Raw genomic sequence first — 1,087,363 nt, 5'->3', positions numbered from 1 at the left:
ACAGTAGGGCATTCGGCTGTATGAAGACACTAAACAAGGTCCGAGAGCGCTTCTTCTGGAGTTCGGCGAGAAACGATGTTGAGAAGTGGTGCCGATCTTGTGATGCTTGCGCAGCCAGGAAAGGACCGAAGGGACGTAGCCGAAGAAGGCTGCAGCGATACAATGTAGGAGCGCCTTTCGAGCGAATTGCCCTCGACGTACTTGGACCTTTTCCTCGGACCACGGATGGCAACAAATACATCCTCGTTGTCATGGATTACTTTACGAAGTGGCCCGAAGCTACCCAGTTCCAGATCAAGAGGCTGTCACGACACCTGAATTCTGTTACAGAATTGGGATGTCCAGACTTGGGACCTCCCTCCAGATTCATTCCGACCAAGACAGGAACTTCACTTCGGCTGTGTTCAAGGGACTCTGCGACTTGTTGGAAATCAAGAAAACGCAGACGATCAAATCCACAGTCTGATGGCATGGTGGAGAGGTTTAACCGTACAATCCTGAACAACCTCTCGCTCATAGTTTCCAAAAACCAAGAAGACTGGGATCGCAAGCTGCCCCTGTTCCTGTTTGCTTACCGTAGTGCCGTCCACGAAAGCACCGGCTATTCTCCATCACAGGTGCTCTTCGGTCGCGATCTCCGTCTGCCAAGTGACCTGCTCTTTGGCCGCCCTCCGGATGTACATTCCTCTCTTGAGGAGTACGTGCAAGACGTCCAGGCCTGGTTGGAAACAGTACACACGTTTGCTAGAGAGCGGATCAACATCTCGACGGACAGGATGAAGAAGAAATACGACGCAAGAGCCACCGAACATCAATTCCAGGAAAACAACAAGGTTTGACTATGGAATCCAAGTCGTCGTAAGGGCGTTTCTCCCAAACTGCAGTCGCATTGGGAGGGTCCCTATACAATCCTCAACAGATTGAACGACGTTGTGATACGGATCCGTAAATCCCCCAATTCAAACCCCAAGGTCGTTCATTGTGCCCTATACTATGGCCATACTATGGCCCCATACTATTAGCCCCATACTATGGCCCCATACTATGGCCATAGCCATAGTAAAGCCATCTGTGTAAAGTTTGTATGTAGTGTAAATGTTTGTTTCTTTATTTATGCTATTTGTTTGTTTTATTGCCTTTTGTTTGTATCGAATTATGCTTCTGACCGAGGATTGTACTGTCCTGGACGTGCGGTCCTTGGGAGGGGGCAGTGTTACAAAAAGTACAGGCGCGGTAAGATGGCTTCCCCGCAAAACAGTTTTAGGGTTGCCATAAAGTGGCACGACAAAATTGGCGATATACCATGGACGGATGGAGAACCTTCTGGAACGAATTCTTACCGGTTTAGCCCAGAATGTTCTCGAACACAAGGCGAAAGCTATATTAACCCTGCTGGTCCGCAGTCAGTTAGTGTGTATACCTCATCTAGCGAGCTGATAGTCAGTCATTGAGCGAGTGTCTCGAAGTCTAGCGCCGAGTTGGTCGTCTAGTGCATCGAGAGAGTTTTTTAATGCATCGCGAATTAGTGCATCGTCGAGTTTTGTCTTAGAGTGTGCTGAGTCGAGAGCTATACTCTTGTGTATCGTCGAGTGCATCTCGTGGAGAGTCTCGAGAGTACGTGGAGTTCCGAGAACGACCAAGCAGAGTTGGGAGCTGTACCAACTCTGTGCAGTAAAGCGAATGCTTTGCAGTGAAGCTGTCTCCACCTTTATTACCTGATCGTGTGAAGGCTGTGTCGCTGAACGGGTCAGCGTGTTTATAGCAGTTCGACGACTGTAAAAGTGATTTTGGAGCTATCTGATTAATATTGGTAAATAAAGTACTTCATCAAGTGTCGTCGCTATTCACTCCAAATCCACACGAACCCCGTACGAACGTGAAGGAAGAAAATAACGTAACAATATTCTTAAAACAAATTAAGAATATACTTTTTCTCAAAAGTTATTTTTTTATAATTATATGCCATATGCCTTATATACAGATCAAGCATGGCCAAATTGAGACTCGGAATTCATAATTCACTCACGGTGTAATGGAGTAATTTTGCTTTTGAAACATAATTGTCATTTGAAACAGAATTTGTGCGATCAGATGTCTTTTTAATAATTACTAATTTAATTTTTTGAAATCACATTGTGTGTATAATAATTTCAAACTATGCTTTATTTGCTAATCTCTGATAAGTAAAACCAAAAGGCAAATAGTGCCATATCTGTAACTACCATGTTGATATTACTCTTGAAATGTGTAGTGGTTATCAACGTAGCAGAAAAGATAAATGTTTTGTACCCTGGGTAGCACCTGCATTCATAATATACCTCAAATTTTACTGAATGCCCTATAAATATCTGTACTGGGATTTGCATTAAGGAAAAAAAACATATCTAATCCAAATTTCCAACGAATTAGTTGTTATGTGATGCAGTAGCGAGGTTTGATCGCTATATTGGCCCTGAAGTGGGCTGATAATAGTTTGGCCCTGAAGTAGGCTGATAATAGGTTGGCCCTGAAGTGGGCTGATAATAGTCTGAAACTAATAGTTTGACAACTTACAATCTCATTCCCCTCTTTTTTTCCATGCTTTTTACCATTACTAGAGGAGATTGTATAGATAGAGTCAAGAAAAATCCATAGTTCTATATTTTCAAATAACTGCTTTATTTTTACATTATTGTAAACAGCAGCACGTCGCTTGCTGTTCTCCGAACAATATTCGAGTAGTGTAGTGGGAGGGGGGAAAAGAAAGTCACGTCCGTTAGCAGCGGCGAATGGGGGGGTGAGGTCAGTGTCGTTACAAGATGTAGCAGCGGGTGACAGACCGCAGAGTCAATTTAGCGTAAATGAGTCAATTAAGGTTGTAATTTTTATGTGGGCAGGATGTCACATGGGTACCGATGTTTTTCACCGTGATGCGGGGAGTGTTTGAGAGTACTAATAAGGCTATTACTGTGGGTTTGTACTGAATGAAAGAAGTTGACCACTAATTGTTTAATAATATACTCTTGAATAGGTTCTATTTGAAGGTCTCGGTGAATGTAGGTGTTTGGAATATACCAAGGATCATTGATAATTTCTCGTAAAATTTTATTTTGCAGAATTTTTAATTGTTTAATTTTAATATTGGTTTCAGCTGCATGTCCCCAGATCGGAGCTGCATAAAGGAGGGCTGGAAGAAGTATGGAGAGATATAAAATTAATTTTTTTAGTAGAGTTGTTGCTTCTTCTACCAAGTTCAAAAGTTGCTTCTTCTACCAAGAAGAGGTCGCATAATAGCTGAGGTGATTTTAAATTTTTGTGCTAAGGAACGGAAGTAGCTTCTGAAGGTAAGTTTTTTATCTAGGGTGACTCCAAGGTATTTGGTTTCGTTAATCCAGTCTATTTCTTCGTCAAATATTTCAGGGGATGGAGAATAGTATTTCATGTTTCCCTAACGGAAAATTATTGCCTTGGTTTTATCAGTATTAATTTTAATCCTCCAAAGGGTGAGCCATTTTCCCAGTTTTATGAGATAGTTTTGGAGTTGGTTTCTCCCGGCGATTGCATTGCAGGCTTTAGTAAGTATGGCGGTGTCATTGGCAAAGAGTGCAAGCTGAACAGAAAGGTTTTTAGGGATTTCTTTTGCGTATAAATATTAAACAGATACGACGAAAGTGCCGACGCTTGTGGGACACCAGCTTCGATTACTCTGGTTGTTGAATAAGCAGTACCAATTTTGATTCTGAATGTTCTGTTGCTGAGAAAAGAAGCTATTAAGCGAATAAAATGGTCTGTAAAATTGAGAGTGATTAATTTTTAAATAAGGCCGTGATGCCATACCCTGTCAAAAGCTTTCACGATATCGATGAATATGGCACCGGTGGGAAGCTTGCAGTTGTAGCCTTCAGTGATAATGTTGATAACTCTAAGAAGTTGGTGGCAAGTGCTATGATGATTGCGAAAACCGAATTGTTCTTCAGGGAGAAAATTCATATGGAAGGGTGATTTCTTTGGATGTGGAAAAGTAGAATTTTTTCAGTAACTTTAGAAAGATAGCTTAGTAAACTGATAGGGTGATAGTTCTGTGGGAAGGTGGGATTTTGTTTCAGTTTAGCAAAGACAATTATTATAGCATGCTTCCATGGGCTAGGAAAATGATCGAATTTGATAATGTTGTTGATTATCTTAGTTAGACAGGTAATAGCGTTGATCGGAAGATGTTTCAGTGCTTTGGTCGAGATGCCATCGTGTCCTGGGGCTTTCTTCGTCTGTAAGGAGCTGATGGTGTTGGCTGTGATTCTTGGGGTGGTCAGGAATCTGTCAGGAATGTCACCTTACAAATCCGTTGTGTGAGATGCTCTGGGCCACACTGGGCTTCTGAATGTATCAGACCCATGGATATTCTTGCTACTTGCTGTAACTGCGGAGGAGATCACCCGGCCAATTTTAGATCTTGTCCTTGTTTCTCAGGCAGTCAACGGACTCGTGGTAACAAATCCACGCCTAGGAATAGGGCCGCTGCCTCGGCTGCTCCATCTCAGGGCACTACAACCACCACGGCAAACGCCGAACCACCAAGACGTCCTGCACATGCTCGCTCCAGTGATGTTAACCCGCTGAGTTATGCAGCGGCAATGGGAATGCTACCATAGAGCCAGGATGTGATTCCAGACATCCAATACTGCCAGTTACTGCAAAAACTAAAGCTGTAACCCCAGTAGTCACTTCAGCAGAGAGTGCCTACTCGGACGATATTTTCGCCTCCACTCTAAAATGCTTGATTGACATCACCTGCAACCCAGCGGTAGACAAGCATATTCTGCTTCTTGCTTTCAAAAAGGCTATGCCAAAGCTTAGGCAGGCTGACGCTTTATGAGAGCATTCTATATATATGAAAGTTATATTGAACTTTCAGGCTGATTCGGCTAAACTTTCGGCCTGTGTCTCCTGTTATATTTGCAGAACCTACAATTTACAGCCTAAAATTCAACTCCCAATGTGATATAAGACCTGTCACAAAAAGCTCATTCTCCATTTGCAATTGGAATGCAAATGGTATCTATAATAAGATCCATTAAGTGAGAGATTTCATTGCAGAGCAAGATCTTGATGTACTGTTGGTCCAAGAGACCCATTTTATCCCAGGGCGAATTCCCAGAATTAGGAACTATGACATATACTCGACTGACAGGGTTTCATATGGCAGACATGCAAGTGGTGGCCCCTGTATCTATGTGAAACATTTGATTAAACATCACATGATACCCCCTCAAATCTGGAACATGTGGAAGCGACTATTATCAAAATTTGTATACAAAATTCTCCCCCCTTACAATTGTTTCGGCATACCTTCCCCCAAAAGGAGCTGCTCGTGGGAGGAATGTTTTTCCTGTCAGTGATTTTGATAAACTTCTCACAGTCTCAAATCACCTAATTATTGCTGGTGATCTAAATTCACGCCATACCGCTTGGTTCTGTCCTGATAAGAACAGGTTTGGAATTAGTCTAAATTCATGGCTTCAGAGCTCTCACGTACAGATCATAGCTCCTACTACCCCGACTTACTACCCTGTAAGAGGGTGCCCCGCAGTTCTTGATTTGGCTGCTTTTTATAATGTTTACTTTCGGCATGAAATTAAAGTGATTCAAGAGTTAGATTCTGATCACTACCCTGTTTTGATTACCCTAGATATTCAAAATCGATACTCAAAATTAGAGGAGCAAGTCTCAACAAATTGGGACGATTTTCGGTTTATTTTGGAACGTACAGCTACCCCCCATCAAAATTTCCAGCGATGCGGACTTTGACAGGTGTATCAAAAATATGGAGTCTTTACTGAAAGAAGCGAGAGCCGCGGCTTCGAAATCTATCGCACAACCGGGCGCTAGGCTCCCGCCGGATACTAAATCCAAAATTAAGCGGCGCAACTACCTGCGAAAACTTTGGCAGAAAACACGTGATCCCAGTATCCGTGCTCAATTTCGCAGACTACAGAACGTGATTAGGTCGGAAACCCGCTTGCAAAAACAAGCGGAGTGGAAAGACTACATTTAGTTCCTAAGGATGTGTTCAGAGGGCGGCGTATAGAGCATAGAGGCGTAGTCATAAGGGCATAAAATACGGGAATTCCGTTCACACTTACGAGAACGGTGTGTAAGCCGTGGCCAATGAGAGAAGCTACATTTGCGCATGAGAGGATGTGTCTACAACTTTCCCGCGCTGTTCTCCTGCTCGATTGATTTCTCGCGTTCGCTCTGCTTGTTTTGTGGCAGCGAAATCTTCTGTAGAACGCCGCTTCGTTTTAGCTTCGCTCCAATTGGTCGACGCTTATCCCAAAGTCTGCTTAAAGTTGAAAACTTTGAACCCTATGCCACGATCCCTAAACCAGATTTTGTGACGTTGCACAGACTGGTTGCCTTCGCAACGGAGCTCGGCCTTAACCACTTATGCCCTATACGCCCCGTCTGAACGAAGCTTTACGGCTAACGACGGGTCGGTTTGGCGGGCTGCCGCCCGACTACGCAAACAATATAAACACATTCCGCCCCTTAAAACTGCCAATGCTAACCAGATGGCTTTTACAGACACTGAGAAAGCTGAAGTTATTGCTGACAGCCTTGCTACGCAATTAAGTCCAAATAACGACGTCTACTATAACCGTCCGGTTACACAGGGGCGCATACATTCTCGTGTTGAACATTTCTTAACACAACCCATCACGCCTAATCTCAGGCCGACTGATCAAACTGAAGTGCTGGAGTTCATCGATAAAATGAAGCTGAAGAAGGCCCCTGGCATAGATCAAATTTCGAATCGCTTGATTAAAAACTTCCCCATTATGTATATTGTATGGATAACGGTCTTGATTAACCTTATGCTTAAAAGGTGTTACTTTCCTGACTGTTGGAAAATTGCCGTAGTCATTCCTATTCCGAAACCGGGTCAAAATTTAAATCCCCCCGTCAACTACAGGCCTATTAGCTTCTTATCATCTCTCTCAAAAATATATGAATTTGTTTTACTTAAACGCCTGAATGAATTCTGCCGTGATCGAAATTTAATAATCCCGGAACAATTTGGCTTCCGGCCTGAACACTCCACGGTACACCAGTTACTCCGTGTAGTGGAATTCATTCACGAGGGCTTTCGTAAACGAAAGAAAACTGGAATTGTCTACCTTGACATTGTCAAGGCCTTTGACAGGACTTGGCATGACGGGCTTATTTACAAGCTAATGCGGCTTGGTTTTTCGGCACAACTCATTAAAACTATCAACTCGTACCTGACGGGTAGATCCTTTCGGGTGCGAGTTCGCCATGAATACTTAACTCCCTGCCTGATCTGGGCTGGGGTCCCACAAGGAAGTTTGCTCGGACCTCAAATGTTCAACATCTACGTAAATGACATACCTAAGTCACCCAATGTCGATCTAGCTTTATATGCGGACGACACAGCCATCATGAACCAACATTCCAACACCTCCACGGTAATTTCTGCACTGCAGAATTATTTTTCAAGCCTAGAACTCTGGCTCGGACTGTGGAAGATTAAAATTAATGTCTCTAAATGTGCTGCCACTTTATTTATCCGAAGTACTTTCCCAAATTTACCTAACTTGCAGTTCTTCGGAGAACCAATTCCCTAGGTTCCTACCTATAAGTATCTAGAAATGATACTTGATTCAAAATTAATTTGGCAACCTCACATTCAAAAAACAATTTCCAATGCGAAGATTGTCAAAACCCAATTATTGCCTTTTTTTCGCTAGAAATAGCGACCTGTCCACGAAAAACAGGATTTTGCTCTATAAATCAATGATAAGGCCAATTCTGACATATGCTAGCCCGGTTGCGTATTTCCAAACCCTACCCCACTTTTCGAATTTTTGACGTCACGGAAATATCGACTAGTTTCACCTAGCAAGACGGCGTACCCCACTTTTTACTACTACGGCGCGCTTTCGAAAGAATTGTGGTGCTGAATAGTGTGTTTATGTGCTAATTGTGAGATTTTTCGCAATTTAAATTATTATGAGTGGGAATTTACTCAAAATCTTTAGTGAATAGTTATTGTTTATCGCCGTAATGTATTTGAGGAAAGAGGAGAATAATTCACTGCTGATGTGTACATTAACAGTATGAAAAATTTGGAAGGTGATACTCGGCAATAAATGTGCTCCATTTCATCGCAAAATTCAGCGACGCCAGTAAAACAAACGAAAGTGTTCGAAAAACTTATCCATATCTGAAGCCACTATACGAAAATTGTATGTGTGCCAATACAGCAATTTAAATTAAAAAAAAAAAAAAATTGCAGAAAACTTCAGATCAAGGAATAAGAATTGCAGTGACTCTATGTGCTTAAAAACTACGAAGCATACTGCAGACTTTCGTGCCAAAATCAAGGTTGACAAATAAATTAATACATTTTATTGTTTCTTTTAGTGTATATATTTCAAAATTATTAAAATAACTTGAACAGTTGTTTAATTGCTTAAAACAGCAATGAAGTTCATTTATAAAGATATACAAGGAACTTCATTATTCATTGCTTTGGTGAACAACTGAAATTTTCTAAATTACCTAACTTTATACATTAAATATCTTCGTAATGCTCTGTTTTATAAAAGCTTAACTACTTCTAAAAGCTAACTACTAACTAAAAGCTTAGCTACTTACTATTCATTTGTTATACATTAAAATATTTTCTGATTTATTTACTAAATGCGTAATCAATCATCAGGATTATTAAATGTATTAAGAATTTCATACCTGCTTGTGCAGTGTGAATGCATGTTTGTGTAATGAACTTTGATTTTCATGAACGAAAAAGAAATACAATCTCCGAATAAGTACTTTTTCGTTTTCCAGTTCCTGTGTTTAGCTGTAAAAGTAAATTCACTTCAAGTATGTGTCTGTGTAATTTTGACGATGTAAATGCTGAAATGTATGTATAGTAAAAACTCAACAAAAAAATATACAGAAAGTTCTTGAAATTTTGGATAGCTGAGCATATAAAAAGTGAAATATTGTAATAAGTGAATGGAAGAATAAACTGCTAGTCTAAAATCATAAAAACAGTTCATCTTATTTGTATCAACTTGATTATCAAAAGCCAGTATTTAATATTATGCACGATTTTGAAAAAAATGTATGCTGCTGATCTTTGGAATATGATAACGGGTGATTTTTACAACGGTTGTTATGTGGATTAAGACTGCAAGTTGAGACTTTAAATATGAACAATAGTAATCTGAAAATTTGAAGTAGTAATTTTATATCCAACAATCTCTGCCAAATAACTTCCATGTTTTAAGTAATTAAAAAATATATTTTTAACCACTTATTATTAATTTTATAAAGTACATTCTATAATTTAAATTTTATTTACTTTCATCTATTTTTAATGTTTGCCATTATAAATTTCATACTATGTACTTTTTTTAAGATTTCATAGTTATTTTATGTAAGAAAGGGATTTATGTGCAACAGATATTCAGTGAAAATCATTTAACACAAAACTGAGGGGACTGAAATATTTTTTCGTGTTATTGAATATTGAAAAGAAAATATATATATATATATATATATATATATATTCAACAAAATTAAGCTTATTAGAGTACATTTTATTTACATAGATATGTATATATGCATGTATTTAATAAAAACCAATGAAACAAAAACATCCACAAGAACTTAATGGAATTCAATACAAAATTTTCAAGTTTTTGAAAAACAAAACATTTTTTGAGTTTTGGGAAAATAATCTGATATTTTTCTTTGCATTGTCTTTTTAGCATTTTCGCCTAGCACGGGTTTCTCCCCTATATCGGGCTCAAGAGGGAAATTTTGTAAAGCCTCTTTTCACGTCATTTCCCTCTTGGCGTCAAAAAAATCCTTTCGAGGATTTGGCGGTTTTCGCCGATTCAAGATGGCGGAAAAAATTGCGCCAAGTGCCGGTTATCTGAGTCTTCCCAACTACTGTAACGAATTCTTCCGATAGTACAGTAAGACAGTTCATTAATACAGAAACTTTCTCAAACATTTCATTAAGTGTCAGCTCAGTTTCAATATCCTACTTCTCCATTTCTTTCGGCGCCGAAGAATCTGATACTTTTGAGAATCGTGTGTAATGAAAATAATCATCATTCATGCTTGGAGTCGCTGAATTCTATGCAGTGCAACATATGAGCCAAACTCACTAATTTTTACTGACACTGCCATATACTCATCACTGAATTCCAAAGCTAACTGATGAGATGTTTGTGTGGCGTTTGTAGGCGTGGAAGGCGAAAGTACCGTAGATAAACAAAACTGGCTCGTGTCACAGGCTATTCCGAGGGTATTTCAAAACCAAATTAGCCTCTTTTCTATGAAACATGTGAAACCACCTCCCTTTCATTTCACATCCCGTTTAAATCTCGCCAGCGATACCAGTGTTTTCTGTATTTTGTTCATTTCCAGAAAAGATATCTTTTCGTGTTAAGCGATTTTTGTTTCGTGTTAAGAGAAACAAAATGCATGAAAATACATAGTAGTTTGTCGGGACCGTTGCATTATTTCGTGTTCACCGATATTTCGCGTTAAACGTATTCCATTGTATACAGATGTGTTTGGACTATGTATATACAAATAATGTTTTAAAAGGAAAATTTATAATCCTTCCAAAAATTTTTGTGCATTATGCTGCTAAAAATTGATCAGTAAATATATAAAAAAAGAAATTTAGAACCAATTTTTCAGAAAGAATAAAAATTGAAATTAAAATTAACTTGATAAAATCCTGTTTAGACTAGTAAAATCTTTTTAAATTGGAAGATATTTTTAACTTTTGATTTTACTTCCCCCCATTTTCCTTTGCTACTGCTGTTTGATAAAAGGTTCTAGTAAAGTTTTGTGTTAAAATTATTTTGAACTTCCAAAGATTTTCCACTGCAGGATTTTAATTTTTTCTACATTTTTAAGGGCATGTTTTCTTTCTTTCTTTCTTTCTTTTTTTTTTTTTTTGGTGAACTATTAAGATAAAAAAAATATATTGAAATGGTTCATCAGCTGATTCTGAATACAGAGAAGCAAGGATTTTGTTTTAGAAAGGGAAATGTAATTAAATTCGACATACCTCCTCTTGATGATATTATGTTAAAGTTGGTTGGATTCCTCACCTTTCTTGTTCTTTTATACTACTTTTTCGGTTTTTCTTGTGATGGTTTATTTTAACATGTTGACTGCCATGGGGGTCACCGGTGACCTGCACTTGACTTGGCTACAGCGCCGTGGGTGCCACTGGCAACGCGACCAATAGTAAAATACATAACTAGAATAAATATTGATACTGATAAATTTTTAAATAGTACCATTGTTACTATAATGGTTTGAAGAATAATAAATCGTAAAAATTTAAATTATAAATCACAAAAATGGTCTACAGATGTTTGGAGGTCCCTGGTGACCTCCAGCATGAAGCACAATTATATAACATTATTTTCTGTAGATAATATTTCGACATAATATATATCGCATAATAAAAATTTCAAGTTGCCGTCATGGGCAAATCACGTAAAATGCGCGCGGCAGTCAACATGTTAATTTTTACATTTTAAAGTATTCTTGTTCTACATTTATAAGATTTTATGAAGATCATTTGAACTTCAATTTTTAAGACTTTGTGAAAAGTTGGTTCCAAATTTCTTTATATACTATATATAAGAACTCCTACACTCCTAGAAAAAACTAATTTATAAATTTATTTATCCCACATTTTCATTTTGAAACATTTTAGTACATGCTTTTCCTCAATGTTTTAAAAGTTGATTTTTTGTTGAACTGAAATATGTAATATGGAAAAATTCTATCAAAAAACATAACTCAGAATCAAAACAGGAGATAAATAGAGATAATAATAATGTGGGGTATTTGGTTCTCTTCCCCTAATAGTCATTTGAAACATTTTAGCGTGTTTTTCCATTCAGCTGAAACAGTAAAAATATAGAAAAATTCCCTAGAAACATAATTCGGCTGAGAAACAAAACAGGCAAAAAATTGGGTTGGCGTCAGGAAACTGATTGGTCTAAAACAGAGCTTCTTAAACGTTTTTTCAGTCGTGAGCCTTTTTTATCATAAATGTTTTTTCACGACCCCAAAATATTTATGAAAATTTTGTGGGACCCCATAAGCATTGCGAAAATCTGACACACGTGCGAGTGAAACTGTCAATTTTTTCACTTGTATTGTAAGACAGTATTGCAGTTTTAGGTCATATCTTTAATTTCTCATTTTAAGACATAGAACAATGTGAAAATTTTAATTAATTAACAGACGAAATGACAGCGTCACGTGCAAAGCAAGTAAAGTGAACGTTTATATTATAAACAGAATGCGTTGAAACATTTTTGTTTTTCTCTTTGTCTGTATGGTCTTATCTTTATCTATTTTCAGATACATTGTGTAAAAATATTGGATAATTGTAAAATTATTCTATTAAGTTTAAGAAATACCAAAACTACTGAAATTTTTTGAGACCCCCTGCTGTAGATGGGGGTTGCGATCTACAGTTTAAGAAAGTCTGGTCTAAAATTAACGTTACAATATTTGATTTTGTTGGAACATTGGATAACTGAGGCCACACCCAGTGCAGTTATGGCAGGTGTGCAAATTTTGGAATTTACAGAAATATCAAGTAGCAAAAGTTTTGGAATTTAGGAGTGGAAAAGTTTTTAGAATTTAGGACCCACAGAGATTGCATAGCACAACAAAATGTATCTGCTGAAGCTAGGACTCCAGTGCATGGTTATATTCTTATAAAGAGTGTATGCCTGAATGCAAAGATGCATTTTGAGTCATCATCGCTAGGTCGCCAGCCTACACAGCATTGTGTGATACATCCTTCATGTAAATAAGAAATAAAATTGACAGCACTTTAGTTAAATAACCTAACTCATTCCTTGTAAGTATTATGCAAGAGTATTGTAATTGTTGAATAAGAATACAACACTTGCTTTCTGTTCATCTGAAATGGGATAGATATTCTAGCAGTTATTCCAGCAGAAGTTTGCAAGAACAAATCATTCTTTATTTAGTTAGATAATCAAAATACACAAGCTATGAACATAACATATTAAACCGTAATTCACTTTTCACATTAGACAGCCAATGTTAATCAATTTTCACATAAGTCGTACTTTCCCGTAAATTTGAAAATACTCTATTGTATGCTGTTCTGTTCAAGAAATCATTTTTTTTTTTTTTTTTCAAAATGCAATTGATAATTTGTTTTTTTTACAAAATTTTAACCTGGGAGTTATGAACAAATTTGTGGGGGGTCACCAAATTCAAAGAAATTTATTTGACAATAAAAGATATACGGAATTTGAAGAGAATTTTGGATGTTTTTTAACATTTGCCAGGAATTTTAAATTAAACATTTCCATATTTTAATTCTGATTTTATTGCTTTTCACTTGATTTATGTGTTATGTTTGATGATTTCCAAACAGTTCGAATCAAATTTCAAAGCAACTGCATACGCGCAAAGATTTAGTTTTTTCGTCTATCTTAGTAATGTCTTGCATGCAATTTGTAATTGTAATACACTTCATTTATAAACTATGTTTCTTATTTCTAATCAAATTTTTTGTCAAGTAAGCGCATAATATTTCCTAAGCATTGGAAAATTCAGTAGTGTCTTAAAGGATAATAAAAACAATTTTGTTTTCTTTGCAATTTTGTTCATGATGGTTAAATGGCCCAAAATCTCTTGTAAGAGAAATGGGATGGATGCACCAACATCAAATAAACTTAGAGAAAAACTATTAATGAAAATGCAAACAAAAATGTAACCATTGGCTCTCTTTCTACTTCTAAAAAAAAAAAAAAATTGAGTAAATATCAAGAAGAGTTTATTTTATACTGTTTTACATGTTGCATTATCAATGGAAAAAGAATCCATTGTGTGTTAAATGCAGTGAAAACTTGCCACATGGAAAGCATGAAACCTGCGAAATTAAAAATACATTTAGAAACGGTACTTTTCCCGTTTTGCCGCCGCAAACAGTAAAGTCGCCAACAACGGTACTACTGATGCCAAACGGAATATCTTCGCTGCCAACGTTTTACGCCTCATTTTCGAAACAAGTCGCAGCCATTTCTTATTTATTGTTTCTTTCAATACTGGCATACAACTACATAGAATTTTTACAAGATAATTAAAATTTATGCCCCAAGACCATTCGCGGTAATTAAGACAATTAGACTGCAATCACACCACTCACCCAAAGGCAAAAATATAGAAAAGGCAAAATCAAGGGTTAAATTCATCAATTCTAATGAGAATGCAGTAGCGAAGTAAAGCACTGCAGTTTTACATAATTTCTGAGTAAGCTATTTGTACGAATTGAAATAATTCTTGCATTTAAACTTGTATTCCAAATTAAGATTTAATTAAAAATTAATGTAGATAATTACTGAGAGAATTAGATTTTTGTAGCGTAGTTTACGTGAGATTAGATCACGTGGTGTTACGTGATACGAACCGGGAAATCAGGATGTTGAACCATGAAAACATAGTAAATTCTTAATGTCTTTTTACAAATTTATTATCTTTATTTATTGGCTTTTTACAAAATTTTAAAAGATATTAAAATGTTTGTGCCTTCAAAATAAAAAATTCTTAGAACTAACAGTTGTTAAAATTTTTTATGTGTATATTGTATGTTGTCTTCAACAAAGTCTGCTTGGCGAGATTTGCGCCACTGAAACTGAAAAGTACCTCAGAAACTAAACATAAAGATTAAATAAATAAATCTGAAGAATTTTTTTAAGGAATGAGCTGAGAGCATGAAAAATTAAAATGTGTTTTTGAAAAAATATACAACAGTTCCTGAGAAGGATTTACAATCTTCGCATAACCTTTCACATTGGATTTTGCCTTATCAGTTTAAAATATATTTTATTATAAAGATTAAATCAAAGCAAATTACTTTGTTAGAGATGTGAATGTTCTGACTGAATTTTCTTTTTATCACTTATTATTTAATTTCAGTATTTAAGTTTCGTATTTAATTGCAAAAAATTTAACACCTCATACAATTGGAGAATCGCTCATTCTTCCTTCAGCAATTAAAATGACATCATTTATGCATGCAGAAAAATATAGTAACGATTTAAAAACAATAGCATTAAAAAAGATACCGTTTCTCACCAAATTTTTGTCATATCAGACACAATAGAATACAAAATCCAGTCTTTACTATAAAACTTGAAACTACCGGCATTACTAAAATGTTTCAATTTATCGTTTATGTGAGATATGTTTTTGAAAACGATGCAGTAGAATATATTTTATGTTGTAATATTTGGGAAGGAAAAGCAACTGGAGAGAAAATATTTGAAATTATTAACAGACATTTTGAAACAATGTTACCTAGACACACTGTGTCGCAGTTTGTACTAATGTAAGCTTTTAAAACTAAGACAATACTTTGGCAAGGAGAATTGAACAAAAAAAAAAAAAAAAACAGAAACATGCTTTTTTCACAATTTACTAAAGAAAATAATACAGATTTCTTGTTTAAAACCACATATGATAAAATTGATAGAAAGTTTTTGAAAAATTTCCAAATAAGGAATTAGGTTGGATCTGTGACCCATTTTGCCTTTGGTGTTTTCAATTCCAATGTATCTCTAAATGAAAAAGAACAATTAAATGATATTTTAAGTGACGGAATACTGTGTGTTAAATCTCTAACTTGCCAAAAATTTTAGTTGATTGGAAACTAATATGCCGATTTAAAAGGAATGAAAGTAAATTATTACGTTTCTTACATAAAATTGTACAGTAAACCTTTAGCTTCTATTTAAAACTTCTAAAATGCTTATGTTACATTTTTCTGTTATATAAGCATTGAAAGTGGATTTTTCACTGAAATAGAAATAATTTTGCTATTGAATTAACATGGAGAACCTTTTTATTGAAATATTTTTTTCTCTGTGACATTAGTTGCATCTACTACAAAATAAAGATTAAAGAACTGTTTTTAAAACATTTTGAATTCGTTGTCATATTGATCTATGAAGCACTAGATTAGTGAGTTTTTATTACATTATTGACAAATATAGTTTTTAAACAATCAAAAAATTTAAAGCGGAGATAATTATTTGTCAAATATGAATGTGTTTTCAAAGAGGAAATAAATAATAATAAGAAAATTCAGTCATCCCCCATCTCTAACAAAGTAATTTGCTTTGATTTAATCTTTATAATACAATATACTTTAAAATGATAAGGCAAAATCCAAGGTGAAAGGTTATGCGAAGATTACGATAGTACCTAGAGTATTCAGCATTTCGTATAATCCTATAACCAGATAATAATAATATTAAAATAAATTTTATCTGAATGAAGTTTTCTTATTACAGAAACAGTAAAATTATGCAATTACATTAACGAATACACTTTCAGACAATATACTTAATATCGTTTACAAGCGCAAGCCAAAGTTCTGTTTATGTTACATCTCGCCCTTCAGCGCCTGCTCAAGAATTACCATCCAGGCGAAACTAGTCGATTTGTCCATGACGTCAAAAACTTGAAAAGTGGGGTAGGGTTTGGAAATACGCAGCCCGGTTTGGGGCGCAACAGCAATTACTAACAGGAAACGTATCCAAATTTTTCGGAACATTATACTACGGCAAATTTATAAAGCTCCTTGGTTTGTTACGAACGAGGACATTCATAATGCAGCCAAAATTCTCCCCATAAATCGCTTTATACAGCGACTAACGTTTTCCAAAAGATTTCTTCGATCGGAAACCTTGTACTTCACAGCCTCCCTGTTTATCATCCGGGAATTGCATCGTCAAAAAAAAGAGACCCAGAGCTATTCTGGAGAACGCATGTAATACACTTCCTTTTCCCAAGAGGCGTTGCTATGGAGACGAGGAGCCTCGAAGAAGGTTTCAATACACTCTTTCGCTTCCCCCCCCTCCGCCTGAGTGAATTCGCTGATCTTTCAGCTTCCCTCAGGGTCACTATCTCTTTGACCCGTAATCGGGAAATTTTACTTTTTTCAACCGTAAGCGGTTGTTATCAGGCTCTAAGCCAGTGTTTCTTAACCTGTGGTTCATGGATCTCTTGGGGGTCCATGGTTAATATTTTGGGGATTCGCCGACTGCTCCTAATTTTTAAAATGTTTGCATCAATATTTAAAAAAAAAAAAACTTTTTTGTCATGGGCAACCGCTGTAAGCCGTCTGTCTGCCATTTTCCAATAAAAGAGACCTCCACAATACGAGGAAAAGAACATTCGCAAACCATATAAAATTTGAAATTTTTAGAAACACAAAGTAGCCTTTGAATTTTACTTCCCTTGGAAATAAAGTGACGTTACAATCAGTTCCGCAAAGTTCTTGCAAATTTTTAAAACAAAATATTTGTTTTACTTTTTCATAAGTTGTAATTAAAGTATTATTTTTTTTCAAGTGTTTTTTTTTTTTTGTGTCTTAATGTTTGTTCTTAATGCTTCATTTGATTATTTGATTTCTTTTTGTAGCCCAAATTGTCCAAAAAAAGGAAGTATGATGAAAATTATGTAAAATATGGATTCTGCTGCATGAAGGAATAGGACGGTGTTGAAAAGCCACAATGCTTTCTGTGTGGAAAAGTTTTGGCAAACGCCAGTATGAAACCGGCAAAATTGATAGAGCATCTCAAATCTCTTCATCCTGAAAATGCATCTAAAGATCTAGAATTTTTTACAAAGAAGAAAGCCCATTTTGGAAATCTGGAACATTAACCAAACTTGGATTTGGTATTTCACAAAAACCTTTGGTTGAGACATCTTTCAGAGTTGCATAACTTATTGCCAAAAGTAAGAAACCGCATGCTATTGGAAAGACATTAATTAAGCCATGTGCGCTGGAAATGGTTGAATTAGTTTGTGGACTGGAACAGAGAAAAAAAAATTGAGGCTATTCCATTGTCCAAGGATGTGATACATTCAAGAATAGCTGAAATTTCTTTCAATATCTTGAAACAGATCATCGATAAATTGAAAGCATCGTCATTTCCCTTTAGTATGAAACTGGATGAAAGTACAGACATCTCGAATTGTGGTCAACTTCTTGTTTTTGTTCGTTACGTGTCTGCTGATACTATCAAAGAAGAATTCTTATTTTGTGAACCTCTTTTGCAAACTACAAAGTCAGTTGATGTTTTAGCTATTTTAAATGTTTTCTTTTCAAATACGACTTCGACTGGAAACAAAAACTTCATTAACTTTGTAGGGATGGAGAGCCTGCGATGCTTGGCAATAAATCTGGTTTTGTACATTTGGTAAAAAAATAGGCTCCTAATGTTATTGTTACACATTGTTTTTTACATAGACATGCACTGGCTACAAAAACTCTTCCAGCCAGCTTAAAAGAAGTATTGTCAATAGTTATTAAAACTGTGAATTTTATTACAAGTAGAGCTCTTAATCATCGTCTTTTTAAAACACCGTGTCAAGAAATGAATGCAGAACAGGAGGTACGTACTTCTGTACCACACGGAAGTGCACTGGCTGTCACGAGGGCAGGTTTTGAAACGAATTTTCATGTTGAAGACAGAAGTATCACTTATTTTAGAAGAAAACGATAACTCACTCTTTGAATATTTCAAGAAAAAAGATTTGATATGTAAATTGGCTTACCTGGTAGACATTTTTAACCACATGAACGATATATGTCTTTCAATTCAAGGGCCTGATACAACAATTATGGATGCCACTGAGAAACTACAGGCATTTTTATTGAAAATGTCACTTTGGAAAATTAGAATTCAAAATGGGATATATGCAAACTTTCAAATGTTGGACGAAGCGCTTTTTGAAAATGGATCTCGGAAAGATAGTTTGTTATTGAATAACATGAAAAATGAAATCTGTGAACACCTGGAAGTACTTCAAGTTTCATTTGAAAAATATTTCAATTCGGATGGAATAAATATAAAAGATGAGTTGTGGATTCGTAATCCTTTTCTTTGTGATATTGACTGTATCGATGACATGAACCTTGCGAAAGATGAGCTTGATTTGAAAACAAAGTCCTTGTTAAAAATGGATTTCGATTCAAAAACTATTGGAGAGTTTTTGTCTTCTTTAAGAGAAGCCTACCCATTGCTTGTAAAACGAGCTATGGCAGCCATTATTCCGTTTGCTACAATGTATCTTTGCGAAGCGGAATTTTCCACACTTGTCACAATGAAAACAAAACATCGAAATAGACTGAATGTCGAACATGATATGCTCGTTGCTTTGTCGGAAACCATCCCTCAATTTAATTTGTTAATCAAGGAAAAGCAGCAACAGGCTTCACATTAAAAATTTTAATTTCTTCAAATTTTTTATACTATTGAAATAAAAATATTAAAATAATTAAATAATAAAACAGAATATATTTTGTAATAAATGATGTTTAAGCAATTTTTTTCACAGAGGGGTCCGTGGCATATTTAAAATTTTTAAAGTGGTTCATTGTGCCAAAAAGGTTAAGAAACACTGCTCTAAGCACATCTTTGTTCCCTTCTTAAAAGGGCTCTAGCGCAAGGATTGCTTAATTTAAATTTAATCTCTTTAAGAGAACTTAATGCTTTTTTCATTACTTATCATAACACTTAAAGTTAATGCAATCTTATTATATTTATAAAAGTTTCTCTTCAGAGGCATTGCTGGCCGTGTCTCTTTAATTCAAACTCGCCTAACGAGTTCCCGCTTTTCCCCTCCCCCAGACCCGAAGCACTTGCGGCATGAAGTTTTTCGCGAGTGTTTCCGCTTTCGTGTTGTTAACACCACATGACCATTGATCAAGGAAACATAGATGCTTTTCAAAATTCATGATGTAACCCCTCCAAATTGATTCTGGCCCTTATTCGACACCAAAATTACTAAATTAAGTCCTTCAGTGTTTTTACCTTTTTTCACTGTGGAAGGCAGTTACTCTTTTTGTTAAATTAACATTTTGGCACTCAATTTACCTCTTTGCGGAACCCTCTTCTTGGCGATAAAGATAATTCTTTGACGATGTGGGGGATAAAGTCTACATGCCTAAGAGCCTCGTAATAGAACCCTTCCTTGGTCCTTGGCAAGGTCTTTCTACTGACCTTTGGTCCTTGGTCGGTGTGATTAGCCGCTTAAGCTATTCGCACCAACATTAACCACACATGCGCATTGAGTTGTCAGATCCGTCATGTGAAACCACGGAGTATAATACTCCGTGTTTGAAACCAATAGGAAAGAACGTACGCGAACTGCCTAAGTGTTGTAGTGAATCTTTTTTTTAAAGGCGGGTTACTACCTTGGCGTAGTTTATCATTTTTTAAGCGTTGGTGACTTCTAAAAATTTAAAAATGAAAATGAGTTCCTTTTCTTATAAAAAGAAGAAACACATTTCCTTTTATTAAAGTACAGGGTTATCCAAATTAAACTTCCCCAACTCAGAAGCCTGTGCAGAGCGTTGTATGGGTCATAATGTGATGAAATTTTAAAAACAGACACTTCAGATCATGCGCTCGAGATTTATTACACAAAAAAATTAGTGCAAGAAGTTGCCGATAGGTGGCGCTGTAACACTAGTAATGTGCATATTGCAGCAACGTGATTTGCAGAAATAAAGCTTCTGCGCAACTTATCCAAAAGACGAGCCCTACAAAAGTGGAAGACAGGCCTTGCACAGGCAGTTGTGTCCAGCTCGCTGAAGACAAAGCTCTGTTAGTGAAACTTTTCTACTAGAATGACGAGAACTCCTATGCTGCGATAAGAGCATTCCCTCAGCTGAAGATCTTACGCCGAGGACCAATAGCACCACGCGCTCTACGAGACATGATGAAGGAGATCAAAAGAACGAGACAGCTGGGAATTTTACCAGGTAAAGGACGACAGGTTGTGGAATCCGCACGCGTAGAAGACGTTGCTTTGGCGGTCGTGGACCCCACTAGCCAATTGCCACATGGTGTTGTCAGTGTGCCAACTGTTTCTCGTGCTGTTGATATGCCCTACACGACCGTCTGGCGTGTGATGCGTCGAATCCTCGGTTATTTTCCTTATAAAATCCATAGTCGTCATCAGCTGTCCGACGGGGATCCTGTAGTTCGGGAAACATTTGCGTTGCAGTTCCTTGCCAGAATGGAAGTCAATGCTGCTTGGCCGTGGAACATCCTTTGGACGGATGAGGCCCATTTTCAGCTAAATGGTCAAGTGAATACGCACAACTGCCGCATTTGGGCAAGTGAAAACCCGCGCGCAATCCATCAAGTGCCCTTGAACACTCTAAAAGTTACTGTATGGTGCGGTTTCACTGCAACATTCGTTATTGGGCCTTAGTTTTTTGAAGAGGTGACTCCAACAGGGTTCAAAACCTGCTCTGTCACAGGAAAACGGTAACAGGAAATGTTGACAACGTTTGTGATCCCTGAACTGCAACAACGTGGCCGCCTCCAGGACACGATATTTATGCAGGATGGTGCACCTCCCCATATTTTTCGTGGCGTTCAACAGGTGTTAAGGGGAAATTTTAACTATGCACGTGTGATCAGCCGCTGTTTAGCTACAGCTTGGCCTCCCCGCTCGCCTGATCTCACGCCATGCGACTTTTGGTTATGGGGATTCTTAAAGGATCGGGATCGACCGAGAACACCCAGCAACCTTGGCACATCTGAAAGTCGCAATTATTCGACATGTTCGTGGAATTAATGTGGACTTACTGCGTTCCGCTGTGGAACACACTGCTTTGCGAATGGAAAGAGTTGTGGAGAACCACGGCACACATATAGAACATCTGTAGAATGTCTTGTTGATCTGCAGCGCCACCTATCGGCAACTTCTTGTACTAATTGCTTTTTGTTTAATAAATCTCGAGCGCATGATCTGAAGTGTCTGTTTTTAAAATTTCATCACATTATGACCCATACAACACTCTGCACAGGCCTCTGAGTTGGGGAAGTTTAATTTGGATAACCCTGTATATATAAAAAAGGGTAGATTTTTATGTTCGTAATGTTTATCCTTTTTCTTGAACAGTTGGAATAGTCTAAATGACTGATTTGGGGGGGACAAAATCTTGTTTACATTTTTCGTACTTCTTAGAATACATTTAGCTTCAAAGATGCGTTTTGCGCAATTAAGACTTTAATTCATTCCTCTTTGAAAATTTTCGTCCGAGAAAAGATAATAAAAATTAGACAGAGGATTTCTGTGTAGAAAATTTAGACATGAAATAAGTTAAAAGCGATTAAATCAACAATTAATCATATTATAGTGGTTATGAAATTTAAACAAACATGTAAATACGTAAAAAAGTAAATTTAAAAATGAAAATGAGTTCCTTTTCTTATAAAAAGAAGAAACACATTTCCTTTTATTAAAGTATACATCAGAAAGGGTAGATTTTTATGTTCGTAATGTTTATCCTTTTTCTTGAACGGTTGGAATAGTCTAAATGACTGATTTGGGTTAAAATAATTAAAAAATGTACAAACATATAAAAGATTTAATTTCCGAACTAATCTACAATATCATTTAAATTCAGATAGCATAAGTAAATCAAGTGCAAAACCAAATCATGAAAATAAATTCACTAATTTAGCAAATTAAAATTAATCTAATTTTTTTTAAATGCATAAGTGAATGATTATTGAGCAGGCAGGAGACAGACTTATCAAAGGGAAGTTGCCTCCAAACCTAACTCTTCAATCATTCAATTCGTGTTTCGTCATTCATGCAGGCAAGGGTAAAGTCAAAACCAAAAGTAAATACATAGTGAAGAATGTTCAAAAAGAAATACCAATAAAGTGGTACCTTAAGAAATTAGCAATAAAAAATTAAAGGTCTAAAAGGAAAATTACCAATAATGAAGTATTTTGAGAAACAAGCAATGTAAAGTCTAGTATTAAATTAAACTTTTTAAAAAAATTAAATTTTTCAGAAAAATTTAGAAACCAATGCATTTTAGAAACCCTTGTCTACAGAAACCTCCCCGACACGAATATGCATATAAATCAAAAAGAAACTAAAAAGGAACAAGACAATTTATAAAAACTATAAGAGACTAAAAGGAACTTTTTTAAAAAATTTAATTTAATACTAGACTTTATATTGCTTGTTTGTCAAAATACTTCATTATTGGTAATTTTCCTTTGAGACCTTTAATTTTTAATTGCTTATTTTTTAAGGTACCACTTTATTGGTATTTCTTTTTGAACATTCTTCATTGATTTTAATTTTCCAAACGTTAAACCATGGGAAGATATAGTCTATCGCATTTTGGAGGTTTTGGATGGCTCTTTGCGGATTGATAGATTTGCTGAGAATTGCACTATCGTCTGCATAGCAGGCGATAATGGCATCTTTGTGGCTGGGAAGATCATTTATGTAGATGTTAAAAAGAAAAGATGAAAAATTCGAGCCCTGAGGGACACCTGCTTTCATTACGCTGATATTAGATAGCTCGTTCTTAATACGAACTTGGAAAATTCTGTTTTCCAAAAAACTTGAAATTAGGAGGATTAATCCAGGTGGAAATTTGTTTCCGATAAGTTTCATAATCATATTATAACTATGTCTATGTCTATGTCATAACACAATTAAGAGTCAATCGGCCTAGTGCGGCCTTTACCAATATATTATAAGTAGGGTGTCTTTAATGATGAGTTGAATCCAGTAACATGGAACGTACTTTTTGCACCTAGTGCAGAGTCTCTAGAAGAGAAGTAAACGTGGCCCCACGATGTGAGGATCTGCAACTTGAGAATTTCTGCCGCTCGGCTATGCTTGTCTTGAGAGAAGCGGCGAATTAATCTTTATCTGCAAAGTTCAGAATCATATCAATGGCTTGAAAAGCTAGGCAAAGTTTCTGCATATTTGATTTAGCTGATTTAATTCTCTGAACTATTGTGGTTATTGATTTCATGAGAAAAAGGGTTTTCTGATCTTTGAAAATGTTAATGATTTCTGCTAAATTTTCCTGCGGGTTTTTCTGCTTAACTTTGTCACTGTAAAGGTTTTTAGGCATTTCTTGATTAGTTTGGCCTGAAGCTTGAATAAATTCGGGGAAGTCATCTTTAGTGGGAATTTCTTGTGGTTTTTCTATTTTCTCTAAATGATTGAATCTTTTTCTGTATACCTTACAACCACGATAAGAAGAAACCTGATTTTTGTGACAGTAAATGCAAGTTGGTTTTTCATCTGGTTTTAATTTACAGGTATTGGATCTGTGATTTTGTCCGCACTTACAGCACCTGACCTTTTTAAAGCAGTTATTTTGGGAGTGCCCGAACTCCTGGCAATTGAAACATTGAATTGGGCGTTTTTCTGGGCTGATATTTTTATTTGTGATTTTGAATCCGAACATATTGCTTAATTGATGAATTTTCTCTCCTGCAGAATTTCTTTCTAGTTCAAGGAAAAATATAGGTAAATGGATAATTTGGTCTCCTGCTTTCTTCGTGAATTTCTTTACTTTAATTATAGGGAAGCTTCTGCGTTCTAAGTCTTCATGAATTGCTTCCTCTGTGTAGGATCTTGGGATATTCTTAAGTATAACTTTAATTGAAGAGGCTGAGGAAATTTGGTACGTATGAAAACTAATCTGTGCTTTCTTGAATTTATCAACTGTAGCTTTATAATCGGCTTCGTTGGTTGTGTAAAAGAAAATCTGTCTGGCTTTGATTGTAACTTCAAATTCGTTTTTACATATCTCTCTGAGCATTTTGTCAATTTCAGGCTAATCAACATCGTTTTCTGGAATGACTAATGGGGAAATTTTCATTTTATTTTCTGCTTTATTCTGTGTTGTAGTCATCTGCGTTTCATCTGTAACTTCAATATCTTCGTTATTTTCGTTAAAAGTTTCAAATCTGTTATTTTGTGGAATAGCTGCTGGTGGGATAGACTCGGAAATTTTCGCGGTTTTCTTTGGAGTTTGCCAATCCTTCTGATTTATTGTTTTATCATCTGTTTTAGAATTTGCGAGCTTCGGGGTGTTCTGAATGCTTGATAAAATGAGCTGATTTTGTTGAATTTCTTCTTGTAACTTTGAACGCATTTCAATCGCTGGTGAGGAGGTTAATGTCTTCATAGATTCAATACAGTTTAATTTATCGGCGATTTCGTTTTCTAATTTGAGTGAGAGATCTTTTGGGTTAGTCGGAAGCTGAGTATTAAAATATTCTTGCGAGATAGCTTCTGTTGAATTAATCTTTATTTTATTAAATTAATCTTTTAAATTAGGAAAAACTTTTCTGTGTTTGTTAATTACTGCTTCAAAATTTGAAGGGGAGGGTTTGAATTTCTTAGTATTATCGGCTATTTTCTTAGGACTTCCTGCGGTTTTCTTTGCTTTTCCCTGGGATTTACTTTTCTTAGTAGAAATTAGTATACTTTGAAGCGCCGGGTCATCTGAAGCAATTACAGGCATCTCTTTGGATGTAGTCGATTTTCTTGAATAATTCGAATAAGTAGAATCATTATCGCTATCATAATAGCTGAAAGTAGCATGCCAAGGAATTTTGCCTCTATCTGGTGGTTCGCTATTACTGGTCATATCTAGGAGAACAAGCAAAAATAATATTTACCAAAAAATCAAGAAGAACAGTCGTCGTCGCAAGAGAGAAACTCACATCTCATCCTTCATATTATAAATCAGAATGCACAAAAAGTCGTAATATTATTAATCTCCAGAGTATTATACCTCAGAATGCACAAAATTTATAACATTTTTGACTATAATGACACTCTTAATGCACAAAATTTCTCATATTATAACTCAGGATGCACAAAATTTATATCATTTAAAGAATTATGTAATCGTTGTAACATGTTCTATTCAAATACTATAATAAAGCTAGAACTATGTATAAAAAATTAAGCAAACAAAACTAAAAAGAAACAGTTTTTCACAGACGGTTGAGTATTTCTCATTCAATGAATTCAGTTTTCACTTCGCGACAAGGCAAAAATACATTAAAACTCAAAATATTTGTATTAAAACTTACGAAGTTAATCTTAAACGCTTATTTCCTCAAAAAAATTCCAGAAAGGATTAAACATGATTTAAATAATAAATGAATGCGTTATCTTTGTTGTTGCGAAGCTAAGTTTCTCTAGATTGGCAACAAATCCACTAGTCTCCTGTTTCAAATGTAAACATCAATGGCCGCCATAAAAAAAAAGGCTTAGCGGCACTTAAACAATTTTAAAATTGTTGATAATTCTAAAAATATTGCATACAGATTTACTAAAGGCATAAAACCCTTAACCGGAAGATAAAAACAACATAATTCAATCATTTTTAAAGCAAAAAATGTACAATTTACAAACATATAAGAGTAAAAAAACTGAGATCACTGAGCCGGGTAACAGAGTGGATATATTTATAAATATATTTATATACGTTTGGCACGGCCGATTGAAACCAAAATACGAGGTACACATCTACATGTTATAGTAGTCTTATATACAAAATTTCAACGTTCTGAGGCTCCTCGTTTTTGAGTTATGCGAGATACGTACGTACGTACAGTCGGTCACAAAAGTATTCGAACACCGGTACCCTATCAGAAAATGACAAGATGGCGTTTTTTTTTCTCTTTCTCTCTGTGTGTCGTGTTATTCCATCCTAGGTTTTCTTCTCCCCCCCCCATCTTGGAAAAAACTGGAAAAAATTGGTCACGATCTCTTTTTGAATGGGGAGATGCCATATTGAGAAAACGCTGACGACCCTATATTGGAGAATGAACATGACCGCTCTACACACCCTTTCACTCTCTCTCTCTCTCTCTCTCTCTGAATTGGGAAACCATTTTGGGAAAATGCAGACGACCCTATCTTGGAGAATGGAAATGAACGCCTCTCCCTCTCTCTTTGAAATGGAAAGCCATTTTGGGACCCTCTATTCTTGGGGAGGGAGAAAACTGAAGTCTGCACTTCGCTGTCTCTGAATGCGGAAAGCCATTTTGGGAAAAGCGGACCCTCTTCTTCTGATCTTGGAGAACTGGAAATGAACGCTCTACACGATCTCTCTTTGAATTCAGAAGGTATTTTGGGACCTTCTAATGTTGGAAAACTGAAATGGACGCTCTACGCTTTTTCTCTCTCTCTCTCTCTCTTTGAGATGAGTAGCCATTTTGGAGGATTCTCCACCACCATCCTAACCTTGGAAAACTGAAATGAACGCTCTACACCTTCTCTCTCTCTCTCTCTCTTTCTCTGAAATGGGTAGTCATTTGAAAACTCCCTAACTTTGGAAAAAAACAGAAATGAACGCTCTACACCATCTCTCTTTGAAAATGGGGGTGTCATTTTGAGACCTCCCTCCCCTAAACTTGAAAAAAAACTGAAATGAACGCTCTACACTTTCTCTCTTTGGACATGGGTAGCCCTTTGGGGACCCTCTCCTCTTGGTAGAAAAAAAGAACTGAAGTGAAGCCTCTACACAATCTCTCTTGGAATGGGATCCATATTTCGGGAAACGTGGATCACCTCATGCTGGAAAACTGAAGTGAACCACCAAGATTGGACTCTATATAATATTTTTTTTAATTGACATCATGACCCTCCTCCAATTTGTTATTAAAAAAGTTTTTTTGTTTTGGTTCTTATCCCATTTCCGATGTGATTTCAGAAATGCAATTCCATAACAGTTCAATTTCATTCGAGGTTAAATGATCTAAACAGTCTTTGACCCACCCATCCGTATGATTATTTTCTTCTCCTTCCTGTTGCATCAAATTTTGTAAGTCCATATAATCATTCCATACGGGAAGGGCTGGATCCTCACAAGGCTGTCTTGAAACACTTGGAGTCTCTTTGGGATGAGTGGAGGGATCTAGGATGTCTGGACCCGGCTGCGATTCTACCTCCATGATTTCTGGACCCGTTGGAACTTGTTTACCCGGCTGAAATTCTACCTCTACGATTTCTGGACCCGTTGGAACTTGTGAAGCCCGCTGTGATTCTGTCTCCATGATTTCTGGACCCGTTGGAACTTGTGGACCGGGCTGTGATTCTGCCTCTACGATGTCGGGACTTTTTGAAGCTTGTGGACCCGTCTGACATTCTACCTCTACGATGTCGGGACAGGTTAGAGAAGAAGAAGAAGAAGAGGATACTGGAAGAGGTTCTGTCTGTGAGGAGTCCAAAAGAGGTTGCCTGTTTGAACAAGTCGGGGAAGAAGAAGAAGAAGCTTCTGGGTTCTGAAGCGGATCTTGCACGCCAGGTAGGTTCCGGTAAGTCGACCGTTTTTTAAGAGGTAATTTTTTTTCTTCCTCCTCATCTTCAATTGTGATGACTTCAATTTCATTCCGTTGCCGGGTCGATTTTGTTTCGAGCCATGACGGTTTGGTCCAGCTCCTCTTATCATCTAAGGAAGGGATGGGTAAAGGTGGCGGTGGGTTCTCTTCTTTTTCTTGAAACATCATCGGCGATTGGAAAGAAATCTCCTCTTTCAATTGTTTCCAAAGCGAGTACGAGCACCGATCGACGAGAAAGAGACTCTTCTGGGTTGTGACGATGAGATATTGCGTTTTCGGGGGAACGACATAGTTTTGAAAAGGTCTTAGAATATATTTCTTATATTTCATCCTGTCGCTGACTTTAAAACTTCTTTCCTTCGGATTGGGGGACGAGGATTCGTAATAGGCGAGAGGAGCGGCTGTGGTCTGAACAATATGAACTTCGTCCTCAGCCGTCGTTCTCACTCCAAACGTAAAATATCGTTTCGTGAGAAAACTATTCTTCCACCGAAAACTCGTGCGCGGATCCGTATATCGCCGGTCTGTTTGAATGGGCCGTCTCAAAGCTCGATCCATCTGATTCCAAGAGAAGGGAGATTCCTCTTTCGTTTGTTGCGATTCGAATAAATTTCTGTATATATTCTGAACGAGCAGGTTGGAGGATTCGACATCTTGGTTGAAAGAAACGATCGCTTGATGAGGTGGTAAATGCGGAATAAATGTCGCACAATGACACGCCAAAAAAATTTTCAAGTTGGAGATTTGCTTTAGCGTCTTCAAATCCTCCCCGTTCGAAATCCGTTGAATTGGAAAAACGTCTAATAGCGACATGGCTCCCAATGGAAAAGAAATGATCTCGCCCAGTACTCTCGCCTTTTTATATATATAGACACACACAGACACACATAGAGGCTCTATGACGGCCGTTTTATTTGTTTTTTTTGTTTCTCTCTCTGTCTCTCTTCTTTCCAAGAAATCTTATCTCCATGACCTCTTTTTCTTTTCTTAAAAGATGAATGTGTGTGGGAATGAGGAAGTGAAAGTAATAATTTAATAAACAAAAAATTATCCAACCATGACCATCTTTTTTTTTTTTTCAAAGTCAGCCTTTCCAATCCAAGGACGTCCAGAGATAGAGGAAGCAGGGCGAAAGGAGGAGGGAAGGGAAGGTCACACTCTCTTTCTCTTTATAAATAAAAGGGGAGAGCTCCAAAGTCGTATTTTTGTCCAAGTGAATCATGAGGAGGCATCCTCAGCTCACTACGTGTATTCCTTTCAAATATAAATATGTTGATCTTTCTTTTCAAGGAGTCGTTTACTTGAAAGCCTCCGATTTTTCAAAATGTGCGGGTTATCATACCGTGGGGAGTTGTCAAAAGATGCGGGACGAATTTTTGTCCGACGAAAACGTGTTGATGGCTCGTGACATTCCACCTTTGGATGCACAAATTTTGTTAATGAAACGAGCCAAATATTTTTACACGTCGCACTTTCTAACCGTCTCGCAAATGAATAGGATTATGGATCGTCTTGAGAAGACAAAAGGGATTCTCGTTCATTTTAGTGAATGGTTGCACAAATGTTTGCACGAACCTCTCTCGATCGAGAAGACTGGGAAGAATACCTATTATATTCTTCTCGAGGACTCTCCTCCTTCGTCTCATCTTAAGGAGGCCACGACTTTTGAAAAAATCCTCGAGCAAGAAAAAATAGAATGGTGGAACAACTACCCCATCCCTCTCCCCGAGCATCAAGAGGAGCCTGTTCAGAAGAAAAAGAAAAAAACCTTTCCAAAAGCCTATCCTCATCCTCCTCGATAATGATGGGGATGAGGAGAAGCCTGTTCAGATTCCTCTCCGTTTGTCAAAACCCGTCGAGGATGAAAAACCTCTCCCTTTCTCAAGACCCCTTGAGGAAGAGAGACCCCTCGAGAAGGAGAGATCTCTCCCATTGTCAAACCTCCTCGAAGATGAAAAACCTCTCCCTTTCTCAAGACCCCTCGAGAAGGAGGGACCTCTTCCTTTATCAAACCTCTTCGAAGATGAAAAACCTCTCCATTTATCAAGACCCCTCGAAAATGAGGGACCTCTCGATTTGTCAAAACCCCTCGAGGATAAGGGAACCAAAACGTCTCTCTCTTTCGAAGAGGAGGGACCTCTCAATTTGTCAAGACCCCTCGAGAATAAGGGAACCGAAAATCCTCTCCCTTTCTCAAGACTTCTCGAGGAGGAGGAGGAGAGACCGCTCCATGTCTCAAGACAGGACCCCCCTCTATCTCTTGAGGATCCGAGGGAAACGATTCCTATTGAAAAACCATCTATCGACGATCCCCAAAAAAGGTCTTCGGAGGAGATTAGACTTCCATGTAAAAAACGAATCTGCCACAATCATCATCATCATAATAATAATAATATACCCCCTTCTCAACAACAGAAACCTACAACATTTGCAGATAAATGCATTCAAACCAATCCCTTTATAGTAACCCTTTTGATTGGAGAACCCGTGCATTAGCCTCGAAAAAAAAATGAGATCCTAGACTGTTTCTATGACCAGAATGTTAAGCCAATAGATAGGTCTAGCTCAGAATTTTTCTTTTTAAAAGAAAATAAATAAATAATCCAAAGACTATTCGTAAATATAAATGGTAGTCTCGAATCGGCTGGAAAAAAATTTTCAGAGCTGAGAAAAATTCTACAACTCAAAAAAAAAAAAAAAAAAACTCTTTGTTAATTTTTATCATGTCTTAGACATGATAAAAATTAACGACCCCCTTCCCTTTTCGTCTGGGAATGTTGTCTCACTCTTTTGAAAAACAAATCGTGATTCATTCATGGAATGATTGCCATTAGCGAAAGGATGAGTCATGGTCTATTTTTAGAAAGGGTGAGACATCCTTCCCAGACAAAAAGGGAGGGTCATTAATTTTTATCATGTCTAAGACATGATAAAAATTAACCAGAAGTTTTTTTTTTTTTTCCATTAGAGAATTTTATTTCAGCTCTGAGAAATTTTTTTTCTCCCAGCCGATTCGAGACTTTACCATTTTTTTTAAGAATGATTTCTCGCTGATCTATTATTTCAAAATTCAAAGTTTCGCTTCAGAACCATCTGTGCTGTTGAAGAAGTAACGTGATATATGTATTTTTTTAATGAGTTCTGTCAAGATTGAATTGTGCAGGATCGACCTTGCGAATTTCTTCTCTGTGTCTTTAAATAATAATGATACCGAACCGCTTTTTGTAGAGCGCAATGGAAAAAACCTTTTGTATGGTTAGGACAATTCATGTGTTCGATCCCATTGTATTTGAGAATCTCTTGCGTCGATCCCGAAATGCAATAAATGGATCTTTGCAACCATTTCTCTAAAAACCGCCGTTTCATTTCTCCTCGCACCCAAATCATGGAAAAGGGTTCCGTCAACATCGTTAACACCCATGGAAAATAACTGTACGAAATTTCTCCTTCGTACCACGACAAGCCGTGATAATAATCACTCGCCCACACAGCGGTTCGTTTTTCTTTCTCGGTGAGCATTTGCCATGGAAACGGGGGTTTAAAAACAAATACCCCTCGAGAAGTACCGTCCAATGTGACGTAAGCCAATTCTTTCACAATAAAGGCTCCTTGAGAATCGTAGAAACCTTCAAAGTCGAGCACGAGTTCCATGTTTTTTATTTCTTTTCCTTTCCAAGGTGACCTTTATTATTATTATGATGGATGTGTATTGAGATACGCACGATATTATTCAAAAACAAATATATATACGAATGTGACCTTTCCCAGAATTCATACGACCTGTCTCGTGCAACCTTCTCTCTCTATATATAAAAGAGGAGACATGATAAAAATTAACTCTACCCCCCTTTTGTCTGGGAATGTTGTCTCACACTTTCTAAAAATAGACCATCACTCCTCCTTTCCTAAAGAATAGAATTCCAAGAATGGGATCTGGTCTATTTTTAGAAACGGTGAGACCCTATTCCCAGACAAAAGGCGGGTAGAGTTAATTTTTATCATGTCTAAAGTTCAGGGTCCATCCATCTTCTTATGTGAAACGGTGACCCTGACGAGATCTAGATAAACAAGTCCTGTGAGTTGTTTTGTAATCTTGACGCGATCCAAGAAAGACTTTATTTTTATTTTTTTTGAAATAGGCGGGGGGGAAGAGAGAGAAAATGTTCTCACGACCCTCAGATATCTTTTCATAAATATATTTTTTATCAAAGTGTTTCTTTCATCCCGATCCTTTTAAGAGGTTGGAATGACCCTGACATTTAGATGGGGTCGCGATCCCGACAGATGTCGCGCGAGTATAAAAGTGTGTGTCCTCCGCGAGATTTCTTCAGAGAACAGAAGAAGACGTGAACTGAGCTGGTAAGTCCCTTTGGTCCTATGAATATGGTTATCTATAAAATCGATTTGATTCTTAGTTTTTTTTTAATAATCATAATAATCATAACTTCATTTAAAAAGAACTCTCTTCTTAACCCTTTGAAAAGAAAAATGTCTCTTTCAAGACGACGACTCTAAAACGTTTTATTGTTTTTTTTTCCTTTCTAGATCTTCCCTGTTATACATATATACCTTTTCGATTCTTTTTTTGCTCCTGTTTGTGGGAGACATCACCGTATTCATCGCCATGGCGTGTTCAGAAAACTTTATCGTGCTCGATCTAGAGGGTTTCCAGTCCTACAACCACAAGAAGGGTGAATTTACCTACGTTTTAAAAGGATTGGGCTATGCGACAAAAGATTTTTTGACCGTGGGATCGTTGACGTTTGCTCCTCCTCACCCCTTCCACCAACTGAGTGACAAAAACCAAAAGACGAATGCCTGGCTGACGAGAAACCGGCACGGACTTCGTTGGAACGAGGGTCATATTCCCTACAACCCTTTAGGACGCATTCTCCAATCGCTCATTCACAGCTTCTCCACGATTTATGTGGTGGGATGCCAGAAAGCTAAATTCTTTGCTAAAGCCTTGGATTATCAAAAACCCGTGACGGAAATTTATGTGCCAGATGGAATCATTTGGAAGTATCGGGAAAATGTGCCCGACATCATCAAAGGAGGAAATATTTCCATTGTGCCGAAAACAAAGTGCGCAACTATCGATGGCATATTACGGAAGGAGATTTTCATATCAATCACGTCTATCCAGACGGAACGGAGAAAGAGGAGAGGATCCAGGAGGAAGCAGACAATCCTCTGCAAGCTTTTGATAAGGCCTACGATCAGTTAGAGAAGGATCCGTCCCCAAAAGCGTACGATAACCTCATCCAGAAATGGGATAATCTGTCCTGTTTCCAAGTGATGGAACATCCGGACGAGCATACGCCTTTCCACTTGATGGGCTCTTCTACTTCTTCTTTGTCGTCAACTTCCTCCAATAACTCGAGGAAGACGGAGGGTTGGGGAGACATACCTGAAAATATTCCCCATTACGATCGAGCAGCCTGTTGGGACGAACCTTCCAAAAAATCTCATGAGACCCCCAAAATATCTTCAGAGGATCCAAAGACAAAATCCACTGAGTGTTGGGACGATGAACGGACGACTCATGCTCCAAAATCCACTAAGACTATGTCCACTGAATGTTGGGACAATGAACGGACGACTCATGCTCCAAAATCTACTGAGACTATGTCCACTGAATGTTGGGACAATGAACTGACGACCCATGCTCCAAAATCTACTGAGACTATGTCCACTGAGTGTTGGGACGATGAAACCGAAAAGACGACAGAGAATTGGGATGACCGTTCTCAAAAGTATTTGAATTGATATATACATAAACTCAGGAGAAAAAAAAAGAAAAGATTTTTAGAAATAAGTAGGGAAAGATTCTCCGCTTTCCCTATATTTATGGAAATAGATTAAGAAGAGAGAGAGAGAGACGAATCAGGAGACCAAAAAAATGGGTCTTGGAAGGAATGAGTGCAAATGCATTCGATTCCTTCCGAGACCCATTTTTTTGGGTCCCTCTCTCATCCAATCTTGGAAAAGAACTTTGTCCTATTTTTCTAGGCCCATTCAAAAAGAAATGAATCTATCCATAAATTTTCTTAAAAGAAAAAAAAAAAAAAGATCCTTTACCTCTTGACGGTCCAAAGTCGAGAATCTTGGAAAAAGGCATCCACTCTCCATCCAGTCAAGCTTCTCTGTAGAAAATCTAGTAGATGCATCTGCATTCTTGAACACCCGGCAGTTATTATTGGACGCGAAACGTCGAATGCTGAAATAGTTAACAGTGAGCCCATTCTTAAAGAAACGGGGATGTTTTATTCATCCAGTCGAGTGCGGAAAAAATTCTGAGAGCCGGAGAAAAATTTCTCTGGCTAAAAAAAAAAAAAAAAAAAAAAAAAAACCCCTTTTAGTCTGAAAATTGATGTCTTCAATTTTGATGTCAATAAAACTTTACTGTTTTTTAAGAATGTTATTTAATGGATCGATTTCAACCTATCGAGTTTCGCTTGAGTTCCGGCCGTGCTGTGGGCCCACCTGGATACAAGTTTTCCCCCTTTGGAATAGAATAAAACTTTACTGTTTTTTAAGAATGTTATTTAATGGATCGATTTCAACCTACCGAGTTTCGCTTGAGTTTTAGATGTGAATAAAACTTTACTGTTTTTTAAGAATGTTATTTAATGGATCGATTTCAACCTATCGAGTTTCGCTTGAGTTCCGGCCGTGCTGTGGGGCCACCTGGATACAAGTTTTCCCCTTTTGGAATAGAATTTCCGTCAAGGTAGGCTACTTTTCCTCTTTTTGCATTTTTCATGTCATTTCATTTGTATTACAATATACTGAATACGGGCGTTCGAACTGATTTCTAGGCTATTTCTATACAAATGGAGCTCGATCCAAAAAAGAAATAATGTCTTTTTTTTATTTTGTGGACTGCAAATTTGTATGGGAATATACTGAAAACGGTTGTTTGAGTCGGTTTTCAGTATATTTCAATACAAATGGAGCTCGATCCAAGAAAGAAATGATGTCTTTTTTTTTATTTTGTGGACTGCCAATTTGTATTGGAATATACTGAAAACGGGTGTTTGAGTCGGTTTTCAGTTTATTTCAATACAAATAGAGCTCGATCCAAGAAAGAAATGATGTCTTTTTTTTTTTTTTATTTTGTGGACTGCCAATTTGTATTGGAATATACTGAAAACGGGTGTTTGAGTCGGTTTTCAGTATATTTCAATACAAATAGAGCTCGATCCAAGAAAGAAATGATGTTTTTTTTTTATTTTGTGGACTGCCAATTTGTATTGGAATATACTGAAAACGGGTGTTTGAGTCGGTTTTCAGTATATTTCAATACAAATAGAGCTCGATCCAAGAAACAAATGATGTCTTTTTTAATTTTGTGGATTGCCAATTTTGTATTGGAATATACTGAAAACGGGTGTTCACGTCGGTTTTCAGTATATTCCAATACAAGTGGAGCTCGATCCAAGAAAAAAATGATGTCTTTTTTATTTTGTGGACAACCAATTTTGTATTGGAATATACTGAAAACGGGCGTTCACGTCGGTTTTCAGTATATTCCAATACAAGTGGAGCTCGATCCAAGAAAAAAATGATGTCTTTTTTTTATGTTGTGGACAGCCAATTTTGTATTGGAATATACTGAAAACGGGCGTTCACGTCGGTTTTCAGTATATTCCAATACAAGTGGAGCTCCATCCAAGAAAAAAATGATATCTTTTTTTTATGTTGTGGACAGCCAATTTTGTATTGGAATATACTGAAAACGGGCGTTCGAGTCGGTTTTCAGTATATTCTAATACAAATGGAGCTCTATCCAAGAAAGAAATTATGTCTTTTTTTATGTTGTGGACAATCAATTTTGTATTGGAATATACTGAAAACGGGCGTTCGAGTCCTTTTTCCGACTATTTCTATAAACATTCCACTATATTAAAATGACGTCACGGTTGAGTCCAAACAGAGTCGTCCCCGGACAGAGTCGTCTCCGGACAAAGTCGTCCCCGGACAATTTTATACCGAATTTGTATAGAAATATACTTAAAATGGGCTTGGAGGGGGGCACTTTCTAGTATATTCCTATATACATTCGGTTGCATTCAGAAACAAAAAGAATGTCTTTTTGAATGGACAGGATGACTATGGAAACCGGATCTCTCTCTCTCTCTCTCCCAAGATTGGATGAGAGAGTGCCTCCTATTTGTATTGTAATATACTGAAAACGGGCTTTCGAGTCAATTTCTAGACTATTTCTATACAAATGGAGCTCTATTTACGAAAAAAATTATTTCTTTTTTATTTTGTGGACAGCCCTATTTGTATTGCAATATACTGAAAACAGGCGTTCGAGTCGGTTTCTAAACTCTTCCTATACAAATTCCACCATCTATATAGAAATGATGTCATCGTTGAGTCCAAACAAAGTCGTCCCCGGACCATCTTGATGACCAGACATATTGCCTTTTCAACAGCCCACATTATTCTGAACAAAAACGTGGAATACTTTTATAGAAAAGAGAAGAATTGAAAGTGAAAGTCAAAAAGCAAAATGGGATCGGCTAGGAAAAATTTCTGAGAGCCGAGAAAAAAATTCTGAGTCAGAAAAAAAAAAGAAAAAATATATAATATATATATTATGTAATATATATATTATATAATATATATTATAAATACTTTTTGTTAATTTTTATCATGTCTTCTAGACATGATAAAAATTAACTAATCCCTTTTGTCTAGGAATGTTGTCTCACCGTTTCTAAAAATAGACCATGACTCATCCTTTCTAAAGAATAGAATTCCAGGAAAAGAATGGGTTCTGGTCTATTTTTAGAAACGGTGAGACAACATTCCCAGACAAAAGGGGGTACATTGAGTCTGTGCTGTAGACCTTGAACAACCTATCGGTCACCGGTAATATATCTGGAAGGACCCCAAAAAGCTATCCACTGTCGTTGGAATTGTGTTCACTGGAGGCTATTTCTTTTTTTGCAATCTCGCTTTTAGTTTTCTCTGAGATTCTTTAGAAATGGGTGAAGATGGGTAGCGTGAAGCGGGGTACACCTGGATCAGGATTCTCGATTAGGGTAGAGAGGGAGGCGTGTTGCCTTTTCAACAGCCCACAGTGTTCTGAACAGAAACGTGGAATGCTTTTATAGAAAAGAGAAGAGTTGAAAGTGAAAGTCGAAAAACGAAATGAGATCGGCTGGCAAAATATTTTCAGAGCTCAGAAAAAAATTCTGAGATGTAAAGAAAAAAAAACTTTTTGTTAATTTTTATCATGTCTTCTAGACATGATAAAAATTAACTCATCCCCCTTTTGTCTGGGTATGTTGTCTCACCGTTTCTAAAAATAGACCAGAACCCAGTCTTTTCTTGGAATTCTATTCTTTAAAAGGATGAGTCATGGTCTATTTTTAGAAAGTGGGAAACAACATTCCCAGACAAAAGGGGTGAGTTAATTTTTATCATGTCTTAAGACATGATAAAAATTAACAAAAAAGTGGTTTTTTTTTTTTTTTTTTTTTTTTTTTTTTTTTTTTTTTTTTTACATCTCAGAATTTTTTTCTGAGCTCTGAGAAATTTTTCCTAGCCGATCCCATTTCGTTTTTCGACTTTCACTTTCAACTCTTCACTTTTCTATAAAAGCATGCCACGTTTCTGTTCAGAACAGTGTCTCTCTCTACCCAAATCTGGAACCCTAGTCACGAGAGAATATGAGACTAGAAAAAGAGTTTAGCTTATTGATCTAAAAAATGTCCCATGCTAGAACTCAGAATTATAATCAGAGCGGGGCTTTCCAGTATCCATTTCCAAGATTTTAGATTTGCCATGGGTGACATGTTCCCAAATTCATAAATTCTTCAATTATAGTCCCCTTCTTTGACAAATGGCTAAGAAATTCTTAAAGAATATCATGATAAAGATTTAGCTATCTATATATAACATTATGTTTTCTTTTCAAAAAAAATCCAGTCTTGATCGAAATGGACTTTACGCACAATTTATTGTGTCCCCACCTTTCCAAGATTGGCTTGAAGAAGTGATCAAAAAAAAATGGGTCTGGAAGGAAAAGAGTGCATTTCGAGAAAAGAAAAGAGGACCCTCTTTTTCTCGCAATGCACCCGTTTCCTTCCAGACCCATTTCTTTTGCCTCCTCAGAACTCTCTTTCTTTTCTCCTCCCTCTCTCTCTGAAGAGGGATTGAAAGAAAGAGGCTAGATGGAAAAGTTTCTTTTTTTTTCTTTCGAGAAGATAAAAAAAAATTTGGAGGAGGAGCAAATTTTTTTTTGGGTGGTGGTGGTTGTTTTTTTTAGAAGGTGATAATTTTAGTGACACTTAAAGAGACCACCAGAGGATCCGTTTGAGTCTCGACGACCTTTTCTTGACGGGGGTCTGTCTGGCAATAAGCGCTGGCATATTGTTTAGGGTAAGTAGAAGAATCCGTCATGCCTGGATGCGGCGGTATGTAGCGCACTCCCAGATTAAAGAGGGTGATGAAGGGAAATCTCTCCCCCGGATAGAGCAGTCGGTAAACGGGTTGATTGGGTACAACTCGAACCAGCGGCTGAGTTAAAATGCTATACACCCAGGCCAGAAGCTGATTATTTTTAGGATTCTTTTCGGCCAGATGTAACATTTCTTCGCTGGAGAGGACATATCCCTCTTGAGAACTCCCGAGATTCTCAAGATCTTTTATTTTCCTGAAGACGTGGTGTTCGTCGAAAAACACGGAGAGAATGTCCCAGGTTCTTTTACTGGAAGTATGAATCAGAGGCAAAATGTCCGTAGCGTTCCAAAACAATCTTCCGTCATCCACATAACAGCGAATGCTCACAAACTCATTATATAAGACGCGGATCATCATCTTGAGTAGAAATACGGCTACGCACAGCAGTCTCTCTCTCTGGGAAATAGAGTCTGTCTTCCACTCGCCTCTCTATATATACGAGAAGACCACGTGATGGGCGACGTGACGGTTGACTTCTAGAAAAAAAAATCAACTTTGTCTACCTCTCTCTCTCTATGACCTTCTATTTTTTTTTCCTAAAGGACACCCCGTCACCTTCTCAAAGGTCATGGGATTGAGAGGAACGAAAGAAAAAAAAACAACCATCCTTTGTATACTACCTATGACCTTCTCCTAGGGACCCCTGTCATTTTCTTCTCGAGAGCTACGTGATGAAAGCTTTTTTTTATTCTAAAGTTTATCAACATTGTAGACACATGACCCCGTCACCTTCTCAAAGGTTATGTCGTATGGAATGGGACCCTTTTGGTTTTTTCTTTTGAGGAAATAAAAAATAAAACAACTTTATAATCATCTCTCTATGACCTTCACAAACACTCATGTTTTATCATTTTTTTTATTTTAGAATTCATCAACCTTGTTCCTCCTCCCCTCTCCCTCTCTCTCTGAGGAGTCTATATAAACGGATCGCCAGCGAGCTCTTGTTCATATCAGACGAGTGTTTCGCCTTGAGAACGGAAAAAAATACAAAAGCCATGCTGCTCAAACTGGAATATAACGATGACTATTACGTGCACGCGTATGTGGATCTAGGATTCCTGTACTGGAATGCCAAAGATATCTTGACTCTCTTGCCTACGAACGTCTCGCATACGACGAGTGTTCTCCAAGTCTTTTTTCCTAATCGACACCATTTTCTTCGACTAGGCGATTTGGACAACTACTCCAAAGAATGGGGTCATCCGAACCAGATTGTCCTCACTTCGAATGAAGCGGCCTTCGTCGCTTCGAAATCCCTGCATAACAAGTCGCTCTTCCCTTGGATGTGTAAAATATTCATGAGACCTCTGACGAAAATTGAGGAGGACGGGGAAACGTATATCACCCTCCGAGAGACTGTGCAAGACGAACAAGAAAGGAAAAAGAGTCCTCTCTTTTTCATCACTCAATTCGGGATCCATCATCTCCCCAAAATCATCCAGAGACATCAAGCCTTCGTTGAAAAGTATCAGAAAGAGGATGATGATGATGATGATGATGCGCTATGGTCTCCAGTCGCTTAAAGAAGAGGAAACGTTCTCCGCTTTCCCAATTCCATAGACTGGAGAGTTGAATCAGGAGACCAAAAAAATGGGTCTTGGAAGGAATGAGTGCATTTCAAAATGCATTCGATTCCTTCCAAGACCCATTTTTTTGGGCCACTCTCTCCTCCAATCTTCGGAGAGAGAGAGAGAAAAAAAAGAAATTATCATCTCCTGTCCACCCAAAAAGAAATTATGTATTTTTGTTTTTCTGGATGCGGCCGAATTTGTAGAGGAATCGTCCAGAAACCGGCCCTCAAGCCCATTTTCAGACTATTTCTATACATATTCGGTCATCAAGATGGTCCGGGGACGACTTTGTTTGGACTCAACGATGACATCATTTCTATATAGATGGTGGAATTTGTATAGGAAGAGTTTAGAAACCGACTCGAACGCCTGTTTTCAGTATATTGCAATACAAATAGGGCTGTCCACAAAATAAAAAAGAAATAATTTTTTTCGTAAATAGAGCTCCATTTGTATAGAAATAGTCTAGAAATTGACTCGAAAGCCCGTTTTCAGTATATTACAATACAAATAGGAGGCACTCTCTCATCCAATCTTGGGAGAGAGAGAGAGAGAGATCCGGTTTCCATAGTCATCCTGTCCATTCAAAAAGACATTCTTTTTGTTTCTGAATGCAACCGAATGTATATAGGAATATACTAGAAAGTGCCCCCCTCCAAGCCCATTTTAAGTATATTTCTATACAAATTCGGTATAAAATTGTCCGGGGACGACTTTGTCCGGAGACGACTCTGTCCGGGGACGACTCTGTTTGGACTCAACCATGACGTCATTTTAATATAGTGGAATGTGTATAGAAATAGTCGGAAAAAGGACTCGAACGCCCGTTTTCAGTATATTCCAATACACAATTGATTGTCCACAACATAAAAAAAGACATAATTTTTTTCTTGGATAGAGCTCCATTTGTATTAGAATATACTGAAAACCGACTCGAACGCCCGTTTTCAGTATATTCCAATACAAAATTGGCTGTCCACAACATAAAAAAAAGATATCATTTCTTTCTTGGATGGAGCTCCACTTGTATTGGAATATACTGAAAACCGACGTGAACGCCCGTTTTCAGTATATTCCAATACAAAATTGGCTGTCCACAACATAAAAAAAGACATCATTTTTTCTTGGATCGAGCTCCACTTGTATTGGAATATACTGAAAACCGACGTGAACGCCCGTTTTCAGTATATTCCAATACAAAATTGGTTGTCCACAAAATTAAAAAAGACATCATTTCTTTCTTGGATCGAGCTCCATTTGTATTGAAATATACTGAAAACCGACGTGAATGCCCGTTTTCAGTATACTCCAATACAAAATTGGTTGTCCACAACATAAAAAAAAGACATCATTTTTTTCTTGGATGGAGCTCCATTTGTATTGGAATATACTGAAAACCAACGTGAACGCCCGTTTTCAGTATATTCCAATACAAAATTGGCTGTCCACAAAATAAAAAAAAGACATCATTTTTTTTTTGGATCGAGCTCCACTTGTATTGGAATATACTGAAAACCGACGTGAACGCCCGTTTTCAGTATATTCCAATACAAAATTGGCTGTCCACAAAATAAAAAAAAGACATCATTTTTTTCTTGGATCGAGCTCCACTTGTATTGGAATATACTGAAAACCGACGTGAACACCCGTTTTCAGTATATTCCAATACAAAATTGGCAATCCACAAAATTAAAAAAGACATCATTTGTTTCTTGGATCGAGCTCTATTTGTATTGAAATATACTGAAAACCGACTCAAACACCCGTTTTCAGTATATTCCAATACAAATTGGCAGTCCACAAAATAAAAAAAACATCATTTCTTTCTTGGATCGAGCTCTATTTGTATTGAAATATACTGAAAACCGACTCAAACACCCGTTTTCAGTATATTCCAATACAAATTGGCAGTCCACAAAATAAAAAAAAAAAAAAAGACATCATTTCTTTCTTGGATCGAGCTCTATTTGTATTGAAATAAACTGAAAACCGACTCAAACACCCGTTTTCAGTATATTCCAATACAAATTGGCAGTCCACAAAATAAAAGAAAAGACATCATTTCTTTCTTGGATCGAGCTCCATTTGTATTGAAATATACTGAAAACCGACTCAAACACCCGTTTTCAGTATATTCCAATACAAATTGGCAGTCCACAAAATAAAAAAAAAAAAGACATCATTTCTTTCTTGGATCGAGCTCCATTTGTATTGAAATATACTGAAAACCGACTCAAACAACCGTTTTCAGTATATTCCAATACAAATTGGCAGTCCACAAAATAAAAAAAGACATTATTTCTTTCTTGGATCGAGCTCCATTTGTATAGAAATGGCCTAGAAATCAGTTCGAACGCCCGTATTCAGTATATTGTAATACAAATGAACTGACATGAAAAATGCAAAAAGAGGAAAAGTAGCCTACCTTGACGGAAATTCTATTCCAAAAGGGGAAAACTTGTATCCAGGTGGGCCCACAGCACGGCCGGAACTCAAGCGAAACTCGATAGGTTGAAATCGATCCATTAAATAACATTCTTAAAAAACAGTAAAGTTTTATTCACATCTAAAACTCAAGCGAAACTCGGTAGGCTGAAATCGATCCATTAAATAACATTCTTAAAAAACAGTAAAGTTTTATTCTATTCCAAAGGGGGAAAACTTGTATCCAGGTGGGCCCACAGCACGGCCGGAACTCAAGCGAAACTCGATAGGTTGAAATCGATCCATTAAATAACATTCTTAAAAAACAGTAAAGTTTTATTGACATCAAAATTGAAGACATCAATTTTCAGACTAAAAGGGTTTTTTTTTTTTTTTTTTTTTTTTTTTTTTTTTTTTTAGCCAGAGAAATTTTTCTCCGGCTCTCAGAATTTTTTCCGCACTCGACTGGATGAATAAAACATCCCCGTTTCTTTAAGAATGGGCTCACTGTTAACTATTTCAGCATTCGACGTTTCGCGTCCAATAATAACTGCCGGGTGTTCAAGAATGCAGATGCATCTACTAGATTTTCTACAGAGAAGCTTGACTGGATGGAGAGTGGATGCCTTTTTCCAAGATTCTCGACTTTGGACCGTCAAGAGGTAAAGGATCTTTTTTTTTTTTTTCTTTTAAGAAAATTTATGGATAGATTCATTTCTTTTTGAATGGGCCTAGAAAAATAGGACAAAGTTCTTTTCCAAGATTGGATGAGAGAGGGACCCAAAAAAATGGGTCTCGGAAGGAATCGAATGCATTTGCACTCATTCCTTCCAAGACCCATTTTTTTGGTCTCCTGATTCGTCTCTCTCTCTCTCTTCTTAATCTATTTCCATAAATATAGGGAAAGCGGAGAATCTTTCCCTACTTATTTCTAAAAATCTTTTCTTTTTTTTTCTCCTGAGTTTATGTATATATCAATTCAAATACTTTTGAGAACGGTCATCCCAATTCTCTGTCGTCTTTTCGGTTTCATCGTCCCAACACTCAGTGGACATAGTCTCAGTAGATTTTGGAGCATGGGTCGTCAGTTCATTGTCCCAACATTCAGTGGACATAGTCTCAGTAGATTTTGGAGCATGAGTCGTCCGTTCATTGTCCCAACATTCAGTGGACATAGTCTTAGTGGATTTTGGAGCATGAGTCGTCCGTTCATCGTCCCAACACTCAGTGGATTTTGTCTTTGGATCCTCTGAAGATATTTTGGGGGTCTCATGAGATTTTTTGGAAGGTTCGTCCCAACAGGCTGCTCGATCGTAATGGGGAATATTTTCAGGTATGTCTCCCCAACCCTCCGTCTTCCTCGAGTTATTGGAGGAAGTTGACGACAAAGAAGAAGTAGAAGAGCCCATCAAGTGGAAAGGCGTATGCTCATCCGGATGTTCCATCACTTGGAAACAGGACAGATTATCCCATTTCTGGATGAGGTTATCGTACGCTTTTGGGGACGGATCCTTCTCTAACTGATCGTAGGCCTTATCAAAAGCTTGCAGAGGATTGTCTGCTTCCTCCTGGATCCTCTCCTCTTTCTCCGTTCCGTCTGGATAGACGTGATTGATATGAAAATCTCCTTCCGTAATATGCCATCGATAGTTGCGCACTTTGTTTTCGGCACAATGGAAATATTTCCTCCTTTGATGATGTCGGGCACATTTTTCCCGATACTTCCAAATGATTCCATCTGGCACATAAATTTCCGTCACGGGTTTTTGATAATCCAAGGCTTTAGCAAAGAATTTAGCTTTCTGGCATCCCACCACATAAATCGTGGAGAAGCTGTGAGTGAGCGATTGGAGAATGCGTCCTAAATGGTTGTAGAGAATATGACCCTCGTTCCAACGAAGTCCGTGCCGGTTTCTCGTCAGCCAGGCATTCGTCTTTTGGTTTTTGTCACTCAGTTGGTGGAAGGGGTGAGGAGGAGCAAACGTCAACGATCCCACGGTCAAAAAATCTTTTGTCGCATAGCCCAATTCTTTTAAAACGTAGGTAAATTCACCCTTCTTGTGGTTGTAGGACTGGAAACCCTCTAGATCGAGCACGATAAAGTTTTCTGAACACGCCATGGCGATGAATACGGTGATGTCTCCCACAAACAGGAGCAAAAAAAGAATCGAAAAGGTATATATGTATAACAGGGAAGATCTAGAAAGGAGAAAAAAACAATAAAACGTTTTAGAGTCGTCGTCTTGAAAGAGACATTTTTCTTTTCAAAGGGTTAAGAAGAGAGTTCTTTTTAAATGAAGTTATGATTATTATGATTATTAAAAAAAAACTAAGAATCAAATCGATTTTATAGATAACCATATTCATAGGACCAAAGGGACTTACCAGCTCAGTTCACGTCTTCTTCTGTTCTCTGAAGAAATCTCGCGGAGGACACACACTTTTATACTCGCGCGACATCTGTCGGGATCGCGACCCCATCTAAATGTCAGGGTCATTCCAACCTCTTAAAAGGATCGGGATGAAAGAAACACTTTGATAAAAAATATATTTATGAAAAGATATCTGAGGGTCGTGAGAACATTTTCTCTCTCTCCCCCCCCGCCTATTTAAAAAAAAATAAAAATAAAGTCTTTCTTGGATCGCGTCAAGATTACAAAACAACTCACAGGACTTGTTTATCTCGATCTCGTCAGGGTCACCGTTTCACATAAGAAGATGGATGGACCCTGAACTTTAGACATGATAAAAATTAACTCTACCCGCCTTTTGTCTGGGAATAGGGTCTCACCGTTTCTAAAAATAGACCAGATCCCATTCTTGGAATTCTATTCTTTAGGAAAGGAGGAGTGATGGTCTATTTTTAGAAAGTGTGAGACAACATTCCCAGACAAAAGGGGGGTAGAGTTAATTTTTATCATGTCTCCTCTTTTATATATAGAGAGAGAAGGTTGCACGAGACAGGTCGTATGAATTCTGGGAAAGGTCACATTCGTATATATATTTGTTTTTGAATAATATCGTGCGTATCTCAATACACATCCATCATAATAATAATAAAGGTCACCTTGGAAAGGAAAAGAAATAAAAAACATGGAACTCGTGCTCGACTTTGAAGGTTTCTACGATTCTCAAGGAGCCTTTATTGTGAAAGAATTGGCTTACGTCACATTGGACGGTACTTCTCGAGGGGTATTTGTTTTTAAACCCCCGTTTCCATGGCAAATGCTCACCGAGAAAGAAAAACGAACCGCTGTGTGGGCGAGTGATTATTATCACGGCTTGTCGTGGTACGAAGGAGAAATTTCGTACAGTTATTTTCCATGGGTGTTAACGATGTTGACGGAACCCTTTTCCATGATTTGGGTGCGAGGAGAAATGAAACGGCGGTTTTTAGAGAAATGGTTGCAAAGATCCATTTATTGCATTTCGGGATCGACGCAAGAGATTCTCAAATACAATGGGATCGAACACATGAATTGTCCTAACCATACAAAAGGTTTTTTCCATTGCGCTCTACAAAAAGCGGTTCGGTATCATTATTATTTAAAGACACAGAGAAGAAATTCGCAAGGTCGATCCTGCACAATTCAATCTTGAAAGAACTCATTAAAAAATACATATATCACGTTACTTCTTCAACAGCACAGATGGTTCTGAAGCGAAACTTTGAATTTTGAAATAATAGATCAGCGAGAAATCATTCTTAAAAAAAATGGTAAAGTCTCGAATCGGCTGGGAGAAAAAAAATTTCTCAGAGCTGAAATAAAATTCTCTAATGAAAAAAAAAAAACTTCTGGTTAATTTTTATCATGTCTTAGACATGATAAAAATTAATGACCCTCCCTTTTTGTCTGGGAAGGATGTCTCACCCTTTCTAAAAATAGACCATGACTCATCCTTTCGCTAATGGCAATCATTCCATGAATGAATCACGATTTGTTTTTCAAAAGAGTGAGACAACATTCCCAGACGAAAAGGGAAGGGGGTCGTTAATTTTTATCATGTCTAAGACATGATAAAAATTAACAAAGAGTTTTTTTTTTTTTTTTTGAGTTGTAGAATTTTTCTTAGCTCTGAAAATTTTTTTCCAACCGATTCGAGACTTTACCATTTATATTTACGAATAGTCTTTGGATTATTTATTTATTTTCTTTTAAAAAGAAAAATTCTGAGCTAGACCTATCTATTGGCTTAACATTCTGGTCATAGAAACAGTCTAGGATCTCATTTTTTTTTCGAGGCTAATGCACGGGTTCTCCAATCAAAAGGGTTACTATAAAGGGATTGGTTTGAATGCATTTATCTGCAAATGTTGTAGGTTTCTGTTGTTGAGAAGGGGGTATATTATTATTATTATGATGATGATGATTGTGGCAGATTCGTTTTTTACATGGAAGTCTAATCTCCTCCGAAGACCTTTTTTGGGGATCGTCGATAGATGGTTTTTCAATAGGAATCGTTTCCCTCGGATCCTCAAGAGATAGAGGGGGGTCCTGTCTTGAGACATGGAGCGGTCTCTCCTCCTCCTCCTCGAGAAGTCTTGAGAAAGGGAGAGGATTTTCGGTTCCCTTATTCTCGAGGGGTCTTGACAAATTGAGAGGTCCCTCCTCTTCGAAAGAGAGAGACGTTTTGGTTCCCTTATCCTCGAGGGGTTTTGACAAATCGAGAGGTCCCTCATTTTCGAGGGGTCTTGATAAATGGAGAGGTTTTTCATCTTCGAAGAGGTTTGATAAAGGAAGAGGTCCCTCCTTCTCGAGGGGTCTTGAGAAAGGGAGAGGTTTTTCATCTTCGAGGAGGTTTGACAATGGGAGAGATCTCTCCTTCTCGAGGGGTCTCTCTTCCTCAAGGGGTCTTGAGAAAGGGAGAGGTTTTTCATCCTCGACGGGTTTTGACAAACGGAGAGGAATCTGAACAGGCTTCTCCTCATCCCCATCATTATCGAGGAGGATGAGGATAGGCTTTTGGAAAGGTTTTTTTCTTTTTCTTCTGAACAGGCTCCTCTTGATGCTCGGGGAGAGGGATGGGGTAGTTGTTCCACCATTCTATTTTTTCTTGCTCGAGGATTTTTTCAAAAGTCGTGGCCTCCTTAAGATGAGACGAAGGAGGAGAGTCCTCGAGAAGAATATAATAGGTATTCTTCCCAGTCTTCTCGATCGAGAGAGGTTCGTGCAAACATTTGTGCAACCATTCACTAAAATGAACGAGAATCCCTTTTGTCTTCTCAAGACGATCCATAATCTTATTCATTTGCGAGACGGTTAGAAAGTGGGACGTGTAAAAATATTTGGCTCGTTTCATTAACAAAATTTGTGCATCCAAAGGTGGAATGTCACGAGCCATCAACACGTTTTCGTCGGACAAAAATTCGTCCCGCATCTTTTGACAACTCCCCACGGTATGATAACCCGCACATTTTGAAAAATCGGAGGCTTTCAAGTAAACGACTCCTTGGATGATATAAAAAAAAGATCAACATATTTATATTTGAAAGGAATACACGTAGTGAGCTGGGGATGCCTCCTCATGATCCACTTGGACAAAAATACGACTTTGGGGCTCTCCCCTTTTATTTATAGAGAGAAAGAGAGTGTGACCTTCCCTTCCCTCCTCCTTTAACCCTGCTTCCTCTATCTCTGGACGTCCTTGGATTGGAAAGGGTGACTTTGAAAAAAAAAGAAGGTCATGGTTGGATAATTTTTTGTTTATTAAATTATTACTTTCACTTCCTCATTCCCACACACATTCATCTTTTAAGAAAAGAAAAAGAGGTCATGGAGATAAGATTTCTTGGAAAGAAGAGAGAGAGAGAGAGAAACAAAAAAAAACAAATAAAACGGCCGTCATAGAGCCTCTATGTGTGTCTGTGTGTGTCTATATATATAAAAAGGCGAGAGTACTGGGCGAGATCATTTCTTTTCCATTGGGAGCCATGTCGCTATTAGACGTTTTTCCAATTCAACGGATTTCGAACAGGGAGGATTTGAAGACGCTAAAGCAAATCTCCAACTTGAAAATTTTTTTGGCGTGTCATTGTGCGACATTTATTCCGCATTTACCACCTCATCAAGCGATCGTTTCTTTCAACCAAGATGTCGAATCCTCCAACCTGCTCGTTCAGAATATATACAGAAATTTATTCGAATCGCAACAAACGAAAGAGGAATCTCCCTTCTCTTGGAATCGGATGGATCGAGCTTTGAGACGGCCCATTCAAACAGACCGGCGATATACGGATCCGCGCACGAGTTTTCGGTGGAAGAATATTTTTCTCACGAAACGATATTTTACGTTTGGAGTGAGAACGACGGCTGAGGACGAAGTTCATATTGTTCAGACCACAGCCGCTCCTCTCGCCTATTACGAATCATCGTCCCCCAATCTGAAGGAAAGAAGTTTTAAAGTCAGCGACAGGATGAAATATAAGAAATATATTCTAAGACCTTTTCAAAACTATGTCGTTCCCCCGAAAACGCAATATCTCATCGTCACAACCCAGAAGAGTCTCTTTCTCGTCGATCGGTGCTCGTACTCGCTTTGGAAACAATTGAAAGAGGAGATTTCTTTCCAATCGCCGATGATGTTTCAAGAAAAAGAAGAAGAAAACCCTCCGCCACCTTTACCCATCCCTTCCTTAGATGATAAGAGGAGCTGGACCAAACCGTCATGGCCCGAAACAAAATCGACCCGGCAACGGAATGAAATTGAAGTCATCACAATTGAAGATGAGGAGGAAGAAAAAAAATTACCTCTTAAAAAACGGTCGACTTACCGGAACCTACCTGGCGTGCAAGATCCGCTTCAGAACCCAGAAGCTTCTTCTTCTTCTTCCCCGACTTGTTCAAACAGGCAACCTCTTTTGGACTCCTCACAGACAGAACCTCTTCCAGTATCCTCTTCTTCTTCTTCTTCTCTAACCTGTCCCGACATCGTAGAGGTAGAATGTCAGACGGGTCCACAAGCTTCAAAAAGTCCCGACATCGTAGAGGCAGAATCACAGCCCGGTCCACAAGTTCCAACGGGTCCAGAAATCGTAAAGGTAGAATTTCAGCCGGGTAAACAAGTTCAACGGGTCCAGAAATCATGGAGGTAGAATCGCAGCCGGGTCCAGACATCCTAGATCCCTCCACTCATCCCAAAGAGACTCCAAGTGTTTCAAGACAGCCTTGTGAGGATCCAGCCCTTCCCGTATGGAATGATTATATGGACTTACAAAATTTGATGCAACAGGAAGGAGAAGAAAATAATCATACGGATGGGTGGGTCAAAGACTGTTTAGATCATTTAACCTCGAATGAAATTGAACTGTTATGGAATTGCATTTCTGAAATCACATCGGAAATGGGATAAAAACTAAAACAAAAAAACTTTTTTAATAACAAATTGGAGGAGGGTCATGATGTCAATTAAAAAAAATATTATATAGAGTCCAATCTTGGTGGTTCACTTCAGTTTTCCAGCATGAGGTGATCCACGTTTCCCGAAATATGGATCCCATTCCAAGAGAGATTGTGTAGAGCCTTCACTTCAGTTCTTTTTTTTTCTACCAAGAGGAGAGGGTCCCCAAAGGGCTACCCATGTCCAAAGAGAGAAAGTGTAGAGCGTTCATTTCAGTTTTTTTTTCAAGTTTAGGGGAGGGAGGTCTCAAAATGACACCCCCATTTTCAAAGAGAGATGGTGTAGAGCGTTCATTTCTGTTTTTTTCCAAAGTTAGGGAGTTTTCAAATGACTACCCATTTCAGAGAAAGAGAGAGAGAGAGAAGGTGTAGAGCGTTCATTTCAGTTTTCCAAGGTTAGGATGGTGGTGGAGAATCCTCCAAAATGGCTACTCATCTCAAAGAGAGAGAGAGAGAGAAAAAGCGTAGAGCGTCCATTTCAGTTTTCCAACATTAGAAGGTCCCAAAATACCTTCTGAATTCAAAGAGAGATCGTGTAGAGCGTTCATTTCCAGTTCTCCAAGATCAGAAGAAGAGGGTCCGCTTTTCCCAAAATGGCTTTCCGCATTCAGAGACAGCGAAGTGCAGACTTCAGTTTTCTCCCTCCCCAAGAATAGAGGGTCCCAAAATGGCTTTCCATTTCAAAGAGAGAGGGAGAGGCGTTCATTTCCATTCTCCAAGATAGGGTCGTCTGCATTTTGCCAAAATGGTTTCCCAATTCAGAGAGAGAGAGAGAGAGTGAAAGGGTGTGTAGAGCGGTCATGTTCATTCTCCAATATAGGGTCGTCAGCGTTTTCTCAAAATGGCATCTCCTCATTCAAAAAGAGATCGTGACCAATTTTTTCCAGTTTTTTTCCGAGACGGGGGGGGGAGAAGAAAACCTAGGATGGAATAACACGACACACAGAGAGAAAGAGAAAAAAAAACGCCATCTTGTCATTTTCTGTTAGGGTACCGGTGTTCGAATACTTTTGTGACCGACTGTACATACTTTCGTACAGACGCCACGAAAAATTCTCTTCAGAATTCATTTTAAGGCAGTTTTTTTGTAGGAAAAGTGTATTTCATTCTGTCCTTATGTACAGATATCACGCAAAAACATCGAAAGGATTGCATTCGAAAGGATATATTCGTTGAAATATGCTGCCTGAAGCTTTTCGCGATTACAATACTTCCTTTTTTCTTCGTACAAGGAAGTAAAAACGATAAATGTTGCCAAACCGTAAAAATGTAACCTTTAAAGAAATTACATTTATACAATCGTTGAGTTGCTCGCGACAATAACCACACGACTCAAGAGTTGAATGAGGTTTTTACTGTCACAAGGACCGGACTTTACGACAGGTTGTGGATTTGAAAAACAATAGGAATGATACGAAATGATTTTTTTAATATATTACGATAATATTGGGAATAAATAAGAAAAATCTATTTTCAAAAAATTACATCAACTAAATTAAAGAAGTACATCAGTTAAATACTTTAATGTTATACATTTGCATTTAGATTTCGCTCTATTTCTTGATAATTTTCTGCACTAAATAAATTATAGATATCAGCTTTATTACTTTAAAACAAAAATTTAACAGTAGCGAGGCATTGCATTATAAATTAATATGATTTCACTGGAATACACATGAATGGAACACTGTAAAAACAAGTACGTTTCTTATAAATTTAATATGCTTTTACAGAAAATACATGCATGGAACATTGTAGAAACAAGTTCGTTTCTTTGTAGTAAAGCAATGTTCTGATCTCACAACATGGCCGTTGTTTGTTTGCTAGGCTTCATTTTTGGATAGTAGTGGATCTGTGAAATGTCAATGCCCCGTTTCTAACCTGTTTGTTGCTAACCAAACAAAAAAGGAAGAATAGAGGGATTTGATAATAAGAAATGAGTAACACAAATTGGCAACGCCGCTTAAACGCCATTTTCTGCATAATGTGCTATTTCTGTTGATCGTAACAAATGCCGGAAAAGTCATAATTAGTAACGAATTTATATTCAATCTGAGGGGGAGGTCAATTTCCCCATTATGGCAGGTGAGTATTTCAAATTTCTATGCTGTACTACTTATGATTAAAAATTTATAATCATTTATTTGATGAATGTTTCACAAGTGTAATACTAAAAGAAATATCTGAGGGTTACTTTAGATATCATTGTGTGGTTATTTTTGTGTGAAGTTAAAATTATTAGTTGATTGACAGTTTCTGATTATATTGTAGGTAATGGCGACATTCAGTGGTGTTTTTCTCAGGTCAAAGGCACTCTTGATGATGAGATAACGGAAGGTAAGATCTAATCATTTTAGATTTCATATTCGAAGTGAAGATTCTAATCTAGATTATAGTGTGCTGTCTATCCCAAAAATAAAAATAAAATAAATTATGCGTACAGTTTTCCTTTGTAGCCAGATCTTTAAACGTTTATACAATTGTGTTCACTGTTTCAGTTGTCGTTTATTGAAAACAAATGTCAGATTTAATTGCATTTGTCATCTACAGCACAGTAAAAAAAAATAATGCTGTGTGTACTTTACTGTTTATTTTATTACTGAAAAATGATAATAGATATAGTTAAATTAGTTGTTAAATGCTCTGTTTAACATGTTTAGTTTGACATAATAGTTTATTTACTGCTAATAAATAGCAAATTGCAGTTAAATATTTTCCTGTAATGAGAAATAAATGTGTATTGGAGATGTATTACATTTTTCTTGGTGACTAAAACTGTTAGGTAAATTTCTAGAATCATGGCTTTGATGTTTTTTTTTTTGGTACTGCAAAATAATAACTTCTCTGTGATCTTTGTATTAGTGAAATTGACTTCCGGGGTAAACAACTAGACTGTGAAATTGTAAGTTAATTAAGCATGCCATTTGAATCTCTTTTTTTTTGGGGGGGGGTATATAAAATTAGTAACATTGAAAGGTGGTTTCTGAGTTAGAACATTTCCTGGCAGCTTCAAGTTTTAAGTATAAAATTTGCTGAATTTATCATTTTCTATACTTTAGTAAACCGAAAAATTATCATAATTTTGTAAGTTAAATTATGAGGAATGTTTTTCATTATTTAATATATTGAAAGTATGCTTACCAAAATATGTAAACATGTTAAAAGGTTGTAATTAAGGTTTTTATATGTTAATATTTCACTTTCATTATGTTGTGATGAATTTGCAAACTATTTATGTGCAATAAAAATTTTGAAATTTTGCTTCAAGGAGTAAAAGTTAATGCATAAATGAACAAAAAATTATAAGAATATGCGTAAAAAATATTTACTCAGAAGATTGAATGGGTGTATTAAAATTTGAAATATTTATTTTTATTAGAAACTTTACTGAATAGAGTATTGTCAAATAATTAATGAAAAATTTAAATTCAAAATTTTGTAGTTAAGTAAAATGTAAAATTAACATATCGTATTAATAAATCAGAATTACAAAGATTCTATATTATTAACAGTAGAAACAGTATTCAGATAAAATCAAATCTTGCCTTGCTTCCATTTTCTGTGTGTGTGATCTACGAGGTTATTCAGATATAAGATACCTGCCTTTTTTTTTAAAATATTATTTTATTGCACAAACAATTATTTACTGTATTATGCATAGCGCATATAGTATTATGCATGGGATACAGGTGCTATAATCAGCATCCATTCTCAATTACTTTGTTCTTGCTGCCGAATGGTGGCACAAGTTATTGTTTATAACTTGGTTAGCTTGGTATGTAATTCCAAACCATAAAGACGTTTGTATGGTCATTAAATTGATAGGCTAATACTGGCATATATTCATCTTTAAATTACAGGCTTTAATTTTCATTTTGATAGCAAAATAATATGACTTTTTAAAGATTTATTTAGAACTTTCAAGTAATTTGATAGAATTTCATTGTTGTATTTATAGAAGTCTGAAATTTTAGAATGAGTATTTCATATCTGTTTTTGTAGCGGATATAATATCTTGCGTTGAATTCAACCATGATGGTAATCTCTTGGCTACTGGTGACAAAGGTGGCAGAGTTGTTATATTTCAGCGAGATCCCTTGGTATGTGAAAATTTTTGGTGATACATACTTTTATTTTAGATATTAAAAAAAGTACAATGTGTGCTAATTTGTTACTGCATTCAAAATAACTTTTTTTTTAAAATGGCCAGGTGCTTTATTTCATAACCTTTAGCCTTACGTCACAACAAGGGCTGGAAGAGGTGGCCATTTCATTTTTGGAAAGACCTAATAGGTGGCCACCATTGTTTTCTATGAAGGGATGGACGGATACAACAACCATGCATTCTCTGTGATTCGAACCCGGGCCCATTGCTATATCTGTCAGGGTCACTAACCACTATACCGTCTGGGCAGCACATCAAAATTATCTTCTTTTTATGTATATTAACAAAGAAACTTGATGATAATAAAACTGCACATGGAAATGAGGAATGTCCATGAAAATTATTTGTAATATTTTTAGAAAGATGTGTGAATTTGTTCATTTAAAATGCATAATGATTTAAAAAAATTGTAAAAATGCTGTTGACATGCAAATAAGTATATATAAATCTTATAATTATTTGCTGGGGTAAATTTTTTTTGCTTTTTGCCAATATTTCAAAATGTTAGTTTCCAAGCTTGCAGATGATTGATTCTTGAAAGAAAAATATAGAATAATAACTGAATAAAAACTCATGCTTGTTGAATTTTTAAAATTGTAATTATTATGGCTTCTATTCAAAGAAAAAATTAAGTTGTTTTTTAAGCCTTTGGCAGTGAAGAAAGTAATAAAAATTGGAAATCACATTGTAGAGTCATTAGGTTGATTGGAAGCAGAAAAGATGAAAAATATGAGCCTTCGCTGGGAATCGAACCACGGACCTCTGGAATACCGGCCCAGCGTGCTACCGTTACACCACGAAGGACGCTAGGAAAGTGGGAGAAATACCTTATATACTCCTCTTTTTAAAAGGCGACTAGGGTTTTAGAAGACCGAGTCGCCAAATCCTGGGTACGGAGAATCATCATCCACAACCCTTTTAGTTTGGGTGCCATTGTAGAGACATTAGGATTATTTAGAGGCAGACAAGATAAAAAATATGCAACCGCCTTCACCGAGAATCGAACCACGGACCTCTGGAATACCGGCCCAGCGTGCTACCGTTACACCACGAAGGACACTAGGAAAATGGGAGAAATACCTTATAACATTGTGGCTTGTGAATTTCAAGTTTACAAGAGATGCATTCGGCGGTGGAAATCGGAACAAGAGAAAATGCCAAATAGTAAAAGATCTCATCGAATTGGCATGAGTGACAGCAAGCAGAGAGAAAATGGATTATTAATGTTAACAGAATTCTCCTTCAAAAGAGATAAAAACTTTGTTGGTGTACCTAATTAATGTTTCATGTTTATGAAACAAAAGAAATTATCAATCAGGACCAAAATAGTAGTTGAACAAAAGCTTCCCATGGACTGTCTTGAAAAAAGATCTATTTAAAGCACAAATCTAAGAAAATTAAAGAATAAAATATGAACATACGACAAATAATTAATGTGGATGATGTGCCCATTATTTTTTATTATCCTCTGTAAAGAACTGTTCATTCAACAGGTGAAAAAACTATCTGTGTTGATTACTGGGAATGAAAAGGCTTCTGTCATATGTTCTTGGGTTGTGGCACCAGTAGAGGGATGTTAACTCGATGATAATTTTCAAACAAAAAACAGTTCCGAAAAGTAACTTCTGTAAAGGGGTGAATATTTGCGAAAAAGAGTGAAAGTTGCTCTGGCTGAGAGAAATTTATCAAAAAAGAAAGGTGCTTTTTTCCAACCTTGGGAACTCATCATTTCCCATTTGTTGGATAATGTAAAATCCAAAGTAAAAAAAAAAAAAAAAAAAAAAAAATTAAAACCAATGGCTCAGTGAAACTAGACAGACAGAATTTTTGCAACTGTTGGATCTCATCATCAATAAAATTTTCAAGCACAAACTATGAAAGCAGTGGGAGGAATGGCTATAAAGTGGACTTCATTCCTTCACAGTGGGATTGATTCTGGATGGGTGAGAAAAACCATGTATGAGGAGGTTGCCTAGTGGATCGATAAAGCACGGCAATTAGTTAGAGCTGATGTGATTGTATCAGCTTTTATTAAATTGGAAATCATTGAAAAAGGAAATGAAATTGATGATAGCGACGTTGGAACTGATTTTAGAATAGGGTGATGAAAGTGATCTTGATGGTCATTTGTTAAGTTTATGAGTCAAATTTTGGTTTTGTATAAATAAGTGTAGTTTAGTTTAATTATAAAATTTTGTTCGATTTTCTAATTTACATGTTCGTTTTTCATAATATGGTAATTTATGGTGATTCAATTTTCATAATATGGTTTCAAACAACCTGTAAAAATGACATCTAATAGAAATTAACAGAGTTTGTTTTTGGAAAATTCAAGGTAATGTTTGTTTATTTTTTATTTATTTATACAGTCATAAGTTTTTAATCCGGACGTCCATAATCCAGACCTCAAAGCTACAAACTTTCTGCGCATGGGTCAAGGCATGATGCGTTAACGCATGCTCATAATACCGCGCATAATACATTTACGCATGCACGTTTAATGTATAACGGACGGTATAAGCTAAACTAAAATTATCTAATTATCTACTTCAGTTAATGTTGCAGATTGCGTTGTTCCTTAATCTTCTAATTGGATCTGGCTTATTATTTTTTGCAGACTGTTTGAGCAATTTTATAAAAATAAGCTTGAACTTTCGATTATGTCAAAAAGAATTTCCGATTCTGGAGCTACCAAAGGATCTACAAAGTGAAAGCATGTTTCGATGTCCATCAAGCAAAAAATGGAATTGCTGCAAAAAATGGATAAAGGCCTTTGATTCTCTAATCATTCCGAAATATGTTTATCAATTTCATGCTGCTCTGCGGGGGGGGGGGGGGGGCGACAACGCGGCGCACAATGAACTGGAAGTTGATCTGTCAGCACTATCCTTATTTTCAGGACAGATGTTTTTGTTTTATTTGGCTTATAATTCCTTACTAAATGTAGTATTTTCTTGCCTTTGATATGATTTAAATCAAATTCCTCGTCATTATAAATATCACGAATACACATCAAATAGTTTTCTGGTTGCAATTTTCTGATTTCGACTATGCGTAATGTATGCTTTACGCATGCGCGAGTGGAAAGAAATGTTTAATAAAGTAAACAAATAAATATAAAGCTTTTTTTTTTTTGTAAATTTTGATACTCTTTAGATCATAATTGCTCTTTATTTCATAAATTATGGTTTTATATTTTTAATTTTATAATTTCTGCATGCCATCTTACCAGATTAAACTGATGTATAATCCGGAATCGGCGAAGTCCCGACAAGTCCGGATTAAAGACTTTTGGCTGTATATTATATTTTATGTTGTAAACATTATACATTTTAAATAATAATTACATCAACATGGAAAGAAATACTGAATAAAGGAACGAGTTCTGTGTTTTAGAATGCTGTGTTGTGGCATATATGACAGCGGTATGACGTGTGCAGTGAATTTTAATTTTTTTAGTCAAATATCATGGGTGCACCATATATGCCAGGGTGGTTCAGGTAGATACCTGAAATTATGATAATGCAAAATTTTCAGATGTTAGACAGGTTTTGCTAGCAATTCCAAAAGATGTCTATAATGTTGTAAAGTGTGTTGCAGTGATTTATTAGTAAATGCCATATTAGAGTTTTGTTTTACATTATTTATGACTACAATATTTGTGTGCCATTTGGGGCTTAGTATGAAGAAACAACTTGCCATCAGCTTGCATTAAAGTTTTGTCTTGATGAGAGGCATCTCTTTTTAAAAAAATGTGATATCTAGTATATCTATTGCTTTAAAATAGGCACTTCAAAATCCCAGTGACCATACCCTCATTTACAGTTTTAAGGTGTATTGTCATCATCACACTGAGGCAATTAAAAGATTTTAAGAAATTATAGAATTTGCCCTTTTTTCTGCAGCAGTAACTGCTGTGGCTAGGAGTTGTGGTTTTCGAGAGAGAAAATGGCCTTGAATTCCCTAATCTAAAGTAACAGACTAATATTACAGCAGTAATTTTATAATTTTAACATAGTCTCATTAAATTTAGATCCATTGTGACCTCTTAAGAGTTCTTGAAGCTTCGATGTTTTCTCTGTAATACTTTTGAAAGAAATTCAGTGGTATATTTCTTGAATAATATTTGCTTTGTGTATCTATATGAGAGGCAGCATACTTTTATATATCTTTGTATGCAATCTTTAAGTATCTTTTAATTTTTGAGAGTGAGAGTGAGTGAGATTTTTTTGGCGCAAAACCAAAAATGATTATTATGCGCCAAACACGAGCTTTTAATTTTGAAATTTACATATAAATTGAATGTTTTTTCCCTTTTTAATATAAAATTATATAGGTTTTTGTATATTAATGAATAATTATTAATTTTTTATCATCATCTGAGCTTACTATTCATGTTGTTTTCCCCCCAGTCTAAGTTATCTGTTCCAAAGCGAGGTGAATACAATGTGTATAGTACTTTTCAAAGCCATGAGCCTGAATTTGACTATCTAAAAAGTTTGGAAATTGAGGAAAAAATCAACAAAATTAGATGGTTAAAGAGAAAAAATCCTGCTCACTTTCTTCTTTCCACTAATGGTAAGGCAAGAAACTAATTTTTATTTTTAAGGGAGGGGGAAATTATGATTATCTAAAAATATGTATTTTGTATTTAAGAACAGATTGATTAGTAATTATATTTATGCTATTTTTTGCTAAAGAATTTGAAGGAAATGTTTGCTATTTAATTTTGTCATTTCATTCTTGACAATAATAATGAAAAAGGTAGAAGTATGCAAAGAAATTATTTATTAATATATTTTGTACAGTGTATCAAACCCATTGTCCCAATATTCCATAAGTTCAACCAATATTCCATAAGTTGGATAAAATTAATTATAAGTACTAAAATATCATGGTTACTTAGTAGAAATAACACAGCGATATGATAAATCCTCAAATCTGAGCATGTTAACTTTACATTCATTAAAATGAAAAATTAGTTTTCTGGTTGATGTTGACAAATGAAAGTTCTCTGTTTACATGTTAAAAATTAAGTTGAATTTGAATGCTGTAAAGTAGAAGCAGTGATTACTGATATTAAATTAATCTTATGATTTTGTATAATAAGATGCAATTGTAATGACCAGTGTTTGAAATATCAATCAGAAATCTTTAAAATTATATTTAGTATTGAGGATTTAACTTACAAAAATATTTAAGCAGCCATAATTTTATTGCAGTAAATAATTCTATTGATAACATTTGTAATTTTGTAATCTTAACATTCTTGAAATTCTGAATTAACAAATTTAAAATGCATAGCTGCCAAACTTTTCTGGTTTTACTAGGAGATTCCCAGTTTTTTAACACTTCTCTAGACAGATTTTTGAATCTCTCGATTCCCAGTTTTTTAACACTTCTCTAGGCAGATCTTTGAATCTCTCGATTTACAGTTTTTTAGCTTTTACCAAGTAAAGGTACTGCAGAATGTTTCTCCAGAATAAATAAATTTATTGACATAATGAAACTTTAATTCCTCCACTGCTAGTGAATTTCAGAATAATTTTTTCTATTTATTTTATATGAATTCTGTTTTATAAATCGTTTTCTTATTTTTCTTGTTAAAATTTAGTTTGATCTGAATTGTCATAATTCACTAGAGACAGCTTGCCGTTATCAAACCAATATCTACTATGTGCAAAAAGTATAACTTTGAGGTACTGGATAAAAAGGCTCTCTAAGATTTTATAAGAAGCATATTTTTGAAAACTAATTTAAATTAAAGTTATGTATGTTAAAAGTTATTTTATTTGATTTTTAGGTATTCAAATGTAATAATTTATTTGTTATTACCAAATTAGACTAATTTATCCGCATAGCAAACTATATATTGTCAATTATTGGCAATATAGCAGGTATTAGTAAAAAAATATCTAATTTACATTAGTATTTTATTATTGTTGAATGAAAAGAAAAACAGGTATTAATCAGACTTATAATTTAAGTAATCATAAAATGAATGGTAAGTCACAGTCAATAAACGGTTTAACTTCCTTTAACTAACTGAACTTAAATCAAGTTATTTCCAATGGGCTGTCATACATTGTTGAAGGTTGAGGATACTCTCGAGGAAGATGCCTTTGTTGAGGAAGAATTATATAATCATGGTGGACGGCAAAGTTTGAGGAACATTTCACTATTATACCTATAATAGAAGTCCTTTGATATCATTCACAGTGGGATCCCTTTTTTTTAACCAGGTCTGATAGAGTGAAAATTGGGGGTAATATGCTTTTAATCTTTTGAAAAAATCTTAATTAATCCACAGTGATACTACATGTTTGTTTGGTTCAAGTCTGGTGTATTCTCATAATATAATCTTGTGGTGCATAAATAGGGGGTTTGATATAATGTTCTATAGTGGAGTGCACACTATCTACCTCCATCATTATGTGTCCCTTTTCTAGTATAATTTGTTCCACATTGAAAAAAATAAGCAAAATCACTCAATGCACTCGCCAGAATCTTATTTCTATTTTGATAGTTACATCCATCAGTAATTATGATAATGTGTTTGTAAGAACTGCATGTAGTTTTAAGGTAATCAATGATACAGCTTGTAAATTTGTTGGATATAATCCATCCATCTGTTTTGTGCCAAAAATAAATAGTAACATCCCCAGGATGAGAGTTATAAATTGTAGAATTATGACACCTCAGTTTCTGTTTATAATACAGTGCTCCTGCAAGTAAGTTTGGTGCTAAAAGAACACTTTGTATGTCAACAGATATCACCATATGATCGGGTTTATCCTTCAGTTTTTTTGGAGCTTTGTTCTTAGTGCTACATGCTTCATCTTTTTCTGGACATGTGTCTCATACTCATCTTGTGAAACATTTTTTAACTGAAAACTGGAGCACACATCACATTGATCCTTTCTCGGTTTGTGAATTGAAATGTTCTCTTTGCTTTGAAAAGGTATTTCTCAAAATGGGTTTTTTATTCTATTCAGTGCGCCACGTTTTGTAAACTGCATGCATGTGCAAGTGTGGTCGAAAAGTTGACTCGACATAAATGCGCTTTGATGATGCTTCACAGTAGTGACTAGGCACTTTTGGAAGTAAATTCAACTATTCGGCACAGTTTCTTGTGCATTTCTATTTGTGATGATTACCACAATGACATACAATTATAGTAGGGGTTTCATAATCATCTGTCATACCTGCTATCGTTGGACTGTCCAAGACAGCACAAGAATGAATCGCATCCTAGATCAAGTGTGCTTTAAAAAAAAACAATCTTCACACTTTTATTCTGGTATTTTGTGATTCAGACTTTGGTGCATATATATCAAAACCAGTTTTTTCTTGGAAGTGATAAGATTATCATGTTTGCATTGCTTACGTAAATTTCTCTTAGATACTAATCCTTGTGCAAAAGCTTTTTCACCCCATGACTTTATAATTCCAAAACTTAAAATGCAACACAGCTCTTTCTTCTGAGATAGACCCACACATGAAACTGTTTTGAGAATTTTGTGTAATTGCAGTGTGATTACAATGAATTTTCACATACATGGCTTCTTTAGGTATGCTTTGTTCCATCTTGCCATCTGTTTTCTTATAGCCCATGTATTGTTTATCCAGTAAACGGTGACGTTTGGTTCTAAATTGATGAAAAAGAGGGGCTTGAGACCTGTTTGGGATGGTAACTGATCGTTTGATGAATTGTCATCATCATAACTACTGTGAATAATGTAGTCCTTTGAAGCTGTAGAAAATGGTGAGCTATTGTCTCTTTCAGGGAATGAACTAACTGAAGCATTCTCAACACATATACAGAAGATGTGGATGATTGACTGCTCTCAATGTAATTCGAAAGATCTTGGTTCATAGGAACTGATTCTCTTGGTAGTTCTTGGTGTAATACATCCTGATTATTCTCTTCTAAATACTTATTGTCACTGGCTATTAAAACTAAATCAACTACAGTCAAAAGTCTCAAAGCTGCAAACTTTCTGCACATGCGTAAAAGTATAATGCATTTACGTATGCGCATAAAACCTTTACACATGTGCATAATACGTTTACGCATGCGCGTGTTATGTATAATGGACGGTATTATACGGTCCGTTATACATAACACGGTTTTGTATTTTTAATTTTATAATTTCAGCATGCCATCTTACCAGATTTAAACTGATGATCTATAATCCGGAAAAACCGATAATCCGGAATGGTCGAAGTCCCGACGAGTCCGGATTAAAGACTTTTGACTGTATTTTCTTTCCTCTGTTCATTTTAGGGTACAAAATAAACTTATGCACTATACTTTATATTTTGACAAAACATACTTTACAAGCTATATTACAATGGTGGGAAAGAGTTTCTGAGCAAGAAGTGCAACACAAACATTTCGAAATTATTTCATTTTTTCTAGTGAAGAGCTCTTAAACAACTTTTCACTTTTGGGGATGTGAATTCTTTTATTAAATTGCTCTAAATTTGGTGACTTAGCGACATTTGGGCGATTTTAAGATCAGTTTCTATAGAAAATTCTTAATTCCGAGATCTGTGAATTTTTCGACATTTTTTTTAGAACATTGTAACGTTAATAAATTTCATTAAAATAATGGTAATATATTGTAATTACATTTAAGAAATAACATTAGAATAAAGCATTTTTATTTTTTGCTGTTGTATTATAAAATTCTATTTTGGCCACTTATTATACAATATTTTGAATCTGAAAAATAAGCAAGGTATAAATGCTATAAAGCACAATTTATGAAACAGTTCTTAGAGAAAGCAAAATAGCTATGTAATTAATTAAAAATGTCTTTTTAATTTTTCGTGGTAAGAGTTTTCTCATGTAATTATCTCTTAATATTCAGAATTCTCAGAATATGCGTCAGTTTTCTCTATAAAATTAATTTTGCACTTTTTTCGTCCGATATGTATGTCATAATAAAAGCAAAGTAAAAAAGACGGAGCAGTGTAGATGCGTAGTTATCCTATATTGATTGCGTAAGCTAATGTGTTGACTTCGTAAATAAAACTTGGCAGTCGAGGCAGTTTTAATTCCATTTTTATTTCCAATTGATATTTGTGGCCACAATCACTTGGCACTCTAGTCGTGCCTTTCCACAGAAGATTTACATTTTTAATATTGTAGGGATAGAAAGCAAGCCAGCGAAATTACATTTTAGCACGGTAGAGAGCAAAAGCTGAAGTGCGTAGTTATGAACAATGGAAGCACGCGAAGAGGAAAGTTTTTGTTTGTTATTTGGTGATTGGTCAAGAGGCATCTGCATTAGTGGTTACGTAAGATCGCATGATTAATTTGAATGACGCAATGCAGAGAAGTTATTACGATTTTAGAATAAAGAGGAAGAATTAATGTTTTATAGTTTAATCTATAATTTTGATTCATATATTTTTATCTTACATGTATATATTTTTTTCTAAAATATTTCTGGCTTTTTGCTGTTACCAAATTGGTAGGGGTAATTTTTCTTTAGGATTTTAGACATTGCAGCTTGGAAAGTTAAGCAAGATTTATAGACTCACGATTCTGGAAGATTCCAGAAAAATGTGGCAAAATGAAAAATTGAAAAATATCTCCATGGTATTAATCCGTAATTCCTTACCTTTTGGAGAACGTCTGGAAGAACAATGAAAACTTAATAGTTGAATGTTTTACTTCTGATACTAGAATTTTTTTCTTAACATTTTTATCTTCCCTTTACTCTTCTTTTCACTAGACACAAGCATAAAATATCAAAAATGCTTCTTATCGTATGGACGGGCATTATAGAAAAGAATTTTTTTTAATGGAAAACTGACAATTTAACCGATTCATCTAATATGTCTTAATGCATCATACACAGAGCATTTTCTCACCTGATACAAACTCTGTGGATCCTAAATTCTGCTGCCTGGTGCCTTTCTAAATTCTGCTTCCAATGCCTGTCCTAAATTCGAAAATTTTGTCACACCAGCTCTGTAACCGGACCTTACCATCTACATTTCATATTTCTTTTGAATGTTCATATCATTAAAATAAAATTAGCAGCTTTCTCTATACATTCTAAATGCATTTAGTGTTTTTTGAATAACAAAAATCTTTAATTAAGTCCAAAAATTCTAAAATGGGAAGGAAACGTGGAAAAAAGAAACAATGCATTAAGAGAAAGGGAAATTATTCTTCAAAGATATGTACAGATATTATTATGTAAATTATCGAATTGTTTACAATTTCAGCCTTTACTATAATTTTCCATTTCTATTTTCTCACTAGAATTCAAATCATTTAGAGTTTTTAAACAGAGGTTTTTGGAGTGTAAGACAAGAGTGTATTTCTGACATTTACTTGCTCCCTGTATTTGTTCCAGCCAGCTCTGCTAATTCTTAATTATTTGTCTTTACATTACTGCTGTTGACATTTGAATTTGTTATGATGATAAAGTTACTGAGCTTAAAATGAAATTAAATTGTATAGTCTTTGATCACTAGCCCATATTTTTAGTTTGAATTTGATTCTTCTTGTTTAATTACATCATCTCGAGCTGTAGTTGATTTATATAGCATTATAACATGCCTTTATGTTCTGAGTTCTTTTTAAATAAGAAGCTTATTTAAATCTTTGTAGCTACTTTCAGACATAGCAATAATTTGCTTCACATCTGTCTGGAGTGTTTTGGACTATTTAACTTTCACCAGATCAAGTAAAACCTAAATCTAGGTACATTTTGGAGAGGTTGACAGGTTAGGAGCTAAAACACGTAGAAACTAGTGAGAACATTGTCTTGTGTATTAAGACAGAGTTCATACGGTCCTTAAGAGACCTTAAAAGCCCTTCATTTTTTTGGAATCAATTTTTGGTCCTTAAAAGTCCTTAATTTTGGCCAAAATCAGTAGAAGGTCCTTAAATTTAATCATCTGAAATTTCTGTCTGTTTTTATGGCTGTCATTTTGAATGTCAATTAGCATTTTAGAGGAATATTTTTGGCGATTCACTGATGTATATGGTTATCTTTTGAATGGGATCATGGTTATTAATTTGTTTCTATTTCTAATATAAATGATGGGATACTCGAGTTTCTAAGCAAGAAGTGAGCATAAGCATTTCGAAATTCATTGTTTGTAATAAAGAGCTCTTAAACAATTTTCGCTTTTGGGGATGTGAATTCTTTTATTAAACGGTTCTAAATTTTGGCGACTTGTCAACATTTTGGCGAATTTAAGATCAGTTTCTTTCTATAGAAAATTTTTAATTCCGAAATCTGAGAATTTTTCGACAATTTTTTTATAACATCATAACTTTGATAGATTTTATGTGTAATATATTGGAATTATATTTAAAAAATAACATTAAAATAAAACATTTTTATTTTTCGCTGTCATATTATAAAGTTTCATTTTGGCAACTTATTATACAATATTTTGTATCTGAAAAATAAACAAGATATAATGCTATTAAGCATAATTTGCAAAACATCTCTTAGCAAAAACAAAATTAACTATGTAATTAATTAAAATATCTTGTTTTTAATTTTTTCATAGTAAGCATATTTCCCATGTAATTGTCTCAGAATATTCAAAATTCTCAGATTATGCATCAATTTTCTCTATAAAATTAATTTTGCACTTTTTCCCTCCTTTTTTTTTCCAAAATATTTCTGGCTTTTTGCTGTTACAGAATTGGTTGGGATAATTTTTCTGTAGTATTTTTGACATTGCAGCCTGGAAAATTTAGAAAGATTAGAAGGCAAGATTTATAGACCCATGATTCTAGAAGATTAGATAAATATGTGACAAAATGAAAAATGTCTCCATGGTATCAATGCGTAATGGATGTATTTTACAGAAAGTTTCCGATGAATTTCTTACTTTTTAGAGAACGTCTGGAAGAACAATGAAGACATAACATTTGAATGTTTTACTCCTGATACTAGAATCTTTTTCTTAAAATGTTTATCTTCCCTTTATTTTCTCTACTTTTCACTAGACACAAGCATGGAAAATATCAAAAATGCTTCTAATCTTATCACTTGGGCTGGCATTATAGAAAGGGTTTTTTTTTATTAATAAAGAAATTGTAAACTTACAATTTAAAAGATCCATCTAATATGTCTTAATGCATAATACACAGAGCTGGCACTAAGCATTTTCCCATCTAATGCAATCTTTGTGGATCCTAAATTCGACTGCATAGTGCCTTTCTAAATTCTGCTTCCAATGCCTGTCTAAATTCTAAAAGTTTTGCCATTTTGATTTTTTTGTTTGGTGTGTCACTAAATTCTAAAAATTCTGCCACACGAGCTCTGTAACTGGCCTTTACAATATATATTTCATATTTCTTCTGAAATCCATATTACTAAAGAAATTAAATTAGTCACTTTTTCTATACATTCTAAATGCATTTAGTGTTTTTTAGAAAAACAAAATCAGAAATCCTTAATTAAATCCAAAAATTCTAAAATGAAAAGGAAACATGCTGAAGAAAGAAACTGAATACATAAAGAAAATTATTCTTCAAAGATATGTGCAGTTATTATTATGTAAATTACAAAATTGTATATGATTTCAGCCTTTAGTATAATTTTCCATTTCTGTTTCCTCATATGATAGAATTACTGAGCCAGATTAAATTAAAATTAAGTTGTATAATCTTTGACCACTAGTCCACATTTTTAGTTTGAATTTGACTGTTCTTGTTTAATTACATCACCGTGAGATGTAATTGAAGCATCAGAACATGCCTTTATGTTTGTTTAAAGTTCTTTTTAAATAAGAGGCTTATTTAAACCTTTGTCTGATATTGTAGTTACTTTCAGACATAGTGATAATTTGCTTCACGTCTATTGGGGGTTTTGGACTATTTAACTTTCACCAAATCAAATAAACCCTCATAGCTACATTGTGGAGAGGTTGACAAGTTAGGAGATAAAGCATGCAGAAACTAGCGAGAGCATTGGTTTGCATATTGAGACAAATCTCTAATTGTTAGAAAAGATGCTTAAAGAGAAGGAAATCGATATAAAGTAGCCAAAATGTCTGGGAAGGCTTCAAATTAAAATGATGGATAAATATTTTGTTGGGTGGTGTTGTTACAAAACATAAATGTTTTGTAGCTTTCAATGCGTAATTATTCTAATATCCTTTAAGAATCAGTATCGTAAATTACATGCATTTTAAACTGTGAATTTTTACAGTCAAAAGTCATTAATTCGGACACCCATAATCCGGACCTCAAAGCTAAAATCTTTCTGCGCATGCGCTTAGGCGTTTTACACGTGCGCACAAGACATTTACGACTGCGCATATGCGTCTGCACAAGCGCAGAATATGTTTTCGCGTGCGCGTTTAATGCATAACGAACGGTATAAGCTAAAATTATCTAATTATCTATTTCAATTAATGTTGATGATTGCACTGTTCCTTAATCTTCGAATTGGATCCGGCTTATTATTTTTTGCAGACTGTAAGAGCAATTTTATAAAAGTAAGCTTGAATTTTCGATTATGTCAAATAGAATTTCCGATGCTGGAGCTCCCAAAGGATCTAGAAAACAAAAGTATGTTTCGATGTCCATCAAACAAAAAACGAATTGCTAAAAATGGATAAAGGTATATCCTTTTTTTATCTAACCGTTCCGAAATCTGTTTATCAATTTCACGCTGCTCTGCGGGGGGGGGGACGTCGCGGCACGCAATGAACTGGAAGTTGATCTGTCAGCACTATCGTTATCTTCAGGGCAGATGTTTTTATTTTATTCAGCTTATAATTCCTTACTAAATGTAGTATTTAATCTCGATGTACTCCGTCTTTGATATGATTTAAATCAAATTCCTTGTCATTATAAATATCACGAATACAAATCAAATAGTTTTCTGGTTGCAATTTTCTAATTTCGGCTATGCGTAAGGTATACTTTACGCATGCGCGCGTTGAAAAAAATGTTTAATAAAGTAAACAAATATTAAGCTTCTTTTTTTGTAAATTTTGATACCCTTTAGATCATAATTGCTCATTATTTTATAAATTACGGTTTCATATTTTTAATTTTATAATTTCTGCATGCCATCTTACCAGATTTAAACTGATGATCTATAATCCGGAATCGCCGAAGTCCCGACGAGTCCGGATTAACCCTTTGCGACACGCATATTTAAAATATATTTTAATCTTTAAAAAAATGCCTTAGAATAAGTCAGATGGACTTACTTAAGTGCCTTTAAAGCTTGAAAAAAATTCTGCACTTTTATTTTTTATGGGATAAGGTGGGATACCGTTTGTCCCACCATGCAACTAGCACATGTCTTATAGCATATTGGTGTATAGCAGGAAAAAAAAATCATATGTGGAATGAATAAACAAAATAAAGCGTGCATTCTAAAATATTCATAATAAACACACTAAAATGCATTTTCTACTTATTGATATATGCATGACTTGTAAAATTTTGCATATTCACATTTTGCATATATATATATATTTAGTATTTTTAAATTTTAGGAACAAAGGAAAATATTTTCTTGAATATTATTTTAAGATTAAAGTTTGATACTCGTACATATGATACTAAATAAAATATTAAAATTGGCACTTGATTCAAAAACATCTATATATGATTAAAATTGAAAAAAAGTCATTTTTCATGAAAATTTGAAAAACATGTTGTTTCATTCTTTTGTAAGCATAGAGGCACTTCCCATGTTTCACACATCCAAAATGTTCGTCGTTCTTCTTTCGATGTGCTGCAATATGCACATCTTCTTCTGCTCATTCTCTTTGGCATGTGACTTACATGTTTTAGTCTCTTTTCTGGTTGTACGAACAGGTTTTTAGTTTTTATTTGAACTGGGGATTTCAGTTTTCTTTTCAGCTCTTTCTTGCCTGCAAGTGCCATTAGACTTTCTATAACTGAGAGAATAAAATCTTTCATTGTTTTTACGTCATGATCGGGTTCGCGAACAAATTTAAATAGAATAAATGCGTTTACTATACTTGCATTTAAAAAGTAAAAAAAAAAAAAAAAATCATGTGCCACCATTTCTTGCTTTTGCGGTCTATTTCATATAGTCCTTTCAGTTGATCAATCAGTCGACATATCCCATATTCTTATTGTATGAAATAATGCTGTTTGGGCACAATACTTTTTTTGTCTTTCCATCTCGTTCTTTTCTATTAATTTCTTTCATTTCAGTTGCCTTTTCCAAGCAAGACAGGATAGAAACAGATCTTTTATCCTTTCATTTTATGCAATAAATTGAATCATCGCTAACTGAAAAGTCTATATATTCTCTTGACATAAATTCGTCTTTTAAATTTTTGCGTAGATACTTCCCATTCATATTTACAGTGCCACATGCATAGATGGCAGCCACATGCATAGATGGGTCTGTGTTAAAAAGCGAAACAAATTATAACTACTTCCCTTTCTTCTTCAGCAATAACTTCAACCTCAGTTATTCTCTCCTGGATTTCAGTTTCACCTGAATCAGAACTGACATCTGAAGCAATCACATCTGAAGAAGTCGCATCGGATGGCAATTCAGCAAAAAGATCCAAAGCTTCCTGAGTTGTTAACTTTTTTCTAGACATTTTAGCACATCAGAGTATACAACGGATGTAAAAGCGTGCGCAATCACGAAAAAAGTAGATGCAAAAAAGAAAAGAAAAAATAAACGTGAGTGCTGCCATCTATTGAGCGGAAATTCAAGTGTGTGGTGGGACAATTTTTAACCCACTTATTTCAACTGCAAAATTAATGTTATAAAATATTGAATCCAATTAAGATTTTTGAAAATAAAATACCTTTGAATATTAAAAAGAATCATACATATCATAAACTGTATACCAAAATTTTTAAAATGTTGAAAAATGCGAGATACATGGATATCACTCTTGTGATAGTATTTTGAATATTTTTTGCTTATAAACTTAAGCCCTGGTATATTAGTAACATCTACTGAGAAAAATAATAACTAAAATAGATTATTTTTAAAAGATTAGAAAATTTCTAACGGAAATTGCTAACTGAGAAAATAAATATAAATTAGGTGGGACATATATTGACCCACCATGCCGCAAAGGGTTAAAGACTTTTGACTGTATTAGATTTTGATTTTAATAGGCCTTTTTAACAAATACTGTTAAAAAATTTAATAGTGGCCATGTGAGTCCATAATGACTAAGGTTAACTATTTTCCTAATTTAATTATTTATAACTAACTGCTTACATCTCTACATATTAAAGCGAGTTATTGCCTTTCATTAATACTCACTGTGATCACAAGATAAAACACAAAAATGTAGAAATTCAAGTATAACTTATTCTTTGCATCTAGTGAGAGTTAAAATAATGCAAAACAACTTATCCCCCCTGTTGCTTTAATGGCTTATTGGAACCTGAAATTATATTAACTGGGTTACAACTCCTGGAACTCTACACAAAGCTATGACACTAACTGCATCAAACAGAGCCTGACTAACTTTCAACACTTGCCAACCGTGCCTACATCAGGCCTTTCAGGTTTGTTCTAATCAGCAGGTCTCTCTCTAGACAAGCAACAGCGGTGATAATATTCAATCTTTTGTTATGAATGATGCTGATTATGATCTTGCTTCTCATTTTAACCTATGCCATTTGACATAAAATCTACCTGCTATTTACTAAACCTCTAGACCAGCGGTTCTCAACCTTTTGACTAACGTTTACCATCTAAACAAAAATTGAAAACATTTAGTACCACTACTACAAAGTACTGCTACCACTTACTGTTTTGAAATAAATAGCTTAAAATACTTTGCTTGTTTGTGTACCACCTATTTTTTTCTTGCGTACCACTGGTTGAGAACCTCTCCTCTAGACTGATTAAGTATGTGACAAAATGAGGTATAAAAAAATCAACATAAAGCTAATTATTAGTAAAACGTGAATGTCACATATCTTCTTTCAAATATGTCAAACCCATTATTAATGTAAAATATTTAATGCTACTTGGTAAACTGCATGGAGTTTTATTTTATTCTCAAACTTATAAATAATTATGTTCATTAATTTTAGTAATAATGCATACTACTTAGAGATCTATTTTATTTTTAGGATGATATTGCAAAAGTGAAATTCAGGCATAGAATAATATTTTTAATTAAATTTATTCAGTTCTCATTTGCTCATAGGTCCTTAATTTTTTTCATTAATGGTCCTTAAAAGTACTTAATTTCCGTGTGCAGAAATGTGTACGAACCCTGTAAGACAAAGTTCTAACTGTTAGAAAATATGCTTAAAGAGAAGGAAATTGATATAAATTAGCCAAAATGTCTGTTAAGGCTTCAAATTAAAAAGACGCATAAATATTTTTGAGTGTTGCTACAAAACATAAATATTTTGTAGCTTTTATTGTATAATTATCGTAATATCGTTTTAAGAGTCGATGCCATAAATTACATGTATTTTAAACTGTGAAATTTTATTTGATTGTGATTTAATGGGGCTTTTTTAACAAATATTGTTAAAAAATAAGTAAAATTTAATAGTGCCCATGTAAATCCGTAATGACTGAGATTATCTAGTACCTAATTGAATTATAACTAGCTGGTTACTTTTAAAAATTATCTCTGCATTTTAAAGCCATATATTGCCTTTCATTAACCGTTAATGTGGTCACAAGATAAAACACAAAAATGTGAAAATTTGTGTAAACCTATTCTGTGCGTCTAGTGAGACTTAAAATAACAAAATAATTTGTCACCTCTGGTGCTTTAGTGGATTATTAGGGCCTGAACCACTTGTGCTACGATTAAACTTCATGGTTGCAGTGCCATGCGCTACAATATAACAAGTGTTAAAATGTCTCATTTATGCTGCTCCGCTTCTGCGAGTGCAGTCCAGAGCTGTAACTCGAGAAATAAACAATCTCGTTGTTAGGCGACGTGTGCACCACGTTATTTTCATTTTTGCGCATGGATTGAGACATAAGCGTCTCAACGTGCATGGCACGTCTTTAGCGCAAGTGGATAAACTACATTAACTGAGTTACAACCCCTGGAACTCTGCGAGAAACTGCAACACTAACTGCATCAGATAGAGCCCACCTAACTTTCAAAACTTGAGAACCGTGTTTGCATCAGGTTTTTAGGTTTGTTCTAATCAGTAGGTGGTCTGTCTTTAGGTAAGCTGGAGCAGTGACAACAGCCAGTCTTTTGTTTTGAATCATGCTGATTGTGATTTTACTTCTCGCTTTATGCTGCTTGACATAAAATCTACTTACTATTTACTAAGCCACTAGACTGAGTATGTGACAAAATGAGACATTAGAAAAATCAACATAAAGCTAACTGTTAGTAAAAACTAAATAAAATGTCACTTATCTTCTTTCAAATATGTCCAATTATTATGAGTAAAATATTTAATGCTACTTGATAAATTTCACAAAGTTTATTTTATTCTCAAAATTATTAATAATTATGTTTAATAATAATGCATCCGACTTATGGATCTATTTTATTTTTAGGATGGTATTACAAAAGTTCAGCATAGATAATATTTTTAATTGAATTTACTCAGTTCCCATTTGCTTATAGGTCCTTAATTTTTTCATTAATGGTCCTTAAAAGTACTTAATTTCCGTGTGCAGAAATGTGTACGAACCCTGTTTAAAAGTGCTTTGATAAATAAAAGCTTCTTTTCTCTCCTAGGGATTTTTCTCAGCATATGATCTGAATCATATTATTAATGTTTCAGTAATTGAAATCATGCATTTTAAAGTTGATTTCGGTATGATTGAACCTCCTTTGAAATGGCATTGCCACACAGTGTAAAAACTTTGTTTCCTTTTGTTTTGTGCCCCCCCCCCAAAAAATCAGTCGAGTTTTTCAGATTTCAAGGTTGGCAGCTATGGATATGGTTTAAACTATAATTCTTGAATTAACAAGTGTAAAACTATCAGAGGCTTATAAATAAGTAAATTAGGATGAAAATTAAATTCTCAATGTTTAAAAGAAAACTAATAAATACTCCTGAAGTGAAAGCATTTAATAAATGTAAGTGCAATTTTAACATCAGTTTCTCTAAGTAAATTGCATTTAAAGATCTTCTTTAAATTTTGGGTTAGAAATTTTCACAGATAAAAACTTCTGAATTTCCTTGGGTGAAAACCTGTGAACAAGCACAATCATTGTAGCTTATATCAGCTACATGAAAAAGAAATTTTGTTTCATAGCAGCAGTAGCACAGTAAAATGCTAAAGGAATTTCAAGTGCTCTTTGTAGCTTTTTTCTTCAGAAGCTGGACTTTTGTAGTACATATATTGTTGGTAATTAATAGGTAAAATGTATACTAGGAAGGATGCTAACCAGCTAGGGAAATTAAGGAAAGATAAATTTAAAATTTTTTTCCTCAAAATTAGAGGCAGGCTGTGATCATGCTGGAAAGAAGAAAAAATATAATGGGAATTTCGATTGATAGTTCAGTATTCCATTAATGAATTGTTCCATTGGTAATAACTGGAGTCATATGCAACATAGCATTATGGGTACTTTCTTATTATTGTGGCCCACATTTTTGAAATGCTAGATTAATGCGAAGTTCATGTCCACTTATTATTTTCTAGAGACATTAGGTAATTTTTAGTAGCAGAAGAGATGAAAAATTAGCAACCGCCTTCATCGGTAATCGAACGACGGACCTCTGAAATACTGGCCCAGTATACAGAACCACTACACCATGAAGGCGTATTAGGAAGGTGGGAGAAATACCTTATAACTTCTCACATATATTTCGTGGCTGCCATATTTCCCCAATTAGTTTTAACATAGCATCAGAAGCATTTTCTTGCTCCAAGGACTTTCACCTTATGAACACTGCGTGGTAAGATTCTTGATAATGGCAAACTATGCCTTACTAATTTTTATTCCGCCATTTAGCAGTGTACCTCAAGTCTTTTAACAGAAAAGTTTATTTGTGAGCAATAGTTGTTGGATAACCAAAATGAAACTTAGGCCTTACAGTAAAACATCTCTAATCTGTTTTATGTAGTTCCTCTGTTTTATAAGTTTGCCAACAGTCTGAATAATCTGTCAGTCCATTTTAAATGTGGTCAGGCATTTTTGCCATGAATGTGGCTGCCTCTTCATTTGAAATCTGAGTGAGAAAGACTAGTTTCTCATAATAATTTTGCCAATTATCCAGTACTGCGTAAGAAGCCTGCTAGCTTTGTTTTATCTCCATGCAAACAGCTTTTCCATTTATGTCCACAATTTTTTCCAGGACCAATTATTTGCTTATTTGTATTAGATGTAGAAAATACACATCTGTCATAAAACTATTCCTATTTATAGTATTTTTGTAAAGGCTGAGCTAACATGTATTTTTAATATAGTTATTTTTGTCACATTCAAATTTGTTGTAAAGTGTGCCTTTTTTGAAAGAAAAATATAGCATCTAGCCCACTTCTCAATAAATCGAACATTTTAAGTGTTTTATTTATTTGTTTATTTAAACATGGAAAAACTTAACCACTTCAGAGCTGTTCTTTTGGCGAGACAGGTGTTTGTGAAATGTTAACATTTACATGAAGAAAAGTATTACGCATGGTTTACTCGCAGCTTTTCTCTCCTGAGTAAACCATAAATGTTCATTGTTGGGACCTGTCACTCATTTGTAGATGTTTGCATGTTACCTTGCTGTTACTTACTAAACAGCCTGAAATAATGAGGAAATATCCATTTACATACTATTGCCTGAATTGTTAGAAACATCCAAGACCTATTAATAGTAGATTATGTGTGATCAAATTTATCACAGTGCTTTGAGAATTTTTGAGAAAATGCAGCACACTGATTACTTGAATTTTCTGTAAGTTTCATTTGATGGTATATTAAAAAAAAAGTTTTGTTTATTAACAGTGTAGGATCATACTCTCTTTCATAACAGAAACTCTGCTAGATCCTACTAAGGCACCTGGTGACTTCTCTCACAGGCATAAAGAATGCCAGCACAGAAGAAGGGTAAAAATAATCCTTTATTATTCGTCAAACTCTGAACAGAAAAGGCGCATGCTTCATGCTTACAATAACACGAACAACTTGAGGTGAACTTAAGAATCATTATACAATAAATTCAAGTATAAAGAGTAATGCTGGACTACTAATTTAAGGCTAACTAGGTTGAATTAACAACCTACCTGGCGTGATACTTATTAAATGGCCAAAAAGGCATATCAGAAACTCCGCGTAACAGAAAGGACAGACTCGTAACGTGCGCTGGCTAGCGAAAATACGCTCTGAATAAACTAAAAGATTCACTCGTTTCACTGCTCTCTTTACTTAACTTCGTGCTTGCATCGTGGTGAGAAAATGCGAGAGGAAAAAAAGAGGTTTAGGAAAGGTGTTAAAATAATTTGTTATGCAAAGTAAGGGAAACCTTACAACAGTTTTTTAGATTAAAGGTGGAATGATTCAAAATTGTGAAGATTCTAGTTTGTCAATTCAGTCTGTTTCAAGTTTTACAGGATTCTAGATTTGAAATGTTTTCTCTGTCATTTAAAAAACAAAGTAGCTGATGATCCAGTGGGCATCTGAGGAATTTGTTCATTGATTTAAGGTTGGGTTTTTGTCTCATGTTAGTCCTTGTGTTAATTGTATGAGAAAAACTAAACTTTTTTAAATGAAAAGCCTTAGTGCCAACACAACTTATTTATAAATAATTTTCTTATATCTGATAGCATTCTTTCTGCAACACGAATTGTCCTGTGTTACTTGTATTACAGAAGAGCACGCTTAGGTTGAAAAAGTAAAATAATAATAATAATAATAATAATAATAATAATAATAATAAAAAAAATAGACTGCTGAAACAATGTTGTATAGCATTATTCATCAACTGAATTAGAAGCCTTTTACATTATTGTAAAGGCTATTATACCTTCTTTGTATTTCATTTAACTTCTGCTAAACACAGTTAATTATTGAAAGAATTATTTAAGGAAGTTGGAAGTCAGAAGATCCCTGGTGTCGCATTTGAAAAAGAACGTAGTATTTTTTGGTACTTGCATCTTATGCTGTTGACTGTATCATATCATGCCAGAGTTGCACTTATCACTTGAGCAGAATTCTGAACAATACTGTTATCAGTAACTTTTGCCATAAAACATTTGTCAGTCTCTGCACAGTTCACCAAATAGCCCCTGTTATGGAAGTAATCACCTTTTTTTTTTTTTTTTTTTTTTTTTTTGTGTGTGTGTGTATCTGGAAAGGCTTTTATGGATTTTTGCTGTTTTGTTAGGCCTTTTGATTATACCAGAAGCTCTGTATGAGTAAAAAACTTACCACAGATGATTGTTCCAATCAGTTATTCCTTCCTCACCCATGGATGATTGTTCCAATCTGTTACTCTTTTCTCAGTCACATATATTTGTTCATTTTCCCACTTCACAGATATTAATTCTCTTGACCAGCTGCAAATGAGTGTAGTCACAACTGTGCTCTTATAATCCTCAAAAGAATTCTTTTCAAAATGTGAGCAAAACAGCAATAACAGTTAATTCATATCTTTGTTTATAAAAAGAAGAAAATGCCTTATTTAGAATCAGTTGAGGTTATATCAAACAAAAGTACTAGTGTTATGAGTGTGTTGTGATGCAATGCTTATCCAGTACTGGCGCTGAATTGCACTGCTTTTAATAAAGGTATCCTAAATCGCAATGCAACAGAAAATTTTAACTGTTCAAGAACAGCTCCTTATATACATCTGCTAGATGCGCTGTTCCGATGTGCTGGAGATCGCACTATTCATTCAGTGGACACCAAATTTTAATCATTTGCATATTTGGTCAAAACATTTATGCATACGAAATTTCAAAGCAGTTGGATGATTTCTCCTTGGTGCGTCGAATTTATTTGTTATAGAGTGTATTTATTTGTATCTAACCATGTTAATTACGTAAACAATGTAAAATATTTTATTAGTTTAAATGCTTCTTTTAATTAAAAAAAATATGTCACTACTTCTAAAATGGTATAATGCAGAGTTGTTAACACGTGGAAGTCTAGTTGTGGTTTTTGAACTTTTTTTAATTCTAAGATGCAGCAAAGTTTAGCCACCTCTGATATGTATATGATATAGATAAGAATTGGGATGAATGGTGAACACTGTATATTTTTGAGAGTGATTCCTTTACCACAGGCAAAGTGATTTGAACACTTCAGTTTTGGAGACTTCCTCATTTGGTGTTGTACAATCCAGATTAGGCCGTAAGATAAACTGATTAATGCACCAAATTAAATGAAGATAACTGTCTTCATGAGAATATATTTTTATTCACACGCACACAAAAATATAACCATTTTTACTTCCTTGTACGAAGTAAAAAGGAAGTATTGTAATCATGAAAAGTTTCAGGCAGCATATTTCAATGAAAATATCCATTTTTACCGCTATCGAATACAATTTAACAATGTTTTTGCTTGATATCTGTACATAAGGACAGAATGAAATACTCTTTTCCTTCAAAAAAATTATAAAACTGCTTTAAAATTGATTCTGAAGAGAATTTTTCGTGGCGTCTGTACGAACGTATGTACGTACGTATTTCGCATAACTCAAAAACGAGTAGCCTCAGAACGTTGAAATTTTTTATATAGGACTGCTATAACATGTAGATGTGCACCTCGTATTTTGGTTGCAATCGGCTGCACCAAACGTATATAAATATATTTATATATAAATCCACTCTGTTACCCGGCTCAGTGATCTCCTTTACTCTTATATGTTTGTAAATTGTACATTTTTTGCTTTAAAAATGATTGTATTATGTTGTTTTTATCTTCCGGTTAAGGTTTTTATGCCTTTAGTAAACCTGTATGCAATATTTTTAGAATTATCAACAATTTTAAAGTTGTTTAAGTGCCGCTAAGCCTTTTTTTTATGGCGGCCATTGATGTTTACATTTGAAACAGGAGACTAGTGGATTTGTTGCCAATCTAGAAAGACTTAGCTTCGCAACAACAAAGATAACGCATTCATTTATTATTGCCAATTAAATCATGCTTAATTCTTTCTGGAATTTTTTCGAGGCAATAAGTGTTTAAGATTTACTTCGTAATTTTTAATATAGATATTTTGAGTTTTTATGTATTTTTGCCTTCTCGCAAAGTGAGAACTGAATTAATTAAATGAGAAATACTCAATCGTCTGTGAAAAACTGTTTCTTTTTTGTTTTGTTTGCTTAATTTCTTTTATACATCATTCTAGCTTTATTATAGTATTTGAATAGAACATGTGGCAACGATTAGATAATTCTATTCTTTAAATGATATAAATTTTGTGCATTATTAGTTATAATATGAACGAAATATATAAGTTAACTGTTATATAATTATTGAATTATGTAACAGTTACTTAGTTTCTGTTATGTAATTATTATATAAGTGTACTGTTATATAATTGTTAATACTGTTAAGTGAATCTAGCGCCAATGTGTCGCTATGGTAAACAATTACTAGAGTAAATTTTAAAGAATGCATTTATTCTATTGTGGTTTATGCGCTGTCGGCGAAGTAGATTTAATTCAATCCAATAAGTTTAAATGAAATGCAAGAAAAAATGCTTATAATTTAATATTCCATACAAGGAAGTCATGTGTACACATCAGATTTTTATGTATTAAAACATAGGCAGAATAATCTGCTGAAAATGCCATGCACACACCATCTCTTTTTGTCAACACTAAATCATTTGTATTTTTAGCGAAGTTTGCTTTTCTTGGCTTTTTTTTTTCTTAATTTTTTAAAAATCTTACAATATATAATTGGTATACAATATTTAACTTGTATATCTCTTTTCAAGTAATTAATTCCTTTTCCTAATTTTTTCAGAATATGATTTAGAAATTTTGATTTATGGTACAAGGTATAAATCTGTAGCAAAGTGCATGATGCTAACAAAGTAATCATGCTGAAAGCAATTACTGTAGATAACTTTGAAATATAGAATACAGGAGTAGTGCAATTGTTCGTATGTGTTTCTTACTTTGTTAAATTCTTCTTTTAATCTCTTTGTAAATGGTGTACTTCTCATAATTCTCCTCTTGGTTTTCAAGAGGTAAAATTATTAAAGAATTTGAAGAAAATATATGAGTAAATATAGTGGTATGAAATATTTTTTACTATTACAGCTATTTTAAATGCGTAAGTCATTTTTAAAACTAGTCATTTATTGGAAATTTATTTCAAATGATGTGTGTGATTGGATATAATGTGATGCATGAAACTTTATGAGTAATTATTTTCTTACACTGATTTTACCTGATATTTCTTTGTATAGATTATGTTTATATATATTTATATATTTATAGACAAAACTATAAAGCTCTGGAAGGTTTCAGAAAGGGACAAAAGGATTGACGGTTACAACTTAAAAGATGATGCTGGTCATTTGAAAGATCCTCTTTCTGTTACTAGCTTACGGGTTCCGATTGTGAGACCTATGGAGCTAATGGTTGAAGCCAGCCCTAGAAGGATTTTTGCTAATGCCCATACATACCATATAAATTCCATTTCAGTAAATAGTGATCAGGAGACGTATCTATCTGCTGATGACTTGCGCATTAATTTATGGCATCTAGAAATCACTGACCAAAGTTTTAGTATCCTTTTATGTATAGACTTTTTCTAGAATGAGTATTAACTTTTTACTAAATATAATTTCTATATGGAGTATAATTTTTATAAAAATTGATTTTTTAAATTTAGAAATGCTACAGTCAAATCTGCTATATAAAACAATTGTATCACATCAAATTTTCTAGACGGTAAACTCTTGCTGAATATGGGGATTATGCCATTAATAAAGAGTGACACGTGAGTGGGAGATTTTGAATCATGTTGTACATGGTCATTGTTAAATATAGCAGCACTGTGTGAGACAAATGATAATGTAACATGTACAATGCAATTTCATTTGATGTGGAGCAGTATGCTTTCACAATGAAAGCATATTAGAAAAACAGTAATAGTTGTAAAACTGCACGACATCATTTTCAAATGCACTATCATGATATGGTTCCATTGGCCCACTCTTTGAATCGTGGACAGTCAATATCTGTAACATCATAACAGTATGTGATCTTAGTTGAAACTTTTTGAGGAATGAAGTACATAAATATGAAATGAATGACTCCACATGGTTTCAGCAAGATGGATCTACAGCTCGCACAGCTAGGATATCAATGGCCATTTTATAAGACTTCTTTGGAAAGCATATTGTGTCCATTAATGGCAGTATGAACTAACCTGCAAGATTGCCATATCTGACAGCATATGATTTCTTTTATTGAGGCCATTTAAAAGGTCATCTTTTGCTGCTTATATCCTCATCCACTTGGAGGAATTAAAACCTGCGATATGTGATGAAATTCTATCTGTTACTACGGGCGTACTGAGTGATAGAAGATAGTGAGTAATAGAAAGTTATGAGAAACATTCATTCATGAATGCAGGAATGCTTCCTGAGAAAGGGATGCCATTTAGATGATGTTATTTTCAAAAAGTGAGTTGTTTTTTATTTTTATGTAAATAACCTATTTGTACCTTCTTATGTCCAGAATTATGTAAGAATGTATATAATATTATTGCGCATTGCATTTTCAAAATCTGCCACTTCCCCAAACCACTGTGTACATTGCATATACAGAAAAATATTACACAAAGTTTACTTTCTGTGGAAACAATGTGTTAGTATAATTTAGATAAAGAAAGTTTGTTTAGTTTAAACAAATATAAATATTGTTGCAGTTAAAAGTGGGGAAGAACTGAATGCTAATTGAAAAGATTTTTATTGCTGTAAGATACATATATTGTTATTATTTTAAAGCTGGAAATTTTTACTTGGGAATACAATTCTTTAAAAGTTTCATAGTAAGGAGCACAGAGTTTTTCAGTGACTCTTATAAAGTGTCCTGTTATTTCTTCGTTTGGGTCAGACTGCCTTACATAATCAGACAGTTATTGAGCTTGATACTGACAGTCGCGAAAGGAAAAAAGAAACGCCAACAAAAGCCAATGCTGAGAAACCAAATAAAGCAGTCTTTAAGTTGTAATAGGAAGTAACAGTTGCAAAAATTTACAGAATAATCAAGTACGTATCTAATGCAATAACATAAAGGTACTGAAAATTGGAAGAACAGAGTGATAGAATAAAATGGTCCGAAACATTCATTCACTAAATGAAATTAAGAACTAGAATTACTTTACATTAAAGCCCTCAGGGGGCTCACTTTTGTGAGTACGGGTGTGGCAATCCCGAGGTACCCTAGCCCTTCAGGGGATCATCTTCTTGGTGAGACGGGTGTCACGATCCTGGAGCCCCAGTGATCTATCCTCTTTTCCGTCTCCTCTCCTCTTGGCTAAAACTTTTTCCCTTCCCTTCTCCCTTGTGGTTTCTCTCTACGGAGTTTGGGGCTTGTCACGAGAAACTGGAACAGACCTTGTCTCTAGTTTTCGAGTGGCGAGAAAACTGCCCACGTGTTTGCCGTGCGTGGAGACCCGTGTCGCTGGAAAGGAGGGTCCTGGTAGTTGAGGGGCGAGGTACTGTCCCCAACACATTGCTTTGGCCTCTGCTTCAGCTAAACGGGAGGCACCTTAGTCGTCCTCACGGGTGTCAATCGGCTGGTCACTAGTCCTTGTGTCAGTGGCTTGGGGTCAAGCTCTCGGGAGTACCTGCTTTCGGGGAAGCCGACTGTGGGGCTTCAGTTTGCGTATAGGTCCGGTTAGCCCTAACACAGGAATCTGTGTTCCCATGTAGGGCTCCGTGGTGGGCGGGGCCGTCGAACCCGAATCTTTTCTTTCCTCATGATGGCTAACCCTAAAATTTTTCTTATAAAGGATTTTGAAGTCACTCAACCGAATTCTGAAAAGCTTACTGCTAAACCAGTCACTCAACCTAGTCCTGAAAAGTCTACTGCTAAACCAGTCACTGAACCTACTTCTGAAAAGTCTACAGCAAAAAAATTACGCACAGATACAAATGAAAAAAATCATAACAATAGTCCCCGTTTCCTAGTCATTTCTAGTCCTTCTGGCGAGCTGCAGAAGATGTCTCCTTTCATAATAAATAAATATATTCATTCTTGTATTGGTGAGCCGAGAAATATAAAGCGTCTCCGCTCCGGAGACTTGCTTATTGATACAATCTCAGCCACCCAGTCTGCTTCTTTACTTCAAATAACTAAACTTGGGCAAGCGAATGTCACTGTAACAGCACATAAGACACTGAATTATTGTCGTGGCGTAATATCGGAATTCGACCTTCTGTATGTTCCTGAAGAAGAGATCGCTTCCGAGCTATCCGACCAAAATGTCTGCGGTGCTAGGCGGATCAAGATGCGTAAGGAAGGTAAGTTGATCGATATGAAACACGTGATCCTTACCTTCAACACGCCTGATCTGCCTAAGAATATTAAGGCCGGATATTTAAATTGTCCCATAAGACCTTATATTCCCAACCCTATGCGATGCTTCCAATGCCAGCGTTTCGGCCATTCTAAGACGTTTTGTTGTGGCAGCCTCACATGCGCCCGATGCTCACAGATTGGCCATGATTCTGAAAATTGTACCGCTGCGCCTCTTTGTATAAATTGCAAAGGTGAGCACCCAGCATTTTCACGCCTCCGCCCAAAATGGAAATTGGAAAAAGAAGTGCAGACTGCAAAGGTTACGAGGAACATCTCATATGAAGATTAGCCAGAAGATTAGTCCAAAGCACACAGCTACGACAAAATACATCTTACGCCAATGCTCTTAAAAGATCTCGCACAGTTGCCACCCAAACATCAGTTAGTATGCAGACTCCACCAAACAAAACTCAACAGACTACAAACAAGAAGAAAGAAAACCCAACCCATACAGTACAAAATAAAGAAATAGTAATTCAAAGCAAACCCAAAACTACCACACGAAAAGAAACAAATAAAAATAGAAGTTCCAGCAATAGCTCTCTTGATGGAATGGTTTCTGAATCTGCGGATTCAGACGGTATAGAAGTAAAAGAGGGTCTGGAAGTTCCCAAGTATCTACTTCCACGAAAAACCAAACAAGAGCACAGAAAGAACAAAAACTATTCATAATGGCCACTCTCGTATCATGGAACTGTCGCGGATTCCACCGAAATCTGCTCGACATCAAAGCTATAATCAATGTTCATCAACCTGTATGCTTCGCAATACAGGAAACAAATTTAAAACCGGAACAACAAGCAAAACTTCGGAGGTTTTCTTTTGTCAGGAAGGATAACCTTGCAGGTGAGCGTGCCAGTGGAGGTGCAGGTCTCCTCACCTCACTGGACTACCCCTCAAGTTCATTTCCGTTGACGACCCCCCTCCAAGTTGTCGCTACTCAAACAAATCTTGATATTGTTGTAACAGTCATTTCCCTGTATTTGCCTCCAAATGAGCATATTGATCAGCAAGATTTAAATAACCTAATAGAGCAGCTGCCTGAGCCTTTTATCATAATAGGAGATTTTAACGGCCATAATCCACTCTGGGGTAGTAGAGACACAAATTGCCGAGGAAGACAAATTGAGCAGATGATCGAAGATCATAGCCTTTGTCTCCTGAATAATGGGCAGAATACTTACTTCCATGAGCCTTCAAGGACATTCCACGCTCTCAACCTTGCCATCTGTTCACCATCTCTGTTGCCATTTTGCACTTTTAGTGTCGGAAATGACCTGTACAATAGCGATCATTACCCCATTTTTGTGTCTCTTGCACGAAGAGGAGCAAACCCCATGTCGAGACTCCCTCGGTTTATACTGGACAGGGCAGACTGGGAACTCTTCTCTTCCTCCGCAGAGCTCACAGAGGAAATGGTAGAAGATGTGCATATCGATGAGGCTGTGGAAGATGTTACTAATATTATTATTCAGGCAGCTATGCTTTCGATTCCTAGAACATCAGGAAAAATGCTTAAATATACGAAACCATAGTGGAATCGCGACTGTCATGAAGCACTGAAAAAACAGAAAAAAGCATGGGGTATTTTTCGTAGATATCCTACTCTGCGAAACCTCATAGCCTTTAAAAGAGCCAAAGCAAATGCACGAAAAGTAAGAAGGCAGAGCCAGAGGGATTCCTGGATTTCATATGTGTCCTCAATAACATCCTCTACGCCTAGTAAGCGGGTTTGGGAAAGAGTTCGAAAAGCATGCGGAATGTATAAAGACCACTCACTTTCCTTTCTGGAAAAAGATGGCCGAGTGATTAGCTCCATAGAAGAAATTGCAAATACTATTGGTGAGACATTTGCTGCCGTTTCTTCAAGCAGAAACTATTCACCTGCATTTCTCTCTATCAAGCAACACTCTGAAATAAATCCCATCGCATTCAACTCTTCCAAATCTGAGCCTTACAATAGAGACTTTACTATGGTTGAATTAAGGAGAGCTTTGTTGCAAACACATAGGTCTTGTCCTGGTCTAAATGGCGTGTATTGTGAAATGCTAAAGCATCTGTCCTATAAGTCACTGAGTGCCCTTCTCACACTTTACAATAGAGTGTAGAAGGAGCGTACATTTCCCAGTGCATGGAGGAGAGCTGTTGTCATTCCTATTGCGAAGCCAGGGAAAGACCCGAGGAATCCCTCGAACTATTGGCCAATTGCCCTTACCAGTTGTGTTTGCAAACTGTTTGAAAAGATGGTAAACAGCCGCCTAGTCTACTTCTTGGAAAAGAATAATATTATATCGCCTTATCAGAGTGGTTTTCGAAAGGGGAGAACAACTGTAGATAACATGCTCCTCTTAGAGACATCCATTCGAAAAGCTTCTGTAAGAAAAAATCACCTTGTCTCAATTTTCTTCGATATAGAGAAAGCTTATGATAAGGCATGGAGATACGGTATACTTCGCGATCTTCACGAGAGTGGCTTGCGCGGCAACCTACCAATTTTCATTCAGAATTTCCTGAACGCTAGAACTTTTCAAGTAAGAATTGGCTCTGTTTTTTCGGATGTTTTTCAACAGGAAGAGGGTGTGCCTCAAGGCTGTGTGCTCAGTGTAACCCTGTTTACTTTAAAAATAAATTCTGTACTAAAAGAACTTCCTCCCACCATCTTGGGATCTCTATATGTTGATGATCTGCAGATTAGCTGTCGAGGAGCAGACATGAGATACGTACAGAGGCAGTTGCAGATGGCTCTGAATAAGATCCAAGAATGGTCAAACAAACAGGGATTTACCTTTTCGAAACAGAAAACTGTGTGCGTACACTTTTGTAGGAAGCGAGGTCTCCATCCTGAACCTGAGTTATATCTAAATGGTACAATTATTCCAGTTGCGCCCAAAGTAAAATTTTTAGGAGTGACGTTCGACCGAAAATTGATCTTCCTTTCTCATGTTTTAAATCTGAGAAAGAAGTGTCTAAAAACACTAAATATTTTAAAAGTGTTGGCGAAACACCTCCTGGGGTGCAGAGCGTTGCTCTATGCTTCGCATTTACAGAGCGCTTATCCGCTCTAGACTGGACTATGGCTCAGTTGTTTATGGATCCGCTCGGTCATCTGTTTTGTTAAAACTGGATCCTGTTCACCATCAAGGTCTGCGGATTTGTTCAGGAGCTTTCAGGACTTCTCCTGTACAGAGCCTATATGTTGACTCTAACGAACCATCACTTTATCTGAGGCGTGAGCAATTGTCCCTTTTGCAATATTTTAATATTCTATCCCAACCTGAACATCCCAATAAGCTGTGCTTACTCGATAATGAGTGTAACACATTATATGAAACACGTCCATCCTGTGTTCCTACTTTTCCTTTAAGAGTTCGCCCTGTCATTGAGGAACTTTCCCTCTCTGATATGTGGCATCAAGCAGTACAGAATTTTGAAATTCCACCTTGGGAAAATGCACGGATCCAGCTTCTCGATATTTTCAAACATCACGTAAAGGCGAGCACTAACGAGATCGTTTACAGACAACTCTTCGCTGAGCACTGGCACAAATATAGCAGTTATCATCCGATATACACAGATGGATCAAAGTCAAATGATCATGTCGGGATGGCTTTTGTATTTCAAGATAACATTGAGGGCCGATGCCTGCACCATGCTTTCTCAGTCCTAACATCTGAACTAACTGCAATATATTACGGTCTTTTGTACATCTCAAAGCTCTGCCACAAAAAGTTCATAGTTTATACAGACTCATATAGTGCTCTTAAATCCTTGGAAGCTTTCCCCAACATGCAGAATCCTGTGGTAGTGGATGTTCTCAAAATTCATAGAAATTTAACAATTCGAGGATATGAAGTCCTGTACTGCTGGGTCCCTGGACATGCAGGAATAAAGGGAAATGAGCTTGCAGACATCACAGCCAAATATGCCGTTGAACCGTCCACTCGCCTTATTCCTTTTAGAGACATCTGCTGTGTAATCAAGGGGAAGATGCGGAAAAAATGGCAGCAAATTTGGGATGTTCAGCATCACAACAAGTTGAGAAACGTGAAGCCTAGAATTGAACATTGGGATTTTGCTGGAAATCGTAAGGAGGACGTTCTTTTGACTCGCCTCAGAATAGGTCACACTAGAGTCACACATAACTATCTTCTCAAAGCTGAAAATGAGCCTGTTTGTTTATCTGTTCGTCATATTTTAATTGAGTGTCCATGTTTTAATAGTCTTCGCCAGAAATATTTTAATAGCTGTGACTTACCTCTCGACCGTTTAATCGGAAGAGAGGTCAATTGTAATTTATTTTATTATTTAAAAGAGATTGGCTTTTATTACCTAATGTAATTTATTTAGAAGACTGTGTCTTGAATTTTAATATGTGCTTTTAACTTGTGTTTATATGACTTCATCCTCTGGATTTGATACATTTATCTACTTGTTTTTATTTATTGAATTTTAATGACAACAATTGTAATCATCCCACCTTGTGTTTGGCGCGTCATAATCATCTCTGGTTTTTGCGCCATAATCACTCACTCACTCACTCTTACTTTACATTAAATGAAGAAATAAAATTGTGAAAAATATAATTTAAATAGAAATAAATGACATCTGAAATATAAATATTTAAAAAAACTTATGGAATTATTATTTTAAAAAACGTAACAAAAATTAATGAAAAATATTATGAACATATAATTAATGAAAAATATGGTTGAGTGTTCAACGGAAGTCATGTCTTAAGTCATGTGTGCCCTTTTCATGAACATTAACATGATAGGCAAATTGCTACTTATTTCATAGTAAATAGCTACTTAAATCATATTTTTCTGTATTCATAAATTATATTTTTCTTTATTTATATAATTCCATTATTTGTATCTGTGTATGTGTATTTGATTATTGTAACTTTGTATAGATTTTATACAAATTTTCATGTCTAGTATTGAAAAATAGTTTTTATTTAAAAACTATGATATTATATATAATCTTGCTTATTAATAAAAATAAACAGTCATGAATAATCAGTTTTTGAATTTATTTTATATGGTTATAGTTTTTGCCCTTAATTGTTGAAAGATATTGTTGATATTAAACCTACGAACATGGAGGAATTAACTGAAGTAATAACTGCAGCAGAATTCCATCCTTCTCAGTGTAATGAGTTTGTTTACAGTAGTAGCAAAGGAACAATACGTTTATGTGATATGCGAGCTGCAGCATTATGTGATCAGCATGCCAAATGTGAGTTATTTTCAGTCTTACATAAAATTGGACAGTTTCTAGATCATATTTGAATAATATTGAATATTGTTTCTTTTGTAATATATATTAGTTGGAATCATTAAGCATGAATGGCAACTATAATGTAATAAGGATGAATAGTATAGCAGCTATACAGGTTGTAAAACAGCATGTGCTATGTTTAGCTTGGGTTGGTTGTTGATTGATTAAAAAAAAGCACATGACAGTTTGCTTAAGGCATAGCTATCTTCATGGAGAACTTTTTTAGGCTAACTAGAAGGGAAAAATAAAATAAAATACTAATAAAAAAATGCTTTTTGAATTACAAGAGTAATTTCACATGTGCTCAAACATATGTGTGCTTTGCCTGGTTTGCCACAAATACTTTTTTGTGACATGGTGCATTGCCTTATGTACTTTTTCATGTTTCTTGAGTGGAGATGTGGATAATAAAAAAGTACTGAAAAATCTGTTGTTATGAACTATTACTAAATTCAGAAACAGTTTGAGAATAGTTTGAATTTTAAAATTTGAATACAGTATGGGTTCTGTGTAAGAATGGGGGAACATAATTGTTGGATGAAATAATATTTTTTTTTGGGGGGGGGGGAGGTTTGTTAGATAAAATTGTTTAATTTCTGATTTGAGACTACTGTACTGTGAAGGCTTAAAAAGTGTTTAAGAAAAGAACTTCTATGTGAAAAAAAAATGGAAACTATGATTGAAACTTTCAGTGATGTGTCTAGGTATGCTTCGTTTCTGATTGTAATGGATTTTTAAGTTTCTAAGTAAGTAGGTAAATCATTATAAAATCTGAAGTTGTCAGATTTTATATTATGCCCAAATAGGCATTTTTTTTTTTTTTCATTTACAGACACATTTCGAGAGCATTTAAACTAACGCCGCATTGGGCTACAAATATTTAGAAACAGCATATCTTTAGAATTTTTTATAGACATTGTGCGCTGCAGATAAAACTATTTTGTTCTCTACAGTATTGCCACTGCTCACTTTGAAACTGTTGAGATTTTAATAAAAAATCGTTAAAGATTTACAAAATATGATAGAGACAATAAAACAAATTTGAAATTCCAGTGGGGTTCCAGGTGCCCATGCCAGATGGAGGACTCTATTATTCAAAATTTGACTCTGTGTACCGTTGTTTTTTCACAGTGCGAGAAATATACGCACATTTATTTTGGTTCTTCAATATTTAGTTTTTTTAAATATTATGCAGCGCGATTATATCGTTAGTGGTAACAATTTAAAAAGTGATTCGGACATCTAAAGCAATTCAACACAGATTGCAATTTTAAGACTAATAGCCCTTCTGGGCTAACACCAGTTTTGATTAATAATAATAAAAATGAAAATTTTTTAACATTGTGTCTTAATAACAAGTTTAAAAAATACTTTTTTTTTTTTTTTTTTTTTAAACAACAAGGATCTTTCTGCTGATTCTAATTTGATAAAGTCAGCACATCCTGTTAGTTATTACAGGTATTAATTTTTTTCATGTATGTTTATTGAAAAACATAATGAAACAAATTTTAAAACATAAGTTTATTTCAAGTTCACATATTAGAGATAAATTTGTATTTAATTTTTAAAGCAAAGTATTATAAAATTTGGAAACAAATATATTCACTGGAAACTAATTTTTTAGTATATAGTGTTGCTCAGATGCCATAATCACATTGAAACATTTGCCAAAGAATAGGTTCTTATATACACTGCTGGCCACCGTAAATGCAACACCCTGAAGGAAGCATGCAAATAGCATGAAATTTGTAACATGCATTAGCGGAGATATGCAAATGATTAGAATTTCAGCGCAGATGCACATCACGCGCGCCTGTGGCGACACTTCAAAGCGCTTTTGGAAACTTTGAGTAAAATAAGAGAGAAATTTATTTTTTGTCTTGATCCTGTTACAATAGAATGCCGGACAGTAGAAAGTGAGTAGTTTCAGTTGTTCCTGAATTTGTTCGACAATTTCAAGTTCGGCAATTGTGTTTTTCTTGTGGGTTAAAAAAAAAAAAAAAAAGAAGAAGAAGAAGATCAATTATGCCTTGTAGTAAACAGCGATCATCATTTGATCAAGTATCCGAGTTCAACAGAGGAGGGATAGTGCCTTACCGAGAGTTTGTATTATCTTTCAGGGAAATCGGTAGTTGTGTTGGACGAAACCAAACAACTGTAATGCGGATATGTGACTGTTGGATGCAGAAGGAAACACGGCGGACCAACGTGTTTGATCACATACACCTCAGTGCACCACTTCACATGATGACAGGAACATTGTGGACATCATGGCAGTGATGGATCGCTCGGTCACATCTTGAACCATAGCACAGCACATACAGTCTGTAATGCATCATCCAGTGTCTGCGCATGCCATTTGACGCTGTTTACAGCAGAGTGGTCTGTCCGCAAGACGTACATTACTTTGTCTACCCTTGACGCAGAACCACAGACATCTATGCCGCCAATGGTGCGATGAAAGAAGGATGTGGATGGCAGAATGAAATAAAATTGTCTTTACTTACGAGTCGCACTTCTGTCTGCAACACCACCATGTTCGGATTCGAGTCTGAAGACACTGTGAAGAGAGGATGCTGAACAGCTGCATTATGCATCGGCACACAGGTCCTGCACCGGTATTATGGTATGGGGCGGTATTGGAATCACTTCTCGCACTCTCCTAATATGCATTGCCGGTACTTTAAACAGCCAGCGCTACATCTTCGAGGTGTTGGATCCAGTTGCTCTTTCTTACCTTCAGAGCTTGCCCACAGCCATATTTCAACAGTATAATGCGCGACTACACGTGGCACACATTGTCCAAGGGTTCTTCGTCAATCGCCAGATTGAATTGCTTCCCTAGCCGGCTCGCTCTCCAGATCTTTCGCCGATAGAAAACATGTGGTCCATGGTTGCTGAACGATTGACCCAGATTACATCCTAAGCTGCCACAACAGATCAACTTTGGCAATGTGTGGAAGCTGCTTGATCTGCTGTACCCCAAGAATACATCCAAAATCTCTTTGAATCAATGCCGAGGCATATGACAGCGGTGATCTCCAACAATGGCGGCTACTCTGTCTGCTGATTCTGGAAGGAACCTCACTTCACAGAAGTCTATAAATTTAATCATTTGATACTTGGTAAACATGTTATATACTAAATAAATTTTGTTGTGATATCTCTTGTCTTTCTTGGTGTTGCAATTTGGGTTGCCAGCAGTGTAGTAACATTAGCTGGGGTAAATAATGTTATCTAAATTGATAGCAGATGCATATGTTTTAGTAACTTAAATGAATTTTGTAGTAAAAAAAAATAGGCTGGAGTTTTTGAAGAAGCATTTAACTTTTAAAGATTAAAATGTTATAAGGATCTAATATGTTTTTTATTTATTATTATTATTATTTTTTTTTTCCCCAGTGTTTGAAGAGCCTGAAGATCCCACAAATAGGAGTTTCTTTTCTGAAATTATCTCAAGTATATCTGATGTTAAATTTAGTAACAATGGACGTTATATTATTTCTAGAGACTATTTATCTGTCAAAGTGTGGGACCTCAACATGGATACTAAACCAATTGAGTGCTTCCATGTACATGAATATCTGAGATCTAAACTGTGTAGTTTATATGAAAATGATTGCATTTTTGATAAGTTTGAGTGCTGCTGGAATGGCTCAGATGGGTAAGTTTCGTTAGATATAGGTTACTTATAAATGATTTTGTTGCAGAAATTAATTTTCAAGTCCTGTTGTTAATTGTATAAAATCCCCACCTTGTGGAAAATCTAATTTTTGTAATTCATTACTTAAATAGGTACATCAAGGCTGTTTTTTTCCTTCTGGCTTGTCTCATAGCCATGGTAATTACTTCTAAAAGTGGTTGAATTCTCTAATTTGCTAAAATTCCCTAATCTCGTGATGATGACTCATATTATGATCATGAATGAGGAGATAGTCATTATGACTTGTTTCAAAGTAACAGTACAGTATTCTGTGATTATTAATAGACTGCCGAAGTACCTTTATAATGCTGTGTCCATTAGGGACCGGATCCACATATAAATACAATTAAATTATGTTCTTGGAAATTATCTAGGAACTGCTATTATGCTGGATTTTACTCATTTTTGAAGGAATAAGAAAAAATATTATATAATTCAATTTATTCAAAAATCATTATTCTTAAATAATATAGTTCTGTCATTCTTAGTTGAGCATTTGCAAACTAAAATCAAATGCTTTCAGGAAAAAGCAGTTTTCTATATTTGCATTTGGGCTTTATTGTTTAGAAGAACTCCTTTCCTCTCATTTTACAGAAAGTAATAGTTAACGTCATCAATTTTATTATACTTAAAAAAATCCTAGTATTTTCTTGTATATCCTGCAGAATGCTGAGCATAACCTTTGTACATATGTCTGACTGTACTGTGGATTGGTTCTTTAGTTTGAAAATTAATTACTTCTGCTTCATATTTGTCTAACAGGTCACTTGTTATCACCAGTGATAATATGATCCATTAAAAAAAAATTGTTTGTAGTGATACCCATTTTGATTAAGAGGCATATTGTATGTTTTGAGATAGCACATCTAATACTAACATGTCCATTTTGGAAGTGTAACCTAACATATGTATTCTTCTTTTAAAAATAATGTATAAGTTTTCTAAATTGTTTTGTAGTCAAAGAAGGACCAGCTGCAGTTTCTGCTGTCTGGTCTTCTTAAACAACAAGCATTCATTTTGAACAGTATTTCTTATAAGTGATTCCTTAAATATGATTTTTCAATGAGTTGTTCTGTATGTCTGTGAAACAAATAGTATGGCAAGCTTTGGTAGTACTACTGTTATTTTAAGCAGTATCTGTATGTACTGTTGCTGACTTTTGTATTTAAGTACACTAAATAAAATTCTTAAAGTAGTTTAATGTTGCCAATTTATTTTATTAAATATTTTTTATTTTCCATATGCTATTTATCTTTTTTCAAGAAAAGAAATGCAGTCGTCTTTAACTACCATACAGAAAGTGCATTTAAGTTTAAATATATGAAAATAGATTGAATTTTGATATGTTGTTTGGTATATTTCAGTATCAATCAATTCTTGGATCTTATCTTTTTAGCTGTCATTAACTACAAAGAGTTCTAACCAGTATCCTGAAAATTATACCCATTTTAACATTTGCTTGGTTTTAAAAGAAATCAAGATGTACTTCTAGTACATCATCGCACGAGGCGAAAGTTCAAAATGAGAGTTCATGAGTATGTAGAATAAGAGCGAAAGATGTTCTTTGTCTTGCGCTACGCCGACGTAGAAACAGTCAGAAGAGAAGTCATGTGATCTTAAGAAGGCACCTGGTTGGTCGACATCGAAATCAGCAAAGTTCATTAACAGTTCTTAATTTAACGATAAAAGCACTTAATATGTAATAAATTTATGTATATTCCTTTAAAACATAGTCCATAGCGATGAGATTGACACTATTTACACAATGACACAGATGAGACAAGATGCACTATTTATACAATAATATTTAAATGAAAAACTTGAACTTGTAGGCATAGCTTCTGAGAACCAATGTGGTACTCAGAGTATGAAACAGAAAAACGCTGAGTCCAGAGTGGAAAATTCTTGAGTAAATAAAGTATGTACTAACTACAAGTTGAAGTGTGCTATATGCAAGATGATGATTAAATGAGTGAAACTATACAGTTGAGTTGTGGAATTGTAGTTAATCAAAGTAGAATTCCAAATCAATATTAGTAAAATAGTCAAAAGCGGCTATGCGTACTTCGATTTTACTCATCAATGATTTTGCTGTTTTGAATTTTTGTATGAATTCTTTAGTCTTATTTATGTGAGTTTTAATCTATAAAAAGACTGTTTCCTTTTTACTATCAGTGTTTAAGTTATTTGTTTTCCAAGTTGATTTAGTTGGTTCATTTGAAAGGGTGGGGAAGCTTTATATTGAAATCTATTGCATTCTTCTGCTGCTTTTTTGTCTTTTGCTGCAGCGATGGCTTTTTGAATGTTATTAGGGTGTTTTACACAACCTTTATAAATCGAGACATGGTTTTCTCCACAAAGGGCAAAACATGAAGGTTTGTTGTCCTCTTTCTTTTGAGTACAGGTGTAACTTTCGTGAGGCTTTGCACATTTCATGCACCTCGCTGTATAATGACATAATTCCCTCGTATGGCCATAATGTTGGCATTTATGACGTACAGGACCCTTTTTTGATTTATAAGAGGTGATAAAAATGTCTAATCCTCGTAATTTCTTAATATCATAAACTTTTTTGCCTTCAATACTTCGTTTGCATTCAACTTGAAAAATTGGAAGTTTCAATGTATTGCCGTCTTTTACTGTGGTGAGTTGTCGAACTTTAAGGACAGGAATTCCATTTTGTTGCCGTTCCTGCTTGATTAATTCAGTATTTAAATTCTTGGGAAGTTTTTTGATAACTGCTTTTAATGGTTTTACATGATTTGGTTTAAAAGTGTGGTATCGGATTCTACGCTGTGTCAGTAAGCTTAAGATAAAGCTAAAGTGATCATAGTCATAGACTCTAATAGTTAAAGTTTTTTCTTTCATATTTCCTAAGTAATGGGTGATACCGTTACTTTCGATTTTGGCTCATCCCACTCCCCGGTGAAATCATCGAGAGCAATAGGAGGAACATGTTGTTTTTTAATTTGAGAATTCTCAGTGTCTGGAGTTTCTTCTTCCATTTGGTCATCATTATTTAAAGTGGAGAATTTGTTAACTTGAGGGGCTTCTTTTAGAGAGTTGTCCGTAATTGGATGTTTTACAGAGTTACGAGGGGAAATAAAACCTTCGCTATCTGTGACAGTACGTTTTTTCTTAGTTTTGGATGTCTTTCAAGTTGAGGGAATATTTTTCATCCTTACCATTTCAGCGATGGATTTAGAAGATTCATTTATGCTGTTAGTTTTCTTTTCACGTTCTTTAAGTAAAATTTCAAAATATTCAATTTCTTTTTCGAGATTTGCTTTTTCACGAAGACTCTCTTTGGAATCATCCCTATTTCTAAACGCACTTGTGAACTTAGTGAGACCATCCATTTTTTAATCATAGATCCTTTTCCTAATGCTCTCAGTGGACAGTAAAGGAGTCTTGAATAAATCCGTGACATTTTCCTCCATGTTGGGAACCATAGATTAAACCAAGCAAAAGCTAGATGACAGAATACTCACCAGAATTCAAGATGAACGGATCCATAGTAGAGCAATCAACATATTATCGTTCATATTATGAAACTCAAATGATCAATCAGTTGTAATTATAATTTCTATTTAACCAATTGTGCATCTTGATTAATGTTTTTTTTCCCTTTCTCAAGTATGTGTATTTATTAACTTATTTTTTAAGTTATTAAATTGCCAATTTTTCAAGTATAATTTCTTTTTGCATCATGTATAGTTATTTTTAAAAAGTCTTGACTTGTTTGTTACTTTATGTATGTAAGGTGCATAAGTTCTGCAAACATATGGTATTATTTTTAAGTTGAAAATATGTATTTTAGTTTCAGAAATCAAGTTCAGAATAAAAATCATCAAAGTATATCTTGTTTAAAATCATAATAATTGCATTTATTAATATTTTAAATTTATTATTTCGGTTTTATAATAAAATGTCTCCAATAATGCAGATGAGATGTTGGTATCTTGCAGTACTTATTATCCACACTCCTGGTTTCAGCATTTGGTAGAATTGCTGTTTATATATATATGTATATATACAGGGGTTGGACAAAAATATGGAAACACCTTTAAAAAAACATGTTTCTTTGCTTAATATGGTGTAGGAAACCCGTTGGCATCCAAAACAGCTTGCAGTCTTCTCGGAAAGGAAAAATACATTTCCTGTATGTTTGCCAAGGGAATATTATACCATTCTTCCTGTAAAATGGTGGCAAGTTCATATAACGATGTTGGCGGTGGATAACGAGAACACACTTTCCGTTCCAATGTAGACCACAAAGGTTCAATAATATTCAGGTCTGGTGACTGTGGTGGCTAAGGGAGATGGGACAACTCATCCTCATGCTCAGAAAACCAGTCCTGGACAATGTGAGCTGTGTGAACAGGGACTTTGTCGTCTTGGAAGACACCATCACCAACGGGGAACAAATTTGTGCCATGGGATGAACTTGATCGGCCAAAATGTTCACATAAGTCTGCAGTCATGTGCCCTGATACAGTTATCATGGGGCTAGCAGAGAACCATGATATGGCTGCCCAAACCATAATAGAAACCCCGCCATATTTCACTCTTGGCAACAAGCAGTCTGTATTATAGGCTTGAGATGGCATTCTCCATACATAAACTCGGCCAGAAGTGGGAAACAATGTGAAAGAAGACTCGTCAGACCATATTACTCGCTTCCACTGCTCTATAGTCCAGGCTTTATGACTTAAACACCACCTTTTCCTGTTGCGGGCATTAGCATCACTGATGAGTGGCTTCTCAATTGCAGCACGGCCGCCAATTCCCTGTTTATGAAGCTCCCTTCTAATTGTTTTGGTACTCACAGGGTTTGGTAACACAACATTCATTTCAGCAGTAACTTTTGCAGCTGTGGTCTTCTTATTTTTCGTCACAATTGCCCTTAATGATCGTCTGTAACGATCACTCAGGACACACTTTCTTCCGCGCTGTGATTTAGCAGATGATGTTTTTCCGCTTTTCAAATATGCGGAATAAATCTTCAATACAGTACCTCTTGAAACACTAAACACCTCGGGTACCTTGCTTACGGAAGCACCTACCATACCTGCTCCAACAATTTGCCCACGTTTGAAGTCTGTTAACTCTGACATAATGCAATGACAACCTCACATAACAGTACTCCGATCACAAGTGAACTGTTTAGCACATTTATGAAGTTGTATAGGTGGCATCAGTAGTCAAAAACGCCAGCGCCACCTACATATTTCATTAAAATCATTCTTTCTTTTCAAACATGCATTTCACAAGGTGTTTCCATATTTTTGTCCATCCACTGTAGATATGTATATATATATATATGTATATATATATAATATTTTATATATATATTTCTTAAATAATGTCTAGTGTACACCACAACAACAGCCAACTCGTGCATGCATGCACATGTGTGTCTTAAACACTCATGGCTTTACATGCTTTATATTTAACCATCATTTCGAAAAAACTGTAAGAACGTAAATGTCAATCATGTAGATCTTTTCCTCTTAAAATTACTTGTTTTGTACTAAAATTTTTCTTTGATATTATTTATGAATAGAACAGCATTAACACATACAGCTAGCCAACAAACATTTTTTCTGGTAATTCACAAAAAGGCCTATGAGTTTCAAACTTTTTATGGAAGGTTAGATAGTTACAAAGTATTCATGTGGCTATAATTCATGTAATTTTATGTGTCCTAATTATAATTAAACATTTTATGTTATGATAATGGGATGCTACTTAGCAAGATATAAAATCTAACTAGATGGCAGCAATCGTAATGATGCATAAAGCTTCATGAAAAGGTAAACTGTTTTACAGCTTATGATTGTAATATATTCAGGAGCAGTGACTTTAATGTCGTAGAAATTTTGATCCATAATGATTAGGAAATTGGAGGTGAATGCAGATTTAAATCTTCATTTTTTATTTTAGCAAACATGTTGCGGCCACAATCAAGTTGGCACATTAATTGCCCTATTCCAAGTGATTTTACATTTTAGATAAATTTGCAGTAAGAAGGAAAGAGCAGACAGACTTCAGTGTGGCCAGGCTAAAGCATAGAAAGAAAGTGTGTAATGTTCAGGATGGAATCTTAGGTTCTCAAAGCATTTTGTTTGGATAGTTAATATTGCTGTAAAATTATTATTAGCTACTTGAGTTTTAGTTCAATTTACATCACCAGAATTATGTAAAAGTCATATAACAGATTTTTCTCGAATTGACGCAGTACAAATAGATGTTGCTATTTTTAGAATAGAGAAGGGAAATTAATTTACGCTGCTAATTTAATCTTTTATATATTTATTTTTCTTACATATATGTATAAAGTTTGATGTCCATAATGCCGAATTCTTTCATATTTTCTCATAACATTGATCAGAGAACTGTACAAATTTGACATTGTGCACATTAAACATTATATATATTATCATTGACAGCTGTTCATGATCTGATATAAATAAGCTATCGTATTTGGCAGCTGGCACCCCATGAACAGAAAAGGAAAAATTTTTGCTATTTGCTTACTTATTTATTAATTGCGTTTATTGTTTAATTTTTAAGCAAAAGTTGAGGGAATTGTTAATTTATAAATGCATAAGCTAATGAAAGTTCAACTTTTTGGATACCTGTAAGGTTTTAACATTTCAAAGTATAATTTTTTTCATTAGTTGTGGGAATTTTAGCTTCAGTTCAAGTTGAAAATTTAAAACTTAAATTTCATTTCATGCATATAAACATGCATATATCTTTAGTTTATGTATTACTGTTAAACATTTCTTTTTCACCTTAACCAAATTTAGCATGTGTAATTTATGGGAATACTCTCAGCTAATCCTTATTGTAAAAGTGCAGTTATAGAATGTGTTGTTCAGAGGCTGATACACACAGTAAAGGATCCGTATATTGTGGTACAACACACTTTATTTGGACATAAAACAGATAAATAGAGCATGCAGTAAATTATGTAATACATTACACAGCAGCCTAACTGAGCACATTTACATGAAGGATATTTTGGCAGAAGCAGTTGCTGTGCTCCCTATAATCAGTATGTGTACACATAGTGAAAAAGTTCTTTCGCCTCTAATAGAATGTTTATTAGCTATGATGATAGTGCAGGGGTACTGAAATGACTGATCATGTGAGTCAGTTAGCATTCATAGGTAATTTGAATGCTAGGTGCATTCTTTTTACTTTGATGTTATGATAATTGCACTTTCTGAGCTTTAAGGAAAATTGCATATGATATTTTGAATGCAAAAAGGATTATAGTTTTTTTTAAATTTGTTAAGATTTTAATAATGATTTCAGAAGGTATTTGCATATCTTTAAAACTGACAGCAATCCAAGTTTGAATTTTGTTCAGTTTTAAAGTTAATTCCTCTCATACCAGTTAACTTTCTCTTTTTTTATAGGTACATTATGACTGGCTCATATAATAACTTTTTTCGAGTTTTCGACCGACACACCAAGAGGGATGTCACTCTCGAAGCTTCTAAAGAAATTGCAAAACCTAAAACTGTTCTGAAACCTAGAAAAGTAATTTGAAGCTTAAAGTATTTATATCTGACTAAATCTGTATTCTCCTAATCATGTATCTTTATATTTTAGAATATTTCTCTCTGATATATTTATGGAAAGTGCACATTTTGAGGTAATTAAAGTAATTGAAGAAATAATCTTATATTTTTCCTAAATAAAAAGAAGAGTAATTAATATCTCAAGTTTTTGTAATTGTTTATCAATGCAAAAGTAAAATTAAACATCATAACCATATTTACAGACAATGGATAATGTTTGAAGCTCGATAAAAGTACTCTTAGGTTAATGCCATATTTGCAAGAATTTGGTTTATTTCTTTCCTCACAGCTGTGACTCAGGTTTAGGTGAATGATTGGGAGCAACTATAAATAACATTCTTTGTTAACCCATCTTGGACCACCCTAACAATTTCCGCCGAAAAAATGTGACACTTCAGATCAATAATATGAGACAATAACACATGTAACACAAAAATTTTCAAATTTGTTTGGATTTTATTAAATTACAGGCTGTCCTGTTAATAGGATAGCGGCCCAGTACACTATTAAATTTTACAGAAATGTTGATTACCTACTTAAGAGGCAAATTAGCAATGAAAATTGGGAAAAACTTTCAATACAAAATCTAATGTTGCATAATTTGCAAATAGTTGTGTAAGTTTTTGGTTGCATGTTTTTAAATGGCATCATCTCTGGCATCCCGTGGGATTTTTTACTTTCAGTGACACTAAAAGAAGGATTATTTGCTTGTTTTGCATACTGGTTAGTCTCTACAACAGTATGTGATATCATGTCTTCAGCCATCATGTGAAAAAGTTCAACTGGAGTTTTTCCTGACACCACATTTAGAATATTTTGATGGTCTTAAAAAGAAATACATCTTGGTGAAAGCATGAATTGGGGCTCACGATTTGGGGCTTTGACATCAAAATTACGTTCTTCAGCTTTTTGATAAAATTTCTGTAGTTGCTCCAGTATCTTCTATTTCAGATTCGCTACATGGTACTGATATGTTACAGTTTGTGACTGAGTCATCTGTCTGTTCTTGATCACTAACTGAATCAGGTTCAGAGGCAATAATAAACATTTCAGGGTCATCAATTTCCTTCATCAGAGGAAGAATTCATATATTCAAGAGCATCTAGGGCTGTTAGAAATTTTCTTGCCATTTTAAAAATATTGATCTTTCGAAGACACTTGAAAGTTGCACTCAAGTAATAAACAGGGAAGTAACTGATCTGCTTTAGGGAAAAATACTGTGGATTATTTCTCCCAAATGAAAAGTTTCGTCTGAATGCCCGCAGAGAAACCATCAGGATCCAAGGCCAAAAAGAAACTTTCCAGGCTAATTTCTATTTAGAATGTTTATCAGTTTTATGCAAAAGTACATCTGCTACTACTATTGCCAAGAAAATGTCACATATATAAACCTTTTATTTAGAAAAACCTATTTAAGAGGTTATGTGACACACTTTTGTTATGTAGTACAAAAGATATCCAAAGAAAATTCAGAATAATCTATTCCCGAATCCTTCCATATGTCACGTTAATGTCTTTGTATGAATAACTATTGTTCAAAATTAGTTTGAAGGAATGTGATCCATGAATTGAAGGAGTGACGAGTGAAAAAATGTTGGGGATTGGACTGTTCTCCTATTTACAGGACACATATAAAATGCAAACAAAATACCTTAAAGATAATTTTTTCACGGATATTTTTATTTCTATGAATAATGCTATGAATTTACTAGCAGAAATGTATACATCTGTTTAGGAAAAATATAGATTTTAATTTTAAATAACAGCTAAAAAATAAATCATTTTAAAGGATTATTTTTAAAGACATTTTTTTAATGAAATTAAATATGACAGGCCATTTTTTTTAGCCTGCATAGGAAGCTTATGTTTACTTCAGTGAAGTTATGCCAAAGTTTATCTATTTGTTTACCTGTATTTTCCATTTAATGAAATATAATTGGGCCATTCTATATTTAGGAAAGTAGTCCAATATGTGTTAAAAGCCTGTTGTGGGGAAGAACATAACCTATGGGTTTTTCCCCCTTCCTGTTAGGGAATTAGTTTTGATCAGTTTTCATAATTTAACTCTGGTCATTGATTTTAAGAATAATTTTAATTTTCTAATAGTTATTTTTAATTTTGAAACCCTTTCCTTTAAATTTTTGTTTCTCACCTACAACTCCCTACCAGAGTAATTTTTTAGAATCGTATTACATGCAAATGAGGTAAAAATAGTATTTAAAAGGAAGGTTTTGCTTACTTTAGAAGAGCTTAGTAGTCTTTAGTGGCATGTTTTTGCTGTCAGAATGCTTCATTGTTAAGCTAATTATGCTTGGCCCTTTTATACGTGCCTGCTGCTATTCGCTGGTTAATTTAATTAAGAGCCGACTATGTTAGAAAATTTTGTACAGCATTGGGTAAGTCCAGTTTGGTTTAGCATTAAATTAGTTTCTTATTTACTTATCTTGATTTAAAGGCCAAGTGGAGGTTTTTCTGTGAGCCTGATAGAGAGACCATCTGTACTTTTAGTTTGAGATATTAAAGGGTGAGTTTAACCCTTCTCTGGACTTTGTCATTTATACACTTGGACTCAGTGATAATTCCCTACATAGTTCATCTAGCTTTCTACAAAGATAAGCATACTTAAAGTAGTTAGAAACATTACAGATTTTAATATTGATTTTAATAATAAGGAATTGGCATGCATCTCTCCTATGTAATTATTTCAATCAGCTATTGTATTGAATTCATCTAAAGCAAGCTTTTGTTCACGAAACTCGATGGATGTTAACTCCTGACACCATAAATAAGTGAGTCCTATGACAGTAATGAAAGGAATGCAAGATCTAGCAAACTATGTTTGTGTTTGGATACCTTTTTACTTCCTTGTATGAAGTAAAGGAAGTCTTTTGGCAAATTTTAAGTCATGTATTTTATTGCAGTTTAAAAAAGGGGCTGGGGGAGTGGATGGCTTTAACAGAAAAGTATCAGCTAAAGTTTTTGAAGCAAAACATATCTATGTGAGATTGCTCTGGGGGGGGGGACTCTAAAACAGCTTTGCATTTTTGTTCATTCCAAATAGCAGCAGATTTTGTAATATATATTTTTGTTGTTAAATTATTCTTGCTCCCTAAAATTTTAATGGGAACAGAATATTTTTCTAGTAGGTAAACTAATTAAATTCTTCTTGTTATGCAGGTATGCACAGGTGGTAAAAGGAAAAAGGATGAAATTAGTGTAGATTGTTTGGACTTTGGTAGGAAAATTCTGCACACAGCATGGCATCCTCAAGAAAATATCATAGCTGTAGCTGCAACAAATAATTTATACATTTTTCAAGAAAAATTGTAGTAGGTCAAGAAAAGGTTTGTAAATAATTTAATATATCTTGTACAGAACTCCTTAAAATGCTTTTTTTATTAATGTATTAATTAATTGCACATTTAACACAATGTTCCAAAAATGCTAATGACTTTACTGTTAAAGTTTGTAATTAATGTAATAATAATAATAAAATAAACTTAGAATAACTATAAAATTTTTGGCTTGAAAGAAAAAAGGGGGAGTATTTTTTTAAATAAATAAATTATATAAAATAAAAAAGAATATATAAAATATTCTAATAGTAATTATTAAATGAGTAGGTTTTTTTTTTTTATAATTATGGAATGCTTATTGTGAAACTTAATTTTCTGTGAAAATATTATCTATGGCTCCTGATGGTTTTGGTCTGTTGCAAAATGGTTACGTAGAGAGCGTGCTTATTGGTTATCTCATTTCTATTATTTAATTCTATTCTTGAAATATTGATCACTTTAAAAAGTTTTTGCAATGAGAGCTGTCACTGTATTACATTCATTAATTTTCAAACTGGTTATAAATTACTTTTGTACTGATTATTACCCTATATTTATCGTCCTTATAAGATTAAATTTTGAATGAATAAAATGTATTTTAAACGTTATTCCTACTTACTTGAAAATCAGGGAAATGAAAAAATTACCAAGACACAGTTTTAATAATAATAATAACATGTTTTAAATAGTAACTACGTAGCAAATATTGCCCTTTTTAAAAAAGAAAATAGTTACCTTAATAATTTTTTCTTGCACAGTGAGTATTACTTACCTCACAAATTTTATCAAACTATGTTTACTACAAATTTTATCCAAACCTGTTGAAAAGATTCTTAGAATCTTTTTGTGTGTATTTGAACAAGATATGATTTCTGATTCTTCACTGTTAAGCTTTGTATTTAATTTTTCATTTGAATTTATTGGTACAGTGTTTATGTATGAGGGATATATTATGAGAAATTCGCTGATATTTAATCTGAGATAAATGCATAATTAATCTTCATAATTTATTGAGTCAAATAGTCAATAATTCACTTTAGGCTATTTTAACTCGTAATCTGAAATAATACATTTAAAATTGTATTTATTATAGTTCTTTTAAAGTATGTTTTCTTTTTATGAACCTCTGAAATTGGGTCCCCTTTTTATTTTAATTATAAGTCTATTAAACTATAATAACAGAGTAACTGAGAAATTCTTGATGTTTGCTAATTATAAGTCAAGAAGTCTCATTTATTGTAATAAATTTTAATATTTATTTCTAGCTTATTGACTGGCAGAGAAGACTATCTGTGGTGTGAAACACGAGCATCCTGAACTGCATGTGTGCCATTTCTGAATGAAGCAGAAGTTATCTGCTCAGTACTAGTGCCACAAACAGATAAATGATGCTATTCAAACGAACTCCTCTAATTTTATTCAGAGAGTATGAATTTACTGAAAGATCGATCAACCGAGGCTCACTTCAGCTCTAAATATGGTTGTATTGTCAGTACTCTTACTCATAATAACCTGTCATTTTGATTCATTTTTGCGTTTCACCAAAACTGAAAGTCCCACAAATTCGGGCAATAATGTGTGGGACGCCAGTAGGACGTCAAAAGTGTTTAATTGACTTGTATATATGATAGTAGGCAGCATTATGCTGTATATTTTTGCTGCAAACCATGGAAGAAACTTTTTGTTGCATGCTTCTCAAAGACCTCATTTTTCATTGAAAGAAAAGGGGAAAAAAAAAATCAGTAAATGTAAATTCTATGAGTTACTGATGATAAGTGCATAACAACTGCCTTTTTTACTTGAAAATAAAAGGATTCTCAGTGTTTACATTGTTTATGAAGTATTCCTTTTGTACTGAAATTTATAAATATGAAATTTCTAGTTCATTAGAAATGTTCTGTAAAACATTGAAAACTTGTCGTATCATTTTCATAAGACAATTTTCATAGCATTGAACAGCAAAGTTTGTGCAGCTGTTAAATAATATTTATATAATTTGAAAGTTTAAAATTGAGTCAGCATTTCTTAAACTTGTATACACCTAAAAGTCTGTATGTTCTTCAATATAAAATTAGTTTGAGATATTTTGTGATAAGATATATTAATTGTTATTCTTTTAAAAAGAATCTGAATTGAAATAGAATTTGCTGGGTATGTTTTTATAGGAAATATTGTCATAGTTTTTTTTTATTTGAGTGTAATTACTATTGTTATTATTTTTTTCAAGTGCGTTTCTAATTAAAAACAGTAATAAAGTCAGAGACTTAACTTTTTTTTTGCTTGTTTGAAAATTATTCTGTATCAGTTATCATTTTGCAGGTGATATCTTCCTGCCTCTCAGGTATCCACAATGAGTCTGCCATCCCCAAAATAAAATTTTAGAATATAAGTAAAATTTCCTTTTCCTCGCTTTGGATTTTTTTTTTTAAAATTCAATATATGTTTTAAAATGTGACTTGAGAATCTTTTAGTGTTTCGCTTAATGTTCTAATATTTATTTTATATTGTGTTTACAATAATTTAAATCAAACAAATAAAATCAAAGTTATTAGTGTTTGTTTACGTTTTGTTTTTATTTCCCTGTGTACCATTGAAATTATTTTTGCATTATATTTTTATCGTATTATAATTTGAAATGACTTGAATCAAATTAAATTTTATCATTATAACACATTTTAAGTCATTTAGCAGTGAGAGCTTTTTCTCCATAGTATATGTGTTGTATATAACCCACTTTCTTTAGTGCCAATCTACATGTATATGAACAATTTAGGTTATTACAAAATAGTCATTGCATGATAATGTGTTGCCTTAATTTCTTTATAAGTTGTTCAATGCTATGTTTGGCCCTTTAATTTCATGGCATTTTTTTAAAAAAATTTGAAACATTTTGTTCATATTTGTATTAATTCTGTCCTATTTATTTAAAAAATTGCTAAAAATAAAAACTTATGCATTAAAAAGGTCTGTTGACAATCAAATCTGTGAAACGTGTGGCTTGTCTGTATGTTTAGAAGCATTTAGTCTTAAATGCAAAATTATTAAGTCACATTTTTTATTTATGCATTAATCATGAAAAATTAAATGTATAATAATGTTCTGTTTTATGCCTGTTTTTGAAAAATATGCATATTGACTATGAGGTAAAATTTGCTTAAATGATATAAAATTTTTTTAGATATATCAAATTACAAAAATGTATGGCAGAGATTTTAAAAGTGCTCTTTGAAGCTACTGTTAGATAGGATAAGGATGACTTCATTATATTTTTAAGACTAGAGAATAATGAAATGTATATTTCAATTATTTTTCGATTGAAGACATTTCATCTGTTGGATTACACCCAGCAGTGTTTTTATTTTTTGACCACAAAAAATATTATAAAATTTGTGCTGTAAAGTGTAATAATTAAAATTATTTACTGAAATAAAAGACAAAGATCTGCTGATTTATAATTTTTTTTTTTAAATCCTTGTTTAAGTGATTAAAATTTGGAAGTGAATAAAATGTCTCCAAGCAATTAACATTTTAATGCATTTTTGGAGTTATTTTATTAATTTATTTGTAACTGATTAGGAGTTTGGTCTTTTGACAAAAATCATTTCTAATTTTGTGCATGATGAATTGGGGTAACAGATTAAATTAAAGAAATAACACTTATGGAAGTTTTTAAAATTTATGTGAGGTAGTGGTAATTATCCAGACAAACTGAGCCAATCTTGATTTTAAGAAATAGTGACTTTTCAAGTACTTAGAAGTTTTACTAAATGCAAAATCTAAAAGAATGCAAACTTGCACTCATTAACCTTTTACATGCATGCACATGAAAAAGAGGCATGAATATACAGTGATAAACCAATTGGATTGAATGAAATGAAGTAAACTGTAATATTCAAATGTGATACATCAATTTCTAAAATAACATTCAGCATGGAAAGTATGCAAATAAAAGAGTAAAAGATAACCATTCTTGCTTCTTGGTTTACCATTCTTCTTCTCAGTTTACCATGTGACCATTACTATTACAATGATTTTTATGTAAAGCCAATTAATTTAAAATATTTTCTTTCAATATTTACATCACATATTGGGGCAATATGACATGCAATTTTGATTGATGTGTTTAAGATGAATAATCTGTAAAATTGGTTACTAATTAAGTTCATCTGCAGTGCAAAATATAGCCATGTTTGTTATTAAATTTCTGTTATGTTTTAATGTGACTGAGATAAAAGATAACTTATATTTGGAAGCAAGCTACCTAAATAAGTACATCATACATATTAAAATAAAGCCATTAAATAATTTTATTTTTTAATGTGTTGACTGCCGTGGGGGTCACCAGTGGCCGGCGACAAGACCAACAGTAAAAATATATAATTAGAGTAAATATCGATACAGATAAATTTTTAAATAATAACCATTGTTATTATAATGTTTTGAAGAGTAATAGATTTCAAAAATTTAAATAATAAATAGCAAAAATGTTCTGCAGCCCCTCGGGGGGTGAGTGGTGACCCCCCACCAGGAAAAATGCATTAAACACGACTACATAACTCACCTTATCTTCTGTAGATAATATTTTAACATAGTATGCATTGAATAATAAAAATTTCGTGTTGTCGCCACGTAAAATGGGCGTGGCATTCAACGGGTTAAAATTATTTGGAGGTTGCATTTGAAAGATGTGTAGTTTTTTTTATTACCTTAACAACCGTGTGCTCTTTAAATTTTATTTTAGTAATGAAAATATTTGCAATTAACTTATAGAGACATTAAGTATTTTTTTAAACAGGAGAGATGAAAAATGAGCAACGCCTTCGCCAGGACTTGAATCATGGGCCTCTCGAATATGCGTTGAGCATGCTAACTACAACACCACGAAGGCGGGAGAAATACCTTATAAGTTCATCTATAAATTTTGGTTAGTTTTTTAAATATAGCAAAGCAAATGGGGGCATTTGCTTTGCTATATTTAAAAGTTAATTTAAAAACAAATTTACAATCATGTCACACTTGGGGAAAAATTTGAAAAACTAACCCTTTTGCCTGGAATTTAACCCCCAGCATTCAGCATTCTTAACCACTGGTGGGGCATATTTGTAAATTCTCATGTTCATTCTTATGAAAAAACAAGCATGACATCAAAATCGTTTGATTAAACAAAAACCATATGTTCAGTTATTAATTAAACAAATGCTACATAGAGAAATTAAATGATTAACATCATCTTGTGAAAATCTTGATGAATCTGAATAGTCTGTTCCCAGAAACACAACATTATCAAAGTTGTAGTTTTTGCTATGCCATCCCCCAAAATGATTTATTTAAAGCTGAAGATTTGGGAATAATTAATTGATAGGTTTTTCCAAGAAATAGTGTGGGGAAGGAAACAGTAGCGTAAAAGCATTGCATTAACTTTCAACAAAGTTAGATCCGCTAAATGGTTTTTGCCCATATATAAATTATCTTGTCTCCTATGTAAAAACAATTTCTGTAACATCATTTTCCAAGTCATCCCTTCTCGCAGATATTCTAAATGGTATTCTTAAATCTTCATTAATATTAAGTATCACTATTAAAGAGTTGCCTTATTTAGCAATTATTTTTTTTTTATTAACACATATTTGTAAAATATTATATTTGTTTTTAAACCATGATAGTCTGTATAGAGGGTATTTACACATTAGAACGATTTCGAGGCCGTTTAAGAGTATTTTTTTATTTTTTTAAAAATTATTTTATCCGATAGCCTTTTTTCTGCACTATAAGTCAGCATTGTGATTTCCATGATGGAAGAGCTTTTCATAAAATTTCCAGGGGTGTTGATTTCTATTCCTCTTTTACTATTTTCCAGAGTCCATCAATCATGATAGTTTTATACTCGAACAGCTCTTTTCAAACCCCCATTAGTGTAACATCAAGGTACTTCGCAGGTATGTTTTGAAAAGATACATATATGCATTACGGGTCTTCATTTTTTGCAAGTACTTTTCAAAGGATGACTTGTTACGTTATCTTCTGAAGTTCCTTAGAAATCATCAGGATAAAGAGAAGGAATTTCTTCTGTAAATATCATGCGTAAAACTTTCTCTTGGTAGTATGTTGTTGATTTTAGCATATTTTTCCCACTTTTAATTTCCTCAGTAAGAGAATCCTCAACAGTCATAAACTCCTTACTGAAACTTTCTTTACTTTGATGTAATCAGGTGTCTACATTTTTTTTTTCTCATTTTTGGTAGTAAATAGACTATTTATTGCATTTATGTAAGTAAACCCATGCTTCATTGTTACAAAGTATTTGCATTTTATCTTCTGCTAAATAGGTTTAATGCAGGATAGTCCAAATTGTTCTGCATTGAGCCAAATAGGAAAGCATTAAGCTTGGGAAAAACTGCTGAAATCTTGGTTTATTATTTTATTTATTATTGCTACAAATGTATTTAAAGACTGCAATTGATTTCTGCATTGCCGAATTTTCTCTTGTTGCCAACGATTAAACACTAGAATCTGTATCTGTCTTTCTCGGGTATTCATTTGGAGTTGCCTTTCTGGGTAGAAATAATAATTGGCAGGTTTTCTCTTTCTGTAATAATGTTGCTGATTTTGCACTTAGAAATTTTAATATCATGCATTTCATAACGTTTTTAAATTATGGAATAGGAATATTTCTCTTTGGAAAGTGCAAAAACTATCCTTTAATTCACAGCTTCTTTACAAGGAACATTTTAAGGAAAGAATAAATTAAAAAGTAGCAGATTGTATTTCTCATTTCAAATGACAAGCTGTTGCCAGAAATTTTTATTCCAAAACATTTGCTTTTTTTAATTCTTTATCAAAATCATTCAAAAATGTGTAAACACCCTCTATATTTATTTTAATGCATAAGGTCTACCCACCAAAGTTTTATATACCACTAGGCCACATAAATGCATTATTTCATTCAATTAGATGTAGAATTTGTTTCTTTTGAAATGCATGCAACTGAATTTGATTGCATGCCACAGTATCCAAACAAATAACAAGTGGCTTGTTAGGTTAATGTATGTTCTGTGTATTTGGATATCAATGACACTTAATGTGTCAATAATTAGAAAAGTATAAGGATAACATGAAAAGCATTGTACAAAATCTCTTACTGGAAGTCTCATAGATATTCAGTTATGAATTACTTTTAAGTTTATACCCCCTAAAATTTTGGATAGTTGAAAGGAAATAAATTTCAGATCAACATTACAACTTGAAGAAAAAAATAAAAATTCCTTACGCTAAATTTACAGAAATATAAGATTTAAATCATAGAAGGAAAGTTCATCCATAGGCTGTTTATTATGAGAGAAAAATTTTAAAATTCTGATTCAGAAACAACACATTAAAAATAGTTTATTTATTATTGAAAAATATGGAATTCCAAGAGATTCCTATTTAGCTGCGAAAATTTTATACCATGATCCATTATCACATGCAAGAAATCAAAAATTATAAATCAGAATACTTTTCTTTTGTGAAGATCGAAGAATACACACCCGTGTCTGCATCAGAAGGGGTCAGATATCAAATATAATTTATATTTACATGCAATTATACTTTTTATTGGTTCAGTCATGACATCAACAGAAGTATTCATGCAAATTGTATGGCTTTATAGCTGACTGCTAAAAAAATATTTTTAGATAAACAAACACCTATGATTTTTTCAGTATCTGGAGCTTTACATTTCTACATACAGTCTGATGATTGTTTTCTTAATTTTAAATTTAAAAAATATTTTGATAAAATACAAAATCTAACTTTTTACTCGTTCCTCTGGTTCTTATATTTATATTTAGGATAATTTTGTACTTTTAAATTTAAAAAATGTTTCGATAAAATACAAAATCTAACTTTTTACTCGTTCCTCTGGTTCTTATATTTATATTTAGGATAATTTTGTACTTTTGATATAAAAAATGAAACAAAAGGTTTGACTCCTGTGCAACAAAAATTTACAGAGCAAAATGTTAGCATTTGTACATAATGAAAAGTATTATTTACAAAAAGTATTCTAAGGTTAAGAGATTATATGGCGAGCAATTTTATACAGATTATTGTGAAGAATATTAATCAGTAATAAATTGTTGAAATATATTTTCTCTATAATGTATTTTTTAACTTTGAAGACATATAAATTACTTGTGGAAATGTGTTTGGCATTGTAAATTAACAAAATTATGATTAAAAACACTAGTAAATCACAAAAGAATGCTGAATGACATTCAGAGAAAAAAAAACTTTGATTATTAATTTATTTATTATACCTACCCCTCAAACGTGAAAATTTTTTTATAATGAATACACAGTATTCCTAAATATAAGTATAGGGACTGGAGAAATGTGCAAAAATTAAATTTTGTATTTTATATAAAGTTAATTTCTTTTAATTTAAGAGTTCTCAAACATGATAAAATATGAAGAATTTGATAATAAATGACTTCAAAGATTAAACTATAGTGTTTTGAAATGCATATTTTATTGACCCGAGGTTATCAAATGAAAAGAATTCTTAAAACATGGCAAACCTAAAAGTTTGTTTTTGTTTCATTTATAGTAATCTAACAGTTAATTTTAACTTCGTAATTTTCTTAAAAGTGTAGAATCAGCTTTTCTTCCCCCATCTTTCCAAATTAGTTTGAAGTAGAATAGGTTACAGTTTTGTTGAAAACCTGAGGAAGCATTTTCGATATAACACTGAAGTTACTGTAAATAAAGCAACACATAGTAATCTATAAATGCTTTTGCGTTTCAGCACATAATACTTTAGGGGGGGGGGGGAACCAAATCAATCTAAATAGAAGATTGAAAATATACAAATCTAAGTATATCTGGCAATGCATTGCTGTTTTGGAGATTTTACAAAATTCTGTCAGAAAATTCACCTTTGACAATCAAAAAATCCATGTTTATTAATTTTTAAGATACCATTTGTAGAATATTACCAACTAATTTCTTTATTTTCTTATTTATTTTTAGATTAACAAATTCATACTAATATATGTATTTTGAGAAAAACTGACAATATTATAAGATATATTTGTAGTCTTCTAGTCCTATTAATCCTTTGAAAACATTGATTGACCAGTATTATAACAGTGATGTTTGTAGCTTGAAAAGACAGATTATGGCCTATATTTTTGCTATCTGCTTTTGTAGCTGACAAAGAAATGTGATATTCGTGCATCTTTAATCTTATGTCTTTCAAAGCACCAGCTCAGGCTATCATGCTTTGCATTCTTAAAGGTATCTAAGCATTGATCAGTCTAAGAAGGCTCTGTTATATTGCAGGAAACGTTTCGGAGATATCTCACATAATACGGGAAATCTGTGAGATTCTCTAATTTTATAATTCGTCTTGCTCTGAGGATATACTTGAAATGCTTCTGGCAGAAAGAAAATGGAGGTTGAAGTAAAAAACTGTCTCTAAATTTTAATCTGGGAAAAATTAATAAAGGATGACCACAGGGTACATCTCAAAATTTCAGAAAAGAAAACAACTGTGCCCCTCTAAGAGCTTGCTATAAATATTAAAGCTCATTTTCTCTTCTGACATTTAAGACATTGAGTGGAGAAATAAGTGTGCAGCATTTATAATTTCAGTAAGAAGTTCTAGATACATATTAATCAAATTAATTTCATATTAATCAAAGAATACATTTAAAGCAAAGTAAAGAAAGAGTGTTATTCTACCCTCTGTTACATACATTAATTCTAGCTTTAAAATGTGAGATTAGCTAACAGTTTTATCACTGTATTACATATATAATCTAAATATTATTACTGACATTATCTGAAGGTTAAATTTTAAAAATAAAGAGAAAAATTTTGGCAATAATAATTCTGAAATAATACCATTCACATCCTAAATTCTTAATCATGAACTGTTAATTATGTGTCTTTCGATTACACAGTTTTTTACATTTATGCACTGTTTACGTGCAATTTGAGATCAAGATAAAAATGGTCATATAATTAAATAAACATATTCAGCAAATGGATTAAATGTCTGTGTAAAGGAAGTTAGAAAAATGAGATGCAAAACAACTTCTGTTTTATATACTCACTAGCACATATCTTTTTTACTGTACATTAGTTTTGACACTAATATTTTTACATACAGATAACATTAAGATTTCAACAGTACATAATGAATATCATTCTGTAAATACACATCAGTTCTTGTAAAAAGATTCACACAAAATTAGATAACACGCATTTTCTTCAATTGTAAGTATTTCTTGCACATAAATGTAATGGCATATCTTAGCTGCCAAGAAGAAAACATTATTTTTTTTATTTTGAGAGCTAAATAGGATTAATCAAAATACTAAATAAACTTTTATAAGCAAATTATTTAGGTAACTATTGTTTCATAATTTGAATTAATTAATAATTACATTTACATTATTGGAAGTTTCAATTACTTCAAAATGACTAATTAAACAAAGGACTAGGATATAGCTGCTTCTGTCAACAAATCTTGGGAACAGATGAAGATTTAGACTTAATTTATAAAATTTCACAATAAATACAAATAAAACTAAAGAGAATGATTCAGATCTAAAGAACATTGAGGTCACTACAAGAACAAGCACATGTACACACTAACATAAAAAAAGATAATTTTACATATTTTTCAGTTTCTTTCACTTATTAAGAATAAGCTTATCAGCAATTATAAATTAGTATTGCATCAACAATTTCAACTGTTATTTATTAAACAGAAAAAATATTTCATTTAATTTTAATGAATAATGAAGTATTTTTATGCAAGCTTATCAGTAAACACAAGTATTAATGTATATTTTTTTAATCAAATGAAAGTCTCAGAAATAGATAATAAAAATCTAATTTTTAATCTTTTCTCTCTCAATCAATCAATTTAATTTCAATTAGAATTTGCATTAAGAATTTTTTTTTGATATTCCCCCCCCCTTTTTCAAATAATATAGTTAAAGAAATGGATGCAGACTTCAGATTCTGCAGCGATTTTAAGATGAGAAAAATATTTCTACCATCAGTATAAACTTTACATGGCATTTTTTTAATACTGATAAAATATCTGATAATTCAATACAATAGTAAGCAAAATATATTTTTAATATTTTGTAAACTAAAAACGGAAATATTCTCTCCTCTCCATTTATATGTAAATTATAAATGAATGCATTATCAATGCCGCCTTCTTTTGTAATTCAAGGTATGGAAGGAAAATTAAATTTTTTTGTGATGTTATGGTTCACTGTGTTCTTTTATAAAACTGAATACAATATCCAAATCAGTGAAGATCTTTTGATATTTTAAAACATTCTTAAATGTGTTTTCAGACATTAGCCTTTTTACATGGGCTACAGAAACTAATATTTTATGTATTGAAGCCATTTAGGCAGCTATTTAATTAGCAAGGAACAGAAAAACAAATCAACATAAATGCCATTTCCTGCTCCACATTAAGTAGCAAATTTTAATTCTTCATAGTAAACTTAATTTCTTTCAACATCAATGTAGTGAATGCGTGAGACATAGATGTCCTAATTCCCCAGGGGAAAAACATGCTAATTTTTTTGCAATGGGCACATACATATTTGGAATTAATAGCATTATATGAAATAACAGAGAACCAAACATTATTTCATTTTATTTAAAATTTGTTGGTTAAATTATTTGAAATTATCTGATAATATTCTTTTTTTCCCCTTCTTTTTCTAATCAATTATTTTATTCCATAATTTTATTTCTGATAGACCTAGAATACAAAAAATTATAATTTGATGCATGTCAACATGAAATATGGATAACACTTTTATATTAGATGAATGTGATACCAAATAATTTACGAAAAAAATCTGGTCCAGTCATATTTGAATATAACAATCAGAGGTTAATTATTAGAGTTACAAATTTTTCTTAATTATAATTTACAGTAAGCAGTAGATGTCACACGTAGCTATTTTATTCTTCAATATATTGAAACATACCGGAAAATATAACTAGCTATTTTAGTGAAATATATGTATATATAATAAAAAAGTTCTGCTGCATACTAAATAAATTTGTACGTAAAGGAAAATAATAAAAACGTTTATTTATCTAATGTGAGAAAGATGCTGAAAAATTATAAGATCTCATCTACTGTTACAAACAGTACACCTAAAAATATGAATGATTTAAAAATAATTTTCCAAAAGTCTTTGCATAGACATTAAAAAAAGCAATTTCAACAATGTATTTTATAAAATCACTATGAAAAGTTATTCTTAGCCAATGCCGATATAAAGCCATTGTTTGATTAAACATCTTAGAATGTAAGATACTAAAATAAAATTCATGGAGGATAAACTTATATTTAATCCATTTTTACAGCATACTATAGAGTATTAAATTTATGTTCTACATATTATATATACTACATGACATTCCCAGATAGGGTAAACTTACACAGTTCTCTGATATTATTTTCCATTAAATCATTGTATTGGACATGAAGGTATATCAGTTGCTAAATGAGGAACTATTTTTGTATTTTTTTTCAACATGAGAAAATATGTTCCAAAAATTGGCTCATTTAAATAAAAGATAATCCAAGTTGCAATTTTTATACACACTAGTATGGAATTTTAACTTCTTTACCAAAAATGATCTAAAATATTGCAAGTTGGGAAAAGGGCCTGCAATTTGAAATTTCATAGAATAATAATAATAATAATAATAATAATAAATGACAAATATTACAGTTTTTAAAATTTCATAATGTACAATTGTGTACCCTCAACTAAGTGTATGGAATTACAAAATATATAAAAAGTGGAATATTACTCATTATGCAACTGTTATGGAGACATAAGAACATGAGTTTGCAATGAAAAAGTCTGTATAATACTACTACTGTAAGCTTGCAAATACCAGTTAATTTAAAGATATATATGCATATTTTTGCCAAAAATATCACAAGGATCACATTTACTATAGAAAATGTAACGAAATGCTTCATTTTATGCCTCCAATGCAACATATATAGATAGATACACATATACAAAGATAATTTGTAGCAATTGTCTTTAAAATGAAGCACACACAATTCACTTTGACAACACTTTTAAGGAATTGACAAAGGGAGGCATTTCAGGCATACACACATAAAAACACAATGAAGTTAAAATACAAGAGATTGATAACAATTCTAATTGCACATCTGTTTGAAATTCTAGAAGCAATAATTAAGATGGCAAGCATACGGAGCTAAATAATATAAAAAGTACTACCTTAACAGCACAGTATAAAGACAACACTATAATTTGGCACTTACAAAGTTTTATGGATGTCATATTTACTGGCTCGGTTAGTAATTTACTTGATTTAAAAACAATTGCCACAAAATGATTTATATTTAAAGGGTATTTATCTGATTATAGCTATATAATTAAAGACTTATGAAGCACGCATACTTTCTTCCACAGTACTGCTTTAATCCCTATAGGAAGTATTGAATGAACTCTACTTCTCCAATAATACAAAACAAATCTGAAGAAACAAGATTTACTCTCACACATACAACAAATAACTTACAAATTCTTGATGGAAATAAAGTACTAGATCATCAGGTTAAAAAAATGCAATGCCCGAGAATAACATGCATTTATAAACAAATATTTTTAGAAAAATAATATATGGCTCACAACCAGAAATTCAACAAGAGTAATATTTGGCAGCAATTCCAGAGATAAAAATTAAGAAAATAAAGAGCGACACATCAATGATCAACTATATATAAAACGTATATAAATTGAACAGAAAAAAGGAACAGCTCAACTTTTTGACTAAAAATAAATGTGACAAAAAATTTATACATACATACATACATACAGGTATATAAAACTATGTTGAAAAGATTAACACAAATTAACATGTAGTTAGTTAGATCCTGAACTAAAAAATAATAAATTAATGCAAAGACCAGGCTGCAATTGATAAGATCTTAAAAAAAATTACACAAATATTTAATTACATTTTAAACACAAATCATTTCTATTAAGTTCAACTTGAGCATTAGTCAATAAAAAAATTAAATGATTAGTCTAAATTTCCTTTATATATAACAATAGTTTGATTTTAAAACCAAAAGGAAAAAGATTCAACAACAGGTACTAATTAAAAAAAAAACCATAAAAGTTTAAATTCACTTGCAGAGAAATGAAATTCAAACTTTCATTGAAGAAAAAATTGTCTATGTCAAGCAACGGATAGAAAAAATGACAGAGTATCATTTCTTATGCCAGAGGATGGCCTCCATCACTTAAGGAATTTAAAGCTGCCTTAGAAGATCCATTTACACGTCCATCTCTAAATTCCACACAAATTGCATCACCTTGTAGTAAGCCCTTCTTTTCTTCACCAACTGGATATAATGAATCATATACTGGGTTTGTAAAATTTGTTGCCTGAAATAAAAGGGGTAAAGAAAAAATAAATAACCATGCCATGTGATGAGCCTGTAACTTGCTGATAATAAATTTTAAAGGTATAACATAATGAAATGCCATGTTTTTTTAAAGTAATATTTTTTTTAGATGTATTACACAAAGTTAAACAAACTACTAAACTGTTATGAAATTCAAATGTAAACACTAGATACAAGCACATCAGTCATGAACACTTTATGAATGATAAAAATGACACATCATGAATGAAACAACAATGTTCACCATATAAAATAATCACATAATATAATATTACTGTTAGAAGTTGCATAACTTATGTTACATATGATATAAAAGTTATGAAATCCTCATTCAGCCACCCTGTTAAACTGCTAGCAATAGAATCCAGCATAAACTACAGTGTTCTGCATTTTTACTGATTGCCCACTGGTTGCACAAATGCACAAAGTTATGTGCGCAAATGCACATGTAATAATAATAAAAAGACTTATGTATGTACCTAGTTAACTAAAAAACTATTAGCCACAGAATGTAGAAATGTATATGAGACTGTTATAACATTGAGTTATGCACCTCCCTTTTTTATTGCAATCAAGAGTACCAAAAGTATATATATATAATGTAAGAAAAATAAAGAATATGTAAAAGATTAAAGTAGCAGAAAAAACTAATTCCCTTCTGTATTCTAAAATTAGTAACCTCTATTTGCACTGAGCTAGTTCGAGAAAAATCTATGTCATATGACTCTTACATAATTCTGATGATGTAAATGAAACTAAAACTCAAACAGACAATAGTAATTTTACAGCAATATTAACCATCCAATCAAAACGCAGTGAGAACCAAAACTAACTCAGTCTGAATTAAGATTTTACTCTAAACATAACACACTTGCTTTCAACGCTTTGGCTTACCTGCACTGCTGTCCGTCTGCTGGTACTTTCTTGCTACAAAGTTATAAAACATGTAAGCTTTTTGGAATAGGTACAATAAATGTGCCAACCGTTTCTGGCCACAACATGTTTACTGGAATAAAAGTTAAATTAAATATACCTTGACTTCCAAATTTCTTATTCCTCGTAGAATGGCATTTCAGCATTCTACGGCACCAAAATTCAAGGTGTTCATTGTGGATACAACCACCTGCATTCTACTACAGAATCTATTACAGCAAAGTCGACAGAACTGGATCTGTACCATGTCCATCTCTTTTTTTGTGCATACCTAAACGAATTTGGATGCAAGTTTGTGCCATGACTATTTTTAATTTCTGCGTTCAAAATCTCTCACTCGTGTTCTGCTAGTGTCTACTAAGAAAAAAAATATACTCTGTGATCATCTGTGTTAAGTGCTTTGCAGGTAATCAGTGCTTTAAGCTCAACAGGAGTATATTTCAGTCAACTACAAAATGATAAAATACTCAGCCATCAGTCTGTGTTTATAAAAAGTGTTTTGAAGTGCCATATGCGAGATACTTCTGTTCTGCATTGAACATTTACAGAGGTCATCAAGTGTCATGTACCTCGCACGTGTTGAAGTGTGGGAAATCTTTTTAATCAATTTCTAATTCCCGCGTTGTAATATACGGTCTTATGTTTATCCAAATGACTTTCTTTTGGTCAATGCGTATTTGAATTACCATTATTTTAGAGAAACAAACCTAATGCTGGTTCAGTGATTTTAAATTTTGTGTGAAAAGTTTTAGTTAAAATTTCTGCAATTTAATTTTATTGTTTTAAAACAAAAATGCAGTACAAAGAATGAAAACACAAGTATTCTTTTTGAAAATGACTTATGTTAAACATTTTTCATTACTATGAAGTGATTTTTATTTGAGTACTGCTTTGAAATTAAGGTATCTAATGTTGTTCATATTAGATTTTAAAATTTAGTACCATTTTTATTTGATTCAAGTTTTATGACACTAAAACATTTAGTTTTTCTAATTGTTTTACAAAATAATAAATTTACAGGTTTATAATTATTTTATTTAGGGAAGGTTATTGAAATTACTGTAATAATTAGAAATGACATTACTATTTAAAAATTTGAGATTTAAGAATTGATTTATTTTGAAAAAACTGGTACAGAAGTGTTTTGAATATAATTCAGAAAATACGTAATGTTTATAATTTAGCATAGTTATGATGAACATAAAACTACTAAAAAGAGAATAATCAGGGAGTGCTGGTTCAAAACAGAAGCCCTGTTTTTACCTCTGTTATTTGTTCTTTTACCTTCTTCATATCAGAAGATATAAACTTTGAAGTCTCCCACCTTATAATTTTGTTCATATAATTATTAGTTTTATACAGTCAAAAGTCGTTAATTCGGACCACAAAGCTACAAACTATCTGCGCGTAAGACCTTTACGGCTGCAAATATGCGTGTGTGCATGCCCAAAATACGTTTACGCATGTGCATTTAATGTATAACGGATGGTTTAATGTATAACGGACGGTATAAGAACACTTTTCATAAACACAGCTAAGCTAAAATTATCTAATTCAGTTAATGTTGCAGATTGCGTTGTTCCTTAATCTTCGAATTGGATGCGGCTTATTATTTTTTGCAGATTGTTAGAGCAATTTTATAAAAGTAAGCTTGAACTTTCGATTATGTCAAATAGAATTTCCGATATATATTTACTAATACGTAAAGGATCTACAAAGCGAAAGTATGTTTCGAAGTCCATTAAACAAAAAGTGGAATTGCTGCAAAAAATGGATAAAGGCATATCCTTTGTTTATCTACACCATTCCGAAAACTGTTTATCAATTTCACGCTGCTCTGTGGCGGGGGGGGGGGGGGGGGCGCCGCAGCGTGCAATGAATTGAAAGTTGATCTGTCAGCACTATCCTTATCTTCAGGGCAGATTTTTTTATTTTATTTGGCTTATAATTCCTTAATAAATGTAGTATATCATCTCTATGTACTCCGTCTTTGATATGATTTAAATCAAATTCCTCGTCATTATAATTCGCTTCTGATAGCGAAGAAAGTAAAGTAAACAAATAAATATTAAGGTTTTTTTTTTTTTTTTTGTAAATTTTGATACCCTTTAGATCATAATTGTTCTTTATTTCATAAATTATGGTTTCATATTTTTAATTTTATAATTTCTGCATGCCATCTTACCAGGTTTAAACTGATGATCTATAATCCGGAAAAATCGATAATCCGGAATCGCCGAAGTCCCGACGAGTCCGGATTAACGACTTTTTACTGTATATAAATGGAGTGTGTTAATTTTTTTATAAGTGGAATATATAGTGCAGTTCAAAAAGGCCAGTTGCCTTTAAACCAACAACAGAGGCATTTATAAGCAACTGCCAGAAGCAACCCTTAACTACTCATGAAAATTCAGTACATGAGTTTGTTAAAGTGATGATGCCCAAATAGCTGGAAATGTTTGAATTAGAGAAAGCTATGGAGGTCTTCTGGTTTTGTGTAAAATATGAATATTGGCAATGTAGCAATGACAGTAAGAACATAATTTTAGTAATACTATTATAAAATTTATGATGTTAAAATATAAGTTATAATACCAAAAATTAATTATGTTTTGAAGATTTTGAAATTTGTGATTATTCAAGATACACAATGTGCGTGAAAAATTTTTACAACTGTGATATTGTGTGCAAAGCCTTCCCTGAAGAAATCTAATTATGTGGGCTCTAAAGTACAAAGACTTTTAAACTGAAAATTTTTAATAGGACTATTATCAAAGTTTATACTATTTTGGAACTATGAAAATAATTATTTTGCTCAAAATTTCAGGATTTGTATTTTTTCAAATTATCGTCCTTCATGCGCTAATGCTTTTTCATCTACCCTGCTGTCCCAACCTTTCTTTTGAAGGGGGGATATGTAAGAAAAATAAAGAATATGTAAAAGATTAAATTAGCAGAAAAAACTAATTCCCTTCTGTATTCTAAAAATAGTAACCTCTATTTGCACTGCGTCATTTCGAGAAAATTCTATGTCATATGACTCTTACATAATTCATGGACCTTGTAAGAGATAAGACTAAACCAGTGGGCAGGGTGCACGTCACCCACATGTCTGCAAGAAAGAGTAGGGACGATCTGGTTTACTTTAACATTGAAACCTATGGCATTTGCATCACATAATTGTTTTTAATTATTAAATGTGATACATTGTATAAGTGATGAGGTTATGAAAGTCACAGTTTGTTCAAATAGAATTTAATACATCTCTTTAAAGCACATTTTACTGCATTTTGTGCATTCTTTTCATGCTTCATTCTTGTATAAACATCTTTACTTTGGCAAAGCAGTAAAAACTCTAAACATAAAATTTATGAACTTACTTTCGAGTACAAATAAAGTAAAATTAAATAAGAATGATAGTACATGAAGCTTTGAAACAAATAAAGCAAAATTAAACAAGAACTGATATATTTTTAAGAAATTTTATGAGAATTTTCAGGCAGTGGTTTTTAAAATTAAGATGATCAATTATTTGATATCATATGATCATTAATTATTAACATCATAAGATGATTATTTATTTTAATAATTCATAAATTTAGAGCATAAACTTTTCTCAGTGTAATGAAAATTAATAAATAAAATCTGGAAGCACTCAGATTTTATATTACGCTCAATTACCTCTGTTTATTGAATATCATTTTCTTCACACATAAACCACACAAAATTCAATTCAACAGCAGTATGTCAAAATATTTGAAAACAGCATATCTTTAGAATTTCAGGAATTGCTAGAATTGCAGGAGATAAAAATGTTATTTTCTGTACAGTGTTGCCATTGTTCGCTTTGAACTCGTTGAGTTTCTTAATCAAAAATTCGTTAAAGTTTTACAAAATAAGAAATGGATTAAAACAAATTTGAAATTCGGCTGTTCGGGTAGAGGATTACGTTATTCAAAATTTGATGGCCCTAGATACTGTCATTTTTTCACAGTGTGAGAAACATACATGTATTCATGCAGATTATTCATTATTAAATTTCTTTAAATGTAATACAAGGGGATAATACTTGGCAACAACAATTTGCAAAGTGAAACGGACGTTTATAATAAAACAGCATAAAATGCTGTTTTGAAACTAATAGCCTTTCTGGGCTACCACACCTTTTGGCTAAATTCACAGTAAATAAAAAAAAATCTTATGCAGAACTAGAATTAAATTTAAAAAAATAATCACTATAAAATGTTAGCACAATCAATTATTACAGTTTACAATTTTAACATTAGAATCAAATGCATAAAAATTATTAAGGTGCTAAAAGTGTTTAGCACTATGATGTACAGTAAGACCCCGCTTAACGCTGTTTCGGTTTAGCGCTCTTTTATTTCAACCCGGGGATTCCACAAAATCGCTCGCAGCATACGGGGATTCCTCGAAATATTATGCAGTGATAGGTTTCAAATACATATCCGAAAGAGTGTACTTGTATTTCTTGTTTGGTGCAGTATTGTACAGACATATTTTTATTATTGGAAACATTTGTTGACATTATTGTAAGTAGGTATTAATTTACATATTTAATACTATATTACAGTGTCAAATATTTTGATCTTTAGTTTTTTACTATGGGTGATAATGAAAAAGAAAAGAAAGCAACCAGAAAAAGCATTTCACTCAAAACTAAAATGGAAGTGATTAGAAGATTAGATTCTGGTGAACGTCAAACTCTAATTAGTGCTTTATTGAATTTGCCAACTTCAACAATAAGGACCATCATGAAGAATAAAGAAAAAATACTGTCATCGGCAACTGCAACTACGTCAAGCTCTGCAACTAGAATTACCCGTTCTAGAAATAACATCATAGAGGAAATGGAAAAACGACTGTCTATATGGATTGACGACGAAATTGACTGCAATATGCCATTAAGCCAATCTATCATAATGGAAAAAGCTAGAAGAATTTTTAATTACATTCAGGCTGAGACAATTGACAAAAGTGAAACTTTTGTTGCTAGTCGAGGATGGTTTAATAGATTTAAACATTGAAATAACCTTCACAACATAAAGATTACAGGAGAAGCAGCAAGTGGTGATACAAAAGCGGCGGCTGAATTTCCAGCGATATTAAAAAAAATAATTGAAGAAGGAAACTATCCTCCAGAATTGGTTTTTAATGTTGATGAAACAGGCTTGTTTTGGAAAAGAATGCCGAAACGAACATCCCGTGAAGAGAAACGGGCACCAGGATTTAAAGCTGCAAAAGATCGCTTAACCCTTCTACTAGGTGGTAATGCAAGCGAAGATTTTAAATTAAAACCATTACTAATTTACCATTCCAAAAACTCAAGAGCGATGAAAGGCATATCTAAATCAACTTTACCTGTAATTTGGGAGTCTAATAAAAAATCATGGATAACTGTGAAAATTTTCCAGGATTGCACTGAACATTTCTGCCCGTCTGTTAAACGTTATTGCGAAATTAAAAAACTTGAACAAAAAGCACTTCTGTTAATTGATAATGCTCCAAGCCACCCAACAAATTTATCAGACTTAACAACATGCATTCCAGTCGAAGTGGTTTTCTTGCCGCCTAACACAACTGCCTTAATTCAACCAATGGACCAAGGCGTTATATCAAATTTTAAGGCTTATTACTTGCGACGAACCTTTAAGCAAATGTTTGAAAAAACAGACGGAGAAGAGAACCAGTCCATAAGACAATTTTGGAAAAACTACAACATCGTGAATGCTGTAGAAAACATAGGCCTTTCTTGGAATGAGGTAACAGAAAGATCTTTGAAAGGAGTATGGAAGAATATTTGGCCGGATTTAAGTAAGAGCGATGACGTTGGACACTCTGTCGATGTGGATGAAATAGTGGAAGAGATAGTGAAATTAACAAAGCAAACCGGTTTTGAAGGGGTAAATGTGGAAGATGTCGAAGAAATAATTCAAGAAGCAGCGGCTAGTCTTTCTAATGATGAACTCAAGGAATTAACTGAAGAAGAAGAAAACAAAAATGTTGACAGCAGTGATTCAGAAGAAGAGCAAAAAGAACTTTCGATAGCGTTTGTAAAAAGGAGTTTGTCTACCATAACTGAAATAATGGATCGATTCATTGAAAATGATCCGAATTTTGACAGGAGCTCAAAAGTAAGCCATGGTGTTAGAGATGCTCTATCCGTTTATGAAGAACTTTTAAGAGAACAACGCAAAAGAAAAAGGCAAACAACATTAGATGCTTTTGTCACAAAAAGGCAGAACACTGCAAATGCGGAAAGCTAACTAAATATGACTGACTGAGAATTTTATTTGTTTTTTTTTTAAGAATATTCGTTTTGTTATTTATATTTTGTTTTTATTTTTGCAAGAAATAATAATGTGGTATTAATTTGGGCTTTAAGAAATAAATGTTTGGTTTTATTTTTATTAAAAAAACATACTTTTTAAATTTAATACCTAACCAATTTCCTAGCCATCTTCCCCTAACCCCAATATTTACATGTAAAGATAGCCTTGTTTAGCGCTGTTTCGCATTACGCTCTACTTTGATGGAACGTATCACCCGCGTTAAGCGGGGTCTTACTGTATTGTGAAATATAATTGAAATAAAAAAAAAATATATGTTATAATATTCACTTATAATCTTAAAAAAGCAACACAACTTAGAATTTTAAGGAAAAACTTTCAAAAATTCATTCTTAGGTATTTTAGTATTTTTTACTTATTTACACCAATAAAAATTATAACAGAAAATTCTTTGTTTGAAATTTTCTATTAGTTCAGATTTAAAATATTATTTTCTAAAAGCAGTAGTTACAAATTTCCTTATAGCATAGAAAAAGGTAAAAAAATAGCCAGACCTGAAAGCATGCAACAGCTTTATATTTACAGTCAAAAGTCGTTAATTCGGACACCCATAATCCGGACCTCAAAGCTACAAACTTTCTGTACATGAATCACAAAAAGCATGCGTGTAAGACATTCACGGCTGCGAATATGCATGTGCGCAAAGTACGTTTACGCATGCCCGTTTAATGTATAACAGACGGTATAAGCTAAGCTAAATTTATCTGATTCAGTTATAATGTTGCAGATTATAACTGAATTAGAACGCCATATTTGTATCAAACCGTTACTCAGCAACAAGAGATATTGTTTTAAAAAGATTTTGTTTTCTGAAGATTTTGCCAGCTAGGTGTAGTATTAAAATTTTGCCACTTAAGAAATGTATAAAATTTGTCTATCACCGAGAACTAGAAATAAAATTTGTCTATCACCAAGAACTAAAATAAAATTTATGTTCTACTAAGAAGATTGTCTGATTTGTAAATTACTGCAAAATACATTACAGTATGATTGTTAATACATTGCATGTCTTCCAGACGATGCAATACAGTCCGTACAATGCCTAGGCATGCTGAGTATCAAATTATCGATCTGATCTTGGGGGATATTACACCACTCAAAAAGCAATGCTCTCCGAAGTTCCGGTAGACATGTAGGAGTAGGTTGATGGGCTGCAACTCGTCGGCCAAGCATGTCCCACACGTGCTCTACTGGATTCAAGTCCGGTGAAAATGCTGGCCAGTCGTACGGGTGATATCCTCCGATTGAAAGCATTCACTTACGATGTTTGCACGGTGAGGACAGGCGTTGTCATCCATGAACACAAATTGTGTGCCCATGGCGCCCCGAAACAAATGTACATGTTGTTCCAGAATGACGTCCCGATAGATTTGGCTTGTCATGGTTCCAATTTGAACATGCAGGTCACTTTTGGAACCCAGAATAATTCCACCCCAAACGAGCACTCCTGCACCACCGTAACCGTGTCATTCAATGATCTTTTCTTGGTGGTAACGGGTACCTGGAACTCTCCATACGAAAGCCCGGCAAAAATCAGACTGCAAGCTAAACCTGGACTCGTTGGAAAACATCACACAAGCCCACTTTTGCAGTGTCCACAATGCATGCTCTCTACTCTAGGCTAACTGCAGGCAACATTTGCAGTAAGTGGAACGCATCTGACAGGTCTACGAGCATGTAGACCAATCTGCCCTAAGCGTCTGTACACGGTCTGCCTTGAAATTGTCGTACCAGTGGCTGAAGAGAGCTGACAAGACAGGTCTGAGGCTGTGCTCCGCCTGTTTTTTTTGGCAGTAACTGCCAAATTCCGGTCCTCATTCGGCGTTGTAACTCTGGGGACGACCTGTGCTGTAACGTCTACTCACATTACCATCATCTTGGAATCGTTGCCAATGCCTGGAAATGACACTCTGGGCAATTCCAAGTTCGTCTGATACTTCCAGTTGGGTACGCCCACATTCCAGACGGCCGATATTTCTACCACATAAAAAATCATCCAAATGTGTCCTTTGTGTCATAACTATTCAGTTATTGCACTGAAATGCTTATAAAGCACCTGCGAAGAATTTTACTTCTTTGCCTGTATTCCTTATATATCACTCTCTTACATTCTCGTCATTGTGGTGTACCATCGGTGTCATCTGGTTACTTCCTGAAATTTGCATAATGATTCTTGAAGATGTGTGTAGTGATTTTACAGGTGATATATTTATTTTAGAGTTCGATTTCCGCGTGACTCCGAATTATCCTTAATTTATGGACATGAGTGTATATATATATAATAACCTACCACTTACCTGGCCGTTTTTTTTTGCAATATTGTTTGTAGACATATACTTCAAATTAAGAAGTGTTTTAAATGATGAAAATTTTCATCTTTGGGCAATTTCAAATTTAAAAAAAAAAATTGACAATTAATAAAATTTAACATTTAATGCAGACTCTCAGTTTCTATGCTTATATTTTGGAAAGTTTTATACTTGTTATGAAAAAATAAAATCGTAAGAAGTTTGACACCTGTGTGATAAAAATTGACCAGCATATTAAATTTTAAAAGTTGCAATTTTTGATGTCATTCTCAACTTGCCCTACGGGATCAGTTAATTAAGTTAGAATATTTTGAGGAAATTAGCTTGTTGTTGTTGTGACTTATCTCACAGTAATATCAGAACAGGCCACGAAATTCATTGTGGCAAGGAATGCAAGACTGCACCTGTCATTGGCAAGAAACTTGAGCACATACAGTTGACAGTATAACTTTTGCTCAGTTCCGGACCCAATTTTGATGGACAGCACCCCTGGGTGATGGGTCTTAGGGTCTCCCACCCTATTCTACTCCCCACCTCTTGAGAGGACTTTCAGGTCATCGCATATTTTGACTGCCCCCTTGCCACACAGACACTACACATTTTCAAACATCCATGCCTTCTCTGGGATCTAAACCCAGGTATGGCAGTCAGCATCGCTAACCACTATCCTGGATGCGAAATCCAGAAATAAGTTTAAATGAAGTGAAGCAATAAAAATAGTATAATTTAATAGGCTGTTAGAGGAAGTGATGTGGTATCCCCATCATAAATTTTTAAACAGTTTTTACAAAATATTTAGAATTAAACTTCCTTAAAGATTTCTTATCCAAGAAGATTGCCGTTAAAACTGAAATATGTTGAAAAGTGAAAGCTCATGTAACAAAAATACTATTCATGGAGAATCTTGTTCAGCTTCAGCACTACAGACAGCAAAGATCTACATAATGATTTCAGCTTTCTTTACATTTCTAATTATTCTGTTATGCAGTTTTCCTGTTAAAGACATCTGACAGAAATCATTTATTTTTCTTTCATGCTTTAACATGAAATATAATATTTGTATCCCTTCTTCCTCCTCTTCTGGTGACGGACATATTATTTCTTACATGTTTTATGTCTCTGTATACAAGACATAAAAATTATCTTTTCATTCTTCTTTGTTGAATTCAATTGAAATAAAAATCTGTGTGTCTAGACAAATAAAAAATAATTTTATATTTCAATATTGCCAAAGATTTATGTTTTGTATATTATTTTTATGGAAATAAAGGGCTTAATTTTCTTAATTGTTTAATTACTGTTAAATGTAATAAAAATATTATTCTCTTTCTAGCATAACAATAAATAATTAATGACCTACAGAAGAAACAACCCTGGTATTCACATATTTTCAAATATCAAATAAAGCTACATTCTACAGGAGGGTATAAACACAATGGATCCATTCTACACAAACTGTAAGTAGCTTGATAGTATTATATTGAAAATATTTCCTGGAATATGAACATGAATGGCGCTGCAAGATGTTTAGAATATTCTGGACACATATTGATACTGATGACTGAACACTTACTAGAATGTAAATAGAATACTAGTCGGTTACATATCATCAATGGACATCATGAGCCAATAAAAGGATTGAAAGCTTACAATAGTTGTGCTCCCAGATTGCACAACATAAGCTGAATGAAGCTCAAACTGGCATGATAATCAATTTTCACTGATTTGGTCATTCACTCCATGAGATTTCTGGCAAGTTTCAGGTGCAACAGTCACTTCATTATATAGCAATAACCACCGATATATTAGCTAAATGGAAAAGTAGGGGTTACGTAAACTAAAACTCCAAGCTTAGATGCCTCTGAAGTGTCATTAAGACTGATATGCCCTTATTAGAAACTACTCTAGTTGAGGCCTCTGACTGCTCTGAGAAATTAGTAGTTGTCGAAAAGTATTTGTGCTTGAGTTCTGTGACTGATCTGCAACACACAAGTCAATGATCATTAACCCTCTGGCTGCTCATCCCGCGATTTCCATGGGCAACTCAAATGTAGCAAATTCTGCTCATCCGGCGATTTCCGCGGGCATGTGTTTTTCTTCCTATATTGCGGAGTGCATCCCGTTTTTTCCACGTTTAAACACTAAAATAACTTATATACAGTATTAGATGTTTAATTTACGTTTTGGCTAACAGATATCGTTAGTTGTCCACTAAATTGCGGCGTTTGAAGGCACGTGGTATTACCGCTCAAACTCCACTTTTTGCCGCTTTTTTCTTTCAGAAATGGCTGCTAGATAACATTCAGCGATTATCTTGATTATTTAATTAAATTATTGAATTATTAATTAGATTTATTGAATCTGGTGCAAAGACTGTGAAGTTGGACCTTGCCTTGAACCCTGTTTTGAATTCTATCATGCTAAACTGCTTTTCTAAGGTATTTTTTCCTCAGTGCTTTATATTTTCTTAAATTTTATACATTTTACTTTTTTATATTATGCAATAAATAGAAATAAACTGTAATTCAACTGAAAACTATTAAAAAAAAATTTTTTTGGTGAAAACATCTGAAACTGGTTTTTTTTTTGTCAACTTAGTTTCTCATGATAAAAATCTATATAAAAAATATTTTCTAGACAGGAAAACTGAATTTTTCAATTCTCCAATATATATGGATTTAATTGATGATAAAATATGAAAAAACAATACACAATTTTTGAAGAGATTTTGGTCTAAAAATTTAGCAGTCAGAGGGTTAATAAAAAGTATCCATCAAATGCAACTGTGTAAGGTTCTACACAGCATGATTACACTGAACACTAATACAACAGAAAAACATTCTGCAGAGTTAGAAATCATGTTATATGCTTTGGAGATATGATGGATGCAAGTGAATATGATAGCTGCTAGGGTAAATGTTTGGGCCTAGTTAACAGAGTGTATTTTCTCTGCTAAGAAGTTTGGGGTAGGAAAAATTCTTATGTGAGCCTATTTTTTTTAAATTTTATTTTGGTATCTTAGATTTTGAGTCTGAATTTGAACACTGAGGATGTTAAGCAATAGGAAATAATTCTGTTCAGCCTCTTCTTATAGCAACATTTTTTTATAGCACACCCACTCATATATAACACACCTACTCATATAGCTAAGTTTACACTTGAGTGAACAAATTCTACTGGGGAGCTCAATGTCCTATCCTCAACCAATCCGATAAGATGGTGAATTGAGTACCTGTTGTAGGCCAGAACAAATTTTCCAACACAAAGCTATTCATTATCCTGCAGAAGAAATAGTGCACAATACCTGAAGATGTTTAAAGAAATTAGTAGACAATCTCTCTTATAGATAGAAGCTCAGATAAGGGTGAATGGCAAACCTATATTATACTGATAATATTTAACCTTCAGAAAAATATATTATTTTGGATGTCTAGGTAATATGTAGATATTGGCAAAACAGTGTATCTATAATATGTAGATATTGGCAATAATATCTATATGCTATTAAAACTACCTTTCACTATAACTACTTAAAAATTTCAGTTGTATAAGATAGCTCCTCACATCATTATATTAGGAATCACAGTAATGTGTGTCACTTGACACTCAGCTGCAAATGAAAATACTGACCAAGTCTTCATTAAATGCAAATGTGATAATCATCTGCCCTAAGGTAGAAATAAATAATTAAAGCAGATATGCTACTATTTCATACCTGTCCATGGCGTAAGCATGACACTACTCCAGATGCAATCATAAAATGCCCTGTTTTATAGTGGAAGACAAATGAAAAATCTTAATACCACATGGACAGGCTTCTTATTTTGCCCCCTCCCCTTTTTTGCATAATGAATGTATTTAGACAACGTCACTTAGTATGCATAACTTAAAGAAAAATCCTATTTGATCAAGTACAACAAAGAAAAGGGATTTTCAGTACTCCATAGTTTTTGCTGACAATTACAAACACATGATTTTTATACTCACTTAATCTCATCTAATATAAATTTGCTCTTTACAATAAATATGCATTTCACATGAACTTATATTGCTCAGTTTTTTACTCTCTAAATAATTTGACCATTTCAGAAAAAATTTTAAAATACATACCTCATCAGTTTCTTGAGACACAGAACCATTAAGTGCTTCACTAGCTTCATAATCGAAGTCTTCTTTGAGATACATTGGATTGTTAATTTCCACATTAGCAGAATCTTGCATACGAACATGCATAAAAGGTAAACCCCTAAACAGAGAAAAATCATGAAATCATAAATTATTTGCGTATGACCGAAATGGAAGTCATCATTTATGGATAAAATGAAAACATTAAAAAAATGGTGAAATATTTTAACAACAAGCAAAGCATACCTTTTTCTTCTGCAGTAAATAACAACAGCAAAAGAAATAAGCAACAACAACAGTAAAACTGTACAAACTGGTATTCCTATAGCAGCAACCACTGAAAAAAATTTAACAAACTTTCAGATAGTTGAAATATAACAGTTTTCTTTCTCCTGGAATTCTAACTAACTAATAAGATTATTTACATTAAAAATAATACACTAAATTAAAATAATACAATTTGATAATTTTAACTTCTTTTACATAAATTGACAGCTGATATATTAATATCACTTAAAATAGTTAACATAAGCATACTTAAACTTCATAATTAATTTGTAATATTTAAAAAAATACAATCAAAATATATTATGTGTTTAAAAGCTCATAAAACAAACAAGAAACCCAAATTTTGAGGATATATTACACATAATTAAATAATTTAGATAGTAAACTCTTTTTACTTCCTTGTACGAAGTAAAAAGGAAGAATTGTAATTGCGAAAAGTTTCAGGCAGCATATTTCAACGAAAATATCCATTTTGACTGCTATCGAATGCAATTTAACAATGTTTTTGCATGATATCTGTACGTAAGGACAGAATAAAATACTCCTTTCCTTCAAAAAAATTATAAAACTGCTTTAAAATAATTCTGAAGAGAATTTTTCGTGGCGTCTGTACGAACGTATCTCGCATAACTCAAAAACGAGTAGTCTCAGAACGTTGAAATTTTGTATATAGGACTGCTATAACATGTAGATGTGCACCTCGTATTTTGGTTGCAATTAGCCGCACCAAACATACATAAATATATTTATATATACATCACTCTGTTACCCGGCTCGGTGATCTCAGTTTCTTTACTCTTATATGTTTGTAAATTGTACATTTTTTGCTTTAAAAATTATTGTAATATGTTGTTTTTATCTTCTGGTTAAGGTTTTTATGCCTTTGGTAAATCTGTATGCAATATTTTTAGACGTATCAACAATTTTAAAGTTGTCTAAGTGCCACTAAGCCTTTTTTTTATGGCGGCCATTGATGTTTACATTTGAAACAGGAGACTAGTGGATTTGTTTCCAATCTAGAGAAACTTAGCTTCGCAACAACAAAGATAACGCATTCATTTATTATTGCCAATTAAATCATGCTTAATTCTTTCTGGAATTTTTTCGAGGAAATAAGTGTTTAAGATTTACTTCGTAATTTTTAATATAGATATTTTGAGTTTTTATGTATTTTTGTCTTCTCGCAAAGTGAGAATTGAATTAATTAAATGAGAAATACTCAATCGTCTGTGAAAAACTGTTTCTTTTTTGTTTTGTTTGCTTAATTTCTTTTATACATCATTCTAGTTTTGTTATAGTATTTGAATAGAACATGTGGCAACGATTAGATAATTCTATTCTTTAAATGATATAAATTTTGTGCATTATGAGTTATAATATGAACGAAATATATAAGTTAACTGTTATATAATTATTGGATTATATAGCAGTTAACTTAGTTTCCGATATATATATATATATTATATAAGTTAACTGTTATATAATTATTAATACTGTTAAGTGAATCTAGCACCAGAGTGTCGCTATGGTAAACAAATAATACTAGAGTGAATTTTAAAGAATGCATTTATTCTATTGTGGTTTATAAACTGTCACTAAGTAGATTTAATTCAATCCAATAAGTTTAAATGATATGCAAGAAAAAAGGCATATAATTTAATATTCCGTACAAGGAAGTCATGTGGTATACACATCAGATTTTTTTTTATTTCAACTTCATATCTGGAAGCTCATATGAACTTGCATCTTTGAAATGTAATATGCGGAAAAAAAAAATTGAAATTGAAAATTTAATAAATGGCAATTATTTACTCATATATGCCTACGATATATAAATAAACAAAACAAAAATTCAAGAATGTTTTTATATTATATATTCTTACATACATGAGTAATAAATAAAATAAATTCCAAGAACTTACTTTCAGCTGTAAAAGCAGAGCTTTCTTTTGATTTGGGTAAAGTTGCAGGCTGACCAGTTTCACATCGCAAACCAACAAAACCTTCTGGGCAGCTAGACAGAAAAGTTAAAGAGTGATAACTTAAACTGATTTTATACAGACTGTTTAGAAAATTTAGAACATCTATGAATAACTATATCTCAAAACAGTTTTTTAATTAATTAAAAATAAAACATAACTATCTGCAATAAAAGTACTCATGCAACACATAAAAGATATTTCTATTTGATGTATAAAACAAATAGAATGAAAAATAGTTTCAATTTTAAAAATAAATTACACCATTAAAAATATATTCTCCTAGAATCTGGCTGTCTGTATATTTATAGACAGTCAGTAAATCTTAAAATATATATAATCACTGCTTAAAGGAAGCTATAACAAACAGGCTTTAAAAATTCAAAATTTCTAACAAAATATTTTTATTCTCAAGATTTATCAACATTAAGTGAATATCAGGATTGACTCAGAGATATCACATAGAGGTACAGTGACTCCCAAAAGTGTTCGTACACTTATGATTTTCTTTGAAATAGGGCCCTATCCATTAATTAAAAGTAAACTTTCTGAATGAGATTTTAATAATAAGATCTATAATCTATTCATAACAAAATTACATGAAATATGTTTAAAATATAGCGAAATTTTATTTTTAAGAAATTAATAATAAAAAAATGAAGAACATTTTATCTCTCCAAAATCTTCATACACTTAAATATTTTTAGATAAAATCAAAATTAGAATTATTGTTTGCTTTAATTTTTTATTGTTTGCTTCATAATATTCTATTTATTATTGAAAAATGGGTCGCAGTCGTAAGGAAATTACAAACAGCATTCGAAAATTGATAATTTTTCACCATAGTATTGGTAAATCAATTCAAAATATCGCTAAATTAGTTAATTTATCTCATTCTACAGTGCATTATGTGATAAAACGCTTTAAAGAAGAAAATCAGATTGAAAACAAGGTAAGTAAAGGTAGACCGAGAAAGTTAACTAAACGTGATGAGAGATTCATTATTAGAAAATTTGTGAAAAACCCACGTTTGAGTGCTGTAAAAGTTTCTGCAGAATTTAATGCAAAGTTTTTTGCTTCAATTTCACCTGAAACTGTTCGATGAGTTCTCAGAGAAGCTGGATTACACGGGCATTCTGCCCGTAAAAAATTTTTTGTTATTGAGAAAAACAGAAGGCTTAGGCTTTCATTCGCAAAATCAATGATAAATACACCCGAAACGTACTGGAATAATGCCTTATTTGCTCATGAAAGCAAATTTAACATTTTTGGTTCCGATGGTCGAATAACTGTATGGAGAAGAAAAAATGAGGAACTTCATTCTAAGAACTTAGTTGGAACAGTTAAGCATGGCGGTGGAGGTGATTTTGTGTGGGGGTGTATGGCAGCGTCAGGACTAGGTAATATGATATTTATTTTTGGCATAATGAATCATTCTCTTTATTTAAATATTTTAAGAGATGGTTTAAAATTATCAGCCCAAAATTTGGGTATTGAAATCAACTTTATTTTTAATCATGATAACAATCCTAAGCATACGGCTCTCAACATTCTCCTGTGGTATCTCTATAATTGTCCACAGTTTTGAAAACACCATCTCATTCACCAGATTTAAACCCCATAGAACACATTTGGAAAGAACTGGAGGTTAAAGTACGAAAACATGACATCAAACCGAAAAGCGAACTCAAAACAATCATGATAGAAGAATGGATGAACATTGATACAGAAATTACTAAAAAACTAGTAAAATCTATTCCCAGACGTTTAAAAGCTGTTGTGGATGCTAAAGGATATCCTACTAAATATTAATTTAATGCAAAATGAAAATATTTACTAATACATCAAGATTTTTTTGAAGTGTACAAAGACTTTTGTGAGATAAAATGTTTGTCATTGTTTGATTATTAATTTCTTAAAAATATTTTATGTAATTTTGTTACGAATAGATTATAGATCTTATTATTAAAATCTCATTCAGAAAATTTATTTTTAATTAATGGATAGAGCCCTATTTCAATGAAAATCATAAGTGTACGAACACTTTTGAGAGCCATTGTATATGACACATACCTTTAAATTTAAAATGGAGAAAAAAGAAATATTGCTTAAATCTATCATATAATATAACCCTTTATACTATATTTTATCTACAGCAGTGCATCGAGTTCCTAAATTTATAGTCAGATATTCAAAATGAAACAAGTTGCTCATCCATCATCATAAAATGATTGTGCTTGCTGAAGACTGTCAACCTTCAACTAAAAAATTTTTTATAAGAGTCAAAGTAAATGTCTCCCTTCCTAATTTTTCCACCCATAATGAAAGGGATTGGATAAATTTCACAGTCTAACCAGCTGTTGTGTCACAACTACAGGGACAGCATATTCATAGTTTACCTTTGAATTTAGAACAATTTATCACCCTTTTTTAGTACACTAAAGGCAATATTTACATTTTGAGGTTTATGCTGAACTGCATATTTAATTTTAAGCTCAATTATAACTATTTTCAAAGTTTCATATGATAATGTATTATACTTTTGGACTAGGGAGAATATTATTTCTAGAAATCTGAATCGACATACACAATGCAAAAATATTAGTCGGTTAGTAGTTATCATATTAAATAAAAAAGGTTGTTCTTTTGGTGCCTTTTCAACACTTAGTAGCGACAGAATAAAGAAGAAATAAACAAATTTATGACATTAATCATGAAATAATTTAACACAAGCTAAGTATTGCATGGGCACTTTTTCCTTGAGGACTTTCTTCCCTTTCAAGAAAGCTTTGTATGCTGTTGCTTGGACAGCAATAATGTCAGAAAATTTCACCACAATCAGAAAATTTGCATGTACTTTTAAAATCTTGGAAACTATGCTGGGAAATGAAAGGGTAAACACTTTGTCAATCAGAAGCCAAAAACTTTGACTCTTGCATATGCGGTAGCTTTGTACCTACAGAGAAGAGAGTGACAGTAAGTGCAATTTATCATTGCATTTTAGCTAACTAGTAAATTTTTTTTTTTTTTTTTGCTTAACCACAACATAATGAATATTTGATATAAGTTTTGTTAATTTTTTATTTCTAGGCTTCTCTGAATTCCCATAAAACACTGTTTTAAAGTTGTAACAGTTAATTAAAAAAAATCCAGAATGGTGAAAAGTGGAAAAGAGACACATTGTTTGCCATTCTTAATACAAAATCTAATTTAAAAACCATTTAACCTCTAATCTAGCTATATGTATAGAAAAAACATCTATAAAACTTCACAACAAAGGTATAATAAAAAAGGGGGAAAATTTTAAAATGTTTGATAGATTGTGTATATGTCTTAGCAAAAACAAGCCATGAAGAGTCTATAGATTCAATAAATAGAGGGTAACACAAACTGCACCCCATCAGTGGCGAGTGGTAAGACCACTGAATACTGGTAGTTTGACCTGGATTGTATTCGATCCCAAGTGAATGGACTGGCTTCAAGGTTATTGTTTGTAGTGTCTACCTTGTGTAAGGCGACTGTGAGCTAGTTTCCATTTGGAAGTCCTCTATGAAGGCACTGAATGAAGGCCTCCATGAAGGCACTAAGAAAATAATCCTTCTGGCTTTGTCATATTTGAATAACCTAACTTAACCTATATAAATTGCATGAATTCATTATAATTTTGGCTGAATGTAAAAACTGTTTTCTCCTAGAAGTATTTTCAATGATATTTTGCACTCAGATATATTTTTTGTGATTTTACAAAAGAAAATTCTTAACACTGCGTGCTGTAAAAAAGAGATCGCAAAATTTCAACATGTGCTTACATCTCAGAGAAATGACTTTGAGGCAGTACAGGAAAATGTCAACACACTAGACATAAATGAATTGTCAAGAAAAAGATATTCATTAACAAAAATGAAATCAGGCAATGAAGTACTAGTCCATACTGCAGACTGCTTGATTTTGTAAAGCTTAAAAACGAGTTGAATGCTTTCTATTTTTCTGCGACATTTAAACCTGTATCTGAACTAGTAACATATATAAATAACAATAGCATTATGAGTGAATTTACAAATTATTTTCAATTATTCTATTAGTACTATCTTCAACTGCTTTAGCAGAATGCTCTTTTTCAGCATTGCAAAAAATTAACAATTATATGAAAATTCATCTTGTTGAATTAAAATTGTAAAAAAAAATTATAACTATGATTTTAATTATTAAATTGCAAGCTATGTCTTTAGCAGAAGATGAAAACAAGTGACAAAAGAAGGTCATGTTTTTCAAGATAAATGGGAAATTATTTATTTTTGTAGTACTGTGTGCAATAAAACTGTATCTTTATTTGTAATAAGAGAATACAGTCAAAAGTCTTTAATCCGGACTCATAGGGACTTCGGCGATTCCGGATTATAGATCAGCAATTTAAATCTAGTCAGATGGCATGCAGAAATTATAAAATTAAAAATATGAAACCGTAATTTATGAAATAAAGAGCAATTATGATCTAAAGGGTAACAAAATTTACAAAAAAAAAGGTTAATATTTATTTGTTTACTTTAGTAAACATTTCTTTCAATGCGCGCATGTGCACAGCATACATCACGCATAGTCGAAATTAGAAAATTGCAACCAGAAAACTATTTGATGTGTATTCGTGATATTTAAAATGATGAGGAAATTCATTTAAATCATATCAAAGACGGAGTACATAGAGATGAAATACTACATTTAGTAAGGAATTATAAGCCAAATAAAATATCTGCCCTGAAGATGAGGATAGTGCTGATAGATCAATTGCCAGTCCATTGTGCGCCGTGACTTCCCCCTCCCCGCAAAGCAGCGTGAATTTGATAAAAAGATTTTGGAATGGTTAGAGAAACAAGGGATATGGCTTTATCCATTTTTTGCAGCAATTCCACTTTTTGTTTGATGGACATCGAAACATACTTTCGCTTTATAAATCCTTTGGCAGCTCCAGAATCAGAAATTTGTTTTGACATAATCGAAAGTTCAAGCTTACTTTTATAAAATTGCTCTAACTAACTGTCTGCAAAAAATAATAAGCCGGATCCAATAAGAAGATTAAGGAACAACGCAATCTGCAACATTAACTGAAATAGATAATTAGATAATTTTAGCTTAGCTTATACCGTCCATTATACATTAAATGCGTATGCATAAACATATTACGCGCATGCATAAAGGTATTATGCGCATGCATAAAAGCATTATGCGTTTATGCATGCACAGAAAGTTTTTAGCTTTGATGTCCGGATTATAGATCATTCTGAAATATGGACTTTTGACTGTATTAGTTTCAAAATAATACATCTTATGTCATCATTGTAAAATGAATCATAAAGCAAATTTGAAATGTTGGAAGTAATGGAGTTGTTGGAAGGTAAACTGAGTGAAGAAAAGTTGCACTTTTTAAAATCTGGCCTACAACAGCAATAAAATGCTTTTACAAAAGCAAATAAATCAAGTGAAGCAATAATTCATGCAAGTTTTGCTCTCATGCACATCATTACATAAAGATCAAAACTATTTAATGATGATGAATTCATTAAAGATTGTTTTACTAAATCTGCTGAATTTCTTTGTTCAGACAAACAACAATTTAGGTTAAAATAACCTGCCAAATAAAGATTATTGAAGAAGTCAAACAACAAGAATAAACACTAAGCCAGTAGTTGTCACCAGTAGCTTAACTTCTTTCCAACCTTAACTTATCTTACCATCATATCTTATGTTGTTCATTTGCACTTAGGCAGTTTAGCTCTTATGCACATCATTACATAAAGATCGAAACCATTTAATGATGGTGAATTTGTTTAAGATTGTTTGACTAAATCTGCTGAACTTCTTTGTCCAGAAAAACAACTATTTATGTTAAAAAAATGTCAAATAATGATTATTGGAGAAGGTCAAACAACAAGAATAACAGTAAGCCAGTAGTTGTCACCAGTAGCTTAACTTCTTTCCAACCTTCTTATCTTATCTTACCATCATATCTTATGTCATTCATTTGCACTTAGGCAGCTAAGGAGGATAGTTAATATGCTTATATAAGATAGTTAATATATATAAGATAATAATATATAAGATAGTTAATATAAGGATTATTAATATGCTTGTAAAACTATATAATTATTGCACATATTTATTGTTTTTTTGTTGAATATTGGGCAACATATTATTTACTCTTGCTACTGAACATGAAAAACTTTATGAATGTATAAAACCTTACGAATCCCATGGAAACATAAAAATCCTCTTCTTTTAAATATCAGCCAAAATATGTGGTGAACAAAAATTTCTAATGTATGATTTAACGCTATTTTTGTTTTTCATAAAAGGGTATAACTAGAAACTGCATCAAAGAATATTGCAAATATATTTCGTACAGATCACAATTTGATATTATTACTATCTTGCCACATTAAATTAGGACTCGTGAAGAACTTCGTCCAGACCATAAGTCATAACAGTAAAGCATTTCTTTATCACAGGGATAAATTTTCACATTTAAGTGAGGCTAAAGTTAAGAAGGGGTAACTGTTGGCCTACAGATCTCCCAAGCTCTTCAAGGATACACACTTCAGTAGTGCACATTACAGTTAGGAAAAAAGAGACAGAGAAAATGAAATGCTTTTAGAACGGCATGAAATAATTTTTTAGGAATCATAAAAATAAGAACACAAAGAATTAATGGAAAATGTTATCATGTTATGAAAGGATGGCTGGCAACTATATTTAAAAATACATTTTCTGCATTAGTACATTGAATTTTTCTTTGATAATTATGGATCTGTTGATGATGAAACAAGCAGGAACTTGCACCAGTTACTTTACAAAAGAATTAAAAAGAGAAATTTGTACACCAGTGTAAAATTAAAAAAAAAAAAAAAAAAAAAAAAAAAAAAAAAAAAAAAAACATTGTTATAATATGGAAGATTTAATATAAAATTCAAAGCAATTCATCTGAAAATTTAAGATATTATGAAAAATGGATTTTATAAAGAAAATGGTCCCCAAAATAGCACACATAGTGATCTGCTTATAAGTGCAAATCAACCATGCTGAAAAACTAAAAATTTTCAAATCATAAGAATGTTCGATGTTATGCAAATTGTATTTCTTTCTTTGTACCGAGGAGCGGCGCAGACGCAAATGTGTTAGGTTTTTAAAGCTCGCGGTTAGAGCTTCGAGGTTACTGTGAATTACTGGAGTTTCAACTAGGTGGAGGTTCTTCTGAGTTTGTGTTGGTAAGCCGCCACTGAAGTCGGAGTTTGTGTGGTCTTCGCCGTTCCTCTTCGCCTAACTTACTATTTGAAAGTCAATAAAGAAGTTTCGGTCAACGTTAGGAGTCTGAGGTTTTTTGAGTTCTATACTGAAGTAACATCAAGTTAATTTACAGTCCACTATTTTTAAACAACGGAACGTACATGTTTTATGGTCCGTCGGCTACGGAGTCGCAGTAAATTTGGTGAGTCAGTGTGTTTTTTTTATCTTTCTTATTAGATAATGGAATTTATAACGCTTAAGACTAAAAAGCGTGTAGCTAAAGCTAAGTTAAGTAAACTGAAAGAGAAAATTACCGTGACTTACGATTCTGCTGATGTTGATCAGTTAGAACTTTTTAAATCTAGATTAAATGACTTAATGACCGAACTTTCGGATATTTTTAGTAACATATTTGTAGTGTGTGAAGAAAAAGATATTGATGTATTTATAGAAGAACAACAGGTCGTACAAGATACTGGTGATGAGTTAATTTTAATGCTAACCAGAGTTAAGAATGTTAAAGACATTAGTGTGGAAACTAAATCTTGTGAAATAGCGAGTATACGCTTACCTAAGCTAACTCTTCCTGTATTTAGTGGCAGTACTGAAGAATGGTTATCATTTTTTGATTTATTTAAAACGGTGATAGTCGATAATGACCGTTTAGCAGGTGCACAAAAGCTACAATATTTAAAGGGTTCTTTAAAAGGAGATGCTCTGCGGATTGTTCAAGCTTTAACTATTTGTGACAGGAATTTCGAAATAGCGTGGTATTTATTGTGTCAAAGATTTTCACATAAGAGAGAATTACTTTCATCGTTATTAAAGAAAATCTTGTATTTATCAAATTTACAATCTGAAATTCCTAGTCAGATATTAGCGTTAGTAGACACTGTAAGAGAGTGTGTATGTTCGTTTGAAAATCTAGGATTCAAAGTGGAGCAATTCGCGGATACTATTTTAATGTTAATAGTACAGTTTAAATTGGATTCTTCGACGAGAGGATGGTGGGAAAGAACATTAAAGAGTGAGGAAATACCAACACTTAATAATCTGCTAGAGTTCTTGAAATCTCATGCCAGAACCTTGCAAGCAGGTAAAACGCAAGGTGTTAAAAAACAAGTTACAAAAGACAAATTAACTTCATTGGCTTCAGAGATTCGCGCGCAGTGTACGTATTGTAAAGCCGGTCATTCAGTTTTTAAACGTAATAAGTTTTTAAATCTGAATGTTCAGGAACGCGTTAATTTTGTCAAGAGAAATAATGTTTGTTTTAATTGTTTGGTTTCAAACCATAAAGCTTTTGAGTGTAGAAGTACACATAAATGTAAAAAGTGCTTTAAAAATCATCACACACTACTTCATTTCGAAAGAGTTCAAATTGAGCCAAAGGCACGTAAAGGAGTAACGAACAGTTCGAATGAATTATCAGTGACGGCTAAGCCATTTTTCCCTGGGCCAGAACCTCGCGCTCAATCGGCTGGGTCAGGGAAGAATATCGCAAGTTCTAGTCCAGTAATTAAATCTTGTGTTTCAGACTTTAATTTTCAGAGTGAAGTTTTATTATATACGGCTGTTATTAAAGTGTTAGATTCATCGGGTGAATACCAATTGTGTAGAGCCCTCCTTGACCCTGGCAGTCAAGCAAGCCTGATTTCTGAAGACTGTGTACAAAGGCTAGGGTTAGCAAGAAGAAATGGCAAAGTTTTTATTTCATGTTTAGGGTCTTTGGATACGAAAACTAATGGGATTACGGAAATAAACTTCGTTCCGCATTTTCCGTCGAAAGTGTCATTTAAAACACCAGTATTTATCATCAATAGAATTATTGGAACTTTGCCGCATTTTACATTGGATAAGAAGTACGTTGAGGAATATAATGATTTAATGTTAGCAGATCCAACATTTTACAAAAGTGGGCCTGTTGATATACTTTTAGGCGTAGATATTGCCTTACCTCTTTTAAAGGGAGAAATAATTAAAAGCGAAGAAGGTAAACCGGTAGCTTCTCGTTCTGAACTAGGATGGATTATTTCAGGTAGTGCGAATAATTCAACAGAAATTAATCCTACTATCTATGTTAATAATATACAAGTGGAAACTGATCAGATGCTGTCTGACTTTTGGAAATTGGATGCTGTACCTACGTTTGACATGCTTACTAAATCGGAGAGAGCATGTGAAGATTATTTCAAATCTACATATACGAGAGAGGAAAGTGGGGTATATACTGTGAAATTACCATTTCACTCTCCGCCTTCTCAGCTTGGAGATTCCAGACAACTAGCTATGCGTAGATTCCAATCATTAGAAAATTCACTTCTAAAAAGGCTTCAGATATATGAACAGTATAAGGATTTCATGAGGGAATACCTTGAGCTGAGACATATGGAGGGAGTGCCTGAGGGAGAGATTCTTATTGACTCTACGTATTACATGCCTCATCATGCCGTATTAAAGGAATCAAGTACTACGACTAAACTGAGAGTTGTTTTCGATGCTTCAGCTAAAACGACATCGGGTCTTTCATTGAATGATATTTTGATGGTTGGGCCAAGAGTTCAGCAAGAGCTGTTTCCAATTCTTCTACGGTTTAGAACTCACAAAATTGCAGTATGTGCCGATGTAGAGATGTTCAGACAAATTCGTGTCCACCCAGAAGATACAAATTGGCAACGAATGCTTTGGAGGGATAGTCCTAGTGAGCCCTTGAGTACATTTAGATTAGTGACAGTTACATATGGAACTGCCTGTGTGCCATATTTGTCTACTAGAGTAATGAAACAACTTGCATTAGATGAACAAGTGAGATTTCCTTTAGCATCAAAAATTGCCCTTCGTGATTTTTATGTTGATGATTTGCTTTCAGGGGCACAAAGTGAAGAGGAAGCGAATATTCTAGTTCAGCAGTTGAATGAAATGATGAAAAGGGGTGGATTTCGCTTAAGGAAGTGGATTTCAAACAATTCAGCTATTTTAGAGAATATTCCCGAGTGCTTACGAGAATCCAGTATTTCTCTTGAAATAAACAGTGACAAGAAAGTAAAAGTATTGGGAATTAATTGGAACAACTCTAGTGATACGTTTCACTTTTCGGTATGCATAAGTGATAAAGAGTTTACTAAGAGGACTATTTTATCAGAAGTAGCCAAAATCTTTGATCCAATGGGATGGTTAGCGCCAACAATAATATACGCGAAAATATTATTACAAGAGTTATGGAACTTACAGCTGGGTTGGGATGAACTCGTTGATAAGAGAATACATAGAAAATGGAAGCGTTTCTATCTAGAATTACCCTTACTTTCATGCTTACAATTTCCGAGGTATGTCTTGAGTCCGAAGGCAGTAGTGATAGATATCCATGCTTTCTGCGACGCTTCAGAAAAGGCTTATTGTGCAGTCATGTATCTCCGTACAATCGACCTTGATTCGTCAGTCAAAGTCAGCCTTCTGACATCGAAAACCAGAGTAGCGCCCTTAAAAACCCAGTCTCTTCTGAGACTAGAGTTGTGTGCTGCGTTACTTTTAGCAAACCTCTTACATGCAGTATTATCATGCATAGAACTGCCTATTAACAATATTTACGCATGGACCGACTCGCGGGTTACATTGGCATGGGTTTCGTCCGAACCTCGCCGTTGGCTACCTTTTGTGGCAAATCGAGTTGCAAAAATTCAGGAAGCTGTTCCAGGTATTCAACGGAATTATGTTGCTGGGAAAGAAAATCCTGCAGACTGTGGGACCAGAGGTTTTATTCCATCAGAATTCCTACAATGTGAGTTATGGATGAAGGGAGCGCAGTGGTTAAACGAATCCGTAATTCATGTACAGCAAAATTCAAGTGTAGAATTAGAGGGTGAAGTTATGTTGAAGAAATTGAAAAAGAGTTTCAGTTCAAATGCTTCCAAATTTGAAGAGCCTAGTGTGTTTTCAAGATTTTCGTCATGGTTAAAGTTACGTCGGGTGTTAGCGTGGTGTTTAAGATTTAGAAATAATTGTAGCAAGTTACCTACAGAGCGTATAAAGGGTTATTTATCTACTGAAGAATTCTGTGAAGTTACTTCTATGATTGTTAGGATTGTGCAAAGAGCCGAATTTCCAGAAGAATTATTCTGTTTAGAATCTGGTAAACCCTTGAAGACATCAAGTAAATTACTGTCTTTAAGTCCTTTCTTGGATTCCGCGGGAGTAATGCGTGTAGGCGGAAGGCTCAGAAACTCTGCAGTTTCAAATAATCAGAAACATCCTATGATTTTACCTAAGAATCACAATATTACACGTTTAATTATTAAGTATTATCATGATGCGTATCTTCACGCAGGTACGCAGCTACTCACTTCTGTCATACGACATAGATTTTGGATTGTGAATGCTAGAGATATTATAAGAAAGTGTATAAACCAATGTGTTATCTGCCGTAGAGTTAGAGCGCAAACTGCAACTCAGCTAATGATAGATTTACCCGCTTCAAGAGTTACTCAAAGTAGAGCTTTTTCTCGTGTAGGGATTGATTTAGCAGGACCATTTAACGTTAAATATCGTCCTGGTAGAGGAGTCAAAATCTTTAAGTGTTACGTATGTCTATTTATTTGTTTTACTACAAGAGCAATACACTTAGAATTAGTTGGAGATCTTTCAACAAAATCATTCCTTGCGACACTTAAGTGGTTTATAGCTCGTAGAGGCAAACCGTGTGAAATTCACAGTGATTGTGCAACGAATTTTATAGGAGCTAATAAAGAATTAAGGAAAGCCTTTTCTATTGTTCAACGTGATGAACAGCTACAGGGTTATATTTCTTCAGAAAATATTAAATGGTTGTTTAATCCTCCCTCTGCCCCTCATTTTGGAGGGCTTTGGGAAGTGGGTATCAAGTCTATGAAACATCACTTAAAAAGATGTTTAGGAACACTTATTTTAACATACGAGGAATTTTTGACATTAATAACCCAAATTGAATCCTGTCTTAATTCTAGGCCTTTAGTACCAGCTTCAAGTGATTGTAGCGACTTGGAGGCGATAACACCAGGACACTTTTAACCGGAGCGGCTTTAAGCGCTATTATAGAATCTAACCAAATTCAAGAAACCATGAGCTGCAGTGACCGTTGGAGGAACGTGCAAAGGTTATTTTAACATTTCTGGAATCGTTGGAGCAGTGAGTATTTATCTAGATTGCAGCAGAGACCCAAGTGGTGCAAGGTACAACAAGACCTGAAGATTGGTGATATGGTTCTTATTAAGAACGAAAATCTACCTCCGCTACGTTGGAAATTAAGTAGAATTATTAAAGTGCATCCCGGTCTGGATGAGAAAGTTCGAGTGGTGAGTTTACGCACGTCTAATGGTGAAATAAAACGACCTATAGCAAAGCTATGCGCTTTGCCATTTAATTCTTGATTTAGAGACTTTAATTTTTTTTTCAGGTTTATGCAGTTCAACAGTTTAAATTTATTGTTTGAACCCCCTTGGGACTTCAAGGCTGGGGGTATGTTCGATGTTATGCAAATTGTATTTCTTTCTTTGTACCGAGGAGCGGCGCAGACGCAAATTTGTTAGGTTTTTAAAGCTCGCGGTTAGAGCTTCGAGGTTGCTGTGAATTACTGGAGTTTCAACTAGGCGGAGGTTCTTCTGAGTTTGTGTTGGTAAGCTGCCACTGAAGTCGGAGTTTGTGTGGTCTTCGCCGTTCCTCTTCGCCTAACTTACTATTTGAAAGTCAATAAAGAAGTTTCGGTCAACGTTAGGAGTCTGAGGTTTTTTGAGTTCTATACTGAAGTAACATCAAGTTAATTTACAGTCCACTATTTTTAAACAACGGAACGTACAAGAATGTTTATTTTAAAATTGAAATAGACACTTAATAAATTAATATATATATATAATCAATTTACTTTTAAACAATGTAATGGTTATGTAAAAAAATTTCTTTTCTATCAACAATTGGCATCAGTGACGTTCTGATGCCAATAGTGAACTTCAGTAAAAAACCTGACCAATTTCTGGAACTAGGATGTAAACTGAACATAAAAAGAACAAGCAGACCAAGAGAACAAAACGTATGGTTTTACATATTTGCAAGAAATTTCTTTCTCATTTCTTAAATTTCATCATTTTGAACCACACTTCACTGAATTGTGGATTGTTCTGTCAGGACCCAAATATGTCATTACAATTACTTTTTTGTGCAAATGAAATTGATATTATTTAATAGCATAATTTAATGTAAATATCTATATGGAATTTAATGATTCATGTAATACAATTATTATTAATTTAACTATTAGGTGCAGATTATTAGTATGCAGACAAAGAATGAAAAACATTTAGAGATCATAAGGTTTACAGAGTGAAAAAAACTGAAGTAGAGTTCACTCACTAGCAAATGCTTAAGCTTAAATTATTACTCACATCTTTTAAGAATTTAAAATGACTTGATTAAAATTGTGAAGACTAAAAATTTTATGCAGAAGTAGTATAAGGTATTCCCTCTTAGAGTGCCTTCGTGATGTGGTGGTCTGCACACTGGGCGCGTATTCCAGAGGTCGGTGGTTTGATTCCCGGTGAAGGCATTGCTAATTTTTCATCTCTTCTGCTACCCCCCCAAAAAAATCCTAATATCTCTACAGTATATTTCAAAGTTTCATGGAAACACAAAAAGTTACTTAGGGAACAAAGTTGAAGTCAGTGATCTTTGCACTAAGTAACTGCTTTGTAACACCTCTGAATATTTATTATTATTCATAGCATGTATTCGTAATTACACTTACTTTTAAAATTTCATAACAAAATTCTACTTTAGACTCATATTGGTTTTAGAGGAAAATTATACACATTTAAAAAATAATTAGGACCTTTTTCTTCAGGGAAAAAATTTCACAAGTTATTATTTTGTAACGTGTATATAAAATGCACAATTGTCAGCATAAAAGATATTTTCACACCTGAAATAATGGTTTATTAATTGCAGAGATTTTTGTGATACATGCAGATGATAAGTGGCAGAAAAAAATTAATGGTTTGATTTGAAAATATGAACTATTTTAGCCTAGTAGATGATTTATTTATTGGCTAGTTGAAAGTAGTTTAGCATAGAATAAATTTTAGGCAGAAGAAAAAATGGAGTTGATGCGAGAATATGATGTGCGTTATGGTTTTCTACGATTTAAAAGTGGGAATAAATCAAGAGGAATACATTTAATGTCTACATTTGGAAATGAAAGTCCATCTTGTGCTACTGTATTGAGATGGTTTAAAGAATTTCACAGGGATCTCAACTCTCTTTAGGATGGCCATTGTCAGCAGTAATCTTGCATAATGTGTCTGCCATACAGAAAATGTTAATCAATAAATAATTGCACCTACCAAATGATACAGAAGGAACTTAACATTGGATCCACCACCATACATAAATTTATTCATGAAGAATATCAGATGAAAAAACAAGTTTGCCGCTGGGTTCCCCATAATTTAACTGAACACCAAAAGGAGGAGTGTGTCAGAATAAGTAAAGAAACCCTAAAATTACTTAAAGATGATGGCCACCACATTATTTCTAAAATTTTAAGTGGTGATGAAATGTACATGATACCATTTTTTGATGTTGCAGCACATCAAGAAAATAAAGTATGGGGCTTTGAAGATGATCTTACACCCACAATGGTGAAAAAAAATGTGCCATGAAAAAAAGCAATGCACGCCTTTTCTTCAGAAGTACAGAACTGGTCAAAGCCATCAAGAACAGAAGACAATCACAGCTAACTGGTACACCATTAAGTGCCTTCCAAAAACTCTTTAAAAAGTGCCTGTTAGGGAACTCATGCTCCATCATGACAATTCATCTTCTCATTCAGCAATATTGCCAGTCAAGTTTCTTCAACAAAAACACATAAAGCCGATAGAAAATCCACCCTATTCACCTGATCTAGCTATCTGTGAATTTTGGCTATTTTTAATATAAAAATGAGCTTAATGTGGACATTGTTTCATTCCAAAGCTGAGACTGATGAAGCTATAAATGCATTTTTTTATAGATTCCAAGAAATGAACGGTTTGAGGCATTTAACTTTGGAAAATTTGCTTACATAATTGCATTGATTCTGGAGGACTCTACTTTGAACATTCCTAAAATTTCGTAAGTATAACTTTAAAAACCTATGAGTCTCAAAAATTTCAGAGTGACTCTCGTATAATAAAATTATATATATATATATATATATATTATATCTGAAAAATCCATTTAATTTTCTATTGACTACTGAATGGAGACTTTCATTTTCTCTATTTGCAGATCCCCCATACAGAAAAACATATGCTAAAAATCACATTACACAGGGGGAAAAAAGTTAGTGACACAAGCGGAAAAAATTAGTCACAAAAGAAACATACTAAGTCACAGTACGATAAAAAAATATTGCTGATTTTCATCTGGGCTATACATGCATAAGTTAAAATGGAAAAATAATTGCAAATGCCAAAATTGCTAAGATATATATTTATTGGCCATTATTACTTCTTAATTGCAAATTTCTGCAGCAGATGAGAAGCAGAAAAGGAAAAACGTAACCAGTTAAATTTATAGCTATTATACACCGTGTTTCAAAAAAAATATATGTATTATAAAGTGTTTTTTTTTTTGTCCAAACTATCGATCACTGTGCCTCGGCTCAGCTATTGGTGAAATGAATACATAGTCTAGTTTATATTAATAGCCACTAGATGTCAATTGTGTTCTGTTTTGCATGGTTACCGTCATATCTTTAAAATGGCAGATCCGCAGCAGAAATCATTTTGTGTTCTCAAGTTTGTGAAGTGCAATTTCGTGATTACAGTGTAAAGACGTTTCAAGTTGAGGTACCAAAGTGATCCTCCGAATGGATGGAGCATTCACAGATGGTATTGACAATTTGTAAATACAGGATGTGTATGTACAGGAAAGAGTCCTGGCTGCCCTCATGTTCCTGAGACGTCGGTTGGTTATGAAACCGTACAAGTTACGTTTGTTACAGGCTCTGCTTCCTGATGACAAATGCAAGCGTGTGGCACTTTTGTAATGAGATTATTGATGCTATTAACAATGATAACACTTTCGCACAACACATTGTGTTCAGTGATGAAACGACTTTTCATGTTAGTGGTCATGTAAATAAACACAATGTTCGAATTTGGGGGCTACAGAACCCACATGCAGCCATTGAACATGTACGAGATTCACCCAAAATCAATGTGTTTTGTGCGGTATCCTGATCATCTGTTTATGGCCCATTCTTCTTTGATGGAAACACGGTTAACGGTCAGCAGTATCTCGCTATGTTACAAAACTGGTTGTTTCCGAGGTTGCACGAAGATAACTTCATTTTTCAACAAGACGGGGCACTCCCTCACTGGTGTCGCCAAGTGCGTGATTATCTGAATGAAACTCTACCAAACCGTTGGATTGGTCGTCAAGGAGCTGGTGACTTAGCATGTTTCAGATGGGCTTCACAATCACCAGATTTGACACCCTGTGACTTCTTCCTGTGGGGTTTCATTAAAGACAGTGTTTATGTACCATCACTCCCACAGAACCTGGAAGAGGTGAAGAATCGGATCCATACTGTCATAACATCAGTGATGACGGACATGCTTGCCCGAGTATGGGAGGAATTTGAGTATCGATGTTAAACTGTTCATGTCGCTGATGTAGGACATATTGAACATTTGTAACATCTGTAATCTCAAGTTGAGAGGTTCGTACATATGTGTGTAAAGTTTCATCTTTACATGCCATACAGTTTAATAAATATATGCATTCAAAATACGTATATTCTTTTTGAAACACACTGTATAAAGCATGGTAGGTTTATTAACTGGCCTTAGTGGTGCAAAACCAGCATAGAGGTTTCTGCACACCAATCACAAACTGTTTTTAGATTCAGAGTTCCAATTAATTCATAAAACACGAATAAAAGAGATAGAACAGAATTTTATTGAATGGTTAGTACTAAGGTTAATGGGTTAGTACTTACAAGCAGGTAGGTTTTTCATCATTGTTCAGTGCAGGAACACAAGTAGCATGATTAAAACAAAAGTTATTGCATGAGGTACTTATTTCACATCGTTTTCCAGCCCGCCCACGTGGACAACTGCAGAAATATGTATATATAAAAAAAAAGCATACTAAAAATAATGCTAACAAGAGGTTAGATTTTAAACATTTTCTTAGCAATAGGCAAAATGTGAAGCACCTATTTCTGGCTTAATATATTATGCAATATACACTCATCATTGCAAAAATTACAACTTCATGAAGAAATCTTCAGATTATAATGAACTTAATGCCAATTAGTAATAATAGTAATACAGATTAATGATTACAGTTTTAGTATAATCTTATTACATCAATCACACAAAATTAGTATTTTATAAAGCTGCTATAAGCAATGCTAAGAGTCTTTTATATAGAACAAATCAGTGCAAAGTATATAATTTTGTACTTTGTACAAAAGTATAAAAAGATACCAAATGAAAGAGATTTTAAACATGTTTCTGAAGTACTGCCTGCCAGGCTACTTTGATCCAAGCTCACTGGTATGGACTGCAGGAGATGTGTGATAGACCAGTTGACAAGTATCTATCTTATACATATTTAATTAGAAACAAATCTGACCAATGAATACAACAAAGAAGAAGCATCTGCTTTAGTGTGATGAAAATTTCAGCATTCTGAGATAAATGTAATCAGTTGTTGTCTAGTTGGAAGAAAATTCTAGGATTGTGTTCTGAAGGAAGAACATGATCTCAGCCTTTAGCAACTTCTCTGATACATCAGTTACTGTTGAGAGTACCCACAACTAAGATCAGCTAGGATCATATATGTTAACAAATGCCACTTCACATCATAACTGTATCATCACATGTCCAGTATATGTAATGCTTTAAACAGCATGCTGAAAAATAGCACTCAACATAAAGCAACCTCAAGCATATGTGACCATAATTTTAGTCAGGTATGAGTGAGACTTAAAAAAAAAAAAAAAAAAAAAAAAAAAAAATACATATATATATATATATATTCTCAAGCATGATGGCACTGTTTATATTTATGGTTAAGGAAATACTTTTAAGCAATCACCTGTGCAGAAACAAACAGTAAACGCTTACTGAATACGGAGGTTACGTCAATAACGCACTGTACATACTACAAACTCATGTTCTCAAAGTTAATTTTCTAAGAAAAAAAAAGGTTTAGGTACACTTCAGATTAAGAATGCACATATAATTTAAACAAACCTAAATATTATTGTAAATAAATGGAAAAATGAAAAAAAAAAAAAAAAAAAAAAAATGTAAATGTTGATTGAAATGATTTCTATTACTGTTTAATAAGTAGGTATACCATACATTTATTTTTTTAAATAGTTTGTTATTCTTGCTTGGGACAAAGTCTGATGAAACACATTTAAAGTTTTATGGTAAGAAAAACAAAGTTTTTTAATACCTCTCAAAAACTACCATATTTTTCTTCATTTAGATCAATCACCATTACAAAATCAGACAATTCCTGTCTTTTCCACAATTAGTTTAACTTCTTGTATGTTAAAGACCCTTTATTTTCTTCCCGAGTGCTGCTTTCACCATCAGCTGGTGGTATCAGATCTTCCAATTCTTCCTTTGTCATTTCATAACTGTCATTCTTGACTAATTCTTTGATTCCTCCTTTTCCATAGCCAAAAATCTTTTGCTGCCTATCGCTTTTGCAATCTGTGTGATTTCCTCGTCTTCATTTTCATTTGATGGAAATTCTTTGAAGTTGTGGACAATTTCTGGCCAGAGCTGATGACAGTAAGCATTCATTGTTGCTGAATTCACTTATTCCCATGCAAGTTTAATAATTTCTATGCAGTGTCTTATGTTGAATTGTTTCCAAAGTCCCATTAGTAAGTCATGCTTTCCTTTGTTTAGTGCTTTATTTGCAAAGATATAAATATAATAGGTTTTGAATGTTTTTATGATTCCTTGATCCATTGCTTGAATTAAGGAAGTAGTCTTCGATAAAAGGAATCATATCTTTGCGTTTGGACGTAATGTTATGAGTGCTTCAGTATCCTGGAGCATTATTCAGAAATAGGAGAACTTTTAAGCTAAGATTTTGCTGTTTTAAGCAACGCTTGACTTCTTTAATGAATGAAGTTTTAAACCAGTTATTAAACAGGACTACCACTATGCAGTTGTCGTTTTCCATCACACTGCATAACTGAAATTCTCCCATTGAACAAATTAAATAGAGATAGAACCTATATGCAAAATTACATTCTGCAAGGGCATTTCATTATATTTTCAGATCGTGGGAGCAGAAAATGTCATATTTGTAGCACTAATTGAATGCTGTCATAATACTCAAGAAATTGCACACTTCATCACTGTGTTGTGGATGAGATATCTGTCATTCTGAAGTGTTATTACATTTATTGGTCCTAGTTGCTCAGTTTTCATCTAGTTCAATTTTCTTCAATCCTCTGTTTTCTCATTTATATACTTGCAATGGTAATATGTTCTATATGAATATCCTCTATAATGTAGAAAAATTTTGTCCCTATTCGAGCTTTAAGATTCAATTTTATGGTGCTCTTTGACACTGATAATCTACAGTGACTATGGACCTAAGGACAATTTCCAGCTGACTGACAACAAAGGCTACTTGTCTGTTTCATCAACAACCTTCTGTTTATAATACTCACATGATTATTCCTAGGCCACTGCAGAACTTACACATTATTGTAAATATCTGTAAACATTTAAATCCGTTTTATTGAATTGTTGTAATAGTGTTTATTTTACCTATTTATTTGTTTCTTTTAGTGTGATAGTTTTAGAGCTTATTTTGTGTTTAATCCAATTTGTGGCCACATATTTTAAGTATTTATTTCTTATATACAATCATAGATCTTTCCACTGAGTCCAACAATATTTAAATTATAAAAATAGTTTCAATGAAAAATGAGATAAGGAAAAATATGCTTATGATAACATTCAACATGCTTTTGATGACTTGACAACTTTCTGGAAGATTTGAGAAAACACATATTTGAAGTTTTATGACCAATTTTTCCTGAAACCTGTGCTACAGTATATAAATACAGATCCAATAGCTAAGAAGCTAATTGTTATCTGTGAGATTTAGTGGTTGAAAGACCATTAACTAAACTGCGATTTAGAGTTTGCTCTGTAATTGATCATAGGGAATTCACAATATTTCTCATGAGCTATAGAAGAATATCTTAATATCTGCATTCTCCATAAGCCATTTGCAATTATTTACGGTGCTGTTGTGTAGTTAATTTTTAAAATAAATCATTAATTTCTTTATGCTCATCTGGAGTGATCATTTCAAGATGAATCAATGAATAAAGAACATCAATGAACCAGCAACACTTTCTCTAAATTTCTATCTTTTGCATATCAGAACCCTCCTTTACATTTTCCATGAGTTCCATTTTAACCTGCTGGCACTGCAGTTTTTATAAGTGTGCATGGAAACGTTTAAAAACCAATAATAAAATTTATAGGTATCTGCAAAAGAATACAACAAGATGAGTCAGAAAGAACTCTCCAATTCATTATGCAGCAAAGCCGCAATTTAGAAGGGTACAATGATGGGGTGCATACCAAGACATAACGACTTACCTGCCATTTCAGTTCAGAATAGATCATTATAGTTTGTTTAAGGAACATTGTGCTTTCACTGTAGACCAATGGTAGGTTGCTAATAAAAACACAGCTTGAATTTTGCATCCACTTTGGGCTCGGCCAATAGGATCCTATTTCAGACACAAACAAATGCACATGTGCGAATGTGCGTGCACATACACACATATACAATGGAAAAAACACTTTTTTTTTCCCTCTCTAACTTTTAAAAACTCTGAAGGAGGTGATACAACAGGAAGTTGCTTCCATTATGCCTGAAATGACACTCAATGACTTGGACCACTATCGAGAAGGCTCAATCTGCACATAAAACAATAGGAGCCACCACTTGGGTGATGTTTTGTTTAAAACAATATATATATATATAAAACATATATGTAAAATGGTATTATGTGTTTTTTAAAAAATAAAAATAAAATGTTCATATCTTGTTTGATTTGGATTTCAGTAGCTTCCCAACCTGAAGAGTTTTTTTTTGGGGGGGGGGGGTCGCACTCTGTATGTAATACAGTTTTTTGATAAACATCACACTTCTTTTTCACTTCGATCACTTTTGAATAAACATCACACTTCCCAATAAATATTGAATACTACATGTATGTTTGGGACACAAATCTAGAAGAAAACAGTCGGAGAAATAAATCAGATTGATTCTACTACACAACACATTTAGTCACATGGCGACTGAAAAATGACTAAGCTACTGCCTGCAAAGTTTGGCATTGCAAGTGTCTTTATAAAAATTGACTCTGATCACAAATAAGTGTCCTATAAATTACTGCAGAAAAACATCTAAAAGATACTGTGTGCAGCCATTAACAAGTTGCATGCATGTTGCAAAAGTTAACAGATGTTTTCTGTTAATTAAAAATTAACATTAATCTCTGTAACAGGCAGGCAAAATGAATAAATAGTTTAAACATAGAAATAATCATGATATATGAAATTGAGCTTACGTTAATAACTGACATAGTAAATTATTAAACAATTTTGGCGGTCATGCTACATAATTTAGCTGTTAAAGAGCAGCAACATATTCTCTACTGGAGATATGTATGAAGTGGCATTATCCAGAAGAGTACAGTTTCTGCTGTAGTACAAACACAGTTAAATAACCTTTTGACCATTTGGCCTAATGATGTCTCATTTTGAGCACAGACACTTCAGTTTTGCATATGATTAGAAGATGATTGCCCAACATTTCTGATTCCAAAAAGAGCCTAACTTAGCAAATCAAAAAACATAGTGAAATTGATCATTTTCTTTGATAATGTGAATTAGTGGTACCACACATCCCTGTAAAAGTTTCATACTATATGTAAATGCTTGTGTCTTTGGTACACAACTATAGAAGAAAAGAGTCAGAGAAACAGAAGATTGGATGGATTCTACGACACAATATTTTTAATCACATGGCCATTAAAAGGTGACTAAGTAATAATTTTTTACATTACAAATAAAACTGCCCTATAAGAATTGACTGTTAATTTTTTGAACATAGGGATGCATTAAATTACACGATAATAAAATATGCAAACAAAAAAACAAAAATATTTCATTCTCAAAAAAGTCATTACTGGTGCAAATTGTTCCAGCAATACAATAAAAGCTTAGTATAAATGCCTGAAAGAAAAATTACGGCTATAACTATAGGAAATTATGATTCTTCATAGAAAAACAGCAATATCTGAACAAGAATGACATGATTTCATTTGTATCATGTTATTATAATTGAATGTAGATGAAGCTGGCATTTCCATCTTATTCAATATTATAATTTATGACTCATAGTAATATTTTTTTCCAAATTTGATTTCCTTTCAAAATCAGCTTATTATTCTAACAAATTCGCAGCAGATTCAGTTCAAAAAGGCTTGCAGCTCTCATTTCAGAGTCCTACATTACACTATTTTAATGTATGAAAAATTTAATGTATGTTTTTCTAATTATTTTAGTATGGAAGTTTAGAGATTCTATGAATTTAGAAATTAACAATATATCATGAACTTGTCCTGAAGATTGTACTTTTACTACAGGTGGCCCTCTAAAAAAACACACACACATATATATATATATATATTCTGAGAAGAAACTCACGTGCACAATGGTGGTCCAACACCATTTGGTGGCAAAGTACACACTCCACCATGCAAGCAGTATCCCAAGCATTTATTCCAGTTATCAGATAACATTTCACAAAGAGGACCAACCCATCGAGAAAGACAACTATGGAAAAAAAAAAAAAGATCATATAGCAAAAATGTTTATAGTTAAGAAATATGCTTTAACATAATATTCATTACGTTAAAATAATTGATAACACTATCTGAATAAAGTAAATACATTATCAAAGCAAAAATCTAATAAAAAAATTATGAAGTTTCATTTAAATCATACGTGCCTCATAACTAAAGCTTAACAGAAGAGAATTCATTAAACAATCACAATATGAAAATGAATAAATTTAGGATTTAAAATACACTAAAAATAAGAAGTTTTAAAAAATAAAATGACCTAATGTAAAAGTTCATTTAACATAAAATTAAGCACCCCTAAGTATCAATATTTTCTTTCAATTAAAAGTTCATAAACTTGCTTCAAATAGCTTTTAAAAATCTTTGCAAACACAGCAAAGCAGAATTGTTCAACTGAAAAGTTCAACTAATTCAATATATAGCTAATGATAACATTTGTAAAGAATGGCATAAACACAGTAGAACGTTTATAATCTCATTAATATTTATTTGTTTACTTTATTAAACATTTCTTTCAATGCGCGCATGCATAAAGCATACATTACGCATAGTCGAAATTAGAAAATTGCAATCAGAAAACTATTTGATGTGTATTTGTGATATTTATAATGACGAGGAATTTGATTTAAATCATATCAAATATGGAGTACATCAAGATGAAATACTACATTTAGTAAGGAATTATAGACCGAATAAAATAAAAACATCTGCCCTGAAGATAAGGATAGTGCTGACAGATCAACATCCAGTTCATTGCGCGCCATGACGTCCCCCCCCCCCGCAGAGCTGTGTGAAATTGATAAACAGATTTCAGAATGGTTAAAGAAACAAAGGATATGCCTTTATCCATTTTTTGCAGCAATTCCACTTTTTGTTTGATGGACATCGAAACATGCTTTTGCTCAGTAGATACTTTGGCAGCTCCAGAATAGGAAATTCTCTTTGACATAATCGAAAGTTCAAGCTTACTTTTATAAAACTACTCTTAACAGTTTGCAAAAAATAATAAGCCAGATCCAATTAGAAGATTAAGGAACAACGCAACCTGCAACAATAACTAAAACAGATAATTAGATAATTTTAGCTTAGCTTATACTGTCCGTTATACATTAAACGCATATGCATAAAGGTATTATGCACATGCGTAAACACTACGCATGCACAGAAGGTTTGTAGGTCCTGATTATAGATCATTCCGTATTATGTGCATGCGTAAAAGTATTACACGCATGCATAAATGTATTATGTGCATGCGTCAATGCATGCAGAAAGTTTGTAGCTTTGAGGTCCGGATTATAGATCATTCTGGATTATGGGCGTCTGGATTAAAGACTTTTGACTGTATATGCTCCTTCAACCTCAAATTACTCATTCATATTCTTACTGGTTACAATGCAAGTATTAATAAAACTTAATATGACATTCATAAGAACTCTATATTTACTTAAAAAATAAAAGACTGTTTTAAGATAACAAACTAAAAAAAATTCTGAACAAATTAAATGATTATAGCTAAGAATACCATACTATGAAATAGTTTGAAATAATTAAACACAGAAATCAGAATGCTGTATAAAATTTATTCTAGGCTATTGAAAGTAATGAATTATTGAAAATAATGAATGATTACAGTTAAAAGATCTACATATTGAGATTGATTTACTACTTGAAGATGGCAAATTCAACAAATCAGTGTTAAAATTATTATATTAAATAAAATTACTACATTTTAACTAAACAATAATGTATACATATAACATACAGCTACTCAGAAAATTACCATTATTATTATTTAATTTATGCATGTTGATGTAAAGATTATTCTGAAAGCCTCAAATTATTAAAAAAATGGTTCTGATATTTTAAATTTATTTATGATTTTTTATTAACAACATTTTTAAAAGTTAGCATTTAAAAGATAAATTAGCAGACATCATAAAAAGGCTTTGATCAACAGTTTGCTGTATTTCCATTGTTTAAACAACTATCAATTTTTAGAATGTTTACAAATGATTTCAACGAAAACCTTAATTTCAAACACTTGTACAGAAATGGTGTTTTAGAACTTAAATAAGATTGTATTATTACTAAAACTTAATATTGGAAAAACAGTTTTTCTAAAGGGGAGTTGATGCATTTATATGCAACATCATAATATTGTTACGAAATGTACAGGCGCAGTAAGATGGCTTCCCTGCAAAGCAGTTTTAGGGTTGCCACATTTGGCAACAAAATTGGCGATATGTCATGGACAAATAGAGAATCTTCTGGAACGAATTCTTACTGGTTTAGTCCAGAATGTTCTTGAACACAAGCTGAAAGCTATATAAACCCTGCTGGTCCGCAGTCAGGGAGTGTGCTTCATTGAGAGGGCGAGTCAGAGTGCCTCGTCTGAAGTGCGAGTTAGTTAGTATCGAGTTGGCGTCACGTCTAGTGAGTCAATCAAGTTGATAGCCGGGCAGCGAGTACCGAGTGGGTCGTCGAGTGCACCGAAAGAGTCTCTTAGTGTATCGTGGTTAGTGCATCGTCGAGAGAGCATGTTGACCTCCGGAAACGACTGAACCGAAGAGTCGGGAGCCGTGCTCTGTGTGTCGGCGAGTGCATCGCGAGTTGTAGCGTGGAGAGTCTTGAGAGTACGTGGAGTTCCGAGAATGACCAAGCAGAGTCGGCAGCTGTACTCTGGTGCTTTGCAGTAAAGCTGTCTCCACCGTGATAGCTTGACAACCTAAAAGTTGTGTCGCTGATCGTGTCAGCGTGTTGATAACACTCTGACTATAGTTTGACGACTGTAAACGAGATTTTGGAGCTGTCCTGATTAGTACTGGCTAATAAAGTGCGTTTTGATATTTCATCAAGTAGTATTGTCTTTATTCACTCCAAATCTACGAACCCCGTACGTAACAACTGGTGTCAGGAGTGGGGTTTGCGAGTGAATGCCAGTGACCCGCCTGCAGAAAAAAGCCATGGCGGAAGAAACAAAGACTTTGGTGGACCTTTTAACAGAGTTGATAGCGAGACAGGAGGAGATAAAGGCTGAAATCAAAGCCGAACTGAAAGAGATGAAAGCCGAACTGGAAGGGAAGAAAGCCGAACGAGAAGAAATAAATATAGGCCAAGAAAAGTTTCGAGGGCAACTCTTACAGAAGAAACTGGAGCCACAAAAGAAGACGTGGAAATGACAGAAGTGTTGTCTGAAGAATCGAAGGATGGAGAAATAAATGAAGTAGCTGATGAAGTTTATGAGAAAGATAAAAAAATGAAGGATGAACTGTCTAATGAGATTAAAGAAACAGAACGAAAAGATGAAGAAAAAGACGGGAAAGACGTTTCTCATCCTCAGGTGTCCAAAGCTGAAGTGGAAGACAGTGATAATACTGTTTGTAAAGATGAAGAAACAAACGAAGTGGCTTGCAAAGCTTCTGAAAGAGGAAAAGGCATAATTCATGTAAATAAATTTCCTGATTCTCAAGTGCCTGAAGTGGAAGAAAGTGAAAATGAGACTGTTAAGTTCAACAAAACTGATAGTGAAGTTATGAAGTCGCAGTTAGCAAGTATTGAACTATTTGAAAATGCATGTGATGCAGAGATGAGAGAAGTTGATGTGCAGCTTAAGCAGTGTGCTCCAGTATTGCAAGAAAATTCACCCACTCCACAAATTAAGTGTGTGTCTCCTAATACAGCTTATGCAGATGCGGATTTGATTCTAAACCAGGATACTTATGTTTGTAAGCTATCGGCTATGTTCATGACTCTGATGCAGAATTTGAAGCCGGTTCCCAGGAAATGGGGAAAAACGAGTATGTACCAGCTGCTAAAAATACTGAAGAGAACTGTATGCATGCTGCAAATGAACTTCAGAGTGGTGAACAAACTGTTTTACATCTTCCTGTGGATGGCAAGTCTGAAAGGACTATATCTTCAGATTGTGATACGCAAAACAGAAATGCATCTGAGAATTGCAGTGGAGAAGTATTTGACCCGGGTATATTTTAATGAAAAGACCGAGATTGAAATTCATTTAGAACTTTAACGTATATAATTTAAAATTGTTATGTATCTAATTTGTGTATATAACTTGTATATAGTGTAAATATTTGCTTCTTTAGTTATGTTATTTGTTTGTTTTAGAACCTTTTGTTTGTATTGAATTATGCTTCTGACCAAGGGTTGTACTGCCCGGGGTGTGCAGTCCTTGGGAGGGGGCAGCATTATGAAATGTACAGGCACAGTAAGATGGCTTCCCCGCAAAGCAGTTTTAGGGTTGCCATAAAAAGAAAAGGAAAGGCAGGGTTGCCACATTTGGTGAAAGTTGGCGACAAATTTGGCAATATGCCATGGACGGATGGAGAACCTTCTGGAACAAATTTTTACCAGTTTAGCCCAGAATGTTCTCGAACACAAGCCGAAAGCTATATAAACCCTCCTGGTCTGCAGTCAGGGAGTGTGCTTCATCAAGAGGGCGAGTCAGAGTGCCTCGTCTGGAGTGCAAGTTAGTTAGCATCGAGTTGGTGTTGCGTCTAGCGAGTCAATCCCTGCGGAGTCGATCGAGTTGACAGCCGGGCAGCGAGTGCCGAGTGGGTCGTTGAGTGCATCGAAAAAGTCTCTTAGTGTATCGTGGTTAGTGCATCGTCGAGAGAGTGTGTTGAGCTCCGGGAACGAGTGAACCGAAGAGTCGGGAAGTATGCTCTGTATGTCATTGAGTGCATCGCGAGTTGTAGGCTGGAGAGTCCCAAGAGTACATGGAGTTCTGAGAACGACAAGGCAGAGTCGGGAGCTGTACTCTGGTGCTTTGCAGTAAAGCTGTCTCCACCGTGATAGATTGATAACCTGAAAACTGTGTCACTGATCATGTCAGCGTGTTTATAACAGTTCGACGACTGTAAATGAGATTTTAGAGCTGTCCTGATTAGGACTGGTTAATAAAGTGTGTTTCGATATTTCATCAAGTGCTGTCGTCATTATTCACTCCAAATCCACGTGAAGCCTGTATGAATGTAAAGGAAGAAAAAACGTAACAACTGGTGTCAGAAAAGAAAAACACAACAATTTCTTACAGGATCTTTTGTTATTATATGGGGACTATAATTTTCATATATGGTCCATTTATTTTATAATATAAAAAGGAAATTTCTAATATCACTTAATAAGAAGTAAGAAAAATTATATTTTAGAACAATAAATTAAAATATTGTTATGAATTTGGTATATATGTAAATAATGTTAGTGAAATTATACCCAAAATTGTAGTATCTCTTATACAATGTAACATGAAAGACCTCAAGAAGGTGATGCTCCACCAAAAAAATACCGTTACAGGGGCAGGCCGTTTAATATTGGGGTAAATAAGCGGACATAACAAGCATCAAGCTGGCAATGGTTTTGATGAATAATTTTGTCACCAAAATTGCCAAAAGTCGTGATCATATAACTCTAATTAGTATTGTAATTGATCCCTATAGATAATTGTAACTGGCCCCTGTATGCAACTTTAAATGTGTATTCTTTCTAGTAATTTCAAGAAATGGAAGGTCCTGGAAATTCTTTAGTGGCCAGGGAAAAATTATAAGACTGGACAGATGATCATTTCTCAACTGCTGTTTAGTTTAGAGCTGACTTTGGAGTATGGAGAGATCTCCATGCGAGTTTCACTCTTTAGATGCACTTTGTATGGCGTTGTGTTCAATGTTCTTAGTAGTTTGAAGTAGTAATTACTAATTGTGCTCTGTCATACTGACAACAGCTGTATGAGTACTTTGGTAGAAAGTTACAGAACTGTAAAGAGTTTTATCAAGTTTTTGAGAAAATAAATTTTATCAAGTTATCATTGGCTCTGTGTGCATTCAATCCATTATGAACCCAACAACATATATTGTTGAGAGATTGGTATATACTGCTTATACTAATATACTTTTATAATTCACTTTGCTTAATGTCTTGTACAAGAATTAGGATTTTGGAAGCAGTCCTTTGTGATTTTATTTTAACGAGGCTTTGAACTATCAGCAATACTCTCCTATTATCTTAAATCATTTCATGTATACTGATAGAAAACCAAACTAAAAGAATTTTTTCCCCTCAGTGCTTCCAATTAAAAACAACCATGCATTTGCATTCCACACCTAGATGCACTAATACATTATGCCTTTTGAGAATAACATATTAAAGAAAAAAAAAAAAAAAAAAAAAAGATAATGAAATGGTATAACCTTTCTATCAACATCTTGAAGAGTTCAACAAATAGATATTTTTAATATAAAATATGTTAGAAGTTATTAATAATACTTAATTCTTACATGAGAGTGAAATTCACTACAAAAAGGGATATTTGCCACTTAGATGTAACTTAATAATATTTGTAAATAATTTATTTCAAATCAACAACTGAGCACACTGGCAATTTATACTGGTATTAAATAACAATCAGATTAATTAAAAAAAAACTGAAGAATATTATTAACTTAATTTTACCAATTAAAAATTCACTTAATGAAAAAAATGTTGAAAATTGAAAGAACAGTTCTTCACCTGCATATGGGGATTCCTTTTAACATATGACAAGTTCCTCCATTTTTACAAACAATATCATCACACGAACTAGGATTGAAAGTTTCACAGTGGGTGCCAGAATATTTTGCTGGACAATGACATGCATAATCAAAGCCATTTTCTGTTTTAGTTGAAACACAGGTAGCTCCATTTAAGCAACCACAGCGATCTTGTTCACACCTCCTACCTTGGAAACCTCGAGGGCAGATGCAAGTTGTTTTTTTCACACCCCTTTTACAAGTACCTTATAAATAAAAATACTTTCTCATCATAAATGGAAATTGAACATTCAGTGGTTACAAGAATTTTACACAGTTTCAATATAATTTTGAATAAAATTAGAATTATACATTTACAATATTTTATAATTTTTTTATTGGGTAGGTTGCTTAAGGTTAAAAAAAATAAGCAATTATTCTATAATAATGCAAAGGTAGCCTAGAGCTACAAACTTGGAATGCACATACTCCAAAAAAGATTGTGTAAAATTTAAAAAGATTCTTTTTTTTTTCATTTGCTTTAAAATTTGTGTTGTTTTAATGTGGATGGCTTTGTACAATACATCAATCAGAAGCAAGCCACAGAGAAATTAAGGAATATTTATTAACACTATTGTATGAGCTATGTGTAACAACCATGCTTGTTATATGTGGCGGCTATGCATTTTCTTCAATGAATAACATGAAAGGCTTCACTGACACATCATGCTGGTCTGTTGAGCTAGAGTTTTTACTAGTGAGAAAGAAAGCAGCACTGTTTACATGTTCTTGTGGAGCATTAAACTTTCTTCAGGTTACTTATAGATTTTAAAGTTGTACTCCATTATAATGTAAGAACAAATCAGGAAGATTTAATGTAAAGAAACGAGATGCTAAAGACACAAATAATCAAATGTAAAGATAAATTGTTTGAAAAAATTAATTCTTGTAAAATTGAATGTACATTGCTTGTAAAATTCATAATTTGCTCACTATCGAATCTAATGAAATATTGATCAGTTAGAGAGAATATGATGAGAATTACATCGAAAAATTAATTGATGAACAGTTTAAAATCCAGGAAAATCTAGGCGAAATAATCCTAAAATTAATGAGGGAATATAAAGCACTTAAATAGTGTTCAAAATCAAAGATCAAAGGTGAAAGAACTTCTTAAAAAAAGCATTAAGCTCCAGAATAAAATATGCTCACATTTAGGGCAAATTTACAAGAATGGATGACTTTCTTATAAAAGTTTGTGTGCCTAAAAATCCCAATACATTAGATGTTAAAAAATTACAGGACAATAATACCTCAGATAGTCCAACTATAATCAGTCCAAATTCACTAATTTATTGAATTGAAAATTTCAAACCAAACTTTAATTGTATAAAATAAATTCTAAAAATATTAAGGCCAGTTTACACCTGTCCGAGCTACCAGCAGTGAGCTTCTCGCTACAACTACTTTGACAATGCAAATGCTCACTTCGTTCGAATAGAAATGTAGAGGAGATGAGGCAGAGAGTATGTTTCTACTTTGAACCAGCTGAAAATCTATCCGGGTAGCAACTCCGAGCAGTGTTCGCAAAGACATTGTTCATCATATCGAAAATGCAGAAATGGAGTGATAATCTAACTGTGGCATTTTTTTAATGCATATGCTACCCGAATATTACAACCATTGTTTACTAATACCTAAATATAACATAGATATAACTACTGATCAGAATGAATTTAGTTTTTTGATACTGTACAAAAAACATAGAAGAAAATTAAATTAAGGTATTGGATTCAAAATATTTATTTTAAACATATTTATTTCTGAATTACATTTAATCATAAAACACTTTAATTATATATTAATCAACTACCCAATAAAATACAGTTTTCAATTAAAAAAATAAGTGAAAGGGCAGAATCTTATTTTATTTTGTTGGTATAAATTTCGAAAAACCAGTTTCTAATCATGGCCAATTATGTCTAATAAAATATAATCTAAAATTTTAAAGACTTTGCTTTTTATTTGAACCACAGATTAGATTTTATTTACAAATGATCAGTCGGAAGTATTAAAATAAAAATCGGCAACAGAAGGCATATGAGGCTATTATTAACATGTTAAAATTTGAGGGTGTTGGAGAGTTCAAGCAAAAGATTGATAATTTTCGCGGTGCTACTTTGGTAGACGGTTGCACGGATTTTGGCGAGCGATACGCATAATTGAAAGCATCCCGCATCGCTGTATTGCTTCTCGAGGGGACCATATTCCATATTGAAGGTACTTTTCCTATAGCAAACTGACACCTTCAATTTGTTCATTTTATAAATGTGCTAATTTTTATACTATCATAATTGTCTGGTAATTTATTTTTATGTTATTTGATACCTTACTATGTGTTGTATATTGTGGGCAAGTTTCACAAAATTCTACATGTAACTTTTTCAGTAATCGTGATTTTTGCGATTTTTCCTTAATTTATGATAACCAGTGTATATAAAGAAAGAAATTTATACCTAATTTTCCCCCAAAATCAAAAATTGATATTCAAATAAATAAATTTAAAAAAAATTCTATAAATGTACAATTAGAATTCCGAAAATGTTAAAAGAAAAATTAGAATAAATCATTACAAGAAAAAATAAAATAAATAAAGTAAAAAGGAACATGAAAGAAGAGGAATCCAATTAACTCTGACATAACGTCATGAGGAGGAGGCTACATCGTATATATTATTTTACATGGTTTTGGAGTTATGCAATAAAATACATATTTCACCATCTGTGATTGCCCTTTATATTAACTTTGCTCAGATCATTTCTTCTTAAACTTAACACAAAGAACAACATGCTTATGAAGAACAGACTGAGATTAACACCTCTCTCTAAAATATTTTTGGAATACTTGACATTTTGTCAGAACATATGAAAATTGATCCTAATATTGAACATAATCTTGCAAATCCTATCGATAAGCAATGAAATCTGTTGCTACAATGAAACGTATAAAGAGAAGAGGGCAAAGAAAAGAAATGGACAGATAAAATAAGACAATAATGGATCAGCCAGAAAGTTCTCTCGTTTTTAGAAGATAAACACAAATGAAGCAGTACAAAAATATAAGAAAATTTCATTGAAGCACAAAGTACTATTTTGTTCTATGACTTGTTTTGTTATCTATGACCTATCTATTATTTTGTCATCTTTAGCAGCTGAAATATTTCTTTCTACTAAGATATTAGGATTGTTTGAAAATAAGTTATCAAGGTAGACAAGAGAAACACGCTAATGTGACAATCAAAATCGTAAAAAACAACCTTATATTTAGCGTAGGTATAATGAAACACTCAATCGATTTCGAGGGCAGCTAAAGGTCCCTCCTCATCAGGAGAAAGAAATACATAGAAAGAAGAAAATAGGAATCACAGAAACACGTGGTGCTTATCAGCACTGCACGTGATTATAACTAGATTTTTAATCAGAGTTGCACTGGCCGCCTACTTTTACTGAGCCAGGCTGTCTGATCAAGCATAAAGAAATATTAGCGAAGTTAAAATAGGGAGCGAGGGGCAAATGCACATTAAGCTCAAAATCTGAACTTCAAATAATGGAAAGCAACCACTGAACGGATTTTTATACCCTCTGGTAGTACCAAGTGCGAGGAGGTAACGCCATCTATCGGCAAAAATAATTGAATTAAGACAGTAGAATTTTAAAGGCATTAGGAAGGACTGGATTGGACTTCAAATCATTAACTAAACTTTCTAAATCTTTGTGAATGTGAAAAGCCTCAAGAAAATCCAATTCGCCTATGGAAGAAGCCTTTTGGATGATTTTTGCAGACCCAAAATCAAAATTATGGTTAAAAGTCCAGCTATGATACGCTATACTGGAAACCAATAGCCACGTGGAAAGAAGACTTTATGCTCTTCCAAAAGTCCACAAAACCGGTATTCCTTTTCGACCAATTGTTTCCAACATAGGTACTGCTTCATATCCTTTGGCCAAATATTTAGTTTCCAGATTTTCTCCTCTACTTGATATTCACACTGTAAAAAATTCTGTTGAAGTCATTGATAAACTTAAAAATATTTCCCCACTTCGTTCCATTATGGTTTCATTTGATGTGAAATCATTGTTAACTAATGTTCCGGTCGAAGGAGCACTAAATTGTCTTGAAACTAGGCTTCGGGAATTTCACTTCACACATACTGAAATTAATGAGTTGGTTTCGCTTACTAAAGTTTCTCTAAGTCAAACCCACTTCGTTTTCCAAAATGCATATTTTCGTCAAGTTGAAGGATTGGCTATGGGTAATCCTCTCAGTCCGGTACTTGCTGACATTTATATGCACTATTTTGAGATAAAATTATTTGATAAATTATCTTTTCGTCTTTGGATTCGGTATGTTGATGACACTTTCGCACTTTTTGACGGTTATAAAGAGGATTTATCCGAGATTCTATCTATTATGAATTCAATTGATCCAGCCATCCAATTCACTCTTGAAATTGAATCCAACAATTCCCTCCCCTTCCTCGATATTCTTATAATCCGCAATGAAACCGATTTTAGCACCACTGTGTACCGTAAACCCTTTGCAGTTTGTTTACCACCCCATGCCAAGTCATGCCACCCTGTTAAGCAAAAAATGGCTTCTTTTTACTATTATGTTTTCCGCGCGCTAAAAGTTTGTTCCTCTGAATCTTTGCTTACCAATGAACTTAATTATTTGAGAGCAGTTGCGATTGACCGTGGATTTTCTCCCGTGATTATTGATAAAGCCGCCAAAAAATTCTCAGATTCCCATCAAAGAAGACATTCTACTGTTAGAAATAATATCAATGACCTTGTCGTGCTTCCATTTTATCCTTCTGTTAGCTATAAAATTGCACGGATTCTCCAGAAATTCAATTTTCAAGTCGGTTTCTCCCCTATTAATAAAATTCACCCTTCGATTCTAAAAGATTGCGTTTCTGTCTTGAATTCTTGGGGAATTTATAGTATATCATGTCAGTGTGGTTTAAGATATATTGGCCAAACAAAAAGAGCGTTGAAGTTTCGTATCAAGGAACATGAATCTTATGTCAAAAAAGGGGAAATTAACAAGTCTTCAATAGCGTATCATAGCTGGACTTTTAACCATAATTTTGATTTTGGGTCTGCAAAAATCATCCAAAAGGCTTCTTCCATAGGCGAATTGGATTTTCTTGAGGCTTTTCACATTCACAAAGATTTAGAAAGTTTAGTTAATGATTTGAAGTCCAATCCAGTCCTTCCTAATGCCTTTAAAATTCTACTGTCTTAATTCAATTATTTTTGCCGATAGATGGCGTTACCTCCTCGCACTTGGTACTACCAGAGGGTATAAAAATCCGTTCAGTGGTTGCTTTCCATTATTTGAAGTTCAGATTTTGAGCTTAATGTGCATTTGCCCCTCGCTCCCTATTTTAACTTCGCTAATATTTCTTTATGCTTGATCAGACAGCCTGGCTCAGTAAAAGTAGGCGGCCAGTGCAACTCTGATTAAAAATCTAGTTATAATCACGTGCAGTGCTGATAAGCACCACGTGTTTCTGTGATTCCTATTTTCTTCTTTCTATGTATTTCTTTCTCCTGATGAGGAGGGACCTTTAGCTGCCCTCGAAATCGATTGAGTGTTTCATTATACCTACGCTAAATATAAGGTTGTTTTTTAAGTTATCAAGGTGTTCGTTGACAGTGTTCACAGAGGTGAAGTCCAGCGCATTCCAAAAATTTTGAAGTGACCTTGTAGGGTTTTCCTTATTTTTCATAGCAAAATTATTTTAAGTTGATACCTTAATCTGAACTGCTCAACTTCCCCTCACATTCTCTCGCCAGAATGTAAAGTTCAGTGAAGTGCATATTTAAACGAGTGAATCTCTAAGTTTAACGTTTCACTGTTGCAATAGTAAGCCTCTTAGCCATTTCGGATTTACCATCATGCCTGTTAGGTTTTTGTGAGTCGACCTGTTAAGACGTAACTTACGTGCTATCCAGCACTACTTATTTTAGATCTTGACTTGAATTATATTCTACGCTTTTAATTTCAGTGCAAGTTCGACAGTGCCTTGGTAATGCTTGAAAAGTGTGCCTTTCTGTTAACTATTTTGAATTAATAAAGGGTTATTTTCACCCTTCTTCTGCTCTGGTAGTTATTCACTTCTGTGAGAATTCACCAGGTTCCTTGTAGTGTCTAATTTAGTATAGTGGAAAACAGAGAATGGCCATACAACCTGAAGCAATTAAAATCTGAGGAGAAAAGATCTGGTGACTAAAAGAAGTGACACAAAACATCACAGCCACATTCAATAAGTTTTTTATCTGACATTCATACAATGTGGAAATTACCATGAAGATACTACTTTGATGATTCGACAGTGCTGGGTACTTTGCTTCAATTTCTGCTTTTTAAAACTGTTTGAAAACAGTATTGTTTACTGTCAGATAATTTATTTGATAGCAATAATTCATAAATATACAGATTCTTTGTAGTCCCATCACACACAAAGCATTATTTTTAAGGGTAGACCCTAACTCTTGATGTTACTAAAAGGAGGTTCTTTTTCCTTACCCCATGATCTTTTTCTTGTAACATTTTTGCATAATATCCACTATTCTGCTCCAGTAATAAGCCATTTAAAAATTATCTTATAAATTTATTTTGTTTTAGAAAAAATTCACATACTGAAATCTGAGAAAGCATATTATGCTCAGTTAAAGAATGAGATATACATACATCATAGCAGCTTACACATTCAATTTTATTCAAATAATTCTACTATACTTTTCAGAATATTAAGTTTGAGAGTTCCAGAAATGTATAAAGTGAATTTTGAGAGACAACATATTTTAATAACTCTTTGTTCATAGAGGATGATTATCTAGATTAAGCATCATTTTTGAGGCAGAAATTTTGGCACTTTTTCAAATTTCCTTCTGTGTCAACAGAAACAGCACTTTGCCCATATACGAAAGATTTTTTTTTTCAGGTAGTCTGAATAGCATTTTTCCTCTTTTCAAATGAAAGAACACATGAAGAAAATGAATTTTTCGATTCTGCAATCTTAGCACTGCAGTGAAACAAAAACTATATCTCAACATATGCTAGAATTACGCAGTGCAAGCAGAAAAGATTGCGTTTTCACACCTATTTTGATCAAGGTCGCTCTTTATTGGCAATAACAAAATAATTAAAAGAAAACACACCTCAATTTGAAAAACCACATAACTTTCAGGATGATCCAATAATTACACTACAACACCATAATTATTACAAGATCATTACTCTAACTAGCATCAAACATAAGCTTATATTAGAGAACTGATATCATTAAACCCAATTCTAAATGTATAAAATTTTACAGTTTTAAGTTTAGTAAATATGATGAATGAAGTTTCTGTGAGAGGGGAACTTCAGTGATATGTTATTTGTTTATACAATTTTCTTAAATTTAGATTCTTTAGCTATGTTCTGATGGGAATGACTGATGAAAAGCATAAAATTCTGAAGTTGTTTGTGTTCACTTTTTTATAAACAACTGTGCAAAGGCCACTGCACAATAGTTAAGTGTCAGAAGGAATTGATTATAAGATCAATAACAAAGCAAATGAATTTACTAACAATTATAAATGTACCTACTGTCAAGAGAACCATAATTTATTAAAATATTAAAAAAATTTTAAGTAAGATGCATAAAAGAGAAGAGAATTTGTAAAATACTACTTCAAATATTGAGTATAGACATACTTTATTCTGTTCTGCAATGAGTTCATTATGCAGAATAAGAACTAGTGAGGAACTAATGCTTATTAAACACTGGCAGTCGTTTGTTTATTAATCATGCTTAGTTTTCGTGATTTTACCCCATGTGTAACATAAATACAGCTTCCCTTAGATTTATGCAACACAGATGTTATGTCGGTGGAAGATGTGTCGTATCTTCCACGTCATCTCTTGTCTTAGGCAGATAGCTCTCATGCAATTTCCTATATTCAAACCTAACCTAAACAGTCATTCATTACAATGAACTGTACAAAAAAAGTCTAAAATTAAGTGTCAGAGATAGTGCAGTTTCAGTTTCTTGTTTGGGTTATTGTTCTGAGTGACAGAAAATTGTATTAGGTGTACATTTCAAAAGTAACTTTCAAGATTTCATAGTATTCTCAAAATAGAAAAGGTTATTGATGAATTTACTTCTGCATCTTTACCTTCAACTTTGGTAATAGTTTTAGTTACTCTACAAATCAAACAGAACTAACATTTAATTTTAATACATGAAAATATTATAAAACATGATCCATACCTTCTTTTTATTTTAAGTTCAAAATTAGGTTCGGTTATTTTAGGTATGGCAACTTTTAAAATACATTAGCCATGTAATTCAGTACCTATGAATCATTCAAGGGTAAATATATTATATATGAGGAATTACATAAGTTATGTTGGGGATTAGAGAATATTCTACATTCTTAGCCTGTAACAACTGAAGAAAATTTGTGCGAAATTCATTTTGGATTAGGAAAGATATTCAAGAGGCTTCTTCAAAGGCAGAAATTTACCATCAGCATACTAAATTTAAACAAAAACATTTGTTGATAGATCATGTGAAATTGATTTCTTCAATGAAGATTGTGAATTAGAGAATGGAAATTCATATATAGCTTATCATTTTACCATAAATTAATCAAGCTTACATAAATTAAAAAAAAAAAAAAAAAAAAAAAAAAAAAATAGTTTTTAATGCTAATGCAAAATCCTCGTCAGGTGTTTCTATCAATGATATTTTAATGGCTGCTTCAAAAACACAAAACAATTTAATTAATATTCTTTTGAGATTTTGGATTCACAGTATTACAATAAAAGCTGATATTAATAAAAATTATGCACTCTTTATATTTGAAATTAAATATTGACATATTCAGAGAATTTACAGATCTTTAGTATTAATGCCATTAATTATGGAACTGCTTTCACACCATTTTCTTCACATTAGTTCTAAAGCAACTGGCTGCTGATCAAAATGTTATTTTCTTAATGCTACACATATAGTGTTACAAGATTTCTACATGGGATGATGTGTTGACATGTAATGGTATCTAAATTAGTATTTGAAATATAACAGTGTTAAGAAAAGGTAGATCTGAGCTCCAAAGACAGTATGCAGATGAATAAGAATTTGAAAATACGCATAAGAAGTTTAGCTAGTGATAAACACCATATTATTGATAAAAAGCCTTCTTGGTCTCCAATGAGACCTAGATAAAGACGAATTGTTTATTAAATTGAAAGGGTATTCAGATAAAACATTGTATTATCATCTATAAAAAATTATTTGATTATTTGTACCTTTCATTATATCAACTAAGATACTTCTTAACAAACTCTGCAAATTAAAACATACATGGGATGATCTAGTTTCAGAAGAAATAAGCAAAAGTTGGAAAATTACGTTAAAAAATTCTTCTTTTGAATTCCATTTACATGTATTTCTAGAAAGGTCCTTTGATACAGAATCGCAAATTTCCAATTATGTAGATTTAGTGACACATCTGAAAAAGGTTACTGTGCAATCATTTACCTCATCATCATATGTTTCTAGTAGTATGAAATTTTTAACAGCAAAAACTAAGGTTGCTTCCATAAAATAAATTTTTAATTTGCCATTGGAATTATGTGTTTACTCATGCATATAAATGCAAACAATTAGAAGTACTTTATACACAAAAATAGATTTTGTACATGCATGAAGCAATTCAATCATTATGCATTCCTGTTTGATTACATCCAAAAAGACAGCAAATATTTGTTTCCAACAAGATTGCAGCAATTCAATTTATCTTACCAACTGAAACTGGGATTAAAATGATGGAAAACAAAATACAGAAAACTGTACTGTTAGAATTTGTATGCCTGTTCATAAACTTTAGCAGACTGATCCAAATTATTATTTGCATTTATAAATCCTCATTCAATAAAGCAAATATGATAATGAAATATAATAATAAAAAATGACAAGCACTGTAATAATGATAAATGCAGCACATGAAAGTTTCCAAAGTTCCTCTTACTATATTCTGAAATTTCAATATAAATCTAAGGCTGGACTCTTACACTCAGTTTCCTTGAAATTCTATTTTCATTAAAAAACATTTTGATATATAATAAATTACTTATAGATTAATTTATAATGTAAGCATACTATAGACTAGAAACTTATCAATACATTAAACTTGCTTTGCCAAAAAATAATTTCTCTTTCACATTAAATTAGAATAATTTCATTACATTGGTCATTAAAGCATTACTTAAGATGTTCAAAAAAATGTTTAATAATGATAATTTTTTTAATGTAGGCAAACAATAAGCAGCTAAAAATAAGAATATTACAGTAAGCTATTTTACTCACCTCCATTCAAGCAATGTATGTCACACAAATCCTGTTCACACATTTTCCCAGAATATCCAGGCTCACAAATACATAATGGCAGACCATTGGTTATAGTGCACTTGCCATGTTGACAGAAACCGTCACATTTGGACAGTTCACAGAACGTACCATGAAAGCCAGCCATACACGCACAAGACAGATTACCCGAAGCTTCTACTCTGCACATACCATCATTCTGGCAGCTAATAGATTCAATTTTATGTGTATGTAAATTATACATCATACAGTATGACAATTACTTAAGTTCAATTTTATTTCTTTGATCAAAGCATTAATTACTAATATAAATTAATGTTACTGAAGAAATTAAACAATAAGAATCAGAGTAATATTTGTAAATTTTGCAGGACTAGTTTCAATGGTTTAAATAGAGAACCAGCTTCTTCAGCTGCCTAAGTACATATGAATGAGATAGAAAATAGACTAGATAGAGATAGAAATAGACAGAAACTATGACAGCCTTAATATTTTGCATTAAAGAACATGAAGCATATGTTAGGAAAAAGGAAACACAGAAATACTCTGTTGCCCAGCATTGTTGGTAAGGAAATCACACTTCTTACTTTTCTGCAGCCAAAATTATTCAAAAACATCTTCTATTGTTGAATTATATTTTCTAGAGCCATTTCACATTCAAAACAATCTTACTATTCTAGTTAACAATTCTAATTCCAGTCCATCTTACCCTCAGCCTTTAAGGAAATAATGTTTTAGTTTTTTAGTTTCATCAATAGATGGCACCAGTAGCCTTACTCCTTTCTAGCCATTCATATTTTATCATCATAGTCTATCTTGTTCATTTGCACTTAGGCAGCTGAAGAAAGGCAGTTCTGTATTTAAACCATTGAAACTAGTACTGCAAAATTTACACATATTACGCTGATTCTTCTTGTTTAATTTCTTCTGTAATTGTTATTTGGCATATTACTTTAGCCTAAATTATATATTAATGTTTATTGCGATAAAAACTGTGCAGCTATACATTAATTTAATTTGCTACTTTTGATAATACATAACCATACAGAGTTTCTTTTGATAATTTACAATAGGTTAATAGAAGAAAATAATTAAAATTTTCATCTTGAGTTTCGCTGTGAATAATTCATGCAATTTAGGACATTGGTAAGACCATATGCTTTTAATAATCCTTTAAATTTAGCATGCAAGGACATTTTCTGTGTAAAGAAAAGATTGCAGAAATTTGTTCAACAGGAAAGTAATTTTTGTTTGAGATGTCTGCAGGATTTTTATTTAGATTTTTAAATTAGGTATAAATATTTGAAGTTTTCAAGAATTAAACCATTATGAATACAATCCATTAATCTAATTTGACAAGATCTTGGGCTAGAAAACCATTACTTTTAAATACAACTGACAAAATATTTTGCAATAAAAAATTAATTACCAAAATACAATGGCAATTAATTAAATTTAACATAGAATTTTTGAGACAATGTTTACATCTCATAATAAACAACAACGGCAATATCTAACATTTTGTGCTAAGTCAATCTGCACACAATATTTTAAGCTAATTAGCCAGTCTTCATAAATATTTTAAGCTAATTACATTTCCCTTCAGAAAAGAAATTTTATTTCTAAATTTTTAATTATTTTTTTTAAAGTTCACATGAATGAAATATACATGTTCTTAATTCAATATATTATCCAATGAAAACAGGTTATGCTCTTCTTAAGTGGATTTACCCCTCTGAGCGGCATGACCAGCTTTATCTAGTCATGAGATTTCTTGTTCCTTGATACATATTAACTTACGATATTTTGCTTTCTTACTTTCTTGAATAATGTAAATGTAATCTTAATGAATGTAAGTTTATGAAAAATAGAGGCTAAAATAAGTAATTATATAAATTTAGCTAATAAATGCTCCATAAATACAGGTCTTCATGACAGATCCCAAAACCCATGCCACTCAGAGAGCTAAACTAATAATCTTTCACTTTTTTAAAATTAATTTTTGAATATTTAATATTATTCCTTTTTATTTCAGACTGTTGCAAGAGATTGCATTAAATATTTGATAATAGAAATTAACTCTGAGAAAGTATCAGATTAAATACTCATCCTAAAACATAAACATGAAAACTAAGCAGGTCTAGCTTTGTTAATGAATTTTTAAAGGAAAATAATTACCCTACAATAATCTTCTTTTAAAAGGATAGAAAGATTAATTTTTTTAAACATACTCTTCTTAAATTAGCACATCTGATTTTAATAACAAAATTTCAATACATTTATGAAGCTTATACCAAATAACCTCTGAGCAGCATGCCTACTTTTATCCATTAACATTATATATATTCATAACATTATGTATATCCTATTTAAAATATTTTATTTTCTTTATTTATTTACATATCACTCAAACCAATGGAAAGTTATGAAAACAAAGAATAAAGTAAGTAATTATATTTAGATGGCTCCTAAATGCTGTTTAAACACAACTCTTCAACAGCAGAACTTCCTTCTCAGAGAGTTAATTAATTTTTGACATGCTTCTACCTCTAAGTTAAGCATTTGATGAATATGCACAATCAGTTTTTACTATTAAAATATTTAAAAGCCATTTTACATTTCTTTATAAATATTTTTTCTAAAATAAACAACATTTAAGCAATGAAAAGTTTTTACACATACTTTATAGAACTGCATTTTTCACAGCGGGATCCAGAAAACTCTCCAGGACAAGAGCAGAGTCTTTCACCTTTTTCATAATAACATATCCCCTCATTGTAGCAAAAGCCATCACATCTACGAGATGGACTTTCACACCTTTCACCCGTCCATAAAGGAGGACAGCTGAAACCAACAAATAATTATGTAATGACACTTAAAAAACTGAAGTAAAAATTATAAACAAAAATGAAAATTTAAAAACTAGATTTAATAAGGGGCATAAAATATGTTGATTTATTTCCCAGATTTTTAATGAGGTACACAATTTAACTGTATAATTTTTTATCAATTAGAAAAATAACAAAAATATATATTATATGGCACTGCAAAATGTGACATATAAGACATTTCTCCCGTCTTCTTGGCATGCCTTCGTGGTGTGGTGGTCTGCACGCTGAGCACGTATTCCAGAGTTCCTCGATTCGATTCCCGGCGAAAGCGTTGCACATTTTTTAATCTCTGTTGCTTCCAAAAAATACCTAATGGCACTCGAACTAAAAGGGTGGTGGATGATGATTCTCCCCACCCAGGATTTGGCAATTGGGTTCCCTAAAAACCCCAGCTGCCCTTTAAAAGGGTTAGTATATAAGGTATTTCTCCTGCCTTCTTGGAATGATTTTGTAGTGTGGTGTTCTGCCCGCTGGGCGTGTATTCCAGAGGTCCACAGTTTGATTCCCAGCAAAGGCATTGCTAATTTTTTATCTCGCCTGCTTCTGAAAAATACCTAATGTCTCTACAAGTATAATGAGAAAATTGATTAAAACAATAACATATTTTACACTACCTATATCATTTTAGAAATTGGGCAGGAAATAATTTAAATACCAAACGTAAACCAGCTATAGCAACAGTTTGCCTTGCTTTACACATGCCTAGAAGGTGGGCGGGAATTAACTCCTTATTAAAAATTGCTTATACCTTTGTTAATAACTAACCAATTTTAATGAAACAAAAAGCATTTTATTCCTTACAATGGTAGAATTTTAATACATTGCTAAAATTCCACATAAGCACCACCATTATTCACCTGTGATACGTTTGCCAGATACTGGCAAATTGGCTTCTCCTTATCAAGAGTTCTTGGTTTTGCATAATAAACTTCCTCTTTCAGCCTTGCCCATAGGAAGGAATTATAAGGCATTAGGTTAGGTCTCCTTGATAGCTAATTAAGAAGGCCACGATGGTAGCATCCTAGAAAACTGACATCGAGACATGCATGGAGAGGATGTGCGGAATGAGACGGGCACTATCTTACATAAAGTTTAGAACGTTGTAATTGTCCCATGTGGATACAATACTGTAAATATAATCTTCAACCACAGCAAGGTACTGTTCTGCATTGTCTCCCAAATGATGTACAGACCCAGTATTTTCATGGATATCATGCTGCAACAAACCATGACCCTTTACCATGACCTTTGTTAAGATTCTAGTATCAGAAGTAAAACATTTGGTGAATCTTCGGATTATGGTAACTTGGCGATTTTTTGGCGACCAACCCTGTTACAGCAACCTGCTTGTTCTTTTTTGGACGCCATTTTGTTTTCATGAAGTAAAAGCATCTTCCCCCCCCTCTCAACATTTTTTTCCAACAATCTGCTAGCCGAATTATGCTTATGCTAGAACTTTTATGGAACAAAAGTGCTTAATCATGACGAAGATTATGTGCGAAATTGGGAGAAAGTGCAGAATCGCCCACTGCTTCGCGCGTTTTTAAGAATTGTGCATACGCGATATCCATGTACACGTCGACCTTTTTTCGCTTAAAAAAACATCCCAGAATTACACAAAAATAACATTGCGCACACGCTTGACTTTATCCACGTACACATCGACCTATTTTCACTAAAAAAGTCACAGAAAACTGACAAAAATCCAATTCTTCTTACTCTTGTAAAGAGCGCCAAACAAATAAGTGGGCGATTCTGCACTTTAGCAGCGAAATTGTTTCTAAGCGCTTATTAGATGGAATTATCACGATGGGAATTTTCCGGAAAATATCACATGACATGTCTCATGATCTCTCATTTCTCTGAGACAAAATAATCTATGATTCGAACTGTGTACTTCACAGATTATTGCTAAAGTCCTACCTAGTAACCTTTATCGCCTTACCAAAATGTCGCCAAACTACCTGTTACCAAATTCCAAAGATTAGCCAAACATTCAAATATTATGATTTCATTGTTCTTCCAGACGTTTTCCAAAAAGTAAGAAATTCATTGCAAACTTTCTGTTAAATACATCTATTACATGTTGATACCATGGAGACATTTTTCATTTTGTCAGATATTTCTCGAATCTTCTAGAATCATGGCTTCAAATCCGGTTTAATCCTAGTATTCGGTGCACACGGGATTTGGCTACTTTTGGCGATTTTTATGATGAGCAGTAAAAACAGGACATATACGATGAAGTAGTAAACGGGTATTCAAAGAATATATATACATAGACGTTTTTTGGGTCATTTTTGGTGTTGGCGATAATTTTCAAAATCGCGCCAAGGCTGCACCGTATTCTAGGATTTTACCTCAAATCCTTCTAAACTTTCCAAGCTGCAATGTCTAAAATCCTAAAGAAAAATTATCCCTACCAATTCTGTAACAGCAAAAAGTCAGAAATATTTGAAAGAAAAAAAAAGGGGGGGAGGGGAAAAGTATAAAATTAATTTTATAGAGAAAAACTGATGCATATTCTGAGAATTCTAAGTATTCTGAGACCATTACATGGGAAAAACTCTTACTATGGAAAATTAAAAAGAAGACTTTTTAATTAACTACATAGCTAATTTTGGTTTTGCTAAGAGCTGTTTCATAAATTGTGCTTTATAGCATTATACCTTGTTTATTTTTCAGATTCAAAATATTGTATAATAAGTTGCCAAAATGAAACTTTATAATATGACAGCGAAAAATAAAAATGTTTTATTTTAATGTTATTTTTTAAAGATAATTTCAATAAATCACCATTATTTTAATGAAATTTATCAATGTTACGATGTTTTAAAAAAAATCGTCGAAAAATTCTCAGATCTCAGAATTAAAAATTGTTTACAAAAACTGATCTTAAAATCGCCAAAATGCTGATAAGTCGCCAAATTTAGAACCGTTTAATAAAAGAATTCACATTTCCAAAAGCGAAAAGTTGTTTAAGAGCTCTTTATTAGAAAAAATGAATTTCGAAATGCTTATGTTTCACTTCTTGCTTAGAAACTTGAGTATCCTATCATTTATATTAGAAACAAATTAGTATAACCTATTAACCCATTCAAAAGATAACCATGTATGTCAGTGAATCGCCAAAAAATATTCCTCCAGAATGATAATTCACACTCAAAATGGCAGTCATAATAAGAGACAGAAATTTCATATCATTAAAAGTAAGGACCTTCTGCTGATTTTGGCCAAAATTAAGGACTTTTAAGAACCAAAAATCGATTTTGAAAAATCTAAGGACTTTTAAGGGCTCTTAAGGACCATACGAACCCTGTTTGTTATGGTACCAAAGTATCATCTGGAAAAATCACACAGGCGGCAAATCCTCAGCTGTTTAGAAGCTGGATCATGGAGTGAGATATGTGAAACAATTTCAGAATTCTGGAGCTGCTATAAGGAGGCCTGGAAAGTCACAAATGACTGCTTGGATGTCTACTGCTTGGATGTTAAATTCAGAAAATGCAGCTGCAAATGGAACTGCTATATCACGGCAAATTGTATACACACAGATAGTTCACAGATACTTAATGAAAGAGGCAGTTATGCCAGAGAGCCAAAGATATGTCTTTCACTGTCAGATCTGCTTTAATTGGCACAACAAACATCAAAACTATAGTGAACACCAATGGTCCAGCCTGCTCTTTGCTAATGAGTTGAAGTTTAGTTTAACATCCGATTCTAAACATGTTTACATTTGGAGGTTGTCACAAATGTGAAATTTTACTCCGAATATTATGGAATATAACTGTTACGAAAATGCAGGTTTGATGGTATGGAAAGGAATAACAATCGATAGGCATACGCTTCCACACATTCTTAGCAGTGGATCTATGACCAGCCAAAAATATCAGGAAAAGGTCTTAGAAACTTATGTAAGACTTTTCAGACTGCATATGAATCCTACTTTTTATTCATGGATGATAATGCTCATTCATATTGAGTAAACCTCATTGACAAATCACCCCTCCCTCCAAAAAATTTGAGTGAATATCGTGGCCAATAAAATATCCTATCTTAACCTGACAGAGAAAATATCAGACAACTTTGAAAAAGTATTGCATGGAAACATGCTAATAGAGATATAAATTTTCTGAAGAACACATTACTGGAGGAGTAGAACTTAATGCCCCAAACTAGGTTACAAAAACACAGGACTATTTTTTCCAAAACATTTTATAAAATGGATTTAAAATGGATTCAGAACAGTCTTTTTTGTGATATTTATACGTACGTTATTTTACATAACTCAAAAATGAGAAGCATTAGAACATTGAAATTTTATATATGGGACTACTATAACATGTAATTGTACGCCTCCCTTTTTGGTTGCAATCAGTCTTCCCAAACATATATAAATATTATCAGGTTCAATGTTTCTTCTAACCTTCTTCGGAAACATACAATGACCTGACTAGAACAGAGAGCTTACTAAAGCTATGTTCACTAATTGTAGTAAGTAGACAGGATACAGACGAAGGGTATACAAAACCCTTTATTTTTTTCTTTATATACAATGACTTCCGTACTTCGGAATACAATGACCCTCCACTCGGGGTCTAACTTAAAAGATATCAAAATAAAACTAAACTCTAATTTAACTTTAGAATAAGATTGGCCTTATAATAACAGAAAGCGTATGTAGCACAGAGACTGTGAACACTACAACACGTTTAATTTATCAAGAGGATTAAAACCTCTGGCCTGGAAGGCAAAGTAGCAACTGCGTAACTTCTAAGGTAAGCGGCCTGCTTTGAACTCACGGCTTCCTCTCTTCTGCTTGGCAAAAAGGCCACACTTAAATACTTGGCGTTCGCCAGACAACTTTGCATAAACTCCTTCACGCTTATAATTCTGGCCGGAAGTAGAAAATAAGAAGTGATAGTAAAGATTTAAAATAAAATAAACGTTAGTAAAACTTAAGATCCTTACATACTTCCCGCCAGAGTTAATTAGTTTGAAACTGAGGTCTAAAACGACCTTGTTGAAAACTTTTAGCTCTAGAAACTAACGCGAGGCCAAACTTTTACAAACATAACTTAGCTAGAAACTAGAAAATTTTAAAAGAAAGAAATTTGTTACAATAGCAGCTCCCGGAATATACAACAATCTTTTTTCTTTTTCATCTGTACTGCATCAAAACAGGAGCTTTATTCAATTCTGGTTCCTTCCAGAGATCTGGAAGGAAAACTAGTTTAATGAAATGTTACAGAATGACATTGCAAATAACATATAGAATATACTTTTCTTAACATTTTTATTTCATTCATGACTATTTTAATTATCTCTCCCCGTGCTCTCTGACATGTGTTGTAAAAACACCAAACACGAATGTGTTTCTGTCTATGTGTTCAACACTTCCTCCTACAATCAAAACACTAACGTGTTAAAATTCAACATACGAGACCTCTTAACACACCCTAATTTCAACTCTAGACCCTGAGGTACTATTCTGAAAGTGGCTAACTCTAAAGTGTAGCGTCAGAGAGCCTCACTACATCATTCAACCTTTAACACATATTCACCATGATTTAATCTTTACAGTCACACGAATAACAAATTTTTTTAACATTACTTTCACTTTTACCATATCACGGTATTTCTAAACATTCAAAATAACAGTTCACATGTATACAAGAACATATCAAGATGCCGTTAATTTTACACATTTGAAAACATACATTAGTAGTACATTGTTAACTTCTATTCTTTTCAAAGCAAGTGCCAATTCTTTCTACATTGAAATAATACTACATTTCAAAAAGTCTTTCAGACTAAAACGTCTTTCTTGTTAGAATGTTTTAAATAAAATTTATACAATAACTTTTTACAATATTTAAGTCTTTATACAACGCTATTATACATCAACTTTAGTTTTACGCGCGAGTAATTGAAAAACATAATAAGAAAATCGGTCACAACTCATTTCTCGCCCTTTTGGCGATAAAGGTAGACCTCGCATGAGGTAAAACTTCTTGAAATCTGCCACTTGCAGTAAGAATGAAAGATAAACTTAAGTTTGTAAAGTAACATAAAATTTTACTTATCTTTGTAATATTCAGACATCCTTTTCTGGGCCCAGTCTTTAAAGGTGCTGCAGACCGTAGCTTGGTTGATCCTCCTTCTTGTACGGGCTCGCCCTTCAGTGCTTTCCTCTGGAAGCTTCCGTTTTTCACCACTACGGCCACCCTTGAACATCTTCCTTCTGTCCTCTGCTTGTGGTCTTGGCCGTTTGAAGGCAGCTGGTCTTGGTGGAACCGGGAAACTTCTGTCGTGATCCTGCTTGGACCTCGTTGTTGGCCGTTCAAATTTTTCTTGTACTTTTTCCTCTGCCGCTGATGGCCCTTCCGGAGTTCGGCGACTTTTGCTGCGGAGAGTTCTGTCGGATGAGTCAATCTTCCGTTTCACAGCCGGGTTATAGTTGCCGTCCTTTCTCCCGGTCTTTTCCACATACGTCGTCCTTCTCCCTTCTTCATTCTGGGGGTGTTCGTGAACTCTGTTTTTTGGACGGTGGAACGGCTTCTTTTTCTTTGTACCTTCAATTTTTCCGCGGGGCAATTTTCTTTTCACTTGCTTCTGTCTCTCATTGGCTTGCCCTTGTACTTGTCGTTTTCCCACCTCTGGAACTTGTACCTGCGGTGTCTGCCGTACCGGATCCTGCAAAAGATCTGAAAAGATTTGCATTTTATTACGGTCATAGAATGGTTTTATCTGGTCAATGTTTGCGGAACAGGTTTCACCATTTCTTGCCTTTAATACTACAACAGCGTGAGTTATTGTTTCTATAACATATGGTCCTTCAAAGCGTGGGAAAAATTTGGTAGTTTTATCTTTTGGTGCTGAAGAAAGTGAATGCTTAATTTTTAGTACTTCATCCCCTACTTTATAAGTTACTCCCCTTTGTTTCAAGTCATAATACAATTTTTGTTTTCTTTGTGCTACTTCTGTATTCTTTTTTGCTTCTTTTATTAGTTTTTCTATATCACCCATTTTAAATTCTGGGGCTCTTTGTTGCACATAAAATAGTTTATCTAACGGTGTTATAACCTTTCTGCCTAGAAATAAACTCAGCAGGAGTTTTGCCCGTTGTATCATGTTTTGCGGTCCTAAGGGCGAAAGCAAATTCATTGACATAGTTATCCCAGCTTTTATGAAAATTTTTAACATAACTACGGATAATTTTCACTATATTTCTGTTGACCCATTCCGCTATATTTGATTGCGGCCGATACGGGACCATTTTTAAATGACGTATGCCCAGTTTTTGGCACATGTCTTCAAATATATTACTTACAAATTGAGGACCATTATCCGATATAACTTTTAGGGGCGCCCCGTATTTTAAAATATATTTATTTAAAATAGAATCGGTAACTAATTTCGCGGAGGCTCGTTTTAAGGGAACAATTTCGGTCCATTTACTAAAATGATCAACTATAACAAGGAGATAGCGACTTTTGTTTAACTGACTTTTTGGGAAAGGGCCCAATAAATCGATGCCGATTATTTCATTTGGAAATTCGGATTTAATACTATTTAGAAACCCGGCCGGGCGGAAATTAATATAATTAACGGCTTGACATGTTGGGCAGGACTGGACATACGCCCTTGTTAACTTTTGCAGTTCAGGAAAGTAGACTGCCTCACGTACGCGTTCAGTAGTTTTTCGAATACCAGCATGAGAAGCTAAAGGGCTGTCATGGAGCTCTTGCAGGATATTTAATCTAAGACTAACTGGGATAACAGGTCGAAATTCGTTGTTGGAATTCGTAGTTTTTTGTATAAAATAATAGACCATCTATTAGTTCGTAATGGGCCGCCCTATTTCTTATCGCCACAATATCTTGGTGGCTAAAATTTTCAGGATCCTTCAAATACTCATAAATACTTCCAAACTCAGGATCCTTACCCAGTTCGGTTATTACAGTTTCTCGGGAATTTATTGTACACGCTGTCAGCATTGCAACTTTTACGGTATTACCCTGTTCGTCTAATTTAATTCGTGACAGGGCATCTGCTACGATATTTTCCTTTTCGGGGGTATGCTCGATTACCAGATTATATTCTTGCAGCTTGAGTGCCCATCTTATTAACCTTGGGGATAAATTTTTTCCAGAGTACAATCTAGTTACCGCCGCATGATCAGAATATATTGTTATCGGCGCCTTTCCAAAATAGACTCGGAACTTTTGCACTGCTAACAGAACTGCAAGTGCCTCTCTCTCGGTCGCGGAATAGTTTCTTTGTGTTTGATTTAAAGTTCGGCTAAAAAATGCCACTGGCTGCTGATTTTGCGAAAGTACCGCTCCTACCGCATAATCCGAAGCATCCGCTGAAATTTCTAAATTTTCATCCTTTTCAGGAAATTTCAACACAGGGGCTTGCGTTAATGCTTGTTTTAATTTTTCGAAAGCACTATTGGCTTCGGCCGTCCACGAGAATCTTGCCTTTTTCCTTTTTAATTTTAACAATGGCTCAGCGATAGCCGCAAAATCTTTTATAAAGGACCTATAATATGAACAAAGTCCTAGAAAAGAAGAGAGCTTCTTTGCCGTGTTTGGAGTCGGATACTTTTGTACAGCGATTATTTTTGATTCATCTGTCTCGATCCCTTTTTGCGATATTTTGTAACCTAAATATTTTAATTCAGGGGCTGCAAATTTGCATTTTTCGACATTAACTTTTAGACCAGCCTCATTTAATAAAGAAAACACCTGTCTTAAATCCTGTACATGTTGGTGTAGATTATCACTAGTAATAATGATATCGTCTAAATAGATAAATGTGGACTTTCCGAGAACAGGTCTTAACACAATGTCCATGCATCGCTGAAATGTTGCTGGGGCGCCTGAAAGGCCAAACGGCATTCGCAAAAATGCATAAGTGCCAGACTTGGTTATAAGAGCAGTCTTAGGCACGTCCTCAGGCCTGATCCCTATTTGAAAATAACCATTCGTTAAGTCTAAAGTTGTCATAAATTTGGTTGATTTTATGTTCCTTAAAATTTCTTCTATGATCGGTAACGGATATACCGGATATTTCGTTATGGAATTTAATTTACGGTAATAAATAGCGAATCTCCACCTTTTTGGATGCTCCAAAGGATAATCATTATTTTTCTTACATAAAACCACCGGACTAGCATAACTACTTGAGATAGGCGTTACGATCTTTTTACGTAGCATATCGGTAATATGCCATTCTATAATTTTTTCCTTATTCTTATCATACCGGTATGGTTTTTGACGAACCGGCAATGCATCTCCGGTGTCAATACCATGGTTAGTAACCTGGGTAAATCCTGGAATATCACTAAATAAGGAAGCAAATTCACTTACCACTTGTCGGATTCTATCTTGCTCGTCATTAGGCAGGTGGTCGAGATTTACCCTTGGCGGTTCAACCTTTTCTACACGCACTGGTTTCATCGTCAGCTTAAGAGACGCTTCATTAAAATCCAGTGTAGCTTGTGCGTCTGAAAGAAAGTCTATTCCTAGTATTAAGTGTGCTTGCAAATTCTTTACTATAAAAAACATCACCTTTACTTGTTCGTCCTTGATACGGATGTACAAAGGTACTTTACCTACGCACTTACATTGTTCTCCTTGCGCCGCTAATACTGTTGTATTATCCGCATTATATATGCGGTATTTGCGAAAATACTTTCTAAAAAAGACTTCTGCCACACAGGAACACTGCGCGCCGGTATCCAGGAGTGCGGTGGCCGGGATATTATTTACCAAGACTTCAATCTTCGGAAGAGTTAAATTTTTCACCATTACTGTATTTAACTTGTAGGAAGAGGGGTTTTCGTGGCCTTCGGATTTCCGCACCCTCTCGTCAGCAGAAATCCGTTTTAGTTTAAATTATTTTTTCTTTCGGTGCTTTCCTTCTTTCTCCACTGGCCTTGAGACTTTTTTCCTGGGTTGCTATTGAACTGTCGACGTTCGCCGGCTGTTTTTGAATGCTCGGGTTTCCTTGCCCACTGATTCGCTTTTTCTCCGTAGCCATGTGCTTGAGTTTGCTGTAGTCTTGGCGTACCAAATTGGTTTCGCTGTTGATATTGGCGTCTTCTTTCGACGTCCGCCGTTCTTCTACTTTCAAACTGGATTGCTAGCTCAAATAATTTTTCCAGTGTAGTCGGATTTCTCAATTCAATAAAGTCTTGCACTTGGGGTAGTAACCTCGGCAAAATCACTTGAATTATTTCAGGATCCGGACGGTTTCCATACAAGAGTTTAAAGATGTGAAGTTTTCTTAAAATAAAGGTGGAAAGATTTTCGATTCGTTGCTGGTATATACTGAAGAGTTCCGTTTCTAAACTTGCACGATCTCTTACGACAGGGAAGGCTTTTACTAAGGCAGTCTTAAAATTTTCGTAAGTATAGGTGGGACTTCCTGCTTGACCCAAGAGACTTCTGCCGATACATTTGAACCAGTTAAGCGCTTGGCCCCTCAAAGCGCTGGTAGCTAAGGTAACTTTTTGAAACTCGTGCACGGGGTAGAGCATGAAGTGGTCATCCAATTTTTCCAAAAAACTGGTTACCTGTGAGTTTCCATTAAACGTTGCTTCTGGTTTCATCGAAGCGCGCATGGTCTGGACAATATACCCAAATCCTTCCAGGGCGGCAGCTGGCATTTCTGGATTCTGAGCTGTTTCTGCAGGCAGCACAGGTTCTTCTTGAAACTCGGCCATGGTTATTCTTCGTCGGGCGCCACTATCAGGTTCAATGTTTCTTCTAACCTTCTTCGGAAACATACAATGACCTGACTAGAACAGAGAGCTTACTAAAGCTATGTTCACTAATTGTAGTAAGTAGACAGGATACAGACGAAGGGTATACAAAACCCTTTATTTTTTTCTTTATATACAATGACTTCCGTACTTCGGAATACAATGACCCTCCACTCGGGGTCTAACTTAAAAGATATCAAAATAAAACTAAACTCTAATTTAACTTTAGAATAAGATTGGCCTTATAATAACAGAAAGCGTATGTAGCACAGAGACTGTGAACACTACAATACGTTTAATTTATCAAGAGGATTAAAACCTCTGGCCTGGAAGGCAAAGTAGCAACTGCGTAACTTCTAAGGTAAGCGGCCTGCTTCGAACTCATGGCTTCCTCTCTTCTGCTTGGCAAAAAGGCCACACTTAAATACTTGGCGTTCGCCAGACAACTTTGCATAAACTCCTTCACGCTTATAATTCTGGCCGGAAGTAGAAAATAAGAAGTGATAGTAAAGATTTAAAATAAAATAAACGTTAGTAAAACTTAAGATCCTTACAATATATATACCATATGCATATATGCATCCTGTATATATACCAACTCTATTACCTGGCTTGGCAAGCTCAGTTTTTTTTTTTTTTCCCCCCCCCTTATGTTGGTAAATTGTGCATTTTTTCTTTAAAAGTGATTAAATTATGCTGCTCTTGCCTGCCGGTTAAGGTTTTTATGCCTTTAGTTAATCTGCATGCAGTAGCTGTAGGATGATCAACAGTTTAAAAGCTATTTAAATGGTGCTAATCCTAACATTTTTTTATATTTAATGAATACAATAAATTATTGCAATAATGTATGTAATAATTTAATTAAATGTATCTAATACGGCTTATTTATTTTGCACTTTTAGTCCGAATATTATGCTTTATCTTTTCTGTCCTGAAATCCGTAAAATCCTAAAATCCGCACAACCTCTGATCCCAAGCTTTGCGGATTTCTGGACTTTTACTTTATTGCCGATTTCTACAGCACTATCTGTGTCTGGCTATGCGGCACAAATGGCCACGTTTACTGCACAACAATCTCCCTATCGTATTGCATGACAACATTCGTTGCCATGTCGCAAACAATGTCACTCTCCTTTTGCGACGGTGGCAGTGGGAAATCCTGGAACACCCTCCCTACTCACCTGACATGAGTTCTTGTGACTTAGATCTGTTTCCGAAGTTGAAGGAACCCCTCCGAGGTCACCAATTTCATGATGTTTCATCTGTGCTCCTCGCAGTAGGAGGCTCGGTCGCTCACATCAACAATCAACACCTTGTCACTGGTCTACAATGGCTTCCTGACATTTCGCAAAATGTTATAAACTTCGCCAGTGATTACATAGAAGGAATGTAATGCAATTGTACTTGTAAGCTCATTAAAATTGATTTTTACCTATGTTGCCATTACTTAATTTACAGCCCTCGTAGCTTTTACACATTTAGTTTTCAGATTGTTGGCATATTATGCTGTCCCCAATGGCAGGCACTTGCCTATAATGGTATCGGTCACTTCTAAGGCCAGAAGTGGTGGCCATTGTATTGGGTATTGTAGAGGCACAGGCACCTAATAGGCCGACACCGTTACATCCTATGAAGGGACAGACAATTTTACATCCATGCTTTCTCCGAGATTCAAACCCAGGCCCTTAGGTATTGCAGTCAGGCATTCCTAACCACTATACTATCTGGACAGCAAATTCTTTTGGTTGCATATCGAAATGAGAAAGTAAACAAGAAACTTTTTTAATACACAGTGAACATGCACATCAGTGTGCACATACCCACACATATTTATATATAGATAGATACAGTTTTGCCATAAAAGTCATTATGCAGTTTTATTTTTGGAATTTTTGGCTGCAGTCATGCACTTAAAATTAATGATGAATATGTTTTAAATGATGCAAATATTCCTATTATAGTAATTTTTAATTTAAAAAGTAAATTCTTATAAACATTATAAAATAGAACATTTTGTAGCTCCATATACTAAGTAAAAGTGAATGCTTGTTCTCATTGTCCCTCTACCCCATTTTTTTTTAAAGGTTGAAGTCCTGTATGACAAACTTTGAGATATTTCATTCAAAATTTCGGATTTTTAATTATACATTAATTTAAATGTTTCATTCTTCAATTTGTGTATGATCCCTCAATTTTCAGGAAACATTATGTCAAATTATGAAATTAAATATGTTTGCCAGCTTTGTTCAATGGGAGTCAAACATTTTGTTTTATTTTACAAAATAAGTATAAACTTTCATTAAGTTTAACTATGCGGACCAGAAAAAAGTATAAAAGTTATGATTCCATTACTTTCATGAAATTGAATTTTTGAATATAAAAATGCCATAATGTTAATATTTTTCTTATTTAAAACCCTTTTGTAATTGAAAGTATATTGAACATACAGTGGCTCACAAAAGTGTTCGGACACTTATGAGTTTCAGTGAAATATTGCCTTATTTATTAATAAAAATTAATATTTTAGAATGAAAATTTTTTAATAATATCTAAAAATTTCTCTTAGCGAAACTAATTAATTATTTTATGAACATATTAAAACTTTTTTTGGAAAATCAATAATAAAAAAGGTAACAGAAAAGTTACCTCACAAAAGTCTTCGTATGCTTTAAAGAAATCTGCACATATTAGTAAACATTGTAGTATTTCCATCAGTTAATATTTTGTAATACATACGACAGCTTTCAAACATCTGAGCTTTAAGTTCACCACCTCTTTGTAATATCTGAATCAATATTCCTCCATTCTTCCATCATTACTGTTTAGTTCGTTTTTTGTTTTAATGTTATGTCTTTGTACTCTGACATCCATTCTCTCCAGATATCTTTTGTTGGTTTAAATCTGGTGAATGAGGTGGTGTTTTCAAAACACGTGGACAATTACAGATACCCAAAAAGTGATTGTTGAGGGCAGTGTGCTTAGAATTGTTATCCTGATAAAAAACAAAGTTGTTTCCAGTATCCAAATTTTGGGCAGATAATTTTAAATTAACTTTTAAAATATTTAGATAAAAAGCAGGTTCATTGTGCCGTCAGTAAACACTAAATTATTTACTCCTGCTGCTGAAATGCACCCTCACACAAGTACCCTTGACAACACCTCTACTGTCATGCTTTACTGTACCAAACAAGGTCTTGGAATTAAGCTCCTCATTTTTTGTTCTCCATATAATTATACGCCATTGGAATCAAAATGTTAAATTTTCTTTCATCTGCAAATAAGACATGATTTTAATATGCTTCGGGCTTATTTACTATTGATTTTGGTACTATTTACTATTTCACAGTGAGGTTGATGAAGATGATAGCTGCGGATTTTGAAGATTTTGGGATGTCGCAAACTAAGGGTTAAATTTTCCAATTAATGGATTTTGTAAATAAATGCGGAGAAGCGGTAATAAATGAAGATGATATAACAGAAGTTTTTCATTGCGATGAATATACCCCAATTATCAATCAATTAACAGATGGCTAAATCTGCAGCATGCTTCTAGATCCGTAAAATACCGCTACTGATAATGAAGAAAGTGACACAGAAGATATTGAAAATGAAAAATTTTCAATTGACAAGTTAGTCGGAATTCTCGACACAGCATTTACAAGACTTGTACAGTGGAACCCCGTAACTGAACAAAAATTTAGATCTGTCTACAGAATTAAAGAGAAAGTACTAGCATAAAAAACTAAGCAACTTAAACAACTTACATTGAAAGAAATGTTTAATAAAGTAAACAAATAAACATTAAGCCCTTTTTTTTCGTAAATATCGACACTCTTTAGATCATAAATGCTTCATTATTTCATAAATCACAATTTAATATTTTTAATTTTATCATTTCTACATGCTGTCTTAGTAGATTTAAATTGATAATCTAAAATTCTGGAAAAACCCCAAATCCGCGATTGCCGAAGTCCTGTCAAGTCCAGATCTCAGACTTCCTGGGGGAAAGGGAATCTAAACATCTGACACAATTAGAGAATGTATTTTCAATTATTAAAGTCAGCCTCTAAAAAAAAGTTTTACTGGGCATGAAAACAGCCAGGGTAAATTTTCATAAGATAGGACAATAAGCCAAAAAGGAGTTTATACTGGAATTTAAATATCTACATCCAAAAAGAACTAAATAACATTCTGATGTAAATTTTAATTTTAAATGAATAGCAATATTAATTTGGAAAAAAATAAAGAGAAAAAATAATACCCATTAAAAAAGTCTGAAAGCTTTCAGAATTTATATTATGCCTGAAGGGGTATTGTTTTAATGTTTTGTGTGTTACCTTTATTTATTAAATATCACGTTCTTCGCACTTAAACCATAAAATTCAATCCAATAGCAATATCACAAAATATTTTATTTTTTAGAATTTCCGATACACAGTCTCGCGGGTTGGAGATAAAAATGTTTTTTACCCCGTACAGTGTTGCCATTACTTGCTTTGAAATCCTTGAGTTTCTTAATCAAAAAATCACAAATGTTTTACAAAATATGAAATAGATAATAAAACAAATTCCAAATTCGGGCTTCGAAATGCCTATATTCAGGTGGAGACGTACGTTATTCAAAATTTCATGGCTCTAGGTACGGTTGTTTTATCACAATGCAAGAAACATACATACATTTCCATCATTTAATTTCTTTAAATATAATACAGAGCAATAATATTTGGTGGCAAGAATTTAAAAAGTGATTCACTGTTTATAGTGAATCGACGTAAAATGCCAAAACAAAATTAATACCCCTTCTGAGCTAATGCTTCTTTGAACTAAAAAAATAAAAAATAATAATAAAAAAAAAAACTTAAATGTGTCTTATTTTTATTCGACACTCTTCCCATATTTAAGATATGAAAAAAATATACAATGAAAAGTTTGACTATAAGACAGCAAGATAGCTTACTTGCACTTTAGATCAGGCTTCAGATAATGAGCATTATTTTTGGACATATCTGCATAGCATACACCTTCATTTTTACAGATATTTGCACATCTTGAATTCTCACACTGAGAACCATCATATTCAGGTTTACAGCTGAAGATGGGGGAAAAAAAAGTACATAACTCATTTAAAATGCATGCATTAAAATTGCACAATGATGATAGTAACTTTATTACCCTTTTTTAAAACTTATTTGAAAAACTGTCTTTTTACTTTCTGAATTCACTATGTCAATGACCATTCATGGCATTACGTAGCAATAAAAAAGATATAACCAAGATCTTATCTATGATGAATCGGATTGATCTGATCATTCAGTTCATTTTTTAAACTGAATTAGACAATCTTTTTCTTTCCTTGATATTCTAATATTATACAGAATTAATTTTAGTTCAACCCTATTGTTCACTGTAAGGGTTTTCTGTTTGCTCACTTCTTCATGTGAAATCATACCACATTGCTAAGCAACAACAGTGCCAAACAAAAAAAAAAAAAAAAAAAAAAAAAAAAAAAGGAGCAGAAAGAAACGGAAGTAGATTTTCTTTAAAAATCTCATGTACAATACAAAGTCCGTAATCCGGACTCCTCGGGACTTCAGCGATTCCGGATTAGGGGTTTTCTGAATTATAGATCATCAATTTAAATCTGGTAAGATGGCATGCAGAAATTATACAATTAAAAATATGAAACCGTAATTTATGAAATAAAGAGTAATTATGATCTAAAGAGTATCAAAATTTACAAAAAAAAAAAAAAAAAAAAAAAAAAAAAAAAACTTAATATTTATTTGTTTACTTTATTAAACATTCATGACTTTGTCATGATAGTCACTTTTAGCATAACGAACCCTTTTTCTGTTAGTCATTGCGAGTGGGGTGTCGGAATCCACAAAATATTAAAAAAATTCCTTCTTCTTTTTGCTTATGTCATATACGGTTGACTTTCCAATGTCATACTCCTCGCATAATTTTGAGACGGATATGCCTCTATCCATTTTTTGTAGTAATTCCACTTTTTGTTTGATGGACATCGAAACATGCTTTCGCTTTGTAGATCCTTTGGTAGCTCCAGAATTTGAAATTCTTTTCGACATAATCGAAAGTTCAAGCCTACTTTTTATAAAATTGCTCTAACAATCTGCCAAAAATAATAAGCCGGATCCAATTAGAAGATTAAGGAACAGCACAATCTGCAACATTAACTGAAATGCCTTAGATAATTTTAGCCTAGCTTATACCATACGTTATACATTAAACGTGCACGTGTAAACGCATTATGCACATGCGTAAATGCATATGCAATCTGCAACATTAACTGAAATGCCAGCAAATGCCAATGATTAAAAGTTACGGAGTGCCTATGGTTCAAAACCATGTACCTCCTCCTCAGAATTAAATAAAAGCAAGCAGAAATAGGAAAATTGCATAAATATTTAACTTGATGCTCACTAGAGGGAGCCAGATGGCTCGAGAAAGGTTAGGGATAGCAAGAATTTATAAAACTTAAGAATACATATTTTTTTTTAAGTTTTTAGATTTTTAATCATTTTCTTGTATTTTTAATTTTTAAAAATTTTTTTGGTATTTTATATTTTTTTATACACAATACAACACTAAAGCAAATAGCGGAGAGGAAAGATTTTACAATTAATAGGCTCATTGGCATGTGGCATAAAATGAAAGTGCAAATAATAAAATTATCACGAGAAAATATTCAAGGCAGAATTAGTTTCTGCGGGAGATGTGATTCTATAGTGAACAGAATGATAACCTTGCAAAATGACCACTTCTCAGGTTGCAGAAAAGATGTTGGTATATCTTTAGTAAATGAAAGCAATTATATCGCAGCTCATTGAGGAGACGACCTTTCTTCACAGCGCGGCGTCAAGAACTGGTGTTGTAGGGGCATGTCTATGCTTTTTAGGTGGTGGGTAGATGCCGTAGTCCCGACCAATGATGGCTGTTGGTTTCTTCTGTGAGCTGGGAATCACTGGATCATATGCTGGTAGTTGTTGCAATGCTCAGTTATCAGTCTGCTCAATTTTGATGAATAAATTTTGACTAAGTTTTTTAATGACATAACCCACAGGTTTAATGTTTAAGTCCGAATGAATTACATCTGTACGGACGTACCAGGCTGCGTTTAGGGCCATTCATAGTGTTTTACTCTGAAAAGATTGAAATTTTTTCACATGTCTTTGCAGCCGTACCCCAAATAGTACAAGCATACAAAAATATGGGTCTTATAACAGAGGTATATAGAAGGATTTTGTTTTTGACTGACAGATGACTCTTTGGAGCTAAAAGGTGGTAAAGTTGGGATCTGGCAGCCTTTACTTTTTTCAAAGTATGATCAATATGGAGGTGCAAGAGTAATTTTGAATCAAGTAACACTCCTAGGAGACTTGTAAGAGTTTAACCAGGGAATATAGTCGTTGAAAAACCTTAAATTAATGGTAGGATATGGGAGGGGGCCTCGTTTCAAGATACCACCTGCACATTTAGCAACATTAATTTTGATTTTCCATGGTATGTCATTTATAAATATGTTGAACAAAGTCGGTCCGAGGAGACTACCCTGAGCTACACCGCTGAGAATTGGACAGGGAGCCGAAATGATAGAATTAACTCGTACAGAGAAAGATCTATTAGCAAGATAAGAGTTAATTATGTGAATTAACTGAGCCAGAAGATCAAGTCGTATGAGCTTGATAATAATTCCTATATGCCAAGTCCTATCAAATGCTTTGACAATATCAAGAAATAGTGTGCAAAGGCTGCTAAGCATTTTGCTACGAAACCCTTCGTGAATGAACTCCACTGTCTTCAGCAGCTGGTGCATGGTGCAGAGTTTTGCTCAAAATCTAAATTGTTCATCGATCAGAACGTTGTGATTTCGGAGAAAATCATTTAGGCATTTAAGTAGCATAAATTCGTATATTTTAGATAACAAAGATAGGAGGCTGATAAGTCTGTAATTTTGAGGATTAGAATGGCTCTGGCAGTTTTTGCAATAGGCACGATAAGTGCTCTTTTCCAGCCTTGAGGAAAATAACAATGCATGATCATATAATTTATAAGCATTACTTAGAAAAATAGGTAATTGGAGGGCAAGTATTTAATCATATGATTCAAGATAGAGTCCAATCCAGGTGTTTTTTTGGGTTTGAGCTTGGTAATGTATTCACTTACTTTGCTCATGGTTGTGTACTGTATTTCTCTTGTGAAAGAAGATGAAAGGAAATGTTCAACATCTTGTTGGAAAGAATTAGCGTTGTTCGCAAAAATTCCTTCATTATAGGGTGTGAATTGGATTTGGAGACAGTCAGCAATTAATTCTGTCTTCTCGGTGTCTATATGAGCCACCACTGCATCAGTAGCTAAGGACAGAATGTGTGATTTGTTTTTACGTAGTCTGGCTGATGAACGCCAAAGACTGTTGTCAATGGTCGTTAAAGACTGAATGTAGTTCAAGTATTGTGATTGGTAGAATTGGTCACATGATGCCTTGATCTCATTTTGGAGAATAAAAAGTTGTAATTTTAAATCAGGATTCCTACATCTTTGCCAAAGTCTTCGTACTTTATTCTTTTCTTTAATTTTGGATTTAATTTCAGGAGGAAGTTTACGAAAATTGGGTCTAAGGGTGGGTTTTGATACTTCTTTATAAGTACCAGTTAAAGTGGATGTTAATTGATAAACTGACGTTTCTATGTCATGGCTGGATTTTATTTCAAAGGAGGGTAGAATTTTATTTTTAAGTTTAAATCTGAAATTGTTCCAATTTGTATAGACGAATGCTGGAGAATTTGGATTAATAAGATTACAGCTAAGGTCGATGATCATGGGGTTGTGATCTGAGGATAAACAGTTTTCCACAGTCACGCAGTATGCAAAAGGAATGTTTCGAAATAGTGCCAAATCAATATGTGGTATATTATTTTTGATATAGACACATGTGCCACCACGAAATCTATCACGAGTATCAGCAGCCTTTGCAAGATTAGGAGCTCTCTCTGGCGGGAGTTTGGTCTCTTGGACAAAAATTATGTCATAACCTTTCTCTTCAACATAATCTCTGAACTCATGGAATTTGTTTGAGATGCCATTTGCATTCCAGGTGCATAATTGTAGTTGTTTCAACCCTTTCTAAGTATTGAATTTTAATGTTGGGGATTTTCAGAAAATTTGAGTGTAATATAGCTCTCAAAGATGTAGTAAGCAGCATCAGTATCAGATGGAGCCACTCTGAGCTGAGGTAGAGCATTTTTAAACGCTAACATTAATCTATTTTGGTCAATTCCAGGTTGATTAGAAATTTGGATTACAGCCATAAGGATTTCAGTACAATTTAGGGCCGAATTTGCTCCTTGAGGGACTGAGTAATTTGGAATATAATGGGGTGCAGCCTGTTGCATACCCGTAAGGACAGAGGAGAATGAAACTCCAGGGCAAATATAATTTGTACTGGGTGTGGGTGCAGCTGGCAGTGTAGGAAATGCTTTATGATTATTAATGTTTTGTGCTTGTTCAATAGTCAGACTGGGCTTGGTACTTGGTTTAGATGCAGAATTTTTTTTAGATCCAGGAAATTTAAGACAGAATTGCCAGTTTGCTGCATGCTGTCCAAGGCAGTTGGCGCACTTCATAGGCTCATCGTAAGGTTTTGTGCAATCTTTCGCTTGGTGGGGTCCTGCATATCGAACGCAGCATCTGGGTAGAGTACAGACCTCTGAGGAATGAAAAAATCCCTGGCAATGGCAGCACTGGGATGGTCCCTTCTGTCCCTTGAAGTGTTCGATAGCAACCTCGGTGCCTAGTGGCTCAGTCACGTTGTAGATTTCGTCGGCCTTGAGGCTGTTGCATATCTGTAGATAAAACAGTGCCATCGGCATCTTGGTTTGTCATCTCTTGAGCTGGGAGATTTTATGTATCTTAAAACCAAGTACTTCAATCGCAGCCTGTACAACATTGATAGGTGTGTTAGAGGGAAGTCCTCTGATAACAATTTTCAGTGGTCTTTCTGACTTGAGAGTATGTGATTTGAATAGAAATCTAACAACTATTCTATAATCTTCTTCATTAGCAGTGGTAAGTCTTAAGAAATCAATGTCCTGTTTTGATTGGACAGAAGTAGCGTGTCTTCTGAGCTGGGTTAAAAGAAAATACCCATCAGCTCTTCGTTTGATAAATATGGATGGCGGAGCTTGAATTTTTGGCTTTGAATGACAGCCAGCTGCTGTGTGGGTTTTCTAAGTTTTCTGTGGTGTGCTGAATACTATTAAATGAGTTAGAAGTGCTAGGTAGGTTGTTACTGTCATTAATTTGGTTTATTAGACTGTGTTTTTTTTGGCAATAAGATGTTTGGGTGGGATAGAAAACACGTCTGAATCAACTGGGCAAGTGCGTTTTTTAGAGTCAGATTTTTTAATATCTTTTGCAGGATTAGGTTGAGGTGTGTTATTAGAAATTTCTGAATTTTGAGATGCAGAGTTTTTGGTCTGGGGATGTGTGCAAAGTTTGAGGAACTCCTCCTCAGTGGCAGGAAGGTCAATTATATTCATGCCAAGGCTTGTACATAAGGTTTGCAAAGAAAAGAAAATTTTTTCACCCTTTTGGTTCAGTTGCTTGAGCATGGCCTCCTTGTTTGGATTCTCAGATCTCGTCAGTCGTTGAATGTCAATCATCAGATCAGTATGTTGATTTTTCAGAGCATAGAGTTGAATAGCATTTCTCGAGAATTCCTTGGAAGTAGGAGTTTGCTGAGGTGCAGAAGTGTCCATATCAGTGATAGTAGTTGCAGTTTGTAGAAGCTGAGGATTGCCTACTGGTGGCGCTGAATTAGTGTTGCCAACAAAGTCGCTCCGGAGCTCCTAGCTTCCTAGCTACACGATCGTCACTCTCTGCGTCCATGACGCAGTTCAAAAATGAAATAATCAAAAAATACACCACTTAACTACTGCTTGCTTAGAATGCAAATTTCCTGTTCATTACATTCAAAAACAAAATTCTAAACTCAACTGACTCCTAACATGCGCATAAAGTTTGTAGCTTTGAGGTCTGGATTAGAGACTTTGTACTGTGCCATGCTTTAAAGAATTGTTCATCAGCACATCATCTTAGCAACTCCTTTATTTACAATCAGTTACCACTCACAGAAGATTTTCTCTTGTGGTTATTACTAAAAGCTTTACAAAATTTCTCCTCTTGAAATCATAAAACACATTTTACTATTAGAAGTAATCACAATAACCTTGTTGCCATCTCATTTTATCCTTTTACCAGTTAAAAATTGCTTGAATTCCCCATAAGTTCATCCATCCATCATTTCTTCAGTTGTCAATAAAACTAGTTGTTTGATGCTTAAAAATATCCTTTCTCATTTTAGTTTTTGAGTAATTATAGCATATCCTGTCAGTGTGGAATGACATATATCAGCCAAACTTAAAAAAATTAATTAAATTAAATTAAAAATGGATATAATTTCTATGCTCCAAACAAAGAAATAAACAAATCTTTAATAGCCAATCATAACTGGTCACTTTAACAATTTTGACTTTGGTTCTGCAAAATTAAAAATGAAGCTACTTCAGCTGGCAATCAAAATTCCTAGAAACGTTTCAGAAAACTATAGCGTCTTCAGTTATTGATACTATTTCCAGTCCAATTCTTCCCAGCAATTTAAAAATTTTAGTATCTTAGAGTTTTCAGTTACTGCTTCCTTTGACAAATGTCCCTATGTTTGCTTTTTCTTTGCTAAATTCATTGATTTCATTAAAAAGTTGTTACTTCTGAAGAAGAGACATAAATCTGATTGCCCTCAAAATCAGTAAAGGTTTATTCAAAAGCTAAATTGATCTAAGATTTCTCCTCCTTTGATTTTAAACTTTATTATCATCTTTCAAAACTTTGATTTGAAATTTAAAATAAAACATATATTTTAGGTTTCTAAATGTAATTTAGTTCATAATCACTATTTATAAAGCAAAATTTAACAAAAACAAATTTAGTTTATACTAAATATGAAAATTTAAAACCAATTTCTAACCTATATATTTCTTTTTTTTTTCTTATCTTAATAAGAACTTAATTTTATAAGAAGTTTCTAGTAATTTTATGAAAGTCTATGACTATTTTTTAATGAAATTCACGAAAGAAAAGATTTAAAAAAATGAGTGGTTTTGTTAAGGCACTACTTAAAGTTTCAAAAGCAATCATAAAATGATCAAGTTTTGCATAAAAAATTAACTTTCCCCCCTTTCTTTCTCCCTCTCTCTCTCTTTTTTTTTTTTTTTGTTTTTGTTTTTGTGTGTGTGTGTGTGTGTGTGTAAAATATAATTCCATAATTCCTTTTTGTCACCTTACTGTTCAACCTCCATCCTTTTTTTTTTTTTTTTTTTTTAATGGAGTTTCATTTCAAGTATATTCTTTATTTAATCCTTAATTTGTAATATTTCTTTTAAAACTTACCATCAGAAAATAAATAATCTGAGATAGCTGGGTAACAGTCATTCTTTAAATTTAGTCATAACTAATATCTAATTAGACACAGAACTAAATAGAACCCATTTAAAATATTACTATTGATAGCTTTGATACAGCCAGCTTCAAATTCAATATGAAAAATATACATATTTGAAAATCTTAACTGCAAGTAAAATTTACCTGCAAGATGGTTCATTATTTTCATCCAAAGAACATGTGCCGCCATTGAAGCATGTTAGCCTGCAAAATGGTTCTGGAATGGAAAATATAAAATAACATAATAACATTGAGGATACACCTAAGCAATAGCACAAACACTTTATTTATATAACCAATTTACAAGTCTACCACGGGGGAGGGGGAATAAAGTTTCTACAAAACTGACACACAAATATTATAATCAAATGATAATTTGATTACATGCTGTAAGATATCATGTTTTTTTATAGATCTTTAGTGAAATTTTTTATAATAAAAGTTCTGCTGCTCTTGTGTATTTCAAACAATATGCATACTTAGTAATTAATGCATTAAAACCTTCGAGTGCCATGACCGGCTTTATACGATCATGAAATTTTTTGCCACTTGTTATATATTAGCTTATAATTTAAGATATTTTGCTTTCTTACTTTCATTAATAATAAAATGCCATCTTGATGAATGTAAGTTTATGAAAATAGAGACTAAAATAGGCAAATATACATATTTAGCTAATAAAGGTTCTTTAAATACAGGTCTTCATGACAGATCCAAAAACTCGGACTCCTCAGAGGGTTTTAATCTGATTATTATCAAGTTGGCTTTATTAAAATTATAACTGTAAAGGAATATTTCAGATATTCTGGTTATGGAAAGTGAGTTAAAATGTAACTGAATAAAAAAGTACAGATAGCATCATAATCAGTTAAAATGTAACTGAATGAAAAAATATAGATAGAGCATCATACAGTTAAAAAAATGCTTATTTTTATTACTAATATACATGAGACTTACTGAAATAACCTCACAACCATAAATCATTACTAAAAATTAAGAATTTACTAACAGTTGAATTGAAAAATAAAATACTAATTAACTGAAAACGTACCAGATGAAGAAGATGGTTTTGGAACAGGAACAATACATTCTGGATTTTCATCTCCATTTGATTGATCCACTGTTTCAGAACACAGACAAATGGCATAAGTTTGATTTTTAGCAATGCAAAGGGCATCAATTCCACAAAAATTATCAGTCACACATGGTGAGGTAACTGGAGAGAAAAGAATTATGTTTCAATATTCAATTAAAAAAATTAACATAAAATTTGGTTAAACCACAGCTATTGCAAAATTTAGTGTAAAATCCCATCTTTATAACCAATATTTTTTTGTTAAAACAAGTATGAATGGTAAAGAATTAAAAAATTTAACTTCAAGTTGCAAAACATTATATAAAGATTAATAGTTTTTTTTAATATTAATTTAAAACTTGCTTAGAAACAAACATTTTGTATACAGTTATTCACACAAGAAAAATACAGGAATAGATGCATTGACTAAAATTAAATTTCTATTGATTGATGCTGTTTAATAAGCTCATTTTACTATTAAACAGAGCAACAAAAACCTTGAATTGCCAATAAAAGAGAAAGAAGCAATGATTCAGATTTAAAATTAGATAAAGTAAAATACTTTTATTGATTGAAATGCAATAACTAAACTAATTTTAGGCTTGATAACAAGTTGAAAGAGGCAGAAGAATACTTTTTTTGTATCTTTTGAAAAGTATCTCAGAATTATTGTATCATTTAAAAATATTTGAAAACTTTTTGGCAAACTGCTGGAAATAGATTACAAAATGATTCTATATGAAGATTGCGCATCTGGTATTTCAGAACAGAAAGTCTTCTAAAAAATACAGAAAAATTCTTCTTCCAAAATAATAATGAAAGCTGTAAGAAAGGCATTTTGGAAGAAAAATAATAACAATAATAAAAGGGAAGTTAGAAATCACAATAAATTCGAAGTTTTACATACCAGGAAACATCAAATGAAAAGAAATTAGTTATTACATAAACACCCATAGCATACAATAAAGTGGGTAACCAAAAATGAAGTTAAGTAAGCTTCATTACATCAGCAAGTAATGTCCTATAAAAAGCACATATGAATTATATATCTTGAAAGAATCTTTCTCAAGTATTACTTCTGAAATATTTTTTTTTGGGGGGGGGCAACGTTGAGAATGCTTTTCTAGTATGAAACGTGTTAGCCTATTAAAGTAGCACACTGGATGTAAGTTACACAAAAGGTTTTTAATTGGTAGCTTTTCTTGAACTTGACACATCAGATGAACAGAGCATGCCAACTTATGACATATGAGAAAGAGCATAATATGGAAAACAGAGTGACATCTTGACACTGTCTGAGACATGAATCTAAAACTCAGTTGGACTCCCATTCTTGTCTTCGACAGCTCCAGTCCAAGCATCACATTATTACACCACACTCAAGAGAAACACAGCTAATGGGCAATTCAATAACTAGGAAGACGCATACCCCAGATAGCCACATCAAGATGACACACAATCCTCGCTTCTACAGGTGAGATTATATAGCATAGGACTTTTCACCTTTTAAGTTCTGTGTAGAGGCAAGTGGGAATGCAAATTTTTGAACGTAAAGAAAAAGGACTACTACTACATGAATGAAAACGATGAAAATACCTAAGCAGAAAGCTTACGATAACTCTACTAGAAACAGAATCAAGAATAGAATTAATAAGTAATATCCACTCGATGTTTTACAACTAATTGTTTGACTATAGATAATATATATATATAATTATATACAATTATATGAATTAAATAAGAAAAATAAAAAAGTTAATGTATATATTGAATTATTAATATCATAAATTAGCAATAACAATATAAGTAATATTAATTTTAGACTACTAAGCATTATATAATTTTTTTTCCTCATTCATTTATAATTTCGATAAAATTTGGGTTACCTTCTGATCAGATTTATTTACACACGACGCAAATATTTTGTTTCATTTGGGCCTATAAAACATTTGGATTTGTTAATTCTTCCTAAAGACTTGCCCCCCCCCAAAAAGGCTGTTAATTACATCTTACCAATATTTAAAAAAAAGTTTTAGATATCCAAATATAGATAGGCCAAATATTTTTGATTGTCACATTCCCTATGGGAAAGTTCTAAAGTACTTGCATCTGCATAATAAATACTTTAAAAGGAAAACATTTACCAATGAAGAAAGGGGGCAAACTCTTGGCTCATATTTATTTTACATCAGATTTCCAATGAATATGGGAAAGTTCTAAAGTACTTGCATCTGCATAATAAATACTTTAAAAGGAAAACATTTACCAATGAAGAAAGGGGGCAAACTCTTGGCTCATATTTATTTTACATCAGATTTCCAATGAAACATCAAGCAGGCAATCTATTGCTATTTAAATCGAGATTGTACATGAAAATATTAAATACCAAAATATATTCAATAAAAAATACTACTGTAAAGTTGTATGAAGAATAAATATTTTAAAAGACATGAAATGTTTCTTTTTCATCCCTGCAATAATTAAGGTATATTCAATAAATAATATATTCAATAAAAAATACTACTGTAAAGTTGTATGAAGAATAAATATTTTAAAAGACATGAAATGTTTCTTTTTCATCCCTGCAATAATTAAGGTAATAAGTTTTTAAAGTTAGTGACATAACTTTTGTTTTACTCTTTGGATAAAAATTCACATGCCTGCATTCTTAAATGCACACACTAAGACATAACATGACATGGAATTTTCGATTTACTTTCTCTAGTTAAAAAAACTTTTCTTTTTAAAATGGAATAGCTAAAAATCAGCTTATCCAAGACAACTTCGGGAGACTATCAAAACTATCAAACTAAAACTCACACTGCTGGTGTAAATTAACTGGTTGTCTTTTATTATTGATAAATTCTGAATTAAAGGCTTGTTCAGATAATTAGAAAAATGCTCTTAAATAATTTTTGCCATTTTTATATCTATCACAAGAACATCCAGGAAGTTTTACAACAGCATTAATTTTAGATTTATGCATAAAATTTTCCCATTTTTTACAGAATAATAGAGCAAAGTAGGTAATTAAAAATATATATAAGTGAATACAGAGAAATACATGTGAAGCATCATTCTGTATCTTAGATTATTTTGGAGATGTCAAAAAGTAGTGACAAAACAAAACACATAAGATTTTTCATCATTAATTTTAGCAGTATACTATTATTACCAAATTTTAGAAGAAAAATAAATATAATAGAAGTTTTGTTTCATTGGAAGTAGAAAAGATATTAAAAGAGCAAAATTCACAGCAAATAAATGTTTTTAACTTTTTGGAAGATAAGTTTATTAGTACGATTGGAAAGGAGAAGCTGGTTTGTTAATTTTTAAGACTTTCAAATGGATATGAAAACGGTTTACTCTCACTATTTTCTGCACCAGGATAAAATTTAAGAAAAAAATGATTTTGAGATGACATTCATAATAATTTTGTTGATCTGATGAGTTTCATAGAAATTTATTGATAGATATGAATAGCTTGTTGGTATTTACATCCTAATGTGGCAAAAATTCAGTGTGATTTAATTAATCATGGGTCAAATCTCATAATAGATATGACTTACTGGACTCAGATTAGGTAAACTGAATATGGCAAAGTTTATGAGGGCTATCTGCTTAAGAGGAGGGATGCTTTTGCAGAGGACTCTCTAGGGAAAATGGCTTGCATTTATGCATCAAAGAACTGAAACTGGAGCAAAAAGATAAAAATCATGATGTAAAAATTGTTTCCTCTGATATCATGCAGCAGCTGCCTCTTAATATACAGCTGGCAGCATTCTGTGAAAATATATTAAGATAGTACAATGCTCTAAATTTTCTGCAGAAAATTTTCAATGACTAGTTGAAGTAGGTTTGCAATCAAGTCGTTTTTGTTGAAGACTGCCACTAACATAAAATTATTATCCTATATACTTCAGTGATGTTGCACTAGAGCTATTTAAGCTGATGGTACCATATTTATTTACAGTCTATTTCAGCAAGGATGATCCCAAAGGATAATATAGAGGGGATGTGACAATCAGGCTAATCCTCGAGCATCACACAACTTACCACCATAGAGTCAGGGTTTAGGAATGCCATCAGCATCGACAGTTGGTTTAAATCGATAAAATAACAGTAAAGAACAAATGGCCAGTTAATTATTAATACTATATCATTAACTAACTTACCATAAATGGTAACACAAATATGCAAAATGATCACCATACTACTTAAACTCCTGTATATTCAGTCAATGCATGAATAATTATTTGAAATTAAAACAATACTTCTCCTCTTCCTGAATGTCACGATTTATCTTATTTGAAGCATTTTCTCCACGGAGTTGCATATTTTCTGTGAAGCAGTATATTTTGATCTCTCATTTTCTTAATCTAGAATCCATCCTAATAATGTGGTGCATATCAAAAGAGTAATGTAAATAATTACACAAAGGCCACTCAGCCGGTAGTGGTCAGTGACCCTGACTGCTGTAACGATGGCCCCGGGTTTGAATCCCGGAGAAGGCATGGTTGTAACTGTCTGTCCCTTCATTGGCAACATTGGCCATTTATTAGGTGCTTCCATATGAAATGCTACCACTTCTGGTCCTTGTAGAGATGCAAGGCAAGAGTCCCGGAGAAGGCATGGTTGTAACTGTCTGTCCCTTCATTGGCAACATTGGCCACTTATTAGGTGCTTCCATATGAAATGCTACCACTTCTGGTTCTTGTACAGATGCAAGGCTAATGGCTATTAAATAAAGCACCAATACACAAATCTAATAAAATGCTGTATAAGCATTTATAATGCAGGAGCAGATAGATTTATAGTGTTCAAAGTGATAATAATATTAACCTGAAAGAGTATTAAATCCAAAAATACAAAATAACAATAACAATAACAAAGCTTACAATTCGATTGTCTGTTTTCTTGTACAAGCACTATGTCATTTGCCTTATTTAAACCTCTGATGAGGTAAGTTAGGTTACCATGACCAAATTTATCCATGCGAGCCACAGCATTGCTAGGTGTTGTTGTCATATAGATGTAGTCTTCAAACACATCAATCTTATATGGTTTTTCTACTACAATAAAAGGGGGGAAAAGGAACAAAATTATTTGATGCAAACAACTGAGTTTTTTTTTTTTTTAACATACACAAAAGCACAGTCATTAATCAATTTAGACTACATATTTGTAATAATTAAAATAATACCCTTTGCAGATCATTTTATGAGAGACAAATGACATAACACATGAAGCACACTGATGTCCAGTAAAAACTATGGCATACAGATTATGGACACGTAAGTTTTTATGCGTAAAATAACTAATATTTATTACTTTCTTAAAATATTCGAAATTAAAAAAAAAAAAAAAAAAAAAAAATCTGTCCCATACTTACGATTCTATGACACTCAAAAAACCATGAGAATTTTCTCAAAAATTTTTTAAATGATACAAATACTTAAAAAGAAAATTTATTTTTCAATAATGAATTAACTTTAAACAGTAACTAATTAACATCTCAAAGTTCAGTTACTAATTCTTAGATGCAAATAGTACAAAAATACTTGAAAATCTTTTCACATTTTGCATTACTATGGCAAATCGTGTGAATGGCCAAAATTATTCCATAGCTTCAAATTCCATCAGTACCTTATCATTTTCCAATTAAACTCTATTAGGTGTTAAGCCCTGCAGGTTTTATAACTTTATTAAAGTTTTCTAATTTGCAAACTGCAATATATCAGTTGCAATATCAATATCATTGTCTTTCAAAACTAAATGAGGTAAAACTGAAAATGTATTAAAAAATATACTTAAAAAAATCAGAAAAAGCTGCATTTGCTAGAGCAGAAGTAACAGCAACTTTAGCAAGTAAAATTACTTCATTGTTGATTGGAAATTTATGAAGTATGTAATTACATACTTGGCAGAAGTAACTTCTGACGTGGAAATAAAACTTTTTTTTTGTCTTATGAAAGTTCTTTCACTACTTTGTTAGTTGCAGTTATCATTACAAATCTTCATCTTACTTATGATTTTTTGTTTTACCATAAATCACATGATATATAAAATTAGAAGACAAAACAAAGGTTGATTTTACAAATTTTGATAAAATATCTTCAAATACATAACTAATCACTGATTTCAAAACTTGAATTAATGGTTTGATTGGGTTTGGTTTATTTGATTATGGCAAACCACTCAAGGGCAATCTGCCTAAGGGAAGGGATGCCTTTGTGGAGGACTTTCTAAGGGAAGCTGGCTCATATACATATTACACATAAAGAAACCCATGAAAACACCCATGCAGCCATCCCATTCATTGGGATCGAACCTTGGACCGTACTACTAGTGACATTACTAGTACTACTAGTGCTCAGTTACTTTACCACTTGGCCACTAATGAATTAATAGAATTTTATGCTGCAGAATTGTGTTAAGAACACAGAATGATGGCAAAATGAAGCATACAAAAAAGCACAAAGCTTTGTTAAGGTCTGAAGTCAAAAATATAAATATTCATTCTTCACAAGATAAACTTACAGCAATCATAAAATGTTTCCTTTGTCAAGCAATTTTTTATGTTGAGAGAACACTGTACCAGTTCTAAGCTTATATTTTGCAATATGGTTTACAGAACTGCCAATTAAATTGCTCATAGGTGTAGAAATTACTTTATTTTTTTCACAGCTATTTTAATAGTGGAAGTACAACTCCATTTACTTTAGGTATTTTATAGCTTTCAATACAGACATTTTCCTTAAAAAATGTAAGAAGTGGTCCAGGATTCTAGATAAATACTTCTCGAACAAAAACAAGCATGTACACTGTGGAAAAAAAAAAAAGGGGGTACAGTTTTATATCTCCTGTTCTACTTGGCCGATTGACGAAATTCAACTTGCGCTTTTCATATCTTGAAAGCACATAGGATATTCATTAGATTTATATATAGCATTGTTTTAATATAGGTATTTTGACACAAAATCGTACTTTTCTGAAATGACATGCCAATTTTTTTCCATATTTCGATTCTACGACTCAACTGCCGAACTGCCAAATTTTGTAAAAATCGCACAAGCAGTTTTTTAAAAATTAGCTCTCAAAATTTTAGCTCCTCAATGTTAATTGAATTTGATATATATTTATTAATATCTCTTTTTTTATTAAACTTACTTCGATTCCCTTTTCCATAATTCAAAATTTAGGCTTAATGCAAATATAATTTGCACATTTTTTATGATTTATTTTAAAGTTTGTATTTTTAAATAGTTTTTATAAATTTTTTGTATTATAACCTATGAAATTTTTAACATCATCTTAAAGTAGATGTATTTCTAAGCATATGTACAAAAAAATTAGATTTTCAAAATTTCCTAAGATATGCATGAATTTACATTTTGGCGTATTTTGAAATTTGTCATATTTAATAAATGTGATAATAATGAAAATATGCATATAGTTATTAAGCACTTAATTAAAATTATTATAAATAATGAATGATGGACTTTTCTTCCACTCGTGCATCAATGAAAAATAAGGAAAGTAAGTAGGTTACTATAAATTTAGAATTCCGCCAAGTGAATTATTTGGCGTATTTTATAATATTTGGCGTATTTTGAAATTTGTCATATTTAATAAATGTGATAATAATGAAAATATGCATATAGTTATTAAGCACTTAATTAAAATTATTATAAATAATGAATGATGGACTTTTCTTCCACTCGTGCATCAATGAAAAATAAGGAAAGTAAGTAGGTTACTATAAATTTAGAATTCCGCCAAGTGAATTATTCTTTGTGCAAACTAAAAAAAATCCGGCAAGATAAATTTTAAAATTTTTCCAAAAATTTCTCACCAAAAATTACAAAATTTAATATCTAGGTATAATTTGAGTTGTAGAATCAAAATATGGGAAACAATTTATATGTTATTTCAGAAAAAGTCCGATTTTGTGTCAAAATACCTATGTTAGAAAAATGCCGCATATAAATCTAACTTATATATATTCTACGACGCACTTTCGAGACATGAAAAACACAATTTGAATTTCATCAACGGCTCAGTAGAATGGAAAATACAGAACTGCCCCCCCTTTTTTCATGCAGTGTACACCAAGGATGTCAAACTCGCGGCCCACAACAAATATTTTTGCGGCCCGGCCAATATATCAGTAAATAATAATATATAATAATAAAATAACATATCGACGAAGAAAAAAAATGAAATATTTACTGCTAAGTAATTAACGATAATTTATTCAGTGTTGTTAGATTACTCACAGTGAGCTGACACACACACTACTTAAATTACAAATGCATGTGAGTAGCTTGCATTCAGCTACCTTCGGCTTTTGGGGGACACGTGCACTCAGAACTTGTACGCATATTCCGATAGCCGAATGTGGCCGAACTCATGGTCTCGGTTTTCCAATCATAGTTTTGTACGATATATTGGTGCATGCATGTGCATGCACTTTGCTTTATTATTAATTATTACTTAATTCATATTGTTATGGATTTCATAGTTATTTATTTATTTAGTTTTTTTTATTTAGAATTGTAATTAGATTTGCTTCATGTTGCCTTAGCAACGCAGAAGATTTTTGAAAAGACAGCTGCATTGGAAGGTTAAAAATAGAACAGAGCGTGCATTTAATACCTAATAAATAAATATCTCGTAATTGCTGTTGCCATCCACAAAAATCCAGATATTTATAGATGTTTCCAGTATATTCGAGAAATTAATTATAAAGCTTATAAAAGCTGAGAACAAACAACTCATCTCAGTAGTAGCTGTAGTTCTAGCGAACTGTTTGTTTACTTAATGCTGTGATTGATTTGTAGCGATTTCGCTGTGAGATAGAATTAGTTTCTCTGTTTTGAAATGATTTTTGCTAAACGCTTGACATTTTGTGATATTGTTAGAATATTTTTGAAGAAATATTTCAGCATTTTTATTTATCTCTTGTGGAAAGAATAAATGTTTGTTAACTTTTTAACGTTAACCGTGTTTATTCCAGCCCTTTCAGCCCAGTATTCAGTATGTCTATATCAAAACCAAGTGGTAGTAAAATTAAACGAAAAATCGCTGACGAACATAGAATATTCCAAATAAAATGGGAATTAGAATATTTTGGCTGTGAAATAAAAGATAAAATAATTTGCTTGATATGTAATAATACTATTAATGTACCAAAGTTATATAATATTAAACGTTATTACGAACAAAACAAATCGAAATATAACAATTACAAAGGATTAATGAGAGAAGAAAAGTTGAAAGAGCTCAAGTTAGGAGTGAAAAAGCAACAGTCCACGTTTAGTAAAGTCTTGCAAGAAAGTGAAGCGGCGGTACATGCAAGCTACGTCTTGTCCGAGTTGATAGCTAAACATTCGAAGCCTTTTACTGACAGTGATTTCATCAAGGAATGCCTAATGAAAGCTGGAGAAATTGTTTGTCCTGGAAATGTGAAGGCCTTTCAATCAATTTCATTGTCTCGAAATACAGTTGCGGAAAGAGTTACTGATTTAGCCGCGAATTTAAGTGATCAGATCAAAGAAAAATCATCTAGTTTCGAAAGTTTCTCAATTGCCTGTGACGACAGCATGGACGTTAGTGGCAAAGCTCAATTAGCAGTGTTTCTTCGTTCTTGTGACAAGAATTTTAACATTTTTGAGGAATTACTGGAACTAATACCGATGCCTGGTACTACCACAGGAGAAGAAGATATATTTACTTGTGTTTTTGGATTTCTGCAGAAATACAATCTACCTTTGGCAAAATTAAATTCTGTAGCTACAGATGGCACTCCATCAATGACCGGGAAAAACAAGGGCTTCGTAGCATTACTAAGAAAAAAACTTAGTGAAATTCATGGTTCAAACATTCATCATATGCATTGTATTATACATCAAGAAGTTCTATGCACGAAAGTAATAAATATGGAGAATGTTTTGTCATATATAAAAAAAATTATAAATTTTATAAGATCTCGAGGTTTAAATCAGCGTCAATTCACTGCTTTCTTAAGTGAGTTAGATAGTGAATATTCGGGTTTGTCCTACTATACCGAGGTACGTTGGTTATCTTGCTCCAAGATTCTCAAACAATTCTGGGATTTGAAAGAAGAAATCTGTCAGTTTTTAAAAATGAAAAATCAAGACGTAAGTTTGTTTTACGATCCAATATGGATACAAGATTTATCTTTCTTGGTTGATATAACCAAACACTTAACCGATTTAAATTTATCGTTACAAGGAAAAGATCATATCATTACGAACGTGTTTGACATAATTAAAGCATTCAAATGTCAACTAGTTCTTTGGGTAAAACAACTTAAAAATGAAGATTTGACGCACTTCCCGACGTGCAGCATGAAGAAATCAAGTTTAGATGATACTTGTTCGTATCAAAAATACGCAGAAAAAATTGCAAATTTAACAACTGAATTTGAAACGAGGTTTAATGATTTTAGTTCCCTCGAAGACAAATTTTTTTTTGTTTTCTTCGATTTTCTCAATAAGTATTGACTCAGTACCCAGCCATATGCAAATGGAGGTGATCGAGATTCAATGCAACTCAAATTTGAAAGCAAAATTCATTGAAGTGGGCGTGCCTGAATTTTACAAATATTTACCAGCCAGGTTTGAAAATACTCGAAAATTCGCATATTAAATTATTTCCATGTTTGGTAGCACTTATCGGTGCGAGCAGTTATTTTCAGTCATGAAAGGTAATAAGTCTCCTATTAGAAACTGTATTAATGATGCTCACCTAGCGTCAGCGTTGAAAGTTATCACTGCAAACAAAATTTCTCCCGAAATAGGAAAGATAATAGCAGAGAAGAAATGTCAGGTATCAGGACGTAAACATTAAATTTTTCTTGTTCTTTTCTATATAAATATATATTTATTATTGTATTATTCGAAATAAATCTACGTTTCTATGAATATTGATTTTTTTTGGGGCCCGCCTAAAGTTAAACTTTGTTTGTTTGGCCCAAGTGTACCTAGGAGTTTGACATCCCTGGTGTAAACCTTGCACAATAAAATGGAGGACAGTTCTATATCTCCCATTCTACTGGACTGATTGTTGAAATTAAAGCTGCATTTTTCATGTCTGGAAAGCATGACCTAGGATATAAATTAGATTTATATATAGCATTGTTCTAACATAGGTTTTTGAAACAAAATCGAACTTTTTCCGAAATAACATATGAATTTTTTTCCGTATTTCAATTCTACGACTCAAATTATGCCAAGCCACGCTTTGTAAAAATCCCACGAGTAGTTTTTACAAAATTAGCTCTGAAAATTTTAGCTCCTCCATGTTGATTGAACTTGGTATATATTTAATATCTCTTTTTTATTAAACTTATTTGATTCATCCTTTCACATTTTGAAATTTAGGTCATTCCAAATAAAATTCGTCTATTTTTTATGATTTATTTTTACATAATTTCTATAAATTAAAAAAAAATATATATAATCTATAAAATTTTTACCATCATCTTAAAGTAGATGTATTTCTAAGTATATCTACAAAAAATAAGATTTTTTTATTCCATATTTCCTAAGATATACATGAATTTGCACACTAGCGTTTTGAAATTTGGCATATTTGTTACAAGCCATAACAATGCCAAATGTGGTTTACACACTTTGTTAAAATTATTTGAAAGTATTACCTATGACCTTTTTTCCACTCATTTACAACAACAACAACAACAACAACAACAAACAAAAAAAAAAAAAAAAAAAAAAAAAAGGGGAATAGGTTGCTATAAATTAATAAGTTCGCAGAGTGAATTATTCTTGCCTCAAACTGAAAAAAATAAAGGCCAGGTAAATTTTTAAATTTGTTCATAAATTTCTCATAAAAAATTACAATATTTAATATCTTGGCATAATTTGAGTCGTAGAATCAAAATATGGAAAAAAATTGGTATGTTATTTCAGGAAACGTCCGATTTTGTGTCAAAATAACTATGTATAAATCCAATATAGATCTTAAGCTGTGCTTCGAGACATGGGAAATGAGAGACAATTGGTTTAGTAGAATGAGGTCCCATTTTTCTTTTTTGTGCAATGTGTACATATAAGTTTCAATTTTTTAAATTTATTTTAGTATTTTACAGCTATTGGAATTGTTTCAATTTTCTCTTCCTTTTCGAACTCTTTTTAAGATAACAGTAAATATCAACAATGTGTTTATCTACACTTATTGGTTAAAAGCTGCTCCTCTTTCAGCTGCTAAATTTAAGAATGGCCATGAACATTGCTTACATTTTACGTACCCCATATGCACACATGCATGTACACACACACACACACATGGCACACAAAAAGATAGATGTTCTTCTATAAGTAAACGGATTGTAGCTGTAAATAAAATTTTCTGTGGGATATAATGGGAAAGAATTCCAAGTGTCCTGCAGATTTCTTGAAGAAAAGTTAAACAAAAAAGTTTTCTTATCAATTATTGTTAGATGTTGAAGGTAAAATTAAATAAATAAAACAAATAAAAAACTTGGAGAAAACAAAAACAGCTACATTTCTTAATTTGCAAAACTTGCTTTTTTATTATTTATTTATTTTTTAAAGATACCTGCAATACCAGTCTTGAAGCCTGCCGTTAATGGTGCATTTTCAGCACCAAGTGCGAAGCAATTATCCAGAGGAACTGCATTTTCTTAGATTGAATAATGAGATGTGCTATATTAAAACCAGTCGAATCGCCTTCTAAAGCAGGGATATTATATAAACTGCACTCAATTTCTGAACATTCGGGATTGGGGGGAAGAAAGAAAAGAAACAAGAATTTAATTCAGTTTTGCATTGGTATTGTTGTTATGGAAAATTGTTATGTATTATTTTATTGTGTACAATTATTATGTATTATTTTACTGTTCATAAGGTATTCTTAGTAATTATACTATTTTACTGTGAACAATGACAAAACTGAATTTAATTCAGTTTTGCATTGGTATTGTTGTTATGGAAAATTGTTATGTATTATTTTATTGTGTACAATTATTATGTATTATTTTACTGTTCATAAGGTATTCTTAGTAATTATAATATTTTACTGTGAACAACGAATTTGTAATGTTCATATATACGAATTAATGTATAATATTTAGTATTGTACTTTTCATTCAATTATGGCAAGGCTCTTTTAAGTTTAGCTGAAGATGTGTTACAGTTAAAAGGGAGCGGGTGTATTTCCATTTCTCATGAGTTGGCTTCTTGCGAGGGTCAAGGGTCGGACTGCCCAGCTGCATTTTCCTGTTTTCATGGGGTTGACCACATGTTTAGGGTGTGGAGGAGAGAAAGTATTTCGGCCTTTCTGAAGTAGAGAACTGGGTGACGTATTTATTACCTACGGATGTTGCAAGTTTAACTGAATTACAATTGAAAACATTCTTCTGTTGCTTGGGAAAGAAAGGGTCTGTCATCTTGTAGAGAGTTCTGAATTTCTTTGAATTTTCATTGTTGTTTATTCCCTCTGTTCTAATTCGCTACAGGAAGCAAGTTTGCTTAAGATCGGCTAATTTTTTAATTTTAGTATTATCTGAGCCAATGGTGAATTAGAGGCGTTTCTTTGTGAGTGTCACCCAAGTTTTTTTAAGCCATTGCATGAGAGGAAAAAGAAATTTTTGGCAGATTTTTCAGAGCTTCAGCGGGTTTGCTTCTTTGATGGCAGCCCCCATGGGGTCAGCCGCGGTCACTGATGACCAGTTCCCGTGGTTTGCTTGCGGCAGACCGTATGGTGTGCGATGCGGGTTGTACCGTGATACTGTCCGGCGAGTAATTTTACGTTACTCCCTTCTTTGCCTTATCTTGGAGTTTTTTTTTTTGTGACAGTTAGCCCAATTTTGTTCTACTTTTGAGAAGAGTTTAACCCAGTGACCTCTTTGGAGGCGATTATGGTTTCAGTTAAAGCTGATCCGAGGTTCTGGTTACGGAAAGTTGTCCAAGATCGTGTGGGCTCCCGTCGTGACAGAGTCGGCGAAGTTGGCTTATGATTTGGAGATAAGTCCCACAATACCCCTGCTCAGCCACAGATTTGACTTGATTGCATCACAATTTAATTCTGAATTACTTGCCCTGAAGATCCAGATTGTCATCTCCTGTTGTCTTGTAGCCTGCAGTAATCATCTTTGTAAGGGCGATCTTCGAATTCTGGAAGGCGCAGCTTTCCCCGTCAAGAGCGATCGTTTCGAGCACCATTATGTGTGGACTGGGAAAAGGGCAAGAATCTTTAATGGACCCTTGAGTTTCCAAATCTGTGAGTTTTATTATTTTCTTTTTGCGTTTCTTTTAATAATTAATCTTTAGGATTTTGGAAATGTTAAATTCTAAAGCTTGAGCTGTCATGTTATGTAGACGAAAATCTAAATATTTTTTTTGTTACTCAATTTATAGCTGAGAAAGTGATTTTTGTTTTTATTAATGTTTAACTGTCATAAGTTATAATTGAATTAATTTGAGGGAGTGAATTTTTGTTTTAATGTTTAATTGCTATGTTCATTTAATTTCAATATGACTGAAGATAAATATACTGATGTGTCATGGTTGAAAGAAATATGATTTATTCTAAATTAGCTTTATACATGAGTTTAAATTTCTTGAGTACCCGTTAAAAAGATTAATAACTGTGAGGTGCTTCACTATGATTTTTGTATGAATTGAATAACGCTAAAACTAAGATGGATATATATATATATATATATATAAAATCTATGAATAACTTTAAAATAAAAAGATTTTGTAGCGGTAGTCTGGCCAGCTATCTTAAATTATAATATTTGGAATATTTAATAAATGTGTTTATTGATTTAATTACTGTATGTTTCTTTTGAGTTTTAATTGTGGTCTACTGTAGGTCATCCATGTGTTCCTTACGGAAACATGGTTTGGTTTTACTCCAATTCGAACCTGGGTAGTTGAGAATCAGTTTTAAGAGTTGTGACTATTTAAAAATAATTTTTGTGAGTAGACTTTTTCAGTGTGAGATTTAGCCTTCTCTGGTGTTTTGAAGAGTTCTGTGCTGTATTTTAAAGGCACTGGGTTTATGGCTATCTCTAGATTTGTAATGAAATTTATGTGTTTTCAGTTTGGAGATTTGAATTAGCTTTATTTTAGTGAGAGATAGCGTGTTAATGATTTTGGTATGGAAATGCATTTTTGTATTTTGTTTTGACAAATAATCGTTGAGTCTAACAAAACACCAGGGATGAATATTTCATACTTTTTTTTATATAAAGTGTTAAGATTTTGATTGAGAGTAGTAAATGCTAAGTAAGTACTTAGTTTAGTTTTAGTTTTAGTTTTTTTTTTTTTTTTTGTCGTGGCACCAAAGAGGAAGTTAGTCACCTTAAAATGTAAAAGGTAATTTTAACATTTTTTTCTATGTAACATTGTTGCTTCTATCTATAGAGAGGCAGACTGGAAATTTTAATGTATCAAATAAATGAAGATTTATTTTTCATACCAATTTTCTTAAAATTTAAACCCTTTTTGTCCTTGCACTTGAGTACTTCTTAGCAATTTTGCTATCGGGAAATATTTTCATAACTAAGGCTGCAGCATGCTCCAATGCAGGTTGTGCTCTAGTAAAAAGGCAGGGAAGAGGCATTCTACATTAGTAACTTTTTGGTCCTTTGTTTCCACAGAGAAATTTAATTTTTTCTATTTTGCAGTCTAACTTTAATTATCCTTGTGTTTTTGTTTATGGGCACAAGTTTAAAAACATTGGCCCTTCCAGCAAAATAAAAAAAATTGCAATGACAAACATGACACATCACAAAGATATTACATTTCTTTGATGAAATAACAGAAGGAAAGTCATTTGTATGATCTTGCTTTGTGCTCATTTGCTAATATATGCCACATGATCCACAGCAGCTCTTGATGCTCTCTGGAGAACTGGAATACAATGTATTCAGACACATATGCTCTCACACACAAAGCAGAAACACACCATAACACTTCATGAAACAAGTGAGTGTATACAGGAAATCACTCAATATTCAATTTTTGGCAGAAAACTTTCGTTACAACCATACTATACTTTTTTTTACTTAATGAATATTTAATCACAATCTATGCAAACTGCTATTGAATAACTAAAAAGCAGGAAACATTTCTTTATACTTCAGATTATAATTTATCACTATGCAGGAAATATTGGGTTTTAACGAAAGTTTACCGGCACTGCAAATACCGCCTGGGCAAATAGTTCGCAATGGCATGTTTAATCATATTTTGTCGCATGATTTTTGGCATTTGAAAAAAAGAGACTTACTTCAGACCATCGTGTTGCAAAATTTGTAAAAAAATATCATTATCATTATGTACAACATGTCTGAAAAGGAACTATCATGCTACCAGATTGAAACCATCATTTACTTCTCGTTCTGTTGCAAAAAGTTCTACAGAATGTCACTAAATCATGTGCAGCTTTAGATACTAATGGTGTATCATATGAAACTGCAAAGGTTTGGTGCCAAAAGTTCAAAAACAAGGACTTTTACATTCAAGAAGCAGAAAGCTCTGGCCGGCCTACCGATGTTGATGAGGCTCATCTGTGAGAACTTGTGGAAGAAGATAAGTATGCAACCACCCGAGAGCTTGCTAAGGAGTTAGATGTCAGTGCCATATCCATTAACCCCGCTCGCATAAACTTAATGCACAAGTTTAATGATTGGGTGCTACATGAGCTAACTCAAGCAGATAAGGACAGACATTTTGTTCGGGTCTGCAGTAATCTCCTTGAATATCATTGCAAGGACAAAATTCTTTACTGGATCATCATTTGTGATGAAAAGTGGATTTAATTCAACAGCACAGGCTGAAAAGGGGATTGGTCCTAGCCCAGTGAGCTCGTTGGCAGCGTCGCGAAGCTCAATCTGCTTTGTATCTGTTGGGATTGCTGAGGTATTACACTTAAAGAGTATCTTGTCTTGACATTGCTCTTTCAGACTTCTAACTTTTTTCACACCTGCAGCAACATCTTGCTGGTGCTATTTTCCATTCTGCACAAAATGTCCAAAATGAGTTTGATCTATTTTTGTATTTGCAGCCACCAAGTTTCTCGGCTGAAGGTTTTGAAAAATTACCAAAACGTTGGCAGAAAAATCATAAATTTGGGTGGTAATACTGCTTTCATATTTATTTTTCTAACTTTATTAAGAACGTTTTTTGGCAGAAAACTTTCGTTACAACCATACTATACTTTTTTTTTACTTAATGAATATTTCATAATCTTTATTATATAAGCATATCCAACAAAATTTCCTCCCTTTACTTATTTTAATAGATTTACTAATGATGCAAATTAAAAACTTTTGGTCACCTCCAGAAAATGAGAATGAAAGTGACAGAAAAAACGTTGATCAAAATTGATATAGGTGCTGTGTTTTTGAAACCTGAATGTACTGTAATATGTTTAAGATATTTTATAAATGTGATGACTAGTACAAACCTAAACTTTTTCTGCCTTCACACACTCTTTTGGTCAATCACTAATAACTTTGCCCCACGAGAAAACTGAAAAACACCTCTTTTACAAAGGAGTGATATGCATCAAAAAAAGAAATAAAAGTACTTGGAAAAAATATAATCACAATAACATCTTTTCAAATGGAAAAAAAAAATATTTGCAAAAGATTAGTGGTAATAAAATATGATGAAAACAAAATGAGATTGCTTTTTAGCTTTGATTTTATATTTTACTTTGCATTCTTGCACATTTCCAGCTCCTTTTTTCAGTGATAAAAGTTGACATTAACAGACTAGAATAGACCAAAACATTTTAACCACCAATAGAAAGGCAATTTAAAAATATAAACATACCTCATTATATCTTGCTTTAATTACACTGCACTTCTTTACAGTGTAAATATTTGTGGCAACTTGCATTACTATAAGGAAGGCACTCATGCTAAACTTAAATATTAAACTAGGCAAAAATCCAATAAGAATACCTTTTCTATTTGAAGAATATGAAAAAGACTTTATTTAATTATTTAATTACAGTATGATAGTTATGTATGCACAGTATGATTGCATTGGGAATAATATTTATACCATCTTTTTTTACTGTGGCAGTTACTTTATTGCAGTGAACAGGAAACAAACTTGGAATATCTTAAAGAATGCCTATAATCACAGTCCTTTTTGTTTTTTTTGGGGGGGGGGAGAAAATACCACCATTAAATTTGAATGAGGATGTACAGAAACTATATTTAAAACAGAAGAACCTTTCAAAACACAGAGACGTCATTTCGTTAGCGCTCAGTCTTTTATGATTTATTTTCATTATAATTTACATTATCACAATTTAAGGAAATCATTTACTTTATTGGAGGTACTAAGGCAACAATAATGTACAATATTCATGAATTTTCCGAACTTGTTTCAAAGGTTTAAATATAGAACACCCTTCTTCAGCTGCAGGAATGTAAATGACGAAGCAGAAAGCCTGTGCTCAGGTGATAACAATGAAAGAAAAACAGCAAAGCTACTTGCAACATCCACTGATAAAAATGAAATAATTTCCTTAAAAACTCAGAGAAAGATGATTGGAATTTGGATTATTAACTACAATTGCAAGATTTTTATGACCATGAAAAGCCTCTAGAAAATTCAACAGAAAATTTTTTTTGAATGATTTTGGCTGCAGAAAAATGGAGAATGTGATTTTTTGACCAACAGTCTTGGGGAACATAGATTTATGTATTTCTTTTTTTCCTAAACATACACTTCATATTCTTTAGAGTGAAATTTTGAGGCTCGCTTAGTCTGAGCAATGTATATGAAACCACACTGACAAGGAATTCTATATACACCCAAGAGTTCATATCTAGAATGGGTTCTTTAAGTACAGAACTGCAAATTTTATTACAAAGAAAAAAACAACCTGACAATTAAATTTCTATAAAATGCATGCAATTTTGTAGCTAATCCATGGAAAAGGAATGACAACAGTTTTGCAAAATGTATGTCTTGAAATGAGAAGTGCTTTTGGTAATGCTGAGATAATATTTAAACCATCAATAATGTTAGGTAAAAAGCCTCTGTCAATAGCATCTCCTTTTATGTACCTTAATTTGGGGTTGATAAGTTGCAGCTTATCATGCATGTGTTTAAAAGTTGAAAATTTAGGTTGTGGTGTATCTGCCAGGACAGCATACCCAAAGGAATTTTATTTTTGCTGTTTTTAGAACTTTGCTGTTTTTAGAATTTTAGTTTAGATCAGCATTAGAAGTTAAGCACACACAAAATGGTTAATGTGGAATTTGCTGTGATATTTTAGCCCGTTATAGGCACTCAGACTGTATCAAATCAGTGCCATAAGTTTGAAACTTATCTAACTGCAGTTGAATGTACTCAGTTTAAAGACCCATAATGCATGTACTTTCTGCTAAAGCCTGTGGTGTTATCTACATTTTCTAATGACCCCCTTTTTTATTTTAACTGGAAAGAGAAACTTTTATTTTGCCAAGTTCTGTGTCCATATTTCCACGTGTCTTACTGCTTTGTGTCTTGCTTATTGCTTACTTGTTGCACTGCTTACATTATGATTCAGCCTTGTTGCATTTTTTAAATTATTATGGCTCCTACTCAAAGAAAAAGTTATATAGCTGCTTTTAAGCTTTCATCAATGACGAAAGGAATAGAAATTAGAAATTGGGCTGCAGCTAGAGAATTTCAAGTTGATGAGAGATGCATTTGGTGGTGGAAGTCCAAACACGAAGAATTACTGAAAATGTCTAAAAATAAAAGATCTTGTCAGACTGGTATCATGGACTGCTCTGTTTTAGAAGAAAATTTAAATAAATAGACAAAACAGTAGACAAAATAGGGATTATCAGTATCAACAGTTAGAATTAACTTTCATACAAAAAGCAATTGCTCTGCAAATGGGCATTAATAATTTTGTTGGAGGAACAAGTTGGCATTTCAGGTTCATTAAGCAAGAAAATTATCCATTAGGACCAAAATAACAAATGGATAGAAGTTTCTTGTGGACTGGCCCTTAATAATAATAATAATAATAATAATAAAAAAATTTCAGAGTATCAATCTATGAAAACTAAAGAACGAAATTTGGATAGAGGGGAGAAATTTATTGAAAAACAAAAGGTGTTTTTTACCAACTTCGGGGACTCATTGGGCTGGATTCAGAGTGATCCCATTTAGAAGATATGGTGAAAACTTAAGGGAAAAAAAAAAAAAAAAAAACTTAGCACCAATGGGCTTAGTAATACCAGATGGGTTTACAAAAATTTTACAGCTCTACCATCAATATAATTTTTAGCCATGAACTAAAAAAGGCAGTGGGAGGAATGGATGTGGAGTCTATTCCTTCACAAATTACAGATAGATGGGAAAAGCTTCGTATAAAACGGTTGCCTTGTGAGTCAATAAAGCATGGCAATCAGTCCAGCTTTCATCAGAAATCATAGAAAAAGAAAACTAAAATGAAGACACTGACAGTGAAAGAAAAAGATTTAGAACAGAATGCTGAAAGTGACCCTGATAGACATTTGTTAAATTTATTTAATTCTGACACTAGTTAGTCAGCATTTGAAGGCTTCGTATAAATAAATGTAGTTTATTTTAATTACAAAATTGTTTGATTATCTTATGTATGCATTCTTTTTCATAATATGGTAGTTTATGGTAATAAAGTTCATTTAACTCATAAAAATAACATAATCAGCAGAGTTCAGTTTTGGTAAGTTCAAGATAAGATGTTTGCTAATTTTTTTAAATTTATTTATTTACTGATTACAGTTGCATCGTAAATGCTATAAAATGCTATTAATGGTCATTATATCAGTATGGAAGAGATTTACTGAACAAATGAATATTAAGTGCTATGTTTTCAAATGCTTTGCCTCCGCATATACAGCAGTGCAGCTCAACTTTAATTTTTTTACTGAATTATCATGTGTGCGGAAAATACACTGTTGCAGCTTATCAACCTGAAATTATGGTAGATTTACTCTTGATCAAGAACTGACTTGAAAGAGCAAAGCTGATGTCATTACTTATCAAACATGAGTTTTTGAAAGTCTGACGATGATAGGGGGAAAAAAAAAAAAAAAAAAACAATGAGAGGAAAGGTATTCTATGAACATTTAAACCTTACAGCTTACTTATACTCAAAAATTATAAAATAAAAAATATGAATTATTTTAATACATCTTCTCTCAAGCATTAATATTACAAATACATATTAACATTACAAATGAAAATGAATGCATTCTTATCATCCCCACCTTTATTACCACTGCAGAAAGGAATAATTTAATTATTAAATGCCTAGAATTTACATATTCCATAATGTAGAAGTCCTAAAATACAAAATGTATAAACTTATAAAAATGTAAATTGTCATAGAAATTAAGATGCATACTAAATTATTACATTTTCAAAAAAATTTCTGTCATTGATAAAATATGACAATTTCCTACTAAAATTATGCACAAAGAATTAAAAAAGATGCATACTAAATTCTTACATTTTCAAAGAAATTTCTGTCATTGATGAAATATGACAATTTCCTACTAAAATTATGCACAAAGAATTAAAAACAATCTATTTTCCAATACTCCATTGTCCCTTTAGTTTCAAAATTATAATGAATAAACTGTGTTATACCAGAACTAAATGCTTTTATTATATGCCTATGTCTTCCATCCAGATTAACAGATTCAATTCGAGAGGCCTTAGGATCAGCCCAATAGACTCTTTTTGCAGGATGATCAACTGCAATACCAGTAGGCCAAATAATATTTTTCTCAACAATTATCTGTCTTTCACTTCCATCAAGTTGTGCTCGTTCTATTTTTGCATATACACCACTATCTGTCCAAAACATGTATCTAAAAAAAAAAAAAAAAAAAGCATTTTTTAAAGTTACCAGTAAGGAATCTTTCAGTAGCTATAATAATGTATAAAAGAAAGCTTAAATGCATTTAATATATCCACATCATTTAAAGATAACAAATTTTCACTCATTGCTGCAAAAAATTGCTTGTTAGAACACTGTTAGACTAAGAATTTTTAATTGCAATTAATAAAAACAGCCTAACATAAAATCAGATGCCTCATTTAGATTGCTAGTAGGTTAGAAAATGGGAATGCAGCTGTATCAAAAACCTCCCTCCTTCCATCAGTGCCTTTGTAATGTAACAATAGCACACTCAGGATGTATTCGAGAAATCCAGGTTTGAGTTCCTGCAAGGGCACTGTACAATTTTCACATCTCCTGTTTCAAAAAACCTAATGACTCTGGAAATGGCACCCGAACACAGAGGTAATGGACAATAATTCGTCACCATCAGGATTTGGCCATTGAGTCCCCCTATTCCCTAGTCACTCTCTAAAAAAGGGGAAGTACATAAGGTATTTTCTCCCTCGAGTCCCAGTGAGAGCATGGCACATTTTTCACGTCTCCCCCTTCAAAACACCTAATGACTCTACAATGTATTTTAGCCCCACTTAACAACTAAAGTTTGCCTATTTACTTCCAAGCTATTTTTATTAATGCCAAGTACTAATTGAAAATAATAAAGGTAATATATAAAAACCTTAACAAGTTCACATAAAATTTCAAAATATAACAAAATAAATATTTTGCTTATACACAATTAAAAAATAAAGAGATATTATTGATTAACTAAAAGTCATAATATCTTACATAACATACGCTCACTGAACAAAATAAGGAAAAAAATATTTGCATGACGGTAACATATACAATATTTATTTGCATGTCCCTTCCCGTTTATTCCTCCCATTTCGTATATTTTCCCCCTCACCTTTTCTAGCACAATGTTCTGAAAAATTTTTAGTCATGTAGTTTCCCATTCCTCTTAATGGATACTTTTAATTTGTTATGTTCTTACTGTACCTGCATCCTTCAAAAATTAAATTATTCATATAATTTTCCCCTCTTGATTTTTGTACAATGAGATTAGTAAAAAAAGGGGGAAATTCTGCATATAAATATGGCATTAATGATCAGTAATCCAGATTTGAAGACATGCATAATAAACATATAACTAATTCTAGGAATTTTATGCCTCATCCAAATATCATATAGTCTATAATTTAATTTTTAAAATTTTTTTTTAATACAGTCAAAAGTCGTTAATTCGGACACCCATAATCCGGATCTTAAAGCTAAAAACTTTCTGCGCATGCGCCGCGTTGGCACATGCGCACAGGCGTTTTACGCGTGCGCGTAAGACCTTGACTACTGCGCATGTGCATGTGCGCAAGTGCAGAATACGTTTTCGCCTGCGCGTTTAATGTATAACGGACGGTGTAAGCTAAAATTATCTAATTATCTATTTCAGTTAATGATTGCATTGTTCCTTAATCTTTGAATTGGATCCCGCTTATTATTTTTTGCAGACTGTAAGAGCAATTTTATAAAAGTAAACTTGAACTTTCGATTATGTCAAATAGAATTTCCGATGCTGGAACTTCCAAAGGATCTACAAAACGAAAGTATGTTTCGATGTCCAACAAACAAAAAGTGGAATTGCTGCAAAAAATGGATAAAGACATGAATGAAGAATGTGACAGAGAGGTTAGTGAAAACGAAAAAATTTCGATTGACAAGTTAGTCGGTATTCTCGGCACAGCAATTAACGGGACTTGAACAGCGGAACTTTGTAACTGAACAAGAAATTATGTCTGTTTATAGAATTAAAGAGAAAGTATTATCACATAAAACGAAGCAACTTAAACAACTTACATTGAAAGAAATGTTTAATAAAGTAAACAAATAAATATTAAGCTTTTTTTTTTTTTTTTTTAAATTTTGATACCCTTTAGATAATTGTTCTTTATTTCATAAATTACGGTTTCATATTTTTAATTTTAGAATTTCTGCATGCCATCTTACGAGATTTAAACTGATGATCTATAATCCGGAATCGCCGAAGTCCCGACGAGTCCGGATTAACGACTTTTGACTGTATACTAAACTCAGTAAACGCTTACAGGTATAATATAATAAACTCCTTCCATCTTTATAATCAAATACCAGCATGTAAAGCAGTGGAAAATTTCAGCTAATTTTCAACATTTTGTAAATTTAAATATTATTTTTTAAAAATGAATTTGCAGTTACAAAATTTCTTAAAGCAGGAGTTCCAGAAAGTGAAGCAGATTATATACTTAAATTATAATATACAATGAATTATAGTTGCAATACTACGCTTTTATTCCTGATTATTTTGGATTTACTTACCCATCTTCTGGATCCAATGCAATATCATCAGGCTGATCAAGATTTGTTGATATTACAGTTTGCTGCAGGGCTCCATCAAAAGATGCTAGAGATATTGCGTCAAGTCCAGCATCCACCCAATACACATGGTGATTTATCCAATCAACTGAGATGCTTTTCGGTTCAATTAAATGATCCACCTAAAAGATAAGGATAATGAATGTTGTGAATCTCAAAGATTACGTTCAATTTCATATTCATATACATTATTATGCAGCAGTTTGCTTAAAAGTAATATTAGAAAATGAATAATTTTAATCAGATCAAATTTTGAATATATTATTACCTTCAAACCAAAAAACAATATTTTATATAATAAGATATCTAATATTATTATATATAATATTGTTGTGTGCATACAGGTTCGTAATAGATTGAATACACAAGTCTAATAAAAGGCTAATAAAATTTATTCTTATCAAAAGAAATGTAATAGAATATAATCTAAAGTTATACTTCAAACTACTGAAAAAACGTTAAAATACAATGCAATGCAAAGAGAAAGCTAATCTGATTTCACACACAACTCGCAATAATAACAACAGCAGCTAACTAAACAACTGAGCTGAGATGCTCTATCTCTCTCTCTGGCTTTTTATAGATTTCAACCCGTCATAAGATATTTCTAGTAATTTCTGCTTCTTGAGATTTCTGGAAAACAATAAGAGGATGTAATTACAGTTACAGCTAACACAGTGGTCAATTACATTTATTAAATTTCAATACAAATTAATGAGATATCCATTTATTCAGTGTTAAAAGCATGTGCTCCTGTATTTTTACTCTTCTGGCATAGCTTTCTCTTAAAATTCGTCTCACACTGCACTGCACAGGGAAATACAACAATTTTAATTATAATTCTACTAAAATTGGCTGTCTAATTACAAAATTCATAAAAATATAAAGTTTTAAATATTAATTAATATTACATATAGTATTAAGAAGATTTAACTATTCAGCATGAAATTACTGCTGATTAGGTAACCGATTATGGGCAAAACACTGAAGGACAATTTGCTTCAAGAGAAATGCTTTTGTAGATAATTTTAGAAGGGACATTATACTGTGTTGAGGGAAAATGATTTATATTCATGTTACACATGAAGAAGACCATAAAACGTTTATGCATTTGGTTTGGTTAGATGTATTAAACAAAACCCATTAATTGCAAGAAACTAAACCCAAGCTCATTCAATTGCTGTAAATAAAAACTGTAAAAAAAAAGATAGTTTCTTCTGGGGCTTGGTTCATAGAAGTTGAACACAATGGGTTCTTGGGTGCTTCTACAATTTTTCCTATACTATATAATGACTAATTACCAGACATTGTCTGGAATACAAATAGTACTGCCCATACATCATGACCAGTGTCTGATGATATCAAGACCACACACCATGATTAAAAAAAAAAAAGATCATGAAGACACATGTATTGCAGCCTCCGCATGTAATTATAATGCATAATGCAAAGTGATCTAGGCTCAGCATGTAAATTATAATGCATAATGCAAAGTGATCTAGGCTCAATACAGTGTCGTTTATTTGTATTGAACATGGTGACCATTGAATTCATCATTCTACATAAAATCTGAAGTAAATTCCAGATACTGTGTGTAAAAATGAATAAGATTGAAACAGAAATACAAAGGAATTTACAAAACTACCCACTTTGACTCTGGAGCCAAAACTGACAGAATGAGACTGTTAATATCTCCTACTTGTGGTAAAGTCATTGTACTATTTAAGCCAGTTTAGCCGATTACACTATATAGAACACTGTCCACTGACCACAGTGGGGTATTTGAAGAATACATCTTTGCCAAAAAGATGTTAATTATTGGACTACATTTTCACCAGAAATAGAAATTTTTTCGTAGGCTTGTTTTTCTTAGCCACAACATCAGTCTTCATCCCAAGCAGATATATTTGGCATGATTTGCAGTGTTGGCTGACAGCCAAACCAATTTATGAGAAGGGGAACTGTTTAACATATACAGAAAAAATGGCAATTACAGTACAAAGTCTTTAATCCAGACGTCATAATCTGGACCTCAAAGCTACAAACTTTCTGTGCATGAATAGCATTTACGCATGCACATAATACCTTTACCCACGTGCATATGCGTTTATGCATGCGCATAATGTATAACAGACGGTATAAGCTAGGCTAAAATTATCTAATTATCTATTTCAGTTAATGTTGCAGATTGCGTTGTTCCTTAATCTTTTAATTGGATCCGGCTAATTATTTTTTGAAGACTGTTAGAACAATTTTATAAAAGGTAAGCTTGAACTTTCAATTATGTCAAAAAGAGTTTCTGATTCTGGAGCTGCCAAAGGATCTACAAAGCGAAAGCATGTTTCGATGTCCATTAAACAAAAGTGGAATTGTTGCAAAAAATGGAAAAAGACATGAAGAAGGTGACAGAGAGGTTAGTGAAAACGAAAAAATTTCGATTGACAAGTTAGTCGGTATTCTCGGCACAGCAATTACGGGACTTGAACAGCGGAACTTTGTAACTGAACAAGAAATTATGTCTATTTATAGAATTAAAGAGAAAGTATTATCACATAAAACGAAGCAACTTAAACAACTTACATTGAAAGAAATGTTTAATAAAGTAAACAAATAAATATTAAGCTTTATTTTGTAAATTTTGATACCCTTTAGATCATAATTGTTCTTTATTTCATAAATTACGGTTTCATATTTTAAATTTTAGAATTTCTGCATGTCATCTTACGAGTTTTAAACTGATGATCTATAATCCGGAATCGCCAAAGTCCCGACGAGTCCGGATTAACGACTTTTGACTGTATAAGTCTCAATAGATGCAAAGAATAAGTTTTACTTTATGGTGATGATGGTTACTTGATGGGTGTTGGATGATGGTTCTCCACACAAAGGATTTGGCGATTGGATTTCCTAAAAACCTCAGTCGCCCTTTAAAAGGGGGAATATATAAGGTGTTTCTCCCACCTTCATGGCAACCCTTCGTGGTGTAGTGGTTTGTACACTGGTAGCGGTATTCCAGAGGTCTGCAGTTCGATTCCCGGTGAAGGCGTTGTTAATTTTTTATCTTTCCTGCTTTTAAAAATACCTAATCTCTCTACAAGCCTTCCCAAACATTTTCGCTAGTTTATATCGATTTCCCTCTCTTTAATTATCGACCTTTTCTGACAATAATTAGAAATTTGTCTCAATATGCAAATCAATGTTCTCACTAGTTTTTGTGTGCTTTATCTCCTAACTTGTCAACCTCTCCACAATGTACCAATGTACCTATGAGGGATTACTTGATTTGGTAAAAGTTAAATAGTTCCCCCTTCCGATAGACGTGAATCAAATTATCCCTGTATCTGAAAGTAACTACGATATCAGACAAAGAACTTAGAACTTATAGGCATGTTCTGATACTAACAAAGTCAATTACAGCTCAGGGTGACGTAATTAAACAAGAACAGTCAAATTTAAACTAAAAATGTGGACTAGTGGTCAAAGACAATACAATTTAATTTAAATTTAATGTGGCTCAGTAACTCTATCATATGAGGAAACAGAAATGGGAAGTTATAGTAAAGGCTGAAATGATAAGCAATTGGGTAATTTACATAATAATAACTGCACATATCTTTGAAGAATAATTTTCTTTATGTATTCGGTTTCTTTCTTCAACGTGTTTCCTTTTAATTTTAGAATTTTTGGATTTAATTAAGGATTTCTGTTATTCTAAAAAACACTAAATGCATTTAGAATGTACAGAAAATGCGGCTAATTTTATTTCTTTAGTAATATGAACATTCAGAAGAAATATGAAATATATATGGTAAAGGCCGGTTACAGAGAAGGTGTGGCAGAATTTTTAGAATTTAGTGACACACAGAACAACAAAATCTAGAAATGGCAAAACTTTTCGAATTTAGAGCAGGCATTGGAAGCAAAATTCAGATAGGCATTAGGCAGCAGAATTTAGGATACACAGAGATTGCATCAGGTGCGAAAATGCATAGCACCAGCTCTGTGTACGATGCCATTTAGACATATTAGATGAATTTTTTAAATTGCAAGTTTTCAATTTCTTTATTAATAAAAAATCTCTTTCTATAATGCTTGCCCAAGTGATAAGATTAGAAGCATTTTTGACATTTTCCATGCTTTTGTCCACTGAAAAGTAGAGAAAATAAAGGGTTGGTTTATTTAATTATGGCAAAGCTCACTAGGGCTATCTGCCTAAGGGGAGGGATGCCTTCGTGGAGGACTTTCTAAGGGAAACTGGCTCATATACACGTTACAAAAGGGGAAAACCACGAAAACGCCCATGCAGCCAGCCCGTTCGTGGGATTCGAACCTCGGACCGAACTACCAGTGTTCAGTGACTTTACCGCTCGGCCGCTGGTGGGCGAGAAAATAAAGGGAAGATAAACATGTTAAGAAAACAGATTCTAGTATCAGGAGTAAAACATTCAAATATTATGTTTCCATTGTTCTCCCAGACTTTCTCCAAAAAGTAAGAAATTCATCGCAAATTTTCTGTAAAATGCATCCATTACGTGTTGATACCATGGAGACATTTTTAATTTTGTCACATATTTCTCGAATCTTCTAGAATCGTGGGTCTATAAATCTTGCCTTCAAATCCTTCTAAACTTTCCATGCTGCAATGTGAAAAATACTAAAGAAAAATTATCCCAACCAATTCTGTAACAGCAAAAAGCCAGAAATATTTTGAAAAAAAAAAAGGAAGGAAAAATTGTAAAATTAATTTTATAGAGAAAACTGATGTATATTCTGAGAATTTTGAATAATCTGAGACAATTACATGGAATTGTATGAAACTATGAAAACTTACTATGAAAAAATTAAAAAAAAGACATTTTAATTAATTACATAGCTAACTTTGGTAGGGTACGAACTGCGCCAAATTTGATCCAAGATCCCCATCCCCCTCTTATCTAATTCACTAACTACGCTACGTTTCCTTTTCCCTATTTCTTTACCAAGAAGATTGGGTGCTACAAAAAGTCATTTATTGCCATTAATGGGACATTCTATTGAGACTGCGAGCCTTTATTTTCGTTTATCAATATTGTAAAAATTGTGCAGGCAAAACAAATATTAATGTAAAGTCTGGCGTGTGCTAAAGTAAAAATAAATTCCCTTTACACTCATTTTAAAAGTTTTATGAAGCTTAAAGGAATGATGAGCCAGATCTTTTTTATTCTCTGTAAGAATTAAAAACTTGACAAGTTGTAGATTTTAGTCGCTGATATATATATATACTATATATCAGTTTTGAATAGTAAAATTGATAGATTAATGACATACACAAAACTGATACATAATCAAACTATCAAATATCGGATTTGTAGCTCACCTTAAATAAGTTTCTTGTTTAGATAAATATTAACAAATCTTCTTAGATAGCAGAATGGTTTTAACTTTCAAATTTACCATTTTAGGTAAACAGTTCTAATTTAATAAAAAAAATTCTCTTTATTAAATCTAAAAATTTGACTTCTTAAGTCATTCTAAATTCACACTAATATTATGGCAATATATTCCCGTATTAAGCTTTCCATTTTTAGTCATTGAAGTTATTTTAAGATTATTTAACTTTGTTACGAATTCCATATTTTAATACTAGAAACGTTATTCTGTTTTCCACCCGATGTACTTTGGCATACATTTAATTTCTATTAATAAATTAATAATTATGAGCGTCAGCAAAATTTTCATAATTAACCAAAAAAAAAAAAAAAAATCAAACTCCTTTATATTCATATCCTGGGATTTTCAGTTCCCTTTTAATCCATTCGTTTTTTACATATTGTTGTACTGTTTTCAAGTTTTCATGTACGTAGAATTTATATACTTTGTATTGTATTTATGCCAATTTATATTTAAATGATAATTTTTACAAATTCTTGCATCACAATTCTAGTTAATAGAAGATGTTTCTAACACCTCGGCAAAGCTTAAGCTTCAGCATGTGGCTTATTTTCTAACCTAGTTTCAGGCTGAATTATCTTTAAAATTAATTACTTGAAATTATTTGTTAACAAAGATGGCCGCTAAATCACGCTAAAAATATTTCTAACATTTGTAATTTATAATTTAGTTCATGTGATTTATAATATAATTCATTTATAATTTTTTCAGCAGTATTGAAATTAATAGCAGATACTGATAATATTATACATTTAGATTACAACGATTTAGATTGCAATTGCCTTTTTCACTTATGCTTTTATGCTACATTCCTAATACACTCATGCGCATAAATTAAGGATAATTCGGAGTCACGTGGAAATCGAACTCTAAAATAAATATATCACATGTAAAATCACTACACACATCTTCAAGAATCATTATGCAAATTTCAGGAAGTAACCAGATGACACCAATGGTACACCACAATGACGAGAATGTAAGAGAGTGATATATAAGGAATACAGGCAAAGAAGTAAAATTGTTCGCAGGTGCTTTTTAAGCATTTCAGTGCAATAACTGAATAGAGGACACATTTGGATGATTTTTTATGTGGTAGAACTATCGGCCGTCTGGAATGTGGGCGTACCCAACTGGAAGTATCAGACGAACTTGGAATTGCCCAGAGTGTCATTTCCAGGCATTGGCAACGATTCCAAGATGATGGTAATGTGAGTAGACGTTACAGCACAGGTTGCCCCCAGAGTTACAACGCCGAATGAGGACCGGTATTTGGCAGTTACTGCCAAAAGAAACAGGCGGAGCACAGCATCAGGCCTGTCTCGTCAGCTCTCTTCAGCCACTGGTACAGCAATTTCAAAGCAGACCGTGTACAGATGCTTAGGGCAGATTGGTCTATATTCTCATAAACCTGTCAGATGCGTTCCACTTACTGCAACTCACTGTCGCCTGCGGTTAGCCTGGAGTAGAGAGCATGCATTGTGGACACCGCAACAGTGGGCTTGTGCGATGTTTTCGAGTCTAGGTTTAGCTTGCAGTCTGGTTATTGCTGGACTTTCATATGGAGAGCTCCAGGTACCCGTTACCACCAAGAAAACATCATTGAAACGGTGGTGCAGGAGTGCTCGTTTGGGGTGGAATTATTCTAATTTCCAGAATTGACCTGCATGTTCAAATTGGAACCATGACAAGCCAAATCGATCGGGACATCATTCTGAAACAACATGTACATTTGTTTCAGGGTGCCATGGGCACACAATTTGTGTTTATGGATGACAACGCCTGTCCTCACCGTACAAACATAGTAAGCGAATGCTTTCAATCAGAGGATATCACCCGTACGACTGGCCAGCATTTTCACCGGACTTGAATCCAGTAGAGCACGTGTGGGACATGCTTGGCCGACGAGTTGCAGCACATCAACTTACTCCTACATGTATACCAGAACTTCGGAGAGCATTGCTTTTTGAGTGGTGTAATATCCCCCAAGATCAGATCGATAATTTGATACTCAGCATGCCTAGGCGCTGTACGGACTGTATTGCATCGTCTGGGAGACATACAATGTATTAACAATCATACCAACCATGTAATATTGGTTTTTTGTAAATAGGTTTTTTTTGTAATTTGTTCCAGGGAGGAAAAATCGCTAATTTTTTTAATAATATCAAGCATATAGCATCTTTTTTTTTTTTTGCTCTTTACCTTTTGTTTAATAAATAAGCTTTACAAATAAGTCAAATTTGTTTTGCTTCTAACTCTTTCCTTTGCCTGATTTTGCATTATCCTTAATTTATGGAGATGAGTGTATTTCATAATGGCATACAGGTAAGTTTAACTCATTCATTAAACATGTAAATCCCTAATTGAGCCCACCTTTGTTTTTACGTGTGCTGTATCTTCTATTTTCTTTAATATATTGTTCACCCAAATTTCAAAAGGTCTTATGATCAAGCAGAAAAGTCACTAAACATTGGTAGTTCGACCGAAGTTCCTAGTCCCAGTGATCCCCCAGCTCTTTCTTTCTTTCTTTCTTTTTTTTTTTTTTTTTTTTTTTGTACTTACTTACTGTGTAAAAATGTAGTGTAAAAATTTCAGTTCATGAAGTAAAAATACTTTTTTAATTCATTCTTTAAAAATATTGCAAAAATTTTCATCTTTACCTGAGCATATCTTTATACAAATCCCTCTAATTAGAAAAAATAAGGAAAGAAATTAACTTGGTTTCAGTGATTGATACCTCAGTGCAAATTATATGCAACATTTTCCCAAAAGTATAGAGTTTATATGGATATCAATAAATTAAGGATTATTTCTCCGTCTAACTTTCTTAACATGTTTATTCCAGAATTTTCTTTTCACACTCTAGCGATTAACTTTAAGAGTTTTCTATAATTATTCAATTTCTCTAGCCATAGCAACTTTGCATACCTTCTGACAAGTAGTTATATTTTTAACCACTGTATTTTAATTCCTGTTGACTATCAGTACATTATTCACTTGTTTCACAAGTGGAACTTTTATTTTATACTCAAATCTACGTAAAATAGCATTAAAACTTCAGTTATGTGGAGCTCCTGATCGATTGCTTGTTTTAGATTGAATGAAATTAAGCTTAATGTTACTGTTAATTAGCTTGTTATTAATTTAATTATACATTTCTAATTAATTGTATGTTCAGATATTTCCAAGTATATTACTCAAACGTTTGCATCCCAATTTTTAATTTTGGTTAAAAAAATTAACTTTTATTTATTAAGAGGCCTGATTGATTATATTAATTTGCAGTATTGTTTATCTAATTCCTTTCTTCTAGAAAATTTTAGAAAAAACTTCTTAGCATAATGAATTTAATTTATTTACAATTTATACATCAGTGTTCCTAATGCATAGTAATGTTGTTATATTAGATTTCATGCTAAGCTTTTTTAAAATTTAACTAAATTTAATTTTTGCAAACATTTACATGATTACTTTAATTAACAAAAGATATTTTTAGCACACTTTAACACACTTTGATATGGAATAATTTTTTGCACGCAAGTGAACTCTATTAAATTTTCCAGTCTAGTTCAGACATCTTGACTATTATTGATGTAATTTATTAAAAATATAATTTGTATGCTTTATAATTATTTAATTTGATATTATTATAATAAATGAAAAATGTTTGTAATGCTAATATGTATGTTTACCAATACCTTTTATTTTCTTTGTTAGGTCCCACATTTATTACTGTTATTCAAATAATTAGCCTGCTTGTTAGATAGTTTTTACTTGTTCTTGTGATATGTAATTCTATTTATTTATTTTTATTTTCCTCTTGGCTACAATTGGCTTCGAAAAGTTAAATTGTAACCGTGTAGGCAGCAGGGAGAAGAAATTTTGATTGGCGCAGTTGGACATAGCTCGACCCGGGGGGGATTTTCATTAGCACAGTTGGAGTACACCCCTAATTTTGTTTTTACTAAGAGCTGTTTCGTAACTTATGCTTTATAGCTATATACCTTGTTTATTTTTCAGATTTAAAATATTGTATAATAAGTTGCCAAAATGAAACTTTATAATATGACAGCGAAAAATAAAAATGTTTTATTTTAATGTTATTTTTTAAATATAGTTCTAATATATTATACCATTATTTTAATGAAATTTATCAATGTTATGATGTTTTAAAAAAATCGCTGAAAACTTCTCAGATCTAGAAATTAAAAATTTTCTATAGAAACTGATCTTAAAATCGCCAAAATGTTGACAAGTTGTCAAATTAGAACCATTTAATAAAAGAATTCACAACCCCAAAAGCGAAAAGTTGTTTAAGAGCACTTTATTAGAAAAAGTGAATTTCGAAATGCTTATGTTTCACTTCTTGCTTAGAAACTCGAGTATCCCATCATTTATGTTAGAAATAGAAACAAATTATAACCCATGAACCCATTCAAAAGATAACCATATACGTCAGTGAATTGCCAAAAATATTCCTCCAAAATGCTAATTCACTCTCAAAATGGCAGTTGTAAAAACAGAGAGAAATTTCAGATGATTAAAACTAAGGATCTTCTACTGATTTTGGCCAAAATTAAGGACTTTTAAGGACCAAAAATCAATTAAAAAAATTTAAGGACTCTTAAGGACCGTACAAACCCTGCAAATGTCATGAAGGAGCGAGCACAAGCATCACTGATATATAGTAGCTAGTATAAATAGCTGAAAATCACTCATACACTTACAACCACTGCTCTGCAGATACATGTGAATGCTCAGAGAATTGATTCTGAATATTTCCATAATTCTTCAGTTGCATAATTAGTACATTCGGTTCAATACTCTTCGTAAAATTTGGCATAATTTGCAAATTCTCTTAATTTTGCACGTGAGTGCATAACATAAATGGAAAGAGCCCTACAAAAAGTTCTACACACAGGCAAATCCTATTAATTAGCCTTTTTCATAATAAATTATGTAATTTATTAAAAAATTTTCAACACAAAGAAATTTTTTAAAAATCACTATTACCATTTAAATAAAGCAAGTCTTTATCATCTAAATATAGGGAATATGTAAGTATAAGAAGCACAAATATACAGATGATTAAAACTAATAAGGCATTAAAGAATTTTATCATCCTCATCTCCACAATGGCTTGGTCCTTTGCTAATTATGCATTTGCCAGGAATGGTTGAACCCATTCAATATTGTGAATATTACCCAAGGTTGATCAAATTACACCAGCAGACAGTTTCATAGTGGTTCACTTCAGAAGATAGAACCAAAAGCCTCCTACCTTTCTCTCTTTACTAGCAATCTCTCAACAGAACTTTTTGTTCAATAGTATTTTATGTGTCTCCATGGCACAAAGACACTTACAAACATGCATCTCTTCTTCATGATTTGAAACTGGACCTATGACTATGGCAACCAGCTCTATTAACATCGTACTAACAGGATCGCTATTGCTATCACAGACTTTTGGTTTTTATGTATACATTACAGTGCAAGTAAGATAGGTAGAGAGAAATTTTATATGCATAGATACATAATAAATGCAAATAAAAACATCTTTCATCAATTACATTAGTGATATAAATGCCAAAAAGTACCAGCCATTGCTTAAGAACAGCAAATACCTACAGAGACTATCAAGATATTAATTATTTAGCCTTGATTTTACGTATTTTGGTATACTGCGGAATATTTTCATCAGAACCAATACTTCAATGTTACTCGGCATATCAATATTTCCATATTAATTAGCATACATTCAAACCTGCGTATCTGATGGGTTTTTACATAAGATTTAATTCAGATATATCAAAGGAACTTCCAAAAAGAAATTTTATTTAATAATAATTCAAAATAAAAATGCTAAAGTTAAGTTAATAATTAATGGGCTCTCTTTTTTCATAATAAGATCTTAAATGAGTTTCTCCACTGAATCTCCCAGACTCTGTATAGAGACAAAGAAGGAATACAATAAATTATAACTCAGATTTATAACTCCAACAATGACTCTCATGATCTATTAGCAATTATCTTTTATAATATTCTTTTAGTTAAAAATGGAACCAGTTATTATTAAACAATGATAATGAATTAAGAAATATAGGTAATAAAATATTATGGCATAGATTTTCAAAACAAATTACTACAGTACATTTTTCCTTCAATACAAACTAACAAATTGATTTAAATACTGATTTAATATTGAACCAGTTGATTTAAAAGCTTGGAAACTTTATTATACAGTCAAAAGTCGTTAATTCGGACACCCATAATCCGGACCTCAAAGCTACAAACTTTCTGCGCAGGCCCGAAATACGTTTACGCATGCGCGTTTAATGTATAACGGATGGTATAAGCTAAGCTAAAATTATCTAATTCAGTTAATGTTGCAGATTGAGTTGTTCCTTAATCTTCGAATTGGATCCGGCTTATTATTTTTTGCAGACTGTTAGAGCAATTTTATAAAAGTAAGCTTAAACTTTCGATTATGTCAAATAGAATTTCCGATATATATTTACTAATATGTAAAGGATCTACAAAGCGAAAGTATGTTTCAAAGTCCATTAAACAAAAAGAGGAATTGCTGCATAAAATGGATAAAGGCATATCCTTTGTTTATCTAACCATTCCGAAATTTGTTTATCAATTTCACACTGCTCTGCGTCGTTGGGACGCCACAGTGGGCAATGAATTGGAAGTTGATCTGTCAGCACTATCCTTATCTTCAGGGCAGAAATTATGGTTTCATATTTTTAATTTTATAATTTCTGCATGCCATCTTACCAGATTTAAATTGATGATCTATAATCTGGAAAAATCGATAATCCGGAATCGCCGAAGTCCCAACGAGTCCGGATTAATGACTTTTGACTGTACACAGTATAGTATTCCTTAAATACAGAGACACTGGATAAAGCGATTTAAAAACTTGAATACCTCATTATATATATATATATATATATATATATATATATATATATATATATAAAACACTAGTGACAGCATTTACTTTCAACTCAATCAATTCAGAAACAAGAAAATGCCGAGAATTCTCTTTACTCTCCGTTAGTTAATACAAAATTAGAATTTAAAAGGCAGCATTGAAAGTAAATTAAACAATACTGGCTTAAATAAGTGAAGTAACTTACAATAACCACAGGGTTGTCTTCTCTTTTCAGTCTAGGATTTGCATTACTTGAATTAGAATATCTGTAACGATATATAGCTCTTTGATGGACATTAACCCAAAATACTACAATTTCTGTATCTGTATACAAAACATCTACAGAATCGATTCGATTTTTATTAATTTCAGGACTAAGAACATCATTTGAATCTTCAGCTGAAGGTTTGTATGGATTTACTTGTCTAAGCTCATTTTCACTTGCTAAATATATCACAGCTTCTTTACCTAAAAACACAAATTATTTTCATATATATCAAGACTAGTAAAATATATGAATAAAACAATATTTATCAAACTTACTAGAAATAAAATTAAATCTTTATAATTATTTGTCAAATTGTCTTTTCTGACTGTTGGGACCTACACTCAAGAGCCAAAACATTATGACCAGCCCTACATTTTGCGATGAACGTGCCTGGATGATGTGGAAGGCACGTGAACATTTAGAACAATTTTAGAAGCTAGCAATTTTTATCACGTGATATTGAATAACAGTACTTTATATACTAAACTCGTGTTACTTTAATAGCAACAAACAATGAAAATATAGTACTTCATATACCTTATTTTTATGGTTGTGTTGTTAGTTATAATTTATTTTCCCAAATCTTAAAGCATATATAATCACAATATGTAAAACACTCTTCAATTGGTGAAATTCATACAAAAATGAATTATAATATCATCAAAAATATCACATATGCAAATGCTAATATGCTAATATATATATATCACATATGCTAATATTTTCAGACAGTTTAAATTATTTAAAATGTTGCACTTGCCAGTTGTGTGTATTTAATTAACACTTCTAGGAATGCAGCAGCAAGTGCTTGCATTCCAATGGATATTACTTCAGAAATAACTGTTATAATTTTTTACATCTCAAACAAAAAGGCAGTACTATTTTCAATGAATATTATGAGGACAGGAATAAATTATTGATAAATAATTAATAAATAAATTATGCCTGAAACATTAATTTTCACAAAGAATACTCAGTGTTTAAGAGACAATGACATGATTCTCCCTTTATCACAAATTAAGTTATTTTATTTAAGATCTCTGACCTCTTGCAGAAATGTTATTGTGACAGAGGTTTTCAAGTATTTAATTGAGGACATGAAGCTTGTACATATATTAATAAGGAACTAAATCTCTAAAAGACAGTACAATTATTAAAAATGATAATACATATGTAAGTACAACTGAACTTTGGTATGACAAAGCTCAAGGCAGAAGACGAATTTGTAAGTAACTGAAAACTTAAATTTCTTAAGAAAAGACAACTTTAAAACTTTTAACATTATATTTTGAGTTTCATTTCAATATACTGAAATCTGAGTAATCAAGTTCCATTGCCGTTTTCTTTTTTTCATTGTATCTCAGGTTTTCTATTAAATACTAAAATTTTCTTCCCCTCTCCTTCCAAATTTGGACCGTGAATTTTCCTTTTTTTAATTAATGTTTTTAATTAGATTCACTTTCATAAAACTAAAACTCAATTTAAATACTTTAAATTCAGTCACAGCAGTTTTTATTGCAATGAAATAATGATGCATTCACTTAAAGGCGGCTTTTATCTAACAGATCTGCTGTGGAGGAGTGATGACAATAGTGATAATTATAAAAAAATGGGTGCTAAAAATTTTGATTCACATATGCATCCTGTTTCTTTTAAAATAGTAGAAGTTTCTGCACAATATAAGTTGACGTAAACTGAGATGTACAATATAACATTTAGATCCTGCCAATAACATCCCTCCCCAATATTTATTACTGGAATGAAATCAAACAAACCTGTTTTTAATAGTACTTTCTTCAGCAACTATATTTGTTTTCAAAATGAAAATACCAAGCAAATAATCACCAGTAAAAAGTATCATAAAACTGAAATTTTATGGCATTCATGCCAATGTCAAAATTTTGTTATTCAACTCATTGCTAGAGTGAACCATTGTCAGAATCATCCACAGACATTCAACATTGCATCTATCCACAGACATTCAACATTGCATCTCAAATTTGAAACTGGAATAATCATGTAAAAGCTGAATGCATTTAACATTACTAACTGGTTAATTGATTTTTCTACCATAGGTACAATAATTTAAAATTTATTTTTCAGAATAACAGTAAAAATGTATCAGAATTAGCATTTGCAAGGCAATGTTAGAGATTAACAATTCATTTGGAAGCAATACATCACTTCTAAAAGAAGCTAATCACTATCTAAAACTAAGAAAACAGGTTCGGCAGTACATCATTTACTGAATTATTAGTGCATCTTATTAATACATACAATTGATGATACAAAGTAAACAAAATGGAAAAAAAAATGTTATTAATTAACTATTTTCTATGCTAGTGAAAGACACAAGAAAATCTTATCAAAACAGCCAATATTGCAGAAAACAGCATAACAGGCCATTATTAACATTTAAATGAACTGGCTCCTAATGAGAGAGAGAGAGAAGGGGGATTATGCATCACAAAATATATCTTTTAGATTTGTAAACAATTTGAAATACGTTAACATATCACTTTAATAACTTTTTTAAACATAATGAAAATTTAATTTTAATAAATCATTTCTGGCAAAGTGGTAGATAACTTAAATTAACAGCAACATTTTTAAATCTATTTTGCCATGATAACAGTAAAAATTCATCAGAATAATACACAAAAATGAATCTTTCTGAATAAGAAAGCAGTTTGTGAGGGGGAGAAGCAGTACTATTTTAAAATTGGAAAGTCAAAGAATATAATAGTAGAAGTTGATGTATTTGCCTGACTACAAAATACTTGATTTTTTTAAATTCCATATTTAAAAGTACTTGAGCAACCTGCCTTATAGAAAAGTTTATCAAATGCTTCTCAACACAGGCATGAAAGTGCAAGTTGGCAAAAAAAGCTGAACAACGCGCGGACACAAAATTACACAAAAACTAAATGCGCACGTGCGACCTAAAAAAACACACATTTTAATAAAATATCAAACTTTTAATATAAAAAGTATTAAACATATACATATAATTAAACTAAAATAATAGTTGTACTTACTATTTTGCTATTAATTTTATCTTCCACTTGTAAAAAAAAAAATCAGTAAAACACCAAGAGATTGTAATGAATTAACCTTCTTTAAGATGCTCTTTATGTAACTTATTTTAACAGTTGATACATGAATACTGTACACAACATTACAACACACTAATATACATACTTATGTTATATATTACTGCCCATTTCCAGGCAATGTCAAGTTTTAGAGATAATATATATATATATATATATAACAGTTACTATAGCTTTCAATTATCTTCACTTAAATATTACTTCACATTTCCAGGCAATGACAAGTTTTAGAGATAAAATATATATACATATATTTAAGTGTTACTATAGCTTTCAATTATCTTCACTTTAGCTCAATAAACAGTATATAACACCAGAAAAAGTAATCATGTGATAGTGTCAGTCAGTGTAAGTGTGAGTCATTTATAGTTATAAAATAACATATAGTTAAAGGAGGAATATAAAAAATAACTATTTTGTCTGTCTCACTTGATCACGATTAAAAATTTTTAGGAAAAAAGCTTTTTCTTTTTTGCTACTTTTGCAGCCAACTTTTCTAATTTCCGTTTGCGAGCTAGTCTCAATTTCTTTTCAGCAGCTTTTATACAATCCATTGATACTTTTTTATTTTCTTCTTTATTTTCTGCAATGTTTAATTACTTTTCTTTTTTTTTTTTTAAATTCTCGCTCCTCCTTTTTTATCTCTAGCTTTTCTTTGTACAAATTATGAGCATTCCTTAAACTTTTACATAGAGTTTTGTGTACTGGAGAATACTGGAGAAGTGGTTATCTGTATGTCCGACAGATGGCGCCAGCACCGATCACTGAAATTATTGAAGTCAACTCTCGTTTGACGGTTGCTTGCTTTTCTTTGATTCGATATTCGTACATGTCTAGTTCCGCCTTTCCACATAAACCCCACCTAATTCACCTTGATGTAAGACAATGTATTTCGCGATCTCTGGCATGGTGTAAAGTTTTTTTACAAAGAAAAGAGGAAGAGGGAGAGCGTGTTCTCCGTTTACCCCCCCCACACACATTTGCCGGTCGCGATTTCTCAACGGTTCTGCGAAAACGCGGAAAACTTTCATGCCTGTCAACAGAGAATAAGAAAATTAAATTACTGATGTACAATGTATTCAAATTTACTAAAGTGTTTCATTTCTGATCAACACAACATTTTTATCTGCCATTAAGGATTTTTCTTCATAAAACAGTATTACCTTCTGCATGACATGATCCTTTTTCACCTGGAACAGGATGATAACCAGCCACACAGTCACAGGCATAACTATCTTTCTTTTTTTCAGTACATAGTTGTGAACAGGCTCCAAAGCTACAAGGTCCATATTCTGAAAAGTAAAATAAACAGCTGTTTAGATTTGAAACATACACAGGGTTGAGTTACATTAATGTGACCATCTCTTATGTTCAATGCCAGTGCTAAATAGCCAGTGACACAAAGGCAGCAGATTTGGAGGGTATATAAAGTGTCTTGTAGCTATTTGGGAAATATTACAGTTGTTGCTGTCATGAACAAATAGGCAGATTTATCAGACTTACAGTTAAAAAACAGTTACACTTACAGTTAGTTTTCAGGGCAAGAATAGCAGTATTTCAGGAGCTGCATAGTTTATGAACTATTTGTGTACTGCTGTAGTGAAAGTGAATGAATGACAAAATGGAACTATGCAAAATAAGCAGCACAGAAACAGTGAAGAACTATAACCACACATGAAACAGATAAATGCCAACTATGGTGGTGTATTCAGATTTGATCAACATGCTACAATGGAGTAACTCACAGGAATAGGAAGACTACAGTGAACAAGAAGACTACTGTACATATGTACATAATTGACAGTTCAGTGAATCTTACTACATATGGGGCTCCACAGCAGACAGATGTGGGACAGCATCTAAGCTAACAAGTATGCATTGGTGGAAGATGTTGGAATTTGCAGGGCAGTACCAACAGCAGACCTGCTAATTCGCAAAAGGTTGTCTTCTCTCATGAATCACATTTTTTGTTTTACTGGAAGAATGAGTGTTGGCATATATGAGAAGAAACATCAAAGAAAAAACATCCCTCAACCTTCTGTCAATGAATACAAGCTGGCAGAGGCAACTTTATGGTCTAGGCCAGGGGTTCTCAACCGGTGGTATGCAAGAGAAAAATAGGTGATACACAAAGAAGCTAAGTATTTTTAACTATTAAATTCAAAAATTAAAACCCCAATATCCTGATTGAGTTTTTCCTCTGACACTCGTAAATTTATGCGATCTAAGCTTCGTTCAAGAGTGGTGGTGGTAGCAGTACTTTGTAGTGGTGGTACTAAAGGTTTTTAATTTTTGTTTAGATGGTACGCATTAGACAAAAGGCTGAGAACTGCTGGTCTAGGGAATGCTTTTATGGTATTAGTTGCTTCATTTATCATTATAATTGAAACTATGGATTGCATTAACCTGCCATTGCATGTTTTGGGTCTGCGGGACCGACCTAGGTAAATGCATTTTTTATTATTTCAGACTGATAGCACCATCTGTACTGCTGATGTTCCATCTGCATTCTTATCTTTAGTACAATGCCTAACACGTCCATTGGCAAGAAACAGGTTCATTCAGGCAGGAGATATTTCATCATATTAATTGTCTTGGGTCTGTAAGACCCAATCTTTCCAAATGTGTAAGTTTTTTTTTTTTTTTTTTCAAAATTTCATTTTATTTTTTTAAATTTTAGAATTTAGACAACTGTGTGGTACTTAATTTCTGTTATGTATTTGCAGGACTTCACAAAAATTTAAATCTCAAAACACCTGATTATTTAGCCCACAGCACTACCTTTGTCTGAGGAATTCGTTTGCATTTCAAGATGATGACTTTAGTTTCATATGTTTCAAAGTGGGATAAAACAGTGATTCTCTTGTCATCCATGCATAATGATGAAAAAACTGATGAAAGTATGGATGACAAGAAGAAGCCTGAAATCATAACTTTTTGTAATGAAACAAAAGATGGTGTTGACTGTGTTAATGAGAGAGTGGCATTTTATAATGTTGCTCAAAACACAAAATGTTGGTCAATGGTTGTTTTTTATGCCCTATTAAATGCAGCAGCTTATAATTCATATTTAATTTTCAATTCAAATGCACCTGATAAGGTTATGTGGCAAAAAGAGGACATTTTTAAAAAACTCAAGTTCTATTTGACAGAAGACCATATAAAAGAAAGAGAATAAATAAAAAATCAAAAAACATTCCAAGGAATATTCATATTGTGGCACAAAAATTGTCAGAAATAGTTGTAGAGTTGGAACATCGAAATGAAATAGGAAAAAGGGGCCGATGTGCCTATTGTAAGCACAGAAAATCTCAATATATGTGTGAGCAGAGCAAAATATATTTTTGTTTAGAACACGCTGCATTTGTTTTTTTGTAATGAATGTAAAAATGAAATATGTATCATTGTTTTGAGTCCGCTATTCATCAACAATACAAAATACTTTTATTGAATGCTTACTTTATTTTAACTATTTTGTTTTGTGTTAAAGTTTACTATAATATCTAAAAAGGTACCTTTGCTGTAAAAAAAAGTTCACAAGAATATAAAACTTTATTTTGTTGATCTATTTTAGGATTTTAGTGTCATTCTGTTTTAATTTAAAAATTGTGTGAGCATGTTATATCTGATGTGAAGTACAATGGGCGTCACAGATTCAGCCTGTGCATTTACGACATTTTTTTCCACCCCTGCACTCACGTGTTAAGTAACCCTCAATCTTTGGAGACCATGTGCACTCAAACATGTAAATTTTTTATCCTGGGAATGATAGTATATTTCAGCATGATATTGAAATTCGATTATGGCAAATAGAATTTCTGATATATGTTTACTAATATGTAAATGATCTACAAAGCGAAAGTATCTTTCGAAGTTCATTAAACAAAAAGTGGAATTGCTGCAAAAAATAGATAAAGGCATATCCTTTGTTTATCTACACTTTGTTTATCTTTAACGCACGGCGGTATGAAATGAATTGGAAGTTGATCTGTCAGCACTATCCTTATCTTCAGGACAGATGTTTTTATTTTATTTGGCTTATAATTCCTTACTAAATGTAGTATTTCATCTCAATGTACTCCGTCTTTGATATGATTTAAATCAAATTTCCCATCATTATAATTCGCTTCCGATAGCGAAGGAAGTGACAGAGGTTATTGAAAATGAAAAAATTTCGTTTGACAAGTTAGTCGGTATTCTCGGCACAGCAATTACGGGACTTGAACAGCGGAACTTTGTAACTGAACAAGAAATTATGTCTGTTTATAGAATTAAAGAGAATGTATTATCACATAAAAACAAAGCAACTTAAACAACTTACATTGAAAGAAATGTTTAATAAAGTAAACAAATAAATATTAAGCTTTTTTTTTTTTTTTTTTTTTTTTTTAAATTTTGATACCCTTTAGATCATAATTGTTCTTTATTTCATAAGTTACGGTTTCATATTTTTAATTTTATAATTTCTGCATGCCATCTTACAAGATTTAAACTGATGATCTATAATCTGGAATCGCCGAAGTCCCGACGAGTCCGGATTAATGACTTTTGACTGTATATCATACAGTATGTACAGCTGGTTAAAAGCACGGAAGAAAACATTAATGCACTTCTTTTGCCTCCCAAATTCTTATGGCTTGGAATCAATCAAGAATCTACTAAAGAAAAACTTGAATGTGCAAGAAAAATCAACTGTTTGGGGAATAAAAAAGTGATATAGCCAAATATATATACATACATATATATATATATATATATATATATATATATATAGCACTATGGAAATTTGGAAAATGTTAGATTACCCTTGCTTTTTCCAAAAGGAAAACAGAAGCAGAAATAAGTCAATAACATACTCTTGAAGCTTTATTTTCTGATGTTTAGAATCAATAGTGAAAGCCATCATAGAAATATTAGGACTTAAATTATCATAATTTTAAATGATATGAATCACAAATATTCACTAAAAATATCACTGACACCAAAAATGAGTGAGGAAACAAAATATTAAAAATAAATAATTGCTGTTTAGATACATAACTGTTCATAAAAACACACCAAAAGCCAAAATACAGGTATATAAAATATGAAACAGAGAGTGCGAAAAGGAAGGTGACCTTGCACTGGTATATGTTGGAATATTAAAACAAAAGTTTTTTTTTTTTTTCACCATGTATCAAATATAACAAAAGTTACACAAATAACTATTAATAATATACACTACAATAAAATATATTATACTAGTTATAACTTACTCTCATTATGTAACAATAAGCAAAACTGACCTTAGATATTTTGTATTTACACAAAATGCCAAATTTTGGCACCTGTGTGTATAATGATAAAAAAAAAAATCTATATAGTTTTTTTCCCAGTTAACTCACCACAATCAGTTTCATCAGAATTATCTTCACAATCTGTAAAATGATCACAATGGAAAGTTGCATTTATGCAATGCCCACTTGCACACTGAAATTCATGACTACCACAATTACTGTAATGCTTACCTAGAAATAATATAATTTTATGAAAAACAAACTGACTTATTTGCATGAATTCCAAATAAAATTATACAAAATAACATCAATATGAAAAGTATGAAGTATATAACACATAAATTTTTATTGATATTTCATGAAACTTAATAAGCTTGCTAGTTAGTGAATATATTCGTGAAATGTTAAAAACTCTTTGTTACCTGAATTATATAAAGAGTTATCCTCAATATATAATATACATGTATCTCACACAGAACAAAAAATATGAATAGATTATTAAACAAATAAATTTCCTCACTTATATCTTTACATGATTTCCCAAGAATGTGTATAACAAAAAACTTACAAAATTGAAGTGAAAACAGGAAATAATATGCAGAATATTGTACAGAAATGGTTTGTGTACATTTTTAACAAGTTGCTTTAAAATATACTTCTATATAAACTTCTAAAATTCACAATGCATACACCGAGTTTTAAGACTGAATTCACAAAAGTCAGGAAATTACAAAAACAACTCACTTATTAATTTAGAAATCAATCAACTAAAATCAGTGTTATATTTACTAATTTTTTAGTTTTGATCCTGTCAAAATTTGCAAACATAATGCTAATTTTTTTTGTTTGACTTCTAAATTAATACTTGTTTGGCATGTTATTTTATCTTAATTAACCTATTCACTGTTTAAACTTTCATATGTATTCCCCCAAAATGTTTCACATTTCTTAGCACTGTTAAAGAGTTTCTAGTTTACTCTGTAGAAGTTTCTAGTTTACTCTTAGGTCCAATCATGACAGTTTTCCAAATTTATGAAATTTTCTAAAAATTTGCTGTTTTGGGTGAGATTTCACTTCAGAGAATAGAGAGTAGTTTGTAGGTGCATAATGATATTTTCATTTGTAACAAATTGCTCGCTAGCAACTGCCTTATGTAAAGAAAATTTTATTTTCCTCTTCAGTTCACCCACCAAGTGTTTAACAGAAGATATTGGCTGCATAAAAGCAAACAAATATAAATTTCTTTCCTAAAACAGAAGCTACTTTAATGGAAGCAAGTTGGGATGTGTTAATTATTGTTGAGATATATTACTGAATTGCAGCTTTAATGGACTGGAGCACAAGAGGTCTCAAATTTTTAAATAAGTTAAGCTGTCTTTTATTTTGAATAAACTTGAATGAATCAAAGAGAAGGCAAGAGACCACCCTACAAATAATACACTAAGGGAACCCATAAAAGTAAAGGAGGGAAAGAAGAAAGATTATCCCCAATAGATAAAATCTTAAAGAAAATGGGAAGAGGAGACAACAGTAAAGGCAAGACTGGGAACAGAGTAAAAAATCTACAAATTTTGAAATATCCAGAATGTCTTTTCCAAAATAATAATAACAACAAGGAAAAAACGCATCAATAATTTATGTGTTTTTAAAGAAAGATCTGCATTAAAAGTTATCTAAAACATTTCGATTATCTATGAATTATTCTACCAATTACATACAGAACACACTGACATCCCTCCCAAAAAATGGACATAATCAGAAACTTACACAGAATGGATTCTTCGTCAGAGTTATCACCACAGTCATCTTGACCATCACATATTTTGCTTTCAGGTATACACAAATTGTTTCCACAGCGAAAACGTCCGGGAGGACAAGCTGTCTTGCCTACAATATATATATATATATATCAAATGTCGTATGACCTTAAATTCACTTAGTTTGAAAACAAGTTTTTCTAACACTTGTGCAATAGCTGTAAAGTAAGATAATAATAATTTATTTACTAAAGAAATATTGATTATATTATCTCCTAATATAAATTTAGTAGAAGCATCAAAAAAGAGAGAACCCATATGTAGGAAGTTTAATTCCGAAAATTGTGTTTTAAAGTAGCTTGAATGTAAATTATTAAAAATGTTTTAAGGAGACTTGAATTAAATCATGAATAACAAAATTTCAAACTTTGAAAAAGAAATTAAAGTAAGAATGGTTATGCCAAACTGGTAAATTAAGTTAGGCCATATAGTTCCATGAACTGATGGGATTTAGAACCAAAGTAGAGTAACAAAGAACTCATTCTGAATTAAGCATTTTTGCTAATACAAATTTTGAGTGAAAAGCAATTTATGTAGTAAAATTTATAAAATACTTCAGTAAATGTCCCCCGACACCTTTGCTTTTATGCATGTTAATTCAAAACTATTTGAATAAAAATTAAACAGCGGTAATTTTAATTGGAATTATGAAATAGAACTCAAAGTAATTGAAATAAACATTAGAAAATTAAGAAACATAATGCTATCTTTGCAAAAACAAATCAAATAATAAAAATTGAAAAATTAATATATATATAATAAGAAAAAAATGCGAAATGTACATGAAGATATAAAAGGCCAGAAAATGTATTAATTAACTTATGTTCATTCTAGTGGGATGTCGGTAAAGTGTTGTCTTCGGTGTCTTACTCAGAAGGGGTGTGCGTACGAAATTCCGTTATCGGCAGTGGGGATACTTTGAATTATTTCAGGCGGCGAAACTTGTGAGAAGTAATTTATAGGACATGGGAGGGGAGTTGAGGGACGTTTGTTGCGGAGTTCTTGTGAGTGAAAACATCTGTTAAAATTTTGAATATACTAACTAGTGAATGGAAATTAATTAATTTCTGGCTAATTGTTATGTCGGAAGAAGGAAGAAATTTAGAAAAGGAAAAAAAGTAATTTTCACTGTCAATGAGCTATTTGACAGACTAAAGATTATGAAATAGGCTCATTTTTTTTAGTAACAGCATAAGAAAAGTCTGAAAACAATTAGCTTTTTACATAATATACAATTTTGTAATTACACTATGTATAAATCCTCCAACAGATAGTCATCCAACTTATACCGCCTTCTCAGGTATTTATATATGCTGCCTTCTCAGTATTTAGCGCCTCTTCTTTTAAGACAACTAATACCTAATTGATTTATTAACCAATGTCTTAAAAGAGCAGGCACTAAATACTCACTCTAAATCATTTAACTGATAAGGATATGATAATTTGTTCCTAAACCTGAGAAGGCGGTATAAGTTGGATGACTATCTGTTGGAGGATTTGTACATAGTGTAATTACAAAATTGTATATAATGTAAAAAGCTAATTTTCAGACTTTTCTTATGTTGTTACTAAAAAAATGAGCCTATTTTTCATAATCTTTATTCTGTCAAATAGCTCATTGACAGTGAAAATTACTTTTTTCCTTTTCTAAATTTCTTCCTTGTTCCGACACAACAATTAGCCAGAAACTAATTAATATCCCTTCAATAGTTAGTATATTCAAAATTTTAACAGACATTTTCACTCACATATGAACTTTGCAACAAACATCCCTAGTCCCTCCCATGTCCCATAAATTACTTCTCACAAGTTCCGCCGCCTGAAATAATTCAAAGTATCCCCAGTGCAAATAATGGAATTTCGTACACACACCCCTTCTGAGTAAGACACCGAAAAAAAAAAAAAAAAAAAACACTTTACCGACATCCCACTAGAAAGAAGGTAAGTTAATTAATGCATTTTCTGGCCTTTTATATCTTCATACACATTTCACATTTTTTTCTTATTATATATGTATATATATATATTAATTTTTCAATTTTTAATATTTGATTTGATTTTGCATTATGTTTCTTAATTTTCTAATGTTTATTTCAATTACTTTGAGTTCTATTTCATAATTCCAATTAAGATTACCACTGTTTAATTTTTATACAAATAGTTTTAAAGTAACATGCATAAAAGCGAAGGTGTCAGGGGACATTTACTCAAGTATTTTATAAATTTTACTACATAAATTGCTTTTCACTCAAAATTTGTATTAGCAAAAATGCTTAGTTCAGAATGAGTTCTTTTTGTACTGTGTTCTAAATCCCATCATTTCATGGAACTATATGGCCTAACTTAATTTGCCAGTTTGGCATAACCATTCTTACTTGAGTAAAAGATGAAACACCTTCGTATTTATTAATTATGGTTCATTGAACGAGAGTTGGTTTGTTCCCCTTGAAAAGTCAACTAATTTCTGATCAATAGCGATAATTACTTGCTTTTAATTTAATTTCTTTTGCAAAGTTTGAAATTTTCTTATTCATGATTTAATTCAGGTTCCCATAAAACATTTTTAATAATTTACATTCAAGTTACTTTAAAACACAATTTTTGGAATTAAACTTTCTACACATGGTTCACTCTTTTTTGATACTTCTACTAAATTTATATTTAGAGATAATATAATCAATATTTCTTTAGTAAAAAAATTATTATTATTATATATATATATATACACAGATAACTGTATTTAAAACTTATTTCAGCAAGAATTCCAAAAATTAAGCCACACGAGAGGGGAGCTTAAGACATTATCAGTTAAAATTATGAATACATGAAAATATCAGTCTTAATTTACAAACTAGAAACTGAAAGAAGTTATTATTTAATAAAATGATTAAAATATTACCTAATTTTTGATGAATAAAATACTATCCACTTTATATTATGCTACTGTACATTTTTTTTCCTAGATATATATAAATTTACAAGTAATATAGTTCTAAATAAAATGTCACTGCATGTGTCTGCATATATATTTACATTACATTGGAACATCAACACCTTAAAGCTTTACACTGTAAGTGATAGTAAACATGCAATAGAAATAATGTCAGCAATAATATCAGGTAGCAAAACCTTACTTAAAAGAAAGAAGGGGAGAAACTAGAAGTTGCTCTCCCTTCCTCTAGAGATAACATACCAAGGATTTAAATTTTTATTTATTTGATAACAAACAAATTAAATAAATATAATATTATACAACTACAAAATAAAATTGCAAGATATTTATAGCCCACAAATGAAGAAAATTTCTTTCCATTAATTTCTTTGCTTTATAAAAAGTAAAGCAAGCCTTTGAAAGATTCTAGAAGTAGAAATGAAGTACAGGAAAGAGACAAGTATCATTAATTTACAAGCAAAAAATTTTTCAGTCTCCCTAAGCCTTAAAAAATTCATCATATAATAGCAAACAATTATTAAAACAATAACAAAAGCAATAATGATACAATAAAATATATAAACCAAATAAATAGAAATAATTAGAGGTGGAATAAATCCTAATTTTCTCAAATCTCTTGAATTCTTCGTATAAGAATACAAGTTAAATAAAAAAACTTTTACATACAAATTTTTAATTAAAGCAAATTCCATATCTACATGTAATAAAAGATAAGTTAAAGAACAAAGTTTCTTAAATATGACTATATTTATTCAAAAGATACATTCAAAATTTAGTAAAAGAAGGACATAATTAAAATTGTTTATTATTGAAATTCATCTTCACAATATACAGTTGACCAAAAAAAAAAAAAAAATATTTGAGTACGAGTTTGAATTTCATAAATCATTCAAAAAGCTTTTTATGTAAACTTTTTAAATCAAGGCAAGCATAGAGGAGGAAGGATTATTTCAAGAGTTTATATAGATAAACACTAAAAACAGGATGCTAGATTCGCTCAGGAAAATTAAGAATGTAGCACTCAAGCTGTTACAGAGTAATATTTATGATATTCAGGTTTACTAAAATTGCAATAAGCCCATTATGCTTTTTTTTTAACTAAATGCTTCTGTTGCATATCAATAAATTCATTTTTTTTAAAGTTTTGAATTAAAACTTTTAGCTGTTCTTAGATTATGGTTCAAAATATTCAAATGATGAAAAAAATGAAGATCCATTTTCCAATCTCGAATTTTTTGCAAGATTTATGAGATTCCACGCCACAAAGATTCAAATGTTCTTTCCTTAGAAATAATTACTTGTCACCTTTAAATAATGTCTAATAAAAACTGAAAACGTACTGACAGACTTAGATGTTCTAGTCTGTCATTATCTAGAAGCACTGATAATGCATTAATCTACCAACACCTAAATTTTGTTAATGGCCAGCTGTTTGATTTTCGTTTATAGTTGTTTAAAAGAGAGTGTTTGGCAAAACTGAATGGGTAAGTCTCTCAAGTTACAATGGCCTGGTAGTCCTACAACCATTGTTTGTAAGAAATATTATTTACTTTATCCTATGGAAACTGAACTGTAACACTTATTGAGTTTCCTGCCACTGCAAATATTGTCTGCACAAACAGTTCACGCTGGTATATTTAATCACACTACGACAAGGACAAGTGGAAAACAAGGACTATGACATTCAAAAAGCAGAGTGCTCGGGTGCCTCATCATTTATATTCATCAGGCAATTACTTCGATGATTTTTCGGCTCATGATGGAAATCAAACTGTGTCATATGTTCTGTATGATGCTAAGAGCTTGAAAGAGAAAAATATGCTCGACTTGTTTAGATTGATATAATTTATTGCTTATATAGCTCTCTCTGTAGTCAAGCAAAGCCTTTTACTAAAACTGCCCAAAATCTGTGTGCTACTTTTGCAATAAATGTTAAACTTTTTTTCAAATGCTGCATAAAAAAGTACTAAATACTATTTTTATTTTTCATTTCTTTTCATAAAAACAAAAGCCGTTTCTTCTGTAAACCAATAGAGGTTTTAATATACACTCATGTCCAAAATTATGTTTACATGCATAAATTCACGGATTTCTCAGAGACTATGACTTATAATTTAATGAATTTTTCGTGGAATCATACATAACATGCTGACACATAAATGCAAAAGAAAAAATTGAAGATCACCTCATATGATATAAAATTGTAGCATGAAACAATAAAAATGATAATAAAGTGTGACAAAGAGAGTTAAGAAAAAAAGGAATGATTCAGAAAAAGAATTAAGTCTTACGAATTTAATATGGAATATGATCTCCCCTGACTTGTACACACATATCACAACGTGTTTTAAGGCTGGAAATAACGTTGTTAACCACAGTTTGGGGAATTAATCTCTACTCTTCCAGCAATGCCGTCTTCAGAGCATTTACATCTCTAGGAGGAGGATGTATACGTGCAATTGCTCTTCCAAGGTAGTCCCATAAGTTCTCTATCGGGTTAAGGTCAGGAGAGTTTGGTGGCCAAGGTATTCGCTTCACTTTCAAGGAATTCATCAGCGAGGTTTGCTCGATGTGGATGGGCATTATCATCCATAAATAAAAAGTCAGGTCCATATGCCCCCTGAAAAGTCTTACATAAGGCTCTAAGACCTCATCCCGATATATCTGGCCTGTCACAGATCCGCTGCTGAACACGTGTAGGGGCGTACGTCCATCGATCATTATTCCACCCCATATCATCACACCTCCACTACCAAAACGGTCACGTTCCACAATGTTCGAGGGATCATTACGTGTTCCTGACTCCCTCCAGATGTAAACACATTTAGAATCACCAGTTAAACTAAACCACGACTCATCAGTAAAGAGAACATGGGACCATTTATTGCTAGTTTTGATGTTCTTTACACCAATTAAAGCAATCCCTCTTTTTCTGTGAAGACTGTAAAACACATACCCTTGGCTTTCATAATTTAATGAATTTTCATGGAATCATACATAACATGATGACACATAAATGCAAAAGAAAAAATTGAAGATAACTTCATATGATATAAAATTGTAGCATGAAACAATAAAAATGATAATAAAGTGTGACAAAGAGAGTTAAGAAAAAAAGGAATGATTCAGAAAAAGAATTAAGTCTTACAAATTTAATATGGAATATGATCTCCCCTGACCTGTACACACATATCACAACATGTTTTAAGGCTGGAAATAACGTTGTTAACCACAGTTTGGGGAATTAATCTCCACTCTTCCATCAATGCCGTCTTCAGAGCATTTACATCTCTAGGAGAAGGATGTATACGTGCAATTGCTCTTCCAAGGTAGTCCCATAAGTTCTCTATCGGGTTAAGGTCAGGAGAGTTTGGTGGCCAAGGTATTCGCTTCACTTTCAAGGAATTCATCAACGAGGTTTGCTCGATGTGGATGGGCATTATCATCCATAAATAAAAAGTCAGGTCCATATGCACCCCTGAAAAGTCTTACATAAGGCTCTAAGACCTCATCCCGATATATCTGGCCTGTCACAGATCCGCTGCTGAACACGTGTAGGGGCGTATGTCCATCGATCATTATTCCACCCCATATCATCACACCTCCACTACCAAAACGGTCACATTCCACAATGTTCGAGAGATCATTTCGTGTTCCTGACTCCCTCCAGATGTAAACATGTTTAGAATCACAAGTTAAACTAAACCGCGACTCATCAGTAAAGAGAACATGGGACCACTGATTGCCAGTTTTGATGTTCTTTAACCAATTAAAGCGATCCCTCTTTTTCTGTGAAGACAGTAAAACACACACCCTTGGCTTTCTGGCATAAAGGTCTTTTTCATTAAACCTTCTGTATATTGTGTGCCGTGATGCAACAGTTCCAGTGGCGGCTGCAAGCTCTGAACTTAACTGGCGAGCAGTAGCCTTTCTGTTACGATGGGCAGTTAATGCCAGATACCGATCTTCAGAAGCAGTTGTCATTCGTTTCCGACCTTGTCCAGGCCTCCTTACAACACTTCCATCATTTTGAAACTGTTTCCATAGCTTAGATACTGTCTGTCTTGAAATATTCAGACATGTGGCTGTTTCCATGATTGACTGCCTTGCTTCTAAACGGCCGATAATTCGCCACTTTACAGATTCTTCCAAATGATACTTCAAAGCCATAACAAACCGCTTTGAGTCCCTACACACTGAAATCAAACGCTATGTTGCAGAAATTCACTCAAATATTCAGTTTGCGCAAAGCGCTTGATTCACCCTTGGAAGACGTAATGTCTAGATTTGCATATCACAAACTGTTTGATTACTTTTGATTGGATAATGCTAATTAGGCTTGGTTTTCACACATTCCCTGCAAATACGGATCACATTGATTCGATATTTCATTGAATATCATCATTTTTGGGTATGTAAAGATAATTTTGGACATGAGTGTAGTTCTCAACAAAGCTATGCAGTATAAAGTTAGTCTTTTTAATGTGAGAGACACTTTTATTACATACGAAGACAGTCAACTCTAACATTGCACTATGTAACATAATATAACAGAAAGGTAATATTTACTACAAAGTGCTGGATTCTCATCTGAGTTATCACTGCAATCATTTTCTCCATCACACTGCCACAGAGAAGAGATACATTCAGCCCCATTGTGACAAGCAAACTGCCATCCTTGACAAGTAGTAGCTACTGGCAAAACAATTTGATATACAAAACTATTTTTATAAACTGTAGTTTAATATTTATGCGCTTAATTAAAAATATAGACTTATATTACTGTATATTAAGAACTGTGCTATAAAATTAATGTTAAAATAAATCCTTTTTGAGCAATTAAAAATAATAAGCAAAGTAACAAAAAATTTAAAGTTGCAGATTCATAGTTCATATAACTGAGATTTTAAAATACAAAAAAAAAAAAAAAAAAAAAAAAAAAAAAAAAACTGTACCACAGCCTTCTTCATCTGACCCATCAGCGCAGTCAGTGTCACCATCACAGTGCCACTCTGATAATATGCAAAAGTTCGTTGAAATGCAGGCAAACTCATTCGCTTTGCAAGTTACATCTAAAATTAAAATGAATAAGTAAATAAATAAAAAATCAAAATACTTAAATTTCTGCTTAAGACATAAACATTTAATCGAGTTTTTAAAATTTAAGTAAAAACGTAAACTTAGTCTAGCAAAGATTTGCGGGGGGGGGGGGGGGGGGGGGGGACTTCCAAAATCTATCCCAAATGAAGACATTGGTGTGTTTCACTTCCAGTTTGGCTTAATTCAGCTATTTAAAATTATCTGCAGTCAGAGTTTCTTACACAAATTTCAGTTAAAACGTTATAACAGATCTACTACTTTTTAATGTCTTTGTGACTCTTAATGCCCATGATGGCTTGCCACTTGGGATTGCCATAATCTGTTTTTTTCCCTCCCTTTCAAAAATGCAAATCTGTTGAGGTAATTAACTGTAATTTTTACAAAACTTTTGCTTACCTCTCTTGTAGATAATATAACAGAAAGCCGAAATTCAGGTGCCGAACATCCAGAATGATATAATATCTGGACCACAAGCCAATAAATAAATAAATAAATAAATAATAAAAACCCTCCCCTTCCCATTATAAAAATCTAGGAATAGAGAATACAATACCTAACAAAAGGAAACATATGTGCGGTAAATTCAATTTTCTCCTGACCAACTGACATTCCTGCACGTCACTTTCAAACACCTGCTGGCTTGGGAATTCCATCATCGCCAATAGCAAGACATTGTATTACAAATTTCTACATATCTTGATAACTCTACCCCCTCAAAAAAATTCTGTGGGAGAAGCAAGATATTTGTCAATGCTCTAACATGAATAAATGCAACTGCACAGTTGTTAGTCGGCAGAGTGAAACTCTTAGAGCTCAGGACTTTAACACAAATGCTCTTTATGCTTATTATTAAGCAAGATAGAAGAGAAACTAGTCAAAGTAAAACATACAATTAGGTAAAGCAATAACCTTGTGTTTAGCAAGGATTTTAGTCAAGATTCTGCTGATTTCGAGGACAAACAGGTGCAGGTCCCTCTTAATCAGGAATAAACAAATCTTGAATGAAAGAAAAACCACTGCAGTATTTTTACCCAAAAGGAGTAATGTGAAAGAGACTGTAGCATCATCTATCAGCAGAAATAGTAATGAGAATTGAAAAATTAAGTTAACAGAATTGTATAAGTGTTAGAAAGGACTGAATTATAATTAAAGTCATTAAGCTTCAAGGAAATTCAATTCACCAATAGGAGAAGCCTTTTGGATGATTTTTGTAGATCCAAAGTCAAAATTGTGTTTACATTTCTGATACTAATTATCTATGAAAGACAGTGAGCGTAGCTACGGTGGGGCAATGGGGGGACATCTGTCCCCGGGTGCAGCATCCAGGCGGTGCCAAATTGATGCTATGAAATTTTTAATGAAATGTTTTCCATTTATGGCACACAGAAAGGGGTGCAAATTCTTCAGTTGTCCCCAGGCACTGGAATCCTAGCTACGCCACTGATGAAAGAATTGTTAACTTTGCCTTTTCAGACATAAGCTTTATCTTCCTTAATGCTAAATTTTAAAGCCATTTTAGTACGGTCAATATTATTTCAACTCACACCGACAACATATGCTATAAATTCTCCAAGGATTGAAACTGGAGGTGAAATCTTTAAGAATCAAACAATTTTATTGACAAGTGAAAACATTAATTTCTGAAGAGTCTATGAAAATTTGTAACTGATAGATATATGAAATGAAATTAAAAAGACAAGGTTGTTAATGTTAATTCTAACAGTGGAATGGCTTCTTTAATAGCAAGGCAAACAAACATTTTTTAAAGACTATCAATGACAACAGGAGATAAATCCTCTGTTAGTGGCAACTGATCTAAATAACTTAGTTATAATCAAATAACTGAGTTATTTCTGAGGAACAAACTTTGAAAATGTGAAATGCATAATAAAAAGAAGCCATTTTTTGCTTAGCCTACAGTAGTGGCTACAGTTTGTTACATGACAACCTAGAAAGGTAGATAAACAGTAGTGGGTTTATGGTAAACAGTAGTTCTGAAATCAGATTCACTGAAAATTATAAAAATATCCAAGAAGGGAAGTGAATTGTCACATTCAATTTTAAAAGTGAACTGGATGGCTGGATCAATACAATTTATTACAGATAAAGGGTGGGATAATTTTTTTTATTAAATGAAAAAATGCAAAAGTGTCATCTACACAGCTACACCAAAGACAAAAGGATAGTTTCCCAATTTATATGACCTCAAAACAGTGCATGTAAAAGTTAGCAAGTACAGAACTGAAGAGATTACCGATAGTTAATCCTTCAAATTTGTCTTCCTTAAATCAAGGATTATCTCCTATGACTACAGATAATGCCTTTAAAATATTTTCATCTTGCCATTAAATGACATTCCACTGACAGAAATAACACGAAAACTTTGTCATGCCTCCATTTCATCCTTCTATCAGTTCCAAAATTGTATGGATTCTCCAGAAGATTAGTTTGGTTATTTTCAAGCCTATCAATAGAATCCCTAGCTCGATTTTTAAAGATTCCATTTCTGACTTTAATTCTTGGGTAATTTATAGCACAATTTAGCAGTGTGGTTTGAGCTATATCAAACAAACTAAATATTAAAGTTTCACATCAAGGAACATATATCTTATGCCTCAAAAGGCAAAATTAACAAGTCTTCCATTATATTTGGAAATTTAATCACATTTTTTAATTGGGGGGAGTCTGCAAAAATTATCCAGGAAGCTTCTTCCATTGGTGAATTGGATTTCCCTGAAGCTTTTCACATTTACAAAGGTTTATCTTATTTATTAAATGACTTTAAAATTCCAGTCTAGTCCTTCCTCATGCTTTTAAATTTCTATTAATTCAACTTTTCAATTTTTGTTACTATTTCTGCCAACATGTGCAGCTATTTTCTCATTCGCTTTACGATTTTTGGGTATAAATACAACTATGGCCTTTCTTTTGTTACAAATTTCTTTGCTTCTGATGAAGAGTAACTTGTACCTGTTTTCTCTCAAAATGATACAGTCTTGACTAAAATCTAACAAAATTGTTGCTTTGCCTAATTTTAAGTTATTATTAATCCCTGATTAATCTTCCTTTTGAACACAGTACCTGATATTATTAGATACACAGTAAATGATATACTAAAAAGAAATTTCTTTAATTAAGATTAGTATGAATAAATTTTTATACCAATAGATTCTACTGAAAACTAATTTTCAAAAAGGGAATGTCCAAACGAAAAGTTAAAAATATAGTTAGTCCTTCCTAAGAAAAGTACTCGCAGTTCAACAGAATTCTCGTCTAATGTGAGTTGCCTTAAATAAATTATATTCAATGCTAACGTTTACTTATATTCTCAGAAATACAGATCATTTTCAGAAGTGGTTGTCTGTGGTAGATAAGTTGTAATAACAGATTTTACAGCGTTTTTTTTTTTTTTTAATTCAGTGACTCAGGAAAGTTTTTATGATTAGTTGAAATATTATGGATGCTCCAATGGATTGTTCAATACTTTTTATATATTGTTGTTTTATATCACTGGCCATATGCAATTTAATGCATTCATTGCAAAAGGCTAACAACCATAGATCATTTAATTGTCTCACTGTCAGGAATATTGCCCCATGTGCACTAGACAAAGCATCTAATTTTACACACAAATGAACATGTTAGTTCCATCCCACTTTGACAGAGAAAACCACAGGCAATGGCTTCAACGGTCTTTTCCATTACCAGCAAACCTCCCACAAGACACTTCTGGCAAGCTGGTATTAAATGACACCACACTGCACAGATACTAAACATTCAAGCCTTTTCCGGGATTCAAATATAGCTAAATGATATGACAGTTAGCAGTACTAACCACTATACTGATATTCGTGGCAGTTCTAGATGCTTTTTTTGCTTTTTTTTAAAGTTTGACACTTTATGCAACAGGTCAGAAACAATAAATAAAAAGGATAGAAAAAAATAAGTTAAAACTTTCTAAAATGATCTTTGACAGTAAAAGATGGGCTCACCAGTGGCTGAGTGGTACAGTCACTAAACTAGTTTGACCTGGGTTCAAACCCAGCAAATAGGCTGGCCTGATGGATATTTTTACGGTTTTCTCAACATGTAACATAGATAATGGCCTACTTCTCTACAAATGCATCGTTTTCCAGGAACAGATAGCTCTCAAGTAGCTTTGCCTTAAAATAGTGGTATTCAAACTTCATGGCAGAGGGCATTGACCCTTATATACCATCAATTTAGATTTTTTAGGATTTTTATCCACCTTGCAAACCCACTATAAGTTTTTGTGGCCCCATTTGGGGGTCATGATACATAAAAATATATAATCCTTAGAAAGTGTATATTTGCACATTTGCTTCAATTGAAAACTACAAAGTACACACGGGTTATCTACCTGAGAGAAGGGATACCTTTATGGACAACTTTCTGAATGAAATTGGCTTACATTTATATTACACGAGAAAACCTTTGACATGCTCATACAAGATGCATATTTGCCAGGGTTTGAACTAGCATTGTTCAACAGTCTTATCTACTCAACTACTGGTGATCACGTGAGCTAATATGCATTTGTTTTTAAGTAACAATAGTTTTAAAGATTAATTATACAAACAATGAAATATATTTCAGACTTACTACAACCAACTTCATCACTCTGATCATCACAATTATATTCTCCATTGCATCGCCATGATGAACTAATGCATTTACCATTATCACAACGAAATTCACTTTCTGAACAATTCCTGAGAACTGAAAATTATAAATATATTAAGTATTAGTTTAAAATACCATAAAAAGCAAAATTTTCAAAGATGTTTATATTCATGCATTTAAATATTTTTATACTCACAAAAGAAAAATATAATAATTTCTATTAAAAGTTTTAAGGCCAGTTTTGTTATTTTTACTTCCATTTATCAACTTATCATTACATAAGCATCATATCTGTTTTTTCTGAAAAATTTTAGACCATATTTAAGATGATTTAAAAGTAAAATTAATGCTAAAAATGCATAAGGTACATGTAAATATAGCTTGTAGCAGATATTTTTCATTATGCAAGTGGCAAAAATCCACACTATATTTGAAAAGTACAAAAACCTTCAAAGTAATTTGTTTTGCTATTGTTTTGATTAAATATGTAAGGATTGTATTTGTAAAATAATTAACTGTTATATTAAAATTAAATTTTCCCCCCCTTCACTCTTTTTTTTTAAACCTATTTCTCTCCCTTCCCCCTTTTTTGCGTAAAAAACACCTCTAAAGCTATAACCAGGGTTCGTACACATTTCTGCACATGGAAATTAAGTACTTTTAACCCATTAACTGCCCAAACTAAAAGGAATGTTTCGTTTCTCACGAAAATAATAGCAAATATTAAATTAAGCATTTATAACATAAATTTACATTCAAAATAAAAAAAAAAAAATGCTCTTACCTGTGGAAAAAGCGAGTGTTGCGTTCGCGCAACGTCAGTGGAATAAGACTACGGATGTTTAGTGAGTAGGATTGTACTTGTGTGATGTTTCCTTTGAGTGGAGCGCAGGATTACTTTTTAGCTGTATAACATTTTATAAATCTACAAATCACATTACTTGTAATTAATTTAATATTAAAATATACATTGTATTTCTTTTACAAATACAGATTATTTCATTTGAAAGATTCAAGCATGAAAAGCTTGATTACAATCATGATGTAAAGCTACATTACATACTTTGCACCTATAAACAGTCTGGCTATGGTACTCTTTACAACAAAGTCTTTTGTTATCAATGGACTTTACGATAAAATGTCTACCATCTCCATTCAATGGTTTTTGAATGCTGAATTTACTAGATCTTCCTGTTGCTGATCTATTTCTGGCTAATTCTACACTCTCAATAGGAGTTTGCAAAAGGACTAATGCATTCTCGCGTCTGAAATCTAAAAGAGACTATATTTCCAGTAGAAAAAAGTGGTGATATTTAGTAAGTTTAGATACGGTCTCACCTCATATAATTTATCAGTATTGTCAATTTGACTATTGTCAAATGCAAATTCTGCTTCATATTCCTGTACTGCAAACGTGATATCAATTCTCGTACAACAGGAACAGAAATGTCCTTATCAAAAGACCAATACATTTTTTCTTGAGGTAAAGAATGATATCCTGTAAGCAATAATATTCCAATAAATCTTCTCATATAGGCTTCAGATGCAATAAATTCTGAGTTTTTTTTTTTTTTTTTTGCTAAGCGTCAAACGAGAAGAGAGTAAATGTCTAAACCAAAAAGAAAATTGAAAATATGTGCACTAGTTTTACCTTGTGTTTTGCCTTTTATAATTTCTCTTCTATCTCCTTCTTCATGTTCTTCCTGAGTCATAACTAACAGTTCCTTTTTTATCCACTTGAAGATTCCAGTCGTCTGCTTTTTGAACTTTTTAGTATGACTGTAACTGCTTTTAGAAGGCTGAAACTTACTTCTTAAGTGAATTTCAACTTCCACAGCGGTATCATTTGGTAAAATATCATTATCATTATTTAAAACATTGATATTTCTTTCTTCTTCGTCATTAGCCTCTGCAATTTCTGGGGGAACAACAACAATATCAGTTTCATTTGGCCATTATTAACATTATCATCATCTGTTTCTTCATCAAAAAATCTTTAAAGGGCTTCTTCTAATGTAAGATTTTTAAAGCAGCCAGAACATCGAAAGGAATGAGTAAAAAAAAAAAAAGATTACCCGTTTCCTGCTGACGTTGCGTCAGCGCAACACCTGTTTTTCCTTCCTTCCCAACACAAATATAAACATCTGACTGATGTAATGTTCTGATAAACGGTGACCTTGACTAAAAATAGATCACTCATAAAGATGCAGCAAAAATACCCGGTCGAAAATTTTGCTTAAAGTATGAGATTAATTATTATAAACAAAATGATTGTTGAAGGCAAATATTCTTTTACAAAAATAATCTTCATAATATTCCCTACACAAAATCATCTGCTGGTATAAAATATCTTAGGTAGTTATATTTATATATGCAATTATTTTGACTGTTGCGTCAAGGCAACACCAGCGGCTAATGGGTTAAGGACCATTAATGAAAAAATTAAGGACCTATGAGCAAATAGCAATTAAAAATATTATCAATGCCTGAACTTCACTTTTGTAATACCATTCAAAAAATAAAATAGATCCCTAAGTAGGATGCATTATTATTAAACATAACTTAATTAACATAATTATTAGTAAGTTTGAGTATAAAATATACTTTATGAAATTTATCAAACAGCATTAATTATTTTACACTTATATGTCTCATTACTTGCTATATCTAGAGGTTTACTAAATAGCCAGGTAGATTTTATGTCAAGCGTCATAGGTTAAAATGAGAAGAAAATCATAATAAGAATTATTTATAACAAAAGACTGGCTGTTGTCACCGCTGCTCCTTGCCTAAAGAGAGACCTGCAGACCAGAACAAAACTGAAAGGCCTGATGTGGGCACGGTTAGCTAGTTTTTAAAGTTAGTTGGGCTCTGTCTGTTGCAGTTAGTGTCGTAGCTCTGTGTAGAGTTCCAGGGGGTGTAACCCAGTTAATATACTTTAAGGTTCCAATAAGCCACTAAAGCACCAGAGGTGACACTAAGCTGCTTTGTATTATTTTAGGTCTCACTAGATACGAAGAATAAGTTTTACATGAATTTTTACATTTTGTGTTTTACCTTGTACCACACTAAGAAATAATGCTTTCATTATTCACTTTAATATGCAATAACTCACTTTAATATGCACAGATAATTTTTAAGGGTAGCAGCTAGTTATAAATTGAATTAGATAGTTAGATAACCTTAGTCATTATGGATTTACATGACCATTATTAAATTTTACCTATTTTTTAACAATACTGTTAAAAGTCCCTATTAAAATCACAATCTAATAAAATTTCACAGTTTAAAATACATGCAATTTATGTCATTGATTCTTCAACGATATTAGGATAATTATACATTAAAAGCTACAAAACATTTATGTTTGATAGTATACTCAGCAAAATATTTATGCTTCTTTTTAATTTGAAGCCTGGCCAGACATTTTGGCTAATTTATATCGATTTCCTTCTCTTTAAGCATCTTTACTAAGAATTAGAAATTTCTCTCAATATGCAAACTAGTGTTATCATTAGTTTCTGCGTGCTTTATCTCCTAAATTGTCAACCTCTCCACAATGTACCTATGAGGGTTTACTTGATCTGGGAAAAGTTAAGTCCAAAAACTCCCGACAGACACAAAGCAAATTATCACTATATCACAAAGAAATTACAAAGGTTTAAAAAAGCCTCTTATTTAAAAAGAACTTAAAGGTATGTTCTTATGCTAACCAAATCAATTAAAGTTTGGGGTGATGTAATTAAACAAGAATAATCAAATTCAAACAAAAAAATGTGGACTAGTGGTCAAAGACTACACAATTTAATTTAATTTTAAGCTGGCTCAGTAACTCTACTGTCATAACAAATTCAAATGTCGGCAGCAGTAATGCAAAGACGAATAATTACAAAATATCAGAGCCGGCAGGAACTAATGCAAGGAGCAAGTGAAGGTCAGAAACACACTCGCCTTACAGTCCAAACACCTCAGTTTAAAAAATGTCTAGGTGATTCCCATTCTAGGGAAAAAATACAAACAGGAAATTACAGTAAAAGCTAAAATTGTAAACAACTGGGTAATTTACGTAATAATAACTGTACATATCTTTGAAGAATAATTTTATATATTCAGTTTCTTTTGTCTACATTTTCTTTCATTTCAGAATTTTTGGATTTAATTAAATATTTCTGTTATTCTAAAAAAAAAAAAAAAAAAAACTAAATGCATTTAAAATGCATAGAAAAAGCTGCTAATTTTATTTCTTTGGTAATATTAGTTAGTTATTCACAAGAGATATGAAATATATATGGTAAGGGGCGGTTACAGAGCTGGTGTGGCAGAATTTTTAGAATTTAGTGACACACCCAGCAACAAAATGTAGAAATGGCAAAACTTTTAGAATTTAGAGCAGGCACTGGAAGCAGAATTTAGAAAGGCACTAGTCAGCAAAATTTAGAATCTACAAAGAGAGGTTTAATATTCCACGTGATTGCACTAGGTCGGAAAATGCCTAGCATCAGACCAGTCTATGATGCATTAAGACATATTAGATTAATCTTTTAAATTGCCAGTTTTCAATTTCTTTATTAATCAAAAAATTCCTTTCTATAATGCCTGCCCATGTGATAAGATTAGAAGCATTTTTAATATTTTCCATACTTGTGTCAAGTGAAAAGTAGAGAAAATAAAGCGAAGATAAGCATGTTAAGAAAAAGATTCTACTATCAGAAGTAAAACATTCAAATATTATGTTTTCATTGTTCTTCCAGATGTTATCCAAAAAGTAAGAAATTCATTGCAATCTTTCTGCAAAATAAATCCATTATGTGTTAATACCATAACGACATTTTTCATTTTGTCACATTTTTCTAAAATCTTATGGAATCGTGGGTCTATAAATCTTGCCTTCAAATCCTTCTAAACTTTCCAAGTTGCAATGTCTAATGTCCCGAAGAAAAATTACTCCTACCAGTTTTGTAACAGCAAACAGCCAGAAATATTTTAGGAAAAAAAAAAAAAAAAAAGACGAAAAAAGTATGAAATTAATTAATTAATTTTATAGAGAAAACATGCATATTCTGAGAATTCGGAATGCTCTGAGACAATTACATGCGAAAACTCTGATCATGAAAAAATTGAAAAGATATTGTTACAGATTTGGTATTTAAATAGCTAATGTTATTTGAATTATAAATTAAATTGGTTTATTCCCCATGCACTGCAGCGCATGACGAATATTAAAGGAAGGCTAAGCCGGAAAATTAAAAATACGAGAGCACGCGCATTTAACATTTAATAAATAAATATATCTTTTTGATTTTGAGAAAGTTCCAGAAAACTCTCGCGCGCTTTTTAAAATCTTATAAAAGGAGGAAAACCTCTCAGTTCGGTGTGATTTTAGTTAGTTACTTAGTTTGTCGTTGTTTTAAGAGTTTGTTTAGAAAACTGCTCTTGTTGATCATAGCGAATTCGCGGATTAGCTCTCTTTAGCTGTTTTGAATTACGTTTTCTTGAACATTTGAGTAGTTAGAAGATACTACTGTGGTATATTGTAATACTGCACGATTATTTGAGGACACTTAATCATATTTGTTGTGATAATAATAAATTTTCTTCATTTTTTATCGGACTTGTGCATTCATTCCGTAACGAACCCGTACGCACGCAACAATATTTTAAAATTAATATATTACTTTTTAAATATAATTTCAATATAATAACATTATTTTAATGAAATTTATCAATGTTAGAATGTTAAAAAAAATCATCGAAAAATTCCCAGCTCTTGGAATTTAAAATTTTCTATAGAAACTGATCTTAAAAATCACCAAAATGTTGATAAGTCAACTTAGATCTGTTCAATAAAAGAATTCACATCCCCAAAAGCAAAAAATTGTTTAAGAGCTCTTCATTAGAAAAAATGAAATAATTTCAAAATACTTGTTTCACTTCTTGCTCAGAAACTCAAGTATCCCACCATTTATATTAGAAATAGGAACAAATCATAACCCATTCAAATAACCATATTTATCACTGAATCGCCAAAAATATACCTCCAAACTGCTAATTCACACTCAAAATGGCAGTCGTAAAAACAGACAGAAATTTCACATGATTAAAATTAAGGACCTTCTGCCGTTTTTGGCCAAAATTAAGGACTTTTAAGGACCAAAAATCGATTCCAAAAAACTTAAGGACTGTACAAACCCTGTATAACCCAATTTAAGGATGGCTCCCAACTGAACAGCAAAGAGTTCTATTCAAATGAAGTAAGGAAAATAGATCATAAAAATTTCAAAAAAATTTTAATGTTCTCAATACTGAAGTAGAAAACCTATATCAGTTTTTCGACTGCATCACTTGAAAAAATAGGACAGCACATTCCAAAGAAGTTTAAAAAAAAACAACTAGGAAATTAAAATGTCATGGAATTACAACTAATGTAGAAAAAAAAATTACACCATAAAAAATGAATGATTGAAGGTTAAAGGAAACAGAAAAAATTAAGCAAATAAAGTCCATGCAGGGAGGAAAATAAATAAATTTATGAAAAGGAAGAGAAATAGTGTCTAGAAAAAAAGCTATACATTTGAAAAAAATTTAAAGATAAAAAGGGGTCTATCACTAAACGCTGGCTGAAATAATATACAAAACTAGAAAGTCAGTTCCAAAAGAAAGAACTTCACAAATTTCTTTCTTACATTCTGAAGTAAACTGCTTGTATTAAAAACTGAGCGACACAAATTTCCTGAGAAAATTTTGGTGCGAATTTTAAGCAAAATAATTTAAGAATTCACAAATACTTATCTGATAAAATTTGATGACATAGTAAAATTGATTAAAAAAAATCCAACAGATCTCTTAGAACAAGAAATTAATGATGGTTCACTAATTGAAATTTTCCATCATCAAAATGAAGCAGTTCATCAGAATTAAACAAATGCATAAAGAAAACTTACCAATTTTTTTTACAGAAGCAACAACAACAACAAAAAAAAAAAAAAAAAAAAAAGGAAGCAAGCAACACAGTTTATAATACTGCAAAAATTTAAATTGACATCTAACCCTGTGTCACAATTATCAAATGTCTAGGGAATAATAATTATTTATGTTTTAAATAAAAAGATATATAAAATATACAATAAATAAATAAATATATAAAATATACAATAAATAAATAAATAAATACATAAAATATACAATAAATATATAAAATATATAAAATATAGTTTAAGACACGAAAAAGCACAAAAAGTACAAAATGTGAGTATAATAATGATGAAAAAGCAGTTTATCTCTTTTGTGAAGCAAATTACCCAGCCACTTTTATGGAATGTCCCAAATATCTTATAAAATAAAAGATTCTCGCTATAAAAAGAGGAAAAGGAAGAATAGAAGTCTGAATGCTGGAGAAAAACCAAAAACATCAAAACAGCATAATAATAACAAAGCTATTTATTTGTTATTGCATTAATCACAAAAATCCTAAAATCAACGCAAATGGAAAAGGCAAAGTTTAACCCAAAGAAGAAGATGATTTTAAGGATGTAAAACATTTTTTCAGATTAAATTAATTACAAACAATTTAATATACAAAGCAATTTCTTAAAAACTTAACAAAGACTTTAAAAAGAGTTAAGTACCAAAGAACAGCTTTCTCTTCATGCAAAGGGAAAATGGATATGAGGTATGACTAATGCAGTAGTCTTTTCAGCTTCAACGATGGCAATCTGAATAAACGGAATGGAGAACTTAGTTCAAAATAGAGGATATAAGTTAGAATTTTTCACAGTTCGTTATACGATTTACCAATACTTTTAGCCTTAATAGGCAGCACATTTGTGCAGATTTTTTATTTTTCTTATAAAGAATAAGATTTCATTTAATGGTAGTGTTTATGCAATTGATCTTTTTCATTCACGAAGTGCAATTATACATTATGATAAAACAATACAATAACCAGAAGAATGGCTCAGCTGTTGTTTGTATAGGGATAATTTAACATCCTATATATTGCTCTTAAAATCTATTCAACATATTACTCTAAACCTTCTGTCTACTGTTCACTGTTCTTTTGTTTAAGTTTAAAGCTTCTTAAATTTTATCATTTAATTATGTAAGAAACCAATTATCTAATTGTTTATAAAATGTGCCATTTTCATAATAGTTAAATCTATCCATTGGGGAGATGTAACGACTTCACTTATTTAAAACAGAATGGCATAGTAAAAGAAAAAAAAAAATCACTCACTCACTCACGCAAGCACACAAGAACTTGACTGTAAAGCATTAAAACAAAAATTATGTCCATCATACTTCAATATAAATGTAAATTATTAGCAGTTTTTTTAAAAACTTTTACTATTGTTTCCTGAGGAATACAAAAGGAATAATGATTAAAAAATGTATTACAATAAACAAATTTTATTTCTTAAACATAGATTAAAAATGCTTAAATATGATTTTTATAAACAGACATTACAAATCACAAAAGAATAATTTTCTACTTTAATTACCAGCATCAAAATGTCTCTAAAGTTAACACAAAAAGTGTACTACAGAATATGTACTTACCACAGTTTACTTCATCAGAAAAGTCACCACAGTCATTATCATAATCACAATGCCACCGAGTAGGAATACATCGATTATTTTGACACTTGAAATATGAAGGATGACAAGTAGTTGTGTCATCACAAGAGTCTGGCTCATCTTCTTTATCATTACAGTCATAATCACCATCACATTTCCATGAAAGGGGGATACATCGCCCAGAATTGCAACGGAAATAATTTGATGGACATACTCTAGCAGCTAAAAAATGAATATAATTAAATACTAGATTTTTTTGTTCTTGTTCTGTTAATATGTCTTTTATGGCTTTGCTGATGATGTTTACAGGCATGAACAAAAATGAAATGGCATTTCTAAATAAAACCATCATAAATACCCCTTATTTATTAATTCTACATTACTCACACCTATTATATATATATATATATATATATCCTAATTTTCCCTAATATACTCAATATCATGACTCTTGACAAATGGAAAACCTACCTAAAATGCACACTTTTTCATAACTACATCAAGTTTCAAAATCAACTTTTTGAACAAGTCAGAGGATTGCCAATGGGCTTACATTCCAGCACCTCGATCTGTAATATCTTTTTATTTGTCAAAGAATTTAACTTCCAAAAAAATCTACAACCACAAGAGTTAAATTACTACAAACACACCTACAGATTTATTGATGACCTTATTACAATTAATAATTTTGGTAAAATTGAAAACTCCGACATTTATCCGAATTGTCTTAAACTTAATAAAATAATAATTCACAAAATAGCATAGACTTTCTAGATCTTCAAATCATTAACTACAAAAAAATTTTACTTTTTGACAAAACAAGAAACTTCAATTTCAATACTAACAAATTAATAAATTGGAACTCCAACATATCCAAAAAAGTAATTAACAATACTATAATTAATCAAATACAACGAATTAAAACTATATGCACAGATACAATAGATTTACAACGCGAAATTTTGATCCTTATCAAAATTCTCAAAAATAATCTAATTCCCTTTCAATTTATCAACCATTGCCTTAAAAGAGCAGGCGTTAAATACTCACTCTAAATCATTTAACTGATAGGGATATGATAATTTATTCCTAAACCTGAGAAGGCGGTATAAGTTGGATGACTGTCAGTTGAAAGATTTGTATATAGTGTAATTACTCAATTGTATATATTGTAAAAAGCTAATTGTCTTCAGACATATACTGTTACTATACTGTTACTAAAAAAATGGGCCTATTTCCTGCCTTTAGACTGTCTACTAGCTCTTGGATAGCGAAAATGCCTTTTTCCTTTCTTAAATTCTTAATCATTGCGACACGACAATTAGCCAGAAATTAATTAATTTCCATTCACTAGTATTTTTAAAAAAATCTTAACAGACGGTCTCTCTCAGATAAGAACTCCACAAAATACATCCCTCAAGAATTCCAAGTCCCACCCACTACCATAAATTTCTTCACCCAAGTCTTGCCGACTGATATAATTCAAAGCCCCTACTGCCGCTAAGAATTTTCGGACACCCTACACTTCTGAGTCAGACACGAAGAGAACACACTGCCAACTCCCCCACTAGAAAGAATGTAAGTTACTTAATACCTTTCTGGCCTTTATATCTTCATGTACATTCACTGATCTTATTTATATTATTTTCTATTTTATTTTTATATTATTTTTATATTATTTTTATGTTCTCTTTGATTTGTTTTTGCAAAGTTTGCATTATTTATCTTTTTTATAATCTTCTATGTTTATTTCAACTTTACTTTGATTTTGATTTCATAATGACAATTTCCAATGTTTAATTTCTACAAATAATATAGTACTCAAATACATAAAGATGATAGTGTCGGGGACGATTACTCGAGTTTTACAAGATTTCTCTACAGTAATTGATTTTTACTCCAAATTGAATTGACTAAAATGCTTCATGAGAATCAGTTCTTTGAGTAACAACTATTCGCGGAAATATTTGGCCTGACTAGAATTGCCGTTTTGGCTTTAATTTATAACTCGAGTAAAGACGAAACACTTTCATATTTACGTATTTCTATCAATTATTGATCATTGAACGGGAGTTGGTTTGTTCCCCTTGAAAAGTCAACTAATTTCCGATCAATGACAATAATTACATGTTTTAATTTTTACTTTTACAATTGTAATATTATTCTTCGTGATGATTTAACTCCAGTCCCCGTTAAAACATTATTAACATTTTGCTTTCAAATTACTTCAAAACATCTTTCAAAATATAACTTACCAGTATGGATGCACACTTTTAAAATAATTCTACTTTAATTAAACTTAGGAGATAATATAATCAATTAATCAATACGGTTTAGGAAATAAATTATTATATATATATATATATATATATATATATATATCTGTGAGTTTGCGTGTGTGTGCATGCACATATGTGTGTGTCACATATTGCTTATTGCTAGATAAAATGGCGAAACTTGCAGACAAACACAGATGTAGGTACCACATAATTTATTACTGAATATCTAATTCTTGAGACATATATTTTGTTTCACACATCATCATAGCTGCAGTATGAACTCCATAATTTGGAAGCTTAGCACATCTTCACAAAAGTTTAGATTTCAAAAGAAATCTTCAGTGATTGGATAAGAAGTGTCAGCTTTAGCGAAATACAATCTTATGCTGCTGATTAATTTTGAAATGACTCAGTTTAGACTGATATGTTATAAACAGTTAATATTTTTAGGAAGAAAGGGAAGTACCAAAATTAAAATGAAGAATAAAGGCGTTACAGCAAATTTAAAGTTAGTGATCTGCTTTCACATTTTATATTTTACCCCTCCCAACATATAGTATATATAAGAAAAATAAAGAATATAAAAAAGATTAACTTAACAGCGTAAATTAATTTCCCTTCTCTATTCTAAAAATAGCAACATCTATTTGCAATGTGTCATTTCGAGATTAGTCCATGTAATATGATTCTTACGTAATTCTGATGATGTAAATGAAACTAAAACTCAAACAGCCAATAATAATTTTCCAGCAATATTAACTATCCAATCAAAATGCTATGAGAACCAAAGCTAACTCAGTTTGACTTGAGATTTCATCCTGAATATTATGCACTTTCTTTCTATGCTTTGCCTTAGCTGGACTGCAGTCTGTCTGCTTCTTCTTTTTTGCTGCAAATCTATCAAAAATGTAAGCCTTTTGGAACAGGCACATTTAATGTGACGTCTTGTGTTTAGCCGTAACATGTTGCTGAAAATAAAACTGAAGATTTAATCTGCATTCGCCTCCAATTTTTTGGTCATTATGGATCAACACTTCTAATGCCATCAAAATTCCGCTTCTGGTCATTGCTTCCGAGTTTGAATATATTACACACACACACACACACACACATATATATATATACAGTGTGGGACAAATTAGAGTAGCCAGGAGAACAGAGTTCCAGATTACAAAGAAGCACACCAAAGGAAAGTAAATAAAAGTCGCCTGGACGAGTGGATACGATTGGATGTGAATGTATGCATGTAACCACACCACATTATTCAAACCGGTTCAGAGCTTGGTGCAATCTCTATCAACGTGAGCTGAGCAGTTCAAAGGTGAAGATGGTACTCACAGTGAAGCAGAGGGTGCTTGTTGTAAAATTTGACATTACAAGTCATGGAAACAGTGTGGTCAGTTGTTTGTTCATAAGGTTAATGGTGTCAAAGTGAGAGCAAAGAGTGCCATGTAACGATTAGACAGAAGATGGCATCAGACAGGATCTGTTTTTAACAAGTCAAAAAACATTCTCAAACATGTCCAAACACCAGAAAAAGGTGGCTGCAATTCAGCAGAAAATGCTTTAGAGTTCTATGAAATCAACCCGATACCTGTCCCAAGAGATCGACATATCACGTCGATCATGCAGACATATGCTCCACCAGGACCTAAAAATGCATTCCCACAGAGTGTCTGTTATTCATGCATTAAAACTAGCAGATACTCCTAAGTGCTTCCAGTTTAGTGAGAGGCTGTTCACTGAGATAACAATTCATGGGTTGAACATGGATCTTTTCTTTTCTGAAGCCTGGTTTCACTTGAGTGGTTATGTCAACTCACAGAATGACAGTTTCTGGGCAGCGGAAAATCAGCATACTTTCCACCAAATACTATTGCATGATCAAAAGGCTGGAGTTTGGTGTGCAGTATCTGCATGCTGCATAATTGGTCCCATTTTCTTTCATCAAATGCTGAATTTGGAGCACTATACTTGCCATATTTTTAATCCATGTGTAGCAGCATTACCTGAACAGGAAAAGACCTACAGTTACATCCAACAGGATGGAACAACTGCCCATACAGCCGGTTCACACCCTGAATCACATTTACACAATCTTCATGCATGACAGAGTTGCTAGCAGAGGTCAGTCTGGTCTCAGTCCTAGATGGCCATGCAGGTCACCTGATCTGTCAGTGTGCGATTACTTTTTGTGGGGAACCCTTAAGTCTAAGGTGTATCGCAACAGCCCTAAGTAATCAGTCTTCAAGAACTGCAACAGACCATTTTGGATGAGATTGCAGCAATTCATGCAGCTTAGCTTCGATCTGCCTTCAGCAACTTGCTTATCATGGCCCAAAAGTACCAAGAGATGAATGGTGGTCAATTTCAACATCTGCTACAGTCAGGTTAGTACTGTACATTCTTTTCTTTCCTGTGTTTTTTTTATAATCTGGAACTCTGTTCTCCGAGCCACTTTTATCTGTCCCATCCTGTATATATATATATCTGTGCGTAATGAAAAAGATGCAGCAATATTGATAATGTAGAACATAAACAGCTGAATCCATAATGAACAGCAAACTTAGCAGGAAAGGAAGATTAAATAATCATTTTTATTTTAATTAACATTTGTGACCACAAAGTCACTTGGCACTCTAATCTTGCTTATTTCAAGAATATTTTTGAAAATATTGTGATAGGAAGAAAACAGCATGGTGGCCTCCTAGGAGCAACAAAGGTAGAAGCAAAAGTGTCCAATTACAGTCAAAAGTCTTTAATTCGGACACCCATAATCCGGACCTCAAAGCTAGAAACTTTCTGCGCATGCGCCACGTTGGCACATGCGCACAGGCGTTTTACGCGTGCGCGTAAGACCTTGACTACTGCGCATATGCGTGTGCGCAAGTGCAGAATACGTTTCCGCCTGCGCGTTTAATGTATAACAGACGGTGTAAGCTAAAATTATCTAATTATCTATTTCAGTTAATGTTAATGATTGCGTTGTTCCTTAATCTTCGAATTGGATCGCGCTTATTATTTTTTGCAGACTGTAAGAGCAATTTTGTAAAAGTAAACTTGAACTTTCGATTATGTCAAATAGAATTTCCGATGCTGGAACTTCCAAAGGATCTACAAAACGAAAGTATGTTTCGATGTCCAACAAACAAAAAGTGGAATTGCTGCAAAAAATGGATAAAGACATGAATGAAGAATGTGACAGAGAGGTTAGTGAAAACGAAAAAATTTCGATTGACAAGTTAGTCGGTATTCTCGGCACAGCAATTAACGGGACTTGAACAGCGGAACTTTGTAACTGAACAAGAAATTATGTCAGTTTATAGAATTAAAGAGAAAGTATTATCACATAAAACGAAGCAACTTAAACAACTTACATTGAAAGAAATGTTTAATAAAGTAAATAAATATTAAGCTTTTTTTTTTTTTTTTTTGTAAATTTTGATACCCTTTAGATCATAATTGTTCTTTATTTCATAAATTACGGTTTCATATTTTTAATTTTAGAATTTCTGCATGCCATCTCACGAAATTTAAACTGATGATCTATAATCCGGAAAAATCGATAATCCGGAATCGCCGAAGTCCCGATGAGTCCGGATTAACGACTTTTGACTGTAATCTATTATGGAGGTTCACTAAGAAAAGGTTTTGGTTTAGGTTGCTTATCAAGAGAAAGGTTTCAATGCTTGAAATTTTGAGTTCAGGTTCGAAATTAGCTATGTCATCAGTGTGAAGCAAGCCATATGACACAGACTGAGCTAGAAATGATGCAGTCCAGAAACATTACTATTTTTAGAATACAGAGATGAAATACCTAAATAAAAAATGAGGCATTAAGAAGCTAGTCCTAAATTAAATTATAAAGCTGATTTAAACATTTTTTTTAAAATCTTACATGTGAACACACACACACACAGAGGAATATTATTATTGATAATCCAGCAAAAATAATGTTCTGTGTTACAAGTAGTGATTAAATTACAAATCTTTTTAAGCTGTTGTGCAAATATATACCCTATATTTTTTTAACTACTTAAAAGATTTTTAACTTCATCTTCACTACTTGCAACACAGAACATCCCTTTTGCTGGATTATCAATAACACCATTCCTGTAATTAACACCTTACAGACTATTAACATACAAAATATTAACTGCAATAACTTTGAAAACTTATATACTTCTCTTCCATTATAAGTAATATTTATTAGTCATCTTGAACTTCCAGAATACTTTCCTACAATACTCAATATTCTACACTTCAATAAACAGAACTTCCTTCACTGCACTATTTTTAATAATTACATTTAATTTGAAAATAAAATTTTTAAACAAGTTACAGGTATACCAATGGGAGCTCATATGTTTACTAGTATTTGTAACTTTTTTTTTGTTTGTTCAAGAATTTAAGTTTCAAAAAACACTACAAGAAAAAGATTTAATTTATTATGCACGTACTATCAGATACATTGATGATCTCATCACTTAATAATTTAAACAAAATAGAAAATTCCCAAATTTAATCATTCCAAAAGCCTTATTCTTAATAAAACTAATTCTTCACAAAATGTTATCAAATTTCTAGCCTTATTCTTAAAAAACTAATTCTTCACAAAATGTTTCAAAATTCTAGCTTGCTAGATCTTCAAATAGTTAACTACACACAGATTAAACTATGTCAAAAACCAGGAACTTCAAATTTGCAGCTAATAAATTAATTAATTAGACTTCAGACATTTTCAGATAAGTAATTAGTATCACAGTAATTAGTCAAATATGACGAATCAAAAATATTTGAACTAATACACTAGATATTCAAAATGAGATATTAATATTTATTCAAATTTTTAATAATTTGGTAACATATATATATATTAATTTTGGTCTTTAAAAAGCAGGCCATACATACTCAATTTAAATCTGCTGACTAGCAGGGTTATGATATTTTTTTCCTAAACCAGCAAAAGGCAGAATAAGTTGGATGTCTGTTAGATAAAGTTTGTGAATTTTGTAATTAATTTTTGTATATATTGTAAATTAAAAGTTTTTTTGGCATTCTATTCTTCTACTAACTAATGGGCCTATTTTATATTTCTCAATCTGGTAAATACCCCTTTACTAGTGAAGATAACTTTTTCTTTATGCTTTTTAAAGACTTACCAGAAATAACTTAATTTCTTCTGTTTGATTAGAAATTTTTACCAAGAAACTAGTCTCTAATGTCAACTTTAACTAAATAATAAGTTTCTTTCACCAACATTATAGCTTCAGTATATCAAATAGAGTACATCACGTCACCAACCACTACCTTCTCCCAGTAAATATGACAATCCTATTACATTCCATCACTGACTAGATTTACATTTACAGCTATTTTGTTTCAAATTTTGCAAACAAATATGTTAATTTTAATTTCCTTCCTGTCATTGGATTTGTACCTAAACTGGTATTTAAATACCTACTTCTTATTTTGTGCTTAAATATAAAACAATGTATTAATTTGCACATATTTCTATTGTTTTCAAATAATTTTCTTCTTTTGTACATATTTTAGTTATTTTATATTAATTTGTATACAGGTCTCAATAGTTTTTCTATTGTTTATACTATACTGCGAGAGTGTTGGGGAATATTTTTTCTAAAGTGAGGATCTCACTTAATTCAGTTCTTAACAAGTACCTTAAATAATAATAATAAAAAAAAAATCTTACTCATTTTTACTTTTGGTCTTGTTTATGGCAAATATTTTTGCTCAAGCAAAATAATTATCTTTCTCATTTAGAGTTTTGTTTGTACCTTATGATTTAACTCTAGCAAAATAACTAATCTGATCCTTACATGAGGGGGGAAAAAAAAAAGATAAAACATTTTCACTTAATTTGGTTATTGTTAACCGACAGTGGGTTGGTTTTCTTTTTCCTTGCCAAGTTAATTAATCTATGGTCAATAAAAATGGCTACATTTTTAGTACTTAAATTTTACTTTTTAATTTTACTATTTAGAATTTTTATGGTTTAAAATAATACTTCTATACAGTTTATTAAAATATTTTTACTACATCGAAAATAATTTATACCTAAAATAATGACTCATTTATTACAACAATTCATCTTATTAATTAAATTCATACTCATTGAAGATGATAAAAGAATAATAATTTAAAAAAAATTATAAAAAAATAAAATTTTTCTATTAATATATATTATTATAAAAAAATTTAAATCAAAAATTAAAAAAATTTCTATTAATATATAAATCTTTTAACCCGCGAGAACTAGCACTGGGTATGATATGACCGATCCATTTTCATTCAACATTTTTGTTACTTTCTCCTTATCAGATTAGGCCAAAATTTCGTATAGCTGTATTCAAAATTCAAAATCACATTCTTTCAGCAGGTGAAAACTAGTTCAGTTCTAAAAATAGATTTTGAGAAAGAGGTGTCGGGAGTATATCATACCTGTGCTAGTCCTTGTGTCAGTCCGATCTTTCCTTTTTTTCTCTCAGTTTTATGAACTATGATGCACTATTTGAATTACGATGTAGAAAATTAATGTTTTCAACACCTTATCGAGACTGTTTCTAGTGGTGATGAACCTATATCTGATGATAATGTTGCCTCTGCAGATCAAAAATACTGTAGCAATCACGATTCTTCTACTGATATTGAGACAGAGCGAGAAGATGAAAGTTCACTGTCAACAACCGATTATTATATTGGTAAAAATAAAGTTACAAAATGGCAGAAGGAAAAATACTGGCAAAATGTTAGGAAGCCTTCAAGGAATATGATTAGCAAGCTCCCAGATAATAGAGCTTATTCAAGAGATATCGCTTCTCCCGTAGATGCATGGAATGCTCTATTCGATAGCAACATGCTAAATATGATAGTGCACTGCACAAACATTTATATTGAATCGATTCAAGAACGTTTTACTCGAGAGCGAGATGTAAAAAAGACATATGAAATTGAAATCAAAGCATTTCTCGAATTGTTATACTTATGTGGAATTCATAAATCATCCCACACTAACTTCAAGGATTTGTATGCCACAAATGGAACCGAGATTGAAATATTTCGTAAAACCATGAGTCGCATTTGATGGGATGTCTATGCTTTGACAATATCAATGAGCATCAAAGTAGAAGAGCGATAGATAAATTGGCTCCTATCAGAGACTTTTTTTGAAACATTTGTTACAAATTGTAAAAATGCATATAATGTTGGAGAATTCGTCCCAATTGATGAAAAACCAGAACCTATTCGGGGGCGGTGCGGATTCCGGCAGTATATGCCCCAAAAGCATACTAAGTATGGCATCAAGATATTTGCACTAAAAGATTCTAGAGTATTATATACTTGGAATATGGAGATTTATGCTGGTCAACAACCCGATGGACCTTTCAAAATAGACTGTAGTTTGAAAGCCATTGTGATGAGGTTGATGACACAGCTTTTCAATTTTGGATACAACTTGACAACTGACAATTGGTATACTGGATATGAACTAGCACAAGAACTTTTAAAAAAGAAAATTACAATGGTTGGAACACTTAGACAAAATAAAAGAGAAATACCGCCTGAATTTTTGGTGAAAAAGGAGTTGTACTCTTCAGTCTTCGGATTCCAAAAAGAAACAACAAGTGTTTCTTATTCTGCAAAAAAGAACAGAAATTTAATTGTGTTATCCACAATGCATACTGATGATAAAATAGACAGGATGACCATGGAATTGAAAAAAAACCAGATATCATCACGTTTTATAATCTTACGAAAAGAGCTGTGGATGTCATCGACGAAATAGCTGCACCATACACTACAGCAAGGATGTCGAATCACTGGCTAATGAATATTCTATTTTCTATTTTGAATGTGGCTGCTATTAATTCCAGGATTTTGTTGATGTCTACAAAACATCCTCCCACACTGTTTAGAAACAGATGTTTCTTTTTAAAGACACTGGGACTCGGTTCTTTTAGAGCAACACAGAAAACGTAAGCCTGAAAGAAAAACAACTTATCCTAGCACTTTTAAGGAACTGGAAAATAGTGAACCACCTGTAAAAAACTCAAAGCAAATTATAAATGACGTGCATTTTGTCCATGTAATAAAGACAGAAAATCAAGGTTTATGTGTCAAAAATGTGAAAAAAGTCTTTGTGTTCAACATCAGTATGTAGTTTGTCAAAGTTGTCTTTAAACATGTTAAGTATGCATAATTAAATTCACTAAAATCTTTAATGTGATATTTTGTAATATTTAATTATGTTTGGTTTGCTTATTATTATTACAGTATTAATTACAATATTACTACAGTATTAATTCATATTTAAATAGCAGAAATGTACTAGGGCATGAGATACCTGGCACAAGTTCTCGTGTTTGAAAATGAGTGCATGCTCTCATGGGTTAAAATAAACTGACAACTTTCATACTTACCACAAGTTTTGGGCTCATCAGAATTATCACCGCAATCATCATCACCATCACATTCCCACACTTTTGGTATGCATTTAGAGTTGTCACAGAGAAACTGATTGGGAAGACATGTTTTAGGAGCTGAAAAAGGATAAAAAACAATTAAGCCACAAAATATCTATGTGGTGACCATTAGTCCTGGATTATTCCCGGCAGTCTTGGATTCCAACTCTGTGTTCTGCATGGATACTAGAATTAAAAAATCCTCAAAATTAAATTTAGTTTCTCTAGTATATGGATCGTATTATTTTGGGAGCCTTGCAGTGTTGGCATTGGGCATATAATTGTGCCAGATGAAGCATACTTTTATGTGTGGAGAGTGACATATTGGCAATGCTGTTGCAAATATGTCAACATGCCTTAAGTGTGAGGACAGCATAGAACTTTTTTCCAACCACCAAATAGACTTGCCCTACATTGCCACTTCCTATCAACTTCATGGCACTAATAAATCACTAAGCTCAATTAGCACATCTCTTCGTAAGTAATCCTACACCTGCACTGGTGATATGACTTGCATTTCTGGCAAAATGGTCAGGAATTGGTGTCTTAAAAGGCTGATATGATGAGAAAGGCTAATGGTTCTTTATTCTCTCATGAGCTCTTGGACCATATACCCGCATTCACAATCATGAAGACTAGTATGTGATAGTCACATAGTAGTCTTCCATGCCAGATGACAGCAAGGACAGACCAAATTAAGCACATACTCCAAATATCAACAACTCAATATTACAACTACTATGACCTCCAAATATATATCTCATACATATATATTATCAACTAAATCAAGTGCAACCATAAAGTATTTTTATGGGTTAGAAAAACAAACCGTGAAGTAAAATGTCTAAAATTTTCCAAATTAATTTTTTTCAGAATCCTTCTGAATGGCATTAATGATGATACAGGGAAAAAAAAAACTTTCATAATGCAGACAAAAATTGGTTCTAATATTCACTGCCTTCGAAGCAATTCAACATTTTCAATTATTTACAGTGGATGAAACACAAGACATTACATGACAAATTGAGTCGCCAAAACATACGAAGCCTAATCAAGCAACAGCATCTTCCCACAGTGTGATGCAACATTTTTGCAAAAAACAAATTCAATGAAGAGGAAGGACAGCATGTTCTGAATGAAGCAGTATTTTCATTCCACATAGTCACACACAATCAGTCATTTAGATCTATGGATTGTACATCAAAATTAATCAAAGTATTTTTCAGAAAAAAATTTGTTGTGCATGTACAACAATTAAGGCAATAGTTAAAAATGTGATAATGTACTTCATAATCTCCACTCTGAAAATCAAATTCGAAAACACTTATTTTATAACCATATATAAAAATAATTCAAACAAAGGTTTAAAGTTATGTCTGATCCTCATTTGATATATTGATCACAAAGAAAGTGTTCAAACTAAAATTCTAGTTTTAATCAGTCTTCCTGGAGAAACACTGGAAATAATCACCAAGTCTTTTATTATTGATATGTTAGATTCAGACAACCTGACAAAGTTGAATAATAAGTTAAGTCACCAAACAATAGGAATAAGCTGTGTAGCACACATAATCAAAGCAGTTCAAATTGCATCAGATACTGAATGATATCGATATCATTCAGATATTAGTATCAATATTGTGACAGATATTGAATGATACTGAAAGGAGATACTGATTGATAGATATTGATTTCTTCAAAGTAAATACAGAAGGAATAATTGGAAATACTTATAATCACTTTTATATTTACATATTTTTAGCAGAAAATCTGAATGAATTTTGTGCTGCAGATGCAGAGGCAGAATACAAGCATTTACTAGGAATGTCCAAGACAAGATGGCTAGCTCTACTAACCATAGTTGGAAGGGTGTTACAATTGTTTAAGCGTTTAAAATCATATTTTCTTTCAATTCATACATGTTTGATAGTTTAAAAAAATTCTTTTTAAATTAACAAGATGAACTTTGGCTTCAATTCCTCCAAACCCAAGCATCAGTGTTTCATACTTTAATAAAAGGAACTGAAGGAGAAGAAAGAAAAATTGTTGAAATTTCAGAAGAAATCAAAGGTCTTATTTTTAAACTTAAAGAAAGAATTGATTCTACATTTCTATCTCAAAGTTTAAGGCCTATTAAAAAAATATAAAAGAAGATGGAAATACAGACTAGAAATGATTTATTTATGAAATTATAAATATACAAAAATTTTTCTTATCTAGAAGTATGGGTTAAGGAAATTACTAATTTTAAACAAATTAATTTAAAATGTCAAGCAGTAAAAAGTTATCTTAACAAAACTAAGTAGTAAAAAAGTTTTCTTTTCTTTTACTGCATGAAAAATTATCTCTCTCTCTCTCTCTTTTTCTTTTAACTTGTTAATAAATTTTTCTGCTTCATTCAATATCTATTCAGAATTATTTCAACCCAAAATTGTTTTCTTGTGGATTTGACACACATGTTCCATATATTCTAGTGCTTATAGTTTAAATTTTGTAACATAACTGAAACCTGGTATTATTGCCTCCAAAATTAAGAAACCACAGTTACTTCTTGAGCTAAGAGTGGAAGTTTTATAAAAATTACAGACTAGCTTAAATGCCTCAATTCAAAACTGGCTGAATAGTGAAAATGACATGTAAATACAGAGATAACTGTATATATCATTAGTGTCTACATTATCCTTTTACAAAGGATGGTTTGAAACAAACCCCAGGCAAAATGACACTGAAGCAACATTCAACCCTTGCAACTGTTATGCATTTTCAAAAACAGGAGTAAGACCACTTCTACAGAGCACAAATATTTTGCAATTTACAGCTGCATGACCACATCATATTATGCTGAAGGCAATCTCTAGAGAGTGCTGCTGTTATTTTCTGCATCCATTATGTTTTGTCACCACCACCAAAGTCTGCTATTCTTGTTACTCAGCAGAACATGCTATTCTACAATAGCTGGCTTACTACTGAACACACTAAATTGGGTTTTATATTTCTCTATGCATTATAAGGTATGAAGTGTTGTGTTTAAGAACCTACACCCTTCTCATCTCAAAGGAAGAGTGAAAATAATGGCCTTGAAATGCACATGCAAATACAAATATAAAAATTCAGAACTGGTCTTTTCTTTTTCTTTTTTTTGGGGGGGGGGTGGGGGTTGGGGATTAGGAAGTAAATAAAAAATTTTGAAATCATAAGCTGAAACTGCTAGACAGAAACAAAAAATAGGAGGGAAACTACCAAAGCATATGCATTTTTAGAGTGGTAGTACAGCCCAATTTTCAACTAGCATACACACCTTTTATTGTGGGTATATTATGGAGCAATATTAGTTTCAACTAGCATTTAGCATAATCAACATGTTGTTTTCTTTCTGTTGCATTTATTTTATTTGAACATTTAGTTAGGGGGGAAAAAGCTTCAGAAGAGCCTTCCTATCATGAAATAATGTAATTTAAGCCATATTTAAATAGTGAAATAAAACCATGAAATTTTTATTCAGCAAATCAGATTGTATTTAATTTATACAGAGTGAGTTTAGAACAGTTAATGAAAGAGTTTTTAATTTACTTTCTTATCAAAATTTTAATTATACACAGAATCTCTACACTTATTACAAATAGAGAAAATAATCTCATGATTTCTGGCTTTATAGGCTATGAGTTTTATGCATTTTAGAGTTCATTAAATGATTTAACTACACTAAGGCTTTCATTTAAATAAAAAAAAAAATTTCCTTGTTATTTAAAGACATTATTTTATAGCTTTATAATAGTATTCATGAACTTTGCTTTTGTACAGTAGAACCTTAACGCTCTATTTCATCTTTCAAAGCTATATCTTGCTTTTTTGGATGCACTGCAATAGAAAGATTTATTTCTATTTCATATGATGATAACCATATGAATTAGATATAGATGATTTATCTCAATAAATCGATATATATTACTCTATGGTAGATAATTTTCATTTGAATGGAAAACAAACATAATTTCACAAATTTTAGGCCATTATTATACTATATTCAATTTGTTCTGAAGTTTTTAATTTCACAGTAAATTTTTTAAGCTTGATAATTAAGCATGAATTTGCCATCCTTTCTGAAATGAGTAATTTGATTCCTGCAAAATCATGAAAATGAAAATTAATTAGAAAATAAATACTTCTGAATATCTTTTCTTGACACAATTTTAATACATAAAGTAACAAACACTAAGATAAATAAGACCTTTTAGGAAAATATATACCAATTCTGGAAGATTAAGAACTGCTTTCCGTCTTAATTTTACAGAGCTGATCTCCCAAAATGTACAGGTTTTCTCTGTTATAACATAGCTTTGGATATTATAGGAGTGTAGTTGAAACCACATGTGAATGATTTACTAAGCAGTGAAACAAAAATTCAAGCATCAGCTTCTTTTCTCATAAATAATACGGTCTTGAAATAATGCACATCATTGCCAATGAATAAGAATAAGCTTATCAAGTTATAAGGAGCACCGCTACATGTACTTCTAAAGCATCAGCAATCATGTTTAATTTTAGAAACAACAATAAAATTAAAATTTAAAGAAATTATGTACATATATCACTGTATATTAAAAAAATACACAACATATAGATGATGGATTTTTATTTGTGTTTACAAGTAAATATATCTATATATTTACATTTTGTATGCAATGTTTTGTAATTTCAGTTTCATTCATTTTTTTTTCATATATAATTTGCTGATTTAAACATTTAAAATTATTTTTTTAAGCCCATTATCAAATAATTAACTAATACATGCATACATATATTTTTCTTATTTTTATCTTTGAAACTTTCATTACAACATGTGGACTCACTCATGACCCCAGCCCTTATACAGTCAAAAGTCTTTAATCCGGACGTCAAAGCTACAAACTTTCTGCGCATGCGTCAACACATGCGGATAATACCTTTATGCATGTGCATAATACATTTACGTATTAAACGTAACGGTCGATATAAGCTAAGCTAAAATTATCTAATTATCTATTTCAGTTAATGTTGTGGCCCACCAGCAGCCGAGTGGTAATGTCGCTGAACACTGGTAGTTCGGTCCGAGGTTCGAATCTCGCGGACAGGCTGGCTGCATGATTGTTTTTGGGGTTTTCCCCATGTGTAACGTGTATACGGGTCAGTTTCCCATAGAAAGTCTTCCACGAAGGCATCCCTCCCCTTAGGCAGAGAGCCCTAGTGTGCTTTGATATAATTAAATACACCACCACCTCAGTTAATGTTACAGATTGAGTTGTTCCTTAATCTTCTAATTGGATCCGGCTTATTATTTTTTGCAGACTGTTAGAGCAATTATATAAAAGTAAGCTTGAACTTTCGATTATGTCAAAAAGAATTTCCGATTATGGAGCTACCAAAGGATCTACAAAGCGAAAGCATGTTTCGATGTCCATCAAACAAAAAGTAGATAAAGGTCATATCCTTTAATTCTCTAATCATTCCGAAATATGTTTATCAATTTCACGCTGCTCTGCATTGAGGTGGGGGACCCGATGCGGCACGCAATGACCTGGAAGTTGATCTGTCAGCATCCTTATCTTGAGGGCAGATGTTTTTATTTTATTCGGCTTATAATTCCTTACTAAACGTAGTATTTCACCTCGATGTACTCTGTCTTTAATATGATTTAAATCAAATCCCTCATCATTATAAATATCACGAATACATATCAAATAGTTTTCTGGTTGCAATTTTCTAATTTCGACTATGCGTAATTTATTTACGCATGCGCACGTTGAAAGAAATGTTTAATAAAGTAAAGAAATAAATATAAAGCTTTTTTTTTTGTAAATTTTGATACCCTTTAGATCATAATTGCTCTTTATTTCATAAATTGCGTTTCATATTTTTAATTTTATAATTTCTGCATGCCATCTTACTGGATTTAAACTGATGATCTATAATCCGGAATCGCCGAAGTCCCGACAAGTCCGGATTAAAGACTTTTGACTGTATTATAACAAAAAAGGCATTACACAAACACTGAAAAATAAACTGCATGGAATATGCAATTAATATAATTTTTTGAAGTTTCATAATATGTTTTAATGAACTACAAATATCTTAATTGATTTTTTTTGGAGGAGGATTCATATAAGTTAAACACTTACTGCAATTCACTTCATCTTCACCACCTAAGCAATCTTTAGTACCATCACAATGGCTAGCTAAACTAATGCAGTATGCTTGGGTTGTTCCATTTCTGGGACATTTGAACTGAGTCAAAAGGCAACTATGCTTATCTAGAATAAACATAACACATTCATAACAAAATTTACTACATTATGCAGAGAAGTACTTCAGCAAAAATTTTAGCTTCTAATTAATGTTCATAAAAACAAGTCACTAGAAAATATTACACATTACTAAATACATATACTGCCATCTATCTAAAAACTCATGGTCAGCAGACTGAGTTTATTTAGCATGAGATAACTTATTATTGAACACCTTACCTAAATCACACAGGATGCCTATTGTTGTAGCAAATGCATGCAGTATTTAGGTGCTTATTGTACAGGAAGAGATAACTAAAGCTTTAGTAATCAAATCTAATTATTGCGGGGTCACTGTTTACTTGAGAATCTTAATAAATGGTCTGCTCAAATTCTTGTTCGGTCACTCACATAAAACTAATTGAACATGCAAGAGTTTTGCAGGAATGTGCAGAACAGATGAGTATTGCTTATATAGTTCCCAGTTATTGAGTTGATACAGGGAGCAAAAAAATTATATGCGAACTATGATTATACTCTGAATTTATTTACTGCTAAAAGTAATCTGTTATACTTATAAAAAAACTACAGACAATAATTTAAAAGCATAAAGACATAGAAAGGATCTCAGAATGTATGAACGGACTCACAATTTCAGTTTTGGCAGCGAACGTGTTTGCAGAAAAACAGTTTTTATGTTTCATTAAAAATGCATCTAGATATCCCTATTTGCTTTCTTTTAGAGCAAGTAAAAGAGATATTTTTTAAGTAGCATTAAGCTTTATTTATTTATATATTTTAAATATTTCTGCTGATTTAAATAACATAAAAACACAATACAATACTCTGTATATATACAGTCAAATGGATTTAATCCAGACGTCCATAATCCGGAATAATCTATAATCCGGACCTCAAAGCTACAAACTTTCTGCGCATGCGCAATGCACGCACATAATACACTTACACATGTGCATATGCATTTACGCATGCACGCTTAATGTATAATGGACAGTATAAGCTAAGCTAAAATGATCTAATTATCTCTTTCAGTTAATGTTGCAGATTGCGTTGTTCCTTAAGCTTCTAATTGAATCTGGTTTATTATTTTTTACAGACTGTTAGAGCAATTTCATAAAAGTAAGCTTGAACTTTCGATTATGTCAAAAAGAATTTCCGAATCTGGAGCTACCAAAGGATCTACAATGTTTCGATGTCCATCAAACAAAAAGTGGAATAGCTGCAAAAAATGGATAAAGACATATCCTTTGATTCTCTAACCATTCCGAAATATGTTTATCAATTTCACACTGCTCTGTGGCAGAGGGTGGGGGAGGGATGACGCGGCGCGCAATGAACTGGAAGGTGATCTGTCAGCACTATCATTATCTTCAGGGTAGATGTTTTTATTTTATTCGGCTTATAATTCCTTACTAAATGTAGTATTTTATCTCGATGTACTTCATCTTTGATATGATTTAAATCAAATTCCTCGTCATTATAAATATCATGAATACACATCCAACAGTTTTCTGGTTGAAATTTTCTAATTTCGACTATGCGTAATGTATGCTTTACGCATGCGCGCGTTGAAAGAAATATTTAATAAAGTAAACAAATAAATATTAAGCTAGCTTTTTTTTTTTTTTTTTTTTTTGTAAATTTTGATACCCTTTGGATCATAATTGCTCTTTATTTCATAAATTACGGTTTCATATTTTTAATTTTATAATTTCTGCATGCCATCTTCCCAGATTTAAACTGATGATCTATAATCCGGAATCGCCGAAGTTGCAACGAGTCAGGATTAAAAACTTTTGAGTGTATTAAGCAATTAAACTAATATAAATGAATATATATGACATCTGGATTGGCCTAAAATTTTCAGTAAATATGCAGCGTGTAAAAACCAATGAAAAAGCAACTATTTAGTGTATGTACACAAAACGTGGCTATTAAAAAAGGTGGCAGAATCCGATTCTTATTGAACTTTTTTTTTGTTAAAATTGTGCTATATTGTGTATATCACTATAATGGATAGGTCATTATGGTGGAAGAGAATTAAATCACTCGTCATATTCACAATATAATCACTTTTATATTTAACAAAATAAATAAATAAATAAATAAATAAAATGTTACAAGAAGCATGCTTGGAAAGTGAGCATGAGAGAGACTACATTACTGAGATACAAACACGGTTACTGCTATATATATAGTTTCTTTACAGCTTTTATATGAAATATTGTAGCTAAATAAACATACACAGAGAATAAAATAATTCAAAAGTCAAATTACTCTTAAACTGCCACAGTATTCCTCCCCAAGTACTGTAGGTACTGACACAGTAAGGACTAAATCTCCCTACTCTAGCAGAAAGAGTTGTTTTCTTTGGAAGCAAAGCTGATATTGTGCTTGTTTCTGCTGAGCTAGTAGTCAAATTTGGTGAATTATTACTAGGAATAAATGGTACTGTTTGTGAGCTGCCACTAGGGATAACTGAAGTCGTTGGTGAACAGCCAACTAGGAGTAACTGGAGTCATTGGCGAACAGCCAACTAGGAGTAACTGGAGTCATTGGCGAACAGCCACTAGGAGTAACTGGAGTTGTTGTTGATACATTGTACTGAGTAGTGAAGGCTGTCTTCAAATGGTAAATTCCAATAACGGATTCTTTTCCATTCATCAGAATGGTGAAATGTCTACAAGTCTGTTTAATAATGTCATATGGACTATTATATGGCTGTCCCAATAGTACTTTTAACACTAACACTGCATACAAAAATATAAAAGCAAGTCTCTAATGAGTGGTGTACAAAACAAACGCTTTAATATGTATGGAAGTAGAAGGTGGAGATAATTCCCACATGGTGTTGCACAGATCCTCAAGCAAACTGCAGGATCCACGTGCAACAGCTACTTAGAAGGCTGTAAAAATTCTCCTGGTAAGGAAAAACAGGGTTCGTACACATTTCTGCGCATGGAAATTAAGTACTTTTAAGGACGTTTAAGGACCATTAATGAAAAAAATTAAGGACCTATGAGCAAATGGGAAGTGAATAAATTCAATTAAAAATATTATATATCCCTGAACTTCACTTTTGTAATACCATCCTAAAAATAAAATAGATCTGTAAGTAGGATGCATTATTATTGTATTAAACATGACTTAATTAACATAATTATTATTAAATCTGATAATAAAATATATGAAACTTATTAAGGAGCATTATATATTTTACATTTATAAGAACTGAACATATTTGAAAGGAGATAAGTGACATTTTATTTACGTTTTACTAACAGTTTTATGTTGATTTTATTTTATATCTCATTTTGTCACATATTTGTTCAGTCTAGAGCTTTAGTCAATAGTATGCAGATTTTATGTCAAGCGGCATAGGTTAAAATGAGAAGTAAAATCATAATCAGCATGATTCACAACAAAAAGCTGGCTGTTGTCACTGCTGCTGCTTACCTAGAGAGAGACCTATTGATCAGAAAAAACCTGAAAGGCCTGATGTAGGCACAGTTGGCAAGTTCTGAAAGTTAACTGATGTTGTTAATGTCGTAGCTTCGTGTAGAGTTCCAGGGGTTGTGACTCAGTAAATATACTTTACGGTTCTAATAAGCCACTAAAGCACCAGAGGTGATAAGTTGTTTTGCATTATTTTAAGTCTCACTAGATGCGAAAAAGTTTTACATGAATTTTTACATTTTTGTGTTTTATCTTGTGATTACGGTAAGGGTTAATGAAAGGCAATAACTCGCTTTAATATTTATTTGCACCATCAGATGTGCAGCTGCACCGCCTTAAAAATTATCTCTGCATATTAAAGCTTACTCGCTTTAATATGTAGAGATAATTTTTAAGGGCAAGCAGTTAGTTTTAAGTAATTAAATTAGGTATAAGATAACCATAGTCATTATGGATTTACATGGCTACTATTAAATTTTCTTTATTTTTTAACAATATTTGTTAAAAAAGGCCCTATTAAAATCCCAATCTAATAATATTTCACAGTTTAAAATACATGTAATTTATGACATTGATTCTTAAACGATATTCGGATAATTACACATTAAAGTTTTGTAGCAACAATACTCAACAAAATATTTATGCGTCTTTTTAATTTGAAGCCATCCCAGATATTTTGGCTAATTTATATTGATTTCCTTCTCTTTAAGCACCTTTTCTAACAATTAGAAATTTGTCTCAATACACAAAAGAATGTTCTCACTAGTTTCTGCGTGTTTTTATCTCCTAACCTGTCAACCTGTCCACAATGTACCTATGAGGGTTTATTTGATCTGGTAAAAGTTAAATAGTACAAAACACAGCAACAGATACGAAGCAAATTATCACTATGTCTGAAAGTAACTACAATGTCCGAAAAAGGTTTAAATAAGATTATTATTTATAAAGAACTTCAAAAATAAAGGCATGTTCTTATGCTAACAAAATCAATTACAGCTCGTAGTGATGTAATGAAATGAGAAGAGTGAAATTCAAACTAAAAATATGGATTAGTGGTCAAATACTATACAATTAAATTTCATTTTAGGCTGGCTCAAGAACTCTATCATCATCACAAACTCAAATGTCGGCAACAGTAATCCAAGACGAATAATTACAAATTATCAGAGCTGGCAGGAACTAATGCAGTGAGCAAGTGCAGGTCAGAAACACACTCTTGTCTTACACTCCAAAAATCTCGGTTTAAAAACTGTCTAAGTGATTTATTTGCATTCTGGTGAAAAAATGGAAATGGGAAATTATAGTAAGGGCTGAAATTGTAAACAATTGGGTAATTTACATAATAATAGCTGTACATAACTTTGAAGAATAATTTTGTTTTTCTTTATGTATTCAGTTTCATTCTTACACGTTTCCTTTTCATTTTAGAATTTTTGGATTTAATTTAAGATTTCTGAAATTTTAAATAAACTAAATGCATTTAGAATGTATAGAAAAAGTTGCTAATTTCTATTTCTTTAGTAATATGAACATTCAGAAGAAATATGAAATATATATGGTAAGCTTCAGTTAGAGAGCTGATGTGGCATACTTTTTAGAATTTAGTGACACATTGAGCAATAAAGTCTAGAAATGGCAAAACCTTTAGAATTTAGAACAGGCATTGGAAGTAGAATTTAGAATGGCAGCAGAATTTTAGATCCACAGAGACTGCATCAGGAAAATGTGTAGTGCCAGCTCTGTATATGATGCATTAAGATATATTAAATGTATCTTTTAAATTGTCAGTTTTCAATATCTTTATTAATAAAAGAATTCCATTCTATAATGCCTGTCCATATAATAAGAAGCCCTTTTGATATTTTCCATGTTTGTGTCTAGTGAAAAGTACAGAAAACAAAGAGAAGATTAAAATGTTAAGAAAAAGATTCTAGTATCAGAAGTAAAACATACAGCTATAATGTTTTCATTGTTCTTGCAGACATTCTTCAAAAAGTAAAAAATTACGTGTTAATACTATGGAGACATTTTTAATTGTGTCACATTTTTCTGGAATCTTCTAGAATCGTGGGCCTATAAATCTTGCCTTCATATCTTTCTAAACTTTTCAAGCTGCAATGTATAAAATCCTAAAAAAAATTTTCCTCCTATCAATTTCATAACAGCATTAAGCCAGAAATACTTTGGAAAAAAAAAAAAAAAAATCGGAGGAAAAAAGTGTAAAAGTAATTTGATAGAGAAAAACAGGGCTTAATTTCTGAAATTGGATGTGCTGGAGCCCCTTGGAACACCGTCAGGAAAGAGGTACAAAATAAATAAAAATCTGATGTGTACACCACATGACTTTCTTGCACAGAATATTAAATTATACGCATTTTTTCTTGCATTTCGTTTAAACTTATTGGATTGAATTAAATCTACTTCGCCGACAGCGCATAAACCACAATAGAATAAATGCATTCTTTAAAATTCACTCTATTTGTTTACCATAGCAACACTCTGGCACTAGGTTCACTTAACAGTATTATATTTCATTCATATTATAACTCAAAATGCACAAAATTTATATCATTTAAAGAATTATCTAATCGTTGCCACATGTTCTATTCAAATACTATAATAAAGCTAGAACGATGTATAAAAGAAATTAAGCAAACAAAACAAAAAAGAAACAGTTTTTCACAGACCATTGAGTATTTCTCATTCAATTAATTCAGTTCTCACTTCGAGAGAAGGCAAAAATACATAAAAACTCAAAATATCTATATTAAAAATTACGAAGTAAATCAAACACTTATTTCCTCGAAAAAATTCCAGAAAGAATTAAGCATGATTTAATTGGCAATAATAAATGAAGGCGTTATCCTTGTTGTTGCGAAGCTAAGTTACTCTAGATTGGCAACAAATCCACTACTCTGCTGTTTCAAATGTAATCAAGAAATGGCCACCATCAAAAAAATTATTAGGCTTAGCGGCACTTAAACAACTTTAAAATTGTTGATAATTCTAAAAATATTGCATGCAGATTCACTAAAGGCATAAAAACCTTAACCGGAAGATAAGAACAACATAATTCAATCCTTTTTAAAGCAAAAAATGTACAATTTACAAACATATAAGAGTAAAGAAACTGAGATCATTGAGCTGGGTAACAGAGTGGATATATATATATAAATATATTTATATACGTTTGGTACGGCCGATTGCAACCAAAATACGAGGTGCACATCTACATGTTATCGCAGTTTTATATACAAAATTTCAATGTTTTGAAGCTACTCGTTTTTGAGTTATGCGAGATATGTACGTACATACGTTCGTACAGACGCCACAAAAAATTCTCTTCAGAATTCCCTTTAAAGCAGTTTTATAATTTTTTTGGAGGAAAAGAGTCTTTTATTCTGTCCTTATGTACAGATATCACGCAGAAACGTTGTTAAATTGCATTCGAAAGTGGTCAAAATGGATATTTTCGTTGAAATATGCTGCCTGAAATTTTTCGCAATAACAATACTTCCGTTTTACTTCGTACAAGGAAGTAAAATTGGTTAATAAAATCACTAATAATTAAAAAATTAAATATTAAAATAATTCAATAATTAATGCTTAAAGAAATAGTTTAAATAAAAATTTAAAATATGAAGTTATAAATTAAAATTTAATAAGCGATTTTTAATATAATTTTATTATTATATTAAAAACAAAATGTTCGATATCAAATTTCTACTGAAATTTTGTTCAGGTACAAAAAAGAAGTGTCACAGCTTTCTTATTTAGGGCTCCGGGTAGAATTATGATTGATACCCAAAACTAAGAAGTACCGGAGCAGGGATCAGGCACAATTTAAGCTCTGGAGAAAACTGATGTATATTTTGAGAATTCTGAATATTCTGAGACAATTACAGGGGAAAACTCTTACCATGAAAATATTAAAAATACATTTTTAATTAATTACATAGCTAGTTTGATTTTGCTAAGAATTGTTTCGTAAATGGTGCTTTATAGCATTATACCTTGCTTATTTTCCACATATAATAAATGGCTGAAATGGAACGTTATAATATCACTGCAAAAATAAAAATGCTTTATTTTAATCTTATCTCATAAATATAATTAAAAAATATTACCATTTTTTTAAATGAAATTTATCAATGTTACAATGTTCTAAAAAAAACTGCCGAAAAATTCCTAGATCTCGGAATTAAAAATTTTCTATAGAAACAGATCTTAAAATCGCCAAAATGTTGATAAGTCGCCAAATTTAGAACGGTTTAATTAAAGAATTCACATCCCAAAAAGTGAAAAGTTGTTTAAGCTCTTCATTAGAAAAAATGAAATAATTTCGAAATGCTTATGTTTCACTTCTTGCTCAGAAACTCGAGTATTTGTATTAGAAATAGGAACAATTATAACTCATGAAACCATTCAAAAGATAAACATATTTGTCAGCAAATCGCCAAAAATACAGGGTGTTTATAAAGTCCCAGACCCATTTTGATGTTTAATAACTCATAAAATAATGAAGATATAAACAAACTTATGGCATTTATTGATGGAATAACTTACATATTTTCCTTTTCATGTTTGAATATCTTTACTTTTGTAAATAACGTCTGCATGTGTGGTTAATTTCGGATACTTTCATTTTCCAGTCTAAATGTTTGTACTTTTCTAAATATCGTCTGCTCATTAATTGCATTTTTCTCTCTTTTGCTTTTGGCAACTATTGTAATGTTATGTTTACTTTTGATGTGTTTGTTCTAGTACTTTTGTATGTGATGTTTTATTCCAGAATTTATGCAAGAATTAGAACCGCAATAGCTTCTGTGGATGCTGACATGTTTGCCGGTACCTGGCGTGAAATTGAACATTGACTTGATATTCTCCGTGCGGCGAAGGGGGCACACATGGAAGTTCATTAACAAGGGTCATGAAACTTTTTGAGTCTATCTAACCATTTATGTTATTAATTTTAATCTATCTTTATTAATTTATGAGTTATTAAACATCAAAATGGTTCCGAGACTTTATAAACACCCTGTATTACTCTAAAATGTTAATTCACACTCAAAATGGTAGTCGCAAAAACAAACAGAAATTTCAGACGATTAAAATTAAGGATGTTCTGACAATTTTTGGTGAAATTCAGGACTTTTAAGGACCAAAAATCAATTCCAAAAAATTTAAGGACTTATAAGGGCTCTTTAGGACTGTACGAACCCTGAAAAAGTTGTTCCATGGAGCATATCAGAACAAGTGCCCTCAAAGTCTTCTTTGTATGCTGAGTGGAGACCAAGAATTACAAACGTTAAAGTTTCTATCCAGTGTATGTTATGATGACACTTTATTGCTTAATGGTCTGGTGAAATTGTTTTAACAGCAGTTCAGTCTACTGCTTGATGAGGTGATATGAGAAGTTCGAATGCAGCAAATTCTTAAAATCTTTCTGAGTGAAGAAATTAAATGAGACTTGAATTGTTGGCTTTGGTCCATAGTTATAATTTTTGGGATTCTGAATCTTGTAATCCTATGTGTAATGAATTTACAAGCGATTCTTTCAGTCATAACATACTGCATAGGTATCGCTTTAACCCAACGAGAAAAATAATCTATAAAGACAACAAAGTATGTATACCCCTCAGATGGAAGCAAGATTTCCATAATATTGAGGTAAACATACTTGAATCTTTGAGATACAGCATGAAACAAATGCAAAGAGCTACAACTGTGTCAGTGAATTTTTGACATCTGACAGTCTATAAGCACATGAACCAGGCCTGACAGACCGTGCTCAATTCAATATGTCTTTTAACATCCCTGGCCACACAAATTAATCTTGAATAACTCTACGGGAGCTTTACTCTACAGGAGCTTACTCTACAGGAGACAACAAAGTATGTATACCCCTCTTCCATCTGAGGGGTATACATACTTTGTTGTCTTTATAGATTATTTTTCTCATTGGGTTAAAGCGATACCTATGCATTATGTTACGACTGAAGGAGTCGCTTGTAAATACTTGGATATGATAAACAATGAAGTCAACGGACTGAGTAGCATTTTGCTTAAACATACGGTTGACATTTTCCAGCACTAACATCACAGTAAAGTTTCAAATTAGGACACATTTGCAAAAATTGTAATTGAAGAGATCAGGCTTTCTAAGTAGGTAAGATAACTGGGAGTCTTTAGCCTGCTTCTCAGCCACAGTGGATAAGACGGCTGGAACTAGGTAGATCTCATTTATACAGGATAAAGTGTTAGCCCCAATATTATCAGATCCAGTAACATGTCTGACATCCATATTGAATTGTGATATGCAGTTGAGATGTCCATGTTGCCATGGGGAACCTAAATCAGACCTCTTTGAAAAAGTGAAGGTCAAGAGTTTATGGTCAATGTATATTGTAAAATGTTGCCCAGTAAACTATTCTAAAACTGTTTTACAGTTGAATAGATTGTTAAGAGCTCTCTGTCATGGGTGCTGTACTTTTTGCTGGTAACACAGTTTATGTGAAAATAATGCTAGAGGTTGCAAGTCTTTACCATTTAATACAGCACAAATAGCATTGTTAGAAACATTGGCCATCAGCTGTTAATGAGGACCATGATAAGCTATAGTTACCAAATTCATAAAGTATCTTTACATGTACTAATTCAGAAGTCAAACAATAAAAATCAGCATTATATTTTCAGAGGTTTTTGTCATTGTTTGACTTCTTCTTATTATTATTAGTAATTAGTATTTGTTCAGCATGTTATTGTGTCTTAATTATCTTCACATGTTTCAAATGCTTGTGTTAAAGTATTGTCCCAAGGAACTGGTGACTCTCTTAGCAGTCATGCAAGGGAGCTTTGGTTCTGGTAGAATCTCAGATGAAATGATGGTAGAAATTAAGCATTGAGAAAAAATGTCATAACTCTGTAATAGTTTCTTGTTTTGGAAATTTGCTATTGCTTGAGATTTTTCAGGAAGTGGTTTTACCCTAACAGATATTGTAAAGCATCCCAAAAAGGTCACAGAGGACTATCCTATAATAATAACAGACTGAATATAATATAGAACACATTTAGTTGGGTTAAGTTTCAATCCATGCTATCTGATGCAATTTAAAATTTACCTAAGGTGGCCCCTCATTTGATGACAGGATTAGAATATCACCCAAATAGGGTATACAAAAATCTAGGCCACCTAACACCTGATTTACAGATTCCTCTAATAAGTCTGCCCTGTGTTATGGGGGGGGCTAAATAGCATAAAGAGAAATTCAAATAAATCAAATGGGGTTATTACAGCAAATAGTTTTATGTCAGTTGGATTAACAGGGATCTGGGGATATGCAAAGTTAAATCAGTACTCTTTTCCCATAAAATACTAGGGTATAGTCTTGTATATGGGGGAAAGGATAATGGCCTAGAAATGTGATGGCATTCAAGTGATGATAATTGCCCCAGGGATGCCATGCACCATTTGCTTTTTAACCATATGAAGGGTGCTTGCCCAAGGACACTTTCATGGATGCATGATACTCTGTGACAAGAGAAACTCAAATTCCTCATGAGTGACCATAAGGAGCTCAGGCGATAGCTAATGCAGTTTAAAAAATACTGAAAGCTCCTAGGTCTCAGTGTGGGGAAAGGTAATGTGATCTTGTCACTCTCTGGGTATGTATCATGAAAGAATAATAAGTTCAGAATATTCTGTTAAAATTTTACCAAATTTGAAAGAACCTAAAAGAATACTTAAGATGCTGCTGCCCAACAGAATATGAGCCAACTTTTTCTGTGAAGACAGCACTGTCTCAGTATCAATTCCATTTTTATTTTTAGCATCAACTAATAAATTAAAACTTCTTCAGAAAATCAATGCATATGATAGGTTGACTAACTCTGGCAATTACGACAAGTGAACACCAAGTGAACATTTGCTGCAAATTTAAGTAAAGATACAAATGTTGATTATCAAAGGTTGGGATTTTTGTTTCGCTTGCAGACCAAAAGGACTTTTTGTTCCATAAAGGACCAACAGACTGTTTGGTGTGATAAACCGGAAGGACAGAAATGTCAGCTATATCAATCAAAAATTTCAATTTAGATGAACAGTTGGCCAAAAGAATGGGATTTAATGGCAGTCACATTATGGCAATAACAGAACTATTTTCCCTTGTACTATATAGAAAAAAGGGAAGTATATTTTTAGTATTAGAGCCAAAATTTATATGATAAAAGCATTGATTAATTGCCAGCTCTTTATAGTGCCCCTGGAATGACTGCAATTATACCCTTTATGATTTTAAAATTTCTTGTCTCTTGAGCAGCTATGATGATGCATAATTGCAACCAGTTCACTCCCCTCCAGAGTGAGCTGTGCAATTTGTAGTGATGGCACATTGCATACTGCATTAATTTGAGGAGACACAGCCAGATTTTGACTTTTGGCCACCACAACAGCCAACAGTAACAGTCCATTACTCAAAGCCCCTACTATGCTGCATATGATAGCAGGAAAATGCATGAGCCAGAAAGATTTCAGGAGTATTTCCTCTAAAGTACCAACTGCAAAGTAATGAGAAAGGAAAATTGATATAAAGGAAAAGTATGTATGTGCAAGCAAATGAGATGGATGTGAGTCAGCAGTTTCTATACCTCGCAGCAAAGTACATATGCCTGATTCTTCATGCTCTGCGTGAGATTCAATAAGATGTTTCTTTAAATTTCCAAACAGCTTATCAACAGGGGATTATCAATAACATTACTCATGGACATGAAGATATCAGCATCAACTGCTGCCACAATATGATCAAATTTAATTATTTCACAAATAACATTAGCTAAGGAAAACTGCACTTCTAATCTAAGAAACCATCATGAATTGGATTTCCATAATGGAACATACAGATTGGTTTTCCAGAAAGGCAGCGGCTTAAGCCCTACATGCATGATATGATTTCCACTGATGCTTTCGCTCGGATTAGTGAGTGGCATGATGAAACATATATACAAGAGACATACAGAGAATACAACAAAAGTAAATACATAAAACAAAATGCAATATACTTATTAAAACATAACGCACAATGTTTCCCCAAACACACATATTCAATGAGCAAAACCACAACACCTATGACAGAGAAACTGCAGCTAGTGAGTTGTAATGAATTGCATTTCAAATAATAAATTAAAAATACTCTTTAGTAAAAATGCAGAAATAGTACATGTAAGTTAAAAAAAATTGGCTTAACACCTACATGCACAATCTGGTTTTCACTGATGCTTTCGCTCGGACTGGTCAGCGACATGATGAAACATATATACAAAAGAAACACAGATAATAAAAAAAATTTAAATGAATACACAAAACAAAATTCCCAGTCAAAAAATTAAAAAAAAAAAATAATAATAATAAATAAATAAAAATCTGAAAGCATTCAGAATGTACGTTGTGCCCAAGTGGGTGTTTTCTTAACATTTTGTGTGTTAACCTTCATTTATTAAATATCATGTTCTTCGCACTTAAACAATAAAATTCAATTCAACAGAAATATCCCAAAATAATTTTTAAATGAGCATATCTTTAGAATTTCTAATACACCATTTCGTGCATTGGAGATAAAAATGTCCCCCCCCCATACAGTGCTGACAATTGCTCACTTTGAAATCGAGTTTGTTAATCAAAAATTCGTTAAAGTTTTATAAAATATGAAATAGATAATAAAACAAATTCCAAATTTGAGTTTCCAGATGCCCATATTCGGGTGGAAACATACGTTATTCAAAATTGATGGCTCTAGGTACCATTGTTTTATCACAATGCGAAAAAAATACATACATTTATGTAGATTCTTTATCATTTAACTTCTTTAAATATAATACAAGGCTCTAATGTTTGGTGGCAACAATTTGATAAGTGAACTGACATTTTCAATGCAAAATACCAAAATGAAATTAATAGTCCTTCTGGGCAAATTGCCCCTTTGGATTAAAAAATCTTCCTGAAAGTTTTACTGTTGTGCTTTTGCGAACGTACCACAATGTACAATGAAAGCAAAAGCAAAGAAATATCAACCACACAGAAAAGTACGTAAAAGAAGAGCTAATAAATATTTTAGGAAATTAAATAGTAATAAATAATTTGAAGTCTTCTAAATGACTTAATTTTTACATCATATTTTTAACAAATATTCTATATATTTATAAAAAAAATATATAACATTTCTTACCACAGTCTTTTTCATCAGACATATCTCGGCACTGTGAGACACGATCACAGATTTGATTAGGTTGAATACAATTACCATTGCTGCACTGAAATTGGCCAGGACTGCAGTGGAAGGGTGGGCAGTCAGGAGGCTCATCTGACATGTCACCACAATCATCTTGGGTATCACAATACCACCAACTTGGTATGCATTTATACGTTGCAGCACATATAAACTGTGAGCTGCAAAATGATGCATCACAAATCATAAAGAAATAGTAGATGTAATTTTCAAATTACATGATGTTATGTACGTAACATCAGCAAATACTGCATAAAAAGTTTCACACCGTTTCCATATCGGAAAACTATAAATGCTTTATGATTACACAGGTTGCCAAGCTGCCAAAGTGCCAGAAGTTAATTCAGCCTACAAATTAAGTCAGATTTCATATACAGTACAAAGTCCGAAATCCAGATGCCCATTATCTGAAATGATCTAAAATACGGACCTCAAAACCACCAACAAAGTTTTTTTCGCAGGCTTTACACATGCGCATTTGATTCCCCCCTCTGTGCATAATAAAACATCTGGAGAGACCCAATTCTTAATTTTACTTTGACACTAAATAAAATACCTTGCTATTGAAGAAACAATCATTTTAGCATAAATTTGTATGATCAGTAATTTGGCTCCATTGCTGCATATCTTCTTGGAACATTCCACATAGATACACTGTTGATCTGACGTCAACCTGGCGAATCATTATTTATTATACTTTCCTTTCATTATCGCATGTTTATCAAAACATGAAAAATGTGAGTAATGACTCATGTAGTGATGCCTAAACAATTTTTTTTATGTTAGTAATTGAATAATAAAGGAGTATAGTAACATTTTATGCTGACATTACGCTTGGCTAAGATTACAGATTTAAGTTAAATGTGCTGAAAATTGTTGATGAGAAAAAATTTCTTTCCATATGCTATAAATAGATTTTGTTGATGATACTCATAGACCCAAAGATTACATTTAAGGCTTTTTGAATTAAGAATAACTGATTTTTCACATAAACCAGAACCAGTGCGAGGGCTCGTATAGGCACAGAATTTAGAACCCACAGACACTGCATCAAGCGGTAAGATATCTAGCGCCGGCCCACTATAAGGCTTAAGTATATGTGGGAATTTATTTATTCAGAACTCTGATAAGCCTTAAGCATGTGCAAGAAAAAAAACATAAGTATAACAAATAACTAATACAAATTCAAGCTTAATTGTCTCAGTGCGTGATAGAAGCAATATAAAATTTAAGGGAACAACTTGTCGTTAGTTGCCAACCTTATGATGCATAGCCAAATATGCATAGTGAAGGACAGCTAAATTTGATGATGACATCCGAGAATTTTAGAGGTTTTTGGATATCGCAAAACAAAGGTGAAATTTTTCAATTAAAACTAATAGATTTTGTAAAGAAATATGAAGCGGTAATAAATGAAGATGATAGATATAAAAGAAGTTTTCCATTGTGATGACAATGCCTCTCAATCATCAATCAATTAACGAATGGCAAAATCTGTAGTATGGTTCTAGATCCACCGCTACCGATAGTGAAGAAAGTGACAGAGAAGTTACTGAAAACAAGAAAATTTTGATTGACAAGTTAGTCGGAATTCTCGAAACAGCAGTTTCAGGACATCAACAATGTAACTAAACAAGAGATTATGTCTGTCTACAGAATTAATGAGAAAGTGTTAGCACAAAAAATGAAGCAACTTAAACTGAAAGGAATATTTAATAAGGTAAACAAATAAATATTCAGCTTTTTCTGTAAATTTTGATACCGTTTAGTTCATAAATACTTCAGTATTTCATAAATCACGATTTCATATTTTTAATTTTATAATTTCTATATGCCATCTTACTAGATTTAAACTGATGATCTAATATCCGGAAAAATCCCAAATCCGGAATTGCCAAAGTCACAATGTGTACAGATTTCGGACTTTGTACTGGACAGCACTTTTTCATACTGAAGAGGGGGGACATTCTTTTCTGTCATTTGCTCTTATTATACACATCATGACAAAACTTTTGAATATGCGAAATAGAAAATTTACTGACTCAGAACAAATGAGAAATAAGAGTGTTTGGATCAAGAGATGTGATAGAACTGTTCGTGTTGCTTTTTATTGTGAATGTGTTATGGTTGGTCTCAAAAGTTGAAGTAGATCATCTGTTACAAGCATGCAAAACAAAATCAATTTCATTCAAAGTAAAGGAGTATCTGTTAAATATAACTCTGATCTTTCTCTCTATATATATCTATATATCTGTACAGAACCTTTGCAATGTATTACAGAAACCTTATATTAATTAATCAAATGATAACATGTTGCTCTGTGGATTGTTTCACTGATAATGTATATCCAAGCTTAACAGTTAATTTTCAAAAGCAGTTCTATACCATATTTTTAGATGCTATACATACGTTACATCAAATTTTTGGATGACACACACACACACACACACACACACACACAAAAAAAAAAAAAAAAAAAAAAAAGGCTTGTTGATGATGATAATAGCCGCCTATAAATTGTACACATATATATGAAGTTTCAACAACTGGGAAAAAGTAACAATAACCCCCCAAAGTGAGATAAATAAATAAAAATACAAAAGTCTTAATATTAAAAAGAAACTGAAATCTGATTTTTATATGCAAATTTCAGTTTAATAGTTAATTCTAAACTAAACAGTTATGATATGCCTATTAGTTTAGAAATTAATGCTAAAGAAATAAACAATATAAAACCAAATCTTATATTTAAAATGGGGTGGGGGAACAGTTATAACTTCATTTAGTTATAAGTTAATGGTAATAAATTACTTGAAAACTTATTTAATTAAAAAAAAAACTTAAATTTTCAAGATGTAGCTGCACATTTCTTTCAACAGACCTCTTGTGCACAAGAGTCTTGCAACAAATATTTCTCCCAAGTAACAATATTATTTTGCCTGGATATAAAATCTGCTCACTAAATGGAACAAACAAATCTTCAAGAACTTCTACTGGCTAAAGTTCTTCAAATTATATCTAAAAATAAAGACAGCAAAATGAGCACAGTGTCCCATGATTTCTCTCTGCTGTAGTTGACATTTTATGTTCAGCCATGGTCATGCTATAAAATAAATAGGCAGCACATGTACTCTTTTATCATTTAAAATTCTTTGATGTTTTAGGTAAAACTGTCAGTCAGATTTTCCAGATTATTACGTTGGGACTTTGGCAATTCCGGATTTGGGATTTTTCCGGATATTAGTACTGATATTCAATATGTTTGACCACCTCCTAGAGTCTTTTAGAATTTTTTGAATTCATCAAGGAAATTAAAGAAATCCCCAATGCTGTTGTTGGGATTCGAACTCTGGACCTCCTGATATGCATCAAGTGTGCCTCCAGTTACACAAAAAGGATATCAAGAAAGGAGGGAGAAAATACCTTATATACTCCCCTCTTTTAAAAGGTGACTAAGAAGGAAAGAACATATTCTTCAAATTCTAGTAGTGATGAATTATCGTACGCCACCTTTTTAGTTTGGGCACCACTGGTTGAGTCTTTTAGAATTTTTCACAGTCAGGAAATTCAAGAAATTTGCAATGCCCTCGTTGGAATTTAAACTCCAGACCTCCTGAATACATGTTGAGCATGCTTCCAGTTACACGAAGGCATGAAAAAAGGAGGAAGGAAATACTTTATTCTATTCCAGTCCATATACAGTCTATGTATCACAAATCTATAATCACAGTTTATGTACACACAAAACTTTCAGTTGATCTATTCATTGACATTTTTTATGACTGAGTATAATGCAGACAATTTATACATTAGTAGAGACATTAAAGGATCAGAAGAATTAGTACCCTAAAATGTATCACAATAAAAAAAAAAAAAAAAAAAAAAAGATAAAGCCTAAAATTTAAACAATATTTCATTCATGGTGCAGCAGGCAGCAGAAAACATAAAAAAAAAAAAAAAAAAAAAAAAAGTAATAATGTTTTGAAAACTTTTGAAAGATATTACTTAAATCCAGCACGCTAAATGAAAAAATTCTGTTTGCTAGATATACTAAAATTCAGATTAATACAAATTTAATAACAGAAATACTTTCTTTGCAAGCATTGTTTCAACAGAAGATTAATTGAAAGTAGATATTAAAAGCATTCTTGTACACACCTGGTGCAGTTATTTCTACATGATTTTTTATCTTCTTCTAAAACATAATTCTCTGGGCAAGCACATGTTGCATTACCTCCTGGTTTTAAAAGGCAAAGAGTGGTACACTCTGCAGCCATGCATGGATTTAGTGTCTTCACTGGAAAGTAATAACTCTCACTTTACATTTAAACATTAATAATTAAATAAAACAAATGTAATATCAATACACATATTTTGTGCTTAATAAATACCTAGTAATGCAAAATAAATTAGTTATATATGATAATTTTGCTTCAGTAATTTTGCATTCGTAACAATGTAATTATTAACGCATTTATGATAATAAAAATATTATGATTTCAGTTACGTATAATAATTGCATGCTAAAAAGTAATGAATAAATGCTGAGTAGCAAACAAAATTACTTTTTAACATTTTAAATATTTAATAATGAAAATTCATTATTTTTAATGTTATAACAAAGGAAAAACAATCATTAAAAAATTATAAGATTCTGCTTATTATTTTAACTTTTCAAATATATTTTGTCTATGCATGAAGCAAATAATTATACCACTGCACTTTCAAATTCACATATATGGCACATTAACATCTATATACCAGATGAACTGTAGTGAAATAAAAAATATGACTCTCACATTGTATTTGCCTATATGGATGAAATACTTGAATATCCATTGGCCGATGAGTGGTAGTTGCTATTGTGGTGTAATTGTCACAATGGTATTTATGGCATCTTTCGATACTTTTAGTAACCCAATCTGTCCAATACAGCTGGTCTTCAAAAACCGTCAAAGCAAATATATGATGAACAGCATCATAAGGTCCTATAAAAAAGTCCTCTTTACTTTTAAATATATATTTTAATATCAGGTAATACTGATTCAATATAGCCAAAAAATACTTTTTATATTTGACATACATACATACACACACACACACACACAAAGAACACACACATATAAAACATAATGTTTTCACAGAGCTCAAAAATATAACTTGAAAATTTTTTTATTCAAAATATAAGTGCTTAATAGTATACAGCTTTTATGTGGTTAGTTAAACTATTAAAATCTTATCATATTTCAAAAGGGAATTACTACTTTATTTTGATAAGTTATATAATTATACAATTTCCTTTATTATACTATTTAAAAGTATTACAATAAAATTTTTTGATCATCAAAATAATGTTTTAATAGATAATTTGAAGAAGTAATTTTGTCTCTTTAGATAAAAAATAATCAACGAGTTACAATTTCATCATGATAAAGCTTACAACCTAATCTACCATTAAGTTTCTAAAAATGACAAAACAGAGATCAAATTGATATTCTTTGACATACTGCATAAAGGTTCTTCTGACATAAGGGCTCAATAATGAATTAATGGAATTTAAATTGGTAGAAACAGTTCTTATTAAGCACACATTTAAAGCATTGATCATAAAATTGAAAGCATACTGTTCCAATTACAGAATCGTTGATCTTTCTTTAAATAATTAGTCCAAAAAAACAGGAAGAAGTGAAAAATTTAAATAGAGCGTAAACCGAGCACAACAATAGTTGAAATTAATTCAAGAAGAACACAGATATTTAGCAATTTCTCTTTAGCATACAAAATAAATTGTTAAGTCCCTCAAATCCTTTTCAAGGTAAATCCTAACTCACAACTCAGCTAACCACTAGATCTCAAAGCAGATTCATAACTGAACTCCCTAGCTATATGACCCATATTTATACCCTGCAGCATGAGGCTCTGGAAACTACTGGAAGAATCAGTCACAGGGCTTTAAAAATGCACTTTCATGAATGTTCCAGAAAAATGCCAAGTTGGCAAAAAAATGCCAAATGTTGGCAACTTGGCAACAAAAATTGACATGATGGCCTTTTAGGAACGAAACTGTCTAAATCACAACTTCTAATTGAGCTATTTTTATAATTCCACAGCCTGTGCACTCAGAATTAAAAGATCTACAATTCTATGCAACAAATAAATATTTAAATAGAAGATATGTGGCCACAAATTAGATTAAACACAAAATAGACCATAAAAATAAAAAATTCTAAAAATAATCAATACAATTCTAAAAACAATATAAAGTATTACAACTATATAGAAAGTCAAAATTGCAATAAAAAAGAATAAAATACTTACTTCAAATATTTAAATAATATGAAAGAGGAGAGGATAAAATGAGAGGTGGTGTAAAATATCATTGCTAAGTGAAAGAAATGGTATTGTATCATGGAAGTCACAATGTAGATTGACAGTCCATAAGAGACTTACAGTAACTACAGACCAAAGCAATCATAGGTAGAAATATAAGTAATTTCCATATTAACAAAATGGAAATTTGGAGAAAATAAAAAGTCAAAAATGAAAATTTTGCATTTATTTGAAAAATAAATAAATGAATAAAAATTAAACAACAATAATTAATTGAGGAAATACAATTCACTGTTTCTGTAAACAAATTACTAATACACAATCTCAGATGAGAGGAAACCAAGCCAAGGTCTCTATTTTGGATGGCAAATTCAAGCACGGGGCTGGAATGTATTTAGAATGTTGTCTAAATTTGCAACAACATTAGTAGTTTTAAAGCCAAGAAGATTTATAATTAAATAACAAAAACCCTTTTAAAGGAACAAACAGTTAAAAGAAACTTAAGTAAAGCCAAACAACTGTTACAGATTACAGCTGTAAATATATGATAAGCCTCTCTTAAGAGGACAACACAGGTACTCTGTCACTGACAATGTCAGTTTGATATTGTCAGTGATGCCTGAAGTGTCAGTGGAGGTGCAGTGGCAAATGAGAAATAGAATGATCGCTTCAGGCTGTCTTATTTCCATGTAATGACTCTTGGAAAATAGAGAAGCACTACAACTATTTTCTAAGGCCACACTAACAAAAATTAACTTTGGACCATCTTTGGACCATAACTTTTCCATAACTTTGGACCAATGAATTAATTCAAATTAATGTACGTCAAGCATATACAATGGAACATCAACATGGACTCTGTTCCAGCATCTCGATAATCAATGCTGCTCAAGACATTAGTCACAATTTTCCTATGTGTGGAGTGTGAATTAATTTTTGAATCTCACAATATTAAACTGTAAGAATGAAATGATTATGTTTAGAACAGTTGCATGTAAAATAACAAAAATAAAATGTGTATGTAAACATAATATTCTGTCTAAAAGAAAGGAAGCAAGGCATTTAGATTTTTTATAGCCAGTCAACAACTTAGCTTGACCTTGGACTTTAGTTGGAATGGTAGCCTGCCTTTTGGATTTATTCTTTTTATTTTTGGGGTTTATTTTGTTCTCTTTCTTAAATATGCTGACTTTTAAACATGGCCACACTATATTTCACAAGATGCGACCATTTAGTTATATATCAGCTCCTACATTAGAGCTCTAGGACTGTCAAGAGTAATTATGTTAGTTTGTAGTTATTCTTACTAAGGCAAGTCCTAATGAATTGTATTTAGGGTAAAAGACATCACAAGCACTCCTAGAAAAGACCCCTCAGAAGCAGAATATAGAAAATACAGCCAAAGATAGAAGTGAACAGGGAAAACAAATAGTAGCTAGGATGAAAAAAAAGCTTCATGGTAGAAGTGAATCGTGAGATCCTGCTGCAACTTCCAATGAAGCAAAGCTTCTAGAGATATTAACATTTCTTGCAATTTGCATGACCAAGATGAAGAATCTTAATCTATCATACCCAGTTTATGAGTCAGCACTTGAGAGCACTTCTGCATCAATCTCAAATGAATAGCCAGAGGATGTGAAGCCAGAATGTAAAGAATCTCCTTACTTGGGGTGAACAGCTGGAAGACAAAAACTTTTGATTTGGCAGATCCACACAGTTGGTGAGTTATAGAAAAAAAGAACAATCAGCAATTATCTTCCTTAAGCAGTCAAGTTGTATTATTAGCTGGAAAACTTTAAAAAAATGTACTTTTAGGTTCACTGAAAGTGACAGCAGGCATTTGACATTTTCTGCATGGTACAGAACACTGGCAAATAATAAGATTTCGGTTTATGCATTCTAAAGCCCAAAACATAATTTTTTGTACACCCTGCAAGATTTACCAGAAATATGTTGCTGCTGCTCCATCAGCACTGTGCACTACAGGATTCTGTATTTCGAAGTTCCCGAAAGATTAAATGGGCAAGAAACATTTGAAATCCACAAAGAGAGCATGATTAAGTGGAAAATTCAAGTATCGAGTATGACAAATGATATCGTGCCAAGGCATCGATCATGGCATTGTACAACTAATTCACACACAGAAAGAAAAATGAAGAGATCCTGCAAATAGTCATAGATGCTGTATTGTATCTCATAACAAACCTTCTTTCCATTGTCTGATGAGACTCCAACAGCCTGCTTACAGAGTATTTTTGGCCTAGTCAAAGAGATTTTTCGAATTTGATGTCTCTAGCTGCCAAACATAATTAAACTCTTAAGTAGCAGTTACAGCACCTGAAAAAGGGACTGACACATTTATTAAAGGCAACCCAGAATAAAATTATTGACATAATGGTGAAAACTGTTTGAAATGGCATTTTAAACATTACGGAAGCCAGACACTAGACAATACTGTTTGACTACAATCCAGATGTGCTTAGGTGATTCAATACATTAAAACAAAATGTGGCGATGAGTGTGAAATACAGGAAAGTTTTATTGATTTCATAGAAGCTGGTTGAAAGACAAAATACCTTTTTCAATGGGTTGTGGAAAAATTGACACTTGATGGTTTGGATTTTGGACAATGTTATGGTCAAACTTATGACAACAGGTCTAGAATTTTAATTTTCATTATTAATGCCATAATAATTTCAACAGTACTACAAGCCAGATAAGAACTTAAAATTACTTATGAACCAGGAAATATGAAAAACAAGACAGGAACTAATCTTTGCCATTTAGTGACAACTTGTATTCTGTATGCAATGACAATGAATGTTGAGAAGCTTAGGGAGTGGCTCCTCCCCTAGATTAGAAAATAAATGGTGGCAAGGACTGGAGGCTTAGAAGCACTCATGGCAGAATTTGAGGCAAGCTCACTGGAGAGGCAGGAACTCTCTTCCCCTGGGAGGCATCGTGCAGGTTTTTAATTATGTAACTTCAGATATGCACCTTTCTTTATAACAAAAAACAGCATATACAGAATTTCTTAGTATAAAATAGATTTTACTTTTTACATCAAACTTTATCCTAAATCTGTGTTCATTAACAAAAATAAAACTTGATAGAGAAACTTGAAGAAAAATGAGCGAGGGTGGTAGTTTTAAGTTTTTGCCCAATCTTGAAAAAACCAAAGTGCTTCTACTGCAATAATATGAGGGAAAAAACTTATCTTTCATCGGCCACTAAAATTAAAAACTCATTTTCTAGTCATTATTTGACTGTGTTTTTCTCAAAATACATGCAAAATGGTATCTATTCACATGTCAATGTATCTCCAGATATAAATTATATGAACCAAATATTATATTACTAATATTAAATAATCAGGTACAGCTGGGTGATCTAATTTATGCAGCAGAATATTGGCTTTCAAACACATTTTTTCATATCCTGAACAAATTCTTTTTTCATTTTCATCCTTTCATCTTTTGGCTTTCTAAATGAACATTACAATATTTACACATCAAGGTATGTATACTTAAGTATAAACTCTTGTGAAAATTCCTTTATTCTACCAATTATTTCCTCTTTGTGGAGACCGGTAGAATTAAAAATTTCAGAATACAGTGTTGAAGTAAAGGTTTAAAAAACATAACAAAAGAAAAATATGCATATTCTTCAGTTTGTGACATGACTCAACTGCCTGAATGAGACAAATGCTACTAAGTGAGTGAGTAGGTATTTATACGAGCCAGGAGAACGTACGGAATTCTGAACAACATGCAGTGGGTCACTGGATAGTGTGTATCACACTACTTAAAAGAATTATCTTTTAATACTTACTTTTCATCAATTTTCACTAAAAATGTTCTAAATCACAAAGTTCTAATCACACTAAATCACAAATTCTGATAAATTTCACATTTACTTTATAAATACAAAAGTTAGATATGTTTAATCATAGGTCATTATACTCAAATACTCAATTTAATTTAAAACAATCAACTAATTAAAATTTAAAACATTAATAATAATGAAGCAAATTCATTCAAAAAAATCATAAACAACTTTTGCATTTATATAATACTGTTTGACTTAGCAATACATTTTATTTCATTCATTCATTTATTTCGTCAGACACTTTAATAAAACAAAATTTTATTGTAATTTAAATGAATATTTCAAAGCTAAAAAAAAAAAAAAAAAAAAAAAAAAAAAAAAAAAAAAAAAAGCGGGGGAAGGGAAATTAAAGCATAATGAAAATAAGAAATGCAGCATATTTTGTAACTTTAAAAATCAACTTATAACTTCTGTGAAACTGAAAACAGTGTACAATTTTATTTATCAGAAGAGAATATTGTTAAACCCTTGAGGACCAGTATGCAAAGGATGAAGTGAAGTCGCGGGACCGAACCCGCCAAAATGGAACATTGCCACCGGCCCAGGCATTTTTAGCAGTTAAGCCTACTTTTACAAAAAAAAAAAAAAAAAAAAAGCATGTATAAACAGCATTGTAATGTAATGACCTCGATTTTTGAAGTTACGTACTTTATATACTAATTTTTAATATTTATTAATATAAAACATATCACATTAATGGAAATAATTGAATTATGTGAAATACTAAAATTATCCTATACACATGAAAACAAATACTATACACAAGAAAACAAAATTACAAATACGAAATGTAAAAGAAAATTAAGCAATAATTATCTGTAGGTAATTAAATTCCAATTTAATAATTCTGCTGTGCATGGAATAATTCCACACGAGGATCAACACATAGGACAATGATGGCTTTTTTCGCTGAGCAAGTAAGATGCATCACACATCAGGAAAGCTGACGTCTTTTCCCTTCTGTAATAATACTGTATTACTTTTCAATTAACCAAGAAATTCTATTTTAAGTTTCAAAATGAATATAAAAAAAGGAAAACTTCGCTGAGTTTTTCCATCACAGAAATTCAGCGAGGTTACACCCATTATAGTCAACTAGATGCATTTCCCCACATTCTCTTAAAAAAAAAATAAAAATAAATGAAAACATTGAGCTGAATGAACTTTCCCAAGTTCTAATAATCAAAATGCAAAGAATAAAAAACGAAGACAACAAAAACCAAAACTCCTAATGAAATAAACAGATGCGCTGGTGTCCTTTTAACTTAAACAAGATGTGATTCCCAGTTTGCTTACACCAATAAATCTATCAAAACCAGAAGCACAAAACAGAAACTGCTGCTGGTGCATGAAGGACAAAAGCCACATGACTTAATTGATGTGAAAATTGTTACCATTTAAAACACAATCTACTGGCATTTACAAAAAAAAAAAAAAAAAAAAAAAAAAAAAAAAAAAAACTTCCATTTTCAAGTTATGCATACACGACGCAGAGCTGAAGAGATTGATCGAAGCTCTTCGCGTTTAAGTGACACTGGCTGGTAAGAATAGTACTGTTGTGTCATGCCTACACGACATAGGTTCTGAATATTTAAAAGAGACAATGATGAACTGGTTATTAGCATATATAAGTTTGAAATTTTGAAGGTAATTTGATTTGAAGCTAATTTTTAGTCAGGTAAGAAATGTAAATAGTGAAAATACTTTTCTTTATTTATTAGTTACACTTTTTCTGTGGTTATTATTATTAAAATTGTATTTTTTTCAAACAGAAAACCTCTAGGGAAAACAAATTCATCTTATTTTAAATTTATAAGAAAACAATTTTAAAATTTTGTTCTATAGCTGAAAAATAATACATACACAAATTTATGACAGAGAAATTATATAAACTTCGGATACGAAAAAAATTAAGAAACAAATTGTAATCTCACATTACCTCTAGCAATAACAGTCCTTCTGTTTGTTCCATTTAAATCAGCAACAGCAATATAATCCTCTTTAGCATCTGCCCAGAAGATTTCTCGGGTGACATAGTCAATAGTCAAGGCATTTGGCCATCCCAAAGACTCATTTATAAGCTTTGTAAACTGACTGCCATCCATTCCAGCTTTCCCAATGTATGGTTTATCACCCCAATCAGTCCAATACATGTAACTGTCCAGTTGAAAAAACAAGTTATTTGTACATTTATAAGAACAGCTCATTTATAAGAATACACAGTTTCCCAGTCAGCCATTAAACAACAACCTATTCATTCATTTTACTGTCTTCAAATATGATTTTATGAAAGAAAATGACATTCAGTATCAACATTTAGAAAGAAACAAATTCATAACACACCTAAGCTAAAAAAATTTCAATACTCAAACTCAAAAATTTGTATTTAAAATCCCTACAAAGACAGTCCACAGAACCTGAAAAAAAGACATTTTTTGTCAGATTTTACTTGTAAGGCATGTAAGGTTTATTTTAATATTTATGTAAAGTTTAGTTTAAATCAACATGTAACATTTTGTGTTAGTTCAGCCCTGTACTTTTGCTTTTTCCATTTGCCTCATCAGATATATAAAATTGATGGAATTTAAATGCTGAGTGAAGAAGCAACTTGACGAAATTAAGGGAAAACATTTGGCTATGCACCTGAAGAGTTGTTTTTTGAATGATACATTCTTGTTAATTATGCTGGTTTTAGTGAATGATTTCTGCCATTTGATAATATTTATTCTCAGAGGCTGTGCATAATAAGCAACTGGGTTGATGTGTGTTAATTTTTTTTATTTGCAATGTTAATATTTCAACTTGTTACATTCAACCATCTTACAAAGAGCAGTGATTATGTTAAATTTTTACTTCTAACCACAAATTTGAAATGAATAATATTTTAGCAATAATATTATTAATATTACTACTGCTGCCACTCATTAATATCCTAGATTTCATTTTAAAATGTGCAAATATGATTAATCTTCTGCGACATGGGAAGATTTCACTAACATTAAGTACATTAACTTCCTGACTACAGCCAATCTTCAGTAAAACTACACTTCCATATCATATACCTTTTATTTTAGTACTAATATAACCCTTCTAATTAGTTCTAATTTCAATTTAATGTGTTAATTACTTTATTGATAACTAATGACAAATACTTTTTAAGTGCCTTATGCACAATTGCTTATCTCATGTGCAATAGCGCACATAGAAACTTTCCTAAAATGACACCCTTCATTTTGTGCAAATACTTCCCAATTAATCAATCAGCTAATTACAGTGTATAAGAATGGAACAAAATCGATAAGTAAATATACAACATGCGTGAAACAACATACTATTCTACTTATACATATTATCACACACTAATTTATTCTAATGAATTAGATACCTCATAAGATCTATCGCTTCTTTTCCACATAAACTAATCTAGATCCTACATATGAACCTGGTAAATTTTTGCACAAGTATGAAGTAAACACTAGCACAGAAGAAGGGTGAAAATAACTCTTTATCATTCCCAATTAATAACAGAAAGGCACGTACTTAGTACTTTACAACAACACCGAGAACTTGTGGTGGAACTCAAAATGTTATAACATAAATCAATGTTATAACACATTGATTTATGTTACAACATAAAGTCTAAATAGAATAGTGCTGGATTAGCACATTAAGTTACAGCTAACTTAAATTCACTCAACAAACCTAACAGGTGTGACAGTTATTCGAAATGGTCATGGGACGTATTAGCGTAACAGCAAGATCAGCATTGAAATGTGTTCTGGCTAGCGGAAACATGTTCTGAATAAACCCCAAGATTCACTCATTTAACCTTCCAGCTCGTGAGCTTGGCAATTTTACATGATCACGCGTGTGTCGTATTTTTTATGACATCCATTATTTTACCGTTTTTGGCACGAAAAATGACAGAAATGAGCGAATATTGACAATAAATTTGTTAAGAAATAAAATATTAATCTTATTATTGCAAAATACAAATGATATGACATTCAAAATATAAGTAAATTATTTTTAAGTTCTTATGTTAGTGAGATTGAAATGCAATGGATGTATTTCATTATAGAAAATTTAAAGTTTATTATTTAATAATTATATTTTAAAATCAAAGCTAATTTTAATATTCATCAAAGACAAGAATAGACAAATAAAAAAGGAAAACACCTTGGTAGGAAAAAAATAAGTTTAGCATTACTTACTTCTGCAAGGAAATTTACTTCTTACTAGTTACAAAAATACACTTTAATGTTTTTATTTATTTATAAAAAATAGAAATAAAAGTAAATAACGAATGGAAATTGCTATTGTTCTCCCATCCAAAGGTTTTCTTGTCTTCCTTTTCTTCATCAGATAATTCTTGAAGAATCAGAGCAAAATCAGCTGTTTGCACATATTTTTTTGCCATGAAAACCGACATAAAATTTACAGAGCCAAATGTATTCAAATTAAAATAATACATGCCAATTAATAACACAAAATTACAAAATATTCGAGAAAAAAAAATATTTTTCCCAAATTTTACAACACGACCACACGCACGTCGTAACTTTCATGAAAAAGCTGCCACGTAGCACAAAAGCACAGTTAAAAAAAAAAAAAGTCAAATGACTTCCTGTTGGCACATTCCATGACGTGGGGAAGGGTAGAAAGGAGGAATAGAAATGACCTTCAGACGTCTCAGCTTCGATATGCGAAAAAGGTGCATTAAAAACTGAATTTGTTGTAAATTTTGCGCATACGTGTGTGCTCAAAGATTAAATACTCACTTCACTTAACTTTAGATTTACATCCTGGCAAGGAAATGCAATGGAAAATTGAGGAGTTTAGGAAAAATAATAAAATTTGAATAAAAGCTTAGTTAACTTAAGGAAACCCTACAACCTTAAATTTTGCAAAAGTTATATATATATATATTATTATATACCAGGGGTTCTTAATCAAGTGTCAGGCGAGGAAAACTGTCAGTCTTCTATTTACCTGTTAGATTTTTTGTTTAAATTTATGAACTTAAATACACACTTTTTCAAGTTTTGGAATTTATCCACATTTTCTGAATTCTTCCTGCTTTAAATTATGACAAACATGTAAAAAACAATCTAAATTAAAATATATGTATACGTACTTCTTGAGTTTTGGAAAAAGGAGGATGTGTTGCAAGTGGCAAAAAAAGCTTGAGAATCACTGCTATAGACAATTTGCCTATTTATTCAAAGATACACTCCCCCCCAAATGCAATATAATTCTGATAATTTGCAGTTGCTGAAACCACAAATGTTTGTAATCTGCATTCAGTTTTGAATGTAAATAAAGAAAATTTAGAATTTTGTAAAATTCAGTATGGCAAATTTTATGGTAAATTTTTCTTACGTGAACATGGAAAAATAAAATCTATAACAAAATATTTTGATCAAGAAGTGAATTTATTTTATTATATGAATTACCAAGCATTTTCTACTTTTGCATCAGCACTCTCTTCTTATAATGAATGCAACCTCCAGTGGCAACTCTCTTACTACTGAACAAAATTAGCTGTCACAAGTCACTTTTTATTCAAAAAGAATTCCATGATATGTTATTCCATTTATAATATCACTTAATACATACAAACAAATGTAAAACACACCTATCAATTAGGATAAATACTACAATTTATTAGGAAGACACATTTAAGCAATTTACAAATTCAAGTTGGTAAAGGTTCTTGAAAACATTATTTACATAATTTGGAGGATTACCATACATGACATGCTGATAAACCAAAACATTTTGACCTTTGACCACCCTCCGAACGCTATGCTGCACCATCTTTGGCATGCAAAACAAATGCAGCACACCAAGGCATGTCCCTGATAAGTGTCCAGATTCGCAAGAAGAGGTCACGCAATGCCTATATGAGGATGTGGCTGGTGTCTGAGCTGGCGCTCAGTAGCATCCCAGATGCACTGAATAGAATCAATATCCAATGAAGCAGGAGGCTAGGGCATCAACTGGAATTTATCAGGATGCTTCTGGAGCACACTGGCGATGTGATGATTTTCTGCAGAATAGATGATTCCTGCTGAAATGATGATAGGGAAAACAGAAGCCATGAAAGAATATAAGTGATCAGTAGTGACATTCTTATAGTCTGCAGCTGCCATCTGGTATTCAGCAACAACCAGAAGCCTCAAGAACATCCATAAGAACATGACTTAAAATTTAATACCTCCACTATCAGTTGTTGATGTCCTGTACAGCTGTGTCGGTTAATTGTTCTCTGAAGAGAAGATGTACCCTGACATGGCCATTTATGTGATGTAAAAAAAATCATAATTCATCTGACCAGGCAACTCTTTTCCATTGTTGCAAAGTCTAGTCACAATGTTAATGGGCTCACTGTAGTCATAAATGATGTTGATGTTGTGTTATCAGATGCACATGGCAGGGGTATATGTCATTGAATCCTCTATGTAACTAAATCTGATGAACTGTGCACTCACATATACTAGTATTTGTGTATTATACTAGTACTATTTATACTAGCACAGCATTCAGCTGCCAGTTGAGCCACCTCCAGTCACCTGCTTGTGTTTTTCAAGTAGGTCAGTCTTGAATGTTTTCATTCATTAATCATTAGTGGATGTCCAGTTGCATCAGCATTTACTACCAGTTTCACCATTCTTCTTCTGCTTTTCGTAATTACAAATAAGAGCAGTTCACAAACATCTAATAAGCAATGTTGTTTGAGATAAATCATCCTAGCCTTTGGAATATCACAATTTAATCTTAATCATATCACTTAAATCAGTAACCTTCCCCATTGCCTATATAACTGACACAATAATGGCCCAGAATCTTTGCCAGCTAATAAGTAACACTCCTTATTTATCAAGTGCCATCTACATCAAATTGGGAAGCCCATTTTCATGTTGTAAAAGTCATAAAGTTTTGACCGAGCAGTATAATGCATAAAAGTTTTCTGCACGAGAGAAAATTTTGCAGTATCTCTTCGTTTTCATGTTAGAGGATCTTTTAATTTCTCTTAATTCAAAAAGATAAAAATGCAGTTATACAGAGTGAATCTGAACAAGTGGGCAAAACTTTAGGGGGTGATAGAAGGCAGCTATACAAGCAATATTTGTCATATAATGTATGGTCACAATGGCAACGGTGAGCCACTAAGTGGCACTGAAATGATATAAAAAGGTCAGTCCTCACACTCAGCGCCATTTTCTACTGTGGATTTCCAAGAGGATCGCTGGTTATATGAACCACAAAATGTATGCACTTCGTGCATGGTGTAGTGGATGGAAATAGGAGTGAGGCACAGAGACTTTACCAAGACTGGTTTCTGAACAGACACACTCCAAATTGGAAAACATTCAAGTGTTTCCATCAGCAGCTGTGTGAAACAGTATCCTTTGCTGCAGCCAAGCATCCGATTCCAACACCCATTCAGGTCGAGAATGTGGTTCCAGAACAATAGTGTGCCTGCATACTTTAGCTTGGATGTGCTTAACACTTTAAATGCAAAGTTCCCAATACGATGGATTGACCGAAATGGTCCCATAGCTTGACCACCAAGATCACCGGATCTCTCATGTTTGGACTTTTCTAGTGGGGCCATATGAAAAGCCTAATCTACGTGTGCCCCGATGAAACTGATATGGATCTAGTCGCTAATTGTTGCCAGTGATATTTGGGAAATGCCCGGTGTCTTCGCAAATGTGCATCAATCCCTATCCTGCAGGTGAGAAGACTGCATTATAGCTGGCAGAAAGTCTTTTGAGCAATTTCTATGAACATGTTCTGCTAATAAAATGTTTTCTGAAGTATCTCCTCTCATTTTTGTGTTAAATGTGAAAATGGAAAACTATCCTTTAACTTCTCATCACCTGCGTTCTGACCATACATTCTATTGCAACTACTCCTCTCGGTGACCGGAAAAATGCCCACAGGAAAAAGGCTCACAGGAATAATGATCAAAGAATAATGATAACAGGTATAAATGTTCACAGGAAAAAAAAAAAAAAAAAAAAAAAAAAAAACACAGAAATATGCCCACACAGAAAAAAGCTCACTTAGAAATATGCTCACATGGGAAAAAGCTCACATAGATATATGCTCACATGGAAATAAGCCCACTGATAAATAAAATATGTAGAAATATCCTTACATTAATCAATCAATAATTAATTGATCTGAACATCGTACACCTACTTAATTTTTAAAAGAAAAATTATTTAATCATTTAAAAAAAATTATTGGGCAAATGCTCACATTAACGTTTTCAGATGTGGTATATAAAAGAATGAAAACTATAGTAAAATTTTGCATGTACTATAATATTTTATACCACTGCTCCCGTACGACATTTTTATTCTTGTAACTGCCAATAGTTAATTTTTTTTACTCTATTTTTTCATACTTTTGATGTGTATATATAGGAATTGATGTTTGAATGTAGTTATTTAAGTTTAGAACCAAAAAATTTCTAGAAGACCACAGTTTCCAATCGAAGTGGAATCATTATGAAGGAGCCTCAGAAAAATCTCCTAAACCATAAATCTTGACGTAAGCTTTCATAAGGTACTAATTATTTAATTGGAGCCATCCCAGTATGTGGTTTTTATTTGACGGACTGAAAAAAGATTTAGCCTGTCAACGTTTATTATTAGCTATTGTAAATACAGGGTTTACTGAAGTAACAAAAAAAAAAAAAAAAAAAAAAAAAAAACTTACATTTAGTGTTATAATCATATTAATATTTCTTGATCCATAATTAAGTTCACTACAACACACTCACATAGCACATCGTTTATCTACCTCTCTACTATAAATGTAATAGTGAAATTTATTAACAGCAAATAAAATATTAAGAAATTCTTTCTCAATTTGAGCATAGTTTTTTTCTGCATTACTTAAACTCCTAGACGAAAAAGCAACTGGTTGCCCATTCTGAAATAAGCAGCAACCTAATCCATCTTTAGAACTATCTGCCTGTATAGTGATAGGTTTACTGCTATGAAATTTTCGTAACACAAGTGCATTACAAATTAATTTTTTTAAGTCCATGAATGCTTTAGAATGTAGCTGTAACCACTGCCATTCTACTTTGTTTTTCAAAAGTTTACTTTAATATGGCTGTTTTCTCTGAAAAATGTGGTTCAAATTTCCTCAAATAATTACACATTTACAACACACACTGTAATTCATGCTTATTCTGAGGTTCCTTTAACTCAGTAATGGCTTTAATTCGATCAGGATCAGGTCACATGCCTGATACATTAAATAAATGGCCTAAATATTTAACCTCACTAACACTATATTGAAGTTTTTGCTTGTTGAATTTAATATTGAGTTTTTTAGCTCTGTTGATGACCTCTGCTAAAATTTTATCACGTGGTTGTCATCAAAATAGATCAATACTCCTAGTATATTACCAAAATTTTCAAGATTGCGTTTCTGAAAAATTTCAGGTGCACAGGAAATACCCATTGGAAGCCTTAAGAATTTATAGCATCCAAATGGTGTGCTAAAAGTACAAAGATCACCACTCTCCCAATCTAACGCCATTTGAATAAACCCATCCTTTAAGTCCAAAACAGAGTACATTGATTTATTACATAGCTTTGGTAAAATCTCCTCAATAGTTGGAATCAACACATGTTCTCTTTTTTATAGCTTTGTTAAGATCTTGCCTTAAGATTCCAACCTTATTTATAAACTGAATCAAATTAAGTTTAACACATGCATCAATTCCTAATAATGGATGTATATGCTTGCTAGAAACAATTAAAAACTCTAGAGTATGATCCTCACTATCTGAGGAACATTGTAACATTAACGACCCATCAGGTTTAACCTTGGACCCCCCAAATGCTTCTAATATAACATCACACTTGTTTAAAATAAGATTAGAGTTCTTAGCACTCAGTGTTTCGTAAATTTTCACAGGCAAAATGTTCACTTCAGACCCTGTGTCCAACTTAAAGTCACAGTTGTCCCTTCAACAATTATAGTTTTAGTCCACTCTTTTGTAGATGATGTTGAGCACACACTTTTAGTACTTTGAACATTTATGGAATTCTCAAGAATTCATCATCAGATTCACTATATACATCTGCGTTATCATGCTGAGAAACATTTTGGATGTGTTTCAGTCTGCACCTAGTCGAAAAGTGATTTAGTTTGCCACAATTAAAGCATTTTTTTCCATATGCCGGACACTGTCCATTAACATGATGTCTGTTGCATTTTTTACATAAAGAGATCTCGGTATTTGAAGCGTCAATATCCTCTGTGCTTCCTCATTGCTATGGATGCATTGGCTCCTCCTACCTGATGTTGCTTCACTTTCCCTCTAGTTACGCTATCAACATTGTGTTCTCTTAACGTTTGAGCACGAGCTTTGCCCAATTCAGCTGCTTTCCCTAATTCAATTGCTTTTTCCAAACTCAGATTACTTTCTAGCAGCATCCTCTCCTGTAAACTGGCATCTGATACTCCAAGGACAATGTGATCACGTACGACAGAGTCGCTCTGCTTGCCAAATTCGCAAGATTTTACAAGTTTTTTCAGATCAGTCACGAAACAATCAAAATGTTCCCCTTCTTCTTGTTTTCTCTTATTGAATAAAAATCTCTCCACCATGACATTTGTTCTAGGCGTCGTGAAAGCTTCAAACCATTCAAGCACTTGTTCATAGTTGCCCTGATGTCCAGTTGAAAGATTGAGTGCGTTGAACACTTCGGCTGCTTCCTTACCAGCGGCATTTAAAAATAAAGCAACTTTCACATCTGAATCTTTTGAAGCATTTCCTGAAACTTTCATATAAATCTGGAATAGCTGTTTGAATCTGCACCAGCTTTCGGCCACATTGCCATCGAAACTTAGGCCTTGCGGTGGGCGACAAAATTCCATCTTGTGTCTGCTGAGAGGAAAAACAAACACAAAGGGATTGCCTGGCAATTAGTTCTAATACTACTCCACATGACTATGCCATGTTATAATCATATTAATATTTCTTGATCTATAATTAAGTTCATTACAACATGCTCACATAGCACATTGTTTTTTCCAAAATCAACATCAACTGACAATTACTTCACTTCAGTTCGACCAGCAACTAGTGTGTTGCCACATATATGTAACATTTAGTAGTCGCGAATCATGTAAGAAACTATGATGAAATCGATGACAAAATTAGATATTTACACATATTAGCTAATATTCAGTAATTTTATGCATTTTAAATTTTTTAAAATGCAGTCAAAAGTCGTTAATTCGGACACACATAATCTGGAATGATCAATAATCCGGACTTCAAAGCTAAAAACTTTCTGCGCATGCACCGCGTTGATACATGCTCATAGGCGTTTGCGCGCACGTGTAAGACCTTTACGACTGCGCATATGCGTGTGCGCAAGCGCAGAATACGTTTTCGCATGCGCGTTTAATGTATAATAAACAGTATAAGCTAAAATTATCTAATTATCTATTTCAGTTGATGTTCTTAATCTTCGATTGCGTTGTTCCTTAATCTTTGAATTGGATGCGGCTTATTATTTTTTGAAGACTGTAAGAGCAATTTTATAAAAGTAAACTTGAACTTTCGATTATGTCAAATAGAATTTCCGATGCTGGAACTCCCAAAGGATCTACAAAACGAAAGTATGTTTCGATGTCCAACAAACAAAAAGTGGAATTGCTTCAAAAAATGGATAAAGACATGAAGAAGGTAACAGAGAGGTTAGTGAAAATGAAAAAATTTCGATTGACAAGTTAGTCGGTATTCTCCGCACAGCAATTACGGGACTTGAACAGCAGAACTTTGTAACTGAACAAAAAATTATGTCTGTTTATAGAATTAAAGAGAAAGTATTATCACATAAAATGAAGCAACTTAAACAACTTACATTGAAAGAAATGTTTAATAAAGTAAACAAATAAATATTCAGCCTTTTTTTTTTTTTTTTTTTTTTTTTTGTAAATTTTGATACCCTTTAGATCATAATTGTTCTTTATTTCATAAATTACGGTTTCATATTTTTAATTTTAGAATTTCTGCATGCCATCTTACGAGATTTAAACTGAAGATCTATAATCCGGAATCGCCAAAGTCCCAACGAGTCCGGGTTAACGACTTTTAACTGTATATATTTATGATTTATATATAATAAGGTATTTTACGTAATTTAAACAAAATAATTATTTATATTTGCTATTCTTATAAATGTTTATATTATAAAATGTGTAACTTATATATTTACTATTATTTTATTTTTTTAACAATTAAAAGTGTAATAATTTTTCACTGTATATTCTGTTTCATTTTTCTTCCTTCCTCCTCCCTTTTCCTATTTCAAAACAGTCCATTTCTTAATTTTAGCAACTGAATCTACACATAAGTTATACAGTGTATATATATATGGTGACGTTCAGACATATGCACCCTCAGACTTCCAGGTCCTTAATGAGAACTATCTGTTTGTCAGCGACAGAATGGACAGCAGACCTTTGGAAGAAAGGTGCAGCGGAAACCCCCCTGATGTGGTTTCCGGACATAAGGGACTAATTATTCTCTTTGCAGGTGTTTAACAAAACGAGGAGAGAGCTTTGCGTAATAAGCTTTTGATGCCGTAAACGAGTGAAAGCAGACACATTGTGCCATCATCGCCACGTGAGCGGTCTTTGTATGTATTATGGCTGAAATGATTTGATTATTTTTAATTACTATTCAAGAATTTCTTATTAAGTTTTTTAAAGAAATATTTTAAAAGACAACCAGTCTTTTCCTTCACACAACATGGGTGTTCTGACGTTACAGCTTTATTAAAATGGTGGCAGCGGTTCAGATGAGAAAATTCATGCAGAGATTACAGACCATCAGGTTCTGAATTTCCACAAAGTTATGAACATCAGTTCGAAAAAGAGAATACGGCTCATCGTTAAGCTGTGTGGATAGGAAATCCATGGAGAAGTTTATGGACGGTAGTCCAGATAAAGAGGAACGACAGTCTCCTGAATACAACTCATCGTTAAGCTGTGTGGATCGGAAATCCACGGAAAACTTTACAGACGCCAGTCCAGATAAAGAGGAACGATAGTCTCCTGAATACAGCTCATCTTCAGCAGCATAAATTGTGCGATCATCTTGTGTTTGAGAAAAATTAGTGCAGAAGTGTGCAGGCAAGCCTTGTCCGAAGATCATCAGATCATTGTGAAGGTGCAGGGTAGTGAGGGAAAAAAAGTGATAGTTGTGCAATCATCTTTGTACCTGAAAAAATTTGTGCAGTGCAGTGTATTCTTTGCCCGAAGATCATCAGATTACTGAGAAGGCGTAAAGTAATGAAAAGTGTCGGAATCATCAGCATCTATATACTGGTGAGGTACCTTGGTAAGTACCTTGGATATTGAGGCTGTAAATTAATTTATTTCTGTAATTTAGTGTACAAGTCCACATAACTGTTTTAAGTCAACTTTGTTTTCTGTAAAGCTTAAAGAAATGTGCTGTTTGGGTTTTACATTACAATAAGAAGTATAAATTTTGGAATTTAAATCTGTGTTAATAGATTTTTTTTAATATCGGAAATGTTAATGTGTTTTGCTCAAATTAAGCTTATATAATTGAATGTGTGAAGGAGAAGAATTACTGTAACCTTGAAGGTTCTGGTGTTTTGCTCAAATTAAGTTTATATAATTGAATGTGTAAAGGAGAAGAATTACTGTAACCTTGAAGGTTCTAAGGTTAAGTGGCATTCTGACATTCATTTCTAAGACGTTTTGAATATTATAAATATTAGAATTTTCAGTTAAGGTGTGTCAAACATTATTTGTGTAAGAATTGAGAAAATTTTTTCTATTGAATGAGTAAAAGGGGAATGCTAGAAATCTCAAGTATTTTTCATTTTAACGGTTGTCATATTAATGTTTAGTTATGATCATGTAGATATATGTTTTTTATAATTAACCTTTGATTGCATATTTTAAGATACCTCAAATTTTGATGAAAGTATATTGTATTAGCATAAGCAATTGAGTTTAACGCAACTGAATTTAAAGCTTTTAAAAGGTAATATTATCTGTAGTATCATAAGTCCCCAAGTAGACAAATTTTTATTTGAATGCATAATGTGCATATTATAGTGTAAACTGTCTTGTTTTTGTTTAAGATCTGTAAAAAAATGTTTGAAAAAACATTAAGGGTTCAATTTTACTCCCTCTTTGTGAAAATTATATTTGTGTAAATCCATTTTATATAGATTTAGTGTGAGGGAGATAAAATTGTTAGTTTGCTAGCATAATTTTGTTCATATCATGGCATTCTTAGCTAACACTAGGAAAGAGGATCTTAAATCCTTGGCTGAAGAGTTAGGGGGGAAAAGTTAGCCCTGAATTTAGGATATTGGATTTAAGACAGCTGATTATGGGAAATGAATCCTATGAGGAGGAACTAATGAAAGGCCTGTTAGAAAATATCACTTCAATGAGGCTTGAGAAAAAAGGAGCAGGAAAGAATTAGGAGAGAAGAAGAAGAGAGGTAAGAAAGAATTAGGAGAGAAGAAGAAGAAAGGCAGGAAAGAATTAGGAGAGAAGAAATGGAATTTGAAATATCGAAGTTAAGATTACTAGCCTCTAACAGAAATCACTCTGTAAATGGCAGGAATGGACTTAAGAAAAGCTGTTACGATCAAAAAAAATTATTCCAAAATTTGATCCTGAAGAGTACGATATTAGTTTGTAGCTAGTTATGTTTGAGCGCCAAGCAAAGCGTGAGAATCTTCACCAATCAGAATGGGTTTCTGTCCTGTTGACAATCTTGCCAAGTGACATAGTTCAGCTGATTATGCGAGAACCAGAGCAGCAGGCTTATGACTACGATTACATAAACAGGATTTGCTTAAAAGGTTTAAACTTAACCCAGCATTGTGAAAAAAATGTATTAGTGCTAATAATTATTCAATAGTTTTATTATTAAGACTTGCTGTGGTAAGGTACGAGAAATCGAAGTTCTGAAACCCCACCCCCACGGAGGGTAGGAGTTGTGACGTTCAGACATATGCACCCTCGGACTTCCAGGTGCTTAATGAGAACTATCTATTTGTCAGCGAAAGAATGGACAACAGACGCTTGGAAGAAAGGTGCAGCGGAAACCCCCCAGGTGTGGCTTCCAGACATAAGGGACTAATTATTCTCTTTCCAGGTTTTTAACAAAATGAGGAAAGAGCGCTGTGTAATAAGCTTTTGATACTGTAAACAAGTGAAAGCAGACGTATCCCAGCGTTGTCGCCACGTTAGCGGCCTTTGTATGTATTATGGCTGAAATGATTTGATTATTTTTAATTACTATTCAAGAATTTCTAATTATGTTTTTAAAATAAATATTTTAAAAGACAACCGGTCTTTTCTTCCAACACAGGTGTTCTGACGTTAGAATACCATAGATGTTTTCGCAATTTAAATAATTTTCCTTTGAAAAATTCAAGTAGGTGTATGATGTTTAAATTGATTAATTATTGATTGATTAATATAAGGATATTTCTATGTATTTTATTTATCAGTGAGCTTATTTCTATGTGAGCATATATCTATGTGAGCATATTTCAAAGTGTGCATTTTTCCATGTGAGCTTTTTTTCTGTGGAGATTTGTGGGATTAATCATGCAAGGGAAAGACCTGAATTTATTCCTGGGAAAAAGGTAATGTTGTGATGGGAAAATAAATGGGAGCCTGCTATAGTTAAAAAAAAAAAAAAAAAAAAAAAATTCAACTCCTAGATCATATTGGATTCGAACAAAAGATAATAGGGTAATTAGACAGAATAAATTCCATTTAAGAAAAACTAAAAATCAGAAGAATTTAGTGATATTAGACTATTATGATCTATGTAATGAGAATTAGGAAAATATAAGTTGTGAACATCCAAAAAGACATAATGATCCTCACCATCAAGATAACAGCAATAATATTAATCGTGATTGTGTATATAAAACAAGAAGTGGTCGTAATGTATATTGACCATCCAAATATGATAATTATATAATGCTTTGATTCCTATGACTCTCCCAAACGAGGGAAGATGTTACATATATGTGGCAACACACTAGTTTCTGGTCGAACTGAAGTGAAGTAATTGTCAGTTGATGTTGGTTTTGGAATAAACGATGTGCTATGTGAGCGTGTTGTAATGAACTTAATTATAGATCAAGAAATATTAATATGATTATAACACTAAATGTAAGTTTTTATATATTCTTTTTTTCTTTCTTTTCTTTTTTTTTTTTTTTTAAACTTCAGTACACCCTGTATTTACAATAGCTAATAATAAATGTTGACAGGCTAAATCTTTTTTCAGTCCGTCAAATAAAAACCACATACTGGGATGGCTACAATTAAATGATTAGTACCTTATGAAAGCTTACGTAACGATTTATGGTTTTAGAGATTTTTCTGAGGTTGCTTCATAATGATTCCACATTTGGATTGGAAACTGTGGTCTTCTAGAACTTTTATGGTTCCAAACTTAAATAACTACATTCAAACATCAATTCCTATATATACACATCAAAAGTATGAAAAAATAGAGTAAAAAAAAATAACTATTGGCAGTTACAAGAATAAAAATGTCGTACAGGAGCAGTGGTATAAAATATTATAGTACATGCAAAATTTTACTATAGTTCTCATTCTTTTATATACCACCTCTGAAAAGGTTTATGTGAGCGTTTGTCCAATAATTTTTTTAAATGATTAAATATTTTTTCTTTTAAAAATTAAGTAGGTGTACGATGTTCAGATCGATTAATTATTGATTGATTAATGTAAGGATATTCCTACATATTTTATTTATCAGTGGGCTCATTTCCATGTGAGCATATATCTATGTTATTTATCAGTGGGCTTATTTCCATGTGAGCATATATCTATGTGAGCTTTTTTCTGTGTGAGCATATTTCTAAGTGAGCATTTTTCCATGTGAGCTTTTTATGTGTGGGCTTTTTTCTGTGACCATTTATACCTATGAGCATTATTCCTGTGCGCTTTTTTCCTAGAACCACTCCTCAATCTTGTGTTAATTCTTTAAATGTGACAGTGGAAAACTACCTTTAACTTGGCTTGCGTCCTGACCATACATTCTATGACACTATGACAAATACTGCTCATATAGCTGCCTTCTATCACCCCATAAAGTTTTGCCCACTTGTTCAGATTCACCATGCATTAATCTTTTATTAAAAAATAATATATATATATACTGGGTGCATTTCATTACTCTGATGATATAGTTTCAAATAAAACAATTATCAATCAGTCATCTGGAGGCAAAAATCCAGGTTTTTGTTCCGAATACAGTGATGGGGTTTTATTATAGGTAATTTTCTATTAAAAGGGAGGAAAGAGTATTCAGTACTTTCTTTTATGAGTATTATCATACAACTCCATTTGTAGTAGTTTTTAAATTAGATAATCAAAGTACCTATAACTTCTCATTATTCAAACAAAAGCCAACTAACTGCCTTCTCTTTTTAAGATATTTGTCGCCTTTTGGTAATGACAAAAGTTTTTAGAAATTTTTCTATTATTACTTTCTTCTATTAAAAATTCTCTCAACAACTTTGCCTATCCCCTAGTTTTTTACAGCCCTTAGTCACAAAAATTTTAACTTTCTCTCTATGCAAGACTTCAATAACAATAAAATGTATGATTTATAATCCACCAACATTTAAGTCTGTTTCTGAATTTCAGGAAATTTTCACCATCTCTCACCAATGTGGTTCAAAAAACATTGGCCACACTAATACAAGTTTTAAAATTTCCTTCTAATCATTTTGGGTTTTTAAGCCTTTACTTTAAATAGCTATTAAAATAATATAAAAAGCTTTAACAATGAATTAAGATTTATTGTTATTTATCATTCATAACAACTCATTGTTACTGATCATTCAAAACAATTCATTGTTACTGATCATTCATACTAAATAATGAATCAAGATTTCCTTGAAGCAATTCATAATAATTTTAATTTGCTTGCTGCCTGCCTCACTCACTCATGCAGCACACACATACGTTTAAAGCAATAACATCACAACACATGTGTACATTGTACATACTTTTTTCATCTTAAAAGATGAAAAAACAAAAGCTTGAACAATTACAGTACATTAAATTTCAACTAGCACATTGTCTTGAATTATCAATGTATACTGAAAATAATGTGGACAATAATTTGTTTTTTAATCCTATAATGAATACTTCCATAAAGTGAGAAGATGAATGAGTAGTTTTCTATACATGTTGTATATTATAGTAGTTATCTAAAAGTGCCATTACTTGTTTCTTACATAAATAATTTAAGTGAAGCTGTAATTATGCTTACCCATGGAAAGGATCAAGAACAATAGCTCTTGGTTCTTGCAAACCTTTCCGAATAAGAACTTTTCGAAATCGACCATCAAGAGTTGAGACTTCAATTGTATCCTTGCCTTTATCACACCAATACAAATTTCTTCCTATCCAGTCTACAGCAAGTCCATCTGGGCTTTGAAGAGAGCCAGCATGCAACAGCTTTGAGGAAAATTATATAAATGGATTAAGCTTAAAAAGTAAATAAATAAAAATATCAAGACCATTAATTTGCCACAAATCAAATTTTGAAGAAAATCCACATGTAAACACTAATATAAATAGTTGAGACAAAAAATATGAGCTGGTAACTACGAATATAAAAGTACATAAATGAAGTCCTTCAATTCATTAATAAAGGAAAAGTGATATTCGCATTATAATTCCAACATGCAAATGTAAAGTTATTATTTAACAACAAAGATACAGAGATGATTTCTTATTAAAATTCTACTCAGCTCTTGTAGGCTGTTCATTTAAGTCTGCCAAGCATATTATATACCAGGTCTATAGAAATTCACTGGTCATATTGAAGAATATTCTCAAATGTGGACTGAAGTAATGACAAAATCAGATTATGTTTGTCCCAAAAGACAGTGTATCTATTTCTTGCATCAGGGAGCAGGAAGACAGTTATCTGGATAGATCACACAGTACTCAAAACTCACAAAAGCTTTGCTCTCTACCAATCACTGTCATGTACTTGCACTTCCTGGATAATGACAGTCATAGCATTAAGGCTGGTGTGTAATGTTTGCACCCATTTTAATGTCTACCTCTAGTTTCTCAACATCAACAGCAATGTCTATATAGATTCATGCCTAAGAAGTGTATCCCCCTCCAGCAGCCAAGCAGATAAAATTGTTGTTCATCACTGGTAATTTAATTTGAGAATTTCTGCATGAACATTTTTGTAGTTTCCCCATAAGTAATATGACTACAATCCAGTTTTCCTAAGAAAATCTTCCAAAATCTTATGCAGAGAGCTATGCTTTGCCATGACCTATTTGATCTATTCCAGTCCAACATACAACAAACACATTGCAAGGCAGTGGTAATAAGTTCCACAAATGAATCATGATTAAATACTTGGCTCAAATAACAATATAATTTATGTGTGAAGACGGGCCTTAAATCCAAACCAGCATTATTATAAAACGCATATATCCACATCCCATTTGACTTCAGCGTACCTTTGTACTATTTTCAGAACTGATCATATGCTGCTAATATCATGTGACCTACTGTACTGCAAGTACTGTCACATCTACAGGGAGCCTTCTTTCAGCAAGACTAACTCCCCTGTTTCTAGAATTTCACTTATTGTTACAACTTTCCATACGAATGTCACATTTTCACACTTTCCCCATATCAAACATGAAATCAACACTCAAATACCAACTATGACCAATTCTTAATTTGTTTGACCTTATGGAGTAAATAGAATCCTGAATTGACATTTTGTACGATAGCATTCATTAACTGTATAAGCCCAAGCTAGACCAAAGGTAACTTTGTTTTATGATGAAATATAGTTTAAATAAATAAATAATTAAAATTTGATTAACTAAACAATCAGACAGAAGATTACCTCAATTTCATTTATCAATAAGAAATATGGAATAATAAAACAATTACTTATAACTAATGTAAGTAAATGTCGTGCTACTTTGATTAAATCATTCATACTAAACTGCTTTCATTGCCATCTTAAACAGTTATTTATCCCATTTTTCAAAATATGAATTAATATAAATGATTTGTTCTTTAAATGAAAATTTGTAACCAACAGCACATTTTACTGATATATGCTCCTGTTTTTTCTTCTAAAAAAATTCAAATTATAAAGTTAAAAAGTATTTTCTCTCTCCTTTTTGCACGCCTTCGTGGTGTAACTGGAAGCATAGTTGATGCATATTTGACAGATCCAGGGTTCTAGTCCCAGCGAGGGCACTGCACAATTTTTATATCTCCAGCTTCAAGAAAATCTAACGATTCTACAATAGGTGTCCGAACTAATAAGTGGTGGACAATAATTCATCACCATCAGGATTTGACAACTGAGCCCCTGATACCCAGTTGCCCTTTAACAGGGGTAGTAAGGCACCTTCATGATATAATTGGAAGCATACTTGACACATATTCAAGAGATTCAGGCTTTGAATCCCGGTGAGGGCATTGCATACTTTTTCACATCTCCTGCTTAAAAAAAACCCTAACGTCTCTACAAAGTCCTATTGATTTGTTCAATATTTAGTCATTTTTCATTAGATCACTTTTAAAGCATCTGCATTTTTATTTAATTGGAACATAACCTTTGATGAGGAAACTTTTTGGAATATTCATGTACTTTGCATCTTTTGAAAGGAAATTTCATATTATTTGAAGGTAAAGAGGTCACATTATTTGAAGGTATTGAAGGTAAAGAGATGACAATGCAGTTTTTATGCGGGAACTTCATTTTAGGCAGCTTTGTCTTAACTAAATGGAGAGCATTTTGCATATATGTACTAAAGGTTTTCAGTTGCATTAAATTAAAAAGTGTATTTAACTCTTTTTAATGCTTTTTGAAGCTGTAAATTATTTACTGATCCACACACTGCAAAATCAAGTTAAGAAAAAAAAATGCTAATTTAACTTTGTCCAGAATCTTGACGATGTACAGTTATCAAGAAACATGATGTTCCTTTCATTTGATGATATTTTTTTAATCAAAATTATGCGCCCATTCTTGAAAGATATCATTTTTATCCATGCTTTCCTATTTTGCTTTAAAAACTATAGGCAAAGGTTTATCATTATTAAAGCCATATAATTTCTGACATATTCCTTAAAATAATAATAATAATAATCTTGACCTTATATATCTTGTACATGGAAAATATCTTGCTTCAAATCCTGTGTACTGCTATTTTTGCAAATGGCAAATACTGGAACAAATATAAACAAAAGCACCAATATAAAAATAGAACATTTTTTAGAGAATGCATAAATATTTTTTAGGCTTCTTTAAAAACCAATAACTTGTTAATTTACAATTTAGTAAAGAATCCTTATTCATTAACTTCAGTATACCATATGGAGTAAATTCAGTTATTTCTTTAACTTTAATTTTGTTTAGTATGAAGTGTTGCAGTAGCTATAGAAGTAGTTTTGCCACAGACTTTTAATATCACTGTATCATAATTTAAAATTCCGAATCTAACCACTTGAAATATTGAATTCACTATCCACATAAATTTTTTCAGCAAAACTTAAACTTTACTTTTAAAATATATCTACCTACCAATACACTTTCTGAGTGTATATCTAACCATTCTATAAATATCTTCCTTAATAACAGGAATTTTGATTTTGCCTCTCTAATTCTATTAAACATTGCATCTTTCTCCTTTGCATTGATCACTGAGGAACTAGCTTATTTAGAGACAAAAAATTCTTAATTCAGTATCAACTGATAATGACTGAATGCACCGCTGCTAAAATACAAAATTTTTAATTCATTACTAACTGATAATGCTAAATGCTTAACTGTAGGTAATAGAGGTGCAAAGCGGGGGGGGGGGAAAGGGACAATTCTACATCTCCTGTCCTACTGAGCCAACTGACAAGATCCAAATTGCGTTTTGCATGTCTTGAAAGTGCAACTTAGGATATATATTAGATTAATAAATAGCATTGTTCTAACATAGGTATTTTGACACAAAATTGGACTTTTTCTGAAATAAGATACCAAATTTTTTCCACATTTCGATTCTGCAACTCAAATTATGCCTTCATTAAATTTTGTAAAATTTGGTTTGAAATTTACAGAAAAATTCAAAAATTTATCTTGGCACAATTTTTTCAGTTTGCACCAAAAATAATTCACTTGGCAACTTCTTAATATATGGCAACCCAGTTTCTTTTCCCTTCCATTATGTTGGAGCGGGAAAAAAGGCACCTTGTTCCTACCTCTTTACGTTGTGCATAAGTGGAAAAAAAGTCACATCATTTCTACTTTCAAAGAATTTTAGGATAGTGTATAAACCATATTTGATGTTTTATCGCTTTCAACAAACATGCCAAATTTCCAAATGTGCCAATATATAAATTCACGTATATCTTCGGAAATTTTGAATAAAAAATTATAATTTTTTGCAGGTATGCTTACAAATACGTCTACTCTAAGACAATGATAAAAATTTTATAGATCATAATTCAATTTTTTTTGAAAAACTTATAAAAAATTTTTTTAAATAAATCATAAAAAATGGGTGAATTTTATTTGGAATGAACGTGAATTTTGAAATGTGAAAGGAAGAATAAAATAAATTTAATAAAAAAAGAGAGATTAATAAATATATACCAAATTCAATTAAAATTGAGGAGCTAAAAGTTTGAGAGCTAAATTTTTAAAAACTGCTCGCGCTATTTGGTAGTTTAGCGTAATTTGAGTAATAAAATGGAAATATAGAAACAAGACATGTTATTTCAGAAAAAGTCCAATTTTGTGTCAAAATACTTATATTAGAACGATGCTATATATAAATCTAATACATATCTTAAGTTGTACTTTCGAGACATTGAAAAACGCAAGTTTAATTTCGCCAACCAGCCCAGTAGAACGGGAGGTACAGAACTGTCCCTTCTATTTTTTTCTTTTTTTTTTTTTTCCACAGTGATCATTTTTTAAAATTATAAAGGATCTCAACAAGCTGCAAGAAATGTTAATGCAGATTCATTTTAAAAGTATAATCAAAATGATCAGTTTCGAAAAAGAATAAAAAAGTTTTAATACAACTACCACAGCGTTCAGTGTAGATAAATTTGCTGTATTTATACACAATTTATGTGCAATAAAATCAGGCAATAAATAAGGATCCATTTTTTGAACCAACGTGGGGCAAAAAATGAGCTATTATGACCCTTCAGTAATAAACTTCAAAGAAGGTTGAGTTTCAATATGCTGTAAAAACCATTTAAATTAGACTCAAGATAAAGGCACTGGGAGTAGCTGGGATTAATCACACTTGTACATGCTTTTCAAAAAGGTGAAAGAAAGAGGGTGGAAAAAAGGACTTCACTGGTTATTAAAAAATGGGTGGATGAAATTTTACTTTACTTATGCTTTCAAGAAGGGTTTTTCAGCATGATTTTAACAATTTACAGGATGAGTACACTGAGAAAAAAATTACATTAAGCTAATGGAAAACTGGTCCAGACTCCCTAAAGTATTATTACATTAAGAGTTGCATTAAGGCAGATTATTTGCAATATATAACAGCTCTGAGTTAACTATTGTTAATTAGTAAACTGTTCACTTTTAAGTAAATAGTTTACTTATTTGGTAAATATCTACCAAAGTAAATAGTTTACTTATTTGGTAAATATATACAAAATTCCATTAAATTTGAGGAGCTAAAAGCTTGAGAGCTAAATTTTTAAAAACTAACCATTAACTTGTGTTTTAATCATTCTTTCCCCCCTCTCATTAATTATGCATAATTTTGTCACAGAATATATAAAAATTTAAAAATTTACTTTAAAAATTTAAAACTTTTAAATAGTCTTATAAAGTACTGGTAATCTGAAAATAAAATAAATGAATAACAAAAATCTTATCAGATTGGCATATTCAAATAATTTTTTACTCCATTTCAGATGAATATGAAATATACCTGATGTCCAGGAGTGTTCAAACACATTCTTTTAATACTGCTTCCAAGGGCAGTCACATCTGACCAGTACAAACAGTTTTCCAACCAGTCAAAATCCAAAGCTACAGAATTTGTGAGGTTACGAGCCAACAACTCAGCGTCATGGCCATGAAGATTAATTTGCCGTATATAGTAGCGATTAGAAAATATAAGCATTGGTTTCACGGCTGAAATATCATTTACTTTATGAACATACATGTTACACTATGAAAGGCAAAATTATAATTAATGATACTAAGAAAATATAAATAGAATACAGACAATTTTGAATACCAAAGCACTAGAGCTAAAAATACTCAACTCTCAGCTTACTTCACACATATGCATTTGGATCTGAAGGTTCAAAGAGAAGAAAATCAGAGACAGAAAGAACATAAAAATTTTAGTTATTCTTAGCTTCTAAAAATATTTTTTTAGACTATGATATCTATTTTAAAATTATATAAAATAATTACTAAACCCGAAAATGAAACGCATTCAATTACACTGAATGAAAAATATGTTTATGTTTTTTTATGAAGAAAGACAGAAAGAATATGCTTTAGTTATTCTCAGCTTAAAAATGTATAAACTGTTTTTAAGAACCGGATATCTGTTTTAAGGTTCTATAAAATAATTATTAAAACTGAAAACAAAATGCATTCACTTGCCATCATTAAAATTACGTTTATTGCTGATGATACTAGCAGCTTGCCTAGTCTGAGTATTCTTGGTGAAGTCCTAGGTGACAGACAAGCCCCTGTAGTACTGGCAAGGGCACTTTGATGACCAGTCAATCTCCAGGTCAACAGCAGCGTTTGTATTTTGTTTCCCCTTGGAGTGGTCTCCGAGACCCAAGGTGAAATGAGCGCCGGTGTCCTGGTTCAGCCTTTGGGGCTCAAGAGAGAATTCATATATAAAAACCATGGGTTGAGGCTCTCATGGTGTGCTAGTAGTTAAATATCTCTTTTCAAGGTTTTTATTGACAATGGCCAGCCCTCGTACTTCATATGGAGGATGATCACTAGTCTCCTTAACTGCATTCAATCACAGGAAAGGTTTAACACGGCTTGCATATAAACTTAACACTTTCGTGCCTACTGTCACGCATATGTGACAGCAAGAAACACACTCATTTCCCAGCTGGCATGCAGTTGTGCGAGAACATTTTCTCATTTAACCTGGCTATCACACATTTGTGCCAGTGTCCTGGTCAAAAGGTACTATGAAATTAGTTCAGAATTAAAAGTCACTGGAATAGCAAAGCAAACTGATAACACTGTTGCTACAAGAAAATACAATGCATCTGAGAAACTGCTGCAATATTGGACGAAACAGGAAGATGTGTTAAAAAATAACAAAGCAAAAGTGTTCTCTGCAACCAGGGATTGACTCATGGCTAGCATTAGAAAAATCTATCACTAAATAGTTTTCTGAACAAAGACAGAATGGATCCATAACTACAAGGAATATGAAAAAAATTCAAGCATCAAAATAGTCCAAACAGTAATCATATCAGTGCAATAATTTGAAAGCATCTGTAGGATGGCATACTTGGCTCATAAAGAGACATATTTCAATCTTATGTAAAAAGAAACTACAATAACGCAGAAACATGCTGCTGATCTAGAACAATAGTTTCTTAATATTTTATGATCTGTGCCTTCTTGAATGTGCAAATGAGTATTAATTCCCCTATAAAAATGCATTTTTATTTTTTATTTAGTAAACTGCATTTGTTACAACATAATTTATTTATTGAAATATAAAAAATGCATAACATCACATAAACATACAAAATTATTAATCAATTTTTAATAAATGTTTTCTTGTTAATTAATGATAATTCTTTTCAAGTGAGGCTCCTTTTTTGTAAGAGGCATAATTAACTCATCACTTGCATTAAGGGATTTCTTGCTTTTGAATTTTGAGGAAAAGTAATGAAAATTCCAATTCACACATGTAGGGGGTAGCAAATGGTAAGAATGTGTGCAGAGCTGCTTTGTGGCTGTGGATAAGGTTTTAGATGTGTATGCAGAATCTAAATTTTTAAATCTAAATTTTCAAATTCCACTTGACTACATGCATTGACTTCTATTTCAACTAGATTGTCTTTCATTAAAGGATTATTCATTAACATTCAGGTACATTATTCATTCAGATGGTTAAATATATCTGCTACTTAAGCTAGTCAAAGCCAAGGAGAAGGGCTAGCTTATTCATTTGTGCAAATCATATAAAGAAGATCTTCCTCCTTTCCTCTTCTTTTCAAAGATTTATTAATTATCTTTAGATACTGTGAGCAAAGTTGTTTCGTCAAACTTAAGTCAACAATCTTGTATTTATTTAACCCATTCAGGACGGCAGCTTGCGGAAGATAGCGCTCTCTCAGGATGGGAGATGTTACACACAGACTGCGCTTACGGGCTGGGGCATTTTCTCCCGCTCGGCCAATAAACAATTTTGGAAAGTATGCATTACATAATAATGGATAAAATGTACATTTAAAGTAGAAATGAAACAATTTTTAAATATGTGATTAAAGATATCATAATTTTAATCATAACAAAAATTTAATTACCATAATTGATATTTAACAATAAAAATATGGATATGTTATATTTTACTATAACTAAAAGTACCTAACTTAAACACTAAATGTTAATGCAAAATATTAAAAAAAATTTAAAACATTTACACTTAACATTATGAAATACTTGAAGAATACTGAAATAATTAATATTTCAAAGCTTTATGAAGAATCTCAAAGCATGGATCAATGCAAAGACCGACACTGCATTATTATCATGCAATAATTTCAATCATGCATATTTATTATTATCATCTTCTAATTCAGAACTACTGTATGCAGAACTCCAATAATTTATAGTTGTTTCATTGTCATCATCGGAAAGATCCATAGCTGGATCATTCATAACTTTACATATTTTCTCCTCAGGAAAGATAAGGTGGTCTTTTAGCCACAGCTACACAAATAAATCTAAAAGTAAAACCCATGCTAGAATACCTCCCATAAAATCCCATCCTAAAATAGAATCAAAACCATAAACAACCACTTCAAAATGAGCTAAAAGGCCACGTGATTCCCTTATCACTCCCCAGCATGTGTTTATGTTTACAAAAATCCAATAAATCACAGACACTTGACTACATCATTATGACCTCAGAGAGAGAAATACTAATGTACAAGAGCAATCTTTTGAATAGAATATGGATTAGTAAAATCATCTGTTAGGAAATATTTTGCTTTTATGCAACTGTGAGGTGATTGTCAGGTTTCACGGTAATGAAAGGATGTGGCGTTAGGCTCTGGAGGGCATCTTTGCTGCGTTCATCCCAAACAGGTTTTAAAAGTAATGTACGTGCATAAATGTGACAAATAAAAAAATAAATGTTTTAAATGTAATGTATGTGTTTAGTATATAAAGTTAAATAATTATTTTAAAAATATTTGTTATTACATTAAATCGGAAGAGAAACATGCCAATGTAAAATTTATATTTAGGTAAAAAAAATTATAAATCAAATTAAATTTGTAAAAAACTATCGATTTCAAGGGCAGTCAAACATAAGTTCTTTTTCTTAAGCTGCAGAGGGGAAAAATGACATATATATTCAAAACTGTGCCAAACTAAGGGTTTTTTAGAGGGGGGCTGGCTAACTTCAAGTTGTTATAAAGACGTTATAAGAATTCTCACACTTAGTATGCAGATAAAGGAAAAAAAATGAATGCCATAGTTTTTTCTTCATGATTTAATATTAAATGCACAGGGGGGATAAACCTGCAGTTTCTTATCAAACAAAGTGCATTTTATCAATTATATTAAAATTAATAAACAAGTACTATTAACTTTTTAAACATTATAAATGCTTACAATAATAAAATTTTCTCTTATAAATTAAATTTCCTTTTTCACACACAGTTTTTTAGGGATTTCTTTTTTTTTTTCAAATTTAAAACGTTTATTTCTTTGCTGCAAATTGCAACTTTACAGTCAGTGTGAACATGACTATGTTGTCACTCCTCGCTTTCTGTTTTAGGGTGAAATGCTCTATGAATTAGCCTTTCTGCTTTAAGTCCTAAATTACTGTTTCTCTTTTTTCAAAAGCTACAATTAAATCACAATTTTGGTTTGTAAGAAATTGCACATTTATTTTCTCCCTTTCTGTGAATATTTAAACAGTCTTTTTTAAAAATTTATGCCTGTTATGAATTTTGAGATAATATAGGTGGTGCTGATGCAGCAAAAGAATATCATTAGTTATGTTGTAACTCACCATACATAACTTCCAGAGTCAAAAGAGCACAAATCCTGCAGTGCCATTCTTGAAAATACACATAATACATGAGTTAACCCTTTCAGGGGTGCAATGTTATGATTTTTTAAAAGTTATGAAAAAGTAATCATAATGACATGCAATGGTCCTATAGATAACATAAATGAGTTTTAAAAATTTTTTTTCGTCCCCAAGGGGACCGGTTTCGCCTTGAAACTAGCGCCTGTCTAGAGCACTTAAGACTAAACATTTGCTTATTTATCTTTACTTTGCTGAAAAGTATCTAAACGTAACCCAAATTTCAAATTATACTAGAAAATTACTGAACAACTAATGAAGTAAGTAATATTTGCATAAACATGCATTTTTAATTATAAATAAAAAATTTAAAACAGGAAACAAAAAAGTATGAGACAAAAAGTAACTAATAATGCACTAAATTACTTGCATAAAACTATGAAATATTAAAAAAAATTATGTTTAAAACTGAGAAAATTATATGTAAAAATAAAATAAATTAAGATGCATACAATTATTTTACTATGAACTAGAAGCATGAGAAAAGCGACCGCTAAGAGAAGCATAATAAAAACACAACTACAAGTGTTTTTCAGTGTGCTCTGTGTCTCTGTAAAAAATAAGAATTGTTTTCCCTCTCTCAAAAGCTCCATAAATCCTCATCTTTGAAGCCACTCAAATGAAGATATTGTGCAACTGTTTACAGCAGTGATACAAAAGCAATAAACACAACTGCAAAAAATCTCGCAACTGCGTCATCTGATCATTTCTTCGATGTCCCAGAGGGGCAGTGGCTTCATACTGAAACCACAATGAAAACATTCAAATTAAAAAAGGTTCCATTACTTTTTTTTTTGTGAACTAAGGACATTTCATTACTCATTGATGCCTGCTTATAAAATATATTGTGGAAAAATAAAAAATTTTGGGGTTTTTTGCATTTAAAATGGGTCAAAAAGAGTAGTGTGCAAAAAAAGCTATTTTTGAATGATTCGTATCAATTAATGGATGCCCAGAAAGGTTTGCTGCTGTCATCTGTTATCAGCTTTAAGAAGTAATTTAATTTTAGCAGCGGGTTTGAGGAAAAAAAAAAAAATATTCTAAATTTTAAAAAAATGTTGAAAATGCGGTTTCAAGGCGAAACCACTGCCCCTGAAAGGGTTAAAACCTTTGCTCCATGTTAAGTATCAATCTTCTATCCATACAATTCTGTGCTGCTGTGTTTATCATTGTAATAAATGTTATATGTGAATTTTGAGAATTACTTGGAATTACACCAACACAGACCACCGGTAAAGATGGACACTTTGAGGTAGGTCATGCTCCCTTAATGCCTTTTTCCTACTCTTCTTAATCTACTGAAGAACCCTTGGAAAACTCTTCTGTGTGCTAACTTTATTATTAACTTGATGTATTTGCTACAAGTTTATTGTTATAAACTTGTCTCAAACATTAATGAAGTATTTGCAAGTTTCTCACAGGTGGTAGTTTCCACTGAAAACTCTTTTCACTCCTCAGATCATGACTCACTAATCTAGATAAGCTAATAAGTTTTGGAGGCACATTATCTGAATGATGAAACAATACAGTTTCAGTTTATCCCATACAGGGAATAAGGATGAAACAATGTGCTTCAAGTTGTTAACAATGAACACCAAAAAATGTAAAATCAGCTTAGTTATGAGAAAACACAATCTACAGGGGTGCTGTTGTGTTTAGCAAATCAAACAAAACTAACTGTAATAGTAATATTTAAAAAAAAAAAAAAAAAAAAAATTCCTCGTGGCAAATACATATATCTTCTCAAAAAGGGGTTGAATGGATTAAAATGGAATAAATTTATGAAGCTAAAATGTGCGGAGAAAGTGTATGAATTGTACGTTTCATAAAAGCTTGGCATGGGACATGTTTTGCAATCCAGTAAACGACAGAACAAAAATATTAAAAGAAAATAAAACTACAGCAGCTGTAATACCTAGAGGATTAACTTTGATTTTACAGTCATTAGATGATTGTCTCAACCAATTTTTTTTACAGTTTGTATACTACAACAATGATTCTCAACATTTTATCATTTATGTTCCTTAATACGATTACAGAGTACTCCTAACCTTGCCAATCAGAATCTGCAACTCTCTCATACCCCTCCAGTATTTTCAAAATATCTTACCCCTGTATTATTTTAAGAAATTGAGCAATATGACTATTGTGGGTGGATATATTTACAATTAAATACATTACTTTTGTATCAATTTCAGTCAATAACAATTACATCTGAAATCTGCAATTACTGAAAAAATAGTGACAAATTCACACTTTATGAATGTTCTGCTCTTTTATCAATATTTATTTTATAAACACTTTCTTTTTTGCCTGCACTTGATTTTATGATATTTTTGGGGGGTTTACTGATTGACTTATTCACAAGTATACACGGTAGTTGTATTTTTTTCATTGCATTAAATTGAAGACAGTTTATAAAATATTTTACAAAAGCAACTGTAATAAAGCTGAAGAATCAGAATTGCAATTTAGAAAGGAAAATCAACCTACAACTATTAGCTTTGCATGTCATTCCACCATCTAAGGAAAGATAACCAGCCTCACAAAAACATTTATATGATCCTTGAGTGTTGTGACAATATTGACTACATGGGTGTTCTTCTGTGCATTCATCTATGTCTAAAACAATAAAGAATACAATCTGTTTAATAAATCATAAACGTGACAAAAAATGATTTCTTTGGTTAGAAACAGTTAAAAAAATATTTAATTAAAAGGTATAAATTCAAAAATAAATTCAAAATAAAATTTTAAATAGAATTGAAATTATTATTTAAAATGCTTTACATTCTAAAAAATTTTTTTCTTTTGTGGTTTTAAATTTAATTTATATTCCTTGGAGATCGTATATGGAAAGATTTCTTATTATGAATAATTAAAAGGTATGATATTTAAGTTCTTAAATCTATACATATTATTCAAAAGTGGGGGCAAAGTTGAGCAAAGTCGTACTTTCACCTGTATGGTGCCCAAGGCTCTTGCCAACATTAAGCACACTCTTGCCTCCTTGCCATTATGAATTTTGTGCGCTTGTTCTGATATCAGATAAGCAAGATTAGTCAGCCTTCCAATAATTTAAAAAAATGCTCTCAAGAATAGAAAAAAAAAATTCTTCCATTTAATATAAATATGCTTTATTAAAGCCTGCTATGTACAGTATAGATTAAGTGAGCATTACTTTATTTTATACATATATTAACTTTCTTTGAATACATACACTAATGTTCTGATGTTACAGACACTATATGACAAATGGTACTGAACTACTGCACCAAATCAGATTAAGATGATGATGCAACTAAAAATTAGTTTTAAAGACTCCAGAGACATGAATGCATTAGAAAAATTTTCTTCATCACAGCTTTACAGTTTCATAAACAGTTTAGCCTTTTAGTGTTTTTTAGCCTTTGATTATAAACAAGAGTAACTTGATTAGCCAAAATGAAAATACACTAGAAATTATTTCTTAATTAGTCAGTATTTTGATTCATGAATTATAGATGAAATCTGTCAGCTATTCTTAAAAACTTTCCTTCCTTAATACACTGCAAGTCTAAATGCGTAATATCCATGCAATGATCTAAAATTTTACTCATCATAAAAATTTTAAAGATTTTTAGATAAAATATGTGTCTTTAAAATTTCATGATACATGCTCTTAAACAGAAATATTCCATACTAAGAATATTCCTACAGCCATGACATTTCAGTGTGAATAATAAGAAGCATCATCTTACAAATTAAGAGTAAACAATTTATTTTAAACTATAATTTGTTATTATAAAAATTCAAACTTACAAAAATCATTTAATAAACAAATTATCATCAAAATATTACATAAATTACTAAAAATCATTAAACCAACAAAGTTTCATCAAAACATTACATAAATTAATAAAAATAATTAAACCAACAAATTGTTATCAAAACATTACATAAATTGCTTACCTTCACAAATCTTTCCATCATTTACAGGTCGATAACCAGAGCGACAACTGCATTTATACCCAATTGGCAAATCTATACAATCCTGTGCACAACTGTACTTAGAGTTACACTCATTAATGTCTGAAAAGAATAAAAATTTTACATAGAAAATGGAAGATTTAATAATGATAATTATACTGATAATAGTATGAAAATAAAATTTTACATACACTGAGAAACATAATTTTGAATTATGAAAATAAAAAAAATCATCACACTACGACCAAGGTTAGCTTCAACTAAAGCTGTCTCAATATAGTAGAAATATGTTAACTTGTATAGCAAATAGAATTGTGCATGCTCCTTGAAGGAGATGACAGTTAGCTAAAATAAATGTGTTGCAACTCTGATACTTAATATAATTGAAGTACTATTCACCGACAGTATTTTCCTAAGAGTTGCTTCAACAAATGTTATCACCCTGACTAAAATATGACTTACACAATTTAAAATCCAAAAACTTGATATGACCATGCTCGATAGGTTAGAATTAAAGAAAAGAGAATGAGTGAGTATTTAATAACAGTAGCTAGTAACAATCAGAAAATCTGTTTTTAAATATATAAATATCAAATGCCTTGAAACAAGATACAGCAAAAGCAAAACAATCTGGCATCTGATGGATTGGCTTATCTGATAATTTAGCATTCCTTTCACTGATATGTTTACCATAAGACAATGCTTCTAACATTTTATTCAGCTACATTCAGAAACGCTCACTAGTTACTTCCTGTGTTTTTGCAATTTTCAGTTGGTCTTTTGATCAAAACTTTATATATCATGTGTTTCACTTTTACCTTTATTTATAGAGAATGTTTTTAAAATTTGATAAAGTTTTTAAAAGAGAATAAAACGGAAACACAAGGCTTTACATTTTCTTCAGAAGCTGAATAACATTAATCCAAATTATTATCAAGGTATTGTTTCAAAATTTATTACAAGTTACAAAAAACGAAAGTAAGCATAACAAAACAAGGAAAACTTATAAAGGACAAGCAAAAAAGCAACATTACTGAGCCTTCAGCAAGTCTCTGGGATTCTCGCATTACCCTGGTCAGAAAGAAAGATGATTCAGCTAAATTTTGTGTTGATTATCAGCAGCTAAAAGAGGTTATGAAGAAAGACAGCTAATCTCTTCCTAGAAGTGATGACATTCTGGTCACTTTTTCTGGAAGCAAATGGTTTTCAAAGCTTGATTTAAAAAGTGGTTATTGGCAGGTAGAATACATCCTGCCGACTGAGAAAAGATAGCTTTTACTACCAGACAAGGACTTGCTGGTGCATTACATAATCCAAATGGCAGTTCAAGGTGATGCCATTTGGATTATGTAATGCACCAGCAACATTCGAATGTCTCATGGAGACTGTGCTCAGAGGTCTTTCCTACACAATATCCTTCCTTAATATTGCATATAATATCCTTTCTGTCTGATATATCACAATGACATCACCATTGTCAGGAAGAGGTTTGAAAAGAATTTAGAAAATATTAAAAATATGCTTCAGGAACTGAAAGAAGACAATCTTAAGTTGAGTTCCACTAAATGTAAACTATTCAGGCCGGACATAATTTATCTTGGGCAAGTAATCTCTGTGGAAGGTGTGTCTATGGATCCAGAAAAGGTGTCAGCAGTTAAAGATTGCAGATGCCCTGAAAATGTCTATTAGCTAAGAAGTTTCCTGGGGCTTTGCACTTACTACAGGAGATTTATGAATTATTATCATTTGATTGAAAGACCCCTTCATGAGTTCACAGAGAACAAGCAAAAGCTCTTGTGGACAAAAAAATGTGAGGATGCATTTAACAAAGTGAAGGAAGTTTTGACAATCCTGATGTATCCTGAGCTTGACAAACCATTTATTCTTGATACACATGTGAGCAACAAGAGTATCGGTGCTGTTTTGTTCAAAGAAATAAACGGAAAAGAAAGTGTCATAGCATGTGTCTATCTAAACTGGAGCACGTGTCTATCTAACCCAGAGAGGAATTACGATGTCACCAGAAAATAGTTACTTGCCAAAGTTAAAGCCTTAGAACATTTCCATCATTATCTCTACGACAGAAAATTCCTGCTCAGCACAGATCATGCATCATTGAACTGGCTCTTAGATTTCAGGAATGCCGAAGATCAAACAGCTAGGTGGATAAAGAGACTCAGGAATATGATATAACTATTCATCATCAGAAGAGATTATCATATGGAAATGCTGATGCCCAGTCTGGAAGGCCCAGAAAGCTGCTGGTATGGTTCCAGGAATGAAGTGAAATACAGGCTACTTAGTCTAGTTTTACATCAAGTTACGAATCCAACATCATCTGACTCAGACCCATGAAATGAGAAAGAAGTCACGAAAGACCAGTTGGAAGATGGCAGCAATAAACTCATTACAGTGCAAAGTCCATAATCCAGACCCGTAGGGATTTTGGCGATTCCGGATTATAGATCATCAATTTAAATCTGATAAGATGGCATACAGAAATTATACAATTAAAAATATGAAATCGTAATTTATGAAATAAAGAACAATTTTGATCTAAAGGGTATCAAATTTTACAAAAAAAAAGCTTAATATTTATCTGTTTACTTTATTAAACATTTCTTTCATTGTAAGTTGTTTAAGATGCTTTCACAAAAAATTCAAAAAGTTCCTTTTTCTTGTGTCATATATAGTGGACTTTCCAATGCCATACATCTCGCATAATTTTGAGACAGATAGGCCTTTATCCATTTTTTACCGGATTATAGATCATCAGTTTAAATCTGGTAAGATGGCATACAGAAATTATACAATTAAAAATATGAAATCGTAATTTATGAAATAAAGAACAATTATGATCTAAAGGGTATCAAATTTTACAAAAAAAAAAAAAAAAAAAGGCTTAATATTTATTTGTTTACTTTATTATACATTTCTTTCAATGTAAGTCGTTTAAGATGCTTTCACAAAAAATTCAAAAAGTCCCTTTTTTCTTGTGTCATATATAGTGGACTTTCCAATGCCATACTTCTCACATAATTTTGAGAAATATACGTCTTTATCCATTTTTTGCAGCAAATCCATTTTTGTTTAATGGACATCGAAACATGCTTTCGCTTTGTAGATCCTTTGGCAGCTCCAGAATTGGAAACTCTTTTTGACATAATCGAAAGTTCAAGCTTAATTTTTATAAAATTGTTCTAACAGTCTGCAAAAAATAATAACCCGGATGCAATTAGAAGATTAAGGAACAGCGCAATCTGCAACATTAACTGAAATGTCGTAGATAATTTTAGTCTAGCTTATACCGTCCGTTATACATTAAACACCCATGCGTAAACGCATTATGCAAATGCATAAATGCATATGTGCATAAAGTTTGTAGCTTTGAGGTCCGTATTATAGATCATTCCGAATTATGGACATTCGGATTACAGACTTTGTACTGTATTAATTCAATGTAATCTTCAAATAGGAAAGCTACTGGCCGGACATTTTGATTTTGAACATTTTGATCTATACTTCCAAGACTCATTCCATATGGGAAATAGCATCTTGTACCAGAAGTTTGAATTGGATGATGGAAAGGCATTTCGTTGGCAGCTAATACTTCCAAAATTTTGAATCCCTGACATCCTTAAAGAATTATATAGCAGTCCTACAGGAAGCCACTTTGGAATAATGAAGACTCTACAAAGAGTTTGAGAGCACTTTTGCTGGAGTAATGCAAGGGATGATGAGTAGAAATGGTGCCAACCTTCAGATGCCTGTGCGGGTTGGAAAGGATCGAAGAAATGCAGCTGAGGAAAGCAGCAGCGTTACAATATAGAAGCACCTTTAGAATGCATCACCTTTGACATACTGGGGACTCTGCCATGAACTGTTGATGGCAACAAATACATCCTCATTGTCATTGATTACTTCACCAAACGGCCTGAAGGGTAGCCTATTCCTGATCAAGAAGCTATCAGAGTAACAGAGGTACTGGGACAAGAAGTTATCTCCATTTTTTTTGGTATATCACAGTGCTTCCATGAGATTACCGGCTATTCCCCATACCAGGACTCTTTGGCCATGGCCTTTGTCAGCCTTGTTATCTTCTGTTTTGTCGCCCTCCTAATGCACCTTCATCACCTGAGGAATACATCCAATATCTCAAGACATAGTTTGAAGCGATCCACAATTGTGCGTGAAAGTGAGTCAACTTGGTGATGGAGAAGATGAAGAATAAATATTACAGGAGAGCAAAAGGACATCTATTCAATGAAGGTGACAAGGTGTGGTTGTGGAATCCAATTCAATGGAAAGGACTGTCTTCTAAACTACAGCCACCTTGGGATGGTCCTTACACAGTCCTAAACAGGCTGAATGACACAGTAGTTTGGATCCATAGGTCATCGAATTCTAAGCTTAAAGTCGTTCATTATGACAGGCTAGCCCATTATTATGCCCTTAGTACGTAATCCTCTGTATATAATATGAATAGTATACTACGACCAAATCTTCTAATATGAATAGTATACTAAGACCACAGTCCTATTTGTTTCTAAATTTGAAAAATTTATGCATACACTTATTGATTTAGTATTTGATTTGTTTTATGTTGCTTACTGAAATTATTGTTTAAGTATTGCATTTATTTACCTTAGTTGTAAGTATAGTTTCCTGTCCAGGAATTGTGCAGCCTTTGGGAAGGGCTATGTTATGAATTTTGCATTTGCATGTAGAGGCATAATTTTAGTGAAATTATATGTGAAATTATTATATTTTTCTGTATAATGTAACATGAAAATCTAGAGGGAGCATGCTCTGTCAGAAAAATAAGAATACTCAGGTAAGTTTATTTAACATTAAGTAATTGGCTATCTTGTTAAATTGCCAAATATCACCAAGGGGGCAACAGTTTTGGCGACTAATTTTTGTCAACAAATTTGGTGAGAAATCGCCAAAAGTTGTCAAACTTAATGATCATTTGGTGACATTTTGGTCTGGTCACTGTATCTTTTTAATACAAATATAGGTATTGTAATTAATAGGTATTGTAATTGAATAAGTGGTCATCATATTAGCTGTAACTGTATCTTCATATGGCTTCCAGTAATTTCGAGAAGCAGAAAGTAATAGAAATATTGTGGCAGCCGAGTGAACACTATATAAGGCCAGAGACAGCATCTCCCCTCAGTTGTTGTTGTGAGTTGTTAGTTCAGAGAGACTTTGAAGTACTGAAAAATTCGCCTTTTAGAGGTGCTTTACTTGCATTGTGTTTAATAGTCTTAGTAATTTGAAGTGTAACTACTGATCATATTCTGTGGTACTGTGAACACCTGTATGAGTATTTCCGTGGAATGTTCCAGAACTCTGAGATGTTTCTTTTGATGAAATAAATTTTATTAACCTATCATCAGACCTGTGTGTATTCAATCTATTTTGAACCCATACACATGCAACAAAATATAGCTGATGAAACACAGAAGTGCTTCACTGATCAATCTAGTATGGTTATACAACCCAAACTGTCCTCTAACCAATTTTCTTGTGTGGTGCTTCACATTCACATACCCTTCTAGTTGACAAAATATACGCAATATGATTCAAATGAAAATTAAGACAGTTTAACTTAATTGTTAATGAACTTATTGTCACAGCATGAGTCTGTGGTACTTTAATTATTAACTGTGCAGATTTACTGTGTTACTTTAATTATTAACACAGTAAATCTTTAGCATGTCTTTCTTTTAAATACTTAAGAAAGGGACTTCCTAAATTATATTGAGCTTTACTTTCATCCTATCAATATGTATATTATATTTGTATTCATATTTAGAATTTAAAAAAGTACTTAAATAAATGACTTATCAGAATCATATTACGATACACTACATGTCTGAAATTTTTGTGGAACTTTGATTGTGTTAACTTCAGAGAACAGCCTGTAGTCCTTCTTAGTCCAAATCATTGAAATTCAACTGTTGGAATTTAATATACACATAACAAGATACACTCCATCTAAACAAATAAGCAACATACAGTAAAATTAGCATAACTTGAGAAAAAGAAAGGTAGAAAATAAGAATACTCAGGCAAGAGCAACGGAATTTGCATATGTACCTTGCAGTAAAATGCAAAAGCAGTTCTGTAGTAAAATATTTCCACAACCAAACTTAGGGTTGTGTAGTACAATGGATATAAAAACAGGTTAATTTCAGCAATTGTTATTTCTTTGAGTTGGATGTTATTTTTGTCTGGTGCTCATTTTTCATTTCTTTGTTCCAAATCTCTGAAATGAAATGAGATGTTGACAGCATGTTAGTGAAAACATAGGCTAGTGTGCAAATAGATTATTCATTCTGGAGAATGAATGGAGGTTGCCCCAGCCTTAAATGTAAATCATTCAATCATTAGTCACTCGTGGAATCACTATCAGAATAAACAAATAGTGTCACAAAGATCTAGTAGTGGAGATTCTAATGTTACAATTGTGCCTGTAGGTCATTATCTATGTCTGCAAGCTCGGTTTTATTAGATGAGTGCAACCCATCAAATTGCTTCAAGCACTGTGATGTTATCAGGAATAGTTATACCCTGACAAACTGTTCGCAGGTGGCTGCATGAAAGTCATCTTTATTTTACATGACTCTCAGTTCATGTGTCATTAACATCGTCTCACAGAAGAGCTAGATTAGTAAGGGCTCTGGATTTCATACACTGGACACCACAGCAATGGGCCGATATATTGTTCACTGATGAGTTCCAATTATGCATAAACAATAAATGGATACAGATCTAGAGAATTCCAGGAACTTGATCTCAAGCTCACAGTATCACTGAAAGACACAGCTACAATCGTGCTAGTGTCATGGTTTGAGCAGAGATATCAGAACTAATTTCTACTCCTTTCCTCCCAGGTCAGTGACAGAAGTTATTTATCAGGATGCGATCCTCGACTCATATGTTTGTCCATACCAGGAAACATTTGTCCTGATGCCATATTTATGGATAATAATGCATGAGTACATACAGCTCGTGTTGTCAACCAATACTTGGAATGTGAAACACTGCTCTGAATTAAATGGCCAGAGTATTCACCCATCTTGAACACAATACAGCATATCTCAAATATGCTTGGGAGATGTCTTTCTACTCTCAGTCCTCTCCAAAACCTTAATGACTTGACAACATCTCCTTGGAGAATGGGCACAGATCCTGCAAAGTGCTATTAACTAACTGCTTGCAGGTATGAATCATTGCTGTCAAGCGTACATCTCTAGTAGAGGTGGTAAAATATCCTACTGATGAATATTTGCTACTACACATTTTATAGCACAAGTTAGGACATTATTGTTTGTACTGCTTATTTGAAAAATAATTTTTATTTTCTTCTTATTTTGCTTTGGTGTTGCCACTTCTTTTGTTCAACAACTATGAAAATTTCAATGTGTTTTAATACATTATCTTCATTTTATTACCATTTTCCTGTTTGTAGCTTATTTTTTGAGACAGAGTGTATTTCAAGTCCCAGATGGAAAACAATCAAAATGTAGCATATTTAATTGTGTTTTACAAAGTAATTAGCTTTATTACATACATAATTTAATACTTGGCTCAATTCTAAGAATTGCATTTAAAAGGTAAATTAATTCATAAAACACTACATATGTAACAGAAATTTCATCAAAAGTGACAACAGAGCTTTTAAATAACACCTTTTTTCCCCAGAAGGATAGAAAAGAATAGCACTTACTGCATTTAATTTCATCAGAAAAGTCTCCACAATCATTTGTGCCATCACACAAGACGCTCTGTAGAACACATTTTTCATTTTCACACTTAAATTCGGTGTCTCCACATAGAGTTATATTAACACTTTGACCTATAATTTGAAACATTAAGTTATACAAGTAAAAAAGTACAATGCAGACAACACATAAGACACAAATCAACATGGCTGAAAATGTAAAAATACAATAATTTTTCCTATATATATAATATAGAAATAACTAAAGAAATTTAATGAAGTATTGCAAGTTATAGATAGTAGTTTTAAATGTAAAAAAAAAAAAAAATACATTCGAGAATTACATGAAAAATACCTAACAGATTTTTAAGATAAGTAAATCCATACTCATATGAAAATGTTAGGCTTCAGAGCACTGAATAATAATTTAAATTCATGGCTTGTTAAACAGTATTTTTATTTATATATTTTATTGTAACAAGCACACAAATGTATAAATAAGTAGGGGAGTCAACTGAAAACCATAAAAGTAGAAATAAAAATCCGCATGTGGCTCCAGTGAGCTGTAAGTTGGCATGCCTGTTTGCGATAGTATGCCGGATGTCTCCTAGGTGGCAGCAGCCAGCAGATGCACAAACACCGGCGCAACAACAGTTCCAAAATGGCAGCCCCACTAGCCACATGCACCAGCGAGGAGCAGCGTTCTGTGATTCGGTTTTCGCGAAGTGAAGGTGTGAAACCGATTGACATTTTTAGGCGAATGAAGGTTCAGTATGGAGATGCGTGTTTGTCACAGCCACAAATCTATGAATGGTGCCGGAAATTTGCAAATGGTGTTTCGTACGTGGCCGATGCTCCACGCCCCGGCCAGGCTCAGCATGTAGTGACTCCAGAGACCATTTCAGCCGTTGAAGCCATCGTTTTGGAAAACCGCCGTGTGACAATAGACGAAATTGCAGCATGTGTACACATAGTCATGGATCGGTACATCATATTGTGCATGATGTTCTCCAGTTTCATAAGGTGTCTGCAAGATGGGTGCCCCGACAACTGACGCCTGAACTGAAATAGCGACGTGTTGATGCATGCGAAGACCTTTTGTGGCGTGCTGAATGTGACAGTAATGCCTTCCTGTCACGAATTGTCACTGGTGACGAAACATGGGTGCATTACCATCAGCCTGAAACAAAGCGAGCGAGCAAGGAGTGGCGCCACTCCTCATCACCAAAACCCAAAAAGTTTCGGACACAGCCGTCTGCATGGAAGGTTATGCTGACCCTCTTTTGGGACGAAAAGGGCTTCATCTTGGAACACTACATGCCACGAGGAACCTCTGTGACGAGTGCTACGTACTCGGACCTCCTAAAAAATCATCTCCGGCCTGCCATAAAAACGAAACGACGTGGATTGCTGTCAGCCGGTGTGCTGCTGCAACATGACAATGCATGGCCCCATACGGCGTGTGCAACGGTTGCGACCATCACAGACCTGAAATTTGAATGCCTCCCACATCCCCCTTACTCGCCAGACCTCGCACCAAGCGATTTCCATCTGTTTGGTCCGCTCAAAGAAGCAATGGCCGGCAGGAAGTTCCACTCCGATGAAGAGGTACACAACGCGGTGCACGAGTGGTTGTGCCATCGCCCAAAAGACTTTTTTCTGCAGGTATTCAGGCTCTTCCGAAGCGCTGGCGGACTTGCATTGAACGAGGAGGGTACTATGTTGAAAAGTGATTTACTTCTGTACCCTGTGTGACCAATAAATAATATTTAAAAAAATAATTATGGTTTTCATTTGACTCCCCCTCGTATATATTGTTGAATTTTTTCAGCATCCCAGATAAAATAAACAAACTAATGATTAAAACAGGTATCAGCAATAAAAACACAAAAAAATTAACACAATCAACAATTCTTGGTTTTTTTTCCTTCCCTTTTTTAAATGTACCTGGCAGAAAATTCCAGATTTAACTCAAACATAAACAGGTGACTACCAGGCAAGACAAAACTGAATTAATGAAGCCCAGTTAAAAACATAACTGATCATTTCTGGAATTGTGATACTGGATTTCTGGAATTTCTGAATATTGTGAACCTAATACAAAGAAAGTCTATGTAAAGAAGGAAAGGCTCCATAGACGTAATGTAAAACAGTTTGTCTTCTACGCCGCTAGAAAGAAGAGGGACAATTCGCCAAGGGATTTGGCGACGGAACCTATTGGCAAAAATGTCCCCCTTTGTGATGTACCTGGTCGAGATTTTCCACCTCCGCCACGTGTACAGGAAATTGAGGAACACGGGTTAAGATGAATCGTTCTTTGACTTTTCGCGATAATTTAAACTCGAATTTTCATGCTTTTTTGCTTTACTAGTTGAACTTGTATTATCCATATCGCAGTTTGTTGTCTGATTTTATATCTGTCAATATGTACAAAAAAAAAAGTCACACAGCTTTAAACTCTTGATAAATGTGACTTTTGAACTTTGACATCAGCTTCGAGTTTTGGCACTTTTTGGCGACAGATATTTCATGCATGCGCAGTTGTGTCCCTTTTCGTTCGGACGGAACCACTCCTGCTGATGCGAAGCTTTCCTTCTTAACAATACATATTCTTTGCCTAATATCTTAACTCATGCAAAGAATAAATGGTTTATTAAAATTTAAATACATGATTAAAATAAAATTTACATACTTACAAAAGAAATTTATTAAACATTATGATTAAATGTAGTTTTCCCCTTCAGAGGGTGAGGTGAGGTGGGGTGGGGTACGGGAAGAGTTATTTCAAAATATTATTTGAAGCAATTTTGAATAATGTCATTAAATTCAGTTTTTCACAAAAGAAGAATTAACACAATCTGACTGTTCAGTTTTTTCAGTAGGTAATTTTTTAACATGTGAAATTTCTTGTAAAGTTTTAAAACACTATTTTTTTTTTTTTTTTTTTTTTTTTTTTACAGAAAGCAGATCTTTGATGATATTCATACAAATTTAATATCAGTTGTATCAATTAACAACATAGCTTAATGCAAAGATAAGGATTTTAAATCAACATTTCCCAAAACTCCTAAATTAAATATAAATATACAGTCAAAAGTCGTTAATCCGGACTCATCGGGACTTCGGCGATTCCGGATTATAGATCATCAGTTTAAATTTCGTAAGATGGCATGCAGAAATTCTAAAATTAAAAATATGAAACCGTAATTTATGAAATAAAGAACAATTATGATCTAAAAGGTATCAAAATTTACAAAAAAAAAAAAAAAAAAAAAAAAAAAAGCTTAATATTTATTTGTTTACTTTATTAAACATTTCTTTCAATGTAAGTTGTTTAAGTTGCTTCGTTTTATGTGATAATACTTTCTTTTTAATTCTATAAACAGACATAATTTCTTGTTCAGTTACAAAGTTCCGCTGTTCAAGTCCCGTTAATTGCTGTGCCGAGAATACTGACTAACTTGTCAATCAAAATTTTTTCGTTTTCACTAACCTCTCTGTCACATTCTTCATGTCTTTATCCATTTTTTGCAGCAATTCCACTTTTTGTTTGTTGGACATCGAAACATACTTTCGTTTTGTAGATCCTTTGGAAGTTCCAGCATCGGAAATTCTATTTGACATAATCGAAAGTTCAAGTTTACTTTTATAAAATTGCTCTTACAGTCTGGAAAAAATAATAAGCGCGATCCAATTCGAAGATTAAGGAACAACGCAATCATTAACATTAACTGAAATAGATAATTTTAGCTTACACCATCCGTTATACATTAAACGCGCAGGCGGAAACGTATTCTGCACTTGCGCACACGCATATGCGCAGTAGCCAAGGTCTTACGCGCACGCGTAAAACGCCTGTGCGCATGTGCCAACACGGCGTCAAAGTTTCTAGCTTTGAGGTCCGAATTAACGACTTTTGACTGTATAAATAAAAGACAGAGACACGGAGAGAAAGAATAACTTAAATGAACGAAAATCAGCTAGTAACATAAAACATGCATTTGGCTGAAATAACACTTTAAAATTATGTAAATTAATTATTCATGGCTACGTTATACAATAAAATATTAACATAATTATGTCAGTTATATCAATATCAGTTATTCTATCAGTTGTATTAATTAACAACATAGCTTAATGCAAAGCTAAGAATTTTAAATCAACATTTTCAAAAACTCCTAGATTAAATATAAATATATAAATAAAAGAGAGAGACATGGAGAGAAAGAATAACGTAAATGACAGAAAATCAACTGATAACATAAAACATACTCTGGCTGAAATAACACTTTAAAATTATGCAAATTAATTATTCATGGCTATGTTATGCAATAAAATATTAACATAATTATGGATTACAATAACACAACAAATAATCAAATATTGTATGAAATGAATAAAATACAGCAAATTTATAATCCAGACCACTGCAAATATATGCAATGGTTATTTAGTTTTTAGTTCCAATTTTATCTGTTTATTAAGGAGGCAGCAGTTAGAATAATTTAACATTTATATTTTTGACAATAACATGTTGGTTTCATGGTAGCAGTTTATAGCTGAATTGTATAAGTAATTTACTATAAAAAATATACATTTAAGGTATTCTTGTGTGTCTTTTACTTAAACATTAACTGGACCTACATGAACGTTTTTGAATGGAAATTCTTCAACCTGAAGCATATAATCTATTTAGTCTACACCTTACATCACAATCTTACAGTTAAGTTCTTTTGTTAGAAATGTTGAATAGAAATGGTAAAAGCAGAAAACTGCAGTGAAACAATTTTATGTAATTCTTTTTTTAGCTGCTCATATGAATTTAAATTTACTTCCCCCCAAAAAAATATATATATAGTTGAAAAATTTACCATTATATTAAATACACAGTATTTATGATCAAAAGATTAAACAATAATGTCAAACAATTTACCAAAAGATTCAAATTCTATGCCTCTTTACATTTAAGAAATTATTTAATTCTCAGTGGCTCAATAAAAGTGAAAAGTTGAAAAAGGTGTGCAATTGAACTAGTTGAAATTCGAAGTGGCAGGCACTGGGTGTGAACATTTTAGCACATTTGGAGGGAAAAAATTGCTAAGCTACACAGAAAAGTGAAGAAGGCATATTCAGATTTGGAATTAGAGCCTACAATTTTTTTCTTCTTCTTTTTAATTTGAGAACGATACACTGATACTTGGCTATACTTAGAAATTGTCCTACAGAAACTTAAGGACAGAAAACTTAATGACTTAATGACATTCATTTAATACCATTAGAAACTGAATTTCACAAGTGCATTTCAGAATTCTAAAATGGGTTAAAATGAACTTGCTTACCACAATGTTCTTCATTCTCATCGGTATTATCACCACAGTCATTAATACCATTACATACCAAGCTTCTAGAAATACATCTTTTATTGTCACATTCTAAATCATAATTTCTGCACAAGCGATTTGCTATTTAAAAAGAAAAGTATTTAAAATAAATGAAAGAAATTTGAAATATACTAATCAAGCCAATAAATATAATTAATACTCACGGCAAAGTAGTGGCTCATCTGAGTTGTCTCCACAATCATTATCCCCATCACAATAAAAACTTTTTATTATGCATACAAAATTCAAACACTGAAACTCATTAGGTTTACACACATTTTCCACTGCAAGAAAGGAAGATATATAAAAACCAAACTTGGTTTAACATTAGAGAATAATAATTACAGTATAACAAAATCTGACCTATATTATAATAACACAACACAAAGAGCTTAATCAGAAGTTCAAAAGTGCAAAGTTCTAATAGTTTACAATAACAAATTTTATTACAGAACTTTTACATTTATCAAAGGCTAACATACCTAAAAGATGTTTCACTTTAAAATTAAATTAAAAAGAACAGTACAAAAAGGAAGGAAGTATCACCATATTTAAATCTGTAATACATTTTATTATAAAGATCAACACTATTTTGCAAGCAAGATGATTGTGAAAATAAACTGTGCCTTTGCCCAGAGCTGAACTGAACACAGGATCTTCAGTGTGTCACACTAATATGTAAAACCTAACACCACAAGAACATATGAAAGGAATTCCTTAATTCTCTTAAAATTATATGCAAATTTCAACAAAACAAGCAGTTTTTCTAAAGCAACTAGTCAGCAATAACCTCATCTGAAAGAAAACGTACAGTCAAACCACCATCCAAAAGTCAATCAAATATACTTTAAAAACTTTCACTGCAGAGGTAAAAATAAAATGCATTAAAAAAATTATTTACTGAGAAGCATAATATAAGGGACTATCTCATATTAATTTGCCTTATTGGAAATGTTCACCATGCTTTTTTAGTTTTATTGATTGATTGCTCTAGTGTGTGCCCACCATTTTGAAAATAGTTGTTGCCTTTCATCATTAGCTTGATAAAAAATAGTCAGAAACAAGTTTGCAAATCCTCCCCTAAGTCAGCAACAATTTTATGATATTTCAGTGGGGGTGTGGATGGTAAGAAAGCAACTAAAGCACTTATTAATGTATGTTCTTCTGATTTTACTGTAACTAAGTCTCTAGCAGACATCTGCATCCTACTAGATGACTTAATTTTTGTAAAACTGAATAAGAAAAATTAAACTAAACCTCATTCTTTTAACTAAATGCTTGTTATATTTTTAGATCCATCCTTTCATTAACATCTGTTCCACTGCTTTCTTCCGAGTTTAATTTTGGTTGTGTTTAGTTTAACAATTATGGTGCAGCACAGGAAAGTTAGCTACCGAAAGCTTTCATTAAAAACTCTAAGAGAAATTAACTGATATAATATACAGAGAAATTCAAGGAAATACCTAAGGAGCCAATGCATTTACTCGGATTTGAATCTAGGTCAATGCAAGAATAAAAAATCAATGGTGCACAAGAGCTTGTGTAAAACACTTTCAACTTGTAAATGTGTAAGTAATCTAAACTTGATCTGACAAATAAAGAAAAAGGTTTTACACCCTGGAAGTTATGTGCAGAGCTATAGTTAAAGACAATACCTTTCAGACAGAAAAAATATTATGAATATTGTAAGGGATAATTTTGATATTTGCTTATATTTAATTATTACTACAGAGTGCTATCGGTTTTTTGGACATGATATTAATATTGTTGAACACCCTAACTCTCTTCACATTCCAGATTATAAATGCAACAGGATTACTTTGAGAACTTAAAATTATTTTATGACTCGAAAAACTCTGCATTGAAGTAAAATGACATAAATCAGTATTTAAGTGATGCATTTAATGAACTTTTATATTAAAGTTTAGTGCAAACTGAATTCTTATAATTTGACAGTGACACTTTTTATTATTGTAACAGAATTAGCTCATGCACAACCTGTTTTTAGTTAAAAGAAAGAATATTAGCTTTTCTAGAAATCTGATAAAAAATTTCAGAGATTTTATTTCAATTAATAAATAGTGACAGTCATGAAGAAGATGCTATCAGGCATTATTTCGATATTAGAAGTTACACTCTTTGAAATGCTGCTATATCAATTTCAAAATGCATTTTACTTATTGGATGTTACATTATTAGATTGAATTAGCTGAGCAAATAATTTCAGTGAAGCTTCTTAAATTTATTATAATAAAAATAATTGTGCAGAGAACTTTCCTCGCTTCTACAAAGAATTCTCCCTTCCCCCTCCAAAAAATTTAGCTTCATATAATACGGTTTAATTAAAAATGATTATTATAATCAATCAGTTGCACGATCATATTAATTAGGTACTAAGTTAAATTAGCATACAACATTTTTTTCAATGTTAGATACAAGCACAATATGAATCTGGTTTGCATAAACTAAATAAGACCTTTTAGTTCAAATATTTTTAAAGCCAAGATAAAATGCATATTAAACAATTAAAAAGCTACAAATGTCACATTATACTGCAGACCACACTGAAAATTTCTTTAAAAATACCATAACCATTTTTTAAACTGATATCCTAGAAAGTAAAATCATAAAAGCTACCAGCATCATGCAATTACCTAGTGCAAGATTATACATGAAAGAATAACCTTGAACAAAGTAACTGCTTGGTTCATTTTTGAAAATTTCATTAACTATTTATAAACATCTCAAAATAACAGTTTTATGAATAATTAAAGTGTAACAAATATGCTCATTTTCAAGTAGTCTAACATAGTTCTACTTGAAAATGAGCATATATGTTACACTTTATATGATCAGAAACTAATTACAAAATATGATTCTGATCATATATGATCAGAAACTGATTACAAAAGAATTTTATTTTAACATTGAGACTAACAGCAGCCTCTGCTAGGATGTTCATCAGATGCTTCTTCATCCCCACAATCATTTTCACCATCACAAACCCAGTTCTGTGGAATGCACTGTCCAGTGTTATTGCAGCGAAACTCCCGTTCACCACACTGACGTGTGTCTGAAACAATATTAGAACCATGAATTTTTTTTAAAAGAATTACACAAAATAAATTTTGTAAAAACATAATACACAAGAACTTATACATTAAAAATTTTATTAGTAAAAGAAATTTTCAAAGCTTACACAGTTATACCTTCATATCTGCAATCAGGGTTCATAGCCACATTTTAGTTAAAAAAATAAGCACCTATAAGCACTTTTCAAGCACATTTTAAGGAAAAAATAAGCACCTGTCTAATTACATTATACACAACTGCATAACCTTAAAAGAAAAATTAGACTTGTAATTTAAAATATGAGCAATGCAATATTTATTAAGAAAATGAGCATTACCTCAACCACGGAAAATAATTAACTTTTTTTTTTTTTAAATTTTAAATGACAGTTCAATTTACAGAATTAGTTTACAATGAGAGAAAAAAAAAAACTATGCAGAACTAAACTATATTACAAGATTTAAAGATGAAATTTCAGTTCAAAATATAGACAATAAATAATAATAAGCCATATTAATTGTATTCGTTTGGCACCTAATTATAAATACAATTTATTTTTTTACTCATATTAATATTTAAATAATTTAACTTAAATCAAAATTCTGAACATTTTCTAAATTTTCATTGCATAACAGTTTTCCCTTTACATATATTTCAAGCAAAGTAATTTAAGTAAAAAAGAAGCACATTTTTGAAATCAGAAGACGGGAATTGCTTCATGCAGTCTCTTTTAACAGTAAAAGCTTAACTAACCCGCATACTCGGAAATTGCCGAATATTCCGTATAGTAACTGGAAAAAGAGGAGTTGGGGAGATTGTAGCCGTTCTTTAGATTTCTCGGCTAAATAAATAAATGATTTTGACATTTCGATATGTGCATCATATAAAAATAGACCAACGGAACTGAGATATATTCTGTTTAGAAAGCACAGTAAAACTCTGTTAAGTGTTTATAAACAAATCTCAGACTGAACATCAAAATGAATTATCTCTGCAAAATACCACAAACATTATTGCACAATACGTGCGGCGTATTGCGCAATTGTATCCTTCCACATGTGATATTACGCAATCAGATTCAACAGCTGCAGGTATTCGGAGAATAAAGAACTAAATAAAGGAAAAGAAAGAGACTTACTAATCTGGGATGTTTCTGATTCTAATTTTCAACAGACTGCGTTAAATTTCCGGAATAGAATCAATCTTCGCTTGGGTTGGGTAGACCACAAGAAATTTTAGTCCTATTCAATCCAGATTGGACAGTGACAAAAAATAAATCCGGTGCTTCAATATTAGAGATTTTGCGGAGAAAGGGGAGAACCTCCAAACCTCCGTACTGTAAAATGTATTGGGAAAAAAAAATTTTTTACTATTCGATTACTTTCCTTTTATTTAAGCCATTCCGAATATTATTCCCTAGAAAGCTAATCTGTGTAAAAACACACCGAATTTTTGGAAGTTTATCTATACTTCAGCAGTTACTGCAACTATATTATTATAAATATTCATGCATATGCTCATAATATAAGCATAGCGGTCATAATAAACACGAATATGAATTCACCACGCGGAACAAGAATGTAAATTATTAAAATCTTGATAGAAATTAAAACGTGTGTAGTATTTGGTTGGGAGGAAAACAATACCGAATGTACCGGAATTTTCTACCATTTTCGCAATTCTTTGACCAATAGAACGACGTGCACCTGTCTGCACTCTCGCGCGCACTATATGTTACAGCTATGAAATGAAAGGGAGAAAAGCAATTTCCAGAGAAAGGGGGAAAAGCAATTTCCGGGAGCATGATTCACCATCTGACGTTGCATTTAAATAATAAAAGATGTTTATTTAGTTTCGGCTTTAGTACGGGAAAAAAATGCGCGTTCATTAAAAAAAAAGGATTAAAAAAAAGCACTAAAAGCAAAAAATAAGCACTAAAAAAAAAAAAAATAAAGGGCTTTAAAGAAAAAGTAAGCACCTATAAGGGCCTTTATATTTTATTTTCAAATATAAGGACTTGTAAGCACTTGTAAGGACCGCTACGAACCCTGTGCAATTTACATCAATAGAACAAAAGACAACAATAATCTGTTAGGAAAGTCAAGTAATAAAGGATTACAATGGAAGTGAAATAAGTAGCAGCTCAGATATGAAAATTTTTTTTAACCAACATATGAAAAAAGAAATGATTATTATGAAATTATGTCTGCTTACCTATCATACATAGATGACCCCTTACATTCACACAATTTTTAGCTTATACACTGGTTTGGTGGTACGGTGGCAATGGATATCCATACAGTATCCATTATCCATCTGATTTAGCAGTTTTTATATTCATATTTTGCTGCTAAATCTGCCTTCCTTTTGCAACTAGTATTCTTACTGTTTTATTATTTCTCTGTTATCACAGTTTTCATCTTTATTAACTCTTTACTTAATAATGACAGTGATACTGCAATTGTTTGAAAACTACCTACAAGTTATTAGTGCAAAAAAAATTAATTATTTTAATTCTTGCCATCTTTTGAAATAGCATATTACAATGCATAGTACAACTACAGTTCTCCATTTCTTATTTTTTCTTGCAGTTAAGCTTAAATCTCAAAATATCTTATTTTCCTAATAAAAACAGAGAGAGTATACTCTACAAAGTGGTTCTCAAAGTATAGTTTGTGACCCACAAAAACACTGGTAGAGAATTTTGGGTGGGTCATGGAAAGTTTTGGTGCACTTTTTGCTTATTGTACAATTATGTATATTTATCTGTATTAATTCATTTATTATTTCTAATTAGCAGTTAAGAATCACATACATTTAGTTATAATAATTTACTACATCATTTTCTTTTAGGAATCTTCTCTCCCTCTTTCTTCCGAAGCAACTTTACATACATGGTATACAATTTATCGCAACTACATGCATAGGTGTCATGAAATTTAGAAAGGTCTGAGACACATGACTCTTGCATACAATATATTATGTAATAATTTATTTATTAATATAGTAAATAATATGTCTGACTCTGGTCACTGGCATGACCTCGCAATGTCTTACTGTAGTCAATTTCGATTCACTATAATCCAGTATGGGGGGAAAAAAAAAAAAAAAAAAAAAAAAAAAGAACAGTTAGGGGATAACATAGACTAGGGTTGGTAATGAACCCCTGAGGATCAGAGAAATTCTAAAAGGGGTCAATGGTGATCAAAAGGTCAAGTTAAAGTCAACAGTTGAAAATGCACTGGCAACTGATCGTCATATTACATATCCCATTATTTACAAAGAAAATTAATAATAATATTGATATTTAGTTTTTTGTTGATTTAAAGCTATATCATACAATTACGAAGAAATCACAAAAAATAAGTATAAAGGAAAAATACACTAAAATTATTTAATATATTTCAACAAACAACAATTAAAAAAATATAGAATTTCTTTTATGCAACACATGCAATTTAAAGAAGTAAAATGAAAGAACACAAGAAAACACTCCTAAAAAAAGAACACAAAACCAGAATAGAAAACATGAAACAGGTTGAGTACTTTTAAATGAAGTTATTTAAAAATTAAATTAAGCAATTTTCTGCAAAACATTAAAAAAAATCCATCAATACATCATATGTAGCCATGACAAGATGCAATTAGAATCCGTAATTTTGTTTCTGAAAACTTTTTGCAAAAGTAAAAATAACATGTTGACATACAGATTGGATGCATCACAGTGTTCCTCCACCTGTGAATTACCACACTGATCAGTTGGAAATGTGATTGGTTAGACCAGGCTACTTTTCTTTAAAGCCTTCTACAATCTAGTGCTAAAATCAGGCGAGATGCACAGCTCTGTGTTACAAGACAAAGAAATGCATTCTTATGGGTCTTTAGCAATTACAAACCTATATCATGCTGGGAATACTTTACAATCCTAACGCTGAAATTAGTAGAGATGCTTGCACTGAATTGTGATATTATGTTCAGTAATACTGCATGCTTGTTTCTTGATGATGCTTGTCATGATCATTCGATGTTTTGATGTATACATACATCAAAGCTGCTTTATATTTAATGTATTTGAGACACACCCTTAAAATCATATATTCAAACTTAATACTATAATATTTAAAAACCAACTTTACTTACATATCCAAAATATTGGATCATCATCAAGACACATCTACAAGTACCTATAAGCACTATCTCACTGAAAGTCACATAAAGGCAAAAACATGCCATCTTCAGAGCTCAGTCAGAGATGTCTATCACTATACATATGCTTCTTTAGATGAAATCATTACAGAAATAGCAGACTGCTCCATATTCTTGATTATATTACCTACCCCAATTTTTTTGGCACTTGAATGTACATGCATAAAAATGCCAAAACAAATTTAAGGAAAACAGTACATGTGAGTATATGTAGCATGTGAGTGGTACCTGAATATCACTGCTTGTGTCCACCAATGACAGATATCTACAGAAGATTCTAGAGCTGTTTCCATCCTGATAATGACAAGCTTTTACAATTTAAAGACTTTGCACTGTCATCTAATAATTACAGCTTATGATATGGGTAACAGCAGTTTAGAGGTAAAAAAAAAAGTGTGAATTTTTATATATAACAATTCCAAAAGTTTACTGCAATTAAAAGGATTCTGTAAAAGTTTTGGACTTGATTGCTGCTGAAAAACTGATGATTATCAGATGGCAAGAATCATTTCACATGATATGGATACATCCGTGTCCAAGTAACTAATAGTCAATGTCTGGTCTGAATAAACATCATCAGGACTGTGGAACATTCACTTCATCATATCAGTTTTAGAAACTGATATTGAACCAGAGCTCTCCTCAAAAAAGCATGATATAGAGTTATGGAGCTTGCCTGGATTTGAAAATTCAAAGACTGGACACAAAGAGCTTGATCTGAACCTTCCATCTGTTTAAAATAATACATAAATGGATTGTTTGGGATAGATGGAAAGATATATGTGTGGAAAAAACATTATGACTCCATGTATCCCACATTTCAACAATACATTATGAAGCTTACAGTGGCTCTGTAAAGGCTGCATGGGGTTTGTTTAGCAGGCATTCAAAGGAGCTTACATACATGAACAAATGTTTTCAACCAGTGAACATCATGCTCATATCCTTTCTGAGGAGCTATCTTCACTCATTTATGGCATTTTGATCGGTTCATATTCTTCTAACAAGACAATATGCATATATTATGATACAGCAAATTTAGGCACAGCAAATTATAATTAGCAGAACACTCAATTAAGTCTGGAGCCTTGCTAAAGTCTTGCTAAAGCCTTGTTAAAGTCATCAACATCACCAGAACTCAGTGTTATTAAACACATCTGAGATGCCTTGCAGTGACTGCAGGAGGTACAGCATTTATTGCCTATACACTACTCTTATTTAAACAATGTTATGAAAAATAAATGACAATAATAATTAAAAAAACAGACAATTTTTAGTAAAAGTTTTTGCAATTGGTATTCATAGTATAATTTTGAGCAGAATTCCAGCTTTTCAAACATATGACAGAAATAGGACTTTTTGACTGAATTAAGATATTGACTGAAATTGGCATCTGATTGAAACAGGATTTTTACTTCACATAAGAAAATAATTAGCAGCATATATTTAAGTTACAATGGTCCAAAATCATTACATTGATTTACATATACAAAAGCTTTTTACTAAATCTTTTCATTCCAGAGACATTTTTGAGTAGAAAAATAAAATTATACTTAAAAAAGGGAGGAGGAGAGGAGAAGAAGTGATAAATTTTGCATACAATTAGTATTCCCATTACAGACATGCAAATGTCTAGGAGCTGAAAAATAAGAAAGCAAATTTTTCTGCAAAATATTAGCTCACCGTGTTTCTTAATGATATAGAAATACTTACTGCAGTGATCAGTTTCATCTGATTTATCCAAGCAGTCTGGGTGGCCATCACATCTCCAAACACCGGGAATGCAATCTTGATTATTACACTGAAACTGGTCAGTGCGGCAACCATACTCTATGCAAACAAGTCAGACTATTCAGCTTATTAATATATTAAATCATTTTGTGCAAAAATGACAACATAAAACTCACATGATAAGTTTTCTTACAAGTAAAATATAAAAATAAATAAACAAATAAACAAATAAAAAACACAGCAGAAATCGGACATTTATTAATTTAGCTATTACTTTGAATCCTTTTAAGCTGCTTGCTTTAATTATTACTTTTCAATGCAATTTTCTTACTGCTCCATACACAGTACCTATTTCATATTAGTTTTATGTTTTTTACATCAATTTTATATTGTTTTATGCTACTTACAACTTAATTTCATGTTAATGATTACATCACTGCTATCAAAACTATGTCAAATTTATCAAAACTATGTCATCTATAACAGTTTTGAATCACTTGATTACTTTCTACTCCCTCGATTAAATATACTTAACCAAACAATTTTTATTCCTGCAATATCAGTACTGAAATTTTGTTCTTGCTATGCTAATTTTAGCTAGGTACCATCACGTGTTTAACTATTAATGCTTCACTTCTACCCTCTCACTTATTTCATCCTTTATTTTTTAATACATTTGTTGCAACATTTACTTCTTTTTTAAAATTTAATTACAGAATTTCTGCAAATAACTTTAATAAACTTCTTTGTTCTCTACCCCCCCCTTCCGCACACTTTCTTTCACCAGTTCTCTTTCTATGTGTGATAAAAAGTCATGGAAAAAATTAGGAAAGTTCAGCTACATCAAAGGCTCTTTATCTCTGCTGATTCAGCATCTGCTACTGTAATTATCTACATTTTAATTCACTTTCATTTTAACTAAAGAAATAAACTACTGATAACTAGCAAAATCCACCACAAGCAAGAATTGTGGCAAATTATTACAGTTTATAGGAATTTAGTGATTTTTTAGCAGTAATTCCAACCAGCATATATATAATATGGACTGATGTGTCATTGATTGCACAGCACACTGCCAGAAAGTACAATTTTTACTGTGTTGTGACACAATGATTATTTCCCCCCTCCAAATTATGCTTGAGTCTATTGGCCATTTAACTATCTATAACTGAAAATACTGCTCATCTATAACAGAGATGACTGATATTACACTTGCATGGAGAGAGAAAGGACAACACACATACAGCAAAGTTTCTTAGAAGTTAAACCCAGATCCTTCGTTTCATACTTGTACCTAGTCTTGACTAACAACCATACCATCAAGAGTCTGACCTCTTGAAAATGTATGAAATACAAAACAGGTTAAAATACTTTTTTTTATACTACTTTTTGGGTAAAATACTACATTCATTGAAAATGTGTGTAAAAAACAGCAGGTAAAATACTTTTTTTCCCACTATTTTCTCATAGGAATAAAATGAAACACCCAAATCTTTTATACAAAAGAAATATGCCTTGTAAATGTACCTTCATACAAAGTCTATAACTCCAACCTCCAAGTGTTATTACACAAGTTAAAACAGCTTATTGATTTAAAATGGCTTTTCAAAGCACTGAACTTACTGCATCCCCTTTCATCTGAGCTTACAGTTCCATTTCCTCCATCATTACAATCATCATCTCTATCACATTTCCAAGTCTTTGGAATACACAAGTCTCCTCCTTCACACTGGAATGAATTTGATGGGCAAGATGTTTCTGTAACTTCTAGAAATAAAACACAATAAAATATATCAGAATCCTATTAAAGTATCACTAGTAATAATTATGAAATTAACAAATAAATACAGATGTATGCAGCAATTCATACATACATTAAAAAAATGTAAAAAATTTCAAAAGTGAAAATTTGCCTTTACATAGATGCATTTTAGCTTGAAATTTAATAACTAATAAAATGCAAATTTAATTTTATCTTTAATTTTAAAAAATGTAGCTCAATATTTTAGTTTTAAACACATTTTCAATTTTAAAAATGAAATGCATATGAACTAATCTGTTGATTTTCTGTCCATCTTTAATTATTAAATTGTAAGGTTCTTAATTTTAAAAACATTTTCAATTTTAAAAATGCAATGCATATTAACCATTCTGTCAATTTTCTGTCCATCTTTAATTATTAAATTGTATGTACATGAAAATACCTTAAGAACACTCTTATGTCCATATGAAAGAATAAACACATACACATTACTGTATTTTTCTTTTCTTTCTCCCCCCCCCTCAGAGTTAAGAAACATGACAAACTAACTATGATCTTGACATGATTTCAAAGCACGATCTTTCAATTGCTAGTTGGATAACCAACATCCGGTAAGATTTGGATATATGTTATAATTTCTTACATTCTTCTCCACTTAAAGAATGACTAACAAGAAGCATGAAATCCAGTCAATTAAATGAGTGCTCATGATGTGACAACATTTTTAGTCAGGTGCCATTATTTATATATCTACTGCATTTTTTCAGAGCTGGGAATATAAGAAACCAACAGTACCCATGTCAGAATTTGAAGCACAGATCCTTCAGTAGCTAGATATATGTGTTAATCACTTGTAGTGCAAGAGCAGATACAGAGATTCCAATAATTCCTTACATAAATATGAGTTAAGAGGTCTTTAACCCCTTCATGACGGAATGTTGCTGAACTAAAAACCCTCTGCAGATGGGTGTGACATATATGCATCAGTCCCAAATGTTGCTGGCAGGTGGCTGATGCACTGGTGCATCACTGCTTGCATTGATCTTCTAGACAGGTGTTGCATATATGCATTCTCAAACAAACACATTCATATAGAATTTTTTTAAAGCATTAGATGGCACTCTATGTCCACTATGGTTAGCTTATTTGAACATATACATTGTTGAACTTGTGTCCGTGAAGTACTTTTTGATTCTGGTGATTCGTTTAGATGTACAAGCAGATGATATAAAGTAAACAAAACCCAGCTGACCTGCAGTTGACTTCATGTGATAAAAACATTGAACAGTTTCTGATACTTCTAAATTCCCCCCCCCCCATTGGTTTTAGGAACTCCAGTTTGTATTCAGTTTGCATCTTCTTCAGATAGCAGAAGTAAGTTTTTTGCACCGGGTAATAGAGTTAAACTAATAGCGCAATGTCTAACAAAAAGAAATTTTTAACGGAGGAAGAATATATTCAAACTGTAAAGCCCATGAGTGTCCATTTGCACTTATGAGTGACTATTTTGACACCGAAATCTCCAGATTTAAGTGAGAAAGGCAATTTTGACACCGGAATTTTCTCAAAGACTGAATTAGAAGTTTGTTTTGCTTTCACCTCACAATCCAAGCAGAACAGTGGCTATTCCATCATGAACTCGACTGTTAAGTCTTCTGAATTTACGGGAACTGCAGAAGTAAACTTAATTAAAAGTTATAAAAATGAAATTGATTTTTTTTTCAATAATCTAATCAACATAATAGTTGATGAAAAAGAAAGTAATACAGTTGATGAAAATGAAAGTAATAGTTGATGAAAAAGAAAGTAATACAGTCAAATACCAAAAATCCACTGACCTCAAATCCACGTTGCCTCTCAAAATAAAAACATTTAGTTTAAAGGTTCCAGAAACTGCAACATGGAGTACGAAATATCGAAGAAAAATACATACTGGATAATGACGTCATAATTAACAAATAATACTGAGTCATAACGGAAATACCAAATTATTGACATCATGATAAGAGTATTCCCCTCCAATCTACATCAAGGTAAAAAAGCAGACAATTAACTCTGCTTTCAAGTTTACGCCTCACGTTGTTGTACTTTTAATAAGCTTTGTTATTTCACGAGATTGTTTAGTGATGTCGTTTTTTTTTAAAATCTGCATATTTTGTGGATAAATAAGGAATATTTTAAATTTCAGAGCTTTTTAATACAATGACAGATAAGAAACGCACTCGTGATTTTACTGCTTGCAACGTTGGAAAACGTAAACACATTGCATTGATGGTAATGAAAAAAGTGGAAATTCTGCTAAAGATGAAGGAAGGTGCTACTGCTCGGTTTATAGCAGAATCGTAAGGAATTGCCGCATGGACTGTATATGATATACAGAACAATAAAGAAAAGCTGTTGAAATTTTAAAGCAACAGTTACATCAGGCGAAATCGGCAAACCTCGATGCTGTCTTGTACGAGTGGTTCCGGCAGCAGCGGAGTGATGGGGTACTTATTTCAGGACTACTCCTGAGAGAAAAGGGGAAGCAGATTCATGCTGATTTAAAAATAGAGGAGCCTAATCTAGATGAACAACATAATATAATCAGTTTATATATGTCATAATAATTTAATGCATTTAATTAATTATTGTATTAATGTATACAGTCAAAAGTCTTTAATATGGACTCGTCGGGACCTCGGCAATTCCAGATTATAGATCATCAGTTTAAATCTGGTAAAATGGCATGCAGAAATTATAAAATTAAAAAAATGAAATCGTAATTTGTGAAATAAACAGCAATTATGATCTAAAGAGTATCAAAATTTAGAAAAAAAAAAAAAAAAAAGAGCTTAATATTTATTTGTTTACTTTATTAAACATTTCTTTCAACATGTGCATGCGTAAAGCATACATTACACATAGTTGAAATTAGAAAATTGCAATCAGAAAACTATTTGATGTGTACTCGTGATATTTAGAATGGCGAGGAATTTGATTTAAATCATATCAAATACGGAATGCATCGAGATGAAATACTTCATTTAATAAGGAATTATAAGCTGAATAAAATAAAAACATCTGCCCTGAAGATAAGGATAGTGTTGACAGATAAACATTCAGTTAATTGAGCGCCATGATGCCCCCCCCCCACAGAACAGCGTGAAATTGATAAAAAAATTTCGGAATGGTTAGAGAAAGAAAAAATATGCCTTTATTCATTTTTTGCAGCAATTCCACTTTTTGTTTGATGGACATCGAAACATACTTTCGCTTTGTAGATCCTTTACATATTAGTAAATGTATATCGGAAATTCTATTTGACATAATCGAAAGTTCAAGCTTACTTTTATAAAATTGCTCTAACAGTCTACAAAAAATAATAAGCCGGATCCAATTAGAAGATTAAGGAACAATGCAATCTACAACATTAACTGAAATAGATAATTTTAGCTTAGCTTATACTGTCCGTTATATATTAAACACACATGCGTAAACGCGTTATGTGCATGCGTAAATGTATTACGCGCATGCATAAACGCTTATGTGCATGCGTGAACGCATTATGCGTTGACGAAGCTTACTTTTATAAAATTGCTCTAACAGTCTGCAAAAAATAATAAGGTGGATCCAATTAGAAGATTAAGGAACAATGCAATCTACAACATTAGCTGAAATAGATAATAATTTTAGCTTAGCTTATACCGTCCGTTATATATTAAACACACATGCGTAAACGCGTTATGCGCATGCGTAAATGTATTACGTGCATGCATAAACGCTTATGTGCATGCGTGAGCGCATTATGCGTTGACGCATGCGCAGAAAGTTTGTAGCTTTGAGGTCCGGATTAACGACTTTTGACTGTATAATACTTTAATTAAATGTATCTAAAAGGCCTTATTTATTTTGCACTTTTAGTCCGAATATTATCTTTTCTGTCCTGAAATCTGCAAAATCCTACAGTCCACACAACCTCTGGTAATGAGCGTTGTGGATTTCTGTAATTTCTATGAACAAAAGATGACTGAAAATTCATCTTCATTCAAAATCAACATACTTCTCTAGATGTGCATATACTAGATTATCGTACACTGTCTCCTTTCTGAATCATTTATATTATAATATTTGATCATATATTTTATTATTTTTAAGTATACAGTAAAAGTCCAGAAATCCACAAAGCTTGGGACCAGAGGTTGTGCGGATTTTAGGACTTTGTGGATTTCAGGACAGAAAAGATAAATCATTATATTCAGACTCAAAGTGCAAAATAAATAAGACATACTAAATACATTTAATTAAATTATTATATACATTATTGCAATAATTTATTATATGCATTAAATTATTATTACATATATAAATTGATTATATTATTCATTGAATTATATGTACATAGCATCCAGGTTTGCTGATTTCGCCTCATGCAAAGTTTTTCACTTTTGGATTCCGGTGTTAGAATCACTGTTGCTGTAAAGTTTCAGCAGCTTTTCTTTATTTTTCCATGTATCATACACAATCATGTCGCAATTCCATACAATTCTGCCATAAACTGAGGAGTGGAACCTGCCTCCATCTTTTGCGGAATTTGCACTTTTTGCATTACTGTCAACGCAACGTGTTTACGTTTTCCAACGTTGCAAGCAATAAAATCATGAGTGTGTTTCTTATCTGCAATTGTATTAAAGAGGGGTTAAATTTAAAATATTCTTAATTTATCCATAAAATATCCTGATAAGAAAAAGGCAGCACTAAATAATCTCATGAAATAACAAAGCTCAGAAAATACAACAATGTGAATCGTAAACTTGAAAGAAGAGTTGAGTGAATTATCTGCTTTTTTACCTCAATTAGAGGGGAAAAAACTTTTATCATGATGTCAATAATTTGGTATTTCCGTTATGACTCATTATTATTCAGTAATTATGACGTCATTACTCGGTAAGCATTTTTTCTTCAATATTTCGTACTCAATGTTGCGGTTTCCGTATCCTATAAACTGAATGTTATATTTTGAGAGGCAACGCGGATTTCAGGAGTTGGCGGTTTTTTGGTATTTGACTGTATTTAGATAGAGATTTAAATGAGTTTTTTACAACATTTTATCAAGATGAGTCAAATATTTTATTTTGTATTTAGGTTTTAATTAATTTTTTTTTCAGAATCTCTTGATATTCTGTATTTATGATTATATTAGTGTTAAATACCAATACAGAAAAAAATCAAAACAATTGATGAAAAAGTATTTTTGATGAATTTCTTCTAAAAGTTAGGCTTAGTGATGAGAAATATCCCATCTTGCTAGATTGTACTACTGCAACAGCTCACTGTCTCCAAGGCGAGTTACACTAAGTGGCATGCCATCTCGTAAAAGAATTAATTGTTCATGCATATATAATACACCCATCCTGAAGGGGTTAAGTGGTCTTTAAATTTCTATTAATATAAAATATATTACAAATATTTTTATTGAAAAGTAGTCTATCATTTTCTGTTTTTAAACTTCTTTCCATTTCTTTTACACTTTCCTTAGCTACAGATATTTTACACAAAATGAAAGGAAAGTGAACATTTCATACAGAAGGAAATACTTTTTTTTTAAGATGAAAAAATAATACAATATTGGCTTTTTCAAAATGAATGACCTGACTGCTTATCAGCATAATTCTATAGAGCTCACCATAAATTCACTTGATGTGCATCAAAAGTGAATTTTTGATTTTAGAATGTCATTAAGTGAAGGCACTATCTGTTTTCATAACTCTGGAAGATTTTTTTCAATACCTTTTGTGGGAAATGACAATTGTTAAAAAAATGCATCATATGGCTGCAGTTTCAGATGGTAATCGACATCAGTGAAACTGAGGCTACAGGATTATTTCATCACTTGTCAACAGAATCTGCAGGTAGTCACAAATTCCAATATGCAGGATGTTTGTATAAAGCCATGATATTGTAAATGGCAGAACTGACTTCATACTGCATTAGGGATTTTAGCCACTGGTTCTAACACTATATATCTTTCTTGCTCATGTTAAGAAGGTTATTTTTTCCCATCCTTTACTTGTAAACTTATATAATATCAAAAGCTTCTTCTACAGATGACAATACAAGATAAGCTTCAGCAAGTATTGCAAGGATTTGATTATATTGTACGGACAATGTCCATATAATCAAGATCTAATTACTGATGCCCAGATACAACACATCAGATTTCACAGAGCTCCTATTCATCTCGCATAATTCTTAACAAATTCATTTTCCCTCATAAAAACAACAAAAGTGAATGCTGGGGACCAATGGAAGATTGCATATTACTAAAGCAAGGGACATAGAATACTATTAACTTAAGATTTCTATATAAGAACTATAACTATTTTCATTTTATGTATTAGCTACTATTCTGTAAATGTAAGCTTTAAAGATAAACCCACCTGTTTCCGTATTAGTTTAATCATACAGAATAATACCAGATATCACTTACATAGGTGTAATATTACATTACACAAAACAAAATAGTAGAATTATTAATTTTGACTAAGAAAAAGCTGAAATGCAAATTTGAATAAAGATCTTCAACACACTTGTTTCGCAGTCTTTTTCATCTGACATGTCCCAACAATCATCTTGTCCATCACAAATCCATGCTGGATGAATACAAGCTACAGTATGTTCACAATTGATCAATTTTTGTAATGGATCCCAAATTAATGGATGAAGAGAACAGTCAGGTTTAGCTGCAAAAAATCAAAGCATTTTTTTTCAAATACGTAAAATAAAATTTTGAAGTCATAAAAAAATTACTAATAAAATTCAAAAAATAAAAAAAAGTAGATTGCTTGGCATTTAGTGCAGGAAAAATGTACTCATTTGTTTTTCAGTGAAAATAAAAAAAATATATAAATACTATTTAGTATTTCAAATCAGTATTTACATGAACCTCCTCAAATGTTTCAGAATGCTGCCATCTTCAAATGTACAATGATTGCTTAATTAACATATATTTGAACAGTCAATTATAACTGGCTGTAACATTTGACATTAGTGTATTGTCATCTGCACTCATATTTCATGACTTTCAACACTCAAATTCAACAATAATTTCAAAAATTGCTAATTTTCACCATACGCTTCTGGAAAACAGTGTAGTCACACATATTTTAAAGAAGATTTACATAGTCACTATAAAAAAAAAAATCCCTTACTTAAAACTTACTTACTTTACTTCCTTTACTTATTTGTTAAAAGTACTATATTAGAATCGCAATAAAGCAAAATTACACACATAATTGAAAAATTTTCTTTAACTAAACAGTTTCCTCTTCATTTTTGAATTTTCAGATTTACTTAAAGATTTTTGATGTTCTAAAACACTGGCTGTATACAAGATGCACAAAACAAACTGCTAATTTTATCAATACTGAGTATTAAACTTTGTGAAATGATAGATGGTGCATTGAGACAGATATATAAGATGAATAATTTAAACTGCCAGTTTTCTGCATCTTTATTAATACAGAAGTTCCTTTCTACAGATGCCATGGGAGAAGGTTAGAATCATTTTTGTACAATTTCTACATGCTTGTGAATAGTGAAAAGCAAAAAAATAAAAGAAGAGAAAGTAAAGGAAAAATAAACATATTAAAATAAAGGATTCTGGGGTTGAAAGTAAAAAATTAAAACAACTTTGTCTCCACTGTTTTTTTTTTTTTCCCCCTTTCAAAAAAATAAAATTGAAATAAACAAAAAAGAAAGAAAGAAAAAGAGAAGGGAGAAATAGAAAAAAGGGGGAGAGAGAGAAGAAGAAATTTTTCACAATTTTTTGCAAAACATGTCTGTTTCACATTCCATGACTAATATACCTTTCATTTTGTTACAGGACTTTTAGCCATTAATCACGATTTAAATCTTCCTAGAGTCTTCCAAAGCACAAAGTTTACAGCCTGAGAGAAAAATTGCCTCCACAGACAACCTTTTATCATACTTATCCAAATTTGTAAGAATAGAAATCAGATTTAAAGAAAAATCAGAAAAGAGTATAAAGTGAACTTTACAAAGAAAAATAATGACTATTGGGAAATTTTAAGATAATTATAAGAAAAAGCTACTATAATAAAAAAATATAAAAGCACGTAAATGTTATGTATCAAACTTGCGACTGGTGCCTTAAATCTGACCTTAAGACTGGTGATAATTATTATTAAAAATATTATATTATTGGGTTGTTCGGAAAGTAATTTCGTTTTTTCCTGTCAGAGGACTTAATTACATTTTTTCGAAACCAACTTCACACTTAAGCCGCATAACCATTATATGTCTTTGAGAGCTGATATTACAAGACTTGTGTGTGAAAAAGTTCTATTAATTCTACGCAGTAGTTTTTGGTTGGTGCACTTTTAAATATGGAGAGCAATAAGCAGCATTTTCGTCATATTTTACTTTTTTACTTCAGAAAAGGTAAAAATGCTGTCCAAGCGAGAAAAAAATTGACGGATGTGTATGGAGAAGGCGTGTTAACAGTACGCCAGTGCCAGAACTGGTTTGCAAAGTTTCGATCCAGTAGTTTTGATGTCGAAGATGCACCACTGTCTGGAAGGCTGGTCGAAGCTGACAAAGATGTGATAAAGGCATTAGTTGATGCAAATCGGCGAATAACCACACGAGAGATTGGTGAGAGGTTAAATTTGTCGAATTCGGCTGTTTATGGCCACTTGAAAGGCCTGGGCTTAACCTCGAAGCTCGATGTGTGGGTACCCCATGTCCTTACGGAGCGAAATTTGTGTTGTTGCGTTGACGTGTGTGATTCGCTCCTCAAACGTCAGGAAAATGATCCATTTTTGAAGCGGATTATTACTGGGGACGAAAAATGGGTCGTTTACAACAATGTGAAACACAAGAGGTCATGGAGCAGAAAAGATGAACTGGCTCAAAGCGTTTCAAAAGCCAACATTCACCAAAAAAAGGTGATGCTGTCCGTTTGGTGGGATTTCAAAGGAATTGTTTTTTTTTTTTTTTTTTTTTTTTTTTTTTTTTTTTTTTTTTTGAGCTTTTACCGGACAATACAACTATTAATTCGGAAGTCTATTGTCATGAGCTGGACAAACTGAATGATGCACTTAAACAGAAGAGGCCAGAATTAACCAACAGGAAGGGTGTAGTGTTCCACCAGGATAATGCGAGACCTCATACAAGTTTGGTCACTTGCCAAAAGCTTTTACAGCTTGAATGGGACATACTGCAACATCCACCATATTCTCCAGATCTGGCGCCTTCCGATTATTATTTGTTCTGGTCCCTGCAAAATGTTTTGGATGGTAAAACCTTTACCTCAAATGAAGATGTCAAAAACCACCTGAATCAGTTTTTTGCCAGCAAGGACACCAAAACTTTTATGAGTGGGGAATCATGTTACTGCCAGAAAGATGGCAAAAGGTGTTGGACCAGAATGGCCAATATATAATTTAATAAAATATTTATTCATTATACGAAAATTGTCTTTCATGTTCCCCCCAAAAAAACGAAATTACTTTCGGAACAACCCAATATATTGCGTTATATGCCGAAATTAAATGTAAGGGAGCAAATTGGTGAGTACTTAAATTTGACTGGTGACGTGATTCCAACTAAGAGGAGAGGAGAAAAAATCTGCACTTTCAGAGGCAGACTGTCCCTTTCCTTGTTTGTCAAAAATCCCACCATCATAATCTTTTCAAACCCAGACCTTCGAAAACTCTTTAGCATGTCCTGAGGTGATCCTTCAGTGTAAGGATACCTGCCTGAATGCTTTACTTCAATTAATATTTTACTTCAATTAATAATTTTACTTAGTTAACAATTTTACTTAAGTCAAATAGGATAAAACTTGCCAACAACCTCAACACAATCTGAAACTCTCAAGACATCTCAGTAAAATGCTCCCTATTTACTGCTGGCCTGTTAAAAAAATCAAAACTTAATTTTATCTAATTAGTTACTACTTTAACCCCCCTAAACCAAATGGAATCTAAAAATAAATTTACTAGAGTTCCTGTAAAAGAAAATTCAGTACCCCTGAGATAAATATTCAAGTTTGCTGTTTGGATTCACAATGAGAATTTCATACACAAAGCTCTTATTTTACAATGGACTTCACTTCTTTTGCAATAGCAGAAATTTGAAACTTTATTCTCTTTCTCACAAAGGTACATAAAAGTCAAATCTTTAGTTTTAATTGCCTGGAAAATAAGAAAAATTCTCCACTGGTCTATTTTCTTATAGTTGCGGTTAAGTCAACTTCTGTTTGACTGATCCTTTGCAAAAAGCAGTATACATCACTACTTTTATCTTTCCTTTTAATTAGAGTGAGCTGTTATAAATTCTGGAACTCTGAGAACTGAGATTAAAAGAACCGAAATTTTTAATAAATGAATTCTGATTTAAATTTCTTAATGATTAATAATATGTACACTAATTCTAATTCTTATACATTTATTCTTCATACATGATGCAAATGAAATTAATTTTAAAATAATTACAGTAGCTTTTTTGTTTTTTCTTAAAAAAATTATTTGATTTACCTTTTTCATTTTGAAGAAACAAAATATTTATGCCACCAAAATGAAAATTAAACACACATTAAATTATGAAAGGAAAAATAAAAATATTGTATGATTACAATATTTAAAAAATATTCTATGATTATAATATTTAAAAAATATGTATTTTTTATTTTAATAATATCAATGTTACATACACACACACACACACACACACACACAAAAAAAAAAAAAAAAAAAAAAAAAAAAAAAAAAAAACACGCAAACCTTTGAATAAAAAATCTTGGAGGCAAACTGTCAAAATATCGGCAAGCCACCAAATTTAGCAAAGGCATTTAACAAAAGAATATTCAACGTTAACCCAAAACTCTGTCAAGACTATGCGAATCAAATATATATTTGGCAATGAATCTCCAAATTGGAAATTTTGAATACCTCTACAAAAATATTAAATTCATAAAAAATTTTCATATTGGGATCAGCTTTGATTTGATGAATCATGGCTTCTAATATGCCCGCACTGCAATGCACTTGTTTCAACATCTAATTTTAAAATCTAAAATTTTTCAGCTTCTCGAAGATGGTTTGAAAAGCTAAAGCAAAGACATGATTTTTATAAACTCACTGTCTTAGAAAAGAACATACATCACTTGAGCAGGAACGTGCAAATTAATGAATAATAAACCTACAATTTTAATTAATTAGCTGCAATAGAAAAGACAAATTCAGCTGTAATGAAAAGAGGTTGGGGGCAACTTATACACAAAAATGTCGGATTTCAAGGAAGAGATTTGCCATGGTGGCATAGATGATAAAAACAGCATGGTTGTGTTCCATCTCACAATGTTAATGAAAGTGAGACACTTTCATCTTTAGTTATGGGGAAATGTTTCAAATCTCACAGCATCAAAAACACTAACAGATTTCTACATTCACATATAAATATTAAAAAGGCATGGCTAGCATTTGTGGTTTTTAAAAACCTTTTGAATGACTGCTACGATGATAGCAAAAAAGAACAGAAAAATCTACATTTGTAACTCATTGTTCTACATGTCCACATGACATAAATGACAAATATATATGTCATTTTCTGCCCAGCAAATTATATCAATCAACTTTAACCACTGAATCTAAGAATTATATGGTCAGTAAAAGTCATGTTACAGGAAAAGATTTTTGTGTAAACAGCTCTTGCTTATTTCAAACGGAAAACAGAATGCCACGTTTTGATATTTGAATCCTTGAAAAAAAAGTGTGCTTTTTTAATTCAAATGATGATCAAAGCATTTCATTAAAAGATAAAGAAACCAATACAGATTTTAACACTGATAAAGAAGAAGTAGAATAATTGCCTTTTAATTTTGCCAAGGCTGATGAAAATCTATTAATAGCTGAAAACTTATCTGCGACAAAATGGAAGATGGTTGATGAAAGTGAAATAGCTATTCAAAGTGCTTTATGTTTTTCAAATGTACTGGACACATTAGAAATGAGGTTCAAAATACTGGTGTAACATTAAGTCCAATAAAGAAATACAAAAAGAGGGTCTTTTGTTTTTTTGGAGGAGGAGGGCATGCACCTGAAATAGAAAACAAACTAATACTGAAAATTATTTAAGCTGATATAACTGGAACATTATAATAAAAATGTGTATTCAATTAATGTAAGTGTATTGGGCATTATTTTTCTTTTTGGAACAAGTTATAATTATATAATAAATAAAAGTTACAATTAAATTTTGACTAAGCACAATTCTCTCATTGCATCTTAAAATTACAAGGACCTCTAATTTATGTTTCTTTTCCCTATAGTCTCTTTAATGTTTGAATACATGAATGATGGATGAATTATTTATTACATAAGAAAACTTGAGAGTATGACAGAGATTAGATTCAAAATTTCCGAAAGCTCAGCATTATTTTACAAAAACATACAAGGAAGTATGATACAATATCACAGCAATACACAGTTTATCATTTTCATTTTAACTGTATAATTTCACATGAAAATAACATACTTTATACTTTTTTTTTTCAAAATATGTAAATATTAATTGCAATGCTTTCTTCTTTCTTGAAAATATATCCTACATCTAGATAATAAATTCTGATTTATCAGTTATCATTACCAAAGAATTATAACAGATGTTTCCAAACACTGCCTTTGAAAAGACAAATATTTACCAACATTTTTCTAAATTTTAAGGCTATAGGAAATGATATTATAATTAAGAATGTGCCTTAATTTCTACCTCCCATTTTCAATTCTTAAGCATACATAAGCTATACAATTAATTCTTTTTAACACAGCAGGGATGAAATTGTTGTTAACTATACTGATAAAAATGATTTAACGAATTATTTGGAATTAAAGTAAGAGCAATAATCATTAGCAATGTTTTGGAAACCACTGCAATATATATAGAAGATCTAAAATATGAAAGAAAATTACTAACTTTAATTTAGCAATCGTCCTTTTAACTGCCAATTTTAATCTTACTTTCATTTAATTATAATTAATAATTCCTTATTTTAATTCTATGTCTCCTACCTGGAATTTAAACTGCATCACTTGAAAACTAATATGCATTACATCATCATTCCTCCTGCAATGTGGTTAGCTCTTGTCCAATCTCTATTCTATAAATACACTCTGCTGAAATGCACACTCACTTTTCCCTCTCTTCCTCTTGCTATGCAAATGCGTGTTGCTCATTTCTCTGCTTCAGCCATTGTGAATGATGTGATCCATTTTACAAAAAAGTGGGTGCTTATCACACTCAAAATGACATGCGAGCATGTTTAAGCTTATCAGAAATGTCCATGAATATATTAAGATGATATTTTGATCATGCCTGTCTCAATATGTCATCTTGTGTTATCTACACTATCTTCAAATCCTCAAGTCATCTAAAAAAATTATTATACACACAAACCTGTTTTTGTGAGGTCTTTTTTGTGGTTTTATTTTTATTTATTTATTTATTTAGTGTGTGTGTGCGATATATAAAAATTTCAATCAAATTGGAACATAATTATATGATTATATGACAGCAAAATCTACGCAGGTCTCAACTTTACCATAAATTAGAATGCCCTTCTCTTGCAATCGATACCAATTCTGAAAGAACAAAATTCCAAAAGGAGCATCAATGCTATATATCTGGCTACTGAGACATATACAAGCGTCTAGTGAAACAACAGTCGTCATAAAAACTAGTTAGGCCCACCAGCGGCCGAGCGGTAACGTCGCTGAACACTGGTAGTTCGGTCCGAGGTTCGAATAACACGAACGGGCTGGCTGCATGGGTGTTTTCGTGGTTTTCCCCATGTGTAACGTGTATACGAGCCAGTTTCCCTTAGAAAGTCCTCCACGAAGGCATCCCTCCCCTTAGGTAGATAGCCCTAGTGTGCTTTGCCATAATTAAATACAACACAAATACAACAACACATAAAAACTAGTTACCGACTACATGGTAACTGAAAAAACGTTAATTCTAAATGAGTGCGAGGTAGTATCTTCAAGTGACAAAAGCGATTTTCAACCAGTTTACCATAAGAAAGTTCATGTATTGTCAGACTATGACAGATAATGGTTATACGTTTTGAAATGTTTTGTATGTGTAAAATAAGTACATATGTAAACCAAATATTTAAAAATGTTCGCATGTGTATTTTCTAAATCAGATTCTAAAAGGTTTGGTGAGATTCCAAGTAGCTGCAAGCCTCGTGTGTTGATTTCATTTAAAAAAGCAATTCCTAGTTGTTTCGTAGGGTGAGCTATTTTCTATGTACTTTTTTTATGCGGTACCTATTCACCACATAAAAAAATATATTTTAATTGTATTGCAAAAGCTATTTTTTATAGCTACCCATGAAGTTTTGTGAGACTTTTTTTAATGCATTTTCTTTTAGGCAATCGCTATCCACCACACTAAAACAGGTTTGAGTGTATTACTTAAACATTAAACTGACACAATCCTGAATATCTATTAAAATAAGATGGCTTCAATATCATTCACCAATTTGCTAACTCATGGTGTTAGCGCATACTTTAAATAACATAAATCTACATCATGGATGATGTAGATTTATGGCATCAGATGTGAGACATGAATAAAAAATCATCAATTTTAGCTATACAGTGCAAATGTTTAAAATGTCCTTGATGGAAAGCTCAAAGACTTACGACAATCCATTTCATCACTCCCGTCTGGGCAATCTGGGTCATTATCACATAAGTACGCTTGGGTAATACATGGGCCACCAAAATGACATCTAAATTGATCTTCAGCACAGTTGCAAAGCATTTCATCACTATAATCCCCACAGCTGTTCTGGCCATCACATACTCGACTTTTAGGAATGCAGCGATTATTAGCACAAGGAAAAAATTCTGAAGGACAAGTTCTGGTTTCTAAATAATGAATCAAGAGAATATAAATTAAATAAAGAAGAGTGGATTTGTTACAAAATATTGGATATAATTTCAGCTTAAAAATACAAAAACAAGAAACAACAAAAACTAATAAAAATAATAAATATTACCAGACAAATTTAAAAGTACGCTACAAAGTAAACTCTAAATTTACAAACTATGCTGTAGCATTAAGTTTCAACAATACAAATTAAACAAAAAAATGGCAAAATATAAATATTTATCTATAACAACCAGCTACAGTCAATGCTCATTATAATCATTTCTTATGCCCACAGAAAAAGGATATTATAATGGGTGGTCACTATGATGAAAGTATATTTAATATACTCTCATTATTTGAGAACATTTAGCAAGAATCATTGTAGTGGAATGGTTGCAATAATGAGTGATCATTATAATGAATGCCAAATGCTAACTTTATAAAAATAGTTTTACTCAAATTAATTTTCGTATTAAGACTGAAATATTTTATAAAACTATATCCTTTGAATTATTCCCTAGACTTTGTTAATGACATATTAAGTTTTCTTTCTCAACCAAACAATATGTGGAAAAAAAAAAAAAAGCACTGTTATTTACAAAACTGAAAACTTTTAAATTAGTAACACAATAAATGATTTTATATTTTATAACAGAAAAATTTATGCTTACTACAATACTGTTCATTTTCATCAGTTCCATTCTGACAAGCAGACACTCCATCACATGTTAATTCGAATGGTATACACATACCATTCCCACATTCAAACTCTTCTGTTGAACAGTTAGCTTCTTTCTCTGTTTTAAATTCAAATAGATCATAAAAGAACTACTAACACGGAAATGTACATATACATATTACTAAAAAGTAATTAAGACATAAGAATTACAAAGAAGAATTTAAAAACCAAGTATGAAGGCATGATGATTGATTGCATTTCTTAAAAAAGAAAAAGAATATCTCTTAATGTGCTTGCAACTATGCTTGTTGAGAGCATTTATAATTATACATACTGAATTTGATACAAACCAACAGAACATGTGTTTAACAAATATAATAAATGGAATTATTTATTTATATTTTAATGTCAAATATGGACAAAAAATTTACTAAAAGAAAAGTTTTAAACTTAAAATAAAAAAAGTGTAAGACACATAATACATATCAATGCAATGTTGGTTGATTGGATCAAGATTAAAGGGATGGGATTTATTCATACTATATTCTAAAACTACTCACAATACAAATACAACATATGCCTCAATAATTTTAAATATAACATTTTTATTTTATTTTAGAAAAAATAATTATGTGATCGAAATACTTTAAAAAAATTAATAATAATACTATACACATATATATCAATTTGCTAGAATTATTTAGTTACTGGATTAAAAAAAATAACATAAATCCATATTTGCAAAAATATTAGAATATCAAGTATGTGGCAGTAATGCTATAACATGTAATTAATTTACACAAAAAAAAAAAAAAATCAAAAGTAAGTTCATTAAAAGTTTAAAAAAATATGATAGACATATACAACACAATATGTCAAAAATGTTTTAATTTCAATCTTACATGCAATTAATACCTCTGTTACAGTTATTAATTTTTTAAATAATAATAATGAGACAAAAACTATACCTTTGCTTTTACATGTAGATAAATTTATTTTTATTATCTAAGATCACCTTTCTTTGTCTTAGAATTACTTACATGAAGGAGGGAAAAAACTATTCTTATTTCTGTGAGAATATAATAAGAATGTCAGGTTTGTCTCATTGCAAATAATTTTTAAATGACATATTTGTGAGCCATAAGATTGTAAGCATTAGATATCTTTGCTCAAGCAATATCTTAAAACACTACATACACATCTAAAAAAGAATATGCAATGATTGGTCAGTATGACATTCTAAACATATAACAACACTGTATTGGTTCAAAAGACTCCTTAAAAAATGCAAGATTATATTACACATAAAGATTTTGTTGTAAAGTCAGTATAATAATAATTACAACATTCTTGTAAAATGTTACCTCTGCCAGATATCATATCACATTTAAATCATTCAAATTTTATGTGTTATACAAGATACAAATTATTTAATTATAGATTTATTATTATCATTTATACATGGTTATAAGATAAGCTCATGACTTATTTGTTATAAGATAAGCTCATGACTGCTGACTAATTTTGCTCAAACCTTCAGAAATTCTAAGCAAGTCCCAGCCAGAAACAAGCAAGAAAATTTAGATGCAATTTTTAAGTACCGCTTCTATTGTTTTAACTCCATCACCGCCTGGCTGGCAATGCATGCCACTTTAAATGAGAAGTTTAGCTAGAATCAACACTGATTTTTATTCATATTATTAATTAATTCATATTAATTTATTTTGAAAGGAAATTTATTCATGCAAAAACATTCATGAAAGAGTAACACAAGAATTACTCTAATACAAAAATCTCATAAAGAATTCATTTTTATTTATTTCATTCTAACTTACCAAACTTTTTTACAAATAAATTTACAATAGATAGACAATACTTTTTGTAAAAATGTTGATAATATAAAGTTCTAGCACTAAGCACAGTGGATAAAAAATTATTTAGCACATTTTAAATTTATATTCTTAACATGCTCATAAAACATAAAAACACAGTGAAGGAAAAATATGAGTTCATGTAACATTTTAATGATATGCATGTGAGAATTTTCAGAACATTAATGATGTATGTATTTCCTTACAATTATAACAAATTACGGTTTATTACAGTCATTAATGATGTATGTATTTCCTTACAATTATAACAAATTACGGTTTATTACAGTTAAAAAATTAATGTGTAATAAACCATAGTTTGTTTGATGCATGCAATATGCACAGACATACTTTTACATCTTGAATATTTTATAACTATCACACATTACCTGTAAATAAATTTGCAGGAAAAGTATAATAAATTAGGAAAAAAACAAATGAAAACTTCATTTTCAAATTCTGCCTAACATCCTTTTTTGTGCCATTATCTTTAAAATATTTTTCATACATACATTAAAACATAATATTAAAATAATTAGCAATATCAAAAAGAATTTGTGGCTGCCCCACTGGATTTGAAATGTAGATTTTTCTTTTAAAAGTAAAGTACACTACAAGCCAGATTAACACAGCCAGACAAAAAAAAAAAAAAAAAAAAAAAAAAAAAAAAAAAAGTAAATGTTTAAAAGTTTAAGCTCTATTTTCTCAAGCCACAATAACACGCCGAACAAATACTAATTCAGAAGTAAAAAAAAAAAAAAAAAAAAAAAAAGGTTATATTTTCAAAATTTCCAGGACTAGTTTCGATGGTTTTACCGAACCACCATCCTCAGCTGTAAAACAGCAAATGGATTTGTGACCACGCAGTTGCATATCATTTACAGTTTTACAGCTGAGGATGGTGGTTCGGTAAAACCATCGAAACTAGTCCTGTGAAAATTTTGAAAATATAACGCTGATTTTGGTTGTTTGACTTCTGAATTAGTACTCTATTTTCTTACTGATACCTGAATAATGAATGGTAGGTAGTTGGAGATATTCCCTTTTAAGATTTTTAATAATCAAGGAGAGTCTGAGCAAAATCAATGAGAAATAAATTATGTTTTGGTCTCTTAAAAATATCTATGTAAACAAAAATGAACAGTTTTTAGTACATTACCAACACATCGTTTGCCATCTGGCAGCAGTACTTTCCCTAAGAAACAGGAACACCACACTCGACCATCAACAGCAACATTACACTGGTCCTCGCAGCCACCATTCAGGACATGACACGGATTTAATGTACCTAAATAATTATTAGTATATATAATTATTTAAACATTTAATTATTAAGCTAATAAAAAGAGTTTCAGTTAACTCCAAATGACATGATTTTAGATTAAATAAATTTTCCCAGTGATTATAACCAGCAAATGCAAACATTAAAGCAAAAACAAAAGGTTTTTTTTTTTTTTTTTTTTTTTTCTAAATGTAAGAACACAAAAAATGTTAAATACATTTCAGATTTTATCAATATCACTTATTATTTCAAAAAAAAATGGTACATATAAAAATTTATAACTGAACATTTTGCATGATGACTCTCAATAACTAATGAAAGTTGAAGTTATTTTATTGTACATTATAGTTATGAATTATATTAGTTATGAATTTGCCATTGAAGAATGATTGGTAATTATTATTTTATTCCTACTTAAAATTTAATTCGGTTCTTCACAGAAAATCACAAATTAGTTTCAATTCATATTCAGAGAAATCATAGTATCATTCCATATAGCATACATATAGTGGCAAATTTCAAACATCAAATTTATCAAAATAATATGCAGAATAGACTAAAAACAAGAATTAAAAATTAACCCATAGTTCATCTACTTACAGTCAGTATCATTTGCAATAGCAACTATTCCCATAGGACGAGCAATGTTTTTGCGGAGTGTAACTACATTGCTTCCTGTGTATTTATCAGCTCGCATCACAGAATGAGAAACCCAATCAGTCCAAAAAAGGTAATTATCATATACTGCCAAATCAAATGGATGTTGTGGATGCTTATTTAACAATACCTTAAAAAAAAAAAAATATATATATATATATATATATATACTTTCTAGGAAATAAAAATAAAATACTCTGGAAAGAATTACACAAGTGCATTTGTAATCAATCATTTTCGTCACCTTTTAGACATCCCCGCCCCCAAAAAGTGATAAGAATTACTAAATTGTTTGAAAACTAATACACTAACTACAACTAGTAAATAAATACCATATTTTACAATGCAATACATTGTTTCAGAAGTTAATTTTACTGTAACTGGTAATTACTATTTTAAAAGCATTTATAATCATACAATTTTTTAAAACCTTCTAATACCTATTTACACATCTTCCATTTCAGAATTATGAATAACAAAATCTTATTTTCATTTACTAAAGATAAAGCATAATATGCATCAGAGATAATATCAAAGAGCTGAAATTTATATAATAGAAACAAAAGAATTTTGTCTTACCTTTAATTCAAAATAATACAAAATATCTACTTTGGATATACAACAACAAACATCTCATTATATTTTTAATTTGCACCTCCAAAACTCAGGCAATAAAACTTTGTTTTCTTAATTTTTATAGTCAGTTCAAGACTTTAATTATTTTATTTCAATATAAAGTTTTTGCAAAGCAAAATTATTGATTAGTATAGTGCGAAATCTGAGATCACGACTTGTGGGGACTTGGGAGATTCCCGAATTTTCCAATTTTAGATTATGAGTCTGATAAGATGATATGTAGAAATCACAAAATTAAAAATCTGAAATAGTTGTCTCGGAAATAACGAAGCATGTAATTTATGATGTTAAGGAAACAAAAGTTACAAAGAAAAATAAAGAACTTAATAGTTACTTGTTTGCATTATTAAATTTTTTTTGAATGTACGCTTTTTTTTTTTTTTTTTTTTTTTTTTTTTTTTTTTGTGAGTGTGTGTGACATAATTTCTTTATCAGTTACAAAGTACTGTAATTATTTAAACCAAGAATATCCACTAAATGGCCAATCCAATTTTTTTTTTTTCATTCTCAACATCCTCTCTGTCAATTTCTTCACTATCAGTAACAATATTATTATTTTATTTATTTATTTATTTATTTATTTATTTATTTATTTTTTTTTTGATTTGGAACCATACTACACATTTGGCCATTCATTAGTTGATTGATTATTGGGATATTATCATCACATTACCACAAGATTTATTCATTACTTCCTTCCTTCACTATAAGTTTTCCACATTTCTTCACAAATTTCACTAACTGGGAAATTCCCTTTTTGTTATTCAAAAACCTTTAAATTTGTGGCTATCATCATAAATCTGATAATGTCCATTACACACTACCAGTGATGTATCATGAGACTGGCAACTAAAGACCTGTTCTTTCAAAAAAATTTTCTTCCTCCTATCATGCCTTGAGCCTGAATTATATTAGTTTTCTTATTTATAACACTTAGGTCTATTTTCCACAACTACTGAATCCGATAATCCACTTGTACTTAAGGTAATACTTTTCCATTATACACCTGCCAAGCATTTTGGTGGGTTTTTTTAATTGTTAACAACAATTTCTAGTTCTAAGAATAGTATGCAGATGGTAAACACACAGGACACCTGACAGGTCCTGCCTAATAGATCATCACCTGCCATGCCCAAAAAGCTTGGCAGGTGCAAAACGAAAATGCATCCTTAAAGCTTACCAGAAAGACAAATCAGTAATTCTTAATTGAAACAGCACAAAATGGCCATGAATTTCATTTATAAAATCTATTTTTAGATTTTTCTCGTAGTCAACACACTTCACAAGGCAGTTGGTTGAAGTTTTGAATAGATCATACAGATTTATGCTAATAAATGATTATGTTTCTTCAACATAGAGGTATTTTACTTAGTGCTGAAATGAAATTAAGAATCAAGACCCTCCACATACTTTATTATGAAAAAAGGTTTACTGTGCATGAGTGAAGCATTAAGTATATGCTACTCTTGACATCTAATTCTCCATTTTCATAAAAAATTTCTGAAAAGCAAACAACAACAAAAAAATCAAACCTGCTGGTGCCCAGGAGATCCAGATTTTAGATCATTCTGGATACTGAACATCTGGATTTTGGACTTAGCACTGTACTGATTTCTATAATTTACTTCCTAAGAGAATATTACCCTACTTAACATCAACAAAATAAAAATAAAAAAAAATATTACATTCAGCATCTTTTAACCCTCGATTTGTTTATGATTGATTAACCAAAGTATAGCATGTTTTTAAAGAGTATGTAAATGCAAAACTTATAAAAGAAGTTATTTCCAAATATTATGAGCAAATATTTCTATTATTTACATTCAGTTGAAAAAATACTTTCGAGAATTCTCCTTTTCTGTTTATTTTCATGTTTGCTTTTATCTAGTAAAAAATAAGCTTTACCAATCAATACATGAAGAAAATGTCTGAAATAATTACAAAATTGTTATTATTTTTAGATTCTAGGATTACTCACGTATCTTTCAGTACCATCCAAATTACACCGTTCAATTTTGTCCAGTCTTGCATCAGACCAATATAATTTCTGGGCCTTGTGATCTAATGCTAATGCATTTGGCATTCGAATGTTAGTTTCTATAATTGAATGTAAATCAAAGCCACTTAAAAATGCTCTCTGTATGCTGGGATTTTCTGTGTTCCAGTTTGTCCAATAAATTCGTCTGCAATTAAAATATAATTCTATCTATAATAGCCATAAATTAAAAATGTGTCATTTTATTTTTCGTACAAAGTAATCAAAATGTAAAATAAATTTGACTTTTTCCTCATTATAAAAATCCATTATGATAAATGGATAATACAAAAGGCATTAAAAAATTCAGCACTGTAACAAAATGAATTTAAAGGTACTAATGAATACATATAATTCACTACGTATAAGAGTACTTATATATTATCCCATTAAATCTGAAAGTTGACTATCATTGAACTATGAAAGTTAGAGGAGTGAAAGCTGTGTCAATGATTCGTATGGAATTTTGAATCCCACTTCTATCTGCAACTCTTACAATAAAATGATGTTGTTTCAAAATATTCTAAGATCTATAAATCGACATTAATCACTTTAAAAAAATAACTTTTAATATGTACAATATTTACAGATCATTAATAAAAAAGTGGTGGTTCAGTTGACAAACAAATCTATATGCTTTCATAATCGAAATCTTTCAAATAGGAACCGAAGTGTTCCTCATCAAATAGTGTGCGAAACGTCAGACATCCATCTATCGAACTGCCGGTGGAGCGTCTATGGAAATTCAGAAGGCACGTCGCGTCGTGTTCACATGCAATGCTAGCGCCATCTATCAATTAATCAAAATAATTTCCACACAATTCCCACCTGAACTCTGTCAAGAGTTCACATTAATCTAAAAACAATCAAATTTATACCAATGAGTATTTTAACATATGATTATAAAACAATTAATAAGTATATTAAATGAATAGAAAATATATTCAAACTATAATCACTATACTAAATTCTAAAAAAAGGTATGTTATCATCAAACATAATTTGACACTCAGTAAATTTAAACTATTCTTAATCTAAGCATATGAAACTAAATTAGCAAAATAAACAATTGCATAAAACATATTCAATCATATTCATATTATTAAACGACAAAAAAAATGTTTTTAAAGTTCCAAAGGATATAATAACTAAACTGGTCATTTTATTATTGTTCCATCACCAGTTTTTAGTTCACAAGAACGAACTTTATTATCACGACCACGAAAAACATTTATCACTCTGCCACAGTTCCACAAAAGTTTGCACTTATTGTTGGCTTCAATTAATACAAGATCATCAACTTTTAGATCATCATAAACGTTAGGATATTTTAATTGATAAGCTGTCCGAAGATCCATCAAATATTGTTTTTTCTATTTAGTTCCCAATTGCCTAACCAATAAATCTTTCTTTTGGTCACAGAGGACTTGTTAGAGCCATCTTTAACAATGGAATTAAAGTTAATAGGTAATGTAGAATCTTTGTTTCCAAAGATCAAAAAATTGACTGGCTTCAGTGGCAACGGTTCCTTGTGGTCATTGTACACATATGTCAAAGGACGAGAACTCAAAAGTGCTTCCACTTGTGCTAAAACTGTTGACAATTCTTCAAACGTTAGTAAAGCTTTACCGAGAATTTTTCTTAAGCACTCTTTCACTCATTTTACTAATCTCTCGTAGAAGCCTCCCCACCAAGCCCCTCGTTCTATTATAAACTTCCAACTTATTCTTTCATTCGACAGAAAATCTTGGAATTTCTCATTCGACAATAGTTTAGAGAAATGTTCGAGTTCCTTTTTTCCCTTTTTAAAAGTTTTCGCGTTGTCTGAATAAATTACTTGACAATTGCCTTTCCTAGATGTGAATCTTTTGAATGCCACCAAGAAAGAATCTGTAGAGAGATTCGGTACAAGTTCCAGATGTATGGCTCTAGTGATAGCGCATGTAAATAATGTTACATAGGCTTTTTGACTTTCTTCGATGTTTTTTACGTAAATCGGTCCAGCAAAATCGACGCCAGACACGTAGAATGGTGGTGTCTCATTGATTCTGTCCTCTGGAAGTTGAGAAGTGGTCTGGTCAGCAGATTTCAATGAATATCTTTTACAAATAAGACACTTGTTTATTATTTTCTTGATAAATTGACGTCGTTTTGGAATCCAAAAGCGACTTTGAATTTCAGCTAAGGTCATTGCTACTCCTCGATGCATCATTTCAACATGTGCACTTTCTACTATTAAATTCGTTAACCAGGAGTCTCTTGAAAGAATTGCCGGATGTTTTTCATCATGTGACAAACTAGAATGTTCTAATCTTCCACCTGCTCTCAGTATTCCGTTTTGGTCTAAAAATGGGTTAAAAAGATATAAGGATGATATCTTTTTGACTTTATTCGCTTTCTTCAGAGACTCAATTTCTTCGGGATAGAAACATTCTTGTTCAGATCGAATCCAATAATTTTCGGCATCCACTATTTCTTCAGTCGTTAATGGACCTGTCAAATGGTTTGCTTTCCTAATTTTGCCAATGAATCGCTTCATTCAATCAGTTATCCTCAACAATTTTCTTAAACTACTACATTTTGAGATGTCTATTACCCTTTCTTCAACTGCCGTGCACACAAATTCATAAATACCGTAATTTCCGGAAGAAACGCCGCGGCATTTACGTGTTTAAAACTTAAATTTTCAGCGGGTGAGGCATTTCTACCCATGCGGTGTTTAGGTGCACTAAAAATAAAATATTTCCTATGATGGTCATTGTACATAGTTTGGATGGCCTTGTCATTGTGCATAGACTAGTGCTGTTCCCACACAAAAGACCACTCAGTTATTTTGTTTACATTCTTTCCCTTGAACGGACCTACATGCCTTATTCACCCTAAACGAGATCTCAGAACAATAACATTCTTCCCCCTTTCAAATCAACATTCTCATCAGTTTGAATAGTCTCTCTTCTCTGTCATTTGATGAATCTTCCAGGACCCATCCTCTCCCCACCCCTGCCTTTTCTGCAATTTTTTTCAAAGGCGAACACGACTCCACCTGCATTGCAATAACGAACTCTGACGTATTTCCCCTTCAGCACGAATGGATTTTTCTTGGCATTCTGCCAAATACAGATCCCATCAGTTTGGGTACAAGTACTTGTTGGATAGTTTTTAAGTAAGAAGGGAGCGGAAATTTTTTGAAAATGTCTCTAAACGACACAGAAGCTATACATTTCTTACCTTTAATTTATTTTTGAGTTATGGTTTCATTTCATGCATTTTTCTTAACTGGTATGTCATATATCAGGACTTAGGTTGAGTTTTTGCATCTATACGGCCCACGACGATGTCACGCGCAATTTAATCTACTGCGGCATTTACACTGATGCGGCGTTTCTGTGTAATTTTAATTTTTTTCCCGCCATTTTTCTCGAGTGTGCCGTTTACGCTGATGCGGCCTTTCTTCCAGAAATTACGGTACCATTAATGTTCTTACAGTATTCTAATTCTTCTTCAATGACAGGTTTCTCTCCATTCTGTCGAGGCCAGTATCCAGATGACATTCTAACCCATTCTGGTCCTTGAAACCAGATAGGATTGTTTTTCAACTCATTAAGTTTAGCTCCTCTCGAAGCCAAATCAGCGGGATTACATTTACCAGGGCAATAATGCCAATTTTCTGGGGATGTCAAATTTTGTATTTCCTGAATACGATTTTAATGAAAAGCTTAAATTTCTTTGCACAGTCTTTTATCCAGAAAAGTGTGATTTTTGAATCAGTCCAGAAAAAACAAGAAAGTTGTAACTTCAAAACTTTAGTGATGCTAGTGCCTAATTTGGCTGACAAAAGAGCTCCCATTAGTTCCAACCTAGGTAAGGTGAGCGGTTTTAAAGGCACTACTCTAGTCTTTGAAGCAACAAAAACCGTAAATATTTGTTCATAGCTAGAAGTTATACGCAGATACACTACTGTACCATACGCCTTTATGCTAGCGTCAGAAAAACAGTGCAGTTCAATCCTTTCCACATCACTACTACCGATTGAAAAAAAATAATATCGTGGAATACCAATTTCGTCTAAATTGGAAACCTCTTTGCACCATGTTTTCCAAACAGAACATAAATTGTCTGGTAGTTCATCATCCCAATCTAAAGCAAGTGTCCAAATTTGCTGCAATAAACGGTGATAATAGACCTATAGGATCAAAAATTCGTCCTATTGCTTGTAGGAGAAAACGTTTAGTATTAACTTGTTTTGATAGAAATGTTATCAAATTTTTTACTTCAAAGTAAATCATGTCACTTTGATTGTTCCAAGCGACTCCTAATACTTTTAATGGAGGATTTCTAGCTTCCGAAACATGACTAGATTCCTCGGATTCAAAACCTTCTTTAACCCATAATTCGTGCAGTTCTTGAGAATTGGTGTGCCATTTATGTAGAATCATACTAGCATCTCTAAAAATGCTGATGCATTCTAAACTGGTATTGAAAGCAAGTTCAACGTTTTGGTGTCCTCCAATGATGTCATCTACATAAATGTGATCATTTAGAAATTCGCAAGTGGCAAAGTAGGTTTTCTCATATTGTTTCAAATGGTGTTTAATGGTTGCAGCCAGTAAGAACGGACTGCTATTTACGCCAAATAACACACGTGTGAACCGATAAATTATAAAATTTTGTGGATCATCGAATGGGTTTTTAGTAAACAGAAAACACGTTACATCTCTGTCCTTCTCATCTACTTCTATCTGAAAAAAAGCCTGTTTTATGTCACTTGTAAATGCTACAGGATGAAGCCTGAAGGCCAACAGAAGTTCAAGAATGTCAGGATACAAATTTGGACCAATATGCAAGCAGTCATTTAATGAGATTTCACCAGGTCCATGTGAAGACGCGTCGAATACGATACATAGTTTACTAGTAGTTCGATCACTACGAACGATTTCTCTGTGAGGCAAATAAAATGTGATTTGAGATTCACTATCAACAGTGTCTGGAACTGGTTCAATGATATTTTGTTGTAAATAATCTTGTAGAACTGTTTGATATGAATAAAAGAGTTCAGGGTTATTCTGAAATCGCTTTACAAGTTTCTCAAATCGTTTCAGCGCAATCGCTTTATTGTCATGTAACTCATATTGTCTATCTGACTTCCATGGCAGCCTAACCTTGTAACGAGAATTTTTGTATAAAATTTCCGATTCGAATTTTTCCATTATGGTATTGTCTAATAGGTCGGATAATTCATTTTCAGGTTTTATACCTAAACTTTCAAGCTCCCAAAATTTCTTTATCTGATCAAATATTATATCTTCCTCAACTATGATATTACAGGCTGTGGACGTGTGTGTTGTACCTTTAGTGTAACCTAACAGAGACCAACCGAATAACGTTTCAGCAGCTACTAAATGTTTGTTTATACACTTAAGTTTCCCAGTCACTATATCATAATAATGATCAGCTCCTATCAAAAGAGTAATTTTTTCTTTGCAATCCCAAGAGTCTGCGAGTTGTAAATCTTTTAACTGTTTGCCTAAAATGCGTCTATCAAGATTAGGAGGTGGTAAATCAGAACTTGAAATTTGTTCAGTCACGAGAGCATCAATTTCAATTTTCAAATTCGGTGTTTCCTTGTTCTGTAATTTTATCCTAACAACATCAAATGTTTTTCTAATGGGTGTTTTATTTCCAAACGTAAATACCAAAAGAGTCTCTGTTCAAATAACAGGAAGCTTCAATTTATCCGCGATTTCTTTTCTTAGGAAGGAACGCATACTACAAAGCAAAATAGTTTTAATTTTGTTGCGTGAGAATGCTGAAAGAACATGAAAACTTCTATACTTTTATTTTTTTCATTTAGTTCTTTCTCAGCGCGAAAGCATATTGAACGGTTATGTCGACCTTTGCACTTGGAGCAGACGAGATCGCTTCGACACTGCTTTAGGTGGTGGTTTCATTTCAGACAAACGTAACATCTGGCATGTTTACGTAATAAATTTCTCTTCTCATCAACTGTCAGTGATTCACAGTCTTCAGTAACATGTTTGGATGTATTACAAAACAGACAGCAATTAGTAGTTTTGTTTTCTTTAACCAGCGCCAGCAGCTGCTGAGTGAAATGGACGATACTCCCTTTCCCACCCTTCTCTTTATAAACACAGGAAGTGCTTTCTGATTTATGAGTGGAGAGCAAAAGATGGCTTCTCTCGCGACTTTCCAGTTCTGAACGAACAATTTGCAATAATTCGTCAACATTAAAAAAAGATGACGAATCCGTTTTACGATTGAATTCTAAGGTTATATCAGAGCGGCAGAGTTTTCATTATGACTGGAATCAACATATAACTGTATTTATCCGGTGTGACTTCTAATGATTTCGGCTTAATCCTAGTATACGGTGCACATGAGAGTTGGCGAAATTTGGGTTTAAGAGACTAATAAGCGCACCAATTGTGGTAACCAAGCCAATTTTGGATGCTCTGGAGGAAAGTGCATTTGGGAGCATTATCGCGCATGCTCATTAAATATTTTAAATTGAGAAGTTTTGATTGATGCAGATGGAAGAGAAGAATTATTTCAAACCATTGCTTGAAGTTCTGTTAATCTTCTGTCTTCGGCTGAACTGAATGAGAAAGGATAACGTATGTTCAGGTAAAATTTATTTATCTTTTATTTTTTGTATTTTTTAAAATAACAGTAGTGGTTCTGCCGAGTTTCTGATTGGTTAATATTTTTTAATTAATCGGTTTTTGGTCAGATACTGAATATAATTTTAGTTTGATAACGTCTTTTATTCTACAGTTCGAGTTGCTAACGTATTTTGTTCTACAGTTGGATAACGTTACTTTTCGATTATGATGTGCAGTGCTATGAATTGCGAATATTTAAACACGAAATTTTTTTGAAAGTTAGAACTGGAAGGAAAGCTTGCTGGAATTCAATGGGCAGTAGATGCCAGATTGCTGCCGAATTTTAAAAATCGCGCCATGGCCACACCGTATACTAGGATTTGGGAGGAACGTGGAGTGCTGTTAAGCATGGGATGAAGGGGACGAAAAAGGTAAGCGACGAGTTTGACTCTTATTTGGTGGAATATATGTGGCGGCGCCTGAAAAATAATAAATCGTCATCTGAAAAAATGAAAGACTTTATATTTGCAATAAAAGCAATATATCCGCCACCCGAGTTTGAGGGCCATGGCATTTGAGTTATAATATAGACCCTAAAACATATGTGACACTGAGCCATGGTATTAATTTATTATATTTGATATGTGAATGTTTTGTATTTGTTGCGATGCATGTTGAAAATTATATTTTTATTTGTTATAAAGTCTGTTAAAAATTATTTTCAATTTCTAAATGCTTGCTTTTTTTTCTTGTGTCTCAACGTATGCTTAGGATTTATTATCTTATGATTATCATTTTGTTTACTTTTTTTGCCAACTCAAACTTGTGGTGACGCTTTACCTTGAGGTTGCCAAAAATTTGGCGACAAACGTAAATGCATCATTTTGGTGTTGGCGACAATTTTAAAAATGGCGCCAAGGCCGCACCGTATACTAGGATTTTACCATGATTTCAAGCTGCGTATTTGAGTTTCTATAGTGTCACAAAGCTTGCGAAGTTTTAAAGTGTCACTGGATTTAGTTACTGGGGTAAGATTCAGGAGTTTTTGCATGTGTGAGTTTATAATTATATCTTTCCTGCCAAACCTGTTTTTAAGTATTTCGACAACTTCATCGTAATTTGGTTCCGAAATGCAAAAACCTTCTATCACGTTTGCAGCGTTGCTGCATAAGTATGATTTTAAATAATTAAATTTTTCGATCTTTGTTAAAGATTCATTATCATGGATTGCTACCTTGAAAGAGTTCCAAAAACTTCTCCACTGGGTATAATCTCCATAGAATTTAGCGATGGTTAACTTTGGCAGACACGTACATTTATTGCTTTCGATTTTAGAATTAGTTTCGTTAAGAGAGTTTTCATTATCCGAATTTGTTACTTTATTTAATTCTTTCAATTTTTTATTTGCTCTGAATTGCCATAACTGAATTTTCTCTTCGTATTCGATACAAGATAGAATTTCTGTTTCAAACTCTTCCGCCTCTGATTTCAAGTCACGCTCTATCTGAGCATCTAACTTACTCAGAGCTTTTGATTTCGTGATTAATTGATCTAAATTTTCTTCTAATGTACTTGTATCAATTTCTTCTTTATTCAACTCTGATTCGATTTTTTTTTAGAATCTTGGACACGGTGGTCCTGATAACTTTTCATTTCGATTTTAATTTAACAACAGACTCTTCTGCCATTGTTACTCTACAAATTAGAAAATTTAGTCTTACCGTTTCAGACTTCGCACACTTGCAAGGTGCTAAATCCAATTGTTGGCTGTTATGCACCAGCTGTTTCAAAATATTCTAAGATCTATAAATCGACATCAATCACTTTAAAAATGTAACTTTTAATATGTACAATATTTACAGATCATTAATAAAAAAGTGGTGGTTCAGTTGACAAACAAATCTATATGCTTTCATAATCGAAATCTTTCAAATAGGAACCGAAGTGTTCCTCATCAAATAGTGTGCGAAACGTCAGACATCCATCTATCGAACTGCCGGTGGAGCGTCTACGGAAATTCAGAAGGCACGTCGCGTCGTGTTCACATGCAATGCTAGCGCCATCTATCAATTAATCAAAATAATTTCCACAGATGTCAGCCTCTCTGCAATCTACCAATAAGCCACTGCTGTGGAAGTTTTTGATACACTTCCATTTCTGCATTTTATTAAAAAAAAAAAGGTTGATTTCTAATATTTTGATAGGTTTTTATGATTTTGCTCTCTTCAGAACATTATTAGCAGAAATTACCTACAAGTGACTGCTCCAACCTATTTCATTGCTTTGCGGCCATATTCAGCTGCTTCCTTCCCCTTTTAAAATATGTTAATTCTTTCAACCAGCAACAAATGAACCAGAGTTTGATATAAATGTGATTCTACATTCTATGAACTAAATGTTTTTCCCTCCAAAATGTAAAGGAAAAATGCAACAGTAACAGCTACGTTACATCTTTGTTCATGAAAACAAAATGTGGCTTAATGAAAATCAATCAGGTTACACCAAATGAAAGCACAGATTTTATAAGTGCATTTTTACATCACATTTATCTATAACTGATGCTAAATTGCGCTTCTTGATGACAGTTTCATGGCTAACAAGATAATACATAAATACTGCTGTAAGCAAAAATTCCAATATTAAACACCTGAATTTTTCAAAATGTTAGGAAAACATAAAAGGATACTAAAAATATAGTTATTATTAAAATTTTTCTCACAGGCTTCACTTTAAATTTGATTTCTAATATTTAAACTTCAAAGCAGATCTGCCATTAACAGAGGGAAAAAATTCAAAACATAAATATTTTATATAGGATTATCCCCAATGGGGAAGGGAGAAGAATGGCTCAGCTAACTTGTGCTGATAATACATCCATGATGAAAATTAATACCCAATCATATATGTTCTCCTTTCTTGAGTAGGAAGGGTTAATTAGCACGCACATAGGAATGCATTTGCTTGTTTATAACTTGCATTTGGTTTGGGTACATTACACTATTCTTTTGGGAGCTGCTAGATAAACTCCATCATTTTGGTTTCTAATGCTATATCCATTAAGAGCATTTAGACAACATATAACATTCTAGAGAGAACAATTTGAAAATTTTCAAAGAAATTCGAAAGACACAGAGAGACAAACATCTGCTTTCATTAAACAAATAAATATACAATAAATAAACAAAGAAATGAGTAAAGCATCTTTTTTAAATAAATGCTGACACATGCATGATGAAAGTAAGATGAAACATGACAGACATAGATTTATTGCTATTATTTATTCTATTGTTGTTAAAAGATTTCACATATCGCAGACTTTAATATACTGGTTTAAACAATTTAAATCTCTTACGAAACTTTTTAACATTCATCTGGAATCATGTTATAGTTTAAAAGGAAAAACACACAGAAGAACAACTTACGATGCACAGCTATCAATATCAATACCCCTTGGTTTATCATCAGGTCCTAAATGAATAACAACTTCTGGTCGAGAGTTTTCAGTAGCTAAGTTGATTCTACTCAAAGAACTATCACTGTGACTAGTCCAATAAAGATCTCTATGGATTGGATCATAAGCTAAACCTTCTACAGATCCTTGTTCTAAAAAACAATGAAATAAACAGAAGAACAAAATTCAGTAACAAGTAATCAATTATTATAACTGGTTAAATTTTAAAAAGTGGGGGGGGAAGAGAAAAGAAAAAAAGGAGGGTAACGAAATTATACAACTTTTGGAAACTACAGAGAAATTAAATCATTTATGAACATAAAAACTGGGGACGGGGAAGATTTCTATAAAACTGTCACAAAATTATGCTTTAAATTCCTCAGACTTCCAACGCTTCTTTTCTATATGCAGAAAATTTTGAAATTTAAGGTACATAAAAACTGCCAAGGAATCTCTGCAGCTCTCATCAGAATCAATAGCACGATAGCTTATTATGAATCAGGATCTTCTTCAGCACATTATTCTAGTAAGTTCCCTTTTAGATATTTTGAATATTTACAAGTTAATACTATTTTTAATGTCCTCTAACCATCCCAAACTCAGCGCTTCATGCTTTCAGCTTCCTCTTAAATATTTAATTGTTACCAATTTTCTTATGGCCTTTCTTGTAATGTTCCCAGCAAATCTCATTCTATTGATCTTAATGTGTTATATCCATGGTTCCCAAACAGTGCACTGTGGCCTCTTCACAAAGGAGCCATGAAATATTGTAAAAGCTTCAGAATTAATTGAACCAAAACATTTAGCCTCACACACACACACACACACACAAATGAAAAAAAAAAAAAAAAAAGAGGGGAAAGAAAGAAAAAAAAATAGTGAAATTTTCTTTGTACCAGTTTAAAATATATATAATTTATGACCTTGATTCTTAAACGATATTAGGATACACATTAAAAGCTACAAAACATTTATGTTTTATAACAACAACACTCAACAAAATATTTATAATTCAATTTAATTTGAAGCCTTCCCAAACATTTTGGCTAGTTTATATTGATTTCCTTCTCTTTAAGCACCTTTTCTTACAATTAGAGATATGTCTCAATATGCAAACCAATGCTCTCGCTAGTTTCTGCGTGCTTATCTTCTAACTTGTCAACCTCTCCACAAGGTACCTATGAGGGTTTACTTGATCTGGTAAAAGTTAAATAGCCCCAAACCCTCGAATGAATCATAAACTGAAAGGCTGAAATCATAAACAACAGGTAAGTTACATAATAACAACTGCACATACCTTTCAAGAGTAATTTTCTTTATGTACTCAGTTTCTTTCTTCAACATGTTTCCTTTTCATTTTAGAATTTTTGAATCTAACTAAGGATTTATGTTATTCTAAAAAACACTAAATGCATTTAGAATGTATAGAAAAAGTAGCTAATTTTATTTCTTTAGTAATATGAACATTCATAAGAAATATGAAGTATATATAGCCCGGTTACAAAGCTGATGTGGCAGAATTTTTAGAACTTAGTAACACACCGAAGAACAAAATATAGAATAGCAAAACTTTTAGAATTTAGAGCAGGCATTGGAAGCAGAATTTAAAAAGGCACTAGGCAGCAGAATTTAGGATCCACAGACTGCATCAGGTGGGAAATGCCTAGTGCCACCTATGTGTTGATGCATTAAGACATATTAAATGAATCTTTTAAATTGTAAATTTTCAATTTCTTTATTACTAAAAAAATCCCTTTCTATAATGTTTGGCCATATGTGATAAGATTAGAAGATGTTTTGATATTTTCCATACTTGTGTCTAGTGAGAAGTAGAGAAAATAAAGGAAAGATAAACATGTTAGGAAATAGATTCTAGTATCAGAAGTAAAACATTCAAATATTATGTTTTCATTGTTCTTTAAGACGTTCTCTAAAAGGTAAGAAATTAATCACAAACTTTCTGTAAAATACATCCATTACATGTTGATACCATGGCGACATTTTTCATTTTGTCACATATTTCTCGAATCTTCTAGAATCGTGGGTCTATAAATCTTGCCTTTAAATCCTTCTAAACTTTCCAAGCTGCAATGTCTAAAATACTAGAGAAAAATTATCCCTACCAATTCTGTAACAGCAAAAAGGCAGAAATATTTTGAAAAAAAAAAGGGGAGGGAAAACGTATAAAATTAATTTTATAGAGAAAGTTGATGCATATTCTGAGAATTTTGAATATTCTGAGATGGGGAAAAGCTTACTATGAAAAAATTAAAAAGAAGACATTTTTAATTAATTACGTAGCTAATTTCGCTCTTGTTAAGAGCTGTTTCGTAAATTACGCTTTATAGCATTATGCCTTACTTTTCAGATTCATAGTATTGTACAATAAGTTGCCAAAATGAAACTTTATAATATTACAGAGAAAAATAGAGATGTTTTATTTTAATGTTATTTTTTAAATATAATTTCAATATATTACCATTATTTTAATGAAATTTATCAATGTTGTGATGTTTTAAAAAAATTGTCTAAAAAGTCTCAGATCTCGGAATTAAAAATTTTCTATAGAAACTGATCTTAAAATTGCCAAAATGTTGACAAGTCGCGAAATTTAGAACCGTTTAATAAAAGAATTCACATCCCCAAAAGCGAAAAGTTGTTTAAAATTTCTTTATTAAAAAAAAATTAATTTCAAAATGCTTATGTTTCACTTCTTGCTTAGAAACTCGAGTATCCCATTATTTATATTAGAAATAGAAACAAATTATAACCCATTCAACAGATAACCATATGTGTCAGTAAATCGCCAAAAATATTCCAACAAAATGCTAATTCACACTCAAAATGGCAGTCATAAAAACAGACAGAAATTTCAGATGATTAAAATTAAAGACCTTCTGCTGATTTTGGCCAAAATTAAGGACTTTTAAGGACCAAAAATCGATTCCAAAAAATTTAAGGACTCTTAAGGACCATACGAACCCTGTTTATGCAGTATTTTTGTGCTATATAATTACTGGTTTGTTGCCTTATGGTAAATAGTCTTGTGATATTTTACTGTTATATCTTTGATAATGGACCGATTTTGGAACTGTAATAAACATAATAGTGCTGACAAAGAAAGTATGTCTTTAACTAGTGGCACGACTGTCAAGAAATTAAAATATTGTCAATATGATGACAGTTATTTAGAGTTTGGTTTTACGTCATCAGATATAAATGTTGAAAAGAGACCACAATGTGTATTGTGTATGAAAGTTTTTTCAGTAGAGTGCATTCTTTCAAGATAACTGAAGTGCGATTTAAAAAGTTAATGTGCACAGCATAGTTGGCAAACTTTGAGGGATTTTTTTCGCCAGGAACTTAAAAGAACAGAAACAACAATAATCACAATGGAAAAAAAAAAAAAAAAAAAAAAAAAAAGATGCTGCCACTAGAAAACCACTGTGTTGTACAATATTACTGTTCTTATAAATCCTGTAAAGTCCAAAAAATCTTTTTCTCAATACAGAATTTGATTTTATTATGGCAAATATTTTTCTAAAAACCTTTCTTTTGAATATTCATAATAATTTTTTTTTGAATATTCATAATAATATTTTTTGGGTCTCCGAAGCATGCATTAAACATGACTCATATTAAAGTTTCATAAAATAGTAATGTAGTTTTCTGCTTATTAAGCTACATTTTAGAAATGTATGAAGATCATAAAAGCATCAATAACTAGATAAGATTCTTCTCTGTATTTCAAAAGTAATTCATCATTACAATTAATTCCAAAATCAAAGTACTACTAGTAAAAATAGCTATTCTTTGGGGGAGCAAAGAATAAAATTAAAAAAAAAAAAAGAAGAGAGAAAGAAAGGGGGGGAAGAAAAATCTGAAAAAGTTTGGATATTAGCTTTTAAAGTTTAATATGGTTTATCAGTACATATTATTGATAGAGATGGCCTTGGTGAAGTAGTCACATATTTTATAGGATATTAGATTACACAGTTAAATTAATATGGGAAGGTTATATATCGACAGTTTACTTAAAAAGTGAAAAAATATGTAATGTATTTTTATAAAAATATTTCATGTTTTTAATATCAGCTCAGCTTAAATAACAATGTATTTAATTCATTATGTATATAAATACATAATGAATTAAATACATTGTTATTTAAATCAAACAGATTTTTAAAAAATCATCTATTGCTTTTAACTAGTTTAGTTTGTTAATTAATAATAGACACATTAAATACAAACAAATTATACCTGACATTTTCCCAAATGGCAGAGATGAAAAGTGAACCAAAGCACTGTTTAACGTAAAATAACACCAAATCGTGCTTCAGGACTAACAGCCCTATTGAGTTCTTTAAATAAAAGCGGGGTGGGGACATAGAAATAGACTATTTCTAATAAGTGGCCAAAATTTCACTTTATATATAAAAAAAACCTAAGCCTGTGCTTCCTGTGACAGCCATCAGAGAAACATAAAAGCTTCTAAAGCCAGTCAGAGATCTCTGACATATTGCCAAAAGCAATTGCCAAAAGCTGCAAAGGATTTAACAGTACCTCTTGAGCCCTAATATGTTTTCAAGGGCAAAATTAAAAAACAGATAAGTTTAACAGTCACCCTGGCTGACTCCATTTCTGACCTGAAAATATTCTGATAAATGTCCCTTGTTGTTGTTACTTATGCTCACTTGTCTGACCTGTAATATCAGCTCAGGTCCATGAAATTCCTCATGGCAAGGAGCACAAGATTACGTCTGTCGTTGGCAACAGACTTGAGCACATAAAATGGCACCGTCTGTCGTTGGCAACAGCATTCTAAAATGTAGCTTAATAAGCAAAAAAGTACATTATTCATACAGGTGACTGTGTGATTTAGCTCAGTTCTGCCCCCAATTTTGATAAAGAGCACCCTGGAAGGGATGGGTCTGAAGGTCTCCCACCCCGCTGCCCTTACACCAAACCCCAGAGGACTTTTGGCTTGCCGCATATTTCGAGTGTTGGCATGCCACACCGACACTATACATTTACAAACATACATGCCATCTCTGGGATTCGCACCCACGCCCTTCAGCAACATTAACCACTATACCAGTTGGGCGTAAAAATGTCCTTAAATTTTTACATATGAGGCTGCTTTATTTGCAATAAGTTTTATCAGTTTAATTAATTTTTCAGAAATTCTGAATTCATACATAGCAACCAGTAAATTTTGCTAATTAATTGAGTAATATGCTGTTTTAAAAGCTAAGCTGGAAATGACATGGGTTAATTTCAAAGTAATGAACTTGCCTTATTTTTTTCTCAATCAGGGATTTACCTTCAAATTACAATGTTAATCATTCAGATGACAGTTACTCTTCATTCCAAATTATTACAAAAATACTGAGTACAATTTCAACCAGTATTAGTGTTCTACATTTCAAAAACTCCGCCTGAATGGTATTTGATCCTGCTGCTATGTATTCTTAAAAAGCCTTAGTTTATGTCTCTTTTTCTTGAAAATTTGGTGGTGGAATTACAATTTTTTCTTGATCATTTAGTGACTGGTGACTGGTTAGTATTGAGTAATTCCTAAAATGTTGCATCTGCTTTTTAAAACTATTTGACACAATTCAATAATGATTTCACTATTTTTGTTTTTGCATATGGCTAGAATTCTGCACACCTAATGTTCCTGTAGAAAGCTTTGCTTTCAGTAATACCTCTGAGATGTTTAACGTGTCTAAGGAGGCCATCAAAACACCATTCCTTGTTAAATCTAAATAATTCCTTTCTTTCTCTTTTAGCTTTATTGTTATCCTTGTCAGGCTCTAGTATGTCTCATTTGTACTGTTAATTTATGTGGCAATTCTGCATTCAGTGCCAAATCAATTATTTTTATTGCTTTTTTAAACTTTCCCAAGGCTGTAATTGATAATTTCAGATGAATGTTTCCAGATTTTTTTGTCTTCTTTTGCCCAATATTCACCAAAAATTAATCTGATGTCCCTCTTAGTACAGTTCAGCCAGTTTAATGATGAATATTTTCACTCACAATAAAACCCATTCTCAGAAGAAAAAAAAAAAAAAAAAATTCTTTCAATCACAAGTATGAAATTAAATTTCCCACAAGAATTTTATTTCCTTTCCAATGAATCTCATGAACTGTCACTAAATACACTTTATATTTGGTAAATTGTTCACATAATATTTAAAGTATTTCACTCCTCTATAAAGATAATTTTTCCTATTTTTCAAAATGTAAGTCCTTAGCTTTTTTCTCCTAGTCATTTGCTTACAGGCAATTAATACAAATTTTGTTCTTCAGATTTTGTGATAAATTTTACATGTACAATAGTCAGGCCCATGGCCAATACCCAACCCAAGGACAACCCCCCTCCCATTTATAATCCTCTGTAGGAAGGATATCAACTCCACCTCCACAGATACAGGATTGTTTACTTTAATCACCCCTTAGGACATGCATGAGTTATACTGGAATTATTCTTTAACACCCAGCTACCATACAGTTGTATGACAATAAATGCTGCACAAAATAACTTTCATTTAAAATTTGCAACAAAATGAGGTTTTGAATTTCACCCAAACTATCATAGTTTATTTTTTAGGCGTGAAAAATTTTGAAATTCCAGGTGTATTCAGAATTGATAAAAAGAATACAAGGAAATATGCATAATTATACAACTTCAAATGCTGGATAAAATAACATTGATATAAAAACTGGGGGGGGGGGGTAAATTCCTTTAGATTTCACAGTTTGTTCTTTTTGTAGATGACAAATTTTTAATCTGAAAATATATACACAATTGATAAAATTATTAGGAAACACACTCTGTCTCTTAATTACCATCGCAATTTGGTAAGAAAATAAAAATCATATATTGTGGAATTAACATTACAACTAATAACATCTCTTCTAACTTTTGGCACATTCTTAATGTCGTTGAGTGTGCATATACAAGAAAATTCTTCCATGCCACAGTAACTATTAAAGACTCTAAAACTTGAACAAAATAGCGCATATTTTAGGATAAAACTAGTGACAGTCATTGTATTGTTATTTTCACTCAAGCAAGCTAAAATAAGAAATTATGCAAATTTAGCTTATAAATGCTGTTTAAATACAGGCCTTTATGAGCAGATTCACAAAGCTATGCCACTCAAAGGGTTAAAAAAAAAAAAAAAAAAAAAAAAAAAAGGAGAGAGAAACTTGCAACCTTATTATTTTCAAAAAGTTATTAAAATGTTAATTTAACTTACTTTCAATAATTACAGTATGATTTTCTCCATTAAAATTAACACTATTTATAGTTCCACGTTGAATATCAGAATAAAATAAGCGCTTTCCTTCATAATCAAAAGATAATCCAATAACATTTCTCATGTGCACTTTATTGCTAATACTTGGGTATGGAGCATTTGGATTATTCTCATCAAACATATTAATACTGTCAATTTTTAGGACTCTAGAGAACATTATGAAGGCATCAAAAGCTGCAAAATAAAAAGAGGGTTTCTAATTAAAAATATCCTTATCAATTTCAAGTAAATAAATAAAAGGCAACACATCATTTAATATTAAACCCTAAACCAGAGTTACATACAATTTATAAGGAATGAATGTATTAACAGATCCAGACATACAAACAGTTTATAAGTAATAAATATATTAAGCAGATATATAAAAGTATACATTTGAAAAAACTGAGAACTGGATTATAATAAAATAAAAATTAAACAATACAATGAACATTACAAAACTAAGATGAAATTTATGAAAGTATAAATATTATAAAAAAAGAGAAGAAATCATAATTTAAAAATTTATAACACATAAAGTAATTTTTACTTATAACTTTCCATATATCCATTACACAGTTATATTTTTAAAAAAAGAAAATTCATAATTAAAAATAAAAACCCTTTCTTAGATATAAAAATGCAATTTGATAGTAAAAACACATAGCAAATGCATGGTTTTAAGTTTAAAGAAATTCATTCAGTTACTGGTCTACGATAAATAATTAGAAAATGATATAAAATATGTGAACCAAAATTATCTGAATAGTAATTTTAAGAACTGGATTAATACCATTCTTCTCAGATATTCTACTGGAGGATAAAACTGAATGACATTCAAACCTTTGAAATTATATTGCTTGACAACTACTAAGGAACAACTATAACCCAGCAGCTTTACATGGAACAGCAGCAAAGGATGATTAGGATGGTCTTGCTTTTGTGAAAAGGAACAGAAATATAACATCTGTATAAACTGCACAAGTTCTGCACAAACCATACTTACTTCTGTGTAGAACTTTAAACAGAAAAACCAAACTATTAAAACCATGTAACATACAGCATAAGCCATGTTCTATACAGCACAAGAAAAACTTTTAAAGGGGATATAAAAGAGTTTAAATTAAATAAAAAAAAATAAGTTTTACTTTAAAATTCAGTCTTACGTTTACAGGAATGACCATCTTCAGCAAGCTCCCCATGTGAGCATGCACAGGTATAGGAACCATTACCTTGGAACAAACAAAGATTTGAACCACATTTGCCAGTGTTTTCACAGACACCTTGATAACATCTCCTATAGCATGGATTAGTTTCTGAAAGAAATTTTTAATAAACAAAAATTATACAGAAGTAAAAAGAAAACATATTATACATTTAGATGGCAAGTTTAAATATGCAGCACGTGAAAATGAACAGAAGTTTTGTATAATTTCAATTTAACGTACATATATGAAATATTGAGAATCTAGATACATGAATAGATACATTTTTTAAGTGAGTGAAACTTCTTTCATCAATATTTCTTGGTGAGATAAAAAAATGAGCGATAGTAACCCGGACTTAATTTCAATAACTCCTTTTTCAGTCAACACGATAAAATGCCCCCCTCCCAAAATTTCATTTTGAAGTAAGTACAGTACACTTCTTACAAGCTTATTTCATTTACTTATTTACTTATTTTTGTAATTCGACATGAATTTGTTAAGTTAGATGAAAGCTTAATTTAATTATCTCCAGACTGCATAAAATCTCAATTTTTTATTTTTATTTATTTATTTATATTTTTTTGCTGTGTACAGATTTCATATATGAAGTTTCTTTTTGGCAGTGGCTAAGCCTTATCTCTCTCTTTCCCCCCCCCATAATTAAAAATGTTTGCTCTACTGAATTTTTATCTGAATAATTAAGATTCGTTCACTTTTGTTTTGGCAAATTACTTACACTGAGGTACATTTGAACAATTTAAAATAACTAATTTCACTGCCCCGGCTAATTGGAAGCGATAGAAACATACCTGATTATACCAGAAAAAGAGGTACAGTCATTGTTAGATTCTTCTACCCCTTGAAAAAATTTGAATCTGACAATAATAATACAGCTATATCCATCTTGTTTTCATTTTTTTGAAATTATTATTTTTACACATTACTTTTCCACCTCAGTTCAGGTTTATACAATAGATTCTACTAGTTTTATCTAATTTTCTTAAATTTGATTAAATTACAATGTCCTAGTTCACTCTTTACCTGTTTAGTTTTAATTTAACTTCAATTATTTCATGTCAGTCACACGGTTTGTGAAAAAGTTATTCTTGTGAAGGCAGATTGGGAGGGGGTAAAGGAAAAAAGTAGTTAAAATTTTCATAGATAGAGGGCGCTGCACAGATTGTGGTAACAAGAAATATGTAAATTAGAGTCCTATAAATTGCAGGTTTTACAATTAACAACTCATTTCCGATTTTTCATACTACAGTACAAAGTCTTTAATCCGGACTCATAGGGGCTTCGGTGATTCCGGATTAGGGGTTTTTCTGGATTATAGTTCATCAATTTAAATCTGCTAAGATGGCATGCAAAAATTCTAAAATTAAAACTATGAAACCATAATTTATGAAATAAAGAGCAATTATGATCTAAAGGGTATTAAAAAAAAAACTTAATATTTATTTGTTGACTTTATTAAGCATTTCTTTCAATGTAAGTTGTTTAAGTTGCTTTGCTTTTTGTGCTAATACTTTCTCTTTAATTCTATAAACAGACATAATTTCTTGTTCAATTACAAAGTTCCACTGTTCAAGTCCAATAATTGCTGTGCCGAGAATACCGACTAACTTGTCAATCGAAATTTTTTCGTTTTCACTAACCTCTCTGCCACTTTCTTCATGCCTCTATCCATTTTTTGCAGCAATTCCACTTTTTGTTTGATGGACATTGAAACATGCTTTCGCTTTGTAGATCCTTTGGCAGCTCCAGAATCGGAAAATCTTTTTGACATAATCAAAAGTTCAAGCTTAATTTTTATAAAATTGCTCTAACAGTTTGCAAAAAATAATAAGCCAGATCCAGTTAGAAGATTAAGGAACAATGTAATCTGCAACTTTAACTGAAACAGATAATTAGATAATTTTAGCCTAGCTTATACCATCCGTTATACATTAAACGCGCATGTGTAAACGTATTATGCGCATGCGTAAACCCATTATGTGTTTACGCATGCGCAGAAAGTTTGTAACTTTGAGGTCGAGATTATAGATCATTCCGGATTATGGACGTCCGGATTAAAGACTTGTACTCTACTTGATATTTTCTTGTACAAAAAATTTTTATTGTTATGAGAGATAAGTGTAAAAGCATTATTTATGAAGTTGTTTTGCCTCAGCCAAGAATAGTCGACTGAAGTTTTAGGAATGTTTCAGGCACAGAAGGGCTGGAAGAAAGGTTCAGGTTCAATCACTATTCCCTGACTTCTCTGGTATGACGTTTCAAAGAAACCGGGAGTTTGCATCACTGCCTTCATAGTGGTGCACCTAGTTTATCATAGGTGCGTACTTCCGATGTTGTTTCACAGATTGGCACTCTAAGAGAACAATCAAGGAGTGCAGTAAATATCATACAAAGTGGCACTGAACACTGGTATACTGAAAACATCAATATTCCACATCCTTCACAGTGTTTTAAAATTGCACCCCTACAAGTTGCAATCAATTCACCAGCTCTTATCAAATGACAAAGCAAAGAGATATGAATTTGCAAATTGGGCTTTGTCGAAAATGGATGACAATCCGCAATGGCTTCTCAATATCTTGTGGACAGATGATGCTCATTTTTCATTGCACAAAATAGTCAACACTCATTATTGTGGTTCTGGGCAAAGAAGAACCAATGTGCTTATAGCGAGGAGCAGTGGCGGCTTTTAATAAGCACTATGGAACTGCAGCACCCCCTATTTCAACCTATTATTATTTTTAATATTTAATATAATGTGCCCCTTTATTCTTTAATTATTTCTTTATACTTCTACAATATATAATCCTTAAGCTTCATATCAGTAGCCATCTCCAGTTTATGAAAAAGGTACGAAAGTCTTTGTATGGAACTGCATGTTTCACAGTTCCAGCAGCGTGGTGTTTGACTGTTCTGTCCATGCACACATAGAAAGCAGCATGCGAGCCAGGGAGAGAGAAGAGCATTGTTGCTCTTGCAATGCCAAAATTCTGGCATGTTGTTGGAAAAGTGATTTCTTTTTACTCTGTGCGTGTGGTATTTGGCTGCTCTGTGCATGCGCACTTAGGAAGCAGCACACAAGGCTGTGAGGAAGAGTAGCACTGTCACTCTTGGAATACCAAATCTGGCGTGCCATTGGGAGGAGGTTCTTTTTTTTTTTTTACTCCGGGTGTGCTGCGTTTAAAATTCTTGATATTCTTGATAATATTCTTGATTAGATTATTTTTCAGCTATTCTATTTCATTAATTTTTTTCGGTTCTTTTATTTTACAGAAAACTTTAACTCTGTCCTTGCATCCTCAAGTAATAAATTCTGAGATTGTAAGTGAACTTCAAGAGCTTTCGTTTTCACAGCTGTCTCTCCATGAGAAAGTTACAATTAAGAAAACAGGTCGTTCAACACCTGATATTCTAATATGTCAGCTAGCCATAAGCAACAACAAGAAATATATTCATAGTTTCAATTCTGAAGGGTACCAACAGAAAAGTTGTCTTTGAGGTTGTGAAGTAAAAAATGCTCTGTTTTGGTTCCCGTGCTTGCTGTTTGTAGGTGATATAATGTGGACAAAAGATAGTTTCAGAAATATAGACAAAATGAAAGAAAAACTGAAAAGCATGAGAAGTCAAAGAAGCACGTTGGTAATGTAGTTTCACTGTCACTTTTAGGAACCGTTAGTATTAAGGAGAAACTTAGTGAGAGATACAGAATTTCAGTCAATGAGCATAACATAAAAGTTAAAAAAGAACCGTGAAATTTTTTGCAAAATAATAGATTGCACTTTCTCTTATGGAAACTTTGAAACTCCCTTACGTGGACAAAGACGATTCAGTAAATCCAAGGGTATTTAGAGGATTAGTAAATTTTGCATCTAAATTAGAATCAGATTTGAAGAATCACTCAGAAACTACTTTAGTCTTCAAAGGTGTTTCAAAGACCATTCAGAATGAGACACTTGACTGCCTATTTCAAATACTATAAGGAGATAAGGACGAAAATTAGAAAAGCTTCTTTTGTTTTTTTAATGGCTGATGATACAACAAATGTTTTGGAACACACTCAGATGGTCCTTGTTCTACAGTATGTATTGAATGGAGAAATATTCGCTTCTGGGGATTCTTTATTCCAGAAAATCAAACTGCAGATGGAATATCAAAATGTATTTTAGAACAATTGGACATAATCCTTCAACAAAATGAACAAAAATTGACAGCTCAGACAGTTGATGGTGTAATTGTCATGAAAGGGAAAAAAGCAGGAGTTCTAAGCAAAAATAAAAGCAGTTTTTACTAATGCACATTTCATTCACTGTTATGCACATAAACTTAATTTAATAATGAGAAATGCAGCCAGCATTTCATGAAACACAAAAATATTTTTTTCCAATATTCTGGCTATTCCAACATTCTTCTTGAGGTCACCGCAACGCGTGTCTATTCTAAAGAAGCATATGGACATTAGCATTCCACGTCTTCCTCCGCAAGTTGGAACTCCAACATATGGACCATAAACAGAGTTCATGAAAATTTGCAACCTTTAAAAAATTGCCGTACAGAAACTTGGTCGACATCAAATGCAGATCAAACCATTTCAGAAGCAACAGGAATTTTAAAATATGTAAATTATGATAATTTCAAATTTTGGTTAGAGATTTTTTATCAGATTGTGCCTCATGTTGAAATAGTATACAACCAAATGCAATCCAGAAAAATTAGTGTGTTAAACTCAAAATACTGTGAGAATTCTTCAAAGACACTGATAGCAGAAGCTAAGGAAATATGTGACTTTATATGTATTGATATAATGGACAGATATTCCTCCACTAAATACTTAGCAGCTGATAAATTGTTCAGCAAGAAAAGCTTCTCTAGTTTTAGGAATGAACATCCTACAAAAGGAATAGTACTGACCATTGAAGCATATCCAATGATTGACAAAGAAAAGCTTGAAACTGAACTAAAAGTTATTCTATTGCACTAATGAATACTGCAAATTAATATACAGCTATGAAAGCTACTGAAATTTATCTTGGAAAATAATCTAGATGATGTTCTTAGAGAAATTACAAAACTGAAAAATTCTCTTGACTACATCAGAGGCAGAACACTGCTTTTCAACATTGAAAAGAATAAAATCTTTTCTAAGAACACTATGAATTCGGAAAGACTAAAATGCATGCTTTCAATATAGAAAAATTTCCTCGGTTATCATCCAGAGATCAAAGATAAAATTATTAATCTTTTCACACAAATTAAAACAAGAAGAATAGATTTCATTTTTAAATGAATAGATAAAGATTGAACTGTAATAATTTAGGTTTAAGTAATTAAAAAATGTTTAATTTTGTTCTTATAAGATTTCATGAAGTTTCAAATTAAATTTTCTTTTTACACATGCTTGTTTCCTTTTACACAATTTTAAAACAAAGGTTAAAATTTTTTGGAACAGCACCCCCACTAATTTTAGCTACAAGTTGCCACTGGTGAGGAGCCCTTACATTCACCACATTTAATTGTTTAGTGTGTTTTCATAGCATTATGGGCTCTTTTTTCTTTGAAAAGCATGTGCAAAAGCTGGATAAAAGACTTGCTCAATTACTAAAAAATGCTACTAGCAACTGCTGCATGAAAAAGTGATACCACACTTAGAGTAACATAATGTCCTTGACACAGTGACGCTCATGCAAGATGGAGCACCTCCTCATATCACAACCAAAGTGAAAATGTTCTTAAGTGCCTTCACTGAAGAGCAATTAATTAGAAGTCACTGTAGAAATGAGTGCCCTCACTGGACTTAACATCACTTGATTTTGGCTTTGGGGTTATATCAAGTTCAGAGTAAACTGCAAAAGCTCATCTTCTTTGGTGCAGTTAAAGGATGCCATTCATCACAAAATCTCTTGCATCTATTCGGATATGCTGTACGCTGCTGTAAGATGTTGTAACTCGATTGCAAACTGTAACTTGTGGTGACAGCAGATATATAGAATAACAGTAATATGCTTGCAAATATTTGTCTACATGCTAATAAATGTATTTTCCCTTGAAATGTGTGATTTGCTCTCTTACAGCACCCTCTATTAGCGAAAATGTTAACTATTTTTTTCCTTTACCCAAAACTTCCCCCTTCATGAGAATAACGTTTTTGAAAATCACGTTCAATTCTACCACTTCCTTTAATTTTTATGAATTTTTAAAATATTTATAGACTTGTGGAAGACCCTATATATATATACATATGTGTGTGTGTGTGCACAGAGAGAGAGAGGATATATTTAAGATAAAATTATAAAATTTAACTTTAAGAGCACTTGTAATCTCCATTACGGCTTCTCTTTTCTATCATAAAACTAGTACAGTCAAAAGTCTTTAATCCGGACTCGTCGGGACTTCGGCGATTCCGGATTATAGATTATCAGTTTAAATCTGGTAAGATGGCATGCAGAAATTATAAAATTAAAAATATGAAACCGTAATTTATGAAATAAAGAGCAATAATGATCTAAAGGGTATCAAAATTTACCAAAAAAAAAAAAAAAAAAGCGCTTAATATTTATTTGTTTACTTTATTAAACATTTCTTTCAACGCACGCATGTACAAAGCATACATTACGCATAGTCGAAATTAGAAAATTGTCACCAGAAAACTATTTGATGTGTATTCATGATAATTCTAATGATGAGGAAATCGATTTAAACTATATCAGAGTACATCGAGATGAAACACTACATTTAGTGAGGAATTATAAGCCGAATAAAATAAAAACATCTGCCCTGAAGATGAGGATAGTACTGACAGATACACTTCCAGCTCATAGCGCGCCACGACATCCCCCCCCCCTCCGCCGCAGAGTAGCATGAAATTGATAAACAGATTTCGGAATGGTTACAGGAACAAATCACCTCTCTGTCACTTTCTTCATGCCTTTATCCATTTTTTGCAGCAATTCCACTTTTTGTTTAATGGACATCGAAACATGCTTTCGCTTTGGCAGCTCCAGAATTGGAAACTCCTTTTGACATAATCGAAAGTTCAAGCTTACTTTTTATAAAATTGCTCTAACAGTCTGCAAAAAATAATAAACCGAATCCAATTCAAAGATTAAGGAACAACACAATTTGCAACATTAACTGAATTAAATAATTTTAGCTTAGCTTATACCGTCTGTTATACATTAAACGTGCATGCGTAAACGTATTATGCGCATGCATAAACCCATATGTGCATGTGTAAATACATCTTTCTGAGCTCACTCATTTCAAAACTGATTCCTGTAATATATTCTCATATAACACCGGTACATGTACATGATGTATAAACATAACTTCACTATTTTAAATCTAGCATCTGTACTCTATGGGCTTTTCTTTCATTTGCCTCAGCATTGCTAACTTTATATCTACCATTTCACTTCTTATAGCCCTACACAATATAATATATGTATGAAAAACCTTCACCTATGTTTATCTATGAATTTAGCTTAATAAAGGTAACTTGTGAACACTTCACCCATGTCTTCATGAAACATCTACATTACTATCTAAAAATATTATTATTATAAATGTGCATAATACATTTTCTATATACATCTAAATATTGTCTTCTAAAACTTAAGCACACAATGCAAATTAGTAATTTTCAAAAGAATAGTTGAATTTGAGCAAGTGAAAATTATTCAGGATGTAGATCGCAGTATGCAAATATCACATGTTACAGCCAATCATACTTACTTTCAGATCATAACCTAATGAGGCAGCTGTTGAAACCGTTAACATTCTGAAGGATTTAAAGAGGTTCATTTAAATGCTGATACAAAGTGTTTATAACTTTTACATGATAATTTTTGTGTTTCTATGGCTAAAAGAATATGAACGACAGACAAGAAAGACTGCCATACTGTTAGATGTATTGAAACAGGATAGTAAAAAAGGGTGTTGCTCTTTTCTTTGGCATTGATCATTCAGTAATTTCTTGAATATGGAAACAATTCCAGTAAGTCAAACAGCTGTCTGGATACCTGTGCCTTGTTGAGTATAGGTTATCATCCTTTCTGAAGACAAGCATATTGCTATAGAAGCCAAACAGAATCAACGAGTGATTTCCACAACTGTTACATCCATGGTTGCAGTGTCACTTGGTAAGATAGTATTTGCCAGTACTGAAGCACAACTGAAGGTTTCAAGTGAAGGGACTGCATGCCTAAGTATAAGTATCTGTATTCCAGTAACTGCCTAACCCAGAAGTGCAAGTGCAAGAATAAAGTGGTGTTGTCAACATTTCATGAAACATATGGAATCAGGCTCAGGACATCATCAAACATGACAAATTAATATGTGGCAGTATTATGATGTGAGCTGATGTTTCAATGGGATATTGCACCCTACTCCACATGTTTAAAGATGGTTCTTTAATGGCTGCATAGCATCCGGATGAAGTCTTACATCACATTATGAGACTCTGCAGTGTAGCAGTTGGTCCTGATTTTCTCCTAATGAATGCTAATTCCCATTCTCATTGAGACTGCAACATGAGCCTGAAGAATTATGACATTTCTCTTATGGAATGGCCACCATTCCACTCAACTTAATTCCAATGGAAATCTTTAAAATGTCTTTGGACATGCATGTCTGTTTCCTCCAGCCAGTTTCAGACTAATGGAAACTGCTCTAATGTAGGAATAGATATTGTTAGCACTTACGATAGTTGATCATCTCACTGAAAGCAATTTGTTATAGCAATTTCCCTTGGTTTCAGCGAGATGTGTCGCACACCTTATTAACACAGTTTTGTTTGTTTGCTTTTAGCTTTAAACATCAATACGTTAATAACGCAAATGAGATGTCCTTATATAATTTACAAAAATAAAATATTGCTTGCATCCATCTTTAGACATAATGCTTGTTTTCTTTCATGCATAAACACATTTGCTACTCGCATGTGCAATTACTTTTCCATTTTTGTTGATTTTTAATGTTGTGTGCTTAACTTTCGTAAATAAGTGTGCTATAACCCATCTATGGCTGAGTGGATTAGACTACTGAATGCTAGTATTTTGTCTGGGGGTTTGGTTTTCTATAAATGGAATATACAGAGTTTTTTTTTTGGGGGGGGGAGGTTGCTCTTATGTGTAATGTGAATATGAACTAATTTTCTTTTATGAAGTCCTTCTCCAAGGTACTTCTCATCTCAGGTATATAGCCTTCAGATATTTTGCTGTATTCAAGAAGCAAATCTCATGCATCACTAAAATTGCAAAGATAATTTTTTATATCAACTCTGTCTTGAAACACATTCTAAAGATTTTAGATACACAACTAACTCTGGATGTAGTGAACTCAGTTAAGTAAGTTTTGGAACTATAGTGAATCAAAGTCATTGGCTCTGATTTGCATTTGCATAAAATGTACATTAAAAATACTTTTTTTAAATAATGTTTGGTGTGAACACTTGAGTTTGGTAATAGTGAACCAAAAAATTAAAACTGCCCCCTTCCCAAAAAAGTGGAAATAATAACTTACTTCAAAACTCTTTATAAAAGTTTGGAAGAACAGGCTAAGAGCAATAATGTAGCTCACTATGCATTTATAAAGCCTACTAACAGACAAAAGAACGTTATCCAGATATTTTTAAATCCTTTGCATTCATATAAACAACAGCTAGATGCTCAGTTGTAGAGCTTCCACCAATATATTAGAACATTAGTCATTAGTTTTCTGAGTTCTTCAATGAATTGTGAATCAATTATTTAAAGTTGTCATAGTTCATCTCTTATTTGAATATATCCCCCTTTTTTTAACAACTGTGCTTCCAGTACATAGCCATCATCTATGTGCTAGTCACATTCTTTGGTTCTACAGTTATTGTGTCATGCAGTCTTGCAATTATTGACACATATAATGCAATTCCATATAAGAGAAAAAATCTCAATGGTGGCAGAACATTACAAAGGTCCTTGGGGAAAAATAACAACCTTGGTTAAGAATCACTATTCATTAATATTCTAGCAATTTATTTCCTGAGAAAGGGAGTTTTTAAAGGAAAATTCTTTAATATGGGTCTTTTAGGAGTTTGGAAAACTATATTTCTTAGCAGTAGTATATTGTTTTTTTTTTAAAAAAAAAAAAAAAAAAAAAAAAAAAAAAAACTTATAAACATATTTTCTACCTTGATATGCAATTGGGAGTTCAAAGCTTTACTTTGTACAAGCTTCAGCCAAAAATTTCCATCGCCTTTTTTTTAGTCCAAAGGGGCTTTGTCCTTGAACAACTATTGTTTTCGTTTTGGCACTTTGTGTCGAATCACTTTTCATAAAGGTAACACACAAAATGTTAAAAAAACACCATTTTGGACGTAATTTAAAATCTGAAACCTTTATTTTTTTTTTTTATTTTATTTATTTATTTATTTATTTATTTATTTATTTTTTTTTAAAGTCCAAAGGGTCTTTCTCTGAAAGATTATTGTTTTCATTTTGCAATTTTGCGTTGGTTCACTATAAATGTCCGTTTAACTTTTCAAACTGTTGCCATCAAATGTTACAGTTCTGCATTACATTTGAAGAAATTAAATAATGAAAAACCTGCATAAATGTATGTTTATTTCTCCCATTGTGATAAAACAATGGTACATAGAGCCATCGAATTTTGAATGACATAATCCTCGTACGAATATGCGCATGTGGAAGCCAAAATTTGAAATTTGGAATTTGTTTTATTATTGATTTTATATTTTGTAAAACTTTTAACGAATTTTTGATTAACAAACTCAAGGATTTCAAAGCGAGCAATGGCAACGTTGTACAGAAAAAACATTTTTATCTCCAGCATGCGAGTCTCTGTATAGGAAATTCTAAAGATATGCTCATTTTAAAACTATTTTGCGATATTGCTGTTGAACTGAATTTTATAGTTTAAACGCGAAGAACGTGATATTTAATAAATAAATGTATTACACAAAATGTTAAAAAAACACCCCTTTGGACGTAATTTATTTTTTAAAATTCAGACAAAGAGAGGTGACTCTCATTTCCTGAAACAGATGTGAAGTTGCGTTGTATATTTCAGCAATGAAAGAGAATGGAAAGAGAAATGAAATAAGGATGATCCCCAGAAAGTGCTGGCTTTTGGTGAAATTAGTCACAAAACGGGTTAGTTCAATTTAGTCCTAATCAATTTAGTTCTAGGTTCTAAACAATTTGAGGGTCAAAATAGAAAGTATTTTCTTCGTAAGAGGACTAAATATTTTTGATGGCATCAAATATGGGTTTTTATTAGCAAACATATATTGAAAGACATGTATTGGAAGTTATGTAAAAAAGCTAAGAGTAATATCTTACTAAACAGATAACTTCCTGTATACCTTGAGTACAGATGACAGTGACATTAAGAAAAAACTTCTGTTAATTCATCCAGAAGTCATGGACAAAGTATTACTTCAATGATGTACTTTACGGTGTCTTTATAGTGAAGAGAGAGTACAATGATGTACTGTACAGAGAATCTTTCAACATACCTGTGCTGAAGACAAAAATTGAGCAGTAGCCAAGTTATTGGGCAATAATTAAGAGTTGCTTGTGTGGGAAGTTAGCTACGAAGATGAAATAAAATGAATAATATTACAAATGAGAAAATTAGTGTAGAAATGCCATCGATGAACTGCAAAATGAAGTCACAGAAACTGCAGCAGCTATTTAATATTTTCAAAAGTGGTGAGAGCAGGCTATTTTATCAACTAATACTGGATAAAATATTGATAAAAGATAAGTACGTACTATTGTGAATATGTGTTACCATATCATGCTCAGGGAAAATAAAATTGCTACTACCAGGAAAATTTAAGAACCTCAAATGTTTATATAGGATGTTTTTAGTTCAGTATTCAGAATTATTCACATTTATAACCAGTCATCAGAAAAATATGAAACTTTGTATATGACATAATAAAGGGATGTTGAGGATATTTAGCTAAGAAGCAACTTTATTCCACTGCAATTCAACACTAAATGTTAGTGGTGCGATTAAAGTTGGAGTTACAACTAACTCTACTACCTCTGAGGAGGAATCTGTCCTCCAGAAAGAGCAACCAATGATTCTCTAGCTTCAACGTTCACTGTCATTCTTTTGGAAGCCTGAACCTGTTCAGAGCCCTATCAAAATCTAAACCATCTCTACAGCAGTTGGTGCAAAACTGACACTTCAATAAAATAATTTAATTAACAAAAGGAGAATGTGTAAACTTAAGATCACTGTGAGTGGTGAGCCCACTGGAAGCAAATACTCTGTGAATGTTTGTAGGTTTTGTAACTCTCATTAAGTAGCATTGAAGATATCTGTATCTCTATTACAGATGTTTCACATTAAAATACTCTCTTATGGCAAGATATGGAATTATATATTTGGCTAAATGCCACTCCCTTGCTTTTACTGTATCATAAGCGAAGTTTTATACTTTTGTTTTACTACTGGTTATGGCTGTAAGTAGCTTTGAATAGGGAAACTTTAAATACAGACACCAAGTAAATGTATACAACTTTCAATGAAATGTCAATTTAACAATAAAATCAAGATGACATAATCTATTTCTTAAAATTCTGCTCCTGGTGGACAATTGCATAATTAATCTCAGTGTTAAAAATTTAGAATTCAAAAGGAGGCAACATGCTTTTATTCCCTCATTTATTCAAGTCCTTCCATTAAATATATCAAGGCATTAGCTATATTTATTACTAGCCTGTCATTCATGCTCTATTTAATATCTCTATTGACACCATGACAACAAGCATTATGTAACGAACCTGAATTTTATCACATAAGTAATAAAAGTAATTAATATTTTAATAAAAGTAATAATAATAAAGTAATTAATATTTTAATTCATCAAAATAAGCTACATATTGAAGCATAATATAAACAAAAATATATTAAAATACATGAGCAGAAATCTTACCAGAAGAATTACGTTTATGGTAAATGAGTAAATCTCTCAATGAATCTCCCAAATTGCCTTGTACCATAGAGATAGTGTCCTCCTTTCGCTTGCTTGCTTTGAATATAGCACCACCTGACTTAAGCCTAAAAAATATATAATTGCATATAAAAAAATGGTGTAATTAAATGCTTCAAGATAAAAACAAAAATGAAAACTGAAACAAAAAAAGCTATTTTGTGGCACAAATGTGCTAACTAAAAGCAAACAAATATTAACATATAAAAAAATGCTTCAAGATAAAAACAAAAATGAAAAATGAAATAAATAAAAGCTATTTCATGGCACAAAGGTCCTAACTAAAAGTAAACAAATATTACAAATTTCTTTTCATAATGATAAATTTTCAAAGAAAAGGAACATTTTAACACCAAATTTGGATAATGATGATTATGCAAGTGCCAAGATCAGAGAAACAACTCCAATAAAATATAAAATAAAGGTGTAAGACATGTGGATTGATAAAATAATGATTGTTTTATTAAATACGTTACATAGCAAACAAATGCAGAATACTAAGGCATATTATCAACCTGATATTTAAACAACTAACAAATTATACAAACTCAAATAAAAATTCAACAAACAAACAGATAAAAGTATGGGGGAATGACATCTGAAAAAATTTCAATGATAACTTTCCCAATTTTAAAATACAAATATTTACACAAAGTTTATGCTTACATCTCAGTCCAGTAGATTTCATCACCATATACAGCAATAGATACAGGTTTTTCAAGCACATCATGGCTAATTATTACTTCCCTTCTACTTCCATCTAAATTAATTCTTTCAATTGTATGTGTGCGAGCATCAGTCCAATACAATTTATCTTCTTCAAAATCAATGGCCAAATCTTGAACTAACTGCAGGGAAGACTTGATGAAGATCCGACGTTGGCTTCCATCTAATGCAGCAGTTTCAATTTTAGGTGGAACTTCCCAGTCACACCAAAACATGACACTAAAAGCAAAAGTGGGAGATTACATCAGATATATTACGCCGCTCAGCTCTTCATGTTTTTAGAAATTATGGACAAAAACTAAATTTTTTTTTCGGCATGCAACTAAATATTTTCCTGTTATACCATGCCATATCTACAGTTTTCCTTTGCTCTAAGATATTGCTTCAATACTTAACCTTTTTATTTAACTTTCTTCTTTAGTATAGCAGCCTTCTAACACTTAAAAAAGTATCTGAAATTGATTTTGATACTTAAAACTGGTTAAATCCAAAACAATTAGATTGCAAAAATTGATAATTCTTATATAAGTGTATTAATATTTTATCTTATCCTATTTTTAAAAAATAATCTTTTGTAATACATTTTTCAGTTTAAATAAGATACTTTCCAAATATCTACATAATAAATTAAAATTACATGAATGAAATTTAAAATTCATGAATTTAATTAACATTTCTGAGAACTATTTAAAAATTCATGAAAGCAGTCTTAAAACTTTTTACAACCATAAAATTATTATCCTAATACGGATTAACACAAAGGAATTTCACATTTTAAATGCACTTTAATAAGATATCTAAGAATTAGTAGCTTTTTTGGATAGAAAAACCTTTTCCTTCATAGGTCATCATTTTTTAACAAGGAAGTGGGAGAAGAATAATACAATTTACTCACCCCTGGTAAGGATGAACAACTAAATTCCTCGGTTTTGACATACTTCCAGATACCACAACATATCTGTTACTTCCATTCAGATGGGAAACTTCTATTGCACCAAATGTTGCATCAATCCAGTACATGTTGCCTATATTATCATTACTTTAATTGATATTGTACAGGAAAGTAATTTTAAACAAGTAATAATATATTAAAATTATTTTTTATGTTTTATGTTACCATAAATGTAACTGCTAGTAATATTTTTGAAGTTTTCTATATAATACTGAAATTAAAGCATAGGCAGTAAATTTGCTGATTAAATTGTAAAATTATAAAACAAATAACCCCCCCCCTCCAAAAAAAAGAGCATTTATTTTACAAGCACCTCATTCAACAAGGATGAAATTATTACAATTCTGGGCTGCCTGCAAGCACAGACAGGGTTCGTACACGTTTCTGCACATGGAAATTAAGTACTTTTAAGGACCATTAATGAAAAAAATTAAGGATCCATCAGCCAATAAGAGCTAAAAAATTGAATTCAATCAGCTTATATCTGAATTTCACTTTTGTAATAACATTCTAAGAATAAAATAGATCCGTGAGTAGGATGCATTCTTATTAAACATAACTTTAAAACAAATTTGAGAACGAAATCCACATTATAAAATTTATCAAATAGCATTAAATATTTTACACGTATAATACTTGAACATATTTGAAAGAAGATTGGGGACATTTCATTTACATTTTATTAACAACTTTATGCTGATTTTTTCTTTTATGTCTCATTTTGCCATGTACTTACTCAGTCTAGAGGTTTAGTAAATTTTATGTCAAATGACATAGGTTAAAATGAGAAATAAAATCATAATTAGCATGATTTGTAGCAGAAGATTAACTGTTGCTAGTGCTGCTGCTTGCCAATATAGAGACCTGTTGATCAGAAAAAAACCTGAAAGCCTGTTGTAGGTAAGGTATTTCTCCCACATTTCTTGGCATGTCTTCGTGGTGTGGTGGTCTGCACACTCGGCTCATATTTGAGAGGCCCACAGTTTGATTTCCGGCAAAGGCTTTGCATATTTTTCATTTTTCCTGCTTCCAAAAAATGCCTAATGTCTCTACAGAGCAGCCCGAACTAAAAGGGTGGTGGATGATGATTCTCCTCACCCAAGATTTGGTCATTGGTTCCCCTAAAAACCTAGTTGCCTTTTAAAAGGGGGAGTATATAAGGTATTTTTCCTGCCTTCTTGGCATGCCTTCGTGGTATGGTGGTCTGCAGGCAGGGTGCGTATTCCATAGGTCCGCGGGTCAGTTCTCGGTGAAGACACTTTTTCATTTGTTCCTGTTTAAAAAAAGTCCTGATGTCTCTACAAATGTTGTACCTTCATACAGAGTTTCTGGGATTGTAACCTGGTTAATATATTTTAAGATTCCAATAAGCCACTAATATAGCAGACGTGATAAATTGTTTTGTATTATTTTAAGTCTCATTAGATGCAAAGAACAAGTTTACAATAATTTTTACAATTCCGTGCCATATCTTGTGGCCACAGTAATGATTATTGAAAAGCAATAACTTCCTTTAATACACATAGATAACTTTTAAAAATGAGCAGTCAGTTATAAATAATTAAATTAGATAGTTAAATACTCTCAGTTGTTAATTCTTTTTTTATATAAATGACTGTCAAGGCGAAAAGATTAGAAACATTTTTGGTATTTTCGATGCTTGTATCTAGTGAAAAGTTGAGAAAATAAAGAGAAGATAAAACAGTTTAAGAAAGAGACTTCTAGCATCAGAAGTACAACATTCAAACATTATATTTTCCGTGTCCTTTCAAAAATTCTTCACAATGTATGAAATTCATCATAAAATTTTTGTAAAAGACATCCATTATGTTTTAATACAACGAAGCTATTTTTTTTATTTTGTCACATTTTAATGGAGCCTTCTAGAATTGTGGGTCTTCAAATCCTTCTAAACTTTCTATGTTGCAATGTCTAAACTCCTAAAGAAAAATTAGCCCTACCAATTCTGTAATAGAAAAAAGGCCAGAAATAGTTTGAAAAAAAAATCAGTGGAAAAAAGTGTGAAATTAATTTTATAGAGGAAACTGATGCATATTCTAATAATTTTGAATATTCTGAAAAAATTACATGGGAAAACTTTTTACCATTAAAAAATTGAAAGGAAGAAATTTTTAATTAATTACATAGCTATTTTGCTTTTTGCTATGAATTGTTTTGTAAACTGTGCTTTATAACATTTATTATCTTGTTTATTTTTCATATTAAAAATACTGTATAATAAGTCGCCTAAACAGAAAGTAATGTCTCTTCATAATATGACAGCAAAAAAATATAAATGTTCTATTTTAATTTTATTTTTTAAATATAATTTCAATATATAGCCATTAATTTAGTTAAATTTATCAATGTTGTATTGTTTTTTTAAAAAAAAATCGACGAAAAATTCCCAGATCTCCGAATAAAAAATTTTCTATAGAAAGTGGTATTAAAATTGCCAAAATGCTGATAAGTCACCAAATTTCGAGCCGTTTTATAAAAGAATTCACATCCACAAAAGCAGAAAGTTGTTTAAGAGCTAATTTTGAAATGCTTTTGTTTCACTTCTTGTTCAGAAAATCCAAGTACCCTTTATATTTGAAATACGAGGGCTATCCAGAAAGTAGATTACGTTTTGGAATAAAAAATAAACAAAGTATAGGAAACAAATTTTATTATATACAGATGAAAGCCACACTCAAATACTACTTTTCTACATAGTCACCATACAAATTAAGGCATTTATCGTAGCGATGTACGAGCTTGGAAATTCCTTCGTCGAAAAATTCGGCCGCCTGCGCCTTCAACCACTTCGTTACCTCTTCTTGCAGCTGTGCGTCGTCATCAAAACGCTGCATAGCCAGCCACTTCTTCATTGCTGGGAATAGGTGGAAGTCGCTCGGTGCCAGGTCGGGACTGTACGGCGGATGAGGAAACAACTCCCACTTAAAAGATTCAAGAACTTTACGAGTGACATTTGCCGTGTGGGGCCGGGCGTTGTCGTGAATCAACAAGATCTTAGAGCTCAACATTCCTCTGCGCTTGTTTTGAATTGTTCTTCTGAGTTTTTGGAGAGTTTGGCAATACCTTTGAGAGTTTATTGTAGTGCCTCTTTCCAGGAAGTCCACCAAAATTACACCTTTTCTGTCCCAAAAAAACAGTCGCCATCATCTTCCTTGCCGACATTGTTTGCATGCATTTCTTGGGTTTTTGGGGAGAACTTGTGCGCCCCCACTGCATTGATTGCAATTTCGTTTCACAGTTCACATGTTTCACCCATGTTTCGTCACCAGTAACGATGCGATCGAGTAAAGAGTCACCATCCTTATGGTAAGCGTCCAAAAAGTTCAACGCTGCAGCCATTCGCTGATTTTTGTGGTCCTCTGTCAAGATTTTTGGAATCCATCTTGCACAAAACTTGTGGTAACCAAGCTTTTCGCTGATGATTTTGTGCAACAAACTTCGCGAAATTTGTGGAAAACTCAAAGAAAGTTCCGTTATTGTGAAATTTCGATTTTCACGGACTTTAGCATCGACTTTTTCGAGAAGTTCGGCGGTCACTATGCTGGGTCTCCCACTTCGATCTTCGTCGTGAACATTGGTTCGGCCATTTTGAAATCTTATGACCCACTGACGCACTCCACCTTCAGTGATAATGTTGTCCCCATACACTTCACGAAGCTGCCGATAGATTTCTATCGGTTTACAGTTTTTTGCAGTCAGAAACCTTATTACTGAGCGCACCTCGCAGCTCGCGGGATTTTCAATTAACGCAGACATTTCAAACCGTCACAGTATCTGAACGGAGCACAGCACGAACCTCTCACTAGCACGGCTAGATGCAGACTGAGCTGCGCAACGCTCTGACCCCCAAGATGGCCGCGCTAGCCCCGCCCCTAGCGGACACAGACGGAAACGTAATCTACTTCCTGGATGGCCCTCGTAGGAACAAATTATAACCCATGAACTCATTCAAAAGATAATCATATTCATCAGTGAATTGCCAAAAACAGTCCTCCAAAATGATAATTCACACTCAAAACAGCAGTTGTAAGAACAAGATCGAAATTTCAGATGATTAAAATTAAGGACCTTCTGACGATTTTGGCCGAAATTAAAGACTTTTAAAGACCAAAAATCGATTTAAAAAAATTTAAGGACTCTTAAGGACCATACGAACCCTGACAGAATATTAATAACTGAATCACCTGCAGCCATGATGGGCAGCAGTAATCATTCCTACAAAGCTGAATACAAAGTGGAATAGATTCTATATGGCAGACTTAGAATATTAAGAGTTCTTATTTTCCAAACACAATTTTCTGAAGCCAATGGTATCACTGTTGCATTGTCTCTACACAACTCTGAAGTAAATATTTCCAGTTGGCAAAAGATGTAGTGAACATGTGACCCAAGGTAGAAATGGCACATGATAACTAGCAAGGAAGGTCAGACAATATTTGATTGCCTGTAATAAAAAGGCGGTGCCTGCTATTTTATTGTCTTCTGTATCAATCAACTGCAGGACATTATATGTAATTTTTATCTCCAACTCTTATGTTTCAACAAGTGTGACTGACATATTCTGAAGCCTGTAAGTACCATAAAACAAATAAGCAATTACTGCATTATGTGATGATAGAAGCCTTAACAGGAAAATAAATTGTGCTGAAACAAAAGTCAAGCTTAATGTGGAATGTTGTGTCCTTGCATCTAACCATTCTATTAACAACTGACTCAAATACATGTAGTCCAGAAAGCACAATGAAGCAATAAAAATACAACTCTACTATTCACACTGACATAACCAGATAATGAAATACTGCATGTATTGACACAGATAAATATGCATTACACCGTTTATGGAAGGGAAATAAGCCTCAGATACAGTCAATCAATTCTAGACACAATTATTGTAAAAATCTATTTTCATTTAATGTAATTTAAATTAATTTGTAAATCAATTGTAATTTAATCTTGCATGTTCATAAACCATGACAAATGATAATGACCAAAGAATGGAAATTTTAATTTTTTGGGATGTATGTGTGCATATTACACTACTGCATGACTTAACATAATTACATTCTGAAATGAACCAAAAAAATCTAGATACGTCAATGTGTGAACAATGGCGTTAGATATAGGTATTACACTCCAAAATGGGATCCAAAATTATGCTGAGTTCATGATTCACAAAGATTTGCTTTCATTATCACTATGATTACAGTATAATACTGCAGTCAGCTTTATTACCCAGCTTGGAACTTAAGAAGACAAAAGAAGCGTGACAAAACAAATGTGGAGAGGACTGGAGAGAAGAGCAGGCATGAAGAAAAGTACAAATGTACTTGAGAAAATAATGCCTACTTTACAATGCCTGAAAGCATAATGATAGATGACTCATCAAAAAGTGTCTGACTTTAGATCAGACGTTTTACCTAATTCATTACATTCTCCATGCATAAGATTTACAAACAATTATTTCAATAGACTGAGATGCTTTTCATACAAATTATACACCACAAATTAAAAAAAATTCAAGATGAGACTTAATCTTACATAATCAGAAAAGTTTTATTCAGGTGGCATTTGCTAGCAAACAAAACACTAGCATCAAAATTAGAATAAAATTATTAAAATGTTCTTATTTTCCATAAATTTGCTATCAACACAGTAAATTAAATAAAAATTTTATAAAAAATTTATTATGAAAAGCAAGCTATGTTTAGCATATCATTTATCCTTTTAACATTTTACCTAATATATTAAAGGAATATTTTACTTAACAAACCATATGCATTTAAGAGCCTTAAAATTCAGTATGTACAAGAATATTTCCTTCTACATTATAACAGCAATAAAGTCTTTAAATAATGAGCATTTAAGGTGAAAACAGAACAAAAAATAATCATGAACCTTTTTTAAAATTTGCCTTATGTTAAATAATCGGCAGAGTAACTGCAAAATATAGCACAGGGAGTTATACATTCAAACCTAACTATAGTGAATCTGTTTATAACAAAGCCCCTCATATAACAAATGAAGTTTTTGGTTCTGTGTAATCTCCTTTATACTTAATGTTATTTCATGACATAAGACAACAAAAAGGATTGGATTGGATGGATTATTCAGTTATGGCAAAGCACACGAGGGCTATCTGCCTAAAGGGAGGGATGCCTTTCATGGAGGACTTTCTAAGGGAAACTGGCTCGTATACACGTTACACATGGGGAAAATCACGAAAACGCCCATGCAGCCAGCCTGTTCACGGGATTCGAACTTCGGACCGAACTACCAGTGTTCAGCGTCTTTACCGCTCAGCCGCTGGTGGGCAAGACAACAAAAAGAAATTTAATAGTAGTATGTAATAAGAATTGTAAGTAACCTTTAATATGATTTTTTGATTGAGAGTTATTATTCACTTCTTTAATGAGATGTTGCTAATTGGCCTTTATTATGATTCATCAAAAAGATTCATTATTGTGGGGTTCAACTGTATGTTTCAGCAAATATCACTGAAATATTAATTTTTAATATATACAGTTTAACAGATACTAAATTAAAAACTCCTTGCATATTATGGAAAAACCAGAAGAAATTAGCATTTCAGAGTTATGTAACAAGCAGATGAAGCTGTGCTGCAGATGAAGTAAGTGTTTTAATAGCATGATGACACCAGAATGATATTCTGATGGACATGAAACTTCAAACTGATGGATAAACAGGAAAAAAAAAAGTCAAGCAGAATAGTTTAAAATATTACAGCCATGATCATACAAAATTGTGTATAGAAAACATTAAAACCACAACATTATATGTTGGTATGCAATGGGAGAAGGAACGTAATCACAATCTAAAACTGCAAGATGATAGATAATACCAAATTGTGTTGAATATGGAGACAATTCCAGAATAAGTGATGATTACTAAATACCCAGCATCAAACATCATATGGCAATATCACTTCTATATGACTGCTATATAGCAGTAACAGTTTAATGCGACAGTTGACAATATCTTGCACAAGAAATTAAAGCTTCATTCATGTAAAATTCAACCAGTGAAAAAAGTGCTTCAAACAATCACAAGCACAACATAAATTCATGTAGATATGATGAAATGAGTTAAAAACAATGAAAGCTTCTTAGTACTATCATCTTCACTGATGAATTCACATTTCATATATCATGTACTGTGAACCCCTACAACTACAGGATATGGACTAGTGTATAGTTTAAATTTATAATTTAAAGATCGCACAGAATTGTAATTTGCCAATGGAGAAATAATAGTGAAAGAGAATGCATTAAATATAAATTTCTTGTAATTTAATTTCTAGAGCCATATCTTCGATCCAATGATTTTTGTACCCATAACTATTCATTCAGTATTACAGATTGCTAATCTGAAGACTGTAGTACAAGATTTTGTCAATTTACAAAAGCTTTTTATTCAAAAGGAAATCTTTCATTATAAAAGAAAATATTCAGATAGGTAAACATTCTATGAGTAGAGTATTAAAACGGCTTTTCTTTCATCTAATTATCAAATCTAATAATTTAGGTCTTTTTCTGGCATCACAAGCACAACTTGTGATGCCAGAAATCAGAAGTGGTGGTCATTTTATTCAGTACACACCTAATAGGCAGCCACCATTGCTTCCTATCAAACAAGCACAACTTGTGATGCCAGAAATCAGAAGTGGTGGTCATTTTATTCAGTACGCACCTAATAGGCAGCCACCATTGCTTCCTATCAAGGACAGACAGTTACAACCATGCCTTTTCAGGACTCGGATCCAGGCTCTTTGGTACTGCAAAGCCAACTCAGTAGCTTACTCCCCTAACCACTATAACATCTGAGCAGCAGCAGCAAAATTAGTTCCATATAATTTCATTCCACTAAAATACTACTCCTTGGTTTAACAATAATCTAAATCTAAGCATGCTTAATAGTTTTTTTATTGGCAGAAAAAGCCTTGGTTTAACAATCTAAATCTAATCTCCTTGAAGCTTGTCTTGAATCTAATCTTGAATTACTATTAAGCATGCTTAGATTTAGATTATTGTTAAACCAAGGAGATCTAAATCTAATCTCCTTGGTTTAACAATAATCTAAATCTAAGCATGCTTAATAGTAGTTTTTACTGGCAGAAAAAGCAATTAGGATGAGAGAAATGGAGAAGAAAAATGCATATTAGAAGTCAATGAACTAGAAAAAATATTGCAAGTCAAATATAATTTTTTTAAATATTTCTATAAGGAAAAAAAAGAATGTTAAATTAAGGTATATAGTAAAGTTTTTAATAAACTATAATAAGAACTCAAATTTTTAATATAATTCAGAAATTTTGGAAAATATTACACGTTATTAAATATTAAATTCTAAAGGAAGAAAGCAAAATTATGTAGCATCTAGACATGTAATACTCAAAAGTATTTGGATTGTAATATGCTTAGAAAATGACCATATGATGACTTTTGGATCATATATAATACATTCTGTGTTTACAGGTACACTGTGTTTTATACAAATACATCATAAATTGTAAAAGGATCATAGTTATATCATAGAACAATGAGAAAATTTCACATGACTATATTGAATATTTTCAATGATTTAACGATATTGAATATTACTGAAATATTTTAATTCCTTGAAGAGTATAACGTCTTATTGGATTAATAAAATGTTGTAATTATCTGTTTTACTGAAGCAATTGTCTAGAATAGGAGCACTGTGACATTACACTAGTCATTTAAAAAGTAGTACAGTGTCGCTTGATATCCATTCACATCTTTAATGACCTTACATTCATACCATTTTATATACTACATTCATGTCACTCTATGACATTATATCAAAGTTGCAGTGTGCCCTCACAACAACTTCACAATGTTGCAGCCTGAATATGCATCAACGTCACAGTGTGACTTCACAACATTGTCAAATTAAGACTTCACTTTAACGTCACAATATGATGGCACAAAAATGTTGCAGTCAGATGTCACATAAATGGGACATTAAGCCACACCTACAACCCCACTGTGACATTCAGATCTACATATTGTGACAGGTTTGCAATGTGACAGCAACGTCACCATGCTGTTGAGGTGTGTCTGCTGTTAACTTTTTTCCACAAATTATACCACAGCTGCAGAGTGTCCTTGTACATAATACTGTGACTGATTGCCTTCTTAAATTATGAGACTCTTAGGTAGCAGCAAGCAAAGATCATGAATTTCTGTGAATATGTGGGGTGATTTCACAATCTCCTAATAGATTAACTCATTTTGTCTTTTTATTATGTTTGCTTTATTCTAATTCCATCATGTGTATATCCACTTCATATTGCATTTATTTGCTGCTGTTCATGTTACACCTATACTGAATGAATTATAACAACTCCAAACATCAATATAATTCATTTCTGGTTTCAGTAATTTCGCTTTAAAACTGCAGTGTACTTCTTATAATATATAATGCATGATTTAGTAAATATTCAAGGCCAAAGAGAAAAAGAAATCTTGTAATAAATATCTTATGTAGAATTTTAAATAAAACATTTTCCATGAAAATATAATAATTAAACAACAATAAAAATTCACCTGCAATCCAGTCAATGCTAAAACCTTCAATAGAATCAAGGCCTTGGATAACAATCTCTCTTTGAGTCATATCACGTTTAACTCTAGTTATAGTTCCAGCTTCATTATCAGTCCAGTACAGATAATCCTCAGCTTTATCATAATAATAATAATAACAAAAATTGTACTTATGCAAAATAATAAACTAATATGGAAAAAATACTGATTTATACAGAAAAAATTACACTGAATGCTGTACCAAAGAATTTGCTACTGCTAAATAATAATATGGCAATGAACTTACAAAATTAATTTGCTGATTATAAACATCAATTATATTATCACATATAGTTTATCTGAAATGAGCTATAAAGTATGCTTGTATATTTTAGACACTGAAAAGACCCCTCCAAAAAAAAAACTTTTTACAAGTACACATTTGTTAATCGCGAACTTTCAAAAGTATAAAATTTTTTGCATAGAAAAATAAGTATTATTTTATCTTTACTGTTATTAATTAATAATCATTCCTCGTTAATTACCATTGATTTCTTATTAATCAGAATGTATTACGATGAAGAACAGCATCTTTTAGCTACTACATAATTAATTGATAATTTAAATAATCAAAACTTTCAGATTAATTCTACAGAATTAAAAAATAATTGAATAGAAATATCAGCATATCAGAAAATATTCAATATCTGAAATTTAGAATTATCAAGGCCACAAGGAAGTAGAAAAATCTTGTAGTATACAAAAAAATTAATACATAAAAAATTACAAATGCATTAAATTTAGTAATAAGCAGCAAAACGTTTTAATCTAATGGCAGGCACTTGCTTATTTAGCACTGGCCATTCCTAAGGTCAGAAGTGGTGGTCATTTTAATCAGGACGCACTTAATAGGCAGCCACCATTGCTTCCTATCAAGGACAGACAGTTACAACCATGCCTTTTCAGGACTCAGATCCAGGCTCTTTGGTACTGCAAAGCCAACTCAGTGGCTTACTCCCCTAACCACTATAACATCTGAGCAGCAGCAGCAAAATTAGTTCCATATAATTTCATTCTACTAAAATACTACTCCTTGGTTTAACAATAAACTAAATCTAAGCATGCTTAATAGTACCTATCCTGTGTTCTTTCATTAAAAAGATAGATTCCTTAGCTTTACAGTACTTATGTAATACTTCATATCACTGTATGACATCAAGCACTAAAGTCACAAAGGACTCATATCATTCAGAAAGTAAGCACTATTTCATTAAAAAGTATTTTTTAAGAAATTTTATTTTCAGAAGATATTTATACATCTCAGACTACATCCTGCATAGTACTTATTATAGTCCTCACAAATTAATATATATCTTCTTCATAGGAAATAGCTGTCCATAATATTAGCCATTTCTACACTTTATTTTTGGTCATCATTCTCAAAATGATGATTTATAGAAAAGTTTTAGATATATAAAGAAAGAAAACTTTCACAAAGGATGGTTTAAATGTGTCTATCTAAGTGAGGAGATGAGGTAAAATATATAAAAAGAATTTATGTATCACAGTTTCTAAAAGTAAATTTAAAAAACGTTTTTTAACAAAATACAGATAATTTCAGCATAGAAAAAATAAAATACATGAAACAACTAAATATCACTTAATTATTTTGATGACAAAAAGAATATAAATAATATACACTTAGTTTTCAGTAAAATGCCACTGTCATTGACTTAGTTTTCAGTCAATGACACAAACAAAATGCAAAACAAAAATATACTAATAATAATAATCAGTATGAATACCATCATAAAAATCCAATGATGAAGCCATTTGAATACGAGATACTGGAGCAAGCACTGGGATATTTCTCTTATCTTTATCCAAGGAAAGGCCATGAATTTCTGAATTCAAAGAATATAGTAGGAAGGCACTATTTCCTATAAATAAACATATGTAAAGAAATAAATATCAAATTAGCATCTTAATACAATATTCAATTTTTGCATTTAAACATGATAATAAAAACAAATGAATTTATAATTTGAATTCAAGCTATGCAAAAACTATGTAGCTCAAGCAAAATTATCACATGTACTTTTTCTTTACATTACAGATGCATGAGAAAAAGACTGCAATATATTTAACTAATTTCCACCTTACTACTTCATGAAAGCAATATTTATCAAAAAATACAAACACTTAAAAAATTAATTCTGACTAATACTGATGGAGGGTTATAAAGCAATTCAAATTTTGTTGTCAAGAACTCATTTTGAAACTAAAATATCATCCAGTGTAGCAATTTTTCCTGATTTAATAATGATGCATGTAATATAATTCTTGAATGGAAGATTGTGTTTGTGTTTTTTCTGAAGAAGAATATTCTGCAGTTGAGAAACATTGCATAAATCATGGCAAGAGCATTTTTAAATACAAAATAAATAAGAAAATATTCATATTATAAGAAAAACTATCAGACATTGCTTGCTTGCAAGAACAATAATAAAAGCTGGAAATGGTACATATGTTTACAACTCTGTCAAAAATAAAATCTCGAACCTCAAAAGGAAATATCTTACTTTAGTCAATCATGATGTATATTCACACAATGAAAAAGTAATAAATTAAATCCTGAAAAGCTCTTCCCCAAATGAAAATGCAAAGTATTCATCGGCCTAGGCACGCAGTTAAACTGAAAACATGTTATGACTTTTGACTGAATTTATTTAATATAACACAGCTTAACCCTTTCCAGCACGCTACCTTTTAACGTCGGAGTGTTGATAAAAATAAATAAATAAATAAATAAAAATAAAAATAAAAAATAACAAACACCCCCCCCCCAAAAAAAAAGGTAGGCAGTCTAATTAGTCCTAGAGGAGTACACAAGTAAAATTTTGTGAAGATAGCACTTATCCTTTTAATTCTGTGGGTGTGCCCAAAGTGGCTTGAATAGAGCTTCGAAACAAGCACTGTTGTCAATGAACTGACCGATGAGATGCGAAGAAACAAAGAAACAGACTCTCCAGTTGTCCTAGACCGGTGAGCCCGGTCTGGGCACACCTAGGGTTCACCGTTTGATTTTAGGCAAGATTTCATGGTAAAAATTTAAAACTAATATAGAATAAGAAGATTAGCATACAGCCAAAAAAAAAAAAAAAAAAAAAAAAAAAAAACATAGAAATTTCTTTTCAAGCAATTCCTTTCATACCCTAAAAAAAATATGGAAGATTTCTTTGAAAAATAAGGGTCTTAAAAAAACACATGGCTAAAATATATGGACTGGTTTGTGTTGAGCTGCCATCTACTATAAATAAAGAAGGTTCAGAGTAACCTACAGTAACCTATAAATTCGTTTTCATTCGATTTTTCAGCGCATACAGAAGGAAATTTTTAGGTGTGTCCAGACCGGACACGCTGTGCCGCAAAGACTGACTTAACTTTCTCTCTCTGATGCCAGACCAAAACAGAATATAGTATCTAGTTAACCCATTAGCTGCTGGTGTTGTGTTGATGCAACAGTAAAATTAAATGCGTATATAAATGTAACTACCTAAGATATTTTATACCAGATGATTTTGTGTAGGGAATATTATGAAGATTACTTCTGTAAAAAAATATTTGCTTTCAACAATCATTTTACTTATATTAATTAATCTCATACTTTAAACAAAATTTAAGCAAAATTTTCGACCAGGTATTTTTGCCGAAAATATTTAACGAAAGAATCGTCGTCTTTATGAGTGGTCTATTTTTAGTCAAGGTCATTGTTTATCAGAACATTAGGGCAATCAGATGTTTATATTTGTGTTGGGTAGGCAGGGAAAACCGCTGACGCAACGTCAGCAGGAAACGGGTAATCTTCTCTTTTTTTTTTTTTTTTTTCTCATTCCTTTTGATGTTCTGGCTGCTTTAAAAATGTCTATAACGAGGTATCTTACATTAGAAGAAGCCCTTTAAAGATTTTTTGATGAAGAAACAGATGATGATAATGTTAATAATGACCAGAATGAAACTGATATTGTTGTTGTTCCCCCAGAAATTGCAGGAGCTAGTGATGAAGAAGAAGGGAATGACAATGTTTTAAACAATGAAAATGATATTTTACCAAATGATATTGCTGGGGAAGTTAAAATTCACGTAAGAAATAAGTTTCAGCCTTCTAAAAGCAGTGGTAGTCATACGAAAAATTTTAAAAAGCAGAAAACTGAAAACTTGAAGTGGATAAAAAAGGAAAAGTAAGTTATGTTTCAGGAAGAGAGATAGAAGAGAAACTACAAAAGACAAAATACAAGGTAAAACTAGTGGAGAGATTTTCGATTTTCTTTTTGGTTTAGACATTTAGTCTCTTCTCGTTGATCAGACAAATATATACGCTCACGAAAAAAATCTCCCAGAATTTTATTATATCTGAAGCCTATATGGGAAGATTTATTGGAATATTATTGGTTATGGGATATCCTTCTTTACCTCAAGAAGAAATATATTGGTCTCTTGATAAGGACATTTCTGTTCCTATTGTACAAAAATCGATATCACGTTTGCAGTACAGGAATCATATCACGTTTGTATATGAAGCAGAATTTGCATTTAGCTGACAATAGTCAAACTGACAATACCGATAAATTATATAAGGAGAGACCATATCTAAAAATGAAGACTTTCTACTACTGGAAATAAAAAGTCTCTTTTAGATTTCAGGCGCGAGATTGCATTATTCCTTTTGCAAACTCCTATTGAGAATGTAGAATTAGTCAGAAATAGATCAACAACGGGAAGACCTAGTAAATTTAGCATTCAAAAACCACTGCATGGAGACGGTAGACATTTTATCGTGAAGTTCGATGATAACAAAAGACTTCGTAGTAAAGAGTGCCATAGATACATGTTTATAGATTTATTTACGTCATGATTGTAGTGAAGCTTTTCATGCATGAATCTTTCAATTGAAATAATCTGTATTTGTAAAAAAAAAAAAATATAATGTATATTTTAATATTAAATATATTAAAGTGATTTGTAGATTTAAAACGTTGTACAGCTAAAAGGTAATCCAGTGCTCCACTCAAAGTAAACATCGCATGAGTACAATCCTATTCACTAAACATCCGTAGTCTTATTCCGCTGACGTTTCGCGAACACAACACTCGCTTTTTCCACAGGTAAGAGCATTTTTTTTTTATTTTCAATGTAAATTTCTGTTATAAATGCCTAGTTTAATATTTATTATTATTTTCATGAGAAAAGAATCATTCCTTGTAGTTTTGGCGGTTAACGGGTTAAAATTAACTGAAAGCAGTGAAGAAATACTCATACATATCAATCAAACAGTTCTCTGCAATACAATAAAATTCAACAATAATCATCCATTGTAATAAGAATAGAAGAAGTGGTTAATACATGTATAACATAGCTAGTGTTTTTTTTTTTTTTTTTTTTGGGGGGGGGGTCCATTAACTCATAAAAATATAAAAATAGTTAACAATACCCTAAGTAATACAACCTCCATGTTCTTTTAAAAGCCATGGACTCGTACAGATGAAGTGACGGCACAAACCATCAAATAACATAACTCAAATAAAACATAAAATATTTACCCCTAAACATCTTTGTTAATTTCTAGATTATCATACCAAAGTAAGACAGCTGGCCAGACTACCCCTACGAATTTCCTGAAAGGGTAACAATACACATAAGTAGACTCATGCGGTGGAATTTTAAACAATACTTCTTCATTCATTTCTAATTTTTTAAACAGGGATCCATAAGAGAAAACAATAACTGTCCTACTATTATTAATTTGGTTTACTCTAAACATCAAGTTTCAATTTCAAGACATAAACGATTATTTTAAATTATTATCAATGATATAAATCCTGCAATACCATTTGGTATTCCTCGTAAGAGAATCTAAATTAGAGTTTTTAACATTACATACCTACAAGTCAATCGAAGAATTCAAACTATTTCCTTAACCCTGAAACTCCCCCGTGGAAATATAAAGCAGCAAAAAAATTTTGATTCACACAACTACGTCCAGATATCCAGCAGCTGTCTTCACTTCCACAACCTAGATACAATGTCAATGGGTCTTCATATTGTTTCTTGTCATACACATCATTTTCCTCAACCTGGTTTCTCAGTGTATATATCGTTCCTCAAAGTGGAGTATCGAATCATACAAAAGGACACTGATGTAAGTTGTATTCCAAGCTGCACTGGTGATGAAAACTAAGGAGTTCATTTAACGCAAATAGTTGTTCTCAGCCAGCTGATAAATTAACTCTGTTTATGAAAGTCATGTGGGGAAAATGCTGCTTATCTCATTTGAGGAGAAATCTGTAACTCCATCAATGTAATTTAAAATTACTGAAGATTGTCAACAAGAAGAATCCAGAAGGACTGCTAATAATGCTTTAAAATTATCAACTAATGGAGAGGTAGTATAATATTACTTTTTGAGACACAGCAAGACAAAATTTCAGCATGTTTCACCCAAAGCACTCATCCAAGACAAAATATGGGCTCCAGCTCATGGGCGCAGGCAGGCTTGCAGTATGGCAACTGCCCTGATCTCTTTATTCACTTCTAGATCATTTCAGACCAAACTTAAAATTCCAAACTGACACTAAACTTCTGTACAAGCCTCGAAGAAAACTCAATTTCTCCACCCACCAAATTCTACAGAAAATTAAACATAAAATAAAGTTTGACCAACCAGAAGGATTTTCCCTATTTTGGTTTTTATTACTTCCAATCTCCCCAGTGAATAGAAATGGAAATGCTGCTACAATGACAATATGCAGACATCTGCAAAGTGAATCACCCTAGAATGTGAGAAACAGAAATTCGACCCCTTCTAACTATTGCAAACAAGCAGCTCTCAACAAGCTCAAGCAAAGTAATCACTGCTGCTCTTAAAAAATAAGAATTTACAGACACCTCTCCATTTGAAAAGTCCTTTATTCATCACTTGCAACATTCACAAAGCAAAAGTGAAGCACAAATGGTAGTTAAATCTTCATTTTCAAACTAGAAAACAAAACCCTGCGCAACTAAAACAGCTCTTTCGCATTGTAAATGCGATTCACAATCAGTTGGATGAACAGTGAGACCCCCATTTCCAGTTTTGTGAGAAAGCATCAAAAAATAAATTCAAAAAGCTTTTAATTGCCAAAAATAAATATCCATTACACTATTCACAAACAACTTCAGTACAATAAAAACCTAAATTCTGATTCATTAAATTACATACGCATAATTAAAATTTGCGACACAACATTTTACATTATATAAGCACAATTAAAACAAAACACAAATGCAGCAAAGTGAAACATAAAATTAGAAAAGTTAAAACATTGTCTTTGGCACAGATTTAGTCAAGAATTCAACCCATTTCAAGAGTATGCAGGTACAGGTCTCTCTTCATCAGGAGCAAAGAAATCTGCAAGCAGCAGGTGCAACAATCATATTTATATCCTACAGAAACATAGCACCATCTGTTAATAAAGTTTTTTGTTTCACATTCACAAAGATTTACCTTGTTTAGTTAATGACTTTAGGTCCAATCCAGTCCTTCCTAATGATTTTAAAATTGTATTAACTTAATTTTCCTTAGTATTTTTGGTAACAGATTGTTCTAACCTCTTGTTCGCTTTACCACTATAGGATATAAATGTGACCTTTGCACTCGCTGCTTTCAAATGTTGCAGATCATTTAATGAAAGACCTGTACCTGTTCCCCCTCAAAATTGACTGAATTCTTGATTAAATCTATGCCAAACTTAAGGTTTTCTTTTTGCTAATTTTAAGTTTCTTTAATCTGATTCGATGACAGCCATCCACATAGCAGCATGATTACATAACAAAGAGTGAAATGGATTAATTTGGAAAGACATAGAGAAGAAAGCTATTATTAACAATTTCTACTTTAAGAACAAAAAAGAGGACATAGCCAAATTAAAATGGGGAACAAAAAGAACTATCGCCAAATTAAAGTAAATACATTTCTTTCCTATTTTATATATTATACGTATGTGTGTATATACATATATGTATATTCCTGTTATGATTGATTCACAATGTCATTATAAACATTACAAACATTTATAATCTATATGCACATACAAATATCCAATATCACTTTAGAAAAAATTCAAAACAACTTACCAATACAATTTGTTTCATTTGTAGGATCAATAATAAATCCAAGGGTGCATTTACAAACGCGCTGGGTTCGAGATACAGGTAAACAAAGATGAGAGCAATTTCCATTTTTATAAGAACATATATTAGTATCTAAATGAAATACAGAGGGGAAAAAAAAGAAAACAGATTTAATGAGAATTTTTTAACAAGTTTTAACTCACATTTAAATATACATAAATTTTTGATTAAATGATTTAATAAAATAAGTACACATAAATAAAAATTCTACTTTACAATAATTATTCAATGCACATTTGAGTTTTTTGTGCATAACTCAATTTTATACCAATTTAAATATGTTAAAATTACACTAAGAGCAAGGATATGTGCATATTTACAAAAATAAATAAATAAATAAAAACAAAGTTTAAAATAAATTATTTGTATTAATATTTAGAATTGAACCAATGAGATGCATCTTGAATACACTTATTGAATAATAAAGAATAATTAATTATGAAACTCACCAACAAAATACTTTTCAAATAAAAGAGAAATAAATTCACATTGTAAAACAATCCCTCTTCACCCCCCTCCAAATGGGATATGCATTATTACTTTACAATATTCTTAGCCAAGTGCATTATTCAACAATAACAGATTGCTCAGATTACAGCTATTTAACATCTCTAGCAAAAATCATCTTGAAACATAAATGTAGTAAAGGATTTCACTCAAATAAATGCCTTTACTTACATCACATTAGATTCTATATTAAAATTTATCTAATCAATTATTATTCTTTATATGCATTATAACTGTCTATATAGTGTTTTATGTATGAAAAGTTACCTAATGCTTTCTCTATATGAAGACATTTATACTGCTAATGCATAATAAATAATAATTATTAAAAGGAAATTAAACTTAAGCTTCAAGACAAAAGAACACCTAGAAATTGTACAGTAACATCTATAAATTTATAAATAAGAGTTACCTTATTTGTAAGTAACACAATTTCAACTAACTCACTGTACACACACACTCACCCACCCCAAAAAAATACCCACACCATCATCTCTATTTGATATAATTTACTTTATACTATACTAGTCAAAATACACATTTCACGTTGTAGAGATATTAGGTTAATTGGAAAAGCCAGAGAGATGAAAAATGAGCAACAACCTTTACCGAGAATCGAGCCGCGGACCTCTGGAATACCGGCCCAGTGTGCAGACCACCACACCATGAAGGCTCGCCAAGGAGGTGGAAGAAACATCTTATAATGTCATCTTTTCAGGCTGTTAACTAAAACATTAATCAAATCCTCTCTTTTTTTCTGAGAGCAATTACGAGCTCCTGTAGGATTCGGGTCAGCTAGTGCAACATAACTCAGCCTACGTAATTCCCAAGATGATCAACAGCATTGAGGTAAGGAATGTGCAGTGGTTGGCTACTGTACATTCCCTTACCCCAAAAATATTTATAGAACAAGATTCTCAGTTTGAAGGCATTCAACCGCTATAGCAGCTAAATAAAGTTAAACATCATCAACAAACCCTGTTGGGGAAGGCACAACCTCATTTATGTACCGCTATGTGATTACAGAATTTTTTCATAGATAAATTCACTGCTGGCCATTTGAAATTGCAACACCAGAAAAGAATGATCTGATGAACACCAAAATCACATGGAAAGAAGAAGTTGGGATATGCAAATGATTAGTATTTCAGCACATTTAAATGATTTAGAAGGGATAAACTACATCTGAAGCACTGCATAAAAGAAAAGCTGTGTAGTGGATTTCAACTTAAAAAAGTGCTTTGTAAGATTCGAGTTTGCTCAGAATACTGTGTTATGCCTTGAATAAGAGGAGGGAATGCTTACCAGAAAGTTTGGAATTTTGATAGAGACAGGATCATTGTCTATCAAAAGTGTATATTATCGTTCCACGATATTGCCAGTTGCACTAGTCAACATCCAACCACTGTCATACAAATATGGAATCAATGGATTGCTGAGGGTCAGATTGAATGGCATGCAGGCTCTCAACACCCTCCCATGACTAATGCCAGAGAGAACTGATATATTGTGAGGTCAGCCCTGCAAAATATTAGTTAGGTATGTTTGCAGCACGTCTAGTATCAGCTTGTAAGTTGCATCGATGTTTCTAGCAACGTGGCCTATCAGCAGGGTGACTATTACTTCAGCTTAACTTTTCAATACAGCATAGAGAGAGACAGCGACAATGGTGCGCCAAACAACAAAGCTGAGTACAGGGAGTGGCAAAATGTTGCCTTTTCAAATGAGTTTTGGTTCTACATGCAGTATTCTGATGGCTATATACGTGTTTGGAGTGCCCTAGGAGACCGCATGTCGCCTGCTTGCATTTGATATTGGCTATTGGCATACGGACCCTGCACCTGGTGTGATGGTTTGGGCATCCATTGTTACATGACATGCATATCTCTAGTTCGGATTGGCAGTAATTTGAACGCAGATGGGTACATTTCTGACATCCTATGTTCAGTGGTTATGTCCTATCTTCGAGGCCCCCAAATGTCATGTTGAACAAGATAATGCAAAACCACATGATGCATGTCATGTTCTGATCTTCCTCGATACACAGGATATTCGATTGCTGCTCAGGGTAGCACGGTCTCTCAGGGTTCATAGCCACATTTTAGTTAAAAAAATAAGCACCTATAAGCACTTTTCAAGCACATTTTAAGAAAAAAATAAGCACTTGTCTAATTACATTATACACAACTGCATAGCCTTAAAAATTAAACTTGTAATTTAAAATAATAATAAATGGAGTATTTATTAAGAGAGAATAAGCATTACCTCAACCATAGAAAATAATTACTTTTTTTTTAAATTTTAAATAACATTCCAATTTACAGAACTAGTTTACAACGAGAGGAAAAAAACTATGCAGAACTAAACTATAGTTAACGAGATTTAATGATGAAATTTCAGTTCAAAATAGAGAAAATAAATACTAATAAGGAATATTTATTGTATTCGCTTGGAACCAAATAATAAATACAATTCATTTTTCCACTCATATTGATATTTAAATAATTTAAATCTAAATTCTGAACATTTTCTAAATTTTCATTGTATATCAGTTTTCCCTTAACAGATATTGCAAGCAAAGTAATTTAAGTAAAAAAGAGGAACATTTCTGAAACTAGAAGACAGAAATTTGCTTCATGCAGTCATCCTTTAACAGTAAAAGCTTAACTAACCCGCATACTTGGAAATTGGCGAATATTCGGACAGTCGAGCGTAACTTGAAAAAGAGGAGCGGAAGGGGGGTAGACTGTAGCCGCTCTTTAGATTTCTCCGCTAAATAAATGCTTTTGACATTTTGATATATGCATCATATAAAAATAAACCAATGGAACTGAAAAATATTCTGCTTAGCAAGCACAGTAAAACTCTTTTAAGTGTTCATAAACAAATCTCGGACAGAACATCAAAATTAATTACATCTGCAAGATATCGCAAACGTTATTGCGCAATACGTGTGCCGTAATTCTTCCCTACGTGATATTACGCAATCGGAATCAACAGCTGCCGGTATTGGAAGAATAAAACTGGGGTGTTTTTCAATATCATCTACAGCAGATTAAAAAACTATACTGAATTACTGCCTCCGGAGCAATTTGGTTTCCAAAGAAAGCTTTCAACAACGAAGCAGCTGGTTCGGCTCGTCGAGTTTTATGGGGATGCGCTTCACAAGAAAAAAATGTCGCCTTACTCATGCTAGACGTGGCGAAGGCATTCGACCGCATCTGGCATGAGGGTCTTATTTATAAACTTATAAATCTCCCTATGGATAGAGAGCTGATTCAGCTAATTATGTCTTTCATCACTAATAGGAAATTCACTGTGGCTATTGGAAAGGACATCTCCAGTTTACGCACCATGAATGCAGGCATCCCACAGGGGTCCATTTTAGGGCCCGTCTTGTATTTATTTTATGTTCATGACTTCCCTAGGGCTCACATTGGCAGAAATTACTTTCTTGGGTGCTATGTGGATGATACGGCATTATCCGTAAATTCCGCAAATGCACACCATGCAATCAAGAAATTACAGGAGCTTCTACCAGTGGTAGAAAAGTGGTGTACGACTTGGAGAATTGCTATTAATGCCAGCAAGTCGCAATTATTATTGATAAGGAGAAAAAATACACAGTTGACTATTAATAGCAAGCTCTTCTTATTCTCTGAAGAGATTCCTAGAGTTAGTAAGGCGAAATATTTAGGAGTAATGCTAAATGAAAGATTAAAATGGGGAGATCATATAACAGAGGTCAGAAGAAAAATTTTCACTGTTATAAATAGTCTCATCCCTATATTGGGTAATTATTCTAACTTAGACCTCAGGAAAAAGAGGCTAGTTTATATCACGGCAATTAGGCCATTGATGACTTATGCGTCGCCGGCCTGGTGCATGGCTACCAAGGAGGATATAAAAAGACTTCAAATCATGCAAAACAAAGTCTTAAGGCTTATCACCCATGCTCACTTTTTTGTGAGCAATGCTACACTGCACTGTGACTTAAAACTGGACACTGTAGAAGAGCACCTGAATAAGATCAACAGGAAATTCTTCACGAAAGCTCTGAACTGTGACCATATGAGAAATTTTGATATCTTTACCTACGAAATATTGAATGAGGACTCCAAACTGCGCCCACTTGCGGCCCACCTTATCAGGGACCCGAACTTTTCCACCTAGTGCCCACCTGTAAATAATGTACCCAATGTGTTTATTAGCATTCTCAATTTTGTATCTTACTCATTTATTGTACTGTGTATTTCTTAAATTCACTAGTTTTATTCACATTCTACACTCATTTTATGACTCCCACTTAGTCACGCCTTTACCAGGCCGGTTACTTGCTAGTGAGCTCTTGCGTTGCTGGTCTTCCTATTCTTTATCCGTCTTTCTCCTCCTTACTGCGGACATTATGTGAAGATAGTTCTATGTTATTGTGCCCATCCGGCATAAATTTGATTGAGCCAGATGAACTACTGATCTCAGTGGTATTCTGGCTATAAGTTATCAGTCAGTCAGTCAGTGTTTTTCATTCTAATTTTCAACAGACGGCGTTAAATTTCCAGAATAGAATCATTCTTCGCTTGGGTTGGTAGACTGCAGAATTTTTAGTCCTATTCAATCCAGATTGGAAAACAACAACAACAAAAAAAAAAAAAAAAAAAAAAAAAGAGGGTCCATGGCTTGTTTTGCAGCGAACTGTAACAGTTTCAATATTCGAGATTTTGTGGAGAATGGGGAGAACCTCCCAATCTTCGTACTGTATAATGTATTGGCCAAAAAAATGAAATTATTTTGACTATTCGATCACTTTCCCTTTATTTAAGCCATTCCAAATATTATTCCTTAGAAAGCTAATCTGTGTTAAAACACAACCATTTTTGGAAGTTTACTATACTTCAGCAGTTACTGCAACTATGTTATTATAAACATTCGTACATATGCTCATAATATAAGCATAATGAAATAAGCATAATAAAATAAGCACTAAAAACAAAAAATAAGGGTTTTAAGTAAGCACCTATAAGGGCCTTTATATTTTATTTTCAAATATAAGGACTTATAAGCACTTATAAGGATCTCTACGAACCCTGGTCTCTAGATCTGTCACAAATTGAAATCATCTGCTCATGGGTTGCTGAGAGACTGGCTCGCCACCCCTCTCCAGCTAATACAGTTGATGAAGTGTGGCATAGACTTGAAGCAGCATGGAATGAGTTGCCTATTTCTGTCATCCACACCCAGTTTGACTCCATGCCTAAAGGGGAAAGGGTCATTTTAGCTGCCAGGGGTGGCAACTGTTTCTACTAATTTCACACCCCTGTAAACCTCCAAAATGCTTACAAGTTTAATCATTTTGTCTTCATACCATACTGTTTACATGCAATAATAATAATAATAATTTTATTATTATTATTTGTATTTGCTTTCCTTCATGGTGTTGCAATTTTAATGGCCAGCAGTTAGTTTGGTATGGCCATTCTCAAAATTCTATCCCAGACATGTAAACTGCAACCATTTCCACTACATGTCTTTCATGAACATGTAACAGAAAGTTATATATATCAGGCTCTCTGCAGATAAAAGTACATCTAGAAATACTATTTAAACTGAACCAGGAATCAGCTAAGTACAATCTAAGTCTATTATGATCTAGCCATGATACCCCCATTGATGATGAAGATGATACCATCAGAAATGCTTTCACTTGAGAAAGTGAAGTGCCATGTCATGGTCTTTCATAAAGATTCACTCATGAAGACTTTGGTAAGCAGGTCTGTTTATCCAAGTACTGCAATAGGTACTCAGACTCAGGTCAACTAAAGTCTCAAGCCAACTGTCCTATGTTTGGCTTATTCTTCTTGTGCAAATCTATCTTCCTGTACATTTCTTTATTCCAAAATGACAAATAATGGTCTTCACATTATGTAGTTACTTTTGCATGAACTGTAGATATCATGCTTGTAAAAAATTATGCAAATACATTTTCTTTTATGGTTTGCTCATATTCGCTTTAAATGCATATTCTGTGCTCAAATATTTATGCATCAATATGTTTCAATATTCAACAGCATATAATTACCAGAAATAATTACACTCAGATGAATTTTAATCAATCTCTAAGCAGTTAGCATTACTTTTATAAATATCCTTTGATCCTGAACATGAGTACATAATCAGAAAATCCACTACATTCCTAATAAATAAAATTAACAAAAAATATTAAAAGTATTTAATAAGAATATTACTTGATAAAAAAATATTAACTCCACTTACTATTTTGTAACTCTTCATCATAAACTTTCACAGCATAAATGCCTTCTGTTCCCTCCCGTAGAATCGTATGATTTCCTCCATTTACTTTGTCAACAGAATGAAGAGCATTATTCCCAAATGTAGCATATATTATGGTATTGTGATAAATGACTAATGCTGATGGTTCTTGCAGAAATAATGGCTTAATTTCAACTGTTTCTACTTTGTAGTCTTTCAAATTCATCCTTCGAATCAAGTCACTGCCACTATCAATCCAATACAGAAAATTGGGTTCTGATTCAAAATCCAGCGATAAACCTATAAAAAGATGCATAATCCAATGATGCACAATCTGAAGATGTTCATGAAAACAACTAAATTTTATTTGCATTTTGAAAAGCCCTTGAAATTTAATCTAAACACATCTATTATCAGCAAAAATATTTCCTAAAACACTCAAAAACTATGCATATAAATTATTTATTTAAAAACTAAAAGCATGTTTTTTAATATAAAGTAAGTAAGGGAAAAAATTAATAACTTTTGATTTAAAATGCATATTTTCAAAAAGAAACACTTTTTGAAACTGTCATGCAGCCCGAATGAAACTCACCAAGCAAATGCCTCAAAACTAGATATGCAAATGATCATTTCCTTACATAGAGGCTGTTCAATATAAAGGGCTGCAAATTTTGTTTCTTTAAAATTTTAACTGTCATGCCTGAAATAATCTTGGGCACAGCAGCACTGGTATTCCAAAATGTGGCGCCCGAGAATTACTTGGGCAAATTTTTTTTTGAATGCATCGAATTGTTATACCTGAATATATATCGTGGGAAATTTATTTTGGCTTCAATTCAACAGATGGCAGCACTTTACTGAAGGTTTCAAAGGATAGAGGTTTATATTCAAAATGCACAGCAATTTTTTGGATTTTTTATTACATGGGAAACATTTCCTTTTTGCAATAAAAAAAATTTACAATTTATACACACAAATCATCAAAATAACTTGACAGTTAACCCTACACAAAAACATACATTACCAAATCAAAAGTTTCTTAGGAGCGGAGTTCAATAAACAAAGAATTATATGAAAATAGTTTCAACATTGTATGAAAGATAGTTCTGTGTGTACATAATCTAACATTCTATATTGTTTCCATACAAAAAAAATTCCAATAAGTATTTCGTCATATTTTAATCAGTTAGATACAAAAGTCTTCATACCTTATATGCACAATTTAAGGAATCTGCAATTAATAAATATTTCAAAAGATCATTTCCCAAAAATTTTTTTTTGGGGGGAAGATACATTACTAGTCAAAATAAGAAACTTTAATTTTGTACTCTCTAGATTTGTTTCAGATTTCTTGATTCCCATTTGTAAAGGTGCAGAAAAAATAATGCATAGCACATATAATATTGACAGGAAATTTTCCTCTTTGATGCACCATATAAGAAGATTCTATTTTATTTTTGTGAAAATTCTCTACTATGCTTTAATAAGAAATTTTGCCATTGGATAAACATATAATATATATACACATATCTAAATAGAAATGCTTTCAAATGATATTCTCCTCTTCAGCTAAAAAGTACTGGATGTATGTGCATTTGAAAGTAAGCATCTCCCACCCAAAAAATAATAAATTATCAGTTAAATTATACTAATGCCCCAAAATTTGGAGCCTTTTGGAAAAAGTGCATTTCTGAGATTTGTTGTCTCATAACACTACTTGTTTTGCAGTTATACCATAAAATGATATAGCATAGGAAAGATAATTTACTCAAAAATGTAATCCAATAACATGTATGAAGGATATTATACAGGTGTTTCTAAATGAATATTGGTGTTTTAATGCTTTGTAGTATTTATTATGTAAAACGTAAAATTATAATTAATACATGAAATGAAAGAGCAACTCAAACAGTTATACCTACAAGTTTACAAGTATTCAATGTGAGCACCTTTCATCGCACAACTAACACATCTAGTTGATAGCCCAGTTCTTCCCCAACGTTTATTAGTATTTGCGGTGTAATTGACGCAACAGCTGCCTCAATCCCGTTTCTTAGGTCAGCTGGTAGTGGAGGCACATACATACAATCCTTTATGAACTCCCACAGGTAGAAATCACATGGCATCAGATCAAGTGAGCATGGAATCCATGGGAAACAAACTCTATCACTGGCCCTTTGCAGCTAATCTAGAAGTTGGTTACAGTGATGTCTAATCAATTGCATACATCACTATGCCAGTGAGGAGGTGCACCATCTTGTTGCCAAATGAAGTTATTTGGTTCATTTTCTACCAGCTGGGAAAATAGCCATAGTTGTAGAGCATCAAGATAAGAAAAACATAAACTTTCTGTTGCGATATAGCACAAAAACATTCTATTTAAGGGAGTTTCATTGACACTGTACCACCTCATGAAGATTTTGAGCCTCAAATGCACGCATTATGAGTGTTCATGTCCACTGAGGTGAAATGTCGATTCATCACTGAAAACAACATGATCCAGAAAACTGTCATGCAACAATATTTTTGTGAAAGTTGGCAGGTAAACCATGGTCTGTAGGCTTTAGAGCATGTACTAACTGAAAATGATACGGGTATAATTGTAAGCATTTCCATGAAACTTTCCAAACAGTCATCACCGAAACTGCTAATTCACAATTAGTCTTCCAAACTGATTTCTTCGGGCTACGCATGAAAGACTCTCTCACTTGTTCAACACTCTCTTCACTAATCCTTGGTCATCCCATACTCTTGCCTTTGCAAAGGCAGCTGTTATTTTCAAACTGGTGATACCATCTATGATAACATACAGATGTTATTATCACTTGGGTAATTACATCTGAACTTAATCCAGAATGCACACTGCACAGTAACTACAGATTCGGTTTGTGCTAACTGCAGAACACAAAAAGCTTTCTGTTCACTAGTCGCCTTTTTTGCTACTAACGTTTTCTCGTGAATGCGCATACCAGCAAACAAAGCTGTTTGAGTTGCTCTTTCAACACATGTATTAATTATGATTTTAACTTTAACAAGTACTTTACGTGTACGTATAGTACTTTTACGTAGTACGTACTTTACGTGTACGTATAGTACTTTTACGTAGTACGTACTTTACGTGTACGTATAGTAATAAGTACTTTTACGTAGTGTTAAAACCCCAATAGTCATTTAAAAAAACCTGCATTATAATGCATGTTATGAAAAAAAAACTGAAATATACAGACAAAACACAATAATGCTTATTATTTCAGTCAGGTAATCTTAAACGTTTTTCCCCCTCTCTTCTTTTTTCTTATTTTTTCAATGTGGTGAAATTTGTAACCTATTTTGCATTATAAAGAATGCACAACACCTTTGCTTAATACACTACCTCACATTGAAAATGCAACATTAAGGAGAGGTCAGAAAATGATAAGACTTGGCAGAAAAAGACAGTAATGAATGATAAGTGATCTTTATTTTAAAATGATATGCATAATAAAGAGCAAGAACAGCCTCTTCACAGTAGGTTGTAAGATCACCTTCGATGGCGATACCTGAAGCAACACGTCTAGATACAGAGTCAATGGGACTGTGAATGGTATCCTGAAGAATGGCTCTCTATTCCCTGCCAACCATTTAACACAGTTTGTCTTCTGAACGCAGCAATGGTAGTCTGCAAATAGCATCCAATCACATCCCAAATGTGTTCGATTGGTGAGAAATCAGGAGACAATGGTAGCCAGGGAAGCACCTATACACCTTGCAGAGCATGTTAGCTGATGCAAGCAACGTGTGGTCAAGTGTTATCCTGCAGATAAAGGACATCGGGCAATCCTTCGAGGTAGGGAAGTGTCACCAGCCACAACACATCATCCACATAATGTTGGGCCATCAGAGTGCCCTGAATACGAACTAGAGGTAACTTGGAATTGTACACAATTGCACCCCAAACCATGATGCAGCATTATCGTAGAGGGGCATTCCACAATTTGCATCACTAGTAAATAAGGCATCAATGTAACATTATGAAAACAAACACTTTACAGAGGTTTTTGTCAACAGTTATTACATTAGTTTCTAAAATTCTATCTGTCAATGTAACACTTTGCATTCATAGTTACCCCTCCTCCCATAGCCTAAATCACTTGGAAACTAAATTTAAATGAATCAGATATTTATTTACATCAGACACCTTTAAGTTATTGATTTGTATATAAGTGGAAGCATTTTAGGGGTTGCTAAAATTCTATATCTTTACACTCCAAGCAGCCTACGTTTTGACCCTAAACTTCTTACAAAGGCAAAAAGTAGCGGTGTTTTTTTTTTATTATTATTATAAATAAAAATCCAAAATGACACTCTCAATTTATATTTTAACACCTTTTCTTCTACTACATTTACTAATTTAATTGTCTGGAAAATTTTAAGATGCATGTCTGATCACTTAAAATGTATAATGAAAAATATTTTTGAACATATATATATATAACTCGGAACTTGGAGGTTTAAAGACAATTTTATCATTAGGAAGTCCTAAGTTAAAGTCTTATAGTGGTTGTGTTTAACCCTCTGAGCATTACGGGTTTAGCCTTGAAATTTCAAAGTTCCTCAATATGTCATGAATAAGTGATATTTTCTTGATTTTAATTAAAAAATGACTCTTTCATTTTGTACCTCGATTCCTTTTCTTCGAATATATATCCAACTGAAATCAGATACATTAAAAGCTAGCAGAAATTTTCATGTATAATGAATGTGGAAGGCAACCTTCTGTACGGAATTTTCCGGCCTTAATGCTGAGAGGGTTAATACAGACAAGTTCATAAATCTAACTTTTAAAATAAAGCACTCTTATTTGGAAAATGCCACAGCAGATCAATGTATTTAACATAATTAGGATGTCTCACCATGATTTAAAGTAATGAAAGAATACAGCTGACTAATTTTACTGAAGAAGAAAAAATTTTAAAAAAAGTATCAAAAGTATAAAGTACCATGAATATAAATTGAAAATTGCTGACAATGAAATAGATAAGATTGTGGATTTGAATGAATAAAAAAGAAATTTTAATAAAATAAATTAATAAAAATGAATAGTTTGCAGATGATGAATTAGAACAGCATTTGGAAGCTTTTCTCAAGAAAGAACCATTTTTATAATTTGAAAGTTCTACAGACCACCTCATTTTTATCCTCTTGAAAGCAACTTTTTAGCACACCAGTATACTTATATTTCTAAAATGCACGTAACTGAAATTCATTTAATTTCATACTGGTATTAATAAATTAAGCTAATAGAAGAAAAGTTATATTTGTTTTTATGTCCATTGTCATTAGAAAATTCAACTAATTGTTTTCTAGAATCTATATCTTCTAGAATTGTGGGTCTATAAACCTTGCCTTCAAATCCTAAACTTTTCAGGCTACAATGTCTAAAATCCTAAAATAAAATTATCCCTACCAATTCTGCAACAGCAAAAAGCCAAAAATATTTTGAAAGGTTAAAAAAAAAAAAAAAAGCAGAAGACAAACATGTAAAATTAATTTTGTAGAGAAAACTGATGCCTGAGGCAATTACATGGGAAAAATTCTTATTATAAAAAAATTAAAAAGCCATTTTTAATTAAGTATATAAGAACTGTTTGGTAAATTGTGCTTTATAGCATTATACCTTGTTCATTTTTCACATTTAAAATATTGTATAATAAGTTGCAAAAATGGAACTTTATAATATGATAGCGAAAAACAAAAGTACTTCATTTTAATGTTATTTTTCAAATATAATTTCAATATATTACCATTAGTTCAATGAAATTTATCAATGTTACAATGTTTTAAAAAAATCGTCGAAAACTTCCCAGATCTCGGAATTAAAAATTTTCTATAAAAACTTATCTTAAAATCGCCAAATTTAGAACCGTTTAATAAAGGAATTCACATTCCCAAAAGCAAAAAGTTGTTTAAGAGATCTTTAGTAGAAAAAATGAATTTTGAAATGCTTATGTTTCACTTCTTGCTTAGAAACTCGAGTATCCCATTATTTATATTAGAAATAGAAACAAATTATAACCCATTCAAAAGATAACCATATGTGTCGGTAAATCGCCAAAAATATTCCCCCAAAATGCTAATTCAAACTCAAAATGGCAGTCATAAAAACAGACAGAAATTTCAGATGATTAAAATTAAGGACCTTCTGCCGATTTGGGCCAAAATTCCAAAAATTAATTTCAAAAAACCAAAAGACTTTTAAGGACTCTTAAGCTACGTTCAGACAGCGGGATAAAGAGCATAGAGGCATAGTCATAAGGGCATAAAATACGGGAGTTCCATTCACACCTGCGAGATGGAGGTCTAAACTGTGGCCAATGAGAGAAGCTAAATTTACACATGCGTGGATGTGTCAAAGAATTCTTTGGATGTGTCTACACCTTTCGCGTGTTGTTTTCTAGCTCAATTGATTCCCCCACTCGCTCTGCTTGTTTTCGTTATTTTGTGTCATGGCTTTTTCAGCTCACCAAAAAGTTTTACTGGTTCAACAGAATGCTCTTTTATCTGCCCTTCTTATAAGCCAAGAGGTAGAAGAAGGTAGAAAAAGAATGAAATGGTCTAGAGATATTTTTTTGGAAAGACAAATATTTGGTTGGCACATATTTCTGTGCAAAGCAGGATGGAATATTTCTGCATTTACTGTAGTACTCTCTATACTATAAACATGCACATGCATATTTATATATATAAAACTTTCTTCAATTTTTATATATAATTTCTCTTAGAAGAAACATAATATTTTAAATACGCTTAATTAAAAAAAAATCTTGAGGATAAGTGACATGTTCCATTTTGCAGGTGTGAAAGCAGTGAAGCAGAAAACATTACTTACCATACATTATTATTTTTTAAATTTTTCAATCAAAAGGAACATGTTACACACTCCTTATTCACTGTCCTTGTCGATCACTACAGTAGTTGGCTGCACTACCAGTATCAATTATCACTAGTACTAGTATCCCACAACTGGTCACCATGACCAGCAACCACAACTAGTACAATACTATGAAACGTTCACCAAACAATGTATTTTATACTCAATCATTAAATATATTTTGCTGTGTTGCCAGCTGTTTGTATACATCTATTTCTAATAATTTGCATGCATAAGCCACACCGCTGAATTTCATATCCTTTTTCTGAAAAAAAAAAAAGGGCTTACACTCGAGAGACTGCAGTACATAGTAAACACTAACTTTGAGGAATTTTTGTGGATAATTCTGTAAACTGGTATGTTTAAATCATATGAGTAATTCAAATTAAACTCTGCTCTGCTGTGAGATATCACAGATGTAAGTTTCATCCATGTCTGTTGTCAGAAGTAATTACTTTTAAAAATTTTTCATTTAATGACAGATTATGACAATTCTTCTCTCACTGGCAGACATGCATATTAAAGCACCAAAAAAAGTTTAATTTCAACATATGCTTTCATTTCTATTTATGACCAATATCTCAAAAGTAATTTCACATTGACAAATTTAATTACCCAAGTCTTCAAATACAACAAAATTATAAACATTCATAACTTATCCAGGAATTTCTATCAGAAAAACAGCATGAATTTAATGATCAAAATTCCATTCAAATGATAGTAATAAAGAGTGGATAATACTAACAAATACTATTCATAAATTATATAGTCCATGTTATGAATTATGTGTGCTATTCAGTGTCATTAAAAAATAAGTGAAAATAATTTTTTCCTTTTTCTAAAAGTAATATTTTTACTGTAAAAAAAAAAAAAAAAAAAAAAAAAAAAACCAGCAGCTTCTTGATATTGATTTGATGTTTTAGTAAAATTAATTCCTGAAGTTTGATTGGAAAGAAATTCAGCATTTGAAGCAAATAGCAATACAATATTTTCAGCTTTTGAAATAAATTTATTTTTAAATACAAAAATAATTAACAGGAAGAAAATGATAGTAATAATTTATATAAAAATAATAAACAGAAAGAAAGTAATAATAATAATTTATTCAGAAAAAATAAAATTTTTTTCAAGCATGTATTTTTAAAAGAATTTCATAATAAAATGAAAAATAATAGATGGGATCAATCATCTACAGGATCATACAAATTGTGCATGATCATGCGCTTAACTTTCGCTTTACAACTTTAATCAATATTTTCAATTTATTGTGCAAACTCATTAAAAATGCATGTCATCAGCATAGATTTCTTGCGAGATCAACTCGTGATTTCATTCGGATACAATTACAACTCAAACGGATATGATGTGCTTCATATTTAAAAAAACGTTGCCTTCAATGTAGCAGCGGAATCATCCGCAGAAAGCCGCTTCATTTTAGCTTCGCTCTGATTGGTCAACGCTTATCCCAAACTCGGCATAAAGTTAAAAACTTGGAACCTTATGCCGCCAGCCCTAAACCAGATTTTGTGACATAGCACAGACTGGTTGCCTTGGCAATCCAACTCGGCTTTAACCACTTATGCCCTTTATGCCCCCATCTGAACACAGCTTTGAGAGCCATACAAACCCTGTGCAAAACATGTTTGACCTGGCTGTGCAGCTATACCAAATCTAACAAGACATCACTCAGGACTGCTTTAGACATTTGTACGCTTCACGGCCAGACAGCATTTCTGTCTGCATCAAAAACTGAGGCAGCCTTATGCCATAAATACTCTGAACCTAAAGTAAATGATGTTACTGATTCTCCAATTCATTTTTTAAGTTTTCTTCATTGTTTTTCCACTATCCTTGACAAGTTTCATAATGACCCAACACTTTTTCTAAGTTTTAGCTCTCCCCCAGCAGAACATATTGTCAGTTACTTAAAGAATAAATTCACTTTTTGATTAACTTATTATTTAATAGTAAGACATAAAACATTATACTGATATTTTATGCAGTGCAGATTTTAAATGCATTTATATATATATATATATATATATATATATATATATTTACTGCAGAAATTGCTTTTCACTCAAAATTGAATTAGCTAAGATGCTTAATCGGAATGAGTTCTTTGTGCTTAATCGGAATGAGTTCTTTGTTTCTCTGCATTGGTTCTTAATCCCTTCTATGGTTTGTTCCCCTTGAAAAGTCAACTAATTTTTCGATCAATGGCAATGATTACTTGCATTTAATTTAATTACTTGCTTTTAATTTATTTCTTTTTACAATTGAAATTTTGTTATTCATGATTTAATTCAAGTCCCGTTAAACATTTTTAACAATTTACATTCAAGTTACTTTAAAACAATTTTCGAATTTGAACTTACTAACTATGGATTCACTCTTTTAAGATAATTATACTAAAATTAATCTTAGGAGATAATATAATCAATATTTCTTTAGTAAATAAATTATTATTAACTTACTTTGCAGCAATTGCACAAGTAGAAGAATAACTCGATTTCGCACTAAGTGAATTTAAGATCATACATTTTTATATTATTTTACATTCATATACTGTAATTAAAAATGTCTCAGGTTTTTATATAAGGTACTTTTAAAAAACAACTTTCCAGCTTCTACAACTACCACATAGTATATGAAGTACTTGATACACTTCTTGATAGTATATTCTGCGAAAATTTTCAAAATTCAAAGGTTGCCAAATGATATTAATACAATAGTTCTGATGATCCAGACTTTTTCTAACAATACTCTATATTTCTCAAAGAATAATTTAGCAATTAATTTTTACATAATGGGCATATTCAGATTAATATCTATAACATTTTCATCAAATTCCATCAGTTTTGTTTGAAAACACTTCTGTTAAGATAAGGATTACTATGAACAATTTAATTTGGAATATTAAATATGTTTAAATTGACATAAAACAGATTATACTTTTCAGTTCTATATAAGTTTCAGTTGAAGATTTAAAAAAATTTACAGAATTTTCATATGACTTGCCAAAAATTTTTTGAATCGTACGATACAAAGAAATGGACAAAATAACCATAAAACAAACTCAAGGCTAAGATTTTATTAAAAATGATGAGATGGATAAGCTTACTGCAAATATATATAGGATATCCCAAAATAAAGTTTTCAAACACTGAAAACGTCACAGAACAACAAAAAATACTTTCTGCAACTAGAAATAAAAAATATCCACACACACACATACATATATAGGCAGTGATGTACAATATATGAATTAGGGAGCATTCTAGATCAGCAATAAACATGATGCTAAAGGAAGTACCTTTCTCATATAGCAGTGCTGCATTTTCCCATGAAATAGCCAAGCATAAATTTACGTTGGAAATGAAGGCTTCTTAAAAGAGTAGGGTTGATCTTATGATGATAATCCCTTGAAAGTTATAGGATGATGCATTATGTCAAAAGGGATATGCTTGGCATGCTATTCAAACACAAAAAGTGAATAATACTTTTGGTAAGCACAGCACCTGTGATTCAGGACATATATATAAACTGACAATATCCCAATATAGCCACTTTCCAAGCAGTCCATTGGCAGCTATGGAAAAGAGTTTTCAGAGCAGTTATAAAATACCTGTACAGAGTAACAAGTCTTCTAGATATGCACTGCTATAGATCTAGCATTAGACAACTGTCAGAAATGAGGCCATTCATTGAGATTTTCCAAATAATATATTTGTCAATGGCAGAGATTATACTTCTACTGCATGCAAAATCAAGCAAGTATTTGGACTGTGCAAGGTAGATTACATTGCACAGTTAGCATTTGCATGATGGATACTGAAGCTATTGTTCAAAAATCCATATCTGTTATGGATCTTCTGTTCGTAGATAAAGCATGATTCCAGGAAAATGGGATTCTGATTCTGCATAATATGCATAGCTAGATGACACACAGTTTCCATGCCATCATCTTCATCAAGGATGTTATAACCTAAATAGGTACATCTATAATCACTTCATAAGATCTTAATTAGGAAAAACCAATAAATTATCTTGACGGAACATATGAATCCTAAAATAGTGTATTCCAAGAAAATTACCTATTATTAAAGTAAGCACACAACTAATGACAAGACATCAACTAAAATATATATATATTAAAACATACAGTTCTCTTAGTTGTCAGAAACTCAAATAATCAACAACATTTCGTGTTATTAACTCCTTATCTAATTTGCCCCAGAACATATAAATTGACATTTCATATATCAAAAGCCACTATTTTCATTCCTTAGAAGGAAAATGCTGATAAGCTAGGTACTACTACTACTGCTAACAAGAGACACACTTCTGATTTCTTCATGAGCTTGTAAACATCTTTGAACATGGGATTTGAAAGAATGTGTGTGTATATATATACATACAAAGAATGGGAAATAAAAGTAATTATATTCCCTTATTAGCTTTGGTACTTGAGGCTGAAGTGAAATTACTTGCACAAAAGTGAAAAGCAGTTGATGAGGAATGTGTTTTAAAAACCTGTTACCCATGATGTCAAACTTACTGATTGGCTTGTTGAGTTTAGGGTCATCTACTTCCGCAAGAAGAATGCGACGGTTTGAACCATCCATACATGATACTTCAATAATCTGATCTCCATTACCAGTACCATGATCAGACCAAAACAGCAGTCTGAAAGAAAGTTAAAATAATAATAATAATAAAAATCGGAAAATCTTATTTGTGAAAATCTGTATAATTTACATGCTTAATCGGCAAAGTTACTACCAATCACCCTGAACATACAAAAATATGAATTTAACAGGCATTTTAGCTATATTTTCAGTTTTGGAAGGAATATGTTCATATAAAGATTTACCAGTGACTGCTGAAATGCTGCAGATCTGAGGTATTTTATTTGAAATTCAACTCTCATAGCCTCTACAAAAGCATCTGGCATCCTTTTTCCTCAGATAAATTTTTCGAAGTTAACCCTTAGCAGTTTTAATAACTCAACAAAATAATTTGATCTATTCACAACTGTTTTCACTTTGTTTATTTAATTTTAAAAAAAATCTGATGTAGCTAATAGACCTCCTACATAAATATCTTCTTTTAAACAGTAACAAAGTTTAAGCAAAGTATCACTTCTAGTTGATCATTTGTAAGCAAAATTAATTTGTTATTCCAATAAATAGAAAAGTCTGTAACAAGAAATTTTAATCATATTTTATTAGATATGAGTGGCCATGTGTAAAAATCTGGTTTTCATAAATTTGCATCCACATAATCAAATGCTCGCTCTTTTATTCCTTTTTTTATTAAAAATTGAATTTTATTGGGCAGTTTGGTAACATATAATTTAAATGTTGTAATTAAAGAAAATGAAATTAATATTCAAATTACATACTTTCAAACAAATACCATAATTTAATTATCTTCTGTGTTATATCTGGTTCCCTGACAAAAAGCCCCTCCCCATCCCCACCCCACCCACCCAAAAAAAAAAACTACTGTGAGAATTCCCTATGTGACAAATGCCCACACCAACCGATGGAAGCACACACTGATATAAGCCCATACTGATTAAAAGCCCTCATAATCAAAAGAACACATAGTTTTTATCACTATAAAATGTATTTAGAATTATAATTATAGTATATGGAGTCTTCAGATCTGAATTTTAATGCCTCAAAAATATGTCTGTTTGTACATTTTATTTGCCCTTTATTAATTTTTTTATTAGATAGAAAAAAATTCTGGTTTTAAATTAAGCGATTACAATGTTTTCAAGATAAATCTGAAAATTAATTTTATGATTTATTTATTTTTGGTATACATATGTGAAAATGAAAAATATCATTGTATCAAGAAATGCATTAATATCCATTGTCAAAAATTTCTTGGGCTTTAATGAGACATTTTTTATTTTCATCTTTTATTTTTATTTCATTTCTCAATGTGACATTGCAGAAAAAGGCTGTAAGCTTGTGTGAAAGTGCACATTTGCCTGCAAACTTCCAGCATGCAGTACTTGTATTTTATCTTCAAATTGCTATGTTAAAAAAGATAATTCCCAGAAAACGATTTTTATCAGCCTCCCAGGAATAGATTTATTTACAGTACACCTAATTTTTTCCTGCTTACACTTCAGCACTAACTTTCATGACAGGGACAGTTACCTTCGAGATGTATGCAATAATCCTCATGTGCATTTTTTTTTTCAATCAATCAACTAAACATTTGAGAATTTGGCATTAAAAAAATATTATGTATTACAAGCCTACCACAAACTAATGCTCATCTTTGACGAAAATCAATTTTTTTAACACGAAGTTTTCTAAAGAAAAATTAGTCTTTTCTCGAATTGTATTAAAATTGTTTTCATTACCTTCCTTTCTTTACAAGCTGAAATCAGGCAATATCCCTATCCCTTGTTCCTAATGTATTTTTAAATCTGAAACAATTTGTTCATCTTTGACCTTTTGGATGATTTAGGAGAAAATATGTGCTTTCTTGCAGTGATTTAAAAAGTGTACTTAGAAAAGTAATTAACGTTATAAATATAATTTAAACTTTTCCCTTTGGAATAAACCAAAAACGAGTTGTTTTCCATTCTGCATTTTATCCTATGCACTAAGTCCATTTAATGCACTAAGTGCTGAATTTTCCTCTCAATGACCACTTTGTTGTGGAAAATTTTAATAATTTTTAGAAAGTAAATTCCAAACACTCTTTAAATCTGCTTCACTAAACATTTTTCTTTTTTAACATAAATAACCACAGTAAAGCAAAATGAACTGTTTTTTAAAAACTCATTTACAGTTAATAGAGTAAAATAAAATTTTTTTATTGAATTAAAGTTTGTTTTTAATGTGTAAGATTACTTTTCTTACAATGCTGGTCTCATGGTTTGTAAGCTTTAATTTTAAATTCTCTTGTTCTTGAGTTCAGAGTCTTTCATTGTTTAAATTATTTGAATGGTTAAATCCATTTTCAACCATATGAATGTTAAAATAAAAAGTATTACTTTTGCATAAATTTTAATATCTGTAATATTTTAATTTAACAGGAAAAGTTCAATAGTTTTACTTTTAAACAATGATTTTGCTTCAAGATAACAGACATGTTTAATTAGTTCATCAAAAATTTGTTAAAAGACACTATCCAATCAAGAACAAGCATATTTTTTCACTCTGCAATTCTACTGCTAAAATGATTAATTATCCCTTTAAAATGGTTAAGAAATATTTAATCATCTTCAGTAATATTTCATTTCATTCATTTTCCAGTTATAGAAAATTTTTAAAATATATGAAATTCTAGCTAAATCTTTAGATAAAAATAATTCAAGAAATAGACTAAAGAAAATGCAAGAAAGGGGTTTTTCAGCTTCAATTACAAGCAAAATTTCAGATATTGTTATTTCTAGTAAATAAGAAAAATGTCTAAAATCCTCTTTAATTTATTTTTCACCAAAATCTAATGCCTCTCTTGCCCCCCTTCTGAGGCTGTTCTTTGACACAATAGATTCAAAAAGGGATAAAGTAATTAAGCAAGCCTGTCCTCTCTTTAGCTGCTGTTTTACTCAGCTGGGTGAAAACAAAAAGGAACGCAAATGGTTCCCCATCTGAATAGCCAGCAGCCAGTTAGAAAATTGCATGACAAAAGCCCACAAGATGAATGCCCACTTAAAAAGAGTGCTTATTTTCAGGATTTCACATTTCGAAAATAGTTATGACTTACCAAAAAATTTTTAAATAAAAATTAATATGACTAAATATGAAATTTCATGTGGGAATGAAGTTAATTTATGTAAAATCAAAGTCTTTGAAATTTAATGAATTCTGAAATGTTGCTTTTAATTCACTATTAAAACAGTATTTCTGATAGCACACACAAATCTTTTCCTAATCATAAAAGAATAGGGTACTTTTATTTCTTTCATTGAAATAAAAGTTTGGCTTTAATTCTCAAAAGTAAATTCATTACATACAAAAGTTTCTAAATTGTTAAATAATTTATAAATTATTCTCTGTACGTGATGAAAATTGACATGCATTTATACTCCTTATAATTTTGTAGAATTAAAAAAAGCAGTGTGGCCAACATTCCTTTTCACCTTCCTTTGTCAGACTTATACGAGGGACACTTCCCTTTGTCACGTAAGTATAATAAGTTATGCATAGATATTTATAAGTTACACATAGATATATGTTTTTAATTATATTGATTTTATTTGATTGACTCTCTTTTCTATATACATATAAGATTTTAATTCAGCCCAAGCCCAAAATAAAATTTTTTCCATTACTTTAATTTATTGTTCAGTTATTTGTGATTAATTTAATTTGATTCTGCTTTGTATAACTGATAAAAAATGGGAAAACATGTTAATTTCAACTTAGCATATACATTAGTGTGGATTTTTGTCAGTAGGGGCTTATATCAACGTGAGCTTTTATCAATGTGCACTTTCATTGGTGTGGGTATTTGCCACGTGGGCAATTATCACAGGTTTTTTTTTTTAAATTTATTTCTAAAGTTAGACTTAGCGACACAAAACCCCCATCCTGTGGGATAATTCCTTTCGATTCTCATTCATTCTGAGGGACTCTCTCAAATAAAGGCACATCATCTTGAAAGGATTACAGGGAACTTCAATTCCAAGGTTAGAATTATGTGCATGTGCAATTGCCAACATGCTGCACCAAAAAAGAAGGATGTATCGTCAATTTTGTGGTCAGAATGCACGGATGTTCTTCACCGGATAAAAAGAGAAGGCCCATGGGCAATGTTTGCTGGCAAGTAGAATAAAAGAAATCAGAAGACTATCATCTAAGGAAAGCTGGAGATACGTACTATGTATACTGAACTCTGCAGATCTCCCACAGAGAGGATTGTGGAAGAGACCTTCTTGACTCATAAAACTGGAAGAGGATTGCCAAAACTATTGTAATGGCATATTCTGTACAATACAATATGAAGAAAAACATTACAATCATTATTCATCTTATGTTAAACTTGTAAGAATTAAATGAGGATAACTAGATTTGTAACAAATTTGAAGGAAATAAAATGTCATAGAACAATAGCGAATCTGATGACTGTCAAAATCAAAAAAAGCTCAATGTAGCTTGCTGAAACAAGTACAAATGGATGTATTCAATAATAAGACTGACAAAAAACTGAGTTCTTTAAATTATAATTATACTTCCATTCAATTACCCAGTTGTAAAAGCTCTCATTACTTATAAACACAAAAATTTATAATATACTGGAGCTCAGATGCTTATGAGCAATCCTATGGATAATTACTGGATTTTGAAAACTAGAAAATGTGTAAAAGAAATGATCAGGTCTTGCACCATCTGTAATAGGTGTAAGGTGAAACCTGTAACTGTAGGAGAAGGATGTTTATTTCAAGATTGTGTAGGAAATGTTGCAATTTTTGAAATCACAGGAGTGGATCTTGCAGGTCCTTTCATTCTCAAGAGAGGAAAAAAGTATTGACTGAAAATGTTCTTTTGGGTTTGAGATTTGTAGAATGCAAGTGAATATCAGTTGTCATTTTTTCAGACAAAGATTCTATCTTCAAAAACACCTACTTTGCTCTTACAGAAAGTGAACTAAGAGAAACACAAAACTTTTGGGGAGTGCAATATAATTACATGGAAATTCATACCTCCTAACGTGAACTGCTGGGCAGGTTTCTGGGGAAGGCTGATTGGACTTATGAAGAGAGTGTTAAGAAAAATTTTAGATAGGAAGTCAAAGTCACCATACCTGAGTTTGATAGCATAGAGGAAAACAAGCTAAAGAAGAGACATGATTGCCATTCAAAAAGAAGAATGAAATTCCCTGACTTTTTTACCATCATGATAAAATTATGTCATGAATGACAGCTTTACTGTTTTAAAAGTATTACAAATAAATTCTGGAATGGAAGTTATTGTTTACAAAATGGCATTGGTGGAGCAGTTACATCTATCTAATTTAATAATATATAATTGCCGAACAATCACCTCTGTAATATTATGACAGTTACTAAATTCTGAAAGATCAAAAAACCAGTTTTCTTTTTAAGATGTCAACACACTTTTGATGAAATCGTTTAATATAAACATATATAATAATGTAATTTTGAATGTAATGTAATTTTTGATTAAATTAGAATTAAAAACAAACCAAAAAAAGGGACACTTAGAATATTTAAATAACACATTAATAGAAAAAATACCAATAAAAAATTAAAACTAGATTTGTTGTTTTAATTCTGCTATTTGCAATCAACTGAAGAAACACCTCTGCTCAATTTTTTCCCCCCTTTTGTCTAATTTCTTTTCCCCCCCCCCTTAGCTTCACTATCACATAGCTTTTTGCCTTTGAATGCTTGATGATATACAACAGGAGCAGATGTGGCATATCTTAACATATTAGGAGTTATGTTAAGATTCATTATAACTCCATTTACTTTTATGGCATCACAAACTGTTCGCATTGCTGTTATAAAAGTTTTCCTGAAGGTTTTCCCATCAACACATCATTATTAACTAAGAAACCACTTTCTACTGTGGCATTAAATACAATTAGAGCTGGTTTTACAACACTCCAAAGTTTTTCAAAATCTGAATTGTTAATCAAGTCCTTATAAAAATTATCAAGTCCCATTGCAGAATAGTTAACAAAAACACCTTACAAACACCCTTAATTCTGAATAACAATTTTTTAAACTGAGCGGAATTGATCCATTCATTTTTATGCAGTATATGCTATAAGCTCTCCATCCTTTTCTCACATAAAAATTTATTACACATAATAAGCTTAGAATCCAATGAAGAAATGTATTTAACCAAATTATATTTAAATGAGCTTCTTTCAACTATTTCTGATGCAAGATTAACCAAAAAGATTCTTCACTTAGTTTTGAATTTTCTTTTCTTTAGATTAGACACTCCACTTTTATCTAAACTCACAACAGTAACAGTAACAATATCCATATCTATATCTACAACAATAACAATAAATAATTTGATCAGAATATCTATTTTTATCAATTTTTCAGAATTTTTTGCTTTTCACAGCAAATTTCTTAGAAAAATTTTGAGAGAAGCTGATTTAGCATACTGTGGAATATTGTATACAGAAAAGAGTACACAGAATCAGTTGTCTGAAATGATTTTAGAAATGGATGCAGAACTCCCGCAACAGAAACTTAAAAAAAAAAAAAAAAAAAAAAAAATTGCTAAAAGAAGCTTATCTTTAATAGCTTTAACTTTTTGGTAGTTTGGATGATTCGAGATATATTTTACATAAGGAAATATATCAATAGCTCTATCCGCAACAGTTATGTTTTCACACCACCTAACTTCAGAAAATTTTAATGGAAATGTCATGCAAATAGTGATGGCAATATAATATGCTCACCGAGCAGGACTGTCTTTAAACACTCTATGCATGTCTTTAAACAATGCACGCAGATTCTAGCTTATTCTATGCCCAATAAAGGCACTGTAAAAGACATGCAAACCACAGGAACTAACATCTAATACATGAGAGCTAAATTATTAGCTAAATTTTCTCTCAAACCTCCAAAGAATTTAAGATTGACTTTTTGTCCATCCAAGGTTACTTTGAGCAATTTCCTTTTATGTAGTTCTGAGGTTCCAAAAAAAATTCTCAAAAGATCATCAGCAGCAGCATGCCCCTAAAAAGTTGACGTGAAGTATCTTGTGCTCACTTCATTCCTCACAATGTACGAAAATTTAACAAAAAGCTCCATTTGATCTCTCTTAGCAATTCTCTTTCAAGCTTCATCAAAGCATATTATGAATTTGATATTCTTATGACCAGATACTAGCACCTTTTTGAAGCATGGAGCTAAACTAAATGACACTAAATATGACATTTTTGTATGTCCCAGAGTCATAGCTTTGTTTTTACTGCACTCAAACATTTTCTGGACCAGAAAAGCAGTGTCATTAAACACATTAAAAAAAGCATGAACAAACACATTTCATAGCCCATGGTAATTCCACACTTAACGCCTTGTCCTTAGTTATGAAGGAATTTAAATTTAATGATTCAGCAGCTGGCGCCGGATAATGCTGTGCTTCAAAACTGTATTTATCGGTACAGATTTTAAAAAAAATTTTTCTGCGTTCATCTTCATAGAAATGATTTTCTTACACTTTACACTGTTTATGTAGCTTGTAATTGCTTTCCTTCCCATGTTACTAAGCACGACATTTTTTTTGGCAAAACCTGCATCTTACTGAAGGTACTCCTTCAGTAAGTTGCAACCATGGACTCCACCGAAGACTGACATTAGAATCTTGAATTGATTATGAATATTCTAAAATAAAATCAAGAATTTCATATTTATTCAAAAAATATGAGTATTAAATTTCGTGTGCTATGTTATCATATTGATAAAGAGGAACTCCTGACCTGGTACATGCCATACAAGTTAATTAATTTTGCATGTACGCCAGAGAAAATTGCTGAAATTTGGAAGTATTATTAATAATTAATAAATACATTTAGAAGAAAGAATCTATATCAAATGATATGAATAACGTTAAAATAAAGTTATTTACTCAAAGATTGAAAACAATTAAATGTTGAATTACAATAATCAAAGGTATTTTGGAAAATATAAATATATTAAATGGTTAGCTTACATAACTGATTATAATTTTTTATTTAAATTCTTAATGCAAAATGAAAAATAGGGCATTTATTAAAAAGAAAAAAAGGTTTAAAAGATTTTGATTTTATATGAGAATGGGGGTAGGGCTGAACAAAATCAGAAATTCCAAGGATTGATTAACGTATTTGACGGCATATAAGACGCACTTTTTTTCCTAAATTTGGTCTCAAAAAAGTTACCTGCGTCTTATACGTAAAGGACACAGGTTAACATTCAATACTGAATGCTATTTTTAGCCTGGATAAAGGTGTAGACACACATAACTTTTTCTACATCTGCCATAATTATTTTGCAATGCGTGAAATATCTGTCGCCAAAAAGCGCCAAAGCTCAAAGCTGATGTCAAAGTTCGAACAGGTTCGACGGTCACATTGCATCTATGGAGCCTTACCTTCTTTACATAGACTTTCTTTGGCTCAGCCGACACACGTGTCAGTGCTACTCTGTATAAACGTGTCAGCATTGGTGCTTAAAACTATTTGTTTAAAAAAAATACCCTGGAAAATATGACTAAAGGAAACAAGAGATTAAGCTATACAATTCAGTATAAATTAGGAATGTTATACTACGCCAAAGTGCATGGAAACAGAGCAGCAACAAGGCATTTCGGTCCACCACCTACCGAAAAAATAATACGTACTTGGCGACAGCAGGAAGATCAACTGAAGACTGCTAAAAAACAAAAACATAACCTTCGATGCCCAGCTCCATCTTGGCCTGAACTTGGAAATGCCGTAAAAATGTGGGGTGGTAGACAAGAAGAAATCTGGAACAAGTGTTTCAACCAAAATGACAATCAATGAGGCCAAAAGATTTGCAGAAAAACATGGGAATCAGAACTTTTCAGGGTCTGAGGGCTGGTGCTACAGGTTCATGAAAAGGCAAGGCTTATCAATGCGCACAAAAACAACTATTGCACAGAAAATGCCAGCAGATTATGAAGAAAATATACTAGCATTTCATAGGTTTGTTATAAATGCATGCAAGAAAACTTCTTTTGAGCTCGGTCTAATAGGAAATATGGATGAAATTCCACTCACATTTGATGTACCATCCAACAAGACTGTGAGTATTAAAGGGTCTAAATCAATAACCATAAAAACCACAGGTCATGAGAAAACCCGATATACGGTAGTTCTAACATGTTGTGCTGATGGCACAAAATTATCGCTGTTTTTCATATTCAAAAGAAAAACTTCCAACGGGCGTAACTGTTCATGTTAATCCGAAAGGCTGGATGGACGAAGCTGGAATGAAACTGTGGTTACAGAACGTATGGGTGAGGCGACCTGGTGGACTCTTAAGAAAACCTTCTCTTTTGGTTTTGGATCAGTTTAGCACCCATAGAACTGAAACCATAAAGAATAAAGTGAGAGAATTAAAAACCCAGATAGCTGTCATTCCTGGTGGACTGACTAGCCAAATGCAGCCTTTAGATGTATCGGTGAATAAGCCATTTAAGGAAAAAGTGCGAGAACAATGGAACAAGTGGATGGGAGAGCCACATCATGCCCTTACACCCTCAGGTAGAATGAAGCGGCCCTCTATTTCACAAGTGTGTGAGTGAGTAAAAAGATCTTGGGAGGACATAATGGCTGAAGTAATTGTTAAGTCCTTTAGCAAGTGTGGAATCAGTAATACTCTTGACGGAACAGAAGACGATGCATTATTCGAAAAAGGTAATACTAGCTATGACGGAAACAGTAGTGATGACGATATTCTCGTTTTTGATGATGATGATAGTGAAAAGGATTTTTGTGGTTTTGAAAGAAAGAGATTAAAGTCTAATTTTATGATAGCCAACGTTTTCCTTGAATCTGTGTTTTGTGTTGTTTCTACTTTATTTTGTATTATGTTTGATTGTTTGCCGTTCATCTATTTATTCATTACTGAAATTTACATATCATGTTCAAAATATCTAGCTGTTTGTTAATTTTCCTTAATGTTGGTAATTGCATTCAATGACTGTTTATTTGGCTTTTACAAAACGTGAAAACTAAAAGAAACCACATTTTAAGTTATTGTGGTACCGCGCTTTCGCGCGAACTATTGACACTTTTTTTTTCCTTGTGTGTGGCCTTCTAAATAAGGGTGTGTCATATATGCCATCAAATACAGTACTTATTTTGACTACATGCAGTGTGTAAAAAAAGGGGGTAGGCAAACGTTGCTACATTTAACAATTTTTTTTTTTTTTATTTGGCTATGAGTTCCATCTTCATTTGTTTCTTAAAAAAAAAAAAAAAAAAAAAAAAAAAAAAAAAAAATTAATGTGAATTATCTAAAAATTAAAACAACAAAAAATCAAGTTCAGAACAAATAAATCTTTTGGCAATTACCAAATGAAGTATCAAATTTTCTTGCATAATTTTGAACTCTAATAATTATGATATAACCATGCTGAAAAGAATGTCGAAAAGTTTAACAGATCAGATTTATTTTTTAACAATGCAAATAACATGAATCAAAAAAACAACAACAAATTTCTTTTAACTGCATGAATTCTTATAATTTTAACAAGCAAATATGAAAGAATATTAAGAAAACATAACACTAAAAAAGTTATTTAATAAATCTGTAATGGATTACAAAGTTTCACTTACCAGATTTTTTAATTGGAGACGATATCAGAAAAACAAGCTCTATAAACCAAGAGGCAGACATGTTCTTTCATTTAACATGCATAGATTTCTTGCTTTTCATAAGAACATGTGAGTCATGCACTCTGCATTCTGGAAGTTACTTAAAACCAGTAATGATGGAAACTTGCATTGCTTTTCTGCAAGAAAATCTGATTGGCACTGCAAAAACTGGCTTTACAGCACCTGTCAGAATGATACTTATGCGATTCATAATTCGCCAAGAAAGTGATCCACTTCAAATATTAGTGCTCAAATCCCATTTTCGGGATCACCATATGAATTTTCCTGACTTTTGCAGATTCAGGCTAAAATATTTGAATTTCCTGACTTTTTTTATCAATTTTCGAATTCAGTGACATTTTTCAGTTTTCCATGTAGCGTGGTAAGTTTGAAGAGATTTGCATATTACGTTACAGTGAAAAGGGATCTAAGAAAGCATTTTAGAGCTTATTATTTAGAGCAACTGAGAGAAGTGTGTAAGATAAAAAAGGTAATTATCTTAAATGAAGATACAGTACACTCCCGATTATCCGCGGAATTGGGTGGCGCGGCTGCCGCGAATAACAAAAATCGCAGATAATCCGAAAAAAGCTAAAAACTGGTATAGCAAAAGAGAAAACAGTCATTCCAACTTTGAAAAATCGTTTTAGTAAACAGCAGGAAATGTTTAACTAATGCTTAATATTTTAGTATATCACTCAAAACTAACCTAAAATGCATTTTGTTAATGAAAACAGAAAACTGTTTTGTATACATACGAGAGGTGTCAAGGATACACAGAAAAATTAATACATATGTACTATTTTAATACTGTAATGTATTATGTAATTACAAAAGCATAACTGTAAAACTACACCTTTTTGAAGAAATCAGTCATTTGTGTTTGCTTCTTGCTTTGGAAGCATTTTCTCTTGTTCCGAGATTGCATTTTTCGTAGCATAAGTTTCTCGGCTAACTCTGCGTCGTCTTGTTCTTCCAAATAGCTCAGCAGTCCGTCGACTTGTTGCAAAGCCCCTTCGTGAGTCTTCCACATCTGCACAGTAGGCTCTTCTTCTCCTTCACTTCGCTGCCCTTCATTCTCGGTCTCTCCCCTTCCTTTCTTCACAATTTCGTCATCTGACAAGCATTCAAAGCCAGGTTCGTTGACGTCACACTCCAACAACTCGTTAATGTTTCCAGCATTGACGTTCTCACCACCCAGAACTGTTTTCACCATATCGGCAAGAGTTGCCGTGGGCGTGTCTACATCTTCATTCTCTTTTTCACAACTCAAAGGGGTTAGGTTGTTGTTGGCTTCAACATAAGGCATGAGTTTTCTCCATGATTTTATGAGGGTTGATGGTTTCACTGAGTCCCATTCAGATGCAATGATGTAGATGCTGCCAAGTTTGTGCAGTGTTTCCAAAACTCTTTCAGATCATAACCTTCTTCAATTTTGGTCATTAGCAGCTTGGTTGGGTATGTTCACTTCATTGTTGCAATGACTCCTTGGTCCATTGGGTTGGATTAGCGCAGTAACGTTTGGAGGGAGAAACTTTGCAAAAATTTGTCCATCAGAAAACTTTAGCACGCTTGTTGCTGGGTGAGAAGATGTGTTGTCGATCAATAGCACAGCTTTCTCAGTCAGGTTTTTCGATTTAAGATGTTTACGCACTTGAAGAACAAAGATTTTTTTCGAACGATTTTTGAAAAATGTTTCGGTTCATCCATCCCCCTTTTTTTTTTGGTTAAAGTAATCAACGGGCAAATTTTCTATCCTTGTGCCTTTGAAAGATCTCGGTTTTTTTGACTTTCCAATGACAACAAGTCTAAGTTTATGTCCACCGGTAGCGTTACTGCAAGACATGATAGTGATCCTTTCCTTGCTGCTTTTATGACCTGCCGCTTTACTTTCACTTTCAAATGCTAAAGTGTGAGTGGGAAGACATTTCCACAAAAGTCCCCATTCATCAGCATTGTAAATTTGTTCAAAAGATAGCTCTTCTTTTAAAACAAATTCTTCAAATTCATGGTGGAAATCGTCGGTTGCTTGTTGGTCACCACTAAGTTTCTACCCATGAAGTCCAATTTCTTGAATTCCATGTCGCTGCTTAAAACGAGTCAACCAGCCAGAAGACGCATCAAAATTTCCTTTCAGCCCTAACAACTCAAAAAAGGTTTTTGTCTTCGCTGCAATGATAGGACCATTTACAGGAATACCCTCTTTTTGAACTTGAGCTAACCACTCTGCCCATGCCTTGTCTAGCTCAAAGGTAGATCCCTTCATAGTTTTTCGCGTTTTCATTGCGGAAGCACTGCCCGACATTGATGCAAAATTCACCAGTTTCTCTTTTTGCTTTAGAATGTCATGCACTGTTGATTCCAATATTCCGTAATCCAATTTCATCTACTGCCCTGTAGCGCAGTTTGTTACTTTGGAAATTAATTCTAGTTTTTGCGCAATCATCAACACAACCTTCTTTTATTTTCCTGACATTTTAAATCGGTAACGAGAAACACAAAACAGAAAAGCACAAGCACTGAACACAATAAAAGATAAGAAATTAACTCCGACCGGTTCACAAGCACTATCAGGCTTAAACTAACAATGGCGAGCGGGAGGAAGTGGACGTGTCAGTAAGATGAGAGAGGGTGGTGGAGCGGGCACTGCAAGGGTGAGTAAGAAATCACTTACTCATCAGAGGGGAAGGTTACGAGAAGGCCTGGGATATTTTTGCCATAAATAAGCACGATGTTAGCAAATTGAACCTTTCGGTCAGTTTTGTGAACATTTTTTTTTCTTTGCTTTACGCTTGTAAAAAAAAGGGGGGGACTTTGTGCGGCAGGAGCGGATAAACTGCCCAAAAATACTGAGTTGGAATTTAGGGTAAACAGAGAAACTCTATCCTGGGCAGGATGGAAGATTTTTAAAACCAATGAAAGTGATTATTTAACTGTTGTTTGAGTTTTACTGGGAAGTTGTTTAAAACTTAAAGTGGGGAGTGTTAAAAATGTCATCCAATGAAAAATTTAAAGAAATAGACAATTCTGTTTTAAACAGATGGAACATAGCATAAAATGTTATTTTTTTATGTTATATTTAAATAATACATAATTTAAAATTAGCAGCAAGAGTTCAGTTTAAAATAAAAAATGTAAGATGTCAGCTGTAACCTACTCTGATCGTTGTTTTTTGTGTAGATATATAATGTTTTGTAACTGAGTTTTTCATATTCAACATGTAAGATTTATTTGAAATAAAAGTGCTTTCTTAGGGTATAAATTTCAAGTAAGTTTTTTGATATTTTGTCTAGGCAAGCTTGACCCGGATTAGAACCTTTAGAAGAAAAAAGAGTTAGTGAAACACTTTTACTTAATTTAGAATTTTGATAGAAAGACTGACAAGAAATTTATGGTTGGTTTTAGTTTTCAAAAAGCAGACGTCATAGCAAGTACAAACTAAAGTGCATACATATGCACATACTTATTAATAAAAGTTATTGTAGATTTAGAAATGAGACTAAATATACATGTAATGCAAATATTCAGTAATACATTAGTGTTACATGTAAATAAAATATAAATAGAATAATATTAATGTGAAGTAAATAAACAAATCATTTCTTTCATCCAATTTTCTTCACTACAGAAAATACTAGCCAGTTGTACAGAGAATGTTCAATCTGCAATATCCTGTTTTCCCATAATGCCAATCACAAAACATTAAATTTTGTATGGTATAAAAAATGTGTCATTTGTTACTCTATGTTCAGTTTCTTTTTGCAATAATGTAGAGTCAGTTTTATAATTAAATTTTCTTTTCTTATGAAGTAATTTTTTTTACATTTATTATTGATATGCATTGAAATTTAGTTTTGGAATCTATATAAATTCACAGATATGAATATAAACTCCTAGAGTATACACAAAAATACATACATACATACACATACAAACCATATATACACAAACACACACACATGATTATTGGAAGAACACAAATGAAGTTATTTAAATTATATGGAAAATAAAAACATTTAAATTAGTAATATCATAATACTACATATCAATAAAATAGAAATATAATATTATATACATATGAAGTAAGTCCAAAAATTAGTTTCTTCCACTGGAAGAAGCCTTTTTCTTCAGACCAGTTTTTCCAGCTGCAAAAGAAGCCTGCCAATCTCGATTTTATATGCTTGAGTGGTTTATATAATAAATACTAAATTTAAAACTGCTTTTGACTACAGTGGCAGTTGCACATAAAAAAATTAAAAAGGTAAGATATAAAATGTAGGAGGTATGCATGTAAATTAAAGAATCCAGGATGAAATTGAAATTAATAAGGAATTACCCTTCAAATGGGTGAACAGCAAGAGACCAGGGATTCTGCAAATCAGTAGTTATAATATCAACAATATATTCACCATCCAGGTTGCTAGCAATAATTTGTTTTGAAGCTCCAAGTGATGTAACAAATAAATTCTGGGATGCCCAATCAACAGCAAAGCCAGTTGGACTTTCTAAAACTATGAATAAAATACATGTCATATACTCATTATCTGTTTATATACTATATAAAAATTTAAAAAAAAAAAAAAAAAAAAGCTAATAGAGTATAAATTAAATTACTTCAATATGACTCACTAAATGCATTAGAGTTGATTAAGTGAATACATTTTATATTCATTTACAAAACATTTCACCACTACTCATAGATATTTGATTACTCATGGACAATGAAATAAGTAGACAAAACAGAAAGCATCAGAATATGCTGAAATTATATTGAAATAATTATATCGATGAAAGAATATTCGTGATCTCTCCCTCTCTCACAAATACATATATGAAAATGGTCCAATCATCTTTACTAGTATGTCACACTATTTTGTGTTATGGCACATGCTGCAATTCAGTTTGGAACAGAGTCTATAAAATTCCTATGTTACCTAGCAGCAGAAGAGTCCAGACTTGCTGTACGTTGTACTCCACATTACATAAATACTAAGGCATAGCAGCAACTGGGATTTTAAATGGTCCCACACATGTATCAGAAGAGACAAGGGAGTCATTTGCATATTTGATCTACGATCTCCAGAGCTACTGGACAGATTTTAATAAAATTTGGTGAGAACATACGTTGATATAATACAAACAAAATAAACATTCAGCAGTTATAATAAACACATATGTTCATGTGTAACACTCATGGAAGCCTGAAGGTCGAACCACGGACGTCTCGAATACGCGCTAAGTGTGCTGATTACTACACCAGCAAGGCAGAAGAAATACCTTATATATTCCTCCTTTTAATGGGTGACCGGGGATTAGGAGACCCAATCGCCAAATACTGGTGGTGGACAATCATCATCATCCACCACCCCTTTTTTTTAAAGTTCTGGTGCCACTGTAGAGACATAAGGTATTTTTTTTTAAAGTAGGAATTTGAAGAATGCTCTCTCAGGGAGTCAAAACATGGACCTGCTGACTATTACACCACAAAGGCATGCTAAGAAGGCGAGAGAAATAACTTACAGAGATCATAAATTTACTTCGGTGAGGCATATGGAAACAGCACATGGACACATAGAAAACAGTTCTTGTGCCCGAACAATTCGACAAAGAGCTGTAGAATTCATATGTGTCTGGCACATAATTTTTCTACCCTCTCTACAAATGATCTTATTATCTATTCAGAGAAATCAACTATATATGAGTGTCATTACATGGCCACTGATCTTAATACTATCAGGTGGTATTATCAGAACAATCCTTTCGATGAGTACTATGACATACTCAACAACATGTAGTTTTAGTCTCTCTTAAAGATACCAATCAGGTGTCTCTAAAAGCCCATTAATTAAATAAATTGACATCCCTGATATATTCTTTTCACTTTCTTGCATAAGCCAGGGCTTTTTGGATTCATAAGAAATTACCAAATTATACAGCTGCCAGGTTGTAACTCCAGTGCTACTACAGGGAATGCAGTTTTATACAACAGAACCAAACTCGAATCAAAAACACACAAGTCAGTATTTTAGCTATTTACAGAGTTTTGTAATAGCATTATGCTTTCATCTTTGTGTACAAAGTTCACTGTAAATAGTAAATTTTTAAGAATATAATTTATTCATTGATTACACAATGTCTTTTACTAAAAAATTAAATTTTTACAATATGTAGTATTTTTATATGCATGTTTTTTTCGCTACCTGTGTATCAGTATGTCTAGTTTATCTTCAATTCTTTAGAAGGTATTTTGTGAAATAACTGAATTATAATATACAATTAGGCTGTTCAGGATCATTGCCGTGTAGGAGCAACACAACGATTCCACTCTTAGCCCAGGGTCATTTATATGCGAAGAGCTCCGATCCATCTCTTCAGCACAGCATTGTGCATGTGTAACTTGAAAACAGAACAATTTTTAAAAATTTTTAAATGCCAGTGGATGGTACTAAATGGTATTGGTTAAATCATGTGGCTTTTGTCCTTCATGTATGAGCATCAGTTTCTGTTCTGTGCTTCTGGTTTTGATAGATTTATTGGTATAAACAAACTGGGAATCATAGCTCTGAAAGTTAAAAAGACACCGGTGTATTTATTTAGTTCGTTAGTAATTTTGTGTGTGTTTTTTTTTTTTTTTTTTTTTGTTGTTGTTGTTGTTGTTGTTGCTGATGTTGTCTTCATTTCTTTGCATTTTCATTATTAGAATGTGGTTCCAGCTCAAAGTTTTCATTTATATTGTTTTCTTTTTTTTCTTTCTTTCTTTATTTATTTTAAGGAGAATGTGAGAAAACGCATCTAGCTGACTATAGTAGGTTTAACGTCTTCGAACTTCTGTGATGCAAAAACTCAGACCAGGTTTTCTTTTTTATATTTATTTTAAAACTTAACATAGACTTTCTTGATAAATTAAAAAGTAACTTATTACAGAAAGGGAAAGGCATCAGCTTTCGCAATGTGTAATGCATCTTAATTGCTCGGCGGAAAAAGCCATAATTGTCCTATGTGTCGATCTTCGTGTTGAGTTATTCAACACAGCAGAATTATTGAAATGGAATTTAATTACCTACAGATAGTTATTGCTTAATTTTCTTTTACATTTTGTATTTATAATTTTGTTTTCATATGGATAGTATTTGTTTTCATGCGTATAGTTATAATTTTAGTGTTTCGCACGTTTCAATTATTTCTATTAATGTGATACTCCTCATATTAATAAATATTAAAAATTAGCATACTAAGTACGTAACTTCAAAAATGGAGGTCATTATATTAAAAAGATAATTTTATGTGAATATTTTTGTAAAAGTAGGCTTAACTGCTGAAAATGGGTGGGCCAGTGGTAATATTCCATTTTGGGGGGTTCGTCCCTGTGGCTGTGCTTTGTTCTCCACATGCTGGACCTCAAGGGGTTAATGTTTTTATATTTGATCAATAGGTCTTTATAGGTACTATATTTCTCCTTTGAGTGTTCTGAAACATACATTCAAAATAATTTGGTAATTTCTGTAAACTGCAAAACATTTATTATGTTTATTGAAAACCAAAGGATTTTTTTTTAAAGTATGTATGCTCAAACGAGCTCAAATATGAGCTCAAAGTATCATAACCATAACCATTCAGAAAGTGAAACATCCCCTTAAAAACTGTAACTTTTACAATGGAAATTCCGATAATGGTGATAAATCAAAATAATGTTTTTGAAAGTACAGAAAACTAAAACTAAATTAAATACAATAGTAAATAATCTTGAGACATTCTAAAGCAGATGAAAATTACATGAAATTCTTAAATGTGTAGTGAATTAAAATTGTAAAAACTATTCATCAAAATTCAAATTTTAAAATCTTCTGCTATCTGAATAATTTTTATGTGAACCCAAGGAAGTACAATTCCTTTGCTTTAAATTAAGAAAAATATATAAGGCAATAAGGTTGTGAGTCCAACTTTGAAATCCAGTATTTATATAGTTACTTGTTTATTTTTAACACATTGAAGGTATTGCCACTTATTTAGCAGCATTGCATTTTGCTTTCACTTCCTAAAGAATACGGGAAACACTGCTTATAATTTTTTTGCAGGTTATAATTATTTGAACTATATTATTAAAATTAGAGTTTGAATTTCCACTTAAAGTGTTTCTAACTCTGGAGCTCTAGGGAGCTCTAGCAGAGCCTATAGCGAAAGCATATTTGGTACTTGTTTTCTATAGCAGCCTCAATGCAATTCAAGTTTAAGAAAGTGCAATTTGAAAATTAAGCAAAGCAATAATCTCATTTTGACACAGCTTTTAAAACAAGAGAAAGACAAAATTTTTCATTAAATGAAATTTGTGAGAAAATGTGGTGAATAAACATATAGATATGTACACTGGTTACCATTAATTGAGGAAAATAACAAAAATAATGATTAGTTAAAAATTTGCATGTAGAATTTAATGAAACTCACCCATAGTATACAACTCATAGTAAGGTATAAAATAATATGAAAAGAAATTACCAGACAATTATGGTGTTTTAGAAATAAGCATATTTATAAAACGAACAAATCGGATGTATCAGTTTGGCAGAGGAAAATTACCTTCAATATGGAGTATGACCTCCCCTACAAGCAATACAACACATACAATTATGTGTGATGCTGTTAATTATGCAGTCTATCAGTTCCACAGGAAGTGAGAGACACTTCTCTTGCAAAGCAGTTGCATGTGTAGCAAGAGTCTGAAAAGGAGGATTGAGAGCAGATATACATCCTCCTAAAGCACCCCAAACATGTTCTATAGGATTCAGATGGCCACTCTGAATATTAAATTGTTTGTTGCTGAAGATAATCATCCATGATTTGAGCCCCTGTGAAATCTAGTGTTGTTGTCCTGTAGCAGGAAATTATCAGCTATTTCCTAGGCATAAAGGCAGACATAAACATAAAGGATGTCATCTCTATAGGCCTGAACATTCATGGTTCCATGTAGAAAGACATGGAGGTCTGTGCGTCTATGCAAAGAGATACCACCCCAAACACAGACACTGCCTCCTCCATATGCATCTCTTTTCACAGATGTTTGATGTATTATAATGATTTCCAGGGCCTCTCCAAATCAAATAATGCCTACTATCACTTTGGAGATAAAAATGGACTCATTCATTAAGAAAACAGCCCTCCATTAAAGAGCTGTCCAGTGGACATGTTGATATTCCCACCTCAAACATTCCCTTCTGAGATGTGATATGAACTATATGCAAATGGTTGGTCACCTTGCCTACAGATCTCTTTCGTGAAGCCTTCCATGCACAGTTGCCATTGACACCAACCTTCCAGTAGCTGCAGGAAGGAAGGATCTCTGTTGAGTCATGGTAGAGATTCTATTCTTTCGTGCTCATAATAACAAACGTTTGTTATCAGTACACGCTGTAGTGGTTGGTCGTTCTTGGTTGAACCTCCTGGATGCTGAATCTGCGGTTAGAAATTGTTGCCTATAAACCACAGAAGGACTCGCATTTAGCCATCTGGCCACTTCTGTCTGCCTCTAGTCTCCCAATAGCTCTCCATCACACTACTTCCAGCAAATAATGCTTGGAGGACATTGTTACAAATTGGGTATCCCATATTATCACAGAGAAATTTGCAGGCTTGCTCTGAAACATGCAATTTTATGCTCCTCGCAGACGACGTATTTCGACTGCAGTGTTTTGACTAATTTGCAGACTACAGTTTTGCTTAGCCATTCTTATTTGGCAACACATTCAAATTTTATAAGGATTTGGCTTATTTTTAAACAAATTATTGCTATTTTTCCTTAATTTTTAGAAACCATGTGTGTGTGTGTGTGTGTGTGTGTGTACATATAAATTAAGTCTACCAGAAAATTCCACATGAAAGAAAATAAATCATTTTTTATACCTTTAATAATATTTACTGTACAATACAATTTCCATCATTACTTAAAAACTCTTGCCAGCAAGATGGCAGTTTGTAGATTTTGAAAAATGTGTTGTCCTTAGACACAAAGAACTCAATGCTTGGCTGATATCTGCTTCAGCTTTGAATTTTTTTCTCTTCAATAAGTTTTATAAGGAAAGAAACAAGGGATAATGGGAGGGTGATAGGTCGGGGCATTATACTGGATGTTGCAGAACTTCTCAGTATAGCTATGCGATCTTCTGAAGAAGTTACCAAAGCACAGCATGAAGTTAGGCAATATCATGGTGCAGTATGAAGTGCTTCCTACTGAACACAGCCAGCCTCTTTTTTTTTTTTTTTTTTTTTTTTTTTTTTTTTTTTTTTTTTTTGACTGCTATGTTTCAATGGTCAACTTGCTGTCAATATATCTTTGAATTGAACAAATTTTTTTAAAGGTTTCAAAAGCTCATAATGAACTGGTCCCTGGACATCTCCCACATAGCATTTTCTCATTCAGGCTCAAACTTGGTTTAGAAGTGGAAAGAGCAGGTTGTCCCACTCACAGTATGCTCTTTTACTAATGATGGTTTTGTAGATAACCTACCTTTCATCCCCAGTTATCATCCAGTCCAAAAAAAATTTTTTGTTTTTGTTCCAAACAAATAGAAATGTGCATATGACAATGCAATCATACAAACTTTTTTCACTTAACTCATGAAGTACCCATCTGGAATATTTATAGACCAATCCTAGTTTCTGAATACTGTCCAAAATGGTTTATTCAGCTAAATTAAGGTTTTCTGTAACCTCTGACATTGTCAAAAAAGAATTTTTCTCTATCATGGTCTTGACAACAACACCATGGATGAAAGACGGCCTCCCACAGCATGACTTATCATTAAGGTCAACATCATCTGCTTGAAATTTTTCGAACCATCTCCTGCAAACTCTATCCAAAACAGGATCTTCACCAAAAACTTTCATTAAATTTCAAAATGGCTCTGTGTAGCATTCTTCCTTGTTGAAATTCATACAAAATACGATGTTGTGAGTACACTTTATCAATAACAATGTTTATATCATCGCATTTTACTTAATGACATGAGACACTTTTGTTTCAGTTAATTTAGAACAGAAGATGTTTATAAATGCAGTAATAAAGAGAAATAGCCATATATGTCTCAAATGAACACCTGCATTCATGTTGAAACTTGAAATAACCTAATAATGATATGAAGCACTTTTATTTCAGTTAATTTAGAACAACAGATGCTTATAAATGCAATCATAAAAAGAGAGAGCCATATATGTCTCAAACGAACACCTGCATGTGTGTTAAAACTTGAAATAGCATTATCGGACAAAACTTTCCAATAGACCTTATATACATGTGGAATAAATGAGGATGATATAATAAAAGTTTTACACTGTGGTGACAATGCCCAAATCAGCAACAGTTAATGGATGGTGAAATCTATCATACGGTTTTAAATCCAGAAAATATCACTATCAATAATGAAGAAAATGGACAAAGAGGTTTTTGAGAATGAAATGGTTTTGATTGACAGCTTAGTGCGTATTCTTGACCTGCCAATTTCAGGGCTTGAATACCTGAACTTTGTAATTGAAGAAGAAATCATGCTTATCTTAAAAATTGAGGAGAAAGTATTAGCCTAAAAAATGAAGCAGCTTAAACAGTAACATTAAAAAAATGTTTAATTGGAGAACTAAGTAAATATTGATTTTGGGGAGGAGGGAAGTTAAATTTTGACTTGCTTAAAATCATAAATGTTTTACTTATTCTATAAACAACTGAACATCTAAAAACCAGAAAATTCTGAAATCTGGTATCGCCAAAGTTCTGAGGAGTCCATATCTCAGTCTTTGTATTCCAAATGGAAAATAAAAAGACATTAGGAATAAAGAAGCTCAAATAGAGTTACATAATATATTTAATTCTATAAACTATATACTCATTAATTGTCATTGATGAATAATAAATTTATTGCTGAAATTTTTGTTGAATAAATTTACTTGCATTCATATCGTAAAATAGGGTTAAACAGCACTATAAAATTCACAGTAAATAAGCAATTAAAGATAAAAATGCAGTACTATATGAAAATAGTTTACCAATATCAATTAAAGTTTCAACTGAAGACCCAGATAAATTTGCTCTTTTCACTTCACTTAAGTCAGTATCTGACCAATAAATCTGATGACGTGATGCAACAAAATCAATCTGATTGACTTTCAGTACCTGTAAAATAATAAAGCTAATTGAATGACAAAATGAAATCTATCCAATCTTAATAGCAGGAAATAAATTTTAAAACAAACCCAGAAAGAAAAAAAAAAAAAAAAAAAGGTAAATTTAAAGAAAATAACAGAATTATTCTAAAATACATTAAAAATATTTTTCTAGTTACAGCATGCAGAAAAGATACAACTTTATATACTGAATATACTGAAATACATTATTTATAACCATTTTAAAACAAGTACACATTAGAAATTAAAAGAGTTAATAAGGCAAAATTTTGATTACAAACCTTGGGCACACTGACTGGAGGAATCATATTGTAATATGGCATGGTTAACTCCACACCTCTAATTTCACTTTGTCTTGAAAATAGCAAAACTTTTTCATTTTCTAAAAATAATTATTTAAAAAGTATTAATGGAACATGAAAAGAAACAAAATATCACACCTACCTACACATTTTGCTTATTATTTATTTTTAAGTGGAATAAATTTAAAAAAAAAAAAAAAAAAAATGTGCGCATGAGACAAAAATAAAAAATACAGATGAAAAGCACACATTCAATAACAGATACCTGCTGTTAATTTGTTTACAGAAATCTTACAAATCATAGTTAAAAAATGTGAGCTTAAAAGAGGTTTATATATATATGTGTGTAATATTTTTTATGCACAGTCGTGATAGCAGAGCAGTAAGACAGGACAAGGATGTTGATACCAAACCAAGTTCAGCTAATTACCATCTTTATTTCCAGGCATATTAAAATAATTCTTCGTAGCCAATATATGTTTTATCATAAACAATTACAATAATTTCTTATATATACACAGATTAACAGGACAGTATCATTTTAGAAAGACAAGCAAAGCAGCGTGGATGTTGGTATGGCAGAAGCTAAGAGAAGAAGATGATGCAATTAGCTTACGAGTGGTATTTAGTGGTAGATGCAATAGTAGAGAGAAGTTATGACTGGTTAATTTGAGGTTGTTACATAACATAGAAAGAGCTTGAATTTGGGAGAACAGATGGATTTACAGGGACAGCGCCAAATCTAGAATAGTTAATTTTAGGTCACCAATTATTTTTAAAGCAGCTATCGTATTTTCTTATATCTTACATATATGTATCTGGGTGTTAAATTAAATGGAATAATGTATTACAAAGTGAATCTAAAGCACCTGTGTATGTATATATATAAGGGTTGCCCAAATGAAAAGTGGACAAGTTGAAGAAAAATAATACCTGTATTGTAAATCAAAAGAAATCACAATGGGAGTTGAAACACATGTCCCAGTGTTGCGGCAGCAGCTTGATGCCTTTGCTGTAGAAAGATTGGGGCTGATACCTGAGGAAGTCCTCCACAGCTTCCTTCATTCCATCGTCTAAATGGAAACGTTTCCCCTGTAAGGCTCTCTTAAGTGGCCCAAAGATGTGAAAAGTCACAGTCCGGACTGTACGGGGGGTGCTCCGAAACCTCCCAACGGAATGTGTTTAAGGTCCTCCGGGTTTCCTGGGAGATGTGTGGGCAGCTTTGTTATGCAGAAGGATCACTCCTTGTGTGAGAAGGCCTGGACGTTTTCTTTTTATTGCTTGTCACAGTTTCGTCAGAGCACTGCAATATTGTGCCGAATTGACAGTGCTCCCTTGGGGCAGGAACTCGATTAAAAGCGGTATCCAATAATCGAAGAAAAATGAAAGCATCACTTTCCGTGCAGTTATCATTGCTTTCGATTTCCGTGATGGAGGAGATGAGCTGTGTTTCCATTGCATACTCGTTTTCTTGGATTCAGGTGTGTAGTGGTGGTACCAGGTCTTGTCGCCCACAACGATACGATCCAGAAATGCGAGATTCTCCTCATAACGGATCAAGTGCTGGAGACAGAAGCCCATTCATCGTTTCTGATGATCAAGGGTCAGGTGTTTTCGTACCCATGCCACACACACTTTGCTGTACCCCAGATGTTTGTGGATAATGGTGTTAACTGTTCCTTTACTCAGGTTGAGTTCATGACTGATTTCAAGAGTCATAATCCTTCGACTAGCTTGGACCATTTCATTAGCAGAGGCAATGGAATCATTGGTGATCACTTTGTTTGCTTGGCCCGGTCTCGGCAGATGCAATGTCGTTTGCCGCCCTTCACGGAAACTTTCACACCATTTGTTTACAGCCGTACAACCTAAACAGTGCTCGCCATACACTGTCACCATTCCTCAATAGATGCCCGCATTACGCTCCCCTTTCGCAACCAGAAACCGTACTACTGCGCGTTGTTCTGATCTGGACGCATACATGGATAGCATGACTTTCCTTTCACACAATTTAATCTCCTACAAACAGGTTTCATGGTTAAATGCCGTCTTAGATGCATACATCATACCGCCCTTTATATACTTGTGTAGTGGCTCTGCTATTGATACAATCATTCTGACATTATTGCACGTGTCCACTTTTTATTTCAGCAACCCTTATAATATACATACATATATATATGTGTGTGTGCGTATGGAAGTCAGCCTTGTTTGATTGACTCACCAGTTTTTTCTTTATTCATTTTTATTTTACTAAATTTTCAGTGAATTTTCAGTAAAAAATATTTTGCCTTACTTAAATTTGCAATAACTCTTTCACAGATCTTCATTTTCCCAAATAATCTGGGATTAAAAACCTACAATTTTATAAAGTAAATTATTTTAAGCTTAGCTGCATTAGAACTAGAATTTTACTTTGATTGCCCAAATATCAGTTTGCGCATACACACTCACACACAAATATATGCAATGTTGTAGAAACTGAGGGTATACAAATGAAAATTCATCAATGGAATTTAAATAGTGTTAACAGCAAAGATTGAAGATTTGCTATTAATTTTATTTTATTCTGCATCTCTAGGAAATATGGCTGTTGATTTATTCAATATCCAGAAATTAACAAAAATTTCGCCATGCAACCAGTATAGTGGTTAGCGTCAACTGCCATACTGAAGGGCTCGGGTTTGAATCCCAAAGAAGGTATGGATGTTTGTAAATGTGTAGTTGTCAGTGCAGCATGGCAGCACTCTAAATATGCAGCAAGCCCAAAGTCCTCTCATGTGGTTTGGTGAAAGGAGAGAGGAGTGAGAAACTTTCGGACCCCTCCGCCCCCAGGGCGCTCTTCATCAAACATGGGGGCAGAACTGAGCTAAATCACACTGTCACCTGTAAAGTGCTTAATGATGTTGCCAACGACAGTTGTAATCTTGCACTCCTTGCCATGAGGATTTTCGTCGTCTAGGGTTGATGTTCCTGTCAGACAAGTGAGCATAAATAACAACAACAACAAAAATCTCATCGTCTGGCTGTTTTCAGAAAATTAATCCAGCATGGTGTTTATATTCAAAGTGATGTAATGAATGTTTTCGAGGATTGACTGCTGAATGTTCCAAGGATTGATTGCTGAATGTTCCAAATAATTTCAGAAGTTTGTGTGCAATAAATATTAAATGCTTATTCATAATAGATTACTGTTAATTAGATATTTATTCACAACAGAACTTTATAATTATTTTTTTCCAATCATAATGAATTAATTTATAGTCATTTCAGTGGAAAAAACTTAAATCGTGTTATAGATTTTAAAATTTACATCAAGTGATTTATGAATAAAGTAAGGTTCTTATTAGTGCAGTTAAAACTATATCCTTACCATATACAAAATTGCTAATATTTAATGTCATTTTGAAATTTTGAATATGCAATGCTATTTTCATAAAATATCGGAATTTAAAAATTTAGTGCTAATTTATGAAAATGATTAAAATTTTATGGTATCAAAAGATTTAATTTGTCATAATTATGTTTAATAAAATTAAGTAATGAATTTTAAGATTTGTAATTATTTTATTTAGGAAAGGTGACATAAAATTCTTGCATTAAGAATAATATTTTTAATTATTTAGAAAACCTTATAATTATTTTTAAAATGAGCTAAATGTGAAAAATGAATGGGAAAATTTTGAAAACTTGCAAAGAAAATGAAATAAAAATTGTGTTTGTGAATGTTAATATAGCAAATGTTAAATTTATTTTTACAGTAAATATTATTATAATTCAAAAAATGTGTTCTTGAATATTAATATAAGTTGACAAATATATTGTTATAATGAATACAGGAATATGAAAAATTTAAGAAATTGAATGATTGTGACAGTTTATATGACTAAAGTAATTGAAAAGTAAAATTTCTACAAAAAATTACTTTCCAGTTATATGGTAAATGAATGTTATAATTAATTAATAATTGCATAATGTAGAATTGATAAATAATTTTATGAAAAGATGGAGTGTATTGAGGAAGCACTGGTTCAGAGGTCTGTTTTTACCTCTGTATAACTGTTCCTTTTACTCTCCTCCTATAATATAAACTTTGAAAAGCTCCTACCTTACCAGAGAAAAAAAAAAAAAAAAAAAAAAAAAAAAAAAAAAAAAAAAGGAATGTTTTTATTTATTTTTTATGTATATACTGAAAGGTTCTAGAGCAGTTCACAAAGGCCAGTTACCTTATGTAAGGAACAGAGACCTTCAAGTTATAAGGTATTTTCTTCCTCCTTCCAACACATCTTGAGGGTACAACAGTAGCATACTGGATGTGAATTCGAGAGATCTAGGGTTCAAATCCCTGTCACCCTGCGAGGGCACTGTACATTTTTCATATATCTAGCTTTAATTTTTTTTTTAATATATACAAGTGGGGCTTGAACTAAAGGTGGCGGACAATTATTCATCACCATCGGGATTTGGCAATTGGGTTCCCTAATTTCCAATCACCCTTTAAAAGGGGGAGTATATATGCTATTTTCTTTTTTTTTTTCCAGCACGCCTTCATACTGTAACAGTAGCATACTAATGCATATTCGAGAAGTCCAGGTTCAAGTCCTGGAGAGTAAGTACACTGCACATTTTTCACATCTCCTGCATAGGGAAAAAAAAAAAAAAAAAAAAAAACTAATGCCTTCACAAAGTAACTGCCAGAGCATCCTCCCTTAACCACTGATTAATTAATATATCAGTCAGTTAAAGTGGATATGTCCTGTAGATGGATACATTTGTAACTGTATTATTTTTGAGTTTTGTATAAAATAAGAAAACTAGAAATGTGATAGTAACAGTAAAACCATAATTTCAGAAATATTATTATTATATTTACAGGGTTCATACACATTTCTGCACATGGAAATTAAGTACTTTTAAGGACCATTAATGAAAAAAATTAAGGACCTATGAGCTAATGAGAACTGAATAAATTCAATTAAAAATATTATCTATGCCTGCATTTCACTTTTGTAATACCATCCTAAAAATAAAATAGATCCCTAAGTAGTATGCATTATTACTAAACATGAATTAATTAACATAATTATTAATAAGTTTGAGAATAAAATAAACTTTATGCAATTTCTCAAGTAGCATTAAATATTTTACACTTATAATAGTTGGGCATATTTGAAAGAAGATAAGTGACATTTACGTTTTACTAAAAGCTTTATGTGGATTTTTTTTATGCCTCATTTTGTCACATACTTGGTCAGTCTACTTGGTTTCGTAAATAGCAGGTAAATTTTGTCAAACGGCATAAGTTAAAATAAAAAGTAAGATCATAATCAGCATGATTCATAACCCCAAAAGACTGAATGTTGTCACTGCTGCTGCTAATCTAGAGAGAAACCTGCTGATTCGAACAAACCTGAAAGGCCTGATGTATGCATAGTTGGCAAGTGTTGAAAGTCAGTCAGGCTCTTTTTGATGCAGTTAGTGTTGTAGCTTCGTGTTGAGTTCCAGGGGTTGTAACCCAGTTAATATACTTTAAGATTCCAATAAGCCATTAAAGCACCAGAGGTGATAAGTTGTTTTGTATAATTTTAAATCTCACTAGATGCAAAGAATACATTTTACTTGAATTTCTACATTTTTGTACTTTATCTTCTCACCACAGTGGATTGGATTGAATTGGATTATTTATGGCAAAGCACACGGGGGCTATCTGCCTAAAGAGAGGGATGCCTTCATGGAGTACTTTCTAAGGGAAACTTGCTTGTATGCACGTTACACATGGGGAAAGCCATGAAAATGCCCATGCAGCCAGCTCATTTGCGGGATTCGAACTTCGGACCGAACTACCAGTGTTCAGCGTCTTTACCGCTCGGCCACTGGTGGGCCTGACCACAGTGAGTATTAATGAAATGCAATAACTTGCTTTAATATGAAGAGAAAATTTTTAAGCGTAAGCAGTTAGTTATCAATAATTAAATTAGGTAGGTTAATAACCTCAGTCATTATGGATTTACATGGCCACTATTAAATTTTATTTTTTAACAATATTTGTAAAAAAAGCCCTATCAAGATCAAAATCTAATAAAATTTCACAGTTTAAAATACATGTAATTTATGGAATTGATTCTTAAACGATATTAGGATAACTATACATTAAAAGCTACAAAACATTTATGTTTTGTAACAACAACACTCAACAAAATATTTATCCATCATTTTAATATGAAGCCTTCCCAGACATTTTGGCTACTTTATATCGATTTCCTTCTCTTTAAGCATCTTTTCTAACAATGAGAGATTTGTCTCAATATGAAAAAACCAATGCTCTTGCTAGTTTCTGCGTGCTTTATCTCCTAACTTGTCAACCTCTCCACAATGTACCTATGAGGGTTTATTTGATCTGGTATTAGTTAAATAGTTCAAACCCCTCGACAAACATGAAGCATATTATTGATATGTCTGAAAGTAACTGCAATATCAGACAAAGGTTTAAATAAGCCTCTTATTTAAAAAGAACTTAAAACATAAAGGCATGTTCTGATGCTAACAAAACCGATTACAGCTCACGGTGATGTAATTAAACAAGAACAGTCAAATTCAAACTAAAAATGTGGACTAGTGGTCAAAGATTATACAATTTAGTTTTAATTTAACCCTCTAAACGGCAAGGCCGTATATATACTAGAAATTTTTTTTGTGATATCTGCAAGAATGTATATATACGTGAATATTAAGATATGTCAAAGAAATTCAGGTAATATATCAAAAGTACACAAATCCAGGAATGTAATACCAAGAGAATTTTTACATTATAATCAAAAACATAATTTGTTCTCATAGTAGTTTCGGAAAATTTGTGCTTTCTGAGCGAAAACACTGGCCTCTCAGAGGGTTGGCTCAGTAACTCTATCATATGAGGAAATAGAAATGGGAAATTATAGTAAATCATAAATAATTGGATAATTTATATAATAATAACTGCACATATCTTTGCAGAATAATTTTCTTGTATTTAGTTTCTTTCTTCAACATGTTTCCTTTTCATTTTAGAATTTTTTGATTTAATTAAGGATTTCTGTTATTCTAAAAAACACTAAATGCATTTAGAATGTACAGAAAAAGCGGCTAATTTTATTTCTTTAGTAATATGAATATTCAGAAGAAATATGAAATATATATAATAAACGCCAGTTACAGAATTTTTAGAATTGAATGACACACCGAACAACAAAATCTATAAATGGCAAAACTTTTAGAATTTAGAACTGCCATTGGATGCATTCAGAAAGGCACTAGGCAACAGAATTTAGAATCCACAGAGATTGCATCAAGTGGGAAAATGCCTCGTGCCAGCCATGAGTATGGTGCGTTAAGACATATTAAATTAATCTTTTAAATTGTAAGTTTTCAATTTCTTTATTAATAAAAAAAATTCCTTTCTATAATGCCTGCCCATGTGATAAGATTAGAAGCATTTTTGATATTTTCCATGCTTGTCTCTAGTGAAAAGTAGAGAAATAAAGGGAAGATAAACATATTAAGATTCTAGTATCAGAAGTAAAACATTCAAATATTATGTTTTCATTGTTCTTCCAGACGTTCTCCAAAAAGTAAGAAATTCATTGCGAATTTTCTGTAAAATTTCTATTACGTGTTGATACCATGGAGACATTTTTCACTTTGTCACATATTTCTCAAATTTTCTAGAATCATGGCTCTATAAATCTTGCCTTCAAATCCTTCTAAACTTTCCAAGCTGCAATGTCTAAAATCCTAAAAAAAAAAAAATTTATCCCTACCAATTTAGTAACAGCAAAAGGCCAGAAATAGTTTGGAAAAAAAAAGGGAGGGAAAAAGTGTAAAATTAATTTTATAGAGAAAAACTGATGCATATTCTAACAATTTAAATACTCTGAGACAATTACATGAAAAAAACTCTTACTATGAAAAAATTAAAAAGAAGGCATTTTTAATTAATTACATAGCTAATTTTGCTCTTGCTAAGAGCTGTTTCGTACATTGTGCTTTATAGTATTACACCTTGTTTATTTTTCAGATTCAAAATATTGTATAATAAGTTGCCAGAATGAAACTTTATAATATGACAGCGAAAAAATCAAAATGTTTTTTTAATGTTATTTGTTAAATATAATTTCAATACATTACCATTATTTTAATGAAATTTATCAATGTTATGATGTTTAAATAAAAAATCATCGAAAATTCTCAGATCTCGGAATTAAAAATTTTTGTATAGAAGCTGATATTAAAATCGCCAAAATGTTGATAAGTCGCCAAATTTAGAACTGTTTAATAAAAGAACTCACATCCCAAAAACCGAAAAGTTGTTCAAGAGCTCTTTATTAGAAAAAGACGTATTTTGCTATGCTTATGTTTCACTTCTTGCATAGAACCTCGAATATCCCATCACTCTTATATTAGAAATAGAAACAAATTATAACCCATGAGCCCATTCAAAAGATACATCAGTGAATCGCCAAAAATATTCCTCCAAAATGCTAATTCACACTCAAAATGGCAGTCATAAAAACAGACAGAAATTTCAGATGATTAAAATTAAGGACCTTCTGGTGATTTTGGCCAAAATTAAAGACTTTTAAGGACCAAAAATTGATTCCAAAAAATCTAAGGACTTTGTATTAGCTGAGAAATACTTAACAACAGAGGAGAATCTTGGCTAACAGCGTATGCGGTACCAGAATTGGCGCTGAAGGGGAAAATTATATTATTCTAGAATGAGCATTTTATAAAATTTTTAAGGAAAAGTATAATAATAAAGACTTAAAATTAATTCTGATGATTACCTGAATGTTCTTCTCATAATGTACCCAAAATTGGAAAAATTGGATGACAAATTTCATTTATACGAATTTTTCCCAAAGTTAGGCTTAGCAATGTAAATTGCCCGTCCCCACAGGACGACGCATCCGGTTAACGCACTGTCCCAAGAGAACTCTTGGGTAACAGAGGTGGCCGTCGAAAACGGGTTAAAATGCACAAGAAAGCTGCAAAATGCCCATACACACAGCCTGTTGACTAGGATACAACATCAAGTTGAACTACCTATGTTAAGGCATTTTTACCTAATTGGTCTTGGGCAGCTTTATAATTCATAAAATATTGTTAAATATCATTAAATAAGGATATTACGGTGAGTTCAAATCAGCATATTACAGTTAGTAAAGAAAGTTCTTATTTGAAATTCCCATTAATGAGCTCCAGTGTTTTTCTTTATTATTATTATTATTTCCCCTTAAGTTTCAAGCATATTCAGTAGTATGTGCCTGTTTGCTGTTCCAATAAAATGCTTTTACCTTTCAATGAATTACAAAATAAGTTTAATATTCATCTTTTATGTGAAAGTATTTGCTGATATATTTTTTATGGTAACCCCTGCCACCTGGGCAACAACAGGTATTTCAGTTTTTGTATATACACTTAAAAAGAGATTATCAAATAAACTGGGACAGGTTTAAGCAAATATGTAAGTAGATTCAAAAGGTTCTAACCACACATATAAAAAAAATTACTTCGTAATAAATTCATCTTACACACATATAGTGGAAATAATAAATGAATAAATACAAAAGTCTCTTTACAGAAATTGCACGTATTCTTTATCACTTATTTACTAAATGAACTAGAGAGTTCTGAAATATTTAAAACAGATTTTAATTTATGATTATTATTTTTTTTTTAATGAAAAGTTCTAAATCCTAAAGAAATAAAACAATGCTTGAATCGTGTATACTGATTCCTCTCCTTCCTATTCTACAATTAAAGAAGGGGTAAAATACTTTGAGTCAAAAATCCATAAAATATTATTGTTGCGAAGATTTACTATTGGAAGCATTGATATCAGAAAATACTGCACGTGTTCAGAAGGAAATAATGCTGAGATAACAGCAAGACTGCATCTATCTAAAACAATTGTTTTATGTATTCTAAATAAACATCTTCACATGAAAAAGTCTGATCAAAATGAATATTTTTATTTCTTTCAGCAATTCAAAAACACTGAGGTGGGTGTAGTAACTTGACCACCTGCCTTGCAGCCCAGATTTAGCTTAACGTGACTATTATCTGCTCTTCAAGCTGAAATCTGACACAAAAAAAGATTTATTGATGATGATGAGATGAAGAGAGCAATTATGGAAAATTTTGAGGACAAACTTGCTCATTAAGCTGCATGAAAAGTACATTGAGATACAAGGAAATCATATTGAAAAATAAACTATTAAAATTTTCTCCACTTCTTTTAGAAGTTTATCAGGACAGAAATTTTTTTATCTACATGTGTGCACAATAATGCTAAATAATATATATATATATATATATAAAATAAACCTCATAATTTTTCATGCTGATTATTTTCAAAACCTCATAAAGCTTTATTTTTCAGCTCATACTCACATATTTTAGTTAAATGATATAAAATGCACTCTTCAATTTTGATTCTTCTTTATTAAAATCTATAGCTATATGAGTTAGCATAAAGAAATGCCACATCTTATTGCCATACTGCAAACTTGTTAAATAGCGTTGCAGAATTTTCAGATACCCTGTATTTATACTTCTCATAATCATGTTTTGAAACCAGGATGTACTATACAATACAATTATTTAAAAGAATAATATTTCATACAAATTAATCAAATTTTATTTTTAAAGTAAATTACAATTGCCAGAGATAAAAATAAGAATTATACTAAGACATATTATATAATTAAAATACCAAGTAGAACAAAACTTTACACCACGCATGTTCAGTATTAAAAAATGGAAGCATGCATTTGCTAAAAACACATTAATAATAATAATACTTACTATAACATGTTTTCTTGTCAGAGGCCAAACTCATTAAGTGAGGACAATCACATGTGCGGGTGTTGTTGAAACTTAACAGGCAGAGATGAGAACAGCCTCCATTATCTTTTTCACATGGATTTGACCCATTACCTGAAATTCATTAGAAAATAGTTAATTAAAACTTCATAAATTGCTAAAATTTCCAAAGACTTAAAATTTTTATTGTTTTAAAACTATGACATAACCATATTTTGTATAGACACTTTCTTTTCATTTGCTTAAATGTTACTAGAAAATTTTGCTAGTTCAAATAGTTCTTTAAAAACACTTATGGAGTATTATTTGCTTCTGGTATACAATTGAAAAGTCTAATTATAATCCTTTTCTAATTTACCTAATACTGTAACTCATTACGCATAGAAGATATTTGACAACTTGTAAAATCTCTTGCTCAGCATTTGTGAGCCATAATTGCACAGAAAAGTGGACATATTAACCAAGTACTAATGAAAAGCTAATCCAGTACAAATAGCAACTGATTACAATAATTAAAAGAATATCACAGAATTTCCTTGATTTTAGAAATCTGCAAAACTTTATTTTTTGTACAGTTCCTTCTAAGTTGATTTACAAAATTACAAGAATTTAAAAAATAGAATTTTTCATTTAATGAATGATTTTGCTATTACAGCCATCATAAAGTATTTTCTATTTGAAAGTTTTAAACATATTAAACGTAGAATGTATTTAAGTGCAGAATAATTAAAATAAATAACAAAGAAGTATTTCAAAATTAAATAAAAACAGTAATTGCTTTGTAATTTAGAAATAACTGCACTTCCAGCATATTAACATATTAGAAAAAATTGTATGATAAAATTTAATCAGATCAATTAAAAAATTTAGATTTAAGAGTAATATATGTTATGTCTTAAAAACAGAATAAATTAAAAAATAAATCTACTTTTAGTGCAATTTATTATTTTGCTAATTATTATGAGGATTTGTTTCTAATTTAAACTGAAAGCTTTTTTCCTCAACTTCCATTTTATTACATTCAGGGGGGGGGAAGAATTATCAACTATATGATAACAGCCATAATTTTTTAAATAAATATTTGAAATGAAAAATAGTTAAATGATTTATTTTTATATACTGAAGACAATTCTAGTCAGATATCAGATGAAATCATTTATTAATACTTCAGGGTAAACTTATTACTAATATTCAGCAAATTTGCACAATTCAATCACAATTCAACAATTCAAATGACTCTCTGGAAGTTGCTTTATATTTTTTTGATGCGTGCAGATAATGCCATTTGAGATAATCTAATGTAAACAAGGATAAGCATAATATTCTGTAATGTAACACTGTTGTGATCTCTTGCTTCATTTTTGATGGTCAGGTTTTAATCCTATCTTTTGACCTCACAGGAAAATGATGAATAAGTTAAAAATCAAAAATAATGAACAGAATATAAATTTTTATAAAGATTATCTACATCATATTTCACTACAAAGTAAATTAATACCTGCTATACCTATTAAGAACATAAAATGTTCTGTTCAGGACATTGATGGACGAATACACATGCAATCAACTGTTATTAATAATAAATATAAAATAAAGAAATTAGGATGCCAAATCAAATATTAGGTGATGGAGCATAGAAAACTGATAGTCGTAGATAACGTATAATATGGAGAGATTAAATGTTATAATTTAAGATGCAGCAATAACATCTAATTCCATTAAGACTAATTTTGATTTATGAGAAAGAATTTAATCTTTTTAGGTTATAAAAGAATATAATCAGACAACAACTACGCATGTACTCAATAAAATATTTGACATTTCCTATGCATGGATTTTGCTGACTCAAAGCTCGTTAAAATCTATGCAAAAATAACAAGTACCAATAAAATTACTCCTGAATAACTTTTGATTACTCTTGGAATACTTCAGTATAAATAAGGAAAATTATAAGATAAAAGTTATTTTTGCATTATGATTTCATGTGATATTTGATTTAGCATCCCATTTTGGTCGAGACTTTTTTTTTTTTATTATTATTATTATTATTATTATTATTATTATTATTATTATTATTATTTATTTATTTAAACGAGTAGCAAATCCACTATTTGAAAGCAGAGGACTTACAAAATTTTTCTCCTAAAAATTTTTATTCATTTCTGAGTTTAAGTAAATAGACTACTTTCATAAGTAACTGGAATTAGATTGATTTATAAATTTGCCACCTATTTAAATTACAATGTTTAAAAATATTTACAGCTTTAATGGCATGGAATAAAGATTAAAATAAAAGACAATTACTTCATACATATAACAATGCATTAATGAATATGTGTAATTATTTTGGTTATATGATCATAGACAACAATTAACACATTATTTAAGGTGCAAAATGCCCACACCCTAAAACAAACTAACAAAAATAATAAACTAATAAATCTACATTAAAACAATAAACTTAAAAATATTTTAGATCCTTTGGAAGCCACTGGCCTATGCTATGATAAAAGTAAAAACTGCCATAATATAAACCAGAACTATTTTTATTTAACATAAATATAAAATAATGGAACTAGTAACACTGAATATATTAGCTTTATTGATTCTTCTAAGATTTCACCAAATTATTTCTAATTAATTTACAAGTAACACATTTTTTCATAAGAAGACAACTACAATGCATCTCTTCTAATTTTAAGCATTGTTTTTTAAACCAACTAATGAAATTAATCCACAAAAAATATACAAATTATATTTTCCATCAATTCTAAATCTATTATTTTTTCTAAGTAATCTGTCCTGTTCCTTTTAATGTAAACATTTCAATCATTCTTAAATAAACTAGGCCTAAAACATTTCTATGATTTCAGAGTTTCTGTATTTGTAATTTCTTTATGTAAAAAAAAAAAAAAAAAAAAAAAACTGTATTCTCAAATTCATAATGAAAGTTCAAAAAATCAAACAACTACATACATCATCACAGTACATCCCATTTAATTAATTTAAGAAAATACTTCTAAAATTCAACAAATGAAAATTTCTAATATCACAGATGCAATAAATAAAGTAAATAACAATTAATTAAAAAATATAAAGCTCTTTAAAAAACCTCTAGGTTCAAAACATACCTCTAGGTTGTCGGGCAGGATGATAGATTATAATATCAAAAGGTTGAGTAATAGCACGTTGTACTACTCGAACATCTGTACCATTCCATTTGTTGGCCTACAAAATACAAGAAGAAGTAGTAAAAAGTATTTTTTGTTTTTTCCTAGACTGCTAAGTAAGCCCCCCAACAAAGTGCCTTCTAAAAAGTTTTTTAAAATGTTTTTAATTACGGCAAAAAATTAAATCACACCAAATTAATTCTTTTTGGTTAATAAATATGATTGCAATATTTTCTAGTTTTTTCTGATGTATTAGAGTTTTTAAACAGGAAGAATAAAGTTCAACGCAAATTAAATATTTAAAGTGAAAAAAAAAAGAGAGAGATAACATAACAAAGCTTGATTATTCAGCCACAGTTAAAAACAAAAATCTTACTTATTAAACTTTACTTAACTTATGCTCACAATAATACTAATAAAACTTTGTGCTCCTAACCTCATAATCATGCAATGTTTAATGATTTAAAACAGCAATACAAGACATTATTAAATTTTGTCAAATACATACATTAAAAATAACAATTATACTTTTTATGTTAAAGAATCAATAACAGTTTTTATGAAGATATAACAATCAGCATATTTACAATACATTAAAAATAGCATGGTAACTAGGCTTATAAGTAGGTAACAAACATTGCAAAAGTGAATTTTAATTGAAACAACTAAAAACATAATAAAAAACAGAAATTTTATTTAACACATTGAGCACCACGTCAACCATCTGTGGCTGACACTAGACTTTCCATTTAGGTCGCGTCGACAGATGCTGGCTGACAGCGTGCAACATGATATACAACTATAAAATTTACACTGTTTTATGGAATTACAGAAAATTTATTTAAAATTTACTTAATTCTGATTCATTACAGGACTAATGGATTTCATTGAAACACAGTAAATATAAAAACGGTTCTCCATTACAGCTATTACAAAATGTGACAACTCTCTTAGTCTTTTTCCTGGCCATTACTCTACCAGCTTCTGTTGCATTTTTATCAGAACATAATTTACGATATTTCTGTACTTCAGAGGCTTTTCCCAGTTTTCTTTGGAGTTTATGTTGTTGTTTTTTAGATATTCTTGCATTTCTGTTCGATGGAATGTCCTCTTTTTTTACAACTTGTAGTGCTAATTCTTTCCGCAATTCAGTAATGCTAATTTTCTGCTTCATAATATCTTTGTACAGAATGTAACTATTTACAATCCTAGTATTTAGTAACAATTCGAAGGCTAGTTTTCGATACCATTTCATGGTCCTACGTAACAGATTGCTGTAGGCATTCATTTGGTTGGATAAGTCAACAGCTGCTTTTTGTGTGTTGCAGTCTACTATAATTTGTGGCTAAACTATCTTCTACTGTGATAAGAATCACTGGCCCTAAAATACCAGCGCTTTTAAGCAGCATGCGTGGCCTGAATGGAATTGCCTCAGAAATATGCATGGCACTCAGCTTGTTAAAAAATTGGCTCAATGAAAAACCTTTAGATGCAATTTTATACAGTACTTAAATATTCAAAAGCTATCAAATTACTTAAAATAATGAACCCAATTTATCTATATTAGATACAATACACTCAAAAATATGCATCACAATATATTTATTGTATTAAGTATTTTAAATATAATCCCAAGTAGCACATGATGTTGCAAAGTGGTCGTGGTAACTTTTACGATGTCTTTACAACGATGCAACAATACAAAATATTTGCTGTTGCATCTTGGCAATTTGACGACATCGCTGAAACGTCATGATATGACCGCTTTTAGACGTGGTCGTTTTAGCAAATTTTTCATAATTCATCAGCGTTATTTTTAGAATGAAAAGAGACTATATCTACCCTTTCAAGAATCTGAAGGCATAAGATTTACTTTGCAATGTTTCATTACTTTATTTCATCTAAACATACTAATCTAAGGTAGATTCATCTAATGAAATATAAAATTAATAAAAATACTTTTGAATTATTAAATTTAATTAGTACTAAAATATGCGATAAATTATTCTTTAAAATTTTGTTAAAATAATTAATACTTGAAATATTTATTTATAAATATTATAGCAAAATATTTTAAAATGAAACTAATCTATAAAGTAAGTTATTTAGTTATGAATTTTATATATTTAAGAAAAATCATACTTCCGAAATCAATACAAATCACATATTAGCAATTATTTCAATGGCTTTATTTAATATTTAATATATTAATATGATGAGCCCGATAAATATTTTTTGTAAATACAGTCAAAAGTCGTTAATCCGGACTCATCTGGACTTCGGCGATTTCGGATTATCGATTTTTCCGGATTATAGTTCATCAGTTTAAATCTGGTAAGATGGCATGCAGAAATTATAAAATTAAAAATATGATACCGTAATTTATGAAATAAAGAACAATTATGATCTAAAGGGTATCAAAATTTACAAAAAAAATATTTATTTGTTTACTTTATTAAACATTTCTTTCAATGTAAGTTGTTTAAGTTGCTACGTTTTATATGATAATACTTTCTCTTTAATTCTATAAACAGACATAATTTCTTGTTCAGTTACAAAGTTCCACTGTTCAAGTCCTATAATTGCTGTGTTGAGAATACCGACTAATTTGTCATAATTTGTCAATCGAAATTTTTTTGTTTTCAATAACCTCTGTGTCACTTTCTTCACTATTGGAAGCAAATTATAATGATGAGGAATTTGATTTAAATCATATCCAAGACGGAATACATTGAGATGAAAAACTACATTTAGTAAGGAATTATAAGCCATATAAAATGAAAACATATGCCCTGAAGATAAGGATAGTGCGAACAGATCAACTTCCAATTCATTGCGCGCCGTGGCGTTGAAAACATCTGCCCTGAAGATAAGGATAGTGCTGACAGATCAGCTTCAAATTAATTGTGACGCATGCGCATGCGCAGAAAGTTTGTAGCTTTGAGGTCCGGATTATAGATCATTCCGGATTATGGGTGTCCAAATTAACGACTTTTGACTGTATAACCTTGTGAACATTGTTTGTAATTCTATTCAGTTGAAATAATTCTTCTAAGTGATTTAAAAAAGATTCTAGTAAATTATCAGAAGAACCATCAAAAGGTTTAATGCAATTGTATAACTCGCTGAAAAGTTTCAGTGAAACGCTGTTCAACTGATTGACATTCCATGTGTTTAATTTACTGGATGATTATATAAATGAATATCTGAGCTCGAGGCTTGTGCGCTTTTGGCTAGCAGCCAAATTCGAACACGTTAGTTAACTGCGCAATAAATTTCAGACTCCATCTTATTTTCAGGAGTGTTTTCTTCACGGTTTTGCAATTCATCGTCGTAATTAAATATTGGAGAGCTTCAATACAGAAAGAGAACAATGCACAAGAATATAGTCATGGCAGTTTATTTTGAATTGAGGAGAAATCATCGATTTAGTGCTGAATTTCTGCTTATTTTGTTTGTGAATATCTGCTCTACAAGACTATTTAGACACCAAAAATTTGAATTTTGGATGCATCGTTTAAAGAAAATATCAGTTGCAGCGTGCTAAAATCATCCGTACACTGTGAAATAGTGTTATGTTTTGATGTTTTATGTGTTACCAGTGATTAAAAATATATGGTGGTTTTCTCCAATCCTTCAGTGACCCCAGCAGTGCAATATTTGGATACACGGACTAGTGATTCGGTTATAACATCTTATGTGCTATATCATATATCATTCATATTAATCGATTATTGTGTTGGTGCTCAGAATTAATTCATATAAAACCAAAAATAACATACAAAGTTAAGGCATTTTCTGATTTTGCTGAAGATGCAATCAATGCTGAAGCAAGAACAATTCAAGCTGTTATGGTATGCTCATTAGTTTCAAATACAAAAAAAGTATTGGACTGGTACCAGTACTTAATATGACTGCTGAAGATGAATTACAGTAGGCAATAACAAGAACCAATACATTAAAATTAATAATATTGCGCATTCTATAGTATGCAGAAAAGGTTAATGATTTTAAAGTGTTTGAAATGTATGATCGAAAAAATAGTGTTAAGGAAACATTAGCATTACTATGAAATATTGTAATCTATAATTATGTGATATTTTATTGTGTAATATTAGAAAACACTGAATATTTTTTATTGATTGCAAATTGCAGTTTTATTACTTTTCATTTGGTATCTATTCTTCCGAACACTGTGTAATTTGCGTTTTTTTAAAAATTGCCCTTATTGTATGTTTATTAGATTATCTCAATAAATGAACGTTGGAAATTGGGTTTTATTTTTCCATCGTGTGCTATTTAACATACTTAGCTTACTAACATATACTATATTATTTAAATTATTTCTGTACAGTAACAAAAGGAAAGTTATTGATTATAAAAAGTTCATGAAATAATCATTGTAATTCATCACTATTCTAAAATGTAGAAACTAAAAATAAGTAAATACATTAACATACGATTGAAAGAATGCCTAATGTGTGGCATTCTTTCAATCATATGTTAATGATATGATTGAATGGTGTTAAGAAAATCATATGATATGAATGGTGTTAAGAAACATCAATATTACTAGTAAATACTGCAATCCATAATTATTGCACTTTTAATTGCTTACTATTTAAAAAACACAAATAATTTTTTATTAATTGGAAATTTTAGTTCTGTTACCTTCCTTCTGCTATTTACACTTTCAAATACTCCTAGTTCATGTTTTTTCTTAAATAGTGTTATCATGTATGTTGTTTGTTAGGTTATTATTTCATTTTAGATATGAATAAGGGAATTTTTTTGGGGGGTGGGGGTATTAGCTTTAGGTACATTTTTGTATGAAATATTTTTGATCACATTTATTAACTACTTTATACAGTGTTTCATTTGCATATCTTGAAGATATAGTAGTTAATGGTTATATTTTTGACTTTAAAACGCAACTAAATTAATGCTTGAGTTCGGGTAAAATACTGATTAAGGTACCTTAAAATTGCCTCCTAATTTATCATGATAGGGGCAATTTTCAATGTCTCTGAGATTTAAGAGAAATAAATGTGATAATGTTGTTATCAGAAACGCTCTTTTTTTTTTTAACCACATATATATCTTTACTTTTATTTATGCCTGATTGAGTTTTATTTACTTAAAACCTACTATTAATGTTATATATTTATATTAACCACTTTTATAATTACTCTCACTGAAAAAAAATGATGAAATCTTAAATAACCGTAACTTTAAATAACTTAAAAAAACTTAAAACTTAATTGTTATAAACTTTTTAAATAGCTTAAATTCGAAGTTATTTTTAAAATATAGTTACTGAAAATAATTAAGGTTATTATTAATTATGCATATTTAGTCTAAAGAGAAATTTAAAAACTATAGTTTAAAGTACTAAAAATAATTAAGGCTATTATTAATTATACATATTTAGTCTAAAGAGAAAAAGCTGTATTATCTTCTGGTTTTCAGGAAATTATAAAATATTTAAACTTTAGATAAATACAAGGAATACAAAATTTTAAAAAAGAAGGAAAATATATTAATTATTAAGCTCATTTTTCTGCATAAATCAATATGTAACACAAGGACACAATAACAACATTTTCACAACTGTTGCAAAAAGGTGGAATTTTGCAAACATTTAGGCATCTTTAAGATGCGATACGATGCTTTCACAACCAAAATATCACCTGCGAAAGACGCAATAATGACATCTATGCGACAAAAACCTCATCTGCAAAGATGTAATAAAGACGTTCTTGCAATGGTTGCAAAACAGTGGATGTTCGCAGACATCTGGGTGTCTTAATGACGACATATTGATTTGTTTTTGCAACGACATCCGCAACGAGTTTGCGATGTCATTACGACGCTTTTGCGCTACTCGGGATACATGTAAAACTATGACAGAGATACTTTCAAATAATCTATTAATTGCCTACACTTACTCTCAATACAGAATTTGTTCTCCAGTCCGTCCAATAGACATAATTGCTGAATAATGCAATACTAAAAGGATGGGAAAGACTTTCATGGCTCCGCAGCACTTCTCTATGATCATCACCATCATATGTAATTGTATGAATTGAATCTGATCTGCAGAAATAAAAGAAGTAAGAATAATAACTCATTAAAATTACAATCATAACAAATAAGAAGTAACAAATAGCTCAAAGCATATTTAAATAACTGTTAATACAGTAAATTGTATAATATAGTTTATACAATTTACTGTATTAACAGTTATTTAAATATGTTTCAGTTTCTGCTATTAAGATCACCAAACTTAAAAACATGCATCATTTTGAGCTAGCTATTTATATACAGTACAAAGCAGTTTTCAACCCAACACAACAATCAAGCTTATATGTACATCTACAAATATTTACATAAACCTATACCATTTTACTAAACTTTAGAAAGTATAAACTTAGTATAGCTTTAGAAAGTTAGTATAGCTTTAGTATAGTAAAAAAGTATTTAGTATAGAAACTTAGTATAGCTTTAGTATAGTAAAAACTTAGCTTTAGAAATTCTGAGCTGGAGAGCTATTCTGAAACTTATCTATGCATATAAATCTTAATCATGATAAAACAATTAGGCATTCCTTGTGTCAATAATCATACTAACATTGAAGCAGTTCATTATATCAGCGATTACAATAACAACTATAGACCTGTCTTTCAGAGCTTAACATTTTAGTTGTTAGAAAAAACTAAAGAGCTTTCTTTTATATGAAACATATATGATTTACTGACAACATATAACCAACAAATAATTTGTTTTAATAACTGCCAATATGTATTTATAGGTATGATTAAGAATTCCAATAAGATGAGATTACACACTAAGCTCTTTAACTAGTTCCAATCGACACCACCAAATTTATACATAGTAATACAAAAAACTTCTAAATTATGAGTTACTATCACACATCACATAACATCTAGCTTTGAAGTCTAATTATTTTTTACTTTTGTACTATATTACAAAAGGTAGCCCAGCATATGAAACATTAAAAATCTACACACACACACAAAAAAAAAAAAAAAAAGAAAAAAAAAGAAAAAAAAAAAAAAAGAAAAGAAAGAAAGAAAGGAAGAAGAAGAAGAGTGATACTAACTAATCCAGAAGTTGTTATTCCTTATGTGAGTGAAGTCTAGAAAGATCAATTACAGAATGGAGGGGGAAAAAAAATATTACATCTCAAATTCTTGACTTACAAGCACTAAAAGCATATTTACTACATATTTAAAAGAATTTCTAATATTATATTGGATATCTATCAAAACATATGAAATGAAAATTCTGCACAGTCACAATTTTCAGATTCAAAGATTTAATTCTCAATCGTGAGATATGTCCATTAATTAAGACACAATAACACGCCGAATAAATACTAATTCAGACGTCAAACAACAAAAATCAGCGTTATACCTACAAAATTTTCACAGGACTAGTTTCGATGGTTTTACCGAACCATCATCTTCAGCTGCAAAAACCGCAAATGAACAAGATAGGAAATAATGATTAGATAAGATAAGAAAGCCTGGACAAGAATAAGCGAGTGGCGCCATCTGTTGGCGAAACCAGAACTAAAACATAATTTCTCTAAAAGCCGAAGGCAAATTTGGATTGGAATTAGGATCGTTAGCTAGAACAGAAAGATTTTTATGAATGTGAAATGCCTCTAGAAAATCCAGTTCTCCAATGGAAGATGTTTTTTGAATAATTTTGGCAGCAGAAAAATTGAAAGTGTGATTTTCGGACCAACAATGTTGAGCAACAGAAGACTTCTGTGTTTCCTTTTTTCTAACATATGCCTCATGTTCTTTGACGCGAAATTTTAAGGCTCTCTTAGTTTGGCCAATGTAAATTAAACCACACTGGCAAGGAATCCTATAAATACCCCAGGAATTCATATCCGGAATGGGGTCCTTGAGTATAGAAGTTGGAATTTTATTGATGGGAGAATAAACAACCTGAAAGTTAAATTTCTGCAAAATATGTGCAACTTTATAGCTAATTGATGGAAAGAAGGGAATGACAACAGAATTTTTATAATCTCCTAAAATAAGAGTGTGGCTTTTAGTGTGTTCAGATGAGAATTTTTTAACTGCTTGATTAATAATGTTGGGTGAAAAGCCCCTGTCAATAGCTATTGCTTTTAAATAATTTAGTTCTTCATCAAGGGCTAGTTTGGAGGAGCAAACTTGAAGAGCACGGAAAACGTTGTTTAGTCGGATGACATGATTTAAAGTGTGGTGGAAGGTTTTTGATTAGATTTGATTTGAATAAAATTGGGGATAAATTTTTTACATTTACATTTAAGTAAAAAGTCAAGATGATTCAGGAATTTTTGCCGTTTCAGGCGTAATTTAGTGAAACGATTAACGGATGAAGGCATAAATGCAAAAATCAAACTAAATTCCTTCGAGTAGCGTTTCAAGAATTCTGTTAAATTGCAAGCTTGCCTTACTTCGGTCCGTGATAAGGGATACACGTCAACAATTGTCCAAAATTGAACATGAACTCTATAAGCTTCATCTGGAACTCGCTAAATCATATCCAAAATTCACTGCCCATGAACAAAAGTCTTGGTCTAGAATGGAGAATGCAGTTAACCGTCATAAAAACACCCTTGCAGTTAAATTCGAAAAACTTCTTTTACAGTCTTCCAGTTCAAGTAGTTCAAAAAATCTTCCCATTGTAAACATCAAGCCAATAGTTAATATTTCTAATGTTAGTCTTTCAGAAGAACAAGAGAGAATTCTAAAATATAATTTTAACTTCTCACAAACCTGTAAACCCTCGATTCCAATGATTTTGGCTCCTATCGAAAAAGCTTTCAAGTTCAGTAAAGTTTCAGATTCACAGAAAGAAATGATTAGGCATCTTATCGCTCATAATGTGAAATTCAATAATAAACCTTTGAAACCAAATCTAACTGCGAGAGAAAGAGCTACAATGCGCGAAATTCACTCTAACCCGGATATTATCATTTCAAAGCCCGACAAAGGTGGCCAGATAGACGTCATGGATAAGAACACTTACATCGATGGTGTCAATAAACTCTTAAACGAAGGACCATATAATCCGATCCCTAAAGATCCTTCACCTTCGGACTTATCCAAAATAAAAACTGCGATCAAATCTTCGCAAATCATTTCAAGCAACTTAAAACATTCGCTTATCCCATCTGTTGCGAATTGTGCCAGATAATATGCTCTTCCCAAAATTCATAAAAGTGGTATTCCTTTCCGCCCTATTGTATCAAATTTAGGTACTGCCTCGTATCCTTTAGCTAAATATTTAGTTTCTAGATTTTCCACTCTATTAGACAATAACATTTACACCATAAAAAATTCAATAGAGTTTGTAAAAAAGGTTAAAAACATTTCTCCTAGTAATTTACTCATGGTTTCTTTTGATGTAAAATCATTATTCACCAATGTCCTAGTGGAGGCTGCATTAAGATGTCTAGAAACCAGACTTCGCGAATTTCATTTCTCTTGCATCGAAATTGAGGAGCTAATTTCTCTCACTCAACTCTGTTTGAAACAAACACATTTTGTTTTCCAAAATAAATATTACAAACAAACTGAGGGATTAGCCATGGGAAGCCCCCTCAGTCCCATCCTGGCTGATATCTACATGCATTATTATGAATCAAAATTGTTTGAAACTTTAAACTTCCCGGCATGGTTCCGCTACGTAAACGATACTTTTACCCTGTTTGAAGGTAATAAAGATGATTTAAATAAAGTTCTTTCAACAATGAATTCTATTGATCCTGCTATTCAGTTCACTTTTGAACTTGACACTTGCAATTCTCTTCCGTTTCTCGACATTCTGGTCACACGTAACACATCCAACTTCAGTACTACAGTTTACCGTAAACCTTCATCGGTTTGCCTTCCACCACACTTTAAATCATGTCATCCGACAAAACAAAAGTTAGCTTCATTTTATTCCTACGTTTTCCGTGCTCTTCAAGTTTGCTCCTCCAAACTAGCCCTTGATGAAGAACTAAATTATTTAAAAGCAATAGCTATTGACAGGGGCTTTTCACCCAACATTATTAATCAAGCAGTTAAAAAATTCTCATCTGAACACACTAAAAGCCACACTCTTATTTTAGGAGATTATAAAAATTCTGTTGTCATTCCCTTCTTTCCATCAATTAGCTATAAAGTTGCACATATTTTGCAGAAATTTAACTTTCAGGTTGTTTATTCTCCCATCAATAAAATTCCAACTTCTATACTCAAGGACCCCATTCCGGATATGAATTCCTGGGGTATTTATAGGATTCCTTGCCAGTGTGGTTTAATTTACATTGGCCAAACTAAGAGAGCCTTAAAATTTCGCGTCAAAGAACATGAGGCATATGTTAGAAAAAAGGAAACACAGAAGTCTTCTGTTGCTCAACATTGTTGGTCCGAAAATCACACTTTCAATTTTTCTGCTGCCAAAATTATTCAAAAAACATCTTCCATTGGAGAACTGGATTTTCTAGAGGCATTTCACATTCATAAAAATCTTTCTGTTCTAGTTAACGATCCTAATTCCAATCCAAATTTGCCTTCGGCTTTTAGAGAAATTATGTTTTAGTTTTGGTTTCGCCAACAGATGGCGCCACTTGCTTATTCTTGTCCAGGCTTTCTTATCTTATCTAATCATTATTTCCTATCTTGTTCATTTGCGGTTTTTGCAGCTGAAGATGATGGTTCGGTAAAACCATCGAAACTAGTCCTGTGAAAATTTTGTAGGTATAACGCTGATTTTTGTTGTTTGACTTCTGAATTAATATGTCCATTATTTTGCAATTCATTACAAATCAGAGCAAAAAGCAATTTAATGAAGCAAAAATAACCTTGCATCAATCCAGTAGACCCTCAATGCCACATAATCTAGTGTCAATCCATTAGGCCATGCACCATCTGTTATATCATCTACTCGGCAGATTACTGAACGACCTTCACCACTCATGGATGCACGCTCAATTCGTGGAGCAGAGGTATCCCAGTCTGTCCAAAATAACATCCTTAAAAAACAAATAAACAGAGATAATCAGAAGATTTGCTTTAATGTAAAATACTTTATTGGCTTAAAAAATGAATTAAAACAAATCTATATTACAACACGAAGTATAGTTACTCTGAAATTTTGAAAAAAATTACCGTAAAACCTCACAACTCATACTTAAAGAAAAATTTTCATGCAAAATGTACTTCCCTCATTTTTCTACACTTTTAAACAGATTACAGAACATAATGCCAAATATTCTGTTGCTTAGACCAATAATACATATATGTGTGTGTGATGAAATAATTTTGTTTGCTACAGTAGATTTGATATTAGATGAGTGCTTGACTAGTGAGGACTCTGTTATAAATGTGACTAGTAATTAACTGCAGTCATGAGTAGATTGAAAATAGAAGATTACTGAAATTTTGATTACATAGTATAAGATACCGGAAGTTTTAAAGAATTACAAAATTACTAGATAATACAAACATATTTTTACTTCTTGTTGACTACTCTCATGGCACATTAAAATGGGGAAACAATCTGCACCCCACAATTTTGATGATGATGCCTTACATTTTTAACAGAAACAGCCAAGTAAGAGACGTCCCTTAGGTAGCAAGTGTAGGCAAAAGAAGAGAGCACAAAGTTGGATTGCCATGGCATTTTTAGCAAGATTTTTCATTAATTTGATTGGCTAAGATTTATGCATGGTGCAGAAAGTTAAAACGGCATAATGCAGAATTTGTTTTCAGGTATGACTCAGTATCACAAAAAAGTTATTTAGAATAGAAAGGGAGAAGGGCCTAAAGTAAAAGCAGGAATTAAGGGGAATTTGCAGTTATATATTTTTTTATTTTAAATATATATTGTTTAAATAACAGAGGAAATTATATTATTTATCAGATAATATTCTGACAAAGATAAACTTAAATTCCATTATAAAGCATTTGATTGACACTCATATAAAATTAATTTCTAAGAATTTAATTATTCTTACCAGATAAATAAATTTCCAAGCCATTTAAATCTTTTTTAGAACTTTTTTCTTTGTATATCTTTACATATTAAAACTCATAACAGTCATACATTAATGAAAACCATTTTTACCTTGAACAATATAAACTAAAAAGCAGTAATAAATCATAATAAAATACAAAAATATTCACTTTATTACATAATTTACATAACACTTATCCCAAAAAGTCCTTATGCAGCTTTCATTTGCATAACTATTGATCACAGACACACACTTCCAGTTACAAATGAATTTTAAATGTTTCACGTTAGAGCAACTTAAAATTTAAAATATAAATGCAGAAAAATTACAAAATCTATCATTTTATACAGTTCCCCAGTATACAGATGTTCAGTTAATAGTTAGTTATTCTTGCATGAACATGTAAAAGAAAAAAAAGCTGCATCACTATATGACTAAATTTGACCTAATTATTTAATTTCAAAGTATGGAGTGTTTTTATTATTATTATTATTATTATTATTATTATTATTATTATTATTATTATTATTTTCACTCTCAGAGAGTCATCTTTCCTCCTCCCCCTTCTTCCCTTCAGCAGTCAGTTAAAAAATAATTCGAGGTTGATTTTCTTTGCAATTTCATTCAATAATATTTCTTTTAATGTACTAGCATGTAACATTTTTCAGTTTCTAATTTTGTAGAATTTTGTATTTTTCCTGATTGATTCTTTCATTTTCAGAACTATTTTGAAATAGATTCCCATCATTCATATCCTTTGCTAAAAGATCAGATCTGCTTATTGAAAAAATTATCTCAAAATTTAAAATTAAATAGTACACTCCTTATTTTTTCATATAGGAGTAAAGCTTTCCATATTTTATTTTTTAGAATGAGAATGAACATTTATTAATAGTAACTATATGCAATACATGCATACAAATTTTGATTTTTGTAAAATATTTATCTAATAATATATATGTAATATATTATTAAATAGTCTAATAATGTTGTAAATATCTAATAATATATTCTTTGTATAAAACATATCATTTGTATAACAAATTAGATTTTTATAAATTAATTTTATAAATTAGATTTTTATAAATTATAAATTATTTATAAATTATTCATTATTTTCTTTTTTGCTTGCCCATTTTTATTTTAAAAACCTCAAATGAATATTTGCCTCATTTAAAACCTTTTGTGACTGGAAGTTTACAACTAATAATCAAGAGAATAAAGGATTCTGCAAAGGACTTTTATGGACATGATGCATATGTCATTTATTATGCAGTTATAACAAACTCAGTATCCTTACATGTTGTTTTAGAAACAAAATGAAATGGTTATACACACATACAATTACATATAATCCCAAATCAAAGTCCCGACAATAAAATGACCTTTAAAAAATAGGCTGAGAGGAAAACTTGAGGCAGTTTAAAAAAAAAATTAAAAAGCATTTATTTAGTTCACTAATGGCATCTCACTACGTATGGAATTTGGTCATTAGCTTTTAACCTACTTCTTGACAAAATATCAAGTTCAAATTCTGTATACACGCAGTTTGTCAATGCAATGTGGTGAAATGATATTTTCAAAATTCAATTTAGAATTTTTAAGAAATTTGTTAGTTAATTTTAAATAAATTTTAATAAATTAAATAATTTTTAACAAAAATTTAATTTTTTAAGAAATTTAATGGTTAAATGATTTTTGCACATATTTTTGTTAAATAAACAAACTAAAAATATTAGAAATTAACAGTTTGCACCATTAAATAGGATATTAAAAAAATATTTTAAATGTAACTTAATTTCTGTACTTTTAGTGAAATTTAAAAAATCACTTGACTTTTTTTGACTAATCAACACTCATGATTTTAAATTTTCAACATTCAATAATATAGTAAATATAAAGTTTTGAAGTTTTTACATATTATAAAACAAACACTTTATCCTCCTTAAATCAAGAATTATTTTTTTTTAAAATATATGTTAATTAAGCAATTTTCTATATTCATTTAAAAAAGATGCCACAATCTCAAAAAAAGGGAAGGGAATCAGTTCCTCCAGCCACCGCATCACTTGCAAACATATTAGTTTCAAGGTTATGATGTCATTATGTCACAGGATTCCTATCAATTCTGTATAATTCTTTGCTTTACAATCTCAGAAGAAACATAATTTAAGAATTGATTAGTATTTAAAGTTATTTGTTACGATAAATTATTTTTATCATTTCAGTACATTAATTATGTTATGAGTTTTAAATAAAAGCTTATTTTTCAAAAACATTTTTTTTATTATTTAAGTGTGGCAGTTTACACATGCAAAACAAAGCTTATTAATATATTTTTTCAATTATTTTATGTTATAATATTACAAGCATTTAATTTTTTAAATAAATAATAGTAGATAATAATATAATAATAAGTGTAACTGCCACTATCTTCAAATTAACATCCTTTGCTTAAATAACTGAATAAAAATACAGTCATCTTTTATTGCAGTAAATCACGGTAAAAAAATAAGAACACTTGTGCACAAATTTTTTCATTATTTTACTTTCAGAACTGTTTTCACAAAATATAAGGAAGTATCCAAACTAATTATAGTCACTTTAAAATATAAGGTATTTGATTTTTTAAAATGGGGAAGTATATAATTTATAAGATTAATAACAAATCAATTATTGAATGAAAAGTTAAAATAAAATCACATTTTTACCCATAGCGCGGATCTAAAGCAATCGCCCTAGGATTTTCCATATTGCTTGCAATTAATGTTCTCCTGTGAAGGCCACTTAGTTTAGCTACTTCAATCTGATCTAAATTACTTTCAACCCAATACAAATTTTCTCCAATCCAATCTACAGCTAGACCTTCTGCTGTAGCAAGACCAGTCTGTACCACAACTTCAATATTCGTTAATGCTGAAATTAAAAAAAACTACATGAGGAAAAAAGAGAGAGAAGTTAAATGTTTTGAAAAATTTCTCAAGTAAGCATATACTCTAACATAATAAGCAATACACTGAAAGAGAGCTATATGAATAAGATGAAACTGCATATGCCCGTACTTTATGCAAATGATTGACTTTTGAGCAGACTATGCAAATGATTAACTTTTGGTGGCTAGTGGCTGACTAGCTGAAGCTCCAGCTCATTGCAATGGAGCATACCAATGGTGTATAAAACAGAAGGCATTCCAGTGCTAAGGCAAACCTTCCACATGAATGTAAGTTCCATTGACCCATGTGGACTGTAACAGTTTTTCACATAGAGAAGAATTCATGAACTGTATGAGCTAATGTCAATATTTGAGAGAGGACATGGAATTGGACTAAAAAAAGCAGGTCAGTTTGCAAGACATTTCGATTGCTGTGATGATACAATTCAACACAATTGGTAGGAATGGATGAACCATGACTGCATACAGCATCAAGAAGATAGCAGTGGATTGAGGACAGAATGATAATTCGATCAGCACTCAAAGCCTCTGATGCATCTTTATAAATTAACTGACTTGTAACCAGGATACCAATGCCAGTAATGATCTCTGATAGGCAACTCAGAAAATGGGGGCTTAGATTATGAAGGCCATGCACTGATTGCCTCTCACCACTGCACACTGTCAGGAATGTTTGCAGTGCCAGGTGCATTTGACTTAACATCTCACAGACTTGCATAAAATTGCTTTTAACAATAAGTCCAACTTTGAACTGAATCCCAATGACCAGCAAAGACTTTTCTGAAGATGTCCAGGACAGCAGTGAGATTCTCACCTAATGTTGCCCACCACACGGCCCAACAACCAGGAGTTATGGTACAGGAGGCCATTTCATATGATAGTTGGACCCATTTGGTTGTCGTTTTTGACATCATTAGAGCAACGCAGTATATTCACAAGATTCTATAACCCGTAGTGTTCTCTTTCCTCTCATGGACTCCTGTTACATTTCAAGAGGATAATATTCGGCTACATAGGGTACACCTTTTTACTACTTGTCTTTGGGCTTTTCTAACACCTTCCCAGCAGATCTCTTCCCAATAACACTGGTTTAAGCTCTGATGAGCAAGCAACTCCAGCCATCCCTAGATCACACCAATTTAACTCACCAACTGAAATGCATACGGAAAGCAATTTTCCAAGAAGACATCCACCAATGCTACAAAAATGTGCCGAGCTGCATAACATCTTAAATCCCAATGTTGATGATGGTCCCAATGATCAGCCTATGCAATTATTGTCTCCCACTCTTTTATTATGTTCCCTGAACAAAACATTCAATTCCTACGATACTATTGATGTTTTGTTTTTAATACATGTACATCACATCTACCAATTTTCACCCCATTTAGATAACTCCTTCTTAGTCTCACTTTTTATGTTATAGAGTGTATGCCATTCCTCTGCATTTGAAAATAAGTTCTTAAATAATTTATTAACATTCTCTTAAATGTGGCTACTTTGAACAAAAACTTAGCTTAGGAACACAATTAAGAGGCAAGACAGTTACAAGAGTTAAAGTTTTAAAAAGAAATTCAAATGTAGCTTCTCAGATGTAGATTAATAAAAAATTATCTCTAGTCATAAAGCATAAATAAAATGAAAAGCATACAAAGGATGATCTTAAAAAGTTAAGCTAATATTTTAAAACATACCATCTGAAAGGAAAACTTAATACTAAAGACTTGTAAAATTTCATTTTTTTATATACATGAAAGTAAAATGATAAAAACTATAATACCTAAAGAAAAAAAAACTTAAAAATTTTAAGTCTGGGCTTTAGCTTAAACACTGGTACTGTCCATAATTCAAATTCATTATGTCAAAACATACTAAGAAACATAATGTATACATGTAGCCATAACATGTGAGTCTGTTGCTATAATAAATTTTATATAGCAATATATTCCACAAAGAGAACAAACATTTCTCAAACTGACTAGTAGAGCATAACTGAATAACAATGCTGAATACTATTAACAGACATTTTCCTAAGGTAAACCCTTTCATAGTGGTTCATTGCCTTTTAAAACTTTAACAGGGTTGATGGAACTTTTAAAGGAAGTTAGTGGTGATCAAAAGCAATATCCGAATATGCACCAATAATTGATCAATATAACCAGAATCTCATTCATTACAAAAAAAAAAAAATTATAAAAACTCATAATCCTCATAATAAATTATTTATTGATATAAAGTTACATTATGTAGTAGGTTAGATTAAATATATGGAGAAAAACACAAAAAATTATTCATTACATTTTTTAAATCAATAATATATTTTTAATCCAGTAATTTTTTATGCAATTAGTGCAATATTAAAAAGTAATGCAGGACACAAGCAAAAAAAAAAAAACCCAAAAAATATGAAGAACACAAAACTAATGAAACACAACAAGATGTTCGCCATTTCTTTCATTCATGGTGGCCAAAATTTTCCTTTCTAACATTGCTGTAACTTCTTCACATGGTGCATGAGCGGTATTTGAAAATTCCGAAGCGTATTGCAAAAATTAAATGAATAATATTTGGATTGTTCAATTTTTTATTTTCTTTTGCATAAGCAATATTTAGTTGTGAAAAATATTCAGGAAAAATTTCATAGTATTTTAAAGCTAATGTCTCAAAGCAATAAATACAAGAATTATCTAAGCTAATGCTTTCAATGACCATCTTTTTCACAGCTGTGTGATGAAAGTGATAACAATCTGCTTCACATAAAGGTATACTGGCTCTAACTATTTGCAAAATTTTACAATATTACGATTTATATTTAATACCATGATATCATTTTTAACACTGTGATAAAATTTGCACTGCAAAGTACAGCTGAAGTTTTGGCAAGATTACAAAACCAATCTCTTCCCCTAATAACAAATGCAGTTAAATCCACCCCCATAGTGCCTATGGAAATGTTTAACCAATATTTTATATGGCATGCATGACATTCATAAAAATGCTGCAATTTTGTTTTAAAAACTTTGCATGTTCCCAAATAATAAATATAGAGAGAATTACAGTTTTAACAATGATAAAAATTTAAAGACAGAAGTGAGTTTCAATCAAATTGGTTACCAATTAAGAGAAGACAAGCATAGTGGCCTTGTTCAAGAAATGAATGTAATGACTGTACCTTTGTGTCTTCTTGATTATGGTCATTTCTGGGTATATCTTGATCTTGACGAGACAGTTGATCAGAGTGAGATGCTCACTGCCCAGATCAGAGCCACTGCTTATGAAACTACTGAGAGAAGATATCCCAGTAACCTCTGGACCCATGTTTACACTGATAGATCCATGATTGAGCGAGGTACTGGAGCTCATGCAGGAATCTATTGCAACCACTTTGCCTTCTAATAAGGCTGTGGGAAGAGATACTACCAATTTTGATGGAGAAGTTGAGGCTATATTGATTGCTCTGAATCAAATAAGTGCTCAGAAAAGTAATTTTCCTCAGGCTGTTATTTTGTCTGATAGCAAAGCTGCTTTGTTGACTATCTTCAACAATAAATTTTGCACTTCCGGAAAAATTTACGAATGTAGGAAGATTCTCAACACTCTGACTAACTCAACTGTCTTCCAATGGATCTGCTCATTGTGGCAGCAAGGGAAATGAAACAGCCAATTTCCTGGCAAAGAAAGGAATGACTATTCTACAAACCACTAATAACCATATGACTTTTGGCAAACCCCTTAATTAAATCAGAATTTAAGAGAAGGTTTGTCTCCTACCTATCAAATGAGGCTTTGGGAAAGGCCTGGGAGTGTCTGAGTAGTTCAAAGCCAGTTATTGCAGATTTTCCTTGTCCTGTAGCCATTGCTTTATTTTGCCTTTCAACTGGGCACAATTTGTCTGAATGGCCATCTTTTTAAAATTTGCCTTAAAGACTCTTCTGTCTCTACTCTTTATAACTCTGGATAGTCCATGGAGATGAATGCACTGCACTATTGTCTTTTAATTCTTTTTTCTTAAGTATTGGGAAGCAGGATCAAGGCTAATGGCTTAGTGGCCAAATGTCTGGCATTTGTATAAATAGAAATAAAATTTTAAAGTTCACTTCCAATACAGTGAAAATATGAACATGCTAATATGGCTTCATTTGATACATCTGATCTTGAAATTATGATGTAGGAAGAGCTAACTGTATTGAAGGAGAATGTTCAAGCATAAGCCTAATTCAAAATATGCGGGTATGCTAAGTTTAAGCAATTAAAAATCTTCCAAGAAAAATATCCCAAAATAAAACTTGTTACTGAACAACATTAATGATTTTTTGTTCTTTTCACCAAGCAGAAACATGCATTAGTCCGGCGAATAATTTACAATTGAAAACTAGAAACAGCTTAATTACTTTTTAATGAAGAGATTTAAGTTAGATTTATGACAAATAAGAAAGTCACTGCATCAGTAATTCAAGTACAGGAATCACATTAATTAAAATTAAACTTTTGGGCAAATAGAACCTGTGATTTTGTCTCCAAATTAAAAATAATAATAAAACAAAAAAATAATAAAATATAAATCCAATAAACCATTTCTTCTTTAAACTTCTTTAAACTAAAAAACTCATATTTAATTTGTTTGTTTAGTTGTTATCTTATATGCTGTATATTATAGAGTAAAATATAAGGAGGCGATGAAGAAAACCAATCTTTTTAAAGGGGTCAATGCGAATAAAAGGTTAAGAACCATTGATTTAGATTTTTTGTTTTAGTTTCCTGCTTTAGTTTTGTAGTATTCAATATATTTGATCCAGAAACTCTAGGAATTATGCAATAACTATGTCATATTATCAATATCCATTATATATCATTAAAATGTTTAAAAAAAACCCCAGATTTACAAAAAAGCAAATGCACAACATCTAGAGGTTCAAATACTGAACGAAAGAAGCACTGGGTAAGAGAAGTCAATGATTGTTCCACCATCTTTAACTAATATAAAGATAACATTATAAATTAGTGTACTGTATTACAAAATTTGACATTCTGTATAAAATTATATGATAAACATTACCAATACATATAATAAATGCTAAACAATTAAACAACTTCTTATTAATACAGCATATTTTACAACATAAAAATACCCAGGCTTATTCTTCTTTTTTAATTAAATTATAATTATAGATAACATAATTTTATACAAAACATTTTATTTTGTTATACAGAAAAATTCAATAGTTTGACATTATTAAGATTTTAAGAAAAAGAGGAAAAAAATGGGAGACTTCAAATAAAAAGAATATAAAAAAAAATGATAAACATACAGCCCGAAATGACATAGCCTCTATAAATTTTATCCTCTACAACATCTGTCCAAAATATCAAGTCTCCTTTAGTAGAGTGATAGAAGTCAACAGCAACAGTATTCTGTAATCCAGATATCAAAGCTTTAACATTCATCGTTTTCAGATCTACACTGCGAAGTTCATGACGATTTGAAAAAATTATGTATGGTTCAGCAGGATCTATAATTTAAACAAAAAGTTAAAATATAAGAATAATAACACAAATGGTAGACAAAATAATAGAAACATGAGTCAAGAAAAAATGAAAGATGTATAAATTACAAATCAACTATACCATAAGCACATAAGTATATGAATAACAATATGATGGGATGCTATTCGTTATGTGTGTTAACAATGTACACTGACTGCGGTTAAAAAAAAGGGGGGGACAGTTCTATATCTCTCGTTCTACTGGGCCAATTGTAAAAAATTTAATTTACGCTTTTCATGTCTCAAAAGCATGACTTTGGATATGTATTAGATTTATATATGCCTTTTATCACAGCCTCTTTAATATCACAGCCACTAAAGACCTCCCCTTTTGAAAAACATATAATTGCATTTATCTTATCACTTGTAACACATGGAATCTTAAATATGTTGGACAAACCAAAAATAGTCTTAATATTAGAATTAACAACCACAGAGCACACATTAAAAAATTCGCAACTACTAATTTTAACACACTTAGTACAGCTGAATTAGAAATTTTCAAATACATGATTTCAAAAAAAATAATATTCAAATTTTGGACATTGTGCCTGAATACAAAGTTAGATGATTTCAAGAGTCACTCTACAAGCTTAAATTCAAAACACTTTACCCTTATGGACTCAATACATTCAACCAACACATTACATTAAGTTCTAAAATTCCTACTTACAGCTATTTTAAATTATTCAGTAAAAAAACATTACGAGGAACCAGAGAAGGAAATAAACAAAAACAAAAAATAAAATAAAATAAAATAAATAAATAAATAATAAATAAATAAATAAAAAATAAAAAAATAAATAAATAAGTAAATAAATAAATAAAATAAACTTTTTTCAACAATAGATACAAAAAAGTTAAACGATAATATTAATAATTACATTCTTACTAAAAATTTCACTAAAAATATAATTACTTGGTTGCATATTTGTAAGCACAATTTCTTACACTTACTTATAAATTTTGTTAAACAGCATTTAACAGGGCACAATATTATCAAAGACCTTATTATTGACTTTTGCAATTATAAATTCTCTACAAATTACAAATACAATAAATACTACTGCAAAATCAATTTCCTTCATCCAAACTATGATCATATTCAGTTTAGCAAAATTTTCAGAAAAAGTCAACAGCTTCTTCCAACTACTAAAGTACAAATCTCAACAGCTTTCAAGTATCAAATACTTCTTAGTAAATTGCTAATTAACCACCATGAATTAGCTTCTACAGCCCATTGATACTGCAAAGAGCTTCAATACAAAGATTACATAGATAAATTTCAACATATCACTAGAGGCAATTTAGCAATAGTTCAAAACCAACATTTAAGAAATTTAATGGAAAAAGGTACAGTCAAAAGTCGTTAATTCGGACACCCATAATACGGAATGATCTATAATCCGGACCTCAAATCTAGAAATTTTCTCTGCATGCGTCGCGTTGACGGCTGCATATATGCGTATATATACGCAGCCGTCAACGCAGCCTTATATATATGTAAGACTTTTACGGCTGTGTATATGCGTGTGCGCATAATACGTTTACGCATGCGCGTTTAATGTATAACGGATGTTATAAGCTAAGCTAAAATGATCTAATTCAGTTACTGTTGCAGACTGCGTTGTTCCTTAATCTTCGAATTGGATCCGGCTTATTATTTTTTGCAGACTGTTAGAGCAATTTTATAAAAGTAAGCTTGAACTTTCGTTTATGTCAAACAGAATTTCCGATATATATTTACTAATATGTAAAGGATCTACAACGTGAAAGTATGTTTCGAAGTTCATTAAACAAAAAGTGGAATATCTGCAAAAAATGGATAAAGGCATATCCTTCATTTCTCTAACCATTCCGAAATCTGTTTAGCAATTTCATGCTGCTCTGGGGGGGGGGACTCTGCGGCACGCAATGAATTGCAAGTTGATCTGTCAGCACTATCCTTATCTTCAAGGCAGATGTTTTTATTTTATTTGGCTTATAATTCCTTACTAAATGTAGTATTTCATCTCGATGTACTCCGCCTTTGATATGATTTAAATCAAATTCCTCCTCATTATAATTCGCTTCCGATAGTGAAGAAAGTGACACAGAGGTTATTGAAAACGAAAAAATTTCGATTGACAAATTAGTCGGTATTCTCGACACAGCAATTATAGGACTTGAACAGCGGAACTTTGTAACTGAACAAGAAATTATGTCTGTTTATAGAATTATCACATAAAACGAAGTATTATCACATAAAACGAAGCAACTTAAACAACTTACATTGAAAGAAATGTTTAATAAAGTAAACAAATAAATATTAAGCTTTTTTTTTTTTTTTTTTTTTTTTTTTGTACATTTTGATACCCTTTAGATCATAATTGTTCTTTATTTCATAAATTACGGTTTCATATTTTTAATTTTATAATTTCTGCATGCCATCTTACCAGATTTAAACTGATGATCTATAATCCGGAATCGCCAAAGTCCCGAAGAGTCCGGATTAATGACTTTTGACTGTGCCAAATTTAGATCAGTACTAAAAATTAACAAACATCACAGTTTTAAAAGTTTCGTAAAAAATATAGACGAATTTATAGTTGAAACTAGTTTCAAATTAAATATTCCACATTCTACCTTTATGGCTTGGAAACATGAAGTATTAGAAGAATTCAAGCAAAGAATTTGAAGAATTGAATTTAATGGCGATTAACAGTGGAATATTCTCATTCCTTTATTGCAAGATTTGAAACAAAAGTTCATAATCACCAAAAATTGACAAAGCCAATAATAATTTTAGCATAATATGAAAATTTTTTTATGTCTCATTAATTAATACTGAACTAAATAATGCCATTACTTACAAACTCACCAATATACAAGAAAATGTTATTGCAAAAAAGCTAAAAGCATTTCATAAGAAACTGCAAATCTCACAACCATCTAACTACAATAGATTAGCAAATATATATGCTCTCTCAAAATTTCATAAATCACCAACCAATAGATTCATTGTTAATGGTACAAATAATTATAAAAAGAATATAGATTACATATTTGCAATTAAACTGTAAACTTGTTTTAACATTTCGTAGGTTTCCGCAGCTGTCTTGCCCAATTTGAAGCAAAATTTAATGTTAATTCTTTGCTCCATTTTCACTTCGACAATAGGAATTTAAGAGCTACGTTTTAATGTGAGTTTCCACGAGAACCCCTTAATTCAGAATGGTGCCACTTGCAGTGCACATGTGCAAGAAAACACTCTTCAATATGCAATGATTAGCGCCATCTTCCGACTTTTCGTTCTCCTACAGTTACATCAATCCTGGAAATTAGTAGCCAGACCTTGTATTTATTAATATCTCGCTTTTTATTAAACTTACTTGATTCCTTCCCACAGAATTTGAAATTTAGGTTCATTCCAAATTAGCCCAGTTCTTATGATTTATTTTTAAAATTTGTATTTTTAAATAATTTTTATAAATTTTTCAAAAAAAAAAATTATATTATGAATTATAAAATTTTTACCATCATCTTAAAGAAGGTGTATTTCTAAGCATACCCGAAAAAAATAGCCTTTTACTCAAAATTTCCTAGAATATACGTGAATTTACATACTGGCGTATTTTGAAAATTGGCATATTTGTTATAAGCGATAATAATGCCAAATGTGGTTTACGCACATTGTAAAAATTATTTGAAATAATGACCGATGACTTTTTCCCACTTGTTTACAATGAAAAAAAGAAAATAGGTTGCTATAAATTAAGAAGTTCACCAAGTATATTATTCTTGGCGCAAACTGAAAAAAAGCTGCAATATAAATTTTTGAATTTCTTCATAAATTTTGCACCAAATTTTACAAAATTTAATATTTAGGCATAATTTGATTCGCAGAATTGAAATATGAAAAAAAATTGGCATGTCATTTCAGAAAACATCCGATTTTCTCTCAAAATACCTATAGTAGAAAAATGTTATGTATAAATCTAATATACAGTCAAAAGTCGTTACTTCAGACACCCATAATCCAGAATGATCTATAATCCGGACCTCAAAGCTACAAACTTTCTGCGCATGCGTCGCATTGGTGCAGACCTTTACGGCTGCGAATTTGCGTGTGCGCAAATTACGTTTACGAATGAGCGTTTAATGTATAACGGACGGAATAAGCTAAGCTAAAATTATCTAATTATCTATTTCAGTTAATGTTGCAGATTGCGCTGTTCCTTAATCTTCGAATAGGATTGGGCTTATTATTTTTTGCAGACTGTTAGAGCAATTTTATAAAAGTAAGCTTGAACTTTCGATTATGTCAAATAGAATTTCCAATTTATATTTACTAATATGCGACGGATCTACAAAGCGAAAGAATGTTTCGGAGTCCATTAAACAAAAAGTGGAATTGCTGCAAAAAATGAATAAAGGCATATCCTTTGTTTATCTAAACTTTACCATTTGTTTATCTAAACTTTGTTTATCTTTAACGCCGTGGTGCGCGCAATGAATTGGAAGTTGATCTGCCAGCACTATCCTTATCTTCAGGGCAGATGTTTTTACTTTATTTGGCTTATAATTGCTTACTAACTGTAGTATTTCACTTTGATGTACTCTGTCTTTGATATGATTTAAATCAAATGCCTCGTCATTATAATTCGCTTCCGATAGCGAAGAAAGTGACAGAGGTTATTGAAAATGAAAAAATTTCGATTGACAAATTAGTCGGTATTCTCAACACAGCAATTATAGGACTTGAACAGCGGAACTTTGTAACTGAACAAAAAATTATGTCTGTTTATAGAATTAAAGAGAATGTATTATCACATAAAAAACGAAGCAACTTAAACAACTTACATTGAAAGAAATGATTACTAAAGTAAACAAATAAATATTTTGCTTTTTTTTTTTTTTTTTTTTTTTTTTTTTTTTTTTTTTTTGTAAATTTTGATACACTTTAGATCATAATTGTTCTTTATTTCGTAAATTATGGTTTCATATTTTTAATTTTATAATTTCTGCATGCCATTTTACCAGATTTAAACTGATGACCTATAATCCGGAAAAATCAATAATCCGGAATCGCCGATGTCCCGACGAGTCTGGATTAACCACTTTTGACTGTATATCTTAAGACGCACTTTCAAGACATGAAAAAAGCAATTTGAATTTTGTCAATCGGAACAGCAGAACAGGAGATATAGAACTGTCCCATTTTTTGTTTTGTGCAGTGTACATATGGAACATTCAGAAAGAGATGAATAAATTAACTCCTCTAAAATTTTAATAAATTCTGATTATACAATATTATAACTTAACTTGTATGTTTTTTGAAGCTACTTCAAATCTGATTTACAAAACATTTATTATATTCTGAAGAATTCTGACTTCAGTTGACTTTTCCTAATATTACTTCTTGCACTTTCGCTCTTGTTTTGAGCCACAGCATCTTGTCATGAACCTAGTCACATTTTTTTTCCTTCTTTCTGAGCTGTGATATTTATTTTTACTTATTTTTTATAAAAGCACTTAAGATACTAACATTTAAGACTAGATAAAGAGTGAGTTAATCCCTAATGTAAGCTTTTCACTCCAGTGAATTAAACATATGAATGAGTTTTATACATTGACGATATGTAAAGGAAACTGATACAAATAAGATCATTCAAATAACCAGGCAGATAAAATACAAGAATGCTGACAGATTTGTCAGAGATAATCTCATGACTGAACGTATTGACTTCCCTCATCTTTAATGCATAACTTAAATACCAGATACCTTATATACAATGTCTTTTCCTACTTGACAGATCTTGCTTACATTATTTCAGTTAATTACCAATCTAACATATAACTAGTTCAGATATGTGAGTCAAGAAAACTTTACATGGTAACCCAAATCATGCAAACACAAATTTCTAACCTACTATATTTCAATTAAAATGTAAAGAAAATTTAAATAAAGTAAGAAACTATACCAGGATTACATTACAAAAAAAATATTGATTTTTGAGGAAAAAATTGTACAAATATGAAGCATTTTAAATTTCTTTTGGACATACAATGAATGATTAAAACAGAAACGATGACGGGAAGAATAATATTACACACAGTTTTAATGAGAAACAGACACTAGCATGCTTCTATCATTGCTGTAAGCACTTAAACAAAATGCTTACTACAAATAAGTAAACACTTAGACCTCCTGAAAGTGCACCAGATTGATGCGAACTCATAAATGTAGTGATATGAAGACCTCATAATGAATTGCTAGTATAAGATAGATGGGTCATTCTATTTCTAAAATCACTACAGTTCTCAGGAAAATTACAATAACAATTTATTGAATATAAATCACAGAATCAGAATTAATAAAGTATGTTCCTTTTGAATATTTCTCTCAAATTATTACTAAAATGCATTTTTTTCTCTAAAATGGATAAATCAATATTTAACAGTACCTAATAATTGAATTTTAAATTTCTTTTGGACATACAATGAATGATTAAAACAGAAACGATGATGGGAAGAATAACATTACACACAGTGTTAATGAGAAACAGACACTAGCATGCTTCTATCATTGCTGTAAGCACTTAAACAAAATGCTTACTACAAATAAATAAACACTTAGACCTACTGAAAGTGCACCAGATTGATGTGAACTCATAAATGTAGCGATATGAAGACCTCATAATGAATTGCTAGTATAAGATAGATGGGTCATTCTATTTCTAAAATCACTACAGTTCTCAGGAAAATTACAATAACAATTTATTGAATATAAATCACAGAATCAGAATTAATAAAGTATGTTCCTTTTGAATATTTCTCTCAAATTATTACTAAAATGCATTTTTTTCTCTAAAATGGATAAATCAATATTTAACAGTACCTAATAATTGAATTTTAAATTTCTTTTGGACATACAATGAATGATTAAAACAGAAACGATGATGGGAAGAATAACATTACACACAGTGTTAATGAGAAACAGACACTAGCATGCTTCTATCATTGCTGTAAGCACTTAAACAAAATGCTTACTACAAATAAATAAACACTTAGACCTACTGAAAGTGCACCAGATTGATGTGAACTCATAAATGTAGCGATATGAAGACCTCATAATGAATTGCTAGTATAAGATAGATGGGTCATTCTATTTCTAAAATCACTACAGTTCTCAGGAAAATTACAATAACAATTTATTGAATATAAATCACAGAATCAGAATTAATAAAGTATGTTCCTTTTGAATATTTCTCTCAAATTATTACTAAAATGCATTTTTTTCTCTAAAATGGATAAATCAATATTTAACAGTACCTAATAATTGAATTTTAAATTTCTTTTGGACATACAATGAATGATTAAAACAGAAACGATGATGGGAAGAATAACATTACACACAGTGTTAATGAGAAACAGACACTAGCATGCTTCTATCATTGCTGTAAGCACTTAAACAAAATGCTTACTACAAATAAATAAACACTTAGACCTACTGAAAGTGCACCAGATTGATGTGAACTCATAAATGTAGCGATATGAAGACCTCATAATGAATTGCTAGTATAAGATAGATGGGTCATTCTATTTCTAAAATCACTACAGTTCTCAGGAAAATTACAATAACAATTTATTGAATATAAATCACTGAATCAGAATTAATAAAGTATGTTCCTTTTGAATATTTCTCTCAAATTATTACTAAAATGCATTTTTTTTCTCTAAAATGGATAAAGCAATATTTAACAGTACCTAATAATTAAATTTTAGTTATTTTTAAACAAAAATTAAAAAGTGAAACACATAACTGGCAAAATTTCACAGAGTTATCAAAGCAAACTATTTTTGAATACTAAAAATAAACTTTTTATTCTCAATAGTTCAATAATTAAACACAGCTATAATACATATACCCCCTCCCCATACATTTCATATAAAACAAGATATTATACATGCACTTCAAAAACAATTTTTACATATTTCAGTAAACAAATCCCACATAGAGCAATGCATAAAATAAAGAGAAATAGAAAATATACTGTGCAGAAAAGACTATACCTACGTATGAATATGTAAATCAAAATTACACTATGTGTTCATCATAGCTTCCATCCCTGAAATATGAAAAACTGGAAGGTTCTCCATGAAAACCAGGATTTTCTGGGATGTTTTTTAATTTTATAGCGGCACCATTTTAAAAGAGTTCTAAATTGACTTAAATTCACATTAGGTTAGTTCAGGTTACTGAGCTATTTATAAAATGATTCTGATATAACATACATTAATAATTAATTAGACATTTTAAATTTTATGTTTTTTGGCTAATTTCATTTTGTTACGTTCTTACACTTTCATACTGAGAAATTCCTCAGTAATTAAGGAAAGTTTTTATTTATCAAAGTACTTTTAATATGATGAAAATAAAATTAGTTATCAATGTACATATTATTGTGTGAATAAACTTAGATATGTATTACAAAGAGATGAAGCACAAAATTAAATACAAATATTAACTGATTAAACGTGGACTCAATCTTCATAAAAATATCTACAAATGTACTGCCAATTAAAATAGTTCAGACCAAATGAAATTTAATAAGAAAAATTGTGCTTAAAATAACTAGGAAGGAAGGAATGGAATTTTTACAATTTAAGTTACGTAAATTCAATAAATTTTATTTATTGCTGAAAAACATATTTTCCTAAAAATTAAAAACCACACAATTCTGTGATCTACTGAGAGATGTTATGAAAAGCTGGGAGAGCTGGAGCTATGCTGTATGTTTTTAAAAATTTTATTTAAAGAAATATTTCTAAATTTTTTTACTGTTTACTATTTCTATTATTTGTTTTTATTAACCTTCTAAAACTGGGCCAAAATTCTCATAATATAGCTGTCATGTATCTGGCTGCAGTGAGCCAATCAGCTGCCTGGCAGAGCCCAGCAAGTGAAAGAGACGACAGTTGCATGTTAGCCTCAGAGGAGGCAGGTGGTAGATTATGTTGTAATAGCGAGATAGTGCTCCGAGTTTACCATTATTCTTCGAACGTTAATTTTTAATAAATGTTTGTTTCGTTTTCCTTATGGTGCCTTATTCATCCGCAAGGTCATTACAGCACGCTTTCTTACGAGAAACGGAGCGAATGAAGCTGACTGGATTTTGAGAAAAGGTGAGAAATTTTTGTTGTAATTTTAAGGAAAATTTCTACTAAATATGTTTAAGGGAGTAGTTAAAAGTGATTTGATTTCGGTGTTGAAGGAACTCGGTGATGAAGCCAATTTTAGTTTAAAAGTTGTAGAATTAAAAGATAAGCTTTTAAGTTCTAAAGAATATTCGAAAGATAAAGATTTTGTTATTGAATTTCTTAATATTACGGTTGAAAAAAGGAAAAAGCCAGAAGAAATTGTGAAACTGCGTTTAATGCAAATCGAAAGTAGCAACGAATCTAGTAATAACGTAGAAAATACACTTTCATTAGACAAGCTTTTGAAAGCTGTCAGGCGTTATCGATTTCTGTACCTAAAAAGGGTGAAGCATGGAACTTATTTTTTTATTCCATAGAAAGGGCTTTTAAGCATAAGAACGTACCAAATGAGTTTAAGTCTGAAATTTTACTTAAACTGATAGGTGATAAATCTTCTAATATTCTAGTATATATTAAAGATGATGATTTGAAAGATTATGAAAAAATTAAATCTTTAATCCTTAAGGAATATGAACCATCGCCAATTATATGTTTAGAAATGTTTCGCCAAGCTCAAAGGTTGACGGGAGAAACTCATTTGCAGTTCGCCTCTCGTTTAAGATCATGTTGGATCCATTATTGTAAAAGTAGAAACGTCAATGATTTTGAGTCTTTAATTAACTTAATAATTTCTGACAAACTTTTCCAAACGTTGGATAGTGATTTAGCGTGCCATGTTGCAGTTCGACAAGGTGAAAGTTGCCTATGTCCAGAAGAACTAGCGAAGGAATGTGACACTTACTTCATTGCAAAAGGTAAATCTTTTGATGACATAAGAGGTGAAAAACGTGATAATTTTCGTGATTCATACAACAAAAACTCTAAATATATTACACCAGCGCTAAGAAAAGATTTAGTGGTAAATGAACAGAAACATTCGTTTAAACCGCGAGAATGTTATGTGTGTAGTAGCAGTTTACATTTTGCTAAGGATTGCCCGAACAGGCGAAATAAATTTGAGGCTAAGGATTGCCCGAACAGGCGAAATAAATTTGAGAGGTCCAATAAACAGAACGATAATTTCCCGGCCAAACCGAAAGTCAACACTTCAAGTAAACCGAAGGACAATGCGGTTGTTACAAATGTAAATTCTAAACATTTACAAAAACGTGAGTGTTCCGACGGAAAACTTAATTTTTATTCCTTGGAAAAGATTACTATTTACATTGCATGGAAGCAAGTAGAAGCTATAAAAGATTCAGGTACGGAAATACCAATTTTGAACACTACATTAATTCCTGATTTAAAAATAGAAAGTAAGGGTAAAACCATTCTAAGTTCTGCATTTGGCGACGTCATAGAGGCAACATTAGCAACTATTCCCATTTATTACAAAAAACCAAATAGTTGTCTATATTCGTGCGTAGAAGCTCTTTTCGCGTTGACAGACAAGCTCAATGTTCAATGTTTAATTACACCAGATGTATGGGATCGCATATTTGAAGACGAGAATGAATCAATAGTCTACCCTGAGATGAAACCGGAAACTCATAAACAAAAACAACCTAAGGTTGGCGCCGTTGAACTGTCAAATGTAAATCTTTTTTATAGCTCAGTTGCGAATCAGAATGATGAAAGACTAAACAGTTATTCGGAATCGAATAAATTTAAGGTCGATCAGAGAAACTGCCAAACATTAATAAATTCTTTTAAGGACGCAGAATTAGGGAAGAATAATTTCTTTTTACAGGATGAATTATTGTTTCATAAAGAAAAAATATGTGGGGAAAACATACAACAGTTAGTTTTGCCCAAGAATTATCGAAATAAAGTCCTTCAATTAGCTCATGATTCCATATTCGGAAATCATTTAGGTATGAGGAAAACTAAAGAAAGAATTAAGCTTTCATTTTATTGGCTGAACATATCCAAAGATGTAGAAAATTACTGTAGAACATGCGAAAGATGTCAATTAAAAAGTCCGGAAAGACAATCGGATAAAATTCCGATTACTCCTATTGTTCGCGCGCCATATCCCTTTCATACAGTAAATATAGCTATTATTGGTGAAATTCCACAGCCTTCAGGAAGGAAACATAAATATTGTTTGTGTTTGATAGATAATCATTCAAAATGGCCAGAAGTCATACCTTTAAAAAGTCTTTCCGCTAAAGATACTTGTGATGCTCTTTCAGATATTTTTATGAGAACCGGTATTCCAGAAATAGTTTGTAGTGATCAAGGCACTAATTTTACCTCACAATTAACTCAAGAATTCGAAAAAAGGTTAGGAACTCATCCTCGTTTTTCGACACCTGGTTACCCAGCATCAAACGGCTCAGTGGAAAAATGGCATCGGGTATTTAAACAAATGTTACATCATGTAATTCGCACAGATCCGGTTAATTGGAACAAGCACATACCTTATTTACTTTTTGTGTATCGTTCCAAATTGCACTACCGGTGTATCTCCATTTACGCTTATGTACGGTCATGAAGCTAGAGGTCCCTTTTAGCTGTGTTAAAATCATCATGGTCCGGTGAAATACCATTACCTCTTAATCTGAGTAATTCAGCAGTTGATTATCTACAAGAATTAAAGATAAATTTAGAGAAAGCATCTGAGCTCGCTTCTTTATCTGCCGCGGAAAAACAAGAAGTTTACGCATATTATTTTAACCGTCGCAAAGGTTTGAAAGAATTTTAAAATGGTGACCTAGTATATTTACTTATACCAGAATCTAGCAACAAGCTGTATGCTAGGTGGACAGGTCCAGGTGAAGTTGTTGAAAGAGTAAATCCTCATTCTTATAAAGTTAAATTACCCGATGGGAGTGTGCGGCATGTTCATGTAAACAAAATAAGAAAATTTTACGTTCAAGCACAAAATGTGGAAGTGATATTTGAAGATGATTCTGAGTTTGGGGAAATTCATGCAACTCCAAATAAAGGAGATTTTGCAGCCACTAGAAGAGACATCGAGGTGGATATTAGTCATTTAGAGGGTAGCAAACAAAAGGAATTACACGAGCTTTTACTCAAGCACATCGCTTTATTTTCTGGTGAGATCCAAATAGCCATCGTCGGTGAACATAGAATTCAGTTGTTACCTGGAGCTGAAAGAAAAAAGCCATATATCTATAAGATCCCAGAATCTTTGAAACCTGAAGTAGACAAACAGATCGAGGAATTAGAGAGCTTGGGTCTTATTGAGCCAAGTGAAGCTGAAATAGTGTATGTGTTGCCAAGAAAGACGGAAGTATGCATTTACGTATTGATTTCAGATTGTTGAATCAAGTAACCAAGCCTGTTGCTTTTCCAATGGAGAATGTAACTGATCTAATCAATAAAATTGGACATGCGAATGTTATCACCTGTTTAGATGTCTTGAAGGGTTACTGGGAAATACCTTTAGAAGAAGAAAGTTGTGATTTAACATCATTCAAGACACATCGTTCCGAATATCGTTGGAAAGTGATGCCTTTTGGATTAAAAAATGCAGCTTCTACTTTTCAGCGAGTGATGAATGATGCCTTAAGAAAACATAGTGATTTTTGCAAAGCATATACATGATACTGCTATCTTTTCACCAGATTGGAATTCTCATCTCAAACATTTAGATGCTGTGCTAACTACATTAAATGATCTCAGATTTACAGTGAATGTAAAGAAATGTGTTTTTGCACGTTCGGAGATAAAGCATTTAGGACATATAATAGGAGCTGGAAGACATCAACCTGATCCTGAAAAATTACAAGCCATTGAAATTATAAAAAGTCCTAAAACAAAGAGTGCATTAGGCTTATTCAACTATTTTCGTGATTACATAAAGAATTATGCAGAAATAGCTCGCCCATTGACGGAGCTTACGAAAAAGAAAATTTCTGAGATAATTCCATGGACTGATGTTGAGGAATCAGCATTACAAGAACTGAAACGTCGACTGTGTGAAGCACCAAAATTGTACACTCCAGAACCAGGAGAACCTTACAACATACAGTGTGATGCTAGTTCATATGGTGTTGGTGCTTGCTTGTCACAACAAGACAGTTTGCATCCTATCAGCTTTGCCAGACAAAAACTTTCGAAGACTCAGCAGAACTGGTCAACTATTGAACGCGAGGCTTATGCCGTTGTGTGGTCATTAAAAAAGTTTGAGTGTTGGGTGTTTGGATCAAATATCGAGCTGATCACAGACCATAATCCATTATTATATTTGCATAAGTCGGCACCGCATTCTGCCAAATTACAGAGATGAGCAATGGCACTTCAGCGTTATAATATTCATATTTCTCATTGCCCTGGTGCACAATTAAAAAATGCAAATAGTCTTTCAAGACCAGTTGGTGAATAAAATAGGTGTGAACTAAATATGAACTAATATGTTTTAAAACTTTGCATTAGTTACTTTCTTTTGTTCTGGAACTGTACGAGAGCTACTTTCCATCTGTTTTGAAAAACAAATTATTGGTTTCCATTTAATGTTGCATTATAATATTGTGTTTGGAAATAGTATTGCCTATATGTTTTATTTCAGAACTCCGGTATTGTATCAAGCCAGCTGTTCATCTGTTGTGAGATGAATGTTTATTGCACTTATTTTAAAGTATGTTATTACGTCATGTATACATGTTCATGTATTTTGAACTAATTTGGTATGTGGAGTATACAATTTAAGTTTGTATTTGCTCGTTCAGTTTTCAGATTCTGTTTCGCTTTGGCGTAGCACAATCTTACCGGGGGAGGGTGTCATGTATCTGGCTGTGGTGAGCCAATCAGCTGCCTGGCAGAGCCCAGCAAGTGAAAGAGACGACAGTTGCATGTTAGCCTCAGAGGAGGCAGGTGGTAGATTATGTTGTAAGAGCAAGGTAGTGCTCCGAGTTTACCATTATTCTTTGAAGGTTAACTTTTCTTTACCATTATTCTTTGAACGTTAATTTTTAATAAATGTTTGTTTTGTTTTCCTTATGGTACCTTATTCATCCGTAAGGTCATTACAATCGCCTTCAGACCGGCGCGATCCAAAACAACTTTTGACCCCTCTTTGACATTTTCCTAATGAGAAAAGTTCGTTAATTCCCTCTCCATGGATGCAGTAAAATTAACAAGTTTGTCGGACGCTGTTGCAAAAATTGCAAATTGCAAATCTAGCAACCCATCTACTATGGGTTGCTAGATTTGCAATTTTTTCGATGATTATTTTGCTTTCATTTAAATTAAGTTCTAATTAAAACAAAACGTATGCAATGTTTACATTTCATTTACTATTTCTGATCAATCTCGGCAATAATTTGTGAATTTTGTAATTTTGTTTTCCACTTCATTTATATTCGCACATTTTCATATTAGAAATTAGAAAACGATAACAAAATTTTACAAAATATAATAAATACGAACTAGCTTTGTAAGTCTGCAGGTTGGAATGTGATTTTTAATAACATAATTTCATTAACAAAATGGTAATGACTAATTTAATGAAATAACAATAATAAATTCATTAATAATATCTATTACTATTAGATGATTAAAATGAGATTCAATACAATTAGATTTTGAGATGAACTTACAGCAATAATAAAGCTTTACATAACAATAACAGAGCTCTAAACCTGCTTTTTTCGATAATTTTGTCATTATAATATAAAAAGAAAATCAGAGATACATTGGTTGCGTTTTCATCATTTAACTTTAACAAATATTACATTGGACTATCAGGCAAAAGAGGTATATTTTTAACGAGAGTTTTTCTTTGTAAAATTAGCTTTTGTTTATGTTAGCAGAGAAAAAAAAATCTGTGACCTATACATGCAATCATCAAAAGTATTATTCATTACAGTTTTAAATGTTTATCAAGAATTATATGTCAATGTCCTTTCATAGGCAGAAATTTCACCTAAAACCATCATTATATCCAAAGGTTGAAGTCTACTTCATTTTCAACGAATATTCTATTTGCACATGATATATTTTCTAATTTATTTTAGAAAGAGTAATCTTTCACGTTTTCAAAAGAATAAAGACATACTGGGTGTTGACACTTACAATGTAGTAAATCTGTTTTTCATATTTCTTCCAGTAATGAAAACTATTGCCCTGGAATATTTTCAAAGCAATATTAAGAAAACTGTTTCTGCCAAATTCTCCATAAAGTATCTTCTCGTGTATTTTTTATTTAAAGTACGAAATTTTCTCTTTGAAAAAGAAAAAATCATGAAAGGAACAAACTTAATTCATGAGAAATCACTTTGAAATGCAATAATTCCATCGTAATATGGAATAGTGGAGATTAGTGCAATACAGCTTATTTATTCACAAATATTCCCCTCATATGCCTAATTTATGTACTGTCAATTGAGAAATATAGGTTAGTAAATTAAGCCGGTTATTTCAATACTTTTTCTTTATCAATTTTTTTATGGGCCCTTCAGTAGAGCAGTAAAGGTGGCTGAACACTTGTAGCTGGCTCGGGTTTGAATCCCGGCTAAAGGGTTGGATTCATGGTTTTTGTGTAACGTAAATACAAGCCAGCTTCCCTTAGAAAGACCTCCACGAAGGCATCCCTCCCTTTATACAGTAATTGTTGTGTACTTTGATATAATTCAGTAAGCGAACAAAATTAATCCAATCAAACCCGGAGAATAGGTTGATTACATGTCGAGTTTCCCATCAGGAACTTAAATGCGAGCAATTTTCTCTTAAAAAGGTTTACACAAAAGCATCCATCCCCTTAAGCAGATAGCGTGCACGTGCGTTTCCGTAATCCAATCCTAATTCTCATACATTTAATAGTAAGTTGACATACACCTTAATACAGACAAAATAACATTCCTGTTTTAAAGATAAATTTTTTATTAACTTGTCTGAATTCCCTTTATTTCTTGAGGAGTATAAGATTTTATGCAAAGTAACTGATGTTTTGATTCAATTTAGTAGAAGTTACAGGAGCTTTAATGATATTTAAATACTTTTTGGTAGATGCCATCCTAAGAGAGGGTCTAAAGATAAATTGGTTTTATTTAATTAACAATGAATGAAAATCATTCAAAGCAATCATTGATTGAAATCATTGAAATCAATCATTGAATGAAAGAAAATCACAAAAACAATTATGCATGCAGTTGTCTCTTATTTATCTCCTGATAAATCAGAAAAAAATGCCTACATAATAGAAGCACTTTGAAAAAGTTAACACTTTTTAAGGGTTTTATGCACTCCCCCAAAAAAAGGGTCAAAATAACATCTTACTATTCATGCGTATAAAAAGGAAATAAACGATAAAAGCAGATTTACATATTTTCTAGAAGGGCATTAAATCTAAAATATTAATCTAATCTTATTTGCTATGATTAAAAAGCATTAAATCTGGTAAGTTTAAACAGCGTGCAAAATCGCTGATGTTTTAATCATAGCAAATGTAGTACCAAAAAGTTAGCACTAAAATTATTAGAAAGTGCTCAAACGTTTGAGAGAGAGATGGCTTCTATTTGATTTTCAAGTATATTGGCGCGAGACGAAACCTGTGGGTTTTGCCAAAATGTAGCCAAACTGATAAGAAGAGGAAAACAATGCATAGCCAGCGGCTGTTCTGAGCAGCAACAATAGACCACTTAGAGATCTACAGATAGGCAATTCTCTAAAATAGGGAGGGGATGACTGGTACGACAGTTGTACCACAGCCGGCACTAAAGAAAGTCATTTTCCTGGTACAACTGCTGTACCGCTGGTTTTAGGAGGTTAATTAACATTTTGTTTTAAGATAACTGCATGGTTTCAAGTTAATCAATATAATGACTTCAAGATACTGTCTCAATGTTTTCTAATACCAACTAGTCTGAAGGCAACATTCCCCCACTCTAGTATGCTCTTTCTCTTCATTTTGAATTCATAAGAATATTAACTTTCCTTAGCGATTATTTGACTACTTCTGTTGTTAAACACATAGTGCATTACTTACAAGTAGTTTTAAGTAATACCCTTGTACCAATATATACTGCATCTTAAACCAGTTATACACTGAGCTTTTATTATGGGAAATACTGCAATTGATTTTCAAGTACTTTGGAAACAATCAATTTACCTATGCTTTTGCAAGTGTATAGATCAGGTTCTAATTCATAGCCGGGTTCACAATAGCATTTGTGGTGGTGATTTATCTCCACACATTTTTGGCTACATACACCCCACTGCTCACATGCTGGAATTTCTGGAAAAAGAAATAAAATAAAATCATTCACTGACCTTTAAAAACACTTTTACATCATAAATTCATGATAAAATTCACATAAAATCTAAGAAAAGATAAAAAATTTCAAAAGTGGTGTCATAAAGGCGAACTGAAAACTCCAGTGTAAGTCTGACTACCCATAGATGTAACAGGAGCTCACTTAGTCGCAGTAAGTTAGCAGTTTGCTCTGTCAAAGTGGAACAAGTTCAAGGTGTCTTATGGTAACATTTCCTGCTTCCCTGTTTAAATTTGTCATCAGCTCATCAGTGTTTCTTTCAATGTGTCCATGATGTACTAGTGCATCAAATTTCACATCTATGATTCCAGGGTCTGATGATTATAATTACTTATTTGTTCTGATGTTAAGTCCACATGACTATTCTCTGGATCACTTTCTCAAAATGCAGTAGGTTCAAGATAGTAATATATTATTTATGTTTACAAAACAATCACATATATGTAAAATTTGGCCTGTTTAAAATAAAAATCAACTTGAGTTATTCTTGCCTCTTACTGGTTGCATTAATTCAATTATAAAATAATCATAAAAAAAACTTCAAATTTTTAATAATGAATGACCAAAATTCATTTTTCTTCAAAAAGTAACCACCCTGAGATTCATATAATTTTCATATTAAAAGTAGCAATATAAAAATTTTTATTATATGAAAATTTTAAAAATATATATAAAACATAACAAACAATATAGTTTTCCAGCTATAATATTGAAAAAAAATTGGAAGAGCATTATATTTGTAGCAATAATTAAAAACGTTACTATAAGACAACCTGTGCAAGAATTGCCATCCACTGTTCGAGTAAGGCCTGTAGGACAATAGCAGAGGTGACCCTCTGGTGTTTCCTGGCATTCATACTTACAACCACTTAATGCACACATATCATAATCTATAAAAAAATACATAATCAGAAATCAAACTTCAGAAATGTAGAAAATTAATTTATCTAAATTAATTAAATTTAAATCATTTCTATGATTTTTTTCAACTCATTAATCCAATTTTATATCTATGTAGTTAGCTTGAATTTAACAACTTTTAACTGATAAATCAGACATTTTAAACGGAATGCATGACACCCATAATCCGGAATGATCTATAATCCGGACCTCAAAGCTACAAATTTTCTGAGCATGCGTCAACGCAACGCATGCACGTAATACCTTTACGCATGCGCATATGCATGTACGCATATGCATGTATGCATAGTTTTATGTTTGTGCATAATACGTTTATGCATGCATGCTTAATGTATAATGGAAGGTATGCGCTAAGCTAAAATTATCTAAAGTTGGAACTTTCGGTTATGTCAAATAGAATTTCCGATGCTGGATCTACAAAGGGAAAGCATGTTTCAATGTCCATGAAACAAAAAGTGGAATTGCTGTAAAAAATGGACAAAGGCTCCTTTGTTTCTCTAATTATTCCGAAATCTGTTTATCAATTTCATGCTGCTCTGCACAAGGGGGGGGGCGTCGCGGCACGCAATGAACTTGATCTGAAGTTGATCTGTCAGCACTATCCTTATCTTCAGGGCAGATGTTTTTATTTTATTCGGCTTATAATGTAGTATTTCATCTTGATGTACTCTGTCTTTGATACAATTTAAATCAAATTCCTCGTCATTATAAATATTACAAATACAAATCAAATAAATAGTTTTCTGGTTGCAATTTTCTGATTTTGACTACGCATAATGTATGCTTTATGCATGTGCGCGTTTAAAGAAATGTTTAATAAAGTAAACAAATAAATATTATGCTTTTTTTTTTTTTTTTTTTTTTTTTTTTGTAAATTTTGATACTTTTTAGATCATAATTGCTCTTTATTTCATAAATTATGGTTTCATGTTTTTAATTTTATAATTTCTGCATGCCATCTTACCAGATTTAAACTGATGATCTATAATCCAAAAAAATCGATAATCCAAAGTCGGCGAAGTTCCGATGAGTCCGGATTAAAGACTTTTGACTGTATTGAAAAATTCAGACAACTAATAAACAGCTTTTGTAACATCTCAACAGCAGTTTTCTATGTGAAATTAAATTTCAACACTTTATTTCAGGTCACTCCACCTTAATAGCAGCATCAATAATTTTTCATCATCAGTATTTCAATTCAAAGAAAGTTTTATTTATTTGTTCATTTATTTTTATTTTTCAACAGCCAGAAAAACCATTAAAATATGCTACAATTGTTTCTGTAAAATGGTAAACTAATTTTTCAAGTAAATAAATATCAGAGGGATAAAATTTGAGCACTCTATAAATTCTACATTTTTTCCCTAAATCACATGTCCACCAAATAAAAATTCAGTCTACTGATGCAACTTATGTCCTGCAAGCCAACTCATAGTTATAGCGTTTTGCTAAATCTAAAAAAAAAAAAAAAAAAAAAAAAAAAAAAAAAAAAGAGGTATTTGGAAAATTACTGGATCATAACTGTTACACTCAGAAAATTTTTTAACTCAAATAATAGCAAAATTTAAACATGAAAGCCAAAATTAAATTAACAATTAAAATATTATTTAAAGAAATTCTCACTACATATTAAATGTTTTTAACCATATTGAAAACTGCACTAAACTAATAATCTTTCCCCATTAAAAGGTTAATAGGTGCTTTTTAAAATTAATTAATGTCAATAAGAAGATTAAAAATAACAACTAATAGTAAAATTTATTAACCCATGTTTGAATCCTGCAAATAACATGGAGGTTTATAACTATATACTTGTTTTCACAGGATGCAAACACTTTTCTAGAGAGATTGGTGAAAAAAAAGAAGAGGATGGGAGAGAAGCATTCCTCCAAAAGATTCTCTTTCAAAATTGGGATGAAATTAGGCAAATTCTGTCATCTATCAGGTGCTCAAAGCCTAAGCCAATGGCTGGCACAAACCTGTGCTTTTAGTGAAGATAAAATTTTTACTTGATCTGATGTTATTATCAGACAAGATGAAATGAGATAAGTCTCAATATTTCCACTATATGAAATATGCATGCTCATACTGAGATATGCTATATTAGTTAGCTGTAAAACAACACAATAAAACAGTCTGACAAGTTTAATATTGAAAAGTCAATGGATTAAGGCCTTCCTAAACAAAAGAACAGACATTTACTGCAATATTTATCAGAAGACACTTTTTTAAATGTTCTACAAATTATTTTTGAACAGAAATATATCTCTTTTATAAATCTTGCACAAATTTTTGTTTGCAATTCAGTTTAAATTAGACAATCTCAAATCATCATCTAACACTCTAGTGAAGATATTAAGTTTTTTTTGGGAATAAGAAGTTTGCCACAAATAGATTTTACTAATAATATTAAATCAGGTAATAATTTTATTGGATTGCAATTGCTTAATTTTATCACCAAGTCTTGTGAAATGTTAATTAGTAAAAACGAAAAAAATTAAGGCATGAAAATGCAGAGATGTACATGAGTATTGCCAGTAAATTTTACATCATTAACCAGTCAAGACAGTTAACACAATCATCCACAGCAATCACAAAATGAAGTAAGTAAAATGTGGAAAGTCAGAATAAGAGTGGGATACAGGAGGTGTGTGCATGCAAATTTTCATTTCTCATCTGTTCATAAAATGACAGTGCTGATATAAGATTTAAAGGATTTAACACATGCAGACAGTTATATAAAGCAACAGTTTTACAGGAAAGATTCAACTGACGGTCTTGAAAGTTTCAGTATGTCTTCCTGACATCACTTAAATCACTGGCCATATCACTGGAAAGACTAAAGAAGCCTGAAAAATAACAGATGTTGCCAGGAAGTTCAACATCACCCAAAGCATTGTTTCACAGCTCATGAAAGCAATTCTGCCCAGGTGGGAAGAGTGGTTAATGATGCTGATTGCCATACTGAAGAGCCCACATTCAAATATTGGAGAAAGATGTTTGTGAGTGTATACAGTCTGTGTGGTAAAGAGGACACTCACAACGTATGCCAAAATCATGATCTTCTTGAGAGGTTTGTGTTAGGGGAAGAGAGGTCATCACGACCATCACAACTGCATCGAACAGGACTGAGCTTGAGTACTCTTCTTAGATGACAGTAGTTTTAATCTGTCATCACAAGGTAGATGCCAGTTGATCTGGAATGACAGTAGTATTGCTTATTATACAGAAAATATACATTAAAGGACCTGACATTTGAGATGCAGTATCATGATCAATGGCTGCATGCCCCCCTACATGTGAGACTTCCCAAAGATACATTGATGAAGTTCTACTGCTTCCAGTTTGCATTTTCCACGATGCTTTCAATGATAAATTTCTTTTCATCCACAACAACACATCATGCACTAACTGCTCAGACAAGCACAGAATATAGACTGTATGTTTAGCACATTCTCTAGATCTACTCCACTGAAAATGTGTGGAATGCTTTAGAACAGCGACTTGTTCATCAGAAATATCCTCCAATACACCTAAACATCCCTGTCCGTACACTGACAGAGGACTGAGATGAATTGCATCAGCCGTTGCTGGATAATGCTGGACAAAGAATTACATTAATTATTTTACTCTCCTTAGCACCATCCCGGCTTAATGGTACGATACATTGCAATTTGAGAGCTGCCCTTAGTAACACTTCTTTCATTCCAAGAAATGCAGTACAGCAAAACCTTATTATATAAACTTATCTTAGATAAGTTGACTTTTCAGATAACTCTGAAGATTTTGTTTAGGTTATATTTTACACTGTGGGAAGAAACTCCACTAATTTGACAATGCAAAGAGAATAACTACTGAAATTGGCATAAATTTGTCTGCTTTTTAAACAAAGGTTCTTTCTCTGAGTAATAGAAATGCTACACATATTCCAAGAAAGAATTATCTTTCAAACATTATAAGCTTTGCAATATCTCACGGGAAAATATAAACAGATTTTCCGATTCTTTTAAAAGCAAATGGCTTTCATTTTGCAAATGCAATCTTGAACAGAAATCTGTTAAATGACTTCACCTTTCCAAAATTGATTTTCATATGGAAAAGGCTATATTGTAAGCTTCAGTGATTATCAGTGAAAATTAAAATTGAAATTATAAAAATCTTCAAGGTAAGGTAGTTTTGTAAAGGAATATGGCATTTCCTGGACGACTATTGCTATATCTGTGCAAAATAAAGAAAAGACCTTTGAAACATTAGAACGATAAAAAAATTGCTACAAAAAAAAAAAAGACTTTATTCATTTTTTTAACCCATTAGCGACTGGTGTTGCGTTGACGCAATGGTCAAAATAAATGCGTATATAAATAGAACTACCTACGATATATTATACCAGCAGATGATTTTGTATAGGAAATATTATGAAGATTATTTTTATAAAAAATATTTGCCTTCAACAATCATTTTGTTTATAATAATTAATCTCATATTTTAAGCAAAATTTTCGACCAGGGATTTTTGCCAAAAATATTTAACAAAAGAATCACCTTCTTTATGAGTGATCTATTTTTAGTCAAGGTCACCGTTTATCAGAACATTACATCAATTGCATGTTTATATTTGTGTTGGGAAGGAAGGGAAAACAGTCGCGCTGACGCAACGTCAGCAGGAAATGGGTAATCTCCTTTTTTACTCATTCCTTTCGATGTTCTGGTTCATGTTCTGGCTGCTTTAAACATGTATCTTACATTAGAACAAGCCCTTCAAAGATTTTTTTAATGAAGAAACATGACGATAATGTTAATAATGACCAGAATTAAACTGATATTGTTGTTTTCTCCCAGAAATTGCAGAAGCTAGTGATGAAGAAGAAGGGAATGACAATGTTTTAAATAATGATAATGATATTTTACCACATGATACTGCTGGGGAAGTTGAAATTCACGTAAGAAGTAAGTTTCAGCCTTCTAAAAGCAGTGGTAGTCATACGAAAAAGTTTAAAAATCAGAAAACTGAAAACTTGAAATGGATATAAAAGGAACCGTCAGTTATGTCTCAGGAAGAAAATGAAGAAACAGATAGAAACTATAAAAGACAAAATATAAGGTAAAACTAGTGGAGAGATTTTTGATGGTTCAGACATTTACTCTTTTCTCGTTGAACAGACATATATATACGCTCAGAAAAAAAAAAAAAATTGCCTAGAATTTATTGCATCTGAAACTATATGAGAAGATTTATTGGAATATTATTGCTTACGGGATATTATTCTTTACGCCAAGAAGAGACGTATGGTCTCTTGATAAGGACATTTCTGTTTCTATTGTACGAGAATCGATGTCACATTTGCAGTATATATATATACATCAAGCAGAATTTAGCTGACAATAGTCAAACTGACAATACTGATAAATTATATAAGATGAAACCGTATCTAAATTTACTAAATAAGAAATTTCAACAATTTGGTATATTTTCCCAAGATCTGAGTATTGATGAGCAAATGATTCCTTATCAAGGCAAACATTCAGTAAAGATGTTTTTAAAAGGGAAACCTATAAGGATTTGAATACAAAGCATGGACTCTGGCGTCATCTGATGGATATGTGTTTTTTATTTCGATATTTATTCAGGTAAGTGGACAGCTCCAAAACTACCAGAATATGAAGAATTTGGGCTTGGAGGAAGTGTGATGATAAATTTGCTCAGTGTTGTTGAAACTCCCGCCAATCATGCTATTTATTTTAATAACTTTTTTACATCATTTCAGCTTCTCTGACATCTAAAAAATAAAGGTTTCAGTGCTACAGGAAAAATTCAGGAAAACTGCATAAAAATGTGCCTACTAGAAACTGTGAAATGTGTCCATAAGAAAGAAAGAGGTTATTATGATTTCCAATGTGAAGAGAAAAAAAATAATTTTTGCCCGATGAAACAATAATTCCGTTGTAACTGTTGGTTCAACATTTGGAAAGATTCAGCCCATAAAAAATGTCACCCGTTATTCAAAAACACAAAGGAAAAACATTTTTATATCTCAGCCTCATCTTATTGAACAATACAATGCCAAATGGGTGGAGTCGATTTATGTGACAATTTAGTAGCCAATTACAGAATAAGAGTTCGTGGCAAAAAATTGTGGTGGCCAATATTTACTAATTACATTGATGTAGCCTGTATAAATGCATGGAAAATATCACAACCTTTTACTACTGGAAATAAAAAGTCTCTTTTTAGATTTCAGACGCGAAATCGCATTATTCCTTTTGCAAACTCCTATTGAGAGTGTAGAATTAGCCAGAAATAGATCAGCAACAGGAAGACCTAGTAAATTCTACATTAAAAAAACACTGCATGGCAATGGTAGACATTTTATCGTAAAATCTGATGATAACAAAGACTTCATTGTAAAGAGTGCCATAGCCAGACTGTTTATAGATTCAAAGTATGTAATGTAGCTAGCTTTACATCATGATTGTAGTGAAGCTTTTTATGCTTGAATCTTTCAATTGAAATAATCTGTATTTGTAAAAGAAATATAATTTATATTTTAATATTTAATTAATTACAAGTAGAGTGAATTGTAGATTTATAAAACATTATACAGCTAAAAAGTAATCTAGTGCCCCACTCAAAGGAAACATCGCACAAGTACAATGCTACTCACTAAACATCCATAGTCATACTCCAGCAAATTTTTTTTTTTTTTTTTTTTTTTTTTTTGATTTTCAATATAAATTTTTGTTATAAATGCTTAATTTAATATTTGTTATTACTTTCATGAGAAAAGAATCATTCCTTGTAGTTTTGGCGGTTAATGGGTTAATCTGTTCATGAATGTGTGCTTCCTTTTTCGAGTCTAATCATCCAGAAACAGTCTAAGAAATTTGCTAAAAGAATGGAAGCAATGTATTTACAGCAATCAGTAGCTGGTTTATTTGAAACATCACCACCATAACATTGCCTTTAGATTAGTATGTGGTGAAAAGTGGAATATTTTTCAAGAAAGCATATTCTATGGAAGAGAAAATGCTTTAGAAGGAAAATTACAACATTATAAAAAAGCAAGTTTCAGTTGTGATAAAATGGAACTATATTATGAATTATTTCCTAAAAAAATTAAAGCTTTTATAGGAGAAAGTTGCAGCTGTGGAGAAAAGAGCAATGAATGATTATTCTTTTTTAAGCTGATACACTCACCACAGGAAAAAATAATACCTTTTGTAGGAAAACCTAAACAATCATGTTGCATGAAAAATGCCAAAACTGCACCTACTGAATATAACAATAATTTAAAATGGGGGAAGAGGGAGGAAATTTCTGGAAGCTGGACAGAACACTATTCATGAAAAACAGACAAATTTTAATAGCTCTTGAAAACTGCACCTCCCACTGAAAATCTTTTCATAGTCGAATCGTGCTTCATGCCTACTAATGCGATACCTGTACCACAGATTTCAGACCATTATTAAGCATTATATAAAAGTTTAAACTTTTCTTTTGTAAGAGACTGATTCAAAAGTGTAATGAAAATGACAATGATAACAAAATCATAGTTTCTAGATGCTATACAAATGATATTTTTCGATAGAAAGTTTAAAATTTTTATATACATAATTTAAAAATTAAATTACCAGTTGCAAAGCATATCATAGTACGCTTTCTATTTAAAATAATATTTTTAAAAAATCGGACTATTATTTATCACAATACAAACCACATTTAAGAAAACAAAGAACCACATGCAACTTACTAGCAGCAGTTTGGCCATGGCTGCTCCAAACATGTATAAGAAGTAAAGAAAATACAGAATGCAGATTGTAAAAGTCTTAAAAACCTAACTTACCACACATGCCTCCTTCATCAGATTCATCAATACAATCATTGACTTTGTCGCAGAACTGTGTTACATTTATGCAGCGTGTCTTATTGTCACACAGATGATTTGGAAAAACACAGGAATGAATTTTCTCATCTAAATAACAAATAAATAAATAAAATATACCACTTTTTTAGAATTTAACAAACATCAATTAGAAAAATAAAATAATTATAGTAGGTACGTTTTATAAATATTAAATTTTACGCTACTTTCTTTTTATGAAAAGAACTCATTTCTCCTATGAAAGAAGTGTAAATTTTGCTTCTATGAAAAGCCAGAACATCATTCAATGTCTGCTTCATTAAATGACTGTAAAAAAAACATTACTTTTATTCTGAAACAATAATTTAGGGAAATCTTGTAGGCTATTTTAATACCTATAAGAACTATATAATAGGGTCATTCTAAGCAATCTACAATGCTGCTGCTGCATTTCAAGCCTTTTACATCAGAAACACCATGCAACAAAACTTAGCTTTTGATACTTTACCAGGCAGGGACAGAACTATAGAAGCAGTGACTTAACAAATAGAAGCAATGGTAAGATAATGATGGGAAATTTCATCTTTTTTCTTTTTCTTAGTGCCAGTGTCTTCCACTACCAAATCTTCGACCATTCAGCATAATGCCATCATTGTCACCATTACAACTTCTAAAGCTTCCAGCGCATCTTTTATGTTATTTCATTTTATGTGGCTTGTATACTTATCTTATCCTTATTTTCTTTAGTGTTACTTTATGATTTTAGATTTTAAATGTGTTGTACTTATTTAATTATTATTATTTGTGTTATTTGTCAAAATCTTTTCTCTTTTTTAAAAGCCCATAACTTTTAATTAAATTAACAAAAGTGCTTCACCACTTAATGCCTTAATAACGTTTCAAAAGATTTTACATGCACATTCCATTTTCGTTAAAAAAAAAAAAAAAAACTTAATTTTTTTCATGTTAAGTTAAAACAGTAGATTTTAATGATGTTCATGTGCTTTCAAAGAAAAAAAAATATAAGAATATTATTTTTAAAGGATAATTATTGCATTTGTCATGGACTGATATAATAAAACGTAGTAATAAGGAATACGCCATACTAATAAAAAATTATCACTCCAAAAGTGATAAAATGTAAACAGCAATTCATCATTTTAAAAGGAATTGCAGAAAAAGTTTACTATAAATAAAAATATATTTAAAAAGTGTATTACATTAATTTCACATAAAAAAAAAAAGTTGAAAGATGAAATTCTTGTAACCAAAGCTGAGGATGAATGTTAAATTAAATGTATTTAAAAATTCACTGTAGGATTATTTTTAATAAATAATTAAGGAAAACAGAAAGCTACATCACTATTAAAGAACCTACTTTGAAATGATGTTATTTAAAAACTCAAGTCATCAAGAACTATAAAAGTCATCAAGAACATGCTCTTCTACTTTTTATTGACTTTCACAAAATATAGACTGGCTGAAAATTATTGGACAAATTTCAAAATGATTTATTATTATTATTATTATTATTATTATTATTATTATTATTATTATTATTACTGGCTTTTTTCCTTGCCTTAAGCATACTAATATGCTTTTGAAAAGTTTTTATTTGCTGAGTTGTTTTATCCAGAAATTTATACTTGAAGCTTTGTATGGCATATAAGTTATAGCATTTGTACAAAAAATGTTAAATACATATTATGGCTTCTAAAATTAAATTATCTCATTAAAGTTCAAAGAAGGCACTATATAGAACAATATTCTAACCTTCTGTCATCCAATTCAATTAAATGATGGATAAAACATTTAAAGAAATTAGTAATGTTTATAATGGAAATTGTTTATGTATATTTACATTTAAAGAAATTGATAATGTTTACTTTGGCATCATGAAAGAGCAGTGAGACAGTTTACCAAGTGCATGATAGTTTTCCTCAATGAAAAAAAAAATGTTCTTAATGAAAGCAAAAACTGTGTATTTCAAAATCAACAGTTCATTTATGTATAGCATGAAAGATCATAACTGTTGGATACAGGGAAGTGAATCACCCCATGCTTCAAATGAAATGGAGCATGATTTTTCCAAAGTTAGTGCATTATGCTTATAACATGAATTTATAACACTCTATCATATTGTAAAAGGAAATACTGACCCTTTCTTCTTCTTCAAAAGCTGCAAAAATGGTGATATCTATTACGATGGAACAGAAATTTACATTGCATACTTCTGTATGTATATACATATGTTTGGTTTAACAAAAGATTTCTGCCAAAAAACAGACCCAATAAAGTTTAAAAAAATGAAAGCAGTACCTTCAGTAAAGGTAATAATCACCACCCAAATCTATGATTTCCTGCCAACGCTATGATAGTTTCTTGAAAGCCTTTGGCCCAGACACCTGGTGGTAGCGAGTCCGAAAACAGATTAACCTCATTTCGGACGTTCTGTGCAGAATGGTAGATAGCACAAGCAAGGTAAGGAGCTATATGGTGGGTGTGGCAAAAGATCCCATTCGAGTCCATATAGAGTCCAGCCGGTGAATGCAGATAGTGCTCAGAATGTGTTTTGCATTACCTTGATAGAACATTACCTTTTTGGGCCGGAACTCAGTCCAACATTTTTCCTTGATAGCAGTGTCAACATATGATACCTTGATAGCAGTGTTCCTTGATAGTATCTTGCTGTACACCTTACTGTCAAGGTTTTTACATTTTTCTGGATACTCTTTGTGGATAATACCATGGCAATCCTGCCAGGTACAAAGCATGATCTTTTTGTTAGTGAAACTGCGCTTTGCAATGCCACCCATGCGCTCACCGAGCACAGACCAACACCCTTTATGGCCTGTGCGGTTGAAGCAAATCCACTTATCATTACAAGTGATGATCCAGTCGAGAATTTTGTCCTTGTGTTGATATTCAAGCAGATTACGGCAGGCCCGAACCCATCTGCCCTTATCTGCTAGAATCAGCTTATGCGGTAGTACCCAGCAATTAAACTTGTATGTCAAGTTTATAGAATGCATAGCAAAACTAATGGACATGGCACTAACGTCTGAGTTCTTAGCAAGCTCTTAAATGGTTGCTTACTGATTTTTTTCCACAAGTTCTTGCAGGTGGACCTCATCAACATCAGTAGGACGGCCAGAGTGCCTTGCTTTTTGAATGTCATAGTCTTTGGTTTTGAACTTTTGGTACCAAACCTTCACAGTGTCATATGATACAACATTAGTATCGAAAGCTATACACATGATTTACTGACATTCTGTAGCTGACTTTACCAACAGAACTGGAAGTAAATTATGGTTCTAATCTGGTAGCATGATAGTTCCATTTCAGACACTTCGTACTTAATCATAACAATTTTTTTTCCCAAATATTACAACACAGTGTTCTAAAGCAACTCTCTTTCTTTCAAATGCCAAAAATCGTTTGAAAAAATATGATTAAACATGCCAATGCAAACTGTTTCCGCAAATGACTGGGAAACTTTCATTAAAACCTGATATATAGACATACAGTGTGTGTATATATGTATGTATGCACACATGTACATAAATACAGTAGTACCTCCTATATGGGACACCTCTATTTAAGGAACAATTATGTTGGTCCCGGTCCCTTTGAATAGGGATCTTAACGTATTTACCTCTCATACAGGGAGACTGAAAAAATGTGTCAAAAATAAGACAGAGATAGGGAAATATAAGCTTTTGAGTTTTAAAGACAAGTATGCTTCTAATATGAAAGATAGTTTTGTGACTTAGAGAAAGTTAAATTGTGTTGACAGTCACATGCTGAAAGATAGAGAAGAAATAAAAATATTATGGATTACTAATTAAAATGAACAATCTCTTCCTCTTAAAGTTTATAAATACTGAGGCATGTGAAATTGATACAGTAGCGTTCAATTGGTTTTGTTCTATAAGAAGCATTCCTTAAGTGGAGTAATATTGCAAGAAAAAGCAAGAAATTTTCAGGAAGTCTAGGACTACAGAACTTCATCAAATGGTTGGTAGACTAAGTTAAGCAAAAACACAACATTACTTTTAACCATTTGACGTGCACGGTAATATTTCTATAATTTTTTTAACTAAAAACTCTAGAAATTGAATATTATGATCCTAGAGACAAATAATATATGAATTTTAAGAAATCTACTCTTGCCCATTGTTTTGTGGGTGGTGGTCGCACTGTGAAACCACCGCGCGTCTACGACTTTGAAACTTATCTAGGTAGCAGGGGGAGAAAACGTACCCTTTTCCGTGCACGTTTAAAATAAATGATGAAATTTACGAATTTTTAAAAAAATGCATGTAAGAATTGCATAATATATATATTTTTTACATTATTTTTCAAACTAAATCATCAGGAAAAACAAAAAAATAAACATTTACGTAATTTTTCTATAGCAGCAAAAGTATAAGTACTTACATAATAAGGATGTTTGGTTACATGGATTAAAAAACTCAGTAAAATAAGGATAAAAAAAAAAGACTCAGTGTTTTTTTTTTATTATTATTTCAAAGAACAAATATTTTTTGTTACACTGTTCAAAGCATGTTTTGTCTTTTTGGTACAAGCATGGACCCACATTGCACGTTTCGTACATGTATCTTCTTTGTGCTACAAAATGTACACTGATTGGATCTAAATTTCATTGGTATATGTCCAGCGTTATTTAGTTTCTTTTCATTTGGCACATGAAATTTGTGGGGTTTTTATGTTAATGTGGGGGGGAGGGTGCTTGGTCTTTTTGGTTTTGGTACAGATCATTCATTTCCCATTCATACTTATTTTATTCGTATTTTGTCTCAAAATATTCAGAAAATATTTTTAATTTAAATAAAACTTTACGCGATTTCTATTTTTAATTACAGCAAAGTATATTTACATTAAATTTAAACCACAGGAAATAATTTTTAAAATCACAATGCTAGCTTGGGGAGCAAGTGTGTTGAGGTCAGAGAAAAGTCTGTAAAAGAAAGACCCTTTTTATTGGGCAGGTGCATGTATTGTTTAGTAATAAAATAACTCTGTGATTTTAAAACCCCTTATTTATATCTGGGTAAAAATGAACATTCCCATTTGAGAAGCAAGCAAACACCATTGTGAAGAGCAGTTGATTCAAGGCGCGACCACCGAGCCTCTAGAGCATTGTGACACAATGCTCTAGTGGGGCAGTGGTAGCGCCCTGAAACCACAAAGCAAATGCTATACATATACAGGATTTTTTTTTTTATATATATATATATATATATATATGCAGTTTAATTATTGCTATTTTTTATAGTTTATGATAGAAATAATGATGTGCAATGAAAAACTTTTGAAATTTAAAGTGGTATGTATTAATAAAAGAAGTTATTTTGTCTCACTGAAAACGAATGTTAAAAGGCATCTGATTTGAAGTACTAAGACCTAAAACATGTATGATTCTGTAGTCATTTTGTGTTATTTAGAGGTAAAAGATCAGTAATCAATTGATTTTCACTCAAAAATTTCGAAAGGAAAACGAAAAAAAAAAAAATTTGAAAATTGGTGGTTTCAAGGCGCGACCACCGTGCGTCAAAGTGTTAAGACCATTTGTGGGGTAGAAAGTTCAATAGAAATGCATCATGTAACAGACTGGATAGTAAAGCTAAATGAAATTTGCAAGGGATATAAGGCTGAAAACCTCTATAATGCAGAAGAAACCGGATTATTTTATTTAATTTTGCCTAATAAAACTCTATGCTTCAAAGGAGAGAAGTGCCCTGGTGGCAAGGCTCCAAGGAATGTCTTCCTATGTTATTTTGCTGTAACATAGAAGAATTTAAGCACCCACTTGTAATTGGAAAGAAAAGGGGGAAAAAAAACCAAAATACTTCACATACATTAATTTAAAAGCTTTATCTGTCCCACTGGAATAACAATAAAAAGGCATGGATAAAACAAAGCATAATATTATTAATATTAATTTATTGCTCTTGATAAAACAGTGTCTAAAAAAATAAGAAGATACAGCATTTTCTTGATAATTTGCCAGCCCACACACCAAATATAAAACTGAAATTAGTGTTTTTCCCTTAATGCAACATCAGTATTACAGTCTTAGGACTAAGGTATAATTAGAAGCTTCATGGATCCTTATAGAAAAATGCTTTACAACTCATTCTTCGTCAAACTGCTTGTGGAACCAGGAAGCAGCCTGAAAAATGTGTCAATGTATTGAATGCTATTCAGTGAATAACAAAGCATGTTAAATACATATCACAAATTTGTTTTCAGCACTGTTTTAAGATAGCTGGCTGCGAAATGCCACTTCCAAGTGCCCTTGTTGAAAATATTAATGAAAAGAAATTGTTTGTCAAAATCAGTGGTAGTGCTAAAGTGCAAGAATATTTAGAAACAGATAAAAACTCTAGTATGGAAAGCACCAATGATGACATAACATCTTTCATTTCACTGTAGCTGATAATGTGAGCTTTAACGAAAACAGTTTAGAAAACAGTGAGAAAGATCAAGAAGAGCCATATGAAAAGCATGACATATAAAACTACACAGATGTTTTAAAATACATCTCTAATTATAAAAACTTTTTATAACTGTTGGTGACAGTGAATGACTTTAATCATCTGTGACTTAAATAGTCATGTGAAAAAAAAATGCTTACAGTGCAAGCTTTCAAACAAACCCATGTAATGGATTAATTTCAATAAATTTCTGTTAAGTACAAAACTATATTGTTCATTTCATATATTTTTGCAATAATATAACATTTTTAATTAAGTATTTTCAGTTTTCATTAACTTCAAGTTCAACTAAATACCTGTGACAAGTTTACCTTTTAAAATAAATAAATTAATTCAATCTTGAATTTTTTTTGTCTAAGAACATTTTCCTTGGTTCACTACATTTATTATTATTATTATATATTAATAACACCATGGTCATGATTTTTAAATTTTCACCAAAATATCCAAATATTCCCTTGAAATTGATTAAAAATTAAAATGAGAAGAAAAAATAAGTGAGTAAGAGTGTTGAATATGTACAGTAAAATAAGTTTTCTTTAAAAATAATATGATCAATATTATCTATGGTTGCAGAAAACTTTCACAAGAAAAATATAATTATCTCAATTAACAATCACCCAATCTCTGGTTAGTGAATAGCTTACTTCTAATCATGTTAAGAAGAGGGGAGGATTATACTAGCCTAAATAATAAAATGTTATAGCTTCCAAAACCAAATTAGTCAATATTTTAAAACCCCACACAGCATTTAAATAAAATATCTTGATATGGAATGGGTCCACTTGATGACCCATATTTTAGATCAATACAAATACGTACAATCTTTTTTAGTGTTTCCCAATTTTTTATAAAAATCACAATAAAAACAGTTGCTACCTTAAAACTGCATATAAAAAAATGAATTGCAAAATTCACTCTCAAAATAACTTATCAATAGATAAAGCATATAAATCAAAAAATACTACAAATTTAAATGTGATTTTCAATTTGTATCATTATATTCAAAATATCACAAATGAAAAAGATCAAATAAAAATCCCTATAAGAATATGGAAGAAGAAGATATATATGAAGCAAATAATGCTTTCAACATATAAAAATACAAAATGTGTTCATTTTATCATACCACAGTCACTTTCATCAGACTGATCTTCACAATCAACATGTTCATCACAAACAAATGTATTGGGAATACACTGATCCTGAGATACACAAAGATGTTCACTGTCTGTGCAAGTCACATTTTCTAAAAAGTAATAATAATATGTATAAATAAATTTCCCCAAAAATATTGTTTAGAGGTCTGGTTAATAAATGAATAGTAATATAAGAATCTAAAGAAAATAAACTTATACTTGTGCATATTAAAGATAAAAGAAACTTCTATATTATTAATGTATTTAAGCTTTGACAGGGTTCATACACATTTCTGCACACGGAAATTAAGTACTTTTAAGGACTTTTAAGGACCATTAATGAAGAAAATTAAGGACCTATGAGCAAACGGAATTTGAATAAATTCAACTGAAGATATTATCTATGCCTGAATTTCACTTTTGTAATACCATCCTAAAAATAAACTAGATCCCTAAGTAGTACACATTATTACTAAACATGAATTAATTAACATAATTAATAATTGTTAATAAGTTTACATAATTGTTAATAAGTTTGAAAGTAAAATAAATTATGCAATTTATCAAGTAGCATTAAATATTTTACACTTATGATAGTTGGTCATATTTGAACGTTTATATCAATTTCCTTCTCTTTTAAGCAACTTTTCTAACAATTAGAGATTTGTCTCAATATGCAAAGCAATGCTCTCACTAGTTTCTGCTTGCTTCATCTCCTTGCTTGTCAACCTCTCCATAATGTACCTATGACGGTTTAATTGATCTGGTAAAAGTTAGATAGTCCAAAACCCCCGACAGACGTGAAGCATATTATCGCTATGTCTGAAATTAACTATAATATCGGACAAAGGTTTTATTTAAAAAGAACTTAGAACATAAAGGCATGCTCTGATGCTAACAAAATCAATTACAGCTCACGGTGATGTAATTAAACAAGAACACTCCAATTCAAACTAATAATGTGGACTAGTGGTCAAAGATTATACAATTTAATCTGGCTCAATAACTCTTATCATATGAGGAAATAGAAATGGGAAATTATAGTAAAGGTTGAAATCATAAAAAATTGAGTAATTTACATAATAATAACTGCACATATCTTTGAAGAATAATTTCCTTTATGTACTCAGTTTCTTTCTTCAACACGTTTCCTTTTTCATTTTAGAATTTTTGGATTTAATTAAGGATTTCAGTTATTCTAAAAAACACTAAATGCATTTAGAATGTACAGAAAAAGCAGCTAATTTTATTTCTTTAGTAATATGAACATTCAGAAACAATATGAAATATATATAGTAAAGCCCGGTTACAGAGCTGATGTGGCAGAATTTCTAGAATTTAGTGGCACACCGAACAACAAAATCTAGAAATGGCAAAACTTTTAGAATTTAGAGCAAGCATTGGAAGCAGAATTTAGAAAGTCAGTAAGCAGCAGAATTTAGGATTCACAGAGATTGCATCAGGTGGGAAAATGCCTAGTGTCAGCTATGTGTATGATGCATTAAGAAATATTAGATGAATCTTTTAAATTTAAGTTTTCAATTTCTTTATTAATTAAAAAATACCTTTCTATAATGCCTGCCCATGTGATAAGATCAGAAGCATTTTTGATATTTTCCATGCTTCTGTCCAGTGAAAAGAAGAGGAAATAAAGAGAAGATAAACATGTTAAGATTCTAGTATCAGAAGTAATACATTCAAATATTATGTTTTCATTGTTCTTCCAGATGTTCTCCCAAAATTAAGAAATTCATTGCAAACTTTCTGTAAAATACATCCACTACGTGTTTACATGAAGACATTTTTCATTTTGTCACATATTTCTCGAATCTTCTAGAATCGTGGGTCTATAAATCTTGCATTCAAATCCTTCCAAACGTTCTAAGCTGCAATGTCTAAAATCCTAAAGAAAAATTATCCCTATCATTTCTGTAACAGAAAAATGCCAGAAATATTTTGGAAAAAAGTAGGAGGGAAAAAGTATAAAATTAATTTTATAGAGAAAGCTGCTGCACATTCTGAGAATTTTGAATATTCTGAGACAATTAGATGGGAAAAACTCTTACTATGAAAAAATTATAAACAAGACATTTTTAATTAATTACATAGCTAATTTTGCTTTTGCTAAGAGCTGTTTAGTAAATTGTGCTTTAAAGCATTATGCCTTGTTTATTTTTCAGATTTAAAACATTAAATAAGTTGCCAAAATGAAACTTTATAATATGACAGCGATAAATAAAAATGTTTTATTTTAATGTTAATTTTTAAATATAATTTCAATATATTACCATTATTTTAATAGAATTTATCAATGTTACGATGTTTTAAAAAAAATCGTCAAAAAATTCTCACATTTTGGAATTAAAAAGTTTCTATAGAAACTAATCTTAAAATTGTCTAAATGTTGAAAAGTCGCCAAATTTAGAACCGTTTAATAAAAGAATTCACATTCCCAAAAGCAGAAAGTTGTTTAAGAGATCTTTACTAGAAAAAATGAATTTTGAAATGCTTATGTTTCACTTCTTGCTTAGAAACTCGAGTATCCCTTCATTTATATTAGAAATAGAAACAAATTATAACTCATGAACCCATTCAAAAGATTACCATATATACAGCAGTGAATCGCCAAAAATATTACTTAAAATGCTAATTCACACTCAAAATGACAGTCGTAAAAACAGACAGAAATTAAGGACCTTCTGTTGATTTTGGCCAAAATTAAGGACTTTTAAGGACCAAAAATCGATTCCAAAAAATCTAAGAACTTTTAAGGACTCTTAAGGACTGTACGAACCCTGTTTGAATGTATGTTACTTGAGCTGAAAATTAATCTGCCTACCTATCAAAAATTCTGAATAACAATTAAAAATTTGTATATATTCGTTTAAACTGAAACACAGTTTCTGATCCCAAAAAAATGCAATTTGATTACAACATGATTTACATTTTTAACAACTCTATTTTACAGCAGGAAGAGATTTTATACCAAGTTTTTATGGGATGTTACAATTTAATAACTGCCAAACTATACAATTACTTCATTTCATACAACATTAATACATTACGATAAGATTCCAGTTGAAAGTTTTTAGTTATTCATAAAAATGAGAGCATTAAAGTGACGGCATTTAAAAGATTTTGACTTTTTATTGGACTAATGTTTAAATACTCATATACAGAAAGAAGAAAACTGGACATGTTATTACAACAAATAACAAATAAGATATGAAATGTTCTTTTTCCGCACAAAACTTTTCTTTTAAAAAACCAAGTTACTATATTAATACATGCACTCATATATTCAAAAGGTTTCTACAAGCTTCATAATCTTAAAATCAACTCAAAAGCAAATTTCATACGAACAACAATATTTAAATTAATGAGAAATAGTATGTGATACAGAATGAAATTTATATTTCTTTCCTTCCAAAATTATTCCAAAACTCAAATGTAAATAAATATCTAAATACCATATGTTTTGGTTCATAAAAACATTAATTTTATTAAAGATATGCATTATCATCCCATTCAAAAAGTAAATTTAAAAAATTAATTTCATTAACTTTTTCACGATTTTTTTAATTAAAAAATAATTGATTAAAAAAATATTAGTATACTTTTCTCCAATATGATTTTTAAACCCTTGAATAAACTTCTACGAAAAATATTTTAATCACAAAAGAAACTTACTGCAATTGAGCTCATCACTTCGATCAATACAGTCCCACTTCATATCACATTTCCAGGAGTTAGGTATGCACATACCATCGTGGCAGAGAAATTCATCTTTCCGACAAGTTTCTTCTGTACATAATGTATTCAAAAAAGTTAGAACTGTTACAAACTTCAAAACAGGAATTTACTCAAGAAATCCTCATAAATTCAATAAATAATTGTTGTTTGACTTATATGGTATGATACTATCATTCTAAGAAAAAAAAAAGAGTCAAACATTTCACCATGAATGAATAATAATAGTTAGACAAAACCCCCAAAAGTTACAACAAAAAATTCAGCAAGAAAATTCAGTTTACATAAAATACCACACAGGAAAATATCAGTTCTGTCATACAAGTAAAAATCTGCATAATTTTTTTCCACGTATATAACTTAATTGAATTAAAAATGCTGTATTAAATTTCAAGGACTAATTGACATTACTTTTTATTTCAGTACAAGTGCCACTCTTGGTAACTCAATTTACTCAAATGAAAAATATCTGAGATGGATCTTTTTCTTAAGAGTAAAGTTGCCATCTGACTAAAAAAAGAGTTGGCAGGAACTTTAATAAACTATAACACCTTTTAGAATTTAAAAATTAGCTAGCTTATCATCTTCATCAATAGGTCGATTCATAATGCCAAGTAAAAATTATTTATCATCCGTATTTCAAATTCTGATAATGACCTAAGGACTAGAACCAATCATTGTTGAACTCAATATTCCAGCTTTAATAATTATTATTAATTCATTACTTTATTTTTTCTCATTAGTTTTTAATTATTGACTAACATACCATAAAATCTCAAATTATTTGATGAAATTAAAAAAATACATATTAATAAAAATTCAAATAAAAAAAATTTATGATCAAAATTTGAAAAAAAAAGTTTTAACCCTCTTGAGTGCCATGACCGGCTTTATCTGGTCATGAGATTTTTTGTCACTTGTTATATATCAGCTTATAATTTAAAATATTTTGTTTTCTTACTTTCATTAATAATATAAATGCCATCTTGTTGAATGTAAGTTTATGAAAATACAGACTATAATACGTAAATATATATATATATATATATATAGCTAATAAAGGCTCTTTAAATACAAGTCTTCATGATAGATGCAAAAACCTGGACTGCTCAGAGAGTTAAACATGGTTAAAATACTGACATTCTCATTCTCGTTACAATTTCTACATGTAATTCAACTCCTTCCATCCTGCATCTGAAGTAATCACAAAAGCATTTTCTATATTTCTATTTAACCTAAAACTACTTAAGAAATATATACTATTAATGTATACAGTACAAAGTTCGTAATCCGGACTTATCGGGACTTCAGTGATTCCGGATCAGGGGTTTTTCTGGATAATAGATCATCAATTTAAATCTGGTAAGATGGCATGCAGAAATTATACAATTAAAAATATGAAACCATAATTTATGAAATAAAGAGCAATTATGATCTAAAGGATATTAAAATTTACAAAAAAAAGCTTAATATTTATTTGTTTACTTTGGTAAACATTTCTTTCAATGTAAGTTGTTTAAGTTGCTTCGTTTTTTGTGCTAAAACTTTCTCTTTAATTCTATAAACAGACACAATTTCTTGTTCAGTCACAAAGTTCCACTGTTCAAGTCCTGTAATTGCCGAGTCGAGAATACCGACTAACTTGTCAATCAAAATTCTTTCGTTTTCTGGCTTTACGCGCATGCGTAGTGTATGCGGGCATCAAATGCGCACGCGTAAGTTTGTGGCTTTGAGGTCCAGATTATAGATCATTCCGGATAATAGACGTCTGGATTATGGACTTTGTACTGTATTAATTTCTTGAAATGCCCAAAAAGTCTCATAATTAACATACATATTCTATTAGAAAAAATTTTCACTGAGCAGTTTTTTCCTCTGTAATGTTTCTTTATATTGTTCCAATTTAGTTTTTAAATTATAAGTTTCTGCATTACACATAACTGAAATACAATAATGAAACATTTACTTACTACTACAATTCAATTCATCTGTTCCATCATTACAGTCCCTAACTCCATTGCATGCTAATGCTTCACTAAGACACAATGTACCTTTATCACATGAAAATTCATGAGGACCATCACATTTCTGCATACACGAACGTTCATCAGTACCATCACGGCAATCATCATCTCCATCACATACATACTCTAATGGAATACACCTTTGATTGTCACATCGAAATTCTATAGCTTCACATTCTGGATAAACTGAAATAAGCAACACACATAAAATACACAATTTACTTATAATAGGATCAATATAAAAATATAATTCTTAAACACAGTTTTAAAATATAATGGAAATGTAGTTTTTTAGTTTTTAAAAACATAATATTAAACTAATTAACAATAAAAAAGCCCTCTGTCTGTCAAAAGGGAATGCTTTATGAGAACAACTTTCTTGAGAAAATTAAAGTCTGTGTTTTGAAAAAAGACAGAAAAACTATAAAAACTCTTCCTAACAAGTGTCTTCTCTTAAGAACTAAATCTGGAAATAAATCATTATTTCTGAAGTTTCATTAGCTAAACTACCAAAAAACAGCAGACTGAAACAGTTTCATACATGATAAGAATAAAAGTGATATAAAATGTATATATAAAGGCATAATTTTAATTAAGATATATACTTTACAAATTAATGCTTCTGATATGAGTTCTTTACCAATAGATAATAAATCTATTAGAATGCCTCAATACATAGTAAGAAGATTTCTGGATTGAACATTAAATACAAAAATTTATTCCCATTTCTTCAAACTCTTTTACAAATATTAGACAGCACATACAAATAAATAAATATAGTATTTGCCTGTGCATACATAAATAAATAACATATAAATCATGTACTTAAATATCAATGCTTTATTAAAACATTTTCAAATAAAGGACATGAGAATTTAACAATAAAATGGTAGTTAAAAGAAAAAAAAATTACAGCAGCTCAAAATGATAAAATACTAATAAAACAGCAAATGCCAACCTATCCTTTAAAAACTGGTAGAAAAAGAAACATCAATAATTTATATCAGCAGCTTTATGACAAAGATAATCACCATATTACATTTAAAATAAATATAATATTCAAATATGGCCTAAACAATATTTACTTTTAAACAAATAATTGCCTAAGATATGATCTTATCTTCATTGGGTGAATAAAAATTAAAAATAACAAATAAAAAAAATCTGAAAGGTTTCAGATTTTAAATTACGTCCAAAGGGGCATTTTTTTAACATTTTGTGTGTTAACTTTATTATTTATTAAATATCACGTTCTTTGAAATTAAACCATAAAATTCAGTTCAACAGCAATATCACAAAATAATTTTAAAATCAGCATATCTTTATAATTTCCGATACACAATTCTGCGCGCTGGAGATAAAAAGGTTCCCCCCCCCCCCGAATAGAGTGTTGCCATGGCTCACTTTTAAATCAATGAGTTTGTTAATCAAAAATTCGTTAAAGTTTTACAAAATATGAAATTGTTTATAAAACAAATTCAAAATTTCAAATTTGGGCTTTCAGATGTCCATATTCGCAGTAGGATTACGTCATTCAAAACTGGATGGCTCTCTCTACGTATCGTTGTTTTATTACAATGCGAGAAACATACACACATTTATGCACGATTCTTCATTATTTAATTTCTTCAAATATAATGCAGTACTCTAACATTTGGTGGCAAAATTTGAAAAGTGATACGCCATTTATAGTGATAAATACAATAAATAATACAGTATTGTATTTAAATTACAATACCAACTGAAGAATCATTTAAAAATTATCTTATGTACTGATTATATATATTAAAAATTTGTTAAATTCTAAGAATTTAAAAAAATACAAAAATACGCAGAATATACTTTACTAACATAGATTATAAGCTCTGGAATTAAAAGTTTATTATAAAAGGTTTCACTGCTTAGAATTAAATGATTGATTTTTTTTTTCAAATCTGCTATACAAATCTAATAGCATTGTAATCTAATTTTTGGTATTTTATTATTTTTATTTTATCATTGCTCTATAATTTCTTAGCATATTTCCTTGACAGTTATTTTTTATGTTTCTAAGACACTGACTTTTTTCTTTTTTTCTACTTCTTCCCAATTTTGTTCAAATAGTTTATAATGTAATATTTACATACAATTTAAAAATATTATAATATACAGTATATCTATATTACTCACTTTTATTTTAGACCATCTGAAACTTAAGGGAAACCTACACCACTATTAAAAAAATGGCTTATAAACAGAATTTACAAGTTGATAAAATTTAGTTTCATGAGAAAAGCTCATAGTCACAAATGGTCAAAAAATTACTTACAAAAACACTGCCCAAAGAAATGCCCATGCAGTAAAAAGCACATATAAAAAGAATCCTACACAATGAAAGCTCACAGTGATCATGAAATTATCATATACAGAATACAGTCAAAAGTCGTTAATTCGGACACCCATAATCCGGAATGATCTATAATCCGGACCTCAAAGCTACAAACTTTCTGAGCATGCATTGCGTTCACTCATGCGCACAGGCGTTTACGAGAGCGCGTAAGACCCTTACGGCTGCGAATATGTTTGTGCGCATGCGCGTTTAATGTGTAAAGGAATTATACGCTAAGCTAAAGCTATCTAATTCAGTTAATGTTGCAGATTGCGTTGTTCCTTAATCTTCGAATTGGATCCGGCTTATTATTTTTTGCAGACTGTTAGAGCAATTTTATAAAAGTAAGCTTGAACTTTCGATTATGTCAAATAGAATTTCCAATATATATTTACTACAAAGCGAAAGTATGTTTTGAAATCCGAAATCTGTTTATCAAATTCACGCTGCTCTGCGGCAGAGGGGGGGGGCAGAAACGTCATTATTAGATTATGATAGATTAGAAAGATTATGTCAAATAGAATTTCCGATATATATTTACTAATATGTAATTTGTATCTACAAAGCGAAAGTATGTTTTGAAATCCGAAATTCTGTTTATCAATTTCACGTGGTGGATTGGAAGTTGATCTGTCAGCACTATCCTTATCTTCAGGGCAGATGTTTTTATTTTATTTGGTTTATAATTCCGTACCAAGTGTAGTATTTCATCTCGATGTACTCGGTCTTTGATATGATTTAAATCAAGTTCCTCGTCATTATAATTCGCTTCCGATAGTGAAGAAAGTGACCCAGAGGTTATTGAAAACGAAAACATTTCGATTGACAAATTAGTCGGTATTCTCAACACAGCAATTATAGGACTTGAACAGCGTAACTTTGTAACTAAACAAGAAATTATGTCTGTTCAATAGAACTAAAGAGAAAGTATTATCACATGAAACGAAGCAACTTACATTGAAGGAAATGTTTAATAAAGTAAACAAATAAATATTAAGCTTTTTCTTTTTGTAAATTTTGATACCCTTTAGATCATAATTGTTCATTATTTCATAAATTACGGTTTCATATTTTTAATTTTGTAATTTCTGCATGTCATCTTACCAGATTTAAACTGATGATCTATAATCCGGAAAAATCGATAATCCGGAATCGCCGAAGTCCCGACGAGTCCGGATTAACGACTTTTGACTGTATTTGAAAGTGTACATATGAGCATTGTAAGTAATACTGTTTCAAGAGTCAGGTATAAAGTGTGGTAGCAATTAATTGTGAACAGATGTAATTTTGCATAATTTAACTCAATTAATAAATAATGAAGAATCTGAAAGTATTTTCTTCACAATGGGAGAAAATGGTAACACCTAGAGCCACTAAATTTTGAATACATCTAGTCCTCCAACTCGAAATGTGTCCATTGAAGCCAGTATTTTATATTCGAATTTGTTTTCGATATATTTCATATTTTGTCTGAATTTAATGGATTAATGATTAATAAACTCAGTGATTAAAGAGCAATGTGTTGCCATTTGACAAAGTATGAGATATTTATAATTCTAATTGACTCAGAAAACTCGTGAATGTGTTGCCACTTGGCAAATTCAAATTTAACAAAAGAACACAAAGATTTAAATAAAATGTATTTCCATTGCCTGATATAAAATATTTTTATCTTCCCCTCACATTGCCATTTAGTGAAGTGTGAGATATTTATTACTTTTTAGAAATTTAATCTGTCTGTTACCAATTAACAAACTCAACAATTTAAAAATAATAAATGCAGCTCTTTATCTCTGTTACTGTTAATTACCGGCTGGATTAACAACACTAATGAAACTACACTAGCTAGACTCATTGAAAACAATATATTTTCTTAACTATTTTAAATAGCTGGCCACACCAGCGACTAATTTATAAAACGAATATATATATATATATATATATATTATTAACATATGTCTTAATAAAATATAAACCACAGTGTTTCTTTCATGAGCAGTATAAATGCAAGCCAGCTTCCCTTTGAAAGGCTAGCATGCTTTGTCATAATCAATTAAACACACAAATATTTTCAACTGAAATCATAATATAATCATAATAGCAGATGAGTTGATTAAAAATGTGAAAAAAGCATCCTTAGTTTGGCACAGATTTTGGATTCAGTTTTATTGGTTTCGAGGGTGATTGGATGCAGGTCCCTCTTCTTTGGAAGCAAACAGATGCTTACAAAATGGAAATGCCAACTGTTTTTATAGCTTTATTGAAAGTAATGGGCAAAGCAAAGTAAATATAATCATACTGCCATATGTTGACAAAAATAACAATTAAACATGAAAAATTAAAATATTATAATTTGTAAAGCATTAAGAACTGGATTAATGCTTTTATAGAGACATAATTCTGGTTTTTCTATTCATGACTTTTTTAGGAGTTTAGTATCATTCTGGCTTATCATGCATGAATAATTATTTATGAATACAATAACTATACGTGAACTTAAATTATCCAATATAATTTCAACTTTATACATTTTGATGCATCAAACATTTCAAAAAATCACAGAATGAATTATTTAATTACCACAATCATCATGCTCATCAGAAATATCATCATCACCACAATCAAGATCCGAATCGCAAGTCCAACTTGTAGGGATACAACGACCACTTTTCTTACAAGTAAACATGTTTGAACTACATGTAGTATCTAAAAAATACATTTATATATAAAATATTTATGCATAACTTCAGCATAAACATTGGTGGTAGCAAAATTCAAATGATAATAGGATTAAAAAAGTTTATGCAAAGATTTAAATATTTTACTATAAAATTGTTTACCCTCAGTTGTTTTTCATAATCTGAATTCTTTTAATTGAAATTATTTAACAAGTCAATCTTCGAATGATGCTGAATTAATTTTAATTCCTATCCTGGAAAAACAAAACTAGATATAATACTCAAACCATGCTGACCCTGTACCAAACATACTTAGTAAAATCTTTAAATGTGATGTAATCTGCAGTCCAGTGGAGTTTCTGTGTTAGTTAGTCATCCTATATATTAAAGTTCTTGTTGTTGCCAACATTTAAAAAGTAATTAAAAAGAACTGGTGTAATTTATTTTCGTTTTACATGTTTAAGAGCCTTTTTTTAATCACTCTAAAGTGAACTAACATTATACCGTTGAATTTGCTATCAGCACAACATTATTCCATACAATTATGACTTTATGTAGCATTTTTCCAACACAAATACACAATTTTAAATTATATTTTTTTACTCATTCCTGTTTCAACATTTCTAATGCACTAAAATAATTTGCAATAATTTCTTTCATGCTTAGTTTGATTTATAAGCAGACAAACATGGATTCCAAGGCCTTTTTAACACACAACATGACAAATGTCTCAAAAACTCAGGTTCTGATTATTTGAAACTCAGGTTCTCAAAAACGTTTGTCAAAGTATAACTGTATTATTTTAATGAAAGAAATCACAGTTAGATCAGTAACTACATTAGAACAGGTGGCTATTTTCTTTCTCTCATTATTTATGACAGAAAGAATAAAATTTGGTCAACATAAATGAAAATAAATACCTTCACTTAAAATTAATATGTGAAATTAGTACTTATTCTGAATAATTAATCATGATTAATTTATATTTATCTATAAGAGATTGTTTGGAATTAAGTTCTTCTCTTATAACAGCGTAAAAAAGATATAGCACATCAATATTTTCATTGAACAAAACACACAATTAACAATGTGGTTATGTGGAATATTTTCTTAATCTTAAAGAAATTTATTTAGTTGCAAATATATGTAAATAGTTTAAATTTAATTTGAAGATGCATTATGTCAAAACTAATCTTTCATGTCTGAACATTTGTGCATGATTACATGCCTACAGTGCATGCGACTCATCAAATACTATGGCTTATATGGTGATTTAAATAATGGAGAAATTAAGATATAAACTGCACAGAGTTAAAAGTTTCAACATTTATAATGAACTAATACAATAATGTTTCATATCAAAATCTTCAGCAGAACTAGATGTAGAAAAGTTTATATATAATACTTAAATTTTCTTACTAAATATATATATATATATATATATATTTAGTAAGAAAATTTAAGTATATATATATATATATACACTTATCACATCGATATATATATATATATACACTTATCACATCGATAGGTTTTTACTGTATTTTTTGCCATTCACATGTTTCCAATGATTGATTTAACTGTTTTTTATATTCTACATTTTGTTTCGCATGTAGCCTAATTTTTCCCCCTTCAATGTCATTGTTTTTTTAAAAAATACTGTGTTGAACTATTTCTTGGAGCCACAGCTCCTGGTAACTTTTTGGCGAGCTCACTACAATTTTTCTTCCTCTTATTTCATAATTTTTGCAGAATATTGCACAAAAAATTTTTAAGTTACTGCTGCACAGTACTTACTAGCACAGTACTATTATACTTACCGCACAGTACTTACTAGCTTTTCAATTTTATATATATATATATATATATAATGTTGTATGAACTTAAATCCATTTAGTGCGAATACAAGTTATTATTACTTGCGCAATTGCTGCAAAGTTAGTTAATAATAATTTATTTCCTAAACCGTATTGATTAATTGATTATATTATCTCCTAAGTTTAATTAAAGTAGAATTATTTTAAAAGTGTGCATCCATACTGGTAAGTTATATTTTGAAAGATGTTTTGAAGTAATTTGAAAGCAAAATGTTAATAATGTTTTAACGGGGACTGGAGTTAAATCATCACGAAGAATAATATTACAATTGTAAAAGTAAAAATTAAAACATGTAATTATTGTCATTGATCGGAAATTAGTTGACTTTTCAAGGGGAACAAACCAACTCCCGTTCAATGATCAATAATTGATAGAAATACGTAAATATGAAAGTGTTTCGTCTTTACTCGAGTTATAAATTAAAGCCAAACCGGCAATTCTAGTCAGGCCAAATATTTCCGCGAATAGTTGTTACTCAAAGAACTGATTCTCATGAAGCATTTTAGTCAATTCAATTTGGAGTAAAAATCAATTACTGTAGAGAAATCTTGTAAAACTCGAGTAATCGTCCCCGACACTATCATCTTTATGTATTTGAGTACTATATTATTTGTAGAAATTAAACATTGGAAATTGTCATTATGAAATCGAAATCAAAGTAAAGTTGAAATAAACATAGAAGATTATAAAAAAGATAAATAATGCAAACTTTGCAAAAACAAATCAAAGAGAACATAAAAATAATATAAAAATAATATAAAAATAAAATAGAAAATAATATAAATAAGATCAGTGAATGTACATCAAGATATAAAGGCCAGAAAGGTATTAAGTAACTTACATTCTTTCTAGTGGGGGAGTTGGCAGTGTGTTCTCTTCGTGTCTGACTCAGAAGTGTAGGGTGTCCGAAAATTCTTAGCGGCAGTAGGGGCTTTGAATTATATCAGTCGGCAAGACTTGGGTGAAGAAATTTATGGTAGTGGGTGGGACTTGGAATTCTTGAGGGATGTATTTTGTGGAGTTCTTATCTGAGAGAGACCGTCTGTTAAGATTTTTTTAAAAATACTAGTGAATGGAAATTAATTAATTTCTGGCTAATTGTCGTGTCGCAATGATTAAGAATTTAAGAAAGGAAAAAGGCATTTTCGCTATCCAAGAGCTAGTAGACAGTCTAAAGGCAGGAAATAGGCCCATTTTTTTAGTAACAGTATAGTAACAGTATATGTCTGAAGACAATTAGCTTTTTACAATATATACAATTGAGTAATTACACTATATACAAATCTTTCAACTGACAGTCATCCAACTTATACCGCCTTCTCAGGTTTAGGAATAAATTATCATATCCCTATCAGTTAAATGATTTAGAGTGAGTATTTAACGCCTGCTCTTTTAAGGCAATGGTTGATAAATTGAAAGGGAATTAGATTATTTTTGAGAATTTTGATAAGGATCAAAATTTCGCGTTGTAAATCTATTGTATCTGTGCATATAGTTTTAATTCGTTGTATTTGATTAATTATAGTATTGTTAATTACTTTTTTGGATATGTTGGAGTTCCAATTTATTAATTTGTTAGTATTGAAATTGAAGTTTCTTGTTTTGTCAAAAAGTAAAATTTTTTTGTAGTTAATGATTTGAAGATCTAGAAAGTCTATGCTATTTTGTGAATTATTAGTTTTATTAAGTTTAAGACAATTCAGATAAATGTCGGAGTTTTCAATTTTACCAAAATTATTAATTGTAATAATGTCATCAATAAATCTGTAGGTGTGTTTGTAGTAATTTAACTCTTGTGGTTGTAGATTTTTTTGGAAGTTAAATTCTTTGACAAATAAAAAGATATTACAGATCGAGGTGCTGGAATGTAAGCCCATTGGCAATCCTCTGACTTAGTTAAAAAGTTGATTTTGAAACTTGATGTAGTTATGAAAAAGTGTGCATTTTAGGTAGGTTTTCCATTTGTCAAGAGTCATGATATTGAGTATATTAGGGAAAAGTTTTGGTAGATCAAGTAGACTGGTATAGATTTCTTCTAGAGGAAGTGAGGTATATAAGTTTTCAAAATCATAGCAGTTAATGTTTTGGATGTTAATGGTATAAATGGTATTAATGACAGGAGTGTTATTATGAATGATCCAGCAATAGTTATGATTAGTGTTACAATCATTGAAAATAAATTTACAGATTTTATTAAGTTGAATTGAAAAATAATAGTCTATATTTTTCTTGTAATTATTAGTTCCATTAGCTATAAATCTAAATTTTAATGGTGTTTTATGGAATTTGGGAATCGCATAAAGATTAGTAAATCTGTTGTAGTTTGCATTGAAAGTAATATTGAGTTTCTTATGAAAAGTTTTAATCCTGTTTATTATAGATGTTTCTGTAAGGTTGGCTGATTGATAAGTAGTTGCGTTGAGAAGTTCTTTATGAATAATCTCAGTGTAGAATTGTTTTCATATAATGCTAAAGTTATTAGTTGCTTTATCTATTTTTGTAATAGTAAAAAGCTGTTTTAATTTACTAATATCAGATGTAAGTTGCGACCAGTTCAGTGTACTTTTAAATTTGAGGTGACTGATTTCTGTGGATATGCGTTGAAGAATTTTAGCTTTCCATTTTAAGAAGGTATCTATGGGAAAATTCAGTTGATAGCTTGCTTTAACTATAAATTCGTTGATGTTGTTTTCGAAAGTCTTGTAACAGTAATTTGTAGTCATGTTTCTGACTAGTCTAAATTTTGTACCATAACTCATTAGTGTTTTTAGTTGATGGTTTTGTATGATATTCAGGTTGCCAGTAATTATGTGCTGGTGATGAGAATCTACGTAATTGCTGTAAATTGGTGTCTTACAATGTCATTCTGCAGTTTCATCTATTTCATGGTGGTTAGTAAGCAAGTTGCTTAAGGTCCTTTGATATTTAAATGCAATCATTGGTATAGTGTCAACTGCGGGGAAGTAATCTTTACAATCTCTGATGATTCTTGAGAAATGAATATTGTCAAACTGCGGATGCCTATTTCCTAAACTGGGGCCTACTTCCTGCCTTTAGACTGTCTACTAGCTCTTGGATAGCGAAAATGCCTTTTTCCTTTCTTAAATTCTTAATCATTGCGACACGACAATTAGCCAGAAATTAATTAATTTCCATTCACTAGTATTTTTAAAAAAATCTTAACAGACGGTCTCTCTCAGATAAGAACTCCACAAAATACGTCCCTCAAGAATTCCAAGTCCCACCCACTACCATAAATTTCTTCACCCAAGTCTTGCCGACTGATATAATTCAAAGCCCCTACTGCCGCTAAGAATTTTCGGACAACCTACACTTCTGAGTCAGACACGAAGAGAACACACTGCCAACTCCCCCACTAGAAAGAATGTAAGTTACTTAATACCTTTCTGGCCTTTATATCTTCATGTACATTCACTGATCTTATTCATATTATTTTCTATTTTATTTTTATATTATTTTTATGTTCTCTTTGATTTGTTTATTTCAACTTTACTTTGATTTCGATTTCATAATGACAATTTCCAATGTTTAATTTCTACAAATAATATAGTACTCAAATACATAAAGATGATAGTGTCGGGGACGATTACTCGAGTTTTACAAGATTTCTCTACAATAATTGATTTTTACTCCAAATTGAATTGACTAAAATGCTTCATGAGAATCAGTTCTTTGAGTAACAACTATTCGCGGAAATATCTGGCCTGACTAGAATTGCCGGTTTGGCTTTAATTTATAACTCGAGTAAAGACAAAACACTTTCATATTTACGTATTTCTATCAATTATTGATCATTGAACGGGAGTTGGTTTGTTCCCCTTGAAAAGTCAACTAATTTCCGATCAATGACAATAATTACATGTTTTAATTTTTACTTTTACAATTGTAATATTATTCTTCGTGATGATTTAACTCCAGTCCCCGTTAAAACATTATTAACATTTTGCTTTCAAATTACTTCAAAACATCTTTCAAAATATAACTTACCAGTATGGATGCACACTTTTAAAATAATTCTACTTTAATTAAACTTAGGAGATAATATAATCAATTAATCAATACGGTTTAGGAAATAAATTATTATATATATATATATATATAATTGAAATAGAAATTGAAAAGCTAACAAGTACTGTGATGTAAGACCTATTTGGTCTTAATTTTTTTTTTTTTCACAAAATGCTGCAAAAATATGAAATAATAGGAAGAAATATAGTAGTGAACTTGCTAAAAAGTTACCAGGAGCTGTGGCTCCATGAATTAGTTCAACGCGGTATTTTTTAAAATATTAACATGGAAGTAATGTTTAAAAAATATTAACATGGAAAGGTGAAAAAAAGCCTACACGCGAAATAAAACTGTTAAAATCAATGTTGGAAAACATGTGAATGCACAAAAAAACTAATCTTATCGATGTGATAAGTGAAAAGTTAACACATATAAAAAACAGATCGACAGAACAAGTTAAAACAAAATTAAAATATAAATTGCAAATATTAGAAAAATTATAAAAATTACAAAGCGAAAAATGGTAAATTAGCCCAATTGGACTTCCAACCAGGCTTTTCAAGGGAAAAATATTTGAATGTCGAACTAAGCTAACACCATTACGCGTTTCGCCGAAACAGCAGGACCAGCCCGAACCCAGCCCGTTTCGCCGAAACAGCAGGACCAGCTCGTACGTTATTGTATAATTTGACTAATAGCAGACCGCTACTTATTTTATTTTGATTTTAATTTTGTTTTGCTCAGAGTTGCATTTTACTTTTTCTTACACCTTAATGTGTTTTTCAGCGTACGCGTCGGGAAATTGAAACAGAGAATTGAAGCTCCAAAAAGATATTTTCAGGATAATTCATATTATTTAAAAATTCTTTTTCGTCAAACAAGAGCTTCAATTATCTGTTTCGGCGAAACGCGTAATGGTGTTAGCTTAGTTCGACATTCAACTATTTTTCCCTTGAAAAGCCTGGTTGGAAGTCCAATTGGGCTAATTTACCATTTTTCGCTTTGTAATTTTTATAATTTTTCTAATATTTGCAATTTATGTTTTAATTTTGTTTTAACTTGTTCTGTCAATCTGTTTTTTTATATGTGTTAACTTTTCACTTATCACATCGAAAAGATTAGTTTTTTTGTGCATTCACATGTTTTCCAACATTGATTTTAACAGTTTTATTTCACGTGTAGGCTGTTTTTTTCACCTTTCCATGTTAATATTTTTTAAACATTACTTCCATGTTAATATTTTAAAAAATACCGCGTTAAACTAATTCATGGAGCCACAGCTCCTGGTAACTTTTTAGCAAGTTCACTACAATATTTCTTCCTATTATACATATATATATATATATATTACGTAACAAAATTTAAGTACTTTTCTGTATATATCAAATACCTTCCTAGCCATTTTTAATCATTCTAAAAGCCACAGTTTTTACAAAGTAATATAAAGTGTTTATTTTGACCTATGATATTTTCTTGGAAATTTCTTTTAACCTCTAAAATTGCATTTAATATAAATACCAGTTTTTAAATACAATATGTAAACATTTAATATCTGAATTTGTATGCACACAATTACAATTCTTAAAATGTAAAACAGTGTATACTTTTACATTTGAAATTCATTACAATCTCCTTTTAACATTTAGAATTATTTTATAGAATAATCACTACTTTTAAAATTGCTTAAAAAATCAGTGTGCAAGCATGAAAATAAATCTCCCTTTAGTCTCTGTTTAAAATTTTAGTCATCATTCCCTGAAATCATGAGACATATTAGCTTTAAATGTTGGAACTGAAACCTAAATTCATTTCATAAGCTATGACATACTGCTAATTTCTGAACAGATGGTACTTCAACTATATTTCAATGTATGATATAACATTCAAATTACTCACTTTTGCATTTGACACTTGGCTCCTCATCAGAGCCATCATTACAATCTCTTTCTCCATCACAAACCCAATGAATAGACATGCAGCGATTGCTATCACACTGGAACTGATCAGCACGGCACTGGAATTTTTCTACATAAAAAAAAAAAAAAAGTATACAATTAGACTAAAAAGAATGCAGTATATTTTTTGTAAAATGTTTATTTCAGATAAAGATTAAGGATCAATGCTTTTAAAACCTAAATAAAACTTTATTAAAACATTTTAAAACAAACTACTATCAATAGCTATTATATAATAAAGATTAACTCTCACATTTAGAGTTCAGCAATTATTTGATTTTTAAATTGCAATATCATTATAGTTACAAACTTTTTTTAAAAGAAAATTTCCTCTTTTAATGGCTTTATAGCACATTTTTGTTAATCATAATTTATTTATAGGAAATAAGTAAATAATTTCAATTATTATGAAAACATATTTTCTTGAAATTAATTTCCAACCTATATATTTATACACCAACACTCACATAACTCTAATTTCTATTTATGAAACATAAAAAAAGGAAAACATACAGGCTATATCAGAATTATCAATTTAAATATTCCAATCAGTGTCATATAATAATACCATACCATTTTACAATCATTTTATACGATATTTTGTACAGTAAATTCTAACATATGAAAATGCTTGCTTGGAATGCATATGAGTCGATTTTTAAACTAAATTTTAAAAAAAATAATCAATAAAAAAATTTCAGATGAAAATATACTTTTATATTTAGCATAATATAAAACAAAAAATCAATTTGTTAGTAACTTTTGACCACACATGAATGAATTTATATCTTTAATCTTACAACTTACATTCAGTTAAAATTATTAAAACTGTTTATTACTTAGCCAATTAATGCAAATACATTTTCTATCAATTTAAATATTAAAAAACAATCATAAATGAGATAATGAAACATCAGTTAAATATATCAGATTAAATGTTAATAATTATAACACCTTAAAAAGTACGATATGTGGTACAAAGCCTGAAATTGGATGCTCAATATATAAAATGACCTAATATCCAGACATTAAGACCATCAGTGAATTTATTTTCGCCTTTACAAAGTCTAGGAGTGAACAATATAATACTAAAAAAAAAAAGCAGGTATGTTGTAAAATCCTTTTTTCCCCCACTGACTAAAATTCCTTTCAAACACCTGCTGGCTAGGGAATCTCCCCATGATAAATGATAAGCTGTAAAAAAATGGAATTTGTCTACTTCATCTATAAGAAACGGGGAAAAAAAAAAAAAAAAAAAAGGTCATTAACAGCAGAACAACAAATTTATAACAATGATGAAACTGCTCTTTTCTGGCAATATGCATCCCCATATATATTGGCAACTTCTTCAGAAAAGGCCCAAACTGATGTTAAAAATTCCAAAATGAGACAAATACTGGAGGAACACATAAATGAAAATTTTGTAATTAAAAAAAATATACGATCTCAGGGTATATTTACTGGTTTGAATATCATTTCATGTCAAGGCATGGCACTATTCAAATCAGTCAATGGCTTATGGCGCAAAAATTGCTCTGATTATAAACAATTCTTCAGTTCATGCTCCACTTAAAGTTTCAATAAAAGATAATGTCTCTGCCTTAAACTTCCCTTCTAATTGCATATCCAACATTCAGCTAGTTCTGCAGATGTTAGAGTGCTACATATGAAATAAATACAGATATAAACTTACCCTTTTAAAATCTAAGCTAAATTTTATGAACGGTTGCAAGACCATTCAGAATTTGTAAAATACACTCATGTCCATAAATTAAGGATAATGCAAAATCAGGCAAAGGGACAGTTAGAAGCAAAACAAATTTTACTTATTTGTAAAGCTTATTTATTAAACAAAAGGTAAAGAGCAAAAAAAGATGCAATATGTTTGATATTATTAAAAAAATTAGCAATTTTTTCTCCCTGGAGCAAATTACAAAACCTATTTACAAAAAACCAATATTACATGGTTGGTATGATTGTTAATACATTGTATGTCTCCCAGACGATGCAATACAGTCCGCACAACACCTAGGCATGCTGAGTATCAAATTATCGATCTGATCTTGGGGGATATTACACCACTCAAAAACCAATGCTCTCCGAAGTTCCAGTAGACATGTAGGAAGAGGTTGACGGGCTGCAACTCCTCGGCCAAGCATGTCTCACACGTGCTCTACTGGATTCAAGTCCGGTGAGAATGCTGGCCAGCCCATATGGGTGATATCCTCCAATTGAAGGCATTCACTTACGATGTTTGCATGGTGAGGACGGACGTTGTCATCCATAAACACAAATTGTGTGCCCATGGCGCCCCGAAACAAACGTACATGTTGTTCCAGAATTAATTCCCGACAGATTTGGCTTGTCATGGTTCCAATTTGAACATGCAGGTCAGTTCTGGAACCCAGAATAATTCCACCCCAAACGAGCACTCCTGCACCACCGTAACAGTGTTGTTCAATGATGTTTTCTTACTGGTAACGGGTACCTGGAGCTCTCCATATGAAAGTCCAGTGAGAATCAGACTGCAAGCTAAACCTGGACTTGTCGGAAAACATCACACAAGCCCACTGTTGCGGTGTCCACAATGCATGCTCTCTACTGCAGGCTAACCGCAGGCGACAGTGAGTTGCAGTAAGTGGAACGCATCTGACAGGTTTACGAGAATATAGACCAATCTGCCCTAAGCATCTGTACACGGTCTGCTTTGAAATTGCCGTACCAGTGGCTGAAGAGAGCTGACGAGACAGGCCTGATGCTGTGCTCCGCCTGTTTCTTTTGGCAGTAACTGCCAAATACCGGTCCTCATTCTGTGTTGTAACTCTGGGGCGACCTGTGCTGTAACGTCTACTCACATTACCATCATCTTGGAATCATTGCCAAAGCCTGAAGATGACACTCTGGGCAATTCCAAGTTCGTCTGATACTTCCAGTTGGGTACGCCAACATTCCAGACGGCTGATAATTCTACCATGTAAAAAATCATCCAAATGCGTCCTTTGTGTCATAACTATTCGGTTATTGCACTGAAATGCTTATAAAGCACCTGCAAACAATTTTACTTCTTTACCTGTATTCCTTATATATCACTCTCTTACATTCTCGTCATTGTGGTGTACCATCGGTGTCATCTGGTTACTTCCTGAAATTTGCATAATGATTTTTGAAGATGTGTGTAGTGATTTTACAGGTAATATATTTATTTTAGAGTTCGATTTCGGCGTGACTCCAAATTATCCTTAATTTATGGACATGAGTGTATTTTGACATACAATTTGCTGTAAGGAGCACTGCAAGGTGAAGGCAGGATATGTCTGCAAATATTTTTTTTAATTCTTGGCATAATTTGACAATTTGAAATTTGAAGGTTTCCAGATACCACAAGCAAAAGGCAAAATCTTTGAGTTAATGAAATTTGAGAAAACATGTGCAAAGTGATTGTAAATGATGATGATATAACAGAAGTTCTTCATTGGAATGAAAATGCCCCAATCAACTAACAGATGGTGAAACCTGCAATATGGTTTTAAAATCCAGAAAATATTTGCTACCAATGATCAAAAAGAGATTTTGAGAAGGAAAAGATTTTGATTGAGAGCTCAATGGGAATTTTCAACATGGAATTATAAGGCCTGAATACTGGAACATTGCATTCAAACAAGAATATGTGTCTATCTAAAAAATTAACATGAAATCAAGCACAAACTAAGCACAAACACTAAACTCTCCCCTTCTCCCCCCCCCCAAAAAAAACCTTAAACCACTTATACTGAAAGTATTGTTTAATAAAATAAAAAATAAATGTTGAACATTTTTTTGATGCCTTAAGATCATAAATGCCTCATTATTTCGTACACAATAATTCCATGTTCTTAATTTTATAAGTCCTATATACTCTCTTACAACATTTAAACTGATGATCTAACACTTGGAAATTTCCAAAATCTGGATTAGCCGAAATTTCAGAAATTCTGAATCTCGGACTTTGTACAACATTACAAAAACAAAATTTAAAGTTTATTCACCACATTTGCCTCCAGAAGAAGAATCCTCATCAGATCCATCTCCACAGTCATTGTCTCCATCACATAAATATCTTTCATCAATACAGCGCAAATTTTTCACACATTCAAATTCTTGTTCTCGACATCGAGTTGGTTCAACATAACTTGCAGCACCTGGTTATAATTAAATATACAACATATAAAATAGGAATTTAAGAAAAAAATAGCAGCAGAGAGGTATACTGAGTTAAGCACCAATTCCCAAAGTACGAGGGTTGGAACTTTAATAGTGGCAACTATTTATTTACAAGGAATACAAAAGTGATTCATGTCACTATGTTTTACAGTCCTTCGATATAGTCACCAACATTGTGTACAACCCGTTTCCAACGATGTGGAAGTCACAGAATACCTGTAGCAGCGCCTGTTTTGTTGATAGTTTGAATGGACCGGTCTACTGCCGCAAGAATCTCAGGAATAGTTTGGAAGCGAGTGCCACGAAGTGGTTCCTTCATCTTAGGAATTTTGTCATAGTCACAAGGGCTTAGATCTGGGGAGTATGGTGGATGGTAAAGCACTTCCCAGCCCAATCGCTTGAACAAATCAGTCACAGCTTTCGCTGCATGCGGCCAAGAATTGTCATGCAAAATGAGAGGAGCGTTCTGCAGAAAGTGTCACCGTTTTTTTTTTTCTCAACGCTGGTCGGAGATTGTGCTCCAAAAATGAGCAGTAATACTGCGCAGTGACGGTCTGCTGTGGGGGAACGGTATGCATTAGGATGACACCATCACAGCCGTACACGAGAATCACCATAACTTTCACATTGCTGGGGTTCTGACGAAATTTCAAACGTCGTGGTGACCCGTGATGACGCCATTCGTTTGATTGGCGTTTCAGTTCTGGCTGGTACGATCGGGCCCAAGTCTCATCCAGCGTAATGATACGGCGTAAAAAAGCATCTCCTTCGCGCTCATAGCGCTCCAGGTGGGTTCGGGCAGCATCGTATCGTAGCCATTTCTGCATTTCCGTCAATTGATGTGGAACCCATCGATGATCACTGTCCATTATTGCGGCAACAGCTTGCACGTCTGCATTGCTGACACTCGGGACGACCTGGCCACAGCATGCCTGCCACGTTTTCACGTCCTTCATTGAATGCTTTCACTCATCTTGCTACGGTTCTGTAAGCCAATGCAGATTCCCCGCAAGCCTCTTGAAGCCCTTGATGACACTGTCGTTCTGTACGACCTCTGGCACATTCAATTTTTATCCAACATCATTGCTCTTGTTTTGAAAACATCCTGACAACACTTACTTTAGACCACGAGCTAATACAAGGATCAGTTCTTCGCGTCACTATGCATGCGCGTGACGTAGGCAGGACGAGTCTTTTTGCTGAGAGGTAAGGAAGGCATGTAGTTCACGTGTGGTGTATGCAATATTCTTTGGTTTTGTTGCGTAGCCTTTTTTCAGCTGTGTTGCCACTATTAAAGTTCCAACCCTCGTACACTCTGCACAAAAAAAGTTCTGTATCTCCCATTCTACTGGACCAATTGATGAAGTTTAACTAGCACTTTCATTTCTCAAAAGGGTGACTCACAATATATATTAGATTTATGCATAGCACTGTTCTAACATAGGTATTTTGATATAAAATTCGCCTTTTTCTGAAATGGCACACCGATTTTTTTTCCATATTTCAATTCTGCAAGTCAAATTATGCCAAAGTGCCAGGTTTTGTAAAAATCACAACAGCAGTTTTTAAAACATTAGCTCCTCAATATTAATTGAATTTGGTATATTTTTACTAATATCTCTTTTTTTATTATACTTACTTGATTCTGTCTTTCAAAATTAGAGATTCAGGTTCAATGTAAATAAAATTCGCAGATATTTTCTGATTTACTTTTAAAATTTGTATTTTTTTGTAATTTTTATAAATTATTCAAAAAATTTTTTAATTATAACCTACAAAAATTGTACTATCACCTTAAAGTAGATGTATTTCTAGGCACATAAGCAAACATTAGAATCTTTATTCAAAATTTCCAAGATATATGTAAATTTATATATTGGCCTGATTTGAAATTTGAGATATTTGTTATAAAAATAATAATGCCAAATGTGGTTTACACACTTTGTTAAGCTTATTTGAAAGAATGATGAATGCACCTTCTCTTTTGCTAGTGCAAAATAGAAAAAAGCAAATAGGTAACTTATAGATTAAAAATTTTGCCACTTATTTTTGATGCAAACTGAAAAAAGTGTGCCAAGAATTTTTTTTTTTAAATTTCTCACCAAATTTTACAAAATTTAATAGTATTTAGTCATAATTTTTGTCATAGAATTGAAATATGGAAAACAAAATCAGTATGTCACATCAGAAAAGTCCGATCTTTTGTCAAAATACCTTTGTACTAATAAAGCTATATATAAATCTATGTCCTAAGTCACGCTTTCAAGATATGAAAAACGTAAGTTGAATTTCATCCATCAACCCAGTATATAAACCAATTTTCTATGGTCAATCAATTTTACTAACATTTACACATAAAAGCAAATATTATCACTATAACACAGCGTTTCTAGTTCACGGAGATTACTCAAGATTTTCACAAAACTTACATGCTTTTTTTATTCCCATAACATCCATGAAAGCAGCTGAAAAAAGCAATAAAAATTAACCCATCTATTAAATTTTAAAAAAGAATAAGAAGTAAACCTTGCTTCCACTCACTAATTTAAATAATTGATGCAAATTCTCATTTTGTGGTATTTTACTTTATTGGTTCTTAAATCTTGGATAGGATAGATGTTTGAGCTGTAAAAAACAAAACATCTAGGGAGTTATAATGTAAATTGTAAGGAAATCCAACCAAGATAACAGACATGTATTTTTCAACAATTATGCATAAAAATGGAAAATCTGATCCTCACCTCAAAAGAGAAGAGGTATCACTGGAGCCAAAAGGCTAAAATTTTGAAGACGTACATGTTAAACACTTGATTTAAATCGATTAAATATTGAGCGAATAATTAAATAATTAATTTTGAATTCTTGTCTCAAGAGACTTGCAGGCCTCACAGAAATCTTTATTATATGAATAAAATGTAATTATTATTTACATATTTAGCATACAGCATTAGATCAATACAATACAGTACAATTCAGTTAACAATTAGCAAAGATAGTAAGGCACAATCATAACATCAATAACATTGTTCAATTTCCGTATTAGTTATAAAATTCTGCTTCTTTCAAGTATAGATGTTCCATAAAGTGAAAGATTATAGATATTCTTTCATTCATCTGTGGTAATCTGTAAAGCATATCTTCTGAAAATCTCTCTGGAAACCAAGTTGATCTTCCAGGACTCATACTTAGGTATGCTAAATGATATGCATCGCATCTGCTTTTGTATTTCACAACTACAGAAACAGTGTTATCTTTCCTTTCAAGTTGAATCTGCTCAAATACTTTGGAATGGCCAAGTGATTTATTAGGGTTTGATTTACAAAGAAGTCCATCAAGTATCTCTTTTCAGAGACTCTTGGGAAAAACTTTTACCTTGCTCTGCTAGTATCATCTTCTTTACATCTCTCTTGCCTGATCTTCATTCTCTTTTTTTTTTAGTCATTAATCTTAAATAGCCCCATGATATTTTGCAACCTATTATTAAGTTAATGCTTGCTTTAATTAATTCCTCAGCCTTTTTTATTTCCAATGGTGCCTTGATGCCCTAGAATCCAGTGAAACTTTTTTTTTCCCCCTGTAATATTTTAGTATACTGAATTTATCCAAGGATTTCATAATTACTTGACTGTCAGAACAGACGCTTGCACTTATCTTATGATCCTTAATAACTTGCAACACTTTTAGCACTGCCACTGTTTCAGCTTGGTAAAATGAACATTTGTTGTCCAGAGACCATCCTTGTAGATATGTACTGTCCTTAAAAACACAGAATCCTGCTCCAGTACCATCTTCATTCTCTGATACATCCAAAATAGTGCAATTCCTTTATCAAGTGGTATGCATGAATCTCAACTGTAAGTTTTGATTCTTCCTGGATGTTTGTCACATTTCAACCTGAGATTTTCAACTCCACCTTTGTAAGGATTTTAAGTTTTACTAACGTTTATTTTATTTTCAATCTTTACTATCACTTCTTATTTTCTACTTCCGGCCAGAATTTTAAGCGTGAAGGTTTTTATGCAAAGTTTGTCTGGCGAACGCCAAGTATTTAAGTGTGGCCTTTTTGCCAAGCGAAAGAGAGGAAGCAGTGAGTCAACGCAGGCCGCTTACCTTAGAAGTTACGCAGTTGCTGTTTGCCTTCCAGGCCAGAGGTTTTAATCCTCTTGATAAATTAAAACGTATTGTAGTGTTCACAGTCTCTGTGCTACATACGCTTCCTGTTATTATAAGGCCAATCTTCCACGTGTATTATTCTAAAGTTAAATTAGAGTTTAGTTTTATTTTTATACTTTTACGTTAGACCCCGAGTGGCGGGTCATTGTATTCCGAAGAACGGAAGTTATTGTATATAGAGAAAAATAAAGGGTTTTGTATACCCTTCGTCTGTATCCTGTCTACTTACCACAATTAGTGAACATAGCTTTAGTAAGCTCTCTGTTCCGAGTCAAGTCCTTGTATGTTCCCGAAGAAGGTTAGAAGGAACTTAGAACCTGATAGTGGCGCCCAACGAAGAAGAATAACCATGGCCGAGTTTCAAGAAGAACCTGTGCTGCCTGCAGAAACGGCTCAGAATCCAGAAATGCCAGCTGCCGCCCTGGAAGGATTCGGTTACATCGTCCAGACCATGCGCGCTTCGATGAAACCAGAAGCAACATTTAACGGAAACTCACCGGTAACCAGTTTTTTGGAAAAATTGGATGACCACTTCATGCTCTACCCCGTGCACGAGTTTCAAAAAGTTACCTTAGCTACCAGCGCTTTGAGGGGCCAAGCGCTTAACTGGTTCAAATGTATAGGCAGAAGTCTCTTGGGTCAAGCAGGAAGTCCCACCTATACTTACGAAAATTTCAAGACTGCCCTACTATGAGCCTTCCCTGTTGTAAGGGATCGTGCGAAATCAGAAACGGAACTTTTCAGTATATATCAACAAAGAATCGAAAACCTCTCGAGCTTTATTTTAAGAAAAATTCACGTTTTCAAACTCTTGTATGGAAACCGTCCGGATCCTGAAATAATTCAAGTGATTTTGCCGAGGTTACTGCCCCAAGTGCAAGACTTTATTGAATTAAGAAATCCGACTACACTGGAAAAGTTATTTGAGCTAGCAATCCAGTTTGAAAGTAGAAGAACGGCGGACGTCGAAAGAAGACGCCAATATCAACAGCGAAACCAATTTGGTACGCCAAGACTACAACAAACTCAAGCACATGGCTACGGAGAAAAAGCGAATCAGTGGGCAAGGAAACCCGAGCATTCAAAAACAGCCGGCGAACGTCGACAGTTCAATAGCAACCCAGGAAAAAAGTCTCAAGGCCAGTGGAAAAAGAAGGAAAGCACGGAAAGGAAAAATAATTTAAACTAAAACGGGTTTCTGCCGACGAGAGGGTGCGGAAATCCGAAGGCCACGAAAATCCCTCTTCCTACAAGTTAAATACAGTAATGGTGAAAAATTTGACTCTTCCGAAGATTGATGTCTTGGTGAATAATATCCCAGCCACCGCACTCCTGGATACCGGCGCGCAGTGTTCCTGTGTGGCAGAAGAGTTTTTTAGAAAGTATTTTCGCAAATACCGCATATATAATGCGGATAATACGACAGTATTAGCGGCGCAAGGAGAAAAATGTAAGTGCGTAGGTAAAGTACCTTTGTATATCCGTATCAAGGACGAACAAGTAAAGGTGATGTTTTTTATAGTAAAGAATCTGCAAGCACATTTGATCTTAGGAATAGATTTTCTTTCAGACGCACAAGCTACACTGGATTTTAATGAAGCGTCCCTTAAGCTGACAATGAAACCAGTGCGCGTAGAAAAGGCTGAACCGCCAAGGTTAAATCTTGACCACCTGCCTAATGATGAGCAAGATAGAATCCGACAAGTGGTAAGTGAATTTTCTTCGTTATTTAGTGATATTCCAGGATTTACTCAGGTTACTAACCATAGTATTGACACCGGAGATGCATTGCCAGTATGATAAGAATAATAATAAGATAAGAATAAGAGAGAAGAAAAACCATACCGGTATGATAAGAATAAGGAAAAAATTATAGAATGGCATATTACCGATATGCTACGTAAAAAGATCATAATGCCCATCTCAAGTAGTTATGCTAGCCCGGTGGTTTTATGTAAGAAAAATAATGACTATCCTTTGGAGCATCCAAAAAGGTGGAGATTCGCTATTGATTACCGTAAATTAAATTCCATAACGAAATATCCGGTATATCCGTTACCAATCATAGAAGAAATTTTAAGGAACATAAAATCAACCAAATTTATGACGACCTTAGACTTAACGACTGGTTATTTTCAAATAGGGGTTAGGCCTGAGGACGTGCCTAAGACTGCTTTTATAACCAAGTCTGGCACTTATGCATTTTTGCGTATGCCGTTTGGCCTTTCAGGCGCCCCGGCAACATTTCAGCGATGCATGGACATTGTGTTAAGACCTGTTCTTGGAAAGTCCACATTTATCTATTTAGACGATATCATTATTACTAGTGATAATCTAGACCAACATGTACAGGATTTAAGACAGGTGTTTTCTTTATTAAATGAGGCCGGTCTAAAAGTTAATGTCGAAAAGTGCAAATTTGCAGCCCCTGAATTAAAATATTTAGGTTACAAAATATCTCAAAAAGGGATCGAGACAGATGAATCAAAAATAATCGCTGTACAAAAGTATCCGACTCCAAACACGGCAAAGAAGCTCTCTTCTTTTCTAGGACTTTGTTCATATTATAGGTCCTTTATAAAAGATTTTGCGGCTATCGCTGAGCCATTGTTAAAATTAAAAAGGAAAAAGGCAAGATTCTCGTGGACGGCCGAAGCCAATAGTGCTTTCGAAAAATTAAAACAAGCATTAACGCAAGCCCCTGTGTTGAAATTTCCTGAAAAGGATGAAAATTTAGAAATTTCAGCGGATGCTTCGGATTATGCGGTAGGAGCGGTACTTTCGCAAAATCAGCAGCCCGTGGCATTTTTTAGCCGAACTTTAAATCAAACACAAAGAAACTATTCCGCGACCGAGAGAGAGGCACTTGCAGTTCTGTTAGCAGTGCAAAAGTTCCGAGTCTATTTTGGAAAGGCGCCGATAACAGTTTACTCTGATCATGCGGCGGTAACTAGATTGTACTCAGCAAAAAATTTATCCCCAAGGTTAATAAGATGGGCACTCAAGCTGCAAGAATATAATCTGGTAATCAAGCATACCCCTGGAAAGGAAAATATCGTAGCAGATGCCCTATCAAGGATTAAAATAGACGAACAAGGCAATACCGTAAAGATGGCAATGCTGACAGCATGTACAATAAATTCCCGAGAAACTGTAATAACCGAACTGGGTAAGGATCCTGAGTTTGGAAGTATTTGAGTATTTGAAGGATCCTGAAAATTTTAGCCACCAAGATATTGTGGCGATAAGAAATAGGGCGGCCCATTACGAACTAATAGATGGTATATTATTCTATACAAAAACTACGAATTCCAACAACGAATTTCGACCTGTTATCCCAGCTAGTCTTAGATTAAATATCCTGCAGGAGCTCCATGACAGCCCTTTAGCTTCTCATGCTGGTATTCGAAAAACTATCCAACGCGTACGCGAGGCAGTCTACTTTCCTGAACTGCAAAAGTTAACAAGGGTGTATGTCCAGTCCTGCCCAACACGTCAAGCAGTTAATTATATTAATTTCCGTCCGGCCGGGTTTCTAAATAGTATTAAATTCGAATTTCCAAATGAAATAATTGGCATCGATTTATTGGGCCCTTTCCCAAAAAATGTCAGTTAAATAAAAGTCGCTATCTCCTTGTTATAGTTGATCATTTTAGTAAATGGACCGAAATTCTTCCCTTAAAACGAGCCTCCGCGAAATTAGTTACCGATTCTATTTTAAATAAATATATTTTAAAATACGGGGCGCCCCTAAAAGTTATATCGGATAATGGTCCTCAATTTGTAAGTAATATATTTGAAGACATGTGCCAAAAACTGGGCATACGTCATTTAAAAATGGTCCCGTATCAGCCGCAATCAAATATAGCGGAACGGGTCAACAGAAATATAGTGAAAATTATCCGTAGTTATGTTAAAAATTTTCATAAAAGCTGGGATAACTATGTCAATGAATTTGCTTTCGTCCTTAGGACCGCAAAACATGATACAACGGGCAAAACTCCTGCTGAGTTATTTCTAGGCAGAAAGATTATAATGCCGTTAGATAAATTATTTTATGTGCAACAAAGAGCCCCAGAATTTAAAATGGGTGGTAAAGAAAAACTAATAAAAAGAATACGGAAGTAGCACAAAGAAAACAGAAGCTCTATTATGATTTGAAACGACGGGGAGTAACTTATAAAGTAGGGGATGAAGTTTTAAAAATTAAGCATTCACTTTCTTCAGCACCAGAAGATAAAACTGCCAAATTTTTTCCACGATTTGAAGGACCATATGTTATAGAAAAAATATCTCACGCTGTAGTAGTGTTAAAAGCCAGAAATGGTGAAACCTGTTCCGCAAACATTGATCAAATCAAGCCCTACTTCGATCGTAATAAAATGCAAATCTTTTCAGATCTTTTGCAGGATCCGGCACGGCAGACACCGGAGGTACAGGTTCCAGAGGTGGAAAAACGACAAGTACAAGGGCAAGCCAATGAGAGACAGAAGCAAGTGAAAAGAAAATTGCCCCGCGGAAAAATTGAAGGTAACAAGAAAAAGAAGCCGTTCCACCTTCCAGAAAACAGAGTTCACGAACACCCCCAGAATGAAGAAGGGAGAAGGACGACGTATGTGAAGAGGACCAGGAGAAATGACGGCAACTATAACCCGGCTTTAAAACGGAAGATCTACTCATCCGACAGAACTCTCCGCAGCAAAAGTCGCCGAACTGCGGAAGGGCCATTAGCGGCGGAGGAAAAAGTACAAGGAAAATTTGAACGGCCAACAACGAGGTCCAAGCAGGATCACGACAGAAGTTTCCCGGTTCCACCAAGACCAGCTGCCTTCAAACGGCCAAGACCACAAGCAGAGGAGAAAAGGAAGGTGTTCAAGGGTGGCAGAACTGGTGAAAAACGGAAGCTTCCAGAGGAAAGCACTGAAGGGCGAGCCCGTACATGAAGGAGGATAAACCAAACTACTATCTGCAGTACCTTTAAAGACTGGGCCCAGAAAAGGATGTCCAAATATTACAAAGATAAGTAAAATTTTATGTTACTTTGCAAACTTAAGTTAATATTTCATTCTTACTGCAAGTGGCAGATTTCAAGAAGTTTTACCTCATGCGAGGTCTACCTTTATCGCCAAAAGGGCGAGAAATGAGTCGTGACCGATTTTCGTATTATGTTTTTCAATTACTCGTGCGTAAAACTAAAGTTGATGTATAATAGCGTTGTGTAAAAACTTAAATATTGTAAAAAGTTATTGTATAAATTTTATTTAAAACATTCTAGCAAGAAAGAAGTTTTAGTCTGAAAGACTTTTTGAAATGTAGTATTATTTCAATGTAGAAAGAATTGGCACTTGCTTTGAAAAGAATAGAAGTTAACAATGTACTACTAATGTATGTTCTCAAATGTGTAAAATTAATGGCATGTTGATATGTTCTTATATACATGTGAACTGTTATTTTAAATGTTAAGAAATACCGTGATATGGTAAAAGTGAAAGTAATGTTAAAAATTTGTTATTCGGGTGACTGTAAAGACTAAATCATGGTGAATATGTGTTAAAGGTTGAATGATGTAGTTAGGCTCTCTGACGCTACACTTTAGAGTTAGCCACTTTTAGAATAGTACCTCAGGGTTTAGAGTTGAAATTAGGGTGTGTTAAGAGGTCTCGTTATGTTGAATTTTAACACGTTAGTGTTTTGATTGTAGGAGGAAGTGTGGCACATGTAGACAGAAACACATTCGTGTTTGGTGTTCTTTTACAACACATGTCAGAGAGCACGGGGAGAGATAATTAAAATAGTCATGAATGAAATAAGAATGTTAAGAGAAGTATATTCTATATGTTATTTGCAATGTCATTGTGTAACATTTCATTAAACTAGTTTTCCTTCCAGATCTCTGGAAGGAACCAGAATTGAATAAAGCTCCTGTTTAGATGCAGTACAGATGAAAAAAAGATTGTTGTATATCCTGGGAGCTGCTATTGTAACAAATTTCTTTCTTTTAAATTTTCTAGTTTCTAGCGAAGTTAGGTTTGTAAAAGATTGGTCTCGCGTTAGATTCTAGAGCTAAAACTTTTCAACAAGGTCGTTTTAGACCTCAGTTTCAAACTAATTAACTCTGGCGGGAAGTATGTAAGGATCTTAAGTTTTACTAACGTTTATTTTATTTTAAATCTTTACTATCACTTCTTATTTTCTACTTCCGGCCAGAATTTTAAGCGTGAAGGTTTTTATGCAAAGTTTGTCTGGCGAACGCCAAGTATTTAAGTGTGGCCTTTTTGCCATGCGAAAGAGAGGAAGCAGTGAGTCAACGCAGGCCGCTTACTTTAGAAGTTACGCAGTTGCTGTTTGCCTTCCAGGCCAGAGGTTTTAATCCTCTTGATAAATTAAAACGTATTGTAGTGTTCACAGTCTCTGTGCTACATATGCTTCCTGTTATTATAAGGCCAATCTTCCACGTGTATTATTCTAAAGTTAAATTAGAGTTTAGTTTTATTTTTATACTTTTACGTTAGACTCTGAGTGGCGGGTCATTGTATTCCGAAGTACGGAAGTTATTGTATATAGAGAAAAATAAAGGGTTTTGTATACCCTTCGTCTGTATCCTGTCTACTTACCACAATTAGTGAACATAGCTTTAGTAAGCTCTCTGTTCCGAGTCAGGTCCTTGTATGTTCCCGAAGAAGGTTAGAAGGAACATTGAACCTGATACCTTTACTGACATTTAGATCAGATAGTTCAAAATCATTCCATCCTCTAGTTAATATTTGGATTGAACTATGTCCAAATGAATACTCAAAGGAATTATGCCTGCTAGAATATGAAGAGTTGATGTCGAAACTGTTTTATAACACTGTGTCATCCATAATATGGCTATTCTTTGAATAGCGTTTGCATTTTGTTTCATTTTGACAGTTGGGAATGTCCATCAAGCTTAGAAGCTATAGCAAAAACAGCATGGACTACTATTCTTGCTATAGCTCTTTTATATAGTTCTTTGATTACCGCTTTGGAAAGTCTATACATTTGGATCAACTTGTTGATGACTTTGCTTGTCCTGGCTTTTAAGTAATCCATATATGGTAACCATATTAACCCTTTCTGGACGGATGTATTGTATATGCCACGATACCATTCAGTTCATCTATGACAGGTGTCACATCTGCACCTCAGAGGATTGGTGAATATATAGACTGCTGTAATGTATATGTGTGTGATGACTTCGTGGTTTAACAAAGCACCATTTAGCAAGACGAAACAAACATTTATTAAATATATGATTCAAAGCATAATATAATAGTTACTCAGAGCAGTACGTCGCTCCTACCGCATAGTACAATATACTACCTTCCTCTTCCGAGGCTAACATGCAACTCTTAATAAATACATTAACCCTTTTCGGAGAAGGGCTACCTGCGCCAAGCATGCTCTGTTGATCGCCAAACAGTCGCCAGATATCACACCCCCGTCGTAAGATTGTTGTTGATATTATTTACAAATCAATCAGCAATCTGGAAACTAAAATTTAGCAACTGCCTGCGATCAACGTGAAAAAGAAAAAAAAAAACTACATATACTTTTATACATTCTATCCTAATTTTCAAATCTCAATTACTATAGACATACCTCAATTTACTACATAAACATATATAAACATAAATAACACATTTTTATATATAAGCATATATAACTCATTTTTAACTTCACTTGTTCTGAACCTTATTATTATTGTAACAATTTATCAATTCTTAATTCAAAGAAACCAAGTTGATATTTTCTTTTACAAACATGTTTAAATATACCCTAGTATTATTCCAATGATGACAGTAAAATTATTAAGTTTCTTATATTTATATATATATATATATATATATATATATAATTATATTCTTAACATTCTTTCTAATTAATGATGCTGCAGCATGATTTAAATCCTTGGGAGACAAATATCTAAATTTACCACTTACCTCGAATATTTGTTATCCAATAATTTTTCTATCTATTTCAAATTACATAAACATCTTATTTGCACAAAATCGTAAAATGATTATGAAAAGCAAAGAAAAACTATCTAATTATTAACTATACAAAATGTTCGTGAAGATGAACAGTAAATTAATGTTCAAAGTTTACAAGTGGGAAGTCTGGATAATGCATCCGCGTTTGACAGTTTTTTTCCAGGGCAATGTTCTATTTCGAGATTATATTTCTGCAAAGCTATGGCCCATCGTTGTAATTTGGACGATTGCGGAACATTTCTCACTATAAAGGCTAGAAGATTATGATCAGTCACAATTTTCACCGATGAACCGAATATCCAAGGTTCAAACTTCTTCAATGCCCATACTATAGCATAAGCTTCTCGCTCTATAGTCGGCCAGCTCTGTTGAGGTTTCGATAATTTCTTGCTCGCGTAGCAGATGGGAAATTGCTTCTCTCCCCTTTGCTGTGATAAACATGCACCTATTCCGATTTGGGATGCATCCGAATGAGTGACAAACGGATCCTGCAGTGTTGGGGTGATCAGCTCCGTTGACATCGCTAATCGTTCCTTCAGTTGTTGAAACGTTGACTCATGAATTTCTTTCCATTCGAGTATTTCCGGTTGTTTATTTTTCGTGAGTTCTGTGAGTGGGTAGGCGATCTCTACATACCCTGGGATATAATCGCGATAATAATTACATAGTCCTAACAGACTTTTAAGATCTCTTTTCGTTTTCGGCGTTTCCAGCTTCTTGATTGCCTCTATTTTCTCGGGATCTGGTTGATGTTTTCCTGATCCAATAATGTGTCCTAAATATTTAATTTGAGGTTTTGCAAATGAACATTTCTTCGAATTGATAGTAAATCCAAGTGACTCTAATTTGGTGAAAACTTTATCCAGATGTTGGAGATGAGTGTCGAAATCCATGGAAAATATAGCTATGTCATCAATATAGGCTCTTGAAAATTGTTGAAATTCTTTCAGCGCGTTATTCATTACTCTCTGAAAAGTTGCTGCTGCGTTCCTTAATCCAAAGGGTAGCACTTTAAACTGATATTGACCTCAATGAGTTTTGAAGGATGTGTACTCTTTACTTTGTTCCTCCATGGGAATTGCCCAATATCCTTTCAGCAAATCCAAAGTTGTTATGACGTTGGCTCTTCCTATACTGTACATTAAATCAATGGCATTTTGCATAGGAAAGTCATCTGGCTTCGTTACTGCATTCAAAGCTCGATAGCACAATCCGATATCTCCATTTTTTTTGCTTATACAAACTACTGGATGAGCTATATCTGCATTACTTTCTTCTATTAGTCCTGATTTCAATAATTCTTCTACTTCTTCATCGACCTTGGGTTTCAATGCTTCAGGAATCCTATAAATGTAAGGTTTCTTCCTCTCCATATTGGGTATTAATCTAATTTTATGAGCTTCAACTTTAGCTATTTTCAGCTTTCCGGTGAATAGTGCTCGGTGTTTGTTGATAAGAGCTATCAATTTTCTTATCTGCTGCGTATTCAAATTTCCTAAATTCAGATTTGCATCTATTTTAAAATCTTCCAGGGGGGTCGAGAGATCTTTTCCTGGCAAAGTTATAATTTCTCCAAATTCTTCTTCATTTTCAAATATCACTCCAACTGCATTGACACTAGCTTGGAATTTTCTAATTTTATTTGCATGAACATGTTTGATCTCTCCATCAGGTAGTTTTACTTTATAGGAATGATGTGGGCAATGATTTACAATTTCTCCTGGACCAGTCCATCGTGCATAGAGTTTGTTATTTGAATCTGGAATGAGTAAATAAACTTGTTCTCCGATTTTGAAATTTTTTGGTATTGATCTCCGATTAAAGTACTCAGCCTATTTTTGTTGTTTATCACTTGCAATTAAATTGGCTTGTTCGGCTGCTTGTTCTAACCTTATTTTTAAAAGCTGTACGTAATCCACTGCCGATTCACTTAGATTAGGTGGTATAGGTATTTCTCCTGACCATGAAGACTTCAGTACTGCTAAAGGACCTCTTGGTTGTCTTCCATACATCAGCTGAAATGGTGAGACACCCGTGGTGCAGTTTGGTACTTCTCTGTATGCAAAGAGCAAGTATGGGATGTGCTTATCCCAATTTGAAGGATCAGTCCTGATGACATGATGTAACATTTGCTTGAAGGACTTGTTCCATCTTTCTACTAATCCATTTGAAGCACTGTAAGCAGGTGTAGAGAACCTCGGGTGAGAACCTAGTCTTTTCTGGAATTCTTTAGTTAATTTTGAAACAAAGTTACTTCCGTTGTCACTAGCTATTGTATTAGGGATTCCTGTTCTCATGAAAATCTCCAAAAGCGTGTCGCAAGTGGCTTTTGCTGTCAAACTTCTCAGTGGAATGGCTTCTGGCCATCGGGAATGTTGATCTACCAGATATAACACATATTTATGTTTCCTAGCAGAGGAAGGTTCAATAGGTCCAATAATGTCGATGTTAACTGTTTCGAAAGGTAATCCTGGCCTTCTGACCGGTGTGATGGGAATCTTGTCAGATCGCTTTTCTGGACTTTTCAACTGACAATCTTTGCACGTTTTACAAAAGGTTTCAACATCTTGTGCTAATCCAGGCCAATAAAATGAATATCGTATTCGCTCCTTTGTTTTTCTTATCCCAAGATGTGCACCGAAAATGGAACTATGTGCTAATTCCAACACTTGTGCTCTTCTACTAAGTGGAAGCACTAACTGAAAAACATTCTGTCCTAATATTTTTTCTTGGTGATGTAAAAGATGATCAATAAATAAATAATTTCCTTTTTTTTCTATTGCTAGCTTCCATGCTTCTCTCAGCGAGGGACAGTTAGCTTGCTCTTCGCGAAGGCGTTCAGCAGACGATAAGTCTGTGTTTACATAAACACTCGCCTTCTTCCCTTCCTCCTCTTCGTTTTTCTCCTCCATAAGCATTAGCGGGGGGGACTCGACGCTGTCGTTTGACTGTGCATTGGCGAAAAAAGTTTGTAAGTTTTCGCTTCCGTAATTATTTCTTTCTGCGTTTGGTTCTTAATAGGTACACGGCAAACTTTTGCTTCAATTGGTTGTCCGAAAGCAGGTGTTAGCAATATTTTACCTCCTTCTCTCTCCTCTAAATTTGGAATGAGCGATGAATGTACGATCGTTATCTGCGTTCCAGAGTCTACGATAGCTTCGATTTTCTCAGAGTTAATAAAAATATCTACTTTTTGCAGTGGTTGAATGATGCGTTCTGCGAATTCAGATCGTAGATGGGATGAGTCTACTTTAGCTACGATGGCTTCTTCTTTTGATGTTCTGTTTGAATTTTTTTGAGTTTTGGAATCATCCTTTCCCTTCTTATTTACTGCAGTTTCGTTCTTTCTTCTTTTGTCTGGACAATCTCTCGCGATGTGTTGATAATTTCCACAAATATAACATTCTTTTCTTCTCGCGTGAAATCTTTCGTGTTTTGGATATTCTTTTCTCATGGGTGGTGGAATATATTTGTCGTGTGCACATGTTGTATCCAGGAATCTCGGTGATCGCTTAATTCCATTTCGAACTTCGTCGAAAGATTTTCCTTTGGCCGTGAAATAAATATCACATTCTGTAGCTAATTCTTGAGGCTTCAGCCATTTATTTCCTTGGCATATTGCGACGTGTGCAGCTGTTTCTGCATCTAATGCTTGGAATAATTTATCGGAAATAATTAACTCCTTGAGTGTTTCGAAATCCTTTACTTCTCTTGACTTCCAGTAATAGTCCCATGTAGCTGTTAGTCTTGAAGCGAACTGGATATGCGTTTCGCCGGAATAACGTTTAGTTCTTCTGAAGTTTTCTAAACAGGTTTGAGGAGTATTCCTACAGAACAAGAGTTTTCACTTTTTCGTAATTTTGCAGATCTTCCTCCTTTATATAAACAAGAACATTTGAAGCTTTTTCTCCAATTAATTTCAATAATATTTCTGATTTGTATTCTTCGGGAACCTTCTTGTGCTTAAATGCTCTTTCGATAGAATCGAAAAATATATTCCATTCTTCTGCTCTCTTCGGTACTGGTATAGTCAGTGTTTCTACTCCTTTGATCAGCTTGTCCAGGGAAATTTTGGTTTCTCGTTCTGTGTTTTGGATTAAAGGTGTTGGACTTCTACTTCCTTCATTTTGAGTTGCTCGAATGAATCTTTGTTAGTTCTATTTCGTGTTCTCTTTCTGTTCTTATTCTTTCTTCTTCCATTTGCATTCTTTCCATTTCTTCTTTTCTTTTTCTATTCTCCACTGTAGTAATCAGAATTTCTTTCACGAAATCAGCATCTTCGATGTATTCCTTGCTATTCTGGAGTTTGTGTTTCAGTTCTACCAGCTTCAAATCTGGGGATGCTTCTTCACCAATTTCCAATAGAACTGTTACTAAATCCTCTTTCTTTGCATTTTTGAACATTTTCTTCTATTTTCCTTTAGAATCAAGCCTTTCAAACTCTCGATTAAATAATTCTCACGTTTCTACTCCCTTTTGCAAATGCACATTTCTTTCGTTAGTTAGGCTTAACTTTACGCCTCTTCCGTTTTCAACGCTCTAAGCTTCTAACCTCTCTGGTTATTCTCGAAAGAGAGCGTGTTGTGATGACTTCGTGGTTTAACAAGGCACCATTTAGCAAGACGAAACAAACATTTATTAAATATATGATTCAAAGCATAATATAATAGTTACTCAGAGCAGTACGTCGCTCCTACCGCATAGTACAATATACTACCTTCCTCTTTCGAGGCTAACATGCAACTCTTAATAAATACATTAACCCTTTTCGGAGAAGGGCTACCTGCGCCAAGCATGCTCTGTTGATCGCCAAACAGTCGCCAGATATCACAATGTGACAATTACATGAAACAAAATGTAAATACTTTTAATTCTAACAGATGACTATTTCTATGGTTGCAAGATAAATGGGAATTATGATGAACCATGACCTTAGACTGCTTTATTTGATCCTGAAGGATAGCTGGCATGATTCAGTAATATAAACAAGCGTACAGGGTCTTTAAGCATGCATGTTTTTATTTAGGTTCCTTTCAATAGCTTTCTGAGGGAAGAGCATCTCGCATTAATGCAATTTTTAATTAGTTTCTTCTTTTCATATGTAAAAAACCTTTTTTTTTTTTTTTTTTTTTTTTTTTGTGTGTGTGTGTGTGTGTGTGTTAAGATGTCAAAATGAATGCAGTATTTATTGGAAGCTTAGTATACAGCTTTATTATATGATGATATGAGTGGCAGCGATGTCTGTGGCTTTAGCAGTGAATTATCCAATTATGATATGGGTATTTTATCAGATTCAGAACTGAATTCTTTTGCCTCAACATATGCACCATCCACAAGTGACAAATGGTCTCATACACAGAAAGATTTACAGCTTCATGCTAACACTGATACACTGTAGAAACATTAGGCTTTTTTTTTTTTTTTTTTTTAAAAAAAAAAAGCTTCAAGCGGGTTTACGCTTTCGTCAATGACTTGCTCATAGCCTCTAAAGATTCTGAGGAACACTGCAGGCATTTGAAAGCTTTATTTTCCAAACTTCAGGAATATGGACTTTGCATAAATGTTTCAAAATGCACCTTTGGTCAAACGTCTATTGATTTCTTAGGTTTTCACCTTAGTGAAAACGGAATTGAACCTCTTCCTGACAAAGTCAAATGTATTTTAGATTTTTCTCAACCTACCACTCTCACTCAGCTTCGCCGATTTTTAGGCATGTTTAACTTTTACAGATGTTTCATACCTAAAGCAGCACACATTCTTTCTCCTTTAATAAAATTGTTAGAAGGCTATATTAATAAAAAGAAATCTCGTTCTCGTGTTCAGGATTCATCCCCACAATTAAATTGGAACGAGAATGCTGAACAAGCCTTTATTGCTGCCAAAAATGCCATTGCTCAGGCTACCCTTTTGAGACACCCTATTCCCGGAGCCCAGCTAAGCATCTGGGTAGATGCCTTAGACGTCGCAATAGGCGGCACACTTATGCAGTTGTCTCAACAAACATGGGAACCTATAGCATTTTTCTCTATGAAACTCAATAAAAGTCAACAGAAATGGTCCACGTACAATAGGGAATTATTTTCAATTTATTCTGCAATTAAGAAATTCCGACACATGTTAGAGGGAAGAAATTTTATAATTTATACGGATCAAAAACCGTTAATATACGCTTTTAAACAGAACCCTCATAAATGTTCACCTCGACAATTGCGCCATTTAGATTTTATTTCTCAGTACTCTACTGATATTAGGCTTGTACAAGGTTCAAAAAACGTCGTTGCTGACGCTCTTTCAAGAATCGAAATTGATTCTATAACAAAATCTCCATTTTTGGATTTTAAAAAATTTTCGGAAGCTCAACGGCATGATCCGGAGCTATAAGACCTTCTCAAAAACAACACATCATCTTTAAAACTGGAATTTTAACCGTGCCAATATTCTGATGGTAATATTCTTTGTGATATATCAACGGACATCCCTCTCCGAATTTCTTTCGCAGACTCATCTTTAATCATCTGCATAATCTGTCACATCCAGGAATTGCAGCTACTACGAAGCTTATTTGTTCTCGTTATGTATGGCCCGATATGAAACGTCATATCAAAAATTGGGTGAAATCCTGTGAATCTTGCCAAAAGTCGAAAATTACTAGGCATACTAAAGCACCACTGGGCACATTCTCTCTTCCTGATGCTCGTTTTTCAGAAAGCCATATGGATATCGTCGGACCGTTACCTCCATCAGAAGGCAACATGTACCTTTTGACTCTAATAGATAGATTCTCCAGATGGCCTGAAGCCATTCCCATCCCGGATATGAAAACGGAAACCATTTGCAGAGCCATCTTCAACTGTTGGATATCTCATTTTGGCTGCCCATCGATCATAACAACAGACCAAAGTTCTCAAATGAGATCCGCACTTTTTTCAGAATTTATGTGCATTTTGGGTACGAACAGAATCACAACAACAGCCTATCATCCAATGTCTAACGGCATCGTTGAACGATTTCATCGACATTTAAAATTTTCTCTCAAGGCTCACGAGACCAATAACTGGACTGAAACACTACCAGTTGTTATGCTTGGTATTCGGACAGCCGTAAAAGATCTACAGTCATCTTGTGCTGAACTGGTGTAGGGCACAACTCTCAAGCTGCCTAGTGATATGATAACGTCATCTAAGATATCTCCGTATGACACACAATTTATCACGAATCTTTGGCATAGAATGCAACAATCCAATCCAATAGCAACATCTGCACATTGCCAAGAAAAGTGTTACGTAAGTGCTACCTTAAACTCTTGTACGCATGTATACTTAAGTGTCGATCGAGTAAAGCCACCTCTGTGCCAACCATACACAGGTCCGCATAAAGTCCTTTCTAGAACAAACAAAACTTTCATAATTGATATTAATGGTCTGAAATCTATTGTGTCTATAGACCGTGTGAAACCAGCCTATTTGCTTTTGGACTACAATTTGCCTGAACTGAAAACAAATAAAGACTTAAAGACAGTTGAGCAGAATAAATATGCAAACAAACTCTCTAAGACACTAACTGTCACCAGATCGGGAAGACATGTTCACTTCCCTAAGAAACTTGCTTCTTACATAACAATTTAAAACTTTTCAAAAAAATTCATATCGTAACATATTTTTTGTTATTTCATGTTTATCATATGTGTCATTACCTTGCTATATATTGAACTGCATTTTGATCTTTTCTAATTTTATATTATAATTTTGTAATCGTGAAAAAATACCCGACAGTACGGATCCTCTGAGATAATTTCATAACCTGATGTTGTTCCTTTGAATAGCATCCAAAGGAACTGGGGGGAAACTCTGTGGTGATGGCGATAAGGAGCGCACCTTGCGCCCTCCGATAAGTGTGGCAACCCTAGAGGAGAAGTTTCTTACGAGTAGCGAGCAGAGCGAAACAGGCCGGCTGTCGGGAGTGTGCGCGAAATTCCGAAATAAAGCTTAATTTTTATTGTGCACTATGTCTTGTTAATATTTATATTAATGCAGTAAGAACATAATCTGTGATATGGAACTCGAGGATTGGTGGTAAAACATATAGGTAACATAATAGGAAATCACCATAATTGTAATGTATAACTAAGCACGGACCCATGCTTCACAACATATCACACAAAAAACAAATTGTAAATTTCACTGTTAATGTATGTATGGATGGATGGATGGATGGGTATGCCTTTGTAGGTTTATTGCTTTATATTAAATATTTTAATTGCACTTTAACAAATTCTTAACATTTGTTTTAAAGTTCCTCTTCCATCATCTACATATATCATAACAGCTGCAAAAGTTATACATACTGAATTCTATAGTTCACCAAGCATACACATAAATTCATTTTCTGTAATATTTGGAAAAAAAAATTGAGTTGACTGGAATAAAAATGTGTTTTTGCCAATTTTTTTAGCAAAATTAGGCTTAGCGAGCAACTGCCATTCTGTGGAAACATCATTAAAGCTCAGCAGTTCCTCTCATAGCGACAGGTTATCAGGGTCAATGTTCCTTCTTACCTTCTTCAGGAACATACAAGGACCTGACTTGGAACAGAGAGCTTACTAAAGCTATGTTCACTAATTGTGGTAAGTAGACAGGATACAGACGAAGGGTATACAAAACCCTTTATTTTTCTCTATATACAAGAACTTCCGTACTACGGAATACACTGACCCGCTACTTGGGGTCTAACGTAAAAGTATAAAAATAAAACTAAACTCTAATTTAACTTTAGAATAATAAACGTGGAAGATTGGCCTTATAATAACAGGAAGCGTATGTAGCACAGAGACTGTGAACACTACAATACGTTTAAATTTATCAAGAGGATTAAAACCTCTGGCCTGGAAGGCAAACAGCAACTGCATAACTTCTAAGGTAAGCGGCCTGCTTTGACTCACTGCTTCCTCTCTCTCGCTTGGCAAAAGGCCACAACTTAAATACTTGGCGTTCGCCAGACAACTTTGCATAAAAACCTTAACGCTTATAATTCTGGCCAGAAGTAGAAAATAAGAAGTGATAGTAAAGATTTAAAATAAAATAAACGTTAGTAAAACTTAAGATCCTTACATACTTCCCGCCAGAGTTAATTAGTTTGAAACTGAGGTCTAAAACGACCTTGTTGAAAAGTTTTAGCTCTAGAATCTAACGCGAGACCAATCTTTTACAAACCTAACTTCGCTAGAAACTAGAAAATTTAAAAGAAAGAAATTTGTTACAATAGCAGCTCCCAGGATATACAACAATCTTTTTCATCTGTACTGCAACTAAACAGGAGCTTTTATTCAATTCTGGTTCCTTCCAGAGATCTGGAAGGAAAACTAGTTTAATGAAATGTTACACAATGACATGGCAAGTAACATATAGAATTATACTGCTCTTAACATTCTTATTTCATTCATGACTATTTTAATTATCTCTCCCCGTGCTCTCTGACATGTGTTGTAAAAGAACACCAAACACGAATGTGTTTCTGTCTACGTGTGCCACACTTCCTCCTACAATCAAAACACTAACGTGTTAAAATTCAACATAACGAGACCTCTTAACACACCCTAATTTCAACTCTAAACCCTGAGGTACTATTCTAAAAGTGGCTAACTCTAAAGTGTAGCGTCAGAGAGCCTAACTACATCATTCAACCTTTAACACATATTCACCATGATTTAGTCTTTACAGTCACACGAATAACAAATTTTTAACATTACTTTCACTTTTACCATATCACGGTATTTCTTAACATTTAAAATAACAGTTCACATGTATATAAGAACATATCAACATGCCGTTAATTTTACACATTTGAGAACATACATTAGTAGTACATTGTTAACTTCTATTCTTTTCAAAGCAAGTGCCAATTCTTTCTACATTGAAATAATACATTTCAAAAAGTCTTTCACACTAAAACTTCTTTCTTGCTAGAATGTTTTAAATAAAATTTATACAATAACTTTTTTCAATATTTAAGTCTTTACACAACGCTATTATACATCAACTTTAGTTTTACGCGCGAGTAATTGAAAAACATAATACGAAAATCGGTCACAACTCATTTCTCGCCCTTTTGGCGATAAAGGTAGACCTCGCATGAGGTAAAACTTCTTGAAATCTGCCACTTGCAGTAAGAATGAAAGATTAACTTAAGTTTGCAAAGTAACATAAAATTTTACTTATCTTTGTAATATTCGGACATCCTTTTCTGGGCCCAGTCTTTAAAGGTATTGCAGATAGTAGTGTGATTTATCCTCCTTCTTGTAGGGGCTCGCCCTTCAGTGCTTTCCTCTGGAAGCTTCCTTTTTTCACCAGTTCGGCCACCCTTGAATACCTTCTTTTTCTCCTCTGCTTGTGGTCTTGGCCGTTTGATGGCAGCTGGTCTTGGCGGAACCGGGAACCTTCTTTCGTGTTCCTGCTTGGACCTCGTTGCTGGCCGTTCAAATTTTCCTTGTAACTTTTCCTCCACCGCTGATGGCCCTTCCGCAGTTCGCCGACATTTACTGCGGAGAGTCCTGTCGGTTGAGTAGATCTTCCATTTTAGAGCCGGGTTATAGTTGCCGTCATTTCTCCTGGTTCTCTTCACATAAGTCATCCTTCTCCCTTCTTCATTCTGGGGGTGTTCGTGAACTCTCTTTTCTGGACGGTGGAACGGCTTCTTTTTCTTGTTACCTTGAATTTTTCCGCGGGGCAATTTTCTTTTGACTTGCTCCTGTCTCTCATTGGCTTGCCCTTGTACTTGTCGTTTTTCCACCTCTGGAGCTTGTGCCTGCGGTGTCTGCCGTGCCGGATCCTGCAAAAGATCTGAAAATATTTGCATTTTATTACGATCGAAGTAGGGCTTGATTTGATCAATGTTTGCGGAACAGGTTTCACCATTTCTGGCTTTTAACACTACTACAGCGTGAGATATTTTTTCTATAACATATGGTCCTTCAAATCGTGGAAAAAATTTGGCAGTTTTATCTTCTGGTGCTGAAGAAAGTGAATGCTTAATTTTTAAAACTTCATCCCCTACTTTATAAGTTACTCCCCGTCGTTTCAAATCATAATAGAGCTTCTGTTTTCTTTATGCTACTTCCGTATTCTTTTTATTAGTTTTTCTTTACCACCCATTTTAAATTCTGGGGCTCTTTGTTGCACATAAAATAATTTATCTAACGGCATTATAATCTTTCTGCCTAGAAATAACTCAGCAGGAGTTTTGCCCATTGTATCATGTTTTGCGGTCCTAAGGACGAAAGCAAATTCATTGACATAGTTATCCCAGCTTTTATGAAAATTTTTAACATAACTACGGATAATTTTCACTATATTTCTATTGACCCGTTCCGCTATATTTGATTGCGGCCGATACGGGACCATTTTTAAATGACGTATGCCCAGTTTTTGGCACATGTCTTCAAATATATTACTCACAAATTGAGGACCATTATCCGATATAACTTTTAGGGGCGCCCCGTATTTTAAAATATATTTATTTAAAATAGAATAAGTAACTAATTTCGCGGAGGCTCGTTTTAAGGGAACAATTTTGGTCCATTTACTAAAATGATCAACCATAACAAGGAGATAGCGACATTTATTTAACTGACTTTTTGGGAAAGGGCCCAATAAATCGATGCCAATTATTTCATTTGGAAATTCGGATTTAATACTATTTAGAAACCCGGCCGGGCGGAAATTAATATAATTAACTGCTTGACATGTTGGGCAGGACCGGACATACGCCCTTGTTAACTTTTGCAGTTCAGGAAAGTAGACTGCCTCGCGTACGCGTTGGATAGTTTTTCGAATACCAGCATGAGAAGCTAAAGGGCTGTCATGGAGCTCCTGCAGGATATTTAATCTAAGACTAGCTCGGATAACAGGTCGAAATTCGTTGTTGGAACTCGTAGTTTTTGTATAAAATAATAGACCATCTATTAGTTCGTAATGGGCTGCCCTATTTCTTATCGCCACAATATCTTGGTGGCTAAAATTTTCAGGATCCTTCAAATACTCATAAATGCTTCCAAACTCAGGATCCTTACCCAGTTCGGTTATTACAGTTTCTCGGGAATTTATTGTACATGCTGTAAGCATTGCCACCTTTACGGTATTACCTTGTTCGTCTATTTTAATCCTTGATAGGGCATCTGCTACGATATTTTCCTTTCCGGGGATATGCTTGATTACCAAATTATATTCTTGCAGCTTGAGTGCCCATCTTATTAACCTTGGGGATAAGTTTTTCCCTGAGTACAATCTAGTTACCGCCGCATGATCAGAGTACACTGTTACCGGCGCCTTTCCAAAATAGACTCGGAACTTTTGCACTGCTAACAGAACTGCAAGTGCCTCTCTCTCGGTCGTGGAATAGTTTCTTTGTGTTTGATTTAAAGTTCGGCTAAAAAATGCCACGGGCTGCTGATTTTGCGAAAGTACCGCTCCTACCGCATAATCCGAAGCATCCGCTGAAATTTCTAAATTCTCATCCTTTTCAGGAAATTTCAACACAGGGGCTTGCGTTAATGCCTGTTTTAATTTTTCGAAAGCACTATTGGCTTCGGCCGTCCACAAGAATCTTGCCTTTTTAATTTTAACAATGGCTCAGCGATAGCCGCAAAATCTTTTATAAAGGACCTATAATATGAACAAAGTCCTAGAAAAGAAGAGAGCTTCTTTGCCGTGTTTGGAGTCGGATACTTTTGTACAGCGATTATTTTTGATTCGTCTGTCTCGATCCTTTTTTGAGATATTTTGTAACCTAAATATTTTAATTCAGGGGCTGCAAATTTGCACTTTTCGACATTAACTTTTAGACCGGCCTCATTTAATAAAGAAAACACCTGTCTTAAATCCTGTACATGTTGGTCGAGATTATCACTAGTAATAATGATATCGTCTAAATAGATAAATGTGGACTTTCCAAGAACAGGTCTTAACACAATGTCCATGCATCGCTGAAATATTGCCGGGGCCCCTGAAAGGCCAAACAGATTACGCAAAAATGCATAAGTGCCAGACTTGGTTATAAAAGCAGTCTTAGGCACGTCCTCAGGCCTAACCCCTATTTGAAAATAACCAGTCGTTAAGTCTAAGGTCGTCATAAATTTGGTTGATTTTATGTTCCTTAAAATTTCTTCTATGATCGGTAACGGATATACCGGATATTTAGTTATGGAGTTTAATTTACGGTAATCAATAGCGAATCTCCACCTTTTTGGATGCTCCAAAGGATAATCATTATTTTTCTTACATAAAACCACCGGGCTAGCATAACTACTTGAGATGGGCGTTATGATCTTTTTACGTAGCATATCGGTAATATGCCATTCTATAATTTTTTCCTTATTCTTATCATACCGGTATGGTTTTTGACGAACTGGCATTGCATCTCCGGTGTCAATACTATGGTTAGTAACTTGAGTAAATCCTGGAATATCACTAAATAACGAAGCAAATTCACTTACCACTTGTCGGATTTTTCCTTGCTCGTCATTAGGGAGGTGGTCAAGTTTTAACATCGGCGGTTCAGCCTTTTCAGTACGAAGTGGTTTCATTGTCAGCTTAAGGGACGCTTCATTAAAATCCAGTGTTGCTTGTGAGTCTGAAAGGAAATTTATTCCTAAGATTAAATGTGCTTGCAGATTCTTTACTATAAAAACATCACCTTCACTTGTTCGTCCTTGATACGGATATACAAAGGTACTTTACCTACGCACTTACATTTTTCTCCTTGCGCCGCTAACACTGTCGTATTATCCGAATTATATATGCGGTATTTGCGAAAATACTTCCTGAAAAATTCTTCTGCCACACAGGAACACTGCGTGCCTGTATCCAGGAGTGCGGTGGCTGGGATATTATTCACCAAGACTTCAATCTTCGGAAGAGTCAGATTTTTCACCATTACTGTATTTAACTTGTAGGAAGAGGGGTTTTCGTGACCTTCGGATTTCCGCACCCTCTCGTCAGCAGAAATCCGTTTTAGTTTAAATTATTTTTCATTTCCGTGCTTTCCTTCTTTTTCCCCTGGCCTTGAGACTTTTTTCCTGGATTGCTATTGAACTGTCGACGTTCGCCGGCTGTTTTTGAATGCTCGGGTTTGCTTGCCCACTGATTTGCTTTTTCTCCGTAGCCGTGTACTTGAGTTTGCTGTAGTCTTGGCGTACCAAATTGGTTTTGCTGTTGATATTGGCGTCTTCTTTCGACGTCCGCCGTTCTTCTACTTTCAAACTGGACTGCTAGCTCAAATAACTTTTCCAGTGTAGTCGGATTTCTTAATTCAATAAAGTCTTGCACTTGGGGCAGTAACCTCGGCAAAATCACTTGAATTATTTCAGGATCCGGACGGTTTCCATACAAGAGTTTGAAAACGTGAATTTTTCTTAAAATAAAGCTCGAGAGGTTTTCGATTCTTTGTTGATATATACTGAAAAGTTCCGTTTCTAATTTCGCACGATCCCTTACAACAGGGAAGGCTCATAGTAGGGCAGTCTTGAAATTTTCGTAAGTATAGGTGGGACTTCCTGCTTGACCCAAGAGACTTCTGCCTATACATTTGAACCAGTTAAGCGCTTGGCCCCTCAAAGCGCTGGTAGCTAAGGTAACTTTTTGAAACTCGTGCACGGGGTCTCTTCTCGTTGAACAGACAAATATATACGCTCAGAAAAAAAAAAAAAAACAGAATTTATTGCATCTGAAGCCTATATGAGAAGATTTATTGGAATATTTTTGCTTACAGGATATCATTCTTTACCTCAAGAAAAAAATGTATTGGTCTTTTGATAAGGACATTTCTGTTCCTGTTGTACGAGAATTGATATCACGTTTGCAGTACAGGAATATGAAGCAGAATTTGCAGTTGACAATAGTCAAATTGACAACACTGATAAATTATATGAGGTGAGACCGTATCTAGACTTACTAAATATCACCACTTTTTACTACTGGAAATATACAGTCACTTTTAGATTTCAGATGCGAGAATGCATTATTCCTTTTGCAAACTCCTATTTAGAGTGTAGAATTAGCCAGAAATAGATCAGCAACAGGAAGACCTAGTAAATTCAGCATTCAAAAACCATTGGATGGAGATGGTAGGCATTTTATTGTGAAGTCATCGTGTTATCATGAAATTGATAACAAAAGACTTTGCTGTAAAGAGTACCATAGCCAGACTGTTTATAGATGCAAAGTATGTAATGTAGCTTTACATCATGATTATAATCAAGCTTTTCATGCTTGAATCTTCCAATTGAAATAATCTGTATTTGTAAAAGAAATACAATGTATATTTTAATATTAAATTAATTACAAGTAAAGTGATTTGTAGATTTATAAAACGTTACACAGCTAAAAAGTAATCCTGTGCTCCACTCCAAAGAAACATGACACGAGTACAATCCTACTCACTAAACGTCCGTAGTCTTATTCCGCTGACGTTGTGCAAACGCAACACTCACGTTTTGTTTTCCACAGGTAAAAGCATTTTTTTTTATTTTCAATGTAAATTTATGTTATAAATGCTTAATTTAATATTTATTATTTTCATGAAAAAAAAAAAACATTCCTTGTAGTTTTGGCGGTTTCCTTGTAGCTTTGGACATTAAAAGGGAATGTTTTTAATGTCCAAAGATATGATACAAACTGTTAGTTTCTTATATCCTCTTCGATAATATTAGCCAAATCTCTAATTGCATCTGTTGTGCCAATTCCTAGTTTAAATGCATACTGATGGTTGAGTTTATTATTTGTATGTAAGTAATTCAGTCCAGTAGTTACGAATTTATCGTAAACTTTACTCTATGAACTTAGTAAACAAATACATTGTATGAATCTGTTTTAACACTTGTCTTCCCCTCTTTGGAGAAAAATACAAGTCTCACTGTTTTCTAGGGTTGATCTTCTATACAGTTCATTTAATAATGCAGTCAAAAGTTCAAGACCTGAAAAGTATACCTCAAGAACAATTTCTCTTAGCAGCTTCCCCAAAACATACATGATCTCTTCCAGACTTTGAGCTTCTGAGCCATCAGACTTCTTGATTGATTTTAGTTATATTCTGGATATTCTGGATGTCCCCCCTTCGCAAAATTGTAGTGAACACCAAATGAGGAACTGAAACAGATTTCATCAAGATGAACTTTCTATGAATTTCTTCTTCTCATTACAGCTCTTTCATATATTTAGCTAATTCTCATTTATAAATTTTCTTATAGTTTTTACACAAGTTTCTGTTGCAAATACATTTCTGAAATGTCTTCTTTCAGCTTTTTCCTTTGTTCCTCAAAACTAATAAGGCTGGGATCCACCAGGGAACTTCTTTGTGATGTAAAGTAACTATACTGTTCATAGGAGAAGAGACTTCACACAAATTTCTTATATTTTCTTAGTCCATTTTCTATTAGTTTAAGTCCACTACATTTAATAACATTCTTGGGCTTATACCCAAGAACTCCTTAAGCTTTCCTTTTAATTTTAGCTAGTTCATTTTCCTTAAATTGTACTTCCTTCTTATCTCAGAAGGAACTTCTGTTGATGTTATTTCAAAGGTGAGGCAGCAATGATCACTACTTGTTCCACAATCTAAAATCATTCAATCCTTTATGAATAATGTAATTGAAAGGAGCGAGTCACAGTCACATCCATCCAGCTGGAACTCTGACCACAGGAATATGTTGGAGTGCTTTGGGACATTCTTCAAATAACAGCCATTAGATATTATAAATTCTCTTAAGAGACAACTACCAGGATCTTCAAATGGTGGACCCATTTATATTAAATTATTATTATTAAAGGTCACCTGGAACAATTATTTCATTCTTGTTATTATGGAAAAGTCCTCATACTTCTCAAGCAACTCTATCAATTATAGCAGTTTATTATTATAGAATGTCTTTGTTCTAGTTCCATATATGCCGCAATCATATTTCTTGTGGTGTGACTTTGTATTATATTTTCGTACACTTGTCGCAATTTGAGGACTGAAATTTTATGATATAGTAGTTTAAAATGAATTGTAAAGCCTCAATACAATATAGTTCTTAAACAAATGACAATTCAGCTTTAAGTTGTAGTATAGCAGCTTTAGAGCTGCACTTTTGTCTTAAACTCATTTTCGATATTTTGTTACAGAATAGAGATGTGGCTTAAAAAAGACACTCTGAAGAGTTCTACCACAATAATTTGAATCTTCTGTTTAGAATCAACAACTAGCTCTTTTGCTAAAAATAATAATGCTAATAATGGAGAGTGATACAATGAAATTCCCCCAAAAGAAGTTAGGCCAATTAATCTTCTACAAGTAATTAACTTAAAGCAGCTATTAAAAAGGTTTCTTATTTAATAAGCTACTAGATAGTTCAGGATGATGCAGTTCTACTCAGTTGTAGAAAATCTTATTAAAAATTCCACAATGAAGATGCTAAAATGTATGCAAGATGAAGAAACAACAAAACAGTAGATCCCACTTTCAAATGACTTAGTAATTCAGCACATCAGAGATTTAGCAGCCAGTATAAAGAATGAACTTACTCTTCATCAGAAATCACACATTTTTTTATTACAAATAGATGAATCTATAAATGTAGCTGGAGTTGCAACATTAATTGTCATCAGTAGGCATCAGTATAAAACTGCATTTTTGGAGGATCTTCCATAACGCAAATCTCTACTAACTTGTATTACTAGAGGGAAAATATTTGGTCTCCTAACTTTTTTCCTTGAAAACCATAAAATATCATAATATAACTGCATTACTATTGTTACGAATTTGGCATTTAAATAATTAACGTTAGTTGAATTGTAAGTTAAATGGTTTTATTTCCCGTGCAGTGCAGCAAGAGTGCGTGCATTTAACATTTAATAAATATCTCTTTTTAATTTTGAGAAAGTTCCAGAAAGTTCTTGTGCGTGATTTAAAAATCTTATAAAAAGGAGGAAAACCTCTCAATTCAGTTAGTCAGTGATTTTAGTTAGCTTGTTGTTGTTTTAAGAGTTTGTTTAGAAAACTGCTCTTGTTGATTGTAGCGAATTCGGGGATTTTTAGCTGTTTTGAATTAACTTTTCTTTAACTTTTGACTAGTTGAAAGATAACTACTGTGAGATATTGTAATACTGAAAGAATATCTGAGGGAATTTAAGCATTTTTAATTGTGATAATAATAAAATTTTGTCCTATTTTCTTCGGACTTGTGCATTTATTTAGTAATGAACCCGTATGCACGCAACAATTTTTGATGTCAGGAGTGGGGCCCGGCTAGCTCAGTCGGTAGAGCACGAGACTCTTAATCTCGGGGTCATGGGTTGCTGCAATTTGAGGACTGAAATTTTATGATATAGTAGTTTAAAATGAATTGTAAAGCCTCAATATAAAATAGTTCTTAAACAAATGACAATTCAGCTTTAAGTTGTAGTATAGCAGCTTTAGAGCTGCACTTTTGTCTTAAACTCATTTTCGATATTTTGTTACAGAATAGAGATGTGGCTTAAAAAAGGCACTCTGAAGAGTTCTACCACAATAATTTGAATCTTCTGTTTAGAATCAACAAAAAGTCAGCAAAAAAGCTGACTAGTTATAAAATGACCATTTATGAGGTCATCAAAGACACTAATTTCATAAAATTTTGCCCAAACTATCGCTTATTTAAAATACTGTGTGAGGACATGGGAAGTATACATACATCTCTTCTTTTAAATACAAAAGTCAGATGGTTATCTTGAGGAAAGATTCTAACACACATTTTTGAGTAAGGGAGGAAGTGCATGAGTGCTAGCCTTCTTTTTACCTTCCTTAGTACACAATTTTGAACTGAAATGTTGCTTTCAAGGAAAAGATAGAATTTTGGGCAATTTGTGTGCATTCACTCCAACAACTCTGATTGCCTCCCAAAAATAAAAGGCTTTTCTGAATAGGAAGGGCTTCAAATAGGGAAGCCATTTGTAGAACACATTATTCAACATCTGAAAGGTTTGAGTGATGCTTTTAATCAGTATTTTCTAAATAAACACCAGATTAAATACCAAAATGAAAAGTGGATTAAAAACCCATTTATTGTCAATGCATGACCTTCGACCATGCCAGCAGAAGAAATTAAAATTTTACTTAACAACATCTGATTCATTATCACAAGAAACATTTTATTTCATACAGTTTGTAGAATTCTGATGCAGTTTAAAATATGAATGCAACTACATGTATGTGCAAAATGGGATTCTCAGTTTGTGAGCTGACAAAAGTAAAAATGCCACTACAAACTTGATGCCTAATCTGAAATGAGAATTCAGGTTTCATCTATTAAGCCTATATTAAGTGTATCTGCAATAAAAAGCAGTAATACTCACCTCACTGAAATTTAAATTTAAAAGTTCTGCTAGAGTGGGTTACTTTCTTCATACTTCTGGATTCATGTCGAAATTACTTTTTGAAGTAAGTAAATATTATTTTAAATAACTGTCAATTTTACTGAGAATGATCCATTTACAGAATGTTGAATTAAAGCCAAACTACTTAAAAATCAAAGGTTCCACAATAAAAATGGACATTAAAAAGGCTTCCACTTATTAAAAAAAATTAAGAAATTCTGCTATAACACAACTCTGCAGCAGGCAGCTCATGGGAAAGAACTTTGTTTGCTGAATTCTAAAGTATTAACAATAAATTTTAAGTAGTAATAATTGACTTCAAAGCAAATTATCCAAAATAAAGCTTATTTTCAATATCATTATATTAACCAATTCGCCGTGCTGGGAAACGCAAAAATTTCTTGCCATTTTTCTCCTGCAAAGATAATTCTTTTGTGTCCAAAACTGGCCTCAGAGTATACCCCGCCCTTTCACCAGCTGTGAAGCTCTCTTTAGAAGTTCTTTTCAAATCAACTTGACAGCGTACTTATCACACTCAAGCACACTGAATAAGGACCCCCTAATGTGGACCGTAAGCACGAAGACTGGTGAATCACTTAGATCAGATATTTTTCGCTTTGACTTCTTGTACGAACCCCAAATCTACTGCAATCTCTTACAATGTAAACGAAATTTTTAAATGACAAATTTGTTCCTTGGAGTAAAAATAAATTCATTAGCTAGTATTGCCTATTTGAAATATCCTTAATTTTGTTTTATTATTTTCTTGACGCACTGTAACAAAACTAATCATCGAATTACTTCCCGTATATTTTTATATATTTAATTTAACATTTATTTTTTTTTAATATGAAAAAAAATCTTTAGATTAGATATTTAAGGTTCTGAATTAAAATTGCAATTATTTACAGTGTTCGTAGCCACATTTTAGTTAAAATAATAAGCACTATAAGCACTTTTCAAGCACATTTTAAGAAAAAAAAATAAGCACCTGTCTAATTACATTATACACAACTGCATAACCTTAAAAGAAAAATTAGACTTCCAATTTAAAATATGAGCAATGCAATATTTATTAAGAGAATAAACCATTACCTCAACCATGGAAAACAATTAACTTTTCTTCTTTTTTTAAATTTAAAATGACAGTTCAGTTTACAGAATTAGTTTACATAAGAGGAAAAAAAAACTATGCGGAACTAAACTATATTACCAGATTTAATGATGAAATTTCAGTTCAAAATATAGAAAATATTATAATAATAAGCCATATTAATTGTATTCGCTTGGCACCTAATAATAAATACAATTTATTTTTCCACTCATATTAATATTTAAATAATTTAACTTAAATCAAAATTATGAACATTTTCTAAATTTTCATTGCATAACAGTTTTCCCTTAACATATATTCCAAGTAAAGTAATTTAAGTAAAAAAGAGGAACATTTCTGAAATCAGGAGATGGGAAATTGCTTCATGCAGTCATCCTTTAACAGTAAAAGCTTAACTAACCCGCATACTCGGAAATTGCCGAATAATCCGTATAGTGGAGCGTAACTGGAAAAAGAGGAGAGGGAGAGATTGTAGCAGTTCTTTAGATTTCTCGGCTAAATAAATGATTTTGACATTTCGATTTGTGCATCATATAAAAATAGACCAACGGAACTGAGAATTATTCTGCTTAGAAAGCACAGTAAAACTCTTTTAAGTGTTCATAAATAAATCTCAGACTAAACATCAAAATTAATTATCTCTGCAAAATACCGCAAACGTTATTGTGCAATACATGCGGCATAATTCTTCCATACATGATATTACGCAATCGGAATCAACAGCTGCCGGTATATGGAGAATAAAGAACTAAATAAAGGAAAAGAAAGAGACTTACTAATCTGGGGTGTTTTATATTCTAATTTTGAACGGGCTGCGTTAAATTTCCGGAATAGAATCATTCTTCGCTTGGGTTGGGTAGACCGCAAAACATTTAGTCCTATTCAATCCAGATTGAACTAGTGATTAAAAAAAAAGTCCGCTGCTTCAATATTAGAGATTTTGCGGAGAAGGGGAGAACCTCCCAACCTCCGTACTGTATAATGTATTGGGATTAAAAAAAAAAAATATTTTGACTATTCGATACTTTCTATTTACTTAAGCCATTCCGAATATTATTCTTTAGAAAGCTAATCTGTGTAAAAATGCACCCATTTTGGAAGTTTATCTACACTTCAGCAGCTACTGCAACTACATTATAAATATTCACACATATGCTCATAATATAAGCATAACGATCATAATAAATACGAATATGAACTGACCACGTGGAACGAGAATGCAAATTATTAAAATCTTGATAGAAATTCAAACGTGTGTAGTATTTGGGTGGAAGGAAAAGAATACCGAATGTACCGGAATTTTCTACAGTTTTCGCAATTCTTGGACCAATAGAACGATGTGCACCTGTCTGTACTCTCGCGTGCATCATAGGTTACGTTAATGCAGAGAAAGGGGAAAAAGCTATTTTAGGGAGTATGATTCACCATCCGATGTTCCATATAAGAAAGAAAAGTTGTTCATTTAGTTTCGGCTTTGGTACGGAGGAAAAATGCGTGTTCATTAAAAAAAGCACTAAAAGCAAAAAATAAGCACTAAAAACAAAAAAATAAGGGCTTTAAAGAAAAAGTAAACACCTATAAGGGCCTTTATATTTTATTTTCAAATATAAGGACTTATAAGCACTTGTAAGAACCGTTACGAACCCTGTATTTAACTTAGTTATTTTAGGTTATTGTACTTTTCCTACAGCAAAGAAAGTTTGAGTTATGCAAAGTACTAGTTTCAAAGATTAAGAAGGTAGTAACCGTTTTTGGTTGTTCTTGATAAAAAGATTACTAGAAAACTTACGGTCTAACCCAAATTTCCTGCCGACGAGAGTCAGCCGACGCTAACGGATGACGATGCATTTCCTGTGAACGTATCTATCTTGGGGCAAACGCTGAACTGGTTAATTATATCAATAGCAAATTGTATCTTTATAAAAAATATAGTTACTATTGCCTTTAATTAAAATTCTTCTGATCTCTTTCATAAATGTCAAGAGTGGCTTGACAGCATATATTCTTGCACCAAATTCAAAGATTTGCCTGATTAAAAGTTATTTTTTATAACTGAATATCTTCCCATTAGAATTCATTCTTGCAAAGGAGGCAAATCTCTGATTGGTGTAAATTATTTTCTGTTTGTAAACTGCTTTCCATTCTATTGCAAAAAAATTCGAACTTAAACAGAAAGAACTTTATTAAAAATGGTTCATAAATATATTATCACAACCTGTACAATTAGTTCATTAATCCTACTTTTAGAAGTTTTTGTATAAGCAAACTTGTATTTTAAACTACCTCTTGCTTTGACTTAATAACTCTTTTTTGACTTTAATAACTTTAATTTAACTTTAATAACTTTAATTTAATAATTTTGACTTTAATAACTCTTTTGATTTAAATTAAATTAATTAAAAAATTAGTATCATGGATACAGAAAACTTAAAAAAAAAGAATTAATTGTACCAAGTAATAATGATGAAGATGAATTACATAATTTGGATTAGAACTACATAATAATTTGGAATTACTTACATAATTTGGAATTACATAATTTTTTTCTTTTTAATAAGGAAAAATATTTACTGAAACAACAAAATGTTTAATCAGAATACCTTGGCAGGAAAGTTTATCATTAGAAAGAGTAAAACCATCCCTACAAGCACACACTGGACGCCCTGGTGTAGACAGACATAGCTCTGAACATCCTCCATTACCTACAGTACAATCATTAACACCTACAAAAGAAAAGAATTGCATTTTTTTATCTATATCCTAATTAAAATTTTCAACACTAAAAGAAAAAATCAAGTAATATTAAGCAATTTTTTCATATTAAACTTGCTTGTTTTTATTTTACTCTTTAGAACATCTGTTATTATACTTAATTAGTATTACCTTAATTACTAAACATTATACAAAAAGGCAAATTTTATAACATTGTAAAATAAATTAAAATTTGAACATAGCATTATTAAAGACTACTATTTACTATATTGATAAGCCAACAATTTTCAGATATCAATGACATAGGTCAATGGTTATTTATCAGTGGTTCATGGACCACTAACATCAGTGAGAATACTTTGATGATCAGTGAAGAAATTTAATAACTATTTGCAATTTTCTATTTTTATTGCATATTGCTGAAAATTTTTGTCTATGTTGCACCCATGATCAGCTCTTGCCATAGGCAATATAGCTAGTTTCAGAGCCCCTGATTTTTCAAAGAACACCAGCTAAATTTTTCCAATGAGCAACAGCTAAATAAAGGTACAGTTGGTGCCCCATGTGAATTAAACATATTTTTAAGATAAATATATTTAATTCATATTAAGCACCAACTGTACTGATTACCTAGAGTGCCCAAAATATTGGAATTGGGTCATCAAATCTACTTTCTACAAGCCACCACCATTTTCATTAACAACATTATTATTGCTTTCATATATTTACATACATCTAGAAGCCCTTTCACCTGATTCATCAGTGCATCTGTGAGGTAAAGAGTACTAGTACATGTGTGTGTCTGTCTTCAGTGTTGCTTCAACCACTGCATATGTCAAATTACTCTGCAAATATTGGTTTCTGTCCCATCATTTGCTCAAAGAAGCGAATTTTAGTCACTTAAAGCTATACTGATGTTTCTTTCTTCAATACTATTCTTAAGAATGAGACGTGATGATTTCCTTAACTGTAACACAATGCATGTGACCAACTTCTTGTGAAAGGAATTGTCTCCAGAAGTGCACAAACTGCTCTATGATTTAATTAAAATTGTAAATGAAGTAGCGATAAACAGCTTCAGTTTCCTAATCACTTTTCTTATATCCATTTTAGATCTGAATAAAATTGAACCATACAGAAAAGAAAAACCAGCCATGTATTTTGCATGCAGCAATGCATCGTCTCAACATCAACTGATCGATGAATCGGAGCCTCACCAAGAAGGGCACTAGAACTGAAGACAGATACAAAAACATTGGATGTGGACATCACATGGAATCCTTGTGGCCCATTAAATTATACACATCTTTTGCTGCACTTCATTCAAGCTTAGTTCCTTGAATTATTCTAACTTAAATAAATGATCCCTCAAGGCAAGTTGAAAATGACTTCAAAAATTGAAAATTTTGAAATTAAATATTGCAGTATCTTGTGACAAAATTCTTGTATTCTTATTTTTTCACAAAGATTATAAAACTTTCCCAAATATAAATACAGAAACCGGGAGAGCCCATTAATTAGTCAAATAATTAAATCTAACCATTAAAAGTTAGATTTAATTATTTGACCACTCTCTCTTTCTCTCTCTTCCCCCCCCCCAATTTCTAAAACATGAATATTTTTGTCATTTAAAACTCTTCTGTAATCGGAAGAACATGACTACAACCAATCACTGCAAAAATAAAAGAGTACAGACTTTTAAGCGAGATAAGAGTACATATATATATACACACACAAACACACACACTTTTGGTACTGCCTTACTGCATTCTAAAAAAAAGGGAGGAGCACTACTAGATATTATAGCAGACCCTTAAGTAAAATTTCCTTGTTCTGTGGCTAATTGTTTTTGACATGCCAGATACATACATATGCATTAGGTACAGACATCATGAAAAAGAAAAAAAAAAGATTTGAATCTATCTTATAATCCAATTTGGAATAAAGAAAACTATATTCTGTTCGTGCATATAGTTATCATACCCCGCCCCCAAAAATAGTCAAAATGGGTAGGTAACAGTCAATGGGTATTTCCTGGGTATTATTCAATGGGTATGAAATCTGATAACCGAAATTTTTTGTGCCATTTCAATACTTCCATTACTTCTTACAAGTAAAAAAGGTCCAAAGTAATAAAAAAGGATATTATTGGATCATTTGAAATTTGATTTATTCATGAAACTGCAAGTGACTGAAGCCACAACTGCTGTATATTGTGATTCAATTGTGTAATCGTGGGTGTTTCAAGAAACCTCTTTGCAAGCACTTGCAGTCAAAACACCTAGATTTAGCTAGATCCTTTAAAGGATGCATGAAAATATGAAAATGCAAGTAAGTTCATTAGCAAAAATAACTGTTGAAGATAAATTCCTTGTAAAGGCTTCTTATCTGATAGCCTTTCAAACTGTGAAAACAAAAAGCTGTATTCCATTGGAGCAGAATTAATTATTCCTTTCTTATTACAAACTTATGAAAATATTCTGGGAAAAAGGCTGTCCAGAAACTGAAAGTACTTCTTATGTCCACAGCACTGAGGAGCGCAGAACTGAATATATGGCTAAAGTTGTTGAAATAGTGAAAAATGAACTTTTTACTTAATTCATCTTCAGTAATCATTATACATAATACTGAATGGAAAATGGCATGATACTGAATGGAAGAAGTGTGCAGGTATATGCACAGATGGTGCCACAATCATGACCGCATAATTTAGGAATTACTGCAACAGTAAAATGTTGGTCATCTAGGCATTACTTTTACTCACTGAGATATACATCATGAGCAATTTGTGGCAAAAAGGCTGTCTTTAGAACTGCACAAAGTTCTCAAATGTAATTAAAATTGTTAACAGAATTTAACACAAAGCACTCAGATATTTGGGGCACTTTATAATAAAACAGACACATACTTTAAAATACACATACTCTCTTCATCACACTTAGATGAGATGGCTGCCAAGAGGTAAAATACTAAGCCTACTTTCTGATCTTTGCCAAGAAAACAAGTTCTTGTCTGACAATGAATGGCTAGCCAAACTTGCACATCTGGTAGATACATTTTCACTATTGAACAAACTAAATATTTTCTTGTAGGAATAACTTATGTATATGTTTACAGTTCAAAATAAAATAGCTGCATTTTCAAAGAAAATATTAAAGTGGCAAATGCAACTGGCTGAAGAAGATTCGCAAATATTTTTTTAATCTTTATGAATATATGAAAGAGAAAGGTATCAACATACAAGTAATAACAACTATTCAGTATCCTTTACATTTACTCAGAGAATCTTTCAGCTATTATTACACAAGGAAAGAGGATCATAGATAAGATAATATGTGGATAACAGATCCATTTGCAGCAAAAAATTGAAGATAGCAATTTGGCTCTGGAACAAAAAGAAAGCCTGATTCATCTATCATCTAGCAACAGCCTCAAAGCTATCTTCCACGCATTCTCATTAAGAGATCATTTCAAGCTCTCCATAAAGAAGTAAAACTGAGTTCTGAGTGGGAAAGGCCATGAAAATTTAATTTAAATTTGCAACAACCTATTTGTGTGAAAATAAATTTTCATATGGCATGGCAAACAAAAATTAGTATATATGTCGGCTTGAAATATAAATAGTTCTTAGTATTGCAGTAATGTCATGCATGCCGGGAATCCATAAACTTATTTCAAATAAATAGTAACATAGAATAATTCCATGATACTGAATATTTTGTTACAAATCAATTTAATAACTTTTTTACAAACAAAAATGTATTTCATGTTAATATAGAATATCTATAGTTAAAGAACCCTATTTCAAAGCTGCCAACAAGTAAAATCAGTGATCAGAAAATTGTGAAATTTTGTGAAGGACTTAATGAAGGGATGAGAATTTCTTTCAGTGGAAAAAAAAAAAAAAAAAAAAAAAAAGTTACAAATAGCATCACTAAAGGGCATTATATTAATCAAATATACATTTAGCCACACCTTTACAATAGTTTTACAGTTTTACAAATTTTGTTACAAAAAAAATAAATAAATAAATAAATAAAATGTTCCATATGATGGCCATCATTTTCAGCTACCATCTTAAATCGCAAGATGGCATGTTACACAGCTGACCGAAGTGTATGCTGGAAAATGCCCGTGATGCGAAATATTGGTTTTAAGATTAGGTACAGTTTGTGGATTGTCATGACTTAAAAGATGTTTGAAATGTCCCAAAAGGGAAAAATTGCATGCATTAAGGTCTGGGGATCTGGGAGGCCACACATTACGAAAGTGTCAACTAATGGCACATTCTTCTGTAAAATGACATTTAAAAACATTTAATAACACACCATGCAATGTGTGGAGGAGCTCCCCTTTGCATAAAGATTGTGTATGCAAGGCGCTGACACATTTGCAGAGGTGGAACAATTTCGTTCTACAGTGATGCATATCGCTGCCCCGGTTATTGAGCATGTCACTGTCACACTTAACTCCTTCAAAGAAGTGCAGGCCAAGAATAAATGATGCAGAAAATTCACACAATATCATCACTTTTGGTTAATGCAATGGAACCTCTAAAACAAACCGTAGATTTCCGATTCCCAAATTCAGCAGTTGTGAGTATTCACTGCACCTTCCAATTAAAAATGTGCTTTATCTCTCCAGAGGATATTCTGGGGGCCATTCTGAATTGATCTCATAGTAAGCAAGAAACTGAAGTGAGAACCAGAGTCGAGCATCAGAATCTTGTAGAAGCAACTGCTGCAATAGTGAAAGTTTATAAGGGTAATACAAGATCTTATGGACAGTTAAACATGGTCTATCCAGCCCCTCTGCTATACATCAGACACTAGTGTTAACCTGAAAGTTTGAAGCTGTGTCTTCTACGACGTGAAGCACAACTTCCTGTACTGCTTCTGCAGATACAGGTTTCTTCTTCATCCAGAACGAACAGAAAACAATCCTGTTTCTGATAATTTTGTTATAATTTGGAAAGGTTTTTAACATTCATTGGACCTTTTAGAATCCCCTTTAAAGTCCAAAATTTCCATACAGTAACTACTGCAGAATTACTGTTATGGTAAAACAATTTTGCTAACAAAGTGCGATCTCATAAACTTAACCCTGTAAACTTGTTAATGTAAAATCTCGTAAACTTTCTATGAACAACATGCTTATTGGAAACAAAGTTTCCAAGATTATTTCTAGGTTTTTATAACAGCTGCTGCATGACATTGACAAAGATTTGCATTCTTACTACAGGTTTTCAAAGTAAAAGGCCCTCTATTTGAAACTATTTTTTTTTCTTCACTGAAAGAAATTCTCATCTCTTCCTTAAGACCAGCAAAAAATTTCACAATTTCCTGATCATTCACTTGTAGGCAGCTTGAAACAGGGTTCTTTAATTATACACACCCTGTATTTGAAACTTTTGTAGTAATTATTTTATATATATATTTAATTTTGCTGTATATATGTGTGTAATAATTTAGGAATGCAGAAAAAATGACACAATCATTTTAATGACGGCCAATGATTATAGATGGTGCTGGTATACAGAAATTATAATTGTGTAGTAGAAGGATGAAACTTGAAAGTTACTATTTTTAGGACAGAAAGAGGAATTATCCAAATTAAAATGAAGTAAATCAGAAATTTGCTTTACATATTTTACCTTAATATATTTATATATACATATAAATTTTTGTATTTAGTGGTCTGTGAAACTGAGTTAATGGTGGCTGACACCACTGATACAAATCACATTTATGATTAAGTTTATTTGCTTTTTATGTGACTTACTATTACACTACTGTTACTTAACTACAATTCAAACAAAAATTACATTTGGTAAGTATATTATATTATATAACGTATTTCTCATGCCTTCGTGTCGTAGTGGTCAGCACACTCGGTGCGTATTCGAGAGGTCCGTGGTTCGAGTCCCAGCAAGGGCATTGCTCATTTTTCATGATTTCTACTTCAAAAACACATAATGACTCTACAGTGGCACCCGAACTAAAAAAGGTGGTGGATGATGATTCTCCACAACCAGGATTTGGCGACAGGCGAAGTATATAAGGTATTTCTCCCACCTTCTTAGCATGCCTTCGTGGTGTAGTGATCAGCACACTTGACACATATTCGAGATGTCCATGGTTCAAGTCCCAGCAAGGGCATTGCTCATTTTTCATTTGCTCCTGCTTCAAAAAATCCTAATGTCTCAAGAATTAATAAGAATTTTCTCACGCAGAATGAACAAGAATGATGATTTAAGAGTACATACCTGTTTGAGTTGCAGAGTCAAAAATCCGTACTTGAAACAATGGTGGATTTTCTTTTATTAATGTGGTAATTGTTTTGTTCTGCAAACTGAGTCTCTGAACAAGTCCATGTTGATATTCAGACCAGAAGACAAAATTATCATAATGTGCCAAACCATAGGGATGTCCTAAGTTTTCACCAGCAAATAATGTCTGGAAAGGAAGGAATTTAACACATTAAACAAGAATTCTGAACAACATAACAGAATAAAAAAATACACTCTATTTACAAAGACACAAATTATCAGCATTATTATCTTCTTCAAGAAACTTCTGTGATAGATTTATATTGAAAGTCCTGAAAAGAAATAATAAATATGTCTATTTTTTTAATCTATCATTTATTAGCTTTGTTAATGATTTAGCATAATTTTTAAAAAGTTTAATTTTATTAGGCTGCAGTGCATATATTTATATATTAATCATATATAACTAAGTTTATAATGGATGAGATAAAATATCTTACACTCTAACAATAAAATTCAGTAAATTATTTCTTAAAGAATTATAATTAATAAACAGATAGTTTCAGTAGCAATCCCTTATTATAAGAAAAAAAAAATTGCAAACTACTTTTAAAAATAAATTATGAACTAAAATTGAACAACTATTTTTACAATATAAATCACTATAAAATGTAATTCCGATATTACGTTTAATACTACACTATAAATACCACTACACTATAAATACAATTCAGTAATTTTCATATGTATGTTTATGAATGTGTATATGCCATGAGTGTATGCATTTATATATATATCATATAATAAATATTTATGTGAGTATAATATATATTTATATGAGTGTGTGTACATATATAATATATATCAGTATCACAAAACACAATAAGCAAAGCACTTTTCTCAGTATCACAAAGCACAATAAGAAGCACAATAATTAAGCTACTCAGAATGTTAAATACAATGCAATGCAAAGTGCATCTAAAGAGGGAAGCTATTGCAATATATATACATAGATAGATAGATACAGATACAGTGGCTCAAACAATTGAGAATACCCCTTACTTTATAAATCTAACTTTCAATATGAATAACAGATTATCAAGAAGCGGAAACTTTTTTTAACACATAACAATTGATTTAATTTACAGTAAAATCAAGTAAGTTAGATTCAAGTAAGTTAGTTAAACATGGTCAGTGGCTCCATTATGGTTTGTGGTTGTATCAAGTAAGTTAGATTTATCAAGTAAGAACAACCAACAAAAAAATCCTAAAATGAAAAATTTCTGAATCATTTTAAATAAACATAAGCAGATTTTCACCTCAAAAAACTGAGAATACACCAATGAAAAATATGTTTAACTGTCGCTATATTTTTTCTATGTGGCTTCTATTTGGATCTAATGTTGAATAATCTTATCTTAAACTTTTTCACTTTGTTATAAGTTTGTTATATGAACTTTAAGCCACACTTTTAAATAAAAAATGCCTCCACAGAGAGAAACCAGTATTGGTGTAACCAGTATTGGTGAAACCAGTATTGGTGTAACCAGCAGTAAGGAAATTTGCATGAAAATTATATTTAAATCTTATCATGAAATAGCTAAAATTGTTGGTAGAAGTCACATGTGTGTCCAGAAAATCATTGGAAAATTTTAAAATAATGGATTGATTAAAAATAAAAGTGGAAGAGGAAGGAAAGGCATTCTGAGTTATGTCCCCAAAAGAAAATTTTGAAAGATATCAACATCGATCCTCAAGTAAGTGCAGTCAAATTTACTGCAGAAACTTCTCAAATCATTGGCAGAAGTGTAAGAGTTGTAACTTTGCAAAAGCGTAATTAGACAAGCTGGATATAGAAGTAGAATTGCTAAAAAGAGACCATTCATCAGCTTGCAAAATCAGAAAATGTGTCTGGGGTTAACAAAAACTCATCAATTGAAGATGAATACCTATTGGCAGAAATTATATTCACTGATGAAAATAAATTCAACATTTTCTGCAGTGACAACCCTCATTCCTTATGCAGAAAGACCAGCACCATTTCAGATCCAAAAATTTTATATCCTGTAGTTAAACATGGTCAGTGGCTCCATTATGGTTTGTGGTTGTATGGCTTCAACTGGGGTAGGAAATTTAGTTTTACAGATGGCATTATCATTCATATGGTTTACTTGGATGTACTTCACATTACTCTAAAAGAAAGTGCTAAAAAGTTAGGTTTTGATGGACATTTCATATTCCAGCCCGACAATGACCCCAAACACATAATTCATAACATCAAAATATTGTGTTTTTTTAATTGTAAAAGCAGTTATACACATCACCATAGCTCCCAGACAAAAATGTCATAGAAAATCTATGGACATAATCGAAACAACGGTACAAAAACACAGAATTAAAACAAAGCACATTTAAGAAAGATGAATAAGATAAAATATTTTCAGATATGAGCAAAATGTTAGTTGAATTGGTACTATAATGTTTGGAAGAGATCATAAAAGCCAAAGGACATTCAACAAAATATTGACACTTTCTTTGTATGTGAGATATCACAAATTTCTTTGGTGTATTCTTAATTTTTTGAGGCAAAAATCTGCATATATTTATTTAAAATGCTTCTGAATTTTTTTCATTTTAGAATTTTTTTGTTAATTGTTCTTTATTTTTACTTTAAATTAAACCATTTGTTATGTGTAAAAATAAATATAAAAATATTAAAATGTTTTCTCTTCTTGGTAATGCGTTATTTATATTGGAAGTTAGATTTATCAAGTAAGGTGTATTCTCAATTGTTTGAGCCACTGTATATCACAATAGATAGATTAGATAGAGAGATATCGCAATACTGTGAAGCCGACTTTGAACTAAACAACTGAGAAACTGATGTTCTTTACCGTTTTATACAGTTTTCTCCCAACTGCTAAAAATCTCTAGTTACCTTTCACTTTTCGAAATTACTGAGGGCTGAATATGAATACAGTTACATACAGGTATCAATTACAATTATTCAATTACAATACCTATTATAATTATACAGAGATTGGGCCAAAATGTCGCCAAATGGTCACTAAGTTACTGACTGTTGAATATTTCTCACCAAATTTTGGAAAAAGAAAAAAAAAAAAATCCATAAAATGTCACTACAATTATTTACATATATACAAAATTCAAACAATATGGATATAAGAAAAATTCTTTTTCTTTTGGGGGTATTGTATCTTCTTATTATGTGTTGTTATTTTATTTATTTTTTACCTAATGGCTAGACACTTGCAAATACTTATTTGTAATCAGGGCAGATGTAAAGCATAAGATAACACTTTGTTTTTGAGTAACAGGAAAGTGTAGTCATAAGGAGTTTAGAGGCCCATAAGACAAACAGAGATTACATTACAACTATGAGTGCCTAAGCAGTAGTCAGATCCTATTGCTCAATTTAATATTAAACATTCTAAAAATGCATGCATATTTCTTAGGCCGTTATAATTTTAAATAAATTGAAACTAAGTAAGACAATAATTTCAGAATTCGGTAATTTTGGCATATATTTAAATGATTCAAATAGTCAAAAACTATTTCATCAAGTCTAATATGAATGGAAAAAAAAAAAAAAAAAAAGATAATCAAGTGCAAAGATTACTTTATTAAATTTATTATATTACTGTACATTAATCACAATGGAAAGCACACTCAATTTAACCCAAGCTTATACTCTTTTTCTTAAATTCATAAAATGAAATTTAATGTTTTTATTACTTTTTTTTTAAACTATCAGCACTAAGTTTTGATCCCCGGAACCAGTCTTAAATTTCTTTATAGGCTTGGATATTCCAGTAGCTAAATGGAAAAATCAAAATTATAGGTAGCTCAACCTGCCTTGAATCACAGGCTGGCTAGGTAGGTGCTTTTCTGACTGTTCCCATATGAACATCCTTCAAAAAGGCATCTTTTCCCATAGAATCCAAACACATACAAATCAGAATACTAATCCTTTACATGCTGTTATATTCTTTATTAGAAAGTTTTTTGCATGTTTTTCCAGGAACCTGCCTATCATGTAAAATCAAAATTTCAAGAGACTCATAAATCTCAGCATATTTCTGTTTGTGTTGCAAACTACCTACACCAGAATATACTCTTTAACACAAATATCAGCATAATAATATGGATAATAAAAATGATAGACATAAGAATGTCATCCCTGTTCTAGAGTCAATAAATTAGTTCTTCCTGAAAATGCTAACTGCTGGACTAAATCTTCCGTTACTTTATTCTTACGAAAAATTAAATTATGAAATTCGAAAATATTTTCCATTTTGTTATTTCAAATCAATTTAAATTCCTCCAATATACAAAATTGCATTTGTTGTTCATTTAATTTTCTAAGCACCACTGTAATCATTTCCAGTCATTTGAATTTGAGCAGCCACTGAAAAAATTTTAATATATGTGATAATTCAAAAATATATGGCAAAAGTGTAAAGGCAAGTAGAGAGGAAGGAAACACGTAGATTTTGTAATGTAATGTGTGAGCCAAAATGATACATGGCATGTTTGAGGAGTACATAAAAGTATTCTGCTGGAATAATTTAAAATTTTGTGTGTGAATTTTGAGCAGTATGTATCACTACGCAAAAGTAGAACTCACTGACATGCATTTTATTTATGGGGCTACAGCTAAAATACAGCAGTTAATCAAAGCAGCTACAAAGAACAATTTCAAAGTACTTCTTTTGAGCAGCTGCTCCATTTCTGTCCACAGCCTATGAATAAAATTTAAGTAGCAAGTTACACTACTAGAAATCCGCACGAATGATGATTATTTTCACTAGAAGAGCACTTTTATTTATTACTCAACAATACCCTGTACCATTTCAATGTGCTATTTTGGCACAGCCATTTCATTACAAAATTTCCTTGTTTCTGTCCGATCTACTTGCTTTTCATTTTTGCCAGATATTTCTGAATCACCTTGTCTGAATTATCATTCTTTGCATTTTCAATTTTTTTGCTGTTGGAGTGTTATAAATATTACCTGTCACTAATATAGCAGTATCTCGTATAGTATGCTTAACAGGTTCCACCTGCGTCTTGGGCTACTTGAAACTGGATTGAGAAACTAAATACATACAAAAAATGGAATGTCTGCACATTTTTCTCTTAAAATATTTCTTTCTAGCAATAAATTGCATCGTTTACTACTGTTCAGTTAATTGTAAAGTGACTTCAGTATGAGTTCAGCTTCTATAACATGATGTGAAGAGATTTCAATATTTCCTTTTGTTTTTTTTAGTTGTTCACAGCTCTTGATTCTCATGCAAGTATACTTCAACACAATCATTGTCTAAGTTGTCCTTCTGTTCTTCAGAAGCTCAATGTTTATCTACATTAATAAGTGTTTCATTATTTAGTTCACTAATGTTCAATATAATGAACTCAATTACATAGACAAAATCTAATTCATGGAAATTAAGTTACTACCCAATGTTATTAGAGAATTCAGTAAACTGAGGTTCAAACCCAATGAAATTATTTGCCCATTTGATATGATACATTTCAACACTACTGTATTGTGTATTGTTTGCTGTTAATTCATGTCATGTTTTGCCTTAATTTTTGTTAAATTTTCTGTTTAAAACTGCCTAAAAATAAAATGGACAAAAAGAGACTTGTTTTCTGATCATTTGTGTATTAAATAATAATTTTGTGTAATAATTCTTTGAATTTATTGTTTCTCAATTAAATTTTAGTTTGTTTCGACATTTTCAAACCAGACTTACAGAAGCTGGATTATGCGAGGTATTCCTGTACTTTAATCAAGAAATCTGAACGTGATACTTTGCATGGACTACGTAAAGAGATTTTTAATGCTTGTGATAAGAACACTGTAAAGTAACTAATGTTTTATACGAGAATACTATATCTTCCTTTAGTACTATAGCTCAAAATATAGGCATTGGATTGCAAATACCAAAGACTGCAAGAGTGTAATATCTTTAGTGATTTCTTACCTGAATTCTTTAATACCTTCAATGGAGAAAAGATTGCCCAGCCATTGTTTATCATTATTTTCTTTTTTCTAATTGCATCTTCATGTAGTATTAAAGATGCAAAACAAAGCAAAAAAGTGTAGCATTTTCATAATTTTTATATTGAGAGAGAACTTTAGATAATTTCTGAAGAGAGAGAAAATAGTAAAGATAGTCAACAAGAAGGGTTAACTTTAGATGACTTAATAAAAGAAGCATTAATTTTTTTACACATCCAAATCATACTCTTCTTTATCTCAGTCAAGAACAGTGCTCATTTAATACCTTAAGTTGAGTAAAAATCTGGTTGTTCAAAACAATGAAAGAGGATCACCTGAATGGGCTGTGAATATTAACTGTGAGGAAGCTAGTTCAGGAGAGACAAATCAAAATAGACAGAATTTTCTGAGATCTATCGCAGGCAGAATAAAAATTGTAATAATATCAATTGAAAAAATTAAGAGTTCCTCTAATTCTATTTCCAAAACTTCAACAATCTACTAATTCATATATTTAAGTTCATTTTTTATATACTCATTATTCAATTCTGACAAAGCATGCAACGGCTCTATGCTGAAAGACAATATGTCTTTGTGGAGGATTTTTTAAGTGAAACTATTGACACGTTACACATTGGGAAAACCATGAAAACATTCTTGTAGTCTTTGCCTGATTTGAAGTTCTGTCCCAAGTCCTATCCCTTGATTATTTTTCCACTCAGCAAATAGTGAGCTTATTTGATCTCATTCCTAATTCAGTCTTCTTCATCAAAGCAGTTTGAACCCTGCCCCAGCTCAGATCATGAATATGCCCATTGATACCAATAAGGAACTGGCTGCACACATCACAGTACTACCTGGTAACTCTGAGATATGTTTGAAATCTTTCAGAATACTTGGAATTCTATGAATCGGAGATCTGAGGTTACAGCTTGCAGCCGACATTTCCACCTCCTACTCTGATCTTTGTTTCTTTAGTGAATATAGATTTATTATTAAAATGCATATTCCTTTATGTTGTGTCCTTCCATTTCTTGCATTTTCTGTACACACTAAGGCAAACACGTGCCATTTCTGATTCTACATTGCTATATTATTCCAAGTAGTCTAAGTTCACCCTATACCTCTTACAAATTTCTAACCCTGATAGTGATACTCTTTTTATGACATAATTTTAATTTTAATCAGACCTGACTCAAGCATTTTCAGTACTTAAGAGTTTATGCAATTAGTTTAGTACAGTATAATTCAAGTAATAAATCAGTTATATAATAAATCAGTACAGTATAACTTAAACATATCAATAATTCAAACTCTAAATATGCCTTTATTTAGTTACCACTTTCCAGAATAACTTAGCTGTCATGTTTCAAAAATTAGCACATAAAGGGCTTTTTGTATTACCTATGCTTTGAGATAGTACTGGTTAACTTTAAAAGCTCAATAAATTTTCAATAATGAAATTCTTCATTTCTGTTTTTCTACATGCTTTTTCGTAATGTTTTGCACATTTTAAATGCATCAATTTTAGTAAGAAGACTTCCTGAACAGTTACCTAATTAAAAGAGTAAATGCTGATCCAAATTAGAGACAAATTATAAAAGAAAGGCTGCCTCATTAACCAATTAATCGTTCTAAGCCAAGTAAAACAGTACTCATTATTAAATCTGTTATCTGACAGTTTAATAATTACTAGCCATTAATAATATTAAAATATAAAAAAGAACCACATAATTACTACTAATGATAAATATTCATATCTTTGAAATGTAAATACATTCAAACCTGTTTTTGTGCAATTTTATTTTATTTATTTTTATTTATTTATTTATTTATTTATTTACTTAGTGCAGTATATGAAAATTTCAATCAAACTGGAACATAATTGATGAAATAATCAATAAAGAAAGGAGCTTCAATCTTGTATATCTGGCTACTATGACATATACAAGCATCTAGTAAAACAACAGTTGTTGGAAAAACTGATCAACAGCTACATGGTAACTGAAAAAAGTCAACTCTAAAGGAGTGCAAGGTAGTATCTTCAAGTAATGAAAGTGGCTTTGAAACAGTTTACCACAAGAAAGTTTGCATACTGTCAGACTGCGAAAGATAATGGTTATACATTTTGAAAAGTTTTGTATGTGTGAAATAAATAAATATGTAAATAAAATATTTAAAAATGTTTGCATGTGTATTTTCTAAATCAGATTTTAAAAGGTTTGGTGAGATTCCAAGTAGCTGCCAAGCCTCATGTCTTGATTTCATTTAAAAAAGCAATTCCTAGTTATTTTGTGAGGTTTTGAGTTATTTTCTAAGTGAGACGTTTGAGTGTATACAAAATATTTTTAGGTATTTTCTAAAGTATGATGAATATATATTAATTAGACTTTTTCTCTATGAGGATCACAGAAAAAGCTGGACTTTACTACAAAAACTTAGCACTCACCTTTTTTTTTTTTTTTTTTAAATTGAATTTTTAGAAACAAAATAAAGTTGTAGGCACTTATTTGGAACATCTAGTATAAATGTATATTTATCTATAAGTGCTGCAGATTACAACATCCAACACTACACACCTCTCAACCAATAGAAAAGAAGATAAAACACCTCAAACTAACTTATCCTTTGGTGTCAGAGACACTTTCCAAAGAATACAGATGCACCGTACTACAATAAAAGTGTGACAATACAGCAAGATTAGTGTTTTGATTATGCTGATTTATAAGTTTTAAAGTCATAACTCAACCTATAGTAAAAAGGAAAAATTTTTCAGTTTTACATATAGTTAACTCTACAAATATAATGAATGACTGAAACATACAAAAAGTATAAACACAGGATATCACAATTCATCATTCTCAATTAATTTATGCTCGGAAATATACTGCATTGCAGTTGTAAGAAGACTCTATAGAATTTTACTTTGTCCATGTTTTTATCCAAATATTATTTAAGAGAATATGATTACTTATTAACTTGTCACTGCTCTGGGGCTGCTATTCTATGGAAATTTTAGAAATGCACTTTTAATGTTTTGACACTATATCTAAGTAATATTCATGAAACCTTTTATCTCAATACCCTCCAGTTCTTTTAACAGCAGCAGCAGGATTTGTTGCACTGCTTTGGGATTATTATACTGCGTATTTTTTTTAAATACACTTTTAATGTTCTGGAAGCCCTACACCACATAATATTCATTCAACTTTTTTACTTCATTGCTTTCCACTTCTTTTAACAGCCACAAGATTTTGCACAACTAGCTGATCATTGGCTTCCTTAAGTCATTCAACAAATTTTATCTCCTGAAAGTGTGACTGGAGACTTGTTTAAAGAACACTTTAGACCAAGATCAGCATTCACAATGGTTAATTGTAAGACTAAGTTTGCTTTCTTCAAAACATTTTGCTGCCCAACATTCAGCTACAATGATGTTGGCCTCAAATAAGTGCTAGACTACGGAGTGTGCTGAATCATTGGGTTCTGAATTATCAGCTCAGCACACTGCTTTTTCATGTAAATAATTAATGTAAATAGATTATTAAATTTAGATTCATTCAATGTGTTAATTGATTAATTAATTCTAAGAATTACACACATAGACGAATACTAGGAATTATAATTTCGGATGCACAGGCAGAAAAGTAAATGGTCCCTATCAAATCAAGCATAAGGTAAGCACCTTCGCTTTTTTTATTATCTACTGATGAATTGAATACCTTATTGAATTCCTTGAAGCCAAAGTTTATGTGAATTACAGAATTTTGCAGTTTCATATCTTCCTGATCTTTTTTTCATAATTTTATCCTTCTAAGTTTTACTTTAAAGTTGAACTGTTAGTATACATAAAACTAACATGATAAAAATTATCTAATCAAGATTTATTGAAAACAAAGCTATTAAATTTTTAATACATTAGTAATTAAAGAAAAGAGAACAAATGATAAAAGACCTATGTGGTCAAAAACTTTGCTCATTGAGCTGCAAAATTTAGGAAAAAGTTAAAAGAAAATTCCTAGTTCGTACACTAAAAAGTTAGATATTGTGGTTCCGTGAAAATATTAACATAAGTAAAATAAAGTGCAATGAAATGTGTAATAAAGATTAAATAAACAATATAAACACTTGAATATTTACAAATAAAATTCAATACTAATTGTAAGCAATATGCTGATCAAAGTAAGGCAGATTTTAAACATTAGAATTAAAGTGCGACAAATGACTTAAGCAAAAATACAAAAGCAAAGAAGCGGTAAATGGTAGATGTTGTGTGTGTCTTTAATCGTTGTTTAAATGTTTATCATATAATCATAAGGCATCTAAGTGCACAAATTTCTTAATCTGCTTTAGGTGTATGGGAGAAGACAAAAGTTCAGAATGCAATCTGGATATTCAGATATATGCAGCTTTGTCCGATTTAATAAAAGAATTAAGAATGCTAGCAAAAAAGTTAATGTCCATCATAAAACCTTTTCCAAATTGCTGTAACACAAATAAGTTTTTTTAAAAATGTGATTATTTCTCAGACTTACTATGGCTAATATTTCTCTTTGATCTGTGTTTAGCTAAATTTTCATAAATCTAAAGTTACCACACAATAATTAATTCTTTATATGGAGAGTGCTGATATGAATGTTGCTCTTAATTCAACAGCCTCACTGTTTCAAAGGAACACTTCCTGGATATACATAAAACTTCACAACTTGAAGAAAGAAACCTTTTTTCAAATTGACCTCTGAAGTTATTAGGCAGGCATTATTTATTATTCATTTAAGTTCTACATCTGCTTTCCTTGATTTAGAAAATGTTGATCAAAACATGTTTATTGCTGATATTTCAGTTGCAAATTTTGATTTCATTTTGTTTTCCTATTATTTTGAACCTTCTATGAACATTGATGCTGATCTTACATAAATCACTCCATGTTTTTAAGGAAAAAAGATGCAACATTTGATCTGGGGTATGGATTCAAATAGTAAATCAGGTATTTGGTCTATTCACTTCACTGACTTTAGAGGTTTAAAGTTCTGTGAATTGAGTGCTTGGCATCTTTTGTTGTTTAATATAGACTGTGGACCCACTTTTTGTGGCACACAGGGATCTAATTATATTGTTCACAGTTGTTGGACAAAGTCTTCTTCAGAATATCCAAAACTGCTATATTCCTAAGTTTGAATGTCTGTCTGATCAAACAATGATTTTTCCTTAAAATCTCTATGCCTTATGTGAGAAATAATTTAAGATGTGCCTTGAAAAGCATTCTTTTTAACATTAAAAAAGCAAACTTTTTTTTTCCCCCAAATAACAAAAAACTCATTTTCAAAGTTTCTGCATAGATTATAAGGTAGAATTACTGAACTCTTTGCAAAACTGTACTCCCCCAGAGATGTTAGAAAAAACTGTTACAAAACTGCACAGTTTAATTATTTCTGCTGGAAAACAATCCATCCCCCATTGAAGAAATCTCCTTTACATAATGTTCCACGTTGGTCAATAGAGATCGATTGTATGTACACACAGTTAAATTTAGAGGCAGCTAGAAGGAAATATCAAAGAACAAAAAATGCGATTTTGAGAAATATTTACAAGAAGATTTATTTGCAAATAAAGGTAAAATATACATCAAAGTTAGAAGAAAATTTATTTCTTGGAAAGCGTTTGTCAGTGATATTTACGATGCATAATGTTTGAAAGATCTATTCTTTTGATGTGAAAATTAATTTTTCTAAAAATATTGAAATTTCAGGAATTGAATTGTCATCACAGCAAATTACTTTATCTTCTGAGGCTACAATAGATGCTATTTTTACAATGGTCACTTCCTCTTGACAGCTTTGTTCACAATGATGAAATTCATAAAACTTTCCGCTCTGAGATGACTTCTCCTTATGATGCAGATGATGCCTTTCCATTCTCCATGTTTAAGCTGAAGTTAATGATGTTATTAAAGGTTTAAAATTAGGTAAAACTCCTGGACTGGAGAAAATCACAAATGAAATTATATGGAATTTTCAACTTGATGTTTGTTCTTCTATCTTATATAAATTATTTAATGCCTGTCTAAATCAGAAACACTTTCCAGTAGTGTGGAAAAAAGATAAAATTGTAACTATTCCTAAAAATATTGAAGGTAAGCGGTCTAGTATTGAAAATATCAAACGTATCAGCCTTCTGCCATGCTTACGTAAATGCCTTTAAAAAATTTTAAAAACAGACTGAATTGGCATTTAAGAAGCAGAAATATTTTGGATAGGGATCAACATGGCTTTACACCTCAGTGCACAGACAAAGATGCACTTCTTCACTTATGTGGCATAATAAAGAAAGGTAAATAGAAAAACTACATCATGATTTTGATGTTTCTGGATATAAATGGGGCTTTTTGACAATGCCTAGTGGTCAGGAATCATAAATTCATTGAAATGCGGTAATGTACTTAAGAACATCTTCTACCTGATCAGGGATTTTTTTGCATACTCTCACTAGAAATTTCTCTGGGTTATATTATGAAAAAATATACGTTTGGAAAAGGTCTGTTCTCAAGGCTCTGTCTCTGGACCCTTTTTGTGGAATCTCATAATTAATGAATGACCTTTTGTGTGAATTATCTGCTTTTCAAAACTGTTTTAAAATTGCTTTTGTGGATGATCTGCTTTTAACTGTTCAATGCAAAATTTCATTGATGCTTGTTCTTTGTCTCAAGATTTACTTGATACTACTTTTAGTGGTTTAAAATTTGTAAACAGTTATTCCTGCTTAAGGCAAATTTATGATAGTAAATAAAAAGATAAACACTGACTACAGAATATGTTTATTACTTAGGGTCATCCCTATAGAAGTTACTCATATAAAGTATTTAGGAATTATCTTGGATAACAAATTTCAATGGAAGTATTATATTTCCCATCTCTCAGAAAAAATGCAAAAGTGTACTACTCTCAAGATTATTTAAAATTTCTAAAAGCACTTATGGAGTCAAAACAGATGTTCTTAAATTGATCTATAGGTAAGGAATAGTGCCAGTTATTTCCTATGCATCAAAGTTTTGGAGTAGTTCTTTACTGAAAAGAGGTAAACTGCAAGTTTCTAAGGAACATTTCGGAGAAGAACTTGAAAGATTTTAAGAATTTTTCATGACTACAAGACTATTAGTTACAACATACTTTTCACTGTTGTTGGTATTCCACCCACAGATACTGCAATTTTGAGCAATATTGTGATACAAGAAAGCATATGCAGACAATCCTCATCAAATTTTCTTGACAGCAATTTTCCAGTTTCTTCTCTGCCAAATGCTTTTAGCAGGAATTCTTTACCAGTTGTTATTCCAATGCTGTTTTTTAAGAGTATTGATTAATTTATTTTACACAGTAAGATGAATGATAAAGTTGGCCTTGCTTTTGTTGTTTATGAAAGTAAACAAGAAAGAGGTTTCAAATAGTACAGAATTAATGATAAATTCTCTGTTTTTCAGGCTGCTTTTAGGCTTAAACCTTCCTGTAAAATGGATTTAAAATTCTTTAAATGGTTTAAGATCAATGAACATTTTAATATGTAGTAATTCTCTTTCTTCATTACAATTATTAGAGAAAATCTGCATTTCAGAGAAACTTTGTGTTGAAATTCAGATTATTATTAAGACTTTGCAGGATTAGATTGTTATTACCAAGACCCTGCAAGATTTTAGCAAAGACAGCCACAAAATGTCACATTGATTTAAATCTCCATGTTCATATTTCTCACTGGACGTGCTTTTACCAAAATGATGCTATCTGTATTTGGAACACAGAATATCTGGCCTCACAAAATGCACCATAGACTAAATGTTTTTTTCTACAATTTTTTGTAGAATAAAAGTTGCCCAGATTTCAACAGGTTTTAAAGTAACTCAATTTTTGACTAACATGGAAATTTTAAGAGTTATTTAAAACAATTTGGACTTGCTTCAGTTGCTTTGTACAGTTCAGTATGGTGCTTAATATGTAAAGTATATTCTTCTTGAATATGTTAATGTTCACCACAGGAAGATATTTCACGCAATTTTGATCCACATGTTTGCATCTTGGCCACCACTTTTTTTCTGAACTTTTTTGGACTAAAGAGGTAATATCTGTTTTTAGGGATTTCATTCACAATTTAGATTATTGAGTTCTCTGTATTTTATTATTTCATTGTTTCTTTTACATATTATTTATTTATATTTATTTTTTTAATATTTTTTCCGCATTTGCAGTGCTACTGTACATTTGTTAATTTATTTAGTTAGTGCTGTAACTTACGTAAATTTCCTGGTATATGTTGTGGAACACGAGAAGTTGAAATCTGAGTTATCAAAAAATACAAGAATTTTTTATTATACTTATATTATGCTCAATTTTCAAAAAATAAAATTTTATTTGTCTTCCTTAAAAATGAGTATGGATTACAAGCATTTGTGGATTAAACAACAGTTTATTGACATTCAATTATATATGTTACCAGCAATGTATGAAATGAATTTTATAGAATATCTAAGCATTTTATAGCATACCTGCTGTTTCTAGGCAAAGTATGAAATATGAAAATTATTATATACTTTATCTAAAGCATTCTATACAATACCTGGGCATCTATACAATAACAAATGCTCTTCAGGGAAAGTAACAAAAAAAGGTTATAATAAGGCTATTACTTAAAAAAAGTTCATTACTCAAAAATAGAAATGTTATTTTGGGGGAAAAAAAACATAATACACTGCCATTAAAAACTTTTATTCAAAATATGTAAACAAAATTAGTGATATGATTTTGGTACACCATAATAAATTTATATTCTTTATCTGGTTACCTGAAAACAGGAATTAAATTCAGGAAAAAAAATCACAGGTTTCACAACAATGCCCTTTTTAGCACCTTATCACTTTTCTGGAACAGTTCACAAAGGAGGATGTACAGTTCAATATCATTACATGTAGCATATTTTTATTTGGTTGAAAGTTCTTTCAATATTCTGTCACGTCCTCCCCATAAAACAGTTTCACAAACTCCACACAAATGAGTTTCATGAAGTACAGTGGGTGATCGGTTAACAAACATAAATCTCTTACAAGACTATGTTCACTATCCGAATTCTTCATTAACCTATCATTGATTTACCTTAGTTTTTTTTTTTTTTTTTTTTTAATCGATTAAATTGTTCTGGAGACCCTAAAAATTAAATTTTTTAAAAAAAAGGATATATAATTTCTTAGTAAGTTTATTAAAAAATAATACATACATATAATCTTGCATATTAATCAGTCCTTTTCATTTATTGTTTATGGTACATTAAAGAACATGTCCAATATTGATTGCTTTTCTCTCTTTTTCAGGATTTTCCAGAAGTGATTAATAGCATTATCGTTGTAAAGATCCCCAACCCTACTGACATCAGCTTGGTTTGGGTGCCATTCTAAGACCATTGCACTGACATCCTCCCACTTCTTCAAAAGATCTTTAATGGCAGATGTCGCCATTGGTCCTCTTTCGTCTTCCTCTTGTTCAGAAGGAGACACATTTCGCTGTGTTCTTGGTGTTCTTCATTCAAGATTTCTTGGAGTTCTTCTGTTGTCAGTTCATCTTCATGTTCCGTTATCAGCTCTTCAACATCATTCTCGTTCACCTCCAATTCCAGATCTCTAGCAGCATTAATTTCCGGAGTGTCTCCCTGGTCACTTCCGTCTCCTGGAACAAAGAATGGACACAGCTTTTGCCAAGCAGAAATGAATTGTTGCTTTGTAACTTCTGACCACGCCATTTGAATGATACGAATAGGTTCAAGAATGTCAAATTTTTCTTTCCAAAACAAGTCATTGTTGAGAAGAATTGGTATGCTTCAAACCACCGATGAAACAGCGCGCGAGTGTACAATTTTTTTAAACTCGCAATAACCTCCTGATCCATCGACTGAATCAGCGAAGTCATATTCGGAGGTAGAAGTTGAACTGTCAGCCAGGGAATGTCTGTCAGCAAATTATCTTCAAGGTCCTTTGGGTGTCCTGGTGCATTGTCTAATAGCAGCAGTGCTTTCAATGGCAAGTCATTTGTATCAAGGTAGTCCTTGATGCCTGGGGCACAAACTTCAAACAGCCATTCTTTGAAAAGAGCCTGCGTTACCCATGCTCTCTAATTCGATCTTTACATTACTGGCAGTCTTCTCTTGATTATGGAATTTTTTTTAATGCTAGAGGATTCTCAGAGTGGTAAACGAGGAATTTTTTTTTAATGCTAGAGGATTCTCAGAGTGGTAAACGAGAAATGGTTTAAGCTTCATATCACCACCAGCACTAGCTTCCAAAAGTAACATCAATCGATCTTTCATGGGTTTATGCTCAGGAACATTTTTCTCATCTTTTGTGATGTAGATACGGTTCGGTGTGCGCTTCCAAAAAAAAACCAGTTTCATAAACTGGGAAGGAAACGAGATGCATATTGTTTCACCATGAGAGGAAAGCAGGTCTGCAATCTAGAATTCGTCATTCAAGACTACGTATGGGACAGTGAATAAATGAGGGAGGCAGCGCTCAAACTGAAATCAGTTTCGGTTTTGATTGAAATCAAAACTGAAATTGATGGTCTACTTTGGTTATAAATATTCTATTGGAAAAAAAAAAATTCCCAATGTAGAACTTTGAAGTTTAATAGGCAAGCAACATAATTCAAGAGAGATGAAAAACAATTTTTGGTCCGTTGTGTTTGGCAACCGTGCACATGCTCCGAGAGCCGAGAAGTATTCGTTAGAATTCGTTTTATTTCGTTATCTGAATATGTGTTCGTTGTCCGATTTGTTTGCAGTCCAAACTGTTTGTTAACCAATCACTCACTGTATGTGAAATATTTTAGTGTCCGTGGCATAATACTGTATAATACCAATGACCTCTTTAACAGGATTAATGAGTTTAACTTTATTTTGCATTAACATCACATCACAGCAATTCAGCAAACAATAATCCCATGGTTCTTTCTTAGTAGTAATTTTGGCTTTTCTTACATCATTAATTAACTTCTAATAAGTAGTTATGGTATTAGAAATGATTCAGAGATATATTTCATACATTTAAGGTTTTGTCATTTAACATTTTATAGAATGCCTAAGGCAATGTGCGAAATCTTTAATCGTTTCATGTAGTGCCGGCCTACTTCATCAGTAGCATACAAACATATATAGAGAGAGCAGATATACAGCAAGATATATATATATTACAAATTTACAGCCCTCTCTGTCTATTTATATACATAGAAAGAGGACTATAAAATTGTATTAATATATACACATTTGTGTTAATTAGTTATTACATTTTAATATTCCCATTTTATGTGTGTGCATAGCTACTTTCTGAATGCTTGTAGCTCCAAGTGAATTTCAGATAACAGGATTTGTAATTTGTTTTTTATGTTGAGCAAAATATCATCAGATTTCGCTCCCACAAGTAACCCTTTTTTTAATGTTAAAAAAGAAAATAATTTTTGAGAGTTTGTGGTGTTTTCAAAAATAAAATAATCCTTATTAAAAAACTACAACATGAAAAACTACCTAATTTAAAAGACGTTCATTCCTCAAAAGTACAAATGTTAATCTAAAGAAAATATGATTAGACTGCCATTAGAAATTTCTATTCAATACATGTAAACAAAATTAGTGATACGGTTTGGGTACACCATAATAAATTTGTATTATCTATCTGGCTGAGACTGGAAATGAATAAGATTTACCTGAAAACATAAATTAAACTCAGAAAAAACCACAGGTTTCAAAACAATGCCCTTTTTAGTACCTTTTGGTTTTTTTCTTGCAGGGCTCACAAAGGTGGACGCACAATTCAATATCATTACATGCAACATTTTGTATTTTATTGGATATTCTCTACGTCCAATAGTCAGATGAGTTTCATGAAGTATGTGAAATAACTCAGTGTTTGTGATGTAATACTGGTGACTTCTTTAACAGGATTAATGAGTTTACTTTTGTTTTCCACAAACACCACATCATAGTGATTCAACAACCAACAGTCCCATGGTTCCTTCTTAGTAAGAATTTTGGCTTTTTTACCTCTTTATTGACTTCCGGTAAGTAGTTTCAGTTATTGAAAATGAATAGGAGATATATTTCATACTTTGCCAGTTTGTCCCTTAATATTCTATAAAATGTCTAGGCAATGTGTGAAATGTTTAATCTTTTCACACATTGGCAGCCAGTTTTCAGGCATTCTATAAACTGCCTAGGTATTCTACTAAACTGCCTAGGTATTCTACTAAACTGCCAGATTTCATACTTTGCCTGAAACATACACACATATATATATTTAGAGCAACTATATAGCAAAATACATATAAGAAATTTACATCTATCTCTGTCTCTATTTATATATAGAGAAAGAGAACTGTACAGTTGTATAAATATAAGCTGATTCTAATTAAAATTGCAATTTCAAAATGCTCTAAATAAAATCTATCACAGTATGACTTTATATCTTATTAGAATACTTGTGAGGTGATGAAATTTTGTTTGGCAAAAGGGAAAAAAATAGTTCCAAAATGTGCTGATAGATGGCGCTGTCAAAGTAATGTCAGGAGAATGGCCTAAGTGGAATCATTAAACACAGGAATGTTGTTAGTCAAAAGGAAACAAAAGACTATAAAGATTAACAACAAATTAATTAACTAAAAGATGAGAATACGTGTTTACAGCGAAAACAGAGATAGTGACAAGAGAAAACGAGAAGCTTGATGAAACAAACACCTTATGGATGATTAACACATATCTTGTTCGAAATGCCTTCTGCCTTGTTCTGCTACAAGTTGGAAATGCAAACATTATGTTCCAGAACAGATCGGAGAGTATCTGTGCTAGTGCTGAATGTAGTGCATGATGCTTGCCTTCAGCCAGATCACAACCCACTACTGTGAACAACATTCTTCAGGCATCCTCAAAAGTCAAAAAGCATCCACTTTTTTTAAATCGGGGAAATATGGCAACCACGCTGTTGGAAAATGGCAGCTTATGATTTTATCATCTTCAAAATGAGCGATCAGCAGCTGCTTCACACGAGTAGGAACTCTGGAGGAGTGCCATCTTGCATGAATATTATGCGATCACTGATGCAGCTGAAATACCAGAAGGACATGCAAAAATGCTTCATACTACTCGCCAGTATGGTGCATGTAACAGGACCACAGGTGTAATCTCCTTGAAGAATGGGCAAATGCTACCATTATTCTGCACTACACAGTGACCTTTTTGGACTGAAGAGGTAATGGCTGTAGGTAGAATGGATTCTCAGTCTCCCATATGCAGCAATTTAGCATATTATTGTTCCATGGTCATTCAATGTCCACTTCCACTCAGGCAAGAAATTGTAGTGCAAATGATTCACCTGTTTCCTCAGCAAGTAGCAACTGCTGCATATGAATTATCTTGTATGGCTAGCAATGCAAGATGCTCCGCAGGACTATACACACAGTGCCGATAAGCATATCCAACATTCAGCTATGTCCCATGCACTGCTGACTCATGCATCACTGTTTATTTGTTCTTGTAATGCTGTGGCCACATCTTCCACTGCCACCATTGAAACTGGTTTTCATCCTCTACCTCATTTTACATCAAATGAACTGGTCTCTGAATTTTCGCAATTTTTCTGTCATTTTCCGCAGGCCATATGTGGTCACTGGGCCAGGTTTTATGCCTTTTAATGTCTGGAACTTCTTCATAGCTGTTAACGCACTGTTAATGTTTTGATATAAAAGCTTCAACAGCAGAGCACGATCCTTCTTTGTCAGAGTCATGAAGTACACAGGCAAAGCATTGTGTGTTCTGATAGTTTTTATCACAGCTATGTCTGTGGTCTGCACGTCGCATTTTAATAATTTGCATGCCTCCATAATGTGAACCCTGACAGTGCCATCTCTCAGCACATTTTGGAACTATTTGTTTTCCTTTGCCAAATAAAATTCCATTGCTTCCCGATTATTCTGGTAAAATATCAAATCATTCTGATTGGTAGTTTTAAAAATAGAGCATTTTGAAATTGCAACTTTAATTATAATCACCCTATATACACAAATTTGGGTTTACAATTATTTATTATATTTTATGTGTTACTACTTTTTGAATGCTTATAGCTCCAAGTGAATTTCAGATATCAGAATTTGTATATATATTAGTTTAGCAAAATATTACCAGATTTAACAATTTTTTTAGATTACTAACAAAGTAATAGCTTTTTCTTTTTTTTAATGCTAAAACAGAAAATATTTTTTGAGGGGCCTTCACCTTCAGAAATTGATGGTGGTGTTTTCACTTAAATAAAATAATCTTTATTAAAAAACCAAAACATGAAAATTACTTAATATAAATTTTTACTAGAAAATATTAAAAAAGTCAAAACTATTGGTTTGTTTAAAGTAACAGTAGTATATAATTCCTTACTTCACGATTAGTTCCATCAAGAGATATTCTTTCCAGCCTGTGTAAGTAAGCATCGCACCAATACAGTTTTTTTCCAGAATAATCAATGCTCAGTCCACTTGGCCACTGCAAATTAATGCTTAAGAAGACTTGCCGATTAGTTCCATCCATATGCGCTCGTTCAATTTTCCCACCATACTGTCCAAGAGCCAACTGAAACTCTGTAGACCAATCAGACCAATACATCATACTAAAATAAGAAAAAAACAGAATTTCTATTCAATAACATACCTTGCACAACAGAATAATCATAAATGAGAAATAAACATTAAAAATAATATAATGCATTAAATGAGATTATTATTTCCTTTATAAACTTAAACAAACTAAAAAATATGGCAGTTTTTTTTTTTTTTTTTTTTTTTGTTTATTACAGTCAAAAGTCTTTAATCCGGACTCGTTGGGACTTCGGCGATTCCTGATTATCGGTTTTTCCGGATTATAGATCATCAGTTTAAATCTGGTAAGATGACATGCAGAAATTATAAAATTAAAAATATGAAACCATAATTTATGAAATAAAGAGCAATTATGATCTAAAGGCTATCAAAATTTACCAAAAAGTTTGATATTTATTTGTTTACTTTTTTAAACATTTCTTTCAATGCGTGCATGGGTAAAGCATACATCACTCATAGTCGAAATTAGAAAATTGCAACCAGAAAACTATTTGATGTGTATTTGTGATATTTATAATGATGAGGAATTTGATTTAAATCATATCAAATACGGAGTATGATGAGATGAAATACTATATTTAGTAAGGAATTATAAGCCGAATAAAATAAAAACATCTGCCCTGAAGATAAGGATAGTGCTGACAGATCAACTTACAGTTCATTGTGCGCAGTCCTCCCTGTTTGTTGTTGAGATGCACATTATAGCATTACATTTAGATTCTCTGGTGCCCATACTTAAGAACCACACACTCGCAAATAAACTTCTTATCTACAAACAGCATATGTGCTGTGATGTGCAGCTGAAATGCAAATTGCTGCAAAAGCCACTGGCAGAAGTTTGGGTGCAGAGAATAGTCTTGCAGATTCAAAGCTTGTACTCACTGAAAATGGAAGGGGTGTAAGCAATTTTCATTTAACACTCTCCACATGGTATGTTGATTCATACCTACATTTTGTACAACAGCTCTTGCACTTGATTCGGGTCTATCAGCCACAATGTTCAAGATGCTTTCTTTAAATCTTGGATTGCATACGGTTTGCCATCGACCAGCATCCTGTCTGGTGACATGGAAAGAACCTGTTTCACAAAGTAACTACTGAAACGTTCTGTGATCTGGCATTCGGCTATCCTGAAACTGCACGTGATACATTCATAGTGCAGCTCGGTGTTACCGTTTGCACGGCTGGACATGTATTGCATGTCTGCTTCTTTAAAATACATAAAGTCTCCCATCACTGATGACAGCACTATCACAAATGGTGTCTTCCTTTAGTGAGATGCATACCTACTGTCCTCTACCAGCAATGGTGTTTTCTATACAAATTACTAATACACAAATGTGTTTCATGACATAGTTTGAAGCAAGCTGTTTTTAAATGAGTAACAAAACATTCTGTGAATGCAGTTCTTCATATGAAGCAATTCATAAAAGATGTTATGCAATCTTAATTTCATTTTAAAGTTTTCTTATTGTAAATGGATTTTAAGTTGTATTTATGAACAAATAAATGGATTGTGACCCAGGTTTCCTATGTGAATATTATTCGTATCTTTATTCTGTACCTCTCTTCTAAGTTTGTAAACCATGAATTTAGAATCACCCTGTATATATACTAGCTATAGGGATAGAAAATAAAACAGTTACAAAAAGGAATGTGATGAATAATTTAATGGCAGTTGTTCACTGTCAAAATAAATCCTGTATCCCAATGCACTGAATTAATGACGATGTATCTTTCTCCAAAAAGATAGTCTTGCTGCTACAGTAACAAACAGAAGTTAACACTTTGAAATATATAATGCATAAAACAGTTTGACTGCAAAATTAGATATTTTTTAGCTGTCTTACAACATATTTGAATGTCTCAATCCTCTTACATAGAACAAAAATTTGGAAATTATACTGCTATAATTATCAGTATTCCTATTTATTTACATTTTATACTGGTCACTTTCAGATATGGTTATCTACAGGAAATGACTGCCAGGAAAGATTACTTTAATTGCCTATTTGAAAACTATGAAGAAAAACTGCTCTAATGTTAGAAATGGAAAATAAACTGCTAAGCATGAACATAATGGTAGAATTAAAAGTTACCAAATAATTTATAATCACTAGAGAGTAGGTTCTATTTACAAAGAAAGTCAAAATCAAAAAGTGACTTTATGAAACTATTCTAAAGATCATTCAACAACATGATAATAAAGTTTGCTTCATTATCTTGATAAAGAAATACATATAATACTATTTTTTTGCCCAAATCAGATAAGTTTTTTTTCAGTAAAATTAATAATAATATTTACAGTCATGCTAAATCAAAGTTAAGAAAACATTTATTTTGGCATAAGTTGGAAATACAGAATTCTAGTAATTAGTGCATTTTTTCCTAATAGTAAAATATATAATCATTTCATTAAAAATTAAATAATAAAATACAAATTTTTGCCAATTTTTATTTTATGTACCTTTCATCGAAATTAGGAACACATCTAAAAACACGACTTGAAAGTATTATACATTTGAAAGAGTATTTCATTTAGGATGCATAACATGCTAATAGGTGACAAGTGAATGTGGGGCCGGACGGATTTATATGACTAATCGGGTGTCGTCCAGTACCCGCAACTGTCCACAGCAACACCCTCCAGTGCCTCGCAAGGATTGCATCAAAAGTGTATTACAGTAAAGACTGCACAAGGCCACACAATGGCTACGTCAGAACACATTGCCATTGTAAATACAAAAGGAAACACAAAATAAATACATTACAATAATTGAAAACACCTACATATTCATACCTAGCACAATTATTGTATGCATATACAGTACAAAGTGCAAAATCCCGACTCATCGGGACTTCGGCGATTCCGGATTTGGGATTTTTCCGGATATTAGATCATCAATTTAAATCTAGTAAGATCGCATGTAGAAATTATAAAATAAAAAATATGTAATCATGATTTATGAAATAATGAAGTATTTATGATCTAAAGGGTATCAAAATTTACAAAAAAAAAAAAAAAAAAAAAAGCTTAATATTTATTTGTTTACCTTATTAAACATTTCTTTCAATGTAAGTTGTTTAAGTTACTTCATTTTTTGTGCTAATACTTTCTCTTTAATTCTGTAGAGTGACATAATCTCTTGTTCAGTTACACTGTTGAAGTCCTGTAACTGCTGTTTTGAGAATTCCAACTAACTTGCCAATCGAAATTTTCTCGTTTTCAGTAACTTCTCTGTCACTTTCTTCACAATCGGTAGCGGTATTTTCTGGATCTAGAACCATACTACAGATTTCGCCGTTCATTAATTGATTGATGATTGAAAATGATTGTCATCACTATGAAAAACTTCTTTTATATCATCTTTATTTATTACCACTTCTCCACATTTCTTTACAAAATCCATTAATTGGAAAATTGCACTTTTGTTTTGCGATATCCGAAAATCTTTAAAATTAGTGGCTATCATCATCAAATTTAACTACTATACATATTTGGCTATGCATCATGAGCTTGGCGAATAACGACGTGCCGTTAAATTTTATCTTGCTTCTGTCGCGCACTGAGACAATTAAGCCTGAATTGTATTAGTTATTTATTATACTTATGTCTATTTCTTGCACATGCTTAAGGCTTATGAGAGTTCTGAATAAATAAATTCCCACATACACTTAAACCTTATTGATGGCCGGCACTAGATATCTTATTGCCTGATACACTTTCTGTGGGTCCTAAATTCTGCGACTCGGTGCAGCCATAAGAGCCCTGTTTCTGGATTTATGTGAATAACAAATAAGTTATTCTTAATTCAAATAGCCCTCAATGTAATCTTTGGCTCTATGAGTATCAACAAAATCTATTTTTAGCATATGGAAAAACATTTTTCATAAATATTTCCTCGTCAACATTTTTCAGCGCATTTATCTTAAATCTGTAATCATCGCTAAGCACAACGTGAACACAAAAGGTTACCATACTCCTTTATTATTCAATTACTAACATAAAATAATTGTTTAGGTATCGCTACATGAGTCATTACTCAAGTTGACATGTTTTGATAAACATGCAGTGATAAAAGGAAAGTATGATAAATAATGATTCGTCAGGTTGGCATCAGATCAACGATGTATCTATGTGGAATGTTTCGGTTTGAGATGTGCGCCAAAGCAGATAAGCAGCAACAGAGCCAAATTACTGATCGTACAAGTTTATGTTAAAATGATTATTTCTTCAATAACAAGGTATTTTATTTAGTATCGAAGTAAAATTAAGAATCAAGATTCTCGAGATGTTTTATTATGCACGGAGGGGGTAATTAAATGAGCATGCGTAAAGCCTACGAGAAAAACGGTTTTGATGGTTTTGAGGTCCGGATTTTAGATCATTCCGTATAATGGACATCCGGATTTTGGACTTTGTACTGTATATGCTAATACACAACATACTTGTATATAATACGCATATTGCTACACATTACAGTAAGAGGATATATTTGTATATACTGAACGCACTAATTAATATGCTGATTCCAACATACTTATATATAAATACACAGATTACTAATGGTAGGTTTAGCACAGTTTGCTATGGTGGGATGTACATATGAACAATACACTATTTACATGTTGACTGCCCAACATGAGATAACTCATATTAGCGCTCTTCTTCCAGGACACCCAATATGAGTTATCTCTTAGTTTCTTCATTTGCCACTTTTTAGCTGCTAAGAGTTACTTACTTGCTTAGCGCTTGTTTTAGCTGTACTGAGGCAACAAGTTGAAGCATGTCTATATGAATCAACTCGTAGTGGGCTTCTGTGAAGAGCTTTGTCTAACAAAAGCCGAATACGAGATAATTCGTAGGACCCTTTTTTCTACACAAAAAAAAACCTGTAAACTTTTTTATGATTGTTACAAATCATAATGAGTATTTTTAATAATATAATATGATTAAATCGATTTGGCTTCTTGAACCGGAATCCGAAAAGTGCCGTGGCAGTCAATGTGTTAATACACAGTGTACGTAAATATAACATACAATTTATGAAGGTTAATATAATATATACATATATATGTAATACATCAAACACTATTCACTTGTGTTAATATGCAGTGTGCATAAATATAATGTACAACTTATGAAGGTTAATATATACATATATATAATACATAAATTATATATATTTGCCTCATAGGCACATATATGTAATACACAATTAACAAAGATAAAAAATACTCATATATACTGCACAAATAACACCTAATTAATACATACAGCAATCTTCTGTGAGAAGACACGGAGTGACATAGTGCTCTGGCATATCCAAATCACCAGAAACACACACATTAGTGGGTGATATCCTCCTGTCAAAGAAATATGATGGGAAGGGTTCATAACTGGTTATGACCAGTATCTGGTCACCTGGGGAACAGAGTACAGGTGGTCTGACATTACTTTGTGACAGAAGCCATGAGTACTTTGACCTTCCATGCCACTCCTTCTGCCACTTCCTTAATGCTGATTCCTGTACATGCCTCTTGAGATGTGAATTCGGTAGTGGAATGGAGAGGTCTTGGGTGTTGATGCACATGGGCAGCCTCTTTGGTGAGCTCATCGGCTTCCTCATTGCCCTGGTGTCCAGTATTAGCCTTAATCCAGGAGATGTGGATGCTAATGGGGCCTTATCAGTCTCTTAATGGGCACTGGATGTCACTGGGCACTGGATGTCACTTATGAGTGGTGCTCGATGGAAGGGATTTTGAATGGCAAAAATGGTTGAGAGGCTGTCTGTGAGTAATTTAATGTTACGACATTCAAAATATCCTGCAGCAAGAAGGGCTTGTCTAATGTCTACTGCTTCTGCCTGGAACACTGGAATTACCTTGTCCTGGATAACCCTTCCAGATTTCCAATACCTCCCGATTTTGATTGGCAATGTAACTGTAGCCTTTTGCCTTCTCAACTTGAGAACCATCGGTCACTATACTTCGGTGTAGATAATAACTGTGTTGGGCCCCTCATTACAGTTTTGCAACATTTCGGTATAAGTATGAACTCCTTCTTTATACAGTGCTGGTGACTGAAGTTTTGTTTTCATAGTGTTCTGGAAAATACTGCTAACCTTCAAAAGAAGCAGCTTGATTGACAAGCGTTACTGTCATGAAGGTTGCTTTTATCTCAGCCTGAATGTGCAGAGGAATGACCTGCTAGTACTGTAGAGCCAGCCATCAAGGTATTTCTATAGGTCCTAGTAATGGCAAGTACAAAGGGGTGTTGGACGCCCATATCACAGCCCCATTTTTTCCACTACTGTGGCATAAAGTACTTGGGTTAAAAGGATATGGGATCTTATTCTCAAATCTGTATCTTGCATACTTTTTAGGCTAGTAGTTAGTTGCTGGGCCTTTGCTTTCTGTGCTTGTAGATGAAGAATCCAGAAGAGCTCTTCATCTATTATCTGACCTAAAAGTTTGAGTTCCTTGACTCTTTTGACTATCCGGTTCCTCAAGTGGATACAAGGATTTCTAATAATTGTTTGCCCAGGCTTATGGAAAACTATATACTTACAAATATTTTATAGTTAATCCCATTACCATGATACCATTCACAACTAGGGATTGCCCGATTTGACCCTGACCTCTGCCTCACTGACTCCACGAATCTAGTATTGGGCAGTGCAGGACATTCCCTCGAACTCTGATCAGAGTTCATAGATACATAACTTATAACATATGGCACCCACATGCACATACAACCCTTAAATGCTATAAGATCACTAAGTGCAAAATATCTTAATTCATTAATAGGGTAAGCAAATTCAAAGTTTCTATGCTGATGTAGTTTTGTGGTAATAAAGGCCATTCTTTCATACAGATATTACAATATTTTAAGAAAAGAATTTGACACAGTATTTTAAGATTTTACACCACCATATACAATTACCCCCCATATAATATGCTATTTGCAAAACATAATTTTAAAACAATATAGTAAAAAGTTTGTGTCAGTGCTTATCTAATGTAATAAAGTAGAAAATGAGAAATCTGCACAACTTGACAGCAAAGATTAGATGGATTTCAAAAGAAGGAGGGGGAGGAGAAAAGAAAACAGAAAAGAGAAACACTGTTTCCTAATCAGCTACAAAACCTGGCTGCTCAAAAATTTCAAATATTTTTCTGGTAATTCTAAACATTTTATCAAATAATACTTTTATTAAACATGTTCAAAATCTTCTTGCAAATGATTTAAAACACTGCCTTATTGAAGCCGCCTAATAGAATCTATCATCCAATCCAGACTTGAAATTCTAGCTCATTTTTTTGTCATTTCTTTTATATGAAAAACTACATCTCTAGTTCATATTGGATTATCTCTAAATCCTGAAAATTTATCATTATCACACTCTATTTCAATAACAAGTGAATATGGCTATAAATACTTATGGAGGTACAAAAACAGAAGTTTTCAATTTAAAAAATTTGTGATTTAGTGATCTTATAAACTACAAATTTCAATGTTTACATCTGACAGCCTATGTTAATTTCAAATATTGATGGATTTTAAACAAGCAGGTTTTCAACCTTCTACTGCCCTCAAGGATGGCTTTTTTGCTTTCCAAGGTAATCTTTGCCACTTGCAAATTCTGCTGCCAAGTGAACACTTTATATATATATTTACCCAAAATTTCATCATCACTAAATTCTGCCACCTACTTTGGTCAAACTGTTGTACTGGCACTAGCTGTGAGCATATTTGTAAAACACATTTTGATTTATAGGTTGGTCACACAGATAGTAGAAACCAGCTTGATTTTTCAAATTTCTTGTTTCCAGTGTTATTAATATATATATATATATATATATATATATATATATATACTGCAAAATTCTGTTAATAACAAATAATAAACCAAGTTACACAAAAATTTTAAAATTTTAACAGCATTTAAACATTATCTTTTTAAGCATGAAAAGACCATCTAGTACCTTATTTATCTAACTATTAGACAAAGGAATAATTTCAACATTTACATTATATTCATCAAACATCTAAATTAATTTTGATAAAACTGATTCTAATTCAAGTATGTCAAGCCCTTAACTGAGAATTAAAAAAGAGGCATAACTTGGCAAGAAATTTGTGAAATTATTTTACATATATGATTCCCCCCCCTTAAGCACTTTAGCACACTTCAGAGATAACAGAAAATTTGTCCCATAACCTATAAATGGCATATAACAAATTTCAAAAGCAAAATTTAGCATAACATTCAGCAGACTATTAAAGCCAACATCTTGAAAACTAGATGAATAGTTAAATTACTCAAAAGTTATTCGAACATTAAAGTAGTTTCAAATAATGAAGACATCTGCTGCTAACAAATACAGAATTTTTGTAAAATATTATTTTAGATGGTAATTAATTATTAATGGTAATTTGGATAAAGTTTATTTTTTATGTATGTAAAGTTCCTGTTTTTGCTAAATTGCATTTTAACAGGAACAGAGGAATCAACAGCACACACACAAAAAAGGATTTCTCAAAAAAAGTAACTGTTTAATTGCTAATATTTCTTGCTTTTTAATTTTATTGACTGATTTCTCTTGTATGGAATTCTTAGTGTGCTGCCATTCAGAAAATGGCTGCTGCCTTTTCAACCTGGCCAAAAATTATTCACCAATGAGTTTGAGAAAGTCCTTGAAAACTGGCAAGAATTTTGTGACATTTCGGTGGGGTTACGGATAATCAGAAAATATTACACGTTTAAATGAACCATTTTTTAAATGCAAATTAACTTCCTACATGCTATTAAATTCTCTCACATAATGCAATATTATTTTATTTTTTCCTGGACTTGAGTGTTATATACATAAAAATGCTACCTAAAAATTAAACTTCAAAAATCAGAAACATTTTCAAAAATAATTTTAAAAGTGAACAAAAAATGAATATAATTTAATAAAAATGATACTATGCCTTACCCTCTTTTAGGATCCACAACTATAGCTTTAGGATGAGCCATATTATCATATATTAGTCGTTTCTTAACAGAGGAATCATCCAATTTAGCCACGTATATTGCTAATAAACCTTCATCTGTCCAATATAAGTTTCGTCCCATCCAATCAATAGCTAATCCTTGACAATTATTTAAACCTAGAAAAATTTAAAGAATAAAAGGAATTTAAAAATTTAATCACTGATACTGAAACTGATGACATTACCCCTTTGAGGCACGGTATGTAAAATAATTTAAATTGTGGTAAAATGTTGCATGAATCCAGAGATATTTTTAATGCCTCTGAGAGCGTATTTCATGCATTGAAAATCGGAAATATGCTTTAAAAAACTAGCCAGGCATATTTTCACGCACTGAATTTTCAACAAAGGTTTAGCTTAAAAAATGCATAGCACCCGATATCAACAAATAATATTTTTTTCTATTCAACACACCACTGAGACAATTTTGTCCGACTTCTCCATGGCAAGGAATATAGGCGCGGCACCATGCTGACTTAGCGATCATGGCCAGAGGGTAGAAGAAAGAAATTAAAGTTCCGCTGTATATTTACAAGCATTGATTTCGTCACGCATTCCATATTACTGGGTGGTCATTCGAATAGCAAAATTGGTTATCGACACACGTGGTTTGGGAGTTCGGTGAAATTTCACATTACGAGCTGGAAAAATCTTTTGCACTCTTTTCAGAAAACTGAAGGTGAACTAAAAGCATATATAAAGGTAATTAAGTTTTTTTTTTAAATTTTTCTAGCATGATTTCTAATATGCCTTTAAATTATTCTTATGCTTATAGTGTTGTTTGCATTTTTAATTCTTTCATTATTCTGTGCTAGTTAAGAAAAAAAGTCCAAATTTTACCGAGAACTACCAGTACAAAAATAAAATTTTAATTCCAATCTTCTTTTTTTAAAAATCATTATCTTCACTAGTCTTACAGCGCAAATCTGGGTGCTTTATTGCTATCTTTTTGTTAAAAAAATAGCAATTGTATCACGTTTTTTGGGTACAAAAATTGGAATCTCATCGATAATTGTGAGCTGTGATAAATAGACATCTCCTTTCGATCTTCTAGTGGGCAAATGGGACTTAACGTTCTAGTTATATGAAATTAATTCGTCTAAGAGTCACCCCAATCGAAAATCGATATTTAGCTAACAACTATCTATTCAAAAATTAGTATTTTGCATAAATTTTGAGATTTCGACCAATTTTGGGGCAAAAATAAGTATTTTTTCAGATTGTACAAACCCTGCTGTAAATACTTTTGTTTTCTTGAAATATTCTGTAGGAGAGAAGTATAATTTTTATTATCATTATTGTTTTAATTTGATGGAGCGAGATTGCCAAACTCATTACTGATTTTACTAAATGTTGCTCTTAAAACGATTGTAATTTGTATTCGCGATTATAAGATAAATTCCTTTCACATAAAAATTAATATTTTAAGCGAAATTAAGACTTCACATGAAGTAAATTTTAAATTTAAGAAATCCCACACAGTCTGCAAAACGAAACGGAAGTTTGTACAAGTGATCAGCTTTTAGGAGAAGCACATCAAAAATATTTTTTAGTTTCTAACTAACTAATTTTTTAAACTATTTATTTCAATAGGGGGGTCCCCTTGAGACCGAAGCAATTATTCCAGGAGAAAAATTAATTTAAATATGAGTTCTAAATCCATCAAGGAGTTTTTTTATAAAAAGCTGTCAAGCCAATTGTCAACCAGCTCAGAACCGTCAGCTAAGAAATCAAAGATTGATGAACAACCAGAAGAAACTTCTAACATTTTTAAGTAAGTGGCTTAAAGAATTTTCTTGCGTCCTCTTCAATAAAGAGGAAAATAAAATGTTTTGTGAAACATGTTTCAATCTGCCAATATGAAGAACGGCGTGGGTGCGATGGGTTCATGTTTCCAAAGAAATACTCTCATGTTTCCAAAGAAATACTCTGTCTCGCCACAAAAAAAAAAAAAAAAAAAAAAAAAAAAACTGCGAAACACAGGCTTTCTTTAAATGCCAAGAAAGATGTTAAAGCTCTTAAAAATATCATCGAAAAGGAAAAATCTACAACAACAGATGGCGATTTGGCAGTGTTCAAAACTGTTTACACTATTGGAAAAGAAGAACTTCCTTTAACGAAATTTAAGCCTTTAATGATGCTTATGAAATCCTGTGGAAATGAGACTGTGAAAGAGACACTTGAATTTATCTCAAATTCAGTTACAGACATAACTAAAGCTATTTCAGAAGTATTAGAATCAAATTTGGATGAGAATGTTTCACAAAGTCCCTATATTTCTTTAATGATAGATGAGTACACAGATATTTCAGTTTACCATAAATTAATTATATATGTGAAATATTTGAAAAACAATAAAAGTAAGAACAGTCTTTGGGCAAATTTAAAAATATCGGGTGAATGCACTGCAGATACACTGAAAGAAATAATAATAAGGTTTTTTAACGAAAAAAAATACAGTTATCAAAAGTTGTTGGCCTTTCAACAGATGGTGCTGTTGTGGCCTTTCAACGGATGGTGCTGTTGTTATGATGGGGAAAAACAATGGACTTGGCAAAAAATTTCAGGGTATGATACCTGGTTTGTTGCACTATCACTGCATAGCTCAACGTTTAGCTTAAGCTGTTTCCCAAGCTGCTGATGGAATATCTGTGTTTCCAAGCTGCCAGAGAATTTTAAGTTCATTGTATGCTTATTTTCACATGTCCAATATTAGGATTGTAAAGCTGAAATTGGTGCAAGATGTGTTAAATGAGCCAAACTTAGCTCTCAAAGACATAAATGCTGTTCGGTGGTTGTCACTTGGGAATGCAGTTGATGCATGTCATATCAGTTATGATGCTGTGATCCTTGCTCTGACAGACATAATTGCAAACAGAAAAACAAGCAACTATGGGCAAGGGCTCAGGGTTAATTAAACTATGCTCACAATTTTCATTTGCAGCCACCTTGTCAGTTTTGAGAGATTCTGAACAAAGTCAAAAGAATTTTTCAGAGCAATGAATTGGATGTCTCTGTGTAGGTTAACAGTCTAGAATCAACTATTAATCGCATGCAGGAAATGAAAAAGGAGTATCAAATTCAAGACATTAAATTATCTGTTTATACTAAATCTTTAAATGAGTTCATGAGTGCTAAAAATGCTTTTTTGAGTGTGCTGATAGAGAATCTACAAGAAAGATTTAATTTGCAGCAGATGCATATTTTGCAGAATTTTGATGTTTTGTTGTCTTGTGTCATATTTGGAACAGAATCATCAAGATTGGAGTCCCTAGATAATGTTATTAAACATTATTATAGGCCAGATTCTACTTCGGTTTTGGGTGTTTCATCAGAAGAGTTAAAGCAAGAGCACCTTGAAGTAGTGTTTTTATGCACGCTACAGAGAATTCAAATTTAAACAGCTTGCCAATTTGTTGTTCTCATCAAGTTTAGATGGTGAACTCTTATATCCAGGATTTACAGCCCTGGCACAAATAGCTATCTATGACTATACCTTTGTCAGAGGCTGTTTGTGAAAGAGGATTTTCTACTCAAAATAGGATCAAATCAAATAGGAGAAATAGATTTGGGGGGAAAACAACTGGAAATTCTAACGAGAATATCTGAGCAAGGCCCAGATTTCAAAGAACAAAGAGGAAATGTTTTTTGTGATTTTAATTTTGAATGAGCTGTGATATTGTAAGGAAATCAGTGGAAAAAGAGATTAAAATTGTAATGTAACCAAGAATAAATGTTTTTTGTAACTTTAATTTTGAAAGAGTTTTGATATTATAAGGAAATCAGCTGTAACACTGTGGAAAAATCAGAGGAAAAGGATATTAAATTTGTAATCTTAGATAAATATTTCATTTAGAATGTTTAATGTAAAATAAATTCTTTTATTTATAATGTTTAATATTTTCTACTAATATTTAACATATGCTATAATTGTCAAAAACCAAAATAGCATCCTCATTTTTTTCTATTTCATTTTGTCCATTAAAAAAGTGTTTTTTTATAGAAAATTTGTCTCTGTATATATAGTTGTTGCTTTTTCCGTATTTCACTCCTCCTAAAAAAGGTCAAGGAGTATTTTTACTCTTCCAAAAAAATCCTAGGAATAACACTGCATGAATCATAATTATGAACCCTAAGGACACAAAATTGAGACTTAAAAAAATCTAGAGCGAAATCCTGAACTTTGAGAACCGGTATATGTATATGGCGATACCAGTGACCCTTTGAGACATTTTTTCCAGATAGCTACCAATTTTTAATTTTTGTTTTTTAAATTAATTTTGCATGCTTTTGATGTGTGTCTGTGGAGATAGGTGCTTGAATATAGTTAAGTAAGTCTGAAGACAAAAACATTTAAAATTTTGCTAGAAATTAAAATTTTAAAAATAAAATTTTCATTTTTATGCACTTTGATGATGCAACCCAGTTGAACATACTTATATAAAATATGGGTAAAAAGCTTTTGAACTTGCTTTAAATTCAATAATATTATTTTATGAAAAAAATTTAGCAAACATAACACTGTATGCATAAACCGTATGCTATAACTGAACTAGTATAATATTACAAGGAGATGTTACTCATAAAAAAATTGAAAAGTGAAACACTACAACTCAGCTGAGAAAATATGCTACACGCTTGAAGTTATATTTTATGCTTTAGATAATATGTAAAAAAGACATGCTTCATGCTATGATACTAAGAATCGCCCCACCATCACACTTTAGCTTATTTGAGGTCCGTAAAGGCCCACTTTTTATTTTTTGTAAATATAGGTTTTAATATATTTTTCCATTCAGGAAGAAACACCATTAAACAATTTTATTATTTAATACACCTCAAAGCTCTTATTTCGACTTTAAACCCCTTTCAACTCCTAGGAGCTCCTTTTCAACTTTTGTATATATTTTGTTTTGCATCTAAAATGTGCCTTCAAAATAATTTTCCTCTTTTCACCAACTGTGAAAATTTATTTCAAAAATAACCTATTTTATCCAAACCCAGAGAGCAAATTTCCTTTGTGTTCCCTAGTTTTTCGTCTGAAATTAACAAAGTCGATACCCTAAACAATAAAAGCATGCTTTCAAATCAGCAGTTTTTGTGATTACACTAAGAGATGGACCTTAAGTGCATTTCCATTTCAAATATTTTTAAGTGAGCTTTCTCTTCGTTGATCTTATCACACAAAGGGAAGAAGGCATGACCCCCAAATGACAAATTCATTATTAATCACCTCTTTTCATTTTTGCTGCATTCTAGGATTTTGGAAAACATCAAGCAACGGTTGTCTTTGGAGGTTAATATGCCACATTTAACCCCTATAATTGTGTCAATTATGACCTCAGACTACAATTTTGAAATCAATAAATTTTGAATCTTTCTCTTGGAAAAGAATGAAGTACTGAAATTAAAATTTTAGCTAAACAGAGACTAATGAAATTCAAGTGGAGTAAACAAAGAATAAAAAGAAACTAATATACTTGTATTTAGTCCTAGCACAGGGTGAGTAAACTCCCCATCCCTTCATGAACATAATACAGTCAAAAGTCGTTAATCCGGACTCATCGGGACTTCGGCGATTCCGGATTATAGATCACCAGTTTAAATCTGGTAAGATTGCATGCAGAAATTATAAAATTAAAAATATAAAACCATAATTTATGAAATAAAGAACAATTATGATCTAAAAGGTATCAAAATTTACAAAAAAAAAAAAAAAAAAGCTTAATATTTACTTGTTTACTTTATTAAACATTTCTTTCAATGTAAGTTGTTTAAGTGGCTTCGTTTTATGTGATAATACTTTCTCTTTAATTCTATAAACAGACATAATTTCTTGTTCAGTTACAAAGTTCCGCTGTTCAAGTCCTATAATTGCTGTGTCGAGAATACCGACTAATTTGTCAATCGAAATTTTTTCGTTTTCAATAACCTCTGTGATGACAAGGAATTTGATTTAAATCATATCAAAGATGGAATATATCGAGATGAAATACTACATTTAGTAAGGAATTATAAGCCAAATAAAATGAAAACATCTGCCCAGAAGATAAGGATAGTGCTGACAGATCAACTTCCAATTCATTGTGCGCCGCGGCGTTAAAAACATCTGCCCTGATGATAAGGATAGTGCTGACAGATCAACTTCCAATTCATTGCGAGCAGCGGCACGCCGCCATTGAAAACATTTGCCCTGAAGATAAGGATATTGCTGACAGATCAACTTCCAATTCATTGCCCCTCGCAGCAGAGCAGCATGAAATTGATAAACAGATTTCAGAATGGTTAGGTCATTTTTTTGCAGCAATTCCACTTTTGTTTAATGGACTTCAAGACATACTTTCGCTTTGTAGATCCTTTACATATTAGTAAATATATATCGGAAGTTCTATTTGACATAATCGAAAGTTCAAGCTTACTTTTATAAAATTGCTCTAACAGTCTGCAAAAAATAAGCCGGGGATCCAATTCGAAGATTAAGGAACAACGCAATCTGCAACATTAACTGAATTAGATCATTTTAGCCAAAGAAAGTCTATGATTCTTTGATTTTAGCTTAGCTTATACCGTTCGTTATACGTTAAACACGCACGCACACATGCATATTCGCAGCCGTAAAGGTCTTACGCGCATGCGTCAACATGATGCATGCGCAGAAAGTTTGCAGCTTTGAGGTCCGGATTATAGATCATTCTGGATTATGGGTGTCCGAATTAACGACTTTTGTCTGTACTGAATTCTAAACAACTTATAAATTAATCATAAAAAAATTGTTACATCATAAACTATTATAACATAAAGAAATTCTATCATCTCTCAGAGTAGAAAAGGAGATGATTGGTGCTGTAATCTATTGGCATGTTACCCTCAGTGTGGGCGCCAGTATGTATTATACACCGGTTTTAAAATCATGTAAATAATCTTCTGTTAATTATCATTTCTGATTGAAATGAAGTACATATATAAGATTCAGCATACGTATGTCATATATTTGCAGATTTTGAATTTTTCTTTTGTCCTCCAATACAATTTATGAATCTTCAAACACGAACCTTGGAACAAGGTACAGTACAGAGTCCGACTCATTGGAACTTCAGCGATTCCGGATTAGGGGTTTTTCTGGATTATAGATCATCAATTTAAATCTGGTAAGATGGCATGCAGTAATTATACAATTAAAATATGAAACCATAATTTATGAAATAAAGAGCAATTATGATCTAAAGGGTATCAAAATTTACAAAAAAAAGCTTAATATTTATTTGTTTACTTTATTAAACATTTCTTTCAATGTAAGTCATTTAAGATGCTTCCACAAAAAATTCAAAAAGTTCCTTTTTCTTGTGTCATATATAGTGGACTTTCGAATGCCATACTTCTCGCGTAATTTTGAGACGGATAGGCCTTTATCCATTTTTTGCAGTAATTTCACTTTTTGTTTAATGGACATCGAAACATGCTTTTGCTTTGTAGATCCTTTGGCAGCTCCAGAATTGGAAACTCTTTTTGACATAATCGTTTCAAGCTTAATTTTTATAAAATTGTTCTAACAGTCTGCAAAAAATAATAAGCCGGATCCAATTAGAAGATTAAGGAACAGTGCAATCTGCAACATTAACTAAAATGCCTTAGATAATTTTAGGGTAGCTTACACCGTCCATTATACATTAAACGTGCATGTGTAAACATATTATGCGTTTACGCATGTGCATAAAGTTTGTAGCTTTGAGGTCCGGATTATAGATCATTCCAGATTATGTAAGTCCGGATTACAGACTTTGTACTGTATATTAATTTCACAACTGCACAATATTGAGCATTTATAGGGTGGCACTGCCATTTAGAATCGAAAGGAAATACTAGAAACTGACGTTCGTAGCTTTTGATGTAGAAAAATTTTCATTTTTCAGGAGGTTAAAAAATTGATCAAGCAACCGGTATATTTCCTTTTAAAGGGTTAAAAGAAAAAAATTCCTTTTTTTAATAACTTATAAGAATAACCAATTGAAAATCTCAAGTAGCAAAAAAAAAAAAAAAAAAAAAAAAAAAAAATCATTTCTAAAAACAAAACAGTTTTTTATAAATTACACATCTTGCAAAATATTAACAATTTTTAAGAAATGAACTTTTATGAAACTATCAGGATTAATCTGCTTTATTCCAAATCAATCCACAAAGTGTCTTTAATCTTGAATGTTCTTGTCATCATTAACCTACATTATCATACTCACAACAAAAATAAACACTCAATTATAACTCTTACGTTTATTTATGGAATATAATTTATCTGAATATGCAAGATAATAAATATAGAAATTTTTACAAAATAAATTTTCTTTGGATGACAGACCAAACGTGGTTTTACAAGAAGGGTACTTCAGGCAATTAAGGAACTCTTCATTACATTTCAGAATATTCACTATGAATACTTTAAATTCAGAAGGTAATTTGTGCAATGCTTCAAAGTTTCAACATTTTTACTGACAACAGGTAGACAATCAAAATACAATGAAAAGAAGATAAAAATTATGGCACATCAGATTATTCTCATAACAGTGATGTTGGCTGCGGCGAATTTTATTTAAAATTTAAAAATTATATTTATCTATTTTTCAAATAAATTGCTTCTTTTATTGTGATTTCAAAGATGAAGATGGCATTTTTCAAATATAAAATAAAACTGATGCAAATATAAAATAAACACATACAGAATAATGTATTGAAAATGGATTTTTAAGAAGCACTCAGACCCAAAATTAAAAAGTAGTGACAAATATAAAGTGATGACATACAATATATTTTACATCCATGAAAGTTAATAGAGCCTCTGATATTCTATTTACAATTCCTAACTCATAGGTTACTGAATGTTTTGAAATAGGACACCCTTTTATTTGATATTTAAATTAAACAGTAGAATTATATAAAAGTACTCCAAATAATTTTGGTTTTACTGAAATTCTACTTGGGAAATTACAAATATAACCAAATCTTGGACAAAAATTAATTTCCCAAAAAGAGACGAAACTACAACTTTCACCATCAAGGTATCTTTAAGAGAATTCTAGGTCAAACCACAGAAGGGAATGTACTAGTATCAAAGTTTACATGTCTGCCTCTCCAAAATTACATTTTGAATAAGGAAAGCACATGACTAAAATTCTAGATTCAATTTCATAAAATTCAAAAAGATATTGCTTCTTAACTCTGTGATTAATTTCTACACAGAAGCCAGAGAATAAAAATAGATAACAAGCTAACTACTACAACATGATGTTATGTATAGATGTTAATATAGAACAATAATACTGCCATACAATTTCAGTCTGTGACTCTGTTCTTACATTTACTCAATATTATTACACCAAAGCTTGCTAGAAAATTTTGTATTGGTAATAATGATCCAGAATCTCATCATATGTAGAGAGTGAGGTATTATATGGTTTCAAACCTTCTAACTTCAAGAGCACTGTGTGCAGCAAAAAATCATAGATAAACTTCTACTCTTTCAGAGGCATTATGAATCAAGAAAATTTGATGAAGTAATGGTGCGAATTCTCAATAGGAAAAACTAATATTTATGATGAATACAGAAGTACTATTAATATCAATCTTTCATTTATACATACTATTCATCTTTAATCTCTGACAACTTCTTCAGAAAATCAAAAATGAAAATTTTGCTAATCAGCCTCAGACAATACAGGACTTGCACACAGTTTTCATGTGATCTTGAAGAATGCGATTCATGAAGCTGTGGCCAAAGAATTTGCGTATAGAAAAATATCCATAATTTATATCACACCCAAAATGTCAAAAGAGCACAAAACAAGGAGCAGGAATGATGTGTCAAACTTCCTCACAGAATTTTTCAGAAGGATGCATTGAATTCTTGTGACTAGGTGTGAAATTTAATGTTTCTCACCATACACATAATACAAGCAATAATGACTTCAATAGGGACCACACACAATTTCCCAAACAAAATGATTCATAATTCATTTTGGGTTTAAAAGCCACAGCTTTGGTTTTCCAAAAAAGGTATTCAGTTCTTGTTGAATTGAAACAATAATTATTACTGCATTTGCATACTATTAACCTTGCATTAATTTCAGTCATCATCTAAAAGAAAAGGAGGAGATTGTTAACACATGGAACAGTCATGTACTGAAAATCCATCACTTGAAATCCGTCAACTCCTGAAATCCATGCAACCTCTCAAAATGTAAACATTCAATTTATAACTTCAGGAAACAGCAACGCTGAGAATGAAATGCTGGAAAAAAGTGTAATACTTCGAAAATGTTGTCATCATAACAGAAATACTAACCAAATCATTGACATCATGGTAAAAGTTTTTTTTTTTTTTTTTTTTTTTCCCCCTCCCAATCTGAATCAAGGTTAACGAAGCAAATGACTTCACTCAACTTCTCTTTCAAGTTTATGACTCTCATGGTTGTATTTCCTGAGCTTTGTTATTTCACGAGATTGTTTAGTGCTATTTTATCTGGATTTTTGTACATAAAATTTAAAATAGTTTTAATTTCAGCACTTCTTAATATATTGGCAAATAAAAAATGCATTCATGAGTTAATTACCTGAAGTGTTGAAAACTGTAAACAAGTTGCATCGACAGTAATAGAAAAAACTGGAAATTTTCCAAAAGATAGAGGGAAATGCTACTCCTCGGTTTATAGCAGAATCATACGGAATTGCAACACAGACTATACATAATATATGGACAAATAATGAAAAGCTGTTAAAATTTTACAGCAACAATGACTCTAATACTGGGATCCAAAACTGGAAATTTTCGTATGAGGTAAAATTGGCAAACATCTATGCTATCTTGTATGAGTCGTGCCAGCAATGGCTGAGTGATGGGATACCAATTTCAGGACTGCTCCTGAGAGAAAAGGGAAAAAAAAAAAAAAGATTCGTGCCGATTTAAAAATAGAGCAGACATACGATTTCAGCAGCAGTTGGTTGAACAAATTCAAGCTCAGACACAGTATACATTACCCAAAAGCCTACGAGGGAAAACTTTCAGAAGATGAAGATGTTGCAGAAAAATTTATTGATGAATTTTTTGTACTGGCGGCAGAAGAAAATCTTAGAACAGATTTTTAATATGGAAGAAAATGGTCTTTTTTGCCAATGTTTGCCAAGAAAGATATGAATGACAAATGCACCATTAGGGCTGAAAGAAGCTAAAGAAAGAGTTACTTTTTTAATAGGCAGCAGTGCAACTGTAATTTATAAATGTAAACCAACGGTAGTGAAAAACCACCAATTCCAAAACTCTGAAAGTAGTAAAATCCTTACCTGTGATTTACAGGAATAATTAAAATTCCTGGTTCACAAAATACCTTATGACCGAATGGTTCATGGAACATTTCATTAAAGAAGCTAAAAGGAAATATAACAGTGTGGGGCTATTGCAAGATAATTGCAAAATTTTCCAATTTTAGACAAGTGTTCTACACATCCAGAGGCAACCATTTTAACGTATGATAATGTCATGTTCCTTCCCCCCCCACCTATTACATCACTGATCCAACCAATGGACCAGTGAATAAAACACAGTATTAAATGTTACTACAAATCGGAGTTTCTCAAAAACATTCTTTCAAAAGACCATTCTATTTCACTTTCTAATTATAAAAAAAATTCACCATCAAAAACATATTAGCATGTTAGCGTCTACATGTTAGCAGAATCACGGAATTCTGTTTTCCAAATAACATTATTAAATTACTGGCATAATGTATGATCATCTTTTCTGTTTATTGAAACTGAGAGCAATGACAGTGAATTTTCTGGCTTTAGAATCGCTGCAGCAAAAATTAAAGCAAGGTAATTGCTTCTGTATTCGAAAGAAATTAAATATGAGGAGGCTTTGCAAGAAGAAGGTATCATTGAATGGATGATGTGTTGAGATGCGCCAGCACTGGCATATTTGATGACCAGTGATGAAATTATTGTCCCTGTTTTGAACTAGACACAGCAAGAAAATTATTCTAACACCAACACAGGTAGTGAATTTGATAAGAATGCAAAAACATCTTTTGAAAAATATATAAAATTTTTAAAACAAAAGATCTGTGTTACAGAGCAAGAGATTAATACTCTATATATTTTATCCCCTCCAAAAAAAAAAAAAAAAAAAAAAAAAAAAAACTTACTCTGAACCACCCCAAGTTTTAAAACAAACCTCTATTAGAAAAATATTTGAAACATATAAAAGAATGAAATATTTAATGCTTTATTTATGACTCTTATTTTCATGTGTCTTTATTGTATATGACCTTAACCCTCTCGCTGCATATCCCGCGATTTCTACAGGCAACATAAAAGTAGCAAAATTTGCGTAACCCCCGATTTCCACGGGGATGCATATATTTTTCATTTATTTAACTGTGCAACCCGCTCTTTTCCCGTTCATGGTTTCATTTCGGCTTTTCTGTGATGTTTAATTATTTATTCAGATCTGGGTTAACAGATGGCATTAGTTGTCCATATTTTTGAAAAATATACAAACACATTTTGTACCATTTTGCATACTCTTTCCAAAGATCAAAGATGTCTATAGTTCAACTCTCAATCACGAGACTAACTGCTCGACATTTTGCTATGCATATGCAAGATAAAAATTACATAAATCAGCTTTGTAATTCAATGTAGCAATAGGCTTTTAATTCCTCATTTTTAATTTGATTAATTCTTCTCTCTATTCTAAAAATAATAACATTTCTGAACTGCGCCATTTCTATATTAATCTATGCCAGAAAGCTTACATAATGCAGATGACATAGTTCATTCAGAACCTAATCTTTGAAAACTAAAACCTTTTTGACATAAAACAAAACCTTCCTCTTGTTGCATTTCCATGTTGGATAAATGCACACTTGGCTTGAACTTCTGTGCTGCTTGGATGCTATTTCCCTCACTCTTCTCATATCACAGCAATATTCAAAGCTGTAAATGTTCTGAAAAACAGGCACAATTAGAGTGTCAAATAAACTGTGGCCACAAATGTGAATTTAAATAAAAATGGAAATTAATCTGCCTTGACAATCAAGTTTCCTATTCATTATGGATTACCATTTTATGCAGTCAAAATTCTTCCTCTTCAATATACCATCTACAAGCTGCACAATCAGTACTTTTATGTTTCTGCATCTCATCGTTCCTACATTAGTATGCACTAAATTTGTTATGCCCCCACCAGTTGGTCTAAGCTATATCAGTATGACTAAGTGAAAGGAGAAATTTTAGAAGAGCATATAAAACAATTCTGTCAAATAAAGTAATTGTTCCAAGTAGCAGCCCCTATGCAAGCCCGGTGGTTTTATGTAGAAAGAAAAACAGCCTCCCAACGGCAGATCTGAATTCGTGGAGATTCACCACTGATTACTGTAAACTGAATAGTATAACTAAATATCCTATGTATCTCCTCCTAATAACTGATGAGATAATTACGTAGAAAAATCCCATATACTAAGTATATGACTACGCTAGACCTGACGTCAGGATATTTTTAAATTGCAGTAAAACCCAAGGATATCGAGAAAACAGCTTTTATAACAAAGTGTGTATGCCTTTTTGAGAATGCCATTTGGCATAAGCAGAGCTCTGAATACATTCCATTCCATCCAAGTCATGGATATCATATTAAGACCCGTATTAGGTAAAAGTACATCTAACCCAGTGGCCAGCTGTTCCGTCGATGGTGAAAAGAAAGAAAGTTATCTACTTAGATGATATAATAGTTACGAGTTAAAACTATAGATGAACATGTTAAACATCTGGAGGAAGTATTTTCATTATTAAATGAAGCCAGCCTCAAGGTGAATCAAGTTCGTAGCCAATGAACTGAAATATCTTGGGTATAAAATCTTGAAAAAGGTATCAAAACCTATAATTCTAAAATATTAGCAAGTAACAATTATCCACCTCCTAATACCGCCAAAACGTTAGCATCCTTTTTGGACATGTGCTCTGGAACAGAGCATTCATCAGGCACTTTGCGAAGATAGTTAAATACCTTGCTGGTTCTCAAATGCGGAAAAAAAAAAAAAAAAGAGAGAGAGAGAATCATGTGGACTGCAGAGATGAACACTGCGCTCAAAGAATTAAAAGCATGCATTAATTAACGCCCCAGTTCTGAAGTTCCCGGATGGGGACCAGAATTTGCAGCAGATGCCTCTGATTTCACAATTGGTGCCATCCTCTCCCAAAATGGGCAGCCAATTGCCTCTTTCAGTAAAACACTGAATGAAATTCAACAGAACTACACTGCGACAGAAAGAGAAACTCTCACTGTCTTACTAGCAGTCCAGAAATTCTGAGTTTACTTTGGAAGCACCCTGGTAACAGTCTACTCAGACCATGCAGCTGTTGGTCGCTTGTATTCATGAAAAATTCTTTCACCCCTGCTTGTACGTTGGGCATTAAACCTACAGGAGTTTAACCTAATTATAAAGCACACACTGGGAAAGGATGCCCCATCAAGAATTAAGATTCACAAAGAGGGAAATACAATCAGATGTATGATGCTAAATTCCAGAATAATTTAGTCCCGTGAAAAAATAATTTCAGAACTGAAGATGGACCCTGCACATTTATGCACAGCTTGAAGACCCCGAATATTTTGAGCATGTGGACGTAACAGCTATTCGAAACAGGGCAACCAACTATAAAGTCACTGATAAATTGCTCTTTTATACAAAAATAACTAACAAGAATCAATAATACCGGCCAGTGAACCTAGGGAGTCTACAATTAAATGTTTTAGAGCAGCTGCATGATTCACCCATTTTGGGTGTTTTAGATATCAGGAAAACATTGCAAAGGGTTTGCGAAACGGTTGATTTTCCACAGTTACAGAAGGTGGTAATGGCAATGTCAGATCATGTCATATGTGTAAATTAATTAATGATGTTAATTATAAAACAGCCGGGTACTTAAATAACATAAAGACCACTTTCCCCAATGAATTGGTGGGCACTGATTTGCTTGGACTTTATTCTAAAACAAGATTAAATAAAAATAGATATATGTTAACTATCGTTGATCACTTTTCAAAGTGGGTGGATATAATTTCCCTTAAAGAAGCATGAGCAAAACTAGTGTTAAATTCTTTTTTAAAATAAATATACTTTAAAATATGAAGCCCCAGAAAAAAGTAATATCTGATAACGGAAAACAATCTGTTAGTCACTTCTTTAAAAGATTTCACTTTTAGATCTGTCTCTGCACAGGACTTGGCCTATGCCATGTAAAAATGGTACCATATAGGCCGCAATCAAATATAGCAGAACATGTAAACAAAAATATTTTTAAAATTATTTAGGGATACATTAAAAATTATCATGACCATTGGGACAGCTGCATCAATGAATTAGATTTTTCTTTAAGAACAGTGAAACATGATACTACGCGAAAAGACCTCAGCAGAACTCTCCTTAGGGAGAAAAAATTTTAACTCCCTTAGACAAACTCTTTTTTGTACAGCAAGGGGGAGAATTTAAGTTAAAGGATATTCAAAAAATCATTAATGAAGCCATAAAAAACTCTGATATAGCGAGGCAGAAACAGAAGTACTACTAAGACAATAGATGGGAGGTAGAATATTGTGTGGGTTAAAAAGTGTTGAAAAATCTAGCATTCCTTATCGTCTGTGCCAAAAAATAAAGTGGCCAAATTTGAGACCAGGTTTGAGTGGCCTTTTGTCATTGAAAGGATCAGATTTGCAACAGTACATTTAAAGGCTGCAAATGGCCAGGAAATAGTTGCTGACGTTGACCAAATCAAACCATATTATAATCAAATTGATTTTTAAATCTTAAATGATCTCTTGCAGGATCCTGGAAGCATGCCAGGAACTTTGGACACTCAAGCAACAAACTGAATTCCCCCAGCAGAAAAAAGGAAGCAGGCGGAAAGTACAAGTGAATGGCCTGAGAAGCGAGTTCTGCCGCAACAAGGTCCAGGGCCAGCAGAAAAGACAGAAAGTGCAACAAGGGAAAGGCCATTTAAAGAAAGTTCCACCACAACAAGTTCCAGTGTCAGCGATAAAAAGAAAAAGAACAACAAACATAAGACAAGTGAAATGAATGGCACCACAGAGGGGTCTGGATGCAACAAAGAAAGCCTCACAAGATAGTCATTGTTGCCCATCAACAACCACCCCAAAGGAGGTTGGAAGAGATCCAAGAGAGTCAGGGGTAAAAGAACAGCCAACGTGGTAGCTACATCATTCCAGCTATCAAGGAAGTCCAAAAGAAGGTTTAAAGACTTGCAGGAAAAGAGTGGCCCCACGAAACCAGAGACAATACCAGAACCCTCAATCAACAAGGAAGTCAGCCCAATTCATTGCCAGAGGGAAGAAAAGGAAAGAAGTTTGGAAAGAAAATACCAGCCGCCCAAGCAGGAAAATTAAATATTTCAATGACATATTGCTGAACATCCGAATAGTATATAACTTCCGAATAGCGCAGAATTTAAGATGTCCCACCTGGAAGGAATTCTGCCAAAAAAGAACGATGGATTATAAAAACCAAAAAGGTAAGTGAAAATTATCTTTGTTTGCTCTTTTAGAATGCAAGTTCATTTTATATCATATTTTTCAAAAATGTTAAATGCTGTTAAAACCAAGAATTTTGAATTTGCTACATTGTGAAAAATATACCGTAAATATCTTTTAGTCAGAAAGACTTGAAATAACAATGAAAATTTCTGTAAACTAGAATTTAAAATTAAATTTTAGAAAAAGACTGTAAACTATGTATAGCAACTGTGTAACCTGCAATGTAAAACAAATTTAAAATTGTATATGTTAAATGTGGAAAAATGTTGTGTTAAAAGTAAAAATTTAAATGTTGATTGTAAAAGTGTTTTAAAGTTAAACTTAGTTTAAATGCAAAACTTTGTTAAATGAACGATTAAGTATAGAATGAATGTCTGTTAAAGTTAGACTCTCCAGCCAAAACTTGAAGTTTAAATTACGCTCTCTTCAGCACATTATGTGCAGTTTTGTAAATAGCGAGTCCTTGAATTCTAGTGTGTCTTGATTTAATTTTTTGTTACCCAGATGGTTAGTTGGCATTGTACGTGGTAACACAACACTGACATGCTCGTGTCATAACAGAAACAAATTTCTGGGGGGAAAATTAGTTAAAATGTGTGTGAAGGCCAAATAAATATAATAAAATGTAACTGGAAGGGAAAAAGGAAATTTTTCTTAGAAACAAGTACTAATCCTTTTTCTTTCCAGATATTTTGGAAGGACCAAACGATGTATCATTAAGTGATGTCAAGATGTATGTCCTGAGCAAGAATTTTGTAAAAATAATTTTACCTTAGTTTAAACTTAGATTTAGATCATTTGTAAAGTTGGCTCTAAAAAAAGGTCGACACTTCAATAATGAGATTGAATTAAGAAAGCAAACATATTAGAAGTTAAAATTTGAAGTGCTAGGAAGTTTTTTAGAGCTTAAACTCTCGCCAAGTTGTTGTCTCATTGTGAGCCCTTTTTTCTTTGAGTACTTAAATTCTGGTGGAGAAAGATGTAAGATTTATCCTAAGTTTATAACAGTTATTTTTAAGTTTATTCACCTTTCCTATCTCTTCTAGCTTCAGCTCACAATTCCTTACCAGAATGAGTTTTTAGAATTCTGTTAGATGCAAATGAGTAGTAGAGAGCATTTAAGTTCCACTGACTTTGAATAGCGCACATTTGCCTTTTGGCTATGTCTCTCTAACTGTTACTAGGCTTGGCCATATTATGTACCTTTGATAGCTTCACTAGCTAATTTAATATTATGGGACAACTAGCTTAGAATTTGTGTTAGCTTCGGCTAAATCTCTTTACTTAGTCATTAGTTCAGTTCTTATTTCTGACATTTTTGAGTTTAAGCCCAAGTGGAGGCTTTGTTGTAAGTCCTCAGAAGATGGTCATCTGTTAATCTTTATTTTGAGCAATAAAGAGTAATTAAACCTTCTTGAGTTTATGTTTCTGTTCTCAGACTTAAGCGATTATTTGCTTAGTAGTTCACTAGGTTTCTCAACTCTTAATTAATATATAAAAAGGAGGAATCCTACAATATGTTGGTTCAGAGAGAAAACAAGGAAAGGTTTTCTAAAGGTTTTATGGTTATTACTGGATTCTCTTATAATGGAAAACTTAAAATAAGGAAAGTGAAATATCAGAAATATGTTTTAACACCTATTTTTAAAGAAGAAATTCCATCTCTTTATCCAAACAATCTTTACAGTGTTCCATCAGGATAAGGCTCCAAGCCATACTTCTAAATCTAGTGCTTTATTTTTTGAAAAAAATGTGAAACGGAACTGTGAATGACACTATTCCCTTTAAATGCATCCCACCCTAGTTTCCTGATGTGTTTCCTATGGATTACTGTGCATTTGGACTTGTAAAACAAGCTATTTATAAGCAACATCACAAAATATTAGATGGACTCTGGAAAATTGTGAAGGAGGAGTGGAATAAAATCAACCTTGATGTTTTAAAAAAAAGACTTTTATCTTTGAAATCAAAATATAATACGATAGTTCAATAAAAGGGCTATCAGACTGAACATATTGGGAAATAAAATTCTAAGGTTTTTTTTTTTTTATATATATATATATATATATATATATATATAAATCTTTGAAAAACTGTTACAAAAAAGGTAGACATGCAAGGGAAAAAAAATAAATATAAAAAAAAAAATTAAACACACCTTTTTCAAGAAATACTTCTCTTTGAGTACCATCAATTTTCTGCCGTTCAATGACATATCGCTGAACATCCGAATAGTATATAAACTGAGTTCGTGCATCATAGTCTATTGCAATAGGCCTATTTAGCCCAAGGATAGGCACCATTATATCTTCTTGTTTCCCACTGGGTTCCAAAGAAATCCCTTTAATAGCACCAGGATGGCCACGACAATACAGCAAAATCTGGCCTTGTTTAGCAGCTAAAAAAATTTTTTTTATAACAGGAGATCAATACACTTCCTACATTACAAAATAACTCCCTTTTGAAAATATGATTACAATTAATGATGCTTAAAGGATACTGAATTTAAAATGCAAAAATTTTTCAGATGTCAGAAAACCACTTAAATATGCAAAGATTTTGATAATCAGTAGAAAATCACTTGATACACCTAATGCTATTGATATTATTTTTTCGAATTCAGCTGAAAAATATATATGTATATATATATTTTTTCTTCTTCTAAAAACATGCAAACATCCTATGTGAATGTAATGATTTGAGAGAAAAAAAAATGTGTTTGTAAATAAAATCTAAAAATATATGTTATCCAAAAAATAAGTATTGTAAATGAGCACAATAATAATCATACAATTTATATACAGCCCATTTTAATAGTTATTCACAAAACATCAAAACATAATTATTTATTACTAACTCAGTCAATGAAAAGTCAATAGCAGCATATACTAAAATGCAAATTAAATACATTATTAAGCTCTTCTGCCCCCAAAAATATGCTAATGAATTAAATAGTTAAGAGAAACCTGTTTTTCTGATGACTGAGTAAATTAATTAACCTTGATTATTAATTAATCAAAATACTGTTCCAAAGAATATAAATTATCATGATTCTCTTTTTTTTAATCAAAATTTAAAATTAAAAAAAAAAAAAAATCACTTCTATTGCAGTTTCATTTCTACATGTCTTCTCTCCATCTCTTATGCATTTGAGAGAAAATTAGGGGTTAAAAACTACAAATGATTTTCACGTAAGGAATTTCACCATGGCAAAAGTCATGAAACAACTAATTGAACTGCTTGATGCCAAATACACTGAAAAAAGTCAAAATTTCTACAAATTTTCCTAATTTTAGAAAATTTTTCAGAAAAGACAGTCTGAAAATCCTGCTTATATGAGAAAAATTTTTAAATTAGGAGAAATTTTAACTTTCCCCCCTTAATTATTACTAATTTTTGTATTTCTTATTAAAATTTGAATAATAAAATTATAATTAATAATTGACAGCAAAAATTAATTTAATCATTACTAATTTATTTCTTACTTAAAATTTAGATAATGAAAATGGAATACTACAGTTCCAAATTCATGAAATTAGAAAGCTTAATATGAAAATTGTATCAACTTACCTACACATTTTTTACCTCGAGCAAGGAGTTTAAACCCAGCTTTACATCTGCATTTAGCTACAGGAGCACCAAATTTGTAAAGTGGTATGCATATATGTTCACAATGGCCATTTTCTATTGAACATGGATGGGTAACTGTAAATATAAAATAGTACATTTTTAATCAAACTACAGAAAATACTTCTAATACAAATATCAGATCCACATAAAATAAACGGGTGTAAATAAGTTATAGTAGATTTTGTTTGGGTGTATTTTGAATATCGAAAAGGAAATTCTTATTTTAATTGCATAAAAAAAATATTACACTGGTTGAGAGAATAAAAATGGTCTTTGAGATGTATATTGTTATGAAATTAACAGCTCATTAGAAAATATTTTCCATCTTTAACTATACCCTTATACTTTAACAATGCTGTTTCTTACAAGACTTCTTAGATTATGCAGTAATATTCAAATATAGATTTTTATTCATTTATGTTATTTTTCAATCTGAACTTGATTTTTTTTATTACCGCATAAAATGAACCTGTAATAACTGGAAATAAAATTAATTACTATATAAAATGATCCTAAACAAAGATAGAATAGAAATGTTAAATAAGAATTAACAAAAATCAGAACCTCATTCTTCAATAAGTATTAGTTCTGAATTGTGATTTATATGAATAATAATTCGGAATCATAAACATGAGCTAAAAAATGTTAAATAAAATAAATAAATACTAATAAAGTTTCCATGAGTTAGTTTATAAAAATATTTTATATTTTTGACAGTAGATGATGTTTCAATCAGCATTCCAGTTTTCTTTACATAGAAGTAGTAAGTTATGCCGCATATTTTGTTTGCCTGCATTCTACTTTGTTGATGAAATATGAATACATATTTTGTTAAGTGAATGAGATGACCAGAAAGGTTAGAAAAGTAATATATTCATTGGAGCAAAAAATTTGTATTGTACTGGAATACCATGAGTTGGACTGTAGCCCTGGTTGGCAGGGATACAGCATAGTTTTCATAAAGATTTAGTTTCAAAAGATCAAAGCTGCTTCAGAGGAAATAACAGTCATCCAGGAGTCATTATGAATGGTGCATATCTGTCATAAAAATTAAATTGTTTTAATAAGGTGAAAGCCTTAAAAATTATTTTAGGGGGGTGCAGGAGTATGCCAATCAAGTGGTCTGTTGGAACCCTCTGGGATGAACAAAAGGTCGGATAATTGGACAGACAATGTAAAATAAAAACCAGAGTGGCTCTGCACAACTTTGAAGACTACCCAGAACAATAACATTTGTTATTTTCCACTTCTTCAAAATAAACAGTATACTTTACAAAAAAAAGGGGGGGAGGGCTTTTTTAACTGCATTTTTTAATTATGTGAAAAATGTAGACTTTTTCATTTTTTGCTTCAAAGATGGTATTTTTTAAATTAAGTCTTATCACAAATCTTTTTCTAGGCATAGAAGATGACATAGATCATGGAATTTTTGCTACTTTTAATACTTTTTATTATTTAAATATTTGAAAGATTCATAGGTTTACATCATAGGTTTTTTTTTTTTTTTTTTTTTTTTTTTTTAAGTTGGTCTTCATCCCACACTTTAAAATTGTATATCTAAAGTCATTTGCTTTGATATTTGGTTATTTATCAACTTCTTTTTATCAGAAATAAAATTTTTTTCAATCATCTTGTTTTCATCTATCTACTTGGGATTCCTGATATTTGCAATCACACTTTGCTCAATTTTATTATTACTTCTTATACTTGTGAAAACATCCTGATCTGTAATTTGCCCTTGAAACTGGAAAATTCTGATAATTTAGATCTTGTGACTGGTACATTTAAATAACTGACATTTAGATAATTAACGCTTTGACTGAATGTTTAAGTTAACACTTTTATTAATGATATAAAAGGTTATAATAATTTTTTACTGCTGCATTTATTTGTGTCCTCATTTAGGATTTATTAAGTAAGAAACTTATAAAAACACAAAGTTGTGAGAGTTCACAGTTCGGTCACAGTTCTAACAGGTTATTTTATGTTAATTTTCTGCCTTATCATTACAATTTCCATTTCCTGCCAGAATGTAAATTTCTAGCTCGCAGGATATACAAGGCAGAAAGATGAGACTATTTAAAGGAAGGTTTTAGAGGGTAGCTTCAAAGCATGTTCTACCTGCTTGAAGGCCACATTGCTAATTTGATTCCCTTGCAAATAGTATTTGTCAGTGATGAATTATTCTCGCCATTAGGCTTGTTACCCCGACCTCAGATCAGCGCCAGCTCATGTGTTACCAAACTGCGAGGCGATGAGGCTAACTTACTTTCATTAGTTTTAATTTATATGTTATCTTTGATTTAAGCCACAACCATTGGTTTCTGTTAGCACAAGTTGGTGCCAACTGTTAAGCTTTATTTAATAAAAAGATCCTTTACATCATTTCCCTGCCTCTGTGGTACTAACAAGACATAGCAGAAATTCATATATAGTCTTCTAGAGTTTTCAACTAGTTTATGTCACCTAAGTAGACCAAACTCTACAACTGAAAAAAAAAAAAAAAAAAAAAAAAAAATATGAGCAAAAATACTAATTTCTCCTTGTTTTTAATTTCTCTGTATGCAAAACAAACTCAAATGTTATAACAGCAAACATTCTTTTACTTTGCTCATTAAAATTAGAAGCTTGCTTTTATGAAAAAATTGCTTTTATGGGGGAATATATTTTAGTTCAAGTGAAACACATGCAAATTAATACAATTATAATGTAAAAAATAATCCTCACCATAATAATCACTTCATTGGATACTGGACCAAAACATGTTAAGCTACAGATGAACTATTTTCCTAGCTGATCTATGAAAAAAACTTACCCTCTTCTCCACTAAATGGTACTTATTTTTATGTAATTTGCAATAAAAAGACAAATTTATTGATTATCCTTTTGCTGCTATTACAAATAATTCTGTATCCAGGTTATTTATTTATTTATTTATTCAAAAGCAGAGAATATGAGACTCTCAGTTTAAGGAGAGGGATGTCTTCACAAAAACATATTATAAAGGAAACTAGCTAGCATTTATGTCATACATGAACATACCACAAACCTACAGCTACAGACTTACTTAATTACTTTAAAACTTAAATTACTTTAAAAAATAACTTATAGCTGGCTGTTAACAAGGATTTGAACCTGGGAAAAATTATAATGTTCAGGGTTTAGTCAAATGATTAGACATTCAGTCACAAGGGGTTAAGACCAGCAACTAAGTGCATAAGGCTCTAGATAACACAAGCCAACCTACCAAAATTTAAAAAAAAACTCAGAATTTTCTCAGTAATAAAAAATGATTGTTAAATAATAAAAATATGCAAAAGGAAAAATTTAAATAGTAAACTTATTTTAAGTACAAAAAAATTAAATAGCAAACTTATTTTAAGTACTACAGTCAAAAGTCTTTAATCCGGACTCGTCGGGACTTCGGAGATTCCGGATTATAGATCATTAGTTTAAATCTGGTAAGATGGCATGCAGAAATTATAAAATTAAAAATATGAAACCATAATTTATGAAATAAAGAGCAATTATGATCTAAAGGGTATCAAAATTTACAAAAAAAAATGCTTAATAAATGTTTACTTTATTAAACATTTCTTTCAACATGTGCATGGGTAAAGCATATATTACGCATAGTCGAAATTAGAAAATTGCAACCAGAAAACTATCTGATGTGTACTCGTGATATTTATAATGACGAGGAATTTGATTTAAATAATATCAAAGACGGAATACATCGAGATGAAATACTACATTTAGTAAGGAATTATAAGCCGAATAAAATAAAAACATCCGCCCTGAAGATAAAGCTAGTGTTGACAGATCAACTTCCAGTTCATTGCACGCCGCGACGTCCCCCCCTCCCCTTCGCAGAGCAGCGTGAAATTGATAAACAGATTTCGGAATGGTTAGAGAAACAAAGGATATGCCTTTATCTATTTTTTGCAGCAATTTCACTTTTTGTTTGATGGACATCGAAACATACTTTCGCTTTAGATCTTTTGGCAGCTCCAGCATCGGAAATTCTATTTGACATAATCGAAAGTTCAAGCTTACTTTTATAAAATTGCTCTAACAGTCTGCAAAAAATAATAAGCCGGATCCAATTTGAAGATAAGCAACAACACAATATGCAACATTAATTGAAATAGATAATTAGATAATTTTAGCTTAGCTTATACCGTTCGTTATACATTAAACGCGCATGCGTAAACGTATTACGCACATGCGCATGCGTAAAAGTATTACGCGCATGCGCAAACACCTAATGCGTTCACGCATGCGCAGAAAGTTTTGTAGCTTTGAGGTCCGGATTATAGATCATTCTGGATTATGGGTGTCCGGATTAATGGCTGTTGACTGTATCTAACATATATTTGAATTCACTAATGCTTGAATGCAAATTGCATCAAAATACAATTTGTAGGGGGGATTATTAAGTGTATATTTCCTAAGAAAACTAATAATTTTACATTAATAAACCTTTTTTCCTTTTATTTCTGAAAAAGTCTCTATCCCAATACAATTTATGTTGTCCTTGTGTGTCTGAGTATACACATTTAAGAATGTCGGCTATTTCACCATAAGAAATTAAAAATGCAATGATAAACACTACACATCAGAAACCCATTATAGTGCCTTGATGAAATAATGCAAGGAAAAGAATATAAGGATTTTACTTTTCGACAGATATTAATAAAAAAATTGCAAATACTGAAACAACTTTTCAAAGCAAGTGAAAACCATACCGAGTAGTAAAAAAAATACAAAGAACAGTCTAATTCTTACTCTCAGCTCATTTCTTGATGTGTGTCAGATAGACTCAACAGTGTTTAATGCTCAATGGAAAACTGAAACATAACATTTTCAGATACATCTACTCTCACGTGCACAACTGCAACCTACTGTTAATGAAATGACTTTGGGGCTATCTTTTAATACACAATCTAGAGAAAAACCAAGGCATTTCAAACTCCAGGAATTGTGTTTCTGAGTGTAAATAACGAAATGTGAAGAATACATAAAAATTATATGAAATTTAACAGAAATTTTGAAGAAACATGCAGTAAATAAGAGTTGGCACAATAAAAAATTGGGAAAATTGCCATGTCTGCTAAATTCAGAAGTTTCATGAATAATTTTTGGTGGGTAATTTTTGGGTGGGGCATTGTGCCACTGATTGTGCTTATGACAGTTTCACCCTAACTTTAATTAACTCACAAAATGATAGTATCTAAAGGTTCCAATACCCATCTTTTTCCTACCATTAACATTTTGATAGGATATATATATATATATATATATTAACTTTTATTCATCAAAAACACCATAGTCACAAACTTCATGTGTTACTTAGGAATTTGAAACCAAGTTCACTTATCCCTGCTAACTAACATGCTGACCGAGACAACTAGAAATCACATTATTCACAATGTATTTTTAAAAAGATCATGCAAAATCATATTTGAAAGCTAAATAATTCTACTTCAAGTAAAAAATAACTCAATTAATTAAATATGATTATATAAGGACACTTACCATTTGGTTGCCTTTGTCGGTGATACACATGGATAGAGAAAGGATGAGTCATATTTGATTTTATGGGTTTAGAATTAAAATTAAACTTTTGTATGGCCAAAATATTATTGCCATCTACACTAGTAACGTAAATATAATCTTCAAAAACAGATATTCCATACAAATTTTTAACCTGCAAAAAATCAAATGTGTTAAAGATGCAGCTGAAGTAAACACATATGAAGTCCATTGCATACTACATGCTAATCAAATATATGTTTAATGAAACAAAGTAATGGTTTGGTTACAAATTAAATTATTCTATAACACTTATATCATTTAAGGGTAACTTAAAAGCAATTCACATGTCATTACAAGAATAAAACAATTGAAACTTGAAGAAATTTTGCCAACAGCAGTTAGTGACATTTGCATTTATGCAGCAGTTAGTGACATTTGCATTTATGCAGCAGTTAGTGAGATTTACATCTTTTACACTAACTACCATATCATTCCAAAAATAAGACAGGTTATATATCATCAGAAATGTGAATAACTGCCCATGCTAGATCTATCAGATGAGCTCAAAATAATCCATCTTTACTTCCATTTGAAAAGTTTGACTGAAAGCATTGTAGGAAACAAAGACACTTTTGACAAAAATGGTTATTCCTTTTCAGCTATTCCAGTTTTAGGGCATGCAGATTATTTGCCATTTTAATAATAGTGTGGTGAACGTTATTTTGGTTTTCAGCAGTGGTATACATTCTCAAGCATCACAACACTTTCCCATCTCACTCTTAGAGTAAAATATGATTCTACATTTCTGGTACATACTTAAAAATGCCCATACACATCTTCTAATTATAATTCATTATGAATTGCTGCCATGGAATTATGCTGATTTTTTATGTATGAAACAGAAAACTAAAGATTGTTGTTTTAACAAACAAAGTTTCTGGACTGTTCAAATGCATACATGTTCATGAAGATTCTCACTGAACAACTGTAGAATTAAAGTGTAAAAGTTACTCAAATTTTCAGTCCCTCTCTTTCATGACCAATTCTCAAATTTCAATAACCCTCTCTTTCATGATGCATATTAGTAATATCAAACAAGAATGTTTGTTTATTTAACTGATTATGGCAAACCACATCAGGTCTATCCATCCAAAACAAAAGATGCATTTATGTAGGGTTCTTAAGGAGCAATGACATTCACATTACATATGGGAAAAGCTGTAAATACCCCATGTAGGCAGGACATCAGCTGCAATTCAAACACAGATCAAACTGTCACAGTTCAGTACACTTATCCACTCAGTCCCGGTACTTAGCTACTGCCAAACTGATTAAATAAGAATGAGGAAACAGAATTTTCTCAGTTTTGAACTTATCAATACATTTTTTATTGAAGTTTTCTTCCTTTTCATTTTTAAATACTTTCAATAACTTGGCAGTACCTCCAGATAAAAGTGTATCACTGCATACTGGTATATCTTCACTTCAAAATAGTATGATACTGCTTTTACTTCCTCTGTAACATCTAGAATTATTGGAAAGATCTTTATAATTATTACCGACTCAAAAGCTAGGATAAACTTTCATCATTAATTCATTACACTATGCAAATGCTCATTCAAAAGTCAAAAAGGGTTTTGAGTCACATGGCATAATATATGAAGACTATCATATATAGGCATTACTAACATTTATTTAATGTTTTATGACAGTTTATGCTCCTGCTGCATTTTCAAAATATTTAATAAATTAATAAAGAAATAAGCAACTGAATACAGCTTAATCGAACTTGCCATTGCAATAAATACTCAAAATATTCTAGAGTCAGATCATTTTCATGACTGCATATATGTGTGTGTGTGTAAAAAGCATTTCAAATTCTCTTTGGGGGGAAAAAATAAAATTCAAGATTTAAAACAATTACTGAAAAATATTATTCAGTATAGCTTGAGATTTTCTTCTACACATGTTAAAAGTAAAATTTTTCAACCAAATATAATATTAGACATTTTATATTTGATTTTTTTATTAAATGTTGAAAATATGCAGTATTAGCAGACATGTTAATACACATATAATAGCATTTATATTTGTATAAAAAAATTATTGATACAGATATTTTTTGTGCTAACAATTAGCTTTCAAATACTTACATGGTTTTAAGACTCACAACATACAGAAATGATAATAAATGAATAAAAATATAAAAGTTTTCAAAATTAATAATTCTGTTATTACCTGTGCATTTCTGATGACTGTTTTCCTTCCAGTTCCATCATAATTAATCTTCTCGATTGTGCCCAAGTACATATCAACCCAATACACAGTTTCTGTGGGAATATCAACAGTGATTCCATTTGGGTAAACTATTTTTTCTACAACCAGTTTTATTCTTTCAGAGCCATCCAAACGAGATTTCTCTAGAGCTGGAGCTGCATATCCCCATTCAGTAAAAAACATTAATCTAAAAAAATTAATATTTCATATACAATCCACATTAGTACTAATTACCTTAAATCAATTTAAAGTACAGAGATATTGATTATTGGGCAAAATACTTAAGCTAATAGTCTAAAAGACGTTAAAAAAATGACAAAAACCGGCTTATTATGCAAAGGAAGTATATAAAAATGCACATACATTTAGTCTGTTCAACCATCAAAATGCAAATATTAATAATTGTAATCAAAGCTTTTAATACAATTTCCTAGATATCCAATCCTACAGTGTTGAATAAATCAATGCATTTAAAAAAAAATAATAATAGCTTAATTACACAGAAAATGAAATCATCACCACCTTGCATGAATCAATCACCACCATGCATGAAGACTGATTACATAAATACCATAACTGCAACACAAAATTTTCAGCAGCAGGATGACATATTTCATCAAGCATGAATACATTTTAATACTTATTCTACATTCATTCAACATTACAAAAACAGCACTACTTTAATTTGCATATTGAAGAGACATTCATTTAATTAAATAAATGCACAGTAATAAACTAAATTAAATTTAGATAACAAAAGTGTTCCAATGCACCATTTTCTGGCATGAACATATGCTTGTTGATGAAAATGCATAGTTGATTCCATAAATAATAATAAAAAATACTTTCTCTCGGGCAATACACAAGCTAAATACATATTTTAGTATTTGTATTATACAGCTTATTAGCATTCATTACCAATATTTTGAGAAAAATTATAACAAAATTTTTAATTAAAAATTTTAATAATTATATACATTTTATTTCAATAAAACATGATATATAAATAATGGGAAAAAAATAATTTTAATGTAAACATAACTTACAGAATGAATGCAAATGCATCCAACAAATGCTTAACTAGCAAAGCATCTGGTTGTTGTGAAAAAAGTCTACATTACTCATAGCCTAATCTCTATTCAAACTATTACATATTTTGAAATTTACAAAGAACAGCACGTGAACTAGTCATAAAATGTTAAGATAACTGACCAAAAAAATACTCAGCCATTATGTAAAGTCTATGCATTATTCAAGAATTTATTTAAATTGTTTCCTGCATAGAGAAGGAACTGATTATACAGCTCTTATTAACTCCAGCCACTAAACAAAAGATGCAATGAAAACTGGAACAAAAGCTGTTAATTTCATCCACAGAAGAAATCAAACATTTACTAATCATAAATTTATTTCACAGAAAAAAAAAAGGAAAAAAAAAAGAAAAGAAAAAAAAATTGAATCAGAGTAAAACATTTGAATTTATCACAAAGTTAATTGAGTGAACAAATTTTAATAAGCTTCCTAAAAAATTGCTTCTGTGTTACAAAATATCTTCAGAGTATATTCTTTCTCCTAAGGCAGTACGCAAATCTATTCAAAGCCACTGAAGACAACAAAGATTACAATGATACTATTTCAGTAATTTGTTAATATTAGTTTTCTTTCTGAAAATTGACTTAAATTATTGAATGTGCTCATATTAATATAAAAATTTCATTAAAAACTATAATTAAAGATTCTGCTGCCTAAAAGTTAGGAATTATTTAATGTTAAGCTCGGTTCTTCTGCCTTTCCTAGAACCAAAAACTTCAGTAATGGCAAAAATGGCAGTAAACTGCCAATAATTGACTGCCTACCTATTACAACTATACATTAAACTTCTAGCACATCATATTCTTTTAACCACATAATAATGGGTGAAATCCTCCCATATGTTTCACTTTGCTCTTGTCTTGTGTGTGCATGCGTTTGTATGTGTGTATCTCTAGGATTTAACAAATAGTGAAAAATACGCTTTACAATTTATTTATTGTTATTGCTATCAATAATTGCTTTGAATCTATTTAGCAGGCAATAACTAGGTTAGGTGCTAAAATAAAAAATAAGTCAACTACACTATTCCCATAATTATTTCTGCAAAAAAAAAATTAACTACTACTTAAATTGCCATCAAGTGTACTTAAGCCAAAATAAAAAATACCATAGTTAATCAGATTACCATAGTTACCTCTGTAGGAATCAAAATAATTAGTCAAATTAACTGCAAAATTAACATGAGAAACTGTCAAAGTTCTTGGTTTAGGATATAACACAAATAGCATGAGAAGCATTTTTAAAATTTCATTACAACCTTTACAATTCATTAACTATTTTTAAATATTCGAATAGTTAATGACCTAAAATTAGAGTCTAATCATAAAATATGTATTTTAAATTATTTGTAAGGATTGTAAAAATTTGCAGATTAGGCTGGATTATTTTATTATAAAAATCAGATCAGAAAATATGTGGAAAAATACAAGGGTTTAAAATAGGTACTAACATCTGAGATTGTCTTTCATATACATTCATTATACTCACAAACAGTTAAAAATGGATATGAAAAACTAATCACTATTAATATTCCCAACAATAATAAAATAAACAATACATGACAATAAGTTTAAGAAGGAATTTCATATTTACCCTTTAGTAGGATCAAGAGCAATATGTTTCGGTTTGCTGAGGGAAACATCAATTAAAGAAATGCAAACCTCTAAAGTTTTATTGCACACAAACAACATCTCTCGTTCGTCATCAAGGAAGTACCAGTTCCCAGATATCCATTCATATGCAATTTGATTAACATCTGTTCAAGAAAATTACAGGTTTTATAATGCAATTTATATCAAAACATATCACCATCATACCACTAAAGTAATGAATTCATGAAATCACTGCTTCAAAAAAGAAATAAACATTTTGCATATTCTTGGTTTCATGAAAAATCACAATTCTTAGGCAATAACTCTCATACAATCATTTCATAAAATATCCATCATTTCTTTTAATAATGTGTAAAATATTGAAAGATGGCAAATACCTTTATCTTTTAACAATACATCAAAGATTAAAAGATAAAAATGGATGACAAAAAAGAGCAAAAAGTGACTATACTACTCCTCCGCTTCTAGTTTTAAAGAGCTAAATGTTTTAATCTCATTTTACGACTTTCTTCAAGATGTTTTATATATATATATATATATACAGTCAAACGTCGTTAATTCGGACACCCATAATCCGGAATGATCTATAATCCGGACCTCAAAGCTACAAACTTTCTGCGCATGCGTCGCGTACACGCATGCGCACAGGCGTTTACGAGAGCGCGTAAGACCCTTATGGCTGCGAATATGTTTGTGCGCATGCGCGTTTAATGTGTAACGGAGTTATACGCTAAGCTAAAGTTATCTAATTCAGTTAATGTTGCAGATTGCGTTGTTCCTTAATCTTCGAATTGGATCCGGCTTATTATTTTTTGCAGACTGTTAGAGCAATTTTATAAAAGTAAGCTTGAACTTTCGATTATGTCAAATAGAATTTCCGATATATATTTACTACAAAGCGAAAGTATGTTTTGAAATCCGAAATCTGTTTATCAATTTCACGCTGCTCTGCGGCAGAGGGGGGGGGCAGAAACGTCATTATTAGATTATGATAGATTAGAAAGATTATGTCAAATAGAATTTCCAATATATATTTACTAATATGTAATTTGTATCTACAAAGCGAAAGTATGTTTTGAAATCCGAAATCTGTTTATCAATTTCACGCCGCGGATTGGAAGTTGATCTGTCAACACTATCCTTATCTTCAGAGCAGATGTTTTTATTTTATTTGGATTATAATTCCGTACTAAGTTTAGTATTTCATCTCGATGTACTCCGTCTTTGATGTGATTTAAATCAAGTTCCTCGTCATTATAATTCGCTTCCGACAGTGAAGAAAGTGACCCAGAGGTTATTGAAAACATTTCGATTAACAAATTAGTCGGTATTCTCAACACAGCAATTATAGGACTTGAACAGCGGAACTTTGTAACTAAACAAGAAATTATGTCTGTTTAATAGAATTAAAGAGAAAGTATTATCACATGAAACGAAGCAACTTACATTGAAGGAAATGTTTAATAAAGTAAACAAATAAATATTAAGTTTTTTCTTTTTCTAAATTTTGATACCCTTTAGGTCATAATTGTTCTTTATTTCATAAATTACGGTTTCATATTTTTAATTTTGTAATTTTTGCATGCCATCTTACCAGATTTAAACTGATGATCTATAATCCGGAAAAATCGATAATCCGGAATCGCCGAAGTCCCGACGAGTCCGGATTAACGACTTTTGACTGTATATATGTGTGTATATATATATATATTTTACATTGAGAAAATTTTTACTAGGTATCAAGACTTCCAGAATTCTTATTAAGTGAACATTTTAAAAACCCTAACAACACAAAGAAACCATAAACCATCATCATGAGAGTCAAAAACAGAATAGTAATACTATTAATTACCACTTTAACCAATCAATAGTTTATGAGCATATAATAAAAAGATGACATTAAATTTTAATAAAATTATTAAATTAACATATACTTTTTTTTTTTTTTTTTTTTTTTTTTTTAATTTCAGATACCGTACACTATTGATTTTCTGGGTGTGGATTATCCATCCATGGCAATGCTCCTGCATGCACAATCAACCTAGAGAATGTAAAAAACTACAAGTGCAAGTCGAGAATACTCCAAAAATTGCAGAACTGTGCCTTTGGAATTAGTTTACATGACTTCCTCATACAATTCATTCTGCGTGTGCGTAGTTGAAGGCATCATTTTGGTTGATCTTTACGACTGTTTTGTTTCTTATGTATTTGTCAGATTTATATGTAAATATTGATTGGGAAAGCATCAATGAATAGTTTGACAATGATCTGATTCAGCCAGAGTTTCAGTGATGTGGATATAATTTTAAATGTCACAAGAATAAAAGAGGCAGCGAATGATACTGAAAATAAGTGAAGATATTAAGAATTACATTAGTCCCGAGACAGAAATAATTTCTGCTCAAACACTATAGGATTCCATCGACAAAAGGGATTTAAAAACAATGATAAAATAGCATTGTGAAAATATGCTGTGAGATTTGATAAATATTTAAACATTCCCAGGAACTTTTTTTTTTTTTTTTTTTTAAAGAAATAAACATATATTCATGAAGATTGATTTGATAGTTTGGATTATATGCGAGACCAGATTCCCAGGCATTAACCTGTTTAATCGAAAGTTCACTGTACATTTATATAAACGGCATAAAGTAAGAGATCTGGAATCATTAAGATTTAGTAGTGATATCTAAAAATATTCAGATTTGTGACCCCCATCAATAAATATCATGAAATTTAGTTGCTTAGAAATTATGCTAAGCATTTTTACATCAACTTTCGCCTGACTTGACCAGATTCCACCAGAAAAAGAACATCAGATTTTAAATTAAAATATTTTTAGATTTCTTAGATGGTCTTTTCTACAAGGCTACCTTTATATCTGCATTTCCAGTGCATGGAAAATTCTGATATCCAATGGCTGATTGATAGATATAAAATTTTAGGAAAAGAGTCAAATGGAAATATTATCATTCACTAAAACTATAATTTTTATAAGATTAATTAATAATTGACAAAACAAAATTATAAGCAGCTTCATATCAGTCATATCAGAAAGTTAAGAGAACAACATAATTTGCTATGTTAACTGAACTTATTAGGAATCTAATTTTTTCATCCTTCTCCGTTGCTATGCCAACAAAAGAAAAACAGTACGAGTGACATCCTACTTCAAATAAATATGCCTTGGAGCTTTACTTATTGTTTAGGTCAAGTATAAAACTGTACTTCCTTATAGTGTCCCCCCCCCCGAGAATGAATCTCTAATCAACTGAGATATCTCACCATGTATTCTTGTAGCTCTTCATGTGTACTTATATTAGCATCATGTTATACTTTTTGCTCTCACAGTGTGGTCTTTTTTTTTTTTTTTTTTCTGAATAAGCAGTTAACAATCTTTAATTTATGAAACAAAGAGATGGAAGCCATATCATTTTTTCAAGAAAGTGATGTTTTACTTGAAAATGGGTATGCAAAAATGGCCAGAATATAAAATTACATGTTAATGATTAAAATCACTTGGAGCTGTAATGTTAAAAATTGCAAAAAGAAGGGCCTCTGTGTTGGAAACTTGTTCCGTAGTTCCAGAATATCGCTAGTCACAGCAATTTTTGTATTTTCAAAGGTAAATTTTTAACAGCTGAGGAGTTGATGTCCATCAAATGGTGTAACAAATAGCTTAATAACTGCAAAACTATTGCAACTGGGTGGAACAATTACTTGTGGGAAGTGTGTTCCCTACATCCAATGCAGAGATTCAACGAATGAATAAGCAATGTTTCAATGGGCTGATAAAATAGTTTAAATCAATGAAAGTTTATTCGTCTAACAAAAGAAAAACAGTGGAGTATTCCCACAACTGTGGATTTTTAGAGGAATATGCCAGAAAGTTGGCAAATGCTTTGTTATTTGAATCTTGAATAGAGATGCTGCTAAATTTCTGGAGAAAATTATTCACCATGTGCAAGATGGATCAACGATCTATTCAGACTGCTGCAAGGGATATGAAATTAAACAACTTAAAGAGGTTGGTTTACAGTCATTTTATTGTGAACCATAAGTACAGTTTTGTAGACCTAAAAATGTGTATTTAGACCCAAAATGTGAAAAGAACTTGGGGTTTAGACAAGTGGTGTAATAAAGAACAACAGAACATGACTCAGCATCACCTCGAATCATATCTTTCGGAACTTATGTCAAGAAAATACACAGAAAAAATAACGTTTTTGATGAATTGTTGAAAGCAATTTAGAAACATGACCTTGTCAAAATGATTATTAAAAATATTCTTAGGAAACACCATGTGAATATTATTGTTATTATTATTATTTTTTTTTTTTTTAAATTCATACTTCACAATAATAGTTCCAAAAAATGATTACTCCCAACCAACTCAAAGGCTGAAAGGGTGGGTCATCGCAAACCTCTATACAGCATACATCAAATGTAGTAGTCATTGGTCATGCTGTGATTCCCTATACAGCATATGTTTGAAATTGGCATACAGAAATCTCCGATTGGGGAAAAATTGCTTTCCATAGCATACCTGCTTTTTGTTAAGTATCATATTCTCCACTTCTAAACTTCGTAAAAAAAAAAAAAAAAAAAAAAAAAGGCTTATTGCTAGCAGTCCAGAAAATTTGGATATTAGATCATTCCAGATATAGGATGTCTGGATTTTGGACTTTGTAATGTATAAGAAATTTACAGCAGCCTACTAGAACTGCCTATGTTATTTGAGATACTTAAAATTTTGGATGCTTTTAACTGGAAGGATTATCTCAATTGCTCTCTTTTTGACAATTACATTACATTTCAAGATACTATTTTCTAAAAATTAATGGCACCCCTATGAGAACAAATTGTTCTACTCAAATAGGTAACCTTATTTAATACAGAGTCCAGATTTCTACATTCACTTTCACTTGAAAATCTGCAAAAATTTTCTTACACCTATAAATATACTGATAATATCATTACTTTCAACAATTTTAATCTCATTCAATCTAGAAATGTTTAGCCTCTTTAACAAAACCAACTCAGATCAATTGACAGTTGATTGTCTATATCTTAGCATTTTTAATTACCAAGAAACCACATTGTTTGAGAAAAGGAGAGATTTCAACTTTCAGTCAATTAAGCTAGTTAATTGGAACAGTAACATCTCTAACCACGTTACAGGAAATACCATTTATAATCAATTATTTGCATTAGAAAGATTTGCACAGTAATGGAGCAACAGCAACAAGAAATTTTATTGCTTTCACAAACATTGACCAGTGATCAAATTCCTAAATATTTTTTTAAGAAACTACTGAAACAAAAGCCTACACATCATCTACAAACTATGAATAGCAAATATTTGTAGCATGTAAAATTTGTAAAATATGTACTTTACTGTGTATATTTATATTTTTAATATTCTACTATTCAGGCTCTAACTATGACTAACGAGGCCATTTCAGCTTTCTGAAAGTCACTATTGCAGTCAAAATAGCATGAAAAACTGCTACTCTATTTTATTTTTTATTTCATTTTTTCTAACTTTTCCAGAATTTAAATTACATTTTTTAACCATTTTTCTTCAAGACAGCAACAACTTTCTTCACGAATATTATTTGCCATGATAAAAATTTGCCAATAATAATATTATTCTATCTAATTACAGACAACCTCCTATCCTCCCACATTCTTTTCAGCATCGTTTAGCAGTAGCTACTGCTTGAGTAAGTTTTAATTTATACCTGGACCTCTTTCTGTTTCACAATTTTTGTATTTAGATGTGAGTTATTGAATATTGATTAATGTTTATTAATTCCAGATTGTTTATCTTTCCGTAGCCACTTACTGCTCAGTTTCATTAAATAGTAATTTAATAATAATTTTTATAGTTTTCTTAAAAAGTTCCTTTATAGTTTCCTACATAAAATTTTGTTTTTGGATAGTTTGCCATTTTTACGCAAATAATCCAATGGAAATTTTCTGATACATTGAACTTCATTTTGAATATTGTTTATACTACTGTATTTACATCCAGCCTGTCAAATAATATTAAAATAATAAATTTTGATATCTCTGCTAATTTGGATAAAAAGAAATTTATCTAGAGAGCCAGATATGGTAATTTATTAGTGTCAAGTTTACCTACTTCTTGATGATGGCTCAATCTAACAATGATAAAATGACCATATAAATATGAATTTTTAATTTTCATGTTTGTTATGATTTTTGGTTTAATTTAATTTTTTTTAAATTAATGTTCATTCAGATTTCATTCTCAGAATTATGATAATGACTGTTTTTTATTCATTCACTAAATTTGGATCTATTTCATACAATTATTGGTTTTGGTTATATTTATAAATTCAAAACAAATTTCCTGCTTTGTCCTCAAAAACTGAAATTTTTTATTATTGAATAATATCTGTAATTTTATGCCATTTATTTAGATAAAATTTTGCTTCATTTTATTATTTTTTTATTTTTGTGTAGAATATTCTTGATTAAAAAAATTACTTTCTTTAAGAAATATTTACTTTTTACAGAACTAATTTTTTTTTTTAATCTTTTGAACTGTATTATTATGATAATTTTATACTTGGCAAATAACGTGGCAAAAAAAAGTGGTGCATTTTTAACTGATGCCATTCTAATGGAAGAGTACCATTTGGCTTATTAGTCTTAGTTTTTGACTTTATTTTATTTTTTTTAATTAAGATTTTGCCTATTACCAAAGCATAGTCACATCCTTTTCGTATTTGCGTAGGATTTGGCCCTTTTGGGAATTATATTGTTTTTTGAAGAATTTTTATTAATACTGTTAGTTATAATTATCATAATTTTTACCATTTTCTTGCTCAAATTCATCAACTGATAGTTTTAGAAAAATGACCAGATTGAGAGCAGATAATGCCATTCTCTTGAGAAAGACTTTTATCTGATTCAATTTTTTCTTTAAAATATTTATGCCTTTTTTCTTTTTGTTTGTTTACTTTGCATAATCTTGCAGTATTTCTTTCTCCCCTTCTTCTTTTTGGAAACAGTGTTCTTTTGGCATTTATGTCTTAAACATAAATGCCAAAATAACACTATGAGTGTCTTAAATGCACTCGTATATCATTTTTATGGTTTAGTTATGAGGTCACAGCTGACAACATTTAAAATATGAAAAACCGGGAGGCTGTCGCACAAAAATCAGGAGTTTGGGGGGAGCATTTTGTGCAGTGCAACAGTGTCATTTCAAAAGAACTCTAAATTGATTTAAATTCACTTTATAATTCATTATTCAAATCACTAAATTATTGAATAGGATTCTAATGAAAAATATATTAATTCCTTAAACAGGTATTCCAAATTTTATATTCTTTCAATACTTTCATTTTGCAACTTTTTTACGCTTTTACACTAATGAAGGGTGGGAAAAGTATATTCAGGATTCAATACTCTTATTGGTCAATGTACTCTTAAATACAATAAAAACAAAATGCAATAATTAATGAACATACTATTATAAAATAAACTTAGTAATGTACCATATATTGATATAAAATAAAATTTTAAATAAAAATATTTAACTAATATACTGGTTGATTATTCATTAAAAATTCTATAAATGTCTACAGTAGATTACAACATTCAGATCCAATACAGCTTATTAAGAAAAATTATGCTCAAAATCACTAGGGGATGGAAAAATGAAAATTGAAGTTTCATTAATTCATACATTTCATTTATTACTGGGAAACATTTTCCTTGGTAAAAGCTTAAAAATTCAAAACTGGGAGACTGTGATCAAGGGGAGAACAGGAAATGAAAAACAGAAAGAGTTGGCAGCTACGTGAGATAATTAAAGGATTGCCAGGTGCCACAGTGGCTAGTGCATTGCGCAGCAGCACCACAGATTCGGGTTTCGATACCCGGGCTGGGCAAGGTTAACTCAGCCTTACATCAGTAAAGTAGGCCAGTAAAATGAGTATCAAGTTTGCTTGGGGACTAAACACCGGAGGTCCTGCGATAAGCTGACTACTTGTCCATGGCATATGCTCATGCAACAGGGGGAGGCCACGGTCATATAAAAACTGTTATTATCCTAAAAACCCCTAATAATTTAAGAACAATTTGTTAAAATAGCATGTATGATAAAATTTTAATTCCATCAATTCGAAAAAAAATTTTACTTTTTCAAGTTATAAATAGTTGTAAATTGAGCACTTTTTTAAACTTTTTCAATAAAATATTTATTAGCTTAAAAGGAATTATTTTTAACAAGTTATTTTTTAAACTGGCCCAAAAATAAAATACCTTTTAAAACATGCATAAAAAATAACTGAAATATTATCAATAAAACTACAAACACTCACTTGATTGCGAAAATAAATCTGGCAATTTATAATCCCAGTGATGAGAAAAATCAAATGCACTGCTGCATCGAATCCCAGAATTATGGTTAAATTTCATAAACTGTAAAAAAAAAAAAGAAAAATATCTTATGAACAAATTTTAAAATATTTAATTAACTTAATTAAATAAATTATTTAATAAAGTTATTTAATTAACTTATAAAATTAACATCTTATTTACATGGGATGCATAATATTGTATTTTAAATATGATCTCATAAAATAGTGAATTAGTAAAAAATTTAGTTATATTTTAATGATGTAATGTATTTTGATTCCTCATTAGAAGAAATGTTTTGTAGCCTACTTCTCATAAGTATTGAATATGATCTAAATAAATTGTTAAGGAATTAAGTAAATAAGTGAAGCTTTAAATGCCAGGCATTGGTTCCAGAAGTTTAGGTCAAGAGATCTAAGCCTTTGTGATGAGTCCCACAGTGGGCGACTACAGGTTTTGGATGAAGAGGCCCCAAAGAGAGCTGTAGAAGAGGACAGCCGTGAAACATGTGATGAACTTACGGTATGTTTCCAAGTTTCTGAAGACATAAACAAGGAGAAGATACAGAAGATAATAAACTGAGCTACCAGGTACCTCGCATATTATTGGTAGATAATATGGAACAACAAATGACAGCCTGTTTGCAATTGCTGTCTCAGCACTGTGACACATGAGCGGCAGCAGAATGCATGGGCATTGGTTAATCACAAGAGTGTGCTGTATCCTGCAAGATTATAACAGTGTGAGACAGCAAGTTGCAAGGCTAACTAGGGATACCATACAATAAAAAACATTAACTGGAAGACTGCTTGCCCAACCTAGTGCCAACAAATTACCTCTTTCAATCCCTGGAAAAATTTCCCATCCCCATGTGAAGTCTTTTAACAATAAAGCAGATCTGTGACACGCATTAACAGACTTCTTTATGCCTAAACCCTCCAAGATTCCTCATTAAAACATTGCACAGCTATGAAAATATAACAGATGAAACTGATGAGTGATGAGAGAATTTGAGTACAACATAGACAGCATGAGGATAGTGCTAATAACCTATGGCTGCTGATGACCTGTATGTATCTTGATTAGGAAGATTTATTTTAGAACAATGGTGTATTAAACTTTCATTCATATTCAGCCTGATTCAAATCACTTTCACTTACATTCTGGACATTCTGTAGGTTTTAAAGGAGTCTGGAATTAAACTGCCATTGAATAACTGTGGTCTTTTGTTGAGCAAAACATCAGATTTCAATTCAGAAACTCGAACTTGGTTGGAGTTGCAGGCAGTAATGCTACAAAACTCTAGCACCTTGATTGGTAAGTGGTTGCAATGCTGATTGTATGAAGTTGTATGAAATAGATGGGATGGAATTCACAGGTGGAATGATTAAATCAGTGAAATTGTATTTCTTTGATTCATTAAGCTCTTATCATGCATCCATCTTTATAACTGTAGACAGTATAAATTTCTACCATATGGTCACAGTATTCTTTTGAGTTTACCACATGCATTAATGACATATTAGTGATGTTACTTTGTGTTCAGAAGTCGTTAGTAATTAGCAGCAATATAGTGTATGTATAATTATTGTATCATGGTATAAGCTACAGCAGATTTAATAAAAACAGCAATTTAACTAAAAATGCAGCTTATTTCAAAAGTAATAAGATAGCCGAAAGAATTTATAATAAAACTTAACTATATGTTGCTGCAGGTGGTTCTGTAGACACTGTCAATTTTTGCAAATAATCTAGAGATCAAGCAATAAATTTTTGGCACTTTATATATCCATACCATAAATTTGCAAACTTGTTGGAAAATAATTTGTTGCCTATGCATGTAATGCATGAAAGGCAAGAGCTACTTTCAAAACTGTGGTGAATTAAAAATTCCATACCAGATTAATCAATCTATAAAAATGAAACAGCAGCACTGATAATAAAACACATATGATTTTCAAGAAATACTTCTTTTTTGTGTTGTTGTTCTCCTCATGTGCACAATAATCTCTTATTGCTGAAAAAAAATTAGGGAATTGCACAAATTTGGCTTCATACAACACTGTCAGAACACTTTGATTAAAATAGATATGAGCTATGTGCATACCCAAGTTGCTACAAAAATCATTTTTGACAACATTGTGAGCTGCTACAAAACTATTTTGGTGACATGCTGCTTTGCATCATGCATAATTTTTCACATTTCAGTGGGAGTAAGAATAATCAGAACATACCATTTTTTTTTCTTGTCTTTTCTAACCAGAAACCTAAAAGTGCTGTTCAATAAAAATGTTTTAGTGCATGGCTATTAAACTTTTGGTAAAAGTAATTAGTTTGAGTATTATTTGAGAAAAGAAAAAGTTTAAGCATTTCCAGATTTTCAAACCTTTTCAGATATGGAGATATTAGTTTTGATGTTGCATCGATAAACTGAAAACTCTGATTTTATTCTTACTTCTGGTGATTTATTGTACTTTCTGGCAAAATCAAGTTATCCAGAACTCCTTATTTAATATTCTGATTCTCTCTGTTTTAACTTAAATTCTAATTTTGTAAATTGATTTGTGTTAAAGTACTAGAAGCTCATGAATTTAAGTATGGAATGCTTCATGAAGAAGCAGACTTTTATTTCCTTGTGAAACTATTGTTCTTTTTTTTTTTTTTTTTTTTTTTTTTTACCATTTAAAAATAAATGCCAGAATTCATAAAGTAGAAAAAAAGATAAAAACTGCTATATGTAGACTCCCTATTAATGGATGCATGCCAAATCAACAGTCAGTTTCAAAACATGCATTCTCGTTGCACAACAGTTATAAAATGCACTGCTACAGCAATCCAGCATCTAAAGTTCTGACAGTATGGGAGGGAGTGGTATGTGGTATTATGGTGGAAAATAGTATTTATATGTGGTGTATTTGATGAATCCTCAGAGAAAAAAACCTTGCTGCAATAGGTTCTGAAAAATTAGGGAATCAAGTATGCAGCATATATGATTAAATTCAGCTGAGGCTACCCGAATCCTGCTGCAATGCTGCTCAGGATTTGGGGAAAATCTTAATTCCAGCATGAGCTGGAGTAAGACAACTTGTTTTAAAATCGAATTGAAATTTCAATACATAATTTTGTTATTTATGAAGCATACTTTCAACAGTTGGCAAAATTAATAGTAATATCATCTATCAAATATATGTCTCCTTTTCAATATGGAATGAGAATTATTAAAATCCTTGAGCAGACAGAGAAGAAAAACAACATGACAAAATACAATCCTTTCAGGAAACGGAATGTTTATTAACTGTATTTAGTTTGATTAATAATTCCTAAAATGTGTTGAAAGACAAAATAATGAAGCAATTTTACCTGACTGTGAAAAATACTTCAAAGCATTTCTTTTTTACCTTTCAGTAACAAATTTTGCTATCATTTATTTATACGTTTTCCATTTTTTTCATTATTTCAGTTCATTTTCCAACATGTTTATCTTATTATTTACCATTTTATTAGACCAAAGGGTGTTAACCCAGAAGGGCTATTAATTTCGTTTTGGCATTTTGAACTGGTTCACTATAAATGTTGGTTCACTTTCCAAATTGTTGCCACCAAATATTAGAGCCCTGTGTTATATTTAAAGAAATTAAACAATGAAGAATCTGCATAAATGTATGTATGTTTCTTGCATTGTGATACAACATTACCTAGAGCCATCAAATTTTGAATAACGTACATCTAGACCCTGAATATGGGCATCTGGAAGCCCGAATTTGGAATTCGCATTTTGTTTTATTATCAGCTCCATATTTTGTAACTCTTTATAGAATTTTTTTTATTAACAACCTCAACGATTTCAAAACGAGCAGCAAAGCTCAACACTGTTCGGGGTTTATCTCCAGTACGTGAGACTGTGTATCAAAAATTCTAAAAATATACTCATTTACATAATATTTAATAAATAAAAATAACTCACAAATTGTTAAAGAAAATGCCACGTTAAGTGTAATGCCAAATCCAAAAGCATTTAGATTTTTTTTAATTGATTAATTGTACTGTATTTGTTAACATTTCATTATTCTCCGAGTTTGTATCTGTGTGTGTATTGCAAAATAGCATAATTTTACTAGCAAGTGACATCTACTCTACCTTTTTTAACAAATGCAACAAATTTTACTGTATTTTCAACGTTATCTGAAAAACTTAACAAATGAAAAAAAATTTCCTAATCTAGTAATTTCAGTTTGATTTCCATTATATTTGTTATAGAAAAAATATCAATAGTTTTAATTTTTATGCAGCTAACCAAGAATCAAAATTATTTTAAGGGTCAGAATTTACTATACCATACTAACATGTCCTTTACTTAAATTAGAAAAATCGTAAATAAAACAATTAATTACCTTATTTGCAGAGAGAAAAGCATATCAAAAGTAAGTAATTTCTAAACATGAAATACCAAGCCGAATTCCATTATTTTCAGGCAAATTAGTAGCAACAAGAAATGCCAGAGCAAAAAGTTAATATCTATTCTGATGGGGGGAAAAGAAAAAAAAACTGTGCTTTTCTTTGAAGACCAGATAACTTTATTTTCATTAATAAAGCTATTAGCCATTTCAACGATGATCAAAAATTAAATTATTAATTTCCTCCTCTGAAATTAAAATTCAGTCATATTACTGGAATGTGTCTTCTGCAATTATTCTTTTTCAGTTTAGCTTTAATCAGTACAGTCAAATACCGAAAATCCACTGACCTGAAATCCGCATTGCCTCACAAAATATAAACATTTAGTTTATAGGTTCCAGAAACCGCAACATGGAGTACGAAATATCGAAGAAAAAATACTTACTCGATAATGACGTTATAATTACCAAATAATAATGAGTCATAGAGGAATACCAAATTATTAATTATGATAAGAGTTTTTCCCCCCGCTCCAATCTGCATCGAGGTAAAATAGCAGACGATTAACTCAACTCTTCTTTCAAGTTCACGCTTCATGTTGTACTTTCTGAGCTTTGTTATTTCACCAGATTGTTTAGTGATGTTGTTTTTTTTTAATCCGGATATTTTGTGGATAAATTAAGAATATTTTTAATTTCAGCACTTTTTAATACAATGATAGATAAGAAAAGGCACTTATGATTTTACTGCTAACAACATAAAAAAATGTAAACATGTTGCATAGACAGTAATGAAAAAAGTGGAAATTCTGCTAAAGATGGAGGCAAGTGCTACTGCTCGGTTTATAGCAGAATCGTATGGGATTGCCACACGGACTGTGTATGATATACAAAACAATAAAGAAAAGCTGTTGAAATTTTATAGCAAGAGTGATTCTAACACTGGAAATCTTTACATGAGGAGAAATCGGTAAACCTAGATGCTGTCTTGTACGAAAGGTTCCGACAGCAGCGGAGTGATGGGGTACCTATTTCAGGACTACTCCTGAGAGAAAAGGGGAAACAGATTCATGCTGATTTAAAAATAGAGGAGCCTAATGTAAATGAACAATATAATATAATCAGTTTATATATGTAATAATAATTTAATGCATGGAATTAATTATTGTATTAATATATATGATAATTTAATTAAATGTATCTAATACGCCTTACTTATTTTGCACTTTTAGTCTGAATATTATCTTTTCTGTCCTGAAATCCACAAAATCCTAAAATCCGCACAACCTCTGGTCTCAAGAGTTGCGGATTTCTGGACTTCTACTGTATTTCTAAAACACTGGAATTATACATAACATTAGATATTTCATGCTCAGTTCACTGCTTTTATTTCTTTAATGAGATTATTTTTTTTATTTCAGTTACTATTATGATTATTTATATTATTACAAAATATTAGCTTCTCTGTTTATTAGAGATTATTTACTCATCATATGATTACCTCTTCAGTATTTAATAACGAATCTTAAAAAAGAGTAATAGTCATCAATGTATTACTCCAGAGCTTGCACCTACATATTACCAAAAAAGAAATTAATTCAGAAGGAAAAAAATAAATATTTTTCTTAGCATAGCTTAAAAGCACAGTAGACTGATGTGAATGAAAGCACCTAAATTACAGTGCTGTCTTATAAAATTACAGATACTTTTCTAATAGCAAATTCCCCCTCCTCTAGCAAAAGTAAAACCTTACACAATATAACCAGGGAAAACTGTTGCTATTCATTACAGACAGTGCATGTTAGTCACCATTAGTCTAAAAGTTACCTCCATCAGCACTTGTTGCCAACATTCTCATAGCTGTGCAATGTTCTCAAGATAAAACTTCAGGGTCTTGGGCACAAAGAAGTCTGTTAGTGCAAATTGCAGATCTGCTTCATTGTCAAAGGATTTCTCACAGGAATGGAGAATTTTCCCAAGGAATGAAAGAGATGATGATTTGTTAAATGAAATTTGTTAAATGACTTAATGTCCAGTTAATGTTTTACACTGACTGGTATCCCTAGTTATCTTTGCAACATGTTGCCTCACAATGTTATACCTTTGCAAGGTAAAGCACACTCCTGTGGTGAAACAATGCTCATGCATTCTACTGCAATGCATTTTGCATCTGTTGCAACTGACGTAATTAGAGGTCCTGAGGTATAATGTTGCCTGGAGGTAGTAGCTCTTAATGCACAACTTGCTGATTTATCTACCAGAGTGCATGATCACAAAGGGCATGATCTTGTGTGAATGCAAAGGTGGTGAGTTAGGGCACTTCAGGATTAAACAATGTCTAATATGATTTGGAGTGTCACACTAGTCACACATTTTGCCGTTCATGAACATTTACCAAATATGGATGTGTCTCCTCTATGTTTGCTATAGCAATTAAAAACAGGCTGTCACTTGTTCTATAATTTCTACCAACAATATGCGAGGTACCCAGTTGCTCAGTTTGTGTTTTCCATATCTTCCCTTTGTCTGTGAGTCTCAACTCTCATCGGTTATGCGACCTGATGGCAGTTATACTATAAACCCTTTGGATACACTTTCGACCATGTTGAATTTTCATCTGGGGGACAAAAGTGTCACCTCTGACCCCCAGGAAAATCCATTGGAACTACTTCATAATCCATTAGATCTGGATTTTGCTAAGACAATTGTGAATTTTGAAAAGGCTAAAGCAGCCCTTGATGAATTTCTTCCCTTTAAATCTCCAGGGAACGATGGCATTTACCCAATTCTGCTTCAGAAAGGCTGGGATATTTTTGGTCACATTCTCGTGGACATATTCGAGTCCAGTTTGATTTTAGGATATGTTCCTAAGGTTTGGAGAACTTCACGAGGTGTGTTTCTTCCTAAACCAGGAAAAGATACATATGAGAAACCAAACTCTTTTAGAATGATCACGCTAACATCCTTCCAGCTTAAGCTGTTGGAGCGATTGATTTTCTGGCACCTTCAGTCAGATAATAATCTGAAACATACCTTTGGCTTAGACCAACACGGTTTTAGGCCTGGCCTCTCCACTGAGGGCCTTACACCAACTCGTGTGGAGAATAGAAAAAACAATTATAGACGGACACTTTGCCATTGGGATTCTACTGGATATTGTAGGAGCCTTTGATAACATCGGTTTCGAGAAAATACATAAGGCCCTTACTGGAAGTCATATTCACCCTATGATAACTAGATGGGTCATCTTCATGATTAAAAACAGGAATATCTGTGTTAGTCTCGCTGACTATGAAGTAAAGAGAGATATTACTAAAGGGTGTCCGCAGGGTGGTATTCTTTCTCCGTTCCTGTGGAACCTGGTATTCGACTCACTCTTAGTACTTCTACGGGAGGAACCTGGCATGTCACAGGCTTATGCAGATGACCTTATTGTGTTATTACAGGGTTTCGATATCAGAACCCTACATAATCAAGCTCAGCAGATCTTAAATAAAGTTTCACACTGGGGTGATACAAATGGCCTTTCTTTCTCTGCTGAAAAATCTGAGGTCATAGTTTTCACGTGGAGAAGAAAATGGAAACTGGCAGATTTATATCTGGGTTACCAGATTATTAATCATAAGGAATGCGTTAAATACCTAGGATGTTACCTGGATAGTAAACTTACATGGATCACCCATATAAAAGGAAAGGCACAAACGGCCACAAATGTTCTAGTACTTTGTAGGCGAATCGTTGGTAAACAATGGGGCCTTAACCCAAAATCTACTCTATGGATTTATACTGCCATAGTCCGGCCAATGCTTTCTTACGGATGCATGGTCTGGATTAATGTTATTAACAAAAGCATGTATTTAAACATTTTACAAAAGGTGCAAAGACTTGCTTGCCTAAGCATTAGTGGGGCTTTAAATAGTACCCCTACTGCTGCATTAGAATTTTTACTGCAAATTCCACCCTTGAAATTATTCTTGAGCGGAGAAGCAATTAAAGCCATGTATAGATTGAATAAAAATGGCAAATGGTGCCAAAGGACAGGTTTTGGTCATAAAAGCCACCTGAAAAGCCACATTGACATATGTCTGGACTTGGGTAATGAGATCCCTATAATCTATATGCCCAAAGATGCAATTACTAAAACAATAGTTCCAGATAAACTATTCTCAACTCATATACCAAAAAGGAATGAGATAGAATCTCTAATTGACCTAATTCCAACAGGATCAATTGAATGTTACACAGATGGATCAAAATCCAACTTCACTGGAGCTGGAGCTATTATAAGAACCAAGGGATCTGAAGAAGATTTCATTAGATTTCATCTATACCTTGGTAAATTAACAACTGTTTCCCAAGCCGAGGTTCTGGCGATCAATATGGTTGCCAGGGAGCTCTTAGCTAAAAATACAGTTGATAAGTATATATATATTCTCTCTGACAGCCAATCAGCCATCCTTGCCCTGGCTAATCATGTCAAGTTACAAAACTGTGTTTTGAACTGTACTCAAGATCTCAATTCTCTGGCTCAGGCCTATAATACCATTAGTTTAGTCTGGGTCCCAGGTCATTGTGATTTTGCTGGAAATGAACTAGCTGATAAAGTAGCTAAAGATGCTTCGCAACTACCCATGTCTGGCCCAGAACCATTTTACCCAGTTTCATATCAAATGGTTAAAAAAGAAGTAAGAAGCTGGATAAAGAACAAACATGATGATATATGGTCTAAACTACCAGACTGTGCTCATTCTAAATTGGTACTCAGTACACTTAACTTTTTAGGTAAACTCATACACCTCAGTAGAACTAACTTACGCCAGGTAATTCAAATTGTTACTGGACATGCTTATCTAGCTAAGCATCTCCACAAATGTGGTCTTGTCGAATCTCCTCTCTGCCCAGCTTGTGGAGAAGAAGAGGAAACACCTTTTCACTTTCTGGGACGATGTCCGGTGTTCTCTGTCCCTAGAAACAAATTCTTTGGGTTTCCCTATATTACCTTTGATCAAGCCCTTTTATACAAAGGGCTCTCTGGCATAATAGAGTTTCTGATGTATACTAAACACCTACAGGTAAGGTGAACATGAAACCACAAGAAACAAGCATTGAGACGCCCTATGAGTTCTTTTTTTTTTTTTTTTTTTTTTTTAAAGAAACTATGCAGGGATTTCCCTCTCATAGCTGTGTTTTGGAATATAATTTGAAAACAGATATCAAATCTTTATACACTACCTGGCCATTTGGCTTGAGAATGCACCTTTGCCCTCCTTATTTATTTATTTATTTATTTGACTCTCCATCGCACTCTTGTTTGGTCAAGAATTTGCGTTTGGTGGTTTGGGAGGGATTGAATCGGTTTTCCATCCAATAGGGAAGCTTTCACGATCCAGCCGACACCTTGAACTTAGAGATGAGATCTTTTGCTGATACTATAGATTTGGTGTCAGTTTGAGATCTTATCCATTTATTACTTACCTTTTACGGGAGTTACCATTTAAATCCCTTGATTTAAATGATCAAATGGCGGAAGAGTAATGGGCAATTTTGCCTAAACTCCTTTCCTTCTTTTCATAAGAAGGAAGCGCCCCTATTGTTATGTTATGTTCCCTTTGTTTGTATCTTCAGAACCTGTAAGTATACAGCAAGTTCACCACAAGTTTCCCTGCTGTTCTCTTCTACAGATCTCTTTAGGACCTCATCATCCAATACCTGTAGATGCCTACTGCAAAAATCTTCACAAACACTCAGATCTCCTGATCTAAACTTCTGGGACCAATGCCTGGAATTGCATTCATTCACAGTATCTTGCCTGCGAATAATGCCTGACATATTCAATTACTTGACACAGCCAGTATCGCAACCACTATACCAATCAAAGTGGCAGACTTGTAACAACACTGCTTGCAACTGCAACCAAGATGGAGCTTCTGAATTCAAATCTGATGTTTTGCTCAACAAAAGACCAAAGTGATTCAATGGCAATTTAATTCAAGAATTCCTTAAAACCAGAATGTAAATGTAAATGAAGGTGATCTGAAACTGGCTATGTAATGACTGAATGTTTAATGCAGTGATGTTCTAAAATCAATCTTTCTAATCACAATAACACAGAGATCATCAGCAGGCATAGGTTATCAGCCAGTACATTTTTACAGCATGCAGTGTTCAACAACCTCTTTAGGCAGATTAATGCATGTAACACGATCTTCCATTCTATTCCACAGCTGTAGCTAACATAAACAGAACATTAACTTGTTAGGATGAACCCTTATGCTAATGCTGTTTATACTCTACTCAAATTCTCTCATTAGTCTGCTGCAGTAGTAAGGAAGATAAATCTGGCCAGATAGCTATGCTCAATTCTGTAGAAGTGCAATCTTGATGACATCAGGCTAGATATAACATCCAATAACAAGCTAAAATCAATAGCATATAGTAAAACCCCATCTTCTGTCCCTCAAGAACTCCACCATATAATGTATCCTCTATCTATGTTTGCTATAGTTCCAGTGTTGGATCTGGACAAAATCTGGTTCAATACTTTTGATCACTCTGCAACAGTCAACAATGCAAATTCCAGTCACTGAGGAATAGAGACAAATGTTGTACACACTCAACACTTACTGATTTGATGATATAATAACAATAACCTTCTAATAAAGATGCCAATGAGAACATTAACGTCTTGAAATTGAGAACACTCAGCACTTCATAAAGAGCATGAAACATGTGTCCTGCATCTAGAATGCATCTGAAATTAAATGTACTACAATTACATAGACCCACTATATCAATTATAATACATTTTTTGGAAATTCAGAAATTCACTTAATATTTATAATTTGAGTCTGATTTCCAGTCTGCTCAGTTTTTTATTACACTTCCCATAGCCTCTGCATCTGATGTTATTAATAACTAATATTCATTCATTTATACGTTAGAATTCCTTAATCTTGGTCAGTAAATTATAAACATGTGGTTTGAATAAATACATATCATAAAAATAAAAACCTATTCAGATTAAAGTTAAAATATCAGAAAGAAACTGATAACCACAAATATTGAAAAACGGCATACCGTTTTAACAAATAATCATGAACTGCATACCGTTTTAACAAATAATCATGCTTTTAAACTGCAATGTATTTTTAAAAAGCCCATTCCTTAAAATTGCAATTTCAGAGAGAGGAAAAAAATATTACACTTAGTACTAATTAAATGTATGAAAATAAGAAGCTGTAAACATAAGCATTAATTTAACATCAGTTTTAAACTTGGGTATTAAATTCTATAAAATTTCAGGCTTCTTTCAAATATTTTGCAATAACTTCAAAAAATTATAAAAATGTTTATTAAATATATTAAAATATGTACCCAACATATAGTTTCATTCCTGTGAATAAAATCCATGGGAGTTTTCTCAATTACTGTCACAATAGTCTTACTATTGATAAGAGAACCATTCATATAAATATGCTGGAGATTTGCCGAATTCGTGAAGATCAGTGTTGGTGGAGCTTTGTAAGGGACTGAAATAAAAAGAGAGAAAATACAAAGTATAGCAACTATCAATTGCATATTATACTAAAATTATTAATTACAAAAAATATTTTCCTCATATCAGAAGCTTAATTATTTAGAAAATGTTCTCTTCTGAGAAACTATTTTAATATCAAATAATAAAGGCAAATAGTGATAACTATACATGCTAAGTATTATAGACATTAAGGAATATTAGATGATTAAATTAATTAGTTGGTTAATTATTCAAAATAAGGCATGTAAAATTTATCTCTGGCAAGGATGGTAAGCCTGTAACCTTTCATGTAATCAATGACATTTTTTCATATATTTTGCTTAAATAAAAAAAATTAACTGCTTCTTATTTCACACTGCAATACAAAACTCTAATATTTTTATCTATCTGTTCCGATTCTTAATGCACCCATTTCCTATTCAAGTTTAATTTAAAGTTGCTGCAACAAGAAATCCATACAAAATATTTGAAAATACTGTGGCTACAGAATTTTTTTTCTTTCTTTTAATATCAGTTCAAGAAAAGTTATCCAACTACAGAGCTCCTCAAAATAGGATAATGAATTTTATGAAAAGAGTTTCAGTATTAGAAGTGAGAATATTTTGCAAATACAAGAGTCTAACATTTCTTACAGTCCTTATACAGCAAAAATTCCAATTAATAAAAATAATCATTATATTTTGCTAAATTAAATATAACATATTTCATTCTTCTTAACAAGCAAAATTTGTAGAGATATTTGAGAACTAATTTAATTACTTAGATCACTATTTATGACTATTGCTTGATAGCAGAAATACAGTACAAAGTCCGTAATCGGACTCGGCGGGACTTTAGCGATTCGGGATTAGGGATTTTTCTGGATTATAGATCATCAATTTAAATCTGGTAAGATGGCATGCAGTAATTATACAATTAAAATATGAAACCATAATTTATGAAATAAAGAGCAATTATGATCTAAAGGGTATCAAAATTTACAAAAAAAAGCTTAATATTTATTTGTTTACTTTATTAAAAATTTCTTTCAATGTAAGTTGTTTAAGTTGCTTCATTTTTTTTGTGCTAATACTTTCTCTTTAATTCTATAAGGAGACATAATTTTTTGTTCAGTTACAAAGTTCCGCCTATTGGAGGCGGTATTTTCTGGATCTAGAACCATACCACAAATTTCTTCGTCCGTTCATTGATTGATGATTGGGGCATTGTCGTCGCGATGAAAAACTTCTGTTATAGCATCTTCATTTATTACCATTTCTCCACATTTCTTTACAAAATCCAATAACTGGAAAATTTCATCTTTAGTTTGCGATGTCCGAAAACCTTCAAATCCGCAGCTATCATCTTTATTGTCCTCACCATGAAATATGGTAGCTGGGCATAAATTATGTCAAGCATTTTTTAACGTATCCTGAAACACATCCTATCAACACACATTTGCATGCTTAAACGTGCATGGGTAAACGCATTATGCGCATGCGTAAAGCATACAAAAAAAAAGTTTGTGGCTTTCAGGTCCAGATTATAGATCATTCCAGATAATGGACGTCCAGATTACGGACTTTGTACTTTATTGCATTTTGGTACTTAATCCTTCAAGGGACCAAGGATTTGGACCAAAAACCATTAATTTCCCAAAAAGATCAAAAGTAAATGGTATTTTTCTTCATTATAATTCCAAAACGGCCTTCCTACTTTGCATGCTCTATAAGACTTTTCTTCCAATAGGTAGAACAGCCTAATTGTTAAGACAAAATAACATGCCAAACAAATACTAATTCAGATGTCAAATAACAAAAATCAGCGTTATATCTTCAAATTTTTCACAGGACTAGTTTCGATAATTTTACCGAACCATCATCCTACGCTGCAAAAGTGCAAATGAACGAGATTAGATATAATGATTAGATAAGATAAGAAGACCTGGACCAAAGATAAGCTACTGGCGCCATCTGTTGATGAAACCAGAACTAAAACATAATTTCTTTAAAGGCTGAAGGCAAAGATGGATTGAAATTAGGGTCATTAACTAGAACAGAAAGATTTTTCTGAATGTGAAATGCCTCTAGAAAACCCAGTTCACCAATAGATGTTTTTTGAATAATTTTGGCAGCAGAAAAATTGAAATAAATGTTTAATGTATAATGCACGTTTAATGTAGAATGGACGGTTTCGGACCAACAATGTTGAGCAACAGAAGACTTCCTTTTTTCTAACATAAAAGCTATAATTTGGATCACCTCAGTTTTCTCTACACTGAAATATTACATACATACATTTGGCTAGGCCATTTGAAGAGTTAATGGTTCCCTATTGAAAAGTAGAGTTTAGTAGATGGAACAATGAAAATATTAATTTATATTTCTATGAATTTTTATACAAATCTATGATACCTTGTTAATAAAAATAGTCCCTTTATTTAGTCACTTCTTTAATAATCACTTCTGCTGTATTTAAGATACTAAAATAAAATATTACATTTAACAAATTTCTTACTGTACAGCAGAGATTCACAACCTATTTCTGCTTGTGGATCCCTGAATCCTAACTTTAAGCATGTGGCTAGCCAAATATGCATATGTAATATTCCAAAATGAAATATTTATTTATAGATACTAAAAATCTAGTAAGCTAAACATTAACCTACTTTTATTATTATTATTAAATTATTTTGTTAATACAGTACAAAGTCTCTAATCTGGATGTCCTTAATCCGGAATGATCTATAATCTGGACCTCAAAGCTACAAACTTTATGCGCACGCGTAAACGTATAATGCGTTTACGCATGGGCATATGCATTTACACATGCACGTTTAATGTATAATGGATGGTATAAGCTAGGCTAAAATTATCTGAGGCATATGCGTCTTTAATGTATAATGGACGGTATAAGCTAGGCTAAAATTATCTAAGGCATTTCAGTTAATGTTGCAGATTGCACTGTTCCTTAATCTTTTAATTGGATTCGGCTTATTATTTTTTACAGACTGTTAGAGCAATTTTATAAAAAGTAAGCTTGAACTTTCGATTATGTCAAAAAGAGTTTCAAATTATGGAGCTGCCAAAGGATCTACAAAGCAAAAGCATGTTTCGATGTACATCAAACAAAAAGTGGAATTAATGCAAAAAATGGATAAAGGCATATCCGTCTCAAAATTATGCAAGGAATATGACAATGGAAAGTCAACTGTATATGACATAAGCAAAAAGAAAAAGGAACTTTTTGAATATTTCTTACTGTACAATGAATTTCTTACTGTACAGCAGAGATTCACAAACTATTTCTGCTTGTGGATCCCTGAATCCTAACTTTAAGCATGTGGCTAGCCAAATATGCATATGTAATATTCCAAAATGAAATATTTATTTATAGATATTAAAAATCTAGTAAGCTAAACATTAACCTACTTTTATTATTATTATTAAATTATTTTGTTAATACAGTACAAAGTCTCTAATCTGGATGTCCTTAATCCGGAATGATCTATAATCTGGACCTCAAAGCTACAAACTTTATGCGCACGCGTAAACGTATAATGCGTTTACGCATGCACATATGCATTTACACATGCACGTTTAATGTATAATGGACGGTATAAGCTAGGCTAAAATTATCTAAGGCATATGCGTGTTTAATGTATAATGGACGGTATAAGCTAGGCTAAAATTATCTAAGGCATTTCAGTTAATGTTGCAGATTGCTCTGTTCCTTAATCTTTTAATTGGATTCGGCTTATTATTTTTTACAGACTGTTAGAACAATTTTATAAAAAGTAAGCTTGAACTTTCGATTATGTCAAAAGAGTTTCAAATTATGGAGCTGCCAAAGGATCTACAAAGCGAAAGCATGTTTGATGCAAAAAATGGATAAAGGCATATCCGTCTCAAAATTATGCAAGGAGTATGACAGTGGAAAGTCAACTGTATATGACATAAGCAAAAAGAAAAAGGAACTTTTCGAATATTTTGTGGATTCCGACACCCTACTTGCAATGACTAACAAAAAAAGGATTTGTTATGCTAAAAGTGACGACCATGACAAAGTGATGAATGTGAATAAAGTAAATAAATAAATATAAATTTTTTTTTTTTTTTTTTTTTTTTTTTTTTTTTTTGTAAATTTTGATACCATTTAGATCATAATTGCTCTTTATTTCATAATTTATATTTTTAACTGTATAATTTCTGCATTCCATCTTACCAGATTTAAATTGATGATCTATAATCCGGAAAAACCCCTAATCCAGAATCGCTGAAGTCCCAATGATTCCGGATTATTGACTTTGTACTGTAATATTTGATCATGAACTCTATATTTCATATTATGGAATCCTGAAATGCAGTTTTTTTTTTTCCTCTTCCACTTGGGAAACACTGCCAAGAAGAAATCACATAAAATTTTTATTTTGCAATTACATCTTCAGCTGGAACTATTCTTATAAAATTCCTTACTTTATTTTGAGAAACTTTGTAACTGGATATACATAGTTGAGAACAATATTTAAGGAAAGAAAAAGACTTGTAGTAACTTTTTATAACCTCTGTACGTTATTAGCATTATTATTAAACATTACAAGCATAAAGGTATTTTAATACTGATATTTAAAATAAAAAAGGTACAAAGTCTGAGACTCGGTAATGTCAAAACTTCAGACTTTAGATTATTAATCTAATAATGAATCTCGATGTAAGGTTGGATCTAACTCACAAAATTAGAAAGTTGGACCTTCCTCCCGAGGCCTTATGGGCAATTGCTTTGGAGACCATCTGTAACTGTTACCCTTCTGATAACTGATTACATGTGTATGCTGATGGTTTGCTTTCTGATTTTTTGGACAGCTCTACAGCTGGCATCATCAGTGAACTTTTTTGTTTTTGCCTTCCAAATGGAAATTTCATGACTCACTTTGACGGAGAGATGGAGTCTATTCTTACATCAAATGTTTTATACAATGTTTTACACAAACGAACTATGTTTTATACGAGAAAACTGCTTTATAAAAGTTGTGATCCTTACTGATTCTGTTTCTACACTACAGTATTCTTCTAATAAAGGGGTTTAGAACTCCCCCCCCCGGCCTCCTAAAATGCAGGACTTTGCTTGAGAACTTTCCTTTTAGGATGTCCTACTAGTAGATCCCCTCCCACTGTTGGCACTAAAAGCTGATTATGTTGTCAAGAAAGTGATCTTCTGTTCTTCAGAAACCTCTAGTGAAATTGCGATTCCACTCAGATAAATTGGAAATAGCTACGATTCCCCCCCCCATAATACAGCTTTGCATCCTTAAATGGCTATCCTTGAATGGCAGACCTTGAACATACTCTTTTCTAGACCACAACTTGTTCCTGACTCAGCTCGTGCGGCTGCAGTTGCAACTTTTAGAATGTTAATTGGGCATGGTTGCCTTCGCACTCATCTTTTTCAATTTAACATTGTGGACTCTCCTATGTGTTCTCTTTGCATGACTGCTTTACATTTGGCTGAGTGCCCTGCACTATCTGCTTTTTCTTGTCATGTGGTGAGATATTACACAGCCTGTTGTCTAACGGCTTAGTAGCCAAATGGCAGGCATTTGATAAATAAATAAAAATTTAATCACGTAAGAAGACATGTAGACATGGTAACATTGGAGTTCGCTAATTATTTGGATCAGATAGAAAAATGCTAACCCTCCACAACCACTAAAGGGCTGAAGCTATTATTCTAGTCAACATCAGTACAACATCAATTAATGTATTCTCACTGACCACGGTGTTGCATTCTTAGCCAGCAGGTGTTTGAATGCAACATGTGTCAGTTAAATAGGAGTAAAACTGCATATACTACACAGCTGCTTCTTTTTGTTGAGTATTATATATTCCATTCTTAGACTTTGTAGGAGAGGGAAATTTTTTCATATTACTTATTTTACTTATTCATTTATTTTTTGGCTGGTGGTCCAGATATTGGACGTCCAGTTTTTGGACTTCACACTGCAGTAATATTTAGCTTACTGTATTTCAAGCTTTATTCACACCTTGTTGTCATTATCACAATGAGAAAAATATAGTTATCTGAATGTTTAGTAATAATAAATAGATGTATGCCATGATTCTGTTCTAAAATAATTAAATGTAATGCATGAAAATAAACCATTGCTTAAATTGTTCCTTTCAGAGATGATGGCACAGACAGTTATTTGCACTTGAAGGTAGTGACAATAAAAAAATATAAATAATATTTCCATGCCCTTAACCTTTGAAGTGGCATAGCTTTTTGGATCTATTCAAAAAGAACTGTATTTAAACAGCTTCTCTTAGCTTAATTGGTATAACTATTTACTTTATCTTCCTTTTCATGATCTTTATTTCATTAAGATGATATTTATATCATTACAGAAAGTAATAAAATACAACAATTTAAATTAAAAGCTAATATATACCAGTAAAAATATCATAATCAGATAAAGGAAGGAAGGCAGGCCACTTGGGGTTAATATGAAATTACTGTTTTGGTTTCCAATATTAAAATAACTTAGTAAGTGAAAGTTTAATATGCTGATTCCTTCATATGTTATAGAGCATATGCCTAAACTTTCATTCAGCTTTTGTCACATAAAAAAAAATAACTGCATTACACTTATTCAACATTTGCACATCAAACTGAAGTTTTATAGTGCTAAAAATCATTAAAGTAATGTTAAACTCACTTACCATTGATGCCAATACACCTATGACCTTTGGCTTTGTAACCTTCAACACAGGAGCATTCATAGGATGTATCCTTCATATTACATATCTGATCACATAATTCATCATTCCCACAAGTGTTATTCGGGGCATCTGAAAAAAGAGAAAATATTTATGATAAATTTATGACTTAAAAATATAAGACTGAATGATAAGTAAATTTATGCGCATAAAACGCATACTTTAAGCACGCAAGTGATAATTATCGATTCAGAATTATGAAATCTTGGAGGTTTTACACCTAATAAAACAACTTTGTACAGAATAAGAATCATCAAAAATCAAGTGTGCCTTTGTCAGGGATCAAATCATTGATCTTCTAACAACTAGCCAGATGTATCAAACACTGCTCTACAAAGATATATGGAAAGATTGCCTTTAATTAATTACAAGCTTCAATAAGATTTTACTTAATTATCTGAAAATCTTTCTGGTACTCTTCTGTTATTGGGACCAGGTTTCAGAAATGTATATATGTATGCATGCATGTATATATGAATGTATGTGTTTATGTATGCATACATGCACATATACACATGCACATACATAGCGTATTCGGAAACTAAGTACCGTTTCATTCTAGCGCTGTGGTAGGCGTCCCGCGCATGCGCACAAGTCTTTCTTGTTCACTGACTTTCAATTGTCGCCATTTTGGTTGCTCTATGTTATGTTTTCAGTTTGCTGTGCACATTCAAAATGCTTAAGACAATTAGTTCTCCCGCTGACTGTGAGATTTGTGCCATGATTAAATTTTTGAATGCGAGGAATGTTAAACCGGCCGAAATTTATCGTCAAGTGACAGAATACGCAATAAGTGATGGAATGGTAAGAAAGTGGGTAAGAATGTTTAATGCAGGTCGAACAAATGTCCACGCCGAGGCTCGGAGTGGTCGGCCTTCTGCTGTCACCGATGATTTGGTAAGGAAAGTTGATGAAGCAATTCATGAGAACAGACGCTTCACAATGAAAACCCTTTCAGAGGCATTTCCACAAATTTCACGTACTGTTTTGTTCAAAATTGTGTCCGACTGCTTGAATTATCGCAAACTGTGTTCCCGATGGGTTCCGAAAATGCTCACTGATGTTCACAAAACAAAGCGACTTGGTAGTGCCCTGACATTTCTCACGCGGTACAGTGATGAGAGAGAAAACTTTTTAAACCAAATTGTGACAGGTGATGAAACTTGGGTGTGTCATTTCACACCAGAATCGAAACAACAATCGATGGAGTGGAGACACACTCATTCTTCGAAAAAACAAAAGTTCAAAGTGACAATGTCATCACAAAAAATCATGTGCACTGTATTCTGGGATAGGAAAGGTGTTTTGCTTACTGAATTTCTTCCCAGAGGTGAAACCATTAATGCGGCACAATATTGTGAGACTTTAACAAAACTAAGGCATGCCATTCAAAACAAACGAAGAGGAATGCTCAGTAAAGCAATTGTGTTGCTCCATGACAATTCGACAGTTTCATTGAGAGCAGTTCGATCACCCGCCGTACAGCCTGGACTTGGCGCCGTGCGACTATCACTTGTTCCTGCACATGAAGCAAGAGCTTGGTGGCAAGCGCTTTGGATCTGACGATGACACGAAAAATGCTGTGGAGTCGTGGTTATCGAAACTGGCGGGAAGTTTCTTTGACGATGGTATACAAAAACTGGTCACCCGCTATGACAAGTGTTTGATCATTGGCAGAAACTATGTTGAAAAATAGTTTAAGACATGCATTTTCATGTAAAAATAAAATTGGATTCGAAAAAATTGTTTTACTATTTTTTTTTTTTTTTTTTTTTCCAAAACGGTGCTTAGTTTCCGAATACGCCTCGCATATGCATAGACATATACACACATGCATATATACGTCCTTTCATCCGGTCCTGACAGCAGAAGAGTACCATCTTTCTTTCTATATGCATTAATAATTTGATGGTTTTTTAAAATTATTATAACTACTTTTACACTACTTTATGGCACACCTTTCTGACATAATCCTGAATACATAAATTAGGGATCCACAACCTTTTTAGCAGAATGGCCACTAACAGAAATGACTTGGTTGCCGAGGGCCGATAGCATATGAAAAAAAAATGGGGGGGGGGAATGCAATAAGTCACTTAATTTGCAATTCAGACATGTACCATATCAAATTTAAATTGATTTGAAGACCATTATGTATGTATGTAAGCAAAGAGGGATGGGGTTTGCAAAGAAGGATGGGCAAAACATCCAGTTCAGCTTGAAACAAAATACAGTTTATGCTTGTGCATGATAATTTAATACTTGTATACAAAAATTTTAACAAAAATGTGAACAAGTTAGCCATAGTTAAATATATTAGTATGATGAGACTGAAGTTTATCAACAATTTTTGATATATTTGGTTGAAAGATATTTGTCGATATTCTTAAGACAAATTACAAGTGTTGATCTAGTTCAGAAGTCAAACAACAAAAATCAGTGTTTATTTTCAAATTTTCACAGGACTAGTTTCAATGGTTTCAACGAACCACCCTCATCAGCTGCAAATGCGCAAATGTCCTGTGAAAATTTGAAAATATAACGCTGATTTTTGTTGTTTGACTTCTGAATTAGTATTTGTTCAGTGTGTTATTGTGTATTAATTAAGTGTTGATCTGTCAGTTTATTTCTTAATTTTGACTTATTCATAAGAGAAAATGTTTGCTCACATATATAAGTACAACCAAACATGGTAGCACATATGTTTGCATTATTTTTTTAGTGTAAATAGTTGGCAGGTAGAGTTCTATAAAAGTCCAGAATATCTAAATCATGGAATCTGGTTTTGGTTAAATCAGAAGTTTGTAAATCAATAAGTTCTATTTGAACATCTTCTGAAGCTTCACCTACAACAGAAAATGGATCCCTGAACAGTTTAAACTTATGCAACTCAAAGTCTGCCAATCGCTTTTCAAAAGAAATAAGCAGCCTCTTTATTTCATCTGAATAATCCAATTGTTTATCAGGAAAATTTTCTTTGAGTTCTTTCAGGTAAGGAAAATTGATAAAATTTTGACAGCCTAGCTGCTTTGAGAACAGCTGGAATTTTAGTTTGAAAATACTGCATTGGCTAGGTGACTGATGAATTGGTTTTTTCCCATCAATTTTTTGTTTAGGTCATTCAGATGGGCTGTGTCACATCAACTAAAAATGCTAAGTCACACTTGAAAGATGGGTCCTTTAACATCCTAGTTTGCTTGCCATTTTCTTCAAGAAATGGTATTATTTCATCAATCAAATCAGCAAACCTTTTCAAAGCCTCTCCACAGTTCAACCATTGTATTTCAGAGTAATATATGAGATCACTACGTGGTGCGTCTGTGTGTTCTAGGATTTCCTTAAATTGCCTGTGGTTTAAACTATGTGAACAAATAAAATTGATTGTATTGCTCACTATATTCATTAGGCGGTCAAATTCTAGTTCTTTCGCACATAGCTACTCTTGGTGTATGATACAATTGATAACCAAGCAAATCTTTTCCTCTATCATCCAAATACAGGTGTTGGGTCCTACAGGCTAGGAGAAATTTTCGTGCTCAAGCAGCGGAAACACGCTGGGAACTTGGCTCAGTTCCAAATCTCACTTCGAGGGGACATAGTAGAATAAGTAATGAAGCGGGGACATAGTAGAATAAGTAATGAAGGGAAGTATTTTTTGCTTACAACCCCTTCTAGAGACAACCGATATGTCAAATTGCAACAAAAGTTTGAAAAGGTCTCAGCAGGCCACAGGTTGTGCATCCCTAACATATATGATAATAAAAGATAAATATTTGTGTTTATACATGATATTTATTTATTTGTATAAAAAAATTAAAATTAAATCCAGAAGAAATTTTAAATCAAGAAAAAAATTTATATTTCTGGCCTAATAATAAAAAACAAATATGTATGATCGAAATTGGTTTCATTGTTTTCCAAAATATTCTCCATGAAGATTAATACACTTTTGTATGCGTCTGAATAAATTTTCGAAGCAGTTTTTCCACTCTAATTGAGGTAACTCCAAAACATGCATTTTGTATGCATCAACCGCTTCTTCGAGTGTCGCAAATCGCAGATTACATAATTTATTTTTTATGTGCAGAAATTTAAAAAAGGCATTGGGAGCCAAATTAGGGCTTTACGATGACCCATCAATTCGATGTTTTGGCCTGTCAAAAATTCCTTTGTTTGAGCTGATGTGTTTGAGCTCGCATTATCATGATGAAGAATGATTTGTCCCTTCTGCTTTTTTCAAATTTCTCCTAAACAAATGGTTAAACAAATGGTTTTAAACAAATGGTTGTGTACCATTTGGAATTAACTATCCTGCATTGCTCTAATGCCACTGTCCCCACATGACTAGTCATGCCAAAGAAACAGGCAACCATTTACTTCACTATGCTTCTTCCGTGAACAAATTTTGTTGGATTTGGTTCATCTTGGAATACCTATACAGTTGACTGCTGTTTTGTTTTGGGGTAATATGCATAGATCCATTATTTGTCACCTATGTAGATGTTATAACAGCCTTTGATGCACATTGAATGTATTTTTCTAACATTTCCTTGCACCAGTCGAAAAAGCCTTCTTCTGAACATTTGTCAGATTATGTGGGATCCAACTTGAACCAATCTTTTTGAGAGACAAATATTCATATAATTCTTATTGATGATGTCATACTAATGCCTAAAGATGCCTCAATCTCATGGTATGTCAGATGACGATTTTGTTTCAACAGTTGACATACAGCATCGATATTTATTGGTACAAAAACCGATTTTGGATGACCTTCATGGAATTCGTATTGCAGCGAATGCTGGCCATGACTAAATTCATTAAACCAGTTTTTTTACAGTGCTGTACGCTGATGCTTTATTGCTATATAAAGTATTAAGTTCGTTGAAGCACTCTTGTCTTAATAATCCATGTTGAAAGTTATGAAAAATAATCACACGTAAATGTTCACGAGTCAATTTCATTTTTGGCCCAAGATGAATTTTTCAACTTACTGCAGACAACATAAATCATGCTAAAATGGCAAAACATTCTGAAGAAGTTATAGTTAAAAATATCAAACTTTCAACTGGAACCATCTGCGTTTACGTAGAAACACTTTTACCAAGGCCAGAAATATAAATAGCAACCTTCATATTAGCGTAAATAATCCTATCATTGAAGAAAAGAATAAAAAAAAAAAGAGAACTTTTATCTGAAAAAAAAAAAAAAAGTAAAATACTTACTAATACATTCATTTCCATTAGGCTCCTTGCCTTCTCTGCAAAAACATAGTGGCCCTTTTGGACTAGGTTTGCAGCCGTAAGTGCAGTTGAGTGTTGCACATATTGTTTTATTTACTATAAAAAAAAAATTTTTAATTGACATCTTAGCTACAAACTATTTTGAATACTTAAATTTCACATACAATATTGATAAAAATGAAGCCAATTAATTTTTATAATATATTTTAATATGTATTTATAATATATAACTTTATATTGAACTAGAGTTATGAAGGTCAACTTTGAAAATCTTAACCATGTTAAAAATTAAATTCAAAAGACTGGATTTAAATTGTTCAATTCTAGTATTTTTACTCATTTTGAAAATCATAAATAACATATAAGAACATAAAATTTTCATGGAAAGTAAAACTGTTATAACGCAATCAAGGAATTCAGGAGGGAGGGTGGTCATCAATTATTTCCATCTCTTATCACTTTTAGTTTGACAACTATGTATTTATTTCAATGACTTTTTAATAATAATTATAATCCTCTGTTAACTCTGGTTTTCTAAACATAAAAATTAAGAAGAAAACAAAATCCTTTTGTTTGTAAGATACAAAAACATTAGCTTTCTTAACTGATCTTACTGAAGATTATAAATCTTTTTTTTCCTTATTCTTTTAAATTTCATTTCAAAAAATTTAATTATACTTACAGCAAAATGGTCCTTCATCAGAAAAGTCTGGACAATCATGATTCCCATCACATAGCTTCGAGATCCTTCGACACGAAATACCATCCTTACATCGAAAGTAATTTTTTGGGCAAACATTATCTTTATTACCTAAAAAAATATTATTGCTCAAATATTAATTTATCTATATAAGATACAATAAAAGTTAGTTCTGTGTTCAATTTATCTTAAAAAAATTTTATAATCAGTCACTATAAATATTACCAAATACATTAAAAGCATTACTTCATTTCTAATATTTTAATGTTAACAAATTCACTAAAAGATTGTTAATATTTTGCTTGATTTCACAAGTTATGTTGAGATGAAAAGCATTAAAATTGCATAAATCTAAGAAAAAAAAGTTTACACAATAAAATTCCTTGCATTTTAAGTGATTTTACAAAAATTCATTATACAGTCAAGTCTTTAATCCAGACTCATCGGGACTTCGGCGATTCCGGATTATAGATCATCAGTTTAAATCTGGTAAGATGGCATGCAGAAATCATAAAATTAAAAATATGAAACTGTAATTTATGAAATAAAGAGCAATTATGATCTAAAGGGTATCAAAATTTACAAAAAAAAGCTTAATTTTTATTTGTTTACTTTATTAAACATTTCTTTCAACGCGCACATGACTAAAGCATACATTATGCTTTAGTCATGTGCGAATTTAGAAAATTCGAATTAGTCGAAATTAGAAAATTGCAACCAGAAAACTATTTGATGTGTATTCGTGATATTTATAATGAAGAGGAATTTGATTTAAATCATATCAAAGACGGAGTACATCGACTACTACATTTAGTAAGGAATTATAAGCCGAATAAAATAAAAAACATCTGCCTTGAAGATAAGGATAGTGCTGACAGATCAACTTCCAGTTCATTGCACCGCCACGACGTCCCCCCCCCCCGAGATCAGCGTGAAATTGATAAACAGATTCGGAATGGTTAGAGAAACAAAGGATATGCCTTTATCCATTTTTTGCAGCAATTCCACTTTTTGTTTGATGGACATCGAAACATGTATTCGCTTTGTAGATCCTTTGGCAGCTCCAGAATCGGAAATTCTTTTTGACATAATCGAAAGTTCAAGCTTAGTTTTATAAAATTGCATTGCGTTTACGCATGCGCGGAAAGTTTGTAGCTTTGAGGTCCAGATTATAGATCATTCCGGAATATGGACGTCCAGATTAAAGACTTTTGACTGTAGTTCTATTTATAATCGCTTGTTTTGCAATCATTACGTTTTCAGTCTGCCATATGTAAAATAAAGTTATTTATTTTATTGTGAAATAATGATTAAAATATTAATTACTGAAAATACCAAAAAAATATTTTTAAATACATAAAATAGTTGAACAGTCACAGTAATGAATTGTATTTGAAATTGATACAAAGCATCTGCTAGTACATTTCATGCTGTAAAAATAACTTCAAAAATTTAATGAATATGCAGGGTGCTTCATAAATCATGGGACAAACTTGGAGGGGTGGTGAAGCATACTAAAACATGCATTTTTTTATAGGAATGTAGGGTCTAAAGTGACGGGTTAAGGCAGGAAAGCAAAATAGTGACACGAGAGGAAAATGTGTTTATGTACAAAATCAACGCTTCTTTATGTACAAAGTGCTTCTTTGTAGCAATACAGTATTCACAATAAATGTTCAAAATTTCGACCACCAACAGTAATACATGCTTGTTAACATCATAGGAGGGATTGACGAACATTCTGAAAAACGACAGGCATTTCGTGCACACTTGCAGCCGCAATGGATAGTCGTGCAATGAGGTCCTCCAGTGAGTCAACAGGAGTCTCGTAAATGATGCTCTTCAAATGGCCCCATTAAAAAAAAAAAAAAAAAAAAAAATCCAAGCTGGATAAATCTGGCAAACGAGGTGGCCATCGAACGGGTCCCATCCAAGTAATTGCGGACCCGCCCGTGGTTATGGGCTGGTGCACCATCATGCTGGAACTACACGTGATCACAAACGACAGCCGGAACATCCTCCAGCAATTCCGGTAGCACCTCTTGCAGAAAAATATGATAACATAAGCGATTTATACATGCAGGTAAAAGGTATGGGCCTATCAGATTAGTTGTTAACAATACCTGCCTAGTTGTTAACAATGCCTGCCAACATTCACAGAGAAGTGGGTTTGGAATGCATATGGATGTGTGGATTATGTGCATTGTGTGCTTTGGCATACGCACACATGTGCATGTTGTGGCTATTGAAGATGCTGTCCTGTGAGAAAGTTGCCTCATCCGTGAATAGCACATCCAATGGGAAATCCATTTGCGCTGCACACTGCTGCAAGAACCAATGACAGAAATGAACTCGAAGAGGGTAATCTGTCTCTTGCAAGGCTTGGACTCTCTGCAAATGGTATGGGTGCAAACCATTTTCATGCAATACTCTTCAAACGGTTGAATGACTCAGCTGCAGACGATGTGCAATAGCTCTTGTACTTGTCTGAGGTAATTCATTCACAATGTTCAAGATGGATTCTTCAATGTGAGGTTGTCGTGCAATTCTTCTTCCACTCCTAGTGTCAGAGGTGGCTTCAAATGATCCGTTTTCACACAGAGACCGATGCAACCTCTCAAACATTGTGTGCTTCGGCATACGCCTGTTCGGAAACTGTTCTTGGTACAACCACAGCGATGCTCTGTCGTTCTCATTAGCAGCACCATACATGAGATGCATGTAAGCTTTTTCCCTGTGCGTAAACTCGCCCATCACGCTCGACATCAGAGTTGCGAATGATCCTCTGATGCATCGGATCATGGTTTGTCCGGCTTATTACTGCCCTCTACCACTGCACTGCCAGCCAATCACAGCTGTAGTTCCTATTACTGCTAGTGTTCCCTTTTTTGAAAATTTATTGTAAATACTGTATTGCTGTAAAGAAACACTTTGCGTTGATGTACATAAACACATTTTCCTCTTGTGTCGTTTTTTTTACGTTCCTGCCTTAACCTGTCACTTTAGACCCTACATTCCTATAAAAAATGCATGTTTTAGTATGCTCCACCATCCCTCTAAATTTGTCCCATGATCTATGAAACACCCTGTATATTTCACTGCGGGATGTTAATCATACTATGGTTCATATAATAATAGTTAACATTTAATACCATATGGAGAAACCTTTGGTTGAATAATCTCAGTATGAATTTATTTTCATGGTTTGGTTTTGCACTTAATTTACTTATGCTATCTGAATTTAAATGATATTGTAGATTAGTTCGAAAATTAAATCTTTTATATGTTTGCACATTTTTTTAATTATTTTAAATTTGCTTTTTTATGTATATACATGTTTGTTGATATTTAAATTTGTTTAAATTTGAATTATATAATATTATTTATCTGATTAACTGAAGCTCCTTCTCTTTCTCTTTTAAAAAGTTCTTTTAAAAAAAAGTATATTAAAGAAGTGCATCTTACAGCTACATACTTGCCAACCTATGACACTAAAAAATCCAGAGATTTTTTTAAGAAATCAGGAGATTTTTCACAATGTTAAAAAGACTTTTTAAACGATAAAAATATAGTTTTTAATAATAAATTAATTTTAAATAGTTACTAATTCTTAAATGCAAGCAACAAAAAATACCTTACAGATAAAAAATACTTTTATTACTTTCATCGCTTAAGAAATCAAAAAAAAAAAAAAAAAAAAAAAAGACATTTAAATCAGTTTTTGTACAAATGTTATGAACAGTGGCAGATTTTGCTTTTGTTAAGAAAGAAACTTCATAATTTTGTTCATAGCAATAGCCATGTAGACCTGCTTTCACTAATAAAAGTTTTTTTAATGTGTCATCACTTATATTAGGTCTGAATTTAGTCCTTGTTTTCGCAACAACACTGAAAATCCTCTCACACTCTGCATTACTATGGGGAACTGTCAAGATGGCCAACATAATTCTAGACAGTTCACTATATTTTAAAATTCCATCAGCACCTTTCAGTGTTCCAATTAAACTCCACTGGGTGTAAATCCTAGCTGATCTTTAAAACTTCATCCAAGTTTTCTAATTGAAAACTGCAAAATTGCAACTGCAATATTATCAGTGGCAACATCAAATATCATCATCTTTCATGACTAAATGAAGTAACACAGGAAATCTGTTCAAAAGGTACCTTATATTAGAAAAAGATGCATTTGCTAGAGCAGAAACATCAGCAACTTTAGCATGCACAATCACTTCATCGTTGACTGGAAATTTATGTAGTATGTAATCGCATACTCGACAGAAGTAACTTCTAACATGAAGATAAAACTAATTTTTGTCTTCTGAAAGTTCTTCCACTACTTTTGTAGTTGCAGCTCCTAATACCAAATCTTCATCTTTCTTCTGATTATCTATTTCACCATAAATCACATCATATATAGAATTACAAGGCAAAACAGGTTTTACAAACTTTGATAAAATGTCTTTAAACAGATCATAAATCATTGATTTCAAAACATGAATTTATGGAATTCTGCTTTATAGAACTGTGTTAAGAACATCGAATGATGGCAAATTGAATTATATATATATATAAAAGCTTTGTTAAGATCCAAAGAAAAAAACATAAATATTCATTCTTCACAAAATATTCTTTGTTTTAGATATAATCTAGAGAAAATTCAATTGCTTTCAGACGTCCAAAATGACTTTTGCTTTTTTGTTCATATAACGAAGTATTAAGCCAAGTTCCATAAAAATCGGGAGAAATTATAAGAATAAAAAAAAGTCGGGAGAAATATATTGTAAATCGGGTTGGCGGGAGAGCGGTCAAAAATCGGGAGAGTTGGCAACTCTGCAACTAATAACCTTTCAAAAATGAAGAAATTTGATATATTATATGATATGTTTGACACATAATTATTTTCTAGAAAAGTAAATGGAAAAGATACATAAGTAATTTGTACTTTAAATAATAATAATGTAATCTTTTACTGATTTCTGTTGCCTTAAACAAGTGCTTCCCAGAAATTCTTTGAAATTAGACAAGTCCAATTAACAGCATATTTCAGATTTCTTTTCATGTCTTGAATAAATAAACACATAAAATGATTAGCCTGTTAAATACTGGTAATTTAAACCTGGATACAAATCCCAGTAAACAGGCTATCTGCATGTGCACTTTCATACTTTTCAGATATGTACCATGAATATCAGCTAACTTCTTGCAGGAAAGTCCTTCTTGAAAACACTCCTCCCTTAGCAAATAACATTTGTGTGCTTAATTAAAATCAACTAATTTCTATCTTCACCTGGTAATTAGAGTCTCAAAAACAAAAATACTTTCACAACTACAGGAATTTTAATTTTCTGTGTCACTTACTACTTTGTCATCTTTCGTCTTAGCTTTATTTCAGATTTCATTCTGAAGAGCTACAATAATTCATCATCCATACATTAATGAAATAAGTGCAGATAAATAATAATTACACATAGACATATAAGATCTAAGGTACTTAAAACTAAAGGAGGAGTGATAAAATGATTTTTTAAAAAACTGCTTGCCACACCAGTACTCAAAATAAAATGAAGTAAAATTTCAAATTTAAGGTTGTATTGATTTATTACAGCAACTCTATCTGTTTCAAGAGAGTTAGACTATTGTGCAGGTTGGCCCATACCTCCTGGCATTTTCATTTAATTGAAAATTTTGCATGAAAAATAAAATGGTTTGGCAATGTGTTTTGTTTTTCAATACAGAATTATGTGATCTACAAAGCAGTGTGTTTAGTTTTTTTTCATGTCATTAAAATGATTGCTCATGCAGACAAAAAAATCATTTTTGACAAACTTCTGCTTTTTGTGTTTAATCAAGGTGGCAGAAGTCACAGAAGCTGTGTAAGAGATTTAAAAAGTGTATGCCAAAGAAGTGATTCTTCTTAGGAAGGCTCAACATTTATTAGCTATTCAAAGACTATGATTTCTGTCATCGAAGCACTGAAATGCTTGTTGAATGTTGGAAAGACGTTGTTAAGACCAACAACGAATACATTACTGATTAATCTGTTGCTCATATCATGTTTATTTCTGGGGAAACCTTGAAAAAACAAAAAACTAGAACTTACGTGCCATCCCAACAAGAAGCCTCCTTCTTCATGAGGCAAAAGTATTCTGCTGGTTTGATGAACAATTATGCTGCCAGATGAACTGACACATTGCCAATGCTAAAATCAATATATTTCTAATAAAACTAACACCAAAATTAAGACTGAATTCTTGTCTAGTTCTGTCTTTCACTTTGATATCTGCCACTTCATTGTATTTTATTTCTAGGCATTACCTGAAATGTTTCACTGATATCTATCAAAGAAGTTTTAATGAATTTGGAGGGAAAAAGTAAACTTTCATTTTCTAGTCAAAATCTTTCAATTGTACACCATAATTTTTTTTTTTTTTTAAACAGAACATGCTTTACATAAAACAGGAATAATTAATGCTTAAAATTTATTTAAGATATTAGATTTCTTTTATTATTTAAAATAAAGAGATTATTACAAAATTTCATTACTTAAGGTTATTATCTAAAATCATTGGCAATAACTTACGTGAAATGGAACTACACAATTGAATAATGAGATTTTATACTCTGTGATTCTTTTCAGTTTTTATATAACTACAGAATTAAAACTTACATTGATTCATTTTAAAATACTCAAAGAGATTATTTAATTTTAATAGTTACAAGGCTTGAAACCAGATCAATAATGATTATAAATGTTCATATAACTGCAAAACATGAAAAGCACTTACACCTTGAAATATCTTCATCGGATGTATCATTTATCTGTGGAGTAGCACAGTCAGCATCCCCATCACACACCCATCCCTTTGGTATACATTCTCCAGTTTTGACACATTGAAATGATCCAGGATTACAAATTTGTCCTACAAAAATTATAAATTAGCTATTTATTAAAAATCGAACAAAGTTAAAAAAACTTTAACATAAAATTTTCTTTGTATGATAGAATAAAAAATAACACTGAGAATAACATAAGCACTGAAGAGAAATTACATTATGACCACCCTGTTAATAACATGTAGGACCTCCTTTAGCCCTCAAAACTGACGACACCCGACATGACATTGACTTCACAAGGTGCTGATACATAGTCTAATGTATCTGGTACCAAGCGCTCACCAAATGGTCCTGCATTTCCTACACATTGTGAGGGTGTAGCGTGGCAGTACGAATTTGGTTTTCCAGGTGGGACCACAAATGCTCTATTGGATTAATGTCAGGTGAATTTGGAGGACAAGACATGACTTGAAAGTCACTGGAATGTTCTTCGAGCCACTCCCTGATGATTCGACCCTTATGACATGGTGCATTATCCTGTTGGTAAACAGCCTCTTCCACTGGAAATACTGTTGTCATGAATGGGTGAACCTGGTCCGCAACGATGTTCACATAGCGAATAGATGTCAGGGATTGTTCTATAGGAATTATTCCTAATGTGCTCCATGAAAACATTGCCTACACCATAATACCTCTGGCACTGGCTTGCCTCTGTCCAACCGTGCATCCAGGAGCCAGGGTTTTGATTGAAAATTGGCATATTAGCACACGCCCGTCAATGTGATGGACCAGAAAACGTGATTCATCAGACCATGCAACTTTCTTCCATTCTTATAATGTCTAATTCCAATGTTTCTAGGCCACTACAGACACAGCTGGCGATGACATGCAGGGAGCTGTCAGTGCAGGGAGATGCTTCGTCATCTGGCTGCGTAGTACGTTCAGAAACACTGTCTAGGTCACTACTGTTGTAGCTTGCGGTGATTTTGGTTGTTGTAGCTCTTTGGTCATGGCAAACAATAGTATCGTATTTATAGTAGTAATCTCCATTCTGCTCTGGAATCAATGTACTGCCGACAACACACTGCTGGCTGGTTACTTGTTGTTTCACCACTTTCAATATGTGCTCAAAACAACTGCACATGAACAGCCCATCAAATGCGCCATTTCTGATATAGATATTTGCAGTCGCCAAGCTATAACGATTTGATCTTTATCAAAGTCTGATAAATAAGCTTTTCCCATTATGTCGCTAAATTATGCTATGTATGGAAAGAAATCAAATTAACCTTAATTTTCCACAAATATCGCACAGAGCACAACGTGTCTGGATCAATGACACATATTCACATGAATGCAGCCATGATAAATAGGACCTGCAAGGGAGTACTAGTGAGTGAAGGCAAAGGGAAGCAAGAGGATCATAAAATGATCCAACGTCACAAATAAGGAGTGTATGAAAAAGCAAATCGATAAGTGTAGTAAAATTAACTGGCAGTGGTTTAAACTAAGAAAATCACCACACAGAGTAAAGAAATACAATGTAAAACAAGTACAATGTATGGAAAGACAATGCCAATGCATAGCAACTTTATACAGTCCAACATCAGCCATGCACGCGCAGTGTTTTTGTTCCGAGGGAGCTCATTATTATAGATATAGGGTGGTCATAATGTAATTGCTCTTTGGTGTATATAATCTAGTGGTAAAGGAAAATTTTTAAAAAAAAATCACTTTTAAATATTACAGCAGAATCTAGAAATCAAACTGCAAGATTTCCCGAACCTAATCCATTAGATTTTCAAGATTAATGATGACTATTAAATACTACAGAAATTGACAGGATAAATTTAAAATTTATTTTATAAGATATCTTCAGAAAAAAATATTTATGCAACTATTACTAAATAAATTTGGCTTTTAAAAAAAATGTGACAAAATATATCTCACTGCTTAAAATTATATACTATGAATATTGCTTTAAAAAAAAAACTACAGTTAACTCCTATATCACAATATTCATGATGTAGAATTACTGAAATTTGTTTCATTCTAGTGAATTACTTTAGAAACAGAAAATTATAAAATGTCAAAAACTTCAAAAGCATATTACAAACATAAGTAAAACCATAGGTTATAACTGTTACAAAAACATAGAGTTAACATTAAACATTGTAAATAATCTAAAAACAAGAACTGTCTATTTGATAAAATAATTACATAAATTTAAAATGTTAACTATTGAAAGTGTTTTATTTATTTATTGAATAAAAATGTATGAAGTTAAAACTGGTTTGATTTTATTGAAAAATGATATTTATAATTACTTAAAATATAAATAATTATTTTTCTATACTTATCCCTCAACTAATTTAAAAAAAAAAATATTGCACCTATAAAATATCATTCTAGCATAAAAGTTTCATTCTTCATTTCGAATGATTTAGTAACATATCCATAACATTAAATGAAACTTCAATATGTAAAAAATGTCTTCTTTTCAAAATAACAACAGTCAAAAATAACTTCTGAAATTTATCAATATTTTTATTTGATAAATTTCAATTATTGATAATCCGAGTAATATTTAGTATATCATCAGCATCTATATTATTGTTTAAAATAATTAAATTTCTTTTATTACTTAAGATTAGTAGATTACATTATCACCAGATTTCATATATTATTTAAGGTTATCCTTATTTAAAATTATAGGGTACAATTTATGTGGTGTAACTTGATATGATACATTTGTATAATGAACACATCTGTCTATGCTATCTCTAAAAATTATGTAACCAATTCAAAAACTATAAAATCATTGAAGTCTTGTAACTTGTTCTTTCCCTAACATGGATTTTAATTGTAACATTTCATAACCACCTTATTTCTTTTGATGAGTACTATTTAAAAAATCATTTAATATTCATTTTATGTGAACCTTTAATGCATGGAACTTATGAATGTCTGCACTTTCTATAGTGGGAGTCTCAAACTGGTGGCCCTAAGCAATTTTACATGACCCTTAAATGTATATCCTGTAAATTATTTAGTATTATTGTAACATTAATTATTATTGAGGAGAATTTGAAGATATGTTTCAGATTTTAATGATTTTTTTTTTTTTCTAATTTTACATTATTTTCATTAAAAACATGAGTAATGGACCAGAAATTCTACATATGAAGTTAAAATGAATTTACACTGTGATATAAATCTTATACAGAGATTTGAGAATACAGATTTGATTAGCTGTTTTTTGTACTTGTCAAATAATAAAAACTCAATTATAAATTTCTACAATATGAATAATTCCTTTATTTGGGAATAAACAAGGTGGGTTTAAATAAGATAGTTTTTTGCAGATTTTAGACAAAAAATAAATACTACAAACTGTATTAAACTGGAATTTTTCCTTTGCATGATTGTTACCACTATTTATGAACACTGTGACAAATATTTAGTAAATAAAATTTTTAATTTTGTTTAAAAAAATGTTTTTGAAGAAAACTTTTCACTTTGATTTAAAATAAAACTGGCGCATCAGCTGCTTTTAGGGTTATAGTATATTTAAGGGTGCCTCTGGGATTATTGCTAAGTTGTTGTTTCATTTATGGTAACCTGAGTAGTTGAATGTTACGGAAACTCTGTTACGACATAATTGCTTGCATGATTGCGGTGAATTTGAATGATGGGAAAAGATTAGTAAGGGCTTCTTAGTGTGTTGGATGTTGGTTTAAGATGTACATTGGTTATTTTGTGGTTTACATTGTAAAATGGCTGAATGGCAAGATTAATTTGAAGTTTCTGTATTTTTGGAATGAAAGAGAAGAAAAGCATTAATTGACTGGTACATAAATGAAGGTTTACTTAGTAGCCATTCTAAGTATCCTGTTTGTACGAAGGAAATGCATATGGTCGAACGTCAGAGAATGCCGGCACTACAGAGGATATTTTTTACTCTTATTTTTGTGTTTTTGTCAAGTTATGGGGCAATGCCAGTATACAGATTCTAGTTCAAATAATTTTAGTTAGTTTTGGAGGAAGCACTTCTGCAAAGAAGCTGGTAAATGTAAACACAGCAAACAATGGCGATGATAAACCTGGTAACCCAGTGTATTCAACCTATTAGCTTGCTCGAAGGTTGCAACCATTCCTCTTATGTTGATTTTGTCAAATTATCACTCATTCTTCACTTATTATTATTATTATTTTCGGATTTTCATGTTATTTTTTATGTATTTTTAACAATGAATAAATAGAAATATTTTCATATAATTAAGGAAGTTTTCAAAGACAGATGATGGTTTGCAGAAGAAAATATGGCGGGAGGGGGTGAATGATAATTGGTAACACAGCTGTTAATGCAGCATTAAACACACAGAACCATGAGGTTTTTAACCCCTAAAATATTTTGATTTCGTAAGCTGCCAAAATATGCATTTTAAATAATTAATTAAGTAATGTTTATATTTTTATTATTGGTTATTATTATCTAAAATAATGATAATAAATCAATATTTATGGCTTAAAATTTTAATGAGATGATATATTGTTAATGCTCTTCTGACAATAACCTTTGAGAGGATGGTAGGTGTGATGCACAATAGATGATTAAATTGAAATAAAAATATATTATTGATACTCTAAGATGACAGAATAGTTTTATAGATACCCAGGTCATCAAAATTAGGAAACCACTATTTGTGTAACAAATCCAAGTTCAAATGACTGTTCAAAAATAATAAAATGTATAACGTTTTAGTTTTATTAAGAATGCTACTGAAGAGAATTTGAGTACTATTGAAGGTTATTGATATTGTCAAATATATTATGAAAAAGACAGGCAGTTGTTTCAACACAAAATGCTTTAAGCTGTTTGCAAGTAAATTGAAAAATAAATAAAATTGAAAAATTGTTTACGTAAAATGGATGTATTAAAAGTCATGCATTTATTAATTTACTACAGGGGCATGGCTCTTATCGAAATAAGACTGTCATCGAATGACTGGTTGGAATCCGACACTTCTTGCTATTTGAAACCTATTTCACTACTTTTAAAATGATGTAAATATGTAGTTGTTGCTTTTGAGAAATCTAGTTATGGCTCTCACTGGCATAAAGTTTGGCCACCCCTGATTTATTATATGCATCTATTGTGTTTATATCTATTATATACATAATACCACTAATTATCAGGTACAATTTTGAGAATATCAACAAGCAAAGCATTTAAAAATGAAAAAAGATACTTGTAATAGAAATATTAGTATTCTATATGAATTACAGAAAATACATGAAATGAATGATACCAAGACCAAATACTCAAAAAAGAAGAAGAAGAAGAAGAACAAATTAAGTAGCATAATTTCGGATAGATAAACCGCCCTGGCATATTCGCCACACACGATAACTAAAAAAAAATTTAAGTTCATCGGATAAGCCGCACCGGTATATGTTGCAGCAAAGTATTTCCAAACATGGCACTTAATATTCAGTTATTCTGTAATTCCCTGCAATATTGATGTAATCATCATTGATAACATTTTAAAACATTTACAACATAAATATAATCAGTAATATAAAAACAAACTCTGATGATTTCTCATAGATGTTATTTTTACGGGTTCAGTAAACTTTGTTTATCACCATAAATTATCGTATTATGAAAAAGAATTGTAAATTAGATAAACAAACAGAATTTTCTAATTAAATTAAACTACATTATTTATGCAAAACCTTCAAAATCTGATTCATCAATGTCAGATTTAAAAAAATTGACCGTCAAGATCAATTTCATCATTCTGTTCTAATCACTTCTTTCAACACTTCTACCTTCACTTCCATTTTCTTTTTCAATGATTTCCAATTTAATGAAAGCTGATACAATTGTATCTGCTTGGACTGACAGCTATGCTTTATCAACCCATAAGGCAGCCTCCTCATACGAAGCTTATCTCATTCATCCAGAATTTGTGAAGGAAAGGAGTCAGCTCTACGTCCATTCCTCCCACTGCTTTCGTAGTTCATGCTTGAAAATTCTATTGATAGTGAGATCCAGCGGGTGTAAAATTTTTTTAAGTCCACCTGGTACCACTTAGACATCGGTGCTAAGTTTTTTGCTTCAGATATTCTGTATCTGCTAAATGGGATCTCACTGAATCCGGAACAATGAGTCCTCAGGGTTGGAAAAAAGCACCTTTCCTTTTTCGATAAATTTCTCTCAGCCAAAATAACATCACTTCTTTGCACATCCATCTTCTTCCGTTGACGCAAATAATAACTCCTTTAGGGAAAGTTCCTTTCGGAATTATTTTTTGTTTGAAAATTATCAAACTTCTCTCCATTGGCGCCACAAACCAAAACACAAATAAAAGAAGTCTTTACATTCCCCGTTGTTAACACTGAAATACCGTATTTATGCGAATCTAATGCGCATTCCCATTTTAAAACTTTAAATAATAAAAAAATTGTTTGTCGGCGAATGTAATGCGCATCAATGATATGAGGAATTTATTGAATCTTATTTTATACAACAATGGATTTGTATATAAACTATCATTTAATGGTATGATAACTTTATTTAAATTTAGATACCATATTTTATACAACAATGGATTTATACATAAAGTAGCAGAACATAGAATTAACCTATTAGTGGGCTATTGTCATGTGAAACAATCATTGTTAATTAGCACTACCGTATATACGGTACCTATCGTAAAATATAAACATGAAATAAATCGTACATTTCTATCTAGCTAACAGTTTCTACAATCAGTGATCAATAGTAAACGTCTTTATTCACTAATGTTTTCATCACTGGAATCCTCGCAGCTCTCTTCGTCAGAAGCAGATTCATTTCTTCTTTCCTCATCATCGTCATCGTTCCAGAGCACGTCATCGTCACTGTCATTCAATGAATTTGAAATGCAACATTTCTTGAAAGATTTCACAATCATTGGTGCTTTGATGCTTTTCCAGGCAGCAGAAACCCAGTGTGCAACAATGTGCGGTGCAGCAAGCTTAATTTTTCCTGTCGGGGTCAATACACGGTTTGGCTCACAAAACCATTTTTCGTACTCCGTCTGAACGTACCCCTTAAAAGGTTTATTTATACTAATGGCCAGGGGTTGTAACACAGATGTCATCCCACCAGGAATGATAACAAGATCACTGCCTAGGCTGTGCATCTTCTTTTTTACGTCGTCGGTGAGATGACCACGAAATGCGCCCAGACAAAGCATTGATGGTGGATTAGAGAGCCCACCGGGACGGCATTTCCATACATTTCGGAGCCAATCAAGCAATAATGATTCCGTCATCCACCCCTTCTCTTGGTTTCGAATCAGGACATCATTTGGGAACAGCTTTTCATTCTTAGGAGTTTTAGGGCGTTTTCCGTTTGAAGATTAAGAAAGGGGGAAGTTTGCACCCGTCTGCTGTTATTGCCAGCATCACTGTTACACGTTGTTTTTTACATCCCGAAGTTTTGATGATAACTTCCTTAGTCCCCTTCTCCGTAATGGTGTAGTTACGAGGCATATCAAACCAAATTGCCGTCTCGTCAGCGTTGCCAATTTACGCCATTGAAAATTCTTTTCCTTCCGAAGTGTGATGACATACCGCTGAAATGTTAGTAGTTTTCCCTCAAAATCTGCAGGAAGCTTTTGGCATATTGTTGTACGGCGTCTTAGAGATAAACCCATCCGCTTCATAAACCGATCCACCCATCCATGGCTAGCCTTAAACTCTTGTTTCGGTATTCCAAGAACTTCAGCCTCCTCTTTTGCTTTATTTCTTATAATGTCACTAGTCACAGGTTGTCCATTCTTCCTCCTTTCACGTACATATTCCAAAACTTTTTCTTCAATTTTAGGGTGTCTTCCTTTGCGAGGGCCAGTGAATTTCTTTCTACTAGCTTTAGTTGCAAACAGTGCCAATTTCTGTTGCCACCACAAGTGAGCATTGCTCTCAGCTAAGTTGAACTCTCTCCCTGCCTTTTTATTGCCATTTTGTTCAGCATAAAGAATTACTTTACGTTTGAAAGTAGCGTCATATGACATTCTTCTCTCCATTTCGTGACTACGTACTCTGCAGTTTGTATCCTCTATGCAATAATGTGTCAACGATAAATGTAACGGTAAATGTAGTCGAGAAATTTGGTTGACGTCATCGGCGAACTTTGCACTTGAATCTAATGCGCACCCCAATTTTGAATACTACATTTGGCCAAAAACGATGCGCATTAGATTTGCGTAAATACGGTAGTTGTTTCACCTATTGAATGAACAGTTCTGCTTGGAGGAGAGTCAAAAGTAACAGGCACTTCATCCATATTAATTATTTGCCCTCTTTTCAAACTTTGTTCTTTAATTTTCTTAGTTGTGTACTCCTAAAAAGCTATCTCTTTTTCAAGCCAGTCCCCGGAAAGCTTTTGTCCAACTGCTGTTTTGATCTAGACAGATAATTTCTTTTGCTTCATGAACCTGAAACACCATTTAGGTCTTCCAATAAAATCTTTAATTCCTATTTGCCGAGCAATTACCTTTGCTTGGAGATGAATTCTAACTGTTGATATTGATAATCCACTTTCTCTCTATTATAAATTTTTCTAAATTGTATTCCAAAACAAGCAAGGCTATATGACACCAGTTTGACGATATCTTTTATTCTTAGGCATTTTCTCTAATTCTTCTTGTTCAGACTTCTACCACCAAATCCATCGCTTGTCAACTTGAAATTCTTTAGCCGCAGCGAGATTTCCAATTTCGATCGCTTTCTTCACTGCTGAAAGCTTAAAAGCAGCTGTATAACTTTTTCTTCGAGTAGAAGCCATAATAATAATACTATTTTTAAAGTGTGAATGATAAGGCAAACAAAAAGTAAGCTACAAAACAGTAAAAACATGTAAGAATGAATACAGCACTTGGCAAGTAAACATAGCTGTTTTCATTAAATATTGTCATATATAAAATATAATAAATATTAATTATTATTATAAATATTAAATAGTATTCCTATTAGTTGTAGGAAAATGCGGGAAAAAACATGAAGTTTAGGAGAAAGTACATGCATTACAATGTCTTGACAGAGAGCACCACCTACCTTAGTTAGGCGAGTTTGAACATATTGCACTGCCTAATCGCAATCTGAGGTTAGAATACCAGGGCTGTGGAGTCAGTACAAAAAATGACTGACTCTGACTCCTTACAATTTAATGACTCTGACTCCCTCATATATATATATTAAATGTAAACATATACACATGGGTTACAGCTTATTTTTTTAATAAAAAAGAAGTAATAGATGCTACAGAAAAAAAAATTGATAGCATAGCAATTTATTTATATTAATTAGCATTTATTATGAAACGGAAAAACTGGCATTAGTTATTTCTAAGAAACAGTATAGCTTCGGCAAGATTTTCTTTGTTGGAGGGCCATAAATTCAGCTTGATAAACTTCAGAGTTGAGAACTTTCCACACTAACTTGAGTAGGAGGAAGAGCTGTTTCCGTTAGAGCTACTTCTTTCAACTTTTCAGGATAGATTTCTTTAAGTTCTAAAAGAGGCGTCTTGCAAGCACAATCATATTTCTCTAGTTCTTCAAAGGCCATGTAGAAATCTTGCTTGTATTTTTTCATTTTTATATCTAAAAGCTCCTGGATCTTTATTTTCATTGACTTTGCCCTAGCCTTTTCAATATTATCCAAAAATATTTCTCAAAATCTAATTCATCAATAGAAGAGGATAATAGAGACTCAGTTTCAATGTATGCAGTTTGACTGTCCTGATTCGAATTCTCCAATTGTTCTGAGAATAATTTCATTCTTAATGAAAGTTCATAGATGACCTTCTTTGCCTTTTTAATTTGTTTGTCATCCAAGAAAATTCAATGTTTCAAATCTCCATATATTGAACCCAGAAAGATCTCACTGTCTAGCAAACTAGCTTCTCTTTTTTTCATTGAAGAAATGATTCCTTCTGCAATAAACCCTCCATTTCAGAAAGAACAAACATTCCATTCTTGTCTCCTGGTAATTCTTCAGATTGCAGCTTTTTTGTGGCTATATACAGCATAGAAAGAAGAGTTTATAATTCTGCAAGATCATTTCACAGTCTTTCTGTTAGTGAAATATTAGGGTTATCTACATCTCCTAAAAAAGTTCTTAATTCTAAAAACCTCCTTATTATCAAATATGAACTTCCTTATCGTATTGCTTGATCAATAATTGCTCCTTTTCCTGCTCGCTTCCTAAGAATGGCATCAATTTTAGGAGTTCTTGCTGCTATTACTGCTTACCTAAATTTATCAGTGAGATTTGTAACTAAATGAATCAGTTTAATCACTAATGGAAAATATCACATCCATCCTCCTCCCTTACATTTATTTATTAATAAGTCAATAAAATAGAAAATAACTATTTATTAATGTATACAGTCCATAAATAAAAAATAATAACTCTGCTTGTCATTAATTTTTTTCAATTCATTTTAATTTCATTTCAAATTCAAACTGTCCAACGAAAACTGGAGTAGGAGTCAGAGTTGACCTGTTTTTAGCGACTCCAGCTCCGACTCCGTGACTCTGACTCCACAGCCCTGTAGAATAACTGCAGCAAATTCTTACCGTTTTGCTTGCGCATTACTTACTATCTAGAGAAGTTTTAAGCACAGAGGAAAAATAAAATTTCCTCAGATATGCCGCAGACCTAAATTTTCCAACTTTTAAACACATATAAGACGCAGCTTATCTACACGAAATTACGGTATTCCCTACCTTAGTACTTGAGAAAGCAATTCTGCCATACAACATGTAGTTAACTTTTGATTTCATGATATTGCAAGCATTTTCTTTAGATTTTTTCTACGAGCGGTTAAGATGTCTGAACACTAGTAGTCCAATCTCAGCTCAAATCCTGGTGAACAAGCTGGCTGTGCAAGAATTTTTTTTTTTTTTTTTTTTTTTCTTTTTTTCACTCTTGTAATTTTTTGCATGTATTCTGTGAACATGTGTTGTAATTTTTTGCGTGTGTTCTGTGACGAGCCAGTTTCCCATATAAAGTCCTTCATAAAGGCATCCTTCCTGAAGCTGAAAACCTATGTGCTTAGACATATTTGAATAACCTAACCTAATGTTACTTTTCCTTCAGATTCTAGACTTACATGTTATATCTTATATCCGTTAAGATTTGTTCAAAGCAGGGCAATGATCACCAAGCTTCTACCAATCTGGCAGGAGCATACTTAAAATATGTCAAAACCATGTGATTTACGACAAAATCGATCATGTTTTCACCTTGCAAACCCATATAAATTTTCTTAAGGATCTTAATCGATTCTTAATAATCTTATTATTTAGAAATATCTTTGTTGCTTTTATATTTACAAAAGATATTTCCCTTTTTCTCCGGCTCACTGTATTCAAGTCGATAAGACGAATGACTGGAATGATAACCTAATAATTCAGTCCCACTTTCAAATTCGGTGAATGGGCTGGCTGTTTAAGCTGCAATTTAAATTTAACAAAGGGCTCATACTTTATCTGATGAAAAAAAGTATCAGTGTCTAACTAAATGTTTTACTTCTTAGAAAAACAGAAAATATAAATAACTTGAATAAACAAGAAAATATCTTAAGAGCATTAAAAAAAAATAATTTTACAAAATTATAAGCATTACAAAATATTACAGAAATTACATAAAACAGCAAATAAATTTATGCAACCCAAGTTACCATACATTATTTTTTTTCTCTTGTATCCGTTGATCTTGAAGGAATACTGAACGATGACTTTTCAAAAAATTTTTGCATAATTTTTAGGATTAAATTTTCTTAAAGTTTTTCATTTAAGGATATTGCCATTAAATCTATAACATATCTTCTTGTCAGAGAAATATTGTTCATCAAGTTAAAAGGTTATTCACACAAACATACAAAGTTCAGTGTGTATATTAGTTCGAACATCCATAATCCGGCATCATCTATAATCTGGACCTCAAAGCTACAAACTTTTTACGCATGTGCATACCTTTACGTATGCGCGTTTAATGTATAACGGAGGGTATAAGCTAGGCTAAAATTATCTAATTATCTATTTCAGTTAATGTTGCAGATTGCATTGTTCCTTAATCTTCTAATTGGATCCGGCTTGTTGTTTTTTGTAATTTTATAAAAAGTAAGCTTGAACTTTCATGTCAAAAAGAGTTTCCGATTTTGGAGCTGCCAAAGCATCTACAAAGCGAAAGCATGTTTCAATGTCCATCAAATAAAAAGTAGAATTGCTGCAAAAATGGATAAAGGCATGAAGAAAGTGACAGAGAGGTTAGTGGAAACGAAAGAATTTCGATTGACAAGTTAGTCGGTATTCTCGGCACACCAATTACAGGACTTGAACAACAGAACTTTGTAATTGAACAAGAAATTATGCCTGTTTATAGAATTAAAGAGAAAGTATTAGCACAAAAACGAAGCAATTTAAACAACTTACATTGAAAGAAATGTTACTAAAGTAAACAAATAAATATTAAGCTTTTTTTGTCTGTAAATTTTGATACCCTTTAGATCATAATTGCTCTTTATTTCATAAATTATGGTTTCATATTTTTAATTTTATAATTTCTGCATGCCATCTTACCAGATTTAAATTGATGATCTATAATCCAGAAAAACACCTAATCCGGAATCACCGAAGTCCCGACAAGTCCAGATTAAAGACTTTGTATTGTAATAATATGTTTTTCTTTGAAAAAATTAACTAGAAAAAAAAAAAAAAGAACAATGGGCTTGAAAATTAGAGGCAAATTTAACAAAGGGATTGAGCCTTCTTATCTCTTACCATAGTGTGTGGGCATTTTTGTGGTTTTTATCGATTGAATGTAAATATGAGCCTATTTATACGAGAAAATATTCACGAAAGCATGCCTTTTTCAGCTAGCCCTCACATGATTTGCATATTGAATTCAATAAATACACAAACCCATCTTATTCTTAATAAAGTACTTAATTTCACATTACATGCAACCAATCTTTTTAAAAGCTAGGATACTTTCTTTAACAATTACAGTGTTAAAAGTGCTGTGCTTCTCAGTTACATGTGAATAAATATCTCAGTGTCACTACTTGTGACACAATATTTGTTAGTGTTCTTATGCAGTCATAAGCATGAAATAAGCAAAACAGATGACACGAAAATACTCAATTCATACATCTTTAGTGATTGATATTTGACATAGTTTTTTTATTGCATATGTGAACTACACTGTCAGATTTGACTGAGTAAAATTACGATTAAATTTCAGAAAACTTCTTTGATAAAATTATGGTGTGAAATTTTAAAAGTGAAATTAAAATCAAAAGATAAATTGAACAGTAATATCAAAAAAGAAATGTGCATAAATATAGTGTTGTGTGTGTGCGGGTTCGTTATGAACTGAATGCACAAGGCCAATGAAAAATGAACAAAATTTATTATTATCACAACAAATAAAACAAAATGCCTAAATTTCCTCAGATATTCATACAGAATTACAATATCTCACAGTAGTTATCTTTTAACTACTCAAACATTCAACAAAACTTTATTCAAAACAGCTAGAGAAAGGCTAATCCGCGAATTCGCTACAATTAAGAAGAGCAGTTTCCTAAACAAACTCTTAAAAAAAAAAAAAAAAAAAAAACTACCTGACTGAATTGAGAGGTTTTCCTTTTTTTTATATAAGATTTTAAATTGCGCACAAGATTGTTCTAGCAATTTCTCAAAATCAAAAAGAGATATTTATTTATTAAATGTTAAATGCATGTGCTCTTGTATTTTTAATTTTCCGGCTTAGCTTTCCTTTAATATTCGCCACGCACTGCACTGCAAGGGCAATAAAACAACTTTATAACTCTACTAACATTAGCTATTTAAATACCAAATCCATAGCAATATTATTAAGAATTATAAGTGTTCAGCCACTTTACCGCTCCACTGAAGGGCCCATAAACAATTGATAAAGAAAAGTATTGAAAAAACCGGTTTAATTTACTAACCTATATTTCTCAATCGACTGAATAAATAAGCTGTATTGCACTACTCCCCACTATTTCCTATTACGACGGAATTATTGCATTTCAAAGTTATTTCTCAGAATTAAGTTTGCTCCGTTCATGATTTTTTATTTTTCAAAGAGAAAATTTCACACTTTAAATAAAAAATACACGAGAAGATACATTATGCAAAATTCGGGGTAAACAGTCATCTTAATTTTGCTTTGAAAATATTCCAGGGCAATCGTTTTCATTACTGGAAGAAATATGAAAAACAGATTTACTACATTGTAAGTGTTAACACCCAGTATGTCTTTATTCTTTTGAAAACGTGAAAGATTACTCTTTCTAAAATAAATTAGAAAATATGTTATGTGTAAATAGAATATTCATTGAAAATGAAATAGACTTACACCTTTGGATATAATGATGGTTTTAGGCGAAATTTCTGCCTATGAAAGGACATTTACGTATAATTCTTCATGAACATTTAAAACTGTAATGAATAATACTTTTGATGATTGCATGTATAGGTCACAGATTTTTTTTTTTTTTTTTCTTTGCTAACATAAACAAAAGCTAATTTTACAAAGAAAAATTCTCATTAAAGATATATATACCTCCTTTGCTTGATAATCCAATGTAATATTTGTTAAAGTTAAATGATGAAACGCAACCAATGTATCTCCGATTTTCTTTTTTATATTATAATGACAAAATTATCGAAAAAAGCAGGTTTAGAGCTCTGTTATTGTTATGTAAAGCTTTATTATTGCTGTAAGTTCATCTCAAAATCTAATTGTATTGAATCTCATTTTAATCATCTAATAGTAATAGATATTATTAATAAATTTATTATTATTATTTCATCAAATTAGTCACTACCATTATTTTGTTAATGAAATTATGTTATTAAAAATCGCATTCCAACCTGCAGACTTACAAAGCAAGTTTGTATTTATTATATTTTGTAAAATTTTGTTTTCGTTTTCTTATTTCTAATACAAAAATATGCGAATATAAATGAAGTGTGAAAACAAAGTTATAAAATTCATAAACTATTGCCGAGATTGATCAGAAATAGTAAATGAAATATAAACATTGCATACGTTTTGCTCTAACTAGAACTTAATTTAAATGAAAGCAAAATAATCATCGAAAAAATTGCAAATCTAGCAACCTATCTACTATGGAACAGTGTCTGACAAACATGTATATTTTACTGCATCCATGGAGAGGGGACTAATGACTTTTCTCATTAGGAAAATGTCAAAGAAGGGGCAAAAGTTGTTTTGGATCGCGTTGGTCTGAAGGCTGTATTATAAGAATTTCGGCCTGGTTTTAGAAGGTTAATTGCTCGTTGGTTCGCGTCGTGCGTATTTTGAAATGACCTATGTTGCAATGATAGATGTGGTCGGAAGATTTCAGTCGCGTATTTTAGATTGTTTGGAAAGTAAATTTAGTATTAAAAGGTACAATGTTGGAGTTGTTAACAAGTCTTTTGTTCACGGGTGTGTTTATGGGGATTGAAGTGTATTTTTGGAATTTCTGTGTGACTTTTAAAATGGAGGTAAGAAATGCGGAGCTGCTATGAGAACTTGGACAAAGAAGGGTATTTCTGATAGTTCTTGTGTGGATTTGCAGTGGCACTTTTGTTTAGAGACGTTGCGTGACTGGCGAAATTTTATTCAGGAACGTATTACGGGAAGTGTTTTACTGTTTTTATTTTGTAGAATTTTTAATAGTTATTTTACTGTTTTTATTTTGTAGAATGTTATATTCATTGTTTTTTTACTATGAATTTTTGTTGTTATTGTTGTTTTTTTGAATTGTTTGTAATTTAGTTTAGTTCATTTGGTTGATTTGTTCGCAATGCCCAATTTGTGCAATTCGTAGATGTTTTTTTAAGTTTAAAAAGGATGTTGTGTACATGGTATTCTTTAAAATGTATTGTTATGTTAATTTATTAAAGCGAGGTGTGCATAGTTAATAAATTCATTTGTTGCCTAAATTGTGCATTTCATAGATGATTTTTTTAAAGTTAAAATATATCACTGTGTACAAGGATTCTTGTCAAATATTTTTGGTTAGAAACTTTATACGTTTTTGCTATCTAAATTTTTTGTTTCGGATTTTTAGCTTAAATTGTGTGTTTATAACGTGGTTTTTGCATGTGCGAGAACCGCGTTTTTGGAGACATTTTAGGTTTAAAGTTCAAAATGTAGACAAAAAATTTAGATAGTAATATGGCAGCGTGGAGTTTCTTGCCAAAAATGTTTGGCAACCTGATGGCGCATATAAGAGTAGTTCCAAATATATATACAGTCAAAAATCGTTAATCCGGACTTGTCGGGACTTCGGCGATTCCGGATTATCGATTTTTCCGGATTATAGATCATCAGTTTAAATCTGGTAAGATGACATACAAAAATTATAAAATTAAAAATATGAAACTGTAACTTATAAAGAGCAATTATGATCTAAAGGGTATCAAAATTTACAAACCAAAAAAAGCTTAATATTTATTTTTTTACTTTAGTAAACATTTCTTTCAATGTAAGTTGTTTAAATTGCTTCGTTTTTGTGCTAATACTTTCTCTTTAATTCTATAAACAAGCATAATTTCTTGTTCAGTTACAAAGTTCTGCTGTTCAAGTCCTATAATTGCTGTGTCGAGAATACCAACTAATTTGTCAATCGAAATTTTTTTTGTTTTCAATAACCTCTGTGTCACTTTCGGAAGCAAATTATAATGATGAGGAATTTGATTTAAATCATATCAAAGACGGAGTACATCAAGATGAAATACTATATTTAGTAAGGAATTATAAGCCAAATAAAATAAAAACATCTGCCCTGAAGATAAGGATAGTGCTGACAGATCAACTTCCAATTTATTGAGCACCACGGCGTCCCCCCCCCAGAGCAGCGTGAAATTGATAAACAGATTTTGGAATGGTTAGAGAAACAAAGGATATGCCTTTATCCATTTTTTGCAGCAATTCCACTTTTTGTTTAATGGACTTCGAAACATACTTTCACTTTGTAGATCCTTTACATATTAGTAAATATATATCGGAAATTCTATTTGATTTAATCGAAAGTTCAAGCTTACTTTTATAAAACTGCTCTAACAGTCTGCAAAAAATAATAAGCCGGATCTAATTCGAAGATTAAGGAACAACGCAATCTGAAACATTAACTGAATTAGATAATTTTAGCTTAGCTTATACCGTGCATTATACATTAAACGCATATGCGTAAACGTATTATGCGCATTCGCACATGCATATTCGCAGCCGCAAAGGTCTTACACGCATGCTTCAACGCGACGCATGCGCAGAAAGTTTGTGGCTTTGAGGTCCGGAATATGGGTGTCCGAATTAACGACTTTTGACTGTATATATAAATAAAAAAAAAAAAAACAGTGCAGAATATAATTTATTACTAAAAAAAGCCTTTATGTAAATAGATAGTTGCAATAAAGTTTCTACTTAAATGAGAATATTTGTTGATTACATTTATGTGATGATAACAGATTTTCAATCATAGTTTTGGAAGTACTTTGAAATTAAGCAATGAAGGTATTAATTATAAAAGTCACTTTTTGAGTTAATGTTTTTATAATTTCCTTAGAAACTTCACTGTTAAAATCAGAATATTTTGGAATTTTATAATATTGAGAGATATTCAAAGCTGAATTTTACTAATTTTTCCCATTAAGTAGTTAAATTTGTCAAAAAAAAGGGCTCATTTTTACAAATATTATAATTACAAGTTCATTATTACATTATTATTTTACTTCCATTATGCTTAATGTATTGTTTTCTGTGCTAGCTTGAATTTAATACAAATTTATTTTCGTATAGCATGTTTAATAGGTTAATTTTACATCCATATGCTTAATATCTATGAATTTTTACATCGATACGATATTGTTTTCTTTGCTAATTTGGATTTATGTCATTTATTATTTCACATATTTTGAATGTATACACTAATTATGGCTACTTCCATGTGTTTAATATTTGATTACCATACGCCACTCATCGTCGAGGTCGATCAACCTTTGATAAGCTTAGCAAGTAAAACTCGAATGGCGCCAATGGGTATTTTGCTGAAGAAAACCTGTTTTTGGATGTTGCTAAGGAATTTTGTTTGACTGAAGACACGGAAATTTCTAAATAAGGTAAGTGAATATTTCCTTTGTGTAGTGCTCAGACGAATTTCCTTTTTAATGTTATCTCATTGTTTGAATTAAAATGTAGTTTCTTGAGTTTATATATTTTTTGTTTGGCTTTAGTGTAGAAATGGCTGCTTCTTTTACTTTTTAAGTGAAAATAGATTGATGGGTACATGGACAAAGTCAAGAGAGTGTGCAATTCTCAGATGTTTTTTCAAGTGAAAATATGTCGATGTGTACATGGACACTGAGTTTGTGCAATTCTTCGACATGTTATTTTGGCTTTGTGTAGCGGCGACTTTTGTGCCAAAAATCGCCACTACACAAAGCCAAAATAACACGTCAAAGAACTACACAAATTTGGTGTTCAATCACCAAAAATCACCAATTTTCGCCATGTGACACCCTAAATATATTTTTACCGCTTTTAGATTGTACATTTAGCCTACACGCAACTTGAGTTTGAGACCACTACTCACTCACAGACCACTACTCACTCACAAGTATTATTTGACATATTAATTAATACAGTGCATAAAAAAATATTTCAAGTTCATTATACATATGTAATTTCATCATGACTCTAACAATGCATTTTTATTTATGCAGATGGTCAACGAAGTAAACATTATTGATTAACAGCATCAATTTTAGGAAAAGCGAACAAAAGTAATCCAAAAATCATGTTTCCTAAAAAATATTTTAATGTTTGGAGACCAATGAATTAATCAGAGCAGGAAAATTTAAAACATATAAAGCAAAACTGCAGGTTGTAATAAAATCTGCAAAGAGAAAAATGGAACCATTTGAACTAGCTAAGTAAACTGGTTTGTAAATTTGTTTTTAATACAGTTCATGGTTCCAACCATGAACTGTATTGGTAATACAACCATGAACTGTATTACCAATACAGTTCATGGTTAATCCAACCATGAACTGTATTGGTAATACAGTTCATGGTTGGATTGCAGAGTGCCAAATGTCAAATGAAAAATGCATCTAGACCATGTTTCTCAAACATTTTAAATTTTGTACCACATAAAGAATAAAATATATATTTACCATCATGTCTCAATATATAAGCTAAAAGGGATGCCATTTTGAACATTAATTTAATCTTTAGAGTAAAATTCATTTAAATCTTTGGAATAAATGTTGTACCACCAAAAATAGTGTAATAGTTTGAGAAACCTTGATCTAGACATTTATGACATCATGCACTTATAAATACAGGGTGATCAAAAAGTCAGTATAAATTTGAAAACTTAATAAATCACGGAATATTGTAGATAGAGAGGTAAAAATTGACACACATACTTAGAATGACATGGGGTTTTATTAGAAAAGCAATAATCTGATCAGAAAAGCAATAATTAGCAAAACAAATTAAGACAAAGCAAAGATGATGTTCTTTACAGGAAATGCTCAATATATTCACCATAATTCCTCAACAATAGCTGTAGTCGAGGAATAATGTTGTGAACAGCACTGTAAAGCATGTCCGGAGTTATGGTGAGGCATTGGCATCGGATGTTGTCTTTCAGAATCCCTAGAGATGTTGGTCGATCACGATACACTTGCGACTTCAGGTAACCCCAAAGCCAATAATCGCACGGTCTGAGGTCTGGGGACCTGGGTGGCCAAGCATGGCGAAAGTGGTGGCTGAGCACACGATCATCACCAAACGATGCGCGCAAGAGATCTTCCACGCGTCTAGCAATATGGGGTGGAGCGCCATCCTGCATAAAATCATACATTTTTTTAACTTTTTTTTTTTTTGGTTCTAATAAAACCCCATGTCATTCTAAGTATGTGTGTCAATTTTTACCTCTCTATCTACATTATTCCATGATTTATTAAGTTTTCAAATTTATACTGACTTTTTATCACCCGGTACTTCGTGCACAACACACACAAGAGCAGTTATAAATCAGCAGATGATTTCTCCCTTTTTTTATTATGTTACAATTTTCAGTTCTCTTCTATTATCAGGACCAGACTCAGAATTGTTTGTGTGTATGCATGTATGGATGTGTTCATGTATGCATAAGCGTATTTGCATAGCATTCTAATGTTGTTCTGATTAATATTTTTATTCCTGCATTTTATGAATTACATTCTACAATAATTTTCTTTTTAATTATATTATAATATGCTATTAAAACATTTCATTTCTAATGAAAAACTTGACGAAAAATTAACACTACTTGAAAGCATTGGTGAAAAATTAATACCACTGAATTTTATGGCTTAAAAGAAGCAATTTGTAACTCAACATTTATATATCCAAATAATATAAATGCTACAGATATTTCATCAAAATATATAGTTTGGAAAACCATGTAACTGCAATAATTAACCTAAACCAACAATAAGATCTTTTCCAAGATAATTCACAAGTATTACATCCAAATTTGAAATTTGCATTATGAACATTTTTATTATTGTCAGTTATTCTTGGTGTTAGTGGTAAAAGAACTTCAACAGTAATAAAAAAATATATAAAGACTTCATTAGTCAAGAAAAACTTTCAAACATGAATATTATCTCGATTGAACATGACTTCGATAATTCACTGTTCTTATTATATTTTTTATTTTTATATTATTTTTTATTTGTTTTTTCAAAGTTTGCATCATTTATCTTATTTTGTAATCTTCTATGTTTATTTCAACTTTACTTTGAATTCTATTTCATAATGACAATTTCCAATGTTTAATTTTTACAAATAATATAGAACTCAAATGCATAAACACGAGGGTGTCGGGGACGGTTACTCGAGTTTTTTCGGATTTCTCTACAGAAATTGCTTTTCACTCCAAATTGAATTGGCTAAAATGCTTCATAAGAATAAGTTCTTTGAGTATCAGCATTAGTTCATAATCCCTTCTATTCACGGAAATATTTGGCCTGACTAGAATTGTCGGTTTGGCTTTACCTTATAACTCGAGTAAAGACGAAACACCTTTGTATTTACGTATTTATTTATTAATTATTGTTCATTGAACGGGAGTTGGTTTGTTCCCCTTGAAAAGTCAACTAATTTCCGATCAATGACAATGATTACATGTTTTTAATTTAATTTTTCCTTTTACAATTGTAATTTTGTTCTTCATGATGATTTAATTCCAGTCCCCGTTAAAACATTATTAACATTTTACTTTCAAGTTACTTCAAAACATCTTTCAAAATATAACTTACCAGTATGGATTCACTCTTTTAAAATAATTCTACTTTAATTAAACTTAGGAGATAATATAATCAATTAATCGATATTGTTCAGGAAATAAATTATTATTAACTAACTTTGCAGCAATTGCACAAGTAGTAGTAACTTGTTTTCGCACTAAATGAATTTAAGATCATACAACATTATATATATATACATATATAAGTTTTTAATATAAATTATTTATTATTTTGCTTTGATAAACAGAAGAAAAATTAAGTTGTAAAATAAATGCCTGAAAATCAGGACAATAGTGTTACGAATTTGCTATTTAAAAAGCTAATGTTAGTTCAATTATAAATTAAATGGTTTTATTTCTCGCGCAGTGCAGCGCGTGACGAATATTAAAAGAAAGCTAAGCCGGAAAATTGAAAATACAAGAGCGCGTGCATTAAATAAATAAATATCTCTTTTTGATTTCGAGAAAGTACTGGAAAATTCTAGCGCGTGATTTTAAAATCTTATAAAAGGAGGAAAACATCTCAGTTCGTTGTAGTTGCTTAGTTTGTTGTTGTTTAGAAAACTACTGTTGTTGATTGTAGCGAATTCGCGGATTAGCGTTCTTTAGCTGTTTTGAATTACGTTCTATTGGACATTTGAGTAGTTAAAAGAAAACTACTGTGAGATATTGTAATACTGCGTGATAATTTGAGAAAATTTAAGCATTTTTGTTGTGATAATAATAAATTTTTGTTCATTTTTCATCGGACTTGTGCATTCATTTCATAACGAACCCGTACGCACGCAACGATTTTTGGTGTCAGAAGTGGGATATTGAATGCCAATCACAAGAGCGATGGAAGAACAGTTAAAACAATTCATAATAGCCTTTGCTACATTTAAAGAAGAAATGAAAGACTCTGTTAAAGAAGAAATTAGGTCCGTTAAAGAAGAAATGAAGTTGGGCCAGGAATCTGTTAAAGAAGAAATGAAGTTGGGCCAGGAATCCGTTAAAGGAGAAATGAAATTGGGCTAGGAATCCATTAAGGAGGAAATGAAAGTAGGTCAAGAGGAATTGAAGAGAGAAATTACTTGCATAATAGAAAACAATTTCCAAGCTATGGAAGGAAGAATAGACACAGTTGAAGACAAAGTTGGAGAAATTCAAGAAAAAGTTTCTGCGGTAGAGCAACAAATTGAAAAAAGAGTTTCTGCCCTCCAACAACAAATTGAGGAAAGGGTTTCTGCTGCTGTTGCAAAAGAAGTTGACACTTTAAAGAAGAGCATAGCGACAGAAGGAAGCAATTCTGAGGGTTTTAAATTCTTATCGATGCCTGCTCGTCCATCTCTGAAGTTATCCACATATGATGGGAAGACATCCTGGCAAGTGTATAAAACAATTTTCTATCGTTTCGGATGTGAATGGATGGGATTCCCAAACTAAGGCCTGTCATCTCGCCGCTTCTCTGAGAGCAGACACAGCGGATATCCTGCAGACACTTCCAGAAAACCAAAGACTTGACTTGGAAGCTCTATCCGGCGCATTGGAGCTGCGCTTTGGCGAGAAATGTTTAAAGGACTACAGCAGGCTTCAATTAAAATCCCAGGTTTCGGCACCACTGCCCTCTTCCCAAGGACTGCACATCCTGGGCAGTACAATCCCTGGACAGGAAGCCAAACTTACAACTGTGGCATAAATGCATTAATAAGCATTACATTACAATAATAAACAACATGAACAATAAATGCAATAAATAAAACAAATCAAATGCTATCAAATACAAATCAAATACTAAATGCAAATCAAATACTAAATACAAATCAAATACTAAATGCAAATCAAATACTAAATACAAATCAAATCAAAGACACATTTAAAAACAAAAAGGACCATGGTCTTACACTATTTACAATTATTTACATTATGTACTATGGCCATAGTAATGAGCTAACCTGTCGTAATGACCGACTTTAGGTTTAGAGTTCGAAGACTTACGGAGACGTCATTCAGTCTGTTCAGTACTGTACATGGACCATCCGAAGGTGACTGTAGTTTAGGACTGAGTCCCTTTTCGTTGAATCGGGTTCCACAACCACACCTTGTCTCCTTTGTTGGATCTATGTCTAGTAGCTCTCATGTTGTATCTGGACTTCACTTTCTCCGTCGCCAGGTTGACTCGCTTTCGTACGGAATGGTGCATCACTTCAAAACGGGCCTGGACATTTTGGATGTATTCCTCAGGCGATGAAGGCGCATCCGTATGTCGATCAAACAGGCGGTCACAAGACAGACGAAGGTCATTACCGAGGAGCATTTGTGATGGAGAACAGTTGGTAGTCTGGTGTTTCTCTCCGACCCTAGTATGATTTCGGCAGCTTTCTGAGCTGGGTCTTTCAGACAAGGCGTAGGCGTTTCCAGGTGAGGATCCCTTCTGACGATGGATAGTCGTGTCCTCAGATGTTGACTGCAGTTTGTTGTTTTTGAAGTCTAAGGAAAAATTGTATTTCCTTAAAAAGCCCAATCCGAGTATGCATGGATCTGTGATATCCGCCACATATGCCGTGTGATGGTAGGCGGTACTTCCAAACGTGATGCTTACGTTTAACTTCCCAGTTATATCGATCTTATCACCAGACGCAGTCTGAAGGGTAACACAGGATGGCATCCAAATAAGTTTATCTTTAAACTGTTCAGCTAAATCTTTCCTAATGATGGTAACATTAGCTCCTGTGTCAATGATCATATTGCAAGGAACTCCATCGATATTCCCATTGACGGACAGTCCGTTATTGTTGCCACTCACTATAGAGATCTTAAACGCTTTAAAACAGGATTTTTCATTATCTGGCAACCTGCGTTCCTTGATATGGTCATTAATTTGTTTCCTGCATCGTTCCTCAGAAATTGTCTCAATTTTCGTACCCTGGGGTGTTCTGCAATTCTTTCGTACGTGGCCTTCAGCTCCACAGTTCCAGCACTTTGGTTTCTTGTCAGTCCTTTTCCTTCCCGTGGCATTTAATTGTCTGTTTAAATCGTATGCCTTATTTTCCGTGCTCTGAGAAGTTCTGCAGTTCCTTCGTAGGTGGCCTTCAACACCGCAATTCCAGCACTTTCTCGAAATCAAAAAGAGATATTTATTTATTTAACGCACGCGCTCTTGTATTTTTAATTTTTCCGGCTTAGCTTTCTTTTAATATTCGTCACGCGCTGCACTGCGCGAGAAATAAAACCATTTAATTTATAATTGAACTAACATTAGCTTTTTAAATACCAAATTCGTAACAATAGCTTTTATTTTTAGCTGCACTCCTTTTAAAGCTCTTCGTTCTTGCGCATTACACAGAGATGTGCATTTACTCTCTTGCCTCAACAGAAGAAATAGCTAAACATGACCCTAACAGTAAATGACTATTAATCCAATAAAAGATAAATTCCAGGGGTGTAGAAAGAGGGGGGTAAGGAGGGGCATCTGTCCCCAGGCACAGAATCCAAGGGGCACCAAACTGATGTTACGACATTTTAGAATTAAATGTTTTCCATCCTTGGCAAGCAGTAGGGGGCGCGAAAACTGCAGTTGTCCCTGGGCGCTGAAAACCCTAACTACGACTCTGATAAATTCAAATTTTCAGTAACAGTGTATTAGCAATTTTCTAATATGTTGATGAAAGTTACTATTTACAAAACATTTGTATTGCAGTACCCCATTTTAAATTACACACATTTTATTTCTGTTCAGTTGGTCACACTAAAATTTAATAGCAGTTTAGCCATGGAATTTGGGAATGAAAAAAACTATGGAAAATTATGTTGAATTAAAAAGCAAAAAAAAAATTTGAGATTATTAATGAAACTTTGTTTTCTGCACACCTACAGTTATAAAGTACACACGACTTAATTCTGCTACCATTTTAAAAATTACACACATATTAAAGACATGCAATGAAGAATTAGAACTTTGATCACATAATTTTATACTACACTAAGAAGCACTGAAAAACATTTTATAACTTTAAAACAGAGAGCACATAGCTGCCTGTTTTACACACAGACATATAATACATCATCATATAATTTTTTTTTTTTTCAACACAAATGCATTAGGTTATTCTTAATTACATTCAATATTTTAAAGAATATATAAATTCACATTCAACATCAACTATCGACTTAATGGCAGAAGAGATGTCATCCTAACAGCAGTTATTACTCTTATTTAAATTTTAACAGTACGTCAATTCGTTTATTAGAATTTTCGTATTAAACTCATCAACAATTTTTTTTGTCAGTGAAGTACTATATTTCCAACAATATTCTAATAATGAGGTAGTTTTTATCAATGCTTGTATTTATGAGAATTTCTACTAAGCTGAAACAATGTAAATACTATATATTTAACAGCGTATACATTACAGATTTAAAAATTCTTTAACCTATCAACAAAAAAGTAATTGCAGGAAATCATACACAACTCCCGATAAAATCAGAATGACAGAAAACACATGAGACTATTAAAATACCTTCCACATTAGGTAATCTCCAAAGCACTTGAAACCAAATGAGCCATAGACAAAAGGAGTTTAAGAAACATTTTAGACAAGAAGTCGACATCCCCTGTTATTATAATTAACAATTATAAATGATCAGCGCCATACAGAACGGCGTTATAAGATTTAGTCAAATTTAGCTCTCAGTTGCCGCCTAAGGTTATCACTGGCGGTCGGTAAATTACATAAACACATCGGCCAGATATAAACAACGAAGTGATCGCTATTTAATGTTGATAACTCTGCAATGAGGTTGCCATTTCTAAATCCGTAAATTTACTGTTAATAAATGAATGAATAAATATAATAAATAAATAAAATAAATATAGTGCTAATAAACAAAATGAATGTACGAATTGTAAAATATAACTTCAGAATCGAGTCGAATTCATGTAAAGGAAAATTTTACGACATAGCTTAAATATTTTCAGCTAAAAGGAAAACAGAAAAGAACCCCATCTTACAAGACGATGTATCAAATCAATCTTAATTTAAATGTATTAGTATATAACAATGACAATGAAATTGTATTCAAAATTCCTGTCAATGACGTCTACTCTGCAGGCATTTCTTCTCACAAAGAGAGCGCACTAGACTAATCTAAATAATCTTCGCTTAGCTTATTAACGTTTCAAACGTCATAAATACAGTAATATCATCTTCTCTTCTAAATTAAAAATATTTTTTCTCCCACAGTTTTTAAGGCGTTTTTCCAAATGTAAAATGCATATTTCTTTGCTGCGAATTGTGGCCTTGCAGTCAGTCTCAACATCACTATGTCATCATTCCTCGCTTCCTGTTTCAGGAAGAAAAACTGTATGAACTAGCCCTTCTTAAGGCTCCTATATACCAGGCTGAATCATCAGGCATTCGCGCTCCCAAGTGGGAGATTTAATGGCGGCTTAGTGGTTAAGGTGCAACAATTTTTTGTGTTTTTTTTTTTTTTTTTTTTTTTTTTTTTTTTTTTTTTTTTGTGTAAAATGGGCGGATGTACAGCTATTAATTGTTCAAATCATTCACGGAAAGGTCATACATTGGTAAAATTTCCTAAAAATGAAGAAAGAAGAAAAATATGGGTAAATAATTGCCGAAGAGACAATTGGAAACCTGGTCCAGGCGCTGAACTTTGCTTAGTAAGTATAATGTTAATTACGCCTTCATTTAGAGTTTATATCTTCTCTGATGTTTATAATGTGCAAGTAAAGTGAAATTCTTGTTTACAATAACCTGAGTATCTGCTAATTTCTGTAATAATAGCTATAATTAAATTAGTCTAGGGTTAATGTACCCGTCGCCAAACATCGCCAATGTAGATGTTTTGAATATGGAAAAGAAATTTCTCTTCTAATATAAAGCGCGGATTTTGTTTTCCTGTGCTAATTGTGGAATTTATACTAATGTAACATGAAAATCATTAGCATATTGAAATTTATTAAAAAATAAATAATAATTTGGAAAGTCAAGATAAAATCTGAATGTTTGCTAAAGATATATGTAACATTATACTATACTTGCAACATCGTTGGAATGATATATAATTTTTTTTTTATTTTATAATCACTATTGTTAAAAAGTTAGATGAGTTGTTTATGCACGGTGCCCACTATTGTTTCTTGGTTAAAATAACTTCCAGAAATTTGACATTGACATCTGAAGTCAATAGAATAAATGGCTAAATCGCAGAATAGGCTGCATCAGTCGATGCTGTGTTTACTTCTCTTATGCTTGGACACGCCTTTTTATGACGTAATATTGGTTACGCCTCTTCTTCAAAACAAGTTATAAGTATGCTATAGCTTCGTATTTAAAGAAAACTTATATTATATTTTAACTGAGTTGAAATAGTAGGTTTATAATGTTCTGTGCGAGATTTTTTAAATTGTAAATCTACTTTTGTGTGTTGTGTGGTATTGTTAGCATTTAGCGCAACGAATTATCTCTCACAAATGTATTATTAAGATACCAAACGATTGAAAACGATCATTAGCAAACGATTGAAAATATTGAATGCATGAATTAAAAATTATAACCGTAACTTCTGAAAATACAGAAAAGAATTCTTTTGCTTAAAGAATGTTTTGATTATTCATGAGTGTGTTTAATTCGGTGCTTACTGCAGAATGGATGAGTATTTGAATCTGGATTTCTTTTATCAGTTGGAGCGAAGAGATAAAAAATGTGTTATTGAGTGGTGTATGGAGAAAGGTTTGATTGCAATATCGTATAAGTGCCCGATTTGTGGAACAAATATGAAACTAGTAGAGCGAAAAAACCGTATAGACGGTTTTGAGTGGATGTGCAGAGTTACTGGAGGCGAATGTAGGCATCGAATTTCAAGATCAATTCGAAAGAACTCCTGGTTTGCGAAGAGTAAATTGAGCATGTGTGATGTTTTGCGAGTTACCTATATGTGGTTGGGTAAGTGCGGGAATGATTTTATACGAACGGAATTACGTATTGCTAAAAATACGGTGACAGATTGGAAAAGTTTTTGTAGAGAAGTATGCATGGAGTTATGTTTGAAGGAGAATGTTAAGTTGGGTGGGGAAGGTGTCATTGTCGAAATCGACGAAAGCAAGTTTGGCAAGCAAAAGTATCATAGAGGGAAAAGAGTCGAAGGAAAATGGGTTTTTGGTTTGGTTGAGAGAGGAACAGATAAATGCGTCTTTAGAGTTGTTGAAAACAGAGGTGCCGAAACATTGCTGGAAATCATTAAAGAGAATGTTCTCCCAGGATCGATTATTATATCCGATTGTTGGAAAGCGTACGACTGTCTCGAGTTCGAAGGGTATGCGCACCTGAAAGTCAATCATAGCTTGAGTTTTAAAGATCCAGAAATGTGGTGCGCAATGCCGAGTTTGTGCAATTCTGGGATGTTTTTTTAAGTGAAAATAGGTTGATGTGCACATGGGCAAAGCCAATGTGGTGCGCTATGCCGAGTTTGTGCAATTCTGGGATGTTTTTTAAGTGAAAATAGATCGATGTGCACATGGGCAAAGCCATGTGGTGCTCAATGCAGAGTTTGTGCAACTCTGGGGTGTTTTTTAAGTGAAAATAGATCGATGTGCACATGGGCAAAGCCAATGTGGTGCGCAATGCCGAGTTTGTGCAATTCTGGGATGTTTTTTAAGTGAAAATAGGTCGATGTGCACATGGGCAAATCCAATGTGGTGCGCAATGCCGAGTTTGTGCAACTCTGGGATGTTTTTTTTAAGTGAAAATAGATCGATGTGCACATGGGAAAAGCCAATGTGGTGCGCAATGCCGAGTTTGTGCAATTCTGGGATTTTTTTAAGTGAAAATAGATCGATGTGCACATGGGCAAAGCCAATGTGGTGCGCGATGCCGAGATTGTGCAATTCTGGGATTTTTTTAAAGTGAAAATAGGTCGAAGTGCACATGGGCAAATCCAATGTGGTGCGCAATACCGAGTTTGTGCAACTCTGGGATGTTTTTTAAGTGAAAATAGATCGATGTGCACATGGGAAAAGCCAATGTGGTGCGCAATGCCGAGTTTGTGCAATTTTGGGATGTTTTTTTAAGTGAAAATAGATGGATCTGCACATGGTAAAGCCAATGTGGTGCGCGATGCCGAGTTTGTGCAATTCTGGGATGTTTTTTTAAGTGAAAATAGGTCGATGTGCACATGGGCAAATCCAATGTGGTGCGCAATGCCGAGTTTGTGCAACTCTGGGATGTTTTTTAAGTGAAAATAGATGGATGTGCACATGGGCAAAGCCAATGTGGTGCGCAATGCCGAGTTTGTGCAATTCTGGGATGTTTTTTTAAGTGAAAATAGGTCGATGTGCACATGGGCAAATCCAATGTGGTGCGCAATGCCGAGTTTGTGCAACTCTGGGATGTTTTTTTTAAGTGAAAATAGATCGATGTGCACATGGGAAAAGCCAATGTGGTGCGCAATGCCGAGTTTGTGCAATTCTGGGATGTTTTTTTAAGTGAAAATAGATCGATGTGCACATGGGCGAAGCCAATGTGGTGCGCGATGCCGAGTTTGTGCAATTCTGGGATTTTTTTAAAGTGAAAATAGGTCGATGTGCACATGGGCAAATCCAATGTGGTGCGCTATGCCGAGTTTGTGCAACTCTGGGATGTTTATTTAAGTGAAAATAGATCGATGTGCACATGGGAAAAGCCAATGTGGTGCGAAATGCCGAGTTTGTGCGCGATGCCGAGTTTGTGCAATTCTGGGATTTTTTTTAAGTGAAAATAGGTCGATGTGCACATGGGCAAAACAAATGTGATGCGCAATGCCGAGTTTGTGCAACTCTGGGATGTTTTTTAAGTGAAAATAGATCGATGTGCACATGGGAAAAGCCAATGTGGTGCGCAATGCCGAGTTTGTGCAATTCTGGGATTTTTTTTAAGTGAAAATAGATCGATGTGCACATGGGAAAAGCCAATGTGGTGCGCAATGCCGAGTTTGTGCAATTTTGGGATGTTTTTTTAAGTGAAAATAGATGGATGTGCACATGGTAAAGCCAATGTGGTGGCGATGCCGAGTTTGTGCAATTCTGGGATGTTTTTTTAAGTGAAAATAGGTCGATGTGCACATGGGCAAATCCAATGTGGTGCGCAATGCCGAGTTTGTGCAACTCTGGGATGTTTTTTTAAGTGAAAATAGATCGATGTGCACATGGGCAAAGCCAATGTGGTGCGCAATGCCGAGTTTGTGCAATTCTGGGATGTTTTTTTAAGTGAAAATAGGTCGATGTGCACATGGGCAAATCCAATGTGGTGCGCAATGCCGAGTTTGTGCAACTCTGGGATGTTTTTTTTAAGTGAAAATAGATCGATGTGCACATGGGAAAAGCCAATGTGGTGCGCAATGCCGAGTTTGTGCAATTCTGGGATGTTTTTTTAAGTGAAAATAGATCGATGTGCACATGGGCGAAGCCAATGTGGTGCGCGATGCCGAGTTTGTGCAATTCTGGGATTTTTTTATAGTGAAAATAAGTCGATGTGCACATGGGCAAATCCAATGTGGGGCGCTATGCCGAGTTTGTGCAACTCTGGGATGTTTATTTATGTGAAAATAGATCGATGTGCACATGGGAAAAGCCAATGTGGTGCGCAATGCCGAGTTTGTGCGCGATGCCGAGTTTGTGCAATTCTGGGATGTTTTTTTAAGTGAAAATAGGTCGATGTGCACATGGGCAAAACAAATGTGATGCGCAATGCCGAGTTTGTGCAACTCTGGGATGTTTTTTAAGTGAAAATAGATCGATGTGCACATGGGAAAAGCCAATGTGGTGCGCAATGCCGAGTTTGTGCGCGATGCCGAGTTTGTGCAATTCTGGGATTTTTTTTAAGTGAAAATAGATCGATGTGCACATGGGCAAAGCCAATGTGGTGCGCGATGCGGAGTTTGTGCAATTCTGGGATGTTTTTTAAGTGAAAATAGGTCGATGTGCACATGGGCAAATCCAATGTGGTGCGCAATACCGAGTTTGTGCAACTCTGGGATGTTTTTTAAGTGAAAATAGATCGACGTGCACATGGGAAAAGCCAATGTGGTGCGCAATGCCGAGTTTGTGCAATTTTGGGATGTTTTTTAAGTGAAAATAGATGGATGTGCACATGGTAAAGCCAATGTGGTGCGCTATGCCGAGTTTGTGCAATTCTGGGATGTTTTTTTAAGTGAAAATAGGTCGATGTGCACATGGGCAAATTCAATGTGGTGCGCAATGCCGAGTTTGTGCAACTCTGGGATGTTTTTTTAAGTGAAAATAGATCGATGTGCACATGGGCAAAGCCAATGTGGTGCGCAATGCCGAGTTTGTGCAATTCTGGGATGTTTTTTTAAGTGAAAATAGGTCGATGTGCACATGGGCAAATCCAATGTGGTGCGCAATGCCGAGTTTGTGCAACTCTGGGATGTTTTTTTTAAGTGAAAATAGATCGATGTGCACATGGGAAAAGCCAATGTGGTGCGCAATGCCGAGTTTGTGCAATTCTGGGATGTTTTTTAAGTGAAAATAGATCGATGTGCACATGGGCGAAGCCAATGTGGTGCGCGATGCCGAGTTTGTGCAATTCTGGGATTTTTTTAAAGTGAAAATAGGTCGATGTGCACATGGGCAAATCCAATGTGGTGCGCTATGCCGAGTTTGTGCAACTCTGGGATGTTTATTTAAGTGAAAATAGATCGATGTGCACATGGGAAAAGCCAATGTGGTGCGAAATGCCGAGTTTGTGCGCGATGCCGAGTTTGTGCAATTCTGGGATGTTTTTTTAAGTGAAAATAGGTCGATGTGCACATGGGCAAAACAAATGTGATGCGCAATGCCGAGTTTGTGCAACTCTGGGATGTTTTTTAAGTGAAAATAGATCGATGTGCACATGGGAAAAGCCAATGTGGTGCGCAATGCCGAGTTTGTGCGCGATGCCGAGTTTGTGCAATTCTGGGATTTTTTTTAAGTGAAAATAGATCGATGTGCACATGGGAAAAGCCAATGTGGTGCGCAATGCCGAGTTTGTGCAATTTTGGGATGTTTTTTTAAGTGAAAATAGATGGATGTGCACATGGTAAAGCCAATGTGGTGCGCGATGCCGAGTTTGTGCAATTCTGGGATGTTTTTTTAAGTGAAAATAGGTCGATGTGCACATGGGCAAATCCAATGTGGTGCGCAATGCCGAGTTTGTGCAACTCTGGGATGTTTTTTTAAGTGAAAATAGATCGATGTGCACATGAGCAAAGCCAATGTGGTGCGCAATGCCGAGTTTGTTCAATTCTGGGATGTTTTTTTAAGTGAAAATAGGTCGATGTGCACATGGGAAAAGCCAATGTGGTGCGCAATGCCGAGTTTGTGCAATTTTGGGATGTTTTTTTAAGTGAAAATAGATGGATGTGCACATGGTAAAGCCAATGTGGTGCGCGATGCCGAGTTTGTGCAATTTTGGGATGTTTTTTTAAGTGAAAATAGATGGATCTGCACATGGTAAAGCCAATGTGGTGCGCGATGCCGAGTTTGTGCAATTCTGGGATGTTTTTTTAAGTGAAAATAGGTCGATGTGCACATGGGCAAATCCAATGTGGTGCGCAATGCCGAGTTTGTGCAACTCTGGGATGTTTTTTAAGTGAAAATAGATCGATGTGCACATGGGCAAAGCCAATGTGGTGCGCAATGCCGAGTTTGTGCAATTCTGGGATGTTTTTTTAAGTGAAAATAGGTCGATGTGCACATGGGCAAATCCAATGTGGTGCGCAATGCCGAGTTTGTGCAACTCTGGGATGTTTTTTTTTAAGTGAAAATAGATCGATGTGCACATGGGAAAAGCCAATGTGGTGCGCAATGCCGAGTTTGTGCAATTCTGGGATGTTTTTTTAAGTGAAAATAGATCGATGTGCACATGGGCGAAGCCAATGTGGTGCGCGATGCCGAGTTTGTGCAATTCTGGGATTTTTTTAAAGTGAAAATAGGTCGATGTGCACATGGGCAAATCCAATGTGGTGCGCTATGCCGAGTTTGTGCAACTCTGGGATGTTTATTTAAGTGAAAATAGATCGATGTGCACATGGGAAAAGCCAATGTGGTGCGAAATGCCGAGTTTGTGCGCGATGCCGAGTTTGTGCAATTCTGGGATTTTTTTTAAGTGAAAATAGGTCGATGTGCACATGGGCAAAACAAATGTGATGCGCAATGCCGAGTTTGTGCAACTCTGGGATGTTTTTTAAGTGAAAATAGATCGATGTGCACATGGGAAAAGCCAATGTGGTGCGCAATGCCGAGTTTGTGCAATTCTGGGATTTTTTTTAAGTGAAAATAGATCGATGTGCACATGGGAAAAGCCAATGTGGTGCGCAATGCCGAGTTTGTGCAATTTTGGGATGTTTTTTTAAGTGAAAATAGATGGATGTGCACATGGTAAAGCCAATGTGGTGCGCGATGCCGAGTTTGTGCAATTCTGGGATGTTTTTTTAAGTGAAAATAGGTCGATGTGCACATGGGCAAATCCAATGTGGTGCGCAATGCCGAGTTTGTGCAACTCTGGGATGTTTTTTTAAGTGAAAATAGATCGATGTGCACATGGGCAAAGCCAATGTGGTGCGCAATGCCGAGTTTGTGCAATTCTGGGATGTTTTTTTAAGTGAAAATAGGTCGATGTGCACATGGGCAAATCCAATGTGGTGCGCAATGCCGAGTTTGTGCAACTCTGGGATGTTTTTTTAAGTGAAAATAGATCGATGTGCACATGGGAAAAGCCAATGTGGTGCGCAATGCCGAGTTTGTGCAATTCTGGGATGTTTTTTTAAGTGAAAATAGATCGATGTGCACATGGGCGAAGCCAATGTGGTGCGCGATGCCGAGTTTGTGCAATTCTGGGATTTTTTTATAGTGAAAATAAGTCGATGTGCACATGGGCAAATCCAATGTGGTGCGCTATGCCGAGTTTGTGCAACTCTGGGATGTTTATTTAAGTGAAAATAGATCGATGTGCACATGGGAAAAGCCAATGTGGTGCGCAATGCCGAGTTTGTGCGCGATGCCGAGTTTGTGCAATTCTGGGATGTTTTTTTAAGTGAAAATAGGTCGATGTGCACATGGGCAAAACAAATGTGATGCGCAATGCCGAGTTTGTGCAACTCTGGGATGTTTTTTAAGTGAAAATAGATCGATGTGCACATGGGAAAAGCCAATGTGGTGCGCAATGCCGAGTTTGTGCGCGATGCCGAGTTTGTGCAATTCTGGGATTTTTTTTAAGTGAAAATAGATCGATGTGCACATGGGCAAAGCCAATGTGGTGCGCGATGCGGAGTTTGTGCAATTCTGGGATGTTTTTTAAGTGAAAATAGGTCGATGTGCACATGGGCAAATCCAATGTGGTGCGCAATACCGAGTTTGTGCAACTCTGGGATGTTTTTTAAGTGAAAATAGATCGACGTGCACATGGGAAAAGCCAATGTGGTGCGCAATGCCGAGTTTGTGCAATTTTGGGATGTTTTTTAAGTGAAAATAGATGGATGTGCACATGGTAAAGCCAATGTGGTGCGCTATGCCGAGTTTGTGCAATTCTGGGATGTTTTTTTAAGTGAAAATAGGTCGATGTGCACATGGGCAAATTCAATGTGGTGCGCAATGCCGAGTTTGTGCAACTCTGGGATGTTTTTTTAAGTGAAAATAGATCGATGTGCACATGGGCAAAGCCAATGTGGTGCGCAATGCCGAGTTTGTGCAATTCTGGGATGTTTTTTTAAGTGAAAATAGGTCGATGTGCACATGGGCAAATCCAATGTGGTGCGCAATGCCGAGTTTGTGCAACTCTGGGATGTTTTTTTTAAGTGAAAATAGATCGATGTGCACATGGGAAAAGCCAATGTGGTGCGCAATGCCGAGTTTGTGCAATTCTGGGATGTTTTTTAAGTGAAAATAGATCGATGTGCACATGGGCGAAGCCAATGTGGTGCGCGATGCCGAGTTTGTGCAATTCTGGGATTTTTTTAAAGTGAAAATAGGTCGATGTGCACATGGGCAAATCCAATGTGGTGCGCTATGCCGAGTTTGTGCAACTCTGGGATGTTTATTTAAGTGAAAATAGATCGATGTGCACATGGGAAAAGCCAATGTGGTGCGAAATGCCGAGTTTGTGCGCGATGCCGAGTTTGTGCAATTCTGGGATGTTTTTTTAAGTGAAAATAGGTCGATGTGCACATGGGCAAAACAAATGTGATGCGCAATGCCGAGTTTGTGCAACTCTGGGATGTTTTTTAAGTGAAAATAGATCGATGTGCACATGGGAAAAGCCAATGTGGTGCGCAATGCCGAGTTTGTGCGCGATGCCGAGTTTGTGCAATTCTGGGATTTTTTTTAAGTGAAAATAGATCGATGTGCACATGGGAAAAGCCAATGTGGTGCGCAATGCCGAGTTTGTGCAATTTTGGGATGTTTTTTTAAGTGAAAATAGATGGATGTGCACATGGTAAAGCCAATGTGGTGCGCGATGCCGAGTTTGTGCAATTCTGGGATGTTTTTTTAAGTGAAAATAGGTCGATGTGCACATGGGCAAATCCAATGTGGTGCGCAATGCCGAGTTTGTGCAACTCTGGGATGTTTTTTTAAGTGAAAATAGATCGATGTGCACATGAGCAAAGCCAATGTGGTGCGCAATGCCGAGTTTGTTCAATTCTGGGATGTTTTTTTAAGTGAAAATAGGTCGATGTGCACATGGGCAAATCCAATGTGGTGCGCAATGCCGAGTTTGTGCAACTCTGGGATGTTTTTTTAAGTGAAAATAGATCGATGTGCACATGGGAAAAGCCAATGTGGTGCGCAATGCCGAGTTTGTGCGCGATGCCGAGTTTGTGCAATTCTGGGATGTTTTTTTAAGTGAAAATAGGTCGATGTGCACATGGGCAAATCCAATGTGGTGCGCAATGCCGAGTTTGTGCAACTCTGGAATGTTTTTTTAAGTGAAAATAGATCGATGTGCACATGGGCGAAGCCAATGTGGTGCGCGATGCCGAGTTTGTGCAATTCTGGGATTTTTTTAAAGTGAAAATAGGTCGATGTGCACATGGGCAAATCCAATGTGGTGCGCTATGCCGAGTTTGTGCAACTCTGGGATGTTTATTTAAGTGAAAATAGATCGATGTGCACATGGGAAAAGCCAATGTGGTGCGCAATGCCGAGTTTGTGCAATTCGGGGATGTTTTTTTAAGTGAAAATAGATGGATGTGCACATGGGTAAAGCCAATGAGGTGCGCAATGCCGAGTTTGTGCAACTCTGGGATGTTTTTTTAAGTGAAAATAGATCGATGTGCACATGGGAAAAATCCAATGTGGTGCGCAATGCCGAGTTTGTGCAACTCTGGGATGTTTTTTTAAGTGAAAATAGATCGATGTGCACATGGGAAAAGCCAATGTGGTGCGCAATGCCGAGTTTGTGCGCGATGCCGAGTTTGTGCAATTCTGGTATGTTTTTTAAGTGAAAATAGGTCGATGTGCGCATGGGCAAAACAAATGTGATGCGCAATGCCGAGTTTGTGCAACTCTGGGATGTTTTTTAAGTGAAAATAGATCGATGTGCACATGGGAAAAGCCAATGTGGTGCGCAATGCCGAGTTTGTGCGCGATGCCGAGTTTGTGCAATTCTGGGATTTTTTTTAAGTGAAAATAGATCGATGTGCACATGGGCAAAGCCAATGTGGTGCGCGATGCGGAGTTTGTGCAATTCTGGGATGTTTTTTAAGTGAAAATAGGTCGATGTGCACATGGGCAAATCCAATGTGGTGCGCAATGCCGAGTTTGTGCAACTCTGGGATGTTTTTTTAAGTGAAAATAGATCGATGTGCACATGGGAAAAAGCCAATGTGGTGCGCGATGCCGAGTTTGTGCAATTCTGGGATTTTTTTTAAGTGAAAATAGGTCGATGTGCACATGGGCAAATCCAATGTGGTGCGCAATGCCGAGCTTGTGCAACTCTGGAATGTTTTTTTAAGTGAAAATAGATCGATGTGCACATGGGCAAAGCCAATGTGGTGCGCAATGCCGAGTTTGAGCAATTGTCTGATTTTTCTTTAAGTGAAAATAGATAAATGAGCACAAGGACACCGAGTTTGTGGATTTCTTTAATGTTTTTCGAGCGAATACTGATCATTGAGTAAAAGGGAAAACGAGGTTGTGCGTGATGTCGAGGAGTAATGTGACTACTATTTATGTGCAATGTTTAACATATCGTTTGTGTATTTTAAATTTGTATTGTTGTTTTAATTGTGAATTATATTTAAGACATAATTTTTCATTTAAATTGTATTTTTAATATGTTTATAACGCTTTCCGATTTACGATATATATGGATAGTCCGACGATCGACTCAACAGTAGGAAAACTGTAAACTTTAACGCTTGAAGGAACGTTTACCTCATATTTTAATACGTAGTGTTTGGTATCGTAATTGCAAATAATATGTGTGTGTGTGCGTATGTGAAGCATTGCTTAGTGTTCCAAGTTTGTAGTATTTATTTTATTATATTATTTTCTTTCATTCTGAGAAATTAGATTTTTTTATTTATTAATGCGTAGAATTCTAGCATGCCTGCACAGAATATAGCGTGATTTAGGAATTTTAGAAACTGATATGAAAGCTGTGTAATGATGTTCATATGCAATAAAAAATATTCTTTTTTTATTAACGTAAAGTTTAAAATTTTTAGAAATAATGAAAATTGTCTAATTATTGGTATGTAAGGAATTATGTCGTTACGTAGCAAGAAGGTAATTTGTAAAAATGATAAAATTGAAATGTTCCACAATATGAATTTAAATTAAAAAAATAGTTTATTTGTATAAATAAAAAAAATTAATAAAAAAATAATAATTTAATATTGAAGCTCTACAACTATTAGAGACTGCGACGTTGTTTATCGTTTTAATAATTGGTAGAATTCGCTCACTGTATCATGGTAATTTTATAAACGATTTATTATACTTATTATCAGTAACGCCTAAACTTAAATGTTATAAATGTAAATTAAAAGTAAAGAATTTGATATTAATTTACAATAATAAACAATTTATTATTGTTATTTTTAAGAGAAAATAGAAAGTACACATAGTGTAAATGCGAGACTACATTGTGACGTCATAAGCTTAGTCCCACCCATTTAATGACGTCACGCAGCTCCTCATACTGAACTTTGTTGATGCAGCCTATTCTGCGCTTTTACCGAATAAATTGAATAGTGTGAGACAAAATATATATAATCTGACTTCAATAATTGCAAGGATTGTGCAAGTTTATTTATAATCACAGTATTATACAATTTGGCAATGGAGTAAAGATTTAGAAATGAATGCAGAACATTCAAATTAGTATTTTCTTGTTTCTAATATATAGAAATATAGTCTATTTTCCAGTATAAAAGTTTTACTTAAAAGTATGGGAAAGCAGATTTGTTTCATGCATGATCTTTATAATACTGGTATGAAATGAATGAATTTTAATCTGTAAACAATTTTTTGTTAATATTGAAATGCGTTTCTTTGGGTACATTTTTAGGCACTTGTGGATCATGTCAGACAACATGCAATAGAAAAAAGATGTCCGTGTGCATAAATTTTCCCATTGTGTTACTTCATTTTATCTAAATTTCAAGGATAATTCTTTTCATTTTTATATGGCATGTTATCAGTATAAAGGCTAGTGAAAATAAATTGGTATGTGTATCTGTTTTTGAAGTGTAATGCTTAAATAAAAAGATGGTGTGTGTTTCTTCATTTAAACAAAATTTCAAGGATAGTATTTTTCAGTGTTGTACGGTTTGTTATTTCTCAATGTAAAGTGTAACAAGGGGAAAAAAAAAACTGGTATGGTATATCTGTGTTTTAAGCATGATAATTTTATTTATTTCTTTAGTGATGCATATATATAGAGAGAAGGTGTTTGGTCCAACTGAAGTTATAATAAAATCTAATTTTACTAGATCTCTCCCTTCCCTCAGGTGTAGAAAATTTTCAAGTGCAGAAAGTTTATTTGCAGAATTAATTCATTTCTGATAAACTTATTATCATTAATTTTTTATATAACATGTTATTAAGTTACACATTTGACTACTGTGTAATAAAATTGTATTTAGGGCAAAAAATTAACTATAATTTTGCATCTGGTGACTAATATCATATGCTTCTAAGAATATTACTTTAACTTTTTCCATAATTTTTGTATTTCAGGAACATGAAACTGTTATTTTGATATACTTAAATAATAAAAGTGTGTATCTGAATCAATTAATGGATACAAATATTTTACAGTTATTTTTAGAAGATATTTGCCATATCGCTTCTAATAATTCATAAAGTATGTTAAAATATAGGTAAATAATTTGGTGCAGAATTCAAATTTAGGGTTTAAAATATAGTCAATCATAAGACTAAATGATTTTTATTGTCATGATTTGCCTGGGCTTAAGAATGTACTTTTCGCCCGGTGGAAATTGTCATCAAACTGTCCTGAACAGGCTTTTTGTTGATAATAACTTCCAGGCTTATCAGTACCTCCTTTTGAGTGGAGGGTATGCAAGTATAGTACCCAATTTAAATTACATTGTGATTGTAATAATATTGTGGTATGAAATAAGTGATTATAATTACAATTTAGGTAATTGCATTGTAATTATATTACATTGTATCTGTGAACTCTTAATTTCATTACTTTATGCAATTATGTTGTAAGTGCATAATCTAATTGCAATAATATAATCTATTCGCAATTACAAAATAATTATAAATGCCGTTACATCTTAAATAGAGGCCATTTTAATACTTTTAAATTTTCGCAAGATAACTTCCCATTAAGGTTCATTTGGAGGGAACTATGCAAATATTAAAAAAGAAGTTATGCTAAATTTACATATTTTGTACAGTACTTTCTTGTTATAATGCTGTTCAATATATCTTCAATACTTTTGTAAATTTAAGGACATTCTTTGCAATCACTGTGGTGCTTTAAAAAGAAGTTTCTTAGTTATGCTTTCTAATAAGAATGGGTTTAAAATTAAGTATTATGTATAATAACTAGCAGTTAAAAAAACTTGACTGCATGAAAATGCTGTTGCTGTGTAAAATAAAAAATAAGCTTTCTTTTATCCTTTGAAATGAATTACATGTGGTTAAGTCGTCCTTTTACAATTTAAGAATGTGGTTAACACACATTCTTAAATTGGACAGGTTTTATCTAAATTATTAGTATAAAATATATAAACTATGAATTATTTTGTAACATAACTCAAATTACAAAATTCATTCTATATACGTTCAAAGTTATTATCTTTTATGGAATAACTGTTTCTTTAATTTAGGTAAAAACTGGATTTTTAGAAGTATTACAAATACAATGCAACACAAAGGTGATCTGATTGAAGAGGAAGGACTTTTTATTACGGTTTCTAGTTCGTATTTATATTACATTTGATGAAAAGCATCCAAAACACAGAATGCTGTACTTTCTTCTTCCATATTATGTTATGAAATATTTCACACATTTAAAAGAAAGTGTTTCTTCAGAATCTTGCACAATTATTTCCATGTACCTCAGACTTAAATGACAACATATTCTTAAGTTATTTTTTTAGTATGAATTTACAGTGTTTTTATGGAAATTTTTGTTAAAATGTCATTAAGATAAATTTATTTGCACACTCTACGCATTAACTATTTCCCCATATGACACTATTGAAAGTTTTTATTCATATCTTATTTATTATAGTCTGCTAACGAAACTGAAACATCTAAAGAATAAGTTATTTTGAATATGTTTACAAAATATACGCGAAATTTTTATTTAAGTGAAAACGTCTATATACTATTCGAGAATTAATAAATTATCCGAAAAGTTTATATGCGCTGAATACCGCGCGTCTATAAAATAAATCTTTAAAAAAACAGCAGACATTCAGCCAGCGTGTGCGATAAACGCGCCAAAATTGGCAGCGCGTTCACTCCCTCGCCAAGAGAGAAACGTTGGTGATTCAGCCTGGTTTAGAGGAGCCTTAGCCCTTCTTAAGGCTCCTTTAAAGGCCCTTCTCTTCGAATTTCTAATATTTATTAAGTAAGTTCTTTATGATAAAAATTAAAATCATAAGTTACGACATCCAAATGATTTAAAGTATATTAAGTGTTTTATATGGAAATATTTCCTGACAATTTTTGTAAATAAATTATAGGACTTTCATGAAAATTCATTGCGTAGAACTATGATAAAAGTTAATGTTATCAATAGGTAACTTTCCCAAAGATAAGGGGTCTAGAATTATGGAAGACTTATTCTGTAAAAAATCAAATCCTTTTAAATTGTTGTTTCCTGTATTTTTATAATACCGTGCATTGATTTATTTAGTTAACTAGTAGTTAGTTGTATCTTTTAGGATGATAACTTTAGAGTTTATTTTGCATGTGCTACCGAATATTTTGTGTATAAATTTTTATTCAGTCCTGTGTAAAGTAATGCTTAAATTCTAAAACTAGCTGAGGTATAGCTCTAGATAGGAGCTTATGTGCTCCTCGCAGGCCGATCCTATTCGCACCAGCGGTGCGATTAGCCGCTTGAGCTATTCGCACCAACATTAACCACGCATGCGCAGAGTTGTCGGACCCGTCACTTAAATACAAAAGAATGGATTCTACGTACGCGAACTGCCTAGTAGTGAATCTTTTTTTTTTTTTAATGCGGATTACTACCTTGGCGTAGTTTATTATTTTTAAGCGTTGGAGACTTTCAAAAGTTTAGAAAGGAAAATGGGTTCATTTTCTTATATATATTAAAAGAAGGAACACATTTCCTTTTATTAAAATATATATAAAAAAGGGCAGATTTTTATGTTCACAATGTTTATCGTTTTCCTGAACGGTTGGAATAGTTTAAATGACTGATTTGGGGGGGATCTTCCTTACATTTTTTTTACTTCTTAGAATACATTTAGCTTCAAAGATGTATTTTGCACAATCAAGACTTTAATTCATTCATCTTTGAAATCTGTCCGATAAAAGATAATAAAAATTAGACAGAGGATTTCTGTGTAGAAAATTTAAACATGAAATAAGTTAAAAGCGATTAAATCAACAATTAATCATATAATACTGGTTATTAATAATTTTGTATGGCTGCTTATTTTTTTATAGAAATACTTTGCATTTTCAGGACACAGAAAGTATTTCAAAGAAGTTTGAAATATTAGTACAAACACATTAATAAATTAAATTGAAATAAATAATGGGATGTAATTTAAAAGACAGAATTTTTAAATAATTTAATGTAAGAGATTTTAGATTTAAAAATTTGCATACACAAATGATTTATCAGATAAGTTTTTAGTTCATAAATAACTTTGATTTTGAAATATGGCATTTGAACCTATAAACATGTGTGGACACTGAAAAAGTTTTGAATATATAAGAATATTATAATGTTCAGTAAGTTTTCTTATTGAATAATAAATTCTGACAGTCCTATGCTATAAGACTAGGGTCTAAGTTTGCATAAAAAATGCTGGTACCTGAGCTGATTGGGCGCATGCGCGAACGTAGGTAGTGGGAATAGCTTCTTAGCTATTCGCACCGTCGGTGCAATTAGCCACTGCGCTCCTCGCAGGCCCCAGCGAGCAATCTTTCCAGTCGTTTTAAGATGCTTCTACTACTGTAGATGCGAGTTCGTGTTAAATTATATAAATATGGCTGTGAGGGCTCGCACAAGAGCCAAATATACTTGAAGCCTTTTCAAATAGAACAAGATACCTAGTCAAATCAACTTTTCTAAATCTCAATTTCAAGCAGGAACGCGCCGTCCATATGGGCAAGGACGTGCGGTGTACAACGGCACTAAGTCCATGTGTCCAAGTGTCGCTGATAAGCCGCGAATATCATACTATTTGTATGACGTGTTCCGGCGCTTTGAAGTATTTGCCCTGTGGAGCGCCAGATTGTAGTTGTTTGAAATTAATCAATTTCTTGACTTATTTAATAACTTACGAATGGTAATATATTTAGCAGAGAAAACCTTTCTAATTAACAACGAACTATTTTATTTAGCATTCTAAACATAAAAAAGTAACATTCCGCGCGTTATCCCGCTCAAAGCAATATATAAAAAAACATCACTGTTGCCACAAAAATCTAAGCTATAAGGAACATATGAAATTATTGTGTATTAACTGAGTTCGTACACGTTCCTGAACATCCTCCCACCTTGCAATTTTAGGAAATTGCAAAATATTCTCTACTCAGTTCATCAGTTTCTAGTTTCGACTCTTCAGAGAGAGGCCATTTATCCGGCTCTTGTTTAAGCCAATCCGGCCCCTCCCACCATCTGCTCTGTAGCAACATTTTCGCATCGCACCCTCTAGAGGGAAGATCAGCTGGATTGCTTAAGGCCGTCGTCCGGATTTGTGCATCTCCTTATTTCAGCTACACAATTGGCCACAAAAACACTCCAGTTGGAGTCTTTTTTGATCCATGTCAGAACTACAGACGAGTCGCTCTAAAAGTATGCTTGGCACTTTGTCAATTTAAGAGCGTAAATGACTTGACGGTACAGCCGAGTAGCTATAAGTGCTCCAAGCAACTCTAATCTGCGAATAGTTACTTCTTTCGCAGGCGCTACTCTTGATTTACATAATACTACTTGTACTGAAGTTCTGCACTCAAAATATGCACGCAAGAAAATGCATGCTGCATAAGATACCTTACTAGCATCACTAAAACAATGTAGAGAGATAGAGCAGTGTCCAATCACAAGTCTTCTTGAAATTGTACAATATTTCAAGAAGTGTAGTCTTTTGAGCCAAGCGTGAAATTCTCTTTCTATACCTTGTGGAAGATTTTCATCCCAGGAAAGTTTCATCTTCCATGTTTTTTGCATAATGAGTTTTGGAATTAACGTAGTTGGACTTGTAAATCCGATGGGGTCGAATATCCTCTGTGATACCGACAGAGGAGATCGTTTCGTGTGGGCACTCTCCGAAAATGTCAAAAGGGCTAAATTGCAATAAATTTCATTATTCTCGGTGTCCCATGAGCGTCCCAGAATTGGAATGATCTTCTGATAAGAAGTCATGCTTCTATCTTTGAATGGTGCAGCAGTCCACCCTCTAAGGTCAAAACCTCCTGAAAACATAGGTTCAAAGAAGTTTGGGACTCTTCTTTGAACCTGACTATTTCTTCTTCGGTTTCGAAACTAGCTATACAATTATCGACATAAAAGGATTTCTTCAATCTAAGTGTCTTTCCTCTTAAATCTTGTGGAGCATTATCCAATTGGTAAGAAATCGTTGCTCCCAACAGGAATGGACTCGAAGGAATACCGAACACGACACGACAGTGTCTGTAGGTAACAATCTCGGTTTTATTTGAATCTTTCCACCACAGGAATTTCAAAAAGTCTCTGTCTCTAGCACACAAACTGATCTGTAAGAAAGCTTTCCTTATATCGGCAGTAACACCAATTGCATGTTGCCGGAATTGTATCAAAAGTTTTTGAAGCATTTCCATTAAATTGGCCCCTTTTCGAGGCAAGCATTCAAGGAATTCTCATTTTCATCCTTCAAAGATGCATCGAATACAGGTCGCACTTTCGCAGTCAGACTGGAATCCTTGATTACTGCTTGATGAGATGAATAGTGACCAGTATCACTATTATTCGGAGCTATTTCAATTATACCTTCCTCGTGCCAGCCTTAATAATACCATCATATTCTTCGAAAAATCCCATCTTCTGCAGTCTTCGTGTATTGGCGAAAAGTCTTTTTTCTGCTTTATCTTTATTTTCTTTAAGAATCCGATGACTATCCTTCCAAGGCAAGCAGACTTCATACCTATTGCCCTCGATTACTTTAATGTTCTCTAGGAAAAAATTGATCGTTTCAGTGGCAATAAGGTTTTTGTCAATTGGTATGATATTATTCGTCATCAACAGTCCGGAATAGTCGGCTCCTATTAACAATCCGATATCTGGTGTATCTCTACCAGAATCACTGATTTTGATTTTATGTTCTCGTAGTGAGGAATATATATGTTTGAGTTTCACTCTAGGAATGTATCCATAAATTTTGTCTTTATCTAAAACAGATAACTCGTATTTGAATTTATATTCCGTTCCTTGTATTTCGATATCAAAAGTACCATGGACCTGAGATTCAGTTTCAACTCCACCAAACAAATTGTGGCTCAAAGTCTCTTGATCTAATGGGACTAAATCTAGTCTCTTTATTATGTCTTTTCGTAAGTAAGATCTTTGTGACCCACTGTCAAAAAGCGTTCTCACAAGTTCATTTTTTCCATTATGGACAAACTTCACCATAATTGTTTGGAAAAGAGTTGTTTGCAGTTTTTGATTAGACAATAAAGTCTCACTCGTTTCGTTAGCTACTTCAAAAAAGGTGCTTCCTTTTTTGAACTTCTAGAACCTTTTAGTTCTCTGCACATCACTGTTACAGGACGTTTATTGCAAATAAGACATTTCACAGAACTTTTACACTTTTCGGCAGCATGCCCAATTTTTAGACAGTTAAAACAAGCTTTTTTCTTTCTTAGTAAATTTTTCTTATCTCCCAATGAAAGGCTGTGCAGCTTAAAGCACTCATAAGAATTATGTGTTTCTTTGTCACACCAAACACAAAAATTAAGCTGTTTCTTCTTTGAATCTCCTCCATAAATACAAGTTGCTGTGGCTAGAACCGAGTCAAACTTGTCTGGAGCAGAAAAGCTTGTGCGGGCCAGCTGAAGAAGAAGCTCTTCACTTTCAACTTCAATTCGGAGAAAATTCAATAAGTTTTCCAAATTTTCAGTGTGTGCAACACTTCCTACGCTGGCGAGATCGCTCCCATGCACTCATAATTTCTTCAGGTAGTGAAAACTCTACAAGGGGATACAGCATAGCTGCATAAATCTCACTTTTTACCCCCAACGTCTCCAAAGCTCTGAGTTGCGTCTCTAACTTTATCGTATAAGTTGGATAGAATCATATTTCCTTTTTTGCTAGCTTGAGCCAAAACCAACTTTAATAATTCCCGAACATAGATTCTACCAGTAATTCGTCTCGTGCAAATCGAGATTTTAGCTGCTTGATAGCTTCTTTATAATTCGCGCCTGAGGGAGGATAACTATCTATGAGCTCTCTCACTGGGGATCCAACGACCGTTGCTTGTAATAGGTATTGAAATTTGTCATCGTCATCTATATTTACACCTTCGTCGATCTTCTTAAACTGAACCCAAAATCCTAACCTATTTCAGATCTCCCCATTAAATTTTTGAAGCTCCAACTTTGGTAATTTAAAGTTCCTTTTCATGGAATTTTCTAAAGTTCCATGTGTAATTACAGGAGTGGAATTCACCATTCTATTTCCTACTTTTGGTTTTAAACTGATATATTTATCACGATATGTTTCATTCGTGTCAAAATCAGCCAAATATTCACTTTCGTTTTCACTTTTCATCAAAAGTTCGGAAATTTGTGATTGATCTAATCTCTTGAATTTTTCTTCCAACTGTGAGCTCAATACTTTTAGTTGATTAACCTCCACGTCAGGCTTTAGAATTTCAGCATCTAAAGCACTGGCAGTAATCGTAAACGATTGCCTTAGAGGCTTACATTTTCGTAATAAAAATTCCATGATTTTAAATTCAATATGCCCAATATATTCAAGTAATAAAGGATATAAACAAATAAATCATAAACTCGATAAATTCGAATACGCAATCGATGTTTCGTTTTCAAACCCTTGTTTCGTTTTCTTCAAATAGCCATTCCGTCCTGTCACCGGACGCCAGTTGTTTGAAATTAATCAATTTCTCGACTTATTTAATAACTTCAGACGAATGGTAATATATTTAACAGAGGAAACCTTTTTAATTAACAACGAACTGTTTTATTTAGCATTCTAAACATAACAAAAAAAAAAGTAACATTCCGTGCGTAATCACACTCAAAGCAATATATAAAAAAAATCACTGTTGCGACAAAAATCTACACTATAACGAACATATTAAATTATTGTGTATTAACTGAGTTTGTGAGCGTTCCTGAACAGTAGTATTCTGGTTCGTGGTGCTTAAAAGCGAGGTAATGATGCTGAGTGAAAGGGGGAGACCGCAAGACAATACAGGTCTGACAAATATCAGTTCATCCTGGAGTGCAGTGGCGTATCTAGGGTGGGGCAAGGGCTGTCGCCAGGCGCAGCATCCAAAGGGCGCCAAATTGATGCTACGAAATTTTTTACTAAAATATTTTCCATTTCTGGCACACAGAAAGGGGCGCAAATTCTGCAGTTGTGCCCGGGCGCTAGAAACTCTAGCTACGCCCCTGCTGGAGTGGGAATCTAAAAAGATATAACGTTCACAAATATATATACATACAGAGAGTCAGACCTTCGCATAATCCCGCACGCAGGCAGTGAAGTCATAGTTGAATTCACATAGCTATTTCGCTGAAGAGTAAAGTTTGTCTATGTCTAATCGTAATGTATGGAAAATGACATATCAAAACGCACAAAAAAATATATGCTATAGCGCGGATAACATTTGGCCAAAAATTTATAATTAAATCTATAAAGATCGCAGACTGTACGTACACGTAGCGACATCCTATACGTAGCGACACGTAGCGTCATCCTACTTAATCTCCAAAATCAAGCAGCATCCGTCGAAGCCGCAGTTCGGAAGGGTGGCCCCTCACGTGACCTAGGACTTAGAAAATAAATTTCTATCTCTGCTTTGGATCACTCAGTGCTACTGAAATGACTGCACATATCTGTACATATTTTACTGATTATTTTATTTTATTTTTATTCTATTCAATGTGTATATATTCCTCAATAAGCTATTTACAACTGCATATTTTCTGTCAACTGAGCACTACTGAGACTGATGAACTCTGTGCTAAGCCACGCCCAGTGCTCATAAATTTTGGACTTTGCAGCAATTTCACGAACTGTTAGTGAAACATTCTTGTTAAATCCATTGACTGGAACTCTTGCCCTTCAGAGAAAAATATGTTTTCATTATTTTAATGACAAATATTTTTAAAAAACAAGTTTTCTCACAAGTTTTCCACACCAGCCAATGGCTTGAACCCCTAGCCATCACATGACATGGCTCCACTTTTGACTTTCTACGCTAACATTGTATATTTGTAAATATTCATATTTAACCAAGATTCAATTATGGAACTTCTATCTGAATAACTATATTTTATTTTTGACTTTCATCATTTCAACTTTTATACATATTTGTATCTGATTTGTATTTTACACCACCACACGATGTTACACTCTTTAGTGGCAAAGTGCCACATTTTCCCTTATTTTCACATCTTGTCTCTGCGACACCTTTGTTCTGTTTTTTGTACTTCCAGGAGCCCATATTAAACGATAACTGGCAAAAAGCCTGCAATCCACGCAGGCTAAGTCCAGTATAACAGCGGAAAATGGAAAAATGGCGAGCTATCTCAGATATTGTCGGCCAGCTAAGTCGGCTGAGAAAATCGCTACGTGTAGACGGGCCTTAACACAGTTACATAACACTTGGTCTATGTTCCATAAAGGCACTTACGATAATTTTATTAACTGCCGATACCAACCGGTGGTGAAATTTTACTGCTCCTCTTCTCTAAAGGCTTTATGATAGGCGCATCGTTCAGTCCAAAAGTTTTCAGATTTAAACTTGTAAAATTTTGGTTTATTTATATGCTTTCGTGATCGCTTCAGGTTTATTAATTTTTCATTTTTGCCGTAAGCGCATGGGCCGTATTAAGCGAATTCATCTTTATGCAGTTATTATTATTATTATTCATTCAATTTTAAAAAACTTACATATTTTTAAATATGCATTCTATTTACCTATTTTCCATAAATCTTAAAGAAATTCGGCATTACAGCAATTAAAAATTTTAAATTCTGAATTTTCATTAATAATTTTTTTTATATAAAACAAATAAAACTTTGCATTTCCTAATTTTAAGTGATTTTTATTAAATGTCCAGAGAAGAAAAATAAAAGAAATTGTGTGGGTATCAAATCTTGCTTAACGAGCATAGACGGGGAGCAGACTTGGAAAAGAGCAACTTGAAAGTGACGAACCTACGGAAGCTCACATATTTTCAATAGAGTACCTCTACAGATAACAGTGGTTTTCCATATCTATCAACATCAAAGTTGCCAGACTAGAATAGAAGAGAAACACGCTAATGTGACAAGCAAAATCGTAAAAACAACCTTGTATTTAGCGTAAGTATATTGAAACACTCAATCGATTTCGAGGGCAGCTAAAGGTCCCACCTCATAAGGAGAAAGAAATACCTAGAAAAAAGAAAAATAAAGGGGAAGGAGTCTCAGAAACACGTGGTCCTTATCAGCACTGCTCGTGGTTATAACCGGATTTTTAATCAGAGTTACACTGGCCGCCTACTTTTACTGAGCCAGGCTATCTGATCAAACAGTGGACAAGAAAATTAGCGAAGTTAAAAATAGGGAGCGAGGGGCAACTGCACCTTCACGCTCAAAATCTGAACTTCCAATAATGGAAAGCAACCACTGAACGGATTTTTATACCCTCTGGTAGTACCAAACGCGAGGAGGCAACGCCATCTATCGACAAAAATAGTAACTGAATTAAGATAGTAGAATTTTAAAGGCATTAGGAAGGACTGGATTGGACTTAAAATCATTAACTAAACATGCTAAATCTTTGTGAATATGAAAAGCCTCAAGAAAATCCAATTCACCAATGGAAGAAGCCTTTTGGATAATTTTTGCAGACCCAAAGTCAAAATTATGGTTAAATGTCCAACTATGATACGCTATTGAAGACTTGTTAATTTCGCCTTTTCTGACATAAGATTCATGTTGCTTGATACGAAACTTCAACGCTCTTTTTGTTTGGCCAATATATCTTAAACCACACTGAAACGATATACTATAAATTCCCCAAGAATTCAAGACAGAAACGCAATGTTTTAGAATCAAAGGGTGAATTTTATTAATAAGGGAGAAACCGACTTGAAAATTGAATTTCCGGAGAATCCGTGCAATTTTATAGCTAACAGAAGGATAAAATGGAAGCACGACAAGGTCATTAATATTATTTCTAACAGTGGAATGTCTTCTTTGATGGGAATCTGAAAATTTTTTAACGGCTTTATCAATAATCACGGGAGAAAATCCACGGTCAATCGCAACTGCTCTCAAATAATTAAGTTCATTGGTAAAAAAAGATTCAGAGAAACAAACTTTAAGCGCGCGGAATGCATAATAGTAAAATGAAGCCATTTTTTGCTTAACAGGGTGGCATGACTTGGCATGGGGTGGTAAACAAACTGCAAAGGGTTTACGGTACACAGTAGTGCTAAAATCAGTTTCATTGCGGATTATAAGAATATCAAGGAAGGGGAGGGAATTGTTGGATTCAATTTCAAAAGTGAATTGGATGGCTGTATCAGTTGAATTCATAATAGATAGAATCTCGGATAAATCCTCTTTATAACCGTCAAAAAGCGCGAAAGTGTCGTCTACATACCGAATCCAAAGACGAAAAGATAGTTTATCAAATAATTTCATCTCAAAATAGTGCATATAAATGTCAGCAAGTACCGGACTGAAAGGATTACCCATAGCCAATCCTTCAACTTGACGAAAATATGCATTTTAGAAAACAAAGTGAGTTTGACTTAGACTTTAGTAAGCGAAACCAACTCATTAATTTCAGTATGTGTGAAGTGAAATTCCCGAAGCCTAGTTTCAAGACAATTAAAAAAAAAAAGTAGGCGGCCAATGTAACTCTGATTAAAAATCCGGTTATAACCACGTGCAGTGCTGATAAGGACCACGTGTTTCTGAGATTCCTTTATTTTCCTTCTTTCTAGGTATTTCTTTCTCCTGATGTGGAGGGACCTTTAGCTGCCCTGGGAATCGATTGAGTGTTTCAATATACTTACGCTAAATACAAGGTTGTTTTTACGATTTTGATTGTCACATTAGCGTGTTTCTCTTCTAGTCTAGTCTAGGCCCACCAGCGGCCGAGCGGTAAAGTCGCTGAACACTGGTAGTTCGGTCCGAGGTTCGAATCCTGCGAACGGGCTGGCTGCATGCGTGTTTTCGTGGTTTTCCCCATGTGTAACGTGCATACGAGCCAGTTTCCCTTAGAAAGCCCTCCACGAAGGCATCCCTCACCTTAGGCAGATAGCCCTAGTGTGCTTTGCCGTAATTAAATACACGCACACACACTCTTCTAGTCTAGTTTGTGCTAACAACCGGCATTTTCGAGAATATTTTACTGTTTATTGTTTTACGACGTGCACCATTTTATTTACTTCTTTCCACGTGGCTATTAGTTTTTCGGATTTGGTTTATGCTATCAACCGGCATTTTCGAGGAAATTCTACTTTATATCGGTTTACCACGTGCACGATTTTGACTTTCGTTGCTTCTTTCCACGTGGCTATTGGTTTTCAGTATTGGATGTTTCTCTCCTTTTGAAATGTTTTAGTCATATGTTGATGAAAATTGTCTTCATTATTTATTGGTATTTTTTCATGTTATAAGTAATTCCTTTTTTGGACTTTCGGAATTATATTTCTTTTGTTCACTGGTTTCTTGCTTGTACCCTTTTCACAATATGTCCACTGACAGGAACCGATTTTGTAAGTTACGCCTTAAGCGTACGAAAATCTTGAATCATTTACAGTCTCTACTTAAATGTAAACATCAAAATATCGTTCCCAAATTTATACATGTGAAATGTATCCTTAAAGCTTCCGTTCACGTTTAAAAATTTTGCATAAATTCAAATTGGCACTTCTTTGTCATATTATAAGGGACACGCGCAAACGTTTATCTAAAATTGAATTTGAATTGTATTACCTCCATTTAAAAATTGTTAATTCAACTGAAAATATTTCCTCATTTGAACATACATCCTGGTCTAGAACCGATACCGTTTGTCAACGGCATAAAAGTGTGCTTATTTCTAAATTTTTTAAGCTCACACACCAGTCGGATAGTCGCACCTATCTAGCTAATCTTCTCACTGTAAACGTTAACCCCATCGTTAATATCTCCAATAGGAATCTTTCGGAGGATCAGTTAAAAGTATTAAAATATAATTTCAACTTTTCAAAGACATCTAAAACTTCAATTCCTCAAATCATCGACCCTATAGAAAAAGCCTTTAAATTCTCCAAAATTTCGGAAACGCCGAAGGATACAATCCGCCACCTAATTACTCATAACGTTAATTTTAACAACAAATCTTTGGGTTCGAATCTTAGCAAAAAAGAAAATGAGATCTTACGTGAAATTCATTCTGATACTAATATCATTATCTCTAAAGCTGATAAGGGCGGACAGATCGTTGTTATGAACAAACACACATATAAAACTGGAGTCTCTAAACTGATAAATGAAGGCCCATACTGCTCGATCCCTAAAGATCCTTCAACTTCGGACTTCACGAAAGTTAAAAGTGCTATAAAATCTTCTCATATTCTGCCAACGCAGTTGAAGAAATCAATTATTCCACCTATTATTAATTGCGCTAGGCTTTATGCTCTTCCAAAAGTCCACAAAACCGGTATTCCTTTTCGACCAATTGTTTCCAACATAGGTACTGCTTCATATCATTTGGCCAAATAATTTAATTTCCAGATTTTCTCCTTTACTTGCTAACAATATTCACACTGTAAAAAATTCTGTTGAAGTCATTGATAAACTTAAAAATATTTCTCCACTTCGTTCCATTTTGGTTTCATTTGATGTCAAATCACTGTTTACTAATGCTTCGGTCGAAGGAGCACTAAATTGTCTTGAAACTAGGCTTTGGTAATTTCACTTCACACATACTGAAATTAATGAGTTGGTTTCGCTTACTAAAGTCTCTCTAAGTCAAACTCACTTTGTTTTCTAAAATGCATATTTTCGTCAAGTTGAAGGATTGGCTATGGGTAATCCTTTCAGTCCGGTACTTGCTGACATTTATATGCACTATTTTGAGATGAAATTATTTGATAAACTATCTTTTCGTCTTTGGATTCGGTATGTAGACGACACTTTCGCGCTTTTTGACGGTTATAAAGAGGATTTATCCGAGATTCTATCTATTATGAATTCAACTGATACAGCCATCCAATTCACTTTTGAAATTGAATCCAACAATTCCCTCCCCTTCCTTGATATTCTTATAATCCGCAATGAAACTGAATTTAGCACTACTGTGTACCGTAAACCCTTTGCAGTTTGTTTACCACCCCATGCCAAGTCATGCCACCCTGTTAAGCAAAAAATGGCTTCATTTTACTATTATGCATTCCGCGCGCTTAAAGTTTGTTTCTCTAAATCTTTGCTTACCAATGAACTTAATTATTTGAGAGCAGTTGCGATTGACCGTGGATTTTCTCCCGTGATTATTGATAAAGCTGTTAAAAAATTTTCAGATTCCCATCAAAGAAGACATTCCACTGTTAGAAATAATATTAATGACCTTGTCGTGCTTCCATTTTATCCTTCTGTTAGCTATAAAATTGCACGGATTCTCCAAAAATTCAATTTTCAAGTCGGTTTCTCCCTTATTAGTAAAATCCACCCTTCGATTCTAAAAGATTGCGTTTCTGTCTTGAATTCTTGGGGAATTTATAGTATATCGTTTCAGTGTGGTTTAAGATATATTGGCCAAACAAAAAGAGCGTTGAAGTTTCGTATCAAGCAACATGAATCTTATGTCAGAAAAGGCGAAATTAACAAGTCTTCAATAGCGTATCATAGTTGGACATTTAACCATAATTTTGACTTTGGGTCTGCAAAAATTATCCAAAAGGCTTCTTCCATTGGCGAATTGGATTTTCTTGAGGCTTTTCATATTCACAAAGATTTAGCATGTTTAGTTAATGATTTTAAGTCCAATCCAGTCCTTCCTAATGCCTTTAAAATTCTACTATCTTAATTCAGTTACTATTTTTGTCGATAGATGGCGTTGCCTCCTCGCGTTTGGTACTACCAGAGGGTATAAAAATCCGTTCGGTGGTTGCTCTCCATTATTGGAAGTTCAGATTTTGAGCGTGAAGGTGCAGTTGCCTCTCGCTCCCTATTTTTAACTTCGCTAATTTTCTTGTGCACTGTTTGATCAGATAGCCTGGCTCAGTAAAAGTAGGAGGCCAGTGTAACTCTGATTAAAAATCCGGTTATAACCACGAGCAGTGCTGATAAGGACCACGTGTTTCTGAGACTCCTTCCCCTTTATTTTTCTTTCTAGGTATTTCTTTCTCCTGATGAGGAGGGACCTTTAGCTGCCTTCGAAATCGATTGAATGTTTCAATATACTTACGCTAAATACAAGGTTGATTTTACGATTTTAATCAAAGTTGCCATTAAATTTAGGAAAGCAAGACAATGAGGATCCGGTACATTCACGTTCTGATACGTTTCAATCGGTATCATCATGTTTGAGCAAGTAAAGTCCAGGGCCGTACCTAGGCATTGGCTGCCCGCGTACTTCCCTAAGCCCCCAAATTTAAAAAAAAAATGCTCAATGATTAATAAAATTTTATTTCAGACTAAGTACTTACATATGACAAGTACCGTAATTTCGCGCGTATAGTCCGCGGACTATCTGTGTTTAAAATGCGAATTTTTGAAGCTGCGGACTATCCACCAGTGCGGATAATACGCTGGTTGTTCACGGTTAAAATCGTTGAAATTTAAAAAACACGCTGTCGTGAACTGCCGATGATCAAATAAATATAAAAAAAGCGCGAGATTCCAAGAAAACATTCGTATGTTTCGTATCGATAGTAAACCATAGAGCATAGTGCAGAACGAATGAGTAGTAGCAAGTAGAGCTCCTAAAATCCAGGCTGGCGCATCAAGCGATGCCGGGAAATGAGCCAAAGAAAGTCTTGTATGAGCACTCACTTAGCGCAACCAGAGTCTTGTATCCCAGTATCCTTCGCACTGCTTTAGCGCAACTGCCGGGAGGGGGAAAAGTAATTGATGCGTCAGCTCGGTTTTTAGGAGCCATAGTAGCAAGTACCTGGAGTACAAAAAAAAAAAAAAAAGCGTGATTCGTTTACTCGGTGGTTTGGCAACACCGAGTGAGTGGGGTCGAAGGTCAAATTTCATTACCACTTATGACGAGTATAGCACGTTGCACAGTATTTTGTCTTTCATCTTCGATAACGCTGATGAAACATCGCCGGGAAAAAGATGGAAATAGAGAAGCGGGCCGTTATTGGTTTAATCCTAGTATTCGGTGCACACGGGATTTGGCTACTTTTGGCGACTTTATGATGAGCAGTAAAAACGGGACATATACGATGAGTAGTTAACGGGTCATTTAAAAAAAATATATAGTTTAACATAGTATATACTACATATATAGTATATATACTATGTATATACACACATAGTATATAGTGCATAGTATATATATAGACGTTCTTTGGATCATTTTTGGTGTTGGCGATAATTTTCAAAGTCGCGCCAAGGCTGCACCGTATACTAGGATTTTACCCCGTTATTTTGAAGTGGACGAGAAAGCGGTGAGAAATTGGCGCAAACAAAGGATGTGTTTAAAAAGCATGGGAATATTGCCATATTAAAAAAACGTAATTTCGGACGTATAGTCCGCTGACTATCCGGTGGTGCGGACTATCTGACGATTTTTGAAATTTTTTTTATATAAAATCTTGCGTGCGGACTATACGTGCGAAATTACGGTACTTACAAAGAATTTAATGAATTTAAAATATTCAGGCATGGTTTTGCGAGAATCCGGCCGCCCGCGTACTAATACGCAGCATCCACGGCAGGAACGGCCCTGGTAAAGTCTGTATCACATATGCTCCCGCTACTCGGGACTGGTTGTCGAAAGGGACATTTCCACGAAATCTACAGAGCTAGGTTACCATTTTCAATTTCTACACAGACTTGAACACCAAACAGTAATCGATTATCGCTCAGATTGGGATCGCGTAATTGTTTCAGAAGCAGGACTTTCGTCTGATTGGGTGATCTCTACGTGGGATAGAGTTGCAGACGGAACATTTTTAGAAGTTTTAAAATATCTCGCGTACCCGAGACATCGTTTCCGTAGCTAAGCAGGACTTCCAGCGCAGCTTTTTCTTCTAGGAATCCTCTCGTTTACACCAATGCTACCAGAATATTGTTTCTCAGAAGAGTCCCGTCTAGCGGGGTTTGTCGCTAGATGGGATAACCCCTTAAGAAGACTCATCCGAAGACGGGTATTCGCTCCTCTCGATCCAGGTCTTTGGGCGAGTATATTATCTCCAGCCCAGGTGCAAGAACTTGTCGAAAAAGGTCTTAAGTATTTTCAGAATAAAACTATGTATCCTAATAACAAAAGTGGCCGTAAGTTTTCTGATATATATTTCACTCGAATTTTGTCATATGATGAAAAGATTAAGCGAGATTGAGTGCTATATTCCATTAAGAAAAATCTGATGTGTACACCATATGACTTCCTTCTACGGAATAATAAATTATATGCATTTTTTCTTGCATTTCCTTTACACTTATTGGATTGAATTAAATCTACTTCGCCGGCAGCGCATAAACCACAATAGAATAAATGCATTCTTTAAAATTCACTCTATTTGTTAACCATAGCGACACTCTGGCGCTAGATTCACTTAACAGTATTATATTTCGTTCATATTATAATTCAGAATGCACAAACTTTATATCATTTAAAGAGTTATCTAATCGTTGCCACATGTTCTATTCAGATTCTATTCAAAGCTAGAACGATGTATAAAAGAAATTAAGCAAACAAAACTAAAAAGAAATAGTTTTTTCACAGACGATTGAGTATTTCTCATTCAATTAATTCAGTTCTCACTTCGCGACAAGGCAAAAATACATAAAAACTCAAAATATATGTATTGAAAATTACGAAGTAAATCTTAAACACTTATTTCCTCGAAAAAATTCCAGAAAGGATTAAGTATGATTTAATTCGCAATAATAAATGAAGGCGTTATCTTTGTTGTTGCGAAGCTAAGTTTCTCTAGATTGGCAATAAATCCGCTAGACTGCTGTTTCAAATGTAAACAAGCAATGGCCGCCATCAAAAAAATTATTAGGCTTAGCGGCACTTAAACAGCTTTAAAATTATTGATAATTCTAAAAATATTGCATACAGATTTACTATAGGCATAAAAACCTTAACCGGAAGATAAGAACAGCATAATTCAATCATTTTTAAAGCAAAAAATGTACAATTTACAAACATATAAGATTAAAGAAACTGAGATCACTGAGCCGGGTAACAGACTGGATATATATATAAATATATTTATATACGTTTGGTGCGGCCGATTGCAACCAAAATACGAGGTGCACATCTACATGTTATAGCATTCCTATATACAAAATTTCAACGTTCTGAGGCTACTCATTTTTGAGTTATGCGAGTACGTTCGTACAGACGCCATGAAAGATTCTCTTCAGAATTCATTTTAAAGCAGTTTTATAATTTTTTTGGAGGAAAAGAGTATTTTATTCTGTCCTTACGTACAGATATCACACAAAAACATCGTTAAATTGCATTCGATAGCGGTCAGAATGGATATTTTCGATGAAATATGCCGCCTGAAACTTTTTGCGATTACAATACTTCCTTTTTACTTCGTACAAGGAAGTAAAAATTTTGTTTTCTGTTTCGTTTGCAATATATTCAGTGACATAAATAATCCAATGATCTTTAAAAATACTAAATTAAGTAACGAAGACGGTTTCAATGATTGGCATCACTTAAGCGAACATTTGAAAATTCACGAAAAAAGTGAACAGGCTAATCGAAGACTAGTTTTCGAAATGCAAAATTTATTAAAAAGTGAAACTAAAAATTGAAAGAATAATTTATGCAATTCAATTGTTGGCTGAATAAAACTTGACTCTTCGTGATTCTAGTAACAAATTATTTGAAAGAAGTAATGGAAGATTTTTGAAATATATAGAAATGATAGCAAAATTTGATCCAGTCTTGTCTGTACATATTAATAGATCTCAAAGCAATATGTCACTTTATCTTGGAGATAAAATTTAAAGCAAAACGATTAAATTAATAGGTGATAATATAAAAAATACTATTTTAAATTAAGTTAAAAAAGCAATATATTTTTCTGTATTCCTTGATTGCACTCTTGATGTGAGTCACCAGGACCAAATTTCCGTTACCATAAGATATGTTAATTCAAAAAACAATGAATTTAGTGTCAAAGAATGTTTTTTAACGTTCCGCCCTGTAAGTCACACAGCAAGTGAAGATTTAACCAACATTTTAATGAAACTTTAGAAAATTATGGATTAGATATTTATAATATGCGCGGAAAAGGACACTACAATGGTTCGAATATGAAGGATAAACATTAAGGTGTACAAAAAAAATTTTTTTTAGACATTAATTAGCGAGCAACATTTGTACATTGCTGTAACCACAGTTTGAAATTTGTCGTAAGAGAACTGTGTGAAATCTATATGTTCAGTTTAAATTGTTTCCCAACTGTTTAAGAACTTCTTTTCCTGCCTCAGTTAATCTGTGGTCTGTTTTGAAAAGTAACATTTTAAACTTAAAACCTTTGTCAAATGCCAGATGGTCTAACAGAATTGATGCAGTAAACCCTCTAAGATTCTGGTTAGGCGAAATTTACAATGTTTTTATGAATTTTTTTCTGGAAATAATATTGATAACATTACAAAACGTCTAGTTCAAGAAATTAAAAATTAAGAGTTTGCATGTATGTTAGTGTTGTGGTATAAGATACTAAATAAATCTGATGTAACTAAGATTCTGCTAACTAATACATTCAATACTTCACAGGTTTGCAAACGTTTGAACAATCTGAATATCTTTTTAAAGGAATATCGATCAGATAAAGGCTTCAGTGGCATGCTCTAGATGGCAACGAATTAGCATCTTGCTTGGAAGTAGATGCAGAAATCAGATGTTTAGAAATTTTAACGCCACGAAAAATTTAAAAAATTAAAAATTTCCTTCGAAATGGAAGCTTAATTAAAAACACTCGAAGAAGCTTTAACTAACAAAATTCGAAATGGAAAAGATGTAGACGGAACAGAACTTTTATATGAATTACAATTTTTGCAAAATTACGACAAAAATGTGTCGTCTGTAATAGAAACTCTCCGTTACATTACTATAAATAACTTAACCCACTCATTCTCAACCATTACGATTGCATTACATTCTGTAGCTAGAGTCGAGGGATCATTTTCTAGATTAAAGTTCATTAAAGATTACTTATGATCTAGAATGGACCAGGAGCGCTTAAAGAAATCTTGCCGTCATTTCTATATAGCAAGACTTTTTATAGCAGCTGGATACTGAAAATCTTATTAAGGAATTTGCCAAAAGTAAGGCTAGAAACCACAAATTTGTATAAGACATTTCCGTTGTTTTCATCGTGTATATCTACTTAAAATCGCGGGTAATCTAAATATATTTTATTAGACCGTTTAACTTTTAATAATTTAGAATAATGTTTTATAACTATAACGCTGTTTTCTGTTTCCTTACTTTGGTTTCATTGTGCAATAAAAATTTTAATAATATTTTCTGTAGGTGTACCTACTGTTTGTCTGAGATAAAAAATACATACCAATACTAAAAAGGTCTAAAGAGTTTGTCATAAATTTCAAAGTTGATCTGCAATGTAGTGGGAAGTAACTTTGACTGAATACATGTAAAGGAGAGGCGCTTATTAGTATTTTATATGACGGCGCTGAAGATACTTGGCGGGTGCCTGGTCTCAAGTGATTCATTACTAGCTCAGAGGTCAAAGGGTTTCATTTCTTTCTGTTTTCAGAACCTCGAAAGGAAATTAATTCAGGAACTTTCAGTTTCAGGCCCCTATCTGGAATCAATTGAGATAACTGGACAAAACTTCTCCATGTAGTATTACTAATCAGGTTTTAATGCACAGGGGCGTAGCTAGAGGGGGGCATCTGTTCCCGGGCGCAGAATCCAAGGGGCGCCAAACTAATGTTACGATATTTTAGAATTAAATGTTTTCCATCCTTGGCAAGTAGTAGGGAGCGCGAAATCTTCAGTTGTCTCTGGGCGCTGAAAACCCTAGCTACGACTCTGTTAATGCACTATTCTTGATGTATCGTAATTACTATATCTATAAGCTGCTCAACTGAAGCAGCTGAATGCTAATATAGAAGTATGTAAGGGCGAGTGTGTTGTTTTTGTTGTTATTCAGCTGTAAGATTTACCTTTTGAAGAAAGTCAGCTAAACTGTGATTTATAGCGTTTACTCTTTTAATTTGGTAATTGACGATATTGTTTGTGCGCTAAGACGGAATTTATGACATAACGTGGTAAGTACATTTATCATCGGTAATCAGTAAAGCTTTATGTTGTCACTCTCTCATGCGTAAGATATTAATGTTTCAAATTTAATCAGAAAACTCGGTGAAATAAAAGAAGAGTGCTGCCACTAGCAATATATTTGTCTTCCGAATTTAATAAACAAACTCAACGATTCGAAAGAAATGTGTTGCCACTTCCCGAATTAAAACATTTCTATCTTCCATATGGCAGTTTTGTCGTTCAGTAAGGCGTAAGATGTCTAATTTTTCTTAATTTTGTTATTAATTAATAAACTAAGCGATTCAAAAGCAATAAACTCAGATTCATTTCAGTTACAATTAAACACTAACTGCCTCCACTGGCGGATAGGACCGGCGGGCGACCGAGCAGATTTAGGGCTGGTCAAGAAACTCGAATGATCGAATCGACACAGATGACTCGGCGAGACAGCCCTTCACTTAAGAGAGACATGAATGAGCGGACCACATATCGCACTCAAACTCATGTGAGATACGTTAGCTGCAGGCTGTTGGGTAGGGGTAGAGTAGAGCCTATAGTCGACAGGTGGTCGACAGTCGAAAAGTAGATTTATGAAAGTGCAGTACAGTTAAGTTCTAATTTAATTGTGAAATTGATAATATTGCGTTATAACTGCAATTAAAAAAGGCTCTCTAGCGGATTTTAATATGTCATTGAATAACGTAAGTTGATTACAAAAAATATTGGAGCTGAATTTATTTACATTATTTTTTAGATCCGTAGAATGGATAAACGAAAAATCAAAGGAGGTGTACAGAAACTTCGAGAAAAGAACGCTCTAAAATAAACTTTTAGATGTTCGATTGCAAAGATAATTGTTTATACATACAATTAATACTTGCACTCAAAAAAGTATTGTTTCCAATGATATACAAAACGTACAGATACGAGAAATGTCAAAATCTATTCTGGACAAAATAACAAATTTTAGAATAATTTTGTCTGCTCATGTATATTTGAAAATATTTAATATAGTGAGCTAGTAACGAAATAACGAAATATTTATAGATTAAAGGATTATATTACAACGTAACATATAATATGTTCGTCAAGTTACAAATTCTTTAAAAGCCATTTCTAGAAAGGTTGATTTAATACATTCTTAAGAAAAAAAAAAAAAAAAGACGCACCGAGAAAATATAAAGCAAATTGGACACAAATTCATATGCATACAGGTTTCGACGAAAAATTTTACATTTTGGCTGCCGATGAATGAACGGTTGTCGCTACAGCGCATCTGATCTGCGCAACTGGCAGGATATTTAAGAGGAGAAATTACAGTTCCAGGTCTTAAATTCTTCATGAATTTCATTCCGTGTACTCTGGTAGACAGTAACTATGCCTCGCATACAGATGCGCGAATGATATGCGCAGATGTCAGAATTTGAGAGAAGTCGTACAGTTGGGCTCAAAGAAGCCGGTTGGTCTTATCGGCGAATAGCTTGACATTTGAGCAGGAGCGATGCCACTATTAGACGATGTTGGCAGGAATGGGAAACCATGGCCGCACACAGCGTCAAGAAGGAAGCGGTAGGCCTAGAGAAACCGAGCAATCATCAGAGCGGCACTCACAGCCCCAGATGCATCATTATCATCGGACGTACGTGCAATTAGTGCTTCAGTGACCGCAAGGACCATTCATAGACGGCTCACAGAAAAGGGGCTGAGGTCACGGCGCCCCTTGCGCCGACTACCATTGACTTCTGTACAACGTCAAGCCCATTTGCAGTGGTGTCGAGCTCATTCGCACTGGAATATCACTGACTGGGGCAGAATAGACTTCAGTGATGAGTCCTCTTTGAACTGAGCCCCAATGACCAGCGAAGATGAGTCTGGAGACGTCCCGGACAGCGGTGTGATACCAACCCGACTGTCTTCCAGCAGACAGGCCGACAATCAGGAGTGATTGTCTGGGGTGTCATTTCATTTCATAGTAGGACCCTTTTGGTTGTCATCCGTCGCCATCTTACAGCACAGCGGTACGTCAACGAAATTCTAAGGCCCGTTGTGTTGCCCTTCATGTCATGCCACCCCCGGCTTACATTTAACAAGATAATGCCCGCCCCCACACTGCACATGTTTCTACTGCTTTCCTTAGTGCTTGCCGAATATTACATTGGCGAGCAAGGTCGCCAGATCTCTCTCCTATTGAGCACGTTTGGAGCATTATGGGCAGGGCCCTCCAACCAGCTCGAGATGTTCACGTTCTAACCCGCCAGTTGGACAGAAGTTGACACGATATCCCTGAGGAGGACATCCACAACCTCTATCAATCGATGCCAAGCCAAATAACTGCTTGCATAAGGGCCAGAAGTGGACAAACAACGAGTTTCTGACTTTTTCACTTCGTGAAGCTCTATCACTTCAATAAATCATCCATTTTTCTCAAACTGTAATCATTTGTTTTTCTGTACGTGTACGTCACTTCTACTGATTTTCGACCCATTCGGATAACTTCTTCTTGGTGCGTTGTTTTGTTTGTCTAAGAGTGTATTTAATGCATCAAAATCTTTTATAAGCAGGGTTGTGATATGATTATAGGAGAACTACTTGCTAGGAGATGCCGAAAAGTGAAGCAAGTGGACAACGGAGAATCGTCCGACTATAATTTCAACTACTCTATCAAACAATTCGAAGTTACTGTCTTTAAGTTGATACTGGATAATACCATTTCATCAATAGAAAGTAGGTTTAAAGAGCATGGGAAGTTATATGAAGACATATCTCTTCTCGATCCCCCAGATTTTCGAGGTCATTGTTGCCGAACTCGTTCGACTATTTAACTATATTATTAGGGCACTATCTAGGTGTAACAATTGATAATCTTAAGGATGAATATCAGGATCTAGGAAGTAAATGGGAAATATTCAAAATTATTATTTTCAATCTGATAGCGAGTCAGAAGGAGAGAGTGCTCAATCCATTAATGAGCATTCATCCCAAGCTAAATGCAATTTTTGCAAAAATTGCGTCTTATGAGTATATAAATTAGTCTTGATATATTATGTAAAGTGTATGCCAATGTCTTTTCTGCTTATAAGTTTGTACTCACCCTATCTCTAACGCAGGTTGAATTCGAAAGAGCTTTTTCAAAATAAAAAATTGTAAAAAGTAGATTAAGGAGTATTATGAAGTAAGCTAATGTGGAGTCATTGTTACTGATGAACATAGAGAAGGATATTTTCGCTAAAGCAAAAATTGAATATACAACGGAGGAAATATTTGGCCAGGTAACCTGGAATTACAAAATATTTAAATGGCTAATTATGAATCAACAGCCGTTTTGTTTATATAATTATTTAGTCACTGTTATTTATTATTTTTAGTTTATTTGTATATATATATATATATATATATATATATATATATTCAGGCTCAGAAGCAATGACCAGGAGAAGGAAATAGGAAGGCAGATTAAATCTACAGTTTTATTTTGAGCAACATGTTGCGGTTACACACAAGTCGGCACTTTAAATGTGACTGTTCCAAAAGGCTTACATTTTTGATAACTTTGTAGCAAGAAAGCAGCAGACAGACAGCAATGTAGCTAGGACAAAGCTTGGAAAGCAAGTGCGTAATGGTCAGATGAAATCTCAAGTCAGACTGAGTTAGTTTTGGTTTTCAAAGCATTTTGATTAGACAGTTAATATTGCTGTAAAATTACTAGTGGCTAGTTGAGTTTTAGTTCCATTTACGTCATCATAATTACTTAAGAATCATATGACATAGAATAGTCTCGAAATGACGCAGTGCAAAGAAGGGTTACCTTTTTTAGAATTGAAAATGGAAAAATTTACGTTGCTAATTTAATCTTTCACGTATTCTTTATTTTTCTTACACACACACACACACACACATATATATATATATATATACTAATTAAAGTAAAAAGAACAAACGATAAAAGACCTATGTGGTCAAAAACTTTGCACATTGAACTGCAAAATTTAGAAAAAAGTTAAAAGAAAATTCCCAGTTCGTACGTTAAAAAGTTGCTTAGATACTGTGGTTCCGTGAAAATATTAACATAAGTAAAATAAAGTGCAATTAAATGTGTTATAAAGACAAACTAAACAATACAAACACTTGAATATTTACAAATAAAATTCAGTACTAATTGTAAGCAATATGCTAATCAAAGTAAGGCATATTTTAAACATTAGAATTAAAGTGCGACAAATAATTTAAGCAAAAATATAAAAACTAAGAAAATACAAGATAAAAAATTGCAAATCAAAATTATAATTTAAAATGCCTCTTAATTGTTCATTTTTTATTTAAGTACTTTATGACCTTTTGCATAAGTTTGGACATGAGTAGACATGCTGATAGTTCTAATCTAGGAATAGTCATAGTCTTGATTGGTGCTACACGAGATTTGCTACAAAGAAGTTTACTACAATATTCACCAGGGCTTGGTAATGCTTTGAAGATATATCACTGCACCAAATGCCTTCTCGGAGGCATCCGCAAATCCCTGTAAAATGAGCATTGAAAAGGTCTCTTTTAAAATGCAACGAGGTACTTGTATATTTTCTATACTCTGAAGAGTTTTAATAAGCACATTCCATTCATTGGCAAGAGGTGGTGGTAACTGTTCCTCCCAGTCTAGCTTAAGCAACCAAAGTGCTTGCATGAATATCTTTGCCTTGCTAATAATAGGACCGAGTAGGCCTAAAGGATGATATAAGCCTAAAGGAGAGAGTGCTCAATCCATTAATGAGCATTCATCCCAAGCTAAATGCAATTTTTGCAAAAATTGCGTCTTATGAGTATATAAATTAGTCTTGATATATTATGTAAAGTGTATGCCAATGTCTTTTCTGCTTATAAGTTTGTACTCACCCTATCTCTAACGCAGGTTGCTATTTGAGATAAAACATCTCTTTTCGTAACATCAGGCTTTTTGGTAACAGTAACTTTATATTGCAATGTATCCTTCTTATTATTCCACAACATGCCTAACGTCTTCACAGTTGTATTACTATTACGATCAAATGAAAAATTCTGTAAATCAGAGTTCTGAGAATCAAAACTAGTACACCACTTGTGTAGCTTCATTCCTCCTTTTTGGAGCAATTCTGTCAAATCTTTCTGGAGCTGAATGCATTCCTTCAAATTCGAAGATCCAGTAAGACAGTCGTCTACATAGAAATCTTCCAAGACCACTTTCGATGCTACAGGAAAATCCTTTTCTTCATCCTTCGCTAACTGTTGAAGAGTCCTTTGTGCCAAATATGGAGCGCATGCTGTGCCATAAGTTACCGTTTTGAGTCTGTATAGTTCTATAGGCTTATCTTCATCTTTCTTCCAAAGTATTTTCTGATATTTGGTCTGCGATGGCAATACTTCAATTTGTCGAAACATCTTCTCAATATCGGCAGTAAATGCATAAATATGCTTTCTAAACCGTATCATGATGGAAAAAAGTTCCTCTTGAATCATTCCACCTTTACATATGTCGTTCAATGAACAACCGTTAGTAGTTTTGGCACTCGCGTCGAACACAACGCATAACTTTGTTGTTTTACTATCAGGTTTCAGCACGCCATGATGAGGAAGAAAATATCCTCCTTCAGTTTCAGAATAGTCTTCCGTCCTCTCCATATGATTTAATGATTCATATTCCCTTAAAAATGAAACATAAAGTTCTTTCATTACAGAATCACTCGACAAACGTTTCCACAACTGATTCAGTCTTTTTTCAGCGATTTCCTTTGAATCCCCTAATTGTATGTTTTCACCAATATCTGGCTTGAACGGCATTTTAACCACATATCTTCCATCCGCATGCCGGTAAAATGAGTTTTTAAAAAGTTCGTTGCAATAATTTAATTCAGAATTAACTGTAGATTTAGTTTCATTTACTTCTTCAACTTCCCAGAATGACTTTACTAAGTTATTTAACGAATTAATCTCTGTTGACAAAAAACAATAATTTAAGTCATAATTTTTTACATTTGGAATTCTAATGCTTCCAGAAACTGAAAAGCCGAAGCAGCTGTTTTGAAGAAGTAACTCATTATCTTCTAAACGTATTTTATCTGTTTTTAAAAATTCAAAAAATAATTCCGCACCTAATAATAAATCTACTTTCTTTGCCTTGAAAAATTCATCATCAGCTAACTTTATTCCTTTCGGAATATTTAATTTCGAAATATCAATAGATTTCGATGGTGTCATGTCAGTTATTTTGGGAACAACTAATAACTCTATTTCCCATTCATTTTCCTTTTCTAAGTTCGATAAACGCGTCTTTATTTGCGATTTATTATTCAAAGTAGTGTTGCCTATTCCACTAACTGGAATAAATGCTCGTTCTTTTTTTATTCCTAATGAGTTCATAACACCTACAGTACAAAAATTAGAAGTCGAAGCTGAATCAAGCGCGGCTCTAAAAGGAATTCGTCATCGTAAACATCGCGAAGATAAACAATCGCTGTATTTATTAACACACATTTAGATTTATTTGCAGCTGCCATCAAAGTTGTGGGGGGGGGAGAGGGGCAATCCTCTTTCCCATTCACTGACGAAAGGTTCAAGGTCAATTCATTTTCTTTCGATGATTCATTTTGTTTTTCGTCAATTTTATGTAACAGCGAATGATGTGTGTCTTTCTTACAGACATAACAGCTAAATTTAGCCTTACACTGCGATAATACGTGTGATGGAGAAAGGCATTTAATGCATAATTTAAATTCTTTAACAAAATCATACCGCTCAGAAACAGAAATACTTTTAAATTTCGAACAATGATAAATTGGGTGTGGTTCTTTACACATAATACACTTTCGAAAAGGGTTTGTTTTAGTTACCAAGGATTTTGAATTTCTAGAGCGACTTAATTGATTTGATACTTTAGTAGCATAGCATGCTTAGGAAAACTAACTTTGCTTATTTCTTCAAGAATGCGAATTCTTTCTTCGAGAAATTCTAAAAATTCATCAAGTCTGGGAATTTCATTTGATTTTACGTTTAGTTCAAATGCTTTTCTAGATTCTCTATCTAATTTATGCAATAAAATATTTAATATCAAAACATCAGATAAATTATTTCTATCAAATTCTAATACACTTAAAGATCTCAAACATCTTTTAACATTATCTACCAGTGATCTCAACTGAGAAGGTGAGTCATTTATTTTTTTAAAGTTCAACAAATTATTGATAAAGGCATCAACTACTGCTCTTTTGTTTTCATATCTGCTTTCAAGTGCAGAAAATAGCGACTCAAATGTATCCTGACATGATTCTAACATTTTTGCTTACCTTTAAGTGATGCTTTCAAATAAAACAGTTTCTCAGTATCATTTAAATTATTATTATTACCAATCATAGACATAAATTGCACTTTAAAATTTTTAAAATCTTCACATTTACCATAAAATTGAGGAAGAGGTAAATCAGGCAGTTTAAAATTTGATTTAGAAACAGTTTTGGTTTCAAATTTATCTGTATTATTTGTTTCACAATTAGAAAGAAAAATTCTAAATCTTACTTCGAACTCTTCGATGCTTTCTTCCAATTCTTGTGTAATGCTTAGATTATCCTTCAAGTCAAATTCCTCTGGCAAATTGGTGTATTCCACTATGAGTTGTTTAACCCGAGATTTTAATTCCAACAAAGAATCCAATTTAGTCTTCATAATAACATCATGGTTGAGTTTATTCTCCTCCATTTTATACTCATCAAGGAATTTTATCAAAGCTCCGAGTTTCGTTTTCACTACGCCGCGTTGGCGATTCAATGAAACAATATTAGTAGCCATATTCTTCTCCGGCTAACGTGAGACCAAACTGTTCTTGCCGAAGATAACTCGAACTTATTTAATGATACTTAACTTCAGTAAGTGGACTGTAATATTAACAATAACAATTTTATTTTAACAAAAACAACATTATTGAATACTAGCACACGCATGTGCTTATAGTTACCTATGTAACTTAGCTAAGAGCGAGCAACTATATGCTCTTACATCAAGTCAGAAATCATTCATACTAATAAAGCAAAAACGAAATAACTTTAGGGTTACACTAAAGCCAAACTCTGCTTGGCGTAAAACAATGCTGCCAAGCAATACTCTTTCAGACACCGAACAATATCTTCCCTAGTTAAGCATTCATCTTTCATCAATTTACTGCATTTTACTTAAATTTTACATAAATCTTCGGAATTAAACTTCCTACATATGGGTTCCCTCTTTTTTGATACTTCTACTAAATTTATATGAGAAGATAATATAATCAATATTTCTTTAGTAAATAAATTACACACATGTGTGTGTGTACATAAATACACAAATAAACTACAAACAATATATATAGATGAATAAAGAGTTACTTTTCTAGAAAGAAGATGACAATGATAACTATGTATAATGACATATCATATGAGAGGGGGCCTTAGGGCCGGCGTATTTTATCTTATCAGCGTCTATTTCTTTGGCCAAGCCGCCACTGACTGCCTTCATGAAGTTATACCAGATGGATTTATTAAAATCTTCTCTTGATATAAAGAAGAGTGTCTACTTATTTGTTTGTATGTGTAATTCATACAAATCTACAGTTTTATTCCGATCTTCAAATTTTACACACTTGACGTTCAAAATAAGGTCACTGCCTGCATAATATTTTGAAAACCACCAAGCGAGGTCTACACTCCAGGTGTTTATATTAGAACTTTGCAATCCCGGCACCCATCTTGGGTTTATGTGTGCCGTTGTTGCGTTCCTGCTATCAATGGAATTCATACATGCTAAGCAAGGAATTTATAATTGTTTTTCTAATAAAAAAACTAAAACTAAATATTAATATTTTTGCACAGTTTCTATTTGGAAATCACGTCACTCACTTTAAGTTCATGTAGCAGTTTTGCGTTCCCGCTGTCAGTTCTTACGAAAACTGTTAGACAGTGTCATGTTCGGTTACTCGTCAGAACGGCGTTCAAGCTTTACAAAACTTTTAGAACTTATAAAGTATAATTTAACAGCACCCCTATCATTTTTCGCGAATATTTTGTATTATTATTATTTACGTGTTCCGCGCTAAGGCATTACACGGAAGGGAGGAATGACTTCGTGGAGGACTTTCTGAAAGAAACTGCCTCGTATTAACGCGTTATACATGGAGAAAACCTCGAAAATGCCCATGCAGCCAGCTCGTTCGCAGGATTCGAACCTCGGGTCTAACTACCAGTGTTCAGAGATTTTGACGCTCGGACGTTGGTGGGTCGCGAATATTTCGTAAACAGTGAAGAAATCGGCTAAAATTGATGGTGATTTTCCAAAAGTTTCTTTCAGAGACAAAAAGACATAACAATATAATATTCTGTACTGAGTTACAGTTGAGTGTGAAGAATCTTAAGAACTGATAAGCGAATAATCGCTTGAGTTCGTGAGGCAGAAACCAAATCTTGAAAAGGGTTAAAGATCCTTTATTATTCAAATAAGGTTTAACAGAACTCCGTCTTGGAGTTGTACAATAAAGCCGACACTCAGGCTTGAACTTAGGAAACTAAGAATTAAAACTTAACTAATCTTAAATGAAAAGATATAGCCGAAGCTATCAAAACTCTTACAGAGTTGGCCCCTTAACGCTAATGGACTGCGAAGCTAATAAGGGCCTAAGTACGGCCGAGCGTAATAATAGCTTAAGAGAGAGAGAGAGTAGTCTAAAAAGGCGGACGCGTGCTAGCCAGAATCTCTGGTTCTGACTAAGACAGTAGAACTTCGCGGTTAAATACCGCTCTTCCTCGATTTGTATTCAAACGTGATTCTAAAACTACGTTCTGGCCGGAAGTTGTAAGTTGAAATTCAGAAATGCTAGGAAAGGAAGTTTAATTCAAAATTTAACTGTTAGATAGATAAATTAATATAATCATTACAACCTTTAAAAAAACAAGTACCAACTGTTATTGATTCCATACCGTTCCATGATGTTGTATCAGTTCAATATTTTTATTTGAGCTTGGTATAATTTTGCACTGTTCCCCTTGACAAGCATGAGAAGCAAAACGGGAGGAAAATCACCGTCTACCTGAGATTTCGAAAACTACTATTCCCAAAGGAAAAATGAGGGTACGGTGACTAAGAAAGAAGAGGTGGTTGTGGAGCGTGTTCGAAGGAGGTAACTGGAAAAGCCAGCATGCCCAGTCTCTTTCTGTATTTAGGTTGCGCCTTTTCAGATGAGAATAAGCCTTTAAGTCTTTTTTTAAAAAAATTCCATTCGAGCGTAGAATTGGTATTTCAGCTGCTTAATATCAGCTTTCTACTTGAGCTACTTATTGAGTTGTAATACTTGATTTTTATAATAAATGGTTAATGTCTTCCTGTTTATCTGGAGGGATCAGTTAGAAAAATATCCACAAACCCGTAAAGCAAAATATTAATGATTTATGAAATAAATTTATTATTACCAATATTAACAAAGCTAGCAACAACTTTAGCTTCATCTGCAGGAAATTTTATCAAGAAATTGGTTAAAAAGAGCTGCAACCAGAGCTAGAGTTTTCAGCCCAAGCGAACAAGTGAAGATTTCCAGTTTACCAAGAATGGAAAATATTTCATTCTAAAATTTTGTAATATTGCCCCCTGGATGCCGAGCCTGGATACAACTGTTCTCTTGCCCTCGTCACTGGGTACAACAACCAGTTATTTATAAAATAGTTCATTTCACAGAAAAAATCATTCTAAACAAGCTGGTTGCATTTCACAAGAAGCTTAAAATTACTCGTAAAACTGGTAGCAACTGATTTCCCAACCTGGGCACACTTGTGACCGAGCGGTAAAGTCGCTAGATATTGGTAATTTGGTCCGGGATTTGAATCCAGGAAAAAGGACAGGCTACATGGGCGTTTTCGCGAAAACGAGCCAGTTTCCCTGTTTTCCCGATCCAGTTTCCCTGCGTACCAGCCAATTTCCCTGAAAAAATCCTTCACGTTAATATCCTTCCCGTTAAAGGCAGACAGCCCGCGAGTGCTTGGCCATAATTTAAATAAATAAATAAACCGAAACTTGTCTCATGAAATTCATCAATTTTATTAAGAAATATTCTTCTAATTCACTTGTTTCTCTTAAATTTCTTCTTCTTTCCCAAGCAATCAGAATTTCTCAGGGCAGCGATGATTCCACCAAGAGGTGATAAAAAAATCACCACATTTTTCATGGGTTCCTTCCAGAATGTCTAGCGCTCGTATTTTCCTCTATTTTACAGTACAACTCGGATAGGCCTGCCTTTAAACGTTCAACATAACATTCTTCATGACCATGCTCAAGAGATCTCGCACGTAAATTTGAACAAGTAAATTTTCTCATCCGAAACGTTCCCAGAGTTCCCAGATCACCTTCGGATAATTGATAGCCGTAGCTGTGAATCTTTCCACCAGTCACTGATTTTTCGAGATTACCGCTTGAAGCAAATACTGAAATTTATACTCTTCGAGAATAATCTCATTTTCATAAATCGTAGAAAACTGACTCCAAAAGATCAAATATTCTTCCTCCTCACCACTGAATTTCTTCAGTTCAATCTTTTCTCCAGATGATTTAACACCTGATATGGTTTTCTTGCTTAATAACTGTTCAGTTATAGAACACAATTCGGAAAATTTATCATGATAAGTTTCAGTAGATTCAAAATCTTCTTCAAATTCCTTTTCATTATCTTTACCTTTTAAGATAGCTGTAGACAACTCTTTTTTGGCGTTCTTCTAAACGTGTAAATTTATTCCTTAATTGAGCCCCCAAAACTGAAATAGATTTACATCTAGAACTCCTTTAAGTAAGGCAATTTCTATGTAGTTCACACATTCTGTAAATGTTGTTTGTTTTTAATGGTTTTCGCTGGGTTTTCGACCGTTTCACATCCATTATCTCTTATTAATTAATATCGGTAGTTACCATGATCGCCCTACTTATGGACGCAAAAATATTTTATGATACGCGTCTCGCTAGGAAGGCTAGCTCTGAAAATCTTATACAATAAATAACGTCTATCCGACATTACTTCGTAAAATGAAAAGATAGTATGACACATAACAAAACATAATTGAATTGTATAAAAACTTACCTTAAACAAACATATACACCTTTTCTTGATTACATTTGGTTGCTGAAGAAACTAAATAGCTCTCTACATTCTAAAGATTTTAAACGTACCAGGCAACGCCAGTCCTTAACTGTGTTTATTGGAGAGTGAAATGGTGCCATTCGCAAAAAACGGACTCTTTTCGCAGTGCTCTGAAAGAAGATTGAGTTAATCTTTTTCAAATCATAAACTGTTTGAATATTTTTTAATTCTTGATTACGGCGAAGTTTTATCATAAACTAATCCTATACTATTTGAGTATTTTAAATTCTTGATTATTCCGAAGTTTCAATGTAATATAATTTCCTAGTTTCTACTATTTTTACAATTTCTTTCCAATTTTAGTAAGATTTTACAGTCTCTGCAATTTTAAAGGTTCTTGCGCTTGTTCTGGAGTTTCACTTAAAACAGTGAAAAGAAAAGTATCAAAGTATTAAAAAGTTAACATTCGAAACTAATTTAAAGAAAATTTAATATATGAATGATTTGCAAACTATATGATGTTGTGAAATATCACTTTAATCATTAGCTTTCGCTCTTAATGTAGCCAGTAATGTATTTGAACAGAGTTAGGAATTTTGTAAATAACCTATTCTTGGGTGCTAAAAACCTATTTTTTTAATAAAGCACATTAAATGAAATAACAGTTGCCGGAAAAACATTGTTAAGGGGTCTAGATAAAATTAATTTCTAAATCATAAATTTAAAGTATTGTCAACAGCGTGTATTTTTGACGGGAGCGATTTTATGGAAACTGAAAGCAATAACACCTCTTCTAAGCGTTAAAGATAAGTAACTCTTCATGAAATATGGGGAACAATATAGCAATATAGATGTTAAAACTTCAGCCGACTTCATAAATATTTTGCGCATGCAGTTCATTCCCACTCCCTTACCTTCTTGCCACATTCGACGCTTCGCTAAAGACTAGCTTTAGCAAAGAGAAAACTTACAAAGGTAAAAAGCAAAATCTGATCTTCAAATCGTTTTTCATTCCCTCCTCCTTCGCTCTAGTAAAAGAGTCAGCGCTTTCTTCTTTTTTTAGACCAAGGAAATGAAAACAGTTTTTTCTTCTTCCTTCTTAATTCTCAAATGGAAGGCCAGAAAAAAGAAAGAAAAACTAACGTCGTTCCTTAAACACTGAAGCACAGATCTTTGATGGCACTTGAGTATCACGGTTAGAGCTTTAAGCGAATTACATCTACTGATGTTTTGAGGTAATCGAGTCAGGTAAAACTTTGACATATAGTTAATTGTCAGTTGACACATAGTTGACATGTTTTGACATATAGTTAATCGGTAAAAATTAAATACATAAATGATAAAGAATTAAAGTAAAAAAACAAAGTTTAGTTTTTCGAGCTATGCATATTTTGCTGAAATTATTTGTCATTATGAATTCATATTTTTCAAGTAATTTGTAATTTGACAAATATACACTGTATTTCTTTCACCATGAAATTAATAAAGATACCATAACGCAAAATAAAGATTTTAGTTATTGAGAAATCCGTTTTTTGCTTTCAAACCGGTCAGTTTGTTAACCACTACTGCTATGTAAATTTGTTTTAGAAAATTTCACTAAGACAAAGCTCTAATATCATCCGTAGTTTCCAGCTTCAAAAGTTTTCAGGTGGAAACGTTAATGTAAATTGGGAATCTATATTATGCAGTTTGTGATTCTGGATTCACTGCTCTCTACTTTGATCTCAAAGTAACAAGTTATGTTAATTGATTAAGGAAAAGCACCTTGAGGGCTATCAGCCTATGAGGAGGGATGCCTTCGTGGATGATGCTTTAAGGCGAAACTGACCCATAAGGAAAACTACGAAAACTCCTGTGCAGCCGAGCACGTTCGGTGGTATAGGAGTCCCGGCAGAACTATTAGTGTTCAGCGACTTGACCGTTGGTATAGAAGTCCAGGTTGAACTACCAGTATTCAGCGACTTGGCTATTGGCCTTTGGTGTGAAATTCAGTGCAAGAGGAATTGGATTTTGTATGGTCTGTTTATCAGGACTTGTATTTCTCTTGATTTGCGTTGGAAACACGAATGGTCCTGAATCGGAACAGGGAGCTTACTCAAGCTATGTTCAAGAAAGTGTGAAGTAGACAACACAAGCAGGAAGGGTATACGAAACCCTTTATATGCTATCTTTTACAGGATCTTCCGAGCTTCGGAATACAAAGACCAACCTCTTGTGGTCTGAACGTAAGAATATAAAAACTACTAACTAAAACTCTAACTAAAAACTAACTTTGAATTAGTATACAAATGCCTAGCACTAAGATTGGCCTTTATTTAAAAAAGGTACGTATGTAGTACGCCGAGCTGCTAAAACTACGATACACCTGCAATTAACAAGAGGGCTAAACCTCTGGCCTTAAAGGCAACCAGCAACAGAGTTAAAACTCGTAAAACTACAGTGGCAAGCGGCTTGCTTCCGATAACTCCTTCCTCTCTCTCTCTCTCTTGGCAAAAAGCCACAACTTGGCGTTAGCAAGACAATTTGCATAAACAAGTTAAAGCATTTAATTCTGGCCGGAAGTAGAAAATAAGAAATGATAGTACAGTTTTAAAATAAAATAAACGTTAGAAAAACTTAGGAACCTTACATGTTGTGCAACTGTGCAACTGCTTTTTGGAAAATTGAAAATTTTATACTTAAATCAGAATTTACTTCATGAAGAATTAAGAATTTATTTCAAGCAATACAACTAGGCATGCACGGCAATGGCTGCTACAGAGGATGACGTGTTTTACGATGCTCTTGAAAAACACTGTAAAATTATTGAATCAGCACTTCAATCTAAATGCAATATGAATCAACAGGTTCGCGAGGAGGCCAGGCAGGCTTTGGGTGAGTTGAAATCTTCTGTTTATAAGAATTTTGAACGTATCAAAGCTGTTAAATTTATGGATGCATGTAAGGAAAGTTTGAAAGACGCCTTTTCAAGACCTAGTTATGCTAGTGTGGTGGCGCCATCTGATGTTACAAGGATTAATGAAAAATCCTTGATTTCTTCGGATTGTTGTTTAATTGTAGACTCTGAAAACTGCTCTTCTGACGATGTTAAGAAAATTATTAAATTAAAAATTAATCCATTATAAGCTAAGTTAGGTGTATATACTTTGAAAAATATTGGAAAAGATAAAGTCTTGGTTAAGTGTTTGCCAGAAAATGATCGGAATCGACTTCAAGCCGAGATTAATGAAAAGTCTCCGGGATTGAACACGTTCTTGCCAAAAAAGAGGAATCCTGTTTTACTTGTAAAAAATGTGCCAAATGAAATACCTAATGAAGATCTTCTGAAAGTGATTTTTGAACAAAATCCCGAAGTTGTTGAATCTGATGATGAAGTATATGTAGAGTTCGTTTTACTTTAAAAACCTTCCAGTTCACGAGGCACGTTGTGATTGAAACGCACCCCATGGTTCGTAAACGTATTCTGAATCAAGCCAGGTTGAAAATTAATTGGAGTGTATGTGAAACTGACGATTTTATTATCATCAATAGATGTTTTAAGTGTCTTGGGTACAACCATCGTGCTGATGAATGTCGTGAGCGAACAGCCTGTTTTAATTGTTCTGGAGAACACAACGCAAGGGATTGTTCGAATAGGAATGCTGTAGCTTGTATAAATTGCATCCGCTTCAATCATAAAACAAATAACAGCTATAAAAAAGTGAATATTAATCACAAACCTTTTTCAGAATGCTGTCCTAGTCATGAATTTATGAGAAAGAACATTCAATCTCGAATTGATTATGGCTAGACGCGTTCTAAAGTGTGTGCAGTTAAATCTTCATAAATCCAAATCTGCGACACAACAGCTAATTTTAAATATGGAAGCTGATGATATTGACTGTGCTTTGGTTCAGGAACCTCATTATTACAAGAATTTTCTTCCAGGATATCCTGGCACTTATAGACTTTATTGTGATCCTAATTCTGATAATGTAAAGGCGGCAATCATTATTCGATCACGTGATCTATCAACATTTCTTGATTATAAAAATAAGGATTATAATATGGTTACCTTGGATATTACTGTTGGCTCAACTGTGCTCACTCTTTTTTCATACTATTTTGAACCCTCAAGAAACATTGACTTAGATCTTCATAAAATTAGTCAAGTCTTTATGTCCAAAAATCTTAATCGACTGGTTTGGTGTATGGACTCTAATGGCAAATCTGAATTATGGTTTAGTCCCTATTCTGACTCTCGTGGAGATAAACTGAGTGAATTTATTTCTGCCAACAACCTATTTGTTATTAATGAAGATTATGGACCTACGTTTCAGTCAACTCAGGGTTCTAGTTATATTGATGTTACTGTTATTGGTACAGATCTTCTCCAGGATGTTTCGAGTTGGCGACTGTCTGAAAAAGAATCCCTTTCTGATCATATGATGATTGAATTTGAATTTTCTCTTTCGACGTTCTTACGAGACACCTCAAATGTTCCTTTTAAAATCTTCAATACAGGGAAAGCTAATTGGGATCGTTTTCGAAAATTTTGTTCTTCTCGCATCACCCGTTTCATTGATATTCTTAACGACTGTACTGACGGTTCTCAACTAAATACTCTTGTTGAGAATTTTCGTTCTGTTCTTCTCCAGGCATCTCAAATTTCCATACCTGTTAGTAGTTGGTGGTCTGCCGAAATTTTTTGTATGAGAAAAAGGCTTAATGCCTCTAGGCGTAGATTTCAGCGTTGTAAAAATCCGCCTCTTAGAGAACTTTATAAAAATAAATATCTTGAATATAGAAAAGTTTACAATTTAAAGCTTGCCGATGCTAAATCTCAGTCTTGGAAAACATTTCTTTCGACCATTGATGTTCACAATTTATGGAAAAAGATTTACACGTATGGAGTTAAAAGAGATTTCATGAAAAAATTTGAAATAACTGGTATTTGTCTTTCCACTGGAGAGACAACCAACTCTTTAGAAGAGACAATTACTGCTGTGCTTCAGAAATCTTTCCCCTCGGATCTAGAGGAAAATGATGATGATTTGCATAAGGAATACCGTCAAGCTGCGCGTACTGCTTATTCTTCTTTTGTAGATCCTATGTTTTCTTGTGATGAAGTTAATACAGTTATTTCTATGCTGGAACCAAATAAATCACCTGGTCCTGACTCTATTTCGAATGAGATTATTAAACAGTTTCATTTAATGTTTCCTCAATTTCTCCATAAACTTTTTAACGTTTGCCTAAATGTTGGCATTTTCCCACGTGCTTGGAAACATGCTCAAGTAATTCTTATTCCTAAAGGAAATGAGTCTAGGATTCCTCGCCTAGATAACCTTAGGTGTATAAGCTTACTTCCTGTTTTGGGTAAGTGCTTGGAAAAACTTTTTATTAACAGAATTTGCTGGTATCTCCGCCATGGAGACCTTCTTTCTGGTAATCAGTATGGTTTTACACCTCAAAAAAGGTCTGAAGACGCTCTTTTACGCTTGAATGAAATTGTTCAGAGAGGAAAAAAGAAAAACTTGCACACTTGGTCTTTTTGGATATTAAGGGCGCCTTCGACTATGCGTGGTGGCCTTGTATTCTCAATCTTCTCAAAAAAGTGGAACTTCCAATGAATATTTTTTCACTTGCTACTGATTTTTTAAATGATCGTGCGGCCAAATTGCAATTAGGTTCGGCTTCTGCAATTCGTCACCTTGAAAGGGGCTGCCCTCAAGGTTCTCTTTCAGGACCTACGTTTTGGAATATTATTATTAATGATCTCCTATCAAAACTGGAAAATCTTGCTTGTTGTGATACTATAGCCTTTGCAGATGATGTTTTGTTTTGCTTCCAGAGTAGGGACCTTTCTGCTACTTTTCTACAGGCACAAGAGACTTTAAATTTCGCCTCCAACTGGTCAAAAGGTTTTAAATTAGATTTTAATCCTGATAAAACCAGGGTTATGATTATTGAAAAGCGAAACATCTGTTATGATGCATTTCAGTTATCTCTCGATGGCACCCCTTTGACTGTGGTAAAGCAAATGAAATATCTTGGGGTTTTTCTTGACTGTAAATTTTCTTGGAAACAACACTTAACTTATGTATCAGAGAAATGTGATAAATTACAGCGTGGATTAAGTCGTATTGCACGCAACACATACGGTATTAATTACAACGTTCATTCGCTCATCTATAAACAAAGAATTGCCCTCTTCATTATGTACGGCTCTAGAGTCTGGGGTATATCGCTCAAGAAGAAGATAAATTATAGATATTTACGACGTGTTCAAAGGCGGATACTTCTGCGGGTCATATGTGGATATCGTACCGTAAGCTATGAGTCTGTTTATGCAATTTCTGGCTTTCCTCCAATTGACATTGCTATTCTTCATTCTATTGCTTATAAGGAAAATATTTCTGCTTCTACTGTCTCTCAGTATGATTGTATATTACCTCTATCTGATCTCCCTCATCCTTCGGAAAGAAATGCTGTTAATTTTATTCAGTTTAGCAATAAAATCGTAGATGATTCGCCTGTAACTTGCTATACTGATGGCAAGGTTGGTCTCGCATTTGTTGTCTTCAAAAATGGTCTTGAATTTGAGCACTTTCAATTTAGAAACAGAGATGAATGTACCGTTTTCATAGCTGAACTTTTGTGCTTAAACTTCGCCGTCAAATGGGTCTCTAAACAAAACAGTGCTGTTTCAGACTATTTCATTTGTACTGATTCCCTTTCATTCTTGGAGATCTTAAAAAGTATTTCTTCTTCTAATAATATCATTATCGAGATTCAAAAAGAACTGAAAAATCTAAAGGACAAAAATATTTCGGTTTCATTTTCATTTGTTCGCGTGGTCATACAGGTGTTGTTGTGAACGAACGAGCCGATTTCCTTGCTAAGACTGCGACTAAGCGGGAAATTGACACTTTTGTCAATATCCCTAATTCCTTCTATAAGAAGGTCATGTATGAAAGCATTGTGGAGTCGTGGAATCACGAATTCATCAATTCAAATAAAGGGAGTTTAACTAGAAGATTTTTCCTTCTATTAAAATGAGATTGTCGTGTCATCATTTCTTCACAAATTATAAATTAACCCAGTTTCTTACTAGACATGGGAATTTTAAAAGTTATTTGAACAGATTTAAGTTGAGTCTTGAGTCTGTCTGTGACTGTGTCCTCGTCGGCGAGGAGAATGTTGAACATGTGCTTTTTCTATGTCCTAAATATGAGAGCGAAAGAAAAGTCTTGAAACTGGGACTGAAAAATTTTAATATTAACTGGCCTCCAGAGTTTTACCAATTTATTTCCGAGAGAAGTGCTTTTAACACTTTTTGTCAATTCATTGTAAAACTGTGTAATCATCCTTAATTTTATTTCAATTTTCTCTTCTGTTTAGTTTGTATTGTGTTTCATACTTACTTCTGTAAGCCCCATGTGATACTACGTGGTACATGGGGAACTTGTTGTGTTTCTTTTAATAATAATAATAAAAAAAGCAATACAACTATAATTTGAAAAATAAACTAAATATTATATCATGTCGAACGGAAACATTCTAGTTATTGACATTTTTTCTCCGCTCGCGCGGATTATAAATTTGATGTCTTATACTCCGTGCAAATATGAAACTTGCCAGGACGATTATACAGCAGCGAAAAATGGAAAATGTTCCTCTAAAAGCGTTTATTACGTCAATAACAGAGATAAAACTTTCTAATACTTGTGTGTGCTTACCTGATAATTCGTTTAATAATGAATCCGTTTAAAAATAATAAGTAAAACCGCAAATATCGTATAACAACAAATAACAAAATCAGGAGAGATGTCTCATCATACTTGGCGTTTGAAATTAAATGGCCTGCAGGTCAACATTTTAAAGAAATAGTAATTATTGCGTAAAGTCATGCATTACGCCTCGTCGCGACTTCAATCATAACGCAAGACTTTAAACAAAAGGCCTGGCATTTGTCTAACTTCTAAGTGAGAACTGTAAGTGTAGTAACTGCACAGGAGAAAGGTTAAAAGTACCCTTTATTAAACTCTTTAAAATTTACAATGCATCAACCCGAAGCTAACACACTACGCCCCCTTGGGCGATAACTGAAGTCATAGAACTAAACTAGAAATTCGAAGATATTCACAAGCAGTAGAAAATTAAACTACAGGGCTCAGATATTCCTGTTTCTTAAACCCGCATCGAAATTAGTGGCAGTAAAGTAAATGCTGTTAGTCCACGTAAACCAGCAATAACTCTAGGAGAACAAGCTCACTCAACAGAGGTGACGGCAATAGCCTAACTCTCTCTATCTTTCCTACTGAACCTCGGTTTTTAAACTCTTTCTTCACAAGGTAGAATTTGCGTCCCTTCACGCGCACTACCAAATTTAAATATTCTGGCTTTGACAATTAGGAGAATGAAGGCTTATAGGAAAGTTTAAAATTAAACTTGTTACTTAAAATAAATATAAATCCCTACAATTTCTCAGACAATGAATCAACAAATTTAAGTATAGTTATTTTTACATAAAATTTTTCGAATTCTTCGTGTCGCATACATTCTTTTATGCAAAATCTAGGATTTTGTTTATTTTATGTAATTTAAAATTTTATACCATAACGGATACTAAAAAACCGTTAGAATTTTTTCTAATAATTTGAAAAGATGCAGTATTCGCAGTTTTTCAGTGCTAACATTTTATCGATTTCTGTTACACAGCATGGTATAAAACAATATTAGAGCTTTATCTTTTCTTTTAAATATCGCATTTTTCTGATGTGATTGTAACCAATCCAATATCGTAAAATAAGTGGAACCTCGATATAGCATTTTGCATTAAAAGTACTGAAGATAACATTGATGGTGACCTTTTTATAACTAGCTATAAGCGTGTTCTTCCTACTTAGACTTTTCTGGTATGAAAAACATGCAGTTGGTAGCATGATGCTTTGGTTAGGCGGCCACTTTTTCTTATGTATTATTCTAAAACAACACCGAAAAGCAAAGAACAGTTCTAAAAAATTTTGTTTTCCAACTGCTTCTGTTTATACAAGCTTTTATTTACAGTGGCCACATTTGTTTTCGGGCACTTTTATTTTGAAATTCATTTGTGTAGATCTTGTACTAAATATTGAAACACAGACGTAAAATTTTTTGTTCGAATATATTATGTTGTCTCTGTTTTAAGGCTTGCTTACTGGAATATATATATTATCAAAATATTCCTTGTAGTAAAATAATTTGTTAAAAATGTGTTACTCAGTAACTCACATAATAATTTGGACACTGTTCCTTGTGATAATTCCTTGTTTTGATGAAATGAAAAAATAGATGATTAGAATTATTTTGTGCATTTGGAAATTTTTTTATTTTTTAGAAAAATATATTAACGGTTCGATATCCGAAGTAAACATGACAAGATGCTGAAAATTAACGAAAACTAATTCTGATAGAAAATTAATAAAAAATATAAAAGTATTTCAAATATCAAAAAAGAAATTGATGTAAACAAGACGCAAGAGAAACATACCGAAGTAGAAAATAAAGCAGGCAAATCGACAACCTTGCATTCGGCGTAGATTTTGTAAATCAAAAATCCACACTATTTGTACAAAATCTACGCCAAATACAAGGTTGTCGATTTTCTTGTTTTATAATTGATGTAAGCCTTTTAACTATCTTTGATGTAATAAAATAATTGAAATTGCATGAAATTGTTCAAAAGGCCCTGAAGTTTGAACTATATTCCAAAGCCAATGCCAAGGAAATGCAGATTTATTGTAGGAGAAATCAAACAAGACCCAAAAATTAGAGCTTCAGAACGTTCAGCAGATTCAGAAGAACGGTTTGCTATAAAAGTTAACTCTGAAGCTTTTAGAAGAGTCATTTAAGGCAATAAAATGGGTGGTCAGCAAGAAATTCTTCGTTAACAAGAAAACGAAAAACGAAGAAAATGCCTGGCGTTCGCAAAATCTACACTGAGCAGTTTTATCATATTGAAACAATGTTATGTTGACAGTGAAGTCGATATTTTAAAAATTTGGGTCCGATAAACGAATTATCATGTGGAGAATGATGAACTAAAATACGAAAAACATATTGATTATTATTAGGCACGAGGGTAGAGATACTTGTATAACAGCTTGGGGATATTTCGCTTTCTCTGGAAAGGGAAATTTAGCTTCTATAGGAAATAATATGGACCAGTGTTCTTTATAAAAATATGTTTCCCATTTTCTTAACTTGAACTGCAAACTAAAGCATCAGCAAAAAAATTTGGAATACAAAATACATTCAAGTTCTAACAGGATAACGATCCTAAACATCAAAATTTCTCTATATTTTTACGGAATATATATGCAGTGAGTTGGAGGAAAGGATAAAGAAACATGATATTTCTTCGAAAACTTTGCTAAAAGAAATTCTTATGGAGAAATGGAACAAAATGGGGTATTCTTACATAAAGGAAATTAGCAGTATCCGTGCTAAAACGCATGAAAAGTGTAACTAAAGAATACCCAACGAAATATTATTGTTTCCTCATTTGGAAATTTTTAATAAATATAAACTGTTTATTCAAAATGCCTGAATACTTAAGTGAGTCAATTTTCAGAACTTTTTGAATAAATTATTTTTTAACAAAAACGCTTTGAATTTTTTTTTTTTTTTTTTTTTTTTTTTTTCCCAAAATACGTCAGTTTTAAAATAGATGATCAGTAGTATAAGCGAAAGAAAAATTAAGTCACTTTACTAACATTTTGTAACTGACATTTGCAAATAAAATCGAAAAACAATTGTCCGAAAACGAATGGGAGCCACTTTAACTCGTTCATGGTATCTGTCACTATGCTCAAAACATTGCCGTCGACGAAAATAGTTCAAACTGCTAAACTAGAGCTTAAATTTTGTGCATACACTCACTGTACAATGTGGTGAAGGGTTTTTAAATTTTGATTTGAGTTCTTAAAATTAATGTTGAAACTATTTTCTACACATATCTTCTTTCAAGAAACAAACTAAAACTCTCACAATTTTACTGTTTGCTGGAGCAGACAGACAGGAAAAAAATCTTTTAATGAAGTTTATATGGGAGTTTTAATTTTGTGGTGTTGCGTGGCCCCAACTTGTCCGCAACAGTAGTAGTGACTGCTATGAACTGGAAATTACACAAAGTCCTAGAAGGGTTTAACTCCCTTTTTATTCCACTTTAGAAGTTACAGATGCGTTCACTTGACGGTCACAAACTACGCCGACCCGTCGGTTAAATAAAAAGAGAAAAGTACAACTAAAAATAAATAACAGGGTGCATAACTAATGAAGTCACTATCTACGAGGCTCTATAAACGTGACTAACTTAACCGCGTTCTAAGATACAGCTGAGATTTCAGCAAACTTTCAGAATAAGAAGTTGAAAGATTCGACTAACTGCCGAAGTAGGCACACAGGCCAAAACGCGCGGTTCTTAAACTTCTACCAAGCAACCTTCACGCTCGTGAATCAAGAAAGCACACTTACAAACTCGTTTCCCTTCTATTTAACTCAAAATTACTTCTGCTAAAAATTTGAATACACCGCGCGTTCTACTAAAATTTACATACTCTGGTATTGGCAATTCCAGGGGAAAGTAAAGGCTTGACAGGAAAGATAGCTTAAACTTAAAATAAATGTTAGTTAAAATAAATATAAACCCTACAATGTAATTTGGGGTACTTTGGCAAAATCATTGGATTTTTTTCTACGGTTTGACGTTACAAAATTGTTAAAAATAAAAGAGTGATTATTCATTATTCACAAATAATTTTCGGTTGAATAATTTTATTAACCATTTTCGGCTGATAATGAGTCACTGAGATTTAAAAAAAAATAAAAAGAAAAAAAATCTGAAAGCTTTCAGATTTTATATTACGCCCAAAGGTGGTGGTGTTTTTTTTTTTTTTTTTTTTTTTTTTTTTTTTTAAATATTTATTTGTGTGCTACCTTTATTTCTTAAATATCATGTTCTTCGCACTTAAGCCATAAAATTCAACTCAGCAGTAATAACACAAAAAAGAAAGCTTCCGCATAAAATATCCGTGCTTGAAGACGCACGCGATGTTAATGTTAAAGGAGCTCTTTGAAATCGTTGAGTTTATTAATCAAAAATTTGTTGAAATTTACAGAATATGAAACAGAAAGTAAAACAAATTCCAAATTCGGGCTTCCAAATGCCCATATTTGAGTGGAGGACTACGTTATTCAAAATTTGCAGTCTCTAGGTACCGTTGTTTTTTTCACAATGCAAAAAGAAATACCTACATTTATGCAGATTCTTCATTATTTAATTTCTTTAAATATAATACAGGGCTCTAATATTTGGTAGCAAAAATTTGAAAAGTGATTCAGACTTTTATAGTGAACCAATGCAAAATGCCAAAATGAAATTAATAGCCCTTCTGGGCAAATTGCCCCTTTGGGCTAAAACGTATGTGAAGTTTTTTAAAATAAGATTTCATAACTCGTAATAAATGAACTAAAAAGGAGAAAAGTAATTCATTATAGTTTAATGGGAACAAGAGGTTAAATAATTCTCTTTACAAAATTCATCTACAATTTTATTTCATCATTAATAAAAGCGATGGCACCCAAATAATGAAATCGATTAATCGAATTCTGTGGTCTGAAGCTATTAGGTTTATAAATTTATATCAAGGATGTCCCATGCTTTCTATTATTTATAATATAAAATTGTATTTGAATTTTGTAAATAGAATTCTTTAATTACTTTTTCCTATTAAACTATATGATAAATTATTTTTCTCCTTTTTATTAATTACGAGTTTCGAATAAGAGCTTATTTTATAAAAACTTAATTTTTTTTTATTTCATATTCCTGTCAATTTATTTAAACTACGCTATTGCTAACAATTTGTTTAAACTACTATAAAAATTCTTGTACTATTTTTGAAGGATTTAATCTTTCGGTTACTTTGCATCTCTAAATTATTCAACTCATCATTCCATTTTCTTTAACTAAAGATTTTTAAAATAAATTCGTTCACAGAATTAGTTCTCTTAGCAGAGAATCTAAAAGCAGTGATAATTAAGTAATAATAACTTTAAGATTCATCGTTTGCTATCAATACATAAATCTAATGTAGACATATCAGAATGTTTACTTAAAATCTCATGGCAGAAAAAGTCTGATAAACGTACATTTTCTTTATCTAAATTCGCTGAAAAAAAATCTAATTCTCTCATGTACGAAACGTAGTATAAATCAAAATTAAATATTTCATTTCGTAAACGCATTGAATTTGCATTCACATCGAATTTCGGAAAAAAAAATAAATAAATAAAAAATAAAAATAAAATAAAATAAAGTGAATTCCAGAACGAGTCTGGACTATCAGACAAACATTTGTATCGCTTAAGAATTTCGATTACAAAACAGTTCCTTGGAATTGTAAACGGAAGTGGTTATTTTAAGAAATCAGGGGCAAGTGTGTGCTAATGACATTATGCTGCTGGCATAGCAATGACTCCATTTTGTGCCTTAGCCAATAAATATATCTTAGGCCACTGTTAAGGAAAAAAAAATTGAAGCAAAACATTTTGTTATGGATAATTTTGAGTAACAAACATGGCAGGAACTAAAATCAGGCTAAAAATAAGATATCTTTGTTTATTTATTTATTTAATTATCTCAAAAAAAAAACTATGCTTTACATTTTAAAATATAATAATTGAACGAAAAATGGGTTGCTTCTTACAATTATTTTTTTGCTGAATATGTAGTTGCTAACTTTATGATGTTAATTGGTTGATTGTAATCAAACAAAATGTTTTAATTAGCTTTAACACAAAATCTCTGGAAAGCAGAGAAAGGCAACTATGCGAACATATTAGATAAAAATCTGATTTGTACACCACATGACCTGTTTGCACGGAATATTAAATTATACTCAATTTTTCCTGTAGTTCATTTAAACTTATTGAATTGAATCAAATCAGCTTTTTCGATAGCGCATAAACCACAATAGAATAAATGCACTCTTTAAAATTCACTGTGTTTAATTACCATAGCGATAATCTGGAGCTAGCTTCACTTAACAGCATTACATCTCCTTCATTTTCTAACTCAGAATGCGCAAAAAATTACATCATCTGAAGAATTAGCTAATCGTTTCCACATGTTCTATTCAAATACTATAATAAATCTAAAACGCTGTGTAAAAGAAATTAGACAAATAAGAAAGGAACAGCTGTTGTTGCGAAGCTTAGTTTCTTTACATTGGCAACAAATTCACTATTCTGCTAAGTTTCAAATGTAAACAAATATGGTTGCTACGGTGAAAAAAATAGGCTTAGCCGCACTTAAAAAACATTTAAATTGTTCATAATTCTACAAATATTGCATGCAGGTTAACTAAAGGCAAAAAAACTTTAACCGAAAGATAAGAACAACATAATTCAATCTTTTTAAAGCAAAAAAAGCACAATTTACCAACATTAAAAATGAAAAAGCTGAGTTCACGCAGCCGAGTAACAGAGTGGGTATATGTATATATATATATGTATATATTTATTTATCTACTTTTGGTGCGGCCGATTACCACCGAAAAGTGAGGTGCACAACTACATCCTATAGCTGTCCCATATGCAAAATTTCAACGTTCTGAGGCTACTCGTTTTTGAGTTATGCAAGATACATACATGCATACGCACGTACGTACGCACAGACGTCACGAAAAAATCTCTTCTGATTCCATTTTAAATCAGTTTTATAATTTTTTGGGAGGAAAAGAGGTGTCACGGAAGAACAGCTTTAAATTGAATTCGATAGCAGGCAAAATGAATATTTTCGTTGAAATATGGTACCTGGAATTTTTCGTGATTACAGTACTTCCTTTACTTCGTACAAGAAAGTAAAAAGGTTCCCAATCGGTAAGACAGAAAATGCTTGTCGTATTAAAATTTTAACTACATAATACTTTTTGCAGGTTAGTTAACTCGTCAGATTTCATGATGTTTTTTTTTTTTTTTTTTTTTTTTTTTTTTCCCCTCTCCATATGGGTAATTCGTTATTTTTAAGGAAATTGTATTACTGGTTAAATTCAATTCTTTTAACATGGCGAAAAAATAATTCAAAATTAAATAAACTTAAGAGCTAATTTTGAGATAAACATTTTGATTGAAAAATAGAAAATCAATACACTGATATTTTCACTTTAATTTTTTAATGATATCATAAATACTCTAGAATAAAATGCTCATTTCACATTCTTGTCATTTTCAGTTTATCAATTCAGTAGAGAGAATATTTGATCTATAATCTAGTTATACCTATAGGCGGTCACACATGAATGGCTAAAGACCCCTAAGCACTTCTCTTTCGAGCCAGGTTTGAATTTTTGTGAAAGGGGTGATGGAATGAATATTTTCACTTGTTCATCAATGTAATTAAATGCGAGACGTTCTCTTTAAACAGTCCTCCATTCTTCCTTCAGGTCTTCTCTTGCTTTCCCGTATTCGATTAACAATCGCAAATAGTTATAGTCGATGACCAAAAATATAATACTAACTCCATATCTACTCTCTTCTCTTCAGCAGTACTTGAGGATTTTCCTATATGCTATAATGGAATTTGGAAAACGAATTTCAATTACAGTTCTTAAAATTAAATTATTTTTTCTGCATCTTTAAAATTAAGAGAAAGGTTTTCGTTTATAAAAGAAATTATTCATGCAGCTCTTAAGTTACAGTAAAAGCAAAGGAGTTGTAAGCACGTTATAAGCTTGAAAAAAAAAATAATAATAACTGTAGAGTAGATGTTGTCGCAGTAGTTATCATATTTTTCTCCCTTCTTATGGCCTGCCTTTGAGGTGTAATTCTAAAATATGTCCGTCTGGCAAAGGGAAGGTCCAGAATTCGAATCTCGGTGAGGTCACTGCATATTTTTCACGTCTCCTGCCGCAAAATACCTAATGCTCAACATTTATGAATTGCTTTTCTTGACAACAATACGTAATTTAATGATATATGATCTGGAATACATAAATATTTTTACATCATGAATTAAAAATAAACTACTAAATCATAAAAATAAATTAAGTGGATAGTCATTATCTTCTGTTTTATGTTGACTCTATCAAAATTCGAGACTAACATGGACAAAATAAAACTAAAAAAAAAAAAAAAAACTGAAAGGGTTCAGAATTTAACGGTCTCCCAAAAGGGTTTCCTAAGGTTTTTTACACTACCGCTGAGATCGCAGTCTACCAGTCTGCTGGTGCACTCCCTTCCTCTAAGCAGTTTCTTTTTGTCTTTTTAGCTTTATTATTAAGCATCGCTTTCTTCGGGCTTGCGCCAGACATACACAGTTCAACAGGAAAATTACAAAAATTGTAAAAGCAGCATAGCAACACATGTTTCGAATTCCCTATGCAGTGTTAAGTGTTGGCCTATATCTTTTTATTTTTTAAATAGCTAATGATATGAATGTTCCGTTTTCTTACTAAAATGGCTTGCAAAACATTCTTTCTGTCTTTCTATTATTAACGTTTTGAGAGTAAACTTAATAATTAAGTATCATGTTCTTCGCCCTTACGCCACCTAAAATTCAAGTCAACGGCAAAATCGCAAAATACTTAAAAGAAGCATATCATTAGAATTTCCGATATCTTTCCGAGTTTGGGGCACTAGAGATAAGTATGGTTTATTCCGCACAATGTTGCCGCTGCTCGCTTTCAGGTCGTTGAGTTCATTAATGAAAAATTTTATAAAATGTGAAAAGTACAATTTGAAATTCAAAATTCGGGCTTCCAGATGCCCATGTTCGTGTAGGTAACAATTATTCAAAATTGGATGGCTTTAGGTATCGTTGTTTCATCACAATGCGAGGAACATAAATACGTATGTGCATATTCTTCACTATTAATGTCTTTAAAAATAATAGTGGGCGATATTATTTTGTAGCAACAATTTGAAAAATGATACTGGCGTTTATAGTGGGCGATGTAAAACCCCCTTTCGACACTAACTGCCCATCCGGGCTAGCGCCCTTTTGCCCTAAAAAAGAATAATATTTTTTTTTTTTTTTTATGTTTAATGTTATCTTGCCGTGTCACATGCACTTTTTTTAGCTATTTCAAAACAATCTAAGACTCATGAAGTCAAGTTTCTTCTACAAAAAGAAGATCTTGACTTCTTTTTAGGAATAAATGAAAGAGACATAAGATCTATATATCATATATATAACCGCATAAAATCATTAAAAATTAAACATCAGTTTTGTTTCAAAAATTATAGTCATTTCTTAGGTTCTTTCGATCATTTTGAAACACTTCTTTCCATTCATTTCATTTTCGCGATTAAGCTAGTCTAGAAGCTACTCAAAATAGTTTTTCCAACAGCTCAAATATTTAAGTGAAGACTAATCTAAAAAAAGTACATTCGTATGAACATATCCGTGATTCGTATAAACATAACGCGAGTGCAAATTTCTACGAAATTACATTAGATATACAGAGTAATTGAAAACAATAGATACAGGCTACAATCTCTTCCGCAGCTGATCATGAATACCTAATGTCCACTAATGGAGATCGGATAAGACAGCTAAAACTTTTAGTTAAACCCGAGCTCCGAATCCGGCGAATATTCTAGCTGCTTTGGCGAGTTGGGGTTTTCTCGAGGTAAAACGTTAATTAATATACGGCATCCTGAGAAATTCCTTCACGAAGGAATCTTTTCCCGTAGGAAGATAGCCCTAGTGTGCTTTGCCGTAATCTCAGAACACAAAGCTTCTTAAAATAGATTACAGAATTTTAGAAAGATAGTTTTAATATCGTGGATCAACGATTTTGCAAATACAGAACTTGATATTTAACAGAGTTTTGGCAAAACAAAGCCACTAGTTAACAAAAATGTACTTTAATGAAGGAAAAAATATACTTTTTTACGAGAGATTTCTCAAAATATTTAAGAAAGAATGAATGGAAATAAATCCTTTTCCAGTGCCAATTTTGATTCAAATTTAAACGAGTTTTGAGAGCAGCTGCGATTGAATGATTTTGTGTTATCGATTAATGAGTTTGTACTAGGTAAAACAACATACGTTATCTAATTTGCAACTGACCCTTCAATACTGTTTATTGAACACACCTCTGCAAAATTTCATATAATTGTATAATGTAGATGATGACGTTAAGTTTGAGGTTTCTTCCTTCCCCCCGCCTTTCAGCTACATCACAGTATATTTATATTGGGAACATAACTAAAAGTACAGCGAAATTTAACAAAGACTGCGTATGAAACACACCATTTCATGTATAATGTATGCTATCAAATGAATACGTGTATCTTTGTTTTAGAAACAAGACATTTCGTATTAAGTATGTCTAGTTGTTCTGATAAAATATTCCAGATCTGAGAAAGCCCTATTTTGAAGTTCTGTTATTTAAACATTTCAGTTATAAGTCACATTCAAAGTACTTTTCCCCCCAAGATATATTTGCTGTGATTTTACAATAATTTCTATATCTCTCCATTTTAATTTGTTGTCTAATTCGGGATATCACAGTTTGCCCCTCCCTTGGCTAAGAAACAAAACTTTTTTAATAACGTTATAGTATTATTGAAAAAATACAAAATCGATTATTTTCAGAGATTCTAAATTTCCCATTGATTTCCAAATATGTTTCCACAAAGCTTCTAACTTAGTTTTAGAGAATAACAACATACTCAAAGATACTCAATACACGAAAAGGAAATATCTTATCGATAATCATATATTTCCGCAACATAGAAACTCCAGTCCACACTATCTTATCGTTCTCGGAAAATGTTCGATATCTATTCTTCTATTCTCGTTTTTCAAAGAATTATTATGCAGAATTATTTCTATTTATTTTCTATTTTTCTATATGTGATGGATGAATAGATACCAAAATATATTGTGTTTAAATAAAACGTTTTAAGATACTAAAAATATATATAACAGTATAATTTATGCTCGATCAAAAGATATTCAAACATCATACAACAAAAATTAGAGTGTTGAGAGATGGCTTTGACCCATGTAAAGAAAGGAGGTTATCGGGATGAATGTTAATTTGATGCATGTACGAGGGAAATTTCATTAAAAGTAAGTCACAGATTGGCATGATATATTTAAAAATAGCCCTTAGCGCTTTCCATGTGTGTTAACAGGTAGTAGAACCGTCCTAGTTCATGATATACGTGTCATTAGTTGCTACGTACCAGTTGCATATGCGTAGTTTGTAGAGCTATTAGGTTATTTCGAAGAAGGAGACTTGAAAAATGAACAGTGCTCTCGTCGAGACTCGAACCACGTACCTCTCGAATTCGCGTCGAGCGTGCTGACCACTACATCACGAAGGCATGCTAAGAAGGCGGGAGAAATACCTTATATATTTCCCCTTCTAAAGGGCGAGTGGGGTTTTAGAGAACCCAATCGCCAAATCTTGGTGGTGAAGAATCATCATTCGCCACCTTTTTAGTTCGGGCACCACTTAGAGGAGAGATGAAAAGTGAGCAATGGCCTCGCCGGGACTCGAAACACGGACAGCAGATGGAACTCCATGTGTGTGCAAGACAGGAGCAGTGTGCTGTTATCAGTTTTTTTGGGGGGGGTGGAGGGGGGTTGACAAGTTGACTCGCTCTGGTGCAAACTTTTGCATCACTTCAAACCGTGCCTGGAGATCTTGGATGTACTCCTTAGGCGATGAAGGCGCATCTGGAGGGCGACCAAACAGAAGATCAGAAGGCAGACTAGGGTCACAAACGAAGAGCATCTGGGATGGAGAACAGCCAGTAGTCTCGCGTTTCTCTTCGACCCTAGTATTCTCTATTTCAGAAGCTCTCTGAGCAGGGTATTTCAGATAAGGTGCTTCCAGGTGAAGATCCCTTCTGATGATGGGTATTTATGTCCTCTGACGCTGAAAGCAATTTTTTGTTTTTGAAGTCCAATGAAAAATTCTATTTCCTTAAAAAGTCCAGTCCGAGTATGGGATTTTAATTGAAGCCTACTGTAGTCTTTCAATCCTTTCTCCCCAAAGCGCAGCTCCAATGCGCCGGATTTGGCTGAAGAAGCAGCGAGTTGACAGGACATAGCTTGGGAATTCCGTCCATTTGCATCCGCAACTATAGAAAATTGTGTCTTATATACTTGCCAAGAGGTCTTCCCATCATATGTGGATAACTTCAGGGAGGGACGAACAGGCCTGGATAAAATTAAAACCATCCTAATTGCTTCCTGCCCTCACTATTAATTTCTTTAAAGTATCAACTTCTTTGGCAACCGCAGAAACCCTGTTAACTATTTGTTGTTCGATTTGGTGTTAGACGGCAAAAACTCTTCCTTCGATTTGTTGTTCCATAACAGAAACTCTATCTTCTATTTGTTGTTTGACATAAGAAACTCTGTAATCGATTTGTTGTGCCACGGCAGAAACTCTCTCTTCTATTTGTTCCTTGACAGAAGAAACATTCTCTTCAGTTTGTTCAACTTTGTTTTCATCCACGTCTATTCTGTTTCCCATAGCCTAAAGTTTGTTTTCTATAATGCAGGTAATTTCTCTTTTCCATTTTTCTTGACCTGCTTCCATCTTTCTTGAAGAGATTTCATCTCCTCTTTAATTCATCCTTGACCAGCTTCCATCTTTCTTGGCCTGCTTCCATTTCTTCTTTAACTGAGTTGACGGCCCCTTCCATCTTTTCTTGAAATGCAGTCATCAACTGCCTCATTTGTTCTTCCATCGCTCTTATGATTGGCATTATGATTGGTTTCTGACACCAAAAAGTGTTGTGTGCGTTTGGGTTCGTAATGGATTGAATGCACAAATCGATAAAAAGTTAATGAAATTTATTCTTATCCCAAGAAATAAAACAAAATGCTGAAATTTCCTCAGAGATATTCGTATAATATCGCAATATCTCACAGTAGTTATATTTTGAACTATTAAAACGTTTAATCGAACTCAATTCAAAACACAAAGAAAGCTAATCCAATCTCGCCGCGAATTCGCTACAATCAATAACAGCACTAAGTAAAGAACTGAATTGAGATGTTTTCCTCCGGCTTTTATTAGCTTTTTAATCATGCACGAGAATATTCTGATATTTTCTCGATAGCAAAAGAGTACAATTACGAGATATCTATTTATTAAAGTGTTAAATGCGCGTGCTCCTGTATTGTAATTTTTCCGAAGTAGCTTTCTCTTCAAATAAGTCTCGTGCTGCATTGCACGGAAATATAAAACAATTTTAATTACAAATTCTGCTAAAAATAGATAAAATACAAGTCCGTAACAATATATGTTGCAAAAATTTCATAAAAAAGTTAATATTTCACTTCTTTGAAAAAAACCTGCGAGGAGAAATGTCAGTAAATGATTTGTGTTTCGTAATATAATGATGATCAATGCTATGTTTTTTTTTAAATTACTCTTTCATGGCAAGACATACAAGTTGTTGAATCATGTTCCATTTTACACAGCCAAATTTTCCTTTTTCTACTTGTCCTGAAATTTTCTCAGCTAATTTTCGTCCATATCATTATTTTTTCAAGACGTTTCTGCAATTTTAAATAATAAAATTCTATGAATGTATGCTTGATGTTACTGAAATCTAAAATCAAAACTGCCATGCATCTGCATAGCTATAGAACTACATGGTGCACTCGTGGTGGACGATTAGTTCGATCGTGGATCTGCAGTCCTAAATTCAGCAGCGATCGGTATTTTAATAGCTACCAATGATGTAACAAAATTAGAGCTTTACAACGCAGGCAAAATCTGAATTTTAACTTGGGTTTAAGAAATTTAAAATTTTACGATGCGCGAGTAAATCCCAATCTTTGTTTATAATGACGTTCTTTTCGGGCACCATATACTATATGCTAGTCAGGCTACATATCTTATATAGACCGGAGGTTGAATATGGATGCTTTAGACTCCATGATAGTGCTACCTTTAAAAACCGTTCCCACTGGGGTTTATCTGACATAACGAGCACAACTGACGTAGTCGACCCATCTCCAAAACCAGTTTTTACTATAAGGCAGCAAGTTGAAAAATTCATTGGCATATACCAAGCAAAGTTAGAATAGTTTCGAAATGTCTAAAAGATTACCGAGAGCGCACTCTCAAAACGTTTGCGAAAAGATAACGACATCACAAATACCTAAAGCTTGTGGAACATGACATTATTTAAAAATTTTCTATCGGAATTTTTTTTCTCATGTAGGAAAATACGCATTAAAGAATTAAATGTGAGCATTCATGTACATGTTTGTAAAGAAACATATATATAAATTTTTAGGAAAATTTTGCATATTTTCTATTTTGGTAATAGTATTGGTTAAGTCTGGAAAATTTTCTGTACTCAATAGATGTGGCTACGAAATTCTTCAGAAAAGCGGAAAGTTAATTGTAGGGATTTATATATATTTTAACTAACAAGTTAAAGTTTAATTTTAAACTTTCCTATAAACCTCCATTCCTCTAATTGTCAATGTCAGAACATCTGAATTTGGTAGCGCGCGTGAAAGAATGCAAATTCTACCTTGTGAAGAAAGAGTTTAAAAACCGAGGTTTAGTAGGAAATAGGAAAGTTAGAGAGGGTTAGACTATTGCCGTCACCTCTGTTGAGTGAGCTATTGCCGTCACCTCTGGAGTTATTGCTGGTTTACGTGGACTAACTGCATTTACTTGCTGTCACTAGTTTCGACGCGGGTTTAAGAAACAGGAATAATCTGTGCCCTATAGCTCAGTTCTACTACTTGTAAACATCTTCGAATTTTTAGCTTAATTCTACGATTCCATTGACCACCCAAGGGAGGCATAATGTGTTAGCGTCGAGTTGACACATTGTGAATTTTAAAGAGGTAATAAAGGGTACTTGTAACCCTTCTCCTGTGCAGTTACTACACATAATGTTGGCACTTAGAACTTAAACAAGTAAACCCTACATCATAATCATTTCAATACTTTATAAGGTATATCTCCCGCCTTCTTGGCATGCCTTCGTGGTGTGGTGGTCTGCACGCTGGGCGCGTATTCCAGAGGTCCGCTGTTCGATTATTAGCGAAGGCGTTGCTAATTTTTCATCTGTTCTGTTTCCAAAAAATCTTAATGTCTCTACAGTGGCGCCCGAAAAAAAATGGCGTTGGATGATGGTTCTCCACACCCAGGATTTGGAGACTGGGTCTCCTAAAAACACCAGTCGCCCTTTTAAAGGGGGCGGAGTATGTAAGATATTTCTCCCGCCTTCTTGGCATGTCTTCGTGGTGTAATGGTCTGCACGCTGGACGCGTATTCCAGAGGTCCGCAGTTCGATTCCCGGCAAAGGCTTTGCTAATTTTTCATCTCTTCTGGTTCCAAAATTCCTAATACCTCTATAGCTTAACTAGAAATCAAGTGTTACAGATAAACAACGATTTGAAAATTAACCAATCGTAGAACAAAGTTCATATATTAATTATTTTGCCAAACTTCTCGTTTTAAGTTGTAATGTTACTGAAGCTGAATCTTCAAAACATTCAACAAATTTATTAAATCAACTAACAACTGGCTATGAAATGTGACTTGAAATACTACTTGAAATGCAATGTAAATATAGGGCTTAAAGAAAGTACAAGAAAATTCAGTGACTTGCAGTCGTAAAAAACATAAAGGCGGGTAATGTTTTATAAGTGTCTAAGATATTATGCATCAGAAATTTTTTTGTCAAGAAAACCATGTTTGTGAAATGTGCTGATATTAGTTACGTTTAAGACTTGAGCTTCAAAATTTAGTTGTGATGTAATGAAAATAATAGTTAAGGTTTAAACGAAGGTACTCATGGTAAGTGTTTTAAAATAAATGTATAGAATTTATAGAATTTCAGAAAATATTCATGTTCTTTTCTACTTGTAAAGTATTCGGCTGTACAACTGGAAGCGAAAACTGTGGCCATTTCGTTTTGAACACATACTTCTAACCTTTCATGCAAATATGAAGCTTAAAGAAGAATCCTAGGAAAAAAAAATATAAAGACATAAACTTATTTATTTCATTGGTTTAGGCCGAAAAAGTTTCAGCTTTTGAATTTTTAGGCAGAAAAGTTTTCTGTGTAAAAAATCTTGTTCTACTTTCAAAGTAAAGAGAAAACTTCACTTAATTTTGCATTTTTTCTAAGATGGAAAAGTTTTATTCACATTTTTCTAAGGCAAAAATTCTTAACTACAGTTTTACAGGGCTCAAATCGAACAGTTTGGTATTTTTGAGTTGAAAAATTTTCACTTTAACTTTTCTTTTTTTAAAAAAACGAAAAATCCACTTTTATTTAGTCTCTGGGAAACCCATGTTAATTTTAAAATGTACTTAAAAAATTACTCTTTGTGTGTACAAAGTAAAAAAAAAAATACATTTAGATTTTTTAGGTCGGAAAAACTTCACTTAAATTTTTTTTGACCTGAATTTTTTTTTTTTTTTTTTTTTTTTTTTTTTTGTGTGTGTGTGTGTGTGTGTGTGTGTGTATGTGAAACCCATGTTAATTTAAAAATGTAAAGGGAAAAAGTTACACTTTGATTTTAAAGAGGGAAGAAAATCATTTAGATTATTTTAGGTCCAAAAAGTTTTATTTGTATCTTTTCTTTCTCGAAAAATTTTACTCACCTTTTTCCTTGTACGAAGTAAAAAGGAAGTATTGTAATCGCGAAAAGTTTCAGGTAGCATATTTCAACGAAAATATCCATTTTGACCGCTATCGAAAGCAATTTAACAATGTTTTTGCGTGATATCTGTACGTAAGGACAATATAGAATAGTATTTTTTATATTATCACCTATTAATTTAATCGTTTCGCTTTAAATTTTATCTCCAAGATAAAGTGACATATTGCTTTGAGATCTATTAATATGTACAGACATGACTGGATCAAATTTTGCTATCATTTCTATATATTTCAAAAATCTTCCATTACTTCTTTCAAATAATTTGTTACTAGAATCACGAAGAGTCAAGTTTTATTCAGCCAACAATTGAATTGCATAAATTATTCTTTCAATTTTTAGTTTCACTTTTTAATAAATTTTGCATTTCGAAAGCTAGTCTTCGATTAGCCTGTTCACATTTTTCGTGAATTTTCAAATGTTCGCTTAAGTGATGCCAATCATTGAAACCGTCTTCGTTACTTAATTTAGTATTTTTAAAGATCATTGGATTATTTATGTCACTGAATATATTGCAAGCGAAACAGAAAACAAAATTTTTACTTCCTTGTACGAAGTAAAAAGGAAGTATTGTAATCGCGAAAAGTTTCAGGCGGCAATTTCATCGAAAATATCCATTTTGACCGCTATCGAATGCAATTTAACGATGTTTTTGTGTGATATCTGTACGTAAGGAAAGAATAAAAGACTCTTTTCCTCCAAAAAGATTATAAAACTGCTTTAAAATGAATTCTGAAGAGAATTTTTCGTGGCGTCTGTACGAACGTACTCGCATAACTCAAAAATGAGTAGCCTCAGAACGTTGAAGTTTTGTATATAGGAATAGGTTGAAATTTTGTATATAGGAATTTTGTATATAGGAATTTTGTATATAGGAATTTTGTATATAGGAACGTTGAAATTTTGTAATAGTAATGCTATAACATGTAGATATGCACCTCGTATTTTGGTTGCAATCGGCCGCACTAAACGTATATAAATATATTTATACATATTTCCACTCTGTTACCCGGCTCAGTGATCTCAGTTTCTTTACTCTTATATGTTTGTAAATTGTACATTTTTTGCTTTAAAAATGATTGTATTATGTTGTTTTTATCTTCCGGTTAAGGTTTTTATGCCTTTAGTAAATCTGTATGCAATATTTTTAGAATTATCAACAATTTTAAAGTTGTTTAAGTGCTGCTAAACCTTTTTTTAATGGCGGCCATTGATGTTTACATTTGAAACAGGAGACTAGTGGATTTGTTGCCAATCTAGAGAAACTTAGCTTCGCAACAACAAAGATAACGCATTCATTTATTATTGCCAATTAAATCATGCTTAATTCTTTCTGGAATTTTTTCGAGGAAATAAGTGTTTAAGATTTACTTCGTAATTTTTAATATAGATATTTTGAGTTTTTATGTATTTTTGCCTTCTCACGAAGTGAGAACTGAATTAATTAAATGAGAAATACTTAATCGTCTGTGAAAAACTGTTTCTTTTTTGTTTTGTTTGCTTAATTTCTTTTATACATCATTCTAGCTTTATTATAGTATTTGAATAGAACATGTGGCAACGATTATATAATTCTATTCTTTAAATGATATAAATTTTGTGCATTATGAGTTATAATATGAACGAAATATATAAGTTAACTGTTATATAATTATTGGATTATATAACAGTTAACATAGTTTCCGTTGTATAATTATTATATAAGTTAACTGTTATATAATTATTAATAGTGTTAAGTGAATCTAGCGCCAGAGTGTCGCTATGGTAAACAAATACTAGAGTAAATTTCAAAGAATGCATTTATTCTGAAGTAGATTTAATTCAATCCAATAAGTTTAAATGAAATGCAAGAAAAAATGCGTATAATTTAATATTCCAATTTATTCCAATACAAGGAAGTCATGTGAAGTCTGAAGTCACATCAGATTTTTTCCTAAGATGAAAATAGTTCGTTTATATTTTTTCGAAAGTGAAAACTATTCACTTCAACTTCCTTTAAAGTTAAAAAAGATTTCTTATTTGTTACGATGTATTCCATTTTCGTTCTAACCGTTTTGCGTTTGAGTTGTAATATTTCTCAACCTGAATCTTCAGAAATCGAGATCACTCTGATTTATCAAATTCCTTCTTAATGTAGAACACAGTCTTCAAATGGAAGATTTTAGTATAAGTAAATGTATTATAGATAAAAATAAGATTAAAAATGCTTCATTATTTTTCATGCCCTGTTCGTTAAGTGGTTAAGGTTCTTATTTCCGACTTATCTCATTCGGGACATTTTCAGAAAAAAATATTCATTCCTTGTATTAATTCCTTTTAATGTAAATAATATCTGTAGATATATAGGTATTATCTTGAATGTCAGTTTGCAATGTATATTTCAGTTAAAATGAATATGTTGAAGTTAAGTTGGATTATTATTTGGAATTCATGTCAGTATTTCCTGTTATGCAAAATTTTATTTGCTACGTATGATAAATTAAAAATCATTCTCAAAAATCCGTAAGAGTTCAGTGTTTGTGAATTTGAAATGCATATTTTTAAGCTTAAGTATGAAAGAATATATTAGAAAGCTTGTAAAAATAATGACCATTGTGATTGAAAAAAGAAATATTCCGAGCTGAAAATTCTTTGTATTTGAAGCTAGAAAAAAAGAGGACAAAGTTTCGTTCCCATGACTGAATATTAATTCCATGTGTATTATAGACTAGACATCTTTTCTGAGTTTGTTTACACAAATATGGCTATATTTTGAATTTAAAATATTACATTACAATGTAAATATTCTTCTCAGTTAAAAATTCTGTATCTTGTTAAGAAATTAAGGCTGTGCTAAGTTTAATTATAGCAGCGTTTATGAAGATTCCTGTGGTAAATGGTGGAATCATATTAAGAATGCGAGTGATAGTTTCACATGAAGGGAATCTGGGTTTAGTGTATGTTTGGTGATTTAAATACGATGTGTACAAGAAAAAGCGAAAATATTTTTGTAAAATATATTCAAACGGTCAATCTAATATATTGGTAATATAAATGAATTCTCATGCTGAATAAAAAGGAGTGTTCTGAATATATTCATGTAAGTGTCTGTAGCGTAAGATACTAAGAAATGAAATAATGTTGATACGTATTAGACTGGGGTGGACAATAATAAGAAATTTAGTATTTTTTCGTATGTATTTGAACTACACTGGCTAGAAATGCCCATATATTGGTTTAAGCAGGCTTTATGTCATGATAATACATTATTTCTGAAATATAATATTTAATTCAAAGTCAGTAGATGTTTAAAAAATCCGTATGAGTCTGTATTTATTTTGGGGAAACAAGGTATCAGAAATATTAACAGGAATATGTTTTAAAAGCACGATAAAAGTTAAATATAAGGGCAAATGTGTAAATGGAAAACTGAAAGTTTAAAATTTACATTTGTTTGACACAGTTTGGTAAATCCTTTGAACAAAAGTAAGATGTGTAAAAGAGAATTCGCCATGTTTTGTATAGTGTTTTTCAAATTTAGTATAATGTATTAGAAGAGAAAGTTCGGAGTATCTCCTGTTAAGTATTAGTAGTATAATGTAATACATTAGAAGAGGAAGTTTTGCGTATCTTTATTAGTAGTACAAAAAAATAGTAACTGTAATATTCCATTTAAGCTATATAGACTGAAATCGCACTTATTGGTTTAACGTTACAGAAAATATTGTCCGTGAAATTATATGCATGTAAAAATTCCAGCTTAAATTTCATAGACAGGGAAATAAATATATATAATTTTACTGTTGGAGAAATGAAAATATTTACTATGTATTTAAAACAAGGAGAAAAAAGTTAAGGGGAAAAAAGAATATGAGACGTAAAATTCTTAAAAGAATACTTTTAAAAAAAAGAAAAAAATTAAAAAAATAAATTAAAAATTATTTTTGAAGTAAAATGTAGAAAGAAAAAATTAAAAACTGATTTCGTAAAAAAACAGAAAAAAATTAATATTATGAAAATAAATATTACTTTTATAACCTAAATAAAGTGAAAAATGTAAAAAACACAAAGAAAAAAAATTAAACTGAAGGAAAAAAAAACTTTTGTGAAAATAAGAAAATGGAAAAAAAAATTAAGAATTATTTTCGAAATAAATTACAGAAAAAGAAAATTGCGTTTGTGAATAAAAAAGGTAAACTGAATGGGGAATTTTTTTTTAAATAAAAAGAAAAAAAAAATTGTGAAAAAAGTATTACTTTTATAAAACCTATTACTTTTGTAAATTAAACGTAGAGACAATTTTCTAAAGTAAAAAAAGTGAAAAAATTTGTAAAACTTAAAAATGTGAAAAGAAAAGAAAATTTATGTTTGTATATAAAAAATATGAAGTGAGAATTAGGTAAATTTAATTAAAAGTGAAGGCGAGAAGAAAAGAAATTTGTGTAAATTATGTTTGTAACATAAAGAAATGAGAAAAGAAAAATTAAAGAAAAAAATCTTAACCTTAATCTTATCTTAACCTAACAAAACAAATTTAAATTTATGAACTCATTCATCATCGGGGATGTACGGAGGTTTGAGCAAGTTGGAGCAAAACTGCGTATGCGAAATCCTTCAGCCTCGCTCCCCAAGGTCAGATGCAGAAAGAGAGTGAACACGGTCAAATAAAAGGATTCATGAAATAAAAAACATGGCTTTGTGTTATCGTCCGCGTTTCCAATGCCGCAGATAGCGATTTCGATTCCCAGCCGTAGGGTTATTTTTAAAACCCGTGCAATTACATGAAATTTTTGTCATCAAATACTACTATATTAAGTCAAATAATAGAATAAATTAAAAATAATGATTAATAACTTGGTCAAGATCCACGAGAACCAATTAGAAAGCGCCGTGGGTTAGACTGCTGCCCTCTAGCGGCCGTTGCTGAACTAAAAAGAATGCACTAGAACTTCTACAATGTATCTGCATGTTGCAATCACGTTGCGGATTTGGTATGACATCAAAACAGCGGGGGGGGGGGGGGTTCTGCGTCAATAAAAAAAAAACGTATACGTGAAACTGTGTTACAACACAAACATCATAAAACATGTGCATACGCTAAGGTAAATAATATTTTTATCTATACTTTGTTTTATGTGGTACCACAGCCGACTGTATCATGGCCTTGAAGCGAAATCAGTTTCGGAAGGTCACGTGATCGAAATAGTCGATTTCTTTCTCTTTACCATAATCCCGGAGTTAAACTTTACCGAAAATAGTAGTTTGTATTAAAATAAATATAAGTAAAATTAATAAACGTGAGTAGGTCGTATGATTAACATTAAATTTTTCATAGTGCAATATTTTTACAGGCGGTAAAAATGCATATCTTCAATAATTTTTTAAACAATTTGTACTTCGTTCATGTAACTAAAAATATCATTGAGAATCACCTCATGCGAACTTTATTTATGTAATTTTGATAAAAATGAAATTCATTTATGTAATCTGAATCAAATTTATTGCCAAAATAATATAAAATCCACATAAGGGGGGAATTCAATAGATTTATGGATGCAAATTTTAGATTTTCATACTAGTAAAATAAATATTAAGGGAAGAATTATTTTGTAAAACTCCATGCCGCTACCATCGCATCAGCTATATAAATTTTTAAAAGTCAAATACCCATAGTCATCTCTCTTCGCTCCATTCACTAATAAAATCTGCATATCTCAATTTTATCAAAACAGGAAAATGAATTAAAATTCCTTAAATGCTAGAAAATTTGAATATAAAGATGAAATTACATGCACGTTATACTATAAATAAATCTTTCAAGATAATTTCAAAGAGCTAAATGCTAATTGCATTCATAAAAAAGGATAGCCATCTATTTGTACCAGTTCCAATTTTATGTTGAATCACTTTTTCCAAAGCATCCAAGAGATAAGTGATTAGGCTTGGTTTTTTTTAAAGTGTGAAATATGATGCCTGAAACTTTTCTCGATTACAATACTTTTTACTACTACTTTTTACTTAAATTAAGAAGTTCGCCAATACAGGCCTATACCACTATTAAAATTAAATTCATAAAACTTGGAGCTGTACCATATACATACATGCTACATATTATACATAATCTATGCAGAAACAAAGCATAAATCAAAATAAACAATTGAGTTATTAACTGAAATTAATTAAATTTTTTAACATTTTTATATGAACATTTTATATTAATTTTGTCATTTTTATATTTTGTATAATTATTTAACATTATTTTACAAATTATCAAACATATTTTCTAACCGAGTTTGTAAAGTCATTCCACAAGTGCAAGAATCTGTTAAATTAAAGTAACTGTATAGTGTACTAACCGTATGCAAGATAACTTATATAAAATATCCATTTGCTTTCCTGACATAAGAAATGTGTTTTCCATGTTTTTAAGAATTTCACCAAATAAGAAATATACAATTGAAGATTTTAATAGAGTAACTTCAGATGGAAAATTTTTAATTTCTCCCTTATCTAATTCTTTAAGAAAACCAAAAATATCATCTGCTGTATCTACTGAATGAGTACTTTGCAACAAGTCCTGGCAAATATTGCATTTTATCACCCTTAAGTTTTTCATGGCATCATAACCTGAAACATAAACTAGCACTGCTAAAATATCAGAAAAAACATTTTCTATAAAAAAATCATTAATAAGTAAATTTTAATAATCAATTAATATTCGCAAAAGTAAAGATAGAATCCTTATCATAATCTGGTAAAAGAGACATTCATATTTGATGATGAAATTATAAAACGAAGCTTCTTCTCATTTTCTAATAATTGTAGGTCATTTATTTAATAATCTGAACCTGACATTTGCCGATACATTTCAAAACGTGATTCAGGAACATCAGTGTGAAATTTTCCTAACAATATGTATTCAGCTTCATACTTTTGAAACAAACATGGAATCAATTGAATAAATGCATCTATAGTTGTTATTAATGCCTGAAATGTTTGTGGTGATAAAGTTTATTTTATTGGGACAGAATGTCAAATATGCCATTAGAAAGTAATAATCAAAATAAGGAATTCCTAATGTACTATTCCAAACAAATATTCAAAACAATACTATGCAAAACGTCCAAACTAATGTATTCGATGTTATGTTAAAACGAAATTACTTGAATAGGATTGAGAACAGCTACAAATTTTCCCAAATAAATCTAAAAATTAAAAAAGTATAAAACAAAGTATAGATAAAAATATTATTTACCTTAGCGTAAGTGATTTAAAATCACTTAATAGTGATTTAAAATCACTTAATAGCAAAATATACATCTAAAAAATCCGCCACCACGGATTCACAACCATACACTACCACAACACATCGACCATCTCGATCACGTGACTTTTGCGCTTCAAGGCCATTATAGAGTTGGCTGTGGGGCAGTACGAGATGACGTCACGAACAGAATGCGACGCGTTCGGGGTTGAACCACGTGGCTGACTGCACGCCACACAGCTTCAGCGCCACATGGCGCAGAACCAACGTATTCTACCTACTAATGTCATATGGTCTGAGAAAAGAGGCAAAACAGCTGAATCGTAGAAAAACCTTACAAAGCTACAAAATTAAGAGTGAACTTATGAGGTATTTTCTGTCTCCCTTTTCCTTTCGGAATGTAACTGGATAGCAAGTCCGACGCGTAATTTGGAGGTTTGGAGTTTGAATCCCGGTGAGAGCATTGCACATTTTCATGGTTCCTGCATTGATAAACCTGATTCTGCAAATGGACAGAACTTGTAAGCACTTGTAGGGTCATTTAGACTTTTCCATGTCAAGAACCTGAGGTAATCCGCAGTGCTCTTGCCGTGATTCGAATACCGTCCCTTCCGATTATTCTTCAGACGTGCTTTCAGTTAGTGCTTTCAGTCATGAAGACACAGAGAAAGGAAGAAAAATATCTTATATATTCCCCTTTTACAGAGATTGGGGGATGAGAGGACCCAAAGGCCAAATCCTGATGGTGACGAATTATGGTTAGCCACCCTTTAGTGTGGGCGCCATTTGTAAAGTATTTTAAGAACTTTTAGATGTCAGGAAGCTGAAAAATTCCCAATGCCTTCGCCGGGATTCGAACTTCGGACCTTCTAGTCACGCGGGCGTGCTGCCACTTACACCATGAAAGCACGCAAAAAGGAGGGGGAAAATACCTGTTAAACTACAGTGAATTTTTCAATACCATTAAAAATAACAAAGAATTTTTTAAGAAAGTTCGCACTAATTATAAATATAAATAATTTCTTAATAATAAGATATGTTCAGTTGAGTTATTAAAAGTTTCTTTCCAACTCATTATTTTTTTAACTACTTTTTTTTAGATTTTTCAGACATAAGTACATATCCTAGTAGATTTTATGTTCTGTTGTGAATATATCTTCAAAACAGTCCCGTTTTGAGCAAAAAATATATGTTAAGCGTACTTGTAGTACAAATAAGCTTCATAAAATTTGAATAAAATAAAGTGATTCGTTGTTCGTTACTCAGACTGTCAATGCTCAGCTGTTGTTTTCGTAAATTTAAAAAGGCATACCAAACCATCATAAATTTACGATCTTATCTCATATAATGACACCGATATTGCCAGAATTAGAACTGCAAGTTACTCGTCTAAAAAATATATAATGTTAAGTCTAATATAGTTACGTATTATTTATTTGTAATATTTCATTGAGTTTTCTGAACAATCCCAAGAATTTCGTCATTCTTCCTTCCAGTATACATTTACTACCTTTGTTATTAGTTATGTATTAAAAACTCATTTCCGTGTTTTGAAAGAAACGTTTTCCCGGGAAACAAATATTTTCACAAAAGTGTCACCGTTTTTCCTCAGTGTAAACTAGATGTTGTTTACTCTTTGATTTAAATTGGCAGTGGAGTAATGGAACAAAAACGATAGAAACGAGTTAAAACAGAGAAGTAAGGAAAAAATATCGTGCATTTTCTTCTTTCGGTTAACATCACCTAGGACGTGCTTTTCATATTGTATCGCCCATAAATAACGAGTGAAACATTCACGATAGCACGTTCGACTCATAAAGACAGGATGAGATCACTTTTAAGGAAGTAACTAAAAAGATATCTCCGTTTTAACGCGACACGAATAAAAAGATAAAGAAAAAATTATGAACGAGTTATAAGACCGCTGCAGGGGGGGGGGGGGAGTTTTGTAATACAAAGAATTCTTTGTGAACTTTGATGAAATTTTGCTTGGAGAATTTTCAAAATTAGCGTCCAAGCGATTACAAAATCATTAAAAAGCAATTATAATTTTTTGCGAAATTTAATTAAATAAGTGCATTTTGCTGGCCTTACTTTTGTACATTAAGAGAGACTACGTACTCTTATGTGTACTATTATGCAAGTGGTCTCAAATTCCAACTCCATGCAGACTGAATGGACGACCTGGTAACAGCTGCTGGACCAGATTTTTTTTTTTTTTTTTTTTTTTTGCGGGGGAGGAATGAAATTTTTTTTGTAAACAAAGTAAAAATTATTAAAAATAAATTTTAAATTTCATTTAAAATACATTTGCTTTAAATTTAGCTTATTTATAAAAACATACATAAACAATGATGATAATATCGCAAAGGAAAAAAATATGGTGTTAAATTTTATTTGTTATCTGAAATCTAAAATTTTGTACCTACAAGACATTTTTATTAGTTATACTTTGTTATCTAAATATATTGATAGTAAAACGTAAAATTATCAAACTGACATTCATTTAAAATAGTTCTAACCTGTTTAATTAATTAAGTTACTTTAATTTAAACTAAAAAAATAAGCAAGTTATGAAAACTTTTTTAAGTTTTCAGAGAAAATTTACCAAGTGGGACGAAATTTAAGAATAATGACAACCTAGTTTCGTTTTCATATTTATTGCATTTTTCTTCGGCTCATAAACAAAAATACGCATGCTTGTATGTAAAGAATTATAAACATCTTCGCAGCTTGATGCTTAATGACATTCCGATTCTGATAAAGTTCATAGCCTTGGATAGAAATAATTAGAAATTATTTTCATCACTTGATGTAAATGCTGATCGGTCAACTGAATTATTTTCTTATTAATTGTCAATTATGGAAAAAAGCTGTTACCGTAGAAATGTATTTCGAAGCAAAGAGATTATTCTTAAAGCAAAAATTCATAATTGAACATATTTATTTTTTGATAGAAGTACGAATAAATGTTCATCCAGTCCGTATTTTCAAATCTTTATATAAACTTTATATCGTACTGTGAATTAATTTAAGCTCCATTTATACATTTTCTGGCGCGTGTTTAATGTTTGTTTTTAGTGGTAATGAAAATAATATAAAATCGAAACTCAAATAACTAAGCTTTTGAGATCTTCATAACATAGTATTTTCAACAAATACAAAATTGATAAATACTTGCGGGCCGCACAAAATTACTACCAATTATCTTCATCACAAAATCCGTTCGAAGCCGCATGCGGTCCCCTGGCGGCCAGATTGAGACGACTGTATTGCGTCATATTTCGCGAAGAAACTGGGATATGTTGCAATTGTTTTCCCAACACATCACAGATCCGTTCAGAGTGGGAAAGATCTGGACTGGCCAAGGTAATTAATAACACACTTAAGTTGAATATAAGTTGATTACCAGTTCTAGACAGCAGAAGAGCCTGGCTACGTACGGACTTGTATTGTTTTGCTGTAACAAGGCAAGGTTGTAACATTATATTGCTAAACCAACGGTAAGGCATTATGCTTCAAACCTCTAAATTGTGCCATCAAACAGAGAGAGATTCTTTCAGCATGATCAGTAATCAAAATATAAGAATAATATAGTCATCAACAATGACGCACGAAGAAGAAAACATAGGATTAAGTCGAAATTTTTTGGCATAATATTAAAAGTGAATGATGCGTAAGAACGTAAAAATGAGCAACAGGACAATTACACAATAATCTATACACTCTGTCATCTTTAGCAATGTGTTGCATTGTTTTGTACTGCGAAACATGTTATAATTTTAACTGGATGGAGTTTGATGTTATACTGCGACAGATAAACCCCGTGTTTTTTTGATGATGCGTTGCAGATACTGGATACTGCGACGCAGTGAGTGGTAATTTCAGATGATCCGTCATATATTCGATAGTGGACATAACTGAACAACGGTGAGTGACAGTGACAGTGTCGGCCGCCTTCGTTTTGTCTCCGTGTTATCGCGTTTTACTCTGTGCTTCCGGACTATAAGTAGGGTTCTAATGATTAAAATTGTGTGCTTTAAGTGTTCCAGTTTCTGAGGATACAAATTTTGTGAAATTTGTGCCATTTTTGGCGAAGATATGGTGTTTTTCGTCTAAGCCACAGCGGCATAGCATTGCGGTATAGTGGTGTGTGTTTGCCATTCTTTTGTGATAAGTGGTGTGAATTTTGTGTTTTTGTAGTTGTGAAATTTGTAATCAACAGCCTGTACGGATTGCAACTATATGCGACTTGTGAAGGCCAGATAAGTATTAATCTCACTTTTCGATATTCTTTTAGGTCTATTTGCATCGTATGTTGGCGTCCATTGACATTGCATTGTACTGGTTCTGCTTATTTTATATAATTATTTTTTGTTGCTTTATATAAGTGTTATTTTCTTATTGTTCCTCGTACTATGTCTAAATATATGTACTTTTATTATACATATATTTTATGTCTAAATATATGTACTTTTTAATAAGCTTGAACAATTTTTCAACTTTTATACTTATTTTTGTACATTGAATCGTAAGGGACGCTAACTTACACTTCCTGGTACTGATTTTTAAACTGTTACCGGAAGTTGCATAGGTTTTCTACTTTATTTTACAGTAGTATCTTTTAATATAATAATAATACGCTGATTTTTATGTCTAGAGTTTTCACTTTTAAATTAATCCCAATAAGTTGCCTTTATGACTTGGTTGTTTCTTATATAACTACATTGACCTAATGTTGAATTTAGGGTAATAGAGCTACTTGATGTCTTTTACTGATTGTTTTAATTTTGTTGCCATTATGTTCCTTAGGGTTCTTTCTGTTGTAATAGAAATTGTTCAAATTGTTAATTTTTTAAATTAGACTATTGCTAATTAGTTTTTTTTTTTTTTTTTTTTTTTTTTTTTTTTTTTTTTTTGTTCTTTTATGCATAACTTACTCATTTGCCATTGTATTTCAACTGTAATGCTATATCTTGACTTCTTCATTACTTGTAAAGCGATTGCCTTGCATAGTGACTTTGTATGCAGAAAAGCCTGTTCTACATTTTTTTTTCAATTATTGTTACTATAATTGTCTGTTTTAAATACACCAATTTCACCTGCACAATCTATGGCTTCATTATGTGAATCATCCCCCAGCTTAGTGAAGGTTCAGCTGTGGATATTATATCGGGTGATCACACGGTTTTCATTAATGAGGCCTGTGACGGCATCTTAAATCTTCTGTTGACTCTAATTCTAAGCACAGATTAAATAATAAGGAAACTACTAAGCTCAAGAAATTTGTTAGTAACATATGGCAGCATTCAACGAAACGAGAACTCTATATTGCGCATCTAGAGGGTTTTCAGGCTAGTTTAAAAGAAAGAGTAACCTCCTAGGAGGAACGTAACATCTCAGTAGAAAAGAGACTCTTTAAATTAGAAGTAAAACTCGATTCCTTCTTAAAGTCACCTCCACCCTCTGGCTTACAACGCGTTGATTGATTTAGCACGGGCAACTGCGGGAGCCACTGATAATTCTAAGGAGTTCTATACTTACGCAGAGGCTGCGGGACGCTCATGGGAATTTGGAGTACCAACAGTAAATACTCATGGACCTTATAAGAAATAGACTAACCCAAACGAGTTTTCTCCCTCGTCTGCGGCGTTGCCGGCTGTCACCTTGATCACATGCGGAGGAGTAGGGACGACTTGCAGAAATTTAACAGTGGTTGCCTATTGCAGCGTATATAATTGTTAAGAAAGAGCTGGGTGTAGCGCCTCATTTCACAAATTAGAATTTCTACATATTTTTATTTTTGAAATTGGCATTGATTTTTAAAAATTTAGCATATTTATCAAGCATAATTAACGTTCCAAATAATTATAAAGCTATTGCATGCTTTCAGGGCTGGATATTTTTTTAGCTTTTCATATGCGGTAAAGAAATTTGTAACTACTTCTTTTAGAAAATAATATTTTAAATCTGAACTAATAGAAAATTTCAAGCAAGCAATTTCCTCTTCCAATTTTTATGCTTTTTATTGGTGTAAATAAGTAAAAAATACTAAAATATTTAAAAATGAATTTTTGAAAATTTTGTTTAAAATTCTAAATTGTGCTGCTTTTTTTTAAATTATAGATGAGTATTATAGCACAATTTCTATAAAGGAATTTTATTTGAATTATATTTCATAATACATCATAGTGATAAACACTTTTGACTCCTTAAAATTTTTATACATTTAATTCTAATATTAAAATTGTATTTAACCGTTAGAATTAATTTTGATAGTATTTTATAGTGATTATTTTTTAAATTTATTTTTAGTTTTGCATAAGAATTTTTTATTTACTGTTAATTTAATTTATTAGCCCTAAGGAGCAATAGCCTAGAAAGGCTGTTAGTTTCGAAGCGGCATTTTGCGCTGCTTTACTATAAATGTCCGTGTCTCCTTGCAAATTGTTGTTACCAAATATTATCGCCCTGTATTATGTGTAAAGAAATTAAATACTGAAGAAGCTGCATGAATACATGTATGTTTCTCACACTGTGAAAAAAACGACGGTGTCTCAAATTTTCAATAATGTAATCCTCCACTCGAGCATGGGTATCTGGACGGCCGAATTTCGAATTTGTTTTAATCTATTTCATATTTTATAAAATTTTAACGAATTTTTGATTAACAAACTCAACGAGTTCAGAGCGAGCACTGTAGGGAAAATAACAGTTTTATCTTCAGTGCGGAAATTCTAAAGATATGCTGTTTTCAAATGTACGTGGTTTACGGGGGAAGAACATGATATTCAGTAAATATAGGTAACACACAAAACTTTAAAGAAAGGTTTCTTTTGGGCGTAATATAAAAGCTGAGTGCTTCTAGATTTTATTTTATCTTTTTGTTTTCCTTCATTACACTCAGAAAAGTTTATGCTCCGAATATTATAAAATAATAAAAAAAATTATCCACTTTAATGTTAATAATTTAATGATGATATAGTCAAATAAATAATCGTTTTAATGTTATTACAGTTTTGAAAATCACTGCCTGAAAATGTTCATTAAGTTAAAAAAAAATTATCAGATCTTTTTTTAATTTTACGTTATTTATTTCAAAGCATCACGTACTATCAATCTTATTTAATTTTATTTTTACGCAAAATTAAGTTCATAAATTTTGTGCTTAGAGTTTTTACCGTTTTACCAAAGTAAAGATGTTTGTCCAAGAATTACGCGTGAAAAAAATGCGCGAAATTCAGTAAAAAGTGCTTTAATGAGATATATTAAATCCTATTTGAAAAAAACTATGGCTTTCATAATCTCATCACTATTCAACGTATCACTTTTAATAATTAAAAAGAGTTATGTGATACAAACGCCATAGGTTTTAGTGTTAAAGTAAATCAGATCGTCCCTACTCTTTCTTGCCGACATGTCGGTGACGCGCGGCCCACTGGGTTAGTCTATCTCTTATAAGGTCCATGCAAATACTCCTGCTACGAAGGAGAGTTCTAAGAAACCAAAAGGAATCTCTCGGATAACGTTCTCCTTATTTCAGCCAAAGATTCTTCCCGAACACTTAATAGCATTCAGTCTCAACTGGCAACCTATTTGGACATTGAACATTTAGATCTCCCCATAGAGCAGATCAGACCTACTCGTTCAAATAGCATTTTAATACGTTGTAAAACAAGGGAACATCTGACAACATTGAAACAGGCAATTCAAGAAAAGGATTCCCTGAATACAGCCTTACAAATAAAGGAGCCTAAACCTTTGACAACGAAGATTTTGATCTTTGGAGTTCTCACGAAGGTTCAAGCAGAAACAATAGTTCAGGCCTTCCAAAAGAGTCTCATTCGACTAAAATTCATCCCATTTCCTCACAACCGCGTCGTGACGGTAAAAATAATTGGCTTGTAGAATTGGACCCAACATACGCTGAGGAAATTATTGGTTTGGGTTTCTTATATTTGGGCTTTGTCAGGTGTTACTTTCGCAAACACGTTCGAATTCAGCGGTGTTTTAATTGCCAAATGTCTGGGACACAAGAGCGGCAGCAGTGCGTGAATCGTAAACTCTCAAATCAACATTACGTCTCCACTTTTGATATAGGTCATCCTGCAAGTTCTAGTACCTGCCCCACATATCGAGAGGCACTAAAAAAGAAAATTCAGCAAGAAGTTTAAAGAATTCAATATGTTACAGCTTGTTTCAACTGACGCTCTAATACTATTCTGCGCACTGAAAGTACTATTAATTTTCTACAGTGTTACTTACAACGTTTTCGAGTTGCAACTTCTCTAATTTTTCAGACTCTTAAAGAACTCAATATACACGTTGCGTTTTTACAAGAACCTTGCATAGCACATGATTCAATTCCGGGTCTACCATTCTGCTTTCAAGCTCAGTACTCTCATTCTAGGTGTCAGTACTTGTTACGACGGGTACAATTCAATTTACTTTTTTTGTGGTTTCATAGCATGTAGTCTCTGCGTTTATCTGCTTTGCAAGTGAATCACTACTCGTCTCCTCGACTTATTTTCCACCATCTGAAGACTTGGATAGTAATCTACATGAACTTAATTTCATACGATCAACTTCCTTTCAACATATAGTTGTTGCAGGAGATTTTAATGCTAGTAATACTTTATGGGGTTCGCTCAATGACAATGTGAGAGGAACAGCTGTTATACAAGAGCGCAGGGTTGGATTGACCTGACCTCATGCAGCAACTCTTCGGCTCAGTACTTTCAAAATTAGTGTGTTCGAGATGATTTAGTAAGCTCTAGTGATCTTCAGATAATAACATTTACGTTTAATAAACAAGTCTCTCGCTTTTCAAAGTGTAGATTCAAAACAATTTCAGGGAATATTAACAAATTTATAAATCAGCTGGCTCCTTCGGTTGAAACTCTTTGCCATCAATTTGACTCAGCTTTCACTAAAGGTGACTTGGATAAAGTGTACAATAGTATCATAGCTAATATTACCACTGCTTGTAAGCGCAGTTTTAAATTTAAACACCTCAAACCACACAAACAGGTCGCATGGTGGACACCAGAGCTACAGCAACTTCGACGAAACTTTAAGACTCCTAAGACGACAAGCTCAGGGGGAAGAGAATTTCACCTCTGCGGCAAAAGCTTTTTTTAAATATAAAAAAGAACAAACTCACTTTAAACGTAAAATACTGCAAGCAAAATGAGACTCTTGGAAGAAAAGTTGCCTCAATGTATCAGTGCATTTTGGCACAATCTATAAAATTGCGAGTGATAGAGTTTTTCATCCTCACTCAATTCCAGCTTCGGTTTTGCCAACAGCCTCCACTCAACGAGAAATTACACAATACCTCCTGGCCAAAATCTTTGAAGAGGATTCTATAGACGATGATACAACGCAGCAAGCAGATACCCGACGTAATTTTGAGAATTATACTTTTACATCAAGGCAGACAGATTCACCTCTACCAACAGAAAGTGAAATTAGTCTCATAGTTAAAAATCTGAAGATTCGCAAAGCACCTGGACCTGATGGTGTGGATAATCAGATCATTAAAATCATCTTCAATAATTTTCCAGCTCTGTTAATAGCTTTATTTCATGCCTGTTGGCGTCTCAAGCATTTCCCTCAAGGTACTAAGATAGCTGAGGTAGCACTGTTTTTGAAAAAAGAAAATGATCCTGCATTGCCAACATCTTACAGACATATTTGTCTGTTACCAGCTCTTGGAAAAGTACTAGAGAAGGCAATTTTAACATGGGTACAGTACTTCCTCGCTAAGCATAACCTACTATCTAACAAACAATATGGCTTCACCAAGAATAAATCTACGGAACAATGCCTTACATGATCTTCTAACAGCAATTAAAAAAACAGGCAATATAATAATCATAGTTTAATCATTTCGCTTGACATACAAGCTGCCTTTGATAGACTTTGGTGGCCTGATGTTATTCAGGCACTGAAGAACTTAAATTGTCCAGTTTACTTGATTGACTTTCTTCGGGACTATCTTTTTGACAGAGCAGTTCAAATTACAGATGCAGCAGGTATTACAATCCATAGGGTTACTAAGGGATGCCCGCAGGGCTCCTGTTTGGGATCCCTGCTGTGGATTCTTGTAGCCGACTCACTCTTCACTGACTTTATGGATCATACAGACATAAAGCTTATTGCCTATGCTGATGACATCTTAATTATTGTTAACGGTAGACATTATATTGAAAAAGAGCACAATTTGGACTAAATATTTTCCAGGAGTGGGGGAGAAGATACAAGATTACAATTTCTCCAACCAAAAACCAAGGCAATTTTAATTGGAAGACGACATCGAATTCCGCGTAATCCTAGTCTAAAATTGAATGGTTATTCTGTAACTTTCGTGGAGAACCTGCCTTTTCTGGGGGATTATCATTAATAATTGACTATCTTGGATTCCTCAAATTAAATATTTAAGGGGTAAGGTAATGCGCATTCTTAATTCTATGCATAGAGTTAACAGGACTAACATGGGGAGTACCACTCCATTTCCTTAAACTTTGGTATCAAGTAGTTACACAACGCATCATATTACTCGTATATGCAGCATCAGTATGGGGCACGAATCTTAAAAAAGGAGCCAAGCGGCAGTTATATTCCTTACAGAGATGACATCTTCTTCTGATAAGCAAGGCTTATCGAACAACATCAACTGCGGCACTTCAGATTTTGACAGGCATTCCTCCCCCCTCGGCATTTATAGCCAGTATTACACGTCTACGTACACAGCAAAATCTCTGGGTTTTACATTTTACCCAGACGATTTTGAATTGCGGGTTACAAACTTCATTTGCAAGCCCTCTGACTTTAATTTACGACTTTCAATTCATATTAAAAATACTCCTCAAAATCAAGCAGAAATTTCTATATTTACAGATGGTTCACGGATGGCGTCTGGCATTGGCAGTAGTCTTTGTGTTCTAAAAAATCAGCAGTTGACTTTTCACTGAAACAGGCGATTGTCTAAATTTAACACGATCTACCAAGCTGAACTTTTGGCTATTCGAAAAGCGCTTCAACTTGCACACCAAATGGTCCTAATTACAAATCAAAAGATTGCTATTTATTCTGACTCAGCTTAGAGCTATCTTAGACTATCTTAGACTACACCAGGAAAACTTCTCTTGTTCAAGATATACAAGACTTATTGTTACAGTTTCCGTCTTCTCTTCGACCCAATCTCATATGGGTCAAATCACACCAAGGTCTCTTCGGAAATGAATTAGCAGACCGTTTGGCAAAACAGGCAGTTAGAACAAGCTCTTCCATTACCACTATCATACCTGAAATCTTTAACATGGAATTTACTGTAGAGTAAATGGCAAGAGCAATGGTCTACTGGTTTGACTGGAAGACGAGTTTTTAAACTCGTACCTAAAGTTTCGACAAAACTATATGCTGTTAATTCGGTTTAACATGGTTTCTCTCGGGACATGGTCCCAGATTTAGACTTAGCGCTTTGCAGATTTAGACTTAGCGCAGACGATTGCTGTTACTGCGGTAGATTAGCTGATCCTGAACATTATGTCTTTGATTTTCCAGTATTCAAGCAAACTCTTTTACGCAGACCGCTGGAGCAATACTGGCCTCAGTGGCTAGAAAAACTTTTGACTTATCGCGCAGGTATGCTTCTCGCTGCAGAGAGTACTGACACAATGCAGTGTACAGGTACAGACTTCCTCGTCAGCAGAAGAAGAATAATATTTTAGTGTAAGAGCTGGGGTGAGATTCCTAGTTTCTTAGGAGTTATTGTCAGTTGTTTTCTGAGAATTGTTTACAGTTTTAGTTGTTCTCCAATTATAAGTAATTGCTACAATATGTATTTAGTAATCATTTGCCATACGTTTAATTAATAATCATCATTTCTAACATGTAATATTATCAAGTAATACGTTTGTAGAATCATTAGAACTTTTTTGGAAGCCAGAGAGATGAAAACGAAGCAACCGCCTTCGCCGGGAATCGAACCACGGACCTCTGGAATACCGGCCCGGCGTGCAGAACCACTACACAACGAATAACGCTAGGAAAGTGGGAGAAAATACTTTATACGTTTTACTGTGTTGTATGATTTAATAATAAGTCTTGATATGTTTTAATGTGTAATTTTTGTGAGTAATTATAAGTTTAAAGTAATTTTATTATGTTACAAGTAATAATGTGTTGTAATATGTTGTGCTGAATGCTGTTTTTCTTTTATCTTGGAAATTGTTACAGCATTTACTATGGCATGAGTTAGATTTGGTTGTATTTTTGGTATGACTCTTTATTTAAAATAGGATAATTGTTTCCCCATTGCTCCTGGTGACTGCTTCTTCTAACATGTCAAATGCTTAGTTTCAGTTTTCTGTACTTATTAGTAACTGTACTTTGTGGTTGGTATATGCTCTGATTTTCATGTGTAATCGGTCTGCCTCTCTTACAATCTGTCTTGACATGTCATATTTTTTTTAATGGTGAAATATTATTATAGACCATTTATGGTGCTACTGAATGTTGTTTATGTAACGACAAGATTAACAAAATGCGTACATGTTCTTGCTCTTATATAGTTCTTATTTAGTTTTATTTGACTTCACCAGTTTCTGTGCATAACCTAATTGTTCGAATCTTTTCTTATATATTGTTTATTTCAATAATTTTAACATTGTTTGACTAGAATCATGCTTAATTAAGACACAATTAGAATCATGCTTATCCATGAATATCTGGTGTACTCCTGGTGTTTGATATTACAACTTTTTATAATGTGTATTGATTTGTAACAAGTATCGTGTTTTTTAAAAATGTATTAGGTTTTGATCTGTCTTTTGTATTTACAATAATAATATGTAACATGTAATTATATTGAGCATTATGTAACAATATGTAATATGTTTTGTGTAATTTAATGTAATTAGTAAGTTTTATATGAAATAAATAATATTGTATGTATTTGAACCAGTACTGTATACCTTTGTGTATATCTCTTACTTGCATTAATTAACTTGCAACTAGGTTTTGAATACAAATGTAATAATGTGTAATAATATGTAGTGTTGACTATTGCGTTTAGAATTTAATTTAGAGATTGACTTTCTTCGTTTATCTCTTCATATATCTGGCGCGAACTTTCCATATTTACACTATGTTCTATCTTACTGCTAAATATTCTTGTTTGAATCTGTGCATAATCAAATTTTGTTTTGGCTTATACAACCAGAGAATATCTGGAATGACATACCTACGAAATAATACAATCGTACTTTTAGTAATTGTAACATCTGATTTCTTATAAACGTTATGGCATTTTTTTTTTCATTCAAAAGCAACAGCATAAAGTGTACAGCACTTGCTTAGTTGTATCTGAAGTAATCTTTTGTTCAACGTCATGAATACATGTTTCTCAATATTATGCTATCTGTTCTTGTGTAGATTAACATATAATTGTACTCATAGTTTTTTCTCCTGGTACATTTATGACTAAGTATGGAAACATAATGTTTGTTCTATATTGCGTATATCTGGTATGATCTTCTTTAACTCATTGTTACAATTATATGACAACTGTTAATTGTACTGGAATAAACAAACTTCTTGATTGAACTTTTGGATTTTATTACTGTGATTTAGTACAAATTCCACTACCTCTGAGTTTTATGACTTGAATCTTGCATGAACTTCACAATACTTTGCTTTGGACAAAACACTTAGTACAGGATTATGGAACATAAAGTTCATTTACACTTAAACTTGGACTCTAGAGATCAGACTTGATTATTTCATGACTATATACTTCATTTCAATAGCGTGCAGATTGTGAACGGGGTGTTGATCCTTATTGTTCATTTACTTGTGTTTTTCTATTATATATGACTGACATTTATCTAACTATGATCTACTTTAAAAGTTTTGCATTTATTGTTACCATGTTTATTACTGTAGGCGGCTGTCAATTCCTGTCTTAACTATTCTGGGAAATCTTAATATAATAACTTCAGATGTATTTCTTCAACGTATGCAATATATCCAAATAACTCTGTATATTGTACAAATGTAAACTTTGAAATTTGACTTTGACAATTAATGTTCGAGGCCCCCGACCTAATGTTGTGGCCTGTAGATAGTAGATGGTTTTACCTCAGAGCAACATATTCCGTTTGTTGCCTTTAGGCTAACTTAGGTCGGAAGTTGCTCAGTAGGTCAGTGTAGTGGACATAACTGGGGAGCTAGAAGGCCATGGAGTGTTTGGGGAACATGACGTATTAATGGTCAGCAAAACAAAGCCGTGTGCAGTCGGAAATTATCCAGCTGCAGCATCACACTTGAAGTCCAAACTAGGCATGAGGCAAGACGTAGGGCCTAACATCTCATCCACATGTCAGTGAGCCATCAGTAACAGTTCCTAGAGTGAATAGATTATTTTAGGTTATAACTTCCCAAATTACAATTGCCGTAGTGATAAAAGTGTTTCTTTCGATAATGAGGTTAGAATTGTGCAGCTGACCAGGAGGGGAAAAAGTGTGCGGGACACCAGAATGCCACTATTGGTTATACGTGTACAACCCCATCACAGAAATTTAGCCTCAATTTTGACCGAAAACACCATGTGAGAGAGATCAGAATATTTCTCTCCGCTCCTCTTCAACCATGAAGCCTTCCGAGTATTTTAAATACATCCATGCCATACAGACACTATACACTTATAAATATCCATTTCGTCTCCTTGATCTGAACTGATGATCTCTATGGTCTTTATTATCATTAAATCAGAACGCTAACTCACACATTCAAGAGCCAGTATCGATAATCACTGTACCGATTGGGGCGGCTGGTGTTGCTAACTAGGAGAACTTGACATTCGGACTCTACGATCAGCTTCCCTGGTAATGAAACAGCACATATCATTAAACATTTCTTATCTTCAGTTTGTCGCATTGCACGTTGTTCTGGACTAGCGCTACTGCAAACGGAGCATCTGATGCTTTGGCTTTATGATAAGGCTTTATGATATGGGCATTATGAGCGCGCTGCAAATGGACTATCTTTCTGCAGATAGTCCATTTGCAGAGCGCTGTTATCAGAATTTCATTTCTGCGATACGTCTATAAATAGCTCTTAGATATAAAAGACTCGCTGTACAGTGAATGATGTGGCAACGAAATACGCATGTGAGAGGAGCACGATCTTTTAATTCTCAGTACTGGTCGTCTTTCTAATTTTTATGAAACTAGCCCGCCGTATGTGGATACAGTTAAGTATCTTCTGTCCTCCACTAACGGACGGTATAGTCAGAACTATCCACGGAGCAAGCTATATAGTGCCTTGCTATGTTTAGTCAGAATCACAGCTTATCTCAAAACCGCAATTTGCGAATACCGATATCTCTGGAATCCTCCCGCACTTTTCCCTCTACGTACACTCTTCTTTGCATCGGCCAAAGCTTTCCGCTTTCATAAAGGCCATTCGCTCTCACCTGGTTTATTTGGATGTTAATACACGTTTGTAGTACCTCTACAGAATTAGGTAGCATCAAATCTGGATCTTTAGCATACCACCTATTTAAATTGTTTCATGATTGTAAGCTTCTTTCTTTGTATCAACTGTTTGCAAATTGCATTGTCCATGAATATATCACTCCCCTCAAACACAATAATGAACCTATTACCTTGATACAGTCTTTTTTGAACTTTTCGCCACTGTCTGCCATAATTTCGTACAAGTAACCAAACGCAGTCATCTGTCAATAATAAAGCTCCATTTATTACAGCTAGACACCAATAAAGATTATTTTTCAAAGAAACTATAACAACAGAAAATGCGGAACTAATCAATATTTTTGTAAGGAGTTACATTTGCCATGAGTTCTTGCAATTGAATGGTCGGTGGGTGATGATTCTTCACCGCCAGGATTTGGCGATTGGGTCCCCTAATCCCCAGTCGCCTTTTAAAAGGCGGATATATAAGGTATTTCTCCCGCCTTCTTAGCATGCCCCTGTGATGTAATGATCAGCACGCCAGGAGCGCATTCGAGAGGTTCGAGTCCCGGCTAGGACATACGCTTTTCTACGCTAGAATGAGTTTTCAGTTACACGCTTCATGCAAAAGGGGGAAGAAACTATTATTTAAGCTGAGGTCTAAGGTACTTCAGTTCGAAAGAAAGCGTGTTCTGCCTTTTGGCCGCGTTGTTGCTACGAGTTAAAACTTGCTAGTTTACAACCGTGCTTATTACGCTCCTCTTAGTCTACGCCATAAAAGTCAACTTCACGGCAACAACTCTATACAGCTTAGGATATTTAGTCTCCTTAGCTCTAGTTTAATTTTGGATTTCCTATTTTAAGTTCAAACCAGACTTCTTGTTGGCTTCTTGTACGCCCAAGAGGGACCATCTGTTAATCCACCCGAGTTCAACTAAAAGGGTATTCTAAACCTTCTTCGGAACTCTTATTTACGCAACAAGAATTTCGTGAATTTTCACTACTCAGTTCTACTAGGTTCAAGCAGTTCAAGAACTTTATACCAGCTAGAACTCTACAACATTTATATGCTATTAAGAAAAATGTCGAATATTAAGAAGAAAAGATTCGATGTACTTAACGGTACAAGGTGGACTGATATTTTTCTTGCAAATTTTAAAAAAAGTAATGCTAAAGTAGCAGCTTTTTATAGACATTTTGAATGAAATAAGCAAAAGAAGCAATATAACCATATGTAAATTTCTTTAAAATCCAAGTTATCAAAGAGAAAATATTTTCAGGATGTATAAATAAATGAAATCTGCAAAACAGAGAAGGAAATATTAAGTGATCTCTTTCAGGATATAGCCAAAAATTGCTGATTCTGATTCTGGAAAGATAGTATTCAGTAAGTTCTGTTTAACATAGGAGAATAATCATCTTTTTATAGTGAATCAAAATTATCTGAAACAGTAAACTTAACATAATTGAAATCTAAGAATTATTACAAATATCATACTCAACCTGAAGAATTTCATGTTTTAATGAACTTGTAGAGTTTATATTTATTTTAACTAACATTTATTTTAAGTTTAAGCTATCTTTCCTGTCAAGCCTTTACTTTCCCCTAGAATTAAGTAGTATGTAAATTTTTAGTAGAACGCGCAGAGTATTCAAATTTTAGCAGAAGTAAATTGACTTAAATAGAAGGGAAACGAGATTGTAAGTGTGCTTCTTGAATCGCGAGCGTGAAGGTTGCTAGATAGAAATTTAAGAACCGCGCGTTTCGGCCTGTGTGCCTATTTCGGCAGTTCGTTGAATCTTTCAACTTCTTAATCAGTACGTTTGCTGAATCTCAGCTGTATCTTAGAACGCGGTTTAGTTAGTTACGATTATAGAGCCTCGTAGGTAGTGGCCTCGTTATTTATTCATCCTGTCATTTATTTTTAGTTGTACTTTTCTATTTCGTTTAACCGTCGGGTCGGCGTAGTTTGTGAGAGTCAAGAGAACGCATCTGTGATTTCTAAAGTGAAATAAAAATGGATTTAAACCCTTCTTACGAGTTTGTATAATTTACAGTTCGTAGCAGTCACTACTACTGTTGCGGACAAGTTGGGGCCACGCAACATCATAAACTATTTGAAAATTATGCAAAACTTTGAAAAGTTGACAGATGTGTTGTCTACAATTAAACATAAATGAACCAAAATGAGTAAAAAACGCTGTTGTTGCTGATTTTATTATTAAGGAGCGAACTCTAGTTGTCAGTTAAAACATAGGCAGAATTACTTAAGAATAACTAAGCAACTGACTTTTAGCTTCATCAGAATTTTTAAAAAACGTATTCTAAAGAAAATAGAAAATTTCGAAATTAAGTTTTTCCTGTAACCGTCATTTAGAATTTAGAAATTATTTTTATGTTTTGAGCTTTATTCATTTAAATTTAAAATTTATTTATTAAATGTTTAGTAATATTGTACTTAAATTTTGAATAACTGAGGGATCTGTTGTCTAATGCTGTAATTAAATACACCTGAATTAAAACAAGATTTTTTTTTTTTTTTTTTTTTTTATTGTCAGTAATGTTATAGAGTTCCTCACTTTTATTCTGTTAAATTAAGTGTCGAGGAACCTAGTGAATTACTAAGCGAATAATTTCTTAACAAGAATAGAATGCGTAAAGAAGGGTTAATTACCTTTTATTCATTCAAAATAAGATTAACAATCGGCCCCTTTCTTCGGGCGTACAGCAATTCCTCCACTTGGGCTTAAACTCAAAAGCAAGAAATAAGAACTTAATTAATGACTAACTAAGAGATTTAATCGAAGCTAACACAATTCTGAAGTAGTTGCTTCTTAATCTTAAATTAGCCGGCGAACTATCAAAAGGCACATAATATGGCCGAGCTTAACAACAGTTAGAGAGACGTAGCCGAAAGGCAAACGCGCGCTACTCCGGAATCCTAACTCACTCTCGAACAGAGCCGGAGCATAGCATAGGCAAATAAAACAAACGTCTAGGGCTCGGTTGGGGGGGGGACGGTCAAACTGTCCACTTTGGGAAAAAAATTAAAAATAACATTAAAGTTTCCTTTTATTTCGAAAAAATAAATAAAAGTTTATCCATCTACTTAATTAAAATTTAATCTAAATCTACAGGTTTCCTTTTTTTATTAAGATGTACCGATATAAATGGTCCACTGTACCTGAAGAACATTTCTCTGACTTGAGATATTTAGGTGAGGTGTGATACATGATAATGAGTGCGCATTGCATGGTGCAAAAATATTAAACATAACAACCGTAGAGACAAAATATGTACTGAATATGTACATTGATGTTCTTTGGTAGAGAGACGATTTTTGGCTCTAAATATTAAATTTCCGGAAGTGATTAGTTAGTTGAAATGTTGAAGTAGCTTTTTATATTGTAAACGCAACGTATTAATTTTATTTAAAATGTATTTTCCCGATTGGCAACAACAGTTTTTTACAGAACGATAATATTTTTTGAACTGTAAGTTTTTGAGCAGTAATGTTGACGGTAATGTTTCTGAATAAAGCAAGTATTTAACAATTAATGTTTGACGGAATGTGTTTTTAATAAAGGAACTAATTAAATGCTAACATTTCAGAAGTGGGATAAACTAGAATTATTATCTAGATTTAACAACGTATTGCCTTAACGTACGCTAAGCCTAAACTGAATGTAAAAACTCGCCAAAACTGAAAGTAGAAAGGTACGTGAATTTATAAACTGTTTATGTTATGTCTAAGTATTAAACGGAAAGAACTTAAGTATAATTATTGTATTAGTATTTGAAAATTGAAGTCTAAGATGGCTTATTTGGCAAGAGGCAAAAAATGTGATTTAAAAGAACTTGCTTTGGAATTTGATGTAGATGTCCCTTCTGATATTAAAATTGTAGGCTTAAGAGATATGATTTTGAATAGTAAGAATTATAACGAAGACTTTACTAAACAAATGCTAGATAGAATTATAAATTATCGTTTAGACAGGGAAAAGTTAGAAATTTTAGAAAAAGATAAGCAAAGAGCATTTGAAATGGAAATTATAGAAAAAGATAAGCAAAGAGCATTTGAAATGGAAATTATAGAAAGAGATAAGCAAAGAGCATTTGAAATGGAAATTATAGAAAGAGATAAGCAAAGAACTTTTGAACTTGAAAAATTGAAAATAGAAGCGGAAATCAGAAGTAGTAATGTAAATGATTCTGTTTCTTCTAATGTTAGTAGAAGTAATATTTGTGATATGAGTAAATTAATGCAAGTATGATTTGAATGAAGGTGATATAAGTTTTTGGTACTATTCGGTTTCGAGGGCCGTAAAAAATCGCCAAACTGCGATGCCAATGCTGCCAAAAATAATTGCGGCAACCCTAATAATTGCGGCAAGAAAGGAAGTATAGTAGTAAATAACTGTCTAAGATTGATGTTTTAATTTAGATGAAAGGTTAATTTCATATAATACTTTCTTATTATTATAATTTATATGAAAAAGGCTAAACATGACTGAATGGAAGCATAAGAGTAAATAACTATTTCAGATCATTATTATAATTTATATAAAAATTGCTAAACATAACTGAATGGATGCCTGCATTGCTATTTCGCTACGGAGTCATCGCTAAAACATAATTTCATCTCGTTGGTTGTTCAAACATAAATTTCTATAATGAATGATGCCTTTTCTTTGAAAAAATTCTCGGTAATGTGCAGAATCGTCCACTTATTTGTTTGCTGCTTTTTACAAGGGTAAAAACAATTGGATTTTTGTCAATTTTCTTTTACTTTTTGAGTGAAACTACGTCGATATGTACATAGATAAAGTCAAGGGTGTGCGCAGTGCCATTTTTGTGCAATTCTGGGATTTTTTTTTAAAGTGAAAATAGGTCGATGTGTACATGGATACCGAGTATGTGCAATTCTTAAAAACGCATCAAGCAGTAGGCGATTCTGCACTTTACCCAAAATTCTATTGCAGACTTTTCATCACGGGTAATTCTCAAATTGTTAAATCCATAGGATATCAAAAAAAAGGATTTAAAAATTAAACTAGTATTTCAATGGAGTCTTAAGAAATATAGAACTATGGAAATTTGTGCAATCTGAAATCAGCGCGTACGCTAGATTTGGCGCGCTGTTAAATGGGCGCGTTTGCTAGATTTGGCGCTTTTGCGCATACATTTTCGCTGCAATTTTTTTACGGTCCTCAAAACGAAATAGTACCAAGTTTTTATTTAGTTTTATTTGAGAGACAGGCACGACGTATTGGGTTAGAAGAACAAAACTGGGTTTCTCAGCTGTTGGGTCTATTGCCTTATGAAATAACTCAATTAATTGCCCGTGAATCAGAAGAGAAAGCTAACGACTATAAGCACGTTAAACAACTGCTACTGAGAAAATTTAAGTTAAGCCCTGAACAGTTTCGGCAAAAGTTCGTTGATCATATTAAAACGTTGCGTAATACGTGGAAGGACTTCACGTGTGAATTAAAAAATTATTTTGAAGAGTCGCTTGCTGGATTAAATGTAACAGATTTTGAATCTTTAAAACAACTTATTATTACTGATCAATTAAAGAAGAGGGTCCCCGCTGCTATCCGAGACCATTTCATTGATGATTGGTCTAAATTCATTAATCCTGAAGAGTTGGCTGAAAAACTAGATGAATATGAAAATATTCGGGCAGGGATAAAAGTACTTCAAGTAGAAAATAAAACTTTTAGGCATAATTTTAAGCCCAAATCTGGTTCTAAATTTTATGAAGGATCCTATAATCAGTATTCAAGACAAAGAAATGTTAACGATTTCATGCAGACACATGGTAATTTCAAAGTGGGTTTTAAAAACAGTTTTGATAATAAATACAATCTGAGAGATAAATTTTATAAAACAGACGAAAGGAAAAGGGAATATAATTCTGGCATCCGCAATGAAAAGAGGGAGCCGAAATGCTTCAATTGTGATGATTATGGACATATAGCGACGGATTGTCCTCAGCGTAAAAAATAAATTATTTGCAGGAAATGTAATGAAAAGGGTCATACGTTAAAAAAGTGTACATCTAAGAATCCAGACTTGACAAATGTTAAAAATAATTTATCCGTGAACCAGAATTCAGGTGTTTCACCAGCTGTATATTTAAAGTATGTTCGCATCAGTAGTGGAGAAGAAATTACTGCAATCATAGATACGGGTTCTAGTTCGTGTTTATTGATACAGTCTGCGGCTAAGAGACTGAATCTTATTGTAAAACCTGATGTGGAGGAATTGTTTGGCTTTGGGAACCAGAATAAACCAGCCGCTAGAACATTGGGAAAAGTAACTGTTAACTTAGAGATTGATAATGTGGAAGGAAAGGACATTACAGTTCTAATTGTAGGAGATGAAACGCAACCATGCGACTTATTAGTTGGTCGAACATGGATTGATTTACCGCATATTGCATACGCCAAGATAGGCAATACCTTGCACATACGCTATGCTAATGACTGCCCATTTTCACAGTTGCAAACTGATAGCAACACTCCGCGAATTAAACTGAAGGCTTCCCAAGAAACTCAAATCGAAAGTAATACGGTTAATTTCGTGAAAGTTAAAACTGATGAAATAAATAACGGTTATGTTTTAATAAGTGGATCGGAAGATGAGTTGGGCTCATTATTGGAAGTAATACAGGGAGAAACAGTGATACCAGTCACTAACTACAGCGATCGAAAACTAATTTTGAAAGAGAATCAATGTATCGGTAGAGCGGAAGTAGCAGAATTAGTTGAACCAAGTTCAGATCAGAAAAGTGAAAATTCAAGTCAAAAGGAAATACTGATAATAAATGAAATTAAGAAGTTTAGGAGACCGATTACTTTAGAAGAAATTAAAGTTAATAATAATACTACGCCAGAAAGAAAACAGGAAGTTTTACATTTGATAAATGAGTATCGAGATTGTTTTGCATTAAATATGGAGGAATTAGGGTGTCAAACTTAACAAAAATGGATATTAAAGAAATTGAAGGGAGTAAGCCTATTTGCATGAAGTCGTATAACACCAATGCCGAAGAGCGTGCTTCTACAAAGAAGATAATAAATGAATGGAAGAAATATTGAATTGTTACTGAAACAAGATCTCCGTATGGTAGTCCAGTTTTACTCGTAAAGAAAAAAACAGGTGAATTACGATTAGTGATAGATTATAGAAAGTTGAATTCGCAAACTGTTAAAGATAAATTTCCACTCCCTAGGATAGATGATCTTCTTGAATGTCTTAGTGAGTGTAAAGTTTTCACTACATTGGACTTAGCTCATGGATATTTGCAGATTCCTTTAACTGAAGAAGCGAAACTGAACTCATCACTCCAGATGATACTGGTCAATTTGAACGTATGATCTTTGGGTTAGCTAATGCATCTGCAGAATTTCGGAGACTTATGAATCAAGTTTTAGGTCCATTGCTTAATAAAGAAGTATTGTGCTATTTGGACGACATATTAATTCCGGCTAAATCTTGGGAAGAAATGATGGAAAAACTTAGGAAAGTGTTTGATAGATTGAGAGAAGCAATGCTGACTTTGAAACTGACAAAATGCGAATTTGGAAAAGATGAAGTTAAGTATTTGGGATTTCTAATAAAATCAACTGAAGAATCAACCAAAACACAACAAAAGTATCGAGGACCTTTGGTAGTTACAGAAGTTTTACCAAGTGATACCTATAGAGTGTTTCAATTAGAAGAGAAGGTGAAAGGACATTTCTTTAGTACGACAGCTCATGTGAGCCAATTAAAGTCATGGCGGTGTCAAGCTGAATCAGAAGAAGACGATGATGATGGTGATGACATTAGTGTTACTGGGGATAACGATAACAACACGCCGCATATTACTAAAACTAGGACACGGAAAAAGAATAGAAAACGACGGTGAATCTATATGACAGCTAAAGACTTTCGAACTATAAACATTAATATTACAGATTTAATTTTTTAAATATAAGTTCTTAATGTTCCGAGGTCGTAACTAAAAGTCAGGATGCCCGGATGTAAACGCAACGTATTAATTTTATTTAAAATGTATTTTCCAGATTGGCAACAACAGTTTTTTTACAGAACGATAATATTTTTTGAACTGTAAGTTTTTGAGCAGTAATGTTGACGGTAATGTTTCTGAATAAAGCAAGTATTTAACAATTAATGTTTGACGGAATGTGTTTTTAATAAAGGAACTAATTAAATGCTAACAATATAATAAATTTCATAAATATTTTATATAAAACGAATTATCGTCACGCTTCCGATGCGGAAAAAAGAAAGCGTGAGAAGGAAATAGAGGAAGAAACAAATAAACAAACAAAGAAAAAAATTCTATGTTTAAATATGTTTTTAATGCAAAAACAGATAATATTGACTCTGAAGTTCAGTCTGAAGCAAAGATTATAATATTCTAGAGACCAGGAAGTACACGCAGAAATGACAGAAAGCAATGAAATCGAAATTGAAATAATAGACATGAAAAACATAGAAGGCATACCAGATATTGTGGAGAAAAAACTGAAATGCAAGTGATGAAAAAGAAATTCAAAATATACAAGTAGAATATATACTTCACACCACTAATAATAAAAGTTTCTCGTTTTTTTGAAAAATTTGGACATTTCTTTATGGCCTTTAAATTTAACAACAGACATACAACATTATTTGCTTAAAAATAAACCACCATCAAATATTTCATTTATACATACCACTGAAAATATAGTAACAGAAGGTGGAAAAACTGTAACTCGGTTATTAAAGAAAAATATTGTTATTCTCAATAAAGCAAATGGTGAAAATGTTGAACGATAACGGTTAGTGTGCAGTCCAAAAAGTAAAGCAATTTACTGCTATGTTTGCAGGATATTTTCAATCAAACGAACAACTTTTACATAAGGATACTTGGGCTGGAAAAATGCAGATGTAAGAGTACAAGAACACAAAAATCCTACTGCTAAATAAGCCTCCTATTGAAATTTTAATAGCATGAAATTGAGTTGAGGGACGTACAGACGCTATCGTTGAAAAACGGTATTTAGGAGGAAAAAAATATTGGAGAAAAGTATTGCTACGGATAGTAGCAACAGTAAAGTTTTTGCTAATAACTCTCTTGCATTTCGTGGCAATTATGACCTCTTTACTGCTTCCCATAGTGGAAGTTACATAGCAGATCTAGAATATTTGGCAAAATTTTATGCGTTTTTGGCTTCTCATATAAAAAAATTCGCGTCAGCTGCAACAGGCAACATGAGTTATCTTTCGTCAACTATTTGGGATGAATTTATCGAAATATTGAACAAAAAATATTAGAAACATTCGTCTCAGAAGCCGAAAATATTTTTCAATCATAATTGACTCTTCCCCTGATATACCACACGTAGACCAGTTAACTTTTGTAGTGTATCAGAAGATGTTTTACGTATCAGAAGATGGAATCCTAAGAGAGAGATTTTTTGGGTTTTTACCAATTATTTGTACCCAGCAGAATCATTAGAAGATAAAATTTTAAAGAACCTTGAAATATTAGGTCTGGACATTTGCAGCTGTAGAGGACAAAGTTGCGACAATGCGGCAAATATGTCTGAAAAGTACAATAGGCTCCAAAACAGCATTGAAAAAACTTAGTCAAACAGTCCATTACGTTCCTTATGCTTTACATTCATTAAATCTCATAGTAAATAGTGCTAGTGAATCATGTTTGCAAGCAATAGCATATTTTAATTTATTGGAGAACGTTTATACATTTTTTTCGGCGTCCACTCATAGGTGGAACACTTTAGAAAAATGATTTACAGCGAATAATAAACAATTTACAGTAAAAAAAAAATTATGTACTACTAAGTCGTCTCGTAAAGCTGATGCAGTTAAAGCAATTAGCTCTGAGTTCAACGAAACAAAAGAATACCTGATATATCTCTAGATCAATCTGAAAAATGTTCTGTAAAACTGGAATCCCGAGAAACAGTAAACAAAATTAATAATTAAAAATTCATTTTATTAACAGTTATTTGCAAGACCCTACTATGCCCATCTCGCTTGCGGAAAGTATTTTTGAGAATTTATTTAATTAGGTTAATAGTTTAAGAAATTTATTTCTGGAAACAGAAGCGGAGGCATTAAACGCATCAGAAATAAAAACTTATTCCGATACTAATAAAAGGTCGCGAAAACGAAAAGAATTTTTTGATATAGTTCATCATGACGAGTATGACAAAAAGTCATGTAGTCAGGGTCAAGAAGCCTTTAAACGAAATTGCTTTTACGTAATATGTAACAAAATATCTTTTGAACTAAAACTACGTAGAAAAAGTTACAAAGGCATTAATGAGATTTAAAAATATTTCATACAAATTCGAATGATGATGTATCGCTTGAATCTAAGATGCCACATTACTAAAAAAATGGTACAGTGAATACATTGATACGAAAGAATTTCTTGAGAAGCTGTTACAATTCCTATTACTTTGTAAAAGCCAAATTTTTACTTTGCCACCTGACATGCTACGATTTATAAAGACTACAAAAATTGCATCGAGATTTCCAAATATGGAAATCATTATTACGTACATTTTTAACTTTGCCTGTATGGAATGCATCTGGTGAAATATCGTTTTCGGTGTTAAGACGCGTAAAAAACTGTTTACGAAACTCATTATATCAAACAAAATTAACTTCTTTAGCTGTACTGTATAGTACATAGAACAAAATGCGCTGGACAGTATTAATTATGAAGAAATAATTGATAAATTTGCAGAATTGAAAGCCAGAAAAAAGGATTTTTGAATTAATTTCATAACATTTTTTTTCAAAACTATGGTTTTAACATTTAAAAGAATAAATTTTGTTTTCTTAATTTGTGACATATAAAACAAAGAAAAAAGTTCCAATTCTATTGATTATATTGATACATAATCAAACGCTTGTTTATAATTATGCTAACAATGGAAACTGTATTAAAGATTTTTGAAAAAACTGACTATTTTTGTTATTTACTACTATTATATCCCTATCATTTATTATTTTGTTAGAAAGTTCTCGTAGAAATTGCGTAATACCCCGGGTGTAGGGTCCCGGCAGGAAAAAGTGTCTATGGCCCTAAAGTAGGTTAATCTGTCCCTGCTCGCGAAGTCAGTTAAACTTGACTTATAATTTGACTTATAAGAGATATTTAATTATAACTTGACTTATAAGAGAATAAAGAATATTACATTATAATATTCTTTATTCTCTTTCTCATTTGCGTTCAACGCAATTTTAAAAACTCATTCTGGTAGGGAGTTGTAAGTTAAAGAGAGTGGTGTGTGTGGTGTATTTAATTAAGGCAAAGCACACTAGGGCTATCTCCCTAAGGGCAGGGATGCCTTCGTGGAGGACTTTCTAAGGGAAACTGGCTCGTATACACGTTACACATGGGGAAAACCATGAAAACACCCATGCAGCCAGCCTGTTCGCGGGATTCGAACCTCGGACCGAACTACCAGTGTTCAGCGACTTTACCGCTCAGCCGCTGGTGGGCGTAAGCTAAAGAGAGATAAGATAGGAAAGATGCATTAAATTAAAATAACTTTTACAAAATTTAAATCTGCCCTACAATGTTATTAATACAAAATGAATCGGATGGTCAACTCACCTCTAGCTTTATCGGAATTTTTTCGAAAACTGTTCCAAAGTAAATAGGCAATTTTAGAAACTAAATGATAGTAATTTAGTATGAATATAAAATTGTATTATAATGATAATTCAGTATTAAAAAACGTTAAAATTTACTTGTAAATTTACTATGTCTCTTCTTTTTTAAATAAAAATAATAAAATTTTAGTTTTTATTTTACAGTTAGTTAAAAAGACATGAAGTTTGTAGAAAGAAAATTACGCAATATTTTAAAATCTACTTTCAACAAAATAAACGTATTTTTTATAATGTTATCAACAGTTTTCTTGAGAATTCTCGGGGTATCATAAAAAATACAAGTAAAATTCCTTTTCTCGAAAAATGGAAACCTCAAAAAATCAGAAAATGCTAACTACTGCTCATTATGTTTGTCAGTTATCATCATTATTATCAATACCATAGGGGTATCCGGGAAATAAAAAATTTCTGGTTTATTCATTTCTGTATATGTGATTAGGCAAAAATGCAACTTTTACATTGCCGTGTTTCTTTTCCAGTTTGGTAATGGTATCATCTATTCTTATTTATGTTTAACTGAATCATCTTGTAAGCAGCAGAATCGGTAATTTTTCTTTAATTTAATCATTTGCATATTAGGAACCACAATAGGAAATTTCTGAAATTGCATGCAAGCCACATCATTTCTCCTTTGTTACAATGCATTTTCGGTAGAGGACGTGCAATTCAATTTATCGGCTTAAAATGAGATAATTTTAAGCTAGGAATTTCTAGACAACAGTAATCACTGAATTAAAAAAAAAAAAAAAAAGATTGTAATAGTTTGTTGCAAAGGGGAAAAATACAGCAATGGAATTAATTGATTTTTCATAGAATTAATCTTTTAATAATTTACAGTCCATTTTGTTTAACAACGAAACATGCAAATTTAGTACAGACTTTGCAATATTCTGTTAGAATTTTTTTAAAATTTCCAATGGCAGATTGTGAACAGTTGCAGCAAAGAACAAGAACAAAGAACCAGAATACAGCAACACAATATAAAAAAAAAGCTAACAGAGTCTATTAATCTAACATATAGCTTGCCTCCAAAATGCTCGGCGAGAAAAGTCTTGCGCAAAGCAGGACAGTTAGAGAAGATGTGCGGCGTCCATGACCTCTCCAGAGCTGCACATATAACATATTGGAGAAGGAACAATTTTGAATCTGTGGAGATGATATCGTAGGCAGTCATGTCCGGTTGGCAAGGAGGAATTCAGCGACCGCTCTACGCTTTGGGCCATTACACAAATTCCGGATAGCATTCTTCCAAGACTTATGAGAAACATGATGATAGAGATCTTCACGAGCACGTACTTTGAAAAATCTTTTAATAAGATCCCTAACAGTCTGGAAAGACATAGGACGAGATATATTCTGTATGATTAAAGCACCCTTTTTTTGCCAGGAAGTCGGCTTTCTCGTTACCTGGAGCCCCACAGTGGGCAGGAACCCACTAGAGGAGTTTTCTCAAGTGATGCCAGTTTTTTTAGATAATTTCGACAATGCGATATGTTCTGTGATACGAGATTTTTATCTGAAATGATAGCCATCACAGCAACTCGAGAATCACTGAGGACAACAGCTCTTGTGATTTCTTCCAAGTAGCATGGTAGCTGGTACATAGTTGTGAAAATCGCAGCAATTTCACCGTCAAACGCTGTACCTCGGGCCTCAGGGATGTAGAAAGGGGAAATTTCGGAGAAACCTCCGGCACCTGCATTAGGGCCATCACACAGGGGGGATCCATCAGTAAAGATCCGAAGCCACTCTGGTTCAGAGTAGAAAATGTTTAATACATCGATAACGAGGACTCTCAAAATTGAGGGATCAAAATTTTGGTTACTTTTTGACCCACGTCAAGATTAATCCAGAAAGATTTCAAATTTATTGGATTTTGTAGTAGAACAAGTAATTCTGGTTCATTCATTAAATCAAGTGAATTTTTTAACTGAACAACCCCTGCCCGTCCGGGTCTTTAGATTTTTGGTCAGATCTTGAATGACTTCATTCCAGAGTGAAAGACATTCAGGAACTCTAATGATCTTTTCCCAGAGAATTAAGGCCTTCTCTTGAATTACAGTTCTTAAGGGTTTATCACTAGTTAACATAGGCATGGCGACAATCGAGGTGGTATTTACGGCTCCAGAAACAATGCCTAAGCACTGATTTTGGATTTTTTTCTAGAGTACAAAATACATTTTCTCCGGCCACCAAAAGTGATTCACAGCAGTAAGCCAGACGTGGAAGGATAAACGAAGGATAAGTTTGGAGCAGGATTTGTCCAGTGCAACCCTGTAACTTTTAGTCTGTTAGAATAAAATGTAGATTTTAATATCTTCATCGTAAATCTGAATGAATTATGGATGTGATAACATTGCCTGTTTCTCAGTACACTTTAAAACATCAATTTCATCATATCAGATGAGCAACATAAGTAACTGCATCAGCATTTTGCTCCATCGGTATATGAAACTGCAGCAGACTGTTGCTAAAAAAAAAAAAAAAAAAAAAAAAAAAAAGAAAGAAAGAAAGAAAGAAAGGAAAAAAAAAGGGGGGGGATAAAAAAATAAAAAATATCTGAAAGTTTTAAGTTTTTAAATTACATCTAAAGGAACTTATTTTTAACGTTTGTTTGTTACCTTTATTTATTAAATATCATGTTCTTCTCACTTAAGCAATAAAATTTAGTTTAAGAGCAATATCACAAAATAATTTTGAGCATTTCCTTTAAAATTTCCGATAAACAGTCTCACCAGCTGGAGATAAAAATGATTTTTCTGTACAACGTTGCCATTGCTCGCTTTGAAATTCTTGAGTTTGTTAATCAAAAATTCGTTAAAGTTTAACAAAATATGAAATCGATAATAAAACAAATTCCAAATTTCAAATTTGGGTTTCCAGATGACCATATTCGAAGTAGGATTACCTCATTCAAAATTGAATGGCTCTAGGTACCGTTGTTTTATCACAATGCAAGAAACATACATACATGTATGCAGATTGCTCATTATTTAATTTCTTTAAATATAAGACAAGGCGATAATATATGATGGCAACGATTTGAAAAGTGATACAGCCTTTAAAGTTTTCGACGCAAAACTCCAAAACGAAATTAATAGCCCCCCCCAAAAAAAATCTGAAAGGTTTCAGATTTTAAATTAAGTCCAGAGGGTTTTTTTTTTTTTTTTTTTTTTTTTTTAAGTTTTCTGTGTTATCTTTATTTATTAAATATCATGTTCTTCGCACTTAAACCATAAATTTCAGTTCAATAGCAATGTCGCAAAATAATTTTAAAATGAGCCTATCTTTAGAATTTCCGATACACATTTCAGCGCGCTGGGGATAATGGGGATAAAAAGGTCCCCCCCCCGTAGATTGTTGCCATTGCTCGCTTTCAAATGTTGTTACTCAAATATTCGTTAAAGTTTTACAAAATATGAAATCGATAATAAAACAAATTCCAAATTTCAAATTTCGGCTTCACATGCCCATATTCGCAGTAGGATTACGTCATTCAAAATTCGATGGCTCTATGTACCGTTGTTTTATCACGATGGGAGAAATATACATACATTTATGCAGATTTTTCATTATTTAATTTCTTCAGATATAATTCAGAACTGTAACATTTGGTGGCAACAGTTTGAAAAGTGAAACGGACATTTATAATAATTCAACGCAAAATCGCAAAACGAAAATAATAATCCTTCAGGGACAAAGCCCCTTTGGATTAAAAACTGCTTTTAAGTTTAGAAACGAGACAGAAATTCTATTACTTATGAAATAAAATGAAATTTCTTAATATCACATTCATATATTTCTTACCCTTTATTTACTGTTATACTGTTGTATGATAACACTTTCACAATGAAAATTTTCACATTTAAATTTTGAGCTGATGATAAAACAATACAATAACATTTATTACGAATGGCTTCAGATGGCGCTTCAAACTTTGAAAACAGTTAGAAGAATGAAAATAGAGGGATGGAAAGTGCAATTATATTAGTCCTTCATGAGCGAACAATGCTCTTTTCGAGTCTGCGTGCTTGACATTTAATTCAATATAATTACTTCAAACCATAAAGATGCTCGGTAATTAGCTCATTTTAAAGGCGTACTAGGATATCTTGAGCCGTGTTTCAAATAAAAAGAAAACTGTGCAGGTTCAGCTCATCTAAATTAGTGTCGAAAATATTAGACTTCTACAACTACTGTTAAAGTGATTACAATTTGAGGTAGCTGTGTGGCTTAATTCTCATAATACATTATCAAATAGCTCATAGTTGCATTAAAGCACATTTCCTGTAATCAGGAATTTTCAGCTAATTTATACAGTAAAGCATCATGAGTCCATTCGTTGACAAGCGGATAAAATCGTTGTATATTGGTAGTTCAACCCGAGTTTAAATTCCAGTAAATAAGCTAGTTTGATATGCGTTCTTGTGATTTTGCCCACGTGTTATACAAGCATAATACCTAAATACAAGCCAATTTCTTTTAGAAAATCCTCTACGAAAGCATTCCTCTCATGGAGGAGAACTCTTCTGTAGTTTGCCTTAGTTAAAATCAATTAACATTAAAGCGCTATGTTTGTATTGTAAGGATCTTAAGTTTTACTAACGTTTATTTTATTTTAAATCTTTACTATCACTTCTTATTTTCTACTTCGGCCAGAATTAAAAGCTTTAACTTATTTATGCAAATTTGTCTTGCGAACGCCAAGTACTTAAGTTGTGGCTTTTTGCCAAGCAAGAGAGAGAGGAAGGAGTTAGTAGAAGCAGGCCGCTTGCCTTAGCAGTTTTACTCGGTTGCTGGTTGCCTTCAAGGCCAGAGGTTTAATCCTCTTGATAATTTTAAACGTATCGTAGTGTTAACAGTTCTCTGTACTACATACTGTTAACAGTTCTCTGTACTATATACGGCCAATCTTCAAGTAGACACTTGTTTATTAATCCAAAGTTAGTTTAGTTAAATTTAATTAATATTTTTATATTCTTACGTTCAGACCACAAGTGGTTGGTTTTTGTATTCCGAAGTCCGGAAATCATTGTAAAGAGAGAAAAATAAAGGGTTTCGTATACCCTTCCTGTGTATCTTGTCTACTTCCCACATTTATTGAACATAGCTTTAGTAAGCTCCCTGTTCCGAGTCAGGTCATTTAATGTTCCCAAAGCAAGTAAGGAGGAATACTGAACCTGATAGTGGCGCCCGACGAAGAAGAATAACCATGGCCGAGTTTCAAGAAGAACCTGTGCTGCCTGCAGAAGCGGCTCAGAATCCAGAAATGCCAGCTGCCGCCCTGGAAGGATTTGGTTACATCGTCCAGACCATGCGCGCATCGATGAAACCAGAAGCAACATTTAATAGTAACTCACCAGTAACCAGTTTTTTGGAAAAATTGGAGGACCACTTCATGCTGTATCCCGTGCATGAGTTCCAGACAGTCACCTTAGCTACCAGCGCTTTGAGGGGCCAAGCGCTTAATTGGTTCAAATGTATCGGCAGAAGCCTCTTGGGTCAAGCGGGAAGTCCCACCTATACTTACGAAAATTTCAAGACTGCCTTAGTAAAAGCCTTCCCTGTCGTAAGAGATCGTGCAATATTAGAAGCGGAACTTTTCAGCATATACCAGAAACGAATTGAAAATCTCTCAAACTTTATTTTAAGAAAAATTCACGTCTTCAAACTCTTGTATGGAAACCGTCCGGATCCTGAGATAATTCAAGTGATTTTGCCGAGGTTACTTCTCCAAGTACAAGATTTTATTGAATTAAGGAATCCGACTACACTGGAAAAGTTATTTGAGCTAGCAATCCAGTTTGAAACTAGAAGAACCGCGGACATTGAAAGAAGACGCCAGTATGAACAACGAAACCAATTTGGTGCGCCAAGACCACAGCAAAGTCAAGAACACGGCTACGGAAGCAAAGCGAATCAGTGGGCAAGGAAACCCGAGTATCCAAAAACAACCGGCGAACGTCGACAGTTCAATAGTAATCCAGGAAAAAAGTTTGAAGGCCAGTGGAAAAAGAAGGAAAGCACGAAAAGAAAAAAACAAGATTTAAACTAAAACGGATTTCTGCTGACGGGAGGGTGCGGAAATCCGAAGACCAAGGAAACCCCTCTTCCTTCAAGTTAAATACAGTGATGGTGAAAAATTTGACTCTTCCAAAGATTGAAGTGTTGGTGAATAACATCCCAGTTGGATGAGAATTTAGAAATTTCAGCGGATGCTTCAGATTATGCGGTAGGAGCGGTACTTTCGCAAAATCAGCAGCCCGTGGCACTTTTTAGTCGAACTTTAAATCAAACACAAAGAAATTATTCCGCGACCGAGAGAGAGGCACTTGCAGTTCTGTTAGCAGTGCAAAAGTTCCGAGTCTATTTTGGAAGGGAGCCAATAACAGTGTATTCTGATCATGCGGCGGTAACTAGATTGTACTCAGGGAAAAACTTATCCCCAAGATTAATAAGATGGGCACTCAAGTTACAAGAGTATAATCTGGTAATCAAGCACACCCCCGGAAAGGAAAATATCGTAGCAGATGCCCTATCAAGAATTAAAATAGATGAACAAGGTAATACTGTAAAGGTGGCAATGCTCACAGCATGTACAATAAATTCCCGAGAAACTGTAATAACCGAACTGGGTAAAGATCCTGAGTTTGGAAGCATTTATGAGTATTTAAAGGATCCTGAAAATTTTAGCCACCAATATATTGTGGAGATAAGAAATAGGGCGGCCCATTACGAACTTTTTGTATAAAATAATGGTCTATTATTTTATACAAAAACTACAAATTCCAACAACGAATTTCGACCTGTTATCCCAGCTAGTCTTAGATTAAATATCCTGCAGGAGTTACACGACTGTCCTTTAGCTTCTCATGCTGGTATTCGAAAAACTATCCAACACGTACGCGAAGCAGTGTATTTTCCTGAACTGCAAAAGTTAACAAGGGCGTATGTCCAGTCCTGCCCAACATGTCAAGCAGTTAATTATATTAATTTCCGCCCGGCCGGGTTTCTAAATAGTATTAAATCCGAATTTCCAAATGAAATAATTGGCATCGATTTATTGGGCCCTTTCCCAAGAAGTCAGTTAAATAAAAGTCGGTATCTCCTTGTTATGGTTGATCATTTTAGTAAGTGGACCGAAATTGTTCCCTTAAAACGAGCCTCCGCGAAATTAGTTACTGATTCTATTTTAAATAAATATATTTTAAAATACGGGGCGCCCCTAAATGTTATATCGGATAATGGTCCTCAATTTGTAAGTAATATATTTGAAGACATGTGCCAAAAACTGGGCATACGTCATTTAGAAATGGTCCCGTATCGGCCGCAATCAAATATAGCGGAACGGGTCAATAGAAATATAGTGAAAATTATCCGTAGTTATGTTAAAAATTTTCATAAAAGCTGGGATAACTATGTCAATGAATTAGCTTTCGCCCTTAGGACCGCAAAACATGATACAACGGGCAAAACTCCTGCTGAGTTATTTTTAGGCAGAAAGATTATAACGCCGTTAGATAAATTATTTTATGTTCAACAAAGAGCCCCAGAATTTAAAATGGGTGATATAGAAAAATTAATTAAAGAAGCAAAAAAGAACACTGAAGTAGCACAGAGAAAACAAAAACTTTATTACGATTTGAAACGACGGGGAGTAACTTATAAAGTAGGAGATGAAGTATTAAAAATTAAGCATTCACTTTCTTCAGCACCAGAAGATAAAACCGCCAAATTTTTTCCACGATTTGAAGGACCATATGTCATAGAAAAAATAACTCAGGCTGCGGTGGTGTTAAAAGCCAGGAATGGTGAAACATGCTCCGCAAACATTGACCAGATAAAACCATTCTATGACCGTAATAAAATGCAAATATTTAAAGATCTTTCGCAGGAGCCGGCACGGCAGGCACAAGCTCCAGAGGTGGAACAACGACAATCCCAAGGGCAAGCCATTAGGAGGCAGGAGCAATTGAAAAGAAAGTTTCCCCGTTGGAAAATTGAAGGTAACAAGAAAAAGAAGCCGTTCCACCGACCAGAAAAGAGAGCGCGCGACCACCCCTAGAATGAAGAAGGGAGAAGTACGACGAATGCAAAGAGAGCCAGGAAAAATAACGGCAACTATAAGCCGGCTCCCAAACGGAAGATCTACCCATCGGACAGGAGTCTACGCAGCAAATGTCGACGAATTGCTGAAGGAACACCAGCTGCGGAGGCAAAGAAACAAGGAAAATTTGAACAGCCAGCAACGAGATCCAAGCAGGAACGAGAGAGAAGTGTCCCGGTTCCGCCAAGACTAGCTGCCATCAAACGGAAAAGACCACAGGCAGAGGCTAGAAAGAGGGTCTTCAAGGGTGACCGAACTGGAAGGAAAAGAAAGCTCATAGAGGAAGGAACTGAAGGGCGAACCCGCACAAGAAGGAAGATAAACCAAACGCTAGTCTTTGCTACCTTCCAGGACTGGGCAGAAAAAAAGAATGTCCGAATATCACAAAGATAAGTAAAACTTTATGTTACTTTGCAACCTTAAGTTAATCTTTCATTTTTACTGCAAGTGGCAGAATTCAAGACGTTTTACCTCATGTGAGGTCTACCTTTATCGTCAAAAAGGCGAGAAATGAGTTGTTACCTATTTTGGTATTATGTTTTTCAATTACTCGCGAGTAAAACTAAAATTAATATATAATAGGAATGTGTAAATACTTGAATATTGTAAAAGGTATTGTATAAAATTTTATTTAAAAGATTCTGGCAAGAAAGAAGTTTTAGTCTGAAAGACATTTGAAATGTAGTATTTCAATGCAGAAGAATTGGCACTTGCTTGGAAAAGAATAGAAGTTAACAATGTACTACTAATGTATGTTTTAAAATGCGTAAAATTAACGGCATGTTAAGATGTCCTTATGCAATGTGAACTGTTATGTTAAACGTTAAGAAATACTGTGATATGTTAAAAGTGAAAGTAATGCCAAAAATTTTTAACTTATTCGTGTGACTGTAAAAAGAGAAAATTATTGTGAATATGTGTTAAAGGTTGAATGAATGTAGTTAGGCTCTCTGACGCTACACTTCAGAGTTAGCCAATTTCAGAATAGTACCTCAGGGTTTAGAGATGAATATAAGGTGTGTTATGAGGTCTTGTTATGTTGAATTTTAACACGTTAGTGTTTGATTGCAGGCGGTAGTGTTGAACACGTGTACATAAACACGTTCGTGTTTGGTGTTTTCTTTTACAACACATGTCAGAGAGCACGGGGAGAGAATTAAATAATGTCATGAATGAAATAAGAATGTTAAGAGAAATATAAATATTCATGTTACTTGCCATTTAATTGTGTAACTTTTCATTAAACTAGTTTTCCTTCCAGATCTCTGGAAGGAACCAGATTTCAACTAAGAGCTCCTGTTTAGATGCAGTACAGATGAAAAGTAATTGTCCATGAAGTTGATAATGTAAAAAAAAAACGATTTTTTTTTTAATTTCTAGTTTCTAATGAGGAATGTTTGTAAAAGATTGGCCTCGCGTTAGATTCTAGAGCTAAAAGTTTTCAACAAGGTCGTTTTAGACCTCAGTTTCAAACTAATTAACTCTGGCGGGAAGTATGTAAGGATCTTAAGTTTTACTAACGTTTATTTTATTTTAAATCTTTACTATCACTTCTTATTTTCTACTTCCGGCCAGAATTAAAAGCTTTAACTTATTTATGCAAATTTGTCTTGCGAACGCCAAGTACTTAAGTTGTGGCTTTTTGCCAAGCAAGAGAGAGGAAGGAGTGATTAGGAGCAGGCCGCTTGCCATAGCAGTTTTACTCGGTTGCTGGTTGCCTTCAAGGCCAGAGGTTTAATCCTCTTGATAATTTTAAACGTATCGTAGTGTTAACAGTTCTCTGTACTACATACGGCCTTTCTGTTAATATACGGCCAATCTTCAAGTAGCCACTTGTTTATTAATCCAAAGTTAGTTTAGTTAGAATTTAGTTAATATTTTTATATTCTTACGTTCAGACCACAAGTGGTTGGTCTCTGTATTCCGAAGTCCGTAAATCATTGTAAAGAGAGAAAAATAAAGGGTTTCGTATACCCTTCCTGTGTATCTTGTCTACTTCCCACATTTATTGAACATAGCTTTAGTAAGCTCCCTGTTCCGAGTCAGGTCATTTAATGCTCCCAAAGCAAGTAAAGAGAAACACTGAACGTGATACTGTAACAGACCCAAAGGAGTACCGGTAGCCGCGGCACTCTTTGACATTATAAAGACTTCTAAAGAAAGCTCTCTGGCCTCTTTCATAGTCCTTGTCAGAAAAAAAAAATTTGGTTAAACTAGATTTGGCGTTGACTATCACCGGTTGGACAAGTTACGAAGTAAAACAGCTACCCTCTTCTTAGAACTGACTACATTCTAGACACTCTTTCTGGAAGCAACCAGTTTTCGACGCTTGATTTAAAAAGTGCATGCTAGCAGGTAGAGATACACATTGATGACTGAGAAAAGACGGCATTTAATACGGATCAAGGACTTTGGCAGTTCCGGTAATGTATTGTTGCGTGCGTACGGGTTCGCAATTGATTAAATGCACAAGTCCGATGAAAAGTTAATAAAATTTATTCTTATCCCAAGAAATATAACAAAACGCTGGATTTTCCCTCAAAGATATTCGTACAATATCACAATATCACGCAGCAGTTATATTTTAAACTACTAAAACGTTAAATAGAACGTAATTCAAAGCGCAGTGAAAACTAATCCCATCTCACCGCGAATTCGCTACAATCAACAACAACAGTTATGTAAACAACTGAACTGTTTCTCTTCAGCTTTTTAAAGCATTTTAATCGGACACGAGAAAGTTCTGGTAATTTTTGCTTCTCGACAGTTCTGGAAAGCAAAACATTAGAATTACGGTTACAGTTAACACAGCAGTCAATTAAATTTATTCAATTTAGATATAAATTACGAGATATCTATTTATTAAATGTTAAACGCGTGGGCTCTTGTATTTTTACATTTCCGGCGTAGCTTTCTCTTAAAATACATCTTGTGCTGCATTGCACGGGGATATAAAACAATTTTAATTATAATTCTACTAGAAATAGCTAACTAAATACAAAATCCGTAACAGTATTTTCGTTTATGTAACCGACCACATTCGAACGCCTCAAGGATGACATCATCATCATCGGAAAATGTTTTGAAGAAAATTTAGAAAATATGAAGAATACGCTTCAGAAATTCAAGGCAATAAATCCTGCCAAATTTAAATTCTCCTGTTAAAAGTCCTGCCAAATTAAAATTATTCAGACACGAAGTGACCTAATTCAGACATGTCATCCCTGCCGAAGGTGTCTGTACGAATCCAGAAAAAATGTCGGCATTTAAACCTGGAGACACCCCGAAAATTTCCGTCACCTGGGGACTTGCATCTAGTAGATTTGTAAAGGACCATTATTCCATCCAAAGACCACTTGACAAACTTACAGATAAGCAAGCAAGAGTTTCTGTGGACAAAAGAATGTGAGGATTCATCTAGAAAACTGAAAGTGGCCATTAATATCTGCAACAATCCTGCCGTATCCAAAGCTCGAAAAGCCATTTATTCTCGACAAGGGTATGAGCAGTGAGAGTTTTGGCACTACTTTATACCAAGAAACAAATTGTCAAGAACGTGTCGTGGCATACTGAAGCAAATGACTATCTAAACCGGACAGGAATACTTTGCCACAAGAAAAGAATTGCTCCCATAGTTGAAACCGTAGAAAATTTCCACCACCACTCTACGGCAGAAAATTTCTATTCCGCATAAATCATGCATTGTTGAACTGGCTCTTACATTTCAAGAATCCAGAAGGCCAAGCACCTAGTTGGATACAGAGACCCCAAGTATATGACATAACTATCCGTCACAGAAAAGGATCGTCATATGAAAACGCCGATAGACTGTCTAGAAGACCCTGCCCAAAAAGCTGCTGATAGTGTTTCAGGACGGAAACGAAATGCGACCTGGTCAATGCAGTTGCGAGTCAAGTTGTAACTTCATCGTTTAACCCAGATCCATAGACTGACAAAGAAGTTAGGAAAGACCAGTTGAAAGACAGCGAAATTAAAGCCATAATTGAATTAATCTTCATGTTGGAAACTTACATGACAGGATATTTCGATTTATAGTTCTACGACAAAACAATATTGGCTCTCGGTGACTTACTCTATACTCGAAAGGGCGACTTTTACGGATGTTCAACTCGGATAATGAAAAGGCATTTCAGTGGCAGCTGGTCCTTCCAATAGGATCCTGGACGTTCTTAAAGAATAACATAGTAGCCCAACCGGAAGCCACTTTGGAATAATTAAGACTTTGCATCAAGAGCGTATCTACTGGAGTAATGTAAGGGCGGGCGTGCAGAAGTGGTGCCAATCTTCCAATGCCTGCGCGTGTCGGAAAGTTCCGAAGAAACTCAGCTGAGGGAAGCTGCAACGTTACATTGTAGGAATGCCTTTCGAACCTATAAACTTTGACAACCTTGGATCTCTGCCACGAATTGCATACGATAGCAAGTACATCCTCGTGGTCATTTATTACTTCACAAAGTGGGTTGAAGCATATCCTACCCCTAATAAAGACGCTGTCACAGTAGCAGATGCAATAATACAGCACTGGATGTTCAGGTTTGGAGTATCACCATTCTTATCAAAGAAAGAATTTTATCTCTCTATAATTAAAGAAATCTGCAAGATACTCGCATCGACAAAACCCAAATGACACATTTACATCTCCAGTCACACGGCATTGTGGAGAGGTTTAATGGAACCATCCTTAATAACCTCTCATCGGTGGTTTCCAGAAACCAACGGGATTGAGGCCAGAAGTTACCGCTGTTCTTACTGGTCATTCCCAGTACTGTCCACGAGACTACCGTGTAATCCCCATCCCAGATGCTTTTCGGTCCTGACATTTGTCTGCCTTGTGATATCTTGTTTGGCCACCCTCCCTATGCGCCTTCATCGCCTGAGGAGAATATTCAAGATCTCCAGGAACTCTTTGAAATAATGCACAATTTTCTACGACAGCGAATCAGTTTGGCGACAGAGAAGGTGAAGACCGATACGACACGACAGCTGCAGGACATCAATTTAATGAAGGTGACAAGGTGTGGTTATGAAATCCGATTCGACGGAAAGGACTCTCTAAATTACAGTCATCCTGGAACAGTTCTTCCGCAGTCGTAAACAAGCTGAAGAATATCGGTGTTCAGATCTGTAAGCCATCAGATTCCAAGCCTAAAGTTGTTCATTACGATAGGCTTTGTCCTTTGGTGATAGTACGTAGCGTATATAATGTAAATAGTATACTAAGACCATTGTCCTATTTGTATACAAATCTGTAAATTTATACATTTATTTATTGATTTAGTATTTGATTTGTTTTATGTTATTTATTCACATTGTTTTAGTATTACATCGATTTTCGTCAGATGTAAGTATGGCTTCCTGTCCAGGGATTGTACAACTCGCGACATGCAGTCCTTGGGAAGGGGTAATGTTACAAATTTTGCATAATATAGCATGAAAAGTGGGAAGAACGAAGCTTTACCGGAAAAATAAGATTAAAGGAGCAAGTCCTTTTAACACTGAGGTAAATGAGAGTAAAGTTGTCAATGATTATGGCGAATTTTCGTCGCCAGTTTGGCAAGAAATCGCCAAAATCACTAAAATTGGCAGCCATTTTGGTCTGGTCTCTATATAAGTATAACTGATACTGTAATTGTTTTACTGTGATTGATCCCTATATGTAACTGTAACCATATCCGGTATTTATATGTAACTTTAACAGCATAAGTCGTTGTTTAACGTTCTTAGTAGTAAGAAGTGGAGCTACTGACTGTGCTCTGTAATACTGAGAAGAGCTTCAGGAGTACTTTTGGGGAAATTACAGAACTGTAAAGTGTTTGTTTGGATAAAATAAATTTTCTTCAAGCTTTCATCACTTCTGTGTGCATTCAATTCATTAAAAACTCGTGCGAACGCAACATGCTAGAATTTCGAAATTTCAGTTGGTACAGTATTCAGTTTTGTTGACGTTATCAAACTGATTCCGTTATTCGCGAATAACATTCGTAATTTGTATCAATAATGACAGGTGAAGAAGACACCTGGACAAATAATTATATCATATGACTTTTGAATTGCTTTCCCATGTTGGCCGCGAATGGAGCTATCGGGAATTCGGGAATTTCCCCAAGCGCCTGTGGCCGTGGCGCCACCTTATTACTTGATAAGGATGATTTAAAAATCCATGATACAATAATGATAATTTTAGAATTCGCGTAGTCCAAAACATAAAATCCATTGGAAGAAAGAGCTTCAATAACAGTAAATAAACAGTTAATTGAACTGCTAAAACTTATTGTCTTACAGTTATAGTAACTATGCCTAACAGTTATGGTCTCTGAATTTTGGTTACCTTTCTTCGTAAAATGTACAAGAAAGAAACTTCCATGTCTTCAAAATGGTGTTCGACATAAAGACGCCACCATCTTGATGCAAACCGGCAGTTGCTCTGTAAGACAGAAAGAAACCTTCAATATCAGGCCCGAAAACAAAAAGGGGAACCTTTATGAAAGTTACTTTCTTCAATTTAAGACTTAATTGTATAAGAATTGGGATACCTTTTTATGCCGGGTGTTACATCTAAACTCTGGATTATCAGCGCCATTACATCTAAACTCTAGAATAATAATAATAACAAAACAAAAACAAAAAAAAAAAAAAAAAAAAAAAAAAAAAAAAACGTAACTAGAACTCTGATTTACATTGAACTAGAAACAGAAGAAGAACTAGAAAGACTGTATGAAGGAATGCGCGTAATGTTCATGTAAACGTAATCTAAAAATTGTAAATAAATGTATATGAATATAATCTGTTTATATAGTCTAAGTGTCAGTATTTTGAAGAATCTTTGAATTTAGATATTTCAGCGATCAGAATGGATGTATCCTAGGCCATCCGGAAGGTAGAAAAGGTAAGATCATTTTTCTTGTCTTTATAGAGAATTTAGAATTACAAATTTTCAGTGAGACTCTACATATATTTTTTGGCATCCCTGTTCGGGACGGCCGAGTTAAGAATAAGAATTTAAAATAAAAGATTTAGAATGCAAAAGTTGATTATAGCGGGAAAAATAAATTAAATTTGAACTTTCCTACAGCTTCTGCATTTGCTGTTGATGGGAGAAATGTATATTTTGTATAAAACCTAAATTGAATGATTTAAATTGTTAAAATGAATATTGAAAATCTGAAAAAGAGTAGAGGCCCTGGCAGACGAATGGCAACTGATACTATGAAATTATTAGGAAGCGAAATAAACAAATATGAAAGAAAGGTCAGTTGATTTAATTGACGAACTTTTAGCGAAATATTTTAACAAGGAAACCAATTTGACATATCTTGCTGATGAAATTCTAAAACTGTGCAAAACTGACGAAATAGAAAAGGAAATTGAAAAACAACAAGAATACAAAGACTTATTACGAAGAAAATTCGTGCGTATAGAATCCTAAAAATGAGAGAAAGCAAAAATCAAAAAAATTGAAAGAACGAATGCTGTAGAAACCAAACGTGAGCTACAAAATACAGTAAACTTCCATACTTGCAGATACCTAAGCACGATGGCAATATATTAAGGTTTTATGAATTTTATTCTCAATTTGAAGTAGCTATCCACAGAAATACGAGTCTTAGTAATGTAGAGCAGTTTAGTTATTTAAAATCGCACTTAACAGACGAAGCTGAGGTGGCTATGCGTGGCTTAACCATGAGCTCTGAAAACTATGAAATTGCCTTGAACATACTAAAAGAACGATTTGGCAGAAAAGATATTATTACAGACGCACATATCAAGACTTCTAAACATAAGACCAGTACAAAAATCATATGACATTGTATCAATGCTTAGACTTTATTCAGAATGCGAAACACATATTCCAGGATCAGAAATAACGGAATAAATCCTAACAGTTATAGTTGCCTATTTGTATCCAGTGTTGTTAAAATCGATACCCAAAGATTTATCTTTTGAATTTTTTCGCAGAACACATTCAAAAAATGAAAACGAAATATCTGATTTATTGGAATTTTTTAAGATAGAAATTCAATGCCGCGAACGTAAAGAGCAGGTAAGTAGAGACTTTAATTTAAGCACTTCCAGCTGTGATTTAATTCTTTACAAAAACCTAATCAAAAGTATGAAAGGTTTAGGGAAAACACTCTTAATTACAGCGATGGAAAGAGCAATAAATTAGAAACGAAAGCTTCTTCTGCTTCTGATTTAGTGTTTACGGGTATAAAAGAAAAACTGAAAGCACGCGGTTTTTTTTTTTTTTTTTCGGGGATTTTTCCTATACTACCCATAAATGTCCCATTGCACAGAAGCTAACGAATGACGAAAAGGTTGAAATATTACGCAGAAATGGCACTTATTTTAGGTGTTTACAAAATAAGGGTCACATCAGCAAATTTTGCAGTTCTAACATTTTTTGCTCTCATTGTCGCTCTAAGCATTCTAAGATTATGTGCAAGAGAATTAATTCTGAGAATAAAAAGGGAACGATCAAAACTGTTCAAGACGTAGAAAATAAAGTACTTTCTCATCAAAATAACCGTTCTAATGTTTATTCACAAACTTTGGTCGTAGGGGTAGTTGGGAAAACCTTAAAGAGTTATTTAAGACTGCTAATGGATATTGGAAGTCAGAACACGTCAATATGCTGCTAGAATGTTAAGATTAGAGGAGATAGGGACTGAACGAATTAAACGTGGGTTATTTGGAGCCATAGAAGTTTCTGAAGATCATAACCGTTATCAAATAGATTTAGCTAGTTTGGATGGAAAGTACAGATGTAAAATCGAAGCACTAGACCAGAGAAAAATTTGTTCGTCACTAACTGAGATCAAAGACGAAAAGTTGATAAGAGTATTGGAGAAATGGGGAATCCTTATCAACGACAATCGTGAGAATGGAAATCTCCTTTTGTTTCAAGAAAATCCTGAAGAAATTCATATGCTGTTAGGAGCGGACACAACAGCACAATTGTTCATTGAGAGAATTGACTATTTTTCGGCGGATTACGTAGCCTTTGAGACCAAGCTAGGCTGGACTTTAATGGGTAAAATAAAATAGAATGCGAATACGTCGACTTCCCTGTCCGTTCTTTCGTTATCTTTACATGATTCGATACAAATTTATCCAATCTTTGGCGTTTAGACACCTTGGGGATTTCAAGTGAGGAAAAAAAATGAAACGTGTATTGGAAGAAGAAACCCGAAAACATTTCTTAGAAAAAACGAAATAGCGCAGGAAGATATGAAGTAACCCTACCCTTCATTTTAGATATATCTGTCTTATCCAGTAACCGGACTATGACAGAAACAAACCTCTTCAAAATTCGTTCCCTTGTTTTACATTATTTATTTTTAAAAAGTTATATTTATTTTCTTATAGATTTTTTTTTACAAACTCTGTCTTTTTCCTATATTTTACTTCAAAAAGTAATTTTTAATTTTTCTTTTATGTAAATGTATTCTTTTATTTAATTCTTTGAAGAATTTTTTTTTATCTTATTCCTTTCCTCTTTCTGTTACTTTCCTCTTTAGGTTCTTTTTTAACGTTTTCTTTGTTTTAAATACTTATTGGTGTTACACCTCCATTTCTCGAAGCGCAAAGCTAAATATATATTTCTCTGTCTATGAAATTGAAGCTGGAATTTACACTCATATAAATTTCCTCTAGGGGCTTTCACAAATAATACTTTCTGTAAATTTCAACCAATAAGTATGATGGTCATTCTATATAGTTTAATTGGTATATTACATATTTCTTACTTTTTTTTTACACTAAAATACTTAAGATAGAAAAACATTCTCTTCTAATCTGTTACACTATGCTACTAACACTTGACAGGTGATACTCCGAACTTTCTCGTCTAATGTAATATACGTAAGACAAAAATATTGAAACACTATACAAAACATCGCGGATTTTCTTTTACACATCTTACTTTTATTTAAAGGATTCACGAAATGTGTCCAAAAATGTAAATTTTTAAACTTTCCATTTTCCATTTATACATTTTGCCTTACATTTAACTTTTATCATGTTTTTAAAACATATCCCTGTCAATATTTCTGATTCCTTTTGTCCTAAAAAAGTACAGTCTTATACGGATTTCTTAAAGATCTATTGACTTTGAATTAAACCTTATAATTCAGAAATAATAACCATGGGGAACGAACGAACCATGGTGAGTCAACAATTTGTCTGAGTATTTTGTTCTGAAAGATCTGTAGTCTTGTACACAGTGACCCAGATAGGCACTGCATAAAGTAGGGTGGGTCTTATTAAGCTGGTATAGATCTTCTTCTTGAGACTGATGTTTAATTTAGCATTTCTTCTTATTAAAGGGTAAAGAAACATTTTAGCAGCGGTGGCTTTGCGCAAGGCATACTCCGTGTGTTCTTTGAATAACAGCTGTGAGTCGAAGACCACTCCTAGATACTTGGTACTTAAAACAATTGCTAGGACTTGATCATTAATTTTTATATTTACATTCACAGGAGTGAACTTCCGATGACGTCTGAAAAGGAGAATTTGACTCTTTGACGGATTTACTTTTAATTTCCATGAATCATAATAGTGTGCTATGATATTTACTGCGCTTTCAAGTTTATCTACAGCGAGATGAGGTTTTAGCGACTTGGTTAAAATTGCTGTGTCGTCGGCATATTTCACTACTTTTGCATTCAAAGGAACCGGCATATCATTCGTGTAGATATTAAATAGAAGCGGTCCCAGAACGCTTCCTTGAGCCACTCCGCTTTTAATTCTTTTTCTTGAAGAGAGAGAGTCATTAATTTTTACCTGAAAGATCCTGTTAAGATAGCTTTTCATGAGCTTAATAAAACTGATGGGCAGATGAACAAGGTGCAGCTTGTAGATGAGACCCTCATGCCACACCTTGTCAAATGCTTTTTCTGGATCTAGAAAGCAGATGGCGATTGTGTTCTTTTTTGCGAAGGAGTCTGCAATAAATTCTGTAACGTCCAGTAGTTGGTGCACGGTACTATGACCGGCTCTAAAACCAAACTGCTCTTTACATATAATTTTCTTATCCTCTAGGTGTTGAGTTAATCTCTTTTGGAGCACACGCTCAAATACGTTTCCCAAACTGGGGAGAAGGCTGATCGGACGGTAGGAGTTTAAGTCCTTTGGGTTTTCCCCCGGCTTGACAAACGTAATTATCTGCGCGTGCTTCCACTATTGCGGAAAGTAATTGAGCCTCATACAGGCATTGACTATGTTTGTAATGAGGACTATGTAGGTTCTTGGGAGAGCTTTGAGAACCGTATTGGTGATGCTATCGTAGCCGAGAGCTTTCCTGGACTTTAAGTTGCTAATTATATTACTTATTTCTGTTGGAGAAGTTGGGTTGAAGTGATTATTACAATTTCTGTCAGCTAGGTGGTTAATGAAATTATCGACTTCTTCATTTGTCTCATCATTACTAGAGGCATGTTTGGTGAAAGTCTTTTCTAGATGCTGCGCAAGGGCTTCAGCCATGTCATGTTCAGAATAAGCCATTCCACTACTGGTGTGGAGAGGACCAATATTTCTGTTATTAGTATTCCTTAAGGAATTTCTAATACGCCAGACTGTATTCGGAGAGAAATCCATGGAGTCTAAGAAATCGTCCCAACAATTTGATCTGTACTTTAGGAGTACTTTCCTAATTTTTCTGTTCAGATTTCTTTTAACAGTGGGATCGCCAGTTCTTCGCCAGATTTTTGCTGTGCGGTTTTTGTCTTTTATTTTCTCAATGATGTGGTCGGGGAGCTTGTCTTTCTTATAATCTTTGAATTTGGTGGAATCATCAAGGGCTTTCTTAATTTTACTATTGATCTTAGTGATATTGTACTCAATGTCTAAAATATCGGCAAGAGCTGGGTGTGCAGGTAATTGTTCCAGATAATTATTGAATTTCTGCCCGTTTATCATTTTCTTTAAAGGCAAGGTCTTCTCAAAGCCATGGTAAGTAAATTTAACAGACAGATGGTCAGAGGTTAATTGATTAATCACCTGTAGGAAAGGGATTTGCTGGATATTTTTTGTAATAACAATGTCGAGAACATCCGAGCTGCCTGTATGATGATACCTGGTAGGTTCCGTTGGTCCAAAAATTCTAAGGTCATTCGTAAGAGCATAGCTATAAAGTTTGTTGCCATTTGTGTTATTTCTTTGAGAATTCCAGCTATGATGTTTAGAATTCAGGTCCCCTGCTATAATAACAGGGTGAGTGATATTGTTAAAAATTTGCAAGTCATTGTTGGTGAGTGTTTCTTGGGATTATAAGCCGAGATGATGACAATCGGCTCATTTGTGCGCGAATGCACAACGATCGCAGTGGTTTCAATGCTGCTGCTATTGGGAATATTAAACTCGTTGGCGTGCAGATGCCTTTTAATTATTATCATAGTACCGCCGCCCCTGTTATGGTCTCTGTCCGTCCTGAATGCGTTGTAACCATTAATCTTGAACTTATCATTAGGTCTGAAGTTTCATTCACTAGAAACGCATCAATATTATGGTGATTAAGGAAGTTTGCAACTTCAACGTTCTTGTGGCGAATACCATTGGCGTTAAAAAATGCGAGGTTTAAACTGCTGGGGGCAATGAGGTGAGTTCTTGAATTACTGTTAATGTGGTTAAAATTCATAATTGATGCTTGATAAAAGTTCAAAGGCTTCCCAGCCGACTTGGATTTTTTCCAATATTGATTTAGATTTTAAGAACCGCTTGAAGAGATTTTTTTCCTTGCAGGAATAATTTCTTCAGCCAAATTATGAAATCGGAAACGGAGCCTAAGTTCTCACTTTCGACAGCTGCGTCCTGATTGGTGGATGAAGCATTCTGCTCATTAACATTTTCACTGCTATTTTGGGTTATGTTTCTTCTTGGCAGAGGTGGGAAATTTTCTAAGTTGATATCAGGGGGATTATTTTTTGAAGTTTTTCTCGCTTCTTTTTGGAATTCTTTTTCTGCAATTTTTCTTTTCAAGTTATCCGGATGCATTTCAAACCACGGTACGAACTAATGTGGGGGCCTCCGCAGAGGCAACATTTGCCGGGTAAGTTTCTGTCTTTTGTGCATGTAGTAGTAATATGGTTTTGCCCGCATTTTAAACACCTGGTGCTTACAGTGAGCACGACTGTGGCCATACCTCTGACAGTGGTGACACTTTTGTGTCCTGGAGTGGGTCTGAAGGGAGTAATTTTAACAGCCAAATCTAGAATATGCGTTATGTTGTACATTTTCTTGCCTTCTATGCTGCGTTTGACTTCAACCATGAAAGTGGGTAGTTTGACAATTTCATTGTCTATTTTCTTGGTAACTTGTCTTACTGTTTTAACCGGGATGTTATTATCTATTAGTTCTTCCATAATGTCCTCGGGTTTGGTGTGAACAGATAATTTTTTGATTACAACTCTTATCGGTTTATCCTGAGAGAGAGGGAAAGTATGGTAAGAAATTTCCTTTTCGTCTAGGTATCTCGTGACTTCACGATACTCAGTGTCCGATTTTACTTTAATGTGGATATCACCACCTTCCTGTACACATTCCATGGATATGGTAAATTGCTTAATATTATCTCTGAGGGCTTTCCAGTCCGTGACATCTGAAATGATAATCGGCGGAATTCTGTTAGCCTTTTTGTTGGGCGTAATGAAATCCCCTTCATTATTAGTACTGTCTTCTTGTGAGTTTAGCGAACTAACATTTGTAGTGTCCATTTTATCATCTATTTTTAGTGAAGCGTATTTATTTTTGGTTGACGTCATTGAAGCGTTGCTGCTTTCACTAAGTGTGCGTTTGTGGTATTTTTTGGGTGTAATCCATTTTTCATTATAATTATTTATTTTGCTTATTTGCTGAATAACATTTGAAACTGGTTTGGGTTGCTTTGTAGTTTGATTAGATGTCGAATCATTGCTAGTATTAACTAACGGGATGCTACTGCAGATATTTTGCACTGAATCTCCTGCAGCTTGTTTAATCGCTACACACTTCTCAAGCTCTGCATAGGTTTTTTTGGAGCCATTGCTCCATTTCTGGGGTGATTTTCCGTAAGCCATTTCTAAGCGTGTTAAACGCTAAGTTAAACTCAGCCATAATCTGCCTACAATCCTCAATCGTACCATGTTTAAGAATATTCTCAACAATATCGCGCTTATTAAGGACTGCTAAATAATTTATCTCATCCATATTTACCAAGTCAAGCTATCCTATCGATGTACAAGACAATGTCCATAATGAAAGCGTAGAAATCAAAAATATACTCACGAACTTGTCCAGATGAGCTACTCCAAGTACACCTCTCGAAAGGGACCAACGAAAAACTATTTATAAATAAATTTCCTTCACTTCCTAAATTTTAGAATCACACTCGTAGAGCAAAATAATAATACGAACTCAAACAACTTTCGTATCGAACTCATATTATATGCCCCTATAACGACACTCTGAATGCTTCAATTTCAGTAATATTTTAATCTAATTAAACGTTGGCACAATGTTTTATAGCGGTGTTCTTATTCTCTTTTTTGCTATATGAAATATAGCAAAAAAGATGAAATATAGCAAATATAACATTACTGTAGTATTTTATACTCATAGTAAATGTACTTATTTACACTTGCCAGCCATATTAAAAAACGACATTTTCAACGAAAAATTAATCCATTACTTTTAACGATATTTATTTTTTTTTAAGTTTCGAATAGTTTACTATGCGTAAAAACAGCGTTTTTCAAGATGGCTGACGATTGCAAAAATCGCGCCAACAATTGCGCCAACGTAAATCGCCAAAAATCCGTGCAACCGTCTACCAAAGTAGTACCGAAATTTCTTATTATTGTCTACCCCAGTCTAATATGTACCAACAGCATTTCATTTCTTATTATTTTACACTACAGACATTTACATGAATATAACCAGAACACTCATTTTTATTGAGCAGGACGATTCATTTATATCTAACACAGATTGACTCTTTGAAATATTTTACAAAAATACCTTCGATTTTCTCGTATACATCGTATTTAAATCACCAACATATGCTAAACCTTGATTTACATCATGTGAAAACGTCACTCGGATTCTTAATACAAGTATGATATCACCATTTACCGCAGATCTTCATACCCAAGTAGCACGGCAACGTCGTGAAGACGTTGCGCAAACTAGTCCGTTGCAAAGTGGTTGTGTTAACTTTTACGACATCTTTACAACGTTGCGAAGACACAAAATATTTGCCGTTGCATCTTGGCAATTTGTCGACGTCGCTGAAACGTCATTATATGACCGCTTTTAAACGTGGTCGTTTTAGCATCTTTTTCATAGTTCTTTAGGATGAAAAGAGACTAAATCTGTCCTTTCAAAAATCTAAAGTCCGCATAAGATTTATTTTGCATTGTTTCATTACATTTTGTCTAAATATATTAATCTAAGATAGTTTCATCTAATGAAATATAAATTTAATATAAATACTTGAATTATTAAATTTAATTAGTACTAAAATTACGTGTTAAATTATTGTTAAAATTTTGTCAAAATAATTAATACTTAAAATACGTTTTTATAAATATTATAGCAAAATATTTAAAAATGAAACTAATCTATAAAGTAAGTTATTAAGTTATGCATTTTATATATTTTTAAAAATCATATTTCCGAAATCAATGCAAATCACATGTTAGCAATTATTTTACTGCTGAAATATGACTTTATTATTTTTGAAGTAAGAACGAATTTATTTGAATTAATATTCTGACATAATATGAAACATTTTTACCGACTAAATCTGTCCTTTCAAAAATCTAGCATAGAGAGCAAAAGGTACAATTTTCGCGAAGATATGATGGTGCGTGAAGATGTATTCACGATTATAAATGGGGCGATTTTAAGAATTCCGAGAAAACGTCCAATGTTAAAAGACGTTGCATATCCATGCATATTTAACGGCTGTCCAAAATATCTGACGGAAAATGAATGGAAAATGAGAAAGAAATATTAACACTTTTAATCGAAAACGACAAAATTAATGGCTTTGATAAATTACTAATAAATGTTGACATCAAAATTAGAGAAACTGTGAACAAAAATACGAAATTCATTACCCATATAAGTTCTGATGAACTGTTTGTTACTTTTTTTTTTTTTTTTTTTTAAATTCACCGTCGGAATTAAATACTGGAGAGCTTCAATACAGCAAAAGAACGATGGAAAATAATATAATGATGGCAGTTTATTTTGAATTGAGGAGAAATCATGGCGGTAATGCCGAATTTCTACTTATTTTGTTTGTGAATATCTGCTCTGCAATGCAATGTGCTAAAATCGTCCCCTACGGTGAAATAGTGTTCAGTTTTGGTGTTTTATGTTTCTGGTGTTCTCCAGTCTCCAGCGGTGCAATATTTGGATACACGGATTCGGTTATAACGTCCTAAGTGCTACATCTTATATCACTCATATTAAACGAACCGGTTGGTTCTCAGACTTTCCTCATATGATCACTCATATTAAACGAACAGATTGATTCTCAGACTTTCCTCATATGATCGAAAAAATTGTGTTAAGGAAACATTAGGATTTCTATGAAATATTGTAATCTATAATTATGCGATATTTAAGTGTGTAATATTAAAAAAATTTAAATACTTTTTATTGATTGCAAATTGCAGTTTTATTACTTGTCGTTTGTTAGCTTTCTTCCAAACACTGGGTACTTCGCGTTTTTTTAAATATTGCTGTTTGTCTACTAGATTATCTCAATAAATGAATGTTGGAAATTAGGTTTTATTCTTTATTAAATTTAAGTATATTCTATTTTCTTCGCTTACATTTTATGTGCATATTATAACAAAGAAACTCATAAAAAAAAAAAGGTTTTATCGTGTGCTAAACGAAGAGCTTACTTTAACGTATTTAGCTTACTATCGTATACTATATTATTTAAATTATTTCTGTACAGTATCAAAAGAAAAGTTTTTGATTATAAAAAGTGTATGAAATGATCATTTTAATACCACTATTCTAAAACGTAGAAATTAATAGTAAGTAAATACATTTACATATGATCGAAAGAAATGGTGTTAAGAAACATCAGCATTACTAATAAATATTGCAATCCATAATTATTGCACTTTTAATTCCTTACTATTCAAAAAACACAAATATTCTTTTAATAATTGGAAATTTTAGTTCTTTTACCTTCCTTTTGCTATTTATACTTTCAAACACTGCTAGCTCATGTTTTTTCTTAAATAGTGGTGTCGTGTATGTTGTTTGTTAGGTTATTATTTCATTTTAGATATGAATATGGGAAGTTATTAGATTTAGGTATATTTTTATCACATTTATTAATTGCTTTATGCTGTCTTTCATTTGCAAATCTTGGAGATATAGAAGTTCATGGTTATATTTTTTACTGTGAAACGCGAATTTATACTTGACTTCAGGTAAAATACCGATTATGTTACCTTAAGAACCGCTTCCTAATTTATCACTACTATTAATGTTAAATATTTATAATAACCACTTTCGTAATTACTCTCACTTAAGGGGAAAAAATGATGAAATATTAAATAATCGTAACTTAGAATTTAAGTTATTTAAAAAATATAGTTTGAAATACTGAAAATAATTAAGGCTATTATTAATGATGAAATTAAAAATGATGAAATATTAAATAATCGTAACTTAGAACTTAAGTTATTTAAAAAATATAGTTTGAAATACTGAAAATAATTAAGGCTATTATTAATTATGCATATTTTGTCTAAAGAGAAAAAATTATATTATCTTTTGGTTTTCAGAAAATGATAAAATGTTTAAACTTTAGATAAATACAAGGGATACAAAATTTTAAAAAAGAAGAAAAATATATTAATTTTTAAGCTTATTTTTCTGCATAAATCAATATGTAACACAAGGACATAATAAAGACCTTTTCACAACTGTTGCAAAAAGGTGGAATTTGGCGAACATTTAGGCGTCTTTAAGACGTCGTGATACGATGCTTTCACAACCAAAATATCATCTGCTAAGACGCAATAACGACGTCTATGAGACAAAAACCTCATCTGCAAAGACCTAATAAAGACGTCTTTGCAACGGTTGCAAAACAGTGGATGTTCGCTGATATCTGGGCATCTTAAAGACGACATATTGCAACGTTTTTGCAACGACATCTGCGACGAGTTTGTAACGTCATTACGACGTTGCTGTGCTACTTGAGTAAACATTGCTATATTTGAACTTAACACAGCCTTAATTTTTTAACAAGCTACAGAATTTTTAACTACAGAGAAGAATATCCACATTGTAATGTAATATTTTAAATTCAAAATATAGCCATATTTGTGTAAAACATCTAAAAAGAAAGGATGTCTATAATAAACATGGAAATAATATTCGTCACTGGAAGTGAAACTTTGTCATCTTTTTCCCAACTTAGAATATAAAAATTTCTCAGCAAGGAATATTTTTTTTTCATTATTTTTACAAGTCTAAAAGCTTTTTAACATATTCCTTCTAACTTAAGATATACATTTCAAAATAACAAACACTGAACTCTTACAGCTTTTTGAGAAAGATTTTCAAGTTATGAGACATAGCAAATAAAATCCTGCACAACAGGAAATATTGACATGAATTCCAAATAATAATCTAACTTAACTTTAATATATTCAATTTAACTGAAGATATGCATTTCAAACTGACATAACTTTACTTTACTTATAGTTCTTATAGATCTTTGAGTACATCTCATAATTAATTTTTCACAGATATCAAAAACATTTTGCATAAATACCATACAAGACATATAATATTGACATGCATTCCATATCATGGTCCAACATCGGTAACCTAAATGAATTTTTAATACATTTTAGTATGAGTTAATTTAGAAAAGAAAAATTCCAATGCAAGTACTCAAACAGAAATGCTTCACAAATTTCAGATAAAATAGGAACGGAATGAACCTAATTAATAATAACGGAAAAGCATGCAAAGGACTATGAAAAGATGCATTCGTGCAAGACATTCTAAGGCCCTATTTAGCACATGGGCTGCATTTTTCCTTATTCAGATTAAGCAAACATTCAAGATAATACCTATATATCTATGGATATTATTTACACTAATTGGTAACGTAATTTATCAGAACAGTAGCAGACGTATAGGACAAGTTTGCAATATCCATGAAAAAACTTCCTCCCAAGCCAAAGAGCAATAGTAAAATATAACATGTAAGAAGGGAAAAAATGTCAGATTTCCAACAAAACTAGTATCTGAGTATGGAATACATGAGCAATAAATGAATATTCTTTCTGAAAATGTTCCGAATGGGATAAGTCAGGGGTAAGAACCTTAACCATTTTCAGAAATAGGGCATGAAAAATAATGAAGTCTTTTTTATCTTATTTTTGTCTATAATGCATTTACTTATACTAAAATATTCTGTTTGAAGACTGTATTCTACACTTAGAAGGAATTTGATAAATCAGAGTGATTTCGTTTTATGAAGATTTAGGTTCAGAAATATTACAACTCAAAAGCAAAAAGGTTAGAACGATAACGAAGTATACCGTAACCAATAAGAAAATGTTTTTCTTCCTAAAAAAAATAAAGTGAAACATTTTCGACCTAAAAAAATCTAAATGAATTTTTTTCGACTTTCTAAAATCAAAGTGTAACTTTTCACCCTTACGTTTTGAATTTAACATGGGTTTTCCCATACACAAAACAAAAGTGGAGATTTTTCTCCCTAAAAAAATTAAAGTGAAAATTTTTCGACCTAAAAAAATCTAAATGAATTTTTTTCGACTTTTGAAACTCAAAGTGTAACTTTTCCCCTAACATTTTGAATTTAACATGGGTTTTCCCATAGACAAAATAAAAGTGGAGATTTTTCTCCCTAAAAAAATTAAAGTGAAACATTTTCAACCTAAAACAAATATAAATGTATTCTTTGTTTTTTGAGTTTGTAAACTTTAAAGTGTAATTTTTATAATTACATTTTAAAATTAACATTTGTTTTCCCAGAGACTAAACAAAAGTGGCGATTTTTCGTCTTAAAAAATTTTAATGAAATTTTTTCCAACTCAAAAAAGCAAACTGTTTCATTTGAGCTCTAACGGACACTGTAATGAACATATTTCACCTTAATAAAACAAACACATTCAGAAATTATCATCAAGATATTTCACTCAGATGTAGTTTTCTACTTTTCATGCCATTGCATTTCCAATGAAATTTGAGTCATTGCCAGATAGTTAAATGTTTGTTATTTTTCTCGCACACGAATGCATTTTGTGTCTTACATACGCTCATTATATATGATTTAATAAAATTACAAACAAGTTAGAAGTTAAGAGAATATTTCCTGAAATACTTTACATTTCATTTCGGAAAGTTACATGAGTACCTTCATTTTGAATCCTTTAACGTTTCTTTTCCTACATCCAAAGTAAATTTTGAGTATAAAATTTTCAGTTTTGGCAGAAATTATTTGCGGATGGCTGTGATGTGTTCGTGTTTTCATAAACCGTTTTTTGAACACTTTGAATATTACCATTTTTTACATTACTGCCACTGCAAATCACTGAATTTTCAAATTTTCCTATTTATCGTTTACAATGCCTCGTAAAGTCTTGAGAACAAATGTTTACTAAATAGTTATATTATTTGATTTAATAATTTGATTGCACGTCTGGAAAATTTAACTTAACAACACTACCACGTTGAACCAGAAATTAAGAAAAGAAATGGAATTTTTATCTTAGTATTCTATAGGTATAAATTAATTTTCTCTGACGTATTCGTATGTAGATAAGAGAGACTTTTAATTCAGCTCATACAGACTTGGAATATTTTCTTTAAGTCACCACGATAACTGACTTACATTGTCATAGATTTTCTCGTGAAGTCTATTTCTTTCTTAAAAGAAGTTTATATAGTAATTTCATTAGAAACATGCCCAAGAAAATACCTCATCTTCATATGAAACATCAGCGCTGTGATTTAAATTAGTATTAAAATAAGAATCATTGTTTTGTAAATATGTTTCTCTATGACTCAAAAGTTTCTCCTTTATCATATTCGAAATGAATAATTAACCGTACATAATTAATATATTGTATTGATGAACCAGAGTTATGTTTTCACTTACTGCATTACATTTCAAGTGAACGTGTATATTGCATCTTTGAATAAACAACAACGAGGAAGAAAGCTTCACGGCAAAGCCTACTTTGGGTGAAGACATCTTCACCCAAAGTACAGCTCCCGACTCGGTCATTCGCTCTCAAGCTAACCTCTGAACTCAAGATACTCAGATACTTAGCGTACAGTCAGGGTATATAGAGCTTTCGACCTGCCTTAGAGTACAATCTGAGGGAAACCGGTAAGAATTCGTTCTAGAATGTTCTCGCTCCGTCTATGGCATATCGCCAAATTGGCAATTTTGCACCAAATCTGGCAAATTTGCCTTTCCTTGCCCCTTTTTGGCAACACTAACCCCGCTAAGCAAAGCTATCTAACCGCAGCTGGGCATTTCTCAACACTGCCCCCTCCAAAGGGCTGCACGCCTCAGGCAATACAATCCTTCGTCAGAAGCCAAGTTCAAAAGGTAACAAAACAAACAAATAACATAAAAGAAACAAATGTTTACACTATTTACAAGTAACTACGTAAAAGTAATATACAGAAAATATCTAGAAAAAGTAATCTATAAGAATTAGGGTACTCCTAAAACTGAGAAACACTAGGTACTAAGGCCATAGTATGGGACTAATCTGTCATAATGAAGGACCTAACGCTTTGAATTGGGAGAGTTACCGATCCGTACTTCGTTCAGTTTGTTGAGAACTGTATAGAGATTCTTCCAATGAGACAGCAATTTGGCAAAAATACCCTTACGAAGACCCGGATTCAACAGTCACACTTTGCCGGTTGATGTTCGGTGACTCTTGCGTCTTCTCTCTTCTTCTGTCAAGATGTTGATCAGGTCCCGAGCAAGCCAGTGTACCGTTTTCAAACGGGGCTGAAGGTCTTCCACATACTCCTCAGGCGAGGAATGTATATCCGGAGGGCAGCCAAAGAGTAGGTCACTTAGTAGACGGAGATCGCGTCAGAAAAGCATCTGGGATGGAAAATAGCCGATGCTCTCGTGGAAGGCCCTACGGTAAGCAAACAATAAGGCAGTCTTGCGACCCCAGTCGTTTTGGTTCTTGTAAACCATAATCGAAAGCTGGTTCAGTATTATATGATTAAACTTCTCCACCATGCCATCAGAGTGCGGATGTAACGGTGTCGTCTGTGTTTTCTCGATTTCCAATAAGTCGTAGAGTCCCTTGAACACAGCCGAAGTGAAGTTCCTGCCTTGTTCGGAATGAATCCGGAGGGGCATCCCAAAACTAGAATACCCAGTTCTGTAGCAGAACTTCAGCTGTCGTGACAGCCTCTTGGTTTGCAATTGGGTCCGTTTCGGGCCACTTCGTAAAATAATCCATGACGACGAGAATGTATTTGTTGCGATCCGTAGTCCATGGAAAAGGTCCAAGTATGTCTAGGGCAATTCGCTCGAAAGGCGCTCCTACATTGTATCGCTTGCATTTTCCCCCTGCTATGTCCTTTCGGTCCTTTCTTGGCAAGCATCACAAGATCGCCACCACTTCTCAACATCGATTCTCGCAGAACTCCAAGAGAAGCGCTCTCGAACCTTGTTTAGTATCGTTATATAGCCGAAATGCCTTCCTGTTGGGCTGCTGTTTATTTCATCAGGTATTCGGGTTTCGAGGAAGCAGCAGCTTACCATCTCTTATTAGTCCCATCTTGCTTTCCCATAGTCGATTTAAGACTCCATTTCGGAAGTGGAGTGAGTCCCAGACAGGCCATTACCTTTTAGTTGTAGGACTGAAGATGGAAATGTCCTGTCACTTGGGTTTTGTACTAGACGATTCCTTCGGTTATATTATTGGCTTAATGTCAGAATCCGCTAATTGGTCTTTAACCTTTTCATCACTCCACAGATCTGCAACGGGTGATGTTGAAGATGTTATTTCCGGATGCTAGGATTCGCTCACCCGTACTCAGCCTTGGCTCTTGAAACAATGGCTGCAATTTGCAGGACAAGACCTCCCGGACAAAGTATATGCGTTTCCATTGGTTATATTTTATCTCAAAGGTCATCGTAAAGGTTAATCCTTTACGATATTTTACCTCAAAGTGATATGTCTGGAATCTTTGAATCCATCTGGCTATTTGTCCTTCAAGATTTTTGAAATACAATAGCCAGATTAGGGAAGCATGATCGGTCGGCAATAAGAATTTTCTGCCATAGAGATAATGATAGAAATGTTCTATGGCCTTTACGATAGTGAGCAATTCTTTACGGGTGACGCAGTAATTCCTTTCCAATTTGGACAAGCACTTACTCCATAAGGCTTGTAAGGATTATGTTAATTTTATTAACAGTTAAATTTTAAGTTCAAGTTCCTTTCCTGACGATTCTTAACTTCAACTTACTATTTCCGGCCAGAACGTAGTTTTAGAATCACATCTAAATACATAATGAGGAAGAGCGGTATTTAACCGTGAAGTTCTTGGGTCTTAGGGAGACCAGGTATCCTGTCCAGGTATCCTGTGGTTATCCTGTGTCCAGGTATCCTGTGGTAGACCAGGTATCCTGTGGTTTACCAGGTATCCTGTCTGCACGCATCCGCCTTTTTAGGCTATTCTCTCGTAAGCTATTAATACGCTCGGCCGTACTTTAGGCCCTTGATAGTTACGCAGTCAATTAGCGTTAAGGGGCCGACTCTTAGAATCTTGATAGCTTCGGCTATATCTCTTTAATTTAGATTAGTTTTAGTTTACTTCTTAGCCTCTTAAGCTCAAGCTCAAGTGTCAGCTTTTATTGTACACTCCAAGACGGAGTTCTGTTAAATCTTATTTGAATAATAAATAGTTACCCTTCCGTCTGGTTATTTCTTGTCACACGAACTCAAGTGATTATTCGCTTATCAGTTCTTAAGATTCTTCGCGTTCAACCATAACTTAGCAAAATAAGGAACTCTACAGGCTATTACTCACACTTGACCATCAATCATTTGAGAAAGAACTCCCTCACTTTCGTTGCTCGCATCTGTGTCTAATATCCATTCTTTGTCCGTCTGGGAATATGCGAGCACGAGCGTAGATGTTAATGCTGCTGTAACGTACTTTGCAGTATTTAACAAAATAACAGATGATCTTCTTAGTAAATTATAAAATTTATTTTTAGTTTGTGGAGATAGATACTTTGAGTACAATCTTTTAGTCACGAATTTTTCATACATCTACTAGCTGGTAAAACTTTAGAATCCTCATTTTAGACAATTCCTTACGTTGCTGAGCAACGATTAAATCATACAAATATGGCGTTGCCACTTCAATAATGAATATAGTTATTTGTTAAATAACAAATATTACAACCTCGCCCCCCTCCAGATAAACTTTAACTTATATTTTTATAAATTAAAGGTTACAATTTTTTTTTTCTCAAAACAAAATATCAACACAAAACATAATTGAAATAGTACAACAAATAACGTACAGCTAGGAAGAGAGGAAAGAACAAAATAATTTTTTTACCTACGTATAGAAACAAATTCTTTAATCAGGCAAATAAAGCAGTCCAACTCAATTTCTCACCGGTCATAGATAATTTCAATCATACTTACGCAGGTTTGGACTTAAAAACACAAAAATGTGTGAATGTGGTAGAGAAGGAAATCCTGACTGATACTTCTCTGAATATATTAAAACAAGGGAGTACGACTTAATGCGTCTACATTTTTATAGTTTTTAACCACTTCGATGAACGACGGTGTAATTGTAGGGTTGTAATACTAGTGTCCATCTCATAAATCGTGGATTTAGACTCACATTATTTTTGAGCCAAACTAGGGTATTATGATCGGTCATGATTACGAATTTAGTATGCCCGTCTAAATAACATTTCAGTTTCTTTACAGCGAATATTAAGGGGGCGCATTCCTTTTCTGTGGTAGGGTACCTTTTTTCAGTTTCTGTAAACTTCTTACTGAGGTATAATACTGGATGTTAATTGCCTCGTTCATCTTTCTGAACTAAAATTACACCCATACTATTAGTACTATTAGGAGGGTGAGTATTGACCGAATTACCCGAGTTTTAGCACTATTATTTGTTTAGATCTGCATCAAAGATGAATATTTCTGCATTTGATTCCTATATTTTTCAGGAATAACAATTAATTCCCTTTCATTTCCATTTTTATCTATTTTCGTTTTCACCAACAACCCGTTTCCTTTTACTTTAAAATAATTTGTCTTACAGGAATTTTCATTTTTAGCTTCGCTAAGCAATGAGGCTAGATTTCTGCTTTGATGCTGAAATTCAATTAATTCCTTTCCTTTGTCTTCCTCATCAGATTGCGATAAAATATCTTCATCAGCCTCAATAACAGACAGTTCTTTTTTCCCCATTTTGGTGTCTCTACGTTGATCTTCTTCTAGAGATCGTTTTACTTTAGATCGTGTCAAAACAGCATTTATCCTTTCTAAATTTAAGAATTGTTTACCTTTGAACACCTGAGCAGTTTTATTACCCAATACGTATCTGCCAGGATTATTTGTAACAACAGCTGCCTTTGTCTTTATATGACAAAGTTCACAATTAATTTCAACTTCAGCTAACGGTAGACACACTAAATGATTATTTAAAAGATATTGGTACCCAGACATGTTCTCCATTTTTGCGTTATCTACGTATTTTCGAGAAATAACATCTACTGTGGGTCCTGTGTCTCGAAGAATAGACATTTCATAACCATTAACTAAACTGTTAATTTTATATGTCTTTAAGAAATCATCATTCGAAAATACGCGATTTACCTTTCCATTTGGTTTTAAGGGAGGGAGTTGAGGCTTAAAATGTTCATATGACCCACATTCGAAACAACGTGGTCGATATCTTTTGTCATGTAAATTTTCTTGGTTCTTGTTTTGAAATTGGCTTCTTTGCTGGTGATCTTTCTGGTATTTTGAATCATCCCATTTATCAGAATGCTTAAAATAAGGCGGATGCTCTATTTTTTTCACAAAATTATCGTAACGAGGTTTAAATGATCCTTTGTTAATTCTCTCAGTTTGATTGGCAGAAAATTTCGGTTTTATTGTTTTTCTCACATCTTCAATTTTCTTAACCATCTCAGTAGGTGAAATTATTGTAGTCCATTCATCCATTAAATGTTCTTTGAAATCAGTAGAAGTATGCTTTTTAATTTATCAACCAGAATGAGATCTTTTAGCTGTTCAAAAGTTTTATGTTTAATCCATTAAGTCATCCCTCTAAATAATTCTTTAATTCAAAGTAGAAATCATACCAAGTGCTTTCAGTAGATTTTTGGTATTTATTAAATAGCTGTCGAAATTTTTCCGCACTCAATTTAAATCCCTGTATCAGTAGAGCAATTTCAGTTTTTCAGTTTTTTTTTAAATCCCTGTATCAGTTTTTTTACATATTCATATTTTTTAGCGTCCTCTTCTGGTTCTCTAGCAATAAGCTGAACAATATCAGGAGGCAGCAATGAAATAATTTGAGTCACTTGATGTTCAGCAGTTATATTCATTATTTTAGCTTGACGCTCAAATAACACCAGAAACAAACTTATTTAATCTTCTTTAGGGTTGAAACGTGGCCTGACATCGGAACTTTTGATTTTTAAAGGCTGCTCGGGTAACTGCGTAGTTTCTACCGGCTGTGCTGTTGCAGCCATTGCTTCGAATTGAAGTTTCTGTAGCTCAAAAGCTCTAATTCGCTCTTCTCTTTCGCGTTCTTTTCCCCTTTCTTCTCTTTCGTGTTCTTTTTCTCTTTTGTTACGTAGAAAAAAATAAATCTTCTCTTTCGCGTTCTTTTTCTCCTTCTTCTCGTTCGCGTCCTTTTTCGCATGTACCTTTCTTTCTCTTTCTTCTCTAATTGCAGCCAGTAGTTCTCTAGTAAACTCCTCATCATAACCTGGACTTTCAGTAATCAGTTTATGTAAGTGAACAAGCTTAAATTCAGATCTCACGTTTAAATCTATGCCAGTTTGGCACAAAATAAAATAACACTACGCCGGGTTGACGTTTTAACTTACTACAGTAGACTCCCGATTATCCGCGCCTGCCGCACAAAGGGTGGGTTTTTTTTTTTTTTTTTTTTTTTTTTTCCCAAGCGTAAAGGAAAGAAAATAAAAATGTTCACAAAACTGAGCGAAACGTTAAATTCGTTAATATCGCGCTTATTTACGGCAAAAATATCCTAGGCCTTGTCGGAACTTTTCCCTCGGCCTTCTCGGAACCTTCCCCGCGGCCTTCTCGGAACCTTTCCTTCTGAGGAGTAAGTGATATCTTACTCACCCTTGCAGTGCCCGCTCCATCGCCCTCTCTCGTCTTAACCTTACTGACACGTCCCCTTCCTGCCCCTCGCCATTGTTAGTTTCAGCCTGATAGTGTTTGGTTAGGTCGGAATTAATTTCTTATCTTTTATTGTGCTCAGTGCTCGTACTTTTTGGTCTTGTGTTTTTCGTTACCGATTTAAAATGTCAGGAAAACGAAAGAAGGTTGTGCTGACGATTGCGCAAAAACATAAAAAAAAAAGAATTAATTTCCAATGTAGCAAACGGCGTTACAAGACAGCAGATGGAATTGGATTACGGAATCGCGGAAACAACAGTGCCTGACATTCTAAAGCAAAAAGGCAAACTGGTGAACTTTGAAACTATGAAGGGTTCTACCTTTAATGAACTAGACACGGCATTGACAGACTGGTTAGCTCAAGTTCGAAAAGAGGGTACTCCTGTACGTCGAAGGCAAAAACCTTTTTTGAGTTGTTAGGCCTGAAAAGTAATTTTGATGCGTCTTCTGGCTGGTTGACTCGTTTTAAGCAGCGACATGGAATTCGAGAAATTGGACTTCATGGTATGAAACTTAGTGGTGATCAACAAGCAGCTGACGATTTTCACCATGAATTTGAAGAATTTGTTTTAAAAGAAGAGCTATCTTTTGAACAAATTTACAATCGCGACGAATCGGGACTTTTGTGGAAATGTCTTCCCACTCGTACTTTAGCATTTGAAAGTAAAAGTAAAGCGGCAGGTCATAAAAGCAGCAAGGAAAGGATCACTATCATGTCTTGCAGTAACGCTACCGGTGGACGTAAACTTAGACTTGTTGTTATTGGAAAGTAAAAAACACCGAGATCTTTCAAAGGCACAAGGATAGAAAATTTGCCCGTTGATTACTTTGTAGGGTTTATATTTATTTTAATTAACATTTATTTTAAGTTTAAACTATCTTTCCTGTCAAGCCTTACTTTCCCCTGGAACTGCCAATGCCAGAGTATGTAAATTTTAGTAGAACGCGCAAGGATTCAAATTATCAGCGGAAGTATTCTGATTTAAATAGAAAAGAAGCGAGTTCGAGGTGTGATATTCTTACTTCACGAGCGCGGAGGAAGTTGGCCAGAGATTGAAGAACCCCGCGTTTCGGCCTGTGTGCTTGCCTGGAAGTAGTGTTAATCGTTCAAGTGATCTTCAAGTTTGCTGAATTAGCAGCGGTATTGTAAAACGCGGTGAGTTAGTTACTTTTAGAGAGCCTCGTAGTTAGAGTCTTGTCTTTAGTTTCTTTTCAGGTTATTATTTTTATTTGACCGCCGAGTTGGCGCAGTTTGTGAGCGTCAAGAGCACGCACTTGTAATTTATTACGTTGAATAAAAAGGGACTTAAACCCTTAACAAGACTCTGTCTTTTATCCAGTTTTCACAGTCACCTCTTGGTTGCGTGCAAGTTGGAGGCGCGCAACGCTACAACTTTAACCAAAAAAATGATGGATGAACTGAAACAATTTTCAAGAATGGTTCGAAAAAATCTTTGTTCTTCAAGTGCGTAAACATCTTAAATCGAAAATCCTGCCTGGAAAAGCTGTGCTATTGATGGACAACCCACCTTCTCACCCAGCTACAAGCGTGCTAAAGTCTTCTGATGGACAAATTTTTGCAAAGTTTCTTCCCCGAAACGTTAGTGCGCTAATCCAACCCATGGACCAAGGAGTCATTGCAACAACGAAGAGAACATACTAAACCAAGCTGCGAATGACCAAAATTGAAGAAAGTTATGATCTGAAAGAGTTTTGGAAACACTACACAATCTTGAACAGCATCTACGATATTTCATATGCATGGGACTCAGTGAAACCGTCAATCCTCATAAAATCATGGAGAAAACTTCTGCCTAATGTTGAAGCCAACAACAACCTAACCCCTTTGAGTTCTGAAGAAGAGAATGAAGATGTAGACGCACCCACGGCAACTCTTGCCGATAATAGTTCCGGGGAATGAGAAAGTCGGTGCTGAAAATATTAACGAGTGGTTGGAGTGTGACGTCAACGAACCTGACTTCGAACGCTTGACAAATTGTGAAGAAAAGCAAGGGGAGAGACCGAGAATGAAAGACAGCGAAGTGAAGGCGAAGAGCCCACTGTGCAGATGCGGAAGACTCGCGAAGCGGCTTTGCAACAAGTCGACGGACTGCTGAGCTATTTGGAAAAACAAAATGACGCGGCGTTGGCCGAGAAACTTATGCTACGAAAAATGCAATCTCGGAACAAGAGAAAATGCTTCCAAAGCAAGAAGCAAACACAAATGACTGATTTCTTCAAAAAGGTGTAGTTTTACAGTTATGCTATTGTAATTACATAATACATTACAGTATTAAAACAGTACATATGTATTAATTTTTCTGTGTATCCTTGACGCTTCTTGTAAGTACAAAGCGCTTTCCTGTTTTCATTAACAAAATGCATTTTAGGTTAGTTTTGAGTGATATACTAAAATATTAAGGGTTAGTTAAACATTTCCTGCTGTCTTTTTACGTTTTATTGTCAATAAAACGATTTTTCAAAGTTGGAATGACTGTTTTCTGTTTTGCTATACCCGTTTTTAGCTTTTTTCGAATTATCCGCGACTTTTGTTATCCGCGGCGGTCGCGCCAACCAATTCCGCGGATAATCAGGAGTGTACTGTATTCCCAAACTTCGTTGGCGATAGCTATATAAACACCCTTGCCAATTAGGCAATACAATGAAATTTTACCCACGATTTGACGATTTTACTACCTATCTCCACGCCTGGTTGGCGATAACAGAAACAGTTTTTGAAGGTTTGGTAATAAATTTAGTTGTAATACGTCGGGATGACGTTATCAGGGTCAATGTTCCTTCTAACCTTCTTCGGGAACATACAAGGACCTGACTCGGAACAGAGAGCTTACTAAAGCTATGTTCACTAATTGTGGTAAGTAGACAGGATACACATGAAGGGTATACGAAACCCTTTATTTTTCTCTATATACAATAACTTCCGTACTTCGGAATACACTGACCCGCCACTTTGGGTCTAACGTAAAAGTATAAAAATAAAACTAAACTCTAATTTAACTTTAAACTAATAAACGTGGAAGATTGGCCTTATCTTAACAGGAAGCGTTTGTAGTACAGAGACTGTGAACACTACAATACGTTTAAATTTATCAAGAGGATTAAAACCTCTGGCCTGGAAGGCAAACAGCAACTGCGTAACTTCTAAGGTAAGCGGCCTGCGTTGACTCACTGCTTCCTCTCTCTCGCTTGGCAAAAAGCCACAACTTAAGTACTTGGCGTTCGCCAGACAAACTTTGCATAAAAACCTTAACGCTTATAATTCTGGCCGGAAGTAGAAAATAAGAAGTGATAGTAAAGATTTAAAATAAAATAAACGTTAGTAAAACTTAAGATCCTTACATACTTCCCGCCAGAGTTAATTAGTTTGAAACTGAGGTCTAAAACGACCTTGTTGAAAACTTTTAGCTCTAGAATCTAACGCGAGGCCAATCTTTTACAAACATACTTCGCTAGAAACTAGAAACTTAAAAGAAAGAAATTTGTTACAATAGCAGCTCCCAGGATACAAAATTTTTTTTTTCATCTGTACTGCATCTAAACAGGAGCTTTTATTCAATTCTGGTTCCTTCCAGAGATCTGGAAGGAAAACTAGTTTAATGAAATGTTACACAATGAAATGGCAAGTAACATATACAATTATACTTCTCTTAACATTCTTATTTCATTCATGACTATTTTAATTATCTCTCCCCGTGCTCTTTGACATGTGTTGTAAAAGAACACCAAACACGAATGTGTTTCTGTCTACGTGTGCCACACTTCCTCCTACAATCAAAACACTAACGTGTTAAAATTCAACATAACGAGGCCTCTTAACACACCCTAATTTCAACTCTAAACCCTGAGGTACTATTCTAAAAGTGGCTAACTCTAAAGTGTAGCGTCAGAGAGTCTAACTACATCATTCAACCTTGCCAATTAGGCAATACAATGAAATTTTACCCACAATTTGACGATTTTACTACCTATCTCCACGCCTGGTTGGCGATAACAGAAACAGTTTTTGAAGGTTTGGTAATAAATTTAGTTGTAATACGTCGGGATGACGTTATCTATTAACGCCTGGATGGGGAGAACTAAAAAAAGACTTTTGCCAATTTGGCAGTACAATTAAATCACACTACGTCAGTTTGACGTTACTACTTATTTTCCACGCGCCTGGTTGGCAACAAATTCAAAAACGAAGCAGTTTTTTTTTATAAATGCCGGGAAGGCTTATACATATCAATTATAAACATAAAAATTCAATACAAATAGCAGTAAAGCCTAAATAATAATTTTAAAATACTTTTTTTAACCACAAATATCAATTATAATTTACGCCTAAAATTTTTAGTATCAGTTATTTTACAGAAAAATCTTACACTATTTAAATAATATAATTCTGAAATGAAATACTTAAATTCAATAAACACTTTATAAGGTATTTCTCCCGCCTTATTAGCGAGCCTTCGTGCTGCAGTGGTCTGCACGCTCAGCGCGTATTTGAGAGGTCCGCGGTTCGATATTCCCGGCGAAGGCGTTGCTAATTTTTCATCCAACCTGCTTCCAAAAAATACCTAATGTCTCTACAACTTTTTTATGAAACTAAAAGTTAATCTTATCTCCGGAGATCAGCAAGACCGTGTTCTGACAATTTTTTGCTCGGACGCAAGTTATAGAAACACAGAAGATAACCATTCAATGATCTGCTTCAAAATCTCGCTTTAAAACGTCAGGCTTCTGACATCGTTTCTCCTTGAAATAACAAACTTGGCAATTGGTACTAGCAAATTTGTTCTCAAAATTTCAGCAACTTTCTGGGATTAGGAGACCAGCACCATCGAAATTGATATTGCCCTCCTAATTTCCAGTATCTCTGTGAAACCTCCAATTTTATAACACTGTAATCTATTTTGCAGTATTTGACAAAATAACAGATGATCTTCTTAGAAAAACATAAATTAATTTACAGAGATAGTTAATTTGAATGCAATCTTTTAGTTACAAATTTTTCATACATCTACTAGTTGGTAAAACTTTCAGAATAAAAATTTTAAAACAACCTCTGACGTTGTTGAGCAACGGTTACGTGATACAAATATGGCGTTGCCATGTTAAAATATTACACCGCCTTCAACTGATTAAAGGACGTTTACTCTCTGTTAAATTATGCAGAGGCGTTGCGGTGATGGAGAACTTCTTCACGAACCTTCTGTAATGGGTACAGAGTCCTAAGAAGCTCCGTAGTTGATGAATATTCAGAAGGCGTTCCCAGTCCTTAATTGTCGACACTTTCTCTGGATCTGTGTGGACACCTTCGAAGGAGATGACGTGCCCCAGATAGGTTACCTCACTGCGGAACAACTTGCATTTCGAAGGACTCAGCTTGAGTTTGGCATCTTTCAACTGATGAAACACCTTCCTGATGTTTTCTAGACGTTCCTCGAAACTACGGTCCATTATAATGATGTCATATAGGTAGACCAGACAGGATTCGTAAGATAGACAACGAAGCACTGTCTCGGTTAGGCGATCAAATGTTGCAAGGTCGTTACAGAGTCTAAATGGCATAACTTTAAACTGCCAGAATCCTTGGACGGTAGTGAACTAAGTTTCCTCTCTATCATCGAGGTAAATTTCTACTTGTCAGTATCCGCTTTTGAGGTCCAAAGTGGAAAACCACTTGTGTCCTGGTAGGGTGTCTAGAGCATCGTCAATCCTAGGAAGAAGGTAACTTTCTTAGTGACATTATTTAGTCGACGCAAAATATTGCCGAACCGTCATTCTTCCGGGCGAGAACTTTACGAGATGCCCATAATTTCGTCATTTTCGTGCACCTTCTTCAGGAGATTTCCAACCTCTTCCTGCTTTGCCAATGCAGACGTCTGGGATGTTGCTTGATCGGAGAGTGATCCCCGTATCAATTCGATTGTGCGTCAGTTTTGCGCGGCCAACATCTCTGGATGTTCTAGAAAATAGATCTTCAAATTATATAATTCTTCAAATTCTCTTCCGCACGTCTTTGTTCGTTGGTTAAGTTGGCAGTCCGCAGAAGTTCTTCCATTAATTTCCCAGTTACCTCAGTCGGATTTTCAAGTGGGGATTTGTAAACGCACGTAACTGGAGTGCATGTTGCTAGCACTTCACCCTTCTCGGTCTGTGGCTGAGATTCGCCACTCTCACAAGGACGAAATCCCTACTAATGTCGAGGCCACTAATACATCTCTTGCGCTATTTTCAAAATCTTCAGTAACTTCAAATGAAGCTATCATTTTCTAAGAAGCCGTTTATTAATAATTCTCTTATCGGAGAGAGGGTGACGTTTGTTTTTGTTGTTACTTGTTGAGCTGAAGGAATACTCGTATTTTTGATTTCCGACACAGCTATGTCTTCCTTTGCAGAGTGCATCTCGTTATGTTTAAAGACCAGTGTAAAGTCGTAGTTTCTCAAAACGTCCAGTCCGAATATTAATTCGCCCGCGATGTTAGCGACGAAGTTCAAGTGCTGGTAGGTCTCATTTCCGAAAATAACAGTGATGTTAATTTTACCTTCAAACGGAATCTTATCACCTTTTACTGTCTGTAAAATCATACAAAGTGGAGTTCAGCGCAACGTTTGGTTCAATTCCAGAGATACTTTAATTTCCGTTCTAACGATGGTTACATTGGCTCCCGTATCGATGATCATCTTAGAAGGGTACTTATTCACGTATTCCTTGACGAACAGGCCGTTATCTCCGCAGCTCATTAAAGAGATGTGTAGAAATTTCAAAGGGGTTGTATCTCTGCCTGGCAACTTGGCAACTTCCGCCCCGTGAGATTGCGCATTTTAGTTTTCCTGGTTTGGTTTCACGGGAACTCTCTTCCGTTCTTGTTCACGTCACAGCTCCTGCGGAGATGTGCTTCCAGCCCACAGTTCCAACACTTGATTGTTTTCTTCTCATTGTTGCTTTTATTCGGCCTTCTTAATACCTCCCGAATGTATCTTATATCTTCTCTAAGTTTTGCGACATCAAAATTTGGATTTTCTATTTGAGCCCTTCTAATATGATGGCTATCCTTTCGAGTTGCTTGTTGAGCCAACTCGAACTTCAAGGCTTAGAGTAAGGCGGATTTTAGGTCTATTAGATTCGCCAGTCTGAGAGCCTTTTGAATTTCTGCATCCTTGACTGCATCGAGGAAATGCATCTGGTGGACAGTTCGGATATATTTGAGGCGCAAACCTCTCAATGTCAATCGCCAGTTCTTGAAGGCTTTCCGTGATTTTCTGCTAACGAGTTTTCAATTACAGGCGGCTACAGTCCTTTTCACATTTTGATCGAATCTCAGTTCTAACGCATTCGAGAAGGCGCTGAAGTTTGAAATCTGGTGTTTGGAGAGGACTCCTAAGACGTTTGCAGCATCTCCTCGGAGTGATGCAGCCAACTACATAGCCTTAATATGAAAGTCCCACATGTTAGTTTCCGCCACGAGCGAAAGCTGGGTCTTATACACACCTCATGATGATTTTCCATCGTATGTGCTTGGTTTGATTACCGTGTAATGTATTTTGCAGTAATTTACAAACAGACAATCTTCTTAGTAGAACATAAATTTTATTTCTAGTTCACGGTGATAGACAAATTTTATAAAATTCTTAAGTGGCAAAATTTTTATACTACTCCTAGCTGTAAAAACTTCAGAATCCTAATCTTTTTAAAACAATATCTCACGTTACTGAGTAACGGTTCAATACAAATATGGCGTTGCCACTTCAACAATAATTATATTTATTTATTAAATAACAAGATATTACAACCTCTCCCCCCTCCAGATAAACTTTAATTTATACTTTTATAAATTTTATAAATTAAAGTTAAATAAAAACATTTTTTTTTTCAAAACAACAATATCAGCACAATATAGAATTGAAATACAAGATATAACATAATAACATACACTGAAGAGATGAATACACTAGAGAAACAAATTATTTAATCAGGCCAGGGAGTACGACTTAATGCATCTACATTTTTATGGTTTTTACCACTTCGATGAACGATCGTGTAATTGTAGGGTTGTAGTACTAGTGCCCATCTCATAAGTCGTGGATTTAGACTCACATTATTTTTGAGCCAAACTAAGGGATTATGATCGGTCATGATGAGGAATTTAGTATGCCCGTCTAAATAACATTGAAGTTTCTTTACAGCAAATATTATGGCGGCGCATTCCTTTTCTGTGGGAGAGTACTTTTTTTCAGTTTCTGTAAACTTCTTACTGAGGTATAATACTGGATGTTCATTGTCTCGTTCATCTTTTTGAGCTAAAATGACACCCATACCAGAGTTTGAAGCATCAGTTTGCAAAATTAACTCCTTATTGAAATCAGGTGCATGTAGTATAGGCCTTTGAGACAGTTTCTCCTTTAGCTCTTCAAATGCTTTTGTGCACTCTTCTGTCCAATTTATTTTCCCTTTCTTTAAGTTTCCTTTCAAAGTTTCTGTTAAAGGTGCTGCGATAGATGAGAACATGGGAATGTAATGATTATAATATCCCGCTAATCTTAAAAATGCTCTGACATGACTTTTTGTGGATGGCACTGGAAAATCAAGAATAGCTTTTACTTTCACTTCACTTGGCATTCTTATACCATGACCTACAATATCTCCTAGATATTTTACTCTATCTTGAGCAAATTTTCATTTTATTGGTTTAATAGTTAAACCAGCGTCCTTTATTTTGGACAAAACGGCTTTCAGGTGACTTAGATGTTCTTCCCAGGTGTTTGAAAAGATTGCCACGTCATCTAAATATGGAACAGCAAAGTTTTCACAACCGTGAGGGATTTCGGTCATTCATTCATTTTCATCATTTTACTAAATGAAAATGGTTTACTAAATGAAAATGGTCTAAGTCCGAAAGGCATCCGTAGAGGTCTAAATATGCCAAAACTTGTAACAAAAGTGGCTAATCTTTGAGCATTAGGTGTTAAAGGTATTTGCCAGTATCCCTTTGTTAAATCCAAAAGAGTTATATATTTTGCGCCTGCTACCGTTTCTACTCGTTGTTCGATGTTAGGCAAGGGGAAGAATTGTGTTTTAGTCAATTTATTCAATTTTCTATAGTCGATACAAGGTCTTGGATCCCTCTCTACTACTTCTACTAAAATCATAGGAGAAGTGTAATCTGCATCTCCTATTTCAATTATTTTATGCTGAAGCATTTTATCGATTTCTGTTTTTAATATATCCGTTTGTCTAGGAGACATTCTGTATGGTTTACAGTGGATTGGGGTGTTTTCTGTCAATTGAATATCATGCGTTATTAAATGAGTTTTTCCAGGTTTATTAGGAAAGATTTTTGTAAACTTCAGCAGCATATCATGCAATTCTTGAATCTGTTGTTCATTTAGCTTATCACTTAAGGAACTGTTTTCTTTAATGTCCTCAAAATCGAACAATGTTGGTTCAGAGTCAATTGTTGGGAAATTTTCCTCCATATCATCAATTTCAGATTGATCTTCTGTAATCATAAGGTTAACCGATTCTGCTCGCCTATGATAAGGTTTTAGCATGTTAACATGGTAGACTTGGTTAATGTCATTTTTTCCTTCGAAACTCACAACATAATTAGTTTCGAATAATTTCTTCTCAACCTTCCCAGGACCTTTCCATTCAACTGCTAGTCTGTTTGGTTTATTCGTTGATACAACTAATACTAAATTTCCTTCATAGAATTCTCTTTTGATAGCTTTCCGATCGTACCACACTTTTCTTTTGGTTTGCATTTCCAGCATTTTATCTGTAGCCAGCTCTTTGCATCTTTTTAACAGATTTATTAATTGAAAAACGTATTCAACAACATTATTTCCTTCGTCTTCAGGATTCATCCATTGTTCATATAATAATGTTACAGGTGTTCTAAGATTTCGACCATATACTAATTCTGCAGGTGTAAATCCCGTACTCTCGTGCGTTATTGTTCTTAAAGCAAAGAGAGCTGCGAGAACTTGCTCCTCCCACTCAGGGGCTGCTTCGATACATAAAACTTTTAACTTTCGTTTGATTGTTCGGTGAAATCTTTCAACAGGGTTGCTCTGCGGATGGTGTACTGAGCTTCTAGTTACTTTTATTCCAAATTTTTCTACAAATTCAATGGCTAGATTGCTCATAAAGGAGGTACCTTGATCAGTTTGTATTTCTTTCGGGAAACCCATTCTACTAAATATTTGTAAAATGGCTTCAATTACTGACGTTGTGCCAATATTAGGAACAGGTACAGCATTCGGATATTTTGAAGTTACACAAATAGCTGTAATTAAGTATCTATTGCCATTCGGTTTATTGGTAAAGGACCGCATGCGTCAAAGTTAATTTTTGAAAATACTTCTGCAATAATTGGTACTAAAGTCAAATGTGCTTTGGCTTTATCATTAGATTTTCCCACTCTTTGACATGGATCGCAAGTTTTAGCATACTCTTCTATTTCTTTATAGCAATTAGGCCAGTAAAAGTATCTTGTTAATCTATCTTTAGTTTTGACGACGCCTAAATGTCCAGATGTACTATCATGACATAATGACTTTATTTGATCCCTATATTTTTCAGGAATAACAATTAATTCCCTTTCATTTCCATTTTTATCTAGTTTCCTTTTCACCAACAATCCGTTTTCTTTTACTTTGAAATCATTTGTCTTGCTGGAATTTTCACTTTTAGCTTCGTTAAGCAATGACGCTAGATCTCTGCTTTGATGCTGAGATTCAATTAATTCCTTTGAATTAACATTAATCACTTTCTTAATTTCCTTGTCTTCCTCATCAGCTTGCGGTAAATATCTTCGTCAGTGTCAATAAACATCAGTTCTTCTAGTTTCTCCATTTCGGTTTCTCTATTTCGATCTTGTTCACGAGATCTTTTTACTTGAGATCGTGTCAAAACTGCACTTATTTTTTCTAAATTTAAGAATGATTTATTTTTGAACAATTGGGCAGTTGTGTTACCCAATACATATCTGCCTGGATCATTTGTAACAACAGCTGCCTTTGTCTTTATATGACCAAGTTCGCAATTAATTTCAACTTCCGCTAACGGTAGACACACTAAATGGTTATTTAAAAGATATTGTACCCAGACATGTTCTCCAGTCATTTTTGCGTTATCTATGTATTTCCGAAAAATAACATCAACAGTGGCTCCTCTGTCTCGAAGAACAGGCATTTCATACCCATTCACTAAACCGTTAATTGTATATGTCTCAAACAAATCATCATTCGAAGATACGCAATTTACCTTTTCATTTGGTTTTAAGCGAGGACACTGAGGCTTAAAATGTTCGTATGATCCACACTCGAAACAACGTGGTCGATATCTTTTGTCATATAAATTTTCTTTGTTTTTGTTTTGGAACTGATTCCTTTGCTGATGATCTTTCTTGTATTTTGAATCATCCCATCTATCAGAATGTTTAAAATGAGGCGGATGCTCTATTATTTTTCACAAAATTATCATAACGCGGTTTAAATGATCCTTTGTTAACTTTCTCAGTCTGATTGACAGAAAATTTCGGTTTTATTGTTTTTCTGACATCTTCAAAATTTTCAACTTTCTCAACCATTTCAGTAGGTGAAATGATGGTTGTCCATTGATCCATAAAATGTTCTTTGAAATCAGGAGAAGTACGCTTTTTTATTTGATCAACCAGCATGAGATCTTTTAGCTGTTCAAAAGTTTTAATGTTTAATCCGTTAAGCCATCCTTCTAAATAATTCTTTAATTCATAGTAGAAATCATACCAAGTACTTTCAGTAGATTTTTGGTGATTATTAAATAGTTGTCGAAATTTTTCCGCACTCAATTTAAATCGTTGTAACAGTAAAGTTTTTACATATCCATACTTTTTCGCGTCTTCTTCTGGTTCTCTAGCAATAAGCTGAACAATGTCAGGAGGCAGCAATGAAATAAGTTGAGTCACTTGATTTTCAGCAGGTATATTCATTATTTTAGCTTGACGCTCAAATAACACCAGAAATAAACTTATTTCATCTTCCATCTGTTCTAATTTCTCTTGTAGCTTTTCTTGACCGACTTTTATTTCTTCCTGACCCGATTTTATTTATCTTTCTAATTTCTCTTGTCCAGCCTTGATCTCTTCCTGTTTGGCTCTCATCCCTTTTTTTCCGGCCTTTATCTCGGCTAAAAAGTCCATCAAATCCTCCGCCATGGCTTTCTCACTCTGAAATCCCACGTCTGACACAAGTTGTTGCATTTCCCCCGGTTCGTGGATTTGGAGTGATTAACAAAAACACTTCAAGAATGAAAAGGCAATTTATTAGCCAGTATTACTCAGGAAGCTCAAAAAACACGTTTACAGTTGTCGAAAAAGTACGACAAACACGCTGAAACAATCAGCAACACAGCCTTTAGGCTATCAGGCTATAACGGTGAAAACAGCTTCTCGGAAAAGCACCTAAGTACAGCTCTCGATTCTGTTCAGTCGTTCTCGGAACTCAATATAATTTCGAGACCCTCCATACTACAACTCGCGATGCACTAGATAGCCTTAACTCGATACACTCGATAGCCTTAACGATGCACTAACTCGCGATTATTGATGACACACTTCAACACGAGACTGACGATCAACTCGATAGGCTGCTAATCCTCGTATAGGCAAGGTTTATATAGCTTTTGGCCTACCTTCAAGAACATTCTGAGCCAAACCGTTAGGAATTCGTTCTAGAAGGTTTTCCGTCCGTCTATGGCATATCGCCGATTTTGTCGCCAAATGGGTGATTTTAAGCCAAATCTGGCAAACCTGCCTCTCCTTGTCATTTTATGGCAACCCTAAACCCGCCTTGCGGGTAAGCTATCTTACCGCAGCTGAGCATTTCGTAAGGCAGAAAGCTTCTTTGAAAACTAAAATCACACAAGTAGAAACCTTTATCCGAAATATCACTTTGGATGTGCTGCCTTCGACGGTAAAAATAAATATTAAACTGAACTGCACAAGGAAATCAGCTAAGGATTTAGAAGACTTGCAGAATCAGTTCTATCGAGAAACTAAAGAGTTAGAAGAAATAGATGAGGATCTTGCTGACATTGATTCAAGAATAATAATAAAAAAGAATGAGGTAAGTCTTTCAAACCTCATTTCTTCATTAGAAGAATTATCGGATGGTAAATTAAAATGCAGAGAAAGAGGTTAATGCAGCCAAGGTCGAAATTCCATAGCCGCAAATGCCGTTACCAGAATTTTCCGGTCGTTATGAAGATTTTAATACGTTTAAAATTGCATTTCAAAACTTATTTCTGATAATTCTCATTTTTCAAACTCACAAAAGGTTTTTTTTTTTTATTATTTATTTTATTTTTTTTATTTGAGTGCGTCTTTAAAAGACAAAGCAAAACAGATTGAAACAACAGATAACGCTTACGAGTCCTTGATGAAAGCACTGGAGGAAAGATACGAAAACAAAAGAATTTTAGTAGATACTTATATTCAGAATATCGTGACTTACTAGACTGTTTAAATAAGAACTTGCGCGCATTGAAACTACTGAGTTATGAGCGCAATAAATTATCAGACATTTTATAATAAACATAGTACTTCTCCAATAATTAGATATTGAGTCACGCAAGCCATTTGAGATGTCACTAATTTCAACTGAAACAGAGTTAGAGGGCTTCATTCCTTTCTTAGAAAGCATCTCTGTAGTATTAATGCTTAAAAGAATCAATTAGCATTTGAGGAGTAATTTTAAATGACTTTTTATTAACACCTAACAACAACATACGGGAAAACGATAAAACTGTAAAAAAGGAATAACTTTAAATTGCCTTAAAGTTCAGAAAGTTCAGAGCGTGAGTTCAAACAATCACATCTCACTTCTGCAACTCGCGTGCGTTGAATTCAGTATTTTCTCTATATCGTCGGTAAAGCGCGTTCCCTACGATATTCATTTGTTACATCTCTAGAAATATACCGCAAACTAACGATGTTTTGAATAATTCGCTTAATTCCACAAATTCTTCATATAATCGTTCTAGGAGTCTTCTGATTAAATCTAACAACGGAAAGGAAGAATGCTGAATATAATGTTCTAAGCACTTGATGTATAAATGTGAAGCGTTCAGAAACGCTACTACTAACGAAAAGAATTGATCTTGTTAAGAAACATGAGCTTTGTTCCAATCCTCTCACAAGGTAATTGACTACAAATGTAAAACCAGCTGCCTCGCTTGTGGGGGTAGGCATCACTCATTACTTCCCAATACAGCCAAGAGAGAGCTTCCCGAAGGACATACAGCCTTGTTTCTTCTGGCTGAACCATGGACCCAGTTGATGAAGCGGTTTCTTCTTTCCCTTGGATGTGACAGGTGAAACCCCGAACCCTCCATGGGTGAAACGGAAGGAAAAAGATATGGGCTCTCCCAGTTTCAGAGTTCTCCCTGCCAAAGCTCTTTAATCATTTCTACTGAAACAAAAACTGTCATACTAAGTACAGCTGTCGTTTACATTCGCGATAACCGAAACTGTGTACGTCCCGTAGTAGCAGTTTTGGATTATGCTTCGCAAGTTAACTTTATTACTGCATCATATGCGAATGCATTGGGTTTACCAAAACAGAGAACTTACGCTCCAATCTCTGGACTAAACGAAACAATCATAAACATAAAATGAAAAATAAATACTAAAATATCAAATACGGAACACACATTTGAATGAAATTTGGATTTTCTCATTGTCACCAAAATTGCGGATATCACTTCTTCAAAACCAGTAATGATTTCGAATAATGTTATTCCCAAAAACATAAAATTTGCTGAACCTCAGTTTTTTAAACCTAAAAAAAATAAGACTTATTAATAGGTGCCGAGCTATTTTTTGAATTTTTAAAGCCGGGAAAAATTAGATCCGAAGATAACGAATTGCCTTTCTATGAAACAGTGTTCGGATACCTTCTTCAGATGCATTAGAAACTAAACGTATCGCATCATCAAAGCAATACTGTTATCTGAAAAGTCTTAAAAGTTATTAAATGAAACAATTTTGGAAGATGGAAAGCGCAGAAAGTAATAAAACCCCGCCTAGTGAGGAACTGCAATTCTGCGGGGAACATTACGCAAAAACCCATAGCAGAAATCGGATGGACGTTACATAGTAAAGATATCTATAAAAATAATGAAGAAAACGTTGGAAGTTCGAAGGAAACAGCGTCTAAAACGCTTAGATCGTTTATGGAATCGTTTGGAACGCCAATCAAATATGAAGAATCTATATAACGAAATATGTGGTGTCTCTCTTCATGAGTCATAAATTCAAAGATCGTTTCGTTTCAGGAGTCAAGGTTGGGAGAGCATTAGAATTTCAAAGCAAAACTTCAAGATTTCTTAGAACATAGAAATAACATTTATTAACGATAAACTTATATTACTTATATTACTTCCGCCTATAGCGGCCATGAAACATAATCAAGCATCAAATAAATATGACATGCGTCATTGTTCATGTTCAAGTGTCAAGTGATATATTTTTCATCGGCGCGCATCAAGAGCGCCACCTATCTACCAAAAAGACGGAACATACTCCGCCCCGATGAACATTGGTTCATTACAACATTATTATAAAGATCTTCAATTTTAGATTTAAACAAGTTTTCCAAAAGTTCAACAGTATATCATATAAAATAAAAATGCATAATGACAAATTTAAATTGAATAACAACATTAAATTTAGCACAAAATTTTACAAATAAAACATACTTACAATCTCTAGAAGGAAAACAATATAATGAAACTGCTAAATTACCATAATCCACAATTGTGGTCCATTCTCTGAATCTGAAACATAATTGAATTAATAATAATAATAAAGACACAAATTATGAATATACAATTAATGGTTTTTTTTTTTAGAGTCTTATCACTCAATGGTAAGCGGGAAAGTTTATGTATAGGACGCTTCATTTCGCCCAATAAAGTTTTTAGTTTCACAACACGAACTTTTCCATCAGCACCAGGATATAGTTCAATTACTCGTCCAAGTCGCCACTTTAATGGAGGCAAATTTTCATCCTTTATCAAGACTAAGTCATTGAGGGCTAAATTTGGTTTATCCCTCAACCATTTGGTACGCTCTTGTAATTGTGAAAGATAATCTCTAGACCAACGTTTCCAAAAGCTCTGGAAAATTTGCTGTGTCAATTTCCATCTTTCAGCAGGGGTTAGCTTATTATTTGTAAGATCAGGTTCAGGAATTGCTGTTAATGTAGTCCCAATTAGGAAATGTCCAGGCGTTAAAGGATTAAAATCTTCAGGGTCAGATGAGATGGAAACTATTGGCCTGGAATTCAAACACGCCTCGATTTGTGTAATTAAGGTGTGAAATTCTTCGTATGTCAGAACCTGGGTTCCAATAGTCCGCTTTAAGTGAATCTTCATTTGTTTCACTCCAGCCTCCCAAAGGCCTCCAAAGTGAGGGGCAGCAGGAGGATTGAAGATCCACTGAATATTTTCACCGCTCAGGTAGTTTTGAAATGCTTCTTCAGAGGAAAGTGTAGCTTTGTATCTTCTTAATTCTCGATCAGCCCCAACAAAGTTGGTTCCTCTATCTGAAAAGATTTTCTTGGGTTTTCCTCTGCGTGACACAAATCTTTTAAGAGATGCTAGGAATGCTTCAGTTGTTAGATCACTGACTACTTCTAGGTGAATGGCCTTTGTGGTGAAGCATATGTAAAGGCAAACGTAACATTTATATCTCATTCCTCCTCTTCCTTTCCTAGCTTTAATTAAAAGGGGGCCTGCAAAATCTAGTCCTGTATTCGAGAATGTTCTATCCGGCAATACGCGAGAAGCAGGTAGGTCGCCCATTATCTGACTGGATGTGCTTGTTCGATTTTTAAAACATTTTATACATTTCCAAATTATTTTTCTTACAATTTCTCGGCCATTAACGATCCAATATTTCTGTCGCAGAGCAGATAATGTTAATGTGGCTCCTCCGTGAAGGTTCACTTCGTGAAAGTGTTTGACTATCAATTCAGTAACTTGGTGACTTTTGGGAAGAATGATTGGATACTTTGTGTTTTCTGAAAGATTCGAGTTACAGAGTCTACCACCGACTCTAAGGATTTCTTCTCTATCAAGAAAAGGATTTAATTTCAGGATTTTACTGCTGAGATTCAATTTCTTCCGTGCTTTCAAAAGTCTAATTTCTTCTCTAAATTCGGAATTTTGCATGATTTTAAAAATCAAATTGCTTGCCTTATCCAATTCTTGAACTGTTAAAAAACCCTTGAGTTTTAAAGATGTAGGTTTAATATTGTGGCAGAATCTTAAACACCATGCAGTTACGCGTTTCAATTTTTTCCAGGATGAAAACCTGGATGTCAATTCAAATTCAGCCTCTTGGCTAATAACAGAACATACAGTAGTTTGACGCTGTTCTACCTGTACCTCTTCCACCATAGGCTCGATCAAAGGATCAAAAGATGATGAAGGCAAATTTTTCTCTTTTAACCACACTGGTCCATTGAACCAAAGTTTATTTTCCACTAGATCAGAAGCTCTTAATCCACGTGAAACTATGTCAGCCGGATTGTCATTTCCCTTACAGTATTTCCATTGCGAAGGTGATACAACATCTTGTATTTCACGTACACGATTAGCAACAAAGGGTTTCCATTTATCAGCGGTACTCCTGATCCAGTGAAGAACAATTTTAGAGTCACTAAAACAAAATACATTATCTTCTTGGATATTAAATAATTTCCTTAAATATTTAACTATTCTTGCGGCAATAATGGCTCCCATAAGTTCTAAACGAGGCAAGGTTAATTTTTTAAGTGGGGATACACGGCTCTTTGAAAGAACAAAAGACGTACAGCAAGAATCAGGATCACGAAAATATGCAACAGCTCCATATCCCTTGAGGCTGGCGTCACAAAAGACAAAAAGCTCTATTTTATCGAAATTTACACATTCATCATTTAATATGTATTTTCTAGGAATACACAAGTTGAGAATAACTTCAATTTCAAAGTACCAAGTTTTAAATTTTTCACTCAAATAACTGGGCAAAACTGTGTCCCAATCAATACCCAATTCCCATAACTCTTGTAATAAGAATTTTATTCTGATAACAAAGGGTGCAATGAATCCAACTGGGTCATAAATTTTTGCCACAATCTGTAATACCTTTCGCTTTGTAACGTGTTTCCAGTCAACTGGTTGTAAAAGTTCTTGTACATCTAATTTCAATGTGTCCTCATCCAAATCCCAAATTATTCCCAGCACCTTTAACGTTTTCTTATCCAAATTATCTTCCTTATTAATTAAACCAATATCTTGCCAATGATTTTTTAAAGATACGGAATTTGATTCAAATTTTCTTAAGTTCATACCAGCGTCTTGAAGAATTTTAACTGCATCAGTTGATAATGAGAAAACTTCTTCAACGGAGTCTGCTCCATGGATAAGGTCATCAACATATAAGGACTTATTTAACATGTCAACAGCTTTGTTTCTTTCATAACCCTTAATATGATGTTTGATAGTGGCGGACAAAATAAACGGACTTGTTGTCATTCCAAACGGCACTCGGCACATTCGGAAAACCTTAAAGCCTAAACTATTGTCACTATTGTCGTAAGAATGATCAAACCGCAAGAACCTTAAAAAATTTCTATCTTCACTATCAATTTGAATTTGGTGAAAAGCCTTCTCTATGTCTGCACAAAATGCAACTTTATGTACGCGAAATTTTAAAATTATATCCAACAAGTTAGGATTTAAATTAGGGCCTGATATCAAACATTCATTTAACGATTTAGCTCCTTCAAACTTAGAAGAGGCATCATAAACTATTCTTATTCTTGTTGTTACTTTTCCTTCACGTATAACGGGCCTATGAGGCATATAATAACAGTTAGGTTCATTTTCAACAAACTTACATAGTTCAACAATCCCCCTTTCAACTTGTTCTCTAATTATATTATCATATTCATTATATAGGAAATCATTTCCCTTTAATTTATGCTTTAGTCCTAGAAATCGTTGTTTAGCAACGAAGAAATTATCAGCGAGTTGTGATTTATTGTCCTTCCAAGAGAGTTTTGTTTCGTACCTGCCGTTATTAAATTTTAAACTGTCGTTAAAATGCTTAATAGTATCCAAATCAGTTTCCAAAAATGTTTTGTTTTCATTTTCAATTCCTATCGAATCCAATTTCCAAAATGACTGCAAATCAAATGTGTTTCCTTCAACGGCAGATAAAAACAACGCATTAATTCGAGTATTATTATTTTTTACTTTACCCATCACTGTGTATCCGAATATGGTCGGTACTATAAACAAACCATTATTTATCATTGAATTACTTCCTGTTTGTATATACCAGAAATGCTCCGCGCCAAGCAGAATATTTATGTTCTCATTAACGGGACTTGTATCCGAAAGTTCCAAGCCCTTTTTAGTCATAAATTCTTTAATGTTTTGACATGTTGATGGCGCCTGGAATTCTATTGATGATATTAATTCTATCCCTATAGCTTCTACAACAAGGCAGCGATCATCGTTTTTATTTTTTATTTTTAGACTATATACATCAAATTCTTGCGAGTTGCCGCGCTGATTTCCAAACGAATAAATTGTTAGAAATTCTTTTCTAATGACTTGCAATTCTAAATCGCGCGCTAACTTGTGGGTGATGAAGTTTCGTTCACTACCTGAATCAATTAATAATCTTACGATTCTCGATTTATTTTTGCTTTGAGCAATAACAGAACATGTCTGTAAAAGCACACTATTTTCAGGTTTTAGAGTGTTACAGTGGGAAGTAGATACTAAAGTTTTATTTTGCGTATCTGCGGAGTTAACATCTTCCATTTCTTTCGATTTCAAACAGCAGAAAAGTTTATTATGATTTTTCTCGTTACAATGTTCGCATGGTTGTATTTTTGAATGACAAAACGCCGACAAATGTTTTAGAAAGCATCTATAACAGCGACCTTCATGTTTTAATTTCTTTCGTTTTTGTTCGTCGGAAAATTTCAAACATCCGGCAGATGTATGTTCGTTTGATTTGCAGAATATGCAAAACATTTTTACCGATGTGTTAAAAGCAGAGGCTTGTGATTTGACTTTATAATTTTTGAACCCTTGTTTAGGATTAACCCCTGTGTATTTATTACCTTTTGAGCTATTAATCAAAATACTTGCTTCTCGGCATTCAGTTTCTATTTTAATGAACTCTATTAATTCACTTACTTCTATATTTTGGTTAGATGTTCTTTTTCTATGGAATTCAAGAGCTAAATCTTCAGGTAACAATTTAAGAATTATTGGGTTCAATAACTGTCCGTATGAACCGCTAGTAACATCTAAACTACTTAAATTTCTAACGCAGATTTGTAACTGATCATAGAGCTTTCTTAACTCAAAAACATTTGAAGAACTTTTAACTGGTTCTAACTGTAACAACATCTGCATGAATTTTGATATAATAACATCTTTACGACCAAACCTCTCTTCTAAACTTTTAATACATAGATCATAATTTTCTTCAGATAAAGCATAACCAGAAACACAATTATATGCTGAACCAGATAATAAACTTTTCAAATATGTAAACTTATCTATTTTAGATAAACTTGGATTAGAATGAATAGCATTATCATACGAATTAAAGAATTCGAGCCATTTACTGGGATCACCAGCAAATTTTTCAATATTTAATTTAGGTAACTTTACTGAAGCACTACTTGTAACAACATTATTACCATTCAGAGTACTACTAATACCATTACTAGTTGTAATTATACTTCTTTCAACAACTTCATTACTGTTAATTTTCTTTACTTTACTAACAATCTTAGCTTTAAACGTTATAATTTTTTCATCATATTCTTCACATACAAGTAGTTCGTTATCATATTCTTTTTCATCAATTATGAGAGCATCGATCTTTGAGTCAAGAGTTTTAAGTTTCTCATGGTATTCAATTAACAATTCATATGATGAATTTAGATCTTCTACATGTTCTTTACTTAATTCTTCCGATAATAATTTCTCTATTTTATTTAGAAGTGTAGTAACTTTACTACGTACAATAGCACGTTTCTTTTTCTCTTTTGCTAAATCATCCATTATGTTTCGTTTTCAAAGATCGATACCAAGAACAATTAAATAAAATTTCTTACCTTTCAAAAGGTAATTCCCCTTGTCGCGGGTTTCAGACACCAAAAAAAATATGTGGTGTCTCTCTTCATGAGTCATAAATTCAAAGATCGTTTTGTTTCAGGAGTCAAGGTTGGGAGAGCATTAGAATTTCAAAGCAAAACTTCAAGATTTCTTAGAACATAGAAATAACATTTATTAACGATAAACTTATATTACTTATATTACTTCCGCCTATAGCGGCCATGAAACATAATCAAGCATCAAATAAATATGACATGCGTCATTGTTCATGTTCAAGTGTCAAGTGATATATTTTTCATCGGCGCGCATCAAGAGCGCCACCTATCTACCAAAAAGACGGAACAAATTTATTAAAAAATATGAACAGTTAAATTACATGATGGAAATTAAACCTGGAACTGAGAAGCCCTATTATTTATCTCACTGTAGAGTTTACAAACCCGAAAAGAGTAGCGCTAAACTTCGGGCGGTTTTTAACGCCAGCTTTAAAACAACAAATGGATGATCATTAAAATCACATTTTATTAAAGGATGGCACAACCCAAGATGATTTATTTTCAATTATGCTGCATTTTAGGAAGCATATACATGCATTTACTGCGGACATTGAAAAGATGTATCGTCAGACACACGGTGACATACTGTCTGGGGATCAGAACTAAGTCAAGTAACAAAATCGTGTTCCGAGTTGAAAATGATGTTAAAACGAGGAAAGATGAATTTATACAAGTGATGTTTTAATAAACCAGAACTCTACTCTGATGATTGCACGAAGCAAAATTATGCTTTTCATTCGCAGGATGATAAAAGAACTGTCTTTATCATTTTGGAAAGGAAAAGCAGAAAAGAGAAGTCTTATCAAATATCGCCCGCATATACGATCCTTTGGGCTTAATTGGTCCAGTGATCACAAGAGCAAAAACCTTAGTGCAGTCGGTTATCCCTGCACTAAGGTTTAACATTGAATGGTATGAGTACCTTCCTGAATCTTTAGCTATGAAATGGAGTTTGTTTCTACACTTACGGAAATCAAGAAGCTTCGCATTCCTAGACATGTTGTGAACCCGAATGCTACAATTTACTCCATAGGTTTGCTGCCGCTTCTAAAGCGGTATTTGGAGTGGTTCTGTACCTTCAATCAATATCTAGTGAACAAGGCTGTAGCCAACTGTTGTGTAGTAAATCGAGAGTGTCACCATAAAAGAAAATCTCTATCGAGGCTCGAACTGTGTGCGCGTCTGCTTCTAGCACAACTAGTGAAGAAAGCTCTCTCCGCGCTGAAGTTAAATATCAATTAAGTATTCCTGTGGTCAGACTCAACGATCACATTAGCTTGGATTGTCACATCTCCTCATTTACTCAAAGCGTTTGAAGGTAATAGAGTTACTAAAATAAAAGATCTCGCGGAAAACTTTATATAGAGATATGTTTCATCAAATGGCAATCGAGCTGATTTAATTTCTCGAGGTCTAAATGCAGAAGATAACATGTGGTGGCAAGGGCCATCATTTCTACTTAAGAAAGTGTGCGTACCTAAGACATTTATGAGCCCTGCAAATAACCAGTACCTAACTGAACTGAAAACTCCAGTGACTACGACTTTAGCTTTGTCAACAAATAATTATATGTTAAGTGAACTTATGGACACGACTAATAATTATATGAAACTCATTAGAATTTTAAGCTTTATTTACAACGCCAGGGCCCCGTAGATTTAGAAGAATACGACAAGGCTCGAGACTCGCAAGTACAGTATTTTCCTGATGAACTCTTGTCTCTAAGAAGAGGCCTACCAGTCTCCAACAAGAGTAAGTTAAAATATAGTAATCCCTTCATGGATAAGAAAGGTTTAATACGTGTAGGCGGTCATTTAAGTAACTTCAATTTGAGTTACAATAAAAAATATCACATCCGCCTCCCACTAGACAGCAGATTAACTAAGCTCATAATGGTATACATCCACAAAAGAGATTTACATGTAGGGGCCGCAGTTTTTTTTTAATATATATATATATAAGCCCCGTTCATATATATATGTAAGCCCCGTTCACATGCAACGCTCTTTCGCACAGCTACAATTTATATTAGAGAGAAACGGGGATATGAAGCAGTTTTCGCTTTCAGGACCGGTTCAGATGGCACATCTTCTTCCAAACCCTTAACCCATAAGCAACAGCTAGCAATGAATGTCACAAACGAATCAGACTGGCGGATTTATAACGTTTACTTACATTTTTTTGACATTGTTTACTACTGCTTTAGAACGCCATCAGAGTTTAATTCTTTAATTAATTAAAATATACCTAAATTAATTTAAAATGCAATTTATATACAAGACCAAATGATTAGAAGAAAAGAAACCGCATATGCTGCTGAGCGTTTTTAAATAAAAGTTTTGTGGCTGCTAAAGTTTCAAACTTTGCTTTTTGAAAAAATGAATAAAACTACAAATTAATAGCATTAATATTAACTATAAACGTTTTAGAAAATATATTATAATCAATCCATCTGTTAAAACTGTTTTGGACGTGTTATACAAAGATTTTAAATAAAAGCTTGTAATTTATGTTTATATTAACCAACTGGATAGCAATAGGTTTTATTTTATATATAACTATATGTCATGAAATTCAGCAATAAAATTTTCAAGAAATTGGATATGTTTTAATGACCATATACACAGCTTATATTCTTTGAACTGCATTTTCTCAGTTTGCATTTTTTCGATAAATCCTGTTATTTAAAGTTCTAAGACTTATATAAATATGGCTTAAACCAGGGATAATAGAAAAATACGTGGTGTGCAAAGAAGCAAAGTAGTTTTAACTATTAAATTCAAAAATTGAAACCCCAACATCCTGACTGAGTTTTTTTTCTCTAACACTCGTAAATTTATGCGATCTCAGCTTTGTTCAAGAGCGGTGGTGGTACTAAAGGTTTTCAGTTTTTGTTTAGATGGTACTTGTTGGTCAAAAGGTTGAGAACCGCTGCCCTAAATTAATTAATATGTTTACCGCTTAATTAAAACTATATACTTTAGATAAACAAGAATGGGTTTTGCAAAATACTGAAAAGAAAAATTATTTAAAGTGGGAATGCTATTTAGATCACATTTGTTTCAAAGATTTTGCATAAAAATGTGTTTTATTTTTTTCTCAGAAACTAATTCATTAATTACAAAAAAGATTCTTAAAGTTATTAAGAACTTTCTAATAAATACAATAAGAAAATAATTGGAAATTGTAGGAGAAGAACATTTTAATTGTCTTCCAAAAATTAAAAAAAAAAAAAAAAAAAAAATACTGACAAATTTTTTTTTCTCTCAGCTTAAAATTATTTTGTCTTACAAAACCATTTAATAATATTAGATAAAAGTTCTTAAATAAAAAAATCCTTCAAAAGTTACACAGTCCCCTTGTCGAGTTGAAGCCGATATGCGTGTCTTTAGTTTTAATTTGGACGGTATTTCTGGAATACCCAGCATCAGATAACCTTGTCCGTACTTGTTTACAAATTTCCGTATTTCGTACAGTTCTATGCAATTTTTCTGGATGATATCGCATATCCTCCTCTCACAGTCCAGCGTGTAGTCAGTTGCACGTCAGCCATGTTTGTTCAAGTTAAGTGAACTGCACAATGCAGTATTAGTCTAGTCTGTACGGTTATTGCCGAAGTGTCACGCAGCTGCGCAACTTATCCGGCTCTTGAGAATTGAGCCCAAAGGGCGCATGACATTGAATTTTTCATGACAATTTTTTAGGAGGTCAAAGGTGGTTACAGGGGGCGACCATGAGTCGCAAGGCCAAAGAGTGGCGCGCGCATCAATAAATTCGTAAAGCAGGAGCCGTGAGGATCTGTATGATATGTTTGTGTTGTGTCATCAAAGAAGACACAGACAGAATCCAATAGTTTCAATCATGACATCTGAATTAAAATATATCATAACAAATAAACATACGCATACATTATTACATAAATACAAAGTGAAAAGAACATACAAATTAAACATACAAATTACAATTGAGAAATAAAATTTTATACACTATATACAATATATACAAGAGCTGTGTATCCCCTTCATGAGTATTTTTTACGTGGGGAAATTTAAGTCCCTGGCGAGGTGGGCCGCAAGTGGTCTTAGCGAAGCATCTTCTTCAAGAATAACGTAATCTAAAACATTGAGATCGGTCATATGATTACATTCTTGTGCCTTGTGAAAGAATTTGTTATTTGCTTTGTGTAGATATGTTTCGACAGATTCCATTTTCAGGTCACGGTGCAGGGTGTGATTCGAGACATAATAGTGAGCATTTGTTATCATCCTAAGTACTTTATTTTGAATAATTTGCAGCTTGTTTAACTCCTTTTTCTGAACTGTAGCCCAGGCCGGAGAAGCATACGCAAAAATGGGACGTATAATGGAGTTATAAATATGTCTCTTCCTCTTGATATCTAATTTGGAGGTCGCAGACAGAAGTGGTGTAAGACTTTGAATTACCCCGATAGTCTTTCCTCTGACACATTTTATATGCTCTTTCCAGAGGAAATTTGCACTATATTTTAATCCTAAGTATGTAGCAGTTTTAACAACTGGTTACGACAGTATCAAATAGCAACAGTTGTGCAGTTAAGGGGTGGTTCATTTTATTCTTCTTAAAAATCAGAAGCTTGGATTTATCAGCATTAATTGCGATTTTCCAATTAGCACACCAGATTTCAAGTTTCGGCATAAATCGTTGAAGTTTCTTAACCGCAAAATTTGGCGACCCAGACTTTACAGCAAAAGCTGTGTCGTCTGCGTAGCAACCCATGAAGAAATTTTGATCTAGATGTTCTGCAGGTAGGTCTGCCACGTAGAATAAATAGAGCACGGGCCCTAAAATAGATCCTTGAGGGACCCCGGCCTGTACTTGCTTCATATTTGAAGTGCTATCACCAATGTGTATCCTGAATGTTCTGTTTGAAAGAAACGAGTGAATAATTTTGATTAACTCAGTGCTGAACTGCAAACTGATTAATTTATAAATTAACCCTTCATGCCAGACGCGGTCGAACGCCTTCGCCACATCCAGCATGAGTAAGGCAACATATCTTTTGTTGTGCAGCGCACTACCTATGAATTCATTCAGTCTGACCAGCTGCTTCGTCGTGGATAGGGCTTTCCTAAAGCCAAACTGTTCGAGTGGCAACTTATCCAGGTGTGGTTGTATTCTGCTGAGGACGATTCTTTCAAGTATTTTTCCCATACTGGGCAGCAGGCTAATGGGCCTGTACCCGTCCGGCTTTGTCAGGTTCTTTCCCGGCTTTGGTATCACTATCATTTTAGCAGACTTCCATAGATTCGGAAAATAGCTATTGTACAGGCAAGCATTCAGAATACCTGTAAGACGATTGATCATATTTATTGGCAGCCATTTCAGTGCTACATTATTAACATTATCCTGCCCAGGGGCCTTTCTATTCCTGAGCTTTTTAATAATATTTATTATTTCTTGAGGTGAAGTAAGCTCTAAGTGATTTTTCAAATTGTTTTTATGAAGCCATTCTGACACAGTGGTGTTCACAAGAGTAGTAAACTCCTGATTGCATGGGTAGGTGTTTGTGACGAATTGCTTCTCAAAGTGCTCGGCGAGCGTATTACACTTATCAATATTTGTTAGCGCAATGCCATGCTCGTGGTAAATCGGCCTATTTACTGTGGGTTTATTTTTAAGACGTCTAACAAAAGACCAGAATGAGCTACTAGGCTCGTTAAAACTCTCAATTTTCTCGTCCCAGAGATTCTTGCGATGGGAGTTTATCTGTTTTTTTAATTTCCTTACTAAGTCTGTTCATCTCTTTTTTGGTATCAGGATTGCAAGTGAGATGATACCTTTTTCTAAGCTTATTTCGTTCTCTGATGAGACTTTTTATCCTATTTGGTAACTTATTAGTGACCTGTCTTCTAGGAATTTTTCTCGTGGCCGCGTGGTAGGCACTTTGTATGTCCATTGTAAGATGTTTAGCCGCAAGCTCAATGTCTTCCGGAGTGCGTAGTTTACTAATGGTGTTACATTCTAAGAGAATTTCATTGAAAACTTTCCAGTTTGTTGTATTAATGTGTTCATCCATAACATCTTTGGTCGTACCTAGGGTCGCAATGACCGGGCAGTGGTCTGAATCTAAATCTTGAATCACCTCTAGATTGAAAGAGAGGGAGATGGTCGAGATGAAAATATCCAAAATGTCACCTGTATTGGGGTTATTCGGCAAATATGTGTACTCACTTGGTACATGAAAATAAATTGGATGATTTTTAATGAATTCGGAAAGCTTGATTCCATTTTTGTTTGTCCTCCTGCAATTCCATTCCTGATTTTTGGAATTTAAATCCCCTGCAAGAATGACCTGTTTATTGATGTCAAGTATTTTTGCGAGATAATTTATATCAAGCATATTCTTCGGAGGATTATACATAGAAGTGAAGTATACATTACCATATTGCGGCAGAAATACAGACACAGCCACAATCTCATGCCCATTAAAGCGCTCTCCGCAGATCAGACAGGATTGGAGAGAGTTGCGTACAAAAATCGCGACCCCCCACACCTCGGTGACTTAGACGGTCGCATCTATAACATAAATAATTAGGAATCTTCATCGGAGTACTTGGCGTAGCGAAGGTCTCGGTAATGAGCGCCACGTCGATATTATGACACGTGAGGAAGTTTGACAGCTCAGTGAGCTTATAATGAGTGCTACGGGCATTCCAAGTCATGATAGAGATGGGAACTTTTGTTGGTCTATGCAGTATGGGAAACCCAAGGTTCTTTAATATACAAACCTCTCCATTTGCCCTGCTTGCGAGAAGTAGGAACGTTCTACCTCCAATTCGGAGCAGTTAACCGTGTGAATGGGACACATTGGAAGAAACAGTTTTCGCTACCGGCAGAACCCAGGACTTAAAAAAGAAGGGCTAGCTCATAGAGCTTTTCCCCCTGAAACAGGCAGTGGGAACACAGCCGACTGTATCATGGCCTTGAAGCGAAATCAGTTTCGGAAGGTCACGTGATCGAAATAGTCGATTTCTTTCTCTTTACCATAATCCCGGAGTTAAACTTTACCGAAAATAGTAGTTTGTATTAAAATAAATATAAGTAAAATTAATAAACGTGAGTAGGTCGTATGATTAACATTAAATTTTTCATAGTGCAATATTTTTACAGGCGGTAAAAATGCATATCTTCAATAATTTTTTAAACAATTTGTACTTCGTTCATGTAACTAAAAATATCATTGAGAATCACCTCATGCGAACTTTATTTATGTAATTTTGATAAAAATGAAATTCATTTATGTAATCTGAATCAAATTTATTGCCAAAATAATATAAAATCCACATAAGGGGGGAATTCAATAGATTTATGGATGCAAATTTTAGATTTTCATACTAGTAAAATAAATATTAAGGGAAGAATTATTTTGTAAAACTCCATGCCGCTACCATCGCATCAGCTATATAAATTTTTAAAAGTCAAATACCCATAGTCATCTCTCTTCACTCCATTCACTAATAAAATCTGCATATCTCAATTTTATCAAAACAGGAAAATGAATTAAAATTCCTTAAATGCTAGAAAATTTGAATATAAAGATGAAATTACATGCACGTTATACTATAAATAAATCTTTCAAGATAATTTCAAAGAGCTAAATGCTAATTGCATTCATAAAAAAGGATAGCCATCTATTTGTACCAGTTTCAATTTTATGTTGAATCACTTTTTCCAAAGCATCCAAGAGATAAGTGATTAGGCTTGGTTTTTTTTAAAGTGTGAAATATGATGCCTGAAACTTTTCTCGATTACAATACTTTTTACTACTACTTTTTACTTAAATTAAGAAGTTCGCCAATACAGGCCTATACCACTATTAAAATTAAATTCATAAAACTTGGAGCTGTACCATATACATACATGCTACATATTATACATAATCTATGCAGAAACAAAGCATAAATCAAAATAAACAATTGAGTTATTAACTGAAATTAATTAAATTTTTTAACATTTTTATATGAACATTTTATATTAATTTTGTCATTTTTATATTTTGTATAATTATTTAACATTATTTTACAAATTATCAAACATATTTTCTAACCGAGTTTGTAAAGTCATTCCACAAGTGCAAGAATCTGTTAAATTAAAGTAACTGTATAGTGTACTAACCGTATGCAAGATAACTTATATAAAATATCCATTTGCTTTCCTGACATAAGAAATGTGTTTTCCATGTTTTTAAGAATTTCACCAAATAAGAAATATACAATTGAAGATTTTAATAGAGTAACTTCAGATGGAAAATTTTTAATTTCCCCCTTATCTAATTCTTTAAGAAAACCAAAAATATCATCTGCTGTATCTACTGAATGAGTACTTTGCAACAAGTCCTGGCAAATATTGCATTTTATCACCCTTAAGTTTTTCATGGCATCATAACCTGAAACATAAACTAGCACTGCTAAAATATCAGAAAAAACATTTTCTATAAAAAAATCATTAATAAGTAAATTTTAATAATCAATTAATATTCGCAAAAGTAAAGATAGAATCCTTATCATAATCTGGTAAAAGAGACATTCATATTTGATGATGAAATTATAAAACGAAGCTTCTTCTCATTTTCTAATAATTGTAGGTCATTTATTTAATAATCTGAACCTGACATTTGCCGATACATTTCAAAACGTGATTCAGGAACATCAGTGTGAAATTTTCCTAACAATATGTATTCAGCTTCATACTTTTGAAACAAACATGGAATCAATTGAATAAATGCATCTATAGTTGTTATTAATGCCTGAAATGTTTGTGGTGATAAAGTTTATTTTATTGGGACAGAATGTCAAATATGCCATTAGAAAGTAATAATCAAAATAAGGAATTCCTAATGTACTATTCCAAACAAATATTCAAAACAATACTATGCAAAACGTCCAAACTAATGTATTTGATGTTATGTTAAAACGAAATTACTTGAATATGATTGAGAACAGCTACAAATTTTCCCAAATAAATCTAAAAATTAAAAAAGTATAAAACAAAGTATAGATAAAAATATTATTTACCTTAGCGTAAGTGATTTAAAATCACTTAATAGCAAAATATACATCTAAAAAATCCGCCACTACGTATTCACAACCATACACTACCACAACACATCGACCATCTCGATCACGTGACTTTTGCGCTTCAAGGCCATTATAGAGTTGGCTGTGAGTGGGAAGTGATGACGTAGTTGATAGTTGACGGGAGACGTGTGCACCATCCCTTTACCGTAAGTGATGACAGTGAGCGCAGAGATGCAACTGACAACATAGAAATTAGCGTTTTAAACCTGAAGAATCAGCGTTTAAAATGAATTGTGTGTGAAAGATAGCTATAATTTAGAAGAGACAATGTTGCTACAGTATGCATTTTACACTGAAAATCAACCAATTTGGTTGATCTTTGGAATATGGTAACTGGTAGTTTGGCGACATTTTGGAGGCGATAAAGGTTACTACCTAGGACTTTGGTAATAATGTGAGAAGCACTCAGTTCCGATTACGCATTATTTTGTGTGAGGGAAATGAGAGATCATGAGATATGTCATGTGACATTAATGGACGAATTACAGTTGTTTAATCGGAAAAGGGGAAAAATCTGGAAATTTCGTATTTAGCTTTATTCTGCGTTGTGTGAAACGTGACATTAATGGACGAATTACAGTTCTTTAATCGGAAAAAGGGGGTTAATTTGAAAAAGCTTCATTGTGTGTTGTGTGAAATAGTGTTGATTAATTTTCGGATTGCATGGCGCTATGTAAAGTGAATTCTAAATTTTTAATGCGTTTATCTGATAATAATAATAAGTTGAGATTGTGTGAAAGGAAGGATATTACAAGTTTAAATGGCGGTGCAAGAAATATGGTGAAAATGGACATTTTGTGAAAAGGAGTGTAAGGAAGGGTACGTGGTTTGCTGAAAGTAGTTTGAGTATAGGTGAAATTTTATTAATTTCTTATTACTTGGTGAATAGACTTCCAGTTGACTACTGGATTTAGAAATTAGCAGTAGTACTGCAGCCACGTAATGAAGATTCTGAAGATTAGGTAAGTTAGTATTTTTAATCATTTGAGGATATTATTTTTATGCAGTGTTCTAAATGTAAGGAGTAAATAAATTAATGATATTATTGGAAAATTGTTATTAGCAATGATTTAGTTTAAAGTAATTAGGATTGTAATCTAATTTTTATTAATTTAATGTATGTGCTTATTTATATTTTAAGTAGTGTTTTTTAAATTAATTATATTTTAATTTAATGATCGTGATTTTGTGAGGTATATGTTTGTAGTATTTTGGAATACGTCTGAGGAGAATACGTTGAGTATCTTTATGCATTTTCGTGAAATTTTTTTAATTGAGAAAAAAGCAGTGTACATGGATATAGTGAAGAGTGTGCGCAATGCCATTTTTGTGCAATTCTGGGATGTTTTTTTAAGTAAAAATAAGTCGACGTGTACATGGTTTAGTGATATTTTAATTAAATGATAGTTATTTTGTGAATTTTATGTTTGTAGGAATTTGGTATACGTTTCAGTTGAAGTAAACGTGCATGGAAGTAATTCAAATATTTGACACTAAGTATTTGTAACCATTTATAATGTTTGCGGTATGAATTCGTTGGTGACGTTTATAATATAATAGATAATGTAGAGGTAAAAGTTTTTGGATATTTTATTTATTTTATACGTGGACATGTTCATATTTGGAAAGGTTATATACTTTTTCGCGATCAGGTAATTTCATATATGTTCTTTTTACTGGGTTTAAAGATTCAGAAAATTATCATGTATTTTCGTGAAATTTTTCTAATTTATGAGAAAAAAGCAGTGTACATGGATATAGTGAAGAGTGTGCGCAATGCCATTTTTGTGCAATTCTGGAATGTTTTTTTAAGTAAAAATAAGTCAATGTGTATATGGTTTATGCGTATGTGTTATTCTGAAAAACGCGCAAGGAGTTTGCTATTGTGCACTTTTTCCCAATTTTGCAGTGAATATTTGTCATGATTAAGCAGTTTTGTTAGATAAAATTTCTAGCATAAGTGTAATTCGGCTAGTATATTGTTGGAAAAAGTGTTCAGTAAATAAAAAGATAAAAAGAAAAGAAACATGTCTTTACTTCGTGAAGACAAAATGGAGGCGAAAAAAAATAGAGGGCTGCTGTAGCAGAGTTGGTCGCTAAATTTTCGCCAAAAAAACGCCAAGTTACCATAATGTAAAGATCAACCAAATTTTCTTTGGAATTAATTTGTGTAGTCTTTCAAAAGCACTCTGCATTAGTTTTCTTTTCAAATTCACCGATTTCTTGGTGTTATTTCGTTTACTCAACACGATAAATTTACTTTCGGCACAGTATTGCATTTTAACAGTTTCTTTTGCGGCAATCCAAGTTAGTGATTTCTCATGTCATCTTCATAATCACTGCGAAGAAAATGCTCGCCGCAAATTCTTGCGTTTTTCACATTAATAGAATCCTGTCTCCGACATTTATGTATCCATTTTTTCGACAAAAGCAAATTGTCCTTTGGGAAAGCATGATATACAATATCTCTTCCTTTCGTATTTCTACAAGTGTTACGGCACGTTGCTACAGCACAAGAAGCCATATTACGTAAAGGATACTTTAAATATAGAATTTAAATGGGAAACTGACTAAAACTATATATATATATATATACAAATTATTCAATATTTGCATGATTAGAAAACAAATAAGTATAATTAAAATTTATTTGGGATATGCGACCTCCAGAAAATCGTCTCGCAACTGAATGAAACTACAGTTTTAAACACGCGAAATCAGAGCAGGTGCAACACAGACACGTCAGATTACTTCCAATTAACCCCCTCCATGAGGCTCGCGTCGAACAAAGGAATGACCTAGCCCTTCTATTTATCCCTTGGTCGAACCTGCTCTTGTGAACGGGGATGTATAGTGTATGTCATAATTTTTGGCCTATCAATGGCCGCAATTCAGCCAAAGGCTTGTTCATGAATGCCTGTCCTGTTTTAAAATGGATCCTACTACAGCGAGTCAATTAATGGGTAATCTTCAGTCCATACCTGCCAACCTCTAAAGATAAAAATTCAGATTTCTCCAAAATTCAGAAGAACACGAAGAATTAATATCATGCTTTGATATTAAAAAAATAACAACTTATACAAATAGAAAAAAGAAAATTGTACCTACATTAGTAAATCTCAATTAAGTAGTTACTAAAAAATTTATTAGGAAACATAAAACAAGAACTTAATATTACACAAAAGCATTATTGCAATAAATTTAGAGTGCATTTTTTGGCTTTAGCCAAAAATTCTTTGGAAAATTTCCTGTCATAAAAATTAGTTTCCTCATAACATTTAGCAATTAAAATGTTTTCTAGAGTTTTTGGTGAAACTGAAGAACGAAACAGTTTTGTTTTTCTTCACAACACTGAAGACTCTCTCGCACTCAGCATTACTGTGTGGAATTACGAGAATAGCACATAAAACTCTTGCTAGTCTATCATATTTTGGTATTCCATCAGCTCTTTTTATTCTTTTTAAGGTACCAACGAGGACACCAAGTCTATCTTCTCCAGAACTGGCAAAGTCTTCAAACTGTGCAGCAGAAAATTGGTTCTGTAGTTCATCTAAAGCATCATTATGGCATTCATTTTCTTTAATTGTTAACAAAAATGGAAATTTATCAATAAAAAAACGAATCTTTTCAAAAGATGAATTTTCAATTTATTTCAAATTTGCCACTTCAGCATTTAAAAGAACTTCATTTTGCAAAGGAAACTTCCTTATAATGTAATCACAGGCTGAGGAAAAGTACTTTCTAACACATTGAAAAAATTCTTTTTTCTCATGATCTTTCAAAGAACTTAGAAGTTCCCTGGTTTGATTTCCAATAATAACCACCGTGACTTATTATGAAGTCACACACGCACACGTTGCAAAATGTATAGTTATTTCCTTTGAAGGATTCTTTAATTGTTGGAATTTCGGCTTTCCAAAAATGTTGAGAATACGGTTTTTTTTTTAACTCATTTCGTAACAACGACGTATTAAGAAAATTCGTAGCACGTGCATAAAAAAAAAAAAAAAAAAAAAAAAAAAAAAAAAACAGAATGCGACAATTCACGCTCGCTGAGTAATAATTCCCTCGCTGCTGAAGCGAACGCGAAAAAAATAATCTGGCGCCCACAAAGTAAAGAGTTTGAGAAACAAGTTCAACGCATTGGATTAGCTGGTTAAGTGGCGAGTTGGGGAAACCGCAGGTTACTGGATTCGAAGTAATCGGTAGTTGGCGGTAAAACACGATGCAATTGGCGAAAAATTCTAAAATTTCGACAAAAATCACTAAAAACACTTGAAAATGGAAAAAAATCGTAAAAAAATGGATTGCGATCGTAAAATCGTAAATACAAACGCATTTTCGTAAAAATTACGAAAAATTCGTAAAAGTTGGCAGGTATGTCAGTCCAAAAAAGTATTACAGAACCTGCTGTATAAAATGTAAAACAAAACAGGCTCTCACTGGCAAGAAACTAAGATGGTTTAGTCAATTTGAAGGAAGTGGCATCGAGACTACCTTTTTTAGCAACACATTAAATGGCAGTTTACCAGGACTAATGAAAACCCTGGTGCTGTTGCTTTACTGAAGGAAGATAATCTGCCTCCTTGTAAATGGGTTACATGGCGCATACAGGAAGTTATAACCGGGCCTGATGGAAATATCAGAGTAGCTGTGATTAGAACTTCTGCTGGCGCATTTAAAAGATATATATAAAAAATCTGTCTGCTACCTATAGAATATTAATACTTAGTTTATTTGATGAACCAAATTAACAAGAGCGTTTGGCTCTGATACTTACGGCCCCTGTGCCTTTTTATTGATGAATAAAATTATATAACTGCTTACAGTGATGAACAGAAAAAAAAAAAAAAAAAAGACACATTTTTGCCTAGCAGAGTAGTGTCGAGTAAAATTTATTTTCTAGAAATGCTACCATCAAAGAACGCAAAGGAAAAGATGGCAGGCTTCTCAGAGACAATGTAAACCTATTCAGTTGCCTCAGATGACTTTTGAATCCAAACTAGAGTGCAGTGAAGGAAACACACATGCTGCAGGCAATATCCTTTTATGGAAAATCAATCCTATTACATATGTTAGTGAAGTACAAAGTATAAATCTCCTATTATAATTTTTACTGTTGTTTCTTTCCGGAAATTCTTCCGTATCTTTACACACAGGATTTTTAATTTCACAGAAATCTTTTTTATTGCATAATTATTTTTTAAGTGTCTGTGTTATATATTCCCATAAATATAACATTTATTATTAAAAACTAATGAGGAGAGTAGCAGCAAGAAGAAAAGCACAGAGCAAGTCCTAATAATTTTCACCTATTAACCCTTTATGGTCATATGTCCACTCTCAGCCACCAAAGCCTCTTTACCCAGGGTTCATAGCCACATTTTAGTTAAAAAAATAAGCACCTATAAGCACTTTTCAAGCACATTTTAAGAAAAAAAATAAGCACCTGTCTAATTACATCATACACAACTGCATAATCTTAAAAATTAGAATTGTAATTTAAAATATGAGAAATGAAGTACTTATTAAGAGAGAATAAGCATTACCTCAACCATGGAAAATAATTACTTTTTTTTTTTTTTTTTAATTTCAAATAATAGTTCAATTTACAGAACTAGTTTACAATGAGAGAAAAAAAAACTATGAAGAACTAAACTATATTACAAGATTTAATGATGAAATTTCAGTTCAAAATAGAGAAAATAAATAATAATACGGCATATTTATTGTATTCGTTTGGAACCTAATAATAAATACAATTTATTTTTCCACTCATATTGATATTTAAATAATTTAAATCTAAATTCTGAACATTTTCTAAATTTTCATTGTATATCAGTTTTCTCTTAACAGAAACTGCAAGCAAAGTAATTTAAGTAAAAAAGAGGAACATTTCTGAAATCAGAAGATAGAAATTTGCTTCATGCAGCCATCTTTAAGAGTAAAAAAGCTTAACTAACCCGCATACTTGGAATTGGCGAATATTCGGACAGTCGAGCGTAACTTGAAGGAGCGGAGGGTAGACTGTAGCCGCTCTTTAGATTTTTCTGCTAATAAATGCTTTTGACATTTCAATATGTGCATCATATAAAAATAAACTAACAGAACTAAAAATTATTCTATTACTATTCTGCTTAGCAAGCACGGTAAAACTCTTTCAGTTAGTAAGTGTTCATAAACAAATCTCGGACTGAACATCAAAATTAATTATCTCTGCAAAATATCGCAAAGGTTATTGCGCAATACGTGCGCCGTAATTCTTCCCTACGTGATATTACGCAATCGGAATCAACAACTGCCGGTATTGGGAGAATAAACAACTAAATAACTGGGGTGTTTTTCATTCTAATTTTCAACAGACAACGTTAAATTTCCGGAATAGAATCATTCTTTGCTTGGGTTGGTAGACCGCAGAACTTTTAGTCCTATTCAATCCAGATTGGAAAGTAACCCCCCCCCCCAAAAAAAAAGTCCGTTGCTTGTTTTGCAGCGAACTGTAACAGTTTCAATATTCAAGATTTTGCAGAGAAAGGGGAGACCTCCCAACCTTCGTACTGTATAATATATTGGCCAAAAAAATGAAATTATTTTGACTATTCGATTACTTTCCCTTTATTTAAGCCATTCCGAATATTATTCCTTAGAAAGCTAATCTGTGTTAAAACACAACCATTTTTGGAAGTTTACTATACTTCAGCAGTTACTGCAACTATGTTATTATATATATTCATACATATGCTCATAATATAAGCATAACGATCATAATAAACACGAATATGAACTGACCAAGCAGAACGAGAATGCAAATTTTTAAGATCTTGATAGAAATTCAAACGTGTGTAGTATTTGGGTGGGAGCAAAAGAATGCTGAATGTAGCAAAATTTTCTACTGCTTTCGCAATTCTTTGACCAATAGAATGACGGGCACCTGTCTGGACTCTTCGGGCAAAGAATCTCTAAGGAGAAGTAAAGGTTCCCCGGGCCAAATGTGGCTCCGTCAGACCGAAGAGACACATTATGTATATCCCTGAAGCTTACTTTAAAGTTGCAAACCATTCCAAAGCCATCCACCCTCCGTACCTCACTGCGCATGTGCGAAATAACATCAGGAGGCAACAAAGCAACATCAAAGAATGCAGCATGCCGTCGGCCATGTTAGCAATCTTTTACCACGTTGTTCGAAAACGTTCTTTGTTGTTGTAGTCAGAGGTACTTGGTTTTAGCTATGTGAAATTCTTTTAAAGACTTTTTAAATGTAATGCTGTAAGTGAAATGGTTTTGGCTATTGGGTGAAAACTTTGCTCGTGGTTTTCACAATGGTCATTCCAAATAATTGTCTAAACGTTTTCATGGTAATTTGTTTTTAAAGTTGTTGTCGGATAATTATAATGTATTTCAGTGTTTTCAATTTATTTAGGGGTGCCTTTAATTGTCTTTAAATATTTTTTTCTGTTTCAGTTAGTTATTGCAAATTTTGCTTTTAAAACTTCACTGTAAAATTTTAACTATGGATCCATAAAAATTTATTACGTTTTGTATGGCATGTGTTTTCCCCGATTTTTAAGTTTACAGAAGAAAAGAATTAAGAAATTTATTTCATTTAAATTTTGTCTTCGCACGGCTTGCTGTTTAAAATGAAAGTAAAAATTGCACAGGATTTCTATAATTCGCCTCAAAATTCCAACTAACATCCTTTTGCTCATAAAACTCCAGAAATGTATGAAAATAAAACATTTTAGTTATTTCAAAGTAAAAAATTTACTATCTCCTCGAACTGCGCTGTTTAAATTTCACTGCATAGCCGTGGCTCTTCGGTACAGCGGCGCAGAGGCGAAACAGGTTTACATTGCGTCTATGGAAGCTTTCATTCTTCTCCTTAGAGATTCTTTGCTTCGGGCACACCAAAGGTTATGTCAATGCAGAGAAACTGGGAAAAGCTATTTCCGGGAGTATGACTCACCATCTGACATTCCATATTAGGAAGAAAAGTTGTTTATTTAGTTTCGGCTTTGGTACGGGGAAAAATAGCGCGTTCATTAAAAAAAGCACTAAAAGCAAAAAAATAAGGACTTTAAAGAAAAAGTAAGCACCTATAAGAGCCTTTATATTTTATTTTCAAATATAAGGACTTATAAGGACCGCTACGAACCCTGTTACCGTTCCGGTCGTATGTCTGCTCTCAGCCTCCACAGCAAGGAACTATATGAATCGTATACTGTATGCATTCATGTATCAGTTTACACTTTTCCTATACAAACCTCAATGCCTAAAGAACCTATTCACGTACCAATATGGTGCTCCATCGATCGGAGATAATGTAATCTAATCTAAACAAAAGTTGTCACCCAGCACTCACCATGCAAGACGCAGTGGCAAGTCAGTGGTCTTTTGAACATAATGAAATCGACGTCCGACGATACCATGTAGAATTCCAAACAATATTTTATAAATTGTACTTAACAGTAATTGGACATTCTCTCTTCTTAAAATATTCCAGATTAGAGGTTTGTGCAATAAATATTTGCATTTTATATAAGGTGTCAGCTAGAAAAGAGAACAGGACACCACCTATGCCACATTTTACGTTCGTCCGAAAATTGGTGGCACAGCTGGTAGGTGGTTTTCGTGACGGAGCAGATTCAAAACCACGAAGTCCATCGGCAAGGAAGAAAGATTTAATGGAAAACTGCATATATATCGACATTGTGAAAATGTAAAAAGTAAAGATTGTAGTGTATGTTCAAACAGGGTGGAAGGCAGCAAACCAATTATTTTTGCAATAAATGCACTCGAAAACCTGGCCTGCATGTTCAAGAGTGTTTTGAAAAATATCACACGACAGAGAATTATAAAACAAATTTTATACAAAAACATATCACTAGATGAGTGTATTGAAAAAAGATGTATATAAAGTTCACAAAAAAAAATTACTAAATCTTGTTTATCCATCATAAACTTGCATGTTATGTATCCCTGCTCTATCAACGGAAATTAATTCCGACCAGTACGATTACCATCTTCAAATTTAATCCGATTGCAAAGGGTTAATTGATGTTGTTTTTATTGTGTTATCTGTTATGCAATAGGATTTAGGTTTTAAGTTTGGAGTAAATTTATGATTGTTTCAGCTAAATGTTGTTTTGGCCTTGTCAGGAGGAAGATTTCAGGTAAATTCTGAAATCCAGACTCTTCGGGACTTCAGAGATTCCGGATTTTAGATCATCAGTTTAAATCTAGTAAGATGGCACATAGAAATTATAAAATTAAAAATGTAAAATTGCGATTTATGAAATAAAGAAGTATTTATGATCTAAACGGTATCAAAGTTTACAAAAAAAAAAAAAAAAAAAAAAAGCTCAATATTTATTTACCTTATTAAACATTTCTTTCAATGTAAATTAAGTTGCTTCGTTTTTTTTTTTTTTTTTTTTTTGCTAATACTTTCACTATTTTTGTGGACAGACATAATCTCTTGTTTAGTTACTGTTAAAAAATTTTGTCAACTTTGTACTATTAAAATTTTTTGATCATTAAATAGATAAGTGAAAGTTCACTTACCTTCTAAATAGGGCTGCCCTGAACTGCCTGCTTTTCCTTCTTCTCGGTATCTGTCTCTATGATGAACTTCGATTTACTGCGCAACACAGCTATAAACTTTTTAAGAAATTTTAATTCATATGAAAGATATCTACAAAATATTTACAAGTTATAATGATTACAAGCATAATTTATACGGAGACGGTCTATCGTTATACATCTGTTAGACGCGTCAGCCGTTCAACTGACTACTTTTAGTCTCTTTCGCCAGAGGGCGTCCGTGGAAATAAAGTTCTAGTAAACAAACGCGACACTCCCACCTTGAGGTCCAGTATCAACAGAGGATGGACCTCAACTGACCTGTAGTTCAAGTCTTTTGAGATTTCGTCATACGTCGAGTTCTGTACCTCACTAGCATATCCGACTCAGGTGTAAAGTTGAGTTCAAGAGGTATGAGGTTCTTAGTAGGTCTTATAATCTCCCCTTGTGCAGTTTTCAGTTTCACTAATCTAATGTGTCCGTCGTGGGATGGAAAAATTTCCACGATTCTAGCTAAGGGCCAGTTTATCCTTTTTTCGTTGTTGGACACAATTACACGATCACCAACTTTCACAGAAGATGGTTCGCGGATGAATTTTGAGCTTTGTTTTAGTTGCCCTAAATATTCTGATCGAAATCTTTTTCGTAAATCTTTTCTCAATTTGGCTCTGTAAAGGTATCTTTTATTGATGGATTTAGAATCCAAAAGATCTAATTCAGGAACTCCAGTCTCTGTAATTTCTGTTAGAAACATTGCTGGGGTGAGAGCTCTTAAATCCTTTACGTCTTCTGACAAATACGTGAGAGGACGGTTGTTCATAATGCTCTCGCAGTCACAAATGATTGTCAACAGTTCTTCGTAGTTCAGAGAAGATTTTCCTAGTACCTTTCGAAGAATTCTCTTTAGTACTCCAATTAATCTTTCCCACCACCCTCCCCACCATGGCGAGGAAGGGGGTATAAATTTCCATTCAATTTTCTTAACTGTTGCATTTTCTAAGATAGAATTCCAATCTACGGTCTTAAACAAATTATTTGATCCAACAAAATTGGTTCCATTGTCAGAGTATACAGTGACAGGTCTACCCCTTCGAGCGATGAATCGCCTGAACGCGTGCAGGAAACTTTCGGTTGATAGAGATGAGACTAGCTCTAAGTGAACTGCTCTATATATTGCGCAAGTAAAAATGACGATCCATGTTTTTTGACTTCCTTTTAAAATTAAGGGACTCGTCAGATCAACACCAATAATATCAAAAATTAAAGCATCTCTTATTCTGTCTTCAGGTAGTGGCGCTTGAGGAATCTTATATGAATCAGAGTCGAACCTTCGACATCGTACACAGTTTTGGATAACCTTGCGTACGGTCTTCCTACTCTTTATGATCCAATATTTTTCACGCAAAGCGCACATAACGAATTGTACTCCAGCGTGACTTAGCCTTTCATGTTCAGATTTGATCAGTTTTAATACTAATGGATGTTCTGAGGGAAGTAAAACTAGGTAACGAAAGTCAGCATCATCGTCTCTCTGAAAGATACGTGTCTTCACTTTTATAAGGCCATTGGAGTCCATGATAGGTTCTAGAGCACGTATTCTTTTATCTTTCAATCCTTCGAAAGATTCTCGTTGGATGAGTCGGAAAACCACTATTTCAGCTCCTTTTAGTTCTTCGACTGAAATTCTCCCATGAGTTCTTTCAGATGGTGGTGTTGTAGCATTTTTAACGAATCTAAAGATCCAAGATACGACCTTTATGATCTTTTCAAATTTTGAAATATTGTCAAAAAGTTTAAATTTATCTGTATTCGTGTTATTGCTGGCTGAAACCACAGTTCGTTTTCTCTCTCCATTTACTATATCGAAGTCAGGATGTTCTCCATCTGCAATAGGCCACTCTTCTGGAGGTCGATAAATCCAATCTGGTCCTTTCCACCATTCGGATTTCCTCAATTCTTTTGCAGAGCAACCGCGTGATGGCAAATCCGAAGGATTAAACTTTCCGGGAATGTGATGCCAGTGATCTGGGTTACTCAGTTTTCGAATCTCATTTACTCCATTGGCTACAAAAGTGGACCAATTCTCTTTCTGTTTTATCCAAAAGAGGGTATTTTTGGAATCCGTCCAGTAAAAAACTGGAGCCTCTTTTAGTTTCAAGTCTTCTCTTATTGTATGAGAGAGCCTGGCTCCAATAGTGCAAGCGAGTATCTCTAGTCGAGGTATGGTGAGTGCTTTTAGGGGAGCAACTCTTGCTTTAGATTGTATCAATTGACAAGTGACTCCACTCTCACCGCTGTGTCTAAGGAAAATGCAGGTCGCATACGCGTCCTTGCTTGCGTCCGAAAATACATGCAGAGTGGTACTTTCGTCTATTTTGGGAAGCAATCTAGGAATTTTGATGTCTTTCAAATATTTTAACTGAGATGACCATGTGAAAAATTTCCTTGCTAGATCATTCGGCAGATTAGTATCCCAGTTAATTTTCTGTTTCCAGCACTCTTGCAGAATCAATTTAGGCAAGAGAGTAACTGGACTAGTAAACCCAATTGGGTCAAAGATTTTACTCAATTCGGAAAGAACAGATCTTTTGCTCAATACAGGGTTTTCTTCATATTTTACGTGACAAGACACAGTATCGTCAAACAAGTCCCATTTCAATCCCAATACAGACACAACTTCATAATCTTTATCAGAAAGGTTTAGAATTGAAGTTTCATTTTTAAGTCTATTATGTTTCCATCCTCTTAGGTCAAATTTTGCAGTAGCCATTATTTCTCTAGATCCTTTGATAAAAGAGTTTAATTCTTCAATTGATTCCACGCTCGCTACGCAGTTATCCACATACATGGCTTTCTTTAGCTTTGAAGCTATTTCCTGATGATGTTTTGGTACATTTTCCAAATGGTAGTTAATAGTGGCAGCGAGTAAAAAGGGGCTGGCGTTTACGCCGAATACAACCCTTCGGTGCCGATATATAGTCAGTTTTTCAGGCTGTCCTTTCTCCCACCATAGGAACCGGAGAAAATCTCGATCCGCTGGGTTCACACCTATCTGAAGAAATGCTCTTTTTATATCCGAAATTACTCCATACTTCCCCTCTCGAAATTTCGTCAAAATTTTGGGGATCAATTCAAGATAATTAGGACCCTTTTCCAGACAGTCGTTCAGAGATACCGAATTTTTCTCCTTTGCAGATGCGTCGAACACTGGTCGAATTTTGGTAGTCGAATTTTCCCGAAACACTGCTCTATGTGGCAGATAATGCCCTTTGATCTTTTCTGCCTCCGAAATATTGATAGGTTCAATTATTCCCTCTTCTGCCCAATCCTTTAAAACAGTTTCGTAGGCTTCTAAGGAATTCTTTGTCTGAAGGGTTTTCACGCAAGACTTCAGACGCTTTTCTGCAAGGATTCTATTATCCGGCAACTCAGGATGAATTTGAAGCCATGGCAGTGATACCTGATACCTTCCAGTGTCATCTCTTTCTAAAGTACGGATGAAATAATTTTCTGTAGCCTTTTCTATTTCTTGTTTTGTTTGAGAAAGAGCTGGTTCAGTTATTCCGATAGAATCAAGAGACCACAAGTCACAAATTTTTCTGTCACTAATGTGTAGTGATAAAAGAATTTCATTAAAATTCTTTCCCTTTACCTTCGTTCTTCCTAATATAGTCCAACCAAGGTGTGTATTCATCGCTACTAAACTCTCCGTTACGTGTTTTACTTCCCCTGTAAAAAGTTTTCCGACATAATCTGGTCCTACAAGCACGTGTATTTCGTTAGGGTGTTTTTCAAATAAACAAGAATTCTCATTAGTTACATCACTGGGAAAAATTTTGTAACCTCTTAAGTTTCTTTAAGCATTCCCTATCCTCCAATTTTGGAATATGTGAGCATATGGTTTTTTGGTTCAAAACCTCCATTTCGCATGTGAATCCTGTTTCTGGATTATTTAACTTAATCAGATACTTGTTGTGATTTTCCCTTTTTTCTATTCCTCCAAAAAGCCCATGAGTCACACTTTCCTGACCTAAAGATTTTAGTTTTAATTTGTCCGCAAGAAATGTGCTGATATATGATCTGCTACTTCCGGTATCCAGAATTATTCGTATAAAATTGCTTTCACCATCTGCGTCAACACTGACAATTAAAGTTTGCAAGATTACACTTTCATAGGATGAATCATTCGTTAAGGCCTTATTTTCAATTTGTTCTTCCTTAATTTCTCCGTTTTGGTTTTTAAAACACATTATAGTGGCATGTCGTTGTTTACATAATTCACACCTTATTCTAGAAGTGCAATTAAAACTAAGATGCCGTGGGTGTAAACAGCGATAACAGATCCCTTTCGCTTTGCATTTCTCCTTTTTTCTCAGTAGACCATAAAGATGCTTGTTTACACGTTATAGACTCGTGATTAGAAGAGTCGCAGAAAACACATGGTGTTTGTCCCCCCCGCAAACTTGCGTTCGTTAACTCCGAAGCTGTGTGTTTCGCAATAGGTCTGGGTTCACTCAGTTTGTTATGCTTTTACGGCGCCGCCTTTGGCTGGACCGTCTGGAATGTACGTTCCCGCGCAACTAACTGTTCAGAAAGAAATTCCACTAGGTGATTCAAATCGTAATTTGATTTCCGAACTGTTTTATTATACTCCAAAACTAAATCTGGGGGCAATGTTTTAAGCAAAATAGGTGTTAATAAAGCTCCATATGTTTCTGAGGTCATATTTAATGATTCAAGACATCGAATATGTTTCTGTATATAATTGAATAACTTACGGAAATTTTGAATGTCATTAGAATCCTTTAGAGGTCTTATTTTCAGTAATTTATCTATATGGGCGTTGATCAGTACAGCTTTATTTCCAAATCTTTCTGTGAGGAGTTTAACTGAAGTTTCGTAATTTTCTTCGGTTAAATCGAAACCGTCAATGGTGTTATAAGCAGTGCCTCCCAAAAAGGATTTCAAATAATTAAATTTGCTTATAGCGTCAAGCGTTTTATTTTGGTGTATGGCTGATGAAAAAGTGTTCCAAAATGTCAGCCATTCGCAGCTCTCGCCATAAAACTTCGGAATCCTAAGTTTAGGAAGCTTCACATTATGACTTTCAATTTTAACGTTTTCTATAATACCTTCACTTAACTGTTCAGTGCTTCTTAACACATTAAATTTTTGTTGTTCTATATTAATTTCTTTCAATTTTTTGTTAGCTTTGTATTTAAATGTAGTTATTCTTTCACGATATTCGTCAACACCGTTTAATTCCTGGTCTAGATCCTTTATGTTTATTAATTTTTCTATATCGGCATCTATTTGTTTTAACTCGTTCGATTTTTCATTTAAGAGTTCTAAAGAAATTTCTAGTTCCTCTGCATTCACTTCTGTTTTTGGTAATTCAGTTTCGATTCGGCCAATTAATTTTGTAACGGCAGCCCTTATGTGGCCGCGTTTCCTTTTCAATGTATCGATGAATTCCGTCATTATTTAATATTCAATAATTCAACAAGTATCAGCAATCCACTAATTATTTATGCTTATATATTATCTATATAACTGGTATCAATTTAGACAGATTCAATAGTTAGGAAAAAAGCAGTTACTGGCAGTCCCTGTTCGGGCGCCATGTTAAAAAATTTTGTCAACTTTGTACTATTAAAATTTTTTGATCATTAAATAGATAAGTGAAAGTTCACTTACCTTCTAAATAGGGCTGCCCTGAACTGCCTGCTTTTCCTTCTTCTCGGTATCTGTCTCTATGATGAACTTCGATTTACTGCGCAACACAGCTATAAACTTTTTAAGAAATTTTAATTCATATGAAAGATATCTACAAAATATTTACAAGTTATAATGATTACAAGCATAATTTATACGGAGACGGTCTATCGTTATACATCTGTTAGACGCGTCAGCCGTTCACCTGACTACTTTTAGTCTCTTTCGCCAGAGGGCGTCCGTGGAAGTAAAGTTCTAGTAAACAAACGCGACAGTTACATTGTTGAAGTCATGTAACTGCTGTTTCGAGAATTCTGACTACTCAATCAAAATTTTCTCATTTTCAGTAACTTCTGTCACTTTCTTCACTATCGGTTGCAGTATTTTCTGGATCTATATCTATACTACAATTTCACCATTCATTAATTGATTGATGATTGAGAGGTATTGTAATCAACGAAAAACTTTTTATATCATCTTAATTTATTACTGCTTTCCCACATTTCTTTACAAAATCCGTTAATTGAAACATTTTACCTTTGTTTTGCGATACATATTTGCTATGCATCATAAACTAACAAAAGTTATTCCGTTCCTGCACATGCTTAAGGCTTATCAGAGTTTTGAATAAATAAATTCCACATACACTTTTAAGCCTTACTGAAAGCAGGCGCTAGATATCTTACCGCTCGATGCAATCTCTGTGGGACCTAAATTCTGCGACTCAGTGCCATTCTTTGCCGATGCAGGCATACGAGCCCTGGGCACTGGTCCTGAGTTTATCCAAATAAACAAATCAGTTATTCTTAATTCAAAGAGCCCTAAATGTAACCTTTGGGTCTATGAGTATCATCAATAAAATCAATTTTTAGCATATGGAAAGAAATTTTTAGTTAATTTTCCCTCAACATTTTTTAGTGTATTTAACTTAAATCTGGAATCATTGCCAAGCGTAATGTCAACATAAAATGTTACCATACTTTATTATTCAATTATTGACATAAAAAAAATTATTTAGGCAGCACTTACACTCAAGTTGTAATGTTCTGATAAACAAGGAAAGTATAATAATGATTCACCAAGTTGGCATCAAATCAACCATGTACGTATGTGGAATGTTTCGGTGTGGGCCAAAAAGCAGGTACACAGCAATGGAGCCAAATTACTGATTGCACAAATTTCTGCTAAAATGTTTGTTTATTCAATAACAAAGCATTTTATTTAGTGTCAATGTTTGTTTATTCAATAACAAAACATTTTATTTAGTGTCGAAGTAAAATTCAGAATTGGGACTCTCCAGATGTTTCATTATGCGCGGAGGGAGAATCAAACACGCATGCGTAAAGCCTATGAAAAAACGATAGTGGTTTTGAGGTCCAGATTTTAGATCATTCCGAATAATGGACGTCAGGATTTCGGACTGCATTACCTACTTTATGGCTAGCATTATGTTTGTGATGAAATTAGATTTTTGGATATCTTGGGCAGCCATCAGTAAGTTATGCAGAGAATCTGCATTGCTCACGAAAATATAACATTGATGCTTCCATGTCTTTCTCATTTGTTTATCTCAATTGTCTCTTCCTGGGCTATAATCAATTTGTTGATCATTCCCGTTATATACTAATTTCTTTAGTTTCTATATGCATTCCTCTTGTATTCTATGTTCCAATGGTTTTTACAAATAAATACCGATATTAATACAATTTTAAAATATGTCTCGGTTGGATTTATGTAAAATTTCTGTGAAGTCACTAAAAGGGAGAACTGTTTTGAACACACTGTTTAAAGCAATTACACTCGCTATATTTCCCACAGAACTAAGATGCAAAAATATGCTAAATAGGTTTTATTTGTTTGTGGATTACTCAAAATATAGTCTATAAATAAGTATATTTTGTTCATTTCTTCTATAAAATTTAATTTGTGCCAAGGTGACTCACATGCTTAATCACTAAGTGTTTTGTCTAACAAAAATTGTTCATTTGTAAGTAGGAAAATAGTATTAAAATTTACATTTGTATTATTTTTAAGCATTCAGAACACCAAATAAAATGGTTTCCCTAGAATGGTTCTTTTCTTCCTAAACCAGCACCTAACACAGAAGTTAAATTTATAGCTGTAGTATTTAAAAAAAAAAAAAAAAAAAAAAAAAAAAAAATTACATTTACTTAAGCAAGATCTGATTTAGTTTGAAATTATAGTACACAGTAAAATACATGGGAAAAGTCAAGCTTTAGAAGATAAAAATTCACTATGTCATCAGAATAGAACAAAGACCTTTTAAAGGAACTAATAAGTGGACATTTACCATACCTCTATATGCTTTTAATATTACATACAGAAAAGGTAAACAGTAAAAATAACAGAGAAAGAAGACTGCAAATGAGATGTCCGAAATGGAGAGCGGCACCGTCGAAACAGATAAGATTTAAAGCATAAACTTAACAGATTTATAACAATCTCTCAGCTTCTAGTAATTTTGGTTTTTTTTTTTTTGTTTTAAACTTTCTGATAACATAGAAACAGATCTCCAGCTGATTTCCTCTGCTTCAACTCTGAAAGTTTACGATTTTTCAAACTTATCTCGTAACATAATACATAGTCTTGAGTTACTAATAGTGGTCACACATATTATTCTTGGAAGTCATTTGGCATCAAAATCAGAAAAACTTACCATGCTTCTTTTACAGCAGGTTCCCATTTAGCTATGACCTTCAGTTTGATGACAAATTACTTTCTTGAGTCACAGCAGTTTGTTTTATGATTCTGAAATTTTATAACCACCGGACCTTATACTGAAAAATCTTTTTGTCCAGGTTACTTAAGAAACACTCCAAATTTTACAGTTTTTTCACTGCTTCACTTTCTTTCCATCTAATTTTTGCTTTTAGTTACTGTTTAAATTTTCCTTCAAATACAGTTGATGTACCATTTTACTGGATCTCTTTCACTACAACGTTCAATCAGGCCAATGTATACAACCATTTTCCCCATAACCCACGGAAGAGTGAGAACCAATCAATTTCTACCATCAAAGAAAAATTCAAATTAAATATGTACATAGTTTAGTTGACACTTCTTTTCCTATAACTCATATCTGAAATTTGAACTTTTCTTACTTTTATATGCTTTTCAAACTGATGACTCGCAGCTATTTTGAAAAATCAGACACCTTTTTAATGCAGCCTGACCACATTTTACCTATCGTTCTAAACTGAGCCACTGTCAGACAGATAGAATCACTCTTACATGTTCTTTCTGCAGTAATTACTTTAAATGGTATTAAATTATTGCAAGTGGAACTCGTGGTAAATTTTTTCGTACCAAAAACTGTTACCCAAGTCACTTCATGGTACAGCCCACAAACATCCACTATTAACTCAAGCCAAATAGCTTAAAATTTCAAGGACTGCAGTTCTGATAACAATGAATTGCAATCAGAGCAGCACCTTTCACATGTTTCATCTTAAGAGCTCTGGCAGTTAGAGGCACTTTTATCAGATATTTATTTCATTGCACAGTTGCATTAAAATTAAACACTCAAAAACAAATTTGACTAGATAAAGGAAGGGAAAAAAAAAAAAAGATTTATTAAAAAATAATTGTGTACTTATTTTTTAGAAGTTTTTATTTGCTTAGTTCAAATCTGTTTTGAAATCTTTAAATCAGACTACAAGGATCACAATCTGGATACGTAAGGAAATGCTGTATTTTATATTAAGTAACTTAGCTGGCAGAATTATGCAGACAAATTCTGTAACACAAAATGTCAAATTTTACGCTAGAATTCTTGGTTACACCGAAATTAATTTTTTAATTAGTAACTTCATTCTAAATCAAATATATGCACCTAGTTATTGCTCATTATTCATAGATGTACTGAAAATATCTGAATTATAATTATAAAAATGTAGTTCATTTTTCAGTTATAATAAATATTAAATGTAGAAGTATATCAGAAGCTCCTCAAGCTATCAGAAGTAATATCAAACCTTTAAAAAAGGACATTTTATTAATCAAACTTAAACTCCACTATTACAATGATTGCTTTAAAAAACATCAACCTTAACTTCCTTAAACAAAAGTTTATATGACAGATAAAAATACATTTCTGATTGCAATACCACATTTTAACTGAAATTTGATAAAAAAAACCCGTACATTAGAAATTGCTGAAAAAGCAAACTAAGAACTTAACTAAAATATGAAATAATGAAACAATGCAAAGTGCTGATAAAAAAATTTGCTCAATTTTTAAAAAACATGCAAAAGAATTTATTTTGCAGAGAAGGAAATATAGCAAATATATTCCAGCATTATCTTATTTAAAATAGTATTTTTACTAACACAGGTTTCTTTACCTTAGACCTAAAAATTTTAAACGAATATGAAACTATGGACCAAAATTTAAAATGTATAAAAAATAGTTCTGAAGTTTGCTTCCAGCAGACTATATCTGCATATGAATGTTTTGAAATACAGCAATTTCGTATATGCTTCAAACTCACTTCTAGATTATAAAACAGTGTACAGTACAGCTCAGTCAGTAGGGAAAAAATATATCAATTTCCAAATTAAAAACAAATTTTGGGGGAAAAAACTGACAACTGACTGAGTTGCAGACTGAATGTTACACAGGGGGCAGGAAAGCAACAGTTGCTTTAGAAATAAATTAGCTATAATTACAAACATTAATTCAGCTGCTACAGAAGTTCTATTGCACAGATGGGGGGAAAATGTAACAAAAGTACAAAACACAATTCAAATTATTTATTACTGAAGAACACATTTGTGAAAAATTTGCTGTCAATTAACCATATAACAAACAGCTCCTTCAATTACATTAAAATAAAATTTAGCACCCAGAATGGTATTTTTACACATACATGAATTAGATCAGTTTTAAATTGAGAGAATTTCAAAAATTCCTGCACGCATTACAAGGCTTTCATGTAGTAACATTTAGTTGAACATACACTTAGAAACATGAAATTGTGACAAAGTGCCATTAACACTAAATGTCCAAGCAATTTTCTTAAAAAATATCAGTTGTATGTCAGCAGTTTGAATTTTAAATTTATGTTGTTATATATATATTTTGAATTAAATGTTAAAGCTGTTTCCTAGAACACTATTCCCAAAATTTTCATCATATAATTCTATAAATTTCTGAACTGAAGCATTGTGAGAATTGAAGGGAATGCTTTATTTTTTGTTTTAAACACAGAAGCAAGATAGGAAAAAAATGCTCCCCAGTAACAATTTTCATATTTATTTTTCATTTAACTGGCATTCTTGCAAGCAACAATAGCTTCTTCACCAACAGCTGAAAGTACTGTAACCTAAAAGGGGGGGAAAATGTAAAATGTCAAAAATGCACACACACACAAAAAAAAAAAAAGGTATAAAAAATTACAAAATTAGTCTTCCAGAATGAAAGATGGCAAGTGTTTGCCAAGGTTCATCACAGTAATATTATTTTAATACAAATAGCACATAAAGACAATAAATGTAAGCAGCAGTGTGTGGTTTACATTGCATAAATATCCGTGTACATAATAATTCCTTTTCTGCAATTTGCCTATATTAATTCATAAACATTTTCTGTATACAATTTCTTTAATAAAAATGAAGTGTTTATGCTACCCTCTTAAAAGATCACATGAACGAAATAAAAAACAAGGTACTGTTTTAATAAACTTATTTTCATATCAGTTCTGCAATTGACAGTCTTCATAAATCATTCCAAAAGTAGCTACAGAGAGAGAATCTCAAGTATATCTGGGGACATAATTGTAGTCTCCGTACTGATAGTGAGAAGAAAGAAAGTATTTAGCAAATAAAATTAACAGACTTGCAAATATATAAGTTTGTTTTAATTATTGCAGTACAGTATTGCAAGCCGGTTAACTGTGCTATAGTTGCCATTCTTTTGACCACGGCAATGCTATTGTAAGTTAAATACGCTCCTTATGCCCTAATTACTAAAAACCCAACACATAATGGACAACATTTTAAATTAATTTCTTTATTCCAGAGAAATTCTTAACAGAATTACATGATGACAAGTCACAAACAATTGAAATGTCTAATCAGGTGGATAAAAATCCATTTAAAAATACAGAAAAGACATCATTTAACCGTGATACGCAGACAACTGCATCCATCAATTTGAAATGATCCAAATTTATTAAAAAATCGGTTATCTGTTTTATTTTAACAAAACACTAGTGAATACTTCTCCCCCCCCCCCGAAAACTGCCTAAAAAGTCTCTTGCAAAAGCATGCATCATTCTGCTTTCTTGTTCTTAAGGGGGAAAATTCCATCACTTATGTTGTTTCCAGATGATATTTAATTATACTTTTTTTTTTTTTACAGAAAACGTATTCAATTTCAAAAACACATGAATGCATTAGATTTTGAATGCCTTTATTATAAAGCCAAAGATTCTGGTGACTTCATCTCCTTTTCTAGTTTAGTTTATGAAACTGCTAAAGAAGTGCAGATTTAATTGCATTTTTTAAATGCTTAATATGCTAAATCTAAATTCATCATTTTGTCTTGCTATTCAAGATAACTTTTTAGTAGAAATATATACCTATAAAACTTTTCCTGTTTTCTCGTGTGTAACACATTGCACAAATATTATTTTTGTTGTACCTCTTAAAATCAGTAATCTCAAATCTAACATTCACACATCAAACTTTAATAAATTTGAAGAGCCACCACTTAAAAGTTTAAATAAAAATGAGTTACATTCTAATTTTCAGAAAAGTGTTTAGTCATTTAACATCATACATACTGTTTGATTAAGTGAAAAATTATTGCATGTCTCTATTATTTATATGTATATTTAATAATGCACCAGTAAAGGCACTTCTAGATTATATAAAGAATAAAAAAATGCATTTGTAACAAACAAATAAAAACTATTTAGTAATCTGTTTAGGTTTTCAAGAAGCTGCAGTTTTTAACAATTTACTTAGATCATGCACCACATAGTCTGAACTATGAATAGTGCACCCAACATCAGATATCAGACTAGACTGACATGGAAGCAGAACACACTTCCTCGCATTTTAACATGGTTTGAGCATTTATATTCTTTAGTATTTAGTACATAAAATCCATTTAAAAACATTGCAAATTACATTAAGCTTTATTTCATTTCCCATTATTAAAAAAAATATGTAATTTTTATTAATGAATTTTTTAATCAGCTAATTAAACTCATGATTTGAATAATTTTTAAAATCGACACCCTCACAGCAAGGAGCAATTTTTTAAAATTAAATTAAGCTTAACACAGGAAATTAAATACAAATAAGATGGCAGTAAATATTAGTCAAAATAATAAATAAAAATCAAATAGTTATATTACTTTATGCTGCAGGTTTCACAAATTCATATTTAATTATTTTGTAGAAGAAATAAATGTATTAGTAAAATGCAGTGGTATACCTTAGAATACATAATTAATCTATTTCAGATCCTTGAACTCATAACTAAACTGTATATATATACAAAACAAACTTTTCCCAGAAAAGAAAAATATATATTTCATTCTCGTAAAAAATCTTACTGTTAAAACATTGTTTGATACAAAAATAAAAATACTGTGTATGAATGAAATACCGAACATAAATATTTTTCTGTTAGCAACAACAAAAAGGCTCTAATATGTCTGAGCTTTGTGAATTAATTCCCTCCTCTTTGCAGCATTAGCCCACTTAATAGTTTGTTTTTCACAATCATAGATATGGTCTTTCTCAGCATACGGTACATGACAAAAACATGTCATCTTCATATTTTTTAACAATCTCTTTTTTTTCACCTCCATGGTGATGCAATCTTAACCATTTTCTTAACTGCTCGACTCTACATTAACTCTTAGAAGTTTCTTAAGTGAATTATGTGAAAATTCAGCTATAGATAAGTTATGTACCAAACAGTCATGCAGATTGATAATCATGAGCCTTTTGTTTCATAGCACTGTCTCGAAAGAGGTACACAAAGGTAATCCATGCAGTTGTGATTCATTGAATTGAATTTGAGTCATATTCCAAACAAAACTTTCGAGGTGCCACTATATTCGAATGCTAAAATTGGTAACAAAATGCACTTTTCCCAGCTAAAGATAATGAAGGAAAAAAAACTTTCATTAGGCACTAATTTTAAATGGAAGTTCTTTGTTATATAGATTACATTATATATTTATTATAAAGACTAAAATATTTAAGAGGCTGAAGCGTATTTATTATTAAATGCATTTTTAAAATTTTGTATTACAAAGTTTAATTTCTGTTAAGTCATGTTTAACATTCAATATAAAAATTCATTCATTTTTAATTTAGTAATTTGAATGTAAAATGTTAACGGATTTTAACTGATGGTTAGAATATATACATATATAATACACCCAAAATGGCATAAAATACTAAAAGCTATAAAATAAGAATTTGCTTACTATCACTGTGATATCTTCTTTACCAAATTCGTCTTTTATCTTTTGTCCCAATTCTCCCTCTGGGATTCTGAGATCATCACGGGTTTCTCCTTTGTCATTCATTAAAGTCACAAAGCCATCATCACTAATGTCAATGAGCTAAAATATAAAAACTATTAATACACAACAGAAAAAAATCATGTGTAACAAAAATTATCAATTAAGTCATTAAATCCATTCACTAAGCATGTAACACACCGTTCAAGTCCACCGACTAACTAAGAAAACAACATCCACTTCACAAAATTAATGTTTATTCATCAACATAATCATCATCAAGAGCTTTGCAATCATTTCAACGCTTTTCTATACCATGCTTGTAAAACTATTTGTCCTTGTCCACAAAATAAGCTTCAGTGGCAGCGATGAATTTCTCATTCGAGCCAAATCTTTTCCCCTGGAGCATCTTCTTCAGATCAGCAAGCAGCCAATAGTCACTAGGAGCTAGATCTGAGAAGTATGGTGGGTGGGGAAGCAGAGTGAAGCTCAACCCTTTCAATGCAACCAGTGTTTGCACGGGAGTCTTTTTTTACAATTTCATTCTTTATATGCCACAGTAACTCACTGTAATAAGCGCTAGTCAACGTAAATTATACCTTGCGCTTCCCAAAAATTGATGCCATAACTTTGCCAGCTGATTGTTGCGTTTTTGGACACTTCGGACGGCTTTCACCAGCTGCACGCCACTCGGCTGACTGCCGCTTCAACTCTGGAGTGAAATAATGGATCCACATTTCGACTACTGTCACATACCGACACAAGAAATCCTGTTTATTGCGAGTAAATGGTGACAAACAGCTCTGTGAATCGTTGTTGCCTTTGTTCCATTGTGAGCACACGTGGCACTGCTTTGGAAAACCACATTTTTCATGCCCAACTTTTCTTGTAAAATCGCACATAATACTCCTGTCTCCCTGTCTAATGGTTTTTGAGGGTGCTTGTCCCGAAATAAAAAACATTTCTTGTCATAGTCCCCAATCATAATGCTACGATATTAATGAACAAAAATAAGGGGAAGTGCAGAATCGCCCACTGCTTAGCATGTTTTTAAAAATTGCACTAACTCGGTATCCATGTGTACATCAACCTATTTTCACTTAAAAAAACATCCCAGATTTGCACAAAAATGGCATTATGCACTCCTTTGACTTTATCCATGTACACTTCAACTTATTTTCACTTAAAAAGTCAAAGAAAATTGACAAAAATCCAATTCTTACTCTTCCAAAAAGTGCCAAACAAAGAAGTGGGCGATTCTGCACTTTAGCCCCCCCCCAAAAAAACCTACCACCACTTTTCAGACTACTGGAAGGAGTATATAACAGAAGAACTGAAACAATCTGGTTACATTCACTGCCAAGTGAACCACAAATACAAGTTCACTGTTCCTGAAAGAGGCTTGCATACACTGAATATAGAAAACAGAATGGTAAATTAATTAGAAACATCTTGCCATCACTTGAATCCTACCTCAATGAGGTTGTGTAGTAAAAAATAAACTTAAAATGAAAATATGCATGACCCATTTGAAGAGAAATTGCCTAAAAATTTCCTGTCCCAAAGTTAGCTTGTGGTTAATACCGCTGTTTTTTCCTTTACATTTGAGCGATTAACTAACAAAATTCTTTTCAAATAACGTAACTTTTTAATATTACTTATACTAACAAATAGTGATTTGGATATGACATAGAGCAGAAAAGTCCCCATCCTAAACTGGATTAATAATCATCGTTCTCAGGTATTAAAATTGTATGAGAAATTTACTAAAAAAGTTTAATTCTATAATGAAAAATTGTGCAAAAACTTCAATTTAATCATCTAAAATAGAAAACATAAGGAACAATAAGTTTGGAACTTACTTGAAAATCACAACGATTAACATTTGGTACATCTATATTATGTGTAGAGGGACATAAATCTTCATATTTCTTATTAGTAAAAATATCAAGTCCTACAAGATGCACCTAAAATAAAAATTATGGTTCAATGAAATACAATTAATTTTAAATGAAGTAACATTTTTCGAGAAATAATTTTTCCCTTAACTAAATATTTATTTACATACATAATGCATTTTCTATGTTGTACAGTACAAAATCCGTAATCTGGACTTCGGAGATTCCGGATTATAGATCAATTTAAATCTGGTAAGATGGCATGCAGAAATTATATAATTAAAAATATGAAACCGTAATTTATGAAATAAAGAGGAATTGTGATCTAAAGGGTATCAAAATTTACAAAAAAAAAAAAAAAAAAAAAAAAAGCTTAATATTTATTTGTTTAATTTATTACACATTTCTTTCAATGTAAGTTTAGTTGCTTCGTTTTTTTGTGCTAATAGTTTCTCTTTAATTCTCTCTTCTATAAACAGACATAATTTATTGTTCAGTTACTAAGTTCCACTGTTCAAATCCTGTAATTGCTGTGTCGAGAATACTGACTAACTTGTCAATCGAAATTTTTTCGTTTTCAATAACCTCTCTGACACTTTCTTCACTACCGGAAGCGCGCATGCGTAAGTTAGTGGCTTTGAGGTCCGGATTATAGATCATTCCGGATAATGGATGTCCGGATTACGGACTTTGTACTGTACTTAAGTATTAACGCAACAACCTTTGCGCAATTTTTTTACAGATAAAAAGATAAGTTACTTATGCACAAGTTGGTAATTTTTATGCCTTTTCTACGAAAGATTCCAAAATTACTGATGCTTATTGCAAGTCGGTATACATTAACATATACAAAGAAAACACACTTTAGTACCTTTAAATATAAAATTTATTAAATAAGGATTATGTGATACATTAAAAAGTAAGCGTAAGAAGTGGAATGTGTTATGTGCATGGTTGCCAGAGTTTGGTAGAATATGAAAATCTGATCATTTTGACTATGGTAACATTAATACATAAGCACATATATGTTAAAAGAAAATTTTATACCTGTTATATATCTTAGTTTCAATTAAAATAATTTATGAACATGAAAGCTAACAGAATAAATTTTAAAAATCGAGAAAGGATAAGAGAATAGATTAATATAAAAATACATGATGATTCTATTAACTCAAGTCTGATAAAACAAGAGATGGATAGTATTTTCACCCATTGTTTAATACACCCTGTTAATTAAATTTTTTAACAAAGTTAAAGTACAGTTGTATTTTTAAACAATTTTTAATTCCCATTTTAGTCATAATGATATAAAGATTCATTCTATCAACTTTACTTTTATTATGCACTGATAGATACAGCAGTACCTCCGTTTTTATAACCTAACACATCGTTCAATAAGTCCCAAGACTAAGAAAACAACATTCATTTCACAAAATTCACGTTTATTCACCAACATAAGAGATATGCAATCACTTCAACGCTTTTCTATACCATGCTTTTAAAACTATTTGTCCTTGTCCACAAAATAAGCTTCAGTGGCAGTGATGACTTTCTCATTCGAGCCAAATCTTTTTCCCTGGAGCATCTTTTTCAGATCAGCAAACAGTCAGTAGTTGCTAGAGGCTAGATCTGGAAGTATGGTGGGTGGGAAAGCAGAGTGAAGTCCAACTTGTTCAATGTAACCAATGTTTGCATTGACTTGATGTAAGATGATCTTCATGTGCGGTCTTTTTTTACGATTTCGTTCTTCAGATGCCACAGTAACTTACTGTAATAGGCGATATTGATAGATTTTCCCTTTTCAAGGTAGTCAATTTATACCTCGCGCATCCGAAAACATCGATGCCATGACTTTGCCAACTGCCGCTTTGACTCCAGAGTGAAATAATGGTTCCACGTTTCGTCCATTGGCACATACCGACGCAAGAAATCATGTTTATTGAGAGTAAACAGTGGCAACAGCTCTGTGAATCGTCGACTCATTGCTTTTGTTCCATAGTGAACACACGCGGCACCCATTTGGAAAACACTTTTTTCCTGCCCAACTTTTCATGTAAAATCAGACACGCACTTCCAGTTGATATGTTTACGATCTCCGTAATCTCACGAACTTTCACTCTGCGGTCATTTATCACAATTTTCAACACTTGTTTCATATTTTCGGGAGTGACTGCTTCATTTGTATTCGTGCGACCGAGCTTGAAATCGAAGAACGAAGTCAAGTTGATATTACGACACCATCTGTCGCTTAGTCCCAGGACTTATTGAACGATGTGTTACAATCAAATGCATTTGTATTTCCTAGCAATTTCCCCAACAAGAATTATCAGAAACTTAACAAGATTCGTTCCAAAACTAAACACATTTATTATGATGGATCAATGAAATCCTTTTTTTTTATGCAACATAACAAGAACAATGTCCAATCCAACAGTTGTTGTTTTTCTATGAAATTCTGCACTCTTTTAGTACAAGGTGATCTTTTTTAAAGTGACAGTGTTTGGAGCGTGATATAATAGCCGAAATGGCACCAAACGTGGTATTTAGACTCAGGATTCAGTGAAAAAAAATTTTAGTTCCAAAAATGGCCCCTAGGGCATTTTGTGGCGCTGCTGTAGCTTACAATAACGAGAATTAGCATAAAACATGGGTATAAAAAAAAATTGCAAATGTTGTGCGATGACAACGCCAGTAATAGGGGCTATAAAAGAAAGTAGTAGACAGCTTCGACAAATAATCTCAGGTGAAGTAAACGAGCTCCCGTGGACATGCCTCTCACGTTACCGGAATGTGCGCTACTGGTGAAGCTGTATTACATGAATCAATGTAATGCATTTGCAGCTCTTCGGGAATTTCGAGAAATGAAAAAATTACGAAAGGGGCCTTTATTGCTGAACAGTCTTAAGAAAATGATTAAGAAGTTTGAGGAAACATGATCACTGACCATTCGCACTGGGAGAGGACATAAACCAGTATCAGAATATGTAATAACTGATGTGGCAACTGCAATTGTCGAAGGATCGCAGGGAACCATTACTGGTAGTAGCAGCGCCCAGGGTTTGGCTCGACAATTGGACATGAATTATTCCACGGTATGGAGAGTTTGGCGGCGCGTTATTGGTTTTTACCCCTATAAAATCAGCTGCTTGCACGAACTGAAACCAAGTGATTATGATAAGCGAGTGACATTCGCTCTATCGTTTCTTGCCAGGGTAGAAATTGATGATGCTTTCTCATGGCACACTCTGTGGGGAGATGATTGCCATTTTTATCTCAATGGGTCCGTAAACAAACAAAAAAAATTTGGGTTTCCGAGCAGCCACAAACCATGCACAAAATCCCATTAAATTCCCCAAAAGTCACTGTTTGGTGTGGTTTCAAAGCCGAATTCGTAATCGGGCCATTCTTTTTTGAGATCATCACTTCGATAGGATCCCAAACGTGCAACATAAATGCAGAAAGGTACCACAAAATGCTGCAAAAACTTCACCAAAGAAACCGTCTCCAACACACAATCCTTATGCAGGATGGTGCTCCACCACACATTAGTAATAAGGTAAAGCAGCTGTTGTGCCAAAACTTCACTGATGATAGAATCATAAGTCGCAGTTTTATAGTTGCATGGCCGCCTCGTTCCCCTGACCTCTCGCCATGCAATTTTTGGCTCGGGGGTTATTTGAAATTTCAAGTTTATGTTGGTGGAATATCAAACTTGTCTATTCTAAAGTACCACACAACAAAGATAGTGTGAAATATTCCTCGTGACATGACATTCGGCTGTGGAGAACGTTGTGCACAGAATGCACAGTGCTCACATTGAATGTTATCCAATTCCTCGCCGAAGAAGTTAATGTAGTAAGTAAACATTAATAATTTAACTGTATGATTGTATGTCTTGATTAATCTAAATACCAAGTTTGGTGCCATTTCGGCTATTAGATCATGCTACAGGGCGCTCCAAACACTGTCACTAAAAAAAAACCACCCTGTACATTCCTCTTCTCACATGAGATCTGTTACATAACTACCGTTGTTTACAATAGAGATCCATCAGTTCATCTGGGATCAGCTTCTGACCATGTTCCTCTTTAGCGGCTTTAGAATTTTATCAACAAATGATGACAACCATCCATTAGCAAACTCTTCAAATTTATGTCCAAAACTTGGTATGCACTATCATACCAAGTTTTCCCTAAGCAGAAATAAAGATTCTAGTGAAAATAAAACTACAACCTTTATCAATGATTTCGAAGCTGTTCATGGTGCAGAAATGCTTCCCAGAACTTTTGAAAGCTAAGGTTTGTCCATGCTAACCTTTCAAGAAGGCTATAAGTATTACTGAACTGCACTGCTATATGATTTGCAATATTGAGCATTCAACGGGATTGAAGAGAATTGGCTGAATAACACATAAATCCTTTTGTCCAGATACTGCCAAGAGTTATTAATAAAATAATCATTATTAAATCATAAAATTAAAGAGTTTCACCTTCCTTACTGCATACCCTTGTTAAGTCCAGACACTGCCATGGAGTTATTAATAAAATTAACTATCATTATTAGTTTGTTGAGTTCACCAAAATTAAAGAGAATCTTCACCTTCCTTGCTGCAAATCAGCTTCGATTTGCAACAATGAATTAAGGGTTCAAATCCTTGCGACGACAGTCAATTTCTGCATTTCCTGCTCTAAAGTGATATACGAAGTTTTATAATTTTGAAGAATATTTTGCCCTTTCAAAAGTGAAACGACAAGTACATGTATCATGAAAACTTTTATTGAAAACACAAAATCAAGACATGTGTTTACAGCTTAAGCAAGCAATACACAAGCCTGACACGGCTTCCATAACATATACACATTGTATCAATGCAGAAGCTCAACTTAATTTAATATATAACTGTAATTCTGGATAGATAAGCTGTGTTTAAAAGTTGAAAATTTAGGTCTGCGGCATATCTGAAGTTTTACCTTTCGTCTTTGGAACTTTGCTAATTTCATTCGTGAATTATGCAGATGTATAAAAAGGTTAATGAATTCACTGACATTTTAGCCCGACACGAGCATTCAGGTTGTGCTAAGGCAGTATAACAAGTTCAAACACGCATATAAACTCCCCTAATTATGGTAAGGTATGCTCAGCGTAAAGCCACTATAATGCATGTACTTTCTGCTGAACTCCGCCGTTTTGTCTGTATTTTCTGATGGCCACAAGAACTTCTATTTCGGCATTCTTACATGTGCTTTACTGCTTTGTGGCTTGCTTACTGTTTATTTTACCATTCATGCTTGTTTAATTTTTTTAAATATTATCATTTTGGCTCCTATTCAAAGAAAAAATTATGAAGCCGCTTTTTAGCTACAGTAGTAAAGAAAGGAATAGAAATTGGAATCGGGCTGTGGTTAGAGAATTTCAAACTAACGAGAAATGCATTCGGTGGTGGAAGTCCAAACAATAAGAGGTGGAGGAGACACCCAATAATAAAATATCTTGCCATATTACATTTTGGAAATGAGTTAGTGGACGGCCAAGAAGGCAATTACCGAAGTTAATGCTCGTGATACTTATGTACAGAGATCAACAAGAAAAGCTGTTACTATTATGAAAAATTATATTTATGATGAATGGAGGGAGTAGTGGGAAAGTTTTAATCAAAATAGAGGTTATATGAAATTAGGTAAACTTAAAAAAGGTTTATGTTATTCAGACACTAACGTTAACCAAATCATTACAGGTCATGACCATTTTCCTTTCTATTTTAAAAGGTTTAAAGGGTATCAGAAACCCCTATACCGACAATGTTTAATTGGTCATTTTCGATGTATCTTTTGTCAAAATCCGCTGTAAATACAAGCTTGAAATTTTTCTGTAGTTAAAGTATACCTATCTGATTATACTGAAATGAGCTTTTGAAAAATTTTGAATTTTAGAGTAAATTACAGAATATTTTGTTAGGCATATTAAAATTTAGCACTTTTCTCACACAAAAAATAAAAAAAATTTTCTTCTAAGTTTATTACAAAAAGCTCATTTCAGTAAACATTAGGGAACCTAATAAATAAGCCATAAAAAGTTTAGATACCTGCGTGCAGTAGTTCCTGAGAAAAGGTACATCGAGTATACAAAAATCACGTTTGGAGAAAAACGCGTTTTTATGTAAAAAATCCTCATTGATCAAAGCAGATGACAAATTAAAACTAGATTTCTTTACAGTTCTAACTTTCATAGAGATTAAAGAATGGTATTTTTAGAAAGATAAAAAAGTGAAGAGAATTTGAAAATGCAAAAATTCGAAATCACAATTTTTTTGGAGATTTTGGGGTTCCAACAACCCCTTAAATTACAAGAGTCTGACCTCTGTGATATCTGTAAAGATCAGGGAACTGTGAAGCATTATGCAGAAACAGGTAAATATTTCACCAATATCAGGAATGACTAAGAAAAATGTTTTTAATATATATGATATTTTAAATTATTTTAAAAGATTGAAAAAATTTGCCAGGAAAAATGTTGGAGATTAATAGTGATAAGCTTGTAGTAGGGATTTTAATTTTGTTTTTTGATTATGTTCTTCATATCTGTTTTGTTGGAGGTATTATTTCTAGCTTGCTCTGGTACAGCCTGCAAAAAGGCACAGGGCGACGTCAAGTCTGCCAGAATGTCAGGCTGCATCCCTACCTCATCTCGTCATACTGCTACTATACGTTAGCCTGTTAAGACAATTTAAGAGAAATGAACGACAGAACAGGGATTTCTAGTGTCAACAGTTAGAATCAAGTAAAATATATTGCTTAACTTTATTTCACCGAAGAATGTACTTCTTAACATTACATATGTGCATGTCGGAAAAGTTAGAATGCGTATAAAAATTTAGTTTGAATGAAGCTGCATAACAAATATAATTAGCTTTAAAATTAATTTATTGTTGGCATGAAAAACTATTGTGTTCAAGTAAAAACTATTCAAGGATCTAATTGATACTTTATATTCAGGAAAAGAAAAAATTGTATCTATTAGGACAAATACATCAGTTGGGCAGAAGCTTCCTGTGGTTTAATTTGAAAAGCAATTTTTTAAGTACTATCTAAGAAAAATAAAGAGCAAAATTTGAATAGAAGGCAAATAATTAATATGGATAAAGTGGCCATTGCTAACTAAGCCATTTAAAAGAAATAAATGAAGATTTATTTGAATTATTCATTACTACCTGGACTCATTAAAGACTACTTTTCTGTTATACCTCCCTATGAAAAATACACTGCTAAAATCTATAGTATGCTGAAAATAGCAACAATGTGATCTACAAAGTCTTCTCAGTTTTATAAGTTAAATTTAGCCAAATATTTACGTGTTATGACCTGCAGCTTTTTTTTTAGAACTGCACGAAACATAATTTGACTAAAAACAAATAAGACTGCAACCTTAGATATTGCAGAGGAAAAAACAGATGTTGCATCTAACACCTATTTTGAAGGATTGTGTCTAAATTTCCTTACAGCTCTTAAATTTATATACCGTTGGTGTCATCTCAGTTAAGTTTCGCAATGTGCAATTAAAAATGAACCACAATACAGCCTTCAACTGGAACAATAATATGTGGGACACTTGAGCTCACATATTATTATGCAGACCTGAAGTTAAAACTAAAATAGTAAAAGCTGATAAAAGTGCTTTTATGAGAAGAAAGAGTAATGTTGGACATGTTTCTCTTCTACAGGGGTTTTTGGACACCCAAAAGGTTTTCTTGCAGCCACTATGACTCACTCAGCTGAATAGATACAATTTTGTACATCCAAACATTAGATGTCGTAGGCTAACAGTTGAAAGAATGCGAGTGGCAAGGCAAAATGTTAAAATAAACGCCAACGTGGCACTCGTGTCACCATCTTGAATCATACTTTTTGAGAGTTTATGTTGCATCAATCACATAAAAAAATTAATTTTTCCAAATGTTACATCTCTAAATTCACGACCCGTTTAAATTTAAATTGTATTTAATTTATAATGTATTTAAACTCTATAAATACTGTTATTATAAAAATATCTTTTTTTGTGTGCACCTGTTCAATGAATAGTATTTATTGTATATAAAGAAGAGTTTGTACACGCATTTCTGTGATCTGTTGATATTTTGTGCACTTTACCTTCAAAACAATTGGAAGATCATTGTCTACACAAGTTTTCGGAACACTATTCCATGGAGATGATACTTAGGGCATTAACATTAGTACATTGCATTTATGTCACCCATCAAGGTCAATGCACCCATCAATGTCATACCATCAGGGGAAATTGTACATGCTCAACAAGAAATTTATAACTACTTTTTTTATAAAAAATAAATATTAATATTTCCATGCAGTTTCAATGCTGATGTCATGTTGCTAATGATGCATTCCTACTAACAGTTCTTATTAACCCTATTAGATAGCACCGTTTACTTAAACTTTAAAACAACGTAATATCTTTAAAGAATTTGATAATGCTCACTATATTGTGAATATGTTTTTTAAACGGTCAAAAGATTCACCAAACTGCATGGTGTTAACTGAAAGCTCATTTTCGAAAAAAATATGGGTCTAGTATAGAACTAATTGGGTGCCCATTTGATTAGCGATAATTTTTCTTCTAAATTTTGACAATGAAACCCCATTTCTGGTTATCATGATAGTTTTAACTTCCTGACTTTTTTTTAAAATGAAAATAGATTGATGTGTACAAGGACAAATTTAAGGCAGTGTGCAATTCTTCGACTTCAATTTGAATTAAAAAACCACAGGCTACTTGGTTTTTGGGGAAAAAAAAAACAGAAGCACTTCCGCAGAGAACCCCCTCAATGTAAACATTGCCAACTTTGGCGATAATGATGCAAACCTGGTAACCTAGCTAATACATCATATTCATTGTGCATAGGTTGTCGTTGTTTGCATTTGGAGATTTATATTATTCTTCTCTTATTATTATTTTTTCTGAATTTTTTAACAACGAATAGATAGAAATATTTTCGCATAATTAAAGAAGTTTTCGTTGTAAGATTCCGGTTCTCGGCTCGTCAGTTCGGGATCAAAGGAAGAAAATATGGCGGGAGGGGTGAATGCTAATTTGTAACATAGCTGTTCATGTTACAGCAAGACCCCGCTTAACGCTGTTTCGTTTAGCGCTGTTTTATTTCAACCCGGGGATTCCACGAAATCGCTCGCAGCATACGGGGATTCTCCGAAATATTATGCAGCGATAGGTTTCAAATACATATCCGAAAGAGTATACTTGTATTTCTTGTTTGGTGCGGTATTGTACAGACATATTTTGAAGGGGTAAATGTGGAAGATGTCGAAGAAATAATTCAAGAAGCAGCGGCTAGTCTTTCTAATGATGAGCTCAAGGAATTAACTGAACAAGAAGAAAACAAAAATGTTGACAGCAGTGATTCAGAAGAAGAGCAAAGAGAACTTTTGATGGCGTTTGTAAAAAGGAGTTTGTCTACCATAACTGAAATAATGGATCAATTCATTGAAAATGATCCGAATTTTGACAGGAGCTCAAAAGTAAGGCGTGGTGTTAGAGATGCTCTATCCGTTTATGAAGAACTTTTAAGAGAACAACGCAAACGAAAAAGGCAAACATTATTAGATGCTTTTGTCACAAAAAGGCAGAACACTGAAAACGCGGAAGGCTAACTAAATATGACAGACTTAGAATTTTTTTTTAAGAATATTTGTTTTGTTTTTTATATTTTGTTTTTATTTTTGCAAGAAATAATAATGTGGTATTAATTTGGGCTTTAAGAAATAAATGTTTGGTTTTATTTTTATTAAAAAAACATACTTTTTAAATTTAATACCTAACCAATTTCCTAGCCATCTTCCCCTAACCCCAATATTTACATGTAAAGATAGCCTTGTTTAGCGCTGTTTCGCATTACGCTCTACTTTGATGGAACGTATCCCCCGCGTTAAGCGGGGTCTTACTGTATGTTCTTAATTATTAACATCTGTAAGCATGCAGAACCATGAGTTTTCCAAGCCCTATAATAATTTTAAAATGTATAAAGTTCTAGTTTTATCAACAATGCTACTAAAGAAAATTTGATTACTGTTGAAGGTTATTTGTATTGTGAAATATATTATGAAAAAGGACAGGTATTTGTTTCAACGTAAAATGCCTTAAGCTGTATGCAAGTAACTTAAAAAAAAAAAAAAAAAAAAATACTGAAAAGTATGTAAAATAGATATATTAAAGGTCATGCATTCATTAATTTATTACATGGGCTCTTACCGAAATACATCAATCAACAGGCAAAGTACTTAATAATGAAAAAAGACACTTGAAATATTAGTATTCTGGAAGCACTTCCGCAGAGAACCCGGTAAATGTAAACAATGCCAACTTTGGCAATAATAGTTCAAACCTGGTAACCCAGCAGATTTATCCTATTCGCTTGTTCGAAGTTAGCAACCATTCCTCTTGCGTTCATTTTGTTGAATTATCACTGTTGTTGTTCGCATTTGCAGATTTATATTATTCTTCTCTTATTTATTAATATTTTTTCTGAATTTTTTAACAATGAATAGATAGAAATATTTTCGTAGATAGATGCCGGTTCTCCTCGGGGATGAAAGGAAGAAAATACGGCGGGAGGGGTGAATGCTAATTTGTAACAAGGCTGTTCATGTTGTGTTCTTAATTATTAACAGCTCTTAAGAACCATGAGGTTTCCAACCTCTAAAATAATTTGTTTCCGTATGCCACAAAAATGTGCATGTGCATTTTAAATAAATAAATAATGCTTTTATTTTTATTATTAGTTATTGTCATCTAAAATTATGAGAATAAATCAATTTTGATGGCGTAAAATTTTAACGAGATAATGTTAATGCTTTTTTAACAATAACCTTTCAGAGGATGGCAGGTGTGATAGATAAATAGATGATTAAATTAAAATCAAAAATATTATTGATTATCTAAGATGACAGAATAGTTTGATGCATCACCATGGTTATCAAAATTAGCAAACCACTGCTGGTGTAAGGAATATATTGTTTTCTGTGTTAACTGGAATTTAAGACAATTTTTTTTCGTTTATCGCGTTTAACCGGTTAATTTCAGTACATTAATACTAATTTATATTTTTAAATGAATATATCACTTTTAACCGATTAGTTTTACATGTACATGCTTATTATCTGTGAATTTTTACTACCACATGCTTAATATATTGTTTTGTCTGCTAACTTGAATTTACATGCACTAAAAATCACGTTAACAAAATATCACGTTTACGGCTCGGATCATCGTCGATGAACCGCGAGCTTGGCGAGTAAAAGTGCAACGGCGCTAACGGGTTCTCTGCGGATGAAAACCCAGTATTCTATACGAGTTAGAGAAAATACATATAAGTATAATGTAAACGTAAGTATAAGAATACTAATTTTTATTTTTTAAATGAATTTTTTCTTCCCGTTATGTTTAATACATTGTTTTCTGTGCTAACTTGAATTTAATACAAATTTATTTTCGTATATCACGTTTAACCTGTTAATTTTACATCTACATACTTATTATCTGTGAATTTTTACTACCATTGTCTGCTAACTTGAAGTTACGTCCACTAAAAACCACGTTTACGGCTCGGCTCATCAGCTTGTCGAGTAAAAATGCAACGGCGCCAACGGATTCTCTGCGGATGAAAACCCAAAAAACCTGCCACCAGTCTCCTAAATGAAGCCTGTTTGCATAAAGCACGGGCAATGCACCTACTTCAGCAAGTACAAGTACAGAAATGCTATGAAGAAGCAAATTTTAACAGCAAGTTTATTACCCGAGAGAAAAAATGTCAGTAAAAGTTTACAACTGGGCGCCCTTTGTTTTTATTCTAAGATCAACACCAGGGAGGCACAATTTCAAGATGCCCACTACACAAAACCAAAATAAGAAGTCAATGAATTGCACAAACTCAGTGTCCATGTACACATCGATCTATTTCCACTTAAACAAAATTGCACAAACTTGACATAGTGCACTTCTTTGACTTTGTCCATGTACACATCGATCTATTTACATTTAAAAAGAATTACCAAAAATCGCTTTTTAAATTATTATTAGAGAACTTACAGTTACTGGGATCAAGTATTTCCTCAGGTCGAAGGCATGAATTTAACTATTATGTAATTCTTTATCACTTCTACATGACAAAACTTCATTTTACACTTTCAAAATTTTTCCATGGATTAGGCAAATTATCAAGATAATGAAAGTAAAGATTTTAAATTCTTGAACAGCCTGAATAACAATAATAAAATTTAGCAGCAAAATAGGAGTAAAAGTTCCAAGTCACAAAGTCTAATATCTGCCTAAGTCTTTAAAATGATATGTAAATTCCTATAAAAAATGAACAACAATTTCAAAGAGTAAAAAAATTAGCTAAATGCAGCCCATAAACTTTAGAATCAGTAGATTTCTTAGAATATGACTATATTCAACAAGCACAGCCCATTTAAGTGAGTCTAACATCGACAGCATTTTTTTCCCTCTAGCAGACTTCAAAATTTCAGCTCCTGAAGAAACTTAAAACATATAAAATAGTATGTTTACCGAGTTAAAAGCAAATACTGTTATATATAGCTTATATATAACAGTATTTGCTTTTAAGTCAATAAATTTCAAACAAATTTTTTCTCCACAAACAGAATATTATGAAATTTGGGAAAAACATGTTTTGAGCAGTCTTGCCACACATTAAAACTAAGCAAATGAAAGTGATCTAAAAAAATCTGACCTTTTTATCCTCGTAAAATAATGAACAATTTTTAACCAAAAAAGTCTACAATACTGAAATTTGACTCTAAGCTATTTTATTTTTATCAGAAAACATGACAACTGATAGTGCAGATATCTTACCTAATGATAACATACCTAAAAACTAATTTTACCCCTTCTTAGAGATAAAACAATTTAATATGAAATCTTTCTGTCATATATTAGCAAATATTTCCTTGCAATATCAAATGAAAAATTTCACATACAGGAAAAAAAAAAAAAAAAAAAAAACAATACCTTGGCATGACCATGTTTGCCTGTCTTGGAAGTACTCATTTCCATGATTTTACATGGTCGAGCTTTTAACATAACAAACCCATTTTTACGAAGTGATGAGCATTGTACTGGGTAAGTTGCTGACGCTCCAGCATTGGCTGCAGTGTAATCTTCTTCACCTTCCATTATGTTGCTGGAAAAGAAATCTTTTATTTATGTAACAGCATCATTCAAATACAAAATTAAACTGCAATTACCCTTATATTTTCTGTGACAATACACAGAAAATAACCTTCCTATTTAAAGAGTGCACAATTAACAACTGTGTATTTTCACGCTTTAAAATAATTCTATAACACTGCACTTTCTGCTTGCATTTTTAAGTAGCATTAAAAAATTCCGAATAAATGTTTTGACCGCATGCCATTAATTACATTTACTTATTACCGCATGCCCTTATTACATGCATTTACAAATCTTTACAGAACATGAAAGTAACAAAAAACAATCTTTTACATAAGTACTTATTCTTTTATGTTTCTGATTAAAGTAAAACAATAGCCAGAATTCTCAGTCTTTAGTTTCGGAACTAGGTATTAAGCCTAAGTAGGACAATCTCTGTAAACGCGTCAATAAACTAAATTCATCCCCTTCGGTTATAAAATTGGACCTAATGTAACACTGTTATATTGCTACAAAGTATCAAGAATTATAACTACTTCGTTAAGTTCTATTACATATTTCAAGAACAGAATGACAGCAGAATGCCGAACTCGTGTTAAAATATAAGGCTTAGCTTATACTATTCAGACACAGCCATATTATATAATAAACGCCGGAGATGTAAAAAAGCCGAATATGAAGCTTTATGCTCATGAAAACAATTACAGTCAAAAGCTGTTACAGATAATATAATGATTATAACGAATTATACTTACAATAATTATTATAATTTTAATACTGACTTGCACCTACTCAAACTGCTAGCCTTCCTTACATGTGTTTCCACCTGGTGAGAGTTATACGAGACAGTTACGCAGACGTTGTGGACGTTGCACGGCTATTCTAAAATTCCTATGCTATTACTCCCAGTTTATAAATGGGCACATTTTCTATTATTTTTCTAAAATTTATTTATTTCTTATTTTGTAAAAAATACTAAAATAAAGTAAAAATTAAAATAACTATATTTTTACATTACTGTATCACAGCAAATATTTCCAACCAATAAGAAAATTCCTCTCTTAGTTGGATCAGCGAACTTTTTTTTTAATCTCAACCGGTGCGATGTGCCGTGAATGATCATCATTGTGAGAAAAAACGTGAGACGATACATTTCATAGTTAGCTGTTTATTGTGGGCGGTAGGGTTCTATTTACCTGAATTTACATCGTACCGTGGATGATGTCGGACACCAAAGAAGAACTATCCACATCGTCCCTGCCCGCCAACGCTTCAAAAAAAATACTCGGTAACTGATAATCAAGTATTTTTTAAGCGGTAGCCTTAGGCCTAATAAGTGAAGTCACATTGCGGTTGTTGATAGACATGTTTGCTTAACTTTAAGACAATTATATGTGTATTCGATAACTTCGTATTGATTTCGTTTCATGGTCTTTATACAACTGATGTTTGATTTAATCATAGTACATACTTACCAAATATCCAAGTGTCTACTCTTGATTTAAATCACCAGAATAAATGTGAAGATAGAACTAAATAAACATCTGTTAATTTGACCCAGTCTGTAATGCTAATTTTAGGATCAGAACATAGTTTAAATAAATATTTTCAGTTTCACTTTCTTTTTTTTTTTTCTTTTTTTTTTTTTTTTTTATAATTATATGGTGTTACATGAAGCATACACATGCAATTTTTAATTAGTAATTTTAAAATGAATATTATTTCATAGGTGTAAAAGTTTTTAAAAAATAGTGCCTTCTTAATTAAATTTTCTCTGTATTAATTTTATGAATTGAGAGTGATGTTTTCGAATTAAAAAAATGATAAATGTGATTGTAATCGGTCTTTAGTTGTGTATATTAGCTACGATCTGAATTTTAATTATGTGTAATTGAATTTCAAGTACTACTATTGCAATAACATGGCGTGTTTAGATTTTGTATATATCAGTTTCACTATTCTTGGTGAGTCTTTGATGAAAGAAATACATTTGCGAGGGTGGGAAAAACTTGTAATTAATCGAATGTTGAAAAGTACTTAAATGTGATATTCATAGTTGATTTAACTGATATGTAATTAGTAAGCGTTAAAACGCATTTCATTGGTATGGAAACTATATCTAGATATATATTGTAGCTAATACCTTTGCAGTTAATTTATATTAACGTTGAAAATCTAGTTTAAGGTGGAAAAATACTTAGTTGAGTATATTAATAAAAAAAAATCAAGTTAAGGTTAAAACAGTTTTTTAAAATGCATAATTCTCTATAATTTACTCTTGTGAGTATGAATTATTGAAACATGATAATTATGTTTGAAAGAAAATTAAAGTATTTTGCTGTAGTGAAATTTTAAAGATCAGATTATAGTAATAATTAAAATTTTAAACATTGTTAATGTTTGTGTATTTACATTTTATTAAATTGTAGAGTTGTGAGTATAATTTATTTTTTCATAAAGCATTTGCAGTTTTAGAAAAAATTTTGTTTTTAATAGTTAATAGTAATCAATGCAATACATAACATTTTGCAAATAATATTTTTATGATTTCCCCTGAAGTATTCATATATCACAGAGGAAATATGTTAATATAAGTATTTTTATATTTTAAGTAAAAATTCGTTCCCATTAATAATTCATCCAAATATTTTTTTAGTTCTGTATTATCATTAGTCGGTATTTCAAACTATACTTATTGTTAATTGGCATAAAATTCAACATTCTGGTACAACAAGAAGAAAAATTCATTTCTTGATTATTTGTGTAATTAAGTTAATTTATTATTATAGGACGTAAATAATAATGCAGATTAATACATTATGTAGAATTAAATATACAAGGCAAAGTATTCAGGCCATAGCAGAAACTCAGAAATACTTAATAGCAAATTAAAATTTAATTGCATTAAATAAAACATTTGATCTTATATAACGTAATTCTCTGCATCATCAGCGACTCGGAAGTTACTTTTCTGTGTTATGTGTTCTTTTTTTTTTACTATGTTGCGTGTTTAAAATTTTTAAGCAATGTGTATCTAAATAATTATGATGTAAAGCAATATATATCCAAATTGACTGCTGTTTACTTCTGAAAGAATACAAATTATGCAGATTGTAATTCTATGCCGAAATTTTACTTCTGATTAATAATTTAATTTGCAATATTACTTTATGTTAATGGCTTATTGAGTAATTACAGTATTATTTTTTCACCAAATATAATGTACATTTTCTGCATGCTATATTAGTATTTCCTTTTGTAAAAATTCTAAAATTCAGTTATTATAACATGGTACCGGGGTAATCGGGGTAAAAAAAAAGAAGCAAAAAATATGAGCATTGCAGCATTAATTTGTAGAGAGAAGATTCTGCACATTTCGAGGCTGAGTGGATAAAGGTGCTGAACACTGGTGATTCTACATGAATTCAAATCCAGGTAAACAGGTTGATTGCATGTCTGTTTCCATAGTTTTCCCCCCATATGCATCATGAACAAAAACCAGCTTCTCTTGAAAATTCCTTCTCGAAGGCATTCTGAAGGAAATTTCGTACTTTCTGTTTTCTGCATCCCCACAGTAAGTTGCCAACTTGCTGATGACCCTTAAGTAAGCAAAAAATCTTTCTTTGACTATACTGTTGACTCATGAATACTGTTCTGTTCATGTTTCTTAAAATATCTAATGTGTTCTTTCTTGTTGGAAACTGAGTTCCACTCTCCCATTATGTTAAAAAAAAAAGTAATTTCGTCTGATCTTTGGAATATGGTAACTGGTAGTTTGGCGACATTTTGGAGGCGATAAAGGTTACTACCTAAGACTTTTGTAATAATGTGAGCACTCAGTTTCGATTACGCATTATTTTGTGTGACGGAAATGAGAGATCATGAGATATGTCATGTGACATTAATGGACGAATTACAGTTGTTTAATGGGAAAAGGGGGGAAATCTGGAAATTTCGTATTTAGCTATATTCTGTGTTGTGTGAAACGTGACATTAATGGACGAATTACAGTTCTTTAATCGGAAAAGGGGGTTAATTTGGAAAAGCTTCATTGTGTGTTGTGTGAAATAGTGTTGATTAATTTTCGGATTGCATGGCGCTATGTAAAGTGAATTCTAAATTTTTAATGCGTTTATCTGATAATAATAATAAGTTGAGATTGTGTGAAAGGAAGGATATTACAAGTTTAAATGGCGGTGCAAGAAATATGGTGAAAATGGACATTTTGTGAAAAGGAGTGTAAGGAAGGATACATGGTTTGCTGAAAGTAGTTTAAGTATATGTGAAATTTTATTAATTTCTTATTACTTGGTGAATAGACTTCCAGTTGACTACTGGATTTAGGATTTAGAAATTAGCAGTAGTACTGCAGCGACGTAATGAAGATTCTGAAGAAGATTAGGTAAGTTAGTATTTTTAATCATTTGAGGATATTATTTTTATGCATTGTTCTAAATGTAAGGAGTAAATAAATTAAAATGGTATTATTTGAAAATTGTTATTAGCAATGATTTAGTTTAAAGTAATTAGGATTGTAATCTAATTTTTATTAATTTAATGTATGTGCTTATTTATATTTTAAGTAGTGTTTTTTAATTTAATTATATTTTAATTTAATGATCGTGATTTTGTGAGTTATATGTTTGTAGTATTTTGGAATATGTTTGAGTAGTATACGTTGAGTATTTTCATGCATTTTCGTGAAATTTTTCTAATTTATGAGAAAAAAGCAGTGTACATGCATATAGTGAAGAGTGTGCGCAATGCCATTTTTGTGCAATTCTGTGATTTTTTTTTAAGTAAAAATAAGTCGACGTGTACATGGTTTAGTGATATTTTAATTAACTGATAGTTATTTTGTGAATTTTATGTTTGTAGTAATTTGGTATACGTTTTAGTTGAAGTAAACGTGCATGGAAATAATTTAAATATTTGACACTAAGTATTTGTAATGTTTGCAGTATGAATTCGTTGGTGACGTTTATAATATAATAGATAATTTAGAGGTAAAAGTTTTTGGATATTTTATTTATTTTATACGTGGAAATGTTCATATTAGGAAAGGGTATATACTTTTTCGCGATAAGGTAATTTCATATATGTTCTTTTTACCGGGTTTAAAGATTCAGAAAATTGTCATGCATTTTCGTGAAATTTTTCCAATTTATGAGGAAAAAAGCAGTGTACATGGATATAGTGAAGAGTGTGCGCAATGCCATTTTTGTGCAATTCTGGGATGTTTTTTTAAGTAAAAATAAGTCGACGTGTACATGGTTTAGTGATATTTTAATTAAATGATAGTTATTTTGTGAATTTTATGTTTGTAGTAATTTGGTATACGTTTTAGTTGAAGTAAACGTGCATGGAAATAATTTAAATATTTGACACTAAGTATTTGTAATGTTTGCGGTATGAATTCGTTGGTGACGTTTATAATATAATAGATAATTTAGAGGTAAAAGTTTTTAGATATTTTATTTATTTTATACGTGGAAATGTTCATATTTGGAAAGGGTATATACTTTTTCGCGATCAGGTAATTTCATATATGTTGTTTTTACCGGGTTTAAAGATTCAGAAAATTGTCATGCATTTTCGTGAAATTTTTCTAATTTATGAGAAAAAAGCAGTGTACATGGATATAGTGAAGAGTGTGCGCAATGCCATTTTTGTGCAATTCTGGAATGTTTTTTTAAGTAAAAATAAGTCAATGTGTATATGGTTTATGCGTATGTGTTATTCTGAAAAACGCGCAAGGAGTTTGCTATTGTGCACTTTTTCCCAATTTTGCAGTGAATATTTGTCATGATTAAGCAGTTTTGTTAGATAAAATTTCTAGCATAAGTGTAATTCGGCTAGTATATTGTTGGAAAAAGTGTTCAGTAAATAAAAAGAAAAGAAACATGTCTTTACTTCGTGAAGACAAAATGGCGGCGGGGAAAAAAAAAAAAAAAAATAGAGGGTTGTTGTAGCAGAGTTGGTCGCCAAAAAATCGCCAAGTTGCCATAATCCAAAGATCAACCGTAATTTCTTCTTAAAGTGGCCACCATGCTTATTCACCCAGTCTCTAATGTGCAAATTAAAATAATTTCAAGTCCCTCTTCTAGGAAAAAAAAAAGCACTTGAGTGGAAGTAAATGCTGATCAACAAAATTATGGTTAAATATAAATCTCTGCGTTACTCCATGGATGTAGGAAATAAGAGGAGAGTCCCAAACTGGTTTTTCCCATGCACTGCCTTGAAGCAGTGGTGCACTCCTATTGGAGTGCGAAGCATTCAATGTCTTGCCATTAGAAAAATTTTAATATGATCGGATGTAAACATTTTTTGAATGAGTTATAAATATACATATGTATGTTTCCTTTTTCTACAAGTCCTAAGTATGTGAAAGAATGCATTTTTAAACAACATTTTATTCCATTTGGAATTAAACACTATACTTTTCCCCAAACAGTTTTCATTTAAATGAAATATCTTCATGTTCCATTAGTTAGACTAGACACCTAATCACTGCAACGATACCGTTTGTGCCTTTCGCGTCGGTGGGCTATGGCCTATTCTACTCGGAGCAGATGACTTTCCAATGCCATACTCCTTTCATAATTTTGAGACAGGCATGCCCTTATCCAATTTTTGCAGCAATTCCACTTTTTGTTTAATGGACATAGAAACATGCTTTCACTTTGTAGATCCTTTGGCAGCTCCCGAATTGGAAACTGTTTTTGACATAATCGAAAGTTGAAGCTTACTTTTTATAAAATTGCTGCAATAATAACAGTCTGCAAAAAATAACAAGCTGGATCAAACTAGAAGATTAGGGAGCAGCGCAGTCCACTACATTAACTGAAATGCCTTAGAATCAGTAAAGATAATTTTAGTTTAGCTTAATAGCATCCATTATACATTATTGGCTGTGTATCACAAGATTGGTGATGAAAGTCAAGTTGTTTCGTTAAATTTTGTCTTGCTTCTATTGCGTACTGAATTAAGCCCGAGTTGTATTAATTTAGTTATTTACTATACCTATGTTTATTTCTTGCACATGCTTAAAACTAATCCAAGTCATGAATAAATAAACTCTCACATATGCTTAATGCTTTATCTAGGGCCAGTGGTAAATACCGCCTGGTGCAGTCTCTACGAGTCCTAAATTCTGCTACAAAGCACCTTCCTAAGTTCTACATTTTCACCGCACCTAAACTTATCATCCCAGTGCTTTCCCTAAATCATAAAAAACTTCTCATCCCTTAATTTTCCGCTTGGTGCTTCTCAAAATTCCAAACATTTTGTCTTGCCTAAATTCTGCTGTTCGGTGCTGACATATTCTGCCGCCGCTTCTATGTTTATAGTGAATAACATATCAGTTATTCTTAATTGAAATACCACTAAATGTAATCTTTTGGCCTGTGAGTTTCATTAACAAAATCCATTTTTAGCATATGAAAAGAAATTTTTGTTGAATTTTTCCTCATCACCTTTTCTTAGAGCATTTAAAAATCTATAATTTTCCCCAAGTGTTATGTTAGCATTAAAGGTTGCCATACTCTTGTTATTCAATTACTAATATAAAAATAAGTTTAGACATCACTGTGTGAGTTATTACTGAAACTGTCATGTATTGATAAGCATGCGTTGATGAAAGCAAAATATAATAAATAATGACTTGCCAGGTCGGTGTCAGGGATATAAAACAGGTGAATGTTTCAGTTTGAGATGTATGTCAAGCAGATACTCAGTTACAGAGCCAAATTATTAATCTCGCAAATTTATGCTTATATGATTGTTTTTCCATAACAAGGTATTTTATTTAGTGCCTAAGTGAAATTAAGAATCGGAATTTTTAAGTGAAAATCTCCACGTATTTTGTTATGGAAGGAAAAATCAAATGTGCATGCGTGAAGCATATAAAATAATAATAAGAAAAAAAGTTTGTGATTTTGAGGTCCAGATTTTAGATCATTTCGAATTTTTTACTGTATTGAAATTACACATTATTTCTTTTCTATTTTAAAGAGCTGCTTTCTGAAATACTTTCTCAAATACGAGATGATTTTTTTAGCTTCTGGGACATCTGAATAAAAAATTAAAGTCATTTTATAATTAATGCTCTGTCCAGTCATTTCAAATTAGAACAGCTTTTATTTTAATAGAGCAGTGAGAAACATAAGAGACTAAACTTTCTGCTGCCTTGAATGCTTTGAAAGTTTAGTGTGATACTAATAATATGGAGGTGAACTTAAATAAATTAAATCATACTGCCTGACTTTCTCACTTATGCACCAATCTTTGGATCTTCAGCTGATGTATAAGGGTACCCAAATCCCCTTGTGCGATAAATTTAAATATTTGGGTGTGATGTTTGTCCGCAAATTAATATGGAAGCCACATGTAGAGGACTTGTCCAATCATGCTACGAACAGACACAGTGTCCTTAAACACCTTGCTGGGGCAAGGTGGGGTTGCACTAGCCAAATCCTACTCCAAACTTTTCATTCATTTAGCCTCCCCCTTCTGACTTACTGCTGTGAACCACTTGTTGTGGCCGTGGAAATTGTACTCTTTACTCTTTAATTTGCAATATTGCTTTATGTTAATGGCTTATCGAATAATTACAATATTATTTTTTCACCAAATATAATGCATATATTAATAGAAAAAATCCAAAATCGGTGCTTACGTATTGTTTCTGGAGCCGTGAAGACCACCCCGATTGACGCCATGTTTATGTTAACTGGTGATAAACCCTTAAGAACTATAATTCAAAAGAAGGCATTAATTCTGTGGGAAAAGGATCATTAGAGTTCCTGGGTGTCTTTCACTCTGGAATGAAGTCAATCAAGATCCGACTAGAAATCTTAAGACCCAGATGGGTTTTCTACAGAGTTTTTCAGTTAAAAATTTAACTTGGTTTAATGAATGAACCAGAATTACTTGTTCCACTACAAAATCCAATAAATTTGAAATTTCTCTGGAATAATCTTGACCTGGGTCAAAAAGTAACCAAACGTAATACGGATCCCTGTATTTTGAGAGCCCTCGCTTTTGAAGTATTAAACATTTTTTACCCTGAGCCAGAGTGTCTTCGGATCTTTACTGATGGATCCGTGATGGCTCTATTGCAGGTGCCAGAGTTTTCTCTGAAATTTTCTCTTTCTACATCCCTGTGGGCCGAGGTTCTGCGTTTGACTGTGAAATTGCGGCAATTCGCACAGCTCTGTACCAGCTCCCATGCTACTTGGAAAAATTCACAAGAGCTGTTATACTCAGTGATTCTTGAACTGCTCTATTGGCTATCGTTTCAGATAAAAATCCCATATCACAGGACATATTGGATTGTCGACATTATCTACAAAGCCTGGCTCCACTTGAGAAAACTATAGTCCTCCAGTGGGTTCCTGCCCACTCTGGGATTCCAGGTAACGAGAAAGCCGACTTCTTGGCAAAAAAGGGTGCTTTGATCATGCAGAATATTTCTCATCCTTTGACTTTCCATACTGTTAGGGATATTATTAAAAGATCTTTCAAAGTACGTGCTCTGGAAGAATGCTATTCTGAATTTGTGTAACGTCCAAAGGCGTAGAGCGGTCGCTGAATTCCGCCTTGCCATCATCGGACATGACTGCCTACAATATCATCTTCATAGATTTAAAATTGCTCCTTCTCCAATATTCACTCTGTGCATCTCTGGAGAGGTGATGGATGCCACACATCTACCGCGCTGTCCTGCTCTGCGCAAGACTTTTGTCGCCGAGCTTTACTAGGAGGCAAGAGATATCTTAGATTAATGGATTCTGTTACAGCTGTTTCCCTCCATTGTATTGCTGTATTCTATATTCTTTGTTCCTGTTTCATAATCTGCCATTGGAAATTAAAAAGAAAAATTCAATAGTGAAATGTGTTAAAATATCCTGCTGATTTCCATGTGTTTAAATTTCTATGAGTATTTCTGAAAGGGATTTTTTTAAAAATATTATTTAAAACTTGTAACTGAGTTATAATAAAATGTAAGGAAAGAATTCTTTTATTACTTATCATTTTTTTAATTAACTGATTTCATTAATACACATTCTAAAAATTTTACTTTACTAATTTCTTAAGTACACATCTCATACACTGTGCTTTACACTTTTTAATAGATTCTTTTCCAGTATGAACAGTTTTTTCTTAAATAGTATTATAAATATATTTATCAACATACTTTTAATTTATGTTTACAATTAAATGTTAATTAAATGTTTAATTTATGTTTATGATTAATGCAATATTTATAGTCATTATAAATTTAGATGTAGTTAATAACTAGATTTCTTCACGGGAGTTTGTGAATTCACTTGAAGTTCACTTGCATTTACAGGAGTTTATAAATGAATAAATCCTTCATTTCCAAACATATTAATAAATAATATGATAAATATTTATATATTTTGTTAAAGGCAAATACATGCTTTTTACAACGATATGCATAAGTGCTTGTATATATTTAATATTTTTCATTTTTGGCATGTGCAAACTTTAATTTCTGTCACTAAATACAAATTAAAAAAATTAAAATTAACTTACTTAAAACTGGTTAAAAGAAAAGGTTAAAGTTAATGGTGAGGAAAGTGGCGGGAAATGGCTTTCAAAATAGCATCGAAAGGTGTTTCCTGTTTTTTCTGCCAAATAAATTCAGCTAAATAGGTATCCAAATGATGGCGGCTTGTTCCACAAATGGACCTTATAAGAGATAGACTAACCCATTGGGCGGGGCGCACATCACCGACATGTCCGTAAGAAAGAGGAGGGATGATCTGGTTTACTTTAACATTGAAACCAATGGCGTTTGTATCACATAACTGTTTTTAATTATTAAATGTGATACGTTGTATAGTGATGAGATTATGAAAGTCGCATTTTTTTTCAAATAGGATTTAATATATCTCATTAAAGCACTTTTTACTGCATTTCGCGCATTTTTTTCCCGTGTAATTCTTGTACAAACGTTTTTACTTTGGTAAATTGGTAAAAACTCTAAGCACAAAATTTATGAACTTAATTTTGCGTAAAAGTAAATTAAAATTAAATAAGATTGATAGTATGCAATGATTTAAAATAAATAAGGTAAAATTAAACAAAATCTGATATTTTTTTTTTTAATGTAATGAATATTTTCAGGCAGTGATTTTCAAAACTATAACAACATTCTAAAGCAATTATTTATTTGATTATATCATCATTAAATTAACGTTAAAGTGGATTAATTATTTTGGTAATTTATAAAATTCGGAGCATAAAATTTTCTGAGTGTAATGAAGGGGAAAAAAAAAGGTAAAATAAAATCTAGAATCACTCAGATTTTATATTACGTCCAAAAGGAACTTTTTTTAAAGTTTTGTGCATTATTTATTGAATATCATGTTCTTCTCCCGTAAACCACATACATTTGAAAACAGCATATATTTAGAATTTTCGCACTGGAGATAAAAATATTATTTTCCGTACAGTGTTACCATTGCTCGCTTTGAACTTGTTGAGTCTGTTAATCAAAAATTCGTTAAAGTTTTACAAAATATGAAATAGATTAAAACAAATTCAAAATTCGACTGTCCAGATGCCCGTGTTCGGGTGGAAGATTACATTATTCAAAATTTGATGGCTCTAGATACCGTCATTTTTGTCACAGTGCGAGAAACATACATGTATTCGTGCAGATTCTTCATTATTTAATTTCTTTAAATATAATACAGGGCGATAATTTTTGTTAACAACAATTTGCAAGAGACACGGACATTTATAGTGAAACAGCGCAAAACACCGTTTCGAGCTAATAAATTAAACGAACAGTAAATAAAAAAAATCTTATGCAGAACTAAAAATAAGTTTAAAAACATAATCACTATAAAATACAAGCAAAATTAATTATTATGGTTAAATGCAATTTTAATATTAGAATTAAATGTATAAAAATTAAGGAGTCAAAAGTGTTTATCACTATGATGCATTATGAAATAGGAAATTACCGCATAGGAAAAGCTAAAAAAATATCCAACCCTGAAAGCGTGCAATAGCTTTATAATTATTTGGAACGTTAATTATGCTTGATAAATATGCTAAATTTTTAAAAATCAATGTCATTTTCAAAAATAAAAATATGTAGAAATTCTTATTTGTGAAATGAGGCGCTACAACCAGCTCTTTTTTAACAATTATATATGCTGCAATAGGCAACCACTGTTAAATTTCTGCATGTCGTCCCTACTCCTCCGGATGTGATCAAGGTGACAGCCGGGAACACGTCAGACAAGGGAGAAAAACCCATTTGGGTTAATCTATTTCTTATAAGGTGTATGGTCCCACATTGTCGCTTGTTCTTCCATTTTGCAGAACCCCACATCCTTTCAATATGTTGAATATAAGTGTGCGTAGATTGGTCAACAAAATTATATTGATGATTCAGCTTAAAATGTTCAAAACTGGCAGCAATGAGCTCCTCTGTTTGATATCCAGGCCACGAATCTGACATTATTGTTGAGCCTTCAGCAATATTATTTTGGATTTGATGTATTAATTTTGTTGTCTTCTGGTCTGGAACTCTTCTTTTGTCTCCTGCCAAATTCCACCGAAGACTCACTGTTGTGGCATGATATGACCTTGATTATTCTTTCGACGTGTAAAAAGGCTTTCGTCAATTTCGACAATCATTCTGGGCTCTCGCAACTTTAATATTTTGATTATCCTCCAAATCCTTTCTGCATATAATTATTCCAATCAGTGACAGTCTTATCGAATAAATCCAACTGTTTGCTTCATTTAATGGATGACGTTCGTATGCCCAAAAGTAAATAAATGTTAAAGCTTTTAAAAATTCAATACGATTATTTTCAAACCACATACCAGTTCGGACACCAAACTTTTTTGACATTGCATCTCCAATAAAATCCTTTATTATAAAACTTCATATCATGGCCGTTTTTACAAACGCATTGTTTGGGTAAAATTCCAGCTTCTCTGAAAGATTCTGTCGCTTCTTCTTAATTTGAATTAAGCTGGAAAATGTTGATATCCATTGGGGAAAAAATAATCATAAAAAGTGTTATGTGTTTAATTAAACATAATAATCCACGTAAATGTAGTAAAAAAAAGGGTGTAGTAATAGCAAGTGCGGGACTAGTGCAAGATAATACTCTTTATTTTAGTGCCCTCTATAACCTGTATTAGGGTTAACCTGTATAACCTGTAAGGGCCGCCAGTTCTGATGAGATATCTAGGTAGTCCTCATAATATGTAAGTACCATAAATATAAATTGAATGAAAATTACATGCACTATTTTTAATGCATCTTAAAGCTTAGTTTTCCTTCAAAATTGCTCAATAAAGGCATCTCTCTCCTTAGGCAGAGAGCCCTTGCATGCTTTACCCTATTTGAAAAACTTAACCTGACCTATGTGCTTAGTTACAAAGCAGGCTTAATTTTATATTTGCATTTAGACGTCAAGTTTCAAACTTTTGACTTAACTCTTTGAAATCCAGACCCAAGGTGTATCCTCAAAATACCCAAACCGCCCAAAATACTTTTCCAGTTTCACACCAATTTCCTCTCCTCCCCATCCATTAACGCAGAAATCAGGTGTGAAGATTTCGAATGATATCTTTTGTACTTTCTCTAACAAAGATTCCATTAGCCTTTGATCCCGTTCTTTATAACCTATTTTGAAGGTCAGACAAACAAGCCTTTCTGGCTTTGTTATGATCACGACTGAGATTTTGTTTACTTCCCTTATTTTTATAGAAAGGAATAAATTGATTAAAAATAAATATAGTCCATAAATTTTTAAACTGCACTCTTATTGCTGTTTAAAATTTAGGGTAAAATAGCTCTGGTTTAAAGAGTAGATATATGTCATGAATATAATATAAATAAATAATTTTCTTTTTTAAAATTTCATTTTTACAGATGTTAATTGCTTTTTTTTTTTATTATTATTATTGAATAGAGGATTAAGATTTAATTTCATGTGGTTTCTTTCTTTTCACATTAAGTTGCTATTTTTTAGTTAATGTGGTGCGCTATTTTTTCATTTTAGTTTATTTCACTGTTTTTCCTTTTCAAAAAAAAAAGGGGGGGGCTTTTCATTTGTTGATCAGTTGTTTGATCCAATCTTTGTGAGGAATAAACCTTATAGACTTTTTTATGATTTTATTTATTGTATGAGTTTCAAAGCGCATGTATAAATGTTATTGTTTTTCGATGTTTTCATTAACTTAGTTATATATGCATATTATTATTTCTTCATGTGTTATAGGTAAATATGCATATGTATATTATCACTCATATAAATTTGTAGCTAGATATGCATACATAAATGTGTCCCTTGCATAAATGTATCTATGTTTATATACATATTGCTGTTCATTCGACATTTATACACGTTTTCGTATATAACGTGTTTATACACATGCAATAATTTGCATGATGTTTTTTTTTTTTTTTTTTTTTTTTTTTTGTTGTTGTTGTTGCTACAAAATATACATTTTGTAGTTTTTCATGTGTAATTATCCTAATATTGCCTTAGAATCAATATCACAAAGTACATGCCTATTTATCTGTATTTTAAAATGTAAAATGGTCTCAGATTATAATTTTTTTTATTATTTTGAACACATACAATCTTACCGTGCTTGTACAACATGGGACTTGTGCTTTTTTAACATATATTTTTTTTATGATAGTGACCATGTAAATCTATAATGACTCAATATCAACTACATAATGTAAGTATTTGCAACTAACTTACTCTTGGAACTTATTTCTGCATGTTAAGGTGAGGTGTAATCTTTCCTTAATCCTTACTGTGGATGTAAAATCTCACACAAGAACATAAAAATTAACATAAAGCTTTATTCCTTACAGTTAATGATACTTGAAATAATATAAAACAACTTAGCACCTCTGGTGCTTCAGTGGCTTATTGGAACTATACATTAAATACTCTATGTTAACTAGAGTATAACTCCAGCAGCTCAAAGTGAAGCCAGAGCATTAACTGAGTCAGAGAAAGAGCAACTAACTTTCATCACATAACAATCTCAGGTGTACATGTCTGTTTTGAGCAGTGTTTTTCTCTCTTAGCAGGCAGCAGCCAAGCTTCTGCTACAAATCATGTTTATTATAATTTTACATCTCATTTTAACATTTGCCATTTGACATAAAATTTGCATAACCTCTGGACTAAGAGAGTGCATGACAAAACGAGGCATAAAAAGGAAGAATCAAAATAAAAACATTGTTAGTAAAACTTAAATGCCACTAATCTTTATGTTTGACTATTATAAGTGTAAAATATAAGTAATTTAAGTGTAAAATTTGGAGGATTTTTGTTATTTAATGCTAATTATGTAATAAATTTTACGAACTTGATTTCATTCTCAGTTTTTTTTTATAGTTATGTTATGTATTATATGATGTTTAATAATAATAAATCTTACTTACAGGTTTATTTTATTCTTAAAGAGTGGTATTACAGAAGTGAAGTTCGGGTATAGATAATTGCTTTAGTTTATTCAATTTCCTTTGCTGATAGGACCTTAACATTTTTTCATTAATGATTCTCATAAGCCTTTAAAAGTACTTAGTTTCAATGTGCAGAAATTGTTTCTCATTATGTTAAGCAAAATATAATGTTCTCTTATCCTCCTTCTTTTCCCAGCAACTAGAGTTCAGGGCACAGTAAAATGGTTTAATGTGAAGAATGGCTATGGATTTATTAACAGGTAATCTGAATTTTTTTGTACTAATGTTATTATTTTAAAAGAATTTTACAAGAATTTTTCATATAAGTTCTCAATATCAAAACTCAATATTATGACTTAATTTGGCATGCTTCGTTGCTTATTTCTTCTAGAATGTCAATATATATTCATTATTAAATCATCTTTCTTGTCCTGTGATAATTATCTATCATAAACTGATTCACAAATAAAAAGCTCGTTCCTATTTTCTCTTCTAAATAAAGCTGCTGACTAAAATTTCATTAAAATGGGAAAGGTTAGTTCTGGTTTGGATTAAATAACAGCAGTAGTTTTACATCATAAAATCACATTTGGGAGGGTGGGGTGAAAAAGAACTTAGTTAAGTCATTGTAGTTTTAGTGTAGTATTTAATTTCATTTTCTACTGTATTTTCTTCTTTTAGACGTAATATACTCGTGGTAAATGATTTTGTAAAAAAAAAAAAAATTTTTTTTTACTTTCTAAGTGTTAGGCTATGCTAATAGCAGTAGCAAAATAAAAGTAAATAAGTTTGTACGAAGGAATTTTGCTTAACCCTCTGACTGGCAAGGATGTGTATGTATGGCCTCATACATACATGCATCTTGAAATATGTCCAAGAAATTAAGATGATAAATACAGTCATTAATCCGGACTCGTCGGGACTTTGGCGATTCCGGATTATAGATCATCAGTTTAAATCTGGTAAGATGGCATGCAGAAATTATAAAATTAAAAATATGAAACCGTAATTTATAAAATAAAGAACAATTATGATCTAAAGGGTATCAAAATTTACAAAAAAAAAGCTTAATATTTGTTTGTTTACTTTATTAGACATTTCTTTCAATGTAAGTTGTTTAAGTTGCTTCGTTTTTCATGTGATAATACTGTCTATTTAATTCTATAAACAGACATAATTTCTTGTTCAGTTACAAAGTTCCACTGTTCAAGTCCTATAATTGCTGTGTCGAGAATACTGACTAATTTGTAAATAGAAATTCTTTCGTTTTCTGGTGTCACTTTCTTTGCTGTCCGAAGTGAATTATAATTACGAGGAATTTGATTTAAATCATATCAAAGGCGCAGTACATCGAGATGAAATACTACATTTAGTAAGGAATTATAAGCCAAATAAAATAAAAACATCCGCCCTGAAGATAAGGATAGTGCTGACAGATCAACTTCCAATTCATTGTGCACCGCGGCGTCCCCCCCCAGAGCAGCGTGAAATTGATAAACAGATTTCGGAATGGTTAGAGAAACAAAGGATATGCCTTTATCCATTTTTTGCAGCAATTCCACTTTTTGTTTGATGGACTTCGAAACATACTTTCGCTTTGTAGATCCTTTACATATTAGTAAATATATATCAAACATTCTATTTGACATAATCGAAAGTTCAAGCTTACTTTTATAAAATAGCTTTAACAGTCTACAAAAAAATAATAAGCCGGATCCAATTCAAAGTTTAAGGAACAACACAGTCTGCAACATTAACTGAATTAGATAATTTTAGCTTAGCTTATACCGTCCGTTATACATTAAACGCGCATTCGTAAACATATTTTGTGCACACGCATATTCGCAGCCGTAAAGGTCTTGCGTTAACGCGACGCATGCGCAGAAAGTTTGTAGCTTTGATGTCCGGATTATAGATCATTATGGGTGTCCGAATTAACGACTTTTGACTGTATATTAAAAGTATTTTATGTATAGCATGGCATATTATTGTTATAAATTACCAGGGGCATTTTGGCATTAAAATCAAGAAAAGACTTCTTTCTCAAAGACAGTTTTGGGAAATTTCGGCTTTCGTAGCAAAACCTCAAGAGAGGGTTAAACTGTCGCATGATTAATTCTAAATTTTGGAAGTCGAAAAAGTTATTTCTAAATTTTATGAAAGATTTTCACCTTTGTATACTTGAAAGTTCAATGCACCACTGATCAATGCATTTATATATCAAGAGAAAATTTTAAAAAATATCAAAAGATTAGTAACCAGTGAGATAGCAGCAAGATTTGATCTATCTAAAACTGTTTTGTGCATTTCACATGAGCAAAATCTCTGTAAAATGGGTAATGAGCAATTTAAAACTAATGACATGTTAGGTTAATTCACTAAACTCACTAGACCTTGTAGAGTCATTTGGTTATACAGATGCAGGAATGTGGAAAATGTGCAGTGCCCTTCGCGGGATTCGAACTCCGGACCTCCCGAATGCTTGACGAGTGTGCTTCCAAGTTACACCAGGAAGGCATATGTAAAGGAGTGCAAAAATACCTTATAACCTCAAAGACACCTTATCTGAAATCTAAGCTAATGTGTCCATTTTAATTTATTTTAATATGTAAATACAGTGTTGCCACCAACTTCTAATTCCCTTTTTGTACTATGCACTAATTTTCACTTCAAATGCATTTTCCTTAATAACCCCTTTTCCCTTTACACTAAAATTAAATTCCTAATATTTTTTATTTACACAATATAAATTTCCAATGTAATTTAAATTCATTAAGTTTTCATTACATTCACTAAAGTTTTAATTTCACATATACAATGCATAAACACATACATCAAGTTTCTATTACTTGCGCTACTGCAAAGTTTTCTGGACTGTTTACAGTTTTTTTAAACTAAAAAGACTGATGAGTGTGGAAATGCACAAAATAAATTTTACAGAACACATTAAAGTTGGCAAAAAAGACAGTTGCTATTTATAATTTGTAAATACTCATTTGGAGTAAAGCATTACTAGCAGTATTGTTTGCATATAAAAGCATGAAATAAGATTTCACTTGAATAGAAATAAATAAATTGCACTTATATTTGGATTCCAATTTCCATAGCGAGCTGTTGGCTTGTCTACGAGCTTGTCCATGGTTAGATATCCTACTTCATCAAGTTCGATTCTGTGTTTTGATTGTTGCCATGGGTCATCATTGAAGGGTCTTTTCCTTCATTCCCATTGCTCATGTAATGTCATAGATTGATGCTGACTTTCCACAGGATTAGGTTATTTGGGCTTTTTTCTCCAACAGTGTGGCTGATAATGTGTGCTGGTTTCATGTTGCGTCATTCTGTCTCCTGTTGTAACTAATCGTAGAACTTCTCGGATCACCCTAGAACTCCTTCAGTTCTAAGTTGCTTTGTTCTAAGTTTTCTCCCACTGGTGGTACAACTGGTCATAGCATCTCTTGAAATTCTTTTAATCTGTTGGTCAATTTGAAATCTTTTCCTTTGCTTACTTCACTGATGTTGAGACTTGATGCTGTGCTTTCTTTTCCATTAGGCTTTGAATCTTTACTGTTTCTTTTAATAATTATAAATTAGTTTTCTATTAAGTCATCTGAAAATTTCTGCAGTTTTCATGCACAATACATATGAAGCAGTACAAAAACATAAGTAACTTTCTCTGAATCACATGGGCACCATTTTATTCTGTGACATTTGCCGTCTCTCTGGCAGCTGGAATATTCCTTTTTTAAAAAAGTCATTAGGTTTATTAGTGTAGAAGTTTTCACTGTGCTATTTAACATTCTCTAAAGAAGTTAATTCCATGCTTTTCAAAGAATTTTAAAGTGGCCTGCGAAAAAATTTCAAGGAAGCAGGGTCTGATGAATATGTGGCATGATACAAAACATCCCATCCATGCTCATTATAGCTTTGTCTGACATTCATCAAAATATGAGGCCAAGCATAGTGGTGATGGAAGACAACACTTTGACAGTTGGTTAGTTCAGTGTATTTTGCTTCAATTTCTGCTTTTAAAATTGCAGTTTGATTTTCCCATACATAGAGAATAATACAATGCACAGATAATGAACAAGTACCAAAAGCTGCAATACCCATCAATATCATTACTGATAAGAGATTTTACATACATTCTTCTTCAGTTTAATTACATAGAAATCATCATGAGCACTTTTTACTCTCTTCCATTAGTGTGCTGTTAAGGTGTGCATGCTCATTCTGCAAATTATAAATGGAGATTTCAGTGCCCACAACAGCATATGGAGTTACACCACCACAAATCCTGTCGAGCACAAAAACACTGCTTCAGCACATAATCTCCATCTACATAACAGTGCAGATGCCCCACAAACTCTTCATAAATTCCTATAATAAGAGCTGGTCAAACCTTACTCCAGTCTTTTTACCAGTAACATTACTAACCTGATTCAAGACTGGGAAATCCTAGATGATGAAAGCACTTCTGACTACAAATACATTCATTTTAATACAAACATCAAAATATCGGCGACAATCCTCACACTACAAACTTCATGGCAACAAGATCAGACTCCTTACTAGACTGTTTACACTCCCTCTCATTAATGAAGAAGACAAATTAAGTAACTGCAGTAGCACTGATAGCCTAGAAGCCATCATCTCTGCCAACAGAAAGTGCAAAACCCTAAGGAGAAGACTAAATGTTGCAGCAGAGACAACTACAAGCACCAGCTCCTCAGTGCATATAGAAAATAAAGGCATTGTGTAAATTGATATCCTTACTGCAGAAACAACTGTCTGGTGAAATTTCTGTAATAACAGCTTCAATTCGTAGACAATACAAAGTCCGTAATCCAGACGTCCATTATCCAGAATGACCTATAATCCGGACCTCAAAGCCACAAACTTTACGCGTGTGCGTAAAGAATGAGCATACATTATGCATGGGCGCATTGAAAGAAATGTTTAATAAAGTAAACATATAAATATTAAGCTTTTTTTTTTTTTTTTTTTTTTTTTTTTTTTGTAAAATTTGATACCCTTTAGATCATAATTGCTCTTTATTTCATAAATTAGGGTTTCATATTTTTAATTGTTTAATTTCTGCATGCAGTCTTACCAGATTTAAATTGATGATTTGTGGCTGATTGTAACCAAAAAGAGACTTGCACAACTACATGTTATAGCAGTCCCATATACAAAATTTAAACGTTCTGAGGCTACTCTTTTTTGATTTATGCAGATGTTATGGAAAAATCTCTTTTAAATCTTTTTTTTTTTTTTTTAACCCATTTTGGGCAAAAGAGTCCATTATTCTGTCCTTACCTACAGGTATCATGCAAAAATATTGTTAAATTGCATTGGATAACGGTCAAAATGAATATTTTCATTGAAATATGGTACTCCAAAAGTTTCTTGATTACAGTATTTCTTTTACTTTGTACAAGGAAGAAAAAATTTCTTTATCCGCATTCAGAGACACGATTTCTCCTGTTAAAAATTAATGAAACAGAGAAATTATAATTGCCAATTAATGTTGCAATTAGATATGCAATATTAACTGACAATAAAATTTTATGATAAAGCCAATCAAAATAACAGATTATTTTCAATAAGTATATTTTTTCTGCAGAAGTGAATTTGGAAGAATTTTCTAATGATACTGTATTCTGATTATACAGCAGTAGAAGAAAGAAAATCCATAGTGTTTTATTTATTTATTTTTTTAAAAAATGAGAATTCAGTTTATTTAAAAGCACATTTATATTTATTATAAGAAATTTTTGGTTGATGGATAATAACTATTCCAGAATCAAATTTCGGTTTCTTAAGTACGTACTTATTAAAACATCCACAACAATAAGCCTTTAGCAATATGTACAAAGTTGCCACACTACCTAAAAACCCGGAAAAAGTCAGGGAATTCGAAAATTGACTAAAAAAAGTCAAGGAAAAATCAGAAAATTTAAATATTTTAGTTAAAATCTGGAAAAGTCGGGGAATTTCGTACGGCATTCACCCCAAAAAGCAATTTTTACACCAATGTTGGAAGTGATCACTTTTCTTGACGAAATATGTATCTATCACATGAGCGTCACTCAGGCAACTGATGTACAGCCAGTTTTTGCAGCTCCAATCAGATTGTCTTTTAGAAAGGCAAAGCAGGTTTTCACCAACTTTGGTTTCCAGAACAGATTCACATGCATATTTGCAGTGCATGTTGAACAAAAGATAATGCCTTTCCATTCTCGTATAACAAAGTTGATTTAATCCCAGTATACAGTACACACAGGATTTGGCAACATTATAATGAGCAGTAAACGGGTCACTTTGGTGTTGGCGACAATTTTCAAAATCCTGCCAAGGATGTACTGTACACTAAGATTTTTCCACAAAATCTTTTAACCCTTTTTTTATCTTAACAGATGCCTTATTTGTCATTTTGCAGTAAAATAAAAAAATAGTAAGCAGTCATCTAGGCTAACCATTTAATATAACTAACTATATCTGCCAAAATATTGTTGGTGGTTGTATTTCAATTTTTAAGTAATTAACTTTATTTTAATGTTGCTCATATCATTTAATGTTACTTCTTCCCTTTAAATGCATTTATTATGACAGAGTTACACGCTATCTGGAAAACCGGAAAAAGTCAGGAAATTCGAAAATTGACCAAAAAATTCAGGGAAAAGTTGAAATTTCACGGCGATCCCCCCCCCAAAAAAAGCGAGTTTTACACTGGCGTTAGAAGCGATCACTTTTCTTGGTGAATTGAGTATCGCGGAGCGTCATTTGGGCAGCTGGTCAATTTTCGCAGCTCCAATTAGATTGTCTTTTAGAAAGGTAAAGCCAGTGTCCAGTAACTTTGGTTTCCAGTAACCTCGAGAATCGCATGCTCATGTGCAGTGCATGTTGAACTAAACAAAATACTTATTCTCATATAAAACAAAATCGGTTTAATCCTAATATACGGTACGAGGAAAGTTGGAATCAAAGAATATGTACTGTTAAAAAAAAAAGGCTCTGTTCCAACATAGAGGGAAACAGCTACGCGTGCGCGAAATATCTCGCCAAAGCTCGAAGCTAGTGTCGAAAATCGAAGGTCATGTTATCAAGAGTTCATAAAATGAATTTCATTAAAAATTTCTTTAAACTTTAAAGCAAAAGGAAATATTTTTTCGTGCAAGTAAATTAATCAATGGATTACTTATTTTGAGGGGGAAAAAATATGAAAATCCGTGTTTAAATTATTGCGAAAAATCGAAGAAGAAACATTTTGTCAAAGAATCTTTCTTCTTAACTCGTGTTCCTCAATTTCCTGCACATATTGCGATGAGGGAAATTCAGGCTGCCAGGTTCCGTCGCCAAATCCCTTGGCGAGTTTTCCCTCCACTTTCTAGCAGCGTAATAGCACTACGTCTATGGAATTTATACTACGTCTATTTACATACATAGACGTTTTTTGGTTAGAATAACCTCCATGTATTCTATTCTAACCTCCATGTCAGGTACACACGGGATATGGCGATATTATGATGAGCAGTAAACGGGTCATTTTAGTAATGGTGACATTTTTCAAAATCGTGCCAAGGCCTTACCACCGTATACTAGGATTTTACTACAAAATCTTTTTAACCTCTTTATATATTTATATATATGTCAATATTTTTTCATTGCTTTATTTTAGAGCATGTTTGTAAAAACCTTTAATCTTACAATGATGACTTATTTAACTTACAAATTTTTTATTTTTTTTATAATAATAAAGTTAAACAAAAGTACTTTTGATCCAAGAAAAATTTAATAAATAATCAAGTGTTTTTAATATTTTTATTGACCAAACTAAATATATTTAAAACTTTTTAAAAATAATTGAAATTTAATCTTATAATAACATTTTATACGCTTTTAATGAGAACCTTGTGCTTGAATACATTTTGAAAGATCTACAAACCTGGGTTGAATGCTTGTCAAGGAGCACCTTAAATCTATTTCTGGATTTAACTTGTTCCGGTGGTTGTTTTTGATTACACAGAGAGCCGAAAAACCAGCCTCACACATATATGTTGTTGAAAGGGCAATAATACTTTTAGGGCTTCTTTAACAATTATTGGCTTTTCGGTTTTTAGATTTAACCAGAAAGCACATAAAGATTGAGTGTTTTTGTAAAAATTGTATCGAAGTGCTTGGTCACTTTGAATTTCTATTAATTGTTCTTGAAATTGATTAATATTAACAAATTCCTCATGCAAATCACTTACATCAAAATCAAATGACATTCGAACCCAATTATATTTAAAAACATCGTCTGCAGGAAAATACCGATCAAAGTCTGCTATTAGTTTTTCTAAATGATTGATAATAATTTTCTGTATTTCAAAATCTGTGATATTAATATTCTTTTCTTCAACAAGTAAATTAAGAGTCGGAAATGAAGCAAGTTTCTTTACTTCAACCTTATTTCTCCATAATTTGAGTTTATTTTTAAAACATGTAATTTTTTCAGTTAATTCAATAATAGTATGATTACGTCCTTGCATAGACGTATTTAGATTATTTATTTCAAACAAAATATCTGTCAAATAAGCAACTTGAGTAATCCACTTCAACTCGGAGAATTTAGATGCTAATGGGTGTTTCTTTTCTCTCAAAAAAAATTCGACTTCTGTCCGCAATGATAATACTCTTTGAACAACTTTGCCCTGGGACAGCCATCTAACTTCAGAGCAATATAATAAATGTTCGTATTCTGCACCAAATTCTGAACACAGTTCGCGGAAAATTCTACAGTTAAGAGCTCTTGATTTTATAAAATTGACTACCGTAACAATTTCATCCAAAACGATACTTAATTCGGGCGATAAATTTTTTGAAGCAAGATTTTATCTATGTAAAAAACAATGAACCGATAAAATTTGTGAATTCATTTGTTTTGCTCTTGTTGAAAAACCCTTTTGAGATGCTGTCATGGCAGCTGCACCGTCGGTGCAAATACTGAAACACTGATTCCAATTTAATCCTTCTTCTTTAAAAAACGAATTGACAATAAGAAATATATCTTCACCTCTAGTTTTTGTTGACATTGATTTGCAAAATAAAAAATCCTCCTGTATATCTGTTAACCCTGGATACCGCACGTAAACCATTAGTTGAGCATCGTTACTTACATCCGTCGTTTCATCCAGTTGAATACTAAATAAACCAGCAATTTTTATAGCAGAAATAAGTTGATTCTTAATATCAAACGACATATCATTAATTCGTAAATGAATTGTATCATTTGATAATGGTACCTTTTGTAATTTCTTTGAAATTTCATCTCCGCACATGATACATGCCATGTCAATGGCAGCAGGTTTTATAAGTTTTTCAGCAATATTATGGGGTTTCTTTTGTCTTGCAATATGCCAAACCACATAAAAAGAAGCAAGTGTAGCTTGTTTGGTAGAAATTAGAAAACTATTACTACTTGGTGCATCTAAACGCTGTCTTTTTAAATCGGCTTCTTTTCTTTCGAAAAAAGTACGATCTTTTTCCTCAAAGGAAAAATTTTTATGTTTTGCATCAAAATGTCTTTTAAGTTTGTTCGGTTTCATATTCATTACTTAGTATTTCACTGCACAAGACGCATTGCGGCTTGTTCATTCCTCCATCATAAATGCAAGTAAACCCTAATTCTAAAAATGCTTCCTTGTATTCACATTTTGCCATTTTAGGGTGATTACAATTTTACAATACGCACTGCAGCTTGATCACTCCACTTTTAATAAACAGACAAAAATTGTTTCTAAAATGCTTGTATTCTCGTTTCATGATTATTACACATTCCACTGTTATTCACAACGTAATACACAGAAACCAGTTTTTGACAAAGAACTTGCAGCGGAGTGCAACTTTTTTACGTAAATATCATTAATATGCAAACAGAAATTAACAGAATACAATTTTCCGTTATTACTTCTTTATTCACACGAGTTAAATCGATAATATCTGCTTACATGTTTACAACCAACGGAAATTCCCCGGTTTCTTAAAAGTCGAAGTAAAAGTAGCTGATTGAAAGCGCTTTTAATTTTTACCAAAAGGTTTCACTACCGGAGAATGACTATGTTACCTACAACCTTATTGTGTCTGCGCACACGTAAAGCAATGGCGTGAGTATTACCAACACCTCATAGAAGAAAGCTATAAGACAGAAATTGGATGTCACTTCTAGAAGGCCATTCGAGAAGAGTGGTAAAACCAATGCATTGTTTTAGAGAATAACTTGTATTGGAAAAAAAACTCTTCTAGTAAGGTGTTGGTATTACTTATTTTTGTATATTAAAATTTTTTTTTAATTTGACTTAGCGCGACCCAAAAAACATGCTTCGCGACCCATAGGTTAAGAACCTCTGATCTAGGCTAACCATTAAATATAACTATATTTGCTGAAATATCATTGATTATTCTAATTCAATTTTTAGGTAGTTATCTTTATTTTTATGTTATTCGTATCATTTAATGCTGCTTCTTCCCTCTAAATTTATTTATTATTAATAAATAATACTTTCAAGTTTCAGGAGAACCTTTCTCTGGCAAAATCCTGAAATTAATTCTAGCAATATTATGACATGCCATCATGAAATTTAATGCACATATTTTTTGCGTATGTATCCTGCTGAATAAATATAAAATATCTGAATATATTTTAAAATATCATTAAATATATTTCTTTCGTTTAGCTGCAAAATGTCTGCAAAAAAAGAAATTTTTTAATCCAGATTGGGCAGATTCTAATCTCAATCTTCAGTGGAGAAAACAATTCCTGTTATATAGTTAGAATAGTAATGCTTTGGTGATTATATATATATATATATATAATATATATATATATATATATTTTTTTTTTTTTTTTTTTTTGGCAAATTTTTGTGTTCTCAAGTAATACTGTAATTAATTTACCTCTTAGCACAGCCAATGTGCATAACGCGAATAGAGTGGAATTTTCTTAAAACACACCTGGAAAAGTCAGGGAATTTCATTCTCCTGTTTTAGTGGCAACCCTTTATCATGTCTGGCAGTGCTACAAGAAACTTTTCAGAAAACAAGCTTCTTGCAGCATTGGTTTAATAGGATGCTGGATTATGCAAAACAGTTCTATTGGAAGCAGTAGCTCTGCTATGTATATGGGACATTTTGTGATGTCAGTGAAAAGGTCTAACTGTCACTTCTGTATTAGAAAATGAAAATCTCATTGGTTTCTGAAATAAATTGTGGGTTATTCTTTGTTGTAAAAAAAAAAAAAAAAAGTCACTTAGTAATTATTAAGGAAATTTTTTATTATAATATCACTACTAATAATAGTAATGGCTACTAATAATAGTAATGGAGTCTAATGCTTTCACTAAAATTTTGAAAATTTACAAAATAGAGGAAGTCATTTATTAAGTAGCAGGGTTCGTATAGTCCTTAAAAGTCCTTAGATTTTTTGGAATTGATTTTTGGTCCTTAAAAGTTTTTAATTTTGGCCGAAATCAGCTGAAGGTCCTTAATTAATGTTTTTATGACTGCAATTTTGAGTGGGAATTAGCATTTTGGAGAAATATTTTTGGCGATTCACTTACGTTTATATGGTTATCTTTTGAATTGGTTCATGAGTTATAATTTGTTTCTATTTCTAATATAATATAAATGATGGCATACTTGAGTTTCTAAGCAAGAAATGAAACATAAGCATTTTGAAATTCATTTTTTTCTAATAAAGGGCTCTTAAACAACTTTTTGCGTTTGGGGATAGGAATTCTTTTACTAAGCGGTTCTAAATTTGGCGACTTTTCAACATTTTGGCGAATTTAAGATCAGTTTCTATAGAAACTTTTTAATTCCGAGATCTGAGAATTTTTTGATGATTTTTTTTAAAACATCGTAACATTAATTAATTTCATTAAAATAATGGTAATATATTGAAATTATATTTAAAAAATAACATTAAAATAAAACATTTTTATTTTTCGCCCTCATATTATAAAGTTTCATTTTGGCAACTTATTATACAATATTTTGAGTCTGAAAAATAAACAAGCTACTGTTACGAATTGTACAGGCACGGTAAGATGCCTTCCCTGCAAAGCAGTTTTAGGGTTTCCATAAAAGGGCCAAGGAAAGCAGAATTGTCACATTTGGCGAGAAATCACCCATTTGGCGACAAAATTGGCGATGTGCCATGGACGGATGGAGAACCTTCTGGAACGAATTCTTACCGGTTTAGCCCAGAATGTTATCGAACACAAGCCAAAAACTAAATAAATGCTGCTGGTCCGCAGTCAGAGTGTGCACTTTGTCTGGCAAGCTGATAGTCAGTCATGTGAGAGTGCTTCGTCTGGAGTACGAGATAGTTGGTGTCTCGTCTAGCAAGTCAGTCCGTGTGGAGTCAATCGAGTTGATAGCCGGGCAGCGAGTGCCGAGTGGGTCCTCGAGTGCATCGAAATGACTGAACCAAAGAGTCGAGAGCTGTGCTCTGTGTGTCGTTGAGTGCATCGCAAGTTGTATCGTGGAGTTCCGAAAACGACCGAGCAGAGTTGGGAGCTGTACTCTGGTGCTTTGCAGTGAAGCTGTCTCCACCATGGTAGCTTGATAACCTGAAAGCTGGGTTGCTGATCGTGCCAGCATGCTTATAACAGTTCGACGACTATAAAAGTGTTTTGGAGCTGTCCTGATTAATACCGGCCAATAAAGTGTGTTTGGATACTTCATCAAGTTTCGTAGTTATTCACTCCAAATCTACGAACCCCATATGAACGTGAAGGAAGTCTATAATGTAACAACTGGTGGCAGAGAAGAAAAAAACGCAATAGTATAATGCTATAAAGCACAGTTTATGAAAAAGCTCTTAGCAAAAGGAAAATTAGTTATGTAATTAATTAAAAAGGTATTTTTTTAAATTTTTTCATAGAGTTTTTCCCATGTAATTGTCTCATAATATTCAAGATTATCAGAATATGCACCAGTTTTCTCTATAAAATTAATTTTACACTTCCCTTCCTTTTTTTTTTTTCCCAAAATATTTCTGGCTTTTTGATGTTACATGATTGGTAGGGATAATTTTTCTTTAGGATTTTAGACATTGCAGCTTGGAAAGTTTAGAAGGATTTGAAGGCAAGATTTATAGACTTATGATTCTAGAAGCTTCGAGAAATATGTGACAAAATGAAAAATGTCTCCATGGTATCAACACATAATGGATGTATTTTACAGAAAGTTTGCAATGAATTTCTTACTTTTTGGAGAATGTCTGGAAGAACAATGAAAACATAATATTTGAATGTTTTACTTATGATATTAGAATCTTAACATGTTTATCTTCCTTTTATTTTCTCTACTTTTCACTAGACACAAGCATGGAAAATATCAGAAATGCTTCTGATCTTATCACATGGACAGGCATTATAGAAATGGATTTTTTTTATTAATAAAGAAATTGAAAAATTTGGAAACGTGTGACGTGTGATTGAAAACGTGTTTAATTATGTCACCATGAGCTGTAATTGATTTTGCTAGCATCAAAACATGCCTTTATGTTCTAAGTCCTTTTTAAATAAGAGGCTTATTTAAACCTTTGTCTGATATTGTAGTTACTTTCAGACATGGCAATAATATGCTTCTTGTCTGCCGGGGGTTTTGCACTATAACTTTTACCAGATCAAGTAAACCCTCATAGGTACATTGTAGAAAGGTTGACAAGTTAGAAGATAAAGCACACAGAAATTAGCGAGAGCATTGGTTTGCATATTGAGATTAATCGTTAGAAAAGATGCTTAAAGAGAAGGAAATCGATATAAACTAGCCAAAATGTCTGCGAAGGCTTCCAATTAAAGTGACGGATAAATATTTTGTTTAGTATTATTGTTACAAAACATAAATGATTTATAGTTTTTAATGTGTAATTATCCTAATATTGTTTAAGAATCAATGTCATAAATTACATGTATTTTAAACTGTGAAAGGTTTTAAGGTTTTGATTTTAATAGAGCTTTTTTAACAAATATTGTTAAAAAATAAAATTTAATAGTGATCATGTAAATCTTTAATGACTGTTATCAAACTAAAAACATCAAATTAGGTGTTAAAAAACTAATTTAAATATCAATAACTAACTGTATACCCTTAAAAATTATCTCTACCTATTAACCCATTAGCCGCTGGCGTTGCGTTGACGCAACAGTCAAAATAAATGAATATATAAATATAACTACCAAAGATATTTTATACCAGCAGATGATTTTTTGTAAGGAATATTATGAAGATTATTTCTGTAAAAAAATATTTGCCTTCAACAATCATTTTGTTTATATTAATTAATCTCATACTTTAAGTAAAACTTTCAACCAGTTATTTTTGCTGAAAATATTTAACAAAAGAATCACCATCTTTATGAGTGATCTATTTGTAGTCTAGGTCACCGTTTATCAGAACATTACATCAGTCAATGTTTATATTTGTGTTGGGAAGGGAGGGAAAACAGGTGTTGCGTTGATGCAACGTTAGCAGGAAACTGATCAATCTCCTTTTTCACTCATTCCTTTCAATGTTCTGGTTGTTTAAAAATGTCTAGAACGAGGTATCTTACATTAAAAGAAGCCCTTCAAAGGTTTTTTGATGAAGAAACAGAAGATGATAATGTTAATAATGACCAGAATGAAACTGATATTGTTGTTCGTCCCCCAGAAATTGCAGAGGCTAGTGACGAAAAAGAAAGGAATGGCAATGTTTTAAATAATGATAATGATATTTTACCAAATGATACTGTTGGGGAAGTTGAAATTCACGTAAGAAGTAAGTTTCAGCCTTCTAAAAGCAGTTAGAGTCGTACTAAAAAGTTTAAAAAGCAGAAGACTGAAATCTTAAAGTGGATAAAAAAGGAACTGTTAGTTATGTCCCAGGAAGAACATGAAGAAAGAGATAGAAGAGAAATTATAAAACACAAAATATAAGGTAAAACTAGTGCACAGATTTTTGATTTTCGTTTTGGTTTAGACATTTACTCTCTTCTCGTTGAACAGACAAATATATACGCTCAGCAACAAAAAAAAAAAAAAAAAAGCCCTGAATTTATTGCATCTGAAGCCTATATGAGAAGATTTATTGGAATATTATTGCTTACAGGATATCATTCTTTACCTCAAGAAAAAAATATATTGGTCTTTTGATAAGGACATTTCTATTCCTGTTGTACGAGAATTGATATCACATTTGCAGTACAGGAATATGAAGCATTATTTGCATTTGAAAATAGTCAAATTGACAATACTGATAAATTATATGAGGTGAGACCATATCTAAACTTACTAAATATCACCACTTTTTACTACTGGAAATATAAAGTCTCTTTTAGATTTCAGACGCGAGAATGCATTATTCCTTTTGCAAACTCCTATTGAGAGTGTAGAATTAGCCAGAAATAGATCAGCAACAGGAAGACCTAGTAAATTCAGCATTCAAAAACCATTGCATGGAGATGGTAGACATTGTATCATAAAATCCGTTGATAACAAAAGTGTTGTAAAGAGTACCATAGCCAGACTGTTTATAGATGCAAAGTATGTAATGTAGCTTAACATCATGATTGTAATCAAGCTTTTCATGTTTGAATCTTTCAAATGAAATAATCTGTATTTGTAAAAGAAATATAATGTATATTTTAATATTAAATTAATTACAAGTAAAGTGATTTGTAGATTTATAAAACATTATACAGCTAAAAAGTAATCCTGCGCTCCACTGAAAAGAAACATCACACGAGTACAATCCTACTCACTAAACATCCGTAGTCTTATTCCGCTGACGTTGCGCAAACGCAATACTCGATTTTTCCACAGGTAAGAGCATTTTTTTAATTTTCAATGTAAATTTATGTTATAAATACTTAATTTAATATTTGTTATAATTTTCATGAAAAAAGAAACATTTCTTGTAGTTTTGGTGGTTAATGGGTTAAAGTGAGCTATTGCCTTTCAATAATACTCACTGTTGTCACAAGATAAAATACAAAAATGTAAAAATTCAAGTAATTCTTTGCATCTACTGAGACTTAAAATAATACAAAACAATTTATCACCTCTGGAGCTTTATTGCCTTATTGGAAGCTTAAAGTATATTAACTAAGTTACAACCCCTCGAACTCTACACAAAGCTACGACACTGCATGAAACAGAGCCTGACTAACTTTCAACAGTTGCCAAACTCGTGCCTACATCAGGCCTTTCAGGTTTGTTCTAATCAGCAGGTCTCTCTAGACAAGCAGCACCAGTGATAACATTCAGTCTTTTGTTATGAATCATGCTGATTATGATCTTACTTATCATTTTAACCTATGCCGTTTGACATAAAATCTACCTGCTATTACACCTCTAGACTGACCAAGTATGTGACAAAATGAAATATAAAAAAAATTAACATAAAGCTAACTGTTAGTAAAACGTAAATGCCACTTATCTTCTTTCAAATATGACCAACTATTTATTATAAGTGTAAAATATTTAGTGCTATTTGATAAATTGCATAAAGGTTATTTTATTCTCAAACATATTAATACTTATGTTCATTAATTCATGTTTAGTAATAATGCATACTACTTAGGGATCTATTTTATTTTTAGGAAGTGTTACAAAAGTGAAATTAAGGCATAGATAATATTTTTAATTGAATTTATTCAGTTCCCATTTGCTCATAGGTCCTTAATTTTTTTCATTAATGATCCTTAAAAGTACTTAATTTCTGTGTTCAGAAATGTGTACGAACCCTGAGTAGGCAGTTCTTATATATATGTGTGATAGAAAATTTTACAGCAAAACATCTCCCGTTTTGTGCAGTTACTGCTTTTATTGGTAAAAATGACAATTAATAATTTTGTATATTAATAAGATTATTTCTTAATTTCAGGAGTGATACTAAAGAAGATATATTTGTTCATCAAGTATGTTTGTCCATTATCATTATATATTTCTTATTAACAAACATATTAAAGTTTTATTTTCTGACTGGGAAATATTTATGTGAAATCTAACATTTTTTAAATATGTTTCACTTTATCCAGAAAAATTCATTTTCTACATTGTCTGCTGTTGTTTTCTTATTTACACTAAGTGACAGTTGCTAAGGAACAATTTATTCGTGCAATTTTTTTTCCTCTAGTGGCTATGCAATCACACGAAAAATAAGAGTCAATAGTATCACGAGGCAAGACATCATATCTGTGTAAAAGACAGTGAACTCGTTTGTTACATTGTTCATAATTTCAAGTAGTATTATTTGAGTAAAAAATCATATTGTTTTTTGAAAATATTAGTGTGAATTTTCGTTTTTTATGGCAAGTATTAACTGCAGAATATCTGTAAAATGTCTTCGGAGTGTATACAATTGTAGTCAACCAATTCAACTTCTGAGAGGGCAAAGCATCACTCAAGATGCTACAGCAGTGCGTGCTTCAAGGAACGTTATCTTGTTGTTAAAGAAAGCTGCTAAAGGTGGAAATGCTGTGTGAAAGCATGGTGGAAACTGTAAGAAAATCACCAGATCTTAAGGGAATAAATCTTTTATCCTAAAAAATCATCTGTTATCGTTTTGTACAAAAGTGAGCCCGTTTATTAGTAATGAAAATGAATTGCAGTGGTACTCCTGGCCAAATTGCTGCAAATCTTACCAGTGCTATGCATATTAGAGAAACATTTCTTAGTGATTAAACTATGTTGTCTAATATGTATAGAAACCTGTTGCTTACATTCTGCTATGAGCATGCCATTTTTTAGATCAACAACAGTGATCTAGAGTCATTGTTATCTGATGAATCCCATTTCACCATCAACACTCATTCTGAATATCAGCTGTGAGGAGAAAGGGGCAATGATTTGCCGTCATCAGAATGTTTGGAAAACTGATCATTTTGGCCAGTAAGTAATTGTGTGTAGATATCATGCACGGTGGCAGAACTCGTCTTCATATTTTTTATTTTGGTACAGTGACATCACAGTGATATTGCACAAAAATTCTCCTGGGTCATGTCCATATGCAGTTAATTCAGAATTTCTGTTCATCCTTCAGCAGCATCCTTGAACAGTATCCTTCAGCGTGAAACAGTTGAAGAATCTGACATACGAGCAGAAGATATTGGGTACATGACATGGCATGAATATTCTCTGGCTCTAAATCCTGTTGAGTATTGGGTGCATTACATGGCATGCATATTCTCTGGATATAAATCCTGTAGAGCAAATGCACTTGGCATCTATATTGCTCAAAGGTAGAACTTTCTTAAACTGTACAAGAACTAAAATTCTTCCTGACAGCAAATTATACAGAATCTCTCAAACTTTCCCCAACAGTGTTGTAGGCAGCATGCATAAAAGATGGTAAATATGCATTAATATCGAAAGAGCTCACTCTTTATTCTGATGGTCTCATATTTCTGCCTATTTTGAGCTCAACGAACATTTTTTTGTAACTGTCAAACTAGCTTTGAGAAGCATCTTTTTTTTTTTTTTTTTTTTTTTTTCCCCTCTGTTCTTGATTTGCTCATGGCAACATGTATTTCAGTTCTTTAGCAGTTGTCAAGCTATGTAAAAAATTTTGTAATTTATTAATAGAATTAAAAGTTTGATATGAATTGATAATCTGTGAAAATATAAATAATTAACAGATAACTAAAAGATATGAAAGTTATTATTTAAGCCTCTGTGGCTCAAAATATTTTGTATATGAAAGTATTTATGTCTTACGTTTATGTTTTAGACTGCAATAAAGAAAAACAATCCAAAAAAGGTTGTTCGAAGTGTGGGAGATGGCGAATTAGTTGAATTTGATGTTGTTGTTGGAGAGAAGGGAAATGAAGCTGCAAATGTAACTGGACCGAATGGCACTTCTGTGAAAGGTAGTCCTTATGCTGCAGATAGAAATCGATACCGTGGCCGATGGTTTCCTAAACGCCACTTCATGCCACGGCATAGAGTAAGTTATTAAATAAAATTTGAATTGAATTTCTGAAATTTGACATATATTATTTTACATCTAGTTTTGTTTCATATATATGATTCAGATGTTTTTGAACTCTTAACTGTTAATATTATTCATTCTAACAATGTTTCCATTGTTATGTGATTATTGCTGTTTTGGGGTAAGTAATACTAATATATCCCATCCTGAGCCAAGGGCTCATGTCCATTACATATCAAATGTATTCAGGAAGAAGTGGAAAGAAAATACTGTCGTTAGAACATCAATCTCATGCAAGAGCAGAAGTCTGCTTTGGTAGAAGCAGAAGGATATGTACATCATTATAAACAGCCATGCATGATATGATCAGCACTTAATAATAATCATCCAATACTGTGCACCTGAATCAGATTAAATCAATGGTAAAGGTGGGAGTTTTTTAGAGTAGAATTCAGGAACTTTTGAAATGCACTGTATTATGCATGTAATTCTATCAAATCTGTGTTAAAAACAAATGCAACCATTATTTTAGTTTTCTTGTTATAGATGTTAATACAGTCAAATACCGAAAATCCGCCGACCTGAAATCCACGTTGCCTCTCAAAATATAAACGTTAAGTTAATAGGTTTCGGAAACTGCAACATAGAGTACAAAATATCGAAGAAAAAATACTTACCGGATAATGACATCATAATTACCGAATAAAATGAGTCATAACGGAAATACCAAATTATTGAAATCACAATAAAAGTTTTTTCCATCCAGTCTGCATAGAGGTAAAAAAGCAGATGATTCACTTAACTAATCTTTCAAGTACACGATTCACATTGTTGTACTTTCTGAGCTGTTATTTCACGAGATTGTTTAGTGCTGCCTTTTTTATTATTATTATTATTATTATTATTATTATTATTATTATCCAGATATTTTGTGGATAAATTAAGAATATTTTAAATTTCAGCACTTTTTAATACAATGACAGATAAGTGTGCGTGTGTGTGATTATGGCAAAGCCTCGAGGGCTATCTGCCTAAGAGGAGGGATGCCTTCGTGGAGGACTTTCTAAGGGAAACTGGCTCGTATACACGTTACACATGGGGAAAACCACGAAAACGCCCATGCAGCCAGCCCGTTCGCGGGATTCGAACCTCGGACCAAACTACCAGTGTTCAGCGACTTTACCGCTCGGCCGCTGGTGGGCCCAATGACAGATAAGAAACGGATTCATGATTTTACTGCTTGCAACATTGAAAAACGTAAACACGTTGCATTGACGGTAATACAAAAAGTGGAAATTCTGCGAAAGATGAAAGGCAGGTGCTACTCCTCGGTTTATAGCAAAATCGTATGGAATTGCGTGTATGATATCCGGAGAAATAAAGAAAAGCTGTTAAAATTTTACAGCAACAGTGATTCTAACATCGGAATCCGAAACCAAAAAATGTTTATATGAGGCGAAATCAACAAACTTTGATGCTGTCTCGTACGAGTGGTTCCGGCAGCGTCCCGAGTGATGGGGTACCAATTTCAGGACTGCTCCTGAGAGAAAAGGGGAAGCAGATTCATGCTGATTTAAAAATAAAGGAGCCTAATGTAAATGAATAATATATAATGAATTTATATATTTAATAATTTAATTATTATTACATATATAAATATATTAATGCATATAATAAATTATTGTAATACTGTATATAATAATTTAATTAAATGTATCTAATATGCCTTATTTATTTTGCACTTTTAGCTTGAATATTATGATTTATCTTTTCTGTCCCGAAATCCGCAAAATCCTAAAATCCGCACAACCTCTGATCCCAAGCTTTGCGGATTTCTGGACTTTTACTGTATATGCCATTAGAATTATCAAACTAATAAAGGTATATCTTAATGGATAATGTAAGTGCTTGGAAAATATGTACTTTAGTGTAATTTAGTATCTGTTAGCATCAAAATACAACTAATGAAGAATTTTAAATGTGAAATTGTTAAAGAACAGAAATATACTGGGAATTTATTTGTAGACTTTGATGTTAAGATTTAAAATTGAGTTCTAAAAGAAATAAGTAAGATACATTTTGCTCAATGGTAGATCTTCGTGTAACTTTTGTACGAACTATTAAAAATACATATGCTGTATCTCTGTTGACATGCATTTGCAGCAGAATGAAGGAGGCGATGATAGTCAGAGCCAGGAGAACATAGATGATGAACAGCAGCCACAACCTCAGAGACCCGTAAGAAGACAGTTACGTCGTCCTTTCTTCAGGCAGTATTATAGGGGTCCATCAAGAGGACCTCCACGAAATGTTGAACGTGATGGGAATGAAGTAAGAAATTTCATAACCTAGCATCATTACATTGCATAATATTTCAAGTTTGTTGGGTATATTATTGTAACTTATAAGTAGTTTTTCTTTTCCTTTTTATGTTGCCGAATTTATGATAATATATGCATTAATTCCCATAAATGTTCTCAGACTTGCAAGTTTTAATGCAGTGAATCTCATTACTAAAGCTAGTTTTCAAGTTATAAATAACTGTAAATTCAGTCTTGAGAAATTCAGATTTTGTTATCATAAAATAGGAATGTTCTGCCATTAAAGAGGTAATAGTATAAGACTTGTGAAAATTATTTTTAACATAAATGAAGAAAAGACAAATGATGAAGGATAGATTCGGATGCTCTTGGTGTGGTGACTCAATAGGTGAGCATGAAAAACTTGAGGAGAATAAAACTGAACTTACGTTACAAGTATCCTTTATATTTGTGATTATATTTTTGCAACCTATGTGGCAACACAGTTCCCCCCCCCCATACCAAAGTCGAAACTAAATAAACAACTTTTCTTCCTTATATGCAATGTCAGATGGTGAATCATACTCCCGGAAATTGCTTCCCCCCCCTTTCTCTGCATTAACGTAACCTATGGTGCGCGTGACAGTACAGACAGGTAGGTGCACGTCGTTCTATTGGTCAAAGAATTGCGAAAACGATAGAAAATTCCTGTACATTCTGTGTTCTTTTCCTCCCACCCAAATACTACACACATTTGAATTTCTATCAAGATTTTAATAATTAGCATTCTCGTTCCACGTGGTCAGTTCATATTCGTTTTTATTATGATCGTTATGCTTATATTATGAGCATATGTATGACTATTTATAATAATATAGTTGCAGTAACTGCTGAAGTATAGATAAACTTCCAAAAGTGGATGTGTTTTTACACAGATTAGCTTTCTAAGGAATAATATTCGGAATCGCTTAAATAAAAGGAAAGTAGTCGAATAGTCAAAATAATTTCTTTTTTTTTTTTTTTTGCCAATACCTTATACAGTACGGAGGTTTGGAGGTTCTCCTCTTTCTCTGCAAAATCTCTAATATTGAAGCAGCGGACTTTTTTTGGGGGGGGGTCACTGTCGAATCTGGATTGTATAGAACTAAAAGTTTTTGCGGTCTACCCAACCCAAGCGAAGATTAATTCTATTTCGGAAATTTAACGCAGTCTGTTGAAAATTGGAATCAGAAACACCCCAGATTATCAAGTCTCTTTCTTTTCCTTTATTTACTTCTTTATTCTCTGAATACCGGCAGCTGTTGATTCCGATTGCGTAATATCACATATGTAAGAATTACGCTGCATGTATTGCGCAATAACGTTTGTGCAGAGATAATTAATTTTGATGTTCAGTCTGAGATTTATTTATGAACACTTAAAAGAGTTTTACTGTTGTTTCTAAGCAGAATATATCTAAGTTTCGTTGGTCTATTTTTATATGGTGCACATATTGAAATGTCAAAATCATTTATTTAGCTGAGAAATCTAAAGAACGGCTACAATCTCCCCTTTTTCCAGTTACTATCTGGCAATTTCCGAGTATGCGGGTTAGTTAAGCTTTTACTGTTAAAGGATCACTACATGAAGCAATTTCCCGTCTTCTGATTTCAAAAATGTGCCTCGTTTTTACTTAAATTACTTTGCTTGGAATATATGTTAAGAGAAAACTGTTATGCAATGAAAATTTAGAAAATGTTCAGAATTTTGATTTAAGTTAAATTATTTAAATATTAATATGAGTGAAAAATAAATTGTATTTATTATTAGGTGCCAAACAAATACAATTAATATGGCTTATTATTATTTATTTTCTATATTTTGAACTGAAATTTCATCATTAAATCTTCTAATATAGTTTAGTTCTGCATAGATTTTTTTTCTCTCATTGTAAACTAATTCTGTAAATTGAACTGTCATTTAAAACTTTTAAGAAAAAAGTTGTTTTCCATGGTTGAGGTAATGCTCATTATCTTAATAAATATTGCATTGCTCATATTTTAAATTACAAGTCTAATTTTTCTTTTAAGGTTATGCAAGTGTGTATAATGTAATTAGACAGGTGCTTATTTTTTTCCTTAAAATGTGCTTATAGGTGCTTATTTTTTTAACTAAAATGTGGCTACGAACTCTGTTTTAGTTGTCCCTATAGTGCCTTTTACTGTGTTCTTTTTGTGTGCTTAATAAATATATGTTAATACAGATGATGCTTTTACTTTAGTCTCCATTTGTAACATTAGACTGTATCAGGTTATTGTCACATGATTTTTTAACTGGGCAGAAAAAATTTAGAAGTGAAGTGGAGACATAAGTTAGCGGCAGTTTCTAAGCCTAATATCTCAGTTTGTAAGCCTCATATAAGATGGCAAATTATTTCACAAAAATGGAAACTTCAAAGATATCAGCTAAGCCATTCTGCAGAAAAAATTATTGTCCTATTTGGAAATATCGACTTAAGTTCATGTTAAGTTATCACAAATTATAGAAGGAAAATTAAAAAAGCTGGTGGAGCCTGATCAAGTTGGCAAAGAGATTCGAAAGATATCCAGAGATTATGTGAACATTTTTAATAAAGCCAATAATTGTACTGTGATGGTTCTTACTAACTCCATGACTGAAAATGTTTCACAAAAGGTAATGAGATTTGACAACGCAAGAGAAATTTGGCTTGAACTTCGAAAATATTCAAAGATTCATTCAATAACCAACTTTACAATGGATGCTTACGGTTCTTCAAATTCACTTGGTCTGATGATGATATGGCAGCTGATTTATCAAAATTTAAAAAACTGAATAGAGAATGTGAAAATAAGGAAGAAAACAGACTCCTAGAAATGCTGTTAATCTGTAAAATATTGGATATTTTTCCTCCCAGTTATTATACTTTCAAATCGAGTTGGTTACTTCTTAGTGATGAAAAGAGAACTCTAGATGAATTTACCACACAATTGTGCACCCATGAAAGAATTAAAAAAAGATCAATATTTTGTAGGAACTCTAAATCAGGAAGCATTAATAGCAAATTAATATCTAAACAGAAATAAGCCTTTAACCAAAAAAAAAAAAAAAGGCAAGTGTAATTATGGCCATCAGAGAGGACACTGGATCAGAACATGCAAGAAGTGGAAAGCTGATGGAAAATCACCAAAACCTAGTCTACAGGGCCAAAAAAAGGAGGTAAGAATGATGTTGCTGCAAATATGACACTGCTAGCTGAAGATGAGCAATATTTTCTGCTGAAACAAATTCTGATGATTGGTTTATTGACAATAGGGCCTCGAAACACATCGTCAATAACAGTCACTACTTTATAGACTTAGATAAACTTGAGCTTCCTCGCAGAATCATTGTAGTAAATGGAAAGTCATGACTGGCAGTTGGAAAAGGCACTGTTAAAATAAAGAGCATTGTAAATAGGATGATTCAAATCAAAAATCTTGAAAATGTCTAGTATATTTTAGAAATAAGTAAAAATACATTTTACGTGTTAGCAACTCAAGATAAAAACCAGAACAGTATGTTTGAATAAACATTTAAAGACTGCTGTTTAAAAATTCATGCCAAAATAGTTCTGCATGGTACAAGCAATGCTGGTGGGGATCTCTTCAAAGCTATGATGAAGACCTTACTTCCTGAAACTCACATTGGCATAAATGTGACCAAACTGAAGAATCATCTCTTCAACTTTATCATAAGCGATGGGGTCACCAAAATGAAAAGCATGTAAAGGCCATTCTTGAAAAAGAGTTGAGCATAAGATTATGTCTGATATGAAATTATGTGAAACCTGTGTATATGGAAGAGCACATGTTTTAAAGTTCGGAAACACAAAAGAGGTTACAAAAGCTGGAGAATTGTTCTGAACAGATATTTGTGGGCCATTTTATGAATCATTAAAAAAATATTGATACTTCACAATCTTCAAAATGCCTACACCAAATTTCAATACTGTTTTTTCTTAAAGCATAAATCAGAAGTAAAGGATGTGCTTGAAAATTTGTCAGCACTTCAGTGTACATACTGAATAGAAAAGGCAAGTGTTCACTTCCCAGTTCAAGTCCTTATGAATTATATATGGAAAAGAAGCTTAGAATAAAATGTGTATGCATTATTGGATCAGCCCCCTCTTCTGAATTGCCTGTTATGCAGTTCAGAAGAGGGAAAAGAGGGACAAAAAGGCAACTAAAGGCTATCTTCTTTGGTATGATGGAGATGAAAGGTACCACATTTACATCAAGGAAACCTGCACAGTAATCTGTTCCCGAGATCTCATATTTGAAGAAAAACCTTCTCTGACAAGAAATATTATAACGTTGACTCACTAAAAAGTTTCTGAAAGAAATCTACAGTGGTGAAATAAATTAAGAGAATTTGCATATTTTATCGAGTTGCATGAAAAGAACAGAACTGAAGGAAAAACCACTCCTTCTAGATAAAAATTCAAATCTTGTACGGTAAATTCGTAAGCTAAATGTGTTTGTAGGCAGAGCCAGCAGAAAAACAGACTTTATAGGCGCATGGAGGGTAAGACGAATTGCGTTCGCTAGCACACCTCGGCAAATTTCTTGGTTTTATCTTGCAGTAGTCGGTTAAATTCACATCAGAACAGTGAAAAGGAGTAACCACCAACATTTAGATGATGGCTTAAAGTGGCGAATTATGGGGAGCCTAGAGTCAGGCCAGTCACAAGTCCAGATATGCAGAGAGTTTAATTTAACGCCCAGCGTCGTGTGTAACCTATGGAAACAGTTCCAGTATACTGGATCCATCTGGAGAAAGCCTGGGCAAGGTCGTTCAAGAACCACAACAGCCAGAGAAGATTGTTATTTGTCAATTTTAGCGAGGCATAACAGAGGGGCTACAGCCTCTCAGCTCTCTTGGGACCACTATGCAGCCACAGGAATCAAGGGTGACTGTTTCCAAAACACTGAATGAGAGAGGGTTGTTTGCCAGAAGACCAGCTGTTTGCGTCCCGCTCATGTCTACGGACAGGAGAGTCTGATTAGCATGGTGCAGGCAGCATAGTGATTAGAGTACAGAGCAATGGACAACCGTTCTGTTCACCAAGGAGTCCCGGCTTAGCCTAAACACCAATTCTTGCCATATTTTCATTAGGAGAGAGCCAGGGACTAGCTACCTACCCTCCAATGTCCGTGAAATCAACAATTATGGCGGTGGCGGTGTAATGGTCTGGGCAGGCGACATGTTGGATGGCTGCACACCTCTCCACGTTTTTGACAGAGGCTCTGTAACTGGTGTGAGGTATAGAGATGAGGTCTTGAAGCCCTATGTTCGCCTTTTCCAGGGTGCAGTGGGCCCGAAGTTCATCTTACAGGAAGATAACGCGAGGCCACATAGAGATCTTCTGGTCGACCAATTTCTTGAGAGTGGGGATATTCTCCAGATGGATTGACCAGCCAGGTCTCTAGACCTCAACCCTATAGAGCATGTCTGGGACACTCTGGGGAGAGCAATTGCTACTTGCCGTCTGGGGAGAGCAATTGCAACCTCCGTGAACCATCCAGGAACTGAAAACAGCACATTGCTGAATGAGTGGGACCAATTGCAACAGGCACTGATAAACTGCCTTAATTCAAGTATGGCATCATGCTGCGAGCACTGTATGGCTGTAAAAGGGGACCATACCCCCTATTAAACTTTTTTTTTTTTTTCTCTTCTGCAACTGATGTTTCAGACCTTCAGACTTCCATGAGTGTTACACACGAACACATGTGTCTTTAATTTTACTGTTTTGTTTATTCATAAGAGAGACACATTATATCCATAATTATTTTATTTATCAGATCATTTCATTATTTAAAATGAGAAATATTATAATCCTCTATCCATGTTATCATTTAGAAAATAATAACCTACTAAACTTTAAGGGGGGGAAAAACATTAATATTTTGCCTAAAATATTCTTGAAATATAATTTTCAGGATGAACAAAATGAAAGGAAAAATGAAGAAAGAATTCCAAGAGGTGGAGGAGGGAATCGTCGGGGTCCTAGACGATTTTATCAACGGTACTTTAAAAGGAAACCCCGCCGTCCTAGAAGTGACACTGAAGGCAGCCAAAGTGGAGTAGAAGGAGAAACAACTAACAAAGTAAAACAAAAATGTTACCTCTTGAAATCTATTAATTATTTACTTAACTTCTAAAATTCATTAATAGCAGTTACTTTTGGTGTTCCAAGTAAAAAAAAAAAAAAAAAAAAAAGAGAGAGAGCTTTAAAATAACATTCTCAAGCCATTCAATTCAAATCAATCTTTGTAAATCTCTAACCGCATTTGTTCAAGAGCAGTATCATCAAAGCCTCCTCCTTGTCATTGATATATTTATTTACGTATACATGTACTATATGATTTATTAGGTCTAAATTAAATTGAAATTATTGGAAATTTAACATCATATAAGTATTATTGATACTTTGTTATATATATTACAAATATAGATAATTGTTTTCTCTACCGCCCTTAGTGAAAGAAAACGGTGTGGGTACAATTTGAGCTTTAAGAAAGGGCCATTTTTTGCCAAATGTAATAACGAACGAACAAAAACGAAATTGACTGTGGTAAACAATGAATTGGCTATCCATTCAATATCTATACAATATAACTTAATAGGTATATATGTGTGTAAAAATTTATATTGAATTACATAAAAATGGAAAAAATTAATAATTTTTTTATTTAGTATAGTTTTTAATGCAAGTATGTCAACAATACAATTATGTAAGCAATTTATTTAAAATAACATATACAAAAAAGCTGGAATATTCTGTTTATTGTTTTGTTTAATACACTTCGGTTAGCAGTTCATTTAAAAAAATACAAAAATGTACTGAAAAATTCATGTTTCAGACTCTTTCTGGTGACTTAAACATCAACTATAGCTTTTTTTTTTTTTTTTTTTTTTTTTTTTTTTTTGTGTGTGTGTGTGTGCTGATGGAAGATTGAAAATAATAAGGGTAATGAACACTTTGCAATTAAAAAACTGATATACAGAAGCAGAAAGCAGTTAATCGTTTGCTTCTCGCAAATGTATCAGTAACAGTGTGTTTCTTGCCAGTGCAGAAATGCCAGATCCATTTTCTTGCCAAAGCGACTGCAGAAGACAAGTACCACAATATATTTGCAATTTTATACATTTGTATATTACAGTGTTCATTTAATGGGACATGTGACATCTTGACAGGCGAAATTCAACTATTTAGAGACAAAAGTTATAAGCATATAACTTTTCTCAAAATAAACTAACTTATATTCTATATTCTTTTTACTTCCTTGTACAAAGTAAAAAGGAAGTATTGTAATTGCGAAAAATTTCAGGCATCATATTTCAACGCAAATATCCATTTTCACCACTGTCGAATGCAATTTAACGATGTTTTTGCGTTTTTGCGTGACATCTGTACGTAAGGACAGGATAAAGAACTCTTTAACCCCAAAAGAATTTTAAATGAATTCTAAAGAGAATTTTTCGTGGCGTCTGTGCGTATGTATGTATGTATCTGGCATAACTTAAAAACGAGTATCCTCAGAATATTGAAATTGTGTATATAGAACTGGTATAACATGTAAATGTGCACCTCATATTTTGGTTGCAGTCGGCTGCACCAAAAGTATATAAATATATGTATGTATATATCCACTCTGTTACTTGGCTCAGTTTCTTTATGTTTGTAAATTGTGCATTTTTTGCTTTGAAAAGGATTGAATTATGTTGTTCTTATCTTACGGTTAAGGTTTTTATGCCTTTAGTAAATCTGTATGCTATATTTTTAGAATTATCAACAATTTTAAAGTTGTTTAACCCCTTCGTGCCGACTGTCACGTCTACGTGCCAGCAACGAACACACTCACTTCCCGGCCGACATGCAGGCGTGCCAGAGCATTTTCCCGTTCACTACCGACTGTCACGTATTTGTGCCAGTGTCCTGGAACGCTTTAAAAACTATAATTTCTGCCACAAGATGGCACTGTATGTCCATATGGTTTCAGGTACATGTACATTAGACCTTCTACTCGAAATGAGAGAAGCATGACTCACATACACGTTTTTTTTTTTATTATATAAACAAAAGGGCAAATAAATGTTTCTGAATGGAGTAATTTATGACGTCTCTTTAGATCGCACTTTATTCGCACGTGGTAGTTGTTTATTGTAAGTAGAGAAGTTTTATTTGCGCTAAAGCATTGAGTATTTCGGTTTGCAGTTCAGTTTTTAGAAAATAATTAGATCTTGTTAGAGATGAATTTTTTCTGTTTTTACCATTGCAATGTCGAAGCGTCGAAAATGTTTAACAGAGCATGAAATAGCAGAAATGATGCAAAATATTTCAGATATTGATTCTAAAATTCTGATATTCTGATATTGATTCTGAAAGATTAACTGAAACACATTTTCCAAAACTTTGTTCAGAAGAGACTGATAAGAAAATGAGACGACAATGCTTCGTTTGTTCACATTCCCGGAAAAATCCTCCAAAACGGCAAATGAGTTATTATGAGTGCAAGGAATCTTAACATAGGACTGTGTGTAGATCCCTGTTTTCAAATTTTTCATACGAAAAGAGAATTTTAAGTAATATATTTAGTTTTCATATGTATAATGTTAAAAGTCAATAAATGGTGAGTAATGGAAATAAAATGTGTAAAATATGCATTTAAACAAGAAATAAGGTAATTAAAGTATATAGTATAAAAATATCTATAAAGCATAAGCCGTTTAAATACTCTATAGAGCATTATTAAACAATGCGTTGATACTTCGGAAATTTCATGGATTTAGGCTTTGTAGCAAAAAAGCCCCAGGCCCTGGACAGACGCTCGCGTAAAACACTGCCGCCCTCCTCGATATGCGCACGTTTGCGCTACCTGGCTCGAAGGGGTTAAGTACTGCTAAGCCTAATAATTTTTTTGATGGCTGCCATTGCTTGTTTACATTTGAATCACTTGTGTACATTGAATGACATTACATCGCTTGTAATTGCTACATTTGAAACAGCAGAATAGTAGATTTGTTGCCAATCGGGAGAAAGTAAGCTTCGCAATAACAAAGATAATGCCTTCTTTTATTATTGCGAATTAAATCGTGCTTAATCCATTCTGGAATTTATTCGAGGAAATAAGTGTTTAAGATTTACTTTAATTTTCAATACAGACATCTTGAGTTTTAATGTATTTTTGCCTTGTTGCGAAGTGAGAACTGAATTAATTGAATGAGAAATACTGAATCCTCTGTGAAAAAGTGTTTCTTTCTTTTTGGGTTGTTCTTTGCTTAATTTCTTTTATACATTGTTTTAAATTTATTATAGTATTTAAATAGAACATGTGGCAATGATTAGATAATTCTTAAGATGATATGAATTTTGTGCATTCTGAATTAAAAAATGAATGAAATGTAACACTGTTAAGAGAACCTAGGGCTGGAGTGTCACTATGGTAAACAAATATAGGGAATTTTAAAGAGTGCATTTATTCTATTGTGGTTTATGTGCTATCAACGAAGTAGATTGAGTTCAACCCAATAAGTTTAAATGAAATGCAAAAAAAAAAAATTGGTATAATTTAATATCCCGTAAAGGAAGTCATATGGTGCACACATCAGATTTTTTTCGTTTAAAATAGACAAAATGTAGATTATATAAAACAAATAAAATACAAAATAAAACCCTAGTGTTTTTAAAAACCAATTTTATTTCTCTTACCTTTGACAAATCTTTTGTGACAGTGTGCTAGTTTAGTACACTTTTCTTAAAGAATACTGCACCAAATTCCTTCAAATGTTGCATGATAGTTAAAAATATATCATTTAAGAATAATAAGTAGTATTTTACATTTTACTTAAAAAATATTAAAAATAAACTAGTAAAATGTTTTGAAAATCATATAAAATATAGTACAGTCAAAAGTCGTTAATCCGGACTCGTCGGGACTTCGGCAATTCCGGTTTATCGATTTTTCCGGATTATAGATCATCGGTTTAAATCTCGTAAGATGGCATGCAGAAATTCTAAAATTAAAAGTATGAAACCGTAATTTATGAAATAAAGAACAATTATGATCTAAAGGGTATCAAAATTTGCAAAAAGAAAAAGCTTAATATTTATTTGTTTAGTTTATTAAACATTTCTTTCAATGTAAGTTGCTTCGTTTCATGTGATAATACTTTCTCTTTAATTCTATTAAACAGACATAATTTCTTGTTCAGTTACAAAGTTCCGCTGTTCAAGTCCTATAATTGCTGTGTCGAGAATACTGACTAATTTGTCAATCGAAATTTTTTCGTTTTCAATAACCTCTGTCACTTTTTTCGCTATCGGAAGCGAATTATAATGACGAGGAACTTGTTTTAAATCATATCAAAGACGGAGCACATCGAGATGAAATACTACATTTGATAAGGAATTATAAGCCAAATAAAATAAAAACATCTGCCCTGAAGATAAGGATAGTGCTGACAGATCAACTTCCAATTCATTACGCGCCCCCCTTCCCCCGAGCAGCGTGAAATTAATAAACAGATTTTGGATTTCAAAACATACTTTCGCTTTAGATCCTTTACATATTAACAAATATATATCGGTAATTCTATTTGATATAATCGAAAGTTTAAACTTACTTTTATAAAATTGCTCTTACAGTCTGCAAAAAATAATAAGCCGGATCCAATTCGAAAATTAAGGAACAACGCAATCATCAACATTAACTGAAATAGATAATTATTTAGCTTATATGTCCATTATACATAAAACGCGCACGCGAAAACGTATTCTGCACTTGCGCACACTCATATGCGCAGTTGTAAAAGGTCTTACACGCACGCGTAAACGCCTATGCGCATGTGTCAACGCGGTGCATGCGCAGAAAGTTTTTAGTTTTGAGGTCCGGATTATAGATCATTCCGAATTATGGGTGTCCGAATTAACGACTTTTGACTGTATTAAATTTTTAATATATCCAGAAGTAATGACTGTAAATTTTATGTCCTGCATAGTTTCGAACAAGTAGTTAATATAAACAGCTGTGGAAAATTTAAACCTTGTAGGCTTAGGTTTCAAGTAAACTGTACTGAAAGTTTAAAAAAACACATTTTGAAAAAAACATTTAAACACCAATAATTTATTAAAAAAATATTTTAATATTTTCCTGCACAATAATCATCTTGAATTGACATTTCTTCATCACATTGTTGTTATTTTATTAATTTATATTTCTTTCTGGCCATTTTAGAAAACTTTTGGTAAGCGAGATGGGCCTCACGAATTCTATCACAATCTATTTTTGGCAAGGACTACTTACCATATAGACTTTACCAAATCCTGGTTGTATTTCTTATAATTTCGTTACTTTATTGTGGATTTGTACATCATCATTAAAACATATCTCATATATCTAACCTAATTTTAATGTGATGACCCTCATAAAAACAGTTTTTGGTATGCGTGTCCAGATGCAATTATGAGAACTTCCATTCAGTTTTGAGTTCTTCCATGAATCCATGAATGCAATTTGATAGTAGTTTTTTTGGTAGAAAGACTTATGAACATAGTTAATAAAACAGGGTCTGGCAAAGAAGTTTTTGAACATTCTTTTTACCACCTGATATAACTTTATTGTGGACATACCAGACATCTATATCTTCTGAACTGGTGGACTTTCTAGTGCTTGTTTACATTTTATAATGAAAGATTTCGGTCTTTTAAAATTTTGAAACCTGCATAAATTATATATATTTAGAATCATTACAGTATACTTTATTTTTGTAGCCCAAAATTGAAAATCTTTGTCATATGGCCCCTTAAGGCCTATATTATAATTTTATATCTCAATAATCATATATCTGTTCTAGTAATGTATGCAACTTTCTGAAAAATATGTTGCAACATTTTCTTTATCTCTTCATTAATTCATCTGGATGATTTATATTATTATTTATAAGGAAACAGAGTTTTTGAATGTTATATTTAAATATCTTATTATCTGCTGTTTCTCAGTATTTCTGCTTGAGAAGTTTTCAACTTAATTTCCCCCCCCCCTGGAGAAAGGAATGATCATATGATGAAAATACTTAACACTGTAGGGGGGATTTCCTTTATGTGTTATTTATTAAATAATGTGATTGTCATATACTTCAGTATCTGGTAGACAATCATGTAGTTCATGTTTGTTTATCGTTATTCAACTTGGGAGCGAATGCTGTAAGGATTATGCTTCAAGTTATATATCCCTACAATCAAATTCTATCTTTAATGACCATGATAGGATTAAGGAACTTCTCTCTGCAGATTCTTGTTTAACAGTTTTCAACATGTTCTATGCAACTTCAAGACATTGTTATCTGTGTTCCTAAAAGCAACATGAAGACAAATTTAATAACTGTTTGTCATAAAATTGCATGCTTAGTACTGTTTATTGCTACAAATAAACTGCAATTTCTCTGATAGTTAAGCAGTAATCCTTCATGATCAAAATCTGCACTTTATGGGTGATCTTTGTGTTGTGGTAAACTTCTTAAAACAGTATCTCTCTGTTCTGACCTTTTGTTTTCTCTAAACCAACTGCCATTGTTATATTGTTGTAAACACTGTGCATTATCTCCAAATTCCTGCCAAAACATGTGATTGTTCTTGCTTGCATATTGCTAAGCTTCTGACCAAACTTCATGTAGTATTAATTTGTCTTACATTTTATGATATCATTGGGAATGGAACGATGATAAATGCAAACAACACAATTTGTTACCTGTCTTTTAGGTAATAAAATATACTGTAATTGCATCACATAATGGGCACATGTGTCAAAAGTCCCTACCACTTCCTGCAGTATTATGATCTTGCACTGGGTACTTTTTGAGCAGGTTTGTGTACTTGATAGTCAAGATGCATAAATCATTTGTTTGCAAATTCTGTTTGAAATACTGCTAGTTTTAGAGGTTCCATTCAGTGTTATTATGGGCTATATGCTAAGTAATAATATTTCCCTAGCTTTATATTTAAAGTTATTTATTTCACTCTTTAAATACTCATTTTAAAATTTAAATTAAATTTGTTGATTAAATAACATGAATATTTAATTCACAAAATTATTTTCTTATTATTGATTTTTATGATTATTCTTTATTATTTTTATTTTATTTATTTATTTGTAATACTTAAAATTTTTTAAAAATTTTCTTATGTTTGCCTATATTTCTAATACTTTAACAGGATACAGAAGCAGATGAAGAAGAACGTCAGCCACGTGGTCAAGGCTCTAGACCTCGTCCGCCTTACAGACCAAGAATGGATCGTCGAAGGCCCCGCCGAGGTGGTCCACATACTAGAGCCAGATCTTTGGAAGCTAGCATTTCCAGAAATGCAAAAGGCGATGATGGTGAAGAAACAAGTGGCAGGTCTGGGCCAGCAGAAGACTGTGAGTCAAAATCTGATGATCCTGGTCATGTTACTGAAAATTCAAGTAGTGTTAATATTTCTCCTTCATCTGTTCCGCAGTCTAATGCTTCTGGTGAACCCAATGACGCACCCCAGACAAATGAAGGATATTCAAATGAGCAAACATCTGCAGAGCAGGTAAAAATTAAAAATATTGATACTTTCTTTTTATCTGCACCCTGGTTTCAACTTTCAGTAGAATTGTACATCTTTGATATATTTTCAGATATAAATGCAATGATAAGGAACTGGTGCATGCATGTATCATATATATATATATTTAAAAATATGCAAATTTACATGCTTTATGTTTACTTGTCATTTTGTTCAACACCATCCGCTAGCTGTACAAATTTAATTACTGACTGTATAATTTTTTTTTCTCATAAAATGCTTTTTTTAGTATTTTTTAACAGAATACTACCTGTGAGCCATAAAGATAATCAAATGAGTGTTTTTTTCTATTTATCAGTGATAAGTTGGATACTTTTGCGAAGACTGGAAGTAATCTGAAAGTAATAAAATATTTGGGAATTTTTCAGGCAATGTGATTTTTAAATTCTTCATTGGCTTGCCAGCCCAAGGAGAGCCTTGTTGTTCTCTGGGCATCTCTGCTTTTGGCAACTGTTTTTCTAGTTTTTCACATTTAGAATGCATAGGTCATTTTCAACACAATCAATTCATCTTACCGGAAGTCTACTCCGAGGTCTAGTTCCCATGGGCTTTGTTAGAAAGATTTTCTTACAACACCAATTTTTATGCATTCTGGCCAGTTGACCTACACATTTAAGTCTCTGTACTTTGAAGAATTTTGTTTCATCAGGTTGTGTATAGATCTTTTACAACTCTAAATTAGATCTTCTCCACAATCCATTGACACGGATCCCACCAAATATGCAAAATGATATCCTTCTCTCAAGAATGCCCAAAGATTCCTCGTCATTTAAAGTCAGCACCCAAGTTTCAAATGCATAAGTCAGAACAGATCTTGTAAGACTTGTAAAGAAATAATTTAGTTCTTAATTTGAAAAAGATGCTCTTCATAACTTTTCAGACCATGAAAGCATCTATTTGCAGCAGAGATTTGTTTAAGTATTTTAGAATTTATCTCATTTTTACAATTCATCTCCACTCCCATATAAGTGAAAGTGTAGAATTTTCCGAATCTATAGCTACTAATTTCTAAATAACTCAGATTTTAAATGAGGCGTATATTTAGTTTCATTTTCGTTAACAGATAGGTTAAATCTCTTTGTCCTTTTTTCCAATGCCACGAATGGTTGTTCGAGAGCAGGAACAGTACAGGCATGAATGTTGAAATATAAAACATGAATTTTAAATTATTTTATGTAAAATTAATAGATTTATCATTTTGGACATTAGATAAAAGAATGGATATATTCTGGATTTCCTTTAAATATTGCACAAATTCTGCATAGTAACATTTCCTCATTTCAATTAAGTTCAAATAATTGTATGTGTACTAACTACATGTGATTTCTTAAGAAAAATGTGAAAAAAAAAAATTACAGCATCACATCTTGGACTTCCCATGAAGCACAGTATGCATTGAGCAAGTTTAATAAACTTTTATTTTAAATGCTGTGGAATGAAAATGCTTAAAGTTGTACCTTTATTAGTAAATATGTTAAAGTATTAATGCTGAGGGCTTCTTCATAACAGGAAAGCATCTAAGCAACCAGAACTTTTTTGTTATCTAGCATTAAGACACAATAACAAGCCGAACAAATACTAATTCAGAAGTCAAACAACAAAAATCAGCGTTATATTTTCGAATTTTCACAGGACTAGTTTCGATGGTTTTACTGAACCATCGTCCTTAGCTGTAAAAGCGCAAATGAATTCATTGAAGTCGTGAACAGAAGTTTCACTATATTAGCAGGCAAAATGCATGATAGGGAATTCTTCAGCAGTTTTAAAAACCACTTAACTATTGATTGGTTCTGGTGTTAAGTGATGTGTTATTATAGCTAATGATGATGTTTTAGAAGAGTTACAATGTGAAGTAAAATTATTGTAATTAAGGATATTTCAGTACTTGTTCTGTGCGAATCAAAAGAATGAATGAAGTGCTGCGTTAATTTCTGAAATCCTTAATTTTGTTTCCTGCATCACATCCTTAAAGACTTAATTTTACTAGAGCTTAAAGTTTAAATTTTTTAATATACTCTTTAAATTTTCCATTAAAAACGTCAGTTTATGTGTTTATTATTGCAAAAGATTGACTGTGTATGGCAGTTGTTTCCAAACTGCTTCCCAGAGCCTTTAAGGGCTCCAAGTGTACTTTCCATGGGCTCTTCAGGCATTGCAGGAAAATGATATAAAAGAGTAGCAGACAAAAGATGAAATCTAAATAAGACAATTAGAAAGTATATTCTGAATAGAAATTTGCAAAGCTGAATTTTGTGTCTGCAGATGACATAATCATTCTGCTGCCATTAATTTCAAAATTATTGTTATGTAAGACAGGCAGTCACAGCCAATGCCACCCTATCGCATTTCACATTTTAGTGGCAATTCCTTGAACTCAATATCCAAGAAATATCACTTTCTAGAAATTTCTTTCTCATTCTCAACTCTTTTAGATTCCCTGAAATCCACTCAAAGTTTGTTGAAATTTAGCCCCTGTATAAGTAGAGATTGGCTAGTCGAGTCATGTCACAGTAAATTTAAATAATGGTCACACTGTAATTTTTTAGCAATTTTTTTATGTGTTTGACCTGTTTATAAGGTTTAGTTGTGTAATTAGTAAATATTAACTGCTAAAATGTGTTCATTATTGCAAAAGTCATAAATGTTTTCTTTTTCTATTTGTTACTTAAATCCTTGACTACTATGATCCATGTTAGAGAAACATTATACAGTACAAAATCCGTAATCTGGACATTCATTATCCAGACCTCAAAGCCATAATCTTTCTTTTTTTGTATGCTTTATGCATGCATGTTAAATACGGACAGTATAAAGCTAGGCTATCTTTACTGATTCTAAGGCATTTCAGTTAATGTTGCAGATTGCACTCTTCCTTAATCTTCTAATTGGATCTGGCTTATTATTTTTTGCAGACTGTTAGAGCAATTTTATAAAAATTAAGCTTGAACTTTCGAGTATGTGAAAAAGAGTTTCCAGTTCTGGATATGCCAAAGAATCTACAAAGCAAAAGCATGTTTCAATGTCAATCAAACAAAAAGTGGAATTGCTGCAAAAAATGGATAAAGGCATATCCATCTCAAAATTATGCGAGGAGTATGACATTGGAAATTCAACTGTATATGACATAAGCAAAAAGAAAAAGGAACTTTTTGAATTTTTTGTGGAAGCATCTTACACTGAAAGAAATGTTTAATAAAATAAACAAATAAATATTAAGTGGTTTTTTTTTTTTTTTTTTTTTGTAATTTTTGATACCCTTTAGACCATAATTGCTCTTTATTTCATAAATTACGGTTTCATATTTTTAATTGTATAATTTCTGCATACCATTTTACTAGATTTAAAATGATGACCTATAATCCGGAAAAACCCCTAATCCAGAATCACCGAAGTCTCGACGAGTCCAGATTACGGACTTTGTACTGCATTATTTTAACAAAGAACACTTTTGTCACATTTGATGGAACTGTATGCAGAGGTAGCAAAATTTCTGATGGGCCATAATGCGCTATTAATGGGTGTTTTACTTGATAGCTGTTTTCAGATTGGTTTATTTGGCCAAAATTTTTAGCAAAATGAATCTTATGATTGCAAGGGGAAGGTGCCAAAGTATTGTATTCTATCAAGAAAATATATTGGTGTGCATGGGAAGAGATGTTGATAGCTTGCTATTACAAGAAAACTTTTTCAATGAAAATAATATCACTTAAAATCTGTTATTGTAAAAATGATTTGATTTACTGAGCTTTGAATGCACGTTAGTGTATGGCCAAATTTTGACATTTTGTGTATCGAGAATAAATTGAAATATTTTAGTACATTTTTAAAAATATAGTTTCATTGTATGAATGTTTAGGTAACTCTTTACTCTCCCTTTTAACTCCATAACATTACTTCTAAACACCATTAACATGTAGGACAGAGGATAGATCTAAGGGGCTTTGTCACAGAAATTGTTACTAAAAAAGAAGTTAAAAAATGTTGGGAATCACTGATGTATTGATAAGATTTATGTGTAATAATTATAGAGTTCTACTGCTAAAATGTTATATATTTTATTACATGTGTAAAACTGAATTGTGTATATATTTAATTATTTAACTTTATTTTCAGAGTGGTGTAAAATGTGAAAACTCTTCTTCTGTAGATGCTTCTCCAAATGAAGCAATAGTTTCTGCTTAACAAATGGAGAGTTCCATCATTCTATACTTCTTTGAGTCTGACTAGACTGCCTGCTTATCATGTCATTAACAACAGTTGAGATTTTGAACTTACTACTTTGTAATTGTTACAATGCTGTGATTTGATTGCATTCAAACAGCCAAAGGCATAGTTTTACAACAGGTAGATTGTCAGATTGGTTCTTTCAGAGAGCTAATCTGAGAGTGCTAAGTAGTCAGATTGATCCTGAAAAGTTTTAATTTGCTACAGTACTTGTTGAAATTTTATTTTTTCTTATACAAAGCACGTTTTTGAACAGAACTAACATTATGTATGTAATTTTGGCCTTTGTTGTTTGAAATATAATTTATTTTTAAAATTCTGACATATATTAATGAAATGTAGCGTTGTTTGACTTTATTTTGACTGAAAGCAGACACTTTGTATACTTGAAACAGAAAGTTTATAAAAAGGAATTTGGAATAAAATTCTTCATTTCACATAAATTGTTTTAATTTTACTGACTGAAAATAACTTGTATGCTTTTTTTTTTTTTTTTTTTTTTTTTGAAAGAAAGGTTTTTGAACAGCGAATAATATGAGTTTTTACAATGTGTCATTTTTGCAGGATGTTCATGTTACAGAAATTTGATGTGTTTTAGTTAGGTGGGGTCAGGTGGGTTAGTTAGGTTTAGTTATGTGTTTAGTCACAGATATCATTTCAAAATTTTACCAAATACATTTTAAATATTATATGAAAAGTGAAGTTGTATTTATTATAGGTTGAATGAGAAGAGAAAAGCTTTAGTAATTAAAGTTATCTTGAAAAATTTTAATATGTTAAATAGTCAGTTTCTAGGGTCATATGATGTCGCATAGTTGAAGGGACATAAACATTACATGCATATATGTCATCGTAATAGGAGTGAGGACAGCTTAATATCTTTCTTCCTGTTAGAATGAGTTAACATATGGTTGTATAATTCTGTGGGCTTTTGACACAGCTAAGTGTCAAAAGTGATAGTAAAAGATAAATATGATAATGGTAGTGCTTAACTGAGTTGCTGGCAGGTAAGTGTAATTGTGCTTTCTTTAAATAGTTTGTGTGTTGTGAAAGGATTTTACAATCACGATGTGAAATTTTATGATACATTGTCATAGTATATGAACAATATCCAGCTAGTCTTATAACTGTGCATGCAGAAGCTGCCAGTAAATCATTCTGTTCAGACAATGACCAAAAGAAAAGAAGTGTCTTAATAAACTTTGTAAAACATTCTGAAGGTAAAAATAACATAGCTAGCTCAATTATAATAAAATTAAGGTACTACTTAGGTGAGTTATCACCACCAGAATTTGTGACTCTAAACAGGCACAAAAATAAAATCACTTTAAATGTATTATACCTCAGCACTTGTGTGAGGTTAAGTTAAAATATACAAAGTTGCCAGCCAACTGAATGTGACTTAAGCACAAGCTGCTTTCTCAGTTGTTACACAATTGATACTTTTACCTAGACCAAGACATAAATTTAAACATTTAAGGTACTAAATCTCAGTACATATTTATTCTACAGTTCGAAACCAGCATTGGAATTACAACAGCATATACTTCACCCCGCAAGACAGATGCAACTAGCAAGCCAAAATTTTCTCCCACAGATATTTATAAGTCCTCTAAATTTTACAGTAAATATGCTTGCCACTCAGATCTGCATTCTGAACTAAGTGGCCCTTGTAGGGAAATGAAGTAGGAAAGATATAAATTAAATAACTTTTTGCTAGTGAAATGTAGACATAAATACCACATAAGCAAAGAATTCTTGAATATGTTCATTTTTATCCTAACGTTATTTGTATGTTATTATTTGCCTAAATAGCTATATTCACGGTAAACAATGCAGTATATAACAGATAAGAAAATCACTTATATGTTCTTCATATTTTATTCTTCTTTAACTTTGAAAACTTAAGAAAATGCAAATCATCAGATAGAAATAGTATTGGATAACTATGATTACATTTAGTTGTATGCACAAGACTATTTTTTTTGCATTTAGAAAGATTAGGTTAAAGAAGTATTAAGAAATAATTAAGTTTCAGCATTCATTCTCTTAATTTTGGGGGGGGGGGGGGAAAGAGTAAACTCCTGTTTTTTTTTTTTTTTTTTTTTTTTTTTTTTTTTTTAAGAGTTTGCCTGCTTGCCTTTTTATTGTCTGCTGTTATGATTAAAGCATCTCATACTAAAATCCCCACTGAGTGATTTAATCAGCAAGTTGAAATAAATTCTTTATTTTCACAAGGTTGGTGAGATTGTCAGCTAATACATTAGCTTTTCTGCAGTATTCTAGTTGGATTGTTTTCTTCTTTTGTTGATCTTTGATATAGTGATGTTTAATGTCATTATGCTTTGATCTTAGCTATGCTTTCCAAGATTGGTTATGGGAGAAATTTCTGTTAAACCTAGATCTTTTGTTTATTTCAGTAAAAGTTGTTCTTGCACTCACTTCATCTACAGAGCCGTATTTTGCTTCTGTAGATGAAAGAGAGCAATATTCTGTTACTTTGAATTCTATATGATGTTTACAATCCAAAAAGTATATCTATTTGTAAATATTTCTATATTTTCTCCAGTGAACATTACACGAGCATGACATAATTGGTTTTTCTTAATGTGATCATTAATTTTATTACATTTTACTTGTATTTTATTAATTTATTACTTTCTTTGCTGCTTCATGGTCTTTTATTCTAGGTTTTTTACTCACTCTGCTTAGTAAATTAACAGCACATGCTATCTTTAGTTGAGTGATTGTAGTAATATATAGTATTTGTGAATAAAAAAAAAAAAAAAATCAGTTATTCTTAATTCAAATAGCATTAAGTGTAATCTTTTGGCCTATGCGTATCATTAACAAACTCTATTGGATCTATGGAAAGAAAATTTTTTTAATTTTTTTCTCGTCAACATTTAGTACAGTTAACTTAAACCTGTAATCATCGCCAAGTGTAATGTCAACATAAAAGGTTTCCATACTCTTGTTATTCAACTACTAATATAAAAAAAATTGTTTAGGCTTTGCTGCATGAGTCGTTACTCAAATTGTCATGTGTTGATAAACATACGATGATGAAAGCAAAGTATAATAAATAATTATTTGCCAGGGATACAAAATATTAGTAGTTGTAAATAATGTTTCTGTTTGATATGTATGCCAAGCAGATTGATACACAGATTTACGCTAAAATGATTGTTTCTTCAACAACGAGGCTATTTTATTTCATGCTGAAGTGAAATTAAGAATCGGGATTCTCCAAATGTTTTCTTAATGGGGGGGAAAAGAAAGATTCGTATGCCTAGAGTATTAAAAAAAATTCCTTAAAATTTTTTTTTATGACTTTAAGGTACGGATATTGGATGTCCAGAACTCAGACTTTTACTATATATAGTCTTTTGATTTTCCACTAAAAGCTGTATACACTATTATACATATTTGGATTTTGGTGTGGGAGGACAAAATTTATTTTAGGAAAAAGAGGACGAAAAAAGTTCTTGTTTAAAAGATCACAATATTGGCAAATGTCATAATGTTAAATCAACTGAGATTAATTTACATTTTGCTGAAATGGGGTGGACACCTATTGAGCTTTGCTTCTTTTTTCTCTATAGGAAAGAACACTTCCATTATTTTTTAAGATTTTATTTTAAAAGTAAACAATGAAACGTGCATTATTCACGTAAAATTTATATGTTATGAAAAAAGAGATTTCTAGGATTGCAAATCAGTGCGAACCTTCATGTTTATTTCTGTAAGTATGAAACAAAGACAACAGGATCACCTGACCACATGGGGACTTACTCTCCTTGATAGTAAATTATCTCTTTCCAGCAAGAGCAAACTACAGCACATAATTAATATCCTTTTTGGATGATTGTAAGTGTTTTGGCAGCATTTCAACCAATGTTATGTTTGCCATGGTTGAATTAGTTTATTAATCTTCTCCGAACATGTAACTAAATCCAATATATTAGCCATGGGTGTCAAATGTGTTTTAAGAGGAGAGAATTTTTGTCATTGGACTTGTTCTCTATGAATATGTTTATAGTCCATATTTACGTTAACAACAATATGGAGTAATATTCTTTGCATTTGCCCAAGCAGAAGACAAACGTGAGGGGGGGAGGTCTTTCAATAAAAATTGTTCCTGAAAATCATCCCCAATAGCACGTGACATCAAACATGTTGAACTGTGACAATTGGAACGTCACAGTGATGTTATGCAAATGGTTTAATGTCCGATTTTTGTGACGGCACATTGCGATGTTTATACGATCTCGCACAATGTACGTATGATGTGGTGTTGATGGAAAGTCGCATCAACTTTGATGTGTAGTTACACTGCAACATTGAAGTTACATTGTGACGTTGTAAAATTACAATACAATGTCACTGAAGTCACACTGCGACTTTGATATAATGTCACAAAGTGACATAAATCTAAAGGCTCTAAAGATTTGAATGGGTGTCGGACAATATTACATTAGTTTTTAAGTGATCAGTATAATGTTGCAATAGCACTATTTTAGACAATTCCTCCAGTGTAAAATCGATAATTCACAACAATGTGTTAGCAATTAATTAGTTCCTTTATTAAAAACACATTCTGTCAAAACATTAATTGTTAAATACTTGCTTTATTCAGAAACATTGCGGTCAACATTACTGCTCAAAAAACTTACAGTTCAAAATATTATCGTTCTGAAAAAAACTGTTGTTGCCAATCGGGAAAATAAATTTTAAATAAAATTAATACGTTGCGTTTACATTCGGGCATCCTGACTTAGTTACGACCTCGGAACATTAAGAACTTATATTTAAAAAATTAAATCTGTAATATTAATGTTTATAGTTCGAAAGTCTTTAGCTGTCATATAGATTCACCGTCGTTTTCTATTCTTTTTCCGTGTCCTAGTTTTAGTAATATGCGGCATGTTGTTATCGTTATCCTCAGTAACACTAATGTCATCACCATCATCATCGTCTTCTTCTGATTCAGCTTGACACTGCCATGACTTTAATTGGCTCACATGAGCTGTCGTACTAAAGAAATGTCCTTTCACCTTCTCTTCTAATTGAGTCACTCTATAGGTATCACTTGGTAAAACTTCTGTAACTATCAAAGGTCCTCGATACTTTTGTTGTGTTTTGGTTGATTCTCCAGTTGATTTAGGTACTCTTCTCATAACTACTATTTCTCCTCGTTCGAATGTTAAAGAATTGCTTTTGTTCTTGTCATAATTTGCTTTCATTTTCATCTGCATATCTTCAATTCTCTTTCTAGCTTCATTCTGTAAGATTACTGGATTCTCCCATTCATCTGCGTCTTCGTCTGTAATCATCTTCATCAATCCGTTGTTAAATTTTGGTGAATAACCGTGAAGCATTTCGAAAGGAGTTTTATTTGTAGTCTTATTTATCATATTGTTTAGATTTCTTTCGCATTCCTTAATCTTTTTGTCCCAGTCTCTCTGATTCGGATTTTCCATACTCGTTTTAATCGTAGCCAAAATTGTTCGATTTGCTCTTTCCACCATTCCATTACCACTTGAATGCTGAGTTGAATTGAGTGTGTGACTGATTCCATTATTTTGAACAGTACTCTCGAAATTCCTTCGCTGTGAAACATGTTCCTCTATCGCTGATAATTTTTTCTGGTAACCCAAAATCATCTACAAAACTCTTCAATGCAACTAAAACATACTTGGTTGCAGTACTTTTCATAGGATATAAGCATGTAAATCTCGTAAAATTATCAATTATTACAAATAATTCTGTATTTCCTCTATAACTTTTTACGAATGGTCCTAAGTGATCTATATGTATAATTGAAAAAGGTCTTCTACCAGGTCTAATTGGATGCAGTACTCCTTGTTTCTTACCACTAGGCATTCGAAACACATTGAAATGTGACGCATAACATATCGTTTCATTCCTTTAAACCAGTATGATTCCTTGATTTTGGCAACAGTTCTGTCTGCTGAAAAATGTCCCAAAAGATCGTGAAATTTTACTACAATACCTTTTCTCATCGATTTAGGTATGACATATAACAATTTCTCCTTTTCCTGATCTTTCGCTTTACGAAACAATCGATTATTCTTCAAGACGTAATTTTCAGTTACATATTTCTCTGCATTCGTTCTATCATTCATCTTTTTCTTTAAAATGTCTATTAATTTGCGTAATTCTGGATCTGAATGCTGAATCATAAGAATTTGTTCATCTAGCGTTAGCGTTAAACAAACTTCCAAGTTGTTTTCAATTATAGAGTCTAAAGTTTCTTCTGGCTGATCAACTGGCAATCGGCTCAATGCATCTATGTGACTCATTCTTTTGCCTTGCCTATGCTCTATTTCAAGACTGTATTCCTGGATCAGATTACTCCACCTTGCTATCTGAGGATTTGAAGTTTTCTTCGCGTTTAAATAAACTAAAGCTTGGCAGTCTGTAATTACCGTAAATCGGATCCCAATTAAAAATTGTCAAAGTCCAAACTATAGCCATTAATTCTAATTTGCTTGAATGATAATTCTTTTCTGTTTCTGTTGTTCCTTTACTTACACAATAAACTAAATGCCACTTTCTATCTTCACCTAACAGCATTCCTGCCAGTCCTTTGTTGCCCGCATCTGTGTGCACTTCAGTCTCTGCTTCGGGATTATATAATGCTAGTATTGGTTCATTAGTTAAATGATCCTTTAAAGTACTGAATGCTTCTTGCTGATCTTCGTTCCAACGAAATGTTTCATCCTTCCTTGTCAGTCTCGTTAGCGGCTCAGCTTTCTCTGCGTATTTTGGTACAAACCTTCTAAAGAAACTTGTAAGGCCTAAAAATTGTTTAACTTCATATTCGTTGGTTGGTTTAGGAAAGTTTAATATGGCTCGTACTTTTCTTAGTCCAGGTTGCATACCATTTGATTTTATTAGAAATCCCAAATACTCAACTTCATCTTTTCCAAATTCGCATTTTGTCAGTTTCAATGTCAGCATTGCTTCTCTCAATCTATCGAACACTTTCCTAAATTTTTCCATCATTTCTTCCCAAGATTTAGCCGGAATTAATATGTCGTCCAAATAGCATAAAACTTCTTAATTTCATTTATTATCAGTATTTCCTTTTGACTTGAATTTTCAGTTTTCTGATCTGAACTTGGTTCAACTAATTCTGCTACTTCCGCTAGACCGATACATTGATTCTCTTTCAAAATTAGTTTTCGATCACTGTAGTTAGTGACTGGTATCACTGTTTCTCCCTGTATTACTTCCAATAATGAGCCTAACTCATCTTCCGATCCACTTATTAAAACATAACCGTTATTTATTTCATCAGTTTTAACTTTCACGAAATTAACCGTATTACTTTCGATTTGAGTTTCTTGCGAAGCCTTCAGTTTAATTCGCGGAGTGTTGCTATCATTTTGCAACTGTGAAAATGGGCAATCATTAGCATAGCGTATGTGCAAGGTATTTCCTATCTTGGCGTATGCAATATGTGGTAAATCAATCCATGTTCGACCAACTAATGAGTCGCATGGTTGCGTTTTATCTCCTACAATGAGAACTGTAATGTCCTTTCCTTCCACATTATCAATCTCTAAGTTAACAGTTACTTTTCCCTATGTTCTAGTGGCTGGTTTATTCTGCTTCCCAAAGCCAAACAATTCCTTCACATCAAGTTTTATAATAAGATTCAGTCTCTTAGCCGCAGACTGTTTCAATAAACACGAACTAGAACCCGTATCTATGATTGCAGTAATTTCTTCTCCATTATTGATGCGAGCATACTTTAAATATACAGCTGGTGAAACACCTGAATTCTGGTCCACGGATAAATTATTTTTAACATTTGTCAAGTCTGGATTCTTAGACGTACACTTTTTTAAAGTATGACCCTTTTCATTACATTTCCTGCAAATAATTTCTTTTTTAGGTTGAGGACAATCCGTCGCTGTATGTCCATAATCATTACAATTGAAGCATTTCGGCTCACCCTTTTCATTGCGGATGCTAGAATTATATTCCCTTTTCCTTTCGTCTGTTTTATAAAACTTATCTCTCAGATTGTATTTATTATCAAAACTGTTTTTAAAACCCACTTTGAAATTACCCTCTGTCTGCATGGAATCATTAACATTTCTTTGTCTTGAATACTGATTATAGGATCCTTCATAAAATTTAGAACCAGATTTGGGCTTAGAATTATGCGTAAAAGTTTTATTTTCTACTTGAAGTACTTTTATCCCTGCCCGAATATTTTCATATTCATCTAGTTTTTCAGCTAACTCTTCAGGATTAATGAATTTAGACCAATCATCAATGAAATGGTCTCGGATAGCAGCGGGGACCCTGTTCTTTAATTGATCAGTAATAATAAGTTGTTTTAAAGAGTCAAAATCTGTTACATTTAATCCAGCAAGCCACTCTTCAAATAATTTTTTAATTCAAACGTGAAGTCCTTCCACGTATTACGCAAAGTTTTAATATGATCAACGAACTTTTGCCGAAACTGTTCAGGGCTTAACTTAAATTTTCTCAATAGCAGTTGCTTAACGTGCTTATAGTTGTTAGCTTTCTCTTCTGATTCTTGGGCAATTAATTGAGTTGTTTCATAAAGCAATAGACCCAACAGCTGAGAAACCCAGTTTTGTTCTTCTAACCCAATACGTCGTGCCTGTCTCTCAAATAAAACTGGATAAAAACTTATATCACCTTCATTCAAATCATACTTATGCATTAATTTACTCATATCACAAATATTACTTTTACTAACATTAGAAGGAACAGAATCATTTACATTACTACTTCTGATTTCCGCTTCTATTTTCAATTTTTCAAGTTCAAAAGTTCTTTGCTTATCTTTTTCTTCCATTTCAAATGCTCTTTGCTTATCTTTTTCTATAATTTCCATTTCAAATGCTCTTTGCTTATCTTTTTCTTTTTCTAAAATTTCTAACTTTTCCCTGTCTAAACGATCATTTATAATCCTATCTAGCATTTGTTTAGTAAAGTCTTCGTTATAATTCTTACTATTCAAAATCATATCTCTTAAGCCTACAATTTTAATATCAGAAGGGACATCTACATCAAGTTCCAAAGCAAGTTCTTTTAAATCACATTTTTTGTCTCTTGCCAAATAAGCCTTCTTAGACTTAAATTTTCAAATAATAATACAATAATTATACTTAAGTTCTTTCCGTTTAATACTTAGACATAACATAAACAGTTTATAAATTCTCACGCCTTTCTACTTTCAGTGTTGGCGAGCTTCCGCATTCAGTTTAGGCTTAGCGTACATTAAGGCAATACGTTGTTAAATCTAGATAATAATTCTAGTTTATCCCACTTCTGAAATGTTAGCAATTAATTAGTTCCTTTATTAAAAACACATTCTGTCAACACATTAATTGTTAAATACTTGCTTTATTCAGAAACATTGCTGTCAACATTACTGCTCAAAAAACTTACAGTTCAAAATATTATTGTTCTGAAAAAAACTGTTGTTGCCAATCGGGAAAATACATTTTAAATAAAATTAATACGTTGCGTTTACAAATGTTTTATTTATCCAGTAAGAAGTTCTATTCTTCAAGTTATTAAAATCTTTTCAGAATATTCAAAACTTTTGTATTATTGAATATATTCAACATAATCATATGAAATTTTCTCAATGTGTGCTATTATATCTGATTGTATTGAAGTTATATAATTGTGATGCATTTATGATTTATTTACATTTTTATGTAAAACAGCATATACCTTCAAATGCAGAACATATTATACATGATCCAAAAGCGATCTATGGTCATTTTCTAAGCATTTCACATAGAAAGACACACAGAATTTCACATAGAGTATTTCACCTGCCCAGATGCAACATAAGTTTGCTTTCTTTAGAATTTAATATTTAAAAATACTTATGCTTTTCCAAAACTTCAAAACTGTATTAAAAGTCTGTTCTGAGTTCTTATAGCAGCTTATTTAACCCCCCCCCCCTTTCCAAATAGAAATATTTCAAAAATTCTATTTGATTTGCTATATTTTTAATTTTTTGGCTTTGTACAATTTTTTCTTCTCCGTTTCTCTCTTCTGTAATAGTTTTTCCTTCCAGAAAATGAATTATTAGATTTGACAATTACATGAAAGAAAAACTGTTTGATACTGCATAAAGACAGGCCTACGATATTTACCTATTTGAATATTTTCTTATATAAATAAATGTTACATTTTGAATAAAAACCTTCTGTAAATCAACACAATCTTTCAATAAAATCTTAAGATTTCAAATTAGCGATATGAGGCTTAATCTGGAATAAAGAACGAATAGCTGTGGGTACGATAAATGAGTGGATCGAAAGTATGGGCATGGAAAATAAATCACAAAATTTATATTTAGTAATATTAAACATGCATTTGCTTTCACCGTTGCTTCTTCATTGAAAAATTACAAATATATGCTATATTTAACTTACAAGTTTAAATTTTTTTTTTTTACACTGCATATCATCAATATATTTTAATAATTATATTAAATAAAAAAATCAATTCATTTTATTACTTTAGTTTATTAATTTGAATCACTTAGTTTAAATACTTTTTCATTTAATAAACAAATTTTACTGCTCTCCTATCAGTTAAAGTTTAAAATCAGTATAATTTTACACAGTTTATAATGTAAAAGCATAACAGATTTGCATGAATAAATAATTCTAGTTCATACAACAATTATTGGTACTAAGACTCAGTTATAGAAAATCTTCAGTAATCACTTCTGAGAATATATATTTTATTACTTACTGCCGTCATAGCAATGTTTAAATACTATTTAAACATTGTTTAACTACTATTCGTAGTTCCTAAGGCAAACTAAATGAAATAGCTGAAAAATCTTTAAAATATATTATACATATATGTTTTATAAAACTTATATGCTTTTTCAAACTACAGTAGACTCCCGATTATCCGCGCCTGCCGCACAAAGTTTTTTTTTTTTTTTTTTTCCAAGCGTAAAGCAAAGAAAATAAAAATGTTCACAAAACTGAGAGGTTAAATTTGCTAACATTGTGCTTATTTATGGCAAAAATATCGTAGGCCTTCTCAAAACCTTCCCTTCTAATGAGTAAGTGATTTCTTACTCACCCTTGCAGTGCCTGCTCCATCGCTCTCTCGTCTTAATCTTACTGACACGTCCACTTCTTCCCACTCGCAATTGTTAGTTTAAGCCTGATAGTGTTTGCGAACTGGTCAGAGTTAATTTCTTATCTTTTGTTGTGTTCAGTGCTTGTACTTTTTGGTTTTGTGTTTTTCGATACCGATTTAAAATGTCAGGAAAACGAAAGAAGGTTATGTTGACGATTGCGCAAAAGCTAGAATTAATTTCCAAAGTAGCAAATAGTGCTACAAGGCAGCAGATGGAATTGGATTACGGAATCGCGGAAACAAAGTGCCTGACATTCTAAAGCAAAAAGACAAACTGGTGAACTTTGCATCAATGTCGGACAGTGCTTCTGCAATGAAAACGTGAAAAACTATGAAGGGTTCTACCTTTGATGAGCTTGACAGAGTGGTTAGCTCAAGTTCGAAAAGAGGGTACTCCTGTAAATGGTCCTATCATTGCGGCGAAGGCAAAAACCTTTTTTGAGTTGTTAGGCATGAAAGGAAATTTTGATGCGTCTTCTGGCTGGTTGACTCGTTTTAAGCAGCGACATGGAATTCGAGAAATTGCACTTCATGGGGAGAATATATTAAGCGTAATAAGCTAAAATATTAAGCATTAGTTAAACATTTCCTGCTGTTTATTTTACATTTTATTGTACATAAAACGATTTTTCAAAATTTGAATGACTGTTTTCTTATTTGCTATACCCATTTTTAGCTTTTTTCAGATTATCCGCATTTTCTGTTATTCGTGGTGGCCGCGCCACCCAATTCCGCGGATAATCGGGAGTGTACTGTAATTAGAAAATATCTACTCATAGTATTGACAGCCTGAATTGTGCATGGGACTTTCATATTGATATGTGGTATGTCTCAACAAAGGATTTTTGAGCAGTTAAGGGAATAATTACATCCTACTATCAAAATGCTGTGCTGATCATCATATTGTTGAAATAATTTGTTTTTTGTGTATTTATGTTTTTCTGCATTTAAAACATATATTGATAGAAGTTTTTGTGCTAATAAAATTTATATTTCTTCATTTGAATATTAAGTAGTACAACGAATACTTATAGTGAACACTGCTATGTAAATGAAATTAAACATCTAAAATTAGTCCTTTTTGCAATAAATGTAAGAAAGTTTTAATTAATAAATGTATGAGGTGTGACACAAAAAATACAAGATTGGTCCAGTAAATCATTGTACTTACAGAATCAGTTCTCTGTGACATTATCACCTTCAAAGTAGTCCCCTTCATTCACACATTTCTGCATTCAGTGCTGCCATTGCTGGTAACAGTTCTGGAACAAGGTTTTTGGAATGCCTTTCAGGAGATTCTCCACTTTTTGCATGAACCTCTTCAATTGAGGTAAAATGGCTTCCCTTTAAGCAAGATTTAGTTTTAGGAAATAAAAAAAAAAGTCGCATGGAGCCAAATCAGGTGAATAAGCAGAATGCCCCATCACAGTAATGTTTTTGCTGATTAAAAACTGCTTGACAGATAGGGCCATGTGAGTGGGTGCATTGTCCTGGTGCAACAGAGATCCATCATTTCACAAATGTGGCTTTTTTCACGAATTCTTTTTAGTACTTAAGTGTAGTAGTGTTAATTAACAGTCTGATCACTTGGAACCTACTCAATCATTACAATTCCATTAATGTCAAGGAAGGCAATTAACATTGTCTTAAATTTTGATTTTGACATGTGTGCTTTGTCCCTTCTCTCTGAAAATCGCTTATGCCATTCAAACACATGTGCACAAGACAAAGTTTCATCTCTATAAACCTCAGTTAACATTTGAAATATTTCCGTGGCTGATTTCTTAAGTTTCACAAGAAACTTGATGTTGATTCGCTATTGGATTTTTACATTAGACATTTTTTCTTGCAGAATGCAGTTGCACATGTTCACTCAATGACGCAGTACTCCTAATTGGTGTGATCGGTTATGTCAAAAGTGGCCACATGGATAGAAGAGGTGTGGAATTACGTCACCAAAGCAGTTGTTGCCAACTCCACTCTTCTTTTGAAGTTACACAGTCTCTCTCTCTTTTTGGGGGGGTCACACCTCGTACAGATGTAAAAATATCAATTCCATAACAAACTTAAATTCATTTCATGTGTAAAAATTTTAAAGATCCTTTTAATATATTTTATGAAGCATTTTCTTAATGCTGTTAATACTGTTAATAACACATTTTATCTATATCAACAATTACATAAATATATACAATATGTTTTTCAAATGGCCTTCATGGAATTTTATAATATGATTCATATTTTCATAATATAAGTTTACAATGCCTCTTTCACCTTCCTGAAATTAAAAAAAAATATGTATTATTATTAAAAAATAATATAAGTTTACAATGCCTCTTTCACCTTCCTGAAATTTAAAAAAAAAATGTATTATTATTAAAAAACTCTAATGCTATTATATGCATTGAGATGAGTAGTGACTGTTGAAAGAGTTTTAAAACTATTTATTAAATTTTAAAATAGTTTAAAATTGATAGAGAACTTCAAATTTTTAAAAATGTATTAAATGTTTCTATGATTATTTACTTTACTGTCAGAGGAAACTCAGATCGTTTCAAACATAAGAATTTATAATACTTATAATTTAGTAAAAACAAATATAAATTTTTCTTAAGATTTTAGATTCTAAGATTTCAAGACAGCTTCTATACAAAAAGGTATATAACATTCGTATACATACGGAAATTCTAGCATGCAGTATTTTTATATTTACGTTTCATTTCTTTCTTTAACCTTGCTTTGCATACTTCAACCAGTTAGCTGTTATAGTAGCAACTTTCTCTTCAGTTACTCCAGGGAGATGAATTCGCACTATCTCTAAAAGATACGTTAAATGGAAAATTTACTTGTGAATTTTTAATTATAATTACTGCATTTTTAAACAGAAAGTCAATGATAAAAAGCATAAAATTTTTGCAATGAATCTTATCACCATTTTCTAAATATATTTTATCGCGATCATCTTAAATTGTGTTAATAATTGCAAAAGCAATTAAAATATAACACAATTATTATGAAACAATTAATTCTAAAACTGGAAAATTGAAAAAAGTTTTTTAATCAAATCTTCATTGAAGGTACTAGTTTACAAACTGGCGTTTACAATTTAATGTAGCAAACGTAAATATATAATTTTTGCAGGTAAATTTAAGTTTTAATTGAATGCTGCAATTAAGTATAGTCCCAAATCTTTACTGTATTACGACTATCATCTATGCACACAGCTTAGTTTCTAAAATTACGTGTGCAACAGCCTTATGAAGCTCCCATGGAATGGCGAACAGAAATGAATACGTAATAAATAATAAGGAATAATATAAAAAAGAATAAGCAATGAATAATTAAAATGTATTGCTGTTACTAATTTCACTTGTTAGGCATAGTCAGCACAAGCTAGCCCAGCTAGCATTTGAGTACAAAATTGCATAGGTGAGAGCCTTGAGAACCATATAGGTGACAGTACCACTTTAGCTCAGTTCCACCCCAGTTTTGGAGGAGAGCACCCTGTAGGATGGGTCCAAGGGTCTTCCAGTTCTCTTCTCCTACCATCAGCTTCTCGAGGGAACTTTCAGCTTGCAGCATATTTTGAGTGTCCCCATGAAGCACAGATCTATACATTTACAAACACACAAGCCTTCTTTGGGATTCGAATTCGGGAGCTTTGGTATGATAGTCAGAGTCACTAATCACTATCCCAGTTTGACAGTGAAACATAATATAAAAGAACAAAGCTTAATTTAATTAAACTCAATTAGTGACAAATGGATAGATAATAAACTAAGTAACAATGCATCATAAAAATTAAATAACAGAACAAATGAGGATTAAACATCATTTTGAGGATAAAAAAAAAGTAAACACTTTAAATAACATTTAGAATATTTGCAATCAGATAAAACTGCTACTTTATTTTGTCTTCTAATTCATTTAAAGTTTTCTTGACTTAATACGTTCAAACCCTAAATATATTCCTCTTCCTTCATGTATTTCAGTATGGAATATCTTCCCAGATGCTAATGTCTACCTGCGTTACTTCTTTTGGGATAGTCAGATATGTATTTAGTAGCACTTCACACTAGTGAAAAAAAGTTTCTTTTAACATGATTGTTCACCAAAGTACTGGTTTTATTTTACCCGATTCTTTCAATAATTAAGTTTGGTATTAATTAAGTAAGGTATGGCTTAATATAAGTCCTGCTCATGTATTTAAATTTAGCAGATTTCAGTTTATGAAATTAACCAAACATAAATGATCAAGATTATTTTCTAAATGATGATGTACGTAAAAATATATTTATAAATGTTGACTTGCGTACAATAACCTGCTATAACTTCAAGCATTTAAATGCCTTTGTTTTGGCACCTGCCCAAGTGTTCTCTTCAGCTAGTGTGTCCAACATCACCTTCTTCAAAATATTCATTATGATTTGGGAGTCTCTTCTACCACCAATATATTTTAATTTGTTGATCTAAAAATAAAAATTCTTTTTAATATATAAATGCATAACAAACAGGGTATCTTATTCTGTCATTTAGGAAAATTATTTCGTAACTTCACCATTTTCTTCAAAAGGTATGGAAATTATTTCATAACTTTTGAAGAAATCTACCTTTCCTCAAAATAAAATGTAAATGTAATGGAGCCTTATGTATAAAATCATAGTGCTTTTGCTGCTTTAAATTCGATATTCATATTTTACTACATTTTACGCAGTATACTGAAAAATAAACAGAAATAAAAATGTAACAGAACTTATTTTATAAGATGAAAATGTGGGAAAAAGGTAAAAAAATAAAGAAGTTACTAAAATTAATGTAAAAAATTATTACAGTCAAAAGTCGTTAATTCGGACACCCATAATTCGGAATGATCTATAATCCGGACCTCATAACTAAAAACTTTCTGCGCATGCGCCGCGTTGACACATGCGCATAGGCGTTTACGCGTGCGCGTAAGACCTTTTACGACTGCACATATGAGTGTGCGCAAGTGCAGAATACGTTTTCGCGTGCGCGTTTTATGTATAATGGACGTATAAGCTAAAATTATCTAATTATCTATTTCAGTTAATGTTGATGATTGCGTTGTTCCTTAATTTTCGAATTGGATCCGGCTTATTATTTTTTGCAGACTGTAAGAGCAATTTTATAAAAGTAAGCTTAAACTTTCGATTATATCAAATAGAATTTCCGATATATATTTGTTAATATGTAAAGGATCTAAAGCGAAAGTATGTTTTGAAATTCGAAATCTGTTTATCAATTTCACGCTGCTCGGCGGGGGGAACGCGCCGGCGGGCACGTAATGAATTGGAAGTTGATCTGTCAACACTATCCTTATCTTCAGCGCACATGTTTTTATTTTATTTGGCTTATAATTGAAGATCAGATGTTTTTATTTTATTTGGCTTATAATTGCTTACCAAATGTAGTATTTCATCTCGATATGCTCCGTCTTTGATATGATTTAAAACAAGTTCCTCGTCATTATGATTCGCTTCCGATAGCGAAGAAAAGTGACAGAGGTTATTGAAAACGAAAAAATTTCGATTGACAAATTAGTCGGTGTTCTTGACACAGCAATTATAGGACTTGAACAGCGGAACTTTGTAACTGAACAAGAAATTATGTCTGTTTAATAGAATTAAAGAGAAAGTATTATCACATGAAACGAAGCAAAACTTAAACAACTTACATTGAAAGAAATGTTTATTTAAGTAAACAAATAAATATTAAGCTTTTTCTTTTTGCAAATTTTGATACCCTTTAGATCATAACTTTTCTTTATTTCATAAATACGGTTTCATATTTTTAATTTTAGAATTTCTGCATGCCATCTTACGAGATTTAAACTGATGATCTATAATCCGGAAAAATCGATAATCCGGAATCGCCGAAGTCCCGACGAGTCCGGATTAACGACTTTTGACTGTATTCTGCAATACCACGAGAGCTTTGTCATCGAGAAACATTTGCTCTAAAACTTGAAGTTCCAATTCGGTTTTTAATGAGAATATATTTAAATTCTCAATTTTTTGGTTGAGCTTCAATTGCATAGTGAGGAGTTTTCAGCAAGTCTATCTTTTCTTCCAATATTTTTAATCTGCTTGATATAGAATTTAATTTTTTTTTCAGATTAGATGCTGAAATTCTGCAAAAGAGGAAATGTCAAGGTATTACATAATTATTCTAAAAACAGAACACTTTTAAAAAATTGACTGTCGGCAAATTCATAAAAGGTAATAATACCTTTATTAAATCTTTCTGATAAGTCTGCTTTCCGAGTATTATAGTTCTCAGAGCTGCAGTGAAGACTAGTTGTAACAGATGCAGAAATTTCTGGTTGAAAATATTTTGCCAGTGTGCACTCTTGTAGCAATGGCAAGTGCAGCTTCGCTGGCTTCTTTACTACAGTGTCTTCATCTGAAGAATTGGAGAATTGAAGTTGCCGGCGTTGTTTTCTTTGTTTCAGCATCAGATTCTACACTTTCGATGTCTGGAAACTCCAAAGCTCCAATGTCCAAACTCCCAATTTAACTTTTCTATGCCTTTTTTGTAAATAACTGGGAAAAAAAATTATATTTTCATTGAACTTTAAATTTCCACAATCAGTAATAAACAATAATTTAAGATAAAGCAAAATGTATTAATTAAATTGTAGAGACATTAGGTATATTTTGGAAGCAGGAAAGATGAAAAATGAGCAAACGCCTTCGCTGGGAATCGAAACACAGACCTTTGGAATATGTGCTCAGGGTGCAGACCACCACACCACGAAGGCATGGCAAGAAGGTGGGAGAAATGACTTATATACTTCCCCTTATAAAGAGTGACTGGGGTTCTTTTAGCGGACCTAATCGCCAAATCCTGGGTGTGGAGAATCATCATACACCACACTTTTAGTTCAAGCACCACCGTAGAGACATAAGGTATTTTGGGAAGCAGACAAGATGAAAAATGGGCAACGCCTTCGTGGGAATCGGACCTCTAAAATACGCGCCCAGCGTGCAGAACACTACACTACGAAGGCATGCTAAGAAGGTGGGAGAAATGCGTCTTATATACCCCCCTTTATTAACAGCAATACATTTTAAAGGGTGACACAATCGTCAAATCCTGGGTGTGGAGAATCATCATCCAACATTCTTTTAGTTCGGGCGCCACTGTACAGACATTAGGATTTTTTGATAGCAGAAGAGATGAAAAATAAGCAACACTTTCGCCGGGAATCGAACCACGGACCTCTGGAATATGCGCCCAGCAAGCAGACTACTACACAAAATTCTGAGAATTTCAGATATTTTACTACAATTTATTTAATAAATAAATCAATCAGAATTTTTATTTACATATTTTTGAAATGTATTATTATAATATTTCATTATTTTTTTACTGCAAAATTAAGGTAACTAAACAGATTTCATGCAAGACTTGTAATTAAATAATGTTAAGATTCAAACACCAAACTACAAACCTATACTAATAATTTATGGATAAATGTACTTAGAAAGGAAATGCATTACTATATTTTTTTTAATATTTTGGTACTGTCATTCATAACAGTATTTTCCGCTTTTTTAATCAGCTTTCTAAATCTGTGGTTCATGAAAACTTTTTGATGGTCTGCAGAAAAATTGGGACATTATATTTTTATGAAGATTCAGTTTAAAAAATAACGAGTAACAAGTTATTATGGAATATGGGTTATACTTTTTTTTTTTTTTTTTATTTTAGCTTTTACTTTTAGTGAAATTCCTTCTGAATTTATTTATAAATGTTGACTTACGTAAAATAAACTGCTATAACTTCAGGTATTTAAACAACTTTCTTTGTTTTGGCAGCTCTTCACCCAAGTGTTCTCTTCAGCTAGTGCGTCCGACATCACCTTCTTCAAAATATTCATTATGATTTGGCAGTCTCCTCTACCACCAATATATTTTAATTTGTTGATCTAAAAATAAAAATTCTCTTTAATATACATAAATGCATAACAAACAGGGTATCTAATTCTGTCATTTAGGAAAATTATTTCATAACTTCACCACCTGTACTAATAATTTATGGATAAACTTACTTAGAAAGGAAATGCATTACTATATTTTTTTAGTATTTTGGTACTGATGTCATTCATAACAGTATTTTTCGCTTTTTAATCAGCTTTCTAAATCTATGGTTCATGAAAACTTTTTGATGGTCTGCAGAAAAATTGGGACATTATATTTTTATGAAGATTCAGTTTAAAAAGTAATGAGTAACAAAACTTATTATGGAATATGGGTTACACATTTTTTTAAAATTTTAGCTACTACCTTTAGCGAAATTCCTTCTGAATTTATCGACTTTTTAGCTACTTTTGCAGGGGTTTTCAACCAGTGGTACGCAAGAGAGAAATAGGTGGTACACAAAGTATTTTTAACTATTAAATTCAAAAATTAAAAAGCCAACATCCTGATCGAGTTTTTTCTCCAACACTCGTAAATTTATGCGATCTGAGCTTTGTTCAGGAGTGGTGGTAATAGTGGTACTAAAGGTTTTCAATATTTGTTTAGATGGTACGCATTAGTCAAAAGGAGAACCACTGATCTAGCGACATTTGAAAGTGAGAGTTGCCATCTATGGATATGCTGCTGTTATCAATAACAGCGCTAACTGCAATTCTCTTTCCTTTTGAATTACAAACATATGCTATTGTGGTCGTTAATAACACAGTTTTAATCCATGTCAATAGGCACCTTGAAGATTTTTTTGAGAACCATCTGCATTCTTGTTTATAATTGCATCACTGGAAGTTTCCATTTTTGTTTTTCTAACAGTTGATCGATGGCGCCATTACTGAGTTAGCGATAATTATTATGTTTACAATAATTAAAAATTGGCAATATTACACTGTCAGTTTATTGATATTGCTCTGCGTTTGCGGGTTAGTTCTTGCTTTTCGTGAAGTTCCTTTTCAGTGATATGGAAATGTGAACCTTTCTGTACAAGAAAGTAAGATTTTTGTACTTTTAATATAATTTTTCAATGTGAACGAAATATGTGTAGTTTGCTGATTATTACTGTATAAATGTATTTACCTTTGTTTTTAATTCATATCTGTGGTCATCCAAATATAAAATTATACATGTAGTGGTCCGTGAAGTTCTGAGAGTTGAAAACCGCTGTTCTAAATTATACAGTGAGAAAAATGAGCGTCAAGAATAAATTTGAAATATAGAAAATATCATACTTTCGGTTTCAAAAATTCGGAGAACCGGATCCAGTTGCCAAATTTCTGATCTGGGGCTTGATGTGATGCAATGATTTTGTTTAGTTTAGTTTGATCATTTCCTCATTTGGCCAATAACATTTATCCTTATTGGCTGAAAACCAAAAATTGTGCACAATTTGTATGCCATCATCAAATTCAGGGATGTAGAAGAAACTCACGATGAAGCTAAAATAATTATTTTAGATATTTTAGTTAAATCTAACTTACAATAAATAAAACAGCATAATATTTCATGCAAAATATTTCAGATTTAAAACAGAAGTTTAGAGAAGAACAATTTACAAATAAATTTGAGTTTTAATACAGTTTATACCTACGCTCATTATACACATGACTGTACTTTTTTAATTGCTTCAGATTTAACAGTTTTGGGGAGTAATTCTTTTTCACTTTGAGTAATATGGTTAGAATGGCATTTCTTCGAAAAAATTAATTGGAAGAAATATTCTTGATGGATACTTATAAAAAAATCTTTTCTAATCGTAAATCATCATAAACAGAAAGTTTAAACTTAAATGATCAAATTTTGTTTATGATCATAAACGATGTATTAACAGTCTTGAAGGATCTTAACTTCTATATATGAACATAAACAGGGATTAAATAAATTTCATAGTATCTATGATATTTTCTTTAGTAAACACCGGCAAAATAAAAACTGCCCTAACTGTCTACTTAGAATTTTATTTATTTTATCACTGTATGTATGATGATGTATCTAAATTAAAATTCCAGCCTGCTATTTAAAAAGAACTTTGCCTTTATCAGTTAACCCTTGTACATTTATAAAAACAAATTTAATTGGTAATAAGAGGGGGAACATGTATTTAATGGGTTTAATTATTTCGAGACTACCTTTAAGGAGCAACTATGCAGAAAATATTTCACATGAAGTAAAGTTGCAGCACTTAGTAATAAGATCACATTCATTATACTTTGGAGAACTTTTCTTTCCTTAAATTATTGGCATATCTTATTTCATCTGCATATACATGTGTATGAATTAAAAATGTATTTAACCTTTTCCTGGGGACATATATGTCCCGAGCAAAGTGTACGGCACCTGGGGGCCTGGGACAGTTTTTCCTTGGTTGCAGGTAGGAATTCCTACGCTTGAGGCTTGACGACTATTTTACGACACCCTAATAAGTGCGTTCTTTTGTGGGATTCCGCTTATGAGTAGAGGTAATTGTCCATAATTTGAACCCACGCGGCTTGTTTACGAATTCGGTGTCTTCCGGGAAATATTTTCTTAAGAAAAGAAGAAAAGAAATACATTTCATATATATCTATCTGAATATTTACAACATTAATTGTGCTTTGATTAAGAAATCAATATGCTTTACAGGATTCAATATGCTTTCTTAGAAATAAACTTCATTTCATTATTAGAACGTAAAGAGTATAAAAGATGAAAGAGTGTGTCCACTCTAATGAACATATTGGGATGTAATTTAGCTGTGAAACTACTGAAGTTAAATGATGAACATGTTATTTAATAAAAACTGAATATATTTAAGATATGCTACCAGCTCTGATATTTCAAGACTTTTGGATATGCTTATCTATGAAGATTAAATCACTATTAACTGACAAATTATGGTTCTGGTAAAGCATATATCATATTTGGAATCGTAGAAAGGAAGTTCATTGTTTTTCTGAAATGTAAAGAAAATAACACTGAACAACTGTAAGTGCTTAGTGTAATAGACCTACTGAAATCTAATTTAGCTATAAAACTGCAAATGCTAAATGATGCTGAACAAAATTTAGCAAGAACTGAATTTAGTAAGATATGTTACCAGTAATGATATTTCAAGACTATCGAAAATGCCTAACAATGAGGTATCATTACCTGTTCTAAGGTGTAACGCTGAATTGAATAAGTATACTTTTATTTCCAGGAAACATACCTTCAAGTGAATTGAAAATGCCTAACAATGAGGTATCATTACCTGTTCTAAGGTGTAACGCTGAATTGAATAAGTATACTTTTATTTCCAGGAAACATACCTTCAAGTGAATTGCTTGAATTAATCAAATTCAATTTAAAAAAATCACTATTAACTGATATTATAGTTCTGGTAAATCATATATAATATTTGGAATTTTCATTGTTCAGTATGCATTCTTAGAAAGGAAGTTCATTGTTTTGTTGAAATGTTAAGAAAATAATAATGAATAACTGTAAGTGTTTAGTGTAATAGACCTACTGAAATCTAATTTAGTTATAAAACTGCAAATGCTAAATGATGTTGAACATAATTTATCAAGAACTGAATTTAGAAAGATATGTTACCAGTTATGCTATTTCAAGACTATCGAAAATGCCTAATAATGAGGTATCATTGCGTGTTCTAAGGTGTAACGTTGAAATGAATCCAATAAGTATACTTTTATTTCCTGGAAACATACCTTTAAGTGAATTGTGTGAATGTGTGTTTATAGTTCTTTACATCTAGTTAAATACAGTGAAACTTACATAAGCCAAAACTGAATGGATTAAAAAAATATCTTAAAGTTGTATTTCAAATTTTACATTTTGTCATATTAAAGACTGATTACCTGGGTTTCCACTGATGGTTGGACTTAATAAAATATGTCTTGAACAGGCAATTTTTTTTTCTTTTGGGAAAAAGCATTTAATATTGATTTTCTTATATTAGTATGTATTTTTAACTGTGAAGTTTGTGCATTTAAAAATTGTAATGCAGATTATTATATTTTCAATTTCATTAAAAGTATTTTTTTACAATTTACTGCCTGATTTTATACATTATATGTATGAATAATAAATAATTATTGTAAATATGCTATGTAACTTATATTGTGATCTTTATATTGAAACAACTTATATATGTATGAGTCATGCATCAACTCATGGCAATTGAAATTGAATTGTTAGTAAGAAATTAATGATAATAAGATGCATTTATGTATCTAATAAGATATATTATTGATGACAGTACATAAAATTAATCAAAACTGTAAGATATATGGTTAAAAGGTACTATTCTATTTTCGGAACCAGATTTTGTATGGAGGGATGTATGTATTCATGTTACGTGTGTATGCACACACACTTATACACATGTGCATAGGCCCACCAGTGGCAGAGCGGTAAAATCCTTGAACACTGAATTCGAATCCAGGCAAATTCTTTGGCTTCATGGGCGTTTTCATGGTTTTCCCCATTTGTAAAGTGTATACCAGCCAGTTTCCTTTAGAAAGTCCTCCACAAAGGCATCCCTTCCCACAGGCAGATAGACCTAGTGTACTTTGCCATACTAAACTAAAATGAAACCCAAACCACTCGTGGATACATACATTACATGTCTGAATCCTGTCCCAATAACAGAAAAGTACCGGTTAAAATTGGGCTTTTAAAGATATGTGAAAAGAGTTTTGAATTAAAATCCAGACTATGATTTCATTATCTTGTAATAAATACATTGGACTTAAGATTGCACTGTAACTATTTAATATGAGTTCCACTAAGCTGTCAATAATGCTTTACATTAAGTACTGAAATCAAGATCAGAATGTTATGAATTAGTATTATCGTTCACATAAGTGCTTCACATTTAGAAGTCCATTCTATTATCAATAATTTAATATCCATTCTTAATAAATAAGAACAATATGATACTTATTATTACATTTATTCATTTACAAGTTCTATGAATTGCAATAATTTCCTTTTCCAATATCTTCTTTTACAAAATACTTTCAGTCTATAATTCCTTTTTTAAAATGTTAATTTCTCTTCATCATAAGTAAAATATATGCACACATTATTGATGAAAAATTATCTAATTAAAATGTTCAAAGTATATGTTACAAAAAACAAACATATTGACGTCTATAATACATTTATTAAAACTTATTTATTTGCTACACTGAAATAATCAAAAACAGATTTCTAAGAAATCGTGCAACATTTATTTTGCATAAAAATTACTTTATATATGTTATGGTGAAACACCGAAATCTGGAGAATGTCAACATTCACATAGTCGCTTGATGTATGTCCGAAATATTTTCCAAATACTCTTATTTCTGACTTACACCGGTAAATGTCGACATTCACCATGTGCCAATGGTGAATGTTGAACATATAAGAATATTATATTTTCTTCTCCGTAATTCAGTCTCGAAAAAACACACTTGAGACTTAAAATAAGAACTTAAAACACACAGTACATTCAAAATGAGAAAGGAAAGTAATAGAAGTTAAAAACTTAATAAATTATGTGATTCCAATTTTATTTATTGCAACAACATAAACTATTATTACCTTTTGAATTGCACAAGAGGTCCTTGCTTTTACAACTGCATTTATTTGTGGAACACTTCCTTTTGCAATGACAGCATGTACATATACTCCTCTCTTTTCGACCTACACCAGAGTATATCTGTGATTGTCGACATACACCGGTGAGGGTCCGAATGTACAAGAATTGGGCTTTTAAAGAATGTAGTGCAATATTCGATCTTTCACCAACGCATTTGGTGAATGTTGATATTCTCCGTTGAAAGTCGACATTCTCCAATTTCGGTTTTTCACGGTAACATATACGTAATGATAACAAGTTATCTTTTATTCAGACATTTCATGCTAACCTGTTTTTATTGCATTCGAGTTTTAAAACTAAGTATTTTTAATGATTTTTCTACTACTGTTTCAAAATTCAAATTTTTATGCCAGTCAGAAATGATTTTCTTCGAGTATACAGAATTAAATTATTTATTTCTGGATTAGTCATCGAGTAATTTAAAATATAATACTTAGTACTATTACAAAATTTAAGAACTCCAACTTTTAACATGCTGCTTTTTATCACATAAAAAAATTAACCAAAATGTAAACTTGTAATATTGAAAAATTTCTCTCTTAAGTAAAATTATTGCCACTACATAATTTCAGCACAAACTAAATATTACAGTATATAAAAGAATACAGTGTATTGCCTGTAAAATTAATTATACTTACAGATTAACACAACCGCCTTAGCTCAAATTTACATGAAAATGTAAAAATTATTCATTGGGTGCAAGTTGATGGTTTTCACAACTTTTCTTAAATAGATACCCAAATTATTGATATCTATCATAAGTTGGCTAAGATTATCAAATTATGAAAAGAAAACATACTTTAGAATTTGAAATATAAATTTTAATTATTAAATAAGGAAATAAAGCATGTTCATCTCCAATCTTTCTGTAATTGGTTTGCCCTATTCTTTTCCCCAAGCGGTTTGTTTTTACTTGAAAAAAAAAAATTAAATAATTTCAGAGACTCGGCATCACACAAACTTCAGCAGCATCGGCTATCTACCAAATGCGTTTCCTTTTTCTTTCTTTTAGAAATTTTGTATTCCTGTAGAGTTTCCACTGTAGTTTTTTCCATTGTTGATAAATTCCAAAGAGCATATTTTAAAATTAAAGCAAAAAATATCACAATTTGTTGAAACTTGAAAAAATGTTGAAACTTGAAATACAACACAAAGAATGTATACAAAAATGGCGACATTGTTCTATTAAAGGATTGTTATGAGCATGGTTGCTAGAGTTTGGCACATTTTAAAAATTTGACGAGTTCTACTGAGGTGGTTGCAAGTAATAAATTAATTGCATTGTAATATGTGCATTTTTACTGTTAAGAATATAAAATTTTTGCTTACAATAAATATCTGAATATGCTAATTATTTATTTGCCCTCTTATGTAATTTTGATAAATTAGACACTATTTATTTTACATCAGTAATCTTCAGACTAATTTTAAATTTAGTTTCAGTGTGAATTTCTTTTGTTCTCTGCTTTCTTATGTTTAAATTGACGTCATGTAAAGAAACATAAAAAATAAAACTATTAAAAAAATATATGAAAAGCAAACAAATGAACAGATATGAAAATTTATCAGTTCAATTTCATAGATATTCAATACAATAAACAATACAATAAAATTACCTAAGTTAATTAATAGGTGAAACTAATGAAACGTACAACTTCACATACAGGATCTGTCAGAAAAATACATAGAAACTTTATAGATAATATCTATATATTGGTTTCTAAGTTGAATTATCTTTATAATATGTAGTATGATGTTCGTACTCTCGCATATATGTAATACATGACAGTAAAACAAAATGGATTTGGAGGACTCTGAGATGTTGCGTAGTACAAGAAATCGATTAGGCTAGAGGACCTTCATCAAAAAATTATAGCAGAATGTGCAGCACTCACCTCAGACACATCGACTAAACATTGTTCAAATAGCTGCTCAGTATTGTGCTATAACTCTAGCTGTTAATGACTACCGCTGTGACTGAGCAATCTAAGTAACTGTACAGGTACATATTCATAAATATTTTTATTAAACCTAGATAGCCTCTGATATGTATGATTTAATTATAATTAAGTTCAATACTAAAGCACAAGAATTTTTGGCTAATCTTTCGAATATGGTAACAGGTAGTTTGGCGACATTTTGGTAAGACGATAAATGTTACTAGCTAGGACTTTAGCAGTGTACATGGATAAAGTCAAGAGTGTGCACAATGCCATTTTTGTGCAATTCTGGGATGTTTTTTTAAGTGAAAATAGGTTGACGTGTACATGGATACCGTGTATGTGCAATTCTTAAAAACGCGGCAAGCGATTCTGTACTTTCTCCCAATTTCGCACCTAATCTTCGTCATGATTAAGCACTTTTGTTCCATAAAAGTTCTAGCATAAGCGTAATTCGGCTAGCAGATTGTTGGAAAAAAATGTTGAGTTTTAAAAAAAAAACTGCCTTTACTTCGTGAAAACAAAATGGCGTCCAAAAACAAAAACTAGCAGAGTTGGTCGCCAAATTTTCACCAAGTTACCATAATCCGAAGATTAACCGAATTTTCTTTTATTTTTAAAGTGTGTGCATTTTTTTGATAAGCTGTTTATAAATATAGATGAATTTTAGTTTAATAGGACCGAGGGCCAGACCACCAGCACCTGAGTGGTAAAGTCGCTGAATACTAGATATTTAGCCCAGGGTTCCAATTTTGCCGAATGCATGGGCGCTTTCATGGTTTTCCTCAAGTGTAATGTGTTTAAGAGCCAGTTTCCCTTTGAAAGTCTTCCATAAAAGCATCCCTCCTGTTAAGCAGATAGCACTCGAGTGCTTTGCATAAATAAACCAAACCAAACCGAGGACAAAAAAATCACTAAACCAAGGGCACTAAATCATGCTACTTGGCCGGTCAAAGGGATAATATTAAGAACCTAAAACAGTATTAAAATTAATACGCTGCATTTTTGTGGATGCCAATTGCCTCGTATTTAGCACACATTTCTAATTAGCATCTATGTTCCCCGTAGCCTTTTATTATTTCAGCAAAGGATCTTTTGTCAAATTTGTGACTACCATACATTTTTCTGTAAACTTTAAAACTGTGTAACTTTACGTTCCCTTAAGTCAAGGATGAATATTCCATAACATGTGAAGAAAACATCTATTTATTTTCTCATATGTCGAACCTTTTTCAGTATTATACTCAAATATAAGACTTCATACTATATTTAAAGTTTATATATATATATATATCAATAAACCAGAGCCTGATCTTTACATTAAAAAAAAAAAAAATCACATCACAGGAAACGAAATTTGAGATTAACACTACATTCAAATTTATATAATTTTAATTTCTGCTTCAACATTATTCATTTCCTAGATTAAATCTTAACATGGACTATTTAGATATGTTATGTTCTACAATTCCTTACCTACAAAAAAAGGGGCTCACCAGCATCAAGCGGTTAAGTCGCTGAACACTGGTAGTTCGGTCTGAGGTTTGAATCCTGCGAACAGGCTCGCTGCATGGATGTTTTCATGGTTTTCCCCATGTGTAATGTGTATACAAGCCAGTTTCCCTTAGAAATTCCTCCATGAAGGGATCCCTCTGCTTAGGCAGATAGCCCTCAAGCTATAAATTGCTATAAATCACATAAACCAAATCAAACCTTGCAAAAAAGTTAGGAACAGATTATCATTTTAACACAGTAAACTTTTTCCTTGTCATCACTTCTGAAACTGACTACTTCTCCTCAATATACAAATTCTGATACTGAACATCTTTTTGAAATGACAAGCTTTACACAAAATTAAAATCATGTAGAACTGCTGGTGGTCATCGTAGAGAGGGTTCACTGTATTTATTAAAGGTCAGAAATTTATTCAACTATTTCTAAAAATGCAAATTAATCAACAAAATCTGATATTAAGTACTTTGTAAGCATAATTAATAACAACTTCCAAGTTTGATTTAGTATATATGATTACAGTTTATTACACTAACGAATGTCATTTGCTTGACAGATATGAATTTCTTTTGAGGAGCTGTTTTGCTTGGAGGGTTGGTTTAGTTTGTTTCATTATGTATGTATTTGTGTATTTTTAATTATGGCAAAGCACACTAGGCCTATCTGCCTAAGGGGAGGGATGCCTTTCGTGGAGGACTTTCTAAGGGAAACTGGCTCGTATACACGTTACACATGGGGAAAACCACGAAAACGCCCATGCAGCCAGCCTGTTCGCGGGATTCGAACCTCGGACTGAACTACCAGTGTTCAGCGTCTTTACCGCTCAGCCGCTGGTGGGCTTGTTTGATTATGGAAAGCATACAAGGTCTATGTGGGAGGGATGTCTTTGTGGAGGATTTTCTAAGGGAAAAACTCTCATATCCATGTTACACATGTGGAAAACCAGGTAAGTGGTCATGCAGCCAGCCTGTCCAACTGAAATCAAACTCAGATCGAACTATCAGCGTTCCAGTCACTTTACCACTCAGCCGCTGTTGGGCTGTGTGGGGAGGGCCATGAAGGTTAGGTTATGTAATTACTGCAAAGCCTCGAGGGCTAACTGCCTAAGGGGAGGGATGCCTTCGTGGAGGACTTTCTAAGGAAAACTGGCTCGTATACACGTTACACATGGGGAAAACTACGAAAACGCCCATGAAGCCAGCCCGTTCACAGGATTCAAAACTTGGACCGAACTACCAATTTTCAGCGACTACCGCTCGCGCTGGTGGGCTCGAGGGCCATGAAGGAAAATAATTACATGCACTGAAAACTGAATTCTAAACTAAATGTATAAAGAAAGCAATGGAAATTCACTTATCAACACTAGTTCTTATTAAATTAAAATACTGCTTAAAATAAATTTATAAAGCTATTGAATGAAAATTTTCTGTTAACATATTTCAGACATGTGTAAGGAGTAACAGATTAATTATTTCTAATATTATTAAGTAATTTTCAGTTAATCTTTGAATTATGGTAAGTTGGCAATTTTTTGGCGACCAACCCTGCTACAGCAACCTGCTAGTTTTAGTTTGGACACCATTTTGTTTTCACGAAGTAAAAGTTTTTTTTTTTTTTTTTAACTCAACATTTTTTTTTGAACAATCTGCTAGCTGAATTACACTTCTGCTAGAACTTTTATGGAACAAAAGTGCTTAATCATGATGAAGATTAGCTGCGAAATTGGGAGAAAGTGTAGAATCGCACACTGCTTGCCGCGTTTTTAAAAATTGTACATACACGGTATCATCCATGTACACGTCGAACTATTTTCACTTAAAAAAAATCCCAGAATTGCACAAAAATGGCATTGCGCACACTCTTGACTTTATCCATGCACACTGCTAAAGTCCTAGCTAGTAACCTTTATCGCCTTACCAAAATGTCGCCAAACTACCTGTTACCATATTCCAAAGATTAGCCTAATTTTCTTATAAAGGAATTAAAAAATAAAAACAAACAAAATCTTCTTTAGAGAAATTATTCTACTATTAAAAATCATATACTACTGGAATTAACATCCCACTTTATCCAAAATTAAATAAATGCATTTTTAATTGAGAAATCAAGTTGTGCAGAAATATTAAATATGAATACATTAATTAATCTTAATTATTTAAAAAACTGAATGTGAAGATGGGAAAAATTAAGAGAAAAAAGCTTTGTAGATTATTTGCTAGGAAATCTGACATTCTGAAAAATGAATACATGCATACACACGCACTCACTCATATTTATATGTATAAAACAGACACATATTGATAGATATAATTCACATATGATTAATTATATATTGAAAATATATGTATGTGAGCAAGCGTATGTATACACACTCAGGCATATAGTGAGAAATTTTGTAATGTTTGAGACATAAATTTATATTCCTTCTGGAACAGTAAGGAAATAATACTTTAAAGGAAAATTTAAAAAATAGTGTCACTAGAACAAATTTACGTTGCAAAGTAAAAATGTTTTTCATTCAAACAACGCACTTCCTAACGCCGAATAACAGAATGTAAACAAACGTCAGAAATGTGACATCACTCATGTGGGCGGAGTTAATGGTGATCCTTATCTGGATTGTCATTGGCCAAACTTAAGCTGTTGTCCTACCAGTGTACATTTTGCTTATATGCAAACCGGCAGAGAGTGTGGTATTCATTCTTGCTCTTGACTGTTGCGGTGTGCGCTTCAAAAGTAAAGCACTTTTGCTTTGCTTATTTTTGTAGCTCTTATTTAATATTTTACAATATTCTTTTAGATGTTATTTAAAATTTTACACTTTTCTTTTCAGAATTTACGAGTTATTTTTTTCAGGTTTGACAAGTTAATTTTTTTTTTCAGGTTTTCCTTTCAGATTTTGCGGTGTGCGCTTCAAGTAAAGCATTTTTTCTCTGCTTATTTTTGTAGCTCTTATTTAATATTTTACAATATTCTTTTAGCTGTTATTTAAAATTTTACAATATTCTTTTCAGAATTTACGAGTTATTTTTTTCAGGTTTGACAAGTTAATTTTTTTTTTTCAGGTTTTCCTTTCACATTTTGCGGTGTGCGCTTCAAGTAAAGCATTTTTTCTCTGCTTATTTTTGTAGCTCTTATTTAATATTTTACAATATTCTTTTAGCTGTTATTTAAAATTTTACACTTTTCTTTTCAGAATTTACGAGTTATTTTTTTCAGGTTTGACAAGTTAATTTTTTTTTTTTCAGGTTTTCCTTTCAGATTTTGCGGTGTGCGCTTCAAGTAAAGCATTTTTTCTCTGCTTATTTTTGTAGCTCTTATTTAATATTTTACAATATTCTTTTAGCTGTTATTTAAAATTTTACAATATTCTTTTCAGAATTTACAAGTTAATTTTTTTTTTCAGGTTTTCCTTTCAGATTTTGCGGTGTGCGCTTCAAGTAAAGCATTTTTTCTCTGCTTATTTTTGTAGCTCTTATTTAATATTTTACAATATTCTTTTAGCTGTTATTTAAAATTTTACAATATTCTTTTCAGAATTTACGAGTTATTTTTTTCAGGTTTGACAAGTTAATTTTTTTTTTCAGATTTTACAAGTTATTATTTTTTTCAAATTTACAAGTTATTTACTATATCTTTTGCTTATCTGTGAGCTAATTTAAGATTTTACAATATTCTTTTCAGGTTTTACAAGTAAATTTTTTCAGGTTTTCCTTTCAGATTTTGCAAGTTAATTTTCTGTTTATTATCGTGCTTAACTTGATTATTATTTCAGAAGTAATAAGGCATATATATTCAGCACTGTTTTTATCCTTAATTAATTACTGGGCGTTATTAAAGTTTGATTTTTTACTTTTTGGGTAACAAACATTTCCATTAATTACCTTTTTTTCTATGTAAAAACTCTGGTTTGGGAATACTTACTTCGAGTACCAATTTTTATTTTTCATAGGTACAGAAGAAACTGAAAAGTATTTTTTTTTTTTTTTCAAAACTTTCTTATGCTTGGTTGATTTTAAATACAGCATTATTGATATATATTTCCGTACAATAATTTTGGTTTTTTGTTATGAATATTATGCGCTAAGTTATACAGCTGCTATTTACAGCATATTTATATATACACACCATGATAATGACTCTGTGTATTGATGCAATTTAAAAATCATCTAAATATTACTGTTTTTTCAAGTGTTCCTATTTAGATTGCCATTTGTATTTTTCTGATAACTACAGAGTTCTTATGTTGTTAAACTAATAACACTAAGAATATTTTATATACTAATATGTCATCGATAAGTTCTAGGTTTTGTTGTGCTTCTTGTGACTGCTCATTTTCTGTTAAAAGTAATTTATATAGACACATAAGAAATTTTCATTCTGAACATAAGTTGGAAACTTATAATGAAAGAGATTGTACTCTGTGTAATGAAAGGTTTACTTCTATGAAAGAGTTGCATGACCACATAGATTCTGTCCATACAGATATAAGGTTAAATTTTCAGGAACTTATTTTTCATTCTAAATCTGAATTCGAAAATTGGAAAGAAGATGTTGAAAAAAGTAGTCAGTCCTTTTTTGCCAAACGAACGACTAAACGTTTGGCAGATGGGACAATTCGTAGTTATTTCTTATGTAATAGAAGTGGTTCATGTAAAATAAAAACTGACAGAATACGTCACATGAAATGTGGAGGTTCAATTAAAATAGGGAAAACATGTCCTGCTGAAATAAAAGTGTCAGAGAAAGAGATCGGGGATATTTTTGAAATTATAGTTACCAATCAGTGCATGTTGGTCATAGGCATGAAGTTGGGAAATTGCCGCTCTCAAAAACTGAAAAATCTAAATTAGCAGGTATGATGCAGCTAGGTATTCCAAAAGAAAAGATTTTAATGTCCATTCAAAGTAGTTATTCACCAACAAAAAGAATTGGTGTTACTCACTTAAAAGATTTACAAAATATTTCTAGAGGTATTCAGGTAAATAATAAAATTGTTTTTGACACTAATGATGCAGTATCGGTGGACTTAAAAGTCCAGAAAATGAAAGCTGAATCTGGTTGTCCAATTTTGTTGTACAAGAAAGTTGGTGACGAACTGCCAGGATTTCAAGGTGTATCAAGGGATGATTTCCTTTTAGGGGTTATGAATGGTGCCCAAGTTAGGTTGCTGGAATTAAACAGCAGCTGTATTATGATAGACTCTACTCATGGTATGAATCAGTATGGATTTCAATTAACTTCTGTACTTCTCAATGATGATAATCATGAAGGTTTTCCTGTTACTATTTTGTATTCATCAAAAATAACAACACAAACTTTTATACTATTTTTTTCAGCTATTAAAGATAGAGTTCCTAATCTTAAACCTAAGGTTTTCATGTCAGACGATGCTCCGGCATTTTATAATGCATGGTGTCAAGTTTTTGGTTAAGTTGATAAGTGTCTTTTGTGTAGCTGGCATGTTCGCAGAGCATGGAATAAAAACTTATCTAAAATAAAAAACAGTGACTTAAGGTTAAAAATTACAAATGAGTTAGTGCAAATAATGCACGTTCTATTGTGCCAGCGTGCAGTGAAATCCTCTGCACGTGAAATAGACGTTCGGTTTGCCGGCATCAATGAGCATCCTGATGTCATCATGTTGATGATGAAGCACCGCAGCGGCGGGCGCCGTGTGCTGCTACATTTGCTGAAAATATAAGTTTTTCGTGGGAGCCCGAAGCGTTGCTTTTTCACCGCCGATATGACACCATACAACACAAGACATGATTTTTGCTTTAGTGCTAGTAGAATTCTTGTAAATTTAGATGTTTTTATAGTTATACCTCGACTACTCGTAGGTAAATATTTTATTTATTGTATTCTTTAAATTTATATTCATAATAAATAACCCATTTCAGAATGGAGAACTCAGATGTCTCAATAATTAAAGATTTATTGGAAAATCCATTTTCAAGACGAGACGTTAATACAAAAAAACGAAATAGTTAAATTAAGTAGACCAATGCCAGATATTATTCTATCGCACAATGTTAAGATTAAAGGACAACAGTGTATACGAAATTTTCAAAATCTATGCATGAAAAATTTAAATGGTTAACCGGTTGTAGTGAATTGAATAAATGGTACTGTTGGCCATGTTTACTTTTTGTTGTAAATGAAAAGGACAAGAATATTTGGACAAAACAAGGCACAGTGATTTAAATCACCTCCACGAAGCTGCAAAGAAACATGAAAAAAACACAATTTCACACAAATGCTGTAATACTATTAAAAACATTTGGTACGCCAGGATAGATTTAATGTTAGATCAACAAAAGGCTTCATCGATTGTTCAACACAATTAAAAAGTAACAAGAAATAGAAATATTCTCAAGAGATTAATAGATGTAGTATGTTACTTAGCAAAACAAGAAGATGCATTTCGTGAAGACAATGAGAATATAAATTCCCTTAATCGAGAAAATTATATAGAGTTAATAACTTTAATTAGTAAATATGATGACATTTAAGCAACCCATCTAAGAACTGCAACTGTATTTTCTGGAACCTCTAATAGAATACAAAATGATATTATTGCATCGATTAAAAAAATATTGTGATTTCAGAAATTAGAAATGAGGTAAAAGAAACACCATTTGTTGCTATTATGCTGGATGAAACATCTGGCATATCTCACAAATCACAATTATTGGTTGTGCTATGATATGTTAATAATTGTAGTGCGCCAGTGGAAAGATTTTTGTTTTTTAAAGATGTTAGTGGTGATCCTTCAGCGGAAGCTTTGTATAATGTTGTCCAAGAAACAATTATGAGTTGGGGGTATGAGAATAAACTGATTGCTCAAACGTACGATGGGGCGGCAGTCATGGCAGGAGCGTTGAATGGGACGCAGAAAAAAGTAAAAGACATTTTTCCTAGAAGCTGTGTTTGTGCATTGTTGCGCACTTAAACTTAATTTAGTTCTGTCGCAATCTGTATTGTTTATAAAAGATTGTAAATTATTTTTTGCAACAATTTCTGGCATAGCCTCATTTTTTTTCGGCGTCTACAAAAAGAAATCATGTTTTAAATGAAATTATTAAAAGAAAATTTCCAAAATTAGCTACAACACATTGGAAATATTCATCTCGTTTGGTAAATACCATAAAAAGCGAAAGGCAAGGCCTATCTGATTTATTTGAAAATATTATTGAGAATCCAGAAGGCTTGGATAACAACACAATTAATATTGCAAAGAGTCATCACATGTTTTTGAAGAATTTAACGGTAATTTTCTCCTAAATATTTTTGCCAAAGTATTTAGTTATACTGATGTTCTGTTTGATATTTTACTAAAAGCTAACTTAGATATACCATATTCTAGTCAAAAAGTAGAGGAAGTAAAAGATGCAATTAAAAATATGCGGACTTCTGTTGCATTTGATGAAGTTAATGAAGAGACTATTTCTGTAGTGGGTCCCCCAAATTAAAAAAAAAAAAAAAACATCATGTAAATTTACAAAACTCAAGTGTAGACCAAGACCAACATTTTAAAAATTTATATTATGAAATAATGGGCACTATTTATTGTCAGTTAGATATCCATTTTAAAAAATTAAATTCGTTCAAATTTTTTGAACTATTGAATTTTAGTTTATTCAAGAAATATCAAAGTAAATTTCCAGATGAATGTCTTAATTCATTAAAGAACGCTTATGCAAAACATTTTGATTTTGTAAAGCTAACCAATGAATTATGCGTTCTTTATCGTAGCGAGTCATACCACAAAATGAATTTATCGAAACTTATTCAGCATATAATGCTGAATGATTTGACAGATGCCCTAGGTGAAGTAAATAAATTGACACATTTAATTTGTACAATTCCATTTTCAACTGCTTCGGTGGAGAGATCATTTTCAGCATTGAAAAGAGTAAAAAATTGTGCACGCAATTTACAATGAGTCAGGATAGATTAACCTTTTGCGGCATGGTGGGTCAATATATGACCCACCTAATTAATATTTATTTTCTCAGTTAGCAATTTCCATTAGAAATTTTCTAATCTTTTAAAAATAATCTATTTTAGTTATTGTTTTTCTCAGTAGATGTCACTACTATACCAGAGCTTAAGTTTATAAGCAAAAAATATTCAAAATAGGATCACAAAAGTGATATCCATGTATCTCGCATTTTTCAATATTTAAAAAATTTTGGTATGCAATTTATGATATGTATGATTCTTTTTAGTATTTTATTTTCAAAAATTTTAATTGGGTTCAATATTTTATAACATTAATTTTGCAGTTGAAATAAGTGGGTTAAAATTTGTCCCATCACACACTTGAATTTCCGCTCAATAGATGGCAGCACTCACGATTATTTTTCTTTTCTTTTTTGCATCTACTTTTTTCGTGATTGCGCGTGCTTTTACATCCATTGTATGCTCTGATATGCTAAAATGTCTAGAAAAAAATTAACAACTCAGGAAGCTTTGGATCTTTTTGCTGAATTGCCATCCGATTGCGACTCAAATGCTTCAGATGTCAGTTCTGATTCAGATGAAATTGAAATCCAGGAGAGAATAACTGAGGTTGAAGTTATTGCTGAAGAAGAAAGGAAAGTAGTTATAATTTGTTTCTCTTTTTAAAGACACAGACCCATCTATGCATGTGGCGGGTTTTCATCCGCAGAGAACCCGTTGGCGCTTCGGGAGCGAACCCGTTGGCGCCGTTCCATTTTTACTCGCCAAGCTCGCGTTTCATAGACGCTGAGGCGAGCCGTAAACGTGATACTTTGTAAACGTGATTTTTAGTGCATGTAAATTCTAGTTAGCAGACTAAACAATATATTAAGCATATGGTAGTAAAAATTCACAGATAATAAGCATGTAGATGTAAAACTAACAGGTTAAACGTGATATACGGAAATAAATTGGTATTAAATTTAAACAGAAATTAATTATTAAATTATTAACTTTTGTTATGAATTTTGCTGATTATGATACTTCTCATTTTAACCTATGCCATTTGACATAAAATCTACCTGCTACTTACTAAACCGCTAGCCTGACCAAGTATGTGACATTATGAGACATAAAAAAAAAAAGTTACATAAAGTTAGTAAAATGTAAATGTCACTTCTTTCAAATATGCCCAACTATTATAAGTGTAAAATATTTATGCTACTTGATCAATTACTTAAAGTTTATTTCATTTTCAAAGTTATTAATAATTATGTTAATTCATGTTTAGTAATAATACATACTACTTATGGATCTATTTTATTTTTAGGATGGTATTACAAATGTGAAATGCAGGCATCGCTAATATTTTTAATTGAATTTATTCAGTTCGCGTTTACTCATAGGTCCTGAATTTTTTTTTTCATTAATGGTCCTTAATTTCTGTGTGCAGAAATGTGTATGAACTCTGATTAACAGTTTCCAGTATTTTTTTTTTTTTTAAAGTTACTTGCATGCAGGTTAAAGCAATTTACATTGAAACAAATACCCATCCTTTTCATAATTTATTTCACAATACAAATAACCTTCAACAGTAATCAAATTTTCTTCAGTAGCATTGTTAATAAAACTTGAACATTACACATTTCATTACTTTTCAAGAGTCATTTGAACTATATTCCTTACACCAGCAGTGGTTTGCTAATTTTGATGACCATGGGAATACATCAAACTATTCTGTCACAGATAATCAGTAATAAATAGTATTTATTATTAAAATTTAATAATCTATTTATGTCACACCTGCCATCCTCTGAAAGGTTATTGTAAGAAAAGCATTAACAATATATTGTTACAATTTTACGCCATAAAAATTGATTTATTATCATAATTTTAGGTGACAATAAACAATAATAAAAGTAAAAGCATTACTTAATTATTTAAAACGCACATTTTTGCGGAGTACGAAAACGAATTATTTGAGCGTTTCGAACCTCATGGTTCTGCGTGCGTACAGCTGTTAATAATTAAGAACACAACGTGAACAGCAGTGTTACAAATTAGCATTCACCCCTCCCGCTTTATTTTCTTCCTTTCATCCCGAACCGAGATCCGGGATCTACGAAAATATTTCTATCTATTCGTTGTTAAAAAATTAAGAAAAAAAAGTAATAAATAAAAGAAGAATAATAGAAATCTGCAAATGCGAAGAACCACAGTGATAACGAAACAAAATGGACGCAAGATGAATGGTTGCAACAAGCGAATAGGTTGAATCCGCTGGGTTACCAGATTTTAACTATTATCGCCAGATTTGGCAATGTTTACATTCACCGGGACTACAATTTCAAATCCCAACCAGATCCTTTTGATCTTTGCCGCCTGGTAAAGTCCACTTGAAACAGCGGGTGTGGAAGGTTGATCGTGGCGAGGGGAAACCGGCAGAGAGTGTGGTATTCATTCTTGCTCTTGACTGTTGCGGTGTGCGCTTCAAAAGTAAAGCACTTTTGCTTTGCTTATTTTTGTAGCTCTTATTTAATATTTTACAGTATTCTTTTAGCTGTTATTTAAAATTTTACACTTTTCTTTTCAGAATTTACGAGTTATTTTTTTCAGGTTTGACAAGTTAATTTTTTTTTCAGGTTTTCCTTTCAGATTTTGCGGTGTGCGCTTCAAGTAAAGCTTTTTTTCTCTGCTTATTTTTGTAGCTCTTATTTAATATTTTACAATATTCTTTTAGCTGTTATTTAAAATTTTACAATATTCTTTTCAGAATTTACAAGTTATTTTTTTCAGGTTTTCCTTTCAGATTTTGCGTTGTGCGCTTCAAGTAAAGCATTTTTTCTCTGCTTATTTTTGTAGCTCTTATTTAATATTTTACAATATTCTTTTAGCTGTTATTTAAAATTTTACAATATTCTTTTCAGAATTTACGAGTTATTTTTTTCAAGTTTGACAAGTTAATTTTTTTTTTCAGATTTTACAAGTTATTATTTTTTTCAAATTTACAAGTTATTTACTATATCTTTTGCTTATCTGTGAGCTAATTTAAGATTTTACAATATTCTTTTCAGGTTTTACAAGTAAATTTTTTCAGGTTTTCCTTTCAGATTTTGCAAGTTAATTTTCTGTTTATTATCGTGCTTAACTTGATTATTATTTCAGAAGTAATAAGGCATATATATTCAGCACTGTTTTTATCCTTAATTAATTACTGGGCGTTATTAAAGTTTGATTTTTTACTTTTTGGGTAACAAACATTTCCATTAATTACCTTTTTTTCTGTGTAAAAACTCTGGTTTGGGAATACTTACTTCGAGTACCAATTTTTATTTTTCATAGGTACAGAAGAAACTGAAAAGTATTTTTTTTTTTTTTTTTCAAAACTTTCTTATGCTTGGTTGATTTTAAATACAGCATTATTGATATATATTTCCGTACAATAATTTTGGTTTTTTGTTATGAATATTATGCGCTAAGTTATACAGCTGCTATTTACAGCATATTTATATATACACACCATGATAATGACTCTGTGTATTGATGCAATTTAAAAATCATCTAAATATTACTGTTTTTTCAAGTGTTCCTATTTAGATTGCCATTTGTATTTTTCTGATAACTACAGAGTTCTTATGTTGTTAAACTAATAACACTAAGAATATTTTATATACTAATATGTCATCGATAAGTTCTAGGTTTTGTTGTGCTTCTTGTGACTGCTCATTTTCTGTTAAAAGTAATTTATATAGACACATAAGAAATTTTCATTCTGAACATAAGTTGGAAACTTATAATGAAAGAGATTGTACTCTGTGTAATGAAAGGTTTACTTCTATGAAAGAGTTGCATGACCACATAGATTCTGTCCATACAGATATAAGGTTAAATTTTCAGGAACTTATTTTTCATTCTAAATCTGAATTCGAAAATTGGAAAGAAGATGTTGAAAAAAGTAGTCAGTCCTTTTTTGCCAAACGAACGACTAAACGTTTGGCAGATGGGACAATTCGTAGTTATTTCTTATGTAATAGAAGTGGTTCATGTAAAATAAAAACTGACAGAATACGTCACATGAAATGTGGAGGTTCAATTAAAATAGGGAAAACATGTCCTGCTGAAATAAAAGTGTCAGAGAAAGAGATCGGGGATATTTTTGAAATTATAGTTACCAATCAGTGCATGTTGGTCATAGGCATGAAGTTGGGAAATTGCCGCTCTCAAAAACTGAAAAATCTAAATTAGCAGGTATGATGCAGCTAGGTATTCCAAAAGAAAAGATTTTAATGTCCATTCAAAGTAGTTATTCACCAACAAAAAGAATTGGTGTTACTCACTTAAAAGATTTACAAAATATTTCTAGAGGTATTCAGGTAAATAATAAAATTGTTTTTGACACTAATGATGCAGTATCGGTGGACCTAAAAGTCCAGAAAATGAAAGCTGAATCTGGTTGTCCAATTTTGTTGTACAAGAAAGTTGGTGACGAACTGCCAGGATTTCAAGGTGTATCAAGGGATGATTTCCTTTTAGGGGTTATGAATGGTGCCCAAGTTAGGTTGCTGGAATTAAACAGCAGCTGTATTATGATAGACTCTACTCATGGTATGAATCAGTATGGATTTCAATTAACTTCTGTACTTCTCAATGATGATAATCATGAAGGTTTTCCTGTTACTATTTTGTATTCATCAAAAATAACAACACAAACTTTTATACTATTTTTTTCAGCTATTAAAGATAGAGTTCCTAATCTTAAACCTAAGGTTTTCATGTCAGACGATGCTCCGGCATTTTATAATGCATGGTGTCAAGTTTTTGGTTAAGTTGATAAGTGTCTTTTGTGTAGCTGGCATGTTCGCAGAGCATGGAATAAAAACTTATCTAAAATAAAAAACAGTGACTTAAGGTTAAAAATTACAAATGAGTTAGTGCAAATAATGCACGAAATTGACATAGTGTCTTTCAAAAGAATTTCGGATATCTTTGTCACCAGCTGTTTGTCTAATGAAGAAACAAAAGCTTTTGGAGAATATTTCTACAAAAATTATATGTCTCAGCCTGAGAAATGGGCCTATTGCTATCGAATTGGATTAGGGGTTAATACAAATATGAAAGTTGAAAGGTGGCACAAGCAGCTTAAGTATGAACATGGTAACGCAAAGGTGATAAAGAGACTAGATTATTCTTTATCTTTGGTGTTAAATGCTATTGCAAGGAAACTGATGAATCGTGCAATATCTTTTGAACGTCATAAATTGACAACTAGGGTCACAGAAATTCGTAAGCGACACAGACAGAGTATGAGTATGTCTGAATATCAGGTAATTGAAATCGAGCCTAAGAAACAGTGGTCAGTTTCGAAGGCTGTTATTTCAAGAGAAATTACATTTTATGATGTTCGGATTCATGATCCTTGTGCATGTAGCATAAGGTGTGATGACTGTAATATTTGTATTCATGCATTCTCCTGTACTTGTATTGATTATAGTATCCGTTTCAGTATTTGTAAGCATATTCATCACGTATGTCAAAACCAGGTAACTGAAGTTAAGAGATCTGGTGTGACAGAAAATGATGAGTTTCATTCAGATAATTTGGTAATTGATGTGACTGAGAGGGATTCCAGGCATGCCAAAGAACGTTCGGCGATAGTTAATGAAATAACGAGTGAACAAAATGCTGAAAGTTGCGAAAGTATTAGACAGGAAACAATGAAATTGTTTGAGAATTTATCAAAGAATGTTGCAACTATTGAAGGTCTTAGAGCATTAAGGTGTGATGTGTTGTCGTTATATGCTAAATATCAGTCAAATTACGTTATTACTGTATCTTCTACTAATAATCGAAATATAAACCCACAAAGGAGATTTTAGAAGATATGTGTGTTTTACGTTGAATAACTTCTGTATTTTATGTAATATGTATTACTTTTTCCTAGGTTATGACTATACAAATTCCAATTTCTTTGTTTGATGTTGTATGTGTTACTTTCTCCTAGGCTATGAGTATATTATTATGGTATTTTTTTCTTGTTTGTAATATATAGAAATATAGCATATTTTCCAGTATAAAATTTCAGTTAACTTTTACTTAATAGTATGGGAAAGCAGATTTGTTTCATGCGTGATTCTTATAATACTTGAAAATGAATGAATTTTAATCTCTAAACAATTTTTTTTTTTTTTTTTTTTGTTAATATTGAAATATAGCTTTGTTTTTCTTTTAGATACACTTTTAGGCACATGTGTGATCATATCAGATGACATGCAGTAGAAAAAAGTATGCATAAATTTTCCCATAATATTATTCCATATTGCTTTATTTGAAGAACTGGGTCATTGTGCTGCTTCAGTGAACATTCATAAATAGGCATTTGAAATTTGACTATTCAGTGCAGGAAGTGGAGTTATACTTTAAAAAATCATGTTCCTTAATTTCAAAAAAACTGGTAATTTTCATTGTCATACTACATGTTATATCTCAGTGTAAAGGGTAACGGACAAAATAAGTTATTATGTGTATCTGTTTTTTAAGCATAATAGTTTTGTTCATTTTAATAGTACATGAATAAAAGATGGTATGTGTTACTTCAATTTATCTAAATTTTTCATTGTTATACTGCATGTTATTTCTCAGTGTAATGCTTGAATGAAAGATGGTATGTGCATTCCTTCATTTTAACAAAACTTCAAAAATAGTATTTTTCACCATGTTTAAAAAATAGTATTTTTCACCATGACATATAGTTTTTCCCCCTTGTTACGTTTTACATTGAGAAATACTGTTTGTTATTTCTCAATGTAAAACGTAACAAGGGGGAAAAACTGGTATGTGCATCTGGTTTTTAAGCATGGTAATTATTTCTTTAGTGATCCACATATAGAAGGTGTTTGGTCAAGTTAAAACAAATCTAATTTTACTAGACCTCTCCCCCCCCCCAGGTGTAGAAAAGTTTCAAGTGCCGAAAGTTTTTTTGCAAAATTAATTCACTTCTGATAAACTTATTATCATTAATTTTTACACATTTTACTACTGTGTAATTAAACTGTATTTATGGCAAAAAATGTACTATAATTTTGCATCTGGTGAGTAATATCATATGCTTCTTCTAAGAATATTACTTTAACTTTTGCCATAATTTGTGTATTTAAGGTATACAGAACTGTTATTCTGATATACTTAAAAGTGTTTAACTCGATCAATTAATGGATACAGATATTTGACAGTTATTTTTCGAAGATATTTGTCATGTCGGTTCTAATTATTCTTCTAATAAAAGTATGTTAAAATGTAGTGAATCATGAGACTAAATGATTTTTATTGTTATGATTTGCCCAGGCTGAAGAACGTACTTTCCGCCCGGTGGAAATTGTCAGCAAACTGTCCTGAACAGGCTTTTTGTTGATAATGACTTCCAGGCTTATCAGTACCTCCTTTTGAGTGGAGGGTATGCAATTGTAGTACCCGATTTAAATTACATTGTAATTGTATTATGGTATTAATAAGTTATTGTAATTGCATTGTAATTATATTGTATTTGTGAACTCTAATTTCATTACTTTATGCGATTATGCTGTAAGTGCATAATCTAATTGCAATGATATAATCTAATCACAATTACGAATTAATTATAATTCCAGTTACACCTTAATTTGAGGCCATTTTAATACTTTTAAATTTTTGTGAAAAAAATTCCCATTAAGGTTCATTTGAAGGAAACTATGCACAAATACTAAAAAAGAAATGCTACATTTACATATTTTGTACAGTTACTTCAGCAAACATGTTGAGGCCACAAACAAGTTGGCACATTAATTGTGCCTAATCCGAAAAGCTTACATTTTTTATAACTTTGCATCAAGAAGGAAGCAGCAGTCTGGCTAGGCCAAAGCGTTTAACCTCCCAGCACGCGCGCTTGACAATTTTACACGAGCACGCGCACGTCGTATTTTTCACGAAAACTGTTACTATACCATTTTTGGCACGAAAAATGACAGAAATGAGTGAATGTTGGTAATAAATTTGTTAAAACATAATATGTTAACTTTATTATTGTAAACTACAAATGATGTCACATTTAAATGATAGTAAATTATTTTTAAATGCTTATATTAGTCAGGTGGAAAAGAAATGATGTATTTTATTATAGAAATTTAAAACTTTATTATTTAATAACTATATTTTAAAATCCAAGTTAGTTTTAATGTTCATCTGTCCTGTTCATTTATCATCGAATCGAAGATAACTTGTCAGAAATTAAAATCTCTTGTAGCTCATCACAGCTCTTGTTATTTCAATTCCAGTGCCATCACTTGAGAACAATTCTTTCACATTTGCATGGTGTCCTTTTTTTATTCCTATGGTATATAACAATCCAAAGTAGGCCATCATTTCTACTCAGTGAGGTCTCTATCTCTTGAGTATTTTACCTTTTAGTAAACTTGTATATTTATTTGACATTCCAAAATTTCATCAAGCATATTTATATCAACTATTTTCAAAAATGTTCCTATTTCATCCTTTATATCCTTAGCATGGTGTTGTAAGCCAGGTTAATGCTCACAATATTCGTCTTTGAGCAGTTTGTATACTTCTGATTTTGCCACTTAGAAGATTTATCTTTACTAACATAGAATATATCATCATCCTTCCATTTTTCTATATCATTATTACTATCATCATCTGAAATATAATGTTCAGATTTACTGCTGATATTATTTATCTCGATATTTTCCTCACACAGATCGCTATTATTCTGGCATCCAAAGGTTTCCTAGTCTTCTTTTTCTTCATCAAATAATTCTTAAATAATGCGAGCAAAATCAGCTGGTTGCACATATTTTGTTGCCATGAAAAACTGATATAAAAATTATAGAGTCAAATTTATACAAATTTAAATAATACACATCAATTATTAGAACAAAATTACAAAATATTTGAGAAAAAAATACTTTCCGAATTTTCACCTACGACCATGCGCATGTCGTAACTTTTACCGAAGAAGCTGCCACGTAACGCAAAACCCCAGTTAAAAAAAAAAAAAAAAAAAAAAACTCATATAACTTCCTGTTGGCACATTACATGATGTGGGGAAGGGTTGAGAGGAGGAATAGAAATGGCATTCAGACGTCTCAGCTGTGATATGCGAGAAGTGTGCATTAAAAACCGAATTTGTCGTAAACTTTGCGCACAGCGCGCGTGTTGGAAGGTTAAAGCAAGTGCTTTATGTTCAGGTTGACATCTTAATTCAAACTGTGTATGACTGAATTAGTTTTGGTTCTCAATGCATTTTGATTGGATAGTTAATACTTCTGTAAAATTATTATCAGCTGCAGAGTTTTAGTTCCATTTACATCACCAGAATTATATATGTCAAATGACGTATATTTTTCTCGAAATGACGCAGTGCAAATACTGCACGGAAAAGAAAAAGAGAGAGATGAGACTAGTCGGAGTAAAAATATTCACGTTGAATTAAAATGGAAAGAGTTTAAAAATAATACAGCAGTTTGGTTTAAATTATTCCATAGCAAGAAGAAATGCCTCGTATGAGCATACAAAATGTCAGAATGGTAAAAGCATGCAGTATCTTTTTTTTTATTATTTGAACACTTTTAAAGATTTGATTGATGAATCCACATCAGTCAAATACTTTATTACTTACTCACCTTTGTCTATCTATATTTATATGTGTACTGCCAAGTACACGTATAAATATCTCACCAAAAGAAAAAAAAAAAAAAAAAAACTGAAGAAAGTTGCTAATGATCCCACCAGAGAAATCAAAAATAGGCTACACATGGGGAAAACCACGAAAACGCCCATGCAGCCAGCCCGTTCCCGAGATTTGAACCTCGGACTGAACTATCAGTGTTCAGTGACTTTACCGCTCTTTCTTCAAAAAGGGGGGTAAAACTTTACCATACATATTTTCTAAAAAACTTGTATGTTGGATTGGCGCAGATTTTATATAGAAATTCGAAATATACTTGCATGTAAAACCTACTGGATTTTATTTAAAAATCTCTGCAAATCTAAACTTTCTTCCTCCCCCTTTTTTTAAACACAGTAAATTTATTGGGGAGCGGGGGGCCGGAAATCTTTTTGCACAGGGGACCGAGAGTTCTAGCTACGCCACTGACCTTGAACTATTATTAATTCGGCGGCCAAACTGTAAGGATAGATATTTTTATTATGCATTTTTTAACATCAAAATGGCGATTCAATTATTCGACAAATTGTTAAGAATTGAAGAGATAGACAATATTCAGATTTTATTGCTATACTAGCAAGCTGCGGACGAAACAAAATTTATAATTATGTTTCACATTTGTACCCTTATTCTTTTCAAGCAGCAATCAATTCGTAACTAATTTATTGTTGCCAAACCAGGAAAAAAATCTTTTGACACTTCAACAAGTTAACAAGCACGACGTCATGATTTAAATTTAATGAAATATAACAACTTTTTCTCAGTGTCAATAAAACAACTAATGTGGCAGTCAGTTATCCTCACCTGAAGCAAAAAAGGGCTAAAGTGCAGAATCGCCCACTTACTTGCTTGGCGCAAAATCGCCCACTTATTTGTTTGGCGCTTTTTACAAGAGCAAGAAGAATTGGATTTTTGTCCAATTTTCTTTGACTTTTTAAGTGAAAATAGGTCGATGTGTACATGGGTAAAGTCAAGGGAGTACACAATGCCATTTTTCTGCAATTCTGGGACGTATTTTTAATTGAAAATAGGTCGATGTGTACATGGATACAAAGTATGTGCAATTCTTAAAATCGCGGCAAGCAGTGGGCGATTCTGCACTTTCACCCAAAAAAGTTGCCAACAGCAGCTCTTTATTTAAAATCTCTTTCATCCGCCTCTCTCACTCCTTTCACCCTTCTCTTTCTCCCCCCACCCGATCTTTATCAGAAGTCGAGTAAAAAGATGTTTCTACATCTTGACACTCGAGAATAAAATACGATCTGTGTGTGTGTGTGTGTTTATTTAAAATGCTGACATTCACGAAACATTTTCGACATACAATGACGTCACATGCAATAATGTGTTTTCTTCACCCACAGAATATGACTTTATATAATATTAATATATTTAATGTTTGGCAATGCTATTTTTAGTTCATATTTTGTAAAACTAACATTTTTTTATTATTATTATTATTATTAAAAGACTCTAATATAGAAAGCGAAGAGTGGCATCATTTTTCGAAATATAAAATCTACAGCGCGCGAGACTGTTGCCACTCGAAAAAATGAATGCGAAAATTTGAGTTTTCGGAGATTGTAATTAATATTTCGGCTGATGAACGTTGTGCGATGATGAAAATGGTCCAAATGGCTTTCCACGAGTTTTTGGAATACAAGGGAACGAAACTCAACTCTCCGCCGTTCCGGAGGATATGATGTCACAAAAATACAAACAGACAGACGCGCACAAATTTCAATAGAATAGATTGTTTGGAATTTGCAATAAAATAGGTTCTCGGTTTTATATTTTACTTACTGTTGTGTTGTTCAAAGGTAATATCTTAATTAATGCACACAGAACCGATGAAAGCTTGATAAAATTTCTTTTACCAAAAGAAAGACCTTACAGTTCTGGAACTTTCCACAAACATACTCGTACAGCTTTTCGCAGTATCATACAGCGCAATCAGTAGTTAAAATTTCAAACTACTAAGAAAGTTAACGCCATGCAAAGCGTATCGAAAAGGCGAAGCTCTGTCAAATGTCTAAATACTCCGAATTCAGCTCTAGACTAAAATCGAGAAAATGACGCTCTCTCTGTTCTCGACAGTTTTACGCCGGGCACTGAGAAATCTCTAGTACCTTCCACTTCTCGAAATTACTGGAAGGCATATAAGAGCTGGATACGGTTGCGTGATGACCACTACACCACAAAAGCATGCTAAGAGGGCGGTCTGTTCCCAGGTATCACTTGAAAGCTCCTGTTGTTGTTACTTATGCTCAGTTGCCGTAACATCAACCCAAGCGCACGAAATACCTCGTGGCAAGGAACGGTCCGCCCCAAATTTTGATGGAGAGCACACCGGGGAAACGGGTCCGAGGGTCTCCTACCCTCTCTCTTTCCACCAAACTACACGAGAGGACTTTCGGCTTGCCGCATAATTAGACTGCCGCCATGCCGCACCGACACTATACATTTACAAACTGCCATGCCTTCCAATCTCCGGGATTAGAACCCGGGACATTCGGCAGTCAGCGACGCTAACCACTAGACCATTTCTTCCATGTTGTACTTGAAAAATAAATACAGAACAAAATTAAAATTGGATCCTAATTTATGGTTAAAACTAATCGAACTGAGACCAGACGTGACGAAATTGATCTATCTCAAACAGGGCCAAATCTCACACTAAATTTTAGAATTAAAGTATTATAACTTAAATTTTGCTAATTAAAATGGCAACCAATTTTTAATCTAATATTTTTTGTGTGCATATTTAATACAAATATCAAATAGGTTGTGCAAATGGCAAATATAGATTAGATTTTTTTTAAATATTTCTATTGAGATATAGAAAAAAAAAAATCATTTCTTGATTATGCTTATTTTCAAAATATTTTGATTCTTAGAGCAGACGTATGAAAATAATTTAAATACTTCCGCCATAAGAACAGGACCGAAACAGTCTTGATCCGAAAGAAATATTGACCTTGGGTGAATAACTTAAAAGCACGATAAATTATGTATTGCAAAGGGGAAATTATCATAAGAGACAAAATTGTTTAAATCTGAATTAATTAACTCGCGTTATTGTCTGCCCAGATAAATATTTTATACACGTTTTGTAACAATTAAGTTTTGTTTAATCACGTTTTCATTCCCGATTAGTCCGAAAAGTGTAAAATCCCGATTAGCCCAGATAATGTGGATTGCCTTGTATGAGTGAAAATACATATAAAGAAGCATCTATAATTATTTCGTAAAATTTATTGTGAAGAAAATTTTCGGTCTTAATTGCATTATTAATTATTGTGTTATTACGTTATTAATAACAGTGTTTGAGAAAGAAGGTCCTTTCGATACACAGTCTCGCGCACTGGAAACAAAAAGTTTTTTTTTCCCCTTAAATCCTTCTTAGAGTGTTACCATTGCTAGCTTTTAAATCGTTTAGTTTTTTTAATCAAAAATTCGTTGACGTATTGCAAAATATGAAATCGATAACAAAACAAATCTCAAATTCAAATTAGGGCTTCCACATGCCCATATTCTACGGAAGATTACGTTATTGAAATTTTTATGGCTCTAGGTACCATTGTTTTAGCATTGTGGACTAAAAAAAATAAGTAAATAAAAGAACAGGGGCGTGAACTTTCATCACAGACAGGAGATCAAATTTTTAAAGTTGTTTTCCAGATTATTTATTTTTTATTTAATTACTCATTTCGTGCTCCGTCGTTAGGTACTTCAAGGCAAGGATTAATGCCCGTGAGGTACATTCTAAAGGAAACTGGCTAGTATCCACGTTACAGATGGGAAAACTACGAAAATAATGCGTAGCCAATACGTTCGAGGTGCTCGAATCTGGAACGAGTTACCAGTTTGCAGCGGTTTTTACAGCTGGGCCGCTCGCTGTATTTTCCCAACTTAAAACATAATTTGTAATGCTTTCTTAACGATTAAAGGGTGTATTTAATATGGTGTATTTAATTATGGCAAAGCACACGAGGGCTATCTGCCTAAGGGGAGGGATGCCTTTGTGGAGGACTTTCTAAGGGAAACTGGCTCGTATACACGTTACGCATGGGGAAAACCACGAAAACGCCCATGCAGCCAGCCCGTTCGCGGGATTTGAACCTCGGACCGAACTACCAGTGTTCAGCGAATTTCCTTTACTTGCATACACACACACACACACACACACACACAAAAAAAAAAAAAAAAGTACCTAATTTCAAATGATCTTTTGATCAATCGGAAAAGTCACTAAACATTGGTAGTTCGACCCGAGTTTCTAATCCAAGAAATTACCCCAGCTCTTTCTTTTTTTACACTCATTTACTGTGTAAAAATGCATCGTAAAAGTTTCAATTCATGAAGCAAAAATATATTTTTAATTTATTCTTTGAAAATATTGGAAAAATTTTCACCTTTACCTTAGCATATCTTTTTACAAATCCCTTTAATAAGAAAAAATAACGAAAGAAATTAACTCATATTCGATGATTGATACCTCGGTCCAAATTTATTGTAACCTTTTCCAAAAGCATATAAGGTATTTCTCCCGCTTTCCTAGCGTGCCTTCGTGGTGTAGTGGTCAGCACACTGAGCCTGTATTTCAGAGCTCCGTGGTTCAATTCCCGGCGAAGGGTTTGCTTCATCTTGCCTGCTTCCAATTAATTCTAATGTCTCTACAGTGGCGCCCGAACTAAAAGGATTCTACACACCCAGGATTTCGCGATTGGGTCCCCTTAAAAACCGCAGTCGCCCTTTAAAAAGGGGAGTATATAAGGTATTTATCCCGCTTTCCTAACGTGCCTTCGTGGTGTAGTGCTCAGCACACTGAGCCGGTATTTCAGAGATCCATGGTTCGATTCCCGGCAAAGGCGTTGCTTATTTTTCATCTTTCCTGCTTCAAAAAAATCCTAATGTCTCTACAAGCATAGAGTTTATATGGATATCAATAAATTAAGGATTATTTCTCCATCTAATTTTCTTAACATGTTTATTCCAGAATATTCTTTCCACACTGTAGCGCTTAACTTTATGAGTTTTCCATAATCATTCAATTTCTGTAGCTATGGTAACTTTGCATACCTTCTGACAAGGAGTTATATTTTTAACCACTGTATTTTAATTCCTGTTGACCATCAGTATATTATTCACTTGTTTCACAAGTGCACATATTTATTTTTTACGCAAATCTACGTAAAATAGCAATAAAACTTCAGTTATGCGGTGCTCCTGATCGATTGCTTGTTTCAGATAGAATGAAATTAAGCTTAATGTTACTGTTAATTAGCTTGTTATTAATTTAATTGTACGTTTCTAATTAATTATATGTTCAGATATTTCCAAGTATATTACACAAACTTTTGCATCCCAATTTTTAGTTTTTGGTTAAAAAAATAAGCTTTTATTTACTGAGAGGCCTGATTAATTACATTAGTTTGCAGTACTGTTATCTTAATTCTTTCCTTCTAGATAAATTTTAGAAAAAACTTCTTAGCATAATAATTTAAATTTTTTTACAATTCATACGTCAGTGTTCCAAACGCATAGTAATGTTGTTATAATAGATTTCATGCTAAGCTTTTTTTTAAATTTAACTATTAATTTCTGCAAACATTTACATGATTACTTTAATTAACCAAAAATATTTCTAGCACACTTTAACACACTTTCATTCGGAATAATCTTTTGCACGGCAGTGAACTATATTCAATTTTCCAGTCTAGTTCAGACATCTTGACTATTATTGATGCAATTTATAAAAAATATAATTGGTATGCTTTATAATTATTTAATTCATAATACTATTATAATACTCTTTGCTCTAATATTGTAGTTAAAGAAATGTTTGTAATGCTGATATGTATTTTACCAATACCTTTAATTTTCTTTGTTAGCTCTTTAATTTATTACTGTTATTCAAGTAATTAGCGTGCTTGTTAGATATTCTTTACTTGTTCTTCTGATTGTAGATATAAATTGTATTCCTTTATTTTTATTTTCCTCTTGGCTACAATTGGCTTTGAAAAGTTAAATTGTAACCCTGTAGGCAAAGGGAGGAAATAAATTTTGATTCGCGCAATTGGACTATAGCAGAACGGGGAGGATTTTCATTCGCCCAGTTGGTGTCCACTCCATACATTTATGCAGATTCTTCAATATTTAATTTCTTTAAATATAATACAGGGGATAATATATGGTTGCAACGATTTATAAACGAATTTAAAACGAAAATAAAATGTTAATTTAATTAATTACATTAAAACTAATTAAATCGTACTTTTTGATTAATATGAATACATATATGAAAGAGGCAGATGGCTTTATAAAAATACGGAAACCAAACAGGGATCCAGAATTGTTTGATAAACTCTGGTCTAATCTTCTGTAAATTCTAATTTTGATATAGAAGTTACATTTGTGAAAAAAAGCACAAATATAAAAACAGAACTGTTAAAATGTCAGTCGTAAAAAGGCCAAAATTTGATTTTTAAGACTGATTCTTTTATTGTTTCGTCCTATAAATCTTGACATTTTTAAAGCATCAACTTTGCATGCAACTGCAATTACAGCTGCATTAATTGTAATTGTAATAATTAATATTCCATTAATTAATAGTGCAAAATCTGTCTCAAAACGAAATTATTAATCATTGTATAATGAACATTAGAAAATGACCTGCTGCCTGCTGTCTTGATTTTGTGGAAAATCGGTATCTTTTTATCTACAAAGGCCTCGCGGAAAAACTTCTGGCGCTCCCGAAAGAATATTTAGTATATCTTTGAAATATCGGTTCGCAAATAGTGCTGAAGTGTAATAAATAATTTAATACACATTTGAATACACACGTTGAATACTGAATAGACCAAGCATTCTTTAAAATGCTTAACATTGCATCCCCATGGCAGAGATTGATATCATTTATAACAGTCATTGATGACCCTTTGTGTACAGCAGCGGCAAATTTAGTTAGAGAAATAAAGAAGTCTTTGAAGTCAAGAGCTTTGAAGCTTAATGGCCCATCCATAGTTGTCAGAAAAAGCGTTTTAAACAAAAAGCTTAGAAACTTTTCACAGCCTCCATTTCCGGGTTTCTTGGAAAACGAACAAATAAACAGGTCATGGTGAACATGGCTAATTTTGCGCTCCCTTTTATGGGACAGCAAAATTTCTTGGAACTACAGGTGCAGTTGTTTTCGAAATGTTTCAGTAAATAATTCCTAAGAACAGGAAAAAATAAGAATATACAATGGCACAAAATTTAAATTGTCACATATTTTAAGATTTGTTAAATGGTCTAATGAATATCATAAAAATTTTCCTTTTTGATTCAATGCATTTAAAGAATAAAACTTAGTAATAAAATACGCATGTAAAAATCAAGAAGTAAAAAATGTAAGTACTATAAAAAATGATTTCGATGCTTAAACAAGATTCGAAATCTGTTTCATTGATTCCCCTTTGTTTTCAGTTCTCCGACCAAAGTCCATTCGCCTGTTCTTTCTTTTTTTTAAGTCTGAAGTCTTTTCGAAGCCAATTGTAGCCAAGAGGAAAATAAAAATAAAGGAATACAATTTATATCTACAATCAGAAGAACAAGTAAAGAATATCTAACAAGCACTCTAATTACTTGAATAACAGTAATAAATTAAAGAGCTAACAAAGAAAATTAAAGGTATTGGTAAAATACATATCAGCATTAAAAACATTTCTTTAACTACAATATTAGAGCAAAGAGTATTATAATAGTATTATGAATTAAATAATTATAAAGCATACCAATTATATTTTTTATAAATTGCATCAATAATAGTCAAGATGTCTGAACTAGACTGGAAAATTGAATATAGTTCACTGCCGTGCAAAAGATTATTCCGAATGAAAGTGTGTTAAAGTGTGCTAGAAATATTTTTGGTTAATTAAAGTAATCATGTAAATGTTTGCAGAAATTAATAGTTAAATTTAAAAAAAGCTTAGCATGAAATCTATTATAACAACATTACTATGCGTTTGGAACACTGACGTATGAATTGTAAAAAAATTTAAATTATTATGCTAAGAAGTTTTTTCTAAAATTTATCTAGAAGGAAAGAATTAAGATAACAGTACTGCAAACTAATGTAATTAATCAGGCCTCTCAGTAAATAAAAGCTTATTTTTTTAACCAAAAACTAAAAATTGGGATGCAAAAGTTTGTGTAATATACTTGGAAATATCTGAACATATAATTAATTAGAAACGTACAATTAAATTAATAACAAGCTAATTAACAGTAACATTAAGCTTAATTTCATTCTATCTGAAACAAGCAATCGATCAGGAGCACCGCATAACTGAAGTTTTATTGCTATTTTACGTAGATTTGCGTAAAAAATAAATATCTGCACTTGTGAAACAAGTGAATAATATACTGATGGTCAACAGGAATTAAAATACAGTGGTTAAAAATATAACTCCTTGTCAGAAGGTATGCAAAGTTACCATAGCTACAGAAATTGAATGATTATGGAAAACTCATAAAGTTAAGCGCTACAGTGTGGAAAGAATATTCTGGAATAAACATGTTAAGAAAATTAGATGGAGAAATAATCCTTAATTTATTGATATCCATATAAACTCTATGCTTGTAGAGACATTAGGATTTTTTTGAAGCAGGAAAGATGAAAAATAAGCAACGCCTTTGCCGGGAATCGAACCACGGATCTCTGAAATACCGGCTCAGTGTGCTGAGCACTACACCACGAAGGCACGTTAGGAAAGCGGGATAAATACCTTATTTACTCCCCTTTTTAAAGGGCGACTGCGGTTTTTAAGGGGACCCAATCGCGAAATCCTGGGTGGGTAGAATCCTTTTAGTTCGGGCGCCACTGTAGAGACATTAGAATTAATTGGAAGCAGGCAAGATGAAGCAAACCCTTCGCCGGGAATTGAACCACGGAGCTCTGAAATACAGGCTCAGTGTGCTGACCACTACACCACGAAGGCACGCTAGGAAAGCGGGAGAAATACCTTATATGCTTTTGCAAAAGGTTACAATAAATTTGGACCGAGGTATCAATCATCGAATATGAGTTAATTTCTTTCGTTATTTTTTCTTATTAAAGGGATTTGTAAAAAGATATGCTAAGGTAAAGGTGAAAATTTTTCCAATATTTTCAAAGAATAAATTAAAAATATATTTTTGCTTCATGAATTGAAACTTTTACGATGCATTTTTACACAGTAAATGAGTGTAAAAAAAGAAAGAGCTGGGGTAATTTCTTGGATTAGAAACTCGGGTCGAACTACCAATGTTTAGTGACTTTTCCGATTGATCAAAAGATCATTTGAAATTAGGTACTTTTTTTTTTTTTTGTGTGTGTGTGTGTGTGTATGCAAGTAAAGGAAATTCGCTGAACACTGGTAGTTCGGTCCGAGGTTCAAATCCCGCGAACGGGCTGGCTGCATGGGCGTTTTCGTGGTTTTCCCCATGCGTAACGTGTATACGAGCCAGTTTCCCTTAGAAAGTCCTCCACAAAGGCATCCCTCCCCTTAGGCAGATAGCCCTCGTGTGCTTTGCCATAATTAAATACACCATATTAAATACACCTTTTAATCGTTAAGAAAGCATTGCAAATTATGTTTTAAGTTGGGAAAATACAGCGAGCGGCCCAGCTGTAAAAACCGCTGCAAACTGGTAACTCGTTCCAGATTCGAGCACCTCGAACGTATTGGCTACGCATTATTTTCGTAGTTTTCCCATCTGTAACGTGGATACTAGCCAGTTTCCTTTAGAATGTACCTCACGGGCATTAATCCTTGCCTTGAAGTACCTAACGACGGAGCACGAAATGAGTAAGTAAATAAAAAATAAATAATCTGCAAAACAACTTTAAAAATTTGATCTCCTGTCTGTGATGAAAGTTCATGCAGCTGTTCTTTTATTTATTTATTTTTTTTAGTCCAAAGGAGTAATTTGCTCACAAGGACTATTAATTTCGTTTTGGAATTTTGCGTCGAAAACTTTAAAAGGCTGTATCACTTTTTAAATCGTTGCCACCACATATTATTTCCCTGTATTATATTTAAAGAAATTAAATAATGAAGAATCTGCGTAAAAGTACGTATGTTTCTCGCATTGTGATAAAACAATGGTACCTAGAGCCATAAAAATTTCAATAACGTAATGTTCCGTAGAATATGGGCATGTCGAAGCCCTAATTTGAATTTGAAATTTGTTTTGTTATCGATTTCATATTTTGCAACACGTCAACGAATTTTTGATTAAAAAAACTAAACGATTTAAAAGCTAGCAATGGTAACACTCTAGGAAGGATTTAAGGGAAAAAAAAAAACTTTTTGTTTCCAGAGCGCGAGACTGTGTATCGAAAGGACCTTCTTTCTCAAACACTGTTATTAATAACGTAATAACACAATAATTAATAATGCAATTAAGACCGAACATTTTCTTCACAATAAATTTTACGAAATAATTATAGATGCTTCTTTATATGTATTTTCACTCATACAAGGCAATCCACATTATCTGGGCTAATCGGGATTTTACACTTTTCGGACTAATCGGGAATGAAAACGTGATTAAACAAAACTTAATTGTTACAAAACGTGTATAAAATATTTATCTGGGCAGACAATAACGCGAGTTAATTAATTCAGATTTAAACAATTTTGTCGCTTATGATAATTTCCCCTTTGCAATACATAATTTAGCGTGCTTTTAAGTTATTCACCCAAGGTCAATATTTCTTTCGGATCAAGACTGTTTCGGTCCTGTTCTTATGGCTGAAGCATTTAAATTATTTTCATACGTCTGCTCTAAGAATCAAAATATTTTGAAAATAAGCATAATCAAGAAATGATTTTTTTTTCTATATCTCAATAGAAATATTTAAAAAAAATCTAATCTATATTTGCCATTTGCACAACCTATTGGATATTTGTATTAAATATGCACACAAAAAATATTAGATTAAAAATTGGTTGCCATTTTAATTAGCAAAATTTAAGTTATAATACTTTAATTCTAAAATTTAGTGTGAGATTTGGCCCTGTTTGAGATAGATCAATTTCGTTCCGTCTGGTCTCAGTTCGATTAGTTTTAACCATAAATTAGGATCCAATTTTAATTTTGTTCTGTATTTATTTTTCAAGTACAACATGGAAGAAATGGTCTAGTGGTTAGCGTCGCTGACTGCCGAATGTCCCGGGTTCTAATCCCGGAGATTGGAAGGCATGGCAGTTTGTAAATGTATAGTGTCGGTGCGGCATGGCGGCAGTCTAATTATGCGGCAAGCCGAAATTCCTCTCGTGTAGTTTGGTGGAAAGAGAGAGGGTAGGAGACCCTCGGACCCGTTCCCCCGGTGTGCTCTCCATCAAAATTTGGGGCGGACCGTTCCTTGCCACGAGGTATTTCGTGCTCTTGGGTTGATGTTACGGCAACTGAGCATAAGTAACAGCAACAGGAGCTTTCAAGTGATACCTGGGAACAGACCGCCCTCTTAGCATGCTTTTGTGGTGTAGTGGTCATCACGCAACCGTATCCAGCTCTTATATGCCTTCCAGTAATTTCGAGAAGTGGAAGGTACTAGAGATTTCTCAGTGCCCGGCGTAAAACTGTCCAGAACAGAGAGAGCGTCATTTTCTCGATTTTAGTCTAGAGCTGAATTTGGAGTATTTAGACATTTGACAGAGCTTCGCCTTTTCGATACGCTTTGCATGGCGTTAACTTTCTTAGTAGTTTGAAATTTTAACTACTGATTGCGCTGTATGATACTGCGAAAAGCTGTACGAGTATGTTTGTGGAAAGTTCCAGAACTGTAAGGTCTTTCTTTTGGTAAAAGAAATTTTATCAAGCTTTCATCGGTTCTGTGTGAATTAATGAAGATATTACCTTTGAACAACACAACAGTAAGTAAAATATAAAACCGAGAACCTATTTTATTGCAAATTCCAAACAATCTATTCTATTGAAATTTGTGCGCGTCTGTCTGTTTGTATTTTGTGACATCATATCCTCCGGAACGGCGGAGAGTTGAGTTTCGTTCCCTTGTATTCCAAAAACTCGTGGAAAGCCATTTGGACCATTTTCATCATCGCACAACGTTCATCAGCCGAAATATTAATTACAATCTCCGAAAACTCAAATTTTCGCATTCATTTTTTCGAGTGGCAACAGTCTCGCGCGCTGTAGATTTTATATTTCGAAAAATGATGCCACTCTTCGCTTTCTATATTAGAGTCTTTTAATAATAATAATAATAATAAAAAAATGTTAGTTTTACAAAATATGAACTAAAAATAGCATTGCCAAACATTAAATATATTAATATTATATAAAGTCATATTCTGTGGGTGAAGAAAACACATTATTGCATGTGACGTCATTGTATGTCGAAAATGTTTCGTGAATGTCAGCATTTTAAATAAACACACACACACACACACAGATCGTATTTTATTCTCGAGTGTCAAGATGTAGAAACATCTTTTTACTCGACTTCTGATAAAGATCGGGTGGGGGGAGAAAGAGAAGGGTGAAAGGAGTGAGGGAGGCGGATGAAAGAGATTTTAAATAAAGAGCTGCTGTTGGCAACTTTTTTGGGTGAAAGTGCAGAATCGCCCACTGCTTGCCGCGATTTTAAGAATTGCACATACTTTGTATCCATGTACACATCGACCTATTTTCAATTAAAAATACGTCCCAGAATTGCAGAAAAATGGCATTGTGTACTCCCTTGACTTTACCCATGTACACATCGACCTATTTTCACTTAAAAAGTCAAAGAAAATTGACAAAAATCCAATTCTTCTTGCTCTTGTAAAAAGCGCCAAACAAATAAGTGGGCGATTTTGCGCCAAGCAAGTAAGTGGGCGATTCTGCACTTTAGCCCTTTTTTGCTTCAGGTGAGGATAACTGACTGCCACATTAGTTGTTTTATTGACACTGAGAAAAAGTTGTTATATTTCATTAAATTTAAATCATGACGTCGTGCTTGTTAACTTGTTGAAGTGTCAAAAGATTTTTTTCCTGGTTTGGCAACAATAAATTAGTTACGAATTGATTGCTGCTTGAAAAGAATAAGGGTACAAATGTGAAACATAATTATAAATTTTGTTTCGTCCGCAGCTTGCTAGTATAGCAATAAAATCTGAATATTGTCTATCTCTTCAATTCTTAACAATTTGTCGAATAATTGAATCGCCATTTTGATGTTAAAAAATGCATAATAAAAATATCTATCCTTACAGTTTGGCCGCCGAATTAATAATAGTTCAAGGTCAGTGGCGTAGCTAGAACTCTCGGTCCCCTGTGCAAAAAGATTTCCGGCCCCCCGCTCCCCAATAAATTTACTGTGTTTAAAAAAAGGGGGAGGAAGAAAGTTTAGATTTGCAGAGATTTTTAAATAAAATCCAGTAGGTTTTACATGCAAGTATATTTCGAATTTCTATATAAAATCTGCGCCAATCCAACATACAAGTTTTTTAGAAAATATGTATGGTAAAGTTTTACCCCCCTTTTTGAAGAAAGAGCGGTAAAGTCACTGAACACTGATAGTTCAGTCCGAGGTTCAAATCTCGGGAACGGGCTGGCTGCATGGGCGTTTTCGTGGTTTTCCCCATGTGTAGCCTATTTTTGATTTCTCTGGTGGGATCATTAGCAACTTTCTTCAGTTTTTTTTTTTTTTTTTTTCTTTTGGTGAGATATTTATACGTGTACTTGGCAGTACACATATAAATATAGATAGACAAAGGTGAGTAAGTAATAAAGTATTTGACTGATGTGGATTCATCAATCAAATCTTTAAAAGTGTTCAAATAATAAAAAAAAAGATACTGCATGCTTTTACCATTCTGACATTTTGTATGCTCATACGAGGCATTTCTTCTTGCTATGGAATAATTTAAACCGAACTGCTGTATTATTTTTAAACTCTTTCCATTTTAATTCAACGTGAATATTTTTACTCCGACTAGTCTCATCTCTCTCTTTTTCTTTTCCGTGCAGTATTTGCACTGCGTCATTTCGAGAAAAATATACGTCATTTGACATATATAATTCTGGTGATGTAAATGGAACTAAAACTCTGCAGCTGGTAATAATTTTACAGAAGTATTAACTATCCAATCAAAATGCATTGAGAACCAAAACTAATTCAGTCATACACAGTTTGAATTAAGATGTCAACCTGAACATAAAGCACTTGCTTTAACCTTCCAACACGCGCGCTGTGCGCAAAGTTTACGACAAATTCGGTTTTTAATGCACACTTCTCGCATATCACAGCTGAGACGTCTGAATGCCATTTCTATTCCTCCTCTCAACCCTTCCCCACATCATGTAATGTGCCAACAGGAAGTTATATGAGTTTTTTTTTTTTTTTTTTTTTTTTTTTAACTGGGGTTTTGCGTTACGTGGCAGCTTCTTCGGTAAAAGTTACGACACGCGCATGGTCGTAGGTGAAAATTCGGAAAGTATTTTTTTCTCAAATATTTTGTAATTTTGTTCTAATAATTGATGTGTATTATTTAAATTTGTATAAATTTGACTCTATAATTTTTATATCAGTTTTTCATGGCAACAAAATATGTGCAACCAGCTGATTTTGCTCGCATTATTTAAGAATTATTTGATGAAGAAAAAGAAGACTAGGAAACCTTTGGATGCCAGAATAATAGCGATCTGTGTGAGGAAAATATCGAGATAAATAATATCAGCAGTAAATCTGAACATTATATTTCAGATGATGATAGTAATAATGATATAGAAAAATGGAAGGATGATGATATATTCTATGTTAGTAAAGATAAATCTTCTAAGTGGCAAAATCAGAAGTATACAAACTGCTCAAAGACGAATATTGTGAGCATTAACCTGGCTTACAACACCATGCTAAGGATATAAAGGATGAAATAGGAACATTTTTGAAAATAGTTGATATAAATATGCTTGATGAAATTTTGGAATGTCAAATAAATATACAAGTTTACTAAAAGGTAAAATACTCAAGAGATAGAGACCTCACTGAGTAGAAATGATGGCCTACTTTGGATTGTTATATACCATAGGAATAAAAAAAGGACACCATGCAAATGCGAAAGAATTGTTCTCAAGTGATGGCACTGGAATTGAAATAACAAGAGCTGTGATGAGCTACAAGAGATTTTAATTTCTGACAAGTTATCTTCGATTCGATGATAAATGAACAGCACAGATGAACATTAAAACTAACTTGGATTTTAAAATATAGTTATTAAATAATAAAGTTTTAAATTTCTATAATAAAATACATCATTTCTTTTCCACCTGACTAATATAAGCATTTAAAAATAATTTACTATCATTTAAATGTGACATCATTTGTAGTTTACAATAATAAAGTTAATATATTATGTTTTAACAAATTTATTACCAACATTCACTCATTTCTGTCATTTTTCGTGCCAAAAATGGTATAGTAACAGTTTTCGTGAAAAATACGACGTGCGCGTGCTCGTGTAAAATTGTCAAGCGCGCGTGCTGGGAGGTTAAACGCTTTGGCCTAGCCAGACTGCTGCTTCCTTCTTGATGCAAAGTTATAAAAAATGTAAGCTTTTCGGATTAGGCACAATTAATGTGCCAACTTGTTTGTGGCCTCAACATGTTTGCTGAAGTAACTGTACAAAATATGTAAATGTAGCATTTCTTTTTTAGTATTTGTGCATAGTTTCCTTCAAATGAACCTTAATGGGAATTTTTTTCACAAAAATTTAAAAGTATTAAAATGGCCTCAAATTAAGGTGTAACTGGAATTATAATTAATTCGTAATTGTGATTAGATTATATCATTGCAATTAGATTATGCACTTACAGCATAATCGCATAAAGTAATGAAATTAGAGTTCACAAATACAATATAATTACAATGCAATTACAATAACTTATTAATACCATAATACAATTACAATGTAATTTAAATCGGGTACTACAATTGCATACCCTCCACTCAAAAGGAGGTACTGATAAGCCTGGAAGTCATTATCAACAAAAAGCCTGTTCAGGACAGTTTGCTGACAATTTCCACCGGGCGGAAAGTACGTTCTTCAGCCTGGGCAAATCATAACAATAAAAATCATTTAGTCTCATGATTCACTACATTTTAACATACTTTTATTAGAAGAATAATTAGAACCGACATGACAAATATCTTCGAAAAATAACTGTCAAATATCTGTATCCATTAATTGATCGAGTTAAACACTTTTAAGTATATCAGAATAACAGTTCTGTATACCTTAAATACACAAATTATGGCAAAAGTTAAAGTAATATTCTTAGAAGAAGCATATGATATTACTCACCAGATGCAAAATTATAGTACATTTTTTGCCATAAATACAGTTTAATTACACAGTAGTAAAATGTGTAAAAATTAATGATAATAAGTTTATCAGAAGTGAATTAATTTTGCAAAAAAACTTTCGGCACTTGAAACTTTTCTACACCTGGGGGGGGGGAGAGGTCTAGTAAAATTAGATTTGTTTTAACTTGACCAAACACCTTCTATATGTGGATCACTAAAGAAATAATTACCATGCTTAAAAACCAGATGCACATACCAGTTTTTCCCCCTTGTTACGTTTTACATTGAGAAATAACAAACAGTATTTCTCAATGTAAAACGTAACAAGGGGGAAAAACTATATGTCATGGTGAAAAATACTATTTTTTAAACATGGTGAAAAATACTATTTTTGAAGTTTTGTTAAAATGAAGGAATGCACATACCATCTTTCATTCAAGCATTACACTGAGAAATAACATGCAGTATAACAATGAAAAATTTAGATAAATTGAAGTAACACATACCATCTTTTATTCATGTACTATTAAAATGAACAAAACTATTATGCTTAAAAAACAGATACACATAATAACTTATTTTGTCCGTTACCCTTTACACTGAGATATAACATGTAGTATGACAATGAAAATTACTAGTTTTTTTGAAATTAAGGAACATGATTTTTTAAAGTATAACTCCACTTCCTGCACTGAATAGTCAAATTTCAAATGCCTATTTATGAATGTTCACTGAAGCAGCACAATGACCCAGTTCTTCAAATAAAGCAATATGGAATAATATTATGGGAAAATTTATGCATACTTTTTTCTACTGCATGTCATCTGATATGATCACACATGTGCCTAAAAGTGTATCTAAAAGAAAAACAAAGCTATATTTCAATATTAACAAAAAAAAAAAAAAAAAATTGTTTAGAGATTAAAATTCATTCATTTTCAAGTATTATAAGAATCACGCATGAAACAAATCTGCTTTCCCATACTATTAAGTAAAAGTTAACTGAAATTTTATACTGGAAAATATGCTATATTTCTATATATTACAAACAAGAAAAAAATACCATAATAATATACTCATAGCCTAGGAGAAAGTAACACATACAACATCAAACAAAGAAATTGGAATTTGTATAGTCATAACCTAGGAAAAAGTAATACATATTACATAAAATACAGAAGTTATTCAACGTAAAACACACATATCTTCTAAAATTTCCTTTGTGGGTTTATATTTCGATTATTAGTAGAGGATACAGGAATAACGTAATTTGACTGATATTTAGCATATAACGACAACACATCACACCTTAATGCTCTAAGACCTTCAATAGTTGCAACATTCTTTGATAAATTCTCAAACAATTTCATTGTTTCCTGTCTAATACTTTCGCAACTTTCAGCATTTTGTTCACTCGTTATTTCATTAACTATCGCCGAACGTTCTTTGGCATGCCTGGAATCCCTCTCAGTCACATCAATTACCAAATTATCTGAATGAAACTCATCATTTTCTGTCACACCAGATCTCTTAACTTCAGTTACCTGGTTTTGACATACGTGATGAATATGCTTACAAATACTGAAACGGATACTATAATCAATACAAGTACAGGAGAATGCATGAATACAAATATTACAGTCATCACACCTTATGCTACATGCACAAGGATCATGAATCCGAACATCATAAAATGTAATTTCTCTTGAAATAACAGCCTTCGAAACTGACCACTGTTTCTTAGGCTCGATTTCAATTACCTGATATTCAGGCATACTCATACTCTGTCTGTGTCGCTTACGAATTTCTGTGACCCTAGTTGTCAATTTATGACGTTCAAAAGATATTGCACGATTCATCAGTTTCCTTGCAATAGCATTTAACACCAAAGATAAAGAATAATCTAGTCTCTTTATCACCTTTGCGTTACCATGTTCATACTTAAACTGCTTGTGCCACCTTTCAACTTTCATATTTGTATTAACCCCTAATCCAATTCGATAGCAATAGGCCCATTTCTCAGGCTGAGACATATAATTTTTGTAGAAATATTCTCCAAAAGCTTTTGTTTCTTCATTAGACAAACAGCTGGTGACAAAGATATCCGAAATTCTTTTGAAAGACACTATGTCAATTTCGTGCATTATTTGCACTAACTCATTTGTAATTTTTAACCTTAAGTCACTGTTTTTTATTTTAGATAAGTTTTTATTCCATGCTCTGCGAACATGCCAGCTACACAAAAGACACTTATCAACTTAACCAAAAACTTGACACCATGCATTATAAAATGCCGGAGCATCGTCTGACATGAAAACCTTAGGTTTAAGATTAGGAACTCTATCTTTAATAGCTGAAAAAAATAGTATAAAAGTTTGTGTTGTTATTTTTGATGAATACAAAATAGTAACAGGAAAACCTTCATGATTATCATCATTGAGAAGTACAGAAGTTAATTGAAATCCATACTGATTCATACCATGAGTAGAGTCTATCATAATACAGCTGCTGTTTAATTCCAGCAACCTAACTTGGGCACCATTCATAACCCCTAAAAGGAAATCATCCCTTGATACACCTTGAAATCCTGGCAGTTCGTCACCAACTTTCTTGTACAACAAAATTGGACAACCAGATTCAGCTTTCATTTTCTGGACTTTTAGGTCCACCGATACTGCATCATTAGTGTCAAAAACAATTTTATTATTTACCTGAATACCTCTAGAAATATTTTGTAAATCTTTTAAGTGAGTAACACCAATTCTTTTTGTTGGTGAATAACTACTTTGAATGGACATTAAAATCTTTTCTTTTGGAATACCTAGCTGCATCATACCTGCTAATTTAGATTTTTCAGTTTTTGAGAGCGGCAATTTCCCAACTTCATGCCTATGACCAACATGCACTGATTGGTAACTATAATTTCAAAAATATCCCCGATCTCTTTCTCTGACACTTTTATTTCAGCAGGACATGTTTTCCCTATTTTAATTGAACCTCCACATTTCATGTGACGTATTCTGTCAGTTTTTATTTTACATGAACCACTTCTATTACATAAGAAATAACTACGAATTGTCCCATCTGCCAAACGTTTAGTCGTTCGTTTGGCAAAAAAGGACTGACTACTTTTTTCAACATCTTCTTTCCAATTTTCGAATTCAGATTTAGAATGAAAAATAAGTTCCTGAAAATTTAACCTTATATCTGTATGGACAGAATCTATGTGGTCATGCAACTCTTTCATAGAAGTAAACCTTTCATTACACAGAGTACAATCTCTTTCATTATAAGTTTCCAACTTATGTTCAGAATGAAAATTTCTTATGTGTCTATATAAATTACTTTTAACAGAAAATGAGCAGTCACAAGAAGCACAACAAAACCTAGAACTTATCGATGACATATTAGTATATAAAATATTCTTAGTGTTATTAGTTTAACAACATAAGAACTCTGTAGTTATCAGAAAAATACAAATGGCAATCTAAATAGGAACACTTGAAAAAACAGTAATATTTAGATGATTTTTAAATTGCATCAATACACAGAGTCATTATCATGGTGTGTATATATAAATATGCTGTAAATAGCAGCTGTATAACTTAGCGCATAATATTCATAACAAAAAACCAAAATTATTGTACGGAAATATATATCAATAATGCTGTATTTAAAATCAACCAAGCATAAGAAAGTTTTGAAAAAAAAAAAAAAAAATACTTTTCAGTTTCTTCTGTACCTATGAAAAATAAAAATTGGTACTCGAAGTAAGTATTCCCAAACCAGAGTTTTTACATAGAAAAAAAGGTAATTAATGGAAATGTTTGTTACCCAAAAAGTAAAAAATCAAACTTTAATAACGCCCAGTAATTAATTAAGGATAAAAACAGTGCTGAATATATATGCCTTATTACTTCTGAAATAATAATCAAGTTAAGCACGATAATAAACAGAAAATTAACTTGCAAAATCTGAAAGGAAAACCTGAAAAGAATATTGTAAAATCTTAAATTAGCTCACAGATAAGCAAAAGATATAGTAAATAACTTGTAAATTTGAAAAAAATAATAACTTGTAAAATCTGAAAAAAAAAATTAACTTGTCAAACCTGAAAAAAATAACTCGTAAATTCTGAAAAGAATATTGTAAAATTTTAAATAACAGCTAAAAGAATATTGTAAAATATTACATAAGAGCTACAAAAATAAGCAGAGAAAAAATGCTTTACTTGAAGCGCACAACGCAAAATCTGAAAGGAAAACCTGAAAAAAAAAATTAACTTGTCAAACCTGAAAAAAATAACTTGTAAATTCTGAAAAGAATATTGTAAAATTTTAAATAACAGCTAAAAGAATATTGTAAAATATTAAATAAGAGCTACAAAAATAAGCAGAGAAAAAAAGCTTTACTTGAAGCGCACACCGCAAAATCTGAAAGGAAAACCTGAAAAAAAAATTAACTTGTCAAACCTGAAAAAAATAACTCGTAAATTCTGAAAAGAAAAGTGTAAAATTTTAAATAACAGCTAAAAGAATACTGTAAAATATTAAATAAGAGCTACAAAAATAAGCAAAGCAAAAGTGCTTTACTTTTGAAGCGCACACCGCAACAGTCAAGAGCAAGAATGAATACCACACTCTCTGCCGGTTTCCCCTCGCCACGATCAACCTTCCACACCCGCTGTTTCAAGTGGACTTTACCAGGCGGCAAAGATCAAAAGGATCTGGTTGGGATTTGAGATTGTAGTCCCGGTGAATGTAAACATTGCCAAATCTGGCGATAATAGTTAAAATCTGGTAACCCAGCGGATTCAACCTATTCGCTTATTGCAACCATTCATCTTGCGTCCATTTTGTTTCGTTATCACTGTGGTTCTTCGCATTTGCAGATTTCTATTATTCTTCTTTTATTTATTACTTTTTTTTCTTAATTTTTTAACAACGAATAGATAGAAATATTTTCGTAGATCCCGGATCTCGGTTCGGGATGAAAGGAAGAAAATAAAGCGGGAGGGGTGAATGCTAATTTGTAACACTGCTGTTCACGTTGTGTTCTTAATTATTAACAGCTGTACGCACGCAGAACCATGAGGTTCGAAACGCTCAAATAATTCGTTTTCGTACTCCGCAAAAATGTGCGTTTTAAATAATTAAGTAATGCTTTTACTTTTATTATTGTTTATTGTCACCTAAAATTATGATAATAAATCAATTTTTATGGCGTAAAATTGTAACAATATATTGTTAATGCTTTTCTTACAATAACCTTTCAGAGGATGGCAGGTGTGACATAAATAGATTATTAAATTTTAATAATAAATACTATTTATTACTGATTATCTGTGACAGAATAGTTTGATGTATTCCCATGGTCATCAAAATTAGCAAACCACTGCTGGTGTAAGGAATATAGTTCAAATGACTCTTGAAAAGTAATGAAATGTGTAATGTTCAAGTTTTATTAACAATGCTACTGAAGAAAATTTGATTACTGTTGAAGGTTATTTGTATTGTGAAATAAATTATGAAAAGGATGGGTATTTGTTTCAATGTAAATTGCTTTAACCTGCATGCAAGTAACTTTAAAAAAAAAAAAAAAATACTGGAAACTGTTAATCAGAGTTCATACACATTTCTGCACACAGAAATTAAGGACCATTAATGAAAAAAAAAATTCAGGACCTATGAGTAAACGCGAACTGAATAAATTCAATTAAAAATATTAGCGATGCCTGCATTTCACATTTGTAATACCATCCTAAAAATAAAATAGATCCATAAGTAGTATGTATTATTACTAAACATGAATTAACATAATTATTAATAACTTTGAAAATGAAATAAACTTTAAGTAATTGATCAAGTAGCATAAATATTTTACACTTATAATAGTTGGGCATATTTGAAAGAAGTGACATTTACATTTTACTAACTTTATGTAACTTTTTTTTTTTATGTCTCATAATGTCACATACTTGGTCAGGCTAGCGGTTTAGTAAGTAGCAGGTAGATTTTATGTCAAATGGCATAGGTTAAAATGAGAAGTATCATAATCAGCAAAATTCATAACAAAAGTTAATAATTTAATAATTAATTTCTGTTTAAATTTAATACCAATTTATTTCCGTATATCACGTTTAACCTGTTAGTTTTACATCTACATGCTTATTATCTGTGAATTTTTACTACCATATGCTTAATATATTGTTTAGTCTGCTAACTAGAATTTACATGCACTAAAAATCACGTTTACAAAGTATCACGTTTACGGCTCGCCTCAGCGTCTATGAAACGCGAGCTTGGCGAGTAAAAATGGAACGGCGCCAACGGGTTCTCTGCGGATGAAAACCCGCCACATGCATAGATGGGTCTGTGTCTTTAAAAAGAGAAACAAATTATAACTACTTTCCTTTCTTCTTCAGCAATAACTTCAACCTCAGTTATTCTCTCCTGGATTTCAATTTCATCTGAATCAGAACTGACATCTGAAGCATTTGAGTCGCAATCGGATGGCAATTCAGCAAAAAGATCCAAAGCTTCCTGAGTTGTTAATTTTTTTCTAGACATTTTAGCATATCAGAGCATACAACGGATGTAAAAGCACGCGCAATCACGAAAAAAGTAGATGCAAAAAAGAAAAGAAAAATAATCGTGAGTGCTGCCATCTATTGAGCGGAAATTCAAGTGTGTGATGGGACAAATTTTAACCCACTTATTTCAACTGCAAAATTAATGTTATAAAATATTGAACCCAATTAAAATTTTTGAAAATAAAATACTAAAAAGAATCATACATATCATAAATTGCATACCAAAATTTTTTAAATATTGAAAAATGCGAGATACATGGATATCACTTTTGTGATCCTATTTTGAATATTTTTTGCTTATAAACTTAAGCTCTGGTATAGTAGTGACATCTACTGAGAAAAACAATAACTAAAATAGATTATTTTTAAAAGATTAGAAAATTTCTAATGGAAATTGCTAACTGAGAAAATAAATATTAATTAGGTGGGTCATATATTGACCCACCATGCCGCAAAAGGTTAATCTATCCTGACTCATTGTAAATTGCGTGCACAATTTTTTACTCTTTTCAATGCTGAAAATGATCTCTCCACCGAAGCAGTTGAAAATGGAATTGTACAAATTAAATGTGTCAATTTATTTACTTCACCTAGGGCATCTGTCAAATCATTCAGCATTATATGCTGAATAAGTTTCGATAAATTCATTTTGTGGTATGACTCGCTACGATAAAGAACGCATAATTCATTGGTTAGCTTTACAAAATCAAAATGTTTTGCATAAGCGTTCTTTAATGAATTAAGACATTCATCTGGAAATTTACTTTGATATTTCTTGAATAAACTAAAATTCAATAGTTCAAAAAATTTGAACGAATTTAATTTTTTAAAATGGATATCTAACTGACAATAAATAGTGCCCATTATTTCATAATATAAATTTTTAAAATGTTGGTCTTGGTCTACACTTGAGTTTTGTAAATTTACATGATGTTTTTTTTTTTTTTTTAATTTGGGGGACCCACTACAGAAATAGTCTCTTCATTAACTTCATCAAATGCAACAGAAGTCCGCATATTTTTAATTGCATCTTTTACTTCCTCTACTTTTTGACTAGAATATGGTATATCTAAGTTAGCTTTTAGTAAAATATCAAACAGAACATCAGTATAACTAAATACTTTGGCAAAAATATTTAGGAGAAAATTACCGTTAAATTCTTCAAAAACATGTGATGACTCTTTGCAATATTAATTGTGTTGTTATCCAAGCCTTCTGGATTCTCAATAATATTTTCAAATAAATCAGATAGGCCTTGCCTTTCGCTTTTTATGGTATTTACCAAACGAGATGAATATTTCCAATGTGTTGTAGCTAATTTTGGAAATTTTCTTTTAATAATTTCATTTAAAACATGATTTCTTTTTGTAGACGCCGAAAAAAAATGAGGCTATGCCAGAAATTGTTGCAAAAAATAATTTACAATCTTTTATAAACAATACAGATTGCGACAGAACTAAATTAAGTTTAAGTGCGCAACAATGCACAAACACAGCTTCTAGGAAAAATGTCTTTTACTTTTTTCTGCGTCCCATTCAACGCTCCTGCCATGACTGCCGCCCCATCGTACGTTTGAGCAATCAGTTTATTCTCATACCCCCAACTCATAATTGTTTCTTGGACAACATTATACAAAGCTTCCGCTGAAGGATCACCACTAACATCTTTAAAAAACAAAAATCTTTCCACTGGCGCACTACAATTATTAACATATCATAGCACAACCAATAATTGTGATTTGTGAGATATGCCAGATGTTTCATCCAGCATAATAGCAACAAATGGTGTTTCTTTTACCTCATTTCTAATTTCTGAAATCACAATATTTTTTTAATCGATGCAATAATATCATTTTGTATTCTATTAGAGGTTCCAGAAAATACAGTTGCAGTTCTTAGATGGGTTGCTTAAATGTCATCATATTTACTAATTAAAGTTATTAACTCTATATAATTTTCTCGATTAAGGGAATTTATATTCTCATTGTCTCCACGAAATGCATCTTCTTGTTTTGCTAAGTAACATACTACATCTATTAATCTCTTGAGAATATTTCTATTTCTTGTTACTTTTTAATTGTGTTGAACAATCGATGAAGCCTTTTGTTGATCTAACATTAAATCTATCCTGGCGTACCAAATGTTTTTAATAGTATTACAGCATTTGTGTGAAATTGTGTTTTTTTCATGTTTCTTTGCAGCTTCGTGGAGGTGATTTAAATCACTGTGCCTTGTTTTGTCCAAATATTCTTGTCCTTTTCATTTACAACAAAAAGTAAACATGGCCAACAGTACCATTTATTCAATTCACTACAACCGGTTAACCATTTAAATTTTTCATGCATAGATTTTGAAAATTTCGTATACACTGTTGTCCTTTAATCTTAACATTGTGCGATAGAATAATATCTGGCATTGGTCTACTTAATTTAACTATTTCGTTTTTTTGTATTAACGTCTCGTCTTGAAAATGGATTTTCCAATAAATCTTTAATTATTGAGACATCTGAGTTCTCCATTCTGAAATGGGTTATTTATTATGAATATAAATTTAAAGAATACAATAAATAAAATATTTACCTACGAGTAGTCGAGGTATAACTATAAAAACATCTAAATTTACAAGAATTCTACTAGCACTAAAGCAAAAATCATGTCTTGTGTTGTATGGTGTCATATCGGCGGCGAAAAAGCAACGCTTCGGGCTCCCACGAAAAACTTATATTTTCAGCAAATGTAGCAGCACACGGCGCCCGCCGCTGCGGTGCTTCATCATCAACATGATGACATCAGGATGCTCATTGATGCCGGCAAACCGAACGTCTATTTCACGTGCAGAGGATTTCACTGCACGCTGGCACAATAGAACGAACTGTTTCTTGTTCGGTCAGTGAATTAAATTATATTTAGTAATTGTTTTTAAAATTTGGAAATCATATATTCTGCGAAAAACATCTTGACAATTTTTAAAAACAAAACCAGGGATATGGTGTTAAACAGATAATAACTTATATACTGTCTGTAAGACACAATGAATGGTAAAATTTAAACTGTTCTGTTAAAATTCGTTTCTTTTTTGTCTAACAAAACAAAATTTTTTTTCAGCAAATTATTTCTATAAATATAAGACATCACTGAAATTACCTTACCACACTAAAACATTTCCCTTTACATTGATGAAATACTTCTTTTATATTTCCATAAAAACAAAACATTACAATATATGGAACTACTCTGATATGCGCCCTCAAGTCGCCAAATTTCTCGCCAACACGCTGCCATATTACTATCTAAATTTTTTGTCTACATTTTGAACTTTTAGCCTAACGCGGCTAAACGCGGTCTCCAAAAACGCGGTTTTTGCACATGCAAAAACTACGTTTTGAACACACAATTTAGCTAAAAATCTGAAACAAAAACAAAAAATTTAGACAGCAAAAACGTAAAGTTTCTAACCAAAAATATTTGACAAGAATCCATGTACACAGCGACATGTTTTAACTTAAAAAAACATCTACGAATTGCACAATGTAGGCAACGAACGAATCTACAAACTACGTACACCTCGCTTTAATAAATTAACATAACAACAAATTTCAAAGAATACGATGTACACAGCATCCTGTTTAAACTTAAAAATTCTACAAATTGCACAATTTAGGAAAGGAAGGAATCTACGATCTACGCACTCCTCGCTTTAATAAAATAACATAACAACAATAAATTTCAAATAATACCATGTACACAGCGTTCTGTTTACTCTTTAAAAAACATCTACAAATTGTACAGTCTAGACACTAAACAACAAAATAAACTAAAATAAATTTCAAACAATTTAAAAAAACAACAATAACGACAGAAATTCATACTAAAGAACCAATGAACATAGCATTCTACAAAATAAGAACAAGGATAAAATAAAATGCAGTTACCATGAATTAATGCGTTTTCGAATAGCAGAAATATAAATTTCATACCGCCTTTAACATGCCGCCACGTAATCACTATCGTATTTACATGACAGCCAGACACACTATCCAGAAAATTTATACTATGGTTCACAAATAAAAAAAATCACAAATCCCTACTTCTATCATGCACTGTCATTAAAAATAATCTCCTAGACCCTCTTTCCACACTTCCAAATACCCACTACCCCTCGACAGGATAGCCACAATCATATTTCCTTTTGCCGAACTTCAATTCAACAACTACCATTTTATCTTTCCCTCCCATCTTCTCAGACACAGAGGCGAACCAACGAGCTCCAGCAAAAGATTTTTCAATGTCAACAGGGTTGCCATAGAACATGCAATCGCGCCAAAAACCAGCGCAGAACACATATCGCCACATTTGGTGAAATTAGGGCGTATATTAGAGTTGTACCCAATATATAAATTTAAACATTAACCGTCTGCAAAATCGTATGGCCAGTTAATCAGTTAAAAAAAACAAAAGCGCTTCAGCATGTAGGTACCCCGCTCTAATACAACGCTTAACCCATTAACCGCCAAAACTACAAGGAATGTTTCTTTTTTCATGAAAATAATAACAAATATTAAATTAAGCATTTATAACATAAATTTACATTGAAAATTTTAAAAAAAAAATGCTCTTACCTGTGGAAAACGCGAGTGTCGCGTTCGCGCAACGTCAGCGGAATAAGACTACGGATGTTTAGTGAGTAGGATTGTACTCGTGTGATGTTTCTTTTGGGTGGAGCACTGGATTACTTTTTAGCTGTATAATGTTTTATAAATCTACAATTCACTCTACTTGTAATTAATTTAATATTAAAATATACATTGTATTTCTTTTACAAATACAGGTTATTTCAATTCAAAGATTCAAGCATGAAAAGCTTGATTACAATCTTGATGTTAAGCTACATTACACACTTTGCATCTATAAACACTCTGGCTATGGTACTCTTTACAACAAAGTCTTTTGTTATCTACGGACTTTACGATAAATTGTCTACCATCTCCATGCAATGTTTTTTGAATGCTGAATTTGCTAGGTCTTCCTATTGCTGATCTATTTCTGGCTAATTCTACATTCTCAATAGGAGTTTGCAAAAAGAATAATGCATTCTCGCATCTGAAATCTAAAAGAGACTTTATATTTCCAGTAGTAAAAAGTGGTGATATTTAGTAAGTTTAGATATGGTCTCACCTCATATAATTTATCAGTATTGTCAATTTGACTATTTTCAAATGCAAATAATGCTTCATATTCCTGTACTGCAAACGTGATATCGATTCTCGTACAACAGGAACAGAAATGTCCTTATCAAAAGACCAATACATTTTTTCTTGAGGTAAAAAATGATATCCTGTAAGCAATAATATTCCAATAAATCTTCTCATATAGGCTTCAGATGCAATAAATTCTGGGCTTTTTTTTTTTTTTCTGAGCGTATATATTTCTATGTTTAACGAGAAGAGAGTAAATATCTAAAACCAAAACGAAAATCGAAAATCTGTGCACTAGTTTTACCTTGTATTTTGTCTTTTATAATTTCTTTTCTATCTCTTTCTTCATGTTCTTCCTGAGACTTAACTAACAGTTCCTTTTTTATCCATTTCAAGATTTCAGTCTTCTGCTTTTTAAACTTTTTAGTATGACTATAACTGCTTTTAGAAGGATGAAACTTATTTCTTACGTGAATTTAAATTTCCCCAGCAGTATCATTTGGTAAAATATCATTATGATTATTTAAAACATTGCCATTTTGTACGTATCCAAATGATTTCTACGATGCTCTTTTGCATCTTTGCATCCAAATGTGAAAATGATAAGCGCTTCTTTATTAATAATTTTCAACCCCAGTGAATCAACCACTTCTCGTAAGATGAATGACTTTGTTGACCCTGAATCTAGCATACAACGTAATACCTTTTCGTTCCCCCCTTTACACCTAACTGCTGCCGAAAACGTCTGTAAAAGAACGGAAGTCGGTAGTTTAATTTTGTTATTATTTTCATTACATAAGAGCGAAAGAGAAGCTTCAGGGATTGGCGTTTGTTTTGTCTGATTGGAAGTATCCGTCTCTAAATCTTTCGATGCGGCGTCACATATTAACGAATTATGTAAACCTTGGACATTGCACAGTCTGCATTTTTCATCTTTATGAGCACAGAAACGCCTTGGATGCCCTTTCGAAAAGCAAATAAAACATAAACCTCGATCCATTAATGCCTTTCGGCGAGTCTTTAAATCAAGTGCGCAATCATGATTCATATGACAAGCAGATAAACAAAATATGCAGACATTTTGATTCTCTTTCTTAGGCGGGGTAGAGAACTTTCGATTTGGATTAAAATGTGATTTTTGAAAGTATTTAGAGGGAGTTTCGCTTTGACTAGTTAATACCGAAGCACCTTGCTTATTCGTACTGTAATCATTTCTTTTAGAATGCATGTAAGATTTATTTTGATAACCTTGATGGGAACTTTTGTTTCGTATTGGTGTTTCATTTACATCAAAATTCTTAGAACGCGCTAACATCATTGATGTTTCCCTACATTCCACTTCAGTTTTCAAGAACGTTAGTAGTTCATTAACATCGAAATTTTGTTTATCACTTCTTTTCCTAGTGAATTCTAGAGTTAAATTCTCGGGTATTAACTTTAACAAAATAGGGGATAATAAATGTCCATAAGAACCACTAGTAACATTTAAAGAATTTAAATTCCTTATTTGTATTTCTATATCGTCATAAAGCTTCCTCAAAGAAGCCGTATTTCCGGAATATTTTACAGGTTCTAAACTCAACAATTTATTCATATGCGCATTAATTAGCAGGTCATCTCTGCCGAAACGGTTTTTTAGTATATCAACAGCCACCGTATAGTTTTCACTAGTAAATGTTAATCCACTAATAGCATTTAAAGCTAAACCTCCCAAAAGCGATTTTAAATAACAAAACTTGTCAACCGAACTGAGACTTTCGTTTTGGTGAATGGAATTACTAAACTGATTCCAGAATTCAAGCCAAGAACAAGGATCACCGTAATATTTTGTAATCGTTAATTTTGGCAATTTTAAAGTATTAACTTCACAAGTTTTCAACTTCGGGGATATAGTTTCCTCACTAGAATTTCTAGATTCAACTTTACACGCGTTTTTTCTTAATTTTTCCTGAATTTTACATTTAAAACTTATAATTCTTTCCTGATATTCCTGCGCGGAAATTACTTCTGTTTCTAACTCCTGTTCCGTAATTATAAGTTTTTCAATCTCAGAATCGTATTGTTTCAACAACTGCGATTTTTCAAGTAACATTTCGAGTAATTCTTTTAATTTCTCATCCGCGGTTTCACCCTCTTCTAACAATGCAGAATCTATTTTACTCATCAACTTGGTAGTTAAGTTACGCGTCACCGTACGCAACTTCTTTGCCTTATTCATAGCCTCCATTTTACCATTAGATTCTATCAACTATAATAATCACCAAGATTTTTATTCAACAATTCTATTCAAAACTGGAAAAATGAAAAAGGGCCTACCTCGAATTTCTTCGCGTTAAATCCTGGCTTTTCAGTCATGAACTCACTAATTTTCTTCGTCCATTCTTCATCTCCACAAATCAGGTCCGGTGTCACCAGAAAAAATGTACGTATCCAAATGATCAGAAGGTTGTTGATGCGTGTTCCTTGATCTATTGCACCAAGATATTTTACTGTACATTTATTTACAATTTATTTACAAGTGGTATGCCACCTGGCATGTTTACAAGCGTTATGCCTCCTGGCATGTACATGATAGACATATTCTGCCACCTGGCATGTGAATTGATACATCATATTAGTTTTCTGCCACCTGACAGATACGATGCAATTACCTCAATTAGCGGTACTACGCCCGACATTTTGGCGTGTCCGCTTCCCTTACGTTCTGTAACGCAACTAACTCTTTGTGCGGTGCGCCCTCTGGGCACAAATCACCGCAATCACCGAGGAGGCCAAAACACATTTCTTTCTTCTTCGTCACTAGCTTCTGCAATTTCTGGGGGAACGACAACAATATCAGTTTCATTCTGGTCATTATTAACATTATAATCATCAGTTTTTTCATCAAAAATCTTTGAAAGGCTTCTTCTAATGTAAGATACCTCGTTCTAGGCATTTTTAAACAACCAGAACATCGAAAGGAATGTGTGAAAAAGGAGATTGATTACCCGTTCCATGCTGACCCCTTCCTTCCCAACACAAATATAAACATATGACTGATGTAATATTCTGATAAACGGTGACCTTGACTAAAAATATATCACTCATAAAGACAGTGATTCTTTCATTAAATATTTTCAGCAAAAATACCCGGTCGAAAATTTTGCTTAAAGTATGGGATTAATTATTATAAACAAAATGATTGTTGAAGGCAAATATTTTTTTACAGAAATAATCTACACAAAATCATCTGCTGGTATAAAATATCTTAGGCAGCAGTTATAGACACATTTATTTTGACCGTTGCGTCAACGCAACACCAGCGGCTAATGGGTTAATAAACCGTACCGTCGGATGATTCTGAATGCCAAGTGCAGGAGAAATAGCTGCACTTGCCTCAGTGCTATAGTTTGCTGTGATTCTCCAGTAGCCCATACATATAGAGCGTGATTTTCTATTAGTGCGCAGTGCGTACACATCAAAACTTCCTATGTTCGTTTGCTTTTGAACGCGGTATGTGGCGCAGCACCTAGTACTGCACGCACTACGGGAATACAAGCAAGCAAATCAACATATTACTTCAATATATTATAAATAATATTTGTTATATACCATATAAAGATGGGTGCAGAAAATTATTGTCTCTCATAATTTTGCCAGGGTGTTCACATCCTACACATATGGACCGCATGCCACTGTGTTTTAGTGCTAAATGATGCAGTGGATAATGACAATTTCTGAAAATCATCAAAATCAAGATGATAAAATGCTTGTTCGCAATTTTTTTTTTGATTCAACCAGTTATTTCTTATACTTTTAAAGATATGAACAGAATTGATAAAAAGCAAAGGATCACTTTTATTACATGTGTTATGTCATTAGCTACACCTACGCATCTCAGCCCTCTAGCAGCATTTTCTGTATATACCGAGGAGAAGAATAAAATTATTCATTACAGTCCATAAATAGTGGTCTGTCTTGGGCGAAGATCAGTGCCCATTCAAAGCGGCAAAAATAAAATGGATAAATTAATGCAACTAAATCGGCAAAGAGGCGTGATAAAAAGCAAAATTACAAAACTGGAGACGTTCATGAATAACTTCAAGGAACCCGCAGGAAGTTCAATTGAATTAGAAGTAAAATTACAGAACGTCAAGGAGTTAAAAGTACCTCTATAACGACTACTGCAGCATTGATGAAAAGCTAAATATTGATGAAAGCTTAAAAAGTATGGAAGAGATGGATTAATCTCTGGGTAATGTGAAATTACCTGGAATTCCACTGCCAATATTTACGAGAAATTATGAAGACTCGAGTTACAAAGGCTCCATTATTTAAGGGACGCCCTAAGGGAAGAAGCAAAACAAATAGAAACAGATCAAGATACTTATAATCCACTTCTTAAAGCTCTTGAAGCTTGTTTTGAAAACAAAAGAGCAAATACTGATTCTCATATATAAAATATATTAAATCATGAAAAAATCAACAATGAATCACCAAGGAAATCCATTTGTTGGATAATATAAAATGTGATTTGTGCACATTGGAGGTTCTGGAATTTGAAAGAAGTAACTTATCTGATGCTATATTAATGAATATATTGCTTCAAAAAATCGGAAACACGTAAACAATTCGAGTTGACATTAAAAACAAAAGAAGTATTCGCTTTAGATGAGTTCTTAAGTTTTCTGGAAAACAGAACTTTAGTATTAGAAAGTTTGTATAAAAACACTAATCAGAAACCAGTACTGTGTAAAAATATTATTTCAGGTCAAGGGTATATAAAACCTAAGATTTTAATTGTAAATACCGCAAGAAAAATTATGAAACCCTGTATTCTCTGTAACGCGGAACATTTTTACACAGATGTTTTAAATTCTTTAATATGAGTATCTCTAAACGTAAATTCAAGAATCGAAGTTGTGCGAAATATGTTTTAAAATGCATAAAGAACCCTGCACATCAACATTTAGATGAAGAATCTGCAAAAATTCCGATCACAACAGTTTAATTCATAATGATTTAAAACCCGAAGTTTCTCAGACTGTTTCAAATGAGTCATCGGCAGTTGCCGCCGGGAAGAATGAAAAAGATTCCCTATCTGCCTCAATTGCACAACAGTCTGTGGAAGTGTTATTTGTCTCCATTCCTAACGTTAGACTTCATCAGGTTATGGGTACCAGCATGATATAACTGTGCGGGGAAATTTATGAGCGAAGTGGAGATAAACATTACCCGCAGTTCGTAAGCCTAACACGGCAGTTCTTAAGCCTTACGTGAGTTCGCAAAAATGGAAGCTGCAAAGATATTGGTTCAGCCGTTATGCGGAAAAAGTGATTGGCCTATTTGGAAATATAGAATTAAGTTCGTATTAAATTATCACGAAAACGCTTTAGAAGTCGTGGAAGGAAAACTGAAGAAGCCAGAGGAGCCTGATCATGCGGCCGCCGAAGAGATTCGAAAGAGATTTAGAGATGATATGAAGGTTTTTAATAAAGCAAATGATTGCGCTATGTTGGTTCTTACGAACTCCATGACTGAAGACACTTTACAAAAGGTAATGAGATTTGACAGCGCAAGAGACATTTGGCTGGAACTTCACAAAGTATTCGAAGATTCGTCCGATAACCAACTTTATAACATATGTTTACAGTTCTTCAAATTCAGTTGGTCAAATGATGATATGGCAGCTCATTTGTCAAAATTGAAAAATCTATGGAATGAACTGAACAGTGGGCTTGAAAATAAGGAAGAAAACAGACTGCCAGAAATGCTGTTGATTTGTAAAATATTGGATACTCTTTCTCCCAGTTATCGTACTTTCAAATCGAGTTGGTTACTTCTTAGTGATGAAAAGAGAACTTTAGATGAATTAACCACACAATTGTGCACCCATGAAAGAGAATTAAGGAAAGATCCAAGTTTTTTAGAAACTTTAGATCAGGAAGCATTGATAGCAAATCCGGAATTTAAGCGGAAATCATCTATTAACAAGAAAAACAATGGCAAGTGTAATTATTGCCACCAGAGAGGACATTGGGTCAGAACATGCAAGAAATGGATAGCTGATGGAAACCGCCGAAACTCAGTCCACATATAGGGCCAAACAAGAGAAGTAAAAACAGTGTTGCTGCAAATATGACACTTCTAGCTGTAGATGATACAATATTTTCTGAAGAAACAAATTCTGATGATTGGTTTATTGATAATGGGGCCTCGAAGCTTGTCGTCAATAACAGGCACTACTTTATAGACTTCAAAAGATTTAAGCTTCCTCATAGCATCACTGTGGCAAATGGAAAGTCATTACCAGCAATTGGTAAAGGCACCATCAAGATAATGACCATTGTAAATGGGATGAACCAAATCAAAAATCTTGAAAATGTCTGGTATGTTCCAGAAATAAGTAAAAATCTATTTTCTGTGTTAGCATCTCAAGATAGAAATCAAAACAGTGTGTTTGACTGCTATTTAAATATAGATGGTGAAATAGTACTGCATGGAACAAGAAATGCTGGTGGGCGGTCTCTTCAAAGCCGTGATGAAGACCTTAGTTCCTGAAACTCACATTGACATCAACATGACTGAGAATAATGAATCAACTCTCCAACTTTATCATGAACGATGGGGTCACCAAGATAAGCATGTAAAGGCCATTGTAGAGAAAGAGTTGAATATTAAGATTAAGTCTGATATGAAATTATGTAAAGTTTGTGTATACGGAAAATCCCGCCGTTTAAAGTTTGGAACCAGGAAAGCGGTTACAAAAGCTGGAGAATTGTTCTCGACAGATATTTTGATCAGTCATTTAGGAAATACCGTTACTTTGCAATCTTCAAAGATGCCTACACCAAATTTCGATGCTGTTTTTTTTTAAAGCACAAATCAGAAGTAAAAGATGTGCTTGAAAATTTCATAGCTCACGCTAAGAACTTAGGGCATACGGTTAAAGAAATACTCAGTGACAATGGTGGAGAATTTGACAACCAAGCCGTTCGCAAGATCTTGAACAAGCATGGAATCTCCCAGAGGCTCACAGCTCCATATACACCAGAACAAAATGGCAGCCCTGAACGAGAGAACAGAACAGTCCTAGAAATGGCCAGAACTCTCAAATACTCGAATGAGGAAGTGGACTTTCCAGCTTTCCTATGGGCAGAGTTCATCAGTACTTCAATTTATATATTGAATAGGACAGGCAAGTCTTCAGTTCCTAATTCAAGCCCTTATGAATTATGGATGGGAACGAAACCCAGAATAAAACACATGCGCATCATTGGATCGACTTGCTATACTCATATCCCAGTTCAGAAGAGGAGAAAGATGAACAAAAGGGCAACTAAAGGCTATCTCCTTGGGTATGATGGAGATGAAAGGTACCGCATTTACATCAAAGAAACCAGTACAGTAATCTGTTCCCGAGATGTCATATTTGAAGAGAAACCTTCCATGACTGGAAACATTATAACATTGCACCCACAA

General features: G+C 32.6%; 5 protein-coding genes and 1 long non-coding RNA gene across 13 annotated transcripts; 2 read left to right on the top strand and 4 right to left on the bottom strand.

The window, feature by feature from the left end:
• Positions 1-52,058: 52,058 nt before the first annotated feature.
• tws (protein phosphatase 2 regulatory subunit tws) lies at positions 52,059-106,095 on the top strand. Its single transcript, XM_035362532.2, has 10 exons — positions 52,059-52,212; positions 52,399-52,464; positions 54,130-54,227; positions 58,705-58,870; positions 79,639-79,929; positions 87,808-87,972; positions 91,417-91,678; positions 99,148-99,271; positions 102,490-102,656; positions 103,913-106,095. Exons 1-9 carry the CDS (start codon positions 52,206-52,208, stop codon positions 102,640-102,642), a joined length of 1,332 nt encoding a protein of 443 aa, XP_035218423.1. The 5' UTR covers positions 52,059-52,205; the 3' UTR covers positions 102,643-102,656; positions 103,913-106,095.
• Positions 106,096-112,714: 6,619 nt separating this feature from the next.
• Positions 112,715-740,518, bottom strand: LRP1 (LDL receptor protein 1). 7 transcript variants are annotated; one of them, XM_085820318.1, is made up of 91 exons: positions 740,262-740,518; positions 714,311-714,445; positions 707,508-707,636; positions 706,808-706,921; positions 701,526-701,654; positions 694,668-694,822; positions 682,863-682,962; positions 674,483-674,645; positions 671,759-671,984; positions 669,521-669,692; positions 663,923-664,057; positions 662,511-662,750; positions 643,704-643,878; positions 634,501-634,729; positions 614,022-614,211; positions 607,645-607,767; positions 572,186-572,338; positions 568,102-568,230; positions 560,201-560,326; positions 555,199-555,438; positions 553,169-553,282; positions 549,469-549,588; positions 541,801-541,929; positions 533,813-533,929; positions 532,877-533,002; positions 515,383-515,583; positions 509,832-510,036; positions 505,966-506,136; positions 501,038-501,185; positions 495,051-495,147; positions 491,902-492,033; positions 481,036-481,136; positions 480,617-480,743; positions 472,926-473,100; positions 457,800-457,927; positions 446,329-446,625; positions 445,142-445,309; positions 439,495-439,623; positions 433,128-433,262; positions 431,347-431,478; positions 421,682-421,811; positions 420,727-421,005; positions 420,004-420,128; positions 407,001-407,150; positions 405,796-406,029; positions 398,501-398,681; positions 388,402-388,606; positions 385,731-385,917; positions 385,008-385,136; positions 381,970-382,095; positions 381,067-381,294; positions 372,925-373,077; positions 366,217-366,360; positions 364,576-364,692; positions 358,523-358,657; positions 355,749-355,868; positions 355,543-355,665; positions 350,210-350,338; positions 342,451-342,570; positions 340,993-341,121; positions 334,105-334,310; positions 328,419-328,606; positions 311,985-312,202; positions 304,627-304,815; positions 303,986-304,124; positions 299,768-299,988; positions 285,966-286,097; positions 279,769-279,888; positions 269,031-269,270; positions 260,454-260,570; positions 255,686-255,802; positions 255,300-255,425; positions 247,728-247,847; positions 246,069-246,191; positions 241,848-241,976; positions 237,509-237,771; positions 224,871-225,049; positions 222,266-222,489; positions 205,490-205,663; positions 200,568-200,732; positions 199,661-199,733; positions 191,958-192,089; positions 176,015-176,176; positions 173,315-173,538; positions 162,887-163,151; positions 156,204-156,332; positions 150,425-150,541; positions 133,087-133,178; positions 131,123-131,213; positions 130,862-130,997; positions 112,715-117,118 (listed from the first exon to the last, which is right to left on the bottom strand). In XM_085820318.1, exons 1-91 carry the CDS (start codon positions 740,350-740,352, stop codon positions 116,948-116,950), a joined length of 14,232 nt encoding a protein of 4,743 aa, XP_085676444.1. In that variant the 5' UTR covers positions 740,353-740,518; the 3' UTR covers positions 112,715-116,947. The 7 variants fall into 7 exon arrangements, with proteins under 7 accessions (XP_085676444.1, XP_085676446.1, XP_085676445.1 ...); XM_085820320.1 differs by having other exon boundaries at positions 205,490-205,660; XM_085820319.1 differs by having other exon boundaries at positions 255,300-255,422.
• Positions 315,591-322,965, bottom strand: LOC146996208 (uncharacterized). The gene has a single exon (XM_085820325.1). It carries the CDS (start codon positions 320,960-320,962, stop codon positions 320,330-320,332), a length of 633 nt encoding a protein of 210 aa, XP_085676451.1. The 5' UTR covers positions 320,963-322,965; the 3' UTR covers positions 315,591-320,329.
• A 191,848-nt stretch (positions 740,519-932,366) lies between the features above and the next one.
• On the bottom strand, positions 932,367-952,138 carry eEF5 (eukaryotic translation elongation factor 5). The gene is made up of 5 exons (XM_035374509.2): positions 951,984-952,138; positions 951,067-951,238; positions 937,978-938,082; positions 936,080-936,217; positions 932,367-932,953 (listed from the first exon to the last, which is right to left on the bottom strand). The coding sequence occupies exons 2-5, from the start codon at positions 951,229-951,231 to the stop codon at positions 932,894-932,896; spliced, it is 468 nt and encodes a 155-aa protein (XP_035230400.1). The 5' UTR covers positions 951,232-951,238; positions 951,984-952,138; the 3' UTR covers positions 932,367-932,893.
• Positions 952,139-952,308: 170 nt separating this feature from the next.
• Positions 952,309-1,006,296, top strand: LOC118202347 (uncharacterized). The gene is made up of 8 exons (XM_035374508.2): positions 952,309-952,516; positions 966,915-966,978; positions 983,630-983,663; positions 985,475-985,690; positions 987,839-988,006; positions 993,957-994,124; positions 1,001,231-1,001,593; positions 1,005,743-1,006,296. The coding sequence occupies exons 1-8, from the start codon at positions 952,447-952,449 to the stop codon at positions 1,005,809-1,005,811; spliced, it is 1,152 nt and encodes a 383-aa protein (XP_035230399.1). The 5' UTR covers positions 952,309-952,446; the 3' UTR covers positions 1,005,812-1,006,296.
• Positions 1,006,297-1,017,393: 11,097 nt separating this feature from the next.
• Positions 1,017,394-1,037,699, bottom strand: LOC118202349 (uncharacterized). Of its 2 annotated transcripts, none has more exons than XR_015042058.1 (6): positions 1,036,494-1,037,699; positions 1,026,273-1,026,479; positions 1,024,833-1,024,997; positions 1,023,296-1,023,609; positions 1,019,760-1,019,863; positions 1,017,394-1,019,324 (listed from the first exon to the last, which is right to left on the bottom strand). It is a non-coding gene; the product is annotated as an uncharacterized LOC118202349 (long non-coding RNA). The 2 variants fall into 2 exon arrangements; XR_015042059.1 differs by lacking the exons at positions 1,017,394-1,019,324; positions 1,036,494-1,037,699 and adding exons at positions 1,019,367-1,019,393; positions 1,027,335-1,027,468.
• Positions 1,037,700-1,087,363: the final 49,664 nt, after the last annotated feature.

The sequence above is a fragment of the Stegodyphus dumicola genome, chromosome 7 (genome assembly GCF_044657685.1).
Source record: "Stegodyphus dumicola isolate Sdum_Otavi_A_Nest chromosome 7, ASM4465768v1".
Classification (NCBI taxonomy): domain Eukaryota; kingdom Metazoa; phylum Arthropoda; class Arachnida; order Araneae; family Eresidae; genus Stegodyphus; species Stegodyphus dumicola.
This window is presented reverse-complemented; position numbering and strand designations above follow the sequence as displayed.

Bases quoted from the DNA above. Each gene is read 5' to 3' on its own strand.
- LRP1 (XM_085820318.1), bottom strand. From the start codon at position 740,352: ATGTCGACTTCTTGTCTAAAATGTTTCTTAAACTCCTTTTGTCTATGG. The intron at 328,607-334,104 runs GTATATTTCATA...TTTTCCTCAAAG, and splicing joins TGAACACTCCTGGACATCAG to CTGTTGCATGCTGGCTCTCT. The intron at 133,179-150,424 runs GTAAGTACTAAC...TTTTCTGTCTAG, and splicing joins GATGAAAAACCTACCTGCTT to CTGCCCAGAAGGTTTTGTTG.
- LOC118202347 (XM_035374508.2), top strand. From the start codon at position 952,447: ATGATGTCGGACACCAAAGAAGAACTATCCACATCGTCCCTGCCCGCC. The intron at 983,664-985,474 runs GTATGTTTGTCC...TTTATGTTTTAG, and splicing joins AAGATATATTTGTTCATCAA to ACTGCAATAAAGAAAAACAA. The intron at 988,007-993,956 runs GTAAGAAATTTC...TATAATTTTCAG, and splicing joins TTGAACGTGATGGGAATGAA to GATGAACAAAATGAAAGGAA.
- eEF5 (XM_035374509.2), bottom strand. From the start codon at position 951,231: ATGGAAGGTGAAGAAGATTACACTGCAGCCAATGCTGGAGCGTCAGCA. The intron at 938,083-951,066 runs GTATTGTTTTTT...TTTTTATTTTAG, and splicing joins GCAAACATGGTCATGCCAAG to GTGCATCTTGTAGGACTTGA. The intron at 936,218-937,977 runs GTAAGTTCCAAA...TTTATATTTTAG, and splicing joins TTAATCGTTGTGATTTTCAA to CTCATTGACATTAGTGATGA.
- tws (XM_035362532.2), top strand. The intron at 58,871-79,638 runs GTAAGGCAAGAA...ATATATTTATAG, and splicing joins CTTTCTTCTTTCCACTAATG to ACAAAACTATAAAGCTCTGG. The intron at 99,272-102,489 runs GTAATTTGAAGC...CTTGTTATGCAG, and splicing joins CTGTTCTGAAACCTAGAAAA to GTATGCACAGGTGGTAAAAG.
- LOC146996208 (XM_085820325.1), bottom strand. From the start codon at position 320,962: ATGGAATTTTGTCGCCCACCGCAAGGCCTAAGTTTCGATGGCAATGTG.